The following is a 1153433-nucleotide window of genomic DNA, read 5'->3' as shown; positions in this document are numbered from 1 at the left end:
GAAGAAAGACTTGATTCTAAGGATGTTTTTTGCAATATTGTCGATAATAAAATATTTGAAACAATAGGGTATTGCTAACTAAAATATGGTTTGTTCCTTATACCCTCCTGCTCCTGTCACCATGTCTCAGGTAGGGAGAAAGATTGTCTTGTGTGCCACTCTGGCAGGGGATGGACCCTTTCTAAGTTCAACATGGAACCACTGAGATCAGGCTGAAATCATTAGCAGCAAGTGAATGAAGTTTTCAGGAATAATGGAAGGAATTTACATAATAGAAAACATCTTATAACTACTGACTGTGTTAACCTTTACCTATCCAAAGCCAAAGGCCCCTTTCTGGCTCAACACCCTACCAATAACCTTGCCTGCACCCCAGTAGCAAGAAGTTCCTCATCTTCCAACAACTGAAAATATTTTATGCATTGTGCATTTCTCAGAGTCTGAATCAGACTGAACTCTTGTCCCAAAGAAAAATGTTTTCCTTTGCCTCATCTCAGACTGTTTCCTTTTTTTGTTTGTTTGTTTTTGGCAGAGTCTCACTCTGCTGCCCAGGCTGGAGTGCAGTGGCACAATCTCAGCTCACTTCAACTTTCGCTGTCCAAGGTCAAGCAATTCTCCTGCCACAGCCTCCTGAGTAGCTGGGATTACAGGCATGTGCCACCACACCTGGGTAATTTTTGTATTTTTAGTAGAGATGGGAAATCGCCATGTTGGTCAGGCAGGTCTCGAACTCCTGACCTTGAGTGATCCACCTGCTTCTGCCTCCTGAAGTGCTTGGATTACAGGCATGAGTCATTGCACCTGGCCTACCTTGAGTCTTAATTCATGGTTCAGGAGGAACCTCTTCTCAGAATGATTGAGGGTGGATATATCTATTGCCTTCAGGGTAGCTCTACATCTTTGTAAAAATATGTGGTCATGCTCAAAAGCCAATTGCAACATTCTCTCTCTTGATAGCCGTTTCTCAATATCTGGACCATGAAGCTTTAGAAATGCTCTGCCTAAAATATCAACCAAGTGTAGGTTGGGCAGTGTTAAGCCCAATGTCTTCCTCACCAGAAGATCAAAATACATTGAAGTTCAATTTTATAATGACCACCTTGCTTCAGAGACAAAAACACTCATAAGGGAGTTGGATTTTAGGTTAATTTTTTAAAAATGGATTAAGTTTTAGAAAATCTGGTTTTAGGAGAACTGACTTTGGGCAGAGTTGTTGGTTACCTTTGCCGCTAGTGTTGCCTCAAAGCTGATGATGAGAATCTTTAGGTATTTTTCTCACTTCCACCCCTTGATGTGCTGCTATCTCTCCTAGAGCTGCCATAGCTCAGAGGACATACAGCTTCATCCATATTCTCTACTTACTCAACGTTTCCATGAAATATTAAGATTGACTCCCCTGTATGAAGAAATCTACTCAAAGCCACATGCAGTATTCCATCCTTGCCCGCAATACCTTTCTCCTGGAGGGCAGAGACTTTTAGTGGTGTCATTCAAACTTGACAAATATTGGCACAAGGTCACTTGAGTGGTGCAAGGTCACTTGAGTGATGAGTGAAACAAGGCTTTGGAAGATTAGGTGGCATGGCTAAGATCAAGAAGATCACTGCAGATCATAATTTTTTTAAGTGACTTAGTAAATTTTCAGTTACAAATAACAAATGTTTAAAGTAAGTAATGTCTTTTTTACCATACAGCTTTGGTAGTTCATTCTCCTCCTCATCTCCCTTCCTCTCTTCTCTCTCCTCCTCCTCCTCCTCCTTCCCTTCTTTCTCCTTGTCCTCCTTCTTGTCGTTCTCCATCCCCTTATCTTCCTCCTCCTCCTTCTTCTTCCTAATATTATTTTAATTTTTTTAATCAAGTAGTAGTATTCTCAGATTTTTACCTTAGACATCAAAGACAATGGAGATGTTGATAAATTTTTAAAATTCAAACAATTAATGACCAAAAAAAAGACCATACCAAACAGCATACAACTTCTTAATCACCAAAAACAAATTATCACCAAAAAACCCCACCTGCATAGAAAATGGATTGAGATAATCATGGTCTGGCAAAAAGAAAGCTGTGAAGAAACTTAATGACTTTCAAATCCACATAGGACTGTGCTCAGCTATATTTTTATCTCAGCTGAAAACAATGTGCTTGGGCTGAGGGAAGGAAAGTGGCCTAAGACACCAACTAGGTGAAAGAGGAAGAAAAGTTTCTTTTAATACAGTTAGTTTTAATATTCTGAAACAGACTCCTGCTGAAGCTGGTAGAACTGCCTTCCCTGAATATCTTTAAGAATAAGCTGACAATTTTCTATCTGCCTGAAAGAGTTCTAAAAGTAAAATGCTGGAATAATGAAGGTGAAATAGGAAATCTCCAAGGATTCAGAACTGCCATTCCTTTCTGGAAATGTTTTAAGATCCTCAAATTAATTGTGCAGACTCATAAGTATTTTTGAAGTACGTGCCATGCCCACTGTGCTGCTAGTTATGAATTGCACTAGTCATTGTGGAAGGAGGAAGGATGGGTAACTATCTCTCTTGGACGTTATAAAACAGGTGGGAGAGAGATTTATGTACATAAGAAGGGGTCATTTAAGGCAGAAGGCATAGAGTACCAAAACACAAATGCCAACAAAAGTCAAGTGAAGAAGGAGTGTTTATACGAGATGTACTAGTGTAGTATCCCATATAGTAGCAAACGCAGGAATTACGCATGCCAACCCAGCGAACAATACAACAGTTAAATAAGCAAAAGCTCTCGGCAATCCTACAAGAGATGGTGCGGGATGTATGAGATCCACTCTGGAACAAGAGGACATTCTGAGATGAAGGACATCAGATGGGAGCTGCTTTTTGCAGGAAACACTTATTTTAAAAATCACATTGGCAGTGTATTAGTCCATTTTCATGCTGCTAATTAGGACATACCCGAGACAGGGTAATTTATAAAGAAAAAGAGACTCACAGTTCCACATGGCTGGGGAGGCCTCACAGTCATGGCAGAAGGTGAAAGTCATGTCTTACATGTGGGCAGACAAGAGAGAAAATGAGAGTCAAGCAAAAGGGGAAACCCGTTATAAAACCATCAGGTATCATGAGACGTATTCACTACCACAAGAACTGTATGGGGGAAACTGCCCCCATGATTCAAGTATCTCCCACTAGGTCCCTCCTACAACACGTGGGAATTATGGGAGCTACAATTCAAGATCAGATTTGGGTGGGGACACAGCCAAACCATATTAGACAGCATACAACTTCTTAAATCTTTTTTATAAACTTCCAAGTAGTTTTAATACATTTTAAATAATTTTCCAATAGTTTTAGATTTACAGAAAAATTACAAAGATAGTACAGAGAGTTTCCATGTTTCCCACACTCAATTCCCCCTATTATTAACATCTTATATTAGTGTAGTACATTTGTCAAAATTAGTAAACCAAGGTAGATACATTATTATTAACAAAAGTCCATAGTTTATCCAGATTTCCTTATTTTTCTCTAATGCCGCATTCAGAATACCATATTAGATTTAGTTTTTATGTCTCCTCGGCTGTGACAGTTTCTCCCTGTCTTTATTTTTCAGATCTTGACAGTTTTAAGAAGTACTGGGTGAGTATTTTGTAGAATGTCTGTTAATTTGAGTTTGTCTGATGTTTCAATTATGATTCAACAAAGGCTAGAGGTTTTGGGCATGAAGACCATAGAAGTAAAAGGCCATTTTCATCATATCTCATTAAAGGTACATGCTGTCAACATGACTTATCACTGTGGAGGTTGACCTTAATCAACCTCGGGGAGTGTTTGTCAGGTTTCTCCACTCTGAAGTTACTTTTCCCACCTTCCCCTACTTTACTCACTGGAAGTTACTAAGCACAGCCCACGCTTAGTAAGTAAGGTGTGGGAAATGATGTTGCACTTTTCTGAGGATGGAGTATCTGCATCAATTATTGGAATTCTTCTGCAAAGAAGATTTGCCCTTCTCTCTCCCTCCATTTGTTTATTTATTCAATTATTTATTTATATCACTATGGACTGACAACATATAACTTTGATGCTCAAAACTTTATGTGAGTGAGCCTCTCTTTATTCTCCCGCAATCCAAAATACCTCTCACGTGCCTTTTGGACACAATACTTCAAAAAACTCCCCAAATATTATACAGGTAGATTGTTTTGTCTGTGGTATTTATTTGGTTGATGGGTGACCTTAAGATTCAATAAGTTCACGTGTGCATATGATTGAAACAATCCCATCCTACCCATGGAAGCAAGTTCTATTAAGAGTGAATGCCTTACTTATTCTTCTGAAATTTCCAAGTTTCAGGTTTATAAGTTTCTAACTCAGTGAAAATGCCTTCTGGGTGTTGCTAAGCAATTTAGTAAATTGAGTTTCCAAACTTGACCCTGAGTTCCTTCAAAGAATTGAGTTCTGATGAATGAACAGTAATAAGGCATTTGTATCAGTCCTGTGTTCATCTAAAATTATTAAAGCTTAAAATTGCACATGGCCCTACAGATGTGCTGTGGTTAAAATGGATCATTTCCCAAGCACATATCTGGTGAAACAAAGGGCTTTTGTTTCTAACTGTTAATGTGGAGGATGGGAAAGATTCTCTTAGCAATTAAACCATTAGGGACATGAACGACCTTCCCAAATCATCACATGTTTAAGCCGAATACTAGGAGAAGTCTATATGTGTGACAGCTTTTTTTTTTTACCCAAGATATGCATTTTTAAATGGCATCCTAGGAAAGAAATCTGTATGCAAGCATGATATGCATAGATAAATGGCTGTATTCTGTAACCCTATGTTTTTACACGAGTCAGATCTCTCCTAAGACCAATAGAAGCAAGACATTTCATTTTGGTAAAACTCTCCAGCAAAAATATGTTTTTAATAACGCAACTCTAAGTTTGTTCTCTGATACTTAGCATGGTGGTGTTTCTATCAGACCATGTGGGAGCCTCATTGCCCAGAGCTAGCTGAAAGACCTAAGGGTAAACTAGTACAAATAGCTCAGAAAGCCTCACCACTCTCTTCTCAGCCTAGAAAAAAATGATTCCTGTGGTTATCTTGAGGGTCACCCTTCTTCCCCTGGGACTGCAGTGTATGAATAAACCTTAAATTCTCTTCAACCTCTCACTGAAAATGACCCAAATGTCAATGTTATTTTGAAAGCTTTATTGAAAAAGCAATTAGTGGGTTTATATTTTGCATAAAATGTCAGAAAGTGAGATGAGGAACCTGTCTTCTATTTTAGTAGTCTTCAGTTGAAAATGTTCTCATTCTATACTCAGATGCACAAAGAAAACATGTGCTTTTTATGCGTTTAAAAGTAGATCTAATCCTTTTTTTTTTTTTTTTTTTTTTTTAGTACTGGGGTCTTGCTCTGTTGCCTAGGCTGGAGTGCAGTGGCATGATCATGGCTCGCTGAAGCCTTGACCTCCTGGGCTCAAGTGATTCTCCTGCCTCAGCCTCCTGAGTAGCCACCACACCTGGCTAATCTTTCTCACCTCATTGAGAGTGTGGGATAATCACAAACTTTCAACCCACCAATTCAGAGTGCGACAATTTCTTCTGTTTAGTCTCTTGAATGACTTGACTCCTGGGTCAATACCCAGTTGCTAATTTTGTTACTGCTCTATACTTCTCCCCATGACACTATCTATGTATACAGGCAATCTACCAGGACCTTAGGGTGCTGGGAAGAAGGGAGTCTTAAAACCTTGTGAGTGCCATGAATTCTCACTCTTCTGTGCCATAGAGGAACCTGTAGAGTTTGGTTCCTGGACTGGGTTAGATCTTTCCAATCTATCCTGCTGGGGGAATGTGCCGGCATCCTATCCTGAAGCTTACAGCCCCAGCCATATGTCACTTGTTTCCAAGTTTGCATATAGCAAATTTCCCTCCCATATTGACCTAGTCATCACTCCTGTGTCTCCACATTCACATATACATAAAGTTCCCAATCCACTACATGTCACAGAATGGCTCAGGTGAGCTACAATTCCCAACCCCCAACCCATCAAGCCCTCAGATAACATCTCCCCACTCCTCTCAAACCATGAGAGATCATGAGCCTTTGCAAGACTTGGCTTTCTCTGAGAGCCTCATCATCTCCCCAGCAGAGATGAGAGACACAGGTGCTAATTTTCCACAGCATCTTTATGCCGTTCCAATGTTTATGTAGTGCCATCCCAAAATAAGTGGGGGAAATGAGGATCCTGCTCTGTGATCACCACACTCTGTCTCCATTTTTGTTTCAAGGTGCACCAGGACAGAAGGTACAGGTTTTCCACTTCATTTACTCTCTGGCATAGATTTCAGCTACATTCCATCCTCCTTCGAGATGGCACCAGAAAGCCAGCTCAGCCTTCAGAGAACTGGAGATTACTGAAAACAAAAATATTGTACTTGTAATCATATTTTACTTAGCAAGAGTCCAAAGAGAGTCACTGCATGAAATAACAGCTTTCAACCTTCTAACCAATTTTATCTTCTCTCCCCTCTTTCTTTTGTATTTAATAACTGAGTCATGTGATAGCAATTTGCACCAATTGGCACGGTAGAATGGTATTCCATGCTGTTCCTCACACCTGCCAAGGAAACCCTTCTGATGACAACAGTCAAATAGGCTTGCATCACAGGTTAGTTCAAGTCAAAGGATTTGATTCAGGACCAAGCTTGGAAGCAGATTATTTGCTCCATGTTCAGGGCCCTAGGGCATCTTCTATTCTGATCAGCCACAATATCTCAATTCAGGGGCTTCTGGACATGAATGTTTTGTATAGAAACACAGAAGGATCGCTAACAGAATTATAGACCACTTTCAGAGTCAGCCCGATATTACAGTCTGATAAAAAGAAAAATGAAGCAGAAAACTGCCTGATAGAAAGGCAGGGACCCTCTATGAGTCCATCAAGCAGAGGATGGTGCGTTGAATTCTGTGACTCCTAGCCAGATGAGCAGTCCACTTGATGACATCCAAAGGATTTAAAGACTCCAGTCTGCCACAGGCATCACATCTACCTTCTTGTTGATAACACTTATGAGCGGCACCATGATGTTGGACAAAAAAAAAAGAGGAAGCAGAGCCTGGCCATCTCACTCCTATTACAACTGAGTCTCCAAATCTGCCAGAGGATGGATGAGTGCAGGGTCCCAAAGCAATTAACAATTGCTTTGTTAAATTGTTTTCTTTCTTGCAAAATCAGAGAGGGCACCTAAAGAGAAAAGAAAAGCAGTAGCTGCTCATGGCGAAACACACACATTTGAATTCCTCTGCAGAGCTGGTGAGGGTTGATGGAGATGGATGATGAAGTAACACAGAGGCATGGCCTATGGATGCTTGACTACTTAGAGTGACGTGTGTTCTCTGGAGGAAAAGGGTCAAGGTGAAGAGGGAAGAGATGGTTTCATGGAGCTCAAACAGTAGGCTGAGGAGGAAGGCAGTGGACAACCTCTCTAGGTGGCAGCAGAGGAAGGGGCTTGGCCATTTTCTAGCTGTGTGACCAGGGCACCTGGTCCACTCCTAGCCTCAGTTTCCTCATGTGCAAACTCAGAACAGTGATTCCTAAATCTCACCATGGTCTGGAGGATTAATGGCAAATTCTCATCATAAAACATAGCTCCGGAAAAGAGGTAGATTCTCAGTGAGGATGGCTGCTTTCATTTGCTATAAAACTTTCATTTGCTATTCTTTTTCTTTTCTTTTTCCAATGATAGTTCTCCTTTGAACATCTTAGTCTAGTCAAGCAGTGGGTGTGTATGGGTAAATTCGCTTGATACTTTAAAAAAGAAAAAAAATCAACCTTGAGGTTGTTTCCCAGCTTTGTCCATCTGGATGCACCTTATAAATTATTTAAGCTCTCAAAGTCTCCGTTGCTTGAACTATAAAATGAAGACTTTCCGTAAGGCTTTGCAAAAATTAGGAAGTAGCACATTTAAATACCCCTGGTACATATATGTATATGCTGAGGTAATGTTACTTCATTGTCTTTTGTCAAATTTTCATCAAAATAGAATTTGTCTTATGCTACATTAGTCACAAGAAATAGCTTTCTATTGCTCGTGATTGTGGTGAAGATGTCTTGTGATTATCTGTTTGGAAAACACTTTCCAAATATGCTCCCTGGATGTTGACCTGCAGTGTAGCTTCCTATTATGCCAAACCGTCCTCCTCTCAAAATATTTCAATGCTGATCGATTGCGTTGTGGTTTCCATTACAGGTTCATAGATTTATGCAATTTTTATGCTGGCCGAGTGTGTAGTCTGACACTACCATCTGACAGCATATCTATCTAACTTTTGAACAAAACATCCTATGCCATTGCTATAGTCCAATCTTGAGTCACACCTCACACATGGGGACACATAGATGCCTTTATGTTCACATGTTTATTTTATTATTTACTCCCTGTGTTTTGGCATACCCATACCTAAGGCTACAACTATGCTTCCGTCTCTCTTTCCAGTATTTTTATTTATTTCATTGTTTGTTTGTTTCTGAGAGCAACTGAGCATTTCCCATACTTCCTCAGTGCCGCATAACCTTTTCTGGCCTGCTGGAGATATGCCTTCTCACCCTTCATTTTATATTGCATGTGCCCTGCCAGCTTTCAAAAAAAGAATGAGGCTGTAGGTGCAATGATCTCCCTGTGATGTGCCTGATTTCTCAGTTATAGTCATCTGCACAAGCTTATAATAGCATTCCAATTTTCACCTCCAGCAAGAAAGGGAAACAGGTGTGAATGTGAGGTGTGTGTGTGTGTGTGTGTGTGTGTGTGATTTGAGCCACAGCCTATTTCCATCTCTGTGCTCAATGTTTTTATTGCTTGTATCCTGTAGGGTAAAACCCTACTGGGAAGATACTTCTAGAGCTTGTACTTGTCCTTCCGTTTCAATTATTCCGCTTTTAAACCACAGCAAGGCAATTTGTAATGACCCACATTGTAGGAATGCCATGGTACAATTCCTTTGAAATGTTTTTGTCTCCAGGATGGTATTTTTAAGCAATATGAGTTAAGTGACAACGTGGTCTTAATGAAAAATGTGCTACAGAAAGAAAGCATTTTTCTAGAGTAATGCTCCCTTTCAGCTACATAAATGCCAAAGCCAGGCAGGGGGGCTTCAGGCACTTAAAAAATTCTAATTGTATGGGCTTCATTCTGTGGCAAATGCTGATTTCAGTGGCAAAAATCAGTGTATTTTACAAAGAGACAGTTTGCTGATTTCCTGACAGCAATATTTCTTTATTTTTCCACACCTTAGTTTTCAGACCACTAGTATTATCAAACAAATGATTGTTTTAACAGCAGGTACCATGGCAGCATGCAGTGGCTCACACTTGTAATCCCAGCATTTTCAGAGGCCAAGGTGGGAGGGTCAGTCTAGGAATTTGAGATCAACCTGTGCATGTCTACAGCAAACACCAAAAATACTAGCCAGACATGGTGGTGTGCCCTATAGTCCCAGCTACTCAGGAGGCTGAGTTGGGAGGATCTCCTGAGTCCAGGAGGTCGAGGCTGCAGTGAGCAATGAATGCACCTCTGCACTCCAGCCTGGGCAACAGAGCAAGACTCTGTCACAAAAAAAAAAAAAAGAAAGAAAAAGGAAAAAGAAAAGAGCACGTACTGCATCTCAACAGCTGAAACACTTTACGCTTGGGTTACATTTTCTTTTGTTTTGTATTGTTTTGCTTTTGCTTTATGAAAATAACAACTATGACATTGCTATTCAAAATTTAGACCTTGAAGCAGAAGCCATGGCCTCACCTGGGAGCTTGTTACAAATGCAGATTATTGGGTACCCATTGCAGACCCACCAGATGAGAACCCGAACTTTTACAAGATCCCCAAGTGATTTGGCCACATCTAAAAGTTTAAGAAGCACTACACTTCAAGAGACATGACAAGAAGGAAAACTGTCACATTTTGTGAATTTGTGCCAATGGTTCTTAAATTTGGCAACATATTTAAAACGGTCTTATGGGATTTAACAAGAGATTTTGGAAGGGTTGGTCTACCGATTTTTTTTTTTTTTTCTGAGATGGAGTTTTGCTCTTGTTGCCCAGGCTGGAATGCAGTGGTGCAATCACAGCTCACTGCAATCTCTGTCTCCTGGGTTCAAGTGGTCCTCCTGCCTCAGCCTCCTGAGTAGCTGGGACTACAGGCGGACGTGACCACGCCGGGCTAATTTTTCTATTTTTAGTAGAGACGGGGTTTCACCGTGTTGCCCAGGATGGTCTCTATCTCTTGACCTTGTGATCTGCCCGCCTCGGCCTCCCAAAGTGCTGGGATTACAGGCATGAGTTACCACGCTTGGTGCCATGGGATTGTTCAGAAGTCCTCCTCTCCCAGGCTAATGTGCAGCCAGGATTAAGAATGTTTCTATTAGTATCCAGAAGAAAATAAAATGGATCCTTATATTTTATGAAATATAAAAATTATATATATGTGTGTATACATATACACACACACCTCCACACGCACATACACACATAACTTTTTGCAGGGAATTTGCTGTGGTCGAAATGTGTTTCCTCCAAAATTCAGGTGTTACCAATGTGACACTACCAATGTAGATAGTAGGGCTTTTAAAAGGCGGCTGTGCCTTGAGGGATCCTCCCTCATGAATGGGATTAAGGCCCTCATATAAGAAGCTGCAGGTAGCATTCAGCTCACTTGCCCTTCTGCCTTTTGCCATGTGAAAACACAGTGACCCTCCGTTCTGGAAGATGCAGCCCTCACCAGACAACGGAACCTGCTGGTGCCTTGATCTGGGACTTCCCAGTCTCCAGAACTGCGAGAAAATACATTTCTGCTCTTTATTAATTACCCATTCTCAGTACTTAGTTATAGCAACACAAAACAGACTAAGACAGAACCCAAAAAATAATCCTCAATGGTTAGAACTAAAATTCCAGCTAGTGTAAAACTACATGGATTCAGTGGATTTGAAAATCTTTGCAAAAAGAGCACAAACGCTATTCTGACAAGAAACCATTCTAAATTTAAATTCTAAGGATTTTTTTTCCTCACAAGAGCCATCCCAGCATCTTATGCCTAAGGATGCTCACACCTACACACATCAAGAACTGTGAAGGGCCTGAGATTTTACTCTACATTCAAGCTTACTAGTTAGCCTGCCACAATGTCACAGGGGTTAGCCAAAGGCATGAGACTCCTGGGTCAGGGATAAAGAACAGATTATTATTCATGGCACAAAAGGAAGCTGAAGCATCACATTTTCATTAGCTCTGTTTGCATCAAAGTCCCACCAGGTTGAAGCAGATAGGCTGAAAGAGGCTCCTACAAATGCAGTAGATATGTTACAGAAGAGGCATCCCATGCTTAAGGATCCTGGTGGATAGAGTTTAGATCTGTGTCCCTGCCCAAATCTCATGTTGAAATGTAATCCCCAGTGTTAGAGGAGGAGCCTCGGGGGAGGTGATTGGATCACAGGGGCAATTTCTAATGCTTTAGCACCATCCCTATAGTGCTGTTCCTATGATAGAGTTCTTATGAGATCTTGTCGTTTAAATGTGTGTAGCACTTCCCCCTTCTCTCTTCCTCCTGCTCTGGCCATGTAAGACATGCCTGCATGCCCTCTGCCTTCTGCCATGATCGTAAGCTTCCTGAGGCCTCTCCAGAAGCAGAGCAGGTGGTCAACACCATGCTTCTTGTACAGCCTGAAGAACTGTGAGCCAATTAAACCTCTTTTCTTTATAAATTACCCAGTCTCAGGTATTTCTTTATAGCAGTGCAAGAACAGACTAATGCAGTGGTGGACATTCTGGCCCTTTGCTCTGGAAGAAGATACTATAGCCTATCTTTCCAAAGCTGTTTGCTATACAAACATCCTTGAAAAGATGGTCTGAAGCAAACAGTAGATAAGACTTCCCTTCAAGACACGGTGAAGCAAGACAGACTCAATGGGAGCTGTTGCCCAAGAAGTAGCACAAGATGTTTTCATTAATGAATGCGATGGCACTTCCATTGGGTGTTACTACATAAAATTTCAGTTAGATGAACATTGTTTCATTGCTGACTTCAATTATAAGCTCAGGGATGCATTCTAATAGTTAGCAGAGTTAACACTTTTATCTAATGAAATCTTCTTTTGTGAAAGCTTTGCTTAAAGTTAATTATTTGAAGGGAAATACATAACTATCTTATTCTCTTCATTGAGAGTATATTAAGAATAACCAAAATAGATTTAGATTGAGATGGTGCAGTTACTGCCAGAGTACAGATTGTAAAATTCTATTTGACCAGAGATAAGAATGTGCCATCATATTGAATACTGCTGTAGTGGCTTCATCTCGACAGTAGCACACTTCAGGGGGAGAAACAATAGCATCCAAAAGTTATGAAAGATGTGAATTGCTGGTGTCAGGGAGTAATTTCAATAGGTTAGGTCATATAAATGTCATAATAGAAAAATTAAGAAAAAAGTATTATAGTGAAAAGTAATAAAAAATGGGTTGTACTTTTCAATCAGGCCTTCTTAACTAATAGTTTTCTCTGCATGCCTTATAGACACTAATTTAAGTATAAACGAACAGTCTTCCATGATTTCCTTTAAATCATCCTGATAATATTGAAGTTTATTAGGAATGCATTGATGCTTAATAAAAATAAGTGATAGTCAAATAGGAATGATTATAGATCATAATAAAATATTAAGATTGAAAATATAGTAAAATGTAAGTCATTGACCATATAATTATCCGCCTTACACAGATCTACTGTTTGACATAAGATGGAAACAACAAAGACAATTAATATGCTTTCCATAGTAATAATTTGCCAGGCATTACACTGTGCTTTTTATTTAAATGGCCCCTTTAATTTTAACAAATACCTCGGCGCCAGTTCTATTGTGGCCATCCCCATTTTACGGACAACAAAGCAAGACTTACAGAGTTCATGTAAGGGTCCACAACAGTTCACAATAACTGCAGCAAGATTCTGAATGCAGCCCCAGCCAAGCTCCTCATAGCTGCCCTTTTCTTAATTAAAATAAATAAAAGCTTAAAATTTTATAGACAAGTACACTTCAAATTTTATAGACAAAGTAGTTATCATTCTTGCACTTAGGTATACCTGAAAACATCTCTTTGTTACAATGGAATGAAAAATAATTAGTTAAGAAGACAGCAACTAAAAATCGTGCCATCTCGTGCTCATTTAACATTAAAGTGTATCTATGGTCTCCTTGATTTTTCAACCTACATAGAGGGAAAGTTTAAAAAGCACTACACTTCAAGAGACATGACAAGAAGTGATAGACATGATAGAGGTGACAGAAACACATGCACACCTTTACCAATCGTCTAACTTTATGAAAGCAAAAATCTAAAAATGTGCACCATCTCATGTTAAATCAACACATTTTACTCTTTGTGTTTCATTCCAATCTTCTCCTTATGTATCCACACGTTTTACAGCTCCAATCTTGCCTGCCATGGATAAAATTTTGTTTTTGCCTTTGTCGCTGAATTGACACAAACAGTTTCAATGTTGTTATACATATTTAGGGATTATCATTTTAATGGCTGTACGATATTTCTATCAGTTGGCAAAATATAAGTTTTTTACTCATTTACTTACTAACACTCAAGTTGTTTTTAATTCTCCTTTTCTTTATTTTGGATTACTTCCCAATATGTATCTTTTAAAACAATATTAGACAGTAAAGTAGGTATTTATTTTTATGCCTCTTTAAACATCAAATGGCTCTTCATAAGAGTTCAACCAACAGACAATGTGCAATGATAGAATTTGCATTATAAACTTAATGATACAGTATGGTACCATTATTTTACATCCCCATCCTCCAACTTTATTAAAGTAAAACACATTTTCACTTTTGTCACAGGTATAATTTCTTGCCAGGAAAAGGCCAATCCAAGAATAGCTGATGCCAACCCAACCCAAGGGTTGGGCCAACCCAAGAATAGCTGATGCACAGCACGCCCACAGCTGGGCACCAAGGGCAACCTGGAGGCAAAGGAAAATCTCTGAACCAGGGAGAGGAAACAACCAAACGAAGAAAGATGAGAGCAGAGATAGACAAGACCTGAGCAGGAGAGGTTCCTCTGTCAATATCTGCCATTCAGGTCATTCAGCTTTGCCCCAAGTATTTACTTCTTGTTGTGTTCCAACAAGAACCAACACAATCTCGTTGTCTCCCAACAAAAATTCTCCCAACACAGTCTCCCAACACAGTCTCTGGAGCCCTTGTCAGTAACAAAAACTCTCTAGAGAGAATCTAATTAGTTCTTTACCTGGTAACTGACAGATGCTGCATCCACCCACTGCATCCACCATGTCAGGCATCTTCCCCAATCCAGTCTGCTGTGAGGTTGTGAGGGTGACGAGGTGCAGCCATTGTATCTGCTTGCTTGGACAGTCTGCTCAACAGGACCTAGGAATTATTGAGACTTCTCTGAGAAGAAGAGGCTGTACAAGCCAGAGAATGGCTTCTAAAACTCCATGTGCAGAGAAATCCCCTGGGGGTCTTGGTAAAATGCAGACTCTGGGTCTGTAGGTCTGGGAATCTGCATTTCTGACAAGCTCTCAGTTGGTGCTGATGTTCCGGGTTGGTAGGTCTGACTTTAAGTTGCAAAAGAATAGCCCACTGATTGTCAAGCTAGGCTGCAAATTCCAATAACCTGGGGTGCTTTAAAATACTAATGTAAAAATCGGCAATTTGAGAATTACAGTAACTCTAACCAGGGCAATTTTGTTCCGCAGTGGACGTGTGGCAATGTCTGGAGACATTCTGAGTTGTTGCAACGTGGGTGGGACAGAGAGTGGGGGAGTTACTGGCATTCAGAAGATAGAGGCTAGGGATGTTGCAAAACAGCCTGCAATGCATAGGACAGCCCCACGGAGCATCATCTGGCCCCAAATGTCAACAGTACCAAGGCTGAGAAACATCCTCTGGTAGGCTCTTGCTCCAAATCATGCCCATCATCTCTGCAGTTGACAGTTATATTATAAAATTAATTGTGCAATAGTTCACTGATGGATAATCGGTTAATGTATGTTGAAACATATTTACTAAGCACAATATTGCTAATTAGCTTTGTCTAACTGCTACATAGAATAGCAAATAGCCAGCCCTGCACTTAGTTTCAGTTATCATGAGGTGCAACATGCTAGGAGAAGTTCCCCGAATTTGCCATACTTCGGAGTGCTGCCCCTTGATATTCTCTAATCTAAACCATGAATTCTGCAACACAGACCTTTGAGGATGAATAATTGCATTGTGATGCTTTTAATATCAAACTCCTTAAAAAAGACTTTTGTTTTAGCATGTTATCCTTTGCATGGTACAGTGTAGCTAAGTGCTTTATAAATGGTGTATTTTATGACCTACTTGAGCAGTTAAACTATCCTACATCTGCAGAATGAAACTGGATGGTGACTCGAATCCTTGAATTATCAAAAATATCAACTTAGCACTCTGCGGAAATATGCAGCTGATGCTACTTGGAGAAATACTAGGGAAGGGCTTTTTATGAATTTTATTCCATGTAGTAGCTTATTTTTTATTTTCTATATTTCCTTCAGAGCTCTGCAAAAATTCTTCAAAGAAGGAAAAAAATAAACTTGGTTGGCATTTTTACCAAGGCACAGAAACCATGTATACGTATAAAACAAATAAAGAGAAAACATACTTGTCATGCAAAATTATATGAGCTACAATCAAAAGACTAGAAAACAATAATTATCAGGATGTTTTATTAATCTCATTTTTAAAATAAAAGAGCTTTCTATGTTGGTTCAAACTCTTTATGCATAGCTCTATATGAGTAAAAAAATACGTGAATATATAAATGATCCTCAACTTTTGATGTGTGTGTGTGCCTATACACATATATCTTGCATGATGGATTTGTGGATGTAAAGGTCAGGTAAGGTTTTTGACATGAACATAAGAGTAGTTCAAGGCTGGGCACAATGGCTCACACCTGTAATCCCAGCACTTCGGGAGGCTAAGGTGGCAGGATTACTTAAGGCCAGGAGGTCAAGACCAGCCTGTGCAACATAGTGAGATCCTGTCTATACAAAAAAAACAAAAACAAAAACAAAACAAAACAAAAAAAATAGCCTGGCATAGTAGCACACACTCCTAGTTCCAGCTGCTAGGGAGGCTGAGGTGGGAAGATTGCTTGAGCCCAGGAGGTCGAGGCTGCAGTGAGCCATGATGGCACCACTGCACTCTGGCCTGGGAAATATAGTGAGACCCTGTCTCGAGAAAAAAAGGAGTAGTTCAAGAGTACAGGGTTTCCTCTGCCTTCTCCCCCTCTGAAGGAGTTTCCTAAGACCCTTATATTTATTGAGCAGGTACTGTAAATAATATTTTGTCTTCATAGCAACACACTAGGTAAGTGTATTTGTATGAGTTTGTAGAATTTTTTAAATGTAGAAAGTTAATTGCCTTGCAGAGGAACACACAGTCAGGATCGAACTTGCCTCTGAACCCAAAGCCCAGGGTCTTGCATCATATCCTGCTACCTCCTGCTACCGGGGACCTTCCTCAGTCTTTCCCAGGGGATGGAATTGCTGCCCAAGCACAACATTCTAATAAACAAAATGACTGCAGAGCTGGAATACTTTTCCCATCATTTCAGCCAATGTATTGATTATGGAGGGTGATCAGATAAGAGATAGCAACCTATGTGAATGGAAGAGGTCACTGAGAAGTAGGACGAGTTAAACCACGGTTGGCTTCCAAACACAGACACTGGTCCCTGTTCCCATTCTGATTTGTGATTCTGCTCAGTGACAGGTCTGCATTACCCTAAGGGTGGAGCTTTGGAATTGCAATTTTTCTAAAGAGCCCCAGCTAGACTGAGATGTCCTGCAGATTTGGGAATGATTCATGGCTGTAATTGGGCTTCAATCACATTTCCATGCTAAGAGGGATGTCCTTACCCTCGAACAGACATGTGTGGAGAACTGGAGTGATTTACACACAGGACCAAAAGCAGAATCATAGCCTCTTGAGGCTGGGAAATTCAGGGGAAAGGGTTCAGGCACGGAAACAAGACAGCTCAACCCTCATCTTCTCATTCACATTTACTGGCCCTGGAGCCTTGCACAAGCTCTGGAACTTCTGGGCTGTTAGTCCTGCCCTCCTCACCAGACCACCATGTGACTTCTCCCTTCTCAGCAGAATTTTCTCACAACTTGTGCAAGAATCTTGTGCAAGAGAGCAGCAATCTTTATTAATCAAATTACTTCAGAAAGAACAATTCCTTCAGCATAAGCTTTTCTAATGTTAACCATGTAAAAGCTAGTTATTGGCATACATTTTAAACATTGCAACTTTAGCAAACATTTTAGAGGTTATTCGTTGTTCATAATTGTCAAATAATTAATTATTGCTTAATTTAATAACGCACTTTTATGTCACATAATAAAGTATGTGTGTGTGTGTGTGTGTGTGTGTTTGGGGGGCACTGTGTGTTAGGGTCACATTTAGCTTAAAATAACTTTTTTTAATAAAAAAAATGGTTTGCTACCCATATGCATTTCAAAAGGTGTTCCATCTCTTTCTTTACCCACAATTGTTTGTGCAGGAATAAGTAGGTGTCCTTTATTGAGACACCCTAAGTAAGCCTTTTAAACTTCGAATTCTCAGGCTCTGTACCCTTGGCTCTCATCTCGTGCATTACAGTGAGGATGTGGCTCTCATTTTAGGATTGTCAGCTTAAAGATAAGCACAGGATGTGTGGATGACTTAGTTACCTGAGCAAACATTAGTAGGTGGACTCAATTCTAGGCAAACAGCCAAACGAAGTCTTGAAAATACAAAGCTCCAGATACTGTTTTTCAAGTTCAGCAGCACTTTCAGAGGAATTCTGAGATAATAAAATACTGCAATTCTGAGATTGCAAGGCAAGAAAGGTCTGAGACTGCCTGAAGACTGAAAAGGAGGAGGCCTGACTTGCCTACAGAGGAAGTAAATTCCACGCACCAAGAAGAAAGGGGAGCAAGTGAGATCAAGCGGTAAAGATACCAAATCCCGGGTCTTCTCACCCTATGTATAAGTGATGGCTGATGTTAGCCGCAGCCAGCCACATGGAAGTGTCTGGAGGAGGAAGGGTGGCACAGGAAGGAAAACACACAGCAGCTCCCATCCAAGACACCAATCCACATTCTGAGTTTAGAATAAGCTCTACATAGGTACAAACCATTTTTAAAAATGTTATTTCACATGAAACTGCAAGGCAAAGGCCCATAGACACCAGATTGCAACACAAAAATTACATCGAATTTCTCATAAGCAGAATTTGAAGCAAATATAAACAATAAGTTTAATGCAATGGGCTGACTTCACAATATAGAATCTTCTCACTTGTTCTTAAGAACCAGCATGTGTGGTGGCTCACACCTGTAATCTCAGCACCTTGGGAGGCCAAGGCAGGCAGATCACTTGAGGTCAGGAGTTCAAGACCAGCCTGGCAAACATGGTGAAACTCCGTCTCTACTTTGAAAAAATACAAAAATTAACCAGGCATGGTGACGGGTGCCTGTAGTTCCAGCTACTTAGGAGGCTGAGGCAGGATAATCACTTGAACCTAGGAGGTGGAGGCCGCAGTGTGCGGAGATTGCACCACTGCACTCCAGCCTGGGTAACAGAGTGAGACTCCATCTCAGGAAAAATAAATAAATAAGTAAATAAATAGAACTAGCATGTGATGGACTCACTAGCATAAGACATTCCTACACCGTGTCCTTACAGAATCAGCCTGCTACCTTTGTTTCCATCAGTTTGGTCATGTATTCAAAAAAAAAAAAAAGGAAAAAAGACAAAAGGATCGTGCTAAGGACTCATACTGAATTGTTATGTAATTCTACCAAGTCTTTCCAACATCACAGGAAGAAACATCCAAAAAGTTCTCGAGATTCCTACACATCTCAGGCACACATCTATACATAGCTGCATACCACACAATCTCTTATATCAACCTGTTTGGCAATAGTAAGTTGAAATCCAAGTCTTCCCCCAAAGGCTGATTTTTGTGCCTATGCTTTAAAGCAATAAAACCAACCTGTGTTATTTGGATAAAGAGTGATCTTGTTCTTTGACTTTATTTATTTATTTATTTCTCTACGTGTTTTATGCGTTATGGGGAAATGCTATTGCACTGTAAGTAGTTTAGCCCTTCTTAAGTCAAAATTTCACTTAATACCTTTCCCTGACCATCGCCAGTTGGATTAGTAATCACGGCAGCTGCACAGCGGCTGCCAGTGGGTGGGGAGTAGGAGCCAGGAATTAAGTAGATGTTTGTTCAAAACATGAAATCATGAGATTTAAGTTAAATTGAGAACACAGCAAGGATGCATGTTCCCTCACTGTGACAGAAATGAACACCTCACATGGTATAAACTGATAACGTTCCATAGTAAAATGTTATTGCAACAGCCCTTTCACTAGCAACCTGTTGAATTTCTCAGAGAAGAAACAGACAAAATACCATTGTTATTTGTTCCTTCGTATCTCCCATACGTATACTAAAGATCTCAAAATAGTTTGAAATATCACTGCTAAATGAAGATGACAGTAACAATGGGAAAAAATCTATATTCTAAAAATTCACCTAAGCTTTTATTAATACCTGGGGGAAGAAAATGTAGAAAAAAGGATGATGCAAATTTCTTGAATGCACAGTTATCTTCTTTATCTGAGTACACTCATTTTTTCACATTATATTATAAAGCTCTTAATATAAACATTGAACCAGTACCTATATGTCTTCCATCACAGCACCTAGGGGCTAAGTATAGTATATATGACTTAGAGGATTTTCCCATAGTTTGCTTGTCTTTTAAATGTTTTAATAAACAACGCTGCTTTATAAGAATACTTTGTCCTCAAATACAGAGTTTGGAATGCTAATAATCACATGTAAAACAAATAAGACAATTTTATGGATGTACTCTGAGCATCTTCATGCATTTTCACAATACAATGTCTTCTAAGGGTCTTGCTCCATGATTTAAGCAATAAACACAACTTCTCAGTCCTAGGTTGTCATCCTTGGGAGGATGACTTGAGCCCAGGAGTTCAAGGTTGCTGTGAGCTATGATGGCGCCACTGCACTCCAGCCTGGGCAACAGAGTGGGAACCCGTCTCAAACAAATAAACAAACGAAAAATGATGCCCCTGTGATGTGGCCCTATGTCACACCTAAACAAGCAGGTGATTCATTGAAACACCTGTCATCTTAGCGTCTCACAAAGGGATGTAATTTGGGAATGCTTATCAACCTCAGGTTTCAGAAGTTTTTACTTCATGGCCCAACTTGCCCTGTGTACATTTCAAAGAAACGAAGCCAAACAAAGCAAACCTTGAGCATATCTTTAGCCCTTCCCATTTAGACAGAATTTCAGTAGCTTTCTCATACCGCTTTCCCTCCTCATAAATATGGAAAATGAAGAAAACCCTTGGTCTCTAAAATCAACAAAAAAAGGCTGAATTTAATAGGATGCATTTCGCTAAGATAATGGTTACTTGAAAATCTGTCAAATGCAAACCTGCTGTGGACTGAAAACTTTCCTCCATACCTAAAGATGAACAGGATATGTTAAAAAATCAATAACAGTCTATCTAGGGGATATATATATATATATATATACATATATATATATATATACACATACATATATATATATATATATATACATATATATATATAACCACTATGAATACATATGGCTATATGAATTTAAGAAAGATGTCCTGTGAGCTTTTTATGCTCCCGAGTTTTGACTGAAGAACAGAGGGATAAGTTCACGTTACAGTCTACATTTATACTTATGAAACCAGGTAGAACCTGCGGTGAGAAGCTCAGATTGTTATTTATAAGTCCAAAGAGTGAAGTGAATCTGTCAGTATTATTTCCATTTCCAATGAAACAATGACTTGGTGTAATTCAACTGTTGTGATAAAAAAAATCCATAGTTGTTTCTCAGGATTATGTAAAAAATAAGTTCTACAGCTATCTTAGAATTTCCAAAATATGCTTACATTTAAATATTATGTCATTTTAGGACTTTGAGCCTCTTAAATCTTTAATTGCTAGCATTAAAAAGAGATTAAAGAAGACAAGAGAAAACAAGAAAAATAAGGAATAAAAGACAATAAAGCTGAATTATTAGAGTGGTTGAATTCAATTTCAAGATCTATCCCTCCACCTACATATGCATATGTAGGTATATGTCATATATATGACAATGATGTCATCTATGAGAATCTTATATATTTATATCTATATAGCCATAGACATATATATATCCGTAGTTCTACTGTGTGTATAGAGCATTGCTTCATTCACTGAGCACTTTCAAAGGAACATAACCTAGGAAAACTAGTTTGAATTTATCAATTTAATGAGTTCCCTTTTAACTAGACTCCAAATTTATGAAAACTCTGCTGGAATCCTAATTTATCACTAGAAAAAGTGTTGTCATTTGGAAATGTGGGGTGTTATAAAGGTGAACAGGCCCCCTAAAAAATCCTGTTGATTCTTGTTCTTGAAGTAGTTTCCTCCTCCTCATTCATTCCCTTATTTTTCATCAAATTCCATTGACTTCTGAAGTTTTTGGAGAACGAAGTTCATACACAACTCTCATAATATTGACTAGGAGGTCAAGTGACTTAAGTATGGGATAGAACTGATAAATAACTATTTGGTTCTTCACAGAGACATTATCAGATTAAAATGCTCCCCTAAGACTGGCAGAAAGCAGGAAGATTTCCCTTCTACACACCCATATAACTAACAAAATCCAATAACTCCACACATTTGTTGAGCTAGGTAAATGATGCATCAGGGAGTAAAAATATCTCATCATTCGCCTCATCATTCCAATAAAAAATATTATCATTATCTCCACTATTAAGTGTGCAGGACTAAAAATAGCTTCACAATGAAAATGTTCTTTAAATAGGGGTCTTTAAATACAGAATAATATTATTGTGTAAGAGAGATGTTAAATTCTTTTTTTTTAATTTTATTATTATTATACTTTAAGTTTTAGGGTACATGTGCACAATGTGCAGGTTAGTTACATATGTATACATGTGCCATGTTGGTGTGCTGCACCCATTAACTCGTCATTTAGCATTAGGTATATCTCCTAATGCTATCCCTCCCCCCTCCCCCCACCCCACAACAGTCCCTGGAGTGTGATGTTCCCCTTCCTCTGTCCATGTGTTCTCATTGTTCGATTCCCACCTATGAGTGAGAATATGCAGTGTTTGGTTTTTTGTCCTTGCGATAGTTTGCTGAGAATGATGGTTTCCAGTTTCATCCATGTCCTTACAAAGGACATGAACTCATCATTTTTTATGGCTGCATAGTATTCCATGGTGTATATATGCCACATTTTCTTAATCCAGTCTATCGTTGTTGGACATTTGGGTTGGTTCCAAGTCTTTGCTATTGTGAATAGTGCTGTAATAAACATACGTGTGCATGTGTCTTTATAGCAGCATGATTTATAATCCTTTGGGTATATACTCAGTAATGGGATGGCTGGGCCAAATGGTATTTCTAGTTCTAGATCCCTGAGGAATCGCCACACTGACTTCCACAATGGTTGAACTAGTTTACAGTCCCACCAACAGTGTAAAAGTGTTCCTATTTCTCCACATCCTCTCCAGCACCTGTTGTTTCCTGACTTTTTAATGATAGACATTCTAACTGGTGTGAGATGGTATCTCATTGTGGTTTTGATTTGCATTTCTCTGATGGCCAGTTTCTTACGTGTGCAAGAATGTTTACTGTCACATCACAAATTACGTAATGGGAAATGAGAAAGTCTAGACAAAATGAAGTCCAACAGAAATCACTTTTCCAAATTTAACTTATCCACACTTTATGGTTTATTTCATATTTTGAGAGTCCAATTATCTACAGCTTTCACACCTCAACACCTTTTCTAAACACAACTCTGATTCTTCTTAAAGGTACCAGTAAGATGAAATCAAGTGTATTTGCAATTTAGACCTTGTTATTTTTGTTTCTTATAAAAAAAATAGATACAATCAAGAGTGCCTTGTGTCAAATCTCTTGTGGATGCATTTTTTTAAAATGACATGTGCTATAGGATCAAAGGTCTTTAACGTGATTAAGAGACCTATTATTTGCAAGAGAAAACATTAGAGATCAAAACCATCATGAGATATGTTTGCTTCATGGCTATGATTATGATCAATTTGCATAAAATGAATGCTTTTGTGCCTTAATGTTTTGGGGAAAGCATACGTGTTTTAAATATCTATAACTTTTGTTTCTATTATAAATGAAAAGGAAAAGAGAGAAAAGGGGAAGATCACTGTAAGACTAAGTGTCTAGTAGGTAGGGTCAGTTCTCAGTTCCTCCAGTGTGTTTCTGTGTTCCTGTAACAACCTTGACTCTTCCAAGAAAAAGAGTTGGGAGAAAGGTGATTGGGAAAAGTAATGACCCATGTCTCTAGCTTTCATACACGCATTCAATAAAATATACAAATGTGTGCTCTGAAACAAGTATAGAAACCTCTCCGACTAGTTGGTATCAATTTTCACTCCATCTTTAGGATCTGGTAGCCTTACAACTGAGGCATGTTGCAGAATATTCCACAGTATTTTACTAACCACTGTAACGTCTTCTATTTTTAAACTTTAATGGCTTTTTTAAATGATCTCTCCAAGTCCAAATCCTGAATGCATCCCTGTATTATGCAGTGTGAACCTTAAATTACATGAGAAATGTTCAAATTAATGATGTTCAAATATTAAATTGATCTGTCAGGGCTCAGTGAAGCCATGAAACTAGTCTAGCAATTTGGACCCTCTCCTTTCCTGGGATAATTTAATGCCCTAAAAGGCTCCTAATTTCAACATATAATAGGTATACTATATTTTAAATAACTTTCATCTTTCTGTAGCAGTTAAATGGTATAATAAGTTCTGGTATTAAAGAGTCCAGTATGTAGAGAAAAATCTTTTATAAAGTCAAGAATAATATTTTACTGAGTTAGAATTCAGGTTTCATTTTTCCTGGACTGTGTTTTGAGATTTTTTCATTTCTCTCCTTAAACCGAAGAGCATCTGTTTTGTAAAATACATGAGATACTTTGAATCACTTTGGCTTCTACTGATAGTTTAGACTTTGGTTTACACCACCAAATGCTCTTGCTAGTTCCTCTGCCTGTTTCCAATTTCCTTGTTTATTCCTTATGAAGTTTATTTCAAAATCTTGCTTGCTGAGACCCCTGAAGGCTCATTAAGCATGAAGGTCATAGACATATTAATGAAAGTTTAAACATGCTGCTTGGTAGCATAGCTGTGACTGATGGGCACTGAGTAAACAAAGGACTCACCCAAACCCAGGATCAAGTCTCTGCCATCTGAATTATCCCTGCTTATTTTTACAAACTGGACAGTTCTGGTGTCTTACATCACTAGTGCTTCTACTAACAAACAAACTGGGAAATCTAAAATACCACCGATGACAACAATCCAAAACAGGTGTAAATACTTGGCATTTCAAGAAGGCTTCACCAAGAAGCACAGCTTAATTACAGAGAAGCAATTGTGAAGATGGAAATAAATGATCACACTTCCCTGATGTTTCTCGAGACCCTGACAATTATGTAAATATAGTTTCTGCACATTTATTGTGTCTAATATTCTTCATTTTAGTTCTTCAGAGAAAGCTATTAACCATAGATAAGTAAACACACACGCACGCGCACACACACACACACACTGCAACACAGACATGTTATAACGAACAGCTAATTCCAATCAACAAAAATTTTTCATCATTGACCCACATAAGAAAAATTTTAATGCATGACTTTTAACTGCATAAATACATTATGTTTTATCTAGTTGTAATTATCAATATTATAAATCTATGAATCAAAACATACTATATATTTTTATGTCTACATTAGTATAGTGCTTACACTAAAGAGGTAGCCTAATTTTAAAATTTACAAAATTTGTCCTCTGTTAAAACCACTGAATTTATACTCACTGAGTAATTTTGATTGAGCAAAATGAGCAGTATGTTTAGTTAGAACTATTTCATTTGACTTGCCAAAATTTTTTAGTCCTTTTTAAACTGCCAATACTATTAATCATCCCAAATTCTGGGAAGTAGGCTCAACCTGACCACAGATTATTTAAAATTGTTTATGTGGGATTCTATCTGCCAAAGGACTTCTAATAATGACTTTGTCTTACTATTTTTTTGTTATGATTACCATTTTTTGTCACTAGAAGAAGAGATAGAAAGATGCCATGGCTCTGATTATTTAAATTTGAGCAAGCCCAGCTGTAAAATTATGCTGCTTTGCTTTGAGTTGTGTGTGGAAATTGTGAGAGACTCAAGCTCATTCCAGTAGACTCGGTGGACAACAAAAAGGCATTGCTGATTCTCCCCTTTGAGAACTTGTATGCAAGAATATTGGCTCAGCCTGACACTTGCTCATGTTCATTATGCATGTTTCCATATCTGGATGCATCCCTGATAGGAGTCCATAGACAAGCTTACTAGTACCCAGTGCAGTCTATAGACTGGCCTACCCATACCTAGTGTAGTCTATAGACTAGCTTACCCTATCTCTACCCAGTGGAGTCTATAGACCTGCTTACTAGCACCCAATTTAGTATGTAGACTAGATTATCCATATCCTCTGCAGTCTATAGACTGACTTACCCAAAGCAAATATAGCCTATAGACTAGATTACCCATATCCACTGTAGTCTATAGACCAGTTTACCCATATAAAGTATAATGTATATAATAGACTGCCTATATCCAGTTTGGTCTATAGACTAGCTTACCCAAACCCAGTGTAGTTTATAGACCAGCTTACCCACACTCAGTGTAGTCTATAGACTAGCTTACCCATACCCAGCATAGCCTATAGGCTAGCTTTTCCATACCCAAAGTAGTCTATAGACTAGCTTACCCATACTCAGTGTAGTCTATAGACTAGCTTACTCATACCCAGTATAGCCTATAGACTACCTTACCCACACCCAGTGCTGTCTGTAGAGTAGTTTACCCATCGTCAGTATAACCTATAGTCTAGATTACACATATCCAGTGTATTGTATAGTGTAGCTTACTCATACAATTAGTGTAGCCTATAGACTAGCTTACCTATACCCAGTGTGGTCTGTAGACTAGCTTACCTATAACAAAAAAAAAATGCAAAAATTTGTTTGTCAAATTGTAATTTCTCTAGGGCCTGTAATTATTTAAAGAAAATCATTCTATACAATAAATAATTTTACTAAAGGAAGATTAAAATGACACACATCTGTAACCCTAAGCCTCTGTGTTTTAAATGTTATTTGGGCACTTCTTGGTCTCCAGTGCTCATCTAAACACAGGCCTACCTTGCTTTGTTGCGCTTCACAGATACTGCATTTTTTTTTTACTGAATTGAAGGTTTATGGCAACCCTGCATTGAGCAAAGCTATACATAATTTCTCCAACAGCGTGTGCTCACTTTGTGTCCCTATGTCATATTTTGGTATTTCTCACAAAGTTTTTTGTCATTATTGTATTTCTTATTATTGCTATACTTGTCTTGGTGATCTGTGGTCAGTTATGTTTGTTATTACTATTGTAATTGTGTTGGGGTGCCACATATCACACTCATAAGATGGCAAACTTAATTGATAAATGTTGTGTGTGTTCTGACTGCTCCACCAACTGGCCATTCCCCATCTCTGTCTCTCTTTGAGCCTCCCTATTCCCTGAGACACAACAATATTGAAATTAGGCCAATTAATCCCCTACAAAGGCCAAGTGTTCAAGTGAAAGGCAGAGTCTCTCCCTTTAAATCACAAGCAAGAAATGATCATGAGGAAGGCATGTCAAAAGCCAAAAGAGGGCAGAAGCTAGGCTTTTGCACAAAACAGTTAGCCAAGTGGTGAATGCAAAGGAAAAATTATCGAAGGAAATTAAAAGTGCTACTTCAGTGAACATATGAATGCTAAGAAAGTGAAACAGCTTTATTGCTAATATGCAGAAAGTTCCAGTGGTCTGAATAGAGGATCAAACCAGCCACAATACTCTCTTAAGCTAAAGCCTAATCCAGAGCAAGGCCCTATCTCTTTTCAATTCTATGAAGGCTGAGAGAGGTGAGAAAGTTGCAGAAGAAAAGTTGGAAGCCAGTGTAGGTTGGTTCATGAAGATTAAGAAAAGAAGCCACCTCCATAAGAGTGCAAAGTGAAGCAGCAAGTGCTGATCTAGAAGCTGCAGTAAGTTATCCAGAAGACCTAGCTAAGGTCATTAATGAAGGTGGCTACACTATACAACATATTTTCAATGTAAACGAAACTGCCTAATGTTCAAATAAGTTGCCATCTAAGACTTTCATAGCTGAAGAGGAGAAGTCAATGTCTGGCTTCAAAGCGTCAAAGAACAAGATAACTTTTGTTAGAGGCTAATGCAGCTGGTGACTTTAAGTTGAAGCCAATGCTCATTTAGCATTCTAAAAATCCTAGGGCCCTTAAGAATGATGCTAAATCTTCTCTGCCTGTGCTCTAGAAATGGAACAACAAAGCCTGGATGACAGCACATCTATTTACGGCTTGGTTTACTGAATATTTTGAGGCCACTATTGATACCTACTGCTCAGGAAAAGGATTCTTTTCAACATTTACTGTTCATTGACAATGAATCTGGTCACCCAAGAGCTCTCATGGAGATGTATAAAGAGATTAGTGTTCTTTTTGTGCTTCTTAGCGCAACATTCATTCTGCAGGCCCTGGATCAAGGAGTCATTTTGACGTTCAAGTCTTATTATTTAAGAGATACGTTTCATAATTTATAGTTGCCATAAATAGTGATTCCTCTGATGGATCTGGGCAAAGTTAATTGAAAACCTTTTGGAAAGGATTTACCATTCCAGACGCCATTAAGAACATTTATGATTTGTGGGAGGAGGTTAAAATATCAACATTAATAGGAGCTTGGGAGATATTGATTCCAAGGAGCTTGGGAGATGTTGATTCCAAGCCTCATGGATGACTTTGAGGGGTTCAAGACTTCAGCGGAGGAAGTAACTGCAGATGTGGCAGAAATAGTAAGAGTAGTAGAAGGAGAGATGGAGCCTGAAGATGTGGCTGAAAGGCTACAACCTCATGACTAAACTTGAATGGATGAGGAGTTGCTTTTTGTGAAGGTGCAAAGAAAATTATTTCTTAAGAAGGAATATACTGGTGAAGATTATAATATAATATAATATATAATATACTGGTGAACACTGTTGAAATAACAAAAAAATCTAGAATATTGCATAAACTTAATTGATAAAGAAGTGGCAGGGTTTTAGAGGATTGACTCCAATTTTAAAAGAAGTTCTACTTGTGGGTAAAATGCTATCAAACAGCCTCTCATGCTGCAGAGAAATCTTTTATGAAAGGAAGTGTCAACCAATGCAGCAAATTTCATTGTTGTCTTATTTTAGGAAATTGCCACAGCTATCCCCACCTCCAGAAACCACCACCCTAGTCAATCTGCAACCATCAACACTAAGGCAAGACCCTTCACCAGCAAAAAGATTACAAATCGTTGATGGCTCAGATGATTGTTAACATTTTTTAGCAATAAAGTATTTTAATTTAGGTATGTGTATTTTTTTAGACACAATGGTATTACGTACTTAGTACTTAATGGACTACAGTACAATGTGAACATAACTGTTATACTCACTGGGAAACAAAAAAAAAATTGTGTGACTTGCTTTTATTGTGATATTTTCTTTATTGTGGTGGTCTTGAACTGAACCCACAATATCTCTGGAGGATACCTGTAGAAGCCCCTTGGCCTCTCTTGTGAGACAGTTGACAGCTTTGCCAATGTCTACATTTTCCAGTAGATAGTACAAGTTGGCAACATGTCTCCTTCCATTTACAAGGAGCTGTCAGGACTAGATGTATTCCTTAATATTAGTGATGGTTACACAGTGGTTTCTAATATAATTATACCCTGCTTTCTCTACATGGTTTCCAATGTTTTTTAATCTTTATTTAACCATAAGGCAATAATGAGTAATTTGCTTTCATTGTTTCCTTTTTATTTATTACACAACACATACTGAGCTTCACTATCAGAAATATGCTCATAGAGGTGACAATGAATTGAGCAATTGATGTATGATCTATGTCTGCTAAGAGTTTATTAATGTCAGAAAGGCTCCCAATTAATAATAAAAATAAAAGTAGCAATAACAAAAATACTGATCATAGTATTTAATATTTCCTAGGTGGTATACAGTAGACACACAATTATGAAAAAAACTATAATATTCTAGGAGAATTGTCTGAATATAAATAGAGATTGTATTAATGCTCTTTCTGAAAATAGTGCCATATGTAGAATTCTCCTATTTAGCATATATTTATGTTTTTCTTACCTCTGTCTCCTTGTGGCTTTTATCTGTGAGATCTAGCTCTGTCCCCTGGAATGCAACAGGAGGACTTCTTTTACTCTCTTATGTGAATTTCAAATATTTCAACAGCAAGATGTGTCTTTTCTAGACTAATCATCTCCACCTGTTCCAATGCTTCCCAAACAACAGTTCCTAATCACCTCATCTTGTGGATGGGAGATCCATATTTCCTATTTAGTTGTGATTACTTTTACATTGCAGGGCAAAGAAAAGAACTGAAACCTGGACATAGAGTCTGAGTAACACGAATAACTGTGAGCTTTCGTATTTGTAAAGGACAGGTGCTTCATTGTTTATGACCTATGACGTGCATGCTACCATGAGCACACCTACCATCTTCTTCCACACACTCTCAGAGCCCGGGTGCAGACTTCCATTCACATTAAAATTTTTCTTTTAGGTTGTGCCCGACACAGAAATGGAGGAGACAGCTGTAGAAACAATAACATTTGTAGATAGGGAGATGGCCAAATTCCTTTTTCATTCATGTGCCTGCAGTTAACAGCCAGCATACTGTGAAAATAAAGCATGTTTCAGTGAAATACTGAAATGTAGGAGAAATCCTATTAAGCCACTGCTACCTATGCATAATTTTAATATGCTTTTATATATTTGTCTAGCAAGTCAGTCATCCACCTAGCTGAAGTCATGAAAAATGAAATTTAAATATATTGAGTGGACACTGGTTATGAAGTTTCACAATTGTGATATGTTGCTAGCAAAGCATTGGGGAGCCAATTAAGTGCTTAACCAATACATGGTGAAAATGAGGTATCGTCTAGTAACAAATGTGATGATTATGGCTTCTTTCGATGTTAACTTTGAAAGCTTGTGATTTGAGAATCTCCCCTCTGTATTTTTAATATCTGTTTGTAAATCAGAGCTAGGGCAATGGTATGAAGAAGAATTCCTATGTCATCTGGCAGACTACCAGTCATGCATTTAGTGTAAGACTTATGGATCTGCCAGGCACTGATCCATTGCTCTGTTATGTTCTGTTGCATCTTTGGAAATTAACTCCACAGATAATCCAAAGGGAAATGCATGTCTTTGGCACATACATTGCAAGATCGTCTTTAGTCATTTCTTTGCCCCTGCAAGGCACATGAATGAAGTTGATAAATAGACATCTATTTTCTTAATAGGGCTTAGATCTTGGGCTGCAGGAATGGTTCACTTGCAATTTCCTTTATATACTTGAAGGTTTGTTTGGCCCTTACTGTCCTGGGCTGTTTATTGAGAGGCTCAGAACCACTTAAGCACATGTGCACACTGAGAGCTGGCTACTGGAGGGGTTGGCAGGGTGGAAATCAGACTAGAGATCCAGGAGCATCAGGCATGAATTGGGTTATATCAGCCCCCGACAAAACATTGTATTTATGGGGTCTTAAGAATTCACTTCAACTCAGGTCATCCTCTTCAAACCAAGGTGCCCTGAGTCAATCTTAAATTCTATAAGTGCAATTGTTCACGTGGGTTTTCAACAGCCTTCTCAGCTAGGAGCAGTGTGTATTTCATCAAACCTCCTGTTGGATCCATAACCTGTGATGGCTCTGGACATAATTTTGAGGAACCCAGTGTACTTTTACGTGCTTAATTACAATGGGTATCAGACCATCCAATAAACTCCTACCACAATTATTCATGATTGAGCTCACATGAAGCATTCTGAGGTCATTTTTGAATACCCTAAAAAAGAAAAGAGATGTCAGAGTGTCCATAAACTAAAAACCAAAGCAAATTTTAGAGTTGTGCTTTTCTAAAGAGAGAGAGAGATCAGAAAGTGTACTTTCCTTTCTTATTTCAACACATTGTGTTAGTTTCATTTCATCAGCATACTTTCAACCTACTAATACAGGGCTGTTTAATACAATCTTGTTTATGTCAGACAACTGTGCGCATTTTCCTCTCACCTTTCAGTAGAACAAGGATTCAAAAATGTCGAGGTCTATTATAGCAATTCTAAGGGTGCAAACAGTAAGTTTGGTATTTTATTGAAATGTTTTGTTTGGAATCTGAGAGTTCATTGTTCAACATCCTCTGACACAGACAATGAAATAACATGTTTTCTTAGCAGAAAGAAAGGTAAAAGTCTTGAGATTCTATAAAATAATTTTCAATGTAGTTTATGGTTCTCCTTTAAATGTCAAGAAGAAAGATTGGGAGAAAATACACTGAAACATTTATGCTCTGAAAAGAGAGATTTCCATTTTTTTTTCTTGTTTATACTTTCCTATATTGTCTGAATTTTCCCTAATGTGCAATTATTTTTATCATTGGAATTGGAATGAAAAGGATACAAAAGTTGGTGGTTTAATAGTTCCCAAAATCTTTACGTGACTAGAGAAATCATTAATGATTTTGGAAGCATCAGCAATTTTTGTTTGCACCATCCATTATAATTTGTATGATTAATCAACATAGTTAAAAACTGCCCTGGGTGATCTTTGTTCCCCAGATGTGTTTACATCCTGTTTCAAATGAGAGACCTCAATCCTTGCTGTGCTTCGTCTGATTCCCTGGGCATGGGTCCCTCAGGATGAAATAATCAAAATAATCTGCCCCATTTTCAAAAAGAGGTAACTCTCTGTGTCACAAATATGGTAATTCATTACTTTTCTGCATCGCTCATCAAAATTCTAAGTTAATTTTCTTCTCAATAAACTGCTTCTCCCAAATTTTCAGGTTTCTATGAGGAGTAAGCAGTCTTAATAATAATAACTATAATTTATTGAACACTTAAATATCTGCCAGGTGCTCTGCTAAGCATTCTGAATATACCATTGAATTTAATAATTCTCCAAGCAACACTCTCATGGAAGTAATATTAATAGCTCCATTTTTTATGAAAAAGCTGATGCTTATAGAATTTAAGGATCTTCTACAACCATCTAAAACTGATAAGTAATTGTGCTAGGATTTCGCTGCGGGGCTCCTTGGCTACCAAGTTAGGCATGCCATGTTGCCATTTAATTTTACAGGCAATGTCCCCACCCACTTTGAGTTGTCTCGCCTTTATGTATTTCTTAAATGTACTTGATTGATGTCTCATGCCTCCCTAAAATGTATAAAACCAAGTTGCGCCCTCATCGCCTTGGGCACATGTTCTCAGGACCTCCTGAGGGCTGTGTCATGGGCCATGGTCACTCATATTTGGCTCAGAATAAATCTCTCCAAATATTTTACAGAGTTTGACTCTTTCTGTCGGCACTCAGAACATAGCCCTGTTGTTAATCAATGCGTTATTGTAATTGTCAACCAGAAAAGCAGGGAGCTTCCAGGCTGTAAGTAAATTTAAACATTTTCTGGTTGACAATTGGTTGAGTTTGTCTAAAGACCTGGGATCGATAGAAAGGAGATGTTCAGGTTAAGATAAAAGATCGTGGAGACCAAGGTTCTTTTGAAGTCTTATAGTGGCAGCCTTTAGAGACAATAGACGACAAATGTTTCCTGTTCAGACCTTTAAAAGGTGCCAGACTCTTAGTTAATCTCTTCAGAATTGGGAGTGCCTGGAAGAAAAGATCTAGCTACGTTAATAGACATTCTTTACAGATGCAAATTTTCCCCCACAAAGGACAAGTTTGCAGGGCCATTTCAAGATATAGCAAAGAAACATGCTTGGAGGTAGAATATTTTCACTTCCTTCTTTGTCACATAATGTTATGACAGAGTCTTATTGGAACGTAGGTCACAATATATAGAGTTAAATAAAACCCATCCGATAAGAATTTATGTTTTGTAAAGCATGACTACCCAGACTCCTTAGATGGGAATTTGGGCAAGATAAAATATAAGAGCTTAATCCTCACGAGAGATGTGTCATTAAATGATTTTGTTATTGTGTGAATATCAGTAAGTGTACTTACACAAACCTAGATGGTATAGCCTGCTACACACCTAGGCTATACATCATAGCCTCTTGCTCCTGGGCTTCAAACCTGGACAGCATGTTACTGTACTCACTACTGTAGGCTATTATAACACAATGGTAATGTTTGTGTATCTGAACATAGCTAAACATAGAAAAGGTACAGTAAAAATATGGCATTATAATCTTATGAGACCAGCAGCATATATGTAATCTGTTGTTGATCAAAACATTGTTATGTGGTACATAATTATACATATAATACCTAATCTAATGTAAATGCTATGTAAATAGTTGTTACTATTTACAAGAAAAATAGGTGTTTATCGTTCACTACAGATGTACCTGATTTTTCCAAATATTTGGATCCAATATTGGTTGAATCCACTGATGTAGAACGTGTGGCTGACTGCATATACGAGGATGTATTTAGGTCAAATGTAAATACTATGATGTTTTATATAAAGGCCTTGAGTACTCTCAAGTTTTGGAATCCATGGGGGTCCTGAAACCAATCCACTCTAGATACTGAGGGACAACTATTCTCACTCAAACAAGGGTATGCTTAAGAAAAGATTGGTTATCTAGTGCTACAATAATGCAGCATAATAAATACTCTTTACCTTACCTTGATGGCTTGAAATGAAACGCAGTTGTCTAACTCATGAGATGGATTATGAGTTGCATATTTAGGTTGTGTTCAGCTAGATGGTATTTTGGTTCCCTGTTGACTTCACTCCTATGGCTATCAGCTGAGATAATTGCACCATAGGTCTCTATCTTCCAGCAAGCTAGCTCAGGCATGATCTAAAGATGGGGGCCAACAGCAGGAGCACAAGAAAAAGCACAAACACTTTCAAAATCTCTGCCACTGTTGACACTCATTGGCTAAACCAAGTAATGAGGTGAACTCAAAATTTAGGGGTGAACTATCCCCTGCCTTCTGTTGAGAGAAGCTGTAATGTGGTCACATTGTGAAGGGCCTGGTTTCAGGAAAGGCTGAGAAATCAGGGCACTAATGCAATCTCCCTTCCTCCAGGAACACCTGAATTTCATGTCATATTATCATTAGCAAAAGCAGGTCTGTGACAGCTATTTACACACTACAAGCTTTGTTTAGAGTAGATGCTTTTTGCCGTTTAATTCAACATGAGTGCATGCTACTCGAGGTGCAGTTCACATCTAATTCATCCTGGCAGGTCCTTAGGGAGGCCATGATGTTCAAAACTGGAACTGCCCAAACACTATGCAGTTATTCTTTCATATTTAAAATGATCAACGGGTAACCCACACACAATATTGTCTGAGCCAAAATAGTATCTTCTTGCCCTAAGTCACAGAAATAAAAAGTCTCACATGAATAATTGCTTACAGCATTGAACATTTAATGTTTTATGAAATAAATATTGATAAAAAGTATGTGTGTGCATGTGTGTGTGTGTGTACAAAGTCAGGAATGACTTTCTATCTTAACACATGTGTAAATCAGGATTCTTCTTTCAGTTGCAGAACACCAACACCATCACCATTAGAATAACTCTATTAAAGGTATTCATGGACAAACTGTGCAATACTGAATTTATTACCACAAACTCCAACAAAAGCACCATGGGAATAATGGATATATAGGAAAAAATAGTGCAAGTGGCATAGTAATCATACAAACTGTTTACATTTTCTGAGCTTGGTTCCCTTATCAAAATATTTCCCCAGAAATACTCACCCATTTCACATTAGATTGGCTTTCTGTAACTCCAGCTTTCTCTGACTACTTCTTTTCAGGGTTTGTCTCTGTTGCCCAGGCTGGAGTGCAGTGGTTCTATCATAGCTCACTGCATTTTCAAACTCCTGCGCTCAAGCAATCCTCCCACTCCCGACTCCCAAAGTGCTGAGATTATAAACCTGAGCTATCACGCCCAGCCAAAATCAGACATAAAAAATAACTTTTGCATTTTCTTTAATACAGCTGCTATATGAACTTTTTATGAGACAAATCCCTCTTAAAAACTGGCTCTAGAAGACAATCTGTTTGTCCAATAAACTTTTTTGCTTTTATCATATGTAAAAAATTATAATTTTGGCTTTTTTTTTCTCTAAAAAGAACAAGGTATATATTGGCACATAATTGCAGTTTCTACATTAGCTTAGGTTTGTATTAGGTTTGTATTATTATCTTTTATCAGCCTTTGCACTGATATATTTTGTAATTAAGTCAAAATATAGTGGCTGATATGGTTTGGTTGTGTCTCCACCCAAATCCCATCTTGAATTATAGTTCCCTTAATCCCCACATGTCATGGGAGGGACCCTGTGGGAGGTAATTGAATCACTGGGGCGGTGTCCCCCATGCTATTCTTGTAATAGTAAGTTCTCATAAGATCTGATGGTTTTATAAGGGGCTTCACCTTGGCTCAGCTCTCATTCTTCTCCTTGTTGCTGCCATGTGAAGAAGGACGTGTTTGCTTCCCTTCAGCCATGATTGTAAGTTTCCTGAGGCCTCTGCAGTCATGCTGAACAGTGAGTCAATTAAACCTCTTTTATAAATTACCAAGTCTTAGGTATATTTTTATTAGCAGTGTGAAAACAGACAAATACAGTGGCTTATACAACAGTTGTTTATTTAATGCATGATACTACACTTTGCTAATTTGGGCAGAGCTCAGCTAGGATAGCTCATCTCTATTGCTTGTGCTATCTCTGGGTTCAGTCATGTGGATGGGGCCTCACCTAGGAAAGCTGGGACAGCTAAGATGGCCTCACCTCTATTCCATGTGGTTTCACTTTCTCCAGGCGACTAGCCCAGGCATGTTCACATACCACTGTTTAAACAGAGGAAGTGGAAGCTACAGGGCTTCTTGAAGTCCAGACTTGGCACTTTAACACTATTACTTTGTTGTATTTTATTGGTGAAATCAAATGTGGAGGCCAGCCCCAATTTAAAGGGTAGGAAAATAGACTTCGTTTCTTGGAGAGAGGAACTGAGAAGAATTTGTGACCACCTTAATCTTCCACAGCTACAGATAAAGTGAAGTCTAGGTGATTCATCACTGCATGAAATTATCAGCACAAAAAAAATGACTTTGGTTGTTTTAATGGAAAGCTCAATTTCCACTTAGGGAAATAAAAATCCAAATTCAGTCAGTGGCAATTCAAATATAAATAAAAGTAATTAATGTATATTTTAAATGGATATAAGATGCATCAATTAAGGAAACATCAGAGATTTCATAGTGCAAATGAATTATACAGTGAAACAGAATTTAATTGCAATGTATTGACACGTCTTATGATATCCTTTCAAAATGTTTCAAAGAGTGAATTGAATTATAGCCTTCCTATAATTTAAAACAAGTTTATAACTTGTTTTCCCTTATATACTTTATCTTTTGCATTAATGCTAGACGGATTTTTAAATAAATATGGAGAGATGTGTGTATATGTGTGTGTGTATCCCCAAGTCATTTATAAAATGTAACATAGCAGTACCTAAGAAAACATTGCAAATTAAACAAATAACTATCTCATAACCATCTTTCTTTTTTCAGCAGCTATCTGTCTAGGGAAAAAATAGTCAAGTCTAGATATAAATGGAACAAAATTTAAAAGTAACAATTTTAGTCATTGGAATTTAAAGAGATAAAACTTATAAGTGTATAGATTTGTTTCTTATTAAGTATGCATTTCCAGAATTTTTTGAATTTCCCAGGAGTATAAACAGTAATTTGTCTCCTTCCATAATTTCAGTTTTTCACAATCATCTAAAAGATAAATAAGATAGTTATCACAAAGGCAAAGTCTGAAAGCTGCTATTTCTCTCCCTCTCTCTTCACCCTAATCCGCATCCTGCACTCTTCTGGAGTTAATTGCAGCTTTCATTTAAAGCGATGCGTGTTCCTAGAGAGGGAAGGGCACAGGCATTTGAGCTCTTTGACAGCAAGGCAAACGAAAATGGCATTCTCAAACAGCCTTGATAGAAGATGAAGTTCAGCAGTGAGCATGCAGTGCAAGTACTTGGATGTCTCTGTTATACCCAAAAGACTGGAAGGGATTCTTCTGCAAGGCTAATTATAGGGCCACTGCCAGGAAGCAATCTCCGTAATCTCCGTATGATTTCCTGTCTCTTTCCAAGCTGACACACCTAAGAATAGCTATTATGGAGTCTGCTTCCTCTGTCCTTCCACAGTAATGTGTTATTTTGCCATGAACTCAGGGCTGCCATTACTCTCATAAAAATTATCCATCCAGTGTGACAGCAGACAGTTAGGATGTGATCCCAGGATGAGTTTGGGGAGGATTTCCAGGGATCCACTCACAGCACACTCTTTCTTTCATGTGACTGAGGGAAAAATATTTAGTGGGTAACTGCTTATCATGGAGTGAGGGGACCATGTTTAGCAAAAACTCTCAAACCATGTTTTCCCTCTGCTCTCAAACTGCAACAATCAACAGAGAAGACTTCTGGGACAAAATGTTGGGGTTTTCCCCATGCATACTGTATTAGTCTATTCTCACACTGCTAATAAAGACATACCCGAGACTGGGTAATTTGTAAAGGTTTAATGGACTCACAGTTCCACATGGCTGGGGAGGCCTCACAATCATGGTAGAAGGCAAAGGAGGAGAAAGGCACAGCTTACATGGTGGCAGGCAAGAGAGAGTGTGCAGGGGAACTGCCCGTTATAAAACCATCAGATCTAGTGAGACTTATTCACTATCACGAAAACAGCTTGGGAAAGACCTGCCCCCATGATTCAATTACCTCGCACTGGGTCCCTCTCATGGCATGTGGGAATTATGGGAGCTATAATTCAAGATGAGATTTGGGTGGAGATGCAGCCAAACCATATCACATACCAAGCAGTGAACACCAGCTGGGTATCCTCTAATTAAATTTGGACACTATCTTTCTGGATACAGTGTCAGATCCTACAGGGATCTACCCTGAGACACCAGTTGCAAGTCCAGGCCTCCTGAACTTTGGAATGACCAGCTTCAAGTTGGGGTTCCCACAGTCCCCTCTTTGGGTTCCATTAATTTGCTAGAGTGGGCTCACAGAACTCATGAAAACATATTTATGGTTTATTATAAAGACTATTACAAAGGACACAAATGAAGAGGCATGTAAGGCAAAGTATGGGCAAAGGAGTGTGGAGCTTCCATGCCCTCCCTGGGAATCACCCTCCAGGGACCTCCACATTTTCAGCCACCCAGAAGTTCTCCGAACCCAGTCCTCCTGGCGTTTTATGAAGACTTCATTATATAGACATGATTGACAACTGTGTACAAATGCAATTGGACCAAAAAAACCCATGATCTAAACCCAGCAAGGAGTCTATTCAGACTTTTCTTGGCCTCTCTGGGTAGCATTCCTCCCTCTAAGGTATGGGGCAGAACGCTGTCTAGAATGAGGGTCTTTTGATCCACAATCAATTACAATCTTGTCATGGGCAGGTGAAAAGAAGATGGGAGAAATTCGGTGAGAGAGAGAGGTTCTGTTTTCTGAGACCTAAAGTGCCCCAACATTCTAACAAAAGACTGCAATAAGGGTTATGGGAGTTATGAGTTGGAAACCGTGGCCAAAAACCTATACGTGTGTGTGTGTGTGTGTGTGTATGTGTGTGTTTTGTCCAATCACATTTCTACTTGTTCTCAATCAGGCCTATGTAATGAAGCCTGCATAAAACACACACATATATGTGTATGTGTGTTTCTGTATGTGTGTGTATCATATATATGTATATATTCAGAATATCACAGACCCCATGTGAGAATATTTATGAGTGGGCCAGGGTGGCAGGGGCTGGGCAGGGTACAGTTATGAAGCACATCTCAACCCAGCAGCAAAGGGCAGTAGCTATCCTAAGGATATCCTAGCATGACTGAAGATACTACTGCATCTAGTCCATTGCCACACAGATCCAAGCTTAATGATGTATAGGAAAAGGTGATCAGGTATCTGAACTGATCTGCATGAGGAATGCCACAGCTTCATGAATAGAATATCCCACGTGGTTGGGCTCCCAGAACCTCAAAACTGGTTCTCAGAGAGGTTCCACTCATCACTGAGCACCTTCCATGATGAAAATTCTGGTATGTGAAAACGCACAGTGCTATCTGTCTTGGAGAACGCTGGAAATTTTTGATGCATGTATGCTCTTGTAATAAGCTAATTTTACAAGAAGTTTTCCAAATGTGAACCATAAACCAGAGAGGACCCTGAAATCAATAGAGTGGGTTGCAGTGGGCCTTCTTCAAAATGAAGGGCCAGTGTGGCTTGCAGTGGCCTCTGGTTTGCAGATACCTGTGCTAGCTCAGTGATTTCCACACTTTGTCTTGCAAAGAATCCTCAGGGATTGTAGGTGTGGGGAAAAGAAGGAGGAGGTGAGAGTCCGGAATCCAGACTCTTGTAATCCTCACCTTCCTGCTAGCCCCATGGGTTCAACAACAGCTCCCTGGTTTTGTCTATTTGGCACAGCGAGCTATCAGCAGATCAGCTCATGTGTCGATGTGCCTCAGTATGTTGGGATTTCAACACGAAATTTTTTTATGTTAAAATGAGCTGCCTTGTAAGAAGTTGTATTAGTCGGCCAGGGATGCTGTAACAAAGTACAATAGGCTGCAGGGCTTCAACGACAGAGATTTAATTCTCTCACATTCTGGAGGCTGCAAGTCTGACGTCAAGGTGTCTCAGGGCTGATTCCTCCTGAAGCTTCCCTCCTTGGCATAGATGCTGTCTTCCCTCTGTGTTCTCACATGGTTGTCCCTTTGTGTGTGTCTGTGTCCTGATCTCTTCTGATAACATCCCAGTCGGATAGGACTAGGGTCCACCCGTATGACCTCATTGTACCTTAATTACCTCTTTAGAGGTTCCATATCCAAATATAGCCACATTCTGAGGTCCTGAGGGTTAAGACTCAGCGTATGAATTTAGGAGGACACAACTCGGCCCATTATAGAAGGGGCTGAATATGTGCTCCCATAACAACATCTCCATGTAATTCCATAAACAGTCACCTTCAGTTGCTGGGACAGTCTCATTTGTCACCACACAAACCACCCCTGTGACAACCAAGGTAGGCTTGTCGGGTCTAGTACTGGTTCTTTTGAGGTCTGGATGGGGAGGAAGGAGAGGAGCACTCAGAAGCAGCTTTCTGGGGCTTCCATGGAGAAGTTGGAGTCCTCTGGTTCTCTCCTGGATGGGCTGTATGCACTGTTCTACTTCATGATCATGGAATTGCCTCAATGAGCCCCAGGACAAGGAGATCTCTACAAAACAACATCAGATCATATTTTCTGATGTATCTTCAGCTGGTTGCAACACAGCACAAACTTTGAGGGGGCATGGTTTTTGTTCAATGCTGTGCCATAGTGACAAAGGCAGAGCTCCTCAGTGCCATCCACTCTTGTGGAATCTCTGAGATTGGGACCCGCCGCTTGGAGAATCCATCATCTCTCTTACCATGGACTAAATAATTCACTGAAGGGCTGACAGGGAGGGATTCAAACAGTTAAACCAAAATCCCTTTTTACATTTCACAGCAAGCTCAAGATCTAAAAATAACTTATCTGGGATTTGTAAAGTTGTTATTTCTGAGACCAAGTTCAGAAATTTGCTTTTATTGTGAATTAAATCTCATCATTTAAATTTAAGTTTTTATTTTAATCTATTCATTAAAAAATGCTAACCCACTTATAGCATTATCTGCAGTTGTTTATTTTCATTTGCCATCTGAAAAACATCTCTTCATTTTAGCCCCATTTCCACACAGATGAGATGGCAATAAAGACCCAGTCTATTACAGACATCATACACTACCTTTGGCATTAATTTTTTTTTTAGAACCTTTGAAGGTTATTGAACTTGAAACAAATCTGTAGAATTACATGGCTTTTCGGCTCACATTTTCTTTTGGCTTGTCCACAAGGAGGCAGCAAGATATTATGGAAATGATGATGGTTCCCAAATTTGGAGCCGAGAGACTTTATTCCAGAGAGTTAGCCTCTTGGACCCTCAGTCTTCTCATCTGTGCCATGGAAGCACTGATAACTAATAGCAAACAGCTATTGAGAACTTACTATATGCAAAGCACTATATTAAAATTTTTACCTGCCTTTAATTTTCACAATATTTAATTTTTACACATTATGTAAAGCAGGTCTTATAATTATCACTATCTTACCGATAAGGAAACTGACACTTAAAGAGGTTAGTTCACACACCTGAGTTCTCATAGCTAGAAAGAGGGAAAGTTAAGAGTCGAATGTAAATCTGCCTGACTTCTAACTTCTGATTTGTAGGATCATGAGAGAATTGCAGTTGGCATTCATGAAGTTCTTGACATAGGAGAGGTGCCTGAGAGATGGCAAATTCTATCCTTAAAAATAAAAAGGTTTTGCCAATCATTTTTTTGAAATACAGATTTAACATGACTAAACACTTTAGTCAAGACTACCAGTCTTGCATCAAGAAAAGGAAGTGTGAAGAACCTTACAAAATGTGTACTTAGAAAACCCATGCTGACTTTTAGCAAGTGCCTCTTAATTTTCGCTAAAGGCTTACAAAACATTTGCTTAAGTAACTGTGCTAGAATTGGGCCCAGGATTTGACATCTCTATCACCAGAGTACTATTTTTTCTATTGCAGGGAATTCCATTTAAAAACTACAGCAGGCACAAGCATTCTATGAATTCTACAGTGTGGACATTCTATAGGAGAAATAACTTGGTTTCCCCAATATCTGAGTAACGTGGGGAAAAGGAAAGCAAAAAAGAGAGGATGAAAGCTAAAAAACAAAAAGATAGACTCAATTATGTCAGACTCTATTCTCTCAGCTTAGGATAGTGGTAATGTGAAGAAAGACCCCTGACCTACAGAATTCTTTTATTTCTCACCAAAATCTTTCATCTTATAGAAAATCAGAATTTCATCTTGAAACCTTTCCAACACTTTTTAGCCATCCACTTTCCACCACCTTGAGCCATCCACCTTAAGCTAAATGATAAATACATTGCTTTTAAACTTAAACATTTTTTAAAATAACATAACTTGAAACTGGTCATAAAGTGACATCAGAAAAGCCCTAATTAATGACATCCTACAAAAGAGTTGGGTAGTGCTCATGCCATAACAAGACTCAAGAACTGCCCTGGATTAAAAGAGATTCAATAAACAGGACAACTGAAGCATGCTTTTGGACAGTCTCACAATTGGTAGTATCTGAATCGGTCCCTAGATTACATCCTAGCATTGTATCAATGAAGTTCCTGATTTTGATCATTGCACTGTGGTTATGTAAGAGACTGTCTTGTTTTAGGGTATTCTTCCTGTGGCTTTTATCTGTACAAGTTTTGAATTTGTTGCAGGAAGGTATTTGAATATTTCTGTAGAGTTTAAGTGTCTATGTTATGCTTGAAAAATATATCCGTTCCAACCTCATTGTCTTGCATACTTATCCAATATTCTCTGTTCTGAATTTACATTTACATTCATTGACTTTCATTCAACTAAACCTTTTTTGGAATAAAAAGCAATTTCACCTCCCATTATGGAAGCCTTGTTTATTTTAAAGACAACCTAGTAACCATATAGAGCACAGGGACACAGAAATAGTAAGAATTAAGAACTGCCATTTTTCAGAAGTGGCCAAGACCACCCTGTCTGACATGGCCACACAGAGAAGTTTGCCAGAATGAGCTCCCAGTGTTTCTCAAACTGTGGTTTCCAGACCATGCACATTAGCATTCCCCGGGTGCTGACTGAACAGGCAGATCCCTAGGACCCACTCCAGACATACTGAGTCAGAATCTCTAGGGATTTAGCTGGGGAATTCACATTTTAAATACACTGCCCAGGTGCTTCTTGTCATTCAGTAATGAACAAATATTGATTAGTATCCTCTGTGTGCCAGATGCCATTGGAGGTCGTGAAGATAAAAGTGTACAAAACATCAAACAGAATGCAAAATGGCATACCCACTTTGGAAGTTTAGCATTTCCTTATGAAACTAAATCACTTTTACCATACAATCCAGCAAACATATTTGTTGGTATTTACCCAAATGAGTAGAAAACTTACACTCACATAAAAACCTGTGGGCTACCCTCTTTAGGTCCCCTCCCTTTGTATGGGAGCTCTGTTTTCACTCTACTAAATCTTGCAACTGCACTCTCTTCTGGTCTGTGTTTGTTACGGCTCGAGCTGAGCTTTCACTGGCTGTCCACCACTGCTGTTTGCCGCCATTGCAGACCCACTGCTGACTTCCATCCCTCAGGATCCGGCAGGGTGTCTGCTGTGCTCCTGATCCAGCAAGGCACCCATTGCTGCTCCCGATCATGCTAAAGGCTTGCCATTGTTCCTGCACAGCTATGTGCCCGGGTTCGTCCTAATTGAGCTGAACACTAGTCACTGGGTTCCACGGTTGTCTTCCATGACCCATGGCTTCTAATAGAGCTGTAACACTCACTGCATGGCCCAAGATTCCATTCCTTGGAATCTGTGAGGCCAAGAACCCCAGGCCAGAGAACACAAGGCTTGCCACCATCTTTGAAGCAGCCTGCCACCATCTTGGATGTGACCCACCACCATCTTGGGATCTCTGGGAGCAAGGACCCCCCAGTGACATTTTGGTGACCATGAAGGGACTTCCAAAGTGGTGAGTAATATTGGACCACTTTCGCTTGCTATTCCATCCTATCCTTCCTTAGAACTGGGGGAAAATACCAGGCACCTGTCGGCCAGTTAAAACGATTAGCGTGGCCACTGGACTTAAGACTTAGATGTGAGGCTGTCTGGGGAAGGGCTTTCTAACAACCCCCAACCCTTGTGGGTTGGGAATGTTGGCCTGCCCGGAACCAGCTTCCACTTTCAATTTTCTTGGGGAAGCTGAGGGCCGACTAGAGGCAGAAAGCTGTCGTCCCGAACTCCCGGCATTAGCCGGTTGAGTTCATGGCGCAGCCAGAAGTCTCTATTCAACAGTCGCCCATGCGTGCGCCCCTACCTTTCCTTCTGACTCATACCTCTTGGATCCCAACCACGACTTTCTTGAAAGTGTCACCCCAAAATTCTCCATACCTCTGAATCTACTTCCTCTGATCCCTGCCTCCTAGGTACTAATGGTTCAGACTTTCATTTCCTCTAGCAAGTTGTATCTCCAAAGGGATTTAAGAAAGCTCTACCCTGCGTCCTTAGGCATCTAGGCTATAAACCCAGGGAGTCTTGTCCCTGGTGTCCCTCCCAATTTAGGCATACAGCTCTCGACATTGGCAGTTATGTGGGACCCATTCCCCACCACCCTTGCCAGGGCCTCACGTTTGTAATGGCTAAGAGAAGAGGGGAGAGAGACAGGAGAGAGAGAGAGACAGAGAGGAGAGAGAGAGACAGAGGAGAGAGACAGAGAGGAGAGAGAGAGACAAAGGAGAGAGAGACAGATAGGAGAGAGAGTGAGAGACAGAGAGGAGATAGAGAGACAGAGACGAGGGACAGGGAGACAGAGGAGAGACAGGGAGACAGAGAGGAGAGACAGGGAGACAGAGGAGAGATAGGGAGACAGAGAGGAGAGACAGGGAGACAGAGAGGAGAGAGAGGGAGTCAAAGAAAGAGAAAGAAATAGTAAAAAAAACCAGTGTGCCCCATTCCTTTAAAAGCCAGGGTAAATTGAAAACCTATAATTGATAATTGAAGGTCTTCTCTGTGACCCTGTAACACTCCAATACTACCTTGTTGTCAGTGTAAACAAGGGCATAGCCTGAAAACACTGAGACCACTGACAACCCATAGCTTTCCTATCAAAAATCCTTAACCCAGTAACCCGCAGATGCATTCAATCTGTAGCGGCAACTGCTTTGCTAATGGAAGAAAGTAGAAAAATAACTTTTAGAGGAAACCTCTTTGTGAGCACACCTCACCAGTTCAGAATTATTCTAAGTCAAAAAAGGTAGCTTACTAACTCAAAAATCTTAAAGTATGGGGCTATTCTGTCAGAAAAAGGTAATTTAACACTAACCACTGATCATTCCCTTAACCCAGCAGATTTCCTTACAGGGGATTTAAATCTTAATTACCATACAAAGGTCTGACCAGACCTAGGAGGAACTCCCTTCAGGACAGGACAATAGATGTTTCCTCCCAGGTGATTGAGGAAAAAATCACAATGGGTATTCTTCAAAAGTCTGCCTTAGGCCCAGAGCAAAACTTAGAAACCCTATTGAACTTGGCAACCTCAGTTTTTTATAATAGAGATCAGGAGGAGCAGGCAGAATGGGACAAACGGGATAAAAAAAAAAAAAAGGGCCACCACTTTAGTCATGGCCCTCAGGCAAGCGGACTTTGGAGGCTCTGGAAAAGGGAATAGCTGGGCAAATCAAATGCCTAATAGGGCTTGCTTCCAGTGTGGTCTACAAGGACACTTTAAAAAAGATTGTCCAAGTAGAAATAAGCTGCCCCTTCGTCCATGCCCCTTATATCAAGGGAATCACTGGAAGGCCAACTGCCTCAGGGGACGAAGGTCCTCTGAGTCAGAAGCCACTAACCAGATGATCCAGCAGCAGGACCGAGGGTGCCCAGGGCAAGCGCCAGCCCATGCCGTCACCCTCACAGAGCCCCGGGTATGCTTGACCATTGAGGGCCAGGAGGTTAACTGTCTCCTGGACACTGGCATGGCCTTCTCAGTCTTACTCTCCTGTCCTGGACAACTGTCCTCCAGATCTGTCACTATCCAAGGGGTCCTAGGGCAGCCAGTCACTAGATACTTCTCCCAGCCACTAAGTTGTGACTGGGGAACTTTACTCTTTTCACATGCTTTTCTAATTATGCCTGAAAGCCCCATTCCCTTGTTAGGGAGAGACACTCTAGCAAAAGCAGGAGTCATTATACACCTGAACATAGGAGAAGGAACACCCGTTTGTTGTCCCCTGCTTGAGGAAGGAATTAATCCTGAAGTCTAGGCAACAGAAGGACAATATGGACAAGCAAAGAATGCCCATCCTGTTCAAGTTAAACTAAAGGATTCCGCCTCCTTTCCCTACCAAAGGCAGTATCCCCTTTCACTCTCACTGCACCCCCTCCATGCCGCTGTACAACCGGTAGCTCCCCTTACCAAGAGTTTCCTGAAGAATGTGGCTTCCCGGAAATATTGATGTCCCATCGTATAGGAGTATATCTAAAGGAAACCCCACCTTCACCGCCCACACCCATATGCCCCGCAAGAGTGGCTATAACTCTGCCTCTCTTTGCATGCATGCAAATACTCATTATCGGACAGGGAAAATGATTAATCCTAGTTGTCCTGGAGGACTTGGAGCCAGTCTGTTGGACTTACTTCACCCATAACGGTATGTCTGATGGGGATGGAGTTCAAGATCAGGCAAGAGAAAAACACATAAAGGAAATAATCTCCCAACTGACCTGGGTACAAAGTACCCCTAGCCCCTACAAAGGACTAGATCTCTCAAAACTACATGAAACCCTCCATACCCATACTCGGCTGGTAAGCTTATTTAATACTACCGTCACTAGGCTCCATAAGATTTCGGCCCAAAACCCTACCAACTGCTGGATGTGCCTCCCCCTGCACTTCAGACCATACATTCAATCCCTGTACATGAACAATGGAACAACTCCAGCACAAAAATAAACACCACTTCCATTTTAGTAGGACCTCTTGTTTCCAATCTGGAGATAACCCATACCTCAAACCTTACCTGTGTAAAATTGAATAATACTATAGGCACAACCAACTCCCAGTGCATCAGGTGGGTAACTCCTTACACACAAATAGTCTGCCTACCCTCAGGAATATTTTTTGTCGGTGGTACCTCAGCCTATCGTTGTTTGAATGGCCCTTCAGAATCTATGTGCGTCCTCTCATTCTTACTGTCCCCTATGACCATTGTATAAATCCCACTGAACAAGATTTATACAATTATGTCATACCTAAGCCCGGCAACAAAAGAGTACCCATTCTTCCTTTTGTTGTCGGAGCAGGAGTGCTAGGCAGACTAGGTACTGACATTGGTGGTATCACAACCTCTACTCAGTTCTACTACAAACTATCTCAAGAACTAAATGGTGACATGGAACAGGTCGCTGACTCCCTGGTCACCTTGCTCAGTTCTACTACAAACTATCTCAAGAACTAAATGGTGACATGGAACAGGTCGCTGACTCCCTGGTCACCTTGCAAGATCAATTTAACTCCCTAGCAGCGGTAGTCCTTCAAAATTGAAGAGCTTTAGACTTGCTAACCTCCGAAAGAGGGGAAACGTGTTTATTTTTAGGGGAAGAATGCTGTTATCATGTTAATCAATCCAAAATCATCACCGAGAAAGTTAAAGAAATTCGAGATCGAATACAACATAGAGCAGAGGAGCTTCAAAACACCGGACCCTGGGGCTTCCTCAGCCAATGGATGCCCTGGATTCTCCCTTCTTAGGACCTCTACCAGCTATAATATTGTTACTCCTCTTTGGACCCTGTATCTTTAACCTCCTTGTTAAGTTTGTCTCTTTCAGAATCGAAGCTGTAAAGCTACAAATGGTTCTTCAAATGGAGCCCCAGATGCAGTCCATGACTAGGATTTTCCGCAGACCCCTGGACCAGCCTGCTAGCCCATGCTCCGATGTTAATGACATCGAAGGCATCCCTCCCTAGGAAATCTCAACTGCACAACCCCTACTATGCCCCAATTCAGCAGGAAGCAGTTAGAGCAGTAGTTGGCCAACCTCCCCAACAGCACTTGGGTTTTCCTGTTGAGAGGGGGAACTGAGAGACAGGACTAGCTGGATTTCCTAGGCCGACTAAGAATCCCTAAGTCTAGCTGGGAAGGTGACTGCATTCACATTTAAACATGGGGCTTGCAACTTAGTTCACACCCGACCAGTCAGGTAGTAAAGAGAGCTCACTAAAATGCTAATTAGGCAAAAACAGGAGGCAAAGAAATAGCCAATCATCTATCGCCTGAGAGCACAGCGGGAGGGACAATGATCGGGATATAAACCCAGGCATTCAAGCCGGCAACGGCAACCCTCTTTGGGTTCCCTCCCTTTGTATGGGAGCTCTGTTTTCACTCTATTAAATTTTGCAACTGAAAAAAAAAAAAAAAAAAAAAAAAACCTGAACACAGATGTTTATTACCGCTTTATTCATAATCAACAAAACTTAAGGAACAATCAAGATATCATCCAGTAGGTGAATGAATACAATGGAATATCATTCAGTGCTCAAAAGAAATGAGTTGTCAAGCCATGAAAAGACATGGAGGAACATTAAGCACATATTACTAAGTGAAAGAAGCCAGTCTGAATAGGCTACAGACTATGATTCCAGCTAGACCACATTCTGGAAAAGGCAAAACTTTGGGGACAATAAAAAGATCAGTGCTTGCTAGGAGTTTGGGGAGAGAGAAGAGTGGATGAATAGGTGGAGCACAGAGGATGTTTAGGGTAGTGAAACTACTCTGTCTGATACTATAATGATGGCTACATGTCATTATACATTAGTCAAAACCCATAGAATGTACACCACTAAGAGTGAACGTTAATGTCAACTGTGGACTTTGAACAATAATTTTTCAAAATAATGCATTGCCGGCTACACTTACAAAATTAATAAAACTAATAATTCAGCAACTATTTCTAGACTCATGGAGCTAGGAATAGGCACTAAACCTTAAGAGCAAATGTCCTAAGGGATATGTATGAGTTCAATTAGTCAGGATTTCATACATAGAATGATCTGAATCTGCAGGTCCAATATTTTCATTTAAATATATTTAAAATATTAATATATTACATTAATATTTTAACATACAAGAAGTATATATTAAATAATTATATTATATAATTAATAAAATAAAATACAAATAATAAAATATTATATAATTAATAATTATATATATACATAGACAGAGAGAGTATGCAGGCAATTATGTCTTTGGCAAGCATTCAGCACATGAAAAATTTTAGATGCCAACTTTAAAATAAGCAAAGAAAGACATTGTTTTTCAAAATGATTTTAGTGGGCACTAGAAGAGTTTTGAGAAGCAGTGTTTCATTCACCTTCATATTTAACATTTGAGTTTGATGACGTTTGCTGGGAGCTGGTCTACACAGTAGTGGGGGTGTTCCAGACATGAGAACGGGATGGGAACCAACGAGCGGGCATGAACTGGGAGAAAATTAGAGTAAAATGGGAGCAAATCCTGGGAACCTATCTAGGAGAAATAACAGGTTACTCTCCCATGTGTAACGAGGCCTATTTACATCATCACTTCAGAGAAGTAGGAAAGGAAAGAAAAGAGAATCTCAAGTCCAAATCTTTAAAGAATTTACAAGCAAGGAATGGGTTGGGGCAGAGAGAGGACTGTTTCATTTTACAATAAAACACGTTTTGGATTTTGACATCCAGATTCTCAGAGCCACAAACGTCACATTTTTACATTTCCACCATCAAAGTGCAGGTGTATGGCTCCATCTGGAGCACTTGGAACTGAAAATCAGTCTATGGAGATGAGACTGAACGGAAGAAAGCAGCAAGGCAGACTTAATTAGGGTTGGAAATGGGACTAAGGAAAATCCCTCAAATGAATGCACTGATGTAACAGAACCCTGGAGAAGCAAATTTGAGTGGGGTTGTGGGGAGGGGGTGTCCAGGGCTGGTGATCAGGCGTGCTGGGGAATCGTTTAGTTTTAAGAACAAAATATGAAATACAAAAAATGGAGTCATGGTAAAGATTGGGAGTGAAAAGCCTCCGAGCCTAAATTACAAGGGATTTGATGGCTGTGTTCGGCACTGAGAAATAAATAAGCTAGATGCAGAGACATGGGCAATAGGGGTGAAAAAGAAAATACATTACCAGTTCAAGGAAAAGAGAAGGGCGTGCAAGATATGTTATAAATCAAAATTGTCAGTGCTACAAGAGGAGGACTAGAAAAAATGAAGTATGAGGTGGGGAGAAAATGATCCGGGAAGTGGAGATTGAACGAAAAAGGGTGGCAGGAGATTGGAAACATAATAAACAGCTTCCGGAACAAGCAAGCCGCAAGAGGTCAGCAGAAACTGGTGTCCCCCTCAGGGAGGTGGATAAAAGAATGGGTGGGTATTTCTGGGACATGAAAAGACATGCCCTCCGCACTGTCTCTCACACACACAAACCCACACACACTGTCACTGAAGGAGCTCAGAAAAAGAAAACATTGCAGGATGTAAGCTGAGAGGTGAGAGTGGATAAAATACCTGTAGGATGTCTTTTCATATATACAAACATTGATTCAAAGTAGAATCCATTCGTAGAGTTTATCAAAATAAATGGAATTGGTTATTGCAAAAAAAAAAATCTGAGTGAGCTTTTCCTCTTAAAGTATATAAAAGATATGTAATACTTATGATACTTTTTGGGTAATTTAAACATATACCATTTGGCTTTATAAATTCTAATACTCTTCAATTACAATGTTCAAATATTCTTTATTGCAAGATAAAATTAAATTTATTTTTAAAGATCTGTGTCCTGAGCTGAAATTATTTAAGGTTAGCAATGTTGTTCTGTGAATCAAATAAAACTTTGAAGATGTTAAAAGACAAGAATGCTTACGCAGACCAGAGGGAATGAATGGAAGGGGTCACTACGTTATATCCAAGTAAATAGATCCCTCTCAAAGAAATAATCATGCCGAGAATTAAATTGTAAGTTATTTTTCAGCTGTTACATGCCTTCCAGGGTGCTATATGTAAGGTGGGGTAGAAATGGATGTTTTCTAACAAATTAAATATATGTCATGGCAGCAAACATTTTCTTGTACTATTACTTACATCATGGAAATCCTTATTTCAATATTGATGACTAAAATAAGGTTGCATTAATAATAATGATGGCAATAATAGCTTTAAGTCAGTTTTATCATTTGTTTGTATTCACGTACAAGATAGATCAGAAGAAACTTTCCAGAAAGAAGAATAAAATGATAGAATAATCAATGGAAACGAACCCATAGAAACTAACTGACATACAAGTTAGAATTCACAGAAAAAGACATTAAACATAGTTATTATACATGTATTTCATATGCTCAAAAAGCAGAGACTTAGAAGATATAAAAGCAACCCAATAAAATTTACAGAGATGGAAATTGTAGTGTCTGAGATGAAAATACACTAGATAGAACTAATAGCCAATTAGAAACATTACAGAAGAAAAGTTCAGTGAGTTTGATAATACAGCAATAGAAACTATGCAAGATGAAACAGATAGAGAAAAACGGGATCTAATAAAGAAAAGAACATCAATGAGCCCTGAGACAACTCCAACTGATCAAATATATGTACAATTGCACTCACTATTTTTAAAATGTAGATTTTCAGTTAAGTCCCATTGTATTACCATCTTGAATCTAGACTATTTTTGGTTCTGAGTGTCCAGAGGGCAAACTTCCTAGATTTACACCAGAATCACAGAGTGGATCAGGTGATTCAGATATCTACCTACTTTATAGACAGACATTTGATCAACCTTACCATTAGTCCAACTAAGCACCCTTACTTAGAGAGTTCTTTGTGTCTAAATTTTGAGCCTTTGGAGGTTATCAAATGCTGCTTTAGGATGAGTTTCAGCTTCAGTCTATTCGTGTGAGTTACAATATGCCCACATGCTTTCTAGCTTCCAAAAATATTAATATTCACCCTTCATCAGCTATTGACTTGTCTTTGTGTCTTAGTCTCTATGGATCAATATCTTCTTTATCCCCATCTTATTACTGAAGTTTAAGATTGAAAAAATGAGTGGTTGGATCTACCATGAAGTTGCAGTGGTTGGATCTACCAGAAGTTGCAGAGATTCTTTAAGTAGCCTTCAGGACAAAAATGTGGCTGTTAAACTTTATAACTACCTTCCTTTGTAAGAATGTTTTTATCACTCTTATAAATGAGTATCTTAAATGAGTATTGAATCTATGTCACAATCATCTGTCCTCATAATTCTATTGATTGCTATATTATGCTGTGGAATTTACTATTAAAAAGGAGCAGTCTGATTATTCTTCCCACTTTGTACAATCTTCATGTGATACTTTCATTCTGCCAGAGAAATTATAGGATTTCTTTTCCTTAATGTTGATTTAAAAAAAAATCACCAGGATACATGGATACTTTTAATTTTGCCTGGTTGACCATAAAATCTGAAATCCTTTTCTCAGAGGACTCTGGTTTATTACTGCTTCTGGTGACTTTCCTTTGCCCTTTTATAATCGTGTTGTGTTTCCAGTCTTCCCTCTACAACATGTCTTTTTGTTCATCCATTTATTCCCTTTATTTTTCAAAAACCTGAATTGTAGGGTATTCTACATTTCATTTTCCAACTCACATTTCTCAGTCTCCAATCCACACTTTTCTGCTGTAATTGCAATTTTAAATATTCAGAAAACATTTCCATTTAATCTCACACGTTCGTGATGTATGGTTGCTCTCTTTCCATGACTACTCTTGTTTCATAATCTCTCAAATCCTATTGACAATACCCTTGAGGATACTTCTGATGGATCTTTAAATGCATCTGCACGGTCATGTCCTTGTCTGCTTATCACTATGGAAGGAGGTTAATGTTTTGTTTTGTCTTGTCTCTGAATGTTTTGGAAGTTGAAATGCATGGATGCAAAACTTATTTGGCTCCTGGGTTGAGAAACATAGGAAATGTATACAAGCAAACAAAAGACACGTTAGGTTTCCTGCAACTTCACTTCTCCCTATAAATAATGCCCTGGGGAGTACAGAGAATGAGGCTATCCACTTTAGGGCAGCTGTAGCCTCTTTGGTGAAGAACTGTTTGTTTGTTTGTTTGTTTGGTGTGGCTGCTGGTAGTTGGATGGAAAATAGAGTGCCCTCAGTAATGAACACCACACCTTCTGAGGAGCCTGCACAACAGTACCCCATTTCCAGGACTTTGGCAGCCTCCTGACATACACACCAGATGTGCATGCACCTCAGGGCTAGGGTCACACTCTGAAGATGCTTGTCTCTTGCCCACTTCACAGAGGATGCCACATGAGCATTTTTTCTTCCCCACATTGTCTACCCTCAGTCTCATCTGGATTCCAGACTTCATATCTTGGACTAGGCTTCATAAGGGGTATGTCTAGGGTGAGTTTCTTTTTTAAGTGTGAACTGTAGTTTAAATGTCCCTTTCCCTCTTTCTTTTCTATATTTTGCTTGTGAGAAGCACTAGTGCTGTATTTCCAGAAATAAATCCATCTTTAGTTGTTCATTCTTTGCTCTTTTTTGTTGGAATTGAAAGAAAAAGGAAAAGAGGAATGTAAAATGTAGGTGCTCAAGTGATCCTGACCTGAAAAGCTCTCTTGCTTCTTGCTCAGTCATTGTTTAATCTGAGCGAATCAACTCCAGTTCTGTAATCTACCTGCCTGTAATGTATCCCTTTGATCATCTTTAGTAGTCTCCTTTAAATGCTTTCTAATGCCATTGAAGCTCTTTTAGATAAGATGGCATAAACTGGACACATTTCATATAAATATGAAAGAATATTACCTGTGTATTGGACACCTTATAATATATCCCACAACTGTGAACTCTTTTCTGCACAATTCAAATTATGTGCAGTACGGTGCAGAGGTAAGAAGCATAACTATCAGTGTGATTTTGGTGTTGCAGAAAGGCAGCTATGTGTTCTCCAAACTCTATTGGTTTTCCAACCAGGCACCAAGCCACCGAGGCTGTGTAATGTGTGCCAAGGTTCTGGGTGACAGAATATGGTCAAAAGTGATGGGCAACTTTTCTAAGCCTGACTCCTATGCTTTACCGCAAAATCTTTTAATCAATCACATTCACAACTGAAATATAAATAACTAGTTTAAATACTGCTACGTAATTCTCAGATCTTGTGTGCCTTTTCAGGTTCTTGTGACATCACTGTCTCCTGAACCATCAACTCCTTCTACTTCAATCACTGCAGAGGCTGAACAATTGCACGTGGAAATGGGACCATGAGATTTCATCTCCTCGAGTCCTTGGTTCCTCCTGGCTTCTAAAGTTGTCAAAGGGGCTGGATGACAAAGAGAGGTCTGTACCATGAGGTAAGTTGTCACCAGTGGAAGACAGAAGGCAGAAGGGAACTCAACCAATAAATTCCTTCACCTTTCCTCACTACAGTGTAATCTTCCAATGGATTCTTTGTTCTGCCTGTCTGCAGACTACTCACCTGGCTGAGTGAATGCACCTGTTGATCTGCTATATATCTTCTTATATGACTTGTTGTGTAGCAGATGCCAGTGCACTAAATATTATATCATCTTGCATTCTCCTTAGTGTCACTTCCTTTTTCCCTCAGCCTTTCTGCTCTGGGATGCACCTCCCACATAAAGCATCTAAACATAATCCTTTCCTCAGATTCTGCTTTCTAGTGTAGTCAGGATAAGATGCACCATTTCCCAGAGCATTTGCATTTTAAAAATTACAAAATTCTTAAGGAAAAGGAACAAGTAGTTAAAGGTGAACATATCAGCCTCACTGGGAATTATTTTCATTTCAGCATAGAGTTCTCAATAGCCTTGAAACTTTCTGCATCTGCACTAATATGATATCCATATATTCAATGTTATTCCAGTGTATTATAATATATAGGCTCATCAACAATAGTAAAGTTAGGACTATTAATTAAGCAGTAAAGTGACATTACCTTTTGAGCATTTCTCACAAGGTAATTCCTATCTTAATATATTAATAAAGCTGCTTCTGTACCAGATAAAGAGAATGGCTACTGTATTTGTTTTCTAGGGCTGCCATAACAGAGTACCACTGTCTGACTAGCTTAAAAAATACACATTTATTTTCTTACCATTCTAGAGGCTAAAAATCCAAGGGCAAGGTGTTCATAGAGTTCATTTCTCCTGAAACCTCTCTCCTTGGCTTGTAGATGCCGTCTTCTCTCTGTTTTCACATGATCGTCCCTCTGGGTGTGTCTGTGTCCTAATCTCTTCTTATAAAGAAACAAGTCCTATTAGATCAGGGCCCGGCCTAAAGGCCTCATTTTACCTTAGTCACCCCTCTAAAGAGCCTAACTCCAAACACAGCCACATTCTGATATACTGGCATTTAGGGCTTCAATATATGAATTTTAGAGGGCACAATTCAGAGCATAACAGCCACCATCTATCTATAAACGCTCATTTTAGAGACCACAGAATTGTTGGATCAAGAGCAAAACAGAGCACTTTGGTGCCTAAGTGTATCAGTTAGGGATCACTGGTTGCATGCAGTAAAACTACTCAGAACTGACCTAAGAGAACAAAGAAATGATTCAAAAGAAGTAGACATAGTGTATGAAATTCAAGGAAGACCTAAAAATTTAGGACTGAATTGAAAAGGCACCCAGAGGCTCCAGGGAATCTATGGAGTGGGAAAAAATAATTTCCCTGCTACATCCATACTGCTGCTGGAGTGAGTGAGAACCAGCCACCTGCCCTTAGCCATAACAGGAGGCAGTGCTCTAGTTCAGTGTCCAACTAACCTAGCGTTGGTCATTCATTGCTCCTTCCTTGACAAGAGGTGGAAAGGGCATTTGTAGTCACATCCTCACCAGTACTGCACACACTATAGGAGGTGTGCTTCTCCAAAAGAAAATTGCAATAATGTTTCACTAAAAACGAGAGATGGGTGTTTGATGGTAAAGAAGGAAACAGAGAACGAAAAAAGGAAGGTAAGGACAAAGAAAAAGGAAGGAGGAAAGAAAAAAGAAAGAAAGAAGGAATAAAGGAAGGAAGGATGAACAAAGGAAAGGAGGAAGGAAGGAAAGAAGGGAAGAAGGAAGGAAGGAGGGAGGGAAAGAAGTAAAGAAGAAAAGAAAGGAAAGAAGAATTAAAGGAAGGAGGAAAGATGAAAGAAAGAAAGTAAGAAAGAAAGAAGAAAGGAAGAAGGAAGGAAGGAAAGAAGAAGGAAGGGAGAAAAAAAAGAAAAGAAAGAAAGAACAGCATGGGAAAAGGAAGGAAGAAAAGAAAGAGAGAAAGAAAACATCACATCTAAATTGGCTTGCATTGTTCATATAAATTGGCTAATCACTGGGCTTCCCCTTGTAGACAGATTTGAGTCCACGAAGCAGGGAAGAACTTACCCCTTCTGCCAGTTTTTTTTCTGCATATGTCTGTATCTTATCCACCATTAGGTTTGGCATTCTTGCCATTCTTTCCTTGGCCACAAGCTGTGAGCACAGGGAGGACTCCGCTGACCTAGCAGGTGTCCAGCCGCCTGTGGGAGAGATGTGCCCGAAGGCAGGTCCCTTACCATGAATTTTCTCGTTTCTGATTATTGCTCTTTGCTTCTACATCATTTAAATTGTGCCATATTTTACTTACAGTTCTTTCAAGATATCTTTTTCGTTCTTTTTACTGTTACAGCCTGCTGGTGGCTCTTTTAAAGAGCCCGTGTCTTTTACAGTATGAAAACAATGGAATCATGTTTGTTAAGAGAACTGTTATAAAGAAGCCTGCCATCTGGAAGGATAAGGTTGACGGCAATTTCTTGATTTTTACTTCTACGGGAAGGAGCACATAACTAAAGAAGGATTTTTTCTCTCCTATTATAAATCCATATATCATATTTCTGGGCAACTATATAAGGATACTGTGTACCGATCCTCATTTTGTATAAGCACCATATCAAGTTTGACCCAACATGAGACCTGGGCGTTGTGAAACTGGTGTCCTAGCCTCTTAGTTCTGCGTCTGATCTTTCCTTTGACAAACACCACGTTTCACCTCCCTTCAATCTAAGTGTGTCCATACATTCATGTGGCAGCTAAATCACAGATACCCCATTTGTCTTTTCATGTTAGTCTAGGACACGACTGTAGAACAGAGCTCACCTAACATTTCTGAAAAGACACAGAAAGTAAATATTTTTGGCTGAGTGGGCCATATGATTTCTGCAGCAACTATCCAACCCTGCTGTTGTAGTGAAAAAGCAGGTGTGAATGGTACACAGATAAATGAATGTGGCTGTTTCCTTTATTTACATAAACAAGCAGTGGGCCAGATTTGGCGCAGAGGTTGTGGTTTGCTGACACGTGGTTGTGCATTTTTCTTTTATCACTAATCCACTGGGTGCTGACCATTTATCCAACAGTAATTGCCATCTGTTGAATCTTATGTGTCTACCTATTATATGTCTATGTAGCTTGTGGAAATGTACTCATCTTCACAACAACTCAATATTTACATTCCCACCAACATTGTATTGTCAAAGAACATGAACAGATATGTCTCAAAAGAAGGCATACAAGCAGCCAACAAACATATGAAAAAATGCTCAATATTACTAATCATCAGAGAAATGCAAAATAAAACCACAGTGAGATAACATCTTACACCAGAACGACGATATTGCCGAGTATGCAAGGAAAGGCAATCTTTTATACACTGTTCGTGGGAATGTAAATTAGTACAACCTCTATGGAAAACAGTATCAAGATTTTTTTTTTTAAATGAATTCTTACTTTGTCGCCCAGGCTGGAGTGCAGTGGCACGATCTTGGCTCACTGCAACCTCCAACTTTCGGGTTCAAGCAATTCTCATGCCTCAGCCTCCCAGGTAGTATGAAGAGTTCTCAAAGAACTAACTACCATTTGATCCAATAATCCCACTTCTGGGTAACCACCCAAAGGAAAACAAATTATTATACATAAAAGATACCTATATTCATATATTTATCTTTGCTATCACAATAGCAAAGATATGGAATCAACCTAAGTGTCCACCAGCGAATGGTATGATAAAGACAATGTGATACACACACACACACACAATGGAATACTATTCAGCCATAAGAAAGAATGAAATAATATCTGTGGCAGCAACACTGATAGAGCTGGAGGCCATTATCTTAAGTGAACTAACTCAGGAACAGAAAGTCAAATATTGCGTGTTCTCACTTACAAGTGGGAACTAAACAATGTGAACACATGGACATAGATTATGAAATGACAGACAGTGAGGACTCAGGAGGGTGGGTGAGGGATGAGAAATTACCTATTGGATACAATGTTCACTATTTCACCACTGTGCAATATATCCATGTAACAAAACTGCATTTGCACTCCCTAAATATATATCCCTATTTTATAAAAGTTCCCTATGGTAACTGAAGAGTGAACTAGAGCAGACCTTCCTAAACTTTAACATGCATGTAAGTCACCTGTGATCTGCTTCAAATGAAGCTTCTGATACAAGAGTTTGGGGTCTGAGGTCTGAATTTCCTTCCTTCCTTCCTTCCTTCCTTCCTTCCTTCCTTCCTTCCTTCCGTCCGTCCGTCCGTCCTTCCTTCCTTCCTTCCTTCCTTCCTTCCTTCCTTCCTTCCTTCCTTCCTCTTTCTTTCTTTCTTTCTTTCTTTCTTTCTTTCTTTCTTTCTTTCTTTCTTTCTTTCTTTCTTTCTTTCTTTCTTTCTTTCTTTCTTTCTTTCTTTCTTTCTTTCTTTCTTTCTTTCTTTCTTTCTTTCTTTCTTTCTTTCTTTCTTTCTTTCTTTCCTTCCTTCTTTCTTTCTTTCTTCTTTTTTTTTGATAGCGTCTCACTCTGTTGCCCAGGCTGGAGTGCAGTGGTGCGATCTTGGCTCACTGCAGCAACCTCCGCCTCCTGGATTCAAATGATTCTCCCTCTTCAGCCTCCCAAGTAACTGGGATTACAGGCACCTGCCACCACGCCCAGCTAATTTTTGCATTTTTAGTAGAGACAGTGTTTCACCATGTTGGCTAGGCTGGTCTCGATCTCCTGACCTCAGGTGATCTGCCCGCCTCCCAAAGTGCTAGGATTACAGGCATGAACCACCGTGCCTGGCCTGAGATCTGAATTTCTAATACTCCCAGGTGATGTTGATGCTGCAGTTCTGGTGACCACTTTAAGTCATAAGTACTAGTCTGGCAAGAAAATGATTCCATCTGAAGAAAGAGAAACATCAGCTCAACACTATGTGGCCAAAACAAGTCACGTGGCTATGCATAACTTGGAGAGGATAAAAAGTGGAGTTCACTCCTTTGCCAGGGAGTAGAAGCAGCATGTATGTTTATAAATAGTTGTAATACATACTCAATCCATGTTTGTCTGACTTCCAAATCTTTATACTTTTCACCACATCATGCTGCTTATTCTAGTTGGAGGCGGAGATAGGTTCTGACACCCATTTCCTTAGCTAGGAATGCCACTATTCACTGAAGATCCTTTTCCTGGGATTGATACCTACGTTTTAACACCCCTTGCAATGCAAAGTGTGATTCCTAGTCCATCAGCATCAACTGGGGGCTTGTTAGAATCTCAGGGTCCACTCCAAACCCACAGATCTTCTGGGGAGGAGTAAGCCGTAACTCTGGCCACAAAGATTTACCCTGCATAAAGTTCCCATGAACCGGAGGTCACAGTCAGAAATCACAGAGCACAGAACAAAGCAAGGAGAACAAGAGAGAGTGGGCAGAAAGAGAAAACAGCAAAGTCAGATACTTTAGATATTGGAATAATTAACTACAAAGTATAAATGCAGAATCTGCATTTTGAGGAGATCTCTAGGTGATACGCATGTGCATTAAATAATGAAAAGCATGTTCTAATCCAGTTCATAGGCAGCAGACTGCCACATGTGGAGAAGTGATACAGTTAATGAAAGTTGCCTGCAATCATTCTGATTATCCTGCCATTACCTGAACCCACCATGAAAGATACTTTAGGAGGGGCCAATGAGTCTATAGAGAAAAAGTAGCAAACCAGCTAAAGGGACCAGTGGCCACAATGAGGAAAATGAGGAAAAACAACTAGGAAAAAAAATGTCCCGGGAAAGAAAATTGCTGGAGGAGGAAGAGAACATGCAATAAAAATTCAACAAATATTTGAATGGGTATCTACTAATTATGATATTTTGCTTTTAGCAAAGCAGCAGACTAGATATTTTTAAACTCTCCCTTATTATAAAGCATATAGAAATGCCAGATAAATCATTTTAAAACATCTCTTTGAATGCATACTTGAGTTTGCAAAAACAGTAATACAAATTCTGAGAGGTAAAATGAAATAATGAATCAAGAGAAGTAAACTAGTGCTAAGGCCCATAATTGCCCTTGGGTCATCTACACATCCCAGGAAATAGGAGCTTCAATTTTAATGCCTGCCTGCACACAAAATCAAAAGAGTGTTATAGGCTCTTACAAGATAAGGATAAAGTCCAAACTCTTCTTTTCTAATTTTTAAAATTATTTTGTAGAGATGGGGTGGTTGTCTCACTTTGTTGCCCAGGCAGGTCTGGAACTTCTGGCCTCAAATGGTTCTCCCACCTTGGCCTCTGAAAGTGTTAGGACTACAAGTGTGAGCTACTATACCCAGCCCCCAAATTCTTGAAGCGCTACCATCTCAATGAGAAGGTGAACTACAAATCAAAATAACAACAACAAATCTGAAACAGAGAACAGTGAAGTGTTTCCTTTTTGAGATTGGCTCTTACGCATCAGGGAAGGTGAAGTCCTAAATGTTCAGATAGGTTTCTAGCCTGAATTCAATTAAAAAAACCCAAGACCTGAAATATTTGATTTAATGTGGTTTTATTTTTTAACTTTTAACTTTTTATTTATTTCTTTTTTAACTTATATTTCAGGTTCGAGGGTACATGTGAAAGCTTGCTATATAGGTAAATTCATGTCACAGGCATTTGTTGTACAGATTATTTCATCACCCAGGTATTAAGCCCAGAACCCAATAGTTATTTTTTCTGCTCCTCTTCCTCCTCCCACCCTCCACCAGCAAGTAGACCCCCAATGTCTATTGTTCTCTTCTTTGTGTTCATGAGTTCTCATCACTTAGCTCCCACTTATAAGTGAGCACATGCGGTATTTGGTTTTCTATTTCTGTATTAGTTCTCTAAGGATAATAGCCTCCAGCTCCATCCATGTTCCTGCAAAAGACATGATCTCCTGTTTTCATGGCTGCATAGTATTCTGTGGTGTACATGTACCACATTTTCTTTATCCTATCTATCATTGATGGGCATTCAGGTTGATTCCATGTCTTTGTTATTGTGAATAGTGCTGCAGTGAACATTCATGTGCATGTGTCTTTATGGTAGCATAATTTATATTCCTCTGGGTATATACCAGATTGCTGGGTCGAATGATCGTTCTGTTTTTAGCTCTTTGAGGAATTGACATACTGCTTTCCACAATGGGTGAACTGATTTATACTCCCACCAACAGTGCATAAGCGTTTCCTCTCCTCTGCAACCTCGCCAGCATCTGTTATTTTTTGACGTTTTAATAATAGCCATTCTGACTGGTGTGAGATGGTATCTCACTGTGGTTTTCATTTGCATTTCTCTAATGAGCAGTGATGATTGAGCTTTTTTTTCATATGTTTATTGGCTGCATGTATGTCTTCTTTTGAAGTGTCTGTTCATGTCTTTTGCCGATTTTTAATGGGATTGTTTTTCTTTTGTAAATTTGTTTAAGTTCCTTATAGATGCTGGATATTAGACCTTGTCAGATGTATAGTTCGCAAAATTTTTCTCTCAGTCTGTAGGCTATTTACTCTGTTGATAAGTTTTTGTTTTTGTTTTGCTGTGCAGAAGCTCTTAAGTTTAATTAGATCCTGTTTGTCATTTATTGCTTTTGTTGTGATTATGGTGTCTTTGTCATGAAATCTTTGCCGGTGCCTATATCCAGGATGGTATTGCCTGGGTTGTTTTCCAGGGTTTTTATAGTTTCAAGTTTTACATTTTTAGTATCTTCAGGGCTTTGACAAATTTAAACATAAATCTTCTGTGAAGGAGTGAATTGATAACTCAGGCCACAAGGATTTACCCTATGTAAAGTTCCCACAAATATGAGGTCCCAGTCAGAAATCACACGAAAAGGAAATAATTAAAATCATGAAAAAATTATCAAAAAGAAAAAGGTTAAAGGACTTGAAGGAACATTTAGAACTTTATATATATTTGAAACTGAAAACTAAAGTTAAAATAATCTATAGCTTACTACTATGCCAGGCACAGTTACAAGAATTTTCACACATTACTTCATTTAATTCTTAACAGTTTTATGAGGTAGGTATTAATTGCCCTAAAGCCACATGGCTAATATCTCTCAGAACTAGAATATGAAGACGAGCAGTCTGTCTCCATAACCTGACCTCTCAACCACTACATAATAGCATCTCTTAATGGCTGCATTTAATGAGCAGAGGAGACAGAAGGAAAAGGAAAATTAGCAAACTGGAATACAGATCTGAAGATATTACGAGAAGAAATGCAAGGAAATGGAATGAGGTTAAGAGACGTGGAAGATTGAGTGAACAGGTCTAATACCTATCTAATTGGAGTTTTTGAATGAAATGACGGAAAGAGAGGTGGTCAACCTTGGCAGAGGCATTTTCCGCAATTTGTGGAACGCATGATACATCAGATTCAGCGACTACAGCAAATCTTAAGTAGGATAAATGAAAATAAATCCATACTTAATAACGAAAATGCTGAGTAGTAATAATACCAACGTCAAAGAAGAGATCTTAAAAGCAGACAGGCACATATACACACACCCACACATCGATCACCCACCAAGGTGTCACATGGAGACTGGGAACTGACTTCCCAAAAGCCAGAGGAGGACAGGAAAAAACCTTCATGTTGCCAAGAGAAAAGAACTACATCCCATAATTATACTCACAGATGAACATTCTTTCAAGGACAAGGTAGAAATAAGTACATTTTTTAGATCACAAAACGGTGAAAATTTATCATAAAAAGAAGCCCCCTCAAATCTAAAGGAAATATTTAGGAGAAAAAGAAAATAATCTTAAAAGAAATATGTGAAGTACAGGAAGGATTAATGAGGGAGGAAAATGGAGTTTTTCATAGAACTGGACGGGATATTTTAAAATGTATATGGAAATATAAACACCCAAGATTAACCAAAATGCTCCTGGACCAGTGTGGTTATGGACTAGCTCAAGCTACAGTAGTTAAGGCTGGGTGTGATTGGCAGAAGAGTAGACAAATGTCCTAACGAACCTAACGGAGTCCTCAAGGACTGACCCACACATAGACTTAACAAATGGCAGAGACTGCAGAGCTAAGGGACAGAAGGGGCCCTTCAAGAACATGGGTAAAAATGAAAACATTCTTGCCGGGAGGGAGAATGCAGAAATGGCCAGAAATGAACCTATAAAAAGATGTTCAACATTACTAGTCATCAGAGAAATGCTAATAAAAAACACAAGGTAAAAAGTTTATCACTTCACATCTACCAGATTAGAAAATATTAGAATGTAATAATAGCTAGTGCTATGCAAGATGCAGAGGAATGAAAACTCTCAAATGCTTCTGGTGGGAGCGTAAGTTGGTACAACCACCTTAGAAACAAATGTAGCATAATCTGGAACCTTATGTTGCTTATGTTCTGTGATCCAGTAATTCCCTTCCTAAGCACCCATTTAAAACCTCTTAGAGAAACTCTTAAGTATATGCATAGAGGGGACATGCACAAGAATTTTACAGACCCATTCTTTATAGTAGCACACCATTGAAAAACAGTAAAAAAAGCTGAAAGCTACCCAAATAACCACTTAAAAAAGAGTACATATAAATGATGGTGTTTATTCATAAGATAATATATCCATGTAAATATACATCACTGTGTGTGTATATATATATGTGTGTGTGTGTATGTGTGAGTGCATATATAGTTTCACAAAGTAGTTTCATTTGCACTGATAATATACATAATTAATTATATATAATGAATTACATAATTACACAAATATATACATATATATACAATCAGTGCAAATTAAGGAACCACTATGGTTAATATTGATATGGATGGATTACACAAAGGTATTGAATGAAAAAAGAGATCAATATGATACAACACTATTAATCTAAACTACAGAATAACTAAACATATTGTTTAGATTACACACATATACACCAAAACTATAAAGAAAAGCAACACAGCAATATGCACAATGATAAAGATAGTGGGAGGAAGAAGGAGAAATTTGGAAATGGACACCACTGTCTTCAATTATATTTATTCGTTTATTTAAGAGAGCATTCTTTTATTGCAATAATATTTAAATATTCTGTTGTTGAAGCTGGGATGTGTACATGAGTATTTTTGTTACTGGTTGTACCTCATGTATCTTAGATGGACTAGTTCATGATAATGTTATTTGTTTATTTTTATTTTATTTATTTATTTATTTATTTATTTATTTATTTATTTGACAGAGTCTCGCTCTCTCACCCAGGCTGGAGTGCAGTGGCACGATCTCGGCTCTCTGCAAGCTCCATCTCCTGGGTTCACGCCATTCTTCTGCCACAGCCTCCCGAGTAGCTGGGACTACAGGCGCCCGCCACCACGCCTGGCTAATTTTTTGTATTTTTAGTAGAGACGGGTTTCACCGTGTTAGCCAGGATGGTCTTGATATCCTGACCTCGTGATGCCCCCACCTCAGCCTCCCAAAGTGCTGGGATTACAGGCGTGAGCCACCGCGCCCGGCCGATAAAGTTATTTTTAAAAATTAATGTATTTATTTTTTTCTCTTCTGAAGGAGTATTATCACCAGATAAATTTTACAGGGCTTACTGTTCTAAGATATTGAAAAGTACTCATATAAACTTGGACCATTAATTTTTTATTTTATTTCAAAGGACAGACATTAAATGCTATGTACTAAGTTCTAGGTGTCTAACGAATAATAAAAGACAGCCTTTGGTATCCAGAAACTCATAATTTCGTTTGCAAATAATGAAATATCAATAGATTAAATAAGTGGTTTAGCAAAGGAGTGTGCAATGTCCTGTGAAAGCGTGTAAAAGAACAAGGAAGGAAACCAACACCGTTGAATGGCAACTATCAATTAGGCATTTTGCAAAGTGGTTTCATATAGTGTACATTTTTCTCTTTCCATCTGTCAGCAACAGCCCTGCGATGTCCGACTATCATTATAATGGCAATGAGATACATAGGCTCAAGGATATGGGACTCCCACACTCTCTGGTGGGTGCGTCAATCACTGGGACAACATTAATTTGTCATGACCAATAATTTGGAAGGTGCAAAATACTCACAAATCAGCCATCCCACTCGTAAGCACTCCCTAGCCCAGAGCAAAATTGAGAAAGAAATTCCACACCAGGCCTGGCAAACTCCCCAGTTCCTGCTTCCTATGACCTCCTGTTTCCTCCTCTATCTTAATCACAGACTAAGGGTCTAGGAAAGTCCTTTAAAAATCATTTTCTTAACATTCCTGCCTTCAGACATGGAGACCTAACTCCTTATCATCTCACTAGATAGATACACACTATTACATCACCAGGATATTGATTTTTTGGTGCAATTATTTAATCTCCAATAACTGCAATTTGTGCAAAATGGTAGGTCACTTGGTGTTCAGAATTAAATTAAGGAAGATACCTGGAAGTGTTATTTCCTGTGTCTAATATTTGATTTGGGTGGTCCGTGAAGTGAATTACGAGGTAAGCCAAGTTTGTGATGATGACCCTTTTAAAACAGTATTGGCAGTGCCTTGACTATCAAATAAGAGTACTGCATTTCATTGGAAATACTTTGCAGATTAAGTGATGGATATGCCAACCCATCTTGGCTATCCCTGTGTATGGGAGAACTTGCAAATCTCAAGAACACGAGGCAAGAGGTTATTTCCCTTCTTGGCAGCACATGGGGGAGTATAGCCTCGTGGCTCAGGATTACAGGCATTTTGAAGAATGTTTGGCCCCTTTTAGAACATTACTTCTAGACTTTGCATCATCCTTAGCTCAATATCTGATTATAGCATATTATGCTGCTAAGGTGATTCCAGTAGTATCACAGCATTATCATAATATTGCATACTGAAAAATTACTCTTTCTTTATACTGGAAAATAGTGTCAAAGTACTGTCTTGCTCAGACGGTTACTACACTTCACCTCAACACTTCAATTCTACACTTCAGAACTGTTAGCACCATCTAGTATCCATGCACCAGAGTGAAGCATCTCACAGTACATCCAAGGGGGTGTTTTCAGCTCACTCTTACATCTCTCTAGATTAAAGTGAAAGTCTGTTGAGGCCAGGTGGAGTGGCTCACGCCTGTAATGTCAACACTCTTGGAGGTTGAGGCAGGAGGACTGCTTGAGGTCAGGAGTTCAAGACCGGCCTGGGCAACATAGCGAGCCTCTGTCTCTACAAAATCTTTTTAAAAATTAACTGGGCATGGTAGCACCTGCCTGTGGTTCCAACTACTCAGGAGGTTGAGGCAGGAGGAATGCTTAAACCTAGGAGATCAAGGCTGCAGTGATCATGCCACTGCACTCCAGCCTGGGCGACAGAGTAAGACCCTGTCTCTAAAAAACATAATAATAATATTTTTTAAAAGTTCTGTTCAATTATCCAGGGGTCTGGAAGCAAAACTGACAGCAGGTCCAGACTCAATCCTAATAGGATATTGGGAATTAAGATTGATCCTGACTGACAACCTAATACTAGATAGTATCCCTCACTATCATGACTTCAAAGAACATTCTGTTTTCAGAATCCATCTTTCCACTTAGCCTATCATCAGAGGTGTTCTGGTTTGATGATAAAATTTAATTACAACATTTACAATTCGGCTAATAATTATTTTAGCTATATGCCATAGTCACTAGTATAGATTAATAATGTAAAAATGCCCAAACTGGGGGGCAGAGATCCAAGTTAAACTCCCAGCATGGGCATTTATAAGCAAGCTTAACTTGGACTAATTATTTTACTTCCATGGAACTTAGAATCCTCATCAAAGATGCTTACTCATAGGGTTCCTCTGAGGATTCAGTGAAGAGACCCCTCATCTCAGATATGTCCTCATATTGTCTGTGTGAGGATGTGATGATGGGATACATTCTCTTGCCCCAAAACAGGCTCACCCACTCTGTTGCCAAATCTGATGGTAGGCAATATATTTGAAAGCAGGATTGTTAGAGAGAAACTGAACCATATGCTCACCCATATGCATGGTAAAAGCACTCTGTAAACTGTAAAGTGTGGTGGAAGTTAGGGTTATTATTCAGGCATATAGCCAGGGGCTGTGCTTATTCTGCAAAGAGCCCCATAATCTGCTCTGAGCTGCCTGGAATGTGCACTTTGAAAGGGTATATACATTAGCATCACCACAGGACAGTGTAGATATGTTAGATATGTTTAGGAGCATTTATGGCCTCTTGTTTAGATTGCCCTGGAGGCCTTGAAGTATATTGTGAAGTGTCCCAAATACCTATCTTAATGGTAAGGAAATCTGAGCTAAATAAATGGATACAATTGGCCCTATGATATAACCCTGCTTCATTTTTTGCACACATAAATGGAGTGTGAATCCCTGCCTACTGTTTAGGAGGCCGTCCAGGAGAAATTCAAAGGCAAAGACACTTTTAGTGTCTTGGTAACTCAAACTTTTTTAATCAAATTCCATTTACAGCAGAAAAAAAATATGCCAGATGACATTATTCTAGATAGTTGAGTAAATATTTTTTTAAAAAAATCAAAATGGTGGCACAGGGACATGGATGAAGTTGGAAGCCATTATCCTCAGCAAACAGGCAGAAACAGAAAGCTGAACACTTCATATTCTCACTTATAAGTGGGAGCTGAACAATGAGAACACATGGACACAGGGAGGGGAACGACACACACTGGGGCCTGTCTGGGGATGGCAAGGTGGGGAGAGAGTATCAGGAAAAATAGCTAATGCATGCAGGGCTTAATACCCAGGTGATGGGTTGATAGGTACAGCAAACCACCATGGCACATGTTTACCTATGTAACAAACCTGCACATCCTGCACATGTACCCTGGAACTTAAAATTCAATTAAATTAAAATTTAAAAATGGTGGGGGCAGGGGGGTGCAGAAAACAAAAAGTAAAACAAAATAAAAATTGTAACTTTTACCAGGAAAATATAATTTAACAAGCAAACCAGTATCTTAGATAATTTCCACAAGAAAGTTGATTCAAGAGAAGGTATCAATTTAGTGCCTTAACAAATAACTAGTAAATGAAGATGTTTATGAAAGAATTATTGATTATGATTAAAAATGGGGTCAAGACAACTGACATTGAGTATTATTTAATAAAATATTCATAATGTCAGATAATTTTAAGCTTCCCTTTAATCTTAGATATCATCCTATTTAGTCAAAGAGAGAAAAGGGTGATATATTTTTGACAGACTGAGTGTTTACCAGGGAAGAGTGAACTAACCTGAAAAACTGTTTTCATCAGCACAAAAGCCTTGTCTGGAAAGTTTATGCCCCTATAATTCCCTTTATTAGGAAGATTTGCAAGCAAGTTGAGAACTCTTTTAGAACATTTAAAAAATTATGTTTAATACTTTAGGTGTATGAATTTTATTTCCCTACAATATGTGAATGAGTAAAACATAATGTGCTAAAATTAAATGTTTACCTTATGGTAGGATTGTATGTGATGATGATTTTACCTTGTTTTCCAAAAGATTTCTTTAATTTTGTGTATATTTTCTTTATACAGTACTAAAAAGAAAAGCCACTGGCTCTTTGCAGTACTTCATGTATTGGGCTTGCTTCACCTGCACATAACCTCAAGTGTTAACCTCTTTTTCACATCAAATAGCCATGTATTGATACAGAAAATACCTAAAACAGAGCTGGACCACATGACACTTTGAAGCCATGCCAAGAGACCCTTAATTTCTAACCTACAGCAAATAAGCTGCAAGGCACAATTACAGGACAAAAATCAATTCACTTGCGGCACAGGTCGTTGTATGGACTCTCATACACCTTCTTACCTTCCTAATGTCCCAGATGTTTGGTAGACATGCACGCCTCCACCATCTGAAGCTAACAAGCCACACGCCCAAGTCTCCAGCATCTCTCATCACTTCCAAACTTGGTTGAAGCTTCAGGCCGCAGTAGGTGCTGAAGGGGCCCAGGTGAAGCCACATAGATGTCCAGGAATGTCAACTGTCTATGGGGCAACAGAGGCTAAGAGGAGACAGGAGACAAGAGTGAATGAGTAGATGAAGTCCTCTCTCATCCTGCTCCAAAGCGCAGAAAGCATGGATGCACCATATTGTTGACAATGAGACATCTTGTGCCTCAACCTCCAGCTCCATCTCTGGTGGTTCAGACTGAAACATGGGCAGTGCACATCATTCCGTCTCCTTCCCATCTTTCCCTGCTTCTGTGCCATTTAGGTCCTCTCTCCATGGCTTTGGGATTGCTGCTTCCAGCAAAGCACCAGCCAGCACTTTGCCTAAGGTTTGTTTCTAGAGAAAATTGGCTAAGACCCCCTAACCCAATCCTAACATAAACCCACCCTAGCTCTAACCTTAACCCTATCCTACCCTAAACCAAACCCCAGCCCTAGCCCTAGTCCTAGCTTTAGCCTTAGCCTTGGGCTAAGATCCTTGTTTTGTTTGTTCATTTGTTTATCTTTATTTTCATGGCAATTACACACCATCTATGAAAAGACCAGAGTCCATCTTGAGATAATCAGATGACGCTCCGCAGATTTGGCCTCAAAGTCTAGCCCTGAAGGTCTCTTAGATGGGCCGTGTGTACCTTCAAATACCAAATTTATGTTTACACTCACATCCATGCATGCTAAGTTTTTGCTATTTTATTGTGCATGTCTGGAAACTATGACATTGAGTACGTTTCTCAACCAAGCAAACATAGCAGGATGCAGTCCTCGATCTCCTTACTCTGCACATCATGATCTTTTGATGGTCTTGATCTCTCAACTGGAGATCAATAAGGAAAAACTAGAAAATTCCACAAACGATGTCCTGCATATTAAGAAATGAAATTGAGGTGCCATGAAGATAGATTAACCAAGATTTGTGGGTGGGACTCAGTAGTTGCTTTAAAATCTGTGAAGTATCGCAGCCTCAGTCTTATTGTTTAACAATTCATTTTGTTATCCTACGTATGTTTAAAGGAATTGTGATACTTGAACATATCCAATAGAAGACTAAAATATACCAAAGTAATTTGTGAGCTGGACTTATCAATCTATTATGAAAAAAAACAAACAAAAGTAAAAGCTTTCCATCAGGCTATTTTTTTGACCTTTCACCAAAACTGCAAGAAGTTTGCATTGTTGGTAGCCTTTAAAAGCAGTGGTATAGTCCTCAGAATCATGAATTTTAAGAGAAAATAGCAAGCCAGTTCTCCTAAAAGAACAAGAGTAAAGGCTTTAAAATTGTCCTACTGACTTCAATTAGATACCCAGAAGAGCTATTTGACTCTAACAGTAATTAGGTAATGAAAGTATTTTCTGAAAGCAAGTGTGGAATCTTTGAACCTGAAAGAAACGTTTAAAGATAGACTTCCAAGTATCTTGCTTTAATTGTCTAAGAGAAGACTGGTCTGGGAGTGAGATCTTGTTTTGACCTTTGTATAAATAGTGTTGAATAATGTAGCACATGCTGCCCACCGCCCACCAATACCCTCTCACCCTTGCTATTGGAGGGCACCCCAGTCACTTCTCAGTGGGATTTCTCGGGCCACTGAACTCCACTTTCTTCTGTCGCATTGGCAGGTGAGAAGTGATGAGGGAGTCAACGCCCCTGGGAGGAGCTCTCAACCCTCAAGTGACAGGACTTGCTGAATACATACCACAACTCACTTGCTCTCTCATAGGATATTTCTGACTTTAGTTACCAGCATTTTCTCAGCAGGATTAAGCGCCAGTCAAACACAGAGAAAGCTGCCTTATAACATCTCATTTATTACTGTGCAGCTCAATATGGTAGCCACTAACCATAACTCAACTGAGCATCTGAAACGCAGACTGTCTGAACTAAGATGTGCTTTAAGTACAGAATGCACGCCACAGTCTGAAGACTTTCTATTAAAAAAGTATAGAAAATACCTTTTTAATAATAGTATATTGATTGCATGCTGAAATAATGTCTTGGATATATTGGGTTAAGTAAAATATCTTATTAAAATGAATATTGCCCCTGATTTTTCCTACATTTTAAAAAGTGTAGCTATTAGAAATTTTAAAATGATTTATGGATTTACCTCTCAGTATTGTTCTATAGACTATATTGCTTTAATGCCTGCATTCTACTTCCTGGCTTTTGTTCTCATTCACCTAGTTTTATGTCTCTAATAAGCCACTTGCATTTGAACACCGCTTTCCATGTATACATATAGGGAAGCCAAACAAAGGCAAATAATAAAATTCCCCTGCAATTGGAATAACAATTTATGTTTTTACTTTCAAGTAATACACAGTAGGTATAAAAAAACTGTTTCTCCAAAAACAGTGTGTATGTGTGTGTGTTCAATTATAAAAATATAGTCAAAAGTAAAATTTTCAATAGGTGAGGTTTTTTAATACTTCCAATAAAATTGCAACCATTTGCATTGTTGGAAGATTTTAAAAAACAGGTGAGTGCTGTAATCCCCAGAATCACACATTGTAAGATAGAAACTAGCAAGCCAGTTCTCCAGAAAGAATTGACTCTCACTTGGCCCCACAGACTTCAGTTAGATACCCAGAAGCGTTAGTTGGCTCTAACAGGAATTAAATAATGAAAGTGTTTTCCAAAGACATATGTGAGATCCTTGTGGGTATGACTCATAATTGTTTCTGAATATATGAAGCGTCACAGCCTCAGTCTCATTATGTAGCATTTTGTATTGTTTGCTATGAACGATGAAAGAAATGGTGGCATATATATGTAAAGTCAGATCTCTTACTCTAAATGTCATATTTTTAAATCATTTTGCACAAGATGCCCTTAATTGGCCTTTAGACATAGGACCTAAGTGGCAAATGTCTTTATTTTAAAGTTCTGGGCCTACAGAAAAGAGTGGACTAATTACTAACGCTGATGCTAGTAATTAATTTCCAAGCCTTTATGGGTTCTATAGAGTCTGTCAATATCGCTGTAACCCTGATCCTTTGTTGAAATTCACCCAGCTGTTTAGACAAGTTTATGGCTTGAGAACTTTTTAGTAAAAGGTGTTTTTATTGGTTGTTTTCTTTTTTTACAAACCCGATTACTAGACCCAGAAACCTGGACTCAATTTGCCAAGTATCATGAGCAAGCCTCCAGCCTCAATCCTTGAACCCTTTATTCTTAATTGTGGTAATAAAACACACACACAAAACGAAATTTACTATCTTCTTTTTAAGTGCACCGTTCAGTAATGTTAACTATATGCATATTGTTGAGCAAAAGATCTCCAGGACTTTTTCATCTTTCAAAGCTAATACTCTGTAGGCATTGAACAAAAATTTCCCATTTTCCCTCCCACCAGCCCCTGGCAACCACCATTCTACTTTCTGTTTCTATGAGTTCGATCACTTTAGATACCTCATATAAGTGGAAGCATACAGTATTTGTGTTTTCATGACTGGCTTCTTTCACTTAGCATTGTTTCCTCAAGGTTCATTCATATCGTAGCATGTGACATGATTTCTTTTTTTAAAGACTGAATAACATTCCATTGTATGTATCCACCACATTATCCATTCATCCATCAATGGTTCTTCCACTTCTTGGCTATTGTGAATAATGCTGCAATAAACATGAGTGTGCATATATCTTTTCTATATTCTGGTTTCAATTCTTTTACATGTTACCTAGAAGTGGGATTGCTGGATCATATAGCAGTTCTATTTTTAATTTTTTGAGGAATCTCCATTTTGTTTTCCACAAGGACTGCACCCTTTTCCATTTTCACCAACAGTACACAAGGGTTCCAATTTCTCCACATCCTCACCAACACTTGTTATTTTCTTGTTATTTAATACCAGACATCCTAATGGATGTGAGTTGATATCTCATTGTAGTTTTGATTTGCATTTCCCTAGTGATCAGTGATGTTGAGCAGCTTTTCATATGCTCATTGGCCATTAATATAGGTTTGTTTTGGAGAAATGTCTGTTCAAGTCTTTTGCCCATTTATTAATCAGCTTTTTTGTTTTATTTGGTTACTGTTTTGGGGTTGTAGAAATTCTTTATACTCTAGATATTAACCCTGTTTCAGATACATGATTTTCAAATTTTTTTCCCATCCTGTAGGTTGCCTTTTCACTCTGTTAATTGTTGCTTTTAGTGTGCAGAAGATTTTTAAGTTTGATGTAGTCTCACCTGTCAATTTGTGGCTTTTTTGACTGGGCTTTGGTATCATGTCTAAGAAATCATTGTCAAGACCAATATTATGAAGTTTTGCTCTATGTGTTCCTCTAGGACTTTTATAGCTTTAGATATTGTTTAGGTTTTGAACCTATTTTGAATTAACTTTTGTATATGGCATAAGGTAAAAGCTCAACTTTATTCTTTTGCATGTGGATATCTAGTTTCCCCAATACCATTTGTTGAAGAGACTATCCTTTTCCCATTGAGTAGTGCTGCCATCCTTGTAAAAGATCATTTGAATATATACATGAGGATTTATTTCTCGTGTGTTTCTAGTATTCCATCCCACTGGTCTACATGCCTGTCTTTATGCCTGTACCACACTGTTTTGATTACTGTAGTTTTGTAATAAGCTTGGCAATCAGGAAGCGTGTGATCTCCAAATTTGTTCTTTTTCAAGAATCTTTTGGCTATCTGGAGTCCCTTCTGACTCCATGTAAATTGTAGGCTTTTTTATATTTCTGCAAAAAAAAAACAAATGCCTTGGCATTTTGATAGGGATTTCATTTAATCTGTAGATCTCTTTGTGTAATATGGACATTTTAACAATGTTATCTTTCAATCTATGAACACATGATGTCTTCCTATTCATTTTCATCTTTTTTATTTCTTTCAGCAATGTTTTATATTTTCAGTATATAAATCTTTCACCTCTTTGGTTAAGTTTCTTCCTAAGTATTTTATTCTTCTTGATGCTATTGCAAATGAGGTTGTTTTCTTAATTTCCTTTTTTTGATAGATCATTGTTAGTGTACAGATATGCAACTGATTTTTGTGTGTTGATTTTGTCTCCTGCAACTTTATTTGTTAGTTCTAACAGTTTTTTATGTGGAATCTTTAGGGTTTTTTACATGTAAAAATCACCATTGGCATTTTTGATCTCTAATCTTTGTATTACTGAAGTTGTCCCTGTGGTCCCATAAGTGACACTATTTCTGCTTTGCAGAACCCTGCAAAGACATCTGGATAATTGATTCATTATTTTAAAAATCACAGCAACAGGCTAAATGAGATTACCACAAACTCAAGCTGTTTGATGACTGAGGCTTCAAACCTATCACTGGGACATTTCAATAAGGAAGTAGAGCAAAGAGAACTGCTTCTGCTGGTGTGCCTGGCAGACTCTCCTCCAGTTGGCAATGATGGGCTCTTATTCACGACCAGGATAAGAAACATAAAATGTATTCAGAAAGTACCACAGGGAAAAGGGAAGGCAAAAACACTCTTGTGTCTTTGGCAGTCTCATCTATTCTACCAGTCTCTAGTTAAAATGAGCCAATTTTCTTCTAGCACTGGCTACTTATAGCTTGGTTATTTCTAGCACTGTCATGGATTTTTTTAAACCTGCAGTGTGGATGAAATGCATGAACATGTGTACAGATCTTCAGAAAGCATCTCCTACCCCCATGCAAATGTAAGTTGCCATCAGAACCATTACACTAAAATTCCAAGGTGCTAAAATATTACAAGTTCCACTTGCCGATACCATAGGCTAGGAGATTAACACAAAGATAATATCCCCAGCATAGGAAGAAATACTACTCTGCATAATTTAATGAGTGCTATAGTAAACTTGCAGGAAACGAAATCCATAATTGCCCATCTTGGAGCACTGAAATTAAAAGAAGGCGCTAATGTATAGACGAAACTTGAAATTCAGGAAACGGTTAGGATCACTTAAATCATTGATCTTGGCTCTCTTCTACCTTTGAGGTAGAATTTGAAATGTAGACATTAAAAGGGTTAGGAGGGATTCAGTTCAGAAGGAGAGGACAAGAAACCTGGAGGATTCTAGCTTGAATACTAATTCATCTCTTCTTCCTGGTCCAAGGCTAGACTCATTTTCCAACTTCCTTGAGGTTGGGCATCACATGACTGATTTCCAGAGGAAGGAATGTGAGCAGAAGTGTTGAGCGACACCGTAAAAACCTCCCATGTGCACTTCCTTGTATTCCTTCCACTTGCACGGACTTGAGACCACAAGCACGGAGAACTTGAAAACTATTCATAGAAGATGGTAGATCCATAGGATGTAAGAGCTCAGGGTTCCCACTGGCTGCTTGGGGAACAGCTGCCTTCCATCAAGGATGCCTGTTTTGGTCTTTGCAGGAATGATAAATGAACTTCCAGCATGCTGGAGCCATTACATGTGCTCGGATTCACTTATTTTAGCAGCTAGAATTCCCTGACGAATGTAGTATCTGTGTAACATGGAATAAGATATTCCGCATGTCTGAGACTCCATTTTATCATTAAAAAAAATCATATTAGTCCATCTAGAAGGAAATGAAGCATTGAAAATAATATATTTTGGATGCTGTAATCAGTATTATAAGCAGTGTTATCATAATCATCATCTCACATAAATGCAAAATTAGATAATTCCAGCCTAAATGTGCACCTAAGATTTAAAGAGCATATTTCATTGATTCTAAGATCCAGATATGAAATTAGCATGTGACTCAAAATTGATGGACTGACATTTTCAAAGGGATAGCTTGTTGTTTTAGATGTGTGTGTGTGTGTGTGTGTGTGTATTTTACATGCTCTCGTTCTTTAATGGCATGTAAAATAAAGATACAACTTTCAATCTATGGTATCTTAGAATTGATGGAAGTGGCATGCCATGTTCTGGATTTCAGAATTATAATTTCCATACAGTTTCTGTTCTTCCAGGATTAGGCCATCCTTATTCTGAGTTTTCCAAAGCTACACCACCCCAGAAAGCAAGGATGTTACATAGTCAAGGCCAAAAGAAGTTAAAGTAAAACTCAAACATCAACATTAACACAGTCCTGTCAGAGTTCTGTAAGAACAGGGTGAGAGATTTTACCTGGATATAACAGTTTTCCCCAAGCTAAGTACAGTACCCGAGGCTCAAAACTCTAATGTAATGGTTTATACAGATATTTAAATTTTGTCCTAGTGGTAACTGTATGGACATACGGAAATACTAAATAAAAAGAAATTGCAGTCATGTCCTAAAGCTCCAATTAAACCATAATTGGACAACAATTAATCTCTATAAATCATACTAAATGTATTTTATATGTCCCATTGATCCATAGTGTAATATTAAATATGGAACAATTAAACAGATGGTTGATATCTTCTCTAAATATAATTTCCAGAAATTAAAATAAACGTGAAAAAACAAAGGTGGTCTTAGTGTCTAATCTCCCAGGATAATGTTTTCTTAAAAGCACATGAAACTCTTTACTTCTTTTGCTTTTTCACAGAACTCCTATAAACAACTTGCATCTGGGGATGGAGGAGAATGTCTCGTTTTTATTCAAGCACAATCCACTTCTTGCAGACAGCCCAATCTACTATAGAATGATGAATTAAAGCAGAGATCAGTGCACTATGGTCCCAGGCCATATCTGGCCCCCCACCTGTTTTCATACAGTTCATGAGCTAAGGAAGTTTTTTGCATTTTTAAATGTTTGAAAAAAACTTATAATATTTTGACCTGGCATGGTGGTTCATACCTGTAATCCCAGTGTTTTGGGAGGCCAACGCAAGAGGACTGCTTGAGGCCAGGAGGTCAAGACCAGCCCGGGCAACATAGTAAGGCCCTGTCTCTACAAAAAAATTTTTTTTAATTAACTAGGTATGGTGGTACATGCCTGTAGTCCCCCCTACTTGGGAGGCTGAGGCAGGAGGACCACTTAAGCCCAAAATGTGGAGGCTGCATTCAGCCATGATCATACCACTGCCCTCCACCCTGGGAAACAGAGTGAGACCCCGTCTGAAAGAAAAAATAATATAAAATTCAAAACGTAGTGTTTGTAAATAAAACTCAACTGAAATACAGCTACAGTGTTTCATTTTTTCATTGTCTCTGGCTGCTTTTGGGCTAAACTGGGAGCACTGAGTAGATGGCACAGATCATCTAGACCAGAAATGTTTCCTATCTGGTGCTTTACAGAACACATTGGCTGATCCCTGACTTAAGCCTGACTACCCCAAGGACCTGAAGCAGCATGAACATGACCTAGCAGCTGGGCGGTAGAATGCAGAATCCCAGTTGCTGCTCCAGAGCTGCTAAATTATAATTCATATTTTAAAAAGATCCCCAGGTGATTTATATAAACATTAAAATTTGACAAGTACTGCTTTAAAGAATGGATATGCTATACATTAATCAAGAATAGGATATCAGTTTGAGAAAATGCAAACAAATAGATTCATAAATTCTATAAGTCATGGAAATGATAGTGTCCTAGTTCATTTTCTGTTGCTTATAAGAGAATAGCTAAACTTTGGTAATTTATTTAAAAAAAAGTAATTTACTTTTTGCAATCATAGAGGCTGAGATGTCTAAGGTTGAGAGGCTGCATCTGGTGAGAGCCCTCTTGCTGGTGGAGACTCTGCAGAATCCCAAGGCGATGCAGGGCAGTATGTGGTGAGGGGGCTGAATGTGCCAACCTGCTAGTTCAGATCTCTCTTCCCCTTCTTATAAAACCACCAGTTTCCCTCCCATAATAACCCATTAAGCCATTAGTGCATTAACCCATTAATCCATTGAATAAATAAATCCATGAGGGCTCTGTCATGATCCAGTCACCTTTTAAAGGCCCCATCTCTCAACCCTGCTACATTGGGAACCAAGTTTCAACATGAGTTTTGAAGGTGACAAACATTCAAACCATAGCTCATAGTTGAGAAGTAAATATTAGATGATGAGATGTTAGCTTTCATGGGGCAATACTCTGAGGAAATTTTGGGTTTAACCCTAAACAACTGTATAATGTAAGAAAATAACAAATATAAATCTAGATTAGTTTTCTAAACCAAACACTTGCTTAATTGTAGTAGTTTGTTGTTACTGTTTCTTTCATAATTGATCTTAACTGTTCCTTACTGTATGTATCTGAATAATTAAACAGGAGCACCATATAAACTCATTCATCTGTGCAAGAGAAGACTGAAGATTACAAGGGGATATATGTTCTAAGGTTGCATACTAGTATAATAAAAAATAACAATAATTTTAAAAAGTCAGTTAGATCATGATATGGTTTTTCTCTGTGACTCCACCCAAATCCCATCTTGTAGCTCCCATAATTCCCATGTGTTGTGGGAGGGACCAGGATGGAGATGATTGAATTATGGGGTGGGGTTTTTCTCGTGCTGTTCTGTTGATAGTGAATGGGTCTCACAAAATCTGATGGTCTTAAAAACCGGAGTTGCCCTGCACAAGCTTCTTTTTTGCCTGCCGCCTTCCAGGTAAGATGTGACTTGCTTCTCTTTGCCTTCCACCATGATTGTGAGGCCTCCCCAGCCAGGTGGAAGTGTGAGTCCAATTAAACCTCTTTCTTTTATAAATTGCCCAGTCTTGGGTATGTCTTTATCAGCAGCATGAAAACAGACTAATACAGATCACTTTTGTGGGACAGGTACCACAACCAATTAGTCAATATCCAGTTATCAGAATAAGCAATGTATTGTGCTTTTCACTTTGACATTTTCAGCCAGAAATGTCATCTTCCTTGGACAATGATTTCTTAAAGATGACTCAAGTATCCTATATACTCGAACAGAGTAGTTTAAACTCTTAACATTCTGTATGTCTTAAATTTAAGCCCATGTTTCTTCTGAGGGTGTTCCAGGCAATCCTTAGAAATGTCTTCTCTGGTCATTAATCATAGAGGAAGAGCTGACAAGATGAGGATTGTAGTAGCTTTTCCTTGGGCAATTGTTAATTTTCCCAAAATAAGGTATGTAGTCCAGGTTAGAAGGGATGGCCTCAATGAATTATCATTTTCTAGGTTTTTTTCTCACCAATGCATGTGTTTTCTGTTGGTCTAATTTTAATTTAGGGTGAGAAATTTCAAAAGGCTTAACTTTCAAAATATTGGAGGGTGTGGAAGTGTCTGTAAAAGACAATGACATCTAGTGAAACCTCAAAACAGTCATACTTATCAATCAACTTCATTTACTTAGCTGTCATTAAATGGATTTGCATAGAAATCAGCTGTCACATGCTATTTACAAACTTAATCGATCATCTGTATCTTTTCTTAATTCTTAGCATTGTGGTGATCTATGCCCACACAGGGGCTTTCTGATTCAATTTCAACCAGTGGTTATGGCCCCATCAGTTTTGGTCCACATCACTACAGCCTCATTTACAACATGTCGCAATGAGTTTGCCCTTTAATCATTCCTACCCTTCATATTACCAGAATGTCCATTAATCTGCCTCTGACTTAATACCCAGCCTGGCCTCATTCTACTGGGTGTGACTTGGAGACTGGGAATACTAATGGTTGTTTATAACTGCAGCTATTTCCCCATAGGAAATGGAACCCTACTGTGTTAATTTAATTATCGTGACTTTCACAGTCTTGAGTCCTTCAATGGAAGAATCTTTATTACTAAAGGCATTCTGATTTTTATTTTAAACTGTTACAGTTATTAATGCAATTCCTGTAATAAATATAAGATTTACAATAATATCAATATTCTGCACTGGGCACCCTCAATGATTAAAAAAACAGGAAAACAACTAATCTAGTGTTTTGAACCAGAGGGATTATTGATTTTAAGTAAATCATATTCACCTAACAAACTATCATATGTTGAAATTAGTCATAAGGAATGTCAATGTGGATTTATTTATTAGTCTCAGTGATAGAAACCATTGCTAACTAACTTAAGGAAAGAAACAAACATGATTTAAACAATAGGATCATTCATAGCTCAGAAAGAATTAGGGCCAGAAACTAACAAGGACAAAGGTGTCTCCAGAATCCAGGCAACAATGATTGCTTGATTGCTTCATTTGTGTACAGCTCCTGGGATGAATGAGCTCCAATTATTTTTCTGCCCTGTGTAACGTTCAAAGGCCCTGAAAAGAGAATCCAATTTCTCTAACATGGATTACATGCTCACCCTTTCACGATGTTCTTGGAGGCCATTTTATCATAAAGTCCCCTATAAGACCGCACACAATGAAGACATGGCAAACCGCCCAAAGAAGTGAAGATACTATTCTGGGGAGTGATGAATGATTGATATGTGTTCAAAAACATGAAATTCCTTGCTGCTCCACTACCCAAAAATAGGCTCTTCTTCATATATACATTTTCATAATTATCTTCCACCTAACATGTTGCAACAATTCCATATACAATAAAATCCCGACTGGCTTCTCCCTGAAAGGAGACAACTCAAAGCCCAGCCTTGAGTCCTGGACATCATGGGAATATCTGTCTCCTCTGTGGCTTTATTTGGATCCATGTTAATATCCAACAACAGAGGTAGTAAGTGGTACATTTAGCCATCACAGCCAACATACACTATCATTCTAGGGCAAAAGACAAGGAAATAAGGCATTTGATTTAAAAATGTAAATATGTGAGATACCAAAACAGGAAATATGGGTAGAACCTACAGACTCCATATGGTATTTTCCGCTTGCATCCTTCACTACCTAGTTCAAATCCCTCTTTATTGTAGATGGCTCTTCTATTCATGAGGGTTCTTTACTTGATGGAATGAGACCAACGTAAGCAATCATAACATCTCAAGTGCTGCCCAGGTAGGGTTAATACTGTCTTCCATGAACACTGACCATTACACATGGTGTGAAAAGAAAGCAGCCTCCTGGATCTCCCAAAGCTCTTCTCCGTCCCCTTGTAGAAGAACACATTTCCCCTTAAGTGTCCAAGTCTGTGATGCCAGACAATACTACTAACACCTAACACAGAGATACAGGGGCATGAAAATCTCCCCATACACAAACATGAATGCCTCAGCTTCACAATACTGCTACTAAGGGTATGTCCCATTGAAGGAGAATTTAGTCATTGAATAATAAAATGTCTGCATCAGCTGACTCAGAGTCAACTAAAGGAAAAATATTTTCTGAGTGGGACTTTAAGAATAGTCATGAAGAGAGACAGAGAGAGAAAGAGAGAGGATGAATGAAAACATGCTAGTCTGATGATTAAGGTATTAAGGTAGGGAGAATATTCTGTCAAAAATATCTTGAGCACTGGCAAAAATGTTATGTGTTTTTACCTAAAATTCTGCAATTCTCTTTTACCTTAATTAAAAAAAATTTAGTTGTATTTTGATTTTTAAATCTATGTGTTTTATGTACTATAGGGTAAAAACTTTACTCTTCTCTGTAGAAAAACTGTGCAAATTCTTCTCCAAGGCCCTTTTCATTTTTAAAAGGAATGGTATCCTAATATGATAATATTGCTTTCCCCATGGAAATTTAATGTGGAATTTTTGCTCTGTATTGGAGATTTCCAGGCGATCTATATATGGGAGAAAAAAAAATGTATTTTTAGATGGTAAGTACACTTACAGCATTAATAAAATAATTAATGGTGAGAAATATAATAATTTGAACACAAAAAGCAAAAGCATCTGTGTTGTTTGACTGTTGTGATATTTTTCTGGAGTATGTGCTACAACTAAGAAAGGAAGAATAAGGAGTTAGAGTATGAAAAATTTATGATAAAGGAAACCATAAGTCTATGGATTTATATGTGATTATTGCAAAGGGTAATACAGAAAGAGTGTAATAGGACAAAACCAATTACCTATTTATTACTACAGAGATGTGCTGAGCAGGAGAAAGGGGAATATTTGTGCTTTCCAAGGCTCATAAACCAGCAAACATTACTGATTCATGGGTGCAGGAGTTGAGTTAGCTGATGTAACCTACCAAAAATGCTCTCTTGGGATACCTAGAATTCTTCATTTTTGATTTATCACAACAACACTCTTTATTTTATAGCAATGTTTACAGTTTACTGATTTACTGGTAAACAGGTTCATCCATTTTGGGACAGCACTCTGCTTACAAATAAACCATAAAAATCATAAAATTAATAAAAAGAGGCATGGCAAGAGAAACTTGGGCATGAAATTGAAGTAATAAATAAGGCAAATTTTTCTTTTGATGTGTGTTTTTATGACCCAGACTGTGTTTTATTACAGAGAACTAATGTGACCATTTGTTGTAAATGAAAGAATTCTCCAAGTAATATTCACCAACCAAGTACTCAGGCAAGATAAAGTTGAGCATTAAAATCATTAAGAGTATTTTGTAACTGAAAGAGATAAGCCCGCATTTTAAATGTTTGTTCAGCGTTTGACTTATAAAATATCTTGCATTTTATATCATAATGTGTTGCATCCGTATCATCAAATGCCTTAATAGACAATCCCCAGCCTTTACTATAATCTCCTAGAGGACAAGAACTATACCAATTTAACTTTCTTGGAGATACAACTAATAGAACAGCTTGAGCTTGGAGATGGGGAAAATGTTTCTTTTGGTAAAGTCTTTGATTCATTCCTCATTTCCTTTCCCAAGCCATTTGCATAATCCAACTCATAGTTGATATTTTGAATACATTTATATAGTTTTCACTTGTGTCCCTACTGGAAGACCTCCACTTGCAACATGTGTCATTTCTAGAAGCATCTATTTCAGGGGTTTTCAATCTTGGCACTATTAACATTTGGGGCTGGATAATTCCTTGTTATAGGGGGCTGTCCTGTGCATTGTAGGAAGCTTAGTGGCATCAGGCCTCTGCCCACTAGATGCCAGTCACATTTTTACCACCCAGCCATAGCATCCAAATATGTTCCCCAGACATTGCCAAATAACTTCTGGGACAAAAGAGTCCCCACTTGAGAACCATTGCCATAATAGAAGTTAAATACAAATCTAGAAACTTCATTGCTATAGATTGGCAGAGAGAAAGATATATCTATATCTATATCTATTGTCTTTTCTTCCTGTTCTCTTCACCTTCAATATCTAAACTTCTTACTGTTTTTTATTATTCCTGTTATTAATAGCTTTCATTTTTGCACAGTCACTATCTGCTAGGTGTTTGACATGCATTTTTGTAGCCTTCATATTTCGGAAGATTGATAATTTTCTGTATTTTACAATAGAGGAAACTAAAGTTCAGAGTGTCTAGTCCAGTGCTTCTCAAAATGTAACATGCACACATATCACCTGGGGATCTAGTTAAAATTTGAACTCTAGTTCTGGATTGGCACGTCTGGAATGGAGCCTGCAAATCTGCATTTCTAATAAGCTTGCAGGTGATGCTGATGCTGATGCTGATGCTGCAGCTCATGAAACTATACTTTGAGAAGCAATGGACTAGATAACTGACCCAAACTCCTACAGCTGGAAAATGCTAGAGTCAGAATTTGAACCCAGGTCTGCTTCTCACACAGGATACCCTCTCTCTTCCTTCATGCTGCCTGTCTATGAGCAATGCTGTGCCAGGGAGTTAGCTTTACTCTTCCTAGAACTGTCTCAGGTTCTGGTATTTTATCTCTACCTTTATGTTTAGCTATAGTGCTTCAGGTCTGGTGGTAAAAGATAGAATGAGTGTAGTCAGTTTAACTAAATGGACAGTAGTTGGAATATAACTATCCTTCTTTTACTTTTCATGCGTATATCCAATAATCCCTGATTGTAACACATTCTGGCTGCTAGACAGGAGACTAGGAGCTTGAATTCATAGATGAAGGGATATAAACCTTTCTCTCTTAAAGTTCAAATTTAATTGGGGATATCAATGCATGCACAGATAATTATGAAACAACTTCCTAGATGTATCATTGAAGCCTGAACAGGGAAATTATTGGAGCATTGAAAAAGGAAGAATTACAATTGCTTGTTAGATTATGGTCATCACAGAGTGAAATTGATATTGTACCACCTCATCTAGGATAAGCCCGAACCCTGGTCACGTTCCCTCAAATTCTGTGTCCATTGCAATATGGCACCGCCATTTTGAAGTTGTTGCCCTGATCTTTGAACAAGCCTGTCCGGTTCTGCCTGACAAGCTGGAGGTGGTAATATAAGTTCATACTTGAACAAGGTATGTGACACACAATAGAACGAATAGGAAGCTTACTTAGAGAGATGAAAATGAAATAATCTACTGATGGCTTTCATAACTCTTCACCTTGCGATTTATTCTAAATGTATCCACTGTGTGCTACTGTATCTTTGGCTTTTATAAGATGTGTACTAAACACATAAAAAAATGGTAGATAATGATTTCAACAATTGAAAAATGTTTCCAGTTAAATTTGGGAGGTGAAGTTAATAATCTGTGAGTTATTCAATGTGGTCCACTCATAAGATGGGGGAGTTGACTTAGATGCCTCCTAAAGGGACCTCATGGTTAAGGGATTACTCACATTCATGCTATCTCATCCTAAATTATTTGAGACCTCACTCCACCTACTTTGTCTCTCCTGCACCTTTAACGTCATTATTTCTACAGATACATACCCATTTCTTTATCATTAATTAGCTGATATGCCATTGAGAAATGGAAGAATAATGTCAGAAAAATGTGAAAGTTGCATTGGCTTATATTACTTTGATTCCAGAGATAAATGTTTCATACCACCAAATAACAGCAAAGGAATACAAAGTGTACTTTTAAAAGCATGAAGGCATCAGCCCCATATGAAAAAAAGAGAACTATAACAATTCCCGTTCACCCCATTTTCTCTTTCTGGCAGTTATCACCTGGTGCTCCCTGACTTTTGTGCATTTTTGCCTGTTTCTTCTGAAACCTTCTGTGCACCCCCTCCCATTAAACTATCACTATTTATTTTATGATAATATTCAACACTCATTCTGGCATCCTTTTAAAAATAGGACTTTAAACATCTTCTGCATTTCCTATGTTTTTGATATAGTTATATTTATTTTTTTAATTAGGTTAGGAAGTTGAGTTCAAAAAATTTTGAGAAAACTATTTCCCACATTTCTTCCCACGAGCCCTGCTATTTTTAGACAACAATTTTGCTAACTACTGGATATGTTTTTCAGGTGTGTATATGTCAGAATAGTAAAACAAACAAACAAGCAGGAACAAAAACTCTGTATTCTCCCTTTAAGTATCCCCCTTTAAGTATGATTAAATACCTATTTTCTTACAATAAAAGTAACAATCTTCATTTCAGCTGATCTCTCACTGGAACTACAGATCACTGTCTCTGCCTTGCTTCCCAGCCAAATTTCATAAAATATTAAACTAAAATTGCCTTCTCCTCTTCACAACTCCCCATTCCCTCCTCATCCAACGTCTGTTCAGCTTTCATTCCAACCACTGCACTAAAACAGCTTTTGCCTTGGTTACCAGTAACATTTTCTTAACTCAACTTAACAGATGAAAAAATAGAGACAGTACACATGCCCCTTGAATGGGGAATGTGGTTGCATCCATGCAATGGAGTACTACTCAGCAATAAAGAGGAATGAACCACTTGTAAGCAGTGGCACAGATTTATCTCTTGTATATGATGTTAAGTGAAAGAAGGCAAATTCAAAGACTGACTACTGTGTAATTCCATTTATATGGCATTCTTGCAAAGGCACCATTATATGGACAGAGAACAGATGAGTACTGGCCAGGGCCTGCATTGTGGATGCTGTTAAGTATAAAAGGGCATGTACTTCTAGAAGGTGTGTAGGAAGAGTGATGTTAATAAAGTTGATCTATATCTTCTTCATTTTGTGGTGTTGCACAACTGTCACTGTATATGCCATTCACATGATGAACACTTAAAGGGTTAATTTTGCTGTATGTAAATTACATCATGTTGGGGCTCATAAAACAATACCCCAAAGTGAAGGTCTCAGAAACAGAAGGATTTCTCTGATCTTCTCCTGCCCTTCTGTCTCTCAGTTCCATTCTTTCCAGAGGCACCACGGAAACTAGAATCCCTCTTCCCCAAGGCAGGTCCTAGAAACCAAAACCCCTTTTCTCCAAATTCAGCCATAAAACCCTAAAAGTATGACTCTAATTTTCCCTCTGCCTTTCTGTGTAAAACCTGGCCATAACAAAATTCCCTGACCTACCTTGTTTGACTTTAGGTCTTAAGACCTCCTATTCCAGAGGGTCTTAAGACCTCAGAGTCTTAAGTGCTTTAAGACCCCAGAGGGTCCTGCCCCACACCCAGAAGGAAGAAATATTGCTCAGAGAGGCCAAGAAGAATCTTGACAGACAGGTCTTGCTGGGTTTCCCTGCTCAGTCCATTAGCATTAGATCAGGCCCTTTTTGTCCAACCCTGTTTCTACACAGCTTTCCAAACTTTGTTGAACCTAAGCATAAAAATGGGCAATTTCTCCAGTATCTTTGGATCTTCATTTTGAAGGCTCCTGTGTGCACATTTTAAATAAATTTATATGCTTTTTCTCCAATTAATCTGCTTTTGGTGAGTTGATTTTTCAGCAAAACTTCAGGCAGAGGGCAAAGGTGAACTTTTCCCTTGGCTCTGACAACTACAGTAAAATAAATAGATTTTTAAAATAGACATATCTGGTCCCTGGTATATTTGATGCAATTGCTGCACATGGCATCCTTGGTTTTCTCTTCTTAGCTGCTTTCCGTGGACATCTTCATTTTGCTCCCTCCTTTCTGATGTCTTCTTAGTATCTCTCGTGGACCCCCACCTTCCTTTATCCAAATCCTCTGAAATGGCTCAGTTCCTGACCCTCCTCTTGTCTTAGTCTCGCCTTTGCTAGCTCCTTCAACCCAGGAGCCAATAAGTCACCAGTTTCCCCAGGGATGTCTCCTGCTCTGGGGAACCCTAAATGACGTGATTTTTGGACATCTCATTAATACGTATCCTATGTGCTCTAGCCTTGACTTCCCTTCTGTGCCCTCCAGCTTGATAAAAAGCATCACAATTTCTCCGTCGATGTGAAGAAACACAACTTCATCATTGACTCCTCTCTTCCTCATCCTCCCTCTCCCACCATTGGATGAATGAACACCTGGGATTGAGTCCACTATTTCTCATCTTCCATGGGCCCTTGAATCTGTTTTCTCCTGTCAACGTGCCTTGCCTCTGGCTTGGGTCAGGCACCCATCATTCTCTCCTGGGTGACGGTGCTACCTTTCAGCTCTCCTTCCTCCCTCTCCCCCTGCTTCTTTCCCATCCACTTGTTGCAATGCAGTGAGAATGGACTTCCAGTCAGCTATTCATTTGCATAACATGTATTGGGCCCTCTCTGCAGGTCAGTACTCAATATGTGATTTCAAGGACCTCAAACCCCAGTCAGCACTGGCTAAAGTCCTGATAGGTACTTAAACCAGAAGATGCTCATGAGAGCTGCCCTCGAACTATGTTGAATTTCTCATAAGAAAAGTATTTATTTTCTGTTAAGTGACATACACTTACAAGCACTAAGCACTTAAAAGATGATGGATATTCTGTGCTTCCTTCAAGGAAGGAATTGATAAAAAGCATCACATGTTAACATGGTAAGTAGATAAGTTTAATAAAATGTCAATATAGACAGGTGTGCCTCAGCCAGGCTCTTCCCCACATCACTACCCACACACAGCCCTCAAAGGTACCTTCTGCAATACCTGTGTGTTTGGAAGAAATGGAGAGGAAAAGAGAAAAGAGGCCAGGCAGGGGAAGTGGATCGCTTGTTTTTGTCTTTGATTGTCCCAAAGGAAAGCTGCTATTATGCTGTTTTTCAAGGTGAAAAATCAGTGCTGAATTGAAGTCACTCCTCTATGTGGACACAAAATGACAAACAAAAACCTAACACAGTTGAAAGTGAGGAATGAAGGCATATCAAATATTCAGGTATGAGATCAAATCAACATTACCCAAAATTGATTAAACTATCATCTTAGCTTAAGAGAATGGAAGCAAGAGGATTGAAGAAGGAGATTTCCTACACAGGCAAAGCAAATGTCAGCAATGTTATTAAATAATGTTTAATATAATTTAATGTTGTTAAGTAGTAACGGTAATAGCAAACACATCTGACTTGCTTACTATACACCATGTAATGTCCAATACACTTCATATATATTCCTGATCATCACCACAACCTCATAAAATAGATACTTTTATTATCCCCATTTTACAATAAAACAAACCAAAAAGTAATCTAGAATAACCCAGAATTCCAGTCATTTGCCTAAGATCACACATTTAGTAAATGCAGAATTAAGATTAGTAACCAGCCAGTATTACTCCATAGTATACACTCTGCATCATTTTACTTTTTCAGGAAATTGATCAAAATGAAGAAAAAAATGAAAAATTAATTTTTAATGCCCAAAGCTTTAAAACTGCAAAAAGAGAGACGAGTAATGATTTCTGAAAAATCACTCCATAGAGAACAAGGGAATTAATAAGGACAACAATTCTATACAAATTAGTCTTAAAAATGACATTTAAATTGATTAAAAGAAAAGATGTCTCTATGAAGCCTATTGAATTATATGGACAAGACCAGGATGGACGGGTGACTATCTCCTTCCTGGGCCCATCAGTTTCTCCCTCAGAAAGCCTCTGGAGTTAGAATAGAATGCATTCACTCATAATGACTTCAAAACTTGGAAATCGTATTTCAAGAGAACTCACTCCATTTTTAAACTAAGCACAGATAAAATATAGTCAGTTCTATTTTCAAAGGTATTTCACTCTGACAGACCTGGCAGAGTATGTGCTACAGCAGGTTGTTTTTCAAAAACTCACAAACTGTATCCTAATAACTTTTTTCCCTGTTACCAGACAAAATATGGAGTATCATATATCTAAGAATGTTAAGTACCTTATTTTTGCGGTAAAAACATAAAAAAGGAAAAATTTTTGCAGGGAAAAAATAAAGGAATGCTCATTTCTTACCCAACGTACTCTTTCATTTTCTTTTTACATATGCCCAGCATATGTCAGACTATAGAGGCAACATCATTCTGTTCTTTCAGTTTCCAGTAAATCTAATAGTAAATATGGAGTGTTCTCTGGTAGCTGAATCCAATTTTTTCAGATAAAAATATATGGAGGAAAATCTCTGCAGCATTTTCAAGATGGGCATTTCTTCAAAATATTAAGAATGCATCTGTTTGAATGGTCTATTTCAACATTTATCAAATAAGTAATATCCATATGAGTGTCAACATGGCCAATTTTACAGTAATTAATTCCTTAAAAAGGATAATAACTTAGGGTGATAAACTACTTGTATGTTTTATGTTGCATTCCATGGCAATATTTGTATATCTATAGACCAGGACAATCTAGAGTCATACTTTGCTAGTAAAAGATCTTTCCCAGAGTAGGGGGAAAAAATCTGTGGGTGAAAAATCTATTGTATTTTTTTTTACTGTTGAAGTGTAGATCAGTAATCCTCTACTTGGACGTTTTGTGTATTTTTTAGATTTTTCTCCTGAGCTTGAACATCAAAGAAGGCATGCTAAACAATAATATATGCTCACCTGTCAAACTCAAAAATAACTACACTTTACCCAGGTGCTTATACCTCATGCTACAAAAAGGGGAAAAAAAATCTCCATTTAATGGAGAGTGGCCATCTCCCAGGATGTAACAGTGGCTCAGAACAGGAAACCCTGAAAGTCCTGGAATAGTCCTCATTGGTTACTCAAGTTCACACTGCATGGTGTGCTTGTGCCTTGGTGACCATGTGCATGTGCTTGTAGGATTTAAGGATTTACGCTCACTTGGCTTGGGGCAGCAGAGTAGACAAATGTGCTGAGTCTCCTATTCAAAGGAGGCCTGGTTTTTAATAAGGAGGTACAAGTGAAAGAGTAGGTCAGAGAAGCATTCTTTCCATTTTTGAAATGTATTCCTAAGATAGAAGGTGGTCAATGGCGTTATCTTCCACACAGGGATTGATAAGTGAGTTTCATCTTCAATGGCTCAATGCTATTTATCTTCAGAGTTGGGGTGAAAATGATGCTACAGAGATGAGACGTGAACTAAGAAATGAAACATATCGTGGTATTTCTGAGCCCCTCTAAATATTCTCCAGACAAAACTTAGAACCTAATATCCACCAAATCAAAATATTTTGGTCGGGTTGTTGATGTTGGTGTTTTCTCCTGCAAACAGTTATGTGATCTCAGAGAAAGAAGTATTCTAACCAAAAGCCTTCTCAACATGGCCTGGGATACAGCAGGACTAGATTTGAGTGTGCACTTGATCTCCTGAAATAGGCTGTTTTGTGCACTAGATGAACTTCACTGTCAGAAGTTCAGAGAACCAGTGTTGTCTGGTTTTAAAAGATAGGACTATTCAACCTTCACCTGTAATAGAAGAAAGTCTGTTTAAGGTTTTTTTATTGTGTTAATGTAGCTAAGGGAGTTCTATGCTTTTCAGAATTTGTTTACCTGTATGACTCTGGGTTAAGGTTGGCCACACAGAAAATTTTGTGAGACTGGTGAGATGGAGTAGAGAACCCTCTGAGGGACCGGCCAGTGCCCTTCCCCCATCGCCTGCCATGTATGGAAATAAAGGAAAGTCTTGAGTTCCTACAAGGGAAATTCAAGGCGCCTAGCTAGCCTTGAGAAGTAAAGAAGCAACCTGATAAGCAAGGACACAATAATAGCTTAAAACAATATTTAAGGAAGTTACAGTCCCAAAATGTTTGGTTCCTTATAGACACTAAAGATAATATCTTGACATATGACCCTAATTTTTCAGGAATCCAGCCTACTACCAAATGAAAAATGCCATCCATTTTCTAATTCCAAACTGTAATTCCAAAACTCTAGTGAGTGATTCCATACTGTCTTATGAGAAGAATTTCTAAGCCTTGTAGTCATGTTCCTAATTCCCTTTATGTCCCTCAAAGTGCTAGGAGACTCTGAGGCTTACACCAACATACCTGGATCTGGACCTCAGATAAAGGGAGACTGAGGACTGACATCTGACTGCCATCCTTTCTTCTAAATTTATTCCTGAGGGGCCTGGAAGAACTCACACCCATAGAACAGAGTGAACATTCTTTTCTGCTGATCCCAAGTCTGTAAATAAAGCTCTGCCTCCTTAACCAATTGCAAATCAGAAAGTTTCTGAATCTACCTGTAAACACCCACTTCAAGATAAACTGCCTTTTTAGGTCAAACCAATGTATAGCCTCTGTGTACTGATTTATGACTTTGCCTGTAGCCTCTGACTCCCTGCCTTAAAAACCCCCACTTTCTCTCACTGCAAACCCTGATGTCAGAATTTGGCTTTGTTGTGCCAAATGGGTAAACCCAAGTTGAGTTTGGTAATACAGGGAAGGTATGAGGAATTAGCAGCCATTACAGAAGGCTGACATGGGGACAAGCAAAGATGTACCACTTAAAGTTTTCATTGGTCACTTCCACTCCATGTTGGTATGGAGTGGTCACTGGGCCTATAACTCCTCCAAATCCTTTCAAGCACTTCCTCCAGTGACTCCAGGCCCCAGGCCAGGTCCACATGCAGTTTCATCCAAAGGGCACTGGCTTTTCCTACAGATCACTGAATGGTCCAGTTTCAATGTGGAATTAAAGAGATGTGGGTTCCAGTTTGTCTTCGTAGACTCCAACTAGTCCGCATGGGCTCCAGGTTATCCTTATTGGCTCTAGGTGTCCTTGCAGCTTTCAGTTCCAATACTCTTCATGAGTACTGGAGAGTATTTCCAGTTCCAATACTCTTCATGAGTACTGGAGAGTATTTCCAGTTCCAATACTCTCCATGAGTGCCCAGTTATCCTAGAAGGCTCCAGTTTGTCCTTGCTTTCCACTGCTTCATGTCCAACTTTCTTCTCCCCTGTCTCCCCTGCTGGTAACTAGAATGCAATTTAATTAATTCTTCTACCAACCACATGAAGCAGGAATTTTTATACCCAGCTATTATGTGACAGAGCCAAACTGTAAACTCAGACCAATAAGTCTAATTCCATACTCTAGTGAGTGATTCCATACTCTTTCAAAGAATGATTTCTAAGCCTTGGATTCATGTTCCTAATCTCCTTTGATTATGTCCCTCAAAATGCTAGGAGATTCTTTGAGGCTTACACCAACATACCTGGATCTATAAGTCTTGCAGCTGAAAAGCCCCTTTGAAACTATGTACTATTCATCAGTTGCTTTATTTTAGAATTTCCCAAGTCCAGTGACCACCCACCTGAATGTTCTACTTGTTTGATTTCTTTGCTTCAAAGCTTGGCAAAGGGAGGCCAATGAGAAAATTCAGAGTGTCAGTAAAAACAAGAGTGGATCAGGGCTGCACAATGTGATGTGCTTTCATGGACACGTGAAATATAAACCAAAAGGGATCAAAAGCTATAGATAAATATGAAATACTTGTAACAAAGACAATGGTATGAATTCCATGCTGCTGCTCTGACTATTATACTCCTGTTTATATATGTTATGTTCAACCACATGAGTGTCTCAAGAGTGCAAAATAGCTCTGAAAATAGTTGAAGAACAAGCTCAGTCCCTCCATTTCTGTCTGCCCAAAGTTCAGCATGACAGAACCTGCTTTGTTCACGTCCAGGCTTCATGACATGCATTTCTATTGTTTTTGTGCTATTTCTGTCCCCAATTTCAGTCCCCCCTGAGTTGGTAAAATTAGAAACTGCTGGAGTTTGGATTCTGCACTGTGTTGTCCTGTGAAGATCCTGGTGTGCCTGCAATTGTCTTCCTCCTTAGGTTTTTCAAGAGGATGCTTTAAGAAGAAAGAGGAAAAAAAGCAAATGTGTGTGTGTGTGCATGTGCACTTCAATGCTGCTTCTAAACTCTCTGCATTACTCAGATTGCCCCTTTTCGGTGGTTAGATCCTGTCTGTAATGACAAATGCCTCCATTGGGGAGGAACCACCTGCTTCGTGGGCCTATTTAGGGAAACTTGGCTGAGCCAGCACTTTTATGTTAACTGCATAGTGCCCACACTCTGTATGCGACTCCTCAGGAGGAGAGAGACAACTGGGCAACATCCATCACAAAAAAAAGACCAAGCATAAAATATATTCTTACATGATGGAAATAGATTTAGCCAGTAGTACATTATATAAGACTCATTAGTGAATTACTTCTATAAAGAAATACATTATTACTGAACTATCCTGCTATGACTCTTTAATTTGAAGGTGGAAACCCTGCCTACTTCTATGTCTGAGAACAGACACGTATTTATACATTAAACAATTAGGGAATTAAAATTCAAGTCCAACATAGACCTACTACCTTAAAGTGGGAAACAAATAAATATTGCTACTGAAAAGGAAGGGAGGCAATGTATAAGTAATTGATAAAAAGATATACACCATTTAAAAAAAACTGATTAGAAACATTAACAAGATACCAGCAATAGGTCGTAATGGGCAATCTCTCAATTCTTCTCAAATTAGAGGGCAATCTCTTAGAGCTTAAAATACTGACACTTCATTATGGCCAAATAATTGGTTCTGATTTTTCCTACTTTTTCATTTAGATTTGTGACTAGGTTTAGGTGGATCAAGTGCTTACTTAGTTTTCCTTCAGGAAGACTCACTTGCTCCAAAACAGTCACACACACACACACACAGACATGCAGACACACACACACACACACACAGACACACACACACACACACACACCACATTGCAGCAGCACTGAATGTCCATGCTTTACTTTTCTTTGCTTGTCAGATGCCTATGACAGTGCTTAACAAATATTTCCTGGAATTAATCTAATCTTTGTTAAGAATTTTCCCAAAGAACCTTTTTTTCAAATACTATCCTGGAAGAAGCCATGCTTTAGCCACTAAGATCTCATTGATAATGAGATTATCAAGTCATTTTTTTCTTTCTTTGAAAGAGAGAAATCAGAATAGTCCTTCATAACTGGGCAACACATGTGTGTGTGTGTGTGTGTTTGTGTGAGAGAGAGAGAAAGGGGGTTGGGGGAGAGAGAGTGAAAAAGAAAGAGAGAGAAGGAGGAGGCAATGGGAGAAGAGGAGGAGGAGGAGGAGGAAGGAGGTGCTAATTTAAAGAAAGCTGAATGCAGAAAGAAAAGACAGCACCTACAGCAAAGAAGCAAGTACCTACTGTAATTTTTCCTGGTAATAGAATTTGTTTTTCTGGGATATGAGTGAAGGAGCAGGAATATCTACTTCTGTTCTCTCAAGTCACTCAGTGTGACACTACTGGCCTGTGAGCGAGGAATGACCTACACCTTAGTAATGACCTGGCAGGAAATAGCTTGGAGGACCCGGGACATGTGTGTCCAGTTCCAATACTCTCCTAAAGTGCCTGTGATATTGTGACATACAAAGAAATATATTTTTGTTCTCTGTCCCCTGAGTCCTGGCACAGAGGTCCTAAAACCACATATGTAGGAGTGCTAGGAGAATCATTTGTTCCAATACTTGGTCTTTGACCCTCGGTTCCCATCACAGAGCTCCTAAATTTGTAGGAATTTACTGGGTGATAGGAGCATGTTTTTTTTCTCATGAGGAGACTCTTGGTGGGCTTCTGGACAGCCTCAGGATGGGGGCTGATGGCCAAGAAAACCAACCTTGTCATTAAAGGGTTGGAGCTTGTAGCCCCAACTCTTGACCTCTGGGGAGGGAAAAGGAATGGAAGTTTGAATTGATCACTGTCTTATCCATTCATGTTGCTATGATAACATATCTATCTTATCCTGGGTAATTTGTAAATAATAGAAATTCATTTCTTGCAGTTCTTGAGACTGGGAAGTCCAAGTCAAGGCATCTGCCAATTCAGTGTTGCATGAGGGCTTGCTCTGCTCCAGAGATGGTGCCTGTGGCTGGGTCCTTACATGGAGGAAGGGGCTGAAAAGACTACAGAGCTCCCATCAAGTTCCTTTCTAAAAGAACTAATCCCACTCATAAAGGCAGAGTGCTCCTGACTTGATCACTTCCCAAAAGGCCCCACCTCTTAATACTATCATATCACATTGGCTCTTAGGAGCCAATGTATGATTTTGGGGGCATACATGCATTCAGACTATAGCATAATCACCAATGGCCAATGATTTAACCAATCATGCCTGCATCATAAAGTCTCCATAAAAAGCCCAAAAGGATGGTGTATTCGTTCCTTCTCCTGCTGTTAATAAAGACACACCCCAGATTGGGTAATTTATAAAGGGAAGAGGTTTAATTGACTCATAGTTCCGCAGGGCTGGAGAGGCCTCAGGACACTTACAATCATGGTGGAAGGGGAAGCAAACACGTCCTTCTTCACATGATGGCAGGAAGAAGTGCAGAGCAAAGGAGGGGAAAGCCCCTTATAAAACCATCAGATGTCGTGAGAACTCACTCACTATCACAAGAATAGGATGGGGAAAACTGCCCACATGATTCAATTATCTCCACCTTGTCCCTCCCACAACACATGGGATTACAGGAACTACAATTCAAGATGAGATTTGGGTGGGGAAACAGCCAAACCATATCAGATGGGGCTCAGGGAGCATCCAGATATCTGATCACACGGAGCTTCCTGGAGGATGATGGACCCAGAAAGGGCATGGAAGCTCTGCACGTACCCTTACATCCCTTGCCCTGTGAATCCCTTCTATCTGCCCATTCATCTGTATCCTTTGTAATATCCTTCCTAATACATGGGTAAAGTGTTTCACTGAGTTCTGTGACCACTCTAGAAAATTCACTGAACCTGAGGAGGAGGTCATGGGAACTCCCAATTTCTAGCCAGTCAGAAGCACAGGTCACAACCTGGGACTTGTGACTAGCATTGAAAGCATGGGGGGCAGTCTTGTGGGACTCAGTCTTCAACCTGTGGGATTTGACACCATCTCTGGGTAGATAGTGCCAGAAATGAATTTAACTAGAGGACACCCAGCTGGTGTCCGTGGGAGAATTGCTTGGCGTGTTGGGACAAATGCCCACCCATCTGGTGTCAGAAGAATTATATTGAGTGGCGTGTGAGTAGATGGGAAAAAAACTTATTCTGTTATGGTGCTCCACGATGGAACTTGAATTGCTGGAGTAATTCAAACACTATAGCACCACTTACTCAACATATTATCTGTAGGAGAAGAGATTATTTCCACTCACCCTGTGTGTGGAGGTACATAAGAAGGCACACACATGTGTGTACATGCACACACATACACACACTATATATATAGACACTGTCTCCATTCTGTAGGGCAGACATCTGTGCACACTTAGGTTAGGAGAATACCTCCAAACATTGGAACATACATTTTTGTTGTTGTTATTATTGTTTGCTGCAATATGTCAGTTCTCCAATAAGATAAATTAGGGCTTTCCAACTACTCTAAACCAGGGATCTCAATTAGGGATGATTAGGCCCTCACCCAGGGGATATTTGGCAATGTCTGAAGACATTTTTTAAATTTACAACTGGAGGCAGGATGTGCTACTGGCATCCAGTGGGTAGAGAACGGAGATTCTGCTAAACATCCTCTAATGCCCAGGTCAGCCCCTACGATGAAAAATTATCTGGTCCAAAAAGTCTGCAGTGCCAAGGCTGAGAAAGTTTGCCCAAAGTCTATATAGGAAAAATCCACTGACAATAACTTGGTACAAGTTGCAGGATAGTGGTGCTTGGAAAAGAAACAATCCCTGTATCCCTGAAGCTTCAGTTGTCTATTTTTACTAGCACATATCAGACGCTTAAGAGTGGAGTGAAACCCATTCTGTTGTTTCATGTACCCAATTACTTCAATACTCCATTGATAAGCCACTGGCCTTGAGGCAGGGATCAAAAAAAAAGAAAAAAGCCTCATATGCTAAGAAAAATCCACAGAGGAATACTATGTGACAAAACTCTATTAGGGCTGCTGGGAGTGTCATCTCCTGAGAGGGTAAACTGGACTCAACTCGCATGAGCCTTAATAAATTCATACCATACAGAATCATAATGTGGAGATAAGGGAGAGAAAAGAAATATTCATATCCTTGGGCACATTACATTTTCCTCATGAATTATATTTACCTGTGGGTAAAAGGGTCCTAAAATGCCTTCCAGTAAAAAACTCTATAATTAATATCTATGAATGTGAGCTTATATAGCTTTAGGGGAAACAAAACTAAAAAACTAAAGATCTTGAGGAGATAAGCATAGGCAGATTCTTTTTTTTTTTTTTTTTTTTTTTTTTTTTTAAGACGGAGTTTTACTCTGTCGCCGAGGCTGGAGTGCAATGCCACGATCTCGGCTCACTGCAATCTTCGCCTGCCAGGTTCAAATGATTCTTGTGCTTCAGCCTCCCAAGTAGCTGGGATTACAGGCACCTGCCACCATCCCCAGCTGATTTTTGTATTTTTTTAGTAGAGACAGAGTTTCCCCATGTTGGCCAGGCTGGTCTCGAACTCCTGACATAAAGGGATCTGCCCACATCGGCCTCCCAAAGTGCTGGGATAACAGGCATAAACCATCATGCCCGGCCAACACAAGCAGATTCTTAATGGTTTCCAGAATATAAAATACAAGTTGGCGCCTCTTTGAAATTTGTTATGTTTGGTGGGTTTCTGCTTGGTTGATTAGTTGGTTTTACATTAAAAAATGTAAAGAGCCTGTTTCTTTTTCTGTTTTTGTTTTAAATTTACATTTATTCTTTGTTCATTAGAGTTATGGATTCTGTCTTTCTGTCTGCTACAGGTACTTTTCCACCTAATGGTTGGATTTTTACATACAGTTTGTAATTCTTTTAGTATTTTCATTACTTTTAAATTTTACAAACTCACCCATTCAGATTATAAGATTACTAATTTGTTTATTTTTGTTGTTTGTTTGTTTGTTTGTTTTGAATTAGGGTCTTGTTCTATTGGCCAGGCTGGAGTACAGAGTCATGACCATAGCTCACTGCAGCCTCAACCTCTCAGGATCAAGCGACTCTCCCACTACAGCCTCCTGAGTAGCTGGGATACAGGCATGCACCATCATGCCCTGCTAATTATTGTATTACTATTTTTTTTTTTTAGTAGAGACAGGGTTTTGCCACGTTGCCCAGGCTGATCTCAAAGTCCTGGGCTCAAGCGATCCAGCCACCTTGGCCTCCTAAAGTGCTGAGATTACAGGCATGAGCCATTGCATTCATCCAATTCCTTTGTTTTCAAATTAAAATAGGTTAAGTATATCTAATTAGAATTAGAAAAACTAATTCATGCTCACGTAGAAAATTCAAGCATAATATCAGTCTTTGGCATTCAAAGAATTTTGATAAGTTTCAAACTCTCTGAATTATTTTAAGTTGACATCTAAAAATTTTAACATAAGTTTAAATAGTTGCAAGGGATGATTTTGCTTTCAGAATAAAATTTATTCTCTTTGTCCTAATATCATTTGATTTTAAAAAATAATTCAAGCTTATTTCTTTAAGACTCTTCAAAATGATGATCCTGCAGACATTTACCTCCCCACTCTGTGTCCACAGGTCTCTGTTTTCCTCTAAAGGTCTTGGCTGATCTCCCCTGCTCTGTCTCCAACATGATTGCTTTATTTAGTTCGCTCATCTGACTGCTCTCTTATCCTCCATCTCCACAGTGCATTTATTTTCTCAGTGGGAAAAACAAACATTTGCAAAGAGGCAGGTATTGGAGAGGGAAAGGATAAAGGAACTAGTTCCTCCTGCCAGGACTGACCTTTCGGCCATTTTGATAGACACAGACCTTAAGCCCAGGGGAACACTCCTGCACCACAACTACCCCAGCACTTGGCTGTTTGCTACAGAGCAGGCTTATTTTCCTAACTTAAGAAAACACAATATGTCCTTTAAGTCAGTCTGAAGACGTTTGCTTTCAGTGCCATAGAGTTGCGTGGCATTTTTCATGTTATGCCATGTTATGTCTTGTTGTGTGTGAACTTTGTTTTCTGTTATCAAAAATAAAAAATAAAAATAAAAATAAAAGAGTGCATAGACAGGTTGATTGACCTGACAGAAAAGTAAGCTTGGAGGATTTTCAGAAGCATTTGTCACAGAAGCCCCTCTTTCCTCTCGAGAGCACAATTTCCCTTGTCCGTGATGATTTAAAGAATTGGAAAAGCATTTCAGGGGATAGATAAAATGTAGAGATTGAGAAGAGTCTCGACCTCTTTTCGGGCCAGGTTTTTATTCAATTTGAATAAAACAAAATGCACTAATTGATAAAGCAATTCAAACAGGCTGCTTTCCTAACATGATATATACCAGGCTCCAAGATTTTTTTTGGCCTTTTCTGCTTCACTGGGGGACAGGAGCAGTGAAATGGCCTAAAACAGATTCTCACTTTAAATTGCTCTGTGGACCTCACTTTAAATTGCTCCGTGGACCATATAAGCCACTTGATCTGTTTTGCTGGCTGAAATCTGATCAGGGATTTCCTGCGCAGGCTGAATGGAGAGAGAAGATTAAGGTAAATGCAGGCTGATCTTTTAGGGCCCATCCTAAACGGTACCTTTTCTGTGATGCCTCCTCTCATTGCCTCCAGGTAGAATTAACAGCTCTGTCCATTGTACCTTTAAGGTATTTCTTATAACATTTCATTACTGATCATTCAGAAGATCATCTCTCCCACATAAATGGGAGAACCTCAGAGACAGCAGCAGCAGGACCTTGCTTATTTGTACTTTTTTTTAAATCTTAGAGACACGGTCTCACTATGTTGCCCAGGCTGGTCTCAAACTCTTTGGCGCAAGTGATCCTCCTGCCTCTGCCTCCCAGAGTGCTAGGATGTACATTCTTCATATCCAATGCACAGTGGATGCCAATAAATGCTTATTAAATGAATGAATGCATGAATAGGAGCAATAGCTCACCCTTTCAGCTTACCAAGTACCAGTTGCTATTCTAAGCCCTACAACACCATAAGGAGGGTAATTCAACTGGGGTTGCTCAACTCGAAAATGATGAAGCGAGTCCTTAAGGTCTTAAGGTCGTAGATGCTTTTGCTAAAGGCATCAAACTAATGGTTCAAAAGTAACGATGATAGGAAGCTCCCAAGGACAACGCCAATTGATCCTCAGAAGTTATTCATAAATCAAAATAATACACAGCACTAAACAAACTCCCTGCTAAGTGTCAGCAGACAGACAAGGGCATGGGCCATCTTATTATACAATCACCAAGTAAAATTAAAGATGTCAAATACTGTGACAAGCAGTCCTAGGCATATTATTCTGAATATAGGCAGATACGAAAAAGGAATGTAAAAGCATGTCACACAGATATAAATGTGCACATTCTGAGAACTACATTCTATAGGAACCTGCAGTTTACAATTCTTGGAGTGAACAGGCTAAGACTTTGTCTGTGCATCTGCCAGAGAGGCTTAGAGGAAGAACGCCGCCCCACTTCAGGCCCCAAGATGTCCTGTCTGGGAAGAAGAAGAAGGGGGAAAATTAAGGCCCTTCTTTAAGAGAAGCTGGATGTGAAAGCCAGAACTCAGCCTCTGTCTGCAAGCATTCTAAATAAGTAAAGAAAGACACAACTGGACTTAGTCTTAATTACTCTACTTATTCAATTATTTATTTATTTATTTATTTATTTTTTTGAGACGGAGTCTTGCTCTGTCACCAGGCTGGAGTGCTGTGGTGCGAGCTCGGCTCACTACAACCTCCAACTCCCTGGTTTAAGCGAGTCTCCTGCCTCAGCCTACCAAGTAGCTAGGATTACAGGCACGTGCCACCACGCCCGGAAAATTTTTGTATTTTAAATAGAGACGGGGTTTCACTATGTTGGCCAGGATGGTCTCGAACTCCTGACCTCGTGATCCACCTCGGCCTCCCAAAGTGCTGGGATTACAGGCGTGAGCCACCGCGCCTGGCCTATTCAATTATTTATTAATGTGAAACATTCGTTTATTTATTCATGAATGTTACACATGAAAATAAATTTTACAAATTTATTCTATAAATACTTTCTATAAGTGATTACTGATCATCTGTTAGGGCAGCACTTCTCAAACTTTGATGGGCATGCAAATCACCCAAGGGTTCTGTTAGAATGCACTTTCTGACTCAGTAGGTCGGAGGTGGGGCCTGGGATTCTGCATTTCTAGCAACCCCTCAGAGGATATAGATACTGATGGTCTGTGGATGACATTTTCCCAGGCACTGAGAATATTAAGATAGATAGGATACAGTCCTTCTGATCCAAGGAATGCCTCTGCTAAACTGGGAAGATAACCAATGAGGCTTTCCTCAGAAGTTCATTCATACTGCAACCAACTTGGATGTTCAGGGACAAAAGTATATCCTTTGTATTCTGTCTTTATATGATTATGTATGTATATAATACATATAACATACATATGCACATATGCATATACAAGTTGACTATCCTTTATCCAAAATGCTTAGGACCAGAAGTGTTTCAGATTTTGGATTTTTTTGGATTTTGGAATATTTGAATTATACTTGGGGTCGAGCATTTCTAATCTGAAAAGCAAAAATCCAAAATACTCTAATGAGCATTTCCTTCGAGAGTCATGTTGGTGCTCAAAAAGTTCTGGATTTTGGAGCATTATGGATTTTGGATTTTTGGATAAGGGATACTCCACTCTTGTTTTAGAGGATAATTATTCTTTAATCTCATCTGGTTTGGAATTGTTATGAGGTTAATCTCAGTCTCACACACTTGCTATGGTCTGTTCTCTGAATGGTACCATTATACTGATCTCTAGGTACATGGAAGGTTATGTGTGTGAATTGTCCTAACTAAATGAGAGGGATAGTCAGGGTGTCTGAACACAGCCTCTCTGGCTCCCATGTTCTCCTGGGAAGTGCATCCTAAAGGTCTCCTAGCCACTGCTTGTCCTGCTGGAATTCACCACTGAAGCCCAGAGAGCTGACCACTTGGTCCCTGTCAGGACACAGTAGACCTCTCTGGTTGGTGTGGCCTGACTTTGGCCCTTCGTGGTACCACAGACCATGAGTCAGCTCTATGACTTCCCTCTTACTGAACCAAGCTTGGATCCAGCACCCCTGGAACAGCAAAGGCAAACATTGACAGGATTTGCAGCAAGAGAAGGTGAGGCATTTATTGCAGGGCTCTGAGAAAGAAGAATACAGTAGCTAACACTTAAGACCCAAACTCTTCAATGCCTTTTGCGTCAGGGTTTTCAAAGGCAGGAGGCAGAGGTTGCAGGCTAAGTCATAAATCAATACATGGAGGCTATACATTGGTTTGAGCTGAAAAGGTGAGCCATATTGAAAGGGGGGCCCAAAGGTCAGAGGTGGATTCAAAGATTCTCTGATTTGGGATTGGTTAAGGAAGTGAAGCTTTGTCTAAAAACTTGGGGGTTTTAGACAAAGGAATTTGAGCTTGGCCTATAGGTGAAAGTTCCTCCAGACACCTCAGAAAGAAACTTAGAACATAGAACAGCAGTCAGAGTTCAGTCCTCATTCACCCCTTATCTGAGGTCTACATGTCAGATCTTGTGAGACTTATTCACTATCATGAGAATAGCATGGGGACAGATCTTCCCCCTTGCTATTCTCGTGATAGTGGATAAGTCTCATGAGATCTGATGGGTTTATCAGTGGTTCCACTTTTGCTTCTTCCTCATTCTTCTCTTGCCACCGCCATGTAGGAAGTGCCTTTTGTGTCCTGGCATGATTCTGAGGCCTCCCCAGCCATGTGGAACTATAAGTCCAATTAAACCTCTTTTTGTTCCCAGTTTTGGGTATGTCTTTATCAGTAGCGTGGAAACGAACTAATACAGTGAGTATTGCCCAAAAAAGATTAACTGGTTAGTGGGAAAAGGAAATCAGCTAAAACAATAAACTATAAGTCTTCACAGTCCTCTGTTTCATTTGTTAATTTTATTTTTATTTTTTATTTTAGATTCAGGAGGTACATGTGCAGGTTTGTTGGAAGGGTTTAATATGTGATGCTGAGGTTTGGACTTCTACTGATCCCATCACCCAGATAATGAACATAGTACCTAATAGGAAATTTCTCAGCCCTTGCCCTTCTCCCTCCCTCCTTCCTTTTGGAGTCTTCAGTGTCTATTGTTCCCATCTTTATGTCAATGTATACCCAAGATGTAGCTCCCACTTATAAGTGAGAACATGTGGTTCTCTGTATCTGCTTTTCTGTTTCTACATTAATTTGCTTCGGTTATGGCCTCCAGCTGCGTCCATGTTGCGCAAAAGATATAATTTTGGCTGCATAATATTCCATGGTGTATATGTTCCACATTTTCTTTATCCATTGCACCATTGACGGGCACGTGGCTCAATTCCACGTCTTTGCTACTGTGAATAGTGCTGCAATTAACATACGCATGCGTGTGTCTTTTTGGTAGAATAATTTATTTTCCTTTAAGTATATACCCAGTAATGGGATTGCCGTGTCGAACGGTAGTTCTATTTTTAGTGATTTGAGAAATCTCTGGAATGTCTTTCTGTTTCAGATGTAAATGTCACAAATATTTTGCGTCTTTTCCTGAGAAAAACAAAAACCATGGGACAATCTCCCTTCTGGTTTACAGTTTGGTCTCCCAGGCCTTGACTACAGCTTACCCTGGGAGGATGGGACCCTGCCTGATTATTGTGAATAGGTAAAAACTAAAACTCTGGGTTGTAAAATTAAAGATTTATTTCCTTATTTCACATACCTTATGAGAAATACTCTCCTTTTCTAGAATTTTTCAAGACTCCAAGATTTTTGGCCATGATTTTCAGATAACTCAGATTCATTTACCATATAGAGGGATAATTCTTAACGTTGTAGTGGCATTCTTCAGACAGAACAATTTCATTAAATCAACGTAAATAGTTTAGGTGAGCGTACATGAAGAACATATTCATCACATGCCATAACAAGTATTTGTCATGCATTTATGTGCATAAACACATATAGATAACATATTACCATGTGTATATGTAGTCACATATGTAATGACTGCATACTATACATAAATATGTAAACATATATGAACTCTCTCTGGATTCAAGCTTGTAGGAAATGCTCTTCACCTGGTGTTTTGTTTTTTTTAATTTTGTTTTGGTTTAGCACCTAAATTAGCATTTAGGCCACGTCAGAGTGAGTGATGTTGTTAAGCCACTCACAATTGAAAATAATCTTTGTCTCCATTGATCAGGCATCTTTAAATCTTTTGAATACATACTGCTCTACAACAACATAACGTACTAATCCACTCCTGGAACTGCACAACTCCATTTCTCTGTTCTGTTTACTGTGTTCATTTCCAAGCCATAATGCTGTAGGCAATCAATGATCTAGTATCAGTGTGTTCTGAACAAATACACTTCAATTTCAGTCACAAAGCACAGAGGATGAGATGATACCAAAGATGACAAAACATGGCCAAAGAGATAAAAGCAAACAAACATTCGCATAACCTTTTAAAACACAATACAGAGGCAACACATTCGGATAGCAGAGAGACGTCTTCAACCTATTCTAACATTTCTATATTCTACAGATTTTTTTTCTCATCTCCATCATGCAAACAATGTAATAATCAGCACACTTTTAACCTTACTGTTAAATAAGCCACTACAGCTTTAATTATGATAGCAGAAATGAGTCAACATCTAAAATGTCATGTTTTTTTAATGATCAAATAATGTATGCCCAAGTCAAAGGACAAAATTGTGAAAATGAAAAATCATGGCTTAAGAGAAATTTTCAGTAACATGGGACAATATTTGTGGTGAAAGATTCAAGGAGGAAGTAGCATCTTGTCCATGTATGCATTGTGTATACACTGTTTTATTAAATTTAAGCAATGGGTAGATAGGTGAGGGATAGACATAGCTATATAATGCTCTGATACATAAATATTAAGAAGAAAAAATGTAAAAGAAAAAGCTGCAAAGAGATATATCAAAATTATAACTATTTAGTGATGTGTGGAGGGGTTTTCTGAACAATTATTTTACAAAAGAGTTAAAGAACCCTGTAAACATCAATACATCTTGATAATTTGAGTGACATCACATGGCTTTTCCCTAAATATAAAATTTTCATGGCCGTATATGCTCATCTGTGTGTCTGTGCCTGCCCACCCAAGTTACCCCCTCAAATTAGTTCAAATCAATCGTTAGTTCAAATAAATTATTTATGTCAAATGTTTAATGCTTTTTTCTACTTCCCGAGTTACAGGCTGTTTAATATTCTAGACTATTTTAGTCTCAATGATGATGAGTAACTAAAATGTAGAAGCTAGGCACATGTGAATAACAATTGACTGTTGATTGTTAACACGTCATGTTAATATATATACACACACACATAGATACATATAAGTCTATACACACACTATATATATACACACACATATATATACATATTATATATACATATTTACAGTGTTTGTGTGTGTGTGTGTGTGTGTGTATATATATATATGAGATCTTAATGGTAAACATTACTGATTTAGGAGAGGTGGGCTATTGTGATATAATAAAAAACATATATTTGATCTTCGTCCCTAGCTCTTGAAAGAGAGGTCCTAAAATTCCTAAGCTCAGAATTTCCTAAGTAACAGAGATTTTTGTTATTTGTAATGAGCCCCTTTCAACCATAGTTGATGCTACCTGAGTTTATGCTAATAAGGTAAACTTTGGTGGGCCCATGGATAGTTTCACAATGGGTTCCACTTACCAGAGGAACCAGCCCTGTAATTAGAGAGTTGGGACTTTAAGCTCTACCCCCAACCTCCCAGAAGGGAAGAAAGGCTGAGATTTGACTCAAACACCAAAGGTCAATGATTTCATCAATCATGCCTATGTAATGGAACCTCCATAAAAATCCTAAATGGAGGAGATCAGAGAGATTCCAGGTTGGTGAACGAGAATGTATCTATATGCTGGGAGAGTGGTGCACCCCAAGCTCCATGGGGCCAAAGCTGTCACGCTCAGAATCCTTCTGGACTTCACTCTATGCACCTCTTCATATGACTGTTCTTTTGTATCCTTTAAAATGTCTTTCATAATAAATTGGTAATAGTAAGTAAACTGTTTGCCTTAGTTCTGTGAGCTGTTCTGGCAAATTGCCAAACCCAATTTGTAATCAAGTCTGACAGAAGTTGTGGGTAACCTGGGGACCACTACTTCCTATTAGTGTTGGGGTAAGAGTGGGCAGTCTTGTGCTACCAAACCCCTAACCTGTGAGTCTGAGTTAACTCCAGTGAGTTAGTATCGGAATTGAAGACACCCAGTCTGTGTTAGCTGAGAATTGCAGAATTGGTTAGTACTGGGGGGGATCCCCATAAATTTGTTGTCAGAAGTGTTGAGACTATAGAAAAACAGTTCATTTTCTTTTTAAGAGGCTGGTTTGGAAGAACAAACTCATGGCCTAAGGCCTCCTCCATCATCCTGTTTCCTGGTCTTGGTTCTGCTGGGGCTCAGAGAATGATACCTCAAAGTGTCATTTGCTATTTTGGCATGCTGAGAACTTTTGAATTAAAGGACATTGGAAGGCCTTAGAAGTTGCCTCAGATCCAAAGACTTTCTAATCTTCTCATATTTCTGCCTCCAATGCTCAGGTAGGGCCTCTCTGGAAATTCCCTTATGTGACAAAGGAAAACTTCTTCCAAAAGAAATGTTAATTGTCTTAAGGCCCCCTCCCTTGGAATCTCATGAAATAACCAGAAATGATTAACCATTGAAGAAGAGAAAAGACCAAAAGTTATCATGTGCCCAGAGAGATTTTTCATCTATTCTTCTGAGGACAGTTCCAAGAGATTACCTGGGAAATTTCATTTGCATAATAAATCAACCTTTGTTCATTGTGCAATTCTGCTCCTCACCTTCCCTCCACTTCCTCCAGAGCTCGGAGGAACTTTGTCCCAGCCATTGTGTATTCTTTGGGCTCATTCATTTCTCTTGAAAATAATTTACTAGCCCTCACAATTGCCTACAGTTTCCATTCCCCTCTCTCCTATGAAGAGGGTATTTAACTGTCAGCCATCAGTGCCTTCTTTGAGTCTCATATTTTGTATGGTTTCCATGCTTATGCACGTTAGTAAATTTGTATGTCTTTTCTTCTGTTAATCTGTCTATTGTCAGTTCATTTCAGTAGACTTGAACCTTCAGTGGGGGGAAGGGTTTGGAGGGGAGAGGGAAGCTTTCCCTTGGCCCCTACAGTTCAAATCCTGCTTGCCCTTCTCCCCTTTACTCTCTTCATACACAGACATTCACTTCTCATCTGTGAGATTTTAGGAAAGCTACTTAATGTCACTTTGCCTCATCTTGTCAATCTGTAAAATGGGAGTAATAAGAGTAAGACAAGCTCTGATTTGTTTTAGGGGGATGTAAGTCTCAACACAGAGGCTAGTACACACTAAGGAATTAGTAACACTTATCTAGTATTGGGAATCAGAGTACTCTATTCCAATGAATTCACACTCACTGATTCCTCTCCAATCCCTTCTAAGCCAGCCTTCACCAATATTCAGAGGTATCCAGAGGTGGCCCATGTGGTAACACTCAGTTTCTATCCTGGGGCTAGAACAGGAGTTAGCTAACTGCAGCCTGAGAGGCCACATCTGGCCAATGCTTGTTCTGTGCTGCCCTGAATTAAGCCAGCCACGTTCATTCGTTTCTGCACGGTTTATGGTTGCTTTCTTGACGCAAATGCAGAGTGTATGTCTTGTTGGCCAGCAATGCCTAAAATATTTATTCTCCGGTCCTTTACAGAGAAAGCTTGCTGAGTCCTGGGCTGGAATCTCAATGAGGGCTGTAGATAACATTTTTATTCTATATTCAAGGTTTTACTGATATATATTAATATAGTACCAAGACACGCACAGTTGCTTATGTTTGACACCAAGTACAGCGTCTCTATACATTTGAAGTGCTACATGATGAGGTAATTGCTTAACTATAAATGATGATTTATGATTCATGGGCTTAAATAACCATGAAGAAATGTAATTACTAAAGACATAAGTGGGGAAACAGCACTAATCGAATCCATGCTACACAATAAATTCCCCAGCTGGTGAATAATGCCATCTTTTAATAGGAAAGAAGACTAAAACAGGGACATGCTAATTTTCCCTAGAATCATCTTCTATTTCATTGGCTACATAATTATAACTCTCTGTGATTTTATTTTATTTCATTGTAGCATTCTCATTTTATAATGACTCTCCTTCAGTAGAATTCTCAGTGATTAGGGCTTTTGCTAGAACCAATGGTCCACATTGGTAACATTCCCCCTTCCAGCATGGCACAACCATGGTTTTATGAATAAGTCAAATGTAAAGAGTAAAATATATGGACAGAAATTGATGAAGGGTGGTTTAGGATGCCAGATGAAGGTAACAAGATGTCTTTTATTCCCTCAACCCTGAAAGACAGTGATGTGTATTGTAAGTTATCAGGGCAGACGCTATCATTTATCTTTTCCAAATGGCAACCAGTATCCTCCTTTTTCTCTTTGTGGGCTGACAGTTGTGTCCAGAAGGCCTGGTTTTATGGGAAGATTCCCCAAGCTTTCTCAAACTTGCAAATTGTGTACCATTGACATTGCGTGTCAACCATTCCCTTTATAAGGGGAATGGAAGCATCGTGCTAATGATACTAGGCTTGGCAAGGCTTCAAAACTTATCTATCCACTCAAAAGAGCTTGTGCAAAGTTGAGGAACAATGGATCAATTCTCATTGAAATGGACTAGCCATTTCCCAATGGTAGAAAATAAAACAGAATTCTTAGGGTGGGCTATAATCATTAAGGAGAACGAATGCACCCACACTCTTGTCTTTTTAAGATCAGTGGACCAGAGTTTGAAAAGATTTAGCCCTAGAATGCCAGTTTCTGGAAGACTCTTTTCACTGATGACAAGCAGTTTATTTGCACTTTCGTTAGGGCTGCAGTGACTTACATGTCTGGCAAGCACTTCTTTGCAAAATGTGATAACTGCTGCCGTGAAAACACACTGGTTTTAATGACAATAACTTGATATTATGGGTGGCACCATCAATTGCTCAGAAATTGCTGTGGGTGATAAAAAGTCTGTAAACTTAAAACGTGATACAATGGTGGTTAAGAAGGAGAAAAAGACACTCTTGGGAAACCATCGTAATAAAAATGTCTGAGCTAGCGGTAAATTGGGACAAAGAAAATGCCCTTTGGGAAATAAAATTCCTGCCTGAAGGGGGCATAAAACCTGTTCCGGGTTACCAGATATCAGCTATCACTTGAGAACTAAACCAATTGTCTTCTATCTTTTTGAAAAATAGGATTTGAGTCTTTCTTTTCTGTTTTTCCCCTATAAAATAATAAAAGATTTTATCATCATTAAAATCAAATATAGAGGGTTACATGGCAATTATCTGTACTCTTCTCAGGTTCTTTCGTAAATAAAAAACTCTTCTTAAAAATTAAATCTAGTAAAATGCAAAACTACAAAATGCTTAGAAGATGATTTCAACTATAAGGATGACATTCTGGAACAGGCAAAGCTATGGAGACAGTAAAAATATTAGGTGTTGCCAGGGGTTAGGAAGGGATGAATAGGTGGAGCTCAGAGGATTTTTAGGGCAGTGAACCTACTGTGTTATATTACGATGGTAGATACATGGCATTATACATTCATCCAAACCCATAGAATATGCAATACCAAGCGTGAACCCTAATGCAAACTGTGGACTTTGGGTGATAATCATGTGTCAATGTAGGTTCATAAATCGTAAAAAATCTATCACTCTGGTGAGGATGTTAATAATGGGGGAGGCTGTACATATGCAGGGGCAGGAGGTATATGGGAAATTTCTGTACTCAATTTTGCTGTGAAAATAAAACTGCCCTAAAAGTGTAAAGTTTATTAAAACACACACACACACAGACACAAAATCCCCTTTTAAAAACAACATTCTGACTGACTGTCAGGTTTTGGGTATATATATATATATATATATACCCAAAACCTGACAGTCAGTCAGAATGTTGTGGGAGAGATGAAAGAAGCACCGTGACTGTTTTGTTGGTGAAATTTGCTGGTTCTTAAGCTCAAGGCTGCTACCCATGGTTCCTTCCTTTCTGTTTCCTAAGCCTAGGGCTGCTTCACAGCTGTTTGCTGAAAATGTGGACAGATTCCAGAAAAAAAAGAAACTGAAGACAGTGTAACATGCTTTAGTCTTTCTTTGGTGTATTTCAATGACAAAGAAAGGTCACTTGCTTTGAGGAAGCAGACCCTGAAATACCATGTGCAAGTGCAGTGCCAGGCCTGCCATAATTATGTCCAAGTCTGAATGAAATGTTTACCAGATGATGAAAGGGAACCTCCTGGCATGTGTCTCAGGAAGTCAGGCAGGATTCCAATACGAAGAGATGATTTGGGATGCTAAGATGGAAAATCTATTAGATCCTTAGGATACAGGGTTGAATGAAGGGTTTAATCTTATTTGATGTATTCACCTTTACCTACTTGTTTGTTTTTTTTTTGTTTTGTTTTGTTTTTGAGGTGGAGTCTCACTCTGTCACCCTAGCTGGGGAGTGGTGTGATCAGTGATCATAGCTCAAACTCCTGGGCTCAAGTGATCCTCCTACCTCAGCCTCCCAAGTAGCTAGGACTACAGGCGTGTGTCACCATGCCAAGTTAATTTTTTATTTTCTGTAGTGACGGGCTCTGGCTATGTTGTGGAGGCTGGTCTTGAACTCCTGGTCTCAAGCAGTCCTCCCACCTCAGCCTGCCAAGTTGCCACCACATCCAGCCCCCTCATCTGTTCTTTCAAGATAGTCCATTTGTTCCCTAAAAATAAACAGCAGCCACACACTGGGATATTCTTTAAGTCCTGCTCCTGCTAGAGCTATATAGAGAGAAAGAAGAGCAGAGAATGGAGGCCCTGGGGAACTCCAGGACTTTCCCTCTCGGTGTCTGATTGGGGTACTGTGTACTAATGCCCTAAAGCTATACAAAGTGTGGCACCTGGGCATCTACCACCTCCACCTCCATTCTTGCTGGGAACACATAACCCCCTATTTGTAGCAGGTGTTCAGGTGATTGAATCTAACTCTCTCCATTCGGGTCATAGAATCTGAACCTCCACGAAATTGGTAGGCTGAAAACATGTGCTTTAGCTTGCTTGGGTTCTAGGGCAGTTAGGTTTTCTCGCTTAGGTCAAGAAGTAGGTTACTCTCTGTACTTCCTGGACCATATTTGCTCCCTATCGTTTTTATTTGTTTTTCAAATCTAAAAGTGCAGCTAATTACAAAACGTTTCTATGCCTCTTTGCATGTGCTTTCCTCAAAAACACACAGGACACGGCGGCTTGCTGAGGACAGAAATCATTTTCTCACGGTCAAGGTGGTTGGCAAAGTCAGTCTTCTGTTCAGGCCACTTAATTCTCTACTGTGACTGCCTCTCATCTAGTCATTTAAAGATGATTCTTGTCATTGAATTAAATGATTGTGGCAGTCTTAATGTAAGAATTTTGTTTTAATATTCTAAAATAAAAGAAGATAACCCCCACCCCAACTCCCCTGTACATCTGTATGAATCGAACCCAGTTAGCTCAGGATCTTTTTGTTTGAAAAATTCATCCGATGTAAGACTGCTTTTAGCGAAGTATGAGTCATGCATTCAAAGTCATGCATACATTTAGATCCAGACTTTTGTACTGAGACTAGGAGATGACAGCTTTAGTGAGACTTTTTTCTACACTTTTGTATTTACTGTCTCACTAACAAGGGACCACACTGACTTGTTTAAAGCAGTATTTCCTTTCATAAAATCTTATTTGCTGAAAAGTGTTTTAAAATGAACTCTAATGCATTAATAAATTATGTCAAAATTCATTTGCAATTGACAAAAACATTATTTTATCAACTGTTTAAAAAATAAAATTTCATTTGATTTGTAAAATTTAAATATTTCCTTTCCTCGCCAAGATTAAAAAAAAAAAGAAGAAGAAGCAGCTTGTCATTTTCTTCATGATTAACATGAACAGGGCTTCTACTTGACATGTTAACTTGTTAACTTTTTTATATCTGAATTAACAGAACTTTCACCTTTTAATTAAACGAGGTACTTCAAAAGCTCTGACCTCTTTGGGCATGATCCTTTTCATCTTACTCAGTCTCTCCCCAAAGGGGAGTTAATAGTGCTACAGAAGTTTTACTAACATGATTTTTTTAGATCTGCTAATAACCGTCAGCCTGGATGTGCCTCCTTTTATAATCTAGCAAATGCTGAAAGTTTGAAAAATGTCTGTTTTTTTCTCAAGGATTTTCTGCTTTCTTTGATTATACAAATCTGCTTTATATGGGACCTGAAGGCTTTCTCCAGGTTGTTGGAGAATTGCTATTTCAGCTGACTACAGAATAACAGGTACAATACTCCATCACTGTAGAAAAGGTAGGTTGACAGATTTTAGATACACAGATATTGATACAATTAGTTATAATATATATTACATACTGATATATACAGCTATATATGATATACAATATACACAGCTTACATAAAATATGTATCATATGCTAAATTAGTTATGTAAATGTGTAACTACAAAGAAACCTTTAAGTGAACCAAGTATTAAAATTTATTTATTTTTTAAATTTCAACTTATACGTTGGTGCAAAAGTAATTGTGGTTTTGCCATTGAAAGTAATGGTAAAAACTACAATTACTTTTGCACCAACCTAATATATTTTGGATACAGGGGTTACATGTGCACGTTTATTACATGTTAATTTGAGCTCTTTCTAACTTCTTGATGAAGATGTTTAATTTTACAAACTTTCCTCTTATTACTTCAGCTGTATCCTAGAGATTTTGGCAAGTTGTGCTTCTGTTTTCATAAATTTCAAATAATTTTTTGATTTCTGCCTTAATTTTGATGTTCACCCAGGAGTCATTCAGGAACAAGTTGTTTAATTTCCATGTATTTGCATAGTTTTGAGAGACCTTCTTGATATCGACATCTGGTTTTATTGCACTGTGGTTCAAGAGTGTGCTTGGTATGATTTTGATTTTTTAAAAAATTCATTAACACTTGCTTTATGACTGAGCATGTGGCCAAACTTAGAAAATGTTCTGTTTGCAGATGAGGAGAATGCATATTCTGCAGTTGTTGGGTACAGTGTTCTGTAGATATCTATTCGGTCCAAATAGGCAAATGTTGAGTTTAAGTCCAGAGTTTCTTTGTCAGTTTTCTGCCTTGATGATTATCTAACATTGTCATTGGGGTACTGAAATCTTCCAATGTTATTGTGTGGCTAAGTCTATTTGTAGGTCGAGAAGAACTTGTTTTAGGAATCTGGGTGCTCCAGTGTTGGGTGTGCATATGTTTAGAATAGTTAAGTTTTCTTGCTGGATAGTATTCTTTATCAATATGTAGTGCTCTTCATTGTCCTTCTTAATTGTTATTGGGTTAAAGTCTGTTTTACCTGATATAAGAATGGTGACTCCTGCTCTTTTTTTGCTTTCCATTTGCATAGTACATCTTTCTCCACTCCTGTACATTGAGCTTGTGGGTGTCATTACATGCGACATGGGTATCTTGAAGACAGCAGATGGTTGGGTTTTATCTTTTTATCCAGCTTGTCATTCTGTGTCTTTTGATTTTTGTTTTGTTTTGTTTGAGACAAAGTCTCACTCTGTTGCCCAGGCTGGAGTGCAATGGCATGATCTCAGCTCACTGCAACCTCTGCCTCCCAGGTTCAAGCAATTCTCCTGCCTCAGCCTCCTGAGTAGCTGAGACTACAGGCGTGTGCCACCACATCTGGCTAATGTTTGTATTTTCAGTAGAGATGGGGTTTCACTATGTTGGCCAGGCTGGTCTTGAACTCCTGACCTCATGTGATCCACCTGCCTCAGCCTCCCAAAGTGCTGGGATTACAGGCATGAGCCACCATGCCCGGCCCCATACTGTGTCTTTTAATTGGGGTGTTTAGCCAATTTACATCTAGGGTTAGTATGTGAGATTTTGATCTTCCCATTGTACTGTTAGCTGGTTATTATGTATACTTGATTGTGTAGTTGCTTTACAGTGTCTGTGGGCTATGTGCTTAAATGCGTTTTTGTGGTAGCAGATATCATGCTTTTGATTCCATGTTTAGCACTCCCTAAACGACCTCATTTTAAAGCTGGTCTAGTTGAAACAAATTCTCTCAGCATTTGCTTGTCTGAGGATTTTATTTGTCCCTCACTTATGAAGCTTAGTTTGTCAGAATATGAAATTCTTCATTGAAATTTCTTTTATTTAAGGACACTAAAAATAGTTCCCAATCTCTTCTGGCTTGTAATATTTCTGTTGAGAGATCTGCTGCCAGTCTAATGGGATTCTCTCTGTATATGACCTGTCCCTTCTCTCTAGCTGCCTTTAAGATTTTTTCTTTTGTATTGACCTTGGTGAATCTCATGACTATGTGCCTTGTGAATGGGCTTCTTATATAGTATCTAGCCAGGGGTTTCTGTATTTCTTGAATTTGCATGTAATCCTCTCTAATGAGATTAGGAAAATTTTCATGGACTACAGCTTCGCATATATTTTCCAAGTTGCTTATTCTGTCTCCTTCTCTTCGTATTTCTCAAAGGTTTTGTTCATTTTTAAAAAATATTTTTTCTTTGTCTGGCTGAGTTGATTCAAAGAACAGGTCTTTGAGCTCTGAGAGTCTTTCCTCAGCTTGGTCTATTCTGTTGTCAATACTTCTTTTTGAATTATGAAATTCTTGTGGTAAACTTTTCAGCTTTAGAAGTTCAGTTTGGTTCTTTTATAAAATGACTATTTCATCTTTTTGGCCCTTGGATCATTTTACTGGATCCTTTCGATTGTTTTTCAACTCTCTCCTGAATTTTGATGAGCTTCCTTGTCATCCAGGTTCTGAATTCTACATCTGTCATTTTAGTCATTTCTGAGTGGTTAAAAATCATTGCTGAGGAACTAGTGGACTTGTTTGGAAGTAAGGGGACACTCTGGCTTTTTGAGTTTCCAGAGTTCTTATGCTGATTATTTCTATCTGGGAGGGTTGGTGTTCCTTTAACTGTGGTGAAAATTGAGTATAGTCAGTTGGCTTTGTTTCTGGGTGTTTTTACAGGGCCAAGGCTCTGTACAGGGTCTTTATTTGTGGCTGAATCCTTGCCCTTTGCTTCACAGGGGGGTATTTTAGCAAAATATTTTTGGTGTTGTAGTTTGGGCTGTGTTCCAGTAGATAACGCTTAAGAGTAATGGCTGATTGATAGATAGGCTCTTAGCTGCCTGTATTTCCTCATGTTTGCAGCCATGCTCTGCAGTGTGGAGGGAAGAGAGGTGACTACCTCACCAGGCCCACTCCTGGGCCTTGGGGAGGCCCCCTCCAATCACTGGCATTATGCCTACCCTTCTTTTTTTAGGTGTTCTGGGCCGTGGGGCTCCCTTGGGCAAAATCCATGGCAGGGAGCTAGGCCATGCCCTTTCTGGGCTGGCTCTATGGAAGGAGGCATGCCCCACTTCTGCAGCAGCCTATGAACCTGTGTGTTTCACCCCTCTCAGTTCTCTGAGAGTGAATGTTCCTCCCCAGCTCAAGTGCTGCCCACAGGTCTCAGCTCAGCACTCCTGAGCTGCACATCACAGCCCTGGATGGTGGGACACCCCACACCTCCATCCTCCAGACCCTTGGGCTTGGGTTCCTCATGTTCTAGGAGATCCAAAGTGCTCTGAGGATGCTGGGAATGTACTCAGGTGCAGCAAAGCACCTAGGCTGGGCAGCAGAGACTGTGCTGTGCACATGCACACACTCTTGTAGGTTGGCCAGATAGGGGCCCTGAGAGGGGCTGACAGGCAAGAGGGTCTGCAGAACAGACATGCCCCAGTCCCACAGGGAAGCTGGTTCCACTCTCTCCTGGCCCAGCAGTGAGCTGAGGCTAGAGCTTCTTGGAGGGAGGTGGGGAGCCCCAGGGGGATTGGCGCTTATGGTCGGGCTTGCTGGATCCGCCCCATACACAAAGGCCCCCAGTTCTTCACTGGCTGAAGTCCTATCTCTGCCTACTCTCTGGGTGATCCCCTGGCTGGCTCAAATGTCCATGGGGTTTGTGGGGTTCCCTCTAGCTAGGGCTCCCCAAGGTCCACCGCAAGAGTGGGAAGTCCCACAGTCCTTCATGTACCCCTTCCCCAAGAGCCGTTCAGGGCTGGGAAGTAGCCCTAGCGTTCAAGTACCCAACGCCAGGTTTCCAGCTTCCTCCTTTTTCAGCCTCAGTGTCCACATCACATCTCCATCCATTCTCAGCATTTTCTCTCTAAAGATCTATTCAAATTATGATGGTTTACTCAAAATGTTGGTCTCTCTTGGTGGGAGCAGTACTTCCTGGCTATGTCTAGCTGGCCATCGTGTCCCACTCCAAGTATTGAAATTTAAATTCAAGAATGAAACATTTTCTCAAGATTGGGCAAGCCACATATGGTCTAGAAATTGTTTTTAAAATATGGACCTAGTTAGAAGAAAATGCCAACAGACACCATATGAAATGGTCATAGTACCCTGTCTTATTGGAATGTGTTTATGCAGTTTTCTAAAAGGTTTTTTTTTTTTATTAAAAATCTCTAGTTTGGAAGGATTTTAAAGCCAGATTACCATAAACATTATTCATTTCTTCATAGCTTGTATGTTTCTAAATGTATATGTACATGTTTAATATATTTGTACAACTATACGTGTTGGGGGTGTGTGGGTATGTTTATGTATACAAGTATCCATATCACTAAAAATATTTAATTTAGATGCAAATAATATATTTCATAGTAGATGATATTTTTACTATAAATTTTTTAAATGCCATAGGAAGATTTTTAGAAAGGGGAATAAATTTGGCCAGCTGTCTAATTTTTTTCTAAATCAAATATTTCCCTAATATCCAAAATTTATATACAAAATTATGTGTCTTAATTAAATTCATCAGAAACATCCTGGGAACAGGCTTTTGCATAAGACTGATTATATTAATAAATGCTTTATACTGACTTCTTATTTTCTAATTAAATTGAAAATAAAGTCAAAACAATCTTTTACTTTTGATCCTTCATCAGAAGTAGAAAAGCGGTACAGAACGTAGGAAACAAAATAATCAAGGAGGAAGATAGGGTCACTGTTGGGAAGTTTATTTAAACATTTCTTTATGAATAGAATTTCAAGTTTGCAAAACAGATTACAGAATAAATCCTGTGTTGAATTCTAGACCAGAGAAGGTGAAATTAATGCAGGAAGGGCTCTGTATTTTGCCAACTCAGCTAATGACTGTAGCAATGTTCTTAGATTGAAAGAGAAAATATTCCTTATAAAAGCAAATGTGATTATTTTTAAAGACATCAGAGAAGGCACCATTTGATTGTGTAATCTCAGCAAAATAATTAAAATCAGCAGCAAGTAGAGCACAGAGGAAGATGAATGGAAAGGCAAGGACATAACAGTCAACCCAAAGCAATTCTCCTTTAGAACCGAAGTCTTAACATACATACGGCTGCTGAGACCTCTGTTTCAGCAGAATTTGAGAAATAGCAGATCAGGTCTGGTTACTGGAACACAATAGAGGGTAAGTTTATTTGAATTAAAAAGACATAATAATACTATTAGATTATCAAATGAGCTATTTGAAAGGAAGCAAAGGCTAAAATGAAGACACTCCGTACAATTGGAGTGTGTACTAATTTTAGCTCCAATAAGGCAGTCTTTTATACTTTTGGTTCGCTCCTGTATTCCTCACATGTAGAACCATGTCTGACACCCAGAATATGCATTACACATTGGAAATGACTCACCCATATTTCCATAACTAGGTAATATTATAACGAAGCCATAGAAAGCATAATGATCAAATGGAATCAACCAATTTTCATGGTGCACCAAAGAGGAGGCATTTTTTAAAAATCACACTGGTGTTATATGACTCCAGTTTTCCTAATAGAAAATGTGTATGTGTGTGTGTGTGTGTGTGTGTCTGTCTGTTCTTCAATTTGATATAACTTTTGCCTAAAAATTATTGCTTGCTTCCTTGAGAAATCTACTGCCTCTCACACATCGCATTCTATAACTGTTAAAATTAGCCAAGAAAATTACCTAAAGAAGAGATATTTAACAGAATTTGGAAGAACGGTGACTCAGGACATAGAAGCGGGAATCTGCATTGATAGGCTGAAGTCTGAGCTGTCTGGAGATAAGTGGCTTTCAAACAGAAGAACCGGGAATTGAACGTACACAGGCAAAACCCGTGTGAAGACCAAGAGGAATGCGGATAGGCAATGCGGTAGGGAAGCTTTAGTAGCCCCTGCATGGAAATGTTATGCAATTCAGTAACAGGAGAGGCTTCAGGAGGCTTCATTCTTCTCCAAAGTGAGGACCTATTCAATCCTGTCTGTAACTGTCATTAGGACTCTCTTCTTTGCTTGTGTCCACATATCTGAGCTCATTAACAACCAACTTTTTTAGCTTAAGCTTTCCTGTTGATCTCTTTGGTATAGGTATATCTCCCACTTTCCAGAAACCAGATATATCAAAACTACAGTCACTCAATCTCAGTTACAGAAGCCTGGTAATAAAACCAATTAACTAAGCTCAGGCTCCCACCAGTCAAAATGGGAACAGGGTGTGTGATCACAGTACATGAGTTTGCATGTTAGTAATTTTGGTTGCATCCAATTTCACCCTGGAAAATGTTTGTGGCCCTCTTCAATGAGAAGTCAATTTAAAGCCCAATATCTCTTCTGTTTTCCCCTAGGATGCAGCAGAGTCCCCTAAGGTGCAACACAGTTCGTGCATTGTATCCCTGGAGCTGGGACAGAGGCAAGGACTTCATTATCAGGAGGCAAAGGAACCAAGAGGATACCCAAGCCTCAAGGAAACTAGTGTAGCACCATCCTGCCACCTAAAGTTTTGAAGTTCACCCCATACCCAGGGGCACATATCTAATTTTGGAGGGGTGATTACTGGGATTACAACATCCTTCCTCTTCATTCTTCAATAGGTGCAGAAGTTGTGATAAGATGGGTGGCTCATTATCATATTATTAAAGTCTACACAAACTCTGCTTGGATATCTTTAAGACATGGGACCTATTCTCTACCCATAAGCAGACAGTATGTTGCTTACATTTCTTCCAACCAGAAAAAAACACAGACAATTGCTTTGTAATCTCAGGAATGCCCTTGTATATCCAGATTCCGCAGCCCTCAGCTATAAATTCATTCCTGTCCATAGTAGTAATTGTTTACAGCAACGTCAGACTTTGCAAACTTAGAAATTAATACCAAGAGGATTTAGGTAAACTCTCTCTCATACAGAAGTTCCTCCCTTTGAGCCGGTCCATTTTGTACTAATTTCCTCGTATGTTCTAATCATGACTCTAACTACTTTTCTCTAAACCTAGCATAGTACTTGCTTGTGACTCTTAATTTTCTCTTAGAAAGTAGTTTGTGTCCTAGGCTACAAAAGTTGTTTGGTTTTAAAATTCACAACTTCAACCACAAGACCACACGTGAGCATGACTTAGCAGGCAGTTGCCTTGAGCCATTACAGAAAAGATCTTTCTTGGACCACCTCTCTCAGGACTAAATACAGGAACATTTAGTTCCAAACTCTGTCGTCTGAAAAATGTACATTTTATCTTCACTATGATATTTCTTTCCCACATTATTCCAAAAACTGTCACGACAGAGATTTGATCAAATCTCAGTATTTGGTCATTGTTCCAATAGTCTGGCCATTCGAGTGAAGTGTGTTCATGATTCAGGTTTAAAGTCATGATTTTAGCTCCAAATAAGACTAGATGATGTGCTTTAGCTAACAGATGCTAGGCTACCCTTGAGAGCCCAGCTACTATAAGCCCATTGAAGTCACCATCTATGTGGACCATTCTCAGTGGGGCATAACAGTCAAGGGAATAAAATCCAGCATCCAAAAGGTGACTTTGAACTTGTAACTGTGCTCAATCTCCATACTTGTATTTCTTGAACACCATGGCATGATAGATTGCCCACAGCGATAGTTTACAAACTTAATTTCTTTCTCTCTGAGTTGCATCTGATTCCCTCCTAACCAGTGGCTCCTACAGCACTGCAACGTTCCAGACTTAGTCTAAAGCTCCTCATTTAGATGTAGCCTGGGGCATGGGGAAAGCTGAACAGGCAAATCCACACTTCTTTTAAACAGACAAGGAAAGAAAAAAAGAGAGAAGCACAGATACACCTGCATTGTTATTCCTCAACAAGATATGCTTGTAGAAGACAGAACTCTGATTAAGAGCTTCCTGTTATTTTAAAAAGGAATTAAGTTCAAATATTTAGGGGACTTGATTAGGTGACCTCTAAGCGATGGACTGATCTCTCTGTTTTTTTTTTCCCCCAAACAAGCATGTTTCTTTGGGTCCAGCACTGCAACTTCAATTTCATCTGCTTCTGTTTTGTGAGATGATGCCCTCTTTGTGCCGTGTATTATCAAAACTTTGATAATGTGTTAGAAGATGAGGAAGTGGGTTCTCCTAAAGTTAATTGGTTTTATTACCAGGCTTCTGTAACTGAGTGAATCTAGTTTGGATACATCTGGTCTCTGGAAGGCAGGAGATATGCCTACCAAATAGATCAACAGGAAAGCTTCACCTAAGCTGAAAAAATTGGTTGTTAATGAGCACAGGTGTGCGGACACAAGCAACCATCACACCTCCAATAAATAACCCCTGTTCATGGTAGTCTATGTGGGAAGGCTTCCTGGTAAAGGTGCCATTTCTGCTGCTAGAAGAATAAATCAACATTCAACTCGCCACACAGTAGAAGGTGGACATTTGCACAGATGCAAAATCATACCCACCTAAGGGACAAAGGACCTTCTAGAACTTACTTGGATCTGCCTGGAAGTTTAGATTTGGGCAGACAACTTGCAGAAAAGGAAGGACCAGGTTGTTTTTATTGCTAAAGCAGTTTGCTGTTTATGTGCATCCTTTGCTATGCCTGAAACTTGGAACTGTTGCAGGGCTGTCCCTGGAAAGCCAAGGAGACAGAGCTTAGCATATGAGAAGCTTGGGGAATGGGGGGCATCCTCTAAGGAGGAGGAAAGGAAGGAGGCACATCTGAGCAAAGGGAAAAATTTGAACTATAGTGCTCTCACAGTAAGGACTTGGCTGAGCCCATGAGAGCTCTAAGGTTGCAGTGGCCTGGTAGAGTGCTCTGGAGTAGATGAGGTTGCAGTGGCCTGGTAGAGTGCTATTGAGTAGATGAGGTTGCAGTGGCCTGGTAGAGTGCTATTGAGTAGATGAGGTTGCAGTGGCCTGGTAGAGTGCTATTGAGTAGATGAGGTTGCAGTGGCCTGGTAGAGTGCTATTGAGTAGATGAGGTTGCAGTGGCCTGGTAAAGTGCTATTGAGTAGATGACGTTTCAGTGACTTGGTAGAGTGCTCTGGAGTACATGAGGTTGCAGTGGCCTGGTAAAGTGCTATTGAGTAGATGAGGTTGCAGTGGCCTGGTAAAGTGCTATTGAGTAGATGAGGTTGCAGTGGCCTGGTAGAGTGCTCTGAGGTGTGTTTGTGGGGAGGAAGATTTATAGCCTTGCACTGAACAGTTACTGGATGCAGGATGGTCCTGAAGTAACAGTACGACCTAGGAAAAGAGACGTCTTCAGAGAAGGGTAATTCTTGGAGAGGATGAAGAGTTGAGGGCTACTAGCAGGGACAGCACCTCCTAGCAGCTGGAGGAGTAATCCCTTATCCTGTAGCGGGGCTGGCAGAGTAGCATGGTCTTCATCACAGGTCCTGATAAGATACTCCTGGGGGGCCAACACCGCCATGTGCATGATGTTCAGTGATGGGATGCGAGCAGCCAGTGTCCGTGGATAAAAGGTATTTCCTGAGCTGAGATGGAATGTGGACAGGGAGCACTCAAACTGATCATCTGACTGCTCAGGAGATGTCTTTGCAGGCTTTCCTGGATCCATTAGTACTGCCCAGCCCTTGATGGAAATGTTTGCTTCTCATCCAGGGACCACCCCACTGCCTCTCTTTCTTCCACTCAGTTCTGGGCCACTGGGAGTCCTGGGATGTAGTTAAACAAAAGTTCACTGGGGATGGGAGGAGAGGAGGAATGGGGACTCTCCCAGGACATGGGAAGTATGGTCAGGGAAGGCTTCTGGGGAAATATGATCTTTCTGCTGCCCTAGAATAAGTCAACATTCTACTAACCACATAGTAGAAGTGGACACTTGCACAGATGCAAAACCATACCCACTGACAGGACAAAGAACTTTCTAGGAGTAATTTGTGTGCCTGGACTATGGTCCATTTGGGGCATAGGTTGAGGAGGGCCTTCAGAGAGGCTAGAATGGGGTCAGCTGAAGGGCCTGGAGAGCACTTGAGATTTTACCTTGATACTGAGAAGGGATCACTAAGGCCGTTTGAGCTGTTGAGAGAGATGCTTAGATGTGCGATTTGGTACAGGAGTCAAAAGGGAATGTTGCTAATACAAGTCAGTGCTGTGAGCAAGACTTTTGTAATACTCTCAATGCTAATGCCTTTCACCTTTACTATGCAAATCCATACTTCAATTTCATCCACTTGAACTGGCAAGAAAATAAATGCCTGTAGTCAGTCCTTTGTACTTAGAGATAAGATTAGCTACTTCTGTAAGGCAGGTATTTAGTAACACTTTCAGGACAAAGAACCTTGTGATTAAAATATTTAAAAGATCTCAGACACTTAGGAAATTGTCTTTTAAAAGATCAAATAAATAATTTAAAGTAGTAATGGCAAGACCATCTTCTTATCTGCTTTAGGAGCCATTTCTGCGAATCTTCCTTAATAATCATTTTTTTTTTCAGTCTGATAAACGTTGTATACCAAGGCAGGGATAGACATTTCTTCACCTAAAGAAAATGCTGAGATTATAAAATATGCCTTCTCTATTGAGGAGGCATCGAGGGTAGGTATCCTGCAGCCACACATTACTTAAAACAAGCGAATAAAAGGCTCTAACATAATGCCCAAGCCGTGGCAGAGGGACATCCTATCCCTGAACTCCCAAGACCTTTAAGATAACAATTTATAAAGTCGAGGTCTCAGGCATTTCATGAATGAATAGTCCATGGGCTTCCTGTCTAAATAATTGCTAATTTTCAAAAAAGAATTGATTGGATGCAGGACAGAAGAGAGCATCTTTAATAATTGAAAGGCTCAAACATTGTTTGCCTTAAATCAAAGAAAAAAGAAAAATGACTTACACCAGGAGGACAGGATGGCTTCCTTAGCAATTTAGGAAGCTCACTGCCATTGTCAATAAAGTCTCTGCACAGAAACACTGCAGCCTGTCACCTACGCACACTGTTTCCCAGAGCACAGCCTCTCTCATACAGTTTAGACAATTATTTCCTCTTAACCAAAAATTGCCTTTTGGGCTTATCTAACAGTATCAACTCTCTTTGCTGGAATAGGTGCTCTTTATTTCTAGGTCCCAGTATAAAGGTCTGGGAATAGAACCACTTGGATTGTCTACCTTTGCCCACTACAGAGGAATTGCAATGAGTGATACAGCAGTTTGAGGAACAGAGTCAAGCTTATTAGAAGCATGTTCTCTTCCTAGGTCATTGCATAGCCACTCATAAGAATAACAATTTCATCTACAGGGCACACAGCACTGCTTACTGAGGATACTATAATAACCCTGGCCACATATAAGCAGATTCTGGTAGGTGATACTATTATAACCCTGTAGTATATTTCCAATACCAAGCACCAAATGTTACTAGAAGAAAACATGTGGTGTAATGGAAACAGAACTGTAGAAAGGGAGTATAAATATCAGCCTATAGAGTTATTGTGAAGGTTAAATGAGCTATCATGTGTGGGGTGGTATATGACACAAGGGGAGAGGGTTACTACCATTTAGGTTGTTGGCTTTTCATATGGTATGCTCATATTTTCATCCCTTCATTTATTTATCTGTCCATTTATTCAACAGATGAGGAGTAGAGATAGAATTCTAAGCAAAATAGACTTAGTTTCTGTCCATAGGAAGCTTAGGGCTAAGATGAAGAGATGTTAACATAAAAAAGAGAAGACAGTAAAAGAAAGGATGATGAAGAGAGAAAAACAGAATGAGAAGGGAGGGAGGGAGGGAGGAAGGAAGGGATTAAGGAAGGGAGGGAGGGAAGGACAGAGGAAAGGAGGGGAGGAGGAAAGGAGGGGAGGAGGAAGGGAGGGAGGGAGGAAAGAAGGAAGGAAGGGAGGAAGGAAGGAAGGAGGAAAAGAAGGAAAAGAGGAAGACAGGGATGCAAGGAGAGGAGGAGGAAGGGAGGGAGGAAGGAAAAGGAAAGGAAAGAAGGAAGGAAGAGAGGGAAGGAGGAAGGAAAGAAGGGAGGGAATGAGGGAGGCAGGGAGGGAGAGAAGGAGGGAGGATGGAAGGAAGGAATTAAGGAAGAGAGGGAGGGAAGGACAGAAGAAGGGAGGGGAAGAAAAGGGAAGGAGTGAGGAAAGAAGGAAGGAAGGGAGGGAAAGAGGGAGGGAGGGAGAGGGGAAGGGAGGAAAGAAGGAAAGGAAGAAGAGAGGGATGGAGGGAGAGGAGGAGGAAGGGAGGAAGGAAGGAAGGCAGGGAGGGAAGGAGGAAGGAAGGAAGGGAGGAAAGGAGGGAGGGAGGGAGAGGAGGTAGGGAGGAAGGAAGGAAAGAAAGCAGGGAGGGAGAGAGGAAGGGAGAGAGGGAGGAGAAAGGAAGGAAGGAAGGAAAGGAGAGGAGAGGAGGAAGGGACGGAGGGAAGAAAAGGAGGAAAGAAGAGAGGAAGGGAGGAAGGAAGGAAGATAGAAAGGAAAGACAAAAGAATGGAGGAAAGAAAGGGAGGGAGAACAAAAGACGTAAGGCTAACAAGATAGAAATAAAGGAGAAAGAAAATGACAAAAGGAAAGAGAGAAGGGAGGAGGAAAGAAAGAAGGAAGGGGGGGAGGAAGAGAAGCTGTAAGATGGTAGCTGTAATAGTAGCTATGAAAGAGAGAGATATTGTGCTGGAATGCTGGCCCTTTTCCTAGACGGGAGTGCACACGGAGGGTGTCCCAACGCTCAATGTTGGGGTGGTAATTTGACCACAGCAAGGAAGTGCTACAGAAAGGTGTCTGGAAATGAAGACTCTGAGAGAAGGTAAGATGTAGCAGATTTACGAAGATGGGAATTGGAAAGCAAGAGAATTTTCTGTGTGCCTGAATGTCTTCCTCTCCAAAGTGGGAGTAATACCATTGAGTTCCAAGTTGCTGTCAGGACTGACTCAGGTACAGTAGAGGAAGACATCTGACAGGTCCTCACACTAATTAGGTCGTCTTAGGTTTGTTTATACATCTATCATTTTGCCTGTTTGTTCTTTGCATAAGTTTTGGTAATGATTCAGGCATGAGACAAGAGAGAGGAGAAATAGGGGCAAATACTAAGATTGTGGCTAAGAAAAGCTACTGTACTTGGAAACGTGTAGAAAGTAAGATTAAAAATTAATGGACCACTGATTGTTATAGGAAATGGAAAATTTCTATTGCTTTGGGGTTTATGAGAGGGCAAGAAAATTAGAGGGTTGCTCAACTAATGTTTCTTGACTGCTCCCCTTAGGGGAAAAAAAAACTAAAAAATACAGAGCATCAGATTAGAGTCTCTTACCATTAAATGATCAACATATAAACGTTAATTCTTTTTTTCTTTTTTCATAAATGACCTTAGTAAGTTATTAATGTTAATTCTTTACAAGGTTCAGCTAGAAAAGTGTTTTTGTTTTTGTTTTGCTTTTTGGTCTTTAAATATGGAAGAGGAAGAAACAGACTGTAAACGCAAATAAATAAGATGGCTGCATAGTGTATTGGAAAAAGCCCTGAGAAATAGGTAGACCATTGCCTAGCACATGTATTGGAACTTATTTTATACACCTCCTTAGTGACGAGGTGCAAAAAATGCTACCCCAAAACCTGGCACCTCAGAAACTGAGAAAACAGCAGAAGCAAGGATGGTCACTCTCTGACTATCTCCCATCCTTCCTCCCTGAGAGCTGGCCATAAAGAATTCTGGCCTATCTCCCCTGAAATGAAGTCATAAGACCTCACTTCAGAGGGGTCCTGCCATATATACCTGGAGGGAAGGAATGTCGCACAAAGAGGCCAAGAGGAATCTAAACAAACAGGCCCTGCTAAGGTCCTCCCCACCGCCCCCAGCCCCCGGGGTTTCTTGGATGGCCCTGAAGTACAAGAGTGTTAAGACCCCGTAGGGGAGCTCAGATGCAAAGCCATACCTATTAATGTATATCCCTTCCTCCCTCGGTGCACTTCTCTGGATGATGTCATTCTTCCTATGCAGACATGTCCAGCCTGCCTGAACAGCCAGCTGTGCTTCCTCCTCAAGCTATAGCCAGTTCTTTAAATGCATCAATTCCTCCTTGATTTCCTTGAGCTTACTTTCTCTTGGTAAAATGTAATTCTGGGGGTAATCACTCTCTCATTCTCCCCATGTACATGTTGACATGTTGATAAATGTGTATGCCTTTTCTTTTATTAAAAAAAATGTAGGCTGGGCATACCAGCTCATGCAGAAGATTGGTTGAGGCCAGGAGTTCACTACCAGGCTGGGCAACAAAGAGAGACCCCCCATCTCTACAAGAAATGTAAACATTAGCCGGGCATGGTGGCCTGCACTTGTAATCCCAGCTACTCTGGAGGCTGAAGCAGGAGGATTGCTTGCACCCAGGAGTTGGAAGCTGCAGTGAGCTATGATTGCACCACTGCACTCCAGTCTGGGTGAGACCTTGTCTCTAAAAATAAATAAATAAATAATGTAATCCCACAAGCTGTGCCTTAGCCACTAGTTTCTATGGAATCCAGGTACAGACAATAAGCACCTTCTTGGACTAGAAAGCAGACCCACTGGAGAGGATTCAGGACTTAGGTCGTCCACGTCTTTTGAAGCAGTAGGGACTAGCTCGCTGGAGGTAAGTGGAGATGGTGATTACACTTGCAAACAGTGGCCTCATGGTTGCAAAAGCTTTCACCTGTGGATAATTGGGATGCATTACAGATGGAAGAAAAGGCTTTGAAAGACGGAGTGGCTGCTATCCTTAACTGCTATGTGGGCAGTGATCATTGGAATGAGTCTGGTGTGGGAGGGCTACTTTCAACAGGACTGAAGAAAGACCGCACTAAAAGAAAATGAGAGACTCAGAGTGGCACATTGCCCATTTAAGGGATACTGTGATGGCCAGGAGGCCCCTTGGGAAGGTCTAGAGAAGACTTTCATCTTCTGCAGCTACAGGGCTGATTACGTAACAAATCAGTCCCAAGTTGGATAATATAAGACTAAGCTCCAAAAGTGACTAAACAAGGGGCCCCAAGAGCAGCACCTTGAGACTTGTGATGGAAATATTTCGCTGGACAAGCTTGAGGACCTCAAGCCCTCAACATCTTCTGGAACATTCCTAAATGGCACAAGCAGCCCTATTCCACTGAGCAGAGGAAACATTTCTGCCGATGCAGTGACCTCACCTGGCAGAGGTGCCTTGAAAATGAAGCACAGGTTCCGCAAGACCCACCCCCATCTGTGTTTGTGTTCTCCAGAGCCGTGGTTTTCAAACCTGAGCATGCATGAGAATCACTTGGAAGACTAGTTAAAGCACAGGTTGCTAAGACCTACTCTCAAGGCGTCTGATTCATTTGGTTTGGAGTGGGTGCTGAGAATGTGTCCTGTTAATTATTTACCAGGTGATGCTGCTGCTGGTGGTCTGGAAGCCACATGTGTAGGAACCTCTGCTGTAGATAAGAACTCTTATACAAGTGGTCTATATAGGAACCTTTGGCCTAGTCCTATAACCAGGTCTCATCATAGCCCGAGTTGGGCAGTACAAGCCCAACTCCTCAGAAATAAACTCCTGTATGTCAGAGGAGTTGCAACACTGGGCTCATTTGTATCAGTTGTGAAAACATAGGTTTGTATGTTTGTTTGTTTTTAGATACAGGATCTTGCTCTACCACCCAGGCTGGTGTGCAGTGGCACAACCACAGCTCCCTGCAGCCTCAACCTCCCAGGCTCAAGCAATCCTCCTGCCTCAGCCTCCTGAGTAGCTGGGACTACAGGCATGTGTCACCATACCAAGATAAGTTTTTAACTTGGTGTAGAGATGGGGTCTTCCTGTGTTGCCCAGGCTGGTCTCTAACTCCTGGCCTCAAGCAATCCTCTCACCTCGGCCTCTCAAAGTGCTGGGATTACAGGTGTGAGCCACTGCGCCTGCTTTGGGACTTGGATCTTAAAACAATGAGAGTGGAACTGGAGGATAATAACATAAAGCTAAACAAGAGAGAAGTCATTGATTAGGTAGCACTCACACGTTCCTTGAGGTTCAAATTCTGGAAGGACATCTAGAGCTGATCATGAGAGTCTGACGTGAAGGCACCTGGAATAGGGGACATAGCAATGCCTTCTATAAATACGGTGGAGTTGCCAGATTCCTTAGCATAGAGATGGGAAGGGATGAGAAGGATAAGAGAAGCTGAGATGCTAGAATGAATTGCACATGGAAAATAAGAGACCTCCTACCTGACTTTGTTCTCTGGGAGGATTCAAAGGGACCCCTCCCCACTTCACTATGGCTCTAAGCAACGCATGAATGAATGGGGCATTAGCCCATTTTAGAAGCTACTCAGTGGCTGTTACCTATAGGCCAGGGTTCAGACTGAATGATGCAGCCATACAACTAGGTTCCCTAATACCAATGACACGACTGAATTCTGGTGGAGGAAATGCCAGCAGTTAGCCATCAGATGCAAGGTGGATCTAATTCCTGTAACTAGCGTTGACCCAGGGTAACAGTCAGGATGTCTGATGCCTGGGGAACCTGTGGTTTCAGTGGTGTTTCTCTATTGCTTTCATAAAAAGAAACTAGAACTAGCAAACAGAAAACTCTATCAGCTGCATCAGTGCCGAGCTCCTTAATCAGTTTGCAAAGCTAAGGCAGCTCACAGACCTAGAGCCCACTGATAGGAGGGAAAACTAGATTCTGCTGAGGAAAGACCCTACAGCACTATTACAAGAACATAATGGGTAAATATTTCAGTTACTTTTCCTCAATGGTATCTGTAGACAATTGCCAAGACACTAGGGAGAATGGAATACCCAGAAATTTTTAGGTGTCTTACATATGAACTTTTGACCCAAATTCTTCTCACAGTAGATTCACTGGTTCTGTGGAGTTTCCCAGGTCATTCTCCAAGTTTGCAAGTGTGTAACTGAGATTATCTACTGAAGTGGGCAGAGGCTTCACATGAGTTTTCTGACCTAAGAAGTAAGTGTCATTATAATAGGAAAAGCCAGGGAGAATCCCCTAAACTCGTCAAGAGAGTGCATCAGTAGCAATCATACATGTAGGAGAAATGGCAAAGGTTAGGGGCAGACTCAGGAGCTGTGAGTACCATCATATCCTATTCAAATCACTTGTCTAATCTGTGCCAAAGTCAATTGGGACATAGAAAGTAATTGCTGTTCACCATAGACCTAACCAGACAGTAGCCCCAATTGCAGCCACTGCTCCAGAAATGGTATGTTGTTTAGTGGAGCAGTTCAAAATCATGTTTGGTGTGTCACTATTTGAGAATTATTCCTTCTTCGTACTCATCATCAGGGATGATCAAAAGCATTTCCCTTTCGCATGTTGACTCTTCTACTCTCTCGCTATCTTGCTCTCTCTCTCTCTCTCTCATTTTTGATCATCTTGACATTCTGCACAGCATCACACTAGTCTATTGTTTTTATAACATCACATTATTGAGCAGGAAGTGGCAAGTTCTGTTTATGGTCTACTAAGACAGGCACACCAAAAGGGGAGAGATTAACTCAATGAAGACTTCACGGCCTGCCACACTGGTGGAGTTTGAGGGGTCCAGCAGTCTGGGGCATGCTGGAACATCACTTCTAAGGTAAAGGGCAATTTGTTGTACCATAAACTTCCTCCTACTGACAGACAGGCACAGAGCTTGGGGGGGTATAAGAGAAACAGCAAAGTCCAAGTTGTATCCAAAGCTTGGGTCAAATTAACTTGATGAAGATTTCATTTACTGAACAGAGGAGAAGGCTGGGTAAAATAGCAAAAACCACTCACTTTAGACATATGAAATTTAAGATTCCTATTCAAGAAGCACTTGAATATGCGGGTATGTATTCAGGGTGGAAGTCACTGCTGGAGTCATCAGCACTCAGGTACTGGTTAGAATCACGGAACTGAATAAGATCACCTAGAAAAGTGAGCATAGCTAAGAGACTCAAGGACTGAATGCCCTAATATTTAGGGGCATTGAAGTGACACTGCCTGATAGAGCTCTCACAGGTGAGCTGATGGACTCTTGACCCACATTTACGGAGGGGGCTTAGCCTGAAGTTTGTTTTACATTTATGAAACCACCACCCCAATTCTTTTCTGGGGAGTGAACTCCCCAGATGTGATGGAATCAAGCATTTAATAGACATAATGATTGCTCAACAAGGAGTGCCTCACAAAAGCATTTAGCCAGGTTTCAGTTCACCCAGGAAATGAAGATTTTCTTTAAGCCTTCAACAATTGCATGGCAAAATTTAAACAGCCTGTTAGCCAGGCTGCTCATTCAGCTTGAATATTAACACACTTCATCTTCACAAGCCCCGGGTCCTTTTTTGTTTGTTTGTTTTTAGACAGAGGCTTGCTCTGTTGTCCAGGCTGGAGTGCAGTGGCTGGGACCTTGGCTCGCTGCAACCTCTGCCTCCCGGGTTCAAGATTCTCCCACCTCAGCCTCTCGAGTAACTGGGATTACAGGTGCACACCACCATGCCTGGCTAATTTTTGTATTTTTTTGTAGATACAGGGTTTCACCATGTTGGCCAGGCCGGTCTTGAACTCCTGGACTCAAGCGGTCTGCCTGCCCCCCGCCTCCCAAAGTGCTGGGATTACAGGCATGAGCCACTGTGCCCAGCCAGCCCTGGGTGGCTTTGAGGAGATTCTAACTATGACTTATTTAGGGTTAGATGACACAAGAAAATTTGAGAATGCTTTGAGCTCCTGAGCTTACGACACACACATATACATATATAAATTATAGTCATTTATTTTTTCTTATTTAAAAATGATTTTTATTATATACGATATGAAAAATAGGGAAAGCTATAATGAAAAGAGTAAAACTATCCCAAATCCACTTCCTAGATGTAACTCTTGATAACTTATTGCATGTTCAACTCCAACCAAAATCTAGGTTGTGAATTTGCTCAAAGAAGACTGTAATGCAGGACTCCTATTTGGGGGATGAGAAGAGACTCATGGAGGTGGTTTCAAGCTAAGCAAAAAAGCATAGGCTTTGCAGAGTGTGAAAGAACGTCTGAGCAAACAGCTCAGAATATAAAGTCTATAGGTATTTAACGTGAGTGGATTCTAAATATAAAAATAAATATATATGCATGTGTGTGTGTGTGCGTGTAAGGGTCTCTGCAAAGACCCACCCAAAAATGAGGATTCCATTATTGCCTTTGCACCTAGTACATAGTTGCCAATGTTACCTCTTAATTATCAGTTCCAGTTATCCAAGGATTAAATGAGAGAGAATATTTGGAAGAATAGATACATTTTAATTGGGATCTCCATATATGTGTCTTTTCCAGAGCAAAAGTCATCTCCCTTTTCAAGGAAACCACAGTGTGTGATTTTCCAAGAATGTGAATTCTGCCTCTTGGTTTACGGTCATTGTACTCCAAGCAGAGCGCAATGGGAGTTTTCTTTTTTATTAAAAAAATAAACAAAGAGAGCAATGAGACCTCACTTCTGCCAACTTTTTAATTATATTATGATGTTTTTTCAGGAATAATACCTTTCTGTAATCATACATCATAAGTAAACACAATTAAACCCACACCTGAGGGCCTACAAAATCACAGTGACCTTTACTGAAACAACACAAAATTATTTGAGAAATGTTTATTGGAAAACATTTTCCCCTCACTCTTATGTCTTCTATATAGCAATACCTAAATGTTTGTATTATTTTTCATCTCTGCAGTTGGTAACCAGGTGCTGACATTGCCAGGATTGCAATCATCGGGAGAGGGTTTTTTTTTTTCTGCCTTCTGCTGTGGGCCATCTCAGTCTTTCTGAGGAGGCCTCTCTGTCAGTCCCCTGCATGACAGGACTGCATCAATAACACCTCTCATGACACTTGGTAATTTTCCAAGAGTGTTGAGAGTGAAACCCACAGAGAGGTGCTTCAGATCCCCACATGCTAGGTATTTGCCATTTGAAGAGCTCTCTCAAATCTGTGTTGAAAAGAACAATATAAGTGCTATTAATGTCTTTGCCCGGAACTCCCATCCCCCACCTTAGTATCAGAATACAGTTGCTGTCCTTTCCAAAACAAAGACACCTGGTTCCATGTGTCAGTGTTTTCTTCTGCTTCTCACTACTGAACAGCTACTTCCAACAATTCCTGAATTTACGTCAAATCCCAGTCCCATAAATCGGACAACAGTCCCATGGAAACATAGATGGTTGAGTGATAACATTGAAAGTATAAGGATCATATGCCTTTTGGTTATTAAACTCCGGCTTATAGGTGTGCAATATTTTAAAATCCAAACTCTTCATTAATTCATTCAACAAATATTTACTGGATACCACTGTGCATTAGACCCTGAGCCACGTGCGGGGAATTCACCACAAAGGGTGACCCTTTTTGTATGTGTTTTTTGTTATTTAAAATTTAGGTTTGTTTACTTTTTCTTCCTATATTCAACAACTTTTATTGGATACCTCCTAGTTCTAAAAACTGAATTTTGCAGTGAATTTTTGAATTGCCCAGCAGATTACATAGGAGTCCCTAGGAAAAATGACTACCCAGAGATGGTCCCTTATTGTTTCTGCTAAATGGATAAGATCTGCGGTGGTAATACTACTAAAACGGATAACTAGTTACAACTGGGATGATCCTAACATCAAAACTAATGTGTAGGAAGCTCTTGATCCCTGCCAGAGGCCATGCTATAGCTTTTTGCATGTTTTTAAAATTTGTTTAATTTAGAAAAAAATTTAATTGACAAAAACCTGTGTAAGTGTATGGTGTACAATATGATGTTTTGGTATATGTATACATTGTGAAATGGTTAAATCAAGCCAATTAACATATGTAACCTCATGTACTTATCATTGATTTTGTGGTAAGAAAACTTAAAATTTATTCTTTTAGCAATTTTCAAAGATACAATATGTTGTTTTTAACTATAGTCACCATGTTGTACAATAGATCTCTTGAACTTATTCCTTCTGTCTCATTGAAATTCGTTTCCTTCATCCAACATCTAAATAACCTGACATTGGTCTTATTAAAACTCCACTCATATAGATGCCAAATCTAAAATTTTAGAGTAACTGGTCCAATATCAGCACATCATTAAAAAGAAAGAAAATACTGAAATGCAGATGCACCCACCCTATAACATGGATGTCCCTCAAACACATTGCACTATGTGAAAAAGCCAGACAAAAACAACTGCAAATTGCATAAATCCTTTTACATTAAAAGTCCAGAATAGGCAAATTTGTAGACACAGAAAGTAGATTAGTGGTTGCCAGGGGCTGGAGGTGGAAGAAGGAATTGATTACACATAGGCACAAGTGATTTTTTAGGGCAATGGGAATGTCCTCCAATTGAATTGTGGTGGTGGGTGCACAACTCTATAAATTATTAAAAGCCATTAAACATGTGAGTTCTATGGTATATAAATTACACCTCAGTACAGCTGTTTTAAAAAAGAAAGAAATGGTCCTTGCCTCGGGAACAATGAGGGACCTTGTCTTTCAGGGTGGTTAATCCACATTTCCACATGGTTTCATGTTTATCATCTCCCTCACCAGGATACTGCAGGTCTTTTGCATGGCTTCCAGACCCCACCTTTTCAGCTGAAGTTTAGCTGCCCTTCAGAATACAGGATGAATTGCCTCTGAGCCCCACTCCTATCTGAGCTGTCCATGCCTGAGGTTTCAGTGAAGTACAGGGTGCAAGTTCTGTTCTCTATGCCCTCTCTCCCTGAACAAGTCAGCGAGCCTGCATCTTGGTGTGCAGGAGAAGCAGTATGTATCCAGCCCCTGCTGTGTGCCAAACATAGCCACTTTGCAGAGGTCTTTTATTATTCCTCATAAAACCAGGGAGAACGCATCTCATCATCCCACTTTTCAGGTGCAGAAAGTAACACGTAGAGAGGGGAGCTATTTAGATCCAAGGTCACACAGATAATAAATGGCAGGGCCAGAATGTGATCCCAGCCGTCTCTAGTTCCAAGAGCTCTCATGTTGATTAATTTGGTCTGCTCAGGTAGTGGTTCCTTATCCCCATATGCACTCTGAGTGTGTCATAATTCCATCTTATCAATGGGCATCTTAAAGATGCCAGAAGGTTGGTGAAACTTGTATTTTGCAACCACAGAGTGCTCAGCTGTGGGACAAAGTTCAATAAACAGCCAGGCATGGTGGCTCATGTCTGTAATCCCAGCATTTTGGGAGGCCAAAGGGGGAGAATTGCTTGAGGACAGGAGTTTAAGACCAGCATGGGAAATGCTGTGAGGCCTCATTTCTGCAAAAACTTTAAAAATCAGCCAGGCATGGTGGTGTGCACCTGTAGTTCCAGCTACCCAGGAGGCCGAAGTGGAAGCATTGCTTGAGCCTGGGAGATCAAGGCTCAGTAAGCCATGATCGTGCTACCACACTTAACCTGGGCAATAGAGTGAGACCTTGTCTCAAAAAAAAAGAAAAAAGAAAAAGAAAAAGAAATTTCAGTAAATACATTTGCAATGCCTTCATTGCTTGAACTCTAATTACATTTTAACTAAAGCCAAGCAAAAACCTTGAATAAATGTAGTACTAAATTGTCTGTACCTAACATATATCTTCAACATTTAATTTTTAACACACCTATGAGGCCAAACACACTTTAATTACTGTATATATTTTTTCAAAATTCTACTAAAGTCCTTTTCTAAAAATAACATTTTCATTGCTCAAGGATCACGTAAGACAAGCTGAGAGGATGAACAGCATTCTGGTCTTAATAGAGGACACAAAAAATCCAGATAAAGAAATCGGGACATGTAGGGAGAAAGCCAGGCACACATGTTTGTCAAAGTGTTTAAAAAATGCTGGAGTGTTTTTCAGGACAATTTAGAAAAAGACAATGAGAATGGAAGCATATGTAGAAGAGGAACTCATAAGATTGTATTTAATTTCAAGAACTTCAATATTTAGTAGTGCAGCAAGTAAGTTTCTATTTAAAGAATTATACAAATTGTGTTATTTATATCAGTCCTTCTCAAATGGGGGGATTTTGTATGTGGGTACACACACACTTTATGTGATACAGTCAGCAATGTGTGGAGACATTTTTTTGTTTTCACAACTGTGGGAAAAAAGGCCTACCAGCATTAGGTAGGGACCAGGGACTCTTCCAAATATCCTACAATGCACAAGGTAGTTCCCCCCAACAAAGCTATTCAGCCCCAAATGCCGAGAGTGACAAGGTTGAAGAAATCTGGTTTCTACTGAAGCCATGAAGAACTTCATGTGCTGCTAAAAAAATAACCGGCCTTAGGATTTTTACTAACTTAGTGATGATTTGGATTATATATTTCCTTAGTATCACTTGATATCATTTATTAGAATTCTACAGACTCCCAGGCCGGGCGTGGTGGCTCACATCTGTAATCCCACTTTGGGAGGCCAAGGCAGGTGGATCATCTGTGGTCAGGATTTCGAGACCAGCCGGTCCAACATGGTGAAACTTCAACTCTACTAAAAATATAAAAATTAGCTGGGCATGGTGGCGCATGCCTATAGTCCCAGCTACTTGGCAGGCTGAGGCAGGAGAATCATTTGAACCCGGGAGGCAGAGGTTGCAGTGAGCTGAGATCATGCCACTGCACTCCAGCCTGGACAACAGAGCAAGACTCCGTCTCAAAACAAAACAAAACAAAACAAACAAACAAAAAAAGAATTCTACAGACTCCCAAGTCATCAAACCGGAGCATCATTTCAACCCTTCTTTGAGGAAAGGACTTTTTTTTTTTTTTTTTTGTAGAATAACTGTGCTACCAAAGTACTGTCCAGCAATATCCCATGGGGAGGTTCATAGCTGGACTTTGAAGGCAGACATTTTCATCCGTTTTTAACATTGCCCATCATTGTGTGTAGTGCAGAATGATATACTGGATCGTATAACCACTCAAACTAGCCTTTGCAGAAAAATGTTCCCTAGATGAAATGAACAGATTTTTAAAATCTCTGTTACAAGTATGAGATGTCATCAAGGAGCTTCGTTTCAGAGCTACCTTTGGCTGTGAGATAGGAATTCATCTCTCTTTAGGATTTTTGTTTAGAAACTGCTCAGCTATGGATGTTTTGGTTTTCAGGCTAAGTTTCCCAGGCCTGATCATTGAATAAGTAGATTGATTGTGCTTCAAACAGAAAGACCTACAAATAAAGCTGCTCCAAGCTGCTCTATTCATTAATTTTGTGCAGTCACAGCAGCAACAATTATATATTGATTTATTAGTGAAATTTTGTGTTACTATAGCTGCGTTTCATTCTCAAACACTCATGAGAGCCACTTATGGTTTACCAAACAAAAAGCATTTTTCCAGTTAATAAACTTCTTATTTATCTATTAATCCTCACACAAAAGGACATTCATAAAATCCTTCTGAAGGCTTGCTTTGGAATTTTGAATGAAAGGCATCCACTGTAGGGAACCACATTTTATTCCTACAGCTCAGGTTTTTTATGATTCTGTGCAATCCTGGGTGTGTTCTGCCTTTGGCCAAGGATGGAATGTGGTCCACATCCTCCATTCAAAGGCAATACTTTAGCTTCATGCAGCACTAAAACTCACCACATTGGTGAGACAAGCAAGACTTGAAGGTTGCCATAACTCTTGATTTTGAGGTTTGGAAATCTTGTACCCAAAACTACTATCTCTTTATTTATGTTTTTGTTTTTTGAGACAGGGTCTCCCTCTGTCACCGAGGCTGGAGTGGAGTGGAGTGGCATGATCTCGGCTCACTGCAACCTCTGCCTCCCAGGTTCAAGTGATTCTCCTACCTCAGTCTCCAGAGTAGCTGGGATTACAGGCGTGCACCACCATGCCTGGCTAATTTTTGTGTTTTTAGTAGAAACGGGGTTTCACCATGTTGGCCAGGCTGGTCTCCAATTTCTGACCTCAGGTGATCTGCCTGCCTCGGCCTCCCAAAGTGCTGGGATTACAGGCGAGAGCCCCAGTGCCTGGCCAAATCTCTCTTAAGAAGGGATATGAATGCTAATGGGGGTCTTTAATGGAGGATGCAACAAGTGTGTTTGAGTTTTGTCATTGACTTTACAAAGTAGTGTATTAGTCAAGGTTCTCTAGAGGGACAGAACTAACAGGATATATTAGTTTATATATATACAATATATAATATATAAACTCATATATACATATATATATATATGAGTTTATTAAGTATTAACTTACACGATCACAAGGTCCCACAATAGGCTGTCTGAAAGCTGAGGAGCAAGGAGAGCCAGCCCGAGTCCCAAAACTAAAGAACTTGGAGTCCAGTGTTCGAGGGCAGGAAGCATCCAGCATGGGAGAAAGATGTAGGCTGGGAGGCTAGGCCAGTCTCTCCTTTCACGTTTTTCTGACTGCTTTGTATTTGCTGGCAGCTGATTAGATTGTGCCCACCAGACTGAGGGTGGATCTGCCTTCCCCAGCCCACTGACTCAAATGTTAATCTCTTTTGGCAACACCCTCACAGACACACCCAGGATCAATACTTTGTATCCTTCAATCCAATCAAGTTGATACTTAGTATTAACTATTAACCATCACAATTAGGGTGGAGTATCTGAGCATAAGGATGGAGAAGTCTCATCTATTAGACGTACCTAGCTGTGGTTAAAAAGAGGATCACTTCCTCCAACTCATGGGAATTAAATTAGGGTGTGAAGGGTGTTTGTCAGAGGAGATTAGAATGCTATTGCCTCTTGTCTTTCTCCTTATTCTCTCTTCTCCCTCCATCCGTTCTCCCTATCCTCCACCCTGTCTCTTCCTCCTCCTTTCTCCCATGCAATGCGGATGTCCAGGAAGAATTGGAAACCGCTGCTCATAAAGCAGCGGTTAAGTTGTCTTTGTTGAGTTAAGTTGTCTTTGTGCTGGGAGAGCACCTGCATGTGAACACAACACCACGTTGTTTGCAACCACAGAATGACGCTTCAACTCCTTTCTTCTTTCCCACTTCCCGTGAATGTTTGTATAATATTTAACCATTAATTATGTAATGTTTGTCAAGTGTTTGAAGCTCCTAGGGAAAAGGCAGTAAATTAACAGCATTATTATTAGTGTTTTCCCCATTAAATTTCCATTACAAAACGCACCAAGAAATGAGGAGCGGCCATCTGTCACACAGCTTAAATGCTTACAATCTACAGGACTGTGTTTACCTCAGAGTGGCGGTACTTTGTAAGCCATATATGAAAATAATTTGCAAAAATGAGTTGAACAGCTGCTGTGTCTTGTACTAAATTTAACACCTTGCTGGCAGTTATTATTTTTAACAACATGAAAAGCAAATCACAGTTTGCATTGCTCAGTTCTAATAATGACCATGTAAGCATGCATCGTATTATACCATAAATAATTTCATTGGGAATGAACAAAGGCAGAGACTCATGTTTGGCTTTTTGATGGATCTCAGGGTCTCTGTCAAGGTCAGTTTTTGCCCAAGCCACAGCACAGCCTGGAGAATGACCAGGGAGGTTGTTTTCAGGTAGGGTTCAGTGAGCAAGGGCATCGTGGCTTTTCATCAACACTGAGATTACCCCGCTTTTGAGGCCTGCTAATCTAATAGGTGTAAAAAGCATCTTAGCTTTTTAAAATTTCTTCAGTATTCCGTAGAATTGAATATTTTCTATGCATATTTGTGTTAAAGAAAATAATATTCAATGATACTTGTTAAAGCATGGTAAGGAAGACTTTATTCAGGACCTTTGAGTTAGGTGTAGGGCCCATAGCCATGGAAACCAGCGGTTTCCAATTCTTCCTGGAAATTTGCATTGCATGGGGGAAAGGAGGAAGAAGAGGAAGAAGAGATGGGGTGGAGGTCAGGGAGAAATGATGGAGGGAGAAGAGAGAAGAAGGAGGAGAAAGACAGTGGGTCTTGCAGTGAGGGAGAGAGATTGGGCTCAACTCTGAATACAGCATGGGCAAGTGGGAATTTATAGCCAAGGAGCAGAGTGAAGGTCAGTAGAAATTTGGACATTGGATGGAAAATGACTAGAAGGAAACATCAAGGGTAAAGGAGGTTCTGGACAAACCCATCTAACAGGATTCTAGCTGAAGACAGGCCAGAGTCACCAGATATCACCTGGGGAGGGTGGAGGATGAGGAACTCACTCGGGTATCGAGGGTGATAGGATATCGAGTGTGGGGAGTTCCTGCCAAACTGACTTAGCAGGGTTCTCTGCTAAAACTGGATTTTACAGGGAGGTACACAGGTAGGCCTAGGAGAAGATTCAGAAGCCTGACTACAGTTTGGCCAGACAGAGAATCTTTGTCATTCGCCATTGGTACTTTATTTTCTTTAAACTTCTTGTTCATACTCTTGTCCATATTTGACTTGAGTTGTGATCTTTTTCTTTTTTATTTCTAAGAGATCTTATTTTAGAAAGAAAAGCATCTTAACTAGACATATTGTTCTAAGTACTATTTTTCCCTCCAAATTTTCATTTCACTTTTAGATTGCTTATGCAATGGTGAGTGTGTGTGTGTGTGTGTGTGTGTGTGTGTGAGAGAGAGAGAGAGACAGACAGAGAGAGAGACAGACTTCACTATTTGGAAGACATCAACTTATAATACATTTTCTTTTTGACTTCTGGGCTTAACAGTGATTAGAAAAACTGTTTCCAACCCCCTCTTACCCCCTCAAAAAGCTATCAAATGATTTCTTTTTTTTTCCTCTAGACTGAGTCTCGCTCTGTCACCCAGGCTGGAGTCCAGTGGCACGATTTCAGCTCACTGCAACCTCCACCTCCTGGGTTCAAGTGATTCTCGTGCCTCAGCATCCCGAATAGCTGGGATTACAGGTGCCTGCCACCACGCCCAGCTAATTTTTTTGCATTTTTAGTAGAGACGGAGTTTCACTGTGTTGGTCAGGCTGGTCTCGAACTCCTGACCTTGTGATCCGCCCGCCTCGGCCTCCCAAAGTACTGGGATTACAAGCGTAAGCCACCGCACCTGGCCTATATTTTCATTTTTTAAATAGATGTTTACATTACATATAATTTATTCTGGTGCAAATTGTAAGAAAGGAATACCAGTTGTGTTATTTTTCCAAATGGTTTTTTAGTTGCCCCAACATCTGTATTTTTTTAATTATTCATGTTTCTAAAATATAACACTAACATCGACTAAATTCCCATGTCTATCTGGTCATTTTTGCTGACATTCTGCCCGTTATATTGATCTGTCACTCAGGCCAATACCAAACCATTTAGAAGTGGTTTTTCAAATGCACGTTACTGAGGATTAAAAGCATCCTCAGTAGTTGCATTTTCTTTCTTGAATGACCTGCGATGGAAGCTACTATTTGTGAACCCTGAAATATGTCTTTACACATAGGAGAAATTAAGTGCCAATGCATTGACCAGAAACCCCATCAACATTTTCACAAAGCAAAGCCATTCTTGTCACTGAAAAATTTTTGTAGCAAAGCAAAGCCATTCTTGTCACCAAAAAGTTTTTGTAGCATTGAAACTACACAACTCTTGGAGGTGAATGACCTAGAGTTTATCAGATATGTTACAAAATATCTTTAGGGTGCCTTATTTAAAAGTACAATTGATAGTTTTCTATTAGGATCTTTGAACTTTGTGTGTAAATGTGCAGACCTGAGGGCCATGGTGACTTTCCTCCTAGATACAGTAGTAGATAACAGAGTATTTGGTCTTGACTCCAAACACAGATGTATGAAAAACCATGTGTCAGGACTTCCTTTGGCTGTTATGATATCCTTTGGCTATGAGTCACACAAAGCTCTGCTAGGGTAACTTAAATAGACAAGGGGTTTGTGATGGTTAGTTTTAGATGTCAACTTGAGTGGATTGAGAGATACTCAGATAGCTCTTCAAGCATGATTTCAGGGTGTGCCTGTCAGGGAGTTTTTGGAAGAGACCAGCATTTGAATCAGTGGACTGAGTAAGGATCCACCATCATCCAGTATGGGTGGGCACCATTCAATCATCTGTAGGCCCAGATAAAAGAAAAAACAGAGAAAGGCAAATGAATTTGCATTATCTTTCTCTTGTGGAGCTGGGAGACACTTCTCCTGTTCTTGGACATCATCACCCCAGCTTCTCCAGCCTTTGGACTCCAGGACTTGAACCAACAATGCCCCTCTCACTCTGCCTATTGTCTGCAGGATCTCAGGCCTCCAGCGCTGAACTGATAATTACACCATCAGCTTCCCTGGTTCTGAGGGAAGTCCCTTGGACTGAGCCATGCTATTAGCTTCCCTGGTTCTCCAGCTTGTAGATAGCCTGTGGTGGGACTTCTCAGCCTCCTAATTGTCTGAGCTAACTCCCCCAATAAATCCCCATTTCTCTATCTCTCTATCCATCTCTCCATATCTCTCTCTGCTTGTCTATCTATCACCTACCTATTCATTTATTCTATCTATCTATCTATCTATCTATCTATCTATCTATCTATCTATCTATCTATCTATCCATTCATCCAGCTAGCTATCAGATCTGTTTATCCAGCCACTTAGCTATCCATCTATTATGTCTATCTCTCTATTCATCAATCATATTTATCTATCTATCCAGCTAGCTATCAGATCTATCTATTCAGCTACCTAGCTATTCATCTATCACATATACTTCTTCATCCATCCATCATATCTATATATCTATATCTATTAATCTATCTCTATATCCATCTATCTCTCTACTTACCTACCTACTTACCTACTTACCTTCTACTCATTCATTTATTCTATCTATCTATCTATCTATCTATCTATCTATCTATCTATCTATTATCTATCCATCCTATTGGTTCTCTTTCTGTAGAGAAACCTGATGAATATAAGGTTGATTCATCTCTGGAAACTATAGGGATTGGTGTGTTTATGGTTATTCAAGAAATGTTCCTATGACATTGACTTCTTCTGTCCTTACTCCCAAGTGGTTTTATCTGCATGGTCATGAATGTCTGCTGAGCCTATAGATATCACGCTAAATTTCTAAGCAGAAAGAAAAGGGAAAAGAAAAATGGACAACAATAAATGATACATATGTTTCATTGGCCACTCTCATAGCACATGGACACTCATCACTGTAGAAAAGGTAGATGAATCTAGTTATTTTCATAGCCTTTAGAATGAGGCAAGTTAAGAGGAAAGGAACTAGACATGGCGATAGAGTTAGCTAAGCTACAGTGTCATACTGTAAAAAAAAAGGAGTCTTTCATCTTCACGTCAGCGGGAGCTCTAAATTAATTAAACTAAACCCATGCCTACATATATCTTGAGAAAATGCTTAAATTCAAAGCCATGAAAAAAGTATTGTTGGAAACAGGTGCTTGGTGTCACGAAATCACCAGTGAGACAAAGGATCTCTCAGCAAGGCTAGTTTATTTTCTGCAGAAAGGGTGCCGTCTTGCTAGCAGTCTTGCCATGAGAGCAAACCCAAAGAAAGGAGACAGCGACATTTATAATCTTTGTAAGCTGATGCAGTCGTCCTATGGCTGTGTCCCATTTCCATTGGCTGGAACAGGATCTCACATTCTAAGCTTGACCTGATTGGCTAACAGCTTGAAACTTTTCTAAAGAGGCAAAGGGGAAAGAGAACAAAGAAAAGAGGAAGCTAGTCATGAGAGGGTTAGGAGGGTTTCCAAATAAGGAATGGCATGCACTGTGGTCCGGGGCTCACTTAAGCCTGTCCAGGCATGCCAGGTCAAGTCAGAGCAGCTGCACTGGAACATATATAGACATGCATAGAGCAAAGAAATGCCAAGCTCTTTATCGTTTTAAGAAACTTTGAAGAAGAACTTCTCCATTCCTCACAAATATGAAGACTGAATCCTCCATATCTTTAAGAAATAAGATATTTTTGATATTTTGATATTTTTTATATTTTCTTTGAGAAAATATCAAGTTAGGTCCATAATTCTCCTCCAAAGTATAAGCTGTGAAAAGGACATGGGGATTTGGGGACCTAGCATTGTAACTCACAAATTCTACAACTAAACTAGGAAAATATTCTGTCATGCAAGAATTTTAAATGGATGCTGATCTTTAAAATACTCAAGTACTCCAATAAGCTAATAGATGAATCAAATTAATATCCCCATGAAGAGAAGTTATATGTATAAACAAAAGGTCAGTGAGCAATGGAACACTGAAACTCTTGGCTAACGTCTGAACACTGGATGATATCATGGTGACAAAGCATAAGACAAGAGCCAAAACTAAATCTTAGAAGAGAAAAAAAACGATGTAGCATTTATACATTAAAACATAATGAAATGTTATATATAACATATATAATACATTGTAACTAACATGGTTACACTAGTCTTGATCTAAAAACTCAATTCATTTTAACACAAATCTATGCAAAGTGAAGTTAAATGCTACTGAAGATTGTGCTAAATCTCTCATTACTAAGGGGCAGAGGGCAGTTGATGCTAGTATAGAGCTAAGTATCCAAATATATTTTGTTTGATATAATTTCTAAATAACCAGAGGAGGGAAAAAGCCAATAATATTTGAGTCATCAAGTAAAGAAGAGGACATAAGTAAGAAAATAAGAAAAAACAAAAATACAGATTTGAGAAAAAAAAATGGCAAAGAATCAAATATCATCCACTGATGGAATTATATATACTTAGACTGCTAACTTGGTAGTTGTACTTTAGACTTTAGACATGTGGTTCCTTAAACATGTTTCCCAAAACAACTTGCCTTGTTCCTTTAAAAATTTAACAGGTTCTCACTGATAACAACAGGTCAATATAACTGCTAGTTTCAAATCAGGGATTATGTCCCACTTCATCTCAGCATCAAGTGTGTGAGTCAACAGTCTCAAAACAATAACACACAGGTAATTCTGATCTATCTCTAACTTACGGAGGTTGGAAAACACTTGAGAATCACTCATTAGAGGCTTCAGTATTGGGACTCTTTTTGGCAAGAAATAAACCAGGTGGTGGTAATATTCCACCATGAATCATGGCTCAGGAGATAAATAGATAAATTAGATATGCCTTACCGGAAACAATAAAACCCTTCTTAACCAAGGTGGAAAATCCTTATTTAGCATCTACTGGAGACACCCCCCATTAATTATGGGGGTTTTTCATAAAAAGTTTAAAGTCTGCTAAAGAGAAATTCCATTGTCGTTACTAGGTAGCACATGGTATCAATAACTGTCAAATTCAGAGGAAGCTATGTGACTTGGGTTGAGATAATTAAGAAAGGCAGGTGGAAAAAGTAGTATTTAACTTAATCTTAAATTATGAGCTGCTTTTGATATCTATAACTATGTAAAAAGGAGATGTATAATCATGTGAATTGGTCTTTTTTTTTTTTTTTTTTTTGGTTTTTGGAGTTTTTGTTGTTTTGAGACAAGGTCTCGCTCTGTCACCCAGGCTGGAGTGCAGAGGCATGATCTCAGCTCACTGCAGCCCCAACTTCCTGGTCTCAAGTGATCCTCCCATCTCAGCCTCCTGAGTAGCTGGGATTACAGGTGTGAGCCGCCATGCCAGTCCTCGTGTGAATTGTTCTAAGTAAAAATACAAAGAACAAAGCCAAGTGCAGTGGCTCATGACTATAATCCCAGCACTTTGGGAGCCTAAGGCAGGAGGTTCACTTGAGGCCAGGAGTTTGAGACCAGCCTGGGAAACACAGCAAAACCCCATCTCTACAAAAAAATTTAAAAATTAGCTGAGCCCACTAGTGCACACCTGTAATCCCAGCTACTTGGGAGTCTGAGGGGCAGATTGCTTGAGTCCAGGAGTTTGGGGTTATAGTGAGCTCTGATCACATCACTGCACTCCATCCTGGGCAACAGAGTGAGACCTTGTCTTTGAAAAAAAATACAAAGAGGAAGGCATAATCAGGTTGGCCGAAATAGAGAATGAACATAAGAAATAGGCAACAGATAAAGCTGTTCAAAAACGTGCTTGCCCTGCCTGAGCGTTAAGGATTATTGATTCAAGAAGAGCTGCCCAATGAGTGTGGCACAAATAAGTTACATGTGATTTTCACAACTGAAATAAATTAAGGCTACTTTTCTTCAGACAGCTTACCTTTGGGATTCCAGCTCTATCTTTGCTCCAAAGACGTGACCTAGACAAGGTTATTTAACTTCTAACCCTTAGTTTCATCTCTGTGAAATATGGATCATAATATTTCCTAGGTCATGGGGATTTTTATGATTTTGAATTAATTCAGGTAAAGCACTTAGCATCTCCCTGGTCATATATTCATGTTTCTTTAACTATTGCCATTTGTACTTGTTCAGAAGAAAAATATTGAAGAGCTAGTGGTGTCTCAAGGTGAAACTATTCAACCAGAGTTGGAAATTAGAAACTAGAAACTAAGTCAATGTACAGTGGGATCTATCTGCATGGAAATGACACCTGAAATCAAAGGAAGGAGGTACAAGGATATATAAATAGTGATTTCACAACAAGGATTTACGTTTCTGTTACTAAAACATTCAGGGAAAAATTAATTTGTTATAAGATTTAAAGATATATAAACCTGGAACTAAAGCAGAGGTTTCTAAACCAAGTACTGGCTTAGTTTATAACTTTGGCCATATGAAAGTCTTTCCCTGTCCTCCCTGCAGTCAGGAGAATATTCAGCCTGCTCTTCTTGGCTCAGCTTTTTGATTAGTCCTCACAAAGCTTTGTATTTCAAGTCGTGACACATTTAACTTTCTGACCTTCCTCTCCATCTACTTAAAAAAATCTGGTCATGTCCAGGTGTGGAGGCTCACACCTGTAACCTCAGCACTTTGGAAGACCAAGGCAAGAAAATTGCTTGAGGCCAGGAGTTCGAGACCAGCCTGGGCAATAAAGCGAGACCCTGTCTCTACAACAAATTCTTTTAAAATGAGCTGGGTGTCTTGGCGGTGGTTGTAGTCTCAGCTACTCGGGACACTGAGGTGGGAGGATCGCTTGAGTCCAGGAGTTCGAGGCTGCAGTGAGCTACGATAGCACCACTGCACGCCATCTGAGGTGACAAAGCAAGACTCTGTCTCAAAACAAGCAAAAAAATAAACAATAGAGTCTTTCTCCGATGTTTGGCATGAGCAAGATGTGGCATTTACCTCCACACCCAACTGTATTTCCTTAGGCACTAAACTTTGACTTGTTCCGGTATTGCCTTGGTTTCCCCTAGATCTTCCAAAATTGAAGCTTTGGTCTGCGTTGAAATATGGGACCCATGCTGAAAAGACTAAAGCCAAAATGTACAATGTAGATATTAGGAAGACGGCTGCTTCTTCACCAAATCGATTGCCTCTTTTTCACTGGCACTTGGCCAAACAGTACTTCACAGCCTATCTTGCAGTTAGGTGCAGTTCCTGGACATATTCTAGACAATAGTTAATGAACAGAAGTGATGTGTGCCACTTCCAAGACTGGCTCACAAAGTTCCCCGATGAATTTCCTCCGTGTTTCTCTCACTTTCTGTGGCCTGGGATACAAATAAACCCTACCACTTCCCCATAGGGAAACCTTGGACACCATGCGTTGAAGATGAGTCCTGAAAAGATGGTTTGGAAACAATGATCAGAGTGAAGAGACAAACCACAGATGACTGTGAGAAAATACTGGCAAACCACACATCTGATAAGGGGCCAATATCCAAAACGTATAAGGAACTCAATTCAATAGCAGTAAAACAAACAACATGAGTAAAAACTGGAAAAAAGCACCAGAACAGACATTTCTACAAAGAAGACATATGAATGGCCAGCAGATTTATGAAAAAATGCTCAACATCTCTAATCACCAGGGAAATGCAAATTAAAACCACAATGAGACATCACCTCACACCTATTAGAATGGCTATTATCAAAAAGATGAAAGATAAGTGTTGGCAATGATGTGGAGAAAACGGAACCATTATACATTGTTGGTAAGAATGTGAATTAGTAAAGCATTTTGGAAAACAGTGTAAAGATTCTTCAAAAAATTAAAAACACAATTACCATATGATCCAGCAATCCAATTTTTGGGTATCTATCCCTTAGCGGATGAATAGATGCAGAAAATATGGCTTATATATACACAATGGAACACTAGATAAACTTTTAAATAAAAGGGAAATTCTGTCATTTCCAACAACATGGATGAACCTGGAGGACATTATGCTCTGTGAAATAAGCCAGGCACAGAAAGACAAATACTGCATGTTCTCACTTCCATGTGGAATCTAAAAATATTGAACTCACTGAAGCAGAGAGTAGAATGGTGGTTACCAGGGGCTGGTTGTGGGGAAACAGTGAGATGTTGGTCAAAAGGTACAAACTTTCAGTTAGAAGAAAGTTTCACTGATCTAGTGCACAGCATGGAGAACATAGTTAATAATAATGCATGGTGTATTTCAAAATTGCTAAAAGAGTAGCTTATTTTAATTGTTTATTAATTGTTAATTACTTGTTAATTGGCTTCATTTATTCTTTCTCCAATGTATAAATATATCAGAACATCACCTTGTACCCCATAAATATATACTGTTATTGGTCATCAATTTTTTTGAAAAAAGATTGCTTGGAGCAGAGAACCCCTTCCATCCAATCCTGATAACTAGGTACCACATCTTAGATTGCTAGCAAGAAGACAACTTCTATTAAGCCAGAACATTATTCATTTTTATTTTATTCATTACAGCAGTTTGGCATCCTCAAACTAACTTGGCAATTCTAACTATCTTTACCCAACAGGAGAATTCCAGAAAATGCTGGCCACCTGGGAGGGCCATCCACATTAACAAGGGCTCCTCTTCTGCAGGATATATTGGATATAACACCAGCTGACTCCAAGAAGACACAGGTGGAGTGTCAAATCTATTTCTTAGGTAGGCATAGTCTACATTTGTATAAGGCTTCAAATCCTTTTATCTGTCACAGTAAATTCATATTCGGAAATTTTGATTTAAGAGGTCATTCTTTCACCTTTTAAGTATTTACACATATTGGGACTAGTAAAACACTGGTAAAATATTAAATATTCTGAGAATGGTCCCAACAAAGTTTATGGGAAATGAATATATATCCCTATATATAGCCATATATATTCATATATGTGTGTATATATACACACATATACATACGTGAATACATATTCACTTGTATATGCATATATACATGTATACAAATGAATATATATTATAAATATACAGATATCTTATAAATATACCTATAGTCATGTGTATATATACTATATCTGTATATATAAACAAATTATATATACTTACAATTATACACATATTCACTTATATATGTATATATACACTATATATTATGTACAATATATACATATATAACATATGTATATATTAGGTATACATATATACTATATACATTATAATATATAATGTATATATGTATACATATACATAAAAGAATATATGTATATTTGTAAGTGTATATATATTTGAAATATATATATTTAAAATTGCAGTAAGGATATTGCCCACTGTCCAGGTCTCTGCATTTCAGTAAAATCAAAACACAGCAGAAAAAGGCTCAGAGAAGAAGAACAGGATGATTAAAAGTCCAGGGCCGTTGCTGTATGCAAACAGCCTTAGAGGCTTAGTATGATTCCATCTGCAAACACTGAAGCTGACAGGGGATATGACTGAAGTCTATAAAACTCATAAAAGGTAGGGCTGTGATGAACACAAACATGTTCACCAAATCCCAGTTTACCAGGACAACAGTCTTTCCCTTATATCTTGAAAGAGGGAAATTTAGAACAAACAGAGAAAGGATAAGTTAACAAAACAGAGCAGGTAGCAATGGCCAGATTGGCAGAAATCATAACCTTGAAAACCAGAGGCAGACTGCAAATATAAATAACTTCAACTAAGTACTAGAAAAATCCATGCATGACAGTTCCATTAAGGGAGCTAAAATGATGCCTAAAAATTTAAAGAGGCTAAAAGTGATTGACCAAAAATGAATGACTTAGAATTAGGCATCTTTCTAGATTTAGAGTCTTCATAACAACAGCATTGCACACACATCCTCGCCAGCTGCGCACCTTTGGAAATTGCCCCTGCATTGCTTCCTCTGGTTTGCTGCAAATATTGTTTCTGGTAAATTTATCTCATGTCAGCCAAAGTGCTGTTTTTATGGAACTGCCCATGGAGAGAAGCCCATCATAGATTCTGAGCGACATGGAGAAGCCCTGGTACACCACTAAATTTAGATAGAATTGAGCCATACACTAAAACTCTTAAATGACCTCACTTTTCAGATCTCCTCCAGGCATGAAATAGACCCACTAGTGTAAGATATAGCATGGGTATTTTCGGAGGGAATAGGAGATATTCTACTCTTCCAAGAGCAGGCATATGAATTGCAATGAAGTCATTGATTAAATCCCTGGATGCTTGCAGATTAAATTTAGTTACTTTTTTAAACCTTGCCTTCTGGATGATCGCACTCTAAAGCAAGTAGCATGGCTTCTGGTTACTGCCAGCCGAAGACTTTTTGCTTTTCTAGGAACTGTTTCAATTGGAAAAGGGCACTTAGTCTTTGGAAACAATCCTATTTCGAAATAGCAATGATCATACTCAACTGATTTAAAATTAGTATGTACTGTGCTTGAATGCTACACCACACAATTTCTCAAAAAAATGCTGAACTTCTAGGATTCTTCTCTTCAGTATTCCTTACCACACAAAATATGTGTTTTGTATTAATTCCTAAATTATAGATCATGACTAATCTCTGTCTACTCAACAAATAGATGTTTGTTAAATATTTACTGGTTCTCTTTGGACTTACAAGGAAAAACACTTTTTGCAGTTATTTTTTCTTAAGGCAGTGGATAAACACTGCCCAGCTGGAAATGTACTGCCTGGAAGTAGCTTCTGATGCATGCCTGCATGGTACTCAATTTCAGGGCACCAGTATCTTTACTGGGTATGGTGCTCTACCAGGTTATTGTTGCCTTCTTCCTTCTGTAGGCACTTTCTAATAAAAGCATGAAATTAAGTACTCCTTGTGATTTACCAGTTAAAAACTTGCAAATCTCTGCTGGCCAAACATGTTATAGTCTTAACTGTGGAGGTATAAATAGACATCGTCCTAGTAAAATGTTCTATAATCAACCAAAGGGAAACCCTTTATAACCATTGTCATATCAACCTTATAACTAACCCTAAATCCCCTACCTGGACTGACAGTCTAACTAGGACCACAAGGAACGGAATAATATAGTTCCTAAAGAATTGTCCAAAGCAGGAGGAAAGATTTTAAATAAGCCACGCACAAAAACTCTGCTACATAAAGTTCATAGGCAATAGTTATTTTGTCCCATAAATACAATATTATTAAGGGCTGGAAAATTATGGAGGAATCAATAGTATAGAGGTCATTTTTTTCCAACAACTAAAAAGAAGTGTGTGTGTGTGTGTGTGTGTGTGTGTGTTTTAGGTAAGTAGAATCCAGCTAGAAAGTGTAATTCAAAATACAGGAACCTCCATCACAGGACACTCACCATTTGTTGTATCTTCATGTCCTCTTGAAAATCAGCCACTCATGATGCATGCTCCAAGACTGCATAAGGAAAGATGAAAAGCAAGCAAGCATTGGTCTTTTAAGTGCAATATGAGAGCCAGGAGCTGAGGCAGCATGGCCAAGATCATAGGCTCTTACTATGACAACATGTAATTCAGAGGCCCCCTGTGAAGGGAGATGTCATAGGCAACTGCTGGAAATTTAATTGGTGTCTGGGACTTTATCAGTGACAGCTCATTATTTGTGTTACCCAGAGAAGAGGAGGAAAAACACACTAACCAGCATCCTTTCAAAAGCAAGTCTCAAAGACCCAACTGCAGCTTACATGCAAACAGCATTTATTTTTTAGAGGTGACAGCAGACATTGACACCAGACATGTTAGAAACAAACCCAGGCTGGGCGTGGTGGCTCATGCCCATAATCTCAGCACTTTGGGAGGCCGAGGTGGGTGGATTACCTGAGGTCAGGAGTTCGAGACCAGCCTGGCCAACATGGTGAAACTCCGTCTCTACTAAAAATACAAAAATCAGACAGGTGTGGTGGTAGGCACCTGTAATCCCAGCTATTTGAGAGGCTGAGGCATGAGAATCGCTTGAACCCAGGAGGGGGAGGTTGCAGTGAGCCGAGATAGCACCACTACACTTCAGCCTGGGTGACAGAGTGAGATTCTGTCTCAAAAAAAAGGAAAGAAAAGAAAGAAACAAACTCAGACTTAAGGCTGAGTGGCAAAAACAGCTGCTTGTATTGCTACTGTGCACTCAAAGCCTCTTGCCTCAATGAAACTTGAGCGTTTTCATTTAGAACTTTTGAATTACAGTTTCTGGCCTTATGGCATGTTTCATCTGGGCCACTTCCAAATGGACCCTCTGGCATGGTTATATCCAATGATAGAGAGATGTTCAGTTTAAAAATAATTACCTAAATCATCTCTGCCACTTTGATTTAGTATGAGGGGTGGTTGATTTTGTTTTCTTGCTCACTGTGAAAATTTTACTCATGGTAACATTACTTTGACTTTTAAATTGAACTCATAGACAAAAAACGCAAATTTAGAGTATATAGTTTTGGGGTTTTGTTTCTGACACCTGTGTTGAATCAAATTTGACAATGTAACTTTTCCTGAGTTGAACCAACCACGAAAATTTAGTGTTTGCTTGAGATAAGAGAACGGAAGAACTGAATGTATTGGGAATCTTCTGAATCTAGTTTGAGAACATTGTACTGTCAGTAGTTTCCATACTCACCCACTAGGAGGAAGACTCGAGCATGTTATGCAGCCAAATCTGTGAAAGAACTTCTTGTCTTCATTCAGCTTGGCTTAATGACTTCATCTTGAGATGTTTCCTAATTTCTTAAAAATAGTTTCTTACAGGGAACAAAAAGAAAAATAGGTAATTTAAACTACTTCAAAAGTAAAAACATCTGTGCATCAAATAACATAATTAACACAGTGAAAAAGCAACCTATGGAACAGGAGAAAAGAATTGCAAATCAGATATCTGATAAGGGGTTACTCTCCAGGATACTAAGAACAAAACAAAACAAAACAAACAAACAAAAAAAACTCTTGCAATTTAACCACAGAAACAACAAAATATTCTGATTTTAAAACGCACAATGGCCTATTTCTCCAAAGATAACATGAAAACGGCCAACAAGCTTAGGGGAAGGTACTCAACATCACCAGTCATTAGGGAAATCCAAATCGAAACCACAATGAGATATCATCTCATACCCATTAGAATGGCTACTGTTTAAACCAAACAAACAAACAAACAAACAACAGAAAATAAGTGTTGGGAAGGATGTGGAAATATTGGAACCCTTCTGCACAGTTGGTGGGAATGTAAAACCCTTCTGCACTGTTGGTGGGAATGGTGCAGTTGCTATTGTTTAATGGAGGTTCCTCCAAAAGTTAAAAGTTGAATTATCATATGATCCAGCAATTCCATTTCTGGATGTGTGCTCAGAAGAACTGAAATCAGAGTCCTGAAGAAGTGTCGGTGTTCCCATGTTCATAGCAGCATCGTTCACAATAGTCAAGAAGTGGAAACAACTCAAGTATTCATTGACAGATGAATGGATAAAGAAAATATAATGTATACACACAAAGAAATATTATTCATACTTAAAAAGGAAGAAAATTCTGATACATGCTACTACATGGATGAACCTTGAGGACATTATGCTAAATGAAATGAACCAGTCACAAAAAGACAACTACATCATGATTCAATTTACATAAGATATCTAGAGTCATCAAATTCATAAAAACAGAAAATAGAATGGTAGTGTCCAGGGGTTGGGAAAAGAGATTGGATAATTATTGCTTTGGGTAAAGAATTTCAGTTTTGTAACATAAAAAAGTTGTAGAGATTGGTTGCACAATGATATGTCTACACTTAACACTACTGAACTGTTAAGATGGAAAATTTTACATGTATTTTACCACAATTAAAACTGTTTAAATTTAAAAATAGTTTCAACCTAGCACAGTGGCTTATCCCTGCTATCTCAGTACTTTGTGAGGCTGAGGCAGGAGGATTGCTTGAGGCCAAGAGTTCGAGACCAACCTGGACAAGATGGCAAGATCCCTGACTCTATAAAAATTTAAAAAATTAGCAAAGTGTGGTGGCACATGCCTGTGATCCCAGCTACTCAGGAGGCTATGGTGGGAGGATCCCTTGAGCTTGGGAAGTCGAGGCTGCAGTGAGCTGTGATCATGCCACTATACTCCAGCCTGGGTAACAGAGCAAGATCCTGTCTCAAAAAAAGGAAAAAAAAAATCGAACATCAAGAGATTTGCCCTTTTTTCCCCTTTCAATCAAAAACTTCTAAGCCACATGTAGAATGCCATGTGTATCTACCTAAAACTAAATTGGGCCACTTTAATCAAACATAATGATTGAACAGTTCAAAAAACTGCCGAATTTTTGGAAAGATTTTCAAGCCAGACAGACAGAAATGTTGGGATTTGATGTTACATTCCTAAAGCTACCTTTATCATTCCTTCTTTTGAACGTCATGCGTAGACTTCTTGTAATGTTTAGCTTCAAAATACCAAAGTGCCATTTATAAACTGTGGTTGTTAGCCCACAAGCCTTCAGTTAAAATGAGCATTAAAGTTTTATGTTTTCTAAGCTCTTTTAATTGATGATACAAATGAATGGGGGAGGGGTGGTGGTGAAGGGTGTGTTATCTGTCTGAGGCTTAAATAAATATTTCAGTTTCAGAAAGCTAGCATTTTTAAAGAGGCCTTGTAAAATAACATTATTTGGTGTCGTCAACAAATACTGGTCAATCAATCTCGGGTATCTTGGTAGCTACCAATAAACAAACAAAAAAAGACATCCTATTTTTTGTCTTCATACACATATACAAAATTAACCCTGGGAAATAAAATAACAAGAAATTCCACATGCTTATGTCAGAATATGTAAGTGTCATAGCACAAAATATAAATGCTATCATATCTAACCCAGTACCTCTTTTCTAAGAGGTGGATCCAGGAAGAGCTTACTGGAGTGTCCAGGACCCCAAACATGTGGTGGAGCAAGAATCTTGGGGCTAAAAAACAAGCTGGCCAGGCAAAGGTCACTAAGTGTGCAGGTGAGACACATAGATACTGGAACCAACTGATGTTGCCAGGTTAAGTGCCGTTGCTGGAGTGAAGGAGACAGCAATAGCAAGCTTACAAGAGGTAGTAAGTTCTTTCTCACCTCTTCCTGTCTGCCAATATCTTCTAGGTCCCCCTGTTGGTAGCACTAAATATAGAGTCAACTGACAAAGGAGAAAGACATTTGCCCCATCATCACCGTGGAGAATATAGATGGTGGATTTGGAATTGAGAGATAAATGCGTAATAACTAGCACAGGAACCCTCTTGAATTTTTTTACAATGCATTCTCAATGGGTATTATATGCTCTGCACACCACAAAAGAACGATTCCTTGCTGACTGGCATACAGAAGTGCCTAGCTTTGGTTCATCCTGAAAGTCCAAAGAATAAACCTCTACACTGAGAAACAGCAAAATAGGAATCTGTGAAACTCTTGCCTGAGTTTCCTGCCTGTCATCTTATCCTATGCAATTCAGATGTGCCAGACCCACAATCACATGAATCAAGTCATTAAAGTAAATTTTTCTCTTTCTCACTCTCTTTCAATAGATTAGATAGATAGATAGATGATACATAGATAGATAGATAGATAGATAGATAGATAGATACAGTGAGTGAGCTATCGTTTGAATGCTTGTGTTCCTTCAAAATTTATGTTGAAACAACACTATTCCAATGCAATAGTATTAAGAGGTGGGGCATTTAGAAGGTGATTAGGTCATGAGAACTTATGAGGGATTAAAGGCTTTATAAAAGAGACTTCACACAGCATTTGACACTATTGCCCTTGCATCCCTTCCACCATGTGAAGACACAGTGTTTGTCCCTTCCAGAGAGTGCAGCAATAGGAAGCCACTTTGGAAGCAAATAGTAGCCTTCACATAACACCAAACCTGCTAGCACCTTGATCTTGGACTTCCCAGCCTCCAGAACTGTGAGAAAAAAATATATTGTTTATAATTATATATGGTATTCTGTAATAGCAGCACAAATGGACTAAGATATATAGATGATATGTGATAGACAGACAGATAGACAGACAGTAGATAGATAGATAGATAGGTAGATAGATAGATAGATAGATAGATAGACAGACAGATAGAGTTCTTTGGCATATCCTATTGTTTGAAGAACCCCAATTAATACAGTTCTTTACCTGTGCAGGAAATCAAGGGTCAGGAAGCAGAGACCTCAGCTGCAGAGACAATAGTGGCAACATCTTATGTCATATACTCTCCCTGGGAGAGATAATGCTGCTTTTTCTCCCTGATGATTATTTTTGCTTGGTAAGGATTGAGCAGAAAAATTATTTCTCAATGTTGCTTGAATCCAGTGATCCCACAGAACTGGAATCATCTCAGTTTCCTTCTTTCCATCATTGCCATTGCCCTTTAAATATTGAGGGAGTGTTCTATCTGGTTATCGATGATGTGTTCTGCTGCATAATTCATTCTGGAGACTGTTGACACTGTGGCCACTTCCCTTCTCGAGATGCCTAAGCCTGGAGAAGTGTAAACATACATGTGAGGACTCCCCATCAGACTTTGCAAATCCTTTCCCAAGTGAGACTCATAAATAAACATAAGCAGTAGCCAAAATGTGGTTAGCCAGCAGGGAAGTGCTCACGAATAATAGCTTTATTGTGGAGTGCAGCAGACCATAAACACAGAATGCCTGTGGGCAGCCTAATGAAACACGAAGTAATTGTAAGATGGAGTAAATGCATTTCCTTCATCTACCCTTACTTCTAAGATAGATTAAATAGTGTTTCTTAAAACAAAAACTGTATATTTTCTTATTTAGGAAACTCAGTTTCAGTTCCCTAGGTGGATAATAATTAAAACCAATGTCCATAAAGGAGATGCCACAGTAGATTTGGACATTTAAAAACAGAATAGCTAGTTTGGAGCATAATCTTTGGGTTTTTGTCTCTTCAAATATGTTTTCTGTTGACAAAGGTGAATAGCTTCCAGTTTATTCACTGAAACCACTTCTTTACATCTCATTTGCCCTTATTTTCTCTTATTGTTGTGGGAATTATCACACCCAGACCTTCAAAATTTCTCACGTGACTTCTCAGTCATTTCTGTGGAGTTTTGCAGGTATTTCTTGGTACCTATATTATTAGCCAGGACACTAGAAAGTATCAAGGGATTCAGACATCTCTCTACATACCTTGTAGATAAATATCATTCAGATCACCTAGATCTTTCCCTCCTAAAGGATCATGGCGCACAGGAGGTAAAATATTTTGTGCAAACATCGTGCTAAGAAGAACAGTGATAAATTTTCGGAGAAATATTTCCTGGCTTTTTTAATGCATTTTGCATGGTGGGATTCAAAATATTGTACTACAGCATTCTGTAAGAAAAGCAAAGTCCTCTGGAATGTCATGAAATTTATTTCTGCCAATATATAGGTAATGTTAGTTTTTATGGAAACAGTATAACTAGGCTTGCAGTCATTTCTATGTCCATCTTTATATTAAGAGAAAATTATTATTTAAAGGTAGATTCCAATCACAGGGTATCTTGTAAGCATACCTATGGGCATGTTCTATCAGAAATGACCCTAATAAACATATTAGTTTATTCTACAAAGTCTTTTCATGTATGAAGAGGCAGAAGACAAGGCATAAAGTACTGTAATTTAAAAGCATCTTTATAATTACCTGAGAAGTTCTTCTTCCCTACCCATCTTTTCCCTGCCATCCTTTCCTATCTCTTTTCTGCTTAGCTTCAGAGGTTTTTGCTTAAGACAATATAATGCAAAAGATATAACTCTCACCCCATTGACCTCTTTCCACCTTCTATTTACTACCTCTATTTCTTTTCTATAGATAACTACTTTTGTGAGGTTAGTGTACAATTTCCCCTCCTCTTTTTATAGTTGCAGTTACAGGACAGTGCATTATTATTTTAATTTAAACTTTCATAAGTACTAATCAGGCTCATTCATTCCCACAGTCCTGTCTGTATCCTCTGGCCACTTTTAGATTGAGTTGTTTGTCTTTTATATTGACTTTTAGAAATTCTTTACATATTTTAGGTACAAACATTTAGTCACTTGTATATGTTACAAATATAAACATTCCCAGTCCATGGTTTGTTACTTGCTATGTTACTTGCTGGTTTTCTTTTAATGAAGAAGGTTTTAATTGGTATGCAGTCTGCAGTCACATTTACTTTATTTAGGGAGGAAATCTCTGCATTCCTATTCCAGGCACTAACTTAGTATTCCATGTAGTGAAGAGGAAAAAAAGGTGGAGGCTCAAAAATTTGATATGCATCTTTTAATTTCTTCTTCTGTTTCCTCCCTGTGTGTCTCTTATAACTATCATGTACCTTGTTTCATTGATTTACAAGTTTCTCAGGGTTAAATCATTTTCCTCCCCCTTGCCTTAATCACTCTCTACAAGTATCTAAGAAAAAGGATTCACCCACTTTCCACGTTCAATACCAATACTCTTCTATATGTGTTTCTGCATTCAGAATTTCTGTGATTTATTCAAATACACCCTCCACTCTTCTCTTTATCATTTTATTATCTTACTATCATTGGGTGTAGGAAGAAATAAATAAATGTGTGTGATCCATTTACGCTTTTTAATGTAAAGACCACACAACTGTTGCCAACTCAAGGGATTTGCCTGATGCCCTCCAGAGAGCTAGTAGGGAGATGTCCATGGTTCTGATTTTAAGAACAACTCTTAGATGCTGTGACTGACTAATAATGCAGTCTGGCTTTGTATCCCCACCCAAATCTCACCTTGAATTGCAATCTCCATGATCCAAATGTGTCAAGGGCAGGGTCAGGTGGAAGTAACGGAATCTTGGGGGCAGTCTCCCCCATGCTGTTCTCATGATAATGAGTGAGTCTCATGAGATCTGATGAGTTTTATAAGCGTCTGGAGTTTCCCCTGCTTGGATTCACTCTGTTCTGCTGCCCTGTGAAGAAGGTGGCTGCTTATCCTTTGCCTTCTGCGATGACTGTAAGTTTCCTGAGGTCTCCCAAGCAATACAGAACTGTGAGTCAATTAAACCTCTTTCCTTTATAAATTACCCAGTCTCAGGAAGTTCTTTATAAAAGAGAATGGATAAACAAGTAAAAATGTCCATAAAAATATAAAATGACAAACTACTGCTTAGTGATATGGAAAATAAACATATTACAATGTGTTTTCTATTTCTGCATGCATCTTGTGGCTACATTTTAAATAACCACATGTTTATGACTACAACACTGCATTTAATATATTATTTGCATAACCACTCCCCTATTGTTGGACCAGTTTAAAATTAGCCTATTCTTTATTTTGGAGATTCTAGAAGTGTGTGTTTGAGCAACTTACATTATAATTATCTTACATTATTTTGAAAAATCAGATTCCTTGACATCACCCAAGGCTTGCCAGAAAAGAAGCAATGATAAAATCAACACTTGAACTACCTCCTTAGTTGATTTGCATACGCCTCAAATTTTTTATATTATGTCTTAATTCTGTGCTTGCTATTTTAATTATGCTAGTCCAGCACCACAATAGGGAAGTTTGTAGAAAGACATTGATGATAAAACACTGAGAATAGAAGCAGAGAGGCAATTGGAGTGGGTAAATTTAAGTATATTCCTCTCCTTGACTACTCTACTGACTTCTAGTTCCAAATTTTTCATTTAATGAGAATACTAATACATGTTCCACTATCACTGCAAACCCAAAATGTTTGAAACAGATAATTAATTTTCAGTTATGACAGTTATATAAACAGTAAATTAAGCCCTCTGGGGACACAAAGTGTGGTTTGTGGATACTGGGATGGGAAGACAGGAGTGGCTTTTCTTAGAAGGTGAAATTTGAACAAGCAACAATAATTATGAAGCCCCAAAATGTGTTCCACAAAAGGAGATAATATGAGAAAGAGCCTGACAATAAGGGAATGGGAGATAGGAGAGGATAAGCCAAGAACGATACAAAGGCTGGCCATATGAAATAAGAAAATCTGTGTTTGAAATTAAAGTGTTTCCATTGCTATGGGTCTCTTTAATAGGAGAATGATAGATTGACATTCTAAGAAATAACATGGAGAGACTGTAGATTTCTGAACTGGTAAATAATATCTGTTGTGTGATCCAGATTATTCTGACTGAATGAAGCCCTATTTTAACCATGGCAGAATCCAGGTGTAAAATGATGAACGGTTGGATGATGGTTTTGTGTTGCTAGATGAAGAAATAGAGAATAGGCAAAGAGACATGTGGAGCTCTTGCTGGGATTGGCAACCCAATCCAGAAAACTGCTACAATGTGTCTGCTAAATGAGCAACTTCCTCAGCTAAATTGTATTACTAAAGTGACACAAGTATAAAATAATTACCTAACATGTCCAAATTCCTTCTCATTCAAGCCTGACACAGCTGTTACTGTATCACTCACAGCTTGCTCTTGCCCACAGCTTAACCACCTTGAAAACCCATGCCCCTTCCATTCTTAGGCATCCGTTAGTAGGCAATTTAAGCCATCATTCTATGTCTGCATCCTCTGGGGCCATTCCATTAACTATGAGCAAGGTTGCTAGTCAGAGAGAGGTGTAAATTAAAGCAGCCAAAATTGAATCTAGTAAATTTGATTACTTGATAATCATGCTCATGCAGATATTGAGATAGAGTTTGAGACTATTGAATGGAATTAGGTTTGAGATTTTCTGGAGATTTAACTTCTCATTATTCCTTTTGTTTATAATCAGCATAAATTGCAGAGTTGAGCTTGCACTGAAAACAAATTGTACTTCTCACCATATGCATCACATTCATTTTTGCCAGAAAAATGGTGATACGTTCCTGAGAATATAAAACCCAATGAGAATTTGTCTTGTACTATTTGTAGCTTTCTAATTGTTCACATTTTTCTTATTTTTTTTTTAATAGAGACAGGGTCTTGCTATGTTTCCCAGGCTGGTCTCAGACTCCTGGGCTCAAGCAATCCTTCTGCCTCAGTCTCCCAAAATGCTAGAATTGAAGGCATGAGCCACTGCTCCTGGCCATGAAATCGCTTTTTCTTTACTTTCAATACTTTAGCTTGCATACTGGTCAGGAGAGATAAAAAAATGAATGATAAAACAGTTAATTAGAAGAATGAGAGAGAAGTTCTACTTGAACCTCATTGCACTCCCAGTAGTGAATACTACTTGGAGAGGCCTAAGGAGGTGAAGCAAGAAGAATTTTTGAAGACTCAGATTTCTTCTCAATCTGTGACCTATTCATCTTGCCTTTATGGGGAGAAGAAGCATGTTTTGCTAGTATTCTAAAATCATGGACTGCAAACCACTTACAGCATGGATCATAACATCCATCTCTCTAACAGCAGAAAATATATTTTAAACTGTCATATGTTCTTATTGACCATTTATTGAATACTACATGCATTAATCTGCTAAAGCACACAGAAATGAGATAGAAAAAGATGTTTCAGCAAACAGCTTGGAACTGGCTTTGGCCTTCTGAGATTAAAATCAGCTACAGGTTTTGTTCCTGTCTTATGAGAGTGATAGATAAAAGAACAAATCTCTACTGTAAAAAGTGCCTTGTGTTATTTTTATGTAAAAATGTTGGACATGTAAGGCTAACAACAATTTTGTAATACCTACCTGTCTTAAGCCAGGTCCCCAAAAGCAAACTTTAATAAGAAGACACACATGAAAACAATTGATTAATAAAGTAGCCAGGTGTATTAGTCTGTTTTTATGATGCTGTTAAAGACATACCGGAGACTGGGCAATTTATAAAGAAAAAGAGGTTTTACGGACTCACAGTTCCACGTGGCTGGGGAGGCCTCACAATCATGGTAGAAGGTGAAAGGCATGTTTTATATGGCAGCCGGCAAAGAGAGAAATGAGAACCAAGTAAAAGGGGTTTCCCCTTATAAAGCCATCAGGTCTCACAAGACTTATTCATTATGACAAGAACAGTATGGGGGAAACTGCCCCCATGATTCAATTACCTCCCACTGGGTCCCTCCCCAAACACATGGGAACTATGGAAGCTATAATTCAAAATGAGATTTGGGTGGGGACACAGCCAAATCATATCACCAAGAAGGATAAATTCTGAATTTGATAAGGAAAAAAAGCTTTGGAAAATCTACAGCAAAAATTATACTTAATCATGAAATATTACAATTTCTTTCAAAGATTGGGAATAAAAGAAGGATATTGACTCTAATCACTTATAGCCAACATTTTATCGAAGTTGCTATGACAAGAAAAAGAAATACAAGGCATAAGAACAGAAAGAAATAAGTTAAACTATTTATATTTGAAGATAACTTATTTTTTTCCGTGAAAAATCATAAAGAACTTATCAAACACACACTACAACACTTAATTTAGCAAGACCTTAAGACATAAAATCAACATACAAAAATCACTTGTATTTCTATGTCAGTAGCAAGAAACCAGAAAATGACAATTGGGAACCAAACCGTTTGCACTATTATCATCAATAAAAAATAGTTAGGTGTCTACAATGAAAATGACAAGGTATTCCTGAGAGAAATGAACAGAGACATTAATAGGGACTTGAAAACAAGAGCAATAGCCATCTGGCCCTTGAAAGCTTTGGGCAACAACTCTCTCCTCCAATACCCTAACTGTGGTCCTTAGCAGACAGTCCTTCTAAAGAAGGATGCAAGTGAGAGTGTTCGGAAAGAAACACATGAAGTTGGGGGGTAGGCACTCAGAACCAATTGTCTGAGTAGCTGGCAGGGCAGAACTGTCATTTCCTCAGCTGGTGAAAACCAGTTACACGTTTCAAGTAGGGAGATGAAGAGTTTGATATGGAGCTTGGTAAGTGAGAGCTGCCTACTAGACACTCAAGTGAAAATGCTGAAAAAGAAGTTAGATTTGTGAGTCTGGGCTTCAGGACTCATAATGTAACTTCAGGGCTGGAGATTTAATTTGTCTGTTAACATCATCCAGTTAACATTTTAATTTGAGATTATGTAAGATCATCAAGGCAGTGAATACAGAAGAAGAAGAAACCGCCCAAGAAATAAATACTGAGGCATACTCCAAGATTTAGAATTGGGAGAGAGGAGGAAAAAGTGAAGGAGACTGATAAAAATTGACCACAAAAGTAGGGAGAAAATCACCAGAGTGTGTTCTCTTAGAATATAAATTAAAAATAACTATATTATGTAAGTTGAAGGATATCAATTGTCTCAAATAATGTTAATAGAGCAGACAAACTGAAGACTAAGAATTGGCCATTAGATTTAACAATATGAAGATTATCGGCGACTTTGACAAGGGATGTTTTGTGGGATTGTTGGTGGCAAAGGTTTTAGTAGAGCACATTCAAGAGCAAATAGGCATTTAAAAAATAAATTATACAAATGTTAATGTTTTATATTTTCATCATGTAGCTACCATGTTTCTAGTAATGATAAAAAGTATTCATTGGTATATTAAGCTTACTGGAAGATTTTTTTGAGACAAAATCTCTCTCTATAACTCACTGCAGCCTTGACCTCCCAGGGTCAAGTGATCCTCCCACCTCAGCCTCCTGAGTACCTGGGACAAAAGGCACTTGTCACCACTCCTGGCTAATTTTTTGTTTTTATTTTTTCAGAGACAAGATTTCACTATGTTGTCCAGGCTGGTCTCAAACACCTGGGCTCAAATGATCCTCCCGCCTCAGCCTCCCAAAGTGCTGGGATTACAGGTGTGAGCCACTGTGCCTGGCTGGAAGATATTTTTCAACTTAAAAATATATATGATGCCAAAGGCATCTTTCCTCAGGATATATTCCCCTAAATTTTCAGGAAGCAGAGAAAACATGCTTAAAGACAAAATATTTATATACCAGTAAGTATTCAGGAGCCAGTTCTCTGACACTATGGGCAAGAAGAAGAAGAAGAAAAAACAACATGGATGGAGCTCCTTATTAGGATTCAGTTGGAGGGTGTTGGAAGCCTAGGAGAAGACTTTAGTTACAAAAAAGTTTAAAGAACCAAAGAAGGAAAAGGAGACAAGAAGGCCATGAGGATACCAAGCTAATGGCTGAGAGCTCAGATCAATAAGGATGTCAAAATGAGGTACAAGAGATGAATTGAAGGGTTAACATAAACCAAGCAGAGACAGCAAGGAGCTGATAGGCGAAGAGACAGTTCAGTGTGAATCTTGCAAACATTAAATTTTTTTCTCCACTTTTCCTCTCATTCAGGATTTGCCACTGCTGCCCTACTGGAAGTTACATTTTTTTTAAGGATCCATTTAACTGGAGAAATAAGTGAAGTGAGAAATTGAAAGTATAAAATGAAAGTATCCCTCAGTCATGAAACACATTATAATATTTCAATTGGCTTGGACCACAAGCAGATAGCATTTCGTTTCAGAGAGTTGTTCAGAGGGCAAAGGAAGTTTGTGTAAAGATTCCTAGGACTGCTCTCTGCTGTCTCTGGTCCTGAAAGTTGAATATCAGCGTGATAGTGTTATGGCAGTCAGGACTGCGTCTGTTCTTGTCAGCTCTGATTCATAAGGTACAAGGCAGGACTGAATTGTCCTTGTCTGTTACCAACTAAGCATACAATAAGATGGGGCAGATCAAATGTAGTTTTGGTGAATGGAATAGTTTAATTCATATATTACTTGCAAAGGATGCTCTTGGCTTTAATAGTTAATGCTACTCTTGTATGTAAATGAGTTCAAGCATTATAGACCCAACTTTGATGGGTTACTAAGGACTCTTTTCTTCTGACACTAAAATTATTTAAGGGACCTGCAGTTTTGTGTCCATTTGTAAAACACTAAAATATATAATTGGTTTCTAAAAAGGAATCAATAATTGTAAACCATGGTGTCAGGAATTAGAAAAAGATTAATCGCAAGTGGTCCTTGTTTAGGGTGAATTAACAACCCCAACTAGCAAGGTTCTAGCAATTAATAAAACACCCAGCCATAAGACTTACATTAGTGTTCAAAGGTCAATCTATTACAATGAAGGAGTGTATTCATTAGGAAAAGGAAACTTCAGGGAAATCCTATAACTGCCCCTCATTCTGCGCACTTCTATCAGTCTTTCCACTGGCGAAAGTCTATAGAAAGAAGAACATGATGTTCCAATGGTAATGGATATGAACTGCTCCTCACAAACACTGAGTAGTAATTGGATTATTGTTTAGCTCTTGAACTGGCTTTCAGGAAACACAATAAAGGCTTGAGGAAGCAAATATGTTGCTCCACTTTCAATAATACAGAAATAATGACTTATTTCTGTCAATGAAAACTGAAGAGGGCAGTGAGATATCTCAGAGCTTTCAAAATGTAAAATCTACTTTCTTTCATTCAAACCTCTTATCTTTTGATACAGATGAGATGTGTGAAGTTGTGATGGCAAGATTTCCAATTTGTAGAGAAGCAAGCCAATATAGTTGTATGGAAACACTCGATTTAAAAATGATAGATTCTAAAATACATATAGTAAAGTACATATTACTTATACTATAGCTTATATTAAAACTGAGTATAGCTTAATTATTTTTTCTTTTCTCTTTTCTTTTTTTTTATTTTTTGAGACAGGGTCTCACTCTCACCCAGGCTGGAGTGCAGTCGTGCAATCATAGCTCACTGCAGTCTCAACCTCCCAGGTTCAAGCGATCTTCTCACCTCAGCCTCCTGAGTAGCTGGGACTACAGGCATGAACCACCATGCCCAGCTAATTTTGTAGCAACTGGGTTTTGCCATGTTGCCCAGGCTGATCTCTAACTTCTGGACTCAAGCAATCCACCCACCTCAGCCTCCCATAGTGCTGGAACTACAGGCATAAGCCACCATACCCAGCCTCGATATTTTTTTTTTCTGTACATATATACCTCTGTAACCAAATACAAGAATAAAACATAAAACTTTTTCACTACCCAAAAGCCCCCTTATTTTTCTTTCCAATCAACATCCTCTGAAGTTAAGCACTGTTTTGACCCCTAGTGTATGCTCTTGAAATTTACACCAATGAAATCATATAACACGTACTCTTTTGTGTCTAGCCTCTTTTATTTAATATTATATCTGTGCCATCCATCCATAATCTTGCATGGAATCATTCTTTTTTTGTTATTATATAATATTCCATTTTAAGAATACAGAACAACTCCTTTATTTTAATAATGGACATTTGGCTTCTTTTCAGTTTGGGGCTATGATGAACAAAGTTCCTATACACATTCTTGTTCACGTCTTTTGGAGAGAATAAACACTTATTTCTTGTGACCTAGGAATAGAATTTCTGTATTATACAGTAGGTGTGTTTTCAGTTCAAATTAATACGCCCAACAATTTTTGTAGCAATTTATATTCCTGCCAGCTGTGCATGAAAATTGCTTCCATTGTGACTAACTTTTGACATTTTCTTTCTTTTTAACTTTAGCCATTTTGATAGGTTAAAATGCCATACTTTTGATGGATATTTGGCTTGCTTATGTATGTTACAATATCGAGTTATTTTCATATTTTTCAAATTTAAGAAATCTTGTAAAATATGTATTAAGATATATATTACTTTGTGCTTGATATTAAAGATGTTATCTCATATTAACCAACATTTATTTAATTACAGAAAATAGAGTTTGCAAGATTTACATTGCTTTCATTGGACTTAGTATGACTAAGACCTGGTTACATTTTCTTTCTAATGTCTCAGACCATTCCAGAGATTAGTATTTCTAAGCCCTTCTCATTTTTATTTCATTTTATTCCATCGCACCTGGCCATTTTCTCTTCTTTCTATTGATCTTCTGATTTTTCTATAATAAGCAGATGCTACACTCCACATTTTAGAAAGACTATGTGAAACATTTTTAAATAAATTATGTATAATGTATGAGTAACTAGTGATTTAAGGTTCCTAAATGTCCCTTTTGAGGTCTTGGCATAAGTGTGCTTCATCTGATAACAATGATTGCTAGTTTAGCCTGGTGAAAATGTGATATCTGTGTGGCATACTCACATGGTATTTCATGCACAAAACAAACCTCGGGTCTCACAAATTAGTGCAAAACAGAACCCTAAACTTTTATGTGCCTTTAGCATGGCTACAGACCCTGAATAAAACAAGAAAATAATGAGCTGGTATAAATTTGACTCATAGATCTAAATGTTAGTATACCTAAAATGACTATAGCCTTTTTCAGATCCAGATGAGTAGCATTTTAAAAATAAAAGAATATCATCTCGAAGAGTTTCTACTGAAATCCTTAAAATGTACATTTACTGAGTATTTTATAAAAAATAAGAGAAAACAATTCAATATTCAAATGCAATACATATTCACTTTTAAATTCATTCAACCGATATTTATTGAACACCTACTAGTCTATGCCAGGATAACAAAGTGTGAGACTTTATTTCATGTTTACCTAGTTGAGGAGACAGAAATTAAAGTAACCAAATACATATTTAACAGTTTCAGGTAATTATTCCTTCAGGTCATTTGGTGATATGATTGCTAAATTTTAACCCAAGTCACTCACTGATATGGTTTGGCTGTGTCCCCACCCAAATCTCATCTTGAATTAGAGCTCCCGTAATTCCCACATGTTGTGGAAGAAATCTGGTAGGAGATAATTGAATCATGGGGGCAGTTTCCCCTTACTGTTCTTGTGGTAGTGAATAAGTCTCACGAAATCTGATGGTTTTATAAGGGGTTTCCCCTTTCACCTGGCTTTCATTCTCTCTTGTCTGCTGCCATGTAAGACACGCCTTTCATCTTCCACCAGGATTGTGAGGCCTCCCCAGCCACGTGGAACTGTGAGTCCATTAAACTTCTTTTTCTTTATAAATTACCCAGTCTCAGGTATGTCTTTATCAGCAGCACGAAAACAGACTAATACACTCACTGATTTTAAACTAAACATGGAATTTGATCTTTGGAAAAGTTTATCCCAAGTCAGGGATTTCAAACTTCAACATTTGGCATGATGTGCATTTTTTTGTTTTGTTTGTTTGTTTTGTGTCCTACCAACCAATATGAGTCACATTTTAGATGAAAAATGGACTCTAGCAGGCAGCTTAAACATCACAGGTTGCTGATTGGTTCTCGGCAATGCAATTCTTACAAGTGCCACTTTCTCAAGGAGGCAATTTGAGAAATGATTTTCCAACACCATCTGCCTGAAGCACCTGATGACATTCATGCTGAGCTATTTCATAAGGAAAATGTAGGATGAAAAAGACAGTGAGCTGAGGCACGTTCCTGGAATGTTCTGCAAGCACCAGCGCACCAAGCTGATAGATGACTCTCATCTGCCACCGGGGCTCACTTGTGAAAAAGGTTTTCTTCCTAGTTGATTTAATTTTTGTTAATTCAGCAACTTCCCGGAAGAAATTTGCGGTGTGTGCATTTTCCGTACAACAGCGGAAATCCCTTCAAAGGATTTCCTTGGGATACAAGACTAAGGAAAGTAATCCAGATTGCCTTTCATGCAGCAAACCATTTACAAGAAAACCACACGTGTGCACAGAGCATAAAAGCCCTCCTATTGAAACTGCCATTGTTCAGAAGAAGAGTAACTTTAAATCCCTAACTGAAGGTGAACTGGGTCAGGAATTGTGCAAGTTAGCACTGCCAAGAGACTCAAGACTCTTCTAGGGAGGCTTCAAATACGTTTTCTGAGATTCCCATGAGTAGACATTTTGCTTAATATAGCCTGAATTTACTATATCTCTGAGCTATTCTCCCTAGAATAGTAAATGTGAGAAATAATGAAATAAGAAATGAAGGTTCCACATCAGTAATATTATATTTTGTTATAATTTTAATTGCCATTTAACACTTAGCTCACCATGTTGATTGAAGGAGAGAAAATGCTTCAATTTTATCATCACTGACAACATTTAACTGACAACATTTAACAGGCTTAAAATCTATATGTCAAATAAGAGATGAAATAACTATATGCAATTCATCTCCATAAGTTACCTCCCGGTTATTGACTGATCTTTATGAAACATATAAATTCCATGGAGTATGTGATTCTACTTATGGAAGAATTGAGATAAGGAATGCATCATTCATATAGGTGAATCCACTGATGTAATTGCATGAAACTAGCACTTCTTATGCACCAATATTTTATTTATAAAATGTAGATAAAATCTACTTCTTAGAAAGTTAAAAATAATCATTCCCAAGTTTCCTCTGGTGGTCCTTTTTTACGAAGCAACATTCATCTGATTTCTCCATCTGCAAAGGTATTTTAAGACCAACAAGATCAGGGGCCAGAAATCTATATTTCAAACCCGGACTCTGCTTGTTTTTGTAAATAAAGTTTTATTGGAACACAGCCACACCCATTGATTTATATTCTGTTTACAGTGTCTTTTGAGTGCCACACCAACAGAGTTGAATAGTTGCACTAGAGATAGTATGGCTCCCCAAATATTTACTGGCTGGCCTTTTAAGAAAAAGTTTGTTCATACCTGAACTGGCCCAATCCCCTCATTTAGTGATGAGGAGGCTGAGGTTCACATATATTCAGACAGCCACCCTAGAACCAAGCAAAAACCTCATTCAAAAAAAATCCAGGCTGGACATGGTGGCCCACGCCAGTAATCCCAGCACTTTGGGAGGCTAAGGAGGGTGGATTGCTTGAGCCCAGGAGTTCAAGACCAGCCTGGGAAACCCCATCTCTACAAATAATACAAAAAATAAAAAATAGGCATGGTAGCACCCGCCTGTAGTACCAGCTACTCAGGAGACTGAGGTGGGAGGATCACCGGAGCCCAGGAGGTTGAGGCTGTGGTGAGCCATGATCACACTACTGCACTCCAGCCTGGACAACAGAGTGAGACCCTGGCTCAAAAAAATAAAAAATAAAAAATAAATAAATAAATTCCAAGGCCACCTTTTGAACATGATATTTGGATAAAACTGCAATGTTATATAAAATAATTGGTTTTCATTGATGCCTTTCAAAGAGGGATAAAATGAAATATTAATATACTTTTTTTAGTGTAACAGGTAAAAAGAACTCTTTGTATTATTGTTACACCAAACAAATTAGCTAAACATCAATGTGGATAAGATGTGAGTACATATGTCAGTTTAATCAAGCACTTTCTATAGTATTGTATCTGAGGGGGAAATGGTGTCTTTCCTTTTCTCGGTGCACATTACCACATAAGAAGTATGAATGAAACTTCATACTTCATACACATACACATAAGAACTTCATACTTCATACACATAAGAAGTATGAATGATACCACAGAACAGTGGTTGGCAAACTACATCCCAAGGGCCAGATCTGCTTGCTGCCTGATTTTATGCAGCCTACAAGCTACAAATGATTCTTACATTTGTAAGTAGTGTTCCAAAAGAAAAACCAAAAGAAGAATATTTCATGACATGTGAAGTGTATAAGAAATTTAAATTTTAGTGTCCATACATAGAGTTTTACTAACATACAGCCATGTGCATTGTGTATCATGTGTGGATTGCCCACTGTGACTTTTGTGCTAAAATGGTGCAGCTGAGTATTAGTGGCAAAGACTGGCCTGAAAAGCCTAAAATCTGATAATAGAGCTTTTTGCAGAAAAAAAGTTTGCTGACCCCTGATCTAGAAGCACTTGTGTCTCTCCTGGTGCCTGACAGGTCTCGCCTTTCAAAGCTCTGAATGCATAAGGAAAAGTTAAAACAGAGGCTTGCTTTGTTCTTGTTATAAAAATATAACTTCAGTTCTCAGCAGCTTCTCAAAAGGTCACGTGCTTCTGACCTTGTGTCCCTGTATATCTCTCTTGTGTAGTTCAGACCCTTTTCCCAAGCCCTCAAAAGAGTTGTTTTTCTTTGCACAGCTCAATGCAATTGCACAAGAACCTTGTCTGATAATAACCTGTCCCACGAATGTTGGGTAGGAGCTTAATGATGGTTGATTTAAATTGAAGTAAATGAACACAAAATGAAGATAATCAGTGAAATGACTCCCATTTGATTAGATAAGCAGAAAGCCTGAATTCTGCCATTCCTTTCCAAACGAGTTGTGGAAGCATAATTTATGCTAATCAAATGGTATAGTCCTGACCTACGACATGGGAGTATTTGGAAAAGACTTTAATCCATTTACACAATGTGTGCATAAGTAGAGAAAATAGCTATATTAGTCAGGGATCTCCAGATAAAAAGAATTGATAGGAGATCTATATGTCTCCAATAAAGATATACATATTAAGATGTGTCTGTGTGTGTGCATGTGTGTAGTCAGCCTCTATAACTGCATAAGCCAATTCTTTAAAACAAGTCTCTCCCTACATAGAAAGATACAGGATAGACAGCTCCAGTAAAGACATACATGATATATATAATCTGTGCACACACACATACACACAGAAAGAGACTTATGATAAGAAATTAGTTCATGCAATTAAAGAAGCTGAAAAGTCAAAAACCTGTAGAAACTCCAAATGATCTCCCAATTCAAGTCCTAAGGCTGGCAGGCGGCTGCAGAACCAGGAAGAGTCTATGCCCCAGTTTGAAAGCTGACAGGCAGGAGAATTCTCTGTCACTCGGGGAAGGTCAGTCTTTCTACTTTTCAGGCATTTGACTGATTGGACAAGGTCCAGCCACATTGGCAAGGACAATCTGCTTCAGTCAGTCATCGATGTAAATGTTAATCTCATCCTAAAACCCCCTCCCACCAGAGGTTAAATGCTGGAAGGAATGAATACCTAATTTTCCATGATGTGATTATCATGTACTGCATGACCATACCTAAGTATCTCACGTGCCCCATAGTTATATATGCCTACTATGTACTCACAAGAATTAAAAATAAAACGTCTAAAACACCTTCCCAGACAGAGTCAATAAGTTTGACCACATATCTGGGCACCCTGTGGCCCAGTCAAGATGACACATGCAATTAACCAGCCCAAGAGACCTGAGTAGCCAATGACTCATACTTTCAGAGTCCAAGGACACTACAGATATGCAATAGATAATCTCTAAGCTTAGAAATGCAACAATCCTGATGGGAAAATAGAATAGGCTTGAAGGGAGGCCTTAGCAGTTTTAGAGCTTAATACACATGAAGTCCCTCACACTGCCAAACCTGCCAGACTGTGTCGGAAATCAACACCAAGGCCCAGAAATCATTATCTTTGTTATTACTCAACCCCATGAAACAAATAAACCTACCCCGCTTTCTGAGTGTGTTTCATCTTCTGCCCAGGTTTAAAAAAAATTAATTTACATTTTATTTAGGCAATAAATCTGCTAATAAAGGTGTGAAACTTAAATTCTATAAGAAAGCTATGCAAAATATCGAGACCTTAAGGATGCTTCCAATATTATTTTTCTCACTTGTCCGTCCTCATAAATGCTTTTCATTAACACCCTTTTCAAGTGTTTCAGTATGGATTGTTTATTATTATTAATTTATGTTTACAATCCTAACCCTGCTAATTATTTCTACTTCCTGAAACATTCCACCTGGACCTGATTCAGCACATCAAAGTAAAACTCTCATGTTTTTTAGAGTATGTACATTTAACTTCCTTTTTTTGATATGTCTGAACATCCAATTACACTTACTGGGTTAAAAGGAGCCTAAACACTCACTCAGGAGGCTGAGGTGGGAGGATCGCCTGAGCACAGCAGTTTCAGGCTGCAGTGAACCATGACTGCAGCACTGCATTCCAGCCTGGGCAATAGAGCAAGATCCTATTTCAATAAATAAATAAATAAATAAATAAATAAATAAATAAATAAATAAGTGAATAAATTTTTTTCCCAGGGCAATGAGGAAGAGAAGCCTATTTAGAAAATAAAGGAAAGGAAAAAAAGAAAATATGAGGGAAGGAAAAAAGAAATGGATGGAAAACGAAGGGAAGGAAAAGCAAAAGTATTTTTGTGATCTTCCTCTCAAAAACCTATAAACCCAGTCTAATCCTGGGAGAAAAACATCTCATTCATATCAACTGAGGGGCATTTTACAAAATATCTGATTCTCTAACTTTTCCCGTAACTGTCAAGATCACCAATAAAGCGTTTGAAAAATTGTCACAACCAAAAAGAGCCCAAGAAAACATGACAAATAGTGCAATATGTTACCCCGGATGAGATCCTGGAACAGAAAAGAGACATTAAATAAAAATGTAAGGGAAATCCGAATAAGAAGTGGACTTTAGTTAACACTAACATGTCAACCTTGGTTTATTAAAATTTTGATAAATTTACCAGATGTTCACAATAGGGGAAGGAGGGTTTGGGGTATATGGGAACTCTCTGTACTACTACTCATTGTAATTTTTCTGTAATTATAAAACTATCCCAAAATCTTCAGTTTATTCTTAAAAGAAAAACAGAATAAGAAGAAAACTAGAATTAGTTGAGCTGCTACTAAAAGTAAGGACTATTCCAGGGGGATAATGCCATTAGCCTCATTTTCTGGAAGATAGCGACTTATCTTGGGAATTATCTTGGGTAACTTTTGTACCATCCTGCTAAGGGATGACCATTCTTTCCACTGTTGTAGATGAAAACAAAACAAAACAAAAGAACAACTGAAGCTGAAAGAAGGAATCTTTGCCCAAGTCCAAAGAGGTAAAATACCCAGCTCTTCCTACTTCCACTCTCACCTTCTCTCGACCATAGCAAGTATAGAAATAATTATTGTAATCTATCTATTAGAGTAATTGCAATGTTAATAAAATTTCAGACCAAGGATATTAAAGCAGTTCAAATGCCGTTCCTTTTTACCAAGAGATTACAATTTGCACAACCTAGGAAAACTTTAGAGAACCACTCAAAACCTCATATAATTACATGCTAAGATGTACTAAGTGATAAGACTGCCAACGATTGTTACTTTGGAATCACACGCCCTAAAATAATCAGTGTGAGCCAGAAGGTAACTAAGTGGTAAGTGGGAAGATGTCTTAAAACCAGAATTGATTTTCCTCACTGAATTGTTAATGCCTAAAGAGAGGTGGTTCTTAAAATTGTGGAGCTGTGTTACCCTTCCCCAAATGAAAAGGCTACGAGTATGTCAGTATTTTCTCAGTGATTTGCTTTGAACTTATCTGTGCAGAATCATCCGCAACTCTCATTGACAGTGCTGGGAGTTGGATATGCCACAGTGAATTTCCTGATTTTCTAATTCACTGGTGATTATTAGCTAAGGAGCTACTTGCAGACAGTAATACATATTGGAATTATGACAGTCTGTGAATGGAAATATCAAAGAGACTGTTTCATTATGTCTTTTTTCTCCATATAGGAAGGTAGCCCCTTAGACTAGTATTTTAAGTAACTGTGATTTTTTTAAAGCCATCACAAATAGTTTTGAAAAAAAGACAGGTGGCTCTCAAAGACAAATAGCTAGAAGCCTCCACTAATGACTTCAGGATTTCACTTTTTGTACAGAAGACAATGGAAGGTACAAGGCACTATTTAAAATTTAATTCTAATAACAACTACAGGAAGCCAATACTAATTCCACCCCATCTCCAGCCCTGTCTGTCTCACAAGATGATGAATCACCAATAAAATGATAACTTTGATTCAATGTGCTCTATTTAATATGGCAGGAAAACGTGCTGGTACAATCTTGAATTTTTTGCAATCACAAGAGTAGAAAGAAGATGTCTCAATGTCCTTACACGAAATGGAACATTCAAATAATCAGGCCATCTATTCTCAAAGTATAGAGAATGTACACTATTTTTAAATTTTAAATCATACTAATTTTAATATATAAGTGAGGACAAAAGTGAGCTAATTTTATGCCGAGATAGGTAAACAAGATCGTTATAGATATGCATGTATATGTAAATATAGGCATAGATGCAAATGGAAATAGGTCATTTCCATGACTAAACACAGGTTCTGTCTCCACATGTGACATTAGACATGCAGGCTTTCAGTGGGTGGTGAAAATTACTACAAAATGCCTGTAAATGAACACTTGCATAATCCTCTGATTTCAGGCTCACTCATTTATACGTCTGTCTTGTCCTCTAGAATGGCAAAAGGGAAATTGCCAAATAACATGTTAACATCTAGACAAGTTATATCCAGGGCTTTTAATAAAACTGGCTTGGTAGGGACATACTTTGAGCAAACCCATTGAACCTCTGGAAATTGCTATTTCATTTACTATGGGCTTATAAGACATTTGTTAGGTAATCTATTCTAGAACACAGAGGATTATTGTCAAATTTAATAGTCTGTAATTTCCAGAATGCTATCCTCTTTTAAGAAAAGAAAAGAAAGGGGAAATGGGGTTATAGTTACCCATCTCTTACATCTCAGTAGTTCTCTTGTCAAGCATCATTAATCAACAACTACTAGCAAATATTCTCCATTCTGGAGATAGAATTCATCTGAGTTGGAATTTATTTTAAGAAGCTTTGTCCTCTCATTGTTTCTTCACCTATCAAAGGCTTAAATCCTTGTCACCTCTATTTGCTTTCACCTTTAAAATTTAAAGGTCATTTTCTTTGGTGTAGAAATAGAAGAAGAAAGTCAGTATTTGAAAGAGCTCTGAACTCTCTTTACAGCTGCTAACATACTACCTGCTCTCAGAAATAGGCGTGGGTTTTCTTGGTCTTCTCACCCAAAAGCTACCACCAAAATACTTTTTAGCTTTCCTTAGCATTTTTCATAAGCCTGTGATTCAATGTTCTTGACATTCCTTTACTGTGATCTGATCACTGAATATTTTAAAATGTCATTTCGATTGTCAGTGTCAGTCAGGGAACATCTTGAGTTGCCACACACTCTCCCAGCCCTGAGAACTCTACTACTCCTGTTAGCTTAAAACATGGTATAATTGCTTTCATCTTCTTAATAATAAAAAAATCCCTGTTACTTCTATTGCTTCCCTTTATAGCAAAATTTGTATTTTTTCTTTTTAGAATATTTGAAACTTTTTATCGTGCAAAATATCAAATACAGAAAAAGTAAACAGACTGGTTTATTGACCCTCCCCCAAATCCACCACCTTACCTCAGTTCTATCCATATTCTGCCATTGTCTATGATCAATACCTCTACCCATTCCCAAACCCTAGGTAATTATTATTTTCACTGTGCTTTTTTTAACGATAAAGTATGTAGTGCTAAAACACACAAAAATTAACTGCACAATTTTGACAAACAGATACACTTCCATAATCCACAACCTTCTTACCATATAGATCATTTTCATCCCTTTTACCTCTTCCCAGTTAATCATCCAACAAGAGGCAACCACAGTTCTGATACGCATTTCCTTCTGTTAGCTTTACCTGCTCTAGCAGCTTGTGTAAATGGAGCCATACAGTGCAAGCTGTCTGTTATCAAGTTTCTTTTTACTCATCATCGTGTATGTGAGCTTCAAAAGCATTGTTGATGTGTCAGTCCTTTGTCCTTTCTGATTACTGAGTGGCACTGCACTGTAGGAACATTAAAAAAAACAGCTCCTTTACCCATTCTCCTTTTGCACATTTCAGTTGCTTGCAGGTTTTGGCAATTGTAAATACAGAAGTTATGATGATTCCTGTACAGTTGTTTTTCATAGATAGACCCCTAGGTATGAAATTTTGGGGTCAAAAGGTAGGTGCATATTTAATTCCATAAGAATTTGCCAACAATATTGTTGGACCATTTTATACTTCCACCACCAATGCAGGAGAGCTTCACAAATATTTTGTTCTCAACTTAAAAAAAATTTTTTAGCCATTCTAGTTGCTATACAAATGGCATTTTGTCTTGTTTCTAATTTGCCTTTCCCTGATGACTAATGACGCTGAAGACATTTTCATGTGTTTATCAGCTATTTGTGCATCACCTTTTATTTAAAAAAATTGTTTTGAACTAATGTTAGACTTACCCCAAAGTTGTAAAAATAATATTGTCCTTACCTCATAACCTAATGTAAACATCTTACATAACCATAATATAATTATCAACCACAGGAAATTAACATTGGTAGAACGTTAAACTAGATCTTACTTGATTCAATGTATCTTAGTAGATAAAAATTTATGTGGTTCCAAAATCATGGTATGAAAAGGCATATATTGAGTAATCTCCTACCTGTTAATCCCTCCTCTCCATTTCTGGCCTCCCCATTCTATATGCTTCAAATGTTTATTCAAATATGAATATATATTATTACTCCCCTTTTCCTAAGCAAAAACTGGCATACTGTATATACTCTTTTTCTGTTCCTAACTTTTTCTATGTAAAAGCTTTCTGGAGATTTTACATATCAGCACATAAAGCACTTTCTCATCCTTTTCACAACTGCACATTATTTCATTGTCGGGATGTGCTCTAGTTTACGTAACCACATGTATTTTTAAAGGTTCCTCCACCTTCCCATTTATTAGAGTGATCTTTTATGATGCTGATGTCAGAATTGCATCTCGTTTAAGAATTTCCAATCAGATTGTAATCCAAGCACTTTGGGAGGCTGAGGCCGAAAAATCACTTGAGCCCAGGAGTTGCAGAGCAGCCTGAACAGCAAAGTGAATCCTGGTTTCTATCAAAAAAAATAATAATAATAAAATAAAAAAAAGAAGGCCAAGGCGGGTGGATCACAAGGTTAGGAGATCGAGACCATTCTGGCTAACATGGTGAAACCCTGTCTCTACTAAAAAATACAAAAAAATTAGCTTGGCGTGGTGGCGGGCACCTGTAGTCCCAGCTACTCGGGAGGCTGAGGCAGGAGAATGGCGTGAACCCGGGAGGCGGAGCTTGCAGTGAGCCCAGATTGCGCCACTGCACTCTAGCCTGGGAGACAGAGAGAGACTCTGTCAAAAAAAAAAAAAAGGAAAGAAAATTAGCCTGGTGTGGTTGCATGCCTGTAGTCTCAGCTATTTGGGAGGCTGAGGCAGGAGGATTCATGGAGCCCAGGAGGCTGCAGTGAGCCATGATTATGCCATTGCACTCCAATGTAGGCAACAGAGTAAGACCCTATCTGAAAAATATTATTATTATTATCATTTATTATTATTATAGTTTCTAGTCAGAGGACCCTAACCACATAAGTTCTGGTGTGAACTACATGGGGTTAACCTCATTAAGGTTTGGTTGTCACAAACTCTGGAACAGGGCCCCTCATGGCAAAAACCTCAGCTCATTCACAGCAAGCTACTGAACTCCAGAGAACAAGGACTCCAAGGGACAATGGGAGGGTGGCCTTGCTGACTGCTTCAGGAAGCAGAATGTCTCATGAAGACCCCAGCCCATCTGGTGGACATATTAATACACACTGACTCCAATATTGGAAGGTTCTAGACACAAGAGGACAGAACCTTCTACCTCCAGGAACTGTTTACTGATCTACCTGGCCTGTAAAATGGAGGAGGTCCTCTCTTCGTCACCTCCCACTTACCCTAGGCAGATCTCACCAAGTAGCTAAGACACATGCAGAGGAATGGGGTTCATAGGCTCTAGTCCAGAATCCAATCCCATAGCACCCTTGAAGATGTCCAGCATACGGAGTGTCAGGCAGTTCTTGTCATCTTCTTTCCTTCTCCAACAGGACCTACACCAAGCTTTAGCAAGAGCTTTGGAGCTCAATTCATTTCCTATCCTCATGCAGCATGACTTGGAGGCAATTCCTTAACCTCACTTGTTCTCTATGGTCTCGCATTTATATCATGAAGTTCTTGTGAGCCACTTTTCCTTTTTGAAGAGCTCACAAATCATACTGTAACAAATCTGTTCTAGAGTCCTTCGGTGATTAATTTTGAACTCAACAGCATAAATTTCTATAGTGATTCCTCCATTGATGAAAGGATAAAACACAGTCTTCATTGCAGAAGGGTGTATGCTATAACTCTATATTTATAAACCTCTTAAATATGTAAAATTTTGTAATTTAAGAATGCACATCTATGTTATAAAAGTATAAAGACACGTATAAGAGTGCTAAACACCCATTCAGGATAGTGCTCATATCCATGGTGAAAAAGGAGAGAAATGAAATCAGGGAGGAGTATTTAGAGGGCTTCACTTAATACACAGCATTAAATAAAAGAGAGAGCCTCCTCCTCCTTTGTTCTCCAGAGATAAAAATAATCAGCTACCAGCCCTGGTTTGGTCGCATGGTTCCCACCCGTGGGGTAGACTAGCTTAACCTGCCTAGCACAGAAGCCAGCGTTCACGTGATTCTAAGATGTTACAGATGGCATTTTCTGGACTAACAATGGTACCAAAAAAATCATGTCAGCAGCACAAAAGTATTTGTTAGTAAAAGTAAGCATAAGCCAAATTTTAACTTCAAATTCCATCAAGAGCTGGAGGATTGGAACTATTTTTAATTTAAGTTTGATGTCATTAGTGTAAGCATGGAAATAATATACTATTCACAAGTCGGTGGGAAATAAGACTTAAAATACACTGTTTTGTGGAGTAGTCAGGGGAGAAGTTGCATTCCTACTGTTTTTCCATTTATTTAATCATTGGAGTCTAGGCTTTCTTATCTCCCACTAAGTTTTTAAGTTGAAACAAAGAAAATCATTTTTCAGTCTAGATGGATTAAACCCACATCCTGTTTTTCTCCAAATGTGCAAATGACTGGAACAATCTGATTAACACATATTTGGAGAGGTTGAAATCAAAAGTGTTTACTAAGAGAGCACTTAAAAAGCCTTCAAAGTTAAGGCATTGTCACTCATAAAGCCTTAATTTGTGGATGTGCCATTTGTATATTGATGGAATTACTGCACATTCTCTATTGTCTTCTTTTAGCTACTTTATTCTAAAAATGCAGAGGGAAAAAAAGAAAGAAGGTAGGAAAGAAGTAAAGAAAGAAAAAGAGAGACAGAAGGAGAGAAGGAGGAAAGAATGATGGAAGGAAGGAAAAAAGGATGGAAGGAAGAGAAGAAGGAAGGAAGGGAGAAAAGGAGAGAGGGAAGGAGAGAGAATAAAAAATTAATTTTATCTACTATTTAATCTAACCTTATCAAATATAATATGGTGGTTGAGTGGCTGGGCGTTGTTTGCTGTTTCTGAACCACTGTTATTTTATTTATTTATCTGAGATATAGATCAACACTAAGACAATCAGTTTCTTATTTAAGCTGTCATGTCAAATGCCCTGACAGTATGCACAGATTTACTCTATGAACATTTATTGGGCATCCCACATCTGGCTGGCTGTTTAAAGCCATCAAGAATCCAACGTAGAATGAGACCTGGAACAAGTACTAAAGAGTTACAACAGTTAAATCTCATTTTTAAAACTATGCATGGATAATTTTTTTCTTGATTCTTCCTAGAAAACTTATATTTCAAAAACAAAACCAAATTCCTTTGTTCTGGGCTAGTTTGGGGTTTCTTTCAAGGAAGAGCAGGGAGGGGAGCAGATCACAGAGTCAGCAGTTGATGTCTTGTTAGGATTTTCTATCTTGTGCAGGGTATTTGAGGGGTAAAAGGCGGCATACTAAGATGGAATAAGTAATTGAGATTTAGTGAAGAACTACTTACAGATGTGCAGGAAGCTGGCTTGTGAGGGTAAGAAAATACATGGGGAATATGGAGCACCCTGAATTTAGGGACTAGGGAGCCATTCTTATCCTGAGTCTGAAGGATCAGGAGGAGAGATCAGGTGCCAGAATTAGAAACCGCCTCCTTCAGCTCAGGAATGCAGCCAGCAGCGGGGTGTGGTCTCCTAGGCAGAGAGCACAGAAGATGCAGAGCATGGCTTCACTCCCAGCTCACCTTTGGATACATTACTAGCTCACCCGGAGAGTTCAGCTGACAGAAAGCAAAGGGCAAAGGGACCTGTTAATGATGTCCACTGTAGGTCGGCTGAAAGCAGGCTGGAGAAGGGTTCAGAAGAGAACGTACAGGAAAATATTCAGGCATCGAGGGAGATTGCCAAGACTTCATTGTTCCTACTACGCACCATGAAGATCCATCTGCAATTTTTAACTGAGATGTCCTTAAGGAGACCACATCTTGAGAAGCAGAGATTCCACTAGGAAGAGTTTGACCTATTGGCTCACTTATTATTTTTCTTCCATATTAAACTCGAAGCAAGATGTTCATTTTCTTTCATATATCCCCAGCACTTAGTGACTGCACATCACGGGTGTTCAAAAAATAGCTACTAAGTCATCTGGCATAAATTCAGAAATATCCATGTGAGACAAGTAGACACAAGGGCAGACACTGTTTAACAGTGAGTATTTTGTTCTAATTGCATCTCCATGGTGCTGAGACTTGCTCTCACAGAACCTAGTTCTGTAAACCAGAGTTAAATAATGTGCAGTTGCAATGGAATCACAGCAGCCTGCCCTGGTTCGCAAGAGGACGGAAGCATAAGTCAATCGTTAAAACTTGTCAGTTCTAAGTTTTTTCCAAAAGCTTTTCTCAAGTCACAGGAATTTGCTACTGCCTGTCTACTTGTAAAAGACAAACCACTCTCAAAGAAGCAAATAAACAGCCTGAGGAAAAATTCAGAACTGGCCTGTTACAGATAAGCACAACTGTGGCTGAGCTTTGGGACTGCACATAGAACATGGTCATATTTTATTATAGCATTTCTTTTCAATAATTTCATGGAATTAAAATATCAACATCCCACCATGCCCTACAAAGAACGTTATGAATTTCAGTCTCTCTGTCGGCTGAAAACAGCTACGCACCACTTTCAGGACTCATGTCAGGGTGTCCGAATGTTCTTTTTTCATGTCCCTTTCATCCTGATAGACATATCTTAGATGGGATATAAATCAAGAATGTGACACCCATAGACCCTTGAGGAAATGTGCTGCATCTTCCCCGAATTTCTCCCAGGCAAGATTTTGGTTGGGATTACAGGTATGAGTGACTGTGCCCAGCCCCTAGTTGTTGGCAAAGATGGGAAGGTGGATAATGAGCTCCACTCTCAAAAATGAGATAAACAGAGTGATGAGGCTTAGGGAATAGCTGCCAAGCCCATCAAAATGGGTAAGTCAAAATAGTGACAAGGAAAATTCAGTGGGGTTCTTTTCATTCATTCATTCAACAAATGAGTAGATTATATGACTATATTAGAAGGTCATAAACATCACAGGGGAAAATAACGCAGGGTGAAGAGCCAAGATTTATTTTTAAGACTTTCTACTGGCTAGCCATATGCAGAAAACTGAAACTGGACCCCCTCCTTACACCTTATACGAAAATTAACTCAAGGTGGATTAAAGACTTAAATGTAAAACCGAAAACCATAAAAACCCTAGTAGAAAACCTAGGCAATACCAATCAGGACATAGGCATGGGCAAAGACTTCATGACAAAAATGCAAAAAGCAATTGCAACAGAAGCCAAAACGGGATCTAATTAAACTAAAGAGCTTCTGCACAGCAAAAGAAACTACCATCAGAGTGAACAGGCAACCTACAGAATGGGAGAAAATTTTTACAATCTACTCATCTGACAAAGGTCTAATATCCAGAATCTACAATGAACTTAAACAAATCTACAAGAAAAAAACAAACAACCCCATCAAAAAGTGGGCAAAGGATATGAACAGACACTTCTCAAAACAAGACATTTATGTGGTCAACAAACATGAAAAAAAACTCAGCATCACTGATCATTAGAGAAATGCAAATCAAAACAACAATAAGATACCATCTCACGCCAGTCAGAATGGTGATTATTAAAAAGTCAGGAAACTAGATACTGGTGAGGCTGTGGAGAAATAAGAGTGCTTTTACATTGTTGGTGGGAATGTAAATTAGTTCAGTCATTGTGGAAGACAGTGTGGCAATTCCTCAAGAATCAGAAATACCATTTGACCCAGTAATCCCATTACTGAGTATATACCCAAAGGAACATAAATCATTCTACTATAAAGACATGTGCACACGTATGTTTATTGCAGCACTATTTGCAATAGCAAAGACAAGGAACCAACCCAAATGCCCATCAGTGATAGATTGGATAAAGAAAATGTGGTACATATACACCATGGAATACTATGCAGCCATAAAAATGAATGAGATCGTGTCCTTTGCAGGGACATGGATGAAGCTTAAGCCATCATCTTCAGCAAACTAACACAGGAACAGAAAACCAAACACTGCATGTTCTCACTCATAAGTGGGAGTGGAACAATGAGAAAACGTGGACATAGGGAGGGGAACAACACACACGGGGGCCAGTCGGGGGGGTGAGGAGTGAGGGGAGGGACAGCATTAGGACAAATAGCTAACGTATGCAGGGCTTAAAACCTAGATGATGGGTTGATAGGTGCAGCAAACCACCATGGCACATGTATACCTATGTAACAAATCTGCATGTTCTGCACTTGTATCCTAGAACTTAAAGTAAAATAAAAATAAAAACTAGAAAGGAAAATAGCAGGTAAAAGCAGATGGAAAAAAAGACTTTCTGTCCTTAGGATGTAGCAACTCTTTCTAATTTATTTGTGTATTTTTATTTTTATTTTTATTTTTGAGATGGAGATTCACTCTGTCTCTCTTAAGGCAACTCTTCTACCTTAGCCTTCCGAGTAGCTGGGATTACAGGCATGCTCCCCCACGCCTGGCTAATTTTTGTAGTTTTTGTAAAGATGGAGTTTCGCCATGCTGGCCAGGCTGGTCTTGAGCTCCTGGCCTCAAGTGATCTGCCCGCCTTGGCCCCACAAATTGCTGGGATTACAGGCATGAGCCACTATGCCCAGCCTATTTGTGTGTTTTTAATTACCCTTGCAATTGTTTTTATTTAACCTCAAACAGAAAACTCTTTATGAAAAACAGTGTGGTGTGTTTTCATGACACCATGTCTGAGGCAAATCCATTCTGCATTCTGCTGGGGCCAGGGTGTGTGGGGACACCAAGGAGACAGAGTGAGATTTTGCAGCTTTAAATAAATTTTCTGCATGTTTGAACGATTTCATATTTTTATAAAGAGAGAGAAAAGAAGATCAAGCTGTCTCTAGGTCCTTTGGCTTGGAAGCCAATTGGAACAGAGAAGTGGGCCTGGAATTTTAACTCTGAAGCCAGCTCTGTCCAAATGAACTTTCTAAGACAAATGTTCTCCATCTGACCTTTGCAATATGATAGCTTCTAGCTAGTATAATATAACCAAATAATATTCTTATTCAGTTGACAGCTACTAGCCACATGTGGCTATTGGGCAGGTAACAGGTGGCTCATGCAACTGAAGAACTGATTCTCACATTTATTTATTTTTAATGAATTTAAATTGAAATGGCTACATGTGGTCAGTGGCTATTGTATTAAAGACCACAGGTCCATATAATCTCTCCTGCAATTTTTGGAATGTGGGAGTTTATCTCTGACGTGCAATACCATTCTTATTATTATTGTATATTTCATAAGGAATCAACAGATAAACCAACCTCATTGCAATCCACTGCACTTCAGTTTCATTCAACTTGATTAAGGAGTGTGTATTGATCAACTAGCTTATGCCAAGTATAATGCTAAGCACTGGAGACCCAAAGACGAAGGAGTCTTTGTCCTTGTGTATTTGGATGAGTTCTCAGACCACATCCTGCATTTTCTCTACTCATGTTTGCATTCCAGGCCATCAACCAGCTTATCTATTCTCCACCTCTGTCAAATCAGATAAATTTTAATAGGTAAGAAATCCTTTAAACCTAGTTCACCCACTGTGTACTGTAAGGTCCCCATAAAAAGGAGCCTTAAAATAGATAACTGCTGGTCAGGCACAGTGGCTCACACCTATAATCCCAACACCTGAGGTCAGGAGTTCAAGACCAGCCTGGCCAACATGGCGAAACCTTGTCTCTAATAAAAATACAAAAATTAGCTGGGTGTGGTGGCACTTGCCTGTAATGCCAGCTACCTGGCAGGCTGAGGCACGAGAACCACCTGAACCCAGGAAGAGGAGGTTGCAGTGAGCCAAGATCGCACCACTGCATTCCAGCCTGGGTGACAGAGATAAATTATACATACATATATATATATATACACACACACACGTATGTGTGTGTATATATATATACATACACACACGTACGTGTATATATATACATACACACACGTACGTGTATATATATACATACACACACGTACGTGTATATATATACATACACACACGTACGTGTATATATATACATACACACACGTATGTGTATATATATATATCTACTATTCTTATTTGGTTGACAGAACTATGTCATATCAGGGAGAAAATGAAGGAAAGTCATTTCTAAGAAACATCTGGTGAAGAAAAGTTCCCTACATATGCAAAGCTGATTTCAAAAACTGTCAACATTTTCAGTCTCTCCTCTGACATTATTTATGGTTAAGTTAAACCTCCTTCTATTTAATAGATAAAAGGTAAATTGGGATGCTATTGGAAACTGGGTTCCCCAGAATAGGCCCTTGAGATTAAAAAGTTATTTTTTTTAGAAAGCATTCCCAGAAAATCCATTAAGGGTGTGGAAAGCTGGGGCAAATCACAAAAAGATAGCAACAAGGGTACAGTAAACAACAGGTTTACTGAAGCTCAATCCCACAGAGGAACACTGAAAACAGGGCAGGTGACACCTCACGGTTGTCCCCAGCAGGAGCAGAAGGAGCTGAACTATCTCTACTTGCACACTGTTCGTCACTGGGTAAGGGCTGCCCCTGGGAAAATGAAGATTCCCAGAGACTTCCTCATCTCCACTCAGGCACAGCAACCCTCGGAAGCCTGAGGCTTCCTAGGTAAAATGGGATCTGAGAAATCATCTGTGGTCCACTGACAACATGGACTGCAGTTGCAGAAGAAACTAATTTGAATGAAGCCCTGCAGATGCCCCTTTGGGGAGAAAACATGAAATTTGACAACAACAACAAAAAGCTAACGAAAATGGGCTGCAACTAGGCATCTCTCATCGCAGACTATTGCAGTGCTCTGCTTCTTCCTCAGAAAGAGGAAAACTTGACAAAAAAAGGGTCATGTGTCGTGAGACCATTGGGTTTTTACTTCCAGGAATCCAAAAAGCAAAGTTTCAACATGCGACATCCTTGTCACTTGATGGAGCTGTAGATCCATGCCTTCCTGGGCTCACTGCTCCTGTTTAACCGAACTCAAAAGCCAAATACAAAGGCAGAATCTTCACAATGGAGACCACAACCCAGAAGATGGCTTAGCTTGGTAACCAGATAGCACTGAAAGAGAGATCTGTCACATCTTGGGAAACGGAAATCCACACAAACACTGTAGCAAGAGAATGCTGCCTGGAGTACTGAGTAAAAAGTACCCAGTTGGGTTTGTTTATAAGATCTTGCATAATTTAATTTAATTTAGCATGGCCACACTTAATTTAATGAACATTGCAGAAATTGTGTTACCCACTGACACGCAAGTGATTCAAAATCATGCCAATAGGCCAGGTAAAGTCTTGGGCTGTAGCACCTCTCTCTCTGCTTATTTTAATAACAGTGATTTTGCATTTCAAAGTAAACAGAAAATATATTCTCTCCCCTCAACTGCTTCCATGACAGAGCCTCTCTCCAGCCGTTATCTCAGAGAGATTACTGTGTGTTTTCTCATGAGATCACAAACTATTTATTTTTACTAGTGTTTGGGTTTTTCTCTGAGGAATTTAAGGGAATAGAGCAGGGAGTTGCTGATAAAGATTTCCTAAGAAAATAATCCAGGAAAGGAGAAGAACGTTTAGTGGTCTTGCCTGCTGTGGGCAGAGCCCAGAAACAGATGTTATATTAGGCACTATAACGGAACCAGGTTTGAGGTGGAATTCCGTATGCAAGAATTCTCTTTTAAGATATGACACCACTGTGAGTTTGTAACAAGTGTTGCTTTAAAAGGAAGAGTTGATTGTATATCTAGAAAACCCCATCATATCAGCCCAAAATCTCCTTAAGCTGATAAGCAACTTCAGCAAAGTCTCAGGATACAAAATCAACGTGCAAAAATCACAAGCATTCTTATACACCAATAACAGACAAACAGAGAGCCAAATCATGAGTGAACTCCCATTCACAATTGCTTCAAAGAGAATAAAATACCTAGGAATCCAACTTACAAGGGATGTAAAGGACCTCTTCAAGGAGAACTACAAACCACTGCTCAATGAAATAAAAGAGGATACAAACACATGGAAGAACATTCCATGCTCATGGGTAGGAGGAAGAATCAATATCACGAAAATGGTCATAATGCCCAAGGTAATTTACAGATTCAATGCCATCCCCATCAAGCTACCAATGACTTTCTTCACAGAATTGGAAAAAACTACTTTAAAGTTCATATGGAACCAAAAAAGAGCCCGCATTGCCAAGTCAATCCTAAGCCAAAAGAACAAAGCTGGAGGCATCATGCTACCTGACTTCAAACTATACTACAAGGCTACAGTAACCAAAACAGCATGGTACTGGTACCAAAACAGAGATATGGACAAATGGAACAGAACAGAGCCCTCAGAAATAATGCTGCATATCTACAACTATCTGATCTTTGACAAACCTGACAAAAACAAGCAATGGGGAAAGGATTCCATATTTAATAAATGGTAATGGGAAAACTGGCTAGCCATATGGAGAAAGCTGAAACTGGATCCCTTCCTTACACCTTATACAAAAATTAATTCAAGATGGATTAAAGACTTACATGTTAGACCTAAAACCATAAAAACCCTAGAAGAAAACCTAGGCAATACCATTCAGGACATAGGCATGGACAAGGACTTCATGTCTAAAACACCAAAAGCAATGGCAACAAAAGCCAAAATCGACAAATGGGATCTAATTAAACTAAAGAGCTTCTGCACGGCAAAAGGAACCACCATCAGAGTGAACAGGCAACCTACAGAATGGGAGAAAATTTTTGCAACTTACTCATCTGACAAAGGGCTAATATCCAGAATCTGCAATGAACTCAAACAAATTTACAAGAAAAAAACAAACAACCCCATCAAAAACTGGGTGAAGGATATGAACAGACACTTCTCAAAAGAAGACATTTATGCAGCCAAAAAACACATGAAAAAATGCTCATCATCACTGGCCATCAGAGAAATGCAAATCAAAACCACAATGAGATACCATCTGACACCAGTTAGAATGGCAATCATTAAAAAGTCAGGAAACAACAGGTGCTGGAGAGGATGTGGAGAAATAGGAACACTTTTACACTGTTGGTGGGACTGTAAACTAGTTCAACCATTGTGGAAGTCGGTGTGGCGATTCCTCAGGGATCTAGAACTAGAAATACCATTTGACCCAGCCATCCCATTACTGGGTATATACCCAAAGGATTATAAATCATGTTGCTTTAAAGACACATGCACACGTATGTTTATTGCGGCAATATTCACAATAGCAAAGACTTAGAACCAACTCAAATGTCCAACAATGATAGACTGGATTAAGAAAATGTGGCACATATACACCATGGAATACTATGCAGCCATAAAAAATGGTGAGTTCATGTCCTTTGTAGGGACATGGATGAAGCTGGAAACTATCATTCTCAGCAAACTATTGCAAGGACAAAAAACCAAACACCACATGTTCTCACTCATAGGTGGGAATTGAACAATGAGAACACACGGACACAGGAAGGGGAACATCACACACTAGGGACTGTGGTGGGGTGGGGGGAGGGGGGAGGGATAGCATTAGGAGATATACCTAATGCTAAATGACGAGTTAATGGGTGCAGCACACCAACATGGCACATGTATACATATGTAACAAACCTGCACGTTGTGCACATGTACCCTAAATCTTAAAGTATAATAATAATAAAAAAATAAAAAATAAAGGAAGAGTTGTATTTTATCCTCTCAAGGATCCCTCAAGAGGAGATGGCCAAGACATCGATTTAAAGGGGTGCTTGATTTGGGAACCTGACAGTTATGAAGGGCAAAGTTCAGGACTTAGGGTTATGTGGTGCCCAAGCATGGAGGCTCTCATATACAATTTAGACTGCAGGGCTACCCTGGCAAGCTCATTCTCCCGCCCTCCTCCCTCCTTCCCTCCTTCCCTTATTTTCTTCCTCCCTCTCATCCCCTTCTTTCTCTTCTTCCTCCCTTCCTCCTTCTCTTCCTCCCTCCCTTTTTCCCTCCCTTCTTCCTCCCTTCCTTCCTCCCTCCTTCCTTTCCTTCCTTCCCTCCTCTCTTCTCCCTTCCTCCCTTCCTTCCTCTCTCCTGTCTCCCTTCCTTCTTTCTTTCCTCTCTTCTCCCTTACTTCCTCCCTCTCTCCCTCCCTTCTTCCCTCCCTCCTGTTTTTCTTTTTCCTTCCCTTCCTCCCTCCCTTCCTCCTTCCCTTCCTTCCTCCCATCCTTTCTCCCTTTCTCCCTTCTTTCTTCCCTCCTTCCATTCCCTCCCTCCCCTCTCCCTTTCCTTTTTCCTTTCTTTCCTCTTTCTTTTCCTTCCTTTCCTCACTTCTTCCATCCTCTCTTCATTTCCTCCTTCTTTCCTTCCTTTCTTCCTTCCATCATCCCTCCTTCCAACCTCTCTTTCTCTTCTCATTCTAAAAACATTTCACTTTTAGGATTTCTAAAATGTAATATGCATTACAAAATCTATGAAAATATATTTATGACAACAATATCAAAAAAGTCTACCCACAAACTGAAACTATTATGAGAGGAGTTAGAATAGAGGCTGCAACCTGGGGATCTGGGTAGAAAAGAACATGAACAAGCTTCCCAGGGTGTCAGAAATTGCCCATGTCTACATTTGGGTGAATGTTACACAGGATTCTCATAGGTAAAATCTCATCCAACAACTGATCAGCAAAAATGTTTGCACTTTTAGGCGTTTGATACCTCAAATAGGGACAGAAATTTTAAAAATAAAAATATAGACCTGGCGTGGTGGCTCATGCCTGTAATCTCTACACTTTGGGAGGCTGAGTTGGGAGCATTGCTTGAGGCCAGGAGTTTGAGACTAGCCCAGGCAACATAGTGAGAAATCCTGTATCTACAAAAAATAAAAAATTGAAAACATTAGCCAGGTGCAGTGGTGTGCACCTGTAGTCCCAACTACTTGGGAAGCTGAGGTGAGAGGATCACTTGTGCCCAGCAGTTCAAAGTTGCAGTGAGCCACAATCAAGTCACTCTAGCCTGGGCAACAGAGCAAGAGCAAGCCCGTCTCGGAAAATAAATGTGTATATATATGCATATAAATGCCTTACTCTTACCACCAAGAGGAAACTGATGTGTAGCTGTTTCTGACCATGTGTTGCATGAGTGCGTGAGTCCATTTGTGTGTGTGCACATGTATGTATGTGTGGAATTGCATGCACATAAGGTTTTCAACCCCTTTTTCCTCCCCTTGATAATAAATGAGAACATTTAGTCACATCTCTCCTTCCTCCTCCTCCTCCTTCTCCTCCTCCTCCTTCCCCTCCTCCTCCTCCTTCTCCTCTTCTTCTTCTTCTTCTTCTTGGGAATACAGGCACCTGCCACCACACCCCAACTAATTTTTGTATTTTTAATAGAGACAGCTTTTCACCATGATGGCCAGGCTGGTCTCGAACTCCTGACCTCAAATGATCCACCTGCCTCCGCCTCCCAAAGTGCTGGGATTATAGGTGTGAGCTACCACACCCGGCCCCCTTAGTATTCTTCCTAATTATACCTTTTAAAGATGATAATATTCCATTGTGTGGAGTGCTCTCTATAGTAGGACCCTTAAGTAATCTTCTGCTTTCAACCATTAAAAATAATACTCTAAGAAGCATACTTGCAGCACGTTATGTGTTCAGTATGCTGCTATTTTGTTGTACAGTTAAAATATTTTTTTTCTAAATTAGTCCTTTGAAATTGCTGACCTTAATTAATCTTCTGATGTCCCTACAGAATGAAGGGACCGTAAGTTTAATGTTGGGCATCAGTATTTTGTATTTGAATGTTGAAAAGAAAACCATATTTTATTTTATAGTAAAGAGAAAAGTTATTTGAAGAAGTAGCTGAAGAAAATAAAGAAGCCCTTTCCCCTTCGTTTTTGCTCTTATATATACCAATACATCTTTTTAATGGAGTTTCCATTTTTAAAACCCATTTAACCATCTGGGAGTTTTTTAAATTATTTGAGAAGTTGGACTGGGAAGGAGATTTTTCTCATAAAAAAACCAAAGCCTATTCCACACGAATAAAGAGCCTCTCTTATTTTTTTTTAATAAGAAACATATTATTAAACTATTCCCTAATGTAAATAGAATTATATTAATTTTTAAATTATTAATGGATGAGTGAGGGCTCAATACGATTCCAAGGAAACCAAGGGGTATTTGGAAAGGAATGAAAGACTGAAACTGAATTTGAACACTGGCAAAGGAAATAACAAAACAAAATATACAAGGCGGGTAATGCCACAGTCACACAGCAGAGAGCAGGAGGTTCATTCTTTCCTGGCCTACCATCGTGGACCCTAGGGCATATCTGAAGTTTCAGAAAAAGAGTGGGTTCTGGGATTTACTGGAGCAAAGATGAATCTGATTCTTGAAAATGAGGGAGAACAGATTTCACAGGGAAATGGCAGAACACACAGAGACATTGTTTTTGTAAATGGTGTGATCTGCAAGAAATAGCAATAATACTGGTTATGACCCCATCATCCATGTAGAATGCCATGCTACATAAGGGTAAACCTGGTAGCAGGAAAGAAGTGACAGGGAGTGAATTCTTTTGTGGATAATGTGGTTTAAGCAAGAAAAGAAATTTAGGAAATAACCACATAATATTACTTTCATTCTACATGTCTTAAGGATCTGTTGGTGTCAGGCTCTTTGATGGGAGGAGGGGAGGGGAGAAGGAAGACTCCGAGAATGAATAAGATATGGCTCATGTTCTAAGGCAGGATTCCTCAATCCCAGTTATTATTGACATTTTGTGCATGGTGGGTCTTTGTCATGGTGGCTGTCCTGGGCATTGTAGGATGTTTAGGAGCATTCTTGGCTTCTACACACCAGACACCAGCTCTTCCTAATAGTGACAACCAAGAATGTCTCCAGATATGGCCAAATGCTTCCTGGAGAACACACTTATTTCCAGTTCAGAATTACCGTGCTACATAAGACATGTCAATGTAATGTGTTAGGTGCTGTAGGGAGGATATTGCAAAGTGTCTGAGGAGAATAGAAGATAATTCTGCTAAAGTTAGAAGGAAAATAGATCAGCAAGTGTGATATTTGACCTGGATTATAAAATAGGATTTCCCCAGGTGAACTAGAAGGAAAAAGCTAATCTAGGTAGAAGGAAAATGGCAGGCTTAAAAGGGTCTTTTGAAGGGTAGGTGCAGACCACTGGGGACAGGGCTTTTAACTGGTGAGGATTTCCAGGCTAATAGTGAAGGCTCTTGTATACACCATGGGAAATTTGAGCGTAATCCTCTAGAAAATGGAAAATACTGAGGGTTCTTAAACAGAGGAGTGATAATCGGAGGTCAAATAGATGACGTAGAAAGTCATTTTGGCTGCTAACTGCTTATTTGAAATTAGGACAGATGACGGGGGAAAAAAGGCCTTTGTAAGTTTCCAGAAAAGCAGTCAGTCAGTCTCATGTAACCAAATTGAAAACGTGGTAACATACAGACTCCAAACAAAAAGTGATTGTTCCACTTACTGGATTAGAGTAAACACGTAGAAGAAAAAAAATCTTGTAAGTGAAAATCTTTAAGAAATTATTCCTTTTCTTTCTCTGCCATACTAATCTTCAGTACTTATATTTACATCCCAGCTGTTAATTAGGAAATCTAAGAAAACAGTTTTACAACCTGAATTATGTCTGTGTAAGATTTTTGGGCAGAGGTTTTATCATGAATGTATCTGAAGGGAGAGAAAAAAGCAATATGAAGGCCCGTGTTCATGGAGCAAAGCTATTTAAAAACACACTGGGCCAGGCGTGGTAGCTCACACCTGTAATCCCAGAACTTTGGGAGGCCAAGGTGGGCGGATCACTTGAGGTCAGGAGTTTGAGACCAGCCTGGCCAACATGGTGAAACCCCATCTCTACTAAAAATACAAAAATTAGCCGGGTGTGGTGGTGTGTGCTTGTAATCCCAGCTACTCGGGAGACTGAGGCAGGAGAATGGCTTGAACCCAGGAGGCGGAGCTTGCAGTGAGCCAAGATTGTGCCACTGCACTCCAGCCTGGGCGACAGAGCGAGACTCCGTCTCAAAAAAAAAAAAAACAAAAACAAAAACAAACAAACAAAAAACAAACAGATAAAAACACATTGGATCCGACCTAGCATCCCATTAAATCTAAAACACAACTAGTAAATTCACTCTCTTCTGTACACTTCTGTAACATTTTGCTGGCTTTAAAATGTCTGAAATATACCTAATGTAAATGACGAGTTAATGGGTGCAGCACACCAACATGGTACACGTATACATATGTAACAAACCTGCACGTTGTGCACATGTACCCTAGAACTTAAAGTATAATAAAAAAGTAAATAAAAGTCTGAAATAAATGATTCCTCTTTGTCATTCATGAATCCAATACATCAGAATGATATCAGCTTCCACCTCGGTATTCAGCAAGAAATTTTAATATTTTATAAAGCAGAGGCTGAGGTGGGATGTTAAGCCAGGAGCTAGAAACTAGTCTGGGCAAAATAGTGAGGCCCTATCTATACAAAAATAAAAAAATAAAATTAGCTGGGCATGGTGGCACTCACCTCTACTCCCAGCTAGTTACTGGGGAGGCTAAGGCAGGAGGATTACCTGAGCCCAACAGTTCAAGGCTGTAGTAAGCTATGATTGTGCCACTTTACTCCAGCTTGGGCAACAGCAATACTCTGTCTCCAAAAAAAAAAAAAAATGTTAATGCATTCTTTCGCATGGGCCATTCCATTTTTTCTCCACTGGGGATAGGGAAACCTTAGTGAAAGATATATGAAATTTGACATTAGATTCCAAAAACCCAACCCAATTGTCTATTACAAAAGTGTTAATGAGGAAAGCTAACAGAGAGGAAATAAGAGCTACTGTCAATAGTAATCACTCAATAATCAGCTACTTAAGTTTGATAGCCTCTTTCCCACTATTATATTGTTAATTAGCTTAAGTACTATTGAATACCCTACTACTAAAACATCCATGTAGAAGTATAAAAAGATCCTAGGGAAAAAAAAAGTGAATCTCATTGACAAAATCAGCACCCATCTATAATAACTTAAACAGATATTCTATTTTAGCCGAAGAGTTCATTTCTAACTTGCAAATCATTTTTTAATTTTAATGGTATCATTCACAGTGGATTCCTGGGCAAATGACTTTGTTGCAACTGACCTGAATTCATGTTCTCTTTGAATTCCACAAACAGGATGTGACTTACTACAAAGCAGCCTTAATTTAGATATTACCAAGTGTTCAACACATTGAATCTATCTTTCAAGAGAATGATTTTCAAACTATGCTTCAAGGATGGGCAGAAGACAGAGAATATGGAAGAGCGAATAAGGGAAGGGGAGAGATGAGTGGGTGGGCTTAGAGTCTCCCATCTCCTCAACTTCCAGAGAAGGGTGGTTTAATTTTTTTTTTAACATATTAGCCATATTCTAAAGAGATTTCAGTACAGAGTAAATATTGGAAGAATGTTTCAGAAGAATAGTTTGTCTTCTTAATCATCCCCTGAGCATTATGGGATTCTAAAATAGACAAGGGAATTGAATTTGCTTTCTACTTTTATTTTCGTCTCAGGTTTTCACTCAATAACACAGGCAAATCTTATGTGTGTAGCAATGTGGAGTTGCTGGATTAAGAAAAGAAGAGCTCATTTTCAAGTGTCTGTTTGCTTACTTCTAATACAGGGATTGCGATATCCACCCCCAATTTCCTTTACAAAAGGTAGTAAAGTCCAAATGAAACACTAATTTTAAGAACGCCTTATGAACTATAAAGTGTTGTGCAAAGGATGTTATGATTTAAATAAAATCCCAAAGAGTAGGTGGTAAATGATTCTTCTCTTCAGAAGGTAAGGATATTATGTCTCTGATATCTTGTATATTTTCTGATTTTTGTATAAGGCATAAGAATATTTATTTGATATATTCAGTGTTGGAGCACAGTAATTTTCTCAGAATCACTAATAACATGAGTTGGCAAAATTCTTATAAGGGCCTTGTGTGTACTTCTGTGAAGCTGACATTGGTGGTGCTTTGAAATTGCAACCTCTTGCCTTAGACTGCATTTCCATAGACTCTGATTCCACGTTAAAGGTGAGCCCCTAAGGTTTTCGTAACAAAATCTAGATTTTTCCTAAGAAATTCTACATTTTCCTAGAAAGAAGATCTGTGCAAATTTGGATGGGAAAGAATTTTCCAGTTACTAGTTTTTCTTTCTCCAGTAATGCTTTCGCATTTCCAGCGGTCAGATGTACTGATAACCTCAGTCAGACATACAGTAGCTTCAGACTGTGAAACAATTGCAAGAAAAAAAAAGGAGGGAGGAAACATCAGTGTTGGCGAACTTTGCTGCAAAGGGAGGCATGATGCTGGCCCAATCACAACCTACCAAATGGGCAAGGTATATAGTCACTATTTTAATGATGTCGATGATGTCATTTCTACTGCAGTACTTTTCTAGGCTATGTGTGTTAGGCTGAGCGTCAAGGAAGACAGAAAACAAAATCATTTAAATTTAAAACTGACAAACTAACAAATAATAACTCAAACTGAGAGCACCCTGGAATCCTAATGGCCCTTTGAAGACATCTAGTTGAGTAGTCAAAAGCTTTATAGATCACTCTCTCTCTATATATATACTATATATATTATATATATATACTGTAATTTTTGAAGGAGCTTCCTGGAATAGTGTACTTTAAAAAATCAATATGCAATATCTAGAAAATTCACTTTTAATGAGTGCCCTCCCTCTTCAGTGATGACAGGGGAAATAATCTTGTGTTCATTCATTTATTCAATAAGTATGTTTAAATATTTACTACATGAATGGCAATAACCCATGAATTAGAAATGTAACAGCCTCCAAAGGAGCCAAAAAACTCCACCTGCATGCTGATGTCAGCCTGTGGGTAATGTCACATTACTCTACCAGAAGAAATTTATATTAAAAGACAGAAACTAACTGTTACTGGTGGCATTGTCATATAGACTACCATCTATTAAATGTATGCTTTCTGTTATCAATCCTTTCCTCCTACTATACCAGAGACACTGCTATCTTCAGATGGCATATGTAGTACATATATATATATGTTAGGATATACAATTATCTTCCAATGACATCTTCACCTTTCAGGGTTAGAATGACCATGATCATCCTATAACATCTAAATCTTCCTTCTAATTCCTAGCATCCTCTTCACTATACCCATAGGAATCTAAAGTTCACTTTGTCCAACACAAAACTAATTTTCTTCTTTCCCCCAGTCCAGACCCAGTTATTAGATCTCTTTTCCCACTCAACAATGGCATCATCCACACTTGCTGGAAACATCCACTCTCATATGTGCCTTTCCTTATGGTGATGATTTGTTACCAAGACACTAGGGATTTGGTCTAGGTCCTGCTTCTTACCACACGGAAAGCCAATCACTGAGACTAGTATTGCCAAAGAAGAAGGCTTTAATCAGGTGCTGTAGCCAAGGAGATGGGAGATCAGTCTTGAATCTATCTCCCTGACCAACTAGAATCAGAAGTTTATATAGCAGGGAAGAAAGGTTAACTACGCCTGAGAAAACAGGAATTTGGGAGGGGTAAGAAAGCAATCGTGAGGAATGAAGGGCCTGGAGCCTCATTGTCTAGATGCAGTGATCTGGTGAGTTTCAGCCCTTTGATGCTTTTTTTTTTTTTTTTTTTTTTTTGAGATGGAGTCTCCCTTTTTTGTTGCCAGGCTGGAGTGCAGTGGTGCGATCTCGGCTCATTGCAACCTCCGCCTCCCAGGTTCAAGCGATTCTCCTGCCTCAGCCTCCCAAGTAGCTGGGACTACAGGCACACACTATGACGCCCAGCTAATTTTTGTATTTTTAATAGAGACGGGGTTTCACCATGTTGGCCAGGATGGTCTTGATCTCTTGACCTCGTGATCCACCTGCCTTGGCCTCCCAAAGTGCTGGGATTACAGGCGTGAGCCACCGTGCCCGGCGCCCTTTGATACTTTTTGAGAGGCTTGGGGGTCCTTTCCTGAGGATGGAACTCAGATAAAACTAGTGTAAGTTTTAAGCTTTAATACCAGAAGGGCCCATTTTTATGTTTATCAAAAAACTCTGTGCAACTATTGAGTAGGTTTCAGATTCATGTAGTCTCCAATCTATCAGGTATAAGTTCTTCCATGACCTTGTTATGTTTTTAAAACACAAACATCATTGATGCAGGATATTTTCTTGACCCCTTGGCAGGACTCTTGACAGGGGTGCCCCTGCCTTGCGGGAGGGAGCGTGCAAGTGAACAAGTGCAGGAACCAGAGCAAGCGAGTGCAGGAACCTGCCGGCAGCCTGGCAGGAGCAAATTCCATTCACTAGGGTCCCCCGGGCTCCAACCCTTGTGGGAGGGAGCGTGTGAGTGAACGAATGCAGGAACTGGTCGGCCACTTCAGCGCCGGCAGGAGCAAACTCTGTGCAGGCCCTGTGGCAGCATCCAGGTTAGGGTGTGTTATCAGCTCAGTGGGCCCTTTGCCTCAGCACATGGGGTGGCTGCCCTCTGGCAGCGAGGGCAAAGGGCCAGTGTGACTGCCTTTTGGGGTACCCCAGTTGGTGCATCCCAAATTCTTGTCTGGTTCCCAAGAAGAATGAGGTCATGCAGACAAATTGAAGGATGATGAATGTGGAGAATTGTATTGAGTAATGAAAGCAGCTCTCAGCAGAGAGGGAAGCTGGAAAGGGGACAGGAAGGGTAGTTTGCTCTCCCTTAAAGTCCAGCCACCTTTCAGTCTTTCTCTTCCAAAGTCAAGTTGCCTCAACCAGCCGCCATCTCTGAAGTTAAGTCTCCTCTCCCCGATGTCCAGCTGCTTCTCTCCTTTGCTGACTGAGTCTGTACTCTTTATAGGCACAGGATGGGGGCAGGGCGGGCCATAGGTAGTTTTGGAAAAGTCAACATTCAATTGGTAAAAAGACATTATTCAGAAACAACCAATTGGGAGAGAGAAGGCACACAGGGATGGAAGTTCTCCCTTTGGGCCTCAGGTTTCAGGCTTTCTGGCTCAATGATGAGGTTTTGCCAGGGACCCACCCCTGTCTACTAAAATTTCTCTGCCTCCTGTGGCTATCATCATCATGTATTGCTCTGCTTAAAACCCTTCAAGGGCCCTATATTTTTTACCTAATAAAAGTCAAGCTCCTTAACATGGCACACAAGTTCCTCTCATCCTTTCCCTAGTCTCTCTACTCTCCTGCTCTTCAGTTCTCATCTTCTTTGTCTAATAATTCAGCAGCCACTCTCTCCTAGCTGTTGTCTATCTAAAAAGAGCATTTGCTTCTGCCTCTGAGCCTGTGCATAGGCATCCCCTGTTTCTGGAATGTCTTTCTCCTTCTTTGTTCAATGGAGATCCCTCCTCAGTCTTCAAGACCTGGCATTGTTGTCAGCCTCTGAGTCACCTGCTGACCTTTCAATTGGTGTGCTTGCTAAAATCACCCTCCCCTCTGCACTGGGTGCACACTTTGATTTGCGCCTGTGACCAGGCAGTATTACAAACCTCTTTTACTTCCTTTTTCTCCTACTTTACAGAGTTATTTTTATGCATAAAAGGCACTCAACTCATTTTGGCTTCTGCTGTATGTGGTCCAGCCCTTAAAATGAGTAGATGCCCTGTTCAGAAAATGTTGGTAGAAGTAAAGAGTTGAATACAAATCACATTTTAAAAATTATATCATGGCGTATATCTAAAAAGAGACTTTACTGTTCAAAGTACTACGCCAGCCTCAACTAATCTTGATGGAGATTCCTTGTGAATTGTGAATCTCTTCCTCAATTAATTATTCTGAAATTTTTAATGTTTCCAAAAATAGGCTAGCATCTGCATTTGCAGAAATATTGGCAAAAAAAGTGCTTTACTTTGGAGGTTTGCTCCACTAGAACTTGTAGTAAACTACATTGCAATACCTGCTAGGAAAAAGAAACCTCATGGAAGGTCATGAAGAGAACATCTGGGCTTGTCCTCAAGCACAGAATTAAAAAGCTCTAAGGATTTTATCTAGTAGGAACACTGCTTATCAAAGCCCTATTCACATTCTAGTTAATAATAAAAAACAATTTTGAAAAATCTTTCCAAATCGAGAGTTTGTGGGAAGCAGCACAAAACCAGATAGGTCCACATGTTCCTGATGCAAATCTGCCTTGTACATCCTTGGAAGCTTATTCATTACTGGCCTCTTGGCTTTTATTTTGTGCAACTCTCATTTCTTTTGCTTCAAAACAAAGAAAATATCCCACTCTGCATCTTAGGAAAGCACAGGTGAGGAGCTCGGTGATTCCATAAAAGATCGACCGACAAGTGGGATGTAGACCAGTAAAGGATGTATTATATAAATTCTTATTTTGTTGGTGACAGAGAGAAATCATGGAAGTAGGAAATAACACGCAGACAATCAAAGATAAATTTTGCTTCAAATGTGCAGGTTTTAGAAAATATCTTCTTAGAAATCTGGATATTAATTGGTCAATGCTTAAAAAATAAAACACCTATCTGCTATAGTGAGCTGATTCATTATGAATACCTCTGGGCTAAAGAAAAATCGCACACACACACACACACACACACATGCACACACAAACCTATGTTCACACTATGCATTCTGCATGTAGATAACAAAGAAACAGATAGTGTTGAGACAGAAGGAATGGAAAGTGTATTATTAGTCTGTGTTACCAGCATACTGAGAACTTAAGCAACATGCGTGCCCTCTCTGGGCTTCTGTTCCTCATCTGAAAAAGCAAATGAACAAAAAAAGTCTTGCACCAGAATATCTAAGGGTCCCAAACTCAAGTGCCTACAGCATTGAGCAAGGTGATGGAAATGAATCCGCAAAGCACTTGATTTAAGGCAATAGGAATGCTACACTTCTTTCTTGTTCAGATGAGACTATCTTTGGGCTGGATAATTACTCACTGTAGTCAGGTAGGGAGGGAATGTCCTGTGCATTATAGGGTATTGAGAAGCATCCCTGGCCTCTACCCACCAAATGCCAGTAACCTCACACTCCTCCCCAAGTTGTGACAACCAAAAGTGTCTTCAAGCATAACCAAATGTCCCCTGGGGGATAAAATTGTCCTCCTTCATTTAAGAATTTGTTTTCTAGATATAAAGTCAAAGGGAAATGATTTTCTTTTAGTATCAATTGACTACATCTGAAAATAGAGACGAATAAATAGATTTTTTTTTTACTTTCTTGTTTCAAAATCATTACAAAAAATCATATTTATTCCTCTGGCCCTTTCCTTTAAACTGATGAAGACAGAGTCGGATTAATCCGTTGGCTTCTCAAGCCCTGGCAGAAGGATGGTGAGGACATTCGTATTTTCGCTGCCCTCTTAACCTTGCCACGACTCCTTTCCCATTGACAGAGCAGGCAGGCAGGCAGCCACAGAATCTTACCATCTGTTTGTATCTAATTCACACAATTTCCTTCTGTGAAATTTTTTTCTCACATTCAACAAATGTCTAATTTCATTTTTATGATAGTTTTTTTTTTTCAGAAAGATTGGACTCACTAAAAAGTCAAAAGACACATTCATGGTAGAAGACTAGATAATATTTTTTTCCTATGACTGTGCCAGATTTCTCATTAGAGAATCAAATTACATACATCTTTAATGCTCATACAGCCGTTTGTGAGAACATCATGCTGTATTATTCATTATGACACATAAATCACTAATGCATTTAAATTTTAAATAAAAATTCGTGCCAACACTAGATGCCTTTGATCTTCTATGGGTAAGTTTTCCTCCTAGGTCCTGGCTAGAAACAAAGCCCTTATGAAGGAAACGCATCCAGTTGGGCATAAGCACAACAACTGTGGAAAAGAATACATTGTTTTGTGTTTGTTTGGCATGTGGAGGGCAAAAGGGCCTGAGCAGAGTTGACCAGCAAAGCTTTTTGTTCCTTTTTGAAGGTTTCACTCACAGCTGTGCGAGAAGAATTATTCCACACAATATATGACACCCTGAGGAGTCCATTGGCATGTAATTAATTTTCTTGCTTGTATTATGAGACCATTTGCAAGCTGTTTAGAAGCCAAGTGTCTGTCTTTTGAAATCACTTTTTAAAGACCAGCTTCCAGTTGTCCCTCACCATGATGAGATACCGATTTTATCTGAAGTATTGGCAATGGGCTGCAGGCAGGATCAATATCATGCATTGCTAATAAGAAACAAGCCATATTTGCAAGGAAGAAATGCTTTTCTTGATTCTTTCTGTCAGGCTTTGGTATGTTGAGCCAGCACTCCCAGGGCCCCTGGCGATTGTTGACTCTGAGCTTCATAATGTGTCTGGCTTAGCCATCACATGAACACATGGACAGTGTGCTCATTCCTACTGAGAACAGCTCAGTGTAGTTTTGCCTTATCCACCAGTTTGTCTTTTCCTAAGGAATGTGCCATGATGCCAGTAGAAGGATGTGATGAGTAGAGCCAGCTGCAGCCCCAGTTTCAGAATTCTTGTGCAGTTCCAGAGCTTTCATACTTTGAAGGATTTCCTTCTGTTTTTCTTCTTTGAATAGTTTACCAGCTACCAAGATAATAAATGTGATGGGGAAAGATAAGAAGATCTCTTGATTATAAGCTATTTATGGTTTTTTATGGTAGGGATTTATGGATTGCATACTAAATCAAATATGACATGTGTCAACCTACAGTTTCTTAGGTTTGGACTGGAAGTCCTTGCATATTTTTCTCATCCACACTTGAAATAGTCTAGCCAAAGCAAGACTAAACAAAAAGAACAAATCTGGAGGCAGTGCACTATCTGATTTCAAACTATACTATAAGGCCATAGTCACCAAAATGGCATGGTACTGGTATAAAAATAGACACATAGATCAATGGAACAGAATAAAGAACCCATAAATAAACCCAAATACACAGTCAACTGATCTTTGACAAAGCAAACAAAAACATAAATTGGGGGAAAGACATCCTTTTCAACAAATGGTACTCAGATAATTGGCTAGCCACATGTAGGAGAATGAAACTGGATCCTCATCTCTCACCTTATACAAAACTCAACTCAAGATGGATTAAGGGCTTAAACCTAAGACCTGAAGCTATAAAAATTATAGAAGATAACATTGGAAAAACCCTTTGAGACATTGGCTTAGGCAAGAATTTCATGACCAAGAACCAAAAAGCAAATGCAATAAAAAAAAGATAAATAGCTGGGATCTAATTAAATTAAAGAGCTTTTGCACGGCAAAAGGAACAGTCAGCAGAGTAAATGGACAACCCACGGAGTGGGAGAAAATCTTCACAATCTATACATCTGACAAAGGACTAATATCCAGAATCTACAACAAACTCAAACAAATCAGTAAGAACAAAACAAATAATCCCATCAAAAAGTGGGCTAAGGACATGAATAGACAATTCCAAAAGAAGATATACAAGTGGCCAACAAACATATGAAAAAATGCTCAACATCACCAATGATCATGGAAATGCAAATCAAAACCACAATGCAATATCACCTTACTCCTGCAAGAATGGCCATAATCAAAGAAATCAAAAAACAGTAGATGTTGGTATAGATGTGGTGAACAGGGAACACTTCTACACTGCTGGTAGGAATGCAAACTAGTACAGCTAGTATGGAAAACAGTGTGGAGAGTCCTTAAAGAACTAAAAGTAGAACTATCATTTGATCCAGCAATCCCACTCCTGGGTATCTACCCAAAGAAAAGAAGTCATTATACGAAAAAGATATTGCACACGCAACCCAAATGCCCATCAATCAACGAGAGGATAAACTGTGAAATACATATATGTATCTCACACACACACACAATGGAATACTATGCAGCTATAAAAAGGAATGAATTAACAGCATTTGCAGTGACCTGGATGAGTTTGGAGACTATTATTCTAAGTGAAGTAACTCAGGAATGGAAAACCAAACATCAGATGTTCTCACTCATATGTGGGATCTAAGCTATGAGAACGCATAGGCATAAGAATGATACAATGAACTTTGGGGACTTGGGGGAAAGAGTAGGAGGGGGCAAGGGATAAAAGACTGCAAATATGGTGCAGTGTATACGCTCGGGTGATGGGTGCACCAAAATCTCAGAAATTACCACTGAAGAACTTACTAATGTAACCAAATACCACCTGGACCCCAATAACTTATGGGAAAAAAAAAAGAAATACTTTTTTCCCTATCACATGGGAAAGTTGCTATTCACATGCAAACCTAAGACTTCAACAGAATATTGAAAAACTATTGTTTCCAAAATTCCATCATCCCTTCATCCTGTTCCAAATTATTTTAATAGGACTCATGGTATATTTGTTTATTTTTTCCTTATATTTATTCATTCTGGAACTAAAATTTTAAAAAAAACATACACATCTAGTGTTTTCCGAGAAAGAAAGAGTGTGTTTTCCTTGGATCTATCTTTTGGAGGATATCAGTTGCATAAACTGTCTTCCCAGAGTTACAGATATGGGATAACGGCTGATATGTGGAACTCCTTACTCAGTCTTCCATGTCTAGCAGATTTTTCTTCTACATCAGAGCTGCCAGTTCCATCATGCTTCACCATCATGACATTCTATTCAGATGGGCACATGGAAATGGCCACCAGCAACAGTACTTCACCCCAGAGACAGTGCAACCCTTGTAATATCTAACACTCAAGAGTGCTAACGGTGTATCAGGCACCATTCTGGGCACTTTACACATGTACCTCAGACAATGCTTTTAGCATGTCTATGGGGAAGGACTTCAAATTATTCCAAACAAAGAGAGTAAGAAACTGAGGCACAGAGAAGTGAAAACATTTGCTGCAAATAATAATGTTGTTAAGTGGTGGCACCAGCATCAGGAACAGACATTTTTATGTCTAAGGATCATACACTTAATTTGTACCCTCTGGATATCTCCACCAGGTCCCCTCCACTCCCCATTCATTGTTCACTCAACTTGCTCTCCATGGCTAGATTTATTTGTTGATTCAGAAATATTTACTGAGTAGAGATTGATGGAAGGATGAGGGTATAATTCAGGGTGATTTAAACAGATAAAGTCAGTCCTGGCCTCAGAGAGCTAAAGTGCTACTTTAGTAGAAAACTAACAAACTACTATAGCCAATACTGATACATTTTGCTAGAGCAAAATTATAGTCAACACGTTGCAGGAACACATAATTCAGCTTGGGGGATCAGAGGCTGCTTCCATGCAGAAATTACATTTTTGCTGAGACCTAAAGTTAGAATTAAAGTGAAAGGGTTATGACCGGGATCAAGTGTGTTCCAAAAGGAAGGCATGATTTTTGAAAGCCCCCAGTTCGGGAAAAAAAAAAAGTTTCTAATGTTATTTATTCATACCATTATGGTCAGAAATGATACTTAAGATGATTTCAATTTTTAAAAGTTGGTTAAGTCTTGTTTTGTGGCCTACCACGTAAACTACCTTGAAGGACATTACATGTGCACTAGAGAAAAATGTATGTGCTGCTACTGTTGGATATTAAGTTCTGTATGTATATTTTTGGTCTGTTTTGGCTAAAGTGCAGTTTAATTCCAATACTTCATTATTAATTTTCTGTCTGATTGATCTGTCTATTGTTGAAAGTGGGGTATTAGTGTCCTTCACTATTATTGTATTGCTACCCATTTCTCCCTTTATGTCCATTAATATTTGCTTTATATATTTAGGTACTCTAATGTGAGGTGCCTATATACTTCCAATTGTTTTGTCTTCATGATGAATTGAGCCTTTTCTCATTAAATAATGATCTTCTTTGTCTCCTGTGACAGTTTTTGACTTTAATCATATTTATATAAGTATAGCCAATCCTATTTTCTTTTTCTTTCTCCATTTGCATGGAATATCTTCTTCTATCCCTTTACTTTCAGTTTATGTGTATCTTTAAGGCTAAAGTGGGTCTCTTTTAGGCAACATATTGTTGGATCTTGGATTTTTTTTGTCCATTCAGTCACTCTATGTATTTTGATTGGAGAATTTAATCCATTTACATTAAACTAATTATTGATGGGCAAGGACCTACTACTGCCACTTTATTAATTGTTTTCTGGTTGCTTTGTAGATCATTTGTTTCTTTTTTGCTCCCTTTGGAAACTGTGCATATACATGGAAATTAAACAACATGCTCCAGAACAACCAACAGGTCAGTGAAGAAATTAAAAGAGAAATTATAAAATTTCTGGAGTCAAACGAAAATGGAAATACAACATCCCAAAACATATAGGTTACCAAAAAAAAGCAGTATTTGGAAGTTATAGCAATAAACTATATTAAAATGCCTACATTAAAAAAGAAGAAAGATCTCCCATAAACAACTTAATGTTGTACTTCAAAGAACTAGAAAAACAAGAACAAATTAAACCCACAATTAGTAGAAAGAAAGTACTAATAAAGATCAGAGCAGTATAAAGAAAACAGAGATAAAAAATAAAGATCAACAATATAAAGAGTTTGTTTTTTGAAAAGATAAACAAGTGACAAAATTTTGTGAGACTAAGAAAAAAGAGAGAATATTTAAATAAATAAAATCAGAGATGAAAATAGACATTATAATGGACACTACAGAAATACAAAGAATTATAAGAGTCTTCTGTCAACAAGTGTATGCCAGCAAATTGGAAAACACAGAAGACATGGATAAATCCCTGACCCCATACAACCTGCCAGGATTGAATCATGAAGAAATAGAAAATCTGAACAGACCATGACAAATAACAAGATTGAATTAGTAATAAAAAGTCTCCATCAAAAAAAGAGCCCAGAACCTGATGTCTTCACTGCTGAATTCTACCAAACATTTAGAGAAAAATTAATATGAATTCTTCCCAAACTCTTCCAAAAAACTGAAGAGGAGGCAATTCTTCCACACTCATTCTATGAGGCCAGCATTACCCAGATACCAAAATTAGACAGGGACACATACAGACAAAGAAAACTACAGGAAAATATCTCCAATGGAGATAGGTGCAAAAAGCCTCAACAAAATACCAGCAAACTGAATTAAACAGCATATTATAAAGATCATTCACCATAATCAAGTGGGGTTCATCCCATGGATTCAAGAATGATTCAACGTATGCAAATCAGTAAACGTGATACATCATATTAACAAAATGAAGGACAAAAAAATATGATCATTCCAATAGATGCAGAAAAAGCATTTGAAAAAAATCAACATCTATTCATAATAAAAATTCTCAACAAATTACATATAGAAGGAACACACCTCAACATAATAAAATAAATATATGACAAATCCACAGCTAACATCATACTGAATGGGAAAAAATAAAAATCTTCTCTGAATCTGGGACAAGATGAGGATGCCCACTTTCACCATTTCTATTCATCACAGTACTGGAAATTCTAGCCAGAGCTGTTAGGCAATCGAAAATTTTAAAAGGCATTCAAATTGGAAAGGAAGAAATTAAATTATCTCTGTTTACAGATGACACGATTTTATATACAGAAATCACTAAAGACTCCACCCCAAAACTCTTTGAATTAATAAACAAATTCAGTAAAGTCACAGGATTGAAAATCAACATAAAAAAGCAATAGCATTTCTATATGCTAACAATAAACAATCTGAAAAATAAATATAAAAATTCCCATTTATAATAACTACAAAAATAAGTAACTAGGATACCTAAGAATAAATTTAAACAGTGAGGTGAAGGATCTCAACACTGAAAACTATAAAACATTGATGAAAAAAATGGACGAGAACATAAATAAATGGAAAGATATCTTGTGTTCATGGAATAGAAGAATTAATATTGTAAAAACGTCCATACTACCCAAAGCAGTCTACGGTTTCAATGCAATACCTATTAAAATATCAATGACATTCTCCACAGAAATAGAAAAACTAATCCTAAACTTTGTATGGAACCACAAAAGACTTTGAACAACCAAAGCAATCTTGAGCGAAAAGAACAAAGCTGGAGGCATCACATTCTTTGATTTCAAAATATACCACAAAGCTACAGTAACCAAAGCAGCATGGTTCTGGCATAAAAACAGACACTTAATGGAACAGAATAGAGAATCCAGACATAAATCCACACTTCTACAGGCAACCAATTTTTTACAAAGGTGCAAGAATATACACTGGAGAAAGGACAAGTCTCTTCAATAGATGGTTCTGGGAAAATTGGATCTCCATATGCAGAAAAATGAAACTAGACCTCCATGTTTCACCATATATAAATATCTTCCCAAAGTGGATTAAAAACTTAAATTTAAGACCTGAAACCATGAAACCTAGAAGAAACTATTGGGGAAGGATTTTTGGTTAAGACCTCAAAAAGCACAGACAACAAAAGCAAAACTAAACAAATATGATTACATCAAACTAAAAAGCTTCTATTCAGCAAAGGACATAATCAACAGAGTAAAAAGACAATCCACAGAATGGGAGAAAATATTTGAAAACTATATATCTGACAAGTTGTGAATATTCAGAATATATAAGGAACTCAAACAACTCTGTAGAAAAAAAAACAACAAATAGTCCAATTTTTTTAATGGGCAAAAGAAGACATACAAGTGGCCAATAGGTGTATGAAAAAATGCTCACCATCGTTAATCATCAAGGAAATGCAAATTAAAACTGCAATGACACATCACCTCACTCCAGTTAGAATAGCTATTATCGACAAGACAAAAGATAACAAATGCTGGCGAGGATGCGGGAAAAAGGGAAACCTTTACATATTGTTGATGGGACTGTAAATTAATATAGCCAATATGGGAAACACTAAGACATTTCTCAAAAATTAAAAATAGAACTATCATATGAATCAGCAATCCAACTACTGCATATATTCAAACCCAGAGAAAATAAATGATTCACATTGCAAAAGAATAATTTTGCAAGAGAGTTGAAGTTAAGAGTCAATGCAGGAAAAGTGATATCTGCACTCCCATGTTTATTGCAGCACTATTCACAATAGCCAAGCTATGGAATCAGCCTAAGTGTTCATCAATGGATGAATAGATAAAGAAAATGTGTATACATATACACAAGGAAATACTAGTTGGGAATGAGATTCTGTCATTTGCAGCAACATGGATCAACCTGGAGGGCATCAAGTTTAAGTGAAATAAATCAGACACAGAAAGAGGAATACTGCATGATCTCACTCATATGTATAATCTTAAAAAGTTTACCTCATAGAAGTAGAGAGTAGAATGGTAGTTACCAGAGGATGGAGAGAGTAGAGGGGAGGAGAGGTGGGAAGAAGTTGGTCAATGGGTACAAAGTTACTGTTAAATACAGGAGTAAATTCTGCTTTTCTATTGCATAGTGGGGTGACGATGGTTAACAACAATATATTGTATATTTCAAAATAGCTAGAAGAGAGGATTTTGAGTGTTCTCACCACAAAGAAATGATAAATATTTGAGGTGATGAACTTGCTAGGTACCTTGATTTAATCATTATAGAATGTATACATCTATCAAAACATCACATTGTATGCCATAAGTATGTACAATTATGTACAATTAAAATAAAATGACTAAATTAAAAACAAAACAAAAAACAAGGTATAATTAAATAACAAGATATAATTAAACAACTGGAGAAAAATATCAGTGCATCTGGAACATGGATAGAGTATGGGTCTATAGGGTTGGTTTGGCCAGGTAAAAGGGCCAAGTATCAATTGATGTGGTTACAGAGTTAGGGAAACTCTAGGTAAAAAACAGGCACATTAAAGTCAGCGAGTGGTGCCACCAAAAATCTGGGGCCATGGCTGGGTGCGGTGGCTCACCCATGTAATCCCAGCACTTTGGGAAGCCAAGGCGGGCAGATCACGGGGTCAGGAGTTCGAGACCAGCCTGACCAACATGGTGAAACCCCATCTCTACTAAAAATACAAAAATTAGCCAAGCATGGTGTGCTCGTAATCCCAGCCACTTGGGAGGCTGAGGCAGGAGAATCTCTTGAACCCGGGAGGCAAAGGTTGCAGTGAGCTGAGATTGCACCACTGTACTCCAGCCTGGGCGACAGAGTGAGACTCCAACTCAAAAAAAAAAAAAAAAAATTCACAGCCATGTAGTTGCATACACTTGGCACTTCTGAAGAAGGGGGAATAGAAGGTGAAATACAGAGGTCTTGTTCTCATCTTTCGGGTAGACACAACATGGGCTGGGTGTCCATTTTATGTTTTAATTCTGTTCTTCCTCTAAAAGTTCACAGATTAGCATTCTTAACTTCTGAATATGAATTGTTGGCAAAGTTCTCCAAGTTCTTCCCTTTGCTAGATTATTCTCTTGAACCTATCTCAAGCCATTGTTTCTAAGCTCTCACCTTTCTTTCCCAAAACACTTTTCCATGTTTATCACAGATAGTCATGGCCCAGCATGTGTTCTTCCAGCTGTGGGGCTTGGGTCTGCTGCTATATCATGAGGAGGTGGCTACAGAAATGGTTGCCAAAGAATATCTGAAAAATATCTGGATAATAAAAGATAAATATATGCTTCTCTAGTAGACAAGAGAACAAAGGTATTCTAGATTAATGAGTCCTTTCCTGCACTGATTTTCATCCTAGACACTCTTACCAAATCATTCTTCTGCAATGTGAATCATTCATTCACTTTTATTGATTACCTATACTGACTAAGTCACTGATATTTACCAGGGATTCTGGGGGTGACGTAATAATGACCTGCAGTAAAACATGTTATCCTAGATAAAAAGCACAGATTTTATTTCTGTTTACTTACCTCATTCTCAAAAAGGGAAGAAATGAAGTAGCATTTATTGATATCCTCTATCAGCCAGGTGCTGTTCTACATGTTTGGGATACCACTGTAATTAGATGAGTATGGTATCCCAAACTCTGGGATAGATAATCAGACAGAGTCTGCTATCCCAAACTGAATGTACCATGTCCGAGATGAGAATTGCCTTTTAAAGAGTCCAAGATCAATTCTCTTGCAAACAGTACATTCAGTTGACTCCTAAAATAGAGACTCCAGGGTATTTATTCGTCTTATTATTTAAAAATTGGCAAAAAATTACCTCAAGGATGAAACACTCAAACTACCACATCCAGTCAATTTGAAGTTGTAACTTTAGGTAAACACAGGAATGCTTCTTTTTAGGCATTATATTAGAAGACTATGTTTATATTATAAGATAATGGTTTGCTTACTCTTGTCATTTCTAGTTTTGCATAGAGATCAACAACAACTTCTATCATTTAAGATACATTTTTGATGCACTAGGCATTCTACATTTGTCAATGATTGAATTCCTAGAACAATTCCCTAGTGTAGGTGTTACTATTTTTACCAATTTTACAGATGAAGAAACTGAACTTATAGAGACATTAAAGAACTTTCTACATGTGTGAGAGGCCAAATAGGACCTGAGACAGAGCTGTCCACCTGCATTCACTCGCTCTATGAATTATTAAAGCAAAACAGCTACATCAATATGTGGTTCAGCCAGCTAAGCTCTGGCCTGCTGTTCAGGCATCTGTCACAAGCTAGCAGCAATGATGACAATGCAGCAAATCAACCCAAACCCCCACATTATTTATATCTGTGGTTGCATTGGCAGCCAACAGAGTTGAAGAATTTTCAAAAAATCAGTGTTGCAAAAATCTTTTCTTTAAGTTCTTGAATAAGCAGAAACCTGGATCAAAGGACTAGAAACTTTAGACAAATTCTATAGATACTTCTGAAATGAATCAAATTCCACTTGAACATCAGAGTCACTATTACTATCATCTGCAACATCCCTCCACCCTGTAATGGCAAAGAAAAGAACTTTGAGAGACAGAATATAATCTTTTATAATCTTTTTCCTATTAATTGCAATTCTTTTTCATTGTATTTTTATTTGTTTATTTATTTTGAGACAGAGTTTTGTTCTTGTTGCCTAGGCTGGAGTGCAGTGGTGCGATCTCGGCTCACTGCAACCTCCACCTCCCGGGTTCAAGAGATTCTCCTGCCTCAGCCTCCTGAGTAGTTGGGATTACAGGCATGCACCACCACGCCCGGCTAATTTTGTATTTTTAGTAGAGACAGGGTTTCTCCATGTTGGTCAGGCTGGTCTCAAACTCCCAACCTCAGCCTCCCAAAATGCTGGGATTACAGGCATGAGCCACTGCCCCTGGCCTATTAATTGCAGTTCTTAAAGAAAAAAGGGCCCATGCTTTTAGACAGCTATTCTTTGTGTGTAAATGTGTAGATTTCAGAGCTGTGAATCTGTACACTATAGGTTTTATTTATGTATGTCAGTTCTGTCATTGCCAGTAACATGCAACATCTCCCGTCCTGGTTACTCACATTTAATGGGTGGAGTGGATGTGTGTTCTGGCTCCAGAGAGATTAAGTTGCTGGCACTCATAGTCTATACCTCATTTATTTTTGTATCTCACCAGTACAGAGCTAGTTTCAGGTACTCTATGAATGTGAGTGGGTGAGCATGTGGACTGGTCTGCAGGTACAAAAAGAGCAAATTATTTCCCAAAAGGAGCACAAGAAGGTAGCAACAGACTTGAAGCATGGTCTAGAAATAATACTTTTAAGATCCCCAGCTCAACTTGGTGGTGGTAATCATTCCATAATATATACGTATAGTAAATCATCATATTGCACACCTTAAATACAAACATTATATTTGTCAACTATACCTAAATAAAGCTGGGAGGGGAAGCCGAAAAGAAAGAGCCCAGTTCAGTTCACAGTAGTTGCTAACGTCACCACTGCCTTCCATAGCTCAACACAAACCAAGTTTCTTTGGGCAGAAGATTTTGCTAGGTGCATTCAACAGGGGTCCCCAAGCCCCAGGCCATGAAATGGTACTGGTTCGTGGCCTGTTAGGAACCAGGCCACACAGCAGGAGGTGAGTGGCAGGCAAGAGAGAAAGGTGCATCTATATTTACAGCTGCTCCCCATCACTCATGTTATGGCCTGAGCTCGCCCTCCTGTCAGATCATCAGGCATTAGATTCTCATAGGAGCGTGAACCCTACTGTGAACTGCACATGTGAGGGATCTAGATTGCACGCTCCTTATGAGAATCTAATGCCTGATGATCTGTCACTGTCTCCCATCACTCCCAGATGAGAGTGTCTAGTTGCAGGAAAACAAGCTCAAGTCTCTCACTGATTCTGAATTATGATGAGTTGTAGAATTATTTCATTACATATTACAGTGTAATAATAACAGAAAAAAAGTGCACAGTGAATGTAATGAGCTTGAATCATCCCAAAAGCATCTCCTCCACCTGCTGGCCTGTAGAAAAATTGTCTTCCATGAAACCAGTCCCTGGTGCTTAAAAGGTTGGGGCCACTGCACTAAAGGACACCATCTGTCATCTTAGGGCACCTGAGTTCACAGCGCCCTATATCCCCCAGCTTTATGGCCCTACGTCAATCACCAAGTCCTCTGATCTCTGACCCATCTCCCTGAATCCATCCTTGTCTTGTCCTCACTTAGAGATTCTAATATGATCCTGTCCCTCTCCCATTTAAGATCCTCCAATACCTTCTCATTTCTCCCAGGTTAAAGAGAGAAGCCCACAGGGCTGCTGCACTTCAAGCCTGCAGTTTGTTACCCCAGGGCCTTTGCACAGACAGCTCCCTCTCTCCAGTTCCCTCAGCCTGAAAGAACTGCCCAATCATTCTCTCCCAATTAGTCTATAAGCTTCCAGAGGGCAGGGAGAAGTTCTATTTTTTCTTACCTTTGTAATCTTTGCCATTATATCCATGAGACATGGGTATACCTGTGCACTTACTTACACACAAGGTAAGTGCACAGGTGTGTGTACAGGTGTATATACAAGTGTGTACATGCACACATACATACTGTACACAGCTAAAGGCAGAATTACTTTTCCTGGTATATTTATCACTGAGAACAATGCCTGGCACATAAGAGTGTTCAATATATTCATGTGGAATGAATAAATATTAGCAGCAACTAACTATTTTTCTTATCAGATAAACACTCGATGAATAATTATTGAATGAGTTTGATTGGGTGTTCTCTAAGACCCTGAGTGGTCTCTGTCATCTTTCATTCCACAGCCAAGAGGGTACGGTTATCTTTTTGCCTTCTTTGGTTCCATTAATCATAACAAATTGTACAAGGGCAAATTGAAGGGCGCAGAAGAGAAATTCCAAATCTGCTTATGAACTTGCAAACAATGAGAAATAGTTCCTCACCAGAATGAGTCACCTGAGTGTGGCACACAAATGACACTCAGTAGTTTGTTTGTCACATTCAGTGCAGAAGTGACATCCCAAAGGAGAGGATGAGGAAATTCCAGCCCTTCCTGAACCAAGGCTGGGAAGAAGATTAGCAAACGAGGCACTTGGTTTGGATGTAAAATTTAAGAGGGCACACACAAAAAAACCCTCAGTCACAGAGATTATAATAGTGTAACGCATTTTTTTAATTTAACTTTAATTTTAGGTCCAGGGGTACATGTGCAAGTTTATTATATGGGTAAGTGTGTGTCATGGGGGTTTGTTGTGCCAATTACTTAGTTACTTAGGTTCTAAGCCTAGTACCCATTAGTTATTTTTCCCTGATTCTCTCCCTCCTCCCATCCTCCATCCTCCAATAAGTGCCAGTGTGTGTTGTTCCTCTCTATGTGTCCATGTGTTCTCATCATGTAGCTCCCACTTATAAATGAGAACATGCAGTATTTGGTTTACTGCTCCTGCATTAGCTTGCTAAGGATAATGGCCTCCTGGTCCATCCATGTTCCTGCAGAAGACATGATCTCATTACTTTTTATATCTGCATAGTATTGCATGGTGTATATGTGCACATTTTCTTTGTCCAGTCTATCATTGAGTATTTAGGTTGATGCCATGTCTTTAATGCAATTATTTCTTAAAAATCAGAATTAATACAAAACACTCATGAATAACAAAATACCAAAATTTGGAATGAAAGGAACATCAATATTGATTTTTTTGCCTTAAGTTCCAATTTGGCTCATCACAAAAGGGCTACTGATTCTCAGTATTTAAGTTTGATATTTTGTTGTTCATGGATGTTTTACATTAATTTTTTTAAATATTGCATTAAAATACTATTTATCTCTATTACAGAGTTGAATTTTGCACTACAGGTAAATGGTCAATAAATAATAACACATCTCATTTACCATACCCTAATTCTGGCCCAGTTGCCAAGTATCACAAAAAATATCCTGTTAAAAACCTTAGCAAGTCCTCCAAATTTTTCCGGCACATTCGGAAAGAAATTAAACACTCCAAGAAAAACAGACCTTTTTTTTTAAAAAAAAAAAAAAAAAAAAAAAAGAAGAAAGAATAGTAAATGTGAAGTATATGTTGATAGTGTACCTCAATGATGTATATTACCCACCCCCCCAAAAAATCTTGGAGTTTAAATCAAAACTATCTACATTAAAATCCGAATAATTATTTTTACAAGGATCTTCCTTGAGTAGCTAATTAAAGAACAACTCATGAAAGTATATTTTATGCTGTAAGGTTTGCTGAGGAAGTATTTTTATTATTATTATTATACTTTAAGTCCTAGGGTACATGTGCACAACCTGCAGGTTTGATACATAGGTATACATGTGCCATGTTGGTTTGCTGCACCCATCAACTCATCATTTACATTAGGTATTTCTCCTAATGCTATCCCTCCCCGGTCCCCCAACCCCCAACAGGCCCCAGGGTGTGATGTTCCCCGCCCTGTGTCCAAGTGATCTCATTGCTCAGTTCCCACCTATGAGTGAGAACATGAGGTGTTTGGTTTTCTGTCCTTGTGATAGTTTGCTGAGAATGATAGTTTCCAGCTTCATCCACGTCCCCACAAAGGACATGAACTCATCATTTTTTACGGCTGCATAGTATTCCATGGTGTACATGTGCCACATTTTCTTAATCCAGTCTATCATTGATGGACATCTGGATTGGTTCCAAATCTTTGCTATTGTGAATAGTGCCACAGTAAACATATAAACATACATGTGCATGTGTCTTTATAGCAGCATGATTCATAATCCTTTGGGTATATACCCAGTAATGGGATTGGTGGGCCAAATGGTAATTCTAATTCTAGGTCCTTGAGGAATCGCCACACTGTCTTCCACAATGATTGAATTAATTTACACTCCCACCAACAGCGTAAAAGTGTTCCTATTTCTCCACATCCTCTCCAGCATCTGTTGTTTCCTGACTTTTTAATGATTGCCATTCTAACTAGCATGAGATAGTGTCTCATTGTGGTTTTGATTTGCATTTCTCTGATGACCAGTGATGATGAGCATTTTTTTCATGTGTCTGTTGGCTGCATAGATGTCTTCTTTTGAGAAGTGTCTGTTCATATCCTCTGCCCACTTTTTGATGGGGTTGTTTGTTTCTTTCTTGTAAATTTGTTTGAGTTCTTTGTAGATTCTGGATATTAGACCTTTGTCAGATGGGTAGATTGCAAAAATTTTCTCCCACTGTGTAGTTGCCTGTTCACTCTGATGGTAGTTTCTTTTGCTGTGCAGAAGCTCTTTAGTTTAATTAGATCCCATTTGTCTATTTTGACTTTTGTTGCCATTGCTTTTGGTGTTTTAGTCATGATGTCCTTGCCCATCCCTATGTCCTGAATGGTATTGCCTAGGCTTTCTTCTAGGGTTTTTATGGTTTTAGGTCTAACATTTAAATCTTTGATCCATCTTGAATTGATTTTTGTATAAGGTGTAAGGAAGGGATCCAGTTTCAGCTTTCTACATATGGCTAGCCAGTTTTCCCAGCATCATTTATTAAATAGGGAATCCTTTCCCCATTTCTTGTTTTTGTCAGGTTTCTCAAAGATCAGATGGTTGTAGATATGTAGTGTTATTTCTGAGGCCTCTGTTTTGTTCCATTGGTCTATATCTCTGTTTTGGTACCAGTACCATGCTGTTTTGGTTACTGTAGCCTTGTAGTATAGTTTGAAGTCAGGTAGCATGATGCCTCCAGCTTTGTTCTTTTTGCTTAGGATTGTCTTGGGAATGTGGGCTCTTTTTTGGTTCCATACGAACTTTGAAATAGTTTTTTCCAATTCTGTGAAGAAAGTCATTGGTAGCTTGATAGGGATGGCATTGAATCTATAAACTACTTTGGGCAGTATGGCCATTTTCACGATATTGATTCTTCCTATGCATGAGCATGGAATATTCTTCCATTTGTTTGTGTCCTCTTATTTCCTTGAGCAGTGGTTTGTAGTTCTCCTTGAAGAGATCCATCACATCCCTTGTAAGTTGGATTCTTAGGTGTTTTATTGTCTTTGTAGCAATTGTGAATGGGAGTTCACTCATGATTTGGCTCTCTGTTTGCCCGTTAATGGTGTATAGGAATGCTTGTGATTTTTGCACATTGATTTTGTATCCTGAGACTTTTCTGAAGTTGCTTATCATCTTAAGGAGATTTGGGGTGGAGATGATGGGCTTTTCTAAATACACAATCATGTCATCTGCAAACAGGGACAATTTGACTTCCTCATTTCCTAATTGAATACCCTTTCTTTCTTTCTCTTGCCTGATTGCCCTGGCCAGAACTTCCAACACTATGTTGAATAGGAGTGGTGAGAGAGGGCATCCCCGTCCTGTGCAGGTTTTCAAAGGGAATACTTCCAGTTGTTGCCCATTCGGTGTGGGTTTGTCATGAATAGCTCTTATTATTTTGAGATATATTCCATCAATACCTAGTTTATTGAGAGTTTTTAGCATGAAGGGCTGTTGAATTTTGTCGAAGACCTTTTCTGCATTTATTGAGATAATCAGGGGTTTTTGTCATTGGTTATGTTTATGTGATGGATTAGGTTTATTGATTTGCACATGGTGAACCAGCCTTGCATTCCAGGGATGAAGCTGACTTGATCGTGGTGGATAAGCTTTTTGATATGCTGCTGGATTCGGTCTGCCAGTATTTTATTGAGGATTTTTGCATTGATGTTCATCAGGGATATTGGTTTAAAATTCTCTTTTTTTGTTGTGTCTCTGCCAAGCTTTGGTATCAGGATGATGTTGGCCTCATAAAATGAGGTAGGGAGGATTCCCTCTTTTTCTATTGATTGGAATAGTTTCAGAAGGAATGGTACCAGCTCCACTCTGTGCCTCTGGTAGAATTCAGCTGTGAATCTCTCTGGTCCTGGACTTTTTTTGGTTGGTAAGCTATTAATTATTGCCTCAATTTCAGAGCCTGTTATTGGTCTATTCAGAGATTCAACTTCTTCCCGATTTAGTCTTGGGAGGGTGTATGTGTCGAGGAATCTATCCATTTCTTCTAGATTTTCTAGTTTATTTGCATAGAGGTGTTTGTAGTATTCTCTGATGGTAGTTTGTATTTCTGTGGGATCAGTGGTGATATCCTCTTTATCATTTTTATTGCATCTATTTGATTCTTCTCTCTTTTCTTCTTTATTAGTCTGGCTAGCGGTCTATCATTTTCGTTGATCTTTTCAAAAAACCAGCTGCTAGATTCATTAATTTTTTGAAGGGTTTTTTGTGTCTCTATCTCTTTCAGTTCTGCTCTGATCTTAGTTATTTCTTGCCTTCTGCTAGCTTTTGAATTTGTTTGCTCTGGCTTCTCTAGTTCTTTTAATTGTGATGTTAGGGTGTCGATTTTAGATCTTTCCTGCTTTCTCTTGTGGGCATTTAGTGCTATAAATTTCCTTCTACACACTGCTTCAAATGTGTCCCAGAGATTCTGGTATGTTGTGTCTTTGTTCTCGTTGGTTTGAAAGAACGTCTATATTTCTGCCTTCATTTCATTATTTACCCAGTAGTCATTCAGGAGCAAGTTGTTCAGTTTCCATGTAGTTGTGCAGTTTTGAGTGAGTTTCTTAATCCTGAGTTCTAATTTGATTGCACTGTGGTCTGAGAGACAGTTTGTTGTGATATCTGTTCTTTTACATTTGCTGAGGAGAGCTTTACTTCCAACTATGTGGTCAATTTTAGAATACGTGCGATGTGGTGCTGAGAATAATATATATTCTGTTGATTTGGGGTGGAGAGTTCTGTAGATGTCTATTAAGTCTGCTTGGTGCAGAGCTGAGTTCAATTCCTGGATATCCTTGTTAACTTTCTGTCTCGTTGATCTGTCTAATGTTGACAGTGGAGTGTTAAAGTCTCCCATTATTATTGTGTGGGAGTCTAAGTCTCTTTGTAGGTCTCTAAGACTTGCTTTATGAATCTGGGTGCTCCTGTATTGGGCGCATATATATTTAGGATAGTTAGCTCTTCTTGTTGAATTGATCCATTTAAGATTATGTAATAGCCTTCTTTGTCTCTTTAGATCTTTGTTGGTTTAAAGTCTGTTTTATCAGAGACTAGGATTGCAACCTCTGCTCTTTTTTGCTTTCTATTTGCTTGGTAGATCTTCCTCCATCCCTTTATTTTGAGCCCATGTGCATCTTTGCACATGAGATGGGTCTCCTGAATACAGCACACTGATGGGTCTTGGCTCTTTATCCAATTTGCCAGTCTGTGTCTTTTAACTGGGGCATTTAGCCCATTTACATTTGAGATTAATATTGTTATGTGTGAATTTGATCCTGTCATATGACGTTCACTAGTTATTTTGCCCATTAATTGATGCAGTTTCTTCATAGCATTGATGGTCTTTACAATTTGGCCTGTTTTTTCAGTGGCTGGTACCAGTTGTTTCTTTCCATGTTTAGTGCTTCCTTCAGGAGCTCTTGTAAGGCAGATCTGGTGGTGACAAAATCTCTCAGCATTTGCTTGTCTATAAAGTGTTTTATTTCTCCTTCACTTATTAAGCTTAGTTTGTCTGGATATGAAATCCTGGGTTGAAAATTCTTTTCTTTAAGAACGTTGAATATTGGCCCCCACTCTCTTCTGGCTTGTAAGGGTTTCTGCTGAGAGATCTGCTGTTAGTCTGATGGGCTTCCCTTTATGGGTAACTTGACCTTTCTCTCTGGCTGCCCTTAACACTTTTTCCTTCATTTCAACCTTGGTGAATCTGACAATTATGTGTGTTGGAGTTGCTCTTCTTGAGGAGTATCTTTGTGGTGTTCTCTGCATTTCTTCAATTTGACTGTTGGCCTGCCTTGCTATGTTGGGTAAGTTCTCCTGGATAATATCATGAAGAGTATTTTCCAACTTGGTTCCATTCTCCCCATCACTTTCAGGTACACCAATCAAACATAGATTTGGTCTTTTCACATAGTCCCATATTTCTTGGAGGCTTTGTTCGTTTCTTTTTACTCTTTTTTCTCTAACCTTGTCTTCTCACTTTATTTCATTAATTTGATCTTCAATCACTGATACCCTTTCTTCCACTTGATGGAATTGGCTATTAAAGCTTGTGCATGCGTCATGAAGTTCTTGTGCCATGGTTTTCAGCTCCATCAGGTCATTTAAGTCTTCTCTACACTGTTTATTCTAGTTAGCCATTCGTCTAATCTTTGTTCAAGGTTTTTAGCTTCCTTGCGATGGGTTCAAACATGCTGAGGAAGTATTTTACACACCCAAATGACAGAAATTCTCATTTGAGAATAATAGTTTTAGCAGCAGAATTTATAGTATTCTCATAATCTATCTGAATGTTTAAGAATTGATGAAACTAGGGCAATCTGAAGTTTAAGAGAACTTTCAGGTTGCACTGTTTTTTGTCATTGTTGTGAAAGTTGAAATTTTCCAAATTGTCCATCCAAAGGCTGCTCAAGATTTACATTCCCAGTTACCTTCAAAAGCATCTATGATTTCATGTTTTCTTTGTTTTTTATGTTTAGGTATAAGTGGATCTCCCCAACTATTATTTGTTTTATTAAAAGCTGCCTCCTCTTATTCTTATTATCATATGGACAGCTTGTGTCAACTCCTCCTTCTCTAAACCTTGGCATGTTTCTTGTCTTACAGACATAATTACCACTTACTTTCATATGTGTGGGCCTTGCCTCTCCAATTAGTTTGCAAGCATTTTGTGGATTAAAAGGTTTTTCTTTTATAGCCAACTTACACTGGTATTAAAACAAAGTGTTAACAAGGTGTTTGTAGTACACTATTAGTATATGATCTCTAAATGTTTCCATTTATTTTTAAATTGAAAAACCAGAATGCAAAATTAATAATCATGAATTATAATATTTCTGCTTTGTTCCTCATTCTAGTTAACATACAAAACATTCACTTAGAAATTGCATTGAAGAGATTTTAAAACATCTACTGTGTGAGAATTTTGCAGATTTTTAACATAAGTGAAAGAGAATCTCTTTTTTCGGCAAATGAAAGGAATATAAAACAACAGATTGACTTTCTGGCCATGAACCTCAGCATGAGAAAAATAAGAGTTACATATTGTGAACGAGCAGAAAAAAAAAAAAAATCCCAAATTCTCATGAATCATGTGTAATGTTCAAGTGCTAAACTATTCAGACTTCATCACTGGAAAATAGTAAGCAAAAGCTGTACATTTGATTTTCATCAATTTCTTTTTCTCATCTAGCTTTACTAAACATCTTATGTGGAATATTCCATGCCTTTTATTGTTTTAATAATCTGCTTCTACCACGTTTTATTTTTGGTTAAATGTGTGAAAGCAAAATCTAGGATAGATATTCTGAGCTGATCTGGAAGGTAAGCCCAACACTAGACTGGTGTCACTGGCTCCTAATTTATGTCTAGGGGCATAGAATCGCCTTTTGATGCATCCTATAATTCCTTAGAATGATAGATATGCATATGTCAGCAATATGCATTGCTCTCAGTTCCAGGGTATTTATTTGAATTATCTCTCCACTGGGCTGTTGGCCATTCTTTCTCTGTACAAAGATCCTCTTTTGTTTTATTCTAGTGCATAATTCTCTCACTCTTGTTCCACTCTCTTTCACACATTGTCACATGTGTAACTTTATGATCTATTCTGATCTTTGTGATCTGTTTATTCAAGATCTATTTATTTAAGATTTATTTATTTATGATATATTATTTAAGATCTTTTTTATCTATTCTTCATACATGTATTAAGTACCTATCTACATAACCATGATAACTACATGGATCCAATGGCCATGAGCATCTCCTCTTTTGCACCCATTTGAAAGTTCTTGTGGGCTAGGAGTATGATTGTTGGTGATAGCCAGTTTCTTTCCATCTTGCTATATGGCTTTCCAAAGTGATCATTGATGGTAAATTGCTAACAGTTCACTGATCAGCTGGCTGTATTTTGAATGGTACTGCAGGCAACAGCATATCCCCAATGAAAATCTGCACATAGGCTCAAGAGTCATTGGGAATAGCCCCTTGGTATGCTCAAGCCATTGGCTGTTTAGAATGATTCTACTGTGACACACATTAAAGTGCAGTCTAGTTACCAAGTCTATATTCATGTTCTGTGTGTGCATGCACAGTGAATCATGCTTTTGATACACGCCCAAGCCAATATGGTACATACAGCTGCACAACTTGTTTGTTCTCCTAGCTTGGCCAAACGTCTGTTTCTAGGCTGGCTCATCTGGGTGTCCTCAGTTATTTATAAGCTAAATTCAATCCCACCTGTCAAGAGCATCTCTGTCTTGACTAAGAATTTAGGAACCTAAAGCAGAGCTGGGAAATAAGGAGAATTGGAAGGATTCCTAAAATTGAAAAAAAATGAAATCTCCTCCTGTTTCTGTTTTCTAATATGTTGTGGACTGATGGATGGATGAGCCACAGTGTGACTATTAAAGGCACCTGCATGGACCTAAATTGGAAGACAAACTTTGCCTTAGGTTCTAGGGCCACCATCCTCTGTCCCCATATGTTCCTACAATGACAAACAACAGAAAACATATTTGTATGGAATATACAGGAAAGATTCAAATGCCATTGTCCAAAACAAGCCACATGGTTACATTTCACTTCCAGTGGACATGAAACACCAGGTGCTTCCAAAAGAGATTTAGAATATTTGCAAACAGGCTTCATGACTACTTAATTGTGTTTCTCTTTTAATTTTTCTTAGGAGGTTTTACTTATTTACTTATTTGTGGAAATACAAGTTTATATTTTAACTAATTGACTGTATTGAATATTTTTCTTTTGCAGTTAAGTTTTTTGTGTTCTATGTAAGCAAGCCTTTCTTACTTGGAAGTCATAAAAATATTCCTATCTGTTGACTTCTAAATATTTTGCACTTTTGCCTTTTACATTGATCCCTATGGGAGTCATTTTAATGTATGGTGTGAGAAAATGATTTTTATTTTTTTCCACATATAGTGAATTGCTACAGCAACAATTGTTAAGTGTTTCTCTTCTCAACCCTTGACTTTGTGAATTCTTGCTATAAGTTTGTCTAGGCTGCAGTGTAAGGTTGTTCAAATTTGAAATAAACAGTGTAGGGTGGAGTATTGTATAAATACACTACAATGCAAATAACGTTCTCTAGAGTTTAGCTATGCAGGGTCCTTAGGGTTTTGCTATGATTTTAACATTCCCTTCAAAACTTGTGTAGAAATTTAATTGTCATTGTGACGGTTCTTAGACCTCAGACCTTTGAATGGTGATTAGATCATGAGAGCTCCACCTTCATGCAAGGACCAATATCATTACTGGAGAAGTGGGCTCCTTATCATAGAAATGATTTTTATTAAAAGTGAGCTCTGCCTTGTCTTCCTCTCTCAGTCTTCCCCCCTCTTGCCCTTCTGCCTTCCATCATGGGATGACACAGAATGAAGGTCCTTGCCAGATGCTGGTGCCTTGCTCTTGAAGTCCCCAGTCTCCAGAACCATGAGCCACATTAGCTTCTATTGTTTATAAATTACCCAGTCTGTGGTATTCTGTTATAGCAACACAACACAGACTAAGACAGGTTGTCTGTTTCTTTATTTGGCTTTGCTTTTGTTTGTTTTTACATTCCCTTAGTTTCTACTTTTACCTTCATAATTTTACTGTTCATTTGCTATACTCTTAAGTTGGATGATTATTTATTAAGTTTTGATTTATTTTCTTCTCTTTTTCTAACATAACCATTTTGGTCTATGAATTTCCCTCTAATTTTGTTTTAGTGAAATTTACTGATTTTCATATGTAATACATTTATTTAGTCCTAATTATTTTCTCATTCTCATTACTATTTCCCTTTTTACCCATGAATATGTATCATTATATTTTAATTGTGAAAAATAAGATAATTTAATTATATTGTCACTTGATTTCAAATTTTATTTTATTGTGTTCAGAGAATGTTATCTGCTTGATTCTTGTTGTTTCAATGTGTTGAGATTTACCATAGCAAATATGTTCATTTTGTGTTAAAATCAACAATATCTCTTTTAAATATTTTATTTTGAAAAAGTTTGAACTTACAGAAAGTTCATATATACTCTTCATTCAATTTTCCCTAATATTTACAACTTATATAACTGTAGTATCATTGTCAAAATCAGGACACTAACAACAGTGTCCTATTTTGACAATGAACACTAACTATTAATTAAACCACAGACCTTAACATTTCACCAGTTTTCCCCTAATATCTTTTTAATTTCTAGGATCCAATCCAGAATCTCACACTGCATTTTGTTTTTGTATATGTTTATTCTCCTGCAATTTGTGTTTCCTTGTTCTGCTCTAATTTATTTCCTTGTCTTTTATGTCCTTAATACTTTTGGTGAGTATTGGTCAGGTATTTTGTAGACTGTCTCTCAGTTTGGGTTTGTCTTAAGATTTCTCATAATTAGTTTGAAGTTATGCATGTGATGTTGTGTCTTCAGTGCATCCTACCAGGATACAATGTTTTTAAAGGAGAACCTTTTTATTTTCAAGAGTGTAACAAAACTTCGTTTATATTGCCTCGTTCCCTCTTGTATTGTATAATTTTACTTTTTACTCCATGTCCTATGAGTTATTAAAAAAGGTAATGTTGGCTGGGCGTGGTGGCTCATGCCTGTAATCTCAGCACTTTGGGAGGCTGAGGCGGGAGCACCACGAGGTCAAGAGATTGAGACCATCCTGGCCAACATGATGAAACCCCCGTCTCTACTAAAAATACAAAAATTAGCTGGGGGTGGTGGCGCATGCCTGTAGTCCCAGCTGCTTGGGAGGCTGAGGCAGGAGAATCACTTGAACCCAGGAGGCAGAGGTTGCAGTGAGTCCAGATCACGCCACTGCACTCCAGCCTGGTGACAGAGCGAGACTCCATCTCAAAAAAAAAAAAAAAAAAAAAGGTAATGTGAATTTTTAAAATATCTTCTTGTTCTTCTGATTTACTTGTTTTGTGCAACATTTTTATTTACATACAAGATAATAATATTTTTATATTTTCCTGGTGAATAAAATGTCTTTTTTGAATGTGGTATGTAGTGCCCTTCTCTGTCCCTATTAGTGATGAAGTCTGAATAGTTTAGCACTTGAACATTACACACGATTCATGAGAATTTGGGATTTTTTTTTTCTGCTCGTTCACAATATGTAACTCTTATTTTTCTCATGCTGAGGTTCATGGCCAGAAAGTCAATCTGTCTACAGTCACTAAATGTATATAAAAGTTCCTTTTGCATGCGGGCACGGTGGCTCACTCCTGTAATCCCAGGACTTTGGGAGGCTGAGGCAGGCAGATCACCTGAGGTCAGGAGTTTGAGACTAGACTGGCCAACATGGTGAAACCCCCAACTCTGCTAAAAAAAAAAGTACCAAAAAAAACTCCTTTTGCTTCATGTCATCATGAACATTGACATTGTCAGTCTTTTCAATTTTAATGTTGGGATGTTGGGTGTCTAGTGGAATCTTGTTGCATATACCTGACGACCAAAGAAGCTGAGTTATTTTCCATGTGCATATTGGCCATTTATTTATGTTTTTATGAGAGTTGTTTAATTTTTTTGCCTTTTTAATGCAATAATTTCTCTTTTCATTACTGAGCTGTAAAACTTGCTCATAGATCATAGTTCTCAGTCTTTTATCCGCAATTTATTTGGTGAGTATTTTCTCTCAGTCTTTGTCTTGAAGCTGTTGATGACTCCTGTGTATTATGAGATCTCTGCACTCTGGCTGGTGTGAACAAAAACTGTTTTCATTCCAGTGGGAATTCAGGGACTCATTCAGTGGACTTACTGCTGTTGGTTCTCTACAATATTGTAGAGATCTGAACAGACAGGGTGGCTAGAGACTGCTCTGTAGATCCCAGGGGCTATTTCTCTGTAGTTATCTTTCCCTTCCAGCACTGTGCCTTGCAAATCTCAGCAACCTCAGCCTCCTAACAGTTTTAACTTGGGTCTCTGTGTCATCAGTTCAGCAAAATCACCAGCTATTTAGCTTTCTCCTCCTTGCGCTGAAGCGTAGAAAGTACCCTAGGCAATAAACTGGGGCCATGTGAGTGCTGACCTTTGGTGTTCTTCATCTCAAGGATCACCATCATGTTTCCTGCTGTCCATAGTCTGAAAACCATAGTTTCTTATATTTCCAGCTAATTGTTTACAGTGTTATAGCAATTCCCTTAGCTGTTAATTTTTCTTGAGCAGAAGTAGAGTGTTCCTAATTCCTTCATTATGTTTCTCTTTCTGTTGCAAATGTGGATCAAACGTGCTAAAATTTACTATGTATAAACCAATTCTACAATTATAATATTCTTCTAGAATTGAATTCTTCATCTTAAACTTCTACTCTTCTCCTTTACTCAATATATACACCTATATAACTGGTGACTCTTCAATTTTCTTCCATCTCAACACAGAGCTCAAGTCATGGCCCAACACTTTGTGGATACTCAGTGAATATTGCTGAACTACTGAGAGCCGTTAACTTAAGGCCATCAATTTACCTGTCAGCAATCCAGTTTTATTTTTCCTTTTGATTTCTTTTCCTTTTACCCATGTTCCCTTCTCCTGCCAGCAAATCTATTATCTCTGCATTTTATGTAGGTATTCAAACACTTTTCTTCATTATGTAAAGTTGCAAATTGTGTTTCCTGCTGCTTTTTTTTTCTTTGCACTGACTATAAATCCTTTTATTAGCATCTATCCCCCATGACTTTTATATTTTGTACTATTTCGTGCGACAGGCACAAATCACATGGCCTAGACCTTTTCAGAGAGTAAGAAAAATTAAATATTCTTTATACTGTGTTTTTTGTGCATCAACTGACATTAAAGTGTTGTCTCTCTTTTTTATCCTTAAATGTATATGTAAGTAATTACATATGAATAACTTGCATTTGTAACATCTCAAAATATAATTTAAAGCTTGTTGACTACAAAATTGAGGCCCTGAAATTCTGTGGTGTTGGAGGCTTAGTAGACATCTTTTCTTGTCCAATGTAACAATAAAAATGCCTTCCACTAACAACAAAAGGCCCAAAATAAAATGACTAGAAATATAAGAAAAATGACTGAAAATTAGTTTACATAACAAAAGGGAAGATAGAAAGGTGACTCCAGGATCAACAATTTCATCTGTTCAATTTTCTTCTAATAGTATATATATTTTCATTAATCATCAAACTCATGTGTAATTTGCTTTTAAATATTATTGGCTGTAACAATGCAGGTATAAAGAATTTTTTCCATGATAGAGCTACTTATCAATGAATCAATCATATCAGTTTGTTTCCACTGAATTATACTGTTACCTTGATTACATATGTATTTAATATATATGTTATTTATTTAATAAGTATACATATGTATGTATGTGTAAGCACATACATATATCAGTAATCTCTTCAGGTTAATTAATATATTTACCCATTTCTTCACCAATATTATCTGCTTTAAGTAGCAGGGACTTCATGGTAAGTGTTCATTTCTGCTGAATTATGCACATGCACACATGCACAGAAGCACACACTCGTAGACATCATGGTACAAACACCATTATTTTTCACAAGACCTTTCGCTCTTAAGGTAAGCTAACTAAGATTCTTATTGGAACATTAAGAATATGTAATCAATTTCCTCTCCTTCTCCCCACTCATTGGGATTTTTATTGGAATGCATCTAGTTTACATATTTCTGTATTTATAAAGTTAAATATTCAGATCCAGGACAATGAACTATCTCTACATATGTTCAGGTTTTGTATTTTGTACTTCATAAGATTGTCCAGATTTCTGCATATAAATTCTAAATCTTTTTTATTAGAATACACTCCATGAATTAATTATTTTCAACATTATTATGAGTCTTTTTAAAATTCCTTAAAGAGATTATTATCACCATGGGGTAAAAACTATTGACTTGTGTGTTTAACTTGTGTTGATGTTTCTAATTCAACCTGACAAGGTTTACTTAATTCTAGTTAGTTTTTATCAGTTTCCAAAAATACTCTGCAGATATAAATAATTTTGCCTCATGTTCTAATCTTGCCATAAATTTTATCTCCTTCTTTTGTGTTTTATCATCTAAAGTAAACCAAAAAATTGATAATAGTGATGACAACTAATATCTTGTTTCTGTACTTAATTGTAAAATAAATTTTCAGAATGTTGCTGTTAGACTGATGATTATTATGGGTAAATAATATTTATCATATTTAAGCAGCTTCTTTCTATATCTATTTCACTTAGATTTTTTATTTGTAAGGGCTGTTTTATCTATCAAACACCTTTCTGGCACCCATTGATGTAGTTATGTGTTTTTTCTCTTTCAATTTTTGTTATCAACTATGCTGATGTATTTGCTGATGTTGAGCCTTTTATCATTTATGGAATAAATTTTACTTGATTACAATATATTATTCTTTGGAGCTAGACTTGCGTAATGTCTGCCAACATTCTGTTCAGAATTTTTCATTTGTGTTCATAATAAAAAATAATTTATTTTCTTTTCTTTTAATCTTACCATCTGATTTTTCATCAATGTTATACTCATGTATAAAACGAATTTGGATAGTTTACGTATTTTCTACTGTCTAGAATATCTTAAACCAGTGCTTCTCAAACTTAAGCATGCACAAGGCACCTAGAAAGCTTTTTAAATTACAGATTTCTGCTCCCATCCCCAGTGCTGTGTTTCAACTCTGTTATCCCCATGCAGGTCCTGAGGCTATGATTTCTAACTAGCTCCCAGTTGAGGCTGATACTTTTGGTTGGCCAGCACTCTGTAGCACGTTTAGAAATACTGGTACACATTGCACTAAATTATTAATCAAAGGGATACATGTAAATCAGACATAAACCCATCCATAAATTCATCAACTGCCATTTTTAACGACAGATTTTTTAAACTTACTAAGATTTTCTATATTGTGCAGATTAATTTTGGAAGTTTATATGTTCCTAGGAAATCATTCCTTTCCCCTGGATAATCAAATATGTTGCCACACAGGGCACTTAACATTATTTTATAATTCTTGTCTTAAGTTTTTAAAAGAACCTTGAATTAAAGGAGTATCTGCATTAGCATGACTTTGTAAACATTTTGTGAAGTATATGATACTTCAGTTTGGAGTGTGTGTGTGTGTGTGTGTGTTTTATTTTGTACTGTTCTGCTTTTTCAATGATAAAGTTTTTATTTTCCAAACAATTATACCATTTGTTATTATAGAAGAATGTATACCAAACTCAAGAGTCAAGGAGATATTTCTTACAATCAATTAGAGAAAGGCGATCCACTATTTTCATAAAGTATGTTTTCTGTCCCAAGAATGACAACATAAATATAAATACATGAGTATAGGTTGGTGCAAAAGTAATTGCTTTTAATGACCATTACTTTTAATGGCCAAAACTGCAATTACTTTTGCACCAACCTAATAAAATCCAGCACACCATAAACAAAAAGAATCCCATGTGTCTTTGCTGCAGAGCCTGGTCTGGAATCCCACATCTAAATAAAATTGCAGGACCCTATAAAATCCTTGAGATTGTGAGCCATAAAAATCATCTTTGAGTCTTCTTCACTGGCAGAGCCTACCCGCCAAAAGGTGAAGCAAGTTTAGCTATAATAACCTTCTAGAATGACAGCACCAATAGAAACCCTGGCTCTGAATCTGAAGTTGACCAGCTTATCTGGCAAGGGTAGATGGTTTTTCTGGACTTGGTAGGTAACCTCATCATAACTAACTGTATTCCATGAAGTTCCTCCAGGTCAAAACTGGATGCAAATTGTTTTTGTAAGTCTTGTCAACATTCCATACTCTGTGGGTGTTGACAGAAATACTCTTCCATAATAAAATGCCACAAGTGACCATAGAAATGGCCTCCCAGGAAAGGTGACCCATCTTCTTTAGGAAGATTTCAGGGGTCTTTCACACCCACCAATAACTGTCAGGCCAAGAACATGCCACAGGAATTGCATTTCCTGTTGAGGAAGAGCAGGCTGACATGAAGTACTTTGCAGGCTGGTAATTGGAGACTGGTCTACATTGCATGAAATCTAAAAATAGATTCAGGAGCCTTTGTGAATCCTGATATCAAATCTTGCAATGTGGGATACCCTCAAAATGTACTCTAAGACTCAAGTATCTCTGCTTCTGTTTCCACCCCTACAGAGTCATCTCAACGTGGCCAGTTGTTGTCTCTCCTGAAAATCATAGAACAATTTTACTCACTTTCCCTCTTCCTTACAAACCTCATGGTCCCCCGCAATCACTGCTAAGATGATGTAACTCCTTGTCTCACACATTTCCATTCATATCAAGTTTTCCCTATGGCATTTATTACCCTAAATCCTATCTCTTTTTTCATCTTTTGCTGCTGCTTAATCTTGTCTAACACCCTTTCTCATGATTTCCATAGTGCAATGCTTCCCTAGTCATGTTTTGGAAACACTTCTAGAATATTTCAAATTATGTGCAATGGTCTCCAACTTTCTAATCCTTGTTCTAGATTTGAAATTCTTGAAAAAAAACCAACTATATTCCATGCATCTCTCAGTCATAGTCTTGTGGTAGAATACACTGCAGGTGTGCAAAGATTTTTTCAATCGAATTGAATCCTGGTGAATTCTTTTGCAGAATGCCTTTCTGTTTCTCCAAGGCATTTATGATAAATCCTTTCTTTTGTGAATTCAACCCAATCATTTTACCTCCTCTCCTTACCACTATTAATTATTCTTTAAGTCATTTTTCTAGATTATGAAACAAAATGTTCATCTTCATTCCTCAATTTATTTAGTTTCACACAAGAAGATGAATAACATAAGAATTATAAATAAATTATGTCTTTAAAAATGTACTCTGTTTTCTTTAATTGGATAGACAGCACTTAACAAGCTGTTCTTGTTTAGTTATAACTAGTTTGGTAAACAACATTTGTGTTTTATGCCTGACCGAATAAACCAAGTACGGACAAAAAGAAAAAAAAAGCATTACATATTCTAACCATTGGATCTAAGTAAAATGACTCTAAGCCCACATGTGCCATTATACAAGAGACTGATCCACCTGCCTGTTAAAAACATAAAGTAGCAACGAAGTCCCACGAAGGAACAGCTACAAAAGATCATTTATAGTTTCCCAAATAATAGCCATGTCCACTTATATTAGGAAATCTAAAAACCAGTAGTGTAGAAAGCATAAATTAGCATATTCTTTAAGATTTTCAAAAAGCATGGTACAGTATGAAATTTCTATTTTATTTTCAAAGCTTATCCCATGAATCACGCCTCTAAATACCACAGTGAGTACATTCACCCTGGCAAGGTTAGTGACACTTGGCTTGAATCACAACCCAGAATTAGAATTTTCAAAAGCTGGAGCCAAAGATTACACACCTAGAAAACTGCTCCATTGATTTTAATGATCGACTCTGTTTCAGGATCATTATTTTAAAGCTTGAAAGTTTTAGTCTCAGAATGCCTTTATATCCCTAAAGATTATCAAGGACCCCAAAGAGCTTTGAAGGATAGCCAGAGCATATATTTATTGTTATTTACCACCTTGGAAATTGAAACTGAGACATTTCTGTAATATGGACTGAGTAATGCTATGTCATAACATAAATAACACATTTGTAGTTTACAAAGCAAAGTTAAAAAGTGAGAAGGGTGCTATTGGTTTACACTCTTGCAAATCTCTTTTTTTTTGTATAACAAATTATTGTATTTTATTTTATTTATTTATTTTTTATTTTTATTTTATTATTATTATACTTTAAGTTTTAGGGTACATGTGCACAATGTGCAGGTTAGTTACATATGTATACATGTGCCATGCTGGTGCGCTGCACCCATTAATTCGTCATTTAGCATTAGGTATATCTCCTAATGCTATCCCTCCCCCTTCCCCCCACCCCACAACAGTCCCCAGAGTGTGATGTTCCCCTTCCTGTGTCCATGTGTTCTCATTGTTCAATTCCCACCTATGAGTGAGAATAGGCGGTGTTTGGTTTTTTGTTTTTGCGATAGTTTACTGAGAATGATGATTTCCAATTTTTTCCATGTCCCTACAAAGGACATGAACTCATCATTTTTTTATGGCTGCATAGTATTCCATGGTGTATGTGTGCCACATTTTCTTAATCCAGTCTGTCATTGTTGGACATTTGGGTTGGTTCCAAGTCTTTGCTATTGTGAATAGAGCTGCAATAAACATACGTGTGCATGTGTCTTTATAGCAGCATGATTTATAGTCCTTTGGGTATATACCCAGTAATGGGATGGCTTTGGAAAACAAAAAAAGGCAGGCGTTGCAATCCTAGTCTCTGATAAAACAGACTTTAAACCAACAAAGATCTAAAGAGACAAAGAAGGCCATTACATAATGGTAAAGGGGTCAATTCAACAAGAAGAGGTAACTATCCCAAATATATATGCACCCAATACAGGAGCACCCAGATTCATAAAGCAAGTCCTGAGTGACTACAAAGAGACTTAGACTCCCACACAATAATAATGGGAGACTTTAACACCCCACTGTCAACATTAGACAGATCAACGAGACAGAAAGTTAACAAGGATATCCAGGAATTGAACTCAGCTCTGCACCAAGCGGACCTAATAGACATCTACAGAACTCTCCACCCCAAATCAACAGAATATATATTATTCTCAGCACCACATTGCACGTATTCTAAAATTGACCACATAGTTGGAAGTAAAGCTCTCCTCAGCAAATGTAAAAGAACAGAAATTATAACAAACTGTCTCTCAGACAACAGTGCAATCAAACTAGAACTCAGGATTAAGAAACTCACTCAAAACTGCTCAACTACATGGAAACTGAACAACCTGCTCCTGAATGACTACTGGGTACATAACGAAATGAAGGCAGAAATAAAGATGTTCTTTGAAACCAACGAGAACAAAGACACAACATACCAGAATCTCTGGGACACATTCAAAGCAGTGTGTAGAGGGAAATTTATAGCACTAAATGCCCACAAGAAAAAGCAGGAAAGATCCAAAATTGACACCCTAACATCACAATTAAAAGAACTAGAAAAGCAAGAGCAAACACATTCAAAAGCTAGCAGAAGGCAAGAAATAACTAAAATCAGAGCAGAACTGAAGGAAATAGAGACACAAAAAAACCCTTCAAAAAATTAATGAATCCAGGAGCTGGTTTTTTGAAAGGATCAACAAAATTGATAGACCGCTAGCAAGACTAATAAAGAAGAAAAGAGAGAAGAATCAAATAGACGCAATAAAAAATGATAAAGGGGATATCACCATCGATCCCACAGAAATGCAAACTACCATCAGAGAATACTACAAACACCTCTACGCAAATAAACTAGAAAATCTAGAAGAAATGGATAGATTCCTCGACACATACACCCTCCCAAGACTAAACCGGGAAGAAGTTGAATCTCTGAATAGACCAATAACAGGCTCTGAAATTGTGGAAATAATCAATAGCTTACCGACCAGAAAGAGTCCAGGACCAGACGGATTCACAGCCGAATTCTACCAGAGGTACAAGGAGGAACTGGTACCATTCCTTCTGAAACTATTCCAATCAATAGAAAAAGAGGGAATCCTCCCTAACTCATTTTATGAGGCCAGCATCATCCTGATACCAAAGCTGGGCAGAGACACAACCAAAAAGGAGAATTTTAGACTAATATCCTTGATGAACATTGATGCAAAAATCCTCAATAAAATACTGGCAAACAGAATCCAGCAGCACATCAAAAAGCTTACCCACCATGATCAAGTGGGCTTCATCCCTGGGATGCAAGGCTGGTTCAATATACGCAAATAAATAAATGTAATCCAGCATATAAACAGAACCAAAGACAAAAACCACATGATTATCTCAATAGATGCAGAAAAGGCCTTTGACAAAATTCAACAACGCTTCATGCTAAAAACTCTCAATAAATTAGGTATTGATGGGACGTATCTCAAAATAATAAGAGCTATCTATGACAAACCCACAGCCAATATCATACTGAATGGGCAAAAACTGGAAGCATTCCCTTTGAAAACTGGCACAAGACAGGGATGCCCTCTCTCACCACTTCTATTCAACATAGTGTTGGAAGTTCTGGCCAGGGCAGTTAGGCAGGAGAAGGAAATAAAGGGTATTCAATTAGGAAAAGAGGAAGTCAAATCGTCCCTGTTTGCAGATGACATGATTGTATATCTAGAAAACCCCATTGTCTCAGCCCAAAATCTCCTTAAGCTGATAAGCAACTTCAGCAAAGTCTCAGGATACAAAATCAATGTACAAAAATCACAAGCATTCTTATACACCAATAACAGACAGAGAGCCAAATCATGAGTGAACTCCCATTCACAACTGCTTCAAAGAGAATAAAATACCTAGGAATCCAGCTTACAAGGGACATGAAGGACCTCTTCAAGGAGAACTACAAACCACTGCTCAATGAAATAAAAGAGGATACAAACAAATGGAAGAACATTCCATGCAAATGGGTAGGAAGAATCAGTATCGTGAAAATGGCCATACTGCCCAAGGTAATTTATAGATTCAGTGCCATCCCCATCAAGCTACCAATGACTTTCTTCACAGAATTGGAAAAAACTACTTTAAAGTTCATATGGAACCAAAAAAGAGCCCGCATCGCCAAGTCAATCCTAAGCCAAAAGAACAAAGCTGGAGGCATCACGCTACCTGACTTCAAACTATACTACAAGGCTACAGTAACCAAAACAGCATGGTACTGGTACCAAAACAGAGATATAGATCAATGAAACAGAACAGAGTCCTCAGAAATAATGCCACATATCTACAACTATCTGATCTTTGACAAACCTGAGAAAAACAAGCAATGGGGAAAGGATTCCCTATTTAATAAATGGTGTTGGGAAAACTGGCTAGCCATATGTAGAAAGCTGAAACTGGATCCCTTCCTTACACCTTATACAAAAATCAATTCAAGATGGATTAAAGACTTAAACGTTAGACCTAAAACCATAAAAACCCTAGAAGAAAACCTAAGCAAATCTCTTAATAGAAATGGTGGGATTCTAATACCTGCTCCTGCAAGCAATCTTTTGTCATATGTTGTTTTGGTTGGAGTCTATGAACAAAATCCAGTCTTGTGCAGATATGTATTTGGAAAAGAGAAGAGGCTTCAAATAACCTTTCAGATGATTGTGGACATTCTTTGACTCTATACCCAAAATCTAGAAAGAGAAGATTTTTAAAGATTAGTTGAAATTTGGAATCTGTCTTCAGTGTTCATAATCACACTGTTGTATTAAAATCCATGGATATATGGATTTAAATGAGTACTTCAAATGGGTCTCTTAGCTTCACTTGACCAGCCTAAAAAAATAAATACACATTTTAAAATTGGTCTTTTAGCCATGCATGATTTTGTATCAGAATGCATTCTTCATTTAAAAAATATTGTTTCAGTAAGTTTATTTAGATCTTCCAAATACTCACACATTTTATTATGTAGCATTAAAAATATCTTGCTGGTCAATATCACCATTCATCTCCTCAGAAAAGTCTTTAAGTATTGGAAAGCTGTTGAACATTATCACTGACAATTACTGTCAGGAATTTATCATTGGAATATATACTTGGAATATACTGAAAGAGACCAAAGTGACTCACTTTGGTCACTTTCAAGAAAATATCAACCAAATCCTCAAGTCCAAAGGACAATAGTTTATCTGGAGTCATTATTTCAAATGAAAATTGTGTGTCCTCTAAAAAGTGGTAAATTTAGTACACACTTCCCACATCTGCACAAGTGCTTTCCTTCACACATACACGAAATGACACTCTGGTATCTGGAGAACTACTTTATGCACAGTTCTTATCTTGTCATACCAAATATTGAATCTACGTTTACCCTAGGATTAAGGTTGAAGACAGTTAAGATTATTTTGTGCTTCATCAGGGACATTCTTCAGTGATACTGGCTTTTTATAAACTACTAGTGCATAGCAGGGAACCATACTGTGACAACTAGCACAGTTTAGTATCCCTGAATTGATTTGTGCTAAGGTACCGGCAGCTTAACCCTGCACTGTTTTGGCACTGTCAGTACAAAAGAAACCCAGTAGGAGAAAGAAAAATATTATCTCAGCATTATTATCAAAATAGTTTTGGATTAACCCCTGAAAGTGTTCAGAGACTCCCCGGGGTCTGTGAACCACACTATAAAACCCCCAATTTAGTGTCAGGAGTGTTTGTTTCCCTTGAAGACTTTGGACTATATAAGGTGTGTTTTCGTTTTTGTTTTGTTTTTCCTGTTATTACCACATAATTGCTCTTGCATTTGACAAAGTTTTAAAGGTCCTTGTCTGATGTTTGGAAATTGATCTTGTTTTATGCCTGGTATCCTGCAATGCATGAAGCACCAGTATTTGCAAAATGCACTATAATAATTGCAATGCATAATCGCCTTCCAGTCTCCAAAATGAACAATGCTAAGCTCTAATGAATTATATGGTCATGATTTGTAACAGAATGATTGATATATAAAAGGTGTTAGGGAGAAAAAAACTGCTTGCCCAGTGAAATTGAATTAAATTGGGCACAGGAAAGAGCAGAATAAAGTCAGGCAGGGTTCCGTGTTCTTGCCAATCCATCACTGGATGTCTTCAGGGAGCCTCACAGTTCCAAGAGCAGCTTCTCTGTAGAATGGAGTTCTAAAGAGGAATTCGAAAGGAAAAGGGTATAGCCCAGGGAGAAGAAGTTCTGAAAAGAGAGAAAGCAAAGCTTTGACTAATATCTCCTATAATCACCCTTTTGTGAACTGACAGGTCAGCACAGCCAGTTGACAACTTGGATAATCCAGAGATTTTTGCTAGTGGCAAAGAATGCTGAAAAGACCGTTTGCTACTTTCTCATGGAAGCAAGAATGGGTAGACAGCCTACGTGAAGACCCCAAGGAACCTTTCCAGTCTTGAGTGTTGCTATGTATGTTAAACTTACTAGAACTACTGAATCGATAAGCTGGATTCTAAACAAACTTTGGACATCAGAGCTGCTTGGGTGAGAATCTTAGTGTTCTGATCAAACTGTGTAGCGTTTTTTGTTTTGGTGTTTTATTTTTACCTCTAGAATCAGCCCAGAGAATAAACACGTCTCTGGAAAAACAGTGCATCCTTTCCTCTGTATTCTCTCGAAACACCTCCCTTCAAGAATTTGATGACGTGCATAACTCCTTTAAATACACAGATGCACATACATAACTTTATGTATGTATGTATGTATGTGAAGCCTTGAGTTTCACATACCCGCTAAAAAGTTTATCCACAAGGAGCTTTTTTATCTAAGTTAAGAACCTCAGTATAATGGTATCAGACATGTTTAATCCAAAGCTGGATGTACCTAGAACGTTTTCCTAGTACTCTCTAATTGCATTTGCTGGGATGTTGCAGACTGGCTGGGGTGTGTTGGGATGTTACTGTAACCCCTTCCACAACAACACATATCACTTCTCTTCCAGAAATTTCCACTTGGAATATTTACATTTTGGAATATTTAAATTTTAACAATAAAATTTGTTAATGTGAACTATATTGGAGCAGCCAGAACAATTCCAAAGCAGTTCAGTACCTCATTTCCTCTGCCATTCTTCAGCTTATAATTATGCAAATGAACCTTGCCTTTTGCTAGCACTCATAATTCACACTCTCAGGGCTACCCGCCGACAACTGTTTATTGAAAAACTGCCATGTATCCAGGGCTCCGCCAAGCGCTCTCAATCCACGACACAGCCCACTATTGAAGAATGCATAATAGGAACGAAAAGTCAAGGCTTGCATTAGCAGGAACCAGTGAAAAGAAAAAAGGCTAGATGGAATCAAGGGTTGAGTATGAAATATCAATAAGAGGTGCTACAGAGATCAGGAAATGGCATGTCCAAGTAAGGCTCCATCCTCCCTTGCAGAAATTGGGTGTAGGCTTAATGGTTTGGGGCAAAGTGCAGATACTGGCTAATTTTTAGCTCTGACTTTCAGCGGAAGGTGTGTGCCATTCCATGAAGTCTATAAGGACACACTATTTGAGGTCCACAGGGTATTAGCTTGATGAATCAAAGATGTTTGGAATTTTTTTCTTAAAAACAAGAAGTATTCCCATGGGAGTGACAGGAAATTTGAGATGAAAGATACAAAAAGATACATCCCTTAAACACAATGGCAATGCATTCATCTTCCAGCTAAGGAATCCTCTTACAGATGGCTCTTTTTTCCTGACCTCTTTTCCATAGCCTCTCCAGACTAAGCAAGAGGTAAGTCATATTTACATACCTAATCAGACACATGATTGCCTACTTCTGTTATATCAGATCGCAAACAGCTTGAGAAATGATGGGGTGCCATCATTTGAGTCATTTGACAAGCAGGGTCTTCTACTAGTCCAGAAATACAGTCAGTATGATGTATGGATCTGTATATGCAGATTTTGGGGAAGTTAGATGGGAAGAGAAAGATACAAGAATCAATACCATAAGAGTTCACAGGCTAACAGACAGACAGCTGCAGAGATGAATAATCATAAAATAGTGTCATGCTACAATGGAGATATGCCTAAAATGCTGAAAGAGCCCTGACAAGCTATGTTGAAGTTGCTAACACCTTATTGACACTCTGTAAATTGGGAACTGAATGAAAAAAGGAGTGCAAATTAAAAGCCAAGATCCCTGCACTGCAGAAAATATGCCATCCAGTGGAAATCAATACAGAAGACAGTATTGACAGTTGGTGGTGATGTGACACTTAAGTGATCCTCAGACAAGTCCAGCTGCTAATTAATGTGTGGCATGTTCCCGAGAAACAGAAAGGTACACTTTCTTATTTAATGCTGTGTGTTCCTTGGGGATAGGATATGTCAATAAATACTAACAACAAAATAAGCTAAGTATTGTATTTGCTAACAAAACAAGTACAAAACGCTCAGAGCTGTAATCTGACAGCGTACATATATTTATATGTATATGTGTATATCAATATGTATATAAATATATGCATTAATCTTAATTAATCTTAATCTGCCTTTTACATGGAATTACTGTGTTACTATGTCATAAATATGTTACACTCTATTTTTGTGGCTCTCAGATTACAGCTCTTATATATATATATAAACATATATATTATATATATATTTCCATAGGTTTTTGGGTAACGGGTGGTAGTTGGTTACACGAATAAGTTCTTTGGTGTTGATTTGTGAGATTTTGGTTCACCCATCACCCGAGCAGTATACACTGAATCCGATTTGCAGTCTTTTATCCCTCACCCCCTTCCCACTTTTTCCTCCTGACTCCCCAAACAAATATTTTTAACCCACTACACTAACATGTAAAACACAGGCATTTTATTCCATAGCAATGACCATTACCTCAACAGCTGGTTTTTCTTCAGGTCTGTTCCACTGATGTGGGTTTCATTGTATTGCATCTCTTTCTATCTTTTTGGTGGAAATGCATTTCGTACTTTGGTGGAAATGCTTCAGAATTATATACAGTGGTCAGTATATAATTCCACTAGATAGACAATAACAAATGATTTTGTAACTCTGGTGTAAAGCTGCTTGTATTTCTCTCTTGTGCCATACACTTGTTAACGGCAATTTTAATAAGATGGTCACTCAATAGAATATCAAGATGTTCATTGTACAGCAGGTATACTAGACAAATATACTGGCTAGTGGGTCTATATATTGTTATTCTGCAAATGACCAAAGGGCTGACTTAGTAGAAAATGCCTTTCATCAAGGAAGTCGGCAGGGTTCATGCATTTTTTATTAGTGAATAACAAAAATCCAGCACTTTTTTTCAAAGTCACTTATAAACTAATCTAACCCAGTCAAAATAAATTCACTTCACACTTGAGCTTTAAAACTTATTGATTTCAAGTTTCTCATTTAGGCCTCTTTTTTAACTCTTCATACTCTTCATAATCTGATTCCACCGAACTTCCACCAAACCACGTTCTTTCTCCCTCTGACAAATGCCACAGCCTTGTCGCATCTTTGCCATCATTTCCTCTCATTCTCCTTTGAATGTCAAATTTCACAGAGCACAGGAGTGTCATTGACAGAGCTAATTCTCATTTTGATGATGAGTATGATGCTTGTTCTTTATTTTAAGCTTCCTTTGACTACAAAGTCTGATCTTTATGACTTTGAAACCCAGGCTCATTCCAGATCACTATTCTAACCTTAGATTTTGATTTTTCCTTTCATTCATTCTAATTGTGAAAAAAACCAGATAACTAACTTCTCTATGAATATATTTTACCTTATTACTCTTTCGTCTATGTTTCTCCAAGCCAGAATATGTTTATCTCATAGAAGAGCATGAGCCCTGTCTCACACAGGGACCCTCCTGGCACCCTCTGTTTGCCTCTGATTTCAGCACTGTTGAAGGGAACAGCTCCAGGAACACTACCTCTGCCCCGCCTTTGACAATCTCTGTCCTGTTCCATGGCTTCATTCCACTTCAGCTCATAGAAGTGCAGGCCAAGAATGCCAATATGCCATAGGTTTCATTGCTTTACATTATCTACAATAGCAAAGTCATAGAATCAACCTAGGCACCCATCAGTGGTGGATTGAATAAAGAAAATATGGTACATATACACCATGGAATACTACACAGCCATAAAAAAGAATGAGATCATGCCCTTTGCAGCAACATGCATAGTGCTGGAGGCTATTGTCCTAAGTGAATTAATGCAGAAACAGAAAGTCAAATACCACATGTTCTCACTTACAAGCATGAGCTAAACAAAGGGTACTCATGGACATAAATGATGGAAACAATAGATACTGAAGACTTTTATAAAGAAAGAGTGAGAGAGGGAAGGAGGTAAAAAGAAACTACATATTGGGTAGTATGATCACTATTTGGATGATGGGTTCAATAGAAGCCCAAATTCCAGCATTATGCAATATACCCATGTAACAAACCTCCAAACGTACCCCCGAATCTTAAAAAAAAAAAAAAAAAAAAAAAAAAGACTTCCATGTTAGGAAGTTAAAACCCTGAGAACCACCTTCAAACCAACAGGCGATGGGAATCAGTGGTAAATATCCTAACTTCCTATCCTTGTTTACCAAATTTTTTTTTTACTAAAAATATCTCAATGGACTTTTGTGAGAGCAGTTGAGCAATGCCCTTTCTTTCTGATCAATCTTAATGTCAAATGGTAGGATGGCTAGCCAGGTAGATACTGACCTAATGGCCTACTGGCATTTCTTTTTACAAAGAAACAGAAGATACATATGTTTTAGAGGTGCCTTTTCTGTAAGCAATATTTCAAAGGCTGTCAATACCTGAAGATTTCAGGTGACTTTGTATCCAGAGACTGGTTAAATAGAAAGGCAAGCTCCACTGTAATTTTATCTGAAGGAGCGGTTGAAACAGAAATGGAAATTACCATCAAACATAGAAGATTGCTTTCGTGCAATTTCTCTATTTTATGTTCAAAAGCTTATATTTTCAGAAACATTGTCTGTCTTTTCCTTTCCAAGGGATCAAATTCACAACTTGTTCTTGAGTCTCTTTTGCTTAAATTGCCTTAGCATTAAACTGTACAATTCCTGGCTTCTTCAAAGCACCCACGTCCTGTTTCAGTGAAATTCCTGGAGAGACCAAGGGTTGTCTCTTAGAACAGACAGCACCAAAGGGCCTTCATTAGTTTCTTACAGAAACCTGGATGGTGAGAGACATTACACATGTCTAACTAGAGTGTTTCATCTTCTATTCGTTTTTTTACAAATGCCCACAGGTAAGACAGCACATTATAAGGGAGAAGTCCTTCAGAGGTGGATGCCTGGGATCTCATGATGCAACAGCATAAAAAACCCAGACAAAATAACCCCACACAAAGAACTCCTGAAGTTAAACACCTTGATCATCCGTGGGCAGCACTGAGATGTAGCAAATTGCACAAAGAAAAGCTCCTATTCAGCTGTATATACTTTCCCTGAATCTCATCTTTCCCCAAAACCATCTGATGAATTGCCTTCCGATTGCTAAAATTTCCTCTGGGGAGGTATTAGATACATCACTCTCAGAGTTTGTTTCTATACAAAATCAACTCTTACAATGGCTGACTGTTCACTTCCTGAATGGTTGTTAAAATGACTGACTATTCACTTCCTACTTCTTCCTCAACTCCCTGAGTTCTACACCCGTGCTCACTCTTTGTCTTGCTGACTACAGTTTCTGCTACAACTCTTCAGATATACCAGAGAAAAACAACAACAACAAGTGACAAGACAGCGTTTTCTGGGAAAGGGGTGCTGAATTTTTAATTTAAAAAACAAACAAACAGCAAACATTACTCTTTTATTCTTTGAGAAGTTAACCATGATTATTCCCTATTCCCCCCAAATAGAAAAAGCTATAGTGCAATATGAAAATTAGCCCGTGTCAATAATAATTATAGTGAGGCGTTCAGCCTGTACCTACTCTATCCACCTGTATCAAAAACCATCTTGTTTGTGGAAATAAATAAAGACTTTCCCCTTCTTTCCAAAATGAGAGCAGAGACTTTTTAGTCAGAGCTTGCTCTAGCAAGGGAGTCCGGCACTATCGCTTGCATTTGGCAGAGACTCAAAGGCCAGTGGGGAGTGAGAATACTTTAAAGTGTTACAGGTAGTCAGGCATGAGCTGACTCTCCCCGCCACCCCCACTGGAAATATCAGGTGATGGTTCAGCAATTATGGCATTGCCTCTCTAAAAGGGATAAATTGCCAGCACCAGGAAGAGGCCAGTTGCTGCTGGTCCACACCTGTTAACATTAAAGTGTTAAATAAAGGCAGGCCCCAGGATGAAGCAACTTCCTGGGCATGCGCATTAAGAGACAAAAGTGGTGAAGTATGACCTTCCAGGTATACTACACTGGAAGAAGGAAGAAATCCTCAGATGGGTATGCATACAATTCCCTAAACACACTGCGCATGCTCATTTCCCAAGGGTAAGGAGGACACTGTGCGGTGGAAGGCCCACCCTAAGGGGAGAATCATGGGAAAGAGAGGAGCCTATAAAGTCCAGGTTCAAGACTAAAGTTTCTCCTCTTTTCTCTTTGACCTTCAGGTGCCCACTTGGGGTCTCTTCCAAGGGTTCTTTCCTTTCTTTCCTCTTCTAAAGCCTTTTTAATAAACCTCCACTCCTGCTCTAGAACTTGCCTTGGTCTCTTTTTCTGCTTTATGCTCCTCAGTCAAATTCTTTCTTCTGAGGAGGCAAGGGCTGAAGTTGCTGCAGACACACACGGATTCGCCGCTGGCAACTCAAGGTAACCTGGATCTCTTCCACCGCTAACAAAAGGAGAAGGCTGTGGATGTGCTGTGTTTGGAGTTTGCTGGCATGGGAGAACTTCAGGTGAGCTGTCCGAAAGTGGGGCATCTCGTGTCATTGGTTTGGGGAGCATATTTCACTTTCCCTGGTTGGTCCTGAGTTGGAAGAGGGGAAAAATATAGGAAAGCTGGCAGAAATGGATGAAGTCTTGATTGCTGGGTATGACTGTTGCAGAGATTATAGTTTGGATCCCAGAACTGGGTGCTGAATGGGTGGTAGGACAGAGTTCTGTTGTCATATATGGTCTTACCATTGTCTGTTGGTGTACTTGGCCTCCAAAGTCCATTTGCAAAGCTCCACCATTGAAAAATGATTACCCGTTAGGATTAGTAATGAAATATTTGCTTACAAGAACAAAATAGGTTCTTAAGAAATTATAAACTGCCAATAATTTGTTAACCAAACCAATGGAATTTTAGAATGATTTTATACATATATATATATACACACACACATATACATGTATACATATGAACATATAGAAAATACAAAATATATATAATATGCACATATATAATACAAAATATATATAATACACATATAAAAAATAAAAAATATATACAATTACCATGATTATTGCTGGCTATAGGCATTGGAGGAGATCTCAACGGTACTGGGATATTTGGGGGCCAATTCTTTAATTTTCTAAATAAGGAAACTAAGGAATAGACAAATGTATGATCTTGTGCAAGATCATACAACTAGAAAAAGAAAGTCTGAAACACATATTCAAATATTTTCACATGCGGTATCCTGGGCAAGGTTCCTATTCGATTATGCTTTACTCTAAATTTGAAATCCACATGTCAAGTTTAGTAAAACTGGAGTCTCAATCGTGCATAAAACATTTACTTGGTATTGCATTCACTTAATGTAAACTATTTGACTCCTAGTTTAAAGTGGTAATGCCAGATTCTGCATAAATGTTAGAATAGGCCATTCAGCAAGTGGACAGGGAATACAAGACTTTTTGTATCAACAATAACAACACATCTTGACAGGCACATTGAATGTGTTTGCAAAGTTCCAAACTTCAATATGGATTGAAGATGCCAAAAAACAATTATTAATTTGTTATATTAAATAATATTATAAAAACAGAAGATGAGCCTGATCTTAAAATTAAGAGAGTCTTCAGATAATTGTCTATGGGGTTGGGGGAAATTTAAGCATTATTGATGTACAGCAGTTACTCCCACCCTCTACTTTGATTTAGCCTGCATCTTCAAAGAAGCCAAGACTATTTCTGGAGAGAGAATCTTGCAAACAATGATCAAAGTGTAAATGTATGCAAATACAGTGCTTCACCTTAATTACCTAGCTAGCACTTGTCAGCAGTCTCTTCCTTGGATTCGCTGATTAGCAAGCAATCACAAATAATTATTGTTTCATCTACAATTACAATGATTCTGAGTTCTGGCTTCCCACCCAGCAACTGCACTGCCTTTTACCCAAGTTCACTCTTCATACATTCTGAATTAGCAGCGACCCCACCTTATTTTTAAATAAATCTCCATAAAGGCAATAAATTCCTTTATGATTTTGCAAGCCAGGATCTCTCCACCGCTACAGGTAAAGAAGGTGTGTAAAACTGACAAATAGGGTCTGTAATGTGGCCAGGAAAACCTTTGTGCTTACGTGATTTCCAACCGCTCACCAAATACACCATTTTCGGTTTGCTGTAGCATGCTTTGACTTTCAAAGTTCACCTTTGCTGACTGAACTCAGAATCCTCAAAACTCTCAAAACAATGTTCCAAGAAAACAATTTCAAAATAATTACAAGATGAGATGGAAGTGTCAGGGCACATGAAATCAGCACGTTATTTCGTTCCATATAGAAAGGACCAAAAGTTATATTTCACACTCAAGAGGAGCCAATTGACCTAATAGCCTGAACCAAGCCTTGTGTGTTTTAAGAACACAGGCACTAGTATTAACTAAAGTTCGTGAGAAACCACTATAGTAGCTGGGAATGAGTTGTTAGCCTTTAAAGAAAAATCTCCCTTTTTGAAAGCTCATCCTTGTTTTAGCTCAATGAAGAAAGAGGAAAGATAAGACTTAGCTCCTGCTGAGTATTTAATATATATATGTGTGTGTTGAACAGATGAAGAACAAATGAATAGCCACAAAGAGAACAGAAAAAGGGATGAATAAATGCCAGTTGAATTACTATGTTTCCAGAATCCTTTGGGGGTGATAATGAAGGGATATTAATTATATTCTTACATTGGTTACACTGATTGGCAAAGTTTATCAAAATTTGAAAGTCCTTACATAGCCTTTCAAGGATCTTTGTGGTGCATATTCACAACCTCCCGTCCCAACATCATATTCTCCTGCTATGGGGTATTGGTTAATGTGGCCACAGGTGACACCCACTCGTGATGTGGTCAGGGTCCTGAGGGGGAGGTAGCTGCTTTCTGGACCTCCTGCAAATGCCTTTTGCCTATGAGCTTCCATTTTCTCATCTGTATCATGTGCGCTGCACAATTCACTTTGCAGGGTGGCGGTAAGGCTTAGCAACAGTTTAGGCAACATTCCTCAAATACACCAGGTTGTCAACAAAAATAGCTACTTCCATTGAACCTACCTGAATAAAATTTATTTTTATTGAGACAAGTGACTTTAAGAATTTTGACATAGAGCCTAAGAATATATGATTATCTTCTCTACCTGAATAAGTAAATGGTTGATTTAGGGTACACTTTTCTTTGAAGTCTCTGTTTTTCTTTTTTCCTTTAAGTAAAAAGCTTAAATGTTTTGAACTTTTCTTGAGAATGCATGTGAACCACCTTTTGAAATATATATTTTCCTCATTTAATATATTCTATTTGTTATATTACTATATTAATGTCACGTATTTATTAATAGAAAAATATGGGGGCTGTGTTTTATTTTTTTCCGTGCAACATAGTTTCTGAAAGGTTTAATGCTCTTTCGTATTCTTACATTTGTTTTGATAGAAGGATTTATTAAGACACAAAATGTCATTTGAACACTGAGTGAAATATTCCAGGTTACCAACCAACTTTATTTGTAACAGTATATTTTCCAAAACCTCCTTTAAACATCAAGGCTTAAAAAGATTGTTGGATGTAAAATATCAAAGGTTAAATAATATCACTGATTAAGAAGTGATCTGTCTATTGGCACAGTATGAAATTATAGATTTCAAAAATTATAAAACAAGATTTTTGAATATACATGGGACTCCTTAAAACATTTAAATCAATTCCATCCACCTACCATCAGATTCACTCTCAAAAAGGTCCTAAAATGTAACAAATGAGTCTATTGGTGCTAGCACCTAACAATGGAAAAGTGTTTATTTTGTTATTTTTTCCTCAATTCAGAGTTGAAGGTGGAAAAAACACTTGGAGTTTGACATGGAGTTTTAAATCCATAAGGTGTGCAGGTCTACCTGTGTCTCCTTTTGCTTGTGTGTGTGTGGTTTTTTGTTTGTTTGTTTGTTTTTGAGACAGGGTCTCACTTTGTCACCCAGGCTGGAGTGCAGTGGTGCGATCTTGGCTTACTGCAACCTCTGCCTCCCAGATTCAAGCAATTTTCCTGCCTCTGCCTCCCGAGAAGCTGAGATTACAGGCATGCGCCACCGTGCCCAGCTACCTTCTGTATTTTTAGTATAGATGCGGTTTCACCATGTTGGTCAGGCTGGACTTGAATTCCTGGCCCCAAGTGATCTGCCCTCCTCTGCCTCCCAAAGTGCTGGGATTACAGTTGTGTGCCACCATGCTCATACCTTTTGCTTGTGTTTTGTTCTGCTTTGCTTTCTATGGAGGTGGCCTCTGCTATGACTTTCTGCATCTGCTCTTCATGCCTGTCATCGGAATGATGACAATATTTGAGATATCCACTAGAGGGTTCTCAGCCTAAGGTGGGGGGGGGCATCACAGATCCAGGCCACATGGGTCCTTTTACATCAACAAAGGTCTGAGTCTAAAGCCTCATCTCCTCCTGTACCTTCCACCACTACACTAACCATGTCTCTAATTCTATGCTCTAAGTATATAGATGAGGAAATAGGCTCAGGAAATCACATGGACCCAGCAATCCCATTACTGGGTATATACCCAGAGTAATGTAATTCATTCTACCATAAAAACACATATATGTGTGCATTCATTGCAGCACTATTCACAATAGCAAAGACACGGAATCAACCTAAATGCCCATCAGTGATAGACTGAATAAAGAAAATGTGGTACATATACACCGTGTAGCCTTGAAAAAAGAACGAGATCTTGTCTTTTTGCGGGCACATGGATGGAGCTGGAGGCTATTATCCTTAGCAAACTAACAGAGGAACAGAAAACCAAATACCGCATGTTTCACTTATAAGTGGGAGCTAAATGATGAGAACTCATGAACTCAAAGGAAACAGTACACTGGGGTCTACTGGAGGTTGGAAGGTGGGAGGAGGGAAAGGAGCAGAAAAAATAACCATTGGGTACTGGGCTTAATACCTGAGTGATGAAATAATCTGTACAGCAAACCCCCATGACTTGAGTTCACGTATAACAAATCTTCCCATGTACTCCTGGGCTTAAAATAAAAGTTAAAAATTAAACAAAAAGAAAGCTTGGTGCCTGAGGTTCTAATGAAGAATGGACGAATTCAGGTTGTACACATTTGCAATTCTATGATGACTTGTATGTCTTTTAATGAGTAATTAGAAAGTATGAGAGGCACAGTAATTAATATCACTAGACATGATAATAGGGTTGGAATCTTCTTCCACCATGAGCTTTGGTGTGTACCTTAGCGTAAAATATTTTATAGCATACAACATCTTATTACTGTTCAGTGGGCTTTGAGTACCAACTTAGCTGTTGCTCGGAGCTGAATTTAGAATCAGGCAAGCTCCTAAACCGTTAGTTGTTGATGCAAATAATGCTCTAATTTTGGTTCAAAGTAGACTAGTTCTATTCTTTGCTAGATGAGGTTTATTGCCTTTTCTGCTAGCCCTATAAATTGAGAAAAGCCAATTTTGACTGTTGAAAAATCACTGGTGAGTAAATTTTCAAGTGTTGATAGCCTAGGTGAAATTACTTTAGAATCTTTATCAGTGAAGGAATAGTTAATGGAGTGTTTCTCTTATTGAAATAGTCCCACTTCTAAGAAACTACTATAATTTCAATTTATCCTGTATTTTGCTATTTTTTGGTGAGGTGTTCTTACTAAGTAGCCATATTATGTAAGATTAGATGTAGTTTTAAAGCACCTTTATAAAGATTAATTTCCTTCAGTCATTATAGCTCCTCTTAAATGTAACAGGAAATTCCCCTTATATTGTAAATTTGTGCCTTTTTATCTATTTCAAAGTTTCCTGACAAAACTAAGAACTCTGTGAGAAAAAGCTCAATATGACAAATCATGTTATTTCTTACGTGTGAAGGAGGGTATGAACTTGCAAATGAAGTGATGTTTACTGTATCCCCATTAGTGGAAACAGAATCTGCCTAAACATAACACTCTGGCTTCCTGATAAAGACACAGTCAATCTTCTGCAGCTAAATAATAATTACTCATATTTTGTGCACAGTTGGTCTGGTAAAATAGAAAATCCAAGAAAAAATGAGGTAGAGAAAGACAGAAAAGGAATAAGTGAGAGAATGATGAAAAAAAAAATTGGAAGTCCAATCCGAAGGTCAGTAGGTCAAAGAATTAATTGTAAAATATGAGTCAAAATGAAATAGGAAGATCAAACATCCAAAGATCTAATCAGCCTTGAGAAAACAGGTCATTATCCAGTGGGGTCAAATGTGTTTTGGGGTCAGTACATACACATATTTTTGTTTAAAGAGAAAATGCAGAAATCTCAAAATCTCCATAAATCCATGATATAAAATAGGCTCTGATCATCTAGTTAATAATAAATCATTTGTAAGGAAATTTTTAAGTGATAGAGTGTCAACTGAGTCAGCTGCAGCCACATTTACCTCCTTCCCTCCTGGAAGTTATAAAAATAATTATCAATTCTGCAGTAGGGTGGAAAAGAAAAAAGAGTCCACCAGTCTCCCAGGACATTTGAAACAAACAGAACTCACCCATCATGACAGATATCAGAAGAGTGTTACCATTTTGGGATCTGTAGTGGTTCGGAGTGGGCAAGAATGGGTCTTCCAGAAGAGTCATGTTCCACTCCCTTTTTTATCTTGTTGCTGGTGACATACATCTGTCAGTCTGCAAAATAGAATAAGACGCTAAGTGTTGTGGACACCAATTTGGTCTGTGAGGGCCATAGAAAATTACCTTGAAATCTAAAGTAAGCATATTTCAGACAAACAAAGAAGTGAGCTTTTGTGATTGAAGGTACTAAATAATGTTTTTTTTTTTTTAGAGAAAAACTCCACTGACCAGCATGGGAGGAGACATTTAACCAAGATCACACATAACATGAGAGGCGGATTTGAGGGCTAGTCAGTAGGGTCATGCCATGGGAAGCAGAAAGCCCACATTCTTCCTCTGTCTTCATCTTTGCAAGGACAAGTAACCTCTGGCTCCATTTTCTCATGAGTAATTATAAACAATTCAGAACTTGGAGTGAGTGTCTGAAAGAATGTATACCTCATAAGAGTGATCCTAATAGCTAGTCTATGTCTCAAGGATGTCATATCATCAATGATGCATTGATTAATAAGAGTTAACATTAACTGAACAGGCACTCCATTTTAGAGCCTGTGCTACTCACTTTCTATCTATTGTGTCTTTCTCTAAAAAAATTTATTTTTTAAATTGACAAATAAAAATTGTATGCATTTATGATGCACAACATGTTTTGAAACATCTACACATTGTGGAAAGGCTAGATTAACCTAATTGACATACGCATTACTTCACATACTTATTTTTTCCAGGTAAGAACATTTAAAATCTACTCTTTTAGCAATTTTCAAGTATACGATATCATTACTAACAGTAGTTACCATGTTCCTGAATATTCCTCCTGTCTAATTGACATTTTGTATCATTTGATCAACAGCTATTGTCGCTTTTAATCCTCATGGTATCAAAATGCCACAGAGTCTATTGGGTGTAGATCTTATACATGGACAAAAAGTAGCTTATGAAGGTGGAGTTATTATACTTGGAACAGGTATGTGATGTTGGCATTCTGACTCCAGAGCTTACTGCTAAGAACTCTGCCTATGCACTAACTCGGGATGAGAGGAAAGGGAGGGCCATGTGGTGTTTAGGTCCCCATCCTCTTCCCACTAAGAAAAGGCCCTCCGTCTAATCTACATGGCTCTGCTGGAGCCATCAGGCACATGTATGTATAAGATGACACATTTTCTTTATTGATTAAGCTGGCCCATGAAGGTATCTGTGCCTTGCATACCCCCGTCCCCAGCCTGATTAATAAATTATAATGTGATGGACCTTGATGGACATTTGAGGTATTTTTGGAGCAGACACTTATTCCCATTTTGAAACAACGAAACCGTGCTTCTTTTTTACACAAAATTTATTTTAAGATAATTACTAATCCTAGGAGATATGGAAATGTGAGGCTAAGAAAACGGTAGATGAAAAAGAAAGCGGAAGAAGTCACAGGTTCTGAATCACAAGCAAACTCCCAAGGGCAGAAGTAAAACATGAAAGCCAAGTGTGGTAGAAGAATGCTTACACACTTTGGGAGGTCGAGGCAGGCGGATCACGAGGTCAGGAGATCGAGACCATCCTAGCTAACACGGTGAAACCCCATCGCTACTAAAAATACAAAATATTAGCCGGGCTTGGTGGCTGGCGCCTGTAGTCCCAGCTACTGGGGAGGCTGAGGCAGGAGAATGGCATGAACCCGGGAGGCAGAGCTTGCAGTGAGCCGAGATCGCGCCACTGCATTCCAGCCTGGGCGACAGAGCGAGACTCCATCTCAAAAAAAAAAGAAGAATGCTTACAAACCTCACGTCACAGCAAAAATTTGAGTATTCAACAAAAAAATAGTAGTTGGTAATTAAGATCTGTATTATCTATAACTCTGTGAGTAAAGTCATCCTCAGATTCAAACGCATCAGTATTAGCTCTGGGAGGACAGGAATTTTTGTTTCTTTATACGTTGCTGTATAATACCTTGCACCTAGAAAGATGTCACATAGTAGGCATTCAATAAATACATGTTGAATGAATGAATCATCCCACATTTCCCATCAAGTAATTCATAAGTTCCCTATGGTTTGAGTGTTCTGTGACAGGAATTATGGGACCTTAAGGAGTTTATCTTACAGCTGGAGGTTAAAGGGTACACATATGACAGCAGGTGGTTATGAATGCATGAGGTTACCTTGATAAAGTCCACTGAGGCTAGAAACACAAAGCGGGCGAGGATATAGACACTGTACTAAAAAGATCATACTTCACATGTGTTTCCAGAGAGAATGGATTTAGATTGGGGAACAAAAGACTGAAAAGTAAATCCTAGGAGGAAAATAATTAGGAGGAGGAGGAAACCACACTTCAGGCGTAGAATGTTTTGACTTCCTTGGCTCAGAAAAGGAGATAAGAGATGACAGAGTTTTCACATCAGCTCAGAGCAATATAAAAAAGGAAAAATAATACTATTGCACATTACTACGGGAAAACAGCGCATAATATCAAATGAAGTCTGAAGAGGAAAATAATTATATGAAAGAGAGTATCACTGTTCATCTTTTCCTCTCACTTTAATTCTCTCCCCCGCCGGCCCACATTAAATGTCTCCATTATAGGGTGATTTTAATATTTATAGCCGGATGCATGAAGGTTTATACTTCTTGGATTGAGATTACACTCCTCTCTTTAGGATCACTATATATTGAGTTTTAACATGAATGAATAGAACTCTTTTAGGTTAGTGCATTTTACCATGAATTACAATGTTTGCCTGCATTGGATAGCAAGGCTACACATCAGCTCTCTTGCAGGTAAATGGGGAGATAGTTACTGTTACCGATGAGAAATAATTTTAAAGAAACCACTTACATTCACTTAATTTCTTTTTACTTATAAAAGTTACAATAGAGAGACAACTGGATTGTCCACAGGATAACACAGAGCAGCTGTCTCTTTTCTGGACAATAATGTACCTGGGACCAGTGCCCCCCCCTTCTCCCCAAAAGAGGGACTGTGTATAGGACATATGACCTGCCTGTCTCCCTGCCTGGTAGCCCCAGCCTGCCCTGGGTGACATGGGGCTGTTTGCAGAGGCCTTTCACTCCACAGAGGAAATGATCAGAGAGTGAATGATAGGATGCCATTTGAAGGGAGAATGAAGTCAACACTTTTCTATGTATGTAAAGCATTGTGTGTGGAAAATGTAAAAAGATACTGCATGTGGACCTACAAGGTTGAATATTTAGTTTATCTTCAGGGAAGATTCCAGTACTTCTCCTTGCTGGTGACTCAGAATGTCACTGTGACATGGAGAAAAATTCATTTATTGAATAGTCCATTTCTTGGACAGTTATTTACACATTTATATAAATGGTATATAAATGGTTTTAAAGATTATCTATTTAGACTTTGGGCTAATAGTGAAAAGTCAGAAAAGGTATTCCTTTTCATAATACTAAGTATATCCAAATGATATGTGTGTGTTTGTGTGTGTCTGTGTGTGAGTATAACTATAAATGTATATATGTTATAACAAATGTAGATTATATATAGCATTGTATATATGCACATTATATAGAAAACACTATATACATGTATATGTTATATATATTAAGCACATTACATATATAACTTATGAATTATAGTACAGTGAAAAGTATGTTGTATATATGCATTGTTATATAACAATTTTACAATGTATAACATTATATATAGTATAATTTTTAACATTATATATATCTCTATATATAGAGAAAAAGACATTATACATTGTGTGTAGATAGATAGATAGATAGATAGATAGATAGATAGATAGATAGAAAATTTCAATTTAAAGCTCAACTTTTCCCAATTACCTTTTTCAAAAAGTTCTCAGTCTAAAATTCAACGATCTTTGCATGCAGCTGAATCAAGAAGAGGTTTAATCTCCCATTATTCTTTGTACACAGAACCAATATCTTTTTCTCAGCTAATGGGAGTCACAGAAATAAAGAAAAAAATCTATAAAAACGTCTTTTTATTTTTAATAGTTTCATAGTGTAGAAAACTTTAAATCCTCTCTGAAACTTAAGAAATGCTTCTCTGTGGCCTTTGCTGACCTCATTTTTCCACAGTCTCTTCCTTTTCGGCTTTAAACAAGCATGGTTGATACACTACACCAAAGGAAAATAAAGGTAATTTGTTCACTCTCTTTGTCCTAAGGACAGTCAATGAATCTAGACAAGTTTTCAAAGATCCTTGAAGCAGATCTTCCATGACAAAATGAAGCAGATATTTTGAAAAGGGGAAGAGAAGAAAATTCAAGCAGACAAAATTATGAAATATAGGTAAATCTCAGTTAAAATTCAGGCAGGGTGAATTAATGGCCTGGTTTGGTGCACAACATTAAACACATTTCTAAGATCTCTTTAGCAGATCTCAGAAAACCTCCATCAGTGGGATCTATGGATGCCCCTTGTAAACTGAGAAATAACTGGGCATTCTATTTGCGTGGAAAGTCCTCCAGAATGTGGCCATCTGGTGGTTTTCTCACACTGACAATTCACTCTAGCTAAAGTATGCATACTAAATGCAGTCCCGCAGCCAGGAGTTGCTGAATTTCCATCACCTCCTTCATCAGACCTGGTTTTGCTTTTTCCTTGGAGGAACGCAGAACAGTAGCCTTTGTCTGAAATAATATTTGCTTCCTTGCTTATCAACTAAACTCAACTCCCCTGCAGGAGGAATTTGTTGCTGTTTTCTTACCCACTTAGACTCAGTCTAACTAGTGGCTGGGACCTTGAATCCCCGTTCTTCCCTGATTAGTAAGTCATCTCTAACTTTTGATCGTGGCTCCATTTATGTTTTCCCTTTAAAATAACAGCGGACACTTACAGAACTCTAACTACTTGCCAAACATCATTCTATTTGCTGGACAAGTATGAAGTTGTTTAGCTCTTCAAACACCCCTTGAGGTAGTTACCATCATTTTCTTCATTTCCCATTCAAGGACACTGAGAAGTAGGATTGCAGAAACTTGCCTAAAACGATGCATCTAGGGAAGGGCAACACTAGGATTGAAATCTGGAGTCTGCACAATTGTGACCCCTGAGAAGTTTCCATTCCTTAATCCCTGGGACTGTGAACATATTACCTTATGTGGAAAAGGGAATTTGCAGATGTAATTAACATTACTAATCATTTGACTTTAAGATAGGGAAATTATCCTGCATGGTCCAGGTAGGTTCAAGGTAATCACAGGAGCCCTTAAAAGTCAAGGCAGGGCAAGCACAGTGCTTCACACCTATAATCCCAGCACATTGGGGTTGCTTAAACCCAGGAATTTGAGATGAGCCTGGGCAACATAGCAAGACTCCATTTCTTAAAAAATAAATAAAATATAAAAATAAAGGCAGGAGAGGAAGTCAAAGAAATTCAGTTTCCTTGCTGGCTTTGAAGATGGAAAGGGGGTATGAGCTAAGGAGTGTAGGTCACTTCTTGAAGCTGAGAATAATCCCAGGCTGAAGCCAGTGAAGAAACAGGGATTTTAGTTCTGAATGAGAAGAGGAGCAGATCCTCCCCCTCTGAGCCAGCCCAGACAACACCTTGACTTCAGAGTTATAAGACTCTACACAAGGAGCACAGCCAAGTCCATCTGGACTTCTGACCTGACGAACTGTGAGATAAAAAAATAGTGTTGTTTTCAGCTGCTTGGTTGGTGGTGATTTGCTACGTTCTGGAAGCAATAGAAACCTAACACAAAATCTAAGCAAATCCGTAGCAGAATGGTTGCATTTGACACTGATGCTTCCAGCACTGCCACCTTGATATTTGGACATACATTCAGCTCCCCAGCATCTTGGCACCCAGCTCCTGTTTCCTAATCATCACTGAAGAAAGTGCCAGATTCCCATGTATTCCCCTCATCATTTCCCCAAGCACTTCCCTTCTCTCTTCTTCTCACTTTCCAAAGGCCACCTCCTTTTGTTAAATATTTGCAGAGTGAAACAGAAACACAAGCATGTCTAACTACAGTTGCTATCTCACTTCCCTTCATCAAGGTTAAGATTGAAACTTCATCCTTAATCATCTTGTCTCCTTAGCCACCTTGTCCCTGATACTACCAAAATTGATATATTCCGCTATGAATTTTTATGCTGGTCTTCCAATTGAATCACATATAACCTAGCAACTTCCTCATCTCAGCATCTCTCTCTTCACTTAGTCCTCTGTTTCTTGGACACTATTTTTAAGGTAAATATTTTAGGTAATATTCAGTAGAGATATGGATTAAGCCTATGTGTGTTATATTTCTATAATGGATTCTTATTCAATTTATAATAAAATTCAAGCTACTTCTACAACCCCCAGAACCCTCTATAAACTGACCCCTGATAACTTTTCCTGTCTTATTCCTGTCATTCTAGCATTTACCCACACAATTCTAGGCGGGACTGGCCTTTCTGTTAATCAAACAACTACAGCAGCATCCAATAAATGTGTGATATTGATGTGCTTACCGAGGAAGGGCTTCCTTGGGAATTCCTTACCCCTCCAAGGGATTCTTTGGGTCTGAGGAAGTCCTTTCATTTTCATGAGTCAATCAAAGAGGAAATAGCCACTCTTTGGGCTACCAATTCTATGAGCTACCGTAACATGTCATCTCGTATTTGTGCACCAGGAGAGTTTCAGTGAGGCCTATTGGGTTCTCTGGGTTCATTTACAGAATCTTAATGTAATCCTGTATACCATAGGAGTCTTTGAGGAAAACAAAATGATACCTAGGTGATATGGTTCAGCTCTTTGTCCCTACCCAAATCTCATCCCGAATTGTAATCCTCATGTGTCAGGGAGAGACATGGTGGGAGGTGATTGGATCATGGGGGTGGTTTCCCCCACACTGTTCTCATGATAGTGAGGGAGTTCTCACAAGATCTGATGGTTTATAAGTGGCAGTTTCTCCTGCACTTGCTTCTCTCTCCTGCTGCCTTGTAAAGAGGTGCCTGCTTCCCCTTCATCTTCTCCAATGATTGTAAGTTTTCTGAGGCTTTCCCAGCCACGTGGAACTGTGAGTCAATTAAAACTCTTTTCTTTATAAATTACCCAGTCTCGGGGTAATATTTTTATAGCAGTGTGAAAATGGACTGATACACTGAGGAAAAACTCAATCCTTGAAATAGACTGTTGTATTAGTCTGTTCTCACACTGCTATAAAGAAATACCCAATACTGGGTAATCTATAAAGACAAGAGGTTTAATTGGCTCATGATTCTGCAGGCTGTACAGGAAGCATGGTGGCTTCTGCCTCTAGGGAGGCCTCAGGAACTTACAATTACGGCGGAAGGTAAAGGAGGAGCCAGCACTTCACACTGCTAAAGCAGGAGGAAGGAGGGAGGTGCCACACACTTTTAAACAACCAGATCTCAGGAGTGCTCATTCACTACACAGTTCCAAAAGCAGTTGGTGCTAAACCATTCATGAACACTCCACCCCCATAATCCAATCACCTCCCATCAGGCCCCACCTTCAACACTAGGGATTACAATTTGACATGAGATCTGGTGAGATCTGGGCAGTGATATGGTTTGGCTGTGTCCCCACCCAAATCCCATCTTGAATTATTGTTCTCATAACTTCCGTGTGTCATGAAAGGGACCCGGTGGGAGATAATTAAATCACGGTGTTGAATCATGGTGTCAGGTCTTTCCTGTGTGGTTTTCGTGATAGTGAATAAGTCTCATGAGATCTGATGGTTTTATAAAGAGGGTTTCCCCTGCACACACTCTCTTGCCTACTGCCATGTAAGACATGACTTTGCTCCTCCTCTGCCTTCTGCCATGATTGTGAGGCCTCCCCAGCCATGCAGAACTGTGAGTGAATTGAGCCTTTATAAATTACCCAGTCTTGTGTATGTCTTTATTAGCAGCGTGAGAACAGACTAATACAGGCAGGGACACAAATCCAAACCATATCAATGTGTACAATTGTTTAACAGTGGAAATGTAATAGCAAACATAATGCAAGGACACTATCAATCCTTTCTAACCAGGGTTTGGTTTTCAGGCTGGTGTCCCTGGACCAGAGTCTCTGCTGTGCTCTTGGTCAAGAAACCTTAGTCACCTGAATTTTCTGTCTTGGACTAAGGTGAAACAGTACCTGAATGCTGATACAAATTACTCTCAAAGAGTAAGAATCCAAGTGTGTGACATTACATAGCTTTGCATCTATGGAAACCTAAATCATAATTGTTTCCACTGCCCAATTACGTTCCTTTTCATAACATTTACTATTCTGGCTATATTTATCATAGAACCTAGGAACCTTAGAGTTGACCTGAATCTAATTAAATTTCAGACCTCCTGGCCGAAGACCCTAATGGAAGAGCAAAACTAAATCAAATATTACCAATCTCAAGTCTTTCTCTGAGGACCCAGACCACTGACTTTTTGTTGTCATTTTCAGGTTGATCCTATAACTGCATGTTCTACGATATCTGTGCTCCACCAGCTCAGTGAGGAATCAACTGAATATCAAAAGTAAATGTTGGTCACTATATACCTTTTGGTACTAGTCTACGAAATAATTGGCTGAGGAACTGTTTCAGATTAAAGAAAAGCTAAAAGCAATGTGTGATCTTAGATTAGACCTATGATTGGAATACATGTATATTTTATATACAAAATATTGAGGAAATTGACAAAATTTAAATACAGAATATGGATTAGATAATAGGAATGTATCAAGGTCAATATTTAAAAAGATAATTTCAACTTTTATTTTATTCAGTGGGTACATGTGCAGGTTTTTTTTTACATAGTACCCAACAGTTTTTCAACGCTTATCCCCCACCCTCTAGTAATCTGCAGTGTCTATTATTGTCATCTTCGTGGCTATTGTACATGGGATTCCATACTTGATTTTGCTCTCAACATGAACATTATTGGTGTAGAGAAATGCCACTAAGTTTTGTACATTGCTTTTGTATCCTGAAACTTTGCTAAAGTTATTTATCATTTCCAGGAGCCTTTTGTTGGAGTCTTTAGGGTTTTCTAGTTATAGAGTCATCAGTGAAGAGAGATAATTTGACTTCTTCTTTTCCTTTTTGGGTGCCTTTTACTTCTTTCTCTTCCCTAATTGCTCTGGCTAGGATTTCTAACATCAAATTTTTTGATGTTGATCATTATACTGTAGTTATGCAGGGGAATGTCTTTGTTCTTTCTAAGAAACATACATCGAAATGTTTAAGAATAAAAGATCATTATATGTAATTCACTCTCAAATGGTCAAGGGAGAGGAGAGAGAAAGAATAAGAAAAGAGAGTGAGTAAATGGGGCAAAATGCAAACAATTTGTCAATCTATGTAAAATGTTTACAAGAGTTCTGTGTTATATTTTTGCAACTCTTCTGTATGTTTAAAATAATGTTAAAATAACAATTTTCCCAAATGTTAAATGTTGCCACATACAAGCATTTATGAGCATGGAAAATGTGGCTTCTGAATGATGGGATACAAAATCTGGTGATGAGCGAATACACTGAAAATATCAAGATTGAGTTGCCATCTTAGAAGGAGAATATTAGCTATAAATCACATGATGAATACATCAATATTAAATAGACTAGAAAACCAATAATTATAAGGTTACAAGAGTGCAATAAACATGAATTATCTCCATTGCATGTATTTTCATCTCTACTTGCCAGTTTTATGAGATTCAGTCCCCAATATGTTTTCAATTAATTCAACATAGAAGATTCACTTCTAGTATGTTTTCAAATTGTTTCAAACCCTGACCATCTTTTTGATTGCTCTACCTTCCAAAAGAAAAGAAGTGAAGACTAATTTTCTTTCCTGATTTACTTCATTGTTTTCTTCTGTTAGATTAACTTTACCTATAAAAGATTGTCTCTTGACTTTATATATATATATATGTATGTATTTGAAGAGGACATGTGCCTCCACAAAAGGAAAGAAAATGAGAGAATACATTATTGATTTTGTGAAATCAAAATATTGGAATTATGGTTTCTCAATATTCAAAAACTCTTGCAGTTTCTGTACTTATTTCTTCTGATGCATAGAGTTTCGGGGACTACATATGTTTCACAACCACAGATATCCACTTGAAATAAAAACATTATCAAGTTAGAAAGTGACTCTGTCGAAGTTTTTCTTTTAACTCTCCAACCAATGCTTCCTAGCTATGACTCTTGTCTTTCCCATTCTTTCTCCTTGGCCATTGTATTCATCATTTATACCCACACCATGTGGCTGTGGACTAAAGAGGTTGATTTAAATTCCAATCCATTGTCTACCTTTGCTGGCTTATCCTGTGAAAGTTTTAGCAATGGTGCTGCATCTACCCGTGAATTCCATTTGTTGTTCCCTGCCTTTCCAATGAATAATAGAAACTTTGCTAGATTTTCTTCTGCCAGGGCACTTTTCAATCTTCCATGCCCTCAGGATTCAGAATTCATGTTAAGATGCTTCTATATGAACATAACCATCAAATTGTCTCCTAGGTTATAGAGAAATCTCTCACTTGGCTGTCTAAATTTCAGCAATTGTAAAACAATAAATAAAAAATAAATTGTTTTGTAATGCCAAAAGGATAAAAACAGCTAGTAGAAATGGAAAACATTTTTTATCATACCAAACTCTAAGCAAAAGAACTCCTTTAAGTTCAAAGAATGCAGTTCTGGAGCTGTAAGAAGTTCCAAAAATGTTTCTCCTAAAATTCACCTCAATCTGCTTTATAACATTTTAGATATCAGATTCACAGGTTTAAAGCTTCCTTGAGAGAAACTATGATGTCATAAATTTAAAGATTCTTGGTTTTTTGTAAATCGAGCCTTATCTTGCCTTAATTGGCCCGTGGCTATACAGTGTCTCACCTACATTAATGATGTAAATCAGACCTTCCAGAAACTTTCTAATTTTTGTCTTTTAGGAGGTCCAACTTCCCTTTGCTGCCACAGGATGCCCCTTTGTCCTTAGAATAAACATGTTTTTATTTGATAAAATTAACTTGACTTGGATTCTGATGTTTGCATCCTTCACTGAGGGGGTTCAGAAAATCCACTCCCAATGCTGACTGTGAGCCCTCAGAAGAATCATGCTTTGTATTAGAGTATGTAAATTGGTCCTCATCCCCAAACATGAATATCTCTTCACCCAGCCTGACCAATGTGTCAACGTACTCAAACCATTCACACCTCCCTGCTTCCACCAAAGAATTCTTTGCTTCTGAACATTCTGAACTTTGGCTTGGGCTGTCCCTGCATATACAACATGTGAAACCCTTCTAAACCCTACTATCCCCACCACCACAACCTTATCACCCATGTTCCAACCTGGTCTCTTATTGATGGTCTTCACTGAATGCCATTTATACTATAAAGCCGAATTTAATTCCCTCAAAGAGGAAGTCATATTCTCCTCTTCCAAACTCCCATAGACCTTTATTCCAAACTCCCATAAACCTGGAATTCTTTATATTTATAGGACTTACCGCACACTAACTTTTTTTTTTTTTTTTTTTTTTTAGAGACAGTGTATCACTCTGTCACCCAGGCTGGAGTACAGTGGTGCAATCATAGCTCACTGCAGCCTCAAACTTCTGGGCTCAAGCAATCCTCCCACCTCAGCCTCCAAAGCAGCTAGGGCTACAGACAGAGCCACCACACCTGGGTGATTTTATAAAAAAAAAAATTCATGGAAACAAGTTCTTGCTGTGTTTCCCAGGATGGTCTCAAACTGTCAGCCTCAAGTGATCCTCTTGCCTTGGCCTCCCAAAGTGCTGGGATTACAGGCATGAGCCACCACACCTGGCCACTAATTTGAATAACTGTGAGTCATGTGTCTCTTCTGTGGTCCCTTCATATACACAAGAACTTCTAGCAATGGGTTTACATAGTAGACATAATTTAATGAAGTTTTGTGAGGTGAAGGATGTGTGCTGTTTGTTCCTGTTTGAGGTCCTCTTTGGCCCCATAGATATCCCGATTCTGTTTCTACAGCCCTGACATTTGTGGCAATCAACTTGTTCTTGACTATCTACTGTGCAGAACAACCACTCAGAGCACCCAATCACTGAAAGTTCATGCACACACACACACACACAAATACAACATACATACTCCTGAGAACTTCTCCCTCCACATCCCAACATTCTGGGCTGTGTTATCAAACATGATAGTAGGTAGTGCAGGCATCACCCTCTGGTCATGCTCAATTGTAGCAAGTGTAGAATCATGCCAGCTGGACACTTAAAAATACACTTTTTCTCTAGGAGGAAATTATAATCGAGATTTAGAAGCACTGCTCCTTTGAAGCAAGGTCTTGCAAAGTCAGCATGGGATGAAATAGCCATGTATCTTTGTGTATTCAGAATTAGTAAAAGCAAGACAGGAAGATATGCTTTTCAGAAAAAAAGATAAAAGCATGACTTCCACACAGGTAAAGAAAATGAACACATGTAAATGATTTTATTTTACTCATTAATCAAATGAGCCAACTGGACAGATAATATAACTGGTTCAAGGGGGAAAATGCACAAATTCATATATAGCAAATCAGTTGAATTGCAAAAGAAGGCAAAACTGTAGACCTTACTGAGAATCAGTTGAAACTCTATCATACAAGACAGAGTTTGCATATCAGTTACCTCTGATTTACAAAAAGTTACAAAATAGCTCAAAGTCAATGAACAGGGATAGAGTTGTATTGCCTGGAAAAGTGTGTAAGAGCCAACGCATGTGATAGAGTTTGGCTGTGTCCACACCCAAATCTCATCTTGAATTGTAACTCCAAAAATCCCCACGTGTCATGGGAGGGACCCAGTGGGAGGTAATTGAATCATGGGGGCAGTTACCTCCATGCTGTTCTCATGATAGTGAGTGAGTTCTCACGAGTTCTGATAGTTTTACAAGGGGCTTTTCCCCTTTTGCTCAGCACTTCTCTCTTCTGTCATCATGTGAAGAAGGACGTGTTTGCTTCTCCTTCTGCCATGATTGTAAGTTTCCTGAGGCCTCCGCAGCCATGGGGAACTGTGAGTCAATTAAACCTCTTTTCTTTATAAATTACCCAGTCTCAGGTGTTTCTTCATAGCAGCGTGAGAGCAGGCTAATATAGCATAATTTTTCACTGAAGTACATTTATTCCCTACAGTGCCATATGGGGAGAGGGAGAGAGCTAATGCCTGTTTTCTAATATATTTGCAGCATCTTGTTTCAGTTCTCAAGAGGCTGAGTTATACATCTTCCCCTGAGTTTGAAGAATGCTATAGTATCCTTGTAATAAATTATTCTTATTTGGTTAGTTCAGCTTGTTTAAGAGATTTTCTGTTGTGCATTTGATAAGATAACATTCATTTCTTCAGAAACGAAACAAATCAAAACAAAAAGCCACCAATACTTGCCAGGCATACTTTCTGAACCCTTGGTTGCCTTTCCTTTCTGGTAAACAGTTTCTGGAATTTATTTGGTTAAATCAAGACAGAGGGCACCCTGGATAGAGACACTCATATAATTTCATATCCTTTTGGGGTAGCTCGATGCTGGTCTGTGGTTTGGAAAACCACAAAATAAAATAAATAACGGAAAGAAGGCAATGGTCTTAGATAATTGTACTCAGCACAAGTGAGGGGTCATGACATCAAGATCACGACAGAGGGTGGGCACATTCTCTTGGAAAGCAGATGGCCTAGTGACACATGACCAGCATTTCTACTGAGCAGCCGTGGACTGAAGCTGAGTAGGTGATCTCTTTAGACAGTGCACACCTGCCCCATCTCACCCAGGTGCCCACTCCACCTATTCCATCCTTTCAGGTTTCTCTTTCTGGCCCCAGAAGACATCAGAATCTCCAAGTCCTTCTTCTAAGCCCCCAGAGTCTGACCTGTAAAAAAACTCTGACTCCATTCATGCCCAAATCCAAAGACACACCCTGCCGTGATACAATTGCTATTCCTTTTCAGGCTGCAATGAATGTTATGAGCTTCTTTTCACCTGGGATGAACCCCACCTACATGGAAACCTTGTCCCCATTGTTAGCATCCCTCAAAGATTATCCTGCTTTATGGATAAATGAACGGTTCCCAACAAACCCCCATGTGATGGCAGTTCCTGACCTGCCACTCAGACTCAATCTTCTCATCAAACTCACTGATGCTAGGTGAAAAAAAAAAAAAAAAGATAGCATTATTTAAATACACTTTGACTGCACCATATAAATCAATTTTTACAAAAGTTCCAGGGAAAATGCCACTTCTTACTCTAGTGAAAACACTTTTTAAAACATATATTCTAAATTTTAAGCATCTGTTAATTTTGTTGTGTTTTATAGTGTCTTAGTTTCTTATTTCTTACTAATCATTTAGTCATCTTCAAAGAATGGTTTAGGTACCTTTATTATTTTCTCATAGATATTCTTGATAAAAATTACTAATTAAAATAGATAAAATGGTCTTTTGTTGTAAAAATTATACATGCTTATATCGTTCTAATTTATATGTCTTCTTCATAATCATAAAAAGCTCAATAGAGAGTTAAAACAGAAAGGCTTCTACTTTTGAGTTGTATTAAAAATTTGGGTCAGATTCCTAGACTCAGAGCTGGAAGTAACCCTAGAAATAAAAATAGTTCTATGCTTCTTAAATTTTGTATTATTCCTTAGTTAAGAATGCCCTTTTGAAATAAAATCAAACAATCAACCTGGTATATGAAGCAGAGCAAAGCTGAGCCCATTTTATACATTGGAAAATTGAAACACAGAAAAATCAAGTGGCTTTTCCAAAGGTCCAATTGTCATAGAAGGCACAAGAACTCAGATGTCTTGACTCATATCTTTCCTTTCTCTACACCAATTAAGAGTTGACCCTCCCACTGTGAGAGTGTGTGTGTGTGTGTGTGGTCTATCTTTTAATTCTGTTTAAAAGTAAGCTATCACTTACTACTTACAAGAAAATAGCCAGTGTTTCATTTAAATTATTTCTTTGGAAAACAAAATACTCCTGGGTTATCTGCCATCAATCATGGGTTTATCACCCAGTTGTAGGTGGCAACAGAGAGACGATGTGAGAATGGGATACAGAAGGAAACAGTGAAGCATGGTCCAGAACAACTCAATGGAAGGTGCTAAGCCAGCAATGTATGGATGAGATACACATGTGTAAAGGATCTCAAAATCACCATGGGCGTGATAACAGGGACCAACCAACAAAGCAGACTGCACTGACATTTACATAAAGAAAGCCCACCTAACTCAAGGTTAGCCTTAAATGCTTGCAACCATTCTACAGAGTGGAGATTATGAACACATAATCCTGAATTTTTAAGAATGACAGTTTGCACACCCTAAAGACACTTATTGTCTTGTCTTTTTCTTTCTAGTTGTTCTAATGATGGGAGTTTGGCAAAGAGGAGAAACCAGGCTGCTTCGTGCACCTTTTCCTGCCCTCCAACTCCTTTTTTTTTTTTTTTAAGACAGAATCTCGCTCTGTCACCCAGGCTGGAACGCAGTGGTGCAACCTCCGCCTCCCGGGTTCAAGCGATTCTCCTGTCTCAGCCTCTTGTGTAGCTGAGATTACAGGCACCCTCTACCACGCCCGGCTAATTTTTGTATTATTAGTAGAGGCGGGGTTTCACCATGTTGGCCAAGCTGGTCTTGAACTCCTGACCTCAGGTGATCCGCCTGCCTCGGCCTCCCAAAGTGCTGGGACCACAAGTGTGAGCCACCGCGCCCAGCCCCAACTCCTTTTCAACAGCTTATAGCAGCCCACCCGGCTCTGATTCCCTATTCTGTGGAAGAGACCATGACAATATCCCCAACCAATAAATAAGTACACAGAGGAGGTCTGAACAAATACCAGGGAAGGCAGAATCAAACTTTGTCTCAGTGTAATAAAGACAAACTACAACACGCCCATCAGGAATTATTAGAAAACTAGCGAAAAGAAATACAAAAAGTGTCCTCTATGGCAAAAAAGGAACATCTTTTATCACAATTGAGGAAAAACAATTGAATTTTAGAGTTTCCTCATGCATCTGGATAAAAAAAAAAGTCACTGTTTTGAGAACTAAGATTGACAATGATGAAAAAAGTTGATAATGCCTAATATCAATATACAGTGTCAATAGTTGCATGGACAGTTGGAAGTAGGTTTCAAAAATCTTAATTGTGTATGCACTTCTTTCTACTCAGAAACCTCACTTCAGAAATTTATCCCAGGAAAAAAAGTCTGACAAATGTAAAACAGGGATGTACAAATACACTCATCACATTTTTGTATAAAAGAGTGAAAAGTTTAAAAACATTTTAAATGTTCATCAATAGTGTTGATTTAACAAATTATAGTACAATGAAACATAGGGAGTTACTTAAAATGATAATAGAGACAGATGAGATAGATGATAGATAAACAGGTAGATAGATACATAATAGGTAGGTAGATAGATACATAATAGAGAGGTAGATGGTAACAGATAGATGAATAGATAGATGAGATCGAGACTAGATTAGATAGACAGGTAGACAGATAGATAGATAATTAGATAGATGGTTGGATGGAGAGATAAGATAGGTAGATAGATAGATGATAGATAGACGATAGATAGGTAGACAGATAGACAGATAGTAGAGAGACAGATAGGCAGACAGCAAAACTGAGCAAAACTGTCCTTGATGTATTCTCGGGAGGGGGAAGCAAGTTTGAGAGAGCATAAAAATAACCGATGTATCTTTCTGTACAAATGTATATGCACATGTGTAGAAAGCTAAGTAACACATTCACCAGTATATTTACGGTGACTCTCTCTGGGAATGGAATTTGTACATACAATTTTATATCTGCTTTACTTCTGTGTTGTTTGGAGTATTTCACAGTAAACCTGTATTTATTTATATAATTTTAAAAAATAAAGCAATTTTCATTGTAATGAAGAAGGGAAGGCCCCTGTGAGTTTGAATCAATGTCCTCTAGAGACTGCACAAATGTTGTCTTCCATATAAAACTGTTGTTTCATATTTATTAGAGTAGCCTATAGTCATGGCCATAATCACATCACATTTTTTGTGCCAGGATGCACATTTTTTTCCCTAGAGTCTATTTTCCCATATTTTTAAACTTTGTTCAGGGACACATGTGCATGTTTGTTACATAGGTAAACTTGTGTCATGGGGATTTGTTGTAAAGATTATTCATCACCCAGGTATTAAGCCTAGTACCCATTAGTTATTTTTTCTGATCCTCTCCCTTCTCCCACCTTCCACCCTCTGATGGGCTCCAGTGTGTGTTGTTCCCCTCTATGTGCCCATGTGTTGTCATCATTTAGCTTCCACTTGTAAGTGAGAATATGTGCTATTTACTTTTCTGTTCCAGCAATCCCATTATTGGGTATATACCCAAAGGAATATTGTTCCCATTTTTGTGACCATGTGTACCCAACGTTTAGCTCCCACTTATAAGTGGGAATGTGTGACATTTGGTTTTCTGTTTCTCTGTTAGTTCACTTGGGATAACGGTTTCCAGATGCATCCATGTTGCTGTAAAGGACATGATCACATTCTTTTTTATGGCTGAATAGTATTCCATGGTGTATATGTACCACATTTTCTTTATCCGATCCACTGTTGATGGGTACCTGGGTTGATTCCATGTCTTTGCTATTGTGACAGGTGCTGCAATGAAAATATGAGTGCCTGTGTCTTTTTGATAGAACAATTTCCCCTTCTTCCTGTCGGCACTGGCAAATAATTTATGGCTAAGTCCTCAAAAGCAATTGTAACAAAAACACAAACTGACAAATGAGACCTAAACTCTTGCCCTTTCTAAATTACTGTCACCACGTGTTATCTGTCCCACAGAATTGTGACAATACATACAGGATTGCCCTCTTCTATTGCTCCATTTGAGAATATCTTTGGTTTTGAACTAGGTTATTATTACATTTAAATTTATTTTTTAAATTTAACTTTTAAGTTCAAGAATACGTGTGCAGGTTTGTTATATAGGTGAATTTGTGTTATGGGGGTTTCTTGTACAGATTATTTCATCACCCAGGTATTAAGCCCAGTACCCATTAGTTATTTTTCCTGATCCTCTCCCTCCTCCCACCCTCTTGTCCTCTGACAGGCCCCAGTGTCTGTTGTTCCTCTCTAAGTGTCCACATGTTGAACCAGATTATAACCTTCAAGGATAAGGGGGCTTTGCCTTCAAAATTCCAGCATGCTGACTGGACATAGAGATGGAACTCAAATTAACCCACTGCTGATCAATTACTTGTCCACTGTGAAAGTTCAGACACTACCTTCATGCGTCCTGTCAATACGTTCCTATTTTTTGAAAAACTGCATTCTTTATGTAGACATGGGAGGAAAGATGTGGAATTACATCTTGTTTCTTATTTATTGGAATTGTCTGGCCTCTGGCAATTATTTAGTCTCTTCAGGCTTCAATTGTTCTTCATTGGAACTTAAGCTCCCAAATCAAGGTTGGGCATCCATTATATATGCTATATGTCTCTTTTTGCAGTTGTCAAATTGTCTCTCCTACTCATCGTAAGCTCCAAGGGTGTGAGGAACAGCATCCATGCCATTCTGCAGCTCAACATCTGGCATAGAGTAGATAAACAGGATGTGATATTTGCTATATCAAATGGAAATTATATGAAATATGTGCCTGCCTACGATTATCACTTATCTCGCAGTGGTTTTTAAATAAAGTAGGATTATACTTGTGAAATTGTTGGGTTTCTTCTAAAGTTCAATAGCAATTGTATTTATATATGATAGAGGTAAATACTACATAATCCTAAGTTGTGATAAAAAAGAGCTTCCAGGAACAGATGTCTAGCAGAGGGTCTTTAAGAATTCCAGTGATATTAATTTTAAGGTTCCATTTTGGGACTCAGGATCAAGGAGGAAGCTACTTATAGCCAGGGAACATCCTGATGAAGCCCCAAGAGTCCAAATTAGAGGGACAGTGTTCAGCCGATTTCTACATTGATAATAGGTATCAGTGTTTGGATCTATGAAGTATCTCGCATTCCTTAGAAACTCAGGTGAATCAAAGTTCCAGTTGGTCTTTGAAATTATCTGCACCTGGTCACCTGGGTTCTCCATCCATTAAAAGGCAGCTCTGAGCTTGATAAGATGAGGGGCCACCATCAGCATCCTCTTTGCTTTCTCCCATGGCTGGTTTGACTCTCACTCCAAGGATGTATAGTCCATCTCATCTGAGTAATGAGCCCAAGTAGAACAACTTCAGAGAAACCATTCTTATCTCTTGTAATGACTGTTTGTGAGTTTAGGTCTATTTCCTTCAAAAAAATAAGACTGAAATTCATGAGATGCCACACAAAATATAGAGTTTACAAACTTGGGTCATTTCCTGCATATTCTTTTAAAAGTGATTTGTCCTTTCTTTTCTTTCAGTGAACAGATGGATAGAATCGTAAGTTTCTCCCTATAATATAAAATCGTGTTTGTTTAACATTTATGAAACTTGCTCCCTGGGAACATTTATCAGACAATTTGGGAGTAAAACCAGATATATGACGACAGAGAAATATTGGGCGGCTCCCATTTTTCAATTCGTGTTTATGACAAACTTATTATGAATTAAACAATAACGGCCCAGGGTAGAATTAAAAGAACATTACTGAAGGTTGAGAATGTCTCATTCCTCGAACCTTCTGTTCTCTTCCAATATTTCTAATTCAGCAGGAGTATAAAAAAGAAAGAAATGCCATGTTAAAAATTATTAGTTTTATTATCACAGTAAAAGTTTTATTAAAATGGCCTCCAATTAATCATCTTGTCAGATTCATCAACAGAGCCCGTCACTTCTGTAAAATGTTCTGGCTAATTCACTAACATGTTGAGGTCTTAGTATAAACATGGCAGTCTCTAGTTTGTCTATAACTTTCTGCTTCTGTGAGTAGAGTTGTCTGCCTACCATAAATCCATTGCTTTGATCCCAAAACTGTGTTACAGCTTGTACTTATTATTGTAATTATGGAATTTCATTAGCCAGAATGTAACCTAATCTTATTTGACTGCATCAAGAAAAAGAGCTGCTACTTTCAAAAGAACATAGTGGTTGGTTTTTGTAAAACTAAGTAAAAGTGAGCTAAATATTTCTATTAAATTTGGTGGGGGCAGCATAACCATAAATGCTTGAGAAGAAAATCATAAAAATCTAGAAAAATTTTGCACTGAGATTCTTTATATGTGTCTTAATTTCTACCTCTGCTTTAAAAAAATACTGTCAATTGTATGTAATAGATTAGTTACCTATTACTATATAACAAATTACCACAAAACATAGTGGCTTAAAACAACACAAATTTGTTAGCTCATGGTTCCTATAGGTCAAGAATCTGGGCATGAGTTAGGTATACAGTTCCTCTGTGTCAGGGTTTGCCACTGGGCTACAAGCTTGGTGTTGACCAGGGCTGAGGTCTCATCTGAAGGCTTGACTGAGGCAGATCCACTTCCAAACTCATGTGTGTTCACTCAAAGGGACATCTTAAGCTCAGCTGCCCACAAAGAACATGGATATGTCTCATACAGAAAACAACTCCAATTTGTGAACACATACTCAAAGAAAAAACTTGATCTTATTTTTTAAAAACGTTGGTGGAGGATAAATAGAAAGAGATTGATCTATATCTATCTATAAGTAGATAGATATAATATAGCTATATATATAGGTAAGTGTACTATTTTAAGTATGCATACATCATTTTATGTGAATCTCCATTTTAGCCAATCATTTAGTAATTAAATGATTATAAACCTGGATCTCTTTGGATAAAAAATGACAAGCTCATGAGGTTTCCTTTAAAAATGCCCTAGGACATATTTTAGCTTTGTTCAAATATCTTTGCAAAGCCAGAAAGTATAACAACAATCCCAGCTTTGCAGTAACAGTAAAATTAAAGACCAGCAAATCTCCTAATTGTCCTTCCTGACTTGAGGAAGGCCAAGCCTTTCCTCCAAACCAAGGTGCATAGGAACATCCAGCCTGTGTACCTCCCACAAGAGGAGAGGAAGCAAACAAGACCTTGTTGACTCCCATACTCTGAAATACAGCAACCATAACCAATAGCATAGCAACTCTCCCATGTGAAGTAGCTATAAAACAGGGCAGGTGGAGGGGAAGAAATGTGGAAGGAAGATACACAAATGTCTACGTTTGAGTGGAGAGATGGCCAAAAGTTCCCACTTCCACAGGCCCTACTGTATTGTTCAAATTGAGTGTATTACATAGAGTACAAAATTCTGTTAACTAAATAACATGAATTTTTATGTAAATAAGTGAAATACGACTTCTATAAATGTCATATAATTTTGGGAAAAAATATGTGTAATTTGTAGCTACCAACCAAGGATTTTAAAATAATCTCCCCCAATATCAACTTTTTTTTTTAATGAAAGAATTTGCCTCCAAGAAAGAACATCCAATATACTGGGTACCAGATGTCTCAGGAAATATTTGAGTCAGAGTCCATGTACCCTGAACCTGGTAGTATTGATAAGTACACTAAGAAATGTCTTTGGTTGTCATATTATTTCTGAATCAATCTGATGCTACTGTTATTCACCAAATTATTCAAGTTGATTCACTTGATGAACACAAGCTTCCTTTTTCAGATTTTAGGACCCATTTCAGGATGGGTTATTTTCTGTCAATCCATCCAGAACAATGTTCCCAGAATCCCTAGTGCATTGAAGGCACAAAAAAGTGACAGTAACTCATTATTTTTCTCTCTGATCCATAGTGATCTAACCTTAGACCTACCATTCAACCCCATTTTCACTTAGCATATTGGATACGGAAATTTAATCACCTTCCTATAAATGCAATATAGTGGGTAATGGATTTTCTGAAAATTTTGTGTTTATATTCAATACGACTTCCCCTTTTTTTTTTCATTTAGTTTGAAACTCATAATTAGCAAATCCCAGTGCCATGTAAGTTTGGCAAGTGAGATAACAAACGGCACGAATTCCAGACAGAAGCCAGAAATCTAGAAACCTAGCTAAGTTCTTTACCTGTCGCTGGCATTGACTGTTTGACTTTGAGATGTCATTTCAGCTTTTGTCTGTTTCTTCATCTCTGAATTGGGGCTGATCAAAACACAAGCAGACTGTGCTCACATGTGGAGATGAATAACTAACCGAAGCAGTATGAACATTGCAGTGCTGTGTGACTGCCAGGGGTCATGAAATCCTGAACCTTCTCTTTGGGCTCCTTTGGAAGACACATGGATTTGTATTCCGAGCGGGAAGAACACTTGATCCAAGAGCCTGGCTGCCAACAGCACTTCAAATCCTTCTGAAGGACTTCTTTGCCCCCCTTTAGAAATTACAATGCTGAGAGGATGAGATTTTAGGTGTTTGGAGGTGTAGGGTGTAATTTCAGCTGGGAATGGATTCATTTCTTGGTTAATAGGAAGGTAAAGGAGAAATGGGTAAGGGAAAAAGAAATGTGTTTTTTCACCTGACCTAAAAAAAGAAAATGTATCGGATCTACAGTGACCAGAATGAATTAAAAATGTGATATGAAAGATAAGTGTTACTCACGTACCTTGAACACCTACCCTCAGATGCCTGGCATTGGAGGTCTTTGATGAACTGATCCAAACTTGCATTTCAAGCCCCACCTGCCGTCCTCCTCTGCCTATGTCTGTGTAACCACTCTAGCGCTCTTGCACTTCTGGCTGACAGTTGAAATATGCAGCAGACATTTATAACTCTGTGATTGGCTCTCTCCATTCTCTTTGAGTAGAAAACTCTCAACTTCCACTGTCGGATAAAATACAATTCAGCTCATAATTCACTCCTCCAGTGTAATTAGGAATCATCACATCTCTGATCCATCAAAGCATGTTGTCCACCCTGACAAAATGGCCATAATTATGTTGCCTGTCACTGCAAGCATCTATACTTCATTGTGCATTATGATCTCCAAAACGTAGAGGATGTGCTTCGATCATTTTCATACTCCTAAGTTTGAGCACCATACCCAGAACCCAATACCTTCTCAATCAATATACATGAGAGGAAAAGTGAGGGAGAGACAAACTGATGGATGAGGCCCATGAAAAAAATGAATTGCATGCATTTTCTTGGCACTAACAATTCCATTTATTATTATTATGAATATGTTTTATTTTGTTTATTTGGGCATATCATGCCAGAGAAGTCATTACTCCCTCTTAGTCATTTGGATGTTTTCTGAAGCTATTTAACTGTTTCAGGTTTTGTTTCCCTCCAGTTTATTCTATGTGTCCCTGTTTTATTTAATCATGATCTAAACTGAATTTCCTCAGTCCCATGTTGTCGGGAGTCCAATTAAGATCCATAGTGATCCGAATTCTACTGGTTGGCTCACTCCATCTGCCTTGTTCAATCTTTTCTAGTTTTTCTAGAAATTCAAGGTGCTCATATCATGTAAATGCAAACACAAATCATTTCTTCCACCACAGTGCTTCAGGTATGTCCATCTATGCTAAATACAGGGATTTCTGCTTCTAGCTGATGGTTCCCCACTGACATCTCCTGCTAACTGCTATGAATCACCCTAGGGGCCTAGAGCACATGTGGCCCACTAGGATCACTGGTGCATTAGTAGCACCCAAGGTCCACTATTCTGTGAAGTGCACTAAAGCCCCGAGAACTAGGAAGATGGGGGAAGGAAATTCCTGTCTTGGTGTAAAATATGGGATCATGAGATTCCAACACTGATTTGTTTGTCCTTCCACGCATCACCGATTTTAGTGAAGTGCTTCTTTTATATTTTGCAGTCATTGGACACTTGTTAAATGTCAGCAACTAGGCGAAATGCCCAATAAACTCAAATATCCCTTTATTTAACCTTCACAACTTTACTTTGGGACAGTTAACACCCTTAAATATTACCTTCTTCTATGGTTGACATTTATTTTTTGGAGCTGGACTGGAAACCACTTTTGGGTGTGAGTCATTCACTTAAAGTAGTTGCCTCTCTCCTGAAGTCAATGTTTAATAAGAGGTTTTTTTCCAGGCGCTGTCTCTTCTTAGAGTGTGTGTGTTTACCAGAAGTCATTGAGCTGAATCCAATAAATGAATGTTAGGCCGACCTGCCCTGGTTGACCAGATGTACCTGGAGATGCTGCATCCAGGCAGTTGCCAGGTGTTAATTTATTCTCCAGAGGTATCTGCAACCTTCATGCATACTGGCTCAGCAAATCACTGATTCATCACAGAGACAGTGATACCCCTAAACCTCCTAGACTAAATTTCCCCACTTCACTTGTTATATTTTGTCAGGCAGTGCCTCTGAGAGCCCTTGGGTTCTATAAAATGTCTCAGGCTTTGGCTTAAGATTCTAGGGTAAGGCAAAGCTAGAACTGCTTCAAATTCCCTTTCTCCCCAACCCAAGTTTTCTCAACTTTGCCACTACTGATATTTGGCCTGGACCCTTCCTTGTTGTGAGAGGCTGTCCTGTGCGCTGTAGGATGCTCAGCAGCATCCCTGGCCTCTGCCCACTGGATCCCAATATCACCACCCCCTTCCAGAATGACAGTCAAAAATGTCTTCAGACATTGCCAAATAGCATCCCAGGAAAAGCTGTGGGTTAGCACCCTCTCCTGAATATTCACAAAGAACAATAATTTGATAAAGGCTCTGAAAAGTCCTGTGGTACAAAAACAAGTCAGGTCAGCTGCATTGTCCAAATATATGGAGCCATTTATCAGAAGACAGCCCACAAAGGTAGCCTTGAACACAATAAAATCATAGAACTACTCTTTCAACCCTATTTTAAGCACATGAGACCAGCACTTGACCTAACTTAACGTACTTTTGAAAATACAGCCTGTAATCAAATGTCTATTTTTAAAACCTCTTATTATTTACTTATGAATATTAATGCCTACCTAATAGGTACATTTGTAATGGAGATTATCACTCTAAAATTACTTTAATTACTCCATGATTTATTATTTGTTAGCATATTTATTTGGGATATATTTATATATATGTGTGTATATATATATGTACACATATGTGTGTGCATGCAATAAATACATTACATATTTTTTCTGGCAATAGTCAGTGTCTCAATAGTAACACCCTGTTGTGCTCTTATTGTGCAGGGAATATATTATTTGGTTAATTATTAGCACACACCTCATAATGCTTTGAATTCATTCAATACTTGATAATTTTTATATTATGCGATATGCTGCAAAGACCACAAGCATTAAAGTTGGCTGTGCACCCAACTCTTTCTCCTTCCCTAGCAAACACAGCAGTGCTGGATAAATCACTCCAGCCTTTCAAAGTAAGAATGGTGATATTTATCCCAGAAAATTATTGTCATGCTCGTGGAGGAATAAGTAAAATTTTCTTGGCACTGAAGATGCTCATTAGAAATTGATTTATGTCCAAGATCCAACCCCACCACCTACTGATTACAGAGAAGGAATGCTCTGATATTTTTTACAAGTTCGTAGGGTTTTTAAAAAAATATTTTTTATTATAGAAGGTATACTTCCATGCTTATTGTTAAAATGCAAAAAATATATAAATGTGCAAAGAACAAAAAAATTAACAGCTATTACTTTACTTCCCAGAGATGAATCATTGAAGAGAGCTGGTGTGTTTCCTCTCCATTCTTTTTTCACTCTGTATTTCAGAGACTTTTAATGAAAACATGAGGCAATAGGATATGTTGTCTTTCCTGAGATAAATTCTGACCTCTTATCTTCTCCCAGGATTTTGAAGGATCTGCTCAGAGGCCTCTGATTTTTCTATAAAGCAGACGAGGAAGGAAAGAGGTGCTGTAGGTTTTGGCATTCATCCACATCCTAATGCAGGGGTCAGCAAACTTCTATAAAGAGCCAGTAATAAGGATTTCAGGCTTTGTGGGACATATGGTCTTGGTCACAACTACTCAGCGCTGCTCTTGTAGCACAAAGTAGAATGAAATTGCAGCCATAGGCAATACATAAACGAATGGGCATTGTTGTGTTCCAATAAAACTTTATTTACAAAAGCAGGCGATGGACAGAATTTGGTTTCTGAGCTGTAACTGGCTACTTGCTATCCTACGGTGGCAAATGATGACAAGAAATGAACAAGTAATAAAGTTCCGGAAATATTATAGCACTTGTATCTAACTGCGAAAACAGTTCCTGTTCTGTTTAAAAAAAAAAAAAAAAAAAAAAAGGAATACAAAAGAACATCAAGGGGAAAAAAACATCCAAGTTTATGACTGAAAAATCATTTACTAAAACTTTGTGTCAGGGAAAAATATTGCACTGATGAATACTTTTCAAATTGAAACGCTGTCACGTGCTTCACTGACTGTTGTTTTGTTCGCAGACAACCCGTTTGAGGGAGTATCGATTCTACTTTAATCCCCATGATTCAGCTTTTTCTGGCTGCTTTCCAAGTTATAACCATTTCTGTCACTACATAAATATCTTCAATAATTTTCCCCCAAATTAAGTCCCCTCTGTCTTTTCTGATCAACCAATTTCTCTCCTACAAACTCCAGATTCGACCAGCCACACGTGGCTGACAGAATCTGTTTTTTTTCTTTTTGGAGATGGAGTTTCGCTCTTGTAGCCCAGGCTGGAGTGCAATGGCATGGTCTCAGCTCACTGCAACCTCCACCTCCTAGGGTTCAACCGATTCTCCTGCCTCAGCCTCAGCCTCCTGAGTAGCTGGGATTACAGGTGCTCGCCACCACGCCCGGCTAATTTTTGTATTATTAGTAGAGACGGGGTTTCACCATGTTGGTCAGGCTGGTCTCGAACTCCTGACTTCAGGTGATCCACCTGCCTCGGCCTCCCAAAGTGCTGGGATTACAGGCGTGAGCCACCGTGCCCAGCCCAGAATCTGTTTTTAAAAGGCTATTTTGTGATTAGACAATTTTCTTCAAGGATGATTTGTGAAAAAAGCCATCAACAATTATATTATTTTTTTGCAAGGAATACATTCAAGATGAAGATGGATTTCTGGTGCATTTCTTTTTTTTTTTTTTAAGTCATCAATTTGCTACAGATTTAATCATTGCAGAGTCTACAGGCAAATGGGGTTTTAGTTCAGCAAATATTGAGTGACCACTGTAGCCAAAGTTGCTGCTCTACCAAATTCTCAGCAGCTCCGTTTTACCTATTCTGTGTGGCAACCTCTCGCTGCTGAGTGCTTTTTTCTAGCACTTTTATCAGGGGACCTGCTGTCCTTGGGTTGCTGGAGCATGGAGAAATGACAGTAGTTGATATCACTTCTCATTCTGCATCTCCATCCTCTCACTCACCACAGCCCCAAACTGCAGCCAACATAGTCCATGATTGAATGGGGGTAGATAGGAATGCCCAGCTCCCTTACCTCCAGGCAAAACAAACAAACAAACAAACAAACAACAACAAACAGAAATCCTCTAAGACGTTGTGTAAGCCTCTATGATCCCCAGAGATCAGTCTGAGCCTGGGACTTTGCAGGAATCACACTCTATTTGACTTTCTCCCTTTTTCTATCCAGCTTTCTCACTCCTTTGCTGGCTTCCCCACTCTGAGATCCCAAGAACCCCAGTTTAGGAGCCACCTTTTGGGACCCTGACTTAACTAAAGCCCTAACCTGTAGTAGACACTGTACTGGTTACCTGCAGCTTTTCCTCACCTCTAACTACTTATGGGTCCATGCCAGTCTAGCTAGGATGCCATAACCTACACAGAGAGCTAGGATCAATGCCCCAAGCACCTGTGCTAAGAGAGAACTAAAGCGTATGCATTGATCAGGTAGGTCTATAATTATTTGTATTTTTTTTTTTTTCAGATTTTCCAGACTGGCTACAAGTATTAGTCAGGGTTCTGCAGAGAAACAGAGCCAGTTGGAGACTGGTTTTCCAACTGGAGAGATAGAGATAGATACACAAATAGATAGATAGATAGATGCTGGAAGAGATGGAGATAGATACATAGATACATAGATAGATAGATAGATAGATAGATAGATAGATAGATAGATAGGTGATAGATAGATGATAGATGATAGATAGATGATAGATAGATAGATAGATAGATAGATACATAGATAGATAGATAGATAGATACATAGATAGATAGATAGATAGATAGATAGATAGATAGATAGATAGATGGATGGATAGATAGACGGATAGATAGGAAGAGAGAGATTATAAGAAACTGGCTCATGAAATTGTGGAGGCTGAAAAGTCCCATGATTTGCCATCTACAACCTGAAGACCCAATAAGTCCAGTAGTATCATTCAGTCTGAATCTGAAAGCCCAAGAACTAGGGAGCTGATAGCGTAAATCCCTATCCAAGGCAGCAGAATATGAGATGTCTCAGCTCAAGTGGTAAGGCAAAAGAAAAAAGGAGAAAGGTGAATTCCTCCTTCTTCTGCCTTTTGTTCTATTGAAAGCCTCAACACATTGGATAATGCTCGCCCACACTGCAGAGGGCAAACTCTTTGCCTGTACCATCCACCGATTCAAATGCTGATCTCATTCCAAACAGCCTCACAGACACACCCGGAAATCACGTTTAACCAGATACCTGGGAATCCGCTGATCCAGCCCAGCTGACACACAAAATTAGCTGTTGCAAGTTATGTGGGTCTCTTCCAAGGCATTATAAGAATTATCTGGGCAGTTAACTGAGTGTCTTTTAACCACATAATACTTGCATCGGGTTCTGCCAAATTATTGTGATGGCAAAAAGGCTAGAACCTACACTGATGAATACTGTCAACTCTGCTCTCAGATCAATACAGTCTGAACCTGTCCCAAAATACAATTTTTATCTGTTTACCCAGCATTGATCAAGCCCTGGGAAACTGATTCAAAACAATGATACAGAATAATTTATGAAACAAAATGTCAGCTTGCAGACTAGCCATTAAAAGAAATCGAGTTTATTTATGGGGGCTTTTGTGCAGCTCAGCCCACCTCAGCTGGTTAGGTATGTACATAGGAACCAAGATGTATTATCACCTGGGAACTTTAGTAGAAATAAGAGTAAAATGATTTAAGAAAGGCCCAGCTAGCCTTGGTATGAATGTCCTAAACCCTTAAACAGGAGGGATTTGTATTGGGAATCAGCTCAAATAGTTGTTGCCGTGGAGTTCTAATTGTTTGCATAATGAAACGTGGCTGATACCAACAAGAGTTCAACAAAGGTGATTTTGTTTTACCTCTGTTCCTGTTCAGGTTGTTAAATATACTTTAGAATTAAGGTGATTATCTTTACTTTTTATTAGCAATTAAGCCTGAGCATGGTATATACATTTTATTTTCTATTCCTCAGCTATGATAACACTTCTTGCAGCCTAAATACCTGACTTGATAACTATTAGAGTTCAGAAGCAGATGACTTTACAGGAAGGCTATTTTGAAAAGATATATATAATTAATTGTACCTGAGTAAAATAGATTAAAATGTTATGACTTTGAACAGTAAAAGTTTTCTTAGCTAGACATAAAGAACACGAATCTAGTCCAGGCATGGTACAGTGTGCACCTGTAGTCCCAGATACTTGGGCGGATAAGGCAGGAAATTGCTTGAGCCCAGGATGCCAAGGCTGCAGTGAGCTATGACCATATGATTATGCCACTGCACACCAGCCTGACCAACAGGGTAAGATCCTGTCTCTCTCTCTCCCTCTCTCCCTCTCTCTCTCTCTCTCTCTCTCTCACACGGAAATGATTGATATTTTGATAGCCTTAAAAGTTATACAGTAAATTGTTTAGCCACCACTTTGACAAACAACAAAAAGAAGACACAAAAATACAAGCCACCATTGTTATCAGGGGTTTTTCTGCATGTAATTGAGAAATGTTTTATAATATATGTATATAAATATATATAATAAGAAAAATTTTATATTCATAATATATGTATATATGTGTGTGTTTGTGTGTGTAAATTTCTATAAATCTGTTAGAGAAAAAATGGTCAAATAATCTGAACAGGAAATTCTCAGAAAATCCAAATGACCAATAAGCATATAAAATGATATTTGACCACACTGGTAATGAGAGGAATGCAAATAAAAACAATAAGTGAGCTCTGGGAGGTGGAGGTGTGAGGATCACTTGAGGTCAGGAGTTCAAGACCAGCCTGGGCAACCTGGCGAGGTTTTTCTGTCTTTCCCCCCAAAAAAAAAAATTAAAAAATAAGTACGATATGTTATTACATCATAACTATCAGATCAGCAAACATTTAAAAGTCTTCAATTTAAATTGTCAGCAGGTAAATTGTTTAAAACCCCATATTGGTAAGCAATACTAAATAAATATACCTGCCCTCTGAGCCAGCAATTTCATTCCTAATTATATATGCTGAAGAAGTTCTCATATTGGTGTTCAAAATGACGTCTACAGGAATGTTCCTTGAGGCATTTTCTATAACAGCAAAAAACTGGAAACAACTTAAGTTTTCATCAACAGAGAAGCAAAACCATGTGTTTTATAGCCATACAATAAAAACATGTACAGTAGAACAAATGAGTCAACTAGAGATATATTAACACACAAAAAAATCTCACAAATTGAAAGCAACAGAGAATGGCGAGTACCAGGAGGATATGCACAATATAATTGCATTTATTTACATAAATACTTAACATTATTACAGTTTTGAAATCAGGCAAAACATGTCTACATGTAGGTTCTAAATAGCTAATACATAGCAACAATTTTAAAATATGTATAAAAACTAAATACTAAATTTATGGTCCAGATTTTGGGGGTTCAGGGGGAGAAGACACTATGGAAATAAGTGGGGAAAAGGTACCAAAAAATTCAACTGTGTCTGAAATTTTCTATTATTATTATTATTTTGTGAGATGGAGTCTCACTCAGCCACCCAGGCTGCAGTGCAGTGGTGCTATCTTGGCTCACTGCAACCACCATCTCCCAGGTTCAAGCGATTCTCCCATCTCAGCCTTCTGAGTAGCTGGGATTACAGGCACTCACCATCATGCCTTGCTAATTTTTGTATTTTAGTAGAGACAGGGTTTCACCGTGTTGGCTAAGCCTAGCCTCAGGTGAACTCCTGACCTCAGGTGATCCACCCGTCTCAGCCTCCCAAAGTGCTAGAATTACGGGTGTGAGCCACAGTGCCCGGCCTGACATTTTCTATTATTAAAGATTGATAGAAGATACACAGATAAATAGATGATAGGTAGATACACAGATAAACAGATAGATGATAAAATCAATAGATCGATAGACAATAGATGGATAGATAGATGATAAGATAGATAGATAGATAGATGGATAGATAGATAGATAGATGGTAGGATGGTATATTAGTCTGTTTTCACGTTGTGGATAAAGACATACCCGAGACTGTGAAGAAAAAGAGGTTTAATTGACTTACAGTTCCACATAGCTAGGGAGGCTTCAGAATCATGGTGGGAGGCGAAAGGCACTTCTTACATGGTGGTGGCAGGAGAAAATGAGGAAGATGCAAAAGCAGAAACCCCTGATAAAACCATCAGATCTTGTGAGACTTATTCACTACTATGAGAACAGTATGGGAGAAACCACCCCCATGATTCAAATTATCTCCCACAGGTCCCTCTCACAACACGTGGGAATTATGGGAGCCCAATTCAAGATGAGATTTGGGTGGGGACACAGAGCCAAACCATATCAGATAGATAGATAGATGATAGATAGATAGATAGATAGATAGATAGATAGATAGAATGAATATATAGACACAGGTAAATTTTCATTTTTTATTTGTAATTCCTTGAGCAGAGCCATTCAATATTTGTCAGACAGACATAAGGCCTAACTCTATGCCAGACACTATTTATTTAGGGAAAATAATTAAGCCACTTCATTTTCTCAAGGCAAATGATGGGTCTCTAAGACCACGCATGTCTTAAGCGGAGCTCTGGATCACAGCCAATGAGCTGACCCTGGGTTTTGTTCCACTTCTGCCCAATTAGATGTGTTGTTAGTCATTAAAATTTAATTTTATCTCACTTTAAGAGGATTGTGGTTGGGAAGTTGACTGTTACACTAAAGTTAAAAATAAAATCACAATAAAAGCAAAGCTACCATTGTCTTCTGGATTCCTGTTGGCATGGCATCTTTTCATGAGTATAGGTTTCAGAGGGTTAACAGTTTCACAGAATTCTACTTTGGGAATCAATATTCATCCATGTGATTTGAGGTGTGGAGACTATCACTGGAAGCGGGTTGCTATTCGGCTGTCTCTTTTTCTTTGCAAGGTCATTTGAATTAAACGAAGTCTTATAGTGTTTCTATGAAAGGAAATCCAAACTTGAAGAACATTCATAACGAGAAATATGTACAAGAGAAATTTTCAAAAGAGAAGCAGCAATTAACTTGCTGCTCTGTAACACAGTCTATGCAAATTATTTCCAGAATTCTTAATAAGAAGGTTAGCTAACTCTCAGATATTAAGAATAAAAATAAAATTATTTAATATTTACCATCTATGAACCTCAGCAATCATAGAATTATTAATCTGAAGTAAATATCCCAGAATTACAATAATTTGGTATTGTTGAACCCACACTTGCCTAATTTCAAACATTTCTAAGAAAGATACTTCAACTCAAATAGCATGGAGCTGCAGATTATAAAGTTTACTCACAATCACAGTCAATTCTATTAAATAAATTATGTTTCTATTTGAGCTATTGGCCTATGACCCTCTATGTAACATAATTGGAGTGTCATGTTTTATTTAGATAACTGACATTTTGACCGACATACACAATATTTTTGTCACTCATGAAGGTTTATATAATTTACTCTCAACTCTAAGGCTTACCGAATCATAAAGATGTGATTCATGCATAATAAATGTAACAAAATTAAAAGAAAGAAAGCAGCCTCAAGGTTATAGTTTGGTTGGAAGAAGAAAAAAGAAACAAAGAACTACTTACTCTTGTAGAGAAGACATAAATAAGAGTTTTATATCTGGTACCATATCAATACATTTTTTTTGTAGGCTAGACTTTATAATATGGGCATTGGAAAATTAGAGGTAAAATACACAAATACCCATTGCTTATGTGCATACACACACAAACACATAACTATGTGGTGTGTGTGTACACATATGTTGTTTTACGGATGAAAATCACACCACTGTTCTGCTTGAATGTACCTAGCAGAGGATGCTTAAGACAATACATGAAATCAAGTCATGTTTGAGTGCCAGTGGGGCTCATGAAAGTTCTGAGCTAATTAAGAAAAAAATACGTAAGGTTTATGGACATCAAAATGTCACCTTGATGGTCGATAGCCATATCTTGAAGAATGTCATTTTTGTCTGGAGGCAATCTAGTCCTGACCCCCAAATCCTTCCCCTCCAGTGAGTCTCAGCCAGCATAGGACTGAGGTAGACTTCCCTAGAAAGACTGCCCTCTTGAGACTCACAATACTGAAAGAGAAGAATGGCTGCTCTCTATGGAGCTGCTGACTCCCAGTAGAAAGGGAAGAAGCATGCCCTGTTTCTCCTTACAACAACGGTAAGTCATTCCACTCCTCATGGGGGTCGGGAAGTAAGTGAACAGCAAGAGAAGCTACACAGACTGCACCCACTATTGGAAAGACACATCAGCCATGGAGAAGTGTCCTCTCTTTTCTCGAGTTAGGAGGCAAAAATTATTTATGTGAGGACCTGAAATCCACGGCTATTCGACATCTCATCTATCCATTGCACAAATATTTATTTGAGCAGCTACCATGCGCCACGTGTATATTTGCTGAGAATGTACACTCCTGTGTTCATGCCCCTTGAAGTCTGTGGGTCACACTGGCATGTGCATTGGAAAAAATTTATTTGTGCCCATTGTGTATTCATACAACACCCAGAGCAATTTCAGCCCAAGAAACATAAGATTGAGGTAGCTAACCAAGATTTACATGCAGACTTTCACCATGGAACAAAGCCAAATACAGCAGTCTTGACAAGGCTGGATGGGAGCCTTACCCTATTTAACAGGGTACCAAAACCACTATAAATTTGGAATTACCCAATGAGTGGGACTTATCTTCTATTGAATCAAGAAAGGAAGGATAGAAAGAAAGAAGGAAGGAAGAAAGGGAGGGAGCAAGAGAGGAAGAGGAGAAAGAAAGGGAGGGAGAAAGGAAGGGAGGGAAGGAATAGAATAACATGAAGATTTGTATGTCCACATTGCTAATGATGCCATCATACCCAAAATCAACTTCTCCAACATTTTTCATGTTGATAAGTCATGGCAAAGATTTAATAGAGACATTGAAGAAAAATACAGACAAAGGGCTTATCGTAAGTCAGAAATATTTGAAGAGCTAGTGAATGGAAAATAAAAATATTAAAATCTGATTTATAGCACCGATATTACTCATTAAAGAGGTAATGTACTGAGCTATCGGATTAATCATCACCATTATTGGAATGCAGAGAGGGAACTGTGGGCTATAAAGATACCCTTGTTTTCCTTAAAGAATGATGCTGTTGAATTTTCATAAAACACTAAATTAAGAGTAACTTTTTTGTGTTATCTCTGTGTATTTGCAATGAAATTTTAAAGTCAGAAGGCTCTATAAATTTTAATCTATGAGATATGCATAGCTCTTTTTGCACAAATAATTTAGTGAGGTCTTTTCTGCTTAACTTCAACTGCACAGGTAACAATAAAGGATTTTTTTTGTCACCTACGTTAGTAGACAAATTCAAGTAAACTTCAGAGGAGCTGATTCAGGCAGTAAGTTTTTCTTCAGTTTCATAAACATCCTTCTTTGGTTTGGGGTACGACTACTTCTTTGCATTTTATGCTCCAGTGTTAAAGAATAAAGTAGAAATTATAGGCAAAAAATTCAGTAACTGCATGATACTCTCTTACCTAATTGTGAATTTGGGGAATACTAATTGAAGAATATGATTTAAAGTCTAGAGGCTCCATTGCTAGCATTATGTCAGACTTCATGTTGCAGCAACTGTTTTTCCAGGACGGAACCTCTAAAATAACAGGTAAAATGTAACTATTCTTTTATTTTTTAAGTAAATCTGATCTGATGGTTAACTAAGAATCAAGTTATTGCCCTAAAGTAGTCTTCCAAATCCTGACTACCATTAAGTCTTTCATTTAAGGGTCTCTGTGCTGAGGACTTAAGTCCAAGATTTTGGCCTGAGAAATGGACGTGCAGTTTGAAATTCTTGCATAAAGCCAAGATTCCCAAACAATTACAACTACCGTGGTAAGTTAGTGATCAGAAACTACTCCGTCAGAGTGGCCAAGTTACAATTACTTTACAACGCCTCCAAATTTGCAAGTACCAAGAGGTTCCTGGTAGAAGCAAGAACAAATCCTTACCAAAAAAATCATTTTAAACAGAGTTCAAGGAACTTCTACAAATCAAGTTCCAAAGAACATGAGAATGTGTTCTTTCTCTCTCTCCACCCCGCCACACTAACACAATCGTAACATACACAAGAAATCATTAGAGAATCAATTAATTTTGAAAAGTAAGGAAAAAATGCAATTTATGAAAGCAACAAAGGCTGGGCATGGTGACTCACACCTGTAATCCCAGAACTTTGGTAGGCTGAGGCAGGCAGATCACCTGAGGTCAGGAGTTCGAGACCAGCCTGGCCAACATGGTGAAACCCTGTCTCTACTAAAAATACAAAAAAATTAACTGGGTGTGGTGGCGTGCACCTGTAATCCCAGCTACTCGGGAGGCTGAGGCAGGAGAATTGCTGAAACCCAGGAGGCAGAGGTTGCAGTGAGCCGAGATCACACCACTGCACTCCAGCCTGGGCAACAGAGTGAGATGCTGTCTCAAAAACTAAAACGAAAATAAAACAAAACAAAAATAATACTGATAAAATAAAATCAACAAAAAGCATAAAATACCTAAAAATAAATTTGCAAGAACATGTATAAAATTTCTATGCTGAAAGCTACAAAACTTCGCTGAGAGAAATTTGTTAAAGGCATAAATAAATGGAAATATATACCATTTTTACAGATTGGAAGACTCAGTATTACTATGATTTCTACCATTCCCAAACTGGTGTATAAATTGAATTCAAGCCCAATCAAAAAAACAAGCAGACTTTTGTGGAAATTGAGAAGGTTGTTCTAAAATTTTAGAAATTCAAAGGACCCAGCATAGCCGAGACATTATTAAAGAAGTTGGAAGACTTAACATTCCACATTTTGAGACTTATAATGGTGGAAGTAAACAAAGACACTCCTAACCCAAATGAGAACAGGAACTCTTTATTCAAAGCTTGCTATGGGAAGGGAGGCCAGAACGTACATGCAGGCAGGAGAATGGTGCAGCTTTACCGTAAAACAAAACAAGGAAAGGCTTCAGGTGTGAAGACCGGAGGTTAGTGGTGTGAGAAAACTGTAGTCAGACTAAGTAAAAGCAGCATGCTTTAGGTGGCTGGCTTGCAAAACATATTTGATTTTCCCTGGTTGGATCTGATGTTGGAAGAAAAGGCAAAAACTAGGGAAATTAGCAGAAATTGACCAGATCCTGATCATTCTGGGTCAGTAGCTGCAGAGGCTGTGGTTGGACTGCTAGGCTGGTCAGAGTTCTATTTTTGTATATAATCTGGACACGGTGCATTTGATATTCACTTTCTCAATGTGACACTATAGTAATTAAGACGGTGTGGTCACAACACATGCATAGACAAACAAAATAGACTGGAGAGTCCAGAAAGAGACTCACACATGATTTAGGGCGAAAATGTCATTGCAATTTCAATGCTAGAAAGATGGTCTTTTCAATAAATAAAGCTGGAGCCATTGATTATTTCTATGTTAAAAAGTAAACCTTGATTCATTTCAGACTTATTAAGCTAAATGTGCCTATTAAGATAAAAGCAGAGTGCACAAATGTGCATATAAAATAAAAGCAGAGTGCACAACTTCTAACTCTACAGGGGGAACAAATGAAATTTTAAAAGAATATGAAATCTAGGGTCCTGCACAAGGTTTTTCAGGGTTGCAATTTTTTCCTATGCACTGCTGAATGTAAAATTGATGACCAAAAAAAACACTGCAGAATATCCAGGTTAATGAACTAAATTTAATTATTAGGTGCAGAAAATAACAATAGCGATTGCTAGTGGAATACAGTGGCCTGAATTTTTAGAGACAGGCAAGAAACGGGAGTTAAGTCCATGAATAGAACCTGAGCTTGCAGATTGTAAATTTTTCTTGCTAATTATAACCTCAAAATGAGCTTCCTTTTAACTAAATGTATGCTATACAAGCATCAGGATGCTAGAGAGAGCATTAGATCTTAGAGCTTAGCTCCCACATTTTAAAGGTGGAAAGTATTTGAACAAAATGACATGAGTTAATGTGATAATTACTGAGATTGGTTTCACGCTATTGTTGCCTCAAAGCTTCCCAAGGCAGGCAAGCATATTCTAGCTCACTGCAAATGCATCTGCAGAACAGAGCCTAGCAGAAGAAATATTTCAGTCTCCACTGAGCACTATGCATGGGCCACAGTCAGGCAGAACTCCTGCAAGGGTGCATTGTGCACAGGGGATATTGCTGTAAAAAAAAATAATAGTAATGATACTCTCAGAAATGGCAGGGTTCTGAAGGTTAGAAGGCAAACTAAATATTAGCCCTTTGTCAGATGAGTAGATTGCAAAAATTTTCTCCCATTCTGTAGGTTGCCTGTTCACTCTGATGGTAGTTTCTTTTGCTGTGCAGAAGCTCTTTAGTTTAATTAGATCCCATTTGTCAATTTTGGCTTTTGTTGCCATTGCTTTTGGTGTTTTAGACATGAAGTCCTTGCCCATGCCTATGTCCTGAATGGTACTGCCTAGGTTTTCTTCTAGGGTTTTTATGGTTTTAGGTCTAACATTTAAGTCTTTCATCCATCTTGAATTAATTTTTGTATAAGGTGTGGGGAAGGGATCCAGTTTCAGCTTTCTACATATGGCTAGCCAGTTTTCCCATTACCATTTATTAAATAGGGAAACCTTTCCCCATTTCTTGTTTTTGTCAGGTTTGTCAAAGATCAGATAGTTGTAGATATGTGGCATTATTTCTGAGGGCTTTGTTCTGTTCCATTTGTCTATATGTCTGTTTTGGTACCAGTACCATGCTGTTTTGGTTACTGTAGCCTTGTAGTATAGTTTGAAGTCAGGGATCATGATGCCTCCAGCTTTGCTCTTTTGGCTTAGGATTGACTTGGCAATGCGGGCTCTTTTTTGGTTCCATATGAACTTTAAAGTAGTTTTTTCCAATTCTGTGAAGAAAGTCATTGGTAGCTTGATGGGGATGGCATTGAATCTATAAATTACCTTGGGCAGTATGGCCATTTTCATGATATTGATTCTTCCTACCCATGAGCATGGAATGTTCTTCCATTTGTTTGTATCGTCTTTCATTTCATTGAGCAGTGGTTTGTAGTTCTCCTTGAAGATCCAGAATCTACAATGAACTCAAACAAATAAACAAACAACCCCATCAACAAGTGGGCGAAGGATGTGAACAGACACTTCTCAAAAGAAGACCTTTATGCAGCCAACAGACACATGAAAAAATGCTCATCATCACTGGCCATCAGAGAAATGCAAATCAAAACCACAATGAGATACCATCTCACACCAGTTAGAATAGCAATCATTAAGAAGTCAGGAAACAACAGGTGCTGGAGAAGATGTGGAGAAATAGGAACACTTTTACACTGTTGGTGGGACTGTAAACTAGTTCAACCATTGTGGAAGTCAGTGTGGCGATTCCTCAGGGATCTAGAACTAGAAATACCATTTGACCCAGCCATCCCATTACTGGGTATATACCCAAAGGATTATAAATCATGCTGCTTTAAAGACACATGCACACGTATGTTTATTGTGGCACTATTCACAATAGCAAAGACTTGGAACCAACCCAAATGTCCAACAATGATAGACTGGATTAAGAAAATGTGGCACACATACACCATGGAATACTATGCAGCCATAAAAAATGATGAGTTCATGTCCTTTGTAGGGAAATGGATGAAGCTGGAAACCATCATTCTCAGCAAACCATCACAAGGACAAAAAACCAAACACCACATGTTCTCACTCATAGGTGGGAATTGAACGATGTGAACACATGGACACAGGAAGGGGAACATCACACACTGGGGCCTGTTGTGGGGTGGGGGGAGGGGGGAGGGATAGCATTAGGAGATAATACCTAATGTTAAATGACGAGTTAATGGGTGCAGCACACCAATATGGCACACGTATACATATATAACAAACCTGCATGTTGTGCACATGTACCCTAAAACTTAAAATACAATAAAAAAAAAGAAGGGAAACTAAGACAGCTGATTGCTTCTTTATCCAGTGCCAGATACGGGCTAGTTTCCCAGGCATCCCCCTGCTTTTAAAACTGGGATCGTTAAGGCTTCTAAACACCTAAATCTACACATGCAAAAAGACGTGCACATATGCATACTTCGTAAAGTTTCTGAGAGTAGGTCACCCTTGTTCTTTAAAACCATGTCCAAGAAAAAGGATCTTGTTTACCTCTTATATCTGGAACATACCTTCATTGTCCTGTGCAAGAAAGCTGAATGATAAAGAATCCAAGCCTTGCAGAAATGCAATCACTATTTAAATAAAAAGCTTAGGGGTATATTTCGGCTTCTTAGTCCTAGGACTAAATCTGCTTTCTCAAGGGAGTCCACCGCTAGTAACTGTGTTTGGCACAGACTCAATGGCAGGTGGAGAAATGAAAAAGCTATATAGTGGAAAAGGGAAGGCTTCAGGTATGCCTCAAGTGGAGGTGGTTGGCATCAGGGGAGCTGCCAGTGGGCTACCTAAAAGCACAGCATCTCATGTGATTATGTGGGGGAGCATATTTGTCTTTCTCTGGTTCCTCCTAAGTTGAAAGACGGGCAAATATTTGGGAAGCTGACAATCGCTAACCCAATCTTGATCATTCTAGGCAGATTCCTGCAAAGACTGAAGGGCAAAGTTCTATTGCCCTGTGTGGTCTGGCCACTGGCTTTGTGCATCTTCAGTCTTGAGTACGAAACTCTAAGTGAAGCATTACAGCATTACAGAAGAATGATAAGTTTTGAAACCACCCTCACAGGATTAAGAATTCTGGATAGAAATACAGCCATAATTAAGCATTAATCAGGCTGCACTTTGACCCCCTTCCTTGTAACTGAAAGTCACAGCAGATACTGACCATTTGCACCCCCAGTGTTCCTATAGATAGGATTTCTGACACTAGAATCATAAGGATTTGTTTAAGAATCAATTTGAATCCCCATTGTTCTTATAGATAGGCTCTCTGATGTTAGAATTAGAAGGGTTTTTGTTTAAGAATTGCTGAAGACGTTTTTCAGATCTTAAATTCCAGCAAAACAGCTGACACCAACCAGTTTGAAGACACCCCCCCCCCAACACACACAGAGAAATGGGATCAGCATGAGAACATGGCTTCTTCATCTCCCTGATCCATGACTTCACCCTACACTCTTCCACCCGTCAACGATTTCCACACTTCCACCCACTCCAAAACCCTTATAAACCCTTGACCCAAACTCCTTGGAGAGATGGATTTGAGGTTTCCTCTAGTCTCCTCATTTGGTAGCTCTATGATTAAACCTCTTTCTCTGCTGCAACCTGTTGTTTCCACATATTAACCTAATATATGAAAAGATGTGAGAGGATCAGCAGATGCCCTTTTACTCACTGAAACTAAAGACGGTCTCACAAGATCACACTTGATCATTCTTGGACTACAAAAAATGAAGATGTTAAACTTCAACTCTCTGAGCCTGGGAGTAAATATCTGGCTAGACCTCCCTTAAGGGCTCATATCTCCTGACTTGTGATGTTGGACTTGTGTGACAGTCACTGGAACACAAAGAGGAAGCTATGTTTTTGTGTCTCATTTGGGCAGTGAGTAGTTCTGTTTTACTCATTGGTGCCAGGCTGGGTATGCCTGGAAGGTGGAGGGAAGGAGATCCAGGCACCAAAACACCCAAGATGTTAGGCAATCCAACCACCAAGACACCCAAGGTATTAGGATATCCAGCCACCAAAATGTCTCATGATGTTAAGGTGTATTGAGGTGTCTCCTTTAGAAGCATATGCTCATGAGTGTTGTTGTGGAAATTTAATTTAAAAAAAACAAAATTTTCTCCCAATCCAGAAAACCTCTTCACAAAGGAAGAAGAGGAAGAAAATAATTTCATTATTGAATATGCATTAAATCAAAATGTAATGGATATCACATTCCACAATCTCTTAGAGATTGTGAAGATAGAAAGAAATCTCACTCTGTAGAACCAAGCAAATATAACCCCCTTACATATACATTCCCAAGATAAACAATAACTAGTCCTCAAGTAAGAGGACTTGACAACATTGTTTATTACACACAGTTCACCATCAGTTCACCTCATAAATGGGGTGACCATCATGTTAGTTAATTTGTTTTGTACAAAGCAAAAATAAACTTCGCTTACTTTTATGACAGGTGGTTTTGCAACCAGGAACCAGGCCCTTCTGAAGTTAGGCTCCTACCTTCCTACAGAGACTGAGAGTGGGAGGTGATAACTCCCTTGATGTTTACGTGGGAGGTGATAACTCCCTTGATGTTTACATTTCAAAGGGAAAGGGATGGCTCCCAGGTCCTTAAGGAAGACACTGCTAGTTCCTAATGCTGGAAAGTCTTCTTGAGCTTTCAAGATGATTTACATATATTTCAAAGAGACCAGGAGAAAAGTTACAAGTTTTCTAAAGGAAATGTTCCAAATAAAAATGTAAGGGCAATTTGGGCCTGCCCTCTTAGGTCCGGCGGTCCTGGTAAGTCAACATGTATCTTACAAGGGCAGCACAGTCTACTGCTGTTGCTCAAAATGCCTTCACGTTTTCCAAAGTGAATTCACTTGTGTTAAGTACTAAGACTATCTTTCAAATTTTAATTGGGTAAGAGGAAAAGAAAATATTTCTTTTAACTCTACCAACCTACGTTGATGTCCTTTCCCTAAAAATCAGCCCATGCTTTGGCTCAGTAATTTGTACCTTCTGGTGAGATGGACTGAAGCTAAGGGGATAGGATAGATAAGCAATATTTGTGTCTACCCCTTCTCCAAGCCTTTGAGAGAACCTCAAAAGAGATACATCCAACGTAGCCTGTAAGAAACATACCTCATATGCCATAATGTTGGGATGCTACATGGATATCAATTTAGGAATTGATTTCAGAATTATTTGATAAAGGAGGAACAGGGGGAAATCAAAACTTACGATTTCACTTATGATTTGATGAGCACATCATTTATACCTTTCTCTCTGCCCAACATGTTATTCTCCAAACTCAGGTCCCAATAACTGTAACAATTTTTGCAAAGGTGGTTTTACTTACTGCCCTGTTCGTGGATAGCATATGCAGTGGCCCATGAGCACAGACTTCTGGTAAACCCACAGTGAATAGGAGATCAGCGAGATTCAGAAGGAGGACAATGTAAGCATGGGACACCTACAAGTGAGTAAGCTAACAGCCGAGCGAGGCCATGCTTTCCCTCGAAACCACAACTTCCTTCCAATTCAGAAAGAAGGCACAGGCGTTCTGAGAAACATGCAAAATGAAAAAATCCTGGGTTACCCTGCATGAGCCAACTCCTTAGGATGAAAAATGATGACAGAGAATAAAAGACTAAGAAGGGAAGCCTGTAAGTCCTTTTCCATTAAGTACTTCCTTACCAGTAACTAATCACAGTGAGGTACAATGTGCACATAGAAAGAAGCAAAATAAAAACAGTTGATTTAGTTTTGTGTAGTGTTTCCACTGTTCTGGTAAGAACAAAATACATATGCATGTATGCACCATGAAGCATAAATTAGGTAATTTCAGTGATTCTGTCCACAAGTTAAATGCTCTTCTATTTGCATTTAAAGTTGGTATTACATCATATAAAGATGAATGGTAATACGCTAATAATTTAAAATTTTAATTTTCCTTTTCTCAGAACAACATTAAATAGCAAATACAAAACACCATGACAAGCCAAGTGAGAGGCTGCAGAAGAGAGGTAAATGCTTTACACTTATTTTTCCTTTAATGGCACTTTGGGCTGTTTTTTTGAATAAGGGGCACTACATTTTCATTTTATACTGGGCCCCACAAATTAGATAGTCAACCTCATTAGAATATGTACACTTTACATCCTCCACTCAAGTTTCTAGAATAATCTAGATATTATAAACTAAATTCTGCCATTTGATTCACTGGTAGCTTTTATTCACCACTTTGATACTCAAAAAACATCTTATACTCAAACATCCTGCAATTATGTGTGCTTTTTGGAACATTTTAGAATAAATCACTTTAACGTAAAAAGATGAGCTGACAGTCTTGCTTGGAGTAGGTCAGTTTTGTGCGAAAGCACATATCTCTTAGAACATTAATGGCCTCTATCCCTCTTCCCCATTATATAACTAGCACGCTTACTTGATGGAGTACTTGACATTTGCTATCTTCTCGCTAGGGCTTGCTGAAGATCAGCAGTTCTTAAATTGGGCTGCATGTTACAATCACATGGGGAGTATTTTTTTTCAAAAAAAAAAAAAAAAGAAAGAAAGAAAGAAAAATCCCAGTCCCCAGGCTTCATCTCAGACAATGCACCTCAGACTCTATGGGAGTCTAAAATGTAACCAGGGTCAAGATTCACTCCCTAGCTATATGACAGTGCTTCTCAACTTTGCCTGAGCAAAAGAACGTCATGAAAGTCTCGGTGAAATTCTAGACTCCTTGGCTTCTCCCCCACCAAGTCAATGAGTCGTAAAGGTAGGAATTCTGTACATTTCACAAGCACTCCAGGTTATTCTTATGGTCAGGGTCATTTAGAGAGCATGACTCTAAGATGAGTTGAGAAGGAAGAGAGAATAAAAATGATTAATAAAGCTGCCAGTGATAAAAGGCTCTGAGAATCAAGCTGTTCTCTGGTCTTCCCTCTCTGATCATACTAACCCACCTGCATTACTTATCTATATGTGTGTAACAAATTACCATGAACTTAGTGGTTTAAACCAGCCCACATTTATTATCTCATGGTTTCTGTGGATCAGGAATCTGGGTGTGGCTTGTGTAGATTTTCTGTTTCACGGTCTCAAAAGACTGCAACCAGCAATCGAAGTGTTAGCCAGTGCTGTGGTCTTATCTGTGGCTCAACCGGAGAAGGATCCACTTCCAATCTGGCATCATTTTTGGCAGAATTCAATTCCTTGTGAAGTGAAGGACTGAAGGCCTCAGTTTCTTGCTGGCTGTTGGCCAAAGATGGCCCTCCCTTCCTTGCCATGTGGGCCTCTGAAATATGGTAGTTGATTTCTCCAGTGCCAGTGAGGGAGAGAAGCACCCAGCAATATGAGAGTTACAACCTTATGTAACATAATCACAAAGGAAGCATCACATCTCTTCTGCTATATTCTACTGATTAGAAGCAAGTCTCAGGTCCTGCCTATGCTCAAGAGAAGGGAATTAGGGTCTGCCTGTCACAACTCATATACAGCAGAGTACTATAGCCACAGCAACTGTCCATAAATTCTAAAGCCATAACACATGGGTTCATATATCTGGCATCCCAGCTTACCAACATTCACCTTCAGCAGGCTCCTTAGCTTCATGGAGCCTTAGTTTTCACATCTGTACAATGGGGATAAAATAGGATATACCTTATAGTGTCACCATCATAGGCATTTGAATGATTACATGCAATGAGCTTGGCAAACTGGTCTACACATACTATGTAAAAATAAAAGCAAGTCTTGTAACTATTTTTATATGACACGTGGTTAAACCATATTCAAGGTGCATTTGTCCAGGGTTAGTGAACTAAAATCAACATGTTTTTTGCACACCAGTTCTATTGGAAAGTGGCAGAGCAAAGGGCAGCTTCTCTGACTCTCTTAAATGCGTGGGTATAGATACCTGGTGCATAATAAATGGCATTGTGCTTTTCTCCTGTCTTTCCTATTGGCATTCAAAATGGATTCATTTATACATTCAGGGAACATAGATTGTATAAGGCACTTTCCCATGATGACCAGGCAACCCTGCCTCCAAAGCTCTGCAATGTACTCATTTTGTGAGTTCCGTAGTATAACTGCAGCAAAAGGAATAATGTAATAAGTTGTGTAAGAGACTGACAATCAAAATGCTATGGCAGTTTATAGCAAAGAGAATCACTTTGGGCTGTGGAGATAAAAGAAAATTCCATGTAGAAGGCATCTATGGACACAGCAGTAAATAAAATACATTGCTATTGGAAAGTATATTAAAAAGCCAGTCGTTCAATTATCGATGGGTGAGTGCATTATTTTGCTCCAAGGAGTAAATTCTGCTTGTTCTGCAAAATGATATTGGGCTCTTTATGGTATTGCTCAGGGCTGGGACCTAATACCCACTGTAGTCATTCCACAGAGGTGGGATGGACCCCTCCCTCCAAACACGCACACATCCAAACTTTGCTTTAGAGGTCAAGACTGATGACATTACATGCATAAATAATGTATGAGAAGGCTTATGACATAGTGGGGCTTTCTGGGAAGAGCAAGGAAGACTCCCAAGCTAGTACAGAGATGGCTTCAGTCACAGAGAAAGGAGATGACTCAGCTTTCATGGTGGTTAAGGTGTGAGGTTGCAGGGAGCCTTCTTGAACACAGGCTGCGGCTTGCATAGTTTCACCCCCTCAACCCCCAGGCATTCTTATTACTACCTGGCTGTGGTGACAGAAGGGGAAGGGGAGTTGTGGGTTTGAATGCTGTTTGCGGTAAAACATCCAGAATGGATTCAGAATATTTCTTGCAGTTTTTTCTTTATGCACATGAAGTAACTGAATCACAAGGATTTATTTGTATGCCCTGGGTCACGTGCTAACACGAGAAGCCCAGAAACAAACAAAAAAAAGCAGGCTTCTCTCGGCCTTCCTGGGCTCCAGGTTAAGCTTGTGTGTGCTTTCTATTCAGAGTAGAAAAAGAGAATAACAAAGAGTTTTCCCTTTCATGTGACCTCTTGAAATACATTTTCAAGGATGGAAGACAATGGACTCTACCTATCATATCACGGAAGAGGATGGGTGAAGAGACTTAGAAGTTCAAGGATAAGGGCTCAGTCAGTTACAAGGCGTATATTATCATTCCCTTTGTTTGTGATAATACCCTCCAATTAAACTCATAGATTTCATGCCAAGATTCTTTTTCAAAATGACAATTTTATGCCAGGGTTATGAATTACACATCTCCAGAGGAGACAGTTCAAGGTTTTCTATTATTAATATTACAGCATTACTATTAAATAAACAATAATCAGTATCATCCCCTTCTCTTCAGAGGGCTGGTTTTCTCACCAGACTGTGGGACATAACAGAAGTTTTCAGAGATGAGGGTCCTCCCCTGGTCCTTGTAGAAGTAAATAGAAGTCAGAGACAACAGACAAGGACTTCACTATCTGGGGTGTCTCTTACCACAAGTTAGCAATGTCTTTGTGTGTGTGTGCGTGTGTGTGTGTGTGTGTGTGCGTGTGTGTGTGTGACAAAGTCCTGTTCTGTTGTCCAGGCTGGAGTGCAGTGGCATGATCTCAGCTCACTGCAACCTCTGCCTCCTGGGTTCAAGCAATTCTCAGGCCTCAGCCTTCTGAGTAGCTGGGACTACAGGCACGTGTCACCATGCCCGGCTATTTTTGTCATTTTAGTAGAGATGGGGTTTCATAATGTTGGCCAGGCTGGTCTCAAACTCCTGACCTCAAGTGATCTGCCCACCTCAGCCTCCCAAAGTGCTAGGATTACAGGCGGGAGATGCCATGCCCAGCCACAAGTTAGCAATATCTTTTAATAGGAGATGAAATAACTTCAAGGCTCATTCTCAAAATCCATTCATCTTTTCTCAGTAACCAAATCCAGTTAGCCGACATAAGTGTTAGAGACATCACATAACAGATGCTCTCTCGTAATAAAATCTCCTTTAAACATTTTGAAACGACCCTTTGAGTAAACCCCACAGGAAAAAATAATACCAGGAAATGCTTCCACTGTCTGAGAAATCATTTTATGTATTTGTTTCTTGCTGGCTGATAAGTAAGTATGAAGTTCCATAGGCATGTATTTTGTGCTGGGCATTGGGTGAGCACCACGAAATACACCAATGAATGGCCAGAAACACAGGTAAATGCAGGGTGCTTGGAGGCATGTTAAGGTAAAGAAATGTGCACCACGCTAACTTGAGCAGAAGCAAAACTCAGACCAAATCAAGGATGAAATTCAACTCATGCTTCAATATCTAGTCCAAAACACTTTTTTGAATTCAAGACTTCTTCAGTGTTTTCTTATTCAGTCTATGGCTGAAAGAGATGGCTCAACTTTTATGGTGGTTAGGGCATGAGTCCTACTTGAGAAGATTATAAATAATGCTGCCAAAAACACTGTTTTCCATGCTGACGGTGAACAAATGCACAGATTTTTAGGATGGGAAATGTTGGCCCATAAAATATGAATACACTCTACAATACTTAAATACTGCCCAACAGTTTTCCAAAATGACCAATTTATATTTTCACCCAACATGTACGAAATTTCCAATCATTCCACGTCTTCATCAAGATTTGATGTTGTTTGCCTTCTTCATTTTAGCAAATTCTGAAGGTTGTGTAGTGGCATCACATGGTTGTTTCAATTTGCATATCTCTGATTGCTGATAGGTTTGAGAAGCTTTGAATATGTTCATTGGTTTTCTAGTCACTTTTTAAAGGGCCTATTCCATCCCATCTTTCTATTGGGTTTTCTACAATTTTAATATTGACTTATAGAAGTTCTTCATATATTCAGTCAGTCAGTCTTTCATTGGACATATGTCGTACTTTTTCCAACTCTCTAATTGGCTGCATCACTTCTTTAATGGTGTGTATTGATGAACAGAAGTTACGCATATTTGTATTTTTGATTTTGGTATAATTTACATTTCCCCAGTGACTGTGCCTTCCATCTGTGACCACTGAAAAGCACATATTTCAGTAATAGTCTTTATTAAATGCATCCATTGTAGTTTTCAACAAACTACATCCTGTGTACTTGTTCATGTATTTAAATCATCATACAAAGAACATGAACTGCACCACAGCATGGCTGTCTTCATCACAGTAGGAGTTTAATAACTCCTGATAGCTATTTTATAGATGTGAAGATTTAAGCAGCACTCAATAGGTTTACTGTAAAAACAAAATCAGCAGGCAGTTTACACTAAAGTCATATGATAATCTCATATCAAATGAATATCCTCAAGCTATTAGAGGCAGTTTTTGTTCAGTCAGTGACTCCCAAATCCACCTGGATTAGTCACCAGACTTACTCTTTGAGCTGCAGTCAATTTGCTTTTTTTCAGATATCTATCTGAGTTTGACTCTAGGAACTTGTAATTAGGAATATGTTATCTCTTGAGAAGCCAGACCATGGCAGTATTTCTGCTTAATCTTTTATAATCAAGGTGCTTGAACAACTAGTTGATAGGTAAACTGCCTACTTAGCATGCTAATGAATGGAAACAAAAATAAAATGTAAGTATGGAGATATTCATGCTGATATTATCTTGTGTAGGATAAAAATAGGGCTAAGAGGCTGGGACGCAATAGCTCATGCCTGTAATCCTAGCACTTTGGGAGGCCGGGGTGGGTGGATTGCCTGAGCTCAGGAGTTCGAGACCAGCCTGGGCAACAGGGTGAAACCCTGTCTCTACTAAAATACAAAAAATTAGCTGGGCACAGTAGCATGTGCCTGTACTGTAGTCCCAGCTACTCGGGAGGCTGAGGCAGGAGAATTGCTAGAACCCGGGTAGCAGAGGTTGCAGTGAGCTGAGATCACACCACTGCACTCCAGCCTGGGTGACAGAGCGAGACTCTGTCTCAAAAAAAAAAAAAAAAAAACAAAACAAAAAAAAACAAAAAAAAAACAAGGATCTGGGTGGGAATGCATCATAAAGAGTTTTATGAGGATGAGAGAACCCAGATTAGAGAAATGGAGGATTAGCTATTAACTGGCCCACAAATTCCCTGGAGCAGTTGTCAAAGGGAAGTGTATCAGTCAAAGCTTAAAGCATTGGCAAAATAAGAGGAAGGAATGGCTGGATTCAGAGGATCATAGATGCTAGCAGCTGACAGAAGGTATAGCGTTAGAGGCTTTAAGAAGAGGAGCGGTTTGCAGGATGAAAGAGGATTTTAAGGCAGTTTTATAAATTTCTAATACTCCCTAGCTTCTGATCATGGTCTGACTTCTCCAGAACAGTGGCTGGCCTGCCCTGCCTGGATTAGTATTAACAGAGAAAAGAGTTTGGAATGGAAAATGCCAAGATTCCAGTTAAAGTCACTTAGGCTCCCAGGAATTTCCCTGTCAATATCACATTAACAGAATCTTTACCATCCACAAAACAGATCATGAAAATGGCATATATTTTAAAAGTTTCAAATGGATAAAGATTATGAAAAATTATATACTCTGTGGCAGAGCTAAGAGATTTATCCAAAAAAAGTTTTAATTTTTTAATTGATACATAATAATCATACGTATTAATGGGGTACATAGTAATATTTTGAGACATGTATAGTAATCAGATCAGGGTGATTAGCACTTCCATCATTTCAAATATTGATCATTTCTTTGTCTTGGGAACATTTAGCATCTTCCTTCCAGCTATTTGAAACAACAATATATTATTGTCAACTACAGTCATCCTATACAGATAGAGAACACTAGAACTATTCCTCTTATCTAGCTCTAATTTTGTATCGTTGAACAAATCTCTCCCTATCCTTCCCTTCCCCCTTCCCTTCCCGGCATCTAGTATCCTCTGTTGTACTTTTCAAGTCTATGAGATCAGTATCTTTTTTAGCTTTCACATATGGGTGAGAATATGAAGTAGTTAACTTTCTGTTTCAGAGTTATTTCACTTAACATAATGTGCTCCAGTTCCACCCATGGAGGTGCTCATGACAAGATTTCATGGTTTTTATGGGTGAATAGTACTCTGTTGTGTGCATATAGTGCATTTTATTTATCCCTTCATCTGCTGTTGGCTATTGTGAACAGCTAATAAACACAGGGGTGCAGATGTCTCTTCCATATACTGATTTCCTTTCCTTCTATTTGGACAAATACCCAGTAGTGGGATTGCTGGATCATATAATAGTTCTGTTTGTAGTTTTTTGAGGAACCTCCATTCTGTTTTCCATAATGGCAATACTAATTTACATCCTCTCTGTGTATAAACGTTCCTTTTTCTGCAGATCCTCACCAGCATTTGCTGATTTTTGTCCTTTTGATAATAGCCATCCTAACTGGAGTGAGATAGTACCTCATTGTGACTATGATTTGCATTTCCCTGATGATTAGTGATGTTGAACATTTTTTTACATATTTGTTGGCCATTTGTATATCTTCTTTATTTTATCTAAATAATTTTGCAAACCTCTCATGATGTTGCTAAATAAAAAACATAGTACCTCATCCTGCTTGGATCTCTGAATGAATAGAGGTAGTTGTTGGGTGTGCACACCAACTACCTGGGCATCTTATCCAAATGCAGATTCTGATGCAAGAGGTCTAGGGTGGGATGTGAGCGTCTGCATTTCTAACCAGCTCCCAGGTGATGCCTAGGCTGCTGGTCCACAGACCATACTTTGTAGAGTCAGGGTCAAAATCATTTGAGATTATCAGGTAGAGACCCAAAACAGTGGTAAAATACACTTGTATTAGTTTTCTATTGCTGCTGTAACAAAATTTCACAGTTCAGCAGCTTAAAACAATACCCATTTATTCATTCTCCACTCTGTAGGTCAGAATTCCTGGTGGCTCCATGAAGTTCTCTACTTAAAAGTCTCACAATGGTGAAATCAAGGTGTCAGCTGGGCTGGGCTCTTATGTGGGGGCTCTGGGAAAAATCCATTTCCAGGCTCATTAGGGTTGTTGGCACAATCTGGTTCATTGCAGTAGGACTAAGGTCCCTGTTAGTCTTTCTGGCTGTTAGGGGGGACTGCCCTCTGTTCCTAGAGTCATCTTTAAAACCTTGCACGCATGTAGCCAGCTATGTCTCAGAACCAGCAATGATGCACACGTTTATTTCTTTTCTTCCACTGCATCTCTCAAACAGACTCTTCTTAGACGTTAAAGGGATTAAGTGATTAAACTGGGCTCATTCAGATAAACCAGGATGATCTCCCTATTTTAAAGCCTGCAAGTTTAATCACATCTGCAAAGTCCCTTTGGCTGTGGGATGTAATAACTACACAGGTTCTGGAGACTGGGGCATGGAAATCTCTGGGCAACCATAATACTATGTACTGCCATGCCTGAGGGTATCATTTTGTAATTACCTATAGTCCACATCCTTGTGCCAACAAGGGCAGGTGTGAGTTAGGTCTCTTGATCTGTCTTTGAAAGACAGCTACACCCAAACACACTATTCTCCCTTGTCAACCCCTGCCCCCAACACAGGGTCCTTTTATAGTGTATTAGTTTGCTCTTGCTATTATAACAAAGGACCACAGACTGGGCGGCTTAACAGAAATGTATTCTCTCACAGTCCTGGAGGCTGGAAGTTGGACATCAAGTTGTGGGCAGGGCTGGTTCCCCCTGAGGCCTCTCTCCTTGCCTTGTAGATGCCATCTCCTCCCTGTGTCCTCACAGGGTCATCCTTGTGTGTGTGTCTGTGTCCTCATCTCTTCTTGTGAGATGTCTTAGTCCATTTCAGGCTGCTGTAACAGAATACCATAGACTGGTGGCTTATAAACCAAAGAGATTTATTCTCTCACAGTCCCAGAAGCTGGAAGTTTGAGGTCAACGTGTGGGCAGGGCTGGTTCTCCCTAAGTCGTCTTTCCTTGGCTTGTAGATGCCGTGTCCTCCTGTGACCTCACAGTATCGTTCCTCTGTGTGTGTTTTTGTCCTCATCTCCTCTTATAAAAACACCAGTCCTATTGGATCAGGGCCCGCCCTAATGACCTCATTTTAATTCAATTACCTCTTTAAAGACCCTATCTCCAAATAAGGTCACATTCTGAGGTCCTGAGAGTTAGGGCTTCAACATATAAATATTAGTCGGTGGTGAGGGTTGGGGGGTGACACAATTCAGCCCATAACACATAGGAAGGGCACTGTCACTGGTTCAGTCCCCTTCACTCCCTATGGATGCTTTTGATCAATTCTATGGACCCGTAAAACTGCATCTAAAGCCTAGCTTCCATTCTCATTAAAGAGAGTAGCCATTGTTCATCCCCACCACACACACACGCGCACACACACACACACACACACATTGCAGGTATGTGTACATTTTGTTCTTGCAAATCAACGCTTTTCATGTCGGGGTCACAGAGAGGCACTTAAAGAGAAGAGCTGGTCCCAGCAATAAATAAAAGTAGACTAAAACTCAGTACTTCATAATAGGTTTGCAAAAGACCTGAAATGGCTTCAATTATATAGCAGTGCACTTTTCTTGAGAAGTGGGGCAATTTGTACTTGAGTTACTCTCTGATGTCAGATTATAGGATACGCAAATCAATTAGTTGAAAGAGTTTGCAAGTATTCAAATGCAAAGTTCAACAGCAACAATCAATATGTTGCATTTTCTGTCAACAACAGATGAATTTGCATAATTATAAATGTGAATTTCAGGGTCCTATGTAACCAGGCTGATTTTGTTCTGTCCTTCCTATTAAGGGACTACTGACAAGAAAAGGTGGGTCAGCCATTTCCCTCGGAATGAAGTCATATTGGCATTATTCCATGTAGACAACACACCTCAGGCCCTGAGGACTGACGTGTGAGTTTAAAGACAGATTCCAGGGTTAGGGTTTGCTAATGTTACAAGAGCTTTTGAAACCAGCCACAACTTAAGTCACTTCAGATTTCAAGCATATTCACAGCTATCAAAATACATTTGACCTCAAAGTCTATGATCTCAAATAGACTTTATATTTTGTCTTTATTAAGGTTAAATTCCAACTGTTTAATGTACTGATTAATGTATATCTGAAAGAAGAGAAAAACACCAGGTGAAAATAATTTTGTTACTGTGCTATTTTGCAGAATCATGCTAGACCTTTATCAGATTCTCAGGGAAATTACTTCTATAAAAAGCAGCAGCATTCTCCTTTATAGAAACCAAGGAGGAAGGGGGCGCATGAGACATTTAGAGAGCTGACTGCTAGGACTTCAGAAAGAGAGCTTGTCTTGTGAAGCCGACCAACAAACACATGGTATTTTAAGTAAACTAAGCAAGATGGAGGAGGTAGGTGATTGTAATAAACTTTGTCTTGAAGTGAGTTGGAGTTAATATGCTGTACCCATATTGGCTAAGTAAAAGCACTTAATAATTACTTCTAAGCATGAGCAGATCACGTGCATCCAACACAAGATGGCTTCAGAGCGCTAAAGGTGCAGGCATTTTGCATACCTGTTTGCAAGTTGTCAGGGCTCTGCCTCCTAGACTGGCCTCATGTGGTACCCACCCACACTGGCTGGAATGCAAAAGCAACACTCCAAAGAATATGCTATTGGCCATGGCCCTTGTACCCCAGTCTTCCTCTAATTCCTTATCTCCTGACTCCTCTCCTACCTTTAGGGTGACACAGAGCAGGGCCCAAGCCCCCAGAGAAATTCCTTTAAGTCAAGGAAGACACCTTTCTTGAGGATTTTTTCACTGCTCCCCTGCTCACAAAAGTCCCCTTTCAAGCCCAGGGAAGAAGTCAGGTGGAATATCACTCTCCAGAGATATCACTCTCCCAGCGGCACTAGAGTTCCTTATGACAAGGTAGAATTTGTATTAACTCTGAAAACTCTACGGCCCAGCATGATGGCTCATGCCTGTAATCACAGCACTTTGGGAGGCTGAGGTAGGAGAATCACTTGAGGCCAGGAGCTCAAGACCAGCCTAGCCAACATGGCAAAACCCCATCTACACAAAAAATAAAAACTAGCCAGATGTGGTGGCATGCATCTGTAGTCGTAGCTACTCAGGAGGCTGAGGTGGGAGGATTGCTTGGGCTTAGGAGTTGGAGGCTGCAGTGAGTGATGATCGTGCCACTGAACTCCAGCCTGGGTAACAGAGCAAGACTCAATCTCTACATAAAATAAATAAGCCTCAGAAATCTGATTCCTGGCAAACTCTACTGGGGAGAGGCCTTAGTACCCTAACATCAGCAGAGTGAATATTTGTTAGAGTAGGAATTTCTAATCTCCATCCTGGTAGAGACAAGGCCCCAGTGGGACCTGTGAATGAAGCAAAGTAAAGGGAAGATTCCAGGGCTTTTGAGAACCCCTGAGCTATGTAGGGACAGAACCTAAGGCACAGCCAATGGGGAGCAAAATGAAGGGGGATGATAGAGAAGACAAATTCTGCCTGCATCATAATACTGACTTTCTTTAAAGTATTATATAGGCTGTCTCTCTCTCCTACGTTATGGAATTATTTCATTTCCATGAACAAAAATTGTAAATGACTGAAATTTTTCTGTCTAAATGTGATATGAATAACTCAAGCATTTCCAACTATTATTTCTCTTTCAAGAAGCAAATAATTTTCTTTGTGCAAAATCATTTTTCTTGAAAATGAAAGCCACGTTCATTGTCCATACTAAACAATTCTAATTCATCTCATGCCATTTTTTTCTTTTGTTCCATTCTAATAACAATTATTTTAATTTCAAATTAGGTTGGGACAACACAGAGCTGCAAAACAAATGCTGTCAATAGGCTTTATTATCACAAAACAGAGACTTGAGCAAAAGTTGATTGTGAAATCCACAGCTTGCTTGAAAAGAGTAGCTAGAAATAGGAGCAAAGCTTATGTTGTTCATTTCTGGATGTCTTGTGCAAAAAGGTTTTATCTTACCCAAAACTGTGCAGCGTGGGCTTATTTCTATTGTGTTTGTTGTCAGAGACTTGGTCTACTAGGTTTCTTAAAACTGAAAAGAGGATTAGGCTACATTTATAATTGTACCTATAAATACCGTGCTTGAAAGGACTTTTTTCTTCCCTTGGGGAGAAAAAAAAAAACATCAGATTAAATGCTCTGCATAAATTCACATTTTCTTCTTTTTTTCTACTGAAATCCACTCTTTCCTCTTTCTGTCATGTCTGTCTTTTAATTTTTCCCGGTGGTCATGATCCTAATTTTACCTGAGTCATCACCACATATGCTGAAGTGACAGCTGTGTTTAATATTATTGGAATTTAGCCTGTCAAAATAGCTTCACTCCAAAAAGATGACATTTCCATATATTGACTTTGGATTGTCACTTCTGAGTGCCATTTATTATTAATTGCTAGTGATATTAGGACGGTTTATTAATGCTCAAGATGTTTCTACACTTCCCTATTGCTCAGACAAAACCAAGACTGTGCACTATTCCAAAGACTTCCACCCTACCCTACCAGGGTTTGACTTAATGAAATTTATCCTAACCAAATGTTAAGCAGGGAAGGGCGTAACTGCTTCAGAACTCATAATGCCAGGAGTTTTGATAACCTCCCCAGAAGAGATATTTCTAAACAGGATTTCTAGTGAGTGGGAATTCCTGGGGCCAGAGGTTTTGGAAAGGCCTTTCACGCCCTCTAAATTTTAAGTTGCCAAATGTTGACTCTACTCTTATTATCAACAGCAAGCATTATTGAGTACTGCCTGACATCATATTTTTCCCCCAGAGATCTTTCTTCAGTGAGAATAAACTGGGTTAATTATAGTATCTAACCACTCAAAAATTTCATTGGCTTAAAACAACAAAGATTTATTTCTTGCTTAAGCTGGCATCCAATGTGGTTGGCAGAAAGACCTTCTCTGCCCTTATAGAAGGTCATCGTCTCAACATAAGGCATCATGGGAGGAGATGGCTGGAAAGTCCAGTAAAGGTGATTAAATACTTCAGCACATGCAAAACACATCACTTCCATTCATGTTTCATTGCGAATAGTGAAGTAGTCACCTGAACACATCTACTGCTTCCAAAGGCTTGGGTATAATCATAATCCTACATGTACAGAAGTAGAGGAGATACAGAAGAAATTTATGATGCATACCACAAGGGAAAAGGAACCTTAAGTATGACTAAGCCATGGCACTAAGCAAACACAGGTGCCCTGAGTCCCCTAGTTCATTTTTTAAGAATAGTCATTTATTCCTTGGAATTAATGCAACTAACTTGTAGAGATATATTGTGTTGAACAATATACACAACTGTCATGGGTGAATATTGGCAATTTCACATGATTCAGCATAAAATTGTTGATGGAATGGTGTAAACATATCCAAAATCGACTTTATCAAATAATGACTCTTATCATGTACCTCGTTTAGGGAGGGTAGAGGGTACACCATGCTCTGGTGTAATAGCAGCAAGTTTAGAAGGGAGACACCAGTTAAAAAAAAAATGGATAGTAATCATCTCTGTTTTCAGGCTCTTTCTTTCAGCACTGTGGATTTATTTATACTTGTCTTAAGAAAAGCATATCATATGGCCCCAGGAAAGTGAGGGGGAAAAAGAAGAAGATCTAGCAGCATGTGGCTTTATGATTTTTCTTATAATCTCCCTTTTTTATTTTTGATTCATCTCCTCTTCCTCTGCCTGCATTTTGCCTCTTGGAGAGCATGTGGAGTTGACTTTGTTTCCCACAGAAAACTCCATTCCACAGGACGTTTTTCCTACCCAGTTTCATGAAGACTGGCCATTGTGGTGGCTGAACCAATTATCTTACAGGACACAGATTTCGACAAGATCCTTCTAGTGGACAATTGAGCCCAATTGGGCAGAGATTACAGGATTTGTTTCCAAAGAATAAATTGTGTCTTGACCGTCTAGTTCAATGACATAAAATCCTCTTTCAAAAATACGGCACCAAACGTTTCGAAAACTGTTCAAATTATAATAGCAATTAAGTTTCTTTTTCTTACACCATCTAATTTCAGCATTGTTACTGAAACAAGCAAAAAATGAAATTCAAAAGAAACAGCTAGCAAAGGATGTTAAGCAACGTTTGGTTCGACTATATTCTAAATTTTAGCATTTTGAAATGAAAACATTGGCATTCAAATGCAGTCAGTTTGCACTGATGATGAGATTATGACCAGACGATGCTAATTAGATCATCCAGGTAATCCTCCAGGTATTTATAATCCTTTAGTTGAAAAAAACCAGCATTTTCTGTTGTGGCTTTTGATGTGACATGTCCATGGTGTTCTCCTGTATGTAGGGCATATGGCTGTGGTTACTGAGTAGGTACTTTTGGAGATATTAAAGAGAAACAATAACAAAGTATATGTGGAAGGAAAAATAATGCTACTGTAATTATTTTAGTTGTGCATATTCAGGAACGACAACAGATACATGGAAATGTGGACAGTAATTGGATTGCTTCTTCCAGCCTCCGCCTTCCTGAGTTTGAAGACCAATGTTCATACCTTACAGATGGATAGATGTAAATGTTTATTCTTACTTTATTGATATAGATCATCGTTTTATGTAAGGAGTGATAACCTGTGTCAAAACTCCTTGGGTGTCATTCCTATCTGCCAGGAAGGGAAAGAAAAAGAAATATCTACTTGAAGGATTTAATGTTAGGAACCCATAAACTTTGCATATTTTCCATTGCAATTTAGGCAATGACTGAGTCTACATTGTATCTGGTTTTGCAGACCAATGCCCTGTAATGACTCAGTCCGGTGGCCCTGTCTAAAATCATGTGTATTCTTGCCTTACGGTTTCTAGCATTTCTTGTTTGGTAAAAGTACAAGCCATGTACATGCTTAGACAAGAAGAAAAAACACTTATAACAGACAACTTTTCAGTTTTGCCTCCTTGAAATACTATCATTTCAAAGACTTGGAAACTTTTGAAATGTTTCTCTAACTCCCAGCCTTTCTTCAGTCAATATGTTTATGTCTTTCTGTGACGTCTGGGTTTGTTTGATTTTTTTCTTAATTGTATGCATTTCTGAGTATACATGTTCAATGATTGATGTTACTGTAAAATACCCTTTTATAAGATTAAAAATGATCTTGTTGATCGAATATGCAAATCTAAAGCAACTCAATCCTCTTTTCTTAGTTCTGATCAATTTTGTTGCCCTAAGAATTTAAGACGCTTTTACTTTCCTCTTACAGTTTTTCAATGGCTATGGTGAATGGATAAGACCCTGCCTTTCTTTGCAAAGTGGTATATTTCAAGAGGCAAACTGATTTCATGTTATGATTCCATACGGTCATTGTCTGGACAAAAATATGTTATTTTTAACTTTCCTCTTCTTTCTTGATAGGAAAAAAATCTAGAAAATATTAATTATTTCTATAATACTTATATGTCAAATATTATGTAAGTGTATTAACTATTTGACATCTGATAATTATCAATGCTTGGTTTCAAAAACAATGATAAAAACAGGTTGGTAAGAATGAGATGTCTTACAAGATTGGTACTTGATACTATATTATTCTCAATAATGGATGAACTCAATTTTGCTATAAGAGAAAAGACGAAAAGTATGAAAAAGCTAGTTTGTTCAGGCTGCTATAACAAAATGCCATAAACTGGGAGGCTTATAAACAACAGAAACGTATTTTTCACAGTTCTGGAGGCTGGAAGTCCATGATCAGGGCATGGCAGATTCACTGTCTGGTGAGAACTCGCTTCCTGGTTCATAGACAGCTCCTTCTCTCTGTGTCCTCCCATGGTGGAAGGGGTGAGGGAGCTCTCTGGAGTCCTTTTATAAGGGCACTAATCCCATTCATGAGGCTCCTCCCTCATGACCTCCTTACCTCCCAAAGCCCCACCTCCTAATACCATCACCCTGGGGATGAGGGTTTCAACACAGGAATTTTGGAAGGACACACACATTCAGACCATAGCAGGATCTATACATTATGATAGAAACCTGGAGCACAGAGGATTAACAGTTTTATGTTATTTTCTTTCTGATTTCATGATACTTCCAGGACTCCATGCTGGGCAGACCAATAAAAATCATCCACTCTGCAACAAACATTTTTGAATGTCTACTATGTGCTAGGCACTATTCTAGCCACTGAGAATATACAACTAAGTCCTGCTCTCATGGATTCATATTTAATGTAGAAGATAGATAAGACAGATGATAAATAGAAGATAAATAAACAGAAGATAGATGGATAAGATAGATGATTGATAAATAGAAGATAGGTAGATAGGTAAGATAGACGATAGATAAATAGAAGATAGGTAGATAATAGGATAGATGATAGAGATAGATGATAGATAGATAGATAGATAGGATGGATAGATAGATGGAACAGATAGGATGAACAGATAGATGTTAGGCAGGTAGATAGATAGGACAGATAGATGATACGTAGATAGATACATACATAAGATAGAGAGATGATAGATAGATAGATAGATAGATAGATAGATAGATAGATAGATACATCAGATATGATGGATAGCTAGATAATAGGTAGGTAGGTAGATAGATAGATAGATAGATAGATAGATAGATAGATAGATAAATAGATAGGACAGATAGGATGGATAGATAGATACAGGTAGATAGACAGAACAGATAGGATGAATAGCTAGATAACAGGTAGGTAGATAGATAGGTAGATAGATGATAGATAATAAGACAGTGATAGAGGATACATAGATAGTAGATAGATGATAGAGAGATTAGAGAATGAATAATAAGGTCTTAGCTGGAATTTGGGATTGCCATTTTATACAGAGTATTTAAGGAAAGCCTCTCTAATAAGGGGATGTTTGAGAAGAGAATTGAAGAAAATAAAGACCGAGCAATGTGTCTTTCCACCTACACAGAGAAAGTGGTAAGCACAAAGTCTCCAGATGCTGTTGGCATATTTGAAGACCAAGCATGGGCAAGAAGGAGACGTGGAGGGGTTGTTTGGGCAGAACACAAACAGAAATGAAGAGTAATAGCAACCAAGAAGGAATCGTAGAAAGAAGGACTGAGAGTCTTGACACAGAGGCTTGCAAGCAAAGGAAGTGTGGTCAATACATGGTAAAACATGCTTGAGGACAATTATTTACAACTAAAAGGGTTGGGCATGGTAGCTCATGCCTGTTATCTCATTGAGAGGCTGAGGCTGGAGGATCACTTCAGCCCAGGAGTTCAAGACCAGCTTGGGCAATATAGTGAGACCTCAATTCTACAAAAATAATTTAAAAATTGCTGGGCATGGTGGTGCATGCCTGTAGTACCAGCTACTGGGGAGGCTGAGGTGGGAGGATTGCTTGAGCTCAGGAGGTAGAGGCTGCAGTGAGCCAAGATCGCACTACTGCACTCCATGTCTCAAAAAAAAAAAAAAAAAAAAAAGACTAAAAAGATTAGGCTTCATAGGGCCGGGCGCGATGGCTCACGCCTGTAATCCCAGCACTTTGAGAAGCGAAGGCGGGCAGATCACGACGTCAGGAGATCAAGACCATCCTGGCCAACATGATGAAACCCTGTCTCTACTAAAATACGAAAAATAAAAATAAAAATAAATTAGCCGGACATGGTGGCGCACACCTGTAATCCCAGCTACTCGAGAGGCTGAGGCAGGGGAATCGCTTGAACCCTGGAGGCAGAGGTTGCAGTGAGCCAGGATCACGCCACTGCACTCTAGCCTGACGACAGAGCGAGACTCTGATTCAAAAAAAAAAAAAAAAAGAAAAGAAAGTTTAGCTTGATATCAGCTTATAAAGCAGATGGTGGGTCAGTCCATAGTCTATTTAGCCATGGACTAAAACAGAATGAATGAGACTAGACGAGATAACAGCAGAATGCCTTGATCACCTCCCAGGTTTCCTCCACTGTCTTTTTCTACCCATTCACTCCACTCTCTTGCATCTTCAAAGCCCACTTTGCAGATGTTTTCCCACAGTCTACATTCAGATGGAAGCTTCTCTCATTCTCAAAAAAAAAAAAAAGACCTCTTTCCCTGGCTTCCTCAGATGTGCCATTCCAGGTCTCTAGTGGAACTCTCACACCATTCTAAAGGGAAGGAGAGTGGACCTGCCATGCCTGCCTATCTTCATATCTCACTGCCTATGAATTGCTCGCGCTCGAATGTTCTTTATCTTAGTGCTGCCAAACCAGGCTCTCACAGCTCACAGGCGACCTGCAAATCCACACATCCACTGGCCCTCTGCAGCTCTCTCTCTTTCTTTTGCTCCCCTCCACCTTCTTTATCCTTTTCTCCTTCTGTGGGGTCAATGCCAGCTGGAAACCTGGCTTCCTTCCTTTCCTCTCAAGGCTCCTTTTCTTTCTTCTCTTTTACTTGCTCCACTGAAATCATGTGTTCCCTCTCCTACTTCAATATGTTGTCCAGCTGTGCAGGTGACGCCCACATCTCTATTGCAAGTTCTGTACCTTCTGGTGCTGACCATATTCATGTTCTACTGCTGCTGTAACAAACCGCCATGAAATGGGCAGCTGAGGGCAACACAAATTCATCATCTCATACTTGTATAGGTCAGAAATCTGCGTGGGCTCAGCAGGTTCCTCTGCTCATGGGCAGTCTCACAAGGCTAAAATTAAGGTGATAAGCAGCCTGGGTTCTTATCTCCAGGCTCTGAGGGAGAATCTGCTTCCAGGTTCATTGAGGTGGGTGCAGAACTGTGTTTGTCCCTTACAGTTCTAAGACCAAGGTCTCGGTAGGACGTCTCTGGTGCCACATCTCTTTCTCCTCAGCCAGCAAAATTCTCTGCTACTAAGGACTCCTGATTACATTGGTCCCACCCTGAAAAGCCAGGAGAACCTCCCTCTTTTAAGGTCAGCTGGTGATAACCTCAATGACATCTGTAGACTTCCTCGGGCCATCACATAACCATGGGAGGAACACCAAGGGCCAAAACTCATGGTGGCCAAAATTCTGCCAACCATACCGCCTTCAATATCTTTGCCTGAACTTCCAGTCTGTACCTCAAACTCAACAAGATGACAGCTTGGAAGTTAAGGAAAACGTGATCAACACACGGTAAAATGTGGTCAATTTATTAAGCAGAATAAGTTTCAAGGAGCAGCTACCCTCTTAGGACATATGAGAGAGCTCGTAGTAGACAAACAGCCTTCCCTTTCAAAATTATATGTCTTTCAGTTTTCTAAATAGTTGTAACGGCATCTCCATTCTTCATTTTTTTGTTTGTTTGGGTTTTGTTTGTTTGTTTTTGCCCCTTATTGGCTCTTCCTCAACCTGTAAATTTCCCAGTATCCTTAACATGATGTGAGAGTATGAATACCAACCTTTTCTTGCTCCTGTTCATATAGAAAATAATCACATTGTGTGCCTCACTGGTGTCCATAAATATGGCTGCTCCTGGCCAGGAAGAGGGGAGCTGATCAGCCATCCTCATGGCTGCACAGATCAATATCGCTGCATCACCTCTTACTGTAGGAGAGTGTCCTGATGACTTGCTCCTCAAACTGTGGTCCACGGACCAGGAGCATCAGCATAGGCAGTCTCAGGCCCACCCTTGATGTACTGAATCTAAATCCAACATAATCCCCAGCTGATACGTAAGCAAGAGATACAAAAAGAGGTCCTATGCCTGAGGTCTGGAATTTCCTTCCTCACCTTCAGGGTGTTGCAAAGAAGTTTTCCTGCCAAAAATGTAACCAACCATTCTGATTTCTTCTCTTTCTTTTCTGGGTCTGCACATCCTATCTCTCATCTCTTTAGATACACGTATGCATTCCTGCCATCCTTGACACTCTTAACCCTTTTCCAAAATCTCACACTCCGATTTTCTCTATATCGTCAAACACTATCTAAAGTTGATGCTTCCTGAAGGTTCTTTGAAGGCCATTGATAACACATTTAATCTTGGTGGATAATCACAGATCTGTGATGAATTCCTTCAATTCCTCAGACATGCTCTATTTTATTTTGTTTCTATAATTCACATTTGTTTTTTTTTTTTTTTTTCCAGAGACAATGTCTCACTGTTACCCAGGCTGGAGTGCAGTGGTGCTATCATGGCTCAATGCAGCCTCAAACTCCAGGCTTAAGCAATCCTCCTGCCTCAGCCTCCCAAGTAGTTGGGACTACAGGTGCGAGCCAGCATGCCCAGCTTTTTTTTTTTTTTTTTTGTAGAGATGAGGTCTCACTATGTTGTCCAGGCTGGTCTCAAACTCCTGGGCTCAAGTGATCCTCCCACCCTGTCCTCCCAAAGTGCTGGGATTATGGGCATGAGCCACTGCACACAACCTCATGTTGTTCTTTATCAGTGTTCATATTCATTATTTCTCAATGGATTACTGCCTGGTTACAACAAATATTGTTATTGATATTTGTCATTAAATGCTCAAGGTACAATTGAGTTTGATTCCTTCTTTATTTTCGTAAGGCAAGGGAGAGAACGAATTTTAATCTCAGTAATATGTCTTCCAGTGGGTTATATCTGTATGGGAATGTGAACCTTAGACTTAAATAGTTTATGGTGATGAATTGCATATCATTCAACAGTCACCATTCTTTGTGTTCCATTTTCCTTGTATATTTATAAAATGAGATTTAATTGCAAATGGCTGAAATTATGATAGAAATTGCTTTCTATCAATGTCCTTTATATTATTGATTTTTAGGTGATTAGTAATTTTATTCTAGTTTTAGAAACTAGTATTATTTCATAATCATGGTATCTCCCTTGCCAGGTAAGTATGCAAACTAGTATTATTTCAAATCTTAAATTGCATAAATGATGCATGTCCTTATAGCGATTAATTAAATGTCATTGGTTAACATAAGAAACTTGTATTTTAATCCTATTGTTAAAGCGTATAATTGCCATACCATCTCTAAATATAGAAAGCACCAGAATCTCAGAAATCACCACTAAAGAACTTATTCATGTAACCAAACACCACCTGTTCCCCAAAAATCTATTGAAATAAACAATTAAATTTAATTAAATATAAAAAAAGAAAGCAACTATAAAAACATAAAAAATAGTAAGTAAATGTACAGATTTCATTTTTATTCTGGGCCTCTCATTCAGCTATGTTTGCCATAACTGGGGAAGATTATAATTCAATCAACAATATATATTTTATTGGAAACTATGAGAATACAAAAAAATAAATAAATAGGATGTAGAACCCACCTTAAAATCTTACAGTATAATTGTCACATTGACACATGAAAAGTTACAGAGCAGAATAAGTTTCAAAGAGCAAGTACTCTCTTAGCACGCAAGAGAGAGCTCACAGCAGACAAGACTGACAAAGAAAGGCTCCCGGTGCCTTAAAGAATGAATAGAATTTGAATAAATGGGGGAGGTAGACGGGGAACTGAGGAAGAAATCTCAGTAATGGGAACATATGTTGCTTTGTAGAGGAAAGCCATATACATCAAAGTTCTTATTATGTGAGTAGCACCTAAAGATTGATTCTAATTCCAGAGAACCAAAATGGGAGGGACGTGATGGGGGGGTGGGCAGAACAGGGAAAGACCTGTCTTAAACCCACCTACTTTATAACAGCCATTCCCTTTTGCCTGTAAAATGCCATAAAGCAATGGCAAATAAGCCATGCATAATATGTAATCCACTGACATAAAACTGGGAGATTTAATAATGGAATAAAGTTTAACGGAAAGATACTCATTAATTGCCATTGAATATGCTCCTCTTGGCTGCATTCATTATTTAGGATCTAGAAATTCTAGGGGAGAAATGTGGAAAATTCACGTTCTGAGTTTTCAATGAGAGCAGAAGTTTGGTGGAGAACAAATGATACTAGCTCTCTATGTTGACGTTTTACTGCAAGAGGAAAACATTCTCTTGGATCCCTGAGAGCTTTCCCCAACATCCACACTGGCATGTAAATCTACCACCTTCACTATCTTTTGCATTTTACATCTTTTCAAAAACTAATATCATCTGTGCATTTTCCAATCCCTAGGTGGGTGGACTGTCACATGATTTAGAGAGATGTGTAAAGGGCCATGGTTGTGTTGATTAGCAGTATGAAATGCTGTCACTTTCTTCCCATTGGATTTACAGATTATTTGTTTCATGGCCTTCTGAGCGATTTAAAAAAAAAATGGGGTCTCACTTGGTTGCCCAGGGTGGAGTGCAGTGGCACAACCATAGCTCACTGCAGCCTTGAACTCCTGGGCTCAAACAGTCCTCCAGCCTCAGCCTCCTGAGTAGCTGGGACTACCGGCATGCACGACCACACCCAGCTACTGAGTGATTTTTATAGCCAGAGGATCTGATACTTCGTGGCCTTTTTATATGCCTTTCCTAACATCTGCCTAATAATGGTAGGGTTGTTCATTTTTGTACATTTCTGCCTCTTTAAGTAGAGACCAAGCTTAGTGAGGTCTTTCTCAATTTTGTGCCACTCACCAGCCTAACACAGCCTCTTACACAGTTACTGTTCAGCAGGCATGTGTTGCTTTGACAGGACATTCAAGGAACTATGACAGAAAATGGAAACTGTTACCAAAGCAAAAGAGATGGAAAGATGTTTAACTAGAAAGATGCTAAAGGAAAATGAATGAAAGAAAAACCACAGAACAGGTAAATATTTCCCTTTTTAATTAATTAATTAATTTATTTATTTATTTTTGAGCCAGAGTCTTGCTCTGTTGCCCAGGTTGGAGTGCAGTGGCGTGATCTTGGCTCACTGCAAGCTCCGCCTCACAGGTTCATGCCATTCTCCTGCCTCAGCCTCCCGAGCAGCTGGGACTACAGGCGCCCGCCACCACGCCCAGCTAATTTTTTGTATTTTTAGTAGAGACGGGTTTCACCATGTTAGCCAGGATGGTCTCAATCTCCTGACCTCATGATCCACCTGCCTTGGCCTCCCAAAATGCTGGGATTACAGGCGTGACCCACCGCGCCCGGCCTTTAATGTATTTTTAATTAAGAAACAATAATTGTGTATACCTATGGGGTACAATGTGATGTTTTGATCTATGTACACATTATAGAAAGGTTCACTCAAGCTAATTAACCGTATTGCACAAATATGGTTTCAATATTCTTATCGTGCCTAGTAATAAATTGTGTTAGGAAGCATTGAACACATAACAACACGAGCTTTCTGTACACAGCATTTAAGAGCTCTGCTTTTCAAGGTGGTTTTATGTGTAACCTGAAGGGCACATTGATGTGGACAGTTTCCAGTACTAGCAGTTTTATTTACTGTATTTGAAACCCACGACTCCTGCTTAATGACTTTAAAAAAGTAACATTAGGCTTTTGATAAAAGATTGAACCACATGAAATTCTTGTTTACAACTTGAGACAGAAAGTATGAGCACACAAACACATATACACACATACATCAGAAGGATTGGAAGGAGTTGGAAGGAGATTAAATAAAATAATTACTGGATATTGAACAGAATTTTTTTGTTTGTTTGTTTTGAGGGAAGGTCTCCCTCTCTTGCCCTGGCTGGTGAGCAGTGACGCAATCTCTGCTCACTGCAACCTCTGCCTCCTAGGCTCAAGCAATCCTCCCACCTCAGCCTCCCGACTGCAGGCCCGGCTAATTTTTGTACTTTTTTAGTAGAGATGAGGTCCCACCATGTTGCCCAGGCTGGTCTTGAACTCCTGAGCTCAAGAGAGCTTCCTGCCTCAGCCTCCCAAAGTGCTGGGATTACAGACAAGAGCCACCATGCCCAGCTGCAGGAAAATTCTAACTAAATACTTTACAATTTTTCCTTTACCAAGAATGAGTTATTTCCTTACATGGCATAACTGTTCCCTGGAGCCTGAAATAGGCTGTGAAAACTGTGACACTATAAACTGTTCCCCACATGACTGATATTAAATTGACATCTGCAGGGAATAAAATTGAGTACTTCTAGTCTGAGAACCAGTACTTTCACACAATTCGTAAAAGGGGTCTACAGACATGCAGATAACTTCATTCTAGGCTGGTATTGAGAACTTTTACACTTGAATAGCAATATGGAACTACAAGAAATATTTTATTTTAAAAAACAATAGCTTTATCACACTGCGAGTGGTCACACTTGCTTTCTCTCTTTTTAGGCTGACACACTATGTTTTGGTTTATGCCAGTTTATTCAACAAAAACATGCACATGCCTGCTTTTTCCCAAGACTCTCCTTAAAAAGTTTTTCCTGGAAGTGAGGATTGTCTGGGAGAGGCTATTTTTCCTATGTCCTGTGTTCACCTGAATGACACCAACATTTCCATTGTACTTATTTATTTGTTGCTTCTATAACCTATCTCTTTAGCTTTTCATTAATTCTTTATTCTTACTTTCCTGGGGCAGGGGCTTGGGGGAAACTGGATCCCTCATATCTCAGGGGATTATCCCATTTAGAAGCAAATATCCAGTCCCTGGCATACTACAAAGACTCAAATGGCAACTATCGTTATTAGGAAATATTATGATTTTGTTTGTGATCAGACAGCTTACATGTTCTCCAAGAAAATGGGCTCTCAAACAAGCTTTATACTTTATAACTAAAAATAATCACGTATTAAGAGCAGCTAGTTTTGAAACTCACATTTTCCCCAACATCCACTTTTAGAGTTAAAGGTCAAATTATATGGGCAATCAATCAGTCTTACATAGCAATAAACGGCCAAGTTTTTTTTCCCCACAATGAGCCCAAACAGACATAAGTTTAAAACGTTTTTCTATTATCTGATGGTGTTTAGAGCATCTTATTTTGGACTTGTGGATTTTTCCAAAGCCATTGTGTGAAAGTCACTCTATCTCTGGCTCCTATAAAGTGACATAGCAAATTACTTCTACTATTTCATTGTAATTCACAGCCCAAGAAGCTTGCCTAAAAATGTAACTATAACTTTCCAAATTTTCCATAACTTGCTATGATCACCAACTCCTAAGACTGAGGGATAAATCATAGAGACAGAAAATTAACAAAGACCTTCAGGATTTGAACTCAGCTCTGGATCAAATGGACCTGATCGATATCTACAGAATTCTTCACCCCAAAACAACAGAATATACATTTGTCTTGGTGCCACATGGCATTTACTCTAAAATTGATCACATATTTGGAAGTAAATCCCTCATGAGTAAATGCAAAAGAACTGAAATCATAACAGTCTTGAAAATTAGTTCAACCATCATGGAAGATTATCTGGCTATTCCTCAAAGATCTAGAACCAGAAATACCATTTGACCCAGCAATCCCATTACTGGATATATACCCAAAGGAATATAAATCATTCTATTATAAAGATACATGCATGTGTATGTTCACTGCAGCAATATTCACAATAGCAAAGACATGGAATCAACCCAAATACCCATCAATGATAGAGTGGATAAAGAAAATGTGGTACATATATACCATGGAATACTATGCATCCATTAAAAAGGAATGAGATGATGTCCTTTGCAGGGACACGGATGGAGCCGGCAGCCATTAATCTCAGCAAACTAACGCAGCAACAGAAAACCAAACACTACATGTTCTCACTTAAAAGTGGAACCTGAAGAAAGGGAACACATGGACATGGGGAGGGGAACAACACACCCTGGGGCATGTCAGGGGGTAGGGTGGAGGGAAGGAAAGCTTTAGGAAAAATAGCTAATGCATGCTGGGCTCAATACCTAGGTGATGGGTTGACAGGTGCAGCAAACCACTATGGCACACATTTACCTACGTAACAAACCTGCACATCCTGCATACGTACCCTGGAACTTAAAATAAAAATAAAAATTAATTTTCTTTAAAAAAGACTGTGGGGTGATAATAGGGAACTGAACAAGCAATACAGTTGTGTTCTACTGTGTAGGTTTGATGTGCAGAAAAGAATTCTACACTCCTACGTCCTAAGATACTTTTACTAGGGCATTCCTGCATAATTATCTCTACTCAGCTTCCAATATTTTCTTCCTTTGTCTGGGAACTGATTTCTCTCTCATTTCCTCTTCGAAGTTGAGAATAATTAAAAAGCCATTAGGGTTCTCTCTTCACAACGACACTACATAAATTAAATCTTGGTAGTGCTGAAAAGCAACAACGTGACCTAACCCTTCCAGAGTGTCACTTTATCTACAATTCAAATTTCATCTGTGCAAACAGGTCTCCTTCAAATGTTGTTAATTTGAAACTCAAGGATTTGGATGCAAATAATGAAAATATATTATTTATTATTAATGTGACATCTTGTAAATAATCTTCCATATTGGAGACGTATATTAGTAGGTAAGGAATAGTATTTTCTATGGCACCTAGAAGGGGCATCTCTATTAGTATTTTAGAAGTTGAGTGGTTGGTTTCCTTGCATTGCTTGGTAGAAGACAGCTTCTTAATCCTTGTACTTTCTGTCAATTGGTATCTAGACAAAGAGGATATTTATTGGTTTTCAAGTAGAAAGGATTGATGCTGGAATGAAATAAATCCAGGGTGATTAGAGTCACAGGCTACAAAGACATTGAAGAGAGTCCAAGAGAGCATTCTCATAAACACACTCTCACTCTCCCACTCTCTCTATTTAACTCAATAACATGCACCAGTTGCTGTCCCTAGCCATGAAGATTCAGAGTTGAATATATTATTTTTGCATGACTGAGTCACAGGGCCCAGTAGATACCACAGGAACAGAGATGCAATATAAGGTCAAGTGTGTAATGGGAATGGTAGGCTCAAGATTGTACAGCAGCAATGAGAAGAGAGCCCCAGGAAGAGCAGAACTGAAGGATCAAGGAAGGCTTCCCAAAAGACTGGGCTGAGTCTTTGAGAATGAGGAGGAATTAGCAAGAGAAAAAAAAGGCAGAAAAAGTGTCTTAGGAAAAGCAGCAGGACAGAGGTGGTAACTACTGTAGTAAATGTATCCAAGCAACTGTTGCTATGGCAAAGGTACCCAAGTAACCACTACAGCAAAGATATCCAAGCAACTATTACTATGGTAAAGGTGCCAAGGTAACTATTACTATGGTAAAGGTGCCCAGGTAACTATCACTATGGTACAGGTACCCAAGCAACTATTTCTGTGGGAAAGATGCCCAAGTAACTATTGCTATGGGTAAGACACCTAAGCAACGAATACTATGGTAAAAGTACCCAGGTAACTATTACTATAGTAAAGGTACCCAAGCAACTACAACTATGGTAAAGATACCCAGGTAACTATCACTATGGGAAAGGTATCCAAGCAACTATTGCTATAGCAAAGGAACCCAGGTAACTATTACTATGGTAAAGGTACCCGGGCAACTAATACTATGGTAAAAGTACCCAGGTAACTATTACTATAATAAAGGTACCCAAGCAACTACAACTATGGTAAAGATACCCAGGCAACTATTACTATGGCAAAGGTACCCAAGCAACTGTTGCTATAGAATAGGTACCCAAGCAACTACTACTATGGTAAAGGTACTTCAGATAACTATTACTATCGTAAAGGTACCCAAGCAACTATCGCTATGGGAAAGGTACCCAAGCAACTATTGCTATGGGAAAGGTATCCAAGTAACCACTGTTATGGCAAAGGTGCCCAAGCAACTACTACTATGGTAAAGGTACCCAGGTAACTACTATAGTAAACGTACCCAAGCAACTATTACCATGGTAAAGGTACCCAAGCAACTACTACTATGGTACAGGTACCCAAGTAGCCACTATAATAGAGGAACCCAAATAACCACTATAGTAAAGGTACTGAAGAAACAACTACTATAGTAAAGGTACCCAAGTAACCACTATAGTAAAGGTACCCAAATAATCACTATAATAAAGGTATTGAAGTAATGATTCATATAGTAAACGTACCCAAGTAACTACTAATGATACTGATGTTTGTCCTGTTCAGGTTTTAGTGAAAGGCTCTGGAAAACCAAAACACATTGCAACCCACAGAAAACAATTGGCTGTGAGAATATTGTGACTACAAACTAAGCCAGGAGGAAGGTGCTTGGTTGGGGTTGAATATCATTGTTGACATTCCTCATACACATTATGCACCTTCTAAAAGGCATGAAAAAATATGGTTTTGAAGGAGGGATGTGATATGCATAACAAAAATGTGCAAAGATTCTATATATTGAGTTTAGGTCTCAGTGATAAAATCTCCATGGGGGATTATTTCAGGTTTCAGAAACAGCTTCCATGGTGTGTTACCACTGCTGAAGAGCTTCAGTCCTGATCACCTACTCATTAGGTCTAAATTCTTCCACCTAGCAGTCAAGACATTATAATAATAAGACCCCCACAACAGCATTCTCTGCCATGAATTTGAGCCTATTTCTGCTTACCTTTCCATGTGGGCGCACTCTAGGGTCCACCTGCATGCGTTTGCCCACGTTGTTGTTTTCTCCTTGATAACATCAGAAAATCTCCCTCCTCTGAGGACCCTTCCAAGTTACTGGGGAGGATGAAAGTGCTGTGTGCCAGGTAAAATAGATACTACCATTGTCCTCCAGCCTACTGGAGGAGAGAGGTATCCAATACTTTAAAAAAGAAATATAACTTCAAATTGAGTGCTGCAAGGAAAAGAAAAAGGACTCTGAGAATGACAGGAGGGAACTCACTGAGATTTGGGCATGAAAGAAAGACTTTGGAAAATGAGAAGTCATTGAAAGTGGAGTCTTTGAAGGGCTTTAAACAGAATTGTAATATAATCTAATTTATTTTTTTAATCAGAATCACTCATGTCTTCAGTTTTCCAAACTAGATATTATTTCTCCAATAAAATGCTTGCTTAATTATCCTTCCTCCATACTGTCTCCTGCCTCTTTCATGTCAGAACATGTTGTGTTGTTATATATAGTAGGATTCTTGGTAAGTTCTATGCCTTCTCTTTAATACCTTAACCCGTCTCCTCAGATTACTAGTAAGTGTGGATGACAATTGATAGAGACTACCCAGCCTGAAAACTGTTTGTCTGACTTGCCCCAGCTGTCAAATGGGGCAAAGGGAGAGTTAGACAGAGAAAATTCTAAAGTAGGATTTCTCAACATCAGTAATACTCACATTTGGGGATGCAAGACTGGTATGGGGGTGTCCTGGGCATTACAGGATGTTTATCAGCATCTGTGGTCTCCATCCCTTCATGACAGGTGGGAACTCAGAAGATACAAGTAACATCCCCCTTCCAGTTGTGACAAACAAGAATGTCTCCACGAATTGCCAAATGTCCCCTTGGCGGGCGGCAGGGATGATTGACAATCATTGTTATAAAGTAATAAATATATACAACTCACTCATGAATCATGAAAAAAATTTTGTATGCCAAAGAATATTTAAGGTGTGCAAGATCATGTTAAAATATAAATATTCAAATTCAGAATATATTAAAATTTTCAGAAAATATTAAAAAATCAGAAGAGGTATTAGTTTTAGGAGAAAAACAGGTTTGGAAGAAACAGGTAATGAAAATATTGGTGACGAGTCTCAAAATTATATGAAAAGGGAAATGCAAATTAAATAAAAAGTATTCTTGCTTATTCTGCAATGCAAAAATAAAAATTATTCTTCAAGTTTCTTCCAGTTCTCAATGAACAAGACTTACTTTAGTAGTGGGTCACCTTCAAGTTCATAGAGCTTGCTCTCCTAAACTTGAAGGCATGAGAGAGCTAATCCTATTTATTCTACCATGAAATCCATTTTTCAAACATGGTAAGTCCGTCCCTAGATCACAAGTTCCTCCACTTTCTGTAACTTTCTTAAAGATAAACATGTTTTATACCTATAATCTTTGTCATAGGTAACAAAAGTTACATCTTTCTCTTTGAATCTGATATGATTATAGCACACTGAAAAGAAAAATAGGACTTTGTGATGATAGGATTTCCTTTCCATCTATTTTCCCTTTACAGTGTAATTTCTGAGCTTGCCTTAGTTTACAGTCAGCTTTTTTCAAGTCTCTTTTGTGAAATGACATTGAAAAATATTTGTATTCTGTAATGCTGGATAAATGTTATTATGTACTTTTCAAAACACATAGAACTATACAACACAAAGAAGAAAGTATAATGTAAACCAAGGACTTTATAGTTGATAATAATGTATCATTATCAGTTCATTGAACATGAAAAACTGTACCACACTAATGCAAGAGATTAATAAGAGGGGAAACTGAGGAAGGCTAAAAGACAGCATATGAGAATTCTTGATGCTGTGCTCAATTTTTCCATAAATATAAAGCTCTTGTTTAAAAAAGAGTCTGCTAAATGAAAAATACATACTGTATTTAATAACATTCAAACACATGAATAATAAACTGAAGGTGAATAGTAATTATGGAATGTGTATTCTCCTGTCATGTCAATAATATCCAATCCCAAGGAAGAATCTGAATAGTCCTCCTTTATCAGAAGTGGTCACAGATGGATGGGATATTATAAACCCTAGGATTCAGTGACTGCTGGGTGACCATTAGATATTGGCTTCTCATCTGAGAGACGTCTGGGGATTAGCTGAGCCTCAAAGCATCATCCAGTTAGTAAGATGTGCTGCAGGTGCACCGTGGAGATGGTTCAACCTGAGTCCCTGCAGCTCATGACCACAGAGGCAAACTGTCTCCTATGGTTACTCTACTCCAGTGTTTCTACATCAGGAATGAGATGTACATCTTTCAGTGACTTGGCTTCTTCATTTCCCTGGTTGTAAAATGACTTGGAGGTGCTGGAAATCAAAACATTTGTCTTCTATGACCAGAATACACAGATCAACACGAACTAGTCCCTCTAGAGAACAGTGTTCTCTAGATGTTGTGTTTCTTATATGAGTAAGAATATACCTAGCTATCCTACTAACGGATGTTTATTCATGAGAATAAAAGTATATGTCCACACTCAGACTTGCACATGAACCTTCACAGCCACTGGATTCACAAGAGCCAAAAATGGGAAACAATACAAATGTCCACCAACAGGTGACTAGGCAGACACATTGTGGTATTTTCATTCAACAGAGTACTACTCAGTAATGAAAGATTTTCATTCAGCAGAATACTACTCAGTGACTAGTCAAATGATCCACATACGACTAAATCACAAATTTCTTATTGAGTAAAAGAAGCCAGACTCAAGAGGGGATGTAAAATACAATTCCACTTATACAAAAGTGTAAAAAAAAGTTGAAGCAAATATTTAGTGCCTGAAAGCAGGTTGTTGTCTTCATGAGCTGGGGCAGATGCTGTCATTAACAAAGAAACTTTTGGGGGTTTTGGGAATATTCACTGTCTTGTTTGTGGTAGTGGTTTTTCGGGTGTACACAACTCATACTTTCAATGGATGCAGCTTAATTTACACAAATCATACCTTAATAAAATTATTTTTAAAGAGCCAGAGAAACAAGTTTTACTTAGTGGAGTAGAGTTAGAAGGACTACTGACTTTTAAATACTAATTATGAGAAATAGTAACATAGAATATATAATAATAATAACTAATATGCAATAACTAGTATAGAGACAATCTAAAAAAAGATGGAAACAGATGAAAGAAAAGAAACCTCATCTACACCAAATAAATAAAAACCAAATAAAAAATATTTTGTGCTATCAGGCAAAATATATTTTATAAATGAATTATTGTTGAATAAATGAAATATATAGTGAGAAAAATATATCAAAGCCCCAAAAGACATAAAGTAAAAACTGACAGAATTAAAAGGAGTTATAGACAAATTTGTAATTATTAAGGAAGAATTTAATATACCTTTTCCAGCCATTAAGAGAGCCAAGACAAAAATTTTAGTAATAATAGAGGAGATTAGAATGATTCAATTAGCACCTTTGACTTAATGGACATATATCAATTATTGCACTACAAATGGAAAAGTACATATTCTGTGCAGCCATGCCTAAAACATTCACTTAAATTGATGATACACTGCACCAAAACACAAGTCTTCAGATATGTCAAAAGATTAAAAACACACAATGCAGATCTCTGACTTTGAAATCCCCATATGTTTGAAATTTTTAAAAATTCTCCATTATCCACAAGTAAATGAATAAAGTAAAATGGAAGTTGGAGAATATTTTTTAAACAAATGATCTGAAAAATACATATCAAACATTTTAGGTGTATCTAGATCAGGGCCTAGGATAACAGTGTGTATTAACAAAGAAAAAAAAAACAAAATTAGTAAACTCATCACATCTTAGAAAGTTATAAAACAAAAAAAAAATCAAGAAGATGGTAGAAGGAAGGAAATGTAAGATGAGAGAATAATTTAATTAAATAGAAAAAATATATATTCTGTAGGGAGAACTGACAAAACCAAAAGTTGGTTCTTCAAAAAGTCCAATGAAATTAACAAATTAGCAAGTCTGATTAATAGGTAGGGAAGGAGAGAAGGTAGAAATAACCAACATTAGAAATGAAAAACAGAGCACCATAAAATCGTACCACATTAAAAAGATAATAGTAAAAACATGAAGCCAATAAATCCCTAGAAAGATGTAACTTAAAAACTGAGGGGATACACGGAAAGCCTCAAGTCATGTATTCATTAAGAAAATTGCATTCCCAGTCCAAATATTTCAAGAAAGAAAATGCTTGATCCACATGGTTTGATCAATGAGATCTACAAAGCATTAGGGAGAACCGAGAAGGGAATATTCAATAAATCATTTTATGAGACTAACATAATCTCCATTCTAGTATCTGATAAGGCAGGATGAGAAGGAACACTTATGAGCCACTCTTTCTCAACAAATTCAAAAAGAATAAAGAAAATTTTAGCAAAAACCTCCAGCAGTGTATTAAAACAATGATAATACAGCCTAAGTGACTTTTGCTTAGGGATGTAAGTGCTGATTTGACATATTAGTATCATTCTGAAAACCTTTACTTATCAACTAAGTTTTCATTGTATGCATTTCCATTTTCATATGAAATTAATAACTTTATTGGATTCCTTGGATCAAAATGATGTGAAATAAAATATACTGTTTGTTAGGAAATATTGTTTGGAAAACGAGGTTGAAAGCAGACCATGTTTGAATTAGTTCAGTTAATTATTGCATGATATTTATGTCATCTTTAACAAACATTTTTAAAGAAGAATTTGTTTAAAAATCTTTTAAAAATCATTTTTAAAGAAAAAAATATTTTTAAAACATTTTCCATGTTTATTTATACAAGCATTGTTAAGGTTAATATATTTCTCCGATAACATTCTTCGTTGAGTATTTTTGTTACTTGTCTATTAACTGTGCTGAATTGACCAACACTGCATCACAGATTCTGGGAAAATATGAAATGTAATTTAAGCTCTCTCTACTTTGCATCAAAACAACTTGCAGTCTTCTAGGGGTTGAGGATGGAGAAAGATTTATTCTATTACCATTTTGCTCCTACCTGGAGTGTGGAATGCTTGAGGACCCAAACTTTATGGAGCCAGGTCTTCCATCAGACCCTAGTGAGCCTGGGCGTAACCCTAATATCTGCTCCTGTGCCCCTTAAGACGATCCTCCCCAAAGCTCAAGTTCTCATGATTCCATGAATGTCTTCAAAGAAATAGCGTATGCTCCATTCTGCCTGCCTCTCTCTGAACATTGTGCCATCATGTCTTAGGGGTTATCTCCAAACTCCCCTGTCCATCCATTCTTTATCTTCTTAATGTGTGCTCCATTTTATGATTTCCCCTTAAATATTAGTCTTGTATGGAATTATTTCTGAGGTTATATGTCCCTCAGTCATTTCCAGGATAAAATTCAATCTTCTTGCCTTGGCACACAGAGCCTGGCAAGCCCTGGTCTCTGCATGCTCTTCAATTAGTATGTACTGCTTTTGCCAGTTATATAGAAACAACACTACTTCTTTAAATGCTCCATAACAGTGTTCAAAAAATAATTTAGTTTTCTTTGCCAGAATGTTTCTCTTCTTTGTCTAGCTAACTGCAACAGCTCACCCCCCCATTGCAACAACTCACCCCCACATTGCAACAAGCTCATATTTCCTACAACTTCTCCCATTGCATTTTATTTGGCAATTTCCATATCAGACTCTCTCTATTATAGAAACAAAGAGTCTCTTCTCCCTGAAGGAAAGAGAATATCTAATTTGGTTTAGTATTCCTACACTTTATCCCAGACATGGTACTTAGTATGCATTCATAATAGTCACAGTAATTATGAGAATGTGCTAATGGCAGGAGTAAGTCAGCAGTCGTGACAGGAAGAAGAACAGGAATAAATGTTGTGAATTGACAAAATATTACTTAAAGGCATCATTTTTACAGCTCCTTTCAAGAGGCATGTAGTAGAAAATAAAATTGTGTGAAATTCCCAAATGATTCAACCCCATTCTTCCACTTGGCATTCTCCGCCATTGGACTCAGAGAGTGAAGCACCATTATCCAGTGAACAGGAAGCTTAACTGCCTAGTTTTCCACAAAATGGAGCTAAATCTCCTGTGTTATGGAATTCTTACCTAAGGAAATAGAAGGAAATTTTGCATCAACACTATAAAAGGGCTTTGGACACGGCCACCTCTAAGGTTAGTCTACATCACAACTGGGAACTTGTCATTTCCCGAACACAGTCCTCTTTAAAGAAGGAGGATTACGTGACTCTAGAAGAAAAAGTAAGGCACATCCTCAGAAAACAGGGCAGTGTGTTTGACTTTAAAGCAATCATAAAAGGGTTTTTAAATGCTGGAAAAAAAAATAAAAGCATTGTAATTTCAGACTGCCCAGAAACCATGCAGCTGAATAGGTTTGCAGATCTGTGGCTCAGATTTCAAGGTTATCGCTCCAGGCAGTGACAGTCTGTGTTTTGTAAAATTGACACGGAAGCATATTAAAAAAAATTTTTTTCATCTCTTTGCTGCCATTGTGTTTTGAAGGTCAGGAATGCATGTAGGGTCTATTCACTGACAGCAGATGTAACAGGAGTGTGGGCAACCTACTTAATTTTTTCTACATGCTGTGATTCTAAAGTTGGAAGTCAGAAGGCAGTACATGCATAGATAAGTTTGTGCTTAGTAGTTAGCATCCTCCCACAGTGTTTGGACCTACGTATGCCAAAAGGTGGAAGGCAGTAGATGGATTTTGGGCAAATTGCAAAGGTTAAGCCTTCCATTCTTTGTACTTTTCCTATCTTGCTGTAAAACCTCAATCAATTCACCTAATTTGCTGGTCCTAATTTTGACATTTAATGAATCAGAGTAGGCATCTATGGAAGTCAGCCTTCTAAGATGGCTTCCAGTGATCCCCACCTCCTGATATTCATACTCTCTTGTGATACCCTCCCCTCAGGTATGGGCTGGGACCTAATGATTCACTTATATAAGGATATTGTGAAAGTATAGGAAAGACATGGAATCAACCCAAATGCCCATCAAAGATTGACTGGATAAAGAAAATGTGCTACATATATACCATGGAAGCAGCCATAAAAAAAGAATGAGATTATGTCCTTTGCAGGGACATGGATGGAGCTGAAGGCCATTATCCTTAGCAAACTAATGCAGAAACAGAAAGCAAAATATCTTATGTTCTCACTTATAAATGGGAGCTAAATGAAGAGAACACATGGATACATAGAGGGGAACAACACTCACTGGGGCCTATTGGAGGGAAGAGGGAGGAACGAGGGAGATGATAAGGAAAAATAACAAATAGGTATTAGGCTTAATACCTAGGTGATGAAATAATCTGTACAACAAACCCCCATGACACATGTTTACCTATGTAACAAATCTGCATATCCTGTACATGTACCCCTGAACTTAAAAGTTTTTTTAAAAAAGAATATTGTGAAAGTAATGGATGTTGCTTCATCATGAGGTTACAAAACACTGTGGCTTCTATCTTGCTAGCAGACTTTCTTGGTGGCTTTGATGATACAGAGGCCATGTTGCAGACACCCAACTTACATATTAGAGTGCTACATGTGACAGAACTGAGGGTGACCTCCAGTCAAGAGTGCACAACGAACTGAGTCCTTCAGTCAAAGAGCTTGCAAGAAGCTGAATCCTACCAATAGGATCAACTGAGTGAACTTGAAAGAAGATCCATCCCCAGTCAAGTCTTGAGATGAGAATGCAGCCCTAGCCAACACCTTGATTGCAGCCTTCTGAGAGATACTAAGCTGGAGGGTCCAGTTAAGCCATGACTGGGCTCCTGATCCACAGAAACTGTGAGATAATAAATGTGTGTTGCTTTAAGCCACTAATTTTTTAATTAAAAAAATCTAGACTGCCATATTCAGTACATTGATAGTTACCTACTAAGTCTTATTTTTTTCCAATGGATCTTTCAACCTGGAAATAAAAGTAGAAATAATAACATGATCTCAGAAAAGGGTTTATATATCTAAGGCAAGATAACATAATCTGCTGCATCAACATCCTAAATAATGTACCATATTTTTCAGTATTTATTATGGGTAATACACATATAGAGCCTGCAACATAATTTTGATGAAAGTCCTTCTGTTCCCAAACTTATAGACATGCTTTAAGTATGGGGCCAAAAATAAAAGTTTTTAAAATTCCTTTCTAGAAAATTATAAAATCCACCTGAAGTCACAAAATCTGTAACTATACAAGCCCGGCAGGTATTATCCAATAGTGATAATTCAGAAGGCAAAATTCATAACATGCCAAGTCATTACCAAATATTCTATGAAGATCTAACAACTGAAGTAATTTGCCCTCACTTTTCCTTCTAGATGAGAAAATGCCTTGCAAAATTGGAATCTGCTTGACTGTTACTTTATAATCATTTGTTGCTTATTTTTGTTGGTTTATGTCGTCTCTACTTCTCATAGAGGTTTTTTAATTTAAAAAAATTAATGTGATACTCTACTAATACTTCATGGTAGTTGGTGGGTATTATCATTTTCAGTACGATGTAAACAATAATGAAAGTCATAAAAAATTTCCAAAGTCACATGACTGGAGAGTGGTCACTTGCATTCCAACGTCTAATTGTAGGGTTCCATCCAAAAATCCCCCTTTCAAATCCAGTACATTGGATATCACTCAGTCTTCATGGCATGCTTTCACAAGTAATTACTATGCTCTATACTATTCTGCCGTTTTCTTCAATTAAAATCACTAGCTCCAAAAATGCTGTGCTCTCAACCTTTTCCTTCTTGATTTCTTTCCTTTTGGTGAAACATTGATGTTCTTAACCAAGATTGAAGAATACCCATTGTATTAGCCCTCTTTCACTCTGCTATGAAGACATACCTGAGACTGAGTAATTTATAAATAAAAGAGGTTTAATTGACTCTCAGTTCCTCATAGCAAGGGAGGCCTCAGGAAACTTACAATCATTGTGGAAGGTGAAACAGGCACATCACATGGCAGCAGGTGAGAGAAGTGAGTGCTGAGCAGAGGGGGAAGCCCCTTATAAAACCATCAGATCTCATGAGAACTCACTCGTTATTATGAGAACAGCATGAGGGCAACCGCCCTACCTGGTCCCCTCCATGACACATGGGAATTATGGAAACTACAGTTTGTGATGAGATTTGGGTGGGGACACAGCCAAACCATATCACCCATGTTGTTTGAGAGGAGGCTAAGATACCCTATTAATTAAAACAGTCTTTCACCTCTTCTATAGATACATGACGTCTGATCTAAGTTTTCAGCTTGCTCCCTAGTTGTCTGTGTCCTTGATGTGTTGGTTTCACTATTTGCAAACTGTTTGTCTGTCTCACACATACACCACGCAAAGCTAAGAAATGGGATCAAGAAGCAGATGGGAACACATGTGGCCGTGTTCCCTCTTGCAACAAATCCAATAAAATGCCAGAAACTATATTCAAAAAGCAAAACACTGCTTCCTTCCAGAAACCATCATAGAATGAAAGATAAGAAAGAGTATCATCAACAGACCAGGAATTTCAACAGATCCCAGAAAGATAGAAAGCAAACACACTTACAAGGAAGAGAACACAGCTATGGTGTTGGAGTGATTCAAAGTTACCTCAAGAGGCAACAAATAGAAGGAATTAATTGTGGAGAGGCAGTCAAACCTATAAAGCTTTATTGACGTTTTTAAAAGAAGACTGATATGGAGAAGCATAATATGTTTCCAGACTTAATATTATAAATAAAACATTTCTCCAAAACCAATCTATATATTCAGTGCAATCACAATTGGAATTCCAAAAGGATTTTTTATGAAGGTGTACAGGCTGATTCTAAAATTCTTATCTAAATGAGATCCTGTCATTTGCAACAACATGGATAGAAATGGAGATCGTTATGTTAAATGAAAGAAGCCAGGCACAGAAAGACAAGTATGGCATGTTCTCATTTATTTGTGGGATCTAAAAATCAAAATAATTTAACTCATGGAGACAGAGAGTAGATGGATGGTTACCAGTGGCTGGGAAGGGTAGTGGTGGGAGGGGAGGTGGGGATCATTAATGGGTATACAAATATAGAAAGAATGAATAAGATAGCACAACAGGGTGACTACAGTCAATAATAACTTAATTGTACATTTAAAAATAACTGAAAGAGTACAAATAGTTTGTAATACAAAGGGTAAGTGTTTGAGGGGACAGATACCCCATTCTCCATGATGTGATTATTAGTATCTGGTATTTGATAACACAAAAGGGTGACTATAGTCAAAATAATTTAATTGTACATTTTAAAATAACTAAAAGGGTATAACTGGATTTTGTAGCACAAAGGATAAATGCTTGAGGGGATGGATACCCCAATTTCCATGATGTGATTTTTACACATCACATGCCTATATCAAAACATATTATGTACTCCACAAATATATATCCCTACTATGTACCCACGAAAATTAAAAAAGAATCTTATCTATTAAAAATATGTGAGAATAGAGAAATAGTTTTGAAAAGATGAACAATTATGGTGGAAATTTTTCTTCTGAGATATCAAAACTATCATGAGTCTGTATTGAGTATGAACTCAATGCGGGGGAAAAACAGTCAGTGGCTAAGTAATATTTTCTAGAAATTTAAGGTGACCTTACTACAAATTCTCTTTTCCACAATATGCAGGCCATGAGAAACTATCACATTTTTTCCTTTAGTTCTGCTAACCCAACTGCACATCAACAATGGGATAAAGAAAATAAGAGCAATTTCTGGTTACCATAAAGAACATTTCTAAATATTACATCAACAATGGGATAAAGAAAATAAGAGCAATTTCTGGTTACCATAAAGAACATTTCTAAATATTACTCTGATATATAAAGTACAAAATAGACAGAAAAATAACATTCAATTAAGGTGGTACTATTACTTATCATGTAAAAACTTTTAAATATTTTTTACTGTCAGAACATTAAAAATATATATTTCCAAAATCAGTGTGATATTTCCTTTAAAAAGATAGTTACTGTATTTTACTAATGAGCAGAACATTACTAGCAGTCACTTTCCCACTTCTAAAAATGTTGTACCTTTTCAGTTAATTAAAGTAATTAATTAATTAGAGAAAGCATCTTGCTCTGTTGCTCAGGCTGGAGTGCAGTGGTGTGATCACAGCTCACTGCAGCCTCAAACTTAGGCTCAAGCAATCCTCCCACTTCAGCCACCCAAGTAGCTAGGTCTAGAGGTGCAGGTCAGCATGCCCAGCTAGTCTTTTTATTTTTCGTAGAGACTGAGGTCTTGCTATGTTGCCCAGGCTGGTCTCCAACTCCTGACTTCAAGCAATCCTCCCACCCCAGCCTTCCAAAGTGCTGGGATTACAGGTGTGAGCCACCATGGCTGGCCCCTTTTCAATTTAAATTTATGGTGCTTTAAAAGTTTTTAATTACCTGGTAAGTATGAGGTATAAGTATGTTGGAAACATTTAATATAACATGACTGAGGATTACACAAATACAAATACCCTGCAAAGCAAATCAGACCCTTAAACACAATGACACAAAATAATCCTGAAATCAAACCATTAATATTTAGCACATGTGTTGCATCTGTTTTCTGAAATTATGTACCATAATGTAGTCACCTCCAAATTATTAATAATAAGCAGAAACATTTTTTAACAAATCACTCCCAAGAAAACATGAATTATTGCTTCTGGAAGCCTTGTTCAAAGGATTACTGGTAAATAATATGCATTTGTTATTTCAAGACTTATTGAAGACCCACACAACAAGCTTACAGTCTCCAAAGAGAAACGGACGTATGAACAACTCACCACAACACAAGGCCATGCATTCTACACCAAGGAAATAGCAAGAAAAGAATCAATTTCACGGGTTTGATGACATGCAATGCAGCCGCGGCAGGAGAGGAAGAAGGAGGGAGTTAGAAGAAAGGAAGGAGACATCAACAATGAGTCCAAGGTCTCCCACTTGGTGACTGGGAATATGGACAGGAACATTCAAAGCCGTGGCAATGACAATATTCACAGAGGGATTGAGATGATTGAGCATGGGTTCTAGAGGAAGCAGAAAATCAAGAGACATATAGGGTATTGGTGGTGTGAAGTTCAGAGATGAGTCAGGGGGCTCCCAGGAGAACCTCAAAGAGTCGTGGACAAACTTAATGGACATGAGGATCTGATGGAGCGGGGATAGTGGATGATGTCCCCACAAGTAAGATCTACATTTCTGGAGAGCTCACCTACTGAATTTTCAGATTATCAAGGTAGGGGACCATATGCTGTTTATCTGTATCTTCAATACCTAGCAAAATGTCTGCTCCACGCCAATTACTGATGAATATTCCTGACCTAGTCACATCTCCACCTGCAGCTGACCTCAGCAACATTGCTGTGGATACAACATGGATTGCAGCATCCTCTAGAGTTTCTATGGGTCTCAAGTTGTCACGAACAATTAAAGTCAGATGCCAGGTGATAGGGTTTGGCTCTGTGTCCCCACTCAAATCTCATGTTAAATTGTAATCCCCAATGTTGGAGGTGGGGCCAACATTGTAGTGGTAGGTGATTGGATGATGGAGGTGGTTTCTAATGGTTTAGCACCATCCCCCTAATGCTGTCTCGTGATAGAGTTCTCATGAGATCTGGTTGTTTCAAAGTGTGTGGCACCTCCTTCCTCACTCTCTTTTCATCTTGCTCCCATCATGCAAGACATGCTTGCTTCTCCTTCACCTTCTGCCGTGATTGTAAGTTTCCTGAGGCCTCCCCAGAAGCAGAAGCCTGTACAGCCCCCAGAACCATAAGCCAGTTAAACCTCTTTTTATTATAAATTATCCAGTCTCAGATATGTCTTTATAGCAATGTGAGAACAAACTGATACAGCAGGGTTGCAGATTTTTTACATATATACTTAGATTATGTTGACAAAACCATATTAGCTTTGCTACATAAGTAGAGGAGTAAGGTGTTGATATTTAATATAATATATTGATGGCAAACTAGTTGAATCTTTATTTTCCTTTATTTGAAACATAAGTCATTGGGGGCCACAAATTTTATTAATAGGATAATATAGTATAAGAGACATTTCATGGTAGGGGAAATATATTTTCATGGACCAGACAGATTTTGAGTAAAGAACTGGCTGTGTCAGGATTATGAAAAACACTTTTATTTGTTCATTCTGTTTTCTCTTTGGACAAAATAGCTTATAAACTTGTGATTTCTACTATCATATTATAACAACAGCTGAGTTTGGAGGGCATGGTGAAGTGGTATTGTGGGAGAGACAGGAAAGTAGACTTCTCAGACCTTAAGACGGAGCTCAAGTTCACTTACCGGACGCCTATCATCTCTACTTGCCAGAGTAACTTGACAGTGAAACCTTTTTCTTCTAGAAATGAGCACAGCATGGCATGTTCCAGATGGCTTAAATTTCTGGATAACTAAAGATTTAGTAAATATATATATTTTTAAAAAAATGTTTCTGGTCATACGACAAGCATTGTAAAACTTGATAAATCCATTTTTCTACCTTGTGTTTTGTTTTTGTTTTTTGCCAGGGATGGTCCTTCTTGCTGGAGAAAGACAATTTCAGGTAACCATGGTTTACATGAGGTTAGAAATTTGGAAAGACCTCAGAAGCTGCATGGCCTAGCACCACACTGAAGTAAATTCTCCAGAAATTCTAGTTTTCGTTAGAAATTTGGAAAGACCTCAGAAGCTGCATGGCCTAGTACCACACTGGAAGTGATTCTCCAGAAATTCTAGTTTTCGGGTCATCTGCCATGCTCTGTTGCTCGCTCTCTCTCTCTTTCTTTCTCTCTCTCTCTCTGTCCTTTCCTCTCTCCTTCCCTCTCTTTCTCCCTCTCTCTTTCTTTGTCTCTGTCTGTCTGCCTCTCCCTTCCTCCCTCCATCCCTCCCTCTCTCTCTTGTTCTCTCCCTCCCTCCCTTTGCCTTTCATTCTATTTTAAACAATTATGGATCATAAAATGGTGATTTTCTTAATTCCATCATTCCTTCTACATTTTTTTTCTTGATTTTCAGAAAATAATTTCCTTCCCCCTCTTTATTTATTCACGTATCTAAGCTTATCAGCCTAGACTCATGGGCTCTTATTTTAGTCAATGAGTTATAATCCCTTCCTGTCATTACTTATTTTGATGCTCAACTCATGCAGGATTGGCTGGTAGGAGCGCCTTCACACCGGCTCCTGCATCCTTTGTTATTTCCCTGTCGTTATTTGGGTACTTGTTACATTCTGAAATGGCAAGGTGTTGAAAATCATCTTGTGCATTTTCTGTTCCCACAGTGAATGAGACATTTCTCAGGAGCTATATCTTAAAGCACCTTAGGACAAATTACTTATTCATTACAAAAGGAAAATTCATTCCTTTACACTGGAGAAATCTGTCAGATGATGCCTTAGCAAAGGGATCCAGTTTTACATCACCAGTAAGGGGACAAATCGACATCACATGTCTCCTGATGCAGCACACTGAGAGGGACATAGCTACAATTCAAAGTATCAAAATGTCAAAGTCATAAAAGAGAAAGGAAGTCGGAGAAGCTTGTCTACATTAAAGAAGACTAAGAAGCCATGGCAACTAGATACAATGCATGAACAAGGTTTGGGTGCTGGAATGGAGAAGGGATTGGAGAAGATTTAAAAGACGTGATGGAGACAACTGACAAAATTTGAATGTGAATTGTGGATTAGATAATGACATTCTAGGAATGTTGAATGTGCTGATTTTGATATTTGCATTGTGGTTAGGAAAGAAAGCGTCTAGTTCTTAGGAAATATACCTAGAAGTATTTACAGCTAATGGGGCATAATGTCTACAACTTGGTCCCAAATGGTTCAGAAAAAAAGTGTGTAAATACACACACACACACACACACACACACACACACACACACACACACAGAGGGCAGATAGTCAAAAAAGCTTGGTCAAAATGTTTATGACTGGTAAATCTAATTAAATTGTTCACAGGACAGGAGTTTTTTGTTTTGTTTTGTTTTGTTTTACTAGTCTTGCACCTTTTCTGTTGATTTGAGGTTGTATTAGGAGAAAAAATGACCAGACAAAATCCCTCAGAAGATGGTTACAGACAAAGCAAGCTCTCTGTGGTTTCTTGGTGAAGTACCTTCCATTGCTTGCTTGCCCCAGGGTGCTTTTAAAGCTCTGGTCAAGCTACTGGACATCAATTACCCACAGCTTCTTCTGCATTTCTGCCTGAAGTCCTCAAAGGCATCTGCACACCAGGCAGGAGCTCAGCTGAATGGGTGAGAGTATCGTCATTTCAGCAGAGGTTTTTTTTTTTTTTTTTTTTTTTGTCAAACCTCTGAATCCACAAATAATTTTTTCTTTACTAAATGACTTGTATGCTATGCCCAAGCTATATAATTTTGTTAATATTCTTTTTTTCCCAAAAACAGATGTGGTTTCTAATATAAAGAGGAATGGGCTCAAAGTCACTAGAAATGGGTTTAGTTCCAGTTTTCTACCCACTTCATGAGGTTGAATCAATTTTTTAATTGCTATAGATTTTTTTTTAAGGCCGGGTGTGGTGGCTCATGCCTGTAATCCCAGCACTTTGGGGAGCCGAGGTGGGAGGATCTTCTGAAGTCGGGAGTTCAAGACCAGCCTGGCCAACATAGAGAAACCCCGTCTCTACTAAAAATACAAAATTAGCCAGGCGTGGTGGCGCATGCCTGTAACCCCAGCTACTCAGGAGGCTGAGGCAGGAGAACTGCTTGAACCTGGGAGGCGGAGGTTGCAGTGAGCTGAGATGGTGCCATTGCACTCCAGCCTGGGCAACAAGAGTGAAACTCCATCTCAAAAAAAAAAAAAAAAATTTTTTTTTTTAAAAGCATGACCTGATTGTGAAAATCAAAATGCATCTATGTGAAAATCCTTTGGCAATAGTAAAACCCTACACAACTATAAAGTTTTGGTATTTTGAACACATTTGTAATTGTTACACATCTCTTCAACTAGAGTCCCACTCACATGATTTGCTCCATCTCAATTAATAGCAACCAGCCCCTCCCATGATAGTTAATTTATTATGCACACAGAATATAATTGCATTTTTGATGTTTGGATGGTTTTGAAAATCACCAAAAGGCCATTGTAATCTTGAGCACATTTTGTGTGCAGTGCACTTCATCAGAGGTTTGATGGGATCCATATAAACTGATCATTTATGTCCCTTTAGGGGGAGAAAACCCCTCATCACACTCAATGTTCAGTCCATTGAATGCATTAGCAATGACTAGTTATTAATCTTATAACCTTTTCTAATTAACAGAATAAACTGTAAAATGAAGACAAATTGAATGTATCCAAGGGTGAAACACATTCAAGCACTTATCGCAAACTTACCCTGAAAAAGTAATCTATAAATATTTCACGACAGAGGGAAGCTGGTCTGTGCTTATTTATAGGAAAAATGCAAAAATGCAAACTAACTCCTTTGTCATTTGTTTCTCTGTGTCTTCTTTCATGATGCCCGGAAAATTGTTAGGGATAAGTACTGTAAACATTGTCATTATTGTTATTTATTTTATATAGCACCCCTTATAAGTATCCCAGAGCTGCAGAATAAATAGCAAATCACAGAGAAATAACAAGCAACAATAAACAAATTTGTAGCAGCAAAACACCCACAGGAAAAAAACATAGACAAGAGTTGAAAAGACAAAGGAGACAAGAATCATAAAAATGAACTGGATTAAATGCTACGGCCATCAGTGCTGAATGCAGTATTTATATGCATAGAACTACAGCAGAATAGCAAAGGGATTTTTTTTTTGCTTTTTCTAAAAATAATGTTTGAGAAACAGTTTATTAAGTCAAAATGTAGTGTGGAGTTTCTCAGCCTTTACTAACATTGGCTCTGCTGGCATTTGGGGCCAGATAATTCCTTGCTGAGGGGGTTTGGAGGGGTGATGTGCATTGTGGGATATTTAGCAGCATCTCTGGTGTCTACCCATTAGAGGACAGTAGCAGCCCTGCCCCCCAGGTATGACAACCAGAAATGTCTTCAGACTTTCCAAATGTCTCCTGGCCAGTGGTAGAGAGAGGTGGGGCCAAACTGCCACTGGTTGAGAACCACTGATGTAGTGCAAACTAAGTGGGAAGAATTTGTTATAATGTGGAATAGTTTCCAGAATGAGGCTTTCTGGCTTCACGGCTTAATGAATAGGCTTCCAAGGGCTTAACAACCCCAGTTTGATAATACAGGTTCATCAGAGATCATGGTGTTTAGGTCAAACCTACCTGGGTTTAAGATACCTTATTAACTGAATGACGTTGAGGCAGTCAAGACACTTGTGAGCACCACTTCCCTACCAGCAAAGTAAGAATAAAAATTAATGATTTCCAAAGATCACTAAGGGGTGTCCTTTTAAAAAAATTATTTTATTGTATTTTATTTTAGGTTCAGGGGTACATGTGCAGGTTTATTATATACATAAATTGCATGTCATGGGGGTTTGGTGTAGAGATTACTTCATCACCCAGGTGATAGGCACAGTACCCAATAAGTAGTTTTCGATCCTCACTCTCCTCCCAATCTCCCCCATCGTGTAGTCCCCAGTGTCTATTGTTTCCATCTTTGTGTCCATGTGTACTCAATGTTGAGCTCCCATTTATATGTGAGAACATGCAGGATTTGGTTTTCTGTTCCTGTATTAGTTTGCTTAGGAAAATAGCCTCCAGCTCCATCCATGTTGTTGCAAAGGACAAGGTCTCATTCTTCTTATTGGCTGCATAGTATTCCATGGTGTATATGTACCACATTTTCTTTATCCAATCTTCTCTTCGTGGGCATTTACATTGAATCCATGTCTTTGCTACCGTGAATAGTGCTGTGAGGAGCATAGGCACGCACGTGTCTTTATGACACAACTATTTATATTCCTTTGGATATATACTCAGTAACAGGATTGCTGGGTTGAATGAAAGTTCTGTTTTAAGTTCTTTGAGAAATCACCAAACTGCTTCACTTTGCATGTGAAAGTCCCTAACCCAGTGGCTGGTACATAAATAGGAGACTCTCAATAATTGTGGACTTAATGCCTTCAAGTGCAGCCAAAATCACGTCTCAGAAGATGAAGAGAATAGAAGCAAGTATCAGTTTAATCACTCTAGATTACAGGCTGAAGAACCAAAAACGGGAAATGGCTTTGTGTGCCCTGTTACTAAAAGCCACTAAATCACTGGATTGAAAACCAGACTTTTTGTTTTTTTAAGTCCGGTGGTTGCTGTATTGGAAATACCTAGAAAAGTGAAATCTTTATGATCAGGCAATTGGATGGACGGTAAATGTCCCAAAGGTTCACATACAGTTCAAAGCAGGCCAGGGCTGTTTAGAATAGAATCTGTTATTTTGTTGACATTGCTCAGAGAGAATGATGGTGAGAAGTAAAATGCTAGAATTGTCATCTATGTTGGATTTATCTTTAATCAGGACACAACTTCATGTGATATTACTGGAAAGATCCACTACCCATCTTTTCCCACAGGGGAGATTTTGGAGGACCCTCCTAAGTGTCTACGGAGAAAGGTCTTAGGACAGTATTCATTGAATTGAATCTAAATGTGTTGCAAATGTAAACTGCTGACTGGATAACCAGGTTCAGCTCAAAGTGGATAGGAGCAGTGGTTGATTTTCCATCTGTGGTGGGAACCTCTAGGGTGGCCCCCAGGATTTTCACCCTCTAGTATCCATGCCTTTGTGTCGTTTTCTCCTTTGAATGTGGGAAGGATCTATGACCTTCTAACCTACAGAACATGGCAAAGAGAATGGGATATTACTCCCATGGTTATGTTTCATGGCAAAAGTAATGTGGTTTTGCAGAAATAATTGAGGTTCCCATAATCAAAAGGGATATTATCTTGGATAAGCCTGATGTAGTCAGGTACACCTTTTTTTTTTTTCTTTTCCTTATTTTCTTTTCTTTCTTTTTCTTTTTTGAAACAGAGTCTCACTTTGCTGCCCAGGCTGGAGTGCAGTTGCGTGCATTTTGGCTCACAGCAACCCCCACCTCCAGGGTTCAAGCTGTTCTCCTGCCTCAGTCTTCCAAGATGCTGGGATTACAGGTGCGTGCCACCACGCCCAGCTAATTTTTGTATTTTTAGTAGAGACAGGGTTTCACCATGTTGGCCAGACTGGTCTCAAACTCCTGACCTTAGGTGATCCACCTCAGCCTCCCAAAGTGCTGGGATTACAGGCGTGAGCCACCAAACCTGACCTAGGTGCACCTTTAAAGGAAGATCTGGCCAGGCATGGTGGATCACATCTTTAATCCCAGCACTTTGGGAGGTAGAGGCAGGTGGGTGCATTGCTTGAGCCTAGGAGTTTCCGACCAGCCTGGGCGACATGGTGAAACTCCATCTCTACAAAAAATACAAAAATTAGCCAGGTTTGGTGGTGCACACCTGCGGTCCCAGTTACTTAGGAGGCTGAGGCAGGAGGATCACTTGAGCCCAGGAAGTCAAGGCTGCAGTGAGCTGTGGTTGTGTCACTGCACTCCAGCCTTGTCAACAGAGTGAGACCCTGTCTCAAAAATAAATACAGTAAAATAAAATAGGACCTAGAACTACCCTGAAGTCAGAATCTCCAAGCAGCAGAATCTTCTCTTTGACTCTCCCTCCTCCTTTCTCTCTTTCTCTCTCACTCTCTTCTCAGTTTCTGGATTTGAAGGCGCAAGTTGCCTTGAATTTTGTAGCCACCAGAAAATGGTTTCTGCCAACAACTCAATGGAGCTTGAAAGCAGATTCTTCCCCAGCCAAGCCTTCAGATGAGAGCACAGCTTAATGACATCTTGATTGAAGCCCTGAGATATTCTGAGCATATGACCCAGGTAAGTTGTACCCAGATTCCTGACCCATGGAAATGGTGAGAAAAATGGGTGTTGATTTAAGCTGCTAAGTTTGTGGTTATCTGTTGTGCATCAAGAGATAATAATACACTACTCATCCCCACTACTCCTTCACAAACACTCTTTCCTAAGGAATCAGAGGCTTCAATATCTACTCTGGCATGCTACATATTAAAAGACATTAACTTATAGTCAAATTCAGTAGCTAAAACCGGGCTGATGCATAGGTTCATAAAGAATGGAAACATTTATCTTTGCTATGCTAATGATGAGAAAATGTGTAAATCCCACCTCTTCTTCTAAATATTAATTCAGAGCATTTATTAGGCTTCTCAACCAAGAACTAAGGAGAGTCTTACAGTTTTGAGTGCCTTGATTATTAAGGCTACATTTACAGTATGTCTGTTGATGGAAAGGAAAATCCATTCAACAGCATGAATATAGGTGGAATTCTTTCACATATGACATGAAGGGCTAACCAAGCCTCTCATTAGCCACATAAACTTCCTCATCTAATATTTTCTGCATTTTACTCCTTCAGATAAAATCTCTTATAGAACTTAAGGTGAGCTTTTAATATGGAGTCTATGCTTTATCTTTATATTCCATCTTATGCTTAAATACAACTGGAGAATATCAAAGCTGCAGTCTCTAAGGCATTTCTCACCATTGGTGGAGCCTCAAAAAATATTGGACAAAATATTATTAAATACACACAAAAACCATGTACAGTGCTCTTGGATGCATCAATCTGGGGATGGATGGCTGGTTCTATTGATGCCTGATTGCATTTGACACTCTATTTTCTGCATTTCAAGAGCTTTTCTCCAGTGCTATTGCTAGGTTTTTTAATATATCTGACTTTGAGGGAAAGGCAGATATTTCCAGAAATGGGTAGAGGGTTAAGGGAGGAATACAGAGTGAACTACTGTGTTCTGAAACTGCCCTGGGAGACTCACTGCACCAGAGATAGTCTCCTGTCAATGAACTAGGGCTACATATTTGAGTTCTTGGTAAAGACACATTTTTGGAGGTTCTTCCATGGGCCAACAGAACAAACCCAAAGTATTTCAAAGGAGATCCCTAAATTGAGCTTCAGTTCAGACCCAGAAGGCAGCACTGCTACTCTCTTGTCCCCCAAGCTATTATGAGGGACCTTTCTGCAGTCATTCCAGCAACCAAACTGATATCTAATATCATGGGCTATTATGAAATGACCAGAAGAGAATTTTTATCTCCAGCAGAAGGGCCACAATCAATGATAATCCTCTATGATGAACAGCAATACAGTGGTGGTCACGGTGGTGTTTGAAAACCAGGGAAATAATGTGCTGGGATTTCCCTGCAGTTGCTGGGAAAAATTGAAGAATTTCTTCTATTTCATTTGTGTAAAATTTTACAGTGAAATGTTCTGAACTAAATAGCAAACCTAAATACAGAAGTAGTGTGTTTGCTACACTTATATGGCCAGACATACAACTTAGTATCATAAATTGGAATTAATGGTAAATTTTTAGTGTGAACCATCTATGCAAATAAAAAAGATTTATAGTCAAAAGACTTATTACTATACATACGGTATCAAGACTGTTACTATGCATTTGATATGTGTTCATTTAAAGTGAGTGATGCTAGGTTAGATGTGGTGGCTGACACCTGTAATCCCAGCTCTTTGGGAGGCCAAGGCAGGAGGATCTTTTCAGGCCAGGAGTTCAAAACCAGCCTGAGCAACACAGTGAGACCCCATCTCTACAGAAAATAGAAAAAATTATCTAGGTGTGGTGGTGCATACCTGTGGTCCCAGCTACTTGGGAGGCAGATGTAGGAGGATCACTTGAGCCCAGGAGTTGGAGGCTGCAGTGGGCCATGATTACACCACTGTACTCCAGTGGGTGACAGAGAGAGACTATGTCTCTTAGAAAATAATAAATAATAAATAATAGAGTGAGGAGTTGCTGACTATGTTCATGTTCAAAACCATACTTGGCTGGGTGCAGTGGCTCACGCCTGTAATTCCAGTTCTTTGGGAGGCCGAGGTGGGTGGACTTGAGGTCAGGAGTTTGTGACCAGCCTGGCCAACATGGTGAAACCCCGTCTCTACTAAAAATACAAAAAATTAGCCGAGCGTGGTGGTGGGCGCCTGTAATACCAGCTACTCAGCAGGCTGAGACAGGAGAATTGCTTGAACCTAGGAGGTGGAGGCTGCAGTGAGCAGAGATCACGCCATTGCACTCCAGCCTGGGCGACAGAGTGAGACTCAAAAAACAAAAACAAAAACAAAACCATACTTACAGAGCATGAACCTGATGTGTAACCTTAAAACACAGCTCAGTAAAATGATTCTGTGGCCAGACCTCAACATTTACTGGTGCTTTCATATTACAAAGCCTTTTATTCAATTAACTAAATTATTTAATTCTTAAGGTTTTGGTTGATAAGTTATAATTGTATATATTTATGGAGTACAATGTGATGTTTTGATATATGTTTATAATATGGAATAATTAAATCAAGTGCATTAACCTATCCATCACCTCAAATACTTATTTTTTTGTGGTGAGACCATCTGACATTTACTCTCTTAGCAATTTTGAAATATACAACACTTTATTATCAAGTATAGTCACCCTACTGTGCAACAGATCTCATACACTTATCTGCACAAAGCTGTTTCAAGTAGCACATTTTATCCTGAAAGGCTGGCATTCCCAAACCCACATTCTGTGAATCGTTCAGGAATTCATCACCTTGAAAGTGTGTCTGCCTATAGGGCATACTAGGAAAAAAATGTCCTAAAGAGAAACAAAGGGCATGTTCAAATTAGGATTATCCGTAAAAGGATTGTGTTGTTGTTTTAATTTATTAATTAGAAATGTGTGTAGGGAGGTCATAAACCACGCAGGAAGTCTTGGTGAGGGTCAGGCTCCTGATACCTGGAAGGAAAGCAGTTTGCCTCCAGCAGCCACCTCAAGAAGACACCAGGTGTCTTCTCTGTTGAGGTCATCCCAGCCCTAGATGTCCTCACAGGGAGCACGCTGGGGGAAGAGGCACCTATCTTTATTCTCCACCCTTCCTTGGATTTCCCATCAGTGATACCATCCCCATAAACTTTACAAAAATAATCAAAGAAAAACGGAGGGGTAGAAACAAAAATAAAGCAAGTTTGCAGCATATTCAGCATTAATCTCTAGGTTAGCTCGCTCTCTGACCTGCTTCTTCATAGTGGTTTGGTATCTATTGTCCAAGTCTAGATTATAGCTCCCCATAACTGCTCTATAGATAACAACTTAAGCATTGTGAAAAGTTAAAAGTTTTTCCTTTAAGATATTCTTTCAGGACCTGCATACCAAAAAAATGACTGATGCCAGCTGGTCTAAAGGACCCTGCAAGTTGACTTACCAAGAATGCAGTTGCCACATCCTGATGATTTCAACCTCCTTATGCTGACCAATCAATGACCCCAATGTTCTAGCCCCTTGCCCTCCACAATCTCCTTAAAAGCTTCAGCCAAGATCTCTTTGGGGAGATAGATTTGAAGGTCCCCTCCCATCTCTTCACTCAGCACCCTGTGATTATTAAACTCTTTCCTTGCTGCAAACCCTGTTGCTTTGGTGTTTTGGTATGTTACTGTGCAATGGGTATATAAACCTATTGTTCATATAACAGGGCTTATCATTGCCCAAACCACAGGAGACATGGGATCCACTGACATAGCCCACATTGGTCATCCTCCCAGGGCACAAAGCAAGAATAAGAAGGAGGAAGGTCAATGGAAGCTCTAGAGAAGCAAGAGAATGATTAGGGATCATAAGGAGACCTCTACACCTGCATTAGAGAACAATCCCATGGCAAGGTATAGTCCCTCCTGGAGCTGCCAGATTATTCCTCACCATCAATGGAGCTCACAGTATTAGAGTTCATGGATGTATCATAATCATCATGACCACATTGGGTAGTGCCTATCACTAACACCAGGCACTGTGCAAATCATTCCTCATGAACCATCTCATTCTGATCCTCACAACAAGTCAATGAGAGAGGTATCATTCCATCTGCCCTGTTTCAGAGATGAGAACAAAGAATCCTAGAGAACAGTTCAAGAACCTTCCAACATTGCAAGGACAGCAAAGGAAAGATCACATATGGAAGTTCAGACAGCCTGAGTCCAAAACCAAAATGTGTATTGTTACTTGGAATAGTAAGTAGGCATTCACATCACTGGGAGTGCGGTGGGGGTGGGGGGCAGTTCAGGATGCATAGTGAAAGACCAGCAGGAGAACTATATATATGAAGAAGATTAACCTAAGCTCTTTTCTAGCTCATGATCATAGCCATTGCTCAACTTTGCTAGTAGACAAGTGAAGGGGAGAGGCCACTGCATGCAGCCTCCAGATGGGTCTCTCTCCTCCTATGGTGAGAGTATTAGAGCAAGCAACATAGGGTGTTAAAGTTTCCTCTCTACTGCTAGACACACAGCTTCAGCCAAGACGTAGCCTGGTGCAATCATGAGGCACCCTACCACAGTATCTCACAGACCCTGCCCAAAGAGGACACGCTGCCTCCTCCAGCACTAAATAAATTTATTCTCCATTTTCACCCTGGTTTTCCCACTCTGGGAGCCTTGTCCTCTGCAGCCAAACAAAAATCCTCTGAGATGTTAGCACATCCATTGGATACTTCTTGCTTCTCATGGAGATACTTCCCTCTTAAATTCCGAAACTACAACATTGACAGAAAGACTGCACATCATAGGACTGGATAATAAAAATAGAAAGCAAGACCAATCACAGCATATATTCAAAGATGGTTGGATGCAAGATTAAAAACCATATTCCACTGTTGTTCTCTCATCACAAAATGTCATTGTGATTTGTTAAACTCTACTGACTCTTGTCCTCTTAACTGCTTTGCCCAAAACAGCTTTGCCTTTCTAACTCTCCCTTACTAACAGATCAGCTCAAACTTCATCCTACCACTGTAAAATATATCAACCCAACACTTCATTTTCCACTGGGCTTTTCTAGAACTGAATATTTTATCACATTTATTTCCTGGACACTTTCTTGCCCATAAGTTCTTAGCACTCATACTAGGATATTATCCAACATAAATACCCTCACCCCAATTCTGACTTCTACTTTGCTGTCTCCATGAAACTCCTACTAACAATCTAGGGCCCTTATAGGCACTTAATACACTTTGAAGAACATCTCTTCCTATTGCCTTTCTTTTCATGTTGGATCTCTGAGTTGCACTTGATATTATTCTATGTTGTCCTAATTAGTCCTTCTCCTGTCATTATTCAATCAAAGAATACATGACATTTTTAGTACTGTTATCTCGGAAAGTTCAGGTTTGAGGCCAGGTGCAGGAGCTCACACCTGTAAACTCAGTACTTTGGGAGGCCAGGTGGGAGGACTGCTTGACCCAAAAGTTCGAGGCCAGCCTGGGCAGCATGGTGAAACCCCATCTCTACAAAAAATTTAAAAAATTAGCTGTGCGTGGTGCTGTGCACCTGTACATCCAGCTAATTAGGAGGCTGAGGTGGGGGGATTGCATGAGCCCAGGAATTTGAGGCCGCCGCGAGCTGTGATCGTGCCACTGCACTCCAGCCTGAGTGACAGAGTGGAACCTTGTCTCAAAAAGAAAAAAAGAAAGTTCAGGTTTGAGGTCTTTAAGTCTTTAACTCTAAATCATATTGATAGAACATGTGAGCAAATGAAAACCAGCTGAACTCATTTCATCATGTGGCTACCTGCTGATGTTTTTAAAACAGTCACTTGTTTCCTACCTTAATTGTCTTTGTGGACAATTACAAACAGTGAAATAATACAAATGTTAGCACTTATTCAAACTCAAGCCTGAACAAAATTTTTTTGTGGGCTTGGAAAACAGGAATTCTGTTAGATCAAAACTCACTCATCTCTTTAGGGCTGTAAAGTGAATTAAAGATAAGACTGTCTGGATTTTAGGGTTTGATTTATGCCCCATGATCAAGAAGGCTGAACCTCAGTCATTGTGTGTCTACTATTTCTATTCTATCAGAAGCCCTAGTTTCAAATCAAGAATCGACTCTAATACACCTTTTTGTATATGCAGGTTCATGCAGGGTTGAAGTTAAGGGGAAAGAAATCCCGACAACTTTACATTAAAATTGGAACACAGTTGGATCGCCTCATTTCATAGAAATCTAAAGAACCTGTGATGTTTTCACAGTCAACCACTGCCCCACCCCCCCACCAAAAGCGAACTGTGTATGTATCACTTTTAAAAAGAAAAAAAAAAAGTAAAAGAAAAGAAAAAACCTGTAGTATATAATCCATGTTTTCTGGTGAATCCTTGAAGGTTATCCGTTTGATAGTGGGTTTTTATCCAACTCAGAAAATGTCATAATTATTGATGATGATCTAACACAGTCATTTTTCATCAGGGACATTGCAGAAAGATAAGAAAATACATGCTGTGGTCAAACATAGCTTACAAAAAAAGAAAACACATGCTGTCTTGTGAGCTAATGTCTTTTATGTTTCTGTGGAAAGAACTCATCAGTTTCTGTGGGAAAAAAGGAAGGGAAAGGTTGGCAAGGCAAAGGTTAACAGACTCAATGTAAAGAACTGATGTGTTATAGACTGTTTCTTCCTATATATTTTGAAAACTCATTGAGAGGCTTTTCTGATATCCATACTTCTGTGAAAAAAATAATGTGCACATCTGTATTTCCCCAGAATGAAGATGACAGGTGGTGGATCTTCCTTGTAATATGTGAGCTGATGATTTTGCCCTTAGGGTGGGAAAAGCAATTTGAATCATTTTACTTGGGCACCGTACCAATGAGAGGCACAAGGTCAAGTGAAGGTTCAATTCAAAGGGTGAGGCTATCTTCAACATTTCAAATACCTTAAACACCACTCTGCTAGGTTTCTCAGGTAAGAAATGTGAATCAGTATACAGCTTTTAATGCTCTTTAGCTACCAAGGGTGTTTATTATGCCAAGTGAAGACACTCAGAAAAGAAAAGAAAAAAAAAAAATTTTGAGAAGACAATGTGTGCCCTTCTAGATTAGCTCACTGTATCAGTTTCCTCTTGCTGCTGTAACAAATTATCAAAAACATGGGCTTGAAACAACACACACATGTACTGCTTACTGTTCTGGCAGTCATAAGTCTGAAATGGGTTTCAAAGAGCTAAAACTTTCTCTTTCAATTATAGGGACCCTTGTGACTATATTAAGCCCACCTGAATAATTCAACATCCTCTTTACATCTCAAGTTCCTTGACTTCATCACATCTGCAGAGTTACAGTCCCTTTGGTCATGTAAAGTAATATATTCAAAGATTCTAGGTATTAAAACATGGACATCTTCAGGGTGGGTAGAGGAATTATTCTGCCCACCACACTTGGCTTAATGGGAATTTCCAAAGTTTTCATCTAAGATTTTGAGAGGACACTTTCTGCACTTGGATAATACAGTGAATTTCCACTTGCCATGGCCTGGCCTTCTATTTGCAATTCTTCCCTTTGTGAATTTCCAACTATTTTTTTCTTCTATTCTTCTCTTTCCCTTTCATGATTCCTAGCTTCTTGAGCCCCATACTGAGGGTCAAATCTCTCTTCCACTAACCTTTTCTGGTCATACCTTAAGTTATATTTTTCTCCAAGAATTCCCTTTTAACATGTTATAACAACTGTCTTTAATTGCTGCCATTTAGTTGCAAGGCAGATTTTTATTATCAGACTTGAGGATATCAGCCCTATTGGGGTCAACTTTTCATTCCCAGCCCTCTGAGCCTAGCTGATTACACGTGAGAGTTGCTCATTCAATCATTCATTCGTTCACTCACTCAACAAATATTTATTGAGTGAACATCTTGTGCAAGACGCTGTTCTAGGTGCCCAAAGAAGTGGATGCACTAGTGAATGAATAAGTGAATTAATTCTCTAATATTCTAATAGAAATGAGTTGTCAGCATAAAATCTTCTTGGCTTAATTTGGAGCCCTCTCTCTAGAACAGTTTATTATTTGAAAAGAATTAGTCCTGTGAATATCCTAATCTGAAAAATGAGAAAACAACTGCTTCTACCACTAGGAAAAGATTATATAGTCTGTGTTAATTTATAAATACGTAGCTCATCACAAATGCTTAAGGAATGTTAGACATCATTATTGTCATAAGAACAGGTTAGAGGAAAAATTTGTTAGAGTCATGCCTGTTTGTTTCACCAACAATATGTAAGCTACATGCCATGTGGGGAATTCATTTCGTTTTGCAATACTCTGGAATGACAGCAAAGCAATGTCAATATACTACCTCAGTAAAAATCGTGGAATATATATATGTACACACAAATATATATGTACACACACAAATACACACATATGTATGTGTATATACAACTTCCCCATTATAAGAAACATGTTTTCTCTTATCAGCACTTGGATTTATTTCATTTGTCAAGCTCTTACTCAGTGGAAATTCCATGGAGAATTGTGCTTATTTTTGAACCGCCTGTCCAAGGCCTTTGGGAAAATGTGAGCAAACAAATCCCCAATTGGCTTGCAGCACATTTATTGTATTTGTAAACATGTTGATTTGTTCCAGACTCTTGTGAGAGGGCCTGGAAAAAAAATTGTCTCTATTTTTAACTGAGAAAACAAATTTTACTTCCATTAGAACACAGACTTTACATGGGTAATTCCAATAGATGTTACAGACTCTCTGTATGCTCAAGATAATAGAAGGATTAAATGCAATGAAATTATACATGAGAAATATAAAATACAGGAAAAAGAATGTCTTGATCTATTCTTCAACTCTTATGGCATTGTCTTTCCCCTAACTTCTTGCTTTTCTTCTTTCTTCCTGATTTCTTATCAGCAAAAGATAGAACCCCTATTCATAACAAGTAATTTCTCTCTTCCTAGGCTTTGTCAACACCCTCATACTCATGTTTTGAGGAATTTTCTCAATATCATGCCTTCTCATATTATTTTAGAAAGGCTTCTGGATTCCCCCTATGGGAAAACAAAAAGCAAAAACAGTCAAGTGCCTGAAATTGATTAGCTCAACCAGATGTACTTTTTCATTCCATTACTGTCCCCACCATCCACGTCACTTTGGAGGCTAGAAAGTGTAGATTCCTATGTGCATAACTTAAAGAGTGAGCCAAAAATAAAGTAGAAATCTCTTTTTTTAGTACTTTTTTTTTTTTTAAATTGATGAACGGGCTTGAGATTATCTGAAGTTGGAGGGAATTATATAGGGAGTAGGAAAAGGAAATGAAGGGTCCCATAAGAAATAATTCTTAGCTGCAGAATAGAACTATAGTTTTCTATCTCTGAATTGCTATCCACGGAGAAGAGGCCCCCAGCTGAGAGACTGCAAGTAGCTTCGTTACTTCCTATCTCCCATTAAGAAGTTACGCTTCAGAAATATCTAGCATGACTAAGATTGCTCTTCTCCTGGGCCTTATTTTATATTAAAAATCCCCTCTGGCTCTGACTTTTCTACTTTAGCAGCACCTAGCACTTCCTCAGATAAGGACAGCAAATTTAGGAGTTTACAGAGTAGCCATAAGGATCCCATGCGCATTTACGCTGATAAGAATCTAAAAACAAGGTACAGGCAGCATGCACAGCTACAGCATCAAGCTTTAGTAGCAACTTCATGGACTGAGAGGACTAAAGAAAATGAAAATGGAGAGGATTAGGAAATGCCCTCATACTCCACAGTTGACCTTTATCATAGTGGCTGTTATAGCAGATGGATTTATGAAGTCTATCAAATGGCATATTTTTCATGAGCCGTGTATAACATTTCAATAGAGTATGTTGAAAAACAAGATATCTCCTGACATCTGAGAGGCTCAGAATATCAAGAGGACTGGAATTCAGCAATGTTGACTTTTGCAACAAAACGTGTCCGGCTGTGATTGCAGATGTTCTTTGGTGTCTGGTTGAAGCTAGGATGCCTTGAAGTGTGCAAAACAATGAAGAAATGAAATTAGAAAATGTGTTTCAAAGCTAACCAGTGATTATGTCTCAGTGGACTGGGTTGAGGCAAAAGTTTAGGGCTGGGTATACAGTAGTTGAATCAATTTGGTTTCCAGTAAACAATACCAGATAAAAATACCTCTTTAAGCTATTTCTCTCTGTATCTCTCTCTCTCTCTCTTTTTGTCTCCTCCTGCTCCTTTCTCCTCTCCATTGACTCTCAAACATTTCTCTTTGGGTCTTTCTCTTTACCCACTCATTAGATTATACCTTTTGAATTCCAACTCCCAGATCCTACTATGACACATGCATTTTTTCCCCTCTGAGCAAAAGTGAATTCTACTGGTAGAAACTGCATTTTGCTCATGCATATGAGCAAAACTGCCACAGCATTAAAGGACAGGGCAGTAGATGGATTTTTCCCCACACATGTCAAACTTTTCAATCATGCAACTCTAATCACCGTTCCTTGGGCATGTTCACACTATTTTCTCCTTTGTTAATTCTTCAGCCATTAAGCAGCTACAAGTGATGAACTCAAAAGCCCTTCACTCTAATCATCCAGAGTCATATGAATCAACATGATTTTCCACTGACCTTGAAAACCATGAATATTAAGAAGACTGATGTTGAAATAAACACTGAAAAAAAAACCACAGAAATTATGCAGTCCAATTTGCATGTAAACCTCTGGGTTTCAGCACCTGTACTGTAAAAGACACTTTGAGACTAGACATGCAGCTGAGGTCAGGGGTCAAGGGGCAGCTGAGAATAGGTTGTTACAGGTAAGCCTCCAGAAGGAAAGGAAAAATCAGCATTTACTGAGAGTGTACCATGCCCTAGGCACTTTGTCATGCCATATTTACTCCTCCTATGAATTCTATCATGTAAGCAGGTGAAAGTTATTCAGATTTTGTAGGTGAGGAAGGTGAAATTTTAACAGATGGAGTAATTTTCCCAGGGTCACACAGCTAGTGTATGACCAACGAGGAATCTGAACCAAAGATTCCAAAGCTCAGTCTCTTTTATGCCACTTTTGCTCTCTTAAGCATTTTTAGGGTTCAGGAGCCCTTCCTAAGCCAATGTGGGTAAGTCAGTGGACACATGTCTTGGGGTACAATGGTAGTGCTGGAGGGAGGTGTGTATATGAGTGCATGGTGTTACACCCTCTATCTTCCTCCCACAACTACTGATAACCTGCCTTCCTAGTACCTACCCTGCTAAAAGAGCAGAGAACTGGAGTGGGAATATTCTAGCCCAGCAGAAAGGCAGGAATTAGGAGGCAAAGTGAGGATCAAGGCAACACCAGGATCAGAGCAGAGTGGGGAATGAGGCCCAATGTAGAAACAAACTAGGATCTCCAGAGCTAACAGACCCACACTGCTCTTCTCTTTCCTTCCAGGACTTGATGGGCGATAGTTGGTGGGGTATATTTCATTCCTGTCCTAGGTTGACAAACCCTGGACTGGCTGAATAACAACATGATCCCAAGAACAAAGGGCTGGAAGGGCCTAGATAAAGACTGGAATTTGGGTTGAGGACTTGAGCACACCATAAGCTATAAAGAGATTCTGCCCATTGTCTTCAAGGATGAGATTGGCAACTTCTGATTATTTATTTATTTATTTATTTATTTATTTATTTATTTATTTATTTATTTATTTGACAGAGTCTTGCTCTGTCTCCCACGCTGGACTGGACTGCAGTGGTGTGATCATGGCTCACTGCAACCTCCGGCTCCTGGGCTCAAACGATTCTCCTGCCTCAGCATCTCCAGTAGCTGAGACGGCAGGTGTGCGCCGCCATGCCTGGCTAATTTTTATTTATTTATTTTTTGTGTGTGTGTGTAGAGATGAGGTCTCACCATGTTGCCCAGGCTGGTCTTGAACTCCTGAGCTCAAGTGATCCCCCCACCTTGGCCTCCCAAATGCTGGGATTACAGGCTTGAGCAACCGCACCCGGCCTGCAACTTCTGTTCTTTAGAGTTTATTCACACTCTCAAATCATGCCACTCTTTAGGGTATTACAGTTCATAACTGCTACTTTTCCTAATTATAAATATATAAAACTGGCTTATTTTAATAACTAGTAGTAGATGGGAAATTGGCGATTCAATAAAAAATATACACATATTCATATATAAAGCTGATAATAGATCTGAAACAGTAAACCAAAATATATTTTCTTCTCCCTAGTTCATGAAACTCTGCCCACTGAACCCATTGAACCAGGAGAGCTGATTCCTTCAGAAGGAGGCACACGTTTCTAGAATAAAGATCTCATTGCTGCATTTTGGATTTGCAAAGTGGATGTGTCTCAATCTTCAGAGATGGTCTAGTTTTGCACGCATGGTATTGACATCAAAAGAAAAGGCTTTCTAAGTCCATAACATTTTTCTTGATAAACCAAAGTAAAACCTGGAAGTACAACCCTGGCATTTTGCTGTAAGCAATTAAAGAAGCACAGAAGTTAACATATAAAGAAAGTCCTCAAGAGACATAAAGGTGAAATAGGTTATTTGATATTGGAAGGATGAACTAAAGATGAGAAGAGGGAGAGGAAAAGCCAGGCAGTTGACATGAAGGGTGGGTTAAGTTCTTTAAGCTGAGAACCTCGAAGAGAAGGAGAGAAACTCCTGAAGTCTAGGCAGAGGAATCCAAGTAGAGAGTAACAGTGGCATCCCTTGCCTAGGCAAAGAAACATCTCCTGAGAAATACTTCCAGGGAAATCTCCCAAACAGCTACCCCTCTGACTCTCCCGTAAACTCTACACTCACTTGATGTGAAAGCCAGTAGTTCCTTCCCAGAAGACAGCTGGAGACAGTGTTTGGCATGCCTTTCTTTCGGATGGGGAGTGAAATTACTCCATATTGGAGGACTGCAAACTGGGGTGCCCAAAACAAGAGACCAATGGAAAGAAGAGTCGAAATCTATGAGCAACAGGACCAGCGAAGCCAAGGTGGGGATCCCTTTCATTCAGAGAACGGTCCCTGAGCTATGCCAGCTGCAGGTGCTTCAGCAGGGCAAAAAGAAAGACAGAGAAAAAAGGCACCTCGTTACACAGGTCACACTCTCACATTCACAAACATAGAGAGGCTTCTCCTGAACCCAGACACCATTTTGTGATGAGGATGGGAAGCAGCTTTTGAGATGGAGTGGAGGAGGACTCTAACCTGATGAAGTTTGAATTCTGAATTGACTGAATATTTACCCAAAATATAAGATCAGAAGAGACTGTTATCCTGACTGGCAAGTTGAAGCTTGAGCTTTTTTGCCTGCCCCCATCAGCAGAGGAAATAGAGGTTTTGACAATAATATGAAGCAACACAAACAATAATGCAAGTTCATTATTTCTTCACGCACCTATAATGCAGCGTGAAATATTTTGTCATATGTTTATTTTTTGGCCTGGAAGTCTGTGGCTATTGCAACGACCTTTCCTTTTGCTTTTGGATATTTGTTTTTTGTTTTGTAAATTCATCCAACAGACTGAATCCTGAGCCAAAGAGAATCACAGAATCATGACACTTACTCCGATGACTGACAAACCTGCCCTAGTTTTCTATTCTGCCTGGATTATTTCCATGAATTTCCCACCAGTTGATTTTCATGTAAATGCATCTACCAACTTTACACAAATGTGTAGCAGTCTTTTTTTTAAGTCCAGTTGTACACACATTTGATGGTTCACAGCTGCAACAAGATGTATATGCTGACAGCTCCAAGCAAAAACGCTTAAAGTATCCAATTAGATTCCAGTTTTCCCAAGAGACCAGGCTGGGTTTTTGAAGTTGGCACATAGGGACAGCCTATGCTGGTATGTCCATCGCCACCAGGAAGATTTGTGAAAGCTACAGCCTTTCTATGTCATCAGTCATGCGTCTATCCATATAATATGTGAAAAGTGTTAATTACCATGTGTAAATCTACATGACTGACTCAGTAATAATAATAATAATTGACATTCAGATAGAATTACCAACATGCAGATTATATTTTTAAATTAATCTGCGTAAGTGCTAATGTGGGAAGAATATGTTGATTTCAAGATGGTCCCCTTGACACGCAACTTGTTTCTCCTTGGCAATAAACCATTGGAACTTTGGGCACTATGAAGTATTTTGATTTACATGAGCACACAACAGTGTAGAAGAAGAATCCAATCCTGTCATGTGATGCATTCCAAACTCTGAATGTAGAATTTCTGGATGACCACAGAGGTTATCTCAAACGATACTCATAATATGTAGTCCTTAGAAAATACAGGACATTGCTCTAAGCACCTTACATGTAGTAATCATACCTACTAATTCCGAGGGCATTGCCAATTGTAGGTTTTGTGATGACACAGCAATACAGCCTTGCCTATGAATAAGTCACTTATGTGCAATAAGCTCTCAAAACATTCTGAGACTATTTAGTTGTCCGTGGTTGTGTTTATTTCAGTACAGAATGACAAGGTCAAAAAATTCTAATCTAACAGTTCTCTTCATTTCAGACATATTTATTCAGCATCTATGAAATAATTACTACGTGGAACAGCTATATGCTGCCAATTAGTTTGAAGGATTTGCTTCCTCTCTGCCTTAACTACTTCGGCAACGTGACTGAACTGACCAACTATTTCCCCATTAGCAGGCAGATCCTGAATCTCACCTGACTTACTACACTTCTGAGGGACTTGAGAGCTTGCGATATGAAAAATCCATTATCATAAAAAGACCCATCAAAGGACAGATTGATAAGAAGAAAAAAAAAAGCCAGGCTCATTAACAGGAAAAAGAGTGCAATCATTTTCTTTTTTTTTTATTATTATTATTATACTTTAGGTTTTATGGTACATGTGCACAATGTGCAGGTAAGTTACATATGTATACATGTGCCATGCTGGTGCGCTGCACCCACTAACTCGTCATCTAGCATTAGGTATATCTCCCAAAGCTATCCCTCCCCCCTCCTCCCACCCCACAACAATCCCCGAAGTGTGATGTTCCCCTTCCTGTGTCCATGTGTTCTCATTGTTCAATTCCCACCTATGAGTGAGAATATGCGGTGTTTGGTTTTTTGTTCTTGCGATAGTTTACTGAGAATGATGATTTTCAATTTCATCCATGTCCCTACAAAGGACATGAACTCATCATTTTTTATGGCTGCATAGTATTCCATGGTGTATATGTGCCACATTTTCTTAATCCAGTCTATCATTGTTGGACATTTGGGTTGGTTCCAAGTCTTTGCTATTGTGAATAATGCCACAATAAACATACGTGTGCATGTGTCTTTATAGCAGCATGATTTATAGTCCTTTGGGTATATACCCAGTAATGGGATGGCTGGGTCAAATGGAATTTCTAGTTCTAGATCCCTGAGGAATCGCCACACTGACTTCCACAAGGGTTGAACTAGTTTACAGTCCCACCAACAGTGTAAAAGTGTTCCTATTTCTCCACATCCTCTCCAGCACCTGTTGTTTCCTGACTTTTTAATGATTGCCATTCTAACTGGTGTGAGATGGTATCTCATTGTGGTTTCGATTTGCATTTCTCTGATGGCCAGTGATGGTGAGCATTTTTTCATGTGTTTTTTGGCTGCATAAATGTCTTCTTTTGAGAAGTGTCTGTTCATGTCCTTCACCCACTTTTTGATGGGGTTGTTTGTTTTTTTCTTGTAAATTTGTTGGAGTTCATTGTAGATTCTGGATATTAGCCCTTTGTCAGATGGGTAGGTTACGAAAATTTTCTCCCATTTTGTAGGTTGCCTGTTCACTCTGATGGTAGTTTCTTTTGCTGTGCAGAAGCTCTTTAGTTTAATTAGATCCCATTTGTCAATTTTGGCTTTGGTTGCCATTGCTTTTGGTGTTTTAGACATGAAGTCCTTGCCCATGCCTATGTCCTGAATGGTAATGCCTAGGTTTTCTTCTAGGGTTTTTATGGTTTTAGGTCTAACATTTAAGTCTTTAATCCATCTTGAATTAATTTTTGTATAAGGTGGAAGGAAGGGATCCAGTTTCAGCTTTCTCCATATGGCTAGCCAGTTTTCCCAGCACCATTTATTAAATAGGGAATCCTTTCCCCATTTCTTGTTTTTCTCAGGTTTGTCAAAGATCAGATAGTTGTAGATATGTGGCATTATTTCTGATGGCTCTGTTCTGTTCTATTGATCTATATCTCTGTTTTGGTACCAGTACCATGCTGTTTTGGTTACTGTAGCCTTGTAGTATAGTTTGAAGTCAGGTAGTGTGATGCCTCCAGCTTTGTTCTTTTGGCTTAGGATTGACTTGGCGATGTGGGCTCTTTTTTGGTTCCATATGAACTTTAAAGTAGTTTTTTCCAATTCTGTGAAGAAAGTCATTGGTAGCTTGATGGGGATGGCATTGAATCTGTAAATTACCTTGGGAAGGATGGCCATTTTCACGATATTGATTCTTCCTACCCATGAGCATGGAATGTTCTTCCATTTGTTTGTATCCTCTTTTATTTCCTTGAGCAGTGGTTTGTAGTTCTCCTTGAAGAGGTCCTTCACATCCCTTGTAAGTTGGATTCCTAGGTATTTTATTCTCTTTGAATCAATTGTGAATGGGAGTTCACTCATGATTTGGCTCTCTGTTTGTCTGTTATTGGTGTATAAGAATGCTTGTGATTTTTGTACATTGATTTTGTATCCTGAGACTTTGCTGAAGTTGCTTATCAGCTTAAGGAGATTTTGGGCTGAGACAATGGGGTTTTCTAGATATACAATCATGTCATCTGCAAACAGGGACAATTTGATTTCCTCTTTTCCTAATTGAATACCCTTTATTTCCTTCTCCTGCCTAATTGCCCTGGCCAGAACTTCCAACACTATGTTGAATAGAAGTGGTGAGAGAGGGCATCCCTGTCTTGTGCCAGTTTTCAAAGGGAATACTTCCAGTTTTTGCCCATTCAGTATGATATTGGCTGTGGGTTTGTCATAGATAGCTCTTATTATTTTGAGATGCGTCCCATCAATACCTAATTTATTGAGAGTTTTTAGCATGAAGGGTTGTTGAATTTTGTCAAAGGCCTTTTCTGCATCTATTGAGATAATCATGTGGTTTTTGTCTTTGGTTCTGCTTCTATGCTGGATTACATTTATTGATTTGCATATATTGAACCAGCCTTGCATCCCAGGGATGAAGCCCACTTGATCATGGTGGATAAGCTTTTTGATGTGCTGCTGGATTCTGTTTGCCAGTATTTTATTGAGGATTTTTGCATCAATGTTCATTAAGGATATTGGTCTAAAATTCTCTTTTTTTGTTGTGTCTCTGCCCGGCTTTGGTATCAGGATGATGCTGGCCTCATCAAATGAGTTAGGGAGGATTCCCTCTTTTTCTATTGATTGGAATAGTTTCAGAAGGAATGGTACCAGTTCCTCCTTCTACCTCTGGTAGAATTCGGCTGTGAACCCATCTGGTCCTGGACTTTTTTTGGTTGGTAAGCTATTGATTATTGCCACAATTTCAGCTCCTGTTATTGGTCTATTCAGAGATTCAACTTCTTCCTGGTTTAGTCTTGGGAGGGTGTATGTGTCCAGGAATTTATCCATTTCTTCTAGATTTTCTAGTTTATTTGCGTAGAGGTGTTTGTAGTATTCTCTGATGGTAGTTTGTATTTCTGTGGGATCGGTGGTGATATCCCCTTTATTATTTTTTATTGCATCCATTTGATTCTTCTCTCTTTTTTTCTGTATTAATCTTGCTAGCGGTCTATCAATTTTGTTGATCCTTTCAAAAAACCAGCTCCTGGATTCATTAATTTTTTGAAGGGTTTTTTGTGTCTCTATTTCCTTCAGTTCTGCTCTGATTTTAGTTATTTCTTGCCTTCTGCTAGCTTTTGAATGTGTTTGCTCTTGCTTTTCTAGTTCTTTTAATTGTGATGTTAGGGTGTCAATTTTGAATCTTTCCTGCTTTCTCTTGTGGGCATTTAGTGCTATAAATTTCCCTCTACACACTGCTTTGAATGCATCCCAGAGATTCTGGTATGTTGTGTCTTGGTTCTCGTTGGTTTCAAAGAACATCTTTATTTCTGCCTTCATTTCGTTATGTACCCAGTAGTCATTCAGGAGCAGGTTGTTCAGTTTCCATGTAGTTGAGTGGTTTTGAGTGAGATTCTGAATCCTGAGTTCTAGCTTGATTGCACTGTGATCTGAGAGATAGTTTGTTATAATTTCTGTTCTTTTACATTTATTGAGGAGAGCTTTACTTCCAAGTATGTGGTCAATTTTGGAATAGGTGTGGTGTGGTGCTGAAAAAAATGTATATTCTGTTGATTTGGGGTGGAGAGTTCTGTAGATGTCTATTAGGTCCGCTTGGTGCAGAGCTGAGTTCAATTCCTGGGTATCCTTGTTGACTTTCTGTCTCGTTGATCTGTCTAATGTTGACAGTGGGGTGTTAAAGTCTCCCATTATTAATGTGTGGGAGTCTAAGTCTCTTTGTAGGTCACTCAGGACTTGCTTTATGAATCTGGGTGCTCCTGTATTGGGTGCATATATATTTAGGATAGTTAGCTCTTCTTGTTGAATTAATCCCTTTACCATTATGTAATGGCCTTCTTTGTCTCTTTTGATCTTTGTTGGTTTAAAGTCTGTTTTATCAGAGACTAGGATTGCAACCCCTGCCTTTTTTTGTTTTCCATTTGCTTGGTAGATCTTCCTCCATCCTTTTATTTTGAGCCTATGTGTGTCTCTGCACATGAGATGGGTTTCCTGAATACAGCACACTGATGGGTCTTGAGTCTTTATCCAATTTGCCAGTCTGCGTCTTTTAATTGGAGCATTTAGTCCATTTACATTTAAAGTTCATATTGTTATGTGTGAATTTGATCCTGTCATTATGATGTTAGCTGGTTATTTTGCTCGTTAGTTGATGCAGTCTCTGCCTAGTCTCGATGGTCTTTACATTTTGGCATGATTTTGCAGTGGCTGGTACCGGTTGTGCCTTTCCATGTTTAGCGCTTCCTTCAGGAGCTCTTTTAGGGCAGGCCTGGTGGTGACAAAATCTGTCAGCATTTGCTTGTCTGTAAAGTATTTTATTTCTCCTTCACTTATGAAGCTTAGTTTGGCAGGATATGAAATTCTGGGTTGAAAATTCTTTTCTTTAAGAATGTTGAATATTGGCCCCCACTCTCTTCTGGCTTGTAGGGTTTCTGCCGAGAGATCCGCTGTTAGTCTGATGGGCTTCCCTTTGATGGTAACCCGACCTTTCTCTCTGGCTGCCCTTAACATTTTTTCCTTCATTTCAACTTTGGTGAATCTGACAATTATGTGTCTTGGAGTTGCTCTTCTCAAGGAGTATCTTTGTGGTGTTCTCTGTATTTCCTGAATCTGAATGTTGGCCTGCCTTGTTAGATTGGGGAAGTTCTCCTGGATAATATCCTGCAGAGTGTTTTCCAACTTGGTTCCATTCTCCCCGTCACTTTCAGGTACACCAATCAGACGTAGATTTGGTCTTTTCACATAGTCCCATATTTCTTGGAGGCTTTGCTCGTTTCTTTTTATTCTTTTTTCTCTAAACTTCCCTTCTCGCTTCATTTCATTCATTTCATCTTCCAGGGCTGATACCCTTTCTTCCATTTGATCGCATCGGCTCCTGAGGCTTCTGCATTCTTCACGTAGTTCTCGAGCCTTGGTTTTCAGCTCCATCAGCTCCTTTAAGCACTTCTCTGTATTGGTTATTCCAGTTATACATTCTTCTAAATTTTTTTCAAAGTTTTCAACTTCTTTGCCTTTGGTTTGAATATCCTCCCGTAGCTCGGAGTAATTTGATCGTCTGAAGCCTTCTTCTCTCAGCTCGTCAAAGTCATTCTCCGTCCAGCTTTGTTCCGTTGCTGGTGAGGAACTGCGTTCCTTTGGAGGAGGAGAGGTACTCTGCTTTTTAGAGTTTCCAGTTTTTCTGCTCTGTTTTTTCCCCATCTTTGCGGTTTTATCTACTTTTGGTCTTTGATGATGGTGATGTACAGATGGGTTTTTGGTGTGGATGTCCTTTCTGTTAGTTTTCCTTCTAACAGACAGAACCCTCAGCTGCAGGTCTGTTGGAGTACCTGGCTGGCCGTGTGAGCTGTCAGTCTGCCCCTGCTGGGGGGTGCCTCCCAGTTAGGCTGCTTGGGGGTCAGGGGTCAGGGACCCACTTGAGGAGGCAGTCTGCCCGTTCTCAGATCTCCAGCTGCGTGCTGGGAGAACCACTGCTCTCCTCAAAGCTGTCAGACAGGGACATTTAAGTCTGCAGAGGTTACTACTGTCTTTTTGTTTGTCTGTGCCCTGCCCCCAGAGGTGGAGCCTACAGAGGCAGGCAGGCCTCCTTGAGCTGTGGTGGGCTCCACCCAGTTCAAGCTTCCAGGCTGCTTTGTTTACCTAAGCGAGCCTGGGCAATGGCGGGCGCCCCTCCCCCAGCCTCGCTGCCGACTTGCTGTTTGATCTCAGTCTGCTGTGCTAGCAATCAGCGAGATTCCGTGGGCGTAGGACCCTCTGAGCCAGGTGCGGGCTATAATCTCCTGGTGCACCGTTTCCTAAGCCCGTCGGAAAAGCACAGTATTCGGGTGGGAGTGGCCCGATTTTCCAGGTGCCGTCTGTCACCCCTGGAAAGGGAACTCCCTGACCCCTTGCGCTTCCCGAGTGAGGCAATGCCTCGCCCCTGCTTCGGCTGGCGCACGGTGCACTCACCCACTGACCTGCGCCCACTGTCTGGCACTCCCTAGTGAGATGAACATGGTACCTCAGATGGAAATGCAGAAATCACCCGTCTTCTGCATCGCTCACGCTGGGAGCTGTTGACCAGAGCTGTTCTTATTTGGCCATCTTGGCTCCTCCCTCATTTTCTTAAAATTAGATTACTGAGTTTAACTATTTGACACATATTTATTCCAATTAATTTCAATTAGGAAAAAGAAGTGTAAATGGATGCGTAGACATAAAATTACGAGGCAGCTTGACTGAGATCATTAGACACGATATTCATGTGTAACTATTAGTATAGCTAGTAGATGGTGAATCATTCCTTCTCAACAGTCACTTCTGTTTGCTGGAAGTCATGGTATGGCACTCCTAAAATTAAGTATGTCATTAAGGATTCTAATCAATCTTGACATGCATATGGCTTTTTTTTGCTAAGAAAATTAATAATGCACAAGAGCCACAGAAAGTAACTAAGGCATTCTTGTCTTCCTCTCTTTCAACTCCTCTCAGAATGCTGCACACAAAAGGAAAGGAAGAACGGGCCAATGATTTTGAAGCAGGTCTTGGTAGTGAATATTCAAGGTAGACTCTCTGGAGGATCACCACGTCATAGCACATTTATCCTGGAACCTGAGATCTGTTGCTAGTGTTGCAAATGAAAGAATTATGATAGTCATGTTAGCAAACCTCACTTTCTCTGAGGGTTCCAGACATGCAGGCTATGAAGAACCATCAACAAGGAAATCAGACATGGAGGGCCTTTATCCAGAAAGAGTTTATCAAGAAAAGGTGACCATCACAAACCTGAAGCTCAGGCTTAAGACCCCTGAGAGTCAGGGAGAGGTTTCAAGGGATTCTGGAGAACATATCTATTTTTATCATCATACTGAGATGTCACTGGCCTTTTTTACCTTGCTAACAATTGCACTGATGGTGCACAAGCAACAGGCAAAACTGCTGGCATGTTAGACTTGATGAAGGCAGTGACCTCACACTGTACAACTACTTATTCATCATTTACCATGACATGGTGAGCAAACAAAGTGAGGGTAAAAGCTGGTTTGTTAGTGGTAAATGAAATGCCTTGGAGAATGTGTTTTGTAAGAGGTAAATTATGAGGATAATTGCATTATTTTAAAATAGTTTTCTCAGACATCAGTGAAATGGGAAAATGGCTATGTGATAACACAGAATAGCCCTTATGAAAACAACAGTTGGCTGGGCCTGGTGGCTTCTGCCTGTAATCCCAGCACTTTGGGAGGCCAAGGCAGAGGGATCGCTTGAGCTCAGGAGTTTGAGACCAGCCTGGGCAACACAGTAGGATCCCATCTCTACAAAAAAAAATTAAAAAAGTGGCCAGGCCTGGTGGTGCACACTTGTGGTCCTAGCCACTTGGCAGGCTGAGGTGGGAGAATCGCTTGAGTCTGAGAGGTTGAGGCTGCAGTGAGCTGTGATCACACCACTGTGCTCCAGCCTAGGCAATAAAGAGAGACCCTGTCTCAAAATAAATGAATAAATAAAATAAAATAAAACAATAGTTATGCTTATTGAGTGTCTGCTGTGTGCAAAGTGTTCCATATATATGATTTTCAACCTTTTACAACAATTTTGAGATGTTTTTATTCTCGTTTCACAGAAAAGTGAACCGAGGCTCAGAGGAAAGTGAAGGAATCCCCCATTATCACTGCCACATCCTTGTTAGTAGAACCTAAAGCTCTCCCATCTCTGTCAGGCTGTGAAGACATACAAGTTAGTGCTTCATCGTGGAAAGTCACACTGGTACAATCTGGGAAATCAGGTCTTGGGCAGATGTAAAGTGATAACACCTGGGATAGAAAATTGTCCATAATCAAAGCATTTATACAAATTGCTAACCCACATTGTGCCAAACAAGCTTTAAGATGGAAATGCTGCTGGGTCATGAACACTGAGAATCACCTCTACATGTTAAGCTATTTCCCCTATGCAAACTGGATTGATTAAGAGCAATTATAGAACACTTGCTTTTAAGAGTTAGGTTGTTATTTAATCAATTTTCATTTTAACCACTATTTCTCTCTCTCTCTCTCTCTCGAACTGCTTTAATGTATAATTGCTAATGTTGCCTCTGTTATATATTTCAATGAGCTTTTCAAGGTGTGTTTTAGTAGAACAGAATTGAAAGATTGTGTCAATTTGCTTTTATTTCCAATTTGCTATTTTGCTATTACAGAAACAAAGACAGCTGCATTCTCTATGGGGTTTATACACTAAACTGTATCTTTATTTTCTCCATCGTTTGATTACATGGTACATATTTCTTTATTTTTATTTAACAAAGATCTTTAAAGTGTTGAATATTTCGAAGGGTGGTATAACTAATTAGGAAAGGCACAAAATCCTCAAAGAGGTATTGGGTCTTGTTGAACAGACAGACATTCACCAAACTACAATCAAAAGAATAAATTCAAGTCAACCAATCAAAACCAAAAACAAATAACAACAAAACAGGAAGCTCTGAGGATCTAATTTTGGCTCATATAGAAGTAGTCAGTATTAAGTTTCCTCCTAAGTTGAGAAGTTTTGCTTCGTTTTGGTATCTAGAGAAGTGATTGGAGAGGAAGACAATGTTTAGCTAAATTGTAGCTGAGGATAGGGAGTACAGTGAAGTTGTGAGTCAAGTAGATCTTGATGTTTGTAATCTCCTCTTGGAGGGTCACTTGAACATGCTGCTTGCTATAGTGCAGTGCAGTGAATGGCAACGTTTGTACATCAGACCCCTGGGAGTTGGGGAGATGTTTTAAGGGATACTGGAGAACACATCTATTTTCATCATAATACTGAGATGTCACTGGCTTCTTTTTACCTTGCTAACAATTGCACTGGTGGTGCACAAGCAACAGGAAAGATGGCTGGCATGTTAGACCTGATCGAGGCAGTGATCCCACATGGTAGTACTACTTATTCATCACCACCATGCGGTTGCAGTCAAAGGACGCTAGTTTCACATAAAAAATTTTGATTTTCTTAACCATCTCCAGAATACATGGCTTTTTAATATTCTGCATGATGAGATGGGAAGTACACAGAAAGCTCTCCTGCTACACAATGAAGCTAGATGTTGTCTCCAGGAAAAGAACACATTCCACCATTTCAGTGGTGATGTGAAATAGTCTACCACTTATATTTCAAAAACTAACAGTCAATCTATGGAAATTCAGACTTGGCTATTTGGCAGACATTTTTTGAAACACGAACAAAGTGAGCCTTTCACTTCATGGAAAACAACTGACAGTATTTGCTGTTGAGGATATGATTCAAGATTTCAAGAAAAAATAAAAAAATAGAAATCTTACATCTGATGCCAGGAGCTTGATGACCTCCCAACACTTAAATTCTTTCCTAATCAAATGAGTGGTGCTATCAATAAATGTGAATTTTTTTATCTTGTATAATGAAATGTATGAATATTTGCAAGTCATGCATAACTTAGTAAACCAATATTTTTCCAAAATCATGCATGGGTCAAAGATGCATGCTAAATGTAAGATAAAACAATGGGTTTTAATGTTACAAAGGACAGAAAGGTTTTTGATATGGGTTCCAATTACACTTTTTTATGAACCTTTAAGAAACTATCCGTGTTGAGTTTTGGTATAGTATTAAAGAAGAATATCCACAATTATCTAATTACCTTTTTCAAACTATATATCTGTGAGAGGACAGATTTTCTTCATACACACAAATTAAAACAATATATTGCAAGATATTGAGTATATCAGCTGATATGAGGATCCAGCTTTCTATTATTGAAATCAGACATTGAAAAGATTTTCAAAAACATACAATATTCCGTATCTCACAATTTTTTTTTGCTTTGGGAAATATAGTTATTTTTAATAAACCTGTTTCTATGTTAACCTGAAATAAGATTATTATTCCTTTTAAATAAATTCATAAACATTGTTAAATTTCTAAGTTTTAACGTCTACATCAATAGACATAACCCACCTAAGTAAAATCTCTGTGAGATCCTCAATAATTTTTTTTTATTATTATACTTTAAGTTTTAGGGTACATGTGCACAACGTGCAGTTTCGTTACATATGTATACATGTGCCATGTTGGTGTGCTGCACCCATTAACTCGTCATTTACATTAGGTATATCTCCTAATGCTATCCCTCCCCCCTTCCCCCACCCCACAACAGGCCCCGGGGTGTGATGTTCCCCTTCCTGTGTCCAAGTGTTCATGTCCTTTGTAGGGACATGGATGAAGCTGATCCTCAATAATTTTTAAGATGGAAAAGAAGTCCTAAGACCAAACCATTTAAGAACCACCATTCTAGAAACGTATTCATTTCTGCACACAGGAATATGTTATGCTTTTATATGTTCAGAAGTGGGCAGACAGGGTTGTTAACCACTGGGGCATTACTTGATCATTTATGTCAAGACTACTAACTTAAGCCTTGAGGAGGAGCTTTTATAAATAAAGGATTCCATTCATCTTCTCTTGTCTCCTAAATCACTTTCCTCAAAATATCAGCCCCTCCATCTAATTTCTTGGTCACAATCCCACCAAACTCTATGATCAGCTGCTCTCATTCTCTCCCCCTAATGCACATGTTTTTCCATCTACTGAATGATTTAATATGCTTATGTATCTGTGTCTCTGCACGGGTGCATAAGACAAGCTGATGCTCACATGGCCTCCAATGGTTCTGCCTCCTGATAACCCACACCCTGTGTAATCCCTTCCCTTCTGTGTGGCTGGCTTAGTAACCTGCTTCTAACTAATAGAATACTACAAAGGTGATGGTGTATCTATTTCATCATTAGGTTACACAACATCTAACTCCTGCCTTGCTTTCAGATCTTCTTGCCATCTCAACTTTCACACTTGGTGGATACAACCTGCTATGTTGGAGCTGACCATGTGATAACAAACTAAGGGAGACTTCTCCAAATCGCTGAGAAGGAACTGGATCTGCCAACAACCACATTAGCTTAGAGGCAACTCCTTCCTCACCCAAACTTTCAGGTAAGACCCCAGCCCTGGCTTACACCTTGACTATAGCTTTGTGGAAGACCTTGAAACAGAAGATCCAATCAAGCCACCCCTAGATTCCTAACATATAGTAACTGTAAACTAATAAATATGTGCTATTTAAGCCCCTAAGTTTGTGGCATTTTGTTATGTGTCAATATGCAATTAATACAGTGAGTATGTGGGGGTATTTATTCCTCTGTATACATCAGTGTGCCTTGATGTAACACAGACGAAAGTTCACCTATCATGTTTAACTCTACCTGATGTCTTCAAATTGCTTCTCATCTAAAGATAACAATGCTTCAGACATAGCAAAAGCTTAATAAACATTCAGCAAATTATTACGGAACATACTCAGTTTATTTGACAAAAACACATAAGGCACTGTGAGATTCTGCATAGGAATGTCAAGGTGATTAGGGTGTGTTTTCTGAGTTCATGTAATTTATTATTGATAATAGGAGACATATTTGTAAATAAGTTCCTATAATAAAATACTGCACAATTGTCAGAGGACATTAACAAGTACAAGGTTAGGGTAATACCCTGAAGGACGCAACTAAGTGAAAATCACTTTACAGAGATAGAGTTTATATTCTGAAAAATTACTGCGCTTTTGTGGTAGGCAAAATGCCCTCCCTACTCTCCACCTCAATCATGTCCACACTCTAATACCTGGAACTTACAAATATGTGAAGTTATATAACAATTACATTTGCAGATGGATTTAAGTTTACAGAGTTTAAGAGATGGACATAATCCTGAATTATCCCAGTGAACCTAATCTAATCACATGCACCCTAAAAAGTGGAGAAATTTCTCCAGTTGGAGAGGAAGACGTGGTAGAAGGAATTGTCAGAGAGAGATTCCAAGCATGGGAAAGACTCAATGCATTGTTGCTGGTTTGGAAATGCAGCAGGCACCATGATAAGGAATGCAGGTAGCCAGAAGGAGCTGAGAACGGCTCCTGGCTGACAGCCAATCAGGAAAGGGGGACCTCAGTCCGACAGCTGAATCTTCCAACTACCTGAGTAGGCTGGAAAGTGGGCTCTCCTCAGAGTCTCCCGATAAGAGGTCAGGCCACTGACCACCTTGATTCCAGCCATCTGAGAGATTCCAGCAGAGAAACAAGCCAAGCTCACCTCAACTCCTGACCTATATAACTGTGAGATAATAAAGGTGTGATGCTTTAAGCTGCTACATTTGTGGTATTTTGTTATAGCACCCACAGAAAACTAATACAGACTTCAGTAGGGGGGAAGGAAGAAAAGTCATTCCAGACAGCAGGATCTGCTAACATGAGCCAAGATAGATGGCCACAAACAAAAAGAGGACATGGCAAGTTATCTGATATGGCCAGCGCTTCAGAAATACGGAGAGAAGAGCCAATGCAGACAGAAAAGATAAGGTCGGAGAATGAGTGTCGTGAAAGATAGTACTTGCATTTGTCTGTAGAACAGATTAGCGTGAGCAGGAAGCTGCAGGAAGAATGATCAGTCAGAAATAATATAGATCAGATATGACAAGACCCTGAACTAAGAGACTGCCATTTGGAATCAATAAAAGTTTACAAGTTCAAGAGATAGTCCTAAAGTGGAATCAACATAACTCGATAAAAATTGAATGAAACGTTGAGAAAGAAACAAAAGTGACTTCCACATTTTGGGGCCAAATGAATTGAAAGATGGTAATACAATGAACCAAAAGAAAGGGTACAACTGTATCTGTTTTTCCTCCCTCAGGGAAAGGGGAAGTTGGTTCATTTTGTTTGGAATGTGTTGAGTTTAAGTGTCTAGCAAGGAATTTATAATACTGAGGGAAACTCTAGGTAAAGGTGGAAACTAGTGGAGGGGAAGGAGTTGGAAGTCATTTTTATGAAAATATTTACAACCAGGAGTAAGTATAAACTCAGGGGAGACACAGGTCAAAGGAGAAATTCCTATACTTAATATAAAGGCAGCAAGAATAGGATAATGGAGAAACAGTGGGGAAACAGAGAATTCATCAAAGGAAAATGAATGATCTAATGAGATAAGAAGAGAAATTGGAATGTATAGTGTCTTAGACCCAACAAGGAAGACTGATCCACTACTGGGTATCTGCCCAAAGGAAAACAAATCATTTTATAAAAAAGACACCTGTGCATACATGTTTATTGCAACACTATTGACACTAGCAAAGTCATGGAATCAACCTAAGGGTCCATCAGTGGTGGCTTGATTAAAGAAAACATGGTACATATACATCATGGAATACTATGCAGCCATAAAAAAGAATGAATCACATTCTTTGCAGCAACATGAATGCAGATGGAGGTCATTATTCTAAGTGAATTAATGCAGAAACAGAAAGTCAAATATCATTTGTTCTCAGTTAGCAGTGGGAGCTAAACCATGGGTACACATGGACATAAAAATGGCAACAACTGACACTGGGGACCCCAAAAGGGGAACAAGGGCTGAAAATGATCTATTGGGTACTATGTTCACTATTTGGGTGATGGGTTCAATAGAAGTCTAAACCCCAGCACCACAAAATAACCCCATGTAACAAATCTTCATATGTACTACCTAAATCTAAAAAACTTCTTAAAAGGGGGGACATGGAAGAAAGAAGCATTGGTTAGCAGTGTCAAATAGCACTGAGCATTCCATTAGAATGAACATGAAAAGAGGTCACTCGAGTAGGCAACTATTTGGAAAGAAGAGCTCTAAATGGACAACTGTATGAGAGGGGATGTTCCATGGTTGAAGGGCGAGCTGGATAGGTAGAAGTAAAATCAATGGCATGCACTACTGTGTTATGATGTGGCAAAGGCTTGAATGCAACCAAGAATGCGATGAAGCATTAGTGTATCAGGGAAGGAGGGTCAAAGTAAATCTTCCTAAGAAGAGGGACACAGGGTGGGAGGGGATGGCGGAGAGGAAGGGGCTGATGTCACAAAAGAAAATTCCAGATGGAAAAAGTTCCTAAAGAGAGGACAGTGGATGAGTTCAAGAGTTTGAGAGCCCAGCACAACAGGTGAGACTTGCAAAAAAAGTCTGCTGAGACAGAAATAAATGGCCAGGGGCAGTGACTCATACCTGTAATCCTAACACTCTGGAAGGCCAAGGTGGGAGAATTACTTGAGCTCAAGGGTTCAAGACCAGCCTGGGCAACACAGTGAAACCTTGTCTCTACTGAAAGTCGGAAAAATTAGCTGGGTGTGGCGGTGCATGCCTGTAGTCCCAGCTACTTGGGCTACTGAAGTGGGAGCATTACTTGAGCACGGGAGGTTGAGGCTGCAGTGAGCTATGACTGCACCATTGCACTCCAGCCTGGGTGACAGAGTGAGACCTTGTCTCAAAAACAAACAAACAAAACAACAAAGAAATAAAATAAAACATAATGACATGGATAATATTTGAGTTGACAGGTAGAAAACCTGAAAATGGGTTAGCTAAGGGAATTCCATGTTCTTAATCCAGTAAGAGTCCAGAGAGAGGGATGGTGTAAAGGACTAGAGACTCAAAAACAGTGAACACAGTATGAACAGCTGCCATGTGGAATAGAATACGACATGCATTATGGATAAAAAGACCATCTGAGGATGGGCTAAGGATGCTTGTGATGGCAACAGAGACCTGTCTGGAGTGGCCACTGCCATGATGCCGGCTGTGGCGGGGGGAGGCGTGGCCAGGGCTGTTCACTCCATGGAGCCAGTGGGAGCTGGGAACAGGTGGGAGCCCCACCCCCTTCTGAGTTAGAGGGGTGAAGCCCCACCCTCACAGGCACAGATGCAGCCACCCAGCCATGGCTGCAGACCTGGGCATCCCTGTGCTCTTGAGGACTGGTGTACTAGTCCATTTTCATGCTGCTGATAAAGACATACCTGAGACTGGGTAATTTATACAGGAAAAAGGGTTTAATGGACTTATGGTTCCACGTGGTTGGGGAGGCCTCACAATTATAGCAGAAGGCAAGGAGGAGCAAGTCACGTCTTATGTGAATGGTAGCAGGCAAAGAGAGAGCTTGTTCAGGAAAACTTCCATTTTTAAAACCATCAGATCTTGTGAGACTCATTCACTATCAAGAGAACAGTGCAGGGAAGACCTGCCCCCATAATTCAATTACTTCCCACTGGGTTCCTCCTATGACACGTGGGAATTGTGGGAGTTACTATTCAAGATAAGATTTGGGTGGCGACACAGGCAAACCATATCAGCTGGGAAGACCCCTCCCTCCACAGGCTCAGAAGTGCCTTCTCCAACTGCCTGGCCTCTCCCCACTCCCAGTATCCAGTCTGATTTCGCAGCAAAGTTGAGGTCAAGCCCAGATGCCGACACGATCCAGCTGGGTGTGTGTGCTTGAGGCAGCACTGACACACCAGCCTCCTGCTGCCTCGGCCCCCTCTGGGCTTTAGGCACTGATGAGCACAGGAGGGAGGCCAAGGAGTGGGGCTGAGGGCAGCTCTGTGTGGGCCTGCAGGTTCCCCTTGGCGTAAACAGTCTGGGTGCCATGGGCACTATGGATGACAGGTCGATGACAGCAGGAGGCAGACAGGCTTCTGGGTGGAAAGGGGTGGGTCCCTGGTGAGGCCTCACCTTCAAGCCAGGGGTGATCTGAGGCCAGGCTGTCAGTTCCACAGACCGCAGTGAGAACTAACGGTGCTTTTCCTTGGCCTGGCCATGGCCACCCAGGGACCAATCAGGAGGCACTTCCTCCCCTCTGAAGCCCATAAAAACCCCAGACTCAGCCAGATTCGGGCAGATGAAGGGACGACCTGCCTGTGGATAGGAGCTACCCATTCCGGGTTTCCTCTCCACTGAGGGCTGCACAGATGTCAGGATGACTTGCCTGTGGATAGGGGCTACCCACTCCAGGTCTCTTCTCCACTGAGGGCTGCACAGACATTGGGATGACCTGCCTGTGGAGGGGAGCTACCCACTGCAGGTCTCCTCTCCACTGAGGGCTGCATAGACATTTAGATGACCTGCCTATGGAAAGGAGCTACCCATTTTGGGTCTCCTGAGAACTGTTCTGCGACTCAATGAAGCTCCTCTCTGCCTTGCTCACCCTCCAGTTGTCTGTGTACCTCATTCTTCCTGGAGATGAGACAAAAACTTGAGATCCACTGAATAACAGCACTAAAAGAGCTGTAACACAAACAGGGCTGAAACACGCACCTCCACTCACAACGGTGCAGATGATAAGAAGAAGAGAAGAGCTGCTTCCCTTTTGGGAGCCCAGACCTAGGAGCTCTCAGAGCCAGGGCTGTGACACCCTCTTTGGGAATCTGCAGTTCCTGGCATCTCCAAGCTTCAGGACACCACCACGTTCCCCTCGTCCAGATGGGAGTGCCCACAGCAGAAGTTGCGTGCAGTACATCTGGTCCAGCCACAGCCTGGCATGGAGCTGGCACCTGTGTTGGCACCTGGAGCTGCCTGACCCACTGCAGCAGCCAGCATGCCTGGCTGCATGCAGTGGCTGGACCCCATGCTCGCTCACCTACACACCCCTTGCCACTCCGCACCTGGCTTGCACTTGGCAAATATGAGATCTGGGCTGGTAGTGCAAGCCAAGCACAACCTGCCAGGCCAAGTGGGTGAAATGAGACCAGCAGGTGCAAGAAACACCCAGGCAGAAGGCGTCACTGGCCACAGAGGTTTCTGGCTGGTGAAGCAACACTCCAAGGATTCCATGACACTTGAATAGGTGGATGACCAATGAATATTGAAAAATGAGTGTTAGGCATACATTATAGATACTGCAAACACTTTTATATAATGTGTGTGTATTCATTATATTACAGTATGACCCTCCAAAGTGACAAGTGTCCACATGTCCATATTACAGAAGAGAAACTGAGCAAAAAATCGCAAAACTGGCAGCCATGGAATTTTTAACTTTTTTCATGTATATTTTTAGAAACAGGGTCTTGCTTTGTCACTCAGGCTGTAGTGCAGCGGTGCAATCCTAGCTCACTGCAGGCTTGAACTCCTGGCCTCCAGTAATCCTCCGACCTTGGCCTCCCAAAGTGCTAGATTACAGGTATGTGCCACTGCATTCAGCCCAGACATGGAGTTTTAAATGTAGGTTTGTCAAGCTTCAAGGACTATGTTCTCTGCCTCTCTGTGAGACCAGAGAGTGGGGGAGATCTTGCCCAGGGAAGGAAGACTTGGAGAAGTATGAGGGTAAGAATGTGAGTGAGGCTTTGGCCCCTGGTACTCACAGGAGTGAGTTCTGCTCTGACCTTTTACTCTTCTTCTTTCACTCAACTCATTTAAATCTACTCCTGGTCCAGTTATAGTCTACTGAGCAATTTTCCTTGGTCAGTTAATACTGTTCCTTACATTATTGTTGTAATTGTGGTCATCATTATTGTTCCCTCATACACACAGCTTTCTCTTCTTTTTCCCTCTAGATCCGCCCTCTCTTCAGGAATATCCAATAGCAGTCATCAGTTGAATTAACTGAAATCCTGGCTTGGGATCCACTTACATTTTAATGGACTGTCAGTCCAATGGCTGTTGCAGGACAGCTGAGAACCTTATATTATAAATAAACCAACTAACACATAAAATACATCAGGTACAGAATTCACATTTCCTTCAGTATAACATATAACTTAACTCTTCCACATGAATCTCTGATTTGTCACACAATATAGAGGCTGAGGGTGTGGCATCTGAGTCACACTGAAGAATGTGCCTTTCCTAGCCTCATTTTCCACATTTTAAAATGTAGCTAAAATACCTAATAATGCCCTTTGAGAAATAACAGAGTCAATATCCATAAAGTTTTTAGGATATGGTCTGGTACCTAGTAAACAGTCAGTGCATATTAGCTAATTTTTGTGTAAAGTGAGACGGTTGTTGTTTTTCTTGTGAAATCAGATACCCTCTTGAGGAAACCCAAGTTGGGCAAGAAGTGCACATTTTTATGAGACATCATGGAAACGTCAGGAAATCCAGAGAAAGGAAACCAGAAACAACCCAGCACCCAAGGAACTAGAAATGAAGCCGTATCTTTGCAGAATCACAATATTTTGGTTTGCACTCTCCCAGACATGTGACTGACTCCATTTCTGAAGTTCCCAAATTCAAACTGCTGGCAAGAAATTGGACTGGCCCAGCTCCTGCATTCACAGCAAACCCCACAGGCCATAAACATCTTAGCAGCCTGTACATGTATCCATTATCTAATCCTATTCCAAGCTTCTCTTCACCTCATTCAGAAGTGAACATAGCTTCTGAATAGGGGCTTTGACAGGGGTCATTCTAGAAAAGTTCTAGGTAGAGTCATTACCTTGAAATACATCTAGTGCAAGCTGCCAAGCACAAAATTTATAGCACCTCCACTTTCTGTTCTGCCATCATTTATTTGATGGTAGAGCATTTTATACAGCGCCTCAGAGTAAATAAGGAGGAAGGAGGAACAGCCGTCTTTCCTCTGAGATATATTGGTTGGTATAGATGTCATATCTCAAGACAGCTACCAGTTTATTGCATCTGCTACTCCTCCAATTCATTTATAGTCCTAATGTGACTTACATTTTCCTTGTGACATGATGCTGGAGGCGCTTCAAAGACAGTCTGTGCAAAGGAAGGAGGCAGGAAGAAGGGAGAAACAGGGCTGAGCCCCTCTGCAGAAGGGTCCTATCATCCTTATTCACCCAGAAAGAGACATGAGCCCTTTGCAAAAAGGATGCTTTCAGTTCTGGAAGGGAAACTCCACACATATTCATTACTTTCCCTCTTTGAATTACAGGAGCATAAATTGGAGAAACATAAGGAAGCATTTCTGCAGTTTTATGGAACATTGTACGAAGTTAAATATTTTTTCCCTTCCAGTAAAATAGTTTTGGGTATCCCTTGTCTGGGCAGTGATATCTTGAGTGACTCATTTTAATTACAAACAACTTACTTTTTTTTTTTTTTTTTTTTTTTGAGACAGGGTCTCACTCTGTTGCCCAAGCTGGAGTACAGTGGCACCATCATGGCTTACTGCAGCCTCAAACTCCTAGGCTCAACTGATCCTTCTTCCTCAGCCTCCCAAGTAGTTGGAATTACAGGTATGCACCACCAAGACCAGCTATATAATTTGTTTTATTTTTTGTAGAGACAAGGTCTTGCTGTGTTGCTGGTCTCAAACTCCTGGGCTCAAGCGATCCTTCCACCTTGGCCTCCAAAAGTGCTGGGATTACAGGGGTGAGCCACCATGCCTTTTATGTATGTCACCTTTCACCCAGCTGATCCATATGGGTTCTGTAGGCACCAGAGGTGCAACAAAGAAACAGCTCCAATGTTTAATTTCTGAGAAACATTTTAGCCCCCTTCTTAAAACCTTACAATGCTAGTCTCTTGAATCATAGCTCTCATTTTCAGCCCTCATAATTAACACATACAAAGGCATACTCACATACACAGACACATAAACACACACAAATTCAGACACACGCACAGACATAGGCACAAGAACATTAAAGAAACTGCAATTGCTAAACTGTAGAGTAATATTTCACCCTGTCTTCCTTGTCTCCCCTACCACCTTCTGCCTAGAATTTCTTCCCTCCTTTACCCACCCACTAAACACTAATACCCTCAAGTATCATAGGTTTTTCTCAGTTGTTAATTGAGAAAACTGTCACTCCCTCATGGATACAATATAAGAATAAAATGATGTAATGTAAGCAAGACTGATGACATATAGAATGTAAGTAAGCCATTACAATAGATATTGGCTTAACACTGGCAGCCTTTACTACCTGCAGTGTTAAGCCAACATCTATTCTGCATTTCTTTCACAATTATAGAATTTTTTTATTTGAGCATGTAGCTAGTCTGCTAAAGACTACATTTCCCAGCCTCCTCTGTGGCTTGGTCATGTGACTACATTTTAGCCAATGAGATATTTTATTTTGTATGTCTTATTTTATTTTTTAGAAACAGAGTTTCGCTCTGTTGCCTAACACTCAGTGCAGTGGTGTGATTATAGGTCACCAAAGCCTCAAACTCCTATGCTCAAGTGATCCTCCCACCTCAGGCTCCTGAGTAGCTAGGACCATGGGCACGTGCCACCAACCCAGCTAACTTTTGAATATTTTTGTAGGGACAGAGTCTTACTACGTTGCCCATGCTGGTAACCAATAAGATGTTTTAAAAAGTTGAAATAACCTCATTTCCCAATGAGGACTTCCCTGAAAGAGTGGAACAGAATTGGTCACATGGAGCAAGAACACTGGCGAGGTCATGGTGATGTTTTAGGTCAGAATAGGGCTAGGGTGAGGTAGGACATTGTTCAGCAAATATTTGCCTCTGTTTCTGGGGTAGGCAGAATTTTCACCATCATGACTTTCACTTCCTGGTGCTGCTCCTGTGGTTATAAGTAGGTTACATAGCAAAAGGGATTTTGCAGATATAATTAAGGTTACTAATCAGTTGAATGTATCTTCCAAGTTATAATAACTTAAGTTGAATAACTTCAGCTGAATTAGTTGAACTTATCTTCTGACTGAATAAGATTACTCAAGCTCACTTAATAAGCTTCCTACTCAACTGGAGATTACCCTGGATTACCTGGTGGATTCAGTGTAATAACATGAGCTCTTAGAAGTAAGAAAAAGACAGAGGATAATATCAGAGAGATCTGAAGTGTGAGAAGGACTTGATCTTCCATTGCTGTTTTAAAGATGGAAGAACCTGGTTGGGTGTGGTGGCTAATGCTTGTAATCCCAGCACTTTGGGAGGCTGAGGATTGCTCGAGCCCAGGAGTTTGAGACCAGCCTGGGCAACATGGAGAAACCCCATTTCTACAAAAAATGCAAAAGAAAAAAAAATCAGCCTGGTGTGGTGGTGAACACCTGTAGTCCCAGCTATTCGGGAGGCTGAGATGGGAGGATCACCTGAGCCTGGGGAGGACAAGGCTGCAGTGAGCCGTGGTCACACCACTGGACTCCAGCCTGGGTGACAGAGTGAGATCCTGTCCCAACACAAAAAAAAAGTAAAATAAAACAAAGATGGAGGAACCCATGTGGACAGCATGAGAAGTAAAATAATTCTGCCAATAATCATTGATCTTGGCAGACAACCTTCAGCTCCAGGTGAGATCAGAAGTCCTAGATGATACATAAATTTCATTCTGGTAAGAACTGGAGCAGAGATCCCAGTTAAGCTCCTCTGCATTTCTGGCTTACGGAACTGAGATAATAAATGGGTATTGTTTTAGACTGCTAAGTTTGTGGCAATTCATTACACAGCAATAAAAATCTAAGTAGTACAGTCTCCCTCAAGCTCCATGAGAGTATACTTCACTGACACATGGTCTGACCAAATAAATGTAGACAGAAATGACACTTACAGGCTTAAATCTGAAAAGGAGCTTATGTTTCTTCTTGTCCTCTGGGTGCTCTGTCCTCTGCCTCCAAGCTTGGCCCTGAACGTAACACAGGGAGTAAAGCCACAATAGATGACTCCCAGAAAAAAATGAGCATGAGAAGAAATATGTATTTTTATGCATTGAGTTAGAGGCTAGCTTATTATATAGCATTATTGTGGAAATAGCTGACTGACACATGGACATGTTCAAGCCAAAGCCTGTGGGACCTCAGCCAGAGTTGATATACTCCTTTGAAGGTCTATGCCTGTGGTCCTCCTGCCCACAGTATTCAACAGAAGAAAGCACTAGCATCAAAGAGGTTAAGACCAAAGACCACCAATAACTGCCTCCAAATCAAGAAATGACAATAGAATGAAAATAAACCCATGCAAGTAAAGGTTAGTTCTGAAACACATCCATTGAACTCCATATATTCAGAAATACTTTTAAAACTAAATACTAATTTGTGTAAATGCTTACATAAATTAATTACATGACATATGACTAAGAAATTTGACTGCATTTTGAGTCACCAAAATGATCAAGTTCTTTCATTTAAGAATCTATATAGAGTTGAGTTCCTCTGTGACATGTCTGGTGGTTCAGTAAGTCAATAACAACCAGTTATTTAATTCATGATGCCAGCCTCAATAAGTTAGCTCACATTCATTCTACTTCACCTTGGAAAATTTACACCTTCTTCAGAACATCAAGCCTTGTGAAAACTGTTTGCAAAATGCCAAACAGCTCAGACAATAAGGGAATAATTAACCAATCAATTTGAATGACACATAAGAGCAAACACACACAAATTATCTTGTCCTTTTTAAGGCTTTACTTATAAAGCTAAAGTTTATTTATCATTGACAAACCACCAAGTATCTGATGTCTTGGATAATTGAAAGCTATATTATATATCTTTTGGAATATGTAATTTTAATTAGGCCAAGGCCCTATTCCTGTGATTATCCTCATAGATGGGTTAAAGTTATTTTAAGCCTGTATTATCTGCAAAAAAAAAAATAAATAAGATTCTGCCTTGTGGCTCCAGTATATTTATTCCTAGAACTAGCTATGTCTGCATTTTCATTTTTTTATTGCTAAAAATCTACCTTTCCAAATATACCAATGTATCACTTGGGGTCTAGAACCTGTGGAAAGCCTGGAATTTGCTAACACAGGAAATCCTATGAGCTATTTTGTTTATTTCAGGGTAGCCTAAAGAAAGATAAGACATCATCCTCCAAAAAAGAAGTGGATACAAATGTTGATGACATCAAAACAGTCACTTATAGAGTGAGATTTTTAGGTCAATGAAACATTACACAAATGTATTGGATATATACATTTAGACCATGATGATTCTTATGGAATAATTTCTTGTAAGGTAGTCATTTTTATGCAGGCAATTCAGACTACATTGAATGGCAGCTGAGCTCAGTAATGGTGTCTAGAGTGATTTGCACCTCAGATAAGAGAGAGTCCAAAAATACATGCTTCTTTGAAAGGTCATGTTAGCTACTCAATTTTTAAATAATTTTATTTAGATTGCTTTGCAAAAGTCATTGCATCTTAGGTAAGAGACATAAAGAGTTTCTGATAAATGCCCATGTAGAAATGGGGACAAGAGAGTTACAGGAGCTAGTGAGAATGGGAATGAATACAGGGGATTAATTTCCATTCAAAGGGACAAATTTAACTATGAATAGTGGGGCGAATTCTCAGCCAAGTTTAAACTATAAAGCCAAACTGGAGGAGATAAGTAAAGTTTGGATTGAAAGTTTGAGAATAAGGTTAATTATTCAGAGCCAGGTTGAGAAAGAGCCCCCAAGAAAGAGTGGCCAGAAATCTGTGCACTTGAGGCTGTCAGTTAGAGCTGGGATAAGCTGGTGTATTAGTCTGTTTTCATGCTGCTGATAAAGACATACCCTGAGACTGGAAAGAAAGAGGTTTAATGGACTTATAGTTCCACATGGCTGGGGAGGCCTCACAATCATGGCAGAAGGCAGGGAGAAGCAAGTCACGTCTTACATGGATGGCGGCAGGCAAAAAGAGAGAGTTTGCGCAGAGAAACTCCCGTTTTTAAAAACATCAGATCTCACGAGACTTATTCACTATCACGAAAACAGCACGGGAAAAACATACCTCCATGATTCAATTATCTCCCACCAGTTTCCTCCCATGACACATGGGAATTGTGGGAGTTACAATGCAAGATGAGATTTGGGTGGGGACACAGCCAACCCATATAATTCCACCTCTGGCCCCTCCAAATCTCATGTCCTTACATTTCAAATCCAATCATGACCTCCCAACAGTCCCCCAAAGTCTCTACTCATTTCAGCATTACCTCAAAAGTCCACAGTCCAAAGTATCACTGAGACAAGGCAAGTCCTTTCCACCTATGAGCCTGTAAAATCAAAAGCAAGTTAGTTACTTTCTAGATACAATGGGGTGCAGGTATTGGGTAAATACAGCCATTCCAAATGGGAGAAATTGACCAAAACAAAGGGGCCAAAGGCTCCATGCAAGTCCAAAATCCAGTGGGGCAGTCAAATCCTAAAGCTCCAAAATGATCTCCTTTGACTCTATGTTTCACATCCAGGTCATGCTGATGCAAGTGGTAGGTTCCCATAGTCTTGGGAAGCTCTGCACCTGTGGCTTTGCAGGGTACAGCCTCTCTCCCAGCTGCTTTCACAGGCTGGCATTGTCTGCGGCTTTTCCAGGTGCATGGTACAAGCTGTCAGTGGATCTACCATTCTGGGGTCTGGAGGACAGTGGCCCTCTTTTCACAGCTCCACTAGGCAGTGTTTCAGTAGGGACTCTGTGTGGGGGCTCTGACCCCATGTTTGCCTTCCACACTGCCCTAGAAGAGGTTCTCCATGAGGGCCCCACTTCTACAGCAAACTTCTGCCTGGGCATCCATGAGTTTCCATACATCTTCTGAGATTTAGGCAGATGTTCCCAAACCTCAATTCTTGACTTCTGTGCCCTTGCAGGCTCAATACCATGTGGAAGCTACCAAGGCTTGGGGCTTCCACCCTCTGAAACCATGGCCAGAGCTCTATGTTAGGCCTTTTCAGCCATGGCTGGAGCAGCTGGGACACAGGGCACCAAGTCCCTAGGCTGCACACCACATGGGAACCCTGGGCTTGGCCCATGAAATCACTATTTCCTCCTAGGCTTTCAGGCCTTGTGATGGGAGGGGTTGCCGTGAAGACCTCTGACATGCCCTGGAGATATTTTTCCCATTGTCTTGGGGATTAACAATCGAATCCTCGTTACTTATGCAAATTTCTGCAGCTGGCTTGAATTTCTCCTCAGAAAATGGGATTTTCTTTTCTATCACATTGTCAGGCTGCAAATTTTCTGAACATTTACACTCTGCTTCCCTTATAAAATGGAATGCCTTTAACAGCACCCAAGTCACATCTTGAATGCTTTGCTGCTTAGAAATTTCTTCTGCCAGATATCCTAAATCATCTCTCTCTAATTCAAAGTTCCGCAAATCTCCAGGGCAGGGGAAAAATGCCACCAGTCTCTTTGCTAAAACATCACAAGAGTCACCTTTGCTCCTGTTCCCAACTAGTTCCTCTTCTCCATCTGAGACCACCTCAGCCTGGATTTCATTGTCTATGCCATTATCAGCATTTTGGTCAAAGTCATTCAACAAGTCTCTAGGGAGTTCCATACTCTCCCATATTTTCCTGTCTTCTTCCAACCCCTCTAAACTGTTGCAACCTCTGCCTGTTACCCAGTTCCAAAGTTGCTTCCACATTTTTGGATTTCTTTTTAGCAGCACCCCACTCTACTGGTACCAATTTATTGTATTAGTTTGTTTTCATGCTGCTGATAAAGACATACCTGAGACTGGGCAATTTACAAAAGGAAGATGTTTATTGGACTTACAGTTCCACGTGGCTGGGAAGGCCTCACAATCATGTTGGAAGATGAAAGGCAAGGAGGAGCAAGTTACATCTTACATGGATGGTGGAAGGCAGAGAGAGAGAGAGCTTATGCAGGGAAACTCCCATTTTTAAAACCATCAGATCTCATGAGACTTATTCACTATTATGAGAACAGCATGGGAAATACCTCTCCCCATGATTCAATTACCTCCCACCAGGTTTCTCCCAGGACACGTGGGAATTGTGGGAGTTACAATTCAAGATGAGATTTCGGTGGCGACACAGCTATGAGCTGGATAGGATAGAGTTGGCCAGAGATTCTGAGCAAAGGAAGGATTTGGAGCAGCGGATGGCTATAGTACACAAGTCCAGGGAGCACTGTTCATATTGCATTAAACGGTGGGCCCCATAGTGGAGTACTGTTCACATACGCAAAGTGAAATAGGCTCATTGGACTTGGGGTGGCATTCTGTTGGGGTTCAGGTTCAAGTCAGATACGAAATGCACATTCTGGATAGAAGAGTACGCTCTATATCTTAGAACCAAGGAAAAGCTGAATGAGTCCACCTAGGTGGCCAGCTTACAGTTCAAGTGTCACCACTCAGTGTGTATGCTTATTATGAGTTAAAACCTTATTTTTTATGTATGTAAGAGTTAATACTACTTTTAGAGCAATTTTACCTTCATAGCAAAACTGTGTGAAAGGTATAGACATTTCCTCTATATCCCTTCCCCAACTCATGCACAGCCTCCCCCATCATCAACTTCATTCACCAGAGCAGTGTATTTGTTACAACTGATGAACCTACATCGACACATCATCATCACCACCATCTACATTAGGGTTCACTCTGGGTGTTGTACATTCTATGGGTTTGGACAAATGTATAATGACATGGATCCACCATTATATAATGTCACACAGGGTAGGTTCACTGTGTTCTACCCTAAAAATCTTCTGTGCTCCACCTATTCACCCCTCCTTCTTCCCCCTGGCAACCACTGATTTGTTTTTTACTGTTCTCATAGTTTTCCCTTTTCCAGAATGTCCCATAGTTGAAATCATACAGTATGAGCCTTTTGAGACTGGCTTCTTTCACTTAGTGATATGCATTTAAGTTTCCTCCATGCCTTCTTGTGGCCTGACAGTTCATTTCTTTTAGGTGCTGAATAATACTCAGTTGTCTGGATGTACCACTCATCTACTCATCCACTCATTTACTGAAGGACATCTTCATTGCTTCCAATTCACAATCGTGAATAAGGTTGCTATAAACATCCGTGGCCACGTTTTTGCATGGAAATAAGTCTTCAACTCCTTTGGGACAACTCCGTTTTTAAGTTGCCTTTACAACCTTGGGCAGAGGAGGAAAAATGGACAGTGAGTGCTGGTCTGGACTAAATGTTGCAGAGATTGAGGGGGACATAACATTCACTGTGCCCAGAGAAGACGACAGATTCCTGCTAAGGTGTCAGGCACCATGCTGTGCACTTTGGATACAAACATGAATAGAAATTGGTCCCTTTCTGAATGAGTTGGCAGTTTAAAACACATCTAGTTGAAATCATCTGTTACAAAAGATATAACAGCAGCAGTGATGGGTTCCAAGGTGGAAGTGAGTTTTATAGAGAGGAGATGATGGAGTTGAGACCTCTAAGATAAACTGTGGTTCATAATTTTGGGACTGTAACTAAGGTATGTAGAGAAGGGAGCATTCAAAGCAGGAAGAGTAGCTGGAATACAGACATGGGAATTTGTCCAACAAGACGAACTAAAGAAAGCGCCATCAACACTCCAGGAATCCATCCTAAAGATGGCATAGAAATTGGACAATTTTGCAATGATGACACTCTAGAGAGTCCATTTTGAATAACTGATGGCAAAAGAAATTTACTTTTTAAAATTAATTAATTAATTTTTTTAGAGACAGGGTCTTAATTTGTTGCCCAGGCTGGAGTTCAGTGGCACAATCTCAGCTCACTGCAACCTCAACCTCCCGGACTCAAGTGATCCTCCTGCCTCAGCCTCCTGAATAGCTGGAACTACAGGTACACGTCAGCACACCAGGCTCATTTTTCTTTTTCTTTTTTTTCTTTTTTTGAGATGTAGTCTTGCTCTGTTGCCCAGGCTGGAGTGCAGTGGTGCAATCTCAGCTCACTGCAACCTCCACCTCCCAAGTAGCTGGGATTAGAGGTGCCTGCCACATTTTTGTACTTTTAGTACATATGGGGTTTCACCATGTTGCCCAGGCTGGTCTTGAACTCCTAGGCTCAAGCCATCTGCCCGCCTCAGCCCCCCAAAGTTTTGGGATTACAGGCATGAACCACCATGCCCAGCCTACTTTATCTTTTTTTAATTGAAGTGGTGGATTTCATTTTTTAAAAAATCAGATACAATTCACATCCCATAATATTTAGCATCTTAACCTGGACAATTCAGTGGTTTTTCTATCACAGAATTGTGCAACCAGCACCAACACCTAATTTCAGAATATTTTCATCCCTGGAAAAGGAAACCCTCTACCCATGAGAGGTTGCTCCTTATCCCTCCTCCCTCCAGCCTCTGGCAAAGGCTATCTCTCCTTTCTGTTCCTATGGGTTTGCCTGTTCTGGACATTTCATATAAATGGATCCCAGATGTTGTGTTTCCTTGTATCAGGCTCTTTTACTGAGCATTATTTTCCACATTTATCCATGTATTATACTTATCAGGGCTTCATTCCCTCAGAGAAAAGATTTCTTTGTACTAGGCAACTCCATATCAGGTCAAACACAGATAAATACACCAGCATTAGGAATGAGGATTTCCTGGAGCTCCAGCCACACTCCGCTCCCTCTGCTCCCTGCTAGAGAACCCACGGGCTGCTGTTTTTCCAGCCACCATTCAGTGGGAGAATACAGGCTTGCACTAGGATAAGCTCAAGGAAAGCTCAAATGCCAACGAGCACACTCTTCTTACTGAGATCCCACCGTTGTTCCCAGGGGATGCAACAAGCCTTTGGCTAATTTCCAGAGTTCTGTAAAAGTTATTTCTGACAACCTTCTCTAGCTTTATTATTGATTTCACAGAGAAGAGAGTTTTTGGAAGTCCTAATTTGCTATGTCAACTTCATCTCCTTTTGATAAGACTTTAACTTTATGAAGTAGATTGTAAAACTGGCCACAGAATCTTCCCTCCTTTGTATGCATGTTCTTTTTTGTTTTTTCTTTTGTTTTTTCTTTTGTTTTGTAATGTGCCTTTGCAGCTACTCCCTTTAAGAGTTGTCTTTATATCTACCCTTGAAGCTGGGCTTAGCCAGGTGACTTGTTTGGGCTCTAGAGCAAGCAGACACAAGCATAGATTTGCAAGGTATCTGCACACTGGGCTGGTCCTCTCTTGCTGATCTTGGAACCACTAGAATTATAGCCTTGAGGATTGGCTGGGCTAGCCTGCTGGAGAATGACAGAACCACATGCAGAGAGGCCCCAGGTGTTCCTGCCTTTCCAGATGAGGCCGTCATAAACCAGGTAGCCCAGTTGTTCATCAACCAATGTCAGATATTGAAGCAGGCCCAGCCAAAGTCATCTAAGAAAAACCACTCAGCTGAACCAAAATGTCAACCCACAAGACCAGCAGTTAAATATGTGGGTATAGCATTAGGCCACTAAGTTTTGAGATGGTTTGACACACAGAAGATACCAATATAGTTTATGTCTTTATTACATTTAACTCCTTTACTATTTACCTTTATGAAAATATATATACTTTGAAGAAACACATTGTCATAGCAATTTATGCAGTATATCATGAAACATTAAAATCCTTATTTTCTGTTCATGGACGACAATCCAAAATTTTAAAATATCATGACCATGATTGTGTTTGAAGATAGATAAAATGGTGACAATTATTGACGCTTGGGAATAAAGTTGTGGGGATTCAATATTACATTCTTTCTACTTTTGTGTTTGTTTGAAATTTTCCACAATAAAATATTTTTCTTAAAAATATGCCCAGCAATTACAATGCACTCTTTCTATCTTGTACTCTATTTGAAAGCACATAGATGAGTTTAAGTTTTAAAATTTAAATTTTCATGTGAGTCTCTCTCAAAAAACATGCCTTAGATTATTTTATTCTAAGTTTTCATTCCAAATTGCTGAGGCTTCAAAGGGCAGATTGAAAGCATTTTCCTTTCAGCAATGAGCACAATGCAATTCCATGCAAATCATAAATGAATGATCTATACTATTATCAAATTTAATATAAAAATGCAAAATGCCAAGAGTCTCCTGTAGCGGTTCATGTCATATTTTAGTGTTTGATGAAACTGTCTTGCTTTTGTAACATCTAAGGTATTGGCAACTAAAATGGACCACAAAGTAATCAGAGAACTGAGTTCCATGCTGAAAAGAACTCTGTTCTTCTGCCAAGATAAAAGAAAATCTAGGGCAATGTTATTAACTCCCTAAATTGGCAATTCCATATTTTATGGTTCAGAAAAATATTCACTGACCAAGCAGGAAATAGCCTAGAGTACTATTTCAATTTGTATTTATCCTTACACACTACAGTTAAGCAGGAGGAAAGATACATCACATGAGTGTTAATATGGTCCTGCTGAAAACATTTTGTAATTGGGTAATCCTCTCTTATTGGCATAATTAAAATGTGTTATGTAAGATAATTGCATTTAATCACAATAATGCCTTAAAATTCAGCCACCTCTGTCTTCACCATCTACCCTTCTCAGACACTAGAGTGACTTTTGTCATGGAACTGAATTCTTTTGTGTTGAAACTTAATCCTCAAAATTGGTGACATAGGGCAATGTGAATTTGCAGAGTCTAATCCTTTTCCATCCATCGTATGCACATTTCTGTGGTTATAGTGCAAAAGGGCGAGATTGGAAGCTTAGCCACAGAGGTTAGTCTCTCGATGTACAACAGAAGGAAAGAGGACAGATCTAACTCCAGGCTTCTTATTAAAGGTTTCAAAATGGATGGGCAGTACTAAGTGTCTTCAGCACTCACAGAGTGCACATTAACATAGCTGCCTGGGCTGAAGCAAAAATAGATTTGTCATTGCCATTATATTCCAGAAAGGGCACCAAGTCATCTAGCTGTTAGGGACACCGCTCATTGCCAAATCTCATTGAAAGATAATCCAAGAGCATTGTCATTTTCTAGAATAAATCTCTGCATCTCCAAAAGGGATTTCTCTTATTTTTAGAAAACTTCTGTGGAGCAGAGAGGCGCCGAGATGAACTTTTGCAGAGAAATATGTATTTTTATGCCATGGTAAGCGATGAGCTGACATTAGATCTCTGCACATTTTAGACATACAAGACAGTGAGGGGTAAGGATCTGAAACTCTGGTTCTTTTCTCTGCCCTGGAGCTTCAATAGTGGTTAGGACGGAATCATTCATCAAGCACTTTCTTATGCATTATCTAAGATAGTTGAAGATAGACTATTACAGGGTAATTGTCACCCTGAGACTGATAGCATGTTGGTTCTCTCACCCTCTATTTTATCTTTAAGATAACTGCATCATAAACAGACGTGGGATGACTAAGGTTTGCCTACGCATCTCCTACTAATCTTTCTCTTGCCTTTCCATTCCCTTCTCCCATTTTGACACAGAAGTCCTTGTCTCAATTGGGGCTGGTAGCTCTCTTCTAAGTGTCATCACTGTTGAATTTAATGAACTTTACACAAAAGGAGCCATTACAATCCTGGAAAAGCTTTAACATTGCTTTGTTGTGATGGAAATAATACAATAAAATTTTAAATGTGCTTCCCCACACAAGTTACCCTTTAAAGCATTGTCATGGAAAATAATAGCACTATATAATTTTTTAAACACCAGAATTCACTCAGCATGACTGGGATGAAAAAAAGGCAAACAATTTAAATGAGAAAGGGTCAAAAGACCATTTACTTGCATTCAAAGCACTAATAAGTAGGATGCACACGAATATTATTGTTCCTACTAGATATTATTTTCACTTTAAAAGGATTGTCAAAAAATTTAACATACAATTAAGTAGGATTAAATATTTTAAACACATTTAAAGTGACATTAAAATGCAGGGCTTGCTATAGTTGTTAAAACAAAGGGATCTGAAGTTGTACAATCCTTCAATTTCCATGTGGCATAAGATGTTACCAAATGAAGTGCCATTCACCTCCCTAAGATTCACTCAGTAAAAGTTAGTAGATGTGTATATTTCTGAAGATACAGTGAATCTCAACATTAGTTTTGTTTTGTTTTTACCTGGCCCAAAGCCATTCTCATTTCTCCTTTCCTCCAACTATCTGAATTATTTTTCCAAGTCTGATTAAGCCTTGGATTTTCCATGGTCCAAAATATCCCAGGATCCTTTAGCTATAAACTCCCTGAGGGATAAAAATGGGAAATGAAATATTTTGCAAAATGTAATACTCATTCCTTTGCAGAAACCGAATGGTAACATAGTTGCTCAAGATGAATGTATCTAGGCTGCAGGAAAAATATCCAAATCTCAGTGGCTTCAGCAACAAAGCTTTCTTTCTTGCTCACACTGTGTATTACTCCTAAGTTATCTGGACTCTGTTTGGTGTCATCTTAACTCTGAGACCACCCGGAGGGAGCAGCCTCTGTGTGGGATGTTGAGAAAGTGCTGGTGACAGATGCTGTAGCTCTGAAGTAGCCTGTGACATGTCTCCTCACAGCTCACGAAGGGCCAGAGTGCAGTCCTACCATGTGTCTGAGCAGCAGAGTAAGCTGGAAACCTTTAGCAGACAGTGTGGTGATGCCCAGAGAACAGTAAACCAACAGATAACCACAAAGCCATGTGCCGTTTTTTCCCTCAATGCAATACATCAACTCTTGGTGAATTTTAGCTCTATTTTAATGATCTGTACACTTGGATTACCCTTTTCACTCCAGAATGTCTCATGTCAATACATTAGTTCATAGATTCATCCATGGGTTTTACAAACCGTACTCCTGTGTCCCTTGCTAGAAAAATCGAGGTAGTCAGTTGTGTCCATTACTTACATATCCATCTATTTTTGCAACATCACTATCTAATGGATATTGCTACATATGGTGGCACAGGTTGTGCACTGCACAAATTTAGAAAATGTTATTCCCACTGCGGATTATGTTAATGCTGCCTCCTGGAGTTGTGCAGTACACAGCATGTGCAGTCATATATGAAGGTCATGAATTTATCTATTTCCTTTTTTATTAACCAAAAGAGCATTCCATAAATCTAAGCATAAAGCAATGTATGTACTGTTTTTTTGTGCCTGGATCCTCATATGTAAGAGGACAATAATAACAGCTATCTAACAGATGCACAGTGAAGATTAAATAGACGAATCCACTGAAGCACTTAGAACCATGTCTGGGATCCATGAGACTCATCAACCACCACCCATATCCCTGCCTGTAACACCTGCATGTGGACCCAGACACTGCCCTCTTCTTCCCTTCAGTTCAATGGGATGTGCTACAGAGCTCACTTTGTCTCTGCCCCTGATGTGACAATGTGAACAGCTCTCCCTGATACAAGCTCTAATGGATGGCCTGTCTGATCCGGCTTTCTCTTAGTAGTTACTGACCCGATGCATTTCCCTTGTCTGATAAAATGCCACCAGTGCCACCAGTGCCCTTTCCTGAATTATTTCAAGCTCTGACTTTCCCCAGCCTTTTCCTATAGTACTTGTCACCTTCATGCACATCAGTCTGAGAGGCACTAGACAAGGGTACTTTCAAACCTTGCTGCAGAATGCCTTCAGATTTTAACACAGAGCCTACACTTTGCATTAACGGCATAGTTTACAACCTGACTTTGAAAGAAAAGCACAAGATGCAAGAATCTCATGAACTAATTAGAAATATTAAACACGAGTTGCATGGTATTATTTCAAAGGTTGCTGAAATAGCGTGGCTTTAAATATTATGTCATTGTTTGATATTTTGCTAAGACTAAGATCTGATCAACAGAACTAAAATATTGCATCTACTAGAGTACTGCACAGGCACTATTTTAAAAAGTATTTCCAAAGTGACAAAGTTGATAGGGAATTCAAATAATATATTATAAAAACGTATTCATTGGAAAATTCAAAATTTTCAAATGCCATTAAAAACAACATCATCTTTCCATATGTATAATATATTTTGAAATCTATTATCCTCATAGAATCCAGTGAAACAAAATACAATATTTCAAAAAGAACCTCAATATTTAGTAATAGTAGTAATAATTATGTTTGTTGCTCAGATTAATCAACTCTGCATTTTCACTCATTTATACTAGAATTGCAGAATCACTTATAATCAATCCTGGGCCACAATTAATTGATGGTAGACTCCACTATATTTTTATCTTTAAGTTTATCTGACTTCCACCTTCACACAGCTGATAGCCTTTAAAGAATTAACGTGCAGGACTTCTATTTAAAACAGTACCAGTAAATCAAAGCATCTTTTTGAAATCCAAAGAACTATCATCTTTTTGAAATCCAAACAACTATCATAAAATGTTTGCAGCTTGCACTGTGCACCTGGAAAAGCCGCAGACACTCCACACCAGCTCATGAAAGCAGCCAGGAGGTAGGCTGTACCCTGCAAAGCCACAGGGGCAGAGCTGCCCAAGGTCATGGGAGCCCACCTCTTGCATCAGCATAACCTGGATGTGAGACATGGAGTCAAAGGAGATGATTTTGGAGCTTTAAGATTTAATGACTGCCCTATTGGATTTCGGACTTGTATGGGGCCGATAACCCCTTTGTTTTGACCAATTTATCCCATTTGGAATGGGTGTGTATTTACCCAATGTCTGTATCCCCATTGTATGTAGGAAGTAACTAACTTGCTTTTGATTTCACAGGCTCATAGGCAGAAGGAACTCACCTTGTCTCAGATGAGACTTTGGACGTGGACTTTTGAGTTAATGCTGGAATGAGTTAAGACTCTGGGGGACTGTTGGGAAGGCATGATTGTGTTTTGAAATGTGAGGACATGAGATTTGGGAGGGGCCAGGGGCAGAATGATATGGTTTGGCTGTGTCCCCACTGAAATCTCATCTTGAATTGTAGTTCCCATAATCACCACATGTCATGGGAGGGACCCAGTGAAAAGTAACTGAATCATCGGGGGTGGTTACCTCCATGTTGTTCTTGTGATAGTGAGTTCTCATGAGATCTGATGGTTTTATAACGGACTTTTCCTCCCCTTTGCTCTGCACTTCTCCTTGCTGCCACCACATGAAGAAGGACGCTTTTGCTTCCCCTTCCATCGTGATTGTAAGTTTCCTGAGGCCTCCCCAGCTCTGTGGAATTGTGAGTCAACTAAATGTCTTTTCTTTATAAATTACCCAGTCTTGAGTATGTCTTTATTAGCAGCATGACAACGGACTAATATATTACCATTCATCCCTTAGGCCCTCCTCTGAGCTCTTATCTCAATTTTCTGTATTCAATGACAACAAGTAGAGTACCCATAGAGCAGCAGTTCCCAAACTTTTTGGCACCAGGGACTAAAGACAATTTTTCCACAAACTGGGGGTGGCAGATGGTTTTGGATGATTCAAATACATTACATATATTGTGCAATTTATTTCTATTATTATTACATTATATAATAAAATAATTATACAACTCACCATAATGTAGGATCAGTGAGAGCCCTGAGCTAGTTTTCCTGCAACTAGACAGTTCCATCTGGGGGTAATAGGAGACAGCGACAGATCATCAGGCATAAGATTCTATAAGGAGCGCACAACCTAGATCCCTCGCATGGGCAGTTTACAATAGGGTTCTTGCTCTTATGAGAATCTAATGTGGCTGCTCATCTGACAGGAGGTGGTGCTCAGGTGGTAACGTGAGTAATGGAGAGAGGCCGTAAATATAGATGAAGCTTTGCTCACTTACCCTCCGCTCACTTCGTGCTTTGTGTCTCAGTTCCTAACAGGCCACGGACTGGTAGTGGTCTGTGGCCTGGGGGTGGGGACTCCCACCCTATATAGAGGATTATGCAGGAAACTTATGGCCAGGCCCGAGTGGCTCATATGGTGCCAACATTACTATAAGGGAAATAGGAAAATATCATCTTGCTCAGCACTCACTGAGATGAATCTGTATATCTGAACCATGAGATAGTTTCTATTCCAAATGTAACAACCATTGGGCCCTGCCCACTGGAGAATATGCATATCTTTGTAAATATGGTACTTTATGTATTTATTTTTGCACCCATTGTTAAATTAGTATAAATATTGACAAGCAATTCAAAGTACCTATTTATAAAAATATGTTCATTAACAATTTTACCTTTAGAAAAACACTACAATCCCCATGTATAATTTAGTTTGAAACCTTAGATCCTCATATGCTCAGTGAAGCAAATTTTATATCCCAGACCTCAATATAAAAGTGACTGTGTTTGCTTATTGTGTAAAGTGTATGTAAGAAATTATACAATTTGCTACTTTGAAGATGTGATGTGTTTGCCAGGTAAGATAAACTTACCATGGCCAGGCGCAGTGGCTCACACCTGTAATCCCAGCACTTTGGGAGGCCAGGGTGGGTGGACCACCTGAGGTCAGGAGTTTGAGACCAGCCTGGCCAACATGATGAAACCCCATTTCTACTAAAAAATACAAAAATTAGCCAGGTGTGGTGGTGCACACCTATACTCCTAGCGACTTGGGAGGCTGAGGTGGGAGAATCGCTTGAACCCAGAAGGTGGAGTTTGCAGTGAGCCAAGATTACGCCACTGCACTCCAGCCTGAGCGACAGAGTGAGACTCTGTGGGAAAAAAAAAAAAAAAAAAAAAAAGATACACTTACCAAAAAATCCTTTAGAGGATTTGAACTTAATGAGTAGAACCGTTCTCAGATGAACCCCCAAATTTGAGGGTCTCCTATATGGAAGGCCCATGAAGTTCTTAGAAAACTGATACATAGTTACATGGCGATGTTTCCTTTTCAGAAAGACGGGTAGTTTTTAAGCTGCTTGCATTCTAACAAGGAAAGCTGATGTTTCCTTCATTGGAAAGGCTCCCATTAAAATAATACTCAACAAAGTAAAATATTGGTATATTACAATTACTTTATTCAGATCTATTACACAAAGAGATGGTATTAAGCAACATTGGCTTGAGTGATATCTTGCAACACAGAACAGGTTCACGGTGTCGGAAAACCAAGAATGCTCAGGGCCTCAGAAAGCTGAGCTCTAAAGACCCTGCATAGTCATGCTGTCCCAATAGGTTTCATGTTGTCATGGATGATGTCAAAGAAAAAAATTTTTCAATGCTACCTATTAAAGCACAGTAAGACTTTATTCAGGACCATCATGATGGGTGCAGGGACCACAGCAATGGGAACTTGTAGTAGGGGAGAGAGACTGGACTCAGCTCTGAATACACCATGGAAAACTGGGGATTTATAGACAGGGAACAGGGTGAGGGGCAGTAGATGGAAGATTACCAAGAGGAAATATCAGGGAGCATTCAGCTAAACCGACCAAACAGGATTCTAGCTGAAGGCGGGCCAGGTGACCAGACATCACCTGGGGGATGGTGGAGGCTGAGGAGCCTGATCAGATACTGAGGTTGAACAGATATGGAGGGTTAGGTGTTCTTGCTAAACTGACTTAACAGACTTCTTGCCAAAACTGGATTTTACAAGGAAGTGCCCAGATTGGGCCTGGGAGAAGGTTGAGGAGCCTGGCTAAAGTTTGGCCAAGGGGAGAATCTTCGTCCATGAAGCCTCAGATGGATGTGAGGTCCGTAGAGGTCAGACAGCTATGATTTAAGAGGTTTTGAGCATTTGCATCACACATCCCATTCTCTGGGCATTAAAGAGAAGGCAACAAGGCTTTAGCTTTTAGAAGTCTCCATGTAATCAACACCTTTCCTCCCAGGCATGTCGGCTCCCTATGGCCACGCAGTTGCCAGCAGCCTCTTTACGGACACTTTTTGTCATTTTATGAGAATAGCTCGATCGAATGAGAGCCGATCCTAGTCCCAATACCATGCCCTTCTCACTCCAACTTCTTACTGCTTCGGGGTTTGTTCTGATACTGGTTTGGTTTTCTGAAGGAATCCGGTTGAAACAAAGAGAAGAGAGAATAATACTTTTCAAATCAAATTTCTGCCCCACGTATTTGTAGAGCAAAGCAGCTGCTTCACCAGGGTAGGATACCTTCCCCAGGGCCCAGTAAGACTTGCATGGGCCACAAAGGCAAAACATATTAAATATATTTTAATATATAAATATATAAAGTAAAAACATATTAACATACTATTTTATGACTATGTTGGTGCAAATACCAATATGATTTCCAATCCCCAATGTTCATTTTCTTTTCTTCTGATTATAAAATAAATTAAAACATTTTTGTAGGCCCCTAAAAAGGCCTTAGAGAGTGTGCCTTATGGGTAATAATCGGGCCTTTTCCCACTCTCAGATCATGGAGGTTGGAGCTATTTTATGTCTTATTCTTCTCTGCATTTCTCAGCCTCTCTCTTGAGCTAAGAAAGTTGGTGAATCTTTGCAGAACTGGAACTTGTATTCCCCATTGCTTGACATCAAGTTGGAAATGTAGTAAACATTCCCCACATTGTTGAATTGAGTCACGATAGAAAGCAGGGTATTAGCGCACAGCATTTTTAATTGCCAAGGAAAATTTTATTTTAACTTTGCATTAACATATTCTAAATAATCCTTTCACTTAATGCAATCAGATTCCTGTGACAAGCCAAATACTTGTTTTTGTGTGTGTGTGTTTTTCCCCTCCACTTTTCATTGTATGCCCTTCAGAAAAATCTGAGAAGTGGGCTTCCATTTTTGAAAAACAGGACTTCCTTAGTACCATAGATACGTAGATTGCAATTTTGCTTTTCCTGCAGCATTACCGACCTTGTGAAATGATGTCTATGTATACATCATTAACCTATTTGCTTAACTTTTAATATCTAGTAATGCTAGAAATACAAGAATTTTTTAAAAGAATTTGCTTAAAGCTTCAAAACTCACTAAGGTTTGGATATGCAACTCCACAGGTAATATGAATGAGATGCTTTGTAAACAAGCAGCCATGCCTTACAGCTCTGCAACAAAGAAGCAAACAAACAAACAACAAAACTATGCCTTAAAGAAGGTTTGTGAGGTTTCTCCTGGACAAAAGAATTCCAATTTCCTGTTTTACATTCAAATCAAAACGTTCAGATGGTAAATGGTTTGAAATTTAAGATGACTATAGTTACCACAAATCAACCTGATTTCCAAATGTCCTGAAATGTGATCTCAATTATTTTGAGGCACTTTTAAACTCAATATATTTGCATCTAGAGATATACTTCATCCTTCATTTGCTGTTGACATTTTACAGGTTAAATAACTGGTTCTAGACACAAATAGGCATTCATATAATCTATAAAGGCTCTTCAAGTTATTTAATCCTGCAGCATTCCCACATCATCAAGTGTTTTCAGAAAGTCTTACTTGCATTGAATATGTTAGACTTTGAGTAAACATTGTCATCTTATAGGATAAGTTTATAATAGTGCCTTTAAATAGTTTCCACATGACAGCATCAGTAGCAATCCTAACACATAATCAGTAAGCTAGTACCCTCTCTAATAAGAATGTTTTCTAAAGCAAGAATACAGATTATCCCACAATTTCTGGAACGAGAAATCCACGTTAAAAGGAAGAATCTTGTATGCTTTTCAGCTTTCAACAATTCTGGAGTTAGGGGGTAGGAATCACTTCTTTCTTCTTTTTCTTTCTTTCTTTTTCTTTTTTTTTTTTTTTTTTAGAAAGAGAAGCAAAATTAACGTCTGAAATAGAAGAACTTAAAGGGCAAGTGGGGAAATGCTGTTGAATCCTCCCAGCCCAACAGTATGCCCTTCTTGCTCCAGCTTCCCAGGGTTGTGGGTAGGGATAGAGAAATTACAGCCAACTTTCAGAAAGCCCAAGTCATGGCTAACATTCTCTATAAACCGCTGTGTGGGTTACAGCTGTTCCATTCATGGACACTGTCTTGGAATTGAGCAAACTCTGGGCAAATAGAAGGTGGTCAGACAAGTCCACAAAAGAGATGAATGCATAAGCAGGTGGATGGCAGCTTCTCTCGATTTTGCCATAAAGGAATCCAATCACATTGTTGGGGAAAGTCTTATATCTGAAGAAATGATTGCACTTTACATTCCATAGGAGCCTTTCCTCAGGATGGGCTGGTGGTTTAGACTTTGAAACTATCTCCAGCTGTGCCACTACGAGGCCCTCTCCCAGGCGATCAGTTGCACATTTTCCCTGATTTACGGGGGCTTGGGGGAAACGGGATGAAAACAAAATCATGCATCTCATTGTGGATTGGAAGCACAGAAATTTCTCAGCCACAAAACTTGCATACATGACTGTTCTCTGATGACTAACTAGAACTAAAGGAAATTATGCTTATGTGTATAGATCATGGATTGCTTGTGAGCGATTTTTGTTCCCCTCCAAATATCAGAGACTTTCTAGGCCAATGATTCTGAATTACATTGGAAGAGATTCCGTGAACCACAGCATCTCCACAGTGGGCTTTTAATTCAGAACTTCCATTCCCCAAAGAAAACAGTGGAATCCAAGAATTATACTACAAATTATGGAATGGAAAGCAGTTCAGGAGAGATTTGCTTTGGGATCATTATTACTATAAAATTTTGCAAAAAATCGTTGTGCAAAGAAATCTATTTGTGAGCTTCTACTGTATTTACTTAAATAGTAATACACTTCTAGGTCCCTATTTTAGACATCTTAACCCTCTTGAGGAAAGAATATACTGTGTGTGTGTGTGTGTGTATGTATGCATAACTATATATATGATGAAGAGCAAGCATTTGATATGTGTTTTAACTAATACCAGTAATAATGACTTGCCTTCCAATAACCAAAGTGGAACTTACCATCATCTATTATTCCTAAAGAAGATCTTTCATTCACCTTAAAGTTACTTATGTTTAGATGACTAAACTCTTTTTTATGTGATTGCCTTTTTATTATGCTGGTTATCGCATCACTTCAGATTAGAGAGTAAATGGTAACTTATACTGTTGACATAGGTATTTGCTGAGGGGTGAGTTAAGGTACCTCCTGCACCTTTCTGTTTGAAGATCGCCTTCTGCACCTTTTTGTCATCTGCTTGCACTGGTGTGCCTTGTGAATGCCCCTCTATTCATTCTATTTCCATGAGTCCTACCATCTTCCTGTCTGTGTACTACAGACCTTATCCCCCTCACCCCTCCAGTTGAATAGCTGTTGAGCTCTGGCCCAAGCCTTCAGGTGATAAAATGGAGAATCAGTCCAAATCCAAGGTGTAGATGGAGTTATGTTTCCCCAGTGCCACTCTCAGGCATGTGTTTGTAGTGAAGATGGCGAGCTTTGCCACATGCATCTGTCTGGTCCCCAGGCACTGCTAGCGGCTCAGTCTTTTATCCTGTTTTTCTCTGTCACACTGGCAAGACAGGCCAGTGGAAGGACAGCACAGCTGAAGCCAGGGCTTCCAAACAAAGTTGTTCCATGAAAACTGATCGGGCACCTCTGGCAGGGTCTGGGTGTGTCTGTCCACAGCTTTCTGTATGACTTTGAGGATTTCATAAAACCGGGGCTCGGTTGCTGGAGTTAACGGGTTTCTCTCTCTGGGATCTTTGGAAATATCAAAGAGTAAAGGTGGGTCGTGATGGGTGACGTAACTCCCAAAACAGAAGCACACGTGTGTGGCAAAGCATCCGTTGGAACCCACGGGGTTGAAGTTGGGGGTGAAGAAAAAGGCCTTCCAGATGGACGTGCCTGTGGTTTAAAAGGATGGAAACGGCATTAGGTATGAAGCATCCTTGTATGTACCACAAATGAAAAAGTGATGCGGAAATTATGCTGCCATGTGCTTTAAGAAGGTGAAGATATCATAAGGCTGCAGACACAATGTTAACACGTACAGGAGAGATTATGAAGCCACACGTAGACACCCACACACACAGCCAGCAGGAACAGCGTCAAACTTGGTAGGACCGCAGTTAACAGTTTATTTTCTCAGTTTTCAGAAAGTCCAAAAAACGTCGAATCAAGAATTAAATGAACTTTGGGAGGCCGAGACGGATAGACCACTTGAGGTCAGGAGTTCGAGACCAGCCTGGCCAACATGGCGAAACCCCATTTCTGCTAAAAAATACAAAAATTAGCCAGGTATTGTGGCAGGTCCCTGTAATCCCAGCTACTCAGGAAGCTGAGGCAAAAGAATCACTTGAACCCAGGAGGTGGTGGGTGCAGTGAGCTGAGATTGTGCCACTGCACTCCAGCCTGGGTGACAGAATGAGACTCTGTCTCAAAAAAAAAAAAAAAAAAAAAAGAATTAAATGAGGGCCCAGTGCAGTGGCTCATGCCTGTAATCTCAGCACTTTGGGAGGCCGAGGTGGAGGTGGAAGAATCACTTGAGCCTAGGTAGGGGTTTGAGACCAGCCTGGGCAACATAGTGAAAGCCCATCTCTATAAGAAATTAAAAAAAAAAAAAAAAAAAAGGCTGGGTGTGGTGGCACGTGCCTGTAGTCCCGGCTACTCCAGAGGCTAAGGCAGGAGGATTGTGTGAGCCTAGGCAGTTGAAACTGCAGTGAGCTATGAGCATGCCACTGCACTCCAGCCTGGGTGGCAGAGCAAGACCCTGTCTCAAAAAAAAAAAACAAAAAAACAAAAAACAAACCCACAAAAATAAACAAACAAAAAGAAAAAAGAATTAAATGAGGCTAGAAGTGATGGTGAGGAGGGATTACAAATGGGGAATGGAAATGATCTTTCGGCGATGAAGGAGATGTTCTGAAATTAGATTGCTCAACTCTACATTTTCTAAAAATCTTTAAATTAGAATATAATGGCATGCAACATATACCTTTAAAAGCTGTTAGGAATTCCAAATTAGGGGAATTTATCAACACCAGAATAGGATGGTTAGTTTTTAAAATGTAAGTTCTGTATTTCAATAAACTCCAAAATATTGAAATTGCTAGGAAAAACTAATTTACAAACAAATGAATAATTATGAAATAATTGATTCATTTCCTACTTGTCGGACAATGTTATCATTTTCTGAGGAGCTGACTGCTCTGAAACACCTTCTAAGAGAGGCCTAAACATGTTTCCTGGGTAGGCAAAATGTAGCAGATAAAAACAGAGAATTAAAATGCATGAACCGACTAGAATCAGGTGCAGAACGTGAATGCCCTTTCAGCTTTTACATAAAACCAAAGAGGCATTCCTCCTAGGAAGCTCTCCACCCCTGTGTAAGTCATCCCGATCATTTGTGCATATAATGGCATGTGCGACTTTTGTAATTATAGGCATTTCATGATCAGCTGATCAAAATGCAAAACTGATTAATGCAATCAGTTTAAACCAACAGTCACTGGGGCCTGTGTTGTTACCAAATCTCCCCTAACCTTGGACAAAATTAGTGATGGGAAAAGTCAGCCTCTTTGTGTGTGCGGGTTTTTTTAAAGCTGAGAAAGACAGGGAAAGCAAGGTGAATACGTTTAGATGAATACATTAAAGAAGATTCATAATGAGACGCCTGCAGTCTGTGGCATAGCTGGTTCTGCGAGAGCAGGACATGACATCTGTGCACTTTACATGGGCTCAGTGCACCTGCTTCAGAAAGATAAGGTCAAACTGACACACAGACACGCCAGGCTGCAGGAAGAATTCCAGGACTTGGTTACCATCTCCAGCAGGGTTTAAAAAGGCAGCAAGTAACCTTAAGATGCTTCCCATCCACTCGTCTCATCCCACACTTTCTTCCAGGGTATGAGAAATTTCCTTCAGAAGCCTTTTTGGAGACAGGCTGACAGAGCCTGCCATTTGCAGCCACTTAGAATCCTTCGTCAGGGTCAGCCGAGAGAGAAAGTGGGTACACAGAGAAGCGAGCCAGGAAGCCTCTCTTGCTTGTGCTCCCAATGATGCAAATCTAGAGGGCGTTTTGAACTTGACATTCGAGTCAAGCCTGTGTGTGTTTAAAACTCCAGGAGAATACAGGCTCCTGGAATAAATTCATGTAAAGAGCCTGTATTTTCCACTGGCTTTTGAAAGCCACTCACATGATCCTGTCATTACTACTAGAGCACAATCCTCCCCAGGTGTGAGCTGGAAGATCAGACTGACATCAGGCCCAGTCAAGAGATGCAGGCACCCTGGCCTGGGAATGGCAGTGGTGTTGCTGGGTAGTTCAGACAAGTGTAGAACTAAGAATTAATTATTCTAAAGAATTATTTAGCATGCTCTGGGGTTGCTTGCCTTTTTATCCTTTCATTTGGATTTTTAAAAACTTTTCATAAAAAGGTAGATTGCTTAGTCTCTGTGCTGTTTCTCTGGACCACTTTAGATTTACTGAAAAGAGAGAACTAGAACTGCACTTTTTATTGTACAGTGGCTCACAAGGTAACAACCCCGACTTTGGAAGCTTGTTCTATTATTCACCAGGAACCCAGCAACTGACATCTCCAAAGGTGTCATTTCAAAGATAAAGAGCACAGCTGAGTCACTAGATAAAATAGAAGGCAGCTGGCAGAGTCATCTTCTTTTGTTTAATTTATATTTTCGATTTGTATTTTCTAGAGACAGGGTCTCACATTATCGCTCAGGCTGGAGTGCAGTGGTATGATCATAGCTCACTGTAGTCTCGAACTCCTGGGCTCAAGCATTCCTCCTGCCTCAGCCTCCCAAGTAGCTGGGACCACAGGTGTATGCCACCATGCCCAGCTATATTTTAAATTTTTTGGTAGAGATGGGGTGTCTCCATGTTGCCCAGGCTGGTCTCGAACTCCTGGGCTTAAGCAATCCTCCTGCCTTGGCCTCCCAAAGCACTGGGATTACAGGTGTGAGCCACCATGCCCAGCATCATCTTATATTTTTCATAGGTATATTTAGCCCTGTATTCCAAAATTATCTTGATAACATACTTCATCCTGAGTATCCTCATATACTAGAAAAATGTTAAATTTTTAAAAAATGTTTATTCACTACTGTATTTTAAAAATTATCATCAACTGCTCTGATAAAAGACTGTTTCTCCCTCACCACTGAAAATGATAAATATTTTGACCAAACTGGGAACTTAGACTCATTTATAACTGAGATCCAATGACCTGGAAAAGGAACGATTAAATTTGGTATAAAGAATGCAGGGAAATTAAAGTGGACAGTTTTTGTTTTTTTTTTTTTAACTTGTTTAAGTAGTCTAAGTAGTGGTGAGGACAATAATTCTACTGAGATTTTTAAAGTCCTCCCCCAAATTAAGAAAACGAATTGTCACAAGTGATGGTCAAAGATATCAATGACATATGATATAGTACTGTTATGTCACTGTGCTAGAACAAAATGCTTAGGAAATCATCACCCATCTGGTGAAACATATTTTTATATAAAATCACCACTAAACAATGTGACTCAACTCATGAGAGAAGAAAGTTTATTGTCATTTGACAAAAAGGCAAATAGAATTGAAGTGAGAAAAAGTTGACGCCTAAGCCAGAAACTGATTCAACATCCTCCACATAGGATCCTAAAACAGCTATCTTATTAAAAATAAACTAAGCTGCGAACAAAGAGAAATAAAGAGGTCTCTGGGTTCCCTGGGATTGCCTGGGGACCACAGGGGCTTCTGACCCTGGAACAGAAGAGACGTTGTGATTTCTATTACTTCGCATTACAGTGACTCAGCCACGGGAGGTGGGAGCCCTGGCAAGGAAGCCCCGAAAATGAGCACATGTGCTCCCCAAGAACAAAAATAGAGAGGGTGCAAACCAGAACTTTCGTTATGTACTAAAATATTTTTTAAAATCAATATTAGTATCTAGCACAAGCTCCCTCTTAACGTCTTGGAGTCGGGTTGTGGCAGGCCAGGTCTCACTAACGCAGGCCTCCATGACATCTGTTTCAGCACTGACTGAGTGGTGAAGTTACTATTAAAAGCTGAAAGAGCCAGTGTCCTCATACAAAGGCTGGAATGGAACAAAAGCCCATCAGGAGTTTTGCCCAGGCCTCTCCTGGGCCTTGAAGCATGACATGATAACGAAGGAAATCTTAACAGGACTCGTTTAGGATTAAACAAGTTTTACTAGGGGTCTGAAGAAACTCCCCAGACCTCCACAAACAAGTTTACTGGAGATCTGAAGGAACTCCCCAAACCTCCATGATTTAGCAGGAGACAAGATAAGGGTGACCACCCCAGCACCTGGACCCATTTAGATTAAGCCAGTTTACTGAGGCTCCAGAGGAAGGTCTTCAGGACTCAGATCTTGGTTATAGATTAAAATAAGTTAATTGCTTATGTCTTTAGATGAATACACACTTACACATAGACTTATAGCTTAGAAGATATATAAGCTCCAGAAAACCGTAATTTTGAGTTGGTCTGGGCAATATTTTCCAGGCCTTCTCCCTGTAACCGGTTACAGAAATAAAAACTCTCTTTCTCCCCAGTTCATCTGCATCTTTTTGTTGGGCTGCGAGAAATAGCAGTCCTACCCTCGGTTTGGTCCAGGAACAGGGTCATGCTACATTGCCTACAAATTTTAACAACGTCCTCCTGAAAAGGGTCCTCGAAGCCTCATTCTGTCTTTATCCCAAGGGCCCCGAGTGCTTCTGGCCTCTCATAGTGACGCAAGCCTCTCACATCTTGTATTCTGAATTCTCTACTTAGAGCAGTCACAACAGTCCATAACACAGCTGGGCACAATCCAGACCCCGAGACACTCATTTCCAGGCCTCTCTGAATGTTTAAACTGCTGTCTTGCAGAAGTCTCAGAGCCATCACGTGAGACAAAACAAAACCAGGTCTGGAAAGGCCGTTTGGCACAAGTAAAGACACTGCGCGCATGATAGACACTCAGAGGCATCACACAACGTGACCGTGCCCTTACGGCCCCTGCTTCTAACCCACAGCAGCTAAAGCAAGGTGCCCCCAACCTGGAACTCTGAGGCCACAAAAACAAGACTACACCTCCTTCTTGGGGATAATAAACCCTGAGTAATCCAAGTGCTCCAGAACACCTTCCAGCTTCCTTGAAGTCAGAAAGGCTGCATGGCCTGTTCTGGCCAAACGTGAGCAGTATGTGGTATGTCTTTTCCCAGCCACAGCACAGAGGAGCTGTCTCTTTTGCTGGTGACACTCGAGATGATGGGGCCTCTGTCAGGGTGGTCCCTGACAAATGGATGGCAGAACCTTCTCCTCCTAGAACACCCCACCTTCCCACCATGACAGGCACTGAACACACAGTTATCTCCTGAGCCTCTGGCCGTGTCGGAAGATACATTTTGCGGTCATAGCTGCGGTGGGGCAGACTTGCTACTGATAACTGGTGGGGAGAGGCCACGGATGCTGCTCCACAGTCTAGAATCCACAGGGCAGCCTCCAGCACAGAGAATGATCTGGCCCCAAATGTCAATAGTACCCAGGTTGACAAGCTCTGTTCTACAGCAAGAGTGAGAATAAATGTTTGCTGGGCTGAGCCCCTGAAATGTCAGGGCTAATGGTTATCATAGCACAAATTCGCCACTCCTTACACATGAACCCTCTGAGAGCTAAACTATAAAATAAGACAAACTTTATTTTTGATAAAATGAGCCAGAAGCTGGACTGAGACAGACAATCCTCACAAGTCCCAAGGCTTGGTGATAAACTGCATGAATGAATGAAGAGCTCTAAAGGACAGGAAAGGCACCAAAGATCCATAGGCAGTATCGAAGAAGCAGAGACAGGTAGAGTTGCTGTGCTCTTCCAGGACAAATATGATGGAGAAGGGGTGGTGCCAGGGGCCCGAAGACTCTCTTGTTCCAGGATGATAGCAATGTCTATAAAAGAGCATTTGCCTTTCTTAGCCTGATGCTGTGTGAGACTTGCATAGACAGAGGAGCCCCGGGAGGGGCGGGGGGTGCCGGCGGTGGGCGGGGAAGAGAGAGAGAGAATGCACTAGCTAGAGGGCAGGTGCTTCGGCCAAGGTTTTTCCTGCCACTGACTTGATTAAGGGCGTAGCTCTGAGCATCAGTAGTTTAGGTTCAACCCCGAGCTCTGCAATTTCTTACATATGTGATGCTGGGCATAGCTGCTCTCACCTCTCTGTGTCCCAGTCTGCTCCTCTGTTAAATGTTCATAATAATAGTTCTTCCCTGGTAGCATTGCTTTGAGGATTAAAAATTGGTTCCTATATGTGATGCTGTCAGAAGGAGGCTGGGTCTATAGTAGAGACTATACATGAGTTAGCTGTGAACAGAAAGCTGCAGCCAATTTACGCAAGAAACAATTCAGTTTCCATCTGCCCTTCAATCTGTTGCTACTGTAATACATGTCGTAAGACATTTTTTTTCTGCTAAGGATTCTTAAAGTATATGGAAAACTATTAATAAATCTACATGGCTTCAATACATTGGCTCTTAATGTATCACTCATATTTAAACTTCCCTTGATGAATGATGTTCAACTGGTAGTTTTGGCGAGATTTATTTCGGGTGCTTGGAAGACTGCATGTATACATCATAGAAGGTATATGCAGATATTTTGGGTTTTCAGTCTTGGCAGCATGTGTCTCTGTTGCCATCTTGAAGTTCTTCAAGAACCATTTCACATACTGTTCCATTTTTCCATTGTGAGGAACCCCCACACAAGGAACCCTAGGCCTGCCCCCTCAGTAAGTTTACAGAAAAGTTAATGTCATCCACTGAACTGATGTCTGAAAACCCATCCCATGGTGCCCTCCTACTCCTGCGATCCACCTAAAAAATTGTTCCATACATTACCCTAGTCTCATCCAGACACCTCACACTAATGCCTCAACTCTTTTCTTATACCCAAAGATTTTACAGTATGTCCATACCTGAGCCTCCATAGATCATGTGTCTTCTAACTTAATACATGCACGTTCACCAAAAGCATCTTGGCCCCAAGCTCTGTTTCTGACCCCTGAGGTTCACTGCCATCTGTTTACCATAGCACAAACCCTCTAACTATTCAGCCCTTGGCTGATATATAGTAGATGATAGTAGATAAGTTCTGCCTGCTTCCTGCAGCTGGCAGCACCGGAGCTCACGATATGACAACAGTGAGAAGGATGAGGAAGCAGCTCTGGTGGCTAGGTGCATCTGCTTCACAGCCAGGCAATTTGAGAGCAACACAAGCTTTCCCAACTGATGCCTGAGTATTTGAGGACAAAATACTCCCTTTTACTAAGCCTTGGGTTTTGCATATTAAGGGACAGAAATATATAACTTGGAACAAAGTGGGTGTATGATGTATACGAGACTCTTCCCTCACTTTCCCTTCCTTGCCTCTATATTGATATTCTAGCTGTCCTTCAAAGCCCTGCTGTGTTCTCCTCCATGCACCCATCTGAATTCCCAGCTGGAAGTCACCAGTCTTCCTCTGTTCCTCTCACCACTTTTCATCACTCAGTCAACACTTGAGGTCTCCAATTCTCTGGCTGGATTATTTCCTCTCTGAAGGCAGGGACTGTATCTCCCACATCTCCTAAATGTGTAGTGCCTAGTATCTTAGATAGAATAGAGGCCCAATAAAAAATTGTTGGGGCCAGGCACAGTGGCCCTCACCTGTAATCCCAGCACTTTGGGAGGCCGAGGCGGGGTGGATCACCTGAGGTCAGGAGTTCAAGACCATCCTGGCCAACATGGTGAAACCCTGTCTCTACTAAAAATATAAAAACTGGCTGGGCGTGGTGGTGGGTGCCTGTAATCCCAGCTACTCGGGAGGCTGGGGCAGGAGAATCGCTTGAACCTGGAGGTGGAGTTTGCAGTGAGCCGAGATCGTGCCATTGCATGTCAGCCTGGGCGACAAGAGCGAAACTCCATCTCAAAAAAAAAAAAAAAAAAAAAATTGTTGGATAAATTAAAAAAAAAAAAAGGAGATGATGATTATTAGGAGGAAGGGATGGAGAGGGGAGGAGCCAGCTGTCATCATGAAATCCAGGGTGAGCAGACAAGAAGCCAAATACACTCCACAGTCCCCTCGGGACCTACCCGGAGCATCCTGCCTGAAATCACACAATGGCTCTGCACCATCTCCAGCCTGAAGGATCAACAGACTACTGTGAGGCACTGGAGATTACTGTCTGATCATGGCAGATAACGGAGTGAGGAAGGCAGAGAGTTTGGAAGTACATTTGCTTTGGGATTGCTTGGTGTCAAAAATGGGCAGTCATCAGGAATTGTGCAGGGGGCATAAGTCATTTGGCCCCCAGGAAAGAACATTCATGGAGAGGGATGAGGGCAGCTGAGAGGACGAGGATCAGGCATGGAGCCAGTGGAAGGAGTATGAGACCTGATAATGCCAAGGATGTCCACATTTGGGGAATAAGAGGATGTGGATGAATCGTGGACTCAGTGCATGGGGGCACAGAGATGTCCAGATACACGGTTAGGTGGAGGAATCATGATTTATAATTGTGAGTAAAAGAATATATTGTCTTAGGGGAAGACATTTCGATTAATGGGAGACAGACTCAAAAGCAAATGGTGTTGGTTGCAAATCCCAACTTGGCCATCAACTTTGCAACTGTATGCCAATAATGTGACCTTCTACCTCTCTGTCTCCCCATCTATCATTGGGAAAAATAACACTGGGAGGAGAGATAGCTAGCTGATCCGCCAGCCTCCCACAGTCATTGAGTGTTCCTCTGGGTACATGGACACCCATAACAAAACTCTCCTTTGCAGCCTCCTGTGAAGCTAGGTGTGAACAGGTGACCAACTTCTGGCCTCTGAGAAGACTCTATCTTCCTTGAGAAGTAGTAGCCATGCACTTTTTTCTTCTCATCTTTCCCATCCATCCCGCCATTGTATACGTTTAGGGTAGACACAACCATCATTCACCATGAAGATGAAGCTGTCACATTCTACAGGAGGTGGAAAAGCCGCTTGAAAGATTCTGCACCCCAGAGACTTTGTGGACCATTCGCCTCTGGATGTCACCCATGAGATGGAGATATAAACTTCTCTCTAATGTAAACTACTGTTTTTTGTATTGTTTTCTGTTACAGCCAAATCTGAAACTAATATAATCATAATCTCCTCTAATTCAGGGGATTAAATGAGATATGAAATACAATGTTCTTGACAAACTGTCCAGCAGACAGTAAATACGCAACAAACATCAGTGTTTACTGTCATCAAGCATGTCTTCAAAAGATATATAATGATCACAAAAAGAGATGACAAATTTCAAGAACATGAGATTAACAAAGGGAAACGTCTATAACCACCTACAAAACATTTTTGTATAGAAGATACGAAAGTAAAGAAGACACAAAAAATTGCTAAATATTGCATGCCCTGGTTAGAACTAAAATGTCTATTTAGAAAACACCAGGTCTGAGAGCATATGAAAGCAAATCTGGCAGGGGGTTAGAGACATAAGTAGACATTTCGGGAGAACTGAGAGACGCCCCGTGTTGAAGTCGGGGAAAAGAGATGTGTAAAATACTGCAGAAAATCAATGAAACGGTAGGACGGAGAATGCAAGGGGAAAAGATCAGAAGTGACCCCTGGCAAAAAGATCAGAATAAGCTGGGTGCCAAGCTTAGATGGAAGAGGGCATTTGAGCATTCAGCCACACCAAGTTTTTTGGTGTGGTTTTTTTTTTTTTTTTTTTTTTTGTATTCAAGGAAGAAAACTCAATTTTGATTTACTTTGTTTCTATAAGGAAGTAAGTTTGCATTGTAGCAAATTATCAAAAGTAATGACCAGGACTTTTTCTTCCACAGTATTAGTGTAATCTTAGATCAGACATACTACAACTTTGGTTGAAAAGTGAATGTTTATCTCAAATATTGTCTGATACTGTCTACAAGGTAATATGAAGTTCCATAAGAAAATATATGTTTAATAGGCTATGTTGGAAAACACAAAATCTATTTATGTGGTGATTTTTTTCCACTGTTGGAAATGACTGTTAGGGGAAGTTAAGCTGTTACTTATGTGTCTAGATGATAATGATATAAAATAAATTTAATAAAAAATTAAAAGTTCAGTGAAATCTTTTCTAACCTCATAAATCACTCCTTCTCCTAGATCTCCAAAGCAAATTCTGTTCATCCCAGGACACCATCATCCTGTGTTGCTACAATTACAAGTACAAATGTTGTACCTTGTACTGGGCTTCACAGGCACATGAGTGAAATAATAGCTGCATGCCTGAACTATTAAAAGCTTGTGGCAATGCAGCATTTGAAGTGCTCACAGAGAAAATAAATCCTAAGACTTAAAAGTTATCCTTGAAATGGTTTACATATATGTGCTTTTTCTTAATTGCTACAACAGTTAGAGTAGGATGAAAATATGTCCTTTTATAAGGTCAGCTGAAACAAAGGATAGTTCCTGGTGAGCTTAAATTTGGAAATGCTGCATCTCACATTAGGTCAGCTTCAGCCTTCAATATTTCATTTCTGACACTTTAGATCCTAATTCTGAGGATCAGATGAGGAAGGGCATCTGACAAGTACTCACCAAAATTACTAGTGATGATGAAAGCCAAGTGCTGCCTTTCTGATGCTGTTAACTCAGAAGTGGCTGTTATGAGAATTTCTTCTCTTTTATTAGGTGTGTTTTAGAGGCAAAATTAACTTTTTAATTAAATGAAAATGCTAGATAGTGAGCCATGCGAGCATTTTTCTTTATGTTACCATGGTAAGCTGGTTTTGATTTTAAACAATTACTGAGCTCTTATTTTGAAATGAAGGTATCTTTCAGAAAGCTGGAAAGGAACACATTCCTTTGGAATGAATTCCATTACCCTATTGCTGTTTGCTGTAATTTTATTTAATTATTTACTTTTTATTGATGCATATTTAATGTATGTATTTTCAGGGTACCTGTGATCATTTGAAACACTCATATAACCAAATCAGGGAAATTGGGATATCCATCACCAGTTAACATTAATTGATTGTATATTTCACAATAGCTAGAAGAGAATCATTCAAATGTTCCTAGTATTGTCATTTTTAAAATAAAGCTTTTTTTATTTTTATTTTTTTGTTGTTGGAAAAAAGTTTCCAACAAACTTGAATAGAAAATGGAGCAGGATTTATGAGGCTCTGCTAGTTCAATGTAAGGATGTCTACGTCCTTCTCCTAGGGAAAGAATGGTATTGGTGCCCCATTCCCCTAAGTAATTTTTATAGCTTCATGGAGATCCCGTTTCTGACTAAAGTGTGACATTTCAAATATATGTGACTTTTTTGTCTACATGATGCTAAGATTCCATAGATGTCTGTACAAAATGCTTTAAGCTGTTAATTATGTACTATATTGCATTGCATTCTAGAATATATCTACAACTATCCCATGGATTTTGGTATGACCAGCTGGTTTGGGGACTCTCCATTAATGTGAATATTTATCTCACAGACTGCAGTCATCAGCTTAAAAATCCTGGAGCCAAGTATCCACCTACCCTCTAAGATCAATTCCATCCATAAAATCAAGCTGTCATTGTGTTGAATTTTTAATAACATTAATTCATATGTCAAACATTAAAGCCAAAATTTTTCATACCCATTGAATGGTAAATTTTAACTCAAAATTCTTATTTTAGTGCAAGAAAAGTTATCCATGTTATAATCATGCTTTCATGAGTTCTTATAAAATGTAATAGGAATAATGATATCAGATCATAATTAAATTATGTCGTTCAATTTGCTGGGACAACTAAATTATAGCAAAGACATTATATATAAATTTTAAAAGAGATTCATGTTTTAAAAGGGTGGAAATGAAATGCTAGCATTAAGTTTTTTGAAAATCAGTATTTCATGAGTTTGGAATTGTAACATTTAATCCTCTAAGTAATCAAGACAAATGGTAACTGCATCTTAAAAACATCTGCAGTCAGTTCTACTGATACCAACAAACTGTTGTTAATCTAGGGCTCTGAGGGAGGAAGGCAACCTGTATTTGTTGTGTTTGCCAATTGCCATGGTGTAAACACCCACAACACAGCCAAATGAAAACAGACAATGGTTTAACAACCAGCTGGCAAGATTCCTGAATGATCAAGTGCTGATTCCAGCATACCACTGCCTGCTACTAAACCCTAATACTACATTTCTTTTTTTTCTTTTTTCTAATAAAGTATTCTGAGGTCAGGCGACAACCCTCTTATCCCTAAGATTCATGGAATATGTTCCACAGTCTAGTGATTATTGACAAGCTCCTACCAAAGTCTATCTGAGATGACCTATGCAGTCTCACTCAACTATTACTAGTTTAAGATCTGTCTTCCCCAGGTGACAGAAAGCTCCATATGGATGAGAGTCACGTTTTCCTTACGCATCCCTGTACTCCCAGCACATTGTACAGCGAGCAGTGCCTCATGTTCTAAAATGTAAGCTACTCTTCAGCAGGGAACTTTGTCTGTTTTGCTCACTGACAGATGCTAGCGCTAAGACGATATGTTCCACACCGTAGGTGCTCAATACATATTTCTAGGAAAAATGAATAGACAAAATACAAAATGACTAAACATGAAGCCATACACAAAAGACAAGACAGTAAATATGGTTGCTGAGTTTCAGATAGCATCTGAAAAATAAATCATAAATGATTCATAAACGTCATGTTTTCCTGAGGTCCTTTATCTCGATAAATGATTCTAGCCTTCAGATACTGTGATTTCTCCTTTTTTTGTTACCAGTTCAAGGCAAAAGAATTGAAGGAATTGCATTCAGAGTCTAAGAAGCAAATTTTATCCCGGGGCCAGTTGCCTATCAGAAACTGGGTCTTGTTTTTCTCACTCCTATTTTCTGTCTCTTCCTGTCCCCTTTCTCTTTACTCCTCCACATAATGTGTTCCTCCAGCCTCTGATCCAATATGTTCCTTCCGGCTTCTCTAACTGGGGATTTGGCTCTATTAAAATACAATTTTGCAAGGTTCAGGACATGATACAGACTTATTCGAACATGCAGTAGTCACAGAAACTTTGCTCTTCACATTCCTTGCCGGCTCCATACAAAAAGAAATTAAGAGTCCTTGAGCTCTCATTTATTACAAAGGTCAGAAGTCGATGCTATAAACTGATCTAAAAAAGAAGCAGTATTCTTATGGAAACTAGGAATTGTGGCCACATGGATGAGATATGTGAATAAAATGCTTCCAGAAGTAAAATCGCAAGCCCATGTTTCTGTTGTTTTTTTGTCTTCTAGAACATATCATGAGAAAACTGCCCAGACTTAAAGGAGAAACTCTGAAGCGTAAACCTGGTGTGATTTCTGTGGCTAATAGAAAGGTTGTAATTTCATGGAAAAGTTGTAAAAATAAAAGAGAGGCTGTTCTTTAAATGATAAGTCTTAGGTAAATTGGCTAGGTGAGTGGGGAAGAGACAAAGATTTGTTGGAAAATGGAATGGAATCACCCTAAGTTTAAGAAGAAGTTAGCAGCTAGGAGGTGATTACACACCCCTCCTTTGGGGCAGGTGGTGGGGGCAGTCCTAGGTTCTAGAAGCAGAGCTCCAAAGCCCCTTAGAGAAAAGGGGAATTTTATTTTACCTCCAAAGAAGGAACTGAAAGTCCAGCCTCAACAGGTACCTCTAGAACATACAATAATTGTACAAATTGCTCACCACTTTCCATTGACTGCCAGGTATCTTAGTGATAGGAATATTACTGTAATTCTAAGTTTCACGCTACCTGACTTCAAACTATACTACAAGGCTACAGTAACCAAAACAGCATGGTACTGGTACCAAAACAGAGATATAGACCAATGGAACAGAACAGAGCCCTCAGAAATAACACCACACATCTATAACTATCTGATCTTTGACAAACCTGACAAAAACAAGAAATGGGGAAAGGATTCCCTATTTAACAAATGGTGCTGGGAAAACTGGCTAGCCATATGTAGAAAGCTGAAACTGGATCCCTTCCTTACACCTTATACAAAAATTAATTCAAGATGGATTAAAGACTTAAATGGTAGACCTAAAACCATAAAAACCCTAGAAGAAAACCTGGGCAATACCATTCAAGACATAGGCATGGGCAAGGACTTCATGTCTAAAACACCAAAAGCAATGGCAACAAAAGTCAAAATTGACAAATGGGATCTAATTAAACTCAAGAGCTTCTGCACAGCAAAAGAAACTACCATCAGAGTGAACAGGCAACCTACAGAATGGGAGAAAAGTTTTGCAATCTACTCATCTCACAAAAGGCTAATATCCGGAATCTACAAAGAACTCAAACACATTTACAAGAAAAAAACAAACAACCCCATCAAAAAGTGGGCAAAGGATATGAACAGACACTTCTCAAAAGAAGACATTTATGCAGCCAACAGACACATGAAAAAATGTTCATCATCACTGGCCATCAGAGAAATGCAAATCAAAACCACAATGAGATATCATCTCACACCGGTTAGAATAGCGATCATTAAAAAGTCAGGAAACAGCAGGTGCTGGAGGATGTGGAGAAATAGGAACACTTTTACACTGTTGGTGGGACTGTAAACTAGTTCAACCATTGTGGAAGACAGTGTGGCGATTCCTCAGGGATCTAGAACTAGAAATACCATTTGACCCAGCCATCCGATTACTGGGTATATACCCAAAGGAATATAAACCATGCTGCTCTAAAGACACATGCACTCGTATGTTTATTGCAGCACTATTCACGATAGCAAAGACTTGGAACCAACCCAAATGTCCAACAATGATAGACTGGATTAAGAAAATGTGGCACATATACACCATGGAATACTATGCAGACATAAAAAATCAACAACCACACCTAAGATTATAAACCATTTGTTCCTGTATGCTAATTGGAAATGCCACTATAAAACAAGTATTAGAAAACCCACAAGAGATCCTGTTCAATTGCACAATTAAAAGAACCCCCAGTTCAGGAAATGGGATAGAACTGAAGAACATTTTAACTTTGCTTTAAATATCTAAATGTAGCAAATATGCATGATGCACAAAATACAGATTCAGTGAGTCACGATCCATCATCTTTAGGCTGGGAAAGTAAGTCAGGTAAACATTTAAATGCTCTTCATTCCTTCTCTAGCCTTTAGTGCCATGCTAGAAGAGTGAGGGGAATGCTTTGAGGACATGCAGAGGAGGTGGCATTTCAGTGGGGCCTGGGGGGCATTGAGGAGTACCCTCCAAGAAGGATGAGGCAAGACATCTTTCCAGGAGAAGAGCCTGCAAGTGTAAGCACAGCAATGCACAGAGCACAGGGGCTGCTGTCTTCAGTGTGAGAGGAGTGCTAGGAAGTGAAGCTGGGTAGCTGTGCATGCAATAAAGCAACCGGCCACAGCACCCTGTTGAGAACAGGGAGCTTTCTCTGCTGGGATAAAGAAGCTGTGGGTGGTGTTCAGCTGGCTGAATGACATGGCCTTCTGATGTCCTCCTACCTGGACAACTATGTGACCAGAAGGAGAAGAGAGGAGGAGGAGGGAAAAGAGGACAAAGCAAAGCATGGGCACATACTGAGGCACCTGTTGGCCTCCATTGAGCAGAGCCACCTTTTTGCCCTTTAGTTTTATCTATTCCCATGGCATAGGTTGCACGGAGCATGAGAAGCGTGGAAAGGTCTGTTTACTCACTGTTCTGAGGGTGCCAGCGCACAGCATTTAAGTAGGCGTTGCAGTAATGGAAGAGAAACTCATGATCGGAGCGTTGGCTTTTTCCTTCAAGCAGGGGCATCAGATCACGTCCATCAATGATCCTGTGGGATAGACAGCCAGGCATCAAGAGGTGAATCAGTCCTGTGTTCTCAAATGTCCTTCTGAACCAACAAGAGCATGAGGAAGCTCCAGTCGTAATTAATACAAAGAAGACTGACCCCACCTGGGTGCCCTGTGCAACACATTGATCCCAGCTCTGTCTGTGCATTATCTCATTACATCTGCAAAGAGCACCATGAGCTGGAACTACTGTCATCCCCATTGCACAGATGAGAAAACAGAGGCACAGAAAGGTTAAGTAATTTGCCCAAGGTCATGGGACGAGTAAGAACTGATGGGATTGAAATCCAGCTGATCTGGCATTCATACCCTTATTCGTCCTGTTGCTTCTCCAACACACAATTTTCTGTCTATTGCCTGATCAAAGGGAAAGCTTTATTCATGATATACAGGTCTGCTGAAAAGATGGGCACCTGACAATTTGGGATTAAAATAAAAAGATACTATATTGCATGAGGCAACTTGGATTCGTAGACTGCAATGAATACAAATTTCTCCTTAGAATGAATTAATTCATATATAATAATAACGGTACCATTAAATAACCAGGGAACGGATTATTCCCAAATGAAAATATATCTCCTCTACTACTGGGTATCTAACTAGGCCAAGAAGGGGAACTTTCCAGATTGCAAACAATAAGACATATGCAGTTGGTGATGAGCAAAATAAGATTACTTATAGTTTGAAGAAAGGAATAAAGTATAAAATTGTGTTTTGCATTAAACATAAATTAACAGCTACATGAGAAATTGAATCCATGATACCATTAGGCCATTGCCATCAAAATGAGAGGCAGATAATTATTTTGAAAGGGTGAGTGTTTAACTTGAGGATTTTCTTTCTCTGATTAAAAACACTACATCCCTGTCATCTCTTGTTATAAGGCGTTTAGAAACTGGAAGTTTGAGGTGGCTGTATAATTTTGGTAAGTGTGCTTAAGAGGTCCTATGTCCCTTGAGCTTTCTCCCATGGTTTATTTTGTTGTCACTAAAAACCCATAATGTAATTATAGCCTTGTTGTTAGCACTTCTCCGGTCTCAACCCTTGTTATTAATCACACGCTCTGCAGAAGTCCGCAGACTGAAAATATTCTATTATCATAAGTAAAAATAAGAACAAAAGACTGGCTTGGCTCACTTCCCAAACCAAGGTTCCTGTGAACCACGAGGGGAAGAAAAAGAAACATGGTAGAGAGACTTCTATTGAGACACAGCGTGTGCCCTGAAATACTGTTTCCATCCCGAAATGGCAGTCATTGTGCTTGGTTCTTTTCAAATTCCTTTCAAGACTCAGGCCTTTATGAGATCCCAAATAAAGCTGAAAGGAAGGAAGAAGTAAGAGAGGAAGTGGGCAGGCATGAGAATTAGACCAGGAAAAGCCCCCGGTGGTGAAAAGTGATCTGAAGGGGAGAGACAAGGGATGGAGGATTTCTATCCTTCCCCAAGCAGGGAGAATGTCTTTCAATGACTCCCCAAAAGCAAGATGAAATCCCCATTTTCTGGGACACAAGCTAGAATTCTACTTTTTGAATCTGGCTTTTTTTTTTTTTTCCCATTTGCCAACAAAATTCATCATGTGATATAAGAACACGGGAGATGGAATTGCTGTCTTAAGATCAGTATTTTTCATTTTTTTTTTTTTTTTTTTTTTTTTTAGAGGCAAGGTCTTGCTCTGACATCCAGGCTGGAGTGTGGTGGCGCAACCATAGCTCACTGCAGCCTTGACCTCCTGGGCCCAAGCGATCCTCCTGCCTCATCCTCCCAAGTACATGGGACTACAGGTACATGCCACCATGCCCAGCTATTTTCATTTTTTTTTTGGAGAGATTTGCCCAGACTGGCCTTGAACTTCTGGCTTCAAGCTCTCCTCCGGCCTTGGCCAAGATAACTGAAATTGATCATGATTACAGGAAAGGGGGATTTAACTAAAAGAAAATAAGACTCCAAGTCTCATAATTTTTTTTTTCTTACTTAAAAATGAAATATTTGAGGTTTTTTTAAAGGAGGGGCACAAAGTTTATTCTGCAAACTTATTTTTCTTCCAATGTGGAGACATGGAGACAGGCTTTTTTTTTTTTTTTTTTTAAAATATCCCACACCTAACGTGGTCCTTCCTAGAGGCAGGCCATAAATCATGCTGCTATGGAAAGCCACCATTTAACAGTGCTGCTGAAATATGGTCTGTCAAAGGAAGCCTCATTTCTGCCATGAAAAATGGAAAGTGACCCTGTTGAGCTAAACTTTTAAGTGGTGTCTAAGCTATCGAAATATTTGGGATCGTCTTAAACCACTTGTGGGATTCGCAGTTAACCATGGCAATAACCCAGAGAACAGCACATTTCCATTAACGCTGCTAGTACAAAAATGCTTTTAGAATGCCGTGTTCTGGGGCAGATGGGCCAATCTACTTTCAAAGTGACCCAAAGCATTGCTGTTTTCTCTGGAAACAGTCTAACGGGCTTTTTCTTGCAAACTAATTCAAGTTTTTGTAGCATGTTTGCATAACAGCGAATGCTAAAAAAAACTGGATGTGTTTTCTGTCCTAGTGCCCTCATGGCTCTTGGTGGAAAAGGGAGTGTTTGGGAGTGTTTTTAATTTGGAAGGTGAAATTATTCTCCTTGGGTTCCTGACTGACAATGATGGTAGCGCTATTAACAGGTTGTTTGCAAGGCACCCTTGCGTCAAAATTTCAGGTCAAGTTAAATACCATACAGACAATTTTTACACAATTAAAAAGGGCGTGTTCTGGAAACCTTCCCTGAACCCTATTGACGTCATTCCTCCAAGAGTGTGCTGTGCTCTCTCTCAGCTCTGAGGCTTTCAACACCCTCGTCCCTCCACGTGGAATGTCCTTCCCATGCGCCCTTTGCCTGGCCAACTTGCCAGGCCAAGGACTGAAGGATCATAAGAGAAAGAAAAGGTTTGGGGTGATACAGAAGGTAAGGTCTTGGAGACTGATAGAGAAGCTTATTTGGGGCACAATGTTGGTGAGCAGCTTATCTGATATACAAATGACAATGATTTCAATGTAGACAGTCATAGTTAAGGAAACATCTTTAGGAGAAAGTACATATATCTGTAATAAATTAAAGGGAATCTTAAGTATTCAGAAAGTTATTATCACAATTCAGAAAAATATGTTTCCATTTGTAAACATTAAACCCTCTGCCATAGGTGAACAGAAAGCAAGATCAGTATAAGTGGTTACACACACAAACTTGGGATTGTTACCATGAAGACAGTCACCTTTAATTCTGCAAAACTGATGTAAAGCAGATACAGCTCACTGACTTTTTCATCTCTATTACTCTATTGAAAAGGTCTTCTCTAGTGGCTCAACTATAAGTCAGCAAAAGTTACTGGGAGAAGTCAGGTAAATCCATTCCTTGTCTCCATTAGACAAAAGTGTGTTAAGCATTAAAGCATTAATTTGTTTTTGTAACTTTAAAAACTGAAGTCAAATTTTGTTTTAATTACAGACCAGAAGCTCTAAATATTTCACCTCTACAATTTGATTCTTGAGGTTGCCAGCACTCTGTTTCCTTGCATCCCAGCTGAAGGGTCTATGGTTAAAATGTTGATGTTTTCCAAAAGGTGTAACCAACTATGGCTTGTTGCCATTCTCTATTACTGATGTTAATACCTTGTTAGGAAGCGGCATGGTCATACTCATACTATGGCAATATTGTATCTGCTTGCAAAGATGAGACCCACAGAAAGAATTTTCATGTTAATGAATTAATACATTTAGGTATTCGATTCTTCTTTTTTGTAAGCCCTTGTTGCTGCCTTTTGTAACACAAAAGGTTGTCCTCCATTTATTTCCAAAATCAGCTTATTTGGAGACCTGGAGGGAAATAATTTTTCTGAATATGCCCAGGGTGACGGACACTGAAATTTCTTCTGATAAGTCATGCCACTGAATGAAAATGAATCACTAACGTGCATATGAAGGAAAAATTCACTGCCAGAGAGAAATCTCATGTAAGCACATCATAGGGTTGAATTAGAGAACTATTCTCACTGCAGTGTTAAGATGCTGCAAAACAAAAACAGAACAACAACAACAACAACAAAAATCTTTCGTGTGTTCCTCTGGACTACCTTTCTTTTGGCTTAAGTAGAAACCTTGGATCCACGGGCTTCTGACCTCCCACCATGCTTTGATTGGCCGTGAAGGACTCTCACTAGATCCAAAATGCTTCCTGAGAATTACAGGACAGTGCTTGAAGAATGGAGGTCTGCTGAACAGAAGTTATCTTCTTCAAACAAAACGCAGAAAGAAGCAAAGGCACTTTGTTAAGTGATCATCAAACAGTTTGGGTCCAACCCTCTGAATGAGTTTCTTCTCCTGAGAAATGCAAATTTAATATCTCTCTAGCAGGAAGCTGAGAAAGCTTATTTGCACCACTCTGAGCAGGAAGGAGTTAAGACTATTTTCTAAAGGGCAGACATCTGTGTATCACATTTATAGATGGATATAGATGTGAGGGTATTGTCTAGATGCTTTTATGGAAAAGTTTTGATGGGATTTTCCATTATAACAACATTTTCCATAAAAGAGCAATAATAAATTTCAAGGTAGGATTTCTCGACGTCAGCACTGCTGACATAATGGGTAAGATAATTCATCACAGTAGGGCTCTGTGCTGTGTGTTGCAGGATGTTTAGTAGCACCCTGAGCCAAGACAATAAAAAATGTCTCCAGGCATTGATAAATGACCTCTGGGGGAAAACACTACTTTAGATATTCAAAGTCTTCTGGACAAATACATAAGAATATTACTGGACCTGGTTGGCAATATGCTTTAAATAAGGTACTGTGTGATAATTCTATTCCCATAAAGCACTTGGAAGCACATTTCTGTTTTCTAACCTGTGCTGTCTCTAGGATGACGAAGGCATTTTACAGCTGGACTAGTACCAGGAGCTAGGACCTCAACACAGAAGCAACATCTGTGGTTTAAAACCAGGTCAACTGGCCGGGCGTCATGGCTCATGCCTGTAATCCCAACACTCTGGGAGGTCGAGGTGGGTGGATCACCTGAGGTCAGGAGTTCAAGACCAGCCTGGCCAACACAGTGAAACCCCATCTCTACTAAAAATACAAAAATTAGCTGGGCGTGATGGTGCGCACCTGTAGTCCCAGCACTTTGAGAGCCTGAGGCAGGCGCATCACCTAAGGTCAGGAGTTTGAGACTAGCCTGGCCAACACAGTGAAACCCCATCTCTATTAACAATGCAAAAAATTAGCCAAGCATGGTGGTGCATGCCTGTAGTCTCAGCTACTCGGGAGGCTAAGGCAGGAGAATCTCTTGAGCCTGGGAGGTGGAGGCAGAGGTTGCAGTGAGCTGAGATTGCACCACTGCACTCTAGCCTGGGCAAATGAGCAAGATTCTGCTCAAAAAAAAAAATGAGGTCAACAAGCACCTCTGAAGTCCATGAAAGGAATCAGAAACAGAGGGGAATCTTCAATATTGAGAGTTGGTTCTACTGATGACACAAACCCACACACAAAATACTTGGGTCTTCTAAGAGGGAGGCTGTTTTCTTCATTGAGCACATATAAGAAACACAGATTGGCCTCCATCAGCCTCAGACTAGAGTGGCTAGAAGGTAGAAGCAGTAAGATTTCCCTTTATGAATCTTCCTCTTTGCCTCTGAACTTTTTCCTTACTTTGCTTTTCCCCCACTGGGTAGAAAACCATTCCAAGATATTATGAAAGTGAAGAGCAGTGATGGTTTTAACATTATGGGTCATGAGAGACAAACGTAATAAATGAGATCGCCTGAACACTCTGTTCTAGCTACTTGAGGAAGTATTAAGCTTTATTCCAAAGGTAAGAACTACAGCCAATGAGGAGGTGAAATAGAGAATGGGATTTTTGGCTTTATGTAGCAAAAACTTTCTGTGAGATACTGCTGCCATGTTTTCCATCACTAGAGTGTTAAAAAAGAATAGTCTGACTGGAGTAGGAGATCTTACAATTCCCCTTTTGGCCTCAGACTCTATGATTTTATGACCTTGGATGAATATTAAATGTGGAAGAGGAAAGAACTGTACTAATAATGTACACCTGACTACTACCTCAAAATGACAGGCAAAACAAGAAATGGCAAACATTCATGCCTTCTTTGTACTGAACATTAAAGGCAAGGAGGTTTTTAATCCTCCTATCGATCCTGGAAAGTCAGTGCTATTATTGAACTCATTTTTCAGAGAAGGAGTGAAGGCCCAGGAAAGTTCAGCTCTTACCCTGCAGTGATGACAAGAATATGAACTCGGCTGGGCTCAGTGGCTCAAGCCTGTAATCCCAGCACTTTGGGAGGCCGAGGCAGGAGGATTTCTTGAGCTCAAGACTTCAAGACCAGCTTTGGCAACATGGTGAAACCCTGTCGCTACCAAAAATACAAAAAATTTACTGGGCATGATGGCGCATGCTTGTGGTCCCAACTAGTTGGGAGGCTGGGGTGGGAGGACTGCTTGAGCTTGGGAGTAGCAGGTTGCAGTGAGCTGAGATTGCGCCACTGCTCTCCAGCCTGGGTGACAGAGTGAAACTCGCATCTCAAAAAAAAAAAAAAAAAAAAGAAGAATATGAATTCAACCAGTGCAGGTCTAGAATCTCCACTCTTAGCCATAGCACCCACTAGTCTCAAAGTGTGATCCAGAGACTCTCTGGGACCCTTTCAGGAGGTCTGCGAGGCCAATGTTATTTTTATAACAATAGGAAGGCACTCTTTGTCTTTCTCACTATCACCCTTTTAGGAGTGTACAGTGGACATTCCTAGTGGCCACAGGGTAAATGATGACATCATCAATGTATTAGCCAATGGAATGTGAGCTTGGGGTACTTTGATGCCTTAAAAAATTTCATTTTTTATTACTAATATAATAAGCATCGCTCGATACAATCCACATAAGGAAAAGATCACTGGGGTCCTCAATCATGGAAGAATGAAAAGGGGTTTTGAGACCTCAAAGTTTGAGAATAGTTGAACTGTCAACGCTGCATTTCTCATTGGTGTGTGTGTCTGTGTGTGTGTTGAGGAAGGGTGTATACCTAAAGCAGAGTTGAAACCAGTAAGGAAACAAGGTCGAATACAGCGGGAGGGGAGGAAACCCATCTCTGGACTTGCTTTGGCAGCGCGGCTGTTTTTGTCTTTCCTTTCCCCTTTCCTTTTCCTTCTCATTACAGCTGAATTTAAACAAGATTTGCAGCCGCCTGCGTGACATTCGCCTGGTCTGTCACCAAACTAATGAAAACAATTAATCAGTATGCTTCACTTAAAACTCTTCAGATTGGTAATAACACTTAGGAAGAAACCACTGGCAATGTCATATGAAGTCGTATTTAAATTTAAGAGAAAGACATTTCATTTAGAACTTCTCAGTGAAGACATGCTGGGAAATGGGGCCTTAGCTGGGGAAACGGCTGCATTTCTCACTGTTACAGCAAAGGGCTGCTGAGTGCGGACAAAGGAAAAGGTGTGGGATCCCAAAGTCGGAGGTCAAAGAGGTTGTGGCCCAGCTGCACAATGGCAAGCAATGGTGGGGTGAACAGACGAGAACAACAGCGTCAGCACAATGCCGAAAGACCAAGGCTGAATTAAACACCACCCATCCACATTCCTGGTCACTAAAAACCTTCAGTGCCTCTGAGTTTATTTCTCTCTGGATAAAGAGATTGGCAGAGGGGTTTTTACATTGGCAAACCCACCAGTAAGGCCCCAGACTAGACAGAGATAACAAGTCCCGCTGGAGGCATCGTGACACTCAAAACCGAGGGCCTCAGCAGCGGCCTCAGTGCAGAAGTTTTCCTCTGACTTTCTCCTGCCCTCCTGTCTCTCAGTCCCACTCTACCCCAAAGTGCCAGAGAAACTAGAATCCCTCTTCCCCAGTGCAGGTCATAAGAACCAAAACCCCTGATCCCCAAAGCCAGCATCAAACCTAAAAATATGACTCCAACTTTCCCCCTGCCTTTCTGTGTAAAAACTGCCCATAAATAAATCCTCTGACCTACTTTGTTTGACTGTAGATCACAAGACCCCCATTCCAGAGAGGGCCCTGCCCCATGCCCAGAAGGAAGGAACACTGCTCAGAGAGGCCAAGAAGCATCTAGATAGACAGGCCTGGCTGGGTTTCCCCACTCAGTCCGTTAGCATGAGGTCAGACCTTTCCCTCCAATCCTACTTCTACACACTGCCCATACTTTGCTGAACCACAGCAAAATAATGAACAATTTCCCCTGTATCTTTGGGTCTTCCTTTGGAAGCCTGCTGTGTACACATTAAGTAAATGTATATGCTTTTTATCCTATTAATCGACCTGCCTCAAACCTGTGATTTTCAGGAAAACTCCAGGGGGCCAAAGGCCTTGGTCCCCACACTATCATGCAGGCAAACCAGAGCATATTGGGCTGTGAAATCAGAGCTCGACAATACCAACCATCCTGGCATCAGAGTACCTGTCCTCAGGCAAGGGTGCTCCAGCCAGCTTGGCTACTGTAGGAAATATGTCCATGTTGCTAGTGGGCTCATCAATCTTCTGGCCAGCCTGTATCACCCTGGGCCAACGAAGGATGCCTGGAACCCGGATACCTCCTTCCCAGTTGTTTGCTTTTCCTCCTAAAAGATCAAAAAAGAGGTAAGAGGCAACAGGGAGATTTCAATGCTTTCAATGCTCACTTCAATGGACTCTTTCGTGCTCAATGTAGAAGAACCAACTGCTCTAATTACATAGATTCCATCCATGAGTATTCCATAAGCAATATAGTATATGTTGTATTGAAAAAAGGAATATATATGATACAGTCACCACCATGCGTGACATGGTCAGCACTGTATGGCATCTTGAACAAAAACTTTGTAATCAGAGGGACTCAACACAACAAAGATTTGAGTCACCAAAGATTCAAATCAATGACTCTGGAGTCAGGGAATTCAAGTTCCATTTCTACTTTACACCAGCTGTTGTAGGCAAAATAATGGTGCCCCCAAGTGTCCGCATCCAAATTCCTGGAGCCTGGAGCCTGGGGAAATGGGTATTTTGCCTTATATGGCAAAAGGGACTTTAAACATGTGACTAAGGATTTTGAGATGAGGAGATTACCTTGCATTGTCTGAGTGGATCCAATGTAATCATAGGGTTGTAAACCAAAAATAAAATTCTAAGCCTCTCGACTAACAGAACAGACCCCTCCTCTCAGCAAAGGGCATTCCAAAGGTTTAACCTGAAACACTAGTTCAGTCCATGATGGAAATAGGGGATTGGACACGCCTCATTTTACCCTCTTTCCTTTGGAATTCAGGTACAACTGACCAGCATTAACATTAAAACACAGACCTTAAGACGGACAAAACAGACTGTTTGTAGCAATAAGATACCAACACGACAGATAGCAGGCCCTGATAGAAACTGCAGTAGTTTACCCCAAAATATATTTCTTTGACATATTTCAAAATAGCCCCACAAAGCTGTCTCTTGTGCAGAAAATCTACATTCTGTAGACAATCTCCTTCTCTTTTGGGGTCTTTTCCCTGATCCGGGAGAGAACTGACCAAGAGTCTGGCATCTTTTAAAGTCTGATAAGAAACACGTACAATCTATTCTCTCTGAAGCCTGCTACGTGGAGGCTTCATCTGCATCATAAGAACCTTGGCCTCCACAACACCCTTATTTTAACCCAGACACTCCCTTCTATCGACTGCAGGTCTTTAAATCAACTCTTTCAACCAACTGCCAATCAGAAATTCTTTGAGTCCACCTATGACCTGAAGCCTCCTCACCCCCCACCCCCCGACTTTGACTCATGCTACCTTTCCAGACTCAACAATGTACATCTTACATGTATTGACTGATGCCTTATGTCTCCCTAAAATGTATAAATCAAGCTGTAGCCAGAGCAACTTGGGTACATATTCTTAGGATCTCCCGGGGCTGTGTCAACTTGGCTCAGAATGAATCTCTTCAAACATTTTATAGAGTCTGACTCTTTTTGTAGACAGGGTCCTTTCAAGGGAAAGAGGGAGTCAGAGAAGTGGAGGGGTGTAATCACAGAGAGAGGCTGGAAGATGCTATGCTGCTGACTTTAAAGGCAGAGAAGGGCACCCCAAGCCCAGGAATGCAGGCAGGCTCCAGAAGTTGGATAAGGCAAGGAATAAGATTCTCCCCTAGAGCCTTCAGCAAGAAACATAGCCCTGCCAACACCTTGAGGACCCATTTAATTCATGGTTATTCCCAAAGGAAAATAAATCATTCTACCAAAAAGATACCTGTACCTGTATGTTCATTGCTGCATTATTCACAATAGCAGACATGAAATTAATCCAGGTGCCCATCGACAGGGATTGGATAAAGAAAATGTGGCACATATACATCATGGAATACTACACAGCCATAAAAAAGAACAAAATACTGTCCTTTGTAGCAACATGGTATAGCTAGAGGCCATTATCCTAAGTGAATTAATGCAGGAACAGAAAATCAAACACTGCATGTTCTTCCTTATAAGTGGGAGCTAAACATTCGGTACTCATAAACATAAAGATGGCAACAGTAGACACTGGGAACTACTGGGGGGAAAGAGGGAGGAGGTCAAGGAGTGAAAAACTATCAGGTACTATGTTCACTACTTGGATGACAGGATCACTAGAACCCCAAACCTCAGCATAACGCAATATACCCATGTAACACACCTGCACACGTACCCGCTGAATCTAAAAATTTAAAAAAAATCATGTTGTTTTGAGTCACTAAATTTGTGGTCAATGATTACAACGGACATAGGAAACAGATACGCCAGTCCTTTGCACTTGAGAAAATAGCTTCAGCTTTCTGTATCTCATATTCCCACAATGTTTCCACGTGAGTATTACATGGAATGATTATCCCAACTGCCAAGCTCAGTGCCTGCAAGAGAGGCACAAAAAATGGCTATTATCTTCGTTGGTATTATTTTATTACCAGGATGGCTCTTAACCAGGAGAGTTGAGGAAACAGGCTTGGTGCCTATGAAGCAATTAGAATATAATTAAATACAGCATTGAAAGGGTACCGGCAGAGGCAGGAAGGGTGAGTTCAGAGTGGATCAGAATGTCAGCAGATAATCTCAGAAGATGGTCACTGAAGGAACCAAAATATTTCACCCCAAAATACTCTTCTTTGACATATTTTGAGATGGATGTTCAGAGGGTCTGCAAACAGAAGCAGCCCTGCAAAACTGTCTTTTGTACGGGAGATTTGAATCTATAGAGAAAATCTGGCTGGGCGTAGTGGCTCACACCTGTAATCCCAGCACTTTAGGAAGCCGAGACAGGTGGATCATCTGAGGTCAGCAGTTGAAGACCAGCCTGGCCAACATGGTGAAACCATGTCTCTACTAAAAATACAAAAATTAGCCAGGCGTGGTGGCGCACGCCTGTAATCCCAGCTACTTGGGAGGATGAGGCACGAGAATTGCTTGAACCCGGGAGGTGGAGGTTGCAGTGAGCCAAGATCTCACCAGTGCACTCCAGCCTGTGTAACAGAGTGAGAATCTGTCTCAGAAAAAAAAAAAAAAAAAAAAAGAGAGCGAGAGAGAGAATCTGCATTGAGGCAGCCAGGCTTTCTCTGAAGGCCTCCCTTGTCTGATCTAGGAAAGATGAACTGAGAGACACACACCTTTAAAGGTTTGCAAGAAACATTCACCATCTCTTCTCTCTGTGGACTGCTACACAGGAGGTCTTATCTGCATAACAAGACCACCTCTGCTAGCCAGGCGTCCTCTTCTCCCCTCTCCTAACCTGTGTTGCCAGGAGGCAAGGCCCCATTCTTTCTGTAACCTCAAGATGGTGTAAAAGCATCAACCATCCAGCCATTTCTTTGAGATCTATTTTGTAAGGCTCCATGCATGTTAATAAATTTGTGTGCCTTTTCTCAGTTGCCTTTGTCAGCTGATTTTTAGCAAACCTTCAGAGGGCAAAGGGGCAGTTTTCCTGTGGCCCCTATATGAGCAACACCTCCCGTTGAGGGATGGAGACCAAGTGCTCCAGTATAGGGCTCAGACAGGCCAGGGCTGAGGTCACTCCAGCTGGGCAGGTGACCCATCGCTGGGGGAATAAACACTGCTTCCTCACCCTTTATGACAAAGACAGCGTAGGGCTAAGTGGCACTGAAGTAGCCATCAGGAATTTAGGCTGGGGACAAAGGGAGTGGAGTTGAAGATCAGCTACTCAAAAAAGAGGCTGTTTTAAACAATTTGTGTGAAGCATTAAATAGACAGTTAAGTGAGAATGAAGCCAATGAAAAAATGCTCATTCCTTGCAGGAATATCATGTGTGAGTCAACTGGAAATAAATGCCACTTATATTTAGGAAGTAAATTACTAGAAACAGAGGTTTCAGGGGTCCTGAAGCAAATCTCCATTGTTAAAAGCTCATCTCTCTCTCTCTTTTTTTCCTCTAACCTTTACAGGAATGCCTCCTTTTATTGCACTCTGTTCTAGTGTGTTTTTCAGATGTTACATTATTTATCTATGTATGTATTTGTTTATGTATTTATTTTTATTTATTTTAGGTTCAGGGGTACACGTGCAGGTTTGTTATATAGGTAATCTGCATGGCTTGGGAGTTTGGCGTGCAGATTATCTCATCACACAGGTAATCAGTATAGTACCTGATATTTAGTTTTTTAATCCTCTCCCTCCTCCCACCTTCCACTCTCAAGTAGGCCCCAGAGTCTGTTGTTCCCTTCATTGTGTCCATGTGTACTCAATGTTTAGCTCCCACTTATAAGTGAGAACATGCAGAATTTGGTTTTAGGTTCATGCATTAATTCTTTTAGGATAGTGGCCTCCAGCTCCATCTATGTTGCAAAGGACAGGATCTCATTCTTTTTTATGGCTGCATAGTATTCCATGGTGTGTATGTACCACATTTTCTTTATCCAGTCCACTGTTGATGGGTATTTTGGTTGACTCCATGTCTTTGCTATTGTGAATAGTTAAAAGCTCATTTCTTACAGCTGAAGACTGTAGTCTCCTCAGCGGGCTCTGACCTTTGCAGACATTCAGACATTCTATATGCACAGTCACTTAGGGGAGATTCCTATGGAAGTTCACGTTATACTTTGTAGTTTCTGTGATGGCGTCCTAAGAAAGTTAAAACTCTTCCCCTTATTTTATCCTTTCAACATCACTTGAAGGTAATTCTCTGACAGATACTGTGATTCCTGCTTCACAGAGATCACAGCCAACTAATGGGAAGTTTAACTACTTTGCCGTACTTCATTCAAGCAGTTGAAAGCAGATCTTTGGGAGGAATCTCAACGTGTGAATTACAGTCTAATTTTCCTTCTGTTCCATCAAACTCATACAATTTTCACCTGCTTATCCTGCTACTCAATCAAACTCACGCCATCTTCACTTTAAATTTAACAACAAAATAAGTGATTGCTATAGAACAAAAAAGGGCTGGTTTCATTAATGGTCTAGATATACACATATTGCCCCCTTGTTTTAAATAAAACAGCATAAATAAACGGGAACAAAAACCAAACTATTAAATCAAGAAAAAGCACCCTCTAAAAGTTAATCCTCTAGATGCAACGTGGCATTGTGTATTGATTCTGAAACAGAGAAAGGGCATTAATGGGAAGGCTGGTAACACGTGAAGGTTAATTTTGACAAATACACCACAGTTGTGTAGGATGGTAAGATTGCAGATAGCTGGGTGAAAAATATACCTCTGTACTACCTTTGTAATTCTCCATCAATCTAAACTCATTCATAACATTTTTATATTTTATATATATAAAATAAATAATAAAAAATATAAAAATATATATAAAATAAAATATATATAATTATATATAAAATATAAAATATATATAAATATATATTATATATATAAAATATAAAATATATATATAAAATAGTTGCACAATCTGAGGCTGAAAGAACTTCAGTTATGTGCTGTCACTTACTTAGTAAGCGGTAGAGTTACAGATAGAAATCCAGGTTTGTCTGACTGACTCCAAAGCCTGTGAATTTAAACAGTTCTCTCATATCACTTTATCTTTGCAGCAAGAGCACTGGTGCCAAGTTGTCTGCGTCCTGCGAGAAGAGGATCACACCATATTTGTAAACCACATTTAGTTTCTACACCTACGTAGAAACTCAGAAAGATACATGTGAACAGTAGAATTAAGGACTGAGGCACTGAGCGAATTTCGTACCCTCCCAGGAGTTGATCTGTACATCATCTTTAAGGTGAAAGGCAACGTCTGAGGATGGTTTACTAGGGGCTCACCAGGGGAAGCCAAGGGACGCACCTGGCTGTAGAGGCACGTGAGAGAGTGGCTGAAAAACATGGCCCTTAAACAGCAGACAGTGGCTGGGTGCAGAGGCTCATGTCTGTAATGCCAGCACTTGGAGAGGCCTAGGCAGGTGGGTTGCTTGAGACCAGGAGTTCAAGACCGGTCTTGGCACCATGGTGAGATGCCATCTCTACAAAAAAAATTAATAATAATTAAAAAAAATAGCCAGGTGTGGTGGCACACACCTGTAGTCCCAGCTACTCAGGAGGCTGACGGGGGAGGACTGCTTGAACCTGGGAGTTTGAGGCTGCAGTGAGCTATGATTGTGCCCCTGCACTCCAGCCTGGGTGACAGAGAGAGACGTCATGTCTTAAAAAACAGAAAACAAAGCACATAGTTTCACAAAAATCCACAGGCACATCCAACGTCTGTGTATTTTACAACCCAAGTGCCAGTGATCTATTCCCCTCTGAGGAATTTGCTAATATCCCAGAACTCCAGGTGATGGAAGAGACATCTTATGAGAACATGGCTTGATGTATAACCACTTTGAAAACAAAGCAAAATAAAACAAATCTCCGGCAGAGGCCCTGGAAATATCACAGCCTGCCAGAGATTCCAGATTCCCCAAGGAGCTCCAAGCCACAAATGGCCACCTGGTGGCAATAATTCTGCTTGGGTGCAAAGAAGTAGCTTACCCCTGCTCAGGTAAGATGCACAGAGCACCTCTATTGCAGGCACAGGACTATGGGGGCAGCTGTGCCTGTAGCCCCTAGATCTAGCCACCTACTGACCACCTGAATGGTAGCACCAGGCATGGTTTCATCTGCAGCTAGTGTTAACAAATTGTCACACCCGAGAAACGCTCTGTTGGAAGCTCTGAACCCACTATGTGGAACATCATGAGATTCCCATCTTGTATTAATAGTTCTGAGTCTATATTCAGGTCCTAAAGAAATGTACCCATAAACATAATCTTGTGCAATTTTCTAAAGCTATAAAGAGAGAGTTTCTACAACAGTCATGGCAAAAAAATGTTTTAAAATTTTTTTAACGGATGATAAACACATCCGAGCACACACTGCCTATGGAAAAACATGTTGGAGGAAGCATGATCACACATTTGCAGGCATGTGTTGATGAGCAAGTGCCCTTGCTTGTCAGATGGTGTAGCTTTGAGTCTCCTTCCTCCTGTGATATTGTGTGGAAAGCGAGATGCGCCAAATGTGTCTGTCAGGCTGAAAAAGCACCGAAATCTGCTCTCCCGGGCACCACTCACATTATCATCGAGCAGAGTTTAGAGGAACTCAGAGGGTGGACACGGGATGCTTCATTCATTCAGCAGACATTTAATAAGCAATGACTTGCTATGATCAGGACTAATGATGGAGTTTCACATGCTCCCCAAACCATTCAAACTCATGACTTTATTAACTCTTGATTCTCACCATCACTCTGCAAGGCAAGTAACCCATTTCACAGCCAAGAAAACTTTGGCAAAGGTTACACAGCCAGTAATTGATGGTATTAGGTATAGTTCTAGAACCTGTCCTGCCAAATGCTAGACTTTACTGATTTTCACATCCCCAAATGGGACACAAAGATATACAATGGAGATTACGCCCTACAGAAACTCACAGCCTCAAAAGATAGATAATACCCACTGAGAACTCTGATTGTATGCCGACAGAATCCCAGAGAGAACACAGTGAACAGGGACCTTGCCCTACAGAAATTAAAGGTCTCAAAAGACAGCTCATATATATCCACAGGCCAGGCACAGTGGCTCACACCTGTAATCCCAACACTTTGGGAGACTGAGGTAGGAGGATCACTTGAGGTCGGGGTTTGAGACCAGCCTGGGCAACACAGTGAGACCTAGTCTCTACAAAAAATAAGAAATAAAAAAGTTAGCCAGGCATGGTGGTGCATGCCTTTAGTCCCAGCTACATGGGAGGCTGAGGCAGGAGGATTGAGTAAGCCTGGGAGTTTGAGGCCATAGTGAGCTGTGATCATGCCACTGCCCTCTAGCCTGGGTGACAAAGTGAAACCCTGCCTCAAAAAAACAAACAAACAAACAAAAAGATATGCCCACAGATAACTCTGATTAAACACCAACAAAAATCAAAGGAAATGTCTTTTACCTGGGCGAACCTGCCCTGTGCCAATAGATTTTGACTTGGGTTTTGAAGGAGAAATAAACTTAGGAAAGTTGGAGAATGGGATACGGGGGAAAGAAAAAAAAAACAGGTGAAGGAGTATGAATTATTTTTTCTGAAAATTTATGAGCAGAGAAAAAGCCATGGTCTAAGTTTAAAATTTTGTAGAGTAATTGTCCAATTTACACTTTTAACATCTTGATGGCATGTTGTGATGATGTTCTCATCACAGAAGGATGATGGCTGAGTTACTCAATCTCTCTAGGCAAGCGTAGCGAGGATTCTTCTACAATTTACTCAAAGACTCTTGTTAGAAACAGCTGTTTGCAAACTAGGCTTCTATTTTTGTCCTTCTGAATGCTACCACACAGCAGGTCAAATCACTTTTAATGGCAAGAGCATATGCTAGTCATTCTTATGCTTGATCTAGGCAGAATTTTATGAAATATTCTGTTTTTCATTTTTCTCCTCAAATCTTCCCATCTGAGATAACACTAATTCTCTGAATTGAGGCAAACCCCGCTGAAGTGTGTGATGATAATTCACACGAAATGTTTTCTCACCCAAGATGCTACATTTTACACTCTCCTTGATTTATTCATGCCAAAGACTAAAACCCATGAACTGCAGATGGGAAATATAACAATATTTTTCAGGTTCCACCAACGTATTACCCATCTATTATGAAGGCAAAAATAAGGAACCTGGTGATATCAGTTCCTAAATAACATGTCAAGAATTGAAGAATATCCTTAAAATTAATTGACACAGGTCAAATGATTAAGAATGACTCCTCAAGCAATACGTCCAACTGCTAAGGAATCTAAGTCAAGGGCTGGCAAACTTTTTCTCTAAAGAGCCAGATAGTAAATATTTCAGGCTCTTTGGGTGGCTTTCTCAACTACTCAACTCTGCTGTTGTAATTAAGCAGCAGCCAGGAATGAGACATCCACAAATGAGCACAGCTGGGTTTCAATAAAACTTTATTTAGAAAAATCAAGGGCTGGTTTGCATTAGGCCCACACGCTATAGCTAGGCCAGTCCTGTTCTAATTTACTAAATTCTGATTTTTTGGGGTGGGGTGAGCACACCAACTTGGACCTTACTCCATAATATTAAATCCTTCAGCATCGGGGGAAGTGTCACAGCAATGTCTACTAACATTTTTCTTGTCACTTAATTGAACTCCTACTTAATATTGTCTGCAAGAATGAAAAACTAAAAAATATATCTTACTCTGGAATGCGAAGCTAACCATGTCCTGACTGGGGTCCACCTTTCCAACATCACACCTTGGTTGAGCTGAGTCCCACGAAAATGTCCTGGTCAACAGCTCATCCTCTGCTCTCTGGAAAGTTCTGCTGCTCCCTCTTGATGGTTGCTCTGCTAGGATTTGACCCTGGGATGGTTAATATTGAGTGTCAACTTGATTGGATTGAAGGATGTAAAGTATTGTTCCTGGCTGTGTCTGTGAAGGCGTTGCCAAAAGAGATTAACATTTGAGTCAGTGGGCTGGGAGAGGCACACCCACCCTCAATCTGGGTGGGCACCATCTCATCAGCTGCCCATGCGGCTAGGATAAAGCAGGCAGAAGAATGTGGAAGGACTAGACTGGCTGAGTCTTCCAGCCTACATCTTTCTCCCATGCTGGATGCTTCCTGTCCTTGAATATCAGACTCCAAGTTCTTCAGCTTTTGGATTCCTGGGCTTACACCAGTGATTTGCCAGGGGCTCTCGGACCTTCGACCACAGACTGAAGGCTGCACTATCATCAGCTTCCCTACTTTTGAGGTTTTGGAACTTGGACTGGCTTCCTGGCTCCTCAGCTTGCAGACAGCCCATTGTGGGACTTCACCTTGTGATTGTGTGAGTCAATTCTCCTAATAAACTCCCTTTCATATAGACATCTATCCTATTAGTCCTGTTCCTCCAGAGAACCCTGACTAATACAGCCCCCACACCCAAATCATTTACAAAGCTTCTTAAAAGCCTAGATAACAAGCCTCTCCGATTTCATTAAGCCTTCTACGATCACATATTATTTTTCTACTTTCAATTTCCACAGTATTTTTCAAGTTCAAGTTTATGGGACATATGACAACCAATTCTATGCATGTCTCATTCCAACAGGAGCAACAGTATTTGAGAACAAACTATCTAATGCACTGTTAAATCAACTAAAGTAATAGTGAAATCCCTTCCAAATAGATGGTACTCAATATATTTTGTGAAATAAATGAAATAATGAATTAATCAATGAAGAGTATTGCTGTGGGAAAAAAACAGAAGCCTAGAGGTGAATGTGATTATAAATTCCTATTTCTAACCTCTTCTGGTCTCTATTTTGCTAAATGTTTCATTTCCCTAACACATTGCATTCCTAAAATTTTCTCCACCAGAGTCATATACTAAACAGCTTGACCTTTGACTATCAAAAGAGAAACTCTCCCTGCATGTCATCAAAGAAAATGAGCCCATAAGTATGAGCTATGCCCACTCCCTGCCCTCACAGAGCCCAGTTTACCCACCGTGGCCACATCCTTTTCACTTTCCCACCTCTTTGCTGTCCCAGAATCCCAACCTTTCTCTCCTGCAGAGCACGCTCGACCACACAACTTCAATCTTGCCCATCTCAAAAGTGAGAAATTCAAGCCTCCCATTATGGGATCACAATCTCCTGCCTGTCCATGTGACTTTTTCAACAACAGGTGCAAGCTCTGCCACATTTAACTGTGTAGTATTAAGGTCATACATTTTGTCAACTGAAGCCAATGCAATCAAATCACTCTGCCTATGGCAATGCCTGAGACGGTGGTGATCCAGCAGTTGCATTTTCTGCTGAAGTGGACAGTCCCAATCATTCCAAATGGCCCTTCCATTTTCAGGTTGTTCACTAACGTTAACCCATCTGTCTGGTCCCTACTCCCAGCTCAGATAACCCACAAGGCAGAGCTCAATGCCCGGACATGATACCAAGTCTCCATCACCTGACACTGTCAGTCCTTGCTCACACTTTTTTTTTGAGACAGGATCTCACTTTGTTACCCAGGCTGGAGTGCAGTGGTGCAATCAAGTCTCACTGCAGCCTCCACCTCCCAGGCTCCACTGATCCTCCCATCTCAAGCCTCTGGAGTAGCTGGACTACAAGCACATGCCATCACATCTGACTAATTTTTAAATCTGTTTTTTAGAGATGGTGTCTAACTATGCTGCCCAGACTGGTCTCGAACTCCTGGGCTCAAGCAATCCTTCTGCCTTGGCCTCCCAAAGTGATGAAATTACAGGTATGAGCCACTGCGCCCAGCTACATTTTCATCCCTAGAAATACTGAGCTGCTTTTTCGCTCCCCATAAGTATTTCACACCTGCCTACTGTGTACTTCCCACCTGTCCTCTCCTAGCCAACAATGCAAAACGTCAGCCTGCAAAATGTCAGCTCCTCCTGGAAGGTTCTCTGAATTCCCAAGTTGGGCTAACTGCCTTTACCATTCTTTAACAGTTCCCTTACCAGTACATTACACTGAAGTGGTCTCTTATATCTCTATCCTAAAACCTAGTAGAATTTAGAGGCATTCTGTCTTTTAGTAGAATTTAAGCTACTAGCTTCTAGTAGAATGTAAATTAGTAGCAGTTGGAGACCCTTTATTCTTTGCCTTTATACCCTATCAGCTAGCCCTGTGCCGGCACGTTCTATAGAATCAATATATAAATGCATGTCAGTAAAATTCAACCAAATGCATGAACACATAAATGAGACTGATGTGATCTTCTTTCAAAGGTGAAAAGGCTGTGGATACCTGCTGGAGGACTAAATACTGACACTAGCATGAAGGCGCAGCTTTGCCTACTGTTGGGAAGTCAATGACAATGTTTGCCAACATCATTTGAACATAACTACCTTGTAATAATCTACCAGAGTCAGTTGCTACTATTTTTCTCTCACAATAAAAGTATCAATTGCTCTCAGAAAGCTGTGTTATTGAATGATGGAAAGAGATGTCAAAATCAGTGACTGTAAGAAGCAACTCATAAGTGACATGGACTCAAGCCATGTGTTTGGAATTTGGCCTTAAGGTAAGGAAAAAATGTCTGAAGAGCAGTGCCTTCCATGCAGCCATCAGGGAATTTTAAAAGCATTTCTCCACACATGAAAAAAAAAGTCTATATTCTTGAACACTCTGGAAAATATGATCCCCCACCCCCACACTTCTGCAGAAGCCATCTATAGAGTTAATTTATCCATTCCATTGACATTTATTACTTGCTTGTAGGCAGAGAAAAAGGAAGGGAGGAAGAGCTTCCTTCAGGGTGACCTTGACTTGGGAGAGGGATGGAAATGAAGCCAGACATATGAGTTTAACTGTTCTGTTCTGAGAGTAAGGAAATCTTGTATTATGAGGAAAAGGCAAACAAGTCTAAACTCAACTAAAAGAAAATCTTAAGGAAGTTATTCTGGTCCCATCTAAGGGATATTTTAGGAGAAAGGGAAGAAATAGGGAGAGAAGGAGACAGAAGGAAGAGAAATCTGAGAAGTGTTCACTATTTGTATTAGTCCATTTTCATACTTCTATGAAGAAATATCTGAGACTAGGTAATTTATAAAGAACAAGTTTTAATGGACTCACAGCTCCACATGGCTAGGGCACCTCACAATCATGGCGGGAGGTGAGGGAGAAGCAAAGGCACGTCTTACATGGCATCAGGCAAGAGAGCGTGTGAAGGGGAACTGCCCTTTATAAAACCATCAGATCTCATGAGACTTATTCACTATCACGAGAACAGCACAGGAAAGACCCGTCCCCATGATTCAATTACCTCTGATCGGGTGCCTCCCATGACATGTGGGGATTATGGGAGCTACAATTCAAGATGAGATTTTGATGGGGACACAGCCAAACCATATCCCTACTCAGTCAGTAAGTTCTTATTGAATGCCTACTCCATGGTTACTCAAGGCACCAGGACACAGTGGTGAATGAGGCAGCCTAGATTCCAGCTTCCATGGGAGAAGGACTATGAGCAAATAAAATAATAAACAGGTAAGATATCAGAGATGCAAGCAATTAGAATAAAGTGGTGGGAGGAGACAAGGACTTTTGATTTGGTGGTCCAGGGAGACCTTACAAAGGCAACATATGAGTGAAAGATAAAATCCATCCAAAGATGAGATGAAAGGATGAGTTTCCAACACAAAGACTCTAAGGTGGGAACAAGACGAAGGGGTTGGGGGACCCAGGAAAAGCCAGGAAGAGAGGAGAAGAAAACTGTACAGCTGGGGTGCAGACTTCACATTGTATTTTCAGTGGATGAGAAGATATTGGAGTGGTTTTTTGTTCTGTTTGTTTGTTTGTTTGTTTGAGACAGGGTCTTGCTCTGTTGCCCAGGCTGGAGTATAGTGGTGCAATCATAGCTCACTGTAGCCTCGACTTCCTGGGCTCAAGCGATCCTCTTACCTCAGCCTCCTGAGTAGCTAGGACTCCAGATGTGTACCACCACCCCTGGTTAATTTTGTTTTTTAAATTGTTTTTTTGTAGAGACAGGGGTCTCACTCTGTTGACCAGCCTGGAGTGCAGTGGTGCAATAATAGCTCACTGCAGATTCAAACTCCTGGGCTCAAGTGATCTTCCCACCCTAGCCTCCTCAGTAGTTTGGACTACAGGTGTGCAACACAACAGCCAGCTAATTTTTACATGTTTTTTGTAGAGACAAGGTCTCACTATGTTGCCCAGGCTGGTCTCCGACTCCTGAGCTCAAGTGATTCTCCCATCTCAGCCTCCCAAAGTGCTGGGATTACAGGTGTGAGCCACCATGCCTGGTTGATATTAGAGTGTTTGAAGAAAGGAAAAAAGCCATGTGAAGGTGGAGGCAGAGATTGGAGTGATACATCTACAAGTCAAGAAAGGTGAAGAATTAATGTCAGAACAAAGGATTCTCCCCTAGAGGTTTCGTAGGGAGCCCACCACTTCCAGCAGCTTGCTTTCAGACTCCTGGCCCCCAGAACTGAGAGAAAACAACTTTCTGCTGTTGTTAAGTCACCCAGTTTGTGGTGCTAACAGTTATGTCAGTCCTCAGAAATTCAATAGAGTACATTGACATTATGTTTATGAAAGCTCACTCCAGTGTCTGGGTGGAGAATGGAGTGTGAGAACAAAGAATTACGGAGACCACCAAGAAGCACACTAGAGAAGTCCAAAGGGCAGACCACAGTGGCCTGGACAAGATGGAAAATTGATACAGCTGACAAAAGATGACCAGTGTCAGATAAACTTAGAAAATAAAGTGAATAGGATGTGATTCCAAAATATGGGATACATAGGGGTTAAAGAGAGGCAAAATAAAACAAGCCCATCAACCAGCAAATATTGTAGCACTGAGGTTCAGTCATGGGGTAAAGCATTCAATAAGATCATGCAGATTTGGGCATGTGTAGGCTTGGGCTAGCTTGCATTTGATGTCTAGCTTGCATCTTTCCGAGATGACATGCCTACTGAGCTTCCAGGTTGTGTGGCAAGTGGGCAGCTGGACATAGCAATGTGGACCTCCACAGCAGGGTCCCGGCTCTGTATGTGGGATGCCCTGTAGTTGGATGTCATATGACATCCTGGATTTGGATGACATCAGATAGGGCAAACGTGAAGATAAAGGGAAGGGGGCCCAGGACAGAGCCCTGGAGGTCTCCAACATTGAGAGGTGGATCAGGTGAGAAGCAGCTGCAGTGAAGGTTGAGAAGAAACTTCCATGAATTTGTTTGCAACTCCTGATGCAAAGAGAGGCTCAAAGGCTTAGAACCCTGATTTAGACAAGTGAAGCTAGGGCTGGGGCCACTTGCTCCTTCAATAAGAGAACTGCAATTTGCAGGACTCTCGGCTTGAACTCCTTTCTGTTCTAATGCCTTGACAGAGATACAAGTGCAGAATGAAGCGTCTTCTCAAGACTCACCCACCAGGCTGATCCAAATAGATCCAATAACTGTCCAGGGTGCAGGAACATAAATTGAGAGCCATAAACTAAATTTCCTAGAAAGAGTTAAGGATTGCACAGAAATCTTAAATCCTCTGTTAGTTTCAAGCAATGGTTTCTACTCCTAAGGTCCCAAAGAAGCAATGTGAACATTTTCAAATGTCAACAGCCCTGATGGAAAATTTTACATTTAACAGCTACAAAGGGTCACAGGCTATGGGATGTTCAGTGGTTTACTTATTTATCTTGCTGTCTATGAAAATCATAATCACATGGTATGGAACACAGTCAAATTAATGGGAAGCCCTAACGGAGACAATGATTTCTTAATTATTAAATGGGAAGATAAATTATTCCTTAGAAAATTGGTTTTATTAGGTTGACACAATCATTCAAAGCATGTGGACAATAGAAGAAAATTTATTTTAGAAGGGTCTCAGAGGGAAATATTCTAGGAACTACTCTGTAAAGGACTTACTGCCAAGATTTCTGAACTTTGACCAGAATTATACCCAAAGTATACATTTGACCCTACTCTTATTTCCCAATTTCCCTTTATGCCAGAACATTTTGACAAAGACAAAATTTATCCATATCCAAACCTAAAGAGAATAATCATACTGCAAAGTCATTTCCTTAAAGAAATGAAACAGTCCTATTATTACTCCCTCACCCCTGGAATAGTAGATAATTGTTTTTTAAACGTAGACTGCAGCAGACATGTAATGTACCTCTTATTAAAAGGAATAACCTGTTGAATTTAATGGAAGGATGATTTAATCCTAGCCATTCTACCAAATTAGCCCATAGATTTTTTTTAACAGGAAGTCTGGTATATTTTATTTTATTTATTTATTTATGTTTAACTTATTTTAGGTTTGGGGATTCACGTGAAGGTTGGTTTGTTACATATGTAAACTCATGTCATGGGGGTTTGGTGTACAAATTATTTAATCACACAGGTATTAAGCCTAGTACCCCATAGTGATCTTTTCTGCTCCTTTCCCTCCTCCCACCCTCCCCTCTCAAACAGACCCCAGTCTCTGTTGTTTTCTTTTATGTGTTCATAAGTTCTCATCATTTAGCTCTCACTTATAAGTGAGAACATGTGGTATTTGATTTTCTGTTCCTGCATTATTAGTTTGCGAAGGATAATAGCCTCCAGCTCCATCCGAGTTACAAAAGACATGATCTCATTCTTTTGTATGGCTTCATAGTATTCCATGGTGTATATATACCACATTTTCTTTATCCACTCTGTCATTGATGAAGCCCATAGATTTCACTAGGGAAACAGATTTGACTTGGGAATACAGTAGAATCATTAAGATCAAATACCGAGATGGCTCCGTAGCACTGTAGCCTGGGTGGCAGAGCGAGATTCTCTCAAAAGGAAAAAAAAAGTTCAAATAGCAAAGTCCTTTGAAGGGTTTTGATGGACAGTAGAAGTCACGATTGTTTAGAAAAGGATGCTATTTTAAACAGGGTGTTAAATCCTATGATTTCTCTGTGTCTGCATAAACCACAGGTATGTGTTCGAGTTTGCAGCTCTAGAGAACAAGATATCTTGACACTCAGAAGCCTACTTCCCATAACTAGAAGGAAACTCCATCTTCCTTTTAGGGCATTGTATTTTAACAATGTTTCACTGTGAACTTGATTTCAAATAAGTTGACAAAAGGATAATACTTTGCAATAGAGCGGTGGCTGAGACATTAATCATGTTACACATTCATGTTATCTCTAGCATGCAAGCAAAACATTTCTAATACATCGAATACATTTCTTTAAAAAAAAAAAGAAATTCTTGGAGTAGCTCCTGACACGCTTGCAGGGTTGTATGATAAAACTGGGGTTCCCAACCATTATTCAAGACCCTTGAGGCTCCCTTTCTGATCTATACCTCTTGTGTCTCTGAACCCTGGTGAACTATCTGTACAAAACGTGATGCAGCTCCTTCTCTGTCCCATGAAGCTTCCCCGGGATTGTCAGTCAGGGGTCCCCTCTCCCTGCCCTGGGGCTCTACAGCCTTCCATATGTAACTTTCTTAAGTAACTATTACTCTCCAACCACTTCTAGAATTGTGATTGATGTACACATCTCCTCCTCGGCAGCTGCTAAGCTATTTTGGAACTGAACAGGCACTAAGAGAGAGAATGAATTAATGGATGAACTAGAGCATGGAATGCAGCCTGGAACTCCAGTTTTTAGGGATGCTGGCATCTACAAAATGAAATAAAAACAACTCTCTCCACACAGGTTATAGCCTTGTGAAAATAAGACTGAAACACCAATGAGATGGAGCAGGGACCCCTCTTAGGGGCCTTCTGGACTCCCCCAGGCAGGGAAATAGGGAAAAATCTTGAGTTCCTTCAAAGAAAATTCCAGGCACCTAGCTAGCTTTGAAAAGTAAATGAGCAACTGATAAGCAGGAAGGTAATCATAGAGTAAAATAATAGACAAGGAAGTTAGAGCCATAAAATGTTTGGTTCCCTGTAACAACTACAGATAACACTTTAACATATGTCCCATAGTTGTTTTTCAGAAAGTGGACCCCTTCCAAATGGAAAATGCCATCTACCTAGGCTCCAGGTAAAGAGGAACTGAGGACTGAACTCTGACTGACATTCTTTGTTCCAAATTTCTTCCCAAGGGGCCTGGAGGAAGCCACGCCCACAGACCAGATATCATGTTTGTTTTTGCTGACCCCAAATTTTCACACAAAGCTTCACTTCCTAAACCAATCGCAAATCAGGGAATCTTTGAAGCCACCTATAACCTATGGGCACCCTTCTTTGGGATGTCCTGCCTTTTTAGGTCAAACCAATGTATAACCTCCATGTATAGACTTATGACTTTGCCTGTAGCCTCTGCCTCCCAGGCTTTAAAAACCTTTGCTTGCAAACCATTGGGGAAGTGGAATCTTAAGTGAGAGAGGCCTCATTCTACTTGCTTGGAACCCTGCAAATAAACACTCTCCTTTCTCCCACTGCAAAACCTCGGTGTGGATGTTTGGCCTTACTGCGCTGGGTGAGTGGACCCCAGTTCAGCCCGGTAACACCAAGTCATCATATATTAGGAATACATGTTTCTACTTTTTACTACTTTTAAAGTAACATGGCACACAGAGAAGGGCTGAAAGAGTGATAGCCTGCTGGGGTTAATCCTGTTCAGATTAAACACACCAGTTCATTAATCAAGCCCACATTACATATTGATCATGTGTCCTGCATTGAGCAAGGTAACAACGAGACCTAAAGGAAGGGGCTGGGAGGAGGTCTGAGCAGCCTATGAAGGTTGTCCAGATGCACCTAACAGGCATCTTTTTGTGCTAGGTGCCAGGTAACAAAAGGTGTAGGAGATGGTTCCTGCCCCTGGGTGCTCAGCCAGTCATAGGGCTCCAGATGTGCACATAGAGAAGTAAATAGAAGCATAAGGCTTCATAAGCTACCTGCAGCCTGAGGGATAGACTACAGAGGACTATTTCTCTTTGCCTCAGGTATGGTGTAATCTGGCCTTACTGAACTCCTTGTAGTTTGCAGAACAAGCTATTTGCTGCTTCTCCTTCTTTCCAGCATGACAAAAGAGAGCAAGGGGTTGGAAGGGCAGAAAGATATAGAAGGGGAGAGAAAACAGAGGCACAGATCCACTGGTGACCTCCTTTCTAGCCGTGTCTCCTTTGCAAACATTCCTGGGAACCCCTCAGCCAAGTGAGGCTCTCTTTCCCCTTGTGCCATTAGTATCTTATGCATGCAAGTGTTAGCACCCTTGTCAAATTGTACTGGGTCTTCCCAGGCTTCACATCATCATCTACCCACCCACCTACCAGTTCAACATGACTTCCTTCAGGGCAGACACCATGTTATATATTTACTGTTGTGTCTGGCCCAATGCAAGATACACAGAAGATAATCAATATTTCTAAACAAATTGATAGATAAAAGCATTCCCTATATCATCCTTTCATATCTTTGCTGGTAAACTGATTCACCCTCCCCTTTTGGTTAAGGCATCACCTCTTCTTGTACCTTCAACCCATATCCACTGCAGATTTGGCTGGGGAGTCCTAACCCTCAGCACAAATACACCCTTTTCGGTATCATATCACTTTATGAAATGGGCCACGTTGTGTGTCATGTAATGTCTGTCATATAAGATAGACATTAGATATGTCTAATGTATATAGACATTAAATATTAGCTATGTCTAAGTACATAAGATATGTCTAAATGTATATATTAGACAATATATATGTCTATGTTATATTGGCAGAGCATACACTATACAAGCCAGTAGCTGGGTCTCATCAAATATCTCCAATGACTAGCATGATGCCCAATCCACCATGAAAGTGGCTCAGCTAATGCTGCAAAAAAATTTTTGAAAAGAAGCGTCAGCTCAAAATACTACTGTGGGTTCACGTAGGCAGAATAATGGTCTCCCAAAGATGCTCTCGTCCTAATCCCTGTAACCTGTGAATATGTTACACCCCATGGCAAAAGAGACTTTGCAGATTAAGTTCATGATCTTGAGATGGGAAGATGATGTGGGATTATCCAAGCGGGCCGAACGTAATCTCAAGGGTCCTCATAAGAGGGAGGCAGGGGTGTCAGAGTAAGTGAAGGAGATGAGATTATGGAAGCAAAGGTCGGACACAGACACGGAGGTTTGAAAACAGTGAATTGTTAGCTTTCCACATGGAAGAAGGGGCCATGAGCCAAGGAAAGTGGGAAGTCCCCAGAAGCTGAAAAAGCCAAGGAAACAGATTCCCCCCAAGAGCTTGTAGAAGGCCCTACAAACATCTCAATTTCAGACCAGTGAGATATCCATCTTGAATTTCTGACTTCTAGAACTGTAAGTTCATAAATTTGTTTTAAGCCCATAAGTTTGTGTCAATTTGTTACAGTAGCGATAGGAAATCTACACATAGGGGTAGAGGAATTCTTGTTTTAAACAGTTACATTATATGAGGTTGCATTTACATTTGGAGATACGTACTCTCATTCTAATGTCTTGACACAAGATGTGGGCTTTTAAATTCTGTGGGAACCAGAACAGAAATGGTCACTTTGGCCTTCCGACTGTCTCCATGACTGTCTCCATGACACTGTCTCCTACCTATTGCAAAGTAGCAGAAGAACTATGGAAAAGCTCGAAAATCAAGAAAAAAGTGACGAGTGGATGAGCTGAGAGGTCAGAGCTTGTCCATCCCAGCATTTCTCACCTTTGTAGATCCCATTACTTCCGCCATGAATTTCTCCTTTGGAAGACACTTCTTCTACATGTGCTCCCTGGTCCGATGTGAAGTAGATGAGGGTATCATTAGCCAATCTCAGCTCATCCAGAAGGTTCAAGATCTGCCCTGGAGGGGAAAAAGACTCCACTTAAAAATAATGCATATTCGTAAAGCAAATGGAGATGGTTGCCCTACTCAATGGGTGGCTAATTTCTCAAGGTGGAAGTAAATGTTCTTACATATTGGAGTTTATCCCAACATGAGATGTGATGCAATCAAGACTGGCTGTGGCTGGGTTCTTAGAATAGACACCAAGATTCATTGACTTGAGTGCCATTTAGAAGCACCATTTGAACCTCTGGGTATCATGAAGTGATTCTGCAGGGAGACCTGAGAAAGTATTCTAAAAGTACCAGGTTCATTGATGGAGAGCCACTTGGAGGCAGGTGCCAGAAGAAAGAAGCTGAAAGGTTGTTCTCACCAGCTGGTGTTGGCCCTAAGGCTATAAAGAAGTCTATCATTTTTCCTTATTGGATGGGAAAACTAAACCAGTGATGTTCCTCTTATGTGAACAAATATGTATATAGATATTTTATGAGAATATTCTCTTTTAATACTTACGGTAGATACCCAAATCTAAACTATCCCTCACATGAATATCAATATTCCTCATTGACAGAGGAATAACCAGGAGTTATTCCCCAAGTCTAAACTATCCATCACAAATATCAACATTCCTCCTGACCTCACCTTCTTTCCCCAAAACTAACATTGTATACCACCTCCAGATAACCCCTCAAAAAATAATAGCAACAACAATAATAATAACAATAATTGCTACCCTCTGTTGAGCACTGTCTACATGTAGAGAATTTTATTACATATTATCTTGTTTAGACCACACTGAACCCTATGAGTAAATAGTACTAGCTTCATTTTATGGGTAGAGCAACAGTGCTGTAAAAGGGCGATTTGTTCAAGTTCAGATAGTTAGGAAGTGGGAGAACCGGAAAGTAAGAATTAAATCTGATTGAAAACTCAAAATGCTCAAATCTTGAACAGGTGAATAGATGGACTCAGTGAGAATCACAGAGGAGTAAAAAGTACACCAGAGAAAAAAAAATCTTGTAGAGATATATCCTGAAATACCCGTAGATGAAATGGAGGTGGTGAAGAACATGATAGCTGCTGTCTTCTTCAAAAGAATGCAGGACGAGAATAAATGAATATGGGATATAGATTCAACAAGATTAGCCAGGAGTTAATAACTGTTAAATATGAGTGAAGTGCATATGGAGGTTTAACTGTACTATTCCATTTCTGCATATGCTTATAATTTTCTGCAAGAAAAAAATAGAGGAAAGTTGAAGTTTGAAGAAGGAGCTGAAACATGGACTTTCTGATTAGGAAGCTATCACCCAGCTCTCAAATCAGAAGACAATGATGGGCAAACTAGAGGTATACAATGTACAATTTCCACAGGGCTCTACATAGTCATATGCTGCTTATTTAATTTAATAAGTCAGTGCATACTGCTAGGCTTTGATTGGTATATTAGAGCCTGACTCCATTTCTTAAAGTTTGAGTGCTAAGAGTTTTTAAGCCTCATCTCTCCCTTTTCTGCTTGTGCCACGCAGGCTGATAAGAAATCCTGGGCGCTCCCTCCTTCTCTGCCGGTGGGAGGTTGGAACTATGCAAGCCCCTGTCTGCACGCAAGAGACCCTTATCCCAGCCCCAAGTACTAATCACCATAACAGCAGAATCCATTTCTTTTCCGAGCTCTCTCAAGCTATTTTTTGTACTGGTTTAGTAACCTGCTGTATTAGTCTGCTCTCACGTTGCTAATAAAGACACACCCGAGACTGGGTAATTTATAAAGAAAAAGAGGTTTAACTGACTCACAGTATCACATGGCTGGGAAGGCCTCACAATCATGGCAGCAGGCAGGAGAGAGAGCCAGCCAAGCGAAAGCGGAAACCCCTCATAAAACCATCAGATCTCGCGAAACCTATTTATTACCATGAGAACAGTGTGGGGGAAAATCTCCCCCATGATTCCATTATCTCCCACCGGGTCCCTCCCACAACACGTGGGAATTATGGGTGCTACAATTCAAGATGAGATTTGGGTGGGGACACAGCCAAACCATATCACCTGCTCTTCTCAGAAAGCCACATTATATGAGTAATAAGCCTTTTCATATCCTCTTAGTGTGTGCATGCTGTCACTGGTCTCGACATGGGAATCAAATTTTGGGTGGGCTCTTAGTCACACCAGGATGTCCACAACAACTGATATTCTACAATGGCCCCAGGCATCCTCTGTGGTAGAAATTATTAAATATAGGATTTGGAATACATCCTATCCAGCAGGTAGATCACACCCTGCAGGGCCAGACCCTTGACTCCAGGTTGCACTCACACCTACTTGGTCCCGAAAAGGGGAAGGAGAAGGACTGCAGAGTGAGATGCCCATGGAGGTGGCAGAGATGATTTCTGATGCAAAAGCAACAACCAAGTCATTTGTGGAAAGGCATATTTTTGCTATTTGATTGCAAGTGCCACTGGCTAGAGTATGTTCAATGTTTCTCAATTTTTAACTCAAATGATAAACATTCCCAGAACCCACACCATATATGTAAATGTCATACTCAGAACCAAAAAATAAGACACCCGAGGGCCATTTTAGCAATTTGTCTCCCATGATAAATCATGATCAGGCAGACATTTATTATGGTGTTATCTGGTGCAGCTAAGCAAACCACCTGTGCTCTTGGGCTTGGGGTTGTTTGGCTGAGACACTAATTTAAGCCTAATGACTTTGAAAATGGTAATTAGCTTAATGAGTTGAAATAGAAGGAAGCAATAAGGCGCTATAACCCCCGTTTATACTTTGAAAGAAAAATGCCCCCTTTTGCTCATACAACAACCTCTGTGTAAAATAACACAGATTAGGCAGGTAGCAGAGGACTTAGGAATTTGCTTCCGTGTACTGTAGTTAGTATTTAGTGAAGGGCATATGACCATACACCCTCCTTTGAAACAAAATTCATCTTTCTATATGTAGAAGTATCTGCACAAAGAAAATGCTGCAAAGAAATTTCCTATAAAAATGTGTCTCCCGTAATAACTCAGGTGCACACAAAAACCCACACACAAATATTTATACCACGTCTATTTATAATCGCCAAAACCTTGGATGCAATGGAACTGCCCTTCAGCAGTTGAATGGATAAATAAACTGTGGTACATCCAGACAATGAAAGATTATTTCAGAGCTAAAAAGAAATGAGCTATAAAGCTATGAAAAGCATGGAAGGATCTTAAGGTATTTCTAAGTGAAAGGAGTCAATCTGAAAAGGCTACATACTGTATGATCCCAGCCATGGGACATTCTGGGAAAGGCAAAGCTATAGAGACCGTAAACAGATCAGTCATTACTGTGGGCTTGGGAGAAAGGAGGGATGAGGAGGCGGAGCACAGAGGATTTTGGGGGCAGTGAAACTACTCTGTATGATCCTGTAATTGTGGATCCATGCCATTATACCTTTGTCCAAACCCACAGAACATACAACACGAAGAGTGAACCCTAATGGAAACTATGGACTTCAGTTAATCACAACTTATCAATGTTGGCTCAATTGTAACAAATATACCACATGAATATATAATATAGATAATAAGGAAACTATGTGCAGGGGAGAGTGTATGAAAACTCTTTACTTTCTGTTCAGTTTTTCTGTAAACATAAAACTGCTCAAAAATAGTCTATTATTCTTGTTGTTTTTGAGACAGGGTCTTACTCTGTCTCCCAGGCTGAAGTGCAGTGTCACAATCATGGCTCACTGCAACCTCTACCTCTTGGGATGAAGTGATCCTCCCACCTCAGCCTCCTAAGTAGCTGGGACTACGGGTGAGTATCACCATGCCTGGCTATTTTTTTTTTTTTTTTTGTATTCGTTGTAGAGATTGGGTCTCAGTTTGTTGCCCAGGCTGGTCTCAAACTCTTGGGCTCAGGCAATCCCCTCGCCTCAGCCTCCTTCTGTTAATTTTTTAAATGCCTTTCAAACGCAGTTTTGACTCCTAGACTTCCTCATGCATTCATTCAACATGGATTTATGAAGTGCCCACCTTACACGGGCTGTGTGCTAAAGGCTGGGGTGCCACAGAGTTTTTCAGGGACAGCTCTCATCCTCAAAGCCAAGGCCAGCTACATCCTACTTACAGTTTCTCCTCTTGCCTATTTTTAACTCCAGACAAATTTACAGCTGCATTTATTATGCAGATTATCTCAACTGAAATATTCTGCATCCTTCCCCATCTTAATACTTCTCCCTGGATATTTCCTCCAAATTCCAATATTTCAAATGACCATGATATTTAACATGTCCTCATCAAAGTTTCTTCTTCATTGCCTAGAGTGATCACTTTCATTAAAGTGCCCTATACAACTGGGCTGGGATTAGTACAAGAGAAAGTAGCTGAGGCTGCCATGCATGTATGCATGCTAGAATATTTAGCTCAACTTCCTGAGAAATGGTCAGATTTCTAATTTCCTTTTAGCCCATTCTTTCCCAAAAGATACAGTCTGGATCCCATACTACTTAGGTCTTAAGCCAGAATCTCATTTGTAAATCCCAGAGCCCATTCAACATTTAATTTTTTATAGCATTGATCCTTCAAAGGTCTAACATGTTTCCCTCCTAAACACTGTGAACGGAAATCTCCCATGAGAACAAATGCTGCTGTATTAATTTTGCTTTCAGAGCAACCTATTATAAATTAGAGGTCTGCAAATATTATTTCTCCGTAAGGTTCTCCAGATATAATGACACTGATTTATATAGAGTGATAGTTTTGAATTGCCGATGGTGAGCTGCATTATAGCTTGTAAATGAAATGTTCTATCTCCAAAGCTTTCTCCCTTCATTTTCTGAACGAAACAAATATAGAAAATAAGCCATTTCAAGAGCACTTTGTTATTTAACTGGAGATAACAAGAACAAGCTTATCAACGTGAGGGCTTCCTAACCAGACCTTTTGCAGTCCCAAAGAAGAAACCTTGAAAATGCAAAAATCTGGCTCCTTCCTCTGTCAAGTGTGGATGTGGGTTGCAGAGGAAGCCTAAATTCTAGAAAGTTCTGTCATTCCATTTATTTAGCTCACAAACAAGCACTAAGCTACTAGTAAGAGTCAGGCACTAAGCTACAAAGTGCAGAGAGAGAAGGGTTTCAAACATGAAAGCAGAATTCGTGGTCTTAGGTGAGTGAGGTGCCATAGCATAGGACTAAGTGCTAAAGTTCTTGCCTCTAGGTCCTGACTTAACTAGAGTTGGTTTGAAACCCAAGTCTCTGGCTTCTCACTGGGATCCTCTGCCACTAAGTCAGAGGTGATAATGGATAATAGTAGGGGGTTGCTGTGGAAGAAAGAATGAGGAATTCCACCCAAAACACTTCACCCTGGACTGGCCGTACAGGGAGTGCTCACTGTTCCTTAACTTTACAATGGAGTTAGAACCTCAGCTTACCTCACCAAAGCCTTGTCATTTCAGTTCATTTCACTTTGCCTTTTCTTCTACAAGGTAGGTACACTCAGACGGCATACTGGAGCAAAGTGCTATGAAGTCACTATACATATATGAAAGTTATACTTTTGGAAGCATTAGGCTCATTAAATATAACATAGATATGTTTTATATTATATATATAACACACACATATGTGTATATATGTTTTATATTATATATGTATATATACATTTTTATATAAACATATAAAATTATATATTTTATACATATATTATATAAATTTATATAGAATGTTATAATTTTATAAGTATACATGTAAATTATGTTTTATAATTATATTCCTATATTTAATAATTTTATATTTCTTATGATGTTATTTATATTTATATACTTACATATAATTTATAATTATAAATTTTATAATTATATATAAAATTATGCATAATTATATTTATATACTTTATATATAAATTTTAATTATACAATTTATATAGAAATTATAATTATATAAATATATACTTATATATGTTATATACATATAACATAGTTATAAAATAATTTATATATAAATAATATATATTTATATATAAATATATAATTATTTTATATAATATTCATAGATAATATAAAACATATATGTTTTATTTTTATACCGCATAAGATAGATAGATATCCCCTTAAACAGGCACCCACTGTTAATAATTAAGAAAGCCTCTTCACTTACTCAGTGTAACTCCAGGGCACAATGGTGCCCTAAAGTCTCTCTGAAGCTATTCTGGTGAGCAAGTTACTCCTACATCTGACCAACAGAGATGGCGAGACTCCAGTATTTCAGCTAAAGCTAGAATTTTAAGATACATAAGAGTTGCAATAATTGTACCCCTGGGGGTGGCTACGACTCTCTGCTGGCCATATAAAATGCTAGGTGTTACTTCAGGGATGTGGCCTTTGGAGCATTATTCTCATGCTCTCCTGAACCATTTGTGGAGTGGCACAGAGAAATTCTGCTGTCACTAGTCCTAGAAAGGGAATTCTTTGTTAGGATTAGAAGTAACACCAATGTCCCATACATCAGGGTATATCTGTCACTGCACAAATAGGTGTATCATCTCCAGTTTGATACAATGTCCATTTCACATAGGTGAATTCAATCTAGTACTTCTTCCTGAAATAAATGGTCAAGATTTCCAAAACTTTAGTCCTGATCTCCTCCATCCATATGGAGCTCAAGGGACCCTTCAGATCAGACATTGGAAAGCATATGATTTATCTACAGTATAAAATCAAATCTAAAAGTTTACACATAAAAGAAAAATAGTATAGGACCAAAATAAAAAGGCATAAAGTTGATAATCTGCATTTTGTATGCTGGTTGAGATACAAAAGTGATGTGCTGTCTTTTGGGGGGTTTATTAAGAAAGTCTTTCCTACTTACTCAATGTAACTGCAGAGAATATTGGTGTTTGTATGGCTTTTCCCTTTTTTTCAAGAGAAGAATGCAAAATGGCATAATAGTTAAATAGGAGAAGTTGTGCTTTGCTGTACTCAACATGGATCTAATGCAACTCCTGCATAAAATGTCATCTGGGATTCAATCAGTCAAATGCCAAGTGGACAGCAAGGTCTAAGGAGGGCACTGGAAATGAAACTCTTGCAGGAGAGTTGCAGGAACTAAGGAACTGGGAGGTAGACGGTGAACTCCAGCACATACTGTATCTACTTCCTGAATAACAAGAGAAGAGTGGCTCCTATCTCCCCTAATGACTGAGCAAGAGACAAGGGGCTCAAACTTCTGCCATGGGCAGTTTATGTTGAATGCAAATTTGTCTGCCTCAAATAGATGATGGAGAATCATCCTCTCTGAAGTTCTTGGATTAAAGGATAAATTCTTCTTCGACAGTGATGAGTGGACATGCCCAATGCAAGATCTTTCCATTCAACTAGAGTCACTACATCCATTAATTTGTGTATCATCATGCTTTTTATTAATTTACTCACTTTCACATGTCATAAGTTAACATAAAAATTTCATTCAAAACATGTTAAGAAGACATCCCTAATCATTTTTGAAATAACTATGGAAAAGTAAGCAAATGTGATATTCAGAAACTGATTAGATTAACTTACACAATTTTTTAAAGAATTCTGCTGGCTGAACCAAACTAACACACAAGACCTTGTACTTAGCATATAGGTTTCATAGTGTAGTCACCTTATATACCAATGTTCCTTGAATTTTAATTGGCTAATTCATGACCATGCTAAAATGAAGGTTCTGATTCAGTAAACCTAGAGTGGGCATCTGAGAATTTCTCAAAAAAAAAAAAAAAAAAAAAAGCTCTTACATAATGCTGATGGTACCTGCCCAAGAACCACACTTTGAGAGGAAAGGTTACCTGTGACTAAATGCTTAATCAATGTTGACATATAAAAAGAGATGGCTGGAATTTCACAGATCTCAGTAACTATGCTCATAATGAGACTTGGCTAGTTTCAGACAATTTGACACATAACTTTAAAACATAGTAAATAATCATACTATGCATATAATCGGAATTATTAGGGTACTTAAAACATGGAAATCTGTAAGAGTGAAATGTCGCCATTTTACAGATAACCCTGTCTTCACTTGACTGGGTTTCCCTCTTTGGTTTGTTCCTGAGTTCATATTGTCCCCTGGTAATTAATTCTTATTTTGTGTTGTACCTGGTTGTTGTGATAATGTTGTGATTTCCTCCATTAAACCCATCTTTGCCCTAATGGCAGTCGTAATGTGTGATTTACCCTCCTGCACTTGCATCTGCTCTCACCATCTGGGATGCCTTCATGGCTCTACTCCACTATTTTCTTGGATTAACAATAGCTTGTGTGTTTTCCAGGGTGTTGCATTTGCTGGAAATAATTTAAATAACTCCAACTTGTTCTCATGTTCATGGAGCACACCAGTGTTTTCCTGCATAGATGGGGAAAAGGTGCGGGGAAGAACAAAGTCATTATACCTGTTCTGTGGAACTATACTCCAGTGTCTGGGAGAAGACCCAAAGTCAGCATGCCTGTAGCTCAAGGGAAGCCACTTTGGACATTGTTTCCATAGGGTTATCGACATCACAATAGAATGGTTTCCCTGAGCCATGGGCATTCAGACTAGCAGGACATGTTTTGAAAGAGCAGAGTTCAAAGTGAGCACGCTGTCTTTCAATTCTTGATCCAGCAATGCCATTGTATTTCCTGGACTTTCTCTTCTTGCAAAAGATAGACATTGGGTAATCGGGTACAGCCATTTGCTGTTTGGTATGGTCATCAGCTGAACTTGCCCTGGGAGGTGACCCAGCCTGTGCCATGGAGTAGGAGGTTGCACAGATGCTCATTGCATCATTTCTATGACAGAAGTCAATGCAAAGCTCTGGACACAGATCAGCCAGAACTTCTCCAGCAATATCCAACTGGAGGGGCAACCTTAAACCTCCAGACTGAGCCACAAGGGAGGGAGGACTGTGAGTCGAGAATGGCCAGAGGCTATGAACAATGGACCAGGAAACAAAGCCCTTCAGAATTCTTCATATTTATGATGCTCTACCACACCATCGAGACTCATGTTCATGCTACAACTAGGTATCTGCATTGGATTTTACCATCTATAAAGCTGAAGATACAAAATTCAAAATGATGTTTTCCTTTGCTGACACCTTGCACATCAGTCACAGGTCCAAGCCTTTCTTTCCACTTGAATTAAAACATGGAGAGATTGATTAACACCTTGGTAAACTCATCTTTTATGTTTTGCAACCTCCTTGATCCACGCAGCCTTCAGTTTGCCAGTCACAGCTTCTTTGCAATATCCTCCTAACTCCGGAGTGATCTGTTTGCTTTATGGGGGACTTACGGTGTTAGTCGAGAGAAGCAGTTCTTTCCCCAAGATCCTTAATACCAATGCTATTGGTGGGCCCTTCTAGGGACCGTGGGTCCTACCAGAGATATCTTAAATATAAGGTGAGCTAGTAATAAAAAAGATAAGATGGTGCAAATATCTGCTTAGTTTTCCATTATAGACGTTTTCTCATCTATGATTTTTCTACTCAGTGTAATGGAGGTATAGGCACATTTTTAAGTAAAGATGCTTTACACATCTGTGGAAAGAAGAGTAATCATAACAATAATGATAATAATAATGATAGCAGTTACCATTTATTGAGCCTGTCTTGCAAGCCAGGCACTATGCTCACTACTCTAAATATATTACTTCATTTAATCCAATTAATTAATTCAATTATTTTAAGCAGGCTGAATAAATTCATGGAGGAGGAATGTTCCACTAGATTTTTTTGACTGCGCTATAATTGGGCCATGACTTTAAAGCAACAGGTATTCAACTCTAGTCCTGACCCCTAATTTTGACCTCACTTTTCAAATATACACATTGGTATTCAGTGGAGTATTATTTAGAATACAGCTTTAACTCAAACTCATGGATTCTAATGTCTTTCCTTTCTATGCCTTGAAAGACTTAATTAGAAAAATTAAATGTGCTTGGAATGGTTAGATGGCAGAAAAAGTATTACCCAAAATACCCTTGTAGTACCCATAGCTTCTACTGTCCTCCACATCCCTTGTTTAATTTTGAACCCAGACATCTTTATAGTATACGAGGCAAACTCAAGAACTCAGGACTTGATGGAATACTAGAATACAGGAGTGAGAAGAAAACTGTCAGAGGCCATTGGTCCAAACAGGCTTGTCTTATACACAACCTGCAGCTCCAGAGCAGGAGACTCTCCCCAGCAACCAGGTAGGTCTACTGTCTGAATTCAATTCACAATCCAGAACTCTTCTCATGCAGCCAAGAAGCTCTATAGTGTAGTGGCTGTTGGGCAATCCTGACACAAGTTGCTCAACCTACCCAAATTTTGCTTTGTTGTCTTTAAACCAGAGGTGATGATAAAAGTATCTTGTAGCATAGTTGTAGGGATTACATTAAGTAATCCATGTTTAGACACATGACTAAGATTGTGTTTAGAGATGTGACTAAAATAGACTAACTGCTTTTGCATTTTAGCTATTGTAAGTCTTAAATGTTTATTATTATTGTGGTGCAATTGTGTTGCTGCTAATTATTGATAGTATTCAGATGCTCTCATGTACTTTCATTAATCCCATCTGAATTAACTAGCCAAATGGTCTTTTAATGGCCATTCCATCATGACCATTTTAGCATGGTCATGATAATTGACAACTTGATTCTTTGATAATTTCTTATGGTATCTTCTTGGAAGATACCATAATAAATGGAAGATACCATGGAAATGATAGAAATAATTTATAAGACAACATTAAACACTATTAATTTTAATTTGAGATGTAAATTCCAGGTAAGATAATATTAGTTTCAGGCTCAAGAACCTGAAATTAGGTTTGCAGATGTTTAAACATGGTAACATCATTATAGACTTGATAAGACTCAGAGATTAATGATTTATAAGCTAAATTAATGTAGAGGACCAAAATCAATACTCTATACAAATGGATTTTCAACTATGTATTACAGTTAAAAGTTTTTTTTGGCTCTCCAGGCCTACCTTGGTCTGGCCACAATGCCCTTACCCCATCTCTCTCAAATTTTATTTTTTTAAATTTATTTTAGAGATGGGGTCTTACTTTGTTGCCCAGGCTGGAGTGCAGCGGTGCAATCATAGCTCATTGCAGCCTCAAACACCTGGTCTCAAGCTACCACTTCTTCTATTTTTCCTGCTATGTACTGTTTCCATCTCTAATCTGAGGTTGCAAAAACCTCTTTCTGCAAAGTTTACTATTTTGTCACAAATGCAGATTTACTGGAAACTCAAATAGAAAGTGGAGAGAGAAGAAAAACATATACAATATCTACATATCCTTCATTCTTGCTGCACGGTTATCACTGGGTTTTCTGATACCCTGGTTTACTTTGAGCTTTCCATATGGGTGTAACTGAGGCATACATTTAAAATCAAGAATAGGATGATGGGAGAAAAAAAAAAGCCATTTTCGAAGATGTGGATTCACCTGCAAGAGCAAAGGATTTAACATTAATGCCATTGAAAGCATGCTATATTCTGACTACAGCACATATGGGGAATATCAAATTAGTGGGCAAATGGGTCACGCAAAGAATCATTGAGGAATTCAGTAGAAAATAACTCCAGTACTGCCACTCATACCAGATAGTCAAGGAGAGGCAATGAAGAGTTTCTCATCTTTATATCCCTAGTGTCCTTGTCTTGTCTTTAATCATACTTCAGTTCTTGATACTGGCTTTATGTAGAAGTTCCACTCCTCAACTCTTTAAAAAGTACCAAGTAAAGAAGTCCAATAAACATTTTTGTGGGGCTCGTGTTCAGGGGCATGAATAGTTCAACTATCACACTCCAGGAGGCTGCCCAAGGGCACAGAAGTCTAACCCGGAAGTAGAGATGGCAACTGAGAGCCAATGACGCTTGTTGCATTGAACTAGTGTTTAGACAGCAGTCACCTAGAAAGTCATTCTTCTCCCTCCCAAAACAGAGGCAAGTCCTGCCACCCTACCCACTCTTGCTTTAAAAGCACGAAGAGAAACCAATGCCAAATATCAGGCAACTGGCATTGAGACAGTGTGGTACCAGTACCATGCTGTTTTGGTTACTGTAGCCTTGTAATATAGTTTGAAGTCAGGTAGCATGCACTGGAAAAGATGACCTTGCCCAGTGACCTCCATCTTCAGCCCTAACTAGACTGGTTCAGTGGCAAAGTGAGAAGAGTATTCCTTGGAATACTCTTAAATTAAGAAATGCTTCAAGCAGGACTCTGATGCAATTGCAAGCAGAGGGACTGAGCAATTTCATTAGAATAAAGACCCTCCTCCAGGAAATGACTATTCTGTGAATGGTCATCTTGGCATATGGCATGCAGTGGATCAAAGCACATGGCATGCAATGCAGAACACGGTAAGGAATGACAAGACTATGGACCAAACCAAGCAGAAGCCATCTGCAGAGCCACGAGTAGCTAAAGGATTTACTGGCTTTGGGTGAGACATGGTGGAAGGAAATATGCTACATATTATGTGTAGTTTGCTGCATGCTTTTATGCAAATCCATATGAATGTGGATGTATATTCTATGGTGTGGATCCAGGCAGTAACACCACTTGTGGATGTCATAACTCAATGTATACTGTTTTGTCCAAAGATTCCCTTTCCATCTTCCAAACCGAATAGACTGAAACGCTTCTTGGCCAATGATATCTGAGCAAGACACACTCCTGTCTACAAGAGCTGTGTTTTGTACAGATGCATCACCATGCTGGGACACCCTCTCGGGAAGTTCTGCAAGGATAAAGTTACAAAGAAATAGTAACACAGAAGCATCTACTCTATCTGTAAGTATGGTAATTCTCTGTTTCCAAATAAACTGTAATGTCATTTCACGTCTCTCCTTCTCCTATGCTTAATTGCAAGGCAGCACTATGCAAAACCAAAATGTCAAGTTGTGCAAACAAAACAAAATCATTTTTCTCAAAGTCAGTGCTCAAAGCTTCAAAGATTGTCAAAGAAGCTTGTTTTCTCTAGGTTTTTTTCTTCCTAAAGTATGGTATATTTACTTGCTACAAATCGGATGCATAAACACATTTATAGATGGTTGTTACTGACGAAACTTGGCAGACAAGAAATAGCTATTGTTGGCACAGGTATTTGACAGGTAATTCCACCTTCAAGTGATTAAAGTTAAAAGACTTAAAATGCTGTAATTTTGTCATTTTTGTTTTGTTCTGGCTATTGTCTTACCTTAGAATGAAAAAAATATTATGACAACAATGTTCTTTCACTAACAATTTTCTACAAACTGGAAGTGTGAATAGGTGCAAAAGTTAGATTTTGCCATGACTGACTAAATGGAGTTCATTTAGGTGAGCATCAGTATTTGTTTTAAAATTTAAGTAACTGATGAGCTGAATTAGTCAGGGTACACTCACTGTGAGTGAATTTTGTGTTAAGTATGGCAGGCACCAAGGTAATCCCAGAAACAGCAGAGGTTTGTTCTGTTTCAATTTTTTGCTTCAATGGTATCTGGGGTACCCAATGAACAAGATCCATTTTGCATTGAGAAGGAGTCATATATGAAAGTATATGCTATGTTATAACCTTCTCTTTTTTCTACTTCTTGAGAGCAAATAAAATGACTTACAGAATCCTGTTGTAAAGAAACTTTCCTTCCTAAGTGCTTACCTCCCGAAAAAAGCATTAAGCCACTGTTGCCCCCAAACCATGGGCTCTGCATGCCATGTTGAGAGATTCAGTCCAAGTGGGTGAGCCCAGAAATTACCCTAAGACAGACAGACAGCTCCCAGCAGACTCCGTGAGCAGTCGTGAATTTCTACTCCATGAGGCTTGTCGGAGAAGTGACTCTTCAGATTGCAGGCAGAGAGGCGTGCTCACATGATCTCAGATGACAAAGGTATGGAAATATTTCATTTACTCCATTTTTCTCATGGTGAGATATCAAACCAACGAAAGGTCACAAGACTCCAACACATGAAATTGTGCCCTAGGAGAGCTATGGCCATTTGCTCCCCTTTCCTACCAAAAAGCAAAATAAAATATACTTGGAGGAGAGACAGCAAAGTCAAGATGCACAGAAAAGAGAATCAACTGACGCTGTGATGCAACAAAAGCTCTGTGTGCAGGCTTCCTAATAATAGTGAACGTTTGCCCAGTGCTTAATACACCAAAGGCACTCTTCAAAACATCCCCAGCAAGAAAGGCAATGAAATGATCCCGTTTTACAGAGAAAGAAGTGGGGGCTCAGTGAGAGAGGTCACCTGTCCACATTCAACAGCCAGGGGATGGTCAGTGGGGGATAGAATCACATGCAATCTGGTCCCAAAGTCTGTCCTTTCTTGGCACCGCTGCTGCCATCAATATGCTGAAGCCAGAAGTGGTATGATATCATCGTCCCAGTATACACTGCGTGGGGCGGAACCATATACACATGGCTCTGAATGTTGCCTCTGCAACCTGCTGATTTTGTGAGCTTGCTGAGACTAGTTACTACCTTCCAATGCACCTTGGTTTACACATCTTTAAAATGGGATAATACAGTTCCATACACAGAGGCCTGCCATGAGAACTACTATGAATGCATAACACCTGGCAGACAGTAAGTATACAGTGAGAGAAGAACGAGTAACTTTATTAGTAGTAGTATTATCAGTGGAGCAGATGGCAGCGGCAGCGTGACAACAGGACACAGTCTAATATGACAGTGAACACCAGAAGAGCAAGGAGAAGAGATGGCAACACAGCACTGAACCTCTAATTTAATGCTGCCAGTACCATTAAGGGTCTTTTGGTTTTTGAAAATGGTCCCATGATGCCAAAGAAAGGGCTCAGACCAAGAACTGTCTGCTTCCAATTAAGTATGCATTCATTCATGGGATAGAAATGTCTTCTCTTCAAATGATCTCACGAGTTGTATTTCTCTTCCCTCTTTTCTAAATGCAGAAATCTAAACAGCTTGAGCACTGGTTTCATAAAATTCCAGAAACAAGGAGAACACAGACCAATTTCTGCCTCCTTCTTTTCCCTAGCTCCCTTTGCAAAAGTGACATAACTACTCTAGAAGAAACATATTCTGTCTGTAATCCCAACACTTTGGGAGGCTGAGGTGGGTGATCGACCGAGCTCAGGAGTTCAAGACCAGCCCAGGCAACATAGTAAAACCCTGTCTCTACAAAATACATACATACATACAAAAATTAGCTGGGTGTGGTGGCACATGCTTATAGTCCCTGCTACTTGGGGGGCTGAGGCAGGAAGATTGCTTGAAGCTGCAGTGAGCCGAGATCACGCCACTGCACTCCAGCCTAGGTGACAAAACGAGACCTCATCTCTTAAGAAAAAAAAAGACATATTCCTGGATTCATGACCATCATAGGAATCTGAGTGGGGGACATGGCTGTACACCTGGATACCAATGAGATTCCACAGGTAAGGACCCACAGGTCAGGGAAGGATGCACAGTAGCACCAGCCAGCTGCTCCCTCCTCACTGCTTGGGGAAGACATGTGGGAGCAAAGCAGGAGGCTCCCTTTGGAGGCAATTGAGAAAAGCCCCTCCTTCACTTGATTTCAAGGCTTTGTGCTCCTCGTCCAAGTGGGAATGGTAGCACCCGAGGAAAATAGCTCTTGGAGGGTACAGTCACCCAACCATCCCTCCTCCCTCCCCTGTGTGCAAACTACTTTCCCAGCCCTAACCTTGCCCCTGCCTGCTCACATGGGTTGCAGATCACTGTTGCTGCCCCATGGGACCAAGGGAAGCCCAACCACCTGATGACCCTCACCTCCTCCTAAAACCCCACCCAGAAATGGTGGCTACAGAAGCCAGTCCAAAAGTGAGGCTGTCAGAAGCCATCAGCAGCTCCCAGAAACCATAGGTTGCTCTTGACAGCTCTAGCAGTTGAAGCCCTCCTTGTGGTCCTAACTCATTTGGCTGGTGGACGCCACGACCACCATGAGGACCTCATGTACTTGCAAGGGCAGCTTGGCTTCACTCCCAATCTCCTGCAGTGACAATGTAGGATTGAACTAATTATTGCTGCCCACTCAAGGGTGGATCTAGCTTGATGAATCAGCCAATGCTAGACCTCATGGGAAGAGACTACTGGGCTACAGCCACCTGGCTTCCAGTGGTTTCATTATGGTGACCCTCTGCATAGCCCTTGCAGAAAAGATCCTAACTGGATTCCTACCAGCTGAAGGCGAAGTATAGCACTGGGCCACCAACACTTGTCCTACCCAAGTTTTAAGAGGTCCCACACCAGCCAAGAGTACTGATCAATCAAGACCCAAATCCACAAGAATAGGCAAATAACACATGGTCCATCACACACACACACACACACACACACACACACACACACACGCACGCACAGAATTTCCTCCACAGATGAAATATCTAACTGTAAAGCATGAAGCCATATACATACTGGGCGAAAATACAAGAGAAAGGGTGTATACATATAGGTTGAGTATCCTACATCTGAAAATCTGAAATCTGAGATGCTCCTAAGTCCTAAACTTTTTGAGTGTCAACATGATGCTCACACAAAGGAAATGCTCATTGGAGCATTGTGAGTTTCAGATTTTTGGATTAGGGATGCTGAGCTGGTGAGTATAATATAAATATTCCCAAATCTGAAAACATTCCAAATCTGAAGCACTTCTGGTCCTGAGTATTTTGGATGAATATTTGAGTACTTTGGATACTCAACCTGTAATTTGTAGGGGAGTAAGAAAAGCTTTTTAAAAAAAAAAAAAAAAATTCTTCCAATTACAAGCCCCAGACATCATGAAGGAAAGGTCAGGTTTAACTACAAAAATTTATTGCAAAAGACTCTTTAAATAGAATGAAAAGACAAAAAAAAAAGGCAGGAAAAATATTTGCAACATACAGTAAGTAAAATACTAATGTTCTTATCATATAGATAGTGCAAACAAATCAATAAGAAAAAGATCTACAATCCAATAGAAAAGTGACCAAAGAATCCTTGGGAGAAGAAATACAACCCTGTACTAACCCTACACACAATAGAAAAAAAATTAGTGAACTAGCATTTTTCACCCGATAGATGAAAAAGAGACTGATGATATCCAAGGTTGCTAAGAGTATGAGGAAATTAGCGTTCTCATTGATCATCAATGGATATCTTACTATCATGGTGAAAAAAAGAGTATACCCATTTTAGGCAATATCAAATGAAAGCAAATTTTTTATGCTCTTTGATCCAGCTGAATTTGATCTCGGCTGAATTTTTATTTCAAAATTATTCCCACCAGTTCACACAGCTTTACAGAATATTCACTTATAGCACTACTTGAAATACAAAAAAATAAATAAATAAATAAAATAAAAAATAAAAAAAATTTAAAAAAGGAACTCAGATGTCCCTCACAGAGGAATGATTAAACAAACTGTAGTCTAAGAAAGGTAAAATGAAAATCGAAATGCTGAAATGGAAAAATGACCAAATAGATGGTTGAGTGAAAAGAGAAAACTGCAGAATAGCATATAGAGTTTGTGTAAAATATTCTTAATAGACATATCTTGATATTACTATGTCATACTGGCAACATATAAAAAAATAAATCTATCCAGCAAACTGTTAATGATGCTACCTACTTAGGGGTGAGATTTCATGGGGCATTCCCTTTCTGTACTGTTTGTGTCTATATTCTTCAGTTTTGCATACTGCGGATTACTTTGGTAATCAGAAAAACATTTATACAAAGTGTGGAAAACACTAAAAAAACACAGAAGACTGAGGCAACAATTTAAATTTTTTTTCTGTTGCAAAGTGGTATGTGACATGCTACCTCACACTCATCCCCAGAACTCTGCTCTTGAACTACATTAAATCATAGACCTTAGCTCTCAGTGACTTCATCCTAAGCCCCTGCATGAAGAGAAAGCTGTCCAGACATCGTAGGAAGGCACAAGAAAAGCATAAACTCTGGGACAGTCAGCGAGCATCTCATAGCTACTGTCTCCTCCATTCCACGCCTTGTCACTCACACACACAATTCTGAAAGTGACAATCAATAGAAAATGTTGACATATGTGATTTTATTTCGATTTACCAAAAATTCATTTTCTTCCTGCAGTAATGAAAAGGAGTAAGAACCCTAGATAAAATTACATTCCAGTGACAAATGGTCTATCCTATTTGAGAAAGCCTTGTATTTTAAAAAGTATACACAAAACACTCCCAAACAGCAAAACAGCACATATCCTAAAGTGTACTATATATCTTTACAGTCAAGCATGTAACTGGCGATTTTTAAACTGTCTCTTTATTAAATACGTTTGGCAATCGCGGAAAGAGAATCACGCATAAGTGGGTTTGTATTAATCATTCCTTTGCAATGTAGAGGTTGTCATCACCTCCTAGATGTTTTCCTGAAGTTTCAAAACCTCATTATGCATGTTGCATTCAGGTAAACAGTGGTCTGTAATGGAAATGATTTCATTTCTCTCCTGTCTAGATCTGCTTGAATAAAAAATTGGTTCATTAGGCAGCAGAGGCTTAATACCAGCCCCTGTCAAAAGTCCCTGAGAAGATACTGTCTATCTGCAATTTCATGATTATCATAGCAATCTCAGCAATACGGGTGTGCAATGACACGATCAGAGGTCATATTTCATCTGATCCAGAGCTCAGCTATGACTATAAGCATATACCAAGAGTTGATAGTCTGAATAAACCAATGGATTTCCTTTTTTTTTTTTTAACTGCAGTTTCCACTTTGGGGAATTAACATTACATTAGCATTACTAAAATAAGTAGATTTCACAAACTCATTTTTTTAAAAGTGTGATTTAGGATGCAGTGGGAGATAAATTTAATGTAAAATATCATGTATAAACACACACATACATACACACACACACGGATAACCTAAAGCCTTTCGAAAGACATTTCCTAAAGGGGATTTCCAATGAAGAAAAACACCAGTGTGAAAATAAAGCCCAATTTGTTGCTTCACTTGAGTTTTAATCATTGTGTCATAGATGCCTTGGGATTCATAAATGAGAAGTGTTGGCTGAATATTTAAAATATGCCTTGTAAGCTGAAACAACAGTAATATGGTATCAGAGGCAGACTCATAAGAGATTCAGTGGCCATAGATTTCATCAGGTCCTCTTATAAGCATTGAGGATTAAGGAAAGATTCTGACTCCACTGGATAAATGGCAACAGATTTTTTTGTAGTTTATTTTTTTTAAATACAAGAAAAATGTCTGACCTATTCGGGAATCAGTATAATGTGGTATGTGTAATTTTTAAAAAGAGCTGATCTCTTTCAGTTATTTTAGCAAACATTTTATTTTTTAAAATCGTAATGCCCAATGCTAGAACATGTGTAGTGAACATAAATTGGTACAATCAATGTCTTTTTCTGATATTTATCTTTTTATCATTTGCTTTGTATGAGCTCTTCCTATATCTCAGGAGTTTTCTTTTTATTTTATGTTGATGATGCACATGCTTTTTAAGTCTTTTGTCATTGGTCTTTTTGTTCAGTTTATGTTATATTTTTACCTGACATCAGGAAATTTTAGATTTCATTTAGTAAAATTCAGCAATCTTTTTCTTTGAGTTAGTTATTTCTTGCCTTTTGTGCTCAGAAAGACCTTTCTCAACTATCCTGTATATCAGATAAATATATCTCAATATATTTTCTGGAATTCTTCAGTAGTTCCATTTTCCAAACACAATCTGCATGGGGAATTTATTTGAATATATGAGGAACAGCAGGAATAGCATAGTATGTAAGACAGACAAGATTAAGACAGACAAGATTAAAATCCTAGCCATCATATGCCATCTCCATGACTTTGGGCAACTTACTTTAATCTTCTACACTTCTTGTAAAATTGACTTCTTTATTTTGAGCATCACAACGTCCCCCTGCTTCCTCCTCTTCATCTTCATTATTTTCATCATTATCATCATCCTCACCGCCATCATCACCATCATCATCATTACCACCATCATCAGCATCGCCATCATCATACCCATCATATCATCATCACCATTATCACCATCATGGCCATCACCATCGTGACCATCATCAGCATCACCACTATCACCATCATCATCAACACAACACCATTATTATATCATTTAAGCACATGCAAAGCACCACATTGCCAGACAGTAGTGAATTAACTACAATCGCTCTCCTAAAAGTTTAATCATACTATCACAATTATTGTATAATCCATTCTTAGCCATCTGCCTTGAAGGGTCACCTTTACATTTACATTTTACATGAAATTCTTTTTCTGGGCTTCCTACTCTGTTCCATTACGCTGTCTCGTCTGGAGCCAGTGTCACATGGCTCTATTTATTTATTTTTATTTGAACTCTATGAAGCCCATTTTTAAAACAAAATGAAAATTAAAAACACATTTAAGAATTCATACCACATCCAACCATTGCTGCGGAAGCAGATGAGAGAGAGACTAGGGGATACATTTGCTTTTCTTAAGAGTTTTAAGACAAAATGCTTCCACATTCTATTTCTTATTGCTCCAAGTGCATCCCCCTGCACATCACATCCCACTGGGATGTGTGCCACAGCTATGAAGAGATAACTAGTTGTATAGTCTCAGCAGTTAGATCTTAATACTGCCTTAATGCCATTGAGCTAACAGATGGGGCTGTGCTGGACAAAGAGGGAAGCCAGCTTGCTTAGTGTGCACAGACCACCTCTCTGACTCCCTGAAACCTGTTAAAAACCTGAAACGTTGGCAGGTAACCAACGATTGAAATAATTTTTAAGCCTCAATTTTGAGTGTTTGATAATATTGGAAGCTCAGTTAATGAATGAGCAGTCCATAATGGTTCTACATTCCTCCTTACAAAGTAAACCATTATGCATCCCCTCTCTCTGCCTGGCTATAAACCTCCACCATGAAAGTGAATAAAGACAATCAGCCCTAGGAATCACAGGACAGCCGTGCATGGCATCTTTGCTGATGCACTGTCATATGAAGGCACCAGCTGAACACACTGGCTTCCCAATTCCATGACATCCCCAACGCCAGGAACTTGCCTTCCATTCATCATCCAGCAGGCATGCCATGCACCTGGGAATACCTGGAATGATTCAACCTCTGGAATATAAACACTTCCACTCTGCCCCAGCCTTCCAACACCTTTGCTGCAATCTTGTTTGAATCTCCAGTTCATCATCACAAGCCACCAGCTCTCTTCCTTCCTCATCCCCCATCACCATCTGCCACTTCAGTCCTTCTGTTGCTAATCACTCAAATTCCACTGCCCAGTTGCCTTTTGTGGCACTCCCTGCTAGCAAATCTTCAATCATCAATAAGTTTGGTGATCCTACTTTCTGGCCCTTCATTGAACTGAAAATCCACATACCTACGTGCCAACACCCAATTCATGGTCTCCAAGCAGAGATGAGCTCAGACAAAGCCTGATAAGTCATCCCTTGGCACAAATTCTTCCATTCCTCTTGAAAGAACTATCCAACCTCATTGACCTCAGCTCCTCAAATATCATTCTTGGTAATACACTATAATTCTACAAGTTACAGGAGCTACATTCACTTGTCCCTTTTCAGCCCTTCTTGATGTCTCTGAAGTACTCGTTGGTATTGATCCTTATCCCTTGAAATGCTCTTTGCTCCTGAATTCCCTGATCACACTTCTCTGAGTCTGTCTTCCCAGTTTTTGGCTGTTCTTTTGGTTTTCTTTTAGGGGTTCTTTCTGCCATGACCTTCCTTTGGATGCTGGACTGGACCTTCCATCCTCACTGTGCACCAGAAGTGAGCACATTATTGTCACTTTTTAAAGAAGGTTGCATTGATTAAAAATAAGAATGTTTAAGAAATTCAAGACAGAAAAGTGATGCATTACACCCCAAGGGAAATATATAGCCTTAAGATCCAGGCTAGACTCTGTATAGGACAAAGAATGTCAAATAGAACATGGGCTTTTGCTTTTTTGGGTCTTACAGTTTTTGAGAAGTAAAGACATGAAGGTTGACTTCTAAACTCTTATCCTGGATTAGATGGAGACAAATTGTGGGTCACAGGTTGCCCAACTGCCTGAAATATTCTTGCAGAACAATCTCATCCATGCCCATGGTTTGACTACTATTTTGATATATAGGAGAAAGCCAAGTCAACCTTATTCATATCTGTGTTCCTAGTAATTCCTGGCACCTTAGATCAGGCTTTGCAAATATCAGGCACCTGACCTCCATACTTTCACTTTTAAAACTTCCTTATTGAGCACCTAATGTGTACCTGGTCTACAGAACTTGAAGGAAATCAAAATATTTTACCACAAAATATATTTATTTCATATATGCGAGATGGCTGTCAGACAGCCTGCAAGGAGAGCTGTTTTTGTGGGGGAGATTTGCATCTGTAGAAACTCTGTATTCATGCAACCAGGACTTCCCTCGTCCAGATCTAGGAAATACGAAATGAGAGTCCTACACATTAAAGATCTGAAAGAAACATTAACTGGCCAAGCATGGAGGCTCACGCCCGTAATCCTAGCACCTTGGGAGGCCAAGATGGGAGGATCACTTGAGCCCAGGAGTTCAAGACCAGCCTGGGCAACATAGTGAGACCTTGTCTCTACAAAAAATAAAATTATTAGCTGGGCTTGGGGGCATGCACCTGCAGTCCCAGCTACTCAGGAGGCTAAAGTGGAAGGATTGCTTGAGCCCAGGAAGTCGAGGTTGCAGTCAGCCAAGATTGAGCTACTACACTCCAGCCTGGGTGACAGAGCAAGATCCTGTCTCAAAACAAACAAACAAACAAACAAACAAACCATTTACCACTTATTTTATCAGAGGGCTGCCATGATGCAAGCTCCCATTCTTTTTGTAACCTCAATATGGTATACAAACTTCAGTATCCCATAGGGGGTACCGCATTCATTCTGTAACATCCCCCAAGCTCATCTCATGAATTCACCACTTATTTTTCCTCCAGGTTGGTTCTCTGTGCCCAGACGGTACGGTAGCAATGTCCAGGTCCTCCTGCAGGGCAGGCAGAGGAGAGGGAGGGAAATCAAACTGAGGGTTGCCCTGTCATGCTCAGTCAACAGGGGATGCCAAACTACCAATCCTGAGCAACTGAACGACAAATACACAAAGACTTCTGGAATTCCATCTAAAGATGAAGACTTGCCACTCTTGTTTGAAAGTATCTCATAAAACCAGTGGTTTCCAACTCTCAGCAGTGGAAGGGTGTCTTTTCTTTTTTTTTCCATAGCAAGGCTTTTTTTTTTTTTTTTGATGGAATGTCACTCTGTTGCCCAGGCTGGAGTGCAGGGGCGCAATCTTGGCTCATGGCAATCTCCGCCTCCTGGGTTCAAGTGATTCTCCCATCTCAGCCTCCCAGTAGCTGGGATTACAAGCATGTGACACCATGCCTGGCTAAGTTTTGTACTTTGATTAGAGACGCGGTTTCGCCATGTTGGCCAGGCTGGTCTTGAACTGATAACCTTAGGTGATCCACCTGGGATTACAGGCATGAGCCACCACACCTGGCCAGGAAGGTTTGATTGGAAGCCAGAGATTTGTTTTAGCATTCACCTTCTTGTTCTCCACTTGAATTTTTCTTTGTAATAGTACAGAACTTGCTAGTCTAATCCTGAGCAAAGGCTGATTTATGATTCCTTCATGTGGTTCTATTAATAGCACAGGGCTCTGAGTGAACGCTGATTGCATGCAAATTCTACTTCATAGACTAGCTGTGATCACTATAATGGTGTAAGCTGTAGATAAGAAACCCCCGGTGAGAACTACATCCATCCTTCCACCTGACCCCCAACCATGAACAGGTCTATGAAAAATGTCAGTCTATTTCCAAAGGAAGAGAAACAGCCAGAATGACACGCCTCCAAAATGCTTGTTGCATACTGGAGAACAATGAGATTTTACACGTTTGTTCTTCCCTGATGCTTGGGCTGCTTCAGAATTAACTGGGATTGAAAATCAGACTTTGCAATAGCACCAGGATTGCCCAAAGAATTCCACTGTGGGTGTGCCCTGCTGAAATGATGTGGCTGCTGTATCCAACATGCACAGCACCACTGCCCTTCCTGCTTCCAAACAGTTCAAGCACTTTATCTGCACCTCCTTCAGGACATTCCTCGCTTTCTGCCCTGAGTGGTTATAGGATCTCCTGAAAGAATCTTAAATTTCTTAGTATCCTGTACGCTGAACATTCTCCCCTAAACCTATAGTCTTATCATCATTGCACCCAACTCCCACCCTACACTGCCAAAAAACATTTAGGCACACAGCATCCAGTCAACACGACTAATGAATGAACTAGATCTGTCCTGGAGATATGTTGATTGTGCACTGACATGATGCACGCTTTCTTATTACATGGAAAGAAAAGAAACAAAGTGGTGTAGATTTCATGTTCTAGGTGGGACACCTGTGTTTGAACTCATGCTCACCCATTATGAATTCTGTAACCTGATGTGGGTGTACCTAACCTGCAAGCCTCACTTGCCTTACCTGTGGAATGGGAATGATGAGAACATCACCTGCTGCACAGGGACCACTGGCAGCACAAAATGAGGTAAGATGCTGGGACTCAGAAACTGATATCCCCAAAGATTGCATTTTGACATGCTAAACCGAAGAAGCCTCAAGTCTCTCTAACCTCCCCCTCATCCCACACACAGTTTCTCCCATAGAAGGTGAAGTTCTTTTATCTGCCTAAGATCCAGACCCCCCCAGGAGAACATTTTTTTCCCTTCCCCTCCCTGTAATTTCATTGTCTGTTGCAGAAAAGAAGACCAAGATATGACTACCCCTGAGGAGACCCTTTTCCAAGTATGATGACTATCTCCAAGGGTCATTTAAATTACAAGTTAATCTCTGTTCCTGTATCCAATAATTCTCCCTAGCAATCATTTATTGCCCCTCAACAGAACTCCTCTTCTCCCTGACCCGCATAACCTGTTTTACCAGGATCCAAGCCCCCATCATATATATATACACACACACACACACACACACACACACACACATATATATACACACATGCACACATACACACACACACACACACATATATATATGTATTTTTTTTTTCCCCTGGAGTACAGTGGTGCGATCTCGGCTCACTGCAACCTCCGCCTCCCAGGTTCAAGTGATTCTCCTGCCTCAGCCTCCCCAGTAGGTGGGATTACAGGTGCACACCACCATGCCTGGCTAATTTTTGTATTTTTAGTAGAGACAGGGTTTTACCATGTTGGCCAGGCTGGTCTCGAACTCCTGACCTCAGGTGATCTGCCCGCTTCAGCCTCCCAAAGTGCTGGGATTACAGGTGTGAACCACCATGCCTGGCCCAAGCCCCCATCCTTTCTGTAACCTCAGGTTGGTGTATAAGCTTCTGGACCCCATTGGGAGGTTGGGTCTTCATTATGAAGGCTCTTGTGTATGCACATTCAATAAATTAGTATGCCTTTTCTCCTATGAATCAATCTGCCTCATGCCAGTGATTTCTTGACAACCTTTATGGGACCAAAAGCCTATGGCTCCCACAAATACATGTGCTATCAGGGCCCAGTATGGGGCCAGCTCTCAATGTTAGTCACTCTGATGATTAAAATCATGTTGACCACTCCATGAATTTGCACAGCAGAATCGTATCTCCTGGATTTCAACTGCCCTTGTGTGGTTGTACTGAGAAGCCCCTTCTGCAGCTCTCACAACATCTGTATGAAGTCAGTATTTCTCTAGTTACTATAACAATATGAGACACAGCACTCACTCAGCTAAGAATAAGGCAGTAAGCCACAATCACGGGCAGTAGAATTGGTATATGGTTACATAATAAAGGTTCTTGGTCACTGAATATGCCTTTCCAGGCTTAGAGAAACCTGCAGTGGAGAAAGTGATGATCCACAGAATTACACAGCCCTCAAACATGTGGAGAGAACATGCTCTGAGTGACTGAGATGCGCCCTCACTAGTTAACCACTTCCATCTCAGTTTTCCTTTGTGCAGGGAGTGTTTCTTCTGAAGCAAATATCCCCCTTTTATTTTATTACATAATTATTCAGAATGCAACAGTCCCATCCTGTGTAATAAGGAAAAGCCCTTCTTGGAAAGAAGAAATATTCTTTAGAACACTCATATGTATTGGATTTAAAAAACAAAAACTTTCTTAAAAATTCATGGAATGCTTAGGGGAAGGATTTTATCTTTTGGCCGAAAACAAAAAAACAACACAAACATCTATAAATCAGGGGCTAAGGCAGGTCTTGAAGATTGAAAATACTCTCCAAATACTTTAGAGGAACTAGTAGTGAGACAACACTGGAAGTTAGACTTTCTAATGAGTCAGGCATGTATGCCATGCTAATTAAATAAAATTTAATCAACAGGTGTGATGAGATCAGCGTGAGGTTGCTTGCTAGCCAACAGAAGTCTTAGAGTTGCATAAGCAGCCTGACAACATTAAAATAGAACACTCATTAAAGAGAGAAAATATTCTGATTTACACTAAGATGTGAAAAATATAAATTGATTTATGTGCAACATTTTAGAAAGGAAAAAATAAAAGGAGGCAGGCTTGTATTGGTATATGTACGAGCCCTAAGCGTAATGCATTCTTCTTATAAATCTTGTTAGAGAGAATGTTCTGGTTTTGTTTTTCCTAGTTAGTATTACAAATGGTACTCACTCTCATTACTTTATAGAATCACAGACTATTAGAGAAAAAAAAGAACCTCAGAACTCGCCTAATTTGAATCCTCCTATCAAGATGATAGAGGAGAGGCCTGAAGATGTAAAACATCTCCCAAGTTCACAGAGATAATTAAAGAAACATCTAGAAGCTGGAAGAAGAGCCCAGTCTTGTTTCTTAAGAAGGTGCTCCTTCCATGATTTAAAACAAAACAGAACAAAATTTGTTCTGACAATCACCATAGTAGGTGACCACCACTGCCATCAATTTGCTGCTTTAAACAAAGAAACAGAACTGGGAAGCAACTTTCATGGATTTCCAAAACATCTGGATCCAAAGATTAGAAACTATTGAGTTATTTCACCAAAAGAAATGGAAGGAAGAATGAGAGAGAGAAAAAGTAAAAGGAAACAAATATATGCAAATCTTCAGCAACCTGGGTGAGTACTGGAATATGGACAAAATGATCTCTTCTGTCACTCTGATACTGTCCAGATGGGCCCAGCAATGTAAAAGTAAGAGGCAATGCTGCTAGGAAAGACTGGAAGTTGTGAGAAGTTCCGAGTGGACTGGAATGCTGATTTTTCACTCCCTTGCGTAACTCACACACTAAGGCCTTCCCTACCTCATTCAGCATGAGGTTGCATGCTAGCCAACCCCTTAGCTGTGTACAGCTAAGAGACCCCAGGTGTAATCCCCCATCCTGGGATCTCTGAGCTCTGCAAGACAAAATAAAAGCATAGGGATGATGATGTCCTGTAGATATGGAAGACATGCATTTTAACTTAAACAAAGCTTCAGTAAGGAAGTCTTCCCAATGTCAGTGAAAAATGCCATGCTTCTCAGAAATAGGGTTATTTGCTCAGGAAGGGAGAGAAGGAGTTTGGAGAACAAGCAAAGCTTTGCCATCGTTAGATGCGGCAAGAAGAACACGAGGATCTCGTCACTGTTGCCCTGAGAGCCTCGCCAAGGCTGTAGCCAGCTGCAGGTATTCTGGATCCAAAATCCATCACACATCTAACGGCTAATGACAAGGCATTGTTCACATTTCATTGTTGATAGAATAAGGGATAATAAGGACTAAAGTTTTGTCTCTTTTAGTCCATGAATCTCTTCCATCTGCAGCCCACAGACTAGACTTCCCCTGAAATGTATCCACTAGGAACTGCAGACATGCAAAAGAGGGTAAAGATATATATATTTTTTAAGAGACAAGGTCTCACTCTGTCACCCAGGCTGGAGTGCAGTGGTGCAATCATAGCTCAGTGCAGCCTCAACCTCCTGGGCTCAAGACGTCCTCCCACCTCAGCCTCCCAATTAGCTGGGACCACAGGCATGTACCACCACACCTGGCTGATTTTTTTTTAATTTTTTGTAGAGATGGGGTCTCCCTATGTTGCCGAGGCTGGTGAAGGTGCTTTTTGTATTCTATTTACCTTTCAGGATCAATGCATTTTTGGTTACCTTCAAAAAACCCCATACATTTGCTGTCTCTAAAGGCATCAGGAACAAAGATAGAAATACACAGGAAAGAAAACACAAGGAGGCAAAGACTTAGCAGCTTTCTAAGCACTCACTGAGGAGAAACGTACCCACACTCCAGTCCATTTCCTCAACAGCATCCCCGTAGACTCCGTGTTTACTTTTGCCAGCAAAGTCGTTGCTGGAGAACAGGGCTGTGTGCACATGGAGGTAGGACAAGACAAGCAGGAACGGAGTCTCAGTGTTCCTGCAAAAAAAAAAAAAAAAAAAAAGGGAAGAAAAAAAAGACCACAGATAATGTAAGTATGTCTGCCACCATTCTGATTAGGATCCACCTATTATCATAGCAGGCTATTTGAAAATTCACAAAATACTAAAAGTTAATTGCCTAATATGGTATCTTCTGTCAGAGAAAGATAAGTCTCTGTCTCTATGAAGTGACTCATTGTTACCCTCTATGGATCAGTAAGTGAAGAATTATGTTATTGAGACATCTCCCAAAGACCCAACTCAGGAAGAGATTTAATAGAAACTTGCCTGTATTTGTTTTTTGTTGTTGTTTAATTCTGTTCTTCCTTCTCTATACGGTGATTAATATGAATTTAAGCACCTTGAAAATAGTATTTCTTTGGGAAAAAAATTTATACACAAATACACATACACACACTACTAGAGAAGACTACCTTTTAAAATTTTTAATTGATATATGCAAACAATTATACAAATATATATACAAATTTTGTATATATGTATCATTTGATATATACAAATAATTCTTGTATAGACTTGTTGGGGACAATGCAATAATATATGTTTACCACGTGGAATGATTAAATAAAGCTAATCAAAATATTCATTTTCTCATATAGTTGTCATTTCTTTGAGGTGAGAACATTTAAAATCTACTCTCTCAGCAATTTTGAAATATATAATACATTGTAATTCACTATAGTCACCATGTAATGCAACACATCCCAAAACTATTCCTCCTGTCTAACTAAAACTTTTTATCCTTTGACCAACATCTCCCCATTCCCCATCCACTCCCCTAACCCCAGTCCCTGGTAACTGCCATTCTACTCTCTGCTTCTAGGAGTTCAACTTTCTTCTTAGATTCCACATAGAAGTGAGATCTTGCAGTATTTGTCTTTCTGTGTCTGGCTTATATAACTTAGCAGAATGTCCTCCAGGTTCATCCATGTTGTCACAAATGACAGCATTACGTTCTTTTTAAAGGTGAATAGTATTCCTTTGTGTACCTTCGGTTGTTAACTACTTTCATCAATGCTGTTTAATCTCCAACTCAACTTTGTGTTCTACCCTCTTCTATAATACAACAAGTCTCCCAGAATGAACACTAAATGGTCAACACTGAAATTTTCAAAGTTAAATAAAACATTCATTCAATTGGCCTAAACCTCTTGAGAGAGGGGAATGATAATGCAAACATATTCCTTAATTCAGAGAGCACCTAAACCTCCTTCATTTGAATTGATTAGAATGCACAGATACTCAAGAGTTATAAGTCACTGTCAATGCGTGGCCTTTGCTACAATGGGCTGTGAGCGATGTTGCTATACGAAGGTATGAGGTTTCACAACTGAGTCTACTGATAGGGATCAATAAGTCCCATGGGTGCATCTTCACATCAGGTTGCCCTCTGAGAAATGCATTTAGTGCTGTGTCTCAGTTTCACATCGTAGGCTCAATCTTTACCTCTCGTCTGGGAAATAATTAGCAATTCCTTTCTGCTGAAAGAGAATACTGGGTGAGAGGCCTTTTTGAAGGCTATCAGGGAACAGGACAAGTGTCCACTTCCCCAGGGTTGGTGAGAGCTCTGAGAGATTTGTGCAAGAAGCTGCAATGCTTAGAGGGGACAGACACACCTTAATGACAGCCCCTGCCTCACTGCCCACTCCCCAATGTCTTCTTCTTACTGTGATTCAAGCTCTTCTTTTAACTACTTCTGTGAACTTGGGTGGGTTCCTTAAATAACTACACTTCACATTTATTATCAAAACATGAACAGTCCTGATGAAGCCTTATGTTGATGCCAATACTCTCACACAGCCCAGCTTCTACCCCAATATGGTAACCAGTCCCAAACATAGCTTGCACATTCACAGCTCAATGCTCTGCATATCATCATCTCTCAACCTAAAACTTACTTCCCCCTCTCCCTGGCAAGCAGTCATTGTTCAGAAGCCATCTCCAATGCCACCTCCTCTGAGAGCCTGTTCCCCTTTTCCAGGCAGTCCCATCAGGGCTGAGCACCATGGGGCATTAACCTTCCATTGAATCTCCAGGCCCTAGTGCCATGCCTGACCTGTAGAAGATACGTAATAATATTGTCAAACAAATGAGAGAATGAATGCATGGATGGGGGCAGGAATTCAATTTCTTTTTTTTTTAATAGGAGAAAGGGCATACAAATTCATTTAACCTGTACACATAGGAACCTTCAGAATGAAGACCCAAAGATAAAGGGGATATTGACTATTTTTATGCTTAGGTTCAACAAAGTATGTACAGCCGTGTAGAAATAGGATTGGACAAAAAGGGCCTGATCTAATGCTAATGAACTGAGTGGGGAAAGCCGGCAAGGCCTGTCTGTCTAGATTGTTCTTGGCCTCTCTGAGCAGCGTTCCTTCTTTCTAAGTGTGGGGTAGGACCTTCTCTGGAATGGGAGTGCTAGGACCCACAGTCAAGTAGGTTGGGGAATTTCTTTATGGCCAGTTTTTACATAGAAAGGATGAGGAAAAATTGGTCTTATTTTTCAGTCTTATGACTTGATTGAGGGAGAAGGGGTTCTGGTCTCTATAACCTGCCTTGGGGAAGAGGGATTCTAGTTTGTATGGCTAGCCTCAGGGGAGACTGAGATGATTCTCTGCTGGTCATTTCCTCTCTGTCTTCACTATTCTCTAGTTTCCCTGTTGAGGCTCAGAAAAGGGAACCCTAAAACAGTACTGTTAAGCATCCCCTACAGGCCAGGCATGGTTGTAGGGTCTGGAGCTTATTTTTTTATTATTATTTTATATTTGAGACAGAGTCTTGCTATGTTGCTCAAGCTAGAGTGCAGTGGCATGATCTCAGCTCACTGCAACCTCTACCTCCTGGATTCAAGTGATTGTCCTGTCTCTGCCTCTGGAGTAGCTGGCATTAAAGGTGCACACCACCATGCCCGGCTAATTGCCGTAATTGTTTTAGTAGAGATGGGGTTTTGCCATGTTGGCCAGGCTGGTCTCAAACTCCTGACCTCAGGTGATCCTCCTGCCTCAGCCTCCCAAAGTGCTGGGATTACAGGTATGAACCACTGCACCCAGCCCGGAGATTCAATTTTTATTAGCAAATGCTAATAAAGCATGTGTTCCACGACACCAGAGCCCTTTATGTGTTCTCTTCTCCCAGCAGACCACCAGGCAGGAGGTGTCATTTATATCATGGTGTTCCTGACACCCGCAAAGTGATTGGCAGGTGGCATGAATTCAGCAAATCTCTGTTATTGGATGAAATACTGCATCTGCTTTCTCCGCATTGGCAGCCCCACCCAGCAGTCAAGTGAATGACAGGGCCTTGGGAATGCAATGTGAATTGCACTGTGAATGGTTTATGTTGCATATGGTTTAGACTTCTGCCTAAGTCTCTTGTTACTTAGAAGGGATGTGGTTTATGTAACGGTTGCTCTAGAGCAAGGATTCCTCTGCAGAACTTCTGTCCTAAATCTCTTGTTACTTTGAAGGAATGTGGTTTATGTAACAGTTGCTCTAGAGCAGAGATTCCTCTGCAGAACTTCTGTCCTCAGTCTTTTGTTACTTTGACGGGACATGGTTTATGTAACAGTTGCTCTAGAGCAGGGACTAGTCTGCAGAACTTCTCTCCTAAGTCTCTTCTTACTTTGAAGGGGTCATCTCCTATGGTCCACATCTTTACCAGCCAGTAAAGTTCAGAAGATTATATATATTAATATATATATATTATATATATATAATATATATTATATATTATATATATAATATATATTATATATTATATATATATTAATATATTATATATTATATATTAAATATATATTTGCTTTTCTAAAAGCAAATATATATATGCTTTTTACATATATATATATGTAATTAAATTAATTTTTCTTCTATGTATTTCTGGCTTCCTTAACTTCTCATGATAGTCAAAAACATTCCAAATTTTGGACTGGGTGTCACAAATACTAATAAGTTTTCCTGGAAACAATAAATGGATGTATGCTTTTCTAAATGCATCTTGTATTTTGCTAATGTTAATATACCTTGGGTCCTCGAACTGCTCACACCTATGGCTTTAACACTTCCCTTTTCAATTCTTACAGTTATTAACCCCTACTCCTTTGAAAGAGAAAATTAGCACAAAACAGCACACTTTGGGTTAGAGCTAAGCCAGGCATCTCCAGTTTTCTGAAAACAGGCAGATCAAATCTAACAAGTTATTGGTAATCATTAGTACCATGTTTTATTATTCCAGTACGTGGTGGCAAATTAGGTACCCCCCCTAACCTTTTTTTTTTTTTTTACAAGAATATGAAACAAGGAAATGTTGTTAATATCTCACAGCCAAGAAAGTTAAAAAAAAAATCCTGAGTGGCTTGTCCCACCTCTCACAGGAACTGGAATAAGAAGGCATGCAATGAGAGCCCACTGGACCTGGTCTATAACATTCACTGTTAGATCTCAGAAAGAAAAGAGGACATACTACTGCTTAGATGGAAGCACTGTAATTGTCATCCTAGCTGATGACTTACATATGAGCATCTCTACCAAGCCATGTGTTTGGCTCCTTCTAAGAGAAGATGCCCTTGAGGAACCTGGAGGAGCTGAAACGGAGCCACAGTATGTTAGAGAGCTTGGCCACACAGGGCAGACTGTGAAGCCTCCATCCTACTTATTATGGGGAAAGTTTACTCACACCTGGGCAAATTGCACCTCCTTCCCCAGAAGCAGATTGTGTTCCCCTAAACTGGCTTAGATTCCTCAAAACGAACGTGAAATTACAGTCTTTGTGTTCCTAAATAGAGAGTTACATTATGTATGAGAACAATCTCACTGCAATTTCACTCTCATCTGTTCTCCCATTTATTTTTAGATTTAAAGTTAAGGAAAATAGATAAGAAAGCTTAAAAAGTCAATCTCCCAAGCACAGTACATGGTCATACAGGATGTGAGTGACAGAATTTGCTGAGAACGAGGAGCTATTGCATGGATTGAAATGCCCAGCACTGGGCTCCAGTCCAGTTTCGACTTGGATTCTCCAATTTTGGATAGCAGTCCTCTTGCTCAAAAGTTTAAAAAAAAAAAAAAAGAAGAAGAAGAAGAAGAAAGAGACATCCATCAACATGATTGGCAGGATCATAAAATTGTGACATATTAAAATGTGAGGTGGAAATAAAGAAATAAATGATAAAGATGACACAACCGGCAAATAATAAAGCCTGAAATAAAAGCTGGTTCATGAGGACTGAAAGAACAGTTGAGACAAAGACCTGAGCTTCAGGGTTCAATCAAGGCTACGGAACATGACCTTTGTCTTGGAATGCAGGGGAATCCTCCTTAGAAGGGGAGAAGGGAATTAATGCATTTATTATCAAAATTCACATATTTATGGAACTCATTTTCTATCATCTCTCTATAAAGCAGTGGTTTTTCATCCTATAGGGGTGACATCAGAGATACCAGCATCTTTATGTATACTCTGTGCATCGAGTAGAGTTGATTAGGTTTGACATACAAAAACAAACCCAGAAAACAGAGAAAAGCAAACTTGGCTTACAAAAACACTGTTCCAAGATTTACCATCCAGGAACAGAAGTGAAATCAACGGTGCATGGCAATGTTGGCTAGACAGACATAAATCACTGGCTTTCCTGCACACACCTGGGGTGTAAATGACAGCCTGTGCCCAGGTGAAGGAATTCTTGCTTTGTGATATCCTTTGAGAGACCAGGAAAGACCATTTGCTTCAAACCCAGGCTCAGGAAGGAGATCTGGGTTTCCCTTCCTCTCTACAACCTTGAAAGCTGAATGACACATCAGCAAGTTGGTGGAAGAAAGATTTCTCAATAACAGCTTAACTCCTTTTTTATTAGCTGGAGTACTTCAGTAAACAACTCTTCTGAAAATTTATTGCCACTGTCTTGCACACTGTGCGAAAAGATAGAACTTTCAGCTGCTACATGCCTGCGCTCCATTTGTTAAAAATACAGAAGACAGCCCTGAGCCTTTCCAGCAACATGTAATCATTCCAATCTCAGAATCAAAAGATTTACATTCTATAGAGGCAGGAGTGAAAATTCACGCAAGAAGATGGCTAAGGCATTTTTTTTTCTGTCTGCCATAAAGTATACTTTTGATGGTCTTCAGAATAATAATCTTCATCTGAGTGTCTGACCTTTATTATTGTAGTATTGTTCCAACTACAGTGGGCATAGGGAATAACGGGAATGCAAATAGGGATGTCTGTGAATTCCTTCTGGCTACCTTCTGCTGCTGGTAATTAGAGTATGGCATAAATCAGATAGTGGTATCAACAATCGCTGCCCCCCAACCCCCACGAAGTTCATGTGACCACCTCTGCGTGCAGCAGGTGGATTTATACATCCAGCTGTTCATGTCTTCCATCTATGAGTTTTGCAGTTATTAAGCAAATGTTCTGCTGACACACAATACCAGGCACTAGAAATATAGAGAGACTGGATCGGACCCTGCCATCAGCAACCCACAGTTCAGACAAGAGCATTGACAGCTAGTCTAAGCTGTCTTAAATGCCCCACTCAGTGCTGCAGAGAATGAATTCAGAGAAGGAGAACTTATCTCAACCTGGCAGGGGTCAGAATTTGCTCCCAGAAAGAGGAAGCTTTCAATGGTTCACATAGCATGACAGCGTTTGTGAATGCTTTCCATAAACATGTAGGCTTTCAAACTATTCACAGGTATGATATTCAGAGATACAGAAATGTATGGCTGGAGAGGCATTTCCAGGGTCAGGTCTAAGTATTCTTTATCTATGCTGCAGTGAGTTGGGAATGCCATGGACCCACTAGATCTAGTATGGCAAAAGACGAACATCCCGCAGTACCTGTATTGTTACAGTATGCTCAGCCTGAAACCAGAGGTTCATTCAAAAGAGAAGCCATCCCCTCCTTTTTTTTTTCAGAGACAGGGTCTTGCTCTGTTGTGCAGGCTGGAGTGCACTGGTGCAATCATAGCTCACTGCAGCCTACAACTCCGGGGCTTAAGAGATTCTCCCACCTCAGCTTCCTGAGTAGCTGGGACTACAGGTGTGCACGACCATGCCGAGCTAATACTTCCTGATTTTTTGTAGAGACAGGGTCTCACTATACTGCCCAGGCTGGTCTTGAACTCCTGGCATCAAGCAATCCTCTCACATCAGTCCCCCAAGTAGCTGGGACTACAGGCACACACCACCATGCCCGGCTAATATTTATTTTTTGTAGACACAGGGTCTTGCTGTATTGCCCAGGCTGGTCTTGAACTCCTGAGCTCAAGTGATCCTCCCACCTAGGCTTCCCAAAGTGCTAGGATTACAGGCATGAGCCACTGTGCCCGTTGCCCTCATTTTTAAATACATATCCCATAGGCCCACAAAAGTTAGAAACAAATCATGTGTTATCTACAGTTATTGAATAATGTGACTCTTTGATAATTCTTTAATTATTTAATTTTTCCATTTTTGAATGAGCATCTGTGTGTGTCCCTGTGTATTGCCCTTAATGTTTAATCTGATTTACTTTTCTTACCATGAATTAAAATCAATATCACCCCATTCCTTTCTGGCTTACACTCTTATAGAAACTAATGAAACCTCTTAAAGATCCCTTTATTCAAAAGACACTTTGAGCCAAATCACAGCTATTCATCACAGCCACTTACACTGGGGTCCAGCTGGAAATGGGAGAGGCTAGGCTGGAGGCACCCAATAAATGCATTTCGGGATTGTGACTGTGCCAAATGGTGATAGCAGTACATAGACCAGGACAAAAGGTCATATCTTCTTCCAATAATACATTTATCAGCTATCATAGATTTTAGGGAATTATGATTACACAAGCAATGCTTGTAGAAAGGAGTATTTATTTATCATAAAAGTACAGACCATAGGAAATGGTAGGAGAGATTCTTCCCCATGGCTCTCCACTAAAGGTATAATCTTTTCATGTAGGTGTTTCCCCCCACCCTTTGATTACTGATACTTTGCATCATGCTGATGTCTTGGTGTGTTTTCTGTGGAGAGTTGTCAGGGAGCAGGGTTTATTGTTTTCAGAACAGGAGATCTTACCACTCCAGCAAGTCAGAGATTAAAAACAGAACTCTACATAATTTCCAAATTTTCGATTTGTTATCCATAAACCCTTTGCTAAAAAAATTCATTTATAAAGAACAAGAGTTATCCTACATTGAGCTTGACTAAAACTTATTAGCTTTTATTGAACTTCTAATTATAATATCTCAAAATATACATACATATATTTAATATATTGAAACAACTTAATAAACTTCAGGCTGGAGAACCTTATACTAATGGCAAATTCCAGATAAATCTATAAATCCCATAACTGTATAACATACTATACAGATTATGTAGGTGTGTATAAAGTCATTCCCATTCTTGGAAATTTACTGTTCGAAGTGAGCATGTATGTATCTTCAGAGAAAAACACGAAGTGATTTACTTGAACTTAAATATTTTTCCTAGCAATGAAGCACTGTTTCAATGAATTCAGAGAAGAGGTCAACATATCTGGTTTTTCACAAAGCAGAGTGACCAACATCCATCTCTTTCTATTGAAGACATAAAACATGAATCTCATTCTACCCACCAGCATGACACCTTTTTAAAAATTAGCCTTGACTTGAACTAAAGAAAAAAGCTGTAACTTGCTACATTCACCCATCATCCTTACCCTTTATTTTCTTTTCAGAGCATCCAGGTACTTCTTGATTACCATAGTAATGATAACACTACTGATATTCAAACTTATCTATAAGAATTACAGAGATGCATTCTCCTTCCTTGAGCATTGGACCTAGACTCTTCCATCTGGAGAAAGGTGTCGAGACACTCATACAATGCTCTAATCTTCTCCCAACTAATCCTCACTCGGACTAATCCTCACTCAATAAGTCTACCGCACTAGAGTAGATGGAAAAGATTCCCCCAACTGTTTATGAAGCATTCCAAAATTCAAAAGGTTGAGTTAGTTCTGTTTAAATTCAGCCTCTACTCTTTATTACCTGTGGAGCTTTGTTCATTCAAAGGATTTCAGCTTCAAAGTTTCTCCACAGTAAGACATCTATTTACCGACCTCATGAGGTTGTTATGTGGTGTGAAGGAAGCAATGGGTGTGGGAGGTGCACAAAACAATGTGTGTATCCACAGCACCTGACGTATAATTGGCAACCATTCCATGGTGTCCATTACACTTGAACATGTCCCATTATGTGTTACCATTTCTGCTGTGCACCTAAGTTGAATCTGTTTTGCATTGCAATGAAGACAGGGATGGCAAAACCCAAAGCTGTGATAATGGGATGACCCTACAGGGCACATACAGAGAGTTGGGTATCTCCGAGAAATTGATAGTTCACTCCTTTATGCAAGAATAACAAGGATTTCTGGCTAATTAAAGTGCATTCAAGATGACCCATCTCCTGAATTACTATACAGTGTATAACATATGGTGAGCTAATTATCCAGCTCTCTAATAATAGAAACATCTCCCCCAGATAAATTTATCCCTGAATGAGTCAATTAGGGTGAGGGATTGTGGAGTAGATGGTTATATATTCTAAATCATCGCTCTCCTCAACTTGAAAATATGTGCTTGGAATCCCAGGCCACAAACTGGGTTTGACTAAGTGGACCTCATTTGCAAGAATCACAAACCAATGAGTCATCTTTGCCTTATGCCTCCTTGTCATTCATACCCTAATATTGCAAGCTAGCATCTCAGGAGCAAACCCTTGAGTATAAATCATATCAGTAACACAGTGTAGAGAAAGGCTATAAATTTTAGAAGTAGGAGTTTTAAATCATTTTCCTCACCACCTTTGACGGATGAACTGAGAAGCAGCTGTGTACAAAATATATATATATATATATATATATATATATATATATATATATATATGCTAAAATATCTAAACAAGGCACCAGTTGCAACTGGAAATTTTTAAATTTGAAAGCATTTGAGTAAATTCAACTAATACTACCATTGCTTTGATCAGGCATTCCTTTTTTGGCTGCTGAATAACTCTACCTCCATTTCTCACAAAGGTGGTAAGACCTGGCTAAATTGCTCAGGATATTCTGGATAATGAAATAACACATATAAATGTGTCTTCAGACATTGAAGAAATGTTTTATGAACATGGTAGTGTCACCAATGTTAGGATTCTTTGGTAGCATATCAAGGCCATTCTCTCAGGACCCTTGGATATTATATTTTGTGAATCAGATAACTAATCTAACACAGATAGATAGCTCTACCCAAGGATGATTGTAACAATGTGCTTTAAATCTTTGTATCTTCAGATAATGTGTGTAAGAAGCTGTTTGTGAATGGCATCACAGTGTACAAGATGCTAGCATTTTCACTAATATTAACCATGCTGTGAGTGCTCCAATGTGGACAATAGCCATCTACACTAGAATCACCTATTTTAAAGAAAAAATCCTTTTGTTGTAATTCAATAACCATCCCTTCAACTTTGGTGCTGCCAGAACATCTTAAATCTCTAGTTCTAAAAGAAAATCTCAGCTCTCTAATAATTAGAGATAATCAAGATTAACTTGTCAGGCTTCAATATCCTCATGATCCATAAATTTGTTTTGGTCCCCTCTCAAAATTATATACGCATTAAAATGACTTGTAATCATATGAATATTTATATACCTAATAGATTAAATAATTTCTGTCAAAATACATGTCATACAAGGTGATTCACCCTGGAAGCCAAGTATCATTTCTGACTATCCATTGTATAATGGACACTGTATTAATCTCCACCTTGTCTGGTTTTGAGAGATTTGTGGTAGATGAAGACTGATATAAGGATGTCCAGCTTTCCCAGCAAATTTGACAAACAGCACACTGTTGTTTTCTGCCTTAAATAGACCGGCCCAAGAATGCCGCTCCATCTTGGAATGGCTGTGCTCCTGTTTATCAAACACAGTAAAGCTCGCACACTAGGTAAGAGCATAGTCAATCATGTAGACTGTGACCCATTGATACATCATGAAATTAATTTAGTTCTAAAACCAGATTATTACCAAAAAAAAAAAACAGAATAAAATGGGGTAGAAAATATTAAGGCAATCACCCTAGTAAGAGAAAGATCATTTCCATAAGCTTTTGTTTCAATCACATATCTATGTGCATCTTACTAGATGATGATACAACTGAATGATGTATCTTATAAAGTTCCAAAGCTTTTACATGAGATCACCTGTCAGCATCACCTTCTAGAAAAATCTAGGTGACAAATAACTGCAGTGTTTCTGCACAGTAGCCAAAGCTCATACACGTATACGAAACCCAGTGTTTCTTAGAGTGTCCTATGAAACACCCAGTTTAGAATGTCTTGAGAAGCTTATTAAAATGCTGATGCAAAGTCTCACTTTGGAACTACTCTGTGACAGTCCCTAGAGTTCATCTTGGCCATCTTCAGCTGTAATAAGCACCTCTGGGGTTTTCCTTATGCAAAGTCTGAGGTATCACTTGTCTACCCCTGTAGTCCTGGACTCTCCCTTTTCCCTTCTTTGTCTACCTGCAGGAAGTCATAGTGATCCTATATTATATGCCACCATACACTAGGCTAGCAAAGGCCACCCTACAATGCATAGTTCTGAACCAAGCGCCATGCTCAGGAGGCAGGTGGCCAGCCCTGCAATGCCTGCATCTGGCTGTGTGGGCTGACCACGGGCACTGATAACTCGGCAGTATCTCTGTACAAATAATACTTGAAATAAATGTTCAGGAGTGTGACTGACAGCTTGAAGTCTTCCTTCCTCTCTTAGGAATTGCACGACATCCTTCACCATGCCATTTTGCTGTGAGCAGAATCCGATAGGTTTCTGGAGTCTCTGGTGCCTGGGTAAGACAGGCTGTCAGCATGGGCATGACATGATGGAGCTATGGTTACTCACAGATCCCAACGTTTACCAAGGACAGGCACCCAGACTACAGGCATATTGCCCAAGAAAGACTCATAACCCCTCCAGCATGTGCCTGTCAGCCCAAACCTGTGAAAATCATGACATATAGCTCATGTCTTACCTGAATTCTGATAGATCTATAAATAGTTGCTTAAAGGACTTTTAGTGGCTATTATCCATCCCTGGGCAGAAAATTCTTTATTCTTTACATTAATACTTGCTGCTGCTGTACATGTATATCTCCTATAGCTTCCCTTGGAAATCAATTTCAATAATTTATCTCTTTGTAAATTAAATACATATGTGTGTAAAGCACACATACACATATATATACACAAACACACACACATATATACACACACATATGTATTTACACATACATATATATACACACATATGTATTTACACATACATATATACACACACACATGTATTTACACATACATATATATACACACACACATATGCAACACAACACCAAACTATAGTTTTTCTTTACTCTATTTTTCTCTGATGAAAATATTAAAATACCAATAAGCAGTATACTTCACATCAATGCTTCGAGTACAGACATGCATCATATAGTGACAGGGATATGTTCTGAGAAATGTACCATTAAGCAATTTCATAATTCTGCAAACATCGTACAGTGCACTTACACAAGCCTAGATGGTACAGCCCACTGCACACCCAGGCTATATGGTAGAGCCTATTACTCCTAGGCTACAAACCTGCACTGCATGTGACTGTACTGAGTACTGCAGGCAACTGCAATGCAATGGCAAGTATCTGTGTATCTAGACATATATACACATAGAAAAGGTACAGGAAAAAATACAGTATAAAAGATACAAACGTGGCCGGGCATGGTGGCTCATGCCTGTAACCCCAGTACTTCGAGAGGCCGAGGCAGGTGGATCATTTGAGGTCAGGAGTTCGAGACCAGCCTGGTCAACACGGTGAAACCCCATCTCTACTAAAAATACAAAAATTAGCTGGGCGTGGTGGCACACACCTGTAATCCCAGCTACTTCAGAGGCTGAGGCAGGAGAATCACTTAAACCCGGGAGGGGGAGATTGCAGTGAGCCGAGGTCGCACCACTGCACTCCAGCCTGGGCAACAGAGCGAGACTCTGTCTCAAAAAACAAAAAAGATACAAACGTACAGCTGCATAAGGCAGCTCCATTATAATCTCATGGGACTTCTGTCATATACGTGGTCCATTGTTGACCAAAATGTTATTATGCGGTACATGTCTGTAATCCAAATTTTTATAATAAATTAGCCCCTTTAGTTTACACCTATCTATAACCTTGGGCAAATTCCTTCAACCTCCACTCACATAGCTGTAATATCAATTCTTTTTTAAAATTCCAAGGCTGGTGTTGATTTTTCTCCTGGTGTGCCTACCTTTTTTACTTACAAATGTCTGTTAAATATTAATTTGCCTAGAGTCTGCACTAACTAGATGTTTGCTCACATGTTCTTTTATTCTTTTGTTGCAGAGTCTGCCCTTTCTCTCCAGCTGTTCATGAGGTTTCCATGGGGCTTTATTAAATGTCAGTAATTTCCAAACACAATCCTCTGTTCCAGGTTCACCCAAGCACTGCAACTTTTATCCCTCTGACATACTTAGCTTCTCATAAAATTTCATCTGGAATATTCCTCAGCTTTAAAACAAATTTGAAAATCACTGTTTGCAGTAGGAAAATCACTGCTATATGTTCAGCAAGGCCGTTTCATTTTCTTCTTCCTGAAGACATGGGGAGACTGCCTCTTAGCCCCATGTCAAGTCAGGGTGGAGACGTGGGGCGTGGTCTACATGCTGACCCCTGGGTCAGTGAAGTAACGAAAAGCCCCCAAGGGACCCTTCAACTCTTTTCTCCTGTGAATGCTATTGGGAAGGCCATCTATTGAGATGACAGAACCACAAGATATTAGCAACCTGGATCCCTGAGTCTCCTTATGGAGCAAAGCTTCCCTAGAGCATCACCCAACCAGCAATAGATTTTGCATGGGCAAGAAACAAATCTTCAAGTGTTAATCCACTGAGATTTTGTCAGTCTTCACTGACAAAAACAGAAACTGGCAGCAGAAGTGGGATGTTAACCAAAATAAAAACTTAAATTGTGTGGTGCTCCCTCAGCCGTTGGGCAGCTAGTACATAGAGTACTCTCTGGAGCCAAGTCCCAGAGGCTGAAACTGAGAATACTTAAAATGACCAATGATCAGCTTATATATTTCACAGTTAAATGACAATTTAGATTTTAATAAAATCTGTTGAAACTGAGAGGCGGTGTGAACTATAAGAACTAATCATTCTATTTGTGTCTCATTTTTAGAGGGAGGAAGTGATACTATCAATTGCAACTTTTGTGTAAGTCACTTCGTAGTCTGTTCAGACACCCAAACCATATGTGGGTTTCTGTCAGAGTTGATGAAACACTTTTGTGATACCAGAGAGATATACTAAAATACACCCTATGATTTATCTATTGCATAATCCGTGATGTTGTGGGTAGCAGGACACTGTTGTACCTCCAGGTGAATGGGTTGCTCCTATGCTGTTTCATAACTGGAAGAAGAGAGTGAGGAGAACCACTGCCCATTCCCAACCTCCAGTAAAGCATCAACTCCATGCACACAAGATCTGGACAGAGGAACACAACATCTTCCATGTGAGGAAATGACAACGTAATTTTCATAGAGTACGTTACCTTTTACCTTTCTCACCAGCCCTAACTTATGTAGCTTCCACATACCTTAACTATGTATTTTCTTCTTAGGCTGAGCATATTTGCTTGTTTTTAAATTAAATCCCTAATATACTTTCCCTTCATCACAATAACTTCCTTTTCATTGTCATTCATTGTTCAATCCAGAGATTGATTTTACAATTTTGTGTCACGCAATTAATTGGATGACAAACCAATATTACCTATATTTCCTCTGTCTCCTTTATAATTTTTAAATCACTCTCCAAACTCTCTTTTAAATCTCTCATAGAGTTTAAGTCACCATAAAGACCAAACGTCTGATTTTCAGATGAACTTTCCATTTCTCTTTAGAGTCCTGTCCTCCACAGTTACAAGTGGAACAAAATACTTTTATTTGCTTGTTTTGAATAGCAAGTGTTCTTGACATAGCCTCTATGTAATATCTACTTAATTATATCTACTTATGCTCTCTATATTATGTATTATAATATAGATATATATTACACCTACCTATGTAATTCAGGAATGCTGTCTGCTCCACTGTTAATGGTTATTCCATTTACAGATTGCAATCCCCAAAACTATAAACTCAATGGGACCCAACAGACCCAAGAGACATCATTCACTTCACCCAGTTTACTCACAGAGGTTTTTGTTTTGTTTTGTTTGCTCAGAGATTAATCCAAAATATTTTGGATCTTTCCACATTGTTTATATCGCAAGGACAACCTATAAACTAAACATAAGCCATTATCTTGCCTCTCTTGATGGCCACATTTGAAAATTAAAGACCAGTGGGGCTGGGTACTGTGGCTCACACCTGTAATCCCAGCACTTTGGGAGGCCGAGGCGGGTGGATCACCTGAGGTCAGGAGTTCAAAATGCAGACTGACCAAGTTTGTGAAACCCTGTCTCTACTAAAAATAGAAAAAAAATTAGCCAAGCATGGTGGCAGGCACCTGTAATCCCAGCTACTCAGAAGGCTAAGGCAGGAGAATCACTTGAACCTGGGAGGTGGAGGTTGCAGTGAGCCAAGATCGCACCATTTGCACTCCAGCCTGGGCGACACAGCGAGATTCCCTCTCAAACAAACAAACAAAAAAAACCCACAGGGATATCTGACACCTCCTTTGTCATCAGCAGACATTATTTTGCCACGGCCTTTCCAGCCCAGGATGTGGGGAATGTTGGCAAAGAGACTCTAAGGAGAGCACACTGCATTGCAATACCTTTCTAAGGCCATTAAACATGTGCTATGGCGAGCTCCGGCTGAAGAAATGTGTTAGGCATGGAAGGGAAAATGTGGCTAGCATAATAACCCTACTGGTTCTGGCTGGGCGCGGTGGCTCACGCCTGTAATCCCAGCACTTTGGGAGGCCGAGGCGGGCGGATCACGAGGTCAAGAGATCGAGACCATCCTGGCTAACATGGTGAAACCCTGTCTCTACTAAAAATACAAAAAATTAGCCAGGTATGGTGGCGGGCACCTGTAGTTCCAGCTACTCGGGAGGCTGAGGCAGGAGAATGGCGTGAACTCGGGAGGCAGAGCTTGCAGTGAGCCGAGATCACGCCACTGCACTCCAGCCTGGGTGACAGAGCAAGACTCCATCTCAAAAAAATGAGCAAACAACAAACAACAACAACAACAAAAAAACCCTGTTGGTTCTTCCACCTCCACGAGAAATAACCCAGAATGTTTTTTAACAGGCAGCATCAGAGGACAAGGCAATACCCACCGCTGTATGAACTGGGCCGCCTCCATCGTTAGCCTCTGGGTGAGATTGTCATAGGACATGGGCTGCTGAATGATCTCGTAGTTCCTCATCATGAAGCAGTTCAGGGGCCGGAAGTAATGAAGGAAGCCCAAGAAAAGGGTCAGGATTAGGGCTGCTAGGAAGAGAAGGCTGAAAAAAACGCCTAGAGGCACGTGGAGTAGCCCCAGACAATTGAGTGCAGCAAGGGTAAGGAGGGTGACCCCGACGATCTGCAGGGGGAGAAAGACCAGCCTCTTGAAGCCCGTGGTGAAGACGCTGCCCTCTCCGGGCTTGCAGTCTCTCAGATTGGTCAAAGAGATCCCATAGAAATAATTGAAGCCGTGATGTAAAGGGTGGTGACAGAAGTCAGTCTTGCTGTGACAGCTCATCCCAAGGTGCCATTTCCCTGAGAAGACAAATGGGGGATCACTTCAGTCCCAATAAACACCCTGATTCCAATCCAAGCTTCTGTTCCTACATGCTGAAAAGGAGGTTCTTTCTATTTCATGAAGCTAGCTTTCCCGCTCATAGGACCCTAGAGTTTTTCACTTTTTTTTTCCCCACAAATGCTAAGGTATTACCTACTCACTCTACCAGAAAATAAGAACTAATTTAGCGATTCCAACAAAACAAAACAAAAAACAAACAAAATCTCAACCAGATAAAAATCCTCTACTCACTCTACCAAGAAATAAGAACTAATTTAGTGATTTCAACAAAACAAAACAAAACAACAACAACAACAAAAAAACTCAATCAGATAAAAATCCAAAAAGAAAACTAGCTAATATCTTTAATAGGCAAGAAACCACACTCTATAGAAAAATACAAGTTTGTTTTTTTTTTTTCTTTTTCCTGGTCAGATGCTTTTCTGAGATAGGCCCTTAAAATTAAAGTTTTAGAAGCAACTTAATTTTGTTCCTTGAATGTTAAAAGTGGAAATGAATCCTTACTTCAGAACCTACCCCTGAGGCATGAGGAAATCACACTCAGTAACTCAGCAATTATTTTAAGCACCTCTGAAAATTTCTTATAAAATGTTAATTAGATCACTAAATTAATGAGTGCCTCACAAAAGAAAAAAATGATAGCTTTTTAACAAGATGTTGGAAGACAGAAAAGGGTCATTTTGCTCTTCTGAGATTTGCTAGGATCCATTTTATGGCCTGCTTAGATTCAAGCTCTTCATGCAAACAGGAAGGTGTCAATCCTACCTACATGATAAAATCAGTGGGTGTGTCAACCAAGACAAATTCTGACATAATTTTATATTGGAAAGTAAAATGAAAATCTTTATCAATAGCATAGTGTGAATAGTTTTGTACATTCTTTCTACGTATATGTCTTTCATTTGTTCCATCTATCATCTATTTCATCCAACCAATTGCCTCATTATCTATCCATCCTATGTAATCTTTGTCTCTCTCCCTGCATCTATTTATATATAACATCTATCTATCTATCTATCTATTTATCTATCTATCTATCTATCCATCCATCATATCTATCATCATCTATTTCATCCATTCATCCATCTATCCCATCTATCTCATCTTTGTCCCTTTCTGCATCTATCTATCTGTCTGTCTGTCTGTCTGTTTTTCTATTTCTCTATCTATCTAGCTAGCTATCATCTATTCCATCCATCCATCCATCCATCCATCCATCCATCCCATCTATCTCACCTTTGTCTCTCTCTGCATCTGTCTATCTAGCTAGCTAGCTATTTCTCTACCTATTATCTATCTATCCATCCATTCATCAATGCTTTCTTCCATCTATCCATTCATCCATCTATCATTAGGTATCACCTAAGTATCTATTTATCTATACACACACGCACACACACACAACACACACACACACACACACACACACATATCTATACATTTGAGTAGTCCAGATAGGCTCATTGTGTTTTAACCTACAATTGAAATCATTTTGTTTCCATTTAAAGTTATGCAAAGTGTACCAGCAACGTCATCCCTAAGATAACTGTCATAATGTCCTCTCCCACTCTTTTGCTAACTTTGTCCAAATCCTCCCTGCCATTCCCATACCTATAGATGGTTCCCATCCCATAGATGCCCATACCTATCAGCGCTGTTGAATAACCTTGATCCTTCAGAAGCTTAGCAAAGGTAATCTCATTGGTGGGAAGTCCTCCCGAAGAGGCTGTGAAGAGGAAAACTCCAGTGCGGGACCAAGATGCCATTCCTGGACCAGGAAAAAATCAACCTTTAGGAACTAGGAGATACCTGGAGGTGGGAGGCTGTCCCAAAGGAGACCACAGCCCCTGCGATGCAGATAGGAGCTTACCTGATCGGACAGGGTACCGGCCAGTCATGAAGGCTGCCCTGCTTGGTGTGCACAGCGGTGATGCTGCCAGGTGCTGAGTGAGTTTCACTCCCCCACTGGCCAACCGGTCGATATTGGGAGTCCTAGAACAAAAGAATCATAGCATTTGTGATCATTTTCATTTATTGTTCATGTATTTAGTTTTGAGACAGGATCTCACTCTGTCACCCAGGCTGGAGTGCAGTGGCGCAGTCTCGGCTCACTGCAACCTCCACCTCTTGTGTTCAAGCAATTCTCCCATCTCAGCCTTGTGAGTAGCTGGGACTACAGGCACACACCACCACGCCTGGCTAATTTTTGCATTTTTTGGTAGAGGCAGGGTTTCACCATGTTGGCCAGGCTGGTCTCAAACTCCTGACCTCAAGTGATCTGCCCGCCTTGGCCTCCCAATTGCTGGGATTACAGGCATGAGCCACTGTGCCCAGCTCTGTGATAATTTTCAAAATGAAACTGTCTATGGCTCTTTATACTGGGAAACTTCTCAATGAGCAAAGGCAAGTCTGGGGTTATGTGGGAGAGAGAGGCGAGATGAGAGGCAGGGGAGGTGGGGAAGAAGTGATACAGAATCAACACTCAACCTACAACAAAACCATGCAGATGTGTGAATGATGCAGGCGGGACATCCCCAAAAGGTCCATTCATGCTACAATGGGCGCTGAGCTCCTGGTCCCACTAGCCCTGAATTAGAAGAGAGAAACCAAGTCTTTGAAATAGGATACTGCAGGGAGGGAAAGTAAGGGGTGAATGAGGATGAGGCTTCACTCTTCTCGCATCCACATCTCCCAAGTTACCTCTGTGTCACCAAAAGAGAAATCTCCAGGGTCAACCTGACTCCCCTCTCTTTCCAACCACAGCCAAAGGGAATCCCACAACCAGCTTTAATGAGCCCCTGCCTAATTTCTACATGCCCCCAGGGATGGGGAATAATCAGACTCCATGTGCCTCAACCAGTGAGCATCAACAAATGGGTTAATATGCTCCAGGGAAAAGGCACAAACACTACAGTGAAGAAATTAGATGCTGCGATCCCCACATACCCTTTGTTGGCTTATTTTTTTTATGCTTCATAAATACTTATTTATGAGCTCACTTGCAGAGTGATACCTTTTGCAAGATAAGCCACCCTGATGCCTTTCTCTATGAATGGATTGGCTGAACATTTTGGGAAGTCATTTAGGAATTAATATCTTTTAGTTTTTGGACCATACCAAGTTATACCCCACAAGATATATCCCACGTCCTTCACGAGGAATCTAGGTCCATTCCTCCCTGCCTGGCTTGTCATCTGCCATCCTTCAGTTCCAGGTACAGATGGAATTCTCATGGGCCTCCAGCGCCCTTCCTTGTTTATGCAAGGGGATTGACCTATATTTGGAACAGTAGTCCATACTCCACCAGACAAGCAGCTTCCTCACTGTAAAGCAATGGCATGGCTAATTTTGCTCCCCTTCAAGATGGCTGCCTGTAGGGTGGGAGTATACATCTTGTTCATTGGTCCCATGGCTTCCCTAGATCAATGCCCTCACAGAGTAGTGCTGCAATGATGCATAGCTTGAAGGGAGAAATAATTTTATTGCGTCTGTAATGTCAAACTAGTGACCATTTATTAATTTAGTGAATGTGTCTAATTACCAATATTTCTAATTTGCTTTTTTCTTAAAGGGTGAGATGCTTAGAAGACAGAGACTGTTTTTGCGTTTGAATTAAACCTCCTAGTATCTATAGTGGCCTATAAAAAAAAGTGACTATTTTGGGGTGTGATATTACAAAATATAAAAATGAAAAATGTAATTCAGAAATAATGGGACTCTAATATAGAGACCAAGGCAGATTTAGGGTATATATTGCCATGAATTCTTCCATGGGGCTTTATAGACATTTTTTCTTTTGATAATTGGTAAAGATTTAACCTTAAAGGCTTGATTTTAACTTTTTAATTAAGACATCTTGGTAGGAACAGTTATCCATTATCTCAATATATCTTAGGAATACATAATATTAAAGAAATAGATAAAATGAAAAAGCTGAATAAAATTATGATGCTGATAAGAAAAACTAAATTAATAAGATCTATATCACAAATGTATAAAGTGATCTGTAAACATTTTACAAAAGTAGGCAAAAGGTGGGGCAGAAAACATACAAAGATAATTACAATTTTAAGAGGACATTTAAAGTGCTCTTAAAATTGCAGATCTTACCCTTGCATATGCTTTTTAAAATTTAAGCAATGTCATAAGTCAATATACTCTTAAAAAAATAAAAAGCAACATTTGATGCAAAGTTTCAGATTGAAAGTGAGACGTATTTGGCTATGTCTTGTGGGAAAGATTTTCCTTAATATCATAATCTATTTAATTTTTGTTTGGTCTGATACGTAATGATTAAATATACTTTCCAAGATTTCTCATGTTAAAAAGAAGATGAGGAGTAAGAGAATGGAAGGAAAATAATCAGTGCCCCATGGCACTTGGCAATGAGTCCATTCCCGGCGTCAGGTATTTAGTATTCACATATCCTACAAGAAAGTTCTGGGCCAGTGCAGTGGCTCATGCCTGTAATCCCAGCACTTTGGGAGGCCGAGGCAGGTGGATCACGAGGTCAGGAGTTTGAGACCAGCCTGGCCAACATAGTGAAACCCCATCTTTTCTAAAAATACAAAAAATTAGCCAGGCATGGTGGCGCACGCCTGTAGTCCCAGCTACTCGAGAGGCTGAGGCAGGAGAATTGCTTCAACCTAGGAGGCAGAGGTTGCAGTGATCCCCGAGATCGTGCCACCAACTCCAGACTGGGCGACGGAGTGAAACTCTTTCTCAAAAAAAAAAAAAAAGAAGAAGAAAAAAAGAAAAAAGAAAGTTCTGGTAGAAGCAAATAATCTCTTTCCTCATCCTCTCCTTTAATTTAGTTTGTATTGATCTTTCATGTGATGAAGCTCTCCGCAGAACTATTTTTATGCCATCATCTCCACATTATTAAGAAGAGAAAGTGAAATTCTAATGTCAGTATTCTACTCCCCAAGGGCTTACTTTCCTTTTTAAACAAAAGGGTCCTTAAAATAGGTCTTACGTTAGGTTGATTTTACGCAGAGGGATAGAAACAAAACACCCACTTCTGGGAGGATGTTCAGACCCAAGGGTCGAATGACCTCGAGTCTCGTTTGATTGCTTTGTTGCCACTGTTTTGATAATTACTGGCAAGTTATGAGGTCCTAAAACATGACATCTCTCCTGATTGTCAGCTATGATCTCGATGTTTGTGTCCCCCCCAGATTCAGATGTTGAAATGCTTACCCTCAATGGGATTTTGTTAGGAGGTGGGGTCTTTGGGAGGTGATGAGGTCATGAGGATGAAGCCCTGTAAATGGGATTTATGACCTTATAAAAGGGACCCAGAGAGCTCCCTCCCCACTTCCACCATGTGAAGACACAGTGAGAAGGTTCTGTCTGTGAACCAGGAAGCAGGTCCCCACCAGACGCTGAATCTGCTATGCCTTGATCTTGGGCTTCCAGCCTTCAGAACTATGGGCAACACATTTCTATTGTTTAGAAGCCACCCAGCCTATGGCAATTTGTCATAGCAGCCTTTACAGACTAAGACAGCCTGCATAGCTGATGACAGGGTAGGGCCTGGGCTAGAAGAGGGAGAGTTGGGCATGAGTGAGAGTGAGAGTGAGAGTAAGTCACTGATGAGCTAGGACAGAGTAGTACAGACCCATAACCAACCAGAATAAAGCCAGATGCTAAAAGGAGAAGACGAAATAGGTGAACAAAAGGGATGGAAATGTGAATGTGTGGAAAGCAGCATCGTAGTCGTTAGTAAAGAAGAACTGTGATGCACACCTTCTTAGTGACCTCCCTGAGCGCATCCAGCTCCCTGTTCATAGTCAAACAGATAAACTCACACCTGCCTTCATGACACCTACATCTCAGTGTATCTACATGAAGCCAGGCATGGTTTTGAGGGTTTTGAACATTTCTACATGTTCTGTGCTCTGTAAATCAACATTAACCATCCCGGGGACTGTTGCCTATGAATACAGCCATGTGTTTACTGAGGAGCTGCATTACCAACCTGATAGTTTTGTTCCCATAGCACCCAGGATCTCCAATGCCGAGGTCGTCAGCCATCACCAAGATGATGTTTGGCCTTGATGCTGCGTGGCTCTCGGCTTCCCACAGAAAGAACAGTAGGAGGAAAGGGATCTTCATCTTCCTGTAAAGGACAAGGACACAAAAAGGAACTGAAAGATATCGGCTTGAGACAAGGTTTTGCTCTGTTGCCCAGGCTGGGGTGAGGTGGTATGATCTTAGCTCACTGCAACCTTGAAGTCCTGGATTCAAGCGATCCTCCTGTCTCAGCCTCCCAAGTACCTGGGACTATAGGCATGTGTCACCACACCCAGCTAATTTTTGTGGTTTTTGTAAAGATAAGGTCTTGCTATGTTGCCCAGGCTGGTCTGGAACTTCTGGGCTCAAACAATCCTCCTGCCACACCCTTGCAAAGTGCTGATTACAGGCCTGAACCACTGTGCCTGTCCTGGTTTAGTAGCTTTCTAAGGGAAACACAGAAACCTTTCAAAACTCAAAGTGTTTGGGGTCAACAGCCTGGGACAGCTCTTTGTGCTGGAAAATGTACAGAGGGAAGAGAATTCATCCATCGTCCATGTCTGCCATCCCAACACGCTCTCACCTCACTGCATTTCATTCCTTGTGAGAATAACAGGTGATGGAATCTTTGGGGTAGATGGTGGCTTGAACACACACATGATGTCTTTCTTGTATGGAGGTCTGTGTACTTGTTCCAGCAACCTGCTTCCTTTGAGTTAGACCCCTTCTTGTTGAGAAGGACATGGGCTTTCTACTTCATTTTGCTGTTTGCCTCTCTTCTCACTCTTGCGGTTTTGCTGCCCCACCCTGCAACAGGTTCTCCATTTAGAACCGGAGCTTATGTTGGCAGCAAATATGAGGAGGTTGCTCAACAGGTTTCCTAGCCAGAAAGAGGCCTGGCTTGGTTCCCTGGAAGGTGGCAGGTAGGTGTGCAGTGTGGTAGCCTGAGGTCTTACTTACTCAATATCGATGTCCTTCTAGTCTTCCCACCAGCAGTGGTAGGCAACACCTCTCCCAGCTCCTGGTTCACAGCCTTGAGCCAGGTTCTTACTCTCAAATACTTCCAGAACCAAGTCTCTGTGGCTCTGACCCTGACATCAGGAGACAAAACTCACTACTTTCTCTTTCTGTTTCTCATCTGCCTGGGGAGAAATTTTTATCCTTTATTTTTCTCACCACCCCGGGGAGAAATTTTATGACCTTTATTCTAGGTGGGGGGGTCAGGGGTAAGTGTTAATCATATCAGTTCTCTGAATCTTAGTTTTCTTAACTGTAAAGTGAAAGAAATTGAACAATTTTTTTGTTCTATTAAGTAATTTTATTTTTATTTAAAAGAATTTGAGATAGGGTTCTGGCTCTGTTGCCCAGGTTAGAGTGCAGTGGTGTGATTATACTCACTGCAGCCTCCAACTCCTGGGCTCAAGCGATTCTCTCATCTCAGCCTCCTGAGCAGCTAGAATTACAGGTGCACACTGCCATGCCTGGGTAATATTTTTATTTTTATTTTTTAGAGACAAGGGTCTATGTTACCCAAGCTGGTCTCGAACTTTTGGGTTCAAGTGATCCTCCCATGTCAGTCTCCTGAGTAGCTGGGATGATGATGAGGACCACCTGGCCTGGCTATTTCTTCCTTTTCAATTTTTATTGAGGAGATATGGTCTCACTATGTTGCCCAGGCTGGTCTCAAACTCCTGGGCTCAAGTGATCCTCCTGCCGTGGCCTCTCAAAGCACTGGAATTACAGTCATAAGCCACCATGCTCTGCCTAATTTTATTTACTTTTAATTTTTAAAAATATTTATAGATTTAGGGGGTACAGCGCAGATGTCTTACGTGCATGTGTAGTGGTGGAGTCTGGGCTTTTAGTGTACCTATCTGTTCTCTCCTGACACTGGACCCTCATTGCCGTGTATCTGGGAGCACTGACAGTCCTTCAGCGTGTGAACTGGCATGTGAGCTTGACCTCACTCTGCATCTGTTTTTGCACTCACACCAGCCTTGGTGCATGCAGACAGCTCCTCCAGAGTCACTAAGGACACTGGACATCAAGGCCAGTGCACGCGGTGTGGCAGAGTGTCCTCCCTGGCTTTCCAGCAACACCTGTCAGAGTGAGCTGTTCCCTCGCTCAGGAATGCACTCCTCTTTGAACACACTCTCTGAGTTTCCTATTGTGTCTCTCTTTCTGCAGAGTCTCTATTTGCTGGTTCTTCCTCATTCATGGACCTCAGAATCAGGATCACAACGCCACATAATTACAGAGGCTGGATGGGAGATGGGAAATGGTGTGGGTTTAGTCATCAATATGGGGAGGGGGCTTTGCCAGCCAAGAGCTTGCACCCCTCCTAAAGAATGTCACCCTTGTAGCAGCTTCCAATTTTTAAAGAGAAGACAGACACACAGATTTGCATGTGCAATTATATGACCATCAATTTAATAATTTAAACAAATGTGTAGGCTAACTTGGTGCAAAATACTCAAAGAAACAATCAAACAACAACTAAACATATTTCCTGGCCTGGTGCCACTTCTGAGTGTCCACTGTCCAGTCTGCACTTTAAATGTTGTGAGCCTCAAGACACTTTCTGCTTTCCTCATCTCCTCCCTACCTTTATGAAATACATATGCTGTCTTGGTGAGATTAAATACTGAATGAATGCTTAGAAACACTAAGTTTTATGTCCAGAGAGACTGTATATCCAAATACTGAATTAAGGTCTCCATACAGACATGTATCTGGTATCTTGAATTTAACATGTTAAAACAGACATCATGAATGTAAAAAGCAACCTGCTATTATTATGTGAAACCATTTTTTGCCATTTAGTCTAAAGGCCCCCAATTCGGCTTAATCTGCTTAAATGCTAAATACAGATAAAGCTGATGCAAAGTAACTTCTTAGTGAATTCCTCACATAAGACTGCATGAAATAATCCAGTTATACAATGCCATCACACCAAAGACCTTGTCTATCTTAATGCTTAAGCTAATATTTATGCTTGGAAAGAAATGAGAAATTGCCTATTTCTTTCTTTCTTTTTTTTTTTTTTTTTAAAGCATGGTTTAAGACTATGGGCTTTATACAACCAAAATCTGGCATGAACTTAAAGGCTGGCTTGAGAGCAAATCACAACATTCAGATAATATAATTTCAGTTCAAAAAGGTCTTGCAAATCATGCATCCCAATTCTCTTATTTTCAGATGGGGAAACAAACTCAGAGAGATTGGCTGGTCATGGTGGCTCACACCTATAATCCCAGTGCTTTGGGAGGCCGAGGAGGGAGGATTGGGGGAGCTCAGGAGTTGGAGACCAGCCTGGGAAATATTTAAGTTCCTATCTCTACAAAAAAATTTAAAAATTTTCTGGGCATGGTGGTGCATGTCTGTAGTTCTGGCTACTCGAGAAGTTGAGGCAGGAGAATTGCTTGAGCCCAGGGGTTCGAGACTGCAGTGAGCTCTGATGGAGCCACTGTACTCCGGCCTAGTTGACAGAGTGAGACTCTCTCTAATTAATTAACCAATTAAATAAATAAAGAATACACACTTTCTACAACCAAAACGTGGCATGAATGTAAAGCCTGGCGTGAGATCATATAACAACATTCATATAATATTCAGGTAATACAGTATCAGTTAGAAAAGACCAGGCAAATCATGTACCCCAATTCTCTTACTTTTAGAAGGGAAAACAAAGACCCAGAGAGATTCAATGAATTGCCCTAGTCATACTCATAGCAAGCTGTGGTTTCTAGACTAGCACCCAGGACTCCTTATGGCTCTTCTCTCTCAGATTGTCCCTGGAACCCAGTATTTCTAGGGCTTTTCAGCATTCCACATGGTGGAGACTTCAGTGCTTTTCTAATTACTCGAGCAGTTCCCTTGGCTACTGAATAATGCCTGTCATTTCCCAGGGCTCTGTAGTGATGCCTCCTGTTCCTGCTGATAGAAACAGGTCCTGTCTAAAGGACCTCACAACCACTGCCCACCCAGTCTGAGTCCCACCACTGGTGGCTGATGATAAGGATACTGAGCTCCGTCTCATGGGCTCTGGGGTTTAACACTGCTAAAGCCCCTACTGCTGCCAGCTGGCTGGCTCCTGCACTGGTTGCTCCTGAAGCTGCCAGCTATATGCTGCTGATGCCCTAAGCTCCTAATATTCCATGTAGATTTCAGTAAAAGCACACTTCACTTTTTTCCCCCTTGGATTAACCTACTACTGCTTGGAACCTGAGAATTAGGTAGACTTCCCCATTGAGTGATTGATGGACATGGGTCTGAATGTCAACCGATTTCTCTAATGCAGGCTCCCTGGCTGTGGCCCATACTGCTTCTCAGCCTGAACTTGGAAGGAATTCCTTCCCAAAAGGCTTTTTTACCTGAGTAAAACAGACTTCTGTGGGGCTCCTACCTTAGGTCCTGAAGACATTTCTGTATCCTGGATAGAATACACCTTAGGCATAGGTTGGGCTGACAACTATAAATGCATGCTATATGCCAATTATCTCTATAAAAATAAGCCTTGCTCCCATTAAAAATAGGTGGCAGATTATTATTTTAAATAAGTACTCAATCCCAGGGGAATTGAGAATAATTATTTAATAGATACAGAGTTTCAGTTTTGCAAGATGAAAAGAATTCTAGAGATGGATAGTGGTGATGGCTGCAAAACAGTGTGAACATACTTAATGCCACCTAAAAATGGTTAAGATGGAAAATTTTATGTTATGTGTATTTTGCCACAATTATAAATAGTAATAAATCTTAAAAAACAAGTTAGGAAAAATTCTTATAATGTTAAATTTGAAATGGAAATATTAAAATGAACTTATTAGTTAAAATAATGCAATCTTTTCTCTGACCCACTGGTATTGAGTGAGGCCATGTATCTTGCATTGGCCTTATAGAGACCACAGTATACTTGTTCAGCCTTGATTTGGAGCTCAACCATGTGATTTGTCTTAGCCAATGGGATGCTATCGGATGTGAGGGAAACAGAAACGTTATGCTTGCACGTTTAGCTTGGTCCTGTTGTACTTTTGCCATCACCACAAGAAGCTCTTTCTCTAGTATGTGCTACCTCCCTTTCAGCCTGAGCCCCAGAATAAACGCATTTGTAGCAGACATAGCCCAACAGACAGCCTGGAGCTTGTCTGTTTCAGCCAACAGACAAACCAATGAGAATATACACTGTTGTGTTAATCTGTTGAGCTTGGGAGAGAATTGGTACATGACATTATTGTGGCAACAATTCACTAAGACACTATATTATCTGAATTGACAGTTTGCAAAGACAGACAAAGGGTATGCACTGCAAATGTTGATAGAATATACATAATTAGGGTCCAGAAAAAATCAATAACATTTTGAAGTAGAATTTTTTTGGTTTGTTTTCATGTGTGTTCACCTTGCCTTCCCATTAGGTATTTATAATCCCTCAATTTTCTTTTGCAGTTCTCCCCCATGGCCCTGCGAGTGAATAAATAGTCACTAAATTACTTAATTGAGCCTTAGTAAAGGAGTACACACAAATGCAAATTAGCCAGGATAATGGGTTCCATTACAGGTCATGAATGGCATTAAATCAGGATTTCTCAACCTCTGCACTATTGACATTTGGGGACGGATGATTCGTCAGTGTAGGGGCCTGTCCTGTGCATTGCAGGATATTCAGCACATCTCAAGCCTCTACCCACTATATGCCAGTAGCATGTATAACTCCCCTCAGTTATGAGATCCAAAGATGTCTCCAGACTCTACCAGCCATTGCTGGGAGAAAGGGAGACAAAAATTTCCCCTGCTTGAATAGTACTCTATTACAGCAAAAGAGGAAGCTGGTGTGAGAGAGTAGACATCCAGTAATGAGAGAGAAGTCACTGTCAACTGTTTTCCTCTTAGCTCCAAGAGAAGTATTTTTTCTTACAACATCCTATACAGTTGTTCCATGCAATCATCAACTCTATGTTCGTGCAGCTGCACTCTTAGAATGTGAAGTATTTTGAGAAGCATGATATTTTTTAAAGAAGACAGAGTAAATGTGGGAAGCTATGTGACTGGCAGTCCAGGGGTACTTCCTTCACACATGATACTACTAATCATAGTCAATCACCTCTCTCTCTCCTGATCCACTCAATTCTCCTTATCTACATTGAGTTGGTACTTTTGTTATTCAGTTAGATTCCTAAGCTTTGCAAAGTGATTGAGTGATTGACTATCTTACTCTTATTTATTCAAATAAATACGGCAAAAGAGTTTTTTGTTTGTTTTATTTTAAGTCTCTTCACTTTTATCTCCTTGGGAGACTTAAGTCCACAGGACTAATCCTAGAATTCAAGGATGTGTTTGATGGTCATTCACTTTCTATGATAGGGGAAAATGTTTACATGAAAACACACACACACACACATATTTGCTATATTTATTCAGCTTAGCTCCATCATTAACTATTACCATAGAATTATTTTATGTGACACACTTATGTCTTATTTATAATTTATAACATTTATTTGACATGAATTCTACACAAAGTCTGAAGTGAAATGATTTAGTCCCTGGCGTAGGCCTTGCATCTTCTCTCTTTTAAAATAGGCCAGAAATAAAACTACCCCTTATCTTCATCATAAAATTAGTATTTTGCAGCTAAAGATCTGTAACGGCTTCATGCTGGCCTAAGACACAGACTGAGAGTGTAACTAATGGATCATCTCCTTCCCGGGTGAGAATTATCATCCCCTGAACATCATTAACATAAAATCCCATGCAATACCCTGCTACCTTCCTTGCAGACTGCGAACACTGTGCTGGGCAGGACCCGCAGCTAAGCTGAAAGTCTCTCCCAAATCTTAACTCCTTAAACACAAACTTGGTAACAAAGAGCGAACAATGGCTTATCTTGTGAACGGGTTTTTTATGGCTAGGCTCAAGATGATGTGTGCTCTAACAAATGTTCTTTTTATTCGAAACACTACCCCTTTCTTGGAACAGCCGTTTTGAGACAAGTCTTCATTGCGTTCAACATCTGTTAACTCTTTGGCTGGCAAATCTAGGCTCCAGCCCCATATCCGTGACAGAGAAATTGCAAATATGAGCAAATATATCTGTACAAGTAGTACATGCTTCTGTTTAAATAGCAAGGTGGGTGTAATAAAAGGTGAACTCTCCTACCTTCAACACCACTATTGTAACAATGGACCTCATATTGGAGTGAGGTGCGGAAAGGCTGAAGAATGAGAGGAGGGCAGAGATAATTTGGAGAGGCCAATCTTCAGCCCCCATCCCCAGCTTCCATGTGACTTATCTAGGGACACCTTCTCAGATTCCTTGCATGGGAGGAAGTTCCCCTTTTCTTATCAATGTGCATTTCTTTCTCAGCACTGATGATACAAGCAAGTGCAGTTTGAGTTATTTTGCGTTTAATCTTCCCTGCTGCACTGGAAGCATTCTGCAGCCAGGAAGAAGTCTAAGTGCCTCCTGGCTATATCCCTAGCATCCTCTCTCATGCTTCGCACACATTAAATAGTCAAGATTTGTGGACTAGGCAAATGAATAAATAATGACACAGAAGGGTTGTAAATCTGAGATCAGATGATTGTTCCCCTTCCTAATTAGACTGTAGACACCATGTGAGCAGGGGCTGGTTGAGCAAGTATCAAAGAAAGCCACATTAAATCAAAAATGTATGTTTATTCTGTTTCATTAAAAGGCTCTCATGCCAGTTCAACCAGAGAGGAAATTAAGCAGGGCCATGCACTGTTTTTTTAAATGGTTGGAAGGTTTTACGGGGCACAGAGAAGATTCAAAAATTAGCATCCGTCTTTAAATATGAAGAGTGAGACACACTAGAGGTTTTTAAGAAAACTGAAAACACCATTAATAATGCCCATGAAAAGCTCAGAGTTGGAGCATCAGGGGTCCCTAAGTAGATTTAATGGCTTACAAATCCATAACTAATACCAGGAATTTGCAAAAGAGTGAGTTTAATAACCTCCTGTCCCCGTAAGAGTACAACATATAGCATTCATATCAGAGAAGGCTAGAGCCAGTAGGCTGTGTTCTGTGTCTCTACTTCATTACTAGGTTCATGTTTCAGTTGATACAGGAAATAAATACATAACTTTTCTTATTTTAAAATAACAGTTTTTTGGGTGCTTAGTATGTACCAAGCACTGTAACTGCTTTACCTACTTCTTAACCAATTTCTCCTGTGTAAAAAAATAACATGGGAACATGTTTTTATCATGAGTTGATATTTGACTTAGGGACCTCAGATTTTGTTAATAGTGTTTCTCAGCCTCAACACTATTGACATGTGGACTGGATGAGTCTTTATTGGTGGGGAGGTGAGCTGTTCTGTGCATTGTAAGATGTTTAGCACCATCCCTGGCCTCTACTCACTAAACCCCAACAGGATGCTGTCCCCAACTTCTCTGTTCTCCCCTAGTTGTGAAATAAAAAATGTCCACCAGATATTGCCAAATGCCCTCTGGGGAACACAACTGTCCCGAGCTGAAACCACCAAGTTAGTGCTAGCATGTTACCTGCCCTATCATCTGTAGAATTTTCACCTCCTGAACATAACAGAATTGCAATTCATTCCCTCTGCTCCTGTATGTAGGCAGATCGGCATCTACCAAAGGATTCAGAAATGCCAAACCATTTGAGTAGGTGTAAATTTCTCATTTGCACCCACAAGTACATCTTCAGTGTTAACAGACAATGTTTCTCAGGTATAATATACTTCTGCAAGTTATGGAAGCCCTTAAATTCCAATGCACATAGGCAACCATCTCCAAAAAGGCTCTTCAAGGAAAACATTAGGCTGCAAGCATTCCTTCTTCTCATGCTTTCTAAGTTGCTTATTCTGTCATTTGTCCATGTGGCAAATCTTTTGCTACCTTACATTTTTATCAGGAGTTATACTCTGCACAACAGCATCATGCTCCTTGCCTGTCTGAACCCCAATCAAAGAATCCTTACTCCTACACGTTAGTCATTGGAAGCCATACCCATCTTCTTTTTTTCTTAGACAGAATCTCACTCTGTTGCCCAGGTTGGAGTGCAGTGGTGTGATCTCAACTCACTGGAACCTCTGCCACCCAGGTTCAAGCGATTCTCCTGCCTTAGCCTTCTGATTAGCGGGGATTACAGGTGCCTGCCACCTCACCTGGCTAATCTTTTTTTGTTGTGGTTAGTAGAAATGGGGTTTCGACATGTTGGCCAGGCTGGTCTCGAACTCCTGACCTCAAGTGATCCACCCGCCTCGGCCTCCCAAAGTGCTGGGATTACAGGCATGAGCCACAGCTCCCAGCCTGGGAAACATAAACTTCTCTCTCTCTCCCCTGACCTACTTCCAATAGTCCTCTCACCTCTCTCCCTTTTCGGGATCTCCCCTTTTCATAAAAAGCAAATGCAGATCACCACGATTCTTCCTGAAACATAACCAACCCAGGGAATGTGATAGTCTGTTTGTTTTTGTTGCAGCTACTCTCTCATTCCTAACTCTCCTTAATTCTCTTTTTGGTGGCTTTTATTCTCTGCTTGTCAAGAACTAGCAGAATGAGAGGAGAAATAAGAGTCAGAGCTCTGGCCTCATCTTAGGCCACCAGCTATGAGGCTTTAGAAGGCATGTTCTCCTTGTGAATCACTCTTCTGCACATTACCCTAAGATGTCACCTTGACCATGGGGGAGTTACTCAGGATACTAGCGATAAAAGGTTTCCAAAATGCGACCAGATGCAGTAGATTACACCTGCAATCCCAGCAGTTTGGGAGGCTAAGGTAGGAGGATTGCTTGAGCTCAGGAGTTCAAGACCAGCTGGAGGAATATAGCAAGATCCCATCTCTACAAAGAATTTAAAAATTAGCTGGGTGTGGTGGCACATGCCTGTAGTCCCAGCTAATCAGGAGGCTGAGGCAGAAGGATGGCCTGAGCCCAGGAGTTTGAGGCTGCAGTGAGCTATGATTGCGCCACTGCACTCTACTCTGGGCGACAGAGTAAGACCCTGCCCTATCCGACCCCAAAAAAGGTTTCCAAAATAATGAAGTGCTAGACAAATGTAACTTGTTAGGAGCATTTTAGTCTAGCTACACCTTTCCAGTGGAAAGCAGTTCACTGACAATTCAACCGAATCCATTTCAATTCCACAAATACAGGGCAAAACCTAGAAAGATGACATTATAGCAGTCCTATGGTGGTTCTATGATTGTATGAGACACACAGTCACCCTGCAAGACTCTGACAGGTCAAATGAGGAAGTCCACAAGTACCAAACCCACTAAAGTGAGCAGTGGAGTCAGAAATGCAGTTTATGCTGTTAAGGTTTTCATTCTTTCTCCCCCACTTGCTAGCAGTGAAACCACAAGCTATATATTTAGCCTGTTAGTTTTCTTTTCTGTAAGAAAGGAATAATAATACCTTACAAGTATTATTTTGAGGATAAAACTACACACTTAGGACCTTTTTATTTTTATTAATTAATTAATTAATTTTGAGACAGGGTCTCACTCTTTCACCCAGGCTGGAGTGCAGTGGCGTGATCACGGCTCACTGCAGCCTCAACCTCCCAGGCTCAAGTAATCCTGCCACCTCAGCCTCCCAAGTAGCTGGGATTACAAGGGCCCACCACCATGACCAGCTAATTTTTAATTTTTTTTTTTTTATAGAGACAGGGTCTCTCCTTCTGGGTTCTTAGTACTTATTGATTCAGCAAGGGAATCATAGTAAGAGGCCACAGTTGTTCATTATAGTTATTTAATAATATTAAGTTATTAACTTATAAAGTTATTATTAAAATTACAACTATTAATAATAAAATGTTATGTAGAGTATAATAAGTACAGTAATAGAGTTTTGAACAAAAATGTGGTCAGCCAACTAAAAGTGGCCCCAGTGACTTCCCGTCTGGTATTCACATCTGATACAATCCCTTCCTGTTGAGTATGGGCTGGACCTAGTAATTTACTTCCAATGAGTAGGATGTGGAAAAAGTGATGAGATGTCACTTCTGTGATTGGGTTGTAAAAGACTATGATCTCTATCTTGCTGGCAAACTCTATCGCTTGCTGGCTGTGGATGAAGTAAGTGGCCATTGTGGAGAGACCCATGTTACAAGAAAAAGAGAGAAGTGTCCAGCCAACAGCCAGCAAAAAAAAAATGAGGCTTTCAGGTGAACATCCTGCAAAGAACTAAGTCCTGACTACAACTATCTGAATGAGCTTGGAAAGAGATCCTGCTACTTTTGGACCACAGATGAGACCACAGCCATGACACCTGAAGTAGCCTGAAAGAGATCTAGAAGCTGAGGAGGATCCAGCTAAGCTGTGCCCAGATTTTTGACCTACAGAAACAATGAGATAACAAACGCAAGTTGCTTTAAGCTGCTAAGTTTTGGGGTAATTTGTTACACAGTAGTGGATAACTCCAATAGCTTGAGGTGAGAAGGTCAATTTTGTCAATGAAGACGAGAAAAAAGCTCCCCAGGACAGCGGCTCTGAAATGTCATGTTGAACTTATTTTAAGAACATGTTTCATTAGTAATGAGTCTCAGAATTTATATAAGCAATTTAAGGACACATGTCTCTGCTCAGCAACCATGTAAAAATGAATTTTTGTTTTATAACTGAAAGTTGAAAGCACCTGAATTAGAAAAAGGCATTTAAGGTAGACCAAAGGGAAATGGCTAAAAAAGAGATTAAATAGAGCAAAATTCAGGCTCTATATGAGCACTAACTAAAATCTCACCCAAAAAAACTAGCTATTTAGAGACCTACTTTGGACTATTATGCTTTGTGATTTTTGCACACAAAAATTGATTTTTTTAAATAAATGTTTTGTTGTATTTTTACTATTATAAATGTACAAAAGAGAAAACATCAACCAGCCACTCAGAGAGGCACTCAGGTAATATGTGTGTTTCTCTCCATGTTCTTTGTTTTTTATCACTATTGTATAAGTTGCTGATGTTGCAGTATTCCTACAAACTGTGTGCATTGGTTGGTTGGTTATTTTTCCCATGCAAAACTCTGACTGTGAGGTGGAGAACAGGTCAGGATAAATCATCGTGATCAGACATGGAGGGCATTTATCCTTTTCCTTTCTTTTGTTTTAGGTTTGGGGCATTTATCTTTATTCAGAAGTGATGAAGCAGAGATTGAAGACACTAGGGGTGACAGGTATGGTTTTGTTTCACTCCCGCAGGCATTCTGGTTGCTCCCTGGCAGAAGGGTTGGGCAGAAACTGGAGTGGATCGCATGACAATGGCCATAACCCCCCAAGGAAGCTGGTCCAGACTAGCACAGGGGCCGGCAGGAGAGAACTGGAGAGAACTGAGCCGATTTGAGACACAATCAACATGAGCTGGTAATTGCCTGGATGTGAAGTGTCAGAAAGAGGCAACAGTCAATGATGACTTCAGCCTTGCTCCTTGGAAAGATACTGGTCCCATTAGCTGGGTAGGGAACAATTAAAAATATTGGAGGATTAAGATCATGAATTTGTTCCACACCAAGATGCCACCATAGAAGGGATCCATATATATATATATATATACACACACACACACACACACACACAAATATACATATACACATATATACATACATATATACATATATACATATATACATATATACACATATGTATATATACATGTATACATGTATACATATATGTATATATACATGTATACATATATGTATATATACATGTATACATGTATACATATATGTATATACACATGTATACATGTATACGTATATACATGTATACATATATGTATATATACATGCATACATATATGTGTATATACATGCATACATATATGTGTATATACATGCATACATATATGTGTATATACATGCATACATATATGTGTATATACATGCATACATATATGTGTATATACATGCATACATATATGTATATATACATGCATACATATATGTATATATACATGCATACATATATGTGTATATACATGCATACATATATGTGTATATACATGCATACATATATGTGTATATACATGCATACATATATGTGTATATACATGTATACATATATGTGTATATACATGTATACATACATGTATACATATATACATATATGTATACATATATGTATACATGTATACATATATGTATGTATACATATATGTATATATACTACATATATATACACATACACACACATACATATCTGTGTGTGTGTGTGTGTGTGTGTGCGCGCTCCTTGGAGAAGATTCATTTCCATTTTCTATGCTTTGTGGTGAAAGGGTTAGTTCAGGTGCAGACCATTTTACTGAAATTGAACCCAATAGGATAAAAGCCCATTAATAATTTTTCATGCCTATATTAATCTCTGAATCACAAAATGATTTTGGTTAGCTCAGTATGACAGCATATCATTCATTATAGCTCCAAAATGTGCCTGGGGGTAGATATTATCAGGACTAGGATGAGAAATACCATCTAGCCCAATTAAGAATGTGTGAAAATTTAAGTTTGTTAAGAGTCACTTAAGGCTGGTCAGGGTGGCTCACACCTGTAATCTCAGCAATTTGGGAGGTCAAGGCAGGTGGATCACTTGAGACCAGCCTGGTCAACATGGTGAAACCATGTCTCTACTAAAAGTACAAAAAATCTGCCGGGCATGGTGGTGCGTGCCTGTAGTCCCAGCTACTCGGGAGGCTGAGGCAGGAGAATCGCTTGAGCCTGGGAGGTGGAGGTTGCAGTGAGCCGAGATCGGGACACAGCACTCCAGCCTGGGTGACAGAGTGAGTGAGATTCGGTCTCAAAAAAAAAAAAAAAAAAAAGCCACTTAGAATCACACTGTATATAAATTATTACCAGCAGAAGTAAGTAGACTTTGCTTTCTCTTTCCTACAAGCCTGGCTTAGAACGAGGTATTGATAAAGAGGTTTCAAAAAACTGAAACAGAGTCAGTTGACATAAAAGTACTTAAAATTAAATAAAGCTGCTCCACTCCAAAATATTAAGAACATGGCATATTAACTTCTGAAAAACTGCATAATTTTCCCTTTAAAAATTATTTTTCTGAACAAACTTAATTTGGCAAAAGAGCATGAAAAACTTTATTTGTGGAGAAAGTAGCTATTCCTAGAACAGCATTATTAGGAAGGAGAGAGACAAAGGAACATTTTTATAACTAGAGATGTAATTATATTAAATTTGTTCATTAAAAGAAAATTAACAATGTGCTTACATAACAGAAACTTTAACCGCAGCAAAGAAAATGTTCCTGATCTATTTGCTCAATGGGGAAGAAGGCTTATTAAAAACAGAGAAAAACTTGCACGACAAACAATATTTTTTAGAAGAAAAGCAGCTTTGTTCAATCCAAGGTATGTACAGTGATGAAATTTGATTCACAAAGTGCTATTATCCAACAAAGGTCCTGTTTTAAATCAATAAAGAAAAATAGTCTGACATGAAGACAGCAAAAACCCATTCTGAAATTGTGTCTAAACAGACTTTTCTATAGATTTAAATACCTATTTAAATCGCTTGTGATTTTTCTAAAATAAATGTTCACGTTTTATTGATTTAGCGAATCTGTTTCTATCGACTATATAACAGTACCTGGTGCCTCGGTCTTTGTATTTCTCAATACAATCAATTATACCTAGTATAGTTAAATTCATTATAATATATGTTGAGTATTAATAAAATACTAATTAAAAATTATGTTTAAAAAAGCCTTGCCTAACCTGTTTGTTTACATTTGAAGTCTTTACATTGAAGTCTTCACTTAGTGAAGACACACTAAGTGTTGCATGTGTGAAGATTCTATTGGTTCCTGCTGATTTTTTAATTTTTTAAATTAAAAAAACAATTTTTAGAGATAAGGTCTCACTCTGTCACCCAGGTTGGAGCACAGTGGTACGATCACAGCTCACTGCAGCCTTGAACTCCCCGGCTCAAGCAATCCTCCTGCCTTAGCCTCCTGAGTAGCTGGGACTACAGGCATGCACCACCACACCTAGCTAATTTTTAAAAAAATTTTTGTAGAGATGGGTTCTCGCTATGCAGTCCAGGTTTATCACAAACTCTTGGACTCATGGAATCCTCCCACCTTGGCCTCGTGTGTAGCTGGGATTACAGGTGTCAGCCACCACTCCTGGCTTTCCCCTTATTTTCCCCTTGTCTGTTATTGCTCCAGTTGATGCATCATGAGATGCAGGGGAGGACAATGGATCCAGAGATGGTGGCTGCCATCCTGGTGCTGCTGCTAACTAGCTGTTAACATTTGGACATGTCACCCAGTCTTTGCAGGTCTCTGTTTCTACAGCTGTACAATAAAAAGGCTCCTATCATGTCTAAAACCCTGTGATGTTTATGCTTCTATAATCTGATGCTTTTTCTCTGAATCTACCTGGAGCTAAGGAGATGGAATCAATGTAAATGTCCACCAACGATGACTGGATAAAAACAATGTGCTATATATATATATACACACACACACACACACACACACCACATTGTGTATGTATACACACACACACACACACACACACACACACACACACACACACACACACTATGGAATACTACTCAGCCATAAAAAAGAATGGGCTTGTGTCTTTTGCAGCAACACGGATGAAACTGGAGGACACTTCATCCATGTTGCTGCAAAAGACATGTAAACAATGTGCTTACATAACAGGAACTTTACCACAGCAAAGAAAATGTTCCCTAGTGAAATGATTCAGAAACAAAAGTAAAAAAACCTCATGTTCTCACTTATAAGCAAGAGATATACAATGAGTACACACAGACAGACAGAGTGGAATAATAGACATTGAAGACTATTGAAGATGGGAGTGTGGGAAGGAGTGAAGGAGAAAATACTACTTATTGGGTAGAATGTATATTATTTGGATGATAGGGGCAATGGGTACACTAAAAGTCCAGATTTCATGACACAAAATATTCATGTAACACAACCACACTTGTACTCCTAAATCCATAAAAATAAAAAATAAGCAACTGCTAATCTCTTCCACAAACACCCTCACAGACACACTCAGTAATAATGCTTTACTAGCTATCTGGGCATTCCTTAGCTCAGTCAAGTTGATGCATGAAATTAACCATCACAACATACAATGCAATATTATTCTTACAGTATTATTCTTGCAATATTGTTAACCTTACAAAATGAAGAACTCTTGCAATATGTAATAACACAGATGAACTTTAAAATACTATGTTGAGGCCAGGCATGGTAGCTCACACCTGTAATCCCAGCACTTTGTGAGGCCGAGGTGGCTTGATCACTTGAGGCCAGGAGTTCGAGACCAGCCTGGTTAACATAGGGAAACCCTGTCTCTACTAACAACAACAACAAAAACTGTGTGTGTGTGTGTGTGTGTGTGTGTGTGTGTGTGTGTGTGCATGTTTGTATTTAAAAGGCCTTCATGTTTTGTTGTTTTGTTTTTCTCTCCTAAGAACTTGTCTTTTTTTTTTTTTTTTGAGCAAATCTTTGGTTTTTGGGGGGGTTCTGGCCAGAGTTCAGAAATCTAGTTAAAAGATAGATAGTCCTTATCTAAACAAAATTGGCCTCCTTATGCAATCATGTAATAGATTTGTGTAATTTTATGTTTGATTTGCTCAAAGAAAAATAAAAGGATCTCCCTCTAGCAACACCAGACCTTTTCTCTCTCTACCTTATGATGTAAATTTGCTGTTTGATTTTTACTTGAGTGGTTTCCTTTAACATGCAATTTTAAGGCTATTTAGCTGACAACCACCTACGGTTGTAAAACAGGTTATCAAGAATCTGAAAGTCTAAGATAGAAAAAAAAAAAAAGGATGGTCTTTATGGATCTACAAAATGTACTTCCATTCGCATACCTAATGCATCTATGTATTTATGCATTGTGTACACAATGTTTCACTGCTAAAAATATATAAAAGAGCTCTAATTAATTGGCTTAAAGAATAATAAAAACACTTAAATACTTTATCAGGAAAAAAAGGACTAGTCAAATGCTTTTTCAAGTTTATATAACTTAAATAAAACCTTTAATAAATAAGTTAGCTTTAAAATTATTGGTAAGTAGTATTAGAAATTTCTTAAGAATTGTCAGCATGCATTGTTTGCATTTATTAATTAAGCAATGTCATACTTATTCCTGCCAAATACCATAGTATTGTGTCAAATTTTGGCATAGGGGTTACAAAACTAAAAACCCAGCCCAAAACAGAATGACCTTTGCTTGTGTAATTTTTAATAAATAAGACATTGATATTGGCTTAATGAAAATAGCTACATCTTTAATTATTTAGTAAAATTACCATAACTTCTAATCTTGTGGCTTTAGGCAGTCTAGTCCACAGGCAGTAAGGAGGTTTGTTTTGGGAAAGGACTGTTATCATCCCTGTTTCAAAGCTAATCTATAAACTAAGTTCCTCCCAAAGTTAGTTTGACCTATGCCCAGGAATGAACAAGGACAGCCTGGAGGTTAAGAGCAAGATGGAGTCAGTTAGGTCAAATCTTTTTTCACTGTCTCAGTTATAATTTTGCAATGGGGGTTTTATAACTTTAAATCATAACTATCACAGTTTTCATAAATAATCTAGGTAAACAATTAAAATAAAATAATTAGGTAAATGTAATAGGATAAATACTTGTAGGCAAATTGGTCATAATTTAGAATATGAAGTTATATTAAATTAAATAATAGATATTTCTTTATTTGGGTATTTTCCAATAAATATATATTGTAGAAAAACATTCTTGCTAAAAACAAGGTGAACATGTTTTGTCCAATTCAAAGCTTATCTAAAGGTTATGTATAAAACAAGGTAAAAGGAACCAGAAAACAAAAAGAGCTAGCACATTCACATACACAAGTGTGTAATAACCAACATTGGATATCTCTGCTAGGACTTCAATTTCCTTTAATTTCCCTATGCTTTTCAGAAGACTAATTTTTATTTGAGACAGGGTCTCACTGTTTCCCAGGCTAGAATGCAGTGGCATGATCACAGCTCACTGCAGCCTCAACCTCCTGGACTCAAGCAATCCTCCCACCCAAGTAGCTGAGACCATAGGCACAAGCCACTGTGTCTGTCTGGCCAATTTTAAAAAATTTTTTTGTAAAGATGGGATCTTGTCATGTTGCCCAGGCTGGTCCTGAACTCCCGGGCTCATGATTCTCCCACTTTAGCCCCTCAAAGTGCTGGGATTACAGGCGTGAGCCAATGGACCCGGCTAACTAAATATTTTTCAAACAGTTTTTCTGAAGAAGGTTCAAGGTTTCAAACACAAGTGCATACCACAGACCAAGGTAACTGGAATTAATGTTACCTTGGTGTAAGCTCCTCATCCCTGTTAGTTTAGTAAATGTACGGACTTGGGATACATTTGAGTGCCGTCATAGGCAAGATACCTCTGTTGCAATTTTGGTTTCAACCTCTCTAATGAGATCCAGAAGGTCCATTGTGTGTAATATGTGTGCTCTCCCTGAGGCAAGATATAAATGGTGCTCACCATAAAGCTACCATGTGGAAGGAGCCATTTCTCTCTTGCTCAGATCTAAGACCTCTACCCAACCTCCAAATCCAAATGCTTTGCTATGAACCACTCATCACAGCTTACCTAATATTTTATTTACAAGGTACCAAATTTGATGGAGAGGACTGTGTTCCATAGTGGTCCTAAACATTCTGGGGAATCTGAAAACATTCCTCTCTGGCATGTTAAGAGGCCACCATATTTGGAGAGTTCTTGGCACTGTAGAACAGTGGACAAATGGTTCATGATGGTGAGATTTGAAGAAAAGGTTGAAAAGACTATGTTTAAATGATCTCTTCATTGGTAATAGTGAATTATAGAAGGATTTTGTAGAAAAAAAACATGTCCAGAAACATATATTGAAACTTTTATACTTAACAGAGGGTGAGCCTAAGACTTCTTCTTTCTCCTGTAAAAGGATCAGATTCAAGAACAATAAACTCTTCATGAGGATGAGGATAGTCTTTACATCCTCCAAGTGCCTAAAGGATGCTCAAGTTTGAAGTCATTGGTTAGGTCACAGATTTCAGAGGGGGAGTGTTCTAAAGAAGCCAAGGTTCCCAGAGACTGCTTTAAGAATGACAGTGAGCTAAGAGCCCAGAGCTGCCTCTGACTGGAGTGTCAATTTTCCCTCCTTGGCCAACATCTACTCTCCCATATAGTCTCTGTCCCAGACCTACAGCTCCACCACCCTTTTATTTGCTCTGTCCCTCTATTTCCTTTCCTGTTAAACCAAGAGAAGTCCCTTTCCTTGCATGTCGGCAATAGAGTCAAACAGTCACTCTGGCCTTAGGAGGAAATGATGGTGGATGTCTGGGACATGCAGGAAAGGAGCTCTGGGCAGAATTCAGTCTCCTGTGAGAGTTCTTTGAGGACCAGTAGTGGAGAAAATAATAAAGTGTTATTCTGCCCCCCGAGGGCATCTCTGTGCACAGAGTTTTTCCAGGGACCTCACAGGAAGCTTTGGTCATGATAGGTTTTAGATATTTGCATTTTCCAGGATCCCCTGGATGAAACACCATAGAGCATTCCCATCTTATCTGACTTTCCAGCATTTGATAACCAGGGGTTATGTTACAGGGGAAATCAGGCAGAACGAAACCATGGGCAGCAGATGTAAAAGGAGAGAAAATAAAATACACACAAGTTTGAGGAGAAGAAAAAGCAAGGGATTTGGGGATGGCATGAAGTGCTTCCACACATTTAATATATATCAGCATCTGCGCTGTCAATATCAGAGGGCCTCTGGGATTTAACAACCAGATGAGGAAACAAGACAAAGATAGCTCAAACCATCTTGGCTCAGCTGCTCTGTGGATGAGCATTTTCCAGGATCAGTGGATGGCCAGGCTGTTGTTATTCTTACCTCCCACTGCAGCAAGCTAGTTAACCCTCTGTGTTAAAGAGGTATTTCACAGACATGGTAATCAGCCTGGGCATCTGTCATAGGAAGACAGGGATGGGAGGCCCTAACCTGTACACTGAGCTCCTTCCCTTGAACAAGTTGTCCCATAATTGCTGCTCTTTTTTCAGGGATCATAAATTGGTGCATACAGCTGTGACGATCTATAAATAAAAAGATGTAGAGGAATTTTGTAAAAATTGCTTTGGTAATTAGATGACCAGCAGGTGACCTGCGCAGGTGGAAATGTAAACTAGTATAGCCATTATAAAAAACCGTATGGAGACTTCTCAAAAAACTAAAACTAGAACTGCCATATGATCCAGCAAGCCCACTAATGAGTATTTATCTAAAGGGAAATATATCAATGTGCCAAAGGAAGACCTGCTATATTAGTCCATTTTCTTACTGCTATAAGAAATATCTTTGTGAGGCCGAGGCAGACAGATCATTTGAGGTCATGAGTTCAAGACCAGCCTGGCCAACATGGTGAAACCCCATCTCTACTAGAAATAGAAAAACTAGCCAGGCATGCTGGCACGTGCCTATAATTCCAGCTGCTTGGGAGGCTGAGGCAGGAGAATTGCTTGAACCCCGGAGGCGGAGGTTGCAGTGAGCCAAGATCGCGCCATTACACTCCAGCCTGGGCGAAGAAGTGAGACTCTGTCTCAAAAAAAGAAAGAAAAGAAATATCTGAGACCAAGTACTTATAAAGGAAAGAGGTTTAACTGGCTCACAGTTCCACATGGCTGGGGAGGTCTCAGGAAAGTCACAATCGTGGCGGAAGGTGATGGGGAAGGAGAGACCTTCTTTGCATGGCAACAGGAGAGAGAAGTGCAGAACGAAGTGGGGAGAAGCCCCTTATAAAACCATCAGATCTTGTGAGAACTCAGTCACTACGATGAAAACAGCACGGGGGGACCACCCCCATGATCCAGTCACCTCCCATGAGGTCCCTCTCCCAACATGTGGGGATTATAATTTGGATTACAATTCAAGATGAGATTTGTGGTGGGGACACAGCCAAACCATATCACCTGCACTCCCTTTTTTACTGCATCACTATTCACAATACTGCTTCTACCCAGTGGAACCAGCCTTCCCAATCCCAGGGTCTCCAGACCTGGGCTGTCTGCAGCAAAAGCAGATACATTCTTCTCATGCCCCTGTTCAAGGTAGGAAACTGCTCGCCTGCTATATCTACCAAATTGGTGTAAGTAAAGGTGAAAATAAATTTTAATGGAAACCTTGCCAGCCTCTTCCCCTTGGCTAAAAGATATCAGAGACAAACTAAGGCATAAGAATACCCAAATTGCAACAAAATAAAATGCATGTCACTCTGCCTTCTCCAAACCCATTCTCCATTTCTCAAGGTGGTTAAAAAAAAAAATAAAGGGGATAAAGTCCCATAAGTGCCTTCTGCTAACACTAATGCACTGTATAAAGGTTTCGCTAGCCCTAATGCAGTGTATAAATGCACCATCCCTCCCTCCTCACTCATGCACCTGCAGCTGGTGCCTGCTTTTGGGGACCACTCCATTTCCCCCAGAGCTTCTGATTCATGCTGCTTCTACCAAACTCCTGGTCCCTGGGCCTTAATTTGTTACCCCAGATGTGGTCCTTAAGTTTTCCTAAAAATTTCCACTTACCCTCACTGTTGCTCTTTGCCATAGGACCCTAATAGGACCCTATGCCATAGGACCCTAATAGGACAACCCAGAAAGCAAAAGCTGACAATTAGCTTCTGTCTACTCAAGATATATGTGGCCAGTTGAAAATGTTTACAGAAAAAAACAAATTTAAAGTTATAGGCTATGAGAAGAGCAGTCAGCTTTAACTGCTAATTGTCACGGGTGAGTGGCAACTATCTGCGGTCGGTGGTGCAGGAATAAAAAGAATTTACCAAAACAGTTATAGGTTAAAAAAAATTTAAAAAAGAAGATTTATTAGAGAGAGTATGAAAAATACGTTGCAAGGGTGTAACAGGCAGGTCAGTGAGAGAAGAGCTGACTGCAAAGAGACAAAGACTTGCTGGGGATTTTATAGGATGGTGCTTGCACTGTGTGCTGAAGAGGGCTTTGTGCAGTACTGATAATGCCAAGGTTGCAGTGAGATAACTTGCAGTTTTCTATCAGCCAAGGGTCTGGTGATAGCTGGGTGTAGGCAGACTGTGAGTTATTTGCACAGGAGGGCTATGTGTTCTGGAGCATGAAGAAAGGGAGACTTATAACTTACCTGCCTTCTCTTTCTACTTTCCCTCCATCCCCCTAGCCTGACCTCTCTCCCTAATTAGGACTCCACACTAATTAAGACATGGAAAGCCAAAGGGACCAGTGAACACACATTGACAAGGTAAAGAAGCCATGAAGCCTTGAACTCATAGTTTCTTTTTAAATTATTATAAAATTCACATAACATCAACTTCACCATTTAAAGCACTTTAAGTGTACAACTCAGTGGCATTTAGTACATCAATTTAGTTGTACAACAACGTTGTACAACTGTCAGGTGTATCTCATTCCAGAACATTTTCATCACCCCTAAATGGAGATCCCTGTGCCTGTCAGTGGTCACTCCTCATTCCTCTCTCCCAGCTCCTGAGAACCACTAATTAGCTTTCTCTCTCTACGGATCTGCCTGTTCTGGACATTTCATATGAATGGAATCATGCACCATGTCTGGGTTGCTTTCACTTTAGGGAAATCACGAATAATGCCGCCATGAACATTCACACCTGTTTTCCATTCTTTTGGGTACATACCTAAGAGTGGAATGGCTGGGTCATATGGAAAATAATCAGGCCTTTTGTATCTGGCTTCTGTCACTTAGCATGTTTTCTAGGCTCACCCACCTGATAATATCTGCATAAACATACTACAGTGTTACCAAAAATACTTTGTTCCTTTTATGCCTAATATGGTTAGGCTTTGTGTCCCCACCCAAATCTCATTTTGAATTATAATCCCCAGGTGTTGAGGGAGAGACTTGGTGGGAGGTGATTGGATCATAAGGGCAGTTTCCCCCATACTGTTCTTGTGATAGTGAGCTCTCATGAGATCTCATGGTTTTGTAAGGGGCTCTTCCCCCTTCACTTGCTCTTCTCTCATCTGCCACCATGTAAGATGTGCCTGCTTCCCCTTCTGCCATGATTGTAAGTTTCCTGAGGCCTTCCCAGACATGTGGAACTGTGAGTCAATTAAACCTCTTTCCTTTATAAATTACCCAGTCTCGGGTATTTCTTTATAGCAGTGTGAGAGGGGACCATTACAATGCCCACATAATATTGCACTGTATGGCTGTGCCACATTTTATTTATCCATTCCTCAGCTGACGCATGTCTAGGTTGCTTTCACTTTAGGGAAATCATGAATAATGCCGCTATGAACATTCACACCCGTTTTCAATTCTTTTGGGTACATACCTAAGAGTGGAATGGCTGGGTCATATGGAAATTCTAGGTTTAAATTATGAATGAACTACCAGACTGTTTTCTAGAGTAGTTGAACCACTTCACATTCTCAACAGTGATTTATGAGGCTTCCAATTAAAATCATGGCTTTTTAAGATCCATCAAAAAGCTGAGGATGGACCTGGTGGTGGCTCATGTCTGTAATCCCAGCACTTCAGGGGGCCAAAGCGAGAGGACTGCTTGAGGCCAGGAGTTTGAGACCAGCCTGCGCAACATAGAAAGACCCCATCTCTATAAATAAATAAATAAATAAATAAATAAGTCAGGCATGGTGGCACATGCCTGTAGTCCCAGCTACTCAGAAGGCTGAGGTCGGAGGATCTCTTGAGCCCAGGGGTTCAAGGCTGCAGTGAACCATGATCACACCAGTGCACTGCAGCCTGGGCAACACAGCAAAACCCTGTCCCCCCGCCCCCCAACAAAAAAAAGGCTGAAGATGCAGAAAAAACATAAATGAACTAGAATCCAGGATGTGATGAACCTTCCTACAAAGAAGAAACCTTCAGTTGCTTTCACCCCTGGTAGCAGGAGTGGGGAGAAGAGGAAGAATCCAGTTGACCCTGAAAGGAGTTTTTAACGACTGGGTTTAGGCAGGCTGGCATGGCAGATCAGCATCCTGATGAGGTCCAGCCAGACAGCTCACCTGCAGCTAACCCTTCAATGCACTCCTGCAGTCTTCATGAAGACCCCTGGGGAACTGTACACCACACAGTGCAAAAAAAACTCAGAGTGAGGCAGTGCAGGGAAGCTCAGACGCACCCCTCCAAGGCACTCCAAATCTTCCCCATGGGCAGCCACACACCTGTCCCTGTTCCCCAGCTAGGATGGGAATTTGGAATGACCAAATCCAGGGCAAGACAGAAAACAAAGAGGACTCTTCAAAAACCCAACAAGTCAGCAGTCAGGCTGCAAACAGAGCATGACTTAAGAGTCTCACCAATGCTCAGATCCTAAGCTCTGCTAAAGGGAAAGTGTGGATCCCCTCTCAAAGCATCTGAAGCCAAGGGTGTGAGCGGAACCTAATTAAAACTAAACAAATCACATCCACACTGAAATGGCAGCTTACCAAGGGGCCACACAGATGAAGCGTGTGATGTTTTCTAGGCGAAAATATGACTGACTTGGTCTCCACTATTTTTTACAATCGATGTCTATTATGCATGCATATTTATGTTTGCACGTATGACATGTGAAATAGCAGGAGATATGCAAATGTTAGATATTTCAGCTATATCCTTTAAGACATCCATAGGAAATCCATAAAAGAATCTAGCAGGAAAGGCAAACAGCATGTTTAAGAGATGGGGAATTTCAAGGGCAAGATGAAAATACGAAAGAAAAAACAAACAGAAATGCTAGCTATAAAACAAAATAGATATAACATCAGAAATAAGAAGTTCAAGTCATGGGCAAAGAAAAGAATCAGAGACCCTGAAGACAGGTCAAGAAAATTATCCGAATTAAAATGTAAAGAGTAAAAGGTAAAATGAAGCAACTATTTCTATTCATCAAAAGATACTTTTAAGAATGTGAATAGGCTTCAGGCAATAGAAGCAAAAATAGACAAGTGGGACTACGTCAAACTAACAAGCTTCCGTGCAGCAAAGGAAATAATGGAGTGAAAAGACAACCTATGGAATGGGAGAAAATATTTCCAAACCATATACTGATAACCATATATCCCAAATATATAATGAACTCCCAAACTCAATAACAAAACTACAAATAACCCAATTAAAAAACGGCCAAAGGACTTCACGAGACATTTCTCCAAAGAACACATACAAATGCCAAGAAGCACATGAAAAGATGCTCAACATCACTAATCATCAGGAAAATGCAACTCAAACCCACACACAATGAGAGATCACTCCACACCTCTCAGAACAGCTGCTCTTAAAAAAACAAAAAACAAGAGACAAGTGCTAGTGGGGATGTGGAGAATTTCTTTGCACATAGTTGGTGGAAATGCAAAAAGGTGCTGTTGCTATGAAAAACAGTATGGAATTTCCTTGAGAAATTAAAAAATGGAACTACCTTGTGATCTAGCAATCCCACTCCTGGAAATATACCCAACAGCACTGAAATCAGGATCTCAAAGACATATCTGCACTCCTCTGCTCACTGCAGTACTATTCACCATAGCCAAGATATGGAAGCAACCTAAACGCCCATCAACAGATGAATGGATTTAAAAAAAAAAAAAAAACATGGTCTATACATACGATGGAATACTATGCAGCCTTAAAAGGAAGGATATTCTACAATATGCAACAGCATGGATGAACCTTGAGAACCCTTATGTTAAGTGAAATAAGCCAGGTACAGAAAGACAAATTCTGTATGATTCCACTTATAGGAGGTATCTAAAGTAGCTAAATTCATAAGACCAAAAAGTAGAGTGGTGGTTTCCAGGGGATAGGGGAAGGGAAAATGGGGATTTATGAGTCAGCAGGCATAAAACTTCAGGTAAGCAAGATGGATTAAGTCCAGAGACCTGCAGTCAAACATTGTGTCATCAGTCGACAATACTGTATTGCACACTTAAAATTTTAAGAGGTTAGATCTCATAGTATTCTTATCACGATCAAATAAAAAATTTTTTTAAACATATTGCATGGAACAATGACAATGGCAAATACTAAGGTCACCGTTCATTATTTCACATTTTTATGTCTATTCTAAGACATTTGCTTGGAAACTTGGCCTAATAATATGTGCTTTCCTTAATAACTATGTGCTTGGAAACTTTCCTTAATAATACAAATATCCATGTTTTTTATTCCAAACTCTCAAACTAGCATATTGTCTCATCAGATAGCAAAATAAAGCTTGCTTTTATAAAAAAAAATAAATAAAAGATGATTTGAACAAGGCTAATAGAGTAACTAGAACTGAACAATGGCTATAGAAAGGTTTTAATTTACTTTTTGGGAAATGATTGGTTTTTTTAGATGCTTCTAATTTATCATCAAGTGAAGAGAGTGGGACTATTAAGAGGATACATGAGATAACTTAAAATAATTCAAAGTAACATTCAATTTTTTAAAAATTAGGGAAAAAGGAATATAGATAAGCAACATAGACCAGGGAAACTTATTTGTAAGACAATTATTTTTTAAAGGATTTGTATCCAGAATATGTAAAGAACAAATCAATAATAAAAAAGGAATGAAACAATGAAATGGGTAAAACAATTGAATATGCACTTTATACAAGAAGATATACAAAAGGCTAATAAGCAAATAAATAGGTATTCAGCCTGATTAGTAATCAGAGAAGTGAAAATTACCACCATGAGATACCATACCCCTACGGTGGCTAAAATAAAAACAAAACAAAACAACGAAAAATGGAAAATATCAAATGCTAGTGAAGATGCAGAATAAGTGGAACTCTAAGTTTTTTCTTGAGACAGGGTCATGTTCTGTCACCCAGGCTGGAGTGCAGTAGCACGAACAAAGCTCACTGCAGCATTGACCTCCTGGGTTGAAGCAATCCTCCCACCTCAGGCTCCCAAGTAGTCAGGAGTAGAGGCAAATTAGCCACCACCCTGGCTAATTTTTTTATTTTTGTAGAGATGAGGTCTTACCATGTTGCCCAGGCTGGTCTCAAACTCCTGGGCTCAAGCAATCCTTCCACCTCAGCCTCTCAAAGTGCTGGGATTGCAGGCATGAGCCACCGTGCCTGGCCCCTAGAACTCTTATATATCACTTGTTGAAGTGTAAACTCAAGCAAATGTTTTAGAGAAAAGTTTGGCCATTTCCTATACAATTGAATATACATGTATCTTACTGTCAAGCAATTACACTACTCGATGTTTAAACAAGAGAAATAAAACTTATCTATCCACCCAAAGCCTTAGTCACAATAACCAAAAACTGGAGACAATCCAAACAACTATCAACAGGAGAATGCATAAACAAACTCTGGAACAGCAACCTAACCTAAGACTACTTAGCCATGAAAATAAATGAACCACTGATACATGCAACGACACATAAGAATCTCACACACATTATGCTGAGTGAAAGAGGCAAGACCCCAAAGAATCCATATGGCCTGAATCCATTCATATGCAGTCCAAGAAAAGGCAAGAATTATCTATGGTGATAGAACGCTGAAAAGTGTTTGTCTCTGGCTGGGGTATTGATTAGAGAGGGGCAACAGGAACGTTCTGAGATGATAATGGGCATGCTCTGTATATTTTGTTTGGGACAGTGATTATATGTTTGTATAAAATTATCAAAACTGAAATGGAACAATTAAGATCTGTGCATTTTACTGTAGGAAAATTATATCTCATAAAAATATACTAAAAACAAGAAAAGAGAAAAAGAAGGGAATTGGCTTTCTTATCTATAAAATGAAGTCATGGGCTACATCCAAGATTCTCCTCTAGCTTTTACATTCCGGGATGCATCTAGGACTTCATGGTGACAGAGTTTGTTTCCTTAAAAAGAGAATAAGTATAAAACACTTTAGAAATATGCAGAAAGAAGTTAACATAGAGGACCTGAGATTGCTCTCCTTAGAAAGGCCTGCTTGTAACATGTGCTCTTGGCTGGCAATTGGGAATTAGATTTGGGGAGGGTTCTCACCCTTCCCAGAATTAATAAGAATGGCTCACTCTGCCTGAAATGCTTGTACAAACAACATAGTTTATGCTGAACACTTGCTTTCTGTCTGGGAGTCTGCAATTTTGGTAGTACTAGGCAAAGGGCACCTATATGAACAGCTCCCAATAAAAAACCTGGGCACTGAGTCTCTAACCAGCTTCCCTTGTAGGCAACACTTCACATGTGTTGACAGCTCACTGCTGGAGGAGTTAAGTATGTCCCGTGTGACTCCTTTCAGAGACATACCTGGAAGCTTACACTTGGACTCTGTCAGACTTTACCCCATGCGCCGTTTCCCTTTGTTCAATGTGTTCTGAATTTTTTTTGCTGAAATACATCTTAGCCATGAGCCCCACTATGCACTGAGCCTGTCAGTCCTTCTGGCGAATCGCTGAACCTGGGGACCTCCAGCACAAGAAACATCAGACCATTCTGGCTTCGGGGTTCTCACTGTCACCTCCCACACGTTTTCTATTATTGAATCCGAGCTACATTCAGTCCAGTGAGCCAAAATGCATTTATATAAAGGTTGATTCATAGCTAGGAGTCACATTAACCAGAGGGTATGAACACAGGGACAATTGCTGTCATCTCACCTCCTGGAACAGTTCTAGACCTCAGCCTACTGTTTTAAAGTTTCATTGGCTTCCCAGTGAGGACCCCAGCTGTTCTTACACCTTAGCCAGAGGCTTTGAAAGACATCTTCCATAGCCCACTGGTGAAACTGCAAGTGCCATGCAGAGAAAATTACAGGGAAGAGAGAATTCGGCCAAGGAAGCCAGAAAGAGCAAAATAAAGTTGGAAGCAAGAGAAATGTTCCACCAAGTAGGAAACATCAACCTTCAAATGGGGAAGGCTTTGAGAACCACAGACGGTTAGACCCAGAAGGTTCTATGAGACCTCATGGGTGGTGAATACCCTCATTTTACAGATTGTCTTAGTCTATTTGGGCTGCTATTGTGGAATGCAACAGATTGGGTGGCTTATAAGCAACAGAAATTTATTGTCACAGCTCTGCAGGCTGGAAGTCCAAGACCAAGGTATTGCAGATTCTGTGCTGGTGAGGACCTGCTTCCTGTTTCATAGACAGTGCCTTCTCCCCATGTTCTTATATGGTGGAAGGAGTGAGGGAGCTCTCTGGGGTCTCTTTTATATGGGTACTAATCCCATTTTTCAGGACAAACCCCTCACAATCACATTCCAAAGGCCCCTCATCCAAATACCATCATCTTGGGGGTTAGAATTAAAATATATGAATTTTGGGGGGAAATAAACAGTCAGTCCATTGCACAAGGGAAGGGACTGAAGTCCAGGGAGGTTAAATGCTTAACTCTAATGACAGCCATAAAATTGGTATGAGGAGGGACTAACCCTACCCCTGTGCTTAGTGCTACTGGTTGATGAATTATCCAGTGCTTTGAAACCATTACATTTTAATTCCTGCCCAAGTCAGAACTTGGCTAGTATAAAAATAATGTCCAGGACACCTACTTTTCTCATTGAAGAAATGAGAGCTTTAAGTGAAAAGATCAGATCATCAAGTCAACTCGTCCCCTTTTTAAATATTGGCTTTATCACTCTAAGCTTCTATGTCCCATTATCTCCATTTTTAAAAGAGATGAAGTGCACCCAACTTCCAAGGCAGATGGGAGGTGTTCAGTGAATGATATTCCACTCTTTTCCTTTCTCCTTCTCTTTCAACTAACTCTCGCCAATGCCTCTCCTTGGGTCACAGTGATGTTTCATGTCTCAGAATATTTCCATGATGAGGAAAGTGAAAAAAATATGAATGTCTATGTAGTCTATGTCTTCTGCTGGTTTCCATAAACTTAAAAAAATACATGTAATTCACTCTTGGCTTTACTTCATGACCAAGTCCTCAAAAGCAAATGCAACAAAAACAAAATTAGGTAAACAGGACTTAAACTAAAAAGCTTCTGCACAGCAAAAGAAACAATCAACAGAGTAAACAGACAACCTACAGAAACAGAATGGAAAAAAAATTGCAAACTATGCATCTGACAAAAGGCTAATACCTAGAATCTACAAAGAACTCAAACAACTCAATGAGAAAAAAAAAAAAACAAAAACAAATAACCCCATTAAAAAGGGGGTAAATGACACAAACAGACATTTTCCAAAAGAAGACATATAAGCACCCAACAAACATATGAAAACAAAAATGTGCAAGACCACTGATCATCGGAGAAATGCAAATCAAAACCACAATGAGGTACCATCTTCCACCATCAGAAGGGCTATATTAAAAAGTCTAAAAACAACAGATGTTGTCAAGAATGCAGAGAAAATGGAACACTTACACACTGTTGGTGGGAATGTAAATTAATATAACCTCTATGGAAAACGGTATGGAGATTTCTCAAAGAATTAAATAGAACTACCATTTGATCCAGCAATCCCACTACTGGGTATGAACCCAAAGGGAAAGACATCATTGTATTAAAAAGATACCTGCACTTGTACATTTATCTCAGCACTAGTCACAATACCAAAGATACGGAATCAACCTAAGTGTCCATCAACAGAGGACTGGATAAAAAAAAAAAAAAAGTGGTATATATATATATTCCATGGAATACGTCTCAGTCATATAAAAGAATGAATTCATGTCTTTGCAACAAAATGGAGGGAACTAAAGGTCATTATCATTACTGAAATAACTCAGAAAGTCAAATACTGCATATTGTCACTTATAAGTGGGTGCTAAACAATGGATAGACATGGATATACAAATTGGAATAATAGACATTGGAGACTATAAAAGGTGGGCGGTAAGATATGAGTGAGGGTTGAAAAATTACTTAATGGGTACAAAGTTCACTATTTGGATGATGGGTATACTAAAAGTCCAGACTACTGCTACACAATATATCCCTGTAACAAAATTATACTTGCATCCCCTAAATATATAAAAATAAATAAATGCCTAAAAAGCAATAGGAAAAAATACAGATAATGAATGCTATCTCTGAGACATAAATTCCTATAGGGACATTTAATATTAATTGAATATTTAGGGCAGTAGTTTCTGTTCTGAGATGGAAAACATTGCAAAAGTCTAGATAGAGCAAAAATCTTAATGATGATAGTTGTCTTTAGTTTAAACATAATTTTGAAAAAGACTGAAAACATCTTTTTTTTTTTTTTTTTTTTTTTGCAGCTGAGGGCATCCTTTCTCACAAATAGCTGTTTTTGTGCTCAATCCCACTGGGGAGGGGTCCTAATTGAAGACTGTCTTTTATAAAGCAGAGATGCTCTTGACACAGATTTTCATATGTTAAGTTTGCTTAGGCTTCAAGCTTATTGTTACTTGCAGACAGACAGTTATGACAACAATAAACCAACAAGATCCAAATTCAAACAACATGATTACACAATTCTACTTAATTAGCCAATGACAATTCCTTGTTTATTAAAATGGTTCTTGCATTGGTCTGTTTGGCTGTTATGCCAAAGTACGACGGACGAAGTGGCTTATAAACAACAGAAATATATTGCTCACAGTCCTGGAACAACACATCTGTTCTTGGAAGTGCAAGAACAAGGCACCAAGAGATCCAGTATTTAGTGAGGACTTGCTTCCTGGTTCATAGATGGTGCCTTCCTGATGTGTCCTCACATGGTGGAAGAAGCAAGGGGACTCTCTGGGGCCTCTTTTATAATCACTATGGGAAACTAGTCCCATTCATGAGTTTCCACCTTCATAACCTCTTCACCTCCCAAAAGCCCCACCACCAAATACCATCATTTTGGGGGTTGGGGTTTCAACATATGAATTTTGGGGAGTCAGAAACAGTCTATAACAGTGCTTCTGCAAATGCAAACAAAAGATGCCCAATATAGCCAGAGAGTATGCTGTGTATATTAGGTGAATGTCCACAGATAAACATTTACTGCCTAGAGGGGCACATGGTTTGATGTCACTTTATAAACAACCATGTCATTTTTAAATAAACAAAGAAGATATTAATTATCTTTCTTTTAGTTAGACTAGTCAGTGCAAAACTTGTCTGACATAAGATTCCTGAATTCATATTCCTAAAGATGGTTCCTGTGCACTTAGGAAGCTAAACAGCGAACTTTTGGTGCCATCTTGAGCTCTCCGGGAACGACATTGGCCTCCTGTGTTTTGAGGTAATGCTACCAGACTTCCTCCTTCCAGTAATATCAGCAGTAGAATGAATAGCCATCTAGCTTAGAATTTGAAAATCATGTGTTACAGCATCTACAAGTTGTAACTAGCTAAACAAACGCTCCACAAGAGTGCTGATTAAAGCATTGTACCGAACCAGAGAGGTTACTGAGCCTGTGCTATACAGCTCTGCACTATTCCATAATTTACATCAATGATTTGTATGAATCGACTATCAGAATATTTATCCAACATGGGGAAGATGGCATGTGCATCAGAAGAGAACAGAGATTCAGAAAAGACCTTGAGAAGTGGAACAAAAGATGGAAATCACAAAATTAAATGCAATGGGGAAAACGCATAATCTTCTTATTTAAGAAACGTAATCAACGACACAAAGATGCCAATATTGAGACGTGACCAACTTGCAGCTCCTACGAAGAAGACTTTAGACAACTACAAAGCGAGTTTTGTCAGTTGGGGAAGGGAATGACTGAGAAGCCTGAAGTTAATACTAGTTTGGTGTACGTTAAGAAGAAGAAGATGCTCTTGGGACAAGGAAGATGAGTTCCACTCAACTGTTTACACGAAGTCAGACCAGAGTTGGAATATTTTTCAGTGCAGATCCCTGCGATTTAAGAGGGATGGAGATTCAGTGGCATATCAAGGGAGAGTGATCAGGATGCTTAAGGGTATAAAAACCATCTGATGGCCGGGCGCAGTGGCTCATGCCTGTAATCCCAACACTTTGGGAGGCCGAGGCGGGTGGATCACGAGGTCAGGAGATCGAGACCATCCTGGCTAACACGGTGAAACCCCGTCTCTACTAAAAATACAAAAAAATTAGCCGGGCGTGGTGGCGGGCGCCTGTAGCCCCAGCTACTTGGGAGGCTGAGGCAGGAGAATGGCGTGAACCCGGGAGGTGGAGCTTGCAGTGAGCCGAGATCGTGCCACTGCACTGCAGCCTGGGAGACAGAGCGAGACTCCATCTCAAAAAAAAAAAAAAAAAAAAAAAAAATCTGACACCCAGGATTTCTTAGGAATCGGTAACATTTCACCCAGAGTGGAAAATGGCATTCGAGTTGCACTTAAGTGTGCTCGAATGGTGGTCTGTAAAAGAGAGAAAGGATTTAGCCATTGTCTCAGAAGCCACAGCTGGGACAGTGTCCAGAACAGAACCAGGGACTTACAAGTGCTGCCAGACCACGAAATGATCAGCCTCTCAAAGTCCCTTCCTCTCATGAGGGAATTGGGTGGAGGGTGAAAAACCGCATCTGTCGGGGATATTGCAGAAGGGATTCATTTATGGAAAATTAGGAAATTTAAACAAAGTGGCTCCCACCATCTTTCTCAACCAGAAGATTCCGACAGCCCATAGACAAACTTGTCATCTGAGGTACATAGAAGTGGAAACAAAAAATAAAAGCACATCAATGGAGACAGAAACCCAACAAAACAAGCATTCTTTCCCTCTCTGCAACACATATGCATGATGCTCTTCCTTGCTCCACCTTTTAGAGAGTGAATGGCATCTCCTGATGCAATAAACGTGATAGGAAGATGATAATTAACAAATAATTTGGCAACAAAATTTAATTATAGGTCATTTAGATGTTTTGAAACAGCCACAAAAGCGATTTGCATGTCACTAATTAGCCGCATTTATAACCTCTCCTAAAATGTTCCCTCGCTAAGCCTCACAGAAAAATCATTATAATCAATGGAAATTACCAAGCAACAACAGATTTAAGAAACAAGAACAAGACAACACATGTTGGGAGAATATGCAACACAAGCAGGTAGCTGCTGTGAACATCCCAACTAGTATGTTTCAAGGTTAAAAACTCCCAACCTGGCCAGGGGAACAGACGCTTACCTTAAAGGCATCTCCAGCTTGAGATCCTGTTGTTGGGGAAGTGAGCTGTGATGGAGGAGATTGCAACTTCACTCGTTCATCCTCTGTTCATGGTTTCTGCACCAGTGGGAGTTTAATAAGCATATTCCCATGAGAAACCTCTGCTTTGAAGCAGGCCAATCCTACTCAATCACTGCAACCTCACTACAGCTGGGTCCCGTCAGCTGCTGGAGGCTTGGCCAACAGCACTGTCCTTGGGCAGATAATGTGAGGCGGAGACACTCTTTTCCTAGTTGCTGCAGTCTTTTGGGAGTTTCAGGTGATCCTGGTAAACCGGATTCTTCAGAAGGGGCAACTTCTCCCATTCGGTATGATTTGTGTCAAAGATAAATGCAGACACAATCTGATACCCAAGCGGTTTATGCTAGCAGCAGTGTTACGAAACTTACAGCAGGAACCGGCCAGTGACATGGGCCATAGAGAATGAGATGGTCAGATAAAAGACTGGACAGACTGAACGGGAGTTTAAGGGATTTTCCCTCCTCTCTTATACCTGTATTCAGTCTGGGTCAGTGACCAGGCATTTCTTTCCTAAAGAGAGTTTAAGCTATTCTTATAAGAGTAAGCTTTATTTTAAGGTCTATAAAAGCTGCACCTGTGCTGAGGTGGTTTTAGCTTTTGGAAAGCCCCCTGAGGCCAGGTTTGCTAACTGCAGAGCCAGGTTGCATCATACTACTAAGTGACAAGTGGTGTCAGCCTGAGAGACCCTCAAGTGAGCTTTTTGGCAATCATTGATCTTATAACCACAACATATCTCTTATTATATGCTGTTCCAGCCTAAGTGAGCATTTTCTTGGTGGATCCCTTGAATATTTTCTCCCTTTCAGCTCAGCAACCATGACAAAACAAAAAAAGAGGTTGCTAAGTTGAAATACCACCGACATTGTCGCATTCCACCCGAACCCTTTGATCTTGGAAAACAGCAAAGGTTAAGAAATCCCTCGACAAAGATTCCTTCCTTGACCAAATATAACCCAGTCTCCTGAATCTTGTTCTAAGATTATCTGTGCACTTCTTTGTAAAATCCAGTTTTTGCAAGAAGCCCTCACCCTCACTATCTGATCACACATGATATCAGATCATTCTCTATAGGGTTCCTCAACCTCCACCTGCCCCCAGGCGATGTCTATATTCCTAGCATTACATAGATGTTAAAAGTTAAGCACATAGATTAGTGATGCATACATAAGCATCATTTTACAAAGTCAGCGATCCTGCAGGAAAAGCAAAATTGCAGTCTCCATATCAATGTGACTAAGGATTCAAAAAAGCCAACTTTTCAGATTTCCTTGAAGGGCATACGATGAAGAATGGAGGAAAAAAACACAAAAACAGGAAAAGTATTTGGCTTATCTCAGGAATCTGATTGCATCAAGTATAAAGGTTCCTTAGAACATATTAATGCAAAGTTAAAATAAAATTTTCCTCGGCAATTAAAAATGCTGTGCGCTAATACCCTGCTTTCTAATGTGATTCAATTCAACAATGTGGGGAATGTTTACTACACTTGCAGCTTGATGTCAAGCAATGGGTAATACAAGTTCTAGTTCTGCAAATATTCATCAACTCCCTTCTTAGTTCAAGAGAGAGGCTGAGAAATGCAGAGAGGAATAAGACACAAAACAGTCCCAACCTCCATGATCTGAGAGTGGGGAAAGCCCAGATTATTACCCATCAGGCACACACTCTAAGGCCTTTTTAGGGGCTCACAAAATGTTTTAATTTGTGTTATAATCAGAAGAAAAGAAAATGAACATTGGGGATTGAAGATCATATTGGTATTTGTACCATTATAGTTGTAAAATACAAATGTTAATATGTTTTATGGTTTTATATATTTTTATATTAAAACATATTTAATATGTTTCGCCTTCATGGCCCATGAAAGTCTTACTGGGCCCTGGGGAAGGGACTCTAGCCTGGGGAAGCAGCGGCTTTGCTCTACAAATACCTGGGGCAGAAATTTGATTCGAAAAATATTTTTCTCTCTTCTCTCTTTCAAACCAGATTCCTTAGGAAAACCAAACAAGAGTCAAAACAAACCTCCGAAGCAGTAAGAGGTTGGATGAGATGGGCATACTATTGGGACTAGAATTGGCTCTCATACGCCCGAGCAATTTTAATAAAAAGGCAAAAAGTTGCCATAGAGAGGCTGCTGGCAAGTGCATGGCCATAGGGAGCTGACATGCTCAGGAGGGAAGGTGTTGATCATGTGGAGGCCTCTAAAAGCTAAAGCCTTGTTACCTTATCTTTAGTGCCCAGAAAATGTGGTATGTGATGCAAATGCTCAAAACCTCTTATATCATAGCTGTCTGACCTCTGGGGACCTTCAACCCTCTTCTAGGCCCATCTGTACACTTGCTTGTAAAATCCAGTTTTAGCAAGAAGCCTGTTAAGTCAATTTAGCAAGAACACCCTACTGCACCCCCCCGCCCGCACCCATCTGTTCAACCTCAGTATCTGATCAGGCTCCTCAGCCTCCACCACCCCCAGGGGATGTGTGGTCACCTGGTTGGCCTTCTGCTAGAATCCTGTTAGGTCGGTTTAGCAGGAATCTCGCTGGCCCTTGGTGTTTCCTCTTAGTAGTTTTCCATCCACTGATGGGCACCCTATTCCGTGGCTATGAATCTCCACTTTCCCATGCTGTATTCAGATCTGAGCCCAATCTTCCTCCCCCACTGCAAGTCCCCATTGCTGTGGTCCCTGCACCTGTTGCGATGGTCCTGAATAAAGTCTTCCTTACTGTGCTTTATCAAGTGCTACTGAATACTCCTTAACATCCTCCCACACCTTGTGTTCTGGAAAATGGCTTATTGCAAAGAACCCCCTTCCCCATATGACTGAGAAAAGACTCACAGATGTCCCTTGTCTAATAGGAGAGAGACAGACCCTCTAAATCCTAATTCTTTGTCTTATAAACAGTTATAAGTTAGCTCAGCCACTTGTCCTTCCTAGTCAAATGTTGGATCAGTTTCTCTCTTTCCCTCAGAACCCTGTACATGGGTCCATCCTCAGTCTGAGTGAGCAGGCACTTCCTCCTGGGAACAGTCTGGCCTCAGAGCAAATGTTTTCTCATCTACTGTCTAATTAGGCCACCCTTAAATTCAAAGTCAGTGCCTGTTATGTGTTCTAGCCTTGTTTACTCCTCTCCATAAAAGAAAAACCATTTTTGCCCCTAGCCTTTGAGAGGCTTGCAGACCTAGGGTGTTTTCCCTCTTGCATTAAGCTTTTTGAATAAAAGTCCCTTCTTACTAAGTCTGCATTTTTTTTTTTATTTGACACCAACTGAGGAGACTTTTGGACCAATGGAGTTGCAGCCCTGTTGAAGTTTGATTTTTATATAAAATAAAATTCCTGGGAGACCCCCTAAAGACTAGAGAATCACAGCCCTTGATGTAGCATCCTGCTATCCTGCATCTATTGGAAGCCACATGTCACTTATTCACCATCATGTTGATAAAAAGGGGGTGCAGGTGCATGTCTGCCCCATCTCTTAAGATGTCAGTTGTATCACTGTTAGGTTGCAAGGCAGGTAACCCCACTGATGACTCAGTGACTATGGCAAACGTCTCTGACCAGCTTGGAGGAGCAACACATTCCAATATGTTTGCTATGCACATGAGCTCCTAATTAGCCCTCTGGTTCCTCTGCTGTGGACAGCCCTGTGGTCTGTGAATAGGCTATCATTTCCCTGGGGGTGCCAAGCAGGACCTAGCATTGGTCACATGGTCCCAGCAGAAAAGAGACACGTGGAATATAGGAGAATGAGAGGAGAATTTACTGAAAAGACAGCTAACAGCAGTGTGGACAGGAAGAGGAGGAAGATGGCTCACCCCTGAGGCTGGTACCACTCAGGCCCAAAGGCGAAGGAGTGATCCCAGAGCTTGTGATGACCTTTGAGGAGTGCAGGATGCAATCCTGGGCAACCCTGCAGGAGGGAACAGAGGAGATGAAAACCCCAACCTGGTTCTCCTTTCCCTTTCATTTGTTGACTTTCCTTGGCCAAAAACAACCAGGACAACAGAAAAGGCAAGACAGCCTATGGATGCCGTTCATCCTGGGCTTCTTCCAGGGTAGAGAACAGGTGGGGATAGGTAGAGGGGCTCCAGGGATAACAGGAAAGATTCCAATCCAGGCCAGTCTCCACCGGGGGCATCATTCATCAGGAGCCCTAAATCCACAACTGCATCACTCCTTTCTCACCCCATATTAGATGGTAATGTTTTTCTCCCCATTGCACAAGAAGTGAGGCTTAGAGGGTCCCCACATTTATCCAGGATTTGAAGAAGTTGAATACCAGAGGGGGAGCATTGAATGGAACCCTGGTTTGTCTGCCTCCAAAATACCTTGTTCTCACTCCTGGGTATCTACCCAGAGCTAAAGAAGTCATTATACAAAAAAGATACTTGCATACGCATGTTTACAGCAACACAATTAGCTATAGCAAAAATGTGGAACCAGCCCAAATGCCCATCAATCAACGAGTGGATAAAGAAACTGTGGTGTATATATATATATATATGTATATATATGTATGTGTGTGTGTGTATATATATATATATATACACACACACACATATACACACGATGGAATACTACAGAGCCATAAAAAGGAATGAATTAATGGCATTCACAGCAACCTGGATGGGATTGGAGACTACTATTCTAAGTGAAGTAACTCAGAAATGGAAAATCAAACATTGTATGTTCTCACTCATAAGTGGGAGCTAAGCTATGAGGATGCAAAGGCATAAGAATGATGCAATGGACTTTGGGGACTCAGGGGGAAAGGGGGAGAAGGGGGTGAGTGATAAAAGACTACAAATAGGGTTCAGTATATACTGCTTGGGTGTGATGGGTGCACCAAAATCTCACAAATCACCACCAAAGAACTGACTCATGTAACCAAACACCACCTGTTTCCCAAAAACCTATTGAAATAAAAGCATAAATAAAAATACCTTGTTCTCCTCATTATGTGTAATGTGTAAATTCCTTTCACTCCACAAGGGAAGAGAAGACATTTTAAAAAACAGGAGTAGTGTACTGACTCAGATTTCCATTAGAGTATTAAGACAGCTAGTCATTCTTTCTAGATAGCCAGTTTCAACTGTGATTAATCAGAGACAATAAGGGCCACTGTGAGCATGTGAAGGCTTTGGAGGAATGGTTTTATGGAAAAGTTAGGAAAAGGAAGACACAGAGAAAGCTGCCAGAGTTACTAATTTTGCATTGGGTGCCCCCCTCCGCAATCAGTCAAAAAATGATGTGACTCAGCAGAAAAAGGGAACATGTTCAAGGGGGAAAAACATGTAAATAGTATTTATTGTCTTCCTACTATGTACCAGGCATGCTTTGCATTTTATATAAATGATGATGATGACAATTAATACAATCTTTTATATTTTTATGTTTTCAGACAGGGTCTTGCTCTGTGGCCCAGGCTGGGGTACAGTGGTGAGATCATAGCTCACTGCAGCCTCAACCTCCCATCCCAGACTCAAGCAATCCTCCCTCCTCGGTCTCCTGAGTAGCTGGGACTACATGCAGGTACCACCATGCCTGGCTAACTTTTTAACATTTTTTTTAGAGACAGGGTCTTAGTATGTTGCCCAGACTGATCTCAAACTAGCCTCAAGCGATCCTCCTTCCCTACCTCCCAAAGTACCATGATTACAGGTGTGAGCCACCACCGCCAGCCTAGATTAACAGTCTTTAAAGTAGATATGCTGGGATAGGTAAGAGGAAGTGAAAAGCCACTGGGACACACAAAAACAGCCAGGAGCAGCCTGGGAGGGTGGCTGTAAATTGTTCCTTTCCTGAGCTTGGAGATGGTACAGTTTTTACACATGAAGGAAACCAAAATTTCCCTTTTTAAAAGAATGAGGATTATTGGTTGAAAAGAAGAATCCTAAAACGCAGTGGACACACTGCCCCTCCATCTGCCTTCCTCATAGCAAGACAGCAATTTACAAAGACAAGGTCTTCTGCCCACCTGTCTGCCTTTGCCACCTTCCTGCCCTCCTACCTGCCTTTCCCACTGAAAGATGGTCCCCTTTATAACCCTCACCTATTAGCTCAGAGACAGCACTACAGCAGCTAGAGGCAGATTTTACTCTTCCCAGAAATTTAGCTTTTGGTAGCCTGCAGATGTTCTCCTCTCTGTCTTGTCAGTACATAGGATTTATGGCTCTTTGTTAAAATCCTATTTGAGCAAGGCCCCCAAGCCACTGCCTTGAGAGAGAAGCATTTTTGAATTGAGGCCTCTCCCGTGTGATGGGTAGAATATATGTCACCCTCCCAGGCTGCTCCTGGCTGTTTTTGTGTGTCCCAGTTGGCTTTTCACTTCCTCTTACCTATCCCAGCATATCTACTTTAAAGACTGTTATCTAGGCTGGCGGTGGTGGCTGACACCTGTAATCATGGTACTTTGGGAGGTAGGGAAGGAGGATCGCTTGAGGCTAGTTTGAGATCAGTCTGGGCTCAATAGTTTTTCTCTTGTGAATCTGACTTTTATTTTCAGGAGTGTCTCAACTAAGAATCTATGAGGGAAAGAACAGACATTAGACTTTCTCCCTTACACATACAAAAGAAACATTAAAGAAGTGGGATGTCCATTAGAAGGCACTTCAGATTGTCTCATTTTCAACAGGAACTGCATTTGTAGACACACAGCAAGCATAAAATTTAATTTCATTATTACAATTTAATCAAGCAAATTCACTAAAGTACAGTACTTGTCAGCCAGAAAATTGTTTGTTTAGTATAATTCATCAATTACCTTGAAAGGAAAAAATTATGGGACATATATGTATAAATAACTACATATTCTGGTTATACCAGAAGGATTATTTGCAGGACCTGTAGATGAGCTATCTATTTAAAAGGAGTAACTCCTGGGGCAAGAAGGCACAAAGTCAAAGGTGCGCATTGTATAAAATCCCCTTTATAAACAGCAAACTTTTAGTGTCCCTAGTATCTTGAGACAGAATTCTTTTTTCTTTTTTTTTTTTTTTTTTGAGATGGAGTCTCGCTGTGTCTCCCAGGCTGGAGTGCAGTGGCAAAATCTCAGCTAACTGCAACTTCTGCCTCCCGGATTCAAGCAGTTCTTGTGCCTCAGTTTCTGGAGTAGCTGGGGATTACAGGTGCGTGCCACGATGCCCGGCTAATTTTTGTATTTTTAGTAGAGATGGGGTTTCACCATGTTATCCATGGCTGGTCTCAAATTTCTGAGCTCAAGCCATCCTCCCGCCTCAGCCTCCCAAAGTGCTAGGATTACAGGCATCAGCCACTGTGCCTGGCCCAGAATTCTTTCCTAAGTAATCATTAATAACCACATCCCCTTCTCAATTCACATCTTCCATTAGCCATATTATCACTTGCATACACCTGGACTTCAGCGCATATTGTATTTCTTCTCTTATGCATTGCTGAATGATTCCGACTGGCCCAAATGGACAGGCTGCAAAGGGAAGGAATACATTGACACGTACCTGCTCCCACGATCTGCAGCAGGAAGTCCCGAAAGGAAGGGGAGGAGGAAGGAAATGCAGGTGTTTAGATTCAGTCCCAGTGTGGCTTTTATGTGTAGCTCTGATCTCTATGAACAGATGCCCTTTTCCCATTTTGGGCAGGGCAGGGATGACTCTGGCCCTGAGATTAAAAAATAAAGAAAGATAGACAGTGCCTCTGGGGCACAAGAACAGGTCAGCCTTCTCCTCAAAGCCCACCAGTAGAGACTTTGATGCCTGTCGGAAATCTTAGCAAAATGATAGGTGTCCCAGGAAACTGGAGCATCTCACAGATATACTCACATTGTGGAACATGAGAAATACTGGTTGGAGAAACAAAGAGAGTGGTTTCCCTGCAGAGCAACTTTCTACAAGGGGAAAGGCCCAGCCAACCCAGAAAAATTCGTGGGAATAGTAGGCAGAATTCTAAGATGGCCAGAAGTCGGAGAGAGATGCTGGACACCAACTGGTGTCCACAAAGAAGCTGACAGTGATGATGTGAACTTCCTGTGCGGTCCACAGACCTAGAAATCACTAGTGGCCCAGGACTTTCAGCAGCAAGAAAATGGGGACCTCAGTCCCAGAACCACAAGGAACTGAGTTCTACCAACATGCACTGAATTTGGAATAGCACCGGGAGGCTCAGGGGAGAACACAATGTAGCTGGCACCCTGATTTCATCCTGGCGATCCCCTGAGCAGGGTAAAGTCTGTCCTTGCTTGGATTCCTGAGCCCAAAGAGAAGATACACAGGTGTTGTTGCCAGCCACTGTGTGCTATGGAGCAATAGAAAATGAATACAGTGGAGTGAATATTAAAGTAAGTGTTTTTCATTGGGGAGATGTTGGTCTAAGGATACAAAGTTTCACTTAGGAGCAAGAGTTCCAGAGATCTTTCCTACAACATGGTGACTGTAGTAAATAACAACACATTGGACATTTGAAAATTACCAAACAGTAGATTATAAGTGTTCTCCCCACAAACAAAGTATGTCAGGTAATGCACATGCTAATTAGCTTCATTTAGCCATTCCATAATGTACATACATACATATATATATATATAAAACAAAATGTCATGTTGTATACCCTAAATATATATAATTTTAATTTTTCATTTAAAAAAATTAATTTTGCTAAAAAGTAAATGCTTTTCTATCCAAAGCTAGAGATCTCAGGCTGGGATATTTGGTTTAGAAATTTATTTGCATATTTTACCTAAAAAGTTATTATTAAAATATTATAAAGTATTAAAAGAAATATTATTTATAGATTTAATATATATTTTAACATAAAACACCTAGTATATATTAAATATACATTTATATATACATTGATTTATTTATAATTATATATTTAATATAAAAATATTTATTCACTTATGTATAAATATAAATACATCAATTTATATATTTAATATGTATTAAATGTTTATTATTTATTATACATACATCTATTTTTATAAAAATATATTTAATATTTAAATATTTATTTAAAATAAAACATATTTATATTGTATAATTGTATAAATATATAAATATTTTATATTTCCATGAATATGTGTGTGTGTATAGATATATATAAGTAAATGCATATTCTCTGATCATCAGAAAAATGCAAATCAAAACCACAATGAGATACCATCTCACACCAGTCAGAATGGCGATTGTTAAAAAGTCAGGAAACAACAGATGCTGGTGAGGCTGTGGGGAAATAGGAACACTTTTACACTGTTGGTGGGAACGTAAATTAGTTCAACCATTGTGGAATACAGTGTGGTGATTCCTCAAGGATCTAGAACCAGAAATGCCATTTGACCCAGTAATCCCATTACTGGGTATATACCCAAAGGAATATAAATCACTCTACTATAAAGACACATGCACACGTATGTTTACTGCAACACTATTTACAATAACAAAGACGTGGAACCAACCCAAATGCCCATCAATGATAGACTGGATAAAGAAAAGTGGTACGTATACATCATGGAATACTACACAGCCATAAAAAGGAATAAGATCATGTCCTTTGCAGGGACACGGGTGAAGCTGGAAGCCGTCATCCTCAGCAAACTAACACAGGAACAGAAAAGCAAACACCGCATGTTCTCACTCATAAGGGGGAGTTGAACATTGAGAACACATGGACACAGAGAGGGGAACAACACACACCAGGGCCTGTTTGGGGGTGGGGGGTGACGGGAAGAAACTTAGAGGATGGGTCAATAGGTGCTGCAAACCACCATGGCACATGTATTCTATGTAATTAACCTGCACGTTCTGCACATGTATCCCATTTTTTTTTAGAAGGAATACAAAAGAAAAAAATTTAAAAATAAGAATAAAAATAAAATATATAAAATAAATAATATGAAAATAAATATTTTTTAAAATCTGTGGTATTCATCTGTATTCGAATTCATTTTTAAATTATATTAAAAATAATTTTTTTCATTTTTAATTATATATTTTAACTAAATATATTAATATTTAAATAAATATTTATTTAAAATAAAACATTTATACTATATAATAGTAAGTATAAAACTATATATTTCTATAAATACATATATATGCATTTATATATAAAATCATATGTAAAATACATAATATGAAAATAAATATTTTTTTAAATCTGTGGTATTAATCTTTGTATTGCAATTCAGTTTTTAATTCCATCTACAAATATTGATTGAACTACAACTTAATGTTACCTGCTATGGAAGATTTGGCACCACCCCTACATGTAAAAAAGGCCCAGAATCTATTGGCTGGATGGTCCAGCTCCAAAACAGAAAGAAGAAAGGGACGTGTTGTGGGCTAAGTAATGGTCAGGCCCCAAGGCGCCCACAACCTGATCCCTGGCACCTCACACTTTACCTTCCATGGCAAAGGGCACTTGGCAAGTGCCATGAATGATCTTCAGATGGGAAGAACTTCCTGGATTAGCCAGGTGGGCCCACTGTCATCACAAAGGCCCCTCTAAGAAGGAGGTGGGGAGAGACTGGAAGACACTACACTGCTGGCCTTGAAGATGGAAGAAGGGCCCACCCGCCCGGAAGGTAGGTGCCCTCTAGAAGCCAGAGAAGGCAAGAAGAGGAATTCAACCCCTAGAGCCTCCAGAAAAGAAAGCAGCCCTGCCCACACCATGATTTTAGGACAGTGAAACCCACTTTGTGCTTATGACTTCCCGAACTGTAAGGTTATACTGTTTTACATTGTTTTAACCCACTCAGTTCACTAAAACGTGTTATAGCAGTGTTTGGAAATTACAGAAAGGAAAGGAAAAATACAAGGAAGGAGGAAGGAAGGTAGGAAAGAAAGAAGAAAGGGAGAGAGGAATAAGGGAGGTGGAGACAGAAATTATTTGAATCTACTGAGGAATTTCCAAGTCTAGAAATACAAGAAAAAAGATCTGCTGAAAAACAGCAGTTTTTGTTATCACTGGAGAAGACAGGGTAAAGGGTAGGAGAGACCCCTCTGTACTGTTTTTTCATAACTACTTGTGAGTCTATAATTATATCAACACAAAATATTTAAAGAAAATTATAAAGCGGAATGAATAGTAACCTGCCATTTCTATATATTACACATAGAAAATTCTGGAATTATATCTGTAAACTGTTTCCATGGTGAGTATAGACTATCATATGCTTCTTTTCTATGCTTTTCTGATTTTTGGATTTTTTACAATAAGCATATCTTTTTTTCTTTGAAAATAAACAAAGACACTTTAAAAAAATTAAGTACAAAGGGTTGAAGAATAAGAAACACTCATTCTCTCTTGGAGAGAAATAGCTTAATGCCCAAGTTTTGTTAACTCATATTTTTACTGTATTGCAAATACCACGGCAAATGCTATTGCTTTGTATCACTGTATGTGAAGCAAATATTGGATTCTACCGTAATAGATAAATGAGCATTTCAGTCTCTTTGTTGTTGATTCCAATAACATCCAACTGAATGGCTGTTTTTTCTGCTGTCCTGCAAACCAGGAGGCTGGGAAACCATTCCTTTGCCCCCCACAATCATCTCATCTCACAAAGCAGAGTACAACAGGGAAAATAGTTTCACGCATCAATTTGTGGACAAGTCATGATATTAAAAAGGTATGTGTACCTTTGAGCCTACTATTGAGTAGCTGATTCTGTCAAGTTATAGTATAATTCTTCAGTTACTTGTGAAGTTCCTGACCAGCTGATAATTATGAATGATTTTACAAAAACATAACAAAATAGATATGCAATTTCATTTGTGCATAATGATCCTTCTTCCATTAAAGCTCAAAATTGGTTTATGACATTAAAATACTTTGAACTCTGAATTTCCCTATCATTGCATTGTACTATATGGTGAAACCTTCCTATTGGGACTTGGTTATTTCATCATTACCTAAAAGACCCCTTATGACATCATTTAGAAAAAAATTAATATGTATAAATCCAATCAATATGGAAAACTCTAAACTTCCTCCCTGCCTAAAAGTGTTCATAACAAAGAATTTCTTGACTGAATTGTTAAAGCTTAACTACCATTCTCCAATCCTGTACTTCCAGGTACAATCTGAATCTCTGTAACTTGCACATATCCCGGAAATGCTTGAAGACAATGCCAACAAATTCATGTCGGCAATGCAAAAGAGATTTGAGGACAGGGTGCTAGTTGTTACTTCTTGAATAAAAATGCAACTCCTGGGCAATGCAGAAAAATCAATCAGCAACTCTTTAAAATGTGTTTCCTTTGCATGAGAGAATAAGTGTAATTTTTTTTTAAAGACAAGGTGCCACTCAGTTGCCCAGGCTGAAGTGCAGTGGTACAATCTCAGCTCACTGCAATCCCCTCCTCCCAGGCTCAAGGGATCCTCCCACCTCAGCCTCCTGAGTAATTGAGATGACAAGTGATTTTTTTATTTTTAGTAGAGATGGGGTTTCACCATGTTCCCTAGGCTGGTCTCCAACTCGTGGGCTCAAGCAATCCACCCTCCTTGGCCTCCCAAAGTGCTGGAATTGTAGGCATGAGCCATTGCCCCCCAAGCCCAAGGTGTAATTTTTAATGAAAACTTTAAGCTATTAAAATGGAGTACAGAAAAAGAATATCAATTGTGCCTGCCAAACCAAAACTAAGTAACTGTTTTTTTCCTCTGATGACCATTGGATCGAGATGATATATCTAATAATAATCAAATTCACAACAAAAATCTTTCAGCATAGCTTTCAGGTTAGTACTTCCTTAAATTAGGATTTAAATTTTATGCATACAGATACATGCATGCCTCTTATTTAAGGCCCTTGGATCACACAGCTCTATGTTGGTTTGGAATGAAAAAGAAGGGTTTTCATTATTGATAAGTGAGATAACATCTCTTTATCAAATAGGATGAATCATTTGAAATAGCCATTTTTGTAGATAAAGTATGGTTAACTATCAGCAATGTCATATGGCTGGTCATATATGCACAGCGATCAAAGAAACAAAAAAAGAAAAGAAAAGATTGATCAATAAGTAAATAAATAATAAAAGGATGGTATGAGAAAAGTACATTTAGAGAACAAAATAGAACTTTTGGGAATGCAGAACATGATAAATGAAATAATTCAGCAGAATGCTGGGAAGATCAAGGTGAGGACATCTCAAAGAAAACTGGAACAAAAAGCCAAGGTGATTGACAACAGGAGAGAAAAGACATGAAAATTAGGATATCATAACCAGGTCCCAATCCTCAGCTAATAGATATTCCAGAGGAAGAGACTGAGAGAGAGAAAGAGATTACCAAAGCAATAAAACAAAACATAGTTTTAGACCTGAAGGGCATGAATCTCAGTATTGAACAGGCCTGAGGGCCCAAAACGATGAAGGAAAATAAACTCAGAGCAAAGCCCATTTTCATGGAACCTTAGGATACAGAGGACCAAGACAAAATCCTAAGTGTATAGAGGGTGCAGTGGGTGGATGGGTTACACACAATCAAATCACGGCTTTAGCCTTTACCCTGAGTGGTACAAGACAATTATGCAATGACTGTGAAATCCAGAGGAAAAATGATTTCTGCCGAGAGTAGTGGCTCACACCTGTAATCCCAGCATGTTGTGAGGCTGAGGCAGGAAGATTGCTTGAGCCTGGGAGCTCCAGACAAGACTGGGCAATATAGCGAGACCTTGTCTCTACAATTTGTTTTTTAATTAGCCAGGTATGGTGGTGGTGTGTGAGAGGACCACTTGAGCCCAGGAGGAAGAGATTCCTATGATCGTGTCACTGCACTCCAGCCAGGAGTGCCTTGCTCTTGCAACAGAGCCAGAAACTGTCTCAAAAAAAAAGAAAAAAGAAAAGAAAATGAAAGAAAAAGAAAAAGAAAACCAAATAATTTCCACCCTAGAGTTTTATACCAGCCAACCCCTCCAGACACAGTTGCACTGGCCCCTGAATAAAGTCAGTGAATACACTGAGTGCCCACTATTTGCTCCTCAAGCTGAAGGTCTCTGCTCCCAAGCAAGCTGCTAGTCAGTATGGGGAGAAAGCCTTCATGCCCAATTGATGTCATTTTCTGTGGTTGCACTCTCACATGTAATATCCCCAAAGAACCACAGCATAGAGTTGTCACTTTTAGCTTGGGGGGAACAACAAAACATGACGAATAATAATTACAACAATTACATTCCCATTCTTTCTCTTCCTTACTATGAAACCAGGATGTTGGTGTGTAGGCAGGGAAAGTCCCTCTTCTTTCAAAGTAAACTGGAAGGAGAAACACCTGCTAAGAGCTTTCCTGTGCTAGCATGGATGATCGTGCAATTGCCCAAAAGTCTATTTTACTAACAACTCCAAATCTTATATTTCTTCTTCCGTTGTCCATGGAGTCTGGGTACCACACATGCCCAAGCCCACCAGTGTGTCTACAACAACAGGCAACAGAAGCGCCTGGCCTAGGGCCATCTGGGGCCACAAAGCAGGTCAGCAAAACAATCATGATTATCCATGGTCTCAGAGTGGAGAAGGATATCATAAGCAACTGATTAGGGAGCAAGAGAGGGAGGGAAGGAGGGAGGAATGAGGGAAAGGAAGGAAAAAAGGGAGGCAAGCAAAGAGGAAGGAAGGAAAGAGGGGAGGAGGGAAGAAGGGAAGGAAAGAAAGGAGGAAGGCAGGGAGAGAGGAAGTTAGGAGGAAAGAGGGAGAGAGGAGGGAGGGAGAGAGAGGGAAGAAAGGAGGGAAGGAAGGAAAAATGAAGGAATGAAAGAAGGAAGGAGAGAGAGAAAAGGTGAGGAGGAAAAAAGGAAGGAGGAAGGCAGGAGAGAGAAAAAAGGAAGAGAGGGAGGGAAGAAGGAAGGGAAGGAAGAAAGAAGAAAGATGGAGAGAAAGGAGGAAAGGAAAGAAAGGAAAAGGAAGGGAAGGAAGGGAGGAATGGAGGAAAGGAGGGAGGGAGGGAGGAAGGGAGGAAAGAAGGGGAATCAACAGAGAAAATAATCAACATCTAATATTTTTTAAAATGGCAAAAGACAAATGATGAATGAGAAAACAATTATAAATTAATACAAATATGGAAAATGTTCAACCTCACCAGGAAATCAAAGAAAATTAAAGTTTAAACACAAGGAAAATGCTGTTTTTAACCTACTGATTTGGCAAATATTATGGCATGCCAACACTTGGGTTAGAAAATTAAGAAGTAGGAGACTTGAGGAAAAAATAAATTAAACACTAGAATATTCTCGATTTTTGAAGAATATTTTGTCATATATAAAAACCTCATGGTATAATTTTAGGGTGTAAAAGGCAGAACCAAGCATGATATAAAGGCAACATCAGCACAAATGTGAAAAACAATCTGTCCAGGTGCAGTGGCTCATGCCTGTAATCCCAGCACTTCGGGAGGCCAAGTGTGGGAGGATCACTTGAGGACAGAAGTTTGAGAGCAGCCTGCGCAAGATGGCAAGACCCCATCTCTACAAAGAATTTAAAAATTATCTGGGTGTGGTAGAACACGCCTGTAGTCCCACCTACTTGGGAAGCTGAGACAGGAGAATTGCTTGAGCCCAGAAGTTTGAGGCTACAATGAGCTATGACTGTGCCACCGTATTCCATCCTGGGCAGCAGAGCAGGACCCTGTCTCTCTCTCTCTCTCTCTCTCTCTCTCTCTCTCTATATATATATATATATATATATATATATTTGCATATGGATATGTATGTTTCATATGCATATGTTTGTATAGAAAGGCATACACATAACTGGAAAGAATGATGATATAACTTTATTTGGGATTAGTTTGCGGGGAGCAGAACTACCAGTGGTTTTACATGATTCTTTATAAATTCTTGCATATACAAAATGTTCTACTTACTTTTATAAACAGAAAAAAAGTTTACAAAGTACAATTTAATCATATTGTATTCCTACTGATGGAGAAAGTGTCATAGTTAAATTTACAATGCTCCTCAAATGTGATAATTTGTACTAGTGGGAATAAAAAGAAAATGAACTTGGGCTTACAATTGGCCTGAAGAGACCCTAACTTAGAGAACTTCAGCTTAATGAGCTCTGATCCCTGTGCAGCTGTCCCTTGTCACGTAATCAGAAAAAACTAACAAGGTTCCTTTTTTTAGAGAAATTTGTTTAGTCCCTATTTTTTAAGCACATGGTAAGTGTCTAACAAATACCTGTTGCAGAGAAATTAACTAATACAGATTTCTAATCTTTAGAGTTTTTTGCCCCATGGAAGAATGTTCTAAGTATAGTAATTCTCAGCCTGAGGCCAAAGGCCTAAGAACTTGTGGCGTGGGTAGCATAGATCCTGGAGTCCAAGGGTGGGAGAGCCTGGAGCTCTAAAATTCTAGGGCTAGAGATGAAGAGTGTCTCAGCTCAAAGAGAGAGAAAGAGAGGGACAGAGAGAAACAGAGACACAGGCAAGGAGGGAGAGACAGAGACAAAACCAGGGAAAGACAGAGAGAGATGAAGAGAGGGAGAGAGACACAGAGAGACAGGGACGTGGATAGAGAGCGAGAGACAGAGATGGATAGAGAGAGATAGACACAGAGAGACACACAGAGATAGAGATACAGAGGGAGAGAGACAGAGGCAGAAAGAGAGAGAGGGAACTCTCTTCTCTGCTTTGTGTTCTATCTGGGCCTCCAGCTGATTGGATGTTGCCAGTCCACATTGATGGTGGCTCTTCCCCACTTAGTCCACCAACTCCCATGCCAGTGACCTCTGGAAACACCCTCACAGACACACCCAGAATTAATGAACACGTTACCAGTTCTCTAAGTATCCCTTAATCCAGTCAATTTGACACCTAAAATCAACCATCACAAATCCACCCATCATCAACTTGGCACCCATAAGCATCTCCTTAAACCATACTTAATTTCTAAATGAAGATAAGAAAATTACAACAGTTCCACCTAACGTGATGTAACCATTCTGCACACAGCTGAAAATGCAGTAATCCCCTTCCCCGGAAGAGGAGGTCAAGTCCTTGGGTGATGTTGACTCTTCTCCTGACATCCCATCGCTTAAATACCATGAGGTAAAATTAATAATACTTAAATACTGATAGAGAGGTAGTCAATAGAGTGGTTTATATATTATATGCACTTTTGTGGTTTCCATGTTGAGAATGTTCTCAAAGAAACATGTTTGTGGTCAAAATTTCTGAGTCAATAACAAAGATACTCCAAGAACGCTCTCAACAGGAAAACACAAACCATCATATCATATACTGATATAAAGTCAATATACCTTATGTTATATAATAAAGGAATAAGAGAGGAATGAAAACAAAGATATTTGCTAAATATATGTATTTATGTTTTATCTTGATACTAAATATATTTATATATACACACAGATGTATTCTTAACAAAATAGGGAGAAAATACTCGTGACAATGACAGTCCTCAATTCTGTAGCTGGCCACACCAGTCTCCTCTGGAAACACCCTCACAGACACATCCAAAAGTAATGCTTCAGCAGCTCTCTAGGTCTTCCTTAATCCAGTCAAGTTGACACCTAAAATTAACCATTATGAGCATTGTGGATTAGAAAACAGAACAGGTGGCCATGTTGTCAGGGGCCCATCCTAGCAACAAACATAGACAATTCCTTCTTCTGAGGAGGGCTCAGATCTGGACTCTCTAAAGGCTTCTCTGTTCTTGTATCCCTGAAGCCCAAATAGCTGGAAGTCTCTAGATCAGTGTTCAAAGACAAATGCATGAAATCTCTGGCACAGTTCCCTAAAGCACAGCGGATCTCCCACATCTACACAAACCATGAAGCAATAACAACTTGCAAGTGGATTACTGTTGAGAAGAATGCCTTTGAAGAGTGAAATGGATGTGATGAAAGAACATACCTCCCACAGCACAAGCAGAAAGGAGACAGGATGGAAATGAAATTTCATTCACTAGGTGGAGGGCCTGCTGACCCTTCTCTATAATAATAATGATTCTAATAATGATTCATAAAGCCACAACTCTGGCCAAAAAAAATTAAAAAGTTAAGTATGTGTGTGAGAAAAGAGAGGCTATAAAAACACAAAATTGGTTTAGGTTTTTATGCTGAGACAGCAATCCTGAATGAGTGATCTTTGTTGTTGATTCAGAAAAATTTAACCATAAACATGTCCCTTTGAGAACATTCTCAACATGAAAACCATAAAAGTATAGAAATGGAAACTTCTATCTGTCTATCCATCCATCTATCTGACATCAACCTATATATCAATCTAGATATCTATATATCTATATATCCATCTATTTATCTGTCCATCCATCCACCTATCTATCATCTATCTACATATCTGTCTGCCTATCTATCATCCACCCATCTATCATCTATCTATATATCTGTCTATCATCCATGTAGCCATCTATTTATCCATCCATCCACCTATCCATCCATCCATCAACTATCTATATAGCTGTCTGCCTGTCTATCATCCATCGATCTATCATTTATCTACATATCTGCCTGTCTGTCTATCATCCATCCATCCATCCATCCACCCATCTAACCAGTTTATGGTTTTATATATAGCTTCATTTAAACTGTGGGTGGCAAAGCAAACTGCACGTGGAAAGACAGCTCTTGTCATATGTGCTGAGGGTCATGTGTGGCTTGCAGGTGAACAGGGGAAAGGGGGCAAAGTGGTTGAAATATGAGAGTTTAAGAAGGGCTAAGCTTTAGAGAAATGTGTCAGATGAGACTACAAAATATGCTTGGACTGCAGTTCTTGGTGTGAATCCACAGAAGCCCCCACTACCAAACTCAGAGCTAACGAAATATGTTCACTGTGGCAATGGGGCATTCATTTTTGTCCTTGGCATCTCCTTCCCGTCACTGAGTGCACAAACGAAAAATCATCTCCCCTCCTCCCTTTCCGTATCGTCCATCTTTTTCGTGCTTGGTCCAAGAAACATCCAAAGACAGGAAGAGAGCTCATTTATTGTTTTTAGCATTTGCTTGGTCCCATTTCACTAGTTCTACCTCCCAAAACGAGAACATGAGGTTATCAATTACATGTCAGAGGCAGAGAAAGCTGAAGCATGTTTTTCCATCAGAGACGTTGTAATATGATTTGAAATTTGAGAGTCTAGAGTTGACATATGGGATTTCAAAATTTCCGACATGTCTGACAAAAATTTTCTTAAAGGAATTACATCATAGTTATTGAATCTTCCCCCATGCGATGAAAGAAGAAAATAACAAAAATATTCCTTTTAACAAATTTGGGGAGTTAGCAGTAAAAAACAAAAAACATTACTTAAATAATATTTTCAAAGGACTAAGAAGAAAACTAGGAATTAAAGACTAAACTGATTCTAGATATTCTCATACAAGAGGACCTAGGATAATATTTGAAATAAAGTACACAACAGTATTATTAAAAAAAAAAAAGAAAGTTCACAAAGTTTTCTAACACTTCAAATGTGTGGTTTGTAGGTAGGAAATCAAAATGAGTTTGAGTTATCATTATTAGGTTCAGTGTTATTAAATGTGCTTCACATACTTATCTTTTACATTTGTATGGTAATGTCTCCAAAGCTAAGGATTTTATTAGGTAATTTATTTTTTTTTATTTCTAGCAAAGAAAAATGTCCTTAAATTTATGTAAGAGTCAAAGTTTGGATCTCAGAATAACTGGTCTCGGCCTTATTTTAAAAAGCAAAGAACATAAGTAACTAAGCAAGGAAATGACATCTGATTCATTATTGTAAATGTATATTTTATTGGCTATGTACTTAATCAGCCCCCACTCTGAATACTGGAATCTCGAAATAAATAAAGTTGACAGATGACTAATATCAACTGGCTCTCCATTCATCAGGTGTGAAATATTACACAAACATACAGCAAAGCCTCTCAGGCTCTGGAAAGAAACTGCAAAAACCCTAAGGACTCCCAGAAACTAAAACAGTCATAAAAATTTAGAAGTCTAAGTTTTAAGTTAAGAGAAGAGGAAACTGTGAAAACATGATTTATTATAATAAGTGGTAAATTTCTACTATGCTATAACATTCAGAGTTGATTTTAATAAAATAGAGATAGAAAGTAGGATCGATTAACACAAGTATTATACTAACCATTCTTTGTCAACTGATTATTATTGTAAAATTAGAAGGCTGTGACCCTAAATTATAAAATCAATCTAATTTTGGACACTTCATTACTCTTCCAACATTTTATATTGAAACATCATAAGAAGTAGTATAGATGGATCACCTCCTGATTGACTTCAAATATCATAATATTGTATTTGAAAACTGTATTGCAGGCTTGCTCCTAAAATAGAGAATTTCCATAGAACTTTCTATAGAACTCACTCCTAAAATGGAGGATTTAATATGAATTTTATACAGAAAAATTATTCTCATAAGCAAGCTATCTCACATGCAGTATAAACTAAGGAACTGCTGTACTTATTAAGTGATTGTCAGTAAGGCAGCTGAAGCACATACAGGAAAATATGGCAGGAAATTCATGGACCTTAGTTTAAAACTCTATAAAGAAAAAAAAAAAAAAAAAAACTTGCTGCCAGGCAGCAGATGTTTTTGCTTTCCTCTGGAATCTTGGGTAGGTTCACTGGATAAAATCTTTTAACAGGTATTAGGCTTCACCCTATTTGAGGATATAAACTCAACAGAACAAGGCTAAAGTTTGTGAAACCCCAGACAGGGTTAAAGATCTGAAACTGCCTTTGCAAAAACAGTGAGAAAATTACAACAGTGAAAGAGATGTGACCTAACCAACTACATCTTGCCTTTAACCTGCAGACTGCCCTTGTTCATTCCTGAACACAGACTGAGCTAACTATAGGAGGAATTTACGGTGTTAACATGGAAACAAAAATGGTAACAGCCTTTTCCGGAAACAAACCCCATTCTTGCCTGGGGACACATCACCTCTGTAGGACAACAAATTCGCCACAAGTTTAGAAAGTATGGCTCAGAAGTCCTGCAGTCAGAGGCCACAAGATTCTCAACCTCCCCAGTTGGTCCTAGGGATACCGTCACTATTGGAATGCCTAAGATTGGAGTTCAAGATGTTTTTTAGACCCTGTGATCTGATCTACCAACTGGTGCCATGAAGACCAGGAATCTGCCTCAACCAGTTCTGTAATCTCCCCCACGCACAGAAGACAGCAAGAAGAACCCACTTTGGGCCCCTATTATTTCATCTCCAATCTGACCAATCAACATTCCCCACTTCCTAACCTCCTACCTGCCTTAAAAAAACTCAGTCTCCAAATGCACAGAGAGAGTGATTTGAGTAATAAACCTCTGGTCTCCCATTTAACTGGCTCTGTGTGCATTCAATTCTTTCTCTATTTCTGTCTTGATAAACAAGCTCTACCTGGGCAAGGAGAATCCATTGGGGGGTTACAGATCATTTTTTATATTGGTGTCAGTTATTGGCTAAATCATATCAGAAAGTTGTTTTTTGCCTGTGTGACTGAAATCCAAAAACATATAATTTTTATCAGTATTGTATTAATATGGCATTGGAACTATTTTTTTCATCCATGTATTCAGCAGTTATTTACTAAACATCTACTAAGGCACGCTGTGCATTGTAGGGATACAGTAGTGTTAGAGGGGTTTGAACCACAGCGACTCCATCTTGAGTGCGGGCTAGGAAAATGAGGCTGGAACTTGCTGGGCTGCACTCCCAGAAAGTTAGGTGTTCCTATCCTCTAGATGTTTACGATTAAGGGAACAGATTGATAATGTTTAGGAAACAGACCCAGAATTGGGAGTGTCCTAACACCCTGATATCTTGAGAACAGAGGCATTCCTAATTTTGCTTTAAATATAATAATATCAATTCTTGTAAAATATAGCAATTAAGAAAATTAACCCTTTATCACAAACACTTGTAGCAGAGCACATCACCCCATGATCTTTTTTTATCCTATATATAAACAAGTACTGTGCCTAGAGTGGACATGTTCCTCCTCTTAGCTTTGGGAACACCCTACTCTGTCTATGGAGTAGCTGTACTTTCACCACTTTACTTTCTTAATAAACTTTGTACTGTGGACTCCCCCTGAATTCCTTCTTGCACAAGATCCAGGAGCCCTGTCTTGGGGTCTGGCTCGGGACCCCTTTCCTGTAACAGTAGGATGCACTGCGTGGTCTTGCCTTCATAGAGCTTTGCAATGTGTTTGCAAAGTCAGATCTTATTCAAATAATCGATAATGGACAAATAATCACACAAGAAATAGTATGAAACTGCAAATGCAACAAGAGTGCCTGGAGCATGGAGTGGGCATTACTTAGCCAAAGAGAGGAAGGAAGCCTACTGGAAGGAGGAGTTGGCTGGGGAGATGGCTCTGAGGGGAAGACAGCCTGGGTAGTAGGACAGGTTTTAAGACAAGTTGCCTGATGGGGAAAAAGAAAGCCAGGGGGAGGCAGATGCGGGGAGGACCTGAGAGTAGGAAGAAAGGTAGGAGGCAGACAATGGAGACCCACCCAGGCCTGGTTCTGAAATTCCACCTTCCTTCCAATGGAAAGCCATCAAAGGATTCCAACAGGGCCAGTGGCAGCGTTAGACCTGGGTTTTGAGAAGGTGCCTCTAGCTGCTGGTGGTGAGAGGGAGACCTTGATGGATGCAGGCAGACTACCAGGAGGCCAGAGTGTTGCATACCTAAGACATGAAGATGACTCAGCCCAAGGTGTCCAAAATACAGATAGAGAGACAGGTACACGTGAAGAGACAGCTAAGAAACAAATGAAAGACAGCTCAGATTGTTTCCATTAAAGATCTTTGAGTCTAAAAATAATTTCCTCCACTAAAATCCGTCCATCTCTTTGTTGTGGTGGTCACTGGTAGTTGTAGTGGTGGTGGTGTGGATCCCATGGCTAGACAGTGTAGAAGACAGTGGAGAGAGAGGTGTATACACATATATGCATATATCACTTTTTTTTTTTTTTTACATCAGTACAGTAAGAAAGGACAAGAATACGTCACCCCACAATGTGCTTCTTTGGCATAAGAATTATTTTGAGTCATTGCAGACACAGGAGAAGCTCTTAAAACAGAGTAGAAGTTACTGTTTTCTAAGAGAGATTTACATCTGTAAAGGAAATCTCCATTTGTAAGGGTTTCTCCTTCATGGTACTGGAAGAGAAGGCAGGCTGAATCACTAAACACTCTCAAGGTTGGAGAAGGCACCAGCTGAAATCTGCACAGCCAACCTTACCCTGGTTTACCATACCTTTCCTGGTTACTTCTCCATAACTGTCCCTTCCCACACCTTTCTCTCTTTCACTTCTTTGAGATTTACTCAATATTCTTTGGATATTGCCCAGATACATAAGAGGCATCCATGTTAATAAACTTCTATTTGTTTTCTCTTGTTTATCTGCCTTTTGTTACAAGGGTCTGTCCTAGATAAGAACTCAGAAAGGGTAGAGGAAAAATTACTTTTTCCTTCGCTATGCAATAATTCAGCTAAAGAAATCATGGCTAAGATGCAGGAGAGGGTATCCACAGACCTTATCTAGTCTTTACATAAACAGCTTAATATCTTTCAGCTTCAGTGTTGCTTTCTGTTATAAAACAGAACAGGTAGAGAAAGTAATGGTTGTCATTGTTTTTAGTCACAGAAACTTCTATCCATAAGAAGGTCTAACAGAGATGAAAATCAGTGTTGTTCTTACAGAAGTGGGTGGAATTAAATCTCTGACAATTCCCACCCCAGGGCTGAAGAAGCTCCCAGGAGCAGCCTGAGGAACCCTGAAGGTTCCAACAGGAGCAGTTTGCCAAGCACTGCACATAAAGTCAAACATTGTAAGTGCTTTCACTAGAATGGATGTAAAGATAGCAAATTAAGTGTTTGACTGGAGTGTTTGTAAGATGTCTTCTTATAAATGCAATGTTTTCTTCCTTAGGCACTTCTACACACTATGTTTTAAAACATAGAACAAAGTTATTCTCAATTCTGAAGCCAGGGTGTGCTTGCCGAGAAAAAGCAAGACAGGCTTTGTTGCTCTCGCACTAATTCACAGGTCCACAGAGCCACAACACCTGTGTTAATCCTGATTCTGCAAACCGTGCAGAGACAAACACAGATTGGGAAGTGTGAAATCCACTACTATATCTATAAATCCTGAGACAACTCTAGAGATTGTACTCAGTAGTGATTATGTTGTCACGTGAACCCTGTCTTGGGTAAAAGAGTAGAAGTTGAGAAGTTTGGAGGGTGGTACAGGTATTACCAAAGACAAGTTCTAAATGCACTTCTTGACAAAAATCTCCCACGTGCTGAATACTACATAAAGAAGCAACATGGAAAAGAAACATTGCGACCTCCACACTTATTTTATAAATATAGTCATCTACTACATAATGATGTTTCGGGTAACGATGAATCATATATACAATGGTAGTCCTTTAAGATTATAATTCCATATTTTTTACAGTACCTTCTATGTTTAGACATGTTTAGATACACAAATAATTACCATTGTGTTACAACTGCCTGCAGTATTCAGTACGGTCACTTGCTGTCCAGGTTTTTAGTGTAGGAGCAATAGGCCATACCATACAGTCTGCGTGTATAGTAGGTTTGTGTGAGTATACTCTATTATGTTCACGCAGTGACTAAATCACCCATCAGTGCATTTCTCAGAACGTATCCCCGTCATCCAGCGATGCGTGACTGTATCACGTAACAAAGCAATAGGAATTTGAAAAACGCCTTTGCAAAAATTATAACAGTGAGAGAAATCTAACATAACTGGTTCCATCTTGCTTCTAATGTCACAAGCTAACTTCCCTTGCTCATTTCTGGGTAGGCCAAGTCAACTATGGGAGGATTTTAGTTTACAGTTTAACATTAAAGCAAGGATGACAACAGTCCCTTCCCAAAACTACCCCTCCTTGTTCGGGGACCAAAACCACCTTTGTAAAACTAATGAACGGCCCCAAGGTTAGACTTGTGGGAGGGACCTGCATTCTGCTAAGACCTATACATAGTTGCATGATAACTAGCCATTGCTTCCTAACCTGCTTACTGCTCAGGAGTCATGTAGCTGGTGGTCACAAGATGTGTAACTTCCCTGATTGCCCCTATAGATAACATCACTATTGTAAAACCTAAGACTGGTATGTAAAATATTTTTCAGATTTTGCATTCTGGTGGAACAAGTGACGTCACCCGGACCAGTGACCCCCATGCAGGAACTGACTCGGCACACAAAGACAGTTTTGATAACTCTGTGATTTCTTTGCTGATGGTGCCAATCAGCCTTTCCCATTCTCTAGCCTCTTGCCCGCCAAACTGTCCTTAAAAATCCCAGCCTCCACACGAGGTCAGGAGTTCGAGACCAGCCTGCAATATGGTGAAACCCCATCTCCACTAAAAATACAAAAATTAGCTGGGCGTGGTGGCACTTGCCTGTAGTCCCAGCTACTCAGGAGGCTGAGGCAGAAGAATCGCTTGAACCCGGGAGGTGGAGGTTGCAGTGAGCTGAGATCGTGCCACTGCACTTCCAGACTGGGCGACAGAGTGAGAATCTGTCTCAAAAAAAATAATAATAATATTTTCCTATTACTAAACCTTTTCCTTGGAGGAGAACAAATCAGGAAAACTACAGACAATATAAGTGTTTTCCCGACAATCCCCAAAGTCTTTATCCGTTTACGGGAAGGAGAGAGTTTAATACTCTGTATGTAAGAACCCTGAATTCTGAATTGTGAAGCACATTAAAATACCTCTATGAGGATGGCTTTATGCTAGTAAGATAGAATGGACACTGTTACTACATATTTAGAACAAATATTTTAACCCCCACTGCAACACTCCCACTTTATCTTGGAACATTAAGAAAGGATAATGAATGCTGTATTCGTTTATCATGAATTAATCATGAACCCTTTCAGCTGCATATTTTTAATTAGCTACTGCATCTGTCATTTTTTTCAGAGCCCTTCTAGCTGGATCTAGGCAATGTCAATCTGTCCTGTAGACTAAAATGACCGAAAAAAAAAAAAAGGTACTTAAAGCATTTCCCTGCAAAATGTACAGTTTCCAGAGGGAAAAAAAAACAAAAAACCCTACTTAGCTGGTGCTAAAGACTTTGAAAGCGAGGTCAGAAATTCATGCCAGCCCGTGTATTATCAATGACTTTAGAAAATAAATTATTCTTGAAAATGCCAAAAAGTTTGTTTCTGAAACAGAAAAAGGAACGCACAATCCTTTTAAAGAACAAATTACAGAAATCACAATGGAAAATGAATCTGTTAAGCTGCTCAGTGTTAGGAATGAATATAAGCTGAGGCTTTAAGCCTCCACGGATGTTGCTTTCAGATGGAGAATCCTCTGTTATGGGGTTTAAATTTAATAGAAAGAAAAATCCTAAAAGGTCATTGTCCTTTTGTTCTCTTTAATTCTTATTCTGACTCATATCCCTCAAAGTAAAAGACCATTGACTATTCTAGGAAGAAAGAGAAGATTAAGTTAAAGCCTCTTGTTGCAGTGAGCAGGGTTTGTCGCCCTCAGCACGACATTTCGGATTTGTGAGGAACTGTGGGTGCACCGTGGGATGGTTAGCGGCACGCCTGGCCTCCACCCACTACATGCACCCCACTCCAAAGTTCTGACGACCAAAATGTCTCCAAACTTTACCAAATTCTCTCTGAAGGGCAAAGTCTACCCTGACACATAACTACTACCATCCATAACCCCTGAAGCTGCCTTCTGAAAATCATTAAATCACCCTGCAAGCCCACTTTCAGCTCCCATCTCCCTCGCTGGCAGGATCATCCAGGTCTTCACCACATTTTTCCCAAAACAGAGGTCATCTTTTACTTTTTATAAGCACCCTATGAAACTGCCATTCATCTATTTTTTTTTTTTTTGAGACGGAGTCTTGCTTTGTAGCCCAGGTTGGAGTGCAGTGGCACAATCTCAGCTCACTGCAACCTCTGCCCCCGGGGTTCAAGCGATTATCCTGCCTCAGCCTCCAGAGTAGCTGGGACTACAGGTGCATGGCACGACGCCGGGCTAATCTTTGTATTTTTAGTAGAAACGGGGTTTTACCATGTGGGCCAGGCTGGTCCCAAACTCCTGACCTCAGGCGATCCGCCCGCCTCGGCCTCACAAAGTGCTGCGATTACAGGCCTGAGCCACCGGGCCCAGCGGCTTTAAGTCACTTTTTACAAAGGAGGAAACCAAGGCATGAAGAGGTGAAACGTTCTCCTGGGAACACACTGCCAGCATGGGGTGGGATGGAGTCCCCAGCCCCAGGGTCTCTGACTTTGGGAGTCTTTTCACCTGATTTGAACCAAATATCTCCTCCAAAAGCATTTTCCTGCCCATTTCTTTGAGCCAGCTGCTATGGGGGACCATAAATGCTCTGAATGGCCAAATATTGTGCCCCCTGGTGTTCTGATAGCATAGTGCCATAGTGGTCCAGACATGTCTAAGAACAGGTGAAAAATAACAGGGATTCTTCCCTGCAGGGGCTTTTAAAACTATGTTTCCCTCATCCACCCTAAAGACTTTCACCATGCACACTCACCTCCCATCAGCGAAAAGAGCTCTTCCTGCAGGGAGGGACCATGCTCTGCCCCTCAGCCCTCGCTTCCACCAGGGGGAGGAGCTCTTCCTGCAGGGAGGGACCTGGGTATGCCCTCACCTCCACCAGGGGAAAGAGTTCCTCCTGCAGGGATGAACCTGGGTATGCCCTCAACCTTCAACTCCACCAGGGGAAAAAGCACTTCCTGCAGGGAGAGACCTGGTTATGCCCTCAGACCTCACCTCCACCAGGGCGAACAGCTCTTCCTGCAGGGAGGGACCTGGATATGCCCTCAACCTTCAACTCCACCAGGGAAAGGAGCTCTTCCTGCAGAGTGAGACCTGGGTATGCCCTCAGCCCTCACCTCCACCAGGTGGAGGAGCTCTTCCTGAGGGGAGGGACACCATTCTGTCCCTCAGGTATTGCTGCAGCTGATCAGCTGAGAACAGGTGTACTGTGAGCCTTCCCACTGTGCCATGTTTCTGTACCTTTGCTGATTCAACTAGAGTAGAGCCACCTCAAGGGTCCAGGGGATGCATTAAATCATTTGTAAGCCCCCACCCCTATATTCCTCTAGACTTGCCACATAATAGGCCACTTGCTTATGCTCATCAGATTATGCACGCTGCCCCCATTGGCCCAGCACAGTCTTTCTCTATAAAAATATATTTGCCCCACAGATGCTCCCCTTTGACCTTTTGATGGAAAGTTCTTTCTGAATGAAAGATAGCTTCAATAGCACCATGTGCATGTCATCGCTGCAATATCAGAATGTCCTGAATACCATTATCAAGATCACTGCATACCACTATTTGACTTAGACAACATGGCCCGGGTGAGTCAAACACTTGAGTTTCAGGGTGAAGATACAAACATATGCACCTCTCATACTTACGCTATGAACAGCTGAAGACGATCTTGCGCCATTGTCCTCAGGAAGATCTTAACTTACTGAGATGACTGTGTGCAGGTTCAGCAACTGAGGGGCTCTTAGTAGAGTCAAACCAAGGGCATCGGGCCCTTCCTGTGAATTCATTCAAAAGATGAATAATCACATGCTGGGTAATCATATCTTGACATACTTAAATGACATGAGCTCTTTTATTTCTTTCTTTCTTTCTTTATTTATTATTATTTTTTTTGAGAGAAGGTCTCACTTTATCACCCAGACAGCAACATGATCATGGCTCACTGCAGCCTTGACCTCCCAGGCTCAAGTAAACCTCCCACCTCAGCCTCCCAAGTAGCTGGGACTACAGGTGTACCACCACAGCTGGCTAATTTTTGTAATTTTTGTAGAGATAGGTTCCCACTATGTTGTCCAGGCTGGTCTTAAACTCCTGGGCTAAACAGAGCCTCAGCCTGACCAAGTGTTGGGATTACAGGTGTGAGCCACTGTGCCCAGCCTCATGAGCTCTTTCTTTACTGCAGCAGGGGTTCCCAACCCCCAGGCCTCTTAGGAATCATACTGCACAGCAGGAAGTAAACAACAGGTGAGCCAAGCTTCATCTGTATTTACAGCCATTCTGATCACTCACATTACTGCCTGAGCGCCACCTCCTGTCAGATCAGCCATGGCATTAGATTCCGATAGGAGCACAAAACCTATTGTGAACTGCGCATGAGAGAGATCTAGGTTGCACACTCCTCATGAGAATCTAATGCCTGATGATCTGTCACTGTCTCCCATCACCTCCAGATGGGACCATCTAGTTGCAGGAGAACAAGCTCAGGGCTCCCACTGATTCCAGATTATGGTGAGTTGTATAATTACTTCATTATATATTACAGTGTAATAATAATAGAAATAAAGTACACAATAAATGTGACACACTTGAATCATCCCAAAACCATCCCCCTCCCTGTCCATGCAAAAACTATCTTCCACAAAAATGGTCCCCCGTGCCAAAAAGGTTGGGGACTGCTGGTCTAGAGGATTTCTCTCCCCACTTTTCTTCTTCCCCCTCTCTGCCTAACTCCTACCCATCCTCACGTCTTGGCTTACACCACTGCCACAAGGAAGCCCTCCTTCATTACCCTGTATGAAGCAGGCTCCCCCGCTGTTGACTATCATAGCACCTCTTTTCCCCCAGATAGCAATTATTACTACTTGTATAATAGATTCATTTATTTCCTGATTTATTCATATGACAGCTGTCCTTTCCACAGCTCTAAGGATCAAGAAGGCAGAGACCACATCTCATTTGTTCACCACAGCAAACACTCAACAGATATTTTCTGAATAGGGCTGGGTTTGCACAAACAATGGCCCACAAGAAAAATCTGTCCTGACACCTGTTTTCGTAGAATGTTTACATGTTTAAATGGTTGAAAAAAGGATATTATTTTGGGATATGTGAAAAGTACATAAGACTCAAATTTCAGTGTCTGTAATACAAAGTGTATCAGAACACAGCTGCCTCCACTCCCTTAATGCTTTTGTGCTACAATATCAGAGTTGAGTAGTTGTGACAAACACTATTTGTCCCTCAAAGCTGGAAATATTTATTTACTATCTAACCCTTTACAGAAACAGTTTTTTGACCTCTGATACAAAGTCCTAGAAATGAATAGAAAATGGGTCTCAAAAGAAAGCCAAGAAGATAGCTTTGAACCTATTGAAGACTTTTCTTTTAACTTGTTGACATTGAGACCAAAAATCTAGTATATGTCTTGAACTATTTACTAATGCATAAGTCTATTGTTTATGCTTTGAAATATGAAGCACAATCCCACTTGGTAAAAAAAAATATTCACAAGAGAATATCACATTAGAGAAAAATTACTATTCCATATAGATTTTTATAAATGTGGATTTTGCTTTATTGAAGTTAGGCTTCTAGCAACAATTTCTGAGGTTCAATCAGAGTCTCAGAAATGTTATTTTTTCCCCCCAGAGATGGCATTTGAAACTGTAATCAATCTTCCAGCATGGCTTTTCATGTTAGATTCTTGTTGAAATGGAATAGTGTGCTGTCAACATTGATCCTTAACCTCCCACTGCAGGAATGACAAAACCACTGGGCAGGGTCTCCCCTTCTGCTCATTCACCATGACATCATCAGGCAAGACTAAGATTGCATGGATGTGGGTTTGAACAATTGGGCGTCTCTCCTTGCGAGGTAAGAAAGGTCATTATTTTCCTTTTTTTTGTCCCCACCTTTTATTTACAGAAAATAGATTTTAAGGTATCAGCATGGAAGCTCTTTGACCCACACTTGATACTCAGTGCTTACCAACCCCCCAGTGAGAAATGAAGACAAAGAACATATCTGAAGGGATTAAGTCACAATGCCTATCACAGTGGTACTGCCACGAAGAGCCTATACTTACAGAATGAAACAGCACAATGGAAAATCTAAAGGCCCACGTTCCGAGGACATTTTTCAAATTAGTATGAGATGGGTTCTCACCCAGGAGTAATTTTACCCCACCAGGAACAGAAGGTGATATGTAGAAACAGGTTTGGTTGTTGCAATTTGGGGGACGCTAATGGTATCCAGTAGGCAGAGGGCAGGAATTCTGGTAAATATCTTACAATGCACAAGGCAGCCCCCAAGACAAAGAACTATCCAGCCCAGTGCCCGCCCTCAATCAACAAAGCATGGTCTTCTCTCAAGTGTCAATAGTGCCAAGGTTTAGGAATGCTGTGCTAGATCACTCATCCAATGCTCATTAAAGTGGGTGTGGCTACAAGCACAGGCAAATAGGTTTTAGGGGTGAAGGGAAATGGTACCCAGCTGACTCAAATAATCACACCTAGTAAGTATGGTGATTCCTCTGTTACTATCACAAGTTATATGAAAATAAGTCTTTTCTGATAAAATATATAATCCAAACTGTAGTCACAGAGCAAGAAGATTGGTTAAGCCTGTTTTATTATGAGGAACCTACATTCTGATTTGTGTGTTCAAAGATAATAAGTATGCATCTTTATCCCCTTGAGTCTCTGTTTATCTATAATCCTCATAACTGCCATTTGCGTGGCCATTTTTCTCATTTGCATGCCCCCTCCAAATGAAATTCCAGTTGTACAAGTCTGAAAATGACAATGATCTAAGAATGCCATTGGGGTTTGCCATCCGTTGTCCATAATTCTGAGACACAAAAAGCCCTGAAAACCAAATGATTTTTGTAATGCCCATTTTGTTGTACTGAGTATCAAAACTCAGACTGAACCAACTTGAGGCATCAGTCTTGTCTCAGCCTACCAGCTTCTGCTGTTTATTAGTATTGTGTTACTTTGTTGTGACTTCAGGTTTAATGGCACGGGTTTAATTTTGACTGTGAAAATGTCAAAAAGAGTTAAAGGCATCCTAATGTTCAACAATGAGAAGAAGAAGAGAATGCATTTGTCCTTAGCCATAGCCCAGGCAGTGTAGTTATTAAAGAAGACTGACTGTAGTATATAAAGTGGAAACGTTAGTTGTTGAAATTTGACTGATTGGTTTGCCATAGGGTGAACCACATCCCAGTGTGTCCAGGACTGATGAGGTCCAGTTTTCAAACTGGGACAGTCTCAGGCAAGCTAGGATGAGTCACTTATCCTACTTTCTCGTGAAAGCTTCCAGAACATTCCATGTAGAAGTAAACACTGAAAACCATTGTGAATATTCTAGAGATTGACTGAAGGAATTTATAAGGGTAAATGGTAATCCAGGGTGAAAAAGTGTATTTTGAAGAGGAAGACACAGAGTATGGTGTTGAGGAATTTGCACAGAGAACGTCCTTTGTGGGTGCTATGGTAGGAACTTAGATGTCAAGGGAAGACCCAAGTCTTCCTCCCCCAGCTGCTGCTGATAGTTTTGATGGCTGACACACTTAGCAAAGTCTGTCTCTGGAAACTGGCCTCGGTCAAAGAGAACTGCCTTTTCCAAGGGGACGGCATCTCCTTGCCTCAAGGTGGGAAACCTCTGAGGGACCTTCCTGGCTCCAGAGCTCCCTCTGAAATGAGCTGAGGTCTTTGTTGCAACAGCTGGGCTGCTCAACTCCTCCCTTGGCCTCAATTTCCTTTCCTCACTCCCCTGCAAGTGTTGACCCCAAGAATACACTCCCCACAAAAAATCTCCTGAGCACCTCAGAGTCTATTTCCCGTGACTTGACCTAAGATGATATCTGATTTTAAAGAAACAGTTTATTCCCGAAAATATTTACGATGCTGATCAAATAGCCTCATCTTGCTGATCAAATAGCTCACCTTGCTACTAAGCTATAATCCTAGAGAAACTCTAATGTATAGGAGCACTCTTGACATAAGTGACTCCATCTTAGGAGAAGATTACATCTTGCTTTTCAGAAGGCATCCTCCCAATAGGACCAGATGTTTGCCCAATCAATACAGACTGCACCCAACCAGATGAGGTTGTAACCCTTTACTGTCACCCCTCACCAGAGGACTCAGGGGGATATTAGCAGGACTTCACCAGTTCAACATGACCACCTCACTAGACCCCATCTTGCTGACACTCGTGGTCTCCTCCACACACCCGCTGCTGAACCCTCTGCCCAAATCAAGGCCTCTTCTTTACAAGATGTGGGCAATCGTCCAGATCAGCCCAGGACACTCTCCTTGTCCACGTCACTCTCCGTGGACTGGTTCATTAACTCCTTTTCCTATCCCCATTATATGGATGTTAAATGTTACAACACATGTTAACATGTGTTGTGGAATGTTTAATCTAGAACATTTATATATTGATTAAGTATACTGCCATATTTGGTTTGCAATATTGACTGTTGTAAATTGGCTTGAGCCTGTGTGTCCCTGGCTCTGGCTACCAAGTGAATGCAAAGAACTAAGAAGTAATAAGGAGTGCTTAGCACTAAGGAGAATTGGCTCTTGTGGCTTTTATGACTGAATAAACATTTTCACAAGTCCAACCTTGTGGAAAGACACAAATATGTGCAGACCTTGTTGTCCAATCTTGTGCCATTCACAACACCTAACAAAAGCCAACAGGAGGGAGGTCTGCAAGCTTGGATTGACAGTCCTTGGTTGTGTTAACACTCAAAGGCAAACACAAAGTAAAGTTGTCAGTGATTGGAAAAAGCCAACATCCACAATGATGGAAATGTTAACTCAATTTACCTATTCATCATCATGCAAATAGGAATTTCCTGAGAAACATTTTTTGAGTAATCTAATAACAAGCATACCAGTAGCAGACAATCGGGGCTAACAGAAAAAGCATAAAATAGTATAGTTTCTGAAGTGTCCTCCCTCCTTCAGACTTCATTAAAAATGAAATGTTTTAGGTACTGCTCTTTTCCTCAATATGAAATGTATTTAATATAACCTTATGGCCAAGGAATTTTGTATTCCATCAAGAGCAGATGTGCATTTTCTTTAACTCTATGTTTGCCATATACTGATAAGCATGAGAATAATAGTAACAATAATAATGGAATTATGAACCACAGTGAAATAAAAGCCATGCAACAGGGGTCAGCTAAGTATGGCCATGGGCCAAACCCAGCTTACCACCTGTATTTGTAAATAAAGATTTATTGAAATACACCATGCCCATTCCTTTATACACCTACTTTTGAACTACAATTGCAGAGCTGACTGCATCCTCCACAAGGCTGAAAATATTTACTATGCAGTCCTATACAGAAAATGTTTGCAACCCCTGACCTAGATGATAAGGTTAGAATGTGTGATCTGCTCATTTTTGGCCTTGAGAATGAGTGGGTAAGACAGTTCATTCAACTAGCAAAAATGCTCTGAGAGAATGCCAGGTTCACATGGCAGACGGCAATGGGAGAAGTCTTTATAAGGGTCATTTTTCACATTGCCATTTCATCCTTGGAGAAGATGTTCCCTGATCATTCTTGTTCTCTGGCCATCAACACGTGGCCAACTCAGACTCAGTGAGACACCTATGACAGCCCTGATGCAACCTCTTCTCAAAAAACCGAAGCAACCAGAGGTCACAGATGTATGTTGCAAGTATGTGTGAAGGTATTTAACTTATTCTGAATTGACTCTCTCTCTGATGTTTTACTTAGAAATCGGAAGTGCCCAGGGTATTGATGGTCTGTCATCACACAATTTAATTTACCAGGGCATTACTATAAAAATGCACTATATTATACCACTTGTGGTCTTCCTGTATCCCACTGGGAGGAACAGTCATACATTTTTCTGCAAAAATATTAATGTGTTTGATTATTGAATGTTGCCCTCACCTGCTGAGAGTGTCTTGGGAGGTACGGTAAAGGCATATATTATCTTCCTAAAATATGCGTAACTGAATTCCAGAAAACACCTGGCTCTCAGGGCTTCAGATGAGATATTTGGGATGTGTATCAATATTCAGCATGTGTCACCCAAGACTGTGGAAATACCCTAAATTTAATCAAAGCGGATGTCAAAGTGTCACTATATACATGAAGAACATCTGGAATTATCAGACCAAATCCCTCACATCCCTGATTTACAGAAGCCCCTGTCTTGCAGGAGTAAATTTTTAATTGGCAATGCAAAATGATTTTTCAAAAATTCCAGGCAATTATTTCTTCATTTTGCATGGTGGAAACTCAGTCATGTTGCAGGGAGTCTGGGTTTATTTCAAGACCACAATGGAAATTGCTAGAATTTTTGGTAGTTAAGCCTAACTATAAAATGGCATTGATGCCTAAAATAGAACCAGATTTGAATTTATGATGAAGCTAATTCCCTAAATCAGCTAAACATAATAATGTTGACCCAATAAGGGAGAAGAATTTCAACTGCAGAATTTTCTTCTGTTGCTTCCTTGTGCATTGGGGATAGTTTCAAACTGGCCAATGAATTTGATTTGTGTTTTGCAGTTACTCAAGCCACTTTTTGGCTTGTTCATGGTGAGAGAATTGCTAGTCTTCCATTTATGCTAAGGGTATTGCCATTTTTTTTTTTTTTTTTTGAGATGGAGTTTCACTCTTGTTGCCCAGGCTGGAATGCAGTGGCATGATCTCAGTTCACTGCAACCTCCACCTCCTGGGTTCAAGTGACTCTCCTGCCTCAGCCTCCTGAATAGCTGGGATTACAGACGCCTGCCACCACATATGGCTAATTTTCGTATTTTTAGTAGAGATGAGGTTTCACCATGTTGGCCAGGCTGACCTTGAACTCTTGACCTTAGGTGATCTACCCACCTCGGTCTCCCAAAGTGCTGGGATTAGGCAAGAGCCACCACGCCCGGCCGGTATTACAATTTTGAAAGAGCTAACTGGTGATTTGATATCTCAAAAAGAATGGAAGGCATTCGGAATCATTTGACTATTCTCATTCCTATGCTCTACATAATGGAAATGTCTTCTTTTGCAAGATTACATTGGTGATGCGATTAATATCCACTGTAACAAACTCTGTGTGCCTTAGGAAACAGTAAAAACCTTAGCTGTGGACCAGGCACAGTGAGGCTCAGATTCTAGTTCAGTGAGTCATTACTTGTGTGATCTTGGGCAAGTGATTTTGCCCTTTTGCATCTTAGTTTGGGGGGCATTTACATCCTGTCTCCCTAAATCCACTGTGTAATTCTCCCAATGGAAGCCACATCTTCTTATTTCCATTGTCCACGAGGTTGTGTCCAGCAGCAGACAGAGGGAGGTCTTACTAAACATTTGCTGGATTTATTGCTTAAATTGTACAATGAATTCTGAAGGTTTCTCCTGGGGAACTATGAATAGTCTTAGGGTTTAAGATTAACACCAAATTGGACATGAAGACCTGTGCAAAAGTACATCTTATAAATATCAACCTGGATGAAAACTGTAAATGTGAAAAAAAATCAAGCAAAATATAAAGCATTTATTTGACTGCTGGCACTCCTTGGCTTATAGATCTATCACCTGAATCTCTATCTCTGTGGAAATAGGGCATTTGTGCTGTGTGTCTTCACATCATGCCTCCATGAGTGTCTTCTTTTTTGATAAGGACACCAGTCATATTGGATGGGGGCCCACCCTACTCCAGTATGACCTCATCTTAACTTGGCTAATTACATCCACCATAACCCTATTTCCAAAAAAGGTCACATTCTGAGGTCGTGGGAATCACATGATTTTGGGGGGACTATTCAGCTCATTGCAAGCAGAATTGATGGAGGAACTGATATAAGGTCCCTTCTGTAAGGTCCCATCTGTAAGAACTGATGGAGGTCTCCAGATTACCACCCCCCACGGAGTCTAGAGAGGTAGAAAGGGAAGGCAAGGCTGATTCGGAGCTCACTGTCTTTTGTCATATCTGAGAATTGTTATAAATTTCCTCATTTCTATCATTCCTCAAAGCAGCATCCATAAATCAAACCCAGGGACCTTATACAATCCATGCACACTTACTGTTGTTCAAAGCACTTTCCTATCCAATATTCCACCAATCGCTCCAATAACAGGTTGTATTTATGAAAAGACACTATAGGCACAAGGACCAGAGTGGTGAAAGGTCAGTGGGAATGCTAGAGTCCATTTCTGCTCGTAGTTAGGTACCCGGCCCCAAAAGCTCTCCAGGAGGCCTTGATGCAAGTTACAGCCACCCCATGATAAGGAGTATCTGCCAGCTGAGGCCAGGGGAATAGAATTCGCTCAAGAGGAAGCCAGCACCCCGCACGTGAGGATACACTATCAGTACTGAGCCCACCCCTACAGCATGCACATGTGCAATAGCTTTACCTCTCTCCTCTTCAGCTAGACCCTAACTCTTTCTGGCAACCACTGTGGGATGAATTAGTAAGTGCCTGCTCTATGATTGATAGATAAAGCCAATATTACGGGATGCTTCGAAAACAGAATGAAGGTATGACAAAAATAATCATCATTGGTTGTTTTGAGGTTTTTTTGTTTGTTTGTTTGAGACGGGGGACTCACTGTGTTGACCTAGCTGGAGTGCAGTGATGCAATCTCAGCACGCTGCCACCTTTGCCTACCAGGCTCAATCAATCCTCCCACCTTAGCCTCCCAAGTAGCTGGGACTACAGGTGTGTGCCACCGATTTGTATATTTTTTTGTTTGTTTGTTTCATCATATTGCCCAGGCTGGTCTCCAACTCCTAGGCTCAAGGGATCCACCCACCTTAGCCTCCCAAAGTGCTGGGATTATAGGCATGAGCCACCACACCCAGCTTGATCATTGTTTTTTTGTTTTTTGTTTGTTTTTCAAAGGCATCCCTGCAATATCTACCCATAGAACAAATAAGCTTCATCTCAGCCTCAAACAGGAGACTCCTGAAACTGCTGCCAAGTTTTCAAGGCCAGAGCTAACTCAGTAAACAACCTGAAACCCACTGCCTCTAGGTGATGTTGGCATGACATGGGCTGTGATAGGTGTCTGGTGGGGATGCCCAGGTTCACAGGCCAAAGGCCCGTTCACTGTGAGACCTAGACCAGCACACTCCAGGAATCCTTTGCAGAGTCACTTCCGATGCTCTGAGGGTGTTTCTCCTGACACCTTACAGTTACCTTCACAGAAGGCTCTAAAACAGTACCTGTTATTCTTCACCCTTCCTGTGTCTTGCCCTGCACTTCCTTTATTAACCCAGGTGTTCATAATGACAGCTTCGACAAAGTTTTGATTTGATGTCTCCAGGATCTGACAGTTAGCAGACTGGTATTTGTATTTTTAACATTTGAGGCTAAAAAACAATAGTTTCTTCTTTTCTTTTTAAATTTTAGATTAAGTGGGTACATGTGCAGGTTTGTTACACGAGTATATTGTGTAACACTGAGATTTGGGGTTCTAACAATTCCATTGAAAAATGACACTTCATTGAATTCATAAATGTGTGCAGAACTTTAAAAGTGTAAGTAGTTAAGGACTACTGTGTTTGTCACTTTACCATCGAATAGCATCCATATTCCCTGGTGAGCAGACATAGCGGCCCTGCCTACCAAAACAAGAAGGGTTCCCTTAATGGGCATTAAACATTGCCTTCTTTAAGACAGCAGGATTGAGTTACTGCATTTAGAAGCATGCCATCAAGGAGAGGCAGCTCTGAGTTTTCCATGCTGTGAACAGGTTGATAAGTGGTGTCTGACTTATGAGGACAGTTTGTCAACTTTTAAGTGTGGATTTTAAAAAAGTGATTTAGAGGCAAATTCGTAATTACTTGCTTTCAGTATAAAATTATTAATCTTGGGTAGCTGGGGGAATTTATGGAGCTTGTCAGCTCTCTCAGCTGATGACTTTTATGAATTACCTAATAGTTGATTTCCACTCCCCCACACTGCAGTAACATTCATTAAATTAACACCTAGTTTTACAGGCAGAAGTAACCTCAGGACATCGATGTCCAGTTTTTGCCTGCGAGCTTTGGAAAACGTGAGAGTCAAGACTGTTTCCACCTGTAGGCTGACTCTGCGGAGGAGGGATCCCCAACCCCAGAGCCACAGACTGGTACTGGTCCATGGCCTGTTAAGAACCTGGCTGCACAGCAGGAGGTGAGCAACAGGCGAATGAGTGAAGTTTCACCTGTATTTACAGCCACTCTCCATCCCTCGCATTACCACCTGAGCTCCGCCTCTTATCAGATCCGTGGCTGCATTAGATTCTTATAGGAGTGTGAACTCTATTTTGAACTGTGCATGTGAGGGATCTAGGTTGTGTGCTCCTTTTGAGAATCTAATGCTTGATGATCTATCACTGTCTCCCATCACCCCCAGATGGGATCGTCTAGTTGCAGGAAAACAAGCTCAGCTACATTATGGCGAGTTGTATAATTATTTTATTACGTATTATAATGTAATAATAATAGAAATAAAGTGCACAATAAATGTAATGCACTTGAATCATTCCAAAACCATCCCCCCTCACCCCAGGTCCAGGGAGAAATTGTCTTTGACAAAACTGGTCCCAAAGGTTGGGGACCACTGCTGTAGAGTATGAGGAACACTCTCTAGGAATTATAATCTGAAGACTATGCTTTATATGCATACAATGTAGAATGATTATATCAAGTCAATTAACATATCCAGCACCTTATATACTTCTCAGTTTTTGTGATTAAGAACATTAAAGCTCTGCTCCCTTACCAAATTTCAAGTATACAATACATTACCATTAACTACAGTCACCGTGTTGTACAATGGATGTCCTGAATTTATTTCTGCTGTCTAACTGGAACTTTGTACCCTTTCACCAACATCTCCCCATTCTTCCACCCACACCCTCTGCCCCTGGTAACTGCCATTGTACTGTTGTTTCTATGAGTTCTTAGAGTCAGTATTTTGAACCTTTTAGATACACTCATTCATTGACAGCAGATGGGTGACTAATCTCAGATGCCTAACGGTTGTCAAGAAATGACTTTTTAACAAGTGGGAACATTGATGTTTCCTGCTGTTCATTGCCGGTTGGTTTTGAAATCAGAGCCTTGGGTGTGAATACATGTACCATGCAGGAGATCCTATGAATATGAAAGAAACCAGAGGAGAAGTACTAGAGAAAGCTAGTTACCACTTTCATGAGGAGGACTAGAGAAAGCCAGTTACCACTTTCATGAGAAGGACAGAGAGAGCTCATTATCACTTTCATGAGAAGGACTAGAGAAAGATGGTTACCACTTCATGAGAAGGACTAGAGAAAGCGAGTTATCACTTTCAGGAGAAGGGCTAGAGAAAGCTAGTTATCATTTTCATGAGAAGGACTAGAGAAAGCCAGTTACCACTTTCATGAGGACTAGAGAAGGCCAGTTACCACTTTCATGAGAAGGACTAGAGAAAGCCAGTTACCACTTTCACGAGAAGGACTAGAGAAAGTAAGTCACCACTTTCACGAGAAGGACTAGTGAAAGCCAGTTACTACTTTCATGAGGACTAGAGAAAGCCATTTACCACTTTCATGAGAAGGACAGAGAAAGCCAGTTACCACTTTCATGAGAAGGACAGAGAGAGCCTATTATCACTTTCATAAGGACTAGAGAAAGCGAGTTACCACTTTCATGAGAAGGACTAGAGAAAGCCAGTTACCACTTTTATGAGGACTAGAGAAGGCTAATTACCACTTTCATGAGAAGGACTAGAGAAAGCCAGTAACCACTTTCATGAGAAGGACTAGAGAAAGCCAGTTACCACTTTCATGAGAAGGACAGAGAGAGAAGGACAGAGAGAGCCCATTATCACTTTCATGAGGACTAGAGAAAGCAAGTTACCACTTTCATGAGAAGGACTAGAGAAAGCTAGTTATCACTTTCAGGAGAAGGACTACAGAAAGCTAGTTAACCACTTTCATGAGAAGTTTGTTAGGAAAGGAAAGAATAATGTTTTACTTGAGGGCATTTAGAATTGAAAGGATTTTGCAGGAGCTCAGCCCTTGAGAATGTTTTCGGAGTGGAGAGAGGAACCCAAGCAAAAGGACAAAATCAAAGGCAACAGTGAGGGGAAAACCGATGAACTCAGTCCATGCAGGCGATACCCCTGCTGCCCACGATGTGGCAGCGGGAGTATATGAAGCCAGAAAGAGCTGAAATTCCCTTCATTGTATCTACAGCTAAACATCTTTTCCTCCAAATTAGGTTCAATGAAAAATTGTTCAACAAACACCAAAGGTAGCATCATTGAACAGAGAGATAGTGCATCTCAGCACTGAAGCTCGGGTAGCAATCGATCAATCAAGGGAAAGGGCAAAACTTACTTTAAACTTTTGCACATGTCTGATTATGCTGAAGAACATTCTGATTTGTTTATGTGCTTTGTCTTAACAGAATTAATTTATTGTACAAAAAACCTTTTGTCTCTCTCTATATCCATCAGATATCCCCAAACTGGCTCAAGTATACTAGTCAGAATTAAAAATCTCTATTGTGGGCATGGTGGCTCACACTTGTAATCTCAGCTCTTTGGGAGACCAAGGTAGAAGGATTGCTTGCCAGGGGTTCAAGACCAGCCTAGCCAACATAGCGAGACCCTGTCTCTCCAAAAAATTAGCTAGAAATGGCAGCACGTGCCTATGGTCCCAGCTACTTGAGAGGCTGAAGTGAAAGAATCACTTGAGCCCAAGAGTTTGAGGCTACAGTGAGCTACGATTGAGCCTGGGCAACAGAGTGAGACCTTGCCTTTAAAAAAAAAATATTTAAGGCTGGGCATAGTGGCTCACACCTGTGATCCCAGCACTTTGCCGAGGTGGGGTGGATCACTTGAGGTCAGGAGTTCGAGACCAGCCTGGCCAACATGGTGAAACCCTGTCTCTACCAAAAAAATACAAAAATTAGCCGGGTGTGGTAGCATGTGCTTGTAATTCCACCTACTTGGGAAGCTGAGGCACGAGAATCACTTGAACCCAGGAGGCAGAGGTTGCAGTGAGCTGAGATCATGCCTGGGTGACAGAGTGATATCCATAGTAACAGCCAGTGAGAGGATGACAGTCTGGGTGACAAAGTGACACCCTGTCCCAACTCCAAAAAATATATATACACATATATAATATATATATATTTTAAATTAAAATTATATGTTGTATAAAATTGACATGTGATGACACAGAAAAAGTTCATGTTCACATTACTTGTTTATGAACAAATCAACACTATTTATGTAACTATGATTTTATTTTCGCAAACAATGCTACGCATTATTAATGAACTCCTAAACATATAAATGGCTAAGTGATGTGCCCACAAAAGATTTTGATCAAGGTCCATCTTTACAAACTACGTCAATGGAAACCAAGTTGGGTAGACAGAATCACAACCCCCAAAGATGTCCACGTTCTAGTACCCTGATCCTGAGAATGTTTCCTTCCATGGCAAAAGGGAGTTTGCAGTTGTGATTATGTTAAGGGTTTGGGGATGTGGAGATGATCCCAGATTATCTCAGAGAGCCAGGAGCAAAAGTTTTGCCAGTATGATGAGGTAAGTTTTTAAAGAAAAATGATACACGCTGTGGGAAAATTATTTTCATAGAGGCAAAATGGGTAGACTGTAGATCTAACAGAGGTTTGCAGAAAACGACACCAGTGTTGAGCCAAGTACAATAATCTAAGCCACTAGTCTTCAGACTGGGGCTCACCTATTGATATGGTTTGGCTGTGTCCCCACCCAAATCTCATCTTGAATTGTAGTTCCCATAATCCCTTCGTGTCGTGGGAGTAACCTGGTGGGAGGTACTTGAATCATGGGGGTGGTTTCCCCATGCTATTCTTGTGTTAGCGAGTAAGTTCTCACAAGATCTGATGGTTTTATAAGGGGCTTCCTCCTTCACTCGGTTCTCATTCTTCTGTCTCCTGCTGTCATGTGAAGGACATGTTGCTTCCCCTTCTGCCATGATTGTAAGTTTCCTGAGGCCTCCCCAGCCATGTGGAACTATGGGTCAATTAAACCTCTTTTCTTTATAAATTACCCAGTCTTGGGTATTTCTTCATAGCAGTGTGAGAATGGACTAATACACCTACTTGTAGAGATACACAAAGACATGTTGATGGGGTGTAAAGGGTTGGGATGCTCTAAGGAAATCAATTTCCAGACCTTCCACATCCATGTGTGCTCTGCTCTAAAACCCAGCTGCTGGAGTATGCCGGCTATCTCAGTATTAGTCGGTTTTCCAAGCCCACCCTGTTCTTAATCAACTTTCTTCTACTTTGCACAAAAGGCATTCCTCTCACTGACTGTTACCATGGATATCACCCTTGGCTGTCAAAGTCTTTACCCCTTGTGATCCTGTGAAATCTTGGTATTCATGGGATATTGGCCAAATTACCGAAGAGTGACTTTAGAGATAGGCTGATCAGGGAGTTATTGGAAAACAATGGAAACTGTTTCAAAGTGCCAATACAAAACTCACGTTCAAGGAATATTCTGAATGGAAAGGAGATAAACTAAGGGACTAGCAAGGAACCAGGTAAGCACAGAAGCTGAGGGTGAGTGGAGAGGCAAGGTAGGAACATGGAAAGAAAATCACAGACTTTTACCACAAAAAGGGAGGTGGTGCTCAGATGTCCAAATGGTGTATTATTGTTAAAGTCCTAAGGATGAGGCTGAAAGGCAGTAATGATGGAGACAGAGTGGAGGTAAATTCAAGAGGTATTTTGGAAACTCAGCCAAACAGATGACTAAGTGGATAAGAGCATGGAGAATAAACGGTTCTAGCTCATGAACTGGATAATGGAGGACCCCACTGATTGAGCGAGGAAGTACTGAAGGTATAGTCAATCTAGAAAAGAGATACTAAAGAATTTATTTTAATCATATTGAGTTTGGAAAATATTTGTAGCTCATGCTGGAGGAAACAGACAAGGTCACTGCCATTATTGTGTACTAAGGGCTAACAATATGCTGGGTGTTATCTTCCTTCTGCAGATACTATAACCTGTAATCATGTCATTTATTCCTTCCCATTTTATAGGCGGAGTAGAGAAGCTGACATGTACAGAGGTGGGGTTTTGTTTTGTTTTGTTTTGTTTTGTTTTGCTGAGACCAGGTCTCACTCTGTCTCCTAGGCTGGAGTCCAGTGGCATGATCATGGCTCACTGCAGCCTCAACCTTCTGGCCTCAGGTTATCTTCCCACTTCAGCCTCCCAAGTAAGTAGAACTACAAGCATGCACCACCATGTCTGGCTGATTTTTGTATTTTAAAAAATTTTGTAGAGCCAGGGTTTCGCCACATTTCCTAGGCTGGTCTTGAACTCCTGGGCTCAAGTGATCCTCCTGCCTTAGTCTCCCAAAGTGCTGGGATTGCAGACATGAGTCACTGCATCTGGCTTTTTTTTTTTTAATTTTAATTTTAATTTTTTTTTTTTTTTTTACCAGCTCAGATTCTATGTGAAAAAGATAGAATTTGGATGTAGGTTTTCTGATTCTGGAATTGTCCCCACCATCACTCGTGATATGAACACTGTCTCCATGGATACTGAAACAAAGGGGATAACCAGGAGTGTTAATCATCGCAAAGGTATTGACTGGGTTTGACAATGAAAAGATCAATTCTGACCTTGGAAAAGAAGTTCCAGAAGACGCCAACGCCAGTTAGATGTCAGTAGACATGAAGACTTGGATGTGGGCCTGATGAGATCAAACGTTTTGAGAAGGAAGGTGGCTTTGTGAAGCCAGGTGGGGAATCATCACAGAAGCTTACAATCAGGGCCCATCTAAGGACTGAGTACAAGTTAGGGAGGCAGATCTGATGACACCCTGTCAGTTAGTTTGTTTGCTTGTTTGTTCAGAGTTTTTAGAGCAAAATTTCCTAGTAAATGTGAGAGGAGCAACTGTGATGTTTGGGATTCCAGGGGAGGGATAAATTTGGGACGCTGAAGAACGCAAAAAGAGGCTTACACCTTATGAGTAGATCAATCTGACAAGGAATCCCCAAAATGCAGGTGAGGCTGTCAGTCAGCACTTTGGAATGAATCAGGTGAGCACTTCCATGCAATTGTCTCAAAGAACCTCACTACCACTCTTTAGGGTTCGACCCAAAATATGGCAAAATGTTATCGCCTACCAATTCTTGGTGAGTAAATATGTCTGTTATTACAGTTTCAGAAGTTGCATGCAGTTTAAATGGAGGGTGAGCGTGATGGGTTAGTTTTGATGCAGCAGGTATGCTGTCTGGTGAAAGGGCAAGGAGATTGAATCAGGGTAGACCTACAAATGAGGGAATGAAGTGAGTCTTTTTCTCATCAGTCTTATCAGTATCTTTGGGACTTTGGTCTTCTTAACATTATATATAGAAAAGCAAGCCATTCCTCTAGCCCTTCTCCAACTTCTCAAATATTCTCTTTCAAAGTCTAGGTTCATTAAAGAGAAACCCTATAGGGCCGCACTGCTTTCTTTCAATGCTTCTTTTTTTCCCTTCTCTGTTGGATGCTTTATGGTTTTGTGATTGTATGTGCAGACATTTCATGTTTGAGTACATCCTAGCACTTGATCCATTTCTTTCTCAGAGTCCCTGGCCAGGAGATAATATTTATGTTTTTATCTGAACAATGCTAAACTCTGTTTTCCCAAACCCCAATGCACATGCCAAGCTATGTTGGTCATTTACCATTATAGATTCTAAAACTGTATGGCCACTTTCTCCCAAAGATTCTACCACTCTCACTTCAACAACCAATCTGTCCTTGTTCATTACAGTCCATTTCAGAGCAATATTTGATCTGCAGAATAAAGTTTCCAAAAAGAAAAGAGTTGATCACAACCCCATTAAAAAGTAAGCAAAGGACATGAACACACACTTGTCAGAAGACATTCATGCGGCCAGGAAACAAATGACAAAAAGCTCAACATCACAGATCATTAAAGAAATGCAAATCAAAACCACAATGAGATATCACCTCACGCCAGTCAGAATGGCAATTATTAAAAAGTCAAGAAACAACAGATGCTGGCAAGGTTGCGGAGAAGTAGGAACACTTTTACGCTGTTGGTCGGAATGTAAATTAGTTCAACCATTGTGGAAGACAGTGTGGTGATTCCTCAAAGATTTAGAACCAGAAATACCATTTGACCCAGCAATCCCATTATTGGGTATATACCCAAAGGAATATAAATCACTCTATTATAAAGATACATGCACGTGTATGTTCATTGCAGCACTATTCACGATAGTAAAGATATGGAATCAACCGAAATGCCCATCAATGACAGACTGGATAAAGAAAACGTGGTACATATACCAGATGGAATACTATGCAGCCATAAAAAAAGAATGAGATCATGTCCTTTGCAGGGACATGGATGAAAGTGGAAGCCATTATCCTCAGCAAACTAATGCAGGAACAGAAAACCAAACACCACATATTCTCATTTACAAGTGGGAGTTGAACAATGAGAACACATGCACACAGCGAGGGAAACAACACACACTGGGGCCTGTGTGGGGAGGATAGGCAGGGGGTAGAGAATCAGGAAAATGACCTAATGTATGCCGGGCTTAATACCTTGGTGATGGGTTGATCTGTGCAGCAAACCACCATGGCACATGTTTACCTATGTAACAAACCTGCACATCCTACACATGTGCCCCAGAATAAAATAAAACAAAGTGAATAACACTGACTGAGAAAAAAGAAAAGAGCTGATCATATATTAAGCTTTTAGCTGGGCAAGACTTCCAACAGGTATCCCACTTGTCAAGTCCCACATCACCAACAGATCAAGCCTCTTACCAATTTTGTTATTTGTAGGTAAGAACTCATTATTCACTGTCTGGACCAGGCCTGGTGGTTTATTGCATATTCCCAAATTATACTGCTTTGGATTTCTTCTCTCTTTTAAAAATACTTACTCAAGCATACCCCACATGCTTCCATGTCTAAGTTAAAGCTTTGTGATTTGCTCTTTTTTTGGTACAACTGTGTAATGTGCCAACATTCAGTATGTTTCCCTTACTCTTTCTATTAGCTGTGTCTTTGAAATAATTATGCACATCTCCAAATGACAGCAGCCTGAGATACACAAGCAACAACAGGTGTTGACTTGCCTATAAGAGAAATCAGTCTTAAGGGGCTAAGTACAGGAATGAATTCCATAGGCGATTTGTAGAAAATGACTGTAATTAGAAGTGGGAAGAGAAGCCAGGCTAAATGGCAGAAGAGGGGCAAGCTGACAGTGCTCAAGCGGAAAACAGGCAGGCATCACGAACAGTGAGGGGCATGGGGGCTTCCAGAACACATGGGTGTTATTTCCCCATGCCTGAGCAATTTCATTCTGGGTCCCTTAAGGATGCTGCTTCTATAGTCCTATAATACAGTTACTGATTATAGGGTCATACTGCAGAGTGATACAATCTGTTGATCATCAACACTCCAGAGGCCAAAATTCACATGACCTGTGTTCAAACAAATATGATGAGGCCCAGAAAAATGTGACTTCTTAAAAATGTATTCAGGTGGGATGTGGGGATAGGGACTCACAGCAGTGGGCTTGAAGAATCTCACTTGGTTGATGAGAATATTCCCAAACTCGTTTATGGTGATGATCGCGCAACTTGGTAATTTAATAAAAACCATCGAATTGTACAACTCGGTGAATTAAATGCAATGTAAAATAAACCTCAAAAAACTTGTAAACATGATTTTCATCAATATTATTTAAAGAAAAGAAATGGTTCTAGAGTAGCTGGGAATGTATGGAATTTCCTTAATTATTTCAAGAAGGCCTCTAAGAGTCACTATATTGATCCCTCCAATGGATCTAATCAAATATACAAGTGCCACATATATTCCACAGACCCTATTGTACCGGGTGATGTTTCATTTCCTATTAATGTCTGGGCAGTCGTCAGGAGTACTTTTTGCTGGAAAATAATTCGCAATTAGTCACTCAAGCCACTTCTATGCTATTATGGCTAATAAAATCCCAAATCTCATCATTTATCGGCTGGGTGCAATTGTGTTTGTTGATGGTGAGGATGTGGGATTGCAAGAGAGGCTCTTTCCACTGGATATAAGTTAGTCCAGTAAACCCAAGGATAACGGCTCCTCAAATAATTGGAATTTGAATATGCAGAAGCTGATTGGCCATTGGTTCCATCCTCTGCCCATTTCTGTCCCAAGACCAGGGCAGGCTAAGACTGGGGTTGACATTTTTGGGGAGAAGCTGGGGGTAGAGAGCTGAGAGAGGGCAGGTGGCAATGGAAAAGTCAGAGACCCCTCCTGGAAAACGCTGAGTCCTCATAGACCCTATTTTCTTCTGGCCCTACCTCCAAGTTGAGGCTGAGGAGCAGATTCAGCTCACCAACTCAGAGTCTTGGAATTACTGCCGGGATTCTGGACGCCAGCCAGCCCCGGGAGGCGGAACTGCCCCTGTAGATTTTTATGCTTTGAGCAGAGAGCTACCAACAGGTGGCGACAAACTGCAGCCACTCCAGGATGGATTTGGAGGGTTCCTCTGGGCCTGGTTTTGCAGAGGCCTCTGAGTCATTTCATGACCTTGCAATCATATGACCCTGCATATCCCATGACTGGCCCATTGTACCAGGGGATGGGCAGAGACTGCCCAGCCATTAATAGGAAATGAAGCATCCCCCAGTACAATGGTGTTTGTGGAATATATGTGGCATCTAATTACGTGTTTGATTAGATCCATTGGAGTTATCAATATAGTGACTCTTGGAGGCCTTTGTTAAATAGTTAAAGAAATTCCATACATTCCCAGTGACTCTAGGACATTTTATTTTTAAAAATAATTTATGCCTGGTACAGTGGCTCACACGTATAATCCCAGTGCTTTGGGAGGCTGAGGCAGGAGGAACATTTGAGCCCAGGAGTTGAGACCAGCATGAGCAACATAGTGAGACCCCATTTCTACAAAAAAATTAAAAAATTTTTAAATTTTTTAAAATTAAAATTTAAAATTTAATTTAATTTAAATTAAATGGGCATGGTGGGGCACATCTGAAATCTCAACTATTTGGGAGGCTTACGTGGGAGGACTGCTTGAGCTCAGGACTTTAAGGCTGCAGTGAGCTGAGATCACACCACTGCAATTCAGCCTGGGTGACAGAGTGAAACCCTGTCTCAAAATAATAATTTTGATGAAAAACATGTTTACTTGTTTGAGATCCATTTTACATTGCATTGAATACACCCAGTTGTACAATTGAATGTTTTGATTAAATTACCATATTGTTTGACACCCCCCGCACCCCTCCCCCCACATCAGTTCTGGAACACTTCACCCTAGTGAGATCCTCCATTCCCACTGCTGTAAATCACTATTCCTACCTCCTGCCTGTATATATTTTTAAGAAGTCACGTTTTTCTAGGTCTCATCATATTTCTTGGAACCTGCAGTATGTGATTATTGCCCTATTGTCTTCTGGGGTGGTGACAATCCACAGATTGTATTATTCTACAATAAGACCCTATAATCTGTGATTGCTTTATATGACCATTTAATCAGTGTCCTCAAAGCACCCAGAACTAAATTGCTCAGGAATAGAGAAATAAAACCCATATGTTCTGTAAATTCCTATTCTCTTCACTGTTTACAAGGCCTGCCTCTTATACGCTTGAGCACTAAGTCAGCTCACCCTCTGTGGTGCCATTTCTGGGAACCACACCCACCCCCGGACCCCCTCCCACCAACAAACACGCCACCCATGTGTTATAATGAGTTTTCCTAGACTTGATCAGAGCTGCTTTTGACATTGCCTTTTCCAACAGGCTGCAGGGCAAACAAACAAGTCTCAGAAATGCTGATAAGTAAAGGGAGGCTTTGCCAACTGCACCTTCCTAAGCCAAACCTATTTTCTCCTCAACACAAGTTCTGGCAGGAGATACTGTAATTGCTGGATGTTCAATCAAAGGTGAGACTCGTCTGTAATGTGAGGACTTTAAAACTAAGAGATAGTAAAACTTGCTGTGGATAACAGTATAGTGGTTCCTTAAAAAGTTGAATTACCATATGACCCACAAATCCTACTGTGAGGTATACACCCAAAATTACTGAAAACAGGAACTCAGGTATTTGTACATCAATGTTCATAGCAGTATTATTCACAACAGTGAAAAGGTGAAAGACAAAGGGATAAACTGAATGTGTTATATCCACACAATAGAATATTATTCAGCAATGAAAAGGAATGAAATTCTGATACATGCTACAACATGGATGGACCTTAAACACTGTGCTCAGTAAAAGAAGAGAGAAGAGAAAGGGCAGATGGGAAAAGAAAGGTCAGAGATCCCTCCTCTTGGAGATCACTGAGCCCCCAGAGACCCTGTTTTCATCTGGCCACAGGGTGTATAATTCTACTTGTATGAAATGTCTAAAATAGGCAAATTCATAGAGACAGAAAGCAGATTGATGGTTTCCTAGGAGTGGGGGTATGGGAGGAATGTGGAATCGCTGTTAAAGGGTATAGGGTTGCTTTCGGTGGTATGAAAATGTTGTAGAACCACACAGATGGTGGTTTAATGTGGTGAATGTACTCAATATGTCAGAATTGTACATTTTACAATGGTTACTTTTATAAGAATTTCATCTCAATAAAAACAATTCAGAAAAGAGATGATCAAAGCTGAAGCTATTTTGTTAATACTATAAAGCCTTCTGATATCACTAGCATGATATGACATCCCGGAAATGAAATTTGGACAAATAAACCCTACTGTGAGTGGAAGGAGGACCCTCACTGCCCAGTTGGTGAGCAATTCAACCAAGCCAGCCTGGCACCAGACCCAGGCATCTGTGCTGTTCTTCTAAGGAACATCCTGGGTAAGGACAGAGAGGAAGGCAACTTGAAGGTGCTTGAGGAAGAATTCCCAATCACTGATAGATGACATCCCGCTGCAAGGCCTGGGTGCAGGGAAAGGAGGGGCACAGCTCATCCATCACCCAGGGCAGCAGAGGAAGAATTTTGATGGGATTCCCTGTGTGCAGGGAGGCATGAGCCATTCCCAGAAACCTGCCCACACATTATGAGGGATGCCCTCTGATCCTGTTTTCAGAGGAGCCACGGCCCCTAGACACATTCCTGAGCAACTGGAAAAAATTACTGTGATGCATTGTAGGAGACTTTGTCATGACAAGAATAAAATATTCAATTATGTAGGGGATTTTTCATGATTTTATTATCATCAAATATAAATCAATGACATTCAAATTGGCTAACTAGAGTCAGGACTGGCAACCAAAGCCAATCTTATATATCCGTTTCCCCCAGACATCTGTTTGCCATTAGGTTATCTGGTTCTCAGAACACATTTTTCCCTACATTATAATTCAGTTCCCAGGTGCACTCACACAAAGGCACTTGTGGGAAGCAGAGTTCTAAGATCGCCTTCTGGGTTTCCAGCCCCTGGTACTCACAACTTTGTATTGTTGTGAGTACAATACAACAATATACCTTCTCTTGAGTGAGGGTGGAAATGATGACTTGCTTCTAATCAATAAAGTATGGCAAAAGTAAAGGGATGTTTGTATGTGTCATTAAGGTGCCTAATCAGCTGACTTTGTGCTAATCAAAAGGCAGATGAGGGCCAGGCATGGTGGCTCATGCCTGTAATCCCAGCATTTTGGGAGGCTGAGATGAGAGGATCACTTCAGGCCAGGAGTTTGAGACCAGTTTGGACAACATAGCAAGACCCTGTATCTACGAAAACTTAAAAAAAAAAATTAGCCAGGCATGGTGGTGTGTACTTGCAGTCCCAGCTACTTGGGAGGCTGAGCCAGGAGGATGGCTTGAATGCAGGAGGTTGGGGTTGCAGTGAGCCATGATCCAGGCAACAGAGTAAGACCTTGTCTCAGAACAAAAACCAAACAAAAAAATGATCCTAGGTGAGCCTGCCCTAATAGGGCAAGGCCTTGAAAGCAGAATCCAAGCACAAGAGGCCTTCTCCTGCTGGCCTTGGTAAAATAGACAGCTCTGTTGTAAGATGCCTCTCACAAATAGTAGTCTTTAGAAGCTGAGAGCTTCCATCCTACAAGAAGGAACTAAATTCTATCAACAACTTGGGCTGGGTGCGGTGGCTCACACATGTAATCCCAGCACTTTGGAAGGCCGAGGCAGGCAGATTACTTGAGGTCAGGAGTTCGAGACCAGCCTGACCAACATGGCGAAACCTCATCTCTACTAAAAATACAAAAATTAGCTGGGCATGGTGGCACACGCCTGTAGTCCCAGCTACTTGGGAGGCTGAGACAGAAGAGTTGCTGGAACCCAGGAGGCAGAGGTTGCAGTGAGCCTCAATCCTGCCACTGCACTCCAGCCTGGGAGACAGAGCAAGACTCTGTCTCTAAATAAATAAATAAATAAATAATTTTTTTTAATCAACAACTTGATATTGAGCTTGAAAGAGGACCCCACGCTCTGGGTGAGAACACAGCCAACACCTGGACAGCACCTTGATGGCAACCTCGTGAGACTCTGAGCAGAGAACCCTGCTAAGCTATGCCTAGACTCCGGGCCCACAGTAATTGTAAGATACTCAATGGGTATTTGTTTTAAGTCTTTAAGTTTGTGGTAATTTGCTCTGCAGTGATAAATAATGACTACAGTATCTAATCCCAAATATACATAAAATAGTACCAACACTATAAAACTTAACCAGAATGTAAAACCAAGTGTTTTCAAATACAGTGATGGCTTCTATCTGGAGCCATAGGTAGTAGCTAAGGGTCATGTCAATCAGGCTTACAAAGAATTTTCAGCTGGTCTTGAAGACAACCGTTCCTGGTTCATGGTTTTCTCTTTGATTCTATGAACTTCCCACATATGCAACTGAAAAATCTCTTTCTAGGTTGGAGCAAGGTTGCACTGGGTCTCCATCATGTCCAACTAAAAATCTTCTGAGTCATGCAACCTGCAAGCTCTAGGCACCTGCAGCTATAACCTCCTAGATTAAGTAATTCATCAGTCACATGAGCTAATTTGCAATTGGAAGTTCCTGGAATCCATTTCATATTGCTAATTGTGGTGTCTATTTAGTATCATGTAAATTATTTTATATGATCCAGTCTGCCAATTAAGACAAATGGCTTTGCATATCCCCATACTTGAGTCATCCATGTGATATCTGGCAACATGACAGGGTACAAACAAAACTCTGTGACACACTGTATAGATTGCTGGGGTTAGTTTTCCCACCCACAAAAATGGGACTCAAAAATACCTCACAGGGTTGAAAGAGAAAAGTATTAAATGAAGCAAAATATAAGATAATGCAGCCAGACACGATGGCTTATGCCTGTAATCCCAGCACTTTGGGAGGCCAAGGCAGGTGGGTCACTTGAGCCCAGGAGTTCAAGATCAGCCTGGGCAACATGGTGAGACCCCGATTCTACAAAGACTACAAAAATTAGTCAGGTGTGGTGGTGTGCACCTGTAGCCCTAGCTACTTAGAAGGCTGAGATGGGCGGGTCGATTGAGCCTGGGAGGTTGAGGGTGCAGTGAGCCGTAATCATGCCACTGCACTACAGTCTGGATGACAGAGCAAGACCCTGTCTCAATTAAAAAAAAAAAAAAAAAGAGAGTGACAGAGAGAAAGAGAAAATGCTTTCTGTAAAATATGAGGCACCACACAAAGTTAAAGTAATGTGACTCTGTAGACTACGGCACTAGCCTAGACCAGTGGTTCTTGCCAGGGCCCAATTTGACCCCCGGGGGACATTTGGCAATGTCTGAAGATATTTTTGGTTGTTACAACTTATGGACAGTGCTGTTGTCATCCAGTGAGTAGTAGAGGCCAGAGATGCTACTAAGTGTGGACAGAACAGTTTCTGACAACAGAGAATGATCTGGCCTCAAATGTCAATAGTACCAAGGCAGAGAATCCTGATTAAGTCAAAGCTTTGCATTACTATTTTTATTTTATTATTATTTTATTTTTAGAGACAGGATCTCACTGTGTTACCCAGCTGGAGTGCAGTGGTGTGATCACAGCTCATGGCAACCTCAAACTCCTAGGCTCAAGGGATCCTCCTACTTCAGCCTCCCAGGTCGCTGGGACTACAGGTGTGAGCCACCACACCTGGCTGATTTTTTATTTTTTTACTTTTTGTAGAAGCAGAGTTGTCCAGGCTGGCCTCGAACTCCTGGTCTCAATCTCCTCGCCCTCCTTGGCCTCCCAACACACTGTGACTACAGATGTGAGCCACCATACCCAGCCTGTTACTCCTTTTAAAATGCTTTTTCTAGACCAGTGGTTCTCAACTAGGGGTGATTCTGCATTCCAGGGAATGTTGGACAATGTCTGGAGTCATTTTTGGCTGTCACAGGTGGAAGGTAGATATTGGCTATCACAGTCCAGCAAAGCCACTAACACCCTACACTGCATAGGACAGTCCATCCCACAAAAGGGAATTATCCCGCCCCAAATATCTAATGTGCAGAGGATGAGAAATTCTGTCCCAGATGTACCCATACTCAATAAAGAACAATTTTTCTTTCTTTTTAACAAACCAAATAAGGACTTGGTAGTTGTTTTTGTTTGTTTATTTTTCATTGTTGAGAGAGGGTCTTGCTCTGTTGCCCAGGGTGGAGTGCAATGGTACAATCACTGCTCACTGCAGCCTCAACCTGCCAGGCTCAAGCTGTCCTCCCACCTCAGCCTCCCAGGTAGCTGGGACTACAGGCATGTGACACCACACCTGACTCTTTTTTCTTTTTTTTTTGTATTTTTTGTAAAGATGGGGTTTTGCCATGTTGCCCAGGCCACTCTTGAATTCCTAGACTCAAGCAATCGACCCACCTCAGCCTCCTGAAGTGCTGGGATTACAGGCGTGAGAGACACCATGCTCGGACTTTTTTTTTCTTTTTTTTTTTTTTAATGGAATTTAGCCTTTCAAAAATGAAGAAATGTCTTTTGGTTTAATAGCCCCAAGCCATAGAGTTCTCAGGTTGGTCACTCTGTCCCCCAGATTTGTGTAAATGGTTCTTTGCATCTTAGGTAATTGGCTGGGAAGTGGGGGCTGGGAGCTACTTACAAGTGGGCCCAGAACCAAATGACACAGCTATTCTGCCCAGCTTTTCTGGCTCAATTTCAGTTCCTGAGTGTCTCAGGTTATTCTAAAGCTTAGAGAGTACAGAAAAGGAAGGAGGTTTTACATAATGGAAGCTGCATCCGAGGACACATGGAAGCACGTGATGATACCATAAACCAAAAAACAACAGCACCATCGGGTGATCAAGGTCACAAGAAGTTAAGAATGAATCTTTTCCACTTGCAATTACATTCTCAGGCCCATAGTCTTGAGATGGAAACTTTTGAGAAAAGGTGTGTGTCAGAATGCAGAATGTTTTGGGTTTTATAAGGTAACGGTGAATATCTCATGTCATATATAATAGCTCAAGCGAAGTCTTGGACAGCAGCCTGTGGTCACCCATGTTAACAGTTTTGCAGTGAGGCTGGGCGCAGTAGCTGATGCCTGTAATCCCAGCACTTTGGGAGGCAGAGGTGAGCAGATCACCTGAGGTCAGGAGTTTAAGACCAGCCTGGCCAACATGGTAAAACCCCGTCTCTACCAAAAAATACAAAAAAAAATTAGCTGAGCATGATGGTGGGCACCTGTAGTCCCAGATACTGGGGAGGCTGAGGTGGGAGAATCGTTTGAACCAAGGAGGCAGAGATTGCAGTGAACCAAGATCGAGCCACTGCACTTCATCCTGGTGACAGAATGAGACCCTATCTAAAAAAAGTTCTGCAGTGAAACAAAATGAATACCCACAATCTGTGGGATGAATGAAGACTTTTCACTTTATGTTAGTTTTATGTTAGTTGGTTTGAGCTGGTGTCACTGCCAAGTATGTTAGAAAAACTCTGGGTTTTCAATGTTTTTCTTTTCTATTTTTGGTTATGGACAAAGGATTGCAAACCTACATACCTACATTTCTGAAGGCAAGATTTGAAAAGAAGTGGTAAAGTCCTGTGGGCTAAGAAGTCAGGTACTGGAAAAGCCACCTATGCTGAACAGAACCTTGGCCAAGTCACTTGGATGTGGATAGCTCCAGAGTTTCCTCATAGGCAGAAGAGGTGACAAGTCGAGACCTAGGGAATGCTTGCCCAATGACCCAGGTCAAGCCAGCTGTGACAAGCTCCAGCAAAAACACAGAGCTGCCTGGCCAGCTGGAAAAAGAGCTGAGAACAGACTCAAAACAGTGATCTCCACACCTTTTCTGTGATCCCAGATGCCAGTTCTTATCTGTTTCCAATTTGGTGATTCTACACAAGAGACAGTTTTGCAAACCAAGAAACATCTGGTGATATCTGGAGACAAGCTTGGATGTTATAACTTAGCAGTGGGTGGGAGGTGCTGCTGGCATCTGCTGGGTGGAGCCCAGGGATAATGCCCAGCACCCTATGGTACACAGGACAGCCACCACCGGAGAGTGACCCAGCCCCAAATGTCTGCAGTGCTGAGGTTGAGAAACCCTGCTCTAAGTAAGTTCTGTCTTACACATTTCTTTTCTTTTTTTTTTTTTTTTTTTTTTTTGAGACGGAGTCTTGCTCTGTCACCCAGGCTGGAGTGCAGCAGTGTGATCTCGGCTCACTGCAACGTCTGCCTCCCGGGTTCAAGCAATTCTCCTGCCTCAGCCTCCTGAGTAGCCGAGATTACAGGCGTGCACCACCAGGCCCAGCTAATTTTTTTTTATTTTTTATTTTTAGTATAGACGGGGTTTCACCATGTTGGCCCAGCTGGTCTCAAACTCCTGACCTCGTGATCCACCTGCCTCCACCTCCCAAAGTGCTGGGATTACAGGCGTGAGCCACTGTGCCCAGCCAGTCTTACACATTTTAAATGCTTATTTCAGGCCAGAGATTGTCATCTGGGAGGATGATTTCTACCTACCAGGAGACATTTGGCAACATCTGGAGATATTGTGGGTTGCTGCATCCTACCATGCACTGGACAGCCCCTACAGCAAGGAATCACCCAGCCCCACATACCAACAGTGCCTCCGTGGGGAATCGCTGGATAGACAAATTCATTGTAAAAGACAACGTCCCAGTCTCTATCTCTAAACTAAAAATCTCCCAGTCTTGGAACCGCCAAGAGGAACCCGGGACCCTAAGCCATCTCTGTTCCATCCCCCTGGGCTTTCTCCCAGACCTCACAGTTGAAGGTGCTTCTCCTAACTAGCCCTGTGCCAAGTCTCTGCCCTGCACTTCCTTCTCATAATAAGCATTTAATTATTATTGACATTGGTACTTGCAGTATTTATACTGCTTGTTTTCCTTCACAGAAAACACCTGAGGTGAGACTGGACTTCTGCTTCATCATTGCCACATCCTCTGTTACCTGTGTCCCTGGGGCACTGGGGAAGTGCTTGTTGACTCAGTGGCCAAGTTTGACAGGGATTAATTTCCAACCAAGGCTGGAATTTTAAGGAGAAGATAAGATGGAAACAAAACAGTGGTGACAGAACCTGGTCTAGAAAGCATGGCTTAGGACTTTTGGCCATAAACTCTTAATGCTTATTTTATTCAAGCTTTTAAGGGATGCTTAACATCCACTATTTAGGTTTTTAATGCAAAGAGGAGTCATTATTATCTTTTTTTTCATGCACTGAAAGCTTTTAGATTTCTGTCTCCTGATATCAGCTGTGATGTGATAATCTCATTATAAATGAATATGGGGCAATTTCTCAGTTGGCAAATAGTAATGTCACTATAGACACCAATTCACAGGGTATTCAGTAAAGCATTATCATGTGTTCCTTGAGACAAAGAGTACCTACAGTAAGTGACATGAAATGCAGCAAATTTTCTGTAAAATAATTTCAACACTTTTAGTGATATTATTTTCAGTGAAAATTATTTCTAACATTCCTCCAACTCAATCTGCTCGGGTTGGCACAGAAGACAAAACTGATGTGTACGTGAAATATGTTGATACTCTGATAAGAAGTAAAGTAAGCATGAACTGGACATCTTAATTCATTATAATTGCTTATAAGGTAACAGAGAGTTTACTTGAAAGAGATCAAAGGAATTTCTTAGCATCTCTGGGGAAAAAAATCATCCATTTGGTTGGTTCATAATTACTAGATTATGTACAGCATGCATTGCAAAAGTTAAATTGTTTTTGGATGTTCATTTTCTGCAATTAATATAAATTTTCAGAAAACAGTAACTGATCTCTGAACTACATACTCATTCTTCAGTTAACCTAGTTCTTTTATAGAGATGATCTTACATACACAAGCATACTGTAAAAAGTGCACTAATAAACACCACATCTTAAAACCAACATAGCCTGTTAAGAAACATTTGGCTTCAGCCGGATGCAGTGGCTCACGCATGTAATCCCAACACTTTGGGAGGCCTAGGCAGGCAGATCACTTGAGGTCAGGAGTTCGAGACCAGCCTGGCCAACATGGCAAAACCCCATTTCTACTAAAAATACAAAAAAAAAATTAGCCAGGCATAGTGGCACATGCCTGTAATCCCAGCTACTCGGGAGGCTGAGGCAGGAGAATTGCTGGAACCCGGGAGGTGGAGGTTGTGGTAAGCTGAGATCGCACCACTGCACTCTAGCCTGGGAGACAGGTCGAGATTCCATCTCAAAAAAAAGAAAAAACAGAAAGAAACATTTGACTCCATGCATGGTCCTGAGGATAAACCGAGAGATCTACGTGTATGCCCTTCTAGAAGTAGGCATGTATGTTCTTTTTCCACTCTTTAGGATACATATTTCCACTCTTTAGGATACATACATATTAACATTACAGATATTGAATCTGTATATTTAAAATGAAAAAAAGTGAAACAACTGTTAATTCCTTCTCAAATTCATCCTTTAGAAAAGCAGTAAGTTGAAAGCTTAAAATCATGCCAATCTTTCAGGGAATGCATTGGATGGCAAAGACATCTCCCGCATAGCCATGGTATCTAACTCAGAAGCAGTGGGTCCAGTACTTTCATATATGAGGTTAATTGATTTAATTTCTCTTTTGTGTAAACTATAGCACAAAATCCACCACTTCATTTGCTCATTTCCTTTTAGGATTCTTTCCTCTAAACTCCAGTATTCTTTATACCAAGCTTGTGTTTTCAAACTACCACTCTAATCCACAAAGACAAACTATTTGGCAATTACTTTCTTCTCCTTATAGACAGCCTTGTTTCAGGGCAAATGAGCAAATGAAAACATATTAGATAAGTTGTTGTAGGTGGTTTTACAGATATTTTCTTTGATGTAACACTACAGATAAAAAATGTACAAACTTTGATTAGTCCCACAGAAGAGAATTTAAAACTCCGCCTCCCAGAGCAAAGACTTGGCTCTTCTACTTATTCAATTAACTCTTAACATGCTGCTCTTGGGCTATTCCAGGAAGGGAAATAAATAGAAACCTTTAGACTTCCTTTGAAGCAGTGCAACTAAAGTAAATATTCCCTGTAAGCAATTTTCTGTCATCACGTATCCCAACATCTTAGCAGCAGAGAAGAAAAAATAATAATCATATTAAAAATGTAACTCACCAGTTCTTACAAGGCTTTCAGAGAGGGCTCTTTACTGGAAGACTCAGACACTTTGTACGTCTCCTTCAAGGATCTCAAACAGCTTTTCATACCATCACATTGGACAAGTATCCCAGCCAAATGCTCATCGTGTGTGAATAATCATTTGACAGCCTGGGCAGTTATATTGGAGCATCATTGGCAATAAAGTCATCACTGAGTAATCAGCGAATCTATCATAAAAAAGTTATTTAACTACATGTATTTCTCCACCTGGCCTTCCTTCCTCTCCTCCAGTGCCCGACACATTTTTAACATCACTCAGAGGGAAGCTGGACTTCCTTCACCAACTCATCACTTTGGAGGAGCTTTGGGTGCCAGCCCTGAATACTTAACTGCAATTCTTATTCACCTATTGACTCCCTAACCTGGAAAACAATCAGGAGTTCACTGAGAGCACTTCCTGTGTGCACTGAATTTTGCATTGCACCGTGCGCAGCAAGGAAAGGAAGCATGCATTGAGGAAGAAGAGGGAGGCTATATAATGGTGGGGTGGGACAGACAAACAGTGATGATTATTTTTTCGATGAACAACAACATAGGACGTGGGTTTAGGATGAGAAGAGCAAGGGTTTTGTTTTAAATGATCTGTGGAGAGCCTGATGCACCTAAGCCTTGCCAGCCTGTTTGTTAAGTGAGTTACACATACAACACAGTGCCAAGAGCCCCAAGGAATTCATTCTCTGTGTCAATACCACAGGGTTGGGCAATGAGCAGGGCTACCACTCAGCAGGGAGGTGTCCCATCAACGCTGATGAAACATCAGGCAGTCTTCTGACCACACACCTTGGGGGAAAATCATACCCCAGGAAAAATAACTTCCAGTGTTTCTCTTTTATTAGTTTCCTCGTGTTGTTTGTTTTTACAGCATTTAGGGAAAAAGGAAAGGGAGAAAGAAAAAAAAAGCCTAATCCGAGTCTTTGCTTCTATAAATAAAAAATTGCTTATTTCTAATTATTTTATGTGCCTCTGGCTCTCAGTAGGCACTCAAATAATATATAAAGTAGTGGTGTTAGCCCATTTTCTATTCTTAATAATAACTAAGGATTTGGGCATGCTGAAATCTGAAAAGTATTTTAACATGAATAAATATGACTCGGATTTTACCAAAAGGCCATGTTTTGTCTCCCAGGGTCTCTATAAAACTTACTCATTGCAGAAGTGTCTTATACCAGCTAGTGGTCAAAATTGCAGCACATCACATGATGTTTCTGGTCACTGAATGCTTTCAAGATCAAAGTTGAATGTCGAATGAAATGCTAAATCTCTGCAGCTTTAATTCCAGAGTAAGACTTCCTTTCCTCCCCACACTACCCCCAGCTAAGGCATGCTTTTCATGGTCCTGAAACAGAGGGCACACACGGGGAAGCTTCTGGCTTTCTCAATTGTCATCCTCCCTCATTCCCCCTGCTGTGGTTACTGATCCCTCCACCTGGAGAGCAGCAGGAAAGGGAGGTGAAAAGGAGCAGAAGGTTTGTTCTTCTCTCACTGGTGCTGTCATGTGAAGATTTCAGGCAAGCCTGAAGGGCATTTTCTTAAGTTCTTGGAAGCCAGGACAGCTGGATCACCCCCATCTGCAACTCCTGAGATGTGGGCGATGTCGTCTCTTCCTCCAACTGGTTTTCCAGTGGTGCCTCTCTGCTGGAGTTTCCTCCTCATCCCAGCAGATTTTGTGGGGCAAAAGTCCAAATCATTAAGGTTATCTGGTCATGCATATTTGTTTGAGGGACTCTGGAAGTGCAACCTAAATCAACTCCCCCTAGTCCTCAAGGTCAGAAGTCTCTAGAGTAGATCAGGCAGGGATCAGGTGCCACCCACCTAGGTCCCCCAAGAGATGCACAATCAAATATCAACCTCTCTGAGGAGTGTCGCTGAAGCCTCAACATTGGACTGAGGCTAAGAGAGATGCATGCCATGTCATTTGTTTTTATTTCATTTAGGAAACAAGAAAAAAGAAAGCCTAACTCCACTGGGGAAGAGGCAGGGCTATAATGCCACAGAAACCTCTTCATAAGCCCCCACTTCTCTCCTTGCTGTGAGGCCAGAGATCCATAGGGTTCCTGGTTATCTACATGGAAAATTCCTACAGGATGCCATTTTTTTTCCATCTCATTTCACGATGCTGTCAGATGAGTATCCTGTTACAATAAATATTCCCCAAAATAATTTGTCTTGATATGTGGATGGAGGACTTTGGAGTCAGACAGACATGGCATTCTGATTCCAGCACCCACTAGCTGTATGACCTCCAAAAAGTGCTTAATCACTTGGGGCACCAGCTTTCTCACCAGTAAGGCAGGCAGAAGCATACACCTCAGGCCCCTCTAATCAATAACCCTTTATTGATTAGATATAATGTCTCATGGCATGGTGCCTGGCCAAAAGAAATGGATGATCCTTTTTGGCAATTTTGAGAAGACAGAAGTGAAAAGATTTTACTTTACGAGCTATGAAAATTACTGTGCTTTAAGATCATGAAAAGTACAGACTTTGGTACATGAATCCACGTAGATGCTTAATGAAATTGTTCAGAGTTGAACCTACCTGATGTTTGACATTCCTATAACTGTGCCAACCATCAGAGGCATTGCAGAGGAACCCTCAAGCTAACACTGGGCATGTCTTCATACTTGGGCCTCTACCCAGAAAGAACCCATTAGAGAGACTGTTGGTGGGAAATCCTGGAGTCCCACAGAAGAAGGGCACATGCAATCAGAGATAAGCAAGGGAACACTCACTCTCAAAGACTCGACATGCAGCAACTGCATGAGCAAAGATCGAGGCTTGATAATTAGGGCCCTGAATCAAGGAACAAGCATCTCAATTCAAATTGGGCAAGTGGGATGAGAGCAACACGGTGCTCACAGAAGGGTTCTCCTCTTAGCCATGCAGAAGGAAGAGACCTGGAGCCCCAGAATCCAGCTTATAGTCTCCCTATTGCATCATCCACTACTGCACAAGACAAACAGCAGTGAGCTCTGTATACAATCAGTGGGCTCAACTATTCTCCTCCAAGCCATTTGCCAGCTTCATAAAGTCTAGAAACGTTAAAACACCAAAAGTGCTCTCAAATCTCTGGTTTGGGGACACCCTCCTTGTCTATTAAAGTAAAGGGTATGGCACAGGAAAGGGCAAAAACACGTGGAAAACCCCAGAATTCCTCCTATGTGTGTTACATGGAACATGGTTGGGGGCAGATCAAAGAAGGAACACAAAAAATCATGAATAGTTTCTAGGTATTTTTGCATATTTGTGGTTTTTAATTATCATTCGCTTCCCATTTTTCAGGAGCAGATTTAATCACAGCCTTCTCCTTGCTATGCATTTCCATGTTTCAAGTTATAGCTTTATTATTAAACCAAAACCCAAGTCCTAGTAAACTACCTTTCTTTAAATGCCATATTAGTTTACACCAGGAGGAAGGAGTCATGGAAATTTATTGCCTCTAAGATTCTTTCAGAGTGGTTTAAATGGCCCTAGGAAATTAACTTGAAATAGATGCTTCCAAATGTTATTGTTTACACACTAATACAACAGCAGCCAATAAACATATTCAATTGAAATGTGCCCACAAGAGAACAAAATACATGTGTTGTACCTGTTTGACCCATCTACTTCACTTAGCCTATTAAACAACTCTCAAACCTGTGCAATTATATATACATATATATACACACATATATTATATATAAAGACCTTTCACCTGAAGTTTGTTAAAACCACACATATATCCAAAGAGAAGCAAGAGCCAGCTAAAAATAAAAAAACCCACACATGCATGCATCTGTATGTGTGTATATATGTAAAAATTTAAATCATATATACAATAACTCCTCACTTAACAATGTCAATAGATTCTCAGAATTTTTTTTTTTTTTTTTTTTGAGATAGGTTCTCACTCAGGCTGGAGTACAGTGGCACGATCAGAGCTCACTGCAGCCTCGACCTCCCAGGCTTAAGCAATCCTCCCACCTCAGTCCCCCAAGTAGCTAGGACAACAGGTGCATGCCATCACACCCAGCTAATTTTTGTATTTTTTGTAGAGATGGAGTTTCACCATGTTGCCCAGGCTGGTCTTGAACTCCTGAGCTCAAGCATTCCACCTGCCTCAGCCTCCCAAAGTGCTGAGATTATAGGTGTGAGCCTCCATACCTGGCTGATTCTCGGAAATTGCAACTTTAAGAGGAACGATATACAGCAGGTTGTTTCATTCAACATCATTTTGTTATAAAGTTGATGAGAAAAAAATTGGTTTTGTTATATGTGGCTTTGCTTAAAGTCACAGTTTCCAAAAACCTACCAACAAGTGAGAACCTACTGTAATCACCTTTCTTCTTAACTTTCTTAAAGCCATGCAGTTGTATTATTCGTAATATAATATTTAGCATATACATTTGTGAATATATACAAACTAAATATATTTAAGTTATATATAAAGGCATTTCCTCAAGTTTATAAAAATCATGCACACCAATATATTATTTATATAGATTATATAACATACGTATGGTGTGTATATATATATATATATATATATATATATATATATTCTGTCCCCTTTAAGATTCTTAAAGTCTTAACTATTTGAGGTACCTAAGATTCTCATTCTCTGAATTTTACTCTGTAACTTTAGTCTGCTTTTCCAATGTGTTTGGTGTCATGCTGACTTGGCAAAATCCCACAGCCTTACTGAATGATTGCTTCAAGAAAGTTGGTGGTGAGGCAGAATGTAAGTCAGAATGGACCCTATGCCGAACAGTAGTCTGGTATTTCTGAAGTGTGTCTGAAGGAGATATTACGTTCTTTTTAAAGAGCATGTGTGATGGTCCCTGTTGAGTAAGTTTGGGAATTGTTGTGTTAAAAAAAAAAAATGGGAAGACCATCGTTGACCACAGAAATGGGAGAGATTCAAGTGAACACGTGGCTGTGAATTGAGGAGGCAAGGACTCATTCAGCACATTTTCCAGGCTTATGTGATCATGGGGAAGATGAAGGGAGAGGCTGTGCAACCAGCTTTCTGTTCCCTCCAGATGTTAGCTTGCACCAAGCAGCACAGGAGTTGGGTGCAAGTAAAATAAAGGAGAAAAATTTCAATCCTAGAAATGACTGGTTGGACCATGTTATCGCTGACATGCCATACTGACATCAGAATTGAAGAAAACAAATGTTCCTTGTTTATTTTTTGAAGCTTCCTTTTCCTTATTTTTTTTTGCTGGTGTTTTCTAGAATACTTTTTTTCCCTTTATTTGCACATTCATTCTTGTGTTTGATTTTGATATTATCTATTCATGTTGTGGTCCTGATTGCTTACGCACAACATAAGAAATTTTGAAAACATATAGGAAACATATTAATAGACAGTTTTTGCCTTTTGGCTCTTTTTGAGGAAGGAAGACCAACAGAGGTTGAACTCTCCACCCTGATCGTTTTCAGGTATATGACTTGTGGCAAGGTACCTGACTTTCCTCAAGCTCCATTTCTTTATTTCTATAAGAAGAAGAATTCCATTGTTTACCTTGCAAAGTTGCTGAGTCAGTGAAGTAAGAGATCATTTATAAAGTTGTAAGTACATCGTAATTATTTGAGGGCTGGTGGCTATTACAATAGTTGCTATGAAACAATGAGCCAACTTTAACCATAAACTAATCACTCTTTCATCTCAGACTCTCAGCATGTGGCCTTTATAAACACTTCGGAGAAGTGACCAGTGCACTAAGCAACTTGCATAAGATGTGACAGGAACTCAGAGCCTTGCAGGTGGACATGTGGTTTATTCAGAAGCAGAGACGCGACGCAAGGCGCACATTAGAGATGGCACTCAGCACTCTGTGTGGTGAGCTCCAGCTGTGATTCCATTCAAGGAGAGAGGCTTCAGCGGGCAGCCAGTGGGTACCACTCTTTGTGAATGTGGTACAAGACACAGCAAAGGCCCAAGTTGCTGACATCCTCATTTGTATCCATTATGGGTGCACAAACCCCTCACAGGTCCTGGAGGGAGGGAGCTATGCCAGAGGAAACGTCAGGAAGAAAGAAAAAAGGAAAAGAGGGAGAGAGGGCAGGAGAGGGGGAGGGAGTTTAGGAGGAGAACAGGAAGACAGGAAAAGAGAGAAGAAAGGAAAGGAAGGAAGCAGAGAGGGCGGGAGTCAAGCAGGAGGACAGGAAGGAAGGAAGACAGGAAAAGAGAGAAGGAGGAAAGGAAGAGAAGGAAGCAGAGAGGGAGGGAGTTGAGGAGGAGGACAGGAAGGAAGACAGAAAAAGAGAGAAGGAGGAAAGGAAGGGAGGGAAGCAGAGAGGGAGAGAGTTGAGGAGGAGGACAGGAAGGAAGACAGAAAAAGAGAGAAGGAGGAAAGGAAGGGAGGGAAGGAGAGAGGAAGGGAGTTGAGGAGGAGGAGGACAGGAAGAAAGACAGGAAAAGAGAGAAGGAGGAAAGGAAGGGAGGGAAGGAGAAAGGGAGGGAGTTGAGGAGGACAGGAAGAAAGACAGGAAAAGAGAGGAGGAGGACAGGAAGAAAGACAGGAAAAGAGAGGAGGAGGAAAGGAAGGGAGGGAAGGAAGAGAGGGAGGGAGTTGAGGAAGACATGAAGGAAGACGGGAAAAGAGAGAAAGAGGAAAGGAAGAGAAGGAAGCAGACAGTGAGGGAGTCGCGGAGGAGAACAGGAAGGAAGACAGGAAAAGAGAGAAGGAGGAAAGGAAGGGAAGGAAGGAGAGAGTGGAGGAGGAGAACAGGAAGGAAAACAGGGAAAGAGAGAAGGAGGAGGAAAGGAAGGGAGGAAAGGAAGGGAGGGAAGGAGAGAGGGAAGGAGTCAAGGAGGAAGACAGGAGGAAAGGAAGGGAAGGAATGAGAGAGGGAGAGAGTGGAGGAGGAGAACAGGAAGGAAGACAGGAAAAGAGAGAAGGAGGAAAGGAAGGGAGGGAAGGAGAGAGGCAAGGAGTCGAAGAGGAGGACAGGAAGGAAGACAGGGAAGGAGAGAAGGAGGAACGAAAGAGAGGGAAGGAGAAAGGGAGAGAGGGGCAAGCAAGGAGGGAACTGTTTGGAGTCAGGAGCCCTAAATCTCAGAACGATGAGATGATAAAGGGTGGGGTGTGATGAAGCCTGAGCCCCTCTCTCAGATGTCCAGTCATGTCTAGTCAGTGAGAATCCTGGCAGGACAGAAGAAATTCGAATGCATGGTAAGGTCTGACCACATGCTTCACTTCTCCACATTTTTGGAGCACACATCCTCCCTTCACATGTGCTATTTTATAATAGTGTGTGTCTACTTAGGCACTCACATTATGGATATGATGAAACATGATCTGTAATCATTAGTGAAGGCTATAAAGCTGATGCTGGAATTTCTACTTTCTTGTTATCAACTGGAAGCTACATTTTATTATTTTCATAGGCATGTCTTTAATCCCTCTGTCCATTTGTTGAGAGTTGATTTAAAAATTAAATAATATAAGCCATAAATACACTTTACCTTAATATGTACATTGCATTATGCTGAAATCAAATAAAATGGTTGAGAGCAATGATGTCTCCCCTCCTCCCTGCAAGGATACCTGGAGAAAAGACCAGGACACAAGAATATTCGCCAGTGTTCACACAAATATTAAATGTTAGGGCTGGGTGCCATGGCTCCTGCCTGTACTTCCAGCACTTTGGAAGGCCAAGGCGGGCGGATTACTTGAGGTCAGGAGTTTGAGACTAGCCTGGCCAACATGGTGAAACCCCGTCTCCACTAAAAAATACAAAAGTTAGCTAGGCATGGTGGTGGGCACCTGTAGTCCCAGCTACCCGGGAGGCTGAGGTGACAGGATCGCTTGAACACGGAAGGAGGGGGGTTGCAGTGAGCTGACTTCACGCCACTGCACTCCACCCTGGGCGACACAGTGAGATCCTGCCTCAAAAAATAAAATAAAATAAAATAAAAATAAATGTTGGTAAACTTAACACATTTGCTACTTCTTTACATTAAAATAATAATCCTGGCCAGGCGCGGTGGCTCACGCCTGTAATCCCAGCACTTTGGGAGGCTGAGGTGGGCGGATCACAAGGTCAGGAAATCGAGACCAACCTGGCTAACATGGTGAAACCCCGTCTCTACTAAAAATACAAAAAACTAGCTAGGCATAGTGGCGGGCACCTGTAGTCCCAGCTACTTGGGAGGCTGAGGCAGGAGAATGGCGTGAACCCGAGAGGCGGAGCTTGCAGTGAGCCAAGATCGTGCCACTGTACTCCAGCCTGGGCGACAGAGTGAGACTCCGTCTCAAAAAATAAACAAATAAATAAAATAACGATAATAATAATGATCCTAAGCCCCCTCCCCACAATGAAGTAGCTGGTATACCCCAGGAAGGGGTCAATGGTCTAGACCATTGGATGCCCTGGTTGAAAGGCAGATGCTGAGTCGGTCAGTCTGGGGGTGGCAGCTGGGATTCTGCATTTCTAGTGAGCTCCCAGGGGATGCTGGCACTGCCAGTTCAGACCACATCTGTTATCCACCACTGCAGAGAAGCAAACTGGACCTCTCGCTCAGAGCCAGTTTGTACTCTGATGGTGAAGGGGTTCAAAAACAATGACCCTCCCCACACAAAAGTACCAGATATGTCCCAGAGTACAAAGCCAGGAGTGGCGAATTCAGCCATCTATGTCAGGCTCCCTTCCAGAGCTCACTGGGCTTGGAGGAAACCAGCAGTGGGAAGGGGTGAGAATATTCAGTGCCTCTGAAGCAAGAGAATTCCTAAGTCAGCATTGCTAAGCCAGCTATCTAGGGGAAGAAGGCAGGTAAGTCTGCAATGAGGAGCTCAAATTCAGGCCCCATCAGATGAAGTCAGAGCTTTCTGGTCTCTCAGCATCATCAAGAAAAGTAGACTGCGTACAGCCACTGAGAAAGATGGTCCCTAGTCCAATCTGTTACCCTCCATGTACACTGGGCAAGATTTGTACCCTAGAAAAGTAAAGAGAATAACAGGGCAAAGTGGGCTCACAGAAAACAGATATAGCAGACTGGAAACCAAATACAACAGATAACAAAAGCATAGAGACACAGGAACCAGGACAACAAACTGAGGAAGTTGAAATAAGCTAAGACTCCATACAGGATGGCATATATATACACACAATAAATGGCATGTTTAAGTTTATATGTTGTGTGAAAGAAGATCATCTGTTTATTTGTTCCATTGTTAATGTGCTTTTGATGCCATCGTACTGTAGTTTACTGGACCATTTCTATTGTACCTTAAAATTGTCAGGAAAAGTAAGCTACTGTCTCATGGGGAAAACACAATTGTACAAAAGTAAACTGTAATTCATGGAAGGAAATGCATCCCCATCAGCATAGAAACTGCCCATCTTTGGCTGTTGGAGAATTATGAAAAGCTAAAAACTAACTTGTTATATGTGTACAAACCACACTGCTAGAACAAAATTTCATTCTTTTCCAATCTAGCTTGTGACAGAGAAGCATTCACACATTCAGTTTTTTTTTTTTTTAAGCAAAGAGGAGTCTTCCATCTTATGCATAGAAGTGATGTTACTGAAAAGTGTAGAAAATAAGACTTATAAAAAAATAATGTGAAGCATGTTTTCACATCTGTGGAGAGCTGAAGTACCTACGATTTCCCAATCCGTCTCTTCCACAATCGCTGTGAGGCTTTGCCATTTCATCAAAATGGCACTGGGGCCTTTTTTCCTTTGAAAAATACTCTTTTTTGGCCAGGGGCGGTGGCTCACGCCTGTAATCCCAGCACTTTGGGAAGCCCAGGTGGGCGGATCAGTAGGTCAGGAGTTCAAGACCAGCCTGCCCAACATGGTAAAACCCCGTCTCTACTAAAAAATACAAAAATTAGCTGGGTGTGGTGGCTGGTGCCTGTAATCCCAGCTACTCAGGAGGCTGAGGCAGGAGAATCACTTGAACCTGGGAGACTGAGGCTGCAGTGAGCAGAGATTGCGCCACTGTGCTCCAGCCTGGGTGACAGAGTCAGACTCTGTCTCATAAAAGAAGAAAGAAAAAAGAAAAATACTCTTTTTTAATTTAATGACTAAACAGAAATGTGAGGTGGTTACAATACCAAAAAAATAACAGTAACTCTGATATGTGTGTATCCATTTGTTTCCAGAGAATGGAAAGAAACTGGGAGGGAGAATTCTAAAGACTCCAGGTGGAAAATACTATCATACTTACTGTAGGTACCACAGCAATGTGTGTGGAATGCATCTATTATGGAATTGTGTTCCCAAAAATATATGTTGGAGTCATCATCCCCACTACCTCAGAATGTGACCTTATTTGGAAACAGGATCTTGTCAGAGGTAATCAAATTAAAATGTAGTCATTAGGGTGGTCCTTAGTCCAATAAGAATGGTGTTCTTATAAAAGGAGAAAATTTGGACACAGAGACACACACAGAGGGAAGACGATAGGACAAGATACAGGGAAAGGAAAGCAGGTTCAAGCTGAGGAGAAAGATCTGGAATAGGTCCTTTCCTCACAGCCCTCAGAAGGAATTAAGACTGCTGACATCTTGATCTAGGATTTCTGGCCTCCAGATCTGTGACACAATACACATCTGCTGTTTAGGTTACTTAGTCTGTGGTACATTATTATGCAGCTGTAGTAAACTAATACAGAAACCACGAATGACTGTATTTGAGTCGCAAGTCCCTTCCTAATTTGCTCATAAATTGCCTTCTCTGAAATCCCGTGTCCTCAAAGGGAAATCACGATTGCATTAAATGGGGGAAGCTCTCTTATAGTACCACCTCTAAGAACACATAATTTTATTGACTATATACTATGCACTGGTACTAAGGGCTTGGCCTGCCTCACCTCCTTTATCACCTCCATTTTACCCAGGAGGAAACAGACACAGGTGCACTTTGTCTATCACAGATGATAATTCTTGCTGAATCCAGGCATGCCCCTGTCCACTATGTATGCACTAAACTAGAAATACACTCTCATGTTTACACCTTTTTTTTTTGTCTTTTTCCCCTTTTGTGGAGAACAGGGTCTCGCTATATTGCCCAGGCAGTTCTTAAACTCCTGGGCTCAAACTATTCCCCCAACTCCCACCTCTGTCTCCCTAAGTACTGGGATTACAGGTGTGAGCCACTGCGCCCGACACACCCTCACGTTTTTAAAGTCTTAAAATTCTCTTATTTCCGCTTCTCAAAAGGCCCAATCCTTTTCCTTAAACGTGAATATACCACATAAACGAACACGAAATAGAAACAGGGACAAAAAAGTATTTTTCTGATGATGGCAAAAGGGAAAAAAAAAAAAAAGAAAGCTGTTTAGGTGGCATTTGAAAAGTTAAAAAAGGAAGAAAACTCAGAGCAGCCCAAAAGACAGATGATACCTAAAAAGGCATAACCAGCAAGACATGTTGACTATTAGTATTATTTCAGCATCCTCCTTGCGCAGCTTGGCTTTGCTCTGGGACAATGCACCAGCCTGGGATGCTCAGAGATGCAGGCACGGAGGTTGTGCACCCTTTCCGCACACTGCGCATGCGCGGCTGCCGGTTCAAGTCGCGGTCCAGGACAGCAGGAGAGGCGGGCAAGCGAAACAGAAAAACCCACCCACGGTCCAGGGACTGGCGGCTCAGGCGAACCCACCCAGGGACCTCGTGACCAAGGCCATTTGTCTGCAACCTAATGGCTAGCAGTGATACCACCCTGAGCATCTTCAACCCCCTCTCCCCACTCTACAGCCCCTTGTACTGTCCCTCCTTCCTCATTCACACTCCTGATCCAAACTCAAGCAGTGAATTTGCCCCCAGACGAGGGCCTCGGCTCTGCGAGGCCGCTGGCTGAGTAGCTTGGCCCGATTCCGGGTGTGAAGTGAGGAGGAATTGATACGGGTAAACGTATAGCGCCGGCCCGCGCCGCATCCCGAGTCTGCAGCTGCAGCTGCGGCGAAAGCCCAAGGTGCGCGTGCGCGGAGCGGCACTAGGCAGCCCAGGACGCGCGGGCTCGGAGCCGGGCGAGGGGCCGCGGGAGGCGCGTGCGCAGAGCGACCCCGGGCGCGCGAGAAGGCCCTGAGTGCGCGTGCGCGGGGCGGACGGGTGCGCGCGCACTTCCTCCTCGCCCCCACCCAGACCCAGAAGGCGGCACCATGGCGGCGCCCCCGCCGCAGCCCGTCACCCACCTCATCTTTGACATGGACGGACTTCTTCTGGGTGGGTAGTGTGCGGCCGCCGCCTCCCGTAAGGGCGGTCTTGGGTGGGCGTGGGGACGGTCGGCGCGGGGTACGTCACGGCCGGGGGGCCGCGGCGGGGCGGTGTTCGTGCAGGGACGCTCGGGCTCCCGCGCGCTCTGCCCCCCGCTGGCCCCGAAGTCGGGCGGCGGCCAGGAGCGCCCGCGGGCCCATGTCCGGGCTGGCGGGCGCGCGTGGCCGCGGCGTCTACGCGGCCCCAGCACCCGCTTCCGGTCGGCGGCCCGCGCGTGGGGCCGGAGCACGTGGGAGCAGTCCCTGGGGTCCGCCGGGCGGGCGCGCGTCTGCGCGTCTGCGCGTCCTCTCCTCAGAGCGCGGCGCGGCGGGACCTCCGCGCTCTCTTTTCGGTTACCCATGCGTGCGACCTTGGGCGGTGCCCAGCCTCAGTTTCCCCGTCTGCAAACTAGCCTGGAGGATACTTGCCTTCCTGCTCCGAGGTTGCTGCTGTGGGCGAACTTTGATGGTAGCATCCTACATGGTAGCGGTTCTCTACCTGGCGGTTTTGCCGCCCTGAGGGCATCTGGCAATGGCGATGTCAGGAGACATTTTGGCTGTCACAGCTGGCGTGGAGTGATGGGGTCACTGGCATCTAGTGGGCTCCAGACCAGTGATACTGTTAAACTCCCCGCAGTGCACAGGAGTGCCCTATGCAACCATAAGGAATTATCCCGCGCCGTCAACAGTGTAGAGGCACAAAAGGTCTGTCAAGTGGTCTGGCTGCCTAGGGTGACCAGCACCAGGGACATCACCTGTGGGCTACTTGTAAATGTAGAAGCTGGGGCCCCACCCTACCCCTGCCCAATCAGAATCTGCATTTTAAGTGCGTGAACGTTTGAGAACAGCTGCTCTATCAATCCGAGGCATTAAGAAACCCTTGGCAGTGTACTAAGTGAGGTAGTCAGTCATAGCACATGTGAACTTCACCAGCCAAGAGGAATTCAAGTAGAATTCAAAGAATAAAACCCTGTTTTTAACTCAAGACAGAACTGTGCTGAGCTCTACCGAAAGCCTTGACACAGTTAACAGTATGACACATAATCACCAGGAGGCTTCATGTATCTATAAACATGTCTGCATACTCTGTGTAGACAGCTGACCTGCTTGGTTACGTATATCATTCCTTCATTTCAAAACCCTGCAAGTTAGGAGGAAGTATTTGCATGTCACTAATTAAAAAAGAAAAAACCCTGCAGCTCAGAGAGGTAAAGCTACTTGCCCAAGGTCACACAGCTAATAAGAAGCCAAGCTGAGAAACGATTCTGGATTGATCCAGTTCTAAATGTAAATGATGTTGAGCTCATCTTAAATTGTGAATATGACCTTGTTTCTGCTCATCATATTGCTGGGTAATTCCCTAGCAGTGTTTCCTTTTAAAAAGGCATACAGAAACCATTCTCTTCATTTTATGAACACAGAGGTGTAAACTGATGAATTCCAAAGGAAAAAAAAAATCCCCATAGAGGTCAGTAATTGGAGCCAACGGTGTATGCAGCTACTAAATTTGAAATGACTCAATTTCAGAAAGCTTGTGGGATACATAGGTATAGTTTGTAGACATGAATTTTCCTACTCCGGTGGTCAAGAAGTTAAATTGTCAAATAAATTTCTTATCCTCTAATAAAGGTCCAGAGAACCTGTTCTGGGAGTCTCATGAATTTTAATACCAAACAAGATGTCTCATTAAAATTAAATTTATTAAACTTCTAAATGAGCTTGATGCCTAATTCTGATTCTAGATTCGCACATAGCCATGCCCTGAAGTGATGAATGTGACTTAAATGGCATTACAAGCATTGACCTCACATTGTTACCCAATCCTCTGATCTAGTCAGATAACCAAGAATTAGTGCTATTTGGAAAAATAAGCCCTACTTCTTTTTATTCCCCCCTCATTTTCTGCCCATTTCCTCCTTTCCTGCCCTACCTCTTCTTTGAGGTGGTAAGGCCTTGCAAAACTTTCTTGGAAATATACCTTTGTTTATCCCATTCTTTCACCAAATGTATAAATACAAAACACAGCTTTCCAAGATGTACCCCTTTAATTTAATCTACCAGATTATGCCTGCTCTCTTTCTTTAGCACCTCACTTCAGTGTATCTGTTGTTTGCATAACAATATATTATCAATTTATAATGAGTTATTTTACAGTGTCTGTTTTTCGGGAATTTTGAATGCATTTTCCTAGGAAGTTCTGTTTGTCTATGTAGCCCCAATAGTTGCATACTTGGGGAAGTAAAATTGAAAACGAATAGTTTCATGGAGGATTGTTAACATTAGAGCAGAAGCTTGTTTAATCAGAGGAGAATGAGGAAGTACATGGAGATTTTAGAGGAAATGTTGACCAGGAAGAAAGCCAGGAAACTTTCCCATGCTTTTGACATGCACGATGCTGTTAGTTGTCCTTTTAAAAAAAAAAAAATACACTTCGGTTTCTGTTTCTCATGACCAAGGTAAGAGTCAGTTATGATTTAGGTAATATTAATAATTTTGGCTCTCAAATGCCATTCAGAGAAAGAGAGTAGGGGAGTGGGATTAGTTAAAAACTGGGATGATTTTGAAAGAAGATGACAATTATTAAACAGTATCTCAGCAGCTAGACAGGGAAGATTATTCTGTTTGTACATAACTGAAATTAGGAACACAAAAGATGGTCCCGATTTCTTTAAAAGAGAAGACAGTTTGTTGTCCAGAGCAGTTCTGTCTCATAGAATTGAGCCAGGTAAAAATTTTGGGGAGCAACTTTTAATAAGTAAAAAGATACAGATGACATTGATTTGGATGATGGATGTTATGTAACCTAATGTATCAAAAATATTATTTAATACAAAGTCAATATAAGAAAATCATTTAAGTGTTTGACAGTAATTTTGATAGTAGGTCCTCAAAATCTGTGTGTATTTTATACATACAACACATCTTAGTTTGAACTAGTCTCATTTCAAGCACTCTGTAGCCTCATTTGGTGGGTGGCTACTGGCTTGGACAGCATGGGTCTAGGTTTTTGTGGAGCAACCCAAGATGTCTGTTGATAATTGCTATGCTGGGAGGGCCAGGCAGAGGTTGGGTGTTAAGAATATTCAGAATTAGGAGTTTTGGTGTATGTAAAATGTGGTATGTGTAAAATGTGTTTTCTTGGAGTCTAAATACAGAATTATTTAATATCCTTTTAAAATCAAAGGAAAATAAGCTTATTTCCAAATTCTTAAATATCGTAAAATAATAAAGTAGATCTGCGAAGGGTAATAACATTTGCAGTGTTGACCATAATATACCATATCTTTATAAATCCAGATTGCAGGATTTTAATGAGTGACTTCTACTTCACCTTTATATAGTAAAATGAAGACCTCTTCTGTGCCTTCTTGCACTCCCATAGCTTCCTCCTTGCCAAATAATAGCACTTGAGACTGTAAGTGCCTGCCTCACTGTCTGGGGCCCAGGAGACCCTAAAAGGTCATGGAGGTAGGGTCTCTGTGGGGATCACCAAGCCCAGTACTGATGGGATTGTGGGCTGCCTGAGACAGTTGACAGTCATGTCCACGGTGTGGCCAAAATTCCACAGACATAGCGTGAGTGTGTTTTGCGCTGTCATTCTTTGTTAACTTCATGTAGGCTGTTTCTTTAGACACCAAAACATCCATATAGCTGATGACAAAAATAGATTTTTTCTTACGTAATATTAGCACATGCCCTAGGTGGATTGTCAGAAGAATCTTTGTATGTTGTCATTTGACCCCATGAAATACGTCTGAGGTTTAAAAGTGCAGCTGACAAGCTTTTCAGCCTCAGTCGGTTCTTACTACTTGATGTTATCAAGTCATTCATTCCAAGTGGGATTTCTAAGAGTTTTGGCACATTTCTGAGGAAGGTGGAGCAAAGTGAAGGATCATTCTGCATGCTTCCATAGGTGGTTATTGTTTAACCCCAGAACGTGCAGAGATCCTAGTTGGAATGAGATAGTAATCACAATCTCCCCTCCTTCCATCATTTGTAATGGGTCTTGCTCTGGATGTCAAAGCAACTCTGGTGGTAGGTTCACATTTTTTCTTTGCCCTGTCTTCCCTGGGGGCTGACAGTGTACCCTTGGGTTTTAACCTTGCTAGGTGAAATGTAGGTTCTCTTCCACATTTGCAAAAGAGATGGCTGAGGGTGGAGGCCAGTGTGAGGGGCTTGGGACAGAGATGAACCCTTATCTCAGGGGCCATGATTGGCCTTTCACTACAGGGTAATCAATGAGTAATCTGAGGTTTCTGGAAACTGAAAAGGCTTCTGGAATATAGAAAGCACAAGAAACGTGTGTTCCTATTAAGGGTCCGAAGAGATGTAGAGTAAGATGCTATATTGTATGTCGGAGAAACAGCATCAGATTATAGATTTAGCTCCCTTTGGTTCTGTTTTCTAATTGACCTGAACCATGCCAGCCTTAAGTTCTTGTAGTAAGTGGTTGGTTGTCCACTGTAGCTGTTTCTGTTTCTAGAATAATTGAGAAGGGGGTAAAACTTAAATTGCAAAATTCTGCAGATAAATAAAAGTTTTGTCCAGCTGGCAACACAAATATTGAGCAGATTCTAGGCATGCAGGGCTTAAAATATTCGGTAAACCATGCTGTAAACAGATGTGCTGTCATCCAAGCTTTGCTGTTCCATTTACAAAGCCCAGGAAGAGAAGATTCAGCATCATTCTTAAGAGCACTAGGATTTTCAGAATTGTAAATGAGCATTGGCTTCAACTTAAAGTCATCATCTGCATTAGCTGCTAACACAAAAGTCTGCCTGTCCTTTAAAGCTTTCAAGCCAGGCACTGACTTCTCCTCTCTAGCTATGAAAGTCATGGGTGGCATTTTCTTCCAATAGAAGGCTGTTTTGTCTACATTGAAAATCTGTTTAGTGTAGCCACTTTCATCGGTGATCTTAGCTAGCTCTCCTGGATAACTTGCTGCGGCCTCTCCATCAGCACTTGCTGCTTCAAGGAGCTGTTCAAGGACAGAGCAAGAAGCAATTCTTTCCTTAAACCTCATGAACTTCTGCTAGATTCAGACTTTTCTTCTGCAGCTTTCTCACATGCCTCAGTCCTCATAGAAGTGAAGAGAGTTAGAGTCTTGCTCTAGATTAGGCTTTGGCTTAAGGGAATGTTGTGCTGGTTTGGTCTTCTACCCAGATCATTAAAACTTCCTCTATGTCAGCAATAAGGCTGTTTCACTCTCATCATTCACATGTTCACTGGGGTAGCACGTTTAATTTCCTTCAAGAACTTTTCCTTTGCATTCACAACTTGGCTAATTGGGTGCAAGAGGCCTAGCTTTGCTAGGCTTCTGACATGTCGGCTTCTGACATGTCTTCCTCACTAAGCTTAACCATTTCTAGCTTTTAATTTAAAGTGAGAGATGTGTGACTCTTCTTTTCTCTTGAACTCTTAGAGGCCATTTTAGGGTTATTAATTGGCCTGATTTTAATATTAGTGTGATTCAGGGACTAGGGAGGCCTGGAGGAGAGGAAGAGAGATGGGGGTCTATGGAGCAATCAGAACACACACAACATTTACCCATTAAGTTCTCTGACTTACATGGGTGTGGTTCATGATGTCCTAAAACAATGACAATGGTAACATCAAAGATCACTCATCACAGATTGACATAACAGATGTAATAATGAGACGATTTGACATATTGCAAGAATTACCAAAACGTGACACAGACACGTCACGTGAGACATGCTGTTAGGAAAATGGTGCTGATAGACTTTCTCGACACAGGGTTGCCAAAAACCTTGAATTTGTAAAAACTACAATCTATGAAGCACAATAAAATAAGATATGCCTGTATAATATGGGACAGCGGTGCATGATTTTGTTTTGTTTTGTTTTGTTTTTTGAGCCAGAATCTGTTTTTCTCCTTGAAAAGCTATATGTTAGAGATTATTTGGTCCTTTTTATCTTTGCGATTATTCACTCTTTACTCTGATTCTGTTTCTTTTTTTTTAAACTGCTATAATTTATATACTATTTTCTGTCATTTTTCAGGAGTAGATGGAGACTTAAAGCAATGTAAAGGAGCAAGGTAAATGATATCTCCTAAGAAATGTCCCCTGAAAGCACTCCTTATATAGATGCTCAGGCGACTGGGCAGACCTTCAGATGAGATGTTTGAAAAGTGATTGATAGGCAGTCTGTAGGTAGAAAGCACAGTAGTGTTATTCTGGAATACATTATGCTTGAAAATAATGCTCCTACCATTGGCTATAAGGGAATTTCAGTGATTAATAAATGCAGCATTTAATATATTAAGAGCTTCCTTTAATAGTGTTAAAATGGTGGAAGGGGGCAACCTTGATTTTGTGATGCAGATATTTGCAGTTTAAAATTGCCTTGTTGGTGCCTAAAGAGCATTTTTTTGAAGACATAGTAATCCTAACGCATGCATTTCTACTGTGTAAGAGCACAAAAAGGAAGACTTTTCCCCATGGCTTTTCATAGCTGGGCCATCCATGTGGCTTCTCTTCACATCCCTTTTCAGCAATGTCTGGCAGGTAGATCACCACCTTCCCTGATCCTCCTTTATCCCCTGTCTCCCTCGTGTCCTTTGCTGTGATGCCAACAGTAAGTAGCAGCTAAGGACCCTGGTGCAGCTGGCCACGTGGCAAGGTGCCTGCGTATGAGAGGAGGATGGTCACCTCTTCACAGCCATGCCTGGCAGGCAGTTTCATGGCATTGCTTGTGGCGCTTGGCGGGGCCCTTGACTCTTCTCTCTGAGCTCTGGGAGCTGGGCCGAATGATGTGCCCTTTTGTGATTGATGGTGCCTTATTTAAAAAACACTGCAGATGACATAGCTGTTCAAGGACAGAGCAAGGAGCAAACCAAAGTTTGCTGTTTGACTCCCAATAGACTGTTCCATGTGTCTATGAAATAAGAGCAAAGGGTCATATTTGGCACATCGCAGCTTATCTGAAGCCTTCAGACAAAAGCCGAATTAAGCACCAACCCTCTCTCCCACTTGTGTGAGCTGCCATGCACGTGGAAGAGAAGCACATGGTCCTTGAGCACTGTGCGCCTGTCTGCTCTCTAGCCCAGCACTGTGTATCCAGCAAACCTTTCTGCCAGGATGGAAATGTTCTGTAACTATACTGTATCCGATGGGAGCCACAGCTGTAAACTGGGCTCATGAGATGTGACTCATGCAACTGAGGACCTGAATTTCTCGTGTTATTTAAGTAGCCCCCAATGACTAATTGCCAAAACGTAACATAGAGACACAAAATATAGAGTGGACAGCACAACTCTAGAGGAATGCATTCATTCATCCTTAATCTATTTAGAAAATACTCTGCTGGGTGTTACAAAGGCTTCAAAATTAGTCTCTTCCTTTAAGGATCTTAGAGTCCTGCTGGAATCTAAAACATGATTGGTAAAATCTGTGAATAATTGCTAATGATATACACAATAAGAATGTGTTAGCAACAGAGCAGGATTTTGAACTGAAATCACGTTTGGGGTAGCATACCGTCAAGGATGGATAGGAGCCAAGAAGAAAAATGGATATTCCAGACCAGGAGAAATGGCCGAGCCATAGGCATCTTTACTAAAGCACAGAAGAGAGTCATTTTTTGTTGTTGTTGTTTTTATCAAGCTTTAATACAAGACTGTATTAAAAAGGGAAAAAGATCTTGCTGATGATTACATTGAAGTGTGGAGGTGAGAAGAGATTTGAAAACATAATAATCCTAACACATGCATTTCTCCTGTGTAAGAAGACAAGAAGGAAGACTTTGTTTTCCCCTTGGGTTTGCGTAGCTGGAACACCTGTTTAGCTCCTCTTCACATCTCTTTTGAGCAATGTCTGGCAGGTAGAGATTAGAAATCTCTAATGTTTCATTGAGAAATACGAGACTGGGGCTGGGGACAGTGGTTCACGCCTGTCATCCCAGCACTTTGGGAGGCCGAGGCAAGTGGATCGCTTGAGGCCAAGAGTTCGAGACCACCCCGGCCAACATGGCAAAACCCCGTCTCTACTAAAAATACAAAAATTAGTCTGGCATGGTGATGCATGCCTGTAATCCCAGCTACTCGGGAGGCTGAGACACGAGAATCACTTGAGCCTGGGAGGCAGAGGTTGTAGTGAGCTGAGATTGCGCCACTGCACTCCAGCCTGGGCAGTAGAGCTAGATTCTGTCTCAAAAAAAGAAAAATACTAGATTAATTTCTGTCAGGCTAAGATTAGTATTTCTTAAACTGGGTGCCCATTGGTAATATCCCTTTAGCCTATTTTAAAGTGAAAATCTCACCCCATCCTGCAAGCACACATCCTGGGTTTTCCCCCCATGACTTTCCGAAGAGTCTAGGATGGTTATTGAGACACCAGCCTACATTCTGGATTTGTCTGATTGTTTCCACATGATACCACCTTACTTGTTCTTCTGTCCCCTGTATTTCCTCTAATCTAGAAATTATGCCTAGTGCTTTAGTTGGACAGAGGTCAGCTGCCTCTGGCAAGAATAGTGCTGTGCCCCTTCCTCACATTTTTGGGGAGATGTTTGCATTCGGTCTGTATAGGTTCAGTACCTTCATGCTAGCCCCAGCCCTGCAGAGGGGAGTTGTCCTCAGGAAAGCTGGTGAACTGACTCCTCTCCCATGGTGGTACATGGAACTTTTTAGTGAGAAGTTCAGAGCCTGAGAGACAAGTTAGAAGTACTGGCTATGATGCCTGTGTGTGTGGACAGCCGGAACCCTTAGGCAGGAGGAGGAGGCTGCCGGGGACAGATATGTGCCATGCTGTGCGCCCTTCAAAGAGAGGGTACTCACAGGAACCTAAATAGGTTTCACGTGCATGGGTTCCTCTGTTCCATGCAGTGGGATACAGGAAAGAAAGAGCAGCCATGCAGCTGTTTTCTCCCTGTGTCGGAGCACACGCCACAGTCTCTTTGGTGTTTGCTCATGAGATGGAAGGACACTCATGACTTTGTCACAAGATGCCTGAGAAAGCACAGAGGTTTTTTGTTTGTTTGTTTGTTTTTGAGACAGAGTCTCACACTGTTGCCCAGGCTGGAGTGCAGTGGCGCGATCTCGGCTCACTGCAAGCTCCGCCTCCCTGGTTCACACCATTCTCCTGCTTCAGCCTCCTGAGTAGCTGGGACTGCAGGTGCCCGCCACCATGCCCGGCTAATTTTTTGTATTTTTTTTTAGTAGAGACAGTGTTTCACCATGTTAGCCAGGATGGTCTCGATCTCCTGACCTCATGATCTGCCTGACTTGGCCTCCCAAAGTGCTGGGATTGCAGGTGAGCCACCGCACGTGGCCTTAGTTTTTTTTTTTTTTTTTTTTTTTGAGACAGAGTCTCGCTCTTGTCACCCAGGCTGGAGTGCAATGGCGTGATCTTGGCTCACTGCAGTCTCCACCTCCTGGGTTCAAGCGATTCTCCTGCCCTAGCCTCACTAGTAGCTGGGATTACAGGTGCCTGCCACCACACCCAGCTAATTTTTTGTATTTTTAGTAGAGACGGGGTTTCACCATGTTGGTCAGGCAGGTCTCGAACTCCTGACCTCAGCAAAGAGTTATTAAAATCAAATGCAGTTGCCTACTCTTTGTCTGCTTTTGAAAAGTAAACTTAATGTTTCAGACTGAGGCGTATTTGTCATTGGGGTCCTATGTTCTGCACAGTTTGTAAATCTACTTCACACAAAGTGATACAGTGATACTCAGGAGGGCTTAAAAAAGATTAAATCCTTCATTTGGAAACATCATGCCCAATGAAAGGAACACAGGCCCTAAGGAGATGTGGCTGATTCTAGGGACCAGGGCCAGTAAAATACAACATGAGCACAGAGCACTTTCTCATGTCAGGATGCAGTAGCCGGGGGGTCCCACTGGCACAATATGAACCATTTGTAATCAAAAGAATAATGACCAGAAGAGAGTATAATACTCTCTCTATATATTTTTTAAGTCTCTGTGTTATGATTCTCAAAAGAGAAAAAGGATGGCTGGGGGTGAGCTCTTTTACAGAAGAATGCCAGTTAATGAATATGGACAGAATGGGAGAATTAGCCAGGTCACCATTTTGGGATCCCGACTGTAAGTGGTTCCCACAAGCATTGTCAGTGGAAGCCAAAACCATAGAGTAATCATGCAGGAGACGAAGGTGCCCGCAGTGCCATGCCACAAGTCACTGACTGATAACAGAGGCAAACAGGGGCCTTCAGAGCAGGCAGCTCTGGGGGCCACGATTGACCCTGTGGCCCAACTGATGTAGCTTTGCCATCCAGAAAGCAGCATGTCACGTCACGTGTGCTTTCTGAAGTGACCTCAGAAATGGTTAACCTGAATCCATCTGGACCTGTAGGAGTTTCAGAGGGGTAGAGGAACACGGGAGGGGGCGTCATGTGGAAACAGCAAGACAAATCCCGAATGTAGGATGTTCCACCAGGTACCTGGACTGGGTCCTTGAAAATGTTGACTATCATGGGGAAAAAATAGGGGCTGGCTTTTCCACTTTTAAAGAGGCTAAAGGGACATAGTCAAATTCAGTGGACCTTAGATTGGGGAAAAAAATCTATAAAAGACATTTTTGTGACAATTGGAGAGCTGTGATGTGTGCTATTTAGAAATATTGCTATGAAATATTGCTGATTTTCCTGGGTTTGGCAGTGGTATTATGGCTGTGTAGGAGAGTGTCATTCTTAGGAAAAACGTGCAGAGAGCTAGAGGAATGAAGAGTTAGGGCATCTGTATGTTTTCAGGTGTGTTGCATGCAGGTATAGGGTATGTAGATGTTTCCTATCCTACTATTGACTCTTCTGTATACTCGAAAAGTTAAAATAGGAAAGGGAAGATTAAGTCTTAAGCATGAACCACTAAAAACAACCCCAAAAGCAGTATTAAGTAGTAGTCAGTTAATTCTGTTTAAGAGACAAGAATGTAAAGCATGCATCTTTAGAAAATTGATGTTAGAGAAATGGAAGAAACAGTTTCAGAACCTTCAGCTCTCTCGAACATTACGGTGGCAATGCATTCATTGCAATGTGTATTATAGCAGAAAACATTCTGAAGGAAGAGTCCCATTTCCTAGTGCTCATTTTTCAGTTCCTCATCTCTCTCTCATAGTGCAGGAGATTTGTAGACAAATGTCTACAGGATTTAGACAGATGTCAGGAAAATTGTCTTTTGTTGATGTCTTAATTGGAAGCCGATATTTTGTCAGGGCATGATGCTTATAAAAGGAATAAATAAAAGCTTTCTAAAATTCTTCAAAGAGTAGCCACTGGTACCTGTGTGTCACGTCATATGCTGATGAGACATGACAGAAAATGCTCCTGAGTAGCCTTATAGCTGATCCCGAGGAGCTACTGTGACTGGGCTTTCACTGCACCCCTCAGCTGACTTTTGCCTACTGGGTCTGTGTCATCCCTTTTTACCCTGAGGCTACCAAGGTCTTAGGAAACTGGAGGTTGGAGTTTGAACTGAGTGATGGGATGAAAAGACTTCCTGAAGTGCTGCCCACATCTCATGTATGTTCTCTTGGACCCAGTTGTATCCCTGCCATTCCCTGGAGGTTACCTCTTCATACGCAGACTTCTCTTTACCTTATTTACCTCAATTGCAGTAGCTTGGAAACCTTTTAACTCTTGCTTTTTAAAAGGAAAATTGTTTGGTTATCGTAGAAACATTTTGTGCAGCAAAGTGTTACACATATTTCTGTTCTGGCCTCAAATAATCATGGATTTCATTAAATACTAAACATTTTGCTGATTTTAATACAGTGCTTTAGTGTATTCTTATTTTCTTTTTGCATCTCTTATTTGCCTCGTTTATCTTAACATAAAGCATTTCCTTTGGTTAAGTAGATCCTTATATCTGCTTTTTCTTTTTGTATGACTCCTATTTAGGTTGGTGCTAAAGTAATGACGGTTTTTGCCATTACAATACCTGTAGACATAAAGGTCTAGCTTACTTTTTGCCATTTGCTACCCTGTGTTTAGTACTGGCATTTTGCTGACTCCTCATCAGCTTTTGATACGGTATGCTTACGTGACAAGCTCTTTAAAGTGAAATCGTAATCAGATTTGAGATTTAGAATTGAGGCGACTTGTCCTGTCTACAGTGAAACTGAGGCAGGACAACCTGGGGAGCTATGAATAGTAGGAAAATCCCAGTGAAAATCCAGCACTTCTAACTTCTGCTCCTGGGCGCTTCATCACTTAGAGTTACCAGCAGTCTTGGTACCATTTGTTCATAGTTTTGCCAGCCCTCACAGGTACAGGTACAACTGTAGATACTAAAACTCTCACCAGCTGACATCTAGTGATTTAATTTTATCTCATTGATGATTGAGAGGCTCTACTGATAGTCCAAAACCACTTTAGCTTAGGTGAAACATTAGCTGCGTTGGTAACTGAAGCCTGGCCCATCTGATTGACAACTTACTTGCTGTACTGATTTGGTAAAATTACCCATCCTCTGTGTCCTCAAGTATGGTTTGCAGCATATCACAGGCAATGTGTGATATCTTCCAGGATATTGCATGCCTACCAAAATATAATCAGATTAAAGAACATGTTTAGTTCATATCTGACCCACGGCCCCATTGCACTGTTTAACATGATTTTGCAACAGAGATGTAACCATCTGCACATGTTATGCATCCCCTTATACCATTAGGGTTTATGCTGAGATCAAATAAAATCACATCCTCTCATAGGGAGGGGACGGGCCTTCTGTGAAGTAGCCTGAAGAAATTCACATCTTTATATGATCACATCTATAATACAGAATAATAAATGCCATGTACCTGTTGCTGTGTTTATTGCTTCTGCTGGCTGGGGACTAGTGAGTGTCCCGATTTTAAGGACGTGTTTTGAAACTGGCTTGTCTGTCTTTCTGCCTCCCTTCTCAGCCAAGTGTCTTGCTAAAGTGGGCTGTGTTTGCCAAACTCACTCCCCCATTTTCCTTCCCTCGCTATGAGCTGGCTTTTTGGCCCTACCACTCACAGAAATTGTTCTGACAGAGGTAGCAGTGACGTCCATGCTGCTAGGTGCAGAGGGCACCCTTTTCTTAAATTGCCAGAACTCCCGGCTTCCTTTGCTGCTTCTGCACCCTCCTTGGAAATCTTTCTCTTTGGCTTCATGGGTAGTTCCTCTTCTGGCTTCCCCATAGCTTTCTTTTCCTCCTGGTGCCTGTTTGGCGTCCCTATGGCTTTGTTATGGGCCCTCTCCTCTTGTGGAAACCTCTTCTGAGCTCATGGCTTCGGCACATGCTTCTGCTCTGATGACCCCTGGACCTCCCTGGCCGGGCCTCACCTCTTTTGAGTTCCTGTCTGCGTTTCCCAGTGACCACAGGCTCTTCCTACCCACGTGGCCAAGAGGCAGCTCTGAAGCATTGTATTTTAAACGGGGCCTCTAGTTCTCTGCCAGATCTGCTCTTTTCCTGCATTCCACACCAGGCAGCAAAACCCGAAAGCCCCACAGCAGATGCTGGGAGTTATCTTCCAGTCTTCAATTCCTTGCCATCCCCACCCACACCTTCCAAGCACCTCCTGATTTATAAATATTTCAAAGCCGCTTCTGTGTCATTCCAGTTGCCATTTCCTGCTTCAGGCTTTCAGGCTTTTTTCTGATCTAATAGCAATATTTACTGAGAACCTTTACCACGTGCAGTCCTGTTGGTTACCTGCAGTGAGATCAGTGGTGGCTGTGGGGTTTTGATGCTCATGAGGGTGAAACCACAGAGTTCTGGGGCCCAGGTGTATTTGGATGAGGTGGCTTTGGTGAGAGCATAGCCTTCACCAGGATGTTTTTGGAGGTTTTTCTCCTAGTGTATTTTCCTGGATTCCTTTGTCAAAGGAATTTGGTCATAAACTGGCCCTTAAGTACTTTCTAAGAGAAGCCTTGTTCATGTGGATCAAAATGACCTTAGACTTTGTGTGTGTTTTCAGTGCTGCCCTCTCCTGGGCGTTGCTTCTGCATTCTTAATGCAAATATGTGAGTTATTGCTGGGTGTGGCTCCATGACTTGTTCCTTTCTGGAAGCTCTAGCCTTATCTCAGCCCTCATCTTGTTAAACCAGTTGTGCTGACCTTGCTCCTCTGACAACAGCCTGATAAAAGCCTGTAAAGTTGCCCACTTGAAGTCATTGAGCAGTACAGGTAGCCAAGCAGTAGAGGTGGTTACAATAAATGGCTTAACATTCCCAGCATTTAGGTGGCTCCATTCAGATGGCCGAAGGCAGGTGGCACTTTCTGTTGTGGAGAATTTGAGGAGAGAGCTTAAAGTTCAAAAGGAATTTAAGAAAAGCCTAAGGTGGATCTGTGAGGGCTCTGGAGGAGAGGTTGAGATGTTCAGGGTGTTCCTTCGATTCATGAACCCGACTGACTTTTCACAGCAGGTCCACCAATTGCCAGATACTGAGACAACTGAGTCAAATGAATACAACAGCATCTATGTTCTTCAGGGGACTGCAGGCAGGGGTGCTGTAATTTGTATTGGGGGGGAGGGGGTGGCCATGATCTGTACTTCTACATTATCATCATTCATCTGTTAGAGACAACTCGATTTTCTTGGGAGCCAGGAAAAGGAAGTTGGCCAGTCGGACGTGCCTCACAGCAGAGCAAACGCATCCCACATGAGCCACGGGAAGGGTTGGGGAGTCACTGAGGTGGAGGAGGAAGGGCTGAGATTATTTCATGCCAAGAGGACTCGGTGAGAGGCAGAGCACAGGTAAAAAGGCCTGCCAAGGGCAGATGGCGGCGAGCCCTGTGCCAGGCTAAGGAATTCACATTTTATCTGGTAGCCATCATACAGCCTGGCGAGCACACGATGTCTAGAAGGGTGCTTCTGATGATGTGGACTGTTGGCACTTAGACACTGGAGACTGGTAGAAGGCTGTTGCCATTGTCCAGATGAAAGATAGAAGGACTGCATGAGTTTCCCACAAACTGGGGGGCCTAAAACAACAGGAGATTACTTTATCTCAGCTCTGGAGACAAGAAGTTGGAAGTCAGGATATCAGCAGGGCTGCATTTTTCCTTGGCTTGTAGCTGCGTTGCTCCGGTCTCAGCTTCTCTCCACGTGGCCTTCTCCTCTCCTTTTGTCTCTTACAAATAAGGACCCCTGCTATTGGATGTAGGGCCCACCGGGATAATACAGAGTGCCACATCTCCAGATCCTTCACTTAATCACATCTGCAAAGGTCTTTTTTCCAAATAAGGTCCGATTCTCGGGCCCTAGGGATTAGGACATGAACATATATTTTTGGGAGCCACCCTTCAGCTGACTACAAGGACCTGTAGGGTTGGAATGAAAGGAAGAAAAGTGGCTGACTCAGAGGCCATTCAGCTGACAGCTGGGCATAGAGGGATGGGAGGGAGAAGGCAGGTGAATAGCAGTGACTTGTCCTGAAGTCGAAATTAGAGGAAGCCGTGAGGCCTGAAAATAGGGATGAGTTCCATTTTAGGCATTTGGACATGTTGAGTTTCAGGAAACTGAAAGACTGGGCACCTCTTAGGTTGACAGCGTTGATGGAAACAACCATGATTTCCCGTTTAAGACAAACAAAACTCTTGGTGCTGTTAACCCATGAAGAAAACTGACATAGGTGGCCATCGACCTGCACTCGTCTTTGAACAGCTACAGTACCTAGAAGCCATTTTATTTTTTACTTTTATTATTATTATTTTTTGAGACAGAGTCTCGTTCCGTTGCCCAGGCTAGAATGCAATGGCACAATCTCAGCTCATTGCAACCTCCGCCTCCCAGGCTCAAGTGATCCTCCTGCCTCAGCCTCCCGAGTAGCTAGGACTACTGGTGTGTACCACTGCACCCGGCTAATTGCTGTATTTTTAGTAGAGACAGGGGTTTGCCATGTTGCCCAGGCTGGTCTCAAGCTGTGCACCCAGCTAATTTTTATATTTTTAGTAGAGACGGGGTTTTGCCATGTTGCCCAAGCTGGTCTCAAACTCCTGGACTCAAGTGATCCGCCTGCCTCAGCCTCCTAAAGTGCTGGGATTACAGGTATGAGCCACTGTGCCTGGCCCCTGGAAGCCATTTTAAACTTATTTCTAAGTCCCCTTCCTCAGAGAGAATACATGCACACACAGAGTTGGATAATTAGCCTAGGAAGGGTCTGGAAATTTAGCTGTATGCCCACCATGTTTTGTCCTCCTCCTCCTTTTGTGTGTGTGTGTGTGTGTGTGTGTGTGTGTGTGTGTAGTATGTGCATCTCTGATACAAAGGGAGCAGCTCTGGATCCCTAGTCATTCTCCAATCAGCCTCCGAGTTCCCCCTAACCCTGCATCAAAACCTGAATCCCCCCAACCCTGTGTCAAAGCCTGCCACTTCAGGCTTAATCTTAATGTTGACACGTAAGGGTGCCGAACTCACAACTTTGAAGTCCTTTTATTCTACTCCCTTCTCCTTTTCTCATCCCAGCTGGGTTGTAAATGTCAGGGAGAAGTAGAGGGCCCAGTCCCCCTTCCTGGGGTAGGGAGGTTATTTAACCATGGGATGCACCATGATTTCCAAACACAGTTGATTTTCCAGAGAAGGGAGTGAAAAGAAAGTGCTTTGGAATAACCTTTGAACTCCACGCACCATGCTGGGGATAAACATGGAAAATAACCGTTTGTGGGCTGGTGCTCCGTGTCACATATTCTAGTATGTAGTTTTATACCCAGCCATTCCCCTTTCCCTTTCGATTTTTGTTAGAGCGGGATGGTGCCCTGCATGCTGTGTGCTGTCTGAGTATGACATTTCTAGTAGTAAGGAAGGTTAGGATGGCTCTTTCCTTTGCCTTCATTAAAGTTCTCTTGCCCAGATGTGAGATCTTTAAAAGGTCAGTGTTTTTGAATAAGGAATGAAATCATATTCTAAGATAAAAGTTCAGAGAGTTATACAATAAAATAATAAATTAGTAAATGGCACTTTTACTAATTTACTAATGCCTGAGAGGCGATGGTCACTGGTCACTGTTGTTGCATCCCATTCCTCTTGCCTTCAGGGAATATCCCCTCAGGTATGAGAATGCTCAGGGCTCAAAGGCAGAGAAGAGCTGTGCGTCACACTGTTGGGGCTGGCAGCAAAATGCGGAGCAACCTTGGGCTCTACAACATGTCCTCTATGGAGGTCAGGCTCTAGGCCTGTTCTGTTGACTGCTGGAGTCTCAACATTCAGAACACGGGCCCAGCATGGCATGTGTATTGACAGAGAAGCTTCAGGTAATTTTTATGTCCTTGAATGAATGGGTACATGTTACATGACAGAGCAGGGACTAGATGGAGCCAATATATTAGATCCCCTTCTCTCCACACCTCATTTTCTATATAGTGCAGCCAGTATGAGAATATAAAATGGAAAGCAAGAAGGCATATCATTTTGTATGTGCTCTATGATCTTTAAATGTTATTAAATGTTGTTAATGAAATGCTGTGGTATAACTAATTATATCCTAGCACTTCTTTCCCATATACTTGCATTCTCTAATTATGTTCAAAGTAATGGTTGCCCGAAGGCTAAGGGTACTCTCGGTCCTTTCCTCCCCCATGAGGACTATGTTTTAGCTTGTAATTTCACCTGCAGGAGCTCACAAACCAGCTGCATTTAAGTGCAATTATACTTTATTCATAGTGACTAATAACAGAAAAGAGACATTGTGGGGGTTTGGGCTGGAGATTTATAATCTCATATAAAAAATACGAATTCTTGCTTATTTATGGGTTGAGCATCTTGGGCCCCCGCTGTTTCATCTGATGGCTGCCTGGTTTTTATCCGCAAAATCATTCATTAGTATCTACACTAGAATGTAAACACGGAACGTAAAATAAATTTGTTTTGCAGTACTTGGATAGTTAGAACACATTTCCCCAGATAGAAATATTAAAACTAGAGGTTAGATATTCACTCCCATATTCACAGAACCTTTATGTACCTGAGGAGCTGTCTCGGTTCCGAATGTCCCTGACCATCTCTTATTTCTTATGGGAAAGTGTTTGGGTACCAGCTTGGAGTGCCAGGAGTGTAATTCTCCAGGGCAGCGACTCTTCCGCCCGTGCCATTGGGTCCCTAGCCCTTTTTCATGCTCCACCTTCTGATGAGCTTACACACGCAGGCGTGGTGTACTGTGGGTGCTTAGTATTGCTGTAGGACTTCTTGTGTCCTGAGTTCACCACTACCCTTTAATTCTAAACATTTATAAACTATTGAAGTTAGATTCAAAAACTTTCTTTTCCCTAAGCTTTTACTTTCTGCTTATTCTGCTTATAAATCTAGTAAATGTTGGCCGGGTGCGGTGGCACACATCTGTAATCCCAGCACTTTGGGAGGCCGAGGCATGTAGATCACTTGAGCCCAGGAGTTCAAGACTAGCCTGGGCAACATGGCGAAACCCTGTCTCTACAAAAAATACAAAAATCAGCTGGGTGTGGTGGTGCACGCCTGTAATCCCAGCTACTCGGGAGGCTGAGGCATGAGAATCGCTTGAACCTGGAAGGCGGAGGTTGCAGTGAGCCAAGATCACGCCACTGCACTCCAGCCTGGGCAACAGAGTGAGACTGTTACCAAAAACAAAAAATCTAGTAAATGTTAACAGTCACTGTTCAGAGGCCATAACAGTGTTTGAGTCTCAACCTTTACAATTTTTTCATAAACTTCACCTTTATACTGTTAACTCACACTTACAAAACTCTAATATATTGTATTTCTTTGTTGAGTACTTCAGTTGTCTGAATTAAAGAATGAAACCCTTTTAAATAGTCAATAATCATCTTAAACATAATAAGTTTATGAAAATGATAAACCTAAAATTCTTAATATTTCAACATCATTCTGATCATGTCTTAAATTGCAAATGTAAATAATTCAGGTATGCATTTAAATGGTTATTTATTAGCATTATTGTTCTCATAGGCCAAATTCAATTAAAGAGTACAAGTAATAAAATAATAAGTAACACGGAAAATGTTTTCAGCGGTCTTGCTGCTTTTAAGCATCCCTCTAAATGATTTGGGAGTTGAGAGATGTCTGTTCATTAAGGAAAACAGTTCCCTCCCAGGTACTTTACATTCCCATGCAGGTGATTAGGGTTTTCATTTCTTAAAATAAGTAAATATCTTTCCACCTAACTCCAGTAATCTTTGAACTTGAGAAGAATTCTCCATTCTTTTATACTTCTCAGGTCAGTACAAGTCGTAGGTACAGCTATTAAAAGGATATCTGATTGAATTCTGGGTATCTTTCATGTAGTTTGACTGACAGTAACACCTCATAGGGCCACATTACTGACATAGTTAGAACATTGTGCTAGCCTTAATTATGTGTCTGCCAAGCCCCTAGCTGTTCAAAGAAAAGGCGGTCTCTTACCAGCTGTCCTTCCCTGGTATTTGGAGCTGTGGAATAAAGGTCAGTTGCTCTTTGAGAATGTGAGTGAGCATTTCTGACTCCTCATCCTTCAGTGCCCCCATGTGTGGAAGGCTTGGTAAATTGAGCTGTGCCTGCGGTTACCAAGCTATGCCTCCTTTTGTCAGTATAATTCCCACTTTGCTACTTTGGGTACCGGAGGTACACTCTGCATAGCAGGAACCATACCCTATGCTTGTTGGCTCTTTTGAGAAATCCTACGTAGAATTAGATACATAAAATCTGAGATACTTGAACCAATTTATACATATGCAAATATGTATTCTTTAAAAAAGGATCTTGATCCTTATTTCTTAGTGATTTTCTTCATCCCTTCCCCATGTTAAGATAACACCTTCCATTAACAAACTGCTCTTGCCTTTTATATAAAAAATAAAAATAAAAAAAAACCAAGTAGATGAAGATGAATAACCCAGTGTTACGGGCTGAGTTGTGTCCCCCTCAAACTTATGTGGTGGAGGCCTAACCCCAGGACCTCAGAATGTGACTATATTTGGAGATAGGTCTTTAAAGGGCTAAACAACGTCCTAATCCAATGGGACTGGTGTCCTTATAAGAGGCGATTAGTACACAGACACACCACGGACAACCACGTGAGGACACAGGGAGAGGACAGCATCTACTAGCCAAGGAGAGAGGTCTCAGAAGAGACCAACCCTGCTGACTGACTCTGATCTTAGACTTCCAGCCTCCAGAATTGCAAGAAAATTAATTTCTATTTAAGCCACCCATTTTGTGTTATTTTGTGATGGCGGCCCTAGCAAACTTATAGTCCCAAGAATCTAAGATTTTTGATTGTGTAAAGGATCAAGCCATCTGGACCAATTTTTTTCTGAATTTCTGGGCAGGCCTTTCCAGGAAGGTGGGCAGCAAATGGCCCAGGGCTGTTCAGTTAGAGGATCACCAGAGAAGTTTCTCCATTCTCAGCTCCTATCATCTTTTTACACCTGAATTTTCTGACATTCCTCCACCCCCACCAGCACACAAAAATAAGTGAACCAAAAGCATAACAGCTAAAGAAATATTCCTGTGACATGGTCACTCATGTGTCTTTAGGAGAGAAGCACTTTGTACTGTGTATTGCTGTTTATATTCCTAATGTTTTTCTTACATTTCATGATGATTTACATTGCCCTATTTTTTAAAAATGTAATTTTGGCATTGTCTTCATATATATGCATATATCCCTAGTGTTAATTCCTAACAGACCACTGATAGGGAATGCTAAGAGTAAGGATAGTGATATGGTTTGGCTGTGTCCCCACCCAAATCTCATCTTGAATTGTAGCTCCCACAATTCCTGTGTATTGTGGGAGGGACCTGGTGGGAGGTAATTGAATCATGGGGGCAGGTCTTTCCCGTGCTGTTCTCGTGATAGTGAATAAGTCTCGTGAGATCTGGTGGTTTTATGAAAAGGAGTTTTCCTGCACAAGTTCGCTGTCATGTCTGCCGCCAAGTGAGATGTGCCTTTCATCTTCTGCCATGGTTGTGAGGCCTCCCCAGCCACGTGGAACTGAGAGTCCATTAAGCCTCTTTTTCTTTATAAATTACCCATTCTCAGGTATGTCTTTATCAGCAGCCTGAAAACGACTAATACAGATAGAAATGGAAGGGTAGCGGAGGGCCTCTCACCTTCACTGAAAAAGAATAGAAGTGATTGAGTTTTGGTAGGAAAGATGATCTTTAAATAAAGCCTCTATGCATGTTGTGGAGGACAGTTGCTGGTTTTCATTAATTCAAAAGGCCTAGGGATACGTGGGTTCAGCATTAATCTATAATGCCTCAGACACTGGAAAACTAGCTCTGAGAAGGGTTTAGGCAAAGTGACATCCATCTAGAGCTCTATGTTTGTATATTTAGCTCTTAAAATTCAAAAAGAATTTAGATTATTGCCATTAGCTAAATGGAAGCATCGTGGTGCATCAATAGGAAATGGAAAAAAAAATGATTAATAGTATTTATACATATGTGTTATTCTGTAGCAATAGCGAAGGCCTAGCATGCTGGGGTTTGTTTTCATTTTGTGAGGACTATAGTGTGCTGTTTTTTAGTAAACTGGTGAGCTGCCTCAGATAAATTGTCACACATAGTTCTGTAAACTCTGCCTATAGCTCTCATTGACTTTAGGTTGTGAATGAAACGTTTAAAAGTTTATTTTTATGTTTTTTTTTTTTAAATATGTTTGAAAGTCATTGTACAGTAGCTCGATTAGGGAAAAACAAAAAGATAGCCAACGTTTCTTGTTTTTTTTTTTTTTTTTGAGGCAGAGTCTCGCTCTGTCGCCCAGGCTGGAGTGCAGTGGCGCCATCTCCACTCACTGCAAGCTCCGCCTCCTGGGTTCACGCCATTCTTCTGCCTCAGCCTCCCAAGTAGCTGGGACTACAGGTGCCCGCCACCACGCCTGGCCAATTTTTTTGTATTTTTTAGTAGAGACGGGGTTTCACCTTGTTAGCCAGGATGGTCTCAATCTCCTGACCTTGTGATCCACCCGCCTCAGCCTCCCAAAGTGCTGGGATTACAGGCGTGAGCCACCGCACTTGGCAACAAGATAGCCAGAGTTTCTTAAATGCCTTCTATTTCTATTGCTGCTCTAACAAATTACCACAAACTGAGGCCTGATTTTACCAATCTCTTGGTAAAATCGAGTGTTGGCAAGGCTCTGTTTGTTTCTGGAGGCTCTAATGGAGAATCTTTTCTTGCCTTTTCCAGCTATTAGAGGCCACCCACACGTCTTGACTCATCTTCAAAGCTAGCACTGTTTCACCTCTTTGACCATACTTTTTTAGTGCAGGCATTTGTAGCCATAATTTTCCTCCACGCAGTGCTTTTGCTGCATCCCATAAGTTTTGGTATGTTGTGTTTCCATTTTTATTCTTCTCAAAGTATCTTTTAATTTCTCTCATAATTTCATCTTTGACCCACAAATTTTTAGGAGTATGTTGTTTAATTTCCACATTATTTGTGAATTTCCCAAGTTTTCTTCAGTTACTGATTTCTAATTTCATTGTTGATTGGGAAAATATATGATTTCACTTCTTTGTAAACTTATTGAGACTTATGACCCAGCATATGGCCTATTCTGGATAATTTTCCACGTGCACTTAAGAATAATGTAAACTCTGTTATTATTGGGTCAGTTTTGTATAGATGTCTGTCAAGTTTTAATGGTTTACAGTGTGTAAGTGGATTAAATCAAGTCTTGTATTTGTTAGTCTTCCGTCTAGTTGTTCTGTCCATTGTCAAGTGTGGCATTGAAGTCTCCAGCTACTATTGTTGGAATCAGCTATATCCCCTTTCAGTTTTGACAGTTTTTGCTGCTTGTATTTTGGGGCTCTGTGGTTAGGTTCATATATGTTTATAATTGTTGCATCTTCTTGATGGGGTGACCTTTATCACTATAAAATGTTTCTATTAAAATTGTTTGTTTTTTTTTTTTTAGTGAAATGGTTTGTCCTAAGTCTACTTTGTCTGATATTACTATAGCTACTTCAGCTCTCTTTGGGCTGTTGTTTGCAAGGAATATCATTTCCATCATTTTACTTTCAATGCTTTTGTACCATTTGGTCTAAATTGTATCTCTATTGTAGATATCATATAGTTAGATCATGTCTTTTTTAAATCCATTCTTCCAATCTCTACCTTTTAATTGGCGTTTTTAAACTATTTACATACAATGCGATTATTGGTAAGACAGGATTTATGTGCGGCATGCTGCGGTTTTCCGTGTTAAGTTTTCTTGTTACCTTATTTCTTTATTACTGCCTTTTTTAACTTTAGATATTTTTTAGTGTGCCATTTTAATTATTCTGTCCTTTACTGTATTTCTTATTGATTGCTCTGTGGACTATGATAAACATCTTAACCACTTATTTTAAGTAGTTCACAAACCTTTGCTCCTATATAGTTCCGTTTCCGACTCTCTTATTTCTGTTGCTGTTGTCATACAAATTCCATGTTTATACCTTGTTTGCCCATCAACACTTATAATTTACTTCTTGCAAAATTTGATTTACAAACAAAACATAACGTTTATACTGTCTTTAATATCTCCCAAGGGGCAAAAGCAAAGCCCAGTTGTAAGCCATTGCCTTAAAGTATAAAAAATAAGTGTTACAGCATCCTTGTCCTTTATCTCATTTTAAGGTAACTTAGCACAATTTAGAAAGATCACCAGAGACGTTTTTTTAATTGGTTATTGGATGACGAGACCCCAAAAAACCCTGGATAAAAAATGTTCCATTTTTAAGTGTTTCCAAATCTGGCTTGATAGTTTCCAGAACAAAAAATAAAGTAAAACTTTATAATAATTTTTGGTATAAATACTTCAAGTTAGAACTTTGATTCATTAATCTTTATTCAAATACTGAAAGTATGTTGAGAAGGAAAATATACACAAACTCATAATGTAACTCTAGTAATAATCTCAAGTGAGTTTGACCTGGGGAGAAGGTCTGTTCAGAGAAAGTTGCATGTAATCGGGTGATGAGAATCTGAATTTGAGCCAGCTGTATCCACACAGTCTTTATAAGTCATCCCTAACACTCAGAGCAATTGCCCAGGACAGCTGTTTGCCCTGGAAAAAAGCTTCACCAGGGTGACTCTTGCTGGTGGAGCCTAGATTCAAAACAGGGGCAGGGGGTGGTTACAAAGCGTATCGATCTGTTATTTCATCACATACCTACTGCCTTCTTAAAGGAAACAGGAAAACATTCTTTGATCAGCATCTACACGGTCTGAGATTCTGCTTTGAAAAAATCCATGTAGGAAAAGCGAGAAGGAAAGGAAGTACACAGGAGGGGAGAGCCAATTCATCTCTGTGACCAGAAAAATTAAAAGTTCTTTTTGCACATGTCATGTACTGCCAAATATGTGCTTTTAAATGAGAGAGAGAACAATATGCTTGTACCTAGCAGTATTGTTCAGTATCCTGGGCTTTTTCCTCTTCATTATGGTTATCAGGTTTTTGTGCAAATGAATGTAAACACACACAAACACACACATACGTATATATATATATATTTTTTGAGACAGGGTCTTACTCTGTTGCACAGGCTAGATAGAGTGCAGTGTAGTGGCGCAACCATAGCTAACTGTAGCTTCGAACTCCTGGGCTCAACCGATTCTCTCACCTCAGCTCCCCGAGTAGCTGGGACCGGAGGCGCATGCTACCACACCCAGCTAATTTTTAAATTTTTTTTGTAGAGACAGGGTCTCGCTATATTGTCCAGGCTGGTCTCGAACTCCTGGTCTCAAGCGATCCTCCTTGCCACAGCTTCCCAGGTGCCTGGGATTACAGGCATGAGCCACAGCCCCCAGCTAACATATTCTTTAACCCCAATATCTACAGGATTTAAGACTCTCTCTGTTGGATAGCTCAACTTAAAGATATGGTAGCTCTCCTGAACTTATAAATACAAATCAACAGTTATTTATTCTCCCAAGCTAGGGACCCACCCTCCTTATGGTTGCAGGGGGTTCCCTGGCACACTGCATGCTAGTTAGAAAGCCCTCACACTGACCCCAGGCCCCTCCCTATATGCCTGTACCCATTGGCCACCTACCTGTGGGTCTTTTCTCTCTGGGAGCCTCCTTGTTCTCTGTGTTTGGGACAGGCTGTCACCCTCTATCAACTAGGGTACCTTGCTCTTCAATTATCCCTTCAATCCCACCTCCACCATAATTAAAGTTAAAACAGTAGTGGGACCTGCTTTTAGCCTGCAGTGTGTGGGCGTGGAGGGAAGGCACCCTGAAGCTCCATAGAAGGAATGTCGCCATACTTTGTGTGCTCACCAGTGCCCCAGAAAGGATGGCACTGGGGACAAGAGCCCCAAAACATGGGCAACCCCTCCTCCCTAAGAAGGCTCAACAGAGGGTCCCCTTCAGGGATTCCATCAATAAAGCAAGCACGTTTTATGAAGGGGAGTTGAGAAGTCCCAGGAAGATTTCCTCACATTGGATTCCAGGGGTCATTTACGAGTGTTGTGATGGTTGGTGGGTATTTTTTGTCATTCAGGGCTACTTCTATTAACATTGTAACTGTTCATTTTTTCCCAACCTAATAAGTTTTTCTTTTTAAAACAACTTTATGGAGGTTTAATTGGAGTACAGTAAACTGCACATAAAGTATACTGTGTGACCAGTTTTGGCATGCAGTTACCGTGACACAATTCCCACGCCCAGATGACAAATCTTCCCACAACTCCCAGAAGTTTCAGTTGCCCACTGCAACCCCTGCCTCTCTCTGACCCCATGCCAAGGGAACCACTGGTCTGCTTCTGAAATTAAAGATTTCCTAGAATTTTACATAGAACCACACAGTATGTGTTCTTTTTTTAATCTGGCTTCTCTCATTGAGCATAATTTTGGGAACTCATGTCATTGTGTGTACCAGTAGTTTTTATGCCTTTTATTCGGTGTGTGACTGCACTACAGGTTGAATATCCATTGACCTATTGACAGTCTTGGCTTTCCAGTTTTTAGCTGTTACAAATGAAACTGCCATAAATATCTGTGCCTAAGTCTTTGTGTAAACATAGGCTTTTCTTTCTTGGGTAAACATGTAGGACTGGACTGTTTCCTTCCTGAGGATTGTATGGTAAATTTATGGTTAACTTTTAAAGAAACTGCCCAAAGAGTTGCTATGTTAGCCTTTTATTACTGCTGTAACCAGTTATCACAAACAGTGGCTTAAAACAACACAAATGTATTGTCTTACAGTTCTGGATGCCAGAATTGGTCTCAGTTGGTAAAATCAAGGTATTGGCAGGGCTGCGTTCCCTTCTGGAGGCTGTGGGGTATTGGCTGTTTCCTTGCCTCTCCAGCTCCTAGAGTGGCCGCCATTCCTGGGCTCTGACCACTGCTCCTCTTCATACCTTCTCTCTCTCCCTCCTGGCCGCCTCTTATAAGGACCTTGTGATTATATTGAGTCCACCTGGATAATCCAGGGTCACCTCCCCACCTCAAGATTCTTAATTACTTTTGCAGATTCCCTGTTGCCATGGAATTTAACATTCACAGGTTCTGGGAATTAGGACTTGGACATCTTTGGGGGATGATTATTCTCTCTACTGCAGATTGCGTCATCACTGAGTTGTAAAGTTCAGTTCCTTACGTATTCTGGATACAAGTCCTTTGGGTGTCTGTGTGTGCATGTGCGTATGTATGTATTGTAAATATTTTCCCTCAGTCTGTAGCTTACCTTTTGCTTTCTTATGTGTATGTGCCTTTTAATTTTGAAGAAAGCCCCTTTATCCATATGTTCTCGTACGACCCTTGCTTTTTGCGTTCTGTGTATAAAACCTTCACATAATCCAAGCTTCCAAGGATTTTTCTCCTGTTTTCTTACAGAGGTTTATGATCCTAGGGATCATTATTTTTCCCCAATACAGATATGTTTTCATACAGATAGGTATGGTCTAGCAACACCTTTTGAACCAGCTCATTTTTTAAGTGATTTTTTAAATTTAAATATGGATCAGAAAAAAATTCTTAGACCAATTCCCGTACCTATTAAATAGAATTGCTAATGCCTGTGAATTATGCCACATGCTAATCAAGAGTTTTACTTTGCAGATGATCACTCAATTATCTTTACAGATCTCTATTTTAAGCAATCATATTTATTATTTTTTCTCTACAGTTCAAAAATGATAGCTTACAGCTACAGGAAGCGATATATCAAATACTTAAATACTTCTTTCTAAGCCCACTAGAGCAAGCTTCTCATTTGAGGCAATATTACTGAGACTCTTAATGTTATGCTTAATTATTCATTTCAGTCCTTTAAATTCCTAAACACGAGAAAGCACTAGCATTTACATGCAGGCTCATTTGTAAAGGTGAACCAATGACAGCACAGTGCTATGGAAGTTTCTATCCTGTATATATAAAGCACAAAATATGTTAGCGGTTGTAGGGAAAAGCACGGTAGTGCTCACAGCGTGTTAACAACTTGCAACATTTGTTGAAGAACAGATCATTGCACTTCTCATCATTTGATGTTCTCATCACCATGTCTTCTCCCTCCTCATACTGCTAGGAATTTGTGCTTGGCTTGTAACATTGCTTCTACCTGACTTCTGTTTTCAGGTCTGAGAGGACATTTCTTAGATAATAGGTCATTGAGGTTAGTTAGCCGAAGGTGACATATGGATAGGTCTTCAGGTGAGAAAAACATTCTGATTTACATAGTGATGTATTCTTAATCACTGTTTTTGCAAGGTTTCTCTTTGTCAGTATTTGTTTCAAAATATATTAATGAACTTATCATTTCTGATTACTGATTTATTTAACCTTGTAAGGACTGTTTCAATGTAAGTTGTCACATTTTTCTTGGTGCCTAGCACAAAGTAGGTACCCAGTCAACATTTGTTTAATTAAACTGATTGTATTCTGAGCATGTGCCATTTCTGCATACCCGGGATATCTGGCTTCTCGAGATTTTTCATCTATGATTTGAATCAATATTACATGTTATGTTTACTTGTGTGACACAGGATGGTCCCAACTTAGAAATATTTGTCTCAGAAGGGGCTCTGTGCTCAGTCATTGGAAACCTGGACTGAATTTTAATTTAAGGGGAAAGTCAATTTTAGGTTCGTTTGGATTCTACTTCATAGCATTACAGTTTTGTTCTTCAGTTTCCACAGCGTAAATGAAATAACATATATAGCAGCAAGGAGCAGTGAGCCAGTCATATGGGTGCAGTACAGCACTTAACCAAAACAAGCAAACCATACCGTTAAATTTTGAACCAGGTAGGTTTGGGTTTTCTCCTAGTTTATAAACAGGTATTTATTCATAGAAGGCAGGTTGGATGGAGATTGCAGAAAACCTAAAAGAGAGGAATATATTTTGTGTTTTTGGACTTTAACAACACTAATTTTGGTTTCCTTTTCCTGTGACATACTTACCTCTGATTTTTGCTCACACTCAGCCTCACTGTTCTATAGTTTTGGAGTGTTTCCTGCAAATCACAGTGTCTTTCTGCTATACATTGGGATAAGAAAATATATACATGAATTAGATCTGGTAATGGCAGGCCTTGAGAATAGAGCAAAGGGTAAAACCCAAATATGTCAGCATCCAAGCCCACATAGGTGTGACAGTTCTCCAGACTGTGTTAAAGTTTCCTGATTGTATTAGGACATATTGTATTGCTATAAAGAAATGCCTGAGTCCGGGTAATTTGTAAGAAAATGGGTTTAAATGGCTCACAATTCTATAGGCTGTACAGAAAGCAAGCCACTGAGGCGTGTGGCTTGTGCGCCTACAGAGCACCAGGATGAGCTCCCTTTGAGCCCTGGCTGAAGCAGGAGCAGTGGGGATGAGGGGAGCAGTGTCCTGAGGCAGCTGGGCCCTGGGCATGGCTCAGGAAACCACCCTTCTCTTCTAGGCCCCTGGGCCTGTGATGAGAGAGGCTGCCTTGGAGACTTCTGAAATACCTGTGAGACCTTTCTCCCACTGTTTTGGTGTCAGCACGTCCCTCCTTTTTAGATATACAAATTTCTCTGGCAAGTGGTTGCTCCACAGCCTGCTTGAATTCCTCTCCTGAAAAAGCTTTTTCTTTCTCTGCCACGTGGCCAGGCAGCATATTTCCTAAACCTTTTTGCTCTACCTTCCCTTTAAATATAACTTCCAACTTTGTCATTTCTTCGCTTCTGCATCTGAGCATAGGCTGTTAGAAGAAGCCAGGTTACACATAGCATGCTTTGCTGCTTAGAAATTTGTTCTGCTAGATAACCTAAATGATTACCCTGAAGTTAAAACTTCCACAGAACCCTAGGGCATGAACAGAATGCAGCCAAGTTCTTTGCTAAGAAATAACATGTGTGACCTTTCCTCCAGTTCTCAGTTTCTCATTTCCATGTGAGACCTTGTCGGCCTGGACTTCACCATCCATATCACTATCAGCATTTTGATCACAACCATTTAACTGTTCTCTAGGAAGCTGCAAATTTTCTCTCATCTTCCTGTGTTCTTCTGAGCCCTCCAAACTCTTCCAACCTCTGCCTGTTACCCAATTCCAAAGTCACTTCCATATTTTCAGGTATCCTTGTAGCAACACGCCACTTCTGGTACCAATTTTCTGTATTAGGCCGTGCTTGCATTGCCTTAAAGAAATGGCTGAGTCTAGATAATTTATAAGAACAATGGTTTAATTGGCTCACATTTCTGCAAGTTATACAGGAAGCATAGTGGCAGCTGCTTCGGGGGAGTCCTCAGGAGGCTTACAATCACGGTGGAAGGCTAAGCAGGAGCAGGCATGTAACATGGCAAAAGCATGAGCCAGAGAGAGAGTTGGGGGGAGGTACCACACACTTTTAAACCACCAGCTCTCATGTGAACTCAGAGCAAGAGCTCACTGATCACCAAGTGGGGGATGGCCCAAGCGAAGGATCTGCCCCCATGATCAGTATACCTCCCACCAAGCCCTGCCTCCAACATTGAGGGCTACAATTCAGCATGAGATTTGGGAGGGAATAAATATACAAACTCTATTACTGACCGTTGCAGTTTCTCCTCATAAACACTGACCTGATGCAGGGTCTTTTTGGTGTAGAGGGGGCATGGAGATGAGTTCATTCTGATTGGTCATTACCAAAGGCTGGGCAAGGGCATGTGGTAAGGGATGCAGGAGTGCCTGTGGAATGTGGAATGGTGAATGAGGCTGAGCAGGGCAGGGGGCCCAGGGCCCAGAGAGAAGTGCCTGGCCCACCATCCACCTGGGAGCATGCTAAGGGTTTGCTAACGGATGGCCAAGGTGGCTGCGAAGAAACCAGGAGGCAGGCCAGGGTAGGAGGGCAGCCACGCTCATCCCATGAGTCTAGTCGGCGGCCCCGGGTCCTTGGCCAGCTCAATGACTATCTGCTTTAAGGGACTTGATTGCCTCGGGCATGCCTGCAGAGTTTCCACCGCCAGCCAGAGAGCCAAAATGTTTCCCAAGCCAATCCCATGGGATGCCTCACTTGTAGTGAGCCACCCCCAGCCCCCACGACAACAGCCTCCAGTCAGGGCCCACCTGAAGCCTCCCTTTTCCAACTGTAAAGCTTTCCTGCTCCCCAACCTGCATTTGAGCTTCTGCCAAAGGCGAGTGCTGGTGTCCAACTCTCTTGCTATGCAATCTCTGAATGAACAGCCTCTGCTCTTTCTCATTTGAAGAGATTTTGATTTACCTTCACTCATGGACAGTTATGTTTATAACTTAACTCAGTGCCTTCTCATTTACCAGAATCTGGTCTTTTCGTGGGCTTCTCTTGTCTTCCCGCAAATGTAATAATGCCTTCCTGTGACACTAGGATGCTTTGAGCAGATAGACTCTTCCAGTCCATGCAAAGAGGTGGTGTGGTTTGGCCTCACTCCTCACTGCAGGCTCAGGCCAGCTCCCCCTTGCAGCCACGTGCGTGGACGCGACTCTGGGAGTGAAGTGAAACAGCGCTGCCGACAACATCTGGGCTCTGTGCCGTGTGCCAGGAACATAGAGAGCAATGTGAAACAGCTGTTGCCCACAGTGACCTTTCACAACAGTTTTTGCTGTTAGGGTTCTAGGGATTATTAAGTAAGCTTGGCTGGGTAAGAAGGTCAAAAAAAGCCCAAGGCAACCCCAGCTGTCTGAACTAGCCATTTCAGAAGGCTGAAACCTTTCTGCTGTGAAGGGCTGGATTTCCAAGCTTATGTAGTTCAAAGCTCAGTTTTTAGGATTGCTGTGCTACTGACCGAAAGTTGGTTTTTGGAAATTGACCCTTATTTTCCAATATCTTTCATAAAGCTGGAAATGCTTTCACTAGAAGAAAAGGAGGATCTTATGTTAGAACATACATATATAGCGATGTAAAAGTTTCAGTAGTTACTCTCAAAAGAAGGTCACCAAGGACAACTGTGATTTCATATGTAATGATTCCAGCCTAGAAAATGTTTTTTTCTTGATTTCCATTTAAGAGAGTTGAGCCAATTAACTAATCCTTGCATATGGTATGTTCCATTAAGTTGTCAATGTTTTTATTCCAAGATGCATGTTTCTTTAAAAGAGCTAGCTTATTAGGGCATGTCTTCATAAGCACTTTACCCTGGCCATGTCTGTGAGAATGCTGTGCATAACTTTCATTGAATTCTACATCTCATTTGATGCAGGCCTAATTAACTGTTATTAACTGAGAACTCCAATTTATTGGAATCGTTTGCTGCAGTTAACTTGAGAAAGAATGGGGCATGTTTAAGGGTCCTTATTTTTAAATCTCGCTTTCATTACAAACACATTAACATAAGTCTGATTTAGGGGTGACAGAAGGAAATAGGAAAAGAAATGTAACAATCATAATGGGGTACAATATAAAGGAAAGTAAGTACTGGGATGAATATCATCATAGATTGTTTATTCTTTAATTTGTACTAATTTGTACATTTGTATATGTACAATTAAGCACTTCTTAGTTAAGATTGATATATTTTTAAAATCACAACTTTATAGAGCACAAGTCTTCCATGAAAACATAATGCCAGGTCAGTGGCCCTCCACTTGAGCACACATTCAAATCACTGAGAAGGCTCTGTAAAACACGCATTGCTGGGCCCCACCCCAGTTTCTGATTCTGTAGATCTGGGGTAGGGCCTGCTGTGTGGTTTGAACGTTTGTTCTCTCTGAAACTCATGTTGAAACTTAATCCCAATGTGGCAGTATTGATAGGTGTGGGGCCTCTAAGAAGTGTTGGGTCATGAAGACTCTGCCCTCATGAATGGACCCTTTCGTTCATGGATTAATAGATTAATGAGTTATTGGATGAATGCGTTATCAGAGGAGTGGGACTGGTGGCTTTGTAAGAAGAGGAAGAGGCTGGGCACTGTGGCTCACACCTGTAATCCCAGGACTTTGGGAGGCTGAGGCAGGTGGATCATGAGGTCAGGAGTTTGGGACCAGCCTGGCCAACATAGTGAAACCCCAACTCTACTAAACCCCATCTCTGCAAAAAATTAGCCGGGCATGGTGGTGTGCACTTGTAATCCCAGCTACTCGGGAGGCTGAGGCAGGAGAATTACATGAACCCGGGAGGCAGAGGTTTCAGTGAGCCGAGATCACACCTTTGTACTCCAGTCCTGGCCACAGTGTGAGACTGTTTCAAAGAGAAAAAAAAGAAAAAATAAAAAAAAGAGAGAGAGAGACCTGAGCTAGCACACTCAGCCCCCTCAAGATGTGATGCCCTGTGCTGCCTCGGGACTCCATGTTCCCCACCAGCAAGTAGGCCCTCCCAAAATGTGTCCCCTTGACGTTGGACTTCTCAGTCCCCATAACTGTAAGAAATGAATGTCTTCATACATTACCACATTTTAGGCATTCTGTTAATAAGCAGCAGAAAATGGAATAAGACCGAGTCCAAGAATATGTAGTTGGACAGCATCTCACTTCATACTGATGCTGCTGGTCCGGGGACCTCATTTCGAGAATCAAGGTGTTTAGGAAATAAGCAGTAGAATATCTTAGATGAACAATACTAGTGGTGTACATTTTAAATAAATTTGACAATTACTGATTAGCTACTATGTACTGTCAAAATGGTTTAGAAAAATGACACCACCACTTCTATCAAAATGTACTGGATGTTGGGTTTTTTAATTAAAGCAACTTCACTTTAAAATGTTGTTTTATACACATTCAAAAACACTGCTGACCCTCTTTCCTCAGCTGCCATTAAGGTGCTTAGCCCTTCCGAGGAAGCTAAGGCCTTGTGAAGCTGTCACTCATTGGGTGACTAGCACCCTGCCCGGTGGCACCAGCCCCGCACTCGCCCGCACCATGGCCTCCATCTTTGTTCGAGCTCACTTGCATCTACTCGGCCCTCATTCTACACTGCAGTGTGGTGACCATCACATAAGACCATCGCCCTCATTAAAGCAGCTAGTGTAAATGGTGAAACTTTTGGGCCTGGCCTGTTTGCAAGGGCCTGGCCAGTGTCAACATCGGGAACCTTTTTGGTAGCATAGAGGCTGGTGGACCTGTACCTACAGGCAGTTCTGCCCATGTACCATTGCCCCAGCCAGAGTCAATGTTGGGAGCCTCCTCTGCAGCAGCATGGGGGCTGCTGGACCTGTACCTGTAGGCAGTCCTGCCCCTCCACTGCTGCCCCAGCTGAGCAGAAGGAAGTGCAAGCAAGGAAAGAAGCATCTGAGGGGTCTACTTAGGACACAGGCTTTAATCTTTTTGAACAAACCTCTTTTGTAACATGATCAGTGAAAAGCTGAACTCTTGGCTGGGCACCATGGCTCACGCCTGTAATCCCAGCACTTTGGGAGTCCATAGTGGGAGGATCACTCCAGGCCAGGAGTTCAAGACTAGCCTGGGCAACATAGGGAGACCCTGTCTCTACAAAAAAATTAAAATCAGCCTGGTGTGGTGGTGCACACCTGTAGCCCCAGCTACTTGGGAGGCTGAGGCGGGAGGATCACTTGAGCCCGGGAGGTCAGGGCTACAGTGGGATGTGATCACCCTACTATACTCAGGTGAGACCTTGTCTCAAAAAGAAAAGCTGAACTCTTAAAACGTGCACACACACAGTCAGCTAACATCTTTATAACTGTCACATTGTGACAATTTGATTCTAACTCAAGATCAGCCTTTCTTGTAGTTTATTTTGTGTCTTTAAGGAACTAGCCTATCTAACACAAAACACTGGCTTTAAGTTTTTTCTCTTTTTTGTAATTGGGAATAAAAATTATGTTCAAGATATATCAAGATTAGTTTTGGAGAAAAAAAGCATTAAGTAGATTCAGTTGTGCAAGATGCACAAAGTGTAACTTCATAAGTAAGCAGTCACAAACTCGGGTTCATAATCCGTTACCCAAAATCTATGGAGCCAGATGTATTTAAATGTAGGTTATTTTTAAAAGGTATTAGAATTCATATGTTCCGTGACACAGAACGTTCTCAGGCAGCACCCGTAATCAAATCCATTAGTATTTCTATAGGGAAGTGCTTGAAGAGTCGCACTAAGTATGATAAATGTGGACCATTAAAACCACCTCATGCCAGCCCAGTACAGATTTTGCAGTGTTTTCAGAAGCTTTTGGGTTATGGAATTGGGAACAGAGGCTGTGTTTGTTCCTCTGCAGCCCCGGCAATTAAGAAGTGTTTGTGAAGCTGGTTTAATGTGCCTAGCAGGTGTGATGTATTGGTGAATTCCAAATAATTGATAGTTTTGTTTGCTTTTTGTTTTTTTTAAGCAAAATATTTGGTAGGAGGCACTTTAGTTTCTCAAGTTCAACAGCTGTTTGCTCTTATTGGAGTGTTGCTGTTAAGGGAGACAGCAGATCTTGTCAATTCCCCATAACTCACAGTTAACAAAAGCGTTCCCTGATGATTCCATATGTTGATGCTCAGAGGTAATTCTGGGCCAAGCACTGAGAGCACAACACAGATTATTTCACTCCATGGACGCAAGAAGGTGTGTGGCATGACTACATCATTAGGATCCCATTTTAGAGGTGTGCAAGCCAAGGCCCAGCAGGCTTATAAGACATGCAGTATGAATAGGATCCTCATTTTACAGGTGCTTTACCCAAGGCTGCTAGCTTCCAGAGTTTCTGGCTAGAAAGCTGCAGAGTTGGGGTTTCCCGAAAGGCCACCAGGCTTTAGAGGACCTGGCTTCACTGCCTGGGCTGCCTGCCACCTCCCACACCTAAAGCATCTCTCCCCCCCGCCCCCAGCTTTAAGGCCACCACCGTCTGCAGGTCAGCGGCTATTAAATACGTTTCTCCAATAAACATCCTATGTTAGACAGGCTAAGAAACTTGTCCCAGGGCATGCAGCTGAGCTGGGAGTTTTCTGCAGGTCTCTTGGGTCCCCAGAGCCCTAGGTCTTGTATGAACATGGGGGTAGGAGCAAAATCAGGCCTTCCCATGTGTATTAATGTTACTCCGTTCTCACACTGCTATAAAGAACTTCCCTGAGACTGGGTATTCTATAGAGGAAAGAGGTTTAATTGACCCACAGTTCCACATGGCTGGGGAGGCCTCAGGAAACTTACAGTCATGGCAGAAGGGGAAGGCAAGGCAGCAGGAGAAAGAGGTGCAAAGGAGGCACTTGCAAACACTTATAAAACCTTCAGATCTCACTATCACGAGAACAGCATGGGGGAAACCACCCCAACGATCCAATCACCTCCCTCCCTCCACACTTGGGGATTACAGTTCGAGATTGTCAGGCCTCTGAGCCCAAGCTAAGCCATCATATCCCCTGTGACCTGCACATATACATCCAGATGGCCTGAAGCAACTGAAAAACCACAAAAAGTGAAAATAGCCACTTCCCGTCTTAACTGATGACACTCCACCATTGTGACTTGTTCCTGCCCCACCCTAACTGATTAATTGACCTTGTGACATTCCTTCTCCTGGACAGCGAGTCTCAGAAGCTCCCCCACTGAGCACCTTGTGACCCCCCCGCCCCTGCCCGCAAGAGAACAACCCCCTTTAACTGTAATTTTCCACTACCTACCCAAATCCTATAAAACTGCCGCACCCCTCTCTCCCTTTGCTGACTCCTTTTTCGGACTCAGTCTGCCTGTACCCAGGTGATTAAAAAGCTTTATTGCTCACACAGAGCCTGTTTGGTGGTCTCTTCACAGGGCCGCACGTAACAGAGATGAGATTTAGGTGGGGACACAGCCAAACCGTATCACCATATATGCTTCTTAATGACAGTTGGCTCAAGGTGTTTTTCCCGTAAATAATGCAACTCACAGTTATAAAATTGAAGATAGGTCCCCATTTGCATAGTAAGCAGGTACAGCTTCCTGAGAGAGCAGTTGGGGAGAAACCCTCGCTTTTTATATCTTTGTTGGGTAAAACATCAACCACTGTGCCTCAGGGGTGGACTTAGTGAGCATTTAAGGTACATTTTCAGTTATAAAATATGTTACTTGATTTGCAGCAAGTACCCAGTGTCCGCCTTAGACAGAAACTTAGAGGCCATTGGCCTAGACTTCCTCCAGGCACAGGGCTTCCATAACAGTTGAATTAATTTAAGCCTCAATGCCTCCCATGAGCCCCCGGGAACTCAGGCTGCCTCTGAGGATGAAAACACCCGCCAGTCTTTGGGCCCCAGCCTGGGGCACCCTGTAGCTTCTTCAGAGCTTCCACCTCCCTGCCAGGCTGTCCCCCTCCCCATGCTGCCCTTGCAGTTACTACAGAAGCTGCTCTCAACATGCCACACAGATTCCACCTGAGGGGAGGGGAGTGGTCACAGTCACAAGGGATATTTTCTAATTCTCCTAAGGAAGGTAGTAGTGTATGTGGCCATAGCATGTTAAAAACAATATGGCCTTTCCTGGTAAAAAGGACACTGAAGCAATGTTAAAGCTGCAAGCTTGTTAGTAAGCAGGGAAGAATATGCATCTGATGGCCTAGTGCAAGTGTTTTATACTCCTTTATTTTATTTCAGCATTTTTCCTTTCACAGTGCTGTCCCTTTAAGTGTGCCATCATCAATGGCTGTAGTCATCATTTGATCTGAGGAGTTTAATTACTTGTTTAGATCCTTATTCCACGGATTTAGGATGATTTTATCTAAATGGTGAGGAAAAGTGTCTGTCTGCACAGTCCCCTACAGATTTATAATCCCACAGTTCTGTATCTTTTAAATTAAAAGCTCCATGACATTTTAAGCTTTAAATAAACACTGTTGAAAGCATTTTTAGAGGATACAGCTGTTTTTCTGCCTTTGTCCACACTCCTTTCTTCCTGTTCACACACTTGCCTTAGTCGCAGTTCTGCGGAGCACCTCCATCGTCCTGTCTGCCCTCTGTTCCTTCACTCGGCTTTTCAAACCCGACAGTGGTGTCTCACTTGTTCGATGCCTGCAGTTTCCTTTTGTCAGTCTTCCTCTCTCAACTACTAGAACAAACACTCAAGGAAGTAAAATGTGCCGCCTCACTGCCAATCCGTCCATCTCCTTGCCCTGAGAGCCCTGGCTCTTTCTCCCCCTCACAGAGAAGAAGAAAATAAAAGGAGTGCTCATGTCTGGGTAACCCTCCCTTAGAGGAGGCTTTTCACCGCTCAGCTGTTGAGGAGGAGGGTGGGCCAGCCCTTCCTTCTGTTCTGCAGCTTCTGTAGGGAGACCGAGTGCAGGATGGGATCCAGGAAGGCTTGAGTTACTCAGGTTGTTACTTGAACTTCGACTTCTACAAACCAGCCCAGACTTTTCTAAGAGTCCTGTCTTTTGTACTCTCCTAAAGGGCTTTGAGCCCTCCATTCAGGGATTGGGCCTTCACAATCTGCAGTATCCAGAATGGTGGAGGTTCTGAGGTTTGTTTGGTGTGTTCTACAGCAAACTTAATAAAATACAGCTTGTGGCCAGGCACAGAGGCGCATGCCTTAATCCCAACACTGGGAGACCGAGGCTGGAGAATCACTTGAGGCCATGAGTTTGAGACCAGCCTGGGCCACAGGGCAAGGCATCCCATGTCTACAAACAAAAAATAAATGAAAAAAATACAGCTTGTGGTAGAAAAGCAAGGAGAAAAACATAGTGCTGAAAATGAAATGGCACCTGCAGATGCAGCTGTGGGTGGACTTGCCAAGAAAAGCAGAGAAAGAACAGAGGAGGGCTCTTCTTGTTGCTGGTAGCAGTCAAAGCCAGAGTATCCATCAGGAGGTGGAGAACCCAGGGGTCTTCTGCAGGGAAGAGAGCCACAGAGGGGGTCAGTGCACAGGAGGAGGAAGAAAGATGGGGAGTGCAGGGCAGGGGCCACCCAAAAGCCCAAGGAAGAGCCCAGTCCACAATAACCAGCCTCTCCTGGTCCCCAGTGTCCACAGGGCAGACTGGGCCCAGCCTCAGCCCCATCCCAGGAGGAAGAGCCAGAGAGTTCCCCAGGCAAGTGCAGTGAGCCCTGGGACCGGGAGAGAAGCGTGCACAGAGGCAAAGTCCGCACAGAGGCAAAGTCCACACCGTGGCAGCCAAAGCAGTCAATGAGCCCAGTCCTCTGAGTACAAGGCGGCAAGAGCCCTAGCCGATACTGCAGGTGCAGTCAAGAGATGCAGTTTGGATGCTGCTGAAGGAACATGGTACAGGGCCACACGGAAAACTTTTTTTCTCAAGACAGCAGCACTCTGCCCTTGGTTCATTCAGGAATTTTGCATATAGGTGGTGGATATGGTTGACTGCCCAGGCCTTGTGTCTACACAGATGACCGTTCACCTTCTGTGAGAAAGATGCAGGAGACAAAGCACAAGTGGCCCTACCATTGCAGCAGCTCACAAGAGACCTTCCCGGCCTCCTCCATGTGTGACACAGCGAATCCTGCCCTGTGGTGCAGGCAGCTCTCTGCATGCCTATCTGGGAGGAGCAGATATTTTGGAGTTGAAACCTGCCATAACTCTCTTTTTTTTGAAGACATAATTTTGCTCTTGTTGCCCAGACTGGAGTGCAGTGGCACGATCTTGGCTCACTGCAACCTCCGCCTCTTGGGTTCAAGTGATTCTCCTGCCCCAGCCTCCTGAGTAGCTGGGATTACAGTCACGTGCCACCATGCCCAGCTAGTTTTTTGTATTTTTAATACTGACGAGGTTTTGCCATGTTGCCCAGGCTGGTCTTGAACTACTGAGCTCGGGCAGTCCTCCTGCCTTGACCTCCCAAAGTGCTGGGATTACAGGCGTGAGCCACCGCGCCCGGCCCATAACTCTCTTTTAATCGCAGTTCATACCCTGCCAACTTTCAAAACACATCGAGGCAATTAGAGACAAGCATGCATGCCTATGTGCATGTAAGCATGTGAACATACATAGGAGTATGAAGACTTACATGCCTCTTGGATACACATAGCCTTCTCTGTGCATACACATTACTTCCCTCAGTGTGTCCTGGGTCTCCCAGATACTATCTTACAGGGAAAAAAGTAGTATTTAGGGATGATTATTGTATTTGTTTATGTCATTGTGGGACAGTTAAAGGCCATTGAGATCGCCTGCTCTTTTCAGGACTTGTTGTTGGGTCCAGCTGTACAGATTCGAGGTAGACTACGTCCTGCTAATGCTGCTCCACACCCTGTGGGAAGGCTTCAGTGCTAAATCTAGAACAAGTGGTCAGTCTCCTAACTGAATTTGAATCCAGATTTTTGTCAGATGCATCCGTGTGTCTTCTTCTTAAATCAGGTGTGAACAGGGCTATTTCCAGCCTCTCGGGTTCAGGGACTGCCTCTATGCCACCGCAGACTGGAAGACAAGGACTCCGTCCAGGCCTCGGGATAGCCTTCTGCCTTCACTGGGGCCTTGGGGGGATTGTCACCAGGCAACACTCAGCTCCATGGAGCTTACCTGGGTTTGAAATTCCACTTGGTAAACATTCCTCTGTGTTGAAGTATTTCTTTTTTTTGGCATAATGCCTCCTAGCAGGTCAGTTAGTTGGTTCTTCAGTAAAGTAATCTTTCTAGGCCCACACTGGAGACAGAGTTGGGAAGACAGTTAGTGTGTAACAAGCGTGCTCTAGGAGGCTGGCACTAAAATGTTACTTATGTGCTCTGAAGTATTCATTCTGTAAAGTAGGATTATTTCACTGTAGTTGCATCCTCAGTAGTATTCTTATTGGTAATATGAGTGCGATTGATACTATGTATATATTAAATATACATACAGAAAAAACACATGAATAGAAATGGGTGTGAGCTAGTACTAGTTATTATGTTGTATGTAGTGTAATCTAGCGTATATTAGTGGTACTGGTACTATTATTAGCAGTATTCCTGTTCATCTTGTGTAAGCGTGAGGAAAGCAGGCACCTGCAGGCTCACTATGTTTCTGAGGCTGTGCCCTGAGTAAGTGCCGAGCCGGGAGTTAATTCTCAGGTCAGCTTTCACCATCCCGTGACAGCCTGTGCATTAAATGTTCTGTTCTCACCTGGGAGCTTCACAGCAGCATCCTGGCCAGGCATGGTGGGGATTCATCCCACTGGGCAGTGGAAATGTCCTTGATACTAGTGGGCCGTGCAGTGGACTTTGTCAGCTGGTGCTGGCTTCCATGTTGTTGGGAACACCGAGTAATGATGCCTTGTGCTATCGAATGGAATTGACCATTCCAAGGATATATTTAGATTCAAATACGTACATTTAAACAGAAAACACAATAATACAGATTTCATTTCTCTCCTGAGTTCTGAATTTCCAGATCACAACTCCAGACATAACTCCAGCAGCCTTGAGAGGAGGCTGCCCACGGTATAATTTAGTGAGAATGACCTGCAAGCCTTTCTCCTGTTCACTTAGGTCTCCACAAAAGCCTTTGTTCATGGAATGAGACCTACACAGTGTATGTTTATGCAGACCTGATACAAGCTTACTGTTCATACAGTATGCACTCTAAAAATCTCTTTTTTTTTTTTTCCTGCAGATACTGAACAGCTGTATTCAGTGGTGTTTCAAGAAATATGTGATCGCTATGACAAGAAATACAGCTGGGATGTAAAGTCCCTGGTTATGGGTAAGAAGGCATTAGAGGCGGCACAGATTATAATAGACGTCTTGCAGCTCCCAATGTCCAAAGAGGAGCTGGTGGAAGAAAGCCAAACAAAGTTAAAGGAAGTGTTCCCCACGGCTGCGCTCATGCCAGGTGCGGTTGCCTCGCTGTTTGCAGGGTTATGTTTGTGACTATTAGCAATGGTTTTGTAAATCACCTTTAAAGTCTAGCGTAGGGCATGCTTAGTTTGTCCTCTTTTCTTCAGTCTCTAAACTAAGTCCCTCCTGGTGCTCCTGAAAGAGTTTGGCTGATGCTGTGGGATGCTATGATTCAATTTTCTCTTTAAAAGCTTCTTAAAATAATATGCGTTAGTTTCAGTGATTTCTGGGTTCCAAAAACATTTGAGTATTGTTTATATTACTATATATAAAGATTATGTTAATGACGGAATGTCTTCAAAGTTTACCTTAATAGATGGTTTTGCCTTTTTCTTTTCAAAATCAGATATAGGATTAATATTTCAGCAACTATTCAAACTTTAACAAATTGATAAGCAGCTAAATCTCCCCAAAGACGCTTAATTTAAAAAAAAAAAAAAAAGTAAAAAGTCGTATTCATTTTTAGCCTGTGTGTATGCCGTTCAGCCCTTTCTTTACTTGTATCCAGTTTTCTTCGGAAAGGAAAGACAACTTTGTTCCCTCCATGCTTGTTAACTGACATTCAATCAGAACGGGCTTGCCTGCTGCTCCTTGTTCAAGAATGTTCTAGATTACAGACCTTGAAAATAGACTATTTGAAGATTTTTCTGGGATATACAGGATGAATACTCTGTCTTTAGAATTCCTGGTGCTAGGGGAGAAAAAAAAACAGCAGTTATGTGAGTAATCTTGGATTTAAAATGATATTAAGATGAAGCATACCTACTTTTGAAATGTATGTTATTATTTATACATATGTCCAAACATGTGGATTGACCATTCCTGGGCAGCACACACACACATGCAAACACACACCCTTTGTAATCACTCTGTCTGCATCCGCTGAAAATGGTAGTGTTTGTGAATCTCAGGCATGGGTACGAGCATCGTGATACTCAGTTCTCTGCATCTAGTGTCTTTCTGCACCATTTGCACATGAAGTTACCTTGATAAGTCTTGGTGAAACACATCCATACAGTTACTATATAAAAATTTAATTGTGGTAGGACACAGACACACACACTAAAATTTACCATTTAACCTATTTTAAAGTGTGCAGTTCAGTAGTGTTAAGTCTATTCATGTTGCTATACAATTGACCTCCAGAACTTTTTCATCTTGCAAATCTGAAACTTCGTGCTCATTGAACAAGTCCCCATTTCGCCCTGCCCTCAGCCCCTGGCAGCCACCATTCTACTTTCTGTTTCTAAGATTTTTACTACTCTCTGTACCTCAAATAAGGAGAATTATATAGTATTTATCTTTTTTGATTGGTTTATTTCACTTAGCATAATGCCCTCAAGGTTCATCTATGTTAGAGCATGTGATAGGATTTTCTTCCTTTTTAAGGCTGAACAATATTCTATGGTATGTTAGACCACATTTTGTTTATTCATAGTTCATTTGTTGAGGGACATTTGGGTGGCATCCACGCCTTGGCTGTTCTTGTGAATAATGCTTATATAAACATGAGTGTACAAATATCTCTTTGAGATCCTGCTTTCTAGTCTCTCGGGATATACCCATAAGTGGAATTGCTGGATCCAATGGTAATTTTATTATTAATTTTTTGAGTGATCACCATATTGTTTTCCATAGTTGTTACACCATTGTATATTCCCACCAAAAATCTACAAGGGTTCCAATTCCTCCACATTCTCATCAACACTTGCCATTTCCTGGATTTTTTTGATAGTAGTCATCCTAATGGGTGTGTGTTGATATCTCTTTATGGTTTTGATTTGCATATCTGATGATTGGGGATGGCAAGAATCTTTTCATTTGCTTGTTGGCCATTTCTGTATTTGAAGAAATGTCTGTGCACATCCTTTGCTTATTTTGAATTTTTGTATTTTTGTTTTTATGTTGTAGAAGTTCCTTATGTATTTTGAATGTTAAGCTGTTATCAGACATATGACTTATGACCATTTTCTCCCATTCTGGCTCCCTTTTCGCTTAGTTGTTGGTGTCCATAAGTTTTTGATTAGATGAATTTGACATATGTCGTCTCATTTGTCTAATTTTGCTCTTGTTACCTGTGCTTTTGGTGTCATAGCCAAGAAATGATTGCCGATTCCAATTTCATGAAACTTTAACTTATGTTTTCTTCTTGGAGTTTTAGTTTTAGGTCTTACATTCAGGACTTTAATCCATATTGAGTTAATTTTTGTGTATGGTGTTAATTAGAGTCTAGCTTCATTCTTTTGCACGTGGATATCCAGTTTTCCCAACACTATTTGTTGAAGAGACTTATCTTTTCCCCATTGAGTAGTCTTGGCTGGCTTGTTGAAGATCATTTGACAAATATGTGAGAGTTTATTTCTGGGCTATCTATTCTATTCTATTAGTATGTAGGCCAGTACTACACTGTTTTGATGAATGTGGCTTTGTAATATGTTTGGAAATCAGGACATGTGAGACCTCCGATTTTGTTCTTTTTCAAGATTGTTATGGCTATTTGGGATCCCTTGAGATTTTTTATGAATTTTAGGATGTATTTCTCTATTTGTGCTCAAAATGCCATTGGGATTTTGATAGGGATTGCATTGAATCTGTAGGATTGCTTTGCGTGCTATGAATGTCTTAATATTAAGTCTTCCCATCCATGGGCATAAGATGTCTTTCAATTTATTTGTGTCTTTCTTTCAGTAGTGTTTTGTTTTGTAGTTTCAGTTTACAGGTCCTTCACTTCTCTTATTTCTAGGTATTTTATTCTTTTGATGCTATTATAAATGGGATTGTTTATAATTTTCTGTTCAACTTGTTCATTGTTAGTATATTAAAATGCAACTGATTTTTGTTTGATGTGTATTCTGCAACTTTGCTGAATTGGTTTATTGGTTCTAACAATTGGGTTTTTTTAAATATGTTGAATTGTAGTCATTTATATATATATGATCATGTAATCTGTGAACAAAGATAATTTTGTTTCTTCTTTTCCAGTTTGGATGCCTTTTGTTGTGTTTTCTTGCCTAATTGCCTGGCTGAGACTTCCATTATTATGCTGTCGAGTAGTGACAAGAGTGTGTATCCTTGTTGTGTTCCTGAACTTAGAAGAAAAGCTTTAGTCTTCATTGAGAATGATATTAGCTGTGAACTTCTCATATATGGCCTTTAATATGTTGAGGTAGTTTTTTTTTTTTCTATCCTTAATTTGACTGTTTTTAATCATGAAAGGGTGTTGGAGCTTTTCAAATGCGTTTTCTTTCTGCATCAATTGAGGTTTTTTTTTTTTTTTTTTGGTTCCTTATTCTGTAAATGCAGTTTCATATGTTGAACCATTTTTGCATTCCACGAATAAACTTCACTTGTTCATGTATATGATCCTTTCAATTTGCTGTGGAATTGTTTGCTAATATCTTATTTAGACTTTTTAATCTGTGTTCATCAGGGATATTGATCTGTATTTTGTTTTTCATATAGTGTTTTCCATGTTTGGTAGAGTTCTCCAGTGAAGCCATCTGGTCCTGGGCTTTTCTTTGTGGGGAGATTTTCTTTCATTACTGATTCAGTCTCCTTACTACTTACAGATCTGTTCAGATTTTCTATGTCTTCATTTTTTCCCCCTTCTCAAAATCATCAGGGATTCTCTATCTTCATGATTCAGTTTGGGTAGGTTGTGTGTTTCTAGGAATTCTTTTATTTCTTTTAGGTTATCCAATTTGTTGTCAAAGGATATGCCAACAAATGGTATTCTCCTTTATTTTTGTGGCATTGGTTGTAGTGTTGCCCCTTGCATTTCTGATTTTAGTCATATGAGTGTTTTTTGTTTTTTTGTTTTTTAGTTAATGTAGCTAAGGTTTGTCCATAAAGTTACTCTGTGACCGAGTGTCTTTTGTGACTTTACAAAGCACTCATGATGTATGAGGCATGCACGTGTCTTATTTCTTCCATATCTACCCAAGCCTTTCACATGGTTTTCCTTCTACACTTTTTGTTCTGTATTCTAAGATATACTTGAAATATGTTCTACTGCAATTCTTAAAAAGAAAAAAATGTTTTATCTAGATAGTCTGGTAGTTTGGCTGGAGTGCTAGTGAATCTGTTTTATAGAATCTACTTGGTGATCCCATCAACGTAGTGTCTTCATTCGGCTTTCTAAGCGAGCAGGTATCAGATTAAGTAAGGTGCCAATCATAGAAACTCGTAGAAGGTGAACAACCAGCCAGGAGCTAGTTCTTCAAAGATAGTTCAGTCCTACAGAACTTATCTAGATGGCTCTCTTTTCTTTCTTTACTACTTTTTGACCTCTTTAACTTTTTTTTTTTTGACTTGACAAATCCTGTTTTTTGGCATATGATTTGTGTGTGCATGTGTGTGTGTGCACACGCATATACTTATTTTAACTTTTACTAGCCGCTCAGTTGCGAGTAGGGACTTTGATACTGAAAGTCTCTCTTTGAAAATGATCATATCTACATGCCACATACACAATTAGCTGTGCTTTGACAGAGCAGAGTATGCAGAAGACTTGAAGAGTATACAGAAATGCACAAGGTAATGCTGGAGAGAAGAAACTTAAAATCATGCTGGGATGCTGGCTCAGATGATGTGCATGGACAGTGGTCAGATGATGTGCTGCTTTGATATTCTGAAACGAGTTAGGTGTAGGATAAGACAAAATTATTAGAAATCATACTTAACCTTAAGGGAAAGCAAGCCAGAGGAGGACAATTTTGGACTGAATGTATAGAGCAGAAAGATAGGCCGTGCCTAATTCCAATCCAGAAATGTGTTCTTCCTTAGGGTTTCTGCTCAATATTATGCCAGTCACAAAAATGAAGATAAAATAGCTCTTCTGTCCTGAAAGAACATTCTTGGAGACCTAGTTTCCATTCATTTTGCACTCCTCCCATCTCCTCTTTTATCTGGGCCAAACCTGAATTCCCCTTGGAAGGTGGCCTTACAGTGTCATTGCTCTGGTGACTAGATTCAGAGAAACTTGCTGCTGTAGTCTTTCTTCTAGGTGTTCATTTTGCTCACTTACTACTCTGTTCCTGTTCTTAAGGTGTAGATGATAATATAACCCTTGACTTTGTTTCTTTTCCTTCTGGAAGTATTTTCTGTTAGGGTATGTTAGGTTGTGGAAATGACCTTGAGCTCTTTAGAAAAGAAAGCTGTCTGTAGGGAGGGCTTTTTAATTCAACATCATTCTTTTTCACATGCTTTCAGAGGGACAGCCGAACCCAAGGAGGTATTTAGCAAGTTAAATTGCCAGAGTGAATGGTAGATTACCAGGGGAAGCAGCCCCTGATCATGCTGCAGGGGCTGTCTGCTGTGATTAGGCTGCAGGAGGGTGTCTGCTTGGGCCAGTCACCAGGGAATCAGCTTGATTATGCTTCAGGGACGTGACTACCTGGGCCAATAACCAGGGAATCAGTCTGATTATTCTGTGGGGGTGTGTCTGTCTTGGCCAATCACCAAGGAATCAGTCCGATTATGCTGCGGGGGTGTGTCTGCCTTGGTCAGTCACCAGGGGATCAGCCTGATTATGCTGTTGGTGGGTGGGTGGTAGGGGGCGGGGGGGACGGGGTGGGGTGAGGTGGGGGACGGGTGGGTGTCTGCCTTGGCCAGTCACCAGGGAATCAGCCTGATTATGCTGCGGGAGTGTGTCTACCTAGACCAATAACCAGGGAATCAGCCTAATTATGCTGCAGGGTGTGTCTCCCTTGGCCAGTCACCAGGGCATCAGCCTGAGTATGATGTGGGGGCATGTCTGCCTGGGCCAGTCACCAAGGAATCAGCCCCCTGATTATGGTGCAGAGGTGTATCTTTGGCTTGATCATGGTATAGAAGTGTATCTTTGCCCTGATTATGAAGCAGAGGCGAGTCTGCCTGGTCATGGTATAGGAGGGCTCTTTGCCTGGGCCAGTCTAGCCACTAAGAAGACAAGGTGGATCTAATGGACTTGAAAGACGAGGCAGAGTGTCCCTGATGCACTCGCACATCAGCTGCCTATTTGCTATCATCACGTTTCTGGAAGGTCCTCTCTATGAAAAGGTGGGTGGGCCTACGATGTCCTCAGTGGGAAATCCTTTTGAGCAGTTAGTTCTGTAGACATTTCTTATATGGCTTCATGGTTCCGTGTAAACTGTCGGTCAGCCAAGGCTTAAATTATTTTAGGAAAATAAACTTTTAAATTGTGGCAAAAATTTTAGAGGAAAAAATGCATGTGGTTCATCTCTTGTGAGTTTTCTAGGGATTTTAAAAATAGGTACCATATTGCAATTGGAAATGTATGTCACATTACTTAAAAAAAATCTTCACTTAGGATATCAGAAAATCTTGTTTAAAACATAGCCTATGCTGGTTACCTCCACTGTATCTTGAACAAATCCTTTCAGTAATGAATTCCTTGGGACAGATGAAATTCTACATTTCATTATAACTCAGCGAGGGTAATTTGGATTCAAAGACCAATAAGAAGAAAGTTGGTGCCTTTTATTGTGTAGAATCCCCCAGGCGTTTTTTCTGTTGTCCCGGCAAATAACGAAATGAAGGCGGAAATAAGTAAGTTCTTTGAAACCAATGAGAACAAAGACACAATGTACCAGAATCTCTGGGACTCAGCTAAAGCAGTGTTTAGAGGGAAATTTATAGCACTAAATGCCCACAGGAGAAAGTGGGAAAGACCTAAAATTGTTCTGCTTTCCCATGTGTTTTCACTAAGCATGAGATTCCTAGAGGAAGAGCCCAGGGCGTGGTATCTGGGCCAGTAGAAAGGACAGCCTGCCTTGCAGATGTGCTCCTCAGCCTGGCAGGCTCTCCCCTGCATCTCTTGGCCCTCACCGCCTGCACCAGGTTCTTGGTTTATTTTCTTACACCATTGTCTTCCTGGCTGTTAACAGATACACCCCCACTCTTTCCATTAGGAGCATCTGGCAGGAAGGCACTCATCCTCTGGAAGTCAGCTAACAACTTGCCTCTCTTTCCTCTGCATTCTTGTGCATGTAGTGCTGAGTGAGTGCTCGGGGGGACACAGGAGAAGGGTCTCTTTCCTAATGGAGTATGTCATCCATGTGGGGAGAGGGGACAGGCTTATCTGCAGCGTCCAAGTGAAAACCCATGGCAGGAAATTGTTGCATAGCAAAATGAGAAATTCAGGAAAGAGATGCCAAAGGGATATAGAATTAAGTAAAGCAAGATATTCCTGGAGTAGTGGCCGCTCCTGGGGTAGGGGGTGATCTCGGGGGAGTCCACAAGAACATAAGAGATACAGATGAGAGAAGCCATTTCAAAAGGAAAACAGCACCTGTGGAGGATTCCAGTCAGCCAGTGAGTTTGCTTCTATACAGCATGAAGCCAAGCTTCTCATGGCTCACAAGCTTCAGAGAGGAATTGTGGCTATATGAGTTAAGCTTCTTATTCCCCAGCTCATATGTTTGCTTTCTGGATAGGGAGAACCATTGGAATTTTTAAAAGGAGGTGTGTCAGAATGCAACCTGCACTTGGGGAGAATCCTCTGGGTTTGTGGCACACAACGCCTGCAGCCTAGAAGAGATGGGCCAGAGGAAGGCCAGGGTGATGGTAAAAGACATGCACCCCCCTTGACTGGGCCATGAGGTGTCCAGACGGAACATTCTTTGGAGTGTGTGTGTGAGGGTTTTTCTGGAGGAGATTAGCATTTGAATTGGTGGATTCAGTAAAGGAGATTTTCCTTTCCAATGTGTCTCATGAAGCACATCATTTTTCACATCATGAAATTTGTCACTAGAGGAATGAAAGGATGGTCTTAAGTAGGGAGAATATCCCTTTAGGATAAAAAAAAAAGCACACAATCGTGATATGCTTTTTTTTCCATTGGAGACACAGTCTCATTCTGTCGCCCAGGCTGCAGTGCAGTGGTGCTATCATAGTTCACTGCAGCCTCGAACTGCTGGGCTGAAGCAATCCTTTCACCTCCGCTTCTGGTGTGGCTAGGACTGCAAGTATATGCCACCACACCCACTAAGGTTTTTTCTTTTTTTCTTTGTAGAGACAGAGTCTTGATATATTGCCCAGTCTGGTCTCAAAACTCCTACCTCAAGCAATCCTCCTTCCTCAGCCTCCCAAAATTCTGGGATTACAGACATGAGCCACCACACTGGGCCTTTTTGTTTTCTTTAATTACACAAATTACACTTGCTTCACACAATACAAAAATATATAGCATTAAAATTGGAAGCCTTTCTAACTCCCACTCCCTGGAGGTAACCGTTACTGTGTTTAAGTATTTAAGGTACCTCATTTCACCCCTTTTCTTATGATGCTTCTGTGTTTGTGTGTAGACCCACACGCACACAGAGATATGCTCACCTCCACTCACCTACGTGCACCTTTATGGAATGAGGCCGCTGACATAATTCACCAAGATCCAAAGCAAGTACATATAGATTAATGCGACAGAAATCCCAAATGTTTTAATTAAATTGTTAGTCAATTTTTTTTTTTTTTGGAAGTTGGTCTAACGAAAGTGAGGACATCGTTTTCCTAGGCTCTTAAGTGAATTGTCACTGTGGCTCCCTGAAATGCTGGACATCCCTTGGGATGGGAAGGCACTCAGAGCACTTCCTGCCTGGGAGCACTTACAAGGTCGCATTAGTCCGTGCAGTGCTAACATGATTCTTGTGTCAAGGACAGCTTCCAGAAGACCTCAGCAAGCAAGCTGTGCTGCTTTGGTTTGTCCTCCTTAGTGATGGAGGTATTGTGCTGTCCACACCCTTACAGTCCTGTAGACTTTCATATGTCCACACTGACACAGTCACATCTCTTGTTCTGTCTCCTGTGCCAGTGGCTTCAGGGCCAGCTGTTACCTTTAGGAACCAGAAAGCACCCAGGTCAGCTTCCAGGCCAAGAAGGAAGCCAGCAGAAGAATTATAGCCCTTGGTTTATAGGCCGCTCTGATAATGCATTACTTTCTAAGTCTGGGCAGCAGGCCTCAGTGTTGAGGGACAGTGTAACACCTAGGTGGCAGGAGCCTCGCAGAGGATAGGGACCCATTTGTGTACATGTCACAAACTGTGTCTCCACCTGCCTGTCATTCCTGGCCTCCCCTCAGCCAGATTTCACAGCTCGGTGCTGGGGCTATGCCAGTTAGATCTACCCGTGGTGTTGGGGCTTCGAGTCTCATTAAGATGAACAGTGCCTAGGAACCCCAGAACACATTCTCTGTGCCATGTTCAGGAAACATGCACCTGAAGGGTATTCATGCCCCTTGTCCTTGTTGGTGTCCACTGTGGTCGTGTTGGCTCACAAGCATTGAGGACTCACTGCATGTCATGCTCTCGGTGCTTTCACTCATGGGGGTGTGTGTTAGCCTCCTGCTGCCGCTAAGAAGCAGTCAGTCTTAGCACAGGGAATGGCAGGGAGGACTGCAGGGGTCAAGTTACTTGCCCAAAAGCTTGCAGCCTCTGATTATGGAGGCTGGTCTCAAACCCAGGTGGGGAATGAAGAGTCCATAGTTCTTAGCCACGGTGCTTTACTGCCCCAGATGATGTGGCGGTGACCTTCTGTTGAGGTAGACAACATCAGAGTACAAAGGGGAGAAGATGTGTTCTGACACAGGCCACAGGGCTGAGCCCTTTAAGGCCATATATAACCCGTGTGTAGAAGTCCCCAGTGCTCGGGGACTCTGCCTCGTCCAGCTCCATTTCTGGTGGTGGTCTTGATTTGGGGCACTCAGCTGATTCTCAGTCGCTGGAGAGGCTCTGCTGGCAAAGCTGGACCTCAGGGATTTTTACTTAGGCAGATTGTACTCCTTGGATAACAGTACAATTAAAGGATACACACAACAAGCGAAAAGGAAAATTGTACGCTGACAGTCATGGTAACACATTCAACTTACGCTGTGTTCCTTTTCTGTTTAACAAATCGAATTAGCCCCATGTTCAGGAAAATTTATGATCGTAGGGAGGAAGAAGCCCATTTGCCAGTCAAATGTAAATGAAGAGCCTTTAAAATTCTTACTCCCCTTTTCCTTTAAAGTATCAGCTTATTGGCCAGGTGCAGTGGCTCATGCCTATAATCCCAGCACTTTGGGAAGCTGAGGCAGGCAGATCACGAGGTCAGGAGATCGATCGAGACCATCCTGGCTAACACGGTGAAACCCCGTCTCTACTAAAAGTACAAAAAATTAGCCGGGCGTGGTGGCAGGCGCCTGTAGTCCCAGCTGCTTGGGAGGCTGAGGCAGGAGAATGGTGTGAACCTGGGGGGCGGAGCTTGCAGTGAGCCAAGATCGCGCCACTGCACTCCAGCCTGGGCGACAGAGCGAGACTCCGTCTCAAAAAAAAAAAAAAAAAAAAAAAAAAAATCAGCTTATTCGATGATGTATATGGACATTAGTCCTCTTTTCTGAATATAGTGACTTTCATAGGCAGCTAATTGCCTTGTTATTTAGTAAATCGTAATGAAGACATCCTAGACTAAGGAGAATAAGCTACAAATCTTTGCTTCTGATCATCCTAGATATTACCTCACTGTGCATGTGGAGATGTTTCTCAAAGAATTACAATTTATATTTTTTGCTTTGTTTGTTTGACACAGGATCTCACTCTATTGCCAAGGCTGGAGTGTAGTGGTGCAGTCATGGCTCACTGCAGCCTTGACCTCCCTGGCTCAAGTGATCCCCCCAAACCCAAGCGATCCTCCCACCTTGGCCTCTCAAGTAGCTGACACTTCAGACGTGTGCCACCATGCCCAGCTAATTATTTTTTTCTTTTCTGTAGAGACAGGGCCCTACTATATTGTTCAGGCTGGTCTCAAACTCCTGGGCTCAAGTGATCCTCCTGCCTCAGCCTCCCAAAGTGCTAGGATTACAGGAATGAGCCACCACACCTGGCCCAGTTTCTGTTTCTAAATGTGTGGTGGTTCTCCTGTGGATTTCTAAGTCTTTAGGAGTATAGGATAATGAATAAGAGAAATCCTTACCTCAAGGACCTCTCGACTCAAAGGAGAGCAAATGAGTAGATAAATGACCACAATGGGTTGAATCAAGTCACTGTCCCTCCGGGAGGAGTGTGCTCACAGTATAGGACAGCACTGTGGAGCTGCACAGACAGGCTTTGAGGGGTGTTAGGTGCCAGCACTCTCTGCACACTGCAGTCAGGACGAGGGAGTGGGGAGGGCGGTGACTTTTAGGTGAGCAGCCAGGTGTGGAGCGCTGCCAGCTTGCCCCGAGTGCCAGCACCCGCTCACAGCCTCCTGGTGCCAGTAGTGGAAATGGTTGCACAAAGCAACCAATGAGAAATACTTTCAATTTTCCATCTGCCACACAGAGAAGGTAGGAGAGGCTTGCAAAGGGAATAGCATCCGGTCCTTTTGTTACTTGGGCATGGAAAGTTGGGGTTTTCCTTTTGATTGAGTTCTGGGAAGTCAGCATGAATCGGCTTTCGGTTCCCTACCTCCAGACCCTATTCTCCTGCTTCAGTATGATGTCCCTAGAGTTGTCAAATCCATAGAGGCAGAAAGTAGAATGGTAATTGCCAGGGGCTGGGGGAGGGGGATGGAGGTTTTAGCATTTAATGGGGACAGAGTTTCACCTTGGGGAGATGAACAAGTTCTGGACATGGATGGTGGTGATGGCTCTACAACAATGTGAATGTCCTGAATGCCACAGAATTGTACACTGAGAAATCATTAAAACAGTACATTTTATATTGTAGGTGTTTTACCACATACAACAATAGTTATTCTTTTTCAAATGGCAAGAAGCCATTCAAGGATTTTGGAGTTGTGTTTTGGCAAAGCTCCTGTGCAGATGAGGTAGAAAGCCTGTGGTGAGTAGACACAAATGTGGGTTTTCACATAAGTGTTGTGGATAAGTGCATCTCCTCATCCCCAACAGAATCATACACTCTATCAGGGAAGACAGGTGTCTCTCGTACGCCCCAAGCACCTGGGTCATGGGGACTTGGGCCCAGTGTCATGGGCAGGTTTGAGTGAGGTCAGGAGCGCCTTGCACCACGCCTGCTCTCCTGAGGTGGTTTCTGCACCACTTCTATACGGTGGGAACTTTCATCTCCATAGCATGGTAGACACAAGAATACAGGGAAATTCTTACTCTCTCCTTTCTAGAGGATTCCTTAGAGAGTAGACTGTAAGAGCAAGACTTTAATATTTGAGATTATTGACAGAGACAACATCAACAGAAACTCCTCACAACAAAGCTCTAGCCATAAAACTGAAATTTCTATGAAATACTTGCAAAAAAATATTAACAATAGGAAACTATGATATTTTATAGTAAGTAGTCCACAAATTAGGTTAAGAACTTTAAAATTAGTTTGGGATTACTATAACTTAAAGTATACTGTTATTTTTGTCTTATTGTTGAATGCATAAGGCAAAATGAATCCATTTTTGATGTGAGTTATTTAAAAGAAGCATACTTTTCTGTTACCTCTTATTTGTGAAGAAATTGAAAACTGAAACTCTTTCCCAATCTTTATATCATTTGCACTTTTATGTTTGTTTTGTGACATAGTCAGGGTTGTTCTTATTTGCATTATATAGGTGAGGATACAGGTTCAGAGAAGTGAAACAGAGAAGGAGAAGTTTGACCCTGGCCTGGTAGGCCATTACCAGGCTGCTTTTGTTGAGAACCTCAGGTATGGCATTCTCTACAATGAGTTAAATGCCTTCTTCAGATTGGGTTTTATAATACTTGTGCTTGTTTAGGTAAGAGAATTTACATTGTTTAATCACGTAGAGAGCTGTAGTAGAAAATCAGGAAAATTGAATGAGCTATTATATTAACATTTCCTAGTTTATATCTTTTCCTTTGGCTATTAATCATAAGCTATTTAAATAGCTGTTTTGTACATTGATTTTTATAGTGACACATCCTTAGAAGTAGCAACCTGAAAAGTGACTCAAAGTAAATGAAATTAGTACTGTAAGCAGCTTTCTGGCAAATCAAAGGAGACACAAAATCAAATATTTTTCTGAGGATGGTCAGTATTTTGAGATAGTTGGTCAGGTTCTCCAGATCTTAAGAAAGCCAATGGAAGAAAAAGTCCAGTTAAGGCCGGGTGCGGTGGCTCACACCTGTAATCCCAGCATTTTGGGAGGCCAAGGCGGGTGGATCACTTGAGGTCAGGAGTTTGAGACCAGCCTGGCCAACATGGTGAAACCCTGTCTCTATAAAAATACAAAAAAATTAGCTGGGCGTGGTGGCGGGTGCCTGTAGTTCCAGCTACTTGGGAGGCTGAGGCAGGAGAATTGCTTGAACCAGGGAGGCAGAGATTGCAGTGAGCTGAGATCACGCCTCTGCACTCCAGCCTGGTGACAGAGTGAGACTGTCTTAAAAAGAAAAAAGAAAAAGTCCAGTTAAATGTGGCTTCCCTTTGAGCTTCCAGAGCTTTCCACATTCTAGTGAAACCTAGGAGACCTGAGTTACCACAATCAAGTGATGAACTAAGTGTATCCTGATCAGAACAAAATACTGTTCCTCGGTATCTTTCCCTTTCTTTTTTATTTACCATTGACAGCTGGCTACAGAGATCATATAATCTCCAGAAAGAATGCTGGTGTAGCTTCTGTGAGGACAGGAGGCTCCTGACGATCATAAAGTCTTTTTCATGGAGTCACCATTGACCCTTTGGAAGTGTTCAGTGCCACTTCTTTCTCATATCAACGTAAAACTCTGCAAAGTCATCTCCTTCTCATCTGTTACATAACACAAAAGAATGCATTTTACTTGATTTTCAGGGCAAAAAGCAGATTCTGAAACTGATAGCACATTTGCACACTTAACTCAGAATTTGCCAGTGGTAGTAACCTTTGTCACATGGGGTGGAGCACAAGATTGTGTCTGAGGAGGTGGGGTCTGGCCTGGTTGGGGTGAAGTCGGGGCTAGTGGGTCGCCCACACGGTAGCCTCCAGCCTCTTCATTGTGACAACACAGGAGCTTCCGGTGTTGAAACTGGCTGTCCCTGTAAGACTAGATGAGATGTGAGGCATATGATCAAAGGGTCACTTCCCAGCTAGCTAGGGGAAAGTGGACATTTCCTGAATGTCCCACATTTTAGAAAATAGTACGAAATTCCCAACGCAGATACTGTCTGGGTTGTATGAGTCTTATTTTACTGAGTTTTCTTTGTACCATGCACAGCCTATTGTAAGGGCAATTTAATAAGGAGATTTTAAGCGTGTTGGTATATCAAATTGATTTAATCTTTATACACATCCTTTTTGTCTATTAGGGATTTATATGAATTCAATTTCATAGGGCTAAGAAAAAAATTTTTAAATTTAAAAATTTCTGCTCCTCTGGTTGCATTGAAATGGTGGGTCTATGGCTCATAAAATATTCTATGCATGGTAAGCTAAAAAATATCTATATTTGGATTTAGCTGCATAAGTACAGGAACTGAACATCAGACTTTAATAAACGTTGATAAACCCTTATGCTATATGTTTTTCAATGAGTTATTATACAGTATATATAATATGTAGATACTATATATACTTTAAATTCTCAACATTGTTTTGATAATTTGCTCTAATAATGCTCTAATAATTTGAGCACTTTTAGAGAATATTTAGTTAAGTGGTTAATGGAAGAAACTCGTTGGGGATTTTTGGATTCCATTTCTAGGAGGGCAGTTCTCTCATGAGGTAAATTTCCTGTCTGGTCTGTGCATGAATTTCTTGAAGAAATGACAATAATTCTTATTAGTGTCACAGGCAAGGGGGCGAAGGGGTTAGGTGTCAATGCCTGGCTGACTTCCTGCATTACAAAATTTACCTCTTACTTTTCTGTCTTCTGATGTTACCCCCTCTTTTCTTTCACCTCTTGGGCCTGCACATGATTTGTTTGCTATCGGGGCCAGCAAGCTTTCTCTGTGTTTTCAGCTTTACAGACCCCATGGTATATGTGTGAAGCCTTTAGCTTTGCTGTGTTAAGAAGCAAGTAGCTGTAAACAGTGCGTGAGTGGGTGCTGGTGCTGCGCTCCAGTCAAACTGTCTCTACAGACACAGAAAGTGGAACTTCATCTCATTTTCACAGGTTATAAGATCATATTTTTTTGACTCTTTTCATTTAAAAACAGGTAGTAGGTTGAATTTGTGTTTCAAAAAAAACAAAAGGCAGGAATAAACAAAGAGCTAAAACACCACAGAGCAGGTTGAAATCCCGGATGTGAAGTAGCGGAGCCACTGGGCCCTCCACCGCAAGTTGTGCATTCAGAATGCCACCCAGGGCAGAAAACAGGTTTATACACAGAGCCAGAGAGACTTCAGATCTCCGGTGATCAGGCACAGTGGAGGACGTAGATAAAAGATCCCTGCACCCTGTGCTGTGAGCCCACCAGGTCCCTTCACCTCACTCTCTCTTATGCACAACCAGAAAAGATCCTGGAGAACTCTTCTCTGGGGAAGGAAGTTACCTCATGACAACAACTCTCAAACACCAACATTTCGAGGCCCACTGATGGAAAGAAAAACTGACTGCAGGTAGTAACTTCCAGTTTGGAGAAGGCTCCCACCTGTGCCCCCAGGTGGTGCTGTGTAGCTTACTGAGAATCTGCCTGGCGACTCAGCCCCCACTCTTCTCTTGTGGCGACCCACATCTGAAATGTTGTCCTCTGGGGAACATGCATCCTTTCCAGACACTCCTGTAATCTATATATTTGTCCCTCCCTTTCAAGAGGCTTAGAACTTAAACTTCAGTTAGCCATTTTTGTTGATATTATGCTGTTCATTCCTAGTATAGCCGTTTTCTAAAAGGAGAGAGAAGCAAGGATCATGGATCAGTAGCCAACGTTAGAGTCAGAGAGCAGTTTGCATGCAGGTTGTCACAGAGGCACATCTAGAACACAAGGAAACTCATGCATTCCATGTGCTTATTAAAAGGGCATTATACTGCGAAGTACTAGTCTAATCATTCTCTGCAAGGGATTTAAAAAAGGGATCGGGGTTAGTACTACTTGCTAGAGTCAGAGGGCAATTTGCATGTAAATTGTTAACAGTGGCAAATCTGGAACACAAGGACACTCACATGTATCCCATGCTATTAATAAAACGGCATTTTGTTGTCTAAGTCCTAGTCTAGTCATTCTTTATAAGGGAAAACAAGGATCAAGGATCAGTACACCATGCTATAGTGAGAAGGAAATTTTCACGTAAGTTGTTACAGAGGCAAATCTACAGCACAGGGAAATTTTGAGTCATTTTTAACATTAAGATATCAAGTCCTGCCTGGAGGAGGGGCACTTAGGGTCAGTAGGATCAGGTGGAGAGGCTTTTCTTCTAAAGTCCTAGTGCTTAGCAAAGGAATGAGAGAGACCATTCAGTGGCACTATCACATTGTACACCTGTAATTGCAGCACTGTGGGAGGCCAAGGTAGGCAGGTTGCTTGAGGACAGGAGTTTGAGACCACCCTGGTAAAATCCTGTTGCTACTTAAAAAAAAAATTACACACCGTAGTCCTACGTTTACTTCATAAAAACTAATGTAGAAATGCAAAATTAATTTTCCTTAAATAAAATTTCTGCATTACTCTCAATATTACTTTGTCTCTTTTATTTTCAATGGCTGAAAAAAATAGTTTTGTTTTAATTTTTATTATTTGATCCATCCTTAATTACCAGACATTGCTCAGTGGTTTGAATTGCCCTCCCTGGCTTTCCATTTTAATCTAAAATTCTGCTACAAGTCTATGAAATTGGACCAGAACACAAGCTGTGCCATCTGTGATACTGATAACGAGATTCTAGAGAAAAGTGCTTCTTTGGTTGGAGGAGTTTAGGCCGATCACATTTCAGTGACCCCAGAGAACATTAGACAGCGCCTGTTGCCACAAAGCAAGCAGCCAGCTGTGGGTAGAACAGCAAAGGCAGTCGGATGCTCATCGCCTGTATTGCTCTGGGACCAGCAGACCAAATAAATGTAAACTGGACTCTTACAACTGTTTGTTTGAAGATTTGAAAGGAGTTAGTTTATATTTATTTTCATAACTGCTTTATTTCTGTCAGTATTTAATGTTTGCCAAAAAAGGAAACACAGGTTTCCCACACTGTCTCCCCATCAAGTATCACAAATTTGTGTGTCAAGTACCAGAATTTGAGAGAGATAATTAAGGTGGTTTAAGGTCATCTCACAGATAGAACCTCAGTCTATCCAAGTTTTCTCCTCCAGGGTCAACCCACTGTATTAGCTTCCTAGGAGTGCTGTGTTAATTAACAAACTCGGTGGCTTAAAGCAGCAGAAACTTATTGTCTGACACCTCAGAAGGCTAGAAGTCAGAAGTCAAGGTGTGAGCAGGGCTGCACTCCCTCTCAAGGCTCTATGGAAGGATCCTTCCTGCCTCTTTTCAGCTGCTGGTAGTTGCTGGCCACCCCTAGCTTTCCTTGGCTTGTACCTTCAACTCCCCAATCTCTATCTCCATTTTCACACGCCCTCCCTCGTCCTGTGTGTCTTTGTCTCCAAATTTCCCTCTCCTTTCTTTGGATTTAGGGTCCAACCTTAATTTAGTATGGCCTCATAATAACTTGATTACATCTGCAAAGACCCTATTTCCAAATAAGGTCCTATTCCCACGTTTTAGGTGAACATGAATTTTGTGGGGAGAGCACTGTCAAGCCAGTACACCTCCACCCACACTTTCCTACTCCCAGCTCAGACTGCCACTGTTCAGGTTGCCCCAGGAGGGCCCTGAGCTGGGGCACAGACTCAGTCAGTCGTGTTTGGCTGCGGTGTTCCACGAGGTTCAGCCAGTCTTTCCAGAGCCTTGCTCCTCTTCCAGCCCTTCAACCCAATTTCTTTCTCCTGTTTCCTTTCCTTCCACACTACCACACTGTCTTACGTCCAGGATATAGGTTAGTCACTCAATTCCATAAGCTGGATCCTGTGGTGCAGATTCCATAAGTGGCGATCCCTGATATTAGCTTTGAGTTGGTGCAAGGTCTCTAGTAAATTAGGACTGAAGATCTGCACACAGCCAAGGGCCCGGCCTCTCCCTCCCAGCAAGCACCTTTTCAAAAGAGCAGAATTCATTTGGAAGGCCTAGAAAAAGGAAGGAGGTGCTCTGCCAGAATCAATGATGTCTGAAAAAGAAGCATGCTCCTTAGAGCTTGGAGAAGATCAGAAGAGGGATGGCCTGAGGCATGGCTCTGCAGTAAATCATTAAGAGACGCCCACTCACAGTGGCTGTGGCTTCCAGAGGTTTCCTGTGAGGGAACTAAAAAGCGCACAGTAGTGTTTGTAAGTGATGGTTCCATTTTAATAGATAAACATACAGAACTTATAAAAAATCAACAATCTATATTAGCCAGATTTCCTAAATTAGTTAATATTTCTTTTAAATTTATACTTAAAGTCACAATTTTTAAAACTATATATGTGAATGTGAATACTATATGCTTTGGGAAATTTGACTTTGGTTATTTTCTAGTGTCAAGGATAAACACAGCCAGACAGTAGTTAAAGGGATCAGCACAGATTTTCTTCCATAATATACTATTGCAATAGAGAAAAGAGACCAATGTGAAACTGGGCTCAACATCAATTAGCCCAGAGGTGACTGGGCATTTTAAAGGGAAATTCAGGGAGTAGGGAGGGGTCAGCAGGGGCTCAGCAGAGTCGGAGAAGTGAAAATTGCAGAAAGCGGGAAGAGGGTTTGGTCCATGTGAAGCCATCTGGGTTTCACTGGTACTGATAGAAGTCGGGCTCCTGCCCTCCCACAGAGGCTTGTCTGCAGGGGTGGCTGGAACCAACAATCAGTTATTTTGGCAGCCTTGAGTTTTCATAGGCAAGTACTTTAAGGGGGCTAGAGTCATGTAGCCGTGTGACCTTGAGCTGTTGAACTTGTTCAAGTCTTTATAGGCCAGTGTGGGGGCCTTGTGGAGAAAAAGACTCAGAGCAGCCTGGGTAGAGTCTGGTCCAGGAGACACTTTTGTCACTGAGCACGACCAATCCATTTATCACGTTGGTAGCAGCCTGTCCTCATGGAATTATGTTTCCTTCGATAAATCTTGAACAAGAAATAAATGCATCAGCATATGTTTTTAAAAGTTAAACAGATGTTAAAGGAAGTTTGCTAAAATCCATTTCGTGGACCCCTTTGTAAATACCTGACCTACACAGCTTACCCCTTATGATTTAAAGTTAACTTGCATCCATTTTATGGAATCCCAGGTGCCTGTTTGGCCTGCAGACACCTTTCTCCCTTCTTGGTCACTCTCTCAGGGCATCAGCTCTTCACACAGCAGCAGCTTCCTGCATGTGGCCCCTGACTGTTCACTGATGACCGAAGGCTCTTGGACTTGCCAAGTTGCCCATGTAAAACGCAGGGTTCAGAGAGCGAGACAAGTCCTTGCATTGTGAAGTGCCAACAATTCTAGTATTCTAAAGCTCAGTGTTGTTCAGAACATGGTACCCTTGTGAGATCACATGTGACATTTGTGAAGAACCTGGAACTGATGTTTCCTTAGGAAGCCTCGCAACAGTAAGTGCTTTCAGCTCGCTCAAGGAACTTCAAGTAGGCAAGAAATAAGAATGGAAACCCTGCATTACTCCATCAGATCTTGAAAGTTTTCTCTTGGATAAATGTACCTGTCAGTCACATCGAATCTTACCCCTGCCTCCGTGTGCTATACCACAACAGCGACGTCTACTGGAGCGTGTGTGCTCTCTGGGTACACATTTTCCAGGAGGCAGCATCTTATTAGAGAGTAACAGGTCTGTCTTGTGTAAAGGAGAATGCTAACTGCTTCATGAGAAGGCTCCCCACCATGAACTCGGATAACCGGATGCTGTTTTTTTAACTTATTTATTTTTTAATTGACAAATAGAAATCGTATATAGTTATCACACACAACGTGTTTTGAAATGTGTATACATTGTGGAATGGCTGCGTCAAGCTAATGAACACATGCATCATCTCACTTTCTCATCATGTTTTGTGGGGAGAACACTTAAAATCTAGAATCTGAGTGATTTTCACATAGCCAAATGTTATTTTTAATGACCTTTGCCTTAATTGTCCATTCAATATCGGTCATAGATATTTATTGAGGGCCCAGCATGTACCAGCCAAGCGTGGCCTCCTAATCAGAAACACAAACCCTAAGAAACTCGGAGCATTGTTGTGTAGTGCAGGGGCCATCCTCACACCCCCACAGCCAGCATTCAGCATCATCAGCCATGGATGGAGTCAAAGGAAAACTAGCTCGCTTTCCCACTGTGTATCTGAAATCACTTTCTATTCCATGCTGCACACATGTACTGCAAGGAAAAAGAATGATTCCTGCCCCCACCACTGCCTTCCATTCCTAAGAACAGAGAGGATGGAGTACGAGGATGAGGAAAACAGAGGGCAGGAAATAAGCAGTTTATTCACTGGATGTCTGCATGGGGTCTTGGGAGTGCAGAGGTTGTGACTCATTCTTGAGTGGAAGTTTCTAACCACATACATACAACTGCAATAACTGCAGCCAGCTGCTGGAGGTGTTGTGGTGAATCCCAGAGGGTTACAAGGGTAGGAGGAGCCTGGTAAAGTTTCCAGGAAGTGATAGCACATGAGCTATGTCTTCACCCGCAAAGATGCAGGTAACAGCTCAGATTCTGAGCCTTAGGAAGAGGATGGAGGCCGGAGGGTGACAGGGTTTCTCTGTAGTCCTCAGGAAGTGAAACTGCCTCACAGGAAATAAAGCAATATCAATCAGGCAGTTTCTTTCTATGTATATTTGAATATTGTCAATGTTTTAAAAATCAGAGACAACATATTTCTTTTTTTTTCCTTCTTTTTTTTTTTTTTGTTGTTGTTGTTGAGACAGTCTTTCTCTGTCGAGTGCAGTGGTGTGATCTCGGCTGACTGCAACCTCCGTCTCTTGAGTTCAAGTGATTCTCCTGCCTCAGCCTCTCCAGTAGCTGGGATTACAGGCATGTGCCTCCATGCCTGGCTAATTTTTGAGTTTTTAGTAGAGACGGGATTTCACCGTGTTGGTCAGGCTGGTCTGCAACTCCTGACCTCAAGTAATCCACCCACCTCGGCCTCCCAAAGTGCTGGGATTGTAGGCATGAGCCACCATGCCCAGCCAAACCAGACATATTTCTAAGGAGCGAGAAAGAGCAGCCGTCTGTCCACCACCTGCCCCCCAACCGCCTTGAACCGCATCCCAGACAGCGTGGTGTCGTAGCTGACATTGCATTGCCTGTGTCGGCCCTCCTCTCCTGATTTGTTTTAATCCTCATATGTTCTTTCTTCTTCTGGGAAGTGTTCTTTTCTAGCATTCTGTTTTTGTTTTAAGGACTCAGTAACTTATATGTCTCTGTGAATACTAATTATTATCATGACTGTTGCTTCCTCGCCCACTTTTCTCTGGATTGTCATTTTTTTCTGGCAGATTCCTGTCTTCTGCCTGTTTGAGTCTTCTTCCACAAACACCTGGCAGTGTCTGTTCTGCTCATTCACATTCAAGAACAGAGCACTTGTGTATTCATTTCCTGGGGCTGCTGCCACAAGATACCGAAAACTCAGCAACTTCTAATAACAGAAGTTGACTCTCTCCCAGTTCTGGAGACCGGAAGTCTGAAATCAAGGTGTCTCAGGGCCACACTCCCTCTGTAGGCTCTAGGGGAGGATCCTTCCTGCCTTTCCCAGCTCCTGGGGGCTCTAGGCATCCCTGGGCTTGTGGCCACATCACTTCAGTCTCTGCCTCCGTTTCCACGTGGCAGAGTGAGCTCATTTCAAGATTTTTAACTTAATTACATCTCCAAAGACCCTTTTTCTAAACAAGACAGAAGTACCATGGGTGAGGACTTCTGTTTGGGGACTACCATTCAACCTACTGCTCTCAGTCACACAAAGCTTTTGAAGCATAACACCTGCTGTTCAGGCAGTTGCAAAAGTAGCCCCTAAGAAAGACAGCATGCCAAAGCACCTTCCCCATGGTGGGGTGGGGTGACGGGCCAGGCACCCTTAGGATGCCCATGCAGGAAGTGGAGGCTCAGCAGAATCCCACAGGTGTGTCTCGTCCTGGGGTAGCATCAGCGTCTTCTCACAGGTAGCCAGGTGGCATCCATCAGCTGACCACATCGTCTGCCCCAGTGGCACAGGCTGTCTTCCATGTCTCACTTCATAGAGCTCTTCTAGACTGAGGCCCAGGACATGGTTCTCGGCACACAGCGTTAATGACATGCATGGCCCTCTAAGCGGCTCCCTCTCCCACTTTGCACTGTCAACCCCCGGTACCCTCCACTTGCTTCTGTTGCTCACTGCAGGTCTTAGGTAGTACAGAGAATGTTCAGGCTCGTAGGGTTCTGATGGCCAGATCACCCAACAAAAGAATGCCACGAATACCTGAGACCACATGGCAGGTGCCTGTCTTCTGCCTCTTTCGTTTGTTTAATCCTCTTTAATTGCACATCCCTGTTCTCACCCACCTTGGGCCTCTAGGATGGAGGAAAGCAGGAGCGTTTCTTCCCACCCACAGTGCTGATTCTGCACATTCCCGAGTTCTTCCCCTGGAGATGTGTCCTGTGAGCTGATTGTTTGGAGCAACAGATATCTAGATATCTGTCTCTCTGCCCTTCCTGTAAACCCATGGAAGCACGCCAAATTCTAGGAGCTGGGAACTGGAGTTCATTTATACACATAATTAACCAGCTTCTCCCTAGAACAGAACTCCATTTGCATTTTTTCGTCTTTTACTTCTCAGGGAAAGCCACTGAGTGAGACAAAGTTTGTGTGCATTCTTTAAAAGATGAAAAACTTTGTGAAGGCATCAGGCAGTTTTGAATCAGGTGATTAGGATCGTTCATTCCTGACGATACACTGGAGCTTTATCTGATGATAACGACACTGGCTAACATTTATCTGGGGCTTCCTCACCCATGTCATTTTCCAGGCATTGTTCTTCTTGTGAATTAATTCCATGAGGAACGTTAATCATTGCTTTTTGACAGGTGACAAAATTAAGGCCCAAAGAGGGCGTATAATTGACGGATGTCCCGTAATCTCTGACTGTGGTCATAGTCTTGTCTTGGCTTTCATCTTCATAGGAGTCCCAAGCATTTTGAAGATCTCAGTATGCTGTGGTGGTGTAAAGCAGTCATCCAAAACCGTTTTTGATTCATTCTCCATCAATAAGAATGTTGAGCTGCATTCCAGTCTAGACACATTGGTGTGTGTTTGTTTATCTACTCCACTGTTACAGCTGGTACCTTAGAAAGAATTCACAGCAATAGAAATGCAAGAAGGATAAGATAAAATAAAATAATCGGCCGGGTACAGTGGCTCACATCTCTAAGCCCAGGGCTTTGAGAGGCCGAGGCAAGAGGATTACTTGAAGCAGAACTTCAAGACTAGCTTAGCTAACATAGGGAGACCCTCTCTCTACAAAACATAAAAAAATTTACCAGGCATGGTGACATGCACCTGTAGTCCCAGCTATTCAGGAGGCTGAGGCTGGAGAATTGTTTGAGCCCAGGACGTCAAGGCTGCCATGATTGTTTGACTCTTCTCCAGCCTGGGTCACAGAGCAAGATCCTGTCTCAAAACAATAATAATAAAATAATATGTTTAAGTTTTTAAAATTAATAGCACCAAAGTACTTTAAGAAAATTTTCTTTATACAGTGTGTTTTATAGAGCCATGTGTTTAAATGTGCTCCATTTTTTTAAAATATTGGTTTAAAATTATGTGATCTAGCAATTTAAAAATCTTGTTTTAAATTCAGATTGTTTTGGTACTCAGCTTTAATCACTGTTTATATCCAGACAGAAGTTCATGATTGGCTAATTTTTTTTTTTTCTTTTTTTGAGATGGAGTCTGGCTCTGTCGCCCAGGCTGGAGTGCAGTGGCGCTATGTCGGCTCACTGCAACCTCCACTTCCTAGGTTCAAGTGATTCTCCTGCCTCTGCCTCCCAAGTAACGGGTTACAGGATGCACTGCCACGCGTGACTGTCTCTTTTTAAAAAAAATAATTAGAGCCTTTTATCTCATCCATCAGTTAGGTTAAGGTTTAAATTGAAATTTAGCTAATAAATATAGTCCTCTGTGATACTAATCAGTGGTTGTTGCAAACTAATGAAATAGTGTGGCATTTTAGTATTTTTAACTAATGGATTCAAGTTCTGTAGAAGCTCTTTAGGTGGAGTACTTCTACACTGATTGAATATTGTTTTTATGTGTAGAGGTATGTGTATGTATGTTCATGAGATCTGTCGTTTTCTTGTCTGGCTTTTGTTTGGTTTTGGGATCAGGGAAGTGCTGATGTAAAATGAGTTGAGGTGTTCCCTCCAATTTCCTGAAAAGTCTGTTTAGAATTGGCATTCTTTTTTTTCTTGGGAAGTTGGTAAATTTACCAGCGAGGCCATTTGATCCTAGATGTGGGAAGGAGGTTTTTAATTACAAATTCAATTCCTTTCATAGGCAGAAGGCTATTCAGGTTATTCGTGTCTTCTTGAGGGAGTTTTATATCTTTCAAAGAATTATCTCATTTCATCTAAATGGTCAAATGTGTTGCCATTAATCCTATAATAATTAAGTTTTTATCATTTTATCGATGTTAGGATCTGTAGTGATGTCCCCTCTTTCCCTGCTAATGTTAGTACATTTGAATCTTCTTTATTTTTTTGATCAGTTTAGCTAGGAGTCTACTAATTTAATTGCTCTTCTCAAACAACTCGCTTTTGATTTAGTTGGTTTTCTGTATTCTACTTTTATTTCATCGATTTTCTCTCTCATGTTTATTATTTCCTTCCTTTTATTTGTTTTGGGTTTGATTTGCTCTTTTCCTTCACTTTCTTAAGGTAAAAGCTTAAATCATTGAACTTCTTTCTTTCAGGTTTTCAATGTGGCAACTTAGATCACTTATTTGAGACCTTATTTAACATATCACTCAATGCCATCAGTTTTCATCGAAGCAATGTTTTAGCCACATCCCAGAAATTTTGGTAGTTTTTAGTTCTCTACAAAATATTACCTAGTTTCCCTTTGTGATTTCATCTTTGACCCATGTCTTACATAGAAGTGTAACATCCAAATATTTGTGATTTTCCACATTCCTTTCTATTATTAATGTCTATTTTAATTCCATCATCGTTAGAGAAGGTATTCTGTATGATTTTAAGTATTTTATAATTTTTGAGAATAGTTTTATTGCTTATAATAGGATCTTTCTTGTTGAATGTTCCATGTGCACTTAAAAATAATGTGGTTTCTGCTGTTGTTGGGAGAAGTATTACATAAACGTCAATTAGGTCAGGTTGCTTGACAGTGGTTCTGAAGTCTGCTGTATCCTTACTTCTTTTCTGTCTACTTGTTCTATCAATTACTGATAGAGGAGTTTTAAACTTCCTTCTACGTTTGTGTCTCTCCATTCAGTTCTATTGGTTTTTGCTTTATGCATTCTGAAGCTCTGCTATTTGATGTTTACACATTTAGAATTGTGTCTTATTGATGAACTGACCTATTTGTCATTATGAAATGTCCCTGTTTATCCCTGATGATAGTCATTCATTGTTCTAAAGCCTTGTTTGTTATTAATGTAAGTAACCTTGCTCTCTTTTGAGCAATAGTTATGTGGTATGTAGTTTTCTATCCTTTTATCTTCAATCTATCTTTGTAGTTATATTTAAAGTAGGTTTCTGTAGACAACATGTAGTTGGGTCTTTTATTTTTCTTTTTTGTTCTGATAGTGTCTATCTTAGGTGTGTTTATAATACTTATAAAGCCATTACATAAGGTCATGATCTGCTAATTCCATCTGTCTCTATCATTTCTGTGTCTATTTCTCCTGATTGCTCCCCTTCCCCGCGGTTGTGGGTGGTATTTGCCTCTTTGCAGGCATGGTAATTTTTTATTTAATGTTAGACACTATGAATTCTATACCCAGTGGAGTGCTAGATTTTGCTTGATTTCATTTGCTTTATTTAACTTTGTCCTGGAACTACATTATGATCTGCCCATGCCTTCCTTTTAAAAATCTTTAGAGGGTCAGGTGCTCCAGATATCTGTTACCTTATCCTGAATGACTTTAGGTGTTTGGGAAAAATGACTCTGTTGATTCTTTTGTGTAACAATTGACAAAGTAGGGACATTAAATCATGACATTATTAAAATAGGCATGATTATACAATTATTTAAAATACAATTTTAGGCCAGGCGTGGTAGCTCATGCCTGTAATCCCAGTACTTTGAGAGGCCGAGGCAGGCGAGTCACCTGAGGTCAGGAGTTCGAGACCAGCCTGGCCAACATGGTGAAACCCCATCTCTACTAAAAATACAAAAATTAGCTGGGCGTGGTGGCACATGCCTGTAGTCCCAGCTACTCTGGAGGCTGAGGCAGGAGAATCGCTTGAACCTGGGAGGCCGAGGTTGCAGTGAGCCGAGATTGGCCATTGCACTCCAGCCTGGGCAACAGAGCGAGACCCTGTCTCAAAAATAAAATAAAATTTTAGACAAAGCGTCACACCTTGTGTGGATTTAGATGTTCCTGTTGTGCTAGTCAGCATAAGTTAAAGGTGGGAAGGACTCCTGGTATTTTTTATTCTTTCTGATAACTAGTCCTCTCATGATTGGCTCTATGATGACCTCCATGGACCTGTGTGGTCCCTATAGTTAATCCGTGTGGCTAATGACAGTGTGAGGATGCTCTTTTCATATGGCACGTTGCTGTTGATCAGCTGTGTTCGGCAGCTTTCTTTTGTCCCCTGATCCCTTGTTAAGTAGCGCTGCAGCCGTCCCTCAGCCACAGCCTTCTTCAGAATCTGGTGGAGGCCTTTGTGTAATTTCCTCTCCTTAGCAGGATGAAGAATGATTGAAGTGTTTTCTGTAGAATACAGCGTTTTTGCAGAAAACAGCAAAAGCATGGTCCTTGTGTATTTACTGCTTTGGAAAAAAAGTATGGTTCAGCGAGGCCCTGCTGTGGGGCTTTCCCTGGTGCCGGGCTTTTCCTGGTGCCCTGGCCAGATCCCAGGTCCAGTCACCTCCTGGGCCTACTCTGCCCTTCTCCACGTTTCATAAAGAGGCCCAGCAGACAAAGCAGCAGTGCCTCCCAGAGCGCTCTTCTTCTGTTCCTTTGGGAAATGCGTTGCTCAACTGCCAATAGCTTCTTTGATTTTTTGGTTTGTTTTATTTTGAGCAGGGATGTTTTGGAGCTGACAACCACTTTTAGACAATCTGTCCTAGGTCAGAAATTCCTCAAAAGGAGCAGCCTGAGAGTGTGCTGCCACACAGCTGGAGGGACTGTCCCTGGAAGAAGGTCTTGTGGTGGAGGCCTCGCCCCTCACCGCAGTCCTTCCCTCCTCCTCCCTAGGGGCTGAGAAACTCATCATCCACCTGCGGAAACACGGCATCCCCTTTGCGCTGGCCACCAGCTCGGGATCCGCATCGTTCGAGATGAAGACGAGCCACCACCAGGAGTTCTTCAGCTTGTTTTCCCACATTGTGCTGGGAGATGACCCCGAAGTGCAGCATGGCAAGCCAGACCCAGACATCTTCCTAGCTTGTGCCAAGAGGTTCTCTCCCCCTCCTGCTATGGAAAAGGTAAGCGGGTGCCGGTGACACGGGCCTTGTTCTACGACCGTGTTCCACCAAATAATATCCACGTAGTGTTTGCTAAATATGAAAAGTTGCGGTTTTTGCTGTTGAAGGCCACTTTGCAGTACTCCCTAGAACTTGGGTATGTGGGCAGGGAGACGGTCTGGTTGGAAGATTTTGTGAGGAATCGTGGCCACACCCAAGTCACCAGGCCAGGGAGACTCAGCCAGAATCCACTGGGTCTCAGGGACAGTCTGAGAAGCTCACAGTGCCAGAACAAGGCCTATTCAGACATTTTCCAGGGAAGCGGTGGTTTTAATGATGTGGGGCTTAAAACAGTCTTATTGTCTAGGTGCAGGCTTTAAGGTGAGTATTCACTGCAGTTCAGATGTAAATCACTAAAACTCACTTCCCTCCCCAACTGCTTATAGAGTGCTCATTGGTTGCTGCAGAGTTTTTGCTTGTGTAGTGACGTTGGGTTTTTATCGCCAAGTTTTTGGACTTCCATCCATTTCTCCATTGGAAAGTGGCAGCTGGTGGGCTTGTATGCCGTGGCACCCCCTGTCCCGCACCGCGGCTGCTTGACCATGCAGGGTATTCAGTGGAGACAGCCCCTGGCTCCCGCTTCTTGTTATATAAGGCTCCTCCTCAGGTGACCTGGGCAGAGCGTTTAGAGAGCTGACCGCTCGTGGTGGCTGGGCCTGGCTCCAGATTCCTCTGACCGCTCTGTGACTGCCAAGATGGAGTCCTTGGCCTGAACGATCTGCAGGTATAGATTCCAGAATCACAGCCACCCTTGAAAGGGGGGCTCCTGCTGGCGATGTAAGTGTAAGCAGCTGGGGAGGGCATCCGTCGGGGAGTCCCTGCAAATGCCTGCTTCCCCTGGGTTCCTGCATGTAAGTAATTTTGTGGTTTGTGGGGAAGAGCCTTTCAGTGAGAGGTCTTTTTCAGGCCTCATCTCTCATCACTAACCAGTGACACCAATCACGAGCTCAGGGAAATTACTCAGAAACCTCCTTCCCAATAAAGCTGAGCTACCGGAGTAGTCTTGAAAGACCTGTTTTTTGTTGTTGTTGTTGTTGTGTTTTGTTTTGTTTTTTGCCCAGGGTGCAACTTACTACCTTGAGCCTATAGAGGCAGCCAGAACCTGTGCCTCAGTACACAGGCCTCTGATTCTCTGAAGCTAAGTGGGCATCCAGCAATTCAGTTCAGTTCTGACACTGACTCCTACGGTTAGGCCAGACCCCGAAGGTTAAGGCCCCAGTCCCACAAGATGCCCATCGCACGTTCCGGGGGCCACCTGTACTTCTGATTGGCTACAAACTGGGGGTTCCTACAATCCTCTCTTCAGGTCTAATAATCCCCTAACATGACTGACAGAGCTCAGGAAAACACTTTCATACACTTGCTGCTTTGTTTTGAAGGTTTGTAAAACTCAGGGACAGGCAAATGGAAGCAAGGCATTGGCCAATGTATGGCAGGTGGTTGCAATGCTCCCCTGCCCTCTCTGGGCACCTGACCCTCCCAGCACCTCCATGTGCTCACCAAACTCTAAGCTCCCCAGGCCCCTCATGTAGAGGTTTTTATGGAGCTTTCTTACGTAGGTGTGAGTGATGACGTCACTGACGATTGCTCATTGAACTCAATCCAGGCCAAGGTGCCCTACCTGGAGATGAGGGGGAGGGCTGAAAGTTCCAGTCTTGTTTGTTTGTTTGTTTGTTTTGAGATGGAGTCTTGTTCTGTCGCCCAGACTGGAGTGCGGTGGCGTGATCTCGGCTCACTGCAACCTCCACCTCCCGGGTTCAAGCGATTCTCCTGCCTCACCCTCCTGAGTACCTGGGATTACAGGCGTGTGCCATCACGCCTGGCTAATTTTTGTATTTTTAGTAGAGACAGGGTCTCATCATGTTGGCCAGGCTGGTCTTGAACTCCTGACCTCGTGATCCACCTGCCTCAGCCTCCCAAAGTGCTGGGATTAGAGGTGTGAGCCACCGTGCCCAGACCCAATCTTCTAATCGCATATTTGGTTTTTCTGATGTCCAGACCCTGTCCTAAAGCTATCCTGGGTCCACTAGAGGCACCATATTAGGTTGAAAATGGCTTATTAATGACTCAGAAATTCCAAGTGTTTTAGGAGCTCTATGTCATGAACTGGGGACAAAAACCAGGTGTGTAGTTTTTATGATGCCATAGCTATAAACAGTAATTGAAAGACAGTGGGGCATTCTTAGCAACCCACATACCTGGGCTGATTGAAATCTCATTCTTGAATTCAACTTGACTGCAATTGCTTGACGTGGGATGTGCCTGAGACCTCCCAGCTAGTAAGTCAGAGAGTCAAGGCTGAGCCTCCAGGTGTGACTGGAACAGGTCCCAGTGGGAACATGTATCTGCTTCTTATGTCTGGACCTGTGTATGTCTGCATGCTTGGCACCCTGTTACAAATTCCTCTGCAACATGTTCATTTTTCCTCAGAATTTCCCCCTTGTGGAAGAATTATTCCATAGCTTCAGGCTATAAAGCCTTCTTCCCAGAAACACCATTTTTGTTGTTGTTGTTTAACCTGAGTTATTGTTCACTAGAAAAGTGAAGGTGCTGCACTCCATACACCATGTCCCAGAATCGATCAGAGTATGTTGGCACTTGCATTCAGTTCTGTATTTACAAACTGATAAAGACAAGGTGAAATATTTGCCTTGTTAACATGAGCTGTTCCTGTAGCTAAGGCAATTAAACGGAATTTCAAGTACAGGCAGTCCTTGTTTTGCAAGGCACTCTGTTAATGGAAACATGGTGTTTCATGTGGGGTTTTTTGGTTTTGGTTTGGTTTGGTTTGGTTTTTCAGATAGGGTCCCCTTTGTTGTCCAGGCCATAGGCGGTGGTAGCACAATCGTAGTTCACTGCAACCTCCATTTCCTGGGCTTCAGCAATCCTTCTGCCTCTGCCTCCCAAGTAGCTGGGACCACAGGCACACACCACCATGCACAGCCGGGTGTGGCAGCTCACACCTGTAATCCCAGCACTTTGGGATGCTGAGGCAGGAGGATGCTTGAGCCCAGTAGCTTGAGACCAGCCAGGTCAACATAGCCAGACCCTGTCTCCACAAAAAATTAGCCATGTTTTAAAATGTATATGGAAGCAAAGTGTATGTGGAAACCACATGCTGCCATTGCATGGGACCAGTTACGGTGAAACCCACAAAGCAAGGGCCCTCATGAGGAGGAATTTCTCTCACAAGGTACCCTGCAAAGAGGCCCATGGAATGAATTGTGTTTTAACATCTTGGTGTTCTCATTGACAATGTTTGTTTGAGACTTGTCAAAGAAAAATGAGCAGTTGCATTTTTTAAAAGTCATTTAGCTTTTAGAAAGTTCTAAACATTTTCCTTATTATTAATCTACATTTACTTACAGATGTATTTCTCTTGCAGAAATGAAATGTTTCCTGTCATGCTTCTTACTTAGAGACAGTGACACATTGTGGGTCTTCCTCCTGTGATGTGCATATTGTAATACTAAAGGAAGATTTTCCCAAGCTCCTGTCAGGGAAGCAGCCCTGGTTTTGTACTTGGCGTTTCTGTCAGGAATACAGGAGGCAGTGGCCAGGGGGCGTGTGGACAATCTTGGAGCTCTTCAGTCAGGCCCTGCTGCTTCCTCTTGCCCGCAGTGTGGGTGTGAGCTCACAGGGGCAGCATGCCTCCAGAGTTCAGGGGCATTCCATTAAATCAGCAGTCACTGAAGAGCCTTCTGACTCTCTTAGGGAACTGCTCATGCCATAGGTGTCACCAGGTTCATTAGGCGCAGTAGTACTAGTAGTGGTCATAGGAAAGTGGTCATAAACAAGTAGCATCAAAGGGTTATTAATTATGTTCAATATTCATTCCCATCTTACTAGGAGAAAGTGTCCAACAGAGCTGACATTAAAGAATCAAGTTTTCACTGAAAATATTTTCTAAGTTATTCATGTATCATTATTTTGTTCTAAAAAATATAAAGTAAACGTAACGCCACCTTCAGAAGCCCCCCAGAACCCACCTTCAGGATAATGAGCACCCATTGAGTGAAAGCACCCGCCCACTGTGTGCCAAGCAGGGTGCGACATCTGCCAACACGTCCCCTGAAGGCCAGAGACCCAGTGGGTAGAGGGCCTCCATGTGCCGAACGCCAGGTCCTGAGACTTGCGAGTGTGAGCACACTCATTGGCTGGCGGGGACTTGAGAGACCAAGCTGGGAGGCACCCCAGGGCTCTCTGTTTCCAGCCACAAAAATGCCATCGTTGTTGTGAAACAAAAACGATGGCATTGCTTACATATCACTTCTAGGGTTGATATTTATTACAAGTAAAACCAGAAATCGGAAATCAGTTGTTCTTTTTGTTTCGTTTTGTTTTTCTGAGACACAGTCTTGCTCTGTTGACCAGGCTGGAGTGCAGTGGCACGATCTCGGCTCACTGCAACCTCTGCCTCCTGGGTTCAAGTGATTCTCCTGTCTCAGCCTCCCAAGTAGCTGGGATTACAGGCACACGCCACCACGCCCGGCTAATTTTTTTTATTTTTAGTAGAGATGGGGTTTCACCATGTTGGCCAGGCTGGTCTTGAATTCCTGACTTCAGGTGATCTGCCCACCTCGGCCTCCCAAAGTGCTGGGATTACAGAAGTGAGCCACCGTTCCCGGCTGGAAATCAATTTTTTACAGCCTAGCCATCACTACTTTGCGTGTTTCAGTTTTCTTGTACTTGTTAATGTTGTTTTAGGAGCTGAATTTCAGGTCTTAAAAAAATTATTTTTGTTTTTGTTTTTCTGTTCTGTTTTCAAGAAAGTTGTACATGTTAAACTACATAAATAGATAGAGTAGACTCATTTTACCAGCCTAAGTTTTGTGTATATTCGGTATCTGTCTTTTTTTGTTTAATACCAGGGTTGAAGTTGTGAGATAATATTCACAATTAGTAAACAAGGGATGTGGTAGATTCTACTCTTTTTCCTGGAAACCTGCGTATTTCTTAATGAATAAGGGCTAAGTCCACATAAATAGGTAGACTGGGCTCATTTCAACCAGCCTTTAGACATTTCTACTCACAGCCCAAACTATTATGCTATCACCTTGTTAAGAATACAGTCTTACCAGGTGGTGGTTCATGCCTGTGATCCCAGCACTTTGGGAGTCCAAGGTGGGAGGATCACTTGAGCTCAGGAGTTCAAGACTAGCCTGGGAAACATAGTGAAACCCTATCTCTACAAAATATAATAATGATGATGATGATAAATTTGCCAGGTGTGGTGGCACCTGCCTGTAGTCTCAGCTACTTAGGAGGCTGAGGTGGGAGAATCACCTGAGCCTAGGAGGCGGAAGTTTCAGTGAGCCGAGATCATGCCACTGCTCTCCAGCCTGGATGACAGAGCAAGACTCTGTCTCAAAGGAAAAAAAAAAAAAATAGAGAGTACATTCTGGGTGGTGGCTTAGGGATACAGGTGTTCTGTGAAATTCTTTCAACTCTGCTGTACACTGGACCATCTCTACAGTGCAATGTTGGGGGAGGCAGCTCTGCCTAGTGTGACAGTCAGACCAAAAGTTCACTCAGGCACAAATTAGAGCATCATAGGGGAACTGGGGACGGCACAGGGCCTGAGATAAATGCTCAGCGTTTTTACAGAGAAGAACAGAGGGTGGGATTAGTGCTGAACAGAACAAGTCCAACAGGAGTGCAGCCAACACAGAATCAATCGTGAGGACTTTGGAAACCAAGCAGAAAAGTTTACACATGGTGCAACAGGCATTTGAGCTCACTGGAAATTCTTAGAAGGACACATTGGCCATGTCTGTGTTTTAGAGCTCAGTGCAGTACTGGGTGACAGATGAGAAATAGGCAGTAAGGGAGGAGGAGGTGCCAGGTGTGATTCCAATGTGATTTCCTTCAGGGAACTTATAGTTCAATTAGAAAAAAATAAGTAATGTCAAAAGTTATAGAAGGCTTAGGAGAAAGTGAAATTAAGAAAACTGTCGCTGGGCATATATTCATATCAACTTGTACCAAATTTGAAGAACTTTTTGCATCTCTGTGACTCTTTCCTAGATTTAAAAAAACTGAAAAAAAGATGTAGCTAGTTAAAAATATATGTATTTTTCTAATACCTGTAACTGCATGTGAAATTTACACAAAGTTTCATCTTAACTTATCCTTATCATACATTGCATATGTCCCAAAAGAATGCAGACAGGAGCAGGCAGGCTGTCAGTGTGAGCTGACCTCTGTAACTGGAACTTCTTTTCCTCCGAGAATAATAGAGAACAAATAGCTGTATACTACTTATGTCCAATTTAAAGTTAATATTTGGGCCAGGCATGGTGGCTCACGCCTGTAATCCCAGCACTTTGGGAGGCCAAGGTGGGTGGATTACTTGAGGTCAGGAGTTTGAGACCTGCCTGGCCAACATGGTGAAACCTCATCTCTAATAAAAATACAAAAATCAGCTAGGCATGGTGGTGCACGCCTGTAATCCCAACTACTCGGGAGGCTGAGGCAGGAGAATCACCTGAACCCGGGAGGCAGAGGTACAGTGAGCCGAGATTGTGCCATTGCACTCCAGCCTGGGTGATAGAGCAAGACTCCTTCTCAAAAAAAAATAAAAAAAAAAATAATAAAGTTAATATTTGGTGACCAGCTGAGTTTTGCTGGGCCTCTGGTTTTGGAGAGATTAGATGTTCTTGAATCAGCTTCTTACCCTGCAACACTGAGTTACGGGCACAGCCACACTGGATCTGCTCCAGAGAGTGAGGACCGTCACCTGCCATTGTTTGCCACCCTCTGTGGGCCTCAGGATACCACAGCCTGGGTCCTCATTGCTCCAGCCTCAAGGCCACCTCTTCCTGTCACCCATCAACACTGAACAAAATAGGCATGCCTCTGCTCACTTGTCCTTGGTATTATTTCATTTCCCTTTCTCCCTTCTTTCGTTATTTAAAAAACCGTAATAACAAGGACCTTCACGGATACTGTCCTTACACTTCTTTTCTTTCATTGAACTTGCCTTTGGGCTTCGTGTCCCTCCTGAGTTTCCTGGCATGAGGACACTTGCTTAAACCAAATTGCACTGTCAGAGGAAATGTGTTTCCTCTACCCTCTTAGGTGCAGTGATTGGGGGCCTGTAAATCAGACTAACAAAAGACAGACTATCAAGAGTAAAGATAAATTTGTATTTACATACAACCAAGGAGTTCACAGAAAAATGTGACTCAAGGCAGTTAGAATTTCGGATTTGTATGTCATCTTAACATGGATGGGAAAGAGGCAGAAGGACACACAGAAGAATAAACGACTTTTAGGAAAACTAAGTGGGCCGTTAGGAGACTAGATGGTGGATAAGATAGTTTTATAACAACATCTTTTGGGGCGATTTCTCATCTAGGTGCGACAGGTGCTGACTTCTTATCTTTGGTGATAAGACTCAGACTTCCCTGGTTGTGAAACTCCTGAGCATTGGATGTATGAGGGCTGAGGGCTGAATTCTTCTGGAAGGCTTTCCTTAGAAAGGGAAGGGAGTGCGGAAGCCTTCTGTTCCTGTTCTTGATGCTTACTGTCTTCAGCTCTAATAACCCTCATGCCACTGTGGCATGTTCCGCAGTCCATGGAGGCCCCATCTGCTTCTCCCCAGCACCCCATCGTTACTCCCCTGCCCCCTTCTCTGAATGCCCAGCACCCAGCACCAACAAGAGGCCGTCTGCCTGCCGAGCGCGTATGGCATCCTTGTTTCTAAATGACCCTGAAGTGCCCAGCCCCTGGTTCTCAGGTCCTGCCTTTATCCAGCCTGAGCAGCCTTACGTCCATGTCCAGAACACTAGCCTTGGGGCATCTTGCTCTCCCAGATGACCTCGGTGTCCCTCAGTCTTGTTGCCACATTAGCTGCCAGGTGCCACAATCCCTGTTTCTGACTGCATCCTCGCCTTGGGGGGACATTTCATCCTGGCATCTGCCGCTCCTGACTGCTGAAACCACAGACATCCGTTTCCCATGCTCCTCCGCAACGTCTCCCTCTGCTGGCTGCACCATGCCCATCTGCCCTCATCCACTGCTCCCACTGTTTCTCTCTGCACTTCCTCTCACCCAGGAACTCGGTTCATCAGTCCCCAAATGTCAGCATCTGTGTGTGTGCAGGTGTTGTTTTGGTGTTCATCTCACTCTGTCCCATCCCCCTGGGTGATCTTATCTGCTACTTGTTGTCACTGTGCCTGACTCAAATCTTGGTTTCTGGACACGTGTAGAGTCCTGGGCCCAGTGGTCTGGAAAGGGGCCTTGGGAAAATCTTACGTAAAAGTTCAGCCAGGCCACACTTACTAGGAGTCTCAATAGAGGTTCTCCCACATTAAATCTACTCTTGGGGACCCTGCTGCTTGTCTGAGCCCCAGGCTCATGAATCTGCACTGCCTGGAAGTCACGAGCACCTCTGAAAACACGGCCAACACTCCATTTTCCCACATTCTCCTTCAGCCTGCTCCTGTCACTCCAGGCACCCTGGAGTCCCTCAGCCAACCTCGAAGCTTCTCGTTGCACGAGGATTCTCTCTCCTCACATGCCGTCTGCAGCCAGCAACCTCCTTTATCCATCCACTACTTAGGCCTTCTCTTCTGAAAACTTCCCTTGTCCTCATTTGTACATTTCTTCCCTTCCTGAATTGAGGCTGTAGGTAGCAGCTGCTATGTTGACTTCAAGGTCTCATTCCCAGCCTGAGAACACAGACTCCTCCCCTGTCCCCACACCCAAATCAGAGGCTATCAACGCACGATATACGGAAGCAGAAGCCGATAGACACAGAATCCAGTCACTGATTCTGTAGGTAAAGAAACAGATTCACATCAAGGGACTCAATTCCCCTCTGTAAGGTTTTATTTAACCTTTCGTGTATGTGCCATTTTATCGGATTGCAAGATGCCAGGAATACCGAGTGATTTAGGAGCACACACTGTCATTTAGTTTTAATAATAGCTGATGTCATTTCTTATTAGAATTTAGTAGTTATTTCTTGCTCTTTGATTTTCAGTTCTTATAAACTTTGGCAAAGAAACCCTACATTCCCAGCTATAGTGTGGCCTTCTATATTAGTCTCTTTTCACGCTTCTAATAAAGACATACCCAAAACTGGGCAATTTATACAGGAAATAGGTTTAACGGACTCACAATTCCACATGACTGGGGAGGCCTCACAATCATGGCGGAAGGCAAGGAGCAGCAAGTCATGTCTTACATGGATGGCAGCGGGCAAAAAGAGAGCTTATGCAGGGAATCTCTCCCTTACAAAACCATCACATCTCATGAGACTTACTATCACGAGAACAGCATGAGAAAGACCTGCCCCCCTGATTCAATTACCTTCCACCGAATTCCTCCCATAACATGTGGGAATTGTGGGAGCTACAATTCAAGATGAGATTTGGATAGGGACACAGCCAAACCATATCACCTTCTTTTTCTTTTCCCATAGTGTTCCCCACAAATAGAGAAGGCATTCCTCTTCTGTATTGTTATTTCACAAACCCTGACTGACACCTATTCTCGTAATCCTTGTCTCCATCTCCTGCCACTACAGCTGCAGCAATGTCAATGGGGAGGCTGTCTTTTTCACCTTCAGGCTCTCCCTCTCCCCTTGGGTACATCATCAGCTTTGATAGGAGGTGGAGTTGTGCTTTGGCCAGGTCACAGCTCAGTGAGTGTTCTGGCTTCTTGGCAGACCCATAGCCACTTGCATTCCTCCAGACTGGTTTCCAGGGCTTACAGTCAGCGGCAGAATCTATCCTCCTTTGATGGAGAGCTGCTTGTCATTCTTGGGGAACTTGGGGCACTGCAGTGTTGATTTCAAGTTCACAGCCCTGCAGAGACCTCGACACAGGTTGCATGCACACGGGCCCCTGTACTTTTCTGCAGAATTACGCCAGAGCTGAGCCATTCCTGGGGCATGAGGGTCTCTGGGAAAACACAAATTAGAGGCATGAGGCCCTTCTGCACTCTGTCAAATGCAGAGAAGTGAAGAAATAATTTCACTAAATGCTAGAGAAAAACAGCAAATCTCAGAACAGAATGAACTTCTGTCCTCTCATAATTACTCTTTATATGTCTTGCCTTCAGATATCTTCTTTATGCTTGGCTGGAGAAATTCCAGGATGGCACTGTGCCCTGTGCTTTGTGTGGAGAAAATACTGATGGATGAATCCCTGGTCCACTATTTCCCTTTTAAAAGCAGATACTTGTATGACAATGGAAAATGTAACAAGGCTTCATTTAATCAGCACTGTGTGTGTGCGCACATGCATGTGCGCACGCGTGTGTGTGTTTATGTGTGTGTGATTGATATGTGTTATGGGAAAAGCTCATGTCTCTGGAAATACTTTCCAGCAAAAAACATCTAATAGCTTAATCTTTATAGCAGTGCTGGTTTTGGCCCTTTAACTTCCCTGAAGTTGTAAACCAAAAAATTGCAGTCTCCATATATGTTTTATTGCATCCTCTAAAACAGGAGTCCCCAATCCCCTGGCCATGGACCAGTACTCCATGGCCCATTAGGAAGCAGGGCGCACAGCAGGAAGTGAGCGGCGAGTGAGCCAGCATTACCACCTGAGCTCCGCCTCCTGTCTGATCAGAGGCCACATTAGATTCTCACAGGAGCCTGAACCCTAGTGTGAACTGTACATGCAGGGGATCTGAGTTGTGTGCTCCGTATGAGAATCTAATGCCTGATGATCTGAGGTGGAACAGTTTCATCCCAAAACAAGCCCCTTTCACCCCCCACCAATCTAGGAAAAATTGTCTTCTATGAAACCGGTTCCTGGTGCCAAAATGCTGGGGACCACTGCTCTAAAACATGTATTTTTTTTATTTCTGGACTGTCACTCAAATGCCTCAAAAAATCCATGCCTCGTAGTTCCTTGAAACACTTTTTAAAAGAACTAGTAGCCACTATCAGTACAAATGCCACCACCCTACTCGGGGCATTTCATTAGGTTGGCTGGTGACCAGCTGTGCATTTTTTGTAATGATACTGTCTGTGTTCACCGAGTCTTTTTGATAGCGAGGTTTCAGACAACTAGCCAGTAAAAATGTAATCTAGTCACTATTCCCCCATACACTAGTGCATCAAGTTCGTTGGTCCTGCATTACCAGTTGTCTTTTACAATTGTGTAAATTTTCAAAATATCTTTTAGCTTTTAACTAGTAATTATTACTAATAATTATTGGATGTTTTGGGCTAAAACCTTGCTAAATGTTTAGCATCTCATTTAATGTAGTAGCACAGATTATTGGCAAATTTGGGCATTGTTTCTCTTCACTGCGATTGGAGGAGAATGGTGTATTGAATACGGAGAACACGTGACCCATAAGTAGCACTAGTGCGTTTGTATGTATGGCTCCCCACCTTGCATTGCATAACATTGCTGTAGTTGAGGAATCCGCTTTTTAAAAGTGTTTGGCCTGGGCTAATTTCAATAAAGCCCGTGAACTCTCCCACCCCTGGACATGTTGTACCTTCCTTGTACCTTCCTCACCCGATCTGGCCTCCACAATGCTTGTGTACACATTCTTGGACTTGCCCTCACCCAAACTAGAATAGTGAGAATAACCAGCGAATTCAGCCTCGTTATGTTTGGGGATTTATGCGAGGATCAAGGTGGCATTTCAGATTGTTGTGAAACAGATGGATCAGTCAGGAAATAATACCGGGGTAGCTGTCTTGCCAGTGGAGAGGGGGACATAAACCCCAAGGCTCTGGCTTACTTCCAACACTAAGGTGAATCCTACTCCCATCAAATATTAACATGTAAAACTCGAACCAAGTCTCCTTCTGGTGATAGGACCTAAGTGAGCTGCGCTAACTCTCCCCTTAAGAACAGTGAGAAAAACTGGACAAAAACTCGGAAGCATCTTTTTGAAGGGATCTGATTACCCAGCAGGTAGGGAACAGTGGGACCCTTTACCCCTAGAGCTGTCCCCAGAAGAAGTGGCTAATGAGAATGAGAAGCCCGAGGTTTTTTTTCTGTTTTTTTTGTTTCGTTTTGTTTTTTGTTTTTTCTTTTTTTGGTTTGGGGGCAGGGGGGCTGAGGTGGGAGAATCACTTGAACCCAGGAGGCAGAGGTTGCAGTGAGCTGAGATCACGTCTCTTATATAGAACCTAGTTTGAAAAGGAAGGGATATTTTAAGTCTTTTAAGATAATGTTAACTATTTTTCTTTCTTTAGCTCTATTTCTGTGTGTAGCTGTTTTACTACACCAGAATTCAGCAAGTGATAGTTTCTTAAGAGTTAGTTGCTATGTGGAAATTGAAGCCCTATCAGTAACCTTTTCCTCCTCGTGTATCTTCAAATCTATTACTGAGCCTTAAACTTTGAATGGATCTTGTATCCATGCATGATTTTGTAACATCATGCATTTGTTCATTCAGAAAATACTGGGTAGCTGAAAAATTAGATCTCCAAAATGTTGACTCATTTCATTATAATAATAACAAAACCCCACATCTGTTGATGTTGCCATCAGTCTCATCAGGTAAGTCTCAATTCTGGCAAGTTGTCAAGCTTGTGGTAGTAGATGCACGATTTCCAAAATTCTCAATTTCTCTAGAAAACTCAGACTTTATTTTTGTCAACCAACTCAGTTATTTCCCTTGAAGTGGCCCTCTTTCGAGAAAATTTTCTAGAAAAGTTCTGCCAGATGCCCAAATCTTAGTAATCATCACTCACTGCCTGTCAGTCATTCCTTCAAATAAGCATGAGGCTCCAGGAAAGAAAAACCATGATGAAGTGGGGATCTTGCTGCAGTTCGAGCAGGGGGAGCACGTGGTTTCCTTGGAGACCAGGGGCTCACCTCCCCATGTGGCACACGCACTTTAGGGGCCTTTTCATCGTCTCACGGCATCTTAAAAAAACAGCCAACTCGAAGGCTGAGGCTTCATAAAAGTAGAGTGTATACCACTCAGCGCAGATATTCCCAGGTGGAGCCACGCTTTAATCCTCCTTCCGGAGTGCCTGCTGTGGGGCAGAGCGCCGCCCTTGCCAGCAGAGCTCGGCTTCTGGCCCTCCTGCATGCGCGGGCCCCAGCTGTGTGGGCTGTTTTTCCTGCCGACATTGCATTTGTACTGTAGATACCACTGTCAACACAGTATAGAAAGGTCACCAGTGCTTTAGTATTACAGTGGGTGTAGATTTGACTGTGTGGGCCGCCTGAACGTGCCTCAAGGACTCCCACACTGAAAACAGCGGGCTTGGAGAATGAGAACAGCAAAGGAGCCTCCGTTATGAGCGGAATTTTCTGGGGAGTCCTCGGAAGGGACAGTGCGGGCATCAATACCTATGAATGTTATGCCGGCAGGCCTCAGGAAGTCTCCCCGCGGAGCCGGACCTGGTATGGGAATCGTGAGACCTGGTAACTAAGCGGTGGCACAGCTGTGCGCCCATGCTCAGGGTGACCTTTGGCAGAATGGTGCCACCAGAGTTGCTTCCCTCTGGCCTCATTAGAAGGGTGCGTTTCTTCAGCAAAAGCAGATTCGCAGTTCATTTAGCAAGGTCATTGGAAAATGGGCTCCAGCCTCCCAGGCGGCCAGGCAAGGATTTAGGAGCTGGCCTGGAACTGCCCAAAGTCCGGCGCCCAAGGGATCAGGCAGGGTGTGTGTGCTTTGAAGAAATGACAGCCAAATGGCGGGGGAAGTGGGGTCATTTTGTGAGATGAGCATTGCACAGCAACAGGGACCCTTGTTGAACCATAAGTGGACAAGGCTGCTCCCTTCAGTATTTGATTCTGCAGAATGTCAGCCTCCAGAGATCAGTGCCACGTGCTGTGAGGGGTATGGTGTTATTCACACATTTATCTTTTCCTAAGAAATTTGCACTAGCAGAACAGCATCTTTGATTCTGTTGAAAAGGAAAAAAAAAATGAGGGAGGGACTAGTTTTCTTGAAAACATCCAACCATTAAATTGCTCACTGAATAAGTACATTTTTATTCTAATGCCCTAGCTTATTCAAGGGTTAAGAAAATACGTTTTCTGTAGAAAAGAAGACATGTTCTGTGGCTCATCCAGAGTATTATTTGAGCTGCATGTCTATAGTTTAATCACATACTGTTGGAGGTCTTCCTGGGAGATGCTGGAGGCCCAGGAGTCAAGGGGCTCTGTGTGCCGTTCTCCAAACACAGCTCTCTAGAAAGAAGGTTCCAGCATGACTCAGGAGAGGTTGGTGCAAACTGGGACCCTCTGGGCACCTCTCAGGGACACAGACTCTGTCCAGCTGGTTACGGAAGCACATCTCCCACCTGATTTATTCCTAAATAGGAGCGAGGAGGGGGGCAATCTTTCCCTTTACCCCCACATCTTCCTTTCCTCTTCCCCACCTCCCTGTATTAATACTGAGAAACCACACCTGAACAATGAAATGACTAGGAACTACTGTTTCTGGTTGTGTTCCCAAGTGGGAATATGGGCTGTTCACGACCTCGGAATGTAGAATGCCTTCATTATTTATTCAGTAGACATCCAATAAATGCAGATCAACAGCTTGCCTATCTTTGATAGTTTTTGGCAGTGTGTGCTGATTTTAATCTTTGTACTTGTCCCATAAGTGACCCCATGACCAGAGAGTGGGCTCTTCCATCTTGTAAGAGCCTTCTGTTCACGTTCTATTCTTTTTATGAGAAGGAAGTGCCAGTGCATGTCCCAACATAAAGAGAAATGTTGAATACGTACTGTTTTTCTCTTAACATATATATGCTCAAAATAACGACTGTAGTAAACAGTCGTCATGATTATAGGATGAATTACACAGCCATTCATAGATTTTTGTAGTTGTCATTTAGAAGTGGACTATGCAATAGTTCATAGGCTTATGAATACATATCTAACAATATTAGCCGGGTGCAGTGGCTCACGCCTGAAATCCCAGCACTTAGCGAGGCCAAGGTAGCTTGATTGCTACAGCCCAGGAGTTCAAGACTAGCCCGGGCAAAGGGCGAAACCCCATCTCTACAAAAACTACAAAAAGAAATTAGCCAGGCATGGTGGTGCTTTCCTGTAGTCCCAGTTACTTGGGAGGCAGAGGTGGGAAGGTCACCTGAGCCTGGGGGTGTCAAGGCTGCAGTGAGCCGTGATTGCACCACTGCACCCGAGCCTGGGCGACAGAGTGAGACCCTGTCTCAAAAACAAAAAACAAACAAACAATATTATACTTGTAGTATTTAAAAAACATAATTATCTGGTATTCCCATGGCTAATGGAATGAAAGGGGAGACTTTATCTCCCTAGATAGGAAGCACGGTACCTCCTACACTCTCTTCTCCCCACATCAACTGGATAGGTGTGTGAATGCATTTCAAAGTCAAGTATGGTTAGTAATTACTTGATCTTTTTCCAGCCCCTTCAGATAAGCTGAATTGAACACCCAAAAGTGATAGTAACATCATTTTCCTTTGCAATTACAAAGACCATTAACCCAGCAGAATCTCCATGCTGTACCTGTTTGTGATGTTTTTGTTCCATTTTATTCAGTATGACTCCTGATAAATGAATCACTATGCAGTTAATTTTTTCTCATTCTTTAGATTCTTACACACAGACACATATATCAAGCAAACTATAAATTGCTAAAATGACAGGCCAGCAGTGACTACTTGTTATCACGTGTGTAACGTCTCTTGAGGGCTGCTTTGTAATTCATTTGTATGGTGGTGTTGTACCAGTGTAGCTGCTAAGTGGTTTCTCTGGTTCCGTGTGCATTTGTACATGAAGTTGTGCAATCTCCACATACCAGCAGTTTCAAAGAATGACAATTTGCATGAGGCCATCTTAATAGCAGGTAGCATGTAACCAACCCATCTGAATTAAGCCACCATTGCGGAATAAAACATTTGACACTAAGCCAGGTATTTCAGTGGATGAGTTGTATTTTGGATTTCCAAAAAAAAAAAAAAAAAAATTAAGCAGTCATGCTGTCGAATAATCTTACTAGACATAATACTGCTAGGGTAGGGGGGCACTGCCTTTAACAATGGTCAGAGTTTCTTGGTAAATCAGTGGTTTTGCTTCTTTGATGTTTCTAAAACACTGATATGACCAGTTGCCCTGCTCTGACCTCGTCTCACCCTCCCCAGCTTCCCTCCCCACCCACCTCGTAAAGCACAGACCTCTCAGCCTGACCCCTTGCTCCCTACATCACTCATTACTTCTGGTTTCCTTTTGGGGCCTTGTCTTCTGCCTGCCGCCAGTACAATGTTTATTTTTCTGCATGTGCATCTCATCCCGACAAGCCTCTCCGCACTGGAGTGCAGCCAGTAACTGTCTCTGCTAAGCTCTTCCCTCTGCCTGCATTTCTCACCCCACACACATCTTCCATTTCCCAGTGGCTACATACATCATGTGCGATTATGCCTGTCTTTCATGACCTGCCTCTGACCAGACATCCCTGAGTCATCTTCCCTAAACCCACTCCTTCAAATCCATCTTCCAAATCCTGGTGAATGGACTGCTGTCCCTGCTCCAGAGGACTGTATGCCTCAAACAGGGCTCCCCACAGCGGGCTTTTATTAGCAGGGATTCCCCAGTGCATGTTTCCTGCCTTGGAGACCATGAACTCCAGGGAGGCCGGAGAGCTGTCTGCTCTGCTTTCTGTCTTCTGCCTGCCCAAGACAGTACTTTATGTAGGTGTTAATTTCCTCAAAATATGTCTAACATGCTTGAATTGCTGATAGCTATTGATTAAAGCCCAGCTTCTAATATAAATATGCATTTCTGATGAATCTCACAAAAAAACAGGAAGAAACAAATGCCATTAATTTGCAGTTTATCAATATCCTGGCTAGTAATTGAGATATTTAGTGGCATAGTCACTAGAATATAAGGTGCTAGTCCCAGTCCCAACACAAGCTTGAGTAATTTTAAACTTCATAGTGAACTTTTTGTAACGTCTACAGAATGGATCACCATTATCATAATAATAGCTGATAGCGACGGAGCATGTCCCATCTGCCAAGCACTGGGTATCATTGATTCATTCATTTATAAAATTTGAAGTTGGTGGGAGGGCATATTTGAAGACTGCTACCTGGAATAGTGTTATTTGTCAGAGATTCATTTGTTTGTTCTCCACATTCTTCAATATATGAATTATTCCATGCAATTGAACAGCTCCCCAAGTACATCATAGTTATGAAATGTTGTGTGTTGACTTTGGAAGGTTACAGTTCATTTGTGATCTTCCGGGCAGTGGGGGTGGGGGTGGGGGTATTATTCTCTGTAGTGAGAGTGTTTTTCTCTAAAATCTTCAGCTACTTCTCTACTCTGTGAAGCCTTCTTCTCCTGGGTCAGTGGGACCCTTCCCTGAGAGTGATTTCAGTAGGTTCTCCAAAAACTGTTCAACTGAGTAAAATTGAATAGAATAGTCCATGCATTTTGTCCCAAGGTATAAAAATTGGCTTTGGGGAGGTGAAAATGAAACCTTACTTTTTTTTAACGTATCAAGCACCAATACACATACAGAAAAATATAGTGCGTCTGTGTTATTATAACATGTTATGGGGATAGACTGTTGGGGGACGATAACTGGAAAAGCTTTTTTGGGGGTGATCATGAATGAAATGGTTGAGAAACACTGAGTTAGTCATACACAGTATCAGACAAGTACTGTGTCAGTAGCCCCAGTAATTTCCACCCTCAGGCCAGGCCCCACATCCAGCACATTCTCGCTCTTCTCTAGCCCCTACAGCCAGGTCAGTCTTCTAGCCTAGGCTCCATCGGCATCTCAGGTTAGAGAAAGGAAGGCAAGATGCCTTCCACCTCTGTTTTCCAGGATTGAGAATATGCTCACGCCCCTCTCTATCTAAAGGAAAGGAGAGAGGGATGGACCAGGCCCTGTGTTGCCCTCACAGGTGCCCCGGGCGCCATTTTGTCATGAGTGGTCAGCAGAGCCCATTGCCGAGGGGCCTAGGGAGGGTGCCCTCACAGAGCTGGTCCCTTCAGTTCTGAATTAAGCAATAGCCTCAATGCCATGTAAGCAACCATTCCTGCAAGAGGATAGGCATTTAAGGTGAAATCTGCCTCATCTGTCATTATTTACAGGTAAGATTCAGAATAGTTCAAGAAAACAAGGCAAATGAATTGCATTTGCATTGACGTGAGTCATGCCACATTCGGCTACTCTTTGCGAAAACTTCCCCAAAATAGATTCCTCGGAGTGCTGCTTTGCGGGACCTTCATTGATTTGCTCTGAAGATAGGTGTCCATGCCTGAGAGGCCTCAGTGAAGTTTCAACTACAGAGTTATCCATGACAGCACTTCTGGAAACATTTCTGTGCTAATTGTACATGGCAGGTCCCCAGTTCCTCATTTAATGGGAGGAATCTCCTTTTTCTGGAAAATTTCTCTGGACTGCTATGTCACAGAACATTCTAGAAACCCCTTACCCCATGAACATTCTACTACTAGACAGTTTAGAATTGAACGTTAATACGGGTATGGCAGGCCAGTGAAAACAATGTAAGCCTCACCTGGTACTGCAACACATCTTTGTTTTGGAAACACTGACTTTGCAACCACAGCTATAAACACCGGCTTTTATTTCAGGAGTCAGCAGTTATTATATTTGCAGGAAGGAGAATTGAGGGCATCCCTGTGAAAACCAGAAAATAAATCCATCCTGAAGGGCATTGGCTTTGTAGGCCTCTCATCCCCTGTTGAGTAGGTTGCTGGGCCATGCACAATGGGTGTCAGGATGAAAAGGACCGAAGAGAGGCCTCTGCATTGCCAGCTGCCACGTGCTCACCACACAGACAGCTCGTTGGCTCATCCACCAGCTCATTTAACCACGAAGTCTTTTAATCCCCTCCAGGTCCAATGAATTCCTTAGGCTTTTTTCTCTGTGTTTATCAGTTCCCATTATAAATGGCAGCTTCTTCTACATGGCACATTTGGAGATGACATGGAAAAATCACTCACACAGGCCAGCAAAGCACTCTCTTTATGCCGTGATAATCCTGTTTGGGGAAGCCCCCTCCGTAGCTTCTCTCAAAAGCAGGCAAAACATCGCTGTGCTTTTGCTGTCCTGACAATGTGTGGAGTCATATTTTACAGCAAGCATACCACAAGCAAGTCTCATCTAAGACACCTAAATGTGGTTTTTCCATAACGAAAGTGCTGTTGAAAATAAACACAACTTGCTGCTCTACAGGTTAGGGCATTTTAATCCTGTACATGGCTAATCTTCCCCAGTCTGTCTGAAGTCATAGTGTCCCTCTAAACACAAAAAACTGATAGAGGCCTCCCGTCACACTTGCGGATCATGAGTCTCATGCAGAAGGCTACGGAAAATGAATTGATTTCACGTTTTACTCAGAGGATGTGGAAAAAGAAAATGATTCTAGTGACCATCTAGAAACTTGCGGTTTGTTTTTGACTCTAAGACAGTCAGCACCTTTCAGGGCCTTGCTGGGTTTTCACTGGTTTCTGACAGATTGGTGGACACAGCATCTGTACCATTAAAAGAGGAAATCAGGAAGGTTTTTTGAGCTGTCTTGAAGTCTTTTGCTCACCACTTAATTTACATACATACACTTTAATATGCATGCTAAGAGTGCCTGTAATGTACTTTTATTGAATAAAATGACACAGAGAGAATTCGTTAGGAAGCTTTCCTGCCCACCCCCCAACCAAGTCATTCAATACCTTTTTCAAAGGAATCAATTTAGGGGTGTAGTTCATTCATTTACCTAGCTTGTAACTCTAAAGGGTTTTGTTATAAACATGTTTATATCAATAATGGTTTTATAGTTTGATTTTCAGAGCACTATCGATTCAGTAAAACAGTAGCTCTGCGGTGCACAAGGGATACTGACCTCCACCTCAGCATTATTACTTAGAGGAATGCAGCACCGTATGTAGCTTACTAGTAGGTAGGTGGATGTTTGGATGAAGGAAGGGAGAGCAGGAGGAAGGGAGGGATGGATAGATTGATAAATAGGGATGGATGGACAGATGGATGGATTGATGAATAATATGAACAAAAGTACTAATTAATAACAAAATACACGCATACCTCAGCAGTCATTTTGACAGCAGTACTTAAAAATTTCATGTTTAAACAAACATCTAATAGTGTATATGTATCCAACATGACAACATTGTGATACTTATTTACAGATCATTATCTGACAAGGAACATGAAGTCAAACAGAACTTAAACCTTAGATGTGAGCACTGCCAATCAAAATTAAAAACAAAGTTTAAGGCCCCCTTGAAGTTTTGTTGTCTCACCATGTGAAAATTGAACTTAATATTACAAAATTAATGCATAGGAAAAAACCTCCTAGGAAAAAGCCTGGTTTTGGTGATGAGATTCAGATCATACATGGCTTTATAATTGATGAATAGTTGTGAGCAGCTGCTGTACTTTCTGTGCTTCCATGTAATTCCAGGACCGCTTCTGGGAGCCCTGAAAGTACCCTTCAGTGACTTCCTTCCAAATGTTGTATTTCACTAAGCAAAAGGGAAAGCTTTATTCCTTAGAGATGATATAGTAATATTTGGAAAGCTCACTAGTTCCAATGAGGCACATAATTTAAAACAGACACATCATAGTTTAAAAGGTAAAATCTGTTACGAAATGTGATCCCAAGTAGGCATGGGCAGCACTCTGCCTGTGGCCTGGAGGAGGTCCCAGTGTGCAGGATTGGAAAGGGGCTGGCTCCTTCCCTGCCGTGACCGTTCTGTCTGCTTCCCGATGGGACGTGCTGTTGATCCCAGCTGCTGAGAAGAAATGGTGGGCAAGTGCCACAGGGATGGGGATTTGCAGCAGGGAGGAGCCAAAGGTGGAAGCATCACCAGGAAGTGAGAGCTGGGGAGGAACGCGAGAGCATCACAAGCCGCGGGCCCTTCTCCTTCCCTCTTGAAAACCTAACCTAGCTCCTGACACTGCCTCCTACTGTGTTCCCTTCCTGCCCAAACTACCTAGAGCTCCATCCATAGACCTCGTCTGCTCACCCCACAGAAATGCCAGGGCTGCCGGAGTCCCTTCTCAGCGCTCCTCCTTCTGTCTAATCAGCTGCTTCTCTGCTCTGATGACACCTGACCGCATCTCCAGCTCACAGCCACAGCGCATGGAGACCCCGAGCCTTCTACTTGGGTGTCCCACGATGGCCTCAAACCCAACTTGTCAAAAAAGCTACCTCTCCTTCCTGCCACCAGAATGGCGGCCCCAAGACCCACCACATCAGAAACGTGAGAATCAGCTTCTCCATCAGGCTTAACATCCCAGGTATCATCCAGCTCCCTATTGCTTCTCAGGTTTTCCTGTAATCTCATCCATTTTTATTCATTGCCCTTGTGTTTGGACTGTTTCCCTCCCCCAACTCAGATGCTGAAATCCTCACCCCCAGTGTAATGCATTAGGAGGAGACCAGGGAGCCAGAGACCACGCTGGCTCCCTGATCTCACACCACCTGGCCCCAGACCTATGGGAAATCCCTGTCTGGGGTTTAAGCCACCCAGTCTGTGGTATTTCCTTACAGTAACCTGAAGGGACTAAGACACCCTGCTGCTGTCAGACAAAGATACTCTTACATGCAACTTGCTAGTTATAAAATGGAACTTTTAAGCTATATGATATTTGTCTTTAAGAAATTAAAGTACAAGGACTTTTTAAGTCCCCTGGACAGAGACCATCCAAAGGTCGCTGCTGCACTTCAACATCGTTGGAGAAGTCAGTTCATCACTGCCAAGTGATAAGCCGCCAAGGTGCTTCACCTCCCTTGTTGTTGGAAATGTCATGCTCCCTAAACTAAATCCCTCAAGCTACAGTTTAATTAAGCTCATCTCCTTGCCTGGAGATGGAAATCAGATATATTTTAGCCTTCAGCTGGGTAGAGTGAAAAGAACATTGGATTCTGCAGACCTGGATTCTATTCAAGAGTTCTGTCTTCCGCCTGACTGCATGACCTCCAGCTTGCCTCTGAACTTCCCTTGCCCTAAGCAGAGGAGATGCTACATTTGCTCTGTCTATTCCCTAGCGCTGACTTTCCATGGCCCCTTTGTGGCTCTAAGTCCTGTACCAGGACACCTCCACCATCTTCACTAATTTAGCAGACGTTCATCAGTGCTCACGATTTGCCATGGCATCCTGGGAAGGTGCGTGAAAACCGGGCCCTGCCTAGTTACAGCCGATATGTAAGCATCGGTACAAGCTGCGTCAAGAATATTCTTGACCAGATACTTCCTTGAAGATGTGGAAGTCAGCCTTAGAAGTTCCACTAAATACACTACAAAATGATCACAAAATTAATTAAAATCATCTAGAATATGCATGCGTACACACACATCCTTGTGCATGTCCTGACACAGAGATGATATGTGGGGTGAAGGAGGGAGATTTCAGGAGGCCGCAGGCCTGCCGGGAGCATGTACAGGTGCCAGCACTATCCCCTGGACCAAACCCCAGTTCTCCGGCTTCACTGAAGGTGCAGGAGCCCTGCTAGAAAAGAGAAGGGAGCCGTGGGCACTTCCACCTTCCCTGTCCCTGGCCACCACCTTCAGAGGAGCAACCCACCAAGTCCATGCAGAGAAAAGTCAGTCTGCCTCCACTCCCCACTTGCAGAGGCTGAAGTCCCTTGGCTTAGAGAGAGAAGTTTCTTTCTACAGATGCAAACATAGAAATCCATGATTCACTGTATGGGTGGTGGTATGAATGAGTTTTAGGTCAAGTGTAATCGGTCAGTCATGGTGGGACAGGAAGGGCTACTCCCTAAGTGAAAAGATGAGGTGCTTAAAAGGAAGCATGAGAGCCAAGTTCAGTCAGGGTGAACCTCCTTTTGCTGTAGCTGGGTGTGGCAGACGGAAACTGTGTTGAGGTATTTCTGCCTTCGAAAATAAAAAACATACTTCCTCCTTAATTTTATTTGTGCAAGATATAAACTGTATTTAGCTTATATTCTTCTTTCTTTTTTTGACGCTTAAGTCCTGTGATTACCAGACACAGTTGTTCCAAGATAGCTTTTAAGGATTTATTCTTAAATCCTTAAGTTTCAGTAGATAGACAACCATGCTGTGAAAATTCTTTAAATGGTTAGGCTTTTAGATACCGGGTACTTTTCTTGTAGGTGTGGTCCTGTTTACAAGTGCATTAGATCTTTGGGTGTAATGAAGTCTAAAGACGACATAAAAATCTTTTGGGGCTGGGCACAGTGGGTCACGCCTCTAATCCCAGCACTCTGAGAGGCCGAGACGGGTGGATCAGTTGAGGTCAAGAGTTCAAGACCAGCCTGGCCAACATGGCGAAACCCCATCTCTATTAAAAATACAAAAAAAATTAGCCGGGTGTGGTGGTGCACGCCTGTAATCCCAGCTACTCGAGAGGCTGAGGCAGGAGAATTGCTTGAACCCGGGAGGTGGAGGTTGCAGTGAGCTAAGATCTTGCCATTGCACTCCAGCCTGGGTGACAGAGCCAGATTATGTCTCAAAAAACAACAAAAAAAATGGAAATAAATAAACCTTTTGGGACATTTTTAATAGGTGCTTCAGGACACAGTAGTTGTTCTGCTTTATAATTCTACTGTTTCTAGGGGAAAAAAACCAAACCAACAAAACCCAAACTTCCAGATGCTGTGGCGTGACCCCGAATCATTTCCCACGTGCAGGCTGTGTGTGTGGTGCAGGTGCCATCTGGGCCTAGCACCAGGGGGTTTCTTCTCAGGACTCGTGTTTGATGTCTTCTCTTTGTCCTGTGTCTGGGACTTTCTTTAAATTTTGTGTGCAAGCAATGCCTGGTGTTACAGGCTGTTTTCCTGTAAACATTCACTTCTGCTCCACTCCTGTTCTGTTGAGTTTTCCTGGCACGTTTCCATCATCGACCACCTCCAGCTGACTATTCTATCAGCTTTTGAAACTTCAGGTTCTGGTTTCAAATTCCATCTTGATCAAATGGAATTCTCGTTAGCGGACATGAAGTGTAAGGGTCCGGCAAATGTCGGGGAAAGGTATCTCCTGACAGCTGTTAGCAAAGCGGCCACATGAGAGGAGGAAGAAGAGGGTTTCAGGTGCCAGGGGCGTCATGTATCCCATTGCTGTTTGTTTTGGGCTGAGATCACCCATGGCTGTTTACATCAGAGGCTGTACTTACTTTTGACCTTTTAGAATAGTTAACTTTGCAAGAATCTTGTGCTGGAAAACCCAAACCAACTGGCCTGTCTTCCTAGGTTTCCCCTCAATCATTTGAACACTGAGGGTTTTACTTACTCACATGGACATATTTCAAATGGCCCTTCCGTTGCATAAGCTTATTATGTCACCTTCTCTTTTTTTTTGAGACGGAGTCTCACTCTGTGGCCCAGTCTGGAATGCAGTGGCACGATCTTGACTCACTGCAACCTCTACCTCCTGGGTTCAAGCCATTCTTCTGCCTTAGCTTCCAGAGTAGCTGGGACCACAGGCATGCGCCACCATGCTTGGCTAATTTTTTAATTTTTTGGTAGCGATGTGATTTTACCATGTTGGCCAGGCTGGTGTGGAACTCCTGACCTCAAGTGATCCGCCCACCTCGGCCTCCCAAAATACAGGTGTGAGCCACTGTGCCCAGCCTGTGTCACCTTATTGTGATTGATTGTGATAGCAACCAGTTACCAACCTTGACTTTTTGCCACTCTTCATGCTTATTCGAGTCCCCCTTACTTTATGTATGAAATTTGTCTTACATGTTGTGTGTAATATTCCAGATGTCAGTGCCATTTTGGATTATTCTTAAAAATAGGTGAGGACAGATTAATTGAACACAGAGGAACCAGCAAAACGTGAAAGCCATGAGAAAGAGTAAAAAGGTCTCCAAGAGCTGGTGTCAGCTGCTCCCGCTGTCAGTGCCGCAGACACTTGCAAGTTTCCCTCCTCACTCACAGCCCTCACTTAGTTGCCTTTAAACAGGGGCTGCCTTTGGAAAGATCTCTCAGGTGTGAAGGCACACCATGGGGCCTGCATTTCCCTCCACTGCAGACCCCCTGTATTAGTCCATTTTCACGCTGCTGATAAAGACATACCCAAGACTGGGTAAATTACAAAGAAAAAGAGGTTTAATGGACTCACAGTTCCACATGGATGGGGAGGCCTCACAATCATGGCAGAAGGTGAAAGGTATGTCTTGCATGGCAGCAGGCAAGAGAGAGAATAAGAGCCAAGCGAAAGGGGTTTCCCCTTATAAAACCATCAGATCTTGTGAGACTTATTCACTACCATGAGAACAGTATGGGGAAAACTGCCCCTGTGATTCAATTGTCTCCCACCAGGTCCCTCCCACAACACGTGGGGATTCTGGGAGCTACATTTCAAGATGAGATTTGAGTAGGGACACAGCAAAACCATATGACCCCCTTTAGGTGAGTGCAGGTGTATTGGGTGCCTTCCATTATCTCTTTGGGAACTGCCACAGTCAGCCACTGATTTCCCGTCCCACACACCTGCCTTGCTCCTTGGAAGCAGCCTCACGCAAATAGAGAATAAAAGCTGCTTTCACAACTTTAGCCAAGCAGTGTTACCCCAGGGGATAATCCATCTCTTCCTCTACCCCAGTCCACATTTCACAGGTGGACCCTGCACAAAGCTTCAGAATCCCCGGAGAAGGTGACGGATATTTCGAAATGTCATTTGACATTTAAGTGCCTATCTCTGGTCCCAGATAAAAACAGTGGAGGGCATTTAGAATACGATCAAGTCATAACTTTTAAAAAGGCAAGGGCAGAAATATCATGAACAGGTAGTCACTGAATGAGATAACAGAGAAAACCAACCTGGACAGTCTAAGTGGAGTCATTTCTTCCCGCGTCCTACGGTGACCAGTGTCTCACAGGAGAAGGAAACCAGGGGATGTCAGAGGCTGTAGGAAGGGAGGTGTTGGGACGGACTACTGTGGCTTGCCTGGGACTGTCCAGGGTATAGCACGGAACATCCTGCCCCACAGCCGACCTTTCGGTTCCAAGCAAACCGAAACAGCTGGGCCAACCAAGTTCCCTCTGTGAAAGTAAGGTAGCATTCACATTCCACTGTCACATGGATTAACTCACTTAATCCAGGGTTCAGCCCTGTGGGGTAAGTTGGCTAATGTGATATTTTAGCCCCAGATTGAAGGAAAGAATGGGGTAATGGAAAGAAAAAGGGAGGGAGAGAAAAAGAAAAAAGTCATCGTGCTGGCTACAGCACAGACCACTAGTAGTTAAGACTGTGTGTGTGTTTCAGTGTTTTCTGCTGAAAACGCCAAAGAATGCAGAGCTTCTCTTTCAGACCTGGCATCAGGCTTCTGTGAGCCCTTTCCGGGACACCAGTGCATTGAGTCGCTGCTATATACCTGGTGGTGAGCCGAAGAGGACATTTTCATAATGAAAGGCAAAGGGGGCCAGGTGTGGTGGCACACACCTGTAATCCCAGCACTTTGGGAGGCCGAGGCGGGCAGATCACTTGAGTCCAGGAGTTGGAGACCAGCCTGGCCAACATCGTGAAACCCTGTCTCTACTGAAAAATACAAAAAAAAATTAACTGGCTTGGTGGTGCATGCCTGTAGTCCCAGCTACTTGGGAGGCTGAGGCATGAGAATTGCTTGAACTTGGGAGGCAGAGGCTGCAGTGAGCCAAGATCGCACCACTGCACTTCAGCCTGGGCGAGAGAGCAAGACTCTATCTCACCAAAAAAAAAAAAAAAAAAAAAAAAAAATGCGGAGGGACAAAGGAGACAAAGAAGAGATGAGTGGAGAGCTGAAAGGCCCTACCTCAACAACTCGTGGAGTTCTAGGCCACATGTGGAGAAGAACAGGCGAGACTCCTCAGCATAGGTCGCCATGGCAAGGACCTCTCTTTCCCTTACAGATCTCTGGGCCTCTGCAGAGTCTCAGTTAAAAAGCATCAGTAAATCTGTTTTCACATGAAGTGTGCGCCATTCTAGGAATGTAGGGAAGAAGCTTCCTAAGTGTATGTCTTCCTGAGAGGGTCGGTGATATGAAAATAGCACATGTGGATTATGCTTGTTTATACTATGGAGCAGGCTGTGGGGTGTCTCCTTTGGAGGGAGCCCTCATGTGAAACTTACTGTAACATTGTCAATGTGGTGGCACCTTTAGGAGCTCACTGATAAATGCAGTGTACAAACACCCCATTTTATTTTATGTATTTTTTTTAGTACTTCATTTTTTTCCTTTTTAATTTTAATTTTTATTTCAATAGTCTATAGGGTACAGGTGGCTTTTGGTTACATGGATAAGTTCTTTAGCAGTGATTTCTGAGATTTTAGCACACTCATCACCCGAACAGTGTGCACTGTACCCAGTATGTAGTCTTTTCTTCCTCACCCCGCTAGTCCCCAAAATGCATTATATAGAATTCTTATGGCTTCCCATCCTCATAGCTTAGATTCCACTTATAAGTGAGAGCATACGATATTTGGATTTCCATTCCTGAGTTACTTAGAATAATGGCCTCCAGCTCCATCCATGTTGCTGCAAAAGACATTATTTCATTCCTTTTTATGTCTGAGTAGTATTCCATGGTGTATATATGCCACATTTTCTTTATCCGCTCATTGGTGGATGGGCACTTAGGTTGATTCCATATCTTTGCAGTTGCCAGTAGGAAACACCCCATTTTCAATGTGGGTGTCTGAATGAAGAGACCACAGGTTTTGGATGGCGTTGTGTCTGTAATCCCAATAATAAAGTGGATTTTCGCGATTATCCAAAAGAGAGCATGCACGCACACTACGTTTTCGTGCTCATATTTGTCACGTCACACTAGCACACACAGGAACTGAATTTTTAACTTAAAAGATTCTAACCATTTAATTTTCAAACCACAGTACATAAAACAGGAGCAGCTCTGAAGTGGTTTTATATTTTAAGAGCATGATTTTTAGTTTTGCAATTGCCTCTCACACTCTGAATGTTCAATTATTGATTGAACAGATTGTTATGATCCCAATAAAATAAAGTTTTAAGCTGAGAATCTTGCCTCACCACACAGCTGCGCTCCATTTCAACAATGCTTTGGCTGCAACAGAAACCTCTCCCCTTTAAAGGAGCCACGGCGGGGAGACCCCCGGAGCCAGTAAGAAACAGCATGCTGTCCTCACCACAATCTCTACTGTGGGGAGCCCCCACTGTAATTCTGTCTCTTTCTGCACAGTTGCAGAGCCAATGGTGACGACGATAATAAACACTTCATCCACACGTCTGGTTCCATAAAAGGCCATCTCGACTTTCTTTTTCTTCCTACAGTGCCTTGTCTTTGAAGATGCTCCCAACGGGGTAGAGGCGGCCCTGGCAGCTGGGATGCAGGTGGTCATGGTTCCTGACGGAAACTTGAGCCGAGATCTGACGACGAAGGCCACCCTGGTGCTGAATTCCCTGCAGGACTTCCAGCCCGAGCTGTTTGGTTTGCCCCCCTATGAGTGAGAGGGAGGGCCTCAGTCTTCCGCCCCTAGCCCACTCTCATGGTCCACACTGCTGGAAGAAAGGGAAAGGAAATCAGCAACTCTTCAATCCCAACCTGCGCCGTGATTTTAGCCTCCTGAGATTGGAGTTTCCATCCCATGTTGGTTTGTCCCAGTTTAACATGTTGATAAAATGTGACTTGACGGTTGAGACAAAAAATACAGTAGAGACAGAAACGAAGCCCAGAACAAAGATGAAACTTGAATTACCATCTCAGAAATCAAGCTGATGGAGTATGTGATAAAGTGAATGTACATGTATATACACACGCACCTCCATATATACACGTGTGTATCAGTTTGGTAATATGCAGGTAGGCATTATATACATATGTATGTAGATATATGCATGCATGTATATGTAAAATATACACTTTTCCAAGACAAAATGGAACATCACTTCTCTCTTATTCTAGTTTTTCTGAACACTGGCTGGGAAATGTAAACTGTGTATGCATATAAGTATATGCTTTATGTATGCATATGTATGTAGATATGTTTATATCTATCATCTGCATCACTCTCCTCAGTGTTGATGTCAACATGCAATGACAACTAATAAAGCGAGATGGTAGTTCTGCCTGGTTTGCAGTCTGAGTGGGAAAGTCCTGTTTTTGATGAGCACTCCTTGTTAGCTAACATTTAAATTCTTTTTGTGACCTCAGAATGTCTCTGGATCTTTCCTCATTGACTTGACTCTGAGCCACATCATCCATAGTTTATTGTTAGTATGAACACAACTGTAACATTTACCTGGTATCTACATCCTTACCTACATTGGAGAATGTTTTCTACCTCAGAACAACCATTTGCCTCCTTTAAGAATACTGATGGGCTACGCTTTTTGGATAGAAATAGAATTTGATTTCAGAATGTATGCTTGGTGAGTCTGAGTGCCCAGGAACACTTTTGGAATAATTTATCAGACATTGAACCTCTGTGATTAATCGCTTTTATAGATTTACTCGGTCTTTAAAATTCGTCTGTGATTTGCCAGAGAAAAACAGTGGTAGCCATGGAAATCGGGAGTGAAGGAGCACTGCTCCGTTGTGGCTCAGCCCTTCCTAGTGGCTTCTGCCCTTTGATGTCCTTGAGCTGCTCTTCAGCTCTGGAAGTTGTGGACAAACCGTAGGAATGCATGTGTGCGTGTGGTGGAGTGATTGTCTGTGAATGACAGGCCCTGGCTATTGATTGATGTTGCATCAATTTAGCAAATTCATTTCCTCATTCTTGATGGCCTGAATATATGTCTGCACTTTTAATGCTCCTCTTAACCAGTTGTAACGTCTTACCATTTCCCTAACAAATTGAATTAGTTTAATAAAATCTTTTGACACATGTTGATATTTGTATGAGAGTCATGATTTTACCTTTAAAAAAAAACAGTCTTCCAAGAAATGTAAAATATATATGTGACTAATTAAATTTTTTAAAAATCCCAATTAGTACTCCAACTGTAAACGGATATTTATATATTTTAAGTGAGCCGTCGTGCTCCTGCAGTGGTGAATAGAGGCTTTCAATGAAAGACTTATTTCTTTGATTTAGTATCTTCTCCTTCCAAAGTATTTATGTTGGTGTTTTCTAATCATTAAGCCATTTTGTATGAGTAAGACAGATGGGTGTAATGCATATCTAAGTGATGTGCGTCTACATCTGAGTGAATTTCCTACAGGGTAAATTTGATCTCATGTCCGTTACTGTTTTTTAACCAAAGCTGCAGCCAGATTCTTATATTTTTAGACAAAGAACACAGACTGATGCTTGGCCAAAGCACATACGTTCTTTTTTATTCTTCCACATTAGCCAGGTTGCTTCAATACATTTTAGGGATGTTACTCCATTGAATAGCTCATGGATTTCACAGAGATATGGTAATACAAATTTACACTAGAGTGATACATGCCAAGGAAGTTTAAAGAGTAATTATGCTTTCATAGCTCATTGAAAGTATGTTGTATTAGGGATACACAGTGATTAGTAGAGTGTATACAGGTGTGCTGTAACTAGCAGCTAATGTTTGCTTATATATTGTATGCCCCTAGGAAGGATCTGTTATACTGCTGACATCATCCAAGAGATGGCACTATCAATGTCATCTTAATTTCACTTAAATGAAACATACACAACACTTAAGAACTTACTAATTACTACTTATTAGACTTTTTTTCCACCTCATAAATCCTCAGATGGAGTTTGGTGATTTATATAAAAAAATAATCTGGAAGACACCTGTCTTACACTTGAAAGAATCGGCATTCTAAGGAATAGGAGTGATGCTGCTGTGCAACAGTAGTCAGTGTCTAGACACTGCAGTTTATATTTCTTTGATTACATTTGGCAGTTATGCTAAATTTGGCACATTTATATGGTGTTTCGAAATTTTAAAAAACGTGCACATTAGAACAAGTTTTATAATGAAAAATAATGAGTTTTCACCTATCTGTAATAATGCCTCTGCAGAACATTGTTCTGTGGTCTACACTGTACTCTTCTGCTCCACAAGCAGTCTACTAAAGCTCCTTGGTCTCACATGAGACTCTTTGTTTCACAAGCAATCTCTAGAACTATTATCTTCTAAAAAGAGAAAATGAAGTGTTAAAGAGCAAGGGATATTAGCAGTATCATTTCAAAGTCTGTAGTATTCTCTGGTGGTTATTGTTGGTTGGAGAGACTTGCTTTACAAAGATGTTGGTGAGAATATTTGTTGACTGAGGAGTACACGTTATCTCTGAAAGCAGATCTTCAGGATGGCTCAAAATATTCTGGTTCTTTTTGAGTCTCTTGAATAGACAATATTTTGTACACATAAGCACTGTTATTTTTTTCTCCTTCATTAGCCACACAATATTTCCATGGATTGTAACTGTTTTCATCAGAAAAACTGTCATCCGGATGGAATTAATTCAGGAAATACTCTTTACTTACATGACAGTCATTGCAGACGTACAAAACTGAATAAGAACATAACTTAGCGTATTTTGTCTGTTAAACTTTAGTCATGACATGTTGGGGTTGGTTTCGAGATCTTTTTCCAGCACCATGGAAAACACAAGGGACAGAGAGAAGTGTTGCAATCCGCAGTGAGATCATTGTGTTACCTGTTCCAATTTAATTGCTCCTCAAATTAACTACATTTTTTTCTGTACATCTTTTGACCTAAGTTGTTTGTGAAGGATTAAGTCATTGCCTCCCTTTCCTTGGTTCCCAACAGTATGGCAGGGGCTTCTCACAGAGTCCTTTTGAAACTGTAAAACTGTCACCCTCGTATTAAAGCATTGGATATTCTTCATTGCAAAATGCCCGTAATTTTCAAGTTCTATGTGAATTTCAACAACATGGTATATGAAATGAATTTTTTTCATGAAAATATTTTCAAATATTTACCAAAATGTTAATAATTATTTCTCTAGGGGACAAAATGTATTTTAAAAACTACTTGAGAATTTTAATATTCCCTAATCTCTGAGTGAAGATGAAGGCTTGGGAAGCATGAAGTCGTATTCATTCACTGCTTATTTCAAAACTGTGTGAAAGGGATGGTGAATTCATCCTTCACATAGGCAAAGTCACTTAAAATGATATATTTTCAAAATTCACTTTAGGAAAGAATTGGCATGTATTCCATATTCAGAGTCAAAATAAACTGAGAATAAATAGATAAATATAAAGAATGCCTATCTCTTTGTAAACCAACAGTTAATACTGTACATAGTGGTAAAATAGTCATTCCATTTAAAAGTCAGAAATGAACTGTCTTAGTCTTTTCCAGCTGCCGTAACAAAATACCTCAGGCTAGAGTACTTAAACAACAGACATTTATTCTCTCACACTCCAGAAGCTGGAAGTGTGAGATCAAGGTGTGGGCAGGGCTGGTTCCTCCTCGGGCCTCTCTCCTTGGCTTGTAGACACTGTCTTTTCCCTGTGTCCTCACATGGTTGTCCTTCTGTGTATGTGTCTGTGTCCTCATCTCCTCTTCTTACAAGGACTTCAGTCCTATTGGATCAGAGTCCACCGTAATGACCTTGTTTAACCTTAATTACCTCCTTACAGGTCCTAGCTCCAAATACAGACACATTACGGTGGTTAATGAGCTTCAATGTAGGAATTGGAGGGAGGTGGAGCAAATTGAGTTAATAATACAAACAAAAAAGAATTTTCACTATCAATTTTAATTATCATTCTTCTAGAAACTCCAGTCAATGAATAACATCATTTAGTGTTTACATATATGGATCCGATGATGGCAAATCATCTCAGTTGTTTGTCTGACAGTGTCTGTATTTGACTTTCTATTCAAGGATGTTTTCACTGCATTTCACTGCATATTCAATTCCAGTTTAAGAGCAGTATTTTTTCATCTTTTAAATATGTAGCTTTCTTTTTACCTGACTCCTGTTTTCCATTGAAAAAGCAGCTCTTGGTCCTGCAGTCACACCTTTAAGGCAGTCTCTTTTTTTCTAGCTACCGTTCAGGTTTTGCTCTTGATCTTTGGTCTGTTGAGGTGTGGCTTACTTTGTGTTGATCTTGTTTGGACTTTTTAGATTTCCCTGGGGCTCTGCTTTGTTTTATGTATGGCTAAACCTCTCAGTCATTATCTCTTCGAATATGCCCAGGCTCATCTCTTAGGGTCACTTCCACACAACCAAACAGAAAAAAGGCAAACTCCAAGCAGTCCATATAAGCAGGAAGTCATGCCCAGGTATGGGTTATGCCACCAGCCAAGAGGACAAGGGGATTGGGGAGCTTGAATCTGAGCATATGCACCTGGAAAGAGTTAGACTGCAAGCTAGACCAGAAACCTGGCATGCAGATACCAGCCAGGTGGAGACCAACCCCTCACTGCCAGGAATCAAGTATGTTAGTAGGGCAGAAATCCAGGAAACCCAGAGAACCAAAAGCCAGTGTGTATTAGTCTGTTTTCACACTGCTAAAAAGACAGTGCCTGAGACTGGGCAATTTATAAAGGAAAGAGGTTTAATTGACTCACAGCTTTGCGTGGCTGGGGAGGCCTCAGGAAACTTAAAATCATGGCGGAAGGAGAAGCAAGTACCTTCTTCACAGTCAGCAGGACAGAAACTGAAAGAGCGAAGTGCCAGACTTAAAACCATTGGCTCTCGTGAGAACTCCCTCACTATCATGAGAACAGCATGGGGGAAACCACCCCCATGATCCAATCACCTCCCACCAGTCCCATGTGGGGATTACGGTTTGAGATGAGATTTGGGTGGGGACACAGAGCGAAACCACAGGGGATCTGCCAGAGGCCCAGGACAGAACACGCTGAAGGGTACCATTCCTTTACCGCTACTCGGGGGTGCATGCTGTTTGTCTCCCATGAAGGCAAAACCAAGAGCTGCTAAGCCTACCAACCAATAGAACAGTGCTTACCTAGCAAAGAAAGGCACAGACAAGATAGTTGCTGAAATAGGGAAAACTCACAGGAAACAGTTAGTATAAAGTATTCTCATATGCTGATGATCATTTGAAAATCACAAAATAACTCTAAATTTCTGCACAAGTAGGTCATCTACCACTTGTCATTCTAATCCCACACTAGGCACTTTAAGAACATGCGCCCCTGGGCTTTTGCTACACTCTTTTCTTACGTTAGTACCCACCTTGTGGTGACTGAGGGTACTCTTAATATCCCCAAGTCTGAGGAAACTGAGGCACAATTCGATTATCCACTTATGAAGTGGTGAAGCTGTGGATTAAACTTATAAGACATATCCACTTCACACTCCAGAAAACTTCATCATTCCCAACAGTATTGTCTTCAACCATTGGGAAAGAAATACTTTTCTTGGTAATTAGAGGAGATAAGCTGTTTGGTGTTTCATCGTCACTTTCCTGGTGTAGACTAGATACTTGTGGGTCTTTCCTGGGGCCAGTGAGTCCTAACATGTTTGAACATCTACCCATGCTATTTAAGGCAGCACACCAAACACATTCCTGCTTCAACTGCAGTATCTGTTTCATCAAGAAGAGTATTTTCCTTAAATAAGTTTGAGGTGCCTACTACTTGGGGAAATACTAAGCCTTTGGTATGCTTCTGCTCATCTAGTCATGAGATGGCTCCCTCATTACTTTGGTCTTAAGTTTTCTGAATCTGCTTCTGGAAAACACTGCAAAATGTCATTTTTGAGAACTGCTGCTTTGCAAATACTTTTCATGCCTATGTGATGTGCTGTTATTCTCTCTCATTTCCTTGCTAACATACAGTCATGTTTATGAAGCAAGTTATGAGCCAGTTAAGACTGGATCTGAGTCAGCTAGATATGCATACATTTTCAGCCACAGTGCAGGTTCCTAAAAGTCATCACATGTCTAGTCTCAAAGTTCTTATAGAATAGCATCTGATTATTATTAAGTAGATTTTTTAAGGCCTCTCAAGGATAAAGATCCGAGGTGTTATATCCATTGCTTTCCTCCCTCACGCTGTTTTTGACTTTTAATTCTTCCCTTTCTCCACTTTAATTTCTAGTCTCCCACTGCTAATTCTCCATATGACCCATCCCCACCACCACAACCCTCAACAGCCACCAGTGAGAATTCTTACCACCTGAACTTCACTGTGACAAAAATCAGCCTTGGACCTGTGGGCCAAATTGTTCCAAGAGTCCTGATGAAGTTCTCAGATTCAGGAAAAGCTAGGTTTCCTGATACCCTGTCTTAGTCAGTTTTGCATTGCTATAAAGGAATACCTGAGTGAGACTGGATAATTTATAAAGAAAAGAGGTTTATTTGGCTCACAGTTCTGCAGGCTGTACAAGAAGCATTGCACTGGCATCTGCTTCTGGTGAGGCCTCAGGGAGCTTCCACTCATGGTGGAACGGGAAGGGGAGCTGCTGTGTGCACAGATGACGTGGTGAGAGAAGAAGCAAGAGAAAGAGGAGAGGAAGGTGCCAGGCTCTTTCTAACAATCAGCTCTCGCAGGATTGAATAGAGAACCCACTCATTACCATGAGGGCAGCACCAAGCCATTCATGAGGCATCCGCCTGCATGACCCAAACACCCCCCTGTAAATCCCCATCTCCAACATTGGGGATCAAATTTCAACGTGGGGTTTGCATTTTCCTGCAAACTCATGTGCTGTGCATTCCCTCATGTCATCTATGAATGGTCACCTGCCCCAGGACTTCCTTGAAGGAATAGCTCAAATCATATTCTAAGAGTTCTGGGGGTAAAAAAGCAAAAAACTAACTCTACTGACTCCCTTGTTTGTCTCCCAGTGTTTATGGAGGGTGACCGGTGTTCACAGCCCTCTGCCAGGCATCGCAGATACAGAGGTCAAGGAGATAGACATAGCCCTGCCCCCGTGGAACTTGTAATATAGTTGGGGAGACATATGAAACCATTGCTCACATAAAGGTCTGATTGCCAATTATTACACAGGCTAGCAAGGGAAAGAACAGAGTCGATGACAGAACGGCTCTGGGCACCTAACTTAATTCAGGTCTTGTAAGGCCAAGGAGTGGGCCTCACTACAGAAATGGCGTGGAAGGTGAAATCAGGAAGCCGTAGAAGTCCAGTTTCTGAAAAGTTAGAACACAGATTCATCATACAACCCAGCAATTCTACTCTTTGATGTCTACCCCCCCCAAAAAAATGAAAACATATGTCCATCCAGAAACTTGTACATGCATGTTCACAGCAGCTCTATTGATAATAAAAGGAGGAAATGACAAGAAATTACCAAAAGAGAACAATGTGAAGGGCTGGGTGGAAGTTGGTTCTTCAATGAAATCTCACAAATTACCAGTGTTTCTAGTACTTCTTACCAACACTTACATGTATTCGCCCTAATTAGCTCGTGTGAAAAGGATCTTCCTGTATTTCTAACAAGTGTAATTTGGAGAGTAGATAGATCTCAGGTGAGGACTTTGGAGCATGCCAAATGTATTAATGGACTCAGTCCATTTTCTAACTTAACATCACTCGCTTACTTAGCAATACATGACGTTGGTGAGAAGAACCAGCAGAGGACACAGGAAGTAGAAGATGAGCTCACATCTGTCCATGATTTATATTGCATTTCAGTTTATGTTGTCATTGGAGACTTAGTTTGTGAAGGTAAGCCAATCCTTGCTTTGAGGAAAATATACATCTTTAGGGGAAGATGGGTCTTACTAGATGAAAAGATAATAAATGAAAAGAGGGAGAAGGGAATGCATGGTGGCCCCGAGAAGCCAGAGAAGACAATTACATGAACATGGACGTCAACCACCAAATGTTGTATAGGTCAAAAAAGAAAAGCAAAGGACTGGAGACCAAGCAGAAGGGCTCACACCCCTACCAGCTACTCAGGAAGATGAGGCTGGAGGATCTTTTGAGCCCAACAGTTTGAGACCAACCTGGGCAACAGAGAGAGACCCCTGTCTCAAAAAAAAAAAAAAAAAAAAAAAAAAAGAGAGACTGGGAAGTAGAAGCTGAGATGATATGAGGGTCACCTGTGGCTTGGACAGGATTAATGCAGGGACCATTGGAGATCAGAGACAAACTGGAGAAGGTTGCACTGAAGAAGCGGAGATCATGAATGTAGAAAGCTTGAGAAGTTTTTCCAATCAGGAAAGCCAAGACATGGGGCTGTCACTACAGGGCAAAATGGAGCCTGCAGGGAGTCATGCAAAAGTATTTGTCTCTTTTGTAGTTTGGTGTGACATGAGGGATTCAAAGAGAGTTGACAGAGGAGGGGAAGCTTTTAAACTCCAGATGATGAAAGAGCTCAGAAAGGAATCTTAACTTTCTTCCAAAGGGGAATGAGATGGACAGAGTTTAAATTTCTCTTTCAAAAAATGATGCCTTCGAGGGAACAGTAAGAGGAGAGCAGGCTAAGAGGCCAGCCAGGTGGACGAAAAGCATGTTTTTTTCACTTAAATTTGTGTAGTCCTGCAAGTGTAACACAGCCAGATAATTCCAGAGCTCCTGGGTCACAGTTCCCTCTATCTTCTCAGACCCCACTCAGCAGAAGAGATGTTTGTTTATGGCTCCGCCCAGGAAGCAACTGCAAGCTCCTATGACTTCAGCATCTGAAAAGTACTTCAGATCCAAACTCTCGCTTCCTGCCCTGAACGGAGCTCATCCCCACTCTCCTGTCACTCTGCATAAGATTCCAGGGTGACATTGTCAGATGTGGTCATTAATCTTTTAAAAATGCAAATCCCCTCAGAACGTGACTCTGCTCATCGCCTGTTTAATCAGATCGCTTCCTTCTCATTTGTAGCTGAGAAGTGCTTTGAAGAGGGAAGCAAGGAAGAGGGCAAGGAAAGAAGGGGAGGATGAGAAGCAAAGCACTTTTGAAGAAGAAGCACAGCAGGAGAGGAAGTAGGTTTGAGTGGGTACTTGTTAGGACGCTGGAGAGGTTGAGTGTAACAGGCCAGAAAGAAAGAGGGAGCTAAGAAGAGGGGTGTCAAGAGATGGGGAGAGGGGGTCTTAGGAAGGGGATGACAGTATACTGCATGATGTCCCGAGCACTCATGTCTGTTATTCAGTTCTTGGGTGGAGGAGGTAAATGTGCATGTGGGAAGACAGGATTAGAAAGCTACCATCTGAGCTGTCCGGGGCCTTTCTTGAATATCAGAGGAGCCCAGTACCATTCTTAAAAGTAGAACACTGCATGCATGCTACAAAATTCAAGCACTTATTTTCCTTGCACAATTCAGGGCCTGCTGTCTTCTTTGAAAACTCAGTGGCGCCCCTACTGTGGGCAGCACAAATGTAGCAAGATCAGGTTTGGAGAGGAGCATGCCCTGTACTCTCCAGGGAAGAGTGTCCAGTGTCTGGAGGCAAATCACTGCGACCTTTTTTTGTCCCCCTGCCCTTTCCTGGGACACTTCCCCAGGGCAGCTTTTCCAAGAGCCCTGCAGTAGCAGGGACTTGGCTGGCTCTTTTCTATGGTGGGCACAGATTGGATGGGAGTATCCTGTCCTGAACGAGCTTCTAGAGCAGACCCCCAGCTCCGGGTAGGCACAGGTGCCCAGACATGAGGGTCTGCATATGAGGGTGATGTTGTGTGGGTCCAGCTTTCCAGGGGAAGCAGAATTGGGGCCCAAGTTCATAAAGAATCCCACCCCCACACCAGTGCCCAGGGTGGGGATGCAGGCCAAGGGGCTGACCACGGGTGCTGGGAGAATTCCTCCATGCTGAATTTTCAGCCTTTGTTTGGATAGAGAGTTATATGAAAATGGCAGATGTCTGTGTGATGGTCCCTTACCTGTGAAGGTCAGAGGTGGTGAACTCACAGAAAGAAACCCAAAATTCTGTGTTTTAGGATTGGAATGGTTAGTATTCCTCTTCCTAACCCAACCATGTTATGGCCTGGAGGGCATTTTTAAACATTATTCTGTGCCATTTTCTGCACTGATTGGAGTCTGCATTTCTCCCAAACAATGTCAATATTATGCCCCCAAATTAGACACTTACTCATAGCAGCACCCATGAAGATAAAGTTTTGAACTTAACACTGGATAGTCATTTCCAAACCAACATTGTTATACATTATTTAAAGAAAGTCTTTGCACCCCCATTAGGCTGCTCAGGCAGCCATAACAAAGTCCCACATACGGGAATGCTTAAACCGCAGAAATTCTTCTTACCGTTCTAGAAGCTAGAGGTGTGAGATCAAGGTGTCAGCAGGGATAGTGCCTCCTGAGGCCTGTCTCCTGGGCTTGTAGATGGTGTCTTCTCCCTGCATCCTCACAGGGTCGTCTCTCTGTGGGTGTCTGTGTCCTCATCTCCTCTTCTTGTAAGGACACCAGTCCTATTGGATTAAGGCCTACCCATGTGACCTCATTTTACTTTAATTTCCTCCTTAATGACCCATCTCCAAATACAATCACATTCCGGGTACTGGGTGTTAGGATTTCAACAGAAGAGTTTTGGGGTAGGCATGGCACAATTCAGTCTGTAACATTTCTCTTATATAATGCACTTGTAAATATCAGATTAATTTTCAAATAAACCTTGTTGATGGTTGCTTCAAATCTGCCTTTCTTTTAAAAATATCTGTTGTGAGATATTCAAAGGAAAACCTTCCTTCATTAGAAATGAAGGGACACACTTGTAATCCCAGCACTTTGGGAGGCCAGGGCAGAAGATCACTGAGCTGAAAAGTTTAAGGCCAGCCTGGGCAACATAGGGAGACCCAATCAATACAAAAAAAACCTTAAAAATTAGTGGGGCATGGTGGCAAACACCTGTAGTCCCAGCTACTCAGGAGGCTGATGCAGGAGCATCACTTGAGCCCAGGAGTTCAAGGCTGCAGTGAGCTATGATTGTGCCACTATACTCCAGCCTGGGCAACAGAGCAATACTCCATCAATCAATAAATAAATAAATACAGAAATAGACCCCATCTCTAAATAAATAAATGCATACATAAGTGAATGAATGAAATGAAGGAACAATCTGAGGAAAGAACGATATTCATCCCAATGGGATCTTGAGCTCTGAGTAAACCTAGAATTTTCTTCCATCCTTTAAATGTATGACTTTTTTTCCTATAATTTCCTTTTTGTTGTTTTAATATAAGTATATAGTAACATGAAGTGACTAAGTAATATGTATTCATTTCTTCCCAATCACAATGGTATGAGTTTTGAGAATAATATTGGTCTATTTATCAATTTTGAGCTTTTTTCCCTACCCATTGCACTATACTACTGGGAAGAATCCGTGTTCTTTTTAAACCTTTTAGTTTGTTTACGTCAGTCAAATGCTACAAGCAAGAGGTATCAAAACTAGTGTCTTTCTGTAATCTCTCAGAAATCTACACACTTCACCTAATTTTAATTATTTTTAAAGATTATATTAAGCATCATGAAAATGAAAAGAACCCCCTACGTGTTCACTGTTGGGAGCTCTGAGGGTGATTTGTACAACAAATCGGGATCCTCTTTCGTGTATTGCCAGCCTAAGTCACATAGTCCAGATGGATGCTCCCTAATATTTCATGTAAATATCTGCTATGCTCACCTGGGCCAAATGTCTCCTGCACTCATCTGGGCCAACATTTTGGGAACTCCCAAGAGAAGGCTTTCTGCACAACAGCATGTTGAGCTCAAGTGGGAAAAACGTACTCTATAGCACAGATAAAATGGGAGGGAAAGAATAAAATGGAAATTAAGGTAAAAGGATATATATATATCTACATCCTCTGGTGCATTTCAGTCAAATAGCTTAGAATTGAATGTGGCTGTCTATATAAGCAATCTAATTGTTTTGGATTAAAGAAAAAAAGGATGGCTATATACGTCCCTCTAATAGAATTACAGTTCCTCATCAGGTTTGTTGCTGTAGCTCCTCATCCTCATTAATAGCATTTTTGCATAGTCTGTCCTTATAGAGCATTAAAACTGCCATCATTATACTGGTAAAATTTTCTGTGCCTTATACCTGTGACTTTTTGGATTTGAGTAGATTAGACATTCTCTTCAGTCCTCCCCTCACCCCATGAGATTCATTGGAAAGAATAAAAAAGGAATGAATTTGAAAGAAGGAATTTATCTTTTCTTTTCAAATGGTAGTATATTTTTGTCTCATTTCCTTTATGAAACCAGTCCAAAGCAAACAAGAGAATAAGAAACAAACAAATGTTCTTTGATGAAGCTGCAGATCCCCTATAACCCTGGATCACGGTAGATGCAGGAAGATAGCCAAGTGTATGAGAAGTGGTTGGAGGTATTTGGGAACTCCAAGAGGAGGTGTCTTTCTATGTGTGACTCAGGCACAGTGGACCCAGCTCATAGTTAACCAAAGTGGATGGGTGGCACACATTGAAAGGAAATGTGTTTATCCCATGCTTAGAAAGTTAAGATCAAGGTTCATGGCCTGGTTTTGGAAGCCTACATCATGTTTCAATCATGGCATAGGATAGAAGGAAGAGTCAATAAGATAAAAGCTACCTGGCCGTCTTTGCCCAAAGCTGCCTGGTGAAGATAAGTCAAGGTAAAATAATCACATTAAAATGTTCTGTAAAATGCACAGCCTCCTTGTGAGCCTGGAAGATGTCTGCTATGCTGGACCAGATAACCCACAGGCCAAGTCCAGCTGAGAAAAATCCTAGAGATAACAGACTGAAACCCAGTCTTCCCATTTGTTTAGCACATTCCTCTTCCCCTTTCCCCAGAACTTTGCCCAAAATTCTAGTCCAAAAAGATGAGGAACAATGCTACTTAAAAAGGGTGGAGCCAGCCAGGGGCCTTTAAAATGGTGCTGAAATGAAAAAAGAAGAACAGAACATGATTTATGAAGATGAGAACCGGAAAGATTATATACCACAACGCAGCCAAAAACCATGAACAAAGTTATTTCTAAGGAATCAATTAAAGACAATATGGTTTCTCTGAAATGAGAATTTAAAGAAGCAATATAAGGCTTTAAGGAAGAACTGATAATACATTAGGTTAGACGGGAATGAAAAGTGAGTGGATAAAGCCTCAGAAATAAATTAGTAATAAATGAGAATGAAAAGGGAGTAGACAGAGTCTTGGAAACAAATTAGAAACAAATGAGAATAAAAACGGAATAGGCAGAGCCTCAGAATCTCAGAGAGAGAGACACAAAAAGAGACCAAAATCAAAGGTCACGATAGAAGCAACAAAAAGGAGATGAGACACCACTGAAGGAATTCGAAGGATGGTTTTGAGAAGAAAAAATGAGCATGTGAGATGGAAAAGAACAAAAAGTAAAAGATGGAAGACCGAGATAGAGAAAAAGAGGGGGATGGGAGGGGGTGGTAGGGAAGAGATCAAATATCTATAACACTAAATGCCTTGCATGGGTTACAAAATGAATGGAACATGAAAACAAATTTTCAAAGATACAGTTCAAGGTGAAATTCCTGAAATACAATGAAATTTGAATCTGCAGACAGAAATAGTCCAAGAATTACAAGGCTGTGTTTATATTGAATAATTAACAAATATCCCAATAAATTCCTGGTATTTGAAGTTATGAAAAGAATTCTGTGGATATTCAGAAAAAAAAACCTAGGAGGCTAAGATTTCTTTATGTGACATATGAAATGCTAGAAGACAGTGGGGCAAGATACAAAAAGTCCTTGTCCTTTTTATGTTGCTATAAAAAATACCTGAGGCTGGATAATTTATAAAGGAAAAGGGATGATTTGACTTATGATTCTGGTGGCTGGAAAGTTCAAAATTGGGCATCTTCATCTGGTGATGGCCACAGCCTGCTCCCACTCATGGCAGAAGAGGAGGGGAAGCCAGCATGTGCAGAGATTACATGAGCGAGGAAGCAAGAGAGAAACCGGGGAGATGGCCCGCTCTTTTAACAACCAGGTCTTGCAGGAACTAATAGAGGAAGAATTCATTCACCATCAGGAGAGGACATTAATCTATTCAATGGGAGGGATCTGTCCCCATGACCCAAACACCTTCTATTAGGCCCAGCCTCCAATATTGGGGACTAAATTTCAACATGAGCTTTGGAAGTGTCAAATATCCAAACCTTAACAGTGTTTAGGGAAAGAAAATGTGCCCCAAGAATGCAACCAAACAAACTTCCATAAACTTCAAAGGCTACAAATAGCTATGTACAAACATACAACTCAGGAAATATATATTCATGAAGAAAACAAATGAGTAAAGGTTGGATCCTCAGCAACTGAGAGGACCTGTGTCTAAAAGATTTCTTGTAATCTTTAAGGATGCATTATGGTTAAATCTGTGGAAATTATGGTCACAGAGAAGAAAACAAATACCATCAACTGTGACAATGTAGAGATAATGTAACCAATTAAAAATAAAATAGCAAGTGCAGTTGAAACTGAAATTGACATCAAGGGGACACTGATTTTCTCATTTTTAGTTCCAAGATTCCAATATACATTGTTTTAAAACTCAGGCAAAACTGCATGTACAGCATGTGTATTCATTTCAGAAAAATAATTGCGTAAGTGGTTAATGACACCAGGAAACCTAATTTTTGCAGGCTATGTATATATTACCTCAAAATAAGAATATTATAGCATTATATTCATTTTAAGAATATTTAGTAATAAACCCATATATATCTTATAAAAAGTTGTAGTCTATTTTGTTCCAATACAATAAAAATCATTGATATTAATTAAGCAACTTCTATACAGAAGGTGAGTAGTTTTCAACTGTGAGTCTGTTTTGTCTTAAGGAAGTTAATATCCCTTAATCCAAACTTTCAAAATAGTGTTCAAGGAACAGGAATGTTATTCTTAAGTTGAAAATACTTTGCCCATACACATAATCTAGTTGAATCCATAAAGAGATTGTGGTATTTTGATACCTAATAATTTCTTTATAAAAAAAGAATTTATCCCCTAATAAAATTAAAAATAACTCTCTATGAAGATAGAGAACTAGACCTGCTGATGTTAAAAATGAAAAACTCAGTTGGATGTTGCAGGTTTTCATGAGCAGCAGAGTGTCAGACCATTGGACATGAGCTGTTTCATTTTGCATTTCATAGCCCTGTGTCCAGAAACTTGATTTTGAAGATTAGACAAAGTGGGGAGCAGAGGGCGGTATGGGCCAGTCCTGTAAATTTTGCAGTTCTGCATAGATAATTAGATAGATACACAATAGATAGATCATAGATGGATAATTATGATGATGATGAAGATAGATGCATACATATATAATACATACATAGATGCATGGATGGACAGATTTGTTTTTTGTAAAAATTAAAATTATAAGAAATACCCACAAGACTCTACAATAATAATTAGAACTAAATCTCTAAGAGATGTATGTCTTGACATTCCGGGCCAGAAATGACATTTTTCTTCTTTTTTAAATACCTTTCCTAGAAAGAGTTGGCATGATGAATACTTCTTGAGGATACTGTTGAAAAAAATCTCCACATAGAAGTTTGAACTTTTCATGTAAAAAAAGTGCATGTGTGAATCCAGAAAGCACATTTGTGTTACTCAGTATCACCACTTACATCAATGGGGATGGTTCAACTTCAAGTTACATAATACCTGAGTCAGATTGGCTGAATCAACATGGACGTGGCTTTGTCAAGTTAAGGAAAGGACCAAGGTAGGGCTGGTGCCCTGCTTTGTCTTGTCCCATCCATACCCTTTATTCCAAATCTCTCTCTTCCTCCCTACCCTACCCCATAGCCAGCAAACTGTAATATGTCCTCAAATGTTTCTTAAAATATTCTTCTCAACTTCTTGCCTTAATTAAAACTAGGTTGTCCTCTGAGGACCCTGACTCTGTTCCTATTTGTCATCGCTTAGGACTTGGGTGGGTCATAGACATGACTGCTGCTTCAGGACCATCTCCCTTCCTTTCACCTTGAAAAGTCCTGTCTCTTGACAACTCATGCTATTCTGCTCTGTTGGCATTTACCCCTCTCTCTTTGCTGTCTTCTGTCAGTCTGCTGGTCACACCCCAATGTGTATTAACAATTGAAGCTCTGGGATTCGCATGATACTTTCCACCTCACTCTTAGCAGTACATTGGCTTGGTTCAGCATCCATGTTGATGCCCTCGCTCCACTCCAGTTGTTCTTCCCTGAACTTTGTCATCACCACCTTTGGCACCCCCTTTAAAATCCCAATGTACCGATTCTCTCCAACCCCTAGACCATGAGCTCTAGGGAGCCAGGAACTATATGTTCCATACATTCACCCACTCCACACCCCACACTCAGCCCCTGCCACATAGGACATGCTCAACAGATATTTGTTGAACAAATTAATGCCAAAATCAATTTTCCTGTCTTTTACAAATTCATTATTAAATGAAAACTTTAGACTTATTCTCAAGTTTCAGACAGAAAGTCTCTTTTTGGAGGTTGAGAAGATATTTATTTTTAATTAAGGCATAATCTACATTTAATAAAAATGCATAACTGCATTACTCAAGGTTCTCTAGAGGGACAGAAGTAGTAGGATAGATGTATATATAAAGGGGAGTTTGTTAAGGAGCATTGACTCACATGATCACAAGGTGAGGTCCCACAATAGGCCATCTGCAAGCTGAGGATCCAGGAAGTCAGTCTAAGTCCCAAAGCCTCAAAAGTAGGGAAGCCGACAGTGCAGCCTTCAGTCTGTGTTCAAAGATCTGAGTCCCAAAGTTGAAGAACTTGGAGTCTGATTTTCGAGGGCAGGAAGCATCCAAGTGGGAGAAAGATGTAGGCCAGAAGACTAAACCAGTCTAGTCCTTTCACATTCCTCTGCCTGCTTTTATTCTACCATGCTGGCAGCTGATTAGATGGTACACACCCAAATTGAGGAAGAGGCTGCCTCTCCCAGTCCACTGACTCAAATATTAATCTCCTTTGACAGTACCCTCATAGACACACCCAGGAGCAATACTTACATCGTTTCAATCCAATCAAGTTGACACTCAATATTAACCATCACAATAACTTTTTGTGGTTTTTTAAAATTTTATTTTGAGTTGTAGGATCTTTTTGTATATTCTGATGAGTTTACACAAATATATTCACCTGTGAAAACATCATCCTAATAAAGATATAGAATATTTCCATCACTCCAGAAAATTTCCTGACATCACCAACCCCCAAAACTTCAGGCAACTGCTGTTCTTATTACCATGGCTTTCATGTTGCCTCTTCTAGAACTTTATATAAATGGAATCATGCAACATATTCTATTTTGTATCTGGCCTATTTAACAACATACTATTTCTGAGATTTATATGTGTTTCCGTTGCAGGTAACAATAGTTATTCCTTTTTTTAATCTGTTAGTAGTATGTCATTATATGACTGTGTAACAGCATGTTTATCCATTCATCCTTTGATAAGCATTTGGATTCTGCTCCATTTGAAGTTATCATGAATACAGTGCTACAATGAATATCTGTGTACACGTCTTTCTGTGGATGAATATATGCTTTCATATCTCTTTGGTATGTATCTATAAGTGGAATCGTTGAGCCATAGGGTAGTTATTAAAAGTGGTTGCACCATTTTATATTCTCACGTCAATACATGAGCATTCCAGTTGCTCCACATCCTCATCAAAACTTAGTATTGTCAGTCGTTTTAACTGTAGCCATTCTAATGGGTATGAGTATCTCATGGTTTTACTTTTTATTTCCTTGATAACTAATAATATTGAGCATCTTTTCATGTGATTGCTAGCTATTTGCATTTCCTTTTTTGGGAACTTTTTGTCCAAATAATTTGCTCATTTTCTATTTTTTCATTTTTTGCTTGTGTTTTTGTTTTATTTTTGTCTTTTTATGTTGAGTTTTAGAATTCCTTTACATATTCTGAACACAAATACTTGGTCTCAAAGTCAGTGAATTGCCTTTTCATCTATCTTGAAGAGCAGATGTATTTTTGATGAAGCACAATTTATGATTTTTTAATGTTTAGTGCCAGGTATTTGTAGAAGGAGTCTTTGTCTACCTTTGTTTTATTGTAAAAGCTTTGCAATTTTAGATTTTACGTTCAGGTCAAATCTCAGTTAATCTTAATTTAATGCTTGTGCAGAGTATGGGGTAAGGGATCAAAGTTCATTTTTATCCATATAGGTATCCAGTTTTTCCAATTCCATGTGTTGAAAAAGACTATTCTTTTCCCATTGACTTGCATTGCCAGCTTTGTTTAAAATCAATGGACTGCGTAAGTGGCAGGCAGTTTTTTTTTTTTTTTTTTTTAAATATAATTGAGCCTTTAAAAAGGCCAATCTTTGTTAAAAGTTAAACAAAAGTTAAAAGTGATGATGACAAAGACCTAACTCGCTGTCCTTGTGGCTTTAAAGCAGATGAGGGAGCAGTGGAGCGAGTTTAGCGTGGAAGGGTGAAGCAAGCTTTAGGGACAATCATCATTACGTCTCGGGGGAAAGGTGAGACTTTCTTTATACCCAGAGATACATGTCAGCCAATTCTGTTCAGGTTGCATTGCCTCTGATGCCAGTGTCTGAGCATTACCTATTACATCTGTCAGAGACATTTGAAGAAGAGCAACTCCATCTTGAATAAAGGCTGGGTAAAATGAGGCTGAGACCTACTGGGCTGCATTCCCAGACAGTTAAGGCATTCTAAGTCACAGGATGAGACAGGAGGTCGGCACAAGACACAGGTCATAAAGACCTTGCTGATAAAACAGGTTGCACAGAAGCCAGTGAAACTCCACCAAAACCAAGATGACAACGAGAGTGACCTCTAGTCATCCTCACTACTACCTTCCCACCAGCGCCATGACAGTTTACAAATGCCATGGCAACATCAGGAAGTTACCCTATGTGGACTAAAAAGGGGAGGTATGAATAATCCACCCCTCGTTTAGCATATCGTCAAGAAATAACCATAAAATGGGCAAGCAGCAGCCCTTGGGGCTGCTCTGTCTATGGAGTAGCCATTCTTTTAGTCCTTTACTTTCTTAATAAACTTGCTTTCACTTTATGGACTCGACCTGAATTCTTTCTTGGTGAGATCCAAGAACCCTCTCTTGGGGTCTGGATCTGGACCCCTTTCCTATAACACATCCACCCTAATTGTTTTATTTTTGGCAAAATAATGTTAGAGCCAGTAACGTCTGAGAGGCCAACGTTCCATGGCCTCTTGCATATGAGGAAGGGCAGTTTACAGAGGGACTAAATGAGTCACCCAGTGTCACCTTGTCAGTGTGTGCCAGAGCCAGAACTGTGCCCAGGCTAGAGAGTGGCCTCCCCTCTCTTCAAGCATGTTCTGGAATGTGTGTTTTGCATACTGTTCGTCCCACAAGATGACCTGAGCAGGGGCTGTGCAGGTCTGGGATGCGGGGTGCTATGCCATCCTCTTGGAAATACTCTAAGCTTTTCAGCATGGTTAAGGATTTGAGAAGCATCCAACACAGAACACTGTTTGATTTTGTTTAACTCAGCTTCCCCAATCTCATTTCATCACAGAAGCCTTTTATCAAGTAGCTTGTATTAACTTGCTTCAAAACATTCCCCGAGAGATGTGGATCTAGCACACCATGGGGCAGGTCATGTTAGTTTTCTCCTGTCGTTATTCTTGTCATCTGGATGGCAAACATTTACATGGGTTATCAATACTAGGTTGTGTTGGCCACCATGAATCTAAAACCCCTGGTAGGTCTTGGTATTTCCTAAAGATGATTTACTTAGATTCCTATAGCAGAGTAAAATGAGAAGGAAAGATAGAAATAGCCAGTGTTTTGGTGAGGACTGACATAATAATTTTTAAAAAATACACCTGATTTTGCATTCTGAATCCTCTAGCCTCCTCAGCATGGGGATGGAGAATTGGAATGGGGCAAGACACACACATGCACATGCACATACACACAAGCAGACATGCACCCACAGAAATAGTCCTCTGAGAATTCATTTAAGATTGGCTTAGAAGAGCTTTAGAAAAAAAAATGTGAACCTTTCTGAAACTCTCAATGCCTCAAAATTAATCTTTGTTGAAATAACATTTTCAAGACCCTTTTTAGGAGCCTGCTCCCAATCTCCATCATTCCTCCAGCCAATGAGTGTTGGGTAAAGTGAATGAGATCAAATTGCCAATTAATGAAGGCTATTGATTTACTCCATGGCAATGAACAGGTTATCCCCAGAAGGTGGCCTGTGAAATGCTTCATTGAATTCCACAAATAAATAAGGGAATTTCTCCCCACCACTGTAATCCCTCAAGTGCCAGTGTCTGCAGGGATATTTTCTTTTACGGCATACTAAATGAAAATCTATCAGGAGATTGAAATTGGCACTAATAAGTGAGCATTTCTCACCTCTATCACCTTGGGCTTGGAGATGCCCTTGATATGTTCGATTCCTCCCCCTACATGGGGTTTGCCTGGGAAGTCTCTATTACTTAAATTGTATCTTTTCCATATGTCGTTATTTAAGCGACCACTTTCCTCAAAATAAAGACTGAGAACCACCATTAGAAGTATGCTGTTATGAGCTGAGTCGAGGCCCCCTCACCCAATCCATACATTGAAGTCCTAGCCCCCAGGACCTCAGAATGTGACTGTATTTGTAGGTAGGGCCTTTAAAGGAGTGATTAAGGCAAAGGAGTCCAATCTTTTGGCTTCCCTGGACCACATTGGAAGAAGAATAATTGTTGTGGGCCAAACATAAAATACACTAACGATAGCTGATGAGCGAAAAAACAGGTCCGTGTTTAAATCTCATGTTTTAAAAAAGTACGAATTTGTGTTGGGCAACATTCAAAGCTGTCCTGGGCTGCATGTGGCCCTAGGGCTGCAGAATGGACAAGACTGGATTAAGGTAAAACAAGGTCACTAGAGTGGGCCCTAATCCAACAGGGCTGGTGTCCTTATAAGAAGAGGAGATGAGGACATAGACCTACACAGAGAGGGAACACCATGTGAGGACACAGGGAGAAGACAGCATCTCCAAGCCCAGGAGAGAGGCCTCAGGAGGAACCAGCCCCGCTCACACCTTGTCTCAGATTTCCAGCCTCCAGGACTGCAAGAGAATCAATGTCTGTGGTAAGCGGCCCGGTCCGTGGTGCTTTGCTATGTCAGTCCGGGCAAACCCATACAGATAGATGCTTATGAAATCTTCCCAGTCACGTGGTTTGTACATTTCAAGCAGCCCTTTTTACCCATTTCATTTGGTGGCTGGCCGAGTGGAGTACCTTTTAGTTCCCATAACTCTAGAACTGAGCTCCATCAATGCCTCTATTGCTGCCTCATTCCAGTCAAGCTTATTTCTCTGGTACTGCTTCCCTTGTCTTCCAAGCCTGACCCAGTTTTTCCCCAGAACATCTTTACACAGACCAGCTGCTCCCACATTCCCACTGTTGACTTCACTCTCTTACTCCCTGGATGAGTCGGGGCCTCTCATGCCAGCTTTAGTGATCACGTGACTTGGCCTGTGTGATCTTGTGACTGGGCAGAGTAACTTGGCTAGGATGCAAAATAGCCCGATTTTTTTGGATACAATTATGTACAGTACCTTGCCAATAATTTGAATTTTCTTGTCTCTATTGAGATATCTGTACTCAGTAATACAAGTTTATGAGTCTCACACTGGATAAAAAACGAGCCATTATCTTCCTCCTTAAAATATATAGACTATATATAGTAGTACAGAAAGACTATATTATCATTTGATATATAGTCTAGACTATGTATCTATTATATATATCTATATATTTTTATTGAATGATAATATTGTCTATCTGTACTAGACTATATATCAAATAATAATAAAGTCTATCTATGAGTTTGCTAGGACAATATATAGACAATATCATTCTATATATAAACTATATGTAGAATAATATAGTCTAGACAATATATAGACAGTATATAAACTTTATATAAAATATATATAAAATATATATAGAATAATATAGTCTACATAAACTATATATAGAAAAATATAGTCTATATAGTCTATATGTAGAAAATATATAGACTATAATGTAGTCTATAGTCTATAAATAGAATATATCCTATATATTTATATATATTATATATTCTCTTTATATATATTCTCCTTTACATATATTCTCTCTATATTATCATATATATATGTGTGTGTGTGTGTGTGTGTGTATGTATATACACACACATATATATATGTCTTCCAGCTTTGCAAGTGAAGTGTGAAAAAGTTATCTTAGGATAAGCTCAGAAGAATCAGAGAAATATTAGAAGACACCTGCGTACATGGTAGGTTCTGCAGCAAAGGTTTACTTATTCGGTTGTTAGCAGGCAGCACTTGAGCCAACTTCTGCAGGTGGCAGTTTTCGGTGTTGGCTCGTGGCCACGGTTTTATCCTGGTGTGGCAGGCTCAGCTGGGAGACCTGCTGGTAACCGGGCATAGGGGAGCAGGGCTGCGATGGGAGAATGAGCTGAACCTGCCGGGAATGGTTCTGGCATGAGACGCTGTGCAAGCTAAACACAGTGTGTCACACATGTGCATGGTTTGGGTATCATGGATACCTGAGGGAATGCAATGAGAGGTTTCCAGGAAACCAATAAAATTATGAAGTCAAACTCCAGCTGGTGAGCACTGGCAGGATAATTAAGTTTCCTGAGGAAAGATTTCTTCCTAAGGGAAGATTTAGGTATCAAAATCCCAGTCATTGTGGACAGCACCATGGGACAGAGTCCAATCCTAGAGGAGAGAGAATCCCAGGTTTCCTTGTCAGACACACCAGGGTTCCCCAACCTTGATGCTACTGACATTTAAAAAGATTATTCTTTGCTGTGGGACATCGTCTGTGTACCATCAGCACTACTGACATTTAACAAGATCGTTCTTGGCTGTGGGAGGGGGTCTATGCAACATGGGATGTGCAGCATCATCCCTGGCCTCTTCCCACTAGATGCCAGTTGCACCCGCTCCCAGTGGCGGAAACCAGCAATGTCTCCAGATATTACCAAATGTTCACAGGTGATAGGAGGGTGGGCATCACCCTGGATGGAGACCCATGGAGCGAGACCAACCGCATGGGGGCCACAGAGAATCTCAGCACCATGGACAAGATCAAGAAAGGCACGCTGGGTGGACGCTGGGTGCCACTTCCCAAACTGCAAAGGTGATGCTGGATATCTGGCACACTGTCAGAAGGATCTGAGGGCACGATTCTGCAGGAAAGAATTGAACGATCCATCAGTGGCATCTGACCAAAGCAGAGGAGCAGGGATAGTGGCGTTTCTGCCATGTCTTTGTCATTGCAGACCCAAGAGACAGCAGGGAAGGGAATGGTGTGACTTGATGGGCCTCTGATAATGGGTCTGCTTTGCAACAGGAATCAGCACCATTCCCTGTAGGCAAGGAGCACTGAGCCTGCAGCTTTTCTTCCCATCACTACCGTGCCATGATTGTTGCAAGGCTAGTGAAGCCTTGGGCAGGCTGCTGGGGCCCTTGGAAGGTCGAGATAAAGAGAAACAATACAGATTTATAGTTCTGAGAGGTTATGCAATATAGAACACCTTACCCAGTTTAATATAAGAATAAGCAGTCTCTGTTCTCTAAAAGCCAGAAGGCTTATGTGGGAGACCAACACACTAATTTAGGGCTTCAGCAGAAATTTCTGTAAAGTGAGGTGTGCCTACCTTCCCTTTCATGTTTCCCTAAATGATATGTCCCCTACCCTACAGATTGATATCTGATGATGCAAAACAATTAAACAAAATCCTCTCTTTGCTGACCTGTGAAATCTGAAGTTTTTACAGTGAAAAGTGCTAAATAAATTTTCAAAGTTGACATAGTATATTTATCACTTTACACCTAACGGTCTTTCTATGATGAATTGACTTAAGTGCTTTGTACTGGAGAATTAGCACAAATTACCTTTTTTAAATAAAGGGAAGGCTGAAGTGATAAGCTTGTCTCCCCTGGGGTTAACAAATACAGTTCTCTCTTAGAATAGGGCGCTTTAAAGTTGGAGAAGTTCTGAGAGCTTGAGGGTCATTCAAACTGCAAGGTACCCTGTTCACCAAGTAATTCAGGTTCAGAAAAGTCAAGCACAGATATATGCAGTGATGTGTGCAAGGCTTCACAGCTGGGAGGTTGTACTACATCCCCACAATGATAACCCTTTGCTGGCTTCCTTGATCACTTTTGCTACATCTGAATTTTGTTCAGTATCATGGCAGGACCTTGGAGTATCTTTGTAATCACTGAAGGGTGCACCAAATATGTAGAGAGAAGCCATGCTTAGAAAAGACTTTAAGACAGAATTGGAATTTTGGGAAATGGAAGTTCCAGTGAGTGGTGTTAATCTATATAGCAGACAGAGAAGAGTAACTTCTATCAGGGTGAACAGACCAGTAAGCAAATCCTGAATGTGCCTGAGAGAAGAGGATGTGCTCTCACAGGCTGGCCACAGCTCTCAGTTTTTCAAAAAGCAGGAAGAACACCTACAACGGTTCTCTGAGTAGTGGGGAACACTGTCTTCCTCCTTATGGAAGACTGAAGAAATCCTCCTAGGTAGTTACACCCAAGAACACAAACTGCAATCACACTGTTTTGTAAGGGAGCCCTTCATGCCTGGGCAGATTCACTCCTGTTCAGTTCCATCGCCTCTGAGGGGTTGCTCAGATTCAGGTGCTACTGTGCTAGTAAAAGAATACATTGCAGCCATGTGGGTCCTGGCAGAATGTGATACTGTGATCTATTTAATCATGCACACACACTCAGACAAAGAAGGCTAGGTTATGTCTGCCGGGTGCAGTGGCTCACGCCTGTAATCCCAGCACTTTGGGAAGCCGAGGCGGGCGGATAATGAGGTCAGGAGATCGAGACCATCCTGGCTAACACGGTGAAACCCCATCTCTACTAAAAATACAAAAAAAAAAAAAAAATTAGCCAGGCGAGGTGGCGAGCACCTGTAGTCCCAGCTACTCTGGAGGCTGAGGCAGGAGAATGGCGTGAACCCGGAAGGCGGACCTTGCAGTGAGCTGAGATCACGCCACTACACTCCAGCCTGGGCGACAGAGCAAGACTCCATCTCAAAAAAACAGAAAGAGAGAAGGCTAGGTTATGTCACAGAAGTAAGAAGTAATTTGAAACATAATATTGTTTCAAAACATTTGAAGACCAATCAGTGTTACCCACAATATTGAATATTGTCAAACTAAAAAAGACGAAAAAACAATATGATCATCTTAGTAGATGTAGAAAAAGCATTTTTAAAAAACCCAAACTCCAGCCCTTATTAAAACCCTACAGCAGACTAAGAATAGAAAGGAACTCCTTCAACCAACCTGATAAAGGGCATCTACTAAAAATCTAAAATTCTTGTTAATGGTAAAAACTTAATATTTTTCTTTAAGTTTAGGAACAAAATAGAAATGCCCACTCTCCCCATTCTATTCAACGTTTTACAAGAGATCGGAACCAGTGCAGTAATAAAATAAAAATAAATAGAAGGCACTCAGATTAGAAAGGAGGTGGTAAAGCCATCTTTATGCCTAGACAACATAATCAAAAATCCAATTGAATATACAAAAAAGCTACTAGAACTATTATTAATTGAGTTTAGCAAAGTGACAGGACACAAGCTCAATATACAAAAATCATGTACTATTTTATATACTAGCAATGAAGAATCAATACTATTTTCAATAGCTTCAGAAATATGAAATATTTCGAAATAAATTTGAGAAGATATGTATAAGACCTGTACTCTGAGAACTACAAAAAATTCTTGAGAGAAATAAAAGGAGATATAAATAAATGGGGAAATATACACTGGGCATATGTTGGAAGACTTAATAATGTTAAGATGTTTAACTTTGAAAAATAGAACAAAGTTGAAAGATTAATGCTATTTGATTTCAAGCTGTGTTAGAAAGCTGCAGTAATCAAGAGAGTGTGGTATTGGCATAAAGATAGACAAGTAGATCAGTGGAACAGCATAGACTCACATATATATGCACAACTGATTTTGGCAAAGGTACAAAACAATTCAGTGAAAAAAGGATAGTCTTTTCAGCAAATGGTGCTGGAACAACTGGATATTCATATGCAAAAAAAAATGAACTTCGGTTTATGCCTGCAAATAATACATACAAATAAACATACATGCATCCTAATGTTACTCAAGATAGATCATAGACCTGTGTGTAAAACCTAAAACCACAAGACTTCAAGAAGCAAACAAACAGCAAAATCTTGAGACCAAAAATATGATCCCACATATGCATCCATTCTGAGTCAGTGTCTGTTGATGAGTTTTTTATATTATGTATCATTTTTTCCTGCTTCTTTGCATGCCTAGACATTTTTGATTGGATGCCAAACACTGTGAATCTTCTTTTTAAGATGCCAGATATTTTTACATTCCTGCAAATATTTTTGAGCGATCTGCTCAGTTTGGGTTAAGTTACTTGGAGACAATTGGCAACGTTGGAGCCTTGCTATTGCGAATCATTAGGGAGATTCAGAGCAGGACTCAGCCTGGAGCTAAATATTCCCCACTATTCACACAAGACCTTTCTGAGTAGTCTAGCCAAATGGCTCATGAATTACAAGGTTTTTTTTCAGTCTGGCTGGTGGAAACAGGCACTCTTTCCAGCCCTGTGTGAGCACCATGCACTATTTTCTCTATTTCAGATGCTTCTTTCCCCAGAGTGGTTTGTGTGCCCTACAGCCCTGTCAAGGCAGTCAGCTGTGTCAAACGTGCTGTTCACCTTGTTAGTTTCCTGGCTCTCAGGGAGCACTGTCCTTCACTGCCTTATTTCCAGAGTCATGAAACCACTCTTTCATATATTTTGTTTGTTTTTCTGGTTGTTTCAGGTACGAGAGTTAAGCCAGTGTATGTTATTCCTTCTTGGCCAGAAGAGGAAATCCCTCCTTTACTTATATGTAATGTTCCAGAAACAATAGCATGCTCTAAATACCCTCATTTCAGAGAGAAAGCAATAGAAGCCCAGGGCATTGCTGTAATTCTTCAAATGAGCAGTCTCTGGCAGTGTCAAATTTTGAACCCAGGGGTTCTGGCAGTGGAGGCCAGAATTATACGCGTGTGCTCCATAGTGATTCTCACGTCCTAATATGCTTTGGTCTTGACTGCTCCCATTGCCTTATTGACTGGACCTGTGCATCCCTTTGTGATTAAAAATGGGACCAACCTCTACAGAGGAAACTTGAGGATACATTTAGCCCATCATGTAGCTACCATGGGAAATCTTACCCTTGCTGTACTCCTAGTTTTAATTTAACCTTTAAATCAAGTCTTAGTCATTTCCAGAGCTCCATTTTCCCAGCTCTGTTTCATGAATCCAGAGCCTGAGAAACAGGATGTACTTCATGCAATATTGGTAAGCGCAGACATCTCAAACACATACAGAAGGGCTCTGAGATCATCATGTGCTGCATCATCTTTGCCCTCAGGACTTTTCTTGGTATGGATAAAACAGCTGTGGACTTCAGACCATGCCCTTCCTTCAGTATGGATTCTTAAAGTAGAAGACAGAATTCCTGCTTTATCTCATTACCAGCAGAAGGAAGGCAGAGGAAAGTACTGACCTGGCCGAGATGGTGCCCACAGTCCAGTTTGTTAATGATGAGGATGAAGTGGTTTGAATGATACTGATAAAGCCCAAGGATGCTGACAACGGCAAGGGATGAAATGATTTTGCAGGTGGATGAGAAAACCACTTGGGCAAAGAACAATTCAGTCTGTAATGCTGTAATTAATTTTGCATAAAATCAGCCATACTATATTGTTCTGAAAATTAGGTAGTAGTCTATCCTTCACTTGCTTTTATGAGTTTGCAGCAAGTCTCAGAAATCAAGGTAGAATTACAGGCATTTTGTGAATGCAGCATTCCAGCGAATGTCCTCAGAAATCATACCCAGCCATTGCTGGTTCCATCCTCAACACCAATATGCACATCTGCATTTATAGCTATAGTTTTGACGTACGCATATGGATATGACATACTCATGTCCATAATAATAAATCACTAAGACATGATTAATGATAAACCTGAGAGCCCACCCACAAAAGTTTCATGTGCATAGTTTTGAGCAAATTTGCAACAACAAACTTTTGCCATTGACACTTCAAAGCATCACGGTTTAACCAACAGTTCATGACAATTCTACAGAGCACATCTTCTCTGGCAGTGTTGAGTAATTGGGGTGGCAATGTGATAGAAACTCGGGGGGGTGCATCAAAGGCATTTGTGGGGTGAACACTATATGCATTTTGGTTTCTGAGGGTCTCTAGTCTATAGCAAAAGCCCTTTCTTCCAGTTATTTTCAGGTTGCAAAGGAGTTAGGTGCCAGTTGAGGCGGCCCATTGGGATGATTTTTCTTCCCTATCAGTTTGTTTCAAAGCAAAAATAACTTTCCCATTCACTTGCCATTTCAATAAAAAGGCAACACGTTGCTTTTTTATATAATAAAACGACACGTGTTTGAGCAGGAATGCCATTTGCAGCTAGAAAAGATAAGATACTGGCCATGGTTCAATAAAAAGACCCTGAGAGCTTCATCAAGCATTCCTCTGTCTTCATGACCTCTCTACACATGCTGAAGGTCAGGAGAAGAGCCAGAAAGCCCCTGCCCTGGCCATTCCAGCAGACATGTGCATGAATTGGCTGAGCCGTTCTCAAAACCCAACAGGCTGCCTCTCACAATGGCTCTGGGCCACCTCTCAGTGGCCAGTCCAAGGTAGTGATGTAATCCCACATCCAATTACTAATAGACAGGGGGCATGAGCTAGCCAACTCTGGGCTGGGTTCAGACACTGGGATCACCCACACACTTTGCTACATTGGCTGGCATTTGGGATAGATAGTGCCAGCCATGAGGTTGATGTTAAACATTCAAACAGGAACAGCAGGTCCCTAATTGCATTTCATTTTTTTGTTAGAGCATCTCCTTAATGCCACTTTGGATAGGGAACCGGGGCCTTCCCTGAGTGACAAAGAGGAGCTTCCTATGGAAATGACAGGGAAAATGAATACATCATCTTAAGCCTTCATAAAGATGGTGCTATATGTGGTTGTGTGTATATTACAGACATACTATTAACATTTAAACTGGTCCTGCAGTTTGCTACCCTGGGTGTTGAAGACATGGGAAGTCTTCACCTTTTGGTATCAGTGATAATAAGTTTGAGCAGCCAAACTGCCTGAGATGGGAGTCAGGGGACGAAGGTGAGGTGCTGAGGACAGCTCTGACTCATGGACAAATAATTGCAATTTGGGAGAGAAAGAGCTGAAGGTTAGGTTGTTGGACAAGTAATTGCGGTTTTTGCCATTGAAAGTAATGGCAAAACCCGCAATTACTTGTGCACCAACCTAAATAGTTGAGTGGAGACCCAGCATGGTCACCTGAGTGGCAAGTTTTTCAAAAGGCTGGCGAACTATGAGGCCCCTTTAAAGAAAGCCTTATTTCCTGGCTCAACATGGCGGCATCCCATTCAAAGGGAAACCATCTTCTATATCCAGAGAAGCTCTAAAAAATAATTCCATTGTTTCACCAGTGTCTCGAATAGGCACACACTAGAATCTCTTAAGCTCATATTCCCCCAACTGGTCTCCTCACTATCTCTCCAGCATGTCAGACGTCCACAAACCCTCCTTCCACCTCACTTTCCCCAATCTCCCTTTCTCTCTCTCTCTCATTCTTCCTGCATCCTCCTTCCAATACTATTCCTTTTTTTTCCCCTAAGATAAATTCCTGGATCTTTAAAAAAAAATTCTCCCAGTCTTTCCTAAATTTTTCATGTTACATCTGAATTCATTATCCTTGCAGAAGCCAAGGGAAAACATTCCTTTTTGCTCTGAAGTTTGGTGGAAAATCAACTCATGAAAGGCAAAATTAATTGGAGAAAAATCAAACAAATATACTATCCTGCACACAGGGAGCATTGTAGGGTGACTAATAGGGTGATTACCCAACCCCATGCCCCGGATGGAGTGCAGAAGCTTTCACACCATCTTGAGGTTGAAGAATGGAGACTTGCATTGTGGCAACACAGGCTATGGGAGGAAGAGAAGAAGAGACCAAGCTAGCAGAGGTGGTCTTGTCATATAGATGAAACCTCCTGGGTAGCAGGCCTCAGAGAGAATAGATGGCGAATGTTTCTTTCAGACCTTTAAAGATGTCAGATTCTCTGTCCATCTTTCCTACAGTAGGACGAGGGAGGATGGTCTCTGAGAAAGCCTGGCTGCATCCATGCAGAATTTATCTGCAGATGCAAATCGCCCCATACAAGACAGCTTTGCAGGGCTCCTCCTGTTTGCTGGCTTTCTGAACAGCCATCTCAAACTGTATCATAGAAATACATCTTGAAGTAAAAGAGTTTTATTTTCTTCATCCTGATAAACGTAACAGCTGCCTTCTAAATTGACCAGGTAGATATGTTACAGGAAAGGGGTCCTGATCCAGACCCCAAGAGAGGGTTCTTAGATCTTGGGCAAGAAAATTCAGGGCAAGTCCACAGTGCAAAGTGAAAGCAAGTTTATTAAAAGAGTAAAGTGGTGAAAGTACAGCAACTCCATAGACAGAGTAGGGCGTTCCAGAAAGTAAGAGAAGGAACACACCCACCCCTAGGTACAGTGCTTGTTTATATAGAGAATTAAAAAAGATCATGGGGAGATGTGCTCTGCTACAAGGGTTTGTAATAAAGGATTAATTTTCTTAATTACTATATTTTTCAAGAATCAACATTATTGTCTTTAAAGCAAAATTAGGAATGCTTCTGTTCTCAAGATATCGGGATATCAGGACACTCCCAATTCTGGGTCTGTTTAGTGAACGTTATCAGTCTATTCCCTTAACTGTAAACATCTAGAGGCTAGGAACACCTAACTTTCTGGGAATGCCGACCAGCAAGTTCAAGCCTCATTTTCCTAGCCCTCACTCAAGATGGAGCCACTCTGCTTCAAATGCCTCTGACAGATACAACACCCTTCTTGGAAAGGGAGGGAGGAAGGAAGGCCATGGAGAACCAGCAAGTTAGCATTCATTAGCATTTTTGCATTTATCAATAAATACAATCTCAAAGGAGAAGACCACACTCTCATTGTGTTCCATGGGAATCAACAACATCGCCATTGCAGAAATGAAAAACACATGGCCTGATCTATAAACAATGAATTTTTGTTTTCTTTAGCTTTTTGCAACAGTTGGTTTTCTCCAAAGTGCATTAAGATATCAAAACTTCATTCATTCAACTTCTCAAATTTTTCTTTGATTTAGACCCAATACACCAAAGGTGTGCTGGTCATGAAAGACATTTGGGATTATGAGTAAAATTACAATCATATATTATTTTCCTTATTTATAGTTGTGTTTGCTTGGTGATGACTAAAATGTAAAATGAATAGTTCTTTTACTGGAAAGGGGTCCAGATCCAGACCCCAAGAGAGGGTTCTTGGATCTCACCAAGAAAGAATTCAGGTCGAGTCCATAAAGTGAAAGCAAGTTTATTAAGAAAGTAAAGGACTAAAAGAATGGCTACTCCATAGACAGAGCAGCCCCAAGGGCTGCTGCTTGCCCATTTTATAGTTATTTCTTGACGATATGCTAAACGAGGGGTGGATTATTCATACCTCCCCTTTTTAGTCCACATAGGGTAACTTCCTGATGTTGCCATGGCATTTGTAAACTGTCATGGCGCTGGTGGGAAGGTAGTAGTGAGGATGACTAGAGGTCACTCTCGTTGTCATCTTGGTTTTGGTGGAGTTTCACTGGCTTCTGTGCAACCTGTTTTATCAGCAAGGTCTTTATGACCTGTGTCTTGTGCTGACCTCCTGTCTCATCCTGTGACTTAGAATGCCTTAACTGTCTGGGAATGCAGCCCAGTAGGTCTCGGCCTCATTTTACCCTGCTCCTATTCAAGATGCAGTTGCTCTGGTTCAAACACCTCTGACAGTTCCACATGTGCTCATGTTACTTCTGTTTTGGGGGAAGACATTGGGTGGGTTTGTACCGCTCATCAGGCTTTGGTGTGTATGCAAGTGGGCATGAGTAAAGTAGATCATATATAACATCCAATTCTAGGAAGAACTCTGAGAAATCTCAGCTGCCAGGAGAAAAGAAAGACTTGTTTTTTCTACTGATGCACAGCAGGTAAAATGAAATCTATTCTCACTTCCCACAGTCCTACCAGCAAAGGCTGTTTTAACAGCAGGAAAACTGAAAGCAAGATTGCAACTGGAACATAGAACCAAGAACTTGCAATTTGCTCAGTCCCATTCCCCATTGCAGTGGGATGTGTGGCCTGAGAAGAGAAGTTTGACAATAAATAATATCTCGGGATGCTGCTGTCATGGGCTGTGAAATACACAGACTTTATGGTCATAACAGCCTTTAAAGCAAGGACCTTTGTTTATTCACTGGTTCCCTCACCCTTCCCGAAATAGAGTGAATAGAAGGGCCTTTGAGGGGACCTAAAGAATGTGGTGCATTCGATATGTTTAATTTCAGAAAAAATGCTCTCCTAGCTACTCAGAAACTAATAACATCTATGCAATAATATAACATGAAAATGTGTAAGTGCAATGCCTTAGGCTTCGACTCTGTGTGCAGTGGCAGCTAATAGTGGAGGGTTTCGGGCAGTGGGATGAAGCCCTGTGACTTTTCTTCAAAAAGAATGTTTGCTGTAAGGTCAACTCAAGAGCCAGGTTATCAATTAGGGGGTCATTGCAGAAGTTGAAGCCCAAGGTGATAGTGCATGGGACCACAGCCATACCACGGCAGGTGGTGGAAAGTGCTGGATTCTCGCAGATGGATATTGTACATGGAAACAATATCCTGGACCCCTGTGGAACTGGAGTCTCAAGGTCTGGGGTTGTGGCCAGCCAAACACCACGTCTTTGCTTGCATGAGAATTATTCCCAACATTGGCTCCAGTGTTCCTCTGCCCACTGTCTTGACCTCCCCACTGTCCAGCACCCAAAAAGATACTTCCTTCCAGTGCTCCATGAGCAGAGAAAAGACCCTCCTTACCCCTGCTCTCATCTCAATCACAGCATCCTGGCCTCCATGACACTGGGGTCACTGAACCTCGTGTGGGCTGGAGATCATGGAGAAAGGTATAGACCACTCTCTAACACTGTATGAATCGTGAAGTTCAGGAAGGGTCTCAGATTGGCATATGATAAATGTGGATCCCATTATTGAAATGGGTGGGGTGGGGAGGACTTTATCTTATGCTACTCAATCTCTTTTCCTGTCCCTACCCACCAAAGGTGTATGACAGGCCTATTGGTGAGAGCATCCCCAAGTGGCCCATGTGGGAGTCACAGTTTGATAGTTAAAAAAATAGAGATTCTCATATGAACTTCCCCCATGACCTGAATACTGATTCTAGGTCTAAGGCTCAGAAAGCAGTACCCCAAAATCAAAGCCTCAGAAAGTTCACCACACCTTAAACTCCTGGCCTCAAGCAATCCTCCGGCCTCAGCCTCTCAAGTAGCTAGGACTGCAGGTACATGCCACATACCAGGCTATTTTTTAAAAAATTTTTTGCAGAGATGGAGTCTTGCAATGTTACCCGGGCTGGTCTTGAACTCCTGAGCTCAAGCAATCCTTCTGAAAGAGCCTCAGAAGCAAAACTTTCTCTCTGAGCTTCTTCTGCCCTCCTGTTTCTGAGTCCCATTCTCCCTGGAGGCACCTTAGAAACTAGAATCCCTCTTCCCCATGACGGGTCCTAGAAAGCAGAACCCCTTTTCCCCAAAGCCAGCCATAAAACCTAAAAATCGGACTCTAATTTTCACTCTACCTTTCTGTGTAAAAACTGGCCATACAGAAATTATCTGGGTTGGGTGTGGTGGCTCAAATCTGTAATTTCAACAATTTGGGAGGCCAAGGCAGGAGGATTGCTTGAGCCCAGGAGTTTAAGACCAGCCTGGGTAACATTGCAAGACTCCATCTCTGCAAAAATTTTTAAAAATTAGTCTGGTATGTTGGCACGCACCTGTAGTCCTACCTACTTGAGAGGCTGAGACTGGCAGATTGCTTGAGTCCAGGAATTTGAGGCTGTGGTGAACCATGGATCAGGCCACTGCACTTCACCCTGGGTGACAGAATCAGACCCTGCCTCTTGAAAAGAGAAAACAAAAGAAGAAATGATCTGACCTACTTTGTTTGACTGTAGGTCCTAAGACCCCCATTCCAGAAAGTTGGTTATTCATTGGTCCTCTCGCCCTTCCTGAAATAGAGTGAATAGAGCGGCCTTTGAGGGGACCTAAGGAATATGGTGAATTTTTTCCACACCCAGAAGGAAGAAGCACTGCTCAGAGAGGCCAAGAAGAATCTAGACAGACAGGCCTGGCTGGGGTTCCACACTCAGTCCATTGGCTTTAGATCAGGCCCTTTTCGTCCAACCCTATTTCTACATGGCTGTCCATACTTTGTTGAACCTGGGCATAGAAATGGACGGTTTCCCCCGTATCTTTGGGTCTTCATTCTAAAGGCTCTCATGTCATATACAACTGTGATCAAATAAATATTTAAGCTTTTTCTCCTGTGAATCTTCCTTTTGTCAGTTGGTTATCAGCAAACCTTTAGAGGGTGAAGGGGAAGCTTTCCCTTGGCCCCTATACAGAAAAGAATTTGGAATGCCTTATTTAATTTTTGCCTTCTCAGTACTAAGCGGAGTAGGAGTGAATTTGATATATTCTGTGTCATCCCAGAGAACAGAAACAAGACCAGGGAGTGAGTAAAAGTTATCCAAGGGCAGATTTTGATTTCATATTAGAAAACACTATTAAAAAGTGATGTTAGTTATTATTGCAGTGTTGCAATTTGTTGAATCTTGACTTCCTGTTCCTGGCCATATTCTAACCTAACTAAAGGCTCCAGGTTGGGTTAAATGCCTTGAGGTTGCCTAAAATACTCCTCTGTTGTGCTTCATCCTGTTTCTAGAATTTCCTAGATAAGATTAATCTCTAATTTTTTGTTTGTCTTCCACACTAGTTTTCATCTTTTTAGGGACAGAGATTAATAATGTCTTACTCATCTTTGTATTTCTAGCATCTAATACAGTTTTGAATCCATAAAGTTACTGAAAATATAACCCTTGAATTAGGAACTGGGGAGTGGTAGAGGTAATTGTATTGATATTGACTGAGAGATGGTATTCGATTCATTTTAAAATCCTGCTACATTTGAAGATTCACCAAGTCTGCCCCTACCAAAAGATTCTATTGCTAATTCATCATTACCAAATTAGATGCTACGAATTAGCACCCTAGTACATTGAGTGCATTCACTCCTACTTTCCAACCTCCAAATTCTGGGTTCATGTTGTGACCACACATTCATGAAATTGATAAGGACAGGAGACAGGGAAATACTGGGTAAAGAAGGCAGTTCCCCAGCAAAGGTCCCACCCTCAAGCCTGGAGACCCGCGGCCCTAAGTGGGAAAAGTTGCCTTTTTGCCTGCCATATCCCCCTATCCTGTACCCATATAAACCCCAAACCCCAGGCTCCAGAAGCAGATGAGGAGATGAGGAGACAAGCAGACAAATGGCAGATGACACGGCAGAGAAAGAGAGAAGGGAAGGAACATGTGAATGCCAGGAGTTAAACTAGGGGTGGTCAGAGGGAATTTTGGCTGCTGGATGACCAAACTCCAGGGGAAGATCTTCTCACTCCATTCCCCCTTCCAGCTCCCCATCCATCCCGCTGAGAGCCACCTCCACCATTCAGTAAAACCCCACATTCATCCTTCAAGCCTGTGTGTGTGACCCGATTCTTCTGGGACACTGGGCAAAAGCTGAGAATACAGAAAGCTGTCACACTGGCCCTCTGCCCTTGTGAAAAGGCAGAGGGTCTATTGAGCTGGTTAACACTTAAGCCATTTGCAGACAGCAAGACTAAAAGAGCATTGTAACACTTGGGCTGCAGGCACCCCCCTCCCCAGACACTACTGCGGGGCTGGAGCCCAAAGCACTCACTCCAGCCCCTGCACCTGCCCATCTGTGTGCTCCATCTCCCATCAGGGGTTTGAGCGACCAAGCGGGTGAGCCACACGCCTGTTGCACATCCTGTGAGGTGGATCAGGGAACTCTCCTCCTTCAAAATGGCTAGTGGTAGATATGGAGTATAGATTAGAGCTTACATACCAGGGCCAGCACTCTGTTTTAATCAGTTTTAGCTCACCGGAGACACTCAGCAAAGCTGACAACTTATTCCCATGACAAGAGATTCCCCAAATCAGTATTCTCAAATTACCACCTTTGCTGCAGAATCATAGCATGGAAAACCAACCTATGCTGCTATTCTAATTATTTTTCTTCTAATTTCATCTTTGGTTGTTGGCCTATTCCCTTGAAGTTGATATTGGATTGATTAGATCCCAGATTCTAGGAGTAGAACTTTTTAAAAAGTCACTCAATTTTATTCCCTGGAAAACCAGTCCAAATCTCAGTCATCATTTTTCAGGACTGCTGAATGACATGTGTGCTTTTCTATGCCAAGTCTCACCGAAAAAAGGAAGCTTTTGTTAGCACTGGGTCAGAGCATTCACTGTGGTATTATTTTTAACTTCCTGTGCCTAGACACATCTTGAAAACTAATTAGGAGTAAGCCTTTCGAATTCTACTTTTATTTTATTCTTTAAGCATTTAATGGAATTAGTCATTGAATTCTATATCCTCTTGATAAATCAGTCTCCAATTACAGAAATGAAGAAAAAAATTAAGAGTGAACTTAATGCTACTCACATAGGGAGGAAATTACACCCCCCACCCTCATTACCATCAGACATTTCTATTTTATTTTCACAAATGACCTTTCTCCATATTGCTGAATGGATAATACTTTTAACAGAAGAAAATGCCTTTGAGATCAACAGAGGACATTACGTTTCTGATGAGTTAGGAGCAGGACTCCTGTAGAATAACTCTATACATCCAGGGGCAACCCATTTGCAGAGAGAAGTCAAGAGAGTTCCACGGTGCACTCAGGTCTGAGTGGCATCATCTCTCACCAACCTGTAACGTGTGCGCCATCGACTTTGCACATTGGCACTTACGCGTAGTCCGCTCACTGATGTGCTTCTGCAGGTTTAAAGTCCTCTCAGTGAGAGAACGAGAGGATCCCTTTTCTTCCTAATCTAATCCCTTCCCATCACCCACCCTGCCTTGCTGGGATCAGCAGCTACTCTACCGATGACTCTGCCAAACAGAATGAATACCTTTCATCTGAGTGCGTGGTAGTGACTCAGCAAAGAACTATCTCTATCCTTGTGGAGCCAAGGGGATCTCTGTAAAGAGAGAGCTATCAGGAACATGTGTCCAGGGGCTAAAGATATGAGGCTTTAGAAGAGAAATGCTTGTTGGTTTCCAAAGATAAAATCTCAGCACCTTGCTAATAATATGTATGTAGCACCTAAGTGCCAAAAGCTCAAAGCTTTTTTCTCCTATAATCACATAACTGGGCTGGCATCAAAACATGTCTCCAGAATGGCTCAGGGGTATCTATTATCCCCATTTTCTCACAAAGGAAACCAAGATAAAAGGTTTAAATGGTTTCGCCCAAGGGACAGAGGAGACATTAGAAGTAGGGTCAGAAATAGAAGAGAATCACTCAATTTTTACTCTAACTATGTTATACAACTCTCTGAAATAAATAAATGCTTTGATGTGCATATTTATATACACAAATCATACACACTACTATTCTCCAACTGATACAGTTCCTTGATGTTGTAGTATTTATTTCAAAACATACACGATCTCAATGAAAATACCTTAATGCTAGTGCAAATGCTAACCTTGATATGAGCCACAGGTTCATAAATCAGACCATAGCAATCAAGTCTTTTCTATGGATGTTGTTTCCAGAAGGTAGGTGCCTACTCAGTTTCTTCTGAAATTGTGTTTAGTTCTTGAGCCCTTGAAGGATCCAAGAAATTGCTCTAGAGGAGGTTAAAGTGAACATGCTCTGACGAGGAAAGCCATGGATAGAAACCAAGGTGGGAGAGCAATGTATAAATGCTACCGGGCAGTTGCAGGGGTGCTGCCTGCTCCCCACACCCTTTCTTCCCCAGGCATTTTCATGTCTTCATGCTGATAGAAAGTCCCCTGGTAATGGCATGAGCACGGTGATGTGCATAAGTAGATGGCTTGTGACTGGAGGAAAGAATGGCAAAGGAGCTATGCTTTCATGAGGGAAGGAAGGAGGGAGGGAGAGAGGGAGGGAGCGAGGGAGGGAGGAAAGGAGGAGAGAAGGCAGGAAATGACAGAGTCAGCATACAGTACACTGTTGGGTATTTTCCACTACCAGACACAGTGTACAAATGCTGTTTGTCATCCTGCACCCTCTGTTACTATCTTAAATCTCTAAACGAAATCCAGAACCAAGTGGGCTACTTCCTAACTGATACCCATGATTTCATGGAGAGAAGATTCTGTTGTTTTGCAAGCAACAAAACTGGAGGGAAGTAACAATATTGGAAGATAGCTAGGCAGTTCATCTCACTCTCATGAGGACGTCCCCATTGTCTGCAATTGGCCTTGTCTCTCATGGGTTCTTACAAACAAGAGGGAGAAATGTACTCAATATCTCTACAATTTGGTTAATTGATAATCATGGTAGCAATCAAATCCAAAGGGCACATTTGCCCCAATCATTATCAACCCGAGATGTTTCTAATGAAGAGCCTTTAGAACCTGGGTTGAAAGTAGTAATTGATAGTTGAATGGCCAAGGCTTGGCACTGGTTTTGTTGAAGACATTTAATCAGATCCGACTCCAGGTTCTCTGTCGTAACAGTGCTCACCCTCTTGGATTGTGCTGTGCTGTATTGAATAAAGGAAAGAGTCAGAGTGAGAAACTGTCATCCTGTACCCATGAGGGGATGCCAGGAAGGCCGGGCTGGGCACATTGCTGAGGACAGTGGGCTTCAGTCTTGGTTGCATGTTCAGTGAGCCTGGGGAGATTCCAAACATCCTGATGTCCAGATCTCACCCCATAGCATTACATCAGAATCTTGGTGGGTGGGATTCAGCATGGGTATCTTTTAAAGTTCCCCAGGCAGTTCTGGTGGGTGGCTAAGTTTGAGAAACACTGCTGCAAGGACTTTACTCTGCTCTTTGTCTCTATGGGCATCTTTTGGATGAAGATTTATGGACATTGAATCACATGAGTCAAAAATTGTGTCTCCCATAAGAGGCTCTGCACATCTGCTGACAGACCAGTGTATCAAGTTTAAGACTTTTAAAGGGGCTGTTCATAACAATCTGCCCTTGGATTCAGAACTCTTGGTGCAGCATCCGCAGTGGTGCAGCATCCACAGTGGTGCAGTGTCCATAGTGAATGTGTAACATGGTGTGTGGCCAAGATGGTAGAGAGTCTTGGAAATCAAGCCCCGTGAAGAATGGATGAAGACGCAGAGAGTGTTGGGCTCTAGGGACAGAAGATTTGGGTAGAATGACTGTTCCAGGACATTGAAGTGATGTTTCATGAAACAGGGATGGATTAGCCTTCTCCTACACTAGATGTGAGCAATTTGAGGTGTTTTCTGATTGCTCTAAAAGTGCCAATGGGTGCTCACCAGATATGTCTTAAGTGACTATTCCAGGAAAGATTGCTGGGACGAATTGTGGCTGTGACAGTGTATTGACTTGCATGAATGTTTACCCAGCCTTTTTGGTAGACACTGGGGAGTGAGGACAGCAAAGACAAAATTCAATATGACTTTTTTCATTATTGTAAACATTGGAACCTTCATTCAATGACTTATTAAAATTTGACCTTGGGACATCCAAGGACACAATTCTTCTAGCTTGAATTCTGCACCTCTAGAATGTTTTCTTTTTTATTTAGATATAGTTTTCTTTCTTTTTTTTAATTATACTTTAAGTTCTAGGGTACATGTGCACAACATGCAGGTTTGTTACATATGTATACATGTGCCATGTTGGTGTGCTGCACCCATTAACTCATCATAGATATTGTTTTCACTATTTACCCCAAATAAATTTCAAAGGACATGCAGCTCTCTCATATCTAGCTCCACTCCAAAAGTAGGTAACATCACCATACCAATGATGCTGCTAATAATAATAATTTTTTAAAAAACCAGTGCATTCTATGCTTACATTGGTCCTTCATCATAAAGTTCCTTGCTAGATTGATTTGTATTCCTCAGAATCTGTTTTATGCAATCTTTCCATTCTTTCTCTATGGCCACAGAATTAATTGGTCTTTTCTGAACACTGTTAAAATAACACCACCTTCATTGTACCCCAGATTAACTAGTAGATGATGCATGTTTTCTTCAAACTACCTTAGCTTTTCTTTTGAATCAAAAACACTTTTTACCCTCCGAAGTATCTGCCTACCCTTCACTTCACTGCTTCCCTACTTTCCTAAAATCCTTAAAATTGTCTCATGTCCCTCATTACTTATGATCATAACACTGTATTCCTTTGATTCATAGGAAGAATATACCAACTAAAGAAAGTTCTCTAGAAGGCAACTTTGGAGACAATTTGATGCTCAACATTTACATAACATAAATATTTTCATTTCTATCTGTGGTAGATATTTGTTGGCCATTCCAAGTGTTTTCTTTGACATTGCATTTTTCTAAAGGTGTTTATTTCATATGTGATAGAGATTATATTTTTCTTAATTAGGTCAGAAATGACTTTATAAAAATCTTTGTCTTGTTACTTTCAAGTACTCCTATTTCAGTGTCTACTTCTATCTCAACAATTCCATGAAACCACACATTAGAAAATGTAAATAGTTAAGTAGTAAATTTAATTTTTGCTTAACTGGTGTTTGACTACATTGTAAACCTCCAAACAAACATTCAAGTAGTTTTAGTCCTTCTAAATTTTTTGTGCTTACTGCTCCAAATGCTATTTTCACTGTTTCATGACCACAGTGTCAGATTATTTGGACAAAAATCTTCGAATGCAGGACTTTTCCTTAGGCAGAATGTATTTCTTGATTGTCATCTTAAGGCATGAGTTTGGTTTATTTCATTTTAAAGCATGGGTTATGGTAAAGAGAGAATGCCATTTGAATGATGTCTATGTCTATGTCCCCATTAGTTACTCTTGGCACAGAATTAGCAAGAAACACCCTTATAAGTAAAGCAGTTAGGGAAGCATTTTCCTACTTCCAGAGAAAAATCAGAGATTGAAAAATATTTCTTTGAATGCCAGTGACCTGGGCTATAGAGAAAGAATGTGCCCTGCCATAGCCACCCACCCTGGTGTTGACCACCGAAGAGCACCACCTGTTCCTGGGTGTTTATGTGTTGTGCAAAGATCATGCAAATATTAGTTGAACTAAATTTAAGTTGTGCCAACACTAAGGCAGTATCAGCTAAGATAAACACCTGGCTTAGAGGTGATTCACCGACTTTGGGATTATATGGAAAAGAGAGCGCATTAAAAAAAATTTTTTTGGCTGGGTGCGGTGGTTCATGCCTGTAATCCCAGCACTTTGGGAGGCCGAGGCGGGCGGATCATGAGGTCAGGAGATTGAGACCATCCTGGCTAACATGGTGAAACCCCATCTCTACTAAAAATACAAAAAAATTATCTGGGTGTGGTGGTGGGTGCCTGTAGTCCCAGCTACTCCAGAGGCTGAGACAGGAGAATGGTGTTAACCCAGGAAGTGGAGCTTGCAGTGAGCCAAGATCGCGCCACTGCACTCCAGCCTGGACAACAGAGCAAGACTCCGTCTCAAAAAAGAAAAAAATATTTTTTTTGGGTTAGCATCCTTTGAAACTTCATCATCCATAATAAAGCCCTTGTGTACCTATTAGACTTTGGAATTTATATAGTTTTCTTGGGGGTTTCAAAGAATAAGATAATCATTAATGAATGATGAAAATCCCCACAATCCTTTTACATTAGGCAGCAGCATGATGACCTTCATTTAATAGAGGATACAGATTAAAGAACTAATCCTGAAGTCTGTCTGTGCCATCAGTCGTGGAGCTGGCAGCAGGACTTGGACTTCTGTGCCTGTTTTGGTGCCAAATGATTTGCCTGCAAGGGAAATATGAGGAATGATTTAAGCTAAGCCCCCACTTGCAGTGCTCATATGGCTGGATCTGGTGAAATTATCAGGGGAGAGGTAGCAAAGTGGCATCTTCAGAGATGCCTCATCGCTCAATATAACAGTAGACAAAGGGAGTTCACTGAGCTATATTGTCCCAACACACCACTTGTGTCATGCACTCTGTGTGTGTGTCAGACATTGCTGGTGTTTTACTTATATTGCATCATTTAACCCTAACTGTGATAACTGGGGGGAAACCAGCTCAAGTTCCACATGGAACTGATATTTACAGGGTTTTTGAATAAACATAGAAATTGACCCATCTGGTCTTAAAACTTGAAACTTAACATTTGTCAGTCATCTGAGTTAGGAAACGGACCTTCAGGCAAGACTGAAACTCACCACATCACCATCAGACAATGAGACAGCAGACTCCTCATTTATCATGATTGCTTCCTTACCCCTCCTTAATTGCTGTTTTCCCTGCAGGTGGTTACCTCCCTTCCCAGCTATATAAACCCTCCAATTTTAGTCGGCTGGAGAGATGAGTTTAAGACTGATCTCCCACCTCCTTGGCTGCAGCACCCAAATAAAGCCTTCTTCCCTGGCAATGCTCATTGTCTCAGTGGTTGGCTTTCTGTGCAGCAAGCAATGGGACCTAGACCCAACCCCTGGTGTTTCAGTAGCATGGGGAAACCAAGGCATGTTGTTATCTCACAGAGCCAGAATTTGAACCTCAGATTCTGGACCTAGTGTCTTCTTGCCTGGCCACTGTGCCATTGTCTATTTTTCTGCTTACTTGCTCCTTGAAGGTGATTCTGCATGTTAGAATCACCTTTTTCCAGTGGAAAGTCTCCCTTTCCACCTGTTCTTGTGTCAGTCTCATGTATAGCCTGCTCACTGTCATCAGGCTGAAATTCTTTAGCAGAGAACAGTCACACCATGTTCTTGCTCCTGGACCCTTTGTGGCTTCTGATGAAATTCACACTGAATTTTGGAAAAGGCATTCAACCTCAGCGATGATTGAAACCAAACTCACATTCTAATACCTCATACAACTTCTTGTGAAATCAATGGCCCAGCATTAGTGAAACATCACTGGTATTCAAAGGTTGCCTTCTCTACCTAAACAACAGCAAAAAAAAATCAACCCAATTTAAAAAAATAGGCAGAGGACCTGAATAAACATTTCTCCAAAGAAGATGTACAAATGGCCAGCAAGCATATAAAATATTGATCAATATCACTAATCATTAAGGAAATGAAAATGTAAACCACAATGAAATTATACCTTATGCCAATTTAAATGGCTGCTATCAAACACAAAGCAAAAACCCCAGAAAATAATAAGTGTTAATGAAACTGTGGAAAAATTGGAACCCTTGTGCACTATTCATAAGAATTAAAATGGTGCAGCCACTGTGAAAAACATTATGGTGGTTCCTCAGAGAACTAAAACTAGAGGTACTGTATGACTTGGCCATTCCACTCCTGGGTATAAACCCAAAATAATTGAAAGCAGAGACCCAAACAGATATTGGTACCTCAATGTTTATAGCAGCATTATTTACAATAGCCAAAAAGTGAAGGCAACCCAAGTGTCCATGGATAGATGAATGGATAAACAAAATGTGGTCTATCCATACAATGAAATATTATTCAGCCTTCGAAAGGAAAAAAATTCTCACATATGTTACAACATGGATGAACCTTGAGGACATTATGCTAAGTGAAATAAGCCAGTCACAAAAAGATACACAGTGTATGATCTCATTTATATAAGTCCCTAGAGCAGTCAAAATCATAGAGACACTGAAATAGTGATTACCTGGGGTGGGGAGGAGGAAGAATGAGGAGTTAGTCTTTCATGGATATGAATTTTCCCTGTTACAAGATGAAAAATACTCTCTGAAGATGGGTGGCGCTGATGGTTGTACAATGCAAATGTATTTCTGAACTGTGCACTTAAAAATTTTTAAGATGGGGTCAGGTGCAGTGGCTCATACCTATAGTCCCAGCACTTTGGAGCTAAGGCAGGAGGATCATTTGAGTCCAGGAGTTTGAGACCAGCCTGGGCAACATAGGAAGATCTCGTCACTCCCAAAAATATAAAAATTAGCTGGGCGTGGTGGTATATGCTTGTGGTCCCAGCTACTCAGGAGGCTGAGGTACGAGGATTGCTTGAGCCCAGGAGGTGGAGGCTACAGTGAGCCATGATTGAGCTACTGCACTCCAGCCTGGGCAACAGAGCCAGACGTTGTCTCCAAAATAATAATAATAATAATATGGCAAATTTTGATGTGTATTTTATAACACCACCATTATAAAAATTAAAACTGCTCACCCTTGCCTCACTCTTGTACCGCTGCTCACTTTGATTCTTCCTGCTTCCATATCCTTGCTTTTAAATTCTACCAACTTTTAAAGGTCTAGTTCAACGTGACCTCCTCCATGAAATAGTCCTTCTTGCAAACTGTGGAATGGAACTCTACCTTCTCTGAATGGCCATCAGTTTACTTAGGTTTTGATAGCCCTTGACTCACAAGTCCATACTTAGCGCTGCTCCAGGCAGGTCACACCACCACCCCTAGTGGCCCCCACAAGACTGTGAGTTCCCTAGGGGTAGAAGTCGTATTTCCCTTCTCTCTTCATCTGCCGACTGACTTATAGATACATAATAAGCATTCGAGTTGAATAATCTGATAGTTATTTTCCTTTTTGTCAGAACTTTAGGGAAGATACTAGAAGCCTGTGCTTCTAAGGCTTTGCATTCTTTCATCATTGGACTATATGTGGTTTCTCATATAGCAATTTACATTTTGCAGAAAGACCTCAAACTGGCCTAAAGCTCTTTGAATGAATCTAGATAAGCTGCTTCCTAAAGAAAGAACCTCCTGACTTCCTAATGCTCCTTTCATACCTAATCTTTAAACAATGTTTCTAGCAATAATTCCATCTTCCACATATGTAGCAGAAGATCTGAGTATCATCTAAATATAAAATCACTGTTTTTCAAATTTTATTAGGTTTCTGCTTAATGGAGAATTATCGCTGTCAGTACATCAGATCTAAACATATGGTCATTTAAAGGAATAAAAGGCAAACCTTTCATTATGATCTTTATGTTGTGGTAAGTTGTATATGTTTGCGTAGAAAATTTTGGGAAATGAGCAAAGTGTTTGGGTTGGATCAACTATTTCATATCAGTCTTTGTAAGCCACGTTATTGTTAAGGAGTCAGTCAGAACCACCCTTTCTGGTAATTTTACCTGGCTCATACTTGGCAGATCTGGCTGTGAGCAGGTTTTAAAGTTGGCTTGCTATATGGAATTATTTTTAGGACACCTTCAATGCACTCTACACTGAGCTAAAACAAAAAAAATATGAGGCTTAGCTCCTGACTCTGGACAATCTAAATCTACGTTTGCTACATCCAAAGCAAATAATTTCTGTTTATTTATTTATTATTACGTAAGGAGTTCATTCTTATTATAAAAAGCATGAAACCGGCAGGAGCGGTGGCTCACACCTGTAATCACTGCACTTTGGGAAGCCAAGGCGGGTGGATAACTTGAGTCCAGGAGTTCAGAACCAGCCTCAACAACATGGTAAAACCCCATCTCTACAAAAAATACAAAAATTAAGCGTGCGTGGTGGTGTGTGCCTGTAGTCCCAGCTACTCAGGAGAGTGAGGTGGGAGGACTGGTTGAGCCTGGGAGCATAGGTTGCAGTGAGCTGAGATTGTGCCACTGCACTCCAGGGTAGGCAACAGAGTGAGACCCTATCTCAAAAAATAAAAATAAAGCCATGGAACCAATAGGACATCATTAAAAAAATGTCACCAGTAATTTGCCCATCTGGAGGTCATCACTATCAAAATTGTGGATATTTTTGAAATTTTACTGAAGTTTTCAGCCTCCCCATAAATACTCTCTTCCCCAACCACAATGCTGTCCCCCTTTCAAAAAACTCAGCAGGTGTGTGCTCATTGCCTGGGGCAGACACATACAAAAGAATGGCATGAAGAGAAAAAAATTCCTTCCTTTTCTTTTTCAAAAGTCTAAAAGCAGCAGGAACCTGGACTGCTAATGGCATAAAAAGTATATTTTAGATCAAGGGACATGAAAATAGGGGGGGAAAATTAAAAGGACTTCTTGATCAAATAGGCACATATATTGTCTTCTAGCTTTTTATGGTTTCGCTTTAAGTGTTGTTTTATACTATCTATTGAATACTTGCAAAAATGATCAGGGAATCAGGACTCACAATACATTGGCCACCGCACCCAACACCTTGGGTCACAGAATGTCATCAGCACATCCACAGCCCCAGTGTGCCGCCTCCTGAATTCCATCCTACTCACTCTATTGCCCACCATAAATGATCTCCCCAATTTTTTTGGTATCATTCTCTGGCTTTTCTTTATAGTTTTACCCTCTACGAAAACAATATAGAGTCAGAATGTTGACCAAGCATACAACTTTATTATCCTCTCCGACCACCCATTTCAAACACTTGAAGAGATCGTCATACTCAAAAAAATAAACTATCCTCCAGCCACTTTTGGTCATAAAACTGTTTCGTCTCAGGAACTGGAATATCCAGTCCCACATAATAGCCACTACTTCAAAACTGGCTTGACATTACGTCTTCTACGTATTTTCAATTTCAGTTCAGTCCTCCCCACCTGAATACGTGGACAGACAGGCCCCTCTGTGTCCCTAGGTAGCTTGCAGAGGGCAGAGGTTGCCTCCTTTTTCTCGGTGCTTTCCAGGGCTCCTTGGTGGTTTTCAGCTGAGCCCCTTCACAGGGGATGAGGGAGAGTGTCTGTGTTCCACTGGGTGCCTATAGTTCTGTCCTGTTCCCAGAATGTCTGGGAACTCAAAGGAATTCCACTCCAGCTTCCCTCTGATGAATTCCATCTAATTTAGGAAATGTGGATTGATCCCATTATGCAGCCCCTCCTGGCGCTGCCTCTCTTCTGCACACTACACTCCGCGGGCGAGTCAGAACCTAGTCCACAATCCAATTTAACTTTCCCAGAAATAGGTCAGACACCCCTTCTCCATGTCTTCCAACTGCAAGGATCATTTCAAAGCATTGTGAGGATCTCCTTGAAGCTCACCCATTAGGCAAGGGACCAGTAATAACCCACTCACCCCTCCAAAAGGTTGGGTTACTCACAGCATGGCAACAGATTTCTCCAAAGAAAGCTCCTCACCAGTATCAGATTTGATCTAGTTTTGATATTCTCAAAGTCGGTGAAAACATTTGCCAGTCTTGAAGCAAGTTTTAGAGTCCTCCAGTACATTGTCAGCATTTCCCATTGAAAACCCACCATATGCAATTTTCCCCCCACACTTACCTTGGTAGCTGATATGGGCACCTCAGCTGATATTTCTAGATTTTTAAGTTTCTGCCAATCTGATGAGTATAGAACAATATCTATGTCTCATTTTCCTGATTATTAATGAAATTGAACATCTTTCCATATGATTTTGTGTTTCCTCTTTTACAAAGTCTTCATTCAGGTATTTTCTTTATTTTTTTCTGTTGAGTGGCTTATCTTTTTTATATTGATTTCTAGATGTTTTAAATGTAGTCTAGAGACTGAGCCATGGTGACTTACATGTTGCAAATATCATCTTTTATTTATGGCTTAATATTTTCTCTTTATGGCATTTTTTGACAAACTGAAATTTGTTGAATATAGTCAAGTTTGTGTCTCTTTTTATTTCTGGCTATTGATTATTATTTATTTGGTTTAAGAAATGCTTTCCTATCCATAGGACATGAGATTGTCCCCTAAATTGTCTTGTGAAGTGTTAAGCATTTGACTTTGGCATTTAAATTTTTCAACCATCTGGATTTGATTTTTGTGTAGAGTGTGAGATGTAGTTTCAGCTCTCCTTTTTTCCGTATGTATAAATAACCCCTTGTCCTAGTAGCATTTATTTTGTATTTTCCCACACATCAGAAAATCTCTTTCTGTTATACATGAAAATTCAAGGGACTTAAGTCTGTTTCTCTGATCTCGATTCTTTTTATTGGTCAATGCGTCTGTTCATGCCCCAAATGGCTCTTTATCTTTTGAATTGTCTAGTGTGTCTGTTCCAGTCCTAATTCTACATGGGTTTAACCACCAAAATTTTGTATTAATTCTGAATAGAATAAGTTTTTCCATCTTCTTCTTTTTCTCAGAAGTATCTTGGTTATTTATGGCTCTTTGTTCTTTCATATATATTTTAGAATCAAATTTTCCCTAAAAATCTTCTTGGCATTTGACTGAAATTAAATCTATCTACAGATTGAATAGAGGAGTAGTGACTTCTTGAAAATGTTGTGTCTTCCTATTCAAGATTATGCTATAACTTGTCACTTATTTTTACTTTGTTATTTTTCAGTATTTCTATAATTTTTCAATAAAGTGTTTTTGAACCAATTTTATTTATTCAGTACTAATTCTTTATATTTTGTGGCTTTCATGAAAGCTGTCTTCTAAAAATATATGTTCTAATTTTTCCCAGTATTAAGATATACAAGTGATATGAATATTTATGTTGTATCCAGCAATCGTCAAAAACCCTCATTAATTCTAATAATGTATCTAAATATTCTTTGAGGTTTGAGGGTTTTTTTAGGTAGACAGTGAATAAGCAAGCAATGATAACAGCTTTTTTCTTTGTAATATTTATATACTTTATTGTTTTCTCATTTTATTGAGCTAGAATTTTCCCCCAAGATGAAGCTTGATACAATTATTTAATATTATATTATGTGTAATATAATATAATCTTACTAACTTAATGTTAAATAGGAAAACTTTTACCTTTTCACAATTAAATATGATGTTTCAATTATGTTTCTTAAACTAGGTATTATTTATCAGAGTAAGGGAGTTACTTTCTATTCCTAATTGCTAAGAATCTGTAAAAAAAAATCAGGAATAAATAGTGACCTTATCAAATGCTTTTTCTTCATCTGTTAAAATGATCATTATAGGTTTTTCTGTGGTGATTAATGAGTTGGTCTTTCTAATTTTTTTCTATTTTATTTATATTTGTTTCTATTTATATATTTTTTATTTATATTTTATAAATGTATTTGTTTCTATTCATATTTGTTCCTATATTTAATAAAAATGTCTTTCCTTAGATGATTTGATTACTAAAGTTAACTAGTCTCATAAAATGAATTGGGGTAAATTTCTTATTTTTTCACTCCTTGGAGGAGTTACATTGGTTTGGGATTGTTTGTGAGAATTAACATATTAAACCAACTGGGCGTAGATTTTTCTTTGGTGGAAAGATTTTTAAACCACTGACTCAGTTTATGTTTGTTTGTTTGTTTAGTTTATCTGTTTCTTCTTGAGTCAGTTATATTTTTCTAGGATTTTGAACATTTCAGTTTAAGTTTGTTGGTGTAGAGCTGTCAAGGCTATCATTTTTATCTCTATAGTGTTTACAATTATGGGTTTTACAAATTCCAGTAGTGTGTGTTTGTTTCTGTCTCTCTCTCTTTTCCTCTCTCTCTTGCTCTCGCTCTCTTTTTCTTTATCTTGCTTCTATTCAGTCTTGCTAGAGGTTTTTCAGTCTTAGTACTTGGTTCTTTCTACTTTACAGAGGTTTAATCCGTTGTTCCTTCCCTAGCTCTCTTTGGTGGATATGCAATGTTTTGATTCCTGCCCTATTTTCACCTCGAATCTCTACATTTAAGGCTTTAAATTTCCCACTAGGTACTGCCCTCATGGTATTCTCTTTTTAAAAAAATATTTAATACTATTATTGTTTACACATATTTTCAGTTTCCATTACAGTTTCTTTTTTGAACATTGAGGGTTTTTTTTTTAATTTTTAAATTATTATTATTATTTTTTTATTTTCATAGGCTATTGGAGAACAGGTGGTGTTTGGTTGCACAAATAAGCTCCTTAGTGGTGCTTTGTGAGATTTTGGTGTACCCATCACCCGAGCAGTATATACTATACCCTATTTGAAGTGCAGCCCCTTGAGTTTTTAAAATGTGTGTTTTAAAATTTCATTTAAAATAGTCATCTCTGCTTTCTTGATTTCTAACCTAGTGCATATGGGAAAAAATGTGACGTCTATACACCAACCTGATGAAATTTATTGAAAACCTGCTTTATGAACTAATAAGTGGTCAATTTTCATTACTATTTTATGTACCTCATTGTATTGAAAGAATGTATTTTTTCTTCTCAGGCTGCAATGTTGTGATACTAACTTGAGATGTTTCTTCTTCTTATATTTCCTATTTTTAAATTTCCACCATGTAGGGAAGCTATTAAATCGCTGAGCAATGTTCAAAAATTCAAACTTTTTTTATAGAGTGTTTCATATATGCTTACATATGGCTATATAGGTGGCGTTAATGACATAGTGATGAAAGTGACCAACACAGTCGCCCTGCTCCCATGGACTTATCTTAGTGTTTAGAGGGGAAAGAGAAGTACTCACATGGTGGTCTAGTTATCATTGTGTGAAATGTTACAAAGCATAGTGTATGATGAGGGAGGTTACCTGAGATCAGGTACTATGGCGATTGCATGGCGCTTATCACTCCCTGTACCCAGAAGTCTGGACACAGACATAGAGAAAAGTCACCCAGGTATATGGATCATCAAAAAAATTTCAAATACTGTCCCTCTACCGTGCTTAGTATTTGATCCTTATTCCCCACCCTTTCCCCACCAGTTCCCAGCCTCTTTTCCCTCCTCTGCCTTTCTCCTACTTATTCATCTGTCTGCATTTTGGTTCTTTGCCATAGTAGTCATCTTTCTCTGAAAACATACTCTTGGGCACTCAGGACAAAACTCCACAGCACTGTGGGTGATCTGTTCATCAGAGACTATAATACCACTCACACTGAATAAATTCATTTTTCCAACCCCAAAGTTACATGGTTAATCAAATTTTATTCTTAATTGTGAATTTGCATAAATATCAAAGATACTTTTTAGTAATTAGCATGTGCTCTCAATTATTCTAATGAAAACCATCACTCAAAGTGAGGTACAAATTGAGGTTACTTTCATTATGCTCAACACTACATTTATACTGCAATTGTTGGAAGTTATATGAGGTGGTTTTTTGTGAGTTTTTTTTTTTTTTTTTTCCGGCTGGAGAAAGACTAAAGTCTCATATTGCCCTGACAGTCAATTGCCCTGATTATTTTTATTGTGTAGCCCCTCATCCCTGTCTGCCCTACTCGGTACTTGTGTAGCTGGTATATTTGAACAAGAGTAGTACTTTGCTGCTATCAATCTTCATCTTGTTAGTTTCAGTCCATTGATCTAGCCCAACAAGTCTCCTTTGAAGCTTGTTTCTTCATTTCTCTTTTCCATTCCTGGTTTCTTTTGGTCTCAATTGTGTCATACAAGGCATTATTATCTCGTCATCCCAGCTTCCCCAAATTGGCAGCCCTGATTCCCACACCATCCTTTTATTCATCCAAATCATTAGCTAAAATGGCCAAAAGGAGACAGCCAGAGAGGGAACGTGAGAAACGCCCCTCCAGGTGGACATCCATCTCTTAATCCTCAGTGTCAATACTTGTAAGCTGATCTTAATTGTATCCTCACCAGGTCCACAAGACTATGATGAAAAAGCTTGTCAATTATTTTAGCTCCAAAGGAGATACAATCCTTCTAGTCTACTACATTTCTTGTACTTATCAGTCCAGTGAAATGAGTTTAGTCTGGCATGACTTACTCAAAATGAGCCCATTCTGACTCAACGTGACCTCCACTTTCTGATTTAAGTACTCACCAATGATCCTTTAAAATCATCCATTTTCAAAGTATCCTCAGGGATGACATTAAGCTCATGTTTTCTCAAAGCTAAATTGCTTTCTCAGCAATCTCACGTAACTTCTAATCTCCAAACTCGGCGTCCTCTCTCAACTCCCTCTGCCTGACTTCTCTGTGGCAGGCATTTGACACTGCCCAACACCCCATCTTCTTGCTCTCACATTTGTGCGATTCATGTTCTTCTAATCTTTGAAAAATCAGAACATTTGTTCAGTTTAATTTTCAGTTTTCTAGATGGAAATCTGTACTATTTTATAAATGATTTCTCAACATTATCAATGATAAGTCCAGAAAAATTGTAAGCTTTTCACAAATTTAAGAAGCAGCTTATTCAGGCTGGAAAATATTTCTTTCACAACTTGATTCTCTTGTAACTTCCTCATAGTTTTAGGATTTTAATGTTCTTCTATATTTTAACTTCACAGTCACCTCTCTGCAGGTTATTCTGAAAGAGAAGAAGCAGGAAAATAAAAGTCCAGGAGATATTCTGTCTTGCTGTAAAAGAACTAGTAAATGGTTTTTACCATTATGTAGGGGATGGAACACCTAGAATTTGCAGTACTCCCTATAGGACACCTTGATATTGTGAAGGACTATGATTATTGATAGCTATTTTCATTTTATGATTAATTTGGCTAGCCAAAGCTAGCATATATGACAAGTACTGTATAGAACATATAGAATTATAGTTACAAACAAATACACAACCCAGCCCTGCCCTCAAAACAAGTTGTTAAACTTATCCCATTGTGGGATTTTCTGCTAAAAATTGTTGCATTTTGTTTATTTATTTATTTTTTTCAGTTAGTACTTCCAAACCAGCAAAGGCAGAGGATGTCAAACCATTAAGTAAAAGAATTATGGGAGGGGCCGGGTGTGGTGGCTCATGCCTGTAATCCCAGCAGTTTAGGAGGTTAAGGCGGGTGGATCACTTGAGGTCAAGAGTTCGAGACCAGCCTGGCCAACAAGGTGAAACCCTGTCTCTACTAAAAATACAAAAAATTAGCCGGGTGTGGTGGTGAGTACCTGTAATCCCACCTACTTGGGAGGCTGAGGCAGGAGAATCACTTGAACCCAGCAGGTTTGAGGTTGCAGTGAGCCGAGATCACCCCATGGCACTCCACTCCAGCCTGGGCAGCAAGAGCGAAACTGCATCTCAAAACAAAACAAACAAACAAACAAAAAAATATATATATATATATATGAGGAAAAAATGGAAATTGAAACTATTTTTTTATTCCAATGAATTTGGGTAGGTTGTGAAAAGACCACAGCCATTCCATAATTTTAGAAGCAAGGACCCAAAGAGATCTTGGTAGTGCACAGGGGACCTGACAAGCTATGTGTTGGAAGTTGGAAGGATTCCCACACATGCCCAACTTCTCAGACAAGCAGTTACCTGAGCACAGTAGTTCCCACCTATTGTTCTACCCTTTGATTAGTGGCCTTTTGGGAGGAAAAACTCAGTGAAATTCACTATTTGTTTCTGATGCTCCTCCCTCCATATTGCACAAAAGAACTAAAAACAGTGTCAGCTTCACCTAAAGAAACACAAATGTCTGCAAAAGGGGAGCTGTGAAGTGCCCTAGGGCAGAGGAGAGGTAGTTAGATGCCTTTGGATGGGGAAAATGTTTTATATCCCAAGTTTCATTACAGCGTATCTATTTGCCCGTACGGATTAGCACCTAAGCCCTCAAATAACTAAGCAGCAGTGTATACCTTTCCCCAGGAGTATTGTATTGGGAATCAGGAATGACTGTTAGTAGCTTGGCTTTGTGGGAAAGAAAAAAAGAGAACATCAAAAGATGGAAAAGACAGCGGTAGCTAGAAAGAACCAATAAGAACTGTTAACTCTCTGGCCCTGAGGAAGAAAGGGCTTGAGAATAATCTTCAGAGAAGCACCTGTGAGCACCTCCCACATTTGGCTGATGCTGTAAGACCCAAGATGAGGTCTTTTCTCCTTGTTCTTCTAGCTATAATATTAACTCAAAGCCCCTTTTGATGCCTTTTATATTTTTATTTTTATTTTTTATTGTTTTTGAGACACAGTCTTGCTCTGTCACCCAGGCTGGAGTGCACTGGCATGATCTCAGCTCACTGCAACCTTCACCTCCCAGACTCAAGTGATTCTCCCACCTCAGCCTCCCAGGTAGCTGGAACTACAGGCATGCACCACCACAACTGGCTAATTTTTGTATATTTTTTAGAGATGGGGTTTTGCCGTGTTGCCCAGGCTGGTCTCAAACTCCTGGACTCAAGCAATCTTCATGTCTTGGTCTCCGAAAGTGCTGAAATTACAGGTGTGAGCCACCATGCCCAGCCTCCTTTCATATTTTTAGATCCCTTTCCTCATTCTGGGATTAAGCCTTCCTGATACTTTTTCTACACTTTTCTGCAAAGGCTTTCTATATTTTGGTTGACTGTGCACTCTACCTTTCCTATTTGGTGCATGTACTTGTCATACCTAGGTTCATTTACAGGGTTTTTTTGTGGTCATGATAATTTCTGTTGAAATGTCAGCCTTCTTGTATTCATTAGGATGATTTGCCATTGTACTGTCAAGTTTTCAGTTTTGAGAATTGCATGTCCATTCTCTGTTCTTGTTCCATGTATAAATAAATGACTTCTTTATTATTTTGAGCTTAATAAAAAAAAAAGAAAGAAAGCCATGCCTCTTTGAAACTGAGATTCCTTATAGTATTCTCATAAGTCTATGCAAAGATTTCAGATTCCTTCAAAGTTTTGTGCCCTTCCTGTCATTTCTTGTCACATCTTCTTCTTTTCCATATTTTGACTTTTTTCCTATAGTATTTTCCCTTCTTTTTATGAGAGTACCAATTATACATACCTTGGATCCCCTATGCCATTATTTTGTCATCTCTTAGGACTTTTCCCCCCATCAGTTCTCTGTTATGACATGACATTGCTCACAGTTAGGAAGGAGTTTCTCTGCCTCAAAAGAAACTCCATTATGTTTTTTCGATAGGGTGAAAAAATTAACTCTTTTCTGCTCAGTAAACCAGCCTTGCCAAGCAGCTGCCGTTTGTCATATCTCTTCTGACACACCATGTTTGTAGCCTACATCTCACTATGTCTGAAAGTTTCCATGATCATTCCTGCTTTCCCTCATTCTTTTCTGCATTCTTCCCTTGAATCCCCACTTTGTCTTTTCAAGCAAAGTTTTGCCTTAGGAGTTTTGCCACCAATTCTGGAGAACATATCAGAGGTGTTCTCCCTCTCTTAGTACCTCCCCTTCACACTGTTCAACTTTTATTTGGCTTGACAGTCTTTCTTCATAGATTGTGCTTTAGTATTTCTATGGTTCTTCACCTCATCAAAGACAGACTTTTATTTTATTTTATTTTGGAACAGGATCTTGCTTTGTCACCCAGGCTGGAATGCAGTAGTGCAATCATATAGCCTCCAACACCTGGGTTTAAGCAATCCTCTCACCTCAGCCTCCCAAGTAGCTGGGACTACAGATGCATGCCACTATGCCCAGCTATTTTTTCTGTTTTATGAAGAGACAGGGTCTCACAGTGTTGCCCAGGCTGGTGTCAAGCACCTGGCCTCAAGTGGTCCTCCCACCTCAGCCTCCCAAAGCGCTGAGTTTATTGACATGGGCCACTGTGCCTGGCCTAATTTTTTCCTTTTCTTCATTGTTTTCCATTGCTTTGGTCTGGAAACAGGAGATATCTGTAACAAAGCTCATCAATATGAAGACATTATTTTTGTAGGTTTATTTCTGATGGACTCAATAGCAGTTAAAATTCTGAAATGTAAAAGAAATCTAATATTCCATTTTGTTCTGTCTTAATTGTCATACAATTTCATATGGATTTTGTATTGGCTTTCAATATTCTCGCTTAGATTCACATGCCCTACTGGACATCCCACTCCATGAAGATTGATTCCTCTAGCACATGTGGGGTGAGCTCAGTCCAATTGACTCAGTAAGAGAAATGGTGTTATGCTCTGCTCGTTTGATACAAAAATGTAGTAGTCCTTGGAGTGGAAGTAGCAACATAAATTTGAACATATTTATTTTTAACAATATTATAAGATTAACAATATTAGTACAGTTAACATCATTGTGTATAATTCTATGTGGCTATTTTTCCCCATTTTCAAAATGGGCTGTTATCAAATCCATGTATGAAGTCCATGTCAGATTTCCTCTATCTGAATATAAAGAAGTGTGTGTCACATAATGTGTGTGGCTTTCCCAGAGTCTGAGAGGACTCTGGACTTCCTCTGTTTCACTTTTCATGGTACTCTTTCTTTAATACCTTTAATACCCTCTCCTATATTTTCACAAACCCCAGAGATACCTCAGTGGAAATGAACAGGCTCAGCCTTGGTTATAATTTGCTTCCTATTTTTGTTACATTTCGTTACATTTTGTTATCTTTCTGTAAGTAATAATACCAGGGAACTTTGGGAAAAGAAATCATTCTAGAGATCATCAACTCCAGCTCCCTTATTTCACAGACCTAAGGATTCATCCAAGGTGCTAAGGGACATGCCCAGGTGTATTACTCAGGGTTCTCTAGAGGGACAGGACTAATAGGATAGATGTATATATAAAGGGGAGTTTATTAAGGAGTATTGACTCACATGATCACAAGGTGAGGTCCCACAATAAGCTGTCTACAAGCCAAGGAGAAAGGAAGCCAGTCTGAGTCCCAAAACCTCAAAAGTAGGGAAGCTGGTGATAGTGCAGCCTTCAGTCTGTGGCCGAATGCCCCACAGCCCCTGACAAACCACTGGTATAGGTCCAAGAGTTCAAAAACTGAAGAACTTGGAGTCTGATGTTCGAGGGCAGGAAACATCCAGCATGGGAGAAAGATGGAAGCCAGAAGACTCATCCAGTCTAGTTTTTCCATGTTCCTCTACCTGCTTTTATCCTAGCTGCACTGGCAGCTGATTGAATGGTGCCTACCCAGATTAAGGGTAGTAGGTCTGCCTCTCCCAGTTCACTGACTCAAATGTTAATCTCCTTTGGCAACACCCTCACAGACACACCCAGGAACAGTACTTTGCATCCTTCAATTCAATCAAGTTGACACTCAATATTAACCATCACAACAAGTTCTTACGCTGTTGAGTGGTGGAGCTCATTTCCCAGAGATCAAGTCTCGTGTTCTTCCTACACCCCACTGCCTTTGGCTCATTCTGCCTGAGGTCAAACAATATTAAGACAACCTGAAAATTCTCCTTTAAGAACATTGCCCATGTTCAGAATGTAGCTCTATTTTGAACTTGAACATCAGCTGAGTAGACAAGTACATCCGATGCAACTGCAATCATGTCCTTGGAAATTTATAGCATCGCTTTCAAGCTCAACAACTTGTTGGCAGCCACCCAAACTTCAATTCTGTCTCTAAGTAAAAATAAAATAGAATACATGTCATTAGCATAACTATGACATTTAGGCAAACTCAGGGACATTTAGACCTCATGCATCTGGGTAATTAATTATATAATTTTTTTCTTACGCATAGATGTCCTTTCTTTATGTTTGTTATAGTCTCAAATTCCTCCCGTCTCAGAAGATAAGCCAAATATTTTCACTTTGTCACTCACTTTTTAAATTTTCTTTTTTTTTCCTGTTTTTCTTTAAAAATTTTTCTTTCTTTTTTCCTTTTTATTTATTTTTCTTTTTTTGTCACTTACTTTATTCTAAATGATTCTCTTTAAGTTATCAAATAAATGGGGAAAATAATGGGACTTAGCAGGTTATCTAAGTGGGTTTTTTTTAAATTTTATTTTATTTTTGTTTTTTTGAGGCAAGGTCTTACTCTCTCACTCAGCTGGAGTGCAGTGGTGCAATCATAGCTCACAGTAGCCTCGACCTCCTGGACTCAAGTGATCCTCCTGCCTCAGCCTCCCAAGAAGCTGGAACTATAGGCACATGCCACCATGCCCAGCTAATTTTTAAATTTTTTATAGAGACAGGGTCTCACTCTGTTGCCCAGGCTGGTTTTGAACTCCTGGGCTCAAGCAATCATCTTGTCTCAGTCTCCCAAAGTGCTGGATTTCAGGTGTGAGCCACTATACCCAATATTTAAAAAAAAAATTTTTTAAAGACATCAAATAAACAGGAAAAATAATGGGCCTGAGCAGGTTGTCTAAACACTTGACGTTGGTGATCACAAACAAGGCATTTACTTGCTGAGTGGGCAAGAAAAAAAAAATCTTAAAAGCAGACTCAAGTGCAGGTGATTGAGATACAAATATAGTATGTTTGTATTTGAATGGTCCGCTGGAGAGTAATGGTAAAAATGCACACAACCTCATCTGTGCGGGGCAGATAGAGAAAAACTTGCTTGGGGGCAAGCGTCCTGGCAAGCTAGGTATTGCAAAACCATAATGTCAAAAATTTGAAACAATTCCACAAGCCCAAACCTGACCAAAAGCCTAACCTGGGAAGTGCAAGCATGCTCCCATGGGAATGAAACAAGTGACAGAAGCAACTATCAGCACCCTCGTGCCCATGCAGAGAGGCAAAATACCCGCCAGTAGGCGCTTTCCATCTGGAGTCACCCGAAACCAGGACTCTGTAACAAATAAACATTTATATTCTGACATTCTTTATATGCAGTGTCCACTAGCCTGACACCACCTCACACACCCTGTCTCCAACCTGCTGGCTCTCCCTCTTTTGGAAGGTACCAATTCCCAGTTTTCTGACTTTGTTCCTTCAATAAGGGAAGCTCTCTCTGCAGTTCCCAGCCCATGCGGCATTGACATTTCCAGCGAGATGCATTCCCCCTCTGCCTACCCTGTCCCCACCTTCTGAGGCGAGATCCAGTTGCTACCACTCCTCTCTGCAGCCTGGACAGCTTCTCCCTCGTTCTGCTGGAGACATTGGAGGCAGTTAGAAGGGGAAAGTGGAAGAAGAGTCCAGCCAAAAAGAGTACTTTTGGGGCAGGAGAGGTGAAGAAGGAAACTGGAACTTAATTTTCTGTTGATTCCTCGTTTTTTAGAACTTTCTATTTGGGTAAGTTGGTTCAAATAAGTGAATTTTTCTTAATTAGAGGCTACCCTGGGAATCCCAAGAAAAGACATGGCCCTTGATACTGATGTACCCGTAGACCTTTGGGATAGATGGGCAAGTAGACAGCTGTGTTCAATGGAGGGATTTTACATGGCAAACAGCAGTACACACAGACAGCCCAGAGCTCAGTATCTGAGGCATTCGGGTTAGGGAGAGGCTCTTGAAGAAGCAAAGGCTCAAGGCAACCCCTGGAAGGGGCTCAGGATTTAGACTCCTGCATAAGCATTTCTCAGGAAGTTGGGAGATAACAGCCTTTGTGTGTGTGTGTGTGTGTGTGTGTGTGTGTGTGTGCATGCGTGCCTGCACATGTAAACCTAGGGTGTTTGAATGTAGGGCGTGGGAGGAGAGTTCCTGTTGGTTTGGAGTTAGTAGATTATAAGGTGTGAGGTTGGGAGGGAAGGAAGTAATGCCAAAGAGGTGAGAAGGGACTTAGACACCAAAGTCCTCCTTCCCCTGCCTTCCCTGAGTCCTAGAGGCAGTCAGGAGGCTTTTCTGCTAGCTCCGAACATGACCACCACTAAAGGTGAGCAGCTTCTGTTTGTCAGTGCTCTACCTTATGTCAACTGGCTGAACAATCTCTATTTCAACCTATGACTTTTATTTTCTTAGTTCATGTCTCTTATTAACTCATACACGATTACTTGTCTGGTTTGTTGAAGCAATAAGACAACATTTGCCACAATAATGCCTGTCAAAGTGGCTGGCCATAAAACCTCCTGCACCACATTCATCTAAAAGGCACTTCCCATGAAGGCAACCAATTTTGCCATTGTCATGCACCTTGGAGTATTTCAGGACAGCCAGCTTAACCTTCTTTCTGTAATGCATATTCTTTTTGGCAATGGCATAAGACTTCTTCATTTTCTTAGCACCACCATGAAATCTCAACACATGGTGAAGAGTGGACTCCTCTTGAATGTTGTAGTCAGACAAAATACGTCCATCTTCCAGTTGCTTGACAGCAAAGATCAGTCTTTGCTGGTCAGGAGAAATTCCTTCCTTATCCTGGGTCTTGGCCTTTACATTTTCTATTGTATCCAATGGTTGAATGTTGAGAATGATGGTCTTCTCCATTTTTACAAAGATCTGCATTTTTAAAAATCCAAAAAATATTTATTACACTCCCACTCTGAGGCAGGTGCTGTAACATTTCCTAGGAATACAAGGACCATCAAAACTAGATGGGTTCCTACCTCAGTGGTTAGTTAAATATTTAATTACACAAATAAATGTGAATTTACAACTCTTCTAAGTGCAGTGAAGGATACAGATACATGAATATGTATACATTTATACCTACAAATATATATGCACGTATATGTATCTTATAAGGGGATTTGACTCAGTCTTGGGGGAGAGATGGTTCATTTGAAGAAGCAACATTCCAGTTGATATTTTGAAAGTGTTAACTAAGAGTTAACTAGAGAATACTTGGGTATGCATGTGGCAGGCCAGGTCTCACTAACAGCTGAACAGGCAGGCCTCCGTAACAACTGTTTCAGCACTAACTGAGTGGTGAAGTTAAATATTAAAAGCTGATAGAGCCAGTGTCCTTATACAAAGGCTGGAATGTAACAAAAGCCCACCAAGACTTCTGCCCAGGCCTCTCCTGGGCCTTGAAGCATGACAAGATAATGAAGGAAATCTTAACAGGACCCTTTTAGGATTAAACAGTTTTACTGGGGGTCTGAAGAAACTCCCCAGGCCTCCACAAGTTTATTGGGGGTCTGAAGAAACTCCTCAAACCTCCATTCTTTAGCAGGAGATAAGATAAGGGTAATCACCCCAGCACCTGGACCCATTTAGATTAAGTCAATTTACTGGAGCTCCAGAGGAAGGTCTCCAGGACTCAGACCTTAGTTATGGATTAGAAGAAGTTAATCACTTATAGCTTTAGATGAATACACACTTACACGTAGACATATAGCTTAGAAGGCATATAAGCTCTGGAAAAGTTTGTAATTTTGAGTTGGTCTAGTGATAATTTCTAGGTCTTCTCCCTGCACCTGGTTACAGAAATGAAAACTCTCTTCTCTCCCAGTTCATCTCCATCTCATTATTGGGCCACGAGAATAAGCAGCCTGACCACTGGTCTGGTCTGGGAATATGCATGTTTAGGGGCTGGGGATATAGGAGAGAGCCAAAGCCAGCCAGCCAAGGGAAGAGTGGGAGCAGCAAAAGAGATGAGACTGGAGGAGCCTGACCTCGCTGGGTTTCGAGAAATCAGGTGCACAGTTTTGTTTTTGAAAATCTGCCTTTTCGTGGTGGTTCCACTGCAGGTGGCAGATGAAAAAGGAAGAACACTATGCAGACCCACGAGGTTGCCCTAGGACTTTTTTCCCCTCTTCCTGCATTGTATTCTTACTTTTTCATAAAAATGCCACTGAGAATCAGCGTAGAATTGACTTTGAAATCAGAATGTTGGTGTTTTCAATGGCATGACTTTGGGAAAATAACACCTGAGAACCTCAGTTTTCTCAAAATTAGAATGGAGATCGTAATACCTATAAGATTAAATGAAATCACATATGACCAGACATAACAGGTGGTCAACAGATGGAAGCTTATTGCTATTCCCAAGTGATTGGTGATTAACTGATGTTCTAGACCAGGGATCAACAAACATTTTCTGTAAAAGCCAGGTAGTAAATATATTCTACTTTTTGGGCCATGTGGTATCTGTCTCAATGGCTCAATTCTGCAGCTGCAGCAGGAAAACAGCCGTGGACAGTATGTCATGAATAGGCATGACTGTGTTTTAATAAAACTTTATTTATAAACATGAGCACTGGGCCACAATTGGCCCATGAGCATAGTTGCCAACCCCCATTTAGAACATTTTCTGTGGGTCCCGATATCCAATGTATGCTATTAAGCAGTCTGTCTTAGTTGCTGTCACATATATAACAATCCAGTAACCCTGCAAGGTAGGTATTACTGCCTCTCCTTTACAACTAAAGCTCAGTGATGTTAAGAAATTCATTTCCATTCACACAATCAGCAGTTGCTGCAAAATGAACCCCCGAGTCTCTACTTTCCTTGAGCTTAAGCTGGTTTCCTTATCGTGTTTCCTTCTTAACTTGGTGTTTAATGCTCCTTGGTTATCCTGATGTTCTTGGAGGAACATAGATGCCCATTATTCTTATGGCACAGATATTTCTAACCTAAACTCTTTCCTCAGGCCACCTCTAAGGCTGCTGGATTTTGCATTTTTCTTCCCAGGTTTTTTAGCATATGCTCCCTGGGCTTTCTCTCTGCTGCTCTGTCCACATCCATCACATCCCACCTACGTGAAGCTCACACGTATAATTCTTCTTGGCTGGTGATTTCCAGTTTTTGAGGTTTCCCACATCAGAGGTGACTGCTCTGGAGCAGGCTTCTTAGCCTTTAATTTTATTTCAGCTGGACGGTAGATGAAACGGGGGGGCGGGGGGCGGGGGGTCTTGGCAGGCAGCTGGAGGGAGGGTTGCATGCAAACTTTTTTAATTTGCACGAAGCAACTTAACAGGTCTGAGATTGGCAATGAAATTCTGCTTTGGGGATATTCGGATGCAGAAGAAAACACAACGTGAACCCAATTTATTTTCTTCTGACACCTCTAAAACTATATTTCATACTTGCTCCTTTTTATCACCTCTGAGCAGTGGATTGCATGGATGCCTGGGGCTGATGCCCTCTAGGATGCGAGTTTCCCTGGAAGCCTGGGAGAGAGCAGACACTAAATTCAGAGTCAAACAATGACAGAAATAGCAAAAATCAAAGGTTCATGTCAGACCCAAGCCCTGGGCAACTTCTTGAGTTTTCTACTTTGTGGTCAAGTTAAGCCTTTAGAATGCTTTCAAAGGTGTCCCTTCTTCAGGGTACAATTTATTACATTTCTATTAAAATACAGGGCCACCTCTTTCAGACTTCTGTGGCCGGAGGGGGCGATTGTCATCTGCTGTGGTTTTTCACTGTAATGAAAGCATAACTGGGAAGAGCCTGCGCTGAGCCCCTGGGCTGTGCGGGGTTGGAGGTGGTAGGTGCACTCCAAATGCAGTTCTCAGTGAATGTGAAAGGTCCCGCTGAGGGCGGTTTGTAGGGCTGTTACAGGAAAGGGGTCCGGAGAGGGCTCTTGGATCTCGCACAAGAAAGAATTCAGGGCAAATCTGCAGAGTAAATTGAAAGCGAATTTATTAAGAAAGGAGAGGAATAAAAGAATGGCTACTCTGATCATAGACAGGTCAACCCCGAGGGCTGCTGGTTGCCCATTTTTATGGTGATTTCTTGATGATATGCTAAACAAGGGGTGGATTATTCATGCCTCCCCTTTTTAGACCATATAGCATAACTTCCTAACGTTGCCATGGCATTTATAAACTGTCATGGCGCTGGTGGGAGTGTAGCAGTGAAGTCGACCAGAGGTCACTCTCTTCACCATCTTGGTTTTGGTGGGATTTGGCTGGCTTCTTTACTGCAACCTGTTGCATCAGCAAGGTCTTTGTGACCTGTATGTTGTGCCGACCTCCTATCTCACCCTGTGACTTAGAATGCCTTAACCGTCAGGGAATGCAGCCCAGTAGGTTTCAGCCTCATTTTACCCAGACCCTATTCAAGATGAAGTTGCTCTGGTTCACATGCCTCTGACAGAACCACTGAGTCACCCCTCCAGGAAGGTGAGTACTGAGAATTATTACGGGGCAAGAGGCTGCCTCCAGATGGGCTGTGTGGAAGACCAGGTCTCCCTAACACAGGCCTCCATAACAACTGTTCCAGCAGTGACTGAGTGGTGAAGTTAAATATTAAAAGCTGATAGAGCCAGTGCCCTCATACAAAGGCTGGAATGTAACAAAAGCCCATCAAGAATTTTGCTCAGGCCTTTCCTGGGCCTTAAAGCGTGAAGATTTTAACAAAGGAATTCTTAGCAGGACCCATTTAGGATTAAACAAGCTTTATTAGGGGTCTGAAGAAACTCCCTAAGTTTCCACAAACAAGCTTTATTGGGGACTAAAGGAACTCCCCAAACCTCCATGACTCAGCAGGAGACAAAATAAGGGCAATCACCCCAGCACTTGGACCCATCTAGATTAAGTAAACTTACTGAGGCTCCAGAGGAAGGTCTTCAGGACTCAAATCTTAGTTATAGATTAAATGAAGTTAATCGCTTATGTCTTTAGATGAATGCACACTTTACACGTAGATGTATAGCCTAGAAGGTATAGAAGCTCTGGAAAACTTTGTAATTTTGAGTTGGTCTGGTGATAATTTCCAGGCCTTCTCCCTGTAACTGGCTGCAGAAGTAAAAACTCCCTTCTTTCCCAGTTCATCTGCATCTCATTCATTGGTCCTCTAGAATAAGCAGCCTGACCCTCAGTTTGGTCTGGGAACAGCTGGGCTGTAGAACGATTTCTGAAGGCTTTTGACCAACCCAAAAGCACTTTTCCATAATAAAACTTGCAAAAATATCAAGTCCATTCATTTTTAAAAGTACCAGCCCCATAATGGCTCAGGCACTGATTTCTTGACTCTATGCTTTCAGTGGGCCATTTGGTATTGAATCACCTAATTTTGGTTCAGGTGTTTCTGGCATTATATTTGCAAAGCACAACCCCTGAGTGTACAAATAGTATGAAACCCAAATTTTGTGAATCCTTAGATAAAATTCCGCTTCTGAAGGCAGGATTTTCCATGGATTCAGAGGCAGTATTCTCCTGCTTACACCCTGAATTTCCTGGAGTCACAAAGCATTTGAATGGTTTTTAAACCTGTACTGATGTAGTACAATCTAATTAATGTACCAGGAGGGTAGTGGCTGGCTCTGGGTGTGGCATTACTTGACTCCTGATTCAAGGAATCTTTTATGATTTACTAATTTATAGGAATTTAGGGAATGTTGGGAAGACATTGAACTAAAATTTAACCCACCTCCACTCCCTGATCTCCTCCCCATTTAATTTTTTTGTATAGCACTTATGGCACTCTATATTTTTCCTTAAAAAATAGAACAGCTATATTGAGATATCATTCACATACCACCCAATTCGCCCACTTCATGTGTACAATTGAATGCCTGTTAGTATATTCACAGGTTTGGGCAAACATCAGCACAGTGTATTTTAGATCACTTTCATCACTGCCCAAAATAAACCCCATACTCATTAGCTCCTTCTTTTCCTTCCCCTCTCGAGTCTCTGGCAACCAATAGTCTGTCTTTCTGTCTTGATGGATTTGCCTATTCTGGACACTTCAAATAAATGGAATCATACAACCTGTGACTGAAACCACCTTTGCAAAAATCATAACTGAGAAAATTATGACAGTGAAAGACATCAGACCTAGCTGACATCATCTTGTTTCTAACTGTCACCAGTGGAGGGTGTCCAGGTTCTTGGCGTCTTGAATAAAAAATTGGACAAAATGCACACACAAAGCAAGAAGGAATAAAGGGATTTATTGAAAATGAAAGTACACTCCACAGTGTGGGAGTGGGCCCGAGCATAGGGGATCAAGGGTCCTGTTACAGAATTTTTGGGAATTTAAATACCCTCTAGACAATTGCATTGGTTACTTGGGGTACGCCCTATGTAAATGAAGAGGATGAAGTAAAGTTACAAAGTTATTTACTTGGCCTACGCCCTATGGAGAGGATATTTCCTGTCATAGCTAAAGTGTGAATCGGCCTTCTGTTTCTTGCCTCCAGATTCTATTTTCTTGCCTCATAACCTCTAAACTGTCCTTATTCATTACTGGGCGTAGGCTGAACTGGCTTTGGGAAGGAATTTAATATATAGTTTAAATAATAGCCCTTCCTGAAAGGCTAAACTGTTCTTGTAAAACAAATGAAAGACCACCAGCCAACAAGTCAAGATGAAAGGGGCTGGAGTTCTAAGTATTACCAGCCATTATTCCAGAGATCATAAAATTTGCAACTTCCCCAATTACTCTTGAAGGTAACATCACTATTGTGAGCCTAAGACCAACATTTTGAGATGTTTTTTTCATGTTTTTGCATTTCTAACAACCGGATGGCCCCACCTGGACCTGCCAACCAGTTCTGTGGCCCCCACCAGGAACTGACTCAGCAGAAGAGAACAGCTTCGCTCCCTATGATTTCATCCCCAAGCCAACCAATCAACACTCCCGATTCACTGTCCCCCTACCCACCAAATTATCCTTAAAAACTCTGATCCCCAAGTTCTTGGGGACACTGATTTGAGTAATAATAAAACTCCATTCTCCCGCACAGCCACCTTTGCGTGAATTACTCTTTCTCTATTGTAATTCCTCTGTCTTGATAAATCGGCTATGTCTAGGCAGTGGGCAAGGTGAACCCCTTGGGCAGTTACATGACCTTTTGTGCCTGGCTTCTTTCACTGAACCTCGTGTTTTCAAGGTTCCGCCATGTTGCCAATGTATCAGAACATCATTCCTTTTTGTGGCTGGATCATATTCCATTGTATGGATGGACCACATTTTGTTTATCCTTTCGCCAGGCAATGGGCATTTGTGATGTTTCCACCTCTTGGCTATTATGAATAATACTGCCTTTGCAAAAGTATGACAGTGAGAGAAATCTGACATGGCTGACTCTGTCCCACTTGTAGCCTCACAGGTTGGCCATTTTTGCTCATTCCTGGGCATGGGCCAAACTAACTTTGGGACAAATTTGACTTATAGTTTAAATAATAGTAGCCCTTCCCCCAAACTAAACTGTTTTTGGAAAACTGATGAAAAGCCACCAAGTTAGAAGGATGAGAGGGGCTTGAATTCCAAATAATTACCAGGCATCATTCTGGAGGTTGCAAGATTTGCAACTTCCCCAATTACTCCTGCAGATAACATCACTATGGCAGAACCTAAGATTGGCCTTTTGAGATGTCTTTTCAGGTTTTTGCATTTCTGACAATCAGATGGCCCCACCTGGACCCATGACTCAACCAGTCTTGTAGCCTCCACCCAGAAGTGGACTCAGTGCATGAGGACCACTTACCACACCCCATGATGGCATCCCCAACCAATAGCATGCCCCCTACACTAGTCCCTGCCCACCAAACTATCTTGGAAAAACCTCCAACCTCCAAGCCTTCAGGGATATTGATTTGAGTAATAATTCTGGAATGGCTGACCTCACGCCAATTAAGCTCTTTCTTTACTGCAATGCCATGTCTGGGTGAGTTTATTTTATATTTGTGGTTGGCAGGAGGAACACATTAGGCAGTTACACTATGAACACCTGTGTACACTGTGTGTGTGTGTGTGTGTGTGTGTGTGTGTGTGGCTCCGTAAGTTCTCATTTCTCTTGGGTATATGCTTGTGTGTATGTGTGTATTTGTGTGTGTGTGTGTATGTGTGTGTCTCCATAAGTTATCATTTATCTTGGGTATATGCATGTGTGTGTGTGTGTGTGTGTGTGTGTGTGTGTGTGTGTGTATCCATAAGTTCTCATTTCTCTTGGGGGGGTGTGTGTGTGTGTGTCTGTAAGTCCTCATTTCTTTTGGGTGTAATCCTAGGAACAGAATTGCCAGTCACCATTAAGGCCTGGACTTTGGCTGCATTGTTTATTCTGCCCGGCATCTAGCAGATGTGCACTAAACTCTTGTAAAATGAATATACGAATTTTAAAATCCTAATCTGAAGGTCTGTGTCCAATCCTTGCCTTTTTTCCGATTGACTACGATTTGGGGAAAGGCAAAAATGTTTCTTGACCTCAATTTTCACATCTCTAAAATTTTGGACTGGAATAGATGATTTCTAAAATGGCCCAAGAAGTAAAATATATGAAATGATGGGGCTGAGGTTACTTTTCCCTTAAAACATAGGGAAAATGAAAAAATAACTTTTAAATCGGGGTTGGGATTTATGGGTTAAAAAATGGCTTTGTAATTATTTCTAGCTCTTGGAACAGAAGGCATTTTTCAAGCGAGACTTTCTGATGAAACTTTTAATTTTTTTATACTAACAATGGCACTAAAAATGCTATATCGGCTGATTCAAGAATATGGGAATAACCACGGTAAGAAGCACTTATTAGTGGATAAGCCATAGCAATAAGTATATAGGGAAAGTTTTATTAAACACCTGCCAGTTTTAAAACATTGGGGTTTCTTCCTAACCTTTTTAAATAAAAAAACAGAAACATATACAACATAGAGAAAATAATGGCAATGAACATGATGTAACTCAGCTTCAACAGTTCTCAACTGCTGACCAATCTTGTTTCAATTACCCCCCACCAACTGGCTCATTTTGAAGTAATTCCCAGACATCACATCATCTTATCTGTCAATATTTCTGTGCCACGTAGGATTTGGGTGAAGATTTGAATTTAGTTGATGCTGAAGCTCAGATTCAATCCAATTCAACATCAATTTATGGAGCCTTGAGCTTTTGTCAGTCTCATGCTGGGTTGTGTGGGTGATGTGGAGATGAGTATCACACAGCGTCTGTTTTTCATGCTTTCTCTAGTGGGAAATAAAGCACCATGCAAAGGAGAGAGTGCAGTTTTCCCTTGGTGTCTGTGGGGGATTGGCTCCAGGAACCCTGTGTATACCAAAATCCACAGATGTCCAAGTCCCTGTTATAAAATGTCGTGGTACTTGCATATAAACTACACAATCCTCCCATATACTTTAAATCATCTTTATATTACGTAGAATACCTCATACAATGTAAATAGTATGTAAATAGTTGCTATACTCTCTTGTTTACAGAATAATGACAAGAAAAAAAGGACATGCGTGTTCAGTACAGACATAATCAGTCTTGTTTTTTTTGTTTTTTTTTTTATTTTCATCCATAGTTGGTTGAATCCTCAGATGCAAAACCCATGGATACAGAGGGCCGGCTGTAACGCACCTTGAGTGCTGCGAAACTGATAACAGAGCTACCATTGGAGGTGCTAATGGTCAACAACAAAGGAGGAAGTTAATATTGTAAAAGGAGGCCAGGAACTTTGGCTCATGCCTGTAATCTCAGCAATTTGGGAGGCTAAGGCGAGAGCATTTCTTAAGCCCAGGAGTTCAAGACCAGCCTGGGCAACAGAGCAAGACCGCTTCTCTACAAAATATTTAAAACATTAGCCAGGTATGGTGGCACATGCCTGCAGTCTCAGCTCCTGCAGAGGCTAAGGTGGAAGGATCACTTTAGCCTAGGAGGTTGAGGCTGCAGTGAGCCATGATTATACCACTGCACTCTAGCCTGGGTAACAGAACAAGACCCTGTCTCAGAGAAAAGAAAAGAGAAGAGAAGAGAAGAAGGAAGGAAGAAGGGAGGGAGGGAGGGGAGGGGAGAGAAAGGGAGGAGAGGAGAGGAGAGGAAAGAAAGGGAAGGAAGGAAGGAAGGAAGAAAGGAAAGAAGAAGAAGAAGAGAAGAGAAATGAGAAAAGAAAAGAAGAAAAACTACCTGTCGGGTACTATGCTCATGACCTGGGTTTGCAATGTACCCAAGTAACAAACCTGCACATGTACCCCCTCAATCTAAAATAAATCAGAAAATAAAGAAAAAATATAGTTTTTAAAAGCAGAAGCCAAAGTTCAACTATAGAAAAAAAATTTCATACTGATTATTATAGTTTTAATTCTAGAGCTACTATTTGCCTCTTTTTAAAGAATTGCTTTGACAATTTTTATCGATTCTTTCTCCTTTCTGATATTTTCAAGCTTTAAAATTTTATTTAAATATAATAAACATATTTCTTTAATTAATTAAAAAAAAAACACTGGAAGCCAAGCTTTGCTTAGTCCTCACCTATCAGCAATGCCCTATTGGCTTTCTGCAGGGACCTAGCATCAATTGTCCGTCTCTGGAAAAGGCTTAGCAGGAACTAGGTGCCCTGTTTCATTTTCCAATAAAATGATTCTATTATACATATCTTCCCCCTCATATCCCATTCCTTAAATATGCCTTTTGTGCCTATAGACCAACCATTCATTACCATTTTATGCTATTGTCTTTATTTCCAAAGTGGGAGCAGCTTATTTATCCATTTTATTTTTTATCTACAAGGATTTTGTGGAACAAACTTGCTCAGGATCTAGAACACTATAATTGGCAATTTCACTTGCTTTTTTTCGCCGGTATGTTCATGGAGAGTATCTTTCTGAGTGTCCTTCAGATGTGTGTGGAGGAGGTGGTGGGGGACAGAGAGTGACCACCTATAATTCGAGGAGCTAAACAAAATAAAAGAAGATCCTGCATGGTATTTATTTTGAAATACTTTAATCATGGTATGTTAATGTGCGCTGTTGAATGCATGCTAATTTAGCTGTAAGGAGACACACTTTGGAGGGTACCATACTATTACATGACATAACAAATTATGACATTTTATGCATGATAACATTGTATTATTGCATTATGTAACATTAGGTATTAATTAACATAATTTTAATCTAGAAACAACCCTCAGCCACAAGTCTTTGTTTCTTGCCCAAAAATGTTTTATCCTCTGCACGTGCTCCTTGATTTCTGCGTATATGGTGTCTGCTTTGAGTTGCTTGGGTTTTTTAAGAAGCAAGGATTCTATTAGTGTTATCAGTTGCTTTGAGGTCCACATCTGGATGTCCTGAGGCTGGTGAATGGACTTGGGAATGGAAAATGGAGCAGTTTTATCAAGAGACAAGAAAGCAAGATTGTAGAATACAATTCACACTTTCTGCTGCAGCAACAGTCTTCCCATTTGCTTTTGGCAACTTCTCAGTACCACGATCACTGACCATCCCTATCTGTAAAAATATTCATTGGCTAAGATGGCCCAGAATTGATTCTTGACAGGTTTTTAAGTTATTCTTTTATTTTATTATGTCTTTTTTGTTTAAGTCTGAGATGACTGTTGTTCATTTTTTGTTACGTCATCTGTCTGTTATTATAAACATTTTTACCAACCTTTGACCTAATAGGGTCAACTATTGCTCTTTTCTCATTCCTTAATGGTGAGTACAATCTGGACAACGATACACATGTATTAAAAACAAATTAAACTAAAATTAAACAAATAGCTACTTTTTTCCAAAATGTTAACAGCACAGGGAAAAATGAATACAAATAGTGTCTACATTGTAAATCCAAGTTGTTCTCTCTCTCTCTCTCGTTTTTAGAAAGAACATTACATGGCATTGCCTACTGAAGATGGGACTTAGCACAAAAACCATCATGGATTCCATCAAAGAGATCATTAATGTCTCAAAACGTCTCCAAGGATACATGATCTACAAAGGACCACAGAGTGCCCTGCAGAATTGGGTTGAAAAACTAAAGAAGGCAAATAGAGTTTATGGTAAGGTTCTGTGTTACTAGACTGCCCTTGAACCCATAGCCATGGAATTTGTTCAAATCCTACACACACTGTTTAAAGCATTGTTTAATTGGCATCTTCTGTGTGAGGAATCATCAGTGCCATGTACCACTTTATGATAACCTGGGACTCTGGCCCCAGACTCCAGTGTCCAGGTTAGCAGGGCTGGACCGTGTGAAGGACTTGTTTTGCAAGGACAGGAGGTAGCCAAGGCCTGGAACCCAAACAGGTTCCATGATGTTCTTGAACATCTTCCTGGCAAGTCCATATTACAAAATCGCAGAGCACAGGCTCAGATTCAGACTGTGGAGCTAGCTCATGCATTGTCTATGCAAGTGCTGACTTTCTCTGCCATGGCAGAGCTTCCTATGGCCAGGCCAGATAAAGGTATCAGCATTTTAGCCTTAGCTGGTAGAGCCTCTTTTTCCTGGCTTTTGGTCTGCCAAGTCACTGTCCAAGTATCTGAGTAGCAACAACACATGGAGACCCAAGCAGAGGTCCCAGGTGGTGACTCCTGGGATGCTCTCACTTTAGTAATGTTGATTTCAGCTTTATATCACTTGCCTTTAATAGTCAAGGTGTCCAAAGTCACAAATTCAAACCCCAATGGAAGAAAATAATAATTTGTTCCATGGGTGCAAAAATACAGTCTGATGTCTCAAATTTATTCCATTGATTATTCTTTAAACTAGAAGAGGTACGTGTCAACACAGAAATGGTCTTTGTCATGGAGAACAAATTCTTTGAAGGTGTATACTATTGATTCTAGGTCAACAATGTCATTTTCAGACTTGCAGGGCAGCAAAGTTTTGCTTAAAACTCCCTCCTCTTAGATGATTCCAGCAGTCACCTTAGTGTCTACATCCTGAAGGTGTCCTTGATACTACATTTTCTGCTCCTTTAAAGTAAGGCGGCAGTCTCTGGTCCCCATGGTGAGATTGGGTTCTTCCTGCCTGTTCCTGGAGTGGCATGGAGAAAAGAGCATGGATTTGCAGAAGAGACACTTGAGAGAGAGGTAGGAAACTCTGTATTTATTTAAATGCAAGCTCAAATATTGCAAATTTAGTAAAACATGTGGGAAGAGTTCTTTTACAGAGCAATTTTCTGTTGCCTAGGATATAAATCGTTAGAGTTTTTCTGTGTAGTGATTGGCATTTACAAATAAGAACCTTCCCTGTTTTGCAAGGTTACATGTTAGTTAATGTTTGCAATGCCTCTTGAGTGGCTAATTATTTTGTTTATATTCCATGCTCAAAAAATCAGAGGGGAGGAGTTTCACCTCAGGCTTTGGCTCTGAGAACAGTACAGCAGAAGCTTTGATTTTCATCTACAGAAAGTAATAGGGGGTTGAAGTCTCCAAATGACCAGAGGTCAGATGCCCCTTGATGCTGTGTTGTTCTTTAAGTGGAACCCACATTCAGAATTCTCTAAGGAAGGAGCTGGGACAGAGGTGCTAAACTCTGCCTCAAAAAAGATCTTGGGTGGCTGGCGAGATGACTGAATAGGAACAGCTCCAGTCTGCAGCTCCCAGTGAGATCAATGCAAAAGGCAGATGATTTCTGCATTTCCAATTGAGGTACCCAGCTCATCTCATTGGGACTGGTTAGACAGTGGGTGCGGCCCATGGAGGGTGAGCAGAAACAGGGTGGGGCGTTGCCTCACCCAGGAAGTGCGAGAGGTTGGGGAACTCCATCCTCTAGCCAAGGGAAGCTGTGAGGGACTGTGCCGTGAGGAATGGTGCATTCTGGCCCAGATTCTATGCTTTTCCCATGGTCTTTGCAACCCGCAGACCAGGAGATTCCCTCAGGTATCTATACCACCAGGGTCCTGGGTTTCAAGCACAAAACTGGGCAGCCGTTTGGGTAGACACCGAGCTAGCTGCAGGAGATTTTTTTCATACCCCAGTGGCTCCTGGAATGCCAGCAAGACAGAACCGTTCACTCCACTGGAAAGAGGGCTGAAGCCAGGCAGCCAAGTGGCCTAGATCAGTGGATGCCACCCCCATGGAGCCCAGCTAGTTAAGATCCACTTGCTTGAAATTCTCGCTGCTGGCACAGCAGTCTGAGGTCAACCTAGGACACTCGAACTTGGTTGGGGGAGGGACATCTACCATTACTTAGGCTTGAGTAGGCGGTTTTCCCCTCACACTGTAAACAAAGCTGCTGGGAAGTTCAGATGGGGCAGAGCTCACTGGCTGCAAAGCTGCTGCAGCCAGACTGCCTCACTAGATTCCTCCTCTCTGGGCAGGGCATCTCTGAAAGAAAGGCAGCAGCCCAAGTCAGGGGCCTGTATATGAAACTCCCATCTCCCTGAGACAGAGCACCTGGGGGAAGGGGCGGCTGTGGGCGCAGCTTCAGCATTCCTGCCTGCTGGCTCTGAAGAGAACAGTGGATCTCCCAGCACAGTGCTCAAGCTCTGCTAAGGGTCAGACTGCCTCCTCAAGTGGGTCCTTATCCCCTGTGCCTCCTGACTGGGAGACACATCCCAGTAGGGGTCAACAGACACCTCATACAGGAGAGCTCTGGCTGGCATCTGGCGGGTGCCCCTCTGGGATGAAGCTTCCAGAGGAAGGAACAGGCAGCAATCTTTGCTGTTCTGCAGCCTCCACTGGTGATACCCAGGCAAATAGGGTCTGGAGTGGACCTCTAGCAAACTCCAGCAGACCTGCAGAAGAGGAGCCTGACTGTTAGAAGAAAAACTAACAAACAGAAAGGAATAGCATCAACATCAACAAAAAGGATGTCCACACAAAAACCCCATCTGAAGGTCACCAACATCAAAGACCAAAGGTAGATAAATCCACAAAGATGAGGAAAAACCAGTGCAAAAAGGCTGAAAATTCCAAAAACCAGAACACCTCTTCTCCAAAGGATCACAACTCCTCGCCAGCAAGGGAACCAAACTGGACAGAGAATGAGTTTGATGAATTGACAGAAGTAGGCTTCAGAAAGTGGGTAATAACAAACTCCTCTGAGCTAAAGGAACATGTTCTAACCCAATGGAAGGAAGCTAAGAATCTCGAAAAAAGGTTAAAGGAATTGCTAACTAGAATAACCAGTTTAGAGAAGAACATAAATGACCTAATGGAGCTGAAAAACACAGCATGAGAACTTTTATGAAGCATAAACAAGTATCAATAGCCGAATCGATCAAGCAGAAGAAAGGATATCAGAGATTGAAGATCAGCTTAATGAAATAAAGTGTGAAGACAAGATTAGAGAAGAAAGAATGAAAAGGAACGAACAAGGCTCCAAGAAATATGGGACTATGTGAAAAGACCTAACTTACATTTGATGGGTGTACCTGAAAATGACGGGGAAAATGGAACCAAGTTGGAAAACACTCTTCAGGTTATTATCCAGGAGAAATTCCCCAACCTAGCAAGACAGGCCAACATTAAAATTCAGGAAATACAGAGAACACCACAAAGATACTCCTTGAGAAGAGCAACCCCAAGACACATAATCATCAGATTCACCAAGGTTGAAATGAAGGAGAAAATGTTAAGGGCAGCCAGAGAGAAAGGTCGGGTTACCCACAAAGGGAAGCCCATCAGACTAACAGTGGATCTCTCTGCAGAAACACTGCAAGCCAGAAGAGAGTGGGGGCCAATATTCAACACTCTTAAATAAAAGAATTTTCAACCCAGAATTTCATATCCAGTCAAACTAAGCTTCATAAGTGAAGAAGAAACAAAATCCTTTACAGACAAGCAATTGCTGAGAGATTTTGTCACCACCAGGCCTGCCTTACAAGAGCTCTTGAAGGAAGCACTAAATATGGAAAGGAAAAACCAGTACCAGCCACTGCAAAAACATAGCAAATTGTAAAGACCATTGACACTATGAAGAAACTGCATCAACTACATCAACTAACTGGCAAAATAACCACCTGGCATCATAATGACAGGATCAAATTCACACATAACAATATTAACCTTATATGTAAATGGGCTAAATGTCCCAATAAAAAGACACAGACTGGTAAATTGGATAAAGAGTCAAGACCCATCAGTGTGCTGTATACAGCATACCCATCTCACATGCAAAGACACACATAGGCTCAAAATAAAGAGATGGAGGAATATTTACCAAGCAAATGGAAAGCAGAAAACAGCAGGGGTTGCAATCCTAGTCCCTGATGAAACAGACTTTAAACCAACAAAGCTCAAAAAGGACAAAGAAGGGCATTACATAATGATAAAGGGATCAATTCAACAAGAAGAGCTAACTATCCTAAATATATGTGCACCCAATACAGGAGCACCCAGATTCATAAAGCACGTTCTTAGAGACCTACAAAGACTTGGACTCCCACACAATAATAGTGGGAGACTTTAACACCCCACTGTCAATATTAGACAGATCAACAAGACAGAATATAAACAAGGATATTCAGGACTTGAACTCAGCCCTGGACCAAGCAGACCTGATAGACATCTACAAAACTCTCCACCCCAAATCAACAGAATATACATTCTTCTCAACACCACATCACACTTATTCTAAAATTGACCACATAATTGGAAGTAAAACACTTCGCAAATGCAAAAGAATGGAAATCATAACAGTCTCTCAGACCACAGTGCAATCAAATTAGAACTCAGGATTAAGAAACTCACTCAAAACTGCACAACTACATGGAAACTAAACAACCTGCTTGTAAATGACTACTGGGTAAATAATGTAATTAAGGCAGAAATAAATAAGTTCTTTAAAACCAATGAGAACAAAGACACAACATACAAGTATCTATAGGACACAGCTAAAGCAGTGTTTCGAGGGAAATTTATAGCACTAAATGCCCACAGGAGAAAGTGGGAAAGATCCAAAATTGACACCCTAACATCACAATGAAAAGAACTAGAGAAGCAAGAGCAAACAAATTCAAAAGCTAGCAGAAGACAAGAAATAACTAAAATCAGAGCAGAACTGAAGGAGATAGAGACATGAAAAACCCTTCAAAAAATCAATGAATCCAGGAGCTGGTTTTTTGACAAGATAAACAAAATTGATAGACTGCTAGCCAGACTAATAAAGAAGAAAAGAGAGAAGAATCAAATAGACAATAAAAAATTATAAAGAGGTTATCACCACTGATCCCACAGAAATACAAACTACCATCAGAGAATACTATAAACACCTCTATGCAAATAATCTAGAAAATCTAGAAGAAATGGATAAATTCCTGGACACATACACCCTCCCAAGACTAAACCAGGAAGAAGTCGAATCCCTGAATAGGCCAATAACAAGTTCTGAAAATGAGGCAGTAATTAATAGCTTACCAACCAAAAACAGCCCAGGACCAGATAGATTCAGAGCTGAATTCTACCAGAGGTACAAAGAGGAGCTGGCACCATTCCTTCTGAAACTATTCCAAAGAATAGAAAAAGAGGGACTCCTCCCTAACTCATTTTATGAGGCCAGCATCATCCTGATACCAAAACCTGGCAGAGACACAACTAAAAAAGAAAATTTCAGGCCAATACCCCTGATGAACATTGATGTGAAAATCCTCAATAAAATACTGGCAAACTGAATCCAGCAGCACATCAAAAAGCTCATCCACCATTATCAAGTTGGCTTCATCCCTGGGATACAAGGCTGGTGCAACATACACATATCAATAAACATAATCCATCACATAAACAGAACCAATGACAAAAACCACATGATTGTCTCAATAGATGCAGAAAAGGCCTTCAATAAAATTCAACACCTCTTCAAGTTAAAACTCTCAATAAACTAGGTATTGATGGAACGTATGTCAAAATAATAAGAGCTATCTATGACAAACCCACAGCCAATATCATACTGAATGGGCAAAAGCTGGAAGCATTCCCTTTGAAAACCAGCACAAGACAAGGATGCCCTCTCTCACCACTCCTATTCAACCTAGTATTGGAAGTTCTGGCCAGGGCAATCAGGCAAGAGAAAGAAATAAAGGGTGTTCAAATAGGAAGAGAGGAGGTCAATTGTCTGTTTGCAGATGACATGATTGTATATTTAGAAAACCCCATCATTTCAGCTCAAAATCTCCTTAAGCTGATAAGCAACTTCAGCAAAGTCTCAGGATACAAAATCAACATGCAAAACTCACAAGCATTCCTATACACCAATAACAGACAAATGGAGAGCCAAATCATGAGTGAACTCCCATTCACAATTGCTACAAAGAGAATAAAATACCTAGGAATACAACTTACAAGGGATGTGAAGGACCTCTTCAAGGAGAACTACAAACCATTGCTCAAGGAAACAAGAGGACACAAACAAATGGAAAAACATTCCATGCTCATGGATAGGAAGAATCAGTATCGTGAGAATGGCCATACTGCCGAAAGTAATTTATAGATTCAATGCTATCCCCATCAAGCTACCACTGACTTTCTTCACAGAATTAGAAAAAACTACTTTAGGCCAGACACAGTGGCTCACGCCTGTAATCCCAGCACTTTGGGAGGCCGAGGCGGGCAGATCATGAGATCAGGAGATCAAGACCATCTGGGCTAACAAGGTGAAACCCCATCTCTACTGAAAATACAAAAAAAAAAAAAAAATTAGCCGGGCGTGTGGTGGGCACCTGTAGTCCCAGCTACTTGGGAGGCTGAGGCAGGAGAATGGCATGAACCAGTGAGGCGGAGCTTGCAGTGAGCCGAGATCACGCCACTGCACTCCAGCCTGGGTAACAGAGCGAGACTCTGTCTCAAAAAAAAAAAAAAAGAAAAGAAAAAAGAAAAAAGTACTTTAAATTTCATATGGAACCAAAAAAGAGCCCATATAGCCAAGATAATCCTAAGCAAAAAGAACAAAGTTGGAGGCATCACGCTACCTGACTTCAAACTATACTACAAGGCCACAGTAACCAAAACAGCATGGTACTGGTATCAAACAGATATATAGACCAACGGAACAGAACAGAGGCCTCAGAAAAAAAGTCAGGTCTGTATAAATGGATCTGTCAGGTGGCACATGAACATGCAGCATCCTCTTGTCCGTAGCGGGACCTTTACCCATAGCGGGTATAGGACAGGGGCTGAAGCTATTCTGACATCCTTTTTTTTTTTTTTGAGATGGCTCTATCACCCAGGCTGGAGTGCAGTGGTGTGATCTCAGCTCACTGCAACCTCCACCTCTCAGGTTCAAGCGATTCTCCTACCTCAGCCTCCTGAGTAGCTGAGATTACAGGCACCTGCCACCACGCCCAGTGAATTTTTGTATTTTTAGTAGAGACGGGGTTTCACTGTCAGGCTGGTCTTGAACTCCTCCTAACCTCCCACCCACCTTGGCCTCCCAAAGTGCTGGAATTACAGGTGTGAGCCACTGCACCCAGCTGTTCTGACATCTATTGACCTTATCCATCATACAGGCAGTCCTCTCTTTTCCTCCTCTTGTATAACTTTATGGATAAAAAGCTTGGCTGGCTAAGTTAATATTAATACATCTAAATGAGATCCCGAAAATCTGTGTTTGGAGCCACCTGGAGAGCAATCATTAGTCTTTGAAAAGATGAATAAGTATTCTCTAGGGCAATTTTGTTTCAAAAAATGAATGCAAAGGGGCTCAATGCTTATGGCCAAATAGGAGTCCAGTCTATTCTGCGTACCGCCAGGTCCTACCCCAGATAGATCCTCCTAATCTTGGGTTTGCTCAAATCCATCATCCATCCGGCAACCCCCTACTGCTCACCTCCCTACCCATAAAGCACCACAAAATTATTTTTTATGCCCAAAAGGAATAATTTATTTAAAAGGCCCTTTGCAGATAGTCATTGCATTCTAAAATGTTACACAACACAAAATAATTATTGTATAAACATTTAGCTTGAAATAATAGCATACCTTCCAAAAAATTTTACAAAGCGATTTTCAAAATGGCTAAATGATTGACAAAGAATGACTCCGTTGCTAGATTGTGTTAATTCAAACTCAGACTTATTTATTTTATTATTGTTATATTTCTTTTGATCTTCATTCTGAAGACTCCTGTGTGTACACATTGATTTGTGTGTCTTTTCTCCTATTTATCTGCCTTTCGTAAGTTTATTTTTCAGTGAAATTTCAGGGGACCCCGTGGCCCCTATACCCCACACATTTTATGCCCAAAAGGAATAATTTATTTAAAACGCCCTTTTGTAGGTATGTCATATTCTAGAATGTTACACAACACAAAGCAATTACTGTATAAACTTTTAGCTTGAAATAATAGCAGACCTTCCAAAAAATTTTACAAAGAGACTGGGTCTCGCTCTATGCAAGCTGGAGTGCAGTGATGCAATCATAGCTCACTGCGGCCTTGAACTCCTGGGCTCAAAGAGTCCTCCCACCTCAGCTTCCCTAGTAGCTGGGACTACAGGTATGCACCTCCATGCCTGGCTAATTTCAAAAGAAAATTTCTTGTCAAGACTGGATCTTGCTATGTTGCTCAGGCTGGTCTTGAAATCCCAGCCTCAAGTGATCCTCCTGCCTCAGCCTCCCAAAATGCTGAGATTACAAGCATGAGCCACTGCCCTGTGGGCCCAGATGTGCTTAGGGGAAAGTACTTTGTGTTTAGAAAATGTGATTAACCCTTCACAGTTTTCAGACACAATAGGTTGTGTCCTGCAGTTGTTATTAGTGTTTAAGGGATGATTAGCTTTTGCAAAGATATCTGTTCTGAAAAACATAAGAGATCTACCTTTATTCCTACAGCAGGGCCTGATGTGGGAACATTTCTTCACACCCCACCTGCTGGGTTGCTCCCTGAGACACAGTCTGCCTTGGTGTGGCAGCCAAGAGACGAGGACACCTATGGCTTGGGTGGAGGTGGAGCTCCAGGCTGTCGAGCAGTCTATGGACAATGAAATGCCAGCCCGTGACTATTTTAAGAGCAGATAGATGTTTTTAGGGGAGTTCATGTGGGTAGCAAGGTTTGTCATAGGACATCTCAGCCTAGGGTGGCTTGGGAGTCATTCACACCCACTGTGCTCACATACACTGTGTTGCCTTCTTTTCACAGATGGTTTAGAGAGGCTTGGCCCCCTGTCTGTGGGGCCATGTCATGGCCGTAAGGAAGGCAGTGAGTGCACAGGGGGAGCTGCTGGTCTCAGTAAATCCTAGAAGCGACTGAACAACATTGACCAACACTAGATCTATGGGAAGATACTGGCAACAATGAAGGCTAGGCCCTTGGAAACATAAGAGATGAAGAAGGGCCAGGTGCGGTGGCTCACGCCTGTAAACCCAGCACTTTGGGAAGCCGAGGCAGGCAGATCATTTGAGGCCAGGAGTTTGAGACCAGCCTGGCCAACGTAGTGAAACCCTGTCTCTACTAAAAATACAAAAATTAGCTGGGCGTGGTGGCACGTGCCTGTAGTCCCAGCTACTGGGGAGGCTGAGGCAGGAGAATTGCTTGAACCGGGGAGGTGGAGGTTGCAGTGAGCCGAGATTGTGCCACTGTACTCCAACCTAGGCAACAGAGAGACTCTGTCTCAAAAAAAAAAAAAAAAAAAAAGGAGAGAGAGATGAAGAAGGTGGAAACTAATTACTCCAACCCCGTAAACACAGACCCCTGCTCAGCCAGCACACTGCAGCTTTAAGAGATGATGGTGACACCAAACTTTCCCCCGCAGAGAGAGATCGGCCCCACCATCAGTGGAGACGGTGACTCACACCCCCTTGCCCCAGACCCACAGGGCCAAAGTTTTCACATTCATGAGATTCCCAGATGGTTCACTTGCTCCTGAAACTGGGAAAGGCATGGACATATCCTTGTTAAACACAAACCTTCCCTTCCACTGATCCATCAGATACAAATAGAATTTTGCATTTGCGTCTCTGCATCCCACCTTATTTCTATCCACTGTGTACTACACAGATGGTGGTGAGTATGTGCCTGTGTGCAAGTGTGTGGGGTGTAGGGGCCAAGGAGTCCCCTGAAGTTTCACTGGAAAATAAACTTACAAAAGGCAGATTAACAGGAGAAAAGGCACACAAATTAATGTGTACAAATAGGAGACTTCAGAATGAAGGCCCAAAGATACAGGGGAAACTATCCATTTTTATGCTTAGGTTCAACAAAGCATGGACAGCATGTAGAAACAGGGTTGGACAAAAAGGGCGTCATCTAAAGCTAATGGACTGAGTGTGGAAACCCAGCCAGCCTGTCTGTGTAGATTCTTCTTGGCCTCTCTGAGCAGCGCTCTTTCCTTCTGGGTGTGAAGTGGGACCCTCTCTGGAATGGGGGTTTTAGGATCTACAGTCAAACAAGGTAGCTCAGGGAATTTCTTTATGGCTAGTTTTTACACAGAAAGACAGAGGGAAAGTTAAAGTCCTATTTTTAGGTTTTATGGCCGGCTTTGGAGAGAAGGGTTCTGGTTTCTAGGACCAGCCAAGGGAAGGAGGGCTTCTAGTTTCTCTGAGGCCTCCGGGAAGGGTGGGACTGAGAGACAAGAGGGCAGGAGAAGGTCACAGAGAGAAGTTTGCTTCCAAGGCCACTGCTGAGACCTGCATTTTGGGGCATTGTTTTCTGAGCCCCAACATGGGGTAGTGAGGAGTTGGTGACTGCTCTGGTTCTTTTTTAATGAAGGTGGGGACATTTTCAGGGCGTAGGCGCAAAGCTGCCACTCAAATGGACTTCTGGGTGAGGGAGAGCATCTGCTGCCACGCAGACCTGGATGGCAGAGCTGTATTCTCTTGGATCCTCTCAGAGCTCCAGAGGGTCAGAGGGATGAGGCTGCAGCCTGCCTAAGAGGAAGGAGAACAGAAAGAAGAAGCAGAGTTTTGATGTCTTCAGGCAAGAAAAACATGCTGGGGACACCAGCTAAGGGGTGAGGGCCAGGATGGAAAGGAAAGGGCCAGGCAGGAAGCCGGAGACAGGAGACAGCCAGGTCTAGCAGCATGGGGGAGGAACCGCGTGGGTCTGCATCAGAGAGAAGGCCAGGGTGGCTGCAGATGCCTCTGTCCTCCTGTGGCAGTCGCTCTCTGGGAAAGGAGTCCTGCAGGACCAATTCCTGCTTCCTGAAAGGAGGAACGTGACCAATTACCAATGACCCTCTACCCCCGAGACACGGCCTCCTACACACCCTCCCTAGACACAGCCCGTCTCTTTCCAGTGCAGAGAGAAGGCAGTGGTGCACTTCCCTTACCTTCCTCCAATGGGGAGTCAGCTTCCACCCTCAGCCACGCTGTGGGAGCAGCACACATGAGGCCACCATCAGGGAACCTTGTTAAAACCAGCATCCCTGTTCCTTACCATCCTTAACGTGCCTGAAGGTAGCTGGGTAGGTGCAGTGGCTCACGCCTGTAATCCCAGCACTTTGGGAGGCTGAGGCAGGAGGGTCACTTGAGGCCAGGAGTTCAAGACCAACCAGGGCAATATAGCAAGACCCTATCTTCATAGAAAATACAAAAAATTAGCCAGCTGTGATGGCGCACACCTGTAGTCCCAACGACTCAGGAGGCTGAAGTGGGAAGATCTCTTGAGCCCAGGAGTTCAAGGTTGCAGCAAGCTACCATTGCACCACTGCACTCCAGCTTATGTGATAGAGTGAGACCCTGTCTCTAAAAAAAAAAAAAAGAAAAAAAAAATCTGAAGGCAATCCAGTCTAAAGGACTGAAACACAACTTTCAGTATTTGGAATTTTATTGCCTATAACTCAAGAAGTTCATAAAGTGTTGGTGGAATGATTAAGAGAAATGGCAGAGTGAGATAATCTTTTTGCTCAAATTGTACAATTCCTTGATGCACTCCATCATTTACTTATTTTCTATATAACAGGCATAGAACCAAGATTCACTCAATTTTAGTAATTTTAACTTTTACAGGTGGGTGCGTATGTGAAAAGATACAATATGTATGATGTGGTATACAAAACAGCAAGCAAAATTGAACAACACTTACATGCAAACATGTCTACACAAAATAGATATTTTTATTTCCTATAGTATATATAAAATATATATGTAATAATTGTAGAAAAATGTGCTTTAAAGGACAATGATGCATTTCCTAGAAGAGTACAGCCTCTAGGATTATCAGATTCTGATTCTGTGGGACCAAATTTACATCCTCATAAGTTGTAGATAACTGAGTGCAAAATCATTCCTGTCTATTCATATGCAAATTATGACCTGTCTGGTACAGTTTCAATTATTTCTTTCCCGAATGGTGGAAGAAGGTAGTTTTATGTTCTCACGTTTCAATATTCCTGATCTATAAATGTGTCTGTTTGGAGTCGACTTTGAACTGGTTGCAACATCTTACAACCAGTTTTCTAACTCAAGAGTTAAATAAAGTCTTTAATACAGTTTATTTTTATAGCTGCATAGGTTTTTATTTTTCCTGCTTATGAAAATGATTATTTAACAAGTAACATAGCATTAGATATCCAGTTGACATAATCCCACAAATGAAGAGAGGATTGGGTTTTATATACTGTATGCCTAATTATTTTGTGTATAACTCCTGTTTAACAATAATCTTAGCACTCATCACTGCAGTTTATTGAGTGTATACTATGCAGCTGGCTTTGCTCTTTAGCGTTTGTATACAGTATTGTGTTTAATTGTCACAATCTTTGAGGCGGGTAGTTTTGTATTATATGAGGCGACTGAGCTCAAAAACTTTGATTTGCAAACAAAATGGGCATAATCAACGCAAGGAAAGGCTCAAATTTGAATCTAGGTCTCTGTGATATTCTAAAGCCATCTGTTCTTTTCTTTTATGTATATTGTTTCATGGGTTATAACCATGTGCTTGGGGGTAAGAGAAACGTATCTTTTCCATGTCTGTTGAACCATTTCTCTAAATGTGTATTTATGAACAATTTTTCTCCTCTCCAGTGTGTTTAAAAAATATCCTAGAGTTGCGTTAAGCCTGTTTTCATGAGCCAGAGCCTCTCTGACCTTCGGCTGCTTACTGTTTTAAAACAATACTTGGAAGAAAATAAATCGCTGCTCTCATGGAAGAGCATTTACGACAGGCTTTAGGAGATCATTATGCATTGGGAAGTCATTTTCCAAATGACACTTCAGTGGCCCCAAAGAGCCTTAAATCAAAGAAGAGAGCCTTGGCCTGTGACTATTTCATGCAAAAACAGTTACTGACTTCTGTTTGTTAAAATAATCAAGCAAATATCACACAGAGGACAGTGTTACCTAGCTTTTAATTCTTTGGATGATTGCCTGGGCTTAAGTAGATATCACTGTTTCCTTGGTTCTCATGAATTGAAATGGTACTAGGAGGGGGAAAAAACTTAAGAAAGGTGTTATTATCTGACATAGCAGTTGAGAATACCTAAATGAATTATTGTAAAGCTAGATTATACATTTCTTGGGGAAAAGGATCGTATCTTATTTGACCTTTAATCCATGGCGGCATGAACATCACCTCAAAGGAGCTCAACACTTTTTATTTATTTATTTATTCATTTATTGACTTTTTTACTTATTTATTTATTTTTTGAGTCATGGTCTCGCTTCGTCGCCCAGGCTGGAGTGCAGTGGCATAATCACTGCTCATTGCAGCCTCAACCTCTAGGGCTCAAGCAATCCTCCCACCTCAGCCTCTCAAGTAGTTAGGACCATAGTTGTGTGCCACCACGCCCAGCTAATTTTTAAAATTTTTGGTAGAGACAGAGTCTCATTATGTTGCCCAAGCTGGTCTCAACCTCCCAGACTCAAGCAGTCTGCCTTCCTCAGCCTCCCAAAGTACTGGGATTACAGGCATGAGCCACTGTGCCCAGCTCAATACCCATTTCTTGAATCAAACTGGTGTATCTTCCCAAAGGAGGGAATCAGATCTTTTAATCACTACTTGGTTTTCCTTTTGCTTCAATGGCTTAGTTCTCCTGAAAGCATATAGAATGTGCATTTCTCACCATTTCCTGTACATTTTCCAGAAAATAAGACATATGCTGATGCTATTTCAATTGAAAGAGGTTTTGACTACAAGTATTATGGCCATTTGAAAATAACTTGCTATTTGTATTATGCAAAAGACCTTGTCTAAAGCACTTTGTTTGTAAATAAAGCCCCGTGTTGCCTATAATAAAGATATGCACCCACATTTTACTTCCTAGAATGCTTCTAGAAAAAGTCCCTGAATAGGCGTGCTAATGCAAGCCACTTATCCCTGAGTGATTTGAACAATCGCATTCTTCTTGTTAGAAAATGTGACAAATGAAAAACCTGGCAAACACTCACCGAAGAGTCAATTCCTCCCACGAATATAGAGTCGCTTTTTTAAAGTGCTGGCTTTAGAACCTGTATGTTTCTTTAGAACAGCTGCAAAATGTTGGGCATGAGGGATTAAAACCAATAGCCTAAATATTGTGCATATGATCCGAAGGACTGGCATGGTGGAAAATCACTTCTCACGTCTCACTTTGAGCACAGCATTTGGTGGCTAGCATCAAGGTCCCCATTGTTTGCTCTCAGACCACTTGGTCTCACCTTTAGAGGTTTCACAAGCACACCGCTGCAGGATCTCTCAGTTACAGCCTGCATATTTGTTTATGTGAAAAACAAGAAGGTCTTTTTTCTCTTATGTCAGCCCCTACTCGCTTCTGATGCCAGATGTATGTGGGTTTTTCCCCCATAAACCAAGCAATTCTCCAATGAATACCCACTAGGTGTCCTATAATTCAGTTCCATCCTGACACTCTCTGCCTGGAGTTAGAGTGGGACCCTGCAGGTTAAGGGCTCAATCCCACAGGGCATTCAGACAGTATAGACAGAGGGCTGAGGACTTGGCTCAGTCATGTCAGAGCCAGGCTTTTTCTTACCTGAAGGAGGTAATAAATGCTCCACAGGCATTCCCATTTCCAGCCTCCCTTTCTGTTAGCTGTGCCCATGTGACCACGTCCTCCCAGGAAGAAGCCAAGCAGAAATGAAGCCAGAACCTCCTTATAAAAGTACCCCACAGATACCCCTGCTACTCTTTCTTCCAGCTGACTGTGATGGTGATGCTCACAGGGACCCTTGAAGACATGAGTTAAAGATCGTAGAAGCATGACAAGTTGGATACCTGAATGACTGTGTGGATCTGAGTTTCCCAGTGCCCTGCAGTACATGATCACATTGTTTATGAGACTGACTGTGTCTGAGACAGAATCGATTGCATCTATTTGATGCTGCAGCTTAGCCTGTGCTAAGACACTAGCTCTGGTAAAATAGTCTCAGAGCTTCATCTGCCAATTAGAGAAGATGATGGCACCAACATCTGTTCCACCAAAAATAAATTAAATAATGCATGTAAAATGCTTTCTAATGATAGTTTGTTATACCAACACCTTTTGTTAGAATTAAGAGAGATGTAAGAAATAATTTCTTATCAGATATGTTTGAAACTCTAGATTTATTCACACAGAATGGTGTTAGAAATGTAGTTTTTAGAGAATTTACAAAGAAATCAACAGCCATATAAAACCAATTTTAAACCATCTAAACTTTAGCATTGTATGGAACTCAAAAAACAAAAAGTAAAATCAAAATGTTTCTTTGCACATAAAGGAAACTTTTCTACTAACTGAATTTTATGGCATAAAAGTTTGCATTTTGAAGAGACTATAATTACTTAGACATATGGTCTGGGACCCCTTTAACAAAATAAGACCTTTCCAAAGTGACTGTATTATATAGAAAATGAATTCATGCTGTAGAAATAATAGAATCGAATCCAAACAAGGGACTTTCTGGAATTGTCTTCTATTTTATAACGAGGATTGAAAACTAGACAGAATATAAGGGACTAATACCTACAATTGTGAGCTTGTTAAATTTATTGTGTGTAAATGTGTTTGCAGACTCAAACACTGGGGTGGAGTATTTCAATCAAACAAATTCGATGGAATTATGCAGCTTAATGAGAAAGTGTGTGCTATTTTATTTAGCTTTTTTTTTTTTTTTAACCTCAGAGGCAGACCATGCTAAATTAAAACAGTGATCCAACCACAGTGACTGACATTTCTACTACTGGTTAAAATTATACTTACATAGCACAGGGAATGAACTTTGTATGCTCAACACTCTCAAGAATGTTGTGGATTCTCCATACGTGGAAAATCATAATAATTGTTTCACTTGTTAGTTCTTTCAGATCACTAATTGATTTTCATTTTCATATTTGAATTGTAGAGTACCCTTAAAATGTTTTATTAATTCCTACCATACTTCAGACTCCTTGAAAGCAGGTTTCCACTCTTCAGAAGCAGTTAACTTGTTTTTTGCATTATTTATGAAGGGTATGTTTATTCTTTCTTAGCATAAAGAAGACTTCTTGCATGTGCTGTGTTGCTATCACGGGTAAAGACCATGCACGGATATGGAATTCCAGAGCAGTGCGAGGATGAGGCTCTAGACTCAGACTCCCGAGTTCTGTTCTTGGGTCATGCACTGACCATCTATATAAACTTAGGGATGTAGCTTGAAGTTTCTGTGCCTCATTTGCCTCATTCATAAAATATAAATGGTAATCACAGTCTCCTTCCTAGAGTTTCTTGGAAGGTTAAGGAGAGTCATTAAACAGTTCTTTACTCCTTGTAAATGCTTAACCCATGTGGGTAATTTTTTGGTTAATATTTGCTTATTACCTGGTTTGTTCATCTTTTCATGAAACAGTTGTTTAGCACTCTGTGTGCTAGAGACTGTGGTAGTTTCTTGCAAATACAGGGAAGAATGCAAGCATGCTTTGGTGGATTTCATGCTTGAGAGGAGACACCAACAAGTCTTTTTTTTTTCTAATTTTTTTTTTAGACAGGGTCTTACTCTGTCACCCAGGCCGGATTGCAGTGTCATTATCACTGCTCACTGCAGTCTTCACATCCTGGGCTCAGGTGATTCTCTCACCTCAGTCTCCCAAGCAGCTGGGACTACAGGCATGGCTAATTTTCGTGTTTTTTGTAGACATGGGGTTTCACCATGTTGCCCAGGCTGGTCTTGAACTACTGGGCTCAAGCAATCTACCTACCTCGTCCTCCCAAAGTGCTGGGATTACAGGTATGAGGCACCACACCTGGCCTACTTTCAGTGAGTCTTGAAGGATGAATAGGAGTTTGCCAGGTGGCATTTTGGTATAGGAAATAGTTATTAGAAAAAAATAAGGAGAGTGTAATTAAAATGAGTTTTGTATGTGTGGAATCCAGATCCAGTCCACATCTTGTTTTTGTAAAAAAAAGCTTCATTGCAACAAACCCATGCCCATTTATGTCCATATTGTGTATGGTTGCTCTCCCACTGTAGTGGCAAGGTATGAGCAGCTGTTCCATGGATCATATGGTGCAAAACGCCTAAAATATTTACTGTCTGACCCATCACATACACAAAAAAAAGCTGGCCAACCTGTGTTCTATACTCTGTTGGTGGCAGCTGAGTTCTAAAGCTACTGTCTCTGCATGACCTGATGTTTCATTTTTGCTTTTGTCAACACCTGTGTAATCAATTCCCTACATTCAGTCTCCTCTGTGGAAATAGCTAGTGTGATTCCTGGTTTTCTGATTGGACCCTGTCATAGACTGATTTGTGCTGCTATAACAGAATACTAGAGTCTCAGTAATTTATGAAGAACAGAAATGTATTGGTTTGCAATTCTGGATGCTGGGAAGTCCAAGATTGGGGGTCCAGCATCTGGTGAGGGCCTTCGTGCTGTGTCATCTCATGGCAAAAAGTGAAAGGGCAAAGAGGGTGAGAGAGAGCAAAAGCAGTAAGTTACAGAGCAAGACCCTGCCTCAAAGAGAGAGAGAGAAAGAGCAGGTGGAACTTGGCCTTATATAAGGAACTCACTCCTTTGATAATGACATTAATCCATTCATGAGGGCAGAGCCCTCAATGGCCTAATCACCTCTTAAAGGTCCCGCCTATTAACACTATTGTAATACATTGACAATTAGATTTCCAACACCTGAACTTTGGGGATACATTCAAACCACAGAATTCTGCCCAGGGCCCCCTGAATTTCTGTTCTTCTCACATGCAGAATACATTTATTACATCCCAATAGCCCCAAAGTCTTAACTCCTTCCAGCACCAACTCAAAAGTCCAAAGTCTCATCTAAATCAGATACAGGTAAGATTTGAAGCATGATTTCTTCTGAGGCAAATTTCTCTCAGTTGTGAGCCTCTGAAATCAAACAAGATTTCTACTTTCCAAATACAATGGTGGGACAGGCATAGGAGACACACTCTCTCAAAAGGAAGAAATGGGTATTTGTAAAGAACAGAAATGTATTAGATTTACAGAAATGTAGGTCCAAAACTCAACAGGGTGAACAACATCAAATCTTAAGGCTCCAGAATAGTATTTCTTGACTCTATATTCCACCATGTGGATATGCTGAGGTAGAAGTTGGGCCTTGAAGGCCCTAGGGGCCCAATCCCCACCATTTTACCGAAGAGCACACAGTTTCTCTGACGAGTTGGGGTCAGGTGCCTGTGGCTTACTGGGCTGGCATTAAATGCTAGTAGCTCTGTAGTTCTGGGGTCTCAGGATTAGGGAGTTACTCTTCTCCCACAGCTCCACTAGGCACTGCCCTGGTGGAGACTGTCTGCAGCAGCTCCTCCTCTGTCACAGGCCTGTTTCTGGGCCCCCAGGTTGTCATTGACATCCTTTAAAATTTGGGTGGTGGAAGCCATGCCTGCACAGCGCTTGCATTCAGTATGCCTGCAGAATTAGCACCACGTGGACACCACCAAGGTTCATGACTTGTGCCTTCTGCAGTGGGGAGTCAAGCTGAACCTGGGCTCACTTGAGCCACAGCTGGGTTACCTGAGGAGCACTGCACTGGAATGTGGGAAGCAAACACTTCAGGTGGTGCAGGACAGTGAGTACTGTGGTCCCATGGGCACCATGGGCCTCTCTTTTTACATATTTCCTTTCCCCAGACCTTGGCACTCTGGGCCTGTGATGGGAGGGGCAGAATTGCTAATCTCTGAAATACCTTCAGGATCATTCTCCCATTGTTCTGCTGAATGGCCTCTGGCTTGTTTTATCATGTTAATTTCCTTATCTCTTGGCCACACCCCTGTTTTCCTCTCTTGAAAATACTCTTTCATTCTTGACCTCATAGCCAGGCTGAGAATCCTTCAAATCTCCAAGTTCTGTTTCCCTTTTAATTATAAAGTCTGCATTTAAATCATTTCTCTCTTCTCACATTGTATTATATGCAATTAAGAGAAACCGCACAGCATCCTGAATGCTTTGCTGAATTTCTTGCTCATCAGTCTTAAGTTCTGCCTTATATAAAGTCTTAGGACATGGACACAATTCAGCCAAATTCTTTGCCTCTTGGTAAAAAGGATGGCCTTTCCTTCAGTGTCCAATAAGTTGTTCCTCATTTCCATCTGAGACCTCATCAGAAGGACCTTTTCTCTCTTTTTTTTTTTTTTGAGATGGCGTTTCATTCACTCCTGTTGCCCAAGAGTGCAATGTTGGCTGGAGTGCAATGGCGTGATCTCAGCTCACTGCAACCTCCGCCTCCCAGGTTCAAGCGATTTTTCTGCCTCAGCCTCCAGAGTAGCTGGGATTACAGGCGGCCACCACCATGCCTGGCTAATTTTTTGTATTTTTAGTAGAGACTGAGTTTCACCATTGTAAAAAGTAAAGTAGAGGTTCCTCTTCAAAGACTTTCCTCCCCATTTAATTAGGAATAAATAGTAACTTCTCTTAGAAGCAAAATTTATTCAAAGGCCTGTGCTAACATTCTTAAATACCGGCTAGCCATGATAAGGAAATCAGTGTACTTTATGTTCTTAGCTCCCACAATTTAGCCTAAATATTTGCCCTGGCATACTTATACTGGTCCAAGCAAGCATTAGGTCATAGCCTGCTCCTCTTCCTTCTTTGAAGGTGTTTTTACCTTTCTCAGCATTCCACAAGTTACTTCCTCCTTCCTTTGTTCTCCTCTACCTTTGCCTCTTTTAAAAAGTTCTAAGTTGCTAGCCAGTTGGAACAAATACAGAATGTGAGGTCCCATTCCAGCCAATGTAAACTGGACACAGCAGTAGGGTGGACGCGTAAGGTTATAAATTACCGTATCTCCTTTGTTCGGTATACCCTGACAAAACTGCTGGAGCATGTACCCTTTCTGCAGGAAGTAAAAATGGCCTTGCTGAGTAAATTAAATTTATGTTCAAGTGCTATTTCCTTATGGCACCGGGGAACAAGCATTTCAAACAACCATGTTGGTCAAGCTAGTCTCGAACTCCTGACCACCCACCTTGGCCTCCCAAAGTGCTGGGATTACGGGCATGAGCCACCACGCCCAGCCTCTACTCTTTTCTACCAGCATTGTGATCACCACCACTTAAGTAATCTCTAACAAGTTCCAGACTTCCTTTACAACTCTCCTTTTCTGAGCCTTCATCAGAATTGCCCTCAACATTACATTTATGGCAATGTATACTTTTTCTAGCCTGCTCTTCCAAATTCTTTCAGCCTCTACCTATTACCTAGTTCCCAAGCCACTGCCAAATTCTCAGGTATTTGTTAAAGAAGCAACCCCACTTCTAAGTACCAGTTTTCTGTCTTAGTCTTTTCTGTGCTGTTATAACAGAATACCACAGCCTGGATAATTTATAATGAAGAGGAATTTATTGGCTCACAATTCTGGAGGCTGGGAAGTTCAAGACTGAGAGGCTGGCATCTGGTGAGAGACTTTGTACTGTGTTATCACATGGCAGAAGGCAGAAGAGCAAAGAGAAGGTGAGAGAGAGTGGAAAAGAAAGCTGAACTTTTTTTTTTTTAATAAGAAACCCACTCCTGAGATAAACTCATTCCCATGATAAGGGCATTAATCCATTCATAAGGGCAGAGCCTTCATGGCCTAATCACCTCTTAAAGGTCCCTCCTCTTAAACCTGTCGCATCAGGGATTAACTTTCCAATGCCTGAACTTCCAGGGACACATTCAAACCATACCCGACCTTGACTGATGGAACACTATCTAGCTCTCTTTAACCATATCTTCAACTCCTCCCCTGGGCTCAGGCTGCATGCATCAGCAGTTATTTGGGATAAGGCACAACACTGATACTTCTAGTAAAAGGATAAATGAGAATTTCCCATTATGGAAGTGGTTTTCTTTAAATTTTTCATCTGCCTTTCATTATTAAGTCATGGCTTCACTGGACATGATGAGGTGAATCCATTCTCATTCTCATCTCATCTGAGAGATGTGTGCCCTTAGGCTCACATAGGTGGTGCTGTGTAGAAGATGCCAAGCAGTGGAAAGGAGGGGGCTTTTCAAAGCAGACCCAACAGAGTATAAAACACATAACTTGCCAGGAAGTGACTCCTGCCATTAAGAATGGAATTAGGACCCTTCTATGGTGGCTTTTGGTTGCAAAGTCCGTGACAAACAAAGTTGTGCCTAGCTAGGTTGGGCCATAGTCAGAGGGAGGAAATTCAGTCTTGGTCAAGAAGTACTTAATGTTAGGCATTTTGTACACCATAACAGCAAAGCATCCTTCTCTTTCTAAAAATATATTTACAAAGAATTTGCTGACAATGAACACTTTACAGTTGCAGAGACAGAAGCTAAGAACATTCTGCAAACAGGGTCACCACCTCCAGCCCAGATAGTTCAGACTGATGTTTTTCAACATCTTTCCTGTGTTTTGGTCATTTTCCCCTCCCCACAAAATTTTAATACAGATATATTACATATCTGTTTATGTACTGCATGCATTTCTATACTTTACTGATAAAGATAGTTTGATTTTTTTTTTTTTTGCCCTAAAAATCTATTTTTTTCCCTAAGGAGCAATGTTTGCCCCCACTGAAGATGCATACTTAACAAGAAATAGTAGTGGCCGGGCGTGGTGGCTCATGCCTGTAATCCTAGCGCTTTGGGAGGCCGAGGCCGGCAGATTGCCTGACAACACAGTGAAACCCCGTCTCCACTAAAATACAAAAAAATTAGCTGGGCATGGTGGCATGCGCCTGTAGTCCCAGCTACTTGGGAGGCTGAGGCAGGAGAATCACTTGAACCTGGGAGGTGGAGGTTGCAGTGAGCTGAGATCGCGCCACTGCACTCCACCCTGGCCGACCGAGCGAGACTTCATCTCCAAAAACAAACAAACAAACAAGAAATAGTAGCATTGAATGGGCAGAAAAGGAATTTAGACCAGATAGAAAGGAGATTTATCTTCATTATCACACTGGCTACAGAGTCTTATATGTTCCTGAGTAACGCAATGCACAAAATGTCCATATATCTACACAAGTAGCTAATTATTGTTTGCATATATGTGTCGCGTATATGTTTATATTGTTCAGGGGTAATATACAAACCCTATAGTTTAAATTGTATGTAGTTTAATTAATGAATGGAGTTTAAATTATTCTTAACATATTTTTCTGTCATTTTTTACATAACTCAGAAATAAAAGCATAGGATCCTCTAAATATTATGTTATATAAGTAACTTACTGAGTGGACAAATTCTGGTGCTCATTGTGAGCAAAACTGGTTAAGCAATATGTTTTAGGGAAAAAAGCCTCATTAAAATCTGTTTTCCCATCCTAATTATAAAAGCAACAATTTCTGTCGAAAATATGGATATAGTAGAAAAGCATAATGAGAACTGAAAAATTGTCTGTGATCCTAGCACTGAAAGAAACATCACGGTCAATGTCTTGGTGTCTGCATACACAAACATAATCTGGTTATGTTAAGAAGACATATAAAGAACTAAAAGTCGACCAGCCTAAGCAACATAGCAAGACCCGTCTCTACAAAAAATAAAAAGAATAGCTGGGCATGGTGGCATGCACCTGTAGTCCCAGCTACATGGGAGGCTAATGTAGAAGGATCATTTGATCCTAGGAGTTGGAGGCTGCAGTGAGCAATGATCATGCCACTGCACTCCAGCCTGGGCAACCGAGGAAGACCATGTCTCTAAAAGGAAAAAAAAAAAGGAACTAAAAGTTAAAAGAGGACAAAGGTCTCCAAGATAGACAGAAGTACCTCACTATGTAGTAAAGAATTAATCTTGTTCAGCAAGAAATCTGCCCAGGGAGGTGATCCCAAAGCCCTTGGAATGTCAAGCCTGGTAGGATTGACTGCCTGATAGCCTTGGGTCACTGCATAGTTTAGTAATGTGATGTCAGGTAGGAGGCTGGTCATGCCAGAGTCTATCAGTGGAATGTAGGGCAGGGGCTTTGACCCATGCAGCATCAGCTTGACCTCCTGAGGGGCTGGAGATGGAGATCTGCCCCATGGGCAATCATCAATACCCGTGTGATACAGCCCCAGTGAAATCTCTGGACTCGATTCTCAGGTGGCCTTTCCAGGTTGGGCATACTCCATGCATACCGTCACATAGCAATGCAGGGAAAGCAACACTGCCCATGACTGCACAGGGACAGGACATCTGGAAGCTCAACATTTGCAACTTTTCCCGACTCTTTTCTGTATGCCTTTTACCTGGGCTGACTTAAATCTGTCTCCTTTAGCTGTAATGGACCATAACCATATGCATAACACCTTTCAGTGACTCCTGTGAGTCCTTTTAGCAAATTATTAAAACAGAGTAGTTTTGTGAACCTACTTGAAATTGGAGTGATTGTGAGAAGCGAGCCAGGCCGGAGGACTGCCCCTCTAACCTTGCAGTTGGCTGACACGGACAGACACAGAGCCATCTATATGAGAGTGACCACAAGACGGGTAAAAGCCAAGAGGAGCCAGTATGTGGTGAGAAGGATGCAGTGCATGGTTCCAGCCAGGATGCTGGAGAGCTCTCCTGGGGGTTTCTAGTACAGCACTGCCAATCAGGACTGGAAAGTTCATCCCCTCTACAGTATGGCGCATGCATGGACTGACCCTGTTTAACAAACTGGGAAACAAAGGAGCCCAGAATATTATCAAGTGCCAAAGAATGTTAGAAACGATGTGTTCATTGTAAAAGGAACAGTTGTTGAGGGCTGTATTAGTCTATTCTCACACTACTAATAAAGACATACCGAGACTGGGTAATTTATAAAGGAAAAAGGTTTCATTGACTCACAGTTCTGCAGGGCTGGGGATGCCTCAAGAAACTTACACTCATGGTAGAAGGGGAATAAAACACATCCTTCTTCACATGGCAGCAGCAAGGAGAAGCGCAGAGCAAAGGGGAGTGGGAAGCCCTTTATAAAACCATCAGATCTCGTGAGGACTCACTCACTATCACTGAGAAAAGCATGGAGATAACCACCCTCATAATTCAATTACCTCCCACCACGTCCCTCCCATGACAAGTGGGGATTATGGGAACTACAATTCAAGATGAGATCTGGGTAGGGACACAGCAAAACCATATCAAGGGCATAGTGATCAACAAGAGCTTTCTGGAGGAGGTGGGCTTCAGCCAGGCTTGGAGGATAAGTGACATTTGGAGAAGCAACTTGGAGAATGGGGGCTATAGGGATGAATGTTCAAGGCACTGCTGCTTAGGGAATGTTCTTGCTGCAGGGCACAGACCCTGGCATTTCTGTAGGAGTGTGTCCATGCAGTAGAACTCCAGGAATCAAATCTGAAAAGTTTATGGTTGATCTTGAACCTCTGGCTAAACAATCTGCGTTCTATCCTACCTATTTTATGACTTCCTCTCTTTCCCTATGGCCTCCGGAAATTGGTTTCTTCATTTGAAAAAAAAAGTGGTGTATGAATATTTAACTTACATTTCTTATGCAATGTAAGTAGGAAATGTATATAAAATATTTATTAGACTCCCTCATACCTTTTGAGATGCTCAAAATGTGGGTTTTCTTTTATCCCAACCATGAACAGCCTCCAGGTTGAAGCAGGAGAGTTCTATGAAAAATGTGATGTTTAATTTTTTTATAGATGAAAGAAAAGAACAAAGATGAAATTGAATTAGAAATAAATTGAAAACAGAAAAAAGAAACTCAATTGAAGTAAGATATAAATATAACACCAGATATTTTTAAATTAACATTTCTTTTAAATTTCATGGTCAAAACTAAACAAGGAGTAACTAACAGTGGGAAAACTTCACAGACACTGTCTTTACCAGGTGATCATGGCTAACATCATAATGATAAATCATGTGAGCCCCTAATATGATATGATGAAAAGTGCTCCTCACCTCTAAGATCTTCTTCCCCAAAACCTATAACTCTAGTTTAATCATCAGAAAATATCAGACAAACCAAGATAGAGGGACTAAGACAAAATATGTCTTAGTCCATTCGTGCTGCTATAACAAAATACCTTAGACTGTGTAATTTATAAACAACTGACATTTGTTAACAGTTCTGGAGGCTGGGAAGTCCAAGATCAAGATGTGACAGAGTCTGTGTCTGGTGAAGACTCACTTCCTGGTTCATAAATGGTGCCTTCTCGCTGTGTCCTCACATGGTGGAAGGGCAAAAGGGGGGAACAGCTCCTTACCACCTCTTTTATAAGATCATTAATCTCATTCATGAGGGCTCCACCCTCATGATCTAATCACCTCCCAAATATCTCACCTCCTAATACCACCACACTGGCAACTATGTTTCAACGTGTGAATGTTGGGAGAACATATTCAGACCATAGCAATATCAAGGTCACACAAAACAAGGAAATTCTGAGAAACTCTCACAGTATAGAGGAGACTAATGGTGACTAACTGTAACAGTGTCCTGGATTGAATCCTAGAATAGAAAAGATCACTATTGGAAAAACTGTGGAAATCCTAATACAGCCTGTAATGCAGTTAGTAGTTCTGTAACAATGATGGTTTCATAGTTTTGACAAATGTGCTTTGGTTGCGTAAGATGTTAACATTAGGAGAAGCTAAGATATATGGGGAATCTCTGTACTATCTTCACAACTTTTCTGTACATTTAAAATTATTTCAAAATAGAAAGTTTATTTTAAAAAATTACTACCAAAGGAGAAAAGAGTCAAGGAAAGGAAAATTGTTCCTAATCCACTATGGACTGTACAAATATATGTAATGCCCATTGAACACTTACTTTCTGTGATATTCCATTTTCTCAATAATGGGTGTTTCCATATAGCAGGATTGGAGATGAGCTTATTGAGTCCCTAAATAAAATAGTGATCCAGGAATATTCTGGGATGACTTCAGTTGTAGCTCCTGTATATAACAGTTATCAAGAGTGAAATTAACTACCCAGGTTTTAGTTTTAATATGTGTCTTCTCCCACAGGGCCCCAAATCCCATGAAGTTATTAGTGCTGCAAACTCTTTCTTCTCCTCTAAGAAACTAAGGGCAACAAGCATTTCTTGTCATTGTTAGCTATCCGTGGCATTGACATTTTATTCTAAACATTTAGGATCTAATGAATAGATATTCTGAAAAAGTTCCAGCCAATTCAGAGTGTTCTGCAACCAAGGAAGGCATGCTGACTGCAGCACTATAACACATCAGCTGCAGTCGTAAGCCAGGCACTGTGCACAGTAGCAGTTTGCAGCAAGTTGTAGAAATGGGCCATTTCCACCCAAGAGCATCAACCACCATTGCATTTATGCCTGGCTGAGCTGGGGAGGTTGTCATCATGCAGGCATCTTCTAAATGGTTTCAGGTGTCATTATCCCTCCACTGGTAGAGGCCATGGAGAATGTTACCATAGCATGAATAGAAGCTCCATTTCCCATTCCTTTGGTAAATACTTTCGTGAAGAGCAAAATATGGTGCTGGAGTCCTCTTGAGATGTCATCGAACTAGAGCCATAGGATCCCTAGAGTAAAGAGTTGAGTAGAATAAGGATTTATCAGTTATTGGAAGAATACAGAGCAAAATATCCAGCATTTTGTTGGATGGCTCGATAGATATGATGGATGGGTAGATATAATGGATGGATGGATGGATGGATGGATGGATGGATGGATGGATGGATGGATAGATAGATTAGATAGATAGATAGATAGATAGATAGATAGATAGATAGGTATGATGGATGGATGGATGGATGATGAGTAGATAGGTAGATAAATGTAGATAAATGAGATAGATTTTATATACATAATACATATATCCATATTTAGAGAGATAGAGATTTATTATAAGAAATGGATTCATGCAATTGTGGAGGCTGACAAGTTCTAAGATCTGCAGGGTGAGTTTGGAAGCTGGGGATCCAGGAGCACTGATGATGTCATTTCATTCCAAAGTCCTGCGGGCTTGAGACCCAGGAAGAGCCAGTGTTTCAGTTTGAGGCTGAAGGCAGGAAAAAAAAAAACCACATAACCAAGGTCTCAGCTCAAAGCTAGTTAGGCAGAAGGAGTTCTCTCTTACTGAAGGAAAGGTCAGTCTTTTTGCTCTACTCGGGCCTTCACCTGATTGGACAAGGTCCACCCACAGTAGAGTGGGCCATCTACTTTACTAAGCCTACCTATTTACGGGATATTGTCATCCAAACCTGTTTAAATGTTAATCTCATTTTTAAAAACATGACTTCTAACCAATAGAAATGACTAACTGATGGCCAGACGTGGTGGCTCATGCCTGTAATCCCAGCACTTTGGGAGGCCGAAGTGGGTGGATCACGAGGTCAGGAGATCAAGACCATCCTGGCTAACATGGTGAAACCCTGTCTCTACTAAAAATACAAAAAATTAGCCAGGAGTGGTGGTGGGTGCCTGTAGTCCCAGCTACTCTGGAGGCTGAGGCAGGAGAATGGCGTGAACTCGGGAGGCAGAGCTTGCAGTGAGCCGAGATCACGCCACTGCACTCCAGCCTGGGCGACAGAGCAAGACTCTGTCTCAAAAAAAAAAAAAAAAAAAGAAATGACTAACTGATAGAAATAAGTTAGGTTATAAAACTATGACTCCATCTTTTTTTTTTTTTTTGAGACAGAGCTTTGCTCTGTCACCTAGGCTGGAGTGCAATGGCATGATCAACGCTCATTGCAGCCTCCACCTCCCTGGTTCAAGTGGTTCTCCTGCCTCAGCCTCCTGAGTAGCTGGAACTACAGACATGTGCCACCACTCCCAGCTAATTTTTGTATTTTTAGTAGAGACAGGGTTTCACCATGTTGGCCAGGCTGGTCTTGAATTCCTGACCTCAAGTGATCTGCCTGCCTCAACCTCCCAAAGTGCTGAGATTATAGGTGTGAGCCGCCACACCCAGCCTGACTCCATGATTTTTAGCAGACTCTTTCTATTGGAAGTGAGCAGCCATACTGGAGACAGGGCAAGGTCCCATTTCCACATGGCCAGGAATTGAGGGTAGCTTCAAACCAATAGCCTACAAGGAATCACATCCTATCCTCCCAAGAGCCATGTGAGTTTGCTTGGAAGCAGATTCTTCCCCAATGGAGTCTTCAGATGGATGAGATGAGATCCCAGCCCTGGCTAGCACCATGATCACTGCTTCATGAATGATCCAGAAGAAGAAGATACTTAGTGGGCTAAGCTGTGCCCAGATTCCTGACCCAGAGAAACCATAATACATGTGTGTTGTGTTAAAAAGATAAAATTTGGATGTAATTTGTTTTTCAGCAGTAGACAATTAATACAGGGAGTTTTGACATTAACATTTAACATAAGGGTAATGAAAAGCAATATTTATAAACAGAAAAAGAAAGAACATTTTATTTAATAGAGTTATCTGCAGAAAGATTAAGCAATTAGCAGTTGGGGGTGAGAGATGAGCCTTAACTGATGTACAAGAGGAACAATACATGGTTGCTGAATAGCCTCTTAAAGAAAAGCAGACCCTTTGGTTTTATGGAGTGTGGAGTTTAGTGGTGTATATGGGTTTAATGGCCGTGCTTCACTGGAAAGATACAGATCACCAAAGGAGGAAAAAGATAAGGAGGAGGGAGAATAGGAGCAAGAAGATAGTGAAAAGCACACAAGGTGATAAAGATCTGGAGGATTGAGTCAAACCCCTCCATCTCACTTGTGGTACATTTAATAAAGTTTTCATTACAAATCTCAAAGTGCTTAGTGGGAGTGGACTTCTCATGGAAAGCAAGGACAACAAATTCTGCATGCCATTTTTCTCAGGCCACTCGGATGAAGAGACTGCCTTCTTTCTGGGTTGTTGATATAGTGTATGTATATGTCAAGGACCACCCAACTCCAGATATATGATTTCAGTAATATGATTTATGTTTCTGTTCTGATATATCATGGTGCCATGGGTTGACCTAATGTGTCACCATCTCTGACTTCTGTGCAATGGCAAAGGATTGGCTTAGGAAACACCAACATCATGTGCCCCCATTGCGAACACAGCTCATCACCACTGTCCTTAAATTATATTTTAGTTCTGCCTCCTCGATGAGCATGATACCAGTCTAGTTGTTGTTTAAATTTCTATGAAAGTGGACAGTTCCCTTATGCTCCACAGATGCTAGATTGAAAAACCCTGGAACATCCATGTCTTTACTGTTTTATCCATTTCATAGACATTCATTGTGTTGGAATGACCCAATCCACATTCTGGGATGGAAAATGATCCACAACACTGCTTTGAGTTGAACACACGATATGCAAACTATGGAAAATGATCATGTACAAGAAAATATTCTTGTTTTCTTTAGCATCATCTAAAACCTTAATATTCAGGCACAGTCTGGGACCAATAGCGTGGGCTTCACCTGGGAGCTTGCTGGAAATGTGGACCATTGGACCCCACCCCAGCTCTGCTGAATTAGAATCTACAATTTTAACAAAACTCCCCAGTGGATATGTATGCACATTAATGTTTAAAAAGCTCTGTTCTCAAATATGAAACATGAAATATCAGCTGCCCCCACTGATAAAATGGGAAGCGAGCAAAAGAGACCAGAGTTGGTATTTAGGAGTCTGACCGCGGGGCTGGAAGGGCAGTTTCTCAATCTCTCAGCCTCTGCATGCTCTGAGAGTCTCAAAGGAGTAACGCAGAAGACAAGGTGTCGGTTTCACCCAAGGGCACTTATTTAAAGAGTGATTGAGAAAGGCACTCCTTTCCTCCCCTTTTCTAAAGCCTGCAAATAGCTGTCAGAACCAAAGAATAATTTTAGGTGAGTTCTCTCCTGAGTCAATATAAAAATAGTGCTTTTGTGTACTAGGAGAATGGGCCTCACTCTATCTAAAACGTCTTCATTTGTTTTATCTGCAGCCACAGGTCATGGAGGCATGAAGGGCAGGGAATCATGTTAGATGTCTAATATTCCTCCTTTTCGTTTTTCCTTTTAAGAGGCTGGCTGTGAAAGGTAGTATCATTTGAAAGCCCAAAGGACAATATTGTGGTTAGACGCTTGTTCTGTTTAAAGGACAAATGGAATTGCTCAAATTTTAGCATCTGCCTATAACTTTAACCACTGTCAAATTATGAACGATATCGTATATAATTTTCACTGGATTTACATGCAGTTCAAACAGCTTTATTTTTATTTATTTATTTATTTATTTTTGAGACAGGGTCTCACTGTGTTTGGTGTGATCACAGTGCACTGTAGCCTTGAACTCCTGAGCTCGACTGATCCTCCCACTTCAGCCTTGCATGTAGCTGGGACCACAGGAATGTGCCACCATACCTGGCTAATTTTTAAATCTGTTGTAGAGATGGGTTCTCCCTATGTTGCCCAGGCTGGTCTTGAATTCCTAGCCTCAAGGAATCCTCCTGCCTTGGCCTCTGAAAGCGTTGGGATTATAGGCGTAAGCCACTACACCCAGCCTCATACAGCTTAATATTTTTTAAAGCACATTTTATGTGGTTACTACTTCAATTAATAACTTTTGGGTCCACCTTAGTGATAAAATGTAAGCAATCTATGAATCTGTTCATTCCCAACTGCCATTTGTAGTTGCACCCTCCCTCAACTATGCCATTTTTGTGTATTTGGTGAGACCAAGACAATATATAATGCAACTTTCAGCCGGGTGCAGTGACTCATGCCTGTAATCCCAGCACTTTGGGGGGCCGAGGCGGATGGATCACCTGAGGTCCACTTGAGGTCAGGAGTTCAAGACTAGCCCGGCCAACATGGTGAAACTGCATCTCTACAAAAATACAAAAAAATCAGCAGGGCGTGGTGGTGCGTGCCTGTAGTCTTAGCTACTCAGGATGCTGAGGCAGGCGAATCACTTGAACCCAGGAGGCGGAGGTTGCAGTGAGCCAAGATGGCACCACTGCACTCCAGCCTGGGCGATAGAGTGAGACCCTGTCTCAATTAAAAAAAAAAAAAAAAAAAAAAAAAACAGAAAAACAAAAAACAAAAAAAAAACAGACAATATATAATTCAACTTTTAAAACAGCTTTTCTTTTTTGAAGCATCAAATTAATCCATGTTTACTTTACACCTAGAAAATACCTATAAGCATAAAGAACACTGTGAAGACTAACAACAAACCCACCACTGGAATGATTCATGTTTCATATATGTTTGTGTGACCTTCCATACTTTATTCAGTGTAGCAAAACTTTTAATGTTTTTCCACAAGACAGGATCATTATGTAATCACTGCTTTGTGATGTTTTTTTACATTTCAGATATGATTCACGTCTTTCTGTACAATACACATAATTCTTTGAGATCATTGGTTTTGGGTACACATTACTCCATTTGAGAGCTTTGCACATTTTGCCTCCCCTGTCCCCGTATTGGGCAATAAAGTTGTTGCCAGTTCTGCTAGAACAACCTTGTAGCTAAATCATTCCTTATATTGTCAACTGAAGAAAACAAGGTTCATAAATTTGGAAAGAAGAGCTTTATTTCTTATAAAGGGTTGTAGCCTGTAGGGTGGCTGTTCTGACAGTCTGGGAAGTGTAGCCTGTGGCTAGAAGCCAGAAACAGACACTTCAAGGGAGGGGCAAAGGGAACAGGAATTTATGCTGAGCAGGGTGGTTGAATATACGTATTCAATAAGCTATAAGAGGCGTCACAGATATTCATGAAAGAAGAAACGTGTGTATTTGCAATGGAGCTTCATGCCCCTTCATGTGTCCCATGTACAAGGAATGGTGATGTTAGCATGATCCCAGGGTTGAGTTCTCAGCCTTCTGATGTCAGAAGGTGAACCAGAGGACACTAACACCCTCATTGCACATTCTCCACAGACGAGGCAGAACCACTCCATGGTCAGGGTCTCTTATCAGGAAGAAATACTGGTTGGTTGCTGTGCTGAAATCACAAAGGGTAGGGGCAGCATCGGGCGGTTGGTTGATATCAGCAGTGGAGACTTTGGAAAGGGCTTCCCTTAGGGAAGCAAGTCTAATGGTGGTTAGCGAGGGATGGGGTGTAACAAGGTGTGTCTGACACCCCATCTCGTCGTGGCCTTCAGTTTTCAAGGTTATTCTGGGGTCCCTTTGGCTAAGAGATGTTTCATTAAGTCAGTTGTGGGGCTTAGAATTTTATTTTCAGTTTACAATATTCATGTTTAACTCCTCAGGCTAAATTCCCAAAGTTTGAGTTTCCGAGTCCAAGTGTATGCACAACTTTATGATTTGCTTTTTTTTCTGTGTTTCTTTTTTTTCAATTTATGCATTTTTCTGCAAGGTGTAAAAGTCTCCTTACTGGTGCTTTCCTGAAAACTCTTGGGAACCCTCTTAAAAACATTCTTGCAATTTTCATAAATTGAAAAGGAGTAATTTCATCTTTTTAATAAACATTTCTTTGATTTCTTTGTGTATATTGACCATTTAGATTTTATTCATCAATTGTTGCCTTACCTTCCTTGGCCACTTTTTCATTAATGTTTCCAAGTAGCTATAGTTTAAAGACAGACAAAATACAAACATATTAGATTTTAAAGCATATACAGAAAAACATCTAAATATTTGTTTTTAATGACAAAAAAGGGAAAAAAACACAGGTATGTTTGTGCACATTGGAAATCACTGCCTCCTAATTCCCCGGCTTCTTCTAAGTCTCTCCTTCAACTTTGCGGCTTGCTGATATAACCAAGTTGGGTCTAGGAGCTTCTGGATCCTTCCACATACAACACACTGTTAACATCAAACCGAACTGGGGTCCACTCACCCGGTACCCCAAAGCCAAACACTGACATCAGGACTGCAGTAAGAGGAAGTGAAGTATTTATTGAGGGCAGCAAGCAAGGATTATCAGGTAGCTCAGGCTTAAGACCTGACCTCCCTGATGGCTTGCAGGTGGAGGTTTTAAAAGGCAGAGGGGCAGAGGTTACAGGCAAAGCCATGTTAATACATGGAGGCCATACGTTGGTTTTATCTAAAAAAGGTGAGACATCTCGATTTCAGGGGAGTGGCCTACAGGTCATAGGTGGATTCAATGTTTCTCTGATTTGTGATCGGATAAGGAGGCAAAGTTTTGTCTAAAAATTTGGGATCAGCAGAAAGGAATGCTGAGCTCTGGTCCATGGGCATGACTAAGCCCCTCAGGAAGAAATTTAGAACAAAGAGTTGCAGTCAGAGCTCAGTCCTCAGTTGCCCCTTGTCTGAGGTCTACATGCCAGTGGATCCATTTGTTTGGGGATCCAGGCTTCTGAAAAACAACTCAGGAGCATATGCTAAGATGTTATCTTTAGTTTCTATAGGGACCCAAACAACTCTTGGCTATGAGCTTCCTCGGCTATTGTTGTAGGCTACTATTCCCTTCTGGCTTATCAAGTTGCTGTTCTACTTCCCAGGGCCAGCTAGGTGCCTGGAATTTCCCTTGAAGGAACTCTAGATTTTGCCTTATTTCCATGCTTGGGAACAGGGCATGGGTGGGGGATGGGCCCCTAAGAGGAGTCCCTGATGTATCTCACTGTCAATATATATAGCATGTTTTTCAAATAATGTGGAATCATTCCATGTATTAGTTCATTTTCACACTGCTATAAAGATACTGCCGGAGACTGGGCAGTTTATAAAGGAAAGAGGTGTAATTGACTCACAGTTCCGCATGGCTGGGGAGGCCTCGGAAAACTTACAATCATGGCAGAAGGCAAAGAGGAAGCAAGCATCTTCTTCACAAGGTGGCAGGAGAGAGAGAGAACCCCAGGGGAAAGTGCCATTTATAAAATCATCAGATCTCGTGAGAACTCACTCACTGTCATGAGAACAGCATGGGGGAAACCACCCCCATGATCCAATCACCTCCCACCAGGTCCCTCCCACAACACATGGGGACTACAATTCGAGAGGAGATTTGGGTGGGGACTCAGCCAAACCATATAATTCCACGTATTCTTTTGTGCGTAGATCTTAGATAGTTGACTCCACAAAAATGACCAAATGGAAGGAATGAAATTTGGACTTCTTTCTAATTTTTTTTCTAACTCTGTTCATATAAAATGGTGTAGCCATGGCCTTAGGTTACAAATCCTTTCTAGTGCAGGAAAGTTGGGTTACAATATGATACTTAATATCTCATGGGTGTGTCTGTCAGTTGTTTCCAGTTTCTCGCTCTTATGTAAATGTCCCTTGCAAACAGGTCACTTCCTGTGCATATAGAAGCAAGCTGAACCCACTAAGCACAGAGCACAAGCAGAGACCACTGGCAGGGACTGGTTCCTGCCTCCAAGAACAACAGCCCCCGTCTCTGACCTTGCCCAAAACTTCGGGGCTACCACTTCCTTTCCTGTGTCAACTGGGCAGAGCCGGTGGGTTTGAATGCACACCAGGAATCTCTTATTTTTTATTCTAGAGACTATGAAAGTTTCATTGGTAGGTAATGCTTTCCTGAAACACTTTGGATAAGCTAATTCCACACACTTGAGAAGGAGAGAAAATGGGATCAGCAAAATTGGAATTTGGGCAATAGTAAATGGTCATGCAAAAAAAAAAAGGCGATGGATTCCCAGAGATTTGGGGATAGAAGAGACAGTGAGAATGAATGTACCATCCAGAATCCTCTTCATGGCATCTCTGAGCCCAAAATGTGGTAGGCCCCATGTCACTGTGGAATTAACTTAATTAATGCTAAGAAGTTAAACTTTCAGAAAAGGAGCAGGAGCCTAGAATTGAAATAGAAGCTGGCTCCACAAAAATGACCAAATGGAAGGAATGAAATTTGGACTTCTTTCTTTTTAATTTTTTTTCTAACTCTGTTCATATAGAATTGTGCAGCCATGGCCTTAGGTTACAAATCCTTGAACGGCAGAAAATGGATGTGTTTAACTGTTTTATTGAGAGGGAATAAAATATTCATGGCTGCCTCCAGTGGCAGTGTGTTCAATGCTTTGTGAAGTGTTGGAAATGCAGCACCATTTAGGAGGAAAGCAGAAAAGCAGCTTTTCTTTACTGGTGAAATGCCAACATCATACTCTTGAGTATTAGATATTGTGAGTACAGATAACACCTACTCGAATATTTCTGGTATTAATAAAAACATCATTTTCTAGAATGTCAGGGTTTTATTCCCAATATATCTGCCTAAATGTCTTGTATTTAGGGTAAATATTGCCTACTTTTTCAACATCTCACATTGGATCAAGTGTGGGAGCAAAATTTCCATTCAATTCCAAATTTCTGAACCATAATAACAAAAATTCAAATTAACGAAAAATCTGGGGTAATAAATGAAATGGCTTTGCTTCTGAGCTAAAATACATCTTTTGAGTCACAGCTCCCTGGCTGCAAAGAATTTCTACCGAGATGAAAGAAACCTTTAAAATATTTTAGATATTAAAGTAACTGCTGAAATGTTAATTGGCAAAGGAAGAAATGTTCTATTATTCTATTAAATATTTTAGAAGTACTAGTGATGAGGGCTCTCTGGGGATGTGTAGTTGGTAGCATAACTTGAAAATATATGTGAAAGTCTTGAATTGTACATACTGTAGAAGGCCCCTCATGGTGTCCTGCTTATGTTAAGGCCTCCAGAATTCCTACATTGTACATCATAGTTCTGAGGCACTGGGTAAGGACTTTCACTATGCACAGAGATAAATGTGGCAGGTGATTACTAAAGGGGGTTGACGAGATGTTTCTTTGGGTGCATCGGTTTCATCTGGCTGCTGAAGCAAAGTACTGCAAACTAGGTGGCTTACAACAACGGAAATTTATTCTCTCACAGTTTAGAAGGCCATGTGTCCAAAAGTCAAGCTTGTCAGCAGGACCACAGTCCTTCTAAAGGCTCTAAGAAGGAGTGTTACCTTGCCTCTTCCAGCTGTGGCCAAGGTGGCCCCATCCTTGCCTCCTTGGCTTGGGGCTACACCATGCCAATATCTGCCCCCATCTTCATGTGGCTGTCTTCCCTGTGTGTGTTTTTCTCTGTGTCTTCCCCACTTCTTATGAGGACACCACTTACTGGGTTTAGGGCTGACTCTAACTCCAGGATGATTGCATCTCGAGATCCTTGACTCATGAGATCTGCAAAAACCCTGCTTTCAAATAAGTTCACTTTCTGAGATTCCAAGTGGATATCACTTTTTAGGGGACACTATTCATCCTTAGGGTACCTAAAAGGTATTAGAATACACCACTCCAAAATATACCATTTGGCCCTAAGAATTATTTTGACCTGAAGGCAATTAAGAAGCAGCAAATGCAGAAAGAGCAACTTATCCTTCCCTATCTGGACAGCCAGTTCTCTGATAGGTCTCAGATTACGTAAAGGAAGTCTGTCATCTTAAGATTGTAGGAAAACTAGGGCCTGTGGTGGTCCCTAGTTTCATTTCTTGTAAATGTAGCAAATTGTTACTTTTAAATATTAAAGTTTTCAAATATATAACTCAGTATTAGAATAATTTGGTATTATGATATTGGACAATATACTTGAAATTTGCTAAGAGAGTAGATCTTTATTTTATTTTGTTTTTAATATTAATTTTTAAAATTTTTATAGATATAGTGGGTAAAAGTGCAGATTTCTTACATGCATATATTGTGTAGTGGTGAATTCGGGGCTTTTAGTGTATCTATTGCCAGAATAGTAAACATGGTACCCAACAGGTAATTTTTTAACCCTCCCCTCGCCTCCCTCCTCCTGCCTTTTGGAGTCTCCAGTGTCTGTTATTCCACATTCTGTGCCCATGTGTAGCCCTTGTTTAGTTCCCACTTATATAAGTGAGAACATGCAGTATTTGACTTTCTGTTTCTGAGTTGTTTCACGTAAGATAATGACCTGCATTTACATCCATGTTGCTGAAAAAAGATTATTTCTTTCTAGAGAGTAGATCTTAATTTTTCTCATACACACAGAAAAGCAGTAACTACATGAATTGATGGATATATTAATTAGCTTGATCGTGGTAATTATTTCACAATGTATACGTATATCAAACATCACATGTATACCTTAAATAAATACAGCATTTTTACTTTGTTATTTGTGCCTCAATAAAGCTGGAAAAAAAAATCCCAAGTTTTGTTCTTATTTTCCACAAGATGACTCAACCTTAGAAAATAGAAACCAGGCCAGGCATGGTGGCTCACACCTATAATCCCAGCGCTTTGGGAGGCCAAGGTGGGAGGATTGCTTGACCTGAAGAGTTCAAGACCAGCCTGGGAAACAAAATGAGACCTTGTCTCTACAAAAAGTTAAAAAATTAGCCGGGCATGGTAGCATGCACCTGTGGTCCCAACTGAGGCAGGAGGATAGCTTGAGCCCAAGAGGTGGAGGCTGCAGTGAGCTATAATTGTGTCACTGCACTCCAGCCTGGGTGACAGAGCAAGACCTTGTCAAAAAAAAAAAAAAAAAAAAAAGAAAGAAAAGAAAAACAAAAAAGAAACTGGAAATAAATTAGCATCCTTGAACTTGACTAGTCTTTATTTTTTTAGAGGTTGAGTCAGCATGGGGTGAGGAGATTGGAATTTCCTTCCCTTAAGAGGTCAACCCTTACAATAAAAATCTCCATTGACCATGTCACATTAGGTACATAGTAGATACACAATCAACATTTATCCGTTGATTAAATAAGTGGATTGCAGAAGGAACACTGTACTACACTCTATTGTAGCATTACAACATCTATGCTATGTCACCATCCAATGTTTGGAAGTTTGGGAAGAAAATGGGAAAGAGGGAGGGCCATTGCGACAAGATATAGTTTGCTTCACTTGGGCTTGGCCTCATCATAAAATTGCTTTAAAATAATATATAAGGTTTTTGTCAATTTTTGCCAAGTCTGACATTGATCTTATCACTCGGTGAAAATTGAAATACATATCTAAATATCTGTTTTTTGCAGATTTTCATGTTTCTAAAAGACACACTTTGAACTTGGGACTCCGATGCACTTAGGAGTCAACAGTGGTGTGCAGGGACATGGGAGTGGAAGTTTGTAAACAAGAGCACCCAGATAGTTTGTAAACAGTGGTCCTTAGGAGGGCAGGGACTTGTTACTCTCGTGTCTCTGTTTCCTAATCCTGCAAGGAACATGGCTCCCAGCAGGTACTCCATCATAGTTCTTAATCAGTGGGTGAGGAGTAAAAGAGTGATGAATTACAGGGCCAAAGTCTGGAGTTCTAGTCAGGCCTCCAACTTCACTATCTTCAAGAACAGCTGCAACATGAAAATCCCTCTGAATTTTGGTAAGCTGGAGTGAGTGCTTCTAACTGCTGACTGTAACTTTGCCTAGTGATGAAGCAGAACAAGTTCATTCACTCTGGCCTGATGTTGCTGATTCCCATCAACACCTATAATTGCCTCAAACTAGGGGTCAGGCAGCGTTTTCTGTAAGTGTCCAGAAATTAAATAATTTTCTCTTTGTGGGCCATATGGTCCTTGTCGCCACTTCTCAATTCCGTCATTGTAGTGTGAAAGAAGCCATGCGCAATATGTAAGCAATGTCTGTGGCTGTGTTCCAATAAAACTTTATTCACAAAGACAGGCAGAGGGCCAGGCTTGGCCAATGGGCCATAGTTGGCTATCCCCTACTATAAGCTATGAATGAAGCTGACCCCTAAAAAGAGTTTTGAAGATTCTTATTTTACAGAGGAGAGGCTAAAGGTTATAGTCCCAATATTCCAGGTCAGTACCCTTATGTCTCTCTCAGAATGTCTTTCATTTCTTGATTTCAGTTAACAAAACTGTATAGAAGGAATGATGCCAACAGAAATAATGATACCAAGCACAAATGATCCTATGCAAGCCTTTTCATTTTGAAAAGATATTTATGGGATTCCTTCTTTAACAGCTATCCAGAATATCCAGAATTCTTTTTTCTTTTCTCTTCTTTTTCTTTTCTTTTCTTTTTTTTTTTTTGAGACAGGGTCTTGCTCTGTCACCCAGGCTGGAGTGCAGGCCTTGACCCTCCTGGGCTTGAGCGATCATATGAGCTATGATCCTCCCTCATAGCTGGAACTACAGGTGCAGACCACCATGCCCACCTAATTTTTTGTATTTTTTGTAGAGACAGGGTTTCACCATGTTGCCCCAGGCTGGTCTCAAACTCCTGGGCTCAAGTGATCCTCCAGCTTTGGCCTACCAAAGTGCTGGAATTATAAGCATGAGCCACCGCACTTGGCCTCAGAATTCTTGAGTTGTTTTCATAGAATAAGATTTCCGAGTTGTAATAATAAATATGTCTTTTTTATAAGCACTGGGAAATGTCTATTAAAATAATAGATTATTTCATCTAATGCTGTGGTTTTTGTGATGACTTTAAGGAATCACAAAATAATGTACCTATTATAGATTAAATAGATTAATAATATTAATAATATATTTTATAATAATATATAGTATTAAATATTATATTTACAATGTTAATATAGATATGAAATAATTATTAAATAGATGAATAATAAATCTAATAAATAATAAATCTAAAATAATATATTACTTTATGTAATGCTGTGGTTTTATGGTTTTTCTGACTCCTTTAAGGATTCTCACAGTAACATATTTTCCTTCCACACTTTTTCAAGACTGTTGATAAAGATAAAAATCTATCTTGTCTAGATGGAAAAGCAATTGGATTTCCTCCACTTCCTTGAAGGTAAAAGTTTTCACCAGATCTCTTAAAATGAGGAATGAAACCTAGAGATAAAAAGCCGTGGTTTGCATAAATCAAAAGAACCAAAGAGTTGAGAATGAGTTTGTAAAAAGATAATTTTTGGCATACATTATAATTGGTCCACCAGAATACTTATCCATTATCTGCTTTTTTAAGTTATTACCAATTTTCTGGGACATAATGGATAATTGTGCTTAGGAATTTGAAAGTAAAATGTGACATTTGCATAAAGGTGTCATGTTCACCTTCATACCTCTTAGCTTCTGCCAGGCTAGTATTGCAAAAAAAAAAAAAAGAAAGAAAGAAAAGAAAAAGAAAAAAATGTGCTTTAGGCAGGTGGTTCTTAAATTGGCATAATTCATGCGACTCCTGACCAAAAATAGGCAGAGTTTGTTCTCTTTCGTGAGATTTGTTCCTCACTTTAATCCTCCCAGCTACTGGATTCTTCAAGGATGAAGACATGGGGGTTACCAAGCACAATAGATGAGCTATGCACTTTCAAAAAGGGGCCAGAAAAGGGAAAATCTGTGCTTCCGCCTGTACGATTAGGAACTGCAGAAACACGCGCCTCACACGTTTAATCATGGGAGGAGAAGCCCTCCCGGCAAGAACAATCCATCATCCCTCAGACGCTTGATTGTAACAGATGACGAAGCACAGGTAAGCCCACCTCTGTCTGCTCCACATCAAGTCATCCACCTGCCAGGAACTCTCGGCTTTTTAACTGTGTTAAAAAGCAGTTGCCAAGCCCAATACCAAAGACAGGCAGGGTTTTGTTAAGTTTGCCTTACGAACTTAACTTATGTATGGTGCACACATAAACACACACACACACATTTGTGCGTTTATTTATAAGTATTTAATTAAAGAAGCTACTTGCATAAGATATTTCCTGAGATAAGGGATGAATTAATTTTTACTGATTTAAAAGCATTTGGGTGTGAAGCAGCAAGAGTTAAACTATCTTTAAGTTAGCATTTCAAAACCTCATTAGAGAGGTTTTTTAAATAGTGAAGTCTTTTGTTGTTGTTGTTTGTTTGTTTTTTTAACCTACTCTGTGCAGCTAAGGCTATAGATAGAGTAGGGAAGAACCGAAAAGGGACATGACTGATCTTTTTTATCTTGGGATTGTGTCCTCCCGGTACTGCAGTCTGGATGTCGGCTGGGTCCTGTCCACAGGTGCAAGGGTTCATGGAATCCTTCTCTTTCAGCTGAGCTTCTTTGAGTTTCAAGATTCCCACACAGGAGCGCTGCTCCTTAAATTTTCTGATTTATACTGACTGGCTGGCTCTGCAGCAATTAGGAACGGACACAGAAATAGCAAATGCAATTATTTTATTAGCTACATACACTTCCCTCCTATGGAGTAGAACAAATCTACCTAATTATTTCCTTCGTGTTAGACGCTTTTGCTTTTAAATATAATGCGAAGCTGGGCACGGTGGCTTGTTCCTATAATCCCAGTGCTTTAGGAGGGCAAGACAGAAGGACTGCTTGAGGCCAGGAGTTTGAGACCAGCCTGGGCAACATAGCGAGACCTCGTCTCTATAAAAAAGTTAAAAAATATTTAATGAAATTGATGACATTCCACTTCTGGCTCTTTTTTGAGCATTCTCTGTTGCTGTTGACCAAGACCACCATCCATTCAGTTATATAAACCAGAAACACAAGAATCTTCCAAATCAATAACCAATGACACCCAGGTCCTGGCGCTAATAATAATTCCAATCAACACAGAGATGGAACTTGTGTGAGAGGCACAAGACGTTTGAGGAATGGAACCAGAACCTTTCTCTTTCTTGGGACTACTATTGAGTTTAAAACATGACTTCTGTCCTTCAGGTCACAGGATAACTGCAGCAGCCAAGCATCACACACCCGAATAAAAATACAGGGCACACAGTTAAATTTGAATGTCAGACAAACAACAACAAACTTTTTTTTTCTTTGTATAAGGATGCAACATGTTTTTTTGACATTCAAATTTAACTGGGTGCCCTCTATTTTGTTAAGAAACTTGAGGCAGGAGTGACCAGAAGTTCCAGGAGAAACAAACAAGACAGCAAGGTCAGGAGATTTAGAGCTCAGGCCGTGACCTAAGGTAATTGTTACTGGAGAGGGCTCCCAATTCAGACCCCAAGAGAAGGTTCTTAAATCTCACATGAGAAAGAACTGGGGGTGAGTCCGCAGAGTAGAGTGAAAGCAAGTTTATTAAGAAAGAAAGGAACAAAAGAATGGCTACTCCATAGGCAGAGCAGCCCCATGGGCTGCTGGTTGGCTATTTTTATGGTTATTTCTTGATCATTGCTGAATGAGGGGTGGATTATTCATGAGTTTTCTGGGAAAGGGGTGGAGATTTCCCAGAACTGAGAGTTCCTCCCCCTTTTAGACCATATGGGGTAACTTCAGGACGTTGCCAAGGCATTTGTAAATTGTCATGGTGCTGGTGGGAGTGTCTTTTAGCAACTAATGCATTTGAATTAGCATATAATGAGCAGCGAGGACAGCCAGAGGTCAGTTTTGTCACTATCTTGGTTTGGTAGATTTGACCAGCTTCTTTACTTCATCCTGTCTTATCAGTAGGGTCTTTATGATCTGTCTCTGGTGACACCAGTCCTGCTGACCTCCTGTCTCATCCTTTGGCTAAGAATGCCTAACCTCCTGGGAGTGCAGCCCAGCAGGTCTCAACCTCATTTTACCCAGCCCTTGTTCAAGGTAGAGTCACTCTGGTTCAAACACCACTGACAAAGCAACACCCCCCCACCTTGTCTTTGTCTTCTCTCAGGTAGCCTAGGATCACCTTCATCCTGGAAGACCCTGGAAAGTCCTATCCTATTTTTCTTTTCTTTTTTTTTTTTTTTTTTTTGAGACAGAGTCTCGCTCTGTCGCCCAGGCTGGAGTGCAGTGGCACAATCTCGGCTCACTGCAACCTCCGCCTCCCGGGTTCAGGCCATTCTCCTGCCTCAGCCTCCCGAGTAGCTGGGACTACAGGCGCCCGCCACCACGCCCGGCTAATTTTTTGTATTTTTAGTAGAGACGGGGTTTCACTGTGTTAGCCAGGATGGTCTCGATCTCCTGACCTCGTGATCCGCCCTCCTCTGCCTCCCAAAGTGCTGGGATTACAGGCGTGAGCCACCGCACCCGGCCCCTATCCTATTTTTCAACCACCTGCACCTGTGCTGCTTCCACCACATCCTCTATACTCTTGGGGTACCACAAAATTCTCTTTTTAACCATGGCCTGGTGCAGAAGGAGATGTTTAGTAATGCAGTGAATTCTCAGTAACATAGCCCTATCATATGAAAGGATAAGCCCCATCACATCAAAGGAAAGAGGATTGAGACAGGACTGGGGGCAGGAAAAGCCCTTGAGTCATAGAGTTTCTAGACAAAACACAGGGCACCCAGTTAAATTTGAATATCACGTAAATATGGGGCATGTGTATAATAAAATAATATTTGTTGTGTAAGCCAAAAATAAAATTCTAAGCCCCCTCAGCCATCTGAATGGACCACTTCTCTTGACTAAGGGCGTTCCGAAGTTAACCTGAAAAACTAGTTCCGGCCCTGACAGAAAAGGGGAGCTGGATGTGCATCAAGATTCCCTCCTCCCTTTTGGAATTACCAATAGAACTGGCTCTTTATGTCTGATAAGAAACATTTACAATCTATTCTCTCTGACTGAGAAAACCTTGGTCTCCACAACCCCTTGTCATAACCCAGGCATTTCTTCTGTTGATTCCAGGTCTTCAGACAATAACTCTTTCAACCAGTTGCTAACCAGAAAATCTTTAAAACCACCTGTGACCTGGAAGCCCCTGCTTCCGGTTGTCCCATCTTTTTGGACCGAGCCAATGTACATCTTGTATTGACTGATGCCTTATGTTTCCGTAAATGTATAAAACCTAATTGTAGCCAGACCACCTTGGGCCTTGTTCTCAGGATCTACTGAGGGCTGTGTCACAGCCATTGGTCACTCACATTTAGCTCAGAATAAATCTTTTCAAATATTTTACAGAGTTTGACTCTTTTCATTGACAGTTGTTTATCTGACATTCAAATTTAACTGCGTATCTCATATTTTTATTTGCTAAATCTGGGAATCTAGTAGAAAGTAGCTCCCGTGTAATGTGGTATTGCCTTCTCGTTTCTGGCGTGTGCAGTACATGATTGATACCAATGAACAGGAATAACTGTGTACATCTGATGATGTTTTTCTAGGACCATGCAAACTGAGGTCCCTAACATATGTCAGAGTGTTCCAGAGCACACAAAGTGATAGGATAACTATGGCTCTGGGTTTTGTTTGTTTGTTTCTTGAGACAGGGTCTTGCTCTATCACCCAGGCTGGAGTGCAGTGGTGGCACGATCTGGGCTTACTGCAACCTCCGCCTCCCCGGCTCAAGAGATCCTCCTGCCTCAGCCTCACTAGTAGCTGGGACCAGAGGCATGCAACACCACACCCGGCTAATTTTTTTTGTTTTATTGGTAGAGACCGGGTCTCACCATGTTACCCAGGCTGGTCTCGAACTCCTGAGCTGAAGCAATTCACCCTCCTCAGCCTCTGTTTTTTGAAGTGTCAATATTAGAAAGTGGTAAGTCATTTATAGTACATCATTTTGAAGGTGTCCACTTAATTGTAATTTATAATTTTAATTTTATATTATACCCAATATTGGGATGTGATTATAAAGTGGAATGACAAATATTTGAATTTTCAAAAATGAAACATAAGATCTCAAGGAGATTTCACAAGCTCTTCCTACTGTTGGAGCTCAGAAACCAAAAGCCCAAAATCTGGCGTTTTGACACGCTGAGCTGAAGAAGCCTCAAGGTCTCTCTGACCTCCTCCCCAAACCCGTGTCTCTCCCATTGAAACTGAAGTTCCTTTATCTGCCTAAAATCCAGACCCACCAAGGAGAACAGTGGTTTTTTTCTTTCCCTCCAAATTATCTCATTGTCTATAACAGAAAAGAAGACCAAGATGTGGCCAGGTGCGGTGACTCACACCTGTAATCCCAGCACTTTGGGAGGCCGGGGTGGTGGATCACTTGAGGCCAGGAGTTCAAGATCACCCTGGTCAACATGGTAAAACCCCATCTCTACTAAAAACACAAACTAAGCTGGCCTGGTGGTGTGCACCTGTAATCCCAGCCACTCGGGAGGCTGAGGCAGGAGAATCACTTGAAGTGAGCCAAGATCATGCCACTGCACTCCAGCCTGGATGACAGTCTGTCTCAAAAAAAAAAAAAAAAAAAAAAAGAAGACCAAGATGTGACCACCCACACCTGCCTTTTCCAAGAATGATGAGTGTCTCTAAGGATCATTTAACTTCCAAAGAGAACTCTTTACAAGTTAATCTCTGTTCCTGATCCATTCCTTCTCTCTAGTAATCCCCTCCATAGAATTCTCTTCTCCCCCAGCCCACCACCTGTTTCACCAGGATCCAAGTCGCCATTCTTTCTGTAACCTCAGGATGGTGTATAAGCTTCTAGACCTGATTGGGGAGTTGGGCCTTCATTCTGAAGGCTCCTGTGTATATGCATTAAATTAATCTGTATGCCTTTTCTCCTCTTAATCAGTCTGCCTCATGTCAGTGATTTTTCAGTGAATCTTTAGGGGTTAAGGCTCCCTACACATCCCAAGAAGCTCTCTGTGCTATGGGCACGGCACCTGAGAAGAACTGGTCTGCAGGTGCCCACAAAGTGAGATGCAGTTAGAGCTGATGTGAACTGAGTTGATGTCTGCATAGGCATCTTAGCACTGGGACAACTGAGGATCCAAGGTATAAGTGTATCAACTTTCAACAGCATCCTTATCTGATAAGGAATATAAGAATGTTCTTTTCTTTAAAGGAGAGGAAATTACTTCCCAGAATTTTCAAAGTGATTCACTAAACACCTAATTAAAAACAAAGGGTAGCTTTTTGTAGATGTCTCATTCTATCCCTATAGCATAGTAATTTTAACTTTTTAGAGCTGGAGGCACTATAAAGAATTGTCTTCTTGGCCAGGAACCATGGCTCATGTCTATAATCCCAGCACTTTGGGAGGCCAAGGTGGGAGGATCGCTTGAGCTCAGGAATTCGAGACCAGCCTGGGTAACATATTAGGACATCATCTCTAATAAAAATTCAAAAAAAAATTAGCCAGGTGTGGTGGCACACACCCATAGTTCCAGCTACTCAGGAGGCTGAGGCAGGAGGATTGCTTGAGCCTAGGAGTTTGAGGCTGTGGTGACCCGTGATTGTGCCATTGCACTCCAGCCTGGGGGACAGAGTGAGACACAGTCTCAAAAAAAAAAAAAAAAAAAAAAAAAAGGAATTGTCTCCTTGTGTCCATTAGAGGCCATGGCTAAGAACATTTGTGGAAAAGACAAGCAAACAAAAAAACCAGGGTGCCAGTCACTTAAAAAAATGATGGAGGATTCATTTATCCAAAGCAAATCAAGCTCACTGGTAGACTCCTCATGAGTAAGTGGTAATGTGAGCTCATTCTATAGGAAGCATGGAAATGCTATTGGAACAATCCTAGTTTTATTTTTGGTAGCTCTGAATGCACAATAAAATGGTTTTGTAAAAGAACAGAGAGCAGTTAAGGAAGGACAGATATAGCTATCTTGCAATTTCAATAACTGTAGACTAAAGAACAGGATGGCATTAATTAAACTGAATTAGTGCGGAGCTGCCTCATTTTTCTCTTTTAAAGGGTTACATTCAGTTTTCATGGAATTGGCATCATTAGAAAAAGAACAGCGCCTTCCAAGAAAAGAGCACGCTTTTCAGACCTCTAATTTAAGTTTTGCTGTTCCCATTTAAGTATATCCATAATTCGTGCCTCCTTTGTGTTTTGCATTGTGTGTTTATTCAGCTATATTTTTAGGTGCTCTAATTCCACAGTACACTCCTGTCTGACTGTCAGCAGAAGGCTGAGAGGCAGCTACGGGTGCGGAATTCGTGAGGGCTTCCTCTGGCAAGGCTTTCTCAAGAGCACTTTCTTTGTCTTAACGCACAGTACCATCTTGGAAAAGAGCATGGTGTCCTATGCAGGACCCTACCCAGTGTCAACTAAAAATAGAATCCTAAGTCCCCCACCGACTGAATGGACCCTGTCTTGGCCAAGGGGATCCCAGAGAAACCTGAAAAACTGAGTTCCCAGCCATGACGTGATGGGGGATCAGACACACCTTATATCCTCTCCCTTTTGGGGCTTAGGCACAAGTGACCAGCATTCATGTTAAAATACAGATCATAAGACTGACGAAACAGACTCTTTGTGGCAATAAGATACCAAATTATCAACAGGACCTAAGGCTGTGCTGGGCAAAAGTTAAGTCACCCCTACAGGCCATCATTAATCTTGCTGCACAGCATCCTTATCTTAACAGAAAACATCCCTTTCTGCTCACTCCAGGTTTTAGGCAGAGCCTTACTCCTTTACCCAGCTGCAAATTAAAGCATCTCTGAATTCACCTATAAACCTGTAAGCTCCCATTTCAAGATATCCCACCTTTATGGACTAAACCAATGTACACCTCCTCCCATGTATTGATTTATGTCTTTGCCTGTAATTTCTGTCTCCTTAAAATGTGTAAAACCAAATTGTAATCCGACGGCCTCGGGACCACTTGCTCAAGGCTTCATGGGTTTGTGTTTTTCCTGAGCTGTGGTCACTGCTATTGGCTCAGAGTAGGCTTCTTTAAAATATTTTTCAGAGTTTGGTTATTCCATTAATACCAGGGACCTTGAAGCATGAGGATCCACTGATGTTCCTGCTGCCCATTCCTTTTGCTCAAAAACCAAACCCTGTCACTGCAGATACAGTTCTCAGCATCTGCTTAATCATGAGACATCTGACTGAATGGGGCACAGGGAGAGACCTGTTGCTTAAACAGGCTTTGAAGAGGGGAGACACAAATGAAGAAATGTAATCCCTGGCTTATGGCAGATCAAAATATGAGAGAAAGAGAAAAATCCTCACTGCAACCTCCACTTCCCAGGTTCAAGCGATTCTCCTGCCTCAGCCTCCTGAATAGCTGGGACCACAGGCGTGCACCACCACACCCAGCTAATTTTTGTATTTTTAGTAGAGACAAGGTTTTGGCCATGTTGGCCTGGCTGTTCTTGAACTCCTGATTTCAAGTGATCTGCCTGCCTTGGCCCCCCAAATTGCTGGGGTTACAGGCATGAGCCACCATGCCCGGCCTTAAATTGTATTTATTTTAAGGCAAGATGTGCACCTTAGTTCTCCTTGGGCATCATGTTTACCAGCTGGTCTCATGCTCACACATAACAGCAGCTCATCTTCCCAGGAGCATTCCGGCATCTGAGATGTGCATAGCCAAATCCCAATAATTGGGCCAAATGAGTATAATGCCCAAATACTTACAAAGAACAACAAGTATATTCAGGCACATTGCATAGCTCTAGTTCATATTTAAATAACGCATTGTTTTTTAAGAAATGCAAATACAGGTTGAATATCCCTAATCCTCAAATCCAAAATTTGAAATGTTCCAAAGCTTTTTGAAAGACAAAATGACATCACAATTATAAAACTCCACATCTGACCTCCTGGGAGGAGTCACAGTCAAAATACAGCCACTCAACATACGGTGTATCCAGAGTCCCCCAAGGGAAAAATGAAATTAACTTCAGGCTCTGCATATAAGGTGTCTATGAAACATAAGTGAATTTTATGTTTACACTCAAGGTCTCATCCCCAAGATATCTCATTATGTGTATGCAAATATTACAAAATCCGTAATCTGAAACACTTCTGGTGCCAAGGATTTCAGGTAAAGGATACTCGACCTGTAGCTCTAAAAAGCCAATAATGCAAACAGTCCTCTTTCAACCCCCAGTCTATTTCTCATTAGCAACTACCCTCAATTCTCCCAGCTATTTCCTTTGGTACTTAACAGATAGTTATAAAGCAACTCCTTGTCATAAGAGATACAATAGTGAACAAAACAAGTAAAAATGCATGTCATTCTGGCGCTCACTGTCTCAGGTGGGAGGTAGGTAACAGATGTAATAAATACATGGAAGATACAGCATGTTAGATAGGGATGGGTACTAAGAAGGACATATCAACAGAGAAGGGAGTATGGAGTGTCAGGGCTGGGGTTGACATTTTGCACAACGTGTCTGGGAAGGGCTCCCTTAGATGGTGACTTTGCAGGAGGACGAAGGAATGGAAGTTGTGAGTCAGGTGGATGTTATCAGGATAACATCTCAGCCAGCAGCCAAGAGAAGGTGGGAAGGCTCCATGGACATGGTATGAGTTTGGGGCTGGCAAGGGAGAAAGGGTGGCCGAACCGCAAAGGGGAGTGTTTGGGTGGCAAAGTGTGTGTCCCCAGGTTCATGAGGGACCAGATGGTGCATGACCTTGAGAGTCACAGTCAAGCCTTTGGCTTTTACCTTGAGGAGACATGGAGCCACTAGAAGGTGTGAGCTGAGATGGTTCACGATGTGTCTTTAACATTTTAGCGGGATGAAGAGATGAGAAGAGGCAGTTGATGGCAAGAGTAGAAGCAGAGACCACTCAGGAGACACTTGCAATAATTCAAGGAAGACATGGTGGTGGCCAAGACCAGGGCGATGTCAGGGGGTTCATGAGAAGTCACTTGATTCTGGATACATCTTGATGGATTTCCCAAGAGACTAGATGAGGACTACAGGAGAAAGCACTGACCCAAGGATCACAAGCAGATTTGTGCCTGGACACCTGGAAGAAACAAATGGAAAAGCACTAACAGAAGACTGCAGGAGTTGCTGGTTTGGGAATGAGACCAAGACCTTAGTTTTGGATATGTCTTCAACTTGACAATCAGCTATCCATGTGCAGAGGTCACATAGGAATTGGTTGTATATTTTTGGAGTTCAGGGGAGGTGTCTGTCTGGAGTCATCAGAATATAGGTAGTATTTAAAACCGTGAGGCTGAATGAGACACTTAGTAAGTAAGTGTAGGTAGAGAGAGAAGAGGCATGAGAACCGAGCACACGACATCCTGTTAAGAGGGATAGGAGGAAGCAGACAGAGAAAGGCCATCCAGAAATGCAGGAGGCAAATCAGGAGAGATAAAAGAAAAGACATCAAGGAGGGAAAGCAGTCCACTGTATCAAATGCTCTTGATAGGTCAAGTTAGGTGAGGAGTGAGAAATAACCATTGGATTTAACAATGTGGAGGTCACTAAGGACTTTGAGAACTATGGTGGTGGGGAAGTGCTTGGGGGTTGATTCAGGACAAATGGTAGAAAAGAAAGTGGCAACACGATTTTAGGTAATTATTTCAAGGAGTTTTGTGGCAAGAACAGAAGCATGTGATGTAGCTGGAGGATGAAGAGGGCTCAAGAGAGGGTTCTGTATTTATTTTGTTTAAGATGAAAGAAATAATAGCATCGTTGTTTGCTATTTGGAATGGATCCAGTAGAGAAGGAGAGAGAAGCTGGTATTTCCAGAGGTGGAGATGACATTGCCAGAGCATGAAACCAAGTGGATGGAGAGAAGTGGTGAGATTTTTTGGACATTCTCTTCTGAATCTTTCCATTTCTTTCTGTGAAGTCAGAGCAGAAGTCAACATTGTAAGCTGAGAGTGAGGATGGGAATGGAGATGCTGAAAATTAAGGAGTAAGAGTCATTAAGAAAAGCGGGAAAACATAAGGTCTAGATAAATTTAATATGCTTACTGGCCGGCATTAAAAACTTATGAGAGTAGTGATCCAAATTTAAAATGAAGCCATTTGGCATGATCTTGTTTGCCTATTTGTTTGCTTGCTTGTTTCTTTGTTTGTTTTTTAAATATCTATTTATTTTTTAATTAAAAAAATTTACGTGGGTATATAGTTGGATGCATATATGTTGTACATGAGATGTTTTTATACAGGTATGAAATGTGAAATAAGCACATCATGGAGAATGAGGTGTCCATCTGCTCAAGCATTTATCCTCTGAGTTACAAACAATCCAATTACACCCTTTAAGTTATTTTAAAATGTATAGTCCAGTTATTATTGATTATAGTTATCCTACTGTGTTATCATACAGTAGGTCTTATTCATTTTTCTATTTTTTTGTAGCTATTAACCACCCCCACTTGCCCCCCAGCATCCCCCTACCCTTCCCAGCTTCTGGTATCCATCCTTCTCTCTGTGTCCATGAGTTCAATTGTTTTGACTTTTAGATCCCACAAATAAGTGAGAATATGTGATGTTTGTCTTTCTGTGCCTGGCTTATTTGTTTTTTTCCAACCATATTCATCTGAGCCACTTCAAACATGGAGTAGGTGAATAGTACAATTTAAGTGTTTGGTTTGACAGATGAGCCCGGGGAAGTATGGAAGAGGAAAGAGAATTGAGGGCGTAGGTCAGGAAACACACAATTGAAGGAAGAGAAGGAAGAAAAACAGTTCATGGGAGCTATGGGAAACAGTGAAAGGTGATAGGGCCAATGGATGGAGGGTTCTCTTTGGGTAAATGATTGTTAACTTTGGAGTAGTCGGCAGAGAGGGTAGAAAAATTAGGAGGGAGTTATCTAGGATGGGATATTTGAAACTGACTTTATGAAGAAGAGAAGAAATTGATAATTATGAGGTCTAGGATATGGCCATGGGAGAGGGTGGCCAAGATGTGTGTAGGACAAGACCACTGAGGTACAGAGGTCACAGAACTGAGATATCATCAGTCATTAACAAGTCATCTAATTATACATGCGTTAGAGTTAAGAATGCCGTAGTTTTTAAGGAGTGACAGTGAATTAGAATAACAGGGAGTTGTTGAGTGTCAAAAGACACCAAGAACAATGAGAGTTGTGAGTGGTATTTTCTTTCTTTTTTTTGTTTTTTGAGACAGGGTCCTGCTCTGTTGCCTAGGCTGGAGTGCAGTGGCATGATCGTGGCTCCCTGCAGCCTCAACCTCCAAGGTCTCAAGTGACCCTCCTGCCTCAGCCTCCTGAGTAGCTGGGGCCAGAGGTTTGTGCCACCATGCCTGGGTAATTTCTTCATTTTTTGTAGAAATAGGGTCTCACATGTTGTCTAGGCCAGTCCTGAACTCCTGAGCTCAAGTGATCCTCCCGCCTTGCCCCCCAAAGTGCTGAGATTACAGGTGTGAGCCACAGCGCCTGGCCATGAATGGTATATTCTGATGACCCGCGACTCAAGCCAAGGACTTATTCAGGAGGTGGGAGAGATATGCTACTGAGGAACAAGGAAGACACTCACCCACCTCTCAGGCCCAGTGGTGCATGAGATATATAAGGGAGTGATCACTACTTAGGGGGCTGCAGGGGAAGTTGTGTCCTAAGGATAGAGCTGGTTTCAAACAGAGGAGGAATGTTAGAGGAATTGTGAACCCCAAAATTTGAGACAGGTCTTAGTTAATTTAGAAAGTTTATTTTACCAAGGTTGAGGATGTGCGTCCATGACACAGCCTCAGGAAGTCCTGACGACGTGTGCCCAAGGTGGTCGGGGCACAGTTTGGTTTTATACATTTTAAGGAGACATGAGACATCAATCAGTATATGTAAGAAGTACACTGGTTTTGTCCAGAAAGGTGGGGACAACTTGAAGCAGAGAGGGGGGCTTCCAAGTCACAGGTAGGTGAGAGACAAAAGGTTGCATTCTTTTACGTTTCTGATAAGGCTTTCCAAAGGAGGCAATCAAAATACGCATCTTCTTCAGTGAGCAGAGGGATGACTTTGAACAGACTGGGAGGCAAATTTGCCCTGAGCAGTTCCTAGCTTGAATTTTCCTTTAGCTTAGAGATTTTGGGGGCCCAAGATAATTTTCCTTCCACAGAATGAACAGAAGAGTTGAGGATGAAAGGTATTTTGCATGAGATGGACTTAAAATTTCAGAAAGCTCAGACCAAGGATATCAAGAGATGAAGAGTGAGAGATGAGGATCAGAAAATGCAGTGTACAATGGGACTAGAACCTAGGTGATGACCAATGACCAAGAACCTAGGTGATGACCAATGACCAAGGGTTCTGGACTTTTCAGAGTGACTCACAGAAGCAGAGATGAGGGATATGGTAATATTAGAGCTGAAGGTTCCAAGGGGAAGACTGCTTGGAAGGGTGCAATTATTGATAGCAAGGGGGTGGGGTCTTTTCTTTCCAGGAGATGGTAACTTCTAAAGCCTCTTGCCCCATTGATTCTAGGAGAGGTAAACCTTGCCCTGAGCAGCCTCCTGAGCCATGGCCATGGTGTTCTGCAGAGGGAGGTTATACTCAGCTCTCTCTGGGATTCATCTTAATACATCTAAATCACATGCCTATCCTATTTCCTGTTTTATTCAATGCAAGCACGATCCATTGGTTTCCAGACATTCTTTTTTTTTTTTTGAGATGGAGTCTTGCTCTGTCACCCAGGCTGGAGTGCAATGGCTCAATCTTGGCTCACTGCAACCTCTGCCTCCTGGGTTCAAGCGATTCTCCTGCCTCAGCCTCCCACGCCCAGCTAACTTTTGTATTTTTAGTAGAGATGGGGTTTCACCCTGTTGGCCCAGCTGGTCCAGACATTCTTTCAAATACTCACCATCCCCTCAGTACAATCACAGTTTTGGCCACCTACTTTCTGAAGTTAGGGTTGGATCAGAAACCTATGGGTCTTTGTGCGTTTTTATGGATTCTCAAGTCTTTCTCCTGTTTTCAACCTGTGTCTCATCCTCAGCCTTTTACAGCTTTGAACCTCAAAGTCCAGAGGCTTTTCAAGGTTGACAGGATAAATTGACTTCTTTCCCTTCAGTGCTCCACTTGGCAAGCGTTTAGAGTTTGGAACTATGATGCCAAATAACAGCCCTCCAGGGCTTTTCATCTCTTGAATACCTGTTGAAATATTCACTGTGGGTTTTTCTTGGTAAATTTATTTATGTTTTTCTTAATTCATTGTCATTCTAGTTCAATTTTGAGAAGATGAAAAAATGGATATTGGTGGTCAGTCCACCCTATTTAAGCCTGGCCATATATTTGCATTTGAAAAAAGAAAAGAGTACAATGTATATGATAAATATTTCAAACTCTGTGAAGACCGTATTTGGGAGAAGGTCTGAATTCCACAAAACTTTTCAGACTCTCTTTATCCCTCTTTGTATTAAACATATCTAAAGCAAAAAAGAGGAGCCTCTATTTTTATGAGCCTCCTCTTGTAGATTTTCACTAGGGGTTGAAAGTTGTTCTCTCCTAATTCTGTGTTGCAGAATTAATGGAGACATGAAGGTAGATCAAACAGGTGACAAACCAACAGAATTAAGTAGAAGTATCATTTTGTTTCTGAATTTGAATGATAAATGTATCCTTGTGTAAAGATTTTCTCTTACATTGTAGAATTGACTGAATATTTCTGCTCCCCAAATTTACATATTGAAATCCTGATCCCCAAAGTGATGATACTACGAGGTGGGGCCTTTGGGAGGTGATTGAGTCATGAGGGCAGAGCCCTCATGAATGGACAATTGCACCTTTATGAAAGAGATCTCAAAGAGATCCCACTTCCACTACGTGAGGTTACAGTGAAAAGATGGCTGTCTGTGAACCAGGAAACAGACCTCACTAGACACTGAATCTGCCAGGCACTTTTATCTTGGACTTCCTAGCCTCCAGAACTGTGAGCAATAAAGTTCTGTGATGGGTACCCAGTCACCCTGTCTGTGGTTTCTTTTTATAGCAGCCAGAACAGACATTAGCAGCATAAGCCTATAGAGGCAGGAGATTTGTGAAGGCCGTGATGGTATAAATTATGTATTTTTTTTTGTATTTCAAAGAAAAGCTCATGATAGACGATTTTCACTTGCATGCTGCAATGAGGATCAGCTTACACATAGTAGGGGTTCAGTGAATGCCCATGGAACTGGGGGACATTGAATTTAGTTTCTCTGAGACTTGTTTACAAATGCTGATGTCATTCGAGGCTTAATGACTTCCTTTGAACAATAAAGGATCACAATATTTCTAATACTCTTATTTTAGATGTTGAAATTTCCCACTGAATATGCATTTGTTGACTGCCTACATCCAAAGAGCTGTGTGAGGAAGTGTGGAAAGTCAAAGAAGACTCAAGAGCAGATTAATAAGATCTGGTATCTCAGGCATCATACATAATTAATATGTCCCTTTTAGGCTTATTAAAAAGCAGGAAATGTTATGGAGGCAAGGTTTAGATTTGATGTTGGCTAGAGGTGAGATGGCACATGTCTTCGCTGAAGAGCTGTGACTTTTCCTTTAGCAATCATTCATTATGAACGCATGTGCTGGCTCAAAGGAGGAAGGACTCTGGTTTGGCGTTTCTTTGTTTGCCCCATGACGTCCAAATTACCCATCGCCACATTACCTCTTTATGTTCTCACGGACCTTTCTTTGTTTGGTGTGATTTGGCCTTTCTTTGGTGCAATTTCAGCAATGCATTAGAGTGGTCACACAGCAAGTGGCTCAGGTGACTTTTTATAATTGCAAAGTAACCCTATTCAAGAGTTCTTTAAGAGGAAGGTCATTAAGTTCTATTTTGTAATAATTCACATTTAGCCACTCATTTAAATGATAATTACAAAGGCATTATGCATTACGTCTGAAGTAACAATGCATTAGCTTCGAATTAATAAGAATTATAACTCATAAATCCACAAAGCTTGTTTCATCATGTGTCGGCCCTATTTTGTATTTAGATAATTTTTTCAACAATTTCTCTTGTTTTCTGACTTGACATCTTCAACTAGCATATTTAACCACAAGATGTATGAAGTTTTACATTTAAAATCAAAGTCAAAATGCAAGAAGAAAAATTTTAGTTTTGTTTGCCTCCCGCAAACAAGCTTTTAAAGTATTAAAATTTTTTTTTTTTTAATTTTGAGTTAGGGTTTTCCTCTATTTCCTAGGCTGGAGTGCAGTTGTGCAATCATGGCTCACTGTACCCTCGACCTCCTGGGTTCAAGCAATCCTCCTGCCTCAGCCTCCAAGTAGCTGGGACTGCAGATACGCACCACGATGCCTGGCTAATTTTTAAAAAATTTTCATAGGGATGGAGTTTCACTATGTTGCCTAGGCTGGTCTCAAAACTCCTGGCCTTAAGCCATCCTCCTGCCTTGGCCTCCCAAAGTGCTAGGATTATAAGCATGAACCACTGTGCCTAGTGGAACTTTTAAGGTATTTTTAAGGCAGGTCTTCCATAAACATAAAAACAATGAAATGTCACATTTCCTTTCTGATGGACCCTGGATATTGTTTCTTTTTTTTCCCTGCATAGATACACACATCAAATACAGGAACATCTGCATAGATATAGAAACGATAATTTTATTAATTGAAACCTTGTTTTATTAAATGCTTTTCAGTTCACATTGGAAGAGAACAATAGATAGCATTAATGCTGACCATTAAATGGAACCCACATGTTACAGTTTGTTCAATGTAGACAAGCTTCTAGGAAGGAAAGACATCAAAATCAAGTCAAAATACTAGCTGAATTAGTGAAAAGGTTTATGGATTTTCGGGGTTAGTTTAGTAACCCCAGAATGGCATCAACAACACAAGCTTCACCTTATCTTCCTGCTCTGCCACCTTTAACATGTGGCTATTGACCTTATGGTCCCATGATAGCTGCTGCACTTCCAGGCATCACAACCATATTCAAAGGAAGACGAAAAGGGCAAAGGAGTAAAGACGAGGGAAACATGCTGAGTCTGATTCTCTTAGTAAACTTAATAAGCTAGAGAATCAACCCATTAATTTGTATTTACTCATTTATTACATCTTATTGGATAGATTGGTTCTGATGACTACTCATAATTGCAAAAAAAAAAAAAATCTGGGGATGCAAGAAAAGAAAGGAAGGAAAAAGGTAGAATGAATGGTTTGGGGAGGCAGGACACAGTGTGTAGCATAATTAGGCTCAGCACAACTTACACAATCATGACATGTACTGTTTGATAGGCAAGACTTGAGTCCCCAAATTTACCAGTTCCCCAGGATGTGTGTGTGTGTGTGTGTGTGTGTGTGTGTGTGTGTGTGTGTGTGTCTAGAAAAAGCATGAGTTGGTGGGTGACTGCGTAGAAATGTATTTACATGAAGGAGATAACTGTACGTGTGTACGTGTGCGGGGAAGCCTGTTAAAACAACAACCAGTTTGGTGACTTGGAGGAACGGTAGACCCTGGGAATATAGCAAAACAGTGCTTTGGTTTTAAGTTAAAATGGATTAAAATCCTACCCTAAGAGCCACTTGATGGATGACTTTGGCTGAGTTACTTAAACTCTCTGTGCTACGCTTTCCTTCTGTATACAATGACAATCATATTTGCTGCCCCAGAGACTCCTTCTGTTCTGATATTAATATTCTAATATTAGTTTATACCATTAAGTGAGATCACATGTTATAACACCTAGGGCAGTCATTATTGAACAGATGCTATTGTGGACAAAGTATCAGAATTTGAATTATCCATATTAGAAGATTTTAGATACTTTGTATTTAAATGGATAAGTTGAAATACTCAAACACTTTAGTATCTTTTTTAGTTTTTAGGTAGGGTAAACAAAACATATAAGAAATGGACTCTGTTTTCAAGACCTTGAAATCTATTTAGTAGGCAAGACTGACACATGGAGAAGTGGGTGGGACATAGCATATAATCACAGGTCTATATACAAGGTCCACATAACTGTATTTGCTTGTAAGTAGACAGAGGCACTTTCTTTTTGCCTTCCTTTCAGTCTTTCTCCTTCTCTCCCCTCTCTTTGTTTATCCTTCTCTCCTTTCTCCAAGGTTGTATAAGTGAGACCAGAGATACTGAGGCATCCCTCTAAGCAGGAGTATGTGTGAGGACAAGGGGATGGACATTTGTGAATTCATAAATTCGTTCAAAATATCTTGTGCCTAAGAAGAAATCCATACACTTTTCTTGAAAATATGGGAAAACTGGAGGCAAAATAGCAATGAAAATATATAATTACTCTGTTTATGTAATGACTGAAAACAAACAATGTATTTGTGAGTGGAACACATAAAGGCAGTTTTTAGAAAAACATCTATGGGAAAATGAGTAGCTATTCAAAGCAGCCCTTCAAAAAGAACTATTTAGAAATGGCAATGCAGAGATACAAAGGCTAATTCTCTACATTCACTGAAAACAGTGTCTCAATATAGTTAAAGGGGTTTGTTTCAATGACATTTTTTAAAAATGTAATACTGGGAGCTTATGTTGCTATACATGGAAATTGAACACCAACATGCTTTATGGAATCATGTTCCACGTGCTTAGTAGTATGTTAACAATTTTTGAATATAGCATTACTTTCAGATTAGAACAAGAAAAAAAAAGATTCCTTCTAGATTGTTAACAAATTTTAGAGGGTGGTTAACTTTATATCGACGGGAGAGCACAAAGTGAAGAATCGGGCTCTATTTCATTTAGTACCTTATCACTGTTGATTCTTTTGGTACCATAATAATGTGAGCATGAGATGTGCTTGTGTTTAGTCTTACAAAAATCAGTCACTGCCAAGGAAATGGAAAGGAAATATTGTAGGAGACACATAAACAAACAATTTTGCCTAGAAGCTTTTCTGAGTGGTGCTCCAGGTCCAGCGTGCCTATTTATAGACGGCCACCATTGTTCCTGCAGGACCATTGCATGCAATTTGAATAAATTCGAGGATTCACCCGAACTGACTGACTTTTAAACACGCTAAAAATAAGATGTGCATGATGTTCTACAAGGCTCTTTAGAGACATCATGGAGAGTCCTTGTCAAAATACCAAGTTCTTCACAGACTGCCTCGCAAAAAGGAAGTGAAGCACTTCCCAGGGTGAATCTATTTCATCCTTGTCAAAGGGTCTAGGTCTATGATTCTGTATGTGGGCAAGGGAAATTAATCACCAAAGCAGATGCAAGAAAACAAGAAAACAGTGTGTCCATCTTCCTGTTTAACTTATTTTAGCTTGTTGGCCCTTTCTTCTCTATGTTCTGTGTCTATGTAACTGTGATTTTTCTTCTCTATATAACTGTATCTATGTAACTGTGATTTTTTTTTTTTTTTTTTTTTTTGAGACGGGGTCTCTCTCTGTCGCCCAGGCTTGAGTGCAGTGGCACAATCTCAGCTCACTACAAGCTCTGCCTCCTGGGTTCACACCATTCTCCTGCCTCAGCCTCCCGAGTAGCTGGGACTACAGGTGCCTGCCACCACGCCCAGCTAATTTTTTGTATTTTTAGTAGAGACGGGGTTTCACCGTGTTAGCCAAGATGGTCTCGATCTCCTGACCATAACTGTGATTTTATATTTAAAACTATATGCCAGTGGCAGGTGGGGGGGCACAGATCTTGAGAAACATTTTAAAACTCTTCATTTGCATAATATTTCTATACAAATTGGAAACGGGGAAGAAGTAAAACTAATAACACTAGGAATGTTTTCAGTCTCCCAAGTGAGAGAATTTGGAATAAGGGGTGCCTGTTGCTTTTTGAAGTATTTTTTCTTTGAAGTTAGAGTGATGTGCTGCACATTGGGAATCTAAAACTTGAAATAACTTTGTGATAGAGTAGATGAATAGAGGTATTTTATGTATTTTTTAGACAAAATATTTTCAAGAAAGTTTTTGATGGAAGGCTGGAGTGGGTAAGATGAAAAACAATGCTCTTTTGAAAGTTAGAAAAATCCATCTTTTGTACAAGAGATTTTAAGGATAACTATCTCACTAATCTTTTGATATGCTTGCAAAAAGATTATTATTACCATGCCTAGATTATGGTGAAATTAGGACTTGGAGTATCTCCCCAAAAAAGGTTCTTCAACATTTAAAACATTTTAAACAATGTTTTCTTTATGAATATTTCTAGGGTTTTCCACAGAGTCTTTTCATAAATTAGTAAGTTTTGTAGATCCAAAATATAATATATATTAAATGCATGTTATGTGATGCAGATGCTAATTTCTTCAATCCAAATCATTTACAGAGCAGCACATAGTTATGCCAAGGGTAAAAGGAGAGAGTCACTAATAATCTAAGTAAGACATAAATATATTGATCTCTTTGACTCAGTAATTCCATTTGTAGAAATTCCACTTTAAGGAATTTTTCATGGTTTGTCTAAAAAGTATAGGCCCTAGGATTTATAAGCGATGTAAGTATCACTTATAAAAATGAAGGATGAGAAACAATTTATATGCCCAACCATAGTGGATTGACAAAATTGATTCCGCTATATTCATGTAATAAATTATGATATAGAAATTATATATTGACTTGGAAAAGTGTTTATGATATTCAGAGGGAAAAGCAGTATTTGAAACATATTTTCTAAAGTGTATTTGCAAACATAGGCAGAGAAAATGATTTGGAATGATTTATATAAAACTGTGGACAGTAATTATTTCTGGGTGAGGGTATTAAGAGCATGTTAGGTTTGTTTTCTTTTGGTTTATTTTTATATTCTAATTTCTCTAAAATGAAAATGTGTGACATTTTAGTAAGAAGCTTCCAGTCAAAATAGTTCGCTTTTCCTTCAGGCTCTTCCTTAGATCAAAACACATGGGAATAGTAACATGAAATCATAAAGAGAAAATGAACAGGACAAAACTACCTCACGCACAGGATCATTGTCCTGGCTGACCAGGAAGTGTGAGCAACTCAAGTTGACTTTGCTAACATGCTAAAGATGGTAATTCTGAAGGAGAAATGTAGACTCAAGGAGAAAATGTGGGATGCCTTAAACAGCCAGGAAGAGGGAAAATATAAGCCTCTTGGCAAATTTAATTAACTAGCAGTTAAGGAAGAAAGAAAACACTGAATGAAAAGGTGTGATTCAATTCTAGTTAACATTATTGAGAGAGATTGGGTAGGATGCACACTGGTATAATAAAATCACACCAAGGCATTTTTCTTATATGCAAGAAAGTTGCTAATAGCAAAAAAAGAACAGGTGTATTAAATCTGTAGCTTCTGAATCAACAAAGGAAATCTTAAACCTACTGTAGAAAGCAATCAACCCAACAGAAATCAGGAAAGCAGAAAAATAAAAACCAGAAAAAGGCATAAGAGAAGATCAATACAAATACAGCAGTATTTAAAAACAAAGACAGACCATTACTTAACATAAAAGGAACCGTCTAGGAAAATCTAAAACAATTAAGAAGCTTTGTCCATTTCACCCATAACTTCAAAAAGAAAAAAAGTGAAAAAGTAACAGAATTAAGGGAAACTTTTAAAATTGTAGGTTGTACTTTTAATATAATACTCTCAGAAAATGATTGATCAAGCAGAACAAAAAATACTAAGGTTATAGGAAATGTGAATGATAGGATAGTTTTATCCAGACAAACAACAGAGAATTCACTTTGTTTTCAAGGACACACAAAACATTTATAAAAATTGCACATTGGTGGCTTACAAAATATCAAATAATTTCAAAGTATTGCCATATTTTTAGGCCACTTTCTCTGACCACATGGAAATTATATTAGAAACTAAAAATAAAAAGACAAAACAAATAAATACTTGACAAATAAGAACACACTTCTAAAATAAATTTTCAGTTAATAAAAAAAGTAAAAAGGCAATTCAAACATTAAAACCTTAATGACAAATTATGTTGTATACATTCAGCATGAGGCATGGTAAATAATGTAGAATTTTAAAACATGGCCTGAAACACATTTATTTAAAAAAAGAAAGAAAAGCCAGTAAAGTTAATACAATTAAAGATGCAAAGAAAAGCTTAGTAGAATAAAACCAAAGAGGCCAGGCACGGTGGCTCATGCCTGTAATCCCAGCACTTTGGAAGGCCAACGTGGGCGGATCATTTGAGGTCAGGAGTTCGAGACCAGACTGGGCAACATGGTGAAACCCTGTCTGTACTAAAAATACAAAAACTAGCCAGGTATGGTGGTATGCGCCTGTAATCCCAGCTACTGGGAGGCTGAGGTAGGAGAATCGCTTGAACCCTGAGGCAGAGTTTGCTGTGAGCTGAGATCGTGCCATTGCACTCCAGCCTAGGCAATAGAGTGAGGCTCTGTCTCAAAAAAAAAACAAAAAAAAAGAAAAAGAAAATCAAAGAAAAAATCAGAAAGTAAATATATATTAAAAAATGAAAGTTTATTATCTTTTATTCTAACAAAATTTAGGGAGAGAAAACTCTACCCAAAGCAAAGGGCAGAAGTATCTATGCACTGGGCAGGTATGTGAGGTGGAATGTTCCACATGCATACATTTATCCATCCTCACTCTATTAAGCGAACTGAATGGATATTTCCTTGCTTTGCAGCCAGCTCTTATGAATGAGATTATAAAAGAGGCTCCAGAGAGCTCCCTTGCCCCTTCCACCATGTGAGGATACACCAAGAAGTCACCATCTATGAACCAGGAAGCAGGGCCTCACCAGTCATAGTATTTGCCACTTCTTGATCTTGAACTTTCCAGTCTCTAGAATTGTGAGCAATAAATTTATGCATAGGAATGGTGGGTCCCTGAACCCTGTGTTCTGTGATTTTTGCAGGTGTGCACCCCAAGCAACGCCTGGTTAAACCACTGTGCCTTTTCTTTGCTCACACAATTTTATCCTCCAGAAACACTTCCTTTTTTTAGTCCTGTCTCGTTCCTCCTCCAGGGAGCCTTCAACTGCATGACCAACAGTACAATACTGTTCATCTCTATTCCAGGACTCCTCAAACTTGGAGACACTTTCTTTCTCTGACATCAAGTCCTAGCTCCTTGCAGGATGGGTCTGTGTTCTGTATCCTATTCTGAGAGAGCCTGGACTTGTAAAACCTGAATATGTGCCCTTTGTCTGGTACATCTCACTCTCAGACACTATCCGGGTCTGCTTTCAGGTTGGTTGTTCTCAACTTTTTCAAAAGCATGCTGTTCAAGACTCACTACTGCATGAAGGAGATTGGAATAGTGTCTGATGAACAGGGCCAAGTTTAATCTGCTGAATGAAAAAGATGCTATCATACATGAGTTAAAACACATGTTTTCTCTCTGCGGTGCATTAATCCCAGGCTGAGCATTCTTATCACAGTTAAGGTTCTGCTCCCTGGGGCTACGGGGAAACTTCATCCACTAGGCTGTTCGTCTTCTGTCTGATAAGCTCAGGGCACTTCCATGTTCCATGCTGCAGGAAGGGAAGGCGAGTACAACCATAGCATGTGCATGGCCTAGCATAGCAGAAGCTGTTTCCATCATCTCCACTCTCTTCCCCATAGTGATGACTGAGTCCACATGGCCAAATTCAGCTGCAAAGGCAGCTTGGAAATGTAGCCTTTGGCTAAGCCTCTCCTTGAAGACAACACCTACTCTGTTTCCACAGAAGAGGAGCGAGAAAAGGCTTTAGTGGGCAACTGGAAATCTCCCCCACAGAGTCTTAAATCAGAATCAAATAATACTAAATAGGACTTGACACATTTTCCTATAACTAAAATCCATCAATCAGCTTGAATACTGTTACGGGGAGGGGGACATGCCCTTGAGTGCAGGATTTCTGGAAGACAGTTTTCCACTTCTCAAAATCCACGCTGACTCCTATGCAAAGGCAGAGGATAACCAAGCCTTTAGACCAAAGTGTAGCTAACTTTTCCTGTAGAGAGACATACTTTGGGCTCTGTGGTCTGGGTAGTCTTTGTTTCAATGACTCAACCTTGCATTTGTAGCCTAAAAGCAGCCACAGATAAGATGTGAAGGAATGGGCATGGCTATGTGCCAATAAAGCTGTATTTATAAAGACAGGCAGACAGCTTCAACCTGCAAGCCAAAGTTTGCCAACCCCCGCTTTAGACTAATGAAGAAAAAAGAAGGTGAAATGGATTTCGACAACCTTGCTTAAACTCCCAAGGACCCTAGTGATCTTGGGTGATGGTTGTTTGAAGAACTGAAGATGCCATATGAATGCTACCATACTCAAAGTACTACCATACTACCATAGTCAAAGCAGACAGGAAGAAATCTTTGTATTTCACATTATGTTTCAGCTTTTTTCTTTTTTTTAGTACCATATTACAAGCTTCAAACTATTCTTTTAATTATATGATTTTTAAAGTTCCAAAAAAGAAAAAAGGCAGATAAAATATGTATATTTGAACTTCCTAAGACATTATTGCTTTCATTAAATACTGATTTTTATATGAAGATATTTAGATACCTGTATGCCTTCAGTCTAAAGCATGTGGGTCTCTTTCAATGAAAAGCATAGGTCCAGGTATCTTTGGATCAGAGATACTGATACAAGTTGATCTCATATCTAGCTACTTAGTAGAGACTCCCAAGCTCTCGTCTATGGATTAGGGCCTGGTCCAGGCACAAGAATCTCTTGGAGGTGTTCTTACAGCTATCAGCTTCTGGTGTCTAGCCACGGAGGCTTGATTTTGTAGGTCATGAGTGGGAACAAGGAATCTCCCTAGATAATCTGATGAGATGATGGATTTGGAAAACCACAGGTCTGTATTAGTTCTTTTAGGCTGCTATAACAAAATACTGTCAACTAAGTGGCTTATAAACAACAGAAATATATTACAGTTCTGCTAAGGCTTAGTCATGCTAAGCCTCTCTTTACTGTTACAGGTGTCCAACCAATTTTATATGATAGAGCTCTGAGGAAACTCGACACCAAGGTTCAGGCGAGCTTCCCTGATTGTCATATTCTGTGACTATTTTCACACATCTATGTCAAAAAAGTAACACTGTTCAAGACTCCACAAGTTCAGGACCACTGGAAGTTCCACATTTGGAACTCTCCTGAATTCTGCCCTATGCTCTTTGTCCATTGACTGCTTTTTAATTCTCACCACTTCCCTGTAATAAACCATAAGCATGAGTATTACAACTTTCAGCGAGCTTTGTGCATCTTTCTAGCAAATCATCAAACTTAAGGGTGCTCTTAGGGACCTTTGAGCTTGCAATTGGCATCAGAAAAGAGGGCAGCCTTGTCGACTATTTCCTCCAATGCTTCATTTAAAAAACAAATTCAAGACTGTAAAGACTAAAACAGAATAGTACGTGACATGTAGGAGTGCTCAGGTTTTATCAATCCCTGTCTCCTGGAAAGGCTAGTCTAGCTATTTGCAGTGTGTCAGCTCTCTCTCACTTTCAGAATTTCACCTTCTCTGGAATCCCCAAAGAAGCCCATGTGGGCATGCTATGGTTGTATTGTACTGGGTGGCCCTGATTTAGTGGCTCTTTGCCCCAAAGCTGGACCTCGCAGGTCACTAGAATCTGCAATGACATCCATTCATTCATCCAGTATCTTGTCCAGCATCTGATGAAGGTGAAGACCAAGCAGTCTCTGGGGAGATAACAATGAACAAATTAGTCAGGATTCCTGCTCCCATGGAGTTTGGAAGTGAGATATTGGCAGCTCATGAAACATTCCATCCTTTTCTCACTTTTCTGTTTATGTTGCCCCCTTTGCCTTTTTCTCTTAAGAAGCGGGTACCCTTCACCGTCTTGCCCATCCTGGTCTCTCCAGTGAAGCTGGAGAGAGGTTTTTCTGCCTGACATCAACCAGCTCAATGTGCCAGGTCTAGACTTGTATTTCCATTGAGTTATCTGCTTTCTTTAATGAAAAACCCCAGAGTAGACCTTGCTTCAGGTCTAATTCATTCCTACAATGACTTTATTGAGCTCTTACTTTGTGGGAGGTGCTCCTCCCTACTGGGTTGTAGTTGAAAACAAAACAGGGCTTTCTCCTCTGGAGCTTCCATGGAAACTGACATGAAATATGTATGTAGCATGCCTGGACATGCTAAGTTCTGTGGAGAAGATAAAACAGGGTAAGGGATAGAGAATGATGGACACATGTGGAGACAGACATGGAGAGCGGCTCATGAAGGAAACAATGTTTGAGTAGTGTATTAGTCCGTTCTTATGGTGCTATAAGGACACACCTGAGATTCGGTAATATATAAAGGAAAGAAGTTTAATTGACTCACATTTCCACAGGGCTGTGGAGTCCTTAGGAAACTTACAATCATGTTGGAAGGGGAAGCAAACACATCCTTCTTCACATGGTGGCAGCAAGGAGAAGTGCAGAGTGAACACAGGGAAAGCGCCTTATAAAACCATCAGATCTTGTGAGAACTCACTCACTGTTATGAGAATAGCAGCATGGGGGTAACCGCCCCCATGATTCAATTACCTCCCACCGTCTCCCTCCCATTACATGTGGGATTATGGGAATTATGGTTCAAGATGAGATTTGGGTGAGGACACAGCCAAACCATATCAAGTAGAAACCAGTAAACTGAGGGAGTGTGTCTAAGACTCAAAGGAGAAAGTTTTAGCCGCAACAAAACCAAGACTGCTTAGCACATTCAAGAAAGTGCAAAGAAAATCCTAGTGCCTCAGGGGAAGCCAAGAAGCAGAAGGAGCTGGACCATTTCCAGCCATGTCTTCCACATCAGGGTTTGCATTTTCAGTGTGCTGGAAGCTGCCACAGGTGTCTCAGCTACAATCTGATGTTCCCACATCTGCTAGGCATGTGGTTCTCTCAGTCTGGAAACAGGCTGTCTGTTTTGTTTTGTTTTACTTTTCCCCCCCATCTGAAATTGGACTGGGGTTGTCATACCCTCTGTGATGTTGCTGATGCCTCTCTGTGCTTTGCGGCCTCTTCCCCAGCAATTTCAGATAATTTACAGCTATCATTCCTGCCTCAGTTTAGCTTCTTCATGCCCAGCATGTCTGTTTCCAGGAGTGTCCAATAGCATCTTCGCTCTGCCAGTAGATGATTCTCAACAAGAAGCACCTTCGTTCGAGGTCTCTGCACAGAGCACATAATTAAAATCTCACCATTTCTCTACACTCAATGCAATTTTCAGTGCAAACACGGTTGGGGGGCGAGGTCAGAGAGAATACATAATCATTTCTTTATCTCCTCTTCTTGGCTTCATATAGTTTCTGTCTTTTGCAACTCACTGTCCCTAGAGTTGTGTTGTAAATTTTTCCCTAAGTTTTTGGAAGCTTGTGCCTGTTGTCGTCAGTTATTTTGCATCTTATGTTATGAAGCTGAGAGGGCCACCAGGAGGAGAGTCAACATCCAGGTGCTTTCTGGATATCCAATAGCAGCAGTAAACAACAGATGTTTCCAAACTGGCTTATCTCCAGATGCAACACCTTGCCCCCCAGAGCCATGGCATGGGAACATCTTACACTGAGCTGTCTGAATAATGTCCTTGGGCATAGGGCCACATGGAAGATAATGAAAAGGTTTTGATTAAAGGTTTTAGGCATAGAATGCATCAAGTTTGAGAACATGAAGATTACTTCCTGAGGAATGGAGAGGAGAAAACAATTCAACATAGCCAGAGGGAAAATTTCCAATGTTATTGGTGAAAATTGTTTCAAATTATTCTATCTTACCTTTGGCTTAGGGTGTAAGTGCATTAAAAATAATAAATATCATTACAATGTTTTTATTTTGCATTTAAGATACCTCTTATATGTGATTCCTTCATGGAAATCAAGAGGTTTTCTTCATGAAAATAATACTTACTCTTTGCTATTTTGTACACTGAAGTCTCTGGGCTGATCGCTATATGTGTGCCATTTGATATGATTTGGCTGTGTCCCCACCCAAATCTCATCCTGAATTGTAATCCAATTGTAATCCTCATGTGTTGAGGGAGGGACCTAGTGGAAGGTGACTGGATCATGCGGGAGGATCTCCCCTATGCTGTTCTTGGGACAGGACAGTGAGTGAGCTCTCACAACATCTGGTTGTTTCATAAGTATCTGGCACTTCCCTCTTCTCTCTCTCCTGCCACCTTGTGAAGACGTGCCTTGCTTTCTCTTTGCCTTGCGCCATGATTGTAAGTTAATTAACCTTCTTCCCTTTATAGATTATCCAGTCTCAGGTATTTCTTTATGGCGCTGTGAAGACGGGCTAATACACCTTTGTATAATCTTCGTCATCTTCCTTTGTACTTGCTACTATGATCCTGATGTTGCCATTGAGTGCACCTCAGGGTTAAGGAACCTGTGATTACTCAACTGGGACACATATGAGCCTCAGAATCCAGTGAATGTCAGAGCACTGCCTCATATCCAAAACCTCTGACTTCAGATCCAACATTTTTCTAAGAAACAGAGTTGTAGGATTCAATATCCAAGTTATCACTGTTAAGATGATTAGACTCTTTTCTGCTATGTCAATACAACCTACGGAAGAATGTAAGCAGCTGTGAGAAAGTGCACTACCAAGAAGATGGAGTAAAGAAGAGAGCCGTGGTCGGATTTATTCAAGCAGTCAGGGATGGACAGGCATTGACCATGAGGATCTCAGAGCAGTGGACAGTGAGTGTTGGCATCCAGGAATCCGAAGTGAAATAGCCTCAGGCATCAGATAAATCAGCGCAATGCTAGAAAATTCAGTGTGCTTAGAGGGCTTGCGTGTGTGTCTGTCATTCTTGCCCTGCCCTCTCTCCCTGCTAGGCTGCCCCGCATGGACACCATCCACAAGGCTTCTGTACCACTGGTGTCCTAGAGAGTTTGGCCAATGGGGAGCCCCAGCTGGACAGTGAGCAGGGGAAAAGAAAGAATTGAATTATATATCTCTTCCCTTGGCTGCCTCCCTTCCAGGGCACCTTGAGCTTGGCTGAGCCTTTCAACCAAATGCCACAGCTCCTCCCAGAATGGCTGAGAGTACAAACCTCTCCCCATTTCCAGTACCACTTAGGACATCCTTCCCTCATCCTTCTGAGCCTGGTGGTGGAGACAGTTTGGTAGCTACTGGCCTTGGGTTATTGCCAGCTCCCCCTTGTTCCTATAAACCACAGTTGCTCAACCTTGGCACCTATTGACATTTAGGGATGGATAACTCTTGTTTGTGTGTGGAGGGCTATGCTGTGTGCATTGTAGGCTGTTTTGGAGCATCCCTGGTCTCTACTCACCAGATGCTACTATCACCTCCCTCCACAGCAGTGACAAACCCAAATGTCTCCTGACACTGACAACTCACTTCTTGTTGAGAACAGCTGTTCTACACCCACATTAAAAAAATTATTTTAGGGCCAGCCGTGGTGGCTCATGCTTGTAATCCCAGCACTTTGGGAGGCTGAGGCGGATGCATCACCTGAGGCCAGGAGTTTGAGACTATCCTGGTCAACATGGCAAAACCCCATGTCTACTAAAAATACAACAGTTAGCTGGGCACAGTGGTGGGTGCCTGTAATTCCAGCTACTCGGGAGGCTGAGGCAGGAGAATCATTTGAACCCAGGAGGCAGAGTTTGCAGTGAGCCGAGATCGAGCCACTGCACTCCAGCCTGGGCGACGGAGTGAGACTCCATCTCAAAAATGTATATATATATATTTTAAACTTGGGGGTACATGTGCATGTTTGTTACATGAGTATATTCCATAGTACTGAGGTTTGGGGTACAAATGACCTTGTTACTCAGGTAGTGAGCATAGTACACAATAGGTAATTTTTCAGCTCTTACCTCCCTCCTACCCTTCCCTCTTTCTGAGTCCCCAGTGTCTATTATTTCCATTTTTATATCCATGTGGACCCACTGTTTAGCTTCTGTGTATAAGTGAGAACTGCAATATTTGATTTTCCATTTTAGAGTTAATTACCTTAAGATAGATGGCCTTCTGCTGCGTCCATGTTGCTGTAAAGGACATGAATTCATTCCTTTTTCTGGCTGCATAGTATTCCATGGTGTATACGTGCCACATTTTCTTTATCTAGTCAGCCATTGATGGACACTATGTTGGTTCTGTGACTTTGCTATTATGACTAGTGCTACAATGAACATACAAGTGCAGGTGTCTTTTTTATATAGTGATTTCTTTTCCTTTGGGTAGATAACCAGTAGTGGGATTGCTGGGTCAAAGGTACACCCACATTTTTATAAATAGACCTTTTGTGACTACATCTGTCTCTCATTACCCTGTCTGTGGGCCCCTGAGACACTGACTGATTCAGTGAAAAAAGAGTAAAGCAAAGGAGATCATTAATTCTTTGGAAGGTGAAAGGTGATTTGAAAGATTCCTGAAGAGGATACCTAAGGAATGGGTTGTAATAAAAGCTGAAATGGGATTATTTAGCTGTAAGAAGTTCATGCTCATTTGCCAATAGAACCTTTGTTTTCAGAAATGTGACATTGCTACATGTGGCATCATTGAGTTTAGAAGCATATTTTCAATATTATAGTCAAGTTAAGATAGATCTAGAGCAGTGATTCTCAAGTGGGGAGATTTTGCCTCTTGGGGGACATTTATTAATGTTTAAATGTATTTTGGTGGGGGGGGGGGACAGCTATTACTGACATTGTAACCAAATACCTTGTTTTTAAAGAAAAAAATGAATTTCCCCTTTTCCTTTTTCCCCCTCCTCCTACTTAGCTCTTTAGGAATGCAATTGTAGCCTTTACCTTCTCTCCAGCAGACACTCCCTACATGGCAAGCTTTTGTAACTATGTGTTAACTTAGAAGTTCCAGAGAGCGAACGTCGAAGCAAACCAGGCCCCCCTGGAACTCTGTCTCACCAGGAGATTGTGTCATTTTACAGGCTAGCTCTGCCAGTGATGGCACCAGCCAGACCACCAAATAGATAAAACATCCCAAGCAAGTCACGTAGACCCCACATCTCCTTGCCTTCTCCCTTGCATGCCATTTACGCCCAGTGCCCCTTTAAAAGCCCCTGCCCTCGGCCCCCAAATGCAAAGCAATACCCTTAAGGCAGGAGCCTCTACCTCTTCCCCTCAGCTAAGCTCTGGAATAAAGTCACTTTCTTTTTACCGAACATGCTCTTGCTAACTGGTCTCTACAATTGGTGAGCAACCGGACACGCATTTGGTTACAGTGTCTAACAGGTAGAAGCCAGGATGCCACTAACCACCCCACATAACACAGGACAGCCACTTCCACCAGGAATTGCCCAGCCCAAAGTGTTAATAGTGCCAAGGTCAAGCCTGGTTGAGGGAAACAGAACTGAATTGGGAACACAGACTGGCTTCTAGTCCTGTCTGGTCACAAGAGCTATGTGATTTTAGCATGTAATTTGCCATTTGAGATTTCTGTTTACCAGTTATGAAACCAAAGTGTTGGAAAAGAGTATTTCTGCCTCCTGCCTATAATCCCAGAACTTTGGGAGGCTGAAGCAGGAGGACTGCTTGAGGCCAGGAGTTTGAGACCAGCCTGGGCAATACAGTGAGACCCTCGCCCCCCGCCATCTTTACAAAAAATTTTAAAATGAGCTAGGAATGATGGTGTGTGCCTATAGTCCCAGCTACTCAGGAGGCTGAGGGGGAAGAATCACTTGTGCCTGGGAGTTTTTGGCTACAGTGAGCTACGATCGCACCACTGCACTCCAGCCTGGGTGACAGAGCAAGACACTGTCTGAAAAAAACAAGCAAACAAAAAAAGAGTATTTCTCATGATCTGCCCAGCTCTAGCTTTGCAAGAAACCAGTTACATTTTCCTGGAATTTAAAAAATTATAAAATAAAGTATTTGTATATTGTACATCTCTCCCTGCCCAATGCAGGGTCTTTGTGGCAATACCATTACCTCTTATATTTAGATATAGTTGTTTAGATAGAGTGATGGATCACACCCAGTGACTTTTAATTATAGTGTGACTATCTGGAAAATTGTTATCACTATTTTTCAGAGAAGTGGAGAATTCTTATTACCGACTGCATTATTCAACAGATTCAGCCAGGAGACAGGTCACGCCTCGCCCCATGGAGCAAGCATGTAAATAAGTGGAAAGGCTGGGTTTGTCCTTCAGGTAGAGACACAGTTTTAAATAACCACACAAACAAGATAGCAAGGTAAGGAGTGTCCTGGCATCAGTGTTTGTTGACTCAGCTGCAGATGTCCTGCCCGTAAGAAACCTATCTTTGATCGTTGGCTATAGATGTATCATTGCTCTTTTGTTAGGCTTTCCAATATAGGAGGCATCTCCTTGAGTGTTTTTACAATTATGTTAAGAGAAATCTTGTTAGAGTTTCCTAGGCCCAATTATATCTAGGATCAGATTTATATTTGATCTGATCTTACATCATCTCTGCAGCCATTTGTTCAGTGTCTATGAGACACAGACAGACTGTTCCAACTCCAGCAAAAAGTTGTCCAGCTGATGAGAAAGCTTATCTTTTCACTTTGGGTCAACTCCTGTATTAGTCCCCATGGAGCAATTTAAAAATAATTGGTCGGCCAGGCGCGGTGGCTCACACCTGTAATCTCAGCACGTTTGGAGGCCGAGGCGGGCGGATCACGAGGTCAAGAGATGGAGACCATCCTGGCCAACATGGTGAAACCTTGTCTGTACTAAAAATACAAAAATTAGCTGGGTGTGGTGGCACATGTCTGTAGTCCCAGCTACTCAGGAGGCTGAGGCAGGAGAATCGCTTGAACCTGGAAGACAGAAGTTGCAGTGAGCTGAGATGGCACCACTGCACTCCAGCCTGGGGACAGAGCTAGACGCCGTCTCAAAAACAAAAACAAAAACAAAAACAAAATTGGTCATCTGGTATGCCCTCGTGTCCTCAGTGTTTGACTCCCTCTCTAAAAAGAAAGTACAGAGTCCCTTTTAGGCCATAGTGATTTAAAAGCAGTGATTTAATTTCCTGAAAAAGTTACTTAAAGGGAAGGAAATGCCTGTTAGCATTCTCTCTCTCTCTCTCTCTCTGTTTCTCTCCCTCTCTCCCTCTCCGTCTCCCTCTCTCTTTCTCTCTCCTTCCCTCTCTCTTTTACTACCTCACTTTCTTGCTCTTTTCTAAAACAGATTTCTCAACCTTGGTACTACATTGCCATTTGGATTCACATCATGTTTTAGTTGGAGGCGGGGAGCATCCTGTGCCAATAGGATGTTCAACAGCATCTCTGGCCTCCACCCACCAGATGCCAATAGCAGCGCCCCCCCACAGTGGTGACAACCAAAAATGTCATCAGTCATTTCCTCCAGTTTTTTAGGGGAAAAAATAGCTCTATTTATAAATGACTACTGTATGGAAACAGATTATTATTATTTTTTTAGAGACAGAATCCTGTTCTCTTGCCCAGGCTGGAGTGCAGTGGCATAATCATAGCTCACTACAGCCTCAAACTCCTGGGGTCAAGTGATCCTCCCACCTCAGCCTCCTGAGTAGCTGGGACTTCAGGCATGCACCACCATGCTAGGCTATATTTTTTTATTTGTTGTAAAGACACGGTCTCACTATGTTGCCCAGGCTGGTCTTGAACTCCTGGCCTCAAGTGATCCCCCTATACTGGCCTCCCAAAGTGCTGGGATTACAGGTGTGAGTCACTGCACCTAATATCTTAAGATATTAAGATTTTAATATCTTAATTTTTCCAGTTAGGCCTGAAGTAGCAGTTTGAGAGGGATTCATATTTTGGGACTTTAAACATTTTTCATCCAGAAGGGGCATTTCCATCTGATATAGCCACAGTCAACGTTAGTATGGAGGGATAGAGATTTCAAATTTACAAAGTTCATCAATTAACCAAAATTATCGTACATGGTTACAGTTCATCATCATCATCGTCATCATCATCATCATCATCATCATCATCTCTATCACAGATTTGTTTTACGAGCTAAAATCATTTAGGGTGTTTTAATGTACTTTTTTTAAATCCTTACAATAATAATCTTAAAAAAATTTTTTGGGGACAAAGTCTTGTTCTGTCACCCAGACTGGAGTGCAGTGGTGTGATCTCAGCTCACTGCAACCTCTGCCTCCTGGGTTCAAACAATTCTTGTGCCTCAGCCTCCCCAGTAGCTGGGATTACAGGCATGGGTCATGCTAATTTTTGTATATTTTGTAGACACAGGGTTTTGCCATGTTGCCCAGGCTGGTCTCTAACTCCTGAGCTCAAGCAATTCTCCCTCGGCCTCCCAAAGTGCTGGGATGACAGGCGTGAGCCAGTGCACCCGGCCCACAATAACAGTCTTACGAAGTATGTATTATGATGATGATTGTATAGACAGGAAAACAAAGACTTGAAGTGGCCAGTGAGAGCTGGAGATCAAACCCTGTTTGGCCCATCTTCAAAGCCATTGCAGTTGTCTTTATAACGAGTGTGTCACACCCTGTGATTGACAGAAATTTATAAATATGACAGTAGCCTGTGTCACACTGAGCGATTGACAGATGTTTATAAATGTGGTTAAAGAGACTGGAGGGAGTTGGACAGGCTACACAGAACAAGTGGGTCTTCAGCCAGCCCTCTTAGGACTGGGTTTAAGTAGGTGCAAATGAAGGGGTAAGAAAGACCTTCTCTTGGGTAGGATAGTAAGACAGAAATCTTAGAGACCCTGGACTCTTATACTGAAGAGAAGCGTGGATTCCATCACTTGGACAGTTATGGCCCAAAAGTTAAATCCATCCCACCACCTCCTTTCAGTGTTCTTGCCTACAAGCTAAGAATTGTTGTTAGATTTTTAAATGATTGGCGAAAAAGAATCAAAAGAAGAATATTTCTTGACACACAAAAATTCTGTGAAATTAAAATTTCAGTGTCCAGAAAAAAAGCTTTATTGGTCCTCAGCTGCCCCATCCCTTTCTGTTTTGCCTGTGGCTGTTTTGCTGCTAAGCTGGCAGAGTGGAATACTTTGACACAGACCCTGTGGCCGATAGAGCCAAAAATAATTTTGCAATCTGGCCCTTGACAGAAAACATTTGCTGACCCCTGCTTTAGTTGTTTAAAAAGTAACCAGAGTCACCTCGTTGGATAAGCAGAAGGATGAACCCATGATCATACCCATTAATCAAATCTAGGCCTTCCAATAATAACTGGGGTTGTTTAAGGCAAGACCAGAAAATCAGCAATTGTGTTTGGCTTCTCTATGTGTTTGAAACCTTCTGATGTTGAAAAAATAAAAATGCATTAACTCAATGAATCTTGACATGTCTTTTGCCGAAAGAAAAGCAGAGTTGAGTTGAGAGACGGCCAGGTGTTACTTCTGCATTTATGCAGCTGCCTTCAAAAGGTGTCTACTTCCATGATGGGGAGCTGAGGATGCTCAGAACGTGGAGCAACCAGGAAGACCTGTGGACTCATGTGCTCCCTGGGCTCCATGGGCTTAGCCTCCCTTCCTCAGCCCTTTCAACCTTCACATCTCACTGCAGGTGGCTGTGACAGCAGAAGGAAGACACAGGGTCTTCTCAAAGTGCCACTGCTTGATACCCTGAATAATAATATTGGCTACCAGAGAGTGAGTGAGCACCTACTATGCATGAAGTACTTCTCTCCATGCAGGGTTTACATATCTCATCTTCTGTGTGAAACCTACAATGCCCCAGGTGCAAATATAATCCCTTTTTGCAGAGGAGATGCTATGCTCCTTTTTGAGCCAAGATGGCCGAATAGGAACAGCTCCGGTCTACAGCTCCCAGCCTGAGCGACGCAGATTTCTGCATTTCCATCTGAGGTACCAGGTTCATCTCACTAGGGAGTGCCAGACAGTGGGCGCAGGACAGTAGGTGCAGCACACCGTGCGCCAGCCGAAGCAGGGGCAAGGCATTGCCTCACTCGGGAAGCGCAAGGAGTCAGCGAGTTCCCTTTCCAGGGGTGACAGACGGCACCTGGAAAATCGGGCCACTCCCACCCGAATACTGTGCTTTCCGACTGGCTTAGGAAACGGCGCACCAGGAGATTACAGCCTGCACCTGGCTCAGAGGGTCCTGTGCCCACGGAGTCTCGCTGATTGCTAGCACAGCAGTCTGAGATCAAACAGCAAGGCGGCAGCGAGGCTTGGGGACGGGGACCCGCCATTGCCCAGGTTGGCTTAGGTAAACAAAGCAGCCAGGAAGCTCGAACTGGGTGGAGCCCACCACAGCTCAAGGAGGCCTGCCTGCCTCTGTAGGCTCCACCTCTAGGGGCAGGGCACAGACAAACAAAAAGACAGCAGTAACCTCTGCAGACTTAAATGTCCCTGTCTGACAGCTTTGAGGAGAGCAGTGGTTCTCCCAGCACGCAGCTGGAGATCTGAGAACGGGCAGACTGCCTCCTCAAGTGGGTCCCTGACCCCTGACCCCCGAGCAGCCTAACTGGGAGGCACCTCCCAGCAGGGGCAGACTGACACCTCACACGGCCGGCCAGGTACTCCAACAGACCTGCAGCTGAGGGTCCTGTCTGTTAGAAGGAAAACTAACAAACAGAAAGGACATCCACACCAAAAACCCATCTGTACATCACCATCATCAAAGACCAAAAGTAGATAAAACCACAAAGATGGGGAAAAAACAGAGCAGAAAAACTGGAAACTCTAAAAAGCAGAGTGCCTCTCCTCCTCCAAAGGAACGCAGTTCCTCACCAGCAACGGAACAAAGCTGGACGGAGAATGACTTTGACGAGCTGAGAGAAGAAGGCTTCAGACGATCAAATTACTCCGAGCTACGGGAGGATATTCAAACCAAAGGCAAAGAAGTTGAAAACTTTGAAAAAAATTTAGAAGAATGTATAACTAGAATAACCAATACAGAGAAGTGCTTAAAGGAGCTGATGGAGCTGAAAACCAAGGCTCGAGAACTACGTGAAGAATGCAGAAGCCTCAGGAGCCGATGCGATCAAATGGAAGAAAGGGTATCAGCAATGGAAGATGAAATGAATGAAATGAAGCGAGAAGGGAAGTTTAGAGAAAAAAGAATAAAAAGAAACGAGCAAAGCCTCCAAGAAATGTGGGACTATGTGAAAAGACCAAATCTACGTCTGATTGGTGTACCTGAAAGTGACGGGGAGAATGGAACCAAGTTGGAAAACACTCTGCAGGATATTATCCAGGAGAACTTCCCCAATCTAGCAAGGCAGGCCAACATTCAGATTCAGGAAATACAGAGGACGCCACAAAGATACTCCTTGAGAAGAGCAACTCCAAGACACATAATTGTCAGATTCACCAAAGTTGAAATGAAGGAAAAAATGTTAAGGGCAGCCAGAGAGAAACGTCGGGTTACCCTCAAAGGGAAGCCCATCAGACTAACAGCGGATCTCTCGGCAGAAACCCTACAAGCCAGAAGAGAGTGGGAGCCAATATTCAACATTCTTAAAGAAAAGAATTTTCAACCCAGAATTTCATATCCAGCCAAACTAAGCTTCATAAGTGAAGGAGAAATAAAATACTTTACAGACAAGCAAATGCTGAGAGATTTTGTCACCACCAGGCCTGCCCTAAAAGAGCTCCTGAAGGAAGCGCTAAACATGGAAAGGCACAACCGGTACCAGCCGCTGCAAAATCACGCCAAAATGTAAAGACCATCGAGACTAGGAAGAGACTGCATCAACTAACGAGCAAAATAACCAGCTAACATCATAATGACAGGATCAAATTCACACATAACAATATGAACTTTAAATGTAAATGGACTAAATGCTCCAATTAAAAGACACAGACTGGCAAATTGGATAAAGACTCAAGACCCATCAGTGTGCTATATTCAGGAAACCCATCTCACGTGCAGAGACACACATAGGCTCAAAATAAAGGGATGGAGGAAGATCTACCAAGCAAATGGAAAACAAAAAAAGGCAGGGGTTGCAATCCTAGTCTCTGATAAAACAGACTTTAAACCAACAAAGATCAAAAGAGACAAAGAAGGCCATTACATAATGGTAAAGGGATCAATTCAACAAGAAGAGCTAACTATCCTAAATATATATGCACCCAATACAGGAGCACCCAGATTCATAAAGCAAGTCCTGAGTTTCCTACAAAGAGACTTAGACTCCCACACATTAATAATGGGAGACTTTAACACCCCACTGTCAACATTAGACAGATCAACGAGACAGAAAGTCAACAAGGATACCCAGGAATTGAACTCAGCTCTGCACCACGCAGACCTAATAGACATCTACAGAACTCTCCACCCCAAATCAACAGAATATATATTTTTTTTCAGCACCACACCACACCTATTCCAAAATTGACCACACAGTTGGAAGTAAAGCTCTCCTCAGTAAATGTAAAAGAACAGAAATGATAACAAACTATCTCTCAGATCACAGTGCAATCAAGCTAGAACTCAGGATTAAGAATCTCACTCAAAACCGCTCAACTACATGGAAACTGAACAACCTGCTCCTGAATGACCACTGGGTACATAACGAAATGAAGGCAGAAATAAAGATGTTCTTTGAAACCAATGAGAACCAAGACACAACATACCAGAATCTCCGGGATGCATTCAAAGCAGTGTGTAGAGGGAAATTTATAGCACTAAATGCCCACAAGAGAAAGCAGGAAAGATCCAAAATTGACACCCTAACATCACAATTAAAAGAACTAGAAAAGCAAGAGCAAACACATTCAAAAGCTAGCAGAAGGCAAGAAATAACTAAAATCAGAGCAGAACTGAAGGAAATAGAGACACAAAAAACCCCTCAAAAAATTAATGAATCCAGGAGCTGGTTTTTTGAAAGGATCAACAAAATTGATAGACCGCTAGCAAGATTAATACAGAAAAAAAGAAGAATCAAATAGATGCAATAAAAAATGATAAAGGGGATATCACCACCGATCCCACAGAAATACAGACTACCATCAGAGAATACTACAAACACCTCTCCGCAAATAAACTAGAAAATCTAGAAGAAATGGATAAATTCCTCGACACATACACTCTCCCAAGACTAAACCAGGAAGAAGTTGAATCTCTGAATAGACCAATAACAGGATCTGAAATTGTGGCAATAATCAATAGCTTACCAACCAAAAAAAGTCCAGGACCGGATGGATTCACAGCCGAATTCTACCAGAGGTACAAGGAGGAACTGGTACCATTCCTTCTGAAGCTATTCCAATCAATAGCAAAAGAGGGAATCCTCCCTAACTCATTTTATGAGGCCAGCATCATCCTGATACCAAAGCCAGGCAGAGACACAACCAAAAAAGAGAATTTTAGACCAATATCCTTGATGAACATTGATGCAAAATCCTCAATAAAATACTGGCAAACCGAATCCAGCAGCACATCAAAAACCTTATCCACCATGATCAAGTGGGCTTCATCCCTGGGATGCAAGGCTGGTTCAATATACGCAAATCAATAAATGTAATCCAGCATATAAACAGAACCAAAGACAAAAACCACATGATTATCTCAATAGATGCAGAAAAGGCCTGTGACAAAATTCAACAACCCTTCATGCTAAAAACTCTCAATAAATTAGGTATTGATGGGACGTATCTCAAAATAATAAGAGCTATCTATGACAAACCCACAGCCAATATCATACTGAATGGGCAAAAACTGGAAGCATTCCCTTTGAAAACTGGCACAAGACAGGGATGCCCTCTCTCACCACTTCTATTCAACATAGTGTTGGAAGTTCTGGCCAGGGCAATTAGGCAGGAGAAGGAAATAAAGGGTATTCAGTTAGGAAAAGAGGAAGTCAAGTTGTCCCTGTTTGCAGACGACATGATTGTATATCTAGAAAACCCCATTGTCTCAGCCCAAAATCTCCTTAAGCTGATAAGCAACTTCAGCAAAGTCTCAGGATACAAAATCAATGTACAGAAATCACAAGCATTCTTATACACCAATAACAGACAAACAGAGAGCCAAATCATGAGTGAACTCCCATTCACAATTGCTTCAAAGAGAATAAAATACCTAGGAATCCAACTTACAAGGGACGTGAAGGACCTCTTCAAGGAGAACTACAAACCACTGCTCAAGGAAATAAAAGAGGATACAAACAAATGGAAGAACATTCCATGCTCATGGGTAGGAAGAATCAATATCGTGAAAATGGCCATACTGCCCAAGGTAATTTACAGATTCAATGCCATCCCCATCAAGCTACCAATGACTTTCTTCACAGAATTGGAAAAAACTACTTTAAAGTTCATATGGAACCAAAAAAGAGCCCGCATCGCCAAGTTAATCCTAAGCCAAAAGAACAAAGCTGGAGGCATCACACTACCTGACTTCAAACTATACTATAAGGCTACAGTAACCAAAACAGCATGGTACTGGTACCAAAACAGAGATCTAGATCAATGGAACAGAACTGAGCCCTCAGAAATAACACCGCATATCTACAACTATCTGATCTTTGACAAACCTGAGAAAAACAAGCAATGGGGAAAGGATTCCCTATTGAATAAATGGTGCTGGGAAAACTGGCTAGCCATATGGAGAAAGCTGAAACTGGATCCCTTCCTTACACCTTATACAAAAATCAATTCAAGATGGATTAAAGACTTAAACGTTAAACCTAAAACCATAAAAACCCTAGAAGAAAACCTAGGCATTACCATTCAGGACATAGGAATGGTCAAGGACTTCATGTCTAAAACACCAAAAGCAATGGCAACAAAAGCCAAAATTGACAAATGGGATCTAATTAAACTCAAGAGCTTCTGCACAGCAAAAGAAACTACCATCAGAGTGAACAGGCAACCTACAAAATGGGAGAAAATTTTCACAACCTACTCATCTGACAAAGGGCTGATATCCAGAATCTACAATGAACTCCAACAAATTTACAAGAAAAAAACAAACAACCCCATCAAAAAGTGGGTGAAGGACATGAACAGACACTTCTCAAAAGAAGACATTTATGTAGCCAAAAAACACATGAAAAAATGCTCACCATCACTGGCCATCAGAGAAATGCAAATCAAAACCACAATGAGATACCATCTCACACCAGTTAGAATGGCAATCATTAAAAAGTCAGGAAACAACAGGTGCTGGAGAGGATGTGGAGAAATAGGAACACTTTTACACTGTTGGTGGGACTGTAAACTAGTTCAACCCTTGTGGAAGTCAGTGTGGCGATTCCTCAGGGATCTAGAACTAGAAATTCCATTTGACACAGCCATCCCATTACTGGGTATATACCCAAAGGACTATAAATCATGCTGCTATAAAGACACATGCACACGTATGTTTATTGTGGCATTATTCACAATAGCAAAGACTTGGAACCAACCCAAATGTCCAACAATGATAGACTGGATTAAGAAAATGTGGCACATATACACCATGGAATACTATGCAGCCATAAAAAATGATGAGTTCATGTCCTTTGTAGGGACATGGATGAAATTGGGAATCATCATTCTCAGTAAACTATCGCAAGAACAAAAAACCAAACACTGCATGTTCTCACTCATAGGTGGGAATTGAACAATGAGAACACATGGACACAGGAAGGGGAACATCACACTCTGGGGACTGTTGTGGGGTGGGGGAGGGGGGGAGGGATAGCATTGGGATATATACCTAATGCTAGATGACGAGTTAGTGGGTGCAGCGCACCAGCATGGCACATGTATACATATGTAACTAACCTGCACATTGCGCACATGTACCCTAAAACCTAAAGTGTAATAATAATAAATAAATTTTAAAAAAAAGAGATGCTGTGCTCTGAGTGTCTGTGTTCCCTGCAAGTTTTTGATGTTGAAATCCTCACCCCTAAGGTGATAGTATCAGGAAGTGGAGCCGTTGGGAGGTGATAAAGTCATGAGGACTCCCTTACACCTTCCACCATGCGAAGACACAGTGAGAAGGCACCGCCTATGAATCAGAAAGTGGGGCCTCACCAGACATTGAATCTGCGGGCACTTTGATCTTGGACTTCCAGCTTCCAGAACCATGAGAAATAATGTCTGCTCTTTATAAACTGCCTAGTGTACGGTATTTCATTATAGCAGCCTGAATAGACTAAGATGGGGAAACTAAGGTGGGGGAGGTTAAATGGCCTGCCCAAGGTCACAGACACTAGTTCATGATGGACTGACTCGAGACACTCTGTGTTGAAGCAAGACAAACTGCATCCTACAAGAGGAGAATGAATGTTGTTGAATCATGTGAATCGTGTGACCGTGGCTGCAAGGGGCTGCTGCAAGGAGTATTTTGATTCCTTCTGTTAAATGCTGAATAATATATAGAGATTTTGCAGTCTACTCCAATGTCTATCTGGCAGTGCACACACACACAAATATATTATAATTTTAAGACTCATATATACACTAAAGAAATCAAACACTATTGAGTTGTCATGTAGAAATCTTGGTTTTCTACAAATGATGTTTAAATTACCTAGCAGTGAAGTAGCTTTCTCTCCCTATGATGTGCTGTCTCCCCTCTTCCTGACTTGCTGACTTCTACTCCTGACATCCTAAGAAAGGAGACCATAGCCATCTGAGGATTAGGGCAAGCAATGGGTCTGTCCTGGGGTTTTTACTACCTTATGAACGTGGCCAACAACCCCAACACATCTAAACCACAAACTCTTATATTCACCAACTACATAGACCTGGTGAAATATGTTATTTAAGCCTGCCTTTAAAAACAGGCTTATAAAATACTTAGCAGAAACTCCCAAACAATGGAATTGCAATAATTATACTATTCAGAATTTAAGCAAACAAACAAACAAACCCCAGAATGTGTTAGCAGTCTTCTGTCCCGTCATGTCTATCATCCCTAACAACTCTGTAGAAGCAAAGGCCGGAACAGCCTGGAGACAGAAAAGTCTACATCTCCATGTACCAGGGTCACATTAAAATTTAACTCCAAGTCCAGGACTCTCAAGACATCTTCTGTGAAGCAGAAAATAATAAAAAAAACTCACCTGTGTTATACTGCAGGAGGAAGGTGAAGGGAGCTCCTGGCTACATCACATATGGGGACAAACCAGTTAACCACATTGAAGGGTGAAATTGCACATCCACCTTAGACAGTGGCCAGCATCCCTTGGTCCTTGAAATAGAGCTAGGGCATCCACCAGCATTCAAGTGCAATGTATAGGCACTTTCATATTGCATTACCTGCCCTTCTGTGAGTGCTAAGATGCACAGGTAAAACAATCTAATGTTCAGGCAAAGGAAAACATTTACTTTTCCATTTAAACAATGTTAAGGAACTTAGCACTTTGTTACTACATTAGATGTTCAAATTCACTCGGCCTCAAGAGGGACTCATCTGAGACTGGAGATACGCTGAAGGGTCTTCTCCACGTGATTACTGCCCATTAAAGAGCAAGAAATGAAAGTGCAGATCAATGACAACAACTCAATGCATAACAACCCATTCAATAATCTGCTGCTAAAGAAAAAAAAATCAAGTTTCAGCCTATAATATAAACTGGAGTAGGATTCTAAACTCCTGCCTGTTGAGGTAGATTGTAGCGATTTCACAAATCCATTAATGAAAAGGTCCTTGCTATAATCTGAACATCTGTGTTCCCCCAAGTTCCTATATTGAAATCCTCACCCACAATGTTTTGGTATTAGAGGGTAGGGCTTTGGGGAGGTGATGCTATCATGAAGGTGGAGCCTCATGGATGGTATGAGTGCCCTTATAAAAGAGATCCCAGAGAGCTTCCTCGCCCCTTCCACCATGTGAGGACATAGTGAGAAGGCACCGTCTATGAACTAGGAAGCGAGTCCCCACCAGACACTGAATCTGCCATGCCTAGATCTCGGACTCCCAGCCTCCAGAGCTCTGAGCAATAAACGTCCGTTGTCTTTAAGTTACCCAGTCTGTGGTATTTTATTACAGCAGCCCAAATGGACTAAGGCAGTCTTATTAAGGAAAACTATTTGATCTACTTTTTATTTTGATCTGCTTATTATCTGCTTAGATTTATCCCTTCACAGTGTTTATATGAGTTTAGAGTTTGGCAATTTGACTCATTCCTTGGGGACCAATAGCAGGCAGTTTTATTTTAGCTTATATATCAAGGTGGTAGGTGATTTTGAAATTTAAAAATAAATTTTGAATTGTCAGTTAGGCTTCTCTAGAGAAAAAAATATATAATAACATATTAGTATTATGTATAATTACTATATTACTAATATTTTACTAATAGTAATTAGTAAATTACTATTATTTGCTAATAATAGTAAATAACAAATAAATAGTAATAGTATAATAAATAAATAGTACTAAAAATACTAACACTAATCGTAATTACTAATTAATTACTAATATTAGATATTATAGTAATATATAATAGTATATATAGTAATTATGTCCAATAAATTTATTACATTTGTTAATTATATAATATATAGTAATTATATACAATAAATATGAAGAATATATATATTATATACAGCCTACACAATATTTGGTGGTAGTTGTGGGAAATTAAATATTCTACACTCTTGTTTTGTCTTCCCTCTTGCAAATATAAAATATTTCTAATCACTTTCCCAACTAACAGCCCACCTCCTCAGGACCGACAATCAGCCTATTCTGAGATTCCTGCACTTTCTCTCTTTGCACCCATGATCAGAACTAGCAGTCGGCTTTTCTGGTGGTCAGCATTTAGACAAGAAACTGTATCTGGCCTGTTGAGTAGTAACAGCAACCTACTGGAGACCAAACACACCCTCTTTTTTGAAGTAATTATTGAAACGTGCACTTTGGAAAGCATCACTTAATTTTGTATGCTATCTCAAGACTTCCCACATAAATAGATTTAGAAACAAAGAAAGAAACCCATGCATCCTTTCCAGGGTCGAACGACTGATTCCCTGGTTTGGGGTACATGTGAGTTCTGCCAAGTAGCCTCCGTAACAGATGGAACCTTTTGAGAGATCAAAACAAACCCCCCCACGCCATCCTTGGCTCTGCTGTCCTGTTCCTATACCTTTATCAACCCGAGGACTAGCCTGGAATCCACTTCACATGAATGATTGCAAACTGCTCCAGTGAGTCTTTTTTGGCTGTTTGTTCTCAGAAAATGGAGCTGATGTCAGACTTGTGATATAAAAATAGGACTTTGCGTTGTCTCACAAATCTCACTCCAAGAGCTGAGGCAGATAAACTTTGCAAGTCTCCGCTACAGAAACATCACTGAAGGAATTGAGAGCTGAAATCTTTGGAAGCTCCTGTTATGAAAGATTGTATTAGATGAGTTTCTTTGCTGTATTTGTGGAGGTGGTTGTGGTTAGGAGTAAAGCCAGCAGAGAACAACCATTCCAAATATATGACAGTACCTGCATCCCTTTACTGGGGATTTTGAGAGTTAATTGGTCCTAAGGCTCTAAATTTTTTTTCCTTCAACTTTTATTTTACGTTTCGTGGTACATGTACAGGATGTGCAGGTTTGTTACATAGGTAAGCATGTGCCATGGTGGTGTACTGCACAGATCATCCCATCACCCAGGTATTAAGCCCAGCATCCCTTAGCTATTTTTCCTGATGCTCTCCCTCTCCCATCCCCCACTCCAACAGGCCCCAGTGTGTGTTGTTCCCCTCCACGTGTCCATGTGTTCTCATCCATCAGCTCCCGCTTATAAGTGAGAACAAGCAGTCTTTGGTTTACTGTTTCTGTGTTAGTTTGCCAAAGATAATGGCTCCCAACTTCATTCATGTTGCTGCAAAGGACATGCTGTCGTTCCTTTTTCTGACTGAGTAGTATTCCATGGTGTATATGTACCACATTTTCTTTATCCAGTCTATCATTGACAGGCATTTGGGTTGATTCCATGCCTTTGCTATTGTGAATAGTGTTGCAGTGAACATACATGTGCATGTATCTTTGTAATAGAATGATTTAGATTCCTTTGAGTATATACTCAGTAATGGGATTGCTGGGTCAAATGGTATTTCTGTAGGGTTCTAAATTTTTTAAATTTGCCTTTCTGACTAAGTTAATAATGGTTGCATAGAATAATGTTACCAATAGAAATTTTCATCCTAGGGAATCATCTTCACAGCATGCATAAATACTGCCATATAGTGATTAATTACTTCCATGCTTTTTTCAGACAAGTAAGTACTTTTTATTTCCCTGGCCCTTGCAGACATTTGCAGAAGGACTCATAATGGTCCCTTGTGACTAATTATATCAGGCTTTGTAATTCGCAATCCATGAACACTTTGCTTGATATTTTAGGGGGAAAATGGTGAAAACAAACAATAACACATCAGTCACAGTGACGTGGAAGAGCAAGACATGAATGAATTCATGTGATCATTTCTACATTAGCTTCTCCAGGGCATTTGTTCACCTTTCCTTGACTCCTCTAAAAATCTGGTTCTCTCTTCCTCCATAATCGGGTTCAAGGTCACGTCCTTGGCATCAGCATCAATTCATCTAACCTGACTTGGATCACATTTTGTGTCTCCTCAGCCATGATATTCACAGATTGCTTTCTATACATTTACCTTTGATAATAATTTCCTCACTAAGGTTTAAATCTTTTAATTGTGTATGCTTCCACTTCACAGTTAAGAAGCTAGAAATCTGCTACTTTTGTATTCCTTATAAAGTAGTTTTTTTTCCCCAATGACATAGCAAAAATTAAAAACTTGTCAGTAGGTATATAAGTCAGCACAGCCTGCCATAAAAAAATACCACAGACTGAGTGGCTTAAACAACAGATACTTGTTTTCTCACAGTTCTGGAAGCTGGAAGTCTAAGACCAAGGATCAGTAGAGTTGGTTTCTGGTGAGGGCTCCCTTGCTGACTTGCAGATGGGCTAAATTCTTGCTGTGCCCTCTCACATGGTGGAAAGAGAGAGTTCTGCTGTCTCTTCCTTTTTTCGTAAGTGCACTAGTCCTATAGAATTAGAGTCCCATCCTTATGACTTCATTGAACCTTTATCACTTTCTCATAGGCCCTATCTCCAAATACAGCCACACTGAAGGTTAGGGCTCTAATATGGTTTGCCTGTGTCCCCATTCAAATCTTATCTTGAGTTGTAGCTCCCAGAATTCACATGTGTGGTGGGAGGGACCTGGTGGGAGGTAACTGAATCATGGGGACGGGTCTTTCCTGTGTTCTTCTCATGATAGTGAATAAGTATCATGAGAGCTGTTGGTTTTATAAAGGGGAGTTTCCCTGCACAAGTCCTCTCCTGTCTGCTGCCATGTAAGATGTGCCTTTTGCCTTCCACCATGATTGTGAGGCCTCCCCAGCCACGTGGAACTGTGAGTCCATTAAACCTCTTTTTTCTTTATAAATTACCCAGTCTCGGGTATGATTTTATCAGCAGCATGACAACAGACTAATACAGGTTCCAACTTAAGAATTTTGTGGAGAGCACAACTCAGTCCATAGCAGTAGGGTTACCAGACTTGGCAAATGATAATATGGAACACCACATTTAATTTGAGTTTTATATGAACAACAAATCATTTTTAAGTACAAGTATATCTCAAGCAATACTTGAGTTAGACTAATTCTAAAAAATGCATTTGTTGTTTATCTGAAAATGAAATGTAAATGAGCATCCTATATTTTGTCCTGCAACCCTAATTGTAGGAAGTCTCAATTTGATGGAAACAGGAGCAAAGTTCAATCAGCAACTGTTCTGAGTGCTGTGGGCAATCCCAAGAAGCACAAAGGTTACCAGTTCTTCCCATAAAAAGTGCTTGGCCATGGGATCTGTCCAAATTGATGAGGAAGTTGACTTGGTTGAGAAAGTTGACTCGGTTAGTTTATTACATTAGTGCCTTGGACCATAGGACCTCTGAGAGTATGGGGATAAGGGAAAGAGGAAGGTAGGAACCATAGAGGTCTTCATGGAAGAGGCGCCCCTTCCACTGGACTCTGCAGATGGTGATACATCTCACTGGGTGGAAGGGAAGGTGGAGGACATTAAGAGCAGAAGTCAATGACTTGTCCAAGGTAGAAGGCAATGGCTTGTGGAAAGGCAGAGGGCAATGGCTTGTGCAAGGACAGAGAGCAATGACTTGTCCAAGGCAGAGGGCAATGACTTGTCCAAGGCAGAGGGCAATGGCTTGTGCAAGAACAGAGGGCAATGCCTTGTCTAGGCTGACAGAGAGGAGATAGGAGTTTGGAGCTGGGGAGAACAGCTCCTATCAGATGGCAATGATTCAGCTATCAAATAGGTTCCAGGAAGGGAGGATTGCTTTGAGAATGGAAAGAAAGGGGAAGGCAGAGAGCCTGTGAATCGAGAATTGTAGAAACCACATGTTAGCTTGCAGGTGAAAGAAGGCATAGCAGTGAAAGACAGGCTGCACCTTAGCGGAGGAGGTTGGGAAACAAATGCTGGGAAAATAGAGCACAGTTGATTCTTGTTATTCATAGAAGTGATGCTCTATATGTCATCCTAAACACTGAATTAGCAAATATTGAATATTGCTCCTAGGGGAAGATACAGAGTTAGGTTCCTGGGAGCTTCTGGTTACATTTTCATCAACTGATCAATACATAACATTGTTTTATGTGTATTTCTGTTGATTTATTTGTTTACTTATTTATTGACACAGGTTCTCTCTGTGTCCCCAGGCTGGAGTATAGTGGTGCAATCATAGCTCACTGTAGCTTCCAACTCCTGAGCTCAAGTGATCCTCCCACCTTGGCCTCCTGAGTAGCTAGGATACTACAGATGTGTGCCACCATGCCCTGCTAATTTTTTTTTTTTTTTTTTTTTTTTTTGAGAGATGAGGCCTCATCATGTGCCCCAGGATGGTCTGATCTGCTGGCTTCAAGTGATCCTCCCACCTCAGCCTGTCAAAGCGCTAGCATTACAGGCATTAGCCACCATGCCTGGACTGTATTTCCGTGTAAAGACACTTTGTGGCATGTATGTTGTTGATTTATTCACGTGGACTCCACAGCCGACAGCACTATGACTCATCCTGAACAAAGCGTCTCTAACATGTATTTTTGCTATACAGCACATCCCAGCCTTCTTGAACATGGGAACTCTAGACAGCACTGCAGCAGTCTACTCTTGGGAGCTGTTTCAAACAAGGAAAGTCACCAACAAAGAGCACAAAAATGTGGAAAATGTGCCACTATATTGACATAAAAAAGGATACTTGTTTTAGGTCTGAGGGCTGAAACAAGAAGGCAAAGTGTCTCCTTATTCAACCTCAGCTGGGAACCTATGCATCGGGTGACTAGAATTTTCTACTTCTCTGCGTTTGCCAGCAAATGACCTCAAAACTGCTGTAGATATTGATTTGGGGTTCCAAATAAGTTTTACTAAATAAGAGAGTTTGCAAAGACTCAATCAGAATCAGTAGTGTGTGAGTTTAGTTATAGGTTACTTAAGGTGATGGGAGAAGGCTAAATGCTAAATGTCCAGGGTATTTGAAGAGCAATAGTTCCACCAGTGAATAGTTAAAGGCTGAAAATTATAATGGAATCTTTACCTTGTGTATTCCTTCAAAGGCGATGCATACTTGGTCTGCCACAGTGGGGTCCTTGGTCAATGCCCGGCAGAATATGCCCTGTGGAATCTGGCATGTGGAAACCATACCTCCGACATGCATGCCATATTTTCTCTTGTCTTCCCGGTTTCCAGCACTAATTAACCAAACTCCCATCTTAGCTTGCTACCCTAGTTAGTGCTTGTCTTACCTTTCATAACTGTGCTCACCTGTAGTATCTAGCTACCTCCTGTACTGCTTAGAAGTGACCTCCCAGCTCAGCAAATCATGTCTCAAATCCTGTCTGCCCACACTCCCCAGTTCTACCTGTTTCCTCACAGCCCGTGAGGATGACTCCTGCCCTTATTCTCTGTTGCCTCTAGTAGATCTTTGCACCCACCCATTCTGCTGATCATAATGTCATAAAATGAGAATGGATGAGGCATCCAAAGATGGGAAAACAGCCGAGTGATGAGTCTTAAGGATCGTCCAGAGATTATATAAAGGAAGTGGTAATTAAGCCAATACAGGTCAAACAAAGAAGACAGAAAGGAAGGAGAAGAATATGAAAAAAAGGGATAATTAATGAATTACTTTATTTATTCATCAATCCAACAACTATTTATGGAGTATGCAAGGTACTGAGTTGGAGTCTTTGAAACCAAAATGTCGCATGACAAGCCAGAAGAGAATTTCAAAGGCATAATGATCAATCCTATCAAATTCAATAGAAAGATAAAGGAAAATGTCTGCTGGGCTTAGTGGCTCATGCCTGTAATCTCAGCGCTTTGGGAGGCTGAGGTGGGAGGATGGCTTGAGCCCAGGAGTTCAAGACCAGCCTGGGCAACATGGCGAGAACTCATCTGTACAAAAAATAAAAATAAAATAAAAAGCAAGATAAAGGAAAATGTCAATCAATATGGAGGGAGAGAGGGAGAATCAGAAAACATCACAAATATGCAAGAACTAAGGGCACACTTATATTCCCTGTCACATTCATGCAGAGAGGAAAAAAATCCAGCAAGTAGTATGTTTGCCTCTGAAGACAGTAATATAATGAGTTAGAGTCACATCTACATCCAGCAATGCCTTGTACAGAGAATGCATCTTGTGTAATGATTCACAGTGTATGTCCTGGGTAATTAGCTCAGTAAGTCATGTTTAATTTCTTCTTATATTTCCAAAACTCTGTTTTCTGAGCCAGTGGCCAAATCGTACGTTTCTCTTGCCAGAATCCACGTGAACTCTCAGACCTGTCTTTTGTCCAGAATGCATTCAACAGTGTCTTCCTGTTGGTAGTGCAATATCTCATCGGGGTGATCTGGCCGGGAAATGATGGGGCATTCTTAAAATGGAATTTGGAAGCACTGTTTCTGGAAGGACCTTTCTGCTTTACGCATAGCCACAACATGAGGTTTCTGTCCTGTGCCATGTTCAGTCCCGGGCATCTCTCTGAAGTCATTAATGAGGATGCCAGACACTGTCAACCACGATACCTCTTCTCGTGGATTCTATGCCTGTGAAACAAATTTCCTCTCTTTTTGTTTTTGTTTTTGTTTTGTGATGGAGTCTCACTCTGTCGCCCAGGCTGGAGTGCAGTGGTGAAATCTCGGCTCACTGCAACCTCCACCTTCCGGGTTCAAGTGATTCTCCTGCCTCAGCCTCCTGAGTAGCTGGGACTACAGGCATGCACCACCATGCCTGGCTAATTTTTTTGTATTTTTTTTTTTTTAGTAGAGATGAGATTTCACCACGTTGGCCAGGCTGGTCTTGAACTCCTCACCTCAGGTGATCCACCCACCTTGGCCTTCCAGAGTGCTGGAATTACAGGTGTGAGCTACTGCACCTGGCCCAAATTTCCTCTTGATAAAAAAATGTTCACCCACATGTGATCAATTACCTTTTCTGGGGCCACTTAAATGAGATTTAATACTGTGTTCTTTCCCCACGAAACTGAAGGGAGGCAGTCAACCGTTGTCACACAGCATTCCACGCTGCTAATCACACGTATTAGCAGCGTGGCAACTTCCAGGAATTATTCTTAGGGCGGCCTCTAGAAATGAATTTTAATACACGGTCTTGATGTTCAAACTTTAGTCAAGTAACAATTATTAATATTTTGGAATGATTGTTCTCTCTCTCAAAAAGAGCACATTTCAGGTTAATGTGGCCACAGGTATGTTTTCCAGAGGACTGACTATAGATGGGTGTCAATCCCTAACTTCGTTCCTGTGGTTTGGGCGAGACTGTCTGCCCTGTCTCTGAGCTCAGCTTCTTACCCCATCTTTTTGGCTTTTCAGAACCTGTTCCTATAAAATTCCAGAGTCTGTCTCCCAAAAGGCAAGCCTTCCTTCCACACTACCATATTGCCGTTCTCAAGTTTGGCAGAAAGCTGACAAATGACTGACTTTGGCATGTTGCTAGGTACTTAGAAGTCTTGGCCACGGAGTGAAGGTGAAGACGTGGATTTCAAACAAATGGTTTTGAAGCTGTATTTATAACAAGGCATTGTTACTAAATGACTGATGCTCATTTGCTGAGGTCCTTTCTAATGCATCTGTCCCTTACTATATATTCTATTCATGGCCTTTAATTTTGATGGCTGTGATTTCCTTCTGTCCAGGGTACTCTAACTTGACTGTTGGAATGTGAAAAAAAGCTCACGCCCGAGACCCACCCGTAGACACTCAGGAGCACCTGGGTCAGGATGTGGCCTGGGCATTAGGATTTCAAAACCTCTCCAGGAGAATCTTATGTTTTGCCAGTGTTGAGGGGTCCTGCCTTAATACGGCTCTCTTTCTACATCTTAATTTACCATGAAGCCATCAAGATATTTCTACTATTAAAAAAAAAATTCAAGGAGGTTTCTTTCAAGGAATCAGTCCAAAAAATCTTTAAAAGCTATACTAACAAGAGCTAAGAGCACATTTGGAAATGTACGTATAAATAATATATCATAACTAGTATATTATATAATAGATATAATGTATACAATAATATATTTAATTATAATATATGATATATTATACTTATATATCATATAATATACATTAATATATAATTTATCATATAAATATATAATACATATTATATATTCATATATAATTTGTCATATAGGTATATAATATATGTAATCTATATTATATGCAATATCATATATATATAAATATTGGGAGCTGCATGTTTTTTTGACTATCCCTTGCCACTTTTAAGAAACTAAGATCGTCCTGGTACAACCATGATGCAGAAAATGTATTTCTAATTTCAAGAAATATCATCAACTTCATTTTTCTGCAATGCAAGGCTGTACACTTAAAATTCCAATTGTTTTTCCGCTGTACAAACATTTCTTAAAACACGTGCACTCCATCAGACAATAGTTTAGCTAAATGATATGATTCTGAGTACTCAATTTTTAATTATAAAAGAGACATAGGGATTTTGTAGTCCTTGTTCAACTCTTTGTTGAAGATAAAGAGTGTCTATTAACTCCAGTCCCTGCACTAGGTGCTGGGCAGCTGCTCTATCTCCACAGAGATATCTTGGATTTATTAGTTCTGTTGTCCTTGTATTAACTCAGCACACTAGAAAGGGGTGCTTTTTGGTGAGTTAAAAAACTAGAATCCAAATCCTGTCCATCCAGAAATAAAGAGATAAACCTTACTCAGAGAAGTCTGTCAATTGTCAATGACAAGAAATTTCTTGGACCATGAGTACCTGTTATAAATGCAGAGGGAAATAGTTTATATCCACACTTCCATGATGCTTTTGAAAATTTCCTTGAAGGAAAAATTAACCTTCTTTACTGTTATTTCCAAAGTAAACAGTTCATCTGATATCAAGACAGGTGGCATTATAATTAAACTCATTGCCTTTAGAACTTCAATTATCAGTCTTGTGAAAAATTTTGTGTAAATTAGTAAAGGACCTGCCTCTTTTATGGATAAACCCATTTTAGAACAACTGCCATAATTGGAGTTTAAAATTATATACCCTTGGAGTTTATTCTGGGAAATGATTCAGCTTAATGCAAATTATATCAGTAGAAGAATGTGCTCATATTTGCATAGGTACTTCTGGATAGCTGTTTATTTTACAGTTAGATGCAGATGGCCAGGGAACCGTGATAGCAATACAATGTAGACGATGTTTCTGTTTCTCCACTTCACAAGAAGGCCAAGACACAATAGAAATGTTTGTACAGCAGAAAAACAATTGGAATTTTAAGTGATCAGTTATACATTATAAAAAGCCACTCCACACATTCTTAGAAAGCAACTTGATAGCAAACTTAAAGAAAAGTGTAACTGTATCTCTGTATTCAGTTCCATTTGTTTGGTGTTGCAATATCACCTTACACCTACTATACCTGACATACAGTTATGAGCCTTCGTTTCTTTTTTCTGCAATGTGTGCTGCTATTATATAAGTAGGAGTTGGTCAACTCTTTCTGTAAAGGGCCAGATAGTCAATATTGTTGGTTTAGCAGCTGTACAGCTGCTGTCTTAACTACTCACTGCCGATATAGTGTGGAAATAGCACAGACACTGTGCAAACCAATGAGTAAGGCTGGATTCCAGCAAAACTTGATGAACAAAAACAGGTGGTGAGCTGGCTTTGGCTTCTGAGCTGTTATAAACAGGGACCATTGGATGATCCCCCTTAAGGTTTATATTGGGTAGGAGGAGAGGAAGCTTGTTGAGTGCCATGACTTGTTCTGATAACACCCTTTAGAAATAACCTGGAACTCTCTCTTCTCACGGGTACATCAAAGTCTAGACCTGTTTCAAACTGCTCTTCAGTAGATCCAAAACTCCACCACCAGAGGAGAAAGTTTTATCTTCTTCTGTCTCATGCATTGTCACAGGTTGCAATTTGTAAAAAGTAACCTTGATTGTGTGTCTTCCAAAGGAGACTCCAGGCTCCATGGACATAGAGACAGCAGCTGCCCAGCACCTAGTACAGGGACTGGAGTTTAAAGATACTCAAACATTCATTGACTTGGACTCTAAGTTCTCAAAGTTTCTTTCCACTGCTTTAAAAAAGGAAAACAACTGTAACTGTCCTATCTCCCTTCTCTGTGAGCATTTCTATGGCATCTAAGGCACAGATGTTCTGCACTGATTTATCTATGTCAGCTTCTTCTCCATATTGCTAGAATCTCATTTTCATGCTATCACCAACTGACCACCTGGAAACCTTCCATCTCCTTCATCCTAGATTTTTGGTTTTGTGCTCACTTAATGCCATCTCAGTCTGATCTGGGAGCAGCAGATGGCACTATACAGAAACACTCACTGGGTTGGTCCAAGTCACGTCCCAGCACAGATGTTCATAAAACCCTTATTCCTTTCAAAGTGATCACTTTCGGAAACCAATACTGGATATTTAATCCAGAAACTTCTGCAGTGATAGGAAGTTGCATGTAACTTCCTTGTTGAAATTGATATCAGGGCTTGAACATGTCCAATATTTTTAGCATTGGAATGCCCACGTTGTACCTGTTTCTGGGCTTAGCGCTTTCAGTTGGAGAGCCGCAGGCAATAGTGTTGAATAGGGCAGGTCTCTCATGTTGCTGACTTTGTGTCCATTGTAACATTCTCCATGGTGATTGTCCTTCTTGGTGGATGAATTTGCTTTCTTGTATCACTCAAATAATTGCATCCAATTCTGGTGATAAAAATAGAGATTAATCTGGTTTTGGTGAGAATGTACAAAGATGTGAGCAGCATGGTCTTTTCTCTCATGAGGCTTACATCCTGGCCCATTGCCCCAAAGTGGTGACAGTATGCACCTTGGAAACACTATGGGCTATTCTAATAGATCAACATTTGGGCACAGTGATTCCCTTCCGAAGGTGACTACTCTGAGGAGGATGTCCTCATTTTGAAACACTAGGTTGGGTATATTTCTTAAAAGAAAGGAAAGATGGAATTATGCCGAGTGCCTTTCCCAAAACTCATTGTTTGAAAATGTCAACAGAAGCCCTCACAATAAGAGTAAAAAGGAAAGTGTGAAATGGAAATAAGAATGAACATTAAGGCCCAGCACGGTGGCTCACGCCTGTAATCCCAGCACTTTGGGAGGCTGAGGCGGGCGGATCACGAAGTCAGGAGATCGAGACCATCCTGGCTAACACGGTGAAACCCCGTCTCTACTAAAAATATAAAAAATTAGCCGGGCGTGGTGGCAGGCACCTGTAGTCCCAGCTACTTGGGAGGCTGAGGCAGGAGAATGGCATGAACCCGGGAGACGGAGCTTGCAGTGAGCCGAGATTGTGCCACTGCACTCCAGCCTGGGTGACAGAGTGAGACTCTGTCTCAAAAAAAAAAAAAAAAGAATGAACATTAAAAATGTGGACAAAATTGATTTACTAATGCCTATGAATACTACCTCTATTACTCATAGGCATTAATAAAATAAGGAAAACTGAGCACAAGGAAATAGAATACAAAACATAATAATTATTATGAGATAATTTTTTCACTTGTTCATTTTTACTTTATTATTTTAAAAAAATTTCTTCCAGAAGGGAAGTCAGTGCCCACAGTCAGGCAGAGCCAGCCCTATCCTACCCAACACCCTCTGTCCACAGGATGAAATCCAACCTCCTTGGCTTGCCTGCTTTTCTTAGGTGGCCTCTCTTGCCTAGAATCCCGATGGATCCCTCTTCCCTGGACCCATCACCTCAGACATAGCGACCCAACCCAGCCTCAATGCAGCTGCAGGACTCTTGCCCCGGCTGCTCCTTCTGCTTCCATCATCATCCCCCTGGATATTTGCACAACTAGATCCATTCCATATTTCCATCTTTGTCCCCATCTCCACCCCAGGGATCCCTGATATAGTCGTTGTCTTTCCTGGTACCCAGTTGGATTTTCTTTATTGCCTTAACCACCACTCATGACTACTCCTGATATTATGATCCCACCCTGCAAGGCTTAATTTCTTAATAAAAATAGAAAAGCCAAATTGTATTTGATAGGTTGAATCACATGAAATTACCTTTCTGTAGCCCCCCGGAAATGGTTGCATAACATCAGTTTCATATGGTTCTTCTCAAACACAGACAGCCATGACATTCAAAGGGGACTGCTAACCATTACATTTCTTAATCAATAGAATGGGAGTGGCTAGAACATCATTCTCCAGATTTTTGTGATCACGTATCCCCATGATAAAACAATAACACTTTCCTGTGCTTATCTATTAGGTTGGTGCTAAAGTAATTGCAGTTTTCACCATTGAAAGTAATGGCAAAAACCGCAATTACTTTAGCACCGACCTAATACTATTTGTAAATTATAAACACATCCAACTGTTATCGAATGCCTCACGTGATACAAAATACAGGAGTGGTGAGATTCTCCATCTCCACAAAAAATACAAAAATGCCTGTAGTCCCAGCTGCTTGGGAGGCTGAGGCAGGAGAATCGCTTGAACTCAGGAGGCAGAGGTTGCAGTGAGCCGAGATCGTGCCACTAGACTCCAGTCTGGTGACAGAGCAAGACTCCATCTCAAAAAAAAAAAAGTAAAAAAAAAAAAAGAGATTCCTCTATCATGATAGCAGATGCAGATCACTCCATTACGTAGTCTTCCAGAAAATTCAGATTCTTGTTTGGAGTGGGAGCTAAAATTTTATCAGATTTTATTGGAGAGTCGTTGTCTTTCATTTGAAAATGCCCTGACAAGAGTTAGGTGGTGTGTTGCCTCCTTCTGCTTGCATGATTCTTAGCAAATTCACTCTTGTTTTTTTGTAGGGGCTTTAAGTCACTCATCCATTTTGTGAGGATTAATATACTTAAACCCAGCTGGCATTACCAGTGAATTCTCTTAAGCAGGCACTTGTTAATGAAAGGTTGCAATTTGCTGAAAATAAAAATGAGTAAAAACAAGTGAGGCACTCCTATCCCTACTGGGGAGCCCCATCACATCTTACATCTTGCATGAGGGAGGAAGCATTAATCTGGACTTGAGCTATTACTATTTACTATTCATGAGATACAAAGTGGAAATCCTCACATTTCCTTCCCACTCACCGAGGGATATCTCTGCAAACACCCTGAGCTTGGTGCATCCACTCTAAGAACCACTGGACCAGAGAATATTTATAATTCCAGTAAAAGATTATAAACAGAGAGACTGTTGGGAGCAAGGTGTTAGGTCTGAACTTGGCAAACTACAGTCTTTACTTATAAGATGCTCTTCCTAGGTTGCTGATGACCTGAAGTGAGCCTTGTAGTTTAACGACATATGCCTGAAAACTGCTCATTATAAAAATTGCACTTGCTGTCTTAAGTTGTGGAGTGTGTTTGTAATAGGAAATTCAATTTGCTTACATAAGCTCTAAATGAGCCCACTGACCCTGAGATCGTTGACCATATAACTCTGTATAGTGTGTGGATTTTCTGACTACTGAGAAAAGCCCAGACTTCTAGTTCAAGTTTGCATTTTGCAAATTGTGTCCTGGCAGACTCAGATCCAAACAACAAGTAAAGTTTCATTCTCTAATAATATATTCTGGTTTGTTTACTTATTATCTTTTTCTCTGCCAAACTATAAGATTCATGAGAGAAGAGTCCATGCTCTTCACAGGTATGTGCACACAACTTCACCAGTGTCTGGTACAGGGTAGGTAGTTAATCTATATTTGTTAAATTATTGAATAAATAAACAGATGAATGAGTGAATGATATAGTAGGTGGCAGAGCCAGGACTGTAATTCTAGTCTTCTGACAGTAAGAAATAACACAGTCCTGTATTATTTTCCAATTCTCTGTAAGGTTCATTATTTGGAATAGGCATTGGCTTTAAAATTACATCTTAAATGTTCATGTTCATACAGAAATCTCGTATTAAAAAGAATTATAGACTTGCAGAGTGCTCCATACCAGACATAGAGTAAGATTGGTAATTTAGTGCCAAGCTGCCTGGGAAATTAATAGTAAACAAGAAATAGTTAATTGTGGCAAAATATATTTTATAGTCCCTCTGTTTTTGTAAACTAAGGCAATAAGATTTGAAGGGAAGACATTTGGACAATCTTAAATTCTGGGCTGGACAATATTTTCAATGATAGGACAATGGCATTCACAGCAACCTGGTTGAAATTGGAGACCGTTATTCTAAGTGAAGTAACTCAGGAATGGAAAACCAAACATCGTATGTTCTCACTCATAAGTGGGAGCTAAGCTATGAGGACGCAAAGTCACAAGAATGATACAATGGACTTTGGGGGCTCAGGGAAGATGCTGGGAGGGGGATGAGGGACAAAAGACTACACACTGGATACAGTGTACACTGCTCGGGTGATGGGTGCACCAAAATCTCAGAAATCACCGCTAAAGAACTTATATAGTCAAACACCACCTGTTCCCCAAAAATCTATTGAAATTTAAAAAAAACCTTAACGATTCCTCTGTCATTCTAACTGAATTGTAATTCATCTGTTTCCACTGATGCAGGACAGTCCTTCGAGTAGTCTTGGTTCTCCCCTCTTTTTTTCTTGGAGTTCTTAAGAATAACTGTAGAATGTGCTGGGAATGCAACATCTTGAGATAAGGGGGAGTTACCTAGAACAGTCCAGGCTCTGTTCCAGTCCCCTCATAGAAATAGGATGTCCTTCAATGCTTTAGCCCAGCGGGTCCCATGGCCCCAGGTATGAAACCCAGGGCAGGCTGATTTATGGGGTCTCTTAGCTTCAGTGCAACTTGGGCATGCACAGAAGAGACCCCCATGCCATCTACCTGGAGCAGCTTTTCTGAGCCTTGGAAGAGTGGCTTGCTATGAAGTCCCGGCTTCTATTGCTTCTTGCTGCCTAGTTGAAAATAACAAACCCACTTTACTTACTCTGTGCATGAGTGTTCTGTCTCACTGGATGCAGACAAGTAGGTCATCAGTGCACAGTGAACCTGCTTCACAAATGAGAAAACTGAGACCCAGAAGTATGGAATGACTTGCCCAAGATGCCATAGTGAGTGGTAGGATTCAAGCAAAGAACCCTAGAATGTTGCTCTTACATTGGACTCGATGCATGTGATATACACGTGTGTGTGTGTGTGTGTGTGTGTGTGTGTAATTGTGCTGTCTGTTACATCTTCACTTCCAGACCACATGCTGAATGGCAGAGGGAGGAACAACAACAACAAAATTCAAGGCCATTCTGCAAAATCAACACATATGATCCCGCTTTAATGCAAGCATAATCCAATCTTAGCACAGTAATACGGCTCACAGACATTTCACCCAAAACACTGCAATGCAGAAGTCTTTTTGAGCATTATCCTCGTTGGCCTCTGCCTTTTTCCTTCATTGCATGCAGAACAGTAACCATGGGGTAGCATGGTCCTGGGCCATGAGGAATGGATTTAGACTGTCTCCAATGATTGAGGGTATATGTTATATGCTCTTAAGTTTTTATTTAGAAAAGCTCTTTTCCATCTAGGAGGCTATTCAATAGACACTTTGCACCATGAAACTGACCATGGAAAATTATTTTTCAAAGTCCTCATACCATTTTTTACTGCTTCATGAGGTGTCCTGACAAGAGAGGAGGCTGAGATTGAGCCAGGAATCAGCCTTCTAAGCAATAGCTCTGATGCTTAGTGTATGGCCAGGCATGCTTCTATGCAAAGTATTGTTTGATCTTTAGTGCAAGGAGCTCATCAAGGCACACTGCACTGAAAGTAGAAGAAACACTGTTGTCTGTACCCAACCAGCTATTGCCACTGTTGGAAACAGGTCTGCATTGCCATCTGTGTTACTGGATGTAAATTATATCTTATGAAATCTTAACTAATAACTCAAAATTTCATCCAGCTGAAAACTTTGTAACATATGCTATCAAGAAAAGTCATGAAGACCAGGTGTGGTGACTCACACCTGTAATCCCAGCACTTTGGGAGTCCAAGGCGGGAGGATCACTTCAGGCCAGGAGTTTGAGACCAGCCTGGGCAACATAGTGAGATCTTGTCTCTATGAAAAATTTTCAAAAATTAGCCAGGCATAGTGGTGTGCACCTGTAATCCCAGCTACTCAAGAGGCTGAGGCAGGAGGATTGCTTGAGGCCATTGCAATGAGCTATGATTGTGCCACTACACCCCAGCCTGGGCAACAGATTGAGACCTTTATTCTAAAAAAAAAAAAAAGCCAGGAAAACTAAGTAATGTTTTATAATATAGGATGGCTCACATGGTACTTCAATGGCAGGAATTTCGTGTTATTCATGATAATTGAAGATGAGCAGATTCAGAGAGAAACCAAATATTTATTCTACTACTTATACAACAAAAGTTAACACTGCTCTTTGATTTAAACTTGAGCTAAACAAAGCAGACCCTTCTGGGAAAGGATAGTGGCCCAAAATAATACGTGAAAGTCGTGTGTGCTTCCATTTTATAAGAGTGTGGAGGAGGTTCTCCAATATACCATGCCAATAGCTTTAAGTTTGAAATCTAAAAGTACAAGCCAGTTTTAGAAAATGTCTTTTTCCCCTGCAAGAATGCAACTCCAGTTTCTAACTAGAGAAAAATCATAAACCGGAGAAGGTTGTGTTCTTTGCTTTGCATGAGGGTTGCCTAACACGAGTTCCTGTCCCTTCACCTCCCCCATGGCATTGTCCAGCTTCTCTACAGTAGCGACTCAGCCAGCTTTCATCAGCATTACTTGAGGGAGTGGGGACAGGTTCTGTAGTCCAAGCCCAGGATCTTGAGAGTTGAGGCTTGAGACCTTTATTTTAAAAAGCTTCTCAAGAGATTTTGCTGTACATGAAATACTCAGCTGAGTAATTACTCGTAACAAGCTTAGTCACAGTTTTGCAGCCATTGGGAAGTGCCTGCCTATCAGAGACATTGTGAGCTCTCTGATAGATGCCTGTGGATATTGCTTATTGAACTGGCTGAATCAATGACACTCATCGGCTGACTGCTGGGACTTCGTCGTTGACTCTCAGCACCATCCCCTCTCCACCCCAGATCTGCTGAGAGTGCTTGTAGGGAAATCTAATCCTTCCTCGATAACACCATAGGAAAACTTCTTACGTTCTGGTCCTCCTCTGCCCTGGTACCGCATGCTTCTCTGCCATATTGCACATCCCGTAAGTCTAAGAGACGAGGTTCAGAGAGAATTTTTGGTGCTGTAGCCTTTCTATTTCTTTAAAAACTGCTCCATATTCTTTTTTATGTTAGGATGAATAATTGATAGTGTTGTCCTCTGAAAGAGGACCCAAAAGTACAGGAGTTTAAATATACAGATGCTTGGCTGGGTATAGTGGCTTATGCTTATAATCTCAATGCTTGGGGAGGCTGAGGCCAAAGAATCACTGGAGGCCAGGAGTTCAAGACCAGTCTGATCAACATAGAAAGACCCCTCTCTCTTCAAAAAATTAAAAAAATTAGCCAGGCATAGTGGCACATGCCTATAGTCCCAGCTACTCGGGAGGATCACGTGAACCCAGGAGTTCCAGGCTACAGTGACCTATGATCACACCACCGCACTCCATCCTGGACCACAGAGTAAGACCCTGCATCTAAAATGTTATGTATATGTGTGTGTGTGTACACACATATGAATGTCTATATGTGTCTATATGGATAGACACATATATATGTCTATATGTGTATGTGTCTATATTTATATGTGTGTATACACATATGTCTACATGTATGTATGACTATAGGTACACACATATGTGTATACACATGTGTCTATATGTATACATGTCTATAGGTACACACATATATGTATAGACACATAAACATATATGTATACATGCATATGTGCATCTATATGTATAGACATATATACATATAGACACATATATGTACATATGTGTGTACACAAACACACACACATAACATTTTAGATGCAGGGTCTTGTTCTATGGTCCAGGATGGAGTGCAGTGGTGTGACCATAGGTCACACATATGTATATGTATGTATATGTTTATACATATATGTGTGTGTATATATGTATATGTCTATATGTATATGTGTATATATGTCTATATGTATATGTGTATATGTGTGTACATACATATATATGTGTGTGACTGTATACATATATGCATATACACACACACATGCACACACACAGATATTCCTCAACTTATGATGGGATTACAGCCTGCTAAACCCATTTTAGGTGGAGAATATCCTAAATTGAAATGCATTTAATACACCTAACCTGCTGAACATCATAGCTTAGCCCAGCTTGCCTTAAACATGTTCAGAACACTCACATTAGCCTACAATTGGGCAAAATCATCTAACACAGTCAGGTTTAGAATAACATGTTATATATCTCATGTAATTCATTGAATATTGTATTAAAAGTGAAAAACAGAATGGTTGTATGGGCACTCAAAAGATAGGTTTTACTGAACGCATATTGCTTTCGCACCATTATAAAGTCAATATATTGTAAGCTGAACAATTGTTAAGTCAATGATCGTCTGTATAATTGTGTCAGGACTTAACTTTATAACTATGCCTGCTTAAACATAATACAATTTGAAAGGCAGATGGATTAAAATGATCCCACGTACTATAAAAAATAATCAACTATATAATAATAAAATACCATTGCTTTTCAAATAACAAACATGTTGGCAGGGAATAAGCCTACATGTGGAGTAGTTTTGTGGGAAGCTGTGGTTAACTGACTGACTTGGCATGTATTCCACATCCTTCAAGTGTGTAGTCCAGTACTGCAAAGGATGGAAGGCTAACAATGCCGTTTCCTGGACTCCCTTGCAGCTAGGGTTCCAGATGGGATTTAGCTCCACCAATCAGGCATTGTCTTAACACCTACCTGCATTAGTAGTTGAGGCAGATGGAGAGAAAAGTGGTCATGCCAGGGAAGGTCTGGAAGGTGAAATAGGGCTCTGAATGAAGTTGTAGGGACAGCCTCCTAGTCTCCCACCTGTGGCAAAACCAGCAATTACCCTGGAGGGCTGTTTTTGTTAACGTTGGTCTGGGAGTCCTTCCTGGAGACCTAATCATGTTCTTCATTAATTCCTTTCTGTAGAAAACAGCTGGGGTGGTGCCTGAAAAATCAAAAGTGTATGAATGTGTGCTCATGTGTGGGAGATGGGGGTTAGAGGTATAACTGATGAAAATCATTGCCCCATTTAATTTTTCTTTAAAAGTCCTTTGGGCCGGGTGCAGTGGCTCATGCTTCTAATGCCAGCACTTTCGGAGACTGAGGCTGGGAGTTCAAGACCAGCCTGGGCAACATAGCGAGACTTTGTCTTTACAAAAAATACAAAAATTATCCAGGCCTGTTGGCACATACCTATAGTCCCAGCTACTTGAGAGGCTAAGATGGGAGGCTGGCTTAAAGCTGGCAGTTCAAGGCTGCAGTGAGCCATGATTACGCTGCTTCATTCCAGCCTGGACGACAGAGCAAAACCCTGTCTCTACAAAATAAAATAAAACAAAATAAATTTAAAAATAAATAAAATTTTAAAAAACATTTGATTTTTCAGTGCACAAGCACTCACGTAAATGAACATTAATTGCTGGAAAGTGTAAGAAATGCATTTAAAACCACATACATTTCTTATTGTCTCAGGTTGTTTCTTTCTCTAAGACTTTGAGTCATCATTGGACTGAAAACGGAGGGTAGTTTCAGATTTTGAAATTTAGGTTTTAATATCCAAATGAGCATCATTTCTCAGAAGAAAAGATGTCTTCTGGAGGGAAACATTGCTTGAGTTTCCCAAAAGAAACATTAGTCAATAGTAACAGTATATTTATTTAATCCAAGGGAGAGAACACTGTGGGAAACTTAGCCACATGGCTAGCAACACACCTGGTCAGAAGAGAGGATACACTTCTTGTTTTCACTTAACAGATTTGATTGGCATCTAGATGGATCAACTTCACCAGCATGGTACAACTTCACACTTCATTTGGCGTGTGTAAACACAGCCTATAGTTTCCCAGTTTGAGTTTTCTCCTGGGCAGCTGAATGCTACACAGTGCAGTAATTGGACTGACATCTACACTGATAACAGAATTGTCTGCAGACAACTGCTCATCTTTTCAAAATGTTTACATCTCTATTGGTGGTCTGTTTCCTCTCTACTTGGTCTGAAACAATTTATGAGACATTTAACAAACAATAATAAATGAACCCTATTAATATACTCAGATGGGGTTCTTGACTTCTATTTTCTCTGTGAAAGGATGTTTACTGCTAGATATTAAAGGGTTAGTTATGAAAGCAGCTTTCATATAAAGTGGATAAAATATTTTTGTAATCTGTAATAGAATGAGACCCACCCCCAAAAGGGGCAAAAAGGTAGAATGTACAGTCAGCATTTGTGATTCACACTCAGGTTGGAAAAAAAAAATCCTTTCTTTCTTTTTTTTTTAAACAGATGGGTCTCTCTCTGGTGCCCAGGCTGGAGTGCAGTGTCGTGATCTGAGGATCATCACTCACAGTAGCCTTGAACTCCTGGCCTTAAGCTATCCTCCCAACTCAGCCTCCCAAGTGGCTGCAATTACAGGCATGCACCACCACACCTGGCTAATTTTTGTTTTAATTTTTTGTAGAGATGAGGTTTTGCCTTGTTGCCCAGGCTGAAAAATTATTTACCAGAGCATTTACTTGAATTCTGCTAGAAGTGTTTAAATCTTAATTTTTCTGATTAGTGTTTTTGCTTAATGGATAAACAACTATATGTTCCTAGGTTATGTCAGGATATAATGCAATTAGATGTAATGGCAATGTACAAGAATAAATTGGTTGCTCCATCAATCTGATTGACAACTAGTTTTTATAGTGCTCGTAAAAAGTGGGTAATTACCTATTGCTGATGGGGTTTGACAGATAATCTAATACCAGATGAGTATAATATATAGTTGAGGTTTTTGTAGCTAGCATACTTTTAAAGTACATGGGATATGACATTATGTAATTGCCATTTCGTTATTTTATCATAATACTGATCAATTTCATAGGCTTACTCTGTAAAAACAAAATCTATGAGCCGTTTTAACGTAGATTTAGTCAATGAAATCCTGTTCATGGTTTCAGGGCGAACTACTCAGTGTTTCATTATGAATGAATGGTTTTTAGACCAGGAGCATGTTATCATTTATTGAAGCAAATGTTTACTCAATGTGAATCTAGTAAACCAGAAGAAATAATTTTCTTTTAGAAAATATGTTATTGGCATTTGTCTTTGATTCGTAGTAACTTAGAACTAAAAGAGTAAATAGCACTTTCTTGCTACTCCTTTATTTGTCCAGTGAGGAAAACTTAGATTCTGAGGATATTGGTCACATAGTCAAAGCTAGTTAATATTAAATACCAAAGCCAGGAATGGATCCAAGAGCCCCTAAGTTAAAATTCAAAGCATTTGTACAAAAACAAAAAGTTTGATGACCAAAGCGCTACGCCGTTTGAGTCTTCCTGAGGCACATGGAGGGATTTCTCTCGTGCTTGGGAGCTCTTGATTTTCTGTTTCTTATGAACTTAGAATGTTTGTTCCCACCTGATGTTTTTATGTGTCTGCCTTGATTCAGACACCTCTGGAAGTAATTCAGTTCACTAATTGGGTTGATTTGATTTTTAATGTAGCCATGTGTCATGGGATCTGCAAACTTCCAGGGGATACCTCAGACCGCTAGATCTTCCCCCTAATTTCTGCTCCCTGATTTAGTTACCTGGTTAAAGCCTTTATGTATGGTTATGGATTGAATTTTACCTTCCCCCATCCCAAATAATATGTTGAAGTCTTAATCCCTAGTACCACGGAATGTGACCTTATATTTAGAGATGTGGTCTTTTTTTTTTTTTTTTTTTAATGGAATCTTGCTCCTTTGCTCAGCCTCAGTGCAGTGGTACAATCTCAGCTCACTGAAACTTCTGCCTCCTGGGTACAAGTGACTCTCCTGCCTCAGCCTCCCAAGTAGCTGGGATTACAGGCACCCATCACCATGCCCAGATGATTTTTGTATTTTTAGTAGAGACAGGGTTTCACCGTGCTGCCCAGGCTGGTCTCGAACTCCTGACCTCAAGTGATCCACCCTCCTCGGCCTCCCAAAGTGCTGGAATTACAAGTGTGAGCCACTGTGCCTGGCCCCAGAGATGGGGTCTTTACAAAGGTAATCAAGTTAAAATGAGGTCATTAAGGAGGATCCTAATCGAATAACACTGGTATCCTTATAAAAAGGGAAGATTTGGACACCAAGGTATGCATAAAGGGAAGGCACAGTGAAGATTTGCTGGTAGAAGACAGTTGTGTGCAAGCCAAGGAGAGAGGCCTCACAGCCCTTAGAAGGAACCAACTCTGCAGCTATGGACTGAATGTTTGTGTCCACCCCCTGCAAATTCAGATGCTGAAACCTAACCCCCAAGGTGATGATGTTAAGAGATGGGCCTTGGAGAAGTGATGAGGTCATAAAGATGGAGCCTCATGAATGGGATCTGTGCTTTTATGAAAGAGACCCCAGAAAGCTCCCTTGCTCCTTTCACCATGTGAGGACACAGCCAGAAGGCACTGTCTATGAACCAGGAAGGAAGTCCTCACCAGATGCTGAATCTGCTGGTGCCTTAATTTTGGACTTTCAGCCTCCATAACTATGATAAATAAATGTAAGATTTTTTTTAAAAGCCATCAGTTCATGGTTTTTTGTTGTGGCAGCCCTAAGAATCTAACACATGCCTGGAGAGTGATTTTAACATGAGGGTGACAAAATCCCAGAGACAAATGCAAACTGCCCACAGGTGATCACATTTATCCTGGTTTGTGTGGGAATCTCCTGGTTTTGACACTGAAAATCTCATATCCAAGGAAGCCTCTCAGTCCGGAGCAAACAAGGACAACTGGTCACCCTGGCTGGCACCTGGGCATTCAATAATGTTCCCTTTGGCCTTTGGGTGTTGACCACACTGTCTCCCTGAGTTGGTACCTTGGTTCTTAAGAACAACAGGTCAACAGGAAGAATGGCAGTCATCGTCTTTGAAGGAATATGGTTAAGTGATTAGGATAGGTCTTGTGAATAGCTGACATCCTTCAAAAGGAGTGATGAAAAGACTTCCTGTTTCAAAATATATTCCCCACAGCCCTGAAACAATCTAAAATTCCACTGCCCTTTTGATTTTTTAATAGATTCCCAGCCTCACAGTCTGTTTTAGGTCAGATTCTCTAGAAGCAGTCTGAGATGAGGACTCATGGGCCAGTGATTTATTGATGGAGGGCTCAGAGGAGAAACCCCTCAGGAAATGAGGGAAGCAGGAGTGGGTGGAGAGAGAAGGCAGTCAGAGATCTGATTACAGCTGAAGCCTCAGCTTGATTCCACGAGGAGATTTGGAGCAGAAATAGTGCTACAGATTTGCCCTGCCTTGTGGTAAAGGGACTGGTCTCTAGTTCACTGCAGTGGCTTTAAAACACAGCAATTTCTCTGGGAGGCTGAGATGGGAGGACGAGATCAGAAGTTTGAGACCAGCTTGGGCAACACAGCAAGACCAGGTCTCTATAAAAATTTAAAAATTAGCTAGATGTGGTTGTGCCTGCCTGTAATCCCAGCTACCTGGGAGCCTGAGGCAAGAAGATTGCTTGAGCCTAGGAATTTGAGGCTGCAGACAGCTATGATTGCACCAGTGCACTCCAGCCTGGGAAACAGAGAAAGATTCTGTCTCTATAAAAACAACCTCCACCTGAAAATAGCAGCAAATTTATGACACTCTTCCCATCAAGAGACAGGGTTTGCATCCCCTGCCCTTGAATATTGGCAGAAGACTGATTGCTTCCAACAATAGAATATGGTGAAAGTGACATGATGTGACATTTTAAAATAATTTTTAATTGTTGTAAAATACACATAACATAAAATGTACCATCGTCACCATTTTTAAGTGTTCAATTGTATTAGTCCATTTTCACACTGCTGATAAAGACATACCTGAGACTGGGCAATTTACAAAAGAAAGATTTAATCGACTTACAGTTCCATGTGGCTGGTGAGGCCTCACAATCATGACAGAAGGCAAGGAGGAGCAAGTCACATCTTACATGGATGGCAGCAAGCAAAGAGAAGAGAGCTTGTACTGGGGAACTCCCCCTTATAAAATCATCATATCTCATGAGACTTATTCACTATCACAAGAACAGCATGGGAGAGACCTGCCCCCATGATTCAGTTACCTCCCACCAGTTCCCTTGCACAACATGTGGAAATTCAAGATGATATTTGGGTGGGGACACAGCAAAACCATATGAACAGTTCAGTACTGTTAAGTTTATGTTGTTTTACAATGACCACCACCTCCCATCTCCAGAACTCTGTGCACCTTGCAAAACTAAGACTCTGTATCCATTAAATAATAACTTGTCTTTCGTGACTAGCTTATTTCACTAAGCATGATGTCCTCCTGGTTCATCCAGGTTGTAACATGTGTCAGAATTTCCTTTTGTTTTAAGCCTGAATAATATTCTACTGTATGGGTAGACCAAATTTTGTTTATTCATTTATCCATTGATGAACACTTTGGTTGCTTCCTCATTTTGGCCATTGTAAGTAGTGCTGCTATGAACATGAGTGTACAAATATGTTTTTGATACTCTGATTTCAGTTCTTTGGAGTATATATCCAAAAGTAGAATTGCTAGAGCATATCATAATCCTATTTTTAATTTTTAGAGGAATTTCAATATTGTTTTTCATAATAGCCACACCATTTTACACTCCCCAAATAGTACAAGGGTTTCAATTTTTCCACTTTCTCAGCAGCTTTTGTTACTTTATGGGTAATTTTTTTTTTTAATAGTAGTCATGCTAATGGGTGTGAAGTATATCTCTTTGTGGTTTTGATTTGCGTTTCCCTAGTGATTAGTGATATTGAGGATCTTTGCATGTGCTTACTGGATACCATGTGACTTTTAAGGCTGGATTGTAAAAGGCCAAAGGAGCTCTCCCTTGTTTTCTGACACACTCACTGCTGGAATTTCAATTCACCACAGTATAAGTCCAAGTAACCAGAGGCTGCCATGCTGTAAGGAAGTTCAAGCTACACAAAAAAGCCATCTGCAGTTGTTCTCAACAGCCCCATCTGAGCCCAGATTTTTAGTCTTGCCAGCCCAGGCACAAGAAAGTGAGGGGAAAAATCTCCAGATAATTCCAGTTTCCAGTTTTTCAGGTCACTCCCATTCATTGGAGTCTTCCCCATTGAGGCCATAGACATCATGGAGCAGGACAAGCTGCCCAGTGTGCCCAGTCCAAATTCCCAAACCACCTAATTTATGAGCAAAGAAAATGATAGTTGTTTTATTCCACTAGGTCTGGGGTGGTTTGGTATGCAGCAATAGATCACTGGAGCACTGTCAGTCATGGGCTTTGGGACCTTCTGGGGAGGAATGTAAACTCCAGATATTTTCATTTGGCTGAGAGCAGGTGGTGCAGCTCTGAGCTGCTAGCAGGCAGTATTCTTCTCAACTGGCCAATGGGTATCCTGGGGGATAAAATGCCAGCATGAACCTGAACAGGGCACCAACAGTCATTGCTACAGAGAACCTTTAGTAATTCTTCTTCTCTGGGTTTGGAATTAATACTTTGCCAGGAAATTAGCACTGTCGAGTTGAAAGTAGATTAGAAAAGTAAATGAGGATTAAGACAAAGGCTGACAGGGAAGAGTGACTGAGATGCTCACCCCATAATTTTTCCATTTCATGGCCTAACACCAGGCTGGTGGTTCCTCATTTAAAGACACACAAGAACAGCTAAATCAATAGTTAGAAAATTGCCAGAAAAAGTCTATTTTCTGCAGATGACATAAAATTTTGCAGAGATGTTCTCAAGAATATAAAGATGCCAGAATAAAGTAGGCTTTCTACTTACAGCAAGTTCATAGGAACAGAAAGACTTTCTAGAAGCTTAAGAAAAGATGTTTGAATAGAGAGACAGAAAGTGGACTTTAGAATAAATGTTAAATGCTAATTTGAATCTTTTCCCCTGTGTAGAGTTTATGTGATGTGATGGAAAAAATTGTTATGAAAAATTCTCAAATGTTTATAGAGAAAATGAGATTATAGGAGAACCAGCTCATTCATATTTTGACCATAAGCTTTATAGGAGCTTATTCTCTATTACTAATATTCTTGAACCTTTAGACCTGTTCAATACAATCTTAATCATGAATATGGAGCACAGGGTGCCCTTGGTCAGGCCACTCAGCTTTGAGATCTTGGCTTAAATGTCACTGTGTCTGAGAGGTCTTTCTTGGCCATTCATTTGAAGTAGCAGCCCAGGTCCACTTCATTACGTTTTATATTTTCCACTTTGTCTTTAGTATATACAGCTGTTATTTTTCTAGTACACTAATGTGCTTGTTTGTTGCCCAACTCCACAACCCCACTGCCACCTGCACTTTCACCTCTACCACCAACACTACCAACCTCACTGACACCACTATTGCTATGGTTTGAATGTGTTCCCCAAAGGTCATGTGTTGGAAACTGAAATCCCAATGCAACCAGTGCTGGAAGGTAGGGCCTAAGAAGAGGTGATTAGGTCATGTTGTCCTTATAAATGAGAGTTGGTTAGGTATCCTGAGAGTGGCTTTTTTATAAAGCAAGCTTCATCCTCTTGCTCTCACCCTCTCTTGCCCTTCTGCCCTCCATCATGGAATTATACTGCACAAAGTTCCTCACCAGATACTGGTGTCATGCTGTTGGAATTTCTAGTCTCCAGAACCATAAGCCAAATGCATTTCTGTTTGTTGTAAATTACCCAGTCTGTGGTATTCTGTAATAGCAACACAAAATGGACTAAGACCACCATTGTCACTACCATAAACACTACCACCTCCACTTTCGGCACCACCACCACCATCATTATGACCACCATTATCACCACATCATCAGTATCCATCAACACCACCATTGCCACCAACATCACCATCACCAACAACACCATCACCACTACCACTACCATCATCACCATCCACCATTATCACCAACCATCATCAACGTCATCACCATCACCAACACCAAACCATCACCAACATCACCACCATCATCACTACCACCACCACCATCACCACTATTATCACTACTATCACTGCCATCATCATTACCATCACCACCACCACCCCTACCACCACCATCACGCTGGCTTCACTGAAATCCCCACGAAAGTGAGGGTGCCGTATTCCTTGCTTAGTGCTGAATCCGCCATGCCTGGAGCACTACGCAGCTCAAAGAAGACATTTAATAAACAAGCATTTGTTGTTGAACATAAAACAACAAGGATACAGCAGCTTTGATAATAACTTTGAAAGGTAGGGGGCAATGTGTTCTCAGGGGAAGATTTGGTAGAGTGACTTAGATGACCTAGATCTTATTTACAGAAGACTTCTTAGGGCTCTCAGCAATTGGAAAATGGAAAACTTGGTGGAAACATTCAGTATAGTCAGGTATCTTGGAATACTACTAGTGCCTTCTGGAGAGCAATGAAAAGAATCTGAACACATTATGAGTATGGAGCCTTCCTCTGATTGAAATCATGATTGAAATCCATGCCCATCCTCTCAACCTGACCCTACGCCTACCCTCTGGGGCCTGATGGACTTCTTTTCCTCACCCCAGTTCCAGCTGAAGTTTTCATTCCCAGAGCAAGTTGGGTGATGTCCCGCTGTCTGTAAGTTTCCGTGACATTTTATTTTTCTCCACCATAATGTGAGTCCCATAGAGCTGGGAATCTCATCTATCTTGTTAACTGCTGTGCCCCAGTTCTCAAAGTGATGACCACTACAGTGAATGTTCTCACACACAGTCGTCAAAAGAATTGACTGAATCTGTGACATGCCCTTCCCCTAGGACTGGATCTTCCCTGGTCTTCATCTTTGTGCCAGCAAACTTGATCTGCAGGTAGAGGCAGCACCAGCAATGCAGCCCTTAGGAGTCACAAGGAGGCACCATCTTCCTAAGGCAAATCTCAAATTGATGCCCCTCTCTCTCACCCTGGCAGGCCAACATGCGCTCCCTTGTTACGGGGCACAGCTTCCCCAGTTCCATGAGACAGCCCTGGAGCTAAATAAATACCAATGGGTGGAATGAATTCTCGTTATTTGATATTTGGAAACACACTTTTGCTCTTGTGGCAAGGGTGCACTCCTTGTAGCAAACATTGAATTAAAAAACAAGTTTTGGTAATATTTGAATTTACTTTTCTATTTATGAATTTTTAAAAATTTAGCAAGCGTATACTATCTTGCATTCTGTGCTATAATGTAAGTAATACAAAAAAACGCAGAAATTTTAAATTAAAAAAAAAACAAACTTTCAGCTGGGTATGGTGGCTCATGCCTGTAATCCCAGGACTTTGGGAAGCTGAGACAGGGGGATCACTTGAGGCCAGGAGTTCAAGACCAGCTTAGGCAACATAGCAAGACATTATCTCTACAAAAATAAAAAAAAAAAAAAAAGTCCTGCATGGTGGCACGTGCCTGTAATCACAGCTACTCAGGAAGCTAAAGTGGGAGGATTGCTTGAGACTGTGAGTTTGAGGCTGCAGTGAACTATGCTTGTGCCACTATACTCCGGCCTGGGCAACAGAGAGAAACTGTCTCTTAAAAAAAAAATTTTTTTAACTTAAAAAATAGAAAAACAAACTTACATTTCCATTGCTGTGAGTACTTGTTTTGAAAGCAGATATGATGTCCTATTTTACCATGAGCTATAAATTTATTTCTAAACTCTCAAGAAAAGTAAAATCTATGTTTTTTTTTAGCTTTATCAACTCAGCATGCTTAGATGTGTCTATGTTTTGACTTATGAGGTTTGTGTAAATTTGTTCCACTTTTTTTGCATATCTGCCATGATATAGGCATCTGAGGGAATGCTCCATCAAATGGCAATTAGTTATTTTCTTTTGTCTAAAAAAAGTTACACTCATTTAAAATTCAATGACTTGTTCACATAATTTTAAGAAGGAATGTGCTCTTCTGAATGTGGAAGCTCTAGAGATGTTGCTAACGGTAAGAACATCTACTGTTGAGTATGTGGTTCAGTTCCCAAAATTGAGACATTTACCAAGTGACTAAAAGTGTTATAATATTTCTTGGCTTCACTTCTTCCATATGTCTTATGGGAAAAATCTTTCTGTGCTCTGATGCAACAGTTGCAAGTTTCTGAATGAGAGAGAATTTAGAAAGATATGTTAGAAGGTATTTTTGATGGGAAGGTTGAGATGATTTTATGTAGATAGTTGCCTTTACAGAAAATCAGCTACTTATTTTAAAACTAAAAAATATTTAAGACACAATAATCACTTTAGTCCAGGCAAGAGCTGGATTAACCCTAACCCTAGCCCTAACTATAATAACCCTGATCCTAACCCCTAAACTATAATAAGAGTGAAAAATAAATAGTAAGAATAGTTGTCAATAAATTAAAATATACCTATACTCTGGAGGCAAACACTACTTTAGTTGGGCATTTCGTTTCAGAACATAGGGCTTCAGCAAACACAACAGCATCGACAATGAGAAAGAATTACAATAGAACGTGACTGAGATTGACAAAATAAGGACACGTCTATCCCCAAACATCTACATCTTAATTCTGAGGACCTTTGAATGTGTTACTTTACATGACAAAGGTAATTCATGTGGAGATGAAATTAAGGTTGTTAATCAGTTGACCTTAAACTGGGGAGATTAACTGGATTATCTGGGTGGACCCAATGGAATTGCAGGGATTCTTTAAATGGGGAAAAGGGAAATAGAAGAATCAAATGATGTGATTTGAGAAATACTTGGCCAACATTTGCTGGCTTCAAAGATGGAAGGAGGCCAGGAGGCAAGGAATTCAGTCTGACTCTAGAAACTGGAAAAACCCAGGAAATACATTCCCCCCTAGAGCCTCCAGAATGAACATCTTTACTGACACAGGTTTTAGCCCAGTGAGATTCACTTAGGACTTCTGTCCTTCATAACTGTGGGATGAGAAATGTGGCACTCAGTTTGTGATAATGTATTGCAGGTAGGCAAAGGAAACCAATATGGCCCCCTACTTTGATTAGGGGAACAAAGACCAAAGGTATAGTGAGTGGGAAATAGGGACATTTCTTGGCAAGTGTTATATTGTGTGGTTCCAAAAAGTGGGGCTGGACCTAGACCAACTCTTCATTCTCCCAACAATTGAAGTATCTTCTACACTCAAAGCTTCCTTTCTTATCCTTTTAACTTCATCTAATTTCACTTTTTCAGAATGTTCCAAACCATAGTTTTTCTGCCACATGACAGTCAGCCACAAACATGGACACCAACAGAGAACTCTGGTATTACATTACAAGTAGGAGAGATGTAGCACATTAACAAAAGGAATCTCCAGTGGATGAAGCATCTATGGAAGATATTCTCTTCTCTATCTTGAATCCTATTCACCGATTTCAACTCTACCCTCCACCAAGATACCCCACAAGATAAGCTGGTCTTGAATGACCCAATATGGTGGCCACTCACTACATGTGGCTATGGGCACTTAGAACATTATGAATCCTGGGATCTGAGAGACCAAAACAGACCCCACTCTATCAACTAAGATGGACCCCAAGGTTAAGGAGACAAAAGTTAGTAGGACCTACTGGTCGAGGGTTCAGGGCTAGGCTGGAATGACAACTTCATAAATCCCTGCAGCTGCCAGAACCATACCCTTGCTGAAGTCCTTAACAAGAGGAGTTATCAGACCTCTCCCAATTCTGGTTTACAACCCAGACTAGTATAACTGATTGGACAGAGGACCACCCTTACAAACATTCTTTTCTGATAAGCAACCGTAGACCTTATGCCAATTTCAGCTAGCCTATAGAAGCTATGCACAAATTGGATTTGGGTCTTATAGTTCACCTTTCCATGTGAAGAGCCAAATTCTAACTCATTTTAATGGGAAAACTATGCCCCAAAGTGAATATGAGACATAAGTTACATATATGTTTACCCATTGCACATGCACTCACCCCCATTATAAATATGTATAGCTTTCCCCCCAAACCTGCTGAATATGTGTAGCTCCACTGTGTAATACAGAACCTGTGAGGCATAAAGCCTAACCTGCCTCTTCCGTCTTTGAAGACAGAGCACTTTTGGTCCACACCAGAGACTATCCTCCCCAGTTTACAATCTGATATCGCCAGTAAAGCTCTCTTTTCTACTATTTAGCCATCCTGGTCTTCTTTTGGACAATAGTCCAAATTGAGATGTGTTCTATGTGCAAAATACACACCAGATTTCAATGATTTAGTAGAAGAAAGAGAATGTAAAATATCTCAATAATTTATAAAACATTATTGACATATAGCCAGGCACTGTTGCACATGCCTGTAGTCCTAGCTACTTGGGAGGTTGAGGCAGGATAATCATTTGAGGCCAGGAGTTTGAGACTGTAGTATGCTATGATCATGCCTGTGAATGCCACTGCACTCCAGCCAGGGCAACATAGCAGACTCCTTCTCTAAAATAATAATAAAATTATTTACATAATGAAGTGATCATATTTTGGGTATATTGGCCTATATAAAAGTACGTTATTGAATTTAGCTTCGCCTGTTCTTTTTACTTTTTAAAATGAGGTTACAGGAAAATTTAAAATCATGTGCATGGCTCCTGTATGTGGCTTGTGTTATGTTTCTATTGGATGGTGCTAGTCTTGAATTAATATTGTAAGCGACCATCACCCCATCCACCATCCTTTGCAAATTAATAATCAGCCAACATTGGCAATGTTGGCCATAGAGTTTTAAAATTTCAAACTATAGATGTAATCATGGAAAGGACCTTCTGGAAATCATACCATGGTGTCTAAAATATAGGAATGGCTGTGCTTCATGCCTATATACTCTCCAAGTTAACCTTTGGGAAATTCTGATACGTGATTGTCTTCCTATAGAGAACTTACAGTGAGTTATTCAAATGGAATTAAGAAGATATAAAGACACCGTGGGAAAAACCCCGTCCCTTTTAGTGGTTCTTTTTAAAATTTTCACTTTAATGACTCATTTTATGTGCTTTAAAATGACATGAAAAAAAAGTCGTTGGAAAAAAAGCATTTGTTTCTTCTTTCAGACTTCTGAATGTAAAATGAACATCTTTGGGAATTTCAGCAAATGATCTGCTATTCGTCTGAACTGAATGTGTAGGAGACGGTGGTATTCATCAACTCATGCCTTCATTTAACAAAAGGATTGAGTGCTTTCTTGGTATGAGACATATTGCCAGAACAGAAGACCTGATGTCTGTCCCTTACAGCCTTCTTATTTTTAGTAGGGGAAGCTTGGGGCCATAGACCAGTGGTCTTTCCAGTCTCGATGGTGCTAAGGAGGGCCCTTAAAAAGGACAGAATTTTGTTTGGCATTCTGAATCCTTAAAAAGGAGACCTCTAAATAAATGTATCAAGGATTACTTTCAGCACAGTCACTTAAGCTCCATCTGTGGAAAGTGCCTGGATGCTCCACCCTCATTCCCTTGACCGTTCTCAGTTCGCTAGCAGGTGCACTAGAGGGTTCACAGCAAGCTGACAGCCTCTCACTCAAGCATGTCTGGCTTCCTTCTTCTCAGCTCAGGGCTGACTCTGTCCCTAGGAAACTTACTCAGCGGCACGTGGGTCAAAACCCCTAAGACAGCCCTCAGACACCAGAAAAGGGAGTCGGAGGTCAAATGCCTCCTTCCCTGGGGTGGGGATGTGTTTCCAAGATCATACCTTCCTTCCCAGGGGTGAGAGTGACTAAGCCCCTACTTACTAACACATTCTCTTTACTTCTTCTCTCTCACTCCCCACTTCCCCAATGAGCTTCTTGGATAAGCTCTTGCATAAGCTACTGCATAAATAAGGCCACTACCCTCAACTCCTGGTCTCGGGGTTGACTCGTGGGAGAACTCAGACTAATATATCTGTAAGAACAATCTACGTCAAGATTTTCAAGCCGATCTTGGCAGAATTTCAAAACTGTCATATTTTCTCAAATTGTGCTATGTGCGCACTTCGAATATCACAATTTCATTTTTAATATTGCACAACATTAATGACACATGGAATTATGACATATTAAGCATTGCAGTGTCATGTGATGGAATTTCTTTAGAAAGCATTCGGGGAAAGGTGATGGGGAGAAACCATGAGTCCCATACACAGTTAAAAACCTCCCTTTAATATATGTATTAGAAAGCCTCCTCATCTTGCAGTGTTTCAAACTTTGGAGCATGCATCTTGCTTTTTATGGAATAGGAGTATATCAGAGACTCTAGTCATTGAGCCCACGGATAGCCTTGGGGACTTTAATCCCTAAATCTCCTGGGGGCAGATCAAAAGACTGGCTCCTCCACAGAGATGTAAATTATGCAGGAGCTGGAAGAGAAGTAGAGGGTATTACTTGATGAAACTTTCATCAGATCCTTCTAAAGTCAATATAGACGGGATTTCCAAAGCTTTTATCATGTTGGAAAATGTCTGCATATGCAAATATGACTCCTGGGATCATCACAGCTCTATTTCTTCCTCTATAAAATACCAGATAAATTACTTAGATTTACAGCAATAGAGATATACCTGTGGTTGTGATTATTTCTTTTATTATAGTGTCATGTGCGTTTTTGTTTACTTATCTCTCTTCCAAGGGTTGAACATTTTTAACCCTTCTATTATGATTAAAATCATGATATGTCATTAATATATCTTCCTTGAGTTTGGATAACACATTAGCTTTTCATTAGGAGGCAGAACATGAGAGTGTTAAGAACATGGGCTGGGTGGGTGCAGTGGCTCACGCCTGTAATCCCAGCACTTTGGGAGGCCAGGGAGGGTGGATTACCTGAGGTCAGGAGTTCAAGACCATCTTGGCCCACATGGTGAAACCCCATCTCTACTAAAAATACAAAAATTAGCTGGGTGTGGTGGCACGCGCCTGTAATCCCACCTACTCGGGAGGCTGAGGCAAGAGAATTGCTTGAGCCTGGGAGGCAGGAGGTTGCAGTGAGCCGAGATCATGCCACTGCGCTCCAGCCTGGCCAACAGAGTGAGACTCTGTCTCAAAAAAAAAAGAAAACACACACACACACACACACACACACACACACAAAAACATGGGCTTGGAGGCACAGTGGCTCACGCTTGTAATCTTAGCAATTTGGGAGGCCGAGACAGGAGGATCACATGAGCCCAGAAGTTTCAGATGACCCTGGGAAACATAGTGAAACCCTATCTCTTAAAAAAAATTAAAAATAATAAAGAGAAAAAATAGGGGTCAAGCACAATGGCTCACACCTGTTATCCCAAGATTTTGGGAGGCCGATGAGGGAGGATTGCTTGAGCTCAGGAGTTTGAGATCAGCCTGGGCAACATAGCAAGACTCTGTATCTATAATTGTAATAATAATAAAAGAACATGGGCTTGAAACTGAGCTACATGGGTCCAAAGCCTGGCTCAACCACTCTCTGACCTTGAGCTGATTATTTATTCTGTGCCTCAGTTTCTGCATCTGCAAAATAGGATTTATAACAATATCTACCTCTATAATTGCTTGATGAGTTCTTCCTGCCCACTGCACAGACAAAATCAATTCACTGAGATACGGCATTGCAGTAGAGAGAGAGTTGAATTGATGTGAGGCCGACCCATAAGGAGAAACAGAGTTATCACTCAAGTCAGTGTCCCTTGGAGGGTAGTGTTTTTCTGGACAATTTGGTGGGCAGGGGATTAGGGAATGGGTGATGCCGATTGTCTGTGGGTTAAATCATACAGCCAATCAGCAGGGGTGTGGAAAACGGTCCTCGTATATTGAGTCCACCTCTGGGTGGGGCCATAGGAGCAGCTAAGTCATGAGTCATGAGTCCTGCTGTGGTCAGTCTGAAAAACAACTCAGAAAAAAACAATTTAAGGTTCTACAATAGTGATGTTATCTATGGGAGCAATTGCAAAGGTCACAGTTCTTGTGACCTCTGGCCACATGACCCCTGAGCAGTAAGGAATTATAAAATCTATGCCTAAATCTTAGCACAGTACAAGCCCATCCCATAATCCTATTCTTGTGGACTTTCAAAACTGGTTTAGTTTTGGGGAAGAGCTATAATCATTCTTGCTTTAATGTCAAACTACAACCTAAATTTCCCCTAAAGTTAGCTTGACTTATGTCCAGGAATGACCAAAGCAACTTAGAGGTCAGAAGCAAGATGGAGTCAACTATGTCAGGTTTCTCCTACTGTTATAATTTTGCAAAGGTGGTTTCACCTCCAATGGTAATGGGAGTATGTGTAACTGGGGTGTTGTATTAGTCTGTTCTCATGCTGCTAATAAAGACATACCCAAGGCTGGGTAATTTATAAAGGAGAAGGGTTTAATTGACTCACAGTTCTGCATGGCTGAGGAGGCCTCACAATCATGGCAGAAGGTGAAGAAGGAGAAAAGGCATGTCGTACATGGCAGTAGGCAAGAGAGTGTGTGCAGGGGAACTCTCCTTTATAAAACCATCAGATCTCCTGAGACGTATTCACTATCATGAGAACAGCACAAGAAAGACCTGCCACCATGATTCCATAACCTCCCACTGGCATGTGGCAATTATGTGAGCTACAATTCACGATGAGATATGGGTAGGGACACAGCCAAGTCATATCAGGTATTATTCTGTTGCAACCCCAACTGAGTGTACTGCCATTCAGCTTTCGTGCTAATCATCCAAAGTTAGCTCAGACCCCACAAGTTAAAGGATTTAATCCTCAAGAAGACTTCCCATGCCATGGGCACCAGCCACACTCTGTTGGTATCCAGGCCACCTGCACTTTGTAACAACTTACTATAAATTCAGGGGTTCCTGTGAATCCCTCAAGTTCTGTAATTCACTAGAACTCACTAAATCAGGAAGTACTATACTTAACAATTACAGTTTTATTACAAAGGATACACATAGGCTGGGTCCTGGGGCTCACATCTGTAATCCTAGCACTTTGGAAAGCCAAGGTGAGAGGCCAGGAGTTTGAGACCAGCCTTGGCAACATAGTGGGACCCCATCTCTACAAAAAATTTTTAAAAAGTTAGTGGGGCATGGTGGTGTGTGCTGTGGTCCCAGCTACTCGAGAGGCTGAGGTGGGAGGATGGCTTGAGCCCAGAGATTCGAGGCTGTGGTGAGCCATCATTGTGCCACTGCACTCCAGCCTGGATGACAGAGTGAGACCCTGTATCAAAAAAAAAAAAGAGGAAAAAAAAAAAGGATGCACATAGGGCAAGATCCGGGAGGGAATTGGGAATTCAGAGCTTCCGTACCCTCTCCCCATGGAATCAGGGTACATCCTTCTTCCAGCATATCAAGATGTTCACCAGCCAGGAAGCTGTACCGAGCTTCAGTGTCCAGAGTTCTTATCCATGTTTTGTTTGGTAAGCATGATCAATTAAGTATTAGCCATGTTCTTGACTTTCATCTCCTGCTGTCTCCCGTCCCCAGAGGTCAGGCAGATGAAAATCCCCCCAACCCTCCAATCACATAGTTGGTCTTTCTTGTGACCAGCCCCCATCCTGACGCTATTAACTTCAGCGCACCCTGAGTCACCTCATTAGCATAAGAAAGACACAATTCTCTCAGGAAATTCCAAAGGTTTCAGAAGTTCTGTGCTGGGAACCCGGGACAAAGACCAGGCAAATTATTTACTGTCTCACGTGAGTTAATAACCTGTAATAAAGGCTGGCACAGGGTGAGTGTTCAACATGGCAGCCAAGGTTCTGTAGGAGGGCATAGAAGACCAAGAGACGTATTTCCATCTCATTTTTAAATCCCCACCATTTGCTGGCACAGAGGGTGGCTCACAGGTGTAATCCCAGCACTTTAGGAGGCCTAGGTGGGAGGATTGCTTGAAGCCAGGAGTTCAAGAGCAGCCTGGACAACGTAGCAAGAACCTGTCTCTACAAAAAATAAAAATATTTTACAGGTATGATGGCATGTGCCTGTAGTCCGAGCTACATGGGAGGCTGAGGTGGGAGGATTGCTTGAGCCTAGGAGGTTGAGGCTGCAATGAGCTCTGATGGTGTCACTGCACTACAGCCTGGGTGACAGAATGAAACTGTCTCAAAATCATCATAATAATTTTAAAAAATTCCCATAATTTGAAACATGTTCAACAGGTGCATTTAAATGTCTCCATTTCCACGGTTTTCTCTCTCTACTCAGAAGAAATTCTATGAGTGCAACTTTATCAACCCCTTGTGTGCTCCTCCAAATATTGGCTTCCATCGGGTTCCCCCGGTTTGCCACATTATATTCTGATTATTCTGTGGTTCACGTTCCTTTGGGAGAACACTTTTATTCTTCATTCTCTCTGCCTAAAAGTATTTCCCATGCTCCAGGGTAAATGCTCTTGGTAGAGTGATGTTGTTTTGTTTGCTTTTTTTGAACAAATAAATCAATGTTCACTAAATTTCCTCAGATTTTAAACTCTTGGTTTTGTTCTAAACACATCGGTATGGAACACGGACATTCTTTCGTTTAGTATATCTGTAATTCATAACAGCAGCCAGATCAGAACCATCTAACTAGCCATGGTTACTTTAAAACAGTTTAATACAAGGTATATACAAATTTCAATTTAATTTGAATATACATATGGATGCTAAAACATCTGTCTTCTTAATTGGCTTACTTAAGTCAAAGTGGCAGAAATCAGGTAGGAAATCAATGGACTGGATGAAGGATACCCACACTGGGGAGGGCGATCTGCTTTTCTCAGCCTCCCAATTCAAATGTTAATCTCATCCCGAAACACCCTCACAAAATAATATTTAATCAATTGTTAGGGCACGGGCCCGTCAAGTTGACTCATAAAATGAGTCATCACAGGTGGAGAGGTGCCTGACATGCAAGGTGTCAGAACCCCAGCATCAGAAAGTGTTTTGTGACAGTGTAGGTTTGAAAAAGGAAAATTTTATTAGAAAGAAAACTCAGCAAAAGCATGCAGCTGGGTGCCTTGGCAAGAGAGGACTGTGTGCCGAGGTGCATTTTCCTTAGGAGCAGTTATGGACCTTAAAGCGGGAACTGAAAGGTAATTTGCATGATAAATGATTGCATTTGTAGGCATTTTGGTGCCCTAATGTCAGCAAGGTTGCACAATGAATTTCGGCATGCATGCATTCCAGAAATGTATAGAAATTCTAGTCACTTATAAATTTTAAGTTGAAAAGAAGCCTGGAAACAGGTGCTCACTGCAGATAACAGGGGAGTCTGATTACTTCTAAGTCCCTCTGATAAGGAGTTTTTGTCTTTGGATGGTCACCTGCTTGGTGGTCACCACGTGATCTTTGCTTTCCTGAGGGTCCAGTTACCTCCATCCCTTCTTTGAACAGAGCAGCTTTCTTTTCCTATTGCACTTTTCCAACATTGGTAATGCCTGCAGAGTTCACAGGCACGTAAGAGCAATATTAGAAAGTAGACAAGTTTATCTTCAGTTCCTCCGATCTCAAAGCCACAGGGCTTCCCAGAGGCCTGGTTAATGTCTTCATGTCCCCTTCCAAGCTCAATTCCCCTTAGCTCACCCCTCAACTGCTAGCCACATTTGCTCCTAGATATATTTTTCATTATAAGATATAAATATCTGGCAAGAACCGAGAGAATCATTTCCACGGCCTGCACTGAGGAACCTTAGCCCTGGGAGAGGGTTTTTGAAGCAAGGTTCCTGAGACTAAATAAAACCAAGAAATGTTCTAATGTCTACCCCTATCATAGAACACTAGTATACTCAAGATATGCAAATCAGGAAATCTTGGCGGTAAGACACTGGTTGAAGCTTGTTTTAATTCAGAATTTTTAGACTCATTGCATCACAATACTTCCTCCCCATCCCCAATCCTAGCATCTGTTAGTGTCTTTCAAAACAATTGTTCCCCCGACTACATTTTTTAAAATGCTGGTCAAAAGTATTGTGGCCACTCAAAGTGATGTTTGCATTGAATACAGATGGAGGATTCAAACTAAAGACTCAGTATCTAATGGGGATTGGGGGCTTGTAGGACATAGCATGGATAAACATCTAAGACCGGGAAGGGAAGGCTACCAGCTCTATGAGGGCATCGAGGGAAACCCAGCAAATTGCAGAGGTTAGGGACATCAACACCTGTGTAGTCAAAAATTCAAGTATAACTTTTGGCTCCTTAAAAACTTAAACTAGTAACAGCCCACTGCTGACCAGAAGGCTTACTGATAAGATAAATGGTCAATTAAAATATGGGATTTATAAATTATATGTATTATATACTGCATTATTGCAGTGAGTAAGCTAGAGAAAAGAAAATGTTATTAAGAAAGTCATAAAGAAGAGAAAATACATTTACTATTCATTAAGTGGAAGTGGATCATCATAAAGGTGTTCATCCTCCTTATTCTCACTTTGAGGAGGCTGAAGAGGAGGAGGAAGAGGAGGGGTTAGTCTTGCTGTAGCAGGGGTGCAGAGGTGGAAGGAAGTCCACTGATACGTGGATCCTCACAGCTTAAACTCATTGTTCAAGAGTCTACTGTAACTCATTTAAAAAACTAAGTCTCATGAAATTATACCAAGGTGTCAATTTTACTTTTGCAAACTAGAGAGTTGAACTTGAAATAGATAATGCACATTTATCTTCTTTAACTTTCTTTAACCTTTAACCTTATTGAACAAGGAATTTGAGGATCCACTTATCAGTGGACTTCCTTCCACCTCTGCACCCCTGTGACAGCAAGACTAACCCCTCCTCTTCCTCCTCCTCTTCAGCCTCTTCAACGTGAGAACAAGGAGGATGAAGACCTTTATGATGATCCACTTCCATCAAATGAATAGTAAATATAGCTTCTCTTTCTTATAACGTTCTTAATAACATTTTATTTTCTCTAGATTATTTCATTGCAATAATACAGTATATAATACATAAAATAAATGTTAATTGGCCATTTATAGTATCAGTAAGGCTTCTGGTCAACAGTAAGCTGTTAGTAGTTAAGTTTTTGGCAAGCCAAAAGTTATACTTGAACTTTTGACTAAACAGGGAGTTGGTGCCCCTAACCTCTGCAATGTTCAAGGGTCAGCTCTATTTAGAAAGGGCTTAGCACTGGATTGAAAAAGCGGATTTCAATTTTGAAATTCGACAAAATTACACAGACCAATCTTTGTAACCTGAGATGACTGGTAGTAAGTAGTTCCACATTGCTAGCAGATTTTTTTTTCTTTTTTTCTGATTCTGAATGTTTTGAAAGTTGGAGTCCTAATTTCTTTAAAGCGTGTATGCATCACAATTGCTCTGGGATAAAAAGTAGTCTATGACTCAGAGTGTTAAAAAAGAAAAACTGCATGTGAAAGTAGAGTGGTCTTTATTTGATATACACATTATAGAAGATTAAAAACTAAAGGAGATGGAATATTGTTCAGTTATAAAAAGGAAGGAAGTACTGATGTGTGATACAACATGGATGGACCTCAAAAACATGCTCTGTAAGACCAGGTGTGGTTCCTCACACCTATAATCCCAGCACGTTAGTAGGCTGAGATGGGCAGATCACTTGAGGCCAGGATTTCAAGACTAGCTTGGGCAACTGACAAAACCCCATCTCTACTAAAAATACAAAAATTAGCTGGGTGTTGTGGTGCACGCCGGTAGTCCCAGCCACTTGGGAGGGTGAGGCAGGAGAATCACTTGAGCCTGGGAAGGGTAGGTTGCAATGAGCCAAGACTGCGCCATTGCACTCCAGCCTGGGAAACAAGAGAGAAACATTGCCTTAAAAAAAAAAAATTTAAAAACATGTTCTGTAAAAGAAGCTAGACACAAAAGGCCACATATTGTATGATTTCATTTATATGAAATATCTGTAATTGACAAATCTACAGAGATGGAAAGGAGATTGGTGGTCCTCGGGAGTGAGGGGCTGGGAGAATGGGGATTGACCATTTAGTGGTATGAGTTTTCCTTTTCAGGTGACAAAAATGTTCTGGAAGTAGATAGTGGTGATGGTTGCATAACAGTGAATGCACTAAATGCCATGGAATTAATTGCACGTTTTAAATTGTTAATTTCATGTTATGTGAGCTTAATCCCAATTAAAAAAAAAAAAAAACCACACAAAAGGAGGGAATATTTTCAGAATTGACAAGACCACTTACTGTTCATGGATACCAGTGACTTTGGACATGGGAGCTATGGGAGGAAATTTTTAACATGAGCCCGGAATTCCCACCAAGTTGCCATAATGACTATGTTCCATGTGAGAGAGGAGAAAGAAAAAAACCCTGTCAGGCAGGCAGTTAAGGTGGGTCTTCCGTTGAGTTCTTTCAAACAAAAGAACAGCCTGTAGACATAGATAAGGGAACTTGCACAGGGGGGCTTGCCTAAGACATGCCGACAGCTGCATAGATAACAAAGTCTACACAGGTGACTTGCCCAGACATGCCTACAATGGAAAATTCTGTCCCCTGACACATGAGCAATAAGAGGAGCAAAGCAATGTGGAGTCTAAGGGCTTGCATGTGCTTTAGGAGGATGTGGTGGAGCTACCAGAAATTTGTGCTTTATGCAGATGAGATGCCTGGCCCTCATCAGTTTCCTATAAAAGCCGTTGCATTCCATTGTAAAAGTGGTAACCCTTTTCCGGATCCCCTCTCTGCAACAGAGAGCTTTCTTCTTTCACTTATTAAACTTTTGCTCCAACCTCATCCTTTGTGTCCATGCTCCTCAATTCTCTTGGTTGTGAGACAAAGAACCCCGGGTGATACCTCACAATGAGAGACTGCTACATTGTGATACATTGGTGAGACTGTAACACATGGATGATACATTAAATATATTAGTCTCTTTATTAAAAAATATTAAAAATAGTCTTTACAAATATTAAAGATATTAGTCTCTTTATTTTAAAAATCACCTCTTTTGTTTTCTCTCTTTCTGAATAAAATGATGTGAGCTTAATGAATGGTTTTCACAATTATTGTTTGAGAATGAATTTGCAATCATTTAGTGAAGTTGGCTGTTTTACAAAACTTAAGCACTTTTTAAAGCTATAAACAGACCCTAAGGAGCATGAGGATCATGGAGCTGGATGGCTTTGTCCTTTTCCTGGTGGGCCCTACACCCAAGTGCTGTAGGTTGGCTGCAGAGCAGACAACACCCCTGCCAGCCTGCAAATACCATCAGCAGCTCTGGCTGCTGGGACCCAGCAAAGGGACACTGAGTATGCATCAGCCTGATTGGCCCTGCAAAGTTGATCTTACCCTGACAGGAACGCATTACATTCTAATTTTGGGAGTGTACTGAGTGAATTCTGCCTGACACCAGTATGCCCTTCCAATGTCTTGCAGGGAGAGATGGGCTTGTGGGTGGAGACCATGCTGTGTCTCTCTCATTTCTGCTGTTTCTCCTGTATCCAAGCACAGAGTAGGTGCTCCTGGAATTATGCAAGCCTGCTGCTGGTCAAATGCATCTGTACAGGTTGTTACTTTCTTCTGCATGAATTCCTCAGCTGTCAGTAGAAAAAGACCAGAGGCTTTATTTGACATATACAAATGAAGACATTGTCATATGCCTTACCACATGTTCCAAATTCGTTCTTCAGAAACACCCTTGGAGCTGTTGGAAACAGTCAAAATTAGTTAGTATTAAGGCACCGTAGACTTGGAAAAGGTTTCTGGGGATAATGTGGTATCACTCCATCATTGCATGGACAAAGGGACTGGTGACTTGGCCAAGGTTTTTGCTATTGGGAGTGGAGCAAGAGTTGGACTCTGTGTCCCTGACTCCACAGTTGGTGGTGCCTGTGTTAAGGTGATACCCATATTGCTTTCTGGTTTTCAGTGCCCATGGGACAGCTGTGGTGTGACATTCTTATGGTAGCCTTCTTGTGTGGCCACATCACAGAAGATACGTATGATAGAGTTTATCATTGTGTGTTACATGCTAAAATGGTTTAAAATGCCCTGTAATTATAGTAACTAGGAAATAACATTTCAAAATAATGCAGTTAATAAGGTTTATTGTATATGCATAGCATCTAATTCCTTGATCCCTTCTCTCTCTCTCCCTTTCTCTCCATCTTCCTCTCTTTCATCCCACCCCACCAAGGAAAAATTATAATAAGATTCTGTTCTACCCCACTTTATTTTAACAATGACAAAGTGCCACCTGCAAGATGTACATCATAACCGACATGTCTGCAATCTTTGGTAATGAGATTCTGAACAGAAGAAATGAAGGATAACGTCTAATTGCTTTCACTTCTCTAGAGATCTTCAGACAAATTTTAACATCTGGCATTGTATCATTGCTTGAAAAGTGATTGGATTTTCTGAGAGCAGCCCTTTCCTGATTTTGCAAATTCTTCTCCCTCTTCAAAGATGCTTCAGAATTCAAGAAAGGAAATAATGATCTTTTCATATAAATGTGATTTTTCTTTGATAGGAGGTGTCTTCTCTTAAAGAATGGTAATTTTCCAGGGGAAGAGATTTCAAATATATATTTATATATCTGTATGATTGCAAAGCCTACAAATAAGTTAGATGCCTGGGAGATGTGATTAAAAATGAACTTCTCAAAATATTCAATGGATTTTTCCCTTTATCTTTTTCCCTAAATAGGCTACACTATTACTGTCAGATGAAGAATAATCATATGACTGTGTATTTTATTTTTCTATATAGTACATCATGTCTACATTGGGTTGTTGGGTTAACCTCAGATTAATGTTTCTGTATACGTCTCCAGAGGGTGACTCTACCAGGTGTCAGCTATCTTCATTTAAATGTGTGTATTTGGCAACAGCAAATGTGCATGGCTATACATCTTTGGAGAAGCCCTAAAGAATACTCCTAATTTTTCACTCTTTCGGGGATTATGAGCAAATATATTATAAGACTCCAAAGTATTAGGCTGCAAAATTTAGAATAATGTTGTTTATAAGGTAAATTTCTAACACCACCGGTATTCCCATTTATTTTTCTTTCTTGTGCGAATTTTCTGCTCATAGGTGCTGCCTGCGCAGTTGAGATTCATAGGCAATTTATCATTTAGATTAATTAAATACTCTGATTCTGTGGATTTCTTTAGGATCTGTGACAAATTGGTGTTGGCTAGATTTTCAGTTTTCAGTTTAAAAACAGTAATTCTTTATCCTAGGACGTTGTCTGTAACAACCACCACCTGTGTCTCCAACCTTGCATCTTATCAATCCTATTTTTTAAAATAAATGTAGCTGCAATAAAGCTTCCTTGCCCATTGGATATTAAATTCCTGAACAACTGACATGCGCTTTATTTTTCTGTCCGGGGACTCAGAGTGGAGCGTGATGACCACAGCATGCAGTGAAAGTGTTTGTGGAAACCTGCACAGTCATGTAAATTTTGAGGAAGCTGGTGGTTTTCAAATGCTTATTCTTCTAGAATTCCAATCTTCATTTTTTTTTAACTTATGTCTTGCCCCTTCTAGAACCACAGGAGTGTGCCTGAAGAAGATAAATGTCATCTTGATCAGGAATTTAGAGAAACTCAATGTACATTTTAAGAAGGGTGAAGCAAAAGCCTTCTAAAACCTCCAAAACTTTTCTGCTTTGATTTACAACGTTAGAAATAGAATGCTATGTTTGGAATGGAAGCAGTTTGGGAATGTGTAGTACTGTAAGGAATGATGTAAGCTCAGAGTCAGGAAACTGGATTGGTTTTTTTACTGTGCTGTGGACGTAACTACTTAGCATTTTAGAGTTTGTCCTATATGCAATGAACTTACAGGAATCTCATTCTTTATATTTACTAATCAGCACATCCATCTGCTTCCTCCTTTCTATGGTAGGTTCATAGTAGATTTTACCTGGATCAGTTAGGAGAGAGTGCCTGCAATCTAAGAAAATTATAATTGGCTTTTTTGGGCACATGGGGGCAGGGCTCTGTATTTATGCAAGAGATGATTAAATGCATCTGTATAACATTTTACTCTTTTTAAGATATGCTCATCCATTACTCTATTTAAGCCTCCAACCAACTTGTAAGTTTGGCCAGGTCAATATGATCTAGGATACCAAAAAGGAAACAGAGAGCTTGAGTCTCTTGCCCAGGTCCTACCACTCAAGCGTGAAGAATCCAGAGTGTCCATGTAGAGGTCTTTCTACTCTCACGCCAGATTTGCACAACTTGAGGCTTTCCTAAGATGCACCAAGCTGGATTGAAAAAACTCATATTCATTAAATGATGCTCATCTGTTAAGATCATTCAAGTCAAGGTACAAATTATTGGGTGGTGAACGTCGGGGGAACCCTGAGAGACTTGCTCCCATGACCCAGTTTCCCTTCTCAGGTCTGAGCTAGGCGCCTGATGTAGTCTTCGGTACATCTCACCTTCAGGGAGCGGCATCACGCTCTCAGAGGGTTTCCAATAGAGCTCACATTCTTCACACTGACATGCAGGTCTACCACCCCACACACTTCCCAGCTCCAGGGAAATGGGAATCACACTCTTTGTAACTTCCCCAAAGGCACGTGCCTTCCACGGTTTGATCCATTTTCACGTCCTTGATCTGGTGAAGGCATCTGAGAGTTAGGGAATACTTCCTTTTTAAATTCCGCACTCCCATCTGTGTTAGGCCATTTTTGCATTGCTCTAAAGGAATACCTGAGGCTGTGTAATTTATAAAGAAAGCTGGTTTAATTGGCTCATGGTTCTGTAGGCTCTACAAGCATGGCTCCAGCAGCTGCTTCTGATGAGGCCTCAGGAAGCTGGCATATCAAATGATGAGAGTGGGAGTAAGAGAGTGGGGGGAAGTCCCAGACTCTTTTAAACAACCAGATCTCGCGTGAACTAATTGAGAACTTCCTTATCGCCAAAGGGATGGCTAAGTCATTCAAGACAGATCCACCCCCATGATTCAATCACCTCTCACCAAGCCCTACCTCCGACATTGGGAATCACATTTCAACATGAGATTTAGAGGGGAGAAACATCCAAATCACATCATTGTCTTACCTCATTTTTGTTTGCAGCATCTGTTACATTCTGGTGTTGCCACAGTCACAGCTTCAATGCTCATATTCTCTCCATCTGTAATGTCTACAAAATTTTCAACAAGTAAGCCAGATAAAATCCGTAATATTAGTCTCATATAACGGAGGTAAAACGGCCTCTCGACAAACAAAAATGCAGACTTTGGAGTCCCACAGACCTGTTTTCAAATTACTAGTTGCCTGACGGTGGATAACTTGTTAAATTATTTCAGCCTTGATGTAATTGACTGATTGCGCAAACTGCCCTGTTGAACGGCCACCCTATATCCACACCCTTTGCAACTGGCTACCTACAGTTCAGATCTTCAAAGGGCTTTGTAAAAAGTGCTTCTCTGTCTGCTTCCTGTAGTGCATGTTTATAAAGTTGATCAGCAGGACAACAGCCACTTTCTTGACTCTAAACTAGGTAAAGATTAATTGTAATTATTTAGTGAAGATGTACACAGGATCCCTTGGTGTAAATTTCATGAGGCAAGGTAGAAAGCACATGCACTGGACTCAGACCTGACTCCTAAACCAGCCCAGGACTCAGTTGTGTTGCAGTTTCTCTTATTCCTGATCCTGGACTTAGTCTTGTAACTTGCTTTGGCCAATATCACATATGCAGAGGTTTCACAAAGCACTTTTTCCCTTCTACTTCCTTTCTTTGATGCAATCACTACTGTGAGAACAAGTCCAGGCTAGCCTGAATGCAGGATCAAGCCCACCCAAGACCAATAAGCTCATTCTAGATCAGAAATGCTTCTGATTCTGATGCCAGCTGATTCACGGAGACATGTGAGGAATAATAAATGGCTGCTGTTTTAAGCCACTAAGTCTTGGAACCATTTATTATACAGCAATAGCTAACCAATACACTTATTTTCTTCATTTGTGTAATACTGGATATTGTGAGAAGTCAATGAGATCCTGATCATAAAGAGTTTTGTCATTGTCTGGGACACACAAAATAGCCAAGTGGCAGATATGATTTTAAGGTTGATAATATATGAAGGTTGGGATCTTTTTGTGTCACTTAAAAGTAAGATTGTGTTGGCTCAGACAAGGGAGAAAAATAAAGTAAGATTGTGATTAAACAGATTTTTAATGGGAGACAAGAATTCTTATTTTCTCTTTGTCCAAACTGTATTGAAATTTTAGATTTTATGGTAATTCTAAAAGAGTTTGAGTTTAGGCAAATTTTTTTTTTCTTTAAATTCGTTTTTTTGGGGGTGGGTAGTGGCAGTACACAACTCTAAAATCATTTCTGTTTTGGATCTTTCTATGTAATTCGTCTTAAAAAATAGATTTGCATAATCAAATGTCAATTCCTGACAACCTGCCTTTGAGAAAGGGAAGGTATATAAGTGACATTTTCATGATTCTGCAAGAGCCACAGAGTTTTCATCAAAATTTGTATCCTATTTAAATAATGCCTTTAACATCATTCATTTTACTGTTTAGCAAAGAACCTTTGCAATTAGCTACTTAGAATTCAGATCTTTAAAGGGTTTTATGAAAAGTGACCACAGAGCTTCCTGTAGAGCATTTTTTATAGTTTTAGGTCAGCATGGCTGGACTTTACGTGGATTATGACCCTAAACTAGGAAAATATTAAATTATAATTATTTGGTGAAACTAGGCATGATCCCTGGGTATAAATTATGACAGAGCACAGAAGGAACATGCACTGGTCCCAAACCAGCTTAGGCATACTGTCTATAGACTCCCTTTCCTTGTCTATAAGGTGATTCACCTCCCTCATGGCTATTGTAAGGGTAAAAGACAATATATTAATATATAAAATACTCGGTAGTTGTTAAAACAAAGTAGCTCATCAGTAAATACTCATTTTTTCTTAATACAAGTTAGAATTTTGAGGACATGCCTTTTTTGAATCTGAAGTGCGTAGTTTAAAATACCAAAGCTAAGGTCAAAGACTGACGACAAGAGCAATGGAAGGTCCAGTAGGGTTTGGTGGAGGTTTAAATGCAAAGGGTGGGGCAGTAGACATCCCAGGGAGGCCAAGTGAGAGCAGGTAGGAGAGGGAGTCTCACAGCCATGCCTCTGTGTCTACCTGAGTTACCACACTGGAGAGATGGAAAAACATCCAAAACTGACACTTTTCAAAAAAAATTTCCAATGTTTCCAAAACCAATGTTTACAATGTTTACAGTACAGTTTTATAAATAAAAACAAATTTTGAGAAGGAAGAAATAAAGAGACCTACAAATACAAGCTCATATTTTTACTGTTAGATTCAAGAGCTATACAATTACTCTAATGAAGTGCTGTACATATTTTAAAATGCTTACTCTCTATTTCTTTACTTAACTCATTGCAGATTGGTAATGACTTGGGAATAGCAGCCATCCACAGACTCCACTTTAGGTAGCAACATCCTAAAAGGCACCCCAGCAAGACTTCCTCACAATGCAACCCTCCCTTCTATAGTATTTCTCATAGTTTTCATATCATCATTAAGGGGCTGAATATTTCTAAGGAAGGACTATTTGCTATTTCAAAGGATGGTTTCTTCTACTTTTGAAAATCTTCAATCTGTCCTTTCAAGATATCAGTGAGCGTAACGAAAAGAGAGGAAGCCATAGCTGAGTTAAGGGAACACAATCCTTCATGCTGGGAATGCTCTAAAAAGAAATTCAGGCAAATCCAAGGACTTGGACTGGGATGGTTTTACCAGGTACTAAGAGACTGGGATTGAAGGATGTTATTCCAGCCCTTAGAAGGACTTGAAACATTGGTCTGAAAATTAAAGCATGCAATTAGGGATGGAAAAGTTGCCATTTTTGGAATGGACTGCAAGGTTGATTGTCATATAACAAAACAACAAAAAAAGAGCTTGTTATTGGAATTAAGGCACAGGGTAAATGGTCTTCTTGCCCCCAGCTTCTTCCTCTTTTGATCGGAGAGATTGTTTTCACATGCAGGTCTAATCATGTCCTGCCCCAGCTTCACTCTTCTCAATACCCCTATTTATTTTTGTACAAGGACTCCAAGTAACCTTCCTTGTAGGTCTTATATTCCATATACCTTTATCTGGAGCTCAATACCTTCCCATCAGCATTCATTTGTGTAATGGTTCATTGTAAGTGTCAACTTGATTAGGCTAAAAGAGGCCCAGAGAGTTGGTAAAACATTGACTCTGGTGTATCTGTGAGAGTGTTTCTGGAAGAGATGAGCATTTGAATCAGTAGACTAAGTAAAGAGGATCCACCCTCACCAATGTGGGCAGGCATTCTCAAATCCATTGGGAGCCCAAATAAAACAAAAAGGCAGAAGAAGGGTGAATTTGCTTTCTCTTCCTGAGCTGGGACATTCGTCTTCTTCCCTTGGACATCCCAGCTTCTGGTTCTCAGGCTTTCAGACTCTGGGACTAGTGGTCCTCCCTGATCTGAGGAATTTGGCCTCATACTGGGAGTTACCCATCCATTCCCCTGGTTCTTAGCCTTTCGAACTTGTACTTAATTATACTGCTGGCTTTCCTGGTTCTCCAGCTTGAATATGGCATCATTGTGGGACTTCTTGTCTTCATAATTGTATAAGCCAATTTGCATAATAAATCCCATCTTGTATATCTCCATATCTATATCTGTGTTTATATCTATACCTATATATACTATTGGTTCTGTTTATCTGGAGAATCCTAATACAATTTGGCATCAGAATACTTGTTCTTTAAGACTTAGCTCAAATGCTACCTCCTTGAGGAGACTTATCCAGCTGATGCCTCCGACTCATGTCTTCTATGTTCTTATTGGACTGTATGGTTGAAATATTTGGTTGCACACCATTTTCCCCGTTAGAATTGGAGACCCAAGATGGCAGGGTAAATATTTTATTTACTGTTGTATCTCTGGAAAAAAGTAAGCTATCTGTAGCTGGCAGCATAATGGTTGCCCAAAGATGTCCATGACCAAATTGCCAAAACCTGTGAATATGTTATATGTTGCATAGCAAGGAGGAATTAAGGCTGCAGATGGAATTAAAGTTGTTAATCAATTGCTGAACTTAAAATAAGGAGATGATTCTGGAGTATCCAGATGGACCCAGTGTAATCACAAGGGTCCTTATATATGGGAAAGGTGGATTCATAAGAGAGAACCAAATAGGTTCAAGGTGAGAAAGACTCAATCAGCCATTTCTGGCATTGAAGATAGAAGGGATCCCTGAGCCAAGGAAAGCAGGCAGCCTCTAGGATCTGGAAAATACAATCAATGGATTCTCCCCTAGGACTTCCAGAAAGGAATTTAGCCCTACTGATACCTGAATTATAATCCAGTAAGATCCTCTCTGGACTTAAAACCTTTGGAACTGTAAGGTTAAAATTTTATGTAGTTGTTGTGGTCATTTGTTACAGCTGCAATTGGCAACCAACACAGTGTCATAAATATTCAATGCTTCCTAAATATTTATTTGGACAGGTAAATTCAAGTTTCACTCAGAGGAGAGCAGGAAGACTGCACTGATGGTTAGTTGGCAAAACTATGATGCAGAATTTCCTTCATGGACAGGATTGGAGTTTGATTTCAGGACCATGTTGAATCTGGAGGGGCATGGTTCCCATAGGGTGGAGATTTACAAGTCAGAGTGGCATGCTGATCTTTTGGGACTGCACCTTCCATCGCTCATTGACATGCTGTTGATTAACCTTTTTCTCAACACTCCCATGACATTTTTTAATACAGACAGAACATTGCTTATTTTTGTGTATGTATGTGTGGCTTAGTTCCTCTTATTACTACCCTATTAATTGAACAATAGGACCTAGGGCAGCATTCACAATACTCCCTTTCTTTTTTTATAGGATATTTGTGTCTTGTTTCTCATTAACACCCTCCATTGGGGCCACTGAACCAGGTGAAGGGTTTTCTGACAGTTCTCAGGCTGAGTTTTCAGTTATCAGGGTGACTGGAGCCCAAAGTGGTGTTTAATTCACGGAAACACTGCCATTTCAAGGGCTCAAGGAGACGCAGAATTATGTCCTACATTCCCAAGGGCTCCAGGAGGATAAAGTCCATTCATTAGAGCCAGGGTGCCCCTGTTTAGCCTGTTCTCAGTCACTTTGAGCTTTGCCTTTGGTCCATTGGAGCTTCTGGACACCACAGGTGAAAGAAGATGGCTGTATTAGTTATCTTTCACTGCATAATACTTTATCTCAAAACTCAGTAGTTTAGAATGACCTCCCCAAAAAACTCACACACTTTTTGTCTTTCCATTTCTGTAGGGTCAGAAAATTCTGGAGCGGCTCAATAGGGTGATTGTGATTCAAGGTCTCCCACGAGGTTTTAAATCATTTGACACGGGAATAAAAGCAGAGGACATTTTAAAGAGCTTAGACCCATTGTAACACTCTCTGGATAAGTTGGCAAAAATGACATGACCTTTAATTGATGGTCTGAAGCCAATGAGACTAAAAAACTGTTGGAAGAGGGGTGCTCATAAAGCTGTAACCAGCAGATAGTGAAGTCATTTTATATTGCTTAATTAAACACTAGCTATTAAGAAATGCCAGTGTTTGGTACTTTTGTTCTATTTCAGTTGTATTGATGTACAGATATCTTAGTGGATATATTTTCACAATATATGTAATAGTTCAAATACAAGTTTTGAATTTACTTTTTCCTATCTAAGTCCATTGTTTGGAGGCAGTGCCACAGATAGGACTGTGTAATTGTCAATATACATACATTTAACATTTGCATTATTTTAGTTTTTTTCTTTTGCAGTTATAGAAATTCTATTAAACACTGCTAAGACACAGAACCACTCTTTGAGCCTTGGGTCTTGTTTTTAATAATCTAAATAGGTACAATTTTGTAATACCCAGTGTCAATATTAGGTTTACCATTGTAGATAGAGTGTCAGCAGTAAAGCCACAGTGGATTTTTCCTACACAACAATATAAATAAATGTGAGGGTTTTAAAAGAGATTGAATGAATGCCTGAGACTGACAAGGAGACATTTTATATTTAAGTATACATATAAATACATATGCAAGTGTATATGTTACATTTTTCATAGTAGTAACATACATTTGGAAAGTATGTCTCAAAAATGAAAATTAAACTGGCTGAAAATCTCATTTATCAGCTTTCTCCAAATTGGTCTTAGCAAGAGGAGTATGAGATTTTGAGAGATATTATGAGCTATTCACATTGAAACAAATGTCCTATCATGTCTCTTCCAAGATTCTTTCATTGAAGAAGCTTGCGAATTGAACGTACACAGCATATACACAGTTCAACATACACAGCACACACATGCAGCAGCACACACATGCACTCCCCACATAGCACACACAACACACATAATACATAAAACATACACATAACCCCCCCCCACACACACACACAGAATTGGCATGTGTGACTATTTCTTTTAGTTAATCAGGGTTTTCTCAATACTGCAGGCAGAACAAGATAAAGAAAGAAAGTTGATTCTGGGCAACACAGTGAGATCCCATCTCTAAAAAAGAAAAAAACAAAGAAAGAAATTTGACCCAGAAGTTGATAAGACTGCAAGTCATCTTTAACTGTGGATTTCAAGCATTTATGCACATCTCAATAACTCTATTGATCTGGTTCATTGAACTTACATTAAATAAATATTATGTGTTAATTTCTATAAATAAAATGCATTTTTTTTGACAGAGAGGGAGAGGATCTCACTCTCACCCAAGCTGGAGTGCAGTGGCATGAACATGGCTCACTGTAGACTTGACCTCCTGGGCTCAAGCAATCCTTCCACCTCAGCCTCCAGAGTAGCTGGGACTATGGGACTACAGGCATGCACCACCACGCCCGGCTAATTTTTGTATTTTTTTTGTAGAGATAGAGTTTTGCCGTGTTGTCCAGGCTGGTCTTGAACTCCTGGGCTCAAGCCATCCACCCGCCTCAGCCTCTCAAAGTGCTGGGATTATAGGCATGAGCCAGCACACCTGGCCAAAATACTTTATTAAAATGCATTTTTTTTTTTTGAGGCAGAGTTTGCTCTGTCACCCAGGCTGGAGTGCAGTGGTGCAATCTCGGCTTACCGCAACCTCTGCCTCCTGGGTTCAAGCAATTCTCCTTCCTCAGCCTCCCAAGCAGCTGGGATTACAGGCGTGCACCACCATGTCCAGCTAATTTTTGTATTTTTAGTAGAGACAGGGTTTCACAATATTGGCCGGGCTGGTCTCGAACTCCTGACCTTGTGATCCACCCACCTCGGCCTCCCAAAGTGCTGGGATTACAGGCGTGAGCCTCCGCGCCCAACCTAAAATGCATTTTTTAAATGTTTTTTTAGAGTCAGATTTTTAGAGTCAGATTACCTTTTTTTAAAAGACTTCATTTTTTAGAAATTTTTTATGTTCACAGCAAAATTGAGAGGAACGTACAGAGAGTTTCCATATACTTCCTATCCCCACACATGCACAACCCCCCCATTCCCCACTACCAACATCCCCCACCTGAGCAGTACATTTTTTACAATTGATGGACCTACGAGGACACATCATCATCACCCAGAGTCCAGTTTACATCAGGGTTCACTCCTGGTGTTGTACGTTCTATGGGTTTGGCAGATGGATAATGACATGGATCCACCATTATAGGATCATAGAGAGTAATTTCCCTGCACTAAAAGTCCTCTGTGCTCCACATATGCATCCTTTTCTCCCCACTAACTCCTGGAATACACCAATATATTTTTACTGTTGCTACAGTTTTGCCTTTCCCAGAATGTCCTGTAGTTGAAATCATATAGTATGTAGCCTTCTCAGACTGGTTTATTTCATTTAGTAATATGTATTTAAGTTTCCTTCATGTCTTTTCATGCTTGATAGCTCATTTCTTTTTAGTGCTGAATAATATTCCATTGCTGGATATACCACTGTTTATTTATCCATTTACCTACCGTATTAGTCCATTCTCATGCTGCTGATAAAGACATACCAGAGACTGGGTAATTTATAAAGAGAAAGAGGTTTAATGGACTCACAGTTCCACGTGGCTGGGGAGGCCTCACAATCATGGCAGAAGGCAAAAGTCACGTCTTACATGGCAGCAGGCAAGACAGAATGAGAGCAAAGCAAAAGGGGAAAACCTCATGTAAAACCATCAGATCTTGTGAGACTTATTCACTACCATGAGAACAGTATGGAGGAATCACCTCCATGATTCAATTATCTCCCACCAGGTCCCTCCCACAACACATAGGAATTATGGGAGCTACAATTCAAGATGAAATTTGGGTGGGGACACAGCCAAACCATATCACCTACTAAAGGATATCTCGCTTGCTTCCAAGATTTGGCAATTATAAATAAATGCACTAAAAAATCTAGGTGCAGTTTTTTTGTGTGTATGGGGGAGGGGAGCATACATTTTTAACTCCTTTGGGTAAATACCAAAGAGTGCGATTGCTGGATAGTATAGTAAGAGTATGGATAGTTTTGTAAGAAACTGCCAAACCGTCTTCCAAAGTGGCTGTACCATTTTGCATTCCCTCCACGAATGAATAAGCATTCCTGTTGCTCCACATCCTCACCAGCATTTGATGTTGTCAGTTTTCGGATTTTGGCCATTCTAATAGGTGTGTAGTGGTCTCTCATTGTTGTTTTAAGTTGCATTCCTCTCATGACATATTATGTGAAGCATCACATAAGTTTTCATTTGAATGGTAAATAATTTTAGCCCTAATGTGAAAAACCCATTGGTTTAGGGTATGTGAGCAAAACAACTTTCATTGACTCACAAAGAATGGTCCAAGGTAAGAAATTTATCATGGTGGGGGGAGTGGTGGTGCTCAGGGACATTTTTGGGACAATTATTTCCTTCCACACCCCAAACTTCTAACGACTGCTCCTCTTTTAGCAAAGACAGCTTTTGGGCAGCACCTACAGATGATCTAGAAAGTCCAAAAATATAGGAAAAAGGAAAATCAGACATGAGGGACCTAATCCTAGAAACCAGATCAAATTTGTGATCCCTGAAGAAACAGAAATGGGAGATATTACAGAGTCCTAGGCCCAGAATAAATAACTCTGTTAATCAGTTTGCCGCACTCCCTACTACTTATTGCCTCAAAAGAAGGCAATGAAAAAAATGTGCAATAAACACTGAAAGCTGTGTTGACTTAGGGTTTAATCAGACTGGATGAGATCATCAATGTGCTATTCCTTAGGAAGCTGTTACCTGTGTGTACTTACCTATGATGCAGAAGATAAAAACATGGTTGTGTTTATTCTCTGAACCAATTTGTCAGAAAGACTTGACATAGATAGCATGGCTATGGCTGAAAGAAAGGAAGTTTGTGCTATTTCAAGAATGTTTAAGAAAGAAACTTCTCTTGTGGACCCCAAGAGCCCAGCTGAAGCCCTTTAGACATGCATGACTTGATGGAGCACAGTCACAGTATTTTGAATGCTGTGGTTCTGTATTTAAGCCCAAAGAGTTTGGATGGGGGAGTTGAAGGTTTTAGAAGCACGTAGAAAATTATTCAAAAATATATATCATACCCACACCCGTCTGCCATGGGCAACTTGAAATGTCATCAATGCAAAGTTCTTGCTACCTTGACTCTAGCCTAAGTCTCTCAGAAATTTTTGCTCTGAGCTATCTGCATGACAATTTTAATTCTAAGAGACAGATGGCAGTGAGTGGACACCTCCATCCACCTGCCTTACTTTGGACATTCATTCAAGCTCAATTTGCAGAGGCAAATGAGTTAACTTGTCTAGATTTTAAAATCATATTCTAAAGAGAAAGAATACAAATTATCTGAGGATTTTCTCCTTGACCATATAGCACTTTCTTTCCAAATAATTAAAAGGTTCCAGAAAGAATATTGTATGTAGCTAACACATCCTCACTGGCGAGGGGGATAAGAAAGCAAACAGAACAGGTCACGTCCATCCTTACCTTCTCTGATTCACATGGATCTCTGGCAACAGGGTAGTGGATGAAAATTATTTTGTCTTTATTTTTCTAGAAAAGCATGATTTAGTGAGAACCTGAGCACATCATTTACATTCTGATTATACATTGATATTTCTATTGTGTTGAGATAATTACAAGTTATGGCACTCCTTGAGTTATTTGTTTGTTTATTTATTTATTTATTTATTTAATTGGTAGAAATAGGTATTATATCCCATCTGTTGTTTTATGTGTCCTGGGATGGCTGATTCCCTTGATGGGGAGAGGTTAACCAAAGAGTCGTCATAGGGTCATGAAGGCCAATTTCTAGCCACAGAAAAGGCTGGGGCATTTTCCAGTGAGAACCGCAGATGGGTTGCGCATCAGTGTACATAGTTGTTCAAAATGTGTGTGTTTCTAGAATTCCAGATTCCAGAGCTGGAAATGAAAAAGGTCTTCTGACCATGACAGTAAGTTCCCACCTAAACACGTGGAATGCGGGGCCAGGGGGAAGAAATACCAAGGCCAGAAGGTAGACATTGGAGCCAGGGTGAGGTTGCTGGAATTCTAACTCCCTTCCAGGATGTGTGTGCTTGTGTTTGTGTGTGTGCCTATGCACATGCTGATGAGCACAATTTGCTAACAGTAGGCCATTCTCTGAGATTTCCCAAGTGTGACAAAACTCACCTGACATCAGGAGAGAAAGCTCCATCATGCCATTATGGCAGGGCTATTCTCCCCCTTCCATCGTAGCTTTGCGCTGGCAATTATGTGGAGAAATCTGCCTTCTCATTGTGCACACTGTCTGATGTGATAGCAGATCCTTTCAGGGTACCAAGGAAATATTTTCTCCTCCTCAATCCACGAGATGTATTATTTGTTCTTGGCTGGAGGTGAATGATGTACTCAAAGACAGGGAGGATCGTCATGGCAACCTTTTAGGAAGCCTTAAATTCACGTCCTATGTTTCATAGACTACTGACTTGACTCAATTCCATATTCCCTTATGCATGTTCCTGTTGAAACAAGGACGCTGAAACTGCATTTGTGACATGGATTGCACAATTTAAATGAGCTCATTGGTGCCCAAATGCACATGTAGCAGTTCTGTTTGAATATTGACTTGACCAATGCATACTGCCCGACTATCTCCTTTTCTTGCTTTTCCTCAGTTTTTTTCACAAATGGCATGGACAGAAAATAGGAATTTGGGCTTTCATGTCTTCTCTGAGCCTCCAGTAGAGACCAATCACAGTTGAATTTATAAGCAAGTCGCTAAGTGCCTGCTTTCTGCCCAGTGTAGACTATAGGGAAGCTGTTTATATTCCACTCCCCAGAACTTATGAATGTTTTCTTACACGACAAAAGGAACTTTGTAGTTGTGATTAAATTAAGAGTCTTGATGTGTGGAGGCTATAAGGGATTAGCCAAGTGTGTCCAAACTAATCACATGAGTTTTTAAAATTGGAAAGCCTTTCCCACCTGTGGTGAGAGGGAGATGTGACTATAGAAGAATGGTCTGAAAGATACAATATTGCTGACTTTGAAGATTGGCAGAATTTATTCCTTGCAGTTCTGTAAGTCAGAAATCTGACACAACATTGTTGTGTTCTCTGCTCAGCATCTTACCAAACCATGAGGCAACGAATGCAAGGAACCTCTAGAAGATGGAAAAGTCAGAAAACAAATGCCTTCCTCCAGCCTCTAGAAGAAACACAACCCTGACAACACCTTGATTTTAAACCAGTGAGACCCATGTCAGGATTCAGACTTACATAATTGGTATTATTTTAAGTGACCGAGGTTTTGGTAATTCATTACAACAGGGATAGAAAATTAATACAGGCAGTGAACTGGGGCGAGATGGAGGGGAAGTTCAAAAGGAAATTACGAATGTGTAATAATATTTACAGGTTTTCTGACATAAATATGCATGTGCATATTAAATATAAAAAACATGAAAGAACGTATGCATAAAATGCAAATTTTAAAATAGTATTATTAGAACATACAACTTATTATATTGCAGGTAATATAATATAATTAAAATAATATTATAGTATTATTACTAAATGCATAAGTGGTGATGGCCGGGTGTAGTGGCTCACACCTGTAATCCCAGCACTTTGGGAGGCCGAGGCAGGTGGATCACTTAAGGTCAGGAGTTCTAGACCAGCCAGGCCAACATGGTGAAACCCTTGTTTCTACTAAAAGTAAAAATAAAAAAAAATAGCCAGTGGCAGTGCACACCTGTAATCCCAGCTACTCGAGAGGCTGAGGCAGGAGAATCACATGAACTCGGGAGGTAAAGTTTGCAGTGAGCTGAGATCGCACCAGTGTACTTCAGCCTGGGCAACAGAGCCAGACTCCATCTTAAAAAAACAAAAAACAATGTAGCAATGTAAAAGTGGTGAAATTAGCAGTCTCTCCTACAAAATTGGGAGAGACAAGGGAATCTTTCTCCATGGGAAGAGTAAATGAAGATCTTTTATTCTCTTGGGAAAGAGTCAGATTTCTCAGGAAATAGTCTTTTCATTGTTGTTTATTATATTTTAACTAGATTTACCTATGCATTCTTGCTTATAGATATGCTATATTATAATACATTCCATTACTGTTTTAGTTTTCTGTTGTGACATTAACAAATTCCCATATATATGGGAGCTTAAAACAATGCAAAGTGATTATTTCACAGTTCTGCAGGTCGAAAGTCGGCTATGACATTGCTGTGTCCTCTGCTTGGGGTCTCGTCGGGCTAAAATCAAGGTGTCCACCAGGCTGAGCTCTAATCCAGAGGCTCTGGGACAGCATCCACTTTCGAGCTCATTTGAGTTATCATCAGAAATCAGCTCCTGGTAATCATCAGAGTGGGATCACTGTTTCTATGCTGGCTATCATCTGGAGTTGTTCTCAGCTTCTAGAGGCCCCCCAATTTCTTCAGTTCTGACTGCCTTTCTTCATCTTCAAAGTTGGCAAAGATGGGCAGAATTCTTCTCATGCTTCAGATTTGTCTGGTCTCCCCTCAAACAACCTCTCGCTACTTTGTCTTCTGCCTCTGCTTCTAAGGGCTCACGGTATTACATGAAGCCCACCCAAACCATCCAGAACCACCTTTTGCTATGGTTTGAATGCATCCCCCCAAAAGCATGTGTCGGAAACTTCATTTCCAATGTGACCTTGTTGGGAGGTGGGGCCTAATGGGAGGTGTTTGGGTCCTGGAGGCTGCACCCTCATGAGTGGATTAACGTTGCTTACAAATGGGCCTGGGGCTGCAAGTTTGATCTCTTGCACTCTCTCACCCTCTCTTTGCCCTTTCACCATGGGATGATGTAACAAGAAGGCCCTCGACAGATGCTAGCTCATTGATTTTGGACTTCCAGCCTTCAGGACCTTGAGTCAATTAATTTTTGTTATTATAAATTACCTAGTCTGTTGTATTCTGTTGTAGGAGCACAAAATGCACAAAAACACTTTCCTATCTGAAGGTCAATGAATTAGTAACTTTAATGATATCTGCAAAGTCCTTCTGGCCATGTAAGGTGACATATTTCACAGATCTGGGAATTCAGGCATGGAATTTCTTGGGGACCACAGTTACATTATATAACAATGTAATGATATTAATATTATGAAATAAAGTATGGAGACCCGATGAGCCAAACCAGAGGCTAGGCAAAATTTAACTGTCACCTAAATCCTGCCTGGTGACTTAGGAACCAGGTCCTCAGGGCTGTCCACAGACAAGGCAGAGAAGGTGCACATAAAAATGATCTGAATGATTAGAGAACATGAAGAAAGCAATAAAGTCAGCAAATGCTTGAGGCATTTCATGCAGTATGGTAATTGCATCTCCATTCAGAAGAGAGCACATATTATTTCAGTCATATTGGGTCATTTTGATAGATTAAAAATTAAACTCTCACTTTTCCCGTTTGTTTCCTTTCCTGCCCTTACCTTATAGACAAAAAGATCATGTAGATCTATTCACGGTCTAACTCTCTGTGTATCTGTTTTTATTCCTTTAAGGAGTACAGTTATATAATACTCTTGGTCATCCTAGTTTTTCTTAAAATGTAATGTACAATTATAGGACACACATATTTTCAGTTTGGGATTTGATTTTCATTTGCCCCCAAATAGTACAAAATTCAGTGCTGCTTATTTTTAAAGAATGTCTTTATGAGGTAATGTAATTTGAAATTGGAAGGAAACCATCAATTTTTTAGCAACTCTTACGGGTCAGGCTCATGGAAAATAATAGCTGTTTGATCTTTGCAAGAAGTAGACTGAATATATGTTATTATTCCTGCTGTACAGATGAGGAACTAAAGCTCAGAGAAGTTATGTCATCTGTCCCAGATCACAGAGCTGTAAATGTTAGATTCTTTTTGATGAGTGAGTTCAAAGACCAACCTATCCAAATAGCTGTCAGTCAGACTATCCATTTATCTATCTCTATAAACTTTTCTCTAGCCATCCATTCATCCATACATCCGTCCATCCAACCATTCATCCATTCACCCACTCAGCCTCATGTCTGTCTACCTATTCATCTATTACTTTGTCCATCCATCCAGCCAGCCATTTAGCTATCTATCCACCTATTCATTCATTCATTTGTGCCTTCATTCATCCATCTATTATCTATCCATCTATCTTCCATTCATTTGTCCATCTATTTATCCATCCATCCATTTGTCCACCCATCCATCCATTTATTCACTCAAACATCTATTTACTCACCCATCTTCCCATCTATCCACCTACTTATTCATTCATTTGTCCATCCATCCATCCCATCCATCCATTCATTCTTTCTTCATCCCATCCATCCATTCATTCTTTCTTCATCCATCCATCTACCTACCTACATTATAATTGCAAATAAATGTGTACATTAGATATAAACTTTATAAGTATATGTGTTCATTAGAAATAAACTTTTTAAATAAAATTGGTACAGTGAAAATGTAGTCTTGCATTTCTTTTTACCCTTATTATTTATAACATTTTTTAATATGCTCATGAGTGGCCATTTTTAATAGCTTGTTATCTAAATACTAATCTAAGCCTTGATCATGTTTAGTTAACTGGGTGAAGTGTGTGTGTGTGTGTGTGTGTGTGTGTGTGTGTGTGTGTGTGTATGTCAGAGAGAGAGAGAGAGAGAGAGACATGAGGAGGCAGTCTGAGGTGACAGTAAATTATTTATTCTAAGGCAGATCTTGATTCAGTTCTGGTTTGTGCTAGAATTAACCATTAGGAATATGCAGAAGGGCCTCCACAGCACATTCAGAATTTGGGCAGCAGCTGAGTAGTACAATCCTAGGCAGCTGAGGGGCAGAAGAACAAGCATTTTGCCCCAAGGCAGAACCCTATGGGTTCCATGCCTAGCTAAGTAGGGAGTGTATCCTGGCTTCTGTGGCAGATACTCCCTGGAAGGGCTTAGCTTCTCTATTGGATTGACCTTCTGCTATAATCCTACAGCTCTGAAAATAGCTTCAAATATATCCATCCTCATCTCTTTCACAGTTAGCTCTTGTGCTTCAAGATTCAGGAATTCCTAGCCACCCCATCCTTCTCCTTTACCCCAAATGGAAGACTCTGAGATTGCCATTAACATGCCAGTTTAGAGAAAAATTGCAAGTAGTGGTAGTGGCCAACTTTTTGTTTTTTGTTTACCACATGGCCTTGGTGTCCCACTCATAGGGAGACTTTCCCACTTCTTGTGAACTGTCCCCAACCTTGTCCTTTGTAGGTCCAAAGTAGAGGATGCTATTTGAGTTTTCCAGATTATCTTCCATTTGCTTTCTCCAAAATTATACCCATCTTTCAAAAGGAGGAGTTGTTGAGCTGCCTCTGGGTGACCTCTTTAATTTGGGCCTATTTGCTCTAAACAGAATTTCTTTGGTGTTATGTTGGTTGCGTTTCTTGGTGCCATTTGCCAGTCTGAGGACGGCAATTGTTTTTCTTCCCTCTTTTCTCTTTTCTTTGGTATTTTTTTTTTCCAGTTTCTTTAGGTTTTGTTAAGTAGGAGCAGAGGGGATAAAGAGCAGTTTTTGGCCTGTTATTTTTCTCCAAATATTTGTATTTGTTTTTGTTGGTTTTCTTTTTAGCACATTTTGAGAGTCTTTGTCTGTTGAGGTGGGAGTTTAACCTTTTCCTATTCCAACATAATAAAATATATGATTGGCTTCACTTCTGTCTCCTTGCCTAATGAGTGATTTTAAAGCTGCCTTGCTAGTTCGTTTGTTTTCTGTCTTTTGCCATATGATTATGTCTTGCTTGTTTGGGTCTTTTCCAAAGATTAGAAGGCAGATTCTGCTTTGTAAAATGTACTTGTTGTTCTCTTTTACTATTTCAAGAAGGTTATTGAACCCATATTGCAAATCTACAGGTAAAATGCTGAAAATGACTGGCACCTAGTAACTGTTCAGTACATATTGGTTATTTTCATTATTATTAACATCTAAATTGTTCAATATGATGAATGACATGGTATCTTTTAATTCTCACTATATGCAGTGAGGATAATTTGTCTTTTATTAACTTGTATTTTTCCAGATAGAGTATTGAAACTGTCTTTGCAAAATTTATAACTGAGAAAATTATGACAGTGAAAGGGATCCGACCTAACTGACTCCATCTTGCTTCTAACCTCCAAGCTGTCCTCGTTCACTCCTGCACATAAGCCAAACTAACTTTGGGAGGAACTTAGTTTATAGTTTAACTTTGTAACAAAGTCAGTCACAGCTTTTGCCTAAGACAAACCCCTTTCTTACCTGGGGACTAGACTGCCTTTTCAAGGCTAACAAATTGGCCACAAGATTAGAAATTATGGTTTAGGAGTCATACAGCTGGAAGCTGCAAGATTCTGAACCTCCCCAAATTGCTTCTGGGAATAACATCACTATTGTCAAACCTAAGATCAGTGCTTGAGATATTTTGCAGACCCTGCACTTGATAGATCAGCTGGAACCACCCAGATCAATAAACTGGCTCATTTGATCTTGTGGCCCCCACCCAGGAACTGACTCAGCACAAGAAGACAGCTTCGACTCACTATGATTTCACCTCAGACCTGACCAATTAGCACTTCCCACTTTCCAACCCCCTACCCACCAAATTACCCATAAAAGCCTTGATTCCCAATTTTTTAGGGAGACTGATTTGAGTAATAATAAAACTCCAGTCTCCGGTACAGTCGGCTCTGTGTGAGTTAAACTCTTGCTCTATTGCAATTCCCCGGTCTTGATAAATTGGCTCTTGTCTAGGCAGCGGGCAAGGAGAACGCATTGGGTGGTTGCAATATGGGATTTTAAACTTAAAGTATGTTTCATTTAGTTAAGTTACAATATTTACACTCTTTTTCAACAATTTTTGGCATCTACTTTATTTTGATAACTACACTTAAAATTCTTTTTTGTGCAAAACACTGTGCTAATTTGGCTACAGTAGTAACCCCTAGGCTTCGTATCTCTTAACTTTTGCATTCTTAAATTTTTCTTTGTGTTTCTCCTCTTGATGAATTGAGATAGATTTTATTTTTGAGAAGTCTATTTGGTTATAAAAAATGAATCCTTAGATATTCGATAATGGTTTTCCTCTTGCTTCTACTTATGATAGACTTCTCGGTTGGGCATAAAATTCTTCTGTCACTAACTTTTCTACTTTAAAAGAAAAAAGACATTTCAAATTCAGGATTCTGTATGAGATATATGAGTACCACATAATTCTGACTTCTTGCAGGTAACCTGTTTTTCTTCTTCTCACTTTTTTTTCCTGCCTGAATGCTTGAAGGATTTTTTTTTCCCCTTTATCATTTTACTTCAGAAAACGAAAAATTCTGATTACATCTTGGTGTGAGAGAGTCCTTCTCAGCCTCCAGGTTGATGTTGTATTCCCTTGTTTTTACTTTCTTCTTTTCCTAGATCCGTGTTGCTTTTTCATTTTTTTTCTTTATCATTTGAATAAAGAGAGACTTATCTAGGCCTGATCTGTGCCAAGAGACCGGGTATGTGGCTTTGTCTTAGCTCTTCTTTCTGCTTGTTGGAGCGTAGGTTTTTTAGATTCATACTCAGGGGTGTATTTTCTGGTACTGACAGGCATTCCCTCATGCAGGGCTGCAGTTTTCTGTGAAAGCTCTTCTTATCCCATTACTAGGTTATTTTTCATTTAACGTTCTGGATTAATGTGGTGAATCCCTCAGCTCCCCGGTTGCATGAACACTGGAGTACTGCCTCCCTCAACCCAGCCAGCAGCCGAGATCCTGAACTCACCTCCTAGGACCTTCTGAGCTACCAAAAGCCTCCTTGTACCTCTTACTCAGTGGCTTACCTGAGAGTTGCCATCTCTGAATGTAGAGGAGCTAGGGGTGGGAGGTGGAAAGGATCAATACTCTGTCTTAAAAAGCAACAATATCCTGACTTTAAAATGGGCTCAAGGTCATAACAGATACCTCACCAAAGAAGATATGTAGATGGTAAATAAGCCTATGAAAAGATACTCTATATAACAGGATGTCAGGAAAGTGCAAATTAAAACAACAGGAGACCACTGCATACCACACTTGCTAGAATGGGCAAAATGCAGAACACCAACAGTACCAAATGCTAGTGAGGATGTGGAGCAACAGGAACTTTCATTCATTGATGGTGGGAATGCAAAATGGAACAGCCAGTTTGGAACACAATTTCTTATAAAACTAAACATACTCTATAAAAATAAATATACTCTTATCCTACGATCCAGCAGTCACAATTTCCATGGTATTTATCCAAAGGAGTTGAAACTTATATCTACACAAAAATCCACACATGGATGTTTGTGGCAGATTTATTCATAATTCTAAGAAGTAGAAGCAACCAAGATGTCTTTCAGTAAGTGTCTTAATCCGTTCAAGCTGATATACCAATGACAAAACTCATAGATTTGGTGGCATTTAAACAACATAAATTTATTGCTCACAGTCCTGGAGGCTGGAAGTCCAAGATCAAGTCATGGCACATTCTGCATCTGGTGAGGGTGCTTCCTGGTTCATAGATGGCGCCTTCTTGCTGCATGTAAGTGCACGAATCTCTTTCATGAGGTTCCACCCTCATGACCTCATCACCTCCCCCAAACTCCAACCTCCTAACATCATCCCTTGGGGGTTAGATTTTGACACAGGAATTTTTAGAGGGACACTAACATTCAGTCCATATCAGTAGGCGAATATGTAAATAAACTGTGATACAACCAAAAATGAAATATTGTTCAACACTAAAAAAAAATAAGCTATCAAGCCATGAAAAAACATGGAGCCAACTTAAATACATATGACTAAGGGAATGAGCCAATTGGAAAAGCTTACGTAGTGTATGAGCCCAGCTGTATGACACTTTGGACAGGGCAAAACTATGGAGAGAGTAAAAAGAGCTGTAGTTAGCGGGAGGGATGAATATGCAGAGAACAGAGGATGTTTAGGGCAGTGAATCTACTCTGTATTATACTCCAATGGTGGATCCATGTCATGATACATTTGCCCAAACCTATAGAATGTACATCATTAAAAGTGAACCCTCATGTAAACTATGGAGTCTGGGTAGTAATGATGTGTCCATGGAAGGTCATTGATTACAACAAATGCACCACTGCGCTGGAGGATGTTGATGGAGGAGGCTGCGCATGTGTGGGTGCTGGGGGTAGGTGAGAATTCTCTGTACTTTCATCTGAATTTTACTGTGAATCTAAAAGTTTTCTAAAGTATGTGTACACACACACACACACACACACATATATATACAGCAACAATGTCATAAGTTTGTGTGTGTAGGGGGAAGTTAAGTTATCCATTTTCTGTTCCATGTGAATCCTGAATCAGTAGACAAACAAGTATGCAATGTGCATGGATCTCACTTATTTTAGCTGACATCTTTGTTCCAGTATATATTGTAAACTAGGTGTTGGCTATGAAAAGGTATTGCAAAAAGGACTCATCACAGACATACACGAATATGTATTTATGAGCTGTAAAATACTAGTTCCCCAAAGATGCCTGTAGCATCTTTCCTGTGGCAGCAGCAGGAAACTAATGCATGTGTATATGCCTATTGATAGAAAACCCTGTTAGTGCATACATTTTTAAAGCACAGAGCTGAAAGTCGAAACATTCTCCTCCCTGACTTAAAATGGTGCCTGATCCCCATGCCGATACAGTATAAAATGCATGTGTTACTCACAGTAATAATGAAAGAGAACTTCATTTAGTCCTGCAAAAATCCAGTATGAATTGTAGATAAACTACTCGAAGTGTGTATCTTCCTTTGAGCTGTGCATCAGATTGCAGATGAGCCTGCAAGTGACAATATACAGGCTCTTCTGTGTTTAAGCTACTCAACAAGGATGCAGAAGTTGACAGAATAGGATGGCTTCAGAGTGTAGAGTGGATGGCAGTGCTTCTCAATGGGACTTTTCTTTGCTCCCATCCCTTGCTTGGAAAGCACATTTGTTGACAAAATTCTGCACAAATGTGGATTTGCTCTAGTTAAGAAAGAGGTAGAATTTTTGCTGTGAACTTTTAAGGCAGGAAAATAGGGTCTGGAGCCAGGGAACATAAGGCCAATTCACACTTCAGCTATGACAGGAAATAACCTCTCCATAGGGCAAACTCCGAGTAAATGACTTTGTAACTTTATTCATCCTCTCCATTTACATACGACATACACCAAATAACCAATAGAATCCTCTAGAGGGTATTTAAACTCCCAAAATTGTGTGACATGCTCTTGAGCCCCTATGCTCGGGCCCGCTCCCACACTGTGGAGTGTACTTTCATTTTCAATAAATCCCTTCATTCCTTCCTTGCTTTGTTTTTGCATTTTGTCCAAATCTTTGTTCAAGACGCCAGGAACCTGGACACCCTTCCCCGGTAACACCTTCCTTTTCATAATAATGAGCTTGGGTCACCAATCCAGAAGGATTTACACTAACAACACTGAGGTTTATGTAAGGAAGTAATTGGACAATGTGGGATCCAAACACAACCTCAGCCCAGCCACATTCTTGTTTGAGAGTAGAAGGTAGAGTCGCCACTTAGGTATCCCTGAAAAAGAGCTGAGCATCCAGCTGTCTGGAGAGCTGTGTCCATGACAATCCCTAACAATCACTGCTTCCATGACACCTACAGTGTGCTGGCCTCTGTTTTAAGTCCTTGCTGCTGAACAGTCTCAGAGGGGTGAGATTCCTGCCCTCCTAGAGCCCACAGACAGTTAAGGGGACTTCACTCTAGTTTCTCCAGGAGTTTATGGTCAATCTGTGGTTTTCCTTTTACATGGAAATTTACAAGAAGACAGAGGATACCTTAGAGAGGATCTTGTCTAACAAAAGGAAAATCAAGAATGAGTGATGTACCTGCATTTCTGAATTAGTGGTAAGACTTTATATATTTTCTTAGATATTAAAACCTAGGACCTATAACTTGTTGCTGAATTAGCATGAATATCAAAGGTTCTTGACATTTTCTTCTTCTTTTTTTGCTACATTGTACATCCACATAAATTTATGCTACTATATCTATATAAGTTTACTGTGGACATTCATGTGAGTTTGTGCTACTATATATTTTCATATATGTTTATACTACTATGTCTATGTATGTAAGTTTTCAGCTACTATTAAATAAGAGCATTCCCTATACCTCCTTGTCTTTCAATTGTCCCTACCTGGTGTTCTGATCAAAGGGTAGAGACTTTGGAGGATGACTAAGTTAAGGACCTTCTTAAATAAGGAGACATTGAATCCCTCTGTAAGGACTTAATTAAGCTTATAAGTTAAAAAATGAATGTGGCACTTGCTGTTTTATATAAATTGTACATTTGTTACAGTTATGCAAGTTGCATGTAGGTATTATTTTATGGTATATTAGAATTAAAAAAATAAACTTTCCATTTAAAAATACTTAGAAAATTTCTTAAAGCTCCAGCTCAGATTTGAGAAATGAGAGGAGTGTGGGGGAAGGGGACTTAAAAAATCTAGCGTACTACTTCTGATTATCTTAAAAGTATTTGCAAAAGTGGTACTATGTGTTTTGACTTAGAATTTATATGAGATCAGAGACAATTTTGCAAAGACAATGAGAATTGTCCCTATGGGTTTTTGTTAGAAAAATTTCTTAGTATTAATTTAACTTTGTTTTCCTAAGTAAGATCAAATCAGTGAGTCGATTTTGATTATATGCATACCCCAGTCTTGTTGCCGCCTGCTTCTTTGGAGTGGGTCTTAGGTATAAACCAACCTATAAGAAATAACCCCTGTTTCTGACATGTGGGTCTGCTGGAGAAGGAACCTTGAGGGATAGGTCTGTTCTCTTGCACAGCAGCTGGGGTGGGGCTCAGCTTGCATTCAGGATGGGAGAGAAAAGAAGGGAATTCTCTGGGAAGCTCCATAGCTCCTGCACCCTGCTCACAGACTGGCTGGTATCCTCAATTCCTCTTGTTTAAATGCTGCTAGAAACCCCACACTCAGCTTCCTGTGGCTCTCCTCTCTCCATTCCAAGCTGGAGACTTAGAGGTGGGAGTCAAGGCCCCCTAAGTCATATTCCAGGAGGAGCCAGAAACACCATGTCCATCACCTTTCACCAAGCTCCCAAGGAGCAGAACACATGGTTTTTGATATTATACCACCTGCCAGGAGACTTCCTTTCCTTTTCACTACATGTAACACATTTTCTTTTTGCAAGTGCCCGGGGCAGAGAGCTCAGTGTGATCAGACCACGCGGGTGGGCAGGGAATGACCCGGTGCTAAGCTGTTTCTTTCTGCCCCAATTCTCCTTGTTCATTTGGAAGCTGTTTTGCCGCAGGGTGATGTGTGATTTTCATTTTTCTGTCATTGGCAAGGTCTGATGTGTGTTTCCTAGTGCTGCTCTGAACCATCTTCTGGGACAAGTTGCCCAGGTATATATTTTTTTCACCCTATATGATCCTAAAACGTTATGTGCAGTAACAATATTTAGTCCCTCCGCGTGCTCTTGTAGGATCCCATTTCTTGTGGCTGAATCCCTTGCTCCATGGCTCCTTCAGTAAACATCTTAATACTTTCAGGCTGCCATGACAACAACAACAACAGAATCCCATAGACTTGATGGCTTTTAAACAACGTGAATTTAAGTTTTGGCTGGAAGTCCAAGATCAAGTCCAAGATCACCTCTCCCTTAATTTCAGTAAACAACAAACCGTCTTCCACTTGGGTGCTCTTTGAAGTTGCTTTCCTGAACATGTTTATTTTTATTTAGTGAATTTTAAAAATGCAACATTTTAAATTTGATTTTTTATTACATATGCCCAAGTGGGGGCCATTGCCTTTGGCTCCCTGGAAGTTCACTGAAAAACAACTGACATGAGGCAGATTGATTAATAGGAGAAATGGCATACAAATGTATTTAACGTATATACACGGGAGCATTTAGAATGAAGACCCAACCCAACAATAAGGTACAGAAGCTGATATACCAGCTTCAGGTTGTGGAAAGAATGCAGACTGGAGCATAGCCAAAAACAGGTTATGTTGGTCAACCAGGTTTAGTGTCCAGACAGGTTATGGTGTCAGAGGCCTTTGAACCAGAGTGACTCCATCTTGAGTATGGGCTTAGTAAAATAAGACTGTAACCTATGAGACTGCATTCCCAGGATGTTAGACATTCTAAGTCACACGATGAGATAGGAGGTCAGCACAAGATACAGGTTGTATTAGTCTGTTCTCATGCTGCTAATACAGACATACCCGAAACTGGGTAATTTATAAAGGAAAGAGGTTTCATTGACTCACAGTTAAGCATGACTGGGGAGGCCTCAGGAAACTTACAGTCATGGTGGAAAAGGAAGCAAAAACATCCTTCTTCACATAGTGGCAGCAAGGAGAAGTGTGGAGCAAAAGGGGGGAAAGCCCCTTATGCAATCCTCAGATGTCATGAGAACTCACTCACTATCACAAGAACAGCAGCATAGGGGTAACTGCCCCCATGATTCAATTACCTCCAAATGGGTCCCTCCCACAACATGTGAGGATTATAGAAACTACTATTCAAGATGAGATTTATGTGGAGACACAGCCAAACTATATCACAGGTCGTAAAGACCTTGCTGATAAAACAGGTAAAGAAGCCGGCCAAAACCCACCAAAACCAAGATGGCAATGAGAATGACCTCCTGTCCTCCTCATGGCTGATTATATGCTAATTATAATGCATTAGCATGCTAAAACGCACTCCCATCAGTGCCATGACAGTTTACAAATGCCATGGCAATGTCCTGAAGTTACCCTATATGGTCTAAAAAGGAGAGGAACCCTCCATTCCAGGAATTGCCCACCCCTTTCCTGGAAGACTTATGAATAATCCACCCCTTATTTAGCATATCATCAGGAAAGAAGCATAAAAATGGGCAACCAGCAGCCCTTGGAGCTGCTCTGCCTATGGAGTATCCATTCTTTATTACTTTACTTTCTTAATAAACTTGCTTTCGCTTTACTCTATGGGCTTGCCCTGAATTCTTTCTTGTGTGAGATCCAAGAACCCTCTCTTGGTGTCTGGATCAGGACCCCTTTCCGGTAACAATGGGAGCAAGAAAGAAAGAGGACTGGCTAGCAAAGCAGACTTTGTTGTGTAGGTGAAGCCTAATAGGTCATCATTCTCAGAGAGAAGAGATGGTAAATATTTCTTTTCAGACTTAAATGTAAAGGTGTCAGACTCTCAAGCTCTCCTAGATCCTGGAAAGGCATGGAAAAGGCCTGGATACATTCATGGTGATTCTCTGTACATGCAAATATCTCCCCACAATAGACAGCCTTGCAAGGGTACATCTGTTTGCTGTCCCTGTGACAGCCATTTCAAAATATGTCAAAGATGTATCTACCGAGGTAAAAGATTTTTTTTTCCTTCACCCACTACATAGACAGTTTTATTTATTTATTGATTTTAAGACAAGGTCTTACTTTGTCACCCGGGCTGAAGTGCCATGGCAAGAACATGGCTCACTGCAACCTCGACCTCCCTGGGCTACAGTTTTTGTTTTTGTTTTTGCTTTTTAATGTCTAAAAGTAATTGCACATGTAGGAGAAAAGAAATACCTTTTCTTCCCATCTTATACTCATGCCTGAGGCCCCTTAAAAGAAAAGACAGATTAACTTGGGGAAAGCAAACACATTTCTTTAATGTTAGTTTTTATATCACACAGGAGCTTTCATGAGGAAATGAAAACTTAAGAAACAGGGAACTGGGGTCTGCCTGAGAGTGGAGGGTGAGAGGAAGCAGAGGAGCAGAAAAGATAACTATTGGGTACTGGGCTTAATACCGGGGTGATGAAACAATCTGTACAGAAAACCCCCATGACACAGATTTGCCTATGTAACAAACCATCATGTGTACCCCAAAACCTAAAATAAAAGTTAAAAAAAAAAAAACACTTTGGGAGGCCGAGGCAGGCGGATCACGAGGTCAGGAGATGGAGATCATCCTAGCCAATATGGCGAAACCCCGTCTCTACTAAAAATACAAAAATTAGCCAGGCATGGTAGCACATGCCTGTAATCCCAGCTACTCGGGAGGCTGAGGCAGAAGAATGGCTTGAACCCGGCAGGTGGAGCTTGCAGTGAGCCGAAATCGCGCCACTGCACTCCAGCCTGGCGACAGAGCAAGACTCTGTCTCAAAAAAACAAACAGGGAAACCTGCAAGTTTTCATGCTTGTTTAGGTTTGATGAAGAGGGGGGCAGTCATGGAGAAGTATGATTGGAGGACGAGAGGCTGTGATCTCATGGAAACAAACTTGGGGGAACTTTAACAAGACCTGTTTTCAGATTCTTCATCTTCGGGGATAAAGATATTCCTTTACCCAGGTATGAGGATGGCCCCTCTTGAATGAAAGCCTTAGTGAAATGGCATTGTTGTCTGGGGTAAAACCTGAGGTTTGTTGTCCCATGGCCACGGAAGACTAGGACGCGGACACACCAGAGTGAGGTTAAGAGTGGAAGTTTAATAGGCAAAAGAAAGAGAAAAGCTCTTTCTGCTGCAGAGAGTGGGGTCCTGGAGAAAATGGGTTGCCAGTTCCGTGGTGAAATGCAGGCAGTTTTATAGATGAGCTTGAGGAGGTAAAGTCTGATTTACATAGGGCACAAAAAATTGGTTGGACCAGGTGTGTGTTTACACAGTACACAAAGAAGCTGACTGCCCCACCTTAACCTTTTATTATGCAGATGGGTTCTCTACCTGGTCAGCGCCATGTTGCCTGGTCCTTACTGTACACGTGGTGAAAAGAAAAGGGAAGATGGAGGCTCCATGCTGAACACCCCTGGCTTCCAGGTAGCCCTGCTGTATTGGCATAGCTGCCGGCATTCACCCATGCAAACTTGGAGCTTGCTTATCTGTGTCTGCAGCTCGATTTTTCAGGCTGCTCTTTGCGAGAAAAGAAATTATGTGGAGCTGCTTTTTATTAAAAGGGAAGCCTTACCGAGGACTCCTTTTACCCTATCTGCCTAAATAATTTCTTTCTAGCTCCTGTATAATTAGGACCTGCTTTGGGGAAGGTCAGAAAATCCTTCCTAGGTTTCATGGCCTGCTTTGGAGGAGAAGGATGAGGGGAAGGTGAACGTGGGTTTCCTGCTCTGCCTGTTTTCCCAAATGCCAATAAGTGAGTGCTGGGGTTCAGGATATGCCACCCTGAGCCCCAAAACTCACACACTTTCCAAGCAGTCTCTATTCTTGATCCTCTTTGGAACAGGGCAGTCTCACCCCTTTTCTCCTTACCCTACCATCATCAGATAATTGGACCTGTGCCTTGAGCCCCACGCACAGGCTGTGGGTGTCTCTCCTGTTCCTGTCTTCACTCATAGAGTCCCGCCCTTTGTGAGGATGCAGACTTACACCTCGTGTGGAGCCAGTTCTGTGTGACCTACATCAAGGTATCTTGCTGCTTTGTAGGGTGAATCTCTCTCCCATGGCCGCCCAGTCTCAGTGCTTTAAAATTATCCCTTGGGTGGAAGTTCCAACCCTTGGCAGGGTTGGAACTTGCAGGTACACAAAAGTCAAGAATTGAGGTTTGGGAACCTCCACCTAGATTTCAGAAGATGTATGGAAATGCCTGGATACCCAGGCAAAAGTTTGCTGCAAGGGCAGGGCCCTCATGGAGAGCCTCTGCTAGGGCAGTGCAGAAGGCAAATGTGGGGTAGGAGCCCCCACACAGAGTCCCTGCTAGGGCACTGCCTAGTGGAGCTTTGAGAAGTGGGCCACCATCCTCTAGACCCCAGAATGGTAGATCCACTGACAGCTTGCATCATGCGCCTGGAAAAGCCACAGACACTCAATGCCAGCCCATGAAATCAGCCGAGAGGGAGGCTGTACCCAGCAAAGCCACAGGGGTGAAGCTGCCCAAGACCATAGGAACCCACCTCTTATATCGGTGTGACTTGGATGTGAGACCTGGAGTCAAAGGAGATCATTTTGGAGCTTTAAAATTTGACTGCCCTGCTGGATTTTGGACTTGCATGGGCCCTATAACCCCTTTGCTTTGGGCAATTTCTCCCGTTTGGAACAGCTGTATTTACCCAATACCTGTACCCCCATGGTATCTAGGAAGTAACTAGTTTGCTTTTGATTTTACAGGCTCATAGGCAGAAAGGACTTGCCTTGTCTCAGATGAGACTTTGGACTGTGGACTTTTGGGTTAATGCTGAAATGAATTAAGACTTTTGGGGAACTGTTGGGAAGGCATGATTCGTTTTGAAATGTGAGGACATGAGATTTGGAGGAGTCAGGGGCAGGATGATAGGGTTTGGCTGTGTCCCCACCCAAATCTCAACTTGAATTGTATCTCCCAGAATTCCTATGTATTGTGGGAGGGACCCATAGGGAGGTAATTGAATCATGGGGGCCAGTCTTTTTCCCGTGCTATTCTCATGATAGTGAATAAGTCTCATGAGATCTAATGGGTTTATGAGGGGTTTCTACTTTTGCTTCCTCCTCATTTTCTCTTGCCACCACCATGCAAGAAGTGCCTTTTGCCTCCTGCAATGATTCTGAGGCCTCCCCAGCCATGTGGAACTGTAAGTCCAGTTAAACCTGTTTTTCTTCCCAGTCAAAAAAAAAAGAGAAATTTATGGCAAAAAAATAATATATTTTATGTCTGGATGGTAGATTTGTGGATATCTGTTATGTTCTTATCTGTACATTTCTGCACACTTGACGTATTTTCTAATAAAAATACAAAATACAATTATAAAATTATCCCCTGTGTGTTCTCTCTTCCACTCTCAAAATATTATGCAGCTGGTAAAGACACCATGGGGCAAACTGCACCTCATCTGCAGCTCACCTCAAACTACACCTCATCTGCAGCTCAATATCAGTGGCAAAAGGAAAATTCTTTTACAAAAATGAAAAGACTGCAAAGTCCCCTGTCAGATCCCTACGATTATGAGTGGAGACAAAGTATTACAAGTGAAAACCTAGTTTAAAAAACATACCATGGATCCATGAAGACGTGTTTCAAATATGATTTTGAGTGAATCTATTCTTCCATCGCCTCCTCCATTCTATGGAAATAAAAGGGGGAACTTTCAAATTTCATTTAGTAGCACTCAAATCTTGGCAATGTATGGTGCTCCAAAGGAGCCTATGTCATGTCTCCAAGGACCATTTTGTGTTGCAGAGAAGAAATGAGTATTGAATCCATGAATTAGCAAGTGTGGAATTGTACCGTATCTTCTTGAGTGAATAGTATGTCTAAAATTCAGGATAGAGGGAGTGTGTGTATGTGTGCTTCTGTTTGTGTGCATGTGTAAAATATTACTAAGGCTCAGGGTGAGGGGGCAAATAATTGTAAGAAGAAAGCTTTCATGGAAAGCAATTTTCAGAACTCTCTTCTTGTGAACAGAAGACCCAGTCTTTGTGCTGTTGGCTTATGCCATAAAGATGCCCAAATCTCACCCCAGTCTTTAATATATTGCTGGGATTTTCATTCTTTGTCCACATTTAAGTGGTGTCACTTGAGTATTAAAATTCTGGGGGTCTCAGTACATTTTACCAAGTTTTTCCGGTAAGAAGGATATCTTTCTGGAAGGAATTTTCTAGTGAGCTCTAGAAACAGCAAGAAGGAAGAGAACGAACAACTTTTATATACCGTTTGTTCTTTGTTTCTTCAACATTTTGAACTATCATCATCTTTAATATTCCTAGTATTAAAATTTGTTAAATCATGGGAAAGCAGGCTTAGGAAGAATCAATGATTTATGCACATTTCTGAAGTGGTTTAATTAAATTCAGGTGTATACTCAAATCTGTATAAATCCAAAACACATGATGTTTTCACCCAGCTACAGAGATATTATATTTTACCTGTGGCAGGTGATAGAAGCCAAAGGAAGCAAGCCAGCCTGGATTTACTTGATCGTAAATGCTGGCTGTGTTCTGAGCTTATTCCCAAGATGCATTCACTATATAGACACCCAAGGTAAGTCCAGTATGGACTTCACGATAAAGATGTCAATGACAGTGGTTTGTGTTTCCATTTTGAGGAAAGAAGGAGGATTGACTGACTTGGTGTACATTTTGAATACATGAAATCTTAAGCGGAGAAAATTGGAAATTTAGAGAGTTTATTTGTCCTATTAGCTTTAGAATTTGCACAGTCATAAATATGCATCTTTACAAATTCATTTACTTTAAGTTGGGAAGGTATGGCTGACAGGTGTATCCATGTATTAAATCTTGAATGCGATGTTTGGCAGGACTATTACAATGGCAGCCCCTGTGTGACACAAAACAGACCAATAAAACTAAAAATAAAACCCTTTAGTCAATTCTAAATGTAAGATCATCTTTATAGACTTTCCTCAGCTCTGCTGAGAGTTGCTCAGCATGTGCACTTCAAACTGCTGGGATTTGGAGGAAGAGCTCAAAATAACCTAAAGGATACTACTCAGGGTGTGTGTGTGGTACTGTGACTTTCTATGTGTGTCTAAACATCAAGGATTTGGAGAACAAAGCTTTCCCAGCTTGAGCAATGAGACTTCATATAGAATATGGGTTTTGAGACATCCAGCATAAACAAGAAAAGAAAGTAGTTGGAGGGTGGAAATCGCGACACACACTTACACAGGCAGCCTGCTTATCTAAGTTGCTGCTTGTGGACTTATGTGAAAAATATCCTAAATTTTGGGGGAAGATTCAAATAACATTTTCTAAAATAAAAAAACAGGGACTTGGGGGAAATGAAGAGACATAAAGGCATCCCTTTTGGTTTTATTTTTTAATGAGATGTGAGAAGAGCCATGGCTAAATGTCTAAGTCCAAGTAAGGGCTAGTGCAGAGTATGAAGAAATGCAGACCTGGGCTTCCTGTTGGAGAGATGATTAAGGAAAGTGTGGACCTGGAGAAAAAGAAAACTCAGAGCCACATATGTGGTAGGTGGCCTTCAAAAATGTATCCAATCAACCCTGCCTGCTGAAATTGGTGCTCTTGAGGATTCGTTTGCACTTGTGTGTGGGTAGGACTTAGTGATTCTTTCCCATTGACTAGAATATTCATAGCCTATAAGAGATCTTCTTGAAATGGAGAACCCAGATGACCACATCCAGACCCTCAATTTGCAGAAACCTGAAGGAATGCTTTTTGTTTTGGGTCACAAACTTGGAGATAGTTTGATAATTGGTTAGATAGTGACAGATAATTACTACAACAAGGTAGCTCTTTTCAAATACTTGAAAGGCTTAAGGCGGGGCATGGTGGCTGGTGCCTGTAATCCCAGCACTTTGGGAGGCCAAGACAAAAGGATCACTTGAGGCCAGGACTTTGAGACTAGCCTGGGCAACACAGTGATCCCCTATCTCTGAAAAAATAAAATTATCTGGGCATGGTGGCATGAACCTGTATTCCCAGCTACTCAGAAGGCTGAGGCAAGAGGATCGCTTGAGTCCAGGAGGTAGAAACTGCAGTGAGCTATGATCACACCACTGCACTCCGGCCTGGGAGACACAGTGAGATACTATCTCAAAAAATATATATAGATACACATATAGTATATACTGTATATGTGTATATATAGTGTATACTATATAGTATATACTATATGTGTGTATATATTGTATATAGTATATACTATATGTGTGTATATATTGTATATACTATATAGTATATACTATATGTGTGTATATATTGTATATACTATATAGTATATACTATATGTGTGTATATATTGTATATACTATATAGTATATACTATATGTGTGTATATATTGTATATACTATATAGTATATGCTATATGTGTGTATATATTGTATATACTATATAGTATATACTATATGTGTGTATATATTGTATATACTATATAGTATATACTATATGTGTGTATATATTGTATATACTATATAGTATATACTATATGTGTATATATTGTATATACTATATAGTATGTACTATATGTGTGTATATATAGTATATACTATATAGTATATATAGTGTTTATATGCTATATGGTATATATAGTGTATATAAACTTTACAAATATAGTATGTCTAGTATATGTACATGTATAGTATACATACATATAGTATGTATTGTGTATAGTGTACATATATTATACTATATATGTATATAATATGCATACTATATACACATAGTATATGTGTGTATATACTATAGTATAGTATAGATGTATAAATATAGTATATAGTATACTATATAGTATAGTATATATGTACTATATATAGTATATATGGTGTAGTACAGTACATATGTATAGTACAGTGTAGTATAGTATATATACTATACATATACTATCTATAGTATATAGTATATGTACTATATGTATATATAAAAATACATACATGTCACATAGTACATATATGTATTAATATATGTACTATGCATATAGTATATATACATATATACTCTACATGTAATATATATACACTACATATACTATATTATGCATATAGTGTATATATGTATATTATATATAGCTAATTCTAAATGTAAGATCATCTTTATAGACTTTCTTTTTCTCTTAGCTATTCCTTTGTATTGTTTGTGTTTATGTTTATTTGTGTTTATGTTTAAGCCTCTCAGCAGATTGTAAGTATATATGCATAGTGTATATGTAGTATATATAATAGCTATATACTGTCTCAAAAATATATAGTATATACATTACATGTATAATGTATATACTATATATAATATAGTGTGTATAGATACATATATATAAAGCCCCATATATATGGGTTTAAATGGCGAGGAAGGTTTAGATTTGCTCTGTTGATTCTCCAAGAGCAAATAAGTGACAATGAGTAAAAGTTATGGGAAGATTTGGTATAGTTGATTTAAAACAGTAAGTATATTTCAATGATTTGAGGTTTCTGAAAATAGAATAAAGTTCTGTGAAAGGCAATGAGTTTTTAATTAGAGGATTTCAAGCAGAGACCAAATGGCCATCTCTCAGAAATGCCACAAGTCTATCCACATGTTTTATGGAGGCTGGGCTTGTAGTCTAGGTTCTCACGCCTGGACACGCATCAGAGTTCTGTGGGGAAATTTTAGAGATTGCCCAGTTCTAGGCCTCACCCTCAGAGATTCTGATTTGGCAAGGTAGCCAAGAGGCCCTGAATTGCTTTTTTGATGTTTTTTTGACAAATTCTTTATCTCCCTTTGATAAATCAAATTAAAGGACTGATATTTGAAATTCTCTGGACTGGCAAAAGTCTAAATAACCTTTTAATTTGAGGTTTTCAGTTTAAATGACTATAACTGATGTAGTTGGTGTCTGTTGTTTCCAGTTTTTTCTTCATAGACATACCTTTACTTTTTCTTTATTATGTATGCTTTTTTTCCCTTGTTTACAGCAAAGTGGACTGGGAGAAGAGTTGGAATCAGAATCTCTTTTCCAGAGAAGAATGTGGCATATTTGGGGCATGTTATTTTCATCACTTTGCCAAATGGACAGGCTGGGTTTTTTTCATTTTTTTTTTTTTTCATTTTCAATAAGTTATCATTTAGGTGCCCTTTCTGACAATCTGATTTTTCCCCCAAGCATTGGTCAGGAAAATAAGAGAAGAAATGTCTGTCCATTCACTTAATAAACATGCAGCCATGCTGTTGTCACTGAAACAATCATGAATAGCAACAAGAAAAAGTGTCTATATCCAGGGAACCTGGAGTTTAAAGGAGACACAGAAACATTCTGACATGATAGAAGAAGTCCAAACAGCTATGGAAACAGGCAAAGAGGTCCCTAATCCCGACTCCAGGAGAGAAAGAAGAGATGAGGAGAAATGGAAACACCCGTTAAGCTCTAGTGGAGCATCTTTATTTTAAGGGCATTTTTGGTTGTGCTGAAAATTTTTAAAAAGAGGAGTAACATAATCACATTTCAAAAGCTCCCATTAGCTTTGGTTCTCAAAAGATTAGGAAGCAGGATGTTGTGTTTAATTTTATCTGAAAAAATACTCACGTCAGAATTAAACATCATATCTCATTTTAAAAAGGCTTATAGCAAAAAAACACATTTTCTTGTCCCAGCTTTCTCGTTTTTTATTTAATTGCTTTCCCACAGGCCATCAAACTTTTTATTGTTTCTTCTGAAATTTAGAGGGGTATATTTGCCCATTGGTTAGTTTGGAGGTGGACCTTTTATTATTAACATTAAAACAAATTTAAAACAATCATGAAAATAAACAGAACCCCCACCCCTCCTAACTCACTGTACCTCATCTCAATATCTGATAATATTTGGTGGCATTCGTGGTGATTTGGGAGATGGGGATGGGGAATAGTTGAAAGAATTTTCTGAAAAACTGAGAGTTTTTTTCAGAACAACTAGAAAAATGAGTCTTGCATGAAAAGATGGCTCGCATTTCATTGTAAAAGAGAGAAGAAAAAGATTTGTAGGGTTTCAGATAAAATGTTAAACTGGGTGCCAGAATAGTTCACAAATGAGGAAGTCATTGGGACATTCAGTAAAAAAGAAACCTGGTGCCACGTGGCTTAAAAGGACAATGTGGGCTGATGTTCTCAGGTTGTTAAGTCCTAGGTGTCTGGACCAACCAGAATGAGAACCCAGGATCAAGAGGAGAGGGAACCGTGTTAGGGGAAATGTGTATCTTGGAGCTGTCCGTGGTGCTGCCTCACCTCCCATGTTTCTCCCGCAATGGCAGCCAAGGGTGAGCCAATGCGTTTCACTCCTGCCTTTGATGAGCCTGAAGCCCAGATGTGACTCCTTCACGTGAACCCCCTTGGAAGCACTACAAAGTCTAGCATAGGGCTGGCCACTTGAATCTTTCAGTTAATCTCATTTTCAATATAACTTGACCAATCCCTGACAATTGCTAAGTCATGAATCTCCTGACAGTTGTGCTGGGCTGAATCTGCTGAATACACAACAAAAGTTACACCCAAACCAAACACCCACCCCCATCATCTGATCTGTGACCTACTACAGCAATACGAGAGTGACAGCTGAATAGGGATGCTGAGAAGATGCGGACTGGCTGCTGGAAAAACCAGAAGCAGGAGATTCGGGCATTAGTCTCAAGTGTCACCAGATTCCATTTTTCTGTTTTCCAATTTTTCCTATGCCCTACAGGGGGAAAGGAGAGAGTAAGACCATTTTTCTCCTCTTACACATTTTATTAGACTGGCTACTGGGTGGGTTGCAGGAGAGAATTCTTTGGAAGGAAATCTCTGTTCCAAAGAAGATGTTTGAAAGAAAAACCGTTTTTCTTCCAAGCATTAACCAAGAGGGCCCTGAGCTGTTTATCATGAAGTCTTTGGAAGAGTTACAAAGCTCTTCAGCATTTGAAAAAAAAAAGCCATAGTTGAATCTTTTTCTCTTAGCTATTCCCTTGTATTGTTTGTGTTTATGTTTATTTGTATTTATGTTTAAGCCTCTCAGCAGATTGTAAGGACCAAGTCCCCTCCCTCCCTCCTTCTTTTCTTTTCTTTTCTCTTCTTTTTTTTCTTCCTTCCTTTCTTTCTTTCTTTCTTTCTTCTTTCTTCTTTCTCTTTTTCTTCTCCTTCTCCTTCTCCTTCTTCTTCTTTTATCTCTCTCTCTCTCTTTCTTGCTTTCAAGACAGTGTCTCTATCTGTTGCCCAGGCTGGAGTATGTTAGTGTGATTATAGCTCACTGCAACCTTGACCTTCTGGGCTCAAGCGAACCTCCCACTTGAGCCTCCTGAAGTGCTGGGACCACAGGCATGTGTCACCATACCCAGCTAATTTTTTATTTTTTTGTAGAGACTGGGTCTTGCTGTGTTGCCCAGGCAGTTCTCGAATTCCTGAGCTCAAGTGATCCTCACACTTTGGTCTCCCAAAGTGCTGGGATTACAGGTGTAAGTCATCAAATGCAGCCTTTATTTATTGCTTAAAGCTGAGATCAGTTCTTTAAACAGCAAAGATACTCCATTTTTGTTTATTGAGCTATCTTTCAAATTTGAAGTTGCTGGGTCTTGGGGTAGGGAAAAACACAGGGTGTTGTTTTGTTGATTGTCATCAAAACTTGATGGCAGAACTTGAAACCCTATCATACTTTTCTGTTTCCCACATGTAAGGAAAAGCTAAGGTCTCTCATACATAAAATATCACATTAAAATAGTTTCTTTAAGTAATGTCTCTTCAACCTTTCTTATTGAAGACATCATTTTTAAACTTTATATCCTTCCCCACCTCCACTGCCCAAGGCATGGAGAAACTACCTGAGAACCATAGTAACAGGTAAATAGATGTCTTGGGGAAGGTAATTTGCATAACAATGGAAAATTGCATTTCCACTTGTTTTAAAGAAAAAATTACTGGAACTTTCAAGTCACTTAAGATTTGAAGGGTTTGACAGAATTGTCAAAACTCCTATTCATCATCCTTACAAGATGAGTTTTGCAGAGTTACCTGTCTGGCATCACTCCCCAGCTCTTTGCAGTGTTTGTTGAGACATCTCACCCTCCTTGTGCTTTGAGTCTGAAGATGGTGGATCAGAGACTGTCTGTTCACACCTTTCTCACTGTAATTTACAGTCTCGATACTCACCTGGAGATGCAAACCCTTCTCTTGAGAAGATGCTATGGTGAGATTGCAGAGCTACCGTGCTGTTTTGCTCCTGACTTTGTTCCAACCATGTTGAATTATCTCAATGTTGATGTCTCATGCTGCCTTAGTCACCATTCTTTCTGACATCCCCTGGTACCTTCTATTTTTTCTTTCCCTCTGAATGACCTCTTTTCCTGGGGGCCAGTCCCTTCTTTCTTTCTACATCTGAATTGCATGTTACGGCAGCCCCTTTGGGGCCTAGCATATATTTGCACTTAAAATGGAGATGGACTCTCTGGGTTAGAGCCTCCTCCCTCTCACAAGAATGAGCTGCAAGCGTTAACAGATAAAAATAACAGGCCAGGTGTCATGGCTTACTCCTGTAATCACAGCACTTTGGGAGGCCAAGCCAGGAGGATCACTTGAGCTCCGGAGTTTGAGACCAGCTAGGGCAATACAGTGAGACCCTGACGCTAGTTTTTAAAAAATAAGAAAAAAATAATAATAAAAAAAAAGGGCCAGGCATGATGGCTCACACCTGTCACACCTGTAATCTCAGCACTTTGGGAGGCCTAGGCAGGCAGATCAGTTGAGGTCAGGAGTTTGAGACCAGCCTGGACAATATGGTGAAACCCCATCTCTGGTAAAAATACAAAAATTAGCTGGGCATGGTGGCATGCACCTGTAGTCCCAGCTACCGGGGAGGCTGAGGCATGAGAATTGCTTGAACCTGGAAAGTGGAGGTTGCAGTGAGCCGAGGTCGCACCATTGCATTCCAGCGTGGGTGACAGAGTGACACTCTGTCTCAAAATAATATTAATAATAATAAATAATGCCCACAGAGAATGGCACTGGTGGGAGAACATACCTGTTTGCGTAATGCTCCATCTCTGTTCACAAGATCAGTCAGTCCTCCCTGTTAAATGTTAAAGACATGGAAAGAAATAAGAACTTCATCAGTGCAAGTGTATCAATGCTATCTGAACCATTTATAGGTTAAACCTTTATACACTCCTATTTTTGAGAATCGAAGCCTGACTTTTTGACTATGAGTAAGAGCAGCAAGGGGTTCTTAGTGTTGCTGGGCTATGCTTCAGGACAAAGGAATGTCTTTGAGTTGCATGACTCTTTTCTCCATGTTTGGCTTGGTCCACCTCCCTAGCAAGGCATAAATTACATACAGCCTGTTGCCAAAAAGCAATCATGTGATGAGTGAGGAATGACTAAAGTTATCTAAAAACCCACTCCCCATGTGGGTGGTGGAAAGGACCTGGGGCTGTAGTGGGCAGAGTTGGGGACAGCAATAGTAGTTCAATAGCTGTCTCAGTTGGGGCTCAATATCTTATTCTTGAGCTTCACCTGGTAGCTGTCATATTTCATTTTCCTTCTTTCTGCCTTCCTTCTACATGCTCCCTGATTGCTCATCCCCTCAGAGGGCAGTAGTTTCTCAGTTCAATCAGGAGCTAATCTTATCATTGACTTCCAGGACTTATAATTCTGAATGGAGATGGTGTTGCCCTCTATGGAGCATTTTGGGAATTCATTGGGCCATTTTTTCATACGGAGTCTGAGAATTGCAAAAAGCGAGGTAAGACTGTACTTCGTTTTGTTTAGAATTTTTCCAGATGTTGAGCCCCGCTTTGGAAAATCATGTCAGTGAAATGCACTCCATTCACCATATTGGAGGCATCGTAACACATGGTGGAGTTTCCAAATACGGCTATGTTTTCTGTGATCTTTTGTTACAACCTGTTTCATGTCATAGCCCAGGAAGTACCTCTGACACTACACATAGATAAGAGCAACCCAAGCTCATGTGCAGGAATCCCGTGCTTTCTTTCCTTGGACAGTCTGCAATTTGTCTTGGTATGTTATCCCTACTTTATTTGCAATCACTTCCTTTCTTTTTTCTTTTACTACTATCAACGAAATCTTGTTTGTTGGTCCTCATCTTAATACTGGTTGTTATTCTAGTGCCATCTGCATCCTGATTTTTCATGTCCTGCATTTTCTCGTAGGAACATTTTCTGATCTCCTCATGTTTTTTGTTTTGTTTTGTTTTCATTTTTGAGACAGGGTCTCTGTTCTTCAGGTTGGAGTGCAGTGGCACCACCATGACTTACTGTAGCCTGGAACTCCTGGGCTCCAGTGATCTTCCCACCTTAGCATCCCAAGTAGCTGGGACCACAGGTGCATGCCAGCAAACTCATGCCTGGCTAATTATTTTTTTATTTTTTGTAGAGATTGGGTCTTGCTAGGTTGCTCAGGCTCTGATTTCCTCTTAAACCCAGGCTTATGCATCCTAAGGAGGTATAGGGATGTGTGTCTCATGATGTCTTCTTGCGCAACTGTGCCTGATCACTTACATATTGGAATACATGTTATTTTATAAGAACTACCTTCCTTGGTTTTATCATTTATATCGTGGTTTGCATATTATCTTGACTCATTTTCAAATTATGACTGTGGTAGGTTCTATGATACAGGAATTTTATTTCAAGATATAAAGAAGGCATTACATTTGGTATATTTTTAAAAGGCATATAGGGCTTGGTGCTGTGGCTCACACCTGTAATCCCAACACTTTGGGAGGCTGAGGGAGGAGGAGTGCTTGAGTTCAGGAGTTCAAGACCAGCCCTGGGCAACAAAGGGAGACCCTATTGCTACAAAAAAAAAATCAATAAATTAGTCGGGTGTGATGGTGTGTGCCTGTAGTCCCAGCTACTGGGGAGCAAACTCCTATGCTCCCTTGAGCATAGGAGTTTGAGGCTGTAGTGAGCTATGATTGCACCACTGTACTCCAGTGTGGGCACCAGAGCAAGACCCTATATCTTAAAATTTTTAAAAAGCATATTGATGGTGACCATATTGAGAACCCCTGGGATGTATGAATGAAAGAAATGTGAGGTGATGCCCCTGTGATCTCTCTTCTCCACTAAGAAGGGACATTTTTCTGTGGCAACTTGAAGACATGTCAAGGTCCTGGCTAACAAAAATAAATAAATAAATAAATAAAAGAATTCAGCTTGAGAGTAGGGAAGGAGCAGTCAGCCAGCATTTGATTGGGCTTGGCCACATGCTGTGGGATCATGTGCAAATCTGATGCCACATGCTATGGGATCATGTGCAAATCTGATGCCTTCAATTCTCTTCACATCCTTATCCCCAAACACATGTGTCCAGCCCGTGAGCAGATTTTCTACTCAACATACAAGGACTTGTTCTCATGCCGCTGCCTCTGAGAAGGTTATTTCTTTTCACTGATTTGCTTCCAGGTATATCCCTGCAAGGCAACCTTTTCCTCTTTGAGAATAGGGACTATTTCTTGTTCATCTTTTTGTCCTTGGACATGAGTACTGAAAAATACAAGGCACTTCAAACATGCTGTGGGCTCACTATTTAAATTTTGTGTTTGTCCCAACGGTGGGTCAGGTTACATCTATATTTTAAGATCTTTCTTTCACTGTGTGCAGATAACTTCACTAATTTTGATAAGCCAGGAGAACCATTGTCATACTTAACTAAAATAATGAACGTAAACCTGCTTGGGAGCCACTGTAGTCATTATTATTCTCCCTTATTCTGACCATGGTAATTCAAGGAGAAGGGAAATGGGAAGGGAATTCTGTCAAGCAAAGGGTGGCTTTATCCTTCCTATCCAGGCATCAAAATCAGACCATAAATGTGATACAGCTTTATGCATATAAAAGGTCATTTCCTGGAGGCACACATCATAACCACAGAATAAAATTTACATTCCTGCAGGCTCTAATTTCATATTTATGAATTTTTTATAGGTTTTCTAATAGAGACGAAGCCTAAAGTTTTGCCAAGGTGTGAAAAATATTTTATAGAGAATGGATGGGAACGTGGGTATTCTTAAGACGTGAGAGCAAAAATACAAGTTGTTGAAATGTTTTCCAAGGAAAGACTAAAGTATTCTGGACATGAATCATATGCCATGCATGCCATTAGGAACTTAGATATGTATTACTCTATGTAATGCTCATCATTTTTTTTTTTTTAATACAAGAAGGTTGGGACCCAGAGATGTGGTCATGCTACTAATAAACAATGGGTATGTTGGAAGCTAGGTTTGCCTGACTCTAAAATCATTTTCTGTGCTAGGTTCTGCTCCTCATTTAGATGCTGCCCTTCTTTTGTCTTTAGATATTTTTTCAGACTTCCTTTTCCTAAATGGAACTGGTACCCTCATTTTGGCTATTCACTCCATGAACATATTTTCTACAGTCAAATTTAGCCACTTTCACTTGTCTATCCTCGTTAACAAATGCTTCCTGGTATCTATAATAGAGATGCATATATTTCCATCTATCTGCATATGGCAAAGGGAGATTTCAGCCAACTGGAGTATCATTCTGAATATCTGTCCTCATACATAGAGATGAGGGCAAACGTTGAGCACAGTCTAGTGACAGCCGGCCTTGGGAGACACCTTTGATCTTTGGGCCGGCAGCTGGGCTTCCTCCAGGATGGGGCTGACTTGCTTCAGCTGTCCTGAAAAGAGACATCATGTGCTGTCTTCATCGCCACCCTCCGACGGCAAGCCAGGTCCTTGCACACCATGCCTTCTCTACCAATATCACACATGCTAAAAACTCACTGATGTCCACACGTCTGCTTCCATTGCAACACCTGGAGAGGCAGGGACACAGTTACACTTGCAAATGCAAGTAGAGAAACTCTGCAACAGACCATTAATGGTAAGAGGGGGGAAGCTAATTTTGGACTCACAAATAATGCAGTCAAAAATTTAATTTAGGTCGGTACTTTGGTTATCAGGGAAAGAGAGTAAAATGTTGGCAGTAGTTCTATTATGTTGCAGCTACCTAATGCCTGAGAAAGGAATTACAAAGAGCCAACGCACAGTAAGACATCTGTGCAGGTCCCTGGATATCGGATTACTCCACCTGTGCACTGTTAAACATTCATGGAGTGACCTCCGTGAGGAATGACAAAGGCAGCAAAAGGAATGAAAGCAACCTGAAAGCAAACAGTCAAAAAATAACAACCTTCTTTAACGGCTCTTAAGTGAACGCATTTTATAAACATGGCTGTATAAAGGTTCTCTAGATTGATGAAGGAGAAAAATACAAACTTCCAATAGGCAACCTTTCAGAGGGCTTATTTCCTGCTCTTCTTCCTCCATCTGTCCAGTAGGTAGTGGAGTTTCCTCCACCTGCCTCTGTGTTTCCTGGTTGCGTTCTGTGACCTTCATACCCTCTGTGTGCTAATGGAATTCTATATTCATATCTCTCTTGAGAATTCCAGATTTCTACATTTTATTGCCTCACTAGCACAGCTATTTTGATGCCTTAGTGGAATTTCAGTCTTAACTATTGCCAACCATAATTCCCGGGCTTCTCTCCTCTCAGGATGCATTGCTCCAACATGAGCCTTCTGCATGTTGTCTCTCAGGAAATACAGGGTCATGGATCTAGCACTCATGCTTCCTGGAAGTCAGTCTTCATACCCTTTTCTCTCTAACTGCTCCCCTTCCAACCTAAAAGCCATCATAAAAATCTCACCTAGGCCATGCACGGTGGCACACATCTGTAATCCCAGCACTTTGGAAGGCTGAGGCAGGCACATTGCTTGAGTTCAGGAGTTGGAGACCAGCCTGGGCAACATGGTGAGACTCTGTCTCTACAAAAAATAAAAAATAAAAATTAGCCAGATGTGGTGATGTGCACCTGTAGTCCCAGCTACTTGGGCTGAGGTGGAAGGATCAATTGAGCCAGGGAGTTCAAGACTATGGTGTGCTATGATAATGCCACTGCACTCCAGCCTAGGTGACAGAGAAGACATTGTCTCGATAAATACATTCATAAATAAAAATAATAAATTTCACCGAGTCTACTCTCAAAAGGCCCCCCAGTTTTGGATTGAAGATGTTGCTGGAAGATGCTTAGGAAAGGTAAAAAAAATATTAAAATGATCACCAAATAAATGGCACAATGTCAATTGTAAGTTCATGAGAAGCAAGTACCTGGAAGTGTTAAAAAAGCAAATCACACCTTTGGGAAGAGATGGCCACACTTGCCAGAGGGTTAGTAGATGTCTGTCTGTCCTATCTCTGTCCATTCCCACTGCTTGTGCTGTACTGCAAAGTGCCAATTTGTCTCACCATTTTTACTACAGAAACCTTCCTATTGGGGCTTTCTGCTTCTATTATTTTCCCTTCACAATCTGTGTGATAATTGGCATTCCAAATGATCATTTAAATGTGACTGTTGGTCATGAAATTCCTCTGCTCAAACTTCACCCTTGGTCCACCGTGGCACTTGAAATGAAATACAAAATTCACAACATGATTTATCTTGCTGTGCAAAACTCCTCTCCCAGACTGGGCACAGTGACTCAGGCCTGTAATTCCAGTACTTTGGGAGGCCAAGGTGGGAAGATTGCCTGAGCCCAGGAGTTTGAGACCAGCCTGGGCAACATAGCAAGACCCCATCTCTACCAAAAAAAAAAAAAATTAGCCCAGTGTAGTGGTGCACACTTATGGTCCCAGCTACTGGGGAGGCTGAGGTGAGAGGATTACTTGTGCCTGGAAGGTCAAGGCTGCAGTGAGCCATGATCACGCCACTCCAGCCTGAATGACAGACTGAGACTCTGTCTCCAAAAGAAAAAAAAACCTTTTGGTTTTGGCTCCCAACGTCCTTTCCAGCTTCATCTTATGCTCTTCCCCTCTTTGTACTCTGGGCCTCAGGCACTTTGATGCTTTTTCATCGTGTGACATGTGGGTCTCTCTGCCCTTAGGACCCTGAAGCGGACTGTCTTCTGGCTAGACCTAACCCCTCACCTCTTCTTCTTTAGGAACTTCTACTTACCCTTCAATAATCTACTGTCATTTCCTCAGGAGCTCTTCGTATTTTTTATTTTTATTTTTCTAAGAGACAGGGTCTTGCTGTGTCACTTAGGCTGGAGTGCAGTGGCATAATCACAGCTCACTGCAGCCTTGACCTCCCAGGCTCAAGCCATCCTCCTGCCTCAGCCTCCAGAGTAGCTGGAACTACAGGTGCATGCCACCACACCTGGCTAATTTTTTAAATATTTTTTGTAGAGATGAGGTCTCGCCATGTTGCCCAGGCTGCTCTGGAGCTCCTGGCCTCAAGCAATCCTCCTGCCTCAACCTCCTGAAGTGCTGGAATTACAGGCATGAGCCCCCGTGCCCAGCCTTCCTTGGAAAAGTTTTTTCACCAGCCATGAGACCCCTCTCAATTTTTCCCCATAGTATCCTATACTTAGGTCCACAGACCTTATACTAATTTGCCATGAATAAAAACCTCTGCAATTCTTTAGTTTGATGCCCTTCTCCTCTTTGGACTGGGAGGACAGAAACAAAATTGGTTCGGTTTGGCTCTGTCTACTCAGCCTCTAACAGTACTGCATGCACAGGAGAAATTCTGAGTTGAATGAGTGAAGGAGGCTGTGGCTGGGAGAGATCAACAGCCATGCAGAGGCCAAGCATCCTTTAAAGAAGAGGATCTCTCTAGGAATCCAGGAGGAAGCGTAGACCTACACAGGCTCCACATCTCCGAGCTTCCTGCAAATTAAGACACTCAAGACAATCCCCTCTACACAGCACCATAAAGAATGCAGAATCAAGACCTTGAGGATCTCCAGCACTTTTTGTTAGACTGTCAGTGAGATTCTTTCCTTTCCAAAGCACATTTTTTTTCACCATTCAATAGACACTATAAATTTGGAGAGTCAGAAAGGATGATTGATACTTCATAGGTAAGGAAATTCAGCTACTGTGAAGGTAAGTATCTTTTCAAAGACCTCAAAGCAAAACATAGAGTAGAACTGTGTCTACAAGTTTCAGGTTTGTGCTGCCTCTACTAGAAGCTGCCAAAGTCCTTCCAGCTGTGACAGGGCATCAACCAGAGTGGAAACAGGAATCAAAGGGGTTATGGTTCTACAGGCAGCATCGGATGACCAGGATTGTTCAGTTAATTTCCAGCGTGGGTGGAGATACATGCACGTGCCTAGTGCCTGCGTGTGTGCATTTCTCTCTGCTCACAGAATTGCTTGATGCTCTTTTCTCCGATATGCCATTAATTTTGGAGCCTTTGAGATCTCATCATCTCAAACAATACCATGCTTTTCTAAATGTCTGTATGTCCTGCATATAACATCAAAACAATCAATCAAAAAATATGAACTTTAATATTAAACTAATAGAAACATCCCCCCCCCCCGCCCCGAATTAAATTACCATATGTTGGCCTAGGAATAAAATTCTTGCAACTATAATTAAAATAGCACAAAAGAAAAGTCATCAATATTCTTTACCTTGAAGCTATCCCTGTACAAAGTGACATGAGGGGTTGTGCAGTGATCTGGAGAATTGATCGATGCAGACTGTTAATCCGTGAGTTTCACACACCCTGGCCCATTTTTCTTATCTTTCAGTGTTGTAAATTCCTCAGTGGTGTAAAATAGGATTGTGCCATTTTCTTCACTACTGAGGAAATGCGTCAAACTCGGAGATATGTAAATCACTTATCAAAATTTTAGGAATTACCACATTCATAAGAGACAAAATTTGAGATAAGTTTGAATCCCTGTAAGGCAGTCCTTTTTTTGGACACTTTTTTATTCTGCAGTCACTGAAGTATCTTTCTTTTCATGCTAAAACTAGCTTACATGCAAAGGGCATGTTTTAGAAGTGGTGATGGGGTTGGAGGGGTGACGCATTTATTGGCTAAATGCTGAAAAATGTATTTCATCTCAGTTTTGTCTTAGTCCCTATTTTTCACTTGCTTTTTGAAGGATTTCTTAAGCACTTCCACTGCAATTGGATGTAAATATCTCATCAACCTGTCTCCTCTTCCAATGTAGCTTTCCTCATTGATTGCCTGATTATTGTTGCTGTGTGATACTTATGGTTACAAAGGTAGATTCTGATTAGCATCAAGAATGTTGCATGGGTTTCCATCAGCTGAAGAACAAAATGCAAGGGTCTCGTCGTGGCCTCTGATGCTGTCATGGCTCCTGCCTGGGGCTCTCCAGCTCTAGTTATTTTATTTTATTTTATTTTATTTTATATTATATTATATTTTATTTTATTTTATTTTATTTTATTTTATTTTATTTTATTTTTGAGACAAAAAGTCTCACTCTTGTTGCCCAGTCTGGAGTGCAGTGGCACCATCTTGGCTCACTGCAACCTCCGCCTCCCAGGTTCAAGTGATTCTCCCACCTCAGCCTCTGGATTAGCTGGGATTACAGGTACCTGCCACGAGGCCTGGCTAATTTTTTGTATTTTTAGTGGAGACGGAGTTTCACCATGTGGCCCAGGCTGGTCTTGAACTCCTGACCTTAGGAGATCTCCCCACCTTGGCCTCCCAGAGTGCTGGGATTACAGGTATGAGCCACTGCACCCAGCCCTGCAGCTCTAGTTATGTTAGCATTTTCCCACAGACTTTACCCCCTCATCTATTCTCTCTCCTAGGATCTACTTCCATTGACTCTATGATGGATGTTAGCAGCTTAGAGGCTAGAGCCAAATTACATGTACTGCACCACTTATACATTCTGGAGCAATTTTCTTAGATGCTCCATAGCTCAGTTTTCCTAGCTGTAAAATGGGGATGATCATCTTTCCCATTGGCCGGCATTACGATGCTCATGTTACAGAGGAGGAAATCGAAGCAGAATGAGGTTCAAAGGTCTGATCTCAGGTTGGGGCTCATTCCTCCCTCCCTCTTCATGATCTTAGGAGGGTGTGGCTATTCACCCATCCTCTTCGAGCCTCGGTTTTCCTCCTGTAAAATGGGAATGGGATAATTTACCTTCTTTATAAGATCTCCCTAAGGCTCAAGTCAGATAGTGGAAGCAATCGAGCTTTGTAAAATGAAGCCTATGAACCACAGGCTAATTCCTATTGTTGCAGCAATAAATGTTACTATTGGAGTAAATATACACCCATAAGAACCATCCTGGTGGAAGAACTCATTTCTGTTCCTTTGCTCATCATAGGGACTCAGAAAAAGGAAAAAAAAAATACTGCGTTGGTAACACTCAGCGTTGCCTTCACTCACCGTAAAACTTTCCATTTATTCCTGTATTTGTTTCCTTTTATGCCATGCTGTCTGACAGGCAGCCAACACATCTTCGCTCATCGCTCTCTTTGAAGCCAAATTTACCACCGGAGGCACACACTGTCACCTACTAACAGGGCTTACCTTAGCTACGAGCGCACAGAAAAGGGCCTTTGCATATTTAAAATTAATTACAAAGAGACACATGTTAACCAGCAATGGGGAATTATTCCGACTGGGGTTTCTTCTTTTTAGAAAAGAGTCCCTTTGGCAAGATTCAGAACGCTGGCGGCCACAGGAATACAAGCTAGACCTTAAAAAGAAAATCACCTATTGTAATGCACTTAGGCACATGGAAGGTGTGTGTGTGGCGGAGGGGTGACTGACCTCTGACTGGTTATATTGTGTTTTGAAAATAAAAGCAATTTAAATGAACAATGACACGTTCTACCCTGCCAGCATTGGCCTTTTCTCCCCTCACCTTCTCAGTTTTTTCCGAACACTACTCCTTTGCTCAGTCGGCGGTCATTGGTTCTGTAAGTGACAGAGCAACACTATATTTCACTTAGTTTAGGAAGGTGTTTCTTTGCATTGTTTTCTATACAGAAATGTCAGCTGTGACGACTTACCCAACTTCCAGGAGAAACTGGGGTCTGCCACATAATACAGGGGTGTGGGTTTTTAAACCCTTGGCACAGGTAGTATTTGGCCCCAAAGTTATTGGATGGATCACTCTTTGTGGCCAACTGGAAGAAAACAAAATTATCTGGGCTTTTAATATCCTTTTCTTTTTCTTTTTAAGTAGCTGCAGAGCACTATTACATTAAATTAGGCTCCGTGTACTTAATTCTCCTGGGGCTTCATCAAACAAGGCTTGAGTCTCTGGGATCAAACAGCAAATCTTTGCGGGCTCTGTCAGCAGGCTGAGTCCTCCATCCATCAGACTCAAAGCTGGAAGGCACCAATGGCATTTGAGGTGGTGGCAGGGAGAATCCTTTTCCCCTCTGGCAGTTCTTGTAGTCAGCGAAGATGGAGAGGAAGGGATTGAGAGATGCTATTTGTATGCAGCTGGTGGACTCAGCAGGCAAGTCGGGAGCAAATTGCGATTTTAGGCAAGTCTAGGTTGTTAACAAGAATGGGACCCTCTATTTTACTCAGAAGCCCAAGAAATTGACCACTAGAATGGCTTGAGTTGTGAATACCGATCAGTGACAGTGAGAGGAGATGTTCGCCATCACTCATGCTGGGAGGCCTAATTAACAGAGGCCTGCTTGCTGAATTAGATAAAATGTAGTGTCCACTGAAATTAATGCGATGTTGTCCGAGCATCCTTCACCTAACAGTGGAAAATCAACTTTAAGTGGTTGGAAGTGGGAGAGCTGGTGAGAACCGAAACATTGCAGAGAACAAAAGAAGTGGAGTTTAAAAGAGTTTGCAGGGGCCAATCAGAGGAACGAACACTTTGGATTTCTATCTAGAGCCAATAGCCCCTTTTTAAGTGCAATAACTAATTGTCGTCTGAAGGAACTAATATTAAAAACTGTTGGTGGTGGGTATCATTTTCTTTCATTTTCTCATCTAATGAAAATGGAGAGATTTCTTCTATTAGGTAAAGATAGCAGGGGATACAGATTTATGGCAATTTGGTCGCATGAGGGAGATAAGAATATTAGAATTTGAAATTCCTTATTTAATATTTTGAAAGGCGGGACTGAGAAGGACCATATCAAAGTCTCAATGTGGACTGGAATCTGATAGAGGAAAATGTAATCCATTATCTGGCGATTTCAATTGCCAGACCAGTTTTTGCATCTGTGATGTGTGTAAAATACAATTCTTCCTATTGCATTCTAATTTATCACTGATGCAACATTTTAGTTAAGTCGCTCAGGTCTGTTAGGATTTTGGAGACTTCAGTGAAGAAAACCTAGTCTTCCGTTATAGTACTCGCAAAAATAGATACTAATTTCATCTTTCCTGAGAAACTAACTAGAAGAAAAAAGAGTTTTATACTGGGTTAGTTACCAAAGTCATAGTAACAGGATGGTCTAGATGCAATTTGTGGATCACAGTGTTAAAGCCCAATACGTTATTTTTATTTTTATTTTTTTTGAGATGGAGTTTCGCTCTTGTTGCCCAGGCTGGAGTGCAATGGTGCGGTCTCAGCTCACCGCAACCTCTGCCCCCTGGGTTCAAGTGATTCTCCTGCCTCAGCCTCCTGGTAGCTGGGATTACAGGCATGCACCACCACATCTGGCTAATTTTGTGTTTTTAGTAGAGACTGGGTTTCTCCATGTTGGTCAGGCTGGTCTCAAACTCCCGACCTCAGGTGATCTGCCAGCCTCAGCTTTTGAACTTTGATAGAGTAGTGATAAGGTTTTGTTTTTTACTAATGTATATTCAACTTTTATTTCTCTCTTCCCATTAAGGTTTTCAAAAAATAAATAGTCTTGCTCTGCTTTTCCCAGGCCTGGATTGATAGCTAAAAATGCTGTTTATCTTTCAGTTTGGTAATATGTTTGAATATGTAGAAATAAAGAATTTTTTAAAGCCCTCCAAACTGTGTTTTAAATATTGAGATTTAATCTTAAAATATCTTTCTTTATGTACTTATTTTGCAAGTTTAGCCAAGAGTATTTTAAATTCTTTCTAAAATACTTTAGTTTTTCAGTGAAAAACGGAGTAACAGCTACGTAAGTGAGTCATGGGTCCACACTTCCTCTAAATTCTTCAGGTAAATTAGAATCAAATGCCATAGTAAACAAAAAATTCTACTACATCATTGTGAACTTAAGAACTCGTTTTAAAGGATGAAGGTTAAAGTTTAGCAGTTAACCACATATCATATCTCATCCATTTTGCATCTTATTTTAGTCACATGAAGAGATTACATGGGCTAAGCATGGTGGCTCATGCCTGTAATCCTAGAGCTTTGGGGGGCTGAGGTGGGAGGATTACTTGAGATCAGGAGTTCCAGGCCAGCCTGGGAGCATAGCAAGACCTTGTCTCTACAAAAAAATAAAATATTAGCTGGTCATGGTGGTGTGAACCTACAGTTAACAGCTACTGGGGAGGCTGAGGTGGGAGGATTGCTTGAGCCCAGGGGTTTTAGGCTGCAGTGAGCTATGATCATGCTACTGCATTCCAGCCTGGGCAACAGAGTGAGACCCTGTCTTTAAAAAAAACATCACTTGGAGATTGCTCCACAATTATGCTGAGATGATTTATTATTTTAAATGCGTGCAAGATATTTGATTGAAAGCATAATTTACTTAACCATTATTCTACTAGTGGACACAAGTTATTTCTAATTTTTTCTGCTTTATTATAAAGAGTTATATATCAGATATTCTTATACTCCATGAGACAGAACCAAACTGTTTTAATTAGAATAGCTTTAAAATATACTTTAATATCTGTGGGGCATCATTTTCCCCCTTAATTACCTTTCTTTTACCCTTTTTTCCAAATGTGAACATGGGCATCTGAGAATGATGAAAAAACAAAACTATTTTATACTGCACTACTTTCATTTGGAAGACATTATGCATTGTAACATGATATGGTTTGGCTGTGTCCCCACCCAAATCTCACCTTGAATTGTAATAATCCCCATGTGTCAGGGGTGCGGCCAGGTGGATATAATTGTATCATGGGGGCAGTTTCCCCCATACTATTCTCATAGTAGTGAATAAGTCTCATGAGATCTGATGGTTTTACAAACAGGAGTTTTCCCGCACAAGCTCTGTTGCTTGCCACCATGTAAGATGTGCCTTTGCTTCTCCTTTGCCTTCCATCATGACAGTGAGGCCTCCCAGCCATGTGGAACTGTGAGTCCATTAAATATCTTTCCTTTATAAATTACCCAGTCTTGGGTATGTGTTCATTAGCAGCATGAGAACAGACTAACACGTAACACATTGGCTATAATATTTTGGAAGAATGGGATTGTGCCAACTGTTGAGTTTCCTATACGTAATCATTAAAGCAGTTTAATTAGTTATTAAAGTAGTCAGGTCAACATTATTGATACCAATTTCATTGATATCAATGTTAAGCGATGTTGAAATTTTTCACCTCAGCTATCATCATCATAATTTCATCTTGTTCCCAATGTGAAAGATGGCATTAGGGATTATATTAGTTATCTAATGCTGTGGAACACAGCAACTCAAAATGTAGTGGCTTACAACAACACACATTTCTTTTCTCACATTTTCTGTGACTGAGCAATCCTGGAGTGGCTGAGCTTGGTATTTCTGGCTCAGGCATCTCATGAGATTGCAGTGAAGATGTCATCTGGAGCTGATGTCATTTGAAGGCTTGACCAGGGCAGGAGGAACCACTTGTAAGATGGATCACTTATGTAGCTGTTAGCTGGAGATCTCAGTTTTTCACTGTCTATTAGAAGAAGACCTCAGTTCCTCACCATGCAGCCTTCTCCGTAGAGCTGCTTAAGTGTCCTTACAAGATGGCTGCCAGCTTTCTTCAGGACGAATGACCCAAGAGAGAGAGCAAGACAGAAACCATAATCTCTTTTATGACCTAGCTGCGGGAGTCATGCACCATTACTGTGCAAACAATAATATTTTATTGATCCAATAAACCGACCCTGATACAATGTAGGAGAGGACTATATGAGGACATGCATAGCAAGGGTCAGGGACTGTTGGGGGGCATTTTAGAGCCAGGTATGATAATGATTAAAAGCTGATGCTCTCAGTTCTTGTGCTGGAGCCAAAGACTGATCATTTTTATTCGAATTTTCAATTCCATGTGGCCTAATGATTTTCTTCCATAATTTGATACCACTGCCAATATGAGCAATTCAGTGTTCTACGGTGATCATAGTTACACAGGTACTCTAACAGCAGCCTCTTAATTTATCAGTTTCTTTTCTTCCAACATAGTTCTTTTTTAAATTTAACAATTTATTTTTTTCTCTTCTATTGTTAATTCCTCATTTAGGTTGAAAATTGTTTCTCTAAACCAGTAGACTTCAAATTGTTTCTGTCAGACTTATCAGAAATTATACCATCTGGCATGTACTCAACAGAGACTACAATGATGAACATTTCCGGCAATCTGGATACATACTTTTTATTTTCAGGCCCCACCTCATCCATTTATAAGTGCTCTATTTTGTTCTTAAAACTCAGATGAGGTAAATAATGTTAAAAAATAATCAAGTGATACGGCTTCTTGTCCTGTTTTTTATTAACATATACGTCTCTCTCTTAGCCTTCTCTCTCTGTTTCTCACTCTTTCTCTTTCTCTTATTGTATTTTAGATTACAAACATATACAAATATACACACACATGAGTATATAATCTAGAAAGAATTGGACTATCTGGTGATTCTAGCAGATATAAACTAAAAAATATAATTTGTTTCAAAGTGAATTCTTTACCAAATTATATATGCCATCAGTAGGGATGTTGAGATAATAGTTTTGTGGAAGTATTCAACAGAGGAAACACTTTAGGATGGTTGTGCTTTACCTTACTGGCCAGGAAACTTTGATCTTTCCTTTTATGCATGCTTCCTCAGCCATAATTTGATTTCCTTTAAGCAATAACTTCAGCCCCAAATAATCAGTCACAATAAAGGGGCTTGCCGACAAACACTTGCTCATAAAGACTTCTACTCACATGCACAGAACCCAATTAAAGCAAACTATTATCAGTTTCCATCCTTCATGCATCGCCAGTGATATGCAAGATGTCACATTTGATAGGCATAGTCAATCATGGCTGTCCACCTGGGGCCTTCTTGTGGTCCAGAAAACAGACACTAGTGCAGTGAATAAGACATGGGTTTGGAGTTGCTAATGGTTTTGAATCACTGCGCTTCACTTGTTTTCAGGGAGGTTATGGTCGCAGTTAAGTTCACAATTCACATGGCCAAGACAGTTCATAATGGAAAGCTGCTAAATTGTCCCGAGATCAATTTTCTTTTGGGATTGCTCTGGAAAGCTCTAAACTCGCAGTGAAATCTGCTGATGTGCATAGCTACAGGCCTAATTTCAAGGAAGGAGAGTCATCCATGAGGAGTTTCTCACCCCGTTCTCTGGAAGGACTGAGAATCATTATATCACAGCTTTTGACATGGTATGGGCTCGATTGGTTATACCTCTAAGTCGTTTTCTCATTTATTCAAAGAGTCCAATAGAGTAGATATAAGGAAGCAGTTTTTCCTGTATCTCTTGCGTTTCTGCCTGTATTGCAACCAGAGGTGCTGACAGCCTGTATTGTGCACATCCTTTTCAAGCATGTGTGTTTATGTAAAAGCCTTGGAAGATAGAAATGGTGTCTTCCTTTAAGCCAAATGGTAGGTTTCCTTATTCACCAGTTCAATGAATATCTCCCCCTAGAGAAGAGGCCATGTAGGCTTACTGGTCATGATATGTATTCAGGTCAGGTCCCTAAGCACAGGGTTCATCTCCTGTAATGCAATCCACTGTAGGCAGGCATCATCCAGCCCTTTACACAGCCCCCATGATGGTGGGTGGGAGGAACTGCAGTTCAGGAAAGCAGCACAAACACGGCTACTCTGTCTACTGCTATTACTGTGTGTAGAAACTGTCTTTTGTCTCTGACCCAGAGGATTTGTGTCTTCTGCCAACATCAATGAAGCTCTAGCAGGCTAACTTGTTAGCCTGAAACTAGGATGAAATTTCAGATCCTTCGCAGTACTTTACAAAGAATCCCAACTAAAGAGCAAAATGAAATACAATTACAGTCACAAGCCACATCACGACATTCTGTCAGTGACAGACCACATATACGATGCAGATCCCCTAAGATTATAATAGACCTGAAAAATTCCTGTCACCTAGTGACAATCCCAACCCTTTGTAGGCCTAGATCAAGTTGTGTGTTTGTGTTTTAGGTTTTTTTTTTTAAAGTTTAAAAAGTAAAAAAAATTAAAGATAGAAAAAGCTTATAGAATAAAGATATAAAAAAGATTTTCACACATCTGAATGATGTGATTATGTTTCAAGCTATGTTTTTATGAAAGAGTCAAAAGCTAAAAAAAAAACCTAAAAGGCTTATGAAGTAAAAAAATTGCAGAAAGGTAAGGTTATTTTATTATTAAAGAAAGAGGTCGGGTATGGTGGCTCACACCTGTAATCCCAGCACTTTGGGAGGCCGAGGTGGCATATCACCAGAGGTCAGCAGTTTGAGACCAGCCTGGCCAACATGGTGAAACTCCGTCTCTATTAAAAACACAAAAATTAGCTGGATGTGGTGGTGGGTGCCTGTAATTCCAGCTACTCGGGAGGCTGAGGCTTGAGCCCAGGAGGCAGAGGTTGCAATGACCCGAGATTGCGCCACTGCACTCCAACCTGGGCGTCAGAGTGAGACTCCATCTCCACAAAAAAAAAAAAAAAAAAAAAAATTAAAGACAGAAAACTGTTTTTTAAATAAATTAAATGTAACCTGAGTGTACAGTGTTTATAAAGTCTGTAGTAGTTCACAGTAGTGTCCTAGGCCTTCACATTCACTCATCACTCACTGACTCACCCAGAATAACTTCCAGTCCTGCGAGCTCCATTGATGGCAAATGCCCTATATAGGGGAACCATTTTTTATCTTTCTTACCATATGTTTACTGTACCTTTTCTATGTTTAGATATGTTTAGATACATAAATACTATTGTGTTATAATTGCCTGCAGTGTTCAGTACAGTAAGATATTGTAGAGGCTTGTAGCCTAGGAGAAATAGACTAATTGCACATAACCTCAGTGTGTTGTAGGTTATCACATCCAGGTTTGCATCCTAATGATGCATTTCTCAGAGTGTGTCCCCATCGTTAAGCAACACATGACTGTATTATGAATCCTATATGAATATACATATGCTTTTTAAGCCAGCTTCTGTAGAGAAAGAAACATTTCCTCTAACAGCTAGGTTTTTGCTGGTTGTAGCTAATAACTCCAGTATGCCATAGTCTTTTCCATTGATAACCCCAAGTTCACTGGTGGAGGGAGAGAGATGGGAGTAGGGAGGATAATAGGTAGTAGGAAATCAGGAGAAGGAAAGGAAGTACATACACAGTGGGGTCCTGTTACATCAAATGATATATTTAACGTCCAGCCAATTTCAAGTCTTTTCTTAAATACTTCTGAGGTTTCCAGGGTTTAAGACTGCCCCCACCCTATCCTTTCCTATCAATTTGTTTTCTATTCCTCATAACAATCTTTACCGTCTTTTCTTGACTCAGTCTGAACAGGCGTTAGCCATGGCTGGGGTTAAGAGCTTTGGGAGTGGGCATCCAAGCAGCAAGCTGCCTCTACTGCAGATGGTGGTCCTTCCAAGCTGGGATGCAGGCAAAGTGACAAGGACATGAAACTACATTCTGTATTGCTCAGCTTTGCTTGACCAAGGTTGATTGAAAGAAGCATCATGTCATCGAGACTCTTTAATCCTTTTATGTGTACTTTAAATGCATTCCATCATGACTCCTGCTATGGTTTGAATTTTTGTGTCTTTCCAAGATTAATGTTGGAACTTAATTCCCAATTAACGTTCGGTTAATTCCCAATTAGTGACACTATTAAGCAATAGTATTAAGAGATGGGGGCCTTTAGGAGGTGATTAGGTCATGTGAGCTCCATCCTCATGGCGGAGATTAGAACCCTTATTATGGGGCTTGAGAGAGCAAGCTTATCCCTTTTCTCCCATCCTGTCCCGTCTGCGATGTGAGGACATATTAGGTTGGTGCAAAAGCAATTGTGATTTTTGTCACTACTTTCAATGACAGAAACTGCAATTAATTTTGCACCAACCTAATAGTCTGTCTCTTCTGGAGGACACAGCTACAGGGCACCATTTAGGGAGCAGAGAGCAGCCCTCACCAGACACCAAGTCTGCTGGCTACTTAATCTTGGTCTTCCAGTCTCCAGAATTGTGAGCAATAAATTTCTACTCTTTATAAATTACCCAGTCCAGAGTGAGTGCTATAGCTGCAAGAACAGACTGAGACAGTTACATTCCTGTCAAATGGGCCTATGCCCCTCAACTTTCTCCCCAGGCTGTTACCACTGGCAATGCTAAATTAACCACGTGTAATTCTAAGTCTTATTTTCACATCCGTGTGTAAGAGAGAAAAGACTTTTCACCCATTGCAAGGTTCATGGCTGAGGCACTTATAACAAAAATCAGATTAGCAAGAAAAAATCAGACAGATCTGTTTAATGTAAGTTTTACACGACATGGGAAACTTCAGAAACAAAGCCCCAAAGAAACAGGAAAAACTGTCCATTTTAATACTTAGGTTTGATAAGCGAGAACAGTTGTATAGAAGTATAATTGGACAAAGGCAGTGGGATCTGATAGGAGTAAACCAGGAGGAAATGTAGGAAAGCCTGTTTGTTGACATTCATCTTGTCCTCCCTGTGTCTTCAGAGAGGACATTTCTTTACTCTGGGTATAGGGAGGACCCCTTTGGAATGAGTCATGACCTCTTTTCAGAGGAAGGTCAACTAGGTTTTATGGCCCACTTCAGGCAACTTTTGAGGAGGGGTGGGGGAAGTTTTTTCTAGTATCTATGGCCGGCTTCTGCTGTTTTCCCAAGTGCCGAGTTTCCATATTTTGGGGAAGTGTGTCCTGAACCCTGTCTCATTATAAAAGTAGAATTAGCATGGATGGTGAGGGCATTCTGCTGCCTGGGAACTTGGGTGGGGGGTACGTACGTTTCAGCTTCAGTGGGATCCTCTGTTCCCTTGCTGTAACTCCAACCATGTGCTTGGCCAACCTCACTCTATTGGTCTTAAGAATGTACACGTTATTTTCCCCCTCCTTGTTATTTTGTTCTATCTCACCAAAAGGTCTTGGACCCATGTATACCTTTCTCTGAATTTGCTGACTTCACATAGGCTTGAAATCAGCCTGCTGACTCTTCTCATTCATCCAATGCAGTAGGAGACCTCTGTGCACAACACTGGCCACCTACCTACCACAGCATGACATTCTCTCCATTATTTATTTGACGACTTGAGTCCCATTCCCACTGAAATGTTTTTCTCAACATTTTGTTATAAAAATTTTCAAATATCCAGAAAAGTTGAAAAAATTGTCCACTAAACAGCTATGTACCTGTCTCCTGAATTCTACTGTTAGCATTTCACTAGATGTGTTAGTTTCTCGTTGCTGCTGTCTTGGGTTACCACAAACTTTGGGGTTAAACAACACACATTTATTAACTTACAGTCCTGGAAGTCTGAATTCTGATACAGCTCTAGCAGGGCTGTGTGTTCCTTTTTGGAGACTCAAGGAAGAATCTATTTCCTTGCTTTTCTAGCTTGTAGAAGTATCCCGCATTCCTTGACTTACTGCTCCTTCCTCCACCTTAAAGCCCACAAAGCAGAAAAGTTGATAGAGTCCCACCCTCAGTTCCTCTCCCGTCTCCCTCTTCCACTTTAGTGACCCTGTGATTACATTGCATAATCCAAGATAATCTTTTCATCTCAAGGTCAGATGACTAGCAATTTCCATTTCTTTCATAACCTTGGTTACTCTTTGCAGTATAACCTAACATATTCACAAGTCTGTGGACTCAGACGTGGGCATCTTTAAGGGACCATTATTCTGCCTAACACGTTATACTTTTTCACATATATATTATTTTTCTTTTCTTTTCCTCCTTCTTCTTTTTTTTTTTTTTTTTTTTTGAGACAGTCTCACTCTGTCACCCAGACTCAACCTCCCTGGCTCAAGCACGCTTCCCATCCCAGCCTCCCAAGTAGCTGGGACTACAAATGTGTGCCATCATGCCCAGTCAATTTTTTGTTTTTTGTAGATACAGGGTCTCACCACGTTGCCCAGGCTGTTCTTGAACTTCTGGAAACAAGCAATCTTTCCACTTTGGCCTCCCAAAGTGCTGGAATTAAAGGCGTGTGCCACCATGCCTGGCCAACAAATATATTGTTGTGTCAATCCTCCACAACTTTATCTATTGACCATCATTAACACATATTTTAAGATAAATTGCAAGTACCTGTAAATCTCCCCCCAAAATTTCCACCAAGCTTATATTTAACTAGAATTTTACATTTGTTTACTGGCTTTTTTGTGTGTAAATTTACGTACACTGTAATGCAGAAATCTCAAGTCTACATCTGCTAAACAAATGCTCACATGTGTGTAACTCAGGTCCCTATGGAGATGTAGACCATGAAAAGCACCCTAGAAAGGTTCCTCATGTCGTCTCTTAGTCAATCATTGTGCCCCACCCGTTATGTGAATATTGTTTAACTATTTTCCACCATGAGTTAGCACATTAGTGGAGTTATACACTTTATTTGAAGGAGTGTCAGATAAAATACACTATGTGTAGTTAAATGTGGATTTCAGATAATCAATGCATATTTTTAGTATAAGTCTGATCCAGGGAATATTTAGAACATATGTTGCAATGTATGTATTACCTGTCTAAAATCCAAATTACTCAGGTGCCCTGAATTTTTGTTTACTAAATCTGGCCAACCTATGTGTAAGGCTTCTTTGAGCATAAGATGATTGAGATTAACTCATATTGTTATGCATACCACACCAGTAGTTTTTAATTTTTATTTTTTGCATAATATTCTGTTCTAGGATTGACACACATTTTATTTGATCATTCTCCAGTTGATGGATACCTGGACTGTTTGCAATTTAGGATTATTATACTTATAAAGTCGGTGTAAACATTTTTGTACAAATTCCTCTGAGTGTATTTTGAGGTGAAATATTTTTATTTCCTTCTCCATCTACATATCATATCCATCAATCTATCCATCTATGTATGTTTGTATGTCATTATCTGTCTATTATCTATCATCTATCTTCCTTCTCTATCTACCTATCTACATCTGTATATATCTATCATCTATCTTCTTTCTCTATGATCTATCATCTGTCTATATATCTTCTGTCTCTATTTACTGATATATATCTATCTTGTATCTATCAATCATCTACCTTTTTTCTCTACCTATCTATCTCTATGATCTATCTTCTCTATCTCTATGATCTATTTATCTATCTCTTTCTATGTTCTATCTTCTCTATCTATCTATCTGTCATTTATCTATCATCATCTATATATCTTCTGTCTCTATTTGCTGATATATATCTATCATCTATCTATCAATCGTCTTTCTTCTCTATCATCTATCTATCTATCTCTATGATCTATCTTCTCTATCTATATCTATCTACTCATCTATCTATCTATCTATCTATCATCTATCTATCTATCTACCTATCTATCTATGTATCTATCTATCTATCTATCTATCTATCTACCTACCTATCTATCTGCCTACCTAGGTATCTTAAATAAACAAAACTTCTACCCGACCTCCTTGATTTTTCCTCCTTCTTTCCTTCCCTTCACATCCTATATCCAGTCGATGCTTAGGTTGTGCTGCCCTATCTATTTTCTCCCTAGCTAACCATCAGCACTCCAGCTTGGGGGCCATGAGCTCTTATTCCTGGCCTGTCTCTCACTGCTTCCACTCATCCTCCCTTCTTTATTTGTTCACACTGCAGACTCAGTCACTTTTGGCAATAAGAAACACCTGCTTTTAAAAAAACCCTCCAACAGCTTCCCATTAAACTTGGGACATAATGCAAATTCCTTCTCAACACCGCAAGGTCCCGAGTGACCCACATTCCCTGCCTATGGCTTGAACCTCATCTGTTTCTACTCTTCTTGCTCACTAGCCTTGGACTGCACTGTTGCTTCTTCTATTTATTTATTTATTAATTTATTTAGAGACAGAGTCTTTCTCTGTTGCCCAGGCTGGAGTGCAGTCGTGCAATGTCGGCTCACTGCAACCTCTACCTCCTGGGTGCAAGTGATTCTCCTGCCTCAGCCTCCTTAGTAGCTGGGATTACAGGTGCCTGCCACCACACCCCGCTAATTTTTGTATTTTTAGTAGAGACGGGGTTTTGCCATGTTGGCCAGACTGGTCTCAAACTCCTGACCTCAAGTGATCCACCTGCCTCAGCTTCCCAATGTGCTGGGATTACAGGCGTGAGCCACCGCGCCCGGTCTCTTCTGTTTAATTAACTGACAAATCTACTTTCTCTGCATCTGCATGGCTCTTCCTCTATTCAGGTGGTTTAGGTATCATCTCTCCAAAGAAACTTTCCCTGAGCGTTTGTCGAGACTATACCCTCCACCTTTATCTCCTTACTCACTGTGACCCTTTATTTCATTTTGTGGACTTATTTTCCCCATCAAGAGAAATAGCAAAGTGATAGAATTAACTTTTAAAAATATACCTATTTACTTGTTTTTTGTCTTCTTCTGCTTCAATGTACAGATGCTCCTCGACTTATTTTTATTTTATTTTTTGAGACAGGGTCTGGCTCTGTTGCCCAGGCTGGAGTGCAGTGGCACGATCTCGGCTCACTGCCACCTCTGCCTCCCGGGCTCAAGTAATCCTCCAGCCTCAGCCTCCCAAGTAGCTGGGGCTACAGGTGCATGCCACCATGCCTGGTTACTTTTTTTGTATTTTTTGTAGAGTTGGGGTCTTGCCATGTTGCCCAGGCTGGTCTGGAACTCCTAGGCTCAAGGGATCTGCCCACCTCGGCCTCCGGAAGTACTGGGATTATAGGTGTGAGCCACTACACCCAGCCCCTTCTCAACTTATGATGGGGTTATATCCTGTCATCATCAGTGGAAAATATCATAAGTTGAGACTGCATTGGATCCACCTAACCTACCAAACATTGCTCAGCCTAGTTGACCTTAAACTTGCTCAGAAGACTTACATTTGCCTACAGTTGTACATAATCATCTAGCACAAAGCTTATTTTATAATAAAGTGTTGAATATTTTATGTAACTTATTGAATACTGTCCTGAAAGTGAAAAACAGATTGGTTGCATGGGTGCTCGAGGTATGGTTTCTACTGAATGCATCTTGCTTTTGCACCACAGTAACATTGAAAAATTGTTAAGTCAAACCATAGTGATTTGGGGGTCTCATAAGAGAGAGACTTTATCTGTCATTTCCATTGTCTTCTCCCCCCCCCACACACTTTGAACAATTATCCATGGAAATCTTTTGTTATGAAATAGAAGAACATAAAATTTGAGGTTACATATTAATTAGTATTTTTCTTTAATAAGCAGAGGCTTTGGGAACAAAATTACAGCCAAAATGTCAGAAATTATATTGGTCTGCTTTAGCAGTCATGAATGTATATTTTTCCAAGCTTTTGGTAGTGACTACAAAGATAATCCTTAAGTTCAAAGCTTAAAATAAAAGCAAACAATTTACCCATATGTATATAATAAGTTCAAGTATAAAAGTCAATTAGTATTTAAAAGAAAGTAATTAATGACCACAGTGTCTCATCCTCAACAGATAAGAAATTATGTTCCAAATTTTGGTCCCAAGTAATTGTGCTATAAAACATCAGGAAATTGTGGAAAATATGCCAGGGAAAGATAATTACCTACAGTTACATTAAGGATTGTATCAGTTGGATTGGATTCAGCAGTAATGCCACAGAATTTTTTAAAAATAATATTCTACAGCACAGAAAGCACAAAAGCAAAACACAATATGACAAGAGATGGAGAAATGTGAAGATTGTCTTCAGCAATGGCATAGCAATGACCCTCTTCGTTGGGTGTCTGCCTAAATAGAGATTGGCGTGCAATGCATTTTGCTAGGTGATCTGTACCAATGCACACAGCTACCAATAGCAGAGACACAGATGTTTCAGCTTCTATTTAGCAGCTACCCCAAGGTCTAAAGGGTACATGTTTTGAGGGTAATAGAAGCAAGGAATTTTATGTTCTCTTGTCATAACTGATATCGTGGGGTTTTTTTAAAGCTATTCAAGATTCTGACTGTTCCTTTGTTAATTTTTAATGGATTTTTGAGTGGCCCTCAAATCATTTCGGAGCTCTGTCTACTGAGATGAAATCACAGACTTCATGAACCATGGGAAATTTAACCAGTGACATGCTGGTGAGCTGTTGTTAAAATCTTCCAATGTATTAATAAATCAACTGGAGACAGAGACAAAGGTCGGGGGGTGCGGGGAGAGAGAGAGTGAGAGAGAGAAGAGAAAGAGAAGTTCAAGACTGAACATGAAGGATTGAAGGATCTCTGGAAATGCCTCCCAGAGCAGTAAAGAGGAAAATATTGAAAAAACAAACAAACAAATAAACTTGGGTTTTGAAAGAAATAGAAAAAGTTTCCATTGACTTTTTAAGATGTAGAATGTGGTGACGGAATATTTTCTAAGATACTGTGGAACAAATATCAAGGGTATGATGGATGTAATTCAATGCCAGCTATAAGCAAAAAGAGGCAGTAAAGGTAATATGGATGGGTGAAAGAGAGATGCCCAAATTTTCAAGCAGATTGGATAGTTTAATCTGATGCTCAGAAGAGTGAAATGTGCACTCCTAAACTTTTGAAAATTTGAAAATACAACGACTCAAGGTAGCATAGAATTTTTGAAATATCTGACATCTGAGCTAAGATGTGTTACCAACACAATGCCCCAAAAGAGTGGATGCTATTGCAGAGAAAAGGGATTCCATACAAAATAACAGACAACATTCATTCAGAGGGTTTCTTTTTCTTCTTTTCTTCTTGTTTTATTTTTTTTTTTTTGAGAAACTGCTGAAAATTTCACTGAGAGGGCTGTGATCTGTGTAAGACAGGTCTCTTGAACTGAGATACTACTATTCTTCATGTGGGACTCATGATACTAAAAAAACAGATACCCTGTGGGTTTCTCTGCTAAGGTCTGATTCTGCTTCAGGGTTTGTAAATCCAAGACCCAGGACTGAGTATGTCTATCCCACTTCTGTGTTCCTGGTGCCAGGCATTCTGTTGGGCACCTAGTGGATGATTCATAGTTATTGAAGAAGTGAATGAAGAGTGAAATGGCATTGAGTTGACTATTAAATGAGTCCACAAGTGACCTATAGAGTCAATGCCATGAGGTTTTAGAAGGAGAGAGAACAGCACACTGAGTATTACTGGAGGTGATTGGGCTTGGTGGAGACCTTACATAATAGTTGAAATTTAGAGAGAAATGACCTGAGTCATTTCTCAGACAAAAATGAGCATGGCATGTTCAGGTTCCATCATACAGGACCTCAATGCAAGTAGAAGAGAAAGCTTCTCATTAACTTGAAAAAGAAAAGCATACATTGGGCAAGAATCCAGGGCCCTACAAATGCCTTGCCATCAAACCCATATCTGTTTATAACAGATGCTGCCCAATTTGTCTTTACATGTCAAATGGCTTCCTTATAAAGTTGCTGGGATTGTTTTGGTAGTGGTGATAGGGATAGAGAAGATATAAGAGTGACATATTATATAATATGTTTGCCATACTGCTCATTTCTTGTTGGAACATATTTAGGAAAAATTAAGTTAAAGCACCAGTTTATAAAAAAGAGAATTAAAGTGTTTTTTTTTTCTTATAGTAAACTGACCTAATGATTATGTTTTAATGGGAAGAAATAGAAAACCTGCAAAGTATGTGTAAGATTGGAATGCCATCCGGGGAGATAACACAATTAAGGTGCAAGAAATGTCAATTTCTATGAAAATTAAAACCATTAAAAAATAAATATAATTTGAAGAAGAATGTTCAAACATTGAAATGGGAAATCTCTTGGAAACGAATCCCTGGGTAGTAAGGAAATTAGCTAATGGATTTTCTTACCTGTATGGAAAGCATTTGCAGAATAGAAGAATCTTAAAAACAAAATAAAATCACAGGTAATGCAATGTAGTTTATTCAGTAAATTTAAGTAGGCAGCTGTATAGAAAGAACTACTTCCAAAACTAGCTGGTGGTGACTATAAGACACAACACATTTTAGGGAATTACCAGAATCAAATCGAATCAGAAATAATGAATTACTCATTGATGTGTTCAAAGGATGACAGCCAATGTGATTGCGTGCGTCTCTGAGAGGGGAATTAAATTTAGTTATTCATGGAAATCATGTAAAAGATAACGTCGTAGAAAGATTCAGGGTTCTGGTTAGGGCTTGCTGAAGATGCTGTGTAGCGATTGCACTGGGTTATGTGGGGATGGGGGTTTTGAGTTTTGCCTTTAATTCTTTCCCTGAATTTGTCTTCATGTTCCTTGCCCATCTTTGCATGTGCATTATGGTGTATGCAATTGCTACCCTACAAAGACCTTCTTAGGTATTTATGATCCTGTTGAAAATGAAAGGCTTGTCTACACAGGTTGCACGTTCATTTTCACTCTGCAGCTTGCGAAGATTAATCATTGATCTGACAAAAACAGTGTTCCAAGGAGTCAGGGTAACTAGGACAATGTTTGGATAGATAATATGTTAAGGAGGATTTTGACAACCCGTCAGGAAGCAAGTCTGGATTATTGTTGACTAAGAAATAGCTTTCTCAAGTCAAAGAGACTAAAGAAGTGGCTATACCTCTCAGATGCTGAGTAAGACAGAATTTGTAGGACAATGAAGATGAACAGGTAATTCCTGCACCTTGGGTAAAGATTGCTGATGGTGCCAATGCTTCAAAGCTGGTTTCCCTTCCGTAGACTCTCCACCCTCTCAGATCTAGTAAATCAGTTTCCTGACATGTTCCAGGAGTAAGACCTAATTCTGGAGGGATGCCAGCCCTGACATCCAGGATCTATGTTGCTGAGAATGAATATGTGCCCAGTAATGTCTGTTTGTATAATCCAATGCACACAACCAAGCAGCATAAAGCACAAACAACATTTGCACCCTGCTTCCAAATATAAGAAATGAACAACAAGCCTCAATTAGAATCGAATGATGTGTACATGATCCAGTGACCAGAAGATGTTGATGTGAATGCATTTGTAAAACTTCTGCTGGAGGGCATCTAAACTAAAAAACAGAGACAATTCGCATGGTGGTTAGTTTTATGTGTTAACTTAACTGGGCTAAGAGATGCCCGGACAGCTGTGAAATGTATTTTGGGATGTGTCTGCGCTTCCAGAAGAGATTAGCATTTAAATCAGGAGAATGAAGAAAGAAGATCCATCCTCACTTATGTAGATGGGCATCATCCAATCTACTGAGGGCCCGCATGGAATAGAAAACCTGAAGAAGAATAAATCTGCTCACGCTTCTTGAGCTGAGACACCCATTTTCTCTTGCCCAGGGACACTGGCACGCTTCATTCTCAGGCCTTCGAACTTGGGCTGAATCATACCATTGGCTTTTCTGCTTCTTCAGCTTGCAGATGGCGAATTTTGAGACTTCTTGGCCTCTACAACTGCATGAGCCAAATTCTGTAATAAATCTCTTCTTATATATCTCTCTCTTTATAAATAGCTGTTTTATCTAGAGAACCCTGACTAATACAATCCACTTCTGAGTCCTAATGGGGAAAGCACAGTTATCTCCAATATTCCACAAATTAAAAGTCCATTCATGACTTAATTTTTCACAAATTGAAAACATCACCACTTATGTTCATTGCCTAATTATTGACTGGTGATTAGTGTGTACTCCTTTCCCCGGGGCTCACGAAATCCAGTGTTCACCAAATCCTTCCGTTACAGGAAAGAGGTCTCGATCCAGATCCCAAGAGAGGGTTGTTGAATGTCACACAAGAAAGAATTCAGGGTCAGTCCATAGTGCAAAGCAAAAGCAAGTTTATTAAGAGAGTAAAGTGGTGAAAGTACAGCTACTCCATAGACAGAGTAGGGCATTCAGGAACGCATCCACCGGTATGTACAAAACTTGTTTATACATAAAATTAAAAAAAAATTAAAAAAAAAAGATCATGGGGAGATGTGCTCTGCTACAGGGTTTGTGATAAAGGATTAATTTTCTTTATTACTACATTCTGCAACAATCAATATTATTATCTTTAAAGCAAAATTAGGAGTGCTTCTGTTCTCAAGATATAGGGATATTGGACACTCCCAATTCTGGGTCTGTTTACTAAACATTATCAATCTGTTCCCTTAACTGTAAACATCTAGAGGCTAGGAACACCTAACTTTCCGGGAATGCAGCCCAGGAAGTTCCAGCCTCATTTTCCTAGCCCTCACCCAAGATGGAGCTGCTCCAGTTTGCTGCGTGACGGTGGGGGTATGATAATATGTGCAGGACCTTGGGCCAATCTGTTTGTAAAAGATGCCAATGTTCTTTGCAGCAGGAGAGAAATGATCTCATTCTCATAAGGCAAACTCAGATTTCCTGGTGAACCAACTGAATCTCTTCCTTTGAAAATGCTGGCTCACTTCATTGCACACAAAGCAGAGAAAATATATTAATTAAAGTTCCTACAAGTGATACTTTTCAGACATTTTTAAAGATGTCTAGGTGGCTGACATCTTCTAGACAGGCTGTTGGGTTTTGGAAGATTGGACACCAGGGGAGACCAATCGTATGGTGGAGGCCATTGCTCCATGTGCCCAGAGTATTGTCAGAAATCATAGACGGGTTTATTTTATTTTATTTTAGAGACGGCGAATTGCTCTGTAGCCCAGACTGGAGTGCAGTGGTGTGATTTCTGCTCGCTGCAACCTCCACCTCCTGGCTTCAAGTGATTCTCCTGCCTCAGCCTCCTGAGTAGCTGGGATTACAGGCACCTGCCACCACTCCCAGCTAATTTTTATATTTTTAGTAGAGATGGGGTTTCAATATGTTGGCCAGGCTGGTCTCAAATTCCTGACCTCAGGTGATCGACCCACCTCGGCCTCTCAAAGTGCTGGGATTACAGACGTGAGCCACTGTGCCCGGCAATTAGATGTGTTTTAAAATGTATTCAGGGATGGAGGTGTACTATTCACAGGCAGGTTTTGTATTTAGAAAGGAAAAGGGAGAATCAACTACTAAGGCACCGGAATTTCCCAGCCTGGCATGAACCCAGGAGCACCCAATACTATCCGTGTTTCCAGGAGTTATGTCCACATTTCTAGCACTCTCTGATTTAAGCCCATGAGCCTAAATTATGCCTTAGGCAGTATAGACACGATGTGGTTTTATAGGCTCTTAAACGTTCATATGGATAATTCAGGAAAAAAAAAAAATCCTCTTGAGAAAAGGACTCTGATAAGCGTTTCTCTTCACCAGGTTTGCCAAATCCAGGCAACCCAACCTGCTCAGGTATATAACCACCAAAAGAACAGAGTTTCTCAGCCTTGGCATTAGTAACACATTAGGCTGCATAATTCTCTGTTGTGTGCATTGTAAGATATTTAGCAGCATCCCTGAATCAATCCTCCAATAATCCAACAATTCTGAAAGTCCTAAAGTATTCCCAGGCATTGCTAAGGATCCCCTCTCTGAGAACCACTTCCCTAGTGGAATTATTTCCCCTGGAACTTTACAAAGGAGGCAAAGGATTTACTGAGGCTCATTAAAGCACTCCCCAGAAAGAGACTTCTATGGAGTCCATGACATGCAGTTTCTGTTCTGAAAACAAAATCAAAAGCCAAATCAGGATTTCAGGTGTAGGCAGCTCAAAAACATACATTTGATCCTTCAGAGGATTCTGAGAGGCAGGAACCTACCTGTTCCTTGTTTGTCCATGAATTACTTTCATCTCTGGGTCCAAAATTGGGAGGGGAAAAGCGTTTTGGAGAAGTTGCATGTAACTTTATCCCAAGAAGTCATCATGTGACACAGATTCATCATGTCAGAATGATCATAAAAAAAGAGTGCCGTAATGGGTGACCCATGGCCTTTTAGATGCGTATCCCTTGAGAATGAACCAAATTGGTATTACCTGGACATATTAGAATATCAGACCCATAAAAGTTTGATAAATGAATGTCTTTTACCACCAAGTCATGCCATGGTGTGATATGTGATTGCTGGTGTGATATGTGATTGCTGTTGCTGTTGTGATTGCTGTTGTGTGTGTGTGCACGTGTATGTGTCTAGCTTGGCCAATGAATAGTATTTCATCCTAATAGGTAATATTATAATGCTGTCCTCCATCTTACTTGTATTTTTGTTGTTTTTGTTTTTGTTTCTTTTGAGACAGAGTCTCGCTCTGTCACCCAGGCTGGAGTGCAGTGGTGCCACCTCCTGGGCTCAAGCGATTCTCCTGCCTCAGCCTCCTGAGTAGCTGGGATTACAGGTATGCACCACCACACCTGGCTAATTTTTGTATTTTTAGTAGAGACGAGGTTTCACCATGTTGTCTAGGGTGGTCTCGAACTCCTGGCCTCAAGTGATCTGCCTGCCTCAGCCTCCCAAAGTGCTGGGATTATAGGCGTGAGCCACTGCACTCGGCCTGTTGTTTTTGGTGGTGGTGGCGGTGGTGGTGTGTGTGTGTGTGTGTACATGTTTATCCAGCCAGCCTCTCATCCTGAGATGAGATAATTGGGGAATTCATTCGCCATCATTCATCTAATGAGTTCCTTCTGCTACCCGCCTTGAAGCCTAGGATGAGGCCTCACTCAGGTGCAAAGCATCTCAATTGCAAATCAACTTTTTGGCTGTTCTGAGGGATGATCATTTGACTCTTCCATGCAAGCCATGAAGCCTGTATTGGACCAGCCTATCCCTGCCTTCTTTATTTGGTGAGAATCCATGGAGCTATTTTTAGTGATACAGTGTCTTGACTGACTAAAATGTTTGTATGTATATCTAAATATATGTGTATACACTTAAACACTCTGTAGTTTAAGTCTGTGAGCCTAAATTATGTCTTAAGTAGTGTAGACATAGTGTGGTTTGATGGGATCTTAAAAGTTCAAATGGATAATTCAGAAGAATTATACATATAATATAGATTATATATACAGTCCTTTGTGTGTGTATATATGTATATACACATACACAAACACACATATTCATAGATATATGTGACACTGATCAAGAATATGTGTGTGTATGTGTATATATGTGTGTATATATACAATATGTATATATACATATATACACAAAGGATTTTTTCCTTTGCTTTTCTGAATATGCCTAATATTTTTGAGGTTTTAAAGAGAAGAATGTGTCTATCTATATTTGTTTCTTTTTAATGGCATTTTCGATACCAATACAAGAACATGCTATAGAAATTCAAGAGGGAGAGTTTTCTTTCCCTTGACTTTATTTTTATTTTTGAATTTTTTGAGATAGGGTCTCTCTGTGTTGCCCAGGCTAGAGTGCAGTGGCGTGAACATAGCTCGCTGCAGCCTCAGACTCCTGGGCTCAAGTGAACTTCTGCTTCAGCCTCCCAAGAAGCTGGGACTATATGCATGCCACCACACCCAGCTAATTTTATTTTTTTTTTGGTAAAGTCTGGATCTCACTATGTTGCACAGGCTGGTCTTGAACTCCTGGGCTCAAGAGATCCACCCGCCTGGTCCTCCTAAAGTGCTGGTATTAAAGGCATGAGCCACTGCACCCTACCTTTTTCTTGACAATAGAGTAGCACCATGGTCATGCCTTAAGCTGCAATGCCCTTATGTCAAGTGGGGAAACCTAATGTAATCTACCTGTCAATAAGCCTGGTCCAAGGGCAGTTGAAACGCTTGGAATCTGAGCTTTAGATTAGGATCGGAAGTCCGAGAATGTAGAAGTGAGTCAACGCAACCACAGAAAATGACCATCTCACCTGGTCAACAGGCTCAGTGGGTGCCCACTTAGAAAAGACCCTCTGTCTTTATTGGGACCTTCTGTTCTGTTTCTCTCTGGGGCACAGCAAAGCTTTGCTTTCACACTGCTTTGCTTTCATACCCTCGGCACAGCACAGGTCTTCTTTTGTGGCATGCTCAGAACTGCAGACATTCCTAACATTCATAAGGAGGATGAATGAAAAATTATTGAGTTTAAAAATAAAGGCCATTCTGGAGCATGGGAAGTGGACATGGACGGAGGTCTGTGAACCCCCGGCGGCGTTCTGAATGAACCCTGTTGTTGGATTGCCGCATTCCCCTCCCCCTGACTGCCCTTTGCTTTCTCAATGCCTGTGCTAAAAATAGCAAATAATTAGCAGTGGTCACAATGCTCGCTCTTATGCGCACCTAGTATATTTTAATCCTGCTGGAGCCCTTGTGCCATGCTCTGGTTCGAATTGGCTTTCCCATTTGGTATCCAGAGAGCTAATTCATTTTGTGGCCGCACTCCTGCATTCTTGATCAGCCTTTGACAACGAACACTGTCTGCATAACAAATGTGTCTTTCTCAGGCTGCAGCAACTACAAGAGTGATTAACATGAAATAAAGGCTCCAGCCGGCACGCTCTCCCCGTTCTTCCACGGATACCACTGTTTTTATTTAACCCTGTATTTGTCAGCTCTGTGGGAAATGGTCTTTCTCTCTCTATCTCTCTTTCTCCCCCCATGCTAAGTTCAAAACTAAACAGGGGTCCCCGGCCTCCTCGGAAGGCTCAACTTCTGCGGACTCCCTCTTGGAGAGCTGCCTGCGGCACTCTGGATGCAAATAATTATTCACTCTCTGCTCCCTGACATTTCCTCAAGCACTGCATCAAAAGGGGCTGAATCACACATCAAGTCTCTTGCAGGGAGCCCCAAGTCACCATGTTTCTCCCAGGCTGCAGGTGACGTGCAGGTGAACTTGGGGAGTGTTAATTCCCTGGAAATCAAAGAGGGCAAAGCAGCAATGCTCAGGGTGGCTGGCCTTGGGAGCTTGGCCCAAGGTTGCGAATAGATTTGCAAGCCTCATCATCCTGGCTTTTCAGCTCAGTTTCTTCGTTGGGGATGTATAGATACCCTATTCTTTACCAGAGTGTGGGTAGGTCCTGTTCCAGATAGAGGGTGTTTCCAGGTCTTCCCTTTCGGGACTGCCTGCTTAGCAAGTCCTACCTTTGAAACTTTGGAGAGAGAATATTTCAGGGACGTAAGGGGGCCAGCGTGACTATAAAAAGGCATAGAAGCTTCCTTCTGCTCTGATGAGCAGTCTGTCGAGCTGTTTCCACAGCCCCTTTCTCATTTTCTCTCATTAAAACATGCCAACAGCTTCTCTTATCTGCCTCGGAATAGTCTTTTCAAAATGCATCTTTACTGGAAAAAAGAGTACTTGTAGCATGGGTTCGTGGCGGGGGGACAGGTATCTTTCGAAGCTATTAAAGCAGCATTATAGTAGACTATTGCTCATTTGCGCCTCTCAAAGTCTACAAATTTTTCTAATTCAGACAGAAAACCGAGGCTTTTTACAGTCAACTGGTGAAAATGGATAGCCTTACCTGTTTCCAGGTAGGTGTCATAGTTTCTATTTTAAGTTTCCATGTAAATGTAAACCTTGCTATAAAGGTTCAGAAAGGAAGAGGAAGTATCAAATAGATCCTACAGTGTGCTACTCTATCTGCTTGCTTGTTGACTTGTTTTTCTGTTTCTCTATTGCCTCTTCCCCAAAAAGGATTTGAGGCAAGCTCTGTAAAGATGGATGCAATGGAATCAGCACATGGCTTAAAATAAAAAGGGAAATAGAAAATAAGCCAGAAATATACTATTTACAAATTCTACCTAAGGTGAACCAACTCCCAGAAATTTAAGGAGTGCCTTCATACAGTCACAAAATATGCATATGTGAATAGTAAAGCTTCTGCGGATCCCTAAAGAATTCAGAGCAAATAATACAGCTTAGGTCAGGCTGATGAAAGCCACGGTTCAAAGCAAATGAGGATATTTCTATTGGGGGAGTCCTCTGGGAGTGAACTTTTCAAAGCACTGAGCCTAGTTATAAAAATATCTCACATGTTGTATTGTGCTCGGCAGTTACAAAGGGCTTTCTGCAAAAGTTCTATCATTATTATCTATACCACTAAGTAGGTAGGGTATTTTTACCCTTAAGGTGTAGGTACAGAAACTGAGGACTGATAAATTAAAAAGCTGGGCAAAGCATCCTAAATAGCAAGGAAGCTGTGAGACTGGAAATATATAGCATCTATTTCTCCTGGTTTGAGAGAAAAATTAACCCAGAATTGGTGATCCAGCAATATTTGCAATAGAATAAAAATAGCCAATAACCCATATTGTCTTCCTTGTTTGTGATGAATGAAAGTATTGGTTTCCTCTCCACAGAAAGAGCTCAGATCCAATGAAGTGGCCAACACAGCATAAAGATAAAAATGTCTAAACTCTATAATTTGGTAATTATGATTCTGAATTTAACTCAAGGAAATATTCCGAGATGTGTGGAAATATTTATTGTCAAGAGTATTCGTGGAGTATTATTTATATTTCATAAAAAATGGGAAAAATCAAATGGCCCCAGATATAATGATTAAGCGCATAGTGGGCTTGTTTTATATTAAAAGATTACAAGTAGATGTTAAATTGTGTTTTCAAATAATAGTACAGGATGTGGGAAAGTGCATATGATATAAGGTGAAGTAAAACTATTGCAAATTATAAAATTATATATGGAGCATCAGTTCTCAAACTTTAGAATCCCCTGGAAGGCTTGATAAAATAGGTAGTGACCACCCTCTGCCTCCAGAGTTTCGGATTCAGTCAGTCCAGTGTGGGGACCAAGAAACTGTGGCTTTTTTTTTTTTTTTTTTTTTTGAGATGGACTCTTGCCCTGTCGCCCAGGCTGGAGTACAGTGGCACAATCTCAGCTCACTGCAAACTCCACATCCCAAGTTCAAGCAATTCTCCTGTCTCAGCCTCCCAAGTAGCTGGGACTACAGGCTCCCACCACACGCCTGGCTAATTTTTGTGTTTTTAGTGGAGATCAGGTTTTGCCATGTTGACAAGACTGGTCTCAAACTCCTGCCCTCAAGTGATTTGCTCACCTCGGCCTCCCAAGGTGCTTGGTTTACAGGCATGAGCCACCACACTGGACCTAGAAACTGTGTTTCTAATAAGTTCCTAGGCAATGTTGATGCTATGGGTTCAGGCACCCCATTGAATTAAATACATGTGTATTAAGTGTGTGAACAAGGCCATCCTTGCTTGCAGGATAGTGCTGTCCACACTGGCTGGTGATCGCACTCAATGGGGAACCTTTAAAAAGGTATAAATGTCCAGTGACATTCTCCATTGAGAATGTAAAGTGGCACAGCCACTGTGAAAAAGGGTTTGTCATTTCCTCAGTAAGGTGAAAATGGAGTTACCATATGTCTTAGTCCTTTCTGGCTGCCATAACAAAATGCCATAGGCTGGGTGGCTTATAAACAGTAGACATTTCCATCTCACAGTTCTGAAGGCTCAAAGATCAAGGCACCAGCAGATCCAGTGCCTGGTGAGAACCTGCTTCCTGGTTCATAGACGGGGCCTTCTCGCTGTGTGGTGGAGAAGGCACATGGTGGAAGAGGTGAGGGAGCTCTCTGGGGTCTTTTTCATAAGGACACTAATTCCATTCACAAGGGCTCCACCCTCATCACCGCTCATCACCTCCACCCTCATCACCTAGATCATGTCCCAAAGATCTAAGTCACCTCTTATAGCTCCATCTTGGGGGTTGAGATCTCAACGTATGTATGACTTTTGGGAGGACAGAGACATTCAGTCTATGGTACCATATGAACCAGCAATTACACTCCTAGGCATATTTTATATACATATACGTGTGTGTGTGTGTGTGTGTGTGTATGTGTATGTGTGTATATGTGTGTATCTATCTTATCTATCTATCTATCCATCCATGCTCCAAAAGATTAAAAACAGGTATCCAAAGACATGTAAATGAATGTTAATAGCAGGGCTCTTAACAATAATCACACTTGGAAACAAACCAAATGTATATCAACAAATTAATGGATAAACAAATGTGGTATATCTATACAGTTGAATAGTATTCAGCCATAAAGAGAAATAAACTACTAGTGTATACTACAATATAGATTAAAAAATTAGACTAAGTGAAATAAGCTAGACACAAAAGACCACATATTGTATCACTCTATTTATATGAAATATTCAGAATAAGAAAAGCCATAGACACGGAAAGTAAATTAGTGATTGCTGGGGTCTGAGGATGGGAGCAGGGAATGAGGAATGACTGCTAACAGGTACTGGGTTTCCTTTTGGGGTAAAGAAAAAAGTGATGGTTGCACAACACTGTGAAAGTACTAGAAGCCATTGAATTGTACACTCTAAAACAGTTAATTGAATGTTATGTACATTTTGTCTCAATATTTTAAAATGTCCAGACAGCACCCTCAAGAGATTCTGATATCATAGTTTTAAGAACAGGCATTCATCTTTTTAAAAAGCCTCCCAAATGATGCTAATGTGTAGCTGGGTTTGACTTAAAACCCCAGATCTGGTAGGATTTCAGACAATAGTCGCAAAGGCTGAATAACACTGAGTGTTTATTTGGTGTGGTTCAGTGAAGCACAAGGGAGCTTGGAAAGATGGAAAGATCAATTGCAATGGGTGGATTCTTAGCACTTTGCTAGCTTTGTGTCCATGAACCAGCCACATCAGCCCTACCTGGGAGCTTGTCAGAAACAGAGACTCTCCAGCCCCACCCTTGAGTTAGGTCTCGTAACCGAGACCTACCTTTTCATAAGATCCCTGTGGTTGACATAGGCAACAAAGCTTCAGGAGCACTGGAGAGGTTGTGTAGCCTTTCCATCACTGTGTTTTAGGAAACATTGATGTTGTTGAGGTACTATTGCACACCCTGAGACAAATGGCTTGTATTGTCCAAGTGGTTTAGAAAATATTGGTTGGAAGAAAGTTAAACATAGTCATATCTTTCAGGATCTCTCTGCATCTTTGAGAAGTTCCCATGATGCAGGGCAGGCAAGCCACAAAGTGGGGTTTAATCCCTGAGGGTTCTTGGCTGTGTCTAGGAAATAACTGAAGGGCAAGCTGGAGGTAGAAGAAAACAGCTTTATTGAAGAAGCAATGTTACAGCTCCAGCTGTGTTACAGCTCTGTGACTTTTCCTGCAGAACAGGATAACACTGTAGGCAGAGAGTGTCACATTTATGCCCACTTTTTTTGCTGTTGTTTCTGAGATGGAGTCTCCCACTGTGGCCCAGGCTGGAGTGCAACGGCAGTCTCAGCTCACTGCCAACTCCTCCTCCTGGGTTCAAGTGATTCTCCTGCCTCAGCCTGCTGAGTAGCTGGGATTACAGGTGCCCACCACCACATCCGGCTAATTTTCGTATTTTTAGTAGAGACGGGGTTTCACCATGTTGGCCAGGCTGGTCTCAAATTCCTGACCTCAAGTGATCTGCATGCCTTGACCTCCCAAAGTGCTGGGATTACAGGTGTGAGCCACAGTGCCTGGCATATACCCAGTTTTAATTTCCTGCAGATTAAGGGGCAGTTTGTGCAGAAATTTCTAGGGAAGGTGTAGTAACTTTTGGGTCATCGGGTCATTGCCATGGAAAGGGGTGGAAACTCCTGGGTGTTGCCGTGACAATGGTAACTGACATGGCACACTGTGGGTATGTCTGATGGAAACCTGCTTCTGCCTCGGCCCTGTTTTAGCTACTCCTCAACTTGGTCCCATGACCAAGCTTTGCCTCTGGTGTTGAGTTTTGTCTCCTACCTGACCTGGACCCAGCAACTCTCCACTGAGTATTGTCTGGTTTGCTGTGCAATCACATCCCAAACTATTTGAAAAAGGAAACTCCTTTTAAAGGACCACCTCATGACCCTGAGGGACTCTAGTGATCTGCAAGGTACAATCTGGGAAACGCAGCTCCAGGATCTTCTGGGCCCACCAAGCCTCAACTAAATGTTAGAAATTATCTTGAATTTGGTGAAACTTTAAGAGTGACCCTAAATTTCAGTACCCAAAAAGATGGAGTGTGAAGCAGTGGATTTCGCTGAAACCTGTATCACAAAACAGGAGAAAATGTGGAAAAGAAGCAGAGTCCCCTGATAGCATGGCTCTTTTTCATTGTAGATCAAAAAGATTTTGAAGTTTCATCATCAGAGTTAGGGTAACCTGAAAAGCCGAGATGGCACAACCAACATGGAGCGTGTTCCTGAGAAATTCCCAACTTTCCACTCATCTCCAAACACCATGAACTTTTCCATCGAAATTTTCCAGGTTACATTTGTCTCAACTAATGTCTGAGAAAAACTTTAAGATGTGCTTTTCAAATACATCCTGAGATGACTTAACTACTGTACCAAATAAAACTATCCAGATGAAGAAGAAAGCTTGTGAACTTATGGAAAAAGTGTCAACTACTGCCCTTCTAATCAGATCAACAGACTTGTCTTTTTTTGTTTTTTTGTTTTTTTTGAGACAGGGTCCCACTCTGTCACCCTGGCTGGAGTGCAGTGGCCTGATCTTAGCTCACTACAACCTTGATGTCCTGGGTTTTTTGTTGTTGTTGTTGTTGTTGTTGTTTGTTTGTTTTAATTTTCTGCTATAGAGATGGGGTCTCACTTTATTGCTCAGGCTGGTCTTGAACTCCTTGGCTCAAGTGATCTACCCACCTCGGCCTCCCAAAGCGCTGGGAATACAGGCATAAGCCACTGTGCCTGGCCTTCTTTTTTTTTTTTTTCCTTGTCTGTATTTCTCTGAAAGTCAGATAATCCATACTGAAATTTGTTTTTCTGGAAATGACTGGAAATATCAACATAATTTTTAAACTGCTGCAATCTATTCAAAAAGTTAGGTGGATGGGGACCTCAGAGTTGAGTATGGTTATAGTGTTGAGGTGATGGAGAATGATTTTCTCTGTTCTGTGTCTCGATCTGTTAATATGAGTTTATAGATGAGATGCTGACTCTGCTTGTAGCCCCTTAAACCAAAGGTGCCCTTAGCTTTCACGTCTGCTGAAGACTCAGGAATTGATTAACATAATTATTTTAGAAAACTGAGGAAAAATTTATTTCATTGTAATATAGGAAAAAAAAGAATTTCCAGCCCAAGCCCACATTTCTGAATTCAGTTAATTTCCCTAGATTTAACTGCTACATAAAACAAGTGATTCACAAACAAATTGTGCTAATAAATGAGGAGACAAAAGCAAATGAATGCAAGAGGAGTGATGTGCACTGTGATTAGGATACAAGGCATTGCACCGAAGGTTTTTTAAAAAGATTTTACTGAGGGAAAAAAATAACATCTGTGGTTTTAATTCCTGAATAGAAAACAAGTGTCAATGTAGTTTCCATCCACATTTCACTTGGTTCTGCGTCACCAGAATGGTGCAGGATCTTTTTGTTGAGGGTTTGGAGGGACTAGAAAACTACAACCTGAGGGCCAAATCCAACCTAAACCACCCGGTTTTATAAATAAAGTTTTATTGACACACAGCTACACCCATTCATTTACAGATTGTCTGCGGCTCCCTTCATGCTACAATGGCAGAGTTGAACGTTTGCAACAGAGACCAGAAAGGCCTAAAATACCTGGGTCTTTGCAGAAAAGTCTGCTGATCCCTGGCCTTGAGTAATTCTGTGTATTAAGTCATTTATGTACACATTTCATGATCCGGAGAGTTTAATGCCAAAGAAGAACAATATCAGATCCATCTGTGATGTCAATAAACATAAGCCAACAAGTAACTATTGAGTTTTCTTAACTCTTACAACCCAATTCTGAGAATCTATTATGTGGAAGGCAAGGTGAGGGTTAGGAAGATGAGGAAAACTGTTCTTGCCTTTAAAATGGTCTAATGGGTGAGAGGCAAATGACTACTAATTTGAGTTGCGGACATGCTCCAAAAGAGATATTCACGAAGTTCTATATTGGGTGATGGATTAAAGAGGAATATAACCAAAAGCAGTCCAGTAGTTGCACAAGACTTCCTAAGGGCAGTGGTGTTTGGGGTAGTCTTCAAAAATGAAATGCATAAAAAGGAGATAATTCCAGTGTCCAAAGAAAGGAAGCTGGTCAGAAGGCCGTGGACATGCAGGAGGTGTTGAAGTAGATCTATTAAATGGGTTTCTGGAGCAGAACAAGACTTCTAGGTGGCACGTTTCTTTCCATGGGTTCATCTCTCTGTGCATTTCCTGTGACTGTGCAATTCCCCAGGGCTCTGAGCCTGGGATGTGTGTCAGAGAGGGGTGGGAAATAAGGCAGATAGGAATGAACTTGAATGGGGGCAGATTTTACATTCCTGACTGAGGAGTTTGCATAGAACTCAGAGGAAGAGTTTCAGAGAGTGAAGCAACAACCTATTTGGAATGATTTAACTTTCCTATATGACTGAGTTGGATTAGAGGGGGGAGAGGTTGACTTCTTTCTCTGTCAGGGAAATTTTCCATCTCATGATGACTTCTGTCATGAGATGATAGGGTGTCATCATCTTTTCCTCATCATTTGAAACATAATGAGAGATATTTGTTTTTAGATGGATCTTCTCTTCAAATTCACCAGGCAGCCCAGCATCGCATATCCGTTGGTCAGGTTCTGAGTGATTCAGAGGTTGGCTTTCTATTCTTAATGCAGATGGGCACCATGTGGATGAATTGGTGGTGTGAAACACTGTTTGGGAGGAAACAGCTCCAGCCCAAAGCCAGCAATACTGTGTATCTCCTTTCTTGCTGGCCTATCATAGGACAGATGTGTTTCTTACAGGTTAGTTTGCATTAGAGAATGTGCGGCTGTGTGATGTGTGCTGACTTTCTGTAGATACCCAGGCAGCAGGTCATGGTTCTATCACAAAGCCGTAAAAAAACAAAAAAACAACAAAAAACAAACAAAGAAACCAAAGCTTCTGGCTCCATCACTATCTGCCTGCATGGTTTTGACAAATTATCTTACCCCATTGGGTCTGTGGTTTCTTAACTCTGAAACAAGGGGTCAGCAAAATATTTTCTGCAAAGGGCCAGATAATAAATGGGTTCAGCTTTTTAGGCCACAGCATCTCTGTCGCATCTACTCAACTCTGCCATTGTAGGAGAAAAGCAGCCACAGACAGGCATGCAAATGAATGTGTGTGGCCAGATTTGGCCAGCACAATGCAGTGCATCCACCCCTGGACTAAATAACTCCTCCAGCTCCAAGAAGATTGTATGATGGGAAGTCAAGAGTAGAAAGAAACACAGAATGTGCTTGAGCTTTTCATTGTCTGTAATGGGAGAGAGCTCCTTTTTGTAGAGGGAAAGGCTCTGAATGGGGCCAGAAACAAAATGAAAATGGAACTCCATTGTGGGAAGGAGTTCATTTAAGTCACCCCAGTCACCTGTCCTTGAAGCTTGTCATGACTGAAACAGACTGTAGGGCTTTGCAGACCATCTGCAGAACAGACTGCTTGCAATTTATCCCCCGTTTAGGTCGTTCAGACCCCACAGTGCAAACAGACCCCAGCACATGACTGGAAACAGTTTCTTTATATTAATAATTTCTCGCCATCAAAATTGCTATTTATTTAAGTATGACTGAGAGCCCAGGCGCTAGGCTCACCCAGAATCCAGTCCGACAGACTTGATGAGCTTGTGATTGTGCTATAAAGCAGCTCTCTAAGCAATAGGAAGATGCAGCAATGATAACGTACCTTTGCAATTTTCTCAGGTACAGCAAAGCTTCAAAGCACGAAAAAGATGAACTCGAAACACCAGTGACTGGAGGAACCATGACAACACAAACAAGAAGGAAACAAGAAAGAAAAAGCATAATCCTGGTTTTTGTGTTCTGAATTGTGGATTTGAAATTGAGGCTCCCGTGGCTGCTGACAGTCTGCCTTGATGCTGCTGATGTCTGGGTGATGAACAGTCATGGGTTTCCTCCCACCTGCCTCTGTGGATTAATGAAGAGCAAGGCAGGAATGGCAGACCTGCCATCTGGAATGACCTTACCTGATAAGATTGTTCTGCCTTCCCCGCCAAAGGTGAGGGGGGCTTTCAGGATGCAGGAGACTGTTTTCCCCGCACCTTAATGAGAAAAATTGACCGGTTTATTCACCAGCTGTCTTCTTTGTTTCTAATCCAAGCAATTGCTGCAAAATCTTTTTCACTTCTTCCATGTTGAAATTGAGCAGAAAGCCCCTCGAGTGGCTTATCTTTGGCAGATAACAAGGAATCAGGTTGGAGGAGTCACACAGACTCGCTGGGAGACACATGGAATGGGAGACCAGCAAATATTTACACACTGTGTTCAAGATCCATTCTTAGAAGTGTGAGCATAATTTATGTGACATTTCGAGCACTGTGCCAGTGAGCGCCTTCTCTATGTACAAAATGTGCTACTTTAGTTGTGGCTGTGTCACTTTTGGTGGAGTGCAGCCTTTGTGAGTTTCAATGGTATGGCGGCCTTTTCTCTGGGGCAAGAGTAAACACCACCAAGGAAAGCTATTGTTTTCCTGTGTGAGCTAGTGTTTTCTCTATAAAACTCGTAAAACGGTGTTCTACCTGTTGTGAACTTCTTGCTGAAAACTGTTTACTTTTGGAATATGCATATATGTTCATAAAAAGGGAATGAAATCTATTGGGGCCCCCAAACAATGACAGAAATCAGAATGTTAAAATAACTCCAGCAATCTAGATATTTCCTGTAAGTTTTCTGTGAATTCTGGATCTTGCAATTTTTAAAAGATTTTAATTTTTTTTTTCTTTTCAAATCTCCCTCTTCACAGAATGGATCTTGCAATGTTTAATATCTAAACGAATTCTATAGATAATAACAGCCAACATCAATAGCCTCCACAGTATTCAAAGGGCATGATATGTATTTACTTACTTAATTTTCCCTAGAATCCTGAGTCAGAAATTATCGTTATAACCATTGTAGCTAACACACCCAAGCACACACAGAAATTAAGTGGTAAAGCCATTGAGTTCAGGCACTGGACTTCAACTGAATGTTCTTAAACCCTATGCTACATTTGGCAGAACTGTGGTTTTTCCACTTCGGCACCAGTGACATTTGAGGATGGATGAATCCTTGTTGTCTAGGGTTGTCCCGTGCATTGTAGGATATTCAGCGGCATCCCTGGCCTCAATCCATCAACTGCCAGTGCTACCCTCACAACCTCTCACTGTAACAACCCCAAATGGCTCTAGAATGGCCAGATGTCCCCAGGGAGAACAAAATCGCCCCTGGTTGAGAACCACTGGATCGAGCTACATAAAATTCCAACATTGGATTATTCTTAACCTGCAAAAGTGGCAATTTCAATTGAACTTGGTCCAACTGAAGTCTGTTCCTGGTCAAGCTTCCCTGATAGACTAGTTTTTCAGATGGGTTCAGAAGGGTGTTGAGTACATGGGAAACGAGAGATCTGGAAGGGCTTTGCAAACCCCAAAACTCCAGTATGTGTAGCAGTCACAGAGACACCCCAGATTCGGAATAGACTGACATGAGAACCAAGGAACTGATGGAGTTTGAAATTACTTCACTTTAAAGCACATGTGCAGGTTAATTGCTGATAAAAAAAAAGTTGCAGGTGGGCATGGAAAGCTGGAGAGGGGCTCAATGCAAAGTTTCTTAAAGGCTTAAACCAATAAAACTTGAATCCCATTCCTCACTCTCCAAGGAGCCCACTCCATTATGAAAAAGAACTTCAAGCAAATTTGAATCTTTCTTCACTGAGTTCTAACATACTCCAGATCTGTATTGTGGAAGCTCTTCCTAAAGTCCATTTGTGCTTCCTGGCTAAGTGTGGAATGACTGCGCTGCTATATCCCATCATGGGCAAAGGGTACCTGCTATGAAGGGCAAACTGGCATCAGCCTAAGTCTTCATTAAGAACAAGGTAAGACCATTCAAATGTGTTTTTATTTCTGTATGGCCGTGTATTCCACATTCACCAGCGACTAATGAGGAAGATAAAATAGAAAGCAGCTCCCCTCCTGTGAGGTGTCCATTCAGGACATTGCAGGGCCTCATTAATGAACTAGTGCCGTAATAAAGCAGAAATATACAAATGGCAGCACTGACACCCATAAGCCCTTCCTCTGGCAGGTGCTTTACAAACAATAAGGGAACTGGCTCTCCTTTTGTTAACAATGGACCCAAATGCATGCCATGGTTGACCAGATTCTTTGTGTATCATTAGCTCAGCTACACCAAATAATTCCACCGCCTTACAAGGCTGGGCCTTTTCAATGCGTTAGGGTACAATTTTTCTAGTTACGAATGTCACCTTTTAAAACATGGAAAATACAAAGTTAAGAAAAACCTTGCAAATTCTTATCAACTTGCCATCACTTCTTACAGTTTAAAAAATTGGTATGGACCATTTTAATTAATGTGACATGTGTGTTTGTCCACCTCATTAAAGGTCCTTTTTGGGTTACTGTTGTTGCTGGTAGCTTTATTCTTTTTTATTTTAATTAAACATTTTATTTTGAGATAATTATAGTCATGTAGTTGTAAGAAAGAATACGGAGGGATCCTGTGTGTTTTAGTACACACTTACATGATGTTCTTGAAATGGCAATACTATAGAATTGGAGAACAAATTAGTGCATGCTGAGAATTAAGGAGGGGAGGGCAGGAGAAAAGTGAATATGGGTTTAAAAGGACAACATGAGAGATCTTTGTGTGGCTAGAAATATCCTATATCATGATTACATCAATGACAGTATCTTGGTTGTCATGTTGTACTAAAATTTTATAAAATGATACTATTCCTATTTTGGATATCTACAGTGTTTTAGTTTATGTCTTTGCATAACCTTCCTTAGTAATTTCTCTAGGTGCTATATAATATATTCATAACTATCACAGTCTACTGATGTCACCATTTTACCACTTTTAGTGAATGTAAAAACATCACTTCCCTTTACCTTCCCCCATTTATAATTATCTTAAGTATTTTTCCAGCAGATGCATAGAACCACATCAAACAAATGTTCTAATTTTTGGTTCAACCCTCAAATATGGTTTAGAGTATCCCAGATGAGAAGGAAAGCATATTTATTTACCCATAGTTTTGCATATTGATTTTCCTTCCTGGCACTCCAAGATTTATTCTGTTATCATTTTCCTCTATTTTAAGAACTTCTTTAAACCATTTATTCTAGGATAGGTCTGCTGTTGACAAATTCTTAGATTTTCTTCATTGGAGAACGTCCTGATTTCCCTTTCATTCCTAAAGCATATTTTTACTGGATATAAAGTTCTGTGTTGACGGTTTTTTTTTTAAGCATCTGAAAAATATTGTGCCACTTCCATCTGTCCTCCATCAATTCTGGTAATGAATTTGCTATTACTTGAATAATATTTTTCCCTAGAGGTAAGGTGTTGCTTTCTGTGGCTGCTTTCAAAATTTTTTTGTGTGTTTGGTTTCCAGGAGTTTCATTAAGAAGTGTCTTGGCATGGATTTCTTGAGATTTACCCTGTTTGGCCTTCACTCAGTTTTTTGAATCTGTTTGTTTATGTCTCTTGGCAAACTTGGGAATTTTTTGGCTACCCTTTCCTTGAGTACTTTCTCAGCCCCAACCTCTTTCTCTTCTTTTTCAGGCATTTAGCTAGTTGTTTTATCCCTAATTGTTAATTACAGCTCACATTGCATGCCCAAAGAGGGAGGCTAGGGCTGGGTGGACTTCCTATGATCTTTCTGTATGAAATATTTTGTTATCACGTCTCAGTCATTTCTCACTAATGTTTTTAAGGCTTATTGATAACATTGCTTATTAATGATTTCAGATGAATTTAGAAAGAAAATCTGACAAGTTCCTGAAAATATTTACTAAAGTTTTTAATTGTCATTGTAGAAATCGACATGATAGTATGAAAAATGGACATAATTAAAATATTTGTAGTTTGAATCCTGTGACATGATTTGTTTATCCTGTTTATGCAAGTCTAATTTTATATTGCTCAGTTTCAAGCAATTTAACTTAAGACTTTAAGATTTTCTAGACAGGTTTTACATATTTCTTGTTAAGGTTAGTTCTAGGTATTTTCAGGGCTTTCTTTTTGTTGTTGTTGTTGGTTTGTTTGTTTTTTGAGACAGGGTCTGGCTCTGTTGTCCAGGCTGGAGTGTAGTGGTGTGATGTTGGCTCACTGCAACCTTTGCCTCCTGGGCTCAAGCCATCCTCTCGCCTCAGCCTCCCAAGTAGCTGGGACTACAGGTGCACACTACCACAACCAGATAATTTTTGTAAATTTTTTTTTTTTTGGTAGAGATGCAGTTTCACCACGTTGCCCAGGCTGGTGTCAAACTCCTGGGCTCAAGTGATCCTCGTGCCTCAGCCTCCCAAACTGCTGGGATTACGGACATGAGCCACAACACCTACCCGTATTTTCAGCTTTAATTGATATTGGGATAGTTTCTTTTCAGATAATATTTTAAAACTAGTTTTATTGTGTGTATGGAAATCCTGTTGCTTTATTATATTTATTTTACATTTAGCCATTTTATTAAAATTTGTACTTAATTGCTAGTTGTTTATCAGTAGTATTCAGTATTTTTTCAATATGTTCCTTGTGGATTTCTTACCTCCTACCACAGATGCCCAAATTTTAGCCACAAAACAGATTCAGCCATACTCTGAAATATGCCTAATAAATAAACTTGCCCATAGTCAATAATTTTGATAAATGTTACATTTAAATTCATCACCTGCTGATTCACATTCATCGTATCGTACTAAAGGCTTTGGGAAGTCCTGCATTTAAGGGCCCAACTAGCCTTGTTTAACACACTGTTTCTGACATGCAAGCCATACATATCAAAAACCCATAGAAAATACATAGAAACCCTACATACATTGCACTTGTAGACAAGTGTTTATAGTCTTAAAATGTAAAGAAATCTTACAAAGCAGGACCAACATGTTAAATTCCCACAATAGAAAGATGGGGAACTGACAGAAGAAACCCACATGGCCAATAAGCCATTTTCACTCAGCAAATTCACCAGACCACAATTATGTCCAGGGTGGCCTTTGTTTCTGATATTCCATTTCAACAGCTGCCTTGCACTGAAATTTGAATTCTTTATAATCCGGGCTGCCAAGACCACGATGGGGTGTCTTCTGCTTTGCCTCCTGCTTTGCAAAGCAGTTAGCCCCATCAATCCGATTCTCTGTCGACTTAGCAGGGATCTCTCTGCCTTTACCATCCTATTTCGTGATGCCAGCATGGTTTGATTACTTTCTGAAGGTCAAACAAACCAAGGGGTTATTTTCCTGGTTAAAATCCCTACTGGATATGAAGATGAAAAATGTGCTGCACTCTAGATGAGTGAGACAAATAGATATGGATTATTTTCTAGCTCCCAATACTATGATAAAGAGTTGAAAGAATTCTAGAAAGAGAAAGACACCAGCCAATAATTTTTAGTTGTTTGTTGGTTGAAAACATAAATCTCTATGTAGGAAAACATTATGGTGCCAGTTCAGAACCCCTGGTTCTTGTAAACACCCTTGCTGCTGAACAAGGTATCTATGCCTTTTCTGCTTTTCTAAAGGATAATACATACAGAAGTATAAAAAGGTCCATGACCTTTGATCCATAATTAATTATTTAGAAAAATATTCACAGACGTCAACCACAATTTAGGTCAAGAACATTCACAACAATGTTATTTAAAACAGCAAAAACAACAAAAACCCCATGGTGCTCAATGATAGGGAAGCATTTAACCAAGTTTTGATATAAACAGAGGTCGTGTGGTTACCTAGTCTAGGGGTCAGGATACTTTCTGTAAGAGGCCAAATAGTGAATATTTTAGGCTTTGAGGGACCGATGTTCTCTCTGACAATTACTCAGTTCTGCCCTTGTGTCTCAAAAGCAGCAACAGTCAATAATATGTAAAGAAATAGGTGTGGTTGTGTTCTAATAAAATTTCCTTTAAATTTGAATTTCATAATTTTAAGGTGTTATGAATTTTTTTTTTGACAGTCTCACTCCGTCACCCAGGCTGTAGTGCCGTGGTGCAATCTTTGCTCACTGCAACCTCCGCCTCCCGGGTTCAAGTGATTCTCCTACCTCAGCCTCCCAAGTAGCTGGGACCACAGGCACACATCACCACACCTGGCTAATTTTTGTATTTTTAGTGGAGACGGAGTTTCGCCATGTTGGCCAGACTGGTCTCGAACAACTGGCCTCAATTGATCCACCCACCTCGGCCTCCCAAAGTGCTGGGATTACAGGCAGGAGGCATCGTGCCTCCCTGAAATATTATTTTTTATTTTTATTTTTAAAACCTATTTCAACATGTAAAAGCCATACTTAGCTCATGGGCAGGGGGACACTGTTTGGCCATGGGCTGTGGTTTCTTAATACTGGCATAGCCACTAAAATCATATTTTCAAACGCTATTTCACGTGGTAACATGCTCACAATATAATATTGAATGAAAAAAAGTAGACCCTAAAATTATTTTTAGAGTATGCCCTCATTTTAAAAGAAGAAAGGAATATAAGAAGAGCTAGAAAGAAATATCCAAAAGCATTAAAATGTTTTTCTCTCCAGGGTGGCCTCTGAATGATTTTTACTCCCTCTGTGTGCTTTTCTGTGTTTGCTAAATGCTTTACAAGGAGTATTATTTTTACAATAAGAAACATTACTTTAAAACATACTGTTCTTTAAAAAATCATTCTCAAGCTGGTTCATTCTCCTGCTATTTTAAGGATTCATTTTCCTTATTTTGAAATTTATTTCTTCTGCCTGTCATCTGTTTCCTTCCTTCAGAGATGTTTGTCATTTATTTTCAGAAATCCTTCACTCATTTCCTCACTCATTCTTTCTCTTTTCTCCTCTCACTCGAACAATCTTTGTTACGTATGACATTTTTCAAAGTTCTATTCTGAGCCAACAGGAGAAAAAATATTAAACATATTCATTATACTGAAAATGAAGGTAGAAAAGTGTGCTTTCCTTTCAAAGCCACTGATAGTAATTTTAACATCTTGGGCATTGAGCAATCCCTCAATGTTGTAACTATGATGTTTTCAACAGAAAACTGAACCAGACTGAAGACAATTAAAAATAGGTTTATCTTTAACGTACACTGAATTCTATATAGACCATTGGGTCAAGATTCTCTCATCATAGGCGCAGGAAGTATGGCTTTATTTTATTTTATTTCGAGACAAGATCTGCCTGTGGCCCAGGCTGGAGTGCAGTGGTATGATCTCGGCTCACTGCAGCTTCGACCTCCCTGACTCAATCCATCCTCCCGCCTCAGCCCCTGGAGCAACTGGGACTACAGGCGTATGCCACGTCACCCAGCTGATTTTTGTATTTTTTGGAGAGATGGGGTTTTGCCATGTTGCCCAGGCTGATTTCAAACTCCTGGCCTCAAAGCCATCCACCCTTCTCAGCCTCCCACACCTGTGCTGGGATTACAGGCATGAGCCACTGCGCCTGGCCAGGTACAGGAAGAATGCTTCAAGTGGCTTGCCTTTTCTTGACGATATTCTCATTTGACTCATAAAGAGCATACAAGGACTCCCCTTATATCCCAGGTATTCTCATTAATGTAATCGTTCCTCTTCTGCTGCAGATGCCCAACCGTCACCACAGCCATGAAGAGAAGGCAATGCGGCTGCTATGCTGGGTGGCTTGCTTTGATTTCAAACCCATCAGCATCTCAATCCTGTTCCCTGAGAAAAATCCTATTAGGATTCTTTTTTTAACATTCTGTATCTATTAATTTGCGTGGCTGCTCTTCACTGAGTGTCTGTTTTGCAAAGGGCACTGTTTTAAAGACTAAAAATGACAAGGTGGCAGCCCTATGTGAGCAAATGAGCTATAATTAATGAAGGAAGATAGGGCTTCACGCCAGAGAAGCAATAGTACTGTCAGCATTAAACATTGGGGTGTGGCCATGTGTAAAGGAAATAGGCCAAGTGTTCACAAAGGGGTCAGAAAATAGTGTCAAGGAGGTTGCAAATGAGGAAGAATGCCAGGGTCCTATTCTTAGTGGAGCCAGGTAACTGCTAGATGCTTTGCACATTCCTTGTCATGAAAACCATGCAGGGTAGATGCTCTACAGAGTGTAAGTCCCTTGTCTTTTATGCCACGTGGGGCGAGATTATGAAGGAAGAGGAAATAAGACCATACAGGAATAATGCTAATTTCATAGGGCTTATACAAATCCATCCCATACCATGTGCCATCCTAGGCACTTGACATGCCCTATCTCATTGAATCATCTAAACAATGATATGGGGTTAGAACTGGCTCTAACCTGATCTTGAGATGAAGGAACTGGGTCCTGGAAAAAACAAACAAACAAACAAACAAACAAACAAACACTAACTTTCTTTGATCATACAGCTAGTTAGTGGTGGAACAAGTACCCAAGTCTGCTATAGCTGTTCTCATCCACACACAGTAAGAATTATATAGTCCACGACCTTACAACATGAATCAAACACAGCTTCAATCTTATTATTCCGTTAAAATGTATGTAAGTCTGATCTGCTAGTGATCCTAAATCATTACCATATGACAGGTGTGAACAGTAGTGATGCTTACTAATTTGATGCTAATTTTAAAAGGAAATATTCCACAGGTAGAAAAATCTCCATGTTAAAAATAAGGGAGAATAAGTTTAAGAAGAAAAAAGAATAAGAATATGATTTTGTCCGAGAAGTGTGCCTGCCTCAAGGAAGAAACTTACCAGATTTTGAAAATTGGGACTGATTTTCAACCTGTGGCTCTGCAGAAGGTGTCTTTCCTGACTTTGGGTAGTTAATTGATAAAAAATAATAAACAGGAATGCATGATTGCTTGAATGTAAAACTACCACCTGAGTACAGATGGGATGCATTCTGTATCTGCAAAAGTAGATTCCCATGAACCCCATCCTGAGGAATGTGAGTGGAGTGTCTAGTTTAACCAGAGCAATATATTTGGCAATCTGGTAACATGTGATCCTGCCTTGCCAAAGGGCTGAGGCTTGCTTTTCACATCAACATCATATTCAGGCCATAAAACTACAGTGCACTGAGGCTAGACAGAGCCTCCAGGGCTCAAAAGAAAAATCAAATCTTGATGCTCAACCCAGAGAATGGCTGACAGATGGGAATGGGACAAATTCACTCCCAGTTGAGAAAAGAGGGACAGCTGAACAAATTTCAGTGCTCCCCTTCATACATACAAGTTAACTGACATGGGGGCTGTCTTGACTCTGCTCCTGAATACTTTGTAGAAAGATGGCATTGCCTTGCAGTTGGATCTGCCAACCTCCAGTAATTCACATTAAAGAAAAAAACCCTAAATAAATAATAGATCAATAAAGAAAATTCAGCAACACACAGGGAAGAAGTGGGAAGGTTCTGTCAACATGGCAATGTGCTTTTGGCCACTTCCCTCTGAATTGACAGCTAGGGTGCCATGATAGATATCAAGGGCATGCAGACTGTTGCAGACTGCTAGCGAACACTGCTCCATGTTGCTATGGCGAATGAGAAGCGTCCACAATGCCACAGAGCTTGTTGGCAGCATCGTTGTAAACAAACACGATAAGGCCAGTACTTTTGCCAACAGAATTCATGAGAGTATGTTGCATAGTCATCTCTCCTAGAGCTGGGAAACACGTCCTGAGGCAAAGGAAAAGATCAGAATAAAACCATGAAAGCAACTGAGAAAATTACCTACACACTAAAGTGCCAACATACTCAATGCCAGTGCTTCCCAACCAAGGGTGGTTTTGCCTTCTGGGGGACATCTGACCATATCTGGAATCATTTTTCGTTTTCACTACTTGGGGAGAGGTGCTACTGGCATCTGGTAGGTAGAGGTCAAGGTGCTGCTGAACATCTTACAATGCACAGGACAGCTCCCTGCAGCCAAAGATTATATGGTCCCAAATGTCACCAGTGTTGAAGTTGAAAAACCCTGCTCTCTGCAGAGAACCTTTCAAGAGAACCAGCTGTAAGAAGCTTGATGTTAGAATCTACTTTCCATAAATTCATGGCATAATGGATGAAGCACAAAAAAACTTGACTGGGGAAAGTGTCAATAAGAAAACAAATGAAAAATAAAGGAAAATGTCGCACTTGTGTCAACTCCCACTACAGTTCCTAAAGGTGCTGAAAAATGTAATGAAGCTAATTGCACAGAAATCAGATTGATGATGCACAGAGCAGCTGACTCTTTGGGCTCCCATGAAATGACAAGATGTATGTATTTCTAAAATTTCCTTTTATAATATGGAATGCTATGTTTGTCAGAGACTGTCTAAGTAGGGAAGCTCACAGCCAAGAATCGGGCTGTCATTTCATAGGATCTGTCCTCTGATTAGCAGGGGTGAACACCTTTTGCAGGGCCAGGGACTAGTTGTGGTTTCATCTCTCCACCCAGAATCTCTGTGTGATGCTTCTTTTTGGAACCAGCCACTTGGCCAGTGATCATAGCCTACATGTGCAGCAATTTTATCACTCTGGCTGAAGGCTGTGCCACATGATGGCTGGATTCTGCATTTCATCATGTCTTTCTGCTTGCCTTCCGCACGTTGATGAGGCAGGTCTCTTCAACTTCGCACAGAGCGACTGTAGTGATTTGGCTGCCATCTTGCCCATGATTTGTCTGATTCAGAGCCAGTTGGTTCTGAGGGCTCTGCCTTAATACAGGTGGATGGACACTACTCTAGAATTGTGTCTGTAAGTCTCCCTTTCTGTACCAGGATTGACTAGAAAGATGGTAGAAAATCCATGTCAGGTCTTTGTCTCATAATCACACGGTCCATCATCTAATATTACCTTGGTTGCATTAAGAATGTTTTGCAAAATGTCTGTTCTGGCTGCTAACTGAGCCAAGGATGAGCTTCTTTTCAATGCTTACTTTCACTTTTTCGTTTGTTTTGAGACAGAGTCTCGCTGTGTCACCTAGGCTGGAGTGCAGTGACGCCATCTCAGCTCACTGAAGCCTCAACCTCCTGGGCTCAAACGATCCTCCCATCTCAGTCTCCCAAGTATCAGGGACCGGAGGTGCATGCCACCATGCCCAGCTAATTAAAAAATTTTTTTTGTAGAGACCAGGTATCACCTTGTTGCCCAGGCTGGTCTTGAGCTCCTGGGCTCAAGTGATTCTCCTGCCTCAGCCTCCCAAAGTGCTGTGATTACAGGAATGAGCCACTGCACCCAGCCTACTTTTATTTCATTACTGCTTAACCAAGGTAGCTTGACACTGATATATTTTTTTGAAGATATTTCTCTGAGAAGTGAGTATATTGTCCCAACCATCTTTAAATTTACACAATTATTTTCCACAACAGTTCATGGGAAATGTGTCTCTCAGTGCATCCCCACAGAAAATAACTCTTAATGATCCACATCGAAATGATGTCCATTTGAGGGAATTGACAGCATCTCATGTCACTAAGACAAATCACACGTTGAAGCATTGGGTCTCACTGGAAAGTGATTATACTGAGTTGAATGCTAGTACACAGAACTTACAGAAAAGGTGGCAGCACAGACTTACTCTTCAAAACAAGATCTGCCTACCAACATTTCACGATGTATTGCTTAGTGAAAACTGAAATGCATAATTTCGGCATTAAGAGACATATGTAAATCAACTTCCATTGTTTTCCTGCCCAATGACATCTCTCTCTATTGTTCACATTCAAATGAATGTGTCTGAATTTAAGGGGCTACCATTTTCTGCATAACCTTGTTCAGACTTTTTAATTCATAAATCAAAATGAAAAATATATAGCCCATTGCATCTCTTGCGAAAACACTTATCACACTCATCATTTCTCCTTGAGTTTTCTTCCAGGGGAAAAAAATAATTTATCTCTGTTGTTGATAAAATTTGACCATATCATTATATCTAGTTCCTGATGGTTTCCCCCATCCAAGTCAGCCTTGCTACTTGTTTCAACCTCCCACCCCCACACCCATGAAAACTATCTTCCTTTCCTTCCATTTTTCATCCAAAGTTTTTCATTTCAGCTTTCTTCTCCCTAACACGATGGATTCCCTTAACCCTCGTTTGTTTCCTCTGCCTCATACATTTCTTGACCCTGGCTGAAAATATGTTGACGATATTAATGGCTAGAGAGCCAATTAGCTTCTCAGACTCTAACTGCTCAGTGTTTGTAGGGGTCTGGGATCATCCGGCTTTATCTACTTCCAATTTACATGAACCCAATGCCATCAGCAATCCTGCCCACAATGATCCACTTTTGTTTTCCTTGGGGTAGTAATTCTAAATCCTTATTACTTTGCTGAAGGCATTCTCACCTCCTCCGTCTTCTCTCTGCTCTGCTCTCAGGATAATCTATTCTCTACTTCGGAGGGAACATAGGATCTATGGGGTGTGAGGACACTTCGTGTTTTGCTACTAGCTATACCTTGTCCGTATCCCGTGATCTACAAATCTTCCCACTTGAACTCCTTCCTTCTGATATCATGGATGAAATATTGTTCCTGTAGCCTAAGAGAAATATCCCTCTGCTGTTAAGATCTTATTTGTTCCCTCGTTTATTTTCTCAGTCTTTCTTGCCATATCTTCTGAATTTTCCCCTCTGATTATATAATTATGTGTATCTCATTCCAAAATAAAAACAACCAAATAAAACCACAGGAAACAAAATCATTTTTTAAAGGAATCTGTCTCTTCATCTTTTACGTATCTTCATCTAGCTACTGCTATGACATCTCCTCTACTCTTCATGGTCAGCCATCTAGAGTCATAATAATAATGTATATTTTCCCCACCTTTTAAAAATGACAACTGTATTGAAATATGAACCACATATCATAATCCATTTAAAGTGTGCGATTCGGTGGCTTTTATTCACAAAGTTGTGCAACCATCCCCACTATCTACTTCCAGAATATTTTCAGCATTCCCAAAAGAAGGCCTGTGCCCATTAGCATTCATTCAACCCTGTGCCCATTAACATTCATTCAACCATTTGTATGGCTGAATAGTATTCCTTTGCATGTATTGACCACATTTAATTTATCCATTTATCAGTTGATGGACGTTTAGGTTGTTTCACTTTTAAGCTACTATAAGTAGTGCTACTATGAACATCCATGTACTTTTTTTTTGTATAGGTATGTTTTCATTTCTATTGAGTATAGACCTAGGAGTGGAATTGCTGGGTCCTATGGGAACTCTATGTTTAAGCTTTTCAGGAACTACTAGACTGTTTTCCGAACCTGTTTTCCCCACCTTTTTTCCCTCCATATACAGTCTGCTTCAACCTGTGGTCTTACTTCCTAGTTTATGGGGAATCTCTTTCTCTTGGGTTACCAGTAACTTCCATGTTGCCAAATCCACTAAGGGCTTTACAATACTTCTTTAACTTTGATCTCTGTGACTTTGACCTTCCTAACCTCTTCTCATAAAAAGCTCTGTTCCCCTTTGGTTTTCAGGACAACATTCTCATCTCCTGGGAAAGCTCTCTTTAGTCTTAACTCATTTTTTTTTTGTTCCTTTAATCACACTTGGATGCCTCTCTCGTGTTACCATCAACTTTATCTTCTCACTGAGCACACTCCTTCCAGATATTTGGTGCACAAATGACTCAAAATCTGTAACATCACCCCAGATCTCACTTCTGAGCTATAGGATGAAGTTCCCTACACAGATGCTCCATATACATTTTACCCTCAAGAAAACAGTGCTGTGCCTATCACCTCCTCTGACTCATTTCTCCATGAATGTGACCAACATCCACCCTGTTAGCTATTTTCATCCAACTGGATGAGAATAACTCTATATGATGAAAGATTGAAATATATTATTGATGAGAGTGTGTGGTAAATACAAGGTATGGAGACTTCTTAAAAATTCGGGAATCACTTTATTATAGTATGAATGCATTGAGAGAAGAAAACATGACTATTATTTTTTTAAATCTCTGTTTCCCTAGTACCTGGCAAGGTGTCTGAAATATAGACATTCAGTGATTGTTGGTTGAATTAATTTATGTTATATAAATGTCTATAATTTGTATATACAGTTGACTCTCATTGTTTGTGGTCATTACAGTATGTTCTATAAAGTCACCAAAAACACTGGATTAGCTGAACCATTGGCTAGGTTCTTATGAGCCCCCTGATTACAACATTTTTGTCAGCTGATGAATATGTGACCTTGTTTTCTGTGTGTTTGTGTATAGAGACAGCTAACTTCATACATATTGTTGATTCATTCACCTTGAGCTCATGGCCAACAGCACTCTAACTCATGCCTGAATGAAGCTTCTCTAATACCATATTATCTCCAGAAGGGACATCAAGTGTCCCTGCTTGTGCTTAGGGACACAAGACAGCACTCCAGCACTGTGATTTGGGGCCATTTTCACAGTAAAACCAACAAGAAAAAACACAAACATGCAAAAAACATGATATGAAATTGACTGCTCAAAGAACACACGTTTACAGGATGAACTGAATCAAGAATTCACAGTGTAACCTTGTTCATCCTCAGCTGAGAATGTGTCCGTTAGGTGATTTAGATGTTTCCCCACACTGCACATGTCTGTAAATGACTGTGAACACACTCCAAGCATTGATGCTGCAGTTAGAAGTACATTTTAGTGAGTAGGCAGACAGGTAAATACAGAATCTTCATATGATGAGGATCCACTATATATAATTCATATATCTATAATATACAATGTGCTAAATTATGTATAAAGCTACAATAAATATAATAGATATATAATATTTTATAAACTATGTTGTAAGATTATACAATTTCAATATCATAATTTCTAATATTTTATAATAATCTGTGATTTTATATGTGGTAAATATATAATGATATAATTTATAATGTATGACATATATGAGTTATATATGTTATAGTATATAAGCAGATCTCACCAATTTACATATAATTATTTATATTGTATTAGTCTGTTCTCATGCTGCTAATAAAGGCATACCTAAGACTGGAAAATTTATAAAGAAAAAGAGGTTTAATGGACTCACAGTTCCACATGGCTGGGGAGGCCTCACAATCATGGCGGGAGGCAAAGGAGGAGCAAAGGCACGTCTTACAAGGAAGCAGACAAGAGAAGTGCATAGTGAAGTTGGGGAAAAGCCTTTTATAAAACCATCAGCTCTCATGAGAACTCACTCACTATCATAAGAATAGCATGGAGGTAACCGCTCCCATGATTCAATTACCTCCTTTGGGTCCTTCCTATGACATGTGGGGATTATGGGAACTACAGTTCAAAATGAGATGTAGACCTGAAACTATAAAAATTCTAGAATATAACATAGGAAAAACCCTTCTAGACATTGGGTTAGGCAAGGATTTTATGACCAAGAACTCGAAAGCACATGCAATAAAAACAAAGATAAATTGCTGGGACTTCATTAAACTAAAGAGCTTTTACACAACAAAAAGAACAGCCAGCAGAGTAAACAGACAACCCACAGAGTGGGAAAAAAATTTTCACAATCTATACATCTGACAAAGGATTAATATCTAGAATCTACAATGAACTCAAACAAATCAACAAGAAAAAAAACAAACAATTCCATCAAAAAGTGGGCTAAGGACAAGAATAGACAATTCTCAAAAGAAGATATACAAATGGCTGACAAACATATGAAAAAATGCTCAACATCACTAATGATCAGGGAAATGCAAATCAAAACCACAATGCGATAACACCTTACTCCTGCAAGGATGGCCACAATCAAAAAAACAAAATATAATAGATGTTGGCGTGGATGCAGTGAAAAGGGAACACTTCTACACTGCTGGTGGGAATGTCAACTAGTACAATCACTATGGAAAACAGTGTGGAGGTTCCTTAAAGAACTAAAAGTAGAACTACCATTTGATCGAGCAATCCCACTATTGGGTATCCATCCAGAGGAAAATAAATCATTATATGAAAAAGATACTTGCACATGCATGTTTATAGCAGCACAATTTGCAATTGCAAAAATGTAGAACCAACTCAAATGCCCATCACTCAATGACTGGATAAAGAAACTGTGGTGTATGTATATGATGGAATACTACTCAGCCATAAAAAGGATTGAATTAATAGCATTTGCAGTGACCTGGATGAAATTGGAGACTATTATTCTAAATGAAGTAACTTAGGAATGGAAAACCAAACCATATGTTCTCACTCATAAGTGGGAGGCAAGCTATGAGGATGCAAAGGCATAAGAATGACACAATCGACTGGAGACTCAGGGGGAAAGGATGGGAAGGGTGTGAGAGATAAAAGACCACAAATAGGGTGCAGCATATACTGCTTGGGTAATGGAGGCACCAAAATCTCACAAATCACCACTAAAGAGGTAATAAATGTCTAGGCACTAAAAAAAAAATTTGGGTGGGGACACAGCCAAACCACATCAGTTACAAATTTTGTGTATAGAAATTATGTTTCTATCTATATGCATATATTTAACTAATTACACATATATATGTTTATATGTACACATCTAAGGGATAATCACATATTCCTGAGAAAGTAAAATGCGTGGCTCCTGTATTAGGTGACCAAACATATGATTAGATCACCTTGATTGCTTAATTATATCTTCTCCCTCTTCTTCCTAGTTTCTCCTTCAGTTTCTTATCTCAGTAAATGGCACCATCATCATCCAGGCAGAATCCAGGAAACATTCCGATCCTTCCCTCCTTCTTATCTCTTATATCCAAAGCATCATTGAGGGCTTCTTGATTTTGCCTTCCTGACGTCACTCTGTTCTATAAACTCCTTCCTGTACTGCCACAGCCTTAGTGCCACCTTTACTTCATTTGTATTAAGGAAAATATTCTTCAAATTGCTTTATCCATTTAATCATTCCTCCTTTTTCTGATCAACCAGGAGACGGCATCCCCAAAAGTTCTGAGTTAGACTCTTTGCACATACCTGGCCATTGCTGAATTTTCATCTGACAACTCACTGCAGTTTCCTAGTTATTAATAAATCTTCCACTCTGAACACAGTGTGGCTTTTAAAAAAGGACAGCCTGGATCAGGCCACCTTTGCATAGAATATTTCAGTGGCTTTTCATGGCCCCTACCTTCAGGTGAAAGTCCGCCTCTTCTATAGGACATACAATCTGTGCGGTGAGTTGTCAGATGAAAATTCAGCAATGGCCAGGTATGTGCAAAGAGTCTAACTCAGAACCTTTGGGGATGCCGCCTCCTGGTTGATCAGAAAAAGGAGGAATGATTAAATGGATCAAGACCAAGAAGAAGCAATCCAGTGAAGTTTAGGAAACCAGGAAGAAAGTGCTCTCAGAGGCCAAAGGAGAGAGAATTTGAAGTGATATGGGGTTTAAATGCTTCTGAAGGAGGTCAGAATGAATGAGGATTTATAGTCCCCTGGGTGTAGCAGGTGGGAGGTCCCTTGGGGAAACAATTTGAGAAGAATAAAGCACCACCTGCCTGCTAGGGAGTGAAGAAGGGGAATTTAGGAAACGATGAGATGAAATATAGATTATCCCACCGGGACTCCTGATGGAAGAGAGAGAACAAAGTGGCCAGGGAGGATTCAGGACAGAGAGGGGTTATAAGAAGCACAGGTGATGCTGCCTCATAATTCTGACTTCTCAAAACTCCAGTGAAGCTGCAAAAACACCAATCATTCTTCTGCTTAAGTGCTCGGCTAAATTCCTCCTGCTGTAAAAATATCTTGCATAATTTATGGGTTTTTGCACTTAAAATATCATTCATACAAATATGAGGATTTCTGAGGTGAGAAGTGAGAAGAAATATTTACCTAACCATGGCCAATAATGAGTTTTATATTTCTGATGTCTCTTAAAGTGAGATGAAAGGTTGCACTTTTTATCTTGAAAAATGATCGCAAAGCTCCTTCCAAGAGATTCTCCTTACCTAATAGGATTGTGGCTACCTGCTATTTTATTTCTTTTTCTTCTCTTTTTAAAGGAAATATCTGGTACTTTTCATTGCTCAAGTATTGATGAACAGGGTGTTTACTAAATAAATTCGTAGAACATAGAACTGGAAGAGGCAATTGTGAAAACTTGACTTAGTGCCAAAATGTCCCTCCATTTCCAGCTACTGTGATTTCTTTATTGAAAACCAGAGACTTTGCGAAGGGAATTGTCAAACAAGTTACCTAAGGGAATCCATCTATAGCAATGATGAAGAACACCAGAATTGGCATCTGATCTTCCCTTTTCCTTTCAACATATAAAGAACGTAGTATTCTTTTTGAGGTCACAATTGCAACCATCATGACACAGTTGCAATTTTCTTTCTTTCTTTCTTTCTTTCTTTCTTTCTTTTTTCTTTCTTTCCTTTTTTTTAGACGGATTCTCGCTCTGTCACCCAGGCTGGAGTGCAGTGGCGCAATCTTGGCTCACTGCAAGCTCCGCCTCCCAGGTTCACACCATTCTCCTGCCTCAGTCTCTCTAGTAGCTGGGACTACAGGCACCTGCCACCACGCCCGGCTAATTTCCTTTTGTATTTTTACTAGAGATGGGGTTTTACCATGTTAGCCAGGATGGTCTCCGTCTCCTGACCTTGTGATCTGCCCGCCTCGGCCTCCCAAAGTGCTGGGATTGGAGGCGTGAGCCACCACGCCTGGCCGCAATTGTATTTCTGAACTAGAAATTTCCTGGATATTCTTGATAGTGTCCAGTGTTCAGAGATCATCTTTGTATGTCCTTCAGGTCTTCCGGTTTAAGTAGTTACTGGGTTAATAACCAAACTGCCATTGATGGAAACAAGTGTTTTTGTGAAGCCGATAGTGCATCTTATAGTTGGAATTAAGCTCTTAAATGAGGTCTTTGGAATTTTTACTGAAACTATTTCTTTGAGGGAAATGCAAACCCCCAACCATTTTCAACAAAGCATACCAGGGGTCAATGTTTCCAGCAGAAAACCCCATCTATCTGAAGTTAGCCAGTCAGAAACACACACCGAGCACCTGAAGTGAGAAAATCTTTAAGCAGTGTGCGTTTGTGTAATGGTAACAGTGAACTGCCTCTTCAGGGGTTTACTCTCTTCGTTTGGGAGTAATGCATGCACACACACACAGACACACAGACACACACACACACACACACACACACAATTCATCCAAAGTACTATTTCCAAAGGTGCCAATCAACAAGCACAAATCAATGTAGTAAAAACAAAATGCTACTAGGTGCTGAGTGAAAATGGCAGGGGGTGGCCCAAGACTCCAGTGGGCTGCAATTGCTGAAACCATTTCAATCTGATGAAATCATTCATATAAATCTGTGAGATTTTATATATTTGAAATGCAGATCCAGCCTTTTGAACATGAACGGCTCCACACTCTGAAACGACACCTGTAATAATTCCCTGAGTGTAGCCTTGACTGTGTCATCTCTTAATGAAAGAAGCTGAACAGCAAACGTTCAACGAGTGTGTACCATCCATCCCCTTATTGTATTCTCATCTCCCCAAATACGTTCCATTTAAATTCAGTTATTTTATACTCGACTCTTTGGTTTCTGTCATCCTCCAGTGCTGTTAGTCAATAGCCATCTCATAATCGAATCTCATGCCTTCGGGCAAAAATCATTGCTGGAAGGAAAGGGAGGAGAAAAAAATTAATGCACTCCATCTCTGTGGTTCATGGGCAGATTTTAAGGGCCATTTTCATGGTCGCATGAGAGGACACCAATGTAAGAGAGGTTGTTACTGACTCAATGTGTTCATTTCCTTCAGGTTGCAGGAGACTGATTTTTAAGTGGCTTGTTGGGAAAAATGAGATCTGTGGTTACAGAAACATCTAGTATAAATGATCATTTCCCGTATCTTAGGCAAAGGCATCATGGAAACAAAATATTTAATGTGCACCTAACATTCAGCAGCAATGTGAAACTCATCCTGCCAAGATTCATTTCTGAAGTCTCCATTGCAAATCATTTAGTAAGTGTCTTCCCTGATGTAGGCATAGTTCTTTCTCTCTGGATAATTTTCCATCCACCCTGCAATTCAGCTTCAGTTACCGTCCTCTCCTATCCAGACAATTGCAGTCTGAACACAACAGCCACCTCCTTTCCCTCTTCTTCTTTCTTCAAATCAGCTCAGTCCCACCAACCAGTAATCCCAGATCAATCGAACCATGTACTCCCTCTGTTACTATCACCAGGCACATCCAACAGTGAAAATTCATGACTTTACTGCTCTCCGAGCACCAAAATTAACTGGTGTTGTGCACAATCCCGATGCTGCTGCCTGATAAAAGTCCCTCTCCCATTTCTCACACTGGCTTTTGCCAACATACTCCAATTCGTCTCAAGTCCTCCACTTCACCCCTCACTTTCAGCACACAATCTTTCTTTCTAATGCACAGAGAAACAGACATTATCAGGAATAACCTTCGTTGGTGTTTTGCATCTCCCGCAAAATGATCTATACCTGCATCCTTTCTTCACTGCCGCCTCTGGGGTGCAGATAAGAATCTGGATCCGAGATAAGAATCTCCCTCTCTGCTCTGTAAATTCTATCTCATCCACACGATGGTCCCCATCATTCATCTCCTTTCTCTTCTTTATCGCCAACCTTTCGAAGAATGGCACATCTGCAGATGAATTAGCTCTCTGTGGTTCTCAACATACTTGCCAAATGTCATCCATCAGTATGTTTCCAATTTTAGCACATCCATTGCTGGGCAAACATTCACAAATTTGTCCACACATACCGTCACGACTTTTTCACTTCCTACTTATTCTACTTTCAGAATTTACTACTCTTCAGAAGTAGATATCTTCAAGGTCACTCGTCAATGACCTCCTAAATGCAACCTTAATCTCTTCTTTTAGTTCATATTCTTGCATGGTCTCTGCATGTGTTAAGATTGAAAAAGTGGTGTTCGTTATTTTTTTAAGGGATTGTCTTAATTTTTTCAAAGGAGTAGAAAGTGTTAAACTGAACCTGAGTTGTTCAAACAGCATGCTCTCCTCCTAGAATTTTTGCATTTATTTAAGCTTTGGCTGAACAGCCAGTTCAGGTCTTTGAGACATACTGAACAACAAGTCTATTCAGTGATGTTTACTACAATGCTGCCTGCACCGTATTTGAGAAATGAGTACGTTGGATCTGACTGATTTTGATGGAAGGAATGATTTCATCAACAGTAATGTGACCATGGTTCTGCAATAAGAATTTGTATTAAATCTTTATGGTTGAACATAAAAGAAGCCTGCAGGAACCCCAGCAATTATTCAGACTCAGGGCCCGAGGGCTCTGTATTTCAGAGACAACTAAAAATGGATCTGGTACAGGTGTGGTGATTTGGACTCCCTGATTCAACACACATTTGCACAGTTTCTACTAGGTCATGACCCATGAATGGCATCTTTATTCTGCAATGAAGATGACAGGGTTTATGTATGTCTGTATCCTGTTACTGATGAGACCCTCAGGTGTCAAATAAACAAGTCCTGATATGGAAAGACAATTTGCTCTTATACAAAACAGAGGAGACTTATTTTTCCCCTCCAAGGTTTTTCTCTTCTTTTTTGGTATGATGAACTGAAGGACATGTAGTAACTTAGAATGATTTTCATAGACCATCTTCACACACATTTTTCTCTTACGTTCTCTGCTGCTAGTTCTGCAGACTTCAAGATGTGAGTCTAAAAATAAAGACGCATGAAGATTCAATCACTACTGTTCTTTTATTTAAAGCTCTGGACAATTACTGAGAAAAAACCCCTAGGGGATAAAAAATAGATTAGAAAAATTGAATAAGAAAGTCATTATGTACAATACATCACTTGGTATATGGTGCTTTCCGATTTTGAATTTTAATAATGAGTCAGAGACTAGTTAGAATTTTTACCGAGTATTATGATACCATAAAATTATTCCCATTGGGGAATTTTCATAAGTACTTCAAAGATTAAACTGATATTTAAATATACCTTTCCAAAGCAACGTGGGACATTATTTCCTGTATTTCCAAAAATGATTATGTTGTCTAATTAACATTAGCCAATGATCAATATACTCATTACTAGTTGGAAAATTCTCTAAAATGATATGTATAGTTAATTGGGCAGCAACAGAGGAATGTCTATCCAAATTGAAAGAATTTTTAATATTGACAAGGGTCTCATGCATATGTATATACCTGAAAAGGTGAAGATGTGTCATAGGATGGCATTGTACCTTTTGAGAATAAGGGTGAAAAACCATGGCTCGTGTGCTTCCCAGCTCATGAAATCAGGACAAATTCAAGCACAGACGCTGCCCATGTACTGAAACCAGAGGGGAAACGTGATATCTTCCGTTGGGCATCAATAATTCATGTATTTATTCACTTATACCTTTACAAAAGTATGTATTGACTAGTGTACTCTACTTAGAAATGGCCAATCATGCCCGTCAAAATGGCAATTATTAAAAAGTCAAGAAACAATAGATGTTGGTGAGGTTGTGGAAAAATGGGAACACTTTTACACTCTTGGTGGGAATGTAAATTAGTTCAACCATTGTGGAAGACAGTGTGGCGATTCCTCAAAGATCTAGAACTAGAAATATCTTTGACCCAGCAATCCCATTACTAGGTATATACCCAAAGGAATATAAATCATTCTGTTACAAAGATACATGTACATGTATGTTCATTGCAGCACTATTCACAATAGCAAAGACATGGAATCAACCCAAATGCCCATCAAGGATAGACTGGGTACAGAAAATGTGGTACATATACACCATGGAATACTATGCAGCCATAAAAAGGAATGAGATCACGACCTTTGTAGGGACATGGATGAAGCTGGAAACCATTATCCTCAGCAAACTAACGGAGGAACAGAAAACCAAACACCACGTGTTTTCACTTATAAGTGGGAGCTGAACAATGAGAACACATGGACACAGGGAAAGGAACAACACACACTGGGGCCTGTTGGGGGATGGGGTGGGGGGAGAGAGAGGATTAGGAAACATAGCTAATGCATGCTGGGCTTAATACCTAGGTGATGGGTTGACAGGTGCAGCAAACCACCATGGCACACGTTTACTTATGTAGCAAACCTGCACAACTTCCACATGTGCCCCCGAACTAAAAATAAAAATAAAGAATGTTGTGTAAAAAAGAAAATGGCAAATCAAATATAGTGCCCAGTCTCTGGTCACTTAAGGTCTCAAAGGGGAGATAGAAAAATAAGTTTGTGGCACAAGTAAAAATAAGAGAAATTTCTCAAGGGAGGCACTGACAGAGAGTTCTTCATGTTCACAAGCATTAACCATTGATTCTGATTTGAGAGCTGGGCTGGGTAAGGTCAGAGTTGGAGGTTATTGAACATGATGCTGTTGGAGTTGCATAGGAAGAACATATAGTCACAGGGAAGTGCTATGTGTTCTTCCAATTTAAGCAGCCGATAAGATGGAGCACTTCTCGTTGAAATTTCTTTAAGCAAGAAATTTCGGTTGTTTAAATTCCTAACCCACAGCCCCAGGGGGGCTTTGTGATCAGTGGATCTTGCCCCTCTCTATGGAAAAGTTCTGAGGAGTCAAGATTGGGTCAATAAAAGAGGACATGGGAGCCAGGGGCAGTGACTCATGCCTGTAATTTCAGCCCTTTAGGAGGCCAGAGCAGGAGGACTGCTTGAGCCCAGGAGCTTGTGACCAGCCTGGGGAACATAGCAAGATCCCATCTCTACAAAAATTAATAAAATTAGCCAGGCATGGCAGCACATGCCTGTAGTTCCAGCTACTTGGGAAGCTGAGGTGGGAGGATTGCTCATGTCCAGGAATTCCAGGCTGTAGTGAGCTATGATTGTGCCACTGCACTCCAGCCTGGGTAACAGAGTAAGACCCCATCTCTCTACAAAAACAAACAAACAAACAAACAAACAAACAAACAACATGTGACATCCAGGATACTGTTGTATAACATATTTTGAAAAAAACCCACTGGCCACTTTCAGAAAAGAGGATCCTGTGTCCAGTTTTCATTTAGAGGTAGTACTGGTCTCGAACATTGCATAATAATGAGTTTCTGTGGTGTGATCTTTGTTGTTTACTCCAAGCTTTCTCTTGGCACCTTGATTCATTTCCATTGGGAGCAATGGTCACAGTGCAGTGACCAAGACTACTAAACAATTTACCTCAAAGAAAGTACTGGAATGGGACTATCATGAAATGGAATCATAGATTCCTGCATGAATTCTGCAGATAGAAGACCCCATATGTGAGTTAAGAGAGTTTGTTTATTCATGGAAGTCTCTATAATCAGCGGTGAGGAGGAAGTAAAGTATCAGTGCCAGAGAGAATTCTTTAGTGCGCAGCTGCATGGTAGAGTTTTAATCTCACCCAAGTACAATCACATTTGTACTTATGGCCCCATTCAACTCATCCTCTTTACAGAGTGTTGACACAGTCCTTGATACTGCCATCATGCTGCAATTTTCGAGCAGGACTATGTAAACAGGCAAAAAGCAGAGAAAGGGATATAAAAATATATGCACCAAGGATTGTCACAGTAGTTGCTGACTGGTGGCAGAAACTGGTTTTTATTTTCTTGATTCTTTTCGCCAACCTAACTCATTGATGATATTGTCTTTTTACGATTTATTATTATGATGATTAATATTTAGTTTAATATTTTTCTATTGAGATTGTTTTTATTGTTATTGTTGCTTCCATCTATCTAGGTTTTAAGATATTGCACCAATGATATAATATGAATAATTTTGCATCGTGCATATGGCCTCAAGAGATACTATTGTATCATGCATATTGCCTGAAGAAGTAGTCTTGACTAGTGGATCATCGCATAGCTGTTAGGGTCAGTGATGACTTTCGTACCCCTGGGAAATACCTGTGAGACCTCGGATAGGATTCTTATCTCCTCCCTGCACCAGTTGTGTCAGGTGTAGCACAATAGCTTTGACAGTATATTAGGGCTATAATAAATATTTAAATAAAGTAATCCATTACAGTGCCTGATCTAAGATACAGACTCAATGATTATCAGAATTATAAGAAATGTTTTACCAGGGTAATATATACACTTTTCATCATAATTTTAAATAGTTGCAAAAGGTTCCATCAAGCATACCTTCCATCGTAGCCATAACACTTCTTCTATCTTTGAATCTATTGGGTCCAGTTTTATGCTGTTGTATATTGTTCAATTATGAAGATTTTTGTGCATAGAGAATTCTGCACATTGAAGATTCCATCCCTAGGCATAAAAACTCAGAAACAGAATTACCTGTAAAGCATCCAACATTTTTAACATTCTTGCTCCATCTTGCCAATTTGCTTTTTTGGAAATAATATGAAGTAGAAAACACTTTTTAGGAATGTTTTAAGGGGCACAGCAGTGTTTGTATAATTGACAAAATTGTCCTCCTTCAAACCCTGTGGGTTACTAATTCTTCCAAAAAGCATGTAGACAAATACCTGACACCAAGTCTAGACCTCATGCCCCTCAAGCCATTCAATTGCTGGATGTGTGACCAGCAACTTTTGACCTCCATGGGGTAGCTAAAAGATGCCACTGGGTGAGGTTCCCTAAAATGCCTTAGGACATTACATCATGAAGACACTGTGGTCGTTCCCATTACTACATAGATATGGTCATTATAAATGACACCAAAAAATAAGGTGGGAATTATGAATTCAAGATTCTAGATCATTTTACTTCCCCTTATTATGACTTCCCTGTATGCCAAATAACAAATTGGCATTTTGGAACTTGGGGGTACTCCAGCTTTGCTGGCGCCCTGTCATGGCACACCTGGGGAAACTGTGATTTGTGTTTGGATGATTTAAGTCACATGGCAAATGTGTGGTGGAGCTGACGTTGACAGACCTGGAAATCTGGACTCCTGGGCATCCTGTTACAGCTGCAAACTATTGCGATGCTGACCTATTGATTAATTTGCATGCTCTCATGTCCCCATGTCCATTGAATATGGCTTCAGATATAAATTCAACATATGGACACAAAGGAAATGAGATGTGAAACACAAAAGCAATGGAAAGCATGGAAGTGAAGATAAAACCAGGTTGTACGTATTAATAATCATGCAAGTCCTCATTGAGTTCTTTAGAGGGTGAAATGTGGAAGAACCCACCACCCCAAACCCTTTACATTAGCTGGTACAATCTTGGTAAATGGGAAACACTAAGTCAATGTTAGCCTGTAGCAATGGAAGCCACAGTGGCTTGTGTTGTAACCAAAACAAAATTTGGAATTTTATTCGTGATGAAACTTGTTGACTGGCTGGTGGGGCTGCCCTCAGACAACCATGTCTTATGGGAACCATGCAATAATGATAGAGACAGTCACTGCAATAAGAACAGAGAAAGCAGGCTTGAGCTTTTTTTTTTTTTTAAGTTTTCCTATTTTAAAACAAGTACAGATTTACAAGAAGTTGCAGCATGATTTACAGGAAGCCGTTGTGTATTCTTCATCCAGTTTCCCCTACTAGAAAGCATCTTGAAGGAGAATAGGGCAAGGTCAACACAGAATGGTTCCCATTTTTCCAAACAAAGAAGTCCAGGATTTTAAAAGGGGGCTTTTCATTTTCCTAATTTTTGAAAACACTATATTTGAATATATGTGACTTTGTAACCTGAGCAGAAGCTATGTATTTCACTTTCTCAAACCATGTGTTCTTAAAAATAACTGTACCTGATTCTCTGTAATCTGACTTAAGGATAAGCAAAGTTTTTTTGTGTTTGTTTTTGGTTTTTTGTTTCTTTGTTTGTTTTGAGACAGAGTCTTGCTCTATTGCTCAGGCTGGAGTGCAGTAGCATAAGCATGGCTCACTGCAGCCTTGAACGCCTGGTCTTACATGATCCTCCCACCTCAGCCTCCTGAGTAGCTGGGACTACAGGCATGTGCTCCACCACAACCGCCCGGCTAATTTTTATTTTTGTAGAGAGAGTGTCTCTAAAAAATATGTTACCCAGGCTGGTCTAGAACTCCTAGGCTCAAGTGAGCCTCCCTCTTTGGCTTCCCAAAGTGATGGGATTACAGGTATGAGCCACCACACTCAGCCCAAAGATTTTTTTACAAAGGGCCAGATAGTAAATGTTTTGGCTTTGTGAACCACACAGTCTCTGCCATAAATAGGCAACTCTGCCATTGTACAGCAAAAGCAGCCACAGACAATACCTGAATAAATTAATGTGACTGTTCCAATAAAACTTTATTCATAAAAACAGGCAGTGGGCCAGATTTGGCCTGTGGGCTGTGATTTGGGGACCTTGGCCTAAATCAACCCACTCAATGTCTGAATCCAGAAAAGAGTTTTGAGAGTTAATTCAGTAAATCCAGTTATATCATTTTCCTGTTATTTATCCAGAATCCTCCAACTATACACATTAAAAAAAGAGGGAAGGCCGGGCGTGGTGGCTCACATCTGTAATCCCAGCACTTTGGGAGTCCGAGGTGGGTGGATCACTTGAGGTCAGGAGTTCAAGAGCAGCCTGGCCAATATGGTGAAACCCTGTCTCTACAAAAGTAGCAAAATTAGCCAGGTGTGGTGCCATGTGCCTGTAATCCCAGCTACTCGGGAGGCTGAGGCATGAGAGTAGCTTGAACCTGGGAGATGGAGGTTACAGTGAACCGAGATTGCGCCACTGCACTCCAGCCGGGGCGACAGAGTGAGACTCCATCTCAGAAAGAAAGAAAGAAAGAAATATTTAAAAAGAGAGAAATCTTTATACAAGCATGTAGTATTCTACTTTGAGGAGAAAAAAATAGCATAAACGTGAGTTGATATTAGGAATTTACTTGTGTGTAACTTTCCAGGATGTATCATGAAATCATCAACTTGTCTACCTACCTATACCTACCTACCTCCCTCACTACCTACCTATCTACCTACCTACCTATGTATACCTATGTATCGCTCTACATGTGTCTATATTTGTTTTTACCTATCTATTCATCTACCATCTATCTCTATGTATCCCTCTATATATCTATATCTATCTTATCTATGTATATTCATGTGTGTCTATGTATGTCTATAAGTATAAATGTGTGTATATATGTATATATGCATATACAGACACACATCAATTTCTATTAAATTCACATACAAAGATATATTGAATTCCTATTGACTTCCTACAGATACATTCATTTACGTATGCAACAGTTGCCATATGTATGCATGTGTGAATCCATTTTGGGAATGTAAACTAACACGTTTGAAGTCACATAGATAATTCTCAAAAATTGCGTTGGAATTTGTCAATTTTCCACTGGCTTAAAGCTGCAGAGGAAAACTAAGACTTGAAGGTACAAACAATTTCAGTCTCTGCCGGGTTTTTTTTTTTTTTTTTTTGGAAATGGAGTCTCACTCTGTCACCCAGGCTGGAGTGCAGTGGCGCGATCTCGGCTCACTGCAACGTCTACCTCCCAGGTTCAAGCAATTCTCCTGCCTCAGCCTCCAGAGTAAATGGGATTACAGGTGCGCCCCACCATGCCCGGGTAATTTTTGTATTATTAGTAGAGATGGGGTTTCACCATGTTAGCCAGGTTGGTCTCGAACTCCTGACCTCAGGTGATCTGCCCACCTCGGCCTCCCAAAGTGCTGGGATTACAGGCGTGAGCCACTGCACCTGGCCTCTGCCAAGTTTTTAAATTAAAATGGCAATTATTCTATCAAGTGCATGTAAGTTTATTGTATTAGAACTCGTTGATAAGATGTTGCGAAAGTGTGGGATGAGGAGCACAAGAGGGTGTATTATTATCAGCCCTCTTGGTATTACTGACATGACATTTCAATGAATGCACTCACTTGGGCTCAACATGTGGGCTCTGGGCCTTCTCAGGGATCTCTGCAGTGGGTTCCAATTATTACTAAGGCTATTATTTAAATTTAATGTATGATCTTATGTCGGAAAAGGAAAAAGTGATTACAATACTAACAGGCACGCAAAAAGAGATTCTTTAAATTATCAGAAACCTTACTCTTAGGGACATCTCTAGTGGTCCTTGAGCTTTATAAAATCTGATAAAAATAAATTTAATATTGAAATGAAAAAGCTGGAATAATTTAGAAACAACTCTATAAAATAGGTATCCTTAATTGTTAAAAATATAATCTTTTCTCTCCCTAGTTAAAGGTCCAACCATGTGTACAAAGAAGTGTCTATTCCATGACAAGAGATTTTTGATCAATTATTTTCCCAATGGGAGAATGCTAATTACCAAGTTATCCTTTGGGAAAATACCAAATACCAAATAAAATACCAGATAAATAAAATAAAACAGCAAACACCAGTGCTGCATTTCACAAAAATTATTACTTGGAAAACTAATTCCATGGAATGCAGGGTGACCACCCAACCCACAATACAGAAAGTTGCCAGGATATGGGACTTTCACTCCTGAAATTGTGACAGTATTGGGCAAACCAGGATGAGTTGATCACCCTAATGGAATAGGGAATAGTAAAAATTACCGTGCTAAAGGTGTGTATGATCAAACATGACAGAGACATTCTGGGATAAATAAAATTTGACCATTGTTTTTACTGTAACCATTCACAAAATCTTAGTAGGCTAATAAATAAATGAGAAGAGCATCAGTTGGGCACTGCCTATTCCCAGGTTCTAGAAACTAAAATACTACTCCAAGAATAGCCAAGTATTAAATTTTAGCTCAGGTTCCATCCCTCTTGGAACATGAAGACAAGCTCAAAGTTTTACAGTAAAACTCCCTTAAAGATCAACAGATGAAGGAGGAAATATTTGGAGAAGAGAGGGAATATTTGTGCCTCTATCTAAATCACATAGTGGAAATGATTTGTAAGTTCATTCATTTTTTCTTTTTCCTACTGTTCTCTTTCTAGGGCTTCTCAGCCCTGACACTATTGGCATCAGGGGCTGGACCATTACTGTAGAGGGCAGTCCTGTGCTTTGCAGGATGTTAAGCGGCATCTCTGGCCTCTGCCCAACAAATGCTAGCAGCACCCCCGACACACACACTCTGCCATTTCCAGTTGCGACAACCAAGAATGTCCTCAGACATGGCCAAATGTCCCTGGAGAGGAGCAATGTTGCTCCAAATTGATAACCTATTTGAGCCAGTCTGAAAAATAAGGTCCCACAAACAGAAAAGCAAGCTCAGGAAGTGATTACTCAGAAAAGCAAACCCCTTTCAGGAAATTGTCCTTGACGGCTTCTAGGTCGCTGCAGCTTCCTAAGGGATGCCATGTGACTGTTGAGAGTGGAAGTGTTCCCATCAACCACGTGCATGATTTCAGCAAAAAGCAGGCCCTTCCGTGCACCATTTTCGAAACCTTGAAGAAACAGACATTGGTGTTCAACCGCAACACCTGGCGTGTGAATGTGGCTCTATCAGATGATTAACTTGGCTCTCACAAACACAATTCAGGAAGGAAAAGAACATGTAAATAGTTGTTCTCATCACTCTCAAAAACTGCTAATTGTCCCCCTCACTAGCTACTAGAGGCACTCAGGGCTGCAGGAAATGGTGACTCAACGCAGGTGTTTGTACTCTGTCTCTCTCTTCCTCTATTTCTTTGTTGTCTTCCCATGCGACCTTCAATTTGTCAATTAAATTCAAAAGCACCGAAAAAAAGAGGAAAGGCATTTAAAAATGTCTGGCAATGATTAATGAACCCATCAATGCAATAATCAAATTCCCTGGGTTTGAGGCAGTTTTTCTCATTCTCAACTTTGACATTTGAGGGTTTGGGGTAGGTTTTCTCAACTTTGACATTTGAGGGTGAAGTCATTCTCTGCGGTAGGGGCTGTGCTGTGCATTGTTGGGTACTGAGTAACATCCCTGGTCTCTACCCAACAGATGCTAACTAGGTTATTGCAACCCAAAATGTCTCCAGACATGGCCAAATATCCCTAGGGAAAAAATAATCCCTGTAGAGTATCACTAGTTTATGGGATAAAGATGAAGAGAAAATGGACAGTTGCTCAAAACATTTCGGAAAAATCTAAGGGTAACTTTCAAAAATACATATGCCTGGATTCCATGCTTGGAGACTTAGAAGTCATTGGTGTGGGATTCAGCTGGGGTACAGGATTCTTTAAACCTCCCCAGGTGGTTCTAAGGTGCAGACGGAGTTGGGAACTACTCATCTAGAAAAGAAGACACTAATGACCAGAGTTCCAATAAAGCTTCACAACACTTTCCAGAAATCAACACACATGGCACCAACAGATTCCATTACATTGTTGCCCATCATCCATGATGGTTTTGTAAACCGTAGAATTGTCCTCAGTTCTAGAAACTGTGCGTGTTTCTGAGTGTCTAAGAACTCTTGTACATGAACTAAAGTAGATGATGTGGACTGGGGGACCAACCACACCCCCTGGGATACGAGAAACCAAGACTTGCATCAAGCACTGCCTGCACCTGCATCTGCTAGCATTGTCCAAGGTTTTCTAGGGTGCCATGATGGCATCTTCATGTACTCCTTTTTTTTCATATCCAGTTCATTAAGTCCTGCCTGTTGAACTTTAAAAACATATCCAGAATATGAGCTCTTCTCATTAATCTCATCATGACCTTTTAGAAACTGCTACCATTGGGTCTTTCAGGATAATAGTAATAATATTTGTATTTTTTGCTTCAGTGCTCGCATCGACAGCACAAAGCCCTCAAGGTTATTCTAAACCCAGTTGATGGAGTAATCCTTTTAAAATAGGAGACAAAGTTGTGCCAACCTCCCAACCTGGAAACAGGAAATGGGGTGGGTGGTGCTGCTGGCATTTGTTGGGCAGAGACCAGGGATACTTCTCAATATCCTATGATACCCCTCTCCTGCATCCTAAAATTTGAGAACCTTGCGGTGACGTGCAAAGATGGGTCCCCGCCATCACTTCTGTGGCCCCACCTCCTACTACTCTCCCTCCCTCCCTCATCTACTCTGGACGCCTAGGGCATTCCAGGAATGCTCCTCTCTCAGGGTCCTAATACCTGCTGCTCACTCTTGCTGCAAAGCTCTCCCCAGTTATTACTAGGTTCTAGAAACAATCCCCTCCCCTCCCTTCTTGAGGTCTTTGCTCAAACGTTGCCTTCTCAGAGCAGTCTTCTCTCACCACTTTATCTAAATTGCAACTCCCTACCCCAAGCACTAGCTACTCCCCTCTAATGTTCTTCATAATATTTCTTGCCAACTGTATTTGCTTTCTCGGGCTGCTTTAGCAAATCAGCACAAACTGGGTGGTTTAAAACCAACAGAAATGTATTTCTTCATAGCTCTGGAGGCCAGAGTCTGAAATCAAGAACAGATGAGCTGCCTCCGAAGGCTCTAAGGGAGGATCCTTCCTTATCTCGTGCAGCTTTTGGTGGTAGCTGGCCTTCCTTTGCTTGACCCTAAATCTTCCTTTAGCCTGAATCCCATCTTGAAGATCAGCACAGCACACAGATCTTTCTTTCTCTACATTGTCTCATCCTCTGTGTGTGGCAAATGTCTCTCTGCCTCCTCTTTTTCAAAAAAAACTATTATTTTAGGCTCAGGGTTACACGTACAGGTATGTTTAGGAAAATTGTGAGTTTCAGGTGTTTGGTATACAGATTACTTCATCATGCAAGTAATCAGCATAGTACCTGATAAGTGGTTTTTGAATCTTCACCCTCCTCCCACTGCCCACCCTCAAGTAGGCCCCAGTGTCTATTGCTCCTTTTTTTGTGTCTATCTGTCCTCAATGTTTAGCTCCACTTATAACTGAGAATGTACGGTTATTGGTTTTCTGTTCCTGTGTTACTTCACTTAGGATCATGGCCTCCAGCTCCATCCATGTTGGTGCAATGGACATGATCTCATCCTTTTCTATGGGCGCATAGTATTCCAGGATGCATATGAACCATACTTTCTTTATCCGGTCTACCAGTGATGGATATTTAGGTTGATTCCATGTCTTTGCTATTGTGAACTGTGCTGCAATGAACATATGTGTGCATATGTCTTTTTGGTAGAGTGATTTATTTTCTTTGGATATATGTGCAATAATACCTACTTTCTTCTTATAAGGATACACATGATTATATTTAGGGCCCACCTGGATAATCCCATTACCTCAAAATCCATAATTGCATTTTCAAAGAGCCTGTTTTCATATAAAGTAACCTTTCCTGGTTCCAGGTATTAGGACCTGATATCTTTGGGGATAGGAGGGCATTATTCAATCTACTAGACCACTTATTTATTTTTCATATTGATTGTTCATTATATCTTCCCTCAGTATAATACAAAATTCACTGAGGATACAAGTTTAAATTTTTTCTTATTCTTTCACTATATTTCTCATCTAGAATATACTAGAAGCTCAATAAAGTTTTCAAAGTTTTTTTTTCTTGAATGAAGGAATGAACATTTACAAATGAAATGTGTCACTATTGGTTTAGAAATACCTTAATGGAGTAGATTTTTTTTCTTTTTCTTGCTTCTTTTTTTTTTCAGACAAAGTCTTGATCAGTTGACCAGGCTTCAGTGCAGTGGCATGATCATGGCTTACTGCAGCCTCAATCTCCCAGGCTCAAGTCATTCTCCCACCTCAACCCCCTGAGTATCTGGGAAAACAGGTGCATACCACCGTGCCCAACAAATTTTTTTTTTAATTTTCAGTAGAGGTGAGGTCCTACTATGTTGCCGAGGCTGGTCTCAGATTCCTAAGCTCAAGCAATCCTCCCTATTTGGCCTCCCTAAGTGCTGAGATTACAGATGCGTGCCACTGTGTCATGCCTGGAGTAGATATTAATTAAAGAAAAACCTCAATGGATTTGACTGAGGTCAAAGATTGATGGTATTTCTGAAAAGATTATCCAGAAGGTAGCACCAGGGGAAAAAGAGCTGCCAGATAAGAAAGAGAGATGAAGACATTGCCTAGATGCCTACTGTGAACTCACTGGATTTGCAGAAGCAGAAATTCAAGAGAATAGGAGAGAGGAAGAATTAATCGATAATTTAATAGAATGTAGAAAAGACTGGAGCTACAGCTCCCACCTGGATCACTACAAAGAAATTTTCTTATTTTTATGTAATTTTTTGAGACACGGTCTTACTCACTCTGTTGCTCAGGCTGGAGTGCAGTGGTGCGATCTCGGCTCACTGCAGCCTCAACCTTCTGGGTTCAAGCGATTGTCCCATCTCAGCTTTCTGAGTAGCTGGGACTATAGGTGCACATCACCACACCCAGCTGTTTTTTTGTTTGTTTGTTTGTTTGTTTTAAGAGATGGGGTTTTGCCATGTTGACCAGGCTGATCTCAAACTCCCGACCTCAGGCGATCTGCCCCCCTCAGCCTCCCAAAGTACTGGGATAACAGGTGTGAACCGCCATGTCCAGCCACAGAGAAATTTTCATCAGACTTACACATTCAAGCCATAACACAATAAAGACAAGAGACCCAGACAGAAAGAAGGGAAACATAATGTATTATTTCTCACCAGTTAAGGAAAACACTTACAGTAAAGAAATTTCAATCAATCTAAAAAGCAAACCAGAAGGTAGGAAAAACAGTCATATATTATTTTTTAAAAAATCAAGTGCTGGGAAGAACGTGAAGCAAGAGGAACTCGGAGGTGGTAAGAGTATTCATGGCTGTACAGATTTTGAAGAGCAACGGGAGCTATCTGGTAAAGTTGAGGGCATGAACACTCTTCCACTCTGAACTTCTGTTTTTTGCATATTTTCAAAAGCATACATGCAAAAGACTGTTTATTGCAGAATTGAATGCAAAAGCGAATTATATTAAATATTCAACCTAAAATGGGTGAATGAAAGAGTCATGCATGAATTATAACCCAGCAGTGAAAAGTGAATGAATGAGAGCTCGATGATCAACATGGGTGAGCTTCAAAAACATGGTATGGATCAAGGCCTTCTGGAGCACATAGAAGAGAATACAGTGTAAAGTTTAAGGCATGCAAAAGATGCTAAATACATGTGCAGATGCAAGCTGTATACATCAAGTGTGTAAGTGGAGTGTGAACAACACTATTGTAAAAGTATAAAGCAGTGCATGGAACAGGTTAAAAGATTAATTCAAGAGAGGGATGAATTACTGCAAGGTGGAGGGGAGGGAAGGTTGGTTGCAAAAGTATACACAGGAGACTGCAGTTGTTAGTAATATTTTATTTCTTCACTTAAGTGACTAGATCATGTGAAACATTGTAGCTTCTATGTCTGAATTTATTTCTATGTGATACTTATATAAAATAAGTAAATACACAAAGGGAGAAAGGTATGCAAAAATAAGTATGTTTTGTTTCTATGGAGGTTTTATCTTTTCTGCTTTCCTCAGCATTTTTAATGACCTCATAACATTTTTTTTTTATGTTGAGGCAAAACGTTTTCCTTCACTTTGCAGTGTCCGAGGTGGTTGGTCACTGAAAACATGTGGAGAAGAGGGCAGTGTGGACGGATCTGTGTCCCAAGTGTGGATGGTCTCAGCCCAACACTACCTGAACCGTGAAAACATATTTTTATCTCTTTAACAGAATGCAATCTTAACTTGGTCAAAAAGAAACCAGCCTGCCCTGAGTAAAACTGGTCCTCTGAGAACCATGAAGTGTTGTGAGGAGTACAGGAAAATTTCATGATATGCACCAGCTTCCTGAATATCACTGGCTCACATAGCAAAGTCATTGATAAGCAAGAGGTTAAATGAATTATTTTGATGTAGAACAGATTGTGGTCGGGAGCCCTGAATACTATGTAACCACTTGGATCCAGCAGGCATTCTGTATTAATATGATTCATTCATTTGTAAATTGCTTGCAATGCATATTCCAGCTTTGTATTGATAAACTGCAAGCATCAGGCCCCCTATACATAACTCGTCTGTGCACCTGATTCTCATAAATCCAAGAGAATCCCCCAAACACATGGCCTTTGCTAGCACTCCACTGCTGCAAAATCTAAGGCAACATTCTCTAATTTTTGTTTAATTATTATTATTATTATTATAATAATTATTATTATTATTAGAGACAGGGTCTCACTGTGTAGCCCAGGATGGTCTCACTGTGTAGCAGGGTGTGATCATGGCTCACTGCAGCTTCGAAATCCTAGGCTCAAGCAATCCTCCCACCTCAGCCTCCTGAGTAGCTGGGACTACAGGTGTACACCACTAATTTTTTTTTATTTTGTAGAAATAGGGTCTTGCTACATTGCCCAGACTCATCTTCAACTCCTGGGCTCAAGCGATTCTTCCTTCTCGGCCTCCCAAAGCACTGGGATTACAGGCGTGAGCCAGCCCACCAGGCCTAATAATATTTTTAATAGACAAATCATAATTGTATACATTTATGAGGCACAGTGTGATGTTTTGCTATATGTATGCATTGAAGAATGATTAAACTATTAACATATCCATCATCTCATTTACTTATCATTTTTTGTAATAAGACGTTTGAAATTTAATCTCTTACCTATTTTGAAATATGCAATAAATTTTTGTTAACTATAGTCACCTTGCTGCATAAGAGATCTCAAAAACTTATTCCTCCTGTCTATCTGAAACTTCATACCCTTTGGATAACACCTCCCTGTTTCTTCCCTCCACTACTCAACAAGGCAACATTCTTGAAATGAGATTTTCTTTGTTGAGCTTTGCAAAGGTGGAAGCAGTCTGGATCCCTGTCAAGGCAGAAACAGCTGTCCCAGAAAAGATCTTTTCTTGGCCAGGCGCGGTGGCTCATGCCTGTAATCCCAACACTTTGGGAGGCCAAGGTGGGCAGATCATTTGAGGTCAGGAGTTCGAGACCAGACTGGCCAATATGGTGAAACCCTGTCTCTAGTAAAAATATGAAAATTAGCTGGGCATGGTGGCAGGTGCCTGTAATTCCAGCTACTCCAGAGGCTGAGGCAGGAGAATCACTTGAATCCGGGAGATGGAGGCTACAGTGAGCCGAGATCCTGTCACTGCACTCCAGCCTGGGCAACAGAGCGAGATTCCATCTCAAAAAAAAAAAAAAATAAATAAAGGCTTTGCTTTAGGGCAGATCCGAGTTTAAACTGTGGATCCCACTTCTCATCATGAGTTTGGCCCAATCTCTCACCTTTCTAAATCTCAGTGTGTTCAAATTAGATCCACAGCCAAACCTTTCCTTCACCCTTCTGGTCTGAGCCGCTATGGATCATCTCTCTCCGGATTCCTGCAGAAGCCTCCCCCAAACCAAATACCCTTAGCACAGCAGCAGAAGGGAGACTTTGACTGGGAAACTCTGTTCATCTGATGATGTCAGCCCTTGACTCAAAACGCTGCAGTGGCTACCATTTCTCTAGTCAAGGCCAGAGTCCCCATGAGGTTCTGAGGCGCCGCCCCCATCAGGCCTCCTCCACCTGTACTTCACCTCTGTGACTTTATTTCCTCCTGCCGATGCCCCTAGCTCTTCCTTCCCATTCCTGGAAGGAGTCGGATCCCCCTGGACTGGCTGCTCTGGTCTGGTCTTCACCGGGACAGAAGCATGCCTCTCCCGAGCAGACTGGCTGGCTCCCTCCTCTGCCTCAAGTCTTGCTCCTTTCCCCCATGCTGTCTCCCTTAAAAACCTTACTTAATCCTGTCACCTGATGTCCACCCCCCATACCCAGCATTCCTGTTCCTTTTCCCTGTAGAAGACAAGGCTTCAAGCGTAAGCGGATGAGCTCCATGCAAAGGCTGGAGTCAGCACAGGCCCAATGGCTCAATCCATGCTCCTTCTCATCACCCTGCAGTCTTTGACCTGGTGTTGGCTCCACATGCCACCTTTGGGCATGCAATTTGAGAGACCGTTCCTGAATGCACCATTGCTCCTTTGAAATGTTTATTTATGATCCATGCAGGCCGCTGACATTAGCATCCTTTCCTGGCTGTGGACCACTAATGTATCTTTAAAATTAACCTACAGTGCAGGAAAGAAAAATGGTACTCAGTGGTTAGACTGGTTTCATAAAAAATATATGAAAATTAAGTGGAAGAAATTTATCAGAGACCTCAAATTACATACAACTTTATTAATTCATTTATCCAGTTATAGTCTCAATCATCTTATTTACAGTTACTCCCTCACTGATTTCTCTCCTCTCCTTTTCTTTTCCTTCCTTCTCCCTTACTTTTACCTTCCTTCCTCCCCTCCTTCCTCCCTTCCTCCCTCCCTCCCTCTCTCCCTCCCTACCTCCCTCCCTCTTTCTTTCTTTCACTTACCTCATGTGTGCCTCTAATTTAAGCTAAAAAGAAAATATAAATTGATGTTTTTACTTTGTTCAAAAGCTTTTGGTGAGATTTTACATTTTAATAAAGAATGTGTGTGTGTGTGTGTGTGTGTGTGTGTGTGTGTATTAGAGTATGCACATATAAGCCCACACAAGTTTGTCAGGGAAAACAGTGGTTTTCCTGTGGTTGATAAAGGAAAACAGTTCTAAACCTACAGACACATGAGGCCTCCTCAGTGAGCCAACCCCAGGACACGAAAATGCAAAGCAGAGAGGGCAAATCTATCTTTGGGAGCCCAGAATAATAATTTTTAAGCTGACAGCATTCTGAAAGGTGCCTTTGATCTAATGATGCAAAATACTGGGGAGGAGAGATGCCTGGAACAGCCTCCTACAATTTCCCACAAAAATTACTATCATAAACTGAACTGTTGAGAAAGCGATTTTTAAATAAAAGAATATAAAGGGATCAAACTATTCCCATCCTGCTCTCCAGAAATAACTTTTAACAATTAGTTGTGTGTCTCTTCATAAGTGTTCTGGGCCTTGCATATATGTATTTATATACGAAATATGATGGAGTACAAATGGGACCTGTCTACAGTTGTTATTTTGTAACTTCTCCTTTATTTAACATTATCTATTGGCATTTTAAATTATCATCACACTGAAATGTACAGGAACTCAGTATGAAGTACCGGAGGTTTTAATGTCCTTCCTTCCTTCCTTCCGCCGTCCCTTCCCTCCTTCCTTTTTCCCTCCCTGCCTCCCTTCCTTCCTTTTTCCCTCCCTCCCTCCCTCCCTTCCTTCCTTCCTTCCTTTCCTCCTTCTTTTCTTCTTTCCTTTGGTGGACGTTAACCTTGTTTCCAGCTTCTGCTACTAGAAACAAAAACTCTGTGAAATATAATTATATGAACCTGTTTGTACATTTGGTTGAGTGCAGCTGTTGCTTATTTTACAGGTTATACTATGAAAATGACATTGTTATTTCAAAGGGCATATACATTTTGAATGTTGAACAGGAACAGCCAAGAACCATATTTTCAAGGGTATTTGAAATGTGTTAATCTTTGCTAATGGGATGAGTGACAATGGGTATCCCATTATTTTAGTTGGTTTTTCACCAGTTTTTAGTCCACTGAGATTTTGTTAAGACTCAGACAGCTCGTAGCTTAAGACTGTATCCCCTGGGCTGGATGCAGTGGCTCATGACTGTAATCCCAGTGCTTTGGGAGGCTGTGGTGAGAGGATTGTTTGAGGCCAGTAGGTCAAGATCAGCCTGGGCAACATAGCAAGACCTTGTCTCCACAAAAAGTTAAAAGAAATTAGCTGGGTATGGTGGCACACACCTGCATTCTCAACTACTCAGGGGGCTGAGACAGGAGGATAGCTTGAGCCCAGGAAGTTCAAGGCTGCAGTGAAATATGATAGCACCACTGCACTCTGGCCTGGGCAACAGTGTGAGACCCTGTGTCTAAAAAAATAAAATAAAATAAAAATAAAAAGACTACATCCCTTGGCAAGGGTTTGGACTATAGATGTTCTACAGTTGAGTAAGCCATGGCTTTAGAAGCCAAGTGAGTTGGTACCCTGATATACTGATGTTCTCTATTGGAAATTAAAGATCCGACGTCAGCTCTCAAATCCCACTAGCTGCCAGATGTTTCTGTTCAAGTCTTGAGTCTTGAACTTCAGAGTTCTTTGTGATGTGCTTTGTGAGTTTCTTTTCAGGTCTGTCACTTGGTGCCTCACTTCTAGCGCTCTGGGCTCCAAGAATAGTGAACTTAGGTCTCTACTCAAGTCTTCAGCTCTTAGCATGGGTGGTTTCTTAGTTGGCAATAATTTACCTTTATGTTGGATAACTCTTACTTATTCAACAAGATTCAGCAGAAAGGTCACCCCCTCAGCCAGACCTTCTCTGAACACCCAGCAGCGATATTCTTTGCTATTTCTATTCATAACCTCATACTATAACCTTTGTTCTATTGACTTGTGGGTCTCGCTCCTAGACCAAAGGTTTCCCATGAGGGAGTGTGCTTCTCAGAAGCACACAAAACCAACTAAGAGAGGATGGGAAGACAGGATTGGAACTCAATTTGTTTTTCCCATCATTTAGTGATTCCCAGTTTTGTGATTGTGTAATGGCTAAGAACACACATCTTGTGTGAAAATCCATGCTCCACTCCTCCCTTGAGTGTAGGCTGTGCTTCGAGACTTATTTCCAAAGAGTACAATGTGCAAAGGAGAGGAAGAAGTCATTTTACAGTGGATAAACCCGACAGTCATGGCCTCAGCCAGGTGATCACGTCAGCATCATCAGGGGGAGGTCAGGGATTCTCTGGAGTGGGTGCTTCCAGACCTCACCAAATTGTCCTATTGGTTTGAGCCATAAAGTTACCTCAAACTGTTACCAAGCACCAATAGGAGATTTGTCAAAGGTCAGGGGCACCTCCACTCATGTTGGGAATAACACTCAAAATCCTAAGGAAATTGAACACTGAAACAAAGGAGTCTTAGCAAAGCAATTTTACTTCTGCACAGAGGGATGCTTCTCCTTGGCCAGTCACCATGAGAGCACACCTGAACAAAGGGGCATGAAAGCCTTTATTCCTGATGCAAGTCCTGCCCTGGTATCCTTTCCCCATTGGCTGGGGTCGGCTGGCACAATTTGAACTAATCCGGGTTGGCTAAACATTTTAACTTTCTTTAGATAAGGTGGGCACGTAAGGGAGAGAGGGGGAAAGGGGAAGGGCTGTCTGCAATGAGCTAGAGAGCTAGTCTTCCTTCCAGATAAGGAAAGGAATGTGAGCTGGTACCGATAAGCCTGGTACTGTGGCATGTCTGGGCATGTAACAAAGGCAGAAAGGAAAAAAGAGAAAAAGGAAAAAGGGGTGTGTGTGTGGGGGGGGGGGTACTATCAATTAAAGAATAAAGGATTGATCAGGCTATTTGAAGAGAAACCTCACCATATCCCACAACTCAGAATCCCTCAATGGTTACGAAAATGTGAACCCCGGGTATTCGAGACAGGTCTGAGTTAATTTAGAAAGTTTATTTTGTCAATGTTGAGGACACGTATCCGTGACACAGCCTCAGGAGGTCCTGACAACATGTGCCCAAGGTGGTCAGAGCACAGCTTGGTTTTATACATTTTAGGGAGACATGAGACATCAATCAACGTATGTAAGATGAACATTGGTTTGGTCCGGAAAGACAGGACAACTCAAAGTGGGGACAGGGCTCCCAGGTCATGGGTAGATAAGAGACAAATGGTTGCATTCTATTGAGTTTCTGATGAGCCTCTCCAAAGGAGGCAATCAGATATGCATTTATCTCAGTGAGCAGAGGGGGGACTTTGAACAGAATGGGAGGCAGCTTTGGTCTAAGTGGTTCCCAGCTGGACTTTTCCCTTTAGCTTAGTCATTTTAAGGGCCCAAGATATTTTTCTTTCACATAAGTCGTGTTGAGAGTCATACCCTTAATGTGATGTGAGGAACACGGCACTTTGCCTCTGTGGTCTTTCTCCCCCAAACACCTAACCTTAGTCTAATCATGAGAAAGGCGCCAGACAAGCCCAAATTGCAGGGCATTCTAAAAAATACCTAAGCAGTTCTTCTCAGAACCATCACGGTCATAAAAAGCAAGGAAATTCTGAGAAACTGTCACAGCCAGAGGAGTCCAAGGAGACTTGATGACTCACTGCAGCGTGGTGGTGTCCTGGGTGAGATCCTGGAATCTCATCAAAAGGGACATCAGGGAAAATCTAAGGACATTCGAATAATGTCTGGAGTTTACTAAAAGTAATGGGTGACTTCGTTGCAACAAATGTGCCATGGCAGTCCAAGATGCTAACGGAGGGAAAGGGATGTGGAGTAAACAAGAGCTCTCTTGAATAGCCTTTTCAATATTTTGTGAACATAAAAGTATTCCAGAATTAAAAGTTTAAGCCTGTATCTCACTGCCTATGTGACTTTGGGCAAGTCACATAATCCCTTTGTGCCCTGGTTTTCTCATCGGCAAAATGGGGATAATATTAACATCATAAAGGGCTCAGAACAGTTTCTGGAAAATTGTCCAATACTATAAAGTAAATAAGCATAAACATGTTGCTGTAAATAAGCATAAACATGATGTGATTGCTTCCTATGTTAGGATTGTGCAATTCTAATGTCTAAGAGTGTGTGTATGTGTGTGTGTGTGTGTGTGTGTGTGTGATGTTTCTCTATGTTTCCGAGGCTGGACTCAAACACCTGGCCTCAAGTGATCCTCCTGCCTCGGCCTCCCAAAGTGCTGGAACTACAGACTTGAGCCACCTGGTGGGAGATAATTGAATCATGGGGGGCGGTTTCCTCCATGCTGTTCTTGTGGTAGTGAATAAGTCTCATGAGAGCTGACAGTTTTATAAGGGGAAACCCCTTTTCCTTGGTTCTCATTCTCTCTTGTCTGCCATCATGTAACACATGCCTTTTGCCTTCTGCCATAATTGTGAGGCCTCCCCAGCCACGTGGAACTGTGAGTCCATTAAACCTCTTTTTCTTTATAAATTCCCCAGTCTTGGGTATGTCTTTATTAGCAGCATGAAAATGGACTAATACAGCAAGTAAACCTCCTAATAAATAAACCTCCTAATAAACCTCAACTTCCTGATTGAGACTTGGCTCAGTCATTTTCTTTGATTTACAGGCATTCAGTCTCAGGTTTCACAGTGACATCGATAGCTTGAATCTGTTTGTTCAGCTGAAGAGCACTTGTGTCATCCTGTGCCACCTGTGCTATTGCACCACCTCTCTGAGGGTGCCTAGCTCTGGGAAGCAGGTAGCCCCCCATAATTCTACAGCTGGTGTGCATGCTGGGATGACAGCCACACCCACTGGCCACAGGGATATAAAAATAGGTTGGCCATCTGACTAAGACAGCTGGTTTTAAAATTATTTCTTCTCCACCTATGACCATGTTCCTCCTTCTCAAATATGATTGGTCGACTCATTAAGCCAGCTGGATCCAACAAGACAGGAGTGCACACCCAGTGGTAAAAAGTGCTGAGAAATAAATTCTCCAAAATTCTTCAGAGGGGAAATTTGCCTTCTTTGAAGTCAAGATCCTTAACAACATGTTAGATTTCTTCCACGGTAATTGGTCTTTTTAGTTAGTCTAAATTTTCTTAATTTATAAATTTATATTTTAAGCATGGATTTTATACAGATCTTAAAACTTAATAGGATAGTGTTCTATTAAGTACTTCTAAGATTCTGTCATGTCATCCTTATCTATAATTATAGCCCATTTATCAATTCTATTGTTTTCTACTTTACCAATCTCTCTTTCTCTCCATCTTTATTTTTATCTTTTTCTCGTCTTGAACATTTTTAAGAGGTAGTCAGAGATTTATACCTGAATCTGTTTATCAGTTTTATGATTTTTTCATTTTGTCATCCATTAAATTTTACCTGTGCGTTAGCGTTATTTCTTCTGCTTTCCCAAGAAAAAATTTTCAAATATATATACCTTTAAAAAATTACATAATCATCATTTATCACACTGTTATAAGTTTTTTCAAGAATATAGCATTTACATTCCATTTTGTAATGGTGTTTCTTGGAATTATTTAGACTTTAAAGAGACCCTTTATTTAGCACTTCTCCTCTCATGCCTTACTGCCTTTCGTAGTAAATTGTAAAAAAATTGAAATTGATTTTAATTGATTGGTCTCTTATTTAATATAATTTAATTGATTAAATGAATCGACTTCAATTGATTAGGCTCTCATTTTATTGGAGCACATCTCCAAGTGTTTATGTATTTCCAGGAAGGCTTCCTGAGTAGTATGTTTTCACTGTCCGTACACGTTAAAAAAAATTTCCCTTGGCTGGTTTTAGATGTGTGTGACATTTCTATAACTGTGTGCTTTATGACCATTTCAACTTGAGAAGAAGAAAATGTTAAATCATACCAGGATTTGCTTTAGAATATATATGTTTTCCTTTTATTTTTAACAATTGTACGTATTTATAGGGTACAGAAGAATATTTTGATATATGTATACGTGTCATGATCAAATCAGGTTAATTAGCATATCTATCACCTCAAACGTTTATCATTTCTTCGTGTTGGGAACATTAAAAATCCTCTCTTCTAGCTTTCTGAAAATACACCCTAAATTATTGATAATTATGGTTCACCATACAATGCTACAGCACACAGAAACTTATTCCTCCAATTTAGTAGTAAGTTCATATCCGTTAACCAACCTCTCTCTAGTCTCCCCTGCTCTCTATGCTTCCCAGAGAGGCCATGTTGGGACACATGGCCATACCCATTTTAATTCCTAAGTGTTGTTATAATGTGTCACCTTCAGCATGATCAAGAAGAAGGGCCATTGATGTTCAAACCTGCTACTTCTCTAAAGTAGGAGAAATAAGTCAATGAGAGATAAACCGTCCTCTGAAAGGTGAGAGATTTGAGAAGGGAGGAAAAGAGGACACGTTCCTGCTTGCTTTGTGTGTTCACGAGCTACAGGGAGGATTATGAAATACCTTCATACAGGTGCAGGTGTCTTTTCGATACAATGATTTCTTTTCCTTTGGGTAGATGCCCAGCAGTGGGATTGTTGGATCGAATGGTAGTTCTATTTTTAGTTCTTTGGGAAATCTCCATACTGTTTTCCATAGAAGTTGTACTAATTTACACTCCCATTCACAGTGTATAAGAGTTCCCTTTTCTCTGCATCCTCACCAACATTTGTAATCTTTTTGGCTTTTTAATAATGGCCATTCTTGCAGGAGTAAGATGATATCTCATCATTGTTTTAATTTGCAAGTCTCTGATGATTAGTGATGTTGAACATTTTTTCATATGCTTGTTTGGCCATTTTTATGTCTTCTTTTGAACAATGCACTATTCACAGTAACAAAGATATGGAATCAACCTAAGAGTCCATCAGTGGATGATTGGAGAAAGAAAATGTGGTATATATACACCATGGTCTTAAGAGAAATAACTCAGAAACAAGAAGTCAAATGCCACATATTCTCATTTATAAAGAGGGAGCTAAATAATGTGTACAGCTGGACATAGAGTGTGAAATAATAGATATTAGAGACTGGGAAGGATAGGAAAGTGAGAAGGGGGTGAAGGATGAGAAATTATGTCATGGGTATAATGTACATTTTTCAGGTGATGGATACACTAAAAGCCCAGACTTCACCACTATACAATGTACCCATGCAACATAACTGCACTTGTATCCACTAAATATATACAAGACAAGACAATATATGCCTCCACTTTATCATAACCTTGGGAATTCCTCATCCATCCTGTAGGGATGATATTCTGAGAATCAGTTCCATTCTCTCAGCCCTCCCCTGGTGGCATCCTTGGGGAGGAAACACACCTGTGCCAGTTCTATCACCATCCATGGCCATGTCACTGGGGACCAACCATGCTGGACCCAAGAGGAAGCATTTACAGAGCATGGGCGTGCGATGAGAATGAGGAGGAAGGAGGGTTAGCAGTTGCCTTTTGTTCCATTGCCAGTTTGTTTATTTAAAAAGAACTCCTTCTTTTTCTTTCAAGTACCTGGTATTAAGAGTGCTCCATGCTGCCAGACTGCAGGCTTGGGTTGATTAGAAGAGACTTGTGAAAAGGTCTTCTAACTCCTTCAACCCATATTGATAAGCTGCCGTTTCTCCGCAGCTCATGGTGGATGGGGGGTGGGAACCCTCACTCTTACAAATATTTCTCCAACATTTAACCGAGTGAGATCAAAAAGCCATCTGGTTAAACAATCCTGCATACAAGAGCAGTTCTTACTTTAATTTAGAACACTGCTTAATGCAGAAATTATTAAAATATAAAAACTGGGGGATCAAATGGAGCTCATTTAAGATAAGTCCTGAAATCACAAATTTCACTTGACCTTGCAATGAACATATGCTAGCAGGATTTTCCTACTTTTGTTGGTTCCCCCACCCTTTCCTCCTTCCTTTTTTTTTTTTTTTTGGAGAGAGAATGAGTGGTTTCTAATTCATGTTTTTGTATTTTTCTTTCCAAATATCATGAAAATGTCATGAAGAATAGAAAAGAGAAATGAAAACTGTACAGCATACAGTTGCAAACAGCAGCAATTCGTAAGTTTTATGAAGTATAAGTTTGCTCATTTTAGTAAATGCATAATGAGATGGTTTTATTATTCGTCGACCTTTCAAGGTTTGAATTTATTCACTTGATTGTTTGAGATATTGTAACTCAGGCAATATGTTTTTGTAAGAAATTCTGAAATTGTGCTTTTTTCCATCTCTGCCATGGGATGTGACTTTTGACATTATTGCACATTAAATTACACTATACGTAAGGTTGCTTTTATTTGGAATTGTTATATTTTAGGCAGTGTCGTTTAACGGAAATAAAATGTAAGGGGAAAAGATTAAAATGCAAGATAAAATAAGGCTAATCTTGGAATAAAACAGGAACAGATTTCTTTCCGATTTTGAATTAAATCTGCCATCGACATATTTTGCTGAACCCAATCAACTGAGCTTCTTAAATTAAAAAAAAATCTTTTTGAGTAATATGGTGAACATTCATAGATCCAACACTCATGTTTAACAAATACTAACATTTTTGCCATGTTTACCGAAGCTCCAATTTTCCCCAGAAATAAAATATAACATATACAGTTGGAGCCCCACTTACATTTTACTTTTTCATCCTCCCTAGAAATACCCACTGTCCTCAAGTAGTGTCAAGTAGTGGAGAATCTATCTTTCCAAATCAATCAGGCTTTTTTTTTTTTTTTTTTTTTTGGTGGGGTTTTGTTAGGTTGCCCAAGATGGACTCGAACTCCTGGGCTCAAGTGATCTTCTCTCCACTTGCCTTAGTCTCCTGAGCCAATCACATTTTTATGTAATATGCATACATCTCTAAAAACAATCTGTAGTATAGCTTTCTCTTTTTAACAAAAATGCATAAATAATATCAAACTATATATTTATGCCACTTGTTTTTTTCTTCTCTTTTTTTTTTTTTTTTTTTTTTTTTTTGACAGAGCCTCTCTCTGTCACGCAGGATGGACTGCAGTGACACGGTCATAGTTTACTGCAACCTCAACCTCCTGGGCTCAAACAATCCTCCAACCTCTGCCTCCTGAGTAACTGGGAATACAGGCATGTGCCACCGTGCCTGGCTAATTTTTTTGTTTGTTTGTTTTTTGTTCGTTTTTAGAGAGACGGAGGTCTCACTGTGTTGCCCAGGCTGTCATGTATGCTTTTTGAGATGTATCCAGGTTCACGTATGTACATCTATTCATTTATTTTTCACTGTTGTACATATGCCCTGACATTAAGGTTATTGTGGTTTTTATTTTAACTGCAAACAATACTTTGTGTATCGCTGGTTATTTATGAGCTTTTTTTGTTTGTGTGTATGAAATTACTAGTTTGTAATATCACAATGAGGTACATTTGCAACTTTACTAGGTATTTCCAAAATAGTTTAACAGATTTACAGAATTATCAAAAGAGTGTGAAAAATTTCATTTTCCACCATCTTGAAAACACTTGGTGCTATCCTATCTTGTAATTCTTTTAACCATTCTAATTGGTATCAAATGTTGTTTAAAGGCATACTTTCTTAATTTTTAGAGGTTGAACAAATTTTCATATTTTTAGTTGTTCAATCTCCTTTACTCTGAATCACCTTCTTATATTACTTGGTCACTTTGTTCTAAGTCTTCTGTTTCCTTATTGGTTTGCAGGAGTTCTTGCGGGAGTAGGAAATAATCCATTTAGGGTTTGATTCCTTTTAAACATCTGTTCGTCTATGGCTTATCTTTTAGCGTGGTTTCCAATGTCTTCTCTTATACAGAAACTTTTGACTGTCTTGCAGTTTGGTACTCCAATATTCTCCTTTAAAATTTATGCATTTAGTATCTTCAGGAAACTTTCCCCAGTCCAAGATCATAAAAATATTTTAATATACTTTCTTCTAGTTGTTTGGGCATTTTCCTTTTAAATTTAGATTTTTTTTTTTTTTTTTTTTTTTTGAGACAGTCTCTCTCTGTGGCCCAGGCTGGAGTTCAGTGGTGTAATCTTGGCTCACTGTAACCTCTGCCTCCAGGGTTCAAGTGATTCTTGTGCCTCAGCCTCCTTAGTACCTGGGATTACAGGCGCATGCCACCACCTCTGGCTATCTTTTGTATTTTTAGTAGAAACGGGGTTTCATCATGTTGCCAGGCTGGTCTTGAACTGCTGACCTCAACTGTTCCACCCGCCTTGGCCTCCAAAAGTGCTGGGATTACAGGCATGAGCCACCATGCCCAGCACAAATTTAGATTTTTAATCCAGCAGATTTTTAATTCTTTTTTTTTTTGGTAGTGCGATGAAGGGACCTGCCACCCTCTCCCCGCCATTTCTACACGCAATTGCTTGTTGACTAGCCTGTTCCTTTCCCACCGTTGTACACCAAATTTCTGCCATATTGTCAATGTCTTTTTGTATATTCCTCTATTTCCTGTCTCCTTATTCTGCTAAGTGTGGTCTATCCAGTGTTCCACCAATCTTTCTAATGTCTTGCTATTTACTAGGAGATTTCCCCATCTTTATGAGTATTCTTCAACATATTGTTAGTGATTCTTGGCCACTTACATTCCATATGAAATAAGAATCAACTTGTCCAGTTTAAGGATATGCTGTATTGTGATTTGATAGGTGATTTCCATGGAATATAGAGCTTAATTTAAGGATGACAAACATCGTAAAGATATTGAATCTTCCCTTTAGTGAACATGATGCACCTATCCATTTGTTACATCTTCTGCTATGTCCTATAACACATAAAGTTATTTCTCCTCATAATGGGCTTTTATGTCTTATAGTAAGTATATTTTAGATACTTTATATCTGAAATGTTTTGTATTTTTCCATTGCCCTCTGTTCTTTTAGAACCACAACATTTGGAGATTACCAACATGGTTTTCAGCCCTCAGCTTTGGTGAGACTTCTTCCTTTTCATTCTTTTCTGGGCAAATCTAAACCTTTGGAGAAGTAGATGAGTGAAGTCAATTGCAAAGGTAAGAGAGATATTCTGGGCTCTCCTATAACCTCTTTTGGGACAGAAATGGTTGGCAGGGACGTCTATCAATCATAACACCTTCACCTGACTTGGGGTGGGTTCCATGAGCAGATTGCTTTCTGCTGTGTTGCAATTGCTTTCCATGAAAAGCTGGCATAATTTCTAAAGGAGGATTTCTCACAGAAACTTTGCAAGCCTAACTTGTGTTTTTCTTCATTTTTTTTCATTAAATCATGTTAAATTTATCAGCCTGAAGAAAATCTCTCAGTTGTTGCTGTCACTTACCTGAGGACTGTAGTTAAAGGTCATATGGGTTATTTGCATCTTTTCTTTCAAAAATAAAATTAAATAAAGAATGTAAATTTAAACTAATGAAAAGGAATTTGACCCAGGATATCATGAAATAATAATGTACCTCAAAGTGTGACACAAAGCTGTACCTAAACAGTTCGTTCTTGTGACATTTTCCCCAGCATGTTTTTCTTCTGATGGGCAAGGGAAAGTCTCTTTGGTTGGATTCCAGAAACAGACACTGAGGGAATCAGAGAACACAGGGCCATAGAATAGAAATATGAATTCTTTTATTCCCCCACCTTTATTGAGGTATAATTGGCAAGTAAAAATGGAATATACTTACTGTGTACCATGTGAGGTTTTGATAAATGAGCACGTTATGAAACTTTTACTATGCACTAGGTAAATAACTTATTTATCACTGTACATAGTTATTGTTATTATTTGGGGATAGTGTGAATATTTGAGATCCACTCTCTTAAAAAATTTCAAGTAAACAATACGGTATTGGTAACTACAGTCACCATGCTGTAGATTGCATCCCCGGAAATTATTTATAGCTGAAACTTTGTGCCCTTTGACCAGCATCTCTCCAGTGTCCCCCACTTCCCAGCCCCTCGTAACCACCTTTCTACTCTCTGTTTCTGTGAATTCAACTTCTTTAGATTCCAAATCTAAGCGAGATCATATGGTATTTGTCTTTCTCTGTCTGGCTTAATTTGCTTAACATAATGCCCTCCAGGTTCATTCACGTTGTCCCAAATGGCAGGAATTACTTCCGATTAATGGCCAAATACTATTCATATATATATATATATATACGTATATGTGTATATATATATGAATAAATGTATATATGTATGTATAAACATTTTCTTTATCTATTCATCCATTGGTGGACGCTTAGGTTGGTTCCATATCTCGGCTATTGTGAATAGTGTGGCAATAACATGAGGGTGCAGATATCTCTTTGAGACGCTGATCTTGTTTCCCTCTGATATATATGCAAAAGTGGCATTGCTGGATCATCAGATAGTTCTATTTTTAACTTTTTGAGGAACCTCTGTACTGTCATCCATAGTGGCTGTGCCAGTTTATCAATGTGACTTATTTGAAGCTTACCATGTTGTGAAACATCCACTTCAAAATTCATCTTAAAGAATATTAATTGAGAAAATTATTGACTGTGGATTGGGCGTGCACCTAATACACTAGACAACTCATGCACTAGTGATTTGCTAAGCATATTTCTTTCTCCCAGAAAATCTGGACTTTTGGAGAGGTGGACATACAGATCAATGGGACAGGGGAGTGAGATGTTCTAGGTTCTTTTGTAACCTCCTCTGGGGCAAAAATGATTGACAGGGATATCCACCAATCTTAACACCTTCACCTCATTTGAAGCAGGTTTGATTGATTTTCAATTACTACATAACAAGTTACTGCAAAGTAGCAACTTAAAACAACATACATTTGCTATCTCACAGTTTCTGTGGATCAGGAATCCCCAGGCATAGCTTAGCTGTTTCTATGGACTGAACTGTGTTTCCCCAAAATTCATATGTTGAAGCCCTACCCCGCAATGTGACTGGATTTGGAGATGGGGCCTTGGACCTTAAAGAGGTAATTAGGTTCAAATGAGTTTGTAAGGTGGGACCTAATCCAATCTGATGTCCTCATAAGAAGAGGAGTTTGGGACACAGACTTGTGTGAGGACACAGGGAGAAGACAGCGTCTACAAGCCAAGGAGAGAGGACTCAGGAGGAACCAGCCTTGCCCACACCTTGATCTAGGACTTCCAGCCTCCAGAGCATAAGAGAATAAATTTGTTGTTTAAGTCACCCAGTCTGTGATAGTTTGTCATGGCAGCCTCAGCAAGCAAGAGAGCTGGTTTCCCTTCTTCAAGGTCTCACAGGCTCCAATCCAGGTGTCAGCCAGGGTCGAGGTCTCCACATAGGCCTCTCTGGGGGAAGATCTCCTCTCGTGCTTCTGCAAGTTGTTGGCAGAATTCATCTCCTTGCAGCTGTAGCACTGAAACTTCCCTTTTGGCTGTCAGCTAGCGGTTGCTCTCAGCTCCAAGAAACCACCTACGGTTTGTTCTTTGCCCTGTAGCTATCTTCATAAGCCCCCTCACAGCATGGGAGTTTGTCTCTTATAGTCCAGAAATAGGGAGAAAGTCTTTGTTTTTTAAGGCATTTTTTGATTTTTAAAGTTTTTATAGGTTTACAGGGTACAAGTGCAGTTTTTTTACATGGATAAATTCCATGGAGAAGTCTGGACTTTTAGTGTAGCCATTGCTTGAATAGTGTACATTGCACCCATTAAGTAATTTCTTATCTCTCACTCTCCTCCCACCCTTCCACCTTTCCTAGTCTCCAGTGTCTATTATTCCACTCTCTATGTCCAAGTGTACACATTATTTAACCCCCTACTTATAAGTGACATTGTGCAATATTTGACTTTCTGTTTCTGAATTGTTTCACTAAAGGCAATGGCCCCCAGTTCCATCTATCTTGCTGCAAAATACATAATCTCATTCTTTTTGATGGCTGAGTAGTAAATATTCCATGGAATTTGCATACCAGATTTTCTTTATTCAGTCCTCTGTTGATGGATACTTAAGTTGGTTCCATATCTTTGCTATTGTGAATAGTGCGCAATGAACATATGAGTGCAAGCATCTTTTTGATGCGATTATTTTTATTCCTTTGGGTATATACCCTGTAGCAGGATTGTTGGATCGAATGGTAGTTTTAATTTTAGTTCTTTGAGAAATCTCCGTATTGTTTTCCATAAAATCAACAGGGTAACCACACAGCCTACAAGGAGGGAGAAAATATTTGCAAAACTATGTATCTGACACAGTGCTAATATCCAGAATCTACAAGAAACTCAAATAACTCAACAAGAACAAAAAAAGCATTAAAAAGTAGACAGAAGACATGAAAAGACATTTGTCAAAAGAAGACATACAAATGGCCAATAAACATGTAAAAAAAATGCTCAACATCACTAATCATATCAGAGAAATGCAAATTAAAACCACAATGAGATACCATCTCACATCAGTCAGAATGGCTATTACTAAAAAGTCAGAAAACAATAGATGTTGGTGAGGATGTGGAGAAAAGGGAATGATTTTATGCTGTTAGTGAAAATGTAAATTAATTAGAGAGAAAATCTTTGACCTCAGGGAAGACCATATCTGCCTTTTACTGCTCCTCACCTAATCAAGTCAAATCCACCAAAGATAATTCCCCTTTCAGAGAACTCAGAGTCAACTAATTTGGAACCTTACTGACATCTGCAAAAGTTCTTTGCCGTGGCCATGTTCTGTTGGCCAGAAACAAGTCGTAGGTCTTGTCCCTGCTGAAGGGGAGGGGATTATGTAGGCTGTGAGCACAAGGGGGCAGGGACCACAGGTGTTCACCACAAAGTGCTTCCAGGAGGAGTCTGGTAGGAAGTGCAGGAAGGAGGACAGAAGGAAAAGAAACCAAGAATAGATGTGAGGCCAGGTATCGGGTACTGACAGCAGAGAGGAGCCTCATCCTGTCAATACACTCAGTATTGTTCCAACCCAAAGCAGCAAGCTTTGATGCCCCATAGCTGTCAGCCACTAGTGAAAGGAAGGGAGATACAAAATCCCAGACACTTACAGCTCTCTGTGCATAAAGGGGCAATCGCTCCAGCAACCCAAGGGTATCATTCTGAAAAAGTGCCCCAGGTGCTAGCCATCAAAGGTGGAAGCATATTAAAGCCAAGATGGGAGTCCTAAAAATGGTTAAAAATGAGCCAATAGCACAGTACTAGCATTCCCTCCTACCGAAGGTGAGGATGAATCAGTCACTCTTCTCCTGGAAGTAACATATACTTCCTCTGATTCTAAGACTTAATATATTCTGGCCAGGCACAGTGGCTCATGCCCATGGTCCCAGCACTTTGGGAGGCCAAGGTAGAAGGATTACTTGAGGCCAGGAGTTCAAGACACGCCTGGGCAACACGACAAGACCCTGTCTCTACAAAAAATTAAAAAATTAGCTGGGCATGGTGGTTTGTGCCTGTGGTCCCAGCTACTCGGGAGGCTGAAGTGGGAGGATCACTTGAGACCAGAAGTTCAAGACCAGCCTGGACAACATAGCAAGACTCCAGCTCTGCAAAAACTTTAAAAAAATAGCTAGGCATGGTGGTGTCTTCCTCTACTCTCAGTTATTCAGAAGACTGAGGCACAGGGGTCACTTGGACCCAGGAGTTTGAGGTTGCAGTGAGCTGTGATTGCGCCACTGCACTCCTGCCTGGGCAACAGAGCAAGACCTTGTCTCAAAAAAAAAAAAAAAAAAAATACATACATAGAAATATATTTAAAGGAAAAGCAAATTTCAGAAATTCAGAGACTTGGTAAAGAAGGGAACAAAGATCATGTGTAAACCCATCAGCACATGGTTCACATCTCAGTTTATCTGCTTCTGGACTTTCCTCTTGACATGCATATTTATTCTTTTCAGAGTGTCTAATTACAGAGTTGGATAGTAATTGCATTTACTATCAGGGTCCACCAAGCCATTCATTGTAGCTGTCAGTCCCAGCCTCTGCACGCTGCTGTCTATCATGAATATTTTTTCTTCAAGCCGTTCGTTTCACTTTTTATCAGCATTAAAGTAAATAATCAGCACAAATATGAATTCTGCTGACACATTAGCTTCACAAGTAAGATGGTGATTTACCATTCTGGGTAAGTTCAGCCATGAGCCATTCCACCAGCTTATATGTAATGCTTCCCACTGAAATAATCAGCATCTTCTCAAAAATGGTGAAGACAGCTATGGAAGCAAATTGGAGACTTTTTTTTTTTTTTTAGCTAACATTCCTTTAGGCTCACAAGTATGTATTTATTGTTTTGGAAGAACCTCTAAGCCTGTCTTTTATTTTGGTGATTAATAGATATTAGATAGAATCAAGAATATGATCTATTTTCGTGGGAGCCCTTCTCTGACATGCCTTGGGTTTCTGTTGGAAGATATTTCCCTGGTCCCTACCCCTGGCCTCTCACCTGGGTTCCCTGCCTTTGGCAGCTCAGCCTGGCTTCTCCCACACCTCACTTCAGATCTACTATTAGCCATGCAAGATAGGGCAGTGGGTGGTTCTGTGCTTCTTGCAGTTTTGTGGGTAAGCTTGCCCACTTCTGGATCTCTATCCAGGGAACCCCAGGGCTGCTACGTACCTAATCATGGCCTCCAGTGTTCAATTCACCAGCGATAATACCAACATTTTGAACTCACTTCGTCCTGAGTCCTCTGTCTACCTCAACTGATACATAACTCATGTTGTGAAGGAGAGCTATTTATTCAGCCTCTTACAAATGTTTGCTTGTTTCGCCCTTTTAAAAAAAGTCTAGTTATCTGCAATTACATAGTTTCACTGATTAAGGCATCATTTATTGAATACATTCCATGAGTAAGGCAATATACAGGCATGTATCATTAGCCATGACTTGACAGTGTCTGAGCTTAGTCTAACTACTGAATGTTGCATTTCTTCTATGCATCTTTTTCTCTCAGGGAGAAAATCTTTACCTGTTACTTAACACCATTTTGGGGGTGAGATCAGATGCACAATTTTGTTAGATTAAGGCCATTTAGCAAAACTAAGAAGTATCCAGAGCATGGATGATTAAATAATAAAAGCATAGCCACACAATGGAATGCTGCGGGGGCCACAAAATGATGTACAAATGTTTATTGGGATGGAAAAATGATCATGATCTGTCATTAAATGAAAAAATAATATGGGTCAAGGATGTCGGTTTATAAAATTAAAATAAAATATGATCAATATGAACCACTTTTTGGTAAAAAATATTTTTATAAAAATATGTGTGTATACGTATTTATGTTCCTGTATATTTTATGTGTATATATATTTTGATTTATAAGGATATATGTCCTTATAAAATACACACACACACACACACACACACACACATATATATATATACACACACACACACATATCTATATCTATCTCCTGCAGAATATATATACATATCCTATTGGGTCTAGATTAACTGGAACAGGCAGCCAATTTAGGACACATAAGTTCTGAGTGGTGACAATGATGTGTTAAAGGAGAAATAAATGAAGGTTGGTTTGAAGAATCACTTGCAATACATGAGTCAACAAAATATATCCAATAGACAAGACACATCTTTATCTATATATATACATCTATATCTCTACCTATATCTATCTATCATCAATCATCTATCATCTCCATTTATCTGTCATCTCTATTTATCTATCATTCTATCATCTCCATTTATCTATGTATCTATCTGTCTATGTATCTATCATATCTATCTATCATCTCCATCTATCTATCATATCTATATATCACCTATCATCTCCATTTATCTATCATCATCTATCATATCTATCTATCTATATATCAAAAGACATATAGACTGATCTATCTATGCATCTATCCTTTAATTTACACACATGTGTATCCTCCATCATTTGTGTGTATCTATCATACCTTGTTATCTACCTTTCTAGCTGTCTATCTATCCACCCATCACCTATTTATCCATGTAGCTATCTATCATCTAGCTATTGATTTATCTCCCTACCTAAATTTTCCAATGATTATTTCTTGATGGTTGAATCTAGATGAATGTCCTAAACTTTTGCATTTTCTATAATAAATACATACTATGGTTCATGTAAAATGAATAAACCAGTAGAGGCTGGGTATGATGGCTCACACCTGTAATCCCAGCGCTTTGGGAGGCTGAGACGTGATGATCACTTGAATCAAGGAGTTGGAGACTAGCCTGGGCAACATAGTAAAACCCTGTTTCTACAAAAAATACAAAAATTAGCCGGGTATGGTGGTGTGCGCCTGGAGTTCCAGTTACTCGAGAAGCTAGGTGAGAGGATTGCTTGAGCACAGGAGGTTGAGACTGCAGTGAGGTAAAATCATTGCACTCCATCCTGGGTGACAGAGCAAGACCCTTTCTTAGTAATAATAATAATAATAATAATTCTAAACCATTGGAGACTCTGTTGTTAACATTATTAGTTTGAAATGGGACCTGTTCCCTCTTAAGCTGTGCTCTTCACTTTTCCGTCTGGAGACGGCTTCAGTCTATGGATCCATAGTGCCCGACAGTCCCTTCCCGGGCTCCCAGACCACACCCTATGCCCTGGCCTGCTTGTGTCAGCTGAGAAAGAAAGGTATGTCCCAACAGAAAAATGCTCACTGTGGTCTCTCCTGGGAGATACACAAATGTTCCTCCACTTACGATGGGGTTTCATCCTGATAAGCCCATAATAAATATAGTAAGTTGAAAATGTGTTTAATACACCTCACCTATCAAATATCATATCTTTGCCCAGCCTACCTTAAACATGTTCAGAACACATTAGCCTATGCTTGGGCTAAATCATCTAACACAAAGCCTATTTTATAATAAAGTGTTGAATATCTCATGAAATTTATTTCAGTATTATACTGAAAGCGAAAAAAATTGTATGATTACTCAAAGTATGAGTTCTACCCAATGCATATCACTGTTGCACCATCATAATGTCCAAAAATTGTAACTCAAACCCTCGTAAGACAAGGACTATCTGTAAATAAATGTAAAGTTTTGGAAATGGCATCTTGTTTCTAGACACTGTGCTTCAAATGGAAAAAAACAAAGTTAAATAATTAGTGATCCTTTCCATTAAGTAGTGAATCTCCATGGACTTGCCATTGTGCAAATTGTGGGGGATGTGAAGATGAAAAGACAGGATTCCTGGCTCAGAGGAGGAGGAGCCAGGAATTGTTTCTGAGCCCCAACATTAAGCCTTTTGATGTTTCTTTTTGTTTGTTTTTTTGAGACAGAGTCTGGCTTTGTCACCCAAGCTGGAGTGCAGTGGGCACGATCTTGGCTCACCGAAACTTCCACTTCCTGGGTTCAAGCAATTCTCCTGCCTCAGCCTCCCAAGTGGCTGGGGCCACAGGGCGCGCCATCATGCCCAGGTAATTTTTGTGTATTTAGTAGAGACGGGGTCACACCATGTTGGCCAGGCTGGTCTGGAACTCCTGGCCTCAAGTGATCCACCCGCCTCAGCCTCCTAAAGTGCTGGGATTACAGGCATGAGCCACTGTGCCCGCCCCTTTTGGTGTTTCTTATGCAGAATTGCAAGGACCAAGGGAAGACTTAGTAGCGTGGGGCTTTTGTCTTTCTTGAGTTTTGGAGTCCTGATCCTGTGAGGGCTGCTTCCACGGTATATGGCTCCCCAGAATCCCCAAGATGAACATGGTGAAGGTGCAGGACCCTCCTTGTTCTTCTAGCCAAAATCATTGAACCGCTTCATCTTGCTGCCTATTGCCTAGAGAGATGAGGAGCTCCTTATCATTGCCGGAGTTTAAGCTCTCATGATTTGTATATTCCAAAGCACTGTTTCCAAAATTCCCACTAGAATTTGGCTCATAGGCTGGGCGTGGTGGCTCATGCCTGCAATCCCAGCATTTTGGGAGACCGAGGTGGGCAGATCACTTGAGGTCCGGAGTTGGAGACATTCTGGCCAACATGGCAAAAACCCGTCTCTACTACAAATACAAAAATTAGCCAGGCATGGTGGCACGTGCCTGTAATTCCAGCTGCTCCAGAGGCTGAGGCTAGAGAATCACTTGAACCTGGCAGGCAGAGGTTGCAGTGAGCTGACATTACGCCACTGCACTACAGCCTGGGCGACAGAGTGAGATTCTGTCACACACACACACACGCAAAATAAATAAATAGATAAATATTAAAATAAAATGAAATGTGGCACCTTGAGGGCATTGCATCCTTTGGTTCCCTAGCCCTGCACCAATAGGTGGCATGCAGTTATTTTGTGGATGTGGAGAGCAGTTTAGAGATGAGTCAACTCCAGCCAGAGCCCGAGTATGCTGACTCCAGGAAATAAACATTGAATGCTGCACACTCTGTAGATTGACAGTCTGAGGATGCGACTATAGGTGATCAGATGTAAAAGCAGAATATTGGCTGTGCCTGAGGCACCCAGGGCCTGTGAGCTGGACACAGTGGAGAAGCAGTGCTCCCTGGCTTTGAGAGCACAACAGGGAAGGTCCCAGAAGCTGCGGTGAATTGGACACAATGAAGGCTTTGTGCAACCCCACATGGACCAGCATTTACTACGGAGACAAAGCCTAAGTCTTTTCCTTAGCTAATGTTGTGCTCAGAGAACACTATCCCAAAATGAAGGCCTCGGAAGAAGCCTCGGAAGCAATAGTTTCTTTCTCACCTTCTCCTGCCCTCGTGTCTGTCAGTCCCATTCTCCCTCCAGGCCTCATAAAAACTATAATTTCTCCTCCCCAAGGTGGTTCATAGAAACCAGAGCCCCTTTTGCTCCAAAGCCAGACATAAAACCTAAAATAGGACTCTAACTTACCCTCCATCACCTCTCAGTGTCAAAACTGGCCGTAAAGAAATCCTCTGATGTACCTGGTTTGACTGTAGATCCTAAGACCCGCATTCCAGAGAGGGTCTCGCAGCACACCCAGAAGGAAGGAGCACTGCTCAGAGAGAGGCAAGAAGAATCTACACAGACAGGCCTGGCTGGGTTTCCACACTCAGTCCATTTGCTTTAGATCAGGCTCTTTTCCTCCAGTGCTATTTCTACATGGATTTTGTTCATACCTGCTTGAACCTAAGCATAACAATGGACAGTTTCCCCCGTATCTTTGGGTCTTCAGTCTGAAGGCTCCCGTGTCACATAAAAATATTATGAAATAAATGTTTGTGCCTTTTCTCCTATTAATCTGCCTCTTGTCAGTGATTTTCAGTGAAACTTCAGAGGGTGAAGGGGATGTTTTCTCTTGTCCCCGACATTCTCAGTGATATTTCCTCCCAGTTGGGACATTTCCACAAAAGGGAATTTACATACGTGATCAGTGCAGCTCCACACTTTTTTCCCCCATTTCTCCATGGAACCCAGTCTTCAATTGATGAGCTGTGTACTTTGAAGAGATTTACAACAATGAGGCTTTGGGTGTGTCACAACCTCCAGCTATGGAGGAAAACTGGGACGTACACAGTGTTTCTTATTGGCTTTGGAGGAAATTGGATAATCAAAAATAATTATAAATGAAACAAACACACAGAAAAACCCCAGATCTGTGGCACACAGTTATGTGCTCCTACTGTTTGGCCGAGTGAGCAGAAGGTGATTTTATTCTGCGAAATCCAGCGTCAGCAGCTTCTGCACTATTTGGAACGGCACGTCTGACATCCACCACAATGAACGGATGGTGTTAATAGTTCATTTTGTTGCACTTAATAATAATGACATTGCCAAAGTGTTGCTCCTTGAACATTTGATGCCAACCATTTCTGCTGGGTCTAGACTGATGGGAACAGGCGGCTGACTTAGGGGATGTCAGTCCTGAGAGGTCACAGCAATGCAGTCCATGAAGAGTGAGTGAGGCTTGCTTTCAAGACTCACCTCTATTTAACTCTGGGAATGGAGTGGAAGGGTGGCAAGGTCTTCAAGTTAGCTACAGTTTTCTAGTTTACACTGCATTTCCAAGCAGTGGTTTATGCATGGGTCCAAGTCAACTGCCCTGTTTCGAGGTGTTACCTGTTTCCAGCTGCAGCTGAGTCTGTCTTGAACTGGTCAGATGATATGGACGATTATATCATTAATGTGAACTGAAGATTGGGAGTGATTAGAAAATTTTGTGCTTAGAGTGTGCTAGGCTCCCAAATTCAGCTTTCATTTGCTTGTTTTTGTTTGTTTGTTTTGTTGTTGTTGTTTTTGGACAGGGTCTTGCTCTATCGCCCAGGCTGGAGTGCAGTGGCACTATCTCGGCTCACTGCAGCCTCCACCTCCCGGGTTCAAGTGATTGTCCTGCTTCAGCCTTGTGAGTAGCTGAGATTACAGGTGCTCACCACCACGCCCGGCTAATTTTTGTATTTTTAGTAGAGATGGGGTTTCACTATGTTGGCCAGGCTGGTCTCGAACTCCTGACTTCAAATGATCCACTTGCCTTGGCCTCCCAAAGTGCTGGGATCACAGGTGTGAGCCACCACACCTGGCCCAAATTTAGCTTTTAAAACGTCCAGTTTCTCCGGTTGTGCCTTAGGTTTGAGAAAATAAGGAAACTTTACAAATAAAATGTATCTAAGTCCCTGACTTAAAAGCGAATTGTCCAACAGATGATGGAAATACATCACCCTATAGTCTGAGCATAAAATTACATCATTTTAAGAACATCAGTCAGAAATACTCAATTCCACTCAAGCAACTTTTGTCGAATGTTCAAGGAAGGAGGGGGCTGAGACTTCTCACCAATGTCACTTTGAATTCAGAGACTGTCAATGACTCTCTAAACCCAGTGATAAACGCTTCAGGTGATGGAGGCACCATTGTTGAGTGAGGGTTTCCTTTTGTCTGGGAGAACAAGAAAGATTTTCCAAAGCAGATGGACTAAAAGCTGGACACAACGGATAAGTGGACTTGAAGATAGAAGGGGAGTGGAGTGGAAGGACATTTGGGACTGGAGGATGGGTATAAGGGCCTGAGAGTGTGTGATTTATCAAAAGAATCATGAATTAAACAGAAGTGTGATCAGAGCACAGGGCACAATAACACCACGCGCTGGGAGGTAAGATTAAACAGCAAGTGAGAGACCAGACCCTGGAAGATCCTGTGTGCTATGCTAAATACCTTGGGTTTTATTTCACAGGCAATGCGATCTCAATGGGGATTTGAAGTGGGGGGAGTGACATTTCCTAATCTAAATCTTCTAAGAGGATGATTCTAGCAGCTTTACCATAAAGCCTTGGAGTGATGTGCTCTTTTTCAGATCTTCCAATTCCCTGAGCCATGCTCATCTGTCAGTGTTTTTAGAGAACAAACTCTACATGCACTGTCTTGCTCACAAGTGTGTTCAATATATATACCTGTGAGCACAGGTGGCTTCATCGAGGGTAGCTCTTGCCTTGAGTTCTCTGCTGTATTTAAAACTGAGTAGATTAGTCACTACCACTAATTTCAGCACAGTTTAGAGGGTGTGGCAGGAAGACAGCATTAGGCTGGTCATACCTCTAGACGTTTAAGGGACATTTCTTCCTGGAGAAACGAGAATTTCTGGGACCTCGGCCAGAGCTTGTTCCTTGATGCTATTCATCCTCAGAGGGTTGTCTTGGGACCTTGGTCATGGAGATCCTGGCAATAAATGGACCATGATGAAAGCAACGGCAGCCAAAGAAACTGATACATTATTTATTTGCAAAGGTCATTTTCATTTGATGAAATGATAAAGAACCAGGAGAAGGAGTTACATTTTCTGCCATTGCTAAATAATCTAGTCGATGTGAGCGGTATTAGCATACAGGCTAATGTCAAAATGCAGCTAATTTTGTATGCAGTACATTTTCCCAGAGCCCCCAAGGATTCCACAGATACAATCTCATTAATCTCCTCAGCATTTCTTTGGAGCTATCTGACAGCCATGGGCCATGGTTTATAGATTAAGGAAGCAAAAGGGAGACACCAAGTGTCCTACCTCGGGCTGCAGAGGCTTTTTCTACCCTGGCAGAGAGACAAGTCTTATTTTGGAAAATTCTCTCAACACAGCCCTTCTCACACTGCTTGGGGGATCCTTGCTTCCCAAATGCTACCAGAGGCTGTTGGCATTTCAGAAGAATTCTTTCTATGAGGGTGACAAAAAGATGACGTCCCCATTCAGGAATGTGGAAACAGATAGGCCATTCTTTCTTTAGGGCATCTCTCCTTGGTTGGTCCTTGTTTTGAGTTACTAAAAGTATTTTAAGAATTCAACTTGTTTTTTGAGGGGGGTAGGGTGGGAAGTGCATTTTCTGGGTAATCCAGCCAGGATTTCAGGAAATCCCACCCAAGTTTCTTGCTTTAAAGGAGCTTCATCAAAAATTAACAGTCACATTGTGAAACAGGGCTCAACTGTGGAAAATAATATGGATTATGATGATAGGTGCTTCTCCAGAGTTGCTACAAGGTTATAAAAGAAAGTGCAAACTTCATAGGCTGCCATTAAATTGTGTTTCCAACCATGTTTCTTGTTAGTGTGTTGCAATCCATCCTGTGCGCTAAAGCAGGGATGCCCAAGCCCCAGCCACTGACGGGTCTGTGGCCTGTTAGGAATCGGGCTGCACAGCAGGAGATGAGTGGCGGGCTAGTGAGGGAAGTTTCCTGTGCATTTACAGCCGCTCCCCATCACTCACATTACCACCTGACCTCTGTCTCCTGTCAGATCAGTGATGCCATTAGAGTCTCATAGGAGCACGAACCCTATCGTGAACTGCACATCTGAGGGATCTAGGTTGTGTGCTCCTTATGAGAATCTAATGCCTGATGATCTGTCACTTTCTCCCATCACCCCCAGATGGGACCGTCTATTTGCAGGAAAGCAAGCTTAGGGCTCCCACTGATTATACATGATGATAAGTTGTATTTCGTTATATATTACAATGTAATAATAATATAAAGAAAGTGTACAATCAATATAATGCACTTCAATCATCCTGAAATCATCCCCCTGTATCCCCACTGCAGTCCATGGAAAAATTGTCTTCCACAAAACCAGTCCCTGGTGGCATAAAGGTTGGGAACCGCTGCTGTAGAAGGATGCACCCAGCCACAAGTCTGAATGTGGTGCACTGCTTGGAATCCTCTAGTAGAATTTTTTATTAGTGAAGGACCCTCTAGTAGGATTTCTTCCTCTTTGTATGGGAGAAAAAATTTCCTCTACTTTCTTGGGTTGTGTGGATGAGCTTGCAACACAAACTGGCAAAAGACAAATTAACAGGAGAAAAGCATAGACATTTTACTTGATGCTAAGCTTTATGTTGCATTGTTGGTTGGTGGTGTTGGGGGGTGCTTCACAAAGAAAAGATCCCGCCTCATCCCCCAAGAAGCACCTAGACTTGGAGGCTTTTATACCATTCAAAGAATGATACACTTGTAGACAAGTGACACAACAAAGGACAAGGGTTTTTGGACTTTTTAGGGGCTGTAAATGGTGGGAAGGTGAATATAAAGGGGATGCTGATGGTTGATGAGGGTTATTTGGTAAGGTGTGTTTATTGGATTCTTTTTGGTGCCATCTTGCCCCTGGTCGGGAAGAAGGGAAGCAAGGCAAAATTTGTTTTGCTTTTAGGCAGCTGGGAAAGGGCAGAGAGCCTCATTGTGTGTCTGCCTTTTCTCAAAATAATCCTTACATAACAGTGGCATATTTTGGGTGTCATATTCTGATCTCTTGCACCTTCACGGCATCTCACTTTTCTTTTGTGTATTGAATTCCACCCATCCTTTAAGAAATTATCATATATCATGTCTGATGTTTACTCTGGTAATCTTTTAGAAGTTGCGGTAAAATATACATAATATAAACTTTATCATTTTAACCTATTTATTTACTTATTTTAGAGACTGGATCTCTCTATATCACCCAGACTGGAGTGCAGTGGCACAATCGTGGCTCACTGCAGTCTTGAACTCCTGGCCTCAAGAGATCTTCCTGCCTTAGCCTCCTGAATGGTTGCAACTACAGGTGTGAGCCTGCCTCATTTTAACCTTTTAAAAGTGCATGGTTCAGTGGCATTAAGTACATTCCCCTGTGCAATTGGTACTCCCATTCACTTCCAGAGCTTTTTTCTTTTCCCCAGAGTGAAACTCCATAACTATTCAGCAATAACTCCTCATCACTCCTTTCCCACTTCCCCAGACCTTGGTAACAGCAAATCTACTTTTTGTTTCTATGAATTTGACTATTCTGGGTACCACATGCAAGTGGAATCATACAATATTTGTCCTTTTGTGTCTGGCTTGTTTAACTTGGCATGATGCTTAGTTCACATGGCGTGATGTCCTCTAGGTTCATCCATGTTGTAGCATGTATCAGAATTTCATTCCCCTTTTAAGGCTGTATTATATTCCATTGTGTATATACACCACATTTTGTTTATTATTTAAGTAATCTTGAATTTGTTTGTTTGTTTTGTTTTAAACTTTCTATGCTGATATTGTATTCCTCTGACAATTAAAATAATGGAATTGCAGAAGACACTCATCCTGTTTTGCCAATATTTCATGTGTGAATATACAGTTAACCTTGAAATAGTAATTGGTGCTTTCTAACTGAATGTTTCTGAATTTCTTTTGCAGAGGCACAATTCTATTTAAGTGAATTTAAGGTAACAACAGAACAAGCCAAAGTCCTTTGTGATGGTTAATTTTAGGTGTCGACTGAATTAAGAGACACCTACATGACTGGTTAAGCATTGTTTTCGGGTGTGTCTGTGAGGGTGTTTCCAGAGAAGATTGGCATAGGAGTTGGTGGACTGAGTGGTGGAAATTCTCCCTCAGTGTGGGTGGCCACTGTCCAGTTGGCTGGGGCCCTGAATGGAAAACAGTTAGAAGACAGGTGAATTCTTCTTACTTCCAGAGCTGGGACACCCTTGTGATTCTGCCTTTGGACCTCAGAACTCCAGGTTCTCCAGTTTTTTAACCCCAGGACTTGCATTAATGCTCCACCGGTCTCTCAGGCCTTCAGTCTGGGACTGAGAATTACATCATTAGCTTGCTTTGCTCTGAGGCTTTCAGACTTGAACTGAGCCACACTGTAGGTTCCTGTAGGTCTACAGGTTGGAAAAGGCCTCTCATGAGACTTGTCAGCCTCCTTCATCATGTGAACCCATTCCCATAATAAATCCCCTTCTACATCTCTACCTCTACCTGTCTGTCTATCTATTTATCTGTCTCTATCTATCTATCTATCATCTATCTATCTATCTCATATATCTATGTGTCTATCTTGTCTATCTATTTCATCTATGTATCTCATCTCTCTCTCATATATCTAATCTATCTATTTCATCTATCATTTATCTGTCTCATCTACCTTATCAATCTACCTATCTCATCTCTCTCACTATATATCTCTCTATCTCCTCTATCTATCCTATCTGTCATCTATCTAACTACATACGTACCTACCTATCTTATCTATCTATCTAATCTATATTATCTATTTCATCTATCTCTCTCTATTTCATCTATCATCTATCTAATTTATCTAATCTATCTTATCAATCTACCTATCTCATCTATTTATCTATCTATCCTATCTAGTCTATTTCATCTATGTACCTCATCTCTCATATCTCTATCTTGCTCTCATCTATTTCAGCTATCTCATCTCTCTATCCCTATCTATCTCATCTCTCTATTTAATGTATCTAATCTATCTATTTATGTATTGATCTAATCTGTCTACTTATCTATCTATCTCATTTATCTATCTCTCTAATCTATCTAATCTATTTCATCTATGTACCTCATCTCTCATATATCTATCTTTCATCTACTTCATCTATCTATCTCATCTGATTATCTCTAGCCATCTCATCTATCTATTTGATGTATCTTATCTATCTATCTTTGTTTTTTGTTTGTTTGTTTGTTTCCTTTTTTTAGATGGAGTCTAGCTTTGTCACCCAGGCTGGAGTGCTGTGGTGCGATCTTGGTTCACTGTAAGCTCTGCCTCCTGGGTTCACTCCATTCTCCTACCTCAGCCTCCCGAGTAGCTGGGACTACAGGCATCCGCCACCACGCCTGGCTAATTTTTTGTATTTTTAGTAGAGACGGGGTTTCACCGTGTTAGCCAGGATGGTCTCAGTCTCCTGACCTTGTGATCCACCCGCCTCAGCCTCCCAAAGTGCTGGGATTACAGGCGTGAGCCACCGCACCTGGCCTATCTGTCTGTCTGTCTATCTATCTATCTATCTATCTATCTATCTATCTATCTATCATTCTCTCTCTCTCTGTCTCTCTCTCTCCATCTCCATCCATGCATCCTATTGGTTCTACCTCTCTGGAAACCCCTGACTAATCCACCCTTCCCTTTATACCTTCATCATCCTATAACTCAGTTGTCACACATGCTTCTAGTTTGGAAAACAGTCAAGGGCACACATGCTAATATAGGCAGAGCATGGTTTAGATTAAACCTCTCTCTGCAGGTTCAAACTGCCTCCCACATGAAAGGTTCAGTGAGAGCCTCTGGGGCTCCTTATGTTGTATTTGTCAATAATTTTCCAATAGCTGAGCATACATTGCTTAATGAAATAACCGTCAGAAAAATGAAGCAGAAAACTAAATTAATGAATGGCTAGTTAAGTAAGAAAGCAAGCAGATGCAAGCTATGTAGTGATGTTTTCAGGGTGAATGTCCATATTATTGAGAGAGGAAAACAACCTTGTCAACAAACAAGTCAAACTGAAACATCAGTGATAGCATTCCAAAATGTGGGAATGACCCCAGCCATATTTTTAAAAGCTTCTCAGGTAATTCTGATGTGCTCTAGGTTGAGAACCACCGGTTAAACAAGCAATGTGTTCTGAATTCTAATTGTAGAATAAATGAAAACCATTTGATTAGTCTTCATATCCACCAAGAAATAAACTAATGCTATCTAAAACAAAGGGGGCCAGGCACAGTGGCTCATGTCTATAATCCCAGCTCTCTGGGAGGTCGAGGTAGGAGGATTGCTTGAGTCCAGCAGTACGAGACCAGCCTGGGCAACATGGTGGGACCCCATCTCTACAAAGAAATACAAAAGTTGGCCAGACATAGTGTTGTGCATCTGTGGTCCCAGCTACTCAGGGAGCCGAGGCAGGAGGATCACTTGAGCCCCAAAGACTGAGAGTGTGGTAACTCATGATGGCCTGGTGACAGGCCAAAATAAATAAATAAAAAATGAAAGAGAGAATATATTTGCAAATGTGACCAATTGTAAATATTAATAGAAACTTTTTTTGCAGTGATTTTTAGAGTATTGACTTTATAAAGCATTTGTTAAGGGAGGGGGAATGATGGGCATGACAGTTTCTACTTCTTGATCTAAGTCAATTAATTATGGAATATGCTTTATTTTAGTATGCTTACTGCACAAATGTTCTCAAATTAGATTACTCACAAAAATTTTATTTATTTACAAAAATAGCAGGCCCCTTCTGACTAATCCATAATATCTACTCTATGGAATTTGGAACATCTGTAGAGTTGAATGCATCATGATCAGAGCTAAGCAGTCAATATATTTCTAATGAGCACTCATTTCTCTGTTGAAGGTTTTTGGTATGTGGGTGATTTTAGAGAAGATCTCAGAGACTGGCAATGTAAAAAACAGATAAACAGAACAAGAGACAATTATGTAACTGTTGTTCATTTCTAGTTATAACTTAGAGGCACAGAAGCAATGATTCTCTGAAGACGCAGGTGAATAAAAAATTGTTGGAATTCATTAATCTGGCATTACATTTATCTCGTTAATTATATTCTGTTTGTAGAGAAAAAAAGTAATTGCATTCTGTGAGTACTTTTTAAATGTGTTTTTGGATACAGCATAAGAATTTGGTGGAAGCTATTCCAAATGTTAGATTCACTTCTATGGAAAAAAAGAATCAAGTGATTTGTTTAAAGTCCCCAATTTCATTGCCAGATAATCTTGCAGCACAGTGGTTTCTATGCAATTAAGAACAAAGTTATATAACTGCATAGTTATATACTTGCACATAACAAGTTTATACCTCTATACTTGATACATATTTTTAAAGGATGGGATTATCCTATACTTGTAAGTTGTTTATTTCATTAAGAATATACCACAGATATTTATACAGATTAACACTTTGAAATCTTATTCTTTGTGGGTCCATCTTGAGATGAAAGAAAAAGTAAGCACACAAATCAAAACATTTTCAGAAAAGATACTTGGAAAATCACCTTAGGTTTTTGACAGTTAACTATATTGGACACAAAATAACATGTACATTTTCAGTTGAATAAAGAAGAAAAATAATTCACCTTTTTGGAGAGATGTTTGAATTACAAAGGAGTGACTTTTCTGACGATCAATTTGCAGTTTCAACAAACAAACTTAGAAAGAAAATATTGTAAGATCTCACAGAGGCTGTGCTTTGTGCATAGTTTGTACTCTTCAGTTCCAGTCCTGCAGCAGATGATTAATAAGTGAAGATACTTTATTTTTATTTTTTTGAGTTGGAGTCTCTCTCTGTCACCCAGGCTGGAGTGCAGTGGCACGATCTTGGCTCACTGCAACCTCTGCCTCCTGGGTTCAAGCAATTCTCCTGCTTCAGCCTCCTGAGTAGCTGGGACTACAGGCATGCACCACCATGCCTGCCTAATTTTTGTATTTTTAGTAGAGACGGGTTTCACCATGTTGGCCAGGTTAGTCTCAAACTCCTGACCTTAAGTGATCTGCCTGCCTGGGCCTCTCAAAGTGCTGGGATTACAGGTGTGAGCCACCACGCCTGGCCAATAAGTGAAGATACTTTAATAATAAACATGAATGGAGAGGTGATAGGCTGTAAAGCACAGACAGCTCTACTTAAACCACTAAATTCAGGTGTAGGGCAGAACTCAGAAAAGCTTGCTTCAATAACTCAGCTGTCCCCTCACATTGCCTTTTATAGCATCAGCATCATCATAGCCACAGGCAGTTGCTGACAGCAACCAGGCCTTCCTCGTCTGCATCTTGATAGAAGGAGAGTTGACTGGCCTGTTTCCCAGGAGCCCCATCCCGTAAATGTCTTTCTGCCATGCATGGCAGAAGAGATGGGATTACCAGAGTTGGTGCATAATGGTATCCTGGGATAGAACATAGTCAGGCAGCCAAGAATAGGGAGCCACTATATATCTCCGGGCCAATGTTTATCTCTCTTGCTTTTAGAAAACATAACATGCTGTAATTTAATCTCACGAGGTTTATTCTGTCTCCATTAGCAGTGAGGGCAAGGTAACAAGATTTGGTATAGAGAAGACTGAGATACAAACAATGTAAAGAGATTTTCCCAAAGTAATTGCTAGTCAATGGTGGGCCCAAAAGAGAACTACAGGCTACAGCCCAGATATTTTAACATCTGGTCCAAGGACTCATTTCCCTCCCCACCCCACCCCCATTTTTTTATTTTATTTTATTTTTTTGACAGGGTCTCACTCTGTCACCCAGGCTTGAGTGCAGTGCTGTGATCATAACTTGCTGCAACTTTGATCTCCTGGGCTCATGTGATCCTCCCACTTCAGCCTCCCTAGTAGCTGGGACTACAGGTACGCACCACCATGCCTGGCTAATTTTTGTATTTTTTGTAGAGACAGGGTCTTGCCAAGACTGGTCTTGAACTCCTAAGCTCAAGAGATCTGCCTGCCTCAGCCTCCCAAAGTGTTGGGATTACAGGCATGAGCCATCATCACCAGCTCCAAGGACTCATTCCTGTTGGATTTTATATTGATGGCAGTAATGACAGATAAGTTTAGTGCCTGTTTTTACCCCAGCAGTGCTTGCAATGAGGGTTCTTGGAGATGGCTGATTAGTTGAACTGAGAGTATTAAAGACAATAGCCATTGGAATCTAAACTCTGTAGGAAGCAGAGTGGACTGAAGACCCCAGAGAAGGCAACTTTATTGATAAGAGTTATGGGGAATTCAAAGTTTTAAAAACGTGTTCTCTTCCCAGTGCTTTTTTACTGCATTCACTACACACAATTTATTGCTTAAAAAAGGAAGTGTTTCAATAAGTGGAAATGTTCATTCAGAAATAATAATGTAGGAGAACATGAAAAATAGTAATAAAATTTTTACAGCAGACAATAATAGATATTGATATAGATTATCTTATTTAGTCCTCTAAATAACACTCTGGTGAAGACAGAACTTGGAATCTTTTTACTTATCACCTTTCTCTACATATCTATCTGCCTAACCATCCATCCATCCATTCATCCATCCATCCATCCATCCATCCATCCTTATATCTATCCATCCTTTGTTTCTACCTTGTCTGCCTATCCATTTATCTGTCTATCTATCTATCTATCTATCTATCTATCTATCTACATACTAATGGTAAGGAAGGCAAAAAACTTTTCTTCTATCTCTTTGGTTCTGTGACTGGGGCCTGTGATCTAAATAGACAAAATATAGATTTAAAAAGGCATATGTTTCTTTATTAATGTTAATTTTTTTATGTGCATGAGGACCCCACAGGAAAGAGGTCAAAAACTGAAAGAGGCAGTTAGACCCCAGGGCTTATCTACCACTTTCACAAGAGGTGATGAATTGTGAAGAAATGACAAGACAAAAAAAAAAAAGAGGTGGGGAGGGGATTTGGGCTTCTTGGGACAATAAATTGTGGGAAGGTGATTAGGAAACATATGGTAGTTAAGAATCATTTAGTAAGGTTTATTACACCTTACTAAATCACTTATGGGAAAGGGGAACCCTTTACAAATAGAAATTTACATCAACTTTAAAAAGTGAAATTTATGTCATGATTTTAAGAGGGAGAGCAGAGATTTCTTCCCCTATGTGTTGCTTGTCAGGTACATTCAGCTAAAAAATAATCCTTATGCCAAAATGACACATTTGGGGTAGCATATTCTAATCCCCTTCACTATCTATCTATCTATCTATCTATATCTATCTATCTATCTATCTATCTATCTGTATAATCTATTGCTTATCATTTATATCAGTCATCTATATCTATCATCTATTATCTATGTATCATCTATTAGCTATCTATCACCTATATCTCTCTATCAATATCTATATCTACTTATCATCTGTTTCTATCAATAATTTATCTCTATCATCTATCAATCATGTATCTCTATCTCTCTATCACCTATCTCTATCATTCATCTATCATCTAACATCTCTATCTATCAATCATGTATCTATCTCTCCATCCTATCAATCATCTATCTATCTATCTATCTAATACCAAAACTTCAGCTCTCCACAATATACTTTCACATCTACATATGTAAAAATATTTTCAGGCTGGGCACGGTGGCTCACGCCTGTAATCCCAGCACTTTGGGAGGCCTAGGCAGGCGGATCACGAGCTCAGGAGATCGAGACCATCCTGGCTAACACGGTGAAACCCCGTCTCACTAAAAATACAAAAAATTGTATGGTGGCTGGCGCCTGTAGTCCCAACTACTCGGGAGGCTGAGGCAGGAGAATGGCATGAACACGGGAGGCAGAGCTTGCAGTGAGCAGAGATTGAGCCACTGCACTCCAGCCTGGGTGACAGAGCGAGACTCCGTCTCAAAAAAAAAAGAAAAGAAAAAAAGAAAAAAATTTTCAGAATGCAACATGATTCTCAATAAATACAGTGAGACTTATTGTCATGAGTGTCTGCAGAGTCAAGAACTTACCCAATAGCAAATAGAGTTAAAAAACATAAAAGCAAACAAAACCCCAAATTTTTATTCTCTAACTTCCGTGCAATGTGTTTGTATTATACCTGTATCTTGAATTTTTAGAGTTAAAAAAAGTGCTTTCTCAGGCTTAACTAACTTTAAAGAAATAATCCATTTAGACTTTGTATCTTTAATTTGTTTCCAGGCCAAAATCTCCCCTCTCCAAAGGGGAAAAGAACACAGAGATATAGAGAAAAAGAAAGAGGTGCACACTTTTTACATATATAAAACAGAATTTGTTCTGTAACTGTGTAGACCAAGGAAATGACAGAATTTGCAAACCATTTCTAACCAGCTTAGAAGTAGCATAGAACTCAAAGAAGATCTGAGTGCTGATATGTTAATCCTCCTGAATCCTGGAAGCCTCCTTATTCAAGGTTGCCTCCACTTGCTCTCTGTACCTTTGGCTGAGTTTGCTTTTGGTGGATTATGTAAGTCAAGAGGGTGCAGGGGCTCATTGTTATTGCTTTTTCTTCTTAGCATCACTGGACCCTTTTCTCCCAACTGAAGTTGAAAAAGCTATCCTTTTTGGTGCAGAAGAAATAAGTTGTAGATAGTCCTAAACAGGGGAACATGCTTATGCTGATTCCATAAAGGGAATCTTTGCAGTCTTTCTCCTTCAGTCCCACGATTCAGTCCAAGGGAACACAGGTTAAATGATAACTCCATATTTTACATCTACAACCTACAACTACTCTGATAATACTTCTTTTATAGTGTGCATGACTCACTGATATCCTGAAACAAAAATAATCATCACTCTTCAATGGGAAAACTGCATTTTTTTTTTTGGTCTGGAGGGAAATTTCTAGATAAATTTGTATTCCTGGTTCTGAATAAACAAGTTAGTCAGCTTCATCACTGTCAATCATGTTTTTCAATCATAATAGATTTATGATGGGGGATTATTATTATTATTTTTTTTTTGTAGAGATGGGGTCTCAGGCTGGTCTTAAACTCCTGGGCTCAGGCGATCCTCCTGCCTCAGCTTCTCAAAATGCTGGGATTACAGGTTTGAGCCACTAGGCCTGGCCTGGTTGGAGAAAAATTTTGTTTTGGGATAAAATGGCAAAATGATGTCAAATAATAATGATGATAATGAATATCTTGTTTTGTTCTTCATTTTTTAGCCCTTTAATTACTTAAGAGATTTTGAAAGAAAACATAAGTAGATTTTGTCCTTTATTCTTAAAATAGATAGTTAATAACTTCAATGAGATAATTAGCTTTCATGCATTTGAGAAATTTTTTTATTTTATATAAGAAATAAGTTTATTTTATATGTTTTCCTCACATTTCACATTTTTTTGTGTCTAAATATATTAAAATTTACATGCTATGAAATGCACAAATCTTAAGTGTACAATTTGATGCATTTTAATAAACGCTTACTCTCATGTAACCAGCATTTTAAATAAAATGTAGAACATTTCCATGACCATAAGAAAGTTCCCTTATGGTTACTTCCAGTGTGTCTCCACCACCCAATATAGGCATCAAGTTTTCTCATTTTCGTCACCATAGATTAGATTCTTTTCCTTGAAGTTCATATGCACCCAGACCATATTTCACCTTCTATATTGTTCCATACATCAGTGGTTTGCTCTTTTTCAGTGCTGAGTAATATTCCATTGTATGAGTATACCACCATTCTTCTGTTGATGGCCTCTGCATTATTTACAGTCTTTGGTTATTAGAAATAAAGTTTTTATGAATATTCTTGCTGAAGTATTTTGTGGACATAAAAATATTATTTATCTTGGGTCAATACTAAGCATGGAAGTATAGACTATAGGGTCAGTATGTGTGGTTTTATAAGAAAATGCTGGTTTCCATCAGCAATATGGGAAAGTACCAATTTATGCAACTACCATTTTTTAAAATTTCAATTCTTGCAGTTGGTGGGAAGTGATGTTTTCATGGTTTTAATTTGTATACTCTGATGACTAATCATGTTGAACATCTTTTTTTTGTATTTATTGGCCATTTCTCTATTTTCTTTACTAAAATTTTCTCATTTTTCAGTGGATTGCTTTTTTTTTATTATTGATGCTTTAGTTTCTTAAATCTTCTACATTGAAGTCTTTTATCATAGATATGTATTGAAGCTATTTTCCTGTCAGTCTTTGGCTTATTTTTATAACTGTTTATAATAAACTATTTATAACTTTACTAACAGTATGCTTTGATAAGTAAACAATTTACCTTTGACAAAGTCTAATATGTCTTTTTTTTATGTTTAATTCTTTCTGTATTTCTAAGAAATGTCTGCTTTGGGGTAGCAATTTTATTGTCTGACTATATAGAATTTAGATGAACAATTTATAATTAAAGGTTCAAGGAAGATGCTATATTCTAGATAAGAAAATTGTAGAATAAGAAAGTTTGCCCATTTGAAAACATGTGGAACCATACAATATAGCATCAAACCATATCAAGTATGACTGACAAAGCTTCAGGAAAAATTTTGTCTATAAGGAATTTAAGTTTGGAAATTGAAGAGATCAAACTGTCAAATAATAATAAATAAAGAAGTTCAACTACGCAATGAGTTCACCTTGCCTGCTGCCTAGACAGAACTGATCTATCAAGACAGTGGAAATGCAATGGAGAAAGAGTAATTCACGCAGAGCTGGCTGTGTGGGAGACTGGAGTTCTATTATTACTCAAATCAGTCTCCCTGAGCATTCGGGGAGCAGAGCACCGATCTTAGGTTTTACAACAGTGATGTTATTCCCAGGAGCAATTTGGGGAGGTTCAGACTCTTAGAGCCAGAGGCTGCATGATCCCTAAACTGTAATTTCTAATCTCGTAGCTAATTTGTTAGTTCCACAAAGGTAGACTGGTCCCCAGACAAGAAGGGGGTCTTTTTGGGAAAGGGCTATTGTCAATTTTGTTTCAGAATCAAACCATGAACTGAATTCCTTCCCAAAGTTAGTTCGGCCTATGCCCAGGAATAAACAAGGACAGCTTAAAGGTTAGAAGCAAGATGGAGTCGGTTAGGTCTGATTTCTTTTAGTGTCATAATTTCCTCAGTTATAATTTTGCAAAGGTGGTTTCAGAAGTAGAGATGTTACATTTTGAACAATACGATTAATAAGGATGCGTCATGAGATATACACTGAATTTTCCATCCACAATCTTTTTAAGATATTACATTTTAGAAAAATTAACAATGTCCTAGGCATACAAGAAGTGTCAACATTTTCTAAAGAATCAGAATTGTACAACCTATGTTCTCTAGTCTTAAAGAAAAATGTAAAGTAATATGAAAAATGAGTTTAAATGTAATAAATTCAGCTAGGCAACTGCTTTGTTCTTGCCATCTCAGGCTCAAATTACCAAGGTGATTTTTTGCATGCTAAATTGAGTACTTGTGTTAGTTTCTTCTAATACTTATCCAAACAGGAAACGCTGGGTAAGCATGAAATGAGTTGGTTGAACACTTCAGGGCAAATCTGACAGAAGAACATGTTCAGGGAAAACTGCAAAGCATGTTTCAACGCACCAAGAGAAACAAAACAAAACAATGTAGCATTTTCACTGAAGGGCTTTGGGTTTGTTATCCAGTAAAATGTCCGGCCTATGTTAACCAATGTTTAGATTAAATGACAGTTATTTTCAGTATTTATATATGTGTTCAGAGCAAAAGTTTTAACTTTCCTTTTAAAAAGATAGTGCTTGTGTTCTCTAAAAATATAGCATTATTATGTACTACTTAGACATTGTGAATTTGATTAAGTATATTTTTCTCCACTTCAGCCTGTTTGAATTTTAAAAATCTTTGTTTTCAGTACTTCTGAGCCATTGCGCTAATAAGACTTTACCCACCAAGAATCTATTTGCAATCATTTATTGCCACTCCTAAGTCCATCTACAGCCCTGAAAACTGAAGAGAGAACTTCTACTTTTCATGTAGACAAACGAAAATCCTTCCAAAGATTAAATAAAAGAGAAATTACATTTAAATCACAGAAGGAGCGTGGACAAGGTTCTTCATTTAACCAGCAGAGAAAAAGACAATCATTTCCATTCCTGGTCTCTGCTGGCATTTCCCTTTATTTTAAATGTTAACAGTGTCACTCACATTTATCTCCTTTTGCATCTCCTCAAAGCAGTTTCCTGTTCTTTTACAGACAAACATGGCAGGCCGGAGTGTAGTTAACCATGCCAGGATTTCTGGAAAAAATTCCTAGGTCTTTTGATCTGTCAATTCAGTGAAGAGATTGAGCTCCCGCAATGTGGTCAAAGGCAGGACTCTACTTGAAAGGGGCAAAAGCTACTGAAAAAAAAAAAAAAGAAAGAAAAGAATAAAAAGAAAAGTTTCATACAAATTAAAATGTTCTTATTATATATAAATTATACTGGAAAATACATTAAATGTGAATTCAGCTCTTCAGTTTTCTTCCGGATGATAATCTTAGTGTTAAAGCGTTCATAGACAGGATTTTCTCTTTTTGTTTCTAATCCAAATAACAGTTGTTTCGGGTTAAAAAGCTTTTCTGCAGGTTTTGGTGTGTTCACTGCACACAATAGCTGCAAAACTGCTGGCTATGCCTTAGAGGGGCGACATTATTGTGCATTTCCTGAGCACGCAAGGAGTACAGAGTATATTTTAGGGGCTGGGATCAATACTGGAGGCGCAACAATGAACATCCCACGGCCCCAACTCTGTGTAACTCTGAATCTTGTGGGAAAACCGCTGAAAGGGTTCCAGAGAAATAGTGCACGTGCGTCCACAAACACACACACACACACACACACACACACACACACACAGTGCGATCACAGAACGGAAAAATATAGCTCTTGAAAATTAATTAAATAACTGAACATAGAGTAACATCCAGGGATCATGGTTCTCATAATCAATACGAATTCGGATAAGAATGTCTTACGTGTGTGAAATATATATATATACACATATATGTGTGTATACACACACATATATGTGTATATATAACAAAATATCTATTTAGATACAAATACATATTTATATTATATATATTTATATATTGTATGCATATTGTAGATTAAAATTGAATACCTGATATGTGTGATCTGGTATTCAATTGTCTTTCCTACATATGAGCTGTGTAATTTTAGGCAATTTATTTAACCTTTGTAATTCTCCTTTTGTGCCTAGAAAATGGAGGTAGCAAATGTAGTAGAGTCTTCATATGTTACCCAAAATTCACATGTTAAAAACAATTGTGAACAATTGTGGTTTACATCAAAATTAAGCCCCCCTCCCCAACCATGGCATGAACTTCCTCCTCTGGGCCAGAGCACTCCAAAATTTAACCTGAAAGACTGGTTCCAGTTAAATGACCGGAAGTGGGGGGTCGGACATACCTCATTATGCCTTCCTCCCTTGTGGAATTCAGGAAAAGCCGATCAGCATTTAACATCAAGAGACCTTAAGTCTGATAAGAAACATTTACCGTCTATTGTCTCTGAAGCCTGCTACCTGGAGGCTTCATCTGCATAATGAAACTTTGTTCTCCACAATCTGTTATCCTAACCCAGACATTCCTTCCTTTCTATTGATAATAAAACTTTTAAATCTACCTATAACCTGAAAGGCCCCCCACCCCTCCCATCCCCCACTCCTGCAGCTTTGAGTTGTCTCACCTTTCTGGACCAAAGGAATGTATATCTTAAATGTACTTGATTGATGTCTCATGTCTCCCTGAAATGTAAAACCAAGATGTGCCCCGACAGTCTTGGGCACATGTTCTCAGGTCCTCCTGAAGGCTGTGTCACAGGCCATGTCACTCGTATTTGGCTCAGAGTAAATCTCTTCAAATATTTTACAGAGTTTGACTCTCCATCAACAGTTTAAATTTCTATGTCATAAAAATAAATCTAAAATGTACTCTTTGTTTTATGTCTATATACATGTAAATATAAACATACAGTCATGCAACATATAATATTTCAGTCAACAATAGACTGTATAGATGATCGTGGCCCCATAAGGTTATAATATCATGTTCTCACTATACCTTTTCTGGGTTTAGATATGTTTAGATACATAAATACCATTGTGTTACAATTGCCTACAATATTCAGTACAGTAATATGCTGTGAAGGTTTGCAGTCTAGGAGCAGTAGGCTGTACCATACAGTCTAAGTGTGTAGTAACTACACCTTCTTTGTTTGTGTAAGGACATTGTGATGTGCACAATGATGAAATCTAATGACCCATTTCTCAAACGTAGTCCCATTGTTAACCAATGCATTGCTATATATACATATATAGTTACTGTATACATATATATTTACTTACACAGTATATATTTATACCATATATAGTAACTGCATATATGTATATATGTACTCATTTTTATATATACTTATATTTATATATATTTATATGTACTACAAAGAGCATGCTTTAGATACACTTTTATGACATTGTATGGATTAAAAAATAAATTTTAGTATATATCACAAGTTGTAATATAGATCACAAGTTTTAATATATTTTATATATTAATATATAAATTTATAATAAAAAATATATAAATACAATATTTAATATAAAAATTATAGCAATATTATTTTATATTTCATAAAATATATTAGCTTATATACTTATAAAAACTTCCCCTAGCATATATCGCTTTGTCATCTATATATATTGCAATGTAGTGTATGTTACGTGTACTTTTATAACATCACATAGATTAAAACAACTATTAATCATGCTGATTTTTCCATAAATATATAGTATTCCTGAAGTTTATAAATTTCTGAAGTGGTTTTGACATATAACCTTTGAACCAGTCTCCCATGGCAATTCCAAATAGCATAGCCAGTCTTTAACAACGTCAATTCTGATTCTCCTATTCAAGACGTAGCTTGTTTTTTGAAGACCCAAATCAGAGATATTTTAAATAAATATTGCCTGTTGAAGAATAAAAAATAAAACTGATTGGTATGCAATTATGTGTTGGGGAATAAAATAATATGCAAGATTTGCAAAGGAAAGCATTTTTTAAGAAAAGCTACTGCTGCATTTTTAAAAAGCCATGAAACTAGAAGTGATACAAAATTTATAAAATTTGATATTCATTTCTGGTAAACAACCTGCTGCCATATATTTTATTGCACATCTACAAAGCAAACTTTTCATGTTTTGATTTAGCAGTTGCTGTGGGAGATATTTCCTTTGCTCTCTGCTTGAGAGGTTAGAGGCTTAATAGGTAGAGAAGAGGCCATGCAATGTAGAGTAAGACAGATCTGGCATTCAGTTGTCTTTCCTACATGTGAACTGTGTAATCTTAGGCAATTTATTTAACCTTGTAATTCTCTTTTTGTACCTAGTAAATGGAGGTAGCAAATGTACGAGGGTCTTCATGTGTCCCTCCAAATTCACATGTTGAAATTTAATTGGTCATGTGATAGTATTAAGGGGTGGAGCCTTAGGTGATGAGGGTGGAGTGTCACAGATGGGACCATGACCCTTATAAAATGGCTTGAGGGAGTGAGTGTATTCTGTCTTGCTATGAGAGGGCGCAGCAAGAAGGCTCTCAGTAGACACCACATGCAGGTGCCTTGACCTTGGACTGCACAGCTTCCAGAACTGTAAGAAATAAGTTTCTGTTTTTATACATTACCCAGCCTAAGATATTTTGTTATAGCAGCAACAACAGACTAAGACACTATGCCTACATAGCTGGCCAATGGATAAATGAATACAATTATATACAATTGACCCATGAACAATGCAATTGTTAGGGGTGCAGACCTTCTGCACAGTTCAAAATCTGCATATAACTTCTGACTTCCCCCAAAAACTTAACTACTTACAGCCTCCTGTTGGCCAGAAGCCTTACTGATAGCATAAACACATACATATGTGTTTATGTATAACACATACATATGTGTTAACCAACTGTTTTTCATATGTATGTTTATAACTAAACTGTTGGTTAACACATACATAGGTTAACACATATATGTTAACACATATGTATGTATTAACCAACTGTTTATGTTATACACACGTATGTGTTAGCCAACTGTTTATCATATGTTCGTGTTATACATATGTGTTAACAAATGTGTGTGATTTATGCATTCGTGACATGAATATATTTTGTGAATTAATGACATGCGTTTTTCCTATTTTTTTCAATGTTTCTAGGCCATGCAGTTTATCTGTGAGTTTTTAAAAATTGTCACCATCTCAATAAAAAAAATTCCAACGTATTTATTAAAAAAAATTTGTGTATAAGCAGACCCATGTAGCTCAAACCTAGATTGTTCTAGGGTCATCTGTGTACATCTATATGATATATGGCTCCATGCCTGGTACAAATGATGTGTTATTTAATAAGTCCTCTGATGTAAGGTAGAGTGTTCCTTCTCTATTAGTGTACTTTAGGAATGGTGAAGGCAAACCACAGAGGCCAGATAAATAAAGGACGAGAATGACTGATACGGTTTGGCTCTGTGTCCCCACCCAAATCTCATGTTGAATTGTAATCCCCAGTGTTGGGGGAGGGACCTGCTGGGAGGTGATTGGATCATGGGTGTGGATATCCCCCTGGCTGTTCTCATAATAGTGAGTGAGTTCTCAGGAGGTCTGGTTGTTTAAAATTGTGTCACACTGACTCTCTTCGCTCTCTCCCCTCCTGTGCCATGGTGAGGCGTGCTTGCTTTTCCTTTGCCTCTGCCTATTGTAAGTTTCCTGAGGCCTACCAGCTATGCTTCCTGCTCAGCCTGCAGAACTGTGAGTCAATTAAACTCTTTTCTTCAAAATTACCCTGTCTCAGGTAAGTTCTTTTTAGCAGTATAAGAATGAAGTCATACAATGACTAACTAGGAAAAGCCCATGGCTCTTCATACGGGGCATCAGCTCTTCCTGAGTGGAGCAAGGATTACCAGGTAGGAATGCAGCTTTTATATTGCTTGTTCTCTGCATTTTTCAAGAACAGTCCCAAAACCTCAGATTTTATGTAAATATCCAAATTTTCAAATGTTGGCAACTGATTTGATTAAAGAAGAAAGTACGTGTAGCACAAGCACATTTGAAAATAATATGAAAATAATAGAAATATCAGCACTTTATTGAAGAAGAACTGGCCCATAAGCTACTCATTTTTGACCTGTTTTCTTCATCCACTATGTAAATGAATGGTTCTCCCCGGGGGACCAAACCCGAACTGTTGTAGTAAAGAAGGCTGCAAAAACCCACCAAAACCAAGATGGTGACAAAAGTGACCTCTGATCATCCCCACTGCTCATTATATGCTAATTATAATGGATTAGCATGTTAAAAGACACTCCCACCAGTGCCACGACAGTTTGCAGATGCCATGGCAACAGCAGGAAGTAACCCTATATGGTCTAAATAGGGGAGGAACCCCTAGTTCCAGGAATTGCCCACACCTTTCCTGGAAAACTCATGTATAATCCAAACCTTGTTTAGCATATAATCAAGAAATAACTATAAGTATACTCAGTCCAGCAGCTCAAGCCACTGCTCTGCCTGTGGAGTATCCATTCTTTATTCCTTTACTTTCTTAAAAACTTGTTTTCACTTTATGGACTCACCCCAAATTCTTTCTTACATGAGGTCCAAGAACCCTCTCTCGGGGTCTGGATCTGGACCCCTTTCCAGTAGCAGAACCACCACTTGCTTTTTCATGCCTCTGAACTAAGAATAATTTTCACGGTTTTAAATGATTGGGGAAAATTACAAAGAAGAAGAATAATTCATAACACATGGAAATTATATGAAATTCAAATTTCATGTCCGTGAATAAAGGTTTATTGGAATGCAATCACTCATTCACTTTGTATTATCTGTGACTGCTCTAGTGCTACAAAAGCACAGTTGAATAATTGTGATAGAGACTATATGAACTGCAAAATGAGAAATATTTATTATCTGGGTTTCTACAGAGAAAGCTTGTGGACTCCCATTCTCACTGATTCTGATGCATGTTTAAGCTTGAGAACCATTGTTTTAAATCATGCCTTCTCTCCCATCATTGCAATATAATGTCATGGCTGTGTTGAAAAGGAAAAGGGAAGAAGAAAAATTGTTTTCAGTCTTCCTTGGTGTATTTGTCTGTTCTCACACTGCTATGAAGAACTTCCGAGGCTGGGTAATTTATAAAGGAAAGAGGTTTCATCGACTCACAGTTCCCTGAGCTGGCAGGCCTCAGGAAACTTATAATCATGGCAGAAAGGGAAGAAAACATGTCCTCTTCACTTGGTGGCAGGAAAGAGAAGTGCAGAACGACGTGGGGAAAAGCCCCTTATAAAACCATCAGATCTCATGAGAACTCACTCACTATCACAAGAAGAGCATGGGGAAACTGTCCCCATGATCTAATCACCTCTCACAAGGTCCCTCCCTCAACACGTGGGGATTAAAGTTCAGATTGCAATTCAAGATGAAATTTGGGTGGAAACACAGAGCCAGGTCATATCACTGGGTACCTGATTGTGAATCCATTAGAGGCAGACAAGTTAAAAGAGCTTCAGTTTTTGCCTAAGATAGACTGAGTTCAGATTCTTCAGCACTTTCTTGGAAGTTTAGATACATTAAATTATTTTCCATTCAGATTCCCCTTCTGTAAAGACACAATAAATGATCCACACCATGCAGGATTATTTTCAAGGTTAAATGAATAAAACAGATTATACATAAAGTCCGTAACACATTTCCTGGCATATAGTAGGTGTTTTAGAAACAAGGTCATCATTTCAGTTTTAAAAGATTATTTTCATTATCTGGAGACTCTAGGAGAGTGTGACATACCAGGAACTGACCTACTGGAACTGAGTCTAGACTTGAAAAAAAATATTCATGGCAACATTATATATGTAGAAAAACACTCAGACATGGAGGGAAATGCTGTATTTCGTTTTCAACTTCTAACATCACAAAAAACTCTTTTAACAGGACTCAAGGAAAATGAGCTTGTAGCGATATAGGTCTTAACTGATCATTTTCCAGGTGTCTCCTATCATACAAGGCACCTGTTTCAAGTAAGCATTTAATTACTCTTTACTGAATGAACAACATGTCTATTTTTAATTATTTTTGTGTTGTATGATGCATTGTTTTATTAGCCTACTCTTCCATTGTCATATTCCACATCCTTCTCATTTTACCACTAGGAATTATTATCTTTTCCATCTCTCAGGACTAAACATGGTCCCTGAAAGAGACTACTTGATTGATTGAAGATGAAAATGTCAGACATCTTTCATTTATTTAATCTGCAAAACTCATTAAAAAATGTGTTATTCACCACTCCTCCCTGATGGCCATGGTTATGTGGCTCCAACAAGATAGCCTTATACAGTTTTTCATCAGAACACTGCAGGGCATTCTGCAGGCACCCAGCGATCTTCCTGGCCACAGCTGGAAGTTAACTCCTTAGAAATGGACTTTGCCTCATTCCTGTTAATCTTTTCTAAAGTGTGAACACTTTTCTTCATGTCTGCCAATGCCTCCCTTCCTTGTTCTTTTCCCAAATGTATTTCCGTCTTTCTCTATTTCCAATGATAGGTCTTAAAAATAGCCATTGGGTTAAAAGTTCCTGAAGTAAAAAACAGAATGGCACGACTAGTTTCCAGAGAGGGGACTTTGTAAATCAGAGAGATCACTCCATCACCAACTTGAGCAAGACAAAATAGATTTCAAGTATTTCTATTTTCTCCTTTAGGTGAAATTGGGAAATTCCAACTTATTGCCTGGAAAATTGTCTCAGTATGCCAGCTCCCTTGAAAGCAACTTTGAATTGGGTGGATGCACAAAAACCCCCGTCTTCTGAAATTTAAGTCTGCAAGATTATTTTATAGCAACATGTACTGATGAAAAAGGAATTTCTCCGGAGTGGGATACAGCAAATAAGATGGTGTCTGTATATTTCCTCACATTACTATTTTCTGTTTATTTAAAGCCTATTCTGTCATTGGAATTAATCTCTATCACCCCTGCTATTCCTCTTCTGCCAATATCCCTTTTAAAAAATTCACTGGTGAGGTTGAGAGTGAAATGCATTTTTGGCTTAACTTAAAAATTAGATAAAATTCTCCAGGTGCAAATGCAAGCCCTGAATGGGAAATTCTTGGCAGGCATATATAATTCATATATAATCCAGCACCTGTAAATATAACACTAATGGACCTCACTCAACTTTCACATAAAGGGTAGATTTGAATATAGATGAAGAAAGAAAAAACATCTCTTATTTCATCTCTACATTCATTGTCTGTAACAGTCTCCACAAATCAATCTTTCAGCCTTGCTACAGATTTTATTATTTTCCAGAGCAAAAGCTGATCAATTTTTAATCTGGTGAAAAAATTATTCAAAAAACCTAAGGGTTTATTTTTTAACAGAACAATAAAAATATTTTTTGAAAGACTTTATGTATTAGCGAATGTAGCCCTGAAAAGTATGTGTAACCTTGAATTAATAATTTATGCTTTCTTTGCCAATGCTTATTCATTTTGTTCATATAAAAATATAATAGTTTACTCAGATTTTCTTCATTAAAGAATCATTATTTAAATGAAGCATTTATGAAAATAATTGGGCTAAGAAAATGTAGTGTAATAGAGATCCAAACTGAACATTATCAGGAAGTTTACATAGAATCGTGATTTATTTTTCATAAGAATCATATAAATTGGTGAAGACATACTTACAGTTTAAAATAAATCCAACTAATTACTCCTATATTACCCCTATACCCCACTTTATAATGTCATTCTTATTTTATATATGACAATCTATGCTAGTGTGAAAAGTTGTGTGAGATTTTTGTTCCTCTGTGGAAGCAAAGTTATGAGCTATAGTCAGATGAGTTCTGAAGGCAATTAATTCTCACCTGTCAGTGTTTAACAATGAACAGTGCTTATTGAATTGTTGCTGTCTTCATTATTCTAATATTTCTTACTCATATTATTTCAACTGCTATAGAATGAATGATTTAATGTCTTTTACCCAGTAATATATTGCAAGATTTAGCAATTTGCCCATTATTGAAGTAGGCTGAAATTATCTTTTATTTTCTCCAACTTGCCTTTTGGTCCGCTTTTCTTCCCTTAATAGGTACACGGTAAATTTTTGTTTCACAGTGTTTATATTCCTAACATCATATAAATGAGATGAATTTTATAGCTTAATTGTACTAAGTTATAAGTGACTGATACTGGTTCTGTTTGAAAAGTATTAGTGTATTTTATTAGAGGGAAAACCTTAAGAGAGAGGAATTAATTAAGCCAGGTGTGGTGGCTCACACCTGTAATCCCAGCATTTTGGGAGGCTGAAGTGGGAGGATCACTTGAGTCCAGGATTTCAAGACCAGCCTGGACAAAATAGCGAGAACTTGCCTCCACAAAAAGAATACAAAAATTAGCTCGATGTGGTGGCACACGCCTGTAGTCCTAGTTACTTACTCTAGAGGTGGGAGGATTGCTTAAGCCCAGGACATCAAGGATGCAGTGACTTTACCCAGTCTCAGGTATTTCTTTATAGCAATGCAAGAATGGTCTAATACAACACGTGAAAATGGTACTGAAACTCATCAAGCGTTGGAGAAATTTGCATTAAAACCACAAGGGGGGAGACATCTACACCACCACCAAAATGGCTAAAATGAGAAAGACTGACATCATCAAGTGTTAGCAAAGAAACAGAAAAATTGGACTTCACGTACATTGCTGGGGGGTGGGGGTTACCAGAAAGGGAGCATATGCTTTGGAAGATTGGTTGGCTGTGTCTTTAAAAGCTGGCCATAGAAGAAGCTTGAAGAAGCTGACCATTCTTCAAAGATTCCACTCCTCAGTATATAACAGATAGAAATGTGTGTTTATGTGTGCCAAAAGATTGGTTCAAAATGTTCATAGCATCAGTGCTATGGTTTGGATCTATGTCCCTGCTCAAATCCCATGTCAAATTGTAATCCTAATATTGGAGAAGGGGCCAGGTGGGAAGTGACTGGATAATGGGGGCAGACCTCTCATAAACGGTTTAGCACCATCCTCGTGGTGTTGTTCTCATGATAGTGAGTGAGTTCTTAGGAGATTTGACTGTTTAAAAGTTTGTAGCACCTCCTCTCTCTCTCTCTTTATTGTTACTCCAGCCATGTGACATGCCAGCTTCCCCTTCACCTTCTGCCATGATCGTAAGTTTCCTGAGGCCTCCCCAGAAGCCGAGCAGATGCCGGCACCATGCGTCCTGTACAACCTGAAGAACTGTGAGCCAATTAAACCTCTTTTCTTTATAAATTACCAGTCTTTATAAATTATTTTTAATATTTCATTTTTCTTTACAAATTATCCAGTCTTTATAAATTACTTTTAAATATTTCCTCATAGCAATGCAAGAATGGCCTAATATAATCACTATACATAAAAGCCAAGAACAGGAAAAAAACCTAAATATTTGTCAACAGTAGAATGAATAAATAAATTGAGGTGTCATCATACAACAGAATAGTATCTAGAGATAAAAATGAATGAACTACCCAGTCTATACAACAATGTGACTAGGTCTCATTCACAAAATGTTAAGTGAAAGACGCTAGACAGAATAATAAATACTGTGTTATTCCATTTATATAGAGTTTGAAAACAAACAAACCCAGGATGTAAGTATTTTGGCATGGGGAGAGGAAATTATTGGAAGGGACTATGGGGGTGTGTTTTGAGATGCATGCAGTGTTTCATTTTTTGACTTTGGTGGTGGTTCTGTGGGTGTGTTTACCTTGTGATCACTCACTTACCTGTGTAGGTATGCTGTGTGCACTTTTCTTCAATGTCACACATCAACAAAAACATAACTTTTTAATGCCACTTGATTAAACCAATCACCTATCCCCATATACATTATGGACCTAAGGGCTGATTTTTGCAGGAAATAAAATCTCACCTGCATTTCAAACCTAAGGTAAACCAGAAGTTTTTTTTTTTGTTTTTTGTTTTTTGTTTTTTGTCTTTTTATTTATTTATTTATTTATTTATTTATTTGTTTGTTTATTTTTTTCTCCCCCCTCCCCCCACCCCACAACAGTCCCCGAAGTGTGATGTTCCCCTTCCTGTGTCCATGTGTTCTCATTGTTCAATTCCCACCTATGAGTGAGAATATGCGGTGTTTGGTTTTTTGTTCTTGCGATAGTTTACTGAGAATGATGATTTCCAATTTCATCCATGTCCCTACAAAGGACGTGAACTCATCATTTTTTATGGCTGCATAGTATTCCATGGTGTATATGTGCCACATTTTCTTAATCCAGTCTATCATTGTTGGACATTTGGGTTGGTTCCAAGTCTTTGCTATTGTGAATAATGCCGCAATAAACATACGTGTGCATGGGTAAACCAGAAGTTTTACAAGTTTTCTTGGAAATTTATTTTCTCCCTCTCTTCCCCTTTCTGGCCTGAATGGAATGTTCTTTTCCCTTTTAGCTTTAGGCAGCACTACAAAGGTACAACAATGTACTTTTTTTTCCCCCAGAAACTGCAGCTTTACACGTGGCCTGATTTTCAATCCATTCCTATTCATATGGAGAGTTCTGAAACTTGACGTGCCCAGTGATTTGAAACTAGGTGGGGCAAGAGGCTAAGGAGGTTATAAATGCTATCTGTTTTCTCTCATCAGATTTCCATAATGGAGATGTTTGTTTGTTTATAATGTGGTACATTTTTTTGAATGGTTAGTTGAATAGAATCATTGACACTCAGTAACTCTTTTCTTAGTCTGACCACTAAAGGGAAAAAGCAAATAAGAAAGGCTAGTATTTGTGTCTATTCACAGTGACTAATGCAATTATTTCCGTCTGAAGAGCCAATATAATGCTGACATTGACATTTATCAGTAAATCGACTGGGTCAGTTTTCTGTAAGGCCGCATTCTTCATACAACAGAATAGTATATAGAGGTAAAAAATGAATAAACTACTCAGTTTATACAACAATGTGGCTACGTCTCAGAAACATAAGGTTAAGTAAAAGAAGACATTTAGAATAATAAATATTGTGTTATTTCATTTATATAGAGTTTGAAACAGACAAACCCAATCTATGGTATTAAAATGTAATTATTTTGGCTTTGGGTAGTGGTAATTATTGGAAGGGAATATGGAGGTGGGTTGACCTGGTTTGGCTGTGTCCCCACCCAAATCTCATCTTGAATTGTAGTTCCCATAATCCCCATATGTCATGGGAGGGACCCAGTGGGAGGTAATTTAATCATGGCGGCGGTTATCTCCAAACTTTCCTCGTGATAGTGAATGAGTTTTCACAAAATCTTATGGTTTTATAAGGGGATTAACCCCCCTTCAAACTGTGCTTCTTGTTGCTGCCGCCATGTGAAGAAGGATGTGCTTGCTTCCCTTTCTGCCATGATTGTAAGTTTCCTGAGGCCTCCTCAGCCCTGTAGAACTCTGAGTCCATTAAGCCTCTTTGCTTTATAGATGACCTAGTCTCAGATAAGTACTTATAGCATTGTGAGAATGAACAAATACATGGGTGCTTGGAGATGCATGCAGTGCTTAATTTTTGGACTTTGGTGGTGGTTCTTTGGGTATGTTTGCCTGTGATCACTCACTTATCTGGACAGATATGTGGTATTCGCTTTTCTGATGCACATAGCTGAAGTGAACATCACTAAATGGACCGAGCCAGTTCTCTCAATGGCCACATTCTAATCTCTCTCTTTTAGTTTATCAGACTAGTTCTTACTGAAATGGTTGTTCATACACACAAAAAAAACCCATGTCCCCCATTCTCTTTATCTCACCAGATAGAGCTTAGAATTAACCTTAATTTTCACAATGGATTAGAAACCATGTAGGAGAAAAGACTAAAAAATGGTCTTAAAAGATGAATTAGTTTTTTTTTTAAAAAAAAAAAGACAAAAAAAAAAAACCCAGGAAATCAACTACCTTCACTTTTCTATAACCTGAGTTCTATCCCTGCATTTCTGTTGATTTATTCAAACCTCCAAAGTGACATGTATAATGCCATTTTTCAATAAGAAGGTCAATAGTTAGCTTTATAACTTCCACCATTGTGGGGGAAATATTTTAGTCAATTTTGTAAAACATATTGAGAGACCACCTCAGAAAGGGCTATTTTGTTAGAAATAGCCAGCAAGGATTTAGGAGGCAGAGGTTTTTGTTAAAGCACCATTACAAGGGATGTTCAAGGATATTGTTGCCGCTGGAGACAATGGCAGTTCACTGGATGCTATATGACGAGATTTTCAAACAGCTTTGGATAATGTTTTACCGGTTAAGGTATTGTTAAATCAAAGTGCCAAGAATCACTTGATAAGGAAAAAAAAATTGGTCAACACTTTAAACCAGCAGAACTCAGTCATCTGTAGGAAATGGCAGCTCTCTTCTGACTTAGGCTAGGAATGAAGGCGTGGAACTTAGACTAGGAACAAGGCTACTGTGTATCTTTTGAAAAAGTTACATGTCCTTTGAGGCTTCATTTCTTTATCTGGAAAGTAGAAGTTATAACAATTACAGGCATGGAAAGTAATTGCTATACATTAGCCAAAATATCATCTTCAACACCCCCATAGATTACCTCTGTCTAGCTGTTAGAGGGAGATGGAGGTTTCTCTTATGCCCATCACCATCCTGTCCACTCTACCATTGCTTCCTATATGTAGTCTCTATTTTTATTTTTATTTTTAATTTTTTTTTGAGACAGGGTCTTGCTATGTCACCCAGACTAGAGTGCAGTGGTGCAATGAGAGCTCATTGCACCTTTAACCTCCTAGGCTCAAGCAATCCTCCCGCCTCAGCTTCAGAAGTAGCTGGAACAGCAGGTACGCACCACTACTTCTGGCTAACTTCTCCTTTTTTTTTTTTGTAGAGACAGAGTCTCACTATGTTGCCCAGGATGTAAATATAATGTTTATGTTGTTTCTTCTAGCTCTGGCTTGGATCATTCATAGCTTGTCTTTTTGCTAATCATTACCTAAACTGCCTGGTTCCTGGCACCCCTGGAGAAGATATTCTCCTTCCACATAAGCAACAGAAACATGTGACTATGAGAGGTCAGTGCCAACCCTATAATTTCTACTCCTCACTGTCAAGGTCAAACTGGTGTTTGCGGATAATTATGATCACGCATAGCAAGGCTATCTTTGTAAGCAGTTTACTTACCTGTCAGTCAGTAATCATTAACAGTATTTGTTGAATTGTTGCTATATGTGTGATTAAATTTGTTCTTACTAATAATTTGAGGTTGTTGCTTATGTTAGAGTTAACTACAGGGGACTATAAAAATAGGAGAATGTTTTCAAACTTCAAGCTTCCTATGTTTTTTCTTAAATTCAAAAAGCAAGCAAACAAACCCAAATCAAACCGAAACAAAACCCTTAGTGCTTCTTCTATCTTTAGATTCAGATCTCTCAGGAGAGCATTTCCTCTTTTATTTGTTCCCACAAAAATCCCAACTTCCTTTTAGGAAAAGAACTCAGAGCTATGGATCTGGCTCTAGGATCATTCTTCCCTCATCCCCTCTCTCCTCCTTCAGGGAGCATGGGAGAAAAGAGAGTTTGGATAGGGGAGTCCAGGCTGGGTTTTCTTATTCTCAGTTACTGTACCTGGCAAATCTCCCTCTCTGTGCATCATTTTGAGGTTCAGCTTTGCTTCCCCTTCCAACTGGATCAGCCAATGGGTGACCAAGGAAACCCAGAGACAATTCATCCTCAATTCATACTGAAAGAGAGAGAGAGAGAGAAAGAGAGAGAGAGAGAAACGGAACAATTTTCTAAGCACCCTCCTTGCAGCTGATAACTTGGAGATGATGGGTCTTTGTCATCTGCCACACACTGTACCCTTTCACTCTGAACAGGTAGTGTGCAAGGAAGATCCCTGTGTGTCTCCCAGTGTAGCTCTGTGAGTAGTTTACCCAACCTAAGCAGACGACATCCTCACCGCCAGCGGTAAATACTCTTCTCGACAGCACGCCACTTTGGGAAAACACTCAAGTGAGCAGATAGGAGCCGCAATGCAAACAGCGTTTCGAGGCTCAGCGTAATATGTGAGTTTTATCAAGGGATTTGTAAGAGGAGTAGGCAGCCGTTGCTGGCATTGCTATCACAGGGATAAAGGAAGTAAGTGAAGAGTGCCAAAGCACAGCATTTAGGAAGTCATAGTAATAATAATAATAATAATAAAGTGTGGAGTTCAAGGAGCTGCAATAAAAGGAAAAGAGCTTCATTCTTAAAACTGGGGCTCCTCGATTCATGAAAATGACAAATGCAAGATGGAAAACGCACATGGTGCCACAGTTTAGGCACCTCTCCCAATATCAGTTCTGTTTACTTTCTTTGCATAAATGCATAGGTGAGTTGATAGAATATAGCCCGTTTACCAGACTCACATCCTAATGTAAATATCTGTAAGTAGAGCTTGAAAATTATTTTCAATCCCTTGCAGTTGTTTCCCATGACCTATTTTTTAAATTTCTTTCTTTTTTTTGGCGTGGAGAGATGCTTGCACTTTGTACACATTCATTTTGTTGGTGGATGGATTTACAGTCGCGTTTCCATGCAGATAAGCTGTTGACGTTAGCCAGATGTTTTAATAAGATTCTGTTTACCCTGCTAGTAAGGAGAAGCTCTGATTCAAGGGAGAGAATAAAGAGAGTGGGATGGATTGTGCGAGGTCCCAGCTGGGGATTTGTCCAGAAGGCGGGTTAGCTAAAATGTGGCAGCCATGTCCTCATCCTAGGCAGACTAGGAAGACAGAAAATTCGTTGTCAATACCTGCTCTGCTTCCTTAATTCTCACCAGTCCTCTGTTGTAACGTTCTTTGCTTGCCTACCCCACAGCTTTAAAATTGCCTGTTGCTCTCATAATTTCTTCTCATCCCACCCCAATTAAAAACAACACAAAACAGAGCAACTCTTTACAATTCTCTTCCTAGTAGCTATGGCTAGTGGACAAATTTGTCCTTAAGTGCAGAGAGTCGTGTAAGTGTGAGGGTAGATTTAATGGATTAATCTTGCAAGATAGCACGTGAAAAAGAGACGATCTCAGTTCATTCGAGCTCCTATTAGAAACGACCCTAGATCAAGTGGCTTATAAACAAGACGCTTATTTTTTTTTAAAGTTTTAGATGCTGGAAGTTCAAGATCTAGGTGTGGCAGATTCAGTGTCTGGTGAGGACCCATTCCCGGTTTATAGACAAGCTCCTTCTTGCTGTGTCCTCACACGGTGAAAGGGGCAAGGGAGCTCCCTGGGGTCCCTTTTATAAGAGCACTAATCCCATTCATGAGGCTCCACCCTTATAACCTGTATTAGTCAGGGTTCTGTAGGGGAACAGAACGAATAGGATAGATGTATACATAAAGGGGAGTTTACTAAGGAATATGGACCTACATGATCACAAGGTGAGGTCCCACAATAGACCGTCTGCAAGTTGAGGAGTAAAGAAGCCAGTCTGAGTCCCAAAGCTGAAGAACTTGGAGTCTGATGTTCGAGGGCAGGAAGCACCCAGCATGGGAGAAAGATGTAGGCCAGAAGACTAAACCAGTCTAGTATTTCCACGTTCTTCCGCCTGCTTTTATTCTGGCCATGCTGGCAGCTGATGAGGTGGTGCCCACCCAGATTGAGGGTGGGTCTGCCTCTCCCAGTCCGCTGGCTCAAATGTTAATCTCCTTTGACAACACCCTCACAGACACACCCAGGAACAATACTTTGCGTCCTTCAATCCAATCAAGTTGACACTCAATATTAACCATCACATGACCTCATCACCTCCAAAAGGCCCCACCTCCTAACACCATCACCCTGGGGGTTAGAGTTCAACATAAGAATTTTGGGAGAAAGCAGACATTCTGATCATAGCAGAAATCATGTTGTGCAGGGTGGTTCAAGAGCTACAGAATGCCCATTTCTCATTAAAAACATTACAATTTCTGTCATTGTGGTAAAATCTTCTTTCTATGTGTTCTCCTAAGATCCCATAGTTTTCCTTTGACTAGGCTCAATTGTGTAGATAACCCATGCTTTTCATTTCTAGTTCCCTGAAGGCAGGAGCCACATCTATCCTGTTGGGTGCATCTCTCAATGACTGATCCAAGTGGTGGATACTACATAGATACTTTTGGTTTCAGAGGAGAAAAAAAAGACTCCCTGCTGTGAAAAAGATGCAATTCAGTCACCCTCAGTATGGAAGCCTCTTGTGTTAGGTAGGGTGTGCACACTGGCTTCCCTATGTACTGTTGCTGACTCTCTCAATGCCATTTCACCTCCTTTGGTTCCCCTACGGAGAATTGACAAGCTTAAGAGATATCTGTCTTATCTATTTTATCTTTTCAATTTTAATTTTTTGTTGTTTCTTTTTGAGACAGGGTCTCACTCTATTGCCCATGCTGGAGTGCAGTGATGCAATCATGTCTCACTGCTTGAATTCCTGGGCTCAAGCAATTCCACCTGCTAAGGCTCCAGAGTAGCTGGGACTACAGCCACTTGCTACCACACCTGGCTGATTTTTAAAATTGTTTTGTAGAGATGGGGGCGGGGGGGTCTTCACTATATTGCCCAGGCTGGCCTCAAACTCCTGCTCTCAAGCAATCCTCTGGCCTCGGCCTCCCAAAGTGCTGGGATTACAGGCCTGAGCCACTGTACCCGGCTGTATCCTGTCTTGGTGTTGCTAAAGAGGCGTCAGCATTGGTGAAGTTGGAGCAAAGAGAGATAATTAAACATGTCTTCAGAGATCACTAATAGAGAGAGAGAGGGGCTCTTCTATCCCCAGTAGAAAATGGCATGTTCATTCAACGCTCTCTACTTGGGGAGCAGAGGCAAGGTGCCCCCTTGGGGCCAGATGTTGACATTGCTGGTGAGGGTGGGTTCTTTCTTTGCCAGAGCCCCTCCATACTCAATAGTTTTGCCTGAATCTCCTTGACTCCACTTTACACCTGAGTAGCCATGTGTTCTCATATGACAGATGGTTGATCTTCTAGGGCCGAAGGCAATGAGAAAGTTGTTCATGCTCTTTACAGATTAACAGCAAAACAGTGTTCTCAGCGTGAGTAAAGTTCCTGATGACCTGTCTTTCCTTCCTCTTTCCTATGGAGACAGATCATCAGAGACAATGGTCTGAAAGGTACCCACTCATGCCCTACCTTTAGAGGCCGAGGAGATAGAGAGTAACTATCCACCGACTATCAGCATGCTAGAAATTTCAAAATGAGCAGGAGAGGAATTTGTGAATGTTTTACTCCAGGGCCCATTACTCAAACATATGTCTCTGCAAATGGACCATATGTTATGGTCTTTACAGAGGCAAAATTCTTGTGGAATCATGGGAGTTTCCGTAAGTAAAGATTAAAGTTCAGCACATGCTCTCAAAGCTGCTCCACAGGCGTTTGCAGCTGGCCAGCCCTTGAGTATATCATGCAATTAGCTTCAGATAAACTTATTGAGCTCCATTTCTCCTTTCTGTTGCCTACTGGGTTTCCCTGGGAGTTTACATTCATGGGAGAACTGTTAGTCTGTTTCACACATGCAATTTATTATGTACATCCCATGTCAGAAGAGATTAGAATAAAAGGCGTGGCTATCTGATTCAACCACACAGTGGCTCTGTGTCATTTATAGCTACTAATAAGCATGCCTCAGCCAGGTTCTGTGGCCTGTAATCCCAGCACTTTGGGAAGCCGAAGTGGGAGGATTACTTGAGCCCAGGAGTTTGAGATCAGCCTGGGCAAGATACTGAGACTTCATCTCTATGAAAAAAAAAAAAAAAAATTAGCTGGGCAAGGTGGCGTTTGCCTGTGTTCCTAGCTACTTGGGAGGCTGAGGTGGGAGTCAGGAGATTGAGGCTGCAGTGAGCTGATGGTGCCACCACCCATCATCCTGGGAAACAGCCAGACACTGTTTCAAAAAAAGAAAAAGAAAAAGAAAAAGAAAGAAGAGGCACTCCTCTCCTATTTTTGTGGTCATAAAACTTTCCAGGAGCCTCAGAATTATAATAACAATGAGATAAAATATATAGAAAGAATATTTGGCTGGCAAAATTGTAGGTGACTTTTGTTTAACACAGGAGGTCCAATATCCAATATGCAATGCGAAGCAGGCAATGTCCTTTTTGAAACACCACCAAGAGATAGAACATTTTCAGAAATCTTATATAAAACAAGGTTAGCGAACATATTAGAGATAACACCTCCAGTTTCCACTGTCTCTATTTCCCTTTGACTCTTATCTTTTTCCTCGGCAAGGCACATAACTGGTGCAAGAGAAATTTCTATCTTATCCTGGCTGAGAACTGTCTTCTACTTTGATAATTCAATGATTGTAGCATTTCTGAAAAGTTTAGCATTGAGACTTGAAAAGCAAATTCAAAACAAGTGACTTTTATCATCAGAATATGTTGTTGCCATAGGGATACAGGGAATAATGTTATTCTAAAGCAATTATGTAGGGCTACAGAATGGAGACAGTCAAACTAAGGTAAGGCTATTTCTTTCTCTGCGTTGAGTATCTTTGGTGGGTAATGGAGGAGGGCAGTCACATTGCAAATTTTCTGTCCTTTTATTAGATCTTCTAACAGTTAATTCTCCTATGAATTCTCTAAGTGATTAATAAGATTTCTCAAAGTGTGCCACAAGTTTCCAGTCTCTAGTGTGTAGAATCTGTCTTTCTTCCATACACCCAGATTGGATACACAGGTTCCAGGGCAGCTCAGACTAAGTGTGGGAATGGAAAGCCCACTAGACTATTATAGATTCCAGCAACCTAGAATAAACTCTCTTTTGTACAAATGTGGGTAAACTCATTAATCTATGCTTCCAAACCTCAATTTCCTTATCTCAATATTGGGTATATTAATACCTGCTCTATCTCAGAGACTCTTTTTCTGGATTTAGGAAGACAAAAAGATGAAAGAGCCTCATGAGACCACAGAGCCCTGTATGACAGTAAGCTAGCATCGGTTCAGAGATTGAACATCTGAAACTTTGTGCCCAGGTCTTCATGAATAAAACAGTTCTTTGTAGTGGGCATTTAAACCATACTTTGATATTAGTTATGATTAACATTGAATTGCTTTGTCTTAAATATTAAGTTCCACAATGGTGGAAAAAAGCCCACAGGTTCTGGTATGTATTATGGTAGTTCCTATGCACGTGTAAGGGAGAAGGAAAAGCATGTACTCTATCCACCAAACTGAGACATTCTGGGGAGCAAAAGGAAACACTCTTGATAATTCCATTGGGAGAGCAACGTGTACATCAAGACTTTCCTAAGCAAACCAGGACATGCGTTCACCTTATCTGTAAGGACAGAACTTGGAAACTGATAGTGTGAAGATGACTGCATCCAGGTTGGGGGACTCTTAAGTCCTAACTCCTCTCTCCATTCTAGTCTTGTGTTTATCTTCTTATCTCAGGGGTGATGTATTAGTCCATTTTCATGTTGCTGATAAAGACATACCCGAGAGTGGGTAATTTGTAACAAAAAAAAAAAAAAAGAGGTTTAATGGACTCACAGTTCCACATGGCTGGGGAGGCCTCATAATCATGGTGGAAGGTGAGTAAAAGGCACATCTTCCATGGCAGCAGGCAAGAGAGAACTTGTGCAGGGAATGTCCCCTTTATAAAACCATCAGATCTCATGAGACTTCACTATCATGAGAACAGCATGGCCAAGGCCCTCCCCCATGACTCAATTACCTCCCACCAGGTCCCTCCCATGACATGTGAGAATTATGGGAGCTGCAATTCAAGAAGAGATTTGGGTGGGGACACAACAAAATCATATCAGGTGATGCTATGAATCCTTCAAAATGGGTGAAACCCTCCTGCCTCAGTCAAGCAAGACCAATACTTGATCATTTTAGTCTTTTCCTGATCAGCCATATCATATGTACTCTGTCTTAATGATCATTGTAATATACTCTATCACTAAGTAACAACTGTAATGAAGGATCTGAATCTATTATTTTCTTATTTAGAGACTGGGTCTCACTCTGTCACCCAGGCTGGAGTACAGTAATGTGATCATAGCTCCCTGCAGCCCCGACCTTCTGGGCTTGAGGAGTCCTCTTGCCTCAACCCCCCAAGTAGCTGGGACTACAGGCGCACACCATCATGGTTGGCTAATTAAAAAAATTTTTTTAGAGATGTGGTCTCACTATGTTGCCCAGGCTGGTCTTGATCTCCTGGCCTCAAGCGATCCTTTTGCCTCAGAATTCCAAAGTGCTGGGATTACAGGCATGAGCCATAGTGCCCAGCCTGAATCCATTTTTAATGGCTGACCACTGATAGTTTTCAAATTCTATGCCTTATCCTTTCCTTTTTGTCCCACAGCTGGACAAGCCAATGAGAAAGTCTGGGAGCTACCTGTTTGGAAGCAGTGGGGGAAGTTTAAGCCACACATCCTAATGCATGTTCAGGCAGGATGCTTCACCCTGGCCCTATCTCCCAACCACAAGAAAACTCAGAGCCACTGCCCCCAAACCCCTTGCTCTGGTTCCACTCTAGAGTGAATTGGAGCCCTTCTCTTTGGGAAATCCTCTTGCCATTTACTGTGTGTGTAATCAACTATTTCGTATCCATTGGTAACTGCTAGTCACCTGTCTGTACATCCATAAATCTCTGGTCGGGGGCTGACCAGAGTCCAGCAGGGGATGCTGGCCACCCACATAAAACATCAACCTTGCCAGCCAACTAGCTAACTATCATTAAATACATTTATTATGGAGTTTTCCACACATCCGTGCATAAACAAATCAGCTCAACCATTACCTGTAGCTGTTCTGGGCAATGATTTTAAGGTGCACAGTTCTAGCCCCTCAATCAGTAAAAAAGTTGGTGACCTCCCTATACTTTGAAGTCGAGAAAACTGCAAACATAAATTTTAAGTCTGGCTAAACTTTATTTAGTTAATCTCATGTGAAGTGAAAGCAAACCAACACACAGAATCCACACTTTATGTAGCTGCCTTGGGTTTTTCTCATGGGTCTAAATCAAGGATTTTAAACTCCTTGAATTCATGACCTATTGCTGTGTAACACATAACTGCAACATTCTCAGCTTGAACAACACATATTTGTTATTTGACAGTTTCTGTGGGTCAGGGCTCCAGGGGCAGCTTAGATGGGTCTTGTGCTTCAGGGTCTCCCAAGGCTGTAGTCAAAGGGTTGACCACAAGTGGGTTTCCCTGAAGTCTTGAGTGGGGTGGGATCTTCTTCCAAGATCACGTGAATGTTGGCAGGATTCAGTTCCCTGCAGATTGTTGGAGAGAATGGCTCATTTCCTTGCTGGCTATTGGCAAGAGGTCAGCCTCATTTTCTTGTCTTGTACATCTCTCTATATGACAGCTTATTTTAGCCAAAGCCAGCAAAAGAAACTCTACTAGAAAGACAGAAGCCATTGTCTTATGTAACTCATTGTGGAAGTGACATCCTGCCATCTTTGATATATTCTATATGTTTGAATCAAGTCACTATGGCAGTTCACATACCAGATTAAGGTTATTTGAGTGCCATCTTAGTGTCTGTTCACCATATTTCTTAAGCACCAGAACAAATACCAGAAGTTGTATTCTTCTGCACATCCATTTATCCATCTTTTCATCTTCTAATGACAGACTGTATGCTATAGCACTTGAGAGTAAATGGTGTTACTCAATGTTCTTCAACCTTTCTTCATCATTGCCCACTAAGAAATATTTTACAAATTTTTTTAACCCACCCCCCATGCAAATTTAACAGATATGCTCCTTATCTGTGTATGTCTGTATCTCTGAGCTTCGTACATGAATGGCTTTTTTACCTTCCAAAAACCAATTTTCATTCCCTTTGGGAGGGTATTATCCCCATTAAAAATGCCCAAGGAGCATGCTATGGACTAAGAATGCCTTTGTTTCTTTCTGTTCCACCACTTATCAGCGTTGTGATAGGCAAGTCGCTGAACACCTCTGAACCTCAGCTTTCTTAACTGCAAAATGAGAATCACAATAGAACCTACCACTTACTACTGTTATGAGGATTAAAGGACACAAGATACCAGAAGTATATATAACAGACACAGTGGATTGTAGGAACACCATAAATGCAAGCTTCTATTACTGCAGTGCACAGAACACTATGTCTAGCATCAGGAATTTTAAGATAATACCAAAACAAGAGTCTCAAAGATGCTCACTGTTTGTTAAAGGAGATTGAAAGATTACAAAAGGTGTGAGATGTGCTATCATACAGTTATATTCAAGACGATTTGGCTATAGAAAAAAGGGAGTCTAAATTCTGAAAAAGAGAGAGGAGGGCAAAAGAAAGAAGGGTTTCTCAGAGGAAAGACACTTGAAGGAAGAGAAATAATTTGAGCTGAGGAATGAAGAACCAAACTAAAGCAATGGCAATGTTGATGATGACAGAGAGGAGGAGAAGGCCTGGAAATAAATGATCATGTGGTAGAATGCTATGGTTATTCAAAAGATTCACTTATATAAGTAGGCATTTCTCCACTTGCTTGTCTATTCACCCATTCATTCATCCATCTCCACATTTATCCACCCACTTTCCATCCATCCATCATCTATCCACACCTGTTTCCTCTGTCAATCCATCTACCTATTTATTCACCCATGTCTTCATTGATTCTTACATTCCACTCTTCTATACATCTGTCCACGCATTCATTCATCAATTCCCGCATTCATCCACTCACTCTCCATCCATCCATCCATCCATCCATCCACCCATCCATCTATCCTTCCATCCATTTATTCACACATTCATCTACCTGCTTCCTTCCATTAATCTGTGTTTCTATTTATTTGTCCATCTCCTCATCAATTAATCCATCTCACCCTTCTATACATCCATCCATGCATCCATCCATCCATGCATCCATCCATCCACACATTAATCTACCTGTTTCCTTCTGTCAATCCATCTACCTATTTATTTGTCATCTCTTCATCAATTAATACATCCCACTCTTCCATCCATCCGTCCATTAATCCATTCATCCACTAGTCTATTCCTAGATTTATCCACCCACTCTCCATCCATTCATTCATCCATCTATCCTTCCTTCCATCCATTTATTCTCACATCCATCTACGTGCTTCCCTCTATAGATCCATCCACCTATTTATTTGTCCATCTCTTCATCAATTCTCCCATCCATCCCAACCTTATGTACATTCATCCATCGATCCACACATATGTCTACCTGTTTACTTCCATCTATCCATCTATACACTCATCACTTCATCCTTGGCTTCATCAATTCATCTATCCCACCCTTCTATACATCCATCTTTCCATTCATACATCCATCCACACATCAATCTATCCATTCATCTACCCATTCACCACTCATCCATTAATTCATCCATCTATCCACCCATCCTCTCATTCATCCATCTATCTTCTATCTTTTTCCACAAAGGAAAAAGTGGTGTAGAAAGACATATAAAATAAATATAGAAAATGAATAATAAATGAATAAAATATAAACAAACCAAACACTAAACTCAGGTAAGAATGGAAAGGAGAGAACTAGAATAAGGACATAAAGTAGGACCAGGGGTTTGATTTAGGCAAGTATGCATTCCATATGCCTGACCTGTGAGGGCCAGACATTCAGTATGTTAGGATGTTGAGTTGTTTGTGCTCCCAAGGTAGCCTGTATCTGTACCAAACCTTCTACTGCTTAGAGTCTAAATGGAGGAATCTTTTAAGTTATTTACTGTACTCCACATCAAATGTTTGATGGCATTTGGATAGACTTTGGCAAATGTAGCCCATCTTCTAATTTCTTCTTTATCTGCATTTAAAGGGCTTTGAGCTACAGAGATGAGATGATACTGATTAAAGGCAAGTCAGGTTTCAAATACTTTCCCCTGAAAATCCATTTTACTCCTTTGCTGTTAGCAGCATTTACTACAGGAAAATGTATACTTAACATTTAGCCAAAAATAAAAACCTCTGCAAAATGCCTAAATATAGATTGCTTCATTGCCTTCAAATCAGACTGGAAAGAATGCAGAGGCTGGTGCTCAGAAGAAACTGAGTGGCTGGAGACTGCAAAGCAGTCTGCAATCAGAAGAAATTACAATTATGGCACCGAGCACTAATCCCAGAAAATCAAAACACAGTTAGGCAACCACTAAATCCCATTATAAAATATAATAATCATTATTAGAGCTTTTTTTTTTCTCCCAGAAAATAAAGAGTTGGAGACATTATGCCATTGCTTAACCATTTTCCATAGCAGGTCATTATTCTTTATGATGCTACTAAATATACTCAACATCTTACAAATCCCAAGTTCACCTTCCAAGTACATGATCTCGTCCTTCTGTGTAAAGTTAATCAAAGCTGTAAAAGTACTTTATTCCGTATCTTTATTTTTCCCCACAGGGACAGGGGAATAAAAATGTGATGCATTGGAGGAGAATCACAGGACTCAACAAATAAACCTTGAGATGTCATTGTCACCTGTGTGTACTTTATGAGAATACATGTAGAGATTAACCTTTCCTGGAAAATGAACGTCTAATGCTTCTTTTGGGGACAGCATGCTTTATAGTTAGGACATTCTTCTTTATATCCAGCCTGACTTCTTCATGCTGTACTAGCCTTCTAATCCTTAACTAAAAATTTTTTAAAAATGAATAAACACTGGGCAATGTGTTCTATGGGCTCTTTAAAATACTGTGAGACTGTAGTAAAAACATCACGACACAAGTGACAAAGTAGTGAAGAATGGTGCTGATATGGTTTGGCTGTGTCTCCACCCAAATCTCATCTTGAATTCCCATAATCCCCATGTATCCTGGGAGGAACCCAATGGGAGGTAATTGAATCATGGGGGCGGTTACCCTCATGCTGCTGTTCTCATGATAGTGAGTGAGTGCTCATGAGCTCTCATGGTTTTATAAGGGGTTTTTCACCCTGTTGTTCGGCACTTCTCCTTGCAGCTGCCATGTGAAAAAGGACGTGCTTGCTTCCCCTTCTGCCATGAATGCAAGTTTCCTGAGGCCTCCTCAGCCATCTGAACCGTGAGTTAATTAAACCTCTTTCCTTTATAAGTTACCCAGTCTCAGTAACGTGTTTACTAGCAGTGTGAGAACGGACCAATACAGATGCTGTGCTAAGTTTTCTGATTTTACCACCTCTTCTAGAACATGCTAGAACCAGTCCACATCAAATTTTTCCTTAAGGCACGAACTACTTCCTTCTGTTTTTTGGCACACAATACAGTATATTTGTGGACCCACAATGAATATCCATAAATCCTCACAGAATGAGTGAGTCAGCGAATCAATGAACCATTACTTCCTGAATTCAATACAAAGCACTTCAGACAATGAAACCAAAATCTCCATCTCATCTCTTTCAATTCCCATTCTAATAAGGAAAGAAAACATAAACACGCAGTGAGTTCTCAGTTAATGAATTATTTCTAGATTGAACTACAAGAAATTGCCACTTTGGTTTATAGGTCAAAAACAGCTGAATATCAGCTGTATGCTAATATTTGCAGTCTTTGGCTGATATTTGGGAATTTTTTCTTTTCTTTAGCAACATCAGAAAAAAGTGCCTTAAGATGAGTTAGAGACATGTAAATAGCATCTCATTCTGGGAAAATAGCTAAGCAAAAATCAGAAAGGATGCCAAAATACTCAGTTTGGGTGTGCACTCTTTTGATTACACAATACATTTTGGTCATTGGTAAATGTTTCTTTTAATGTTCACCCAGCAAGATGAGGCATTTGGGACAACAAAGCAGTGGGTTCCTTCTTCTGATGACTTAGCCTGAAGAGCTAATGAGTCAGTTAAGAATGAGTGCTGTCTTTGATAGAGGAGCCTTGAAGGAGATGAGTCTGTTTTAAGAGTAGAAGCAAGCCTGGGCAACATAGCAAGACCCCATCTCTGCAAAAAATAAAAAATTAGCTGAGTATGGTGACAGATGCCTGTAGTCCCAGGTACTTGGGATGCTGAGGGGGGAGGATGGCTTGAGCATGGGAGTTCGAAGATGCAATGAGCCGTGGTTGTGCAACTGTACTCCAGCCTGGGTGACAGAGTGAGACCCTGTCTCAAAAAACAAAACAAAACAAAACAACAACAAAAGAACTCTTGTGAGTACATCAGCACCAGATAATCCAGGATTATCTCCATTTCCCAAGATTCTTAATCACATCTGCATAGTCCTTTCTGCCAGGTTATGTCACATGTTCACACCATCTAGGATTGGGATGTGGACATTTTGGGGGGGCACTATTTGACTGACCATAGATTCCCCTGGCCCTTCATTTAACCAAGACCGAGTCTAAATGGTTCAGTGTTTTGCTCATTGCAGAATCCAACACTCATGTTGGGTGGCAAAGCATCATCTGATCAAGTAAAGTATGCACAACAGAGTTAGACCTTGGTCAGGATTTGCCTCCACACTTTTTAAAAAATTGTTTAAAGAGAGTCTCACTCTGTCACCCAGGCTGAAGTGCAGTGGTGAGATCACAGCTCACTTCAGCCTTAAACTCTTGGAATCAAGTGATCCTCCTGCGTCAGCCTCCAGAGTAGCTAGGACTACAGGTGAGTGCCATCATGCCCAACTAATTAAAAAAAATTGTAGAGACTGAGTCTTACTGTGTTGTCCAGGCTGGTCTTGAACTCCTGGACTCAAGGAATTCTCCAAGTCAGCCTCCCAAAGCACTGGGATTACAGGCATGAGCCATTGCGTTCAGCCTCAGAGTCCCTATAAGAAGGTAAGGGGGTCTGAGAAAAAGATGTGATGATGGAAGCAAAGAGTAATTTGAAACACTACACTGCTGCCTTTAAACAATTGAAGAAAGGACCACAAACCAAGAAACACAAGTGGCCTCTAGAAGCTGGAAAAGACATGGAGACAAAGTCTCCCCTAGAGCCTTCAGCAGGAGCACAGCCCTGCTAAGACCTCAATTCTAACCCAGTGAGACTCATTCCTGACCTCTGACCTCCAAAACTGTAAAATAATAAGTTAGTGTTGTTCTAAGCCATTGAATTTGTGGGAATTTGTAACAGCATCAGGAGACCTATACAGAATCTTTCTTAGGGTCTATCACTAGGCATGTACATCTTCAGAGAGGATGTTACATGACAAGTTTAAAATGAAAAGTGGCTGGGTGGCATGGTGGCTCCCACCTGTAATCCCAACACTTTGGGAGGCTGAGGCAGAAGGATCAATTGAGTCCAGGAGTTTGAGACCAGCCTGTGCAATATAGTGAGATCCTGTCTCTATTTAAAAAAAATTTTTTTAAATTAAATTAAAAAAAAACTTAGGAAGATGAAATACCTTAGGGTACCTGTTGTGGGAAGTCAGGAACCCCGAACGGAGGGACCGGCTGAAGCCACAGCAGAAGAACATGAATTGTGAAGATTTCATGGACATTTATTAGTTCCCCAAATTAATACTTTTATAATTTCTTACGCCTGTCTTTACTGCAATCTCTGAACATAAATTGTGAAGATTTCATGGACACTTATCACTTCCCCAATCAATACCCTTGTGATTTCCTATGTCTGTCTTTACTTTAATCTCTTAATCCCATCATCTTCGTCAGCTGAGGAGGATGTGTGCCGCCTCAGGACCCTGTGATGATTGCATTAACTGCACAAATTGTTTGTTGAGCATGTGTGTTTGAACGATATGAAATCTGGGCACCTTGAAAAAAGAACAGGATAACATCAATGTTCAGGGAACAAGAGAGATAACCTTAAATTCTGACCGCTGGTGAGCCAGGTGGAACAGACCCACATTTCTCTTCTTTCAAAAGCAAATGGGAGAAATATCACTGAATTCTTTTTCTCAGCAAGGAACATCCCTGAGAAAGAGAATGCATCCCTGAGGGTAGGCCTCTGAAATGGCCACTTCGGGGGCTGCCGTCTTTTATGGTCGAAACTGTGGAGATGAAATAAGCCCCAGTCTCCCGTAGCACTCCCAGGCTTATTAGGACAAGGAAATTCCCACCTAATAAATTTTGGTCAGACGGGTTGTCTGCTCTCAAACCCTGTCTGCTGATAAGATGTTATCAATGACAATGCGTGCCCGAAACTTCATTAGCAATTTTAATTTTGCCCCTGTCCTGTGGTCCTGTGATCTCGCCCTGCCTCCATTTGCCTTGTGATATTCTATTACCTCGTGAAGCACGTGATCTATTCGTACACTCCCTCCCCTTTTGAAAATCGCTAATAAAAACTTGCTGGTTTTACGGCTCAGGGGGCATCACGGAACCTGCTGACATGTGATGTCTCTCCTGGACACCCAACTTTAAAATTTCTCTCTTTAGTACTCTGTCCCTTTATTTCTCAGACTGGCCGACTTTTAGGGAAAATAGAAAAGAACTTACGTGACTATCGGGAGCAGGTTCCCCCCATAGGTACCCAATAACTATGGGCCTGTTTAATGCTTTAATGTAAACTTTATCTGTCAGTGAGGGCTGGGGTAGTCTATCTTCTCCTCCCCTTTTTCCTTGAATTAACTAACACACAGTTCTTTAAAGGAGGCTGTGGAGAAATAGCTTAGACACTGGGCCATTAGTGGTGGCTTTTGTTCAGTTAGAGAAACATATGGCTCATTGCTGAAGCGGGACAAATTGGAAACATGTAAAGATGAAAGGATTAAGTTACATAGGGAGCAACACACTAGCAAGAATTGACAATAAAGAATGCAAAAAGAAGTGAAAGTATAATCTCTCCAAATAGGGTGACTAACCATTCCTGGTCTGTCCAAAACTGGGTCTCTCCCAGGATGCCAGACTTTCAGTACCACCAAATCCCAAAAATCAGTACTTGCAAAACCTGAAAAATCCTCAGTAAACTACCAATTTCCATATAAAGATAACTTTGTTTATGGAGACAGAGGAAAATATTGCAATTAATAACTCAATAGGGCTATTAAATCATTCATTCATTCAACAAATTCTATTAAATACCTGTGATTTTCAAATAATGTATTAAGGTGCTTAGGATAAAATAATTGTGATCAAGTCTTACTTTCTGAAAAGGAAGAAATAGAATATGAAACTTAAGTGTGATACAAACACTAATCTCAAGAAACATGTTCTTTACTGGACATAAGATACATATATATGTGTGTATGCATGTGTATGTGTGTGTATATACATATATATAAATATCACATACATGTGAGAAGTCCACTGTGCTATCAAAGCCTAATAGAAATATTACCCAAATATCTTGCATTAAAAACAACTTCAGACTCTTTTTTCTTACTCTTTTCTATCTACATTGTATATATAATAATATCAATTATATTACATTATATATGTATTATATGTAATGTAAATTTACATATGTAATGTAATATAGTGTATATAATGTTTAAATATAGTGTGTATATATAGTGTATATGTATATAATGTATATAATATTTATGTATAGTGTGTGTTCAATATACTGTGTATATACACACTATATAAAGATATTTTCTACAAATATGAATTATATATAAATATTTCTACTTTAGAAATATAAATATTATATACATTATATTACTAGTAGTACAGTAATATATTACTATATGTTATATAGTAACATACTATTTTATACAAATTATATTTTATAGTAATATAGCATATGTTACTGTATATATTACTATATGTATATGGAGAGAGAGAAGCTATGATAAACGTTAAACCAAAAGATAAATAGATTCTGAAGTTTTTAGTTTTTTAATGCAAGATTGTTGGGTAACATTTTTATTAGGCTTTGATAGCTCAGTTGGCTCTCATGACACAATGAGGATACTGCTAAAATAGATCAAATGTAGGAAATTGAAACAGATGTGCTACCTTACTTAGACAGGACATTTTGCTCGAACAACTTATTGGGTTCATTCAGGGGGAAAAATATCCACAGCAGGGCATTGGAAAATGGCAAAGTGCTGCATTTTGTTGAATGAGATATGTGGTTTGTGTGACCTTTTCCAGCTAGGTCCAGTTTCTAGAAGGATAAAATTAAGTTTTAAAAGACCATTTTCAGTTTCTCTCTCTGGTCATTTTTCCCTCTTATTCATTTTAGGAGAACCAATCAGTTTGAAATTCTTTTTTCGTTTTTTGTATTTTTGAGTGGATGGTTGGGGAGTTTGGGTAAGGATTGCTACGTTGGCCTATGCATTACCTCATTCACAGAGTTCCAGAACACCCTCCCAATGAGATACACATTGTTCCTTTCTATTCTTTTCCTCATTTCAAGCCAGCCTTTGTTTATGCACTTACATATTTAGAGAGCACTGCTGCTATGAATTCAAAGTTCTATACTGTCATTGACCTAATTAACTTGAGATGGTTTGCCTGTTGATATTCTGTAAATAAATATATTTATCAAAATCTGTAATAAGTATACAGGGTCCATTTTAATGTTTGCAGATAATGAGTTTAAGAGCAACCCAGAAAATGTCAATGATCTCTTCTGTAGAGGACAATTGGTGAGCCATCACAGCACAGGGCTGTCAATTACTCACTCCGCCTTGCTAATTTCAATACCGTGGCCAACTTGAGATATTAGGAAAGCTAATTAACCTCTGTGTAACTCAATTTGCCAATCAGGGAAAGCTGCAAAATTGGATCATTCTCTAAACTGCACTTCTCCATCTCACAAGGACAGGTGCTCACTGACATCAGAAAACAAAGCATTAGAGTCGTGACAAGGTGGAGAGAAGCAAATGCGGCCAAAAACAGGCAGCATGTCTTGGCCAGGTGAGGAACAGCTGAACTTTCTGCTTTCCAAATTGTTGACCTTCAGTCCATGTTGTTCTTCCCTCCTCATGGATTGTTTATAAGCCGGTCCTTTCAAAATCATCAGAAAGAGATGGAAGAAGGAAAGGGAACTAGCATTTGTCAATATCCAGATTTCAGAAAGAAGATGGTTAACCTTTGGTGCAGCAATATGGTGAGAAATAATAAGACACAGAAGCCAGGAGAGACCGGATTGGCTTCCTAACTTGGCGTTTTATAATCTCTGTGCAAAGAGCAAGTTACTCTCCAAGTCTAAGCTCAGTTTCCACATTGAACAAGGATAGTAATGCCTACCTTACAGCACTTGGGGAAGGCATATAACAGGACTATAGTGGTGACCAGCTATAGACCACTTGAAGTTTAGCCACATAGGTTGAGTTTGGCAATGGTGATGCTGGAAGCAGATAGTACAGGAAAAAAATAATGTTGCTACTTTAGTCTTCAGACTCAGTGTGGTGCCCAGACCAGCTGCAGCAGTATCTACAGGAAGCTTGTTAGAAGTGTGAATTCTCCAGGCAGGCATAGTAGTCCCAGCTACCCAGGAGGCTGAGGTAGCAGGGTCCTTTGCGCCCAGGAGTTCAAGGCTGCAGTGAGCTGTGATTGCACCCCTACACTCCAACCTGGGTGACAGAGCAAGATCCTATCTCTTAACAAAAATAGAATTGCAAATTCTCACTTCAACCCCACCCTTGCATGCCAGACCTCCTGAATCAGGAACTCTGAGGTGGGGACCTGCAATCAGTGTTTTATTAATAACAAGTCCTCCAGAGGCTTCTGATGTACATTCCAGTTTGCTTTAGAAAGACTTTGGTCAAGGTAAAAATCAACAAGAAGAAAGTAAGGCCCAAATCTTGAAGAAACGGGAGAACCCGATAGGTTGGCAAGAAAAGATTTTAGACATGGAGAGCAAGGCAGGACTTTTGTTATTAACCTGGGATATAAGATGGTGGAAGGCGGGGCAGGAAATTGGGCTAGTGACTCAGAATTTCCATGACAAGCTGAAACACAGCAATGAAGAGATCATGTTGCTAGTTCACCTGAAGCTGAACCCAGGTGCAGAATCAGATGTACATAGAGCTGATGTTAGGGCAAGACTGAACTTTATATTTTTTAATTTTAAAATTTGTTTTGTATTTTGTATTTTTTTGACAAAGGATTTCACTCCGTCACCCAGGCTGGAGTGCAATCATGAGATCATGGTGCACTGCAGCCTCGACCTCCGGAGCTCCAGCAATCCTCCTGCCTCAGCCTCCTGAGTAGCTGGGAACACAAGCATGCTCCACCATGCCCAGCTAATATTATTATTATTATTGTAGAGTTGGGACATCCCTATGTTGCCCAGGCTGGTCTGGAACTCCTGGGTTCAAGTTATCCTCCCACCTTGGCCTCCCAAAGTTTTGGGATTACAGGTGTGAGCCACCATGCTCAACCTGGACTGACTTTATAGAAGAGAATCATCATTCCAACATTCTCCTCCTTTCTCATTTTTTTTCTAGAACAGAGAGACCCTAAGCTTTTTCAGTTTATTCTCATCATACCTCCCACTCACCTTCCTTCCACCTCAACCCTTTGGATGTTAATTGGTTTATCTGAATGTTCTTTTAAGTTTGTGTGCGTCTGTTGATATTTTCACTTTGAGTTGTTTTTCAGTTAATTTCCTGTCTGTCCTGAGGCTCGAAGGCCAGCATTGTGCTCTGGGAATTACAAGTGAAGATACATTATAGTTGTACGGACAGATTGGATTATGTTTTCTCTTTGGTTTCCAACATTGTGACTTAGCAATACCTGGCTGCCAAGACGTCAACAGTGTGTAGGGGGTTGTCACCCACAAACAACAGTAGACAGAATCAAATTGGAGTATGTAGGGGGCTGGGACTCTGACACCTAGGTTGTTCTTCTGTCCAAATCCACTGCCTCTGCAACCTGTAGGAAGCCTCTAATGTGTCAGGGCTTTCAGCTCTTAGAATAAAGATATTTGAGAAAAAATATTTATGGTCCTTTCTAGATCTCAAGTTCCACAATCTATAATCTATTGGTTTCCATCCTAAGTCGTGAGTCCTACTTAGCGCCTGAACTTCACTCAACATTCTGTATGCATGGTTAAGAGTCAGCAATAAATCTGAACTGTACATGATGTTCTTTTATTTTGCCATTTTGAACAAGTACAATTCCCAACCCTGAGAATTATGTGGTAGCTCTCTCCTGAATCTGCATGACTGACCTGACTCTGAAATTCAGAGTCTAAATCAAATCAGCTGCTAGCAGAAGTTTTTTAAAAAATGGATAGAGGAACACAGTTCTTGCATAAACCCCATTTCTCAAACACCAGCAAAATCTCTCATTAGAGGTATATGCAGGTTAATTAAGTCTTTTGAAAAGAAAGATGACCTTTGAAATAAAATTGACATTGATTAAGTCATAGACAAAACAGCATGGCACAGAATTTGTAAGAGAATATCTGGTTCTATGCTAAGTGTGAGGGGCAGAATTATCACACAGCCTCTAAGATTCCCACCCGCTAGACTACATGTCCTGTATAATCCCAGCCTTTGAGTATAGGCAGGGCCTTTCACTGTGATTGATGTCAAGACAGAGACTAGGTTATGATATTTAGCATAACTACAGGGGTTTTTATAGATGTCATTTTGTACATGTGATTAAGTTTCCTAATCAGTTGAATTTGAGTTAAGGAGATTGTATTTGGGAGATCTCACTAAGTTGATGAGCCTCTTAAGAGAAAGTCTAGGAGCAAGAGATCTGAAACAGCAGATCTCTTTAGTCATCATGCGTTCTGCAACATAAGAAAATAAATTCAACCAACAGCCCTGAGTTGGAAAGAAGACCTGGGCTCCACATGAGATGATCACTGCAGCCTTCAAAAGCCAGCCAAAGACCCACCTATGCCACGTATGGACACTTGCCTTAAGGGAACTCCAAGGAAATAAACATATATCATTTGAAGCCTCCAAGTTTCTAGCGATTTGTTACGAAGCATTAGAAAATGAATACAGTTAGCCTGTAGTTCCTTACTGGGAAAATGGATCATTTAGAGTATTTAGAAGAAGTGTACAGAAGACAGCGCTCATTCAATCTGAAGAAAGGAAAGATGATCTCACTGAATGTCATTATTAAAAAATAATGTGTTACATATTCTGTTGTTAATCTTGTAATAACCGTCCAATTAATGGATGATATGGTTTGGCTGTGTCCCCACCCAAATCTCATCTTGAATTGTGCCTCCCATAATACCCACATGTCCTGGGAGGCACCTGGTGGGAAGTACTTGAATTATGGGGGCAGGTCTTTCCCATGCTGTTCTCATGCTAGTAAGTCTCACAAGATCTGATGGTTGTCTAAGGGGGAGTTCCCCTGCACATGCTCTCTTGCCTGCCGCCATGTAAAATGTGCCTTTCCCTTCCTTTGCCTTTCGCCATGATTGTGAGGCCTCCCCAGCCATGTGGAACTGTGAGGCCATTAAACCTTTTTTTCTTTATACATTACCCAGTCTTGAGTATGTCTCTATTATTAGCATGAGAGCTGATTAATACAATGGACAAATGTGCAAACGATTGCATACAAAAGACAGCTTCACCAACAATACAAGAATCACCATGAGTAATTGTTGCAGAGTAGGAAGGAATAAAGAAGAAAATGAAGACCTCTATTGAATTATAGCTTGTCCTTCAATACAAGTTAGGAGTATAAGGCCATAGCTCCCAAACGTCATTAAACAGGCTAATGCTCACTGTTGAGGTGTTCTCTTCATGTTTTGACACTTCCTTCACATCAGTTCATAACTGGTGTCCTTTATGCAGGCAAGGTTTTCCTCTATCCACAAACCCCTTTCCTTATTGCATCCAGCAAGCCATTGCCAAATTTCTTACTGGGTTAGTCTTAGTCTGTTTAGTGTGGCCATAAAAGTACAGCTGAGGCTGGGCAATTTATAAAGAAAAGAAATTAATTTGTTCATGGTTTTGCAGGCTGTACAGGAAGCATGGCACCAGCGTCTGCATCTGGTGAGGGCTTCAGGCTGCTTCCACTCATGATGGAAGGGGAAAGGGAGCTGGCATGTGCAGAGACCACATGGAGAGAGAGGAAGCAAGAGAGAGAGGCGGAGGTACCAGGCTCTTTTTAACAACCTCTGAGGAACTAATAAAGTGAGAACTCACTTATTATTGTGAGGATGACACCCAGACATTCATGAAGGATCTGCCCCCATGACCCAAACACCTTCCATTAAGGGATCAAATTTCAACATGAGATTTGGAGGGGTCAAACATCCAAACTATAGCAAGATTCTTTAAAGGAAAGAGAGAAGAAAGCCAGAGGCCTCGTTTCTCAGAATATTCTTATTACAGCAAGGAAGGACTGAGAGTCAAGAACAAAAACAAAAACTGTTTGGATGACAAGCATTATCAATTTTTTAAAAGATTTATAACAAGCTTGACATTCAAGCTCCATTTCCAGTTTGCATTGGAAGAAAGCAAAGAAGGTCAGGAAACTGACAAACTTCATGAAAGAGTGCAATATCATAGAACAGAGTTTTATCTTGTAATTGTTTTCTCCATGAAAATTTCAAATACATCTCTAGGGGAAAAGAGATAGGTGTAAGTTTGTCAATATTTCTTCCTTGGGAAGTTTTTCCTTTCCTAAAACTAAGTCTACTCCATGAAAAGTTCTTTTAAAGGATAATTTTCAAAGAAGGAAAAATTATGACTCTCAGATAGCTAAAAATAAACCAGTGTTAAAGATGTTATTTAACTCATTATTGGTGTGCGAACCACCAGGAAGGTCTCACAACACATTTGAAACACAATCCAAAGAACAATCCTATTTATAGGTTTAAAAATATCAATATGTCCTTTGGGTATATACCCAGTAATGGAATGGCTGGGTCGAATGGAATTTCTACTTCTAGATCCCTGAGGAATCGCCACACTGACTTCCACAAGGGTTGAACTAGTTTACAGTCCCACCAACAGTGTAAAAGTGTTCCTATTTCTCCACATCCTCTCCAGCACCTGTTGTTTCCTGACTTTTTAATGATTGCCATTCTAACTGGTGTGAGATGGTATCTCATTGTGGTTTTGATTTGCATTTCTCTGATGGCCAGTGACGGTGAGCATTTTTTCATGTGTTTTTTGGCTGCATAAATGTCTTCTTTTGAGAAGTGTCTGTTCATGTCCTTCGCCCACTTTTTGATGGGGTTGTTTGTTTTTTTCTTGTAAATTTGTTGGAGTTCATTGTAGATTCTGGATATTAGCCCTTTGTCAGATGAGTAGGTTGCGAAAATTTTCTCCCATTTTGTAGGTTGCCTGTTCACTCTGATGGTAGTTTCTTTTGCTGTGCAGAAGCTCTTGAGTTTAATTAGATCCCATTTGTCAATTTTGGCTTTTGTTGCCATTGCTTTTGGTGTTTTAGACATGAAGTCCTTGCCCATGCCTATGTCCTGAATGGTATTGCCTAGGTTTTCTTCTAGGGTTTTTATGGTTTTAGGTCTAACATTTAAGTCTTTAATCCATCTTGAATTGATTTTTGTATAAGGTGTAAGGAAGGGATCCAGTTTCAGCTTTCTAATCATGCTGCTATAAAGACACATGCACACGTATGTTTATTGCCGCATTATTCACAATAGCAAAGACTTGGAACCAACCCAAATGTCCAACAATGATAGACTGGATTAAGAAAATGTGGCACATATACACCATGGAATACTATGCAGCCATAAAAAATGATGAGTTCACGTCCTTTGTAGGGACATGGATGAAATTGGAAATCATCATTCTCAGTAAACTATCACAAGAACAAAAAACCAAACACCACATATTCTCACTCATAGGTGGGAATTGAACAATGAGAACACATGGACACAGGAAGGGGAACATCACACTCTGGGGACTGTTGTGGGGTGGGGGGAGGGGGGAGGGATAGCATTGGGAGATATACCTAATGCTAGATGACGGGTTGGTGGGTGCAGCGCACCAGCATGGCACATGTATACATATGTAACTTACCTGCACATTGCGCACATGTACCATAAAACCTAAAGTATAATAATAATAATAATAATAATAATAATAATAAAAGAAAAAAAAAATAAAAATAAAAATATCAATATGTATGTGCAAATAGAGGCAAAACAGACTTTTATTTTTGTGGGTGGTGGGAGTCATTTGCATGTCCACAGGAGTAAATTTGCATGTCTAGAGACAAGAATTATTTTGCATTACCCTTGGCTATTTGCAATGTACAGAGTAGTAAAATAACTCAAAGACAACGGGTGGCACAGAGCTTTATAGAATCAGAATCCAATACCAGTAGGGGTGTGATAGAAACAACAAGCAGTTTTCTCCAGAAGCACACAATTTTGCCCTCCACATCCTTTATGCTATGAATTACAGTAATTACTTGGTACCCTTTAATTTTTTGTTTTACTGGTGACCCTATGCAGGCCTCCAATTTTGGGGGGAAATATTACTTATGAATATGGTTCAAAAGTATATAATCAGGCCAGGTGTGGTGGCTCACACCTGAAATCCCAGCACTTTGGGAGGCTGAAGCGAGAGGATCTCTTGAACCCAAGAGTTTGAGACTAGTCTGGGCAACACGGTGGGGCCTTGTCCCTACAAATAATAAAAAAGAATTAGTTGCATGTGGTGGTGCATGCCTATAGTCCCAGCTACCCTGGAGTCTGAGGCGAGAGGGTCACTTGAGCCCAGGAGGTTGAGGCTGCAGTGAGCTATGATGGTGCCACTGCACTCCGCACTCCAGCGTGGGTGACTGAGTGAGACTCCATATCTTAAGAAAAAGGAAAATAATCTCTGGAGGCATAGGGAATAGGGGATAGAAGAATTACTTTTATATTAATAGTGTGAATGAAAAAACAAATCTGGACTAAGAAAAAACTTCTTTGAAATAATTATTGCAAGGGTTGAGGAGGACTGTTCACCTATTACTTTAATTGGGAAAGGTGAATTATTGCAATAGCAAGAATGCTCTGACTATAGGTCTGCAAGTATCTGAAGAGTTAGGCAGAGAGGGTTTTTCTTTTATGGGCAAGAGGAAATGAGGCTAGAGAAAAACAGGAGAGGGGAAGTTGGATAAAGGGTAATATTATAGGACAGTAGTTCAGAGAATGGTTTACCCCAAGAGCAGGCTGTTTTCAGAAGAGGCCCTAAAGGAGGGGTGTTCTGTTGGCATATGTTGAGGGTGAGCTAAAGTCCAAAGTCCTGGGGAGAAGAAGAACTGACCCAATGTTTGGTTCACAAGCATTTTGTTCCCATTGATTAGTGGGGACAAAAGGTTCACCTCATCAATTATCAATTGTGATGCAAAGAATGGAAACTTGGAGGGTCTGGGTCTGGTCTTGTCCTATGTAAACTGGGGGAACATTCATGAGTATTATCTAAGTCATATGGGTAAGGATAGTTCTTTGCAGTAATCCATTTTCCAGAACTCAAAGTGTGGGAGAAATTCTTTAACTGTTCCTGTTTCCAGGATCACAGGGCTTGGGTACAGTTCAACATCATCAACACAAACTCAAATACATTGTAGACTAGAATGCAAAGGCTGAGGGCTGCCCATCTTCACCTGCTTTCTCCTGAGAGCAGAGCCAGGGCCAGTGGCTTAGAGGACAGTGCTTCCCTTGGTCATGCCATCCCAGGCAGCAAGAGAGCTGGGGCAGTGAATTAGAGAAGACCTAGCCATGGCAAGAATGCATTGGTCACCTGCAAGAGCAGCTGGTGGCCACCTGAAAAGTCAAGTGACAGCCATCTCAGTATAGTCTATCCAAAGAAAGAGGAGGAGGAAAAAATGAGACACATAGATCAATCCATTTCTTTCTCCCAAGAGCGAGAAGTTCCCTCCATGATTACTTCTTGCCCATGATGGAGCTCTGGGACATTTCCTAAGGTATTCACGGAGAAGCCACTGTGTGGGAGACAAAACGAATGTATCATTGATCTGGCAAAACACACCTGGCCAAGTGCACCTGTGTGGAGCTATACAGTGTTAAAGCAAACTAAATATGGCCTCAGAAGGACTCTGTACTTTTATATTTGAGTCCTTGTGGATGAACTGTAACCTAGCTTAATAGGCAGATAAAATTGAAAATCTAACTTAGTAGTATGCACGTGTAACAATAGCTAAGTCTTGACCAATCCCAGTGGCCATACTTCAACCATTCATACACCACTGAGTGTTCAAACTGTGTTCAAATAAGGCATACGCCGAGCTGTAACCAATCCAGCCGTTCTGTACCTCACTTCAAATTAATTTCTGTACGTCATTTCCTTTTTTTGTTTGTTTCTAAATCTTCTTCCACCACGTAGCTACGCTGGAGTCTTTCTGAATCTGCTGTGATTCTGGGGGCTACCTGATTCACAAATTGTTCATAGCTCAATTAAACTCCTTTAAATTTAATTCTGCTGAAGTTTTTCTTTTATCAGTAGGAACTGGTTGCTGAAGCTGTGGATAGAGTGGGAAGCTGTCCTAAGAGAGAAGTTCTGGGAGGACATCTCATACCTTATCTTATGAAAAGATAATACATCTTTATAACTGGGCAACAACCCCAGGTTCCTGCTGGAGCTATTTCCTCACCTCTTCCAAGGACAGCCATTGCTCATAGTGCAGAAAAATTTGAGACTCACTTGGGAGTTTTCAGCTTTCTTAACTGTGCACAAGAACATTTAGGAGGCAACCGTATTAGTTTCCTTTTGATACTGTAACATATGACCACAAACATTGAGGCTTAAAACAATACACATTGATTATTTAGAGTTACTACACATCAGAAATCTTGTGGGGTCCTCTGAGCTCTCTTCTAGAGCTTGCAAGGCTGAAATCAAGGTGTCTATCAGGCTGCCTGCCTTACAGAAAATGCTGGGGGTAAATCTCCTTCCAAGCTTGTATTTGTCAACTTGGGCTGCTGTGTCAAAATACCATAGACTGAGTTTCTTACACAACTGACATTTATTTCTGACAGTTCTGGAGGCTGGGAAGTCCAAGGTCAAGTCAGTGGCAGATTCTGTTCTTGGTGAGTACTCTTTTCCTGGTTTGTGGATGGTGCCTTCTTTTTTTTTTTTGAGATGGAATCTGGAATCTCACTCTGTTGCCCAGGCTGGAGTGCAGTGTTGTGATCTCAGCTCACTGCAACCTCCACCTCCTGGGTTTTAAGCAATTATCTCTGCCTCAGCCTCCTGAGTAGCTGGAATTACAGGTGCTCGCCATCATGCCTGGCTAATTTCTGTAATTTTAGTAGAGATGGGGTTTCACCATGTTGGCCAGGCTGGTCTTGAACTCCTGACCTCAGCTGATCCATCTGCCTCGGCCTCCCAAAGTGCTGGGATTACAGGCATGAGCCACTGTGCCAGGTCAATAGTGCCTTCTTGGTGTGTTCTCACATGGCAGAAAGAGAGAGAGAGAGAGGGAACACATGAGAGAGTACTCTAGTGTTTCTTCCTCCTCCTATAAGCCACCTGCCTTATTGAAAAAGGGTCCCACCCTTATGACCTAATTTAACTGTAATTAAAAGACTTTTTCAAAGACCCAATCTCCAAATACAGTCTCATTGGGGAATTAGGACTTCAACATATATTAATTTGTGGAAGGCATAATAGATCCACAGCAAAGCTCATTCAGGTTGTTAGTCAAACTTAGTCCCTTGCAGTTGTATGGCTGCAGTGCCCGTTTCCTTGTCTGGCTGTCAACTGGAGGCTGATCTTTGCTCATAGAGGCTGCTTGCATTCCCACTCAGTGTTTCCATGGGAAGCCCCCTTCAACAATGGAATTTTGAGTCCTTCTCTCACATCAAATCTCACTGACTCCCTGTCTTAGTCCAGTGGGTTGCTGTCACAAAATTGCAATTTAGAAAGAACAGATATGTTTTTTTTCCTCACAAGTGTGGAGGCTGAGAAGTCCAAGATCAAGGCAGCAGTGGCTTTGATGTCTGGTGAGGTCTGCTCTCTGCTTCCAAGATGGTGCCTTCTCACTGCATCTTCACATGGTGGGGAAGAGGGCAATAAGGGATGAACGCTGTGTCCTCACATGGCAGAAGAGATGGACAGACAAAAAATAGGGACTGAAGTGCGGCGTTCAACCTCTTTTATAAGAACAATAATCCGTTCATAAGAGTGGAGCGTTCATGACTTAATTACTTCCCAAAAGGTCCTACCTCTTAATGCTATCACTTTGGGTTTTAAGTTCCAACATATAAATTTATTTTTTATTTTTATAGATTTAGGGAGTACATGTGCAGTTTTGTTATGTGAATATATTGCGTGGGATGAACTGTGTGCCTTTAGTGTAACCATCACCGGAATACTGAACATTGTACCCGGTAAGTAATTTCTCATCCCTCACCTTCCTCCCACCCCTTGAGACTCCGGTGTCTGTTATTTCATTCTCTATGTCTATGTGTACTCATTGTTTTGCTACCACTTATAAGTGAAAACAAATGGTATTTGACTTTCTGTTTCTGAGTTATTTCCCAACATGTGAATTTTGAAGAGGAGCATGCATTCAAATAATAACATCCTTCCTTCTCATATATCTTTTTGACTTCCTTTCCCACTTTTAAGGGCTCTTGTGATTGGTCTGGGCTTATCTGGATATTCCAGGATGATTTCCCTTTCTTAAGGTCATTAATTTTAATCACGTCTGCGTAGTCCCTTTCTCATATAAAGTGACATTTTTAGAGGTCTCAGGGGTTAAGACATGGACATTCTTGGAAAGGGGGCATTCTGTCTACCACAGTTTGCCAAGACATGTTCAAGACTTTAGGAAACATTTTAAGAATGAGTTTTAAAAGGCCTCTAGAAACGTGGAAGAAAACCCGTAAAGTAATAAGATCTGTTTCCTGCCCCCCAACATCTGGATGCCTTAAATCATGAAAGAATTTCATTTTTCAGACTAGTCCCTTTAGGTGAAAATTTCTCAACCTTTACACTATTGAAATTTCAAGCTGGATAACCTTTGTTCTGATCACTGTCCTGTATACTGTAAGATTTTTAGCAGCACCTGGTCTCTACATAACAAATACCCAATCCCACCACACCCAATTTTAACAATTGAGAATTTCTAGATACTGCCAAATAGCCCCCAAGAGGCAAAATTTTCCCCTCACTGTCCCCATTAAAAATCAATGCAGAGGGAAATTTGAGTCATTCTAGTTCATCCAATTATATTGCCACTGGTTGATTCATTTGTAGAAATCCGCCTTTGGATATTAATTCATAAATCACGGAAAAAATATCACCCATGATGCTATCTAAGTTCTTCTTGCATTTAAATTCAGAATAGTATTCATCTTGGGCTTTCTTTTACTTCCAAAATTTGTGCATAAATGATTTTGCTTGCTCCAAGAAAAAATGTAGAACATGAAGAAAATAAATTTGCAGCCAATGAGGTTATTTGTACTTTGTGGCAGGCTTTAAAAATAATCCCAAGCATAGACTTGAAAACGTAGCTTGACCATTTACAGTGTGCTTAAGTGCTTCGAACAATGATTTTTTTCTTGATGGAGATAATGCACATCTGTGTGTTTACGTTCTGTGTCATTGACTACAAATAAATTACTTTAACTTTAGAGTCACACGGTATTTAGAATGGAAATAGCATAGTGTTGGATTTATCACAAGTCAACCACAAACAGTGAGGTGTCCAATTAGCTGGGGATACAGTGGCCAAAAAAATGTTTAAGAATATGCATTTTCAACATAGAGCACACTCTCCTGAGTTATATGATTTTAGACTTTGATTTTTTTCTGAATTATTTTATAACTCTGTAGATTGTATTTAACAGATAGTAATGCCAGAATAATTCTTAGAGATTTGCAGATTCTTTTCTGTCCCACATTGGTTGAATTATGTGGCATGATTGACTTTTTCCCCATTCCATCTAGAGAAACCAGTTAAGACTCCATTTGTATATCCATTTCAGCCTTCCTGATCTGTATATTTGTGATTTTTCAAAAAGCTTTTCCTTGGAACCAATCAATCTGCTTAGTTCCCTCAATCAACGAGTTATGTAAAGTTGCTTTAAAAAATAAGGTTATTAAAATATGTCCATTTTGATATCTTATTATGGCTGTGATGACTTTACTCTCCTGTGAGTTTAACAATTTCAAGCACAATGCATTATTAGTCATGGAAAAAGACATAGCATAAGTACTTATTAAAGAAAAATTTAGTATTTTCCAAGAGATGGCCTCAGAGCTGTGAGCTGCATAGAATAATCTAGAGGGAGCTTTCCTTTTTTCTAGGCACTATCCCTCTGGTGCTCACATACGTCCTCATAAAGTTGCCCAACGTCAAGGAAGAATCTTCTAGAGGGTGGAGTGCAGTGTTACATTTTTCTTCTCCCCTTTCTCTTTATTTTGAACTTTCTTTTCTTCTTTGAACTGCTTTTCTCTTGGATTGCTTTGAATTAATTTTCCCCTTTCAAGCTTATCTCCACCATGGCTGATGTTTTGAGATAAGCTTCCTGTCTTCTTCCGGAAGAAATACATGTCTCCTCTCTCAGTTTATCAGATGGCAATATGGATGGATTCTAGCCAGGCTTGTGACTGGCAAGACATTTTGGACCATGTACCAGGCCATGTTGGGGTGACCAGAGCATTCTGTGGATCCCAAAAAACAGAAGATGAGTTGGTAATACATTTAGTTTGGATGTGAGTGCCCACAGTCACTTCTTTGTAATGCTAAATTTTCCTAGCTTTCCTGGCCTATAATGGTTGGCTTCCAGAAATACACGTATTGCCTTTGGTCAGAAATACACCTGCTGCCTCATTCACCTGACATTGTGAGAAAGGACAAGTATATGAATGTATCCTCAGTGCCCAGCGGTGGAAGCAGGTGGGTAAAGGAGGAGAAATATCCTTTCAAATATGTAAAGACAGAGCTATTCAATAGGTCTCCCCTCTTCCAATTTCAGACTTATAATATTATAGGGGAATATTCAATTCTCACCAATGTCTGATAAAATAGAAGTTTTATTCTGTCAGAAATATACTACATCATACAATACATTAAAGGATAAATACGTAATTCAATTTGGTGAATCACTGTGTTTGTTGGGCAAAAACCCACTGGAGTAGGACTACAAATGGCCAATGCATTTGTAACAGCTCATGCATATGAGAACTACTCGATCGCAGTTTCCATGTTTGGTCCCATCTTGAAAATCTACATGATGTTATCTGTAATGAGCTGCGACGGTGAAAGACTTTTTTCAAATTATAATTAATGAAAATATGCAATCAAACCCTCTCACCCTAAAATAAAGAGTGCATATAGCTATGTGAACACCAGAGATCTCCCTAGTACATGTGCTGTTTCTCTCTTTCTATTAGAAGTAGAGGTCAAGCCCATCACTGTGGCACATGGGTAGCAGGGTGACAATGTTGAACATTACCTGAGCCCTAAGCTCCCAGAACACAGCAAGAGTTAATAATTTCCCCTCACAGTTTTTTTTCTTTTTTTCTTTTTCAACTTTTATTTAAGATTCAGAGGGTACATGTGCAGGTTTGTTATCTGGGTATACTGCGTGATGCTGAGGTTTGGAGTACAAATGATCCCATCACCCAGGTACTGAGCATAGTACCCAAAAGTTAATTTTTCAACCCTTGCTCATCTCCTTGTCTTCCTCTCTTAGTAGTCCCCAGTGTCTACTGATGCCATCTTTATGTCTATGAGTACCCAGTGTTCAGCTCCCACTTGTAAGTGAGAACATGTGGTATTTAGTTTTCTGTTCCTGTATTAATTTGATTAGGATAATGGCCTCCAGCTGCATCCATGTTGCTGCAAAAGACATTTCATTCTATTTTTATGGCTGCATAGTATTCCACGGTGTATATGTACTACATTTTCTGTATCCAATTCACTGTTGATGGGCACCTAGATTGATTCCATGACTTTGCTATTGCCCCTACATTTTTGAATTCCAGGAAAGGGTTAACTGAGTATCCCCAGATAAGGCCCACCTCCATCCATCCTTAAGACTAGCAGATGATAAGGATGATTGCCCCCACACTTTTGAATTCCGGGAAAGGGTTAAATGAGTATCCCCAGATAAGGCCCACGTCCTTCTATCCTTAAGACCAGCAGATGATAAGGATGATTCTCTGTCGACTTCCCTCTACAAAACCCCAGGCTCCAATCCTGTCCTTTGTGTTGTTCCTCATTAATGAACATTCTCCCTGTTGCAATGACCTGAATGAAATCAGCTCTTTAATTGTACATTGCATATTTCTTTTCTTCTGCAAAGGCAATTAGAAATTCTAATGCTGGCTGTATGCTGACAAAACGTACAGAGAGTCTGTATGTGGGAAAACTTGGAGGTAGCATAGGAGAAGGTAAATAAGTTTACAAACTTGGGGACCTTAGGAGAGAAATTAGGCCTTAGGAGAGTGCCATTAGCGTGCCATTAGCATGTCATTTCTTACATTCAAATATATTCATATCACCACCACTGTGCTCATATTTCTTATGAGCTCTTTATTGCCCAGAGGAGGAAATTGAGATTCCATAAATTACTACCAATCCAGAGAAATTTCTACACAAATCCTAGGGCTCTGTCAGATACTGACACTTGGTAAGAGATTCCTGCCTGTTTTGGCTTTTCTGCTCTTGTATGCAAGCTTCCCTCTGCTTAAAACCTTTTTCCCAATCCTTTGTTGGGCTGTGGTTTACTAGCCCCTCAAGACTTAGTCCAAAGCTGCTTTCTCTGGGCCTGATCCTTTAACTCTGTCTCCAATACTGTATCTGTGTCTTTCCTTGTTCATTTCCCCACTGGGTGGATGTGGATAAAAGGACACTATTTGCACATAGTCTCTATGATAAGGTTAGACTATGACAGAGGTCACCAATAAATGCAAAGTCTTGATTGCTAAGTAAAGGTAATTCGAATCCCACCAAATTTAAAAAGTTTTGGAATAGGCAGAAGTGGGGAGCCAGAATAAGTGAAGGAGTCCAGAATATGCATAAATATGATTTTCAGATGAGCGACTCAATTCTCATAAATCTCCTTTCTTGGAGCAACCAGGGAAGATGAACTCTTATCACTAGAGACAAGAAGTTGGCATAACACCAGACATTGTCACAAAACTGTTGTATCTATAAGGGCCCACTTGTCTTTCCTAAAAGTCATTATTTTTAAAAAGTGTGACCCCGTCTCTACCAAAAAAATTTTAAAAATTAAAAATCAGCTCTGTATGGTGGTGCCCACCTGTGGTCCCAGCTAGTCGGGAGGCTAAGGCAGGAAGGTTGCTGGAGCCCAGGAGGTCAAGGCTACAGTGAGCTATAATTGTGCCACTGCTCTCCAGCCTGGGCAACAGAGCAAGACCCTGTCTCAAAACCTTATCCCCTTCCCCTTCCATTACTGAGATAGTATATAGGCCCCAAATTCTCTTTCCTTGAGTCATGTTTTTCTGTTAATTCCCACATACAAGTAAATAATGATCTGCTTTTTCTCTTGCAAATCTGTATTTTGTCAGTTTAGTTGACATATTCTCAATTTTCGGACTTAAGCGGGGACAGGAAAAGGTTTTCCTCCTCAACGTGAGCCACAGAGAAGACAACGACTTGTTTTCTTTCTGCATAGCTACATGAAAATGAAGGTTTTAATGCTGATGTGTATTGAAAACAATTGATAAATGTCTTCTAAAAGAAATGATGAGGCTAGATGCAGTGGCACACATCTGTAATCCCAGCAGTCTGGGAGGCTGAGGTGGGAGGATGGCTTGGGCCCAGGAGTTTGAGATCAGACTGGGCAACATGGCAAAGCCTATCTCTACAAAAACTAAAGAAATCAGCCAGGTGTAGCAGCTACTCCAGACGCTGAGGTGGGAGGGTCGTTTGAGTCCTGGAGGCCAAGGCTGTAATGAGCTGAGATTGTACCACTGCATTCCAACCTGGGTGACAGAGAGAGATGCCATCCCCCCCACACACACACAGAAGGAAAGAAAAGAAAAGAAAAGAATGATAACTGCCAAAATCTATATATACATATACATTTACACACACATGTAAAGGCAAAACATGAGATTCTCTTAAGTAGACCATAACACTTTCTGGAATTCACAATATTTATTTTTCTTTTAATTTTTAACATCTTTATTGAGATATAATTTACATGCCATAATGCTCACCCGTTTAAAGTGTGCAATTCAATATATTCCTATTTATTTCTTATTGTAGTAAAAAACATATAACATAAAATTTACCATCTTAACCACTTTTAAATGTACAGTTTAGTGGCATTAAATATATTAAATATATTCACATTGCTGTACAACAGATCTCTGAAACTTTTTCACATTGTGCACAACTAAAACTCTATCCTCATTGAATATCTTCCCATTTACCCCTCCCCCAGCCCCTGATAACTACCATTCTCCTTCCTTCCTCCCCTCCCCTCCCCTCTGCTCCCCTCCTCTCCCCTCTTCCTTCCTTCCTTCTTTCTTCTTTCTTTCTCTTTCCTTCTTTCTTTCTTTTCTTTTTCTTCCTTCCTTCCTTCCTTCCTTCCTTCCTTTCTTTCTTTCTTTCTTTCTTTCTCTTTCTTTCTTTCTTTCTTTCTTTCTTTCTTTCTTTCTTTCTTTCTTCTTTCTTTCTTTCTTTCTTTCTTTCTTTCTTTCTTTCTTTCTTTCTTTCTTTCTTTCTTTCTTTCTTTCTTCTCTCTCTCTCTCTCTCTCTCTCTCTCTCCTTCTTTCTTTCTTTCTTCTTTCTTCCAAGTGGGAGTCTTCCTCTGTCACCCAGGCTGGAGTGCAGTGGCGCAATCTTGGCTCACTGCAACCTCTGCCTCCTGGATTCAAGCAATTATTGTACCTCAGCCTCCCGAGTAGCTGGGATTACAGGCAGGCACCACCATGCCCAGCTAATTTTTGTATTTTTAGTAGAGATGGGGTTTCACCATGTTGGCCAGGCTGATCTTGAACTCCTGACCTCAAGTGATCTGCTCACCTTGGCCTCCCAAAAAGTTGGGATTACAGGCGTGAGCCACGGCGCCCAGCCTAATGGCTGGTTTTAAATGACTATCACAGGACCAGAGTTCCTCCTCAGGTATTTTATAATAAACAACATCACACAGGGCCCGACATACCATTTTTCAAGTAAAATAATAGAATCACAAATAGCCCCCCAAAACCTGATTAGGTGAAAACATTGTAGAGATGAAAAATATTTGGAAATGAAGACACGGAAGCTACTGTAAATACAGAATTTGCACTGCTTCCAGGGACTCCATCTCCTCAAACTGTAATTGTCTCTCAGATTTCTGTTTACAAAGCTCTGGGGAAATAAATGTGGAGAAAGTACTCCTCTCCCTGGATTGTTATCTTATCTTTATCTAAATGTATCTAAGTGTCAGCAATTTCATTCCCCGAAGCTGACTTCAACTATGTTGCCCATTTTCTTTGAAAAAAACATTTAAAAAGATTCAGCCATCTTTGTGTGGGGATATATATCCAAAAGAACTGAAAGCAGGATCTCAAAGAGATATTTGCGCACCCGTGTTCGTTGCAGAACTATTCACAATAGCGAAGAAGTAGAAGCAACCCTAATGTTCAATGACAGATGAATGGATAAATGAAACACAGCCTATCTATACAATGGAATAGTATTCAGCCTTAAAGAGAAAGGAAATTCTATCACATGCTACAACTTGAACGCCCATGGGAGGGGTTGGCCATTTCTAGGAGCTGTTAGGAATATCAGTTGTGCAGAATCTTGCTGCCTTCAGCTCAGCAAAACACGCAGAGCTTCTCCCCTTTTGGTGGTTTCCTCCTAGCCAGGCCCTGATATTGTGGCTGGATTGGGCCAGTGCTCCTGTCTGTCACTATGCTATAAAAATCTGATCTCTGTGGTCTGGCAGAAAGCTTCTAAAACCCTTGGCATTTCCTGAGTGATAGAGGAGTGTCTTTTGTTATTCATAAGGACCCCCTTTCCAGCACACCTGAGTTTATGCCAATGAGTGGTGAGGGGACCCCTAGATAGCCTCAGAGTGAAGACCAGTCACCAGCAAGGGCAAACCTGTGATTAGAGAACGGGAACTTTCAGCTCCATCCCCTGACCATAGGGAAGTGAAGCTGGGCACTGAATTCTATGAAAACCCTTAAGCAATGAGATGCGGAGCTTCCAGGTGGGTGCACACACTGATGTGCTGGGAGGGTGGAGTGTCCACAGAGGGTATGGAAGTTCTTGGCCCCGTCCCCCTCCTCACCCCCAATGCCTTGCTCTATATGTCTCTTCCATCTGGCTATTCTTGATTGGTATCCAGTAAATAAGCCAGTAATAGTGACGTAAAATATTTTCCTAAGTTCTGTGAGTCATTCTAGAGAATTTTTATTGAGCCTGAAGAAGGCGTTGTGGGAACCCCCAAACTTCTAGCCCGTGGGTCGGGAATATAGGTGGTTTCTGGGACTTGAAGTATGGCAGTCCTGTGGGACTGAACCCTTAACCTGTGTGGTCTGTGCTAACTCCAGGTAGTTAGTGTCAGAATCGAATGGAGCTGTTGGAAACCCAGTTGATGTCAGAGAATTGCAGAATTGGGATAAGAAAGTGACACATAGATGATACCAGAAGTACTGTTTGAAAACACTATATGACCACACATCTTGTTAAATTTGTAAACTAAAAATAAAATCCTAAGCTCTCCACCAACTGGTCAGATCCCATCTTGACTGAGGGAACCCCAGAGAATCCTGAAAAACTGAGTTCTGGCCGTGACGGGAAGGGAAGTTGTATTCGTCCGTTCTCATGCTGCTGATAAAGACATATCCGAAACAGAGTAATTTACAAAGGAAAAGAGGTTTAATGGAGTCACAGTTCCACGCGGCTCAGGATGCCTCACAATCATGGTGGAAGGCGGAAGGCACGTCTTACATGGCAGCAGAGAAGAGATAAGGAGAGCCAAGCAAAATGGTTTCCCCTTATAAAACCATCAGCTCTCATGAGACTCATTCACTACCATGAGAACAATATGGGGGAAACTGCCCCCCATGATTCAATTATCTTCCATGGGGTCCCTCCTCCAACAAGTGAGAATTATGGGAGCTACAATTCAAGATGAGATTTGGGTGGGGACACAGCCAAACCATATCAGAAGTGAAACATACCTCTTTATACCTCTTCTCTTTTAGAATTTAGATACAACTGACCAGCATTAATGTTAAAAACTTCTCCACTGCAAGACTGACAAGACTCTGTGGCAATCAGATACCAAATTATAAGTAGAACCTCAGGCCATGCGAGGCAAAGGTTAAGTCATGCCTCCAGGCCATCAGTCTTCCCATACAGCATCCTTATCTTAATCTAACCATTCTTTTCTGCTGACTCCAAGTTCCAGAAAGAGTCTTAGTTTGTTAGCCTGCTGCAAATTAAAGAATCTCAGAATCCACCTATAACCTGGAAGCCCCTGCTTCAAGTTATTCCACCTTTCAGGTCAAACTTATATCTACCTTCCACGTATTGATTTATGTCTTTGCCTGTAACTCCTGTCTCCCTAAAACTAAAATGTAATCTGACTGCCTTGGGATCACTTACTCAAGGCTTCTTGGGTTTGTGTTTTCCCTGGGCTGCGATCGATTATGGGCTCAGAATAAACATCTTTAAAATATTTTATGGAGTTTTTTTTTCCATTGATCAATTTCAATTTCATTAAATTCAGTCCGATGGTAACATTGGAGCAGAAAAACTGGAATCTTTAACATGGCTATATACTGAATAGAACATGTGTTCATTGTTTGCAGAACTTTGTGAAACAGAGCCAGCCAGTTATCTGCAAGACAGAAAACACTTAGGATTTTTCTATCCAAAAAGATAAATCTAACTTTCAAGGCCACCTGGATTTCTCAAAACCTTGAAATGAGAAGAATAAATCTTTTTTAGTGAAACGATTTGGGAATGCAAAGTGGAATTTTTTTTAAAGCATTACAATAGAAGAAGGGTTTTACATTAGTAGGGAGAATTTTGTTATAGCTATGCAGATAATAATAATTGTTGCATATTCTTTAGGTAAGTACCTCTTATCATCATAGGGTTCTCAAGCAATGCCAATTTTGTCCACCAGGAGACAATGTCCAAAGACATTTTAATTGTTAAAGGTAGGGGAGTGCTCTACTGCTGGCCAGTGGGTGGAGGCCAGAAATGCTGCTAACCATCGTGCAATGCACAAGACAGCCCCATCACAGAGAATTATTGTAATCACCCTATGGGTTCTTCTTGCCCACTGCACAGACAAATCAATCTACTGAGATCGTAGCATTGCAGTAATAGAGAAAGAATTTAATTGACATGAGACTGGTCCATGCAGGAGAACTGCAGTTATCACTGAAACTAGTCTCCCTGAAGGCTTAGAGGTTAGAGGGTTTTATAGACAATTTGGTGGGCAGGGGCATAGGGAATGGGTACTGCTGCTTGGCTGGGGATGAAATAATAGAAGTGTAGAAAGCGATCTCCATGCACTGAGTCCACCTCTGGGTAGGGCCACAGGAACAGTGCAGTAATGAGTCCTGGGTCTGGGTGGGGTCAGCCTGAAAAACAATTCAGAAAAAAACAACAGTAGTGATGTTTTCTATAGGAGCGATTGGGTAGGTCACAAATCTTGTGAGTTGGCCACATGACTCCTGAGCAGTAAGGGATGAGAGAAACTATGTCTATCTTTTGACTCCTCATTAGTCTTACAAAGGTGGTTTCAGTCCCTACAAGGGAGGGAATTATTTTTAGGGAGGGACTATAATCATTCTTATTTCAAAGTTAAACCATAAACTAAATTCCTCCCAAAGTTAGCTTGGCCTATGCCCAGGAATGACCAAGGACAGCTTAAAGGTCAGAAGTAAGATGGAGTCAATGATATCAGATTTCTCTTACTGTCATAATTTTGCAAAGGCGGTTTCATTATCAGGCCTCAAATATCAATAGTGCCAAGGTAGAGGATTCCATCCCGTTAGAGACTCCTGAAAAGTTGCCAGTCCCAAGATTCTAGCTTCTCCATTGTCTTCTTCTTCTCACGATCTTACTATATTTGAATGAGGAGGTGGGTGTCACAAAAAAAGGATGTTTTTAAAGGAGGAAGGAATATTTTCAATGCAGTGTTCTGAATTCTTCAGTCTGAAACATCAATCCCTGAGATCTAGGCTTCTCTGAAAAGAGAGAGAAAGAAAGATTATTTTTATTGTTTTTAAATTAAAAAAAAATTAAAGGAAATCAGAGGCAAGGTTTTACATGGGAGCTTTGATGGATATACTCCCTCAAAAGAGGGCTCCTGGTTTGATCTAGGAATTAAGTCCTACAAAGAGAAGGCAAGACACTGACCTAACTATCTGTCTGCCCTAAATATTTAAACAAAAATAGAAATCAGCAGGTGTAGAAAAGCCAATACATCAGCTATGTCCCTGTTACTTTTGCAGTGTGGCCAACACCCAGCCTGTCCAAGAAGGAAGCTGAAATCCTGTGGTCCTTGAGTAGTCTTTATGGGTCAGGGTCAGCATTTAGAGGGCAATCAACTAGATTGTGCTTGAAATTACAATTTGGAATTGTACCTATCAAATTGGGCCATGGAATTTCAGAAAACTGATAACCCACAAGCCCAGTTTAGACAGTCAGTAAAACCCCTTGGGGAGAAATTTTAAAAATGACAGCATAACTTAATTCTCCACTTTTATTTGTCCAAATGGTTGGTTTCCTTTCTGCTTAACTGTGCAAACAAGAAGAGCTAAAGGAGAAACCACATGACCAGGTATGAAGCTGAAATATTCACTTTAAAGCAAGTTACAATGAGTTACAGAATACTCCCAATAAAGGCCCTTCCATCACTGATAATAACAGAACAAAAAAAAAAATCTCCTTGAAATCAGCATTCTGGACTCCGAAAGGTATGTTATTTTAAGAGTCCACAGAAAAATGTCAAGTGGGGGGAATATTCTTTGTGATTCAATGAGTGTGGGTTTCATTCTCCTTTGAAAATGTGGATTTATGAAGGCAGGCAGAGCTGAATTTTATAAATATCCTTCATTTTCACCAGGAGGGTCATTACTCTCCACGATGCAGTGTGGTTGAGGGCAATCTTGTCAATTCTAACTAAGTATGAAATCAAAGTTTTTTAAATCAAGATACATAGAAAAACTTACAAAACCAGATTTCTTCAGAAAATAATTTGTAAAGAGAGAGAAAAGTAGCTGGAGAACAGAGTTCATTCAAAATGCTAATTCTAATGTATCAATTGTGGTTACTTTCAGACTATATCCTTGTCTGCCAAGTCAGCCAGTTCAGTCTCAGCTAATCCAGCTTTTTTAAAGCCATCAAATAACATTAGAACCTTCTTCCATGAATTAGTTACCTCTATGAACCCCAAATATCTGAGACAGGTCTTAGTTAATTTAGAAGGTTTATTTTGTCAAGTTTGAGAACACGCACCCATGACACAGCCTCAGGAGGTCCTGATGACATGTGCCCAAGGTGGTCAGAGCACAGTTTGGTTTTATACATTTTAGGGAGACATAAGACATCAATCAATATATGTAAGATGTACATTGGTTCCGTCCGGAAAGGCAGGACAACTCAAGCAGGGAGGGGCCTTCCAGGTGACAGGTATATGAGAGACAAATGGTTGCATTCTTTTAAGTTTTAAGTTTCTGATTAGACTTTCCAAGGGAGACAATCAGATATGCATTTATCTCAGTGAGCAGAAGGGTGACTTTGAATAGAATGGGAGGCAGGTTTGCCCTAAGCCGTTCCCAGCTTGACTTTTCCCTTTAGCTTAGTGATTTTGGGGTCCCCAAGACTTATTTTCCTTTCACATCTCTTAGAAGAGTTATTTCAGTGGTTCAAAAAAGCAACCCAACTAGCTTTGTGTAATGACATGATTTGGCTGTGTCCCCACCCAAATCTTATCATTAGTTGTAGCTCCCATAATCCCCATGTGTCGTGGGAGGGACATAGTGGGAGGTAAATGAATCATGAGGGCAGGTTTTCCCATGCTGTTCTCATGATAGTGAATAAGTCTCAGGAGATCTGATGATTTTATAAAAGGCAGTTCTCCTGCACATGCCTTCTTGCCTGCCACCTTGTAAGACATGCCTTTACTCCTCTTTTGCCTTCCACCATGATTGTGAGGCCTCCCCCGCCATGTGGAACTGTGAGTCCATTAAACCTCTTTTTGCTTATAAATTACCCAGTCTTGAGTATTTCTTCATAGCAGTGTGAAAGTGGACTAATACATGTACATTTTGGGAGATTCATGGCATTGAGAAAAGTGGATTCTTATTGAGCAAAATTGAGACTCAGATGTGGTGGGTGAAGCAACTTCCCTTGTGTGATTCTGCATCTGTGGGCTTGCAGTGGAGAATAAACTTCCAGAGTGCTGTTGAATCCAGTGCATAAAAGAAATTCTGATCAGACAGGAAGGCTGGGATTAAAAGTGCATTCTCATTTGAAAGATGGAATAATAATGCACTTAACAGCTTCCCCAAGGAAGTTATTCCCTTTCTATTCATATTTTTCAAATCAAGAATGTAATTGCAAAACTATTTATAGGCTGTTTGCAGTAAAGTAACTAAATGATAATTCCACTTGGATATACAAGGTCAGACTGTGTGTTAGCGAGTTACCACAGAAGGCATGTGGATAGCAGAGTGACACATGGCATAGAGGTGGGGTGTCATTGCATGAGATTCACGTGCCAGCCTTTTATGTCTACCCAATTCTATAATAATTTCCTTTCTGAACTAGAAATCAATTTTGCATAGTTTGCGATTTTGTAAGTGGCTTGTGCAGCTTAACTGTGGCACCTTCTTGGTGCCATCTAAACTGCTGGATTTCCATGCCTAGGTACAGTAGAATTCAATGAAGGACTGGTGTAACTAAACATTATTATTAACACAGCAGATGCTCAATATTGTCTGAAGAGGCCACCTCTTGTCTTGATTCTATTCAGACTGTTCCATTCAAAGTGCATGAGTAGGTTTTTTTGCATCCTTGATAGTTTGTTATTTTAATATGTGCCTTCTCAGTTGATGGAAAAGGTTTAATGAGAAAAATGAAATGCCATTCATGTATCATGCCTAGTAGAAGAGATATACAGATATACATATATATATTTTATTTCTTATTCCTGTTTTATTCTGCCGTCTTCTGACTTTTTGTAACAACTGAAGCATGAAATCTGGATTTGAGAATTGGAACCATAGAATCTACCGTTATAAAACATCCATCTGACCTAGCAATCCATTACTGAGTATACACCTAAGGGAATAGAAATAATTCTACTATAAAAATACATGCACTCATATGTTCACTGCAGCACTATTCACAATAGCAAATACATGGAATCAACACAAATGCCCATCACTGATAGACTGGATGAAGAAAGTGTGGTTCATATACATCATGGAATACTATGCAGCCATATAAAAGAATGAGATCACGTCCTTTACAGGGACATGGATGGAGCTGGAGACCATTATCCTTAGCAAACTAACACAGGAACAGAAAAACAAATATTGCATGCTCTCAGGTATAAGTGGGAGCTAAATGATGAGAACACATGGACACAAAGAAGAAAACAACAGACAGCATGGCCTACTTGGGGCTGGAGAGTCGGAAGAGGGAGAGGATCAGGAAAATAACTAATGGGTACTAGGCTTAATACCTGGATGATGAAATAATCTGTTCAACAAACCCCCATGATGCACCTATGTAACAAAGTTGCTCATGTAACCCTGAACTTAAAAATACACAAAAAAGCTAAACATCTATCTATTAGAAAATCTGAATTTTGTGTTTACTATTTTCATGGCAACAGGCTAGGTGCTGGGGGTAAATAGCGCATATAATATATATGTGGCTGGGCGCGGTGGCTCACACCTGTGATCCCAGCACTTTGGGAGGCCGAGGCGGGTGGATCACAAGGTCAGGAGATCGAGACCATCCTGGCTAACACGGTGAAACCCCATCTCTACTAAAAATATAAAAAAGTAGCCGGGCATGGTGGCGGGTGCCTGTAGTCCCAGCTACTTGGGAGGCTGAGGCAGGAGAATGGCGTGAAGCCAGGAGGCAGGGGTTGCAGTGAGCTGAGATTGTGCCACTGCACTCTAGCCTGGGCGACAGAACGAGACTCCGTCTCAAAAAAAAAAAAAAAAAAAAAGACATATGTGGTTCCTGCCTTGAGTGTCCATGCATAAATAAAATAAAGCTGGACCCCTACATCATACCATACACAAACTTACCTCAAAATGAATCATAGGCCTAAATATGGGAGCTACATTATACAGTTGCTAGAAGAAAATCTATGACTATTTCTTCCTGACCTTGGGTTAGGCAATGATTTCTTAGATTTAACACTAGAAGCACAAATGACAAAAGAAAAAATTCAAACATTAGACTTTATCAACATTAAAAGTGTTTGCTCTTCAAAATACACAACCAAGAAAGTGAAAAGGCAACATACAAAGATAAAATATTGGAAAGCCACATATCCTATGGGGGATGTTATCCAGAATATATTGAAAAAACCCTTAAAACTCAATAATAAAATAATACATCACCAAATTGAAAATGCAAAGGAACTGAAAAGACATTTCTCCAAAAAAGATAAATGAATAGCCAATAGACACACAAAAGATGCTCAATATCACCATCATCATCATCATCATCATCATCATCATCATCATCACTATTATTATTTGAGAGTCTCACTCTGTTACCCAGATTGAAGGGCAGTGTTACAATCTTGGCTCACTGCAACCTCTGACTTCTGGGCTCAAGCAATCCTCCCACCTTAGCCTCCTGAGTAGCTGGGACTACAGGCACACACCACCATGCCTGGCTAATTTAAAAACAATTATTTTTGTAGGGATGAGATCTCACTATATTGCCCTCGCTGGACTGGAACTCCTACGCTCAAGCAGTCCTCTTGCCTTGGCCTCCCAAAGTGCTGGGGTTATAGTCATGAGCCACAATGCTTAATAGTATTAGCCATTAGGGGGATGTAAATCAAAACCACATTAACACATCACAATCACTAGGATTGTTAAAATAAAAACAGCAGACAATAACATGATCATAAGGATGTGGAGAAGCTGGAGACCTCATATATTATTTGGGAGTGTAATGTTATGCAGCTGCTTTGATAAAATAGTCTGGCAGTTTCTCAAAATGTTAACATAGAATTTGACACACCAGTTTTTTTTCTTTTTTTTATTATACTTTAAATTTTAGGGTACATGTGCACAACGTGCAGATTTGTTACGTATGTATACATGTGCCATGTTGGTGTGCTGCACCCATTAACTCGTCATTTAACATTAGGTATTTCTCCTAATGCTATCCCTCCCCCCTCCCACACCCCACGACAGGCCCCAGCATGTGATGTTCCCCACCCTGTGTCCAAGTGTTCTTATTGTTCAATTCCCAACTATGAGTGAGAACATGCGGTGTTTGGTTTTCTGCCCTTGTGATAGTTTGCTCAGAATGATGGTTTCCAACTTCATCCATGTCCCTACAAAGGACATGAACTCATCCTTTTTTATGGCTGCATAGTATTCCATGGTGTATATGTGCCACATTTTCTTAATCCAGTCTATCATTGATGGACATTTGGGTTGGTTCCAAATCTTTGCTATTGTGAATAGTGCCACAATAAACATATGTGTGCATGTGACACAGCAATTTTACTCCTAGGTATTTACCCAAGAGAAGTGAGAACACTTGTCCATACAAAAACTTGCACATAAATGTTCACAGCAGTCATTATTAACAATAGCCAAAAGGTGAAAACAACCCACATGTCCACCACCTGATGAATGCATTGATGAATGTAATACATACACACAATGGAGTAAGGAAAGAAGTACTAATACATGCTAGGACATGGGTAAATTTTGAGAAGAAAGCCAGTCACTAAAAAAAAAAAAATCATATACTGTAGGGGCAATAGGAGTTCTTTTTTGTTTTTATTTTTTTAATACAGACGGGGTTTCACCATGTTGGCCAGGCTGGTCTCAAACTCCTGACCTCAAGTGATCCACCCGCTTTGGCCTCCCAAAATGCTGGAATTACAGGTGTGAGCCACCATGCTGGGCCCGGAGTTCTTGTTTAAGAAGAGCTTTGGTTTTGCAAGATGAAAACAGTTCTTTGTATGGATGATTGTGATGGTTGCACAACAATGTACTTAATGTCACTGGATTGTACACTCTAAGGTGGTAATTTTATGCCATGTATATTTCATCACAATTAATATTAAAATAAAGATAGATGGAATGTATATAATATGATTTCACTTATATGTACTATCCAGGAAAGGCAAATCTATAAAGACCCAAAGTAGTTTGAGAGTTTGTTAGAGTTAGGGGAAGGATGGGATGAAGGAAACAGGTAATGACTGACAATGAGCATGAGTTTTCTTTTTACAGTGATGGACATGTTCTTTTTTAAATTTAATATTATTTTTTAGAGATAGCATTTCACTCTGTTGTCAAGGCTGAAGTACGGTGGTGCCATCACAGCTCACCGAAGTCTTGACCTCCTGAGCGCAAGCCATCCTCCCACTTCAGCCTCCTGAGTAGCTGGGACTAAAGATTCATGCCACACATCTGGGTAATTTTTTCATTATTTGTAGAGATGCAGAGGGTCTCGCTGTGTTGCCCCAGGCTGGCCTTGAACTCCTGGCCTCAAGTCATCCTCCTGCATTGGCCACTAAAAGTGCTGGGATTGTAGGTGAGCCACTGTGCTTGGCTGGAAATGTTGTAAATTACAATATGGTGACGGGTGCACAGCTCTGTGAATATCCTAAACATCACTGAAATGTACATTTAATGCATGTGAATAAGATATGGAGGTTACGCCTCAATAAAGTTGTTACAAAACCAAACCACAATGGCATGTATACTTATTAAGCCATAATTATGGGTAATTGTCACCTTGGCTTAGTCATTTGTAACCGGTTGCCATTTCATTGAGGAGATGCTTAGGCACCCCAAATAAGAGGGTAAAAGAAGAAAATTGTTCATGATATGTGAAAACCATAAGGGCAAGGGCCAGATTCTGAAATGCCTAAGGCGAATGTCAAAATGAGTTTATGTAGGACCAGGAATGAGGAGACACCTAAAACAAGAAAAGAGATAAAAGAGAAGAGAAGACAAAGATCCTGTTTCATTTATCTGAGGCAAAACAAGCTCATTTCCAAATTATACGTCCATGTATTAAAAAAAGAAAACAAAAAAAACCCCTCATGCCGTACACAAACTTGCCACAAAATGAATCATAGGCCTAAATGTAAGAGCTACATTATACAACTCTTAGAAGAAAACCTGTGACTATTTCTTCCTGACCTTGGGTTAGGCAATGATTTCTTAGATTTGACACTAGAGGCACAAATGACAAAAGAGAAAAATTGAAAAATTGGACTTTATCAATATTAGAAGTGTTTTCCCCTGAAAAGACACAATCAAGAAAGTGAAAAGACAACACACAGACTAAGGTGAAATATTGGAAAGCCACATATCCTATAAGGGACATTATCCAGAATATATAAAGAACTCTTATAACTCAATAATGAAAGAATAAATAACCAAATTGAAAATGCAAAGGAACTGAACAGACATTTCTCCAAAAAACATACATGAATAGCCAATAGGTACCCGAAAGGATGCTCAACATCATCATCATCACATCATCATCATCATCATCATCATCGTCATCATTATTACTACTATTTGAGACAGGTTCTCACTTTGTCACCAGGTTAAACTGCAGTGTTATGATCCAGGCTCATTGCAACCTCCTCATGAAATCGAAGTGCGTCTCTAACTTTCCACAAGCCAAGGAAACCCACCACCAGCTGACTGATTTTCTTTGTTTCCAGGAACCATGGGGTGGAAGTACTTGGTCCTCCTTGTGACTCTAATGGCAACACAGGAAGAACAGATCTCTGGAATGCCGAGTAACAGCTTTCCTAGAAGGGCTCTTTTCCACACAGGCACGGGCGATCAGTCATGAGAGCCCAACGTTGACCAGAGATGTCGTAGGCTGGTGGGGTAGACATCCTGCCATCCTGACCATGTGGGCCAAGGCTTCTGCTCCCTAAACAGAACAGATGTGGGAGGGAACACAGTGAGGGCTCCCAGCCAGCACTACAGACACATCCTGTTAATTCTTGCTTTGGATGGTATCCTTATTACTGGCTGGCGGCTGGGCTAATCCAGTACTGACACACACGATACGATTCCTAAGGTGGTGATAGAGCCTGGATCTGTGTTCCTGCCCAAATTTCATGTGGAATTGTAATTCCCAGTATTGGAGGTGGGGCCTGGGGGGAGGAGATTTGATCATGAGGGTGGATTTCTTGTGATAGTTTAGCACCATTCCTTTGGTGCTGTCCTCAAGATAGTGAGTGGCTTCTAGTGAGATCTGGTGGTTTAAAAACTGTGTGGCACCTCCTCCTCTTCTCTCTTACTCCTGCTCTGGCCATGTAATGTCCCTGCTTCCTCTTCTCTTTCCACCATGATTGTAAGTTTCCTGAGGTCTCCCCAGAAGCTGAGCAGACACCAGCATTATGTTTCCTGTTCAGCCTGCAGAACTGTGAGCTAACTAAGGCTCTTTTCTTTATGAATAACCAGTCTCAGGTATTTCTTTATAGCCATGTGAGAATGGACTAATAGAGAGGGATATGCCATCATCGTAGATTTGGGTGACCCTTCACTGTAATTTTCATGACCTCCAGGAGCAGTCATCAATAGCTTAAGAATGGTAATGTTATCAGGGTGTGGTTACTCAGGAGGCTGAGGCAGGAGGTTAGCCTAAGCCCAGGAGGTGAGGGCTGCAGTGAGCTATGACTGCACCACTGCACTCCAGCCTGGGCAACAGAACAACACGCTGTCTCTAAATAAATAAATAAAAGTAAATTTTGTTTTTGTAGTAGATATATGAACCCTCAGACACTCCCCCACCTCCCTCAACTTTCCTGAATGGGTCTTGCAAAGAAATATGAATAGCTTTTTATGCTTGTCTCTTCTCTCTCTAATAGATTTCCCCACTCATTTTAACTCACATATCCCTGTATCTTTAAGTATTAACAACAATGGAAATCACCATGGGGTTATGACAGAAGCCACTTCATTCTATGTTTTAAAAGAACGAACACATAATACCTATCTTATACCTTATTTTTCACGAGTTTATCCTCTAATAAAAGAAGGGCCCAAGAACTCCTCATCAAGGTGTTCGTTATCAGAAAATGTTTAAGAGACCTACCCTCTGTGTAAAATCTACCCACCCCAGTCCCTTTTAGTTAAACTCCAAGATTCAAAGAGGCGTAAAAACATTTCTCGTGATAGAATATTACAGTTGGGGAACCTTTAGAGAAAATTTTCCCTAAGCTACATGTCCTGTAGATATTTTGTTTACCAGACACATGATCAATTTGGTTGTGCATCCCTGGTAGAGGCCAATGTTTATTGCTCCCACTTTCTCTTATTTTAGGAGCTCGAGTCTCTCCTCAGGCAATGCCTGGACAGCTGGACAGTTAAACCTACATAGAGCCAAGGTAATAATTACTGGTAATTACGACTATATATAATTGTGTTTTTTCAAGGGATTTGAGCCCTAAGGGGTAGTGTTGAGTGTTTAGCTTTAAATACTGACTCTGAAACTTATTAGCCATAGACACAACTCAATCCTTATTCTCTTTAAGCCTTCAAATCACATAAAAATCAGAATAACAAGACAGTGTGTGTGTGTGTGTGTGTTCCACATTTATTCAGATGTATTTCTGGTCAGAGGAGACTTTCATGGAGTACTAGATATTATTTTTTCTTTCTATCTATCTATCTGTCTATCTATCATCCATCTCCCTATCACCTATCAATCATCTATAATCTATCAACCTATCCTTATTATCTATATGTATACCTATCACCTATCAATTTATCTATTATCTATCTGTCTGTCTGTGTATCTTTGGTCAGGATTTAGGCACTACATGAGAGTGATCAGCAACTGCTGTAATCTCAGAAGCCAAGTTAAGCATATTCCATGTCTATTACAAGTTCCTTAATTTTAAACCCATAATTTGGCAATTATTCAGTATGATTGCTGTTACTCTTCTGATTTGGGAAAGTTTGCCTGGTTAAATTTGGACAAATCATTACATTCTATAAAATGATCTTTGCAGCATGTTGATGATGTTTAATTGTTACATACAAGAGTGTGTTTCAACCTAAAATATATCTTTGAAGTTCCATGACATTTTTTTTAGAAATGAATCTAGCGGATGATGATGCATTTTCTACGCCAAAGGAAGAAAAAAAATCCCACAAAAGAAAATTATGCGTTTTGGGTCACACTTGATTATTTGAAGGCTATTTGCATAATGATAGAATTTCATTTGTTAAGAGTTCAGAGTGCCTGCTGTTTATTCCCCACTTGAAGTCATAATCTTGTTTGTGATATCGCAATCATCGCCACAGCAACCAATTGTGATTCAACAAATTGAGGGTTATGACAGGAATCAAGTGAGAACAGAAGGTAGGATGGGGGGAGGGGAGTGGATAAACTTTCCCAAAAAGAGATTTTTTTAAAAATCTCAGTGTTTACTTTAAAGTAAAAGAAGTCTTGCTGGAAATATTGTCCAGTGAATCATGGTCTTCACCAACCATACACTTATTTCTGAATCATACTCACTAGCCTGCAGGATGCGCAACAGAACTGCCATTTTGATTTGTTAAGATGTTGCTTCTAACAATTTACAGGTTGTGGTAGCGAGCCTTTTTCTTTCCTGAAACTGACATTTCTCTGTCAAGCTGTTGTAAATTTGTAAAGGTATCCCCTCTAGACTTTTCCAAAGGATAGAGGTGAGTTCATTCTATGTTTAATTAATTTTCTAACCTCTGTGATTAGCCTTCCCCAAAATTACATGGTAGGAAATAAACTGGACTCGATTTAAATTCTGATTTTGTGACTCTGTTAATAATAGTCTTTCAAGTAACCCACCGGTGGCAAGGGTCCAACTATCAAATGATGAATATATATATTATATATCTTTTCCTGACCTTCCTTCAAAGTAAAGTTTGCTTCTGAAACATGGCTAATTTTTTTTTTCAAGTTTTAATGTAATGTGTTTTCTAGAGACTGGGGTTTGAAAAATGAATCTTTCCATGTCTAAAGTTTTAAGATCTTTCCTCAGTCAGTGTTTTAGAAAAGTGAACATAGAGAGGAAATGTTGATCAAGGCTCACTGACATTCGTTGACATTCTAGGCAACACTCACAGACACGTGCATCCAATCCCACTTAACAGTTTTAGAATACTCTGATGCGAAGATTGGTTGTTTCTGCATATTCATAGGAGTTCAGGCCAATCAGTTATTTCTGCAGGTAATAATGCAGAGGGATAGACTGTGGAAGAGGGCATCGGGAACTGCACTCATATTTAAAGTGCTTATGACAGGCTGAATTTCATCCCCAAAAATTCATGTGTGGAAGACCTAACCCCCAGAATTTCAGGATGTGACTGTATTTGCAAATGGAGTCTTTAAAGATGTGATTAAGATACAATGAGGTCAGTACGGAGGGCTCTGATCCAATAGGACTGATGTCCTTACAAGAAGAGAAGATGAGGACAGAGACCCACACAGAGGAATGACCACGTGAGGACACAGGGAAAGGACATCATCTACAAGCCAAGGAGAGAGGCCTCAGAAGGAACCAGACATGGTCACACCTTGATCTCGGACCTCCAGCCTCCAAGACTGTGGAAGAATCAATGTCTGCTGTTTATAAGCCCCCCAGTCTATGGTATTCTGTTATAAGCCTGAAATGGACTAAGACACCCCATAAGAAGAGGAGATGAGGACACAGACACACACGGAGGGACGACCCTGTGAAGACACAGGGAGAAGGTGGCATTTATAAGCCAAGAAGAGAAGCTTCAGGAGGAATGAACCCTGGGGACACCTTCATCTTGGACTTCCAGCCTCCAGAATGTGAGAGAATAAATTTCTGTGGGTTAAGCCACCCAGTCGGTGATATCTTGTTATGACAGCTCTAGCAAATAAAGACAACAGCCAATAAATTTTTAAATTTTATTTTAATGAGATTCCATTCCTTATTTGGACAGTATAAAGAGTGAAAAGTGATTATGTCCCTGATTGTGAGAATAGGGCTTATGAAACAGAACAATTAGATGGACAAGAAGGTAGGAGAGAGGAAGTCTTCCTAATTCTATGATGAGCCTTCAGGATCTGTACAGAATTGATGCTAAGGCATTCAAATTGTCTTCAAAAGTCTTACAATGTGAACTCATACTGTGATTGCCCTGGGTCAGGAAACTGGGAGCAGGTTATCCCACACTTTTTTTTTGAGCGAACAGTACCATGAGGTTAAAATTTCAGCTATCAGCCTGGGTACGATGACTCATACCTGTAATCCCAACACTTTGGGAAGCTGAGGTGGGAGGATCACTTTAGCCCAGGAGCTCAACCCAGGTGAAAGAATTGCTTGAGCCCTGGGCAACATAGTGAGACCTTGTCTCTGCAAATTTTTTTTTTAAAAATTAGCTGTGCATGGTGACCTGTGCCTGTAATCCCAGCTACCCAGGATGCTGAGGTGGGAGGATTACTTGAGCCCAGAAGTTGGACGCTGCAGTAAGCTATGATTACACTACTGCACTCCAGCCTGGGCAACACAGTGAGACTCTGTCTCCAAAAAATAATTCAGCTATCAAAAAAACAGTAGAAATTGCTTTAAATCCTACAAAAATATTTTAAGTGACTTCATTTATAAGCTTTGTTGTCTCTTCAGGAACATTTTATCATTATAATGTAATGTTCTGGGGGACAGAAGCAGGGGCAAGATTAATGAAGTAGAGCCTATGTAGGCCATTTTAAACATTTTGACTACCCAAATGTTAAATTAAAAAAACAAATAAAATAATTGCAAGATTTTAAGCAGAGAAGTGGCCCAATCGCCCAAACTAAATTTTGTTTTAGAAAGGTCACTCAGGCTGCCTTGAAGAGAATAGATTGGAGGTGCACATGAGGGAGTCTGAGATACCTTGCTGGGAGTCTACTGTAGCAGTCCAGGCAGAAGAAGACAGTGGTATGAAGTTGGGTGGTTGCAGTAAAAATTAAGAAAATGCACAAATTTGGAAAAAGAACAAAACAAAGTACAGGTACACAAACGTGTAATCACACATGTACACATATGTAGATACTAGATTGAAGAGAACTTACTGATGGTGCATGAGAAGGGATGAAAAGGTAGAGGAAAGTTGGCAAGGTCAGTCAAGGGTCCCTTCTGGAACTTGATGCACCTGCATGCCAGGTGGTCTTTCATGAGGGTTCTTTTGACTCTGAAATGAGTCAGAATTGAGGGCCAATGTTTGAAAACTGCCAGTCTATAGATTATAACTATGGGTGTTAGTTAGAGAAAAGAAGGTGGCTGAAATAAATGAAAGGGTCAGGAGACAGGACACAACTATTTAAAGCCAAGCACTGGAAACAATGGTGTGAACCTATCATGTCCGAGGTAAAGACTCAAGAAAGACCTGGGAGGCTGGGTATCCCTCAGGCTGGCATTGGCCAGTGACCAGGTAAGGATGCTGATTTTTCTGGATAGATTCTGATGTAATAATGATTCCTAAAAATGGGTTCTGTGAACTACTAATAGAGCTATGGCGTGTGACAGACAAATTTGTAAGTCCAAATGTCCTGTGCTCAGTCCTCCTTTGCATTGCCTAACTCTGAAACTTCATAATGTCATTAAATGAACTGGTTACGTATTATTTTTTGGAATACAAAATAGAAAGCCATACACTTCCATAAAGATCTGATAGACAATCCAAAGCGAATGGTGCAAAATCCTTGCAAATCTCTAGGAAAAGTACAGGCTTGTGTGAATCTAGCACAGTGGAAGTGGAATTCAGCCTAAAGTTATGAGGACGGGTTAGAAAATCCTGTACAGTTTCTCCAAGGCCCACGACTTTGGGAATTTAGGTCGTTAGTACTCCTACACAAAAGTAGGTCAGAGAGAGCAATCAAAGCACTATTTTTGTTTCTGGCTGAACAAAGGTGGGTGGTATGAAGAGATTTCTTTCTGTAGCAGCTGTTGTCCTGGGTAACTTAGAGAGTACACTAGAGAGATTTTCCAGGGTGTCACTAAAATATGTTACCTCCCAAAGACTGCTGAAATAATCAGGAAAATCAATTTCCATCAATGTGCTTTGAAGAGGTACAAAGTCATTAAGGATAGCATAAATTATCAAATCCTTAGGAAATGATATGAGAAACAATATCAATTTGTGTTAAAAATTTTTTTACAATCTATTTGCTCCAGCCTATATCCAGATTAGAAATTAAGGTTCACGGACATAAAATTAAATCTTTACTTGTGTTCTGAATTGCTTCAGAGGACAGTTCCAGGATAATCATTGAAAAGATAATATTTTATTTTAAATATGTCATGTTTTATATGCAAGCTAGCGGAGCATCTCAATTCTAGGAAACATCGGCACAGAAACTCCATAAAGACAAGGAACTTACTGAAAAATATTTATTTAAAAATGTTTACCTTTTTTGTAGAAAGTTTGGAAAATACAGAAATCTTTAAAAGGAAGCAAAATTGCCCTCCTTAAGAAGGACACAAGGGAGATTTCAAGGTTGCTCATTTTGATCCAGCTCTTGATGTGCATAGTGATTATACAGGTGTGTCTAATTTCTAAACATTTACCAAGATGTGCACCTATTCCTCCGTTGGCTTTTGTTGATGAATAGTATTTGATATGGTTTGGCTGTGTCCCCACCCAAATCTCATTTTGAATTGTAGCTCCCCAAATTCCCATGTCTTGTGGGAGGGACTTGATGGGAGATAAATGAATCACAGGGGCCGTTTCCCTCATACTGTTCTCATGGTAGTGAATAAGTCTCGTGAGATCTCATGGTTTTATAAGGGGAAATCCCTTTCACTTGGTTCTCATTTTCTCTCTTGTCTGCCACCGTGTAAGACATGCCATTCGCCTTCACCATGATTGTGAGGCCTCCCCAGCCATGTGGAGCTGTGAGTCTATTAAACCTCTTTGTCTTTATAAATTACCCAGTCTTGGGTATGTCTTTGTCAGCAGCGTGAAAACGGACTACTATGGTATTCGTAGTGTGACTCTATTGCAATTTGTTTATTCATTCCCCTCTTCATAGACATGTGGGTTTTTTCCTGTTTTTCTTTATTACAAATAATCTTGCTGTAGACATTCTTGAAGAGTCTCTGTGAGGACTTGTATTTTTGTTCGTCTTGAATAAATATCTAGGAGAGGGAGTGCTGGGTCGTGGCATCATCGTATGTCTGACTTTATAAAAAATACTTCGGATGATTTTACAAAGTAGTCTTGCCATTTACTATCCAACCAAAATGTATGTGTGAATTTCAGGTAGGTATAATTCTACCATAGTTATTTTCTACCTGTTTCTTATTATTCCATTACTCATTTCATACCTTCCTTTGGATTGACTCTTTCTTAGTGATATGACTGTGTCCCAACCCAACTCTCATGTTGAATTGTAATAATCCCCACGTGTCAAGGACGGGGCCAGTGGGGATAATTGAATCATGGGGGCAGTTTCCCCCATAGTTTTCTTGTGGTGGTGAATAAGTCTCATGAGATCTGATAGTTTTATAAATGGGAGTTCTGTACAAACTTTCTCACCTGCAGCCAGGTAAGAGGCAACTTTGCTCCTCATTTGCCTTCTGCCATGATTGTGAGGCCTCCCCAGCCATGTGGAACTGTGAATCCATTAAACCTGTTTCCTTTATAAATTACCCATTTCAGTTATGTCTTTATTAACAGCGTGAGAACAGACTAATACACTTAGTATGTGGTTTTATCTACTCTACTAAAAAAATACACATATATGTATGTATGTACACATACATATATATTTATGTACATGCATGTATATATACATACCCATGCATATATACCTATACATGTATATGCACATATACATGCACACACACACATACACATATTAGTGATTATTCTATAGCAAAGCTCTAGCCCATCACCTGGTTTTGTATGGTCTACTAGCTAAGAAGGGTTTCTACATTTTTAAATAGGTTACATTTTAAATAGTTATATATGTACCAACATGATATCCTTGACATTGCCTGTCAGTCTATAAACCCAAAACTATAGAACAGCAGTCCCCAACCTTTTTGGCACCAGGGACCAGTTTTGTGGAAGACAATTTTTCGATGGACCAAGCTGGGGTGATTGATTTAGGGAAGATTCAAGTACATGACATTTATTGTGCAGTTTATTTCTATAATTATTCCATTGTAATATATAATGAAATAATTATACAACTCACTGTAATGTCTAATCAGTGGGAGCCCTGAGCTTGTTTTCCTGCAACTAGACAGTCCCATCCGGGGTTGATGGGAGACAGTGACAGATCATCAGGCATTAGATTCTCATGAGGAGTGCACAATCTAGATCCCTCACAAGTGCAGTTCACAATAGGGTTTGTGCTCCTGTGAGAATCTAATGCTGCTGCTGATCTGACAGGAGACAGAGCTCAGGTGGTAATGTGAGCAATGGGGAGTGACTGTAAATACAGATGAAGCTTCACTTGCTCACCCACTGCTCACCTCCTGCAGTGTGGCTACAGTACTGGTCCATGGCCCAGGGGTTGGGGACCCCTCCTATGACTATATACTGCCTGGTCTTTAATAGAAAAAGGTTGCCCACCTCTACCCTGGAGCTTTACTTTCCAATATGGTACTTGTTAGTCATATATGGATATTGAAAGAAAGTAGAATTAAATACAATTTTAAAAATTTGCCCCTCAATCACATCAGCCACATTTCAAGTGCTCACTAGCCAAGGTGGCTGATACCATATTGAATGATGTAGAATACTTCTGCTATAGACTAAATATTTATGTCCTCTCACCAAATTCCTGTGTTGAAACCTAACCCCCAAAATGATGGTAGTAGAAAGTGAGTACTTTGGGAGGTGATAAGGTCATGAGAGTGGGGCCTTGTGAATGGGATTCGTGTTCCCTTACCCCTTCTGCTATGTGAGAACACAGTGAGAAGTTGTCATCTATGAAGCAGCAAGCAGGTCCTCATCAGGCACTGAATCTGCTGGTGTCTCAATTTTGGACTTCCAGCCTCCCAGACTATGAGAAACATGTTAGTGTTGTTTATAATCTACCCAGTCTCTGGTATTTTATTATAGCATTTCCAACAGGCTAATGCAATTTTCATCATCTCAGAAAGTTCTGTTAAAAACCATGACTATAGATAATTCAATATTTATCTTTAACATGTCATATCAACTTTAGAAAAATTGTACTCCATTTGTTCCCCTTTACCAAAGGGGATATGTTCCAAAGCCCCTGGTGGATGCCTGAAACTGTAGATAATACTGAACCCTATAGATATTAATACTACATTTTTCCTATATCTACAGACCTATGACAAAGTTTAGTTTATAAATTAGGCACAATGAGAGATTAACAAGAACTGATAACAAAGTAGAACAGTTATAACAACATGCTGGCATGTCCACTCTTGTGCTTATTAAGGAAAATAAGGGTTATTTGACCACAAGCACTGCCATACCAGGACAGTGGGTCTGATAACTGAGATGGCTGCTAAATGTCTACAGCATAGATATGCTGAAAAGACAGATGATTCATGTTCCAGACAGGACAGAGAGGGATGCTGGTAGATTTCATGATGCTATGATATGGTTAGGCTTTGTGTCCCCATGCAAATCTCATCTTGAATTGCAATCCACAGGTATTTAGGGAGAGACCTGATGGAAAGTGATTGGATCATGGGGCTGGTTTCTCCATACCCTTCTTGTGATAGTGAGTGAGTTCTCATGAGATATGATGGTTTTATAAGCATCTGGCATTTCTCCTCCTTGCATGCTCTCTCTCCCGCCACCATGTAAGATGTGCCTGCTTTGCTTTCTGCCATGGTTGTAAGTTTCTTGAGGCCTCCCCAGCCATGTGGAACTGTGAGTCAATTAAACTTCTTTTCTTTATAAATTACCCAGTCTTGGGTAGTAATAGTACTGTGAGAACAGAATAATACATACTACTTAGAACAACATGCAGTTTAAAACTTGGGAATTGTTTATGTCTGGAATTTTTCATGGAATGTTTCGATGCTATTTTTCAGGTATTGCTGGCATGTCTATTTGCTCTGTCTCTCATGCCCAGCTTTCTGTACCTCAAGAGAACTTTCTCCACCTTGTGACACTGCCTTCGTTCTTTGGAGGGCTATTGTCCTATACTCTGTAAAGGTCAGAGATGACCATGCAGGGTTTCATTCAGGCTTCCTTCCCTGATCCCTACCTTCTGAGAGAGGCTGCCTTGAACTTGGGGTAGATTCCTTGTGTCTGCAGAGCTATGTTATGTCTCCCAGCTCTTTCCTCCTGTCTCCACCACATTTGATGTACTATCACTCTACCCTCTGTAGAGATGTTTGGGAAGCAGGTGGCAGGTGGATGAAGATATGTTCAGAGACTAGGACTCCTAAGTTGTCTAACCTGATATGCCTACCTGCCTATGGTCACTACCTTTTATAAAAAGTTTAGCTAGTGTCTCCTTTCCCACATTAGCAACTTCCTCTGCCTCTCCAACTCCAACAGAGATGAAAGCAGTCAGGGGTATTTTCTTTCTTACATAGAGCTGTTACTTTCTGGAATTGAGTTTATAGGTGTTTCATTGTTTCCTGAGCTTTAATTAAAATTTTTAGCTAGGTGCGATGGTTCACGCCTATAATCCCAGCACTTTGGGAGGCCAAGGCAGGAAGATTGCTTGAGGCCAGCACTTCAAGACAAACCTGGGCAACACAGCCAGACCCTGTCTCTATAAAATTATTTTTTAAAATTAGCTGAGCATGGTGACATGTGCCTGTAGTCCCAACTACTCTGGAGGTTGAGGTGGGAGGATCCCTTAAGCATGGGAGTTTAAGTCTGCAGTGAGCTACGATGGTACCACTGCACTCTAGCATGGACAATAGAGCAAGACCATCTCAAAACAAAACAAAACCAAAAACAAACCTAAAAAACCACAAATGTTTAAAAAACTATGATTTTTTAACTTAAAACATCTTTTTAACAAATATCTATTGTTTTGTTTATTAAGATGAGAGTGATATTCTTTCTTGAACTGGAAGAGGGACTCCTAACAACTATATTTAATCCTGGGGTTCAATTAGGTAAGAAATGAATTTTGTTTTCCTGAAGAATTAATTCAAATGCTTATGGCCTTGCATTACAAGGCAATCCAATACGCTTTTGCTTTTTTGCTTTTTCATTTGTTTTTTATTTGGCTACTTCATTTTTGCATAATCAGTCACCACACAGCTATTATACTATAACATGATTTTAATAATTTGAAATTTATAGCAAGATAATTCAAATCTTCCTCACTCTTCCTGTATTGATCTTTTTACTCAAATTGCCACGACTGTGCTTGTATGTTTGTTCTTTCAGATGATCAGAAAAATCACTTCTTAATCTAAAGAACAGAGCAAAATTCCATTGTGGCTTTCATTAGTGTTGTATCAAACCTGATATGCTAACTCTGAAATATCTAACATGTTAACAATATTGAAAAGTCTCATCCAAAATCATGCCATATGACTTCATTTATATTTGTGTCTTCTATGTCTTTCAGTAATGTTTGTATTTTTCTTCATTAAAAAAATTAATTTTGTAACAACAACAATGGAGAACAGGGAAGTTTGTAGACATCAGGGACCTTGTGGACAGTTCTCTGTGCCTAAGGCAGCCTTGATGAAAAAGGACATGTAGTCCCTGGTCTAAGTTCACCATAGTCTGCTCACTCTAACCTCGTATTACACTGCATATTGTTGCCTTCTTTTCAACCCATACTCCAGCCTCAGGCCCCATGTATGTTTGTCTATGATCACTTGCTTATTTTCATAGAGTAAGTGAGTTTTTTTCTTATATCAGCATTGAATAACTGATTCCTATTGTACATTTTCCAGAAATGGAAAAAAATTACTCCATTATCCTTTGAATATTAAATTTTCTAATACGCATTTTAATAGGACAAATGTTGATGGTCTGGTAATATACAACAGTTAGGATGTTCATGACAAATGAAGAAAAAGGGATATAAGTATTAACTCCATGACCTTGTAGAATGTTGAAAGTGTAATTCTTCCTGAATTTGGTGCTAAAGATTATGGTTGTTAAGGTCTGGCAGAATCATTGCTGAAGAACAACTATTGCACCATTTTGCATTATTGAAGGGTATTATCATGCACAGAGCAGAAGGTGAAAGAACGAAAAAGAAAAAAGAAAGATATCTAGCAAAGTCCTCTGAACTGATATTCACCTCTCAGCATTGACATAGCCTACAATGAAACTTGGATAGCAACTGGAAACCACTGTGGAAAGGTAGTCACTGCATCTTAACTTATTAGAGGCAACATTAAATCACTAAAATTTATAGGTCAGACCTAGCATAAATACACAAGTGGTTTCATGCTGTGTAAGTCCCAGAAATATAGGTATGAAGGCCAGCAGGTCATTCTCAGAGAAGGGCTGGAGTGGGTTGTGTTAACATATGTTATCAAATTTCAAAAGGAAGTCAAATCATGTCAAAATTCATGCTGTATGTATTAGTCTGTTCTCGCACTGCTATGAAAAAATACCTGAGACTGGGTAATTTATAAGGAAAAGAGGTTTAATTGTGTTCATGGTTCTGCAGGTTGTACAGACTTCTGCTTCTGGGGAGGCCTCAGGAAACTTACAATTATTGGAGAAAGCAAAGGGGAGGTAGGTCCATCTTCACTTGGCCTGAAAGAAAGAGATACAGCGAAGGAGGAAGTGCTACACACTTTAAAACAACCAGATCTTGTGAGAACTCTATCATGAGAATAGCAAGGGAGAAATCCATCCCCATGATTTAATGACCTCCCAACAGGCCTCTCCCCCAACACTGGGGATTAAAACTCAACATGAGATTTGGGTGGGGACACAGAGCCAAACTATATCACTGTAAATACAGATAACTAACATCCAAATTCTATCTGAATATATTAGTCCATTTTCATACTGCTATGAAGAACTGCCTGAGCCTGGGTAATATTTAAAGGGAAGAGGTTTAATTGACTCACAGTTTAACATGAGGCTTCTGGAGGCTTCCGGAAACTTACAATCGTGGCAGAAGGCAAAGGGGAAGCAAGGCACCTTCTTTACAAGGTGACAGGAAGGAGAAGTTCTGAACAATGGGGAAGAGCCTCTTATAAAACCATCAGATCTCATGAGAACTCACTTGAGAACAGCATGTTCATGAGAACAGCATGGGGGAATCTGACCCCACGATACAATGACCTCCACTTGGTCTCTCCTTTGACACGTGGGGATTATGGGGATTACAATTCAAGATGAGATTTGGTTGGGGACACAAATCCTAACCATATTAATATATATCAGCATATTCAAAGTACAATATAGTTCCTCTTCAATTCTAAAGACCCATAAGATGTTGTTAGATATGTTTGAAACAATCGCCTTTTCCAAGAACTGCAGATGTTAGACTTAAATAGTCCCATATCACAGAGAAAAAATGTTGGAGAATGAAATTGAAGTCAGAATACTGAAAGAAACTCTGTATGTGAACATAAGTAGAAGTTTTTTTTGTTTTTTTTTTTAATCTAGTGGTCCAGACAGACATTTCATATGTAGGAAAGAGAATTATGTTATGAAAGTAAACACTTTTTCTTGCATATTTTATTGCTTATCTTTAGGGTAGAATTCCACATGGTCTCACTGCTATTGGTATGGCATCTTCCTTTCTCTCTCCCTTCCTTGCTTCCTTCCTTCCTTCCTTCCTTTTCTCCCTCCTTCCTTCTGTCCCTCCATTCCTTCTTCCTTCCTTCCCTCTCTCCATCCTTCCCTCCCTCTCTCCATCCTTCCCTCCCTCCCTCCTTCCTTCCCTTTTTCTCTCCTCCTTCCCTTTCTCCTTCCTTCCTTCCCTCCCTCCTTCCTTCCTTCCTTTCTTCCTTTCTTCCCTCCCTCCCTCCTTCCTTCCCTCCTTCCTTCCTTCCCTCCCTCCCTTCCTTTCTTCCTTCCTTCCCTCCCTCCCTCTTTCCTTCCCTCCTTCCTTCCTTCCCTCTCTCCTTCCTTCCTTCCTTCCTTCCTTCCCTCCCTCCCTTCCTTTCTTCCTTCTCTCCCTCCCTCCTTCCTTCCCTCCTTCCTTCCTTCCCTCCCTCCTTCCTACCCTCCTTCCTTCCTTCCCTCCCTCCCTCCTTCCTACCCTCCTTCCTTCCTTACCTCCCTCCCTTCTTCCCTGCTTTCTTCCTTCCCTCCCTCCTTCCTTCCCTCCTTCCTTCCTTCCCTCCCTTCTTCCCTCCTTTCTTCCTTCCCTCCCTTCTTTCTTTCCTTCCTTCCCTCCCTTCTTCTTTCCTTCCTTCCCTCCTTCCTTCTTTTCTTCACTTCCTCCCATCCTCCCTTCCTCCTTCTTTCCCTTCCTCCTTTTTTCCTTCCCTCCCTCCCTTCCTCTTCCCTTCCTTCCTTTCTTCCTTCCTCTTCCTTTCTTTCTCCTCCTTCCTTCCTTCCTTTCTTTCTTTTAAATCTTTTCTTTAGTACTCATGAATGGCTTGTGATTTTCTCTCATTTCCTTACTTAATCGATATCATGGTAGTCATAAAAATATTAAACAGCAATATTTAAAGCACATCACAGAGGAGGAATCTGTTTTGCTACGCACTTTGCTCCACAAGACTATTGATCCTCTACAGCAGGAACTAACAAATGTTTTTGGTGAAGGGCCAGAGAATGTGTATTTTAGGCTCTTGGGGCCATGGGGTCTCCACAATTTCTCAAATCTACTTCTACAGCATGAAAACAGCAACAGGCAATGTGTAAACAAATGGTCATGACTTCATGTCCATAAAATTTCATTTACAAAAACAGAAGCAGGCTGGGTTGGACTAGTACCATCATTTGCCAGTGCCTGCCTTAGAAAGAAGGAAAACTCAATACTGCTCAGGTTACAGCAATAATAGAAGCAATCTGTTAGTGGACTTTTGTGTTCAAATTACTTCATGAAACCTTAGTACTCAGGGAATGGAATAAGAATTTAGTATCAGCCATACGCATCCTAAAACAATAAGATAGTCCAGTGATAACATGAACTCAAAGAAGTAGAACATTATTCGCATGCCAAATAGGTTTCAGGCTGGAACTGAACTTTCTTAGCCACAGAGGCTAAGTGTTATGACCAAGCCTCCACCTCCTCCTCCTCCTTTTCTTCTTCCTCCTCCTCTTCCTTCTTTGCCACTTTTCTCTTTTTCTTAGGATGAGGAAATGTAGACAACCTTACAACCTACAGGATGTCTTTTATTTCAAGGTCTATAAACTCATGGATGCACAAGGCTGAGGTAAGTAACATTAATGATCAGATTGAGTTTGATATTATACAATAGAGCTTTCTGGCAACTGGTGCTAACTGGATAGGGAGTGGTTTCCCAGGTATAAAGGAGGCTGAATCTATTCAAAGTAGTGTCATGTGCATAAATGGTGTTAGGAATAAATAAACATGCCCACTTTCCCCTACCTACCCCACCACCCCCCGAAATCCCTGCACTAGATTTTGCTTGGAAATGAACACGTGCATCACCAGACTTGGTTTCATTGTTCAACAAAGCTTTTTTTTTTTTTTTTGAGACAGAGTCTCACTATGTCGCCCAGGCTGGAGTGCAGTGGTGCGATCTCGGCTCACTGCAAGCTCCGCCTCCCGGGTTCACGCCATTCTCCTGCCTCAGCCTCCCGAGTAGCTGGGACTACAGGGGCCTGCCACCATGCCTGGCTGATTTTTTGTATTTTAAGTAGAGATGGGGTTTCACCGTGTTAGCCAGGATGGTCTTGATCTCCTGACCTCGTGATCCACCCGCCTCAGCCTCCCAAAGTGCTGGGATTACAGGCGTGAGCCACCACGCCCAGCCATTGTTCAACAAACCTAAAATCCACAACTCAGAGTAAAATAAAATCAAAGAAAACACCCCCCTTGGTGATTTGACTGCATCTCCATAGACTGGTGCCCAGGAATTCATTTTTCCTCCTCTACACTCTCCTTAAGATAGCTCTGGCTTATTTTCTCCTACACCAAATGCTGTTTGAATTCTGTCCTTCCCTGTCACCTCTGCAATGACTCTCACTAATGTGACTGATGGAAGCCATACTATCAAAATGAGAGGGGGTTTATTTTAAGATGCAGAGGACTTGGCAATAGTTATAGAAAACTAGGAAACATGTTGAGAAGGAGAAAGACCAATAGATTAAAATATCTGAAGGAACCAGAGGAAAATGCCATGAGATCTGAAGTAAAAAAATAGTGTGTGGTTCATAGTTGGTACACTAAACATTGATGTTCTGCAAGATGTTCTCAATGGCTATGTGTTCATCTGCACCATCTATAAGGATGGTGTGCGTGTTGGCTGTTGTATGAAGGACTTGCACACCCAGTTGATCAATAGCCTGCACGGATATGGCTATTTTGTTTTTCTAAGGCCAGAAGGCAGTCACAGATTCATTCAGACCCATTGTCAAACAGCTTGAATACCAGCTCTTCTCTGTCCTCAGCGCAGAGAACTTGGCCTCAGAACTCTGGATTTCTAGCCAATTGTCTACCACCCATTTCCATATCAAATGTGTTACTGAGCAATCAATGGGCCCTTGTCTGATGCAAAAAGAAGCCAATTCCATGACACTGGCTTTTGAGAAAAGAAAAGCTTTATTGCAAGTCAACTGGCAAGGAAAGGAGACAGGAGGAAATGCTCAAATCTGTCTCCCTGATTGGGAGATAGGTTGGGTTTTATAAACGTGGAATAATGAGGCATGATCTGATTGGATCTTGCAATGAGGTGATGCTGGGAGGCGTCATCTGACTGGATTCTGCCATGGGGTGACACCAGGGCTCAATCTGATTGGATCCTGGATCCTGCCATGCAGTGTCTGCTTCTTAATTCAGTCCCCATTCCTTGTTCCAAGGACTTAGATTCCACCTTGGTTCATCTGGGAATGCCCAGGTTAGGTGACCTTAAACTGGGGATCCATGATAACTGAAAAACAACTCATAACTTTGTTACATAAAAGTTGAAACAGATTGCTCTGGCATGGTTACAAATGCAAAGTGTGCAAAAGAAAATGTGTATTTATTTCCAGAACTGCTCGTCTGTGGAAGGACCAGGTGAGAGATCCACCATCCATGTAGTTGTCCTCTACAACCTGGGAATCAACCTGCTGTCTCTCTCCTCATCTGTCCTGTATTTTCTTCCTGTGGCTGCGGTAACCAACTACCACAAACTTAGGGGCTTTAAAAAACACCCATGTACTATTTGACTGTTTTGGAGATGAAAAGTCCTACTTGGGCTAACATCAAGGTGTAGGCAGGGCAGTCGATATGATTTTGCTGTGTCCTCACCGAAATTTCATCTTGAACTGTAGCTCCCACAATTCTCATGTGTTGTGGGACGACCCAGTGGGAGGTAACTGAATCATGTAAGCAGGTCTTTCCCATGCTGTTCTCATGATAGTGAATAAGTCTCATGAGATCTGATGGTTTTATAAAGGGGAGTTTCTCTGCATAAAGTCTCACTTGCCTGCCGCCATGTAAGATGTTCCTTTTGCCTTCTGCCATGATTGTGAGGCCTCCCCAGCCACGTTGAACTGTGAGTCCATTAAATGTCTTTTTGTTTATAAATTACCCAGTTTGGGATATGTCTTTATCATCAGTGTGAAAACAGACTAAAATAGCAGTGTTTCTTTCTACAAACTGTAGGGAAAAATCTGTTTCCTTGTCACTTCCAATGTCTATAGGCTGCCAGCATTCCCTGGCTCATGCTTTCCTTCTTCAAGATCAGATTTGAAGATGCCATTGATCATTCTTCTGCAATATCAATAGCATCTTCAAATCTCTCTCTGACTCTGACCCTCTTGCCTCTTTCTTATAAGGACCCTTGTGATGACACAGGGCCACCTGGCTAATCCAGGATCAACCTCCCATCTCAGGAACCTTAACTTAATCACATCTGCAAACTCCCTTTTGATAAGAAAGGTTGTGTACTCACAAGCTCCAAGGATTAGGACATGTGCATTTTTATTCTGCCTGCCACATGCCCCAAACCCAGTTATTAGTCTCAGATCATCCTTATCTTTAATATCCCTCCAACAAGCTCTTTTCTCTCTATGTTGATGCCCACAGCCATGGACTGCATCCACAATCTTACCTCCTCTAACTTGGATCACCCCTGCAGCTTTTTAATTCATTGACTTTGATAAACTGCAGGTCATATTTGGCAGGGGTATTAGTCCATTCTCACACTGCTATAAAGACATACTTGAGACCGGGTAATATATAAAGAAGAGAGGTTTAACTGGCTCATAGTTCTGCAGGTTGTACAGGAAGCACAACGCTGGCATCGGCTCAGTCACTGGGGAGGCCTTAGGAAACTTACAATCATGGCAGAATGTGAAGGGGGAGCAGGCACATCACATGGCCAGAACAGCAGCAAGAGAGCCAGAGGGGTGGTGTTACACACTTTTAAACAACCAGATCTGATGTGAACTCACTATTATGAAGGCTGCACCAAAGTGGATGGTGCTAAATCATTTATAAGAAACCCACCTCCATGATTCAATCACCTCCCACCAGGCCCCACCTCCGACACCAATTTTCTGTGTGAGTCTGTTCTTGCATTTCTATAAAGAAATACCTGAGAGTGAGTAATTTATTTTTTTAAAGGTTTAATTGGCTTATGGTTCTGTAGGTTGTATAAGAAGCATGACAGCTTCTGGTGAGGCCTCAGAATACTTTCAATCATGGCAGAAGGTGAAGAGGGAGCAGGCATGTTACATGGCTGAAGCAGGAGGAAGAAAGAGAGTGGGGGAGATGTGACACACTTTCAAACATCCAGATGTCATGAGAACTCACTCACTATCACAATGACAACACTTGGTGAACGGGGTTAAACCATTTATAAGAAATCCACCCCCATGATCCAATCACCTCCCACTAGGCCCCACCTCCAACATTGGAGGTTACATTTCCATATGAAATTTGGGTGGCAAAACACATCCAAACTATATCAGCAGGCTTCCAAACTAACCTGCCTTAAGAAGGTCTTGTGATGCATGGAGACTCCATCTCTGAGCAAAGAATCTTAACATAAGTTTCTCAGATTGTTGACATACTGATTTATGCATAACCTACTGACATTGAATAGGATGCTGATTTACTTCTGAATTACAAAGTTTTGTTGATGTGTTTCGGAATGATGAAGTTTTACTGATTGTCTTGTTTGTAGAGCATTTTAGCCTGTGTATTGTCATTAGTAGTCAATGATTGTAACCTCTAGATCTACTCTTATACACTTAAGATATTTTCAGACCTAAGAAACCAATCCCTGTCCATCTCTGCTCTCCTCCTGTTACCCTTAAAATACTCAGCAATGTGGCCTTAAGACACTGCATGGCGTGGTCTTTCATTCTTGTTCCAAACTCATTTTATGGTGTTGTCTCTCCTCTGTTCGTTGCCTTAGTCATTCAGGTTGGCTTTCAGTCTTCCAATGTAGCTAGCTTCTTCCTGGTTTGTGCTAGAAATAGTGTAGCTCTGACAGATTACCAGATATCATGTGGTTTCCTATATTTCTCACACTGTCCCACAGTTACATAGCACCAAGTACTAGTTCTGCCTGATGAGATGTGAGCAGAAGGCACATGTGGCATTTCTACATGCAGGCAGTGAGTAGTCAATACTCCTTTTTCTTCTCTCTCTTTCCTTGTGAGGTGTCCCCTGTGAGGTCATTAGTTCCAGACGGCAAAGCTATAAGGCCCAGGGAGATGGCCCAGCCCCCATCAGACAGTGGTGTGAGAAATTAATAACATTTGAGGCTGTGGCTATTTATGTCTCATGGATTTTATTTCAGCAGCAAAACCTAGCTTATCCTAACATATCTCACTGTGTATGTTTATTCTTGCATTGCTATAGAGAACTACCTGAGACTGGGTAATTTATGAAGAAAAGAGGTTTAATTGACTCACAGTTCCACAGGCTGTACAGGAAGAATGGCTGTGGAGGCCTCAGGAAACTTTCTATGATGGCAGAAGGTGAAGGGGTAGCAAGCACATCTTACGTGTTGGAAGCAGGAGGAAGAGAGTGTGAAGGGGGAGGTGCTGCACACTTTTAAATAACCAGATCTCATGAAAACTCTACGATGAGACAGCACTAGGAGGATGGTGCTAAACTATTAGAAACCACCCCCCCCCATGATTCAGTCACCTCCCACCAGGCCCCACCTCCTACACTGGGGATTAAAATTCAACATGAGATGTAGATGGGGATACAAATCCAAACCATTTCACTCATGGTCTTGGATTTGCTGCCAACTCCACCAACAGTGCCAGTGCCTTCTCCTCCTGTCTCTTGCTCCTGGATATTGTTTAGGTTTATGCTAAAAGTCACACTCTCTAGTCCTGCTCTCTGCCTCCCAGACAGACCAAGGCCACATTGTTTTATTTCCCCATAGCCTTGTGCTCTCTACCTCGGAGGAAGTCATCACTCATAACCATCTGCCTTGCTTAACAATGCCTTTCTAGCCTCTAGAGCATCTCTTACACTTAGTAAACCCCTGATACACATGGTTGCTTTATGAGTAGCACATGCTAGACAAATATTGAATGAATGGATGCAGGAAAGAATGAGTGAATTGAAGGTGGTGATTGCGGGATCTAATCATCTGGATCTAAACACATTATGTTCCTGGATTCAAACAAGAAGATCAGAGACTTAACCTTAAGATCAAAGTAATGCTTCAAGGTCAAAACATGTTCAACCTGATGACAGACAAAGCTTTTGAGCAACAGCATTCTGAAGAAGGAAGCCAGGATGATGAGAAATCAAAGTATGCATACTTTCTAACCCCAGGGGAGGAGAGAAGGTGGAGTTTCCATTTTCAATCCTAGAAAGAAAAATCACTAACTATGCACACAAATTTACCATAATCACTATGATTACTACGTTTTCTTTGGTATCCACTTCCAGAAAGGCAGGCAAATGTCACTGTTTTTTTCACACCTCCATGCAGCCCGGTGATACATTTGTGCATACACTTGTGTTATCCTGGTTGACTTGAATCAATACCCATTAGAGATGAAAGGAGCTATTAAGTCACCTCCCCTCTGCTTTGCACACAGATCAAGCTCAATCCCTCTTCCTCAGCCAAAACACTCATTGGATCTCTCTTTGCTTTTCTGCAGCAACTGGAGTGTAGCTGCCGCCACCACCACCACCACCACCACCACCACCATCTTATCACCGCCAGCAGTGAGATCTCAAGACATTCTGTAAACATTTCTTTGGCATGTGTCAGTGTCCCTGAGAGCGTTGATAATCTGCTTCAATGTGAGCTCAATGCTGGGACGGCCTCCCCGGACTTGGCAGGCAGCCCTTGAACAAACCTTTTGTGCCTGCATCCTTCTGATGGACAGGCACTGAGGATGCCGGTGACCCAGCTTCTAGAAAGAATCACAGCAGGGAAGGGGCATTGCTAAACAGTCTTGCAACCTGGGGACACAAACTAAAAATGAGAGAAAACTCAGATCAACAGTGCCGCTGAGCTTATTACGTTTAAGACAAAAAACAACACCTGATTAAAGCAACAAAACACCTGGATATTTTTCAGTTAGCCCCGTTAATCAGAGGAGGACGAGCCTTGGGGCTGTGGCTCAGGTTCCTAACCCTGTTGCTAGAGTTTTTCACTTTTGTTCTCATTTCTGCAGCTGACGTGGGATCCTACAGATTGTTTATCCCAAGGCTGTCTGGACATGGGCTCTGTGAACAGTGTCACTCTAAAAATAACAGGCTGTGCCGAGAATAGCAGACTTTCTCCTTTTTCCTGCAGAAGACGACTTCTCAGCTCCTTGGAGGGGTCAGTACAAGGTGAGAGCCATAGAAAGATGGCAACGAAAAAGAAAGACACATTCTGCAATGGGTTGAATGGGGTCTCCCTGACATTTACATCACCCAGAACCTCAAAATATGACCTTATCTGGAAACAGGGTCTTTTGAGATGTCATGGATGCTGCTGCCATCAGCAGAGAGACAGAAAGGTAAGCTTGAACGGGAGAATCAGGATGATTGAACTGTGTCTTATTTGTTTCCTTTTCATGAGAAAGAAATAAGATGATATCATGCAGGACCCCAGGGTGAGAGCAGATGATTCACAACACAAACCCAAAAATAAGCTTGCCTTTCACACAACCTTTTTACGCACCGAACCATGCTGCAACGAAAACAAGTTTAATGACTTTATGACTTGCACCTCGAGGTATCCAAATACTTTTACAAAATCTAGATTCTGCCATGCAGGGTCCTTTTTACAAAAGTGCCATCAGCGTTGTTAGGATCTGAGGTTATCACAGCTCTTTTTATAAACATGGCCGAGCCAAAGGGGAAGTGAGATGGGGCAGAAGGGAAATTTTGGAGGACGCAGAGAGATCCATCTTAGTTCTTCTCTATTTTCATCTACTTTCTGTTGGTCCACAGGTCTGCCTTCTGGAAGTCGGCTGAAGCCCAGTGCAAAGTGCAGCTGGTTAAGACATTGCGGTTCTCAATCAGGAACCCTTTGCAATGTCAGCCTCCCCTAGGATGAGTGAGCAAGCTTGGCAGGAATATGGGGGTGGTGATTGTGGTCTGTCCTCTGGGACATTCAGAATCAATCTGTCCATCGCAAGATTGAAATAAAGTGGAGACATAGATGAGTCTGAGAACTTATCTACAATTCACAGCAGCAACTCTCTGTGTAAATGTTAATTGTACAATCAGGGTAAAAAAAATAACTCTAATACCATACGTGCATGTTAGGAAATTATCTAAGTGCATATGGAATCGGGAGCTCAGAGGCTGAAGGAACTGAAAGGATTTTCCATATAAAATTCTTTACTGCATGTTACAGGCTGAATTGTGTTTCCTCAAAATTTATATGTTAAATCCTAAACATTGGGACCTCAGAATGTCACTGTATTTGGAGATAAGGTCTTTAAAGAGGTGATTAAGGTAAAATGAGGTCATCAAGATGGGCACCAATCCAATAGTACTGGTGTCTTTATAAGAAGAGAATATTAGGACACAGACATAAATACAGGGACGACCCTGTGAGGACAAAGGGAGAAGACAGCATCTACAAGCTCAGGAGAGAAGCTTCAGGAGGAACCAACCCTTCCCATACCTTGAGCTTAGACTTCCAGCCTCCAGGACTGTGGGAGAATAAATGTCCGCTGTTTGTAAACTACTCAGTCTATGGTGTGCTGTTATAGCAGCCTGAAATGGACTAAGCCATCCCATAAGAAGAGGAGACAGATACGCACAGAGGGACAACCATTTGAGGACACAGGGAGAAGACAGTGTCTACAAGCTCAGGAGAGAGGCCTCGAGAGGAACCAGCCCTGCCCACGCCTTGATCTTGGAATTCCAGCCTCCAGGACTGTGGAGAATAAGTGTCTGTTGCTTGTAAGCCATTAAGTCTATGGTATTCTGTTACAGCAGCCTGAAATTGACTAAGACATCACATAAGAAGAAGAGATGAGGACACAGACACACAGAGGGACGACCACATGAGGACACAGGGAGAAGACGGCATCTACAAGCCTACGAGAGAGGCTTCAGGAGGAACAAGCCCTGCTCACCCCTTGATCTCGGATTTCCAGCCTCCAGAACCATGAGAAAATAAATCTTTGTTGTTTAAGTCAACTGGTCTGTGGAACTTTGTTATGGAAGTCCTAGAAAACTAATATACTGCATGAAAAGAAACCTTCCTATAACATCATTCATGAGGATAAATTTAGCTTGTATTGTGTTTCTTCAGTGTCAATAACTTAGAATAAAATGTGAGAAGAACAGTAATGTAAACATACTGATATTTACCCCAAATGGGAAAATTGTAGCTAGTATTTTCCCTCAAGAAGATCTGTTCCCTTTATTATAGAATCGCTATTCCAACCACTTCAATATTATAATTCCTACTATCTTCCTTAACATCTCTATAAAATAAACCTTAAACATGTTCCATCAATATCTTGCAAATCAATTTGCAGACCGAAAATTATTTCTAACATCTTCCTGAATTTTTTCATATGATAATTTAAATTTATACTCTCTTTGTTTCCTTTGTGAAAAAACAATTCCTAGTTAGAATGAGAAGAAAGCCCCAATTATGTTGGGATTAAATGCCGGGAACAATTAAATGTTGGGAACACTTTAGTTCAAAAGAAGACCATGTTTAATTTCATTTACCCTTCAAGAAAGGTAAGGTGAATATTATCATATATTTTTCCTCGATTCCTTGCTATTCACCCATCAAGATTTTACACTTTTTGAGAACCATACCTAAGTTTGTGTTCCCCAAATGTAGATTCTGAGAGAAGAATTTTGGTAAAAGTAGTTTACTTGAGAGGTGATCCTTGTAGGTATGGCCAGAAAAAGACTGGGAGGTGAGGAAAGCCAACTGTATCAATGTGCTATTGCTGTCTAACAAATTAGCACAAATGAAGTGACTTACAACAACACACTTTTATTAATATTACCTCAGAGTTTCCAAATGATGCCAGAGAGGTGAGCCTCAACGCAGGGCTTAGCCTGCAAGGGTTCTTGGCTTTGCCCAGGAAGGAATTCAAGGGCAAGCTGGAGGTAGAAGAAAATTTACAGAAGCAGCAGTGTTACAGCTCCGTGGCAGCTCCTGCAGAACAGGGCTACCCCCTGGGCAGAGAGTGGCAGCTCAGGGCGGTTTCACAGTCACTTTTATACCCATTTTTATTTGCATACAGATCGAGGGGCGGTTTACGCTGAAATTTCTAGGGAAACGGTAGTAACTTTTGGATCATTGGGTCATTGCTGTGGAAATGGTTGGTAACCCCCGGGGGTTGCCATGGCAATGGCAAACTGACCTGGCACACTGGTGGGCATGTCTGATGAAAGGATTCTTCTGTCCGGGACCTGTTTTAGCTAGTCTTCAATTTGGTCCTGCGTCCCAGCCCCACCTCTGGAGTTGAGTCCTGCCTCCTCTCTCACAAGGATCAGGAATCCAGGTAAAGGTTAGCAGCATCCTCTGCACAGGTCTCACAAGACTGCAGTGAAGGTATACTCATTTAAATCTCAGTGTTCTCTTTGTTGATTGACTTTTTTTTTTTGTGACAGGGTCTCACTCTGTCACCCAGGCTGGACTACAGTGGCATGATCATGGCTTACTGCAGCCTCTGACTCCCAGGCTCAATCAATCCCCCCACCTCAGCCTCCTGAGTAGCTGGGACTACAGGCATGCATCAGGGTTCTCCTTCAAGCTCAGGTAGCTGTGGCAAAATTCAGTTCCTTTCAGTTGTAGAACTAGAGTTCCCAGTTTTCTGTAAGAGCTATGTTAGAGGGACCACTCTCTACTTCTCGAGTTCTGCCTGCATTTCCTTGCCACGTTGTCCCATAAGCAGTTATCATCATGGCTGTTTGCTGACTCTTCCCCCTCTTAAAGTCTCCTCTGATTAGGTCAGACCCACCCAGGATAACTGATGGACTCAGAGTCAACCAATTGGTAACCTGTTTAAGTGAGTGACATTCATCATATTCAAGGTCACTGTCCACTCTCAAAAGAAAGGGATTATACATGTTGGGAACCCAGGAGGCTGGAATCTTGGGTTGCATCTTAGATTTCTACCGTCTATAACAATACAAGATGTGTTGACAAAGGGCTACTTCTGTGGACAATGGGATCTTCATCTCACTGGAGATTCCGCGAGGGACTATGGTGGCAGCAATCTCAGAATTGTCCAGCCCAGGGGAAAGGAAGCTGGAGCATTTATCTAGAAACTCCCATCCCTTAGTGAGTGAAGGTAGTTCCTGGGGTGTCCACTTACATCCCTAAGTTTCTAGACCCATGGGCCTACCATGCCCCTCTACGTTATACTGCCTGAGAAGTTCCCAAGCAGAGCCACGCAGGGCAGACCTTGTCAAGAACTCACTATACAGATGGAGCCGATTTACCACTGAATTGCAACAGCTTTATCATTATCCCTGAGGCTACCTGCAAGTGTAATTTCTGACTCTTTGTCAAGTTAAGGGCTGTGGGATTTAGGATGTGCTGCTTAAAGTCTGAAGTGCCCCTGGAGACCCTCATGATTAATTTCTCCACTGACGGTTTGCAAAATTGGCCTAATCAGTCAGACAGAGCTGGTTTGATGACATAGCCAGAGGAGCTTTAAACGCTTGCCACAAACTTGTGCTTTGCATTTTCCTGAAGAAGTCAAACTTTTTTGTGCATACCTTGATGGTTCAATTCTAAGGCAGAACAGGGTTTATGTGCAAATAATGCCCAAGGACTTTGTGTCTGGTCCTTGGAATATCTTTTGGATTCCTTATGTGTGCCTTCTCTGTCAGTCTGTCTGTCTGTATCTCTCTCTCTCCCTCTCTTTCTGGATTCAGCATACCTTTGCCTTTAAATGGAATCTCCCTTGATTTTGCTCTGTGGCATCTTGGGGAGTTCTCTCGTATACCCCCAATTGAAAACTCTTAGCAGTCTGTCCACCGGAGCTGTGGCTGACTCCTCCAGCAAACTGAAAGGTTATGATCCAAATGCCAACAGCATCTGCTTCAAAGTCTTACTGCTTTCAGTGACTGCATTGGCTTCTAGAACCTTTCTTGATACTAAATAAGTGTTCGAATATTCATTGAATTCACTGCCTTTCTTCATCTATTGGATTTTAGAAACAAAAATGGGTGATTATTGATTCCCCTCCTGCCATGTTTTCCTGGGTATCATTTGGCCATTCGTTTTGGTTGCTATCACTAGAAATCAGCCTTTTCCCTTGGCCTTTTTGCTCAATGGATTTGACACTCTTGTTTCCGTGGAGCCTCCTCAACTTTTCTGTCCTGCTCACCATGGTTATTCCCCAGCTATCAATACACAGCATGCCTCAGACTGGGGAGCCTTGAAGTTGGCTTCAGTCAAATACACATGAGTGTCTCTTTCTTCTGTTCCCCATACAGAGGTTGTTTTGGCAGTCAGCTGTCATGTGCCCTTAACATCACCAGCTCATCAGAGCACTCTGTTGAGTTGCAATGCCTGCGGATTACCTGAGCTCCGCGACCTTTTGATGTCTTCATACTTTCAAAACGGAATGACAATGCCTTTGAAAATTCAGCAGAAAAAAGGTTCCTTCCATCCTGAGATCACACATAAGATGTTACCTCCAGGGAGATGTCCCCGTATGTGGCTTATAAGTGTTACATAGGTAGGAATAATTGTTTCAGGGAAGAATGGGGAATTTGAGCCCAAGTTAAAAAAATTGGTCTTGGAGAGAGTGTCTGAATGGATATAGCTTAGGCCAAACATCTGCCTCTTTTCTTGGGAAAATCTGTCTCTTTGCACTCACCAAGAGGGAGGAGGCATATGGAGCTAATTTCTCAACAAGTTTATGCACGTTGGGAGAAAGTATTTCCCCACAAAGAAAATCAGGGACAGAAAAATGGATCCCTAGACAGTTTTTCTCCAGGAGCTGGGAGCAAAGACAAGAAACAGTGTAAGCGGAGTCAGGCAGGGAGAGAAATAACAATGGATACTGATGTAAATTGATTCAACTCAACTTCACAGCTCAAAGTCTTCACCATCACACCATAGTGTCCTTCATATATTGAAAAATGATTTGGAAAGCTTTCTTTTAAACAATATGTGACAGGAAAGGAGACCCTTAATTTACGAACCCAATGCATAGAGTACTTAGCATATCAGTTATCTGGGGGAGACACAGGGATAAATAACTCACCCCTCCTGGCTTTAAAAGCTTGCATCTTGTGAAGATGGAAAGAAGCTGAATTCAAACCACCGGGTTGCACAGTGCCTCCCATGGCAGAACTATGAATCTGCTCAGTGTTTTATGGAATGTGAGTGACATTTACTTTGTACAATTATGGTGAGAATTAAATAGGATCATAGTTTTAAAGGCTATGATATGTACCCCTCGTAATGTCGGGTCCTTCCTTCCTTTCTACCCAGCTGAGTCTGAGCTCCCAAAACTCATTGCAAAAGCGACCCTGATGAAGCCAGGAGTTAAATCTGTCATACTTTCTCTTGATGTTATTGATGGTGTCTCTGACTATCAATTTAGACCAGAGACAAAGTCAAATGCAGGAAGGATTTAAGATATGACCTTCCTCTTATTTTATTTTTGATTGCTTTAATATTACCATGTAGCAATTTATTATCAAGCTGACATATTAATGCATTTAAAATTTACTTACATGTCTGGATGTGTTTACATACATATACTTATTCATGCATGCATACACATTCATACATGCATACACATTCATACATACATGTGATTATTTGTACGGTGAATGGGATTATCAAAACCTTTTCTACATCTTCATCAACAAAAGGAAATCTGGGTTAAAAGTCTAGTACTAATCTGTCATGTTATAGTTGAAATTGTACTGGTTGCAAGTGAAAAGTGTGGGTTCTACAGGTTGAATATCTTTTTATCTAAAATGCTTGGGACAAGAAGTGTTTTGGATTTCAGATTTTTTTTTTGGATTTTGGCATAATTGCATTATGCTTAGTGGTTTGACACCCCAAATCCAAAAAAACCCAAAATTTAAAACAGTGTAAATAACATATCCTTTGGGCATGATGTTGGTGCTCAACAAGTTTTGGATTTGGGAGCATTTTGGATTTTGGAATTTCGGATGTGAGATGCTCAATCTGTATTTGAATCTCTGCAACAAACTTGTTGTGAGACATCAAACAAGTCACCCAAACAGTCTGGGCTCCAGTTTCCTTTTCTGCATAATTAGGGAGTTATGAAACTGATCGTGCCCATCCCTTCCCATCTGTATGTTTGCAAATCGATTAAGAGAATTAACCTGAGCACTGAGGAACTCAGGTACATACTCTCTCCTAGGGGACATTGATTCGCATGGATTTCAGGGTGGAAGTTTTTCTATAAATGTGAGGGCACTAAAGGGTGGATGTGTTCAATTCATTCTGTGTTTATATTTGCATCATATATTGCATCATATATTGCATCATGTGTTTAGATTTGCATCATTGGGCTGCCATAATAACAGTAACAACAATAACAACAGCAAACCATAGGATGGGTAATTTAAGAACAGAAATTTATGTTCTCAGCTCTGGAGGCTGGAAGTCCATTATCAAGGTCCCAAAAGATTGGTTCCTGGTGAGAACTCTCTCTTCCTGTCTTGTAGACGGCCACCTGGTCTCTCAGTCCTCATATAGCAGAGGGACAGAGAGGGGGCTCTGGTGACTCTTCCTCTGCTTATAAGGACACTAATCCCATCATGAGGACCCCACCAACTCGACATCATCTAAACCCAACTGTCTTCCCAAGGATTCACCTCCTATTACTATCGCATTGCGGGGGTCAGGGCTCCAACATATGAGTTTTGGAGGAAGCATAATTCAGTCCATGGCAATACTGATGCTGCCGCTCCTGAAAAGTGTAGCTTTATGAAACAAGTGCTTTTGTAAATATAAATGCTTCCTCATCTGAACATTCGTGTCATAATTTTGAGCCATGACTTTTACTGGTGTGCAGTGGGCTTTTCACGTGGCTGGGACAGTCTCTGACATGAAGTGTTTGTTCAGCAAGCTGCTTTTCCCCAAGGGAAGAAGATAATGGTGTGTGTTTCATAAACCAGTCCACATATTTTGCTTCTGTGAATTGGAAACCCATGGATATTTGCATTCTGGTGGGAGAGTATTTTTTTTCTTTTCCTTTTTCTCAATTGTTGGATCATCTTGGGAAACTCATTCCTAATTAGCTCACAAAGTAAACACTTGGAGTGTTTATGAGAAAAGCCAAACCCTGAGTATTACCATTGCCTGAGAGAGTTCCTTTTTTCTTTTTCTTTAATCTGTGGCTATAGGCTGAATTCCAATCAGTAACTTCCATATTGGCCCAAACTAGTAATCATCCCCATAACTTGGTAGAATAGAACACAACAAAAATGAAATCACATGGTTTGTGACATCAACTCAGTATTGGTATTTTTATACTAAAAGAATATAACATAGTACCAGCAATATAATAATAATAATAATAATAATAATAATAATAAGCATGAGAATACTTGTAAGCTGTCTGAAGAGTTTCATAGGGAATAACAGAGTGCATAAATGAGGATTAGTTAACGAAACAAATAGCCTTAGTTCCACGAGACATGTGATGGGAAGTGTTATCTATAAGAATGAGATATGCAGAAATGTTTCCTTTCTTCTCTTAGGAGAGTAAAACAACTCTGCCTCACCACCCCCCATTTCTTCTCCCACTGTATGCCTTCGCAAAACAAACAAAAAAGCAATATATATATATATAATTTTTACCTGAAAAATTACTGGGAAGAGATCAAAAGAAACTTTCAGTGCTTGGAATCTCACACAAAAAAAGTGAAAACAAAGGAGCATTAAAACCCATTAAAAAAGCTTAAATAAAATATGCAAAAAGCAGGGGAATATTTAAACTCATATGCTTCATATGTAAAGTCTTTAAAAGGGAAAGCAACATAGTGATGTTTTTCTGTAATTTGACATATGCTTTATTGGGAGAGAATCATGCTATTTGGTAATTACCAAAATTGCTACTTCTTAAATTCTCCTAATGATTTTACTTTAAACATGTCAGTCTGGTCCCATTTTTAAGCAGACATTTTAAATGTTATAGGGTTCTTTTTTTTGGTAGCAAAATTGTGCAGATAGAATAGTACTTCACAGAATATGACTACATAACACATAGGTTAATAGCATTATTTTACGATATTTGTTCATCTCCTGGTTACTGAAAAAGCTCACAATGAGTACCCACAGCCTTGATCATGCTGTCATATTATAGTTATTTGTGTGTGCATTCTCATGATCCTGTATGATAGTGTCTTACATTTGTGCAGTATTTCACCATTTTCAAAAATCTGTGCCAAGATTTGTGCATTGTGTGGTGGGAATGTGAATCTAATCAATGTCATTTTGGTGTAGTCTAATTCTAATATCTTATTTTATTTTATTATTTTATATTTTACAGACAGGCTGTGTTGCCTGAGTAACTATCCCCCAATACATAAATAGACAGACTTCTTTCTCAATGTCTGGGTTAGCATTTTCAAAGGACCATTGAGGGACGAAGGTCACAGAAGAAACAGATACTGGTGGTCCCATTGTATCTCATCAGTGGATTGAGTCTGGTATTCAGTCAAATATATGCTGACTTTTTTAACACCTGCTAGGAGCCAGGAATTACACTAGGTCCTAGAAATACAAAGGTGAATGACAGGCCCTCCTTACTTCCCACCATAAGAATGCAGTCAAGTGGGGTATACCATTCAGAAGGGAACTCAGCAAAGTAAAACAATAGGATGTTTGTTGACAGGGAAGGGATGAGGAAGAAACATGGGAGAAGACAGGAAATGCTTACTGCAGGAAGAGTGAGTAGACATTTTGCAAAATATACATGTTGGTGGTAGATGTGGTGTTTCAAAACAGGAGGAGGAGGCAGAGAGTCTTTGAGGCAACATGAACTTCATGAGAGAACGCCCAGAGATCTAAGAGGCTAAGCCTCATGTAGGAAATAGAAATAAATGCAATGTGTCTGGGGTGAAGTGTGAAGAGGCCAAGGGAGTGGAGGCTGGGGCATCAATAGGAAAGGACAAGGGTAAGGGAATAGACCTTACCCTAAGAGATATGGGAAGCCGTCCAAGTTATGCATGGTTTCCAAGAGCGTCACGATCAGATTTCTACTTTTAAAGGTAGCTTTAGCTATAGTTTGAAAAATGGAGCAGAATAAGGGAGAAACTAGAAGCAAGGATATCAGTTAGGAGTCTCTCACAATAATTAGAGTAAGAGATAACGATGACCTGAATTGGGATGATCTTGGAAACAGCAGGTGTAGGACACTAGTATTATAGAAATGATAGCTACAGTCTAAAGAGTCTTGGTGTTTTTTGCCACATACCTATTCTCACCTTGGAAAGAGAACCATGAGACTCTAGTTCCATTCCTTACCTGTAATTTCTATTATGGTTTTAACACAAAGCTTAAATTCACTGGATGACAATAATAGCACCCCTGTAGGCCAACCCAACCAGAGTCGACTCCACAGTTTCACATTTTAATACAAATTGTCTCAAGAGAATAAAACAAACTCACACACAAACTCAAAGTGCTTTTCCTGTGCTCTCAAACTGCAATGACAATCCACATAGAAGCTGTCTACAACCAAATGTGTGGGGGCTTCTCCCCGCACACCAAGGAAGCAAGCAGTTCTGCAGGGGACACCACCTCAGTCACACAAGACTGCCTACTCCATCTCCCCAGTCACAAGTCTGGGCCTCCGGAAATTCTGACCAATCAGCTTCAACTTGGGGTAATTCCCACGACCTGCTCTTTGGGTTGGATTAATTTGCTGGAGTGGCTCACAGAACTCAGAAAAACACTTATTTACACTTCCTGGTTTATTATAAAGGATATTTTAAAGGACAAAAAGAGTCACATGAAGAGATACATAGGGTGAGGTCTGGGCAGATCCAGAGCACAACAGTGTCTGTCCCCGTAGTGTTGGAGTGCACCACACTCCAGGCACATGGGTGAGTTCTTGTCCACCTGCCTGCCAGCCTCCACATGTTCAGCTCTCTAGAAGGTCTCCAAACACAGTCTTCTTGGCCTTTTTGTCCAGATTTCATTGGATAGGCATGATTGACAACTATGTAGAAATGTGATTGGACAAAAAGGCTATGATGTGACACTAGAAGGGTGAATAAAGAGGACACAGCAAGGCCTAACTGTTCAAATCCTTCTTGGCCTCTCTGTGCAGCAGTCCTTCTTCCAGGGTATGGAGCAGGCTCTCTTCTAAAATAAGGGTCTTATGTCCCACAGTCAGAGTACCGGGGGAGTGAGGGTGTCTTAGACTGTTCTCATGCCACTATGAATAAATACCCAAGACTGGGTAATTTATAAAGGAAAGAGGTTGAATTGACTCATAGTTCCACATGGCTAGGGAGGCTTCAGGAAACTTACAATCATGACAGAAGGGGAAGCAAACACATCCCTCTTCACAGGGTGGCAGAAAGGGAAGTGCTGAGCAAAAGGGGGAAAAGACCCTTATGAAACCATCAGATCTTGTGAGAACTCACTCACTATCGTGAGAACAGCATGAGGGTAACCGCCTCCATGATTCAATTACCTCCCACCAGGTCCCTCCCATGACATGTGGGGATTATGGGAACTGCAATTCAAGATGAGATTTGGGTGGGGACACAGCCAAATCATATCAGTGGGTCAGTGGTGCAAAAGATAACACATCTTACTATGGATAGGAAAGTCAGGGAAAGGTCCAGAAGCGGTGGCTTATGTCTGTAACCCCAGCAATTTGGGAGGCCAAAGTGGAAGGATCACTTGAGGTCAGGAGTTTGAGACCAGCCTGGCCAACTTGGTAAAATGCTGTCTCTATTAAAAATACAAAAGTTAGCTGGGTGTGGTTGCAGGTGCCTGTAATCCCAGCTACTAGCTGAGGCAGGATAATTGCTTGAACCCAAGAGGTGGAGGTTGCAGTGAGCCAAGATTGCAACACTGCACTTCAGCCTGGGTGACAGAGCAAAACTCCATCTCAAAAAAAAAAAAAAAAGGTCAGGGAAAGGTTACAGTCCTACTTTCGGCAGGTGGAAGGAAGGCAGGAGAAGGTCAGTGAGAAAGAGATTCTGTTTTTTGAAGTGTGCTTCTGAGGCCAAAAGCACCCCAACATTATAGCAAGGGTTATGGGAGTTATGACCCAGGAATTGTGGATAAAAAACTATATCATATACACAATATATCATATTTATCATATATATATATATGATTTAAAAAGGGGTGCTGCTTTTATCATTAAATGAATTTCAGCTTTTTGTTTTAAAGGGAACAAAGGACTAAACACTTGATAGAAAATGGTCTATGAGGAGTAAAATGTTTCTCTTTTCCAGGTGAGAATAGGTATGTGTCAAAGAACACCAGTGTTCTCCAAGACTCTTTACCTAGAGCTGTTGTTTCTACAGGGTCTTACATCCGCTTTTTGCTGAACCACCCCAATTGATAGACAGATATATGACAGATTAGATCGACAGACGTAGATATAGATATAGTTAGATATGGTTTGGCTATGTCCCCACCCAAATCTCGTCTTGAATTCCCATATGTTGTGGGAGGAATCTGGTAAGAGGTAATTGAATCATGGGGGCAGGTCTTTCCTGTGCTGTTCTCGTGATAGCAAATAAGTCTCACAAGATCTGATGGTTTTAAAAAGGGGAGTTTCCCTGCACAAGCTCTCTCTTTGCCTGCCACCATCCATGTAAGACGTGACTTGCCCCTCCTTGCCTTCCACCATGATTGTGAGGCCTTCCCAGCCATGTGGAACTGTAAGTCCGTTAAACCTCTTTTTCTTCCCAGTCTCAGGTATGTCTTTATCAGTAGTGTGAAAACAGACTAATGCATATATATAATAATATCACACAACTAAACAGCAGTCTTCATGTCAAAATTTACTTTGGTGCAACTCTGTCTCTACCAAAAAAGAAAAAAAAATTAGCTGGCCATGGAGGTGTTCACCTGTAATCTCAACTACTTGGGAGGCTAAGGCCTGGGGATCCCTTGAGCTGAGGAGGTTGAAGCTGCAGAGAACTCTGATTGTGCCACTGCACTCCAGCCTGGGCAGCAGGGCGAGACCCTGTCTCTAAAAAAATGATAAATTCAGAAAAAATTATGTTAAATCAAGGTTAAACTTTACTTTAAAAAAAAACTGACACAATTTAGCATTTAGTCCAGTGGGTTTTCTGGATATAGTCACAGTCTTAAAGTACAAAATGAGAATGAGGTATTTAATTCCTTATAAAGGTTGCCTTTGTAGTCATTTTTTGTGGATGAAATTGATACTCATGAGATAAACAATATGAAACTTAATTTCAAATGTTTATTCCTACCTCCTGCCACACACCTTCCACTGGGGAAATCTGTATCAGTGTGGGTTTTAGTCCAAGGCAATTGAACCTCATTTTGGAATTGGGAGAAATACATTGGAAAGAGATACAAAATCCACTTGAGTGTGGAGATAAACACTTGGGATCAAATGCATACAAAGATTTGCACTTGATCTCTGATCTTGATTCTAGAGGCTCCTGGAAGCCATTCATCATCACACCAGTCTGCAGCGATTGGGCATGGGCCATCCATTCCGTGCTCGTCCCTTGCACAAGAGGCAATGCCCTGACTAGGGAGACTTAAGTCAAATGCCCGCTTCTTGGCCAGAGACCACATTTTTCCCATTGGACTTTCTAAAATGGAGACAGTTGACTTGGTCTACCTTAGCACTCAATTTCACACAATGAAAAGGAGACAATTCTCCCAAAAGGAAATGCAGATGCTCCTATAGACTGAGTGTTTGTGTTCCTCTAGCATGCATATGTAGAAACCCCAATCCCCAGTGTGATGAGATTAGGAGATTGAGGACCTTTGGAGGTGATCAGATCATGAGGGTGTAGCCCTTGACAGAATTAGTATACTTTTAAGAAGAGAAACGGGAGCTTTCTCTCTCTCTCTCTCTCTCTCTCTCTCTCTCTCTCTCTCTCTGTCTTTCTCTTTCTCCTTCTCTCTTTCTCTTTTTCCCTTTCTCTTTCTCTTTCCCTCTTTCCCCTTCTCTTTCCCTCTTTCTCTTTCTCTCTCCCTCTTGGCCATGTGAGGATACAGTGAGAAAGAAGGTGGCTGTCTACAAACTGGACAGAAGCCCCTTGCCAGAACCTGAGCATGGCAGCACCCTGATCTCAGATGTCTCAGCCTCCAGAACTATAAGAAATACACTGGTTTTAAAAATTCACCCAGGCTAGGGTATTCTGTAACAGCAGCCCAGACAGACGAAGAAAAATGCAATGATGACATACTCAGTAAATCTTAAGAAGCCAAAATATTGCATTAAGCATTAAGGACCATCATTTAATCAAACATTCAGACCTTTTGGTTTAGATATTTTCCTAGCCAGAACATCTGCCTCAATAAGGAACAACTTTTTTGACACAAGACCACATGCATATGAGTAAATAATTCTATGATATGTATGGTCATACACATTTTTCTATGTAAAGCAAACAGCCTGAATGGGCTGGTTTCATGATGATTTCTGGTAGGAGACTGATGTTCCTTACAATACCTGTTGAAATATAACTGCCTATTCATTGTGTAGTCCCAGAGAGCACTTACAAGCTTTGAAAGATAAAATACAGTTTGCAGATAGGTTAAGTTAGTTATTTTACACGCATTGCTAAAAATCTAAGTGAATTTCACCTAATCCATTACATGCAATGAATCAGATTTCATGTGACACCGCTCCCGTGTGACAAATGCATTTATAAAGTGTTACTCACACAGCACTATGGTAATCTGTCTGCCCAGTGGCTGGAACCCAGGCACTATATTTTCCTCTAACCATTCTAAATCATCATTTCAAAGCATCATAATACATGTAAATACTTCTTTCCCAACAGGAGATAAATAGGATATCCACACTCGAGTCACAACATTTTCCCCCAACATTGTGATGAGACAGAGGAATCAACCCACCCTTCCAAAGTCCAGTAGCTCTCAGGGAAGTGATAGTATTTACAGGAGATTAGGAAATTTGGCACATTTATGTTTGTGCATTGAATGTTCTCATTTCGGATGGTCTAGAGAGATTGACTCAATGGCTGTGTATCAAAGATATACTCCAAATGAAGCTGGATTTTAAAAAATCTTCTCCTTTTTCAAATGTTTTGCACCTATATTGCAATAAAAACATGCTTTTTGTAACCCATCTCATTCTATTACTTTAGTCCAAGTGATATTTTGGTGCTGATTGTAGACATGGTAAAACTATTTTCCACCTCAATATTTTTATATTTATCACCATCCCTTTTCCCAAGGCTGCATGCTCTGCAATTCCATTTTTAGATCCACATTTTTAATCATGTTTCCGTATATTATGGGCAATTTCATAGACAAGGTGCTTTCAGCTCCATATAAATCTTGGAAGATTATGATATTCTCCCAGAGGCAGTCTTTTCTGTAAATTGATGAGATATTGTCAGGTATGAATTTTCAAACCTTCTATGCTAAAAGGCTATCTTAGTTCAAATTTAAAAATCCCTCAGCATTGGGCAACTAAACCTTTATAGTCATTTAAACATGAGGGTTTTCCTGAAAATACAAAGGATTTCTTTGCAGAGTAGGGGGAGAGGGAAGGAGATTTTATTTTATATATTAAAATTTCTCTTTCTTCTTGTCTATGTCATCTCAGATGTGATTGGGAAAAGAAAAGAGGAAGGTTGCACCTCTGCCCGGTAATTTCTTTATGGATCAAGTAAAAACACTAATCAAAAACTCTGCTGGAAGGTAAATGCTTCTTCATACCACACAATGTTATGAACATAAAATGAGCTTTCCTCTACATTTTTGGAGCAGTATGTACTATAAAAGTACATCTTTTTTTGGTAGAGATAGGGTCTTGCTGTGTTGTTTAGGCTGGTCTTAAACTTTTTGGCTCAAGGGATCTTCCTGCCTCAGCCTCCCAAAGTGCTGGGATTACAGATGTTAGCCACCATGCCCAACCTAAAAGTGCTTTTTCAAGAGCACTTTCTACTGTCCTTGATGATAATGACTCTTCCGAGTATCTTTAGCAACCATCCTTGCCTGCAAGAACCTAGCACAAGGGAAGACCATGTAAAGAAATAGAAAACTGAACTATACCATACAGTCTCATCCTGGGAACTGTTTGGAAATAGTTTCTCTTGGTAAAATTTGTCCAGACCAAATTTTGATATGAGCCAGAGTTCTTGACCAATGGGACATCCATTGTATGCAATTGAAGACTATGGGAGATTTTCACATTTTGCTCTACTTTCTCTGTACATTTATTTTACCAGGAAATTTTAAATAATTGATTTGAAAGGAGAAGTAACATGTGGGATGTCTTTGAAACCACCACTGTCTTGAGGATTCCTAAGCTTTCTCATAGGATGTTGAATGATTTACATTAAAGCCTAAGGTGATCAATTTGAACTATGAAGGTACAACTGATAAAGAATGAAAAATGGCCACTAATCCCTTGAAGAATGTCATCTAATACAGAAGTACACTGATGGAACTAGAAGCACAGCATATGTTATTGGCAAGTATACATTGATACAAAAATAATCAACCTACAAATATCTTCTTTGAGAAATGACTGGTCATGCCTAAGCACATCAGTAATACAAGCAAGAGTTATAGGTAATAGAAATGGGGTGTGAATCAGAGCACATTCAAGTTAAAATAAATGCACTATAAGAACATGTCAATAAAGGAGCGTGGTATAATGAAATAAGGGAAAAATGTCTCATGATTTGTAGCAATTGTCTTCTACTCCAAAATAAGTTGGATTTGTGTTAGACAGATATGGCAGATTTAAAGGATATTCATAGAAGAAGCTGAAAATATTCAGTGATAAAATGACATCGGTAAAGAGTATATCATGAGGGAGAATTGAGCTCAGACACAGTTGTGGGCCAACAATTTATTGAGGGGAGATGATCCTCAAGGAGATAATACAAATACAGAAATTAAAGTCAAGAGTTACAGGACACGGAGCGAGGGCATAGGGAGAGTGGGTGTTCCCAGTCTTTGAGAAGCTTGAGTTTAAGTAACACTTAACATAGTAACAAGCAAAGCAGGGCCATGATAAGGGTGGCCTTGTCATGCCACCATGGTGAGACGCTGATAGGCTAAGAGCTACATCTAAACTACTCTAGACAGCCTCATCCCTCACCCACTGCAAATGGTCAACATAGCATCACATTTGCCAAATCTTTCTTTTCCCCATCCTCCCTGTTAATTTCCATTCACTATCTGAACTTCTTGCACTTCTGCCATGTTGTAGAGACCTTGTTCATGTCTGTAGCTTGACTCCATATCATTTAAAGAATTGGTGTTCATAATTTTTGAGAATCCGATATTTTTTTGCCATTTATTTCTGCTTATTCCCATGCCAAACATTTCTCAGATTAGTATGTTTATCTCTAAATACTTAATTTCTTCCTTTGAGATCTTTAGATCTTTTAAAACTGTCCCACAGACAGGATACAAAATAACTGACGATGGCTCTTCAAAAGCATCAAGCTCATAAAATGCAAGGAAAAAGTGAGAAAATGTCACTGATTGGAGGAGAATATGGAGCTATGACAATTAAATACAATGTGCAATCCTGGATTGGCTCCTGGTCCATAAAGAGTACATGATATGTTTTGGCTCTGTGTCCCCATCCAAATCTCATCTCGAATTATAATCCTCACCTGTTGAGGGAGGGACTTGGCGGGTGGTGATTGGATCATGGGGGTGATTGGACGATGCTATTCTCATGGTAGTGGGGGAGTTCTCACAAAATCTGGTGGCTTTAAAAATGGCAGTTTTCTCTGCCCAGTCTCCTGCTGCCATGTAAGACATGCCTTGCTTCCCCTTCTTCCGTAATTGTAAGTTTCTTGAGGCCTCCCCAGCCATGCAGAATTATAAGTCAATTAAATCTCCTTTCTTTATAGATTACCCAGTCTCAGGTAGTCTCTTCACAGCAGTGTGAAAATGGACTAATACAGAACACTAGGGGCAAAACTGTCAGAATTTTACTTAGATCTGTAGTTCAGTTAACAGCATTCTATCAATGATAAGTACCTGGTTTTATAATTGTACTATGATGACAAAAAATGTTAACATTAGAAAAAACATTCTGAAGGGTGAGTGGAACTCTCTGTACTATTTTGGAAACTTTTTGGAAAGTCTATAGTTATCTTCAAACAAAGTGCTAAAAAATAAATAAGGCTTAAATTATTGAGGAAAAAAAAAACAACCTGCAACTCTCTGGCATTTTAAAAGTGGGGCATACATTCTTTTTCCTTTGTTTGTCTTAGAGATTTTTTTTAAAAGTTCTACAGACATTTACCTATATTCCTTGTATGCTACCCAGTTTACCGGGTTCTGTTTCAGACTATATTTATTGCAGAGAAGAGCTTCATTCTTTTTTTTTTTTTTGATGGAGATAAAATTCACATAACATAAGATTAACCATTTTATAGTGTAAAATTCTGTGACTTTTAATGTGTTCACAATGTCAGGCAACCATCACCTCTATCTGGTTCCTAAATATTTTCATCACCTTAAAAAGAAACCCCAGAACAGGCTTGGTGGCTCACATCTGTAATCCTGGCACTCTGGGAGGCCAAGGCAGGTGGATCACCTGAGGCCAGGAATTCCAGACCAGCCTGGCCAACATGGTGAAACCCCGTCTCTACTAAAATTACAGAAAGTAGCCAGGCATGGTGGCACACACCTGTAATCCCAGCTACTCGGGAGGCTGAGGCATGAGAATCACTTGAACCTGGGAGGTGGAGGTTGCAGTGAGCAAGAGTGTGCCGCTGCACTCCAGCCTGGGTGACAGAGCAAGACTCTGTCTCAAAAAGAAAAAGGAACCCCGTATCCATGCAGCAGTCACTCCTCCCACCCCATCCTCACACCCAGCTCCTGACAACCACTAATCTACTTTCTGTCTCTATGGGTATCTCCATGTGATTAATAGAAATGGAATCACCTAATATGTGGCATTTTGTGTCTGGCTTCTTTCACTGAGCTTGGTGTTTTCAGGGCTCATTCATGTTGCTGCATGCATCAGTACTGCATTCCTTTTTAAGGCTGAATAATATTCTATTGTATGAATAGAACACAACTTGTTTATCCATTCATCTGTTGATAGAGATTTGGGTTGTTTTCACTTTTTGATCATTGTGAATAATGCTGCTAATCCCTGTTTCAGTTTCTGCTTTTATGTCTCTTGGGTATACATGTAGGGTTGGAGTTTCTGGGTAACATATGGTAATTCTATGTTTAACTTTTTGGGCCTCAATGTTTCCATGCCCCAATTCCATTTTTTTTTTGACAGAAATTTTGCTGGATTACTGACTTTCTCTGTGACTATACTTCTCAACCGTTTTGTAATGTTATAATTTAGTTCTAAAAATCTAAAATCATAAAATATAATCTTCCAGAGGTGTAAAGGATGCACATCAGGATTATATTTTATAATTTTAGTGTCTTAGAACAATGATCAGGTATGCCTTTTTTACAGCATGCTGGATTTTCTTTTTTTTACAGTTACCGTCTGATATGATTAGGCTTTGTGTCCCCACCCGAATCTCATCTTGAATTATAATCTCCATAATCCCCATTACTCCCATGTGTCAAGGGAGGGACCAGGTGGAAGTGGTTGGATCATAGGGCAATTTCCCCCATGCTGTTCACGTGATGCTGAGTGATTTCTCACAACATCTGCTGGTTTGATAACTGTTTGGTAGTTCTTCCTGCATTCATTCTCCTTCCTGCCACTTTGAGAAGAAGATGACCACTTCTCTTTCACTTTCCATCATGGTTGTAAGTTTCCCAAGGCCTCCCCAGACATGCTGAACTGTGAGTCAATTAAACCTCTCTCCTTTATAAATTATCCAGTCTTGGGAATGTCTTTATTAGCAGCCTGAAAATGGACTAATACATCATCCTTACATACTATTGACAATTATAACATGATCACATATCCGAGGTGTTTTAATCCACCCTTTATATTGATGAGCACACACATTTCTACCAACAATCTTTTTTTTTTTTAAAAAAAACTCTAAACAAAATAACCCAGGCCTACGTTTTGCTTATGTCAGTATGAGCTCCATAGCAACCTACAACGTTGTTACCCTCACTGAAGAATATTTTTTCTGTCTTCCTTCTTGATACTTGTTTGCTATGACTTCCACTCATCTCACTGCATTCAATTGCTCTACAAGAAATCTGTCTTTTTATGTTCTCCCATTTCTTGCCTTAGGGACAGTTTTTGTTACCTTCCCTTCTTCTGTCTTGAATTCATTTAGGTAGTTATCACCACTTCTATTCAAGTCCCCTGGAAGTAACACGTTCTGGTCAGAGAACTGCTTCTGATTAAGTAATTTGCTTTTCATGTTTTTTTGTTTTGGTGGAGGAGGTGACAGGGTCTTTCTCAGTCACCCTGGCTAGAGAGCAGTGGTGCAATCACGGCCCACTGCAGCCTCCAACCTCTGAGCTCAAGCAATCCTCCCACCTGAGCCACCCAAGTAGCTGAGACTGCAGGTGTGTACCACTGCACCCAGCTAATTGTTTTTATTTTTATTTTTGTAGACGTGGAGTCTGAATACGTTGCCTAGCTTGGTCTCGATCTCCTGGCCTCAAATATCCTCCCTCTTCAGCCTCCAAAAGCACTGGGATTATAGGCATGAGCCACCACCCTTGGCCTTTTTTAGGTTTATTTATATTTTGGTCACATACATATTTATCTATATTCAATATTGTTTTAAATATATTTGCATATTTGCATATAGATACATGTGAATATATTAGTAATATAAATATGTCATTCTACTTTTCATGTTTTGATATTACTATAAATATGATCAGACTGGACAAATTTTTCTTTGACTTTCTTAAAAAAATTTAATGTTATGCTTCTCAATTGATTTAGGTTGGAATATTTAGCTGTAATTTATTATTTATCACTACTCCATTGTGTAAATCTATTCTATCAATAGACCATCTGAAGAAAAACTGATAGTTTTGTG

The 1153433-nt window shown here is 40.3% G+C and overlaps 2 protein-coding genes, 2 long non-coding RNA genes and 1 pseudogene across 13 annotated transcripts; 2 read left to right on the top strand and 3 right to left on the bottom strand.

Annotated features, from left to right (window-relative positions):
* Nucleotides 1–13129: 13129 nt before the first annotated feature.
* LOC129052882 (uncharacterized) lies at nt 13130–158699 on the bottom strand. Its single transcript, XR_008518008.2, has 6 exons — nt 158398–158699; nt 155786–156130; nt 152255–152375; nt 150990–151048; nt 69172–69367; nt 13130–14425 (listed from the first exon to the last, which is right to left on the bottom strand). It is a non-coding gene; the product is annotated as an uncharacterized LOC129052882 (long non-coding RNA).
* An 89601-nt stretch (nt 158700–248300) lies between these two features.
* On the bottom strand, nt 248301–597333 carry STS (steroid sulfatase). Of its 4 annotated transcripts, none has more exons than XM_054544307.2 (11): nt 597055–597329; nt 553939–554067; nt 491393–491533; nt 487283–487404; nt 487058–487180; nt 484946–485369; nt 468389–468525; nt 439996–440133; nt 419826–419985; nt 411218–411339; nt 248301–248519 (listed from the first exon to the last, which is right to left on the bottom strand). In XM_054544307.2, exons 2-11 carry the CDS (start codon nt 553968–553970, stop codon nt 248515–248517), a joined length of 1404 nt encoding a protein of 467 aa, XP_054400282.1. In that variant the 5' UTR covers nt 553971–554067; nt 597055–597329; the 3' UTR covers nt 248301–248514. The 4 variants fall into 4 exon arrangements, with proteins under 4 accessions (XP_054400282.1, XP_054400281.1, XP_054400279.1 ...); XM_054544306.2 differs by lacking the exon at nt 248301–248519 and adding an exon at nt 380847–380943 and having other exon boundaries at nt 597055–597331; XM_054544304.2 differs by lacking the exon at nt 248301–248519 and adding an exon at nt 390658–395408 and having other exon boundaries at nt 597055–597333.
* On the top strand, nt 596852–1038710 carry PUDP (pseudouridine 5'-phosphatase). Of its 5 annotated transcripts, XR_002912965.3 has the most exons (9): nt 596933–597085; nt 637877–638095; nt 665380–665609; nt 765453–765631; nt 766556–766664; nt 973804–975982; nt 1020329–1020383; nt 1023195–1023322; nt 1038078–1038710. XR_002912965.3 is itself a non-coding variant. In XM_054544308.2 (4 exons), exons 1-4 carry the CDS (start codon nt 597022–597024, stop codon nt 694026–694028), a joined length of 561 nt encoding a protein of 186 aa, XP_054400283.1. In that variant the 5' UTR covers nt 596852–597021; the 3' UTR covers nt 694029–695408. The 5 variants fall into 5 exon arrangements, 3 of the variants coding, with proteins under 3 accessions (XP_054400283.1, XP_002831404.1, XP_009232852.1); XR_008518006.2 differs by lacking the exon at nt 766556–766664 and having other exon boundaries at nt 596947–597085; XM_054544308.2 differs by lacking the exons at nt 765453–765631; nt 766556–766664; nt 973804–975982; ... (1 more) ...; nt 1023195–1023322; nt 1038078–1038710 and adding an exon at nt 693852–695408 and having other exon boundaries at nt 596852–597085; nt 637877–637966.
* On the bottom strand, nt 754016–754470 carry LOC100437994 (ubiquitin-ribosomal protein eS31 fusion protein-like; annotated as a pseudogene).
* A 13923-nt stretch (nt 1038711–1052633) lies between the features above and the next one.
* Nucleotides 1052634–1113730, top strand: LOC129052881 (uncharacterized). 3 transcript variants are annotated; one of them, XR_008518007.1, is made up of 10 exons: nt 1052634–1057829; nt 1060063–1060176; nt 1063643–1063760; nt 1063868–1067137; nt 1075884–1075964; nt 1081570–1081661; nt 1090684–1090734; nt 1091935–1092036; nt 1094413–1094552; nt 1112169–1113730. It is a non-coding gene; the product is annotated as an uncharacterized LOC129052881 (long non-coding RNA). The 3 variants fall into 3 exon arrangements; XR_010138986.1 differs by lacking the exon at nt 1052634–1057829 and having other exon boundaries at nt 1058454–1060176; nt 1063868–1063991; XR_010138985.1 differs by lacking the exon at nt 1052634–1057829 and having other exon boundaries at nt 1058454–1060176.
* The last annotated feature ends 39703 nt before the right edge of the window (nt 1113731–1153433 follow it).

The sequence above is a fragment of the Pongo abelii genome, chromosome X (genome assembly GCF_028885655.2).
Source record: "Pongo abelii isolate AG06213 chromosome X, NHGRI_mPonAbe1-v2.0_pri, whole genome shotgun sequence".
NCBI classification, from domain to species: domain Eukaryota; kingdom Metazoa; phylum Chordata; class Mammalia; order Primates; family Hominidae; genus Pongo; species Pongo abelii.
This window is presented reverse-complemented; position numbering and strand designations above follow the sequence as displayed.

Bases quoted from the DNA above. Each gene is read 5' to 3' on its own strand.
- STS (XM_054544304.2), bottom strand. From the start codon at position 553,970: ATGGCGCAAGATCGTCTTCAGCTGTTCATAGC. The intron at 487,181-487,282 runs GTAAGCTCCTAT...TTCCTGGTCCAG, and splicing joins CCGGTACCCTGTCCGATCAG to GAATGGCATCTTGGTCCCGC. The intron at 411,340-419,825 runs GTACTCTGATGC...TCTATCCCACAG, and splicing joins GCACCCTTGCCTGAGGACAG to GATCATTGATGGACGTGATC.
- PUDP (XM_002831358.3), top strand. From the start codon at position 597,022: ATGGCGGCGCCCCCGCCGCAGCCCGTCACCCACCTCATCTTTGACATG. The intron at 597,086-637,876 runs GTGGGTAGTGTG...TTTTTCCTGCAG, and splicing joins CATGGACGGACTTCTTCTGG to ATACTGAACAGCTGTATTCA. The intron at 638,096-665,379 runs GTGCGGTTGCCT...CCTCCTCCCTAG, and splicing joins CACGGCTGCGCTCATGCCAG to GGGCTGAGAAACTCATCATC.